This window comes from Kogia breviceps, chromosome 4, assembly GCF_026419965.1.
Source record: "Kogia breviceps isolate mKogBre1 chromosome 4, mKogBre1 haplotype 1, whole genome shotgun sequence".
Lineage (NCBI taxonomy): Eukaryota > Metazoa > Chordata > Mammalia > Artiodactyla > Physeteridae > Kogia > Kogia breviceps.
The window spans coordinates 15,495,347-16,511,237 of record NC_081313.1 but is presented as its reverse complement, the minus strand read 5'-3'; the positions used below and the strand labels follow the sequence as shown (position 1 = coordinate 16,511,237).

General features: G+C 34.7%; 1 protein-coding gene across 4 annotated transcripts; it reads left to right on the top strand.

Annotated features, from left to right (window-relative positions):
- The first annotated feature begins 115,553 nt into the window (after window positions 1-115,553).
- Window positions 115,554-613,321, top strand: CDH18 (cadherin 18). Of its 4 annotated transcripts, none has more exons than XM_059061733.2 (12): window positions 115,554-116,230; window positions 264,679-265,162; window positions 352,966-353,260; window positions 378,582-378,701; window positions 481,057-481,224; window positions 503,075-503,262; window positions 514,736-514,989; window positions 538,661-538,797; window positions 571,210-571,331; window positions 581,227-581,344; window positions 602,409-602,660; window positions 610,870-611,634. In XM_059061733.2, exons 2-12 carry the CDS (start codon window positions 264,935-264,937, stop codon window positions 611,358-611,360), a joined length of 2,373 nt encoding a protein of 790 aa, XP_058917716.1. In that variant the 5' UTR covers window positions 115,554-116,230; window positions 264,679-264,934; the 3' UTR covers window positions 611,361-611,634. The 4 variants fall into 4 exon arrangements, with proteins under 4 accessions (XP_058917716.1, XP_066886919.1, XP_066886920.1 ...); XM_067030818.1 differs by having other exon boundaries at window positions 115,983-116,230; window positions 602,515-602,660; window positions 610,870-613,321; XM_067030819.1 differs by having other exon boundaries at window positions 116,009-116,230; window positions 602,518-602,660.
- The last annotated feature ends 402,570 nt before the right edge of the window (window positions 613,322-1,015,891 follow it).

The following is a 1,015,891-nucleotide window of genomic DNA, read 5'->3' as shown; positions in this document are numbered from 1 at the left end:
ATGACACCTATCCTGTTAAAGGTGGAAAAAAATCTCACTTTATATAAAAGTCATAATCATATTATTTTATATATAGTTACTCCCCTCAATTAGAATTATAATTAGGTAATTATTTCTAAATGTATGAAAGTATAACATAAAATTCATACTAATAAGTATCGATAAATGACAGATGTCCACACACTTTTTTTCCTCAGTACAAATAATAGTGTGTGTGGGGGGTGGCATGAAGCACATTAAGATATTAAGTACTGGGCTTCCCTGGTGGCGCAGTGGTTGAGAATCCGCCTGCCGATGCAGGGGACACGGGTTCGTGCCCCGGTCCGGGAAGATCCCACATACTGCACAGCAGCTGGGCCCGTGAGCCATGGCCGCTGAGCCTGCGCGTCCGGAGCCTGCGCTCCGCAATGGGAGAGGCCACAGCAGTGAGAGGCCCGCGTACCACCAAAAAAAAAAAAAAAAAAAAGATATTAAGTACCTTTTGAAAGATGGAGAGTAAATAGCAACTGGGGAGAGAGGATCAGAAATTGGAGGCTCAATATACAGCAATTAAGACTAATTTTAAATGCTATGAAGTTACTTTCTGACATAAACACCTAAGCAAAACTCATCATATAACACATGAGAAAATAGGTTTTTTTTGTTTTTACCAATATAAATATATGTTATGGTAAAAAAAAAAAAAAAAATAGCCCGAGGGAAAGTCTTTTTTAAGCTTAAGGGACACAGGTGTAAGAAATGGAAATTTAAAAAGATATTGCCAGGTGGTTCTAATTGAATTTAGGGTTTAATGGTAGAGTTTATTGTAATTGGAACTCATTATAGGTTTCTCCTTGAGCAAAAATTTTGAAACTCTATCCAGAGAAACAATTTTTAAAATGAAAATTTATGCTAAACAAAGAGTTATAAGAACAGACAAAAGTTTCAAAATTATATCCCAACTGCATACCCAAGGATTATTTCCTCTTCCTCACATATGTATTATGTATTTATTAAGATTCTCTTTTCTTGGGAAAAGTTTTTCTTTATTGAGAAATACACCTGAAGAGTAGAATATTTCCTCTGAAATATAAATGATAATCAAAAATTAGAAATTTCTGTAGTCAGAAAACTAAGAAAATATGTCTAATACATACAAAGTAATCCCTTTTAATATTTTATGAAGACTTTACCATTGTTTGATACATAATAATTATTGCCTCAATTAGAAATTAATGAATAAAATTGGATATTACCCTATGGGCCATAATTCTCTCTGGTACTAGAAAAATGTTGTTAAAGCCAAATTAATAATACCCCCAAGTAGATAGGTATAAATTTTGTTTGTTTGTTTGTTTTTTTGCGGTATGCGGGCCTCTCACTGTTGTGGCCTCTCCCGTCGCGGAGCACAGGCTCCGGACGCGCAGGCTCAGCGGCCATGGCTCACGGGCCCAGCCGCTCCACGGCATATGGGATCCCCCCGGACCAGGGCATGAACCCGTGTCTCCTGCATCGGCAGGCGGACTCCCAACCACTGCGCCACCAGGGAAGCCCGATAGGTATAAATTTTATGTGCATAAAAAAATATAAAAATGAGTGATAGTAAGTCCTTCCTGAAAACAACTGAATTTTAAAAAGAATAACCCTTTATCAAGAGTTAATAAGCACTCAGACCATTGTCTTTATTTTGGTTCATGTCAAAATGACTGTAGCAACAGGAACAAAGCTGGAAAATTTTCACTGCTACCTAATTCAGTTTTTCTTAGAATAGCATGGGCATCGGAATGCCTAATGAACGAACTATAGTAGTGTGTTCTTAGAAGCCAGGATTGTTAATATCTACAATCACCCAACATGTGATTATATCATCTTTTATAAAGAAAATTGGAAATCAGTAGAAAAATGGCATTTTGGTGTAATTGAGATTATGTTTATTCACAGAATGTTTTGTTTTCCTTATGTGCTGCCAGACATCTGGCTAAAAACTGAACATTTTTGCGAAATATTAACATCTTTCCAAGTGTCTAAATATTGACTTGCATTTTATGTTTCCCTCTAAATATTTGATGAAATTTAGTATTATCCACAAAATATAATTTGTTGTCTCTTTATCTTTGAAGTTATTTTCTCAATCTAGCATCCCACAGTTAGGATACTCTCTGATTTGGAAAGAGAGTGAATATTTGATGGAATTTTAGAGTTGGAAAATATGAAAATAATATTGGCCCACTTAAATATCTGTGGCTAATAATTTTAAGAATTAAAAGGGTCATTTTTCTAAATCATATGTGGTATCTGTGGCTGAGTATAACAAGAACCTCTGTCTTATGCAATAAATGTCCTTTATAGTCTTCACAAAACAGCCCTAAGCACTAAAATCATTAAAATTAAAATGAGAAACTATGCATGGGGCTACCAGTAGTTCTCATTACTGGGTAGCACATTCTTCGAAGTTCTAGTAATTGGAATAATAAAATAAAATAAAGTAAAAATTTGAAAATAAGAGATAAAAGGATTTATGTTTGCAGAAGATATGATTTATCATGCATATCCAATAAAAAACCTTTTTGGAAGTATAGAAAAATTTAATGATTAAACTTTATTAAAAATCACATTTTATCTTTTCTAACTTTACTTAGAGATGAAAATCGGAAATATATTCCATTCCCTTAAATGCAGAATAAAATAAAACAGAATTACAGTTAACAAGTTGGCACAGAACCTACATAAAGAAAGTGTACAATGTAATGGAAAGATAAAACTAGGTCAGAATAAGTGAAAAGTGACTCTACAGTATCAGGAAATATGAAGCTTGCTATCATAAAAGTCTGTTTCCCTAAAATTAAAATATAAACTAAATACATTTTGAATAAAATTACAATAGTAGTTGTGTCTTCAGATAAAATAATCTTAAGTATGTGTTAAAGAATAGATATCTGACAACCATAAAAACTTGAAGAGTAACTCTCAAAAATGTTGTTTTATTAGTCATAGAAACATATGACAAATCCATCTTAGTCATTACTGTATTGATGGAAAACATGCAAGTAAAGCGGTCAAACAAAATAGAGCATCCTAAAATGTATTACAATATATATAAATGTATATAAGTTGAAAGCCATTTTTTTTAGTGAAAAAAGCCCTTTTTTTCCAGCCATTTTGTGTGTGTGTGCAATGGAACAGGAAAATGGACTATTGATCTAAAGAGGTTTGAAGATTTATACTAAAAAATTGAAACAAAAGTGTTGCAAGAAAATCTAGGGGAAGTGGTTCATGTGCAATCAAGAGGTAGATAAGTCTTGAAAAATTAAGACTGAGCAGCCCTTCAGGAAATATAGATATGTGTGTAAGTTTGTAAAATGTTTGTAAGACCAAATATACTATTGAAATATCAATGCTACATTGAGTTGGTAATATGTGTATCCTGTATAAGAATGACAAAGAATTGTCATTTATTCCACACAAGAGCTTTCATTCTCTTAAATGTAAAGTAACCTTTGTAAGCAACATATAGTTGACTTTTATTTTTATCTATTCTGATAAATTTTGTCTTTAACAAATGGATATATGTCATTCACCTGTAAGGTAAATCATGCTATTTGGATTTATGTGTTTTATTATACTATTTGCCCCATTTGTTTTACTGTTTTATCCAACATTTTCCTCTCATTTTTGCCTTCTTTTGAAATAAATTTCCCCTTCCTTTAGCATTTTAGTTGTAGATACTTTATAGTAAAACATAACTTTTTTTTTCTAGTAATTAACCTAGAGATACCAAAATGCATAACTGACTTCTTTGGATTAATGTGAATGTCATTTTAAAGAAAATGCTGACATCTTAAAACAATGTATTTCTATTTAACATTACTATGCCTTTTAATTCTATTTTAAACTCATATACATTATGTTTCATACAATTAAAATTTATTTATATTTTCACATTTATTTGTTTTTCTTTCCTCTTCATTTATTTCTGTATATGTCTATTTACTTCTGGTATACTTTTTCTTGGGCCATGGAATTTCTCTTATAGTCTATTTTAATGTATGACTGCCATTGTTCTGAAAAAAAAATCTTTATTTCACAGTTAAAAACACTTGTGCTAGGGATGAAAGCATAGGTTGGCACTTCTTTTCTTTCAGCAATTTAAAGGTATTTTTCATCTGTTGTTCCAGTGTTTTTTTTTTTAATAGCCTATTGTTCCTTTGATGAAATATACATGATGAGCCTAGGTGTGGTTTTCTGAGTATTTACCTTGCTTAATACCTTTTAACAGCTTTGGGAACTTTAGGACGTTTTCTCTTCAGTTACTGCTTTTTTTCCCCATTCTCTCTCCTTGCTTCTTGAATTCAACAAAGGTTATTAGATCTCCTTCTCAAATTACTCTTTTAAACATTTTTACTCTTTTTGCTTTTGTTTTTCAGCCTGCACATTTTCTTTTGACATACTTTCCAGTTCACTATTCTTCTATCATTTTCAATCTGTCATTAAATAATTGATTCAGTTCTTAATATATTTTATTTTTTAGTTCAATAATTTTCATATAGTTTTTTCATATGGACTATAGTTCTTTTTTTGTAAATACATCCTTTCAATAATTTTGAACATGTTCACAGTTGATTAAAGTCTATCACTGATAACTTCAAAATCAGAATTATATGTGGGTCTGTTCCTATTGCCTCTTTATTCTCTTAGTCCTGGCAATTTTGAAAAAATATAGAAGTCATGAATACTACTACTTTTTTTCTACTGAAGATTTACTGCCCTAATGTCTAGTGGACAGCTAAACTTATCTGTCCCTTTATTCCTGCTTAGTCAGGCAACTCTCATATACTTTCAGTCAGATTTTTTCTTTATAGGTTCTTATTGTTATCATTTGAATAAGAAAATTAGCTAGGTACAAAACGACTGACCCTCAGTGTTTAATTCTTAGTATTTCATGCAGAAAATCTGAGTTTAATGCAGTAACACCAACATGTATAGTTTAACATAATGCTGATATTATTGTGACTTCTTAATCAATTAATTCCATGTTGCATTTTTCATGTAACATATTCCAAATAATTATATATTCTTATATTACTTTGCATATTAAGTAACTAGAGATCACAACACAGAATACATGGGAGCTATGGGTACAGAGATTTAGTTTGGGAAGAAGAAAAAGTTCTGAAGATGGATAGTGGTGATGGTTACACAACAGTGTCAATGTACTTTATGTCATTGATATCTACACTTATAAGTATGGTATAAATGGTAAATTATATATTTTACCACAATAAAAAGTATAAATTTAAATTGGTAGTCAAGAAATTAAATTTAACATGATTTTTTACATATAAATACTGCATTTTATTTAAGGATTCTGCTACTATGAATTATATCTCAACCAGATTTATTTTATACTTTTTCTGTGAAAATATTACATATGTTAATCTTTTCAGTGACATAAGCATTCATCTACTTTCTTCAAGTATTTGGATGTATATATAACAAAAATGCTACTACTATGCATTGGGGAGATCCATAACATTAAATTATACTTTATTTGTCAAAATATGGTAAGTAAAATAAAGATTTTTTAAAAAAGCAATGAACGATTGATGGGAAGGAGGGGGTCATAGGTGGGATGGACCTTGAAAGATATATGTAAATATTTCCATGATAATTTAAATTGTTAATACCAATCAGAGAGAGCAGTTTACCTCCAATAATGCTGTTAAAATTTATGACTCATTTTATTAAATGCTCAAACATTTAAAAATGTATTTAGAGATATATCAAGAGTAGGCCATTGCAAGATTCAAAATATTTTCTTTTTAGGCCATTTTTGTCATTTCATAATTTCAGCTGAAATGTTGTACGACTTTCTTCTCCATTTATGCTTCAAGGATAATGCCTTCTGGTCTATTTTCCTGGTTCAGCAAAATACAAATTCCAAAGTCTGTAAAACAACGTGGGAAACAGACTTTTATGTCAGTTTCAAAGGGAGCACTATCTTTTCCACTATAGTGGCAAGCGTATTTTGCATCAAGAGGAGTTGTGTAAAGTGATCATCTACTATCCAAAGGCAGGTGGGCCATTTGTTTTTAACCTACCTAAATGTTGCCAGATACTTTGTTGTGTCCCCTGTTGAAATCATTCTGTGATGCTTTACACTGATGCAGCACCTTGCACTGAAAGAAAACTGCAGTCATCTTAGTAATGAAATCCCTTGACAGTATTTCAATCAAGTAGGTTAGCAGAAAGAAATCAGTAATCTCCTTTTCCTAAGGTTCCAAAGTTACATGGTGAGGCAGCAAAACAAAGCCTCTTGATCTGACTATATCTTTTCTCCTAATCATTATAACTTCACCTTTGGCTATACATAAACTGGGCTCCTTGGCTTAATATCACCAAGGTACTAGGATATTTGTTTGTTATTTCTACTGAAAAGTTTTATTTTTTTTAATTTAAAGTATCACCTTCACTTCATTTTAAGCAAAGCCCGTATTCAAGTCTTACAAAAGTACAAAATCGGGCATCATTTAATTATAAAAACTTTATATGATAAATCTAATAAACAGAACTGGTGATTGTAATAAATGAATAAAGAAATCATTGGCCTTCTGATAGTTCAAGTAAATTAGCAATTATAAGCTAAACAAGAGATCCAAAATTGACAGAACTAAAATAGACTATTCTAAGCTGTAATAATTGTAAACAGTCATATTTACATTTTTACTTTAAGTAGTTTTTGCATATTACATTCTAACTTTTAAAAATTCAGTTTCCTTTCACTTTTGTATTTACACTGTGATTTCTGAATTGTTGAAGATCATGAGTATCTTTCCGTTTTTTGTTTTAGAATTGGCTCCATGGCACAGATTCATGAGTGTGAAAGGGAAGAGTGTTCATTTTTGATTCTACGTCCGACTTTTTGGAATTGCTTCCCTTACTCTCAAATACACATATTTCAATACACTAACACACATTTTCTCATGATATAACACTTTCACTATTTTCAATAATTCACTAAGATTCTTTGTAATGACTATCCAAAGATAAGTCATTTAATAAATATAGTTTTCTCCAGAGGTCTAAATTAAGTCCACATTCGTGTTTTTTTTTTTTTAATCATGGTCCATTTTTTTTCATAGTTCATATAAGATTTATTTTTAATTGAAGCATAGTTAACTTACAACGTCGTGTTAGTTTCAGGTGTACAGCAGAGTGATTCAGTTATATATTATATATATATATATATGTTTCCTGTTCTTTTTCAGATTACTTTCCTTTATAGTTTATCACAAAATACTGAGTATAGTTCCTTGTGCTATACAGTAGATCCTTGTTGGTAACTATTTTATATATAATAGTGTGTGTATGTTAATTCATCCTCCTAATTTATCCTTCCCTGCCCCCTTTCCCCTTTGGTAACCATCAGTTCGTTTCTATGTTTGTGGGTGTATTTCTGTTTTTTAAATAAGTTCATTTGTATCTTTTTTTCTTTTTCCAGATTCTACATATAAGCAATATCACATGATATTTGTCTTTGTCTGGCTTACTTCACTTAGTCTGATAAACTCTAGATCCATCCATATCACAGTCCTTATTTTATAATCTTTTATTACTTCCTGTATTCATTTAGAGACCTTTTCAAATTGTCACACTCACTCTAAAGTACCTAAAGACTATATTTAATCTACTGACAAGCCTAGTACTTCTCTATTTTTCAGAGCATTGTTAGTCACCAGATAGACAAGCTTTGTCACTATCAAGTTCACTTTCTGGAAATAATAGGAACATTGGAAAAAATGATCTCTCTTAACGATCACCTATTAAACTACTCCAGTGTCACAATGAAACTATTAACAAGAAAGGTGGCAAAACTGAACTAATTTTTTAAAAGAAAAGAAAATACAAAATATTTCACAGGCAGCAAATTTTTATTAACTCAAGTCCTTAGGATCCAACTAAGGATATTTGGCCACTGTTCTGCTCTAGGGAGGTCTTAGAATAACAATAACATTGTCATAAAATAATATGCCAGGCAAAGCAATACTTTGTATAGCTTGTGCCAAAATCTTGATAACTTTAAAAATAAGAACCAGATTAACATGAACTCTGGGTTTTCATTTTTAACATTTTTCACGTAGATAGCACTCATTCCAAATGTTAGTATGGAGTGTTCAAAATAAAATGCAACAATTGCAAATTAAGTGCATTTATTTTGGCGCATTTGATTTGTTGATTTTGCAAAAGACTAGAAGAAATACTTATATACATGTATTTCAACTGTTTAGCATAAGAACCAAACTGGGAAGAAAATGTATGAGATAATTATCCAAGATTTCCTATTACAATTACACTAAAGAATTTTGCCATTAGGTCACATGACTAGCATATAGTTTAAAAAACAAAGATTCAGGAAAGTCTCCAGAGACAATTCAAATGTTCTATTTTACCATGGTACCATGTTGTATTTTACACTAGAATTAAAAAAAGGAAAAAAAAAAAAAAACTGTTGGGTTTGTTTTACCTGACATATTCAGAATTAAATAATTATTCAATAATATTCTTCATTAAACCATGGGTACAAAGTTTAAGTGTTTTTTTTTAAAGCATGATAGGTTAGAGACTATTATTTTTCAAAATATCTTTATACTGTTCAGAAATATAATCTCTTCTGTGTTCTCATTTTACAAGGCTACCAGGAAAACCAGAAATATAAGCTGGGGTTTTGTCAAGCATTTTTTATTCAAAAGCCAAGAAGGTTACTGAGTGGTTATAAATCTAAACTTTTCAGTGTTGGATTCAAGACTCCTTTTAGAGGTTTTGAGAAAGGAAAGAAGAGTAAGTAGTAAATCATACAAGACTAGGATTAAGGACAGTGGACGAGCTTCTAGCATCATGATCATGGGCAATTCAATTCACCATTTGAATTTGCTTTGTCTACGTATAAAATCGGAATAATTCTATGTGTTAGCATGCTTTCAGCTCTAAGTTTTAGAAGAGCCAACTGAAAAAGGCTTTAACATTAAGGAACTTTATTAACTCACAAAAGAGTTTAGGGATGCTGCAGACTCCTGGCCTGAGCCTGTTTTCTGGCCCTGTGTTGCTCTTATTGTCCTGTCTGCATGTTCTACCGTATGCTGATTATGTCCATGCAGACTGGCTCCCCTCGTGGACAGAAGTTACTCATTTGCTCTAAGACCAAATGAGTCCTTATTCACATCCAGCAGGAAAGAAATAATCTGTATTCCTGTGGATTTTCTCTTTAAGGTTGAGAAAGTATGTTCCAAGAAATCTCTAGGGAAACTGTCTTTAGGCATTATTGACCAGAAGTGGGTCACATGAACATTCCAGAAGTAGTTACTGGATGGGAATAGTGTACCACTACCCTCAATCATACCTACATCTTTGTCAGTTCCAAATGGATATTAGGGAGTCAAATACCGTGTGTATGTATAGTCAGAGAATTAAGTGAAATAGTTTTTGTAAATTATCAAGTATAGTTACCTGCCATAAAATAGGAGTTCAACACATTAAAATGTTGCCATTTTAATGGCAACATTAAATAGCAACATTAGGGGTGGGGATAGTAATACTGGTGGTGTCTATGAAATATTCCTGAATTTAAATATTCCTTGAACTATATTTTCTGTCTAATATCTGGGTTGTTAATTACAGACCTTCCATTCTCTTTTACTAGTATTGATTTCCTTTCCCGTGTGTTAGTATAATCTAGTTGCGATATCTGTAACATTGCCAAATGCAGGGTTCACAGAGTTGTGCCAGATTATATTCCTTCCCCCTCATAATTATATTTAGGATACTTTGACTATGAATTTTAGTGAAAAGGGTCACCATCCCAGTTAGAGGAGTCTGGTTTTCGTTATAAGATATTCATGACCTTAAAGGGCTTTACTTTCCAACTTCAGCTTAATTGACCCTTACATCCATTATTGCCTTCCCCTCTCAGCAAATCTGTTCTTTCCCTTAAATCCCAACCCAAACTGCAACAGTCTCAATTTGGCCCATTCTATCTCCTGGTGCCCATTTAGCACCTACTTTAAATCCTTGTTTCAATAATGTGTGCTACAGCCTTTTCTTTGTATATCAGTTGCTTTATAATTGTACTCTACTTGTTGGAAATGTATGACTTATGTTTTTACAAAGCAAGTCAACATATTTACCAAATCCTGACAGAGGGGGTGTATTTGTTCCCTAGAACTGTTGTAATAAAATGCCAAAAACTGAGTGGCTTAAAATAACAGAAATGTATTGTTTCACATTTCTGGAGGCTGTAAGTTCAAAATCAATTCTGAAAGGGTTGGTTCTTTCTGAGGGCTGTGAGGGAGAATTTGTCCCTTACGTTTCTTCTAGCTTCTGACAGCCTCAGATACTTTGTAGCTTATAGGTGGGTGGTTTCCTTATGTCTTCACTTAGTCTCTCCTCTTTGTGTCTCTGTGTCCAATCCCCCCCCCCTTTTTTTTTTAATAAGGACACTGGCCCTATTGAACCTCATTGTAACTTGATTACCACTATTATCAAAACTCTATTTCCAAATAATACATTCTGAGATACCAGGGGTTAGACTTCAATATATCTTTTTTCTTAATTGTGTGTTTGTTTTAGAGGTGGTTTGGGTTCACAGCAAAATTGAGCGGAAGATACAGAGATTTTCCATGTATCCCCTATCCTCACACTGGTATAGTTTCCTACACACTCTACATTCCCCTCTGAAATGATACATTTAAAAAACATTAATAGAGCTATATTGACACATCATTATTAACCCAAATCTATAGTTTACATTAGGGTTCATTCTTGGTGGTATACGTTCTATGGCTTTGGACAACTTTATAGTGATATGTATCTACCATTATAGTATCATAGACAGTAGTTTCACTGAACTAAAAATCTTCTGTGCATTGCCTATTTACCTCTCCCTTCCCTCTCGCCTGAATATATCTTTTGAGGGACATGATTCAATTCATACCAGGGGAAAATACTCAAAAGATCAAAAAATTGAACTCCTGAAATAATTCCATAGTATATTATCTCAAAGAGTAAGCTTATGCAACTTGCGAAACGCAAGTGACGACACAGAGACAACTGGCCGTAAAACTGAGAAAAATAGCATGTTAGAAGCCGCTGCATGTATTTCTCTTCTTAAAATGAAACTTATCCTTGAGAAATTCCCTCCAAAAGTATTTTAATACCTATTTCAAATAATGTTTCATATGAATTATTATCATTGATTTAAAAACAGAAAAAAGTATATTTTTATATGAAGGATTTATATCAGTTTATTTTGTTTTTCTGTTGAATTCATGACTATCAAATACTCTTTTCCATGATTATACTGTGTGTGTGTGTGTGTGTGTGTGTGTGTGCGCACACACACGTGGAGTGTAACATGGTCTCTTGGTCTTGGCAAAACGTGTTGTCCATAGATTGAATTGGTTGATTGAATTCAACAATCAGTTGCCACAAATGGCACCATGATTTAAAAAGCATAACTAGAATAAGAAGTCTGAATGAGATGTGAGCTATATATTTGTAGACAAAAATCACATCGAAAAATAAACCATTAACAGTATTAAGTGGCTTGAAAACCACTAACCTTCCTTCAAATTACAAATCATAGTAAAACTATATGTTACCAAATGTAAGTTAAGGCAATTTTTGCTAAGAAATGAAAAGAAAATGTATATCTAATCTATTATTTAGTCTAGTAATTAATCACTAAATGAGTAAATATTTACTGGCCACCTATTTTACAGCAAACAGTGCTTGGTACCAGTAATTTAATAGGAAATTCCTCTTAAGAAATTAATGTTCTAGCATAAGGGAATGACACATTAAAATACTTTAAAAACACTGTAACCAATGCAATATTAAGGAAGCGATCATGTTTGAATCCTAGCAAAGAGGAGAGGGAATTGGATTTATCTGAACTGATTCAGGGACGATTTCACTACTCCAGGTATTAATTTGAATTATATTGTTATTTTGCATATCATTCATTTTTATAGACAAAGTAACTTTATTCTTTCTGACTCCTCTTTTACCTTTTTTCTCTCTTTCCTTCTCTGTTACTTTTCCTCCTCATTTTCTTTTATTTTTATAAAATCTACAATCACAGTATGTTTTTAGCCCTGACAAAAATATATGTATATCTGATATACTGATCATTTAATCCAAACTGCATATGTAATTATTTTAAGAAGGTTTATTCCTCATCACTTTCAAAATTTTTAAATACTGATAACCTGAAATAGGTGAGGATATGGTGGGATCACTGCATTCTTGTTGCCTTTGTAGGCCTTTCACAACTGTTGAATATGTGTTGGTACCCTAGTCATGTAACCCAGTCAACTCTATTTGTGTAACTTCCAGAGCTATGCTAGTGCCCTGTTATGAGTTATCTTAATGATATTCTCTTACTACTACCAAATTATATTACTTCACAGCTAATCACAGGGTGCTTTGATTACTCAATGAAAAGTATTTTAAATGCACTTTCAACTTTGCTGTTGCAAGAAAGTTCAAAGTAATAAAGAGAATATAATAAGTGGCCAAATATTATTAATTTCCTATATAAAGAAAAGGAATAAAGGCCATGTTTTAGGGGAGGGTTTTAAGGCTGTGTGTGATTGTTTATCCTGTCTGTGTATATATGTATATTTGTTACCATTTGTGGGAAGTATACACATACACACACATATATGTATGTTCTTGACTACTTGTTGAACAATAACATTACAAAAGGTCAAACATTTTCTAGCCAATTGTTTTTTTCTTCACCTGTAACTCCTTTCCCATGATGAACCCTTCACATGTGGACATCTTGACTACACATAGGCATCATTACATCGTTATGATGCTACTAAACTCTATACAGCTCAATCTGGCAGCTCTAATCTTCACTTTCTTCCTTCATCACCTGCTCCCTCACCTTCCTTAGGGAACTAGAGAAGCTGGCTGAGTAGAAGTGGTAAGTGATGAGGTGAATCTTTCCAGCCTTTCAGAAGTTTGATAAAATACAAATAAGTGGAAGACTAAGTTTTGTGCCCCTAATTTAAAACAAAAACCAAAAAACACTAGACCCAAGCACATAAAATACTATGTGTGCTCCAAGCACAGGCCACCTTTTAATGACAGAGAATAAAATTTCAACCTATTGGGCATACCATTTTAGACAATTAAAGCAGTGGATAGCCCATTTTAAAATAATTGAGTTTAAAAATACTCAGTGTTGTAAAATGGTAAGAGAACAGCATAGTGGAGGTGCTTTGGTTCATGGGGATTTTTTTGGATAAAATATCCAAATATCTGAAGTCTATTAAAAAAAAAAACCCCAAATCATGACAAGTGTGGTGATAAATGTTAACATTACTGATTAAATGCCACAATTTTTAATACATTTCTTTTTTTTTTTCTTTGTTTTTTCTTTTTTTTTTTGTGGTACGTGGGCCTTTCACCGCTGTGGCCTCTCCCGTTGCGGAGCACAGGCTCCGGACGCGCAGGCTCAGCGGCCGTGACTCACGGGCCCAGCCACTCCGCGGCACGTGGGATCTTCCCGGACCGGGGCACGAACCCGTGCCCCTGCATCGGTAGGAGGATTCTCAACCACTGCGCCACCAGGGAAGCCCTACATTTCTATATAATAAGAGCTTTCGTAAACAAAATTTTACTTTGTGTACATTGAAAAGGCTTCCATATTCCTAATATTTTCTTTCAAATTTTTTAAAAACTTCTCTCCCTTCCCACCAACAAATATTCACATAAACTATATTTGGAGTAAAAGGTTTATTTTTTCGACTCACTCTTTCATGTTTGGAGTTGTATCTTTGGCAATTCAGACTTTAAATCAAAATCCTCGAGGGACTACTGCCATTGTAGCCCAGGGAAGTGATTTGGAGTGGCCTGAAGTTCATTGAAGGGGTATATTCTCCTCAGCTCTGCTTGGCAGTTTGCTGTGTCATCAGTCTTGTCCAGCTGAAAAGTATAACATTTGTCTGGACAACACCACATAAAGGATAGCAAAAGGTTATTGTTAGGTTATGAAGTTTTTCTGACAAATACAACACGCCAAGGTTTATATAAGCATAAAACAAACCTTAAATTCAACAAGTGCTGTGTAAAGGAGTTTCCTACCTCTCTTTCCTCCAGACATTTTGAAGTCTGAGTTTATATAGTCCAAGTTTCAGGTATGCATAATCTTTTATAAGATCTACTAATATTTTAATGAAATAAAGAATGCAAGAGAGCTAATGTCAACCTCAGTGTCAAGGGCACAGGAACATGGTTCCATTATTCTTAGTAGTAAAAGATCTAGTACAGTTCAAACAATTGGAATTTGATGTGTTTGGCATTCTCAGCTAACCATTACAAAGGATAACCCATTTATTTTTTATTAATTTTTATTGGAGTATAGTTGCTTCACAATGTTGTGTTAGTTTCTGCTGTACAGCACAGTGAATCAGTTATACCTATATATATATCCCCTATTTTTTAGATTTCCTTCCCATTTAGGTCACCACAGATCACTGAGTAGAGTTCCCTGTGCTATACAGTAGGTTCTCATTAGTTATCTATTTTATACATAGTAGTGTATATATGTCAATCCCATTTTATACATAGTAGTGTATATATGTCAATCCCAATCTCTCAGTTCATCCCACCCCTCCTTTCCCCCTTGGTATCCATAAGTTTGTTCTCTACATCTGTGTCTCTATTTCTGCTTTGCAAAGAAGTTCATCTGTACCATTTTTCTAGATTCCACATATAAGTGATACTATATGATATTTGTTTTTCTCTTTCTGACTTCACTCTGTGTGACAGTTTCAAGGTCTATCCACGTCTCTACAAATGGCACTGTTTTCTTCCTTTTTGTGGCTGAATAATATTCCACTGTATATATGTACCACATCTTTATCTGTTCCTCTGTTTATGGACATTTAGGTTGCTTCCATGTCCTGGCTACTGTAAATAGTGCTACAATCAACTTTTATTTTCCTGATGAAAGTAATATATAATGTTGAAAGACTATTAATCCATACATTTTATTTTTAATAATATATTTATATTGTCCATAAAATAAAAACTTGTCAATTCTTAAAAATAATTTTATAATGAAAAGTTGATAAAGTCTTAGTACCTTCAATACACTTGTGATATGTAGATATTTTGTAATATTCTCTTAAAAAGTGTACCTCTCTTAGAAGATATGTAGAAGACAGAAATGCAAACTTGAAAGATTTAAAAATATATATATTAGGAAGTCAGATACTCATGCATGTAGTTGAGGAAGCCCAAAACTATGTACACTGTTCATGTGAATTTTCTATCTTTAATTAATCACAGTAGTTAGTTATTGCATTACCTCTACAACTTAGTCCTGTTCATTTATTTTGGAATCTATTTAAAGACATTAATTTATTTTCATGCCTACTAATGTATTTTATTTTACAACAGGTGATTAAAGTAATAGCCAAGTTATCTCATTATGAATTTTGCATTATTTCATATTTTATAATCATCTCGGTTCTTTGAAGATGAAAGCAAACCAGACAACCTAGTGTAGTTTGCTTTTTGTATCCTTCAATTGAAACATTTCAATAAAAACAAAGTCAATTTTCTGGAAAATTAGCAAATTTCAACTCATACACACAAAAAATGGGAATCCTAGTATAAGTTCTGATACACAAGTGCAAATGTATATATAATACTATATATAATGTATGCGTTTTGTGCTCTATCATGTAAAATGTGCTAATAACAAATATATGTGTATTATATAATAACCTTACATAGCAAAATAAAAAACCATAATGTATATTTATGTGTTAAGCCTGCTAGAACACAGATTTTTGTTTTTTAATTTTTATTGGGGTATCGTTGATTTACAATGTTGTGTTAGTTTCAGGTGTATGACAAAGTGAATCTGTTATATGTAAACATACATATCCACTCTTTTTTAGATTCTTTCCCATATAGGCCATTACAGAGCATTGAGTAGAGTTCCCTGTGCTATATAGTAGGTCCTTATTAGTTATCTATTTTATATATAGTAGTGTGTATGTGCCAATCCCAATCTTCCATTTTATCCTTCCCCCACCCTGACCCTCTAGATAACCATAAGTTTATTTTCTACATCTGTAACTCTATTTCTGTTTTGTAGATAAGTTCATTTGTAACCTTTCCTTTAGAGTCCACATATAAGTGATATCATATGATATTTGTCTTTCTCTCTCTGATTTACTTCACTTAATATGATAATCTCTAGGTCCATCCATGTTGCTGCACATGGCATTATTCTGTTCTTTTTATGGCTGAGTAATATTCCATTGTATATACGTACCACATCTCCTTTATTCATTCCTCTGTTGATGGACATTTAGGTTGATTCCATATCTTGGCTATTGTAAATAATGCTGCCATTAACATTGGCATGCATGTATCTTTTTGAATTAGAGTTTTACCTGGATATATGCCAAGGAGTTGGAATGCAGGGTCATGTGGTAATGATTTTAGTTTTTTAAGAAACCTCCATACAGTTCTTCACAGTGGCTGCACCAATTTACAATGCCACCAACAGTGTAGGAGGGTTCCTTTTTCTCTACATCCTCTCCAGCATTTATTATTTGTAGATGTTTTGAGATGGCCATTCTGATTGATGTGAGGCGATACCTCATTATAGTTTTGATATACATTTCTCTAATAATTAGTGATGTTGAACATCTTTTCATGTGCCTGTTGGCCATCTGTATGTTTTCTTTGGAGAAATGTCTGTTTAGGCCTTCTGCCCATTTTTTGATTGGTTTGTGTGTTTTTGATATTGAGCTGTCTGAGCTGTTTGTATATTTCGGAAATTAAATTAATTAATTAATTAATCCCTTGTTGGAAGCATTGTTTGCAAATATTTCTCTGTAGGTTGTCTTTTAGTTTATAGTTTCCTTTGCTGTGCAAAAGCTTTTAAGTTTGACTAGGTCCAGTTTGTTTATTTTTGTTTTTATTTCCATTACTTTAGGAGGTGGATCAAAAAAAATTTTGCTGTGATTTATGTCAGAGTGTTCTGCCTATGTTTTCCTCTAAGAGTTTTATAGTATCTGGCCTTACATTTAGGTCTTTAAACCATTTTGAATTTTTGTGCATGGTGTTAGTGTGGAACACAGATTGTTTTTGAATCCACAAGGTGAGGGAAAAGAAGTGTCAGATTTTTTGAAATATTGTCTCTGAAAATGGTACATTATATATTAGGTTAAAATTTTAACATAAAATAAAAAGATTTTTTCATTGTGATCTCATATTAATTGTCATCAACACAGGACAAATTTACTTTAGAAAGATCACAGACTTTGGATGCAGAAATAGAACAGGGTTCTATTTTTGACTGTCCCACCTTGAATTTGGTACAGATCATTTAGCCTTCTCATCATGTGAAAATGAAAAGATTGAAAACTGCATTCTAACATTTTTTTTTAAGTTTTCAATTTTCTGTCCTGACCTAAAATAATTAGGTCCTGTCTCATAGCTAGACTCTGTCATCACAGAGTTGTACCACTCTCCAAGGCTCATGTCACTTCCAGTCAATGAGACCCAAGTACCCAAGGAGGTAATAGGAAATTTGTCATATATGAGCTTTCCTGGCTTGGCCCACGAAATCTTAGTCATGATCAAGAGAGACCTATAGAAGTGAAAAGTCAGTGGTTATGCACTCTGCAGGCGATCACGAGTGATTTACTTCTTCAGCTTATTTCCCGCAATTTGACTTCCATCCCAGGAGATATAAATCTGCATAGGTTCAGGATCCTGTGTATAAGTAAGTGAAAATCAAAGTCACTGTCACTTCACTAATAATAGAAATAATTAGAGACAATAATATAGGTATTTTCTTTTTTCGCTAAAAGTAAATGCTTAATACAGTTAATGTGTATTAAAATAATACATTTTAAGAGACTTCCATGTATAACAAGTATGGCTCTGCTATTTTAATGTTGAAGTAATCATAACCTTCACAGTATCTTACTATAGAAGTTGTACAAAAACTAAGAAATTAACCACCTTATAGACGTAAAACTGTTGCATAAAAACGTGTTTAAACATTCTCACGTGGCAGTGCGCATTGCCTATTCTAATTATAGTGTCATTCATATTTCTACTTAATTTTGAAAGCACAGTTATGACCATCGTGGATTATCCGAAGAGAAGTGAGAGTATGAATCTTTATTGATTCTTATTCTTCAGGTCTCTCCTGTCATTTAAAGTTTATTTTAAATGCAAATATGTTATTTTGTATCTGTTAATTTGGAATGTTACTTCATTATTTGACTTATTTCGAGTATTCAGACATTCTGTTTAGCTGTTTTGTCCCAGAAGCCCAAAGCAATTATTTGCAAATCTATGCACAAGACATTATTTTCAGGAAGTAGTCAATAGTGGGTCAACAGTCAGCTTAAAAACTATATTGTGTTTAAGCGCCATCCTGAGCTATTAAAAAATAAAAAGTAAAAACACTCAAAAATAAATGCAAGAGACAGAACATATGATGATTATGCACATGTAAGAAATTAGATATTGCAGTACCAGATACTGCATCCAAATGCGTACGATACATATTCACAACTGTATATCTGTATATACATGAATAATTGCTATTATTATTATTATTACTATTACTTCAGTCATTACGTGAAAGGAGGGCTTGATAAGCTTCCAGCCAGTTATCATAATCTGAATATCTAAATATTTACTCAAACAAAAAAAGACTCTAATATTTGAGGCAGTTTATGACAGGCCATTTTTGATTTCTGAATTGCGTATAGGCCAATTCAGCCCAATGGTCATTCTGGAAAATAGATCCTTCAAAATGATGTCCCAACTAAGTAAAAAATTGGTTTTACATTAGGTACTACTTTTTCAATATAAATAGTAGGATTACCCAGGCATCCAATTAATTTCAGAATAAATACCACTTCAGTGGACATATAGATACACCTGAAAATAATGAGATAAGCAAGTTCATTAACACTGTTACAGTATTTCCTTCTCATCATCTTTTTATTTTTTCCTCATCCTTTTTATTTTCTCCTTTTTCTTGTTACCCTTCATTTTCTTCTTCCTCTTTTATTTTTCTGTTTGCAACAAATGCTGTATATTAACACAGATATTCTGATACAATATGAGTATTACTGTGTCTAATATAAGCTAGTTTATATTAGTACATACTGGCTTCTCTCCCCTATTCTGAACATTTCTCAACCTTATATTTTATCAAGGAAAATTACATAAACATCCCATTACTAAGCAGGATTCCACTGGCTCAGCACCAACATAAGTAATTCCCTTTATTCAAAAAAAACAAGTTTGATTCAAAACACAGTGACTTTGCACTGGGAATACTTTGAATTCTCCTCAAGGGGAAATGCATGTAAAATAAAATTTGAGGACTTCTTGGTATGCATAGTAAGGTAGGGTATTTCATCCCTACCTCCCAATAGAGCAAAAGGAAGAGACATTGAAAAGAGAGAAAAATATTTCAGAGAAATGAATGAGAAATATTAGGTAAGGTCACGTAATATGTTTTGCAATTAGCAAAAACCAAAAATGTTACTTTCATGTAAGAATACTTCCCTCAGTTCAGATGACTGTGATTTAAGATTTAAGAAAAGATTTAACTGACATTTCAAAAGGTGGACCTGAAAATTGTGCACTGGAAATGTAAATACATTGAAAAGGAATTATATGTATTCAGTAGTGTCAGAGCCCACAGGAGAAGGACTATATAGCTTATGAACAGGTAAACATTGGCATCTGAATCTGCTTTCATCTAAAAATGCTTAATTCAAGTAATAATTTTACTAGTTGTTTAACCTTTCAGAGCATTCTAAAGTTGATGACTAATGATTCTAAAGTTTTTTGATGTACACTTTTCCTGGCAGGTTCAATAATGAGAAAAACATTGAAAAAATATGCTTAAGAGCTAATTACTCAATTTCTGTCACCCTCATATTAACGAAAACGTAAACATCATTTCCTGATCCATCTGTAAAACAAGCAGCTAGATGATCTCTAATGCTCTTTCAGCCATAACAGTCTACAGATATATGAAAATATGTTAAATCCTTTCTGCCGATATTTCATGGAAGTATATATTCCAGTCAAAAATACTAGATTAATATTTAATAATCATAGATAAACTTGCCAAAGTTACTATATGCTACAAGAAACGATTCTGTTTGAATTTTTAAAAATACTGAGTTCTCTGGAGTCACAGATCTTTTCAAAACAGTTGTGAACTACTGACATACCTTCAATGTAGAATTTGTAGGGGGTATTTCCTCTTGGTTTAAAAGCATTGATTTGTATTAAAGCGTCACTGCTCTATAATTATACCATTTTTCTATCCTTTTCCAGACATTTCTGAGACCTCTGTGTTCTTGTAAAGTCCATTTCTGTGGTCACCGCAACTAGAGTAGAGTCTCAAGGAGTATTCCAAAGATGTGAAAGTTTCATCTTCCAGGCTGTTAAAAGTTTCATGCAGTTACTTCCCACAGTATCCTCAGTGTAACTGAGGTAGCAAGCAATTTTAGTCCCCAATACACTGTGGAGTAGAATAATCCTCTTTTAATTGGGCAAAAGAAAAAGTAATTCCCTTTATTCAAAAGAAAAGTTTGATTCAAAACACAGTGACTTTGCACTGGGAATACTTTGAATTGTCCTCAAGGGGAAATGCATGTAAAATAAAATTTATAGGAAGGTAAATTCATTTAATGTGGCAAAGCCTCCTTTTTCTTCCAAGTAGTTTCCTGATAGACATGTCTCAACTCAGTTTTCAATTACCTTGTAGTTTTCCTCTGAGATCTTATTGTTGCTTCATTGTTCCCCAGATTCATATAAAGATCTAAGATGGGATATAGTACTCGAGGAAAAAGTGATAGAAACAAGAGTTGCAAGAATTGTGAGAATTTTGGAACCTGTTCTTTCCCAAATTAGTTATCTTGCATTAGTTTTGTTTAAAAATACCAATTTAATAAGGAGACTTATTGGCCAGGAATTTATTTTCCAAAGATACTCTTAACTAAGTTGTAGGCCTCCAAGTTGGACAATGACTTCTCTGTGGCTTATAATAGGGAGAAATATATCTAAATTCTGAGACGGTGAAATTCCGACCTGAGATATTTAGAAGTATGTTGCAAAGACAGCATGTGATAATTTAAAATGTTACTGTGGATGAGATAAAGATTTTGAAGACATGTATGGTACATGAGTGGGCAAGTTCCAAACTCAGTTTTTGTTTTTGTTTTTGTTTTTTTTAAACATGTTTATTGGAGTATAACTGTTTTACAATAGTGTGTTAGTTTTTCCTTTACAACAAAGTGAATCAGTTATACATATACATATATTCCCATATCTCTTCCCTCTTGTGTCACCCTCTCTCCCACCCTCCCTATCCCACCCCTCTAGGTGGTCACAAATCACAGAGGTGATCTTCCTGTGCTATGCGGCAGCTTCCCACTAGCTATCTAATTTACATTTGGTAGTGTATATATGTCCCTGCCACTCTCTCACTTCGTCACAGCTTACCCTTCCCCCTCCCCATATCCTCAAGTCCATGCTCTAGTAAGTCTGTGTTTTATTCCCGTCCTACCACTAATCTCTTCATGACATTTTTTTTTCTTAGAGTCCATATATATGTGTTAGCGTACAGTATTTGTTTTTCTCCTTCTGACTTACTTCACTCTGTATGACAGACTCCAGGTCTATCCACCTCATTACAAATAACTCAGTTTCATCTCTTTTTATGGCTGAGTAATATTCCATTGTATATATATGCCACATCTTCTTTATCCATTCATCTGTTGATGGACACTTAGGTTGCTTCCATGTCCTGGCTACCGTAAATAGAGCTGCAATGAACATTTTGGTACATGACTCTTTTTGAATTATGGTTTTCTCAGGGTATATGCCCAGTAGTGGGATTGCTGGGTCGTATGGTACTTCTATTTGTAGTTTTTAAAGGAACCTCCATACTGTTCTCCATAGTGCCTGTATCAATTTACATTCCCACCAGCAGTGCAAGAGGGTTCCCTTTTCTCCACACCCTCTCCAGCATTTATTGTTTCTAGAGTTTTTGATGATGGCCAATCTGACCAGTGTGAGATGATATCTCATTGTAGTTTTGATTTGCATTTCTCTAATGATTAATGATGTTGAGCATTGTTTCATGTGTTTGTTAGCAATCTGTATATCTTCTTTGGAGAAATGTCTATTTAGTTCTTCTGCCCATTTTTGGATTGGGTTGTTTGTTTTTTTGTTATTGAGCTGCATGAGTTGCTTATAAATTTTGGAGATTAATCCTTTGTCAGTTGCTTGATTTACAAATATTTTCTCCCATTCTGAGGGTTGACTTTTGGTCTTGTTTATGGTATCCTTTGCTGTGCAAAAGCTTTTAAGTTTCATTAGGTCCCATTTGTTTATTTTTGTTTTTATTTCCATTTCTCTAGGAGATGGGTCAAAAAGGATCTTGCTGTGATTTATGTCATAGAGTGTTCTGCCTATGTTTTCCTCTCAGTTTGATAGTGTCTGGCCTTACATTTAGGTCTTTAACCTATTTTGAGTTTATTTTTGTGTGTGGTGTTAGGGAGTGTTCTAATTTCATACTTTTACATGTAGCTGTCCAGTTTTCCCAGCACCACTTATTGAAGAGGCTGTCTTTTCTCCACTGTATATCCTTCCCTCCTTTATCAGAGATAAGGTGACCATATGTGTGTGGGTTTATCTCTGGTCTCCAAACTCAGTTTTAAACACTCAGATTTTCCAAATCGTTAGTAAAGATTACAGGAATAAGGTTTTATTCACTCGTACTTTACATATTTAATAGCCATCAGACTCCCAGATTTCTAATTTAATATTAGGATTAGTAAAAGGCAATGCATCTTTGTTTATTTCATGCGCTAACAAAGATAGCAATTCAATCACATAGCTATTACTTCAGATTTAAACAATTCTGGGTTCTAAATAAATAATTCAGGTGTCTTGTTTACATTTCCTGGTTTGGGGGCTTCCCTGGTGGCGAAGTGGTTAAGAATCCGCCTGCCAATGCAGGAGACACAGGTTCGAGCCCTGATCTGGGAAGATCCCACATGCCGCAGAGCAACTAAGACCCAACGCAGCCAAAAAAATAAAATAAAACATTTCCTGGTGTTGCATCAACATGCCTTAAACAATAGGCTGATTAAAAAAATATATATATGCAGGGGGAAAGATACAGAAGCAATCATTTTAGGGGGTTATATCAAAATTATCAGAACTGACTAATAGATTTTGTCTTGTACACTTTGTTTAGCTTATATCCTTATAAACATATTTCAAGTGCTCTCAACCATGCCAGGAAGGATATAGCATCAAGTTTCTTGGGAGTTACATCTTTAGCTAAATCTTAACGGGACTTCTGATATTATTTTAATAGCAACAGAGAAAGAGAATACTACTGCATGAAGTTTAAAGATATTTTCCAGATGTGAAATTCTGATTTGTCTATAGCTCCTTATTCTTTCTTAAAAAGCACATTTCATCTGATATATTCAAAAGACTGAGATGAGTGATTTGCACTTTAATTTCAAATCTCAATTTCATTTTGGATGTGTTTACATAGCCTCAAGAATTTACTACACCTTTATTCTCTAGACAAACCAGGATGAATGAGTCCATTAAACTTGTTCACCTAAGATTTTAGGGAAGTGGGGAAAAAAGATCTCTTTAATAGCATTGCATGAGCTGGTGAGTGGTGTTTTTTACCACAAATTAGAATTAACTACTAGACCAAGAAATGATTAAAGAATTATCTTCTGCTGAGTTATAATTGTTATATGATTTTATACGTTCTTGCTCTATCTCTTAGATATTAAATTATGGGATTTTTAAGGAGGCTTAATGGAAGTAAGTAAAAATATATTAAATTTTCCAACTTTTCAATGTTTACATTTATTCTATGCAAACTATTCATACTTTTGAATTCATTGCATCGTTGATGGAACGAGGACTCAGTCACCCATCACCAAAACCTCGGTGGTCATTTACTTCTCCCTCTCCTTTACATCAAATTAATCAGAGATAGCATCCCATCAACTCTTTGCCCCTGTCCTTAGCACTCATTGTTTCGTTTTTATATTCACTGATAGCACTCTGGTCAAAATTTGGAATCAGTTTTTATGGTCACCAATGACCATGGTTTTCCTATAACTGACTGGTGCCACATCCTTAAAATAGTCCTTCACTTTGACCACCAGAATGCCAACCTACCACTCTGATCCTCAGTTTATTTGCTGACCTCAATTTTCTCATACATCTCAAAACTCTGTCCTTAGCCATCTTCTCTTCTTAGCCATCTTCTCCCCGAGTGATCTCATTCACTATAGAAGGTAGATTTGCATTACCTTCTATACTTGAGGGCCTCCAATGTTTTTATCTCTCATCTTAATTAACCCCTGGGATTACAGACCAATAGTTGCAAATATATGCTTCATACATTTTCTGTATATGTCCCTGATGTCAGACCCAGATAAAAATGGCACTCATTTACTTCTCCAAAGCTACTCTAGCTCTGGTATTTGCTATTTTCGTAAATGGTATTGAATACCCAAGGATTATAAGGAAGCCACAAAACGATCTTTATCTAACTTAACCAAGAACACCTTTTTTACTCTTTTTGCTCTACACCTTCTATTCTAAAAACTGTACCTTGCTTAAAGTTATCATTTATATCATTGAACAGATTTTTTTCTTGAGCAACTGCCTTGTCATATGTATTCTAGATTATTGAAATACATTGGGAAACAAGATAAACGTTCTTAATTGATTTTTATTTTTTAATGAGGAAGGTAAAAGGGACAACAAAAATATATAAATATACATGCAATTTTAGATAACAGATGCTGGGGAGATAATGCAGTGTGAGTGGGAAAAGATAACTTTACATAGACTGAGCAAGAGGCCTTTCTGAGCAAGTGACACTTCTTAAACCTCAGTTATTAGAAAGAACAATCTAAAGTCTCAGGAAAAGCATCTTAAATAGAAAGCATGGCGTGTGCAAAGGTCCCAAGGTGCGGGAAAGCATCACATGTATGAGTAATGGAAATACTTTTATTACCTGTGTTTGAATGACAATGAATTTAAGAATGATTGTCTTATAACCTCTTGCAACAGTAAAATTTTAAAACAAAACTGAGCAACAATAGGAGTGGAACAAGAAAGCAAAATTCACCTTTGTGCCTATTGCTAGCTCGCAATCCTCATTTGAATGTTGTAGCTCAGGAGCATTTTCAGAGGAAAGGAGTACTGGAAAGACGTTTTGAGTCTAAGTTAGTGAGTGATGAAATTATTTTAGGGAACGATGTTTTATTCTTTATGTTTTAGCACCAAGCTGTCCATCACCTCAATGAACTACTATTTCTAATGAGTTATTAGAATGACAAAAATAATCTATTTGTGGCCTATGTATTTTAATTGTTTTAATGATGTGCTCAATCAAAAATTTGCTGATTTGGGAGATAATTTTGTAATCAACATCTTGATCAGCAAGTCAAAGTGATTTCTTTAACACTATCTTATCCTTGATAATAGATATATAAAATATTTTAGTATTCTTTATCATCCTTGCTTTAGTTTTCTAATTATAATATTATAAACATATACAGAGTTACAAAAAAGAATATAGCTAACAACCAATTACCACTTCTCAAGAATTTTTTTAACAATTTTCCAGATATCCTTTAGGCATCTCTTTTGGAAAACAGAATAGTATAAAGTCAAACTGTACTCCTCTGTCCATTGTCACATCATTTTCCTGGTCTTCCTTCTTAGAAGTAACCATTATCCTGAGATTATATTTCTTATTGCTGGGCATGTTTTTATACACTTAGGACATACACTGTATCCAAAACAGTATGTAGTATTGGTTTTCTGTTTGTATTTGTTGAAGGTATATTTAATATAACATTATATTAGTTTCAGGTATATAACATAATGATTCAATATTTATAAATATTGCAAAATGATCACTACAGTAATTCTAGTTACTATCTGTCACCACACATAGTTACACATTTTCTTCTTTATTCTCTTGAGACAAGGAGTTTTAAGATTTACTCTTAGTAACTTTCAAATATACAATACCATATTATTATCTAGCATAGTCACTATGCTGTCATGCTGTACATTACTTCCTATGACTTACTTGTTTTATAACCTGAAGTTTGTATCTTTTGACCCCTTTTACCCATTTTGTTCACCCCAACCCCTCCCCTCTGGAAACCACCAATTTGTTTTCTGCATCTCTGAGCTTGCTTTGGTGGTGGTTTAGTTTTTAAGATTCCCCATATAAATGAGATCATGTGGTTTTTGTCTTTCTCTGTCTGACTTAGCTCACTTAGTGTAATGCCCTCGAGGTCCATTCATGATGTTGCAAACGGCAAGACTCCATTCTTTTTCATGGCTGAATAGTATTCCATTGTATGCATATACTATACTTTCTTTATCATTTCATCCATCAATGGACACTTAGGTTGTTTCCAAATCTTGGTTTTCATAAGTAATGCTACACTGAACAGAGGGTGTGTATCTCTCTTAGAATTAGCATGTTCATTTTCTTCAGATAAATACCCAGAAGTGGAATTGCTAGATCAGATTTTTAATTTTGGGGGGAACACCCATACTGTTTTTCACAATGGCTATACCACTTTACATTTCCAACAATAGTACAGAATAGTTTCCTTTTCTCTACATTCTCACCAAAACATGTACTTTCCTGTCTTTTTTTTTTTTTTTTTTTTGTGGTACGTGGGCCTCTCAGTGTTGTGGCGTCTCCCGCTGTGGAGCACAGGCTCCGGATGCACAGGCTCAGCAACCATGGCTCATGGGCCCAGCTGCCCCACAGCATGTGGGATCTTCCTGGACTGGGGCACGAACCTGTGTCCCCTGCATTGGCAGGTGGACTCTCAACCACTGAGACACCAGGGAAGCCCCCTCTTGTCTTTTTGATAATAGACATTCTAACAAGTGTGAGATGATATCTCTTTGTGGTTTTGATTTGCATTTCCCTAATGGTGAGTGATGTTAAGCATCTTTTCATATGCCTGTTGGTCATCTGTGTATCATCTTTGGAAAAATGTCTATTCAGATCCTCTGTCCATTTTTTAAACTACTTTTTTCCTATTGAGTTGTATGAATTCTTTATGTATTATAGATATTAACCTATTATCACATATATTATTCAAATATTTCTCCCAATCAACAGGTTGCCATTTCATTTTGTTAATGATTTTCTTTGCCATGCAGAAGCTTTTTAGTTTGTTGTAGTCTTACTTGTTTGTTTTTGGTTGTTGTTTGTTATTTGCTGCCTTTGCTTTTAGAGACAGATCCAGCATATCATTGCCAAGACTGATATCAAGGAGCTTACCTTCTTATGTTTTCTTCTAGGAGTTTTATGGTTTCAAGTCTTACATTCAAGTCTTTAATCCATTTTGATTTATTTTTTGTGTACGGTGTAAGACAGTAGTCTAGTTTCATTCTTCTGCATCTGACTGTTCAGTTCTCCCAACACCATTTATTGAAGAGATCATCCTTTTCTCATTGTATATTCTTGCCTCCTTTGTTATAAATTAATTGACCATATATTGCATGGGTTTATTTCTGGGCTCTTTATTCTTTTACATTGACTTATATGTCTGTTTTTATGACAATACCATCCTGTTTTGATTACTATAGCTTTGTAATATAGTTTAAAATCAGACAGTATGATTCCTCCAGCTTTGTTCTTCTTTCTCAAGATTTATTTGCCTACTCAGGGTCTTTTGTTATTCCATATAAATTCAGGGTTTTTATTTCTATTTCAGGGTTGTTATTTCTATTTCTGTGAAAATTTCAGGGTTGTTATTTCTATTTCTGTGAAAAAATGCCACTGGAATTTTGATAGGGATGGCATTGAGTCTGTAGATTGCTTTGGGTAGTATGGACATTTTAATCATAGTCTTCCAATCCATGAGCACAGAATATCTTTCCATTTATGTGTGTCTTCAGTTATTTTCATTAATGTCTTATAGTTCTCAGTGTGCAGGTCTTTTACCTCCTTGGTTAAACTTATTCCTAGGAATTTATTGTTTTTGATACAGTTGTAAATGGGATAAAATTGGATTGCTTTCTTAATTCCTTTTTCTGATAGTTTGTTAGTATATAGAAACCCAGCAGATTTGTATTTCTAAGGGCTGGGCATGTTTTAATATTTTTACCACATACATTGTAACCAAAAACTGTATATAGTACTGTTTTTGATGCTTATTTCTTGGTCTTTGCCTTTTTCTGTATAGTCTTCAGTGAATTTCCACTGGAAAAATCTGTACATTGTTGTATATGACCCATAATATACGGCTAAATCTTTATAGAAAGTTTGCTGTAGAAAATGATGCCCCCAAAAGCTACAGTAATCAAGACAGTATGGTACTGGCACAAAAACAGAAATATAGATCAATGGAACAGCAAAGAAAGATCAGAGATAAACCCACACACATATGGTCACTTTATCTTTGATAAAGGAGGCAAGAATATACAGTGGAGAAAAGACAGTCTCTTCAATAAGTGGTGCTGGGAAAACTGGACAGGTACATGTAAAAGTATGAAATTAGAACACTCCCTAACACCATACACAAAAATAAACTCAAAATGGGTTAAAGACCTAAATGTAAGGCCAGACACTATCAAACTCTTAGGGGAAAACGTAGGCAGAACACTCAATGACATAAATCACAGCAAGATCCTTTTTGACCCACCTCCTAGAGAAATGGAAATAAAAACAAAAATAAACAAACGGGACCTAATGAAACTTAAAAGCTTTTGCACAGCAAAGGATACCATAAACAATACCAAAAGACAACCCTCAGAATGGGAGAAAATATTTGCAAGTGAAGCGACTGACAAAGGATTAAGCTGAAAATTTACAAGCAGCCCATGCAGCTCAACAACAAAAAAACAAGCAACCCTATCCAAAAATGGGCAGAAGAACTAAATAGACATTTCTCCAAAGAAGATATACAGATTGCCAACAAACACATGAAAGAATGCTCAACATCATTAATCATTAGAGAAATGCAAATCAAAACTACAATGAGATATCATCTCACACTGGTCAGAATGGCCATCATCAAAAAGTCTAGAAATAATAAATGCTGGAGAGGGTGTGGAGAAAAGGGAACCCTCTTGCACTGCTGGTGGGAATGTAAATTGATACAGCCACTATGGAGAACAGTATGGAGGTTCCTTTAAAAATTACAAATAGAAGTACCATACGACCCAGCAATCCCACTACTGGGCATATACCCTGAGAAAACCATTATTCAAAGAGAGTCATGTACCAACATGTTCATTGCAGCACTATTTACAATAGCCAGGACATGGAAGCAACCTAAGTGTCCATCAACAGATGAATGGATAAAGAAGATGTGGCACATATATACAATGGAATATTACTCAGCCATAAAAAGAAATGAAATTGAGTTATTTGTAGTGAGGTGGATGGACCTGGAGTCTGTCATACAGAGTGAAGTAAGCCAGAAGGAGAAAAACAAATACCGTATGCTAACACATATATATGGAATCTAAGAAAAAAAAAGTCATGAAGAGCCTAGGGGTAGGATGGTAAAACACAGACCTAGTAGAGCATGGACTTGAGGATATGGGGAGGATGAAGGGTAAGCTGTGACAAAGTGAGAGAGTGGCATGGACATATATACACTACCAAAGGTAGGGTGGATAGCTAGTGGGAAGCAGCCACATGGCCCAGGGAGATCAGCTAGGTGGTTTGTGACCACCTAGAGGGGTGGAATAGGGAGGGTAGGAGGGAGGGAGATGCAAGAGGGAAGAGATATGGGAACATATGTGTATGTATAACTGATTCACTTTGTTGTAAAGCAGAAACTAACACACCAGTGTAAAGCAATTATACTCCAATAAACATGTTAAAAAAAAAAAAAGAAAAGAAAATGATACCCCCAAAGCAGCATCCCTTTAAGTTTAAAAAAAAAATTGCTTTAGAGGTAGATGGTAAAGTAGGAAGCACTAAGAATCTGTCTCCCTACGTAGACCACAGTTTCACTGGCAGAATCTGTACGATGTAACTATCTTGGAATTCTAGAATCTATTGAAAATGTGCAACTTCCAAAGTAAGGCTTGAACTGTGAATTTCTATTAATTTAGGACAATTTCAGCTCTTTCAGCTCTTAGCACACTAGTACCTACCTATCCCCCACCTCCCAATCCATGGCAAACAGCTGTTCACACATTCCTGGAGCAGCTTGCACACAGCTTGTGGGAACCAGGGTGGGTAAATAGTCTTCCAAATAGTTGGGATGTGTGCTCTGATAACTTATTGCTGCTTATGATCTCAGAGGGTGCAGACAGAGAGGCAGGCAGCTATTGTTGTACTTTTCCCCATTGTTACAAGCTCCTCCCTCTTTGGCTGAAGTAACTTCTAGGGGATTTAAAGGACTAACCATTTTTTTCCCCTTTTTCTCTTTGGAAGCCAAATATTACAACTTTTAAACACTACAAACAGTAGAGAGCCAAACCTTCAAAAACAACTGCATAAAGGGGAAATTAGAAAGTTGCCACGCATGCCCAAGGGCTCAGGCTGAAAGAAGACCTGAGAAGTCTACCAACAACATTACATACATTCTTCTTAGGTGCACATAGGACATTTCCCAGGATAGACTATGTTCAGCCACCAATTCTCAATAGTTTTAAAAAGATAGATATCATACAAAAAATCTTCAACCAAAATGGGCTGAAGTTAGAAATCAATAACAGTAGGAAAGTGGAAAACCCACTTTAACCAATGAATCAGAAAAGAAATCACAGAGGAAATTCTGAAATACTTCGAGATGAGTGAAAATGAAAGCACAACATATCAAAACTTATGGGACACAGTGAAAGCAGTGCTAACGACATTTATAGCTTTAAACACATTAAAGAACAAGATCTCAAATCACGAAACTAACTTTACAACTTAGAAAAACTATAAGAAGGATAAATTATACTTAAAGCTAGCCAAGGCATGGAATAATGACTAGAGCACAGATTGTCTAAATAGCAAATAGAAAAAACAATAGGGAATATCAATGAAACCAAAAGTTGGTTCTTTGTTAAAGATCAATAAGACTGACAAACAGTTAGCTAGATGGGCTAAGACAAAGAGAAGACTCAAATGACTAAAATCAGAAATGAAAGTTAAGGGCATTACTATCAATTCTACAGTTTCTAAATTCTAGAAATTTAAAAGCAAGAAACATGAACAATTGTATAACTGCAAATTCAATAACCTCAATGAAATGGACAAATTCTTAGAAACTTAAGACCTACCAATACTGAATCATGAAGAAATAGAAAATCTGGATAGACCTATTAGTAGTAAGGAGACTGAATCATTAATCAAAAATCTCCTGACAATGAGTGATTTCCCTGACAGTCCAGTGGTTAAGACTCTGCACTTCTACTCCAGGGGGCATGGGTTCAGTCCCTGGTCGGGGAACTAAGATCCAGCATGCCATGTGGCACAGCCAAGAAAAAAAACCAAAACAAACAAACAAAAAACTCCTGACAGTGAAAAGCCCTGACCTGATGGCTTCACTAGTGTGTTCTAGCAAACATTTAAGGAAGAACTAACACCAATTATTCTCAAACATTTCCAAAAAATATCAAATAGGAGGGAACGCTTCTTAAACTGTTCTTTGAAGCCAGATTTACCCTGATACCAAAGCCAGACAAAGACACTACAAAAAATGTACAGACCAAAATCCCTTAAGAATGTTAATTCAAAAAATCCTCAATAGAATACTAGCAAACTTAATTTAGCAACGTTTTAAAAGAATTATATACCATGACCAAGTGGGATTTAATCCCTGTGATGCAAGGATGATTCAACATATGAAAATCAATGTAATACATGACATTAACAGAATGAAGGGAGAAAACACACAACATGATCATCTCAACTGATGCAGAAAAAAAATTCACAAAATCCCAAGGATAAAAATACTCCTTCTAGAAATAGGAGGAAATGACCTCAATATAATAAAAGCCATATATAAAAATCCATAGCAAAAACTGTAATCAACGGTGAAAGACTGAAAGCTTTTCTGCTCAAGCCAGGGACAAGGCAAAGATTCCCACATTCAGCACTTCTGTTCAACATAGTATTAGAAGTTCCAGCCAGAGCTATTAGGCAATAAAAAGAAATAAAAGGCATCCAAACTGGAAATGTAGACATAAAATTATCTCTATTTGCAAATGTAATCTTCTAATTTTTTTATTTCAACATTTTGAAATGATTATAGACACAGTAGTTGTAAAAATAGTATGGAGAGGTATTCTGTATACCCATTAGGCAGATTCCCTAAATGGATCTCAAACAACTGTAGTATATTATAGCTAGGAAACTGACATTATGTGCATTTTAAGTGGGGGAAAAGTACCAAAATTTCAGGGTTTCTCGGAAGCTAGAATGAAAATCGATATAGAACAACTAGCTGGTATCTGGTACATAGCTGGTGCTCAACCCATTTCAGTTCTCTTCTTTTTTCCCCTCTGCTTTTCTGTACTTGTTTTTTCAGTGTTATATCATATAATTAAGATACTTAAAGTATACAATGTAATGATTTAATATACATATACATTGTGAAAGTATTTTCCCCAGTGAGTTAACACATAACATCACTTCACATATTTACCTTTTTGTTTGTGAGAACACTTAAGTTCTACTCTTAGCAAATTTCAGTTACATAATACATTGTTACCAACTCTAGTCATCATGGTATACACTAGATTCTCAAAATTTACTCATATTATAACTGAAAGTGTGTGCCCTTCTACCAATTTCTCCCTATTTTCCCCACCCTCCAGCTCCTGGCAGACACTTTTCTACTCTGTTTCTATGAGTTTGACTTTTGTGTTTTCTTTCTTTTTTTTTTTTTTTTAAAGATTTCATATATAAGTGATAACGTGGTATTTGTCTTTCTCTCTCTGGTTTATTTTACTTAGCATGATGCCCTCCTGATTTATCCGTACTGACTCAAATAACAGGATTTTCGTTTTTTAAGGATGAATAATATATTAGTATATGTGATATCTACATCACCTTTCCTTTATCCATTCATCCCTGGATGAACACTTATTTTATTGCCATACTTGGCTGTTGTGAATAATGCTGCAATGTACTTGAGAATACAGATGGCATGATTTTGAGGCACGATTTTATTTCCTTTGTATATGTACCCAGAAGTAGGATAACTAGATCATATGGTAGTTCTATTTTTAATTTCTTAAGAAACCACCATATTGTTTTCCATAGTGGCTGTACCAATTTATATTCCCCCCTACAGTGAACAAGGTTTCCAATTTCTCCACCTCCTCACCAACATGTTTTTTATTATTTTTAAAATAATAGCCATCCTAATGGATGTGAGGTGGTATCTCACTGAGTCCTCTTTTTTTTTTTTTTTAATTTTCCTGATAGTGATGTCAAATACCTATCCATGTACCTGTTTTTGTATGTCTTCTATGGAAAAAAATTGTCTATTTAGGTCCTTTGCCAATATTTTAATTCAGTTATTTGATTTTTTTTCCTTTTTTTTTTTTTTGCTAAAATACTATTCAGCCTTAAAAAGAAAAGAAATTCTGACATATGCTACAACCTGGATGAAACTTAGACACTATGCTAAGTGAAATAAGCCAGTCACTAAAAGGTAAATAATGTATGACTCCATTTACATAAGTTATTTAGAATAGTCAAAATAATAGGGACAGAAAGTATAATGCTGAGTGTCAGGCACTAGAAAGAAGGAGGAAATGGGAAGTTATTGTTTAATGGATATGGTGTTTCAATTTTACAGGATGAAAAGTTCTGGAGATGGAGGATGGTAATGGTAGCACACCTTTATGAATGTATTTAATACCAATGAACTGTACACTTAAAAGTAGTTAAGATGGTAAATTTTGTTACGTGTATTTGACCCCAACAAAAATATTGGGAAAAGAAAACATTACTTTTATGTCATGGCAGCTTTTCTTTTCTTTCTTTCTTTTTTTTTTATTTGATTAATTTAATGAAACTTTTTCCAAGTACAATACAAGCAAGAACTTAGCTTGGAGCTCACTTTGAAAGTGTGTGGGACAGGGGTTTATATTGTAATACAAGGTAGTCAGACCAGATAAACAAAGGGAGAGAGACAAGGCTCCTATTCCATTAGGGTTATGATGCAGCCCTATTAATACAGCACAAATTTATTTCCTTGAGTTTCAAATTCTGGCAAAAATAACAGAGCAAATTATAAGAGAAAAGAAAAAAGAAAATGGAAAACCTTGCAGAAGTAGTGTTTAATATGTGTAGTTCCTTTCTTATTTACTTAGAAACAAAATACTTAATATATATGCATATCTACATTGTGATAAAATATGAGAATATTCATTATTAATAAGCATGTTTCTTTAATTTATAGTTGGGTTCAAAATTAATTAGCCCATGATCATTGGAAGACTTTTCTTTAAATTCAGCTGATGGCCTGAGCAGCTATGCTACAGACACTGTGAATTTGAATTCATAATTAGTTTGATATAGAAAATAAGTAGATAGTATTACTACATTAGCAAGTTTGTTTAGGTGATGGTTATCAGTGATTAACTGTGTCTTACAATAAAGGCTTTAGATAAATATGTTTCTAATGTTTTATGCAATGTGGATAGTGTTAGAGAATTGTTTTTGACAGTGAATTTTCCTTTTTGTTATGGTTTTTAATCTATCATTGATGTATATTTCCATGTGACATTAGTTTCAGTTATACAACATAATGATTTAATATTTTTATATTTGGTGAAATCACCACAATAACTCCAGTTAAAATTCATCACCATATACAGTTACAAAGTTTGTTTTTCTTGTGATGAGGACTTTTAATATTAGCTCTCTTAGTGACTTTTGAGTATGCAATATAGTATTATTAACTATAGTCACCATGCTGTACTTTCCATCCCCATGACTTATTTTATAACTGAAAGCTTGTACCTTTTGACCCCCTTCACCTATTTTGCCCACGCCCAATCCCCATCTCTGGCAACCACCAATCTGGTCTCTCTATCTATGAGCCTGATTTTTGTTTTTAAATTCCACATTTAAGTAAGATCATACAGTATTTGTTTTCATCTGTCTGATTTAATTAAGTTATAACTTGTTATTGTTTCTAATGATGCCTCCAAAACACACCACATAGGTAAATATGGAAGAAAATTAAATAACAATTGTAGCAAGTCCAAAGTGCCTGAAAAGCATCTATTACAAATTCCGATATTTAGTTAGATATCACATTGCTTCTTTTCTCCTTAAGGAATTAAAAATAATGTTCAAAATACTATTGCTATGTCATTGTAACTAGAAACACTAGTTACAGTTTATTAGTGGACGATTTATTAGTGGACGATTACACATAATTTATTAGTGGACGATTACACATAAATTTAGCCCACTTTTTTTGATCACCTATGTTAGTATAACCTGTTGTTAAAAAGGAAAATTTATTTTGAGAGTGTTAGAGTTTATAATTTTTTTTTCCTATTTGGCTCTTGATACTGTCATAGTTTCTGCCCCCAGTAAAATCAGAAAACTTTTACCAAGCATCTCAAGTATAGCTGTCTTTCCCCATTTCTCACAATTATTTACTTACATTTTGTTGCTGTTACTTTTAAATAAAGTATGAAAAATATATAACTATGTTTTAGTCACTGGACATATTGCTGAAAATAAAATTAGATCTTTTAAACTTACATTCTGTAGAGGAATGTTAACTATATCCCCATAGTCACTGGGAATGTGGAGAGAGAGGGATGCAGGGAGAGACCCCTTAGCCCTTATTCCAAACCTCTTTGTTAGAATCTGTGAAAGCACAGAGCCTGAGGATCTGCATTTTCAAAAATTTCTTCATGTGCTTCAGATTCAAAGCAGCCAGAGAAATTCATAAAGTCAGGACAAAAGCAAAAGTATAATCTCTACCCTTCGTTCAGCCTTTTAGAATTTATTCTCAATTGATAAGTTTTTGTTACAAGATCTATCCTGGTCAGATTTGTAATATTGGTTTTCCAGTATTAATCATCATAATTTGTACATATTTTATAAAAATACATAAACCTAATTTGAAAATACGATCAGTAAAAACAACTCCACTTTAAAGTTGCTTCTAGTTAATTTCATGTAGTTATTGGAATATATTTTGAAAAAATAAATTCATGTTAAGCACTATGAGAATTGCCTTTATGATATTAAATATCCTCTTTTTAAAGTCTTGAAAACATTATATGTGATTTCTAATATCTTTTTCATATAATAAAATTATAACTCTCTAAACTACTATTTAGGCACTTTGCTTATTATATTTATTTTAAGGAAATTAAATTTTAAATTAGAGTTAAATTATTTATATTTTTGTGTTGAAATTTCTATGTCAAATTAACTGTATCCTTAACATCAACCCCTCAAATAGGTACCTCACAAGTGATATATCCTCAAGTAAAATTTTATTATGTGTTAAATTTTATTTTTTTAATGAGCAAACACACTCAAGGAAAGATTTGTTTTTTAAACTCAATTTAAAATTAGTAGAAAAACAAATGTAAAATCAACTAAAAATTTAGAGAGGATAAGTTTCCTGACATTCTGACGAAAACTTGGAAATTATAAACCTGTGGGATAGTATCCTCACAGGTAGCTAAGACAATATTGTCATTTTCTTGGTAATGTTTAGGGTGTTAAAGTAAGGCACTGTGGTTTGGACAGAATCATGATGCAGGTATGCATTCACTATGGAGGAACAAACTGCTTTTCACAAGTAATCTGAGGACCCCATATTTCAAGGCCCTCAGGGAAAATCTAATCACAAGGACCAACAAATACACAACCATTAAGAAAAAAAAAAAAAATTCCCAGTGATAAAGTTAATGTATACTAATTTATAAACCTAGTTACACAAATATAAAATATCTGTATTATATTTGTTAGGGAAATCTACTATGTGTTATAATAACTTATATTTGTAGATTCTGTAATTTATAAAGATGTTTCCATAGAAGTTACTCCAACTGGTTCTCAAAATAGCTCAATGTATTAAGCTCAGAACATGGAATATCTTTAGAGTTATGCCAAAAACTGAGAATCAGAATTTAATTGGCTATTGTAAGGCCACATACCTGTAAGCCTTCTGGTCAGCAGAAGAACCAAGGTCTTCAGTTAAGTGCTCTGCCTATGGGTATCTGAAAATTTAAACAATAGAGCTGATAATTAAAAAAAAATCCAGCCAAACAAATTGTGTCTGTAAACACTCACATAAAATCACACAAAAATTAAAAAGGAGATAAAATTTAATTCTTAATCATACTCGATGAAATTGGGGTTGTTGACACATGCTCTTCCTGAAAGAAGCAAAAGCTTGGCTTCTAAAACAGTCCCTGATTAAGAGCAAGAAACAAAAAATCAAGATAAATAGCAGTGATGAGCCGTTTTATTTGCCAATTTTTCTTGATAAAGTCAATTTATCTTTTGCTCTTCGTTCGTCTGTAAATAAAATGGGAAAAAATGTCATCAGGCTTTTGTGTTACATTCTAAATCAAATAGATGACTTTCAACCATGGTGTTTTCAATTTATGAAGTCCAGAGAGTATTTGTCACTGCCACCTCTGTGCAGTGTGGTTTCTGAGACGGTAGAGCAAGTTTTAACTGACAACAGATAATGTTGTTTTTATAATAACACATTAAAGACATGCATAAACAGTAAATATATTATTCTAGATTATTTTATGAGGTTTAAAATATAATACTTTATAGTAATACAACATAGAAAGCATCCCAAATAAATCACATGCATGTTTAAAACTATATGCTTTTAGTTCATTACAAATCTTTCCTTATCATGTACCTGTTTGTTGGACACGGAGCTTTATGCTAAGTAACATTCTTACGCATGAGAAACGCCATGTCTGCTTGTGGAGACAGACAAATGTACAGGCTGACAGGGTCAGCTCCATACTAGTTGTGGAATTTACAATGCAAAAGTATGTGATACAGGTATAACTAAAGATATTTAAGAGGCAGAATGTCTAGGTCTTCCAGACAGAGGGAGGTTTTTTCTAGAAGGTGGCACCAGCTCAGTGTCTGGGACTCAGAGTTAACCAATGCAATTGGATTATTGGAAAGTCATCTAAAACAATGGCCAAAGTGATTATTCAACTAAATAAAATATTAAACTAGTTGTTAAAATTTCAGGTTAGATTGTTCACCAGCAAAATGTGATATTTGTCTATGCCCACTGTGGCTCAATCAAAACATTTCTCCTTTGTGATTCACATTTGTATTGTGGTTCTTTGGGTTTTTCTATAACTTTAAATAATAAGTAAATGGAGATTTAATGGATACAAAAATAAGACCCAGAGAATTAATTCCCAATCCATGAAGACCTGTTTACAATCTGCTAACATCACAGCTAATTCCTCAAATGCAAAGCTTATAAACTTTATTATTAATAAAACAAATAATTAGTGGAACTATTCTAAAAGTTGAAAACATCAGAAAACATTATAAAAAACATAAATCCTATGGATTTTTTTTCTAGTGTCTTGGTACTGAGAATACTGTTTCCTTTTGATGCAATTGAATAAACATTTTATGAAATTGATTTACAATATTTATAAACTGATTCAAGAGACCTTAGTAGATTTAATCAACCATGATTGTGTAGTGAAGCCACCATTAAAATCCAAAAAGAGTGGTTTCAGAGACGCTCCAGGTTGATGAAGCAGAATGCCTCCACATGTCACTATGCTAGGCTCCAGACTCCAAGAGGACAGAAGTTTCTTTGTGCTCAACCTCAGGACATATTTAAAGTGATGCAAGGGAAAATCCTACAACCAAGATTACTCTACCCAGCAAGGATCTCATTCAGATTTTATGGAGAAATTAAAACATTTACAGACAAGAAAAAGTTAAAAAAAATTCAGCACCACCAAACCAGCTTTACAACAAATGCTAAAGGAACTTCTTTAGGCAGGAAACACAAGAGAAGGAAAAGATGTACAAAAACAAACCCAAAACAATTAAGAAAATGGTAACAGGAACATACATATCGATAATTACCTTAAATGTAAATGGATTAAATGCTCCAACCAAAAGACATAGACTGGCTGAATGGATACAAAAATAAGACCCATATATATGCTGTCTACAAGAGACCCACTTCAGACCTAGGGACACATACAGTCTGAAAGTGAGGGGATGGAAAAAGATATTCCATGCAAATAGAAATCAAAAGAAAGCTGGAGTAGCCTTTCTCATACCAGACAAAATAGACTTTAAAATAAAGACTTATTACAAGAGACAAAGAAGAACACTACATAATGATCAAGGGATCAATCTAAGAAGAAGATATAACAATTGTAAATATTTATGTACCCAACATAGGAGCACCTCAATACATAAGGCAAATACTAACAGCCATGAAAGGGGAAATCAACAGTAACACAATCATAGCAGGGGACTTTAACACCACACTTTCACCAATGGACAGATCATCCAAAATGAAAATAAGGAAACACAAGCTTTAAATGACACGTTAAACAGGATGGGCTTCATTGATATTTATAGGACATTCCAACCAAAAACAACAGAATATACTTTCTTCTGAAGTGCTCATGGAACATTCTCCAAGATCATATTTTAGGTCACAAATCAAGCCTTGATAAATTGAAGAAAACTGAAATCATGTCAGGTATCTTTTCTGACCACAACGCTATGAGACTAGATATAAATTACAGGAAAAAAACGGAAAAAATACAAACACATGGAAGCCAAACCATACGCTACTAAATAGTCAAGAGATCACTGAAGAAATCAAAGAAGAAATCAAAAAAGTACCTAGAAACAAATGACAATGAAAACATGAAAACCCAAAACCGATTGGCTGCATCAAAAGCAATCCTAAGAGGGAAGGTTATAGCAATACAATCCGACCTCAAGAAACAAGAAATATCTCAAATAACCTAACCTTACACCAAAAGCAATTAGAGAAAGAAGAACAAAACCCCCCCAAAGTTAGAAGAAGGAAAAAAAGAAGGATGAGAAATAAATGAAAAAGAAATGAAGGGAAAAATAGCAAAGATCAATAAAACTAAAAGCTGGTTCTTTGAGAGGATAAACAAAATTGATAAACCATTAGCCAGACTCATCAAGAAGAAAAGAGAGAAAACTCAAATCAACAGAATTAGAAATGAAAAAGGAGAAAAACAGCTGACCCGGCAGAAATAAAAAGAATCATGAGGGATTACTACAAGCAACTATATGCCAATAAAATGGACAACCTGGAAGAAATGGACAAATTCTTAGAAAAGCACAACCTTCCAAGACTGAACAAGGAAGAAATAGAAAATATGAACTGACCAGTCATAAGCACTTACATTGAAACTGTGATTAAAAATCTTCCAACAAACGAAAGCCCAGGACCAGATGGCTTCACAGGCGAATTCTATCAAACATTTAGAGAAAAGCTAACGCCTATCCTTCTCAAACTCTTCCAAAATGTAGCAGAGGGAAGAACACTCCCAAACTAATTCTACAAGGCCACCATCACACTGATACCTAAACTAGACAAAGATGTGACAAAGAAAAAAAAAACTATAGGCCAATAACACTGATGAACATAGATGCAAAAATCCTCAACAAAATACTAGCAAACAGAATCCAACAGCACATTAAAAGGATCATACACCATGATCAAGTGGGGTTTATCATAGGAATGCAAGGCTTATCACAGGAATGCAAGGATTCTTCAATATACACAAATCAATCAATGTGATACACCATATTAACAAACTGAAGGATAAAAACCATATGATCATCTCAATAAATGCAGAAAAAGCTTTTGACAAACTTCAACACCCATTTATGATAAAAACCCTCCAGAAAGTAGGCATAGAGGGAACTTCAATATAATAAAGGCCATATATGACAAACCCACAGGCAACATCGTTCTCAATGGTGAAAAACTGAAACAATTTCCACTAACATCAGGAGCAAGACAAGGATGTTCACTCTCACCACTGTTATTCAACATAGTTTTGGAACTTTTAGCCACAGCAATCAGAGAAAAAAAAGAAATAAAAGGAATCCAAATTGGAAAAGAAGAAATAAAGCTGTCACTGTTTGCAAATGACATGACACTATACATAGTGAATCCTAAAGGCTCTACCGGAAAACTACTAGAGCTAATTGATGAGTTTGGTAAAGAAGCAGGATACAAAATTAATGCACAGAAATCTCTTGCATTCCTATACACTAATGATGAAAAATCTGAGAGAGAAATTAAGGAACCACTCCCATTTACCACTGCAACAAGAAGAATAAAATACCTAGGAATAAACCTACCTAAGGAGATAAAAGATCTGTATGCAGAAAACTATAAGACATTGATGAAAGAAATTAAAGATGATACAAACAGATAAAGAAATATACCATGTTCTTGGATTTGAAGAATCAACCTTCTGAAAATGACTCTACTACCCAAAGCAATCTACAGATTCAATGCAATCCCTATCAAACTACCAATGGCATTTTTCACAGAATTAGAACTAAAATTTCACAGTTTGTACGGAAACACAAAAGACACTGAATAGCCAAAGCAATCTTGAGAAAGAAAAACAGCTGGAGGAATTAGGCTCCCTGACTTCAGACTATACTACAAATCTACAGTAATGAAGACAGTATGATACTGGCACAAAAACAGAAATATAGATCAATGGAGCAGGATAGAGAGTGCAGAAATAAACCCACACACATATGATCACCTTATCTTTGATAAAGGAGGTGAGAATATACAATGGAGAAAAGGCAGCCGCTTCAAAAAGTTGTGCTGGGAAAACTGGACAGCTACATGTAAAAGAATGAAATTGAAACAATTCCTAGCACCATACACAAAAATAAACTCAATGAATTGAAGACCTAAATGTGAGGCTAGACACTATAAAACTCATAGGAAAACATAGGCATAACACTCCATGACATAAATCCCAGCAAGATTCTTTTTGACCCACCTCCTAGAGAAATGGAAATAAAAACAAAAATAAACAACTGTGACCTAATGAAACTTAAAGCTTTTGCACAGCAAAGGAAAACATAAACAACATGAAAAGACAACCCTCAGAATGGGAGAAAATATTTGCAAATGAAGCAACTGACAAAGGATTAATCTCCAGAATATACAAGCAGCTCATGCAGCTCAATATCAAATAAACAAACAACCCAATCCAAAAATTGGCAGAAGATCTAAATAGACATTTCTCCAAAGAAGATATACAGACTGCCAACAAACACATGAAAGGATGCTCAACATCATTAATCATTAGAGAAATGCAAATCAGAACTACAATTGGGTATCACCTCACACCAGTCAGAATGGCCATCATTAAAAAATCTACAAACAGTAAATGCTGGAGAGGGTCTGGGGAAGGGGAACCATCTTGCACTGTTAGTGGGAAGGTAAATTGATACAGCCACTATGGAAAACAATATGGAGGTTCCTTAAAAAACTAAAAATAGAACGACCATACGACCTAACAATCCCACTACTGGGCATATACCCTGAGAAAACCATCATTCAAAAAGAGTCATGTACCACAATGTTCATTGCAGCTCCATTTACAATAGCCAGGACATGGAAGCAACCAAAGTGTCTATCGACAGATGAATGGATAAAGAATATGTGGCACAGATATACAATGGAATATTACTCAGCCATAGAATTAATGAAATTGAGTTATTTGTAGTGAGGTGGATGTACCTGAGTCTGTCATACAGAGTGAAGTAAGTCAAAGAGAAAAACAAATACCGTATGCTAACACATATATATGGAATCTAAAAACAAACAAAAAAATGGTTCTGAAGAACCTAGCAGCAAGACAATAGTGATGATGCAGAAGTAGAGAATAGACTGAGGACATAAGGACAGGGAAATGTAAGCTGGGACGACCTGCTAGAGTCACATTGACAAAGTACACTACCAAATGTAAGATAAATAGCTAGTGGAAGCGGCTACATAACACAGGGAGATCAGTCTGGTGCTTTGTGACCACCTAGAGGGATGGGATAGGGAGGGTGGGAGGGAGATGCAAGAGGGAGGAGATATGGGATTATATGTATATGTATAGCTGATTCACTTTGTTACACAGCAGAAACTAACACAACATTGTAAAGCAATTATACTCTAAAAAATAAGAAAAGATAACTTAGTATAAATTTCATAAACAAAATTCTCGTTAAAAAACCTGATACGGGCTTCCCTGGTGGCGCAGTTGTTGAGAGTCCACCTGCCGATGCAGGGGACATGGGTTCGTGCCCCGGTCCGGGAAGATCCCACATGCCGCAGAGCAGCTGGGCCCATGAGCCATGGCTGCTGAGCCTGCGCGGGTCCAGAGCCTGTGCTCCGCAACGGGAGAGGCCACAACAGTGAGAGGCCTGCATAACGCAAAAACAAAACAAAACAATACAAAACCTGATACTTCTAATAACTGTTGACAAATGGGCCAAAATATATAATTGTTGAAATCTTAGATCAAAGGCACAATTTTATTTCTAAAGTAGCAGATTAGACAAAATTTAACATAAATTATGTTGTACAAATATATATTTATAAAAATATTGTAATGAATAATTTAAAACAATAAATTGAGAACATTGGTCAGTTGTACATTATCTTCCACAAAATGTTCTTAGTTATTATTTTATTGTTTGAAGGGTTTGACTTGAGTATTCTGTCCAATTTCAACATATTTTATGGGATTTTATTTGTCTAGATGTGTAAGATAGTTTCTTTTTATAGTAAGTGTTTTTAAACAAATAGGGAACAATTCCTTTTGACAATTGTTTCCATGTCAATTCAGGCTCCCTTGGTTAAATCTAAGAACAAATCCGTGCTCTCCCCATTAGCTTAAAAACAAGGAGGGTAGAGACATCTTCTCATATGTTGTTATTATACATAATAAAATAGTTTCATAACTAACCTTTCATATTGTCATTGAAGGTTAATACTATGCCATCTCACTGATATCTTGTAAGGCAGCACCCACGCTGCTGCTGTATTGTTGCTGTGGGATAGTAATTATCAGAACAAATTCTAAACATCATTTCTGGGTTCAGATGCTGCCTCCATGTCTTCCATGCTGTATGACTTTAGGGAATTTACTTAGTCCCTCTGGGCCTCAGTATTCTCAAGTTTATAGAGGAAATAGCAGAACATTTGTCACTGTGTTTTATGAGGGTAAAATTATGAACATAGGTAATAGATTTAGAACAGTGCTTGACATGTGATGAGTGCTGTGAAAATGCTAATAACTGTTATTGTTTCCAGACCACTTAAAGATCTAAATCATGAAATGATCTCTCAGATGTACAATTTTGTGTGGTACACATCAAACTGCAAAAGCAAAGAACAAATGACATGCTGGTTTTTAAAGGAAGATTTTGTTTAACAGCTAAATGAGTATTTACTAAAGCAACACTATAGCTAATTTACCATTTTTACAAGGTGAACGTGGATAAGTCATTTCACCATTATAATTGCATACTGATATTTTTACTAATATTCTCATATTTTGGCCTCAAATATAACTTTACTGCATATTCTTGTTAACAATTTTTAATAATACAGAAATGAGTAATCTCACCATTCTTACTCATCAAGTATAAAGACTGGTAATACTTGGTAAATTTATTTCCAGATATTTTCCTGTGTGTACATCTAATTATATGCATAAGATCGTTTAAGAAAAGCTGTCTTTAAATATCATTACTCATAAATCTAAAATTAACATAAACATACAGTCAACACCACTATCTGTAGAGGATAGGTAGAGTTGTTGCTCGGATGCTTAGACTTGTCAATATCAAACATTTTGTAATTTTAAGTTAAAAGTAGTTACAATGTTTTTCAATTGCTTAATATTTTATTTGTAACAAAACTTTATTTTCATATTATCGATATTATTTTTCCAGCTTTATTGATATATAATTGACACATTATGTAAGTTTAAGGTGTGCAAGCTGTTGATTTGATACACGAACATATGGCAAAATGAGTACCATCGTAGCTTTAGCTTTATTAATGTCATGAATCACATTACATCAATAGCATTTCTTATTTGTGGTGAGAATATTTAAATCTATTCTCTTAGCAACTTTCAATTATATAACACAGTATTAACTGTAATTCCATGCTGTAGAATAGATCCTCAGACCGTATTCATCATGTATTTGAAAGTTTGTGCATTTTGATTAACTTCTTTCTCTCCATCATACAGCCCCTGGGAACTACCATACTAGTTTCTGTTTCTCTAAGTTCCACTTTTTTAGATTCCACATAGTGATATTACTCAGTATTTTTCTTCCTCTGTCTCACATATTTCACTCAGCATAATGTCCTCAAGGTCCATCCATGTTGTCACAAATAGCAAGATGTCCTTTTTTCTCATGGCTGCATGATAGTCCATTGTATATATTGATACACATCATCTTCTGTATCCATTAATGGAGACCTAGGTTGTTTCAACATCCTGGCTATTGTGAATAACTCTGTGATGAAAGTGGAAGTGCAGATATTTCTTCCAGGTTGCGTTTTCATTTCCTTTGAATTTATACCCAGAAGTGGGATTGCTGAATCATATGGTAGATCTATATTTAATGTTTTGAAGAAGTGCCATACTTTTTTCCATAGTGGCCTCACCAATTTACATTCCTACCAACGGAACAAAATTGTTGCCTTTCCTCCACATTCTCAACAACGTCTATCTTTTGTCTTTTTGATGGTACCGACTCACACTTGTTAGAATGGCTATCTCACTGTGTTTTTGTTATGCATCAACCTGATGATTATTGATATTGACCATCTTTTCATGTACCTGTTAGCCATTTGTATGTCATCTTTGGAAAAATATCTATTCAGCTTATTTGCTCTTTTTGAATTATTTTTGTTCTTCCTTGTATGGGTTCTTTATATATTTTAGATATTAATTCCTTATCAGATATAAGATTTGCAAATATTTTTCCCATTCTGTATATTGCCTTTTAATTTTGTTGATGGTTTCCTTTGTTGAACAGAAGCTTTTTAATTTGAGGAGGTCTTGCTTGTTTGGTTTCGCTTTTGGTGTCAAATCCAAAATATAATTGTCAAAACTGATATCAAGGGGATAAACACTGTGCTTTCTTCTAGGGATTTTATGGTTTCAGGTCTTACATTCAAGTCTTCAATCTATTTTCATTTGATTTTTGTATATGGTATAATATAGGGCTTCAGTTTCATTCCTCTGCATGTGGCTGTCCAGTTTTCCCAGTGCCATTTATTGAATACATTATCATTTCCCCATTGTGTATTCTTGGATCCCTCATGGTAAACTAATTGGCCATATATGCTTAGGTTTATTTCTGGGTTCTCTCTTCTGTTCCTTTGATCTATGTGTATATTTTTATGCCAATATGTTATTTTGATTGCTATAGCTTTGTAATGTAGTTTGAGATCATGTAGTGTGATGCCTCCAGTTTTATTTTTCATTAAGATTGCTTTGACTATTCAGGGTCTTTTGTTATTCCATACAAATTTAGGAAATTTTTTTCTATTTTCATAAAAATGCCATTGGAATTTAAATAGGGATTGCCATAAATCTGTAAATTGCTTTGGGTACTTTAGACATTTTAACAATATTCTTCCAATTTATGAACACAGATGGTATTTCCATCTATTTGTGTCTTCTTCAATTTCTTTAAATAATGTCTTATAATTTTTAGTGTACAGATCTTTTGCCTCCTTGCTTAAATTTATTTCTAAGTATTTTTGATGCTATTATAAATATGTTTTTGAAATTTTACTTTTGTATGTTGATTTTGTATCCTGCAACTTTACTGAACTTGTTTATTACTTCTAACAGTTGTGGGTTTTTTTTTTTTTTTTTGATGAGTTGTTAGTGTTTTCTCTATATATTGTATCATTGATAAATAGAGATGATTTTACTTTTTCCTTTCTGATTTGGACATTTTCTATTTATTTTTCTTACCTAATTGCTCTGGCTAGAACTTCTATTTATATTTTAAATAAATGTGTCAATAGTGGGGACCCTTGTCTTGTTCCTTATCTTTGAAGAAAAGCTTTCAGCTTTTCACTGTTGAGTTTATGCTAGCTGTGAGATTGTCATATATGGACTTGATTATGTTGAGGTACATTCCATCTTTACTCAATTTGTTGAGAGTTTTTATCATGAAAGGATACTGAATTTTGTCAAATGCTTTTTCTGAATTTATCAAGGTGATCATATGATTTTTATCCTTCATTGTGTTAATGTAGTATATCAAATTGGTTTTGCAGATGTTAAAACATCCTTGCCTCCCTGGGATAAATCCCATTTGATCATGATGTGTGATCCTTTTAATGTATTGTTGAATTTGGTTTGCTAATATTTTGTTTAGGATTGTGTGCCTATGTTCATCAGAGATATTGGCATATAATTTTCTTTTCTTACAGGGTCCAGTTTTGGTATTAGGGTAGCGCTGGCTTTATAAAATGATTTTGGAAGAGTTCCCTTCTCTTTTATTTTTTAGAAGAATTTAGAAGGGTTGGTGTTAATTCTTCTTTAAATGTTTGTTATAATTCACCAGTGAAGCATCTGGACCTGGGTTTTTCTTTGTTTGTAGTTTTCTGATAACTGATTCAGTCCCCTTGCTGGTAATAGATGTGTTCCACTTTCAATTTTTTATGATTCAGTGTTGATAGGTTGTATGTTTCTAAGAATTTATCCATTTCTTCTGGGTTGTCCAATTTGCTAAGATTCTTGTAATATTGTTAGATTGTTCATAGTAGTCTCTTTTGAGTCTTTGTACATTCTCTTTCATTTATAGTTTTACTTATTTGAAACCTCTTTTTTATTTTTATTGGTTAGCCTAAAGATTTGTCTCCTTTGTTTTTTCAAAAAATAGCTCTTGGTTTCATTGATTTTTTTATCTATCATCGTTTTAGTCTCTATTTTCACTCTGATCTTTGTTATTTCCTTCTTTTTGCTAACTATAGCCTTAAATTTCTCAATTTTTTTCTAGGTCTTTTGGTGTAAAGTTGGGTTTATTTGAAATCTTTCATTTTTCATTTTTTCTTATTGTAAGCATTTATCACTATAACCTTCTGTCTCAAAACTGTTTTTGTGGCATCCAATACATTTTTGTGTGTTATTTCCATTTTCATCTGTCTAATTATATTTTTTGATTTTGTTTTGTTGTTGGTGGTGTATAATTGTTCATAGTAGTCTCTTTTAATTCTTTGTATCTTATCAATTGTAAGTTCTCTTCTTTTATTAATATTTTACTTATTTGAGACCTATTTTTTTCTTGCTTAGCCTAGTTAAAGGTTTGTCTATTTTTTCAAAAAAAAAAAAAAAAAATGGTTGTCCCGCAGCATGTTTTTTAATCTCCATGTGCTTGTGAATTTTCCAGTTTTCTTCCTGTGAATCATTCCTAGTTTCATGCCATTGTGATTGGAAATGATGCCCAATGTGATTTCATTCTTCTTAAATTTGCTAAGACTTGTGGAGTGGACTAAGATGATCTATCCTGGTGAATGTTCTGTGGGTTCTTGAGAAGAATATGTATCCTGCAGCTGTTGATTTGAATGTTCTATAAATATCAGTTAAGTCCATCTGGATGAATGTGTCATTTAAGTCCAATGTTTTCTTATTGAATTTCTGTCTGGATTATCCATTATTGAAAGTGAGGCATTGAAGTCCCCTACTACTATTGTATTGTTGTTTGTTTCTCCCTTCAGTTCTATAAATATTTGCTTTATGAATTTATGTGTTCTGGAGTCAGGTTCTATTTGTTTATTTTTATCAGAATTTTGATATTATGCTAATTTTTACCACAATTATTTATTTAACAACTCATTTTGGGACTACTTCAATGTTATTTAAGGAATGGTATTGAGTGATATATATAGGTAAATCTTCCTTGGTGTTCTAATAGTAGATGATCATCCACAAAATATTTAATTTCATTTAATGAGAAACTTAATATTAAATTCAAACTGATCCAAATACATTATATCTTTAAGATTTTGTTATATTTTCTTTCAGAACTATTTTTAATATATCTTTAAATAGTATGCAAATATTTGAATTGCCTTCATTTATACAGAATTGAGCACAGAATAGAATGTAAATCCCTATTAAATGATGTAAGTTTAAGTAGATTACTGAAGTATTTTTTCTTTATATTAAGAAGGATAATCTAAATATTAAAGTAACAACTTTTTTGTTTAAAAGTAATGAATTTTGCTAAATAATGCCCACACTGAGTTAATATTTCTTTCTTGCATATTTCATAATTTTAAAAAAATTTTCAGTTAATATGAGGAATTTTATGACATAAACTGGTAAATTTGTGTGACTAAGTAGTTGTTAGTTAAGGATACCAACTGCATTCTTTATTCACGTTCTTATAATTGTGATTTTCAGGCTGTTATGAGTCACAACAACTTTCTAAGTTCCAACTGGGCCAGTTTAATAATAGTTCCAAATACAACAGCCTTTTTGGGATATAATAGTGATGATTTTGTAAACCAGAGTTTTCTACATCATATTTTCTAGTTAATATAACAGTGTTGATACACTCATAAAAGCTTGCAAGAGTTCATTTTTCTAATATCTGCTTTCCATTGCAATCTATTCTCTATGACCATATTTTGATTTGATTTTTATGGTATGCTTGGATTCATATTATGGTCCTTTAGTTAAGATAGGAAACTTGTATATACTATCGATGTTATGGAAGTATGGAACAAAATCTCTACCTTCCATAGATGTGGCCTGAAGTCAAAAGTTACATCAAGTAAGTTTCAATAATAATTCTTTCCAAGAAGAAAATGAACTTTCTTCTTCATTATGAGGCCCATATATATATATATATATATATATATATATATATATATATATATATATAAAACTTAGAGATTTTTTTCCACTATGGTGCTCATGAATTAACTTATGCCACTAATTATCCTGAATGTTAATATTCCTTAAGTAGTAAAATTAGGAAATATTGCACACCTATTTGTTTTTCCTATTTTCTTTAAGTCATGCCTATAAATAGTGTGAACACAGCTATGATTTTTTTGTATATTTGTTGCTCAGCTGCTTGTTTGTGAGAAAATACAGTTCTAATACTATCTAGAATACCATTCAATGTATGTCTCTATTAATTTGTGACAGAATGATATCAGTCTCTGACATGTGAGTAGTAGCTAAGGCAAGTGTATTACAAACATCAACGAAAAAAAAATTAGCACTATGGTCGACAGCTATTTGATTTAGGTAAAGTTTTGTTAAGAGACACTTACTTCTTAATGAAATGCAGACCGGAGGTATAATAACCTCTCAATCTGTCTTTTATACAAGGCTTTCAAAAATGTTATTTATTTGAAGAAAAACAATCACTAAAATATAGCTAACCTTACATAAAACACTGAATTATATTTATTTTAATTACATTTCCTTGGTAAGTATTTCTGAAATATGTTCCCTATAAGCATTATGTTATTATTTATTATGCTATTGTAATAAGCATAATTTGAAGAATGCCTTTTTCTTTTAGTTCAATGTTCATCTCATTTTAACAATATACTGATTTGAGAAAGGATTTCTTCCCATTCATTGATAAGACCTTTCCATGATTACACAATGTTGGGAGGGTCTTTAACATTTAAAGGTAAAATATAATTAAAAGATTGCTTAGGGCTTCCCTCGTGGTTCAGTGGTTAAGAATCCACATGCTAATGCAAGGACATGGGTTCGAGCCCTGCTCCAGGAAGATCCCACATGCTGTGGAGAGACTAAGCCCGTGCGCCACAACTACTGAGCCTGTGCTCTAGAGCCCACAAGCCACAACTACAGAAGCCTGTGCACCTACAGCCCGTGCTCCTCAACAAGAGAAGGCACTGCAATGAGAAGCCTGTGCACCACAACAAAGAGTAGCCCCCGCTCGCCACAACTAGAGAAAGACTGCACACAGCAAAGAAGACCCAATGCAGCCAAAAATCAATCAATCAATAAATTTTCAACAAAAAAAGATTGCTTAAAAATCTTGAAAGATTTTATATATATATATATATATATATATATATATATATAGTATAAATGAATAGGGTTTCGGCACACAGCATTCTACACACACACATCGTCTTTATCACCTAAAAATAGCTAAGAAAACAATGTTTTCTATCCAGAATTGCTGTGACAAATTAGGAAGATAGAGATTTGAGTTCCATATCCTCAAAGAATAGAATAGTAGATCTGGTTGACTTCTCTGTTTCTTTATGTAGACCTAGAATGTCATCTATATGTAAACAACAGCCATATTATGGAACAATAATTAACTGTGATATATATTATTCTAAAACTGAAGTTATAGATGCTAAATTTCATGAGAGCAGTCTTTGTTTAGACCTTTGTAACCTTAATGCCTAGAACAGTATCTGGCACAATGACTAGAAACAAAGATACTGTTAATTTAACAAAGATATTTGTTAAATGAATTCATAGTGGGTGAGTCAAGTAATAAGCTTTTAAAGACAATGTATTTGATTCTTATATGAATTGATAATTTTTGTGTAGGATAAAGAAATCTATCTAAATTACAGAGCAGAATGTTTACATGAATTATTCCTCATAGACAATTCAAAATGTATACAGAAGTAAAAGATTTAGGATCTTTCCAAAGGTCGGGATAAATTTATAATCTTCTTTTGAATTCTTGAGAGTCTATGTGGACCAAGTGTTTATGATAGGAATTGATAAAGGATATAGCTGTAAGATGTAATTTAATTCACATGCTCACCCAGTATTTCTGTTGCTTTAATTGTATGAACACTATGCTAAATACTGGGGATGAAGAAATTAATAAGTTGTGTCTTTGTCCTCATGAAGTTGACATTTTAGTCCAGTGGTTGTCATTTACTTTTATTGATGACATATTTGGTCTACACAAGGAAACAAGGAAGCCAGTTGTAGCCACTACCTTATTGTTTCAGAATATGGAACTCAACTACTCTGTTTAGCTTTCTGATTTGTCTCAGCTATTCTGGGTACAGAGTATTCTTTTCTTCACTTCCTTCAAAAGAGGACTAAAGAATACTTGTATGTGCTTAGAATCTGATATTATATTTACTTCAGACAAAATGAACTGATACCAAAACAAAACAATAAAAAATAAAGTGAAAACTTATATTGAGGACAAAGAATATTTATTTTTTCCAATTTTAGTATATGTGCTGCCGAAGCGAGCACATATTTATTTTTTAAGAAATACCTCATACATTCCTGTATGTGAAAGTGCGTATTTGTGAATTTTGAACATATAGAAAACTTTTGGACTCTAAATTTAGTAATAAACTGAAACCTTCAGTGCATAAGCCCTATTTAAATTTGGCAAAGAGCTGTTCCTTTCTTCCACAGATAGCAGTGGCTATTGCTCATAATGATCTCAGAAGCGGATGCTTATACCTTCCTGTCATTAGTATAAAGAACCTTCTATTTCAGGTCAGGTGATAAAAATGAAAGTCTAAATGTTGATTCTAATACTAGCAGATTCCTTCAAAAAAGAACCTATAGTGTTAACTCAGTAGGGGATGATTCTACACTGTTCTCTAAGTTCACTTCCTCCGTTTCCTTCAGTTACAGAAACTACATCTCTGAAACAGCAGTAGCTGAAATAAGACAGGCTTTTCTGAAAGCCATGCGTTGGGTTATTTTATTTACTTATTTTATAAGTGTACACTTAGCCTAACTCTCTGAGCATGGGTGCAGAATATACTTAGAGCAACTAAAATATGCCATATACGTTCCTGCTGTGGAACGTTTCCAAGCAACACTGCAGAACTTATCTCACTGGCCTATTGACAAGAAACATCCTTTCTAGACACACTCTCTACTTGGCTGACACTCACAAGCTGAATCCACAATAAAAAATCCAACTGAAAGAATAAATGTTTCTGGAATTCAACATTTGAGAAATTAGAACTTAGTTTGCGTGGCTGCCAGACTTGAACATGAGGATATTTTACAAGTGAATAATGTTTTGTGCTTGAGTTTACCTGCCAGTAGCTTGGAACTAGTCCCCAAAGAAATTTTATATTTCCAGTTGATAATAAATCAAAAATGGGTCTTATCATGTGTCTAAAATGATTATTCCCTCACATATTGTATAGTAGTTGAATATGTAAAATAAAAGCATAATTTAGGTTACAAGGAAAAATAAAACTGGCAAAAATAAAGCAGGCTGTTTTCTGTTTTGGTTGTCTTTCGCAGAATATAAATGATGGTGTTGCATTCGAGAGTCTTTTGAAACAAAGGTGTTATTCCACGTATTCATTGCCATGACTGCCATACTTGCAGTCTCCTTGTAGGGACCCTCTTTTCCCAAATCTGACCTCAGACACAGACTTAGATAGTCAAGTTTGTAACATCTGACTTTGCTCCATCTGGCTGCAGTTGATTGGATTCAGCTAAGTACCTGACTCAAAGCAGTTAATCCATAGAACGCTTGATAAATTATGAAAAAAGCTAGGAACGAACGTACATTTTCCCAAAGAGTTTGAGTGATTGAGAAATTAGGAACAGTCTGGTCACAGTGAATGCTACACCTGAGAGTATGCACGTGCGCAGAGGTAGATTCTGAAGGACGATGAGGAAGCCAGGCTATGAGGATTTCTGAGTTATCAGGTGAAGAAGCTATGGGGCAGCAAGAGCTATATGGAAGAGGAGAGAGATAAAGTAGAAGAAAAAAGATCTTCAAGTGGTCAAGAGACCCAAGCATATAAACATACACACTCCTAATGCAGAATTTCTTCATGAGGAAATGAAGTTTCCTTGGACCTAAATAATCAAGTTTCTGAGACCTGCCTGGCCCTACTACTGATCATTACGTTTTGAACACAAAGACAAGTTATGTGATTGAAAAAAAAAAAAAAAGAGACATTACTATTTAGTAAATGCTACATACAATTCATTTTGTGTTGAACATTTGTATCCTTTAATCCTTGAGACAGATTTGTTCATTCTTCCTTTCAGCTCCCATTTTGAGCATACTCCTGTGTGACAACTGTTTATTGAGAATCTACTATTTCCTCTGATATTACGAGTGTAACATCCTGCCCTTGGGAGCAGATATATAGGGGAGGATGATGCATAATAAACAATGAGCATATTAGACATATAAATTTTATAGTATATATCTTAGTTTCAATTCTCTGTGGAACAGCCCCTAATAAGGAAGATTGTCTGCAGAAAGCTAATTTAGTTGTTCCCTTGGGATCAATGCCAGTGGAGGTAGGAAGTAAGACTGGACAAAGTAGTAGTTGAATTCATCACAGTCCTAACAAAGGGTCTCATGGGAGCTTTGGGGCTGGAATGTCTCTTGATGATTGTTCCATGTTGAAGCAAGTGCCAAAGCTTTTACTTCCTCCCTCTATTAGTGACCAACCTTAGAAAGTGTGTTGCCTCCTCGGAGAAATAATGATCTTGGGCAAGAATATTTTCTTTAGCTAAGGACAATTCCTGGAGAGGAACTCATCAGAAAGCTATTGACAGCCCACGCTCCAAGAGCTGGGGGAATGAATTCTGCAGGGGTATCTAGATGCCAGACCATAGAATACAGTGCAGTATATTGGAACTTGATAAATGCTATAAAAATAGATTTGGGTATAGGAATCCAGATTATTGGGAGTTTGACTGGAATTTAAACATCGACAACACTGTAGGTGATGTCTGAAGAAAGAGTTGAGTGACGTAAGAAAGTTTCATACAGAAGGAACAGATAGAACAATTACACACCAGGCATGTTTAAGCAAGGACTAGGAAGCCCGTTTGACTAGAGGATATGAAGTTTAAGTATTAGGAGATGAGAGGAAATTGGTGGCTAGTCCATTGGGACTTTGTAGGTCATGAAAAGCCTTTGGCTTTTAATTGAAATTAAGACTGAAATTAGATCATTGCAGGATTATGAGTATGTAGTGAAAAGGTTTAACCTTTTTTAATAGCATCATTTTGCTGTAGTGTTGAGCATGAAATGGAGGGGAGGAGGTGAAAGTGAGGAGTGACATAAATCACAAGATCCTTTTTGACCCATCTCATAGAGAAATGGAAATACAAACCAAAATAAACAAATGGGACCTAATGAAACTTAAAAGCTTTTGCACAGCAAAGGAAAACATAAACAAGACGAAAAGACAACCCACAGAATGGGAGAAAATATTTGCAAATGAAGCAACTGACAAAAGATTAATCTCCAAAATTTACAAGCAGCTCATGCAGCTCAATATCAAAAAAACAACCCTATCCAAAAATGGGCAGAAGACCTAAATAGACATTTCTCCAAAGAAGATATACAGATTGCCAGCAAACACATGAAAGGATGCTCAACATCACTAATCATCAGAGAAATGCAAATCAAAACTACAATGCAGTATCACCTCACACCAGTTAGAATGGCCATCATCAAAAAATCTACAAACAATAAATGCTGGAGAGGGTGTGGAGAAAAGGGAACCCTCTTGCACTCTTGGTGGGAATGTAAATTGATACAGCCACTGTGGAGAACAGTATGGAGGTTTCTTAAAAAACTAAAAATAGAACTACCATACTACCCAGCAATCCTACTACTGGTCATATACCCGGAAGAAAGCATAATTCAAAAAGAGTAATGTACCACAATGTTCATTGCAGCTCTATTGACAATATCCAGGACATGGAAGCCACCTAAGTGTACACCAACAGATGAATGGATAAAGAAGATGTGGCACATATATACAATGGAATATCACTCAGCCATAAAAAGAAACAAAATTGAGTTATTTGTAGTGAGGTGGATGGACCTAGAGTCTGTCATACAGAGTGAAGTAAATCAGAAAGAGAAAAACAAATACTGTATGCTAGCAAATATATATGGAATCTAAAAAAAAAAAAAAAAAGGTTCTGAAGAACCTACAGGCAGGACAGGAATAAAGATGCAGACGTAGAGAATGGACTTGAAGTCATGGGGAGAGGGAAGGGTAAGCTGAGATGAAGCGAGAGAGTGACATGGATATATATACACTACCAAATGTAATATAGATAGCTAGTGGGAAGCAGCCACATAGCACAGGGAGATCAGCTCAGTGCTTTGTGACCACCTACAGGGGTGGGATAGGGAGGATGGGAGGGAGATGCAAGAGGAAGGGGATATGGGGATATATGTATACATATAGCTGATTCACCTTGTTATAAAGCAGAAACTAACACACCACTGTAAAGCAATTATACTCCAATAAAGATGTTAAAAAAAAAAAAAGAAACAAAAATAACATTTGAAAATAACCAAATGGGCTTAAATCTTTTTCTGGCTGGCCATATCACCTTATGCTTTTCCCAAATTTTTTGAGGATTTGGTTCATACTCCACACTCATTTTCCCTCCATTTCATAGTTTTAATAGTTGTCACTACTTTTTGTCTTTTCTCTTATATTTTCAACTTTAAATAAGGAAATTAGTTTTTTTTCTTATTCCTAAAAGTATTTTTTTCTTGATATCCTGTAATCTGAGCATGTCATTCCCCCTGACTTTCTGTCCAGTTCTGTTCTCTTCCCTGGTTGCTTTTAGTAAGCTTGCAAGCAAGAGCCTTCCTATCAAAATGTCAAGGTTGATAACATTTCCATTCTTTTTTGAATTAAGTGTCAGATGTGGTTTATAAGTGTATAGTTAAAATCTATTGAGATCCATTAGTATGAATATAACGTGTTCGCAAAGGAGAGCCTTCCTAGATCAACATGGAATACGGTGTTATTTTTTTAGCATTCATCACTTATTCTAAAATTTGCTGTATTTTAACATTTCTCTTGTTTGAATCATTTATTTTTTGTAAAGCTTTTTGGTGATTCCAAGAGGATCTTAATTCCTTATTGTCTGGTTGAGACTCTAGGGCAACTGTAATGGTCATTAGCTCTGTGATACTCTTAATTCCTACACTCTCTTGGGAATTCTCCTCTCCATGGTATTCTGTGACTGCCTTTTAGCTACATCTATCCTTTTATTTTATCATTTTTTTGCCTCAGAGTACTGTATCTGTTATTTAGTAAATATATGTAGTTGATGATTATCAGCTCATAAGATAGCTACAGTGAAACAATACCACTTTCAGAAATGCTTTGAGTACTTCACACTTTATTAGTAAATGATTCGAATTACATTTTCTTTAAAGCAATATAAATACCTTGCTTTAAAAATACAGATATTGCAGGAAACATTTTATTTTGAAGTCTACTTTGAGATTTTGTCCTGTTGGTATCCAAAAGGATATTTAAAAGGATCTGGTGGAAGAGAAAACTAAATATATACAACTACCAAGAGTATAAGCATGCCACTATTTATGTAGGGGAAATTGCTAAATATTTTATGATAAATCAGAAGATTTATTTAAGTTTTATATACTAGACAAATAGTAAGGACTGGAAATTTGTGATTCTAGATATCCCTTATCAACTAATCACCAATTAGTAACCAGGGACTCTCTAAAAAGAAGAGCCAACTGAAATTTAGATCCTAGCTGTCATGTAATAACGTCCTGGAAGTTCTTGCCAAGTTACTTAAACTCTCAGACTCAAGATTCCAAATCTGAAAAATGCATAATAATACCTCTGCTTTTAGCTTATATTGAAATATAAATGTGATAAGACTTGTAAATAATCTAATAAAAGGAGTAGATACATAAAAGGAACTCAACATTTATATTGAATACTATTATTACTTAAAGAAGACAGTGACTTGTCTTCTATCATCACACCAAACACTTTTTTTTTTTTTTCCCCCATAACCTAGGGATTTTATGGGGCTGCATTCCTGAGACTGGTTTCATGATACACTAAATCATGTGTAAGCACTTTGAGGGCATCAAGAAAGAAAAAGTATTAATTCATTTGACTGGTTCTTTCTTCAACAACTAATGTACTACAAATAAAGCACAATTCCAGGTGCTAAAAAGAGTATGGATTTATACTTCATTATTTATCACATCCAGTTATTTCAGAAATTATTTTTAAGAAAAAGATTAAGTAAAAATTAAAAAAAAACAACTTCAGATGAGAATTGCTCAACAATCACTACAAAACATTAAAAGTATATGAAATTCCTTTTAATAACAGTAAAAACCAAATTATTAATGTGTAAGTTCTGATTGCCCACAGTGTTGAAAAAATGTTTTATAAATTATGCCTTCAAATTACTTAATACTGAAGGAGACCCTGGTACAAAGTCCCACTAAATATTTTTAGTTTTAGGTAACTTATGCCCTAAACTGCTTTTAATGATTTTTAAAGTTTAAAAATATAATTTGCCACCACAGTTTGTTCAGAGTATCAAAGATTAACAGAATATTTAAGAAGCTGCTTAAATCCAATTAGAACTATATGTGGAAACAGGACTTTTCTCATCTGTGGAAAGGTTGACAGTAAATATTTATTTACTGAGTGACACTTGTTAATACTCTGCTTCCTAATTGCTTTTCTGTATTGAGCAGCAGACTCAGAATCAGTTTGAAGAAACTGCACTTTTCAAACTTTAACAGTAGACTCTCTGAAAGCAAACATTTGCTCACTTGAGTGCTACAGTTCTATTTTAAATTACTTTGAATTTGGGTTAATAAGACTGCAAACCTTTCTTTCCAACATGTGTTCCAGTTAACTGTACAATTTAAAAGCATAATATTTCTCTCACCTCTTTCAAGGATTCCCTAACTATCTCTCAGTTATAGTATTTTCTCTTCTTTCAGTTAATAATGGAAAGAGTGCTAAAGTATTTTAAAGTTCAGATAACAATTTCCCATGTGTTTATTAATTATTTAGTATTTCCTGTATAAAACATGTATTTCTGGTGAATCATTTTCGCTTAAGGATTTGTGGATGTTCATCAGATCATTTTTACTGTAGTATGTACCAGCATACATGCATTTGTATATATCCCCTCCGCCATTTTTTTGTTTGTTTCATTGGTTGAACACAATCTTATCTGAGTCCAAGCCCTTTCTACTTTGGTCTCTTCCTTTTCTTTTTTGTGGCCTCTCCCGTTGCGGAGCACAGGCTCCGGACGCGCAGGCTCAGCGGCCACGGCTCACGGGCCCAGCCGCTCCGCGGCACGTGGGATCTTCCCGGACCGGGGCACGAACCCGTGTCCGCTGCATCGGCAGGCGGACTCTCAACCACTGCGCCACCAGAGAAGCCCGGTCTCTTTCTTTTCAATTTGCTTTTCTAGGAGATTATTCTCATTAACGTACAAATACATGGTCATATCTACCATTTTGAAATGTTCCTTCTTTCCATATCCTGCTCCATTTTTTTCTCCCACTCTTCCTTACAGCGGTATTCCTTGGAAGAGTTGTTCCTCATTGTTACTGATCTTTTCCTATTCTTTTCTGAACAAACACCAATTAGGTTTTCTTTCCAAGAAATCTAGCAAAATTGCTCTCAGAAAAGCATTGTGAAATCCAGCTGTCAGTTCTTCATCATTACCATCTTTGACATTTAGCAACCTTTGGCATACATGTTGAGTCCTCATCTTTGACTTTTTTTTTGCTTCGCCCCTGGGACATTCCCCTCTCACCTCCCTGGCTAATTCTCTGCCTCCTTCACATATCCCTTTTGAAATCCAGCTTTATAAGAGTTTGGTTTCCAGATACATGTTGATCTTTCTCTCTGACTCAACCCCCACCCCCCAACTATGGACTCAAATGCACCAATCATCTTAGATACCTCCACCGGGAGGTCACAATTAACATATTATTAATAATTAATAACTTAATCATTTCTCCCACCCGTGCCCAAGAGGCATCTCCTTGGCTTCTTCATCTCAGTAAATGCAGCTTTATTATAATATAGATTTAGAACATTTGCAAAATATGGGGTAAAAAATGTTTATAGCAGAGGGTGAGGTAATTCTTGTAGAGAAAACTCTGTTCTTCTACTTACTAATGCCAGAAAATATGCTGTCATTATGTATTTCTGTATTTCTTTCAACCCTCATGTTACTCAATTAACAAATTCCATGGGCCTTATCTTCAAAATATTTTCAGATTCTGAATGCTGCTTGGTATTGCCACAGTCTTCCCCTAAATTCTAGTCACCATAATTTCTACCCTGGCCTTTTTTTTCTTTTTTTTTTTTTTTTTTTTGTGGTACGCGGACCTCTCACTGTTTTGGCCTCTCCCGTTGCAGAGCACAGGCTCCGAACACGCAGGCTCAGCGGCCATGGCTCACGGGCCCAGCTGCTCTGCGGCACGTGGGATCTTCCCGGACCGGGGCACGAACCCGTGTCCCCTGCATCAGCAGGCAGACTCTCAACCACTGCGCCACCAGGGAAGTCCCTACCCTGGACTTTTAAAATAGCATCCTCACCTTTCTATCCTCTCATTCAGTGGTCTATGATCCACTCAGTAGCCATAGCCATCGTTTTTTTTTTTTTTTTTTTTTTTTTTTTTTTCATAGTCATCCTTTTTAAAATGTAAATAAAATCACATCCCTCTCTGGTTCAGGACTGTCAAATTCCTTCCCATTGTTCACATAATCAAATCCAATATCCTTAAGTGGCCCACGATGGCCTAGAACCTACAGTATATCTTGTACTCTCACTGTTCAGCATGTCCCCCTCCAGCCACTCTGGCCTCCTTGATTTTCCATGAAGATATTAAAGATGGCTCTGCCTCAGGGCCTCATATTTTCTGTTCACTCTGGCTTAGTTGTTCTTTCCCACATGACTGGCTTCTTTGCTTTTTATAGATCTCTGTCCAAATGTCTTCTCTTTGGGTGAGATGATCTTGACAACACTATCTAAAAAGTGTCATCCTCAGCTAGCTCTCACTGTTTACTTTTCCTTCCCTTGTTTCCTTCATGATATCTACAGAATTATGTGTTCCTTCATAGCATATGACTATATAATTTTTGTATATTATACATTTGTGGTTACATAATATATTTTGTTCCTCTCCTTACACTATAAAGTTGGCTCTCTGATATTAGATGCTATCTCACTAATTATCCATTAAATTAATTAAAAAGTAGTAATTTTTGTGATTCCTTCTAGAGAGAAATTAAAGAAAAGGAGATTTGAATTGCATAGAACATACAGGTTACATGGAAGGAGTGTTCAGTAATTGCAAATTATTTTCAGTTTTCAGGAAGATTCTTGAACTATATATGGCATTATGTTTAAACATAACTTTAGGTTGGTTTAGACAGGAAGTAATTTAATGTCCCTTCTCAAATTGTTATTTACTAACAGGAGCTATTGATATTATTAGGACTGATAAGATGTGCCTAGTATAAAATAAATCAGTCATCTTGACGAGCATAAGTACAGTGAAGTCTAGATCTTAAATAATCTGCCGTCATAAATGTGTTTCCTATTTTTGCATGACCTTAACTCCTTTTAAGTATAAAATGGCTGCATCTTAGGCAAAGGGACTATCCCTCAACCTAAAATACAGTCTTGTCATCATCACTGTTGTACATTTGAATTAAAATTCAGAAAATTAAAAAGGCAAATTTGGTCTGCCCTGGGAAGTATTCACTGTTACATTTCCCATGTCTGCTCTTTCTGGTGAAGCCTCTTTGTGACACTTGGACAGACATTGATGTGGGATGACTTGAAAGGCCCTGCAAAGCCCAATAACGGAAAATGATTGCTCCGTCAATAGCTGGGCATGATGACTTGAATTGTTAGCACACACATTGTGACTCCTTTGAGCTTCAGCCAGGTGTTTCTTTAAAGTCCTTCTTAAAATGTCCAGAAAGTCTTATCATCTTAACATGAATTAACCAGCTGCTAAACAGGACAATGACAGTGAAATCGAGGTCTGATGTTCAAAACATTTATAGTAGGGGGTGGAGTAATTCCGATAGAGAAAATCTGGGTAGTTCTCCTCACTAGGTTCTTAGGTAATGACTGAACACTTTGAAAGAATGAAAAAGGTCGAAGAAAATTTGCAATAAGAGAATGAGTGAATATTAAAACGTGTTTTTTTTTTAAAATAAAGTAGATAATGTCTGGAGCATGTAAAAATAGAGGAGAGAAACTATCTACAGTAGGTGAATCCATCAATATCCACTCGTGACCCTCGGAGGGCAGGATGGGGAGTAAAGAGTAAAAATGGCAAAAAGTTAATCAGTCCCAAGCTGGTGTGCTGCTGCAAGGTGTCCTTACTAGGTTCCCATTACCAGCCTGCAGTTTTTACTCATGGGCCTAGGAATTTAGAAGTTATAGGCCAATAGTGGTTGATGGTGTTCCAGCCATGAGAAAGGTTTAAACAGAAGTTCCACACCCTCTCATTAAGGACACCTGCTACACACTCCACTTACTACTCATACTGCAAAATCATTGTCCAGAAATTTTCACATGCATTCAGCTGAAAAAAAATAAAAATAAAAAGTAGACAATAGCTATAGGAAGACAATAGGCAAGCTCGCAATCTCTACAATTACCCTCTGATTTCTCGTAAGAAAATCTGTCTAGGCACTTTAATTTTTCTCAATATTATAGAAAATGCCAGAATTTGATGAGTTCAGCCAGTTTCTGAACATCTCAGGTAAAAAGAAATTTGATCCTATTTTGCTTACTTTCTGCAAAAATTATAGAAAAAGACATGATATGGTATTGAGTTACAGGGATAAGGATGTAACTTCTGTCTAAGCTTTTCTCCTAATTGAGTCATGAGAATTTTCAAGACAGAGGTCCCATAACATAATGCAGGGAAAAAGTTTTGGAAAGGGTTAACAAGTGGATATAATGCTTAAATGCTTCATTTCTCTTTCGTTAAATTAATCTTCTCGATTCTGTTTTTGAATAATTAGCATAAGAGAACTAAATACATGGGTGAACAGTGCATAATTAGGCCAGTCACCCTTAGAATGTCTATAGGAGGTGAAAAATATGTACATACCTCTCCATTTCTATTATAATTATTCTCAGGGCATATCTTAATAAAGAATGTTCTCAGGGCTTCCTGGGTGGCGCAGTGGTTGAGAGTCCGTCTGCCGATGCAGGGGACACGGGTTCATGCCCCGGTCCGGGAAGATCCCACATGCCGCGGAGCGGCTGGGAGCGTGAGCCATGGCCTCTGAGCCTGCGCGTCCAGAGCCTGTGCTCCGCAACGGGAGAGGCCACAACAGTGAGAGGCTCGTGTACCACACACACAAAAAAATGTTCTCAAACCAACCTATTTTATTCCAATAGCTATTTCAACAATCCTCCTATAAATTTCAAAACTCCCTGAGGATATGAATCATGTCTTGACCACCTGTGTGGTCACTGTAACACCTGGTGTATTGGCTTACATCTAATAGGCACTTAATGTGTTACTCTGTTTTTAAAAAGGGCAATGAGACAGACTCCTGGGCTGCAAAAAGCATCTCTTTAAAATAAAAATGATTGTGAAAGTATGCAGTCAAGAAATATGTATTAACAGTTTTAAACTGATACTTATTATATACAGGGAATAAGTCTATATGTCACTCCCTTCACTTGGTAACTGACATTTCTCCAAACTCGGCATCAGTCAGGGAACATATGTTTTCATGTGTGGAGAATAAGCATGGAATGATTTCAGGGAACTTCCATAAATTTAAGTTTTAGGGATTTTAATTAATGGCATCGATATCGAAGGTAAGCCATTTTCATTTAAGATATCTTTTATCAAACTGGATTGGGGAAGGAATGTCAGCTCTCTTTCTGCTTACCTCCTCATTTGAAACTGTACTGTGTGGATTCCAATTACCGGCTCTCAGAACTGAAGAGATTTCCATTCAGAGATCTCAACAATTTTATGGGTAAATGGACATTTGAAGGCTGGTGGGGGAGCACAACCACCCATTATTATGTTGTCACTATGGAGACATTAATGTCTGAGTTCTACACAGTTCATTTACAAATGCCATGTTATGGGCCTCCCTGGTGGCACAGTGTTTGAGAGTCCGCCTGCCGATGCAGGGGACGCGGGTTCGTGCCCCGGTCCGGGAGGATCCCACGTGCCGCATAGCAGCTGGGCCCGTGAGCCATGGCCACTCGGCCTGAGCGTCCGGAGCCTGTGCTTCACAATGAGGGAGGCCACAACAGTGAGAGGCCCGCGTACGGCAAAAAAAAAAAAAAAAAAGAAATGCGATGTTATAATATTAGAAACAGAGCACCAGAGAAATGTGTGCAGTTAGTTCCCTGCACAGACACATCTTGTCCACTGGGTGAATGATGTGGAAATCTAGTCTCCGTTCCCCATCCTCCCTGCCACCCCCAAGCTCTATGTCCTACTGTGAGGCTGAGGTGGCAAGAGGGAGAGGAGCAATTGTGTAATTCCTATAAATAGATGTTGTTTTGGACTCTCCATAAAGGTAGAGAAATGAGTCAAAGTAAAATGGAGACCCAAGGAATAGGGAAAAGGTAATTGGGAAAGACGACAGAACGAAAATCTCAGCTCTCATGAGGAAAGGCAGGTACAGACTATGGTAGCCTTAAATCAGTGGTTATCAACCAGGGAGAAAGTTTCCCCACCCTCTTCACCACGTCAGGAACATTTGGCAATGTCTGCAGCCATCACTGATGGTCAGGGCTGAGGTGCTGACTACTGGAGTCTAGTGACTAAAGGCCAGGGGTGCTGGACTTTATCCCAGAATGCAGATGCAGGCCCCTGCATCAAATAATTCTTCAATCCAAAATGTTAATAGTGCTGAGGTTGAGGAACCAAACCCTAAATGAGCACACACCCTATTTAAAAAGGGAATAAAATGTTCAGAAGGAATGAAGGTTTGCTGAAAGGAGATTGGCACTCAAATCACATCTTGTCTAATGTGTTATCCTTTCTGAACTTAAATATTTTATTCCTGTAGCCATTGTTTCATGCTATTCAGTAAGCTGCCATGAAATGTGTTTTTATGTGAAAGAGAAGCACATGTCTCCTGGATCCAAAATTTTCCTTTCTCAAAAAGTCACTGGTTTTATCTGATTTGAAGTATGCCATTTTCTAAGATTGCTGCACGAATAAGAAATCTAAATCTCAGGAGGATTTTCCCTTGATATGGTATTCCATTCATTATTTATATAGAATTGTTACTGAAAACTCTTTCTCGAACCTCTGAATTTCAAAATTTGGAAGTCACGGGATGCTGTCCAAAGATTTTCAGTCTGCTGTATAGACACAATATACGTTAAAATAGAAATTTTGTGGGAAATCAATTTCATTATTTCAGTTTGATATCTAGTTTTATTTATCCATAATAAGAGGATATTCCTCATCCTGGATCATTAAGCAAAAAAAAACCCTGCTTAGAGGGAGCCTCATTTTGCCTTGGATCAGGGACGTATGAGGAGTACTGGTGCATCTTGAACTCTGGCTGACCCTGCTCACATAATGCAGGTGAGACCTCCAGAAAGGTACACTGCAGATATTTCTAAGTGTCTGTATTTGTATTTCCATACCGCGTAGTATATTTCTTGTTGTTTCAATAGCAAAGGTAGATGGCATTACAGTTTTATAATCCTCAGTTCTAAATAATACAAATTCTCTGTTCCCAAACATTATCTTGCTTACTGGGGTTTGTTCAAAAGAATTATTATTCTGCCTCTTTTCATCTGCAAAATGCTGGTTAATGTGCTGGATGTAACTGCTGACTCATCAGAAAGGATATGACAGCATTATGCCAGCAGTTAAGAAAGATTTGCTGTTTAAAACAAAATAATGAGTTCCTCCAAGTTTTTTAATGTGCATTTAGACAGCACAAAATGCCAAGATCATCTCTGGAACCGTCACTCTCACATTCTCATTTTCCACCTTTTCATAGGAACATTATCTGCATTGTCTCAACACATAAGCCAAGTGGCTTCAATATTTTTTTTTTTTCCTCAGAAAGGTGAAAGAAAACCACTTCCTAAAGTATTTAATCATCGCTAAAAGCAAATTATATTGTTGATTCATTTAATTAGAGGAAAGAAATGTAGTGTGAGATGTTAGCAGTCTGTGTAACACAACTAATAACATTGAAAATAAAGTTACCTAAACCCTAGGTCTGATTTGTAAATCATGTTCTCATACTTGAAAAGAGTGGTTATATAATAGTGAGAACTAAGCTACACTGAATCAGAGATGTGTATTTCCCAGTGACGTGTCATGTAATGATGACTCAATAACATGTTGTATCATTGTGTTATGATCCTAGAAAACATGCAAAACATCATCGGAAACATTGAAATGTTTATATATTATTTACAGTTTAGAAGAAAAATAATTGGAAAACCCAAATTTTAGAATCCAATTGCTAAGGTTCTTATACGAACTTTCCCATTTAGTAGCCTGGAATTATGCACACTCACTATGTAACTTCTCTACACCTCACTTTTCCTTTTCTTTTTTTTTTTTTTTAAAGATAACGTTTCCTTTTTTTAAATTAAATGAAATAATGAATATATAACACTAGCTCATAATGTTTTGCCAACAGCAAATGCTGTATAGATACTTGAAGAGTCCATGAGTAATGTTGAATGGAGATAGATAGAAAGGTGATCAAGTAATTTCATAGTTTGAAGGATCCTTAGAGATGAACTTGCCCAGTTTCAGTGGATACTGATCTCTTTTTGGTCTCAAAAGAGGGTGGAAGAGCAACTGCTAACCCTGACTTTGACAAGGAATTTACCACTACATGAGGCCACATACTTCATGATGACTCTTTTCCTGGGATTCCAGTTAGATAACTCAACATTTAAGAAATGTTCCCTTTGAATAAGCATTAAACAACATTCCCTAAATGTCTTTGTTCATTGGAGGTAGAAATGGAACATTTTCTTCAGGATCCCTTTTATGCTTTGGAAGATCACACCCATTTTGAAGCTTTTCTCTGTATTTTGAAATTAAACATCTCTAATTCCTTCTCATGACAAATTCCAAAACACTCCATGCCTGCTTGCTTTCTGATTCAAAGCTCTTTTCAAACACAACACACTTTCCAGGACACTATTTCAGCTGTTTTATTAGAAGCCCAATGTCAGTGCCTTTGTTTCCCTGCCTCTGGGACTTTCAATGCTTTCAACCTGCATATATTTAGTTCTTGTTTTTGTTTGGTTTTGTTATGCTTTGTTTTTCTTTTTTTGAGCCACACCTCCTTTTGATACTTATTAAGCTGAATACCTAGAGAAATGTTTTTTAAAAATTGCATGTGTGCATATTTGGGAATTATCCCAAAATAATGCAACTCACCTTGAGGGTCCTATCTAGTCATTTAAGAGCTTTGAATAAGGCAGTTCCAATGACAGAGCTTTGGTTCCTCCTCCTCTTCCACCTTTTTCCTCCTCCTTTCCTCTTTTGTTCTTTCTAAGCTGTCATTTTAAAATGTATTGATGGTTTATTACCTGCAAGGCTGAATAATTTCCCTACGTTATCTTATTAAATGCTTACAACAAATAGACAAGGTAGTTACAATTTTCCATTGTGCAAACAAAAAAGCTGATATACAGAGAGGCTGTCACTTTTCCCAGTCCCAGGCTGTTTGACACTAAAGCTGGAGTACTGCACCAGGTAGAAAGTTGTGGACCAGCAACTTTTGGATACACCCTCTGTAAACAGTTGCATTTAGCTTTCTGCACTTTCTTAGCCTACATGTTTCTACTATATTCATAGTGATTCTTTTTTTTTTTTTCTTTTTTTTTTTTTTTCATAGTGATTCTATGAATGACTTTGTTAGATGCCTTAGTGACTTTCTAATACACCATCTTGAGGGCCAAGTTACGAAACACTCTTCGTCTTTCAAACCTCAACCAAAAATAACTGTAACCGCGACAAATAGAAAAAAATGCTCAAGCACAGAACTTTGTCCTGTTAGAAAATGAAACCAGGAGAAAGAGCAAAAACAATAAACGATATTTATTAGGGCAGATGAGGGTATTAGACAGACCTGAGTTTGGTGCCCTGACCTATCGCCCTCCGTAAGTTTTAACATTTCTGAGACTCATTTGCTTTAAAACAAAACAAAACAAAACAAAACTGTGTTCTAATATCTGCAAAGTTCCTAACAATACAATACCTGGCTCATTATTAAAAGAAACAATAATAAAATAGATGACCCAAGCATGCTAGGAATGTAGCAGTCAACACAGGCTACCTTCTGAAATGGTAATAAATGCCCCAAACTTAGTAGCTAATACTGCACAAGTTTATGTTGACTAACCCTGTGTCTAAGGTGAGTTGGCAGGGGCTTTTCCTCATGACAATCCTTGTCTAACCCAAGGTGCAGAGGCTCTTCTTATATGCTCACCTGATGGCTGGGACAGAGAAAAAGGAGTTATGCCCAATCATGTAACTGATTTTAAAGTTTCCACATGGAAGCGATTAGTGTACTTACATTCATTGGCCATTCAAAGCAACCTTATATGACCTACATGATTTACTACATTTACTACAAAATCTCTGGAAGGAGGAAGAATACATGAATACTTGTTGAAACATATATTAGGGTTCTTCCAGAGAAAAAGAACCAACAGATACGCATATACATATACATGTGTATATATATGTGTAAATACACATATACATACATGTTATATATATTACATGGGTATGTAAAGAAGTTCATTGTAAGAAATTGGCTCATGTGATTATGGTGGCAGAGAAGTCCAGACCCAGGAGAGCTGATGGTCTAATTCCAGTCCAAGTCTGAAGGCAGAAGAAAACCAATGACCCAGCTCAAGGGTAATCAGACAGAGCATCCACACAGATATATCTGGAAATAATGTTTAAGTCAATTTCAGGGCACCATGGATCAGTCAAATTGAAACATAAGATTATCTGTCACAAACCATGACTCCAAAATAATCTGGACAATACAATGCTTTCAAATAAGCAGAAGAAGGAAAGACATTACAGTGCATTTTAAAAGTTGTTTTTATAGGGGTAATTGCTCCCCTTTTTTTGTAGTTAGGAGGGTACTTGAAGGTAAATAAATCTCTGACCCTCATATTTTAATCTCATGGTAGAAAATCCAAAACTCCATCCGTTTCTTATTTTCACATACAGTCACAGTTCTTTCCCCTACACACTCCACATTCCCATCCACATGTGTGTCTAACACGCTTCAGAAATGATACCACACAGCTGCTTCTGCAGCCATCTGTTTTATTGTAAGTCCTTTTCAATTTTATGTAATTTCTGAGAATTGTGTTATTCTTGTATGAGGTTTATTTTCCTTTATGTTGTGCCACTCTGAGATCAGAGGACTTTTGAATAAATACACATAAAAATTTACACTGCATTTATGTTTACATTGTCACTAGAATGACGTCTAATCACCATGAAGAGCTCAGAATTACATAGCCAGTAATAGGCATACGTTCATAGAAAGTCATGTCTGCAAACCGAGGATAACTACATTTCAGTTGTGCAAGCATTATTAACAGTAATGGGATAGATTAGTCTTTATGTGAACTAAAATACTCATTTACGTGGCAAAATATACAGAATCTGATTGCCAGTGGAAACCGTCATATTGCAAAGAAAAGTTTTGTTATTTTCTGACTTTTGCAATTTTGTTCCACCATTCTAAAATAAGGGTTTTAATTTTCAAATTGAACAGGAGAAAAGAACACTATAGGCACATTAGGCATAAACAGCTCCTGAATAGAAGTGTTGGAATCATTTCATTCCAAAGAATGAAGCACTGAGACTTTGGATTTCAGTCAGCTTTCTTCCTGGTGAGCCATTCATTCTAACTCATTTGATTCTCCCAAATCTGTTTTGCAGCAGGCTGGATATTTTGGTACAGCTAGACACAGTGGTTATGTCCCAGTCTGTTTGATCAGAGACACACCTGTCTTTCAGATGTTTCAATATTTTCTGAGAGTTGTGGGCCACAGTACAAAGATATTTTAGGTGACAAGGTTTTAGAGATTACCTAGCTTAACCTCATCACTTTGTAGAAGAGGAAACACTTTTTTAAAAAAGAGACAGATGCAGAGTCTTGTCACTAACATAAGTATCATTCATTGCTTCCTCTTTCTGAACCTGTTACTGAACATGCGTTGAATGTAAAATGAAGGCCGCTTTGGAGCTGAGGAAAGGTGACAGGTTTCTTGTCCAAGGTCCTGTGCAAAGAAAATATCAAGGGAAAATGTCATTTGTGTTCTCTTTGCCTTCCAACCTCTCAACCTTGGTACTTTCCAGAGATCTAACTTTATTTAGTACATCTTAGCATACTGATACCACAAAATTAAGAGACAACCAAAGGATGATTTAGGGAACCCTGGCTCTTTTACAGATTTACCACTAATGTGTTATATGACCCGGGCAAACTAATATATTTCTCTTCTCCTCATAAGATAAAAGTGTTATATCATTTTTTTTTTAACCTTTTGGAAGATGGAAGTTAAAATTCTGGCAAAATGAGAGAAACCACTTTTCAGAGAAAGGAAATTCAGAGAAGGATTTCACTGAAATCTTGTATATCAAAGTAGATTGTCAAATTTAAGAGTGTAATTCCCTCACAGGGCACACTTAGCCTCTGACAGCTGATGAACCCTGTGTAGCTGGAAATTGTATAGCACTGAACAATCCAAATAATTCAAATATCTAATACAGGGCCTAGAAAATTCAATTAAAGGCAATAAGGCAGCAAAGTGATAACATTGGAGTCACACACACACACCTAGGTTCAAATATTGACTTGGAACCTTGTAGATAACTAATCAAAGTTTGGAGAGTTTATTATCCAGTATTTGCACCTGTCTGGGCTGGTGTGGTGGTAAGCAACTACATATGTATGCAAACATAACACAAAACAGGAACATGAGATTTATTAACTTGGATCCTTTCCTTAAGGATCCAGAAGTGACCATCTTCTTTAAAAAAGAAAAAAAAAAAAGGCAACGGGGAGTGGGGAGGGCTCATATTCCCAGTTTACCACTTAGGAAAATGACTTCCATCGTGTAGATTGATAGGTTGGCCTTGCCCTGTCTTTCTTTCCGACTCTCCATATCAGCCACCCACACTCCCCACGTGTCATCTTTCCTTATCCCAGATGTTGAACATTGTATTTGCTTTGCAGTAGATGAGCCCTACCTTTCTAATGTATTGGTGGGAAATGAATTCCCTCCATCTCTCTTCTATAGTCTCTAAAATTATACTTCCCCAACTCATCTTTCACTGTCAGTTGCTTCTGTGCAAAGATAGTTGTGAATTGTGGAATTTGAAATGTTTCCTGCCTTAAATAATTATCCTAATCTTATTTCTCTACAAATATCAAATAAACATCAAATAAAGATTCTTGAGATTTGTTGCTCTGGGGTTTTGTCATTGTTCTGTTTTGATTTTGAAAAGCAGAGTAGTTTATGCGTGAGTATCTTGGATTCCCTCCACAACCAGTGTCACTGCCTGACTTCCCAATGAAAGAAAATAGAAACCAGAGCGAAGAGATCAGCAGGGATGAAGCTGAGGTCTCCTTTGATTAGGTGTGAGTTAGGTAGTTAGCCAAACGCCTAGTACTCTCAGAAATTGCATGAGGTCACTGGGGAATTCTTACCTCTTTTGTTACCCGCCACTTTAGATTTGCCAGTCTGTTATATCTGATACCATAGTTAGCAATCTGTGATGAAAGAGCCGCTTCTAAAGCTTGTTAATACACAAACAGTTTAAACCATTAGTTTTCCAAATCCTTCTCTTCTTCCTGTTATGAGTTAAGTAATCCTGGGTCTTTCTGGTCATTATCAATTCAACTGTAGCAAACTTTCTTTTATAGATAAGGTTAAGTCCAACATAAACCAGAATGAATTAAGATCAGAGCAGCTTACAGAATTCCAGACCTATTTCATCTATACATTTTCTTGGAGCAAACTCAGGCAGTTTAAACACAGCTAGCAATAATGATTTAGTTGAGGTTCCTTCATGACTCTATTGAGCTTCTGCGAATCTTAGAGTAATTAAAGGCAATGTACATAGGCACTCCTGTCCTCTGTATTGAGATGGAGGCACCCAACGTCAGTTGTGAAATTTTCCATTCAAAGAGTTCTTCCCACTGCTAGCAAAATTCCTTCTGACAGAGCAAACATGGTTATACACATCGGCTGCATCACTTCCCAATGTTTGCACAAACTTCTTATAACTTTACTTTTCCATGTGTCTATGTAGGTATAAGCTGGTCGGTGTTCAGGTTTTCTAGAACACTTTATAGATTCCACCTCCTATTCCTAATATTCCTAATAATTATTTTTCACTGGGATGTGAAAAATTATCTCCACCTCTTCTATTGACCAGTAATATCCCAGTATGTCTGAATTCCTTGTAGCCTTAACTGCTATCCATTAAGTACATATTTGTACAGTGTAACACAACCTTTTTTTTTTCCCCGTTGATTCAGGACCACTTCCCACTTCCCTCACAATGTAACATGGCCAATTATACCAACTCATCTTTTATATACTACAGTATTGATTTTTCTCTTGATCCTGAAGAAAGTATTTATTGGTGATACCAGAAAAAAAATCTATAGCAGTCAAATGTATGTATCTTATGCTTATGTCACTGTTTTGACAGATCTCATAACATTTCTGTCCACATGCTTTTATGAAGATAGCCTTAGGGTAAACACTGTACATGGAAGTTAGATTCTTTGTTCTATGAGTATGGCACATAATGCTGAGTTGTCCTCTCAGAATTCTTGTCAAGGAGCGGGATTAGCTGACAGCCTCCAGCTATTAGAAACTAAAGGTCTGCCTCATCTTTTGAGCTAAAGTCATACCCTTCTTGGGTGGCCCTCAGCCAATGACAGAGTAAGGGAGCAATAAAGGAGTCTAGACATTTCTACCCAACACAGGACTTCTTTAGTGGCCAGTCTTTGTCTGGAGCTTCCTGTTAGGCTGGAAGAGACTTGGACCCAAAGCTTCATCACAATCCCTATTAGGGTAAGGGCTTATAAAGTCAGGGAATAACTGGAGTTCTTAAATAAAAAAGCAAAAGGGAAAATGTTTTTAAAAACGTATCCTTATGTATTTATAGAACCACGTATACTCTTACAAAAAAAAATCTACCAAAGTGGAAAAAATAGAAAATGTAATTAGTTTTTTGTTTGTTTTCATTTCATTCAAACACTCAAAGTGTGTTTAAAAAGTGTTAAAAGGACAAATGTGCACTTTTTTGGTTTTGATTTTACTTTTAAAATTATGTGCTGCTTTTGCACAGTGATTAAAAACTGCCATAAAGATATAAGTAGAAGGCTTCCCTTGTGGCACAGTGGTTGAGAGTCCGCCTGCCGATGCAGGGGACACGGGTTCGTGTCCCGGTCCGGGAAGATCCCACGTGCCGCGGAGCGGCTGGGCCCGTGAGCCATGGCCGCTGAGCCTGCGCGTCCGGAGTCTGTGCTCCGCAACGGGAGAGGCCACAACAGTGAGAGGCCCGCGTACCGCAAAAAAAAAAAAAAAAAAAAAAAAAAAAAAAAGATATAAGTAGAATACATATGCATTATCTCCATTTGGAATTTTCAGAGTTTCAAACCTGATGCATTTTATGAGTGACTCACACTAGTGATTTATCTTTAAAAGAGGATCATTATAAAGCATCATTTTTGAGAATCTGTGGAATTTGAGAAGCTCTGTGACTCATTGTCAGAAGTAAGGTTTCCATCCCTTTGTTGCCCTTACTGCTGTGTAATACCCAGGACTATGAAGAGGATGGATTTTATACTCCTGTGATCTGGTTATGTTATAAGGCATAGTTGACCTTAAGACGGTAAGATGGGGAGGTAATCCAGGTGGACCTGACCTAATTACATAAGCCCTTTAAGAATAAAGAGTTTTCTTCAGCTGGGAACAGAAGAGAAACTCATAGATTTGAAGCAAGAGAAGGATTCACCGTGCCATTATCGTCTTGAAGATGGAGAGAGCCACGTGGCAAAAAGTGTGGGCAGCTTCTAGGAATATGAAGTGGCCCCCAGCTGACCACCATCAAGGGAGAGGAGACCTCAGTCCCCTAACTACACAGAATTAAATTATGACAACTAGAATGAGTTTGTGAGAAGTTTTTTCCCCAGGGGCTCCAGGTGTGAACTTAATTTCAGTCTTGTAGTGCTGTGAGCAGAGAACTGTCAGGCCATGAATTTGCTTCTTTACCTATATAACTGTGTTGTTTTACAGCCCCACGTTTGTGGTAACTTGTTACCTAGCAATAGAAACTAATACAGCTATGTTCTTTCATGGTTTGAAAATAATACAATTAGAAAACGTATTCTTCTTGAACTCTCCAGATAATAAACTCATAAAATTCATATTCTGTTTCATAGAAAAGTAATTGTAAAAGTTAGCCATTAAAATTTTTTCAATAAATAATTAGCACTGATAATCTTATAACCATGTGGCACATTCTTGTTTTAAGTCAGCATCAAAGCAGAACTTCAGTAATTTTGCTGTAATCTTTGAAATTTGAACGTAACTTAAATGAAAAACAAGACCTATAGCTATAGGAACATTTCTGGCAGGATGGCCAAGCATCTTATATGGTCTAATGAGAATGTTACAAAGGAAAGAGATTAAAAATGTACAGTTATCCAATTCATAATAACACATGGTATAGCACTTCTGACCCTGCTTCTTTTAAGGGTAGGCTCTCCTGCAGACGTTTATCTGCCTCCAACTGTTAAGATTCTCTTCGGGCTCTGCAACAATCACCTCCCATGAAGGGCACTAGTACTAGTGCCCTTCTGATACAACATATTGTTTATACCACAGTTTTTTCCCCTTAGACAACCTACACTATTAGTGATAGTTAAGGTGTTTAAAGTTATTGATGAGAGGTTTGGAATTTCAGTGTATAATCTATAAAACATATAAATTAGTGTAATATGTGAATAAAACAAATGATTATTATTTGGGTCCAAAAGATGATTTTTTGAAAGGGGTGTTACAGGAAAGCAGGAGCTCTTCACTTATATTTAAACTGATTAATTTATTCCATTATTGAAAGGCCAAAAGGATCACTCATTTAGCAGTTTAGAACTCACTCTCAGCTATAGAACTGTTGTTTGCTCTTGACTGAACATTCACCTGACCATTCAGATTCTCTAAATGTAAACATGTAGGATCATTTCAAATTACTCAAAGTTTATGCTTTGCTAAGTTAATAGTAAAACTACTTTCTGAGTTACATACGTATGTATTCTATGATCTCAAATTAGAAAATAGTAGAAAGGGTACATGGAAGGTCTATCTTACCTTTGTTAATTTTAATCTTCTATATTCTATATAATGTTTCTGGAGAAAAAGCTTAATAGTCTTTCAATAATAGAGTTGAAGGAATTATTCACCAGAAACAAAAGACATATATATTACCCTCTTAATTTATTGGTATTATGTTGATAATGTTATGACAATTCAGAAAGTTTTCACTATGCTTATTAAACAGATTACATATATGTGTGTATATATATATATATATGCTTTGTATGTATAAAATTAAGGCATTAAAGAAATGAGACTGTTTCTTTATTACAGCATCTCAAAATACTTCTAAGTAGACTAAGCAATGTTAACTACTAATTGTAACATTTGAAGTAGATGTCCATTAATTATACAAATATTTGACAAAATTTAGTGTACGTTTTCTAAGACCACCGATTAATCCAACCATCCCCAGAAGAAGAAAGCAAATTCAGTTATATTAATTTACATATTTCCTGATGCTTAGCAACCCTATCTTAAGTCAGACTGGTCCACTGAATTTTCTTTCAAGACCATAACATGAAAATTAGAAGTAACATTTTAAGTCATAAATGTGAAGTCAAACTTCCAGTGAGAGGGAAATTGAGTTGTGTGATGTAGTCCAGCAGCCAAGGTCAAGTCTTAGCCTCACCGCTTACTACATCACATTGCCAGAAATAACTTTCCTCACCTCACAGAGCTACCTTCCTCCTTCATAAAATAGAGGAAGTGGCATCTGCTTCAGCAGTGCTTGAAGATCCAATTACTTATAATATAGGTAGAGTCATCCGAGTCAACCAACACCAGCTGTGATGTGTAAAAGTTCTCAATAAATGCTAAATTCCTTCCCCACATTTCCCACTGAACTTGTTTTTCATTAACATATATTTTAAATGTTCAACCATTTATCAAAATGGATAAAAATTAGCAGATTATGTATGTATGTATAGTGTAGTTTAATGAAACTTATTTCTCATGCTATATTATATATTAACTTTAAAAGTCTACTAAGTGAATATTAGGGAGTTATTTTCATATTTAAACACATGATTTAAGCATACATTAAAAGTATATAGATTCATTCATTTATAAAAGCAACTTGATAATTAGCATTATTTTCATTAGAGAAAATATTGTTTTGTTGATTCTTATCTTAAGGTCTAAATTCTGTTATGTAAAGCTGGTTTTTTTTAGCTAGAACTTCCCTTTTATTTTCAATGTTGACCTGGTATTCACTGCTGAGAAAAGTATTTAAACATGTGTTTGATTTTTACCTAAACAGGGCTGTTATGAGAAAAGTTCCAAGCTAGAAAACAAAGACGTTTATATTTTGCTACCGGATGGAAAGCTAGAATTCCTATGCTTATATACATATAGTTGTAAATAATGTATATTATTGGATAGGTTTTATGTTCAATAAATATTTGCTGACAACAGTTTCTAGGCCTAGTACTTATATTATTTCTAAACTTCACAGAAATTCCATGAGAAAGATTCTATCACTTTTTTTTCACATTTGAGAAAACTAAAGCTGAGAGACTATTAGTAATTTGTCAGTGGTCACAGAGCAACTAATTTGTAAAGTCATAATTTCACCAAAGATCAGATCCGCCAGGCCCCAGATCCTCACCTCACCTCACATATTTCCATACAACAAGCTTCTTCAATATGTTTTCCTATTACAGGAAGGCAACAGACTCATATAATATTTTTCTAAGAATGATTCTAGGTCACGTTACCAACATGAACCAAAAATATCAAATTACTTAAAGAAGGAGTGGTGCATAAGTACATTTAATTTGTGTAAAAGTATAGAATAGAAAAATCAGCATTATTGTAGAATATTCTTTGACATCCTTTTATGAAGGAAATGATTTTTTAAAAAAGACTTGTATTGGATATGGTAGTTGGTAGATATTTGATAGAACATATTTCCTAGCAGAAGTTATTACTTTGGAAAAGGGACCAAGTGATAAATAGATAGTAATGGAGGGGGTATATGGAGAAAGTTGTGGTATAAAAGAAGTTGCTAAGTGGCTACCTTAGAAAACAGGCTTAAACATTGTAATTTTGAATTGGTACTAACAATGGGGAAAGCCTGAACTGATTAAAGGAAAATGAGGCCTAGGACAAGAAAACTGATTAAGAGGAAATTATAGTAGTTAAAAATAACCTGCACCTTCACCAGGCATTATTTTGTTGAAAAGAAAAATCACATTTAGGAAGCACAAACTGGTCAGGTTTGGTCAAAGACTAAAATAAAATGTTGATTTGCCTTTGCTAATTAACAGATGACTAAACTGTGGTCATTTTTACACCCACTAGTTTGAAAATATATGAATTTATTTTATGTGTTTATATCAACAGTCCCTAAATGGAAACAGGACCAATTAAGTATAAAAAAAGAATGGAGACGTTGGAAACATTCTCACACTGTTAATCACCTTGGTGTTTTCCGTAGGCTTCCCTTTGTATCCTAGGAAAATGTATACACTTTACCTTAATTTATATGAATTTTCTACACTTCTCAAATCTGTTACATTCCACAAATTAAGACATAGTCTATATCTCTTAGACATAACCGAGTAAGAATGTAGACCACAAACAGAGTATAATAAAATCTGTGAATTTATTCAGGAAAGATGGCAGAATTCTTCATGCAGGGAAGAGGGAAAGTCCATCACTGCCTCACAGTGTGAAGGGAGATTTACAAAAGCCAAGCCTTTCTGAGCTGGATCTTGTTAGATACAAAACTGAGCAGAGGAGTGACAGGCTATCCCAGGCAGAGAGAAAAAGAATTTACCAAAGTGTGGAGCAAAAGATGTGACCTGAGAAAGGTGACTAGTTTAGAATCACTGGAGTGGGATAGAGGAAATTATTAGTGAATAAGACACAATATTGAAGACCATCCAAGTTGAGTCATGATGTTAATACATCCTCATTTGTTTACAAAGCATTGGCTCCTGTCAGTACTCAAAGCCACTGTCTGAATTTGAATCTGATCCTAGACTAATTGTTTCTAAGGGTTCTACATGGCTTTAGCCTTGCCATTTTTTTCAGTCTATGCCCCATCACACCAACAGGGAAAACTTAAATTCACCTCTTTGTTCAAACTCCTTCAGAGGCTCTCAATCACTTATAGGACACAATTAAAACCCTTTGGTAGCGCCAGTGAGGAATTTTCTTCATCTGCTTATTGCCTCAACATGTCAACATATAAAACCAAATTTTTAGTCATTCCTAAAAACTTATGTTCTCTACCTTTTTCATTTTCTTACGTGCTCTGTACTCTCATATCTTCATACAAGTCTATAAATGCTACTCTTCTTTGTTTCTCTTCACCACAGTTACATGGCCACCAGACCAAGACATTTCTGTGGTTCAGAAACTTGCTGAAATACTACATGCTCTTTGCACAGTTTCCTAACCTCTCCCTTTCTTAAGCTCACATTAGTCTTTTCAGGTTTCATGGGACATTTTTCTCAACACTGTTATATCACCCCAGCTCACTTTGCTTATTATGTATTTTACATAGTACCCTACCTATGGCTTAAATTATTTAATAGCAACGATCTATATTGTATTTCTTAGAATAAGAGCCTAGAAGACTAAGCTTTGAACTGGACTCTAAAGCACGTTTTTGAGCACATAAATGGGTGTGTAAAGAAATATTAATACGTTTGAATTTTAGCCTTTAGACAGTGGTTAGTTAAAACATTTTGGTGGAAGAATGGTTGTTTCATGATGAGATTAGGTTTTCATAAATATAATTTGTTTGCAATACGTGATGGATGTTGTAAATTCATTTGTGTAATGCTCAGTGTAGGACCCTGCCTTGTACTCTCTTGGCTGGAAAATTAAAAACTGCATTTTCCAGACTCCATTGCAAAAGTTCCAGGTGGAATTTAAGATTCTGTAATCAGTGCGCTAATGGGAAGTTGTGCCAAATTGAATCATTAGGGACAGAGACAGATCATGTTGTTGTCTTAGATCACAGGCCGTATGATTACTGTCACGATCATGCTAACGTTGCTCATTTGATAGCCCAGTTCTGTGGTGGAGTTTCCGGAAATCTTCATGGAAGCTCAGCACTGTCTCTTGGTTTTAGTCCCATTAAAGAGTCTATGAGTTGTGTGTACAGAGTAATAAACCCCTTTCTTCTTTAATTAGGTAGAGTGGATCTCTATTTCTATAACCAAGAACTGTGGCCAAGGAACAATATAAACAATTAAATGAGAGTGGTAGAGAAATGGGATGGCAGGTGGAGTTATTCACACTTGAGACATGATGAATGCCTTAGCAAAGGCAACGCTGAGGGCTGTGGGCATTCGGCTGTGATTTGAGAGATATCTCTGAAATACAGATGTGACTTACAAATTAAGTGGAGAAAGGATGTAAAAGAAGATGTTGGATCAGAATGATGTCATGGAGATAGAAAGGAATTCCAAGAGGGAACAGATATTTGGGCAATAAATACTCTTTTAGGTGTGGTGTATTTTAAAGTTAAAGATAAAAGGAAAAAAAATGTGTAGCAGATATTAAAGATAGATTTTGTGGAAGAAAATTTGGCTATTTCCACAAAGGTCTATCTGCTATAAACTTATCCACTACAAACCTTTCTACATTGCAAGCTATATGAAAGATGTTAGAAGACAGAGATTTTATACAAATGAGTAGAAATACAGACCATTGGAAAATTCAGTCCATTATATATGCATGGTATTTTTTCCCTTCTAATTTCAAAGTAGCCTTGCATAGAGTTCTCTTACATTAATAAACTACATAAAATATATTAAACTTAAATTATCTCTAATATAAAGCTTTGGAGTTCTTTGATTTTTATATTCTTAATTTTTATCTTTCAACCTTATCGTTTCAGAATTTGTTTAAATTGTTATAACTCTTTCCAAAATGAATCATTACTTTATTTTATTTTTATTTATTTATTTTTTTTTTGGCGGTACGCGGGCCTCTCACTGTTGTGGCCTCTCCCGTTGCGGAGCACAGGCTCCGGACACGCAGGCCTAGCGGCCATGGCTCACGGGCTTAGTTGCTCCGCGGCATGTGGGATCTTCCCGGACCAGGGCACGAACCCGTGTCTCCTGCATCGGCAGGCGGATTCTCAACCACTGCGCCACCAGGGAAGCCCTGAATCATTACTTTAAAACTATAAAATTAATTTAAGGGGAATATTTAGAAGGGATCAGTTAGCTAATGGACCCTTTATATTAAAGATATGGATCTAGTTAAAATATGTAGCAAAGAATGTCTTTTTGGTCTCTCCTATTCTTATTGTCAAATCTTGTATATTTATTTAATACCTTGATTAAATGCTTTGTAAAATATGAATCATAGAGTCCCCTTGAGCAGATGGTAATATCATTCATCCAAACATTGGAGTAGAAACAGAATCAGTTTTCTCAGATTGTATAGAATCAATGTATTTCATAATGTTTATGGGGCAAATTAACTCCCAAGACTTATCCACTACTTCCTTATTATTTTCACGGAATCATTTTACTAAAACTAGCACATGAAAAACATATAATGTGGCAACGGAGAAACAGGTTCTTGGTGAATATGGACTCAAGGGAGTATTCAATATTCAGAGTGCTTTGTGGTATTTAAGGTAAAAAATATAAGATTTTCAGAGAAGCACAGATTACAGGTGAGCAGTGGAGGAAGACATAAATAATAAACATAGGATAATAGATGCCTGATGATTACTCCTCTGCAAAACAGAATTGCCCTTTATTTAACGTGTTGAAAAATCAGTTGCCTTGTGATGTCCCTAAAGGGGTTATTTTCTGGGGATAAAATCCCTTTAACCACACTATTTTTATTAGGACAGTATTTATCAACTGCTGTGTATATGGCATCTGCTTACTGGAAAAAAAAAATGTTTTCAAATGCCTGTGAGTGATAGTTCATGTCATACCCCAATATTCTCATCCAGTTCAAGTATTTATAGAGATGATGGTATAATGATTCTACATTACTACATGTCATCAGTAAAAAGTGTGTAAACTCCATTCATTTAGAAGTCATTCCTCTGTCAATTTTAAGCAGACATTCTTTAATTTTACTCTGCTTTGTGCTTCAAATGACATTATCCTTCTTATTTTATTGTCTAGATATAATCAGTGCAATACTCATGTCTTGTTTAGCGATATTTTCTTGGTGCTGAATACCATGAAAATGCCAAGGCATTGTTCACCTCCTCAAGTTCATTACCAATGCCTTATTCTCAGATGACTCCCTTAATGATCTTCTATCTAAGGCGCTGAAACTTTGTTTCTGCCTGATCTGAATGTTCTAGTTACTCATTTTCATTCCCTGAAAGAAAACTCTTGGTCGTTCTCATATTCACTGTTTTATTAATTGCCTCTATAACCTTACAGTATTGCTTTAGGAAAACTTCTGTAAAAAAATTATGTACATATCATAAATATTCCTTTTTATTTTCTTAAGGTCCCTCACACCAAATATTACAAATTCTTTACAATACAAAATAGTTTATTTTATGTCCTTAATCTCTGTATCATACCTACTCAAAAGCAAGGCTCGATTAAGAAAAAAAATTCTCCAAGTGGTAAATGCTTTGTGTGTTTATTCTACTCTGGGCAGCAGAATTTTATTTCAGAAAGTCATGCCATGGAGTCTAAAAGCTCTATGTCTATTTCAGTTGGATATTGAGCCTCACTTCACTTATAATTATGCTTGTATTTCTACCTGTATCATTTTAACATGGGCCCAACAGAAGAATGTTGGGCTAGAATGTGGGTCTAGAGTGCCTGCATCGTGCACTGGGCCCACATCTGTGTGACATCGGCAAGTTACTTAACCACCCAGTGCCTCAGTTCCAGCCGTGACAAAAGGCTAAGAATAGTACCTTCCTCATCTTGTTATGGAAATCAAATGGTAAATTCTCTAAAGTGTTTAGTAATATTCTGACACAGTAAATACACATAAGCATTACTTGTTAGTCACATCTCTCTCTCCCTCCATCTCCCAAATCTTTTTCACTCTGTCTTGCCTTAGAACAAACGCTTGTGGTCAAGATCTTGCTGAGGATGTCGAAATCATATAGTCACTAAAGACCTCTACATGCATTACTTACTGTATGTACTTTTATATAACTAACCCTAATGCATAAGGCATGGAGCCCAGTTCCAGTTCACTAAGGGGAATGATAATACTTAACAGTGTACTTAAGAGAAAAGTTTCTATCCACTTTGTATCCTATTCTCCTTTATTTTTCTTACATACATTATAAGGCCTACTGAGAGATGCCCAATTCTTGCTTCAAGACTCAAAAAACTGAGCTTTGGTTTTGCTTATCCACTTTCTCCAAACTATATTTCTTAACTGCGATTTCTTTGCTAATTTGTTTCTATGGAAAGTACTAGTTCTTTCAATTGCTGGCCACTGATGTGACACCCCATTTCTCTCTCTACAGTGGTCAGATGATTTTAAAATAATCTAGCCATTCAAAAATACATGTGATATAGAAAGTTTAGTGATTTTTCTAAGTGTAACAGACATTTTAATGTTTGTGTTATGTGGATTTGCCAATTTTAGCTTTTTCGTGACTTTTTTTCTTTCTATTGATACTAAAGGAAGTTCACCTGTTAATAATTTTACAAGTGGTTTATTGAGACATTAGTGTAATGTTATCCATGAAAATAGCATTTCTTTCCTCAGTGGCATAAGGAAGGGAAACAATATCTAACCAAAAATAGCAAATTTGACTTTATTTTTTCTGGAAGTGAAAATGTCCTTATAAATAGAATAGAAAACTTATATATATTTTTTCCCAAACTGGCAATATAAAAATCTGAATTTAAGGGGAAAAAAAGCCTCTTGTTTAACCAGAGCTAATTTTCCAAGCAAAATGCTTCCTAAAATATTTGAGGGCTTTCAGCACATAATTAGTCCTTCAGAAGTAATGATATTGAGCACACTGATCGAAAAGTTATTTGATATTTTAAGTGAAACTTTAATTTTAAAAAATCTTCAATTTCTTTCCCCAAGGAATTTTGAAATGCATTTTGAAAATCATTGACAATGTGGACAGTCTTCTTTTGACAATGCCATTTACTTGAAAAAAGGACGGTGAGACATGAGGGAGAGAAAAACAAATAAAGGGCATTATTATTAAAATGTACATTTATAATACCTGTAAACTATTAACTGTTGTCTTCTGTTTACCAGTAGGCAATTTTAATATGAATTGGAAACTACAAACTACTGGCCACTGGGCCCTGGTCTGTAGAGGTAAATTTGCATTCAAGAAACCAGTAGAGATTATGAGTTAAAAGAAGTCTGCAACCCTGACCAGAGATTTACAAAAAGTTAAAGGTAATACTAACATGATTTTTCTGGAACAAAGGCTAGGTATGTTACCATTCACTTAAAATTGAACAATGGAAATCTGTCTCTCTACATCTTTTTATGCCTTCTGTTACAACCAGCATTCTGAGTGAATGCAAATATAAGCAGCATTGAGTTTTTGTTGGAGTAAAGAATTTGTTTTCAGAAAATCTAAGTTGAACAGGTACAGTTCAGTGTCTTCGCTTTATATCTCTATGAGTTTTCCCCTCCACATTTCCATCTTCCCAAGATGTTCAGTCCCTTGATTTAATAGTTTCCCTTCTTATTGTGCTCCCTCCCTATGGAGTGAAGACCTCATTCCCTTACAACTTCATTCAGTTTTACCAGCTCCTTTGCTCTCTTGTCTTTTTACTACACTCAATGGACGAAACACCTACATGCTGAGTAGTCCAACTGTGTGACGTTCTGCTGATGGAATACAAAGTCATTATCTCCAGTGCATACTGGAGATACTCAATAAAGTGGTACCCTAATTTAACTCTAAATCCTCATTTTTCTTTACCACACGTGTAGACATGGTATTAACCTTTCTATTATGTCTTAGATCTTGCACCTCAGTTGTTGACCAGGCTTCTGCTTGGACTCACATACACTCTCACTGCTCTGAGATGTACTTGTGATACGCTCTTGATCCTTGGGTTATTTGTACCACATCCCTCTGACAGGTGGTGTATGCCCAATCTATGAGAAACTTGATCCAGGTAAACCATGCATTGTGTCATGGCTAAATATGTGTTATCTCCATTCCTGAACCAGAGTTTGTAATCCACATGAAGTGCAATTCTGTCATCCGCAGAGATTCTTAGAAGTTCCATCAAAAACCCTGGCTCATTCTGCTACTGTCCCCACTCTACAAGATTCTGTGATTATTCTTGTTGACACTCTTGACCCAGAACATATCCTTTCCTTTCATCTTATCACCAGCTCTTTGGAAGTCCAGAGTTCCTCCCTCCTCATTAGAGGGATGTGTGTACATCCTGGGTCACTGAGGAATAATCTCTACATGCAAAGGGGACATCAGAACGCAGACAAGTTTCTTTCCTGACTGAATGATCAATAGTTGAATAGCTTACTATCATCAAATACTTCTTCAGTTGGCAAGAAAACAAATAATAGGATGCTTACATGCATGCCTCCACCTGGCTCATTGGCGTTCTTTCTGAATGATGCTTACTCAGACTGAGACTTCAACTTTCTGGATTCACACCACTACTTCTCCAATCGCCATCATAACATTTTAAATCTTGTCTAGCATTACAGAAGCATGACTCTGTAAGAAGACAGCCGAATCATTCTTATGCTTAGTCTTTGACTTTTTAACTACATAAACAAGTATTTGTATCTTTGAAAACTGAGATCTAGTTGTTTGCTTTGGACGATTCTGGCTGTCTCATGCTCTTATAACATGATTATCTCTTATTACATGATTATCTCTTATCTACCCTTCAGGTGTCAGCATAGTATATCTCCTCTGGGAAGATTTTCTCGTTCCTCTCAGACTGGATTAGATGCCATTTCCTGGAGGAGTTCTCATCCTGACTTTATCCCATCAAAGCAATACTTATCACATTGCCAGTATTAAACCTCCACCATCTGTTTCTCTCTCTTCTCTAATACACCAAAAATGGTGCAGATGCAGAGACTATAGATTTTTCTTCTTTGTATCCTAAAATTATAGGCAGGACTTAGCAGAGAGCCTTCTCTTGTAAACATGTTGAAGTGCAGTTGAATATTCACTCCTGGACTGACTTCATTAATTTGAAAGTGCAGTAACGCTATACCTTTCTGGCATATTTGGAGAACCCCTACTCTTACCCTCTTGAAGTAACAGAGAAATTTCACAAATAGCCTGTCGTTGAAATTTTTGTACAACCACAGTGCAATACATTCTCTTAAATGTTATATGAAGCAGCAGGATACCTATTGACTTAAAAGAGTAATCTAAAAATATTTTGGATTGCACCATAAACAACTTTCCTTACTGTTAACAGCATTTGAGGAAAGCACATCAAAAATATACTTGGCTGCATAAAACCAAGTGACAGTCTACTTTTAGCCTCATAATATGGTTATAATACAGTAGTTATAAAGGGAATTTTTGGTTCCTTTAAGATTTGGTATGTAAAAATACTTTGATAGGTGTGAATTTTAAATATCTATGTTGTACCCTAAGGCTTGTTTGTAAGATCTGTGTGAAATGTTTAAGTCTAAATTGAGGAAATGATGAAATAGAAGCCTTAGCTATTATTGATATGGATGGTATCTATAAACTCACCATGATATTAGCCAATTGATGCAAATATATAAACAGAATCAGATACTAAGAGGCATTAAAAATAATCTTTCTCATCCTTAATGTCCAAGACAAAAAAAAGAATCTGAAGACATTCTAAATTTGTTGGTTATCAATCTAAGAAGTTAAGCTCTAGTTTTAAGCTGCAATACAAAACTTAACAGGGTCATAGCTGTCTGTAGAACTACAGAGAGAACCCAGGGAAAGAGGGACTCAGTGAGAAAGGAGCCAGTGAGATTTGGGCTCAGTAAGAGCATTCCCCATGTTGAACCAGGAACCCTAGTGACATTATTCTACTGCACTTGAACTATCAAGCGCCCCCTCCCCTCATGTTCAATAGATTGCCTTTGAAATAGGAAATTATAATTAAATTCATAGTATAATAGTACATGCTTGTAAGTTAAGATCAGCATGTGAAAGTTGACAACCATTTTCAGCTTCATTTATAAAAAATAGTGACTTCCTATTAGTGTCAAATATTAATAACTTTTTAGTATCATTCCAAAATCTTATGTTCATGGAAAATTTTCAAAAATTTTCAAAAGCTTACTTGGCATCTATGGTCCTGTCATTCAGATAAATGATATAAAAAAACTCTGAATACTATGGAAGCAGTGCCAAATTATTATTATTTGCTAATTATAGAAAACATATTCAGTTCATAAACAATATTTATGGGAACAATATCAACAGCATTGAGAATTAATGGTAATTTTGAAGAATGAAAACAAAACAACTAATTTTGTGTAGATATTATGAGATAGTAGAATATCAGTGGTGATTCTTCAGTATTTCTTGTTGCCCTGAAATAATACCTTAGTTCCTTACAAAGCACTTCCAAAACACACACACACACACGCACGCACACACACACACACAATACATATACAACACACATTGGAGAAGATGCAACTGATGGACAGTATATCTTTGATAAAGGTGCTCATGGCTAGTGTTTTTAAAACAGGTCCAGTGACTTTATTTTAAATTTTCATTATCTACAGACTTTTAATTTTGGAAACATCAATGGTTTATTTGACAGGGGGTATCTCCAGACTTTTAAGTAATTCTAATTTCATTGTATCTGTTTAGGAAAGGCAAACCTTAACTTTTAAGAATAAAAATAATCTGAATAACATTGAAAATCTTTTTCAAATAATTTTTTCTAGAAATATGGATGGTGCTGGAAACACTGAAATTTCAGTGTCTCAAACACACACTCAAACTTCACAGGAATTAATTATTTTTCTCTTGAGGTATAGCTTCATTGACGTAGACGAGAAATAAAGTACTTAGTGTAGCACATATGCTTTTAGACTGTAGGATAGTTCTTGCCACTACCAGAAATATTTAGTTGTCGTTTTGACATTGTCTTTATTAAGTATTTACTCAAGTATTTTTATCTACTTTAATGGTACTATAAGAGCTGCTATAGATGCTCTTACGTGAGAATATACAAATTAGAAGTTTAGAATTGATTTTTATTTCCCTGGGAAGCCTCTTGATGTGTCCTCCAAGTAAAAGAATGAAGTAAAGTCTGTTTATTTTGCCCATTCTTCTGGGATTGAAATTGGCAACTACAGAGGAATTTTGTCATATCATTACAAAGAAGCAAAGATGCTTCAGAGAAGAGTGCTTTGGTGACAAGCATGGAAATATTTGGGATAGGAACCCTACAAATGTGACTCTGCTGGTGTCATGTCCAATTTTGATCCCTCCTAGTCCAAACAAAACACTTAACAATGCTAACTATACTTTTGACCATGTTTCCCTTCTTAGACTGAAATGTCCTCTCCAACTGCTTTTCATAACAAAATTCTTATTCTTCCTATGCCAACTTTTCTTTGAAGTCATTTTGGATTCCATTATTTAAAACTAAGTACTTCATCAGTGTAGCTGTACAGATCCTGTTTTCAGGATGTATATCACTGAGACAGATTTTAATGTTTATTTAACAGTTATAAATATTCACTTTCACTGTCCTAGGAACATTTCAGATTCTTAACAAACAATAACTAAGTGATGATACTTCATCTTAACTATCAAAATAAGGATTTCACTCTACAAATGGTAAAATCAATCAAAGGATGTTAATGAGGTGAACATAAGCATCAGGCTTATATTTGGAAATAACTCATGCTTTGAATGGGGATAACAGTTAACATGCAGAAGCCAGTTAAGAAACTATTTCTGTAGTTTAGAGGAGAGATAATGATAAATTGGACAGGAAAGATGTCTGTTGAGATAGATGACAGTGAATGGAATTGAAATGCTATTTGTGAGGCAAAATGATAGTGTATAATGATACACTCGATGTTTGTGGGGGGTGAGATGAGGTAGAAATAAAAGGTGATCCCTGGATCCTTGAAATGGGTGACTAGATCAATAATGATGTCGTTCACCGAAATAGGAAAATATAGGGGGAAGGCCAGCTTTAGGGGACAAGATGATTGTTATTCTAGTTCTGGAATACTATGTTTTTGGTGTACACACACACACACACACACACACACACAACTTTCCAACATGTAGGGTTCAATGGAGGATATAATCTGTTCCATTATTTACTTATGTAAGTACCCGAGGGTTCTGTTGACACATCGTCCAAGAAGAGGACAGAATGGCTCTCAGTCCAGCAATATATAACTGCAACCATATTAAATTTATTAAATTTTAAAAATAAAGAAATGTATCTTTGAGAATGGGCTATTACCAGCCATGGAAACAAAGAATAAGGAGCAAATATCAACATTTTCCATTCATAAAGGGGTTGCTCTGGCCAAGTGTTACCATATTTTGAAGCAAGATGAATTAGGTTATCTAGTTAGATGCCATTAAGTATTTGAATGATATTATTAACTTCCTTTGTTCTCCTTCTGTTCTCACAAAGCTATCTTTACATTATAACTTGACTTTTTCCTTTTTCAACAGAAGGGATACACTCAAGTAAGAACTTGCTCTTTCGGTCTTCTTAAGCAGTGATATATGATCCTATTTACAAAGCAGAAATAGAAGCACAGATGTAGAGAACAAACCAAGGGGGGAAAGGGGGTAGGTAGGATGAATTGGGAGATTGGGATTGACATATAAACACTATTGATACTATGTATAAAATAGATAACTAATGAGAACCTACTGTGCAGCACAGGGAACTCTACTCAGTGCTCTGTGGTGACCTAAATGGGAAGTAAGTCAAGAAATGAGGGGATATATGTATACATATACATATGTAGTCAAGAAAAGAGGGGATATATGTATACACATACATATGTTCACATGTATACATATACACATTCACTTTGTATATACACATATGTATATACAAAGTGAATAGCTGATTCACTCTGCTGTATGGTAGAAACTAACACAACATCATAAAGTAACTATACTCCAATAAAATTTTTTTTTAAAAGGCAGTGATAGTTCTCCATATAGATGAACCCATCACCATTCTGATTTCACACGTCAGTATTGTGAGCTTGGTTAATGGCAGTTTGGTCCTTTGAAGTTGACTTGTTCTTAGATGGTAACAGAGTCAGAGTTCTGAATATGCAAACCTAAGGAGAGATTCTGGAATCCATGTGATATACTGAAGCGTAGTCCTCCAGGAGAGCTGATGGGAGAAAACCTTTCTAAGACATTTATTTCTCTACACTAACATCTCTCATTGGATATGAGTTTTTTCTTATTTCCTTTTTCACATTTACAAGACTTCATCTAATGTATTATTGTAAGTACTTTGTGGGCAGATACCATTTATTTTCCATAGCACCTATCAAATTGCTCTAGACATATTGACTACTGAAAATAAAATTAAAATTTTAAGTGTTTGTATAATTTTATTGATACGAATTTGAGCAGAGCATTATTTGCTTGGCAGCAAACTTTATATTTGATAAGCACTATCCATTCATTTATTGAATTCTCTTGTGCTGGAAATTAAAACCCCAAGGGGCAGGGTATCACTATAAATAAGATATACTTTCAAGATTTGGTACTTTAAAAGATATTAGCTAAAAATTAAAAAACTTTCTGTACTGTGGTTGAATGCTTTAGTGGAATTAACATTCATGGGAAGCATGGTTGTTATGTACCCTCAAAGAACAGATTGCCCATCTCATGCTCTGTTTGTGATGGCATATTAAAGACCAGCTCTCATAATTTTCCACTCTACATTTATTTATTTGTTTCTGCTGACAGAATATTGGAAATGTAATTAAATATTTGGCTTAATTAAAATGGAAAATAAAGCTTGTTCTGAGAAATTCAGTGTAACCACAAAATTGACAAACATGATTATGTATCACAAAGGCATGTACACTGATTTTCTACATGTATGTGCTTTTTTCTAATAAACAAATATAATTATATTTGCATGTTGCACAGTTCTCAAAGGAATCTGGTATTTTCATTACAAATGATGTATATCCAGAGCTCATATAAATTTTAAAGTATTATTTATATATGAAAATTTGTCAAATTTTGCCTATCAAATTGATGGTATGTGGTATGGATTGCAAAACTCACAAAAGATATGTCTACTTTAGGCATAAGCCAAATTTTTTTTGAAAAGGGCTAAATAGTAGATATTTTAAGCTTTGTGGGCCATATGGTCTCTGTCAAACCTATGCTATCCCACTGTAGCATGAAAGTAGCCAAAGACTGTAATCAAATGGGCATGACTGTGTTCCAATAAATCTTTATTTATGGACACTGAAATTTGAATTTCATATAATCTCATTTCACTATATATTCTTTCTTTGATTTTTCTTAACCATTTGAAAAATATTAAAAAAACATTTGTCCACATACCATACCAAAACATGTAGAAGGCCCATTGGTCCTGTAAGCCTTAGTTTGTAGACTAATTATCTACACACACACACACACACACACACACACACACACACACAAACACACCAATATTTCCACTAAGGTACTTCACTTCAAATATTCAAAGCATCTTTGATCTCAGCTCCTACTATTTTTTGCCTTGCTAATTCTGATCTCTTCACTCTGATATTTTTTTTTTCTTCCATGAACACTTGCTATATTGCTTCTCTATCTTGAGTCATCCTTAAAAATTCCTTCCACATTCAAAGATTTTATGGATATTTAACTGTATTTTTTTCAGCATTTAAATGTATTCCATTTTTTATAAAATCATTTATTTATTCAACAAATTTGTCATGCACAAATCAGTTAAGTACTGATCTACTGTGTCTTCATGGAAAGATGTCTAAATCAACACTCTAATCTTTAATTATTTACTTCTAGAAATGGTTATTGGTATATATCAGATTAGAATCAGGATTTATTTTTATTCCAAATGGTTAGCCAGTTAACCTTCTGTAGTTAATAAATGATAACTCTTTGGTTTTCTAATTTTCAATGGCGCTTTGTTATATAGTAAATTTTTATATCTTTTGGTATATATTTCCCACATTGTTATTGGTTACATTGAATCATTTACTGATGTATAAGCTACATTTCAATTTTACACTCAAAATGTAATTGATATTTATAGGTCAATTCAATATGACTTATCTTTAAATTTATTTATTTATTTATTTATTTATTTATGGCTGTACTAGGTCTTCGTTGCTGTGCACGGGTTTTCTCTAGTTGCGGCGAGCAGAGGTTACTCTTTGTTGCAGCGTGCGAGCTTCTCATTGTGGTGGCTTCTCTTGTTGCAGAGCACAGGCTCTAGGGTACGTCGGCCCAGTAGTTGCGGCTTGCAGGCTCTAGAGCGCAGGCTCAGTAGTTACGGTGCACGGGCTTAGTTGCTCTGCGGCATGTGGGGTCTTCTCAGACCTGGGCCTGAACCCGTGTCTCCTGCATTGGCAGGCGCATTCTTAACCACTGCACCACCAGGGTACTCCCAGTATGAGTAATCTTTTTCAAAATTGTCTTGGTACCTCCAGTGAATCAATCCTGAAATGAAGTTGACATCATCTGCCAATTAAAAAAAAAAATTCCATTCAAATTTTGGTTGTGGTTGTGTAAAGTTCTTAACATGTTTAACTGAGAATTGACCTATTTAATTTTGCATCAAATAAAGTGCATATTTTAGGTCCTTTTAAACAATTTTTAATTTCTTCTTATAAATGCAGCATGTTTTTTCTCAGTTAACTTTAAGTTACAAAATGCTTTTGTTTCAATTTTGAAAAGAAATAGTTAAATGCATTTTACTTTATGTTTGTACTGGAAATGTATAGTAGTCATGAAATTATTCATTATGCAACGGATTTATCATGCATATAGCAACTAAGTACTGTGTTTCATGGAATATGTCTAAATCAATACGATGTCTTTAAAGTCATGGTAATGATTAAACAGACAATTAAAATAGTTTATTTTTTAATTATAACATTCTGTGTGCTAATTGAGAAATATATGGAAACAGAGAAGTAGGAAAAGAGAAAATTAAAAGTAAATTCTTAGTTCATCAATCTGAGCATTAACTGTTATTTGCTTCCAATGTTAATTTCTAATGGATATTTCAGTTGCTGTTAGTTGAGAAATTATAGGTATTCTCATGGTCAAAAAATTCCAGCAGTTCAAAATGTTTATGAAAAGCTCTTCCACCAGTCAGAATGGCCATCATCAAAAAATCTAGAAACAATAAATGCTGGAGAGGGTGTGGAGAAAAGAGAACCCTCTCCCACTGTTGGTGGGGATGTAAATTGATGCAGCCACTATGGAGAACAGTATGGAGGTTCCTTAAAAAACTACAAATAGAACTATCATACGACCCAGCGATCCCACTACTGGTTGTATACCCTGAGAAAACCACAATTCAACAAGAGTAATGTAACACAATGTTCATTGCAGCTCTATTTACAGTAGCCAGGACATGGAAGCAACCTAAGTGTCCATCAACAGATGAATGGATAAGAAGATGTGGCACATACATACAATGGAATATTACTCAGCCATAGAAAGAAATGAAATTGAGTTATTTGTAGTGAGGTGGATGGACCTAGAGTCTGTCATACAGAGTGAAGTAAGTCAGAGAAAAACAAGTACCATATACTAACACATATATATGGAATCTAAAAAAAAAAGAAAAAAAAAGAAATGGTTCTGAAGAACCTAGGGGCAGGACAGGAATAAGGATGCAGACATTGAGAATGGACTTGAGGACATGGGGAGGGGGAAGGGTAAGATGAGACAAAGTGAGAGAGTGGCATGGACATATATACATTACCAAATATAAAATAGCTGGAGGGAAGCAGCCACACTGCACAGGGAGATCAGCTTGGTGCTTTGTGACCACCTAGAGGGGTGGGATATGGAGGGTGGGAGGGAGGCACAAGAGGGAGGAGATATGGTGATATATGGATATGTATAGCTGATTCACTTTGTTATAAAGCAGAAACGAACACACCATTGTAAAGTAATTATACCCCAATAAAGATGTTTAAAAAAAAAAAAAGAAAGAAAAGCTCTTCCTCCAAGTCCCACTCCCCAGAGACTTTCATAGTTTTAATTTTTCTGGTAGAGGATACTGTTATATATTTTATATTCACAACTTAAAAAAATTTATCTGTCAACTCTCCACCATTGAAAGATAAGGGATATAACCCACTTAAACCACCTATTTCCTCCTTAGTTCTGCTAGTCTATGATTTTATGGCTTAAAATAATTAAATTTCTCTTTTTTGATTTCCCAAATCTAGTTTGTATCTGTTGATGTCTTGTCCACCTTTCATCTTGCCCCTCCAGTTGTGCTAAACATATTATTTTGTGTGTTATAAGTTATTTGGATTTACATTGATTTAGCATCTATTTTTGTTTATTGCTGTTGTTAGTTTTACTTTTTAGTTTCTATTTTTTTTAACATCTTTATTGGAGTATAATGGCTTTACAATGGTGTGTTAGTTTCTGCTTTATAACAAAGTGAATCAGTTATACATATACATATGTTCCCATATCTCTTCCCTCTTGCGTCTCCCTCCCTCCTACCCTCCCTATCCCACCCCTCTAGGTGGTCACAAACCACCTAGCTTATCTCCCTGTGCTCTACGGCTACTTCCGACTAGCTCTCTGTTTTACGTTTGATAGTGTATATTTGTCCATGCCACTCTCTCACTTTGTCACAGCTTACCCTTCCCCCTCCCCATATCCTCAGACCCATGCTCTAGTAGGTCTGTGTCTTTACTCCCGTCTTACTTACCCCTAGGTTCTTCATGACCTTTTTTTTCCCCCTTAGATTCCATATACATGTGTTAGCATATGGTATTTGATTTTCTCTTTCTGACTTACTTTACTCTGTATGACAGGTTCTAGGTCCATCTACCTCACTACAAATAACTCAATTTTGTTTCCTTATATGGCTGAGTAATATTCCATTGTATATATGTACCACATCTTCTTTATATATTCATCTGTTGATGGACACTTAGGTTGCTTCCATGTCCTGGCTATCGTAAATAGAGCTTCAATGAATATTTTGGTACATGACTCTTTTTGGATTATGGTTTTCTCAGGGTATATGCCCAGTAGTGGGATTGCTGGGTCATATGGTAGTTCTATTTGTAGGTTTTTAAGGAACCTCCATACTGTTCTCCATAGTGGCTGTATCAATTTACATTCCCAGCAACAGTGCAAGAGTGTTCCCTTTTCTCCACAGACTCTCCAGCATTTATTGTTTCTAGATTGTTTGATGATGGCCATTCTGACCGGTGTGAGATGATAATTCATTGTAGTTTTGATTTGCATTTCTCTAATGATTAATGATGTTGAGCATTCTTTCATGTGTTTGTTGGTGATCTGTAGTTAGGTCTTCTGCCCATTTTTGGATAGGGTTGTTTGTTTTTTTGATATTGAGCTGCTTGAGCTGCCTGTAAATTTTGGAGATTAATCCTTTGTCAGTAGCTTCATTTGCAAAGATTTTCTCCCATTCTGAGGGTTGTGTTTGGTCTTGTTTATGGTTTCCTTTCTGTGCAAAAGCTTTTACGATTCATTAGTTCCCATTTGTTTATTTTTGTTTTTATTTCCATTTCTCTAGGAGGTGGGTTAAAAAGGAATTTGCTGTGATTTATGTCATAGAGTGTTCTGCTTATGTTTTCCTCTAAGAGTTTGATAGTATCTGGCCTTACATTTAGGTCTTTAATCCATTTTTAGTTTATTTTTGTGTATGGTGCTAGGGAGTGTTCTATTCTCACACTTTTACATGTACCTGTCCAGTTTTCCCAGCACCATTATTGAAGAGGCTGCCTTTTCTCCACTGTATATTCTTGCCTCCTTTATCAAAGATAAGGTGACCATATGTGCATGGGTTTATCTCTGGGCTTTCTATCCTGTTGCATTGATCTATATTTCTGTTTTTGTGCCAGTATCATACTGTCTTCATTACTGTAGCCTTGTAGTATAGTCTGAAGTCAGGGAGCCTGATTCCTCCAGCTCCGTTTTTCATTCTCAAGATTGCTTTGGCTATTTGGGTTCTTTTCTATTTCCATACAAATTGTGAAATTTTTTGTTCTAGTTCTCTGAAAAATGCCAGGGGTAGTTTGATAGGGATTGCATTGAATCTGTAGATTGCTTTGGGTAGTAAAGTCATTTTCACAATGGTGATTCTTCCAATCCAAGAACATGGTATATATCTCCATCTATTTGTATCATCTTTAATTTCTTTCACCAGTGTCTTATAATTTTCTGCATACAGGTCTTTTGTCTCCTTAGGTAGGTTTATTCCTAGGTATTTTATTCTTTTTGTTGCAATGGTAAATGGGATTGTTTTCTTAATTTCACTTTCAGATTTTTCATCACTAGTGTATAAGAATGCCAGAGATTTCTGTGCATTAATTTTGTATCCTGCTACTTTACCAAATTCATTGATTAGCCCTAGGAGTTTTCTGGTAGCATCTTTAGGATTCTTTATGTATAGTATCATGTCATCTGCAAACAGTGAGAGCTTTACTACTTCTTTTCCAATTTGGATTCCTTTTATTTTTATTTTTCTTCTCTGATTGCTGTGACTAAAACTTCCAAATCTATGTTCAATAATAGTGTCAAGAGTGGGCAACCTTGTCTTGTTCCTGATCTTAGTGGGAATGGTTTCAGATTTTCACCATTGAGGACAATGTTGGCTGTGGATTTGTCATATATGGCCTTTATTATGTTGAGGAAAGTTCCCTCTATGCCTACTTTCTGCAGGGTTTTTTATCATAAATGGGTGTTGAAGTTTGTCAGAAGCTTTCTCTGAATCTATTGAGGTGATCGTATGGTTTCTCTCCTTCAATTTGTTAATATGGTGTATCATGTTGATTGATTTGCATACATTGAAGAATCCTTTCATTCCTGGAATAAACCCCACTTGATCATGGTGTATGATCTGTTTAATGTGCTGTTGGATTCTGTTTGCTAGTACTTTGTTGTGGATTTTGCATCTCTTTTCATCAGTGATATTAGCCTGTAGTTTTCTTTCTTTGTGACATCTTTGTCTGGTTTTGTTATCAGGGTGATGGTGGCCTCGTAGAATGAGTTTGGGAGTGTACCTCCCTCTGCTATATTTTGGAGGAGTTTCAGAAGCATAGATCTTATCTCTTCTCTAAGTATTTGATAGAATTCACCTCTGAAGCCATCTGGTCCTGGGCTTTTGTTTGTTGGAAGATGTTTAATCACAGTGTCAATTTCACTGCTTGTGATTGGTCTGTTCATATTTTCTATTTCTTCCTGGTTCAGTCTCGGCAGGTTGTGCATTTCTAAGAATTTGTCCATTTCTTCCAGGTTGTCCATTTTATTGGCATAGAGTTGCTTGTAGTATTCTCTCATGATCCTTTGAATTTCTGCAGTGTCAGTTGTTACTTCTCCTTTTTCATTTCTAATTCTATTGATTTGAGTCTTCTTCCTTTCTTTCTTGATGAGTCTTGCTAAGGGTTTATCAATTTTGTTTATCTTCTCAAAGAACCAGATTTTAGTTTTATTGATCTTTGCTATCATTTCCTTCATTTCTGATCTGATCTTTATGATTTCTTTCCTTCTGCTAACTTTGGGGCTTTTTTGTTCTTCTTTCTCTAATTGCTTCAGGTGCAAGGTTAGGTTGTTTATTTGTGATGTTTCCTGTTTCTTAAGGTAGGATTGTATTGCTATAAGCTTCCCTCTTAGAACTGCTTTTGCTGCATCCCATAGGTTTTGGGTCGTCATGTCTCCATTGTCTTTTGTTTCTAGGTATTTGTTTGATTTCCTCTTTAATATGTTCAGTGATCGCTTCATTATTAAGTAGTGTATTGTTTGGCCTCCATGTGTTTGTATTTTTTACAGATCTTTTCCTGTAATTAATATCTAGTCTCATAGCATTGAGGTTGGAAAAGATACTTGATACGATTTCAATTTTCTCAAATTTGCCAAGGCTAGATTTTGTGACCCAAGATATCATCTATCCTGGAGAACGTTCCGTGAGTACTTGAGAAGAATGTATATTCTGTTTTTGGATGGACTGTCCTATAAATATCAATTAAGTCCCTCCTGTTTAATGTATCATTTAAAGCTTGTGAGTCCTTATTTATTTTCATTTTGGATGATCTGTCCATTGGTGAAAGTTGGATGTTAAAGTCCCCTACTATGATTGTGTTACTGTCGATTTCCCCTTTTATGGCTGTTAGCATTTGCCATATGTACTGAGGTGCTCCTATGTTGGGTGCATAAATATTTACAATTGTTATATCTTCTTCTTGGATCAGTCCCTTGATCATTATGTAGTGTCCTTTGTCTCTTGAAATAGTGTTTATTTTAAAGTCTGTTTTGTCTGATATGAGAATTGCTACTCCAGCTTTCTTTTGATTTCCATTTTAATGGAATATATTTTTCCATCCCCTCACTTTCAGTCTGTATGTTTCCCTAGGTCTGAAGTGGATCTCTTGTAGACAGCAAATATACGGGTCTTGTTTTTGTAACCATTCAGACCGTCTGTGTCTTTTGGTGGGAGCATTTAATCCATTTATGTTTAAGGTAATTATCAATATGTATGTTCTTATTCCCATTTTATTAATTTTGGGGGGTTTGCTATTGTAGGTCTTTTCCTTCTCTTGTGTTTCTTGCCTGGAGAAGTTCTTTTAGCATTTGTTGTAAAGCTGGTTTGGTGGTGCTGAACTCTCTCTGCTTTTGCTTGTCTGTAAAGGTTTTAATTTCTCCATCAAATCTGAATGAGGTACTTGCTGGGTAGAGTAATCCTGGTTGTAGGATTTTCTCCTTCATTGCTTTAAATATGTTCTGCCACTCCCATCTTGCTTGCAGAGTTTCTGCTGAAAGTTCAACTGTTAACCTTATGGGGATTCCCTTGTGTGTTATTTGTTGTTTTTCCCTTGCTGCTTTTAATATGTTTTCTTTATATTTAATTTTTGACAGTTTGATTAATGTGTGTCTTGGCTTGTTTCTCCTTGGCTTTATCCTGTATGGGACTCTCTGTGCCTCCTGGACTTGATTAACTCTTTCCTTTCCCATATTAGGGAAGTTTTCAACTGTAATCTCTTCAAATATTTTCTCAGTCCCTTTCTTTTTCTCTTCTTCTTCTGGGACCCCTATAAGTCGAATGTTGGTGTGTTTAATGTTGTCCCAGAGGTCTCTGAGACTGTCCTCAGATCTTTTCATTCTTTTTTCTTTATTCTGCTCTGCAGTAGTTATTTCCACTATTTTATCTTCCAGGTCACTTATCCATTCTTCTGCCTCAGTTATTCTGCTAATGATCCCTTCTAGAGTATTTTTAATTTCATTTATTGTGTTGTTCATCTTTGCTTGCTTCCTCTTTAGTTCTTCTAAGTCCTTGTTAAATGTTTCTTGCATTTTCTCTATTCTATTTCCAAGATTTTGGATCATCTTTTCTAACATTATTCTGAATTCTTTTTCAGGTAGACTACCTATTTCCTCTTCATTTGTTAGGTCTGGTGGGTTTTTACCTTGCTGCTTCATCTTCTGTGTGTTCTTCTGTCTTCTCATTTTGCTTATCTTACTGTGTTTGGGGTTTCCTTTTCACAGGCTGCAGTTTCATAGTTCCCGTTGTTTTTGGTGTCTGTCCCCAGTAGCTAAAGTTGGTTCAGTGGGTTGTGTAGGCTTCCTGGTGGAGGGGACTAGTGCCTGTGTTCTGGTGGTTGAGGCTGGATCTTGTCTTTCTGGTGGGCAGGTCCACGTCTGGTGGTGTGTTTTGGGGTGTCTGTGACCTTATTATGATTTTAGGCAGCCTCTCTGCTAATGGGTGGGGTTGTGTTCCTGTCTTGCTAGTTGTTTGGCATAGGGTGTCCAGCACTGTAGCTGGCTGGTCGTTGAGTGAAGCTGGGTGTTGGTTTTGAGATGGACATCTCTGGGAGATTTTTGCCATTTGATATTACGTGGAGCTGGGAGGTCTCTTGTGGACCAGTGTCCTGAAGTTGGCTCTCCCACCTCAGAGGCACAGCACTGACTCTTGGCTGGAGCACCAAGAGCCTTTCATCCACACGACTCAGAATAAAAGGGAGAAAAAATAGAAAGAAAGAAAGAAAGAGGATAAAATAAAGTTATTAAAATAAAAAATAATTATTAAGAAAAAAATTTTTTAATGTTAAAAAAAAAAAAAAACAGATGAATAAAACCCTAGGACAAATGGTGAAAGCAAAGCTCTACAGACACAATCTCACATCGAAGCATACGCATACATACACACTCACGAAAAGAGGAAAAGGGGATAAAATAATCTATCTTGTTCCCAAAGTCCACCTCCTGAATTTGGGATGATTTGTTGTCTATTCAGGTATTCCACAGATGCAGGCTACATCAAGTTGACTGTGGAGATTTCATCCGCTGCTCCTGAGGCTGTTGGGAGAGATTTCCCTTTCTCTTCTTTGTTTGCACAGCTCCCAGGGTTCAGCTTTGGATTTGGCCCTGCCTCTGCGTGTAGGTCTCCTGAGGGTGTCTGTTCTTCGCTCAGACAGGACAGGGTTAAAGGACCCGCTGATTCAGGGGCTCTGGCTCTCTCAGGCCGGGGGGAGGGAGGGGTATGGATGCCGGGCGAGCCTGCGGCGGAAGAGGCCAACGTGGCGTTGCACCAGCCTGAGGCGCGCCGTGTGTTCTTCTGGGGAAGCTGTCCCTGGATCCCGGGACCCCGGCAGTGGCGGGCTGCACAGGCTCCCGGGAGGGGAGGTGTGGATAGTGACTTGGGCTCGCACATAGGCTTCTTGGTGGTGGCAGCAGCAGCCTTAGCGTCTCATGCCCATCTCTGGGGTCCGCTCTGATAGCCACGGCTCACGCCTGTCTCTGGAGCTCCTTTACACGGCGCTCTGAATCCCCTGTCCTCGCACACCAGGAAACAAAGAGGCAAGATAAAGTCTCTTGTCTCTTCAGCAACTCCAGACTTTTCCCGCACTCCCTCCCAGCTAGCTGTGGCGCACTAACCCTTCCAGGCTGTGTTCACACAGCCAACCCCAGTCCTCTCCCTGGGATCCGACCTCAGAAGCCCGAGCCTCAGCTCCCAGGCCCCACCCGCCCCAGCTGAGCAGACAAGCCTCTAGGGCTGGTGAGTGCTGTTCACACCCATCCTCTGTGCGGGAATCTCTCCGCTTTGCCCTCCGCACCCTGTTACTGTGCTCTCCTCCGCAGCTCGGAGGCTTCCCCCCTCCACCACCCGCAGTCTCTGCCCACAAAGGGGCTTCTAGTGTGTGGAAACCTTTCCTCCTTCTCGGCTCCCTCCCACTGCTGCAGGTCCCGTCCGTATTCTTTTGTCTCTGTTTATTCTTTTTTCTTTTGCCCTACCCAGATATGTGGGGAGTTTCTTGCCTTTTGGGAGGTCTGAGGTCTTCTGCCAGCGTTCAGTGGGTGTTCTATAGGAGCAGTTCCACGTGTAGATGTATTTCTGATGTATCTGTGGGGAGGAAGGTGATCTCCGCGTCCTACTCTTCCGCCATCTTCTCCTGTCTCCTAGCATCTAATTTTTTCATGCTTTGTGTGTTAATTAAAAGGACAATTCAATAATTTCAGTCCATTTGTGAAATCCTGTATCTTTGAAAGTGTTGCTCAAAGAAACATCTTCCAAATGTCAAGGTCTAATAGTAATTTCTGAAACTTGTCTAGTCATAAGAATAAATTAATGGAAGGTTTTTAAATATTCAGATTCCTAGGCAATTACCTTAAGTCAGAGGAATATGATTTAAGTGGTATAGAGAGTCCTGAATTTAGTCTTAAAATCGGAAAGCTTACCTTAATGATCACTTTGTCTGTATCTACTCCTTAACAAGTATGTCTTGATTTCTTGTGTCAGTGTCTTCCTTTTGTTTATTTATTTGTTTGTCATTCTTTTTCATTTGGTTATAGTATGATCTTAAAATATACAGGTGTAGATAAAATTTCTTCACTTTCTCATGTTCAAATATATTCATCTTGCCATTATCTTTGGTAATACGGCAAACTACAAGAAAGCTAGATTCAAACATCTGTTTCAAATAGGCTCTGCTGTCTCTGAATATTTACTGCTGGTGAGAAATCTAATACCAGTCAGGTTTTCAGTTATAAAGAGATAATCTACTTTATTTTTTTGTTTGTTTTTTGTTTTCCTCTCTGGAAGTCTTTAGAATTTTCTCTTTAGTCTGGCTTTTTAAAATTTCACCAGAAATTTTCATGTGTATTTTTTAAAATTATTTTCAGTTAGAAGTTTTTACTTCCAGTTTTATTGAGGTATAATTGACATCCAGCACTGTATAAGTTGAAGATATATGGCATAATGATTTGACTTACATACATCTTGCAATGATTACCACCGTGGATTAGTGAACATCCATCATCTCACATAGATAAAAAATTAAAGAACTAAAAGAAATCATTTTTTCTTGTGATGAGAACTCTTAGGATTTATTCTCTTAACTTTCACATATTACATGCAACAGTATTAATTATATTTATGTTGTACACAGCATCCCTAGTACTGATTTATCATATAACTGAAAGTTTGTACCTTATGACTACCATCATCTAATTCTGCCCCCACCCCCTGTCACCCTTGCCTCTGAGAACTACAAATCTCTTTTTTTATGAATTTATTTGTTTTGAAGTATAATTGACCTACAACACTGTTAGTTCCTGGTACACAAGAAAGTGATTCAATATTTCTATAACTTTCAAAATGATCACTATGATAGGTCTATTTACCAACTGTCGCCATACAAAGATATTGCAAAATTTTTTACTACATTCCCCATGCTGTACATTTCATCCCCATGATTCATTTATTTTGCAACTGGAATTCTGTACCTGTTAATCTCCCTCACTCATTTTTCTTCTTTCCCCACCCCCCTCATCTCTGGAAACTATTGATACTTTCTTATCCTCTGTATGTATAATTCTGTTTCTGTCTTGCTTGATCATTTGTTTTGGTTTTTAGATTCCACATATAAGTGAAATCATACAGTGTTTGCCTTTCTCTGCCTGACTTATTTCACTTAGCCTAATACCCACTAAGTCCATCTATGTTGTCACAGATGGCAAGAGTTCATGCTTTTTTATGGCTGAGTAATATTCAGTTGTGTGTGTGTGTATCACATCTTCTTTAGTTGTTCATGTATAAGTTCCCTTCATATCTTGGGTATTATAAATAATGCTGCAATAAACATAGGGGTCCATATATCTTTCCTAATTAGTGTTTTTGTTTTCTTTGGAAAAATATCTAGGAGTAGAATTGCTGGATTGTATGGTAACCTGTTTTTAATTTTTGGAGGAAATTGCATACTCTTTTCCACAGTGGCTGAAACTAGTTATATTCCCATCAATAGTGTGTGAATGTTCCTTTTTTTCCACATCCTCACAAATATTTATTTTATTTTTGAAAGCCATTCTGACAGACATGAAGTGATATCTCATTGTTGTTGATTTGCATTTCTCTGATGATTAGTGGTGTTGAACATTTTTTCACCTGCCTGTTAGCCATTTGAATATCTTCTTTGGAAAAATGTCTATTCAGGTCCTCTGCCCAGTTTTTAATTGAGTTGTTTGTTTTTTTGATGTTGAGTTGTATGAGTTCTTTGTATATTTTGGATATTAATCCCTTATCAGATATATTATTTGTAAATATCTTCCTTTCATTAGGTGACCTTTTTGTTTTGTTGATAGTTTCCTTCATTGTGCAGAAGACTTTTAGTTAGTTGTAGTGCCACTGATTTATTTTTGCTTTTGTTTTCCTTGACTGAGGACACATATCCAAAACAATATTGCTAAGACCAATGTCAAAGTGTATACTACCTATATATTAGTTTTCTTCTAGAAGTTGTATAGTTTTAGGTATTACATTTAAGTCTTTAATCCATTTTCAGTTTACTTTTGTGCTTGGAGTGAGAGGGTAGTCCAGTATGATGTTGGGAAAATTGAACAGCTACATGCAAAAGAATCATTTACTGAAGAGGCTGTCTTTTCTCCATTGTATATTCTTGCCTTTTTGCTCATAGCTTGACCATATTTGTTGGTTCTTTCTGGGTTCTCTATTCTGTTCCAATTATCTATGTGTCTGGTTCTGTGCCAGTACCATAGTGTTTTTATTACTGTACCTTTGTGGTATAGTTTGAAATCAGGGAGCATGATACCTCCAGCTCCATTCCTCTGTCTCAATATTGTTTTTGTTATTCAGGGTCTTTTATGTTTCCAAAACATTTTAAAACTATTTGTTCTAGTTCTATGAGAAAGGTCATTGGTATTTTGATGGGGATTGCATTGAATCTGTAGATTGCCTTGGGTAGTATGGTCATTTTAATAGTATTCTTCCAATCCATGAGCATGGTATACCTTTCCATCTGTTTGTGTGATCTTTCAATTTCTTTCTTTCCATGTGTCTTATAGTTTTATAAGTGCAGGTCATTTACCTCTTTAGATTTATTCCTAGATATTCTATTATTTTTGAGGCAATTGTAAATGGGATTGTTTTCCTAATTTCTCTTTCTGATTTTCCTTTAAAATTTAATGGAGTATTTCAAGTTAAAGATTTGTTTTTTTCCTGATCACAGGAAATTTTTATTTATTTTATTTACCCTTCAAGTTTTTCTTTTTTCTTTTCTGTCTTTTTGATATACCACCTGTTCATTTTTATACAGATATGGTCTTTGTAGTCTTTGTAGTCACTTCTTGTGTGTTAAATTTCTCAGGCTTCTTCTGGGTGATCAATGTATTCTTTAATATGGCCATTCTGTTATCCAGCCCACTGTTTTTTTCCTAATTTTTAAGTGTATTCTGTCCCAAAGTGCTATCTATTCATTTTCAATGTTACTACTTGTTCTATCCTAGATTTTCTTATTTCTCATTTTAGTTTCCCTCAAATGCTTCCTAATTCTTGAATAGTCTTTTCATATTTATTAAAAGAACATTGATTAATGTATAAAATATTAGTTTACTCTACAATTAAGTTATTCTTTCCTATCTACCTTTCCCTTCAGAGGGAGGGCTGACTGAAGTAATTATGCGAGTGGAAGAAGATGGATATTTAGGCCTTCCTTTAGTTTTCACATATGTGAAGAAAACAGGACAGGTCAAGGACATGTTCAATTGCCAAAATATGAGGATTTCATTCTGATGTGATAGTCACTCTGTCCTCTTTGTGAGAAACAGGAGATACCTTAGGAGGCTGTCGTTGGAGTCCTGGTGAGAGAGGATTGTGGCTTGGCCTAGTGAAGATATTGAAAGGCAATCCAGCCAGATTTAGAACACATTATAGAGTTGTTGATGGATTAGAAGATTAAAAGTGCAAAATGAAGGACAATATCTAGCACATTGGATTGGGAGCAAAAGTAGAGTGGTTGAAATTAAATAAGAGTAGACCTAACATTGTAATAGGAAAGATTAAGAATATGAGTAAAATATATTAGATGGAAGCAGTTTCAATTTTCTCACAGGAAGAAAATAGTTATTTTGTGTTTATTTCTGTTTTTTAAAAGGAATTGATATGAGGTCACTTATTGACAGAACAGAAAAAAAAAGTGTGCAGAATAAAGAAGAGATAAGGTGTTTAGAAATGGTCATCATAGAATATTTTTTAAAAGTTTGGAAATACAGTACAATTACTAGGAAAAGCCAATTGTCCATTTGAAATCTGTGTTTTAAAGTCAGAACATTTTATAAAGTAGTGTGATATTTCTCCAGCAGATTAAAGCTGTAATAAAAAATTCTTATTTTCAACTTCTACCCACAACCCTCCAATACACACTCAGACACACAAAGCCACATACTATTATTTATATATGTTGCAATTTTCATAAAAGTTTGCAGATTTATACAACTTTTGTAATCTTGAGGCACGTTTTCAACTTCTTAAAAATATAATTGTTTGAATCCTTGATAGTGGTGTTAATGCACATTCATTTTTCTTTCCACATGCTGATGTATAGATGTTAAAACTGATTTTGGACAAAATCAGTCATAATTATGTAGAAGCAACACCAATAATGTCCTAAAATAATTAAGTTCACGATGACTTTGCAGGAAACAAACCCAAAAAGTGAATTGCTTCTTTTTGCTTGTGTTCCTTTTCTGACTTTTTCTCTGTTTCACATACTCACTGTTGTGCTCTATAGGTTCTGTGATTGACAAACCAATCCCCTTTATCTCCAAGCTCTGATTTTTGCCCTCTGGAAATTTGAAATAGAGAAAATCTATATCTTCCCTGAACAGATTGTGGATGGCAGCAGATCCCTTCTTTAGTCCTGCCTTTCACTTTTCAGAGATGTGGGTAATCTCAGTAGCACAAGATGTCAAAAAATGAACCCTACTGCTATCACCCCAAATCATACTCTGTTTTTCTTTTGTATTTTTTCTCTTCCTTGTTGCAGTCACTTTTAACTTAGTCACATTTAGGAAGATGCCATTTATATGCATAGCCTTTGGTAAAATCATAATAGTAACAGAGAGGTTGTATCTATTTTTGTAACTAATTGAGTACATACTGTATTACCAGATACTATAATAGGTAAATTACACAGATTATCTTCTTCAGTGTCTGTAATCAGCACAACTTCTCCTCCAGAAATGTGCTATTTATTGTACCATGAAAAGATGTAGAGAGAGCCAGTGCTTATCAATGTCAACACATTAAATAAATGGCAACGCCAGAATTTGACCCAAGTTGGTCTCTATCTAGGATCTAAGCATTTGTTTTTAAGCTTCCTTGGGGAAAAAAATAATGACAAGAATTTTACAGTAAGGAAGTCTAATATACAATACATTTAGTAGTTGATTAAATGGTGTCAATGCTGTTTTAATACAAAAATTGTATCATTGGATCCCTCTTAGGTGAGGGTAAAATTCAAAGCATAGTTGAAATGTACTAGAAAGATTTGGGCGACATTAGAAAGGAGAAGTTCTGGCTTAAAGAATATGGTGAGAAAACCATCAGTGTCAATAATGACTAGTTAATAAGGATGGACAAAACACGTGGTTAGGGACGATATGTATAAACCTGCCAACTATAATATATGAGTACTGGCTGCTTGAGGAATCTTTAGATAGGCAAAGAAGGGCAATGACAGTTCCTTTCTGGCAGTGACTTGTGGCCTACATTAATGTTTTAGTAGGACTGCAATATTCTGATAATAATCTAACAGTACCTATAGTTTAATGTGGCTACTCTAAGGGCCAAACACTGAGCAAAGCAATGAATTTAAAGCCTGAATTTTCACTGCTCTCCTGAGCCTTTCCCATAATTCTCACAGCCTATGGTGACCAAAAGCACTGGGCTTATAAAAGGCAAGAGCCCTACAGAGAAATTATTTCAGCGTACCACACACAGTTGACTTTGCAGTCAAAGAAAAGGAAAAGAATAATAACATAAAGCACCCTGAGATCCAGGTAAATGAAATCCCTTTTGATCTAACCAATCTTCCTAGAGTCCCAAATTAACACTGGCAATATGAAATTTATTTTGCACATACTTTTCTAGACAATATTTCAGAGACACTGTTCTCTTTTTAGCTTGTTCTGTTCTTTATGGGGTCGATGGCCTCTATAAATGTTTGTTTGAGTTCAAAATAATCAGGCTTTCTGTGATGATGCAGGTTTTCTTTCAAAGTAGCAATATAAATAACCTTTAATATATAGCAGCTACCTTTGCTATTGTGCACTCAAACACATATACACCCACACATTCAGGGTAAGAGAAGATGATAGAGCTCACATTTTAATTTATTGCTTTCTATATACTCTCTAACTTATGATTAATTATACATGCATACTACTTGGAAATCCTTTTATAAACAACTCTGAATAAGCAAAAAAAATGGTAAAGTATAACTAATCACACATTCCCAAATGAAGACCAAGCTTCTCATGCATTAACATTCAAAAAAAAATTGCCAGTTTTGCATGCTGTAGACTATGCAAATCTCTACTGAGTTAATTTGATCTATTTTTAGTCAGAGATTTTTTTCCATAGTGACCACACTATCATTAAGTTTCCAGTTTTTACATTAGCAGCCTTTGTACACATGAGAGAAGTTTTGTTTACTAATCAGCAATATAAAATTCAATTTACTTCTGCTTTGATCTTTATTATTTCTCTCTTTTTACTAACTTGGGGTTTTGTTTTTTTCTTTTTTTAGTTCCTTCAGGTGTAAGGTTAGGTTGTTTCTCTGAGAAATAATATTTTTAAATCATATCAATTTGAGATTTTGCTGTGTTTTTCTAATCATCTCTTCTGACTTCTGTTATGTACAATCTCTCTCTTCTCCTCTCCTCTCCTCTCCTATTCCTTCCTTCTTCTCTCCTCTCACCACCTAGGATGTCTTTAACATTGATCCTGTAGAAACTTTTCTCTTGTCCTTCAGGGGCTGTAACAGCATTTATTATTAGTGTATTGTCTGTAGATGACCCATAAAATTATGTCTCTCACTCAAAACTATTTCCCAAGCTGCAGTTTCATGTTGCCAAGTGACTCTTCTATAACTCCTCATGGTATCTAGCTAAGACCTCAACATCGGCATAATTCCAGTCTGAATCTATAATATTTCCAACCAGATATTATTTTCTTTCTTCTTCCTACTAATTACAGCATCATTTTCTTCAGGACTAAGCTTGAAAATTCTGATTTATTCCTAGCTGCATTATATTATAGTTAATTATTTCTCTAAATATCTACATATGTACCTTTCTCTTTCTATTCTTATACCAAGTTAAAGGCATTAATTATATCTTTCTGGATTATAACTATAATTGTGCAAAATTAATTATTAATTAATTATAACTATAATTGTTCAAAAGCTTTATTATCTTGCAATTCAGTGTGCAGAGTGATAATTAACCACCATGTATTCAACCAATATATTTTGGTCACCTATTAAGTCTTAGAAAGCTTAGGCAAGTGTCCCTGCCAAACCAACTCCTTTCTTACATTGGGCGCCTGCTCTGATCTGTTTGCTCCGACACTTAAATTGCAAAAGCTGTCACCCGGAATGGAAGTTAAGCACTCCTGGTAACTGACAGTCATCCTACCTGCCTAAATAGCAAAAGTGTAGGCAAGAGTTGATGTTGGAATATGGTAGACTATAAAGAGGAAGAACTTGAGATAGAGCTCAGTGGATGGTTTGAGAATTATTAATAAAGCAAGATGAGTTGAACTTGATGACTGTATTGTTGGTAGTGGTGAGGAAGGCTGCTTCATGAGCATGCAACTGCTATAATCCCACAGGCTTCCACATTCAGAAAGACCCCGTGTTTGGTTAATGCTTGTCATGGCCATCTTGAAAATCTTAATGTTTAACAAATCCCCGTATTTCCTAACAAATCTCCATTTTTTCATTTTTCACCCTTCATCAGATTGTGCAGCTCGTCATGGAGGTGAGGACAAACATCAAAGCTAATGTCAGGATTCTGTTTGGACAACTGTGTGTGTGTGTGTGGTATTAAAAGTAATTTACCAATTTAGTAATATATGAAAAACACTGTCCGTATATAGCTTATAGAATCTATTGTGTCACATTGCATTTTAGTGGTTTCTTTCTAGTGTTTTGGGTTTTTTTGTTTGTTTGTTTTGTTTTGTTTTGTTTTGCTTAAAGCCAGAGAATCTGCCTTACTACTTTGCAATCCATCAATGGAACTTATATCTGTACTTGCTATATGATACTCTGTATGTATTTTCTGAATAAGTCTCTTCATGCACACATGTATACTTACATATTTACATTCATATATATACATATGTATATATATAATTATATATATGTATGTATACATCTATTATGTTCATAAATAAACACAAATTTTTAAACATATATAAATTTATAAGCATACACACACACACCTTTTTCTGGCTAAATGTGAGAAGTTTAGAAACTTGTGTTGAACTCAATTTTCTAAATGTCTTCTGATCATTAAAACAACTTAAGTCCATTATATCCTCAATTAGCAATAACATGCTAGGAGAATGGATATGGGCAGAAAATTATGAGAAGAAAACAGAGAAGCAGTCAATAAACATTCTAGTAATCACATGAATAGAAATTAAAGCAATGAGATAATAATTTTTAGCCATTGAATAAGCAAATTGAAAAAGAAGTGTTCTTGCTCAGAGTAGTGAGGAACCAATTAAACTTCTACTCTTCTCTAATGGTGCTGGAGAAAAATAACATCATCATGTGTTTTAAGAAATATTCATAAATTGTATTAGTAGTTCCGCATTCAGGAGTCTATTCAAGTGCAGTAGTCAGAGATCCAGGAAAAGAAGCATTCATAGAAGCATTATTTATAATATTCCGAACTTGGAAACAACATCAATGTTCAATGACAGGGAGAAGATTAAATAAAGTATTATCAATACATATATGCTTTGCAATATAACATTGGTGTTTTATTGAAAATATTTAATAAGTGCCTTTAATTGCATAGAAAAAGCTCAAGTATTAAAATTTAAAAGACAAGATATATGCATCAGTTTTCAAAATGTCTTATATGCTGTTCTCAGGGAAAACATTGATAGTAGTAAGTTTAGGAGTTAGTGAACTGAATTACTTTGCTGAACACCTGAAACTAACACAATACTGTAAGTCAACTATACTTCAATTAAAGAAAGTTAGTGTACCACCGTTCTGTCTGGGATGGTCACAAATGTATATTAGCAAATTAAATACAGTTCTGAAAAGATGAGAGATTTGGTTAACCAGAAGTTCTGATTAATTGAACATTAAATAACTCTTGTTTTTATAAATCGAGGTTATAGAATGATTTTTAAATATTTGTCTCTTTTCTGGCATTGTATTTCTTTGATAGTTAAGAATCTTACAATACTTCAGGGTCACTGAAATGTCAATTTTCATTATATAACACCAGAAAGGTAAATACAGATAGGTGTAGGAGGTTGAACTGAGTGAGTGAATGTCCCCAGGACATCCCATGGAAGCTATATTTTTCTCTTTTAATAAAAAGCTCTTGGGTAAGAGTTTATTTGTGATATGACTTTTTCAGCTACAAAATGGGGTACAGAAATCGAACACAATTTATTTAATGAACACTTACTGAGCACTTACAGTTGAGATTCAGCTAAACTTTGTTCAAAGTCTTTTATATGCCAAGGACTGTACTAGACCCTTTTGTACGTGTAAAACCCTTTAAGTATTTGCAAAATCTCCGTGTAAAGTGAGGGTGATTTTGAAAATTACAAGTCAGCTAGCATGTACAGAGAGTAAAACAAGCTGGTTAAGCAACTGTGTATTTAATGAGTTGTAGACAGATGGCTTAATCCTAGATCTTCCATCTCCAGTGTACAGTTGTCTCCATTACACCCAGCTGCATTTGCACGTACCAGGTACTGGGTGTTCATTCCTAGCTAGCATTCAATTAGAAGACAGATATGTAAACATATAATGATAAAGGAAGCACATTTATATACAAGTTACTATATGCGCAGTTTTAAGTACATTTTATGTTTAAATATATTTACTCCTCCTTGGAAGCGTAAGAGATAGGCAATATTATGGACTTTTTACTGAAGAAGAAACTTCAATTTAAGCATATAGAATTGTGTAGCTTCCCAAGTTTGTTTGGTTCCAGATTCTATGTTCTTAACGACTATGCCATGTTGTCACTAACAATAACACAGTTTGTTAAATAAGATATTGACAGAGTTTTAAAAGTATTTTATGGCCGCAAAAAAGTGTAGAGTCACTCAAACCTATTGGAGCAAGGTGCTTACTCAGAAAAGGTGACCTTTGTTCTGACCCCTGGAGAATGGATATGGTAGGGGTGAGATACAGGGGAAGAAAGGAGTGGAGGTTATCCCAGGGCTGAGGGAGAGAAAGGAGTTAGAGGTATTAGTTTTGTCAACTGAATGAATGTATCATGATGCAGCTTACAAAAATATGAATTAATTTAGAAGTATTGGAATTAGCTAAGTCTTCTTAAAATGCAACATACCAGGTACAGTCTCAATATTTTAGAGTTAAGACCGTCACCACCCCCATGTCCATGCTTTGCTTTTATTAAGGACACTTGTTTATATTTACTTTTTAAAAATTTATTTTGTGTTAGTCTTAGGTGTACAGCAAAGTTATTCAGTTATACATATACCCATTCTTTTTCAGATTCTTTCCCCATACAGGTTATTACACAGCATTGAGTAGAGTTCCCTGTGATATACAGTAGGTCCTTGTTGATTATCTATTTTTCATATATATAGTAGTGAGGATATGTTAATCCCAAACTGCTAATTTACCCCTTCCACTTTTCCCGTTTGGTAACCATAGGTTTGTTTTTGAAGTCGATGACCATATCACACAATTGATTTATACTAAAATTATTGTCAGTAGAAATCTCTAAGTCTTATTCATAAGTTTTCATTCAAAGACTTGTCTCCACGGCCATATTTTTAATACACTCCTACTTTTGGACCCAGCTGTAGTGTTTCTCCTTTGTTAGATTTGAGATAACATTTAAGTTTTTCAGGACCTTAAATTTTTTACCAGTTCTTCATCCAAATATACTGCCTTCCAGTATAAAATTCCTATGGGTGACTTCAGTGTTGGTAGCATCAATAAAACTATGATCGTGTTTGGAGTTAGAGCTCTATGGCTTACTACCAGAAACTTTCCTCCCGGAGAGCACCTCCACCTTTTTAAATGTGAGAAAATGTGGCCTCAACCAGTTGCTACAACAAACAATTGTACTAAAATTCTCCATGTGGGCTCTAATGAAATCATCAGAGATGATGATGACATATAGAAAGATCATATCATGTACATTTCCCCTAGTTCCTGCCTAGCATGTCTGTCATAGAAAGCAATAGAATTATTTTGAAATGAGTTTTATATGAATGTGATACAGACTCAGGCAATCTCACTATTTTCTTTCCTTACTGGTCCACCCATCTCTTTAATAAATCACCTTGTAACTTGGCCAGGTTTCACATTTGGTGCAATAATGTCTAATTTGTAGACTCCATGTTCAACCTTGTCTTAAGTTGGGAAAATATTTGCTTATCTCTCACCTTACTGCACTATTTTATTTTTACCAAATCTTCAAAGTTTACCGACGTTATTTCAGATATTTTTTTAAAAAATCCTGGCGTGTACTTTGTGTGATCTTTGTCCAAAAATTAATCACTTCAAATTAGGGTCCACTAGTCAGTAAATTTTCACTTATATTTGGAACCCAGTGTCCTTATTCTATCACATGTAGTGCAAAAAGTATCTATTTTATGGAAATAAAATATATGTACTGTAGAAATTGAGGAGTTTTACTTTTCCCTTTGTCAGTTTTCAACACTGCCCCATTAGATCCAAACAAGTGCATTGCTGTTGTTGTTGTTGTTTTCATATTTTACATGCACTGAAGAAAACTTTAAAAAGGTACATTTATTAATCTAATTATTATTATGAGTAAAGAAGGTACTACTTTTTAAAATCAATTACATATTGATTGCTATAGCTAACTTTGAAATAGTTTTTTTAATCTCTTTTATTTTCCTGCCTCAGTGTTTCCTCAGTATTCTGCAATTCGTAACCTGAGTGAGTAAAGGTTAACTTTATTAGGTCATTTTAAGAATATTCTTAGAGATAATATTTTTATCAGTGTAATTTTTCTTTTATTCTTTTAAGAAAAACATATAATCTGCAGTATTTGTCACCCAAGCACATAAAACAGATAGCTGCAAAGGAAATCGTGTACTGCTTCATGTTTCACCAGCTATTTTTCTTTACACGAAAATCTGATCACTATTTTTTTGTTATTATTGTAATTTCAATAATCATTTCAATTCAAATTCAATCATGGCACCATGTTTCTGTAGTTAATTGTTCTAATTGCTGAATTCTCATAAGGGATATTTATACATTTCATTTATGTTCCTTCTTTATTTATGTTTGAAAACATTGCCTAGACTCCTGAGTTTCCAGAGTAAAACTGAGCATGAGATGACATCTAAAGAGACAATTTCCCGAGTCTGTCTCTCAGAGAATGATCACAGTCTAGCATTACAATTTTATCTTTCCAATTTCTATAGTCTGACCGGCATCAGTCTTGTTGGATCAGGAAGTTGGATGCTTCCCTGTCACCAGCAAAAATGATTCTTATAACTCTCCGAAGGTAACATAAGTGGGGACTTGGGATCAGAAACGTCCATGCTTCAGCTTCAGAGATTAGCTCTGTAATAAATTCTGCTGACTGATGCATTGTCCAGTTTCTTGAAGTTATCTTTGACATAAGGAGAAAAAAAGCACCTGCCTACAACCTGGCTTTCCTCAAGCAGCGTGTTCTGCAGAGGTTCACTTAACTTTCTCCTTTTTAACTTGAAAATAGAAGAGACACACTAAGTGGCTGACAGGCTTGCTTTTCTAGGACTAGGGAAAGTTGGTGCAGTTTCAGAATAGTAAACTTCAGAAGCCATTTGAATCCATTGTATGTTGCTTCACTGGGTTTGTGGAGAATCTGAAGCCCTTAATCTGAGTGCAGTCTACTAGATATAAATCCTCCCTTGGTGAAGGGGTTCTTTTCCTAGAAATAGATTGTTTTGTTTGGTGACCTGACAAATTCTTCTGCATGTCATCCCACTAAGGAGCAAGTGCCTGTAGACTTCCATTATGACTGTCCCCTCGATGTGCTTGTTAGGGTCTTATCCAGGGAGAACCACCAAGGAAGACTAGGAAGAACACATTGTATTCAAGTGTGTCCCTAGGATGCTCAGTGCTGGTGTCTCAGCAAAAGCTCTTGTAGCAAACTGACAAACATTTTAGTGCATTCAACTAGAGTCAGCCAAATAAAAGAGTGAGGCTTCTCTAGAGAATGTCATCATGTGAAAATTTTAAATTAAACTACATGACCCCTTATAGACCAAAAGTTCCTCTTTCTATCACCTTTATCTTTCATAACTATTCCTTTCTTTGTGCTCCCATAGCGTCATCAAAACAGGAAGATTTGAAATGGATGCTTTACAATAGCCACAAATGAATACGATTTTATGTCCGGGTACTATGTAAGGGAAATCTCATTTGAATCAGAAACTGCATGAGAGAGAATGTACAGAACATAATACAACATTGGCTTGTTATTTCGGATGCTATTGTTTCCATACCACTTTTGCCTGAGAGTTTAGATTTTTGGAGATTTCCAAATTCTAACTGACTCCTAACATCTTCCTGAGGAGTAACAATGCACTTACATGTGCAATTCCTTCACAATGAGAATCCGATCCATCAGCTGCTTTTGTTGTTTCCGTTGGTTTGTTTAATCATACACAAAGCAAATTAAATCTGTCCACATTTCACATCAGTCAAGCCAAATAAAGGTAGTCAAACATAACTCTAGTTGATTCAAAACATCCTTTCTTTAAAATTGCACAGATTTTCATTTAATCTGTGCAGAGAGGCTCTGAAGTGAGGATTAGTGTCTATATTTTAAAGAGAAGCCTCCTTAGAATCAGAATGGAAACAGCTTACACAGGTTCTGGTATAGAGGAAAGTCTGAGACAGAATTTGAATCCATGTCTTCTGGCCTTTAGAGGGCCTTTTCCCTCTATCACACTAGCTTGTGAGCATTTGTAGTATCAACTAACCAGAGCAAGTAATCCTGTTCTCTTTGAGGTTGGAATGACTGAGGGTCTTGTATAATTCTTAATATATCTGCCAAGTGATCCTTGGAATAGCCATTCAATTTAGATAAACTCCTACACTTATTTACTACACTACTTTAAATGGGGATGCTTGACGTTCTTAATGAGTGAATGTGGGTGATTTTGTGTTGGAAGAAAGGGCTGAAGTCATTTCACGTCAATTGTGAACATAGCCAATCAGGCCTGAAATCCTTGTTATCAAAAGCTATGTACCTTACAAATCCTTTAAATTTATTATTCCGGAGTAAGAAGAGGTTAGAAGTTGTGTGTGTGTGTGTGTGTGTGTGTGTGTTTTCCTGGTACAAGCAAAGGGGGTAGGAAAGGCATTGCGGTTCCTATTCATCTTCACAAACATATGCTGACCTCCAAGGGAAAGGTCTATCTCATATAAACCCTCGGTGCCTTGAGTACTTTGGGGAAAGGCGTTAAAGAGCATCACTCAAGCTAAATCTCACGGCTATCACCAGCCTATGGATCACTGATGAATGAGCCAGCAGTTGAATGTTTAGCAGGCTGTGACGACTTTGCACGGAAATAGGAAAATTTATTACCAGCCTGCCACATCAGTGCCTGCCCTGCCTGCTTTTCCTCTCCTTCCCTCCCGATGTCTACTCCCACTCCACCTGGCAGTCAAACCCCTTCTGGCCCCCCGTTTCCCCTCCCCTGCGGAGAACTGAGGGTCTAAACTGTCGCGGAGTCCTGGCCGTCATTTTTCGAGAGCAGTGATACTAAAGATGAGGCCGCCGGTCCAGGGTTTTTGACTATTTTAACTATTTCATTAATGGCATTGTTTTCCCCACGACCTTGCTGTGAGGCGGCTAAAGGGTGCCCCGTTCTGTGTGCCGTGGAATTTCTGCAGCCCCCAAAGTATGTAAGATGGGGGCAGGGGGGAGGAGACAGAGGGAAAGGCGGCGGACGGACGGGAGAGCCGGGGAGGAGAGGAAGGAGGAGAGACAGGGAAGGAGAGGATCAGGCGGACTGGCTGTGCCAGCCAATCAGAGGCGCGCTCGGGAGCTGCTGCAGCCGGAGCCCCGGAGCCGGGGCTCGCAGGAGCGCGGAGTCAGCCCGGGGCTCTCCGAGGACTCGCGCAGCGCGCAAAGGCACCGGCAAAGTCCCCTCCGTGCTGCTCGTAAATTAAGTTCCTTTCCACCAATGAGGGCAAGTCAGCGAAGGTAAGGCTTCAATTCATGACACTTTACTATGGAGTGACATTAAGATTTTCGTGCAATGGGGCTGCTCACCCGGTTCTGAGTCAAAACAATATTTGGTGAGATCTTCCTCTCTGGGTTGGTTTCACAGGATCTGCTGCGAATGGGAAAGTTGGAGCTAATGCTTCGTGAGCCTTATCGCTTGTATACATTAATTTTTTTTTTTCTTATCCAAGAATGTTGCCGTAGAGCCTATGGAATGTGAGTGTGATAAACCCAGCTGGATCTCTGTTTATTTGTGGATGTACTGTTATCTGCCCTGCCCCTGAAGAAGTTGGAAGGATACTATGCAAGGCGCATTTGAATTGTAATGGCATGAAAATAAGCTGTCATTTATGTCTGTCTGTAAAAGTGAGGGAAAGCACTGTCAGAACGGAAACAGGGACGTTGAAATTGAAATTTCCATAGTGCTTTTTAATTCTTGCCTTTCCAGTAACCCCTGAAATTACATGATCTGAGCACTGAAGCTGCAGCAGGGCAAGGCTCATTTTCTATTTTCTCTCTTTCATTTATTTATTTTTTCCCCGTGAAATGCTTCCATAAATGATTATTAAAGCTTAAGATGAAACTTTTTCTTCTTTCAAAGGGCACTATAAATGATGAATGGAAAGGAATTAGGTAGCCTCCTGTGCTCAACAAAACACTTTATTTAGTATATGCCCTTTTGTTTGTTAACTTAGATTCATTTTCTAACGTCTTTAACTGAACTTATTTGAGTTTGGAAATAACAATTATTTTGTCTTAATTTTCATGTCTTAAAAACAAGGTAAAATTATGTCTTATGCATGTTTGTGTGTGTGTGTATGTGTGGTGCGTACAGATGTGGAACTAGGAAAATCTGTCATGTAACAGGTGAAAAATAAAATTGTATTACCTAATTATTAAAGTATTTCCTTCTATTCGTGCCTGCTGTATTTAAAGAACTTTCAGGTTAATCAAGAAGAGTACATGCTCCTTGCTGTTGCCTTGCTAAAAATGAAGAAATACTAAAATGAAAATCTTAGCTGAAATTATTATGGTCTTTGGTTTGCTCAGGTGATGGTATCACTGCTTTGAGCTGAGAAAGACAGATCAGAGGAAGATTTTATTATGCAGCCAAAAAAAACCCAAAAAACAAAAAATCTACAGGCTCTGACTGTGTTTTGGAACCTTTATATTCCACTCTGGGATCACCCACAGATTTTTCAAAGCAGGGGGCTTTCCTTATGCAGTAATTGTCTGCTTCTGTTTCAGTGGTCTTGTCTTATCAGAGAAAATATTTAATTCTAAACCAAGAGTTAGAGGTCCACTAGATCTCGTATGTATCTTGTTGGATGTGGGAGGAGGGAGACAGGATGTGATACTAGTAGAGAATTAGTTCTATAGTCTAACACTGGTCTAAGAACCAATCATCATTTGTTTCTTTCAAGCCTCCTGTTATATGTTAAATTTCAGACTTCCTGATAATAAATTAACCTAGTGTAGATCAACCCATTTCTTCACTTAACAAGGCGTTCATTTAATGGGCCTTGTTAGAGGAGTATGCTGTATACCGTGGTGATGCTTTTTCACAGAGGTAGCTAACTTAAGGAGAGGAAAACATAAAATGATACCAATGGTCAAGTTGGATTTTCGATTTTGACAACAATGGGAGGTAGAAAATGAGGATTTGCTTTTTTAGATGCACCAGAAATGCCCACTTAAAGATAACCCAGTAGCAAAGGGGAATATAATAGTAGAATGAAGCTAAGTGACAGGAAACTCTAGCTGTAACTCTATCCAGTGAATGTTGAAAGCAATTAGCTATAGCAGTTGCAGGCATGGTTGATAGCCACCAGTGCTTGATCAAAGTCTATACATAAAGCAAACTGGAAATTACTATTCCTTCTGATGTGCTATTTGGACGGATATAGTGGAAGCATGAGAATGAATGCGTCACTTAGTCCAAGTCTGTAAATTCTTTAGATGAAGGGTGCTATATATAGTAAATGTAAGATACTGTTTTTTCATTTGACTTATATAAACATCATTATTATGCTTTTTGTTGATTTTTGTGGTCTGTTAAATGCAAACCACATGTTCACAACTTTGTGTGCCCCACTTCTCCTGTATTTGACTGAATTATACCTTCTATATATGCAACCTGATCTCAAGTGCATGTATCTGATGCAGTGTAGTTGGGCAAAAAGTGAGAGAAAGAGACAGAGATTTAAGTTACAGTGTGTATACGGTGTCCTTTTGCTTTTTTAAAACAAGCAGAGGACTTTCGACTCCCTAATTTGCTTAATTATATGCCTTCCTTGTTGCATTATACATGTCTATAGAACTATATTCTAGATCAGAGCTTCTTAACCTTGGTGCTATTGATATTTGGGGCTATATAATTCTAAGGTGGGAGGGTTTTCCTGTCTATTGTAGGCTGCCTAGCAGCATCTCTGTTTTCTACCCACCACATACTAATAGCAGCACCCCCAAATTGTGACAACCAAAAATATCTCAAGATGTTGTTAACTATTCCCTGGGGGACAGGGAATAGTTCCCTCCTCTTCCATTGGAACTGTCCATGTATAGTTCAGTTTGGGTGTTCTACAAAGATCCCTCGTCTCTTGCTTTGAATGAATTTCAAGTTGTAAGTATTTCATTGGGCCCTAACAGAAAACTGTGGAAGAGCTTATCGGTATGATTTTGTTTTCTGTGAACTGAGAATCTAGGATGTATTATCATATGCTAACATTTGTGGGAACAAGAGGAAATAAAAACTGTGAAAAGGAAAATGTAGATGTTGAGTCTCGAAGAAACATTTCTCTTGAATTTACTTTTTTTTAGAAGAGCCTTTAATACAGATAGAAAATGAAAGATACTGATGCTCTGTACTCTACAATTGCTTTCAATATTTTGCGTATGTATGTGTTTGCTGTGTCAGGAGGGGGTATTCCCTCTAGTAATTCCATGTGCTTGGAGTAGTTTATTATGTTCAAAGATCCAGAAGTAAAATAAAGCATTTTGGTTTGAAAAGCATAGTTCTTAACTGGCGGTGTATATAGCACACTGGGAAAAAACAAAACAAAAACAAGCATAATGATTTGAAGACATGGCAGAACTTGGATCCTGGCATAGATTACTTGTGTCACATGTCACGTATATATAGGCCATTTTTCCTCATCCGCAAAAGGGGATTAGAATAGGCATGAGAACCAAATAATACAAGGTACCAAAATGGTTTATAATTTATAAAGATGTACATCAATGTTGGTAAATTATTATAGTTTCAATTTCTTCAATGATGTATTTGTTGAGAATTGACTCAGCATGCTAAATCTTCCAGCTATTCTAGAGTAGTTAAAAGTCATCTGTAAGAAATGGCAGTATTAGCTCTTAAAATGTTTTTCTCATGGATGGAATAGAACATCTTCATTTTGAAATATGTGATTTGTATTAGACCTAATTTCCTTTCTTATTTCCATCCTTCCCCATATTATCCACATTTATAATTTGTTAAAAAATACAGAAATGTGAAACACAGAATGCACCTTGAAATTCACTCTTCAGCAATACCATTATTACCAGTTTGGTATATATTTTTAAGTGGTTTTTAAATGAATACATTGATGTCTGCATGTAATTATGAAATTAATATAGATTTAAAGTTTAAAAAGTAGTTATATTGAGATGCATGCATTCATATAAGCGTATGTACACAAATATGTGTTTAGATAAAAGAAACACAAGTTGATATAATACCCAGCTAATTTTAGAGCCTGTTCTCTTCCAAGTGAGTATATGGAGAATTCATAAGTATTTAACAAGAACACCATTATGCACAGTCCTGATATTTAAATCTAGTTCAGTGTTAGGCATATGCATGTGTTTACAGCTCTCCTTGTCTCATTAGGTTAGGAGAATTTCAGATTGGTTGATGCCCCTGCCATACTGACAGTTCATATGATGAGACTATTGCATATTATTGCATAGATGTAGTATCATTCAGTTGAATAATGCCCTATGAAATATTTTTAAGTGAAGAATAAAGAGAAGGCCCACACAAATTAAGTAACTTAGCATCACTATCACTGCTGATAGTGTTTTGACTTTTAAGTGCAGTACATGTTCCAAGAGCAGTTTGCCAGGGAAATAAATGGACGGCTTGAAAACGTCAGAGCAGGTAGAAGAGGTCTCGTGTACCCTGACATGTCCAGGTGTTGCTTCTGTAGATACCAGAAAATATTCGGATATGTAAACTTCTACACTGCTCAGCTACATCAAGTTAGGAAACTTCTTGGTAATGTGAGAAGAAAATGGACAAAGTGTGATCGCTAAAAGTATTTGACTGAAATATTTGAAAAAGCAAATATTTCACTTATCTGAGCTCCTCAGGACTGCCTTATTCAATATTTTACTCACACTGCATGGAATATGATAGATGAATTGGCATTAAAATGAATTTGGGGTTTGCAGATGCCTCCACTGAAAAGAGGAATTCAACTATCATTTCCATTTCATTTTATGTATCGGTGATTGTAAGGATCTTCAAACAGATATTTATTGTCATTATATTTAGGCCATTAGGGTCAATATATGACTTATATGTAACTATGTACAATCCATGTGACTGGCAATTTCACTTGATCCAATTATTTTGAGTCAGTCTACTGATGCCAAAAGTATTTCAAATAAAAATATCTATGTAGGTTAAACTCACAGTTATCAATGGGATTTAAAAGAAGATAGGATGCCGTTTTAACCTATTGAATCATCATATTACAAATAACTTTTGAAACTAATGCTGGCAAACATGATAAAACTCTTATTTATAGTTATTCCTTGTGGAAGTGAAAATTAATACGACAGTTTTGAAAAACAATTTGCAATTCACTGTCAGAAAAAGGAAAAGGCAGTTTCTCTTACATGTAACTCCTGGGAGTAAATCACTAGGAAATGAACCAAAGTATCCCAAAATGAAGAGATCCTTCAAGAAGTTAAAATTAATTTAAGAATTTGAATAATCTAAATAATGATCTGTTTATGGAAATTCATATATTAAACTTGATACAAAATTTTATGTAAATCCTGATTTTTAAAAAGATTTCAAGAGAAAGTCAGTTTAGTTGGATATTGTGTAAAATGTGTATCCCTTGAATTTTTCTGTAGTTTTTATATTATCTATATTTTAGAAGTATGTATAATTAGTACCTTCCAGCTGCAGTGTGTGATATAATTTAAATGAGCCATAAAAATATAAACAAAGACTATTTTGGATTTATGCAATTTTGCTGCTTTTTTGGAGAACCCACTTATTGGTTGATTGATGCAGTTTAACTTAGCCATAGTTGAGTAAGCCTTGTGATACTGATTGAAAAGTAAACCAGTTCTGAAAGGCTATTCAGTAGGATTTTCAATTCAGATGATTGGAATTCTACTTTTTGAAGATTTGTCATATTTTTAAAACAAAAATAAATCCAAATGAAATGCTAGATTCTATCTTTACTATATTAAATTCACTTGTGGAGATTGCATTCTCTTTGAGAAGAGAGATGGTAAACAAGGGAAATAAAATTTTGTATTGCTTATAGAACATGATCATTGTTAAGGAGGGAGAGGAAAGTGGAATGGGAAATAAAAGTCTTGAAGAGATAGGTGGAGGTTTGATATTTTAGCTATAAATGGCTAGGAATTCCTCCCTTACTGAGAAGGTGACTTTGAATAAAGCCTTAGAAGAAGAAGTATGGATATGAATAATTTGATATTGATAAACCATATTCTAGGGAGGGTGAAAAGCAAGAACAAAAGTACTGGGGCAGGAACCTGCCTGGCTGATTGGAAGAATAGCAAGAAAGCCAGCATAACTGGAGGGAAGTGACAGAAATGGAGCAGAGGAGGGGACACTATTAAGAGATAATGGAAACCAAATCACACATAGATTCTATAGATTAGTTTAAGTACCTTGGATTTTTCCTAGGCAATCTGGGGTTGCACTGAGCAGAGAAGTAACATGATCTGGTATCTTTGTTACATTACGTGGCAAAGGAGGATTAAGAGTGAAGATGGAATTAAGGTCACTAATCAGATGTGTTTCAACAAGAAACTCTGGCCACTGTGCTGGAGTCAGACTGCAGGGCAGCCAGGACAGAAACAGGCCCATTACAGAGCTATTTCAGGCATTTGGAGGAGAGATATTGGTGACTTGCAGCAGAGTGAAAGCAGTAGAGGTTGAGAGGAGAGGTTGGATTCCATATTTACCTTGAAATTCAAGCTGACAGGACTTGATATTGTATAAGACATAGGGATGGGGCAGGGGGGACAGTGAGGGTAAAGGGTAAATTTGGTTTTTGCTGTATCCTGAGCAACAAGGTGGCTGGAGTTGTCGTCTCCTAAGATGGGAAAGAATTGGGCAGAACAGATTTTGGTGGGGGAAGGAGGGCAGGCAGGAGATAGGAAGAGCTGAGTTTTGTACGTTTTTTAGATTGTAATGCCCGAGTGGGGATGACATGGAGTCATTTGAATATACAGGTGTGGAGTTCAGAGAAGAGCTATCTGCTCAGGTAGGAAATCAAGAGCCGTGACTCCATTGACTGTATTTAAAGTGAAGAGACTAAATGTGAATGAAAACATGAAAAACACACAGACCAGGACGTGGAGCAGCCCAACACCTATAGGTTGGGAAAATGAAGAAAAACCAACACAAGTATCTGAGAAACGGTAGCTAGAGAGGAAGGAAGAGAACCCCATGAGTAAAGGGTCTTGAAAGCCAGGGGAAGATGTACTTCAAGGAAGAGACTGTCTTGCAAAACATTTTGAATTATTGAAATGTAAACTCCCAAACACACATAGACACATATCTAACATTTTCATTTGGGTAATTTCATTTTAGGTATAAAGAATTCATTTCCTTATTTTAAAAAAATGTTCCTCTTTGAAGGACCTTATTCATTATGGCTGTTTACTTTTTTCAAAGGTATTTATTTATAATAGTCATTTTAGATTTGATGTGAGCCTGATGTTAGAAACAACTGTAAAGTTTCTTGATGTCATAAAAGCAAATATTGACACAAAATCATTTGTGGATTTTATTCATCAATATAGTCCTTGTCTCCTAATATTTCTATTAGCCTTACCTAAATTTTGATATTACAGTGACTGCCTTGCAGACCTGATAACTAAAATAATAATAACTAAAAGTTTTGCTTCTTGCCAACCCCAAATTATTCTAAATTACAATAGAAGAAGAATAGGTATGAAGGGTGTCCTGTAGCCAAATATTCCAAATAAGAAACTGTATATTTTTACTTTGCCATCCAACTAGTGATTTATGTCCAGCCTTTGAAGTGTGGGAAAAATGTATTAGGAACCGAGATGTAAATCTACGGTTTCAGCAGCAAGTATGAGGTGACTAAACTGATCTTGAAGCAAAAATGCAAGATGACTGCATTAGTGGATTGTATCAGCGATGCTGACACCAATTAAAGCATTATTTCATACAACTATTCCAAGACACACACACACACACACATACACACACACACACACACACACGACTTTAGGATCACATTCTGTTTCTTAATTTAACTGATAGTTGTCTGTTTAGATTAACTAGCACTTTATCAACTGAGCTCTACTTAAAATGTTTATGATCTCAGGTAAATTAAGTGATGTGACTTCTGAAACAGTTTTATAAGAGAAGTTACAATACTTTGAACGGTTTAAATAATGCGTAAGTGCCATGTGTGACGACACTGAAGGCTAACGTAACGGAGAGAACAATGGTCCCCAAAGATGTCCAGGCCCTAATTCTTGGAATCTGTGGATATGTTGTGACGTGGCAAAGGAGAATGAAGTGTACAGATGGAATTAAGGTGGCTAATTAAATTAAGCTACCCTAAAATAGGGAGATGATCTTGAGTTATCAGGATCAGGTAGGCCCACTGTAATCTCCAGGGGATTTAAAAGTCGAAGAAGTAGTCAGAGAGGAGGTCAGAATGACGGTATGTGAAAAGGACTCAATCTGATGTAGCTGGGTTGGAATGTGGAGAAAGAGGACCAAGTACCAAGTGCTTTGGGAAGCTTCTAGAAACTGGAAAAGGCAAGGATTCTCCCCTAAAGCCTCTGGAAATGAATGTGGCCATGTTGACGCCTTAATTTTATCTGGGTTGTGGCTTATCTCAGACTTCTGACCTACAGAACTGTAAGATAATAACTTTGTGTTGTTGGAAGCCAGTAAGTTTGTGGTACTTTGTTATAGTACCAATAGGAAATGAATGCAGCTAGCATGAGGAGGTATATTAAGTTCTGCCTTTTATAGATGACCCATCATGCAAATTTTCTGAGAATAAAAATGTAGAATATTATTGAATATGTAATAATTATACCATTAGCCTGAGATTATTATATTGTTGATGAAATTAAATTGATCATTAAATTGATGAAGAACTCCTGATATCAAACCTGAAGGATGTTTCCCAAAAGCAATGTAAAAGTTAAAATAGCTCCTAATGAAAGAAAGTAATGTATCCAGCCTAATGTATACTTTCTTGTCCCCAGTAAGTGTATTGTGCTTATATTTATATGAGTTTATTGGACTTCGGGTTCCTGTGTCCAAATATAGTTTAAAAAGTTTTGTACGTTCTATATTTTACTGTTTTTTTGCATTAATCTCAATGCAAACATTAATGCACAAAGTATAGAATGAACAGCAAAATAAACAAATGACTCTCTCCCCTTTTTTACTTTTGCAGTGTGGGAAATATTTATCAACTTTCCAGCAATTTAAAAAAAAGGCAAAGTTAATTATGATTAGCTGAGAGGGTAAAAGATATGACATGGTATGATTGACAAAGGTGGATTTTAAATGAGAAATAGAAACCTGTGTTCTTCCACTGATCTAGCCACTTTTTAAGTAAATGACTGTGATGTTGCTTACCCTTCTCAGAACTATTATATAGGGAAAAAACTATTATATAGGGAAAAAATGATTTTTCCTCCCAGTTTGAATGGCTCTTTCTCTTGTTTAAAGTATAACATTTATAAAAGTGTTTATAGAAAAACGTTGAGCAAATTTTAAATATGTAAAAAAACCAACTAAGTAAAGCATATCACCTAATAATATATGGGTAATTACAATTTTATTTCAGTCTTTAAAATGTCCGTGCACATCGTTCGCTCACACCTAGTTGTGAGCAAAATCCCTGTTCAGCGCATGGTTCTAAGAGTGGCCGTATGACCACTTTACGCACAGGAGGCAAAGCAGGACAGGAGAACGCTGATGAGGATTGCATACCTGTCTGCCCTGATCTGGCCAGCTGATGATACTGGAGGCACTGGAACAAAGTGTCCATCTGAGCTTCCATAGGCTGGATCCCAGCGCCCTGATCTGCTCCCAAAGGCCCTGACTGGGCCTCCAGAGGAAGGACCTACTCTAAGTCACGTGTCTGTCTCTGTCACATCATCAAGTGACATTTTCTTTTCCTTCTATGTGTTTTGTTTTTCTAACTTACTGTATTCATTCTATTAATTCCTTAAGTGGTAGGTACTCAGTGTAACCAGTCAAATGACAAAGATTCATAACCTCCATTTTGCTTTCTTCAATCCTTACTCAGATGAAATGTCCAAAAATTATAATTCTTTATCCATGTATACCTTCCTCTATACACTATAAAATATACACACTGCCATACATATGTAAACATATATATATATGTATACAATAGATAAATATATTGTGATAGGTACACACAGATTTTTTCAACCTTTTTAAGAGAATATTATTTATTTTACTGTACAACACATTTTTACTTAATAGTAGATTGTTAAAAGCTCTACAAATCAATCTATCAATCTGTTGCTTCCTGGTCTTTATTGCTTATCTCTTCTGTTGTTTCAACTCTGCTTTTTCCCCTGCCCCATTGCATCTCTTTCGTCAATCTTCAGTCTTGTTCCTCCTAATTTGTATTTGTTTCTGTATTAATTAGCTCAGGCAATCATAACAAAATTCATGGATCATGTAGCTTAAACAACAGGAATTTATTTCTCACAGTTTTAGAGGCTAGGAAGTCCAAGATCAAGGTACTAGCCAATTCAGTTCCCCGGTGAACGCTTGCTTTTCCCTTCCTGGCTTACAGACAGCTACTTTCTGGATGTATCCTCGCTGTGCCAGGGAGAGAGGGAGGGAGAGGGGGAGAGACAGAAAGGAAGAGAGCACGTGCAAGCTAGCCTGCAAGCTCTCTCTGGTGTCTCTTCTTCTTTTTTTTTTTTTTTTTAAACATCTTTATTGGAGTATAACTGTTTTACAATAGTGTGTTAGTTTTTCCTTTACAACAAAGTGAATCAGTTATACATATACATATGTTCCCATTGGTGTCTCTTCTTACAAGGGCGCTATTCCCATCATAAGGTCCCCACCCTCATGAGCTCAATTAAATCAAATTACCTTCCAAGGGCCCCATCTCTAAATACTATCACATAAAGGGTTAGGGCTTCAACATAAGAATTTTGGTGGTACATAATCCAGATCACAACAGCTCCTTCTTCGGTTTTCCTATTTTCAACTATTATTATTATTAATTATTATTATTAGATTTCTAAACATCCTGTTTCTTCTCTCTGCCATTCTTGATTCTACCAGGTGTTGTAGTCTCAGTCCCCTCCAGTTCTCAGTCACCTCTTTCTCCAAAGTCACCTTATGTGACTCCTAAGAACATACCTGAATATTATAGCATCTTCTTTTCTGAAACCGTCCAATACTGCAGACTTAGTCCACACTCCTTCCCTGAAATGTCTCTGATGACAGTCATCACCTGAGTTGGTCCTTCTTCAAGACAGTTTAAAGGTCATGAAGATTGCTTGACTGCTGTGCTCACTCTGTACTGTAAAGTGCTGAAACAACAAATTTTAGAATATAGAAATTATGTATATGTATATATATACACAGAATAATATATATATACAATATGTAATATATAAAGTATTATTGCAGAGAATGTTTTTTTGAACTCTTTTTTCTATAATAACATAGATTGCCAAAATCTGTGATATTTTACATTGGCTGTGATATCCGAAGAGCATTCTTCCTAGATTTATTGAATATATTATGTAAAGTAAAACTTAAAATCATTTGTTTCAGAGCTTTTAAACAGAATTTGGGCAAGTTTCATTAAGAAAAATTTACTTTGAGCCATTTAGTACTCACTTGGTAATAAAAGGAAAAACTTATGAAATGACAAGACTCAATAGTACATGAATATCCCTGGTTTGAAATTGTCAAGTCATGAATCACCCTTTTAGATGAAATGCACTCACCGACTTCAAAGGTGGCTTGTGTGTGACTCTGTAGATATGTAACAGTTAGGAGTAGCTGGTTTCTCCCAGAAAGCATCTCACTCCATTTCCAGACCAGTGCTAAGGAGGATTTCATGTGTATGCAAAAAGGTATTTTTAACACAAATTTGGTATTAGAACCCTGGAAGTGCTGACTCTTCTGAGGGTAAAATTGTGGCTTTCAGAAAGAAGTAAACTAGGACACTCTGTCAGCATCCTGGAAATTATATCCATTCTTTTGCTAAAGGAACTGCCAAACATTTAAAATGAAAAAGCAACACATTAACTGAGTGAAAAGGCTAGATTGTTCTAATCAATAAACATTACAAGAATAGTTTATTCTTAGCTAATACATGTTTATGTCTCTAATTTATTCACAACAAAACATACTTTGTAAAAACTTTGTTTTCTAAGACAGGAAATATTTAAAATAACAGTTGCTTCAAATCAGATTGTGTTTAATTGTTATTGATCTCTGCTCTATCTAAATACTCAACTCAGAGCCTGACCTTCAGATGTTTTTCATAGTACACATTTCTGCAAATTCCAGTTTACTTTTCTGCATATTAATTTTTCATCTAATACCAATATTTTCTCTAATTTATTGGAGAAATTATTAGATAAGAAAATAATTTTATAAAAGCACATTTTGGCAAAATACATTTCAATGGCCAAAAAAATAAATTTAATGTAATTTTTATAGAGACTTGATACAGTGAAATTTCAGAGAAATTATCTAATATATCCTTTGAACTCAGATGTTAACTATTGATATATTTCAATTTACTGTATAATTTATGATTTATAACTTATTTATACATGCATAGTTAGCCATGTTAACTGGAAGTCTTTTCTGGAAGCTCTCGAGGTTGGGCAGGTATTATTAACTTCATTTTGTATAAGAGTAAACTGACATCATACAAGTTCACAGACTTGCCCACCAGAGCAGACTTTGTAGCAGCTGAACCAGAGTGGAGTATCCTCTGTCCTCTTCCATCTGTCATCCCTCTCTACCAACCAGCCTCCATACCTCCTTGACCCTGGATCTCAACTGATGGCCTTGCCTCACCTTGCAGTTCTAAAATTTGTGAAATCAATGGGACAGTTCCTATCTTATGTCGCCTCCACCAAATCTGTACATGAACTGGTATCTATATTTCAATCCCTATTCTCTTCTCAAATTATAATGAAGGAACATCCTTGCTATTATCCACACCTTGTTCTCAGGGTTCCCTTCCCAGACCCTCCCAACTCCTCCCCTTAATTGGCTACATCATCAAATTATTCCTTCCTAATGGATCATTCCCACGCATGTGTGCTCTGGTGACTCTCATCTTTCAAAAAACATCCCAGGACCCCACCACCCATTTACTCTGCTCAAATGTAACCTGTTTCAGTCATCTCAGCAAACGATACCACCATTTACACAAATCAGAAAACTGAGAGAGATTCATTACACCTTCCGCATCCTTACTCTTCACATCACTCCCTAAAACAGATTTTAAATGTGTTTACTGCTTTCATCTCTGCTGGCACCACACTAGTCCTCTGCTCTGTTTGCATCAGAAAATGTCCTTCTCAAATCATTTACAATATGCCAGCCAGCAGAAATGTCTTAGAAATATAAATCAGTAGATGTTATTCTTTGCTTTTCAAAACTTTTCAGTGAATCCCAGTTTTGTGTATAATAAAAGTCTAAGTTCTTGCCATGGCCTCTAAAATCCTACCTGATCTCACCCAGCCTCTCTCTCCTGTTTGATCCTCACCTCTACCCACCAAGCTATTCTTTCATGCGTTACCTTCTTCAAAGATGCCAAGCCTTCCTCAGGACCTTTGAACGTGTTGTTATTCCTTTTGTCTGAAATGTCCTTCTCTCACATTTTTCTATCACTACCTCTTTATCCTTCATGCTTAAATCTCATATTAAAAACAATGCTCTCTTTCCTAAAGTAGGTCTCTATCCTACCAGCCTATTTTCTCATACTCTTCAAAGGCAATATTTATTAGTTTACTCATGTCTTTTTTTCTCATCTCCAACTAGACTGTAAACCCTACTTCAGTCAGAAGATTATCTGTCATTCACCTTTGGATCCTCAGTTTTTAAAATATTGCCTGGCATGTAGCCCAGAATATATACCAGAAAACATAAGACAAATATATTCATGGACTAAAATTGGGTTTTAAAAAGTAAATGTTTTAAAAATTTTAATTGAAGTGTGACATACATAGGTAAGGTTGCACAAGTTGTAAGTATACAGACAAATAACTACCAATAATTGAGCATACCCAGGTAACTACCACCCATATATAACAGAATATTACCCGCATTCCAGAAGCCTTCCTTGTATACCTTCACAGTCCCTTCCTAATCCTCAGATGTAACACCTTTTTTTCTGACTTCTTAACAACATAGATTAATTTTGTCTGTTGTATTTTATATAAATAGAATCATACAGTACTGTTCCTTTGTGTTTGCCTTCTCAACATTACTTTTGGGAAAACCATCCATTGTTTGAGTGAATCAGTATTTTAGTCACTTTATTGCTGTATAGTATTCCATTGTCTGAATAGACCACAAGTTATTCGTTCTACTCTTCAAGGGCATCTGGGCTGTTTCCAGTTATTAACTATTACAAATAACAAAACAATGAATATCCTTGTATCTGGTTTCTGGAAAACATGTGTGCACCCTATTATTGGGTATATACAGGGAAGAGAATGCTGTGCTATAGGATATGCGTATGTTTATCACTAACAAATACAACCAAATACTTTACCAAAGTGGTTGTACTAATTTGCACTCCCACATCATTGTATGAGAGTTACTCTTGTTTATCCTGTTAATTTTAGACATCCTGGCATACACATAGGGATATGTCATTGTGTTCTTCCTCAAAATATATTTTTAATACTTAAAACTACAGTAAAATCAAAGAAATAATGCAATTAATGTTTGTGCCCTACAACTGGATTCATCGTTGTTGTTTTTTTTTTTTGCCACATTTGCTATGTTGGTAACTAGCCGTCTTTATTTTCCTGAATATTTGAAAATAATTTGTAGGCATTAGATGCAGACTTTTAATTATTGGAAATTGAAAGGGCTTCTGAATTTATAGATTTGAAAATTTTGACATTTCCTGAACATTTTTTTGATTAACTGTTTTCCAAGTAGAATGGTAAGGTGCAATATAAATACAATGCACTAAGTATATTTATTTCAGATCCTAGAGAAACAAATTATGCTTTTCAACTTGTGAGGATAATGGATAAATGAGAAAAACAAAGACGATGCCAAAAGTAAACAAGCTCATTCATTTTGTTCATCATCTTTAAAACATGAATCAGGCTTGAAATGCCATTTGTAGATAATGCCACCATAGCGACAAAAGAGGAATATTACTTTTCTTTGTATCATCCCTTATTAATTAGTACAAAGATAGTTATTCACCACCAAAGCATGGTAGTTTGGACTCCAAGAAGCAAATGTTTGCCATTTCTTTTTAACTTCAACACTTTTCTCCTGTTTGTAATACTATTGGAATAATGGGTACAACCAAATAATCGTTCCATGCTTTCCTATGAAGAAGCTCTGATAAGATTTTAAACTCTGCTTCCAACAAAACTTTTGCTAGGGATACTGGATATTTTTTTCCTTTCCCTGATTATGTTTATGAATAATGTGTATAATTCATCCCTATACACCAGCCATGGAATAAATGAGAAACTACAAACCGTTTTTGTGAAATACTGTTTTAGTGGTTATGTTATATTAGGAAACATTTTTTAAAAAGATATTTACTTATGAACAAGTATTTTGGATATTTGTTGAGCTGTATATTCTGAATGTCAGAAATTTTATTTTTGTCTGATAGACTTGCATTTAATCAATAAATCAATAAAATGCTTTGTTTTAATTTGATGAGTTATCTTAAAATCGTCATGTTAAAATAAGGAAGGCTTATGCTCTAGCAGTTAGAGAGGGATATGATGAAATCAACACACAAACTTTAATAAGCAATTTCATTTTCCTGTAAAATAGAGTCCGTCCATTTTTAATATCCCTAACTGTTCATTATAAAGAGTTGTCTGCTTTATCTGTATGTATCAAGTTATCTTCACTGGAAATTCTAATTGGGCTGTTTTCACTATAATTTAAATTCTCAAAATGATCTTGTGTGGCAGTGCAAATAATCTGTGTAACATACTAATATACACCTCAAGTATAAACATGAGTTACAAAGTGTAAGTAATTATTAAAAATTATTTTTCCTGCTAAGAATTTTCAAAACATTTTACTATAAACTGTATGCCCATGAGCCTAGTGAGCTTAGTTTTTAAATTTTTGTTCAGTTAGATCTTTTAGAGTTAGCTTCATTTTATCCACAAAACTGCATAACATTTTAAAAGAGAAAATAATATTACTTATTCAAATGCTTGAGATAATGTTAGAGCATTTCCTGTACTATATGCCAATTTACTTCATTATTTATATTTTAAAATTTAGATTTTCTTCTCATTTGTGATGTTAAATGAAAGTGGTTGTGCAAAAGTATAAACTGCTTGACCTACCTTGGTACAGAAGGACATCCGATCTTACTGATAAATTTAATTTCAAATTTCCAAGTGTATATTTATTATTAATTCATTCTAAATATAAAGACTGCTGGACTATAGCAATATCAATAACTTGTAGGAAAAATTTTTTTCACTTTTGTGGGGTTTTTGCTACTTATTTATAATATATAATATTATTTGTTCATTGATTTGCTTTTTCCTGTCTATCTCATTTTGAGTCCCTTGTACTCTTGCCACTTTGCATCTGTAGGATCTTGGATCCCCCAGTGCTCTTTTATTGACCATTTGCTTCTCTCTGTATACTCTCACTCCTTTGTTCAGCTCATCAACTTGCATGGTTATCACTCATGTAATTTTATGTCTCCATGTATCTAGCTCTGTCCTTTAACCTCTAATGTGATCTTTTACGTCCAGCAATGAACAGATCTTCTTCCCCAGATGATCCTGGTCTTTCTCTCAAACTTATTAGGTATATAACACTCTTAGATTTTTTCATACTTACATTACTCTAAAAGGGTATTAATTTATAAACTATTTAGGATACCTCTTTTGTGATCTAAGAGTTTTGATTTGTTTTTATAACTTAAATATAAATAATATGTGCTCTACCTTCTTTTATTTTTCTGTGACCAACAGGATGTAGTATAAAGAGTATGAGATTTAGAATTAGGCAGATATTGTTTTGAAGCTTGATTACATTAATATTTGTATCACCACAGTCACATTGTTTAATTTTCTATTTATAAAATATGCACCACACTAACTGAAAGGATTAAAATGTTATGTTTTTTGCACACAGTACAGGGTCGAGCATAGCAAAGGCACTCAGTGAAACATGGGTCTTCATCATTTTTATTCCATCAATTTAATCTTTCAGTTTTTCTATGTATAACATTGGCAGCTCTGTGATTCCTTTAAAGTGAAAAGTCTGAAATAATAGTTGAATATTTCTTCTCTGATTTGTTTCCAGTGTTATCATTTTTGTCATTAATGTATCTTGAGATAATCATATTTTTTGTATTTCAATGACTATCACTGGTCAGTTTCCTTGATCTCTCCTATTTGGTTTTTATGATAGCTTTTGTAACATTTGTTCACCTTTTCTTTTATTATTATTGTTTTTTCTTACCTTTTTTTTTTTTTTTTTTTAACAACCAAATGTTCCACAAACTGCTTGAGGACAAACATCACATTATTCATTTCTCTTGTATGTCTCTCTGGTCTGGTCTTGAGTATGTTATGTGGTTGATATACATTTTTATTGGTGGGTTTGAAATTATTAAATCCAATTCCATTTTGACATTTAGGTCTGATGCACACTCAATATAATTATACTTTCATGTTACCTAGGTATATTTTACTTCAAAATCAACTCTCTCAAAAATGTGAGGCTATTTTGAAATTACTTTAGCTCACCAGAACTACTACTTAAATGCATTGCCTACATTTATTTTATTATTGATTATATGTGAATAAGTATGAATACAACTCTTGAAAATAATAACTTGCAGTTTGCTGATGAAAAGGGAAGTTTATCCAAAAAGGCCAGCCCTTTTTTGAACTCATTTCGATGAGTGAAATATTCAACAGCTAGAATCTCTTTATTAAAAAAAAGTTGCTTTTCCTATTTAATAATGTAGCAATTTTGCTATTTTTTTAGATTATTATAGATTTGCTAAGTATTTTCTTTTCTTCAGGCATAGTATAGAGAAAATAATAAATCTATATTATCCAATTAGAATATAAAATTATGTGTATAGCTAATATAATATTAAAATGTGATAAACTTTTCCCTTTCTCATCCAGATTTATGAGCTGTTAATCTTCTTTCAAGCTTCCATATTTTTAGTGATTAAAAATTAGAAGAGCAACTAATATTTATAAAATTATGACATATGTTTTTCTCTGAGCAAGAGCATTATTGGATATAGTATTTATGTCTCATCATAAGTAAATTAAATAATCTGAACAGAACAGCTGTCCAGAAATATGTATATAGTCTGTTTTAATGACCAGTCACCTCCACTTACATGCCCAGTTTCAAAAGTGATGTTTCCATTGTCTTTCTTTTAAGGTGTAAGTCAAATTAGAACATATAGTAGTCAGTTCAAAGTCACAAAATAAAATTAATTTATTTTCCTTCCTGAAAACACATTGCTTTTTTTTTTTTATGATAGCCACTTACCATCTGTTTAGTATTTACTATAGGTTGTTGTCATTGTACAACAAGGAAACAAAATCCCGTGTTCCATAGTACTCTGTGCACACCTTCTCTGTTGTGTAAGTGTCATGGAGATGGATTTAGCTATTTATTGACATGGTGGGACAATTCATTAGGAAATTCTTTTCTCTGTCCAGTAATGTTATCTTCCCCACAACAATGTAACACCCTTCCCTCTTTCTGGCCCTTTGTTCTTTTCCTTCCTTTCTTCTTAAACTTAACCACATGGGGAGCTACAGCCTCTGAAACAGTGCAACTGGTGATAACCTGTACAGTGTTTTACTACACTTCACTAATCAGCACAGTGAAAAAAAAAATCTAAAAATTCAGTCCCATAATTCTAGCTCACCAATTCAACTTCAGTAGATCCTTTGCTAATATATAATACTGTTTATTTATCTCATTAAAATTATTTTGATTATATTCATCTGTATTATGAGAATTTGCTATGAGATTTTAAAAATATACTAAAATCAGAAACAGTTCGTCTAAATGCAACAAACCATCTAAATAAACTGTGTATATAGCAGGGTTCAAATTTTGAGTTTCTCAAATGTTCTGTAGAAATTAGCCAGTAAAGCTGTCTAATCTTGGGTGGATTGTTGCTGTTGTATGTATTGGGAGGTTTTCATTACTGATCGAATCTCTTTACTCCTTATTGGTCCGTTCAGGTTTTCTTCCAGATTCAGTTTTAAAAGATTTTATTTCTGGGAATTCAAGCACTTCTTCTGCCTTGTCCCTTTGGTTGATATACAATTGTTCATAGTAGTCTCTTATGATCCTATATGTTTCTGTAGGATCAGTTTTAATGTCTGCTGTTTCATTTCTAATGAAACATTTCTAATTTTATTTGAGCTTTCTCTTTTATTTTTCTTAGTTGAGTTAAAAGTTTGTCAATTTTATCTTTTCAAAAAAGATAATTTCGTTCATCTTTTCTATTGTTATTGTTATCTTGTCTCTATTGTATTCACTTCTGCTCTGATCTTTATTATCTCCTTCCTCTGCTAATGTTAGGCTTAATTTGTTCTGTTTTTTTAGTTCCTTGAGGTGTAAAGTTGATGATTTGAGATATAATTTCTTAATAGTTTCTCTTGCTTGTCAGAATTGTGGAGAAAATCTGTTGTATCAGTCCACCTTATATTCCCACATAGAAGATAGATATTGTTAAACTTATTCACTTACATTGAGATAGGACTTGTTATTTATTGTAAATTTTCAGAGGATTGAAGTTTCAATTTTTATAGAATAGTTTATAGCATTAAGTTATGCTTGCCTCATTCACTTTTATTTAACTTTATGTAAAGTTATACAGTTTTATTTTTTTAATGTAGGTGTAGAAGAATGCATAAAGTACAAAATGCCCTATAATCCCACTCAAAGATAATCTCTATAAACACTGTGAATATTCTTCAAAGCATGTATAAGTAGAGTCACTTTATTATGTTACATATTGCACATACATGTGTTTTAAGCACTTTGGCATGAAAAATATATTACTGGATGTTCTAATAACCTTAAATATTTCAAAATAATATAATTTAATGCCTTTATCTATTTTGTGGTTGTATCAAAATATATTTATCCAAGCTATTACATTTGGGTCTTTAGTTTATTGCTACTGCCAATATTATTTTGGTCATTTTTGTTCATCCCTTTTTGCATTTCAGATTATTTCCCTAGCTTAGTTCTCATAATGGAATTACCCAAAACCCATCAACATTTTTTAGGAACTGTATATACAGTTCCATATTATACTTCAAACAATTTTTTTCAAGTTAATGTCAACTTGCCTGCATGACTAAATAATTCTGTGTACTGTCATTAACTACTGAGCTGGCTGAATACATTTTCTAAAACAACATATGGAAATATTCTTGATATGTCCTCTTTTGATATTCTGTAATGTTCTAGCTCTAAAAAATTTTAGTCAAAGATAGACCTCATAATCATTTAAAATATCTGGGAATTACTTTTTGTCTTTGTCTTTCACACCAACTGCATCTTTGTTTTATACCTTAAAGTGAAAAGATAGATTGACATGAAAACCAATTAATAATTTTTACTCTCCTAAATGTTTTTTTCAAAAATGCATAAAATATGAGCTTCCCTGGTGGCACAGTGGTTGAGAGTCTGCCTGCCGATGCAGAGGACATGGGTTCGTACCCGGGTCTGGGAGGATCCCACATGCCACAGAGCGGCTGGGCCTGTGAGCCATGGCCACTGATCCTGTGCGTCCTGAGCCTGTGCTCCTCAAAGGGAGAGGCCACAACAGTGAGAGGCCCACGTACAGCAAAAAAAAAAAAAAAAAAAAAAAGCATAAAATAACACATGAAAATATGTTGTAGAAGTGCAAGAAGCAAGCTGGTTTGTTAAAAACTTCACAAATACAAATAAACTCATGGTTTTATGTGAGGAATTATCTAACCTAAATGAACAGGAACGTAGGGATTGACCTGTCCACATGAATTGTTCTTACTAGGCTTATTGTTAATGTTTCTGTTTTTTTTTTTTTTTTTCTTTATATCTCTTCATAGCAGTAATCTGGGTCAATTTTAAACTTAAGATCAAAAATAAATGGTAAAAATCTAAAATCCAAGGTAATACAATGTGTTCCTTTGTCATTACATAGTGAATCACAAAAGGGAGAGTATAAAAAGCTCAATAATATCTTTCTTTGGCAAATTAGATGAGAAGTCATATCAACTTGAATGGATCGTGTATAATGAATACTTTAAATAGTATTCTCTGAGACTTAAACATTACATGGAATCGCCTTAAGATTTTCTGGAAAATATATGATAATACCATCTAACTTGGAACTGATACCAACCAGACCTAAATATGTCAAATAATCTTAAAGGAAATTAATTTTATGATTATTTTTGTTATTCTAACCTATGGATTTATCACTTTCTAAATTTACCATTTACTAATTTTTGATAATTAATTTATACATTAAATATGGATTTATCACTGGATTCATATGACATCTTTTCAAATTAATTTATTAAATGTTTGTAAATAGTAAATGTGACTTGAAAATATGTTTCTATCTTTAAAACTAGAATCTGATGCTAATGTGTAAGACTGGAGAGACAAATCAAGGTAACAGAGTATTCTGTAAATAAATAATTTTACACATAAGCATTTATCATACAATTAAGGAGACTTCACACTCAAGGTTAAAGAGAAGATCCTATAATTATGGCAACACTGGAGAAATCTGTTGAAATCTTACCTCTTCAAACAAAATAATAATGCAGTAGGAATCAACTATAAAAGGATAGATCATAGAAAACCAGAAGGAATTATAATGGAATATTTATAATGCCTATGGGAGGGGAGGTTAATATAAACTTGAAATTTTTAGGAAAAAATACTGCTGAGAATAAATGGTTATGTTTGAAAAACTATAAACTTAACACCCTAAGGAATTTAAAAAAATAAAAGAGGCTAACAAAATATTTACTACAATCTTGATGAAGGAGTAACAATTTTATTATGCTATAATTTTAAAAAAATTGGAAAATCTCATGACCTGTAATCATTATTATAAAATAATTTTATTATATAAGTAATGTGTAGAAACATTAAATGAATCAAAAAGACAGTAGGAAAGAGACAAAGCAAAGAACGTAATTACAAAGAATGTAATCACTACAAATTCTAGCCTTACACATAATTAATGGTATTGAAATTATGCCAAGATGAGATATCATTTCTCCAGGTTTAACTTTGAAACAAAGTTCAGCTCTAGTCACTTTGTGTTGAAGTGGCCACCCTCTTATAATGACACTTTATGTTGGTTTTAACCATTTAGAAGGCAGTTTCACAACTGATTTATTAAAAGTGATACAATGCATATATCCTTCTGTTCACCCTCTCCACTTCTGGAAATCCATCTCCAAGAAACTGCCCTAAATATGGAAAATATGTTTAAGGCACCTGTAGTTATAGTAACTAAACAATGAAAATAATCTAAATGTTTAACAAAATTTAATGTTGTTTAAATAAATGTTAGATAAAGTGTTATGTTCACAATTCAAAAGTGGGTTTTCTTAGATTAACAAATAGAAAACTTAGCAATTAGGAAAATAAGTATTTGCAAATTTTAAATAGAGTATAATTACAACTATATTTATAACATTTCTGTAGGAAAATACCTATTTTCATATTGATATCTTTTATTAACATTTTAAAATTTTCTATTACTAAATATACTAGAGAAAATTTAAGTAAAGAGAATATTGTTTAAATTACATGTTACACACACCCATATACAATTACACACAAATAAACACACACTCACACACACAGTGGAAGAAATGTGAATATTCATCCCAAGAGTGATTTCCTACTCTGTGGCTTCTCTTTCTTCCCTTCTTTAATCCACGTTTACATTCTTTTTTTCTTCCTTCATTCACTTTTTCCCTTCCTTCTTCCTGTTTTGCCTTCTCTTTTTCACTCCATTTTACCCATGCCATGCATTTCTCTTTTTCTTCTGAATAACAACTATTGTAGAAATATCAATAGTATATTAAGAACAACAGCAGCAAAACAATTGAGACATTGTTGAGTTAAACAAGGGGAAAGTATTTAGTGATACAGGAGGAGTTCCTGGCAGAATGGTCAACAGTGTTATTCAAGGGTACCATTGCAAATGACCCCAAAAGTGATGCCACATCATACTGTTTTAGAAATTTAACCATTCCCCATAAAATGTAACAACAGAGTATGGTATAATATAGAACACCACACGTGAGTTTCTGTCTCATTTGTTACTCTCAGCTTCCCCACATTGGCTCAAATAAACTCCATTTAGAGTTGAAAGGATGATTGTCTGTTACGTGGGGATCTCGAGGATTCTATTAACAGGCTCTTAGTATGTTATAGGGACTACTTTACATGTACTTCTTTTAAATTTTGACATTTTAAAAGTATTTATTCAGCCAATATTCCTTGGTGCCTATATCAAGTTTCTGGCATGTGCCTGGCACAAAGGGCATATTGGTAAGACTAGAAAGACCTAACCCCTCTCCTTAGATAGCTTACAGTCCAGCTTTGAGACTTAACCATGACAGGTCATGCATGAGTCATAGGTGTAACTACCTAGGGTCTTTATTGAATAGCCCAACATGGTTCCAGGTCACTGGTTGAGGAAATCTGTTCTACTTTGGTCATTTAGGGATTTAGGGTACCCAGAGCTCTGCCCCAGTCAACATAAGGCTTCATTTGTCTTGGATGTCCCTATCCAGTCACCTGAAAATAAATAGGATTAAATATCCCAAATGGAAAATTCAGTGGGCTGGCCAAACATCATATGACCATTCCTAAATGCAAAGGAAGCTGACAAAAGTAGTTTAGTTGTGAGCCCAGAAAAAAGAGAGCAAGACTTATTTCAAAAAGACTTTTTCATGAGGACCTATATATCTACTATACTTTATCTAAAAGTGGACTCATCAATGAGATAGATATTTAAGCATCATAATCATTGATAAAGATTTTCCCACTGTCAGTTATCCACAGATAACATTTTAATAGAAAATATCTCCTTAATAAAAATAAAGATTGTATTTTCTCAGACAAATCATTTAACTCTGAAAATTAGTAACCCTCTATTTACATCACCTCACAATTATAGCAGATGATGGAGGAAGGGAAAAAATATACATACAATCCTTCTCAGATGCACAAAGACATACCAACGTCACCTCTTAAATAAATTACAGGCATGATTTTACCTAAAGATCAAATACTGGATTATTGGAATTTTGTTGACAATTTATTTTTGTATATAGTCAATCTTTGATATCCACATAATAAAGGATAACTTAAACAACTCCATATATCTAAATAGAAACACTTAACTCTTAGCTGGCTGCAATAGACATCTTAATTTAAAACTTATGAAAGGGTACATAAAAATTAGAGATTTTAAAATAAACCATTATATGTACATAACACTTATGTAGAAAACACATATAACTAATACATTATTCCCCACTTATTAAAATACTTTCATATATACATGTTTCACATATACATTCCATGTTTCATATATTTCACATTTCATATATTTTGTATGTGTCATGTGTGTGTTTCATATATATATGTATTTCCAGAGGTCTGAATCACTAGGAAAGTACAAAAATAATTTTCAATGATTCTCTTGTCCATCTTCATCAAATTAAATTCATATTCCTCAGTGCTGATAAATCCTTAAAATGGTCAATGAAAGGGGTCAGAAGATACTCAATTTCTATAGCACGAAAAACATAAAAAGAGACTTTTCAACATTTTGCTAAGCTGAGGAACAGACTTTATTTTTCCCCAGACACTTACTAGGGCAGAAATAGAACTTAACTAAAAGGGGTAATATAACTATCTATAGATATGAATATGAAGACATGTAAAATTCACTTTACAAATAAGTCAGAGTTTTATCCACCTTTACTACTTGAGATTTTACTAAGGTATTCTTAGTTCATAGTTTTCTGCTCTTGAGATTCTTATATGAATTATGTATGACAACTCAAAACAAGAAGAGTTGAAGTGTGAAAATCTCTGAGAAGGATTAACACCCATGAATAGTCTAAGGATAAAGCTGCATATTATTCTCTACTCTACCTCAATATTTATCATATTTGTTAAAGTTAGGAAACTCTATGATGTTTAATGACAAACATGCTTCACTTCCAAATATAGCAGATATATGGAAAAATGCCCTGATATCTTTTTGGCCTTGAGCTCTGTTTCACTGGAAATGAAATACAAGGGCTCTAGAAACTGCTATCAGGAAGTTTCAAAAAAGTGACTGTAAGCTACCTGAGACTAGGGATAAGGTCGTAAATCCTACCTTTGTTTCCTTAATGACTAGCACATGCCAGGAACTTGGTAGGCACCAGGCAATGCTGGCTGAGTGAATTCATAAAAAGACAAAAATGTAGAAGAAATAGGACATGTAAAATAGCCCTTATAACATATTGAGAGCCTGGTAGGTTGACCCTAGGAATCCCCAGGTAAATGACACTTGTTCTCTCAACTCTACATGGAGTTCACTTTAGCCAGTTTGTGTAAATATGGGGAGACTGAGAATAATGTGCATGACATAAACTCATGTGTAATGTTCTGTATTATACCATATTTTCTTATTATAATTTATGAAGAATGTTTAAATTTCCAAACCAGTATGATGTGGCATCACTTTGTCAGGTCATTTACAATGGTACCACTGAGGAATATCGCTAACCATTCTGCTATGTGTCCTGACTGCCATGACCTCCTCTCTTGTACCATTAAATAATTTACCTTTGTTTGATTAACTCAACAATATCTGCATCTAGTCTTTCTGTTATTCTGAAGCTACTGTTGACAGTTGTTTAATACATTGTTTATGCAGAAGAAAAAGAAACATTATATATACATTTGTTTCCTCCTTATAATCACAAATATTCTACCGTAAGGAAATATAAAATATACCTATACTAAACACTAAACATTAGACAGTAATTATTCCTCATTCCTATTATAAAATAATTGGTTAGACACATTATTAACTATTTGATAAGGAGTTTCAAGGGAGAATAATTTAATACCAAATGATTTATTAGTATCTATAATTTGAAATCCAACCAGTACTGAATATAAACGGTCACTAAATATTGCAGGACACTTTTCTGAAGGTCCTGTGCAGAAATTTATAGGGAGGCTTACCATCGTATTAAACAATAAGTTTGCTACTAATAAATATAGTTAACACTAACTGCTGATGATTAAAAATTATTATGCCTGGCATTTCTAGCCTAAGAAATATAATTGAAGTGTTACCTTTAGAACCCCCTGCTACAAGTAAATCATTATTTAGACAGTGGGCAGATCAAAAAGATTGAAATTGAGCATATGTTTTTATCATTACGTAAATACATTTTATTAGTAAGTATGGAAAGAGTTAGCTAAATTTCATTTCAATTTAGTATCTAAATTATACATAGGATTGGCTTTCAGCTGAAGAAAGAAAACCTATATTCCCAAGAGTATCTTGATGTTTGGATATTTTTCCCTTAATTTAAGTAAAAGTTTATAAAAGTTTACTTTTCCTTACAAGTATGCCTCAGCCATATAAATAAAGATATTATATAACCAATTTTCAACTAATTATGCTGGAATAGCATTCTGCTTGAGGTATGTATTTTTTTAATCATAAAAATGCCCCTTAATATGTTCAGAATTTGATATTTTGAGAAAAAATAAATCAGTATATCCATGCTTGGATATCTAAAACTTTATATGATTTTTGTAATGAAATATTTCATAAAAATATATATATAGTTACCACTGGCATATTATTTTTTGTAGAGTGTTATCCTGGTCAGCAAGTTTATTTACTAGAAGAATAGATCCATGACCCTGTGTGTACACTATTATGCCATACAGCTACTCATCAGGGACTTGTAGCCATTTGTGGCTTTCCTGTTCATTCTTAAATTTTCTCTCATTCTACTCTTAACTTTTTCAACTTTGGTTCTACCATCTCTATTTCCATTAAATTTTTTAACAACTGGTAATACTCACTATACGTAATAAAATATGTGTACTGCTTCTTCGGTTTTCAGGCTCACCTGGCCACTCTGTCATATTTAAAGTTAAGAGCAATACTTATCTCTTTACCCATCCTCTTAGGATTTTTTAAAATCAGTATAAAATCAACACAAGCACAGATTACAATTAATTCTCAGCACAGAGGTGGATAAAATTTAAATTATCTCACCACCTTAACCAGATGATGAAATTGTTAAAATTATTGATATAGGCATTCTTTGTGAATTTTGTTCTTTTGTTGGCTATTTCCATGATGCTCCAATCAGTTTCAATACCTCCATTTCTTGCATCTTGACACTGTCATGACATAATGAGCCCTTTGGCTCACTGTCCCCCCTAAACTTCACTTGTCTGCATTTTACAGTAGTATCTTTAATTTCCAGAAACTCCTTTTTCTGAGATTACTACTTTTCCTAATAGATGCTTCTTGTTTTGTTGATATAGTTCTCAAATGTGTGTGTGTATTTGAAAAAATAAGAAAATTGAAAAAATATTTATGTATTTAGAATATCTATATTCTATCTATATTCTGCTTTACAGAAATCTATTCAGATTGACCATCTTTATCTCTTCTTTCTGCTATGTGTTTTCTTTAAATGAGTGGGTTTTTTTTTTTTTGTTCCAACATATTTATGAATTGACATGTTTAGTATAAACCTCTGTAGAGTTTTATCTACAGTTGTGCTGGTCTGTCTTCCAAATATGACAGCCCAATTTGGCATATTTTTATTATACCCAGTAAAAACTTCATCTCCCAAATATGGATCAACATGTCTAGCTTTTCTCTCAATTTTCATATCAAATATACAATTATAGGACTGAAATCTTAATTGCTGCTTCTCTTCACAGCACTAATGCATATACCTGTGAAACTTAACAAACAAAATAATCAGCTTAATTCTGTTTCCAGCTTTTTCACCTCTTACTTTTCTAAAATTTATTATATTAGCAAATAGCAACATAGTAACTAATAAGGAATAGTTCTTTGAAAAGCAATATGTATTGTTCCTATGTATCAATTCAGAATCATAAATGATCCTAATGCTAGCTTTCAGTGACATTTTTAGTGTGTTTACTAAGTGCAGATAACGTAATAAGGCCTGAAATGAACGCAAAAATATGGTAGAGTCAAATTCTGTGAATTCATTGATTATAGTCTCCTAAAAAGATACTTCAAAGTAATAGCTATGATTTCAATAGTTTTTATTTTAAAATCCTCTTCAACTTTTTTTTTTTGTTTAAAAGATTTCACTTTTCCTAAGAAAAATTAGAGCTCCAGTAACTATATTGGTTGTGTTTTCCATTTAACTCCTCACTCCACTTACCCTCCCCCAAATACGCATAACATACAGACAAAAATCAAAGCAAACATTCCCGTATTTTGACTAGACTCAAATGCTCCAATTCCGCTTTGGTGGCAAGACAAAAAGCTGTGTCAGGATGACATAAAGCAACATAGTGATTTTCTGTGCTGTTTTCTAGTCTGCAAAATAATCTACACCATTAAATCTACTTCAGGAAGAAAGCTATATATCACTATGTCAAGGCTAAGGATGAACAGCAAAGTGGATTCATTTTTCTGGCAGAAAAGAATATGTGAGGTATTCATTAGTGATGATGTTGTCTGTAATTGTTTTTAAGCTCTAGTCATTTGACTTTTAAATTTAAGTTGAAATTTTCTGCCTACCAACAAGGCCTATCAATGAACCATAATAAAAATTTACAAGTATAATTAACAAACCAGAGAAATTCCAGGATTACTACTATCCATTGTGTTGAGCCAAAGTAATAGCAAGACTACAAATAGTACTCCAGTTAATTAATTAATTAATTAATGGTTCTTTCCTTACTTGGGTAGTAAACCCATTTATTCTTTGGTCTTAACATACTCAATATTCTGTACATAGACTTCCTGTATTTTTGTTATATTTGACTATACTCCTATAAGTTATAGGACATTCATGAATGTTTTTAGTCATAGATATTCTAGGAGCTTAGAATACAGCTGAGATTTTATGTTCTTTTAAAGTAATCTTTGAGTACTGTGTATACCTTTCTGACTTGGAATCCAGCAACAGATATTTTGAGCACAGCCGCTTATGTCAAAGTCTCTCCTAGAAGATGACTCTTTAGAAATATTACCCAAGTAACTGCTTTCCTTAGTAACCTAGGTAAATATGTGTTCGCCAATATTATTTCCCTGTCAGATAAGTGAAAATGGAAAAATAGACACTTGTGACTCTATTCAGATGGTGAAATTTCTGTTGATATATTTTCTGTTTCAGAGCTTCTAGTTTCAAGCAACTGAACAACCTTATAATTAACTTTCAATGTTGTGACAGATCTTCATTTCTCTATGTCAGAATTTCCCCTCCGTATTCCTCACATATAGGCAAACCTCTTAATGGGTTGTGAATATACTATGAAATTGCTAACTTTGCTGTGTGCTGGCCAGTTCTATGTATTGAAGAAGTGCTGACAGCTTAAAAATGAAATCTGCTGCAAGCAGTGAAATACAACTTCACGAGTTACTTCAGTAAAATGCTTTTTGTTTTGAAGTACGTATATTAACATTTGCCTATTCTATGAAATCAACCGAAGACATTGCATGTGCTAGTAATGAGTGAAAAGCGTTATGGAGAGAGCCGTGTACTGTATTGGCAGGATGTGTGTTTGTGCATCTTCCATGTATTGTGTCTTCAGATCCTCAGCAGGATGGTGGAGACACAAAAGGGATCAGTAAACCAGACGCCGTCTTGGAAGGCTCATTTAGGAGGTATAAAGTTATTGGGTTACCTTTCGGCCTCTACTGCAGTTTGAAATTGAAATAGAAACATCGGATGATCATACAACAGAATAACAAAGACTCTTTTCAGATATATATACTATATATGTATAATATATATACGTACACACACATATATATTTTGCTTCTGTTGTTCTTGATTTTCAAATAAGTGAGTTGAGAATTTGTAAGTTGCTTTTGTATTTAGAAGGTAACAGATTTCATGACTTTGAAATGCCTCCGATTCCTAAATATTTATAACCATCTGGATACTTCTGAATGGTGAGAAGTTAAAAGCAGAGTAGGAAAATAACAAACAGCTGGAACCTTGCCTCTCACCCTCCCCGCCACACTACATAACTGAAAAACAGAGAGTATCCTGAGAGGCAAATATATATACTTATGCAGTGTCAAAATGTCCTTACAATGCAATAATTTTAGCACTTCTAGGAGAGATATGTGTATTAATTCAGAGCTCAGTACACTATAAGATATAGTACCATGATAAACTCAATTTTATGATATCACATCCCCAATTAACTTTACAGTTGAAACTTGAACACAGTGAGGGTTAGAGGTGCCCACTCCTTTGCGGTGGAAAATTCCAGTATAACTTTATTGTTAGCTCTCTGTAGCCGCGGTTCTGCTTCCATGGGTTCAACCAACAGTGGATGGTGCAGTAGTGTAGTGTTTACTGTTGAAAAAATTTGCATATAAGTGGGCCCCACACAGCATAATTCAAACCTGTATTGTTAAGGGTCAGCTGGATTTAGGCATGACTGTTTCTCAGGCAAAACAAAGCAAGCTCCAAATTAAACTGCCTCCCAATACTCTTTAAACTCCAGGATAATACTAAAAGTAAAGTGCCTCAGTTCAAATATGTGTTATCCGTTACTAATATGTATTTTTAAAGAAAAAAGTCAATAAATACTAGAGAAAATTCAAAGACTGGAGCTTCTGCAATAGGTCTTTAAAAGATGCACTTGCTCCAGTTTTTATGATTTCTGTTTTTAAGTAAAATGAAGTTTACTATGGAACAGATATACAAGCTTTCATCCTCATGTATATTTATAGCATTTACATGTCTCACCCAAAGAGAAAGATACTTAGCTGGTTTGCCATGACACTTGGCACACACTGGGTCTCACACACTTAGAAGACATCTCGAATCTTTCCCATTGAGCCTCAGATTTCTTCTCAAATTTTTACTCAGAGCTGCCGCAGCCAGTTGAAAGGAGCAGATGCTGACATTGAAACCTATCCACCCCAGATCTAATCAAATACACTGAGCGCACAAGAGCATAAGTTAAACTGATTCATTCTTAAAATAGGCAATCACTGTCACTGAACCAAAGCAATAAATAACCTAATCCAAGCGAGGGAAATGTATCTTGCTCGTTTTACTTAGTACATGGTAATACGATTTTAGTAGAGAAGTGTTGGTTTAAAAATATTTGTCTGTGGGTTGGAAAACTTTTGATAAGTATTTTGAGCCTTATAATAAAAGTAATATTTACTTTCCATTTATTAATATGTATATGCAGTGTAAAATAATATATTAAGTATCAAATATTTGTTATTTTCAGTAGTTATTTGTGATAGGGTTCTTAATTTTATGATTAAAAGCACTGAATTGTTTCTTGATATTACTTTGTACAGGTTATCTGATAACTTAAATTCCCGACAGTAATTAACAGAAATCATTGGTAAGGAGAATAATTTTGGTCACAATTGTAGTTAATATATTACACATAATGAAATAAAATTATCCTGATAGTTATTTAGAAAAAAATATTATAAATCCAGGCTTTTTTTTTCTTTTGTAACTGGAGGAAGTTGGTAGCCCGAAACTGATTAATTTGTGACCATATTTTGTCCATTAAGCAAAGGTGATGTATTCTTGTTTAGCCAAAAAATGATAAGAATCTTTTCCTATTTTTCAGCAAAGGAATTTAATTTAAAAAGGAATAATGTACTTATTTTTAAATATTTCCTTTCTAACCTAAATTCTAAAAAAAAAAAAAAAAAAAAGATACTTTGACTTGCTTATGTTCTTTTTTGGAATTTGCTTATGTTATTTTTTGGAATTTGGGGGGAATATTATTTAACTCCAAAACTTACACATGATTTCCAAGACAAGATTGAGCTGTGATTTAGCTGGTCTAGCTTATTTATTGTTAAGCACTTGAAAGTAAGAGTGAGGCATCACACATATATGCCTCTGTGTCAAAGATTATGTCAGGAAGCATGCAAGTGACTGTAAACTCTAATCTGTCAAATACTTAGATGGGTTTCTCTTATGGAGCCTTGAAAGGGAAAATAATACACATGCCTCAAAACTTGTTTTTCTTTTTCTAAATGCAAGACTCAGATCTAAGAGCAAACTAAGGAAAACTCATTTTGATGCAGATATTTTGGGGAGATATTAAGAATAGACTTAGCGTTGTTCCTTTTATGCCTTGGGAAGAGACATGTTGAGAAAATATAATTTGATGATTATGGCCAATGTAATCTTTGATTCCACATTTGTAGCTATGCTTTCTTTTATCTGTTAAACATAACTTACTTATGATTACAAAGTAGCTCAGCCATTCAGTCATATGTAAAGATGGAAACTTACACTGATACATTGCTTAGAAATTAGCGTTATGGAGAGGAGCTGTCTTGATCACTGTAATACAGATTAAACGTTCCATGGTCTGCTATGGAAGACTTGCTTGGTTGTTGAGCAAACCTTGGGCACATGTACTACATTGTCCTTACACATTTATTTTGAAATAATTATAGATTCACAGACAGTTGAAAAAAGTACAGGAAGGTCCCATACATTCTTCACACTTCTCCGTCACATTTAACAACTTGCATAAATATAGTACATCAAGAAATTTACATTTGTACAGCCCACAAAGTATATTCAGATATCAACAGTAATATACGCATTCATTTGTGTATGTGTGTATGTATAGTTCTGTGTGGTGTTATCAGTCAATCAGCAATCAAGATGCAGAACTGTTCTATTATCCAGGCTCCCTAGTACTACACTTTTATAGCCACACCCCCAATACAAACTCATACACATGACAACCACTAATATGTTTTCTATCTTTATAATTACTTTATTTCAAGGATGCTATACAATTTCCTTTAGGTCTTTCCAAATTTTTGCATTTACCAATATTTCACTCTTTTTTATTGCAGAGTAGTATTCCATGGTATGAGTAACTAAATTTGTTTAACAATTCACTGATCAAAGGACATTTGGGTTGTTTTCATTTTTTGATTATTATGAATCAAGTTGCTATGAATATTTGTGTATAGATTTTTGCATGAACAAAAGTTTTCATTACTCAGGGATAAATGCTCGTGTGTGAAATTGCTGCTTTGTATGGTAAACGTATAGTTTAAAATAAACTGCTAATGTATTTTCATGAGTGGCTGTACCACTTTACATTCATACCAGCAATGAATGAGGGATCAGGTTTCTCCACATCCTTGTCAGTGTGTTTTTTTCAGCCATTCTAATAGATGTTTAGTTATACTGCATTGTGATTTTAATTTACCTTTCCTTAATGGCTAATGATATTGGACATCATTTCAAGAGCTTATGTACTTTATGTATATCTTCTTTAGTGAGATGTCTGTTCATTTCTTTTGCCCATTTTCTAATTGGATTGTTTTTTGTTTACCCTTGAGACTTTAGAGTTAACTATTTTAGTTAACTATTTAAATCCTTTGTGAGATGTGTGGTTTGCAAATAGTTTCTCAAAGTCTGTAATTTGTCTTTTCAGCTTGCTAAGAGGGACTGTTGAAGAGCAACAGGTTTTAATTTTAGTGGTGTCAAATTTATCAACTTTTCCCATTATGCTTTTGTGCTTAAGTCTAACTAACTAAATAAATCTCCTGAAGATATTTTTCCAATGTATTTTTTCCTATAAGTGGTGAGTTATAAAATTAAGGTCATTTTCAATATGTATGCCTTCAATGTGTTTTCTGCCCTTATTGCCCTTGCTAGAACAGCCAGTACTATGTTGAATCAGAGTAGTAAGAGCAAGCATCCTTAGCCTGTTGCTGATATTTGGGTGAAAGCATTCAGTCTTACACCGTTAAGTATAACATTAGCTGTAGTTTTTTTGTGGACATGCTTTATCTAGTAGAGAAAGTGTCTTATAATCCTCATTTCCTAAGTGATTTATAATGAATGGGTTTGGATTTGTTTGAATATGTTTTCTGCATCAATTGATATGGTCATAATGATTTTTTTCTATAGCCTGTTAATATTGTGATTACACTGATTTTTGAATATTTAACCAGCCTTGTGTATCTTGAATAAATTCCAATTGATTATCATATATAATTTATTTTATGTATTGCTGGGTTCAACTTTGTAATATTTTATTGAAGATTTTTATATCTAAGTTCATGAGAGATATTGGTCTGTGGTTTTCTTGTTTCGTACTATCTTTGGTTTTGGTATCAAAACAATGCTGGGTTTATGAAGTATGTTTGAAAATGTCCCCTCCCCTTCTATTTTCTGGAAAAGACTGTGTAAAATTGATGTTAATTCTTTTTAAATGTTTGGTCGGTTCCCTAGAAAAGCCATCTTGGCTTGAAGATTTCTTTTTGGGGGGTCAAGTTAGTTATTAATTCAGTTTCTTTCCTAGTTATAGGACTATTTAGGTTTTCTGTTTCATCTTGGTTGAATTTAGTCCTTTTTTGTTCCCATTTTAAAAATGTAATTGTCATAACTATTTCCTTTACACACATTTAACACTGCATCAAATAGTGTTATTATTTTGATTCGGCAAAATATGTTATTAAAAACTTATGAGGAGAAGGATAGTCTACTGCATATGTAGCTCAATGTTAACCCACACCATTATTTTTTTCTTTCTTCCAGTACATTTTCTTCTTTTGGCCATGATTTAGGGGTTGGTCCACTGACAAAAAATTCTTATTAACCTCCCTGAGAATGTGTTTACTTCTCCTTTACTCTGGAAGGATAGTTTCACTGAATATTGAATTCACAGTTGACATTTCTTTCATTTTTGCACTTGAAATATGTTGTGCTACTTTCTTCGGACGTTTATGGTTTCAGATGAGATATATGTTGTTATTAAGATTGGTATTCTCTATTGGTAAAGGTCATTTTTCTCTGATTGCTTTTAAGACTTTTTTTGTTGTCTTTACTTCTTATTTGGTTAATTCTGAGGTCTTTGTATGGATTTCTTTGGGTTTATCCTACGTGATGGTCTTCAGTAAGGTTCTTGAATCTATAAGTTTATATATTACATATTTGGAGAGTTTTCAGCACTGTTTGTTCCAGTAATTTTTCAGTTCTACACTCTTCTTCCTCTCTTTTACCACTACAATGACATCAGTATTAGATCTTTTCATGTTGTCCCACAGGTCCTTGAAGCTCTATTAATTTTGCTCAGGCTGCTTTCTCTGTGTTGATTAGGTTAAATTCTTTTGATTTGTCCTAAAATTCACTGATTCTATCTTTTGTCATTTTTACTCTACTCTTGAGGCCATCTAGTGTGGTGGTGGTGGTGGTACTGTTATTGTGTTTTTCAGTTCTATAAATTCCACTTGGTGCTTTTTTCCAACTATTATTTATTTGCTGAGATTTTCTACCCTTTCAGTTGCTTCAAGAGAATTCAGAAACGATTGTTGAAACATTTTTATGATTGTTGCTTTGAAATACTTGTCATTAATCCCCAAATCTGATTCACCTCAGTATTGGTATTGGTTGATTATCTTTTCTCATCAAATGATTTTGTTTCCTTGGGATGAAGAGAGAGTTTGGATTTTATCCTGGATATTTTGAATATTATGTTAGGAAACTCGGTCCTATTTAAATCTACTATTTAACAATTTTCCTTTAGGCTTAAGGTGTATGTTCTGGCCTTCCTCGAGGCCAGAACAATGGTTCGAATTTAATTTTCATATCCCTTGCAATATTGTCTTATCTGCTTTATTTATCTGTGCTGCTGGGTCTCTGGATTTATTGCTGATGGTCCTACCTGCAGGATCACAGGGTGTTGTCCTATCCCACCAGCAGTAGGTAGGGAGAACATGTGGGGAGAAGTCACCAGGCTGTCTTTCACTGGCACAAGGCTGGCAGATACTGGGCCTTGGTCAACTCCTTCCTCTAGGTGGAGTTCCAGAGACACCAGGCTATACTGCCACTTTGAAAGAATGGGCTCCACTGCCCTGGGTATGGAAAGGGGCTGAGGTCTCCCTACTTGATATCTGTTGGGCTTCTCCTTTCCTGGTCATTTGGCCACAGAAGCAGGCTCCTCTTTGTTTGTTGTTGATAGTTCCAAGTTGTAGGCTTCTCTGGTGCCCAAACCTGGATTAATGGTAAATAAAAAGAAAACCCAGACAATTCACTACGATGCTATTCCTTGAATGCTGAAGTCACTAGCCAGGCACCTTTGTCTTTCTAGGCTTCAGATTCCTTTTGTAGTTGTCTTTTGGAGTATTTCTTGGTTATTTAGTAGAATTTAGAAGGGAGGACTTAGGAAAAGTTAATCTACATCTTCTCATCGGGGAATGTATCATATATATTGAGGAAATGGATATACCAAGTGTGTATCCAGATTAGTAAACACACCAGCTTAATATACAACTATTAATTAGAGTTAACAACATAGATATTCTAATTTTCAACAAATGTTTAATTTTTAACAAAGATATTGATTGAAATTGGAAGAGAACAAGTGATGAACAACTATATAAACAGAAACTACCATCATAAAGTACAATGCATTCTCCAGGTCTCTACAATTTTGAAAGTAGTTGGGATTCATATATTTGTATTTTCTAAACCACTCATACTAAGCAGTCACCCACTAAAAGCAGAACCTTAGTATTAGATATGAAGAACCTAATACCATAATTAAATTATATGCAGCCTTTAGGGACTCAGATTTTCCTGAGTTTTATATTTTATTAAGTATAGACTTTTGTTATTTTTCCCCAATTCTATATTAAGTTTGAATAGGTGGACTTTAGATTTTTTATTTCTAGTCAAATATCATTATATTAACCAACATAGGACAGTTAGACTTTCAGGTAAGAAATGAACAAAAGCATGATAACGAATGTGTTATTGGAAATTCCATTACTTATTAGGAGGTTTAGTATGAGACCAGAAAATCATTATAAGGAATATGTTAAAGTAGAAAAGGAAAAAAGGAAAAGTTGTCAAGAGGTGCTTTCATCGCCACTTCAACTCACTTAGGCCTTTAACTTATAAGTGAATACTATTTTGTTTTGTTTTACTGGCTGAATTAGTTAACCTAGTTTTATGACAGTGGTAGTTGGAATGTTTGAAGTCAGAATAAACACATGTAATGACTGCTTCTCAGGAATACAGGTAACTATTGGAAAAATAAAACCTGCCTATAATTCATTTCTTGAAGAATTTATTTACTATAAATTAACAAGTAGTAAGATTTCTACAAATAGCATAGCATTAGATATTTTTCTTTAAGGGAAATGTTTAAATATTTGTTTTGCTAGGTTTTCTTTCATTTTAATATTTAATTACAAATATAACTGTAATGCTGTAAAGTGTCAGGAATCAGAAAATGAAAATGCTTTAAGAAGTATTCAGTGGAAACTTTAGGTCCTGATGCTAAAAATTCATAGGATATTACATAGTTTTTGTATGTTGGCATGAAGAAAGGGTTAATCTGTTTGTTTTCATTTTCTCTAAAACCGGATCTTAAAATTTATGACAGATGATGGATCACAGCACTGTTATTCAAATATGACATTTAAATCATCTCAGTTTAGAGCTTGGAATGGCTTTCGTATCTTGACAAGATTGGTTATTTACAGTCTGAGCTCTATCTCTGGATTCATATGTTTGGATTCGTTCTATATCTCCTTGAACTATTACATTTAGCTCTCTGTTTTCTTTCAATTCACTTGGAGAACTGAATTACCTAGATTGATGTGGTATAGTGGAATGAAAATGTCATTGGGATTCAAGACACCACATTTTGAATCCGAACTTCACCATTTAGCAAGCGAATATGCGTGTCAAAGCTTTTCACCTCCCTGATTCTTACGTTCCTTAACTGAAAAATGAGGGCTACAATCATTCCTGCCCTGTGTACCTCATGGACCTGTTGTGAGCATCAAGATGGGCAGAGATGATGTAAACGCACTCTATAAATTATTGTATCATCATGAATGTTTGTAAAATTGTTTCCTTACCACAAACTTGTAGTTATCTAAAAAAAAAGCTTAAAGAGGCATCATGCTATCTTGAGGCATGAGTGTCACCTGGCAGAGAGTGTGTCAGAAGGCACTCTTACCATCTGTGGTATGGGTCACTCACTCCCACCTTCAAGTCTGTGGGCTAGTAATTAATCCCCATCGGTGACAAGAAATTCCAGTCCAACTTCTGCCTTGACGGCTTCTGCCTGAGGATCAAGGCATTTATTGATACCGTCGGTGCAATTGAGGTTTGCCTCATACTCCTCTCTTTACCTCTACTTTCTGCTCAAGCTTTACCCTGGCTTTTTTTAAAAAATAGATCTTTATTGGAGTACAATTGCTTCACAGTACTGTGTTAGTTTCTGTTGTACAACAAAGTGAATCAGTCATATGCATCTATATATCCCCTCCCTCTTGAGACTTCCTCCTACCCTCCCTACCCCACCTCTTTAGGTATGCAGAAAACTATAAAACACTGATGCCCTGGCTTTTGACCTGATATCAACCAAAGTCTTGTTCCTTGATCCAGCAGGCTTCAAGGAGGGCAGGTCAAAAGAAGGCAAAAAAGGAGACATCTCTCAGTCTCGTGGAACCCGTTTGGGAGGTTTCAGCTTGTGGTTTGTCTTGTTTCAAGAAAATATTAGGATAATGGCAGATTGAAAACCAGAAGTCAAGGATTAGATTACCCTCTAGAGAATTTTAGAATGGACTTGTTTTCTGTGGTAAATTTGAGTATGTTATAAAAAGATAGCTCATAAAATAAAGACGCTTTATCTATAAATCTAGCACGCAAGAGTCACTTCTCAATGGCAGCATTTTTTTTTTTTTTACTTAGCTGCCAGTGATTCAGTGGCTGAAGTAGATTATACATATTTTCAAGGGCCGAGGTTTTAAGGAGTTTGAGGCTTATTTAGCTTACTTCAGGTAAGGATGAGAATCCGTTGAAGGGAAATCACACCTGACTGAATTCAGAGGAAATAGCCCCACTGAATTCTGCAAATTCTTCTTCCAAAAAAGGGTCTGTTTCTTTCTGATATTTCAGTACTGTTGGCACATGGGAGCTCTGACCATGGCACGGACATTAACAATCTTGATCCCTGCCTTAATATACTTCTTGAGGCTAAACCATTATTTAACTGACTTCTACATCTTATTTCTCATTTGAAATCCACTTCCCTGATCATGACCTCATGCCTTGGACCTAAACACAACTGCCATGTCTAGGCTCACATGGAGCTCCAGGGGTTCAGGCTGAGGGGAAACAATACAGGGTAATGAATAAGCATGACTGGGAAGACAGGACATTCATATCAATCACAGCTTCTCAACAAGCTGGATGTACATTCTTAGGCAAGTACATCAATGACTCACCCTCATTCCTCACTTGAAAAACAGAGGAGTTAGCCAGGATGGCTGTGGAAGTTCTTAAACATAATTAGGGGACAGTCCAGAGGTTCAGACCAAGAGCAGTGAAGTCAGATCATCTGTGTTCAGTCCTGTCTTAACCAAATGCGTATTGTGTGACCTTTGCCAAATTGTTTACTCTAGATCTTTTTTTGTTTTATACCCTCTTATTATGGGACTAATATATTGAGAATATAGTGAATACTGCTATAAGCATTGGAAATATGAAAGTAAGCAAACAACAAAAAATATAACCCCTGCATTCTGGATCCTGAATTCTACTTGGGGAAAGATAAGCAAACAAACAGTACAAAATAATTGGAGATTATCTGTTGTTGGTAAATGTTATGAAGAAGATAAACAGGGGCTTGGAGAAAAGGTACTGAGGGTGGGCCCTCATTTTAAGCAGGGGAGTTAGAGAATCCCTCTCTGAGGCAGTGCTGTTGAAGGGCACCATAGACACTGAGAAGGAACCAGACAAAGAATTCTCTAGATCCATAGGCCAGTAAGTGTACTTTTCAGTAAGGGTCTTGATCAGTTGGACGAAAGGAAGAGAACAAAAACAAAAATACCCTGCATGAATGTGGTACAGATAATAAGAGAAATTTGGAATTGTATGTGGGGATTGGTTTATACAGAGCTATGCAAGCCAAGACATGAATTTGGATTTTTTTTTTTTTTTTTTCTTTCTAACTGCAGGTCCATTGAAATGGTTGTGACACCATCTGATAGGCACTCATAAAATAGTGGTCTGGTTGATGTGCAGAGAATGGGTTACGGGGCGATATCTAGAGACTGAACATCTTTAGTTAGGAGAATAGTATAATGACTTAGGACAGAGATGTTTCTGATTTAGATTAGAAAATGAGAGAGGAGATGGGGGCTATATTTTTACAATGTTTGGAACTTATATAACTTGATGAAAAAACATACTTTTATATTATTACTACAGATATTTACTTCATGTTTAATTTGATTGGCTATCATGTGAATTAGAAATTTCATCTGCAAAAGTTAAATACAATAATATCCTTCTTTTTAAAAGTTATGTTATAAAAAATATTAAAACCAAATCAATAGTCTCCATAGAAATAAAAATTTTTAAGTGCCAGGTTGATAAATGAAGATGCAAGTGTTAAACTTAACAGCATTTCTTGTACAATCAGTCAAAACTTGTCAAAGATCCAGGAGCTATGCTTTCTGCCTATAAATAGAAGAAAGAGATTCTAGAGTTAAACCAATTGATGTTTATTTAGTATCTCCTAAAAATGCAATATAAGGAGTTTATGTTATTAAAAGTTCTCTTTATCTGGATAGGACATTTTCCAGTTCACAAATTAATGGAAATTTTATGATATGGTGAGGTTTTTTTCCCAGAGTCCTAAATTTAACAATTCAAAATGATCACTAATAATATACCATTCCATAATTTGAAATTGAGAGCTTTGTTTTTCAATATATAAATCTGTATCCTGTCCCAGGGATGGAAAGAAAGTATGTTAGGTCTAGTCACTCTTTAAAAGACAAAGTGCTTTTCTAGCATCGTACTTTAATTTATAATTAGTGTGCATAGTAACAAATATAATTAGGGCAGAAAATTATATCAAAAATTAAGTCTCCACTTTCAGTATAGTTAATAATAAAAAATTAGACATTTTTTCATCACTGATGCAGTGGTAAGGTCAGCTTTGAAGCTAAGTAAATCTGGTTATAAACTAAGAAAGTAGATATATTTCTCCAATTAAACACTGAAAATGTAATAAACTGCTAGACTGGTTTTATTAGTTGCTTATAATTTTAATAAAGTTAATATTTTTATTGAATTTCATAAGTGATAGAGATGTTTATTTTGTGAATCATGTTTAAAATTATACTATCTACTACCGGTAGATCGAAAGTAGGTAAGAGGAAAAATTAAGTTTTTGATTGTTGTTCAAAAACTTATTTCAAATAAATTTTACTAGCAAATGTTTTGATTTTCATTAGAAAAATAGGGATTTTCAATTATGAAAAGTCAGTTATTAAGTGAACTTGCTTTTATCTGAAACTATTTTTAATGTCCTTTACAAATTTATTTTCTCAATGTATAAGAAGTTATTCCATTTTAATTCTAATTCTAACTTTTAAAAAATATATAAAGAAGGCATACTCAAAATGCATTTAAATATGTTAAAAACAAATTAATCTTTCTACCTACTGGTGAATTTTTTATAACATGTTCTTACGTAGAGTATCTTTATAACTTTAAAAGGCATATAATAGGCAAGTTTGTTTATTTTTTTCTAAAAATTTTGATAAATACCATCTAAAAGCACCTAGATATACACTTTATGTCCTGAGAATTATTTCAGAAACAAAGTATGATATGAAAAATCAGTTTGTTAATATTGAATATGGTAACTTGAAAATATATGCTGCAAGAATAATAGAAGGGCATGTTCTTAAATATTTTCATGATCTTTGCAATTTATTTTGATAATTTTTACTTAACTTTTCTAGTTTTAAAATGGAATTACAAAATTATGTATCTTATTGGGATATGGAGTACATTGTATGATAATGCATCTACCTCATGAAAGTTGGAATCCTCTATTAAATATTTAATCTAGGATATCTGATATAAGAACAATAATAATTTCTAAACTAGCCTTGGTTTCTCAGTCAGGAAGGGTACAGTCCAAGCGATATAAATAAAAGTAAACTATGACAACAGATTAAGTTCTCTACAACCAAGCATCACTGGGTCCCCAGTCCCTGAAACTTCTTTCTTCCTTTTGTCACTGTGTTGGGATATTCCATGTTTCCTGTATTTTATTGTTTTATGGTATGTGCTCTATAAACTGAGTTATTTTTTAACAGTGACTTAACCAAACTAGGGTCTGTGTATCCATTGTTTAACTGTAAAAAACTGCTAGAACTTTCTTTTTCTTTAGGGCCATAATATCTCAAATAGATATTCTCATTTTTCCTACCCCACTTTAAAAAATAACAAACTAGAATAGAATAGAATAAGCAATGTGCCCTATAGTGAAGATAGGTATCATTTGGTTATATTTTTCCTGAAGTTTTATGTGTGTGTTTCTGAGTGTGTGCATGTCAGTCTGTGTGCATGTGTATACAGTTTTATGTTTATGCATATTGTATTGATATATAAAACATATTTACAACCAAAATAATTAGAAAACAATATTCTAATGTGTATTTATATTCTGCCTTCATTTTTCAGATTCTCTCTTCCTGTTATTAGCATTCAGTTTAACTCTGTTCAGCCAATGTGCCTCTTCCATATCAGGCCCTTAGATATATCTTCACCACCCCCTTCACACCTCCATGATAATTTCTTTTTAAGAATGCCAATTCCTGTTATTTGGCAAGTGCTCAAGAGAAACTATAATACAGAAGGAAAACTACTGCCTAACCTAATGAATGACCAATCAGTACGCAGAACTGACCCTTTTCTGTAACTAAGATTATATTACACTAGACCCTTCCTAACTCTTAATTCTTCAAATTTCTGTCTCTCAACAGGCTAACCATGGACATTTAGAACCTTGAAATTGATATTTTCTAAACTTCTATGATGTTTTAAACCAATCAAGTAGTTAATCTAAAAATTATTTTGATATTTTAGTTTTCAAAGAATCATTTTAACCCTTAGTAGTAATATATCAATACATTTAATTACTTGAAAATAGCATAGATAGTATTACTGATACTTAGAGTGGTATTATTACCCTATGAAAAGTATATTTGAAGCTGAGATCACAACAGTCACAATCTCTCTATACAATTATTATTACATCTATATTCATTAGTAGCTTATTATAAATGACATATTTGACAGCTTCTATATTTTATTTTAAAATATTTTAACATAAAAGGAATTTTGTATTTACGTGTTAAGCAGATGAAGTCAACATATATTTGTGGCGATTTCAATAGGGAGTGCATTAAAAATGGTTTTAGTGCTATTTTACTTATAATTTCAAGGAATCCATTAAGAATCCCACAAGTTTACCAAAAATGTGAACATTTATATTATTCCAGAGCCTCATTTTTTTCTTTTAAAAAATATCCAATAAGGAAAACAGTGGCATATTTGTAGGGTTGATTAAGTTCCTTATACTGAAAGGCTCAGAGTAGCTATTTGACCATTCTTTTTACAGAAGTGTAGATAGAGAATGTTATTTTTAATCATGTTTTTGTATTGCTTTCACACTTTTAGATACAGGATATACAGTGTTAAAAATCAAAATTCAGGGCTTCCCTGGTGGCGCAGTGGTTGAGAGTCCGCCTGCCGATGCAGGGGACACGGGTTCACGCCCCGGTCCGGGAAGACCCCACGTGCCACGGAGCGGCTGGGCCCGTGAGCCATGGCCACTGAGCCTGCGCGTCCGGAGCCTGTGCAAAAAAATTCATTGAGCAGTTCAGGCTAAAGGCCTTTCTGTATGAATTTTCCCAATTGTTTTCTTCAACATTTTGTACAGATTTTTAGCCAGAGAAACAAACCTCATATATAATTCATTTTTCTAAAACTAAAAGAAACGCCCTTTAACTTTCACTTGGATGGTATTTCTTGCTGAAAAACAAAGCTAAAACAAAAAGGATCTGTTGCTCTTTTTATGCCTAAGGGGAGACGTTTAAAACTAGCAAGGCAACAAATGACTCAAAACACATTTAAAGCAAAATTTGAATCAACGGCCTGACATGGAGAACAAAAGCAATTTTGTTACTTAGAATAACAGAATTAGAACTGAAAGTGTGGTTGAATTGACACACTATGTGGTCTCACACTAGATACATATTGATTATCTAAACATGAGTTTCTATCACTGTGAATATGTAACATATATGTGAGCTATAGAAACTGGAAAATAATAACCATCCCAATTATAATATTATTTTAAATTAATTTATATTTTGGTTGTGTTGGGTCTTCGTTGCTGCACGCAGGCTTTCTCTAGTTGCGTTGAGCGGGGGCTACTCTTCATTGCGGTGCACGGGCTTCTCATTGTGGTGGCTTCTCTTGTGGTGAAACACGGGCTCTAGGCACGCGGGCTTCAGTAGTTGTGGCATGTGGGCTCAGAAGTTGTGGCTCGCAGGCTCTACTGCTCAGGCTCAGAAGTTGTGGCTCGCAGGCTCTACTGCTCAGGCTCAGTAGTTGTGGCTTGCGGGCTTAGTTGCTCCGCAGCGTGTGGGATCTTCCCGGACCAGGGTTCGAACCAGTGTCCCCTGCATTGGCAGGCAGATCCTTAACCATTGTGCCACTAGGGAAGTCCCCCAATTATAACATTTAGAATAACAGTGCTAACAGACATGACTAAACAGTCAAATGAAACCAATCAGGAGGAAAAAAAAAAAAGTCATCAATAGAAACAAGCACTGATAAGACATCCAGAAACAGAGTTCCTGACTGTCCTTAAAATCTAGCTCAGTGTTTATGAATGACAGATACATTAATATTCTTTCTTTTCCTTAGTAAAAAATGCTCTCAATTCAAATAGCCTAGCCTAATTAAGAATCCCCATAGAGAACATAGGGGAAAATACTGAAAGCAGGCAAGCCAGAATGTATTAATACTAATCTTTCCAGGTTGGGACAAGTAAATGTAAAATTGCCCTCGAGATGTAATAAGCTGGTCATTAGTACCGCTCTGCCAATGAACTGTGAGAGCTCTTTAATTTTTTTCTGGAGGGTGTTCCCTTCTGGAGGCACAGGATAGAGAGAAAAAGAACACTCCCTAGACTAACAACTTCATTTCTGTTTCTCCACTTCTAAACTAGAAGTGATGTTTGAAGATAAAGACCTCAGAGGCCCTGCAAACACATTTAGCTGTGTCTTCAGAAGTTCCTTATGCATGGGAAAATATGCTAAATAAATTCATGGTGAAAATATAGAACGTGTTGTTTTCTTCCCCACTTCTTATCTGGGATTATTTTAGGAGAGCAACCTAGGTCTTAGGATAAAATATAATAGGAAAGACCTGAACTTATCAGCTTTGAAGGATCTGGAGCTTTTTTATCCTATCATCATTCTGTGCAAAGTTAAAAATATATAAATAAAATAAAAACCATGATCTCCATGGTCTCAGTGTTTTTGCAAAAAGATGGTGACTTTGTAAATAAGAGCATCCTATGTGTGGCTACAGAGTGTTGTTGAGGGGTGACCTAAGGTTCCTCTGTATCCACACATCACAGCCACAGCCATATTTTCTTTAGTCGGGGTCTCTCCAGCACATATTCTCTGTGCATGCAAAAGCTCTTTTTCAGTTATTATGGAGTAGAAGTGAAAACAGGCATTTAAAAAATGTTTAAACGTTTCCTCTAGCATGTTTTAGGCTTCGCTGTTAGCAAGGATTCTTTAGGGAGCCATCTGTTTGCAAATGATTTTCCAATAAGGCTTATGAAAAAAATCTATCAAAACATTTTGGAAAAGTGGAACAGGCACCCACTGGGTTAATCCTCACCCGTAAGAGAGGGATATTTAGGTCTTGAAATCTGAAGTGCAGCTGAGGGTTGTATATAAACTCAGATTTATTCCACCACCACGAAAGATGGAAAAACAGTCCAACACGTTAAAGTCTTCCCCAAATCTAATATCCATGAAATCATTGGTTCTTTCTTCCTTTATTTCATTCTTTTATTTGTTCATCCTTTTATCATATTCGTTTAGAACCAATTTATACCAATTGTCATCCTATGAATTAGGATTTCACAGTGGGGGAAATGGTCTCTGCTCTCATAGAATTTATTGGAATTAGATGTTTAAAACTCACTACTTACTTAGATGGGGAAGAAAGCGAGAGAAACAGGCTTGGGAAGTGAGGTGAGGAAGATCAAAATTTAAGATGTTATTAGATACCCCTGTAGAAATGACATGTTGGAAGTTGAACATTTAGTCTAGTTCAGGGATAGATCTATGCTAGAGATAAAGAAAAAAAATAGGTGAGACAATAATATATGTTTGTTCCTTAAAGCCAGGAGAATACATAAGATGTTTTTCCTAGGTGAAAAACATTAAAGAGGTCCAAAAACCAATCTTCCTCAAGGTGTCAAGAATAAGGAGAGGCATCAGAAAGAATTTCTTTTCTTCCATTTAAGACCTGTACAACTGAGAGATAAAAATGTTAGCTCTAGATAGGTTAGGTTTTTAACTAAAGTTGAAGTTATTTTGACAGCTGAAATCGCAACGGAGATTAGATTGAGAAGACATAAAATTATCATTGAAGAAGCCTGTATTTGAGCTAACAGAATCATTATGTGAAGGATTATGATATTCTTAAATAAGACAAAATTAGTAATGTAATTTATCCAAATGCTGTACCCCATGTGAGGTCATTGGCATGGTATGTCTAATGGTATTTGTCTAGTTGAATATTTCAGTATTTGAGTATGTAATATATGTTGAGGTGCAATACATGACAAAGCCTTGATCACGTGTTTATTCTCAGATATGGTTTTCATTCTTATGTTTTTTACTTTTCCCAGATATATTTTTATTTTTTATGTATTTTGAGTTGTTTCTGTTATTAAACTAGAGAAACCCCTTGAGGTCTGGATTTCTTGTTTATTTGTTTTACTTTTGAGTCGTTTAACTTTTTAAAACAATGATGGCCATGCTCTTCCTCAAGTACATGATGGATCTAGACATGATACAAGCAAGGTCTGTTTTAGGAGCTTAATGGTAGAGTTGTGATTGGCTTTCAGGCAGCTTCTTCCCTTGTCCAGTGCATTTGGCCTTTTGTTATCAAGCTGCTCTTAACTCTTTGCACTGATTACCTTACCCTTTCATTTCTCTTCTCAAGCACAAACGTCCCTGGGAGCTTTATGGAATCTCTCAGATGGTAACCCCCGATCAATATTTCTTCCTTAATTGATAAGATTATAATACATGAAATGCTACTACGGAAAATGTAGGGAGGCCTTCTGAATCATTTTCACATTTCCATGGATTGGGGGGGAGGGGATTTTTTATGTTTAATATTGGGTACCCCCTATTCCCCAATAATTTGCCTTTGCTTTTTACCTTTTCCTTTACTCCTGTTTTGTCACTGTGCTTCTACAACATGTATGCATGGGTGGAGACAGTATGAAAATACAAACTATATAAATAAGTTTGACTGATTCCAAACTTACAGAAAGAGTGCAAATAAGAGGTAGGGCTTAGGTTACAAAACTCAGCTTAAGGTAGTCACATTAGCATACCGAAATGTAAAGCTCTGATATATCGGGGCGTTTCTTTATTTAAAGGTGCTTGTAAATCATCTTGTAAATCACACCTTAAATACAATGCAGGTGATTCCCAATTTCTGGGTTTCAGAATCTGAAGAGAACAGTGCTGAGAACTGCCCAGTACCTCTTGTTATTGATGCCCTAGGATCCTTTTTATACTAATAAACCTAATTTTTTTTTTTTTTTTTTTTTTTTTTTTTTTTTTTTTTTTTGGTAGTATACGGGCCTCTCCCTGTTGTGGCCTCTCCCATTGCGGAGCACAGGCTCCGGACGCGCAGGCTCAGCGGCCGTGGCTCACGGGCCCAGCCGCTCCGCGGCATGTGGGATCTTCCCAGACCGGGGCACGAACCCGTGTCCCCTGCATCAGCAGGCAGATTCTCAACCACGGCGCCACCAGGAAAGCCCTAAACCTAAATGTTTAAGTAACCTGATTCATAGACCTATATTCTGAGTTGTCAAGTACTGATGAGAGGAAGAATTGGAGAGCGTCTGTCACAAAGTTGGAAAAGGGCCTTTTTTCTTTTTCATCGATCATAGAAAATAGGAACGCATGTATACTTGGCTGGCCTAGGGGTTCGCACTGATTATGAAAAGTTAGAAAACAACTTTATAGTGTTGAATGGCATTCCAAGGAATATTGGATACTCACTTCCACTGTATAATTAAGGATGGGCGCCACTTGTTTATGAGGCTGAAATCTGAAAAACAATAGAAGAAAAGTGCCGTAGCTTTCTTTCAGCCCAGTTTCAAGTTGAAAATCGCCAGTGACGAAATTTCTTCAGCTGTACCGTGGGATAATCGTTCCCATCCACAAGGCTGTGGTGAAGATTAAGCAAGATAACTCATGGAAAGAGCTCTGCTGAGCCTGGCAACTCAGTAAACTTATTGACTGTTCACTAACAGATCCTGAGTTTCAAGGTTTGCGTTCAGCTGACAGATGATTCATTGCAATACCAGCTTCAGGTTTTTATATTCCCAGGCCCAGTCCTGCATCTCTTCCCAGTGTTTTGCTCTCTTTTGCTATTCTTAGCCATTATTCATTTCTCCCCTTAAAAATATTCTATCGCTCACATGTGAGTGTCATGTATCTCAGCACACTCCGTTCTGTGTTCTACAGAACATTTAGGAAAATAGTTCATTTTTCCATGTGAAATTTATACAGTGTTTGGAAATTCTAAATCAAACACAAAAGTAAATAGCCTTGACCGTGTCTAGGATGTCCATATTTTATTTTGTTTGACAAACTCGTATAATTTTTACATAAAGCTTTCTGTACCGTGCCCTCTTGTAAGTGCTTACAAACATTAATTCATTTATGTCAATAGTTTCTAGTGCTGGAAAAAAAAAATACCTTGGTGAGCAGCATATTTATTAAAATCCAGTTTCAATAATATTTATTTTAAATATTTGGGTGCAATTTAAATCAGTGTAAGTGTCTTTGGACTTCAACCATTGAAAGCCATTGGGGTTCTTTACAAGTAATCTGGAGAAGCTTTTGCCCTCCTCATAGTGTTTAGGTATTGCTTGAGCTTCTCCATGGCAATAAATCATGCAGCATAGGGCCTGGCATGCTGTGTTCTTAGGAGCTCTGCATGATCAAAGAGCAAGTTCTGTAAATAGATTTATCTCAAATACACACGATAAAATAGAATGGATTTAATAGACGTGAAATCCCTTATAGGCTTAGTGGCCAAGTTCTCTGTTTAAAGGTTCAGAATCATAATAAAGCAGAATTAAGAAAAGGCATGCCATCTTCTGGGTCAGAGACAGGACAGAGGCTTGCAGTTTATCTACAAGCTCCATAAAGAAATGTGTACATCATATAAATTGTTCAGTATTCTAGGGATAAATTGAGACTCAGTTTCTCAAGTGTTTCTTCATTCATGTCAGATTTGTAATTTTTCCCCTAAAAAGAATTTTTTACACATAGTCTTGACAAAATTGCATTCCTTCATTAGAAAGCAGCTAACCTGCAATGGTATTCATCAAAATATGATTTTACTAAAATAATATATATCAGTAATTTTTCTTATCTATGTTTTCATACTTTGTTTCAGAATCATGTACCTTTAATGTTAAGGGAGATATGTTATTATTGCTAAGGAATTGGCTGTGTTTATATATTTAAAGAGTCAATATAGGTTAAGAGTTTAGTGTCTGGAGTTAGAGACTTCCCAAGTTGAACTCAATACTCCACCAAGCCTGTTGACTTGGTCCAGTTACTTAACCTTTCCTTTAAAGTGAGAATAAGAGTCAAAACTACCTTATAGAGTCTTGCGAGGATGAACCAAGTTATTACATGTTAACTATTTACCATGCTACCTGGAACATATTTGGGGAAAGAATTCTATATTAGTCTCTCATGTTTCTGTACATCTTCTGAGCAAGAAAGCATTAGCATCCATGTATAAACCACAGATGAGAGATAAAATAGAGATAGAACCATAGATCATAGAGATCGAATCTCTCTTCAAGAAAGAGAAAAGATTTATTTCCTGAGCAGTATAATAAAGATAATGTCTCTATCCTGGGGAAAGACTGAGTGTGTCTTCTAGGAGCTAGCTTTAAAAGATTGGGGTTTTCTAAACGTGGGGTCCTTTAGTATGTGTATGAATGTGCAGCATACACATGAGTTGTTTCACATGGTCCCCATGGCATCTGTGGGGCAAGGAGAACTAATGTGAACATGAAGCTTATGCAACCTGCTGAGTAATGATGCCTTTTGTCTCTGAGTTGGGAATTCCATGTCATATGCCACTATTTATAAAAACTCGTAAGCAGTTTAATTTAGCTTACAAGCAGCGTGAAATCTTAAACTCTTCAGTTATTGATTACCTGATTAACACTCAATAACCACTAGTAGTTGTTGTTATGACTATATATTCTAAAGATGTCATAACACAAGAAATACTCGATATAAAACTCCCAATACTACCAAGACCAATAGTATGCCAATTAACTAAAATAATCCTGCAGCATTCTACTTAATATTTGTTCTTCTTTAATGAGTGAAACAATTTTCAGGTTAATCAGATTATGGTCTAGCCACTTGGTTCCTTCATTTAAATATGGCCTTATTTATGCATATGTTTTCTATTTTGAAAATAAAAATTCATTTTATATCATTTTTTAAAGAATTAATTTGATTTCTAGCCATGAAATTTGGAAATCCCTAGGCATCTCTTCTCCAAAAGAAAAACAAACAAAAATACAGGAAAAGAAAAACAAAACACCAGTAAGTAAAATTTGGAAATTGACTCACTGATTTTCATTTTGGTAACAAAAGAAAGCCTCATTCTATACCAAATCTTTTGTAGACTTATTATATAGAAAATAAAGCAATAAAATCGTACTTGAGAGTCAATTTAATACCTATAATTTGTATAGTCATTCAATTAGAAAAATGAGACTGTTTTGATTGTTAATGAAAGCTGAAAACCGGGGCTTGGGAACAAAAATGTTTGCCTTATATTAACTTCAGTCTCCAAAGTATCCTTTTGCTTTGTTTTGTTCTGCTTTTGCAAAATTGAGAAAATTGTGAATACCAAACATAACTAATTACCTGTCGTCAGTGTTTTAAGACCATACTTTGGAAACCCACGATACTCTTCAATTAAACGGGGATGGTTGAAGGAGCTTTATTCTGAGGCCAGCGCAAAAGTGAGTTAACAATTAATTTACAGTGAATCAATGGTTGCCCACATGCTAACTTGGTATAAAACGTATTTGACATTTTATTTTCATTACAGTTTTAAAATTTTTAAAAATATCTTACAAATGAAATTAAGAGCAAAGATTTATTGAGTCCCTAAAGTTTCTCCAAGTTTTGGCAGAATATATTTTAAATAGAGAGAGCCAAATAGAGCATATGGGAAATATTCGAGATGTATTTCCCTTGAGGAGTGTCGACTGCTTGCTTTTAGATTCCTAGGTTCTGCATGGGCTCCTCAGTTCTTTTCAGTTACCTCCTCTGTTCTCTTATGCTCACCAGCCACCTTCATTTATGTTAACTCTTTTTTTTTAAAAAAAAATTAATTTATTTATTTTTGGCTGTGTTGTGTCTTCGTTGCTGTGTGTGGGCTTTCTCTAGTTGTGGCGAGCGGGGGCTATTCTTCGTTGCGGTGCGTGGGTTTCTCATTGCGGTGGCTTCTCTTGTTGTGGAGCACGGGCTCTAGGCACACGGGCTTCAGTAGTTGTGGCGCACGGGCTTAGGTGCTCCGCGGCATGTAGGATCTTCCCAGACCAGGGCTCGACACTTGTCCCCTGCATTGGCAGGAGGATTCTTAACCATTGCACCACCAGGGAAGCCCTATGTTACTTCTTTGCTTCCTATATTTAGCTGGATTTTAACCTTATATTAGATGATTCCTAACATCCAATCAAAATTTAGAGTGCTATAACTTCAAGAATGTGAACAAAAGGAGGAAAAAATAGAAAACAATGCCAGGGGATATTTTGAAAATTGAAGGTAAACCTGAGTAGGGGAAGAAAGGAGGGAATATATGCTGGATTGTTGATTTAGGGAAAAGAATCCAGTGTCAAAAGAGCATCCTTCTGGAAGCTTACTTACCTCTCCTGTAATTGTTTCTCTCATCAACTAAAGATATTATTTTTTACTATTAATAAGTGTTACAAGGTCATGTTTGAAAATACATTGTATTTATAGCTTTACTCAGTGTATGAAAGTTATGTTCCACAGAATAAAATGTAAACCAACTATGGCAATGCCCCCAAGAAAATAATTATTTTATAGTTTCACTATAAAACACACTCTTCTTGTCTGTTCAGCACATAACACAACTCTTATAGCTCCTGTGTCTCACTGGGGGCTGGTGTGGCACTTTTGATCTGCACCCAGTTTTCCACGAGAGGTGAACAACAGCTTTAGGTGCTTATCAGAATTTCTGCAGTCTAAATATGAAGCTTTCACAAGCTGTCCTTTTGAGAAGAGTACATTGTGATAGAATAGGAAATCCTTTAAGTGTGGTTTCAGATTTTTAAAGGGTTTTGAGCATGATATTTAGGGCTTTACAAATAACTGCATTGTCAGTTATATACTATCCAGTTCAGCTCTTTGGCCTGAGTTAGAGATATGTGATAAAGAAGTACAGGGAGCAAAGACTGTCCAGCTTTTTCATAATTGTATTCTTATATTTTCATTAGAGTCCAGAGTCTAGAATCATAGGCTAGGTTCATCTGAGCCTGTCAGTTGGAATGCCTGTACATGGCCTTGTCAAGTGACTTGGGCTTCCTTGCAATATGGCAGTCCAAGAACTTACATCAAAGGCCTCAAAGAGCAGAGAGGAATTTGCTTAGGCTTCTCAGAACTAGACTTGCAAGTCAATTCCTCTGTACCCTATGGGTTAAAGCAACCAGTCTGCCCAGAGCCAAATGGAGGGTACTTTACTACTGCAGAGCTGCTACAGAATTCATATTAAAACTGCCACCCAATCTAAATTTAAAAAAAAAAAATTGAGAAGGGATAGCTTGCCAATGGCTCAAAACTATAGCAATATATAATTAATTTGGGGTAAATCAATTTTCTCTTCTTCCTCTAAAAGTATCTCACAATGACGGAATATCTTGGGTATTTTTAATGATACAAAGAAAAAGATGTATAATGCCTTTTTTTTTTGTTTTTGCTCAGTTTTTTGCTTCCTTAATAATTATTCATGTATTCTTTAGAAGAATAACGGGAAAGTAAATGCTTCAAAGGCTAGTAAAATTAAACACAAGGAGTTTAAACAAATTTCCCAGGGTCAAAGAACAATTCCCAGGTAGAGAAGTAAGATTAAAAGTAAATTCACCAAAGTAGTACATAGCATCTCAGTGTTTTTACGTTTTTCTATCACAAGTCAACAAGGATCTTGTGAACAACAGACAGAGGGAGGAGGTTTGCGTTGATTTTTATGTCAAAAACTTAGATCTGCCAGGATCAAAGATATAATACTAAGCTTCACAATAGCATCTGATGCTTATGACAGGCTTGATCTCCTGTAATAGCCACAAAATTCTTTACCTGAAAAAAGTTTGATGCTTCTGTATTTAGCATTTGGGAACATTTCAATCATTTTTTAAAAGCACCATTTTGTAGTAATTTCAGACTCATTTAACCATATCACAGCCTGATGGAGAGAAGTATTAATATAACCCTGGTTGACTGAGCTAAAGCAGAATACATGTGAAAAATGAATAGAACAAGAAATATTTTTGTTTATACTCCCTTGTTGAACTGTTTCTGTTGGCAGTTTTATATTAGACAAATACGATTAATTACTATAAATGAAAAAAAAAAACACTCTCTCCTTGCAAAGTGAGATTAGTTGTGACAGTTCACTGAGAGAAAAATTGTTCGTCTGTGAAATTGTGTTAATTCAGCAGTACTCACCGTCTTCCACTCTTTCTACCTTCACACTCCTAGAAATGACCTGTCATTGGTATTATCTTTCTCCTTAATAAGAGCCAGAGAAAATATGATAGGCCTTTACTCTAGCCAGTGGTTTTCAAATGTTTTGGTTTCAGGACCTTTTAATACTTTTAAAAATTATTAAAGGCTCTAAAGAACCTTTGTATGGGCTTTATCTATTGATATTTTTTGTATTAAAAATTAAAACTGAGGAATTTTTACATTGGAATTTTTCTCTTCACACTTTATTACCAACATAGTTTTGAAAAATTATCTTTGCCAATTTAATAAGTGAAAAATCTCTTGTCGTTTTAATTTTGAATTTTTCTAATAATGACTGAAGCCCCATGTCTCTTCATAAGATTTTACATTTATTTTGTGGTGAAATCTTTATATTCTTTGCATAATTTTATATTGAGTTTTGAATTTTTCCTTATTTTTTCAGGAATTTTATATGTTTTAAGATAGTTAACAATTTGTCCATGAGATGAGCTGCAAATGTTTCTCTGTTTATGTTTTTACTTTGACTTTATTTTGTTGTTGTTGCTTTATATGCATATTTACCTTTTATATACTTGGATTTATCAGTATTTTCTTTTGTGTTTTCCAGTTTATAATCATTATGTTCTTTCTGACTTCAAGCCACAATAGTTTCTCCTTTTGGTTTGTCAAGTGCGTTTTTTGGTATATGTCTAAATTTTTGGTGTCTCCAGAATTTATTTTTGTATCATGTTTGAGGTAGTAACTTTATTTTTTTCTAGATGACTAACCAGTTTTCAGAACATCATTTTGAAACGATTTACCTTTTCCCCATTGCTTTGAAATGATATTTTAGTCTTGCACTCAATCCCCCTATGGTTATGGGTGTTATGTGTTTACTTTGTTTTCTGCCCCTTACTTTCAGAGATGAGAAAAGTAGGGTTATATAGCTTGTCTAATATGTATTATTTGATAATGACCAGTTTTTGTGAATATACTCTGGACAAATGGTGATTTTTAGAGGAGGCAGTGGTAGTGACAGCAATGGTATTAACTGCATAACTAGGACAAAGACTGGTGCCTCTTAATATCCAGTCTAAAAGCTATACTTGTTCCATGGTACTCCATGAATTGTCATCTCCTTCTATTTATGCTTATTCAAAATGACTTAAATTAACTGATTAGTTTTCTTGTAATTTCTTGATATTTCAATTGTCTAATGAAAATCAGAGGCAAAATAGGATTTTCTATAGGATACCATGAATCATAACATTCAAATTTCAAAAATAGCAAGATTTTTAACCAGAGAGTTATATTATGGTACTGCAAATATCATGGTATAGAAAATATTTTCTGATATTGTGTCTGTAATTACTTTAGAATGGGTTTTGAGAAAGAAACTAGAATCATGAAGTGACCTACCAATGCAGAATTTGCTGTTTATTAAGCCTCATCGTTCACTTATAATACAGTGACTACTGTTCTTTGAATGTAGTAGAAAAGGGAAGGTAATTAACATAGAGGCACTTCAGTATGCTTGGTCTCTTGTAGGCCTACTTCTTCTTTCACTTTTTTTGTTTGTTTGTTTCCATTTCTGTATTGGAAAACATAACCCAGAAAATGAGTTATAAGTCTATACTTTGTAATGATCTTCTCACCTTTATATTCAAACCACCATTTTTTTGCTCATATTAGATCAGAACTTCAAATATGTAGTCAAAGTAGAAATGAGTGTCTTCTCTTCCAGCAAACCATTTGACATCTGCAAAAATTTAAATAGGATAACTAGTCTACCACCACAGACAGAAACTTTACTTAACTTTACCTAAATAATGCTTTTGAGGAGTGCTCTGATTTCGATAAAGTAGTTGTAAAAAAAGATAAAACTTCTCACCTCATTTATTTAATCGTAAGATTTGTTCATTAACTATCTTTATTTTGGAGTTGATTTTTTTTTTTTTTTTTGAGGACATAGTGCAGCTATTAATGTACTACTGAACGAACAAATGGGATCTCTGTGTTTGTGGGAGGACGTGCGCTCCGTGTCCTTCTATTAAGCCATCTTGATCCCAATCCTGGGATCTCTGTGATAATCCATGACTATGAGTCTTGATACATTAGGGTAAGACTTAAGCACATGTCATGATAAATTATATTTACTAATTTACAGAGAAATTATTGTGGCATGAATTCTTCCAAAGGTTTTATGTAAGATAACAGAGTTTTAAACCCTTATTTCTTATACATGAAATAATTAACTTTGATGACAGAGTACAAAAATATCTAATCAGTAAACGTTTCATCATTTTTTAAGGGTAAATGTGGATTCACATTATCTAGCAGTGTATCAACTTGCAACAGTCAAATCATTGTCATATTGGAAGTTATTTATTTTCTGAAATTTAAAATCAGACAGTCAGGCTGACACCAACATATTTTGACAGAATATATTCATGCCCTCATACACATGCAAGTTTTCATCCATACATAAAATTCTCCTTATTTGAAAGATGGTACTAGAATATTAGGGTGCACATCATTTTAGAGAATTATGATACAACCTACTTTCCTATACAATTTTGAGCTCCTAAAGAATTTCTCGTACTAGTATTTCTTTCACTTCTTACTTCTCTCTTTCAACTACCCAAGGATTAATATATGTTAGTACTTGCCCATCATAGAGGCTTCATTCAAATTTGTTGAGTTGCAACAAAGAGCTAAATATGAAAAATAGAATTTTGACCATATTATGTAATGCATTATAGTTCAGCAAGTATTTTTTTATCAACTTGTACAATCTTTCAGGTAATTAGGAAATGTGACAATAAATAATATATGACCATTCTTTCAAAGAACTTATAACACTAAGTTCTTGCCTTAATCTGATATGTATTAATGTGCATATGTATCCATTGGTTCTTGTTGACTCATGAGAGATAAACTGAATGAATATCCCTGGCTGCCTTTATATAAAAGAATTTGCAACTCAGAGACATTTTCCAATGCTCATGGCCATTAAGTGGGGGCAGAAAAATGCAAAACCAGGCCTTTTAAATCTTAACCTAAAGTCTTTCTATTCTTCTAGACTAGCTCACAATTAGGGAGCTGAGCCCTCCAGTTGCTTAACATTGTTTAAATCTTTAAGATCATGATTCTAAAAGAATGTGCCAATATGATTTTTAAATCGTTACTGCAAGAAAAATGAAATGAGAAAAACATCAGAATGATGAAAAAATGAGAATGAAAAAAAGCCCAGAATTTGACACAAGATTCCCTGTTTTTTAAAGCACATAGAGAAGTGAGTTCTAGTCACTGTGTCTCAATTTTCTTTTAAAATCCACAGTGCATTTGCGAACTCTTAAAAAAAAAAAAAAGCAATGATAGTTGTTAAATGTCACCGTGAATCAGTTCGATGAAACTGAAAAAGAAATGTTATCATGGGCCTAGTAAAATGAAGTTAAAATGCAGACATAATATATGTTGAATTCAGTCATGCAGCTGATAGATTTTCTTAAAATACTTTGGGGACATTTTAAAGAAATGTGGAGTATGATTTCCCTGATCATTAAATATATTATTTTAATAGAATATTCATTAAAAAATTGCTTACTGGAACAATGCCATCTTGATTAACATGTGCATGGTACATAGCTCTATACTTGTCCTTGGCTGTGAGAAACAGAATTATTAGCAGCAAATTCTGTTGAAACCATGTATGTAAAATATCCAAGTTAAACAAAATTGCTAGCTTTGTCTTATATATTGGATGATAAGATCAAAAAATCAAATGCCCTGAATAGACTTGAATGATTGTAAGAATTTAACAAAAATAAAATTGTATAAGAATAAATGTGGAATCTGGATTTAAAAAAAACAAACAAACAGACACTGTGTGTCTAAGTTTCAGACACTATTTCAGGGACTTAGACTACATCAGTGACATATAGGGACATCTACCCCTATATTCATGAACCGTGGATCTGCTCTTCTACCCGGCAGTCACAGAAAATAAACAATAAGCGTATCGTACACTATTTTGAAAGTGATAGATAGTGTATGGGGGAAATGTAGAGGAGAATAAGGGGATCAGGATTGCTCCAAGGGTGAGCTGTGGAGTGGCAGGCTGCAGTAGTAAATACCAGACAAGAGGAAGAAATAATCCCATGTGGCTATCTGAAAGAAAAGTTTTCCAACAGAAGAATAGCTAGAGTTGGGCTTAAGAGAAGGAACATAGACCTGGTGAGTCCCAGGATTTGCAAGGAGGCACGTGGGGTGGGTATGGAGTGTATGGTGGGAATTATAGCAAGACAGGATGTCAGAGAAGCAACTGGAGGTGAGATCCTGTAATGCCCTGTGGGCCAGCATGAAGGACTTTTGGCTTCTGATGGTCTTCAGCTAAGGAGTGATCTGATCTGATTTATGATTTAAAGGGATCCCTGGAGCTGCTGAGTTAAGATTAGACCAAACTGGACACAGTGGAAGCAGGAAAATTAGGAAGCTACTGGGTTATGTGAGAGAGAGATTAGTCAATGATCCCTCCCTCCGATACTGTGGCCTGAGCAACGTGAAGGATTTAACATGGATATATCCGTATATCATTCCGAAGTTTAACACAGGGAAAGAGTAGTTTGTGGAGTAAAATCAAGTCATTTAAAATCTTTTAAAAAAGATTGCTGTATTTACCATTTGAGAGTTCCAGGAACAAAGCTTGGGAAACAAAAAGGGCAGGAAGTAAGGACAATATTGGGGGCAATTTGAGCTTCTGAAGAGGTCAAATTTTATTGCTAAAAAGGAAAGAGGGCAACTGAAGTGGATCTTGTGCAGACAAATAGAAGGGAAGCGGCCTGGGGTCTCATACTTTGTAGGAGAAAGAATTCAAAATTCTAATGAGAGAGGGATGGAGGTAGATAAAAGAGAGTCAATTGAGAAATGATGGGAAAGACCAGTGGAAGATACAGTTGTTTTTCAAAAGAAAATAAATAAAACGGGTCTCTAAAGGGACTAGGAAATAAAAGGCAGACTTAAGCAAAAATGCCAGTTTTTTTTTTTTTTTTTTCCCTTAAGAGAAAGCAGTATATTTTAGAGCAACATCAAAGCTCTCCTCTACCACTGATTTTCTAAGAGGGTGTTTATTATCCTTTTAATAGGCACGGATGCTTCTTTCCTTATGGGACTCTATGACACAGGGCATATAAGTGATTTTTATTTGTTCCTTCAGATAGGAAAAAAAGAGCCATTAAGACTGTAGTAGGGAAAAACTAATTTCAACAATATTACCATGAAAAAAAAAAATTAAGTGACCCTCTTCAACTACTGTAGTATTCATTTTTGGCAGAAAATGGGATTGTGTCTGTGTGTGTGAGTGTTTCTTTCCAGCTATTATGAACTATTGAGTTGCTGTTTGTTGTTTCTTGTGGCAAATTCCTGAACCCTAAGGAATCCTGTATTGCTATGTGCTCAAATAAGCATAAAAGTCAAATTGCTTTTATTGTTTCTGATATTCTCCACTATCTTACTAGCTAGACATTTACATTTTTAACTGCTTTTGCCAACAACAAATCATACAAAAACTGCCAGAAGATTTAGTAGTTTGCATGTAGATCTAGTTAGATAAATGGATATACCTAAATAAGAAAATCAGCAAACCTATCAATGTCATGCCAATTGCATTTTCTTACAGGGAACATGAGCGTGACGGGGCAGAGTATATAGCTGTATACAATTGATTTGGGCCTAGATAGTTTACATTACTCTAAAACTGTAAAAGCGTATCAAGGTATTCCTTTCTTCCCCACTGACTCCAGTTTCATGTTATTTTGTATCTCTTTGGAACCAATTTAGCCATCGGTTTTGTTCCCTCATTCCTGAGTTAAGTAAATTTTGACACACTTTCACAACCTATTACATGATAGAGGTATTCTCAATATTTTGAGAATCATACTTTGACAGTTTTAAGTTGCCCTCATATCATTTCTTACCTTACTTGTTCCAGTACATATGCAGGTAGTTTGGGTTTTTCCTGTGCCTTCATCACCCCAATTCCTTCCCCATCCTCTAAATCTGCAAACTCCTAGTCTAAATCAGGAACAAGGGAAAGAGCCACCAATGATGGTGCAATTTCCTGTCCTGGGATGGGAAAAATTGAACATGTTAAGTCAGATGCTTCTCTAGAATTTCAGATTTATTGCCTCTGCTTGTCTCCTCTCCGTCTTAGCTCAGCATCATTTTTTTTTTTCAGATGGGCATCATGTCTAATCTACCCATGTATAAATATTAATACCCCTGAAGAATTACTTTCTAATCTTACAGGCACGTACTCCCAACTTCCTTCTATCTTGTCTCAATGCCATTGACACCAATTCTCTGATTTCAGACCCAGGTTGCCAACAGGATAGAAAAAGGTGTTTGTTTGTTTGTTTGTTTTTGTGTCATTGGCTTTTTTGTTTTGTTGTGTTTTGATCTATTTAATGATGAGAGTCCAGGCAAAGTCAAGGTCACTGAAAATTCAGAATCCTGGGAACTCATTAGCATTTTCAATTAAAATCTCTAATTCTAAAAAAAAAAAAAAAAAAAAACCTCTAATTCTTCTGTTGCAAGTGTAATCTCTCTCTCTTTCTTTTCTTCCTTTTCTCTCTGTCTCTCTTTCTCTTAATTCCTTCTCAAAAACACTAGAATAATGATTATTTCAATGGATCCACTTTTATTTTTCTCTTTCTCGAATCAGAAATTTCATAAGGAGAGTCACAAACATTAATATTTCCTTTAATCTTATCATTTCACTTCAATTATGCATAGTTTTACATATCCTTGTAATAGTGATTAATATAATGGGAGCCTGAGTTTCTTCTAGTGTAAAATATAAAAGTGTCTTGTGTACATGCTCAGTACATCAATTTCTGCTTTTAAGAAGTCTGTACCTCTTTTCTGTCATTTCACTCAGTTCCTTTCTTTCCACAGTAATGGGCAAGAGAGATTGATTTTCTTTAAAATGCTCGTATTCTTCCTGCCACTTGCCTGACCAAATGCTCCAAAGGTTCCCCTCTCTCTCTAAGAAAGTCTAAAACCCTTTGGCTGGCGTTTCCGTCCTCAGGCTCAGGGTTCAGTCTTTCCTTTGAGGAATTCTCCTGTCTCAGTGTCTTCTCACGGTCAGAAACATCTACCCTTCTCCCAGCCTTGCGAGTCCGGACCCTGAGCTCTGTTAGCCAGCCTCTCACCCACTGCACTGCCCTTGATGCCTCTGGTTCTTCAGGCTCAGCGCAAACAAACGCATCTGCACGCCCTTTTCCATCATTCTTCCACGCACACGTTATCTTTCCCGTAACATCTGCTGCCTGTGAATTCATAACAGAGATTGGTTATTAGAAAATAATGCAACTCTTCTTTCCTCACTTGTAAGTGGAATAATATTTCTGGGATGAAAGGGAACATTGACATAGAAAAACCGGAAGATGATCTTTAAATCAGTTGCCGTCAGAAATTATTTAATTTTATTTGGTAAGTTTGACACTGTCCCCTCCCCACTCCAGTCTGTATCTGGCCTCCTTGCTGCACTACAGTGATTCTGTTTAAGGTGCCCACGTCCTCTGGTGATTAAATCCATGCACACGCTTCAGTTTTCTTCTCCCTTCATCTCTCTGAGGCTAAGACACTGATGTATTTGTCTCCTCTTTCAAGAAACCTGGATGTGAAGTAGATGCAACACAGCTCCTCCCTCACCCCTTGCTCTGTTGGCTGCTCCTTTGAATCAGTTTTGTTTTTAAAAAGCTTTTAAACGTTGTTGGTTGTTAATAGCTAGACAGTCCTTGGTCTGTTTTTTTGTTTTTCGTTTTTCTCCTACTCTGTGCTCCCTTCCTGAGTATTCTCACACACGCCTTTAGTTATCTAGAATCAATGACTCCCAAAGAGTATCTCTAACCCAGATGCCTTCTATGATTTCCAGGGCTGTAAATCTAGCTGCTTAGCTGACACCACTGACTTAGAACCTCAAAGATAGCTCAAACTCCACTCCATCTGAATGTGTGGTTCTCCCTGGTACCCACCAACCTAAATATAGGCTCTTCACTGGCCCTCCTCCGTTGCGGTACCTACTGCCCAAGCAAGTTATCTAAAAATAACCTTGGAAACTCACTCCCTATTCCTATATTCAGTTCACCTCTTCTGTGGCTATTGTTTTAGCTCAGGTTCCTATAACAAAATATTATAGATTAGGTGGCTTAAACAACAGACATTTACTTCTCACAGTTCTGGTGACTAGGAAGACTACAAAGAGCCAGCAGACTTGGTTCCTGATAAGAGTCCTCTTTCTGGCTTACAGATAGCTGCCTCCTCACATATCAGAGACCAAGCAAGCTCTGGTGTCTGTCTCTTCCTCTTATAGGGACACTAATCTCAGCGTGGGGGCCCCATCCATCCTCATGACCTCATCTAAACTGAATTATCTCCCGAAGGTCTCACTTCCAAATATTATTACAATTGGAGTTAAGGCTTTTTTTTTTTTTTTTTTTTTTTTTTGTGGTATGCGGGCCTCTCACTGTTGTGGCCTCTCCCGTTGAGGAGCACAGGCTCCGGATGCACAGGCTCAGCAGCCATGGCTCACGGGCCCAGCCGCTCCGCGGCATATGGGATCTTCCCGGACCGGGGCACGAACCCGTGTCCCCTGCATTGGCAGGCGGATTCTCAACCACTGCGCCACCAGGGAAGCCCCGGAGTTAAGGCTTTTATAGATGAATTTTGGAGGCACACAAACATTTAGTCCATAAGAGATATTATCTCCTAATAATCTCTGCAATCTGTCCCCTTCTGTCTGTCTTCACCATCAACACCCTCATTCAAATCACCATTCTGCTTTATCTAGACTCATAATCCCCTCCCTATCCCTTGCTACAAGAGAACATATTTTTTTAATAACAATGTGAATCTGATCATGACACTCAGCTCCAAATACCTGTCCATGGTGTCTCACTCTTTTGGGATAAAAATCTAAAATTTGACCTGAAGCTGACACCCACTTAGGTCTCCAGCTTCTATTCCCAATTGACTCACCCCTCCCCAACCATTTGCTCTTTTAAAAAGCAGCCATAATAGTCTTCTTTCAGTTTCTTAATGCTTACAGGCATTTGAAGATGCTCTGTCCTCTGCCTGGAATTTTTCCCCTGCTTCCAGTCTGTTTACTTAGGGGGTACCTATGTATCAGTTTAGATGTCACTTCTGCTTCTGGATGGATATCTTCCCCAGGCCTTCTTTCCAGAATTCAGAGTATTTGAGAATAATTGGTTACATGGTTATTGAGTTAATATCTATCTTCACCCCACCATCCAGGCCAAAAGGATCCAAAAGAGCCGGGTCTTTCTCTAGTTGGTGCATTTTCCACCTCCAATTTTTAGGACATTTAGTGGGCCTTACTTAAATACTTCTGAGATAAATGGTTATTTCATGTAGTGCCTTCAGACATGTTTGTATTTTTATTTGACTTTTGTAGTATAATACATTCTTAGAATACTTAATTTTTCTCCCAGTTTCCTTCCCATCATGCTTATAAAGTTTAATTAATTATTAATATAAGTAAAGGAGTATTGATTGATTGCCTAGAACTATCTCTGACCATATCCATTCGTGAATCCATAATAAATGAACATATATACCAGAATGCAACTGTGAGAGTCAAATTCTAAAGATAGGAAAAGCACATAAATCCCCACCATGTCAATTCATAATACAGAGCTTAATGGAGCACAGGCTCCTGTTGCTGTGTCCTTAAGGAAAATGTATTTGTTTGCACTCTGGGTTAATCTAAGCCTGTATAGATTTGCTTTTATTTAGGTAGCTGCGACACTTTAAAAGAATGATTGTGGTGTTGCTGACTAATTTGGGTTCCAGTTCACTAAGATATATTTCATGGTATATTGTATTTCCTCAATAAATGTAAATAACACCAATTTGCAAGCAGCACTTTTTAATATTTCCTTCTTATTACATCCCATTTTGGCCACAGTTACTGAGCAACACTGAGACTGATTTATTTCCTGAGAAGAAAATAAACTATCTACATTGTGAAGGTTAACTGATACATTAACAGGAGAGAAAAATCTATTTAGTGGACCCCTGAAGGATCTTTGACTCAGCAAGAATGAACTCACAGATGGAACCAAAGTCCATGCTGATGTATAAAAGAGAAGAGGAAAATGGCATACAATTCAGCACACGTATTTTCAGTTTTAAATTGTAGTAATTACCATCAAAAGGAAAACAAAAGAAGGCACTAGGCCTCCTCACACTGTAGTTATTTTATTTGGATTACTGAATACATTATATATTTCCTGCCCTATACTATATAGGGAGGGAGGGCGTATGTATATGCTAGGAGTTGTATAGACTGATGGTAGTTGGGGATGATGTCTTTCTTTCTTCTGTTACAATGACTGTTTACATGAAGGCAAATTCAAAACATGCACCAAATAGGTGTACACTTCTATTTTATTAGAATTGTTTTCTGCAAACCTGAAGTAAATGATAAGTTCTACAGACAGATATTAACACATGTGTTTTCTCTTGTTTTTGCCATTTCACCTACTGGTTACCTTTGCCATCATATTTCTAATGCAATAATAATGAAAATAAGAATAACATTTACCAAAGAGTTCTAATATAACAGAAATGTAGGAAACCACTTTATTTGCTTGTTTCATTTATTTAAGTGGCTGAGATATTTTTTAAAAAGATTGTAGAGTTGCTGACTAATGGATTTCAGTATCCTAGGACAGATGTCGTCATATGTTGTATTCCCTCAATAAATGTAGGAAACACCAATTTCTCTTCTCTGCACTATTATGATTCTCATTTGGTGGTTAATAAAGCTGAAGCTTCTGAGGTGAGGAGATGTGCCCAAAATAACAACACAGGGCTCAGACACAGCTGAGCCAGGCTGTGAACCCAAGTCTGACCAGACAGCAAAGATTGCTCTTACCTACTGCACTGATCTGCCTCTTAGCATAAATATTCAACTTAATAACCAGACATGAATAGTTTTATTTAATTTTGGACTTAGGGAAACACGCTCTTGAGCAAGCATATTTTAATATTAGATTCTGTGTTAGCATTCAGGGCTGATAAAATATAATTAAATTTACCACTGTAAATGATTGTCCTTATACCACTGCTGACTTGGAATAAATGGAAATCTCAACTCTGATGAAAAGAGGTCATACAACTGGTCACTGGCTGCCAATGTCTTTGGTGTGCGTGAGCAGTGCACTCTATCAGGAAGAGCTGTCAACAATCTGGAAAGGCATGAATAAATTCTAGAATTTTTATTTTTAAAATTTTATTTATTTATTTATTTATTTTTTTGTGGTCGCGGGCCTCTCACTGTTGTGGCCTCTCCCGTTGCGGAGCATAGGCTCGGGACGCACAGGCTCAGTGGCCATGGCTCACGGGCCCAGCCGCTCTGCGGCATGTGGGATCTTCCCGGACCGGGGCACGAACCCGTGCCTCCTGCGTCGGCAGGCGGATTCTCAACCACTGCGTCACCAGGGAAGCCCTAGAATTTTTAAAAAAATATTTCAATACTTTGCAACTGCTAGAAAACAAAGTTCCTAAAATTATATAAATTTATTTTAGAATAAAATTTTTACTATAGAAAATATTAATGTTCTTTAAAACGATTTTAGATTCAGGTTTGTCTACATTTTCCTTAATATGTAACTAACATATAAGATAAATATAATGTTTTCTCCTGACTTCTCATAGTACACACATAACTGTAGGTTAAGATTATGGAAAATGTTTATACCATAGGAGAACATTTGTAATTAAAATTTTCATGTGTAAATCTAAGATACATTGTCATTGTTCTGATGAATTCTAATATGGACAATCTTGCTTTGAAATGTGTAAGTACTTCAATTTCACTTTACATTGAACATTCAATCATATTAGTTCTATTGGCTTTTATTCTTATCAAAGTAAGTTAAAAGAGTGATCAGGTATTTCTGACTATTTTTATAGTGATAGTAAATAAGCCTTCTGAAACAAGATTTTTTTATTTTCTTATCAAGAAGAGCAGAATACAAAGAAAAGACTAGACTATCATTGTTGCTAGGATACATCACTGAGAAATAATAAAGGCAAATTATATATTAGTAAGCCATTTCCAATTAACTCTTCCTTATCTACATTCAAAGACTTTAAAGCATATATATCAGGTTGCTATGTAGAGGATGTTACCTTATTTTGAGTCAAAATTTAAAATATTGCTTTTAAATATTGAGTGAATAGTTGTTGAAAATTATATCTATGAAGTTAAAGAAAGTAATCTTTGAATTTAGTGAATTCACTACGTAAATTACCTAAGGCAAAGTACAATGATATAATAGTATAGCAATTCATTTTGAGAAAATGTGTTCCTGATTTTTTTAATATCAATTGGCTGTAGTTGAGAAACAAAGAAAATTATCAGAAATCATAGTAGAGCAAATATCAGTAGAAATATATTTATCATCATGATTTCTTAAGCTTTATAAAGTTATTTAAAGTTTTATAATACTATGATTTCTAACCAAAATGCAAAGTATATTGTTTATCAATCTACAGAAATGGGTTGAGTGGATAGCATTTCTCAAACATATATATCCATGGACTGTTTTTTTTAATGGAGATATCTTGCTGTACTGGTATTTTTAGGAGCCTGTTAGTGGAAGGTTGCCTGGTAGGGAAAGGTTGCCACAAAGACAAACTAAACAAGAATCTATCTTTGACTTACTGAAAAATTTTGAGCAGTCATCACACTCTCTTTAAATTTCAAGCATGCAATGGTAGACAAACAACTTTTAATTTATGATAAATCACTAAACATTGAAAGTCTCTGTTTTTCATTGGTCTTTATCTGTCTATAAAGTGATGTATCAGTATGTTTTAGTTACCAACTTCTGATACCTGGTGTATATGATAGCTTACAGAAATAAAGAGAAAGGCAGACTGACTTGAGCAGATGACTATTGGGTTTTGGTAAGTTGTTGGTTTATTTGTCATTACTTTGGCCCAATCATCAATATATTTATATACTCAAATATTCTGTCTTTAATAATTGATCTTACAATGATGCAATATTGACCACATTTTCTTTTTACATGGCACCATTCTATTTTGAGCCGGGATACTTTTCTGTTTATCTTTTTTCTTTTTCAACACCTTTATTGCAGTATTAGTTTCTGCTATATAACAAAGTGAATCAGCTATATGTATACATATATTCCCATATCCCCTCCCTCTTGCGCCTCCCTCCCACCCTCCCTATCCCACCCTTCTAGGTCATCGCAAAGCACCAAGCTGATATCCCTGTGCTATACAGCTGCTTCCCACTAGCTATCTATTTTACATTTGGTAGTGTATGCTACTCTTACTTCATCCCAGCTTACCCTTCCCTCACCCGTGTCCTCAAGTCCATTCTCTACGTCTGCATCTTTATTCCTGTCCTACCCCTAAGTTTAATAGAACAATTTTGTTTTATTTTAGATTCTATAAATATGTGTTAGCATACAGTATAGGTTTTTCTCTTTCTGACTTACTTCACTCTGTATGACAGACTCTAGGTCCATCCACCTCACTACACATAAATAAATTTCATTTCTTTTTATGGCTGAGTAATATTCCATTGTATATATGTGCCACATCTTCTTTATCCATTCATCTGTTGATGGACACTTAGGTTGCTTCCATGTCCTGACTATTGTAAATAGAGCTGCAATGAACATTTTGGTACATGACTCTCTTTGAATTATGGTTTTCTCAGGGTATATGCCCAGGAGTGGGATTACTGTGTCAAATGGTAGTTCTATTTTTAGTTTTTTAAGGAACCTCCGTACTGTTCTCCATAGTGGCTGTATCAATTTACATTCCCACCAACAGTGCAGGAGGGTTCCTTTTTCTTCATCCCCTCTCCAGCATTTATTGCTTCTAGATTTTTTGATGATGACCACTCTGACCAGTATGAGGTGATACCTCATCGTGCTTTTGATTCTCATTTCTCTAATGATTAGTGATGTTCAGCATCCTTTCATGTGTTTACTGGCAATCTGTATATCTTCTTTGGAGAAATGTCTATTTAGGTCTTCTGCCCATTTTGGGGTAGGGTTTTTTGATATTGAGCTGCTTGTATATTTTTGAGATTAATCCTTTGTCAGTTGCTTCATTTGCAAATATTTTCTCCCATTCTGAGGGTTGTTTTTTTGTCTTGTTTTTGGTTCCCTTTGCTGTGAAAAAGCTTTTAAGTTTCATTAGGTCCCATTTGTTTATTTTTGTTTTTATTTCCCTTTCTCTAGGAGGTGGGTCAAAAAAGGATCTTGATGTGATTTACGTCATAAAGTGTTCTGCCTATGTTATCCTCTAAGAGTTTGATAGTGTCTGGCCTTACATTTAGGTCTTTAATGCATTTTGAGTTTATTTTTGTGTATGGTGTTAGGAAGTGTTCTAATTTCATTCTTTCACATGTAGCTGTCCTGTTTTCCCAGCACCATTTATTGAAGAGGCTGTCTTTTCTCCATTGTATATTCTTGCCTCCTTTATCAAAGATAAGGTGACCATATGTGTGTGGGTTTATCTCTGGGCTTCCTATCCTGTTCCATGATCTATATTACTGTTTTTGTGCCAGTATTATACTGTCTTGATTACTGTAGCTTTGTAGTATAGTCTGAAGTCAGGGAGCCTGATTCCTCCAGCTCCGTTTTCCTTTCTGAAGATTGCTTTGGCTATTCGGGGTCTTTTGTGTTTCCATACAAATTGTGAAATTTTTTGCTCTAGTTCTTTGCAAAATGCCAGTGGTAGTTTGATAGGGATTACACTGAATCTGTAGGTTGCTTTGGGTGGTATAGTCATTTTCACAATGTTGATTCTTCCAATCCAAGAACATGGTATTTCTCTCCATCTGTTTGTATCATCTTTAATTTCTTTCATCAGTGTCTTATAGTTTTCTGCATACAGGTCTTTTGTCTCCTTTGGTAGGTTTATTCCTAGGTATTTTATTCTTTTTGTTGCAGTGGTAAATGGGAGTGTTTCCTTAATTTCTCTTTCAGATTTTTCATCATTACTGTATAGGGTTGCCAAAGATTTCTGTGCATTAATTTTGTATACTGCTACGTTACCAAATTATTTGATGAGCTCTTATAGTTTTCTGGCAGCATCTTTATGATTCTCTATGTATAGTATCATGTCATCTGCAAAAAGTGACAGTTTTAATTCTTCTTTTCCAATTTGTATTCCTTTTATTTCTTTTTCTTCTCTGATTGCTGTGGCTAAACTTCCAAAACTATGTTGAATGATAATGGTGAGAGTGGGCAACCTTGTCTTATCCTGATCTTAGGGAAATGGTTTCAGTTTTTCACCATTGAGAGTGATGTTGGCTGTGGGTTTGTCATATATGACCTTTATTATGTTGAGGTAAGTTCCCTCTATGCCTACTTTCTGGAGAGTTTTTATCACAAATGGGTGTTGAATTTTGTTGAAAGCTTTTTTCTGAATCTATTGAGATGATCATTTGGTTTTTCTCCTTCAGTTTGTTAATATGGTGTATCACATTGACTTATTTGCATATATTGAAGAATCCTTTCATTGCTGGGATAAACCCCACTTTATCATGGTGTATGATCCTTTTAATGTGCTCTTGGATTCTGTTTGCTAGTATTTTATTGAGGATTTTGCATCTGTGTTCATCAGTGTTATTGGTATGTAATTTTCTTTTTTGTGTGACATCTTTTTCTGGTTTCTGTATCAGGGTTATGGTGGCCTAATAGAATGAGCATGGACATGTTCCTCCCCCTGCTGTAGTTTGGAAGAGTTTGAGAAGGATAAGTGTTAGCTCTTCTCTAAATGTTTGATAGAATTCATCTGTGAAGCCATCCAGCCCTGGGCTTTTGTTTGTTGGAAGATTTTTAATCACAGTTTCAATTTCAGTGCTTGTGATTGGTCTGTTCATATTTTCTATTTCTTCCTGGTTCACTCTTAGAAGATTGTGCTTTTCATAGAATTTGTCCATTTCTTCCAGGTTGTCCATTTTGTTGGTAGACAGTTACCTGTAGTAGTCTCTCATTATCATTTCTGTTTCTTCAGTGTCAGTTGTTACTTCTCTTTTCTCATTTCTAATTCTATTGATTTGTGTCTTCTCCCTTATTTTCTTGATGAGTGTGGCTAATAGTTTATCAATTTTGTCTATGTTCTTAATGAACCAACTTTTAGTTTTATTGATCTTTTCTGTTGTTTCCTTCATTTCTTTTTCACTTATTTCTGATCTGATCTTTATGATTTCTTTTCTTCTGCTAACTTTGGGGTTTTTTGTTCTTCTTTCTCTAATTGCTTTAGGTGTAAGGTTAGGTTGTTTATTTGAGATTTTTCTTGTTTCTTGAGGTAGGATTGTATTGCTATAAACTTCCCTCTTAGAACTGCTTTTGCTGCATCCTATAGGTTTTGGGCAATTGTTTTTTCATTGTCATTTGTTTCTTGGTATTTTTAATTTCCTCTTTGATTTCTTCAGTGATCTCTTGGTTATTTAGTAGGGTATTGTTTAGCTTCCATGTATTTGAATTTTTTACAGTTTTTTACCTGTAATTGATAGCTAGTCTCATAGCATTGTAGTCCAAAAAGATACTGATATGATTTCAATTTTCTTAAATTTCCCAAGGCTTGATTAGTGACCCAAAATGTGATCTACCCTGGAGAATGTTCCATGAGCACTTAAGAAGAAAGTGTATTCTGTTGTTTCTGGATGGAATGTCCTATAAATATCAATTAAGTCCATCTTGTTTAATGTATCATTTAAAGCTTGTGTTTCCTTATTTATTTTCATTTTGGATGATCTGTCCATTGGTGAAAGTGGGATATTAAAGTCCCCTACTATAATTGTGTTACTGTTGATTATCCCTTTTATGGCTGTTAACATTTTCCTTATGTTTTGAGGTGCTCCTGTGTTGGATGCTTAAATATTTACAATTGTTATATCTTCTTCTTGGATCAATCCCTTGATCATTATGTAGTGTCCTTTTTCTTTTGTAATAGTCTTTATTTTAAAGTCCGTTTTGTCTGTTATGAGAATGGCTACTCAAGTTTTCTTTTGGTTTCCATTTGCATGGAATATTTTTTCCATCCTCTCACTTTCAATCTGTATGTGTCCCTAGGTCTAAAGTGGGTTTCTTGTAGACAGCATATATATGGGTCTTGTTTTTGTATCCATTCAGCCAGTCTGTGTCTTTTGGTTGGAGCACTTAATCCAATTACATTTAAGGTAATTATCCATATGTATGTTCCTAGTACCATTTTCTTAATTGTTTTTTGTTTGTTTTTGTAGATCTTTTCCTTCTCTTGTGTTTCCTGCCTAGAGAAGTTCCTTTAGCATTCTTGTAAAGCTGTTTGGTGGTGTTGAATCCTCTTAACTTTTGCTTGTCTGTAAAGGTTTTATTTTCTCTGTCAAATCTGAATGAGATCCTTACTGGGTAGAGTAATCTTGGTTGTACATTTTTCCCTTTCATCACTTTAAATATTCCTTGCCACCCCTTCTAGATTAAGAGTTTGTGCTGAAAGATTAGCTGTTAACCTTATGGGAATTCCCTTGTATGCTATTTGTTCCTTTTCCCTTGCTGCTTTTAATATTTTTTCTTTGTATGTAATTTTTGGTAGTTTGATTAATATGTGTCTTGGGATATTTCTACTTGGATTTATCCTTTATGGGGTTTTCTGTGCTTCCTGTACTTGAATGACTATTTCTTTTCCATTTTAGGGAAGTTTTCAGCTATAATCTCTTCAAATATTTTTTCAGACCCTTTCTTTTTCTTTTATTCTTCTGGGACCCCTATAATTCAAATGTTGGTGTGGTTAATGTTGTCCCAGAATTCTCTGGGACTGTCCTCAATTCTTTTCGTTCTTTTTTTTTATATTCTGCCCTGTGGCAGTTATTTCCACTATTTTATCTTCCAGGTCACTTATCTGTTCTTCTGCCTCAATTATTCTGCTATTGATTCCTTCTAGAGAATTTTTTATTTCATTTTTTCTGTTGTTCATCATTGTTTGCTCTTTAGTTCTTCTGGGTTCTTGTTAAATGTTTCTTGTATTTTCTCCATTCTATTTCCAAGATTGTGGATTGTCTTTACTATCATTATTCTGAATTATTTTTCAGGTAGACTGCCTGTTCCCTCTTCATTTGTTTGGTCTGGTGGGTTTTTACCTTGCTCCTTCACCTGCTACATATTTCTCTGTCTTCTTTGTTTGTTTAACTTACTGTGTTTGGGGTCTCCTTTTTACAGGCTGCATGTTCATAGTTCCCATTGTTTTTGGTGCCTGCCTCCAGTGGGTGAGATTGCTTCAGTGGGTTGTGTAGGCTTCCTGGTGGAGGGATCTGGTGCTTCTTTTCTGGTGGGTGGGGCTGGATCTTTTCTTTCTGGTGGGCAGGGCCACATCCTGTGGTGTGTTTAGGGGTGTCTGTGAACTTAGTATGATTTTAGGCAGCCTCTCTGCTAATGGGTCTGGTTGTGTTTCTGTCTTGCTAGTTGTTTGGCATGGTGTGTCCAGCACTGTAGCTTGCTGGCCCTTGGTGGACCTGGGTTTTAGTGCTCAGACAGAGATCTCTGGGAGAGCTCTCGCTGATTGATATTTCATGGGCCCAGAAGGTCTCTGGTGATCCAGTATCCTGGACTCAGCTCTCCCACCTCAGAGGCTCGGGGCTGACACCTAGCTAGAGCACAAAGACCCTGTTAGCCACATGGCTGTTAGTGTTGGAGGGTCTCCTGCAGAGGTGAGGGGTGGCTGTCCCTCACTGTGGGGACAAGGACCTTGGCATCATAAGTTCTGGAAGTACTCCTTGACATGAGCCTTTCCAGCATCTGCCATTAGCCCCACTGAAGAGCCTAGGATACTTTTCCGAATAAGTTTCTCAGAATTCAACAAGTTGGAATAGTACTTCTGAACTATCTTGTATAAAGTCTTGGAATTTGGATACTGTGGTTGGTTTATTTTGATGCTAATATTTGCAATAAAGGGTTGCAGTGGGTATGTTGTCAAAGTATAGAACTTTTCATTAATGTGTATTCTGATGCGAATTACCTTTAATATGATAAACAATTATTTTATATATTTTCTATGTATACCTATAAATGTATATATAGATATCTACATATAAATGTAGATATACGTATCAATAAATTCAGGTTAATAAATTACCAATTTGTCTTGAGGTATCTTGCATGAAAGTTTAAACTTTAACATATATTACACATTTACGCTTAATGGGAAGGATAAAGATGTAGACAGTGTTTATTTGAAGGTTTTTTTAAAATTTTGGAAGTAATATAGTTAATGCCTATGGATTAGATTTATTAGTCATGTGAAATCCCTGCTGTCATAGAATTTGTATCAAGTTTCATTAATTATTTTCACTAATAATTATCACTAGATAATTAGTGATAATTTAATTAATAAAAATAAATAATATTTATCACTAGATATGAGAACTTTTGACATCCAGTTTTCATGTTTTGAATCATTAGCTACTTGTTAATTAATGAATTCTTTCTTCCACTAGCTCTAGGGACTATTAAACTGAAGTTTAATTTCTGAAAACACACATTTGTTGAGGAGTATATTAATGACTAGAGGAAAAATTATGTAGCTTGCCGATTCTGACAGATAAGTTTTAGCTTCAGAATGTAATTGTTTAAAAAATCTAAGTGGTATTATTAAGGATGACTAGTCTTAGTGCTTACATCTTGAGTTTCCCCTATTTGGAAAAAAATTTTAAAGAGTACCAATTGCAGAAAACTTATATAAATCTGTTACTTGTCAGTTTTTTCTCGGTTCTCTGCCAGCCTTCATTTTTTGATAATTCACAAGTCCTGTTCATTCTAATACAGTTGTTTTATCACCCAAGATCCAGTTGGTCTGTGCTGACACTTCCTAACAAACTTTTTTTCAAAAGGTTTTAAAAAAGGATATAGAAACTAACATGATTTTTAGCTTACCTATTGCTAGTGTTGACTAATTCTTTTTGATAAAAGATGATCAGAAAATGTTCTAAAAAGAATTGCTATTATACTGAACTGTAAGTCATAAATATACATTGAACTTCTGTAACTTTATTGTAAGTATGCTATATTTCTAACTGTTCATTCCTTTCTCCATTTCCAAAATTTTTAATGAACTGTGAATAAAAATAAAGAATTATGTCATTCCCAAATTGCAGACAGGTTGTGCTCTCAAGTTCATTTGTAAGCCACTGTTAGAATTTGGAACATATTTCCCCATAAAACCTGTGCAATGAATGTGGTTAGGACAGGAAGCCAACCTGCAAAATTCTACCTATATCAAAATGTAATTAAAACGTAGCACCAGCATTATTATAGAACCTAGCCACTATTATCAGTTGAAACAGTTTCCTGTTTATTGAAACAGTTTATTCAACTATTTATTGAAACCGTTTCCTATTTCTAACTTGGAAATTGGATCACTTGAGCTTCATCTTTCTTCTTCATGTCTCGAAGTGTTTGCACAATTCTCCCTGCCTTTCTCCAGCCCCACCGTTCAGAAGCTCCCACTTCAGTAATATAAATTGAGGTCTTTTATCAGTAAGGAGAAACATCTCTCAGCCAGAAACCATTTGTGGTTACAAGACCTTCATAAATCCTATAGTTATCTCTCAGACTTGCCTTTAATGCTGTGTTCTGTTTTGTGGTCCTTTCTGTGTATCTGCATTTTTCAAGAAAGCAGATCCTCAATTGTCATCATATTCTCAAAAGAATCAAAGACCTCCTCCACAATACAAAAATATTGTTTATATAAATTCAGGAAAGTAATACAATATCATAATCAAAGTAACTCTGTGGGTATTGAAATATGATAGAATTGATCATAGAAAGATATTTCAAGTTAATAAATTCAACAATTGTTTTTCAGATGAGAAAAGCAAGAGCCAAAAGCTGTATTCATTTAGCCAATTAACTTATGTACACAGCTGGGGAGAAAGAGTAGTGATGTTTTATCACATTATCTGAAAACTTTAAGTATAAAGACATTTGTGGATTTTTTCCCTCTGATAATATTTTCCTAAGATAGATATATATATTGTATTATACCTTCAAGAACCTGCCCAGATTCTCAGTCCTGACAGGTTTTGACCACTTGTGGTCACACATATAAATCCTTCTGTTTTCCTATATGCTATTAGATTATGCCCTTTGTGGAGTAATCTCTTTCGTAAAATGGAACGATTAAATTTTCTAGCATAAACAACAGTCCAAGAATCAGGTATTTCAACTTTCCTATTCAGCAAGTAACAAAAAGATACTTAGGAAGATTGTAACTTTTTCCAGAGCACAGCCCATTTTGTCAGTGTGCAGTTAGGAAGGAACCCACTGTATTTTCTGAAGTAATGGGAGGAATGAGGACATTCCTTGTTTTTCTCTTAGAGATGAGCAGAATCTTCTTCACAAGCCTGACTGAATGCTGTCCATGTATTGAAAAATTCTCTTCAGACGATTTAAATGCACAGTCCTTCAAAACAAACAAGAAAACCACACCCACACAAACAAAAGAAACTGCTTGTATTACTTAAAAAACTATCATGAGGGCTGAAGTTCCTGATTACATCGTTAAAAATTTCTCTAATGTGTCATTATTTTGAGTGTTAACTACCAAAGTAGTGATATGTTGCTCTGTTCATAGGACACATGAACTTTTTTTTTTCACCTACATTCTCAAAACCACTTAAAAGCTAGGAGATAACAAAGCACAGTCTTCTCAGCATTATTTGGGATGGAGTGGAGAGAAAGGGTGCTATTCCAAATATAAGGATAGTCACTGACAAAATAAAAATTCTGACCTTTTGGTGTTAGAAATTCTGAAGCTAAAAATGTTATGACAGTACTTTGCCTTTTAATTTATAACTTTAAAATGTCTAATGCTTGGGCTTCCCTGGTGGTGCAGTGGTTGGGAGTCCACCTGCCGATGCAGGGGACGTGGGTTCGTGCCCCGGTATGGGAGGATCCCACGTGCCGCGGAGCGGCTGGGCCCGTGAGCCATGGCCGCTGAGCCTGCGCGTCCGGAGCCTGTGCTCCGCAACGGGAGAGGCCACAGCAGTGAGAGGCCCGCATACCAGGAAAAAAAAAAAAAAAAAAAGTCTAATGCTTTACTATAATGTGTAGATGTTTTACATCCTATGACTGGATTTATAGCTCCTTTTTAGCTTGTCTAATTTTTATACAGGTTTGAAAGCTATATTATGATTATCCAAGCCAAACCCTAGTTAGGTAAACCTCTTGTGTAGAGATATCTAGAAATGATTTCAAGTAAATTCTAATCTTTAGTTCTTCTGTGTTACATATTTGAACATAAAAAGTTAAAAAGAAGATATTTGAAATAATAAAGATGGTAAAATCATAACATATACTATTTATTGATTACTTTCTGAATGCTCATTTACTTGATAAATACAGGATGCTTGATAAGAGTTAAACATCACGACTACTCTGTAAGATACAATTAAGTAAGTCCTGGTTTTGAGAATGAGAAATTAAAGTTCTGAGAGACAGAGTAACAATATGCCTTGGCACCTGGGCATACAGCCAGTGAAATCACCAAATTCTGTAATCTTCCTACGTTTATTTGTTTTCCTCAAACTTGGCAGGTTAAGACAATAATTATGATCTCTCATAATTTCTGAGGACCAGGAATTTAGGAATGTCTGAGCTGGGTGGTTCTTGCTCAGGGTCTCTCTCAAGATGGCAATTGGCTGGGCCTGCATTCATCTCAAGGCTTAATTGGGGCTGGGGAATCCACTTCCACCATCACTCTCATAGGAACCGAAGCCTGCACATGACTTTCTGGTTGTTGGAATGAGGTCCCCAGCACCTTGACACGTGGGCTTCTCTGTAAGGCAGCTGATGCCAGAACAGCTGAGTCCCTCAAGACTGAGTGATCAGGAGGGAGGGAGGAAGGGAGAAAGACCTAAAACAAAGCTGCAGTGTTCTTGTCACAATCTCGAAAGTGATATGTCACCAATTCTGCCATATTCTAGTATTAGTAATCAGCCACTGAGACTAGTCTACACTCAAGGTGTGGGAGATGAATCTCCATTATCTTGAGTGTGGTTATATTTTTAAGACCACCACACAACTCTTATAGACTGTTTCCATCTATATTTTGTCATGGGTAAGATACCACCTTTTTTCCATGGAAGATTATGAACGTGGTAAATTTGAAGTCAGGAATCCCCTATTAGTTTTATAAGGACTAGAAATGAATTAATAGTATGTATGGATTACTGTACATGTTTTGGTTGAATCAAGAAAAATTAATTGCAAGGCAGTGATATGTGTGGTAAAAATTAGAGTATCATCATGTTATTCTGAGACAGGCTAACTATTCCTTTAGGTTAAAATAATTCACATGTTATTTATTTGGCTTTTGATTGAGAAACTGGGATCTAGACCTCAGTTATTTTATGGTTCGAACACCCTATATGAAAAAAAATACTTATTCATTGATTGAGAGATAATGGCCAGTTACCATTTATTTTACAAAATTCCATAGTACTAACTACAGAAAATTTCAATGTCAGGTTCCTTTATGAGTCTAACATTTTATTTATAAATTATCTACATCTACTATTTCAAATTATATCAGGCAGTATATTCTAAATTTAGGTTTCATAGATATTTTGCTTTCTTATATGAATTAAAGAAACATTGAATATATTTCAAACACATACTGCTTCAGTTATCTGTTCCAAATTCAGTGAGCTGTCCAGCCTTTCTGAAACTTGGAACTATCCACCCCACGTTTAAGACTTATTCTCAAAGGTCACTTTGCTTCTGATGCAATTAGTGTAGGGGATTCAAATATAAGTAGATAAATTGAAGGTTAATTAGTTTGGCTCATGTTAAGATGAAGAAAGATTTCTTGAAATGAGTGAACAGAAAAAGATAAAGTAACAAAAATGAAAATGCATGATTATATATTTTCTTCTATTATAAATTTAAATTTACAAATTTTTGAAGCAATTTCTTCTTAAATTATAAACAGTTAAAAAGTAATTATATAAGAATGAAGTAAAATATCTACTTTTAGAAATATGTGTTGATTTGTTATTAGAGGTGATCAACAGTGAATCAAAATATAATGCCCAAGGGTTTCTCCAGTTTATTAATAATAATAACAGTAATCATATAACTATAATTTAAGATGAGACAATATTATACTCACCAAATCTTATACGATTATTTTATTTTACAAATTTTATAGAGGAAATTGTTGCCCAGAAGTTAAATAAATTTCCAAAGGCACAAGTTTTTAAATACCAAGTCCGGGTTTTTAACCTACTCTGCTTGACTCCAAAGTTTGTTTTGATTCTTCCACTTTCTCAGATGAAATTTTTGGAAGGCCTCTCTAAAACAAAGCCTTTATCGATATTTTTTTAAATGAATATTATTCTCAAAGGAGAAAAGGCAGATTTGCACTATAAACATAATTGTCTGTAAAATCTTAGTACAGTCGGCCCTCTGAATCCAGGAGTTCTGCAACCTCAGATTCAACCAATCGCAACTTGAAGATATTTGGAAAAACAATTTTCCAGAAAGTTCCAAAAAGCAAAACTTCGCTGCACACTGGCGACTATTTACATAGTATTGATGTTGTATTAGGTGTTATAAGTGATCTAGAGATGATTTAAAGTATACAGGAGGATGTGCATGGGTTATACACAAACACTACACCATCTTATAGAAGAGACTTGAGCATCTGATGATGTTGGCATCTGAGGGGCATCCTGGAAACCAATCCTCCATGGACATCAAGGGACAACAGTACTAAAGGGTATATTTTTAAAATTCAGGAAAACAGGTAAACATAATTAAACAAAAGTGATTGTAGCCACAAGACTAATATATTACTATTGTCAATAATTAGTATGTGTCCCTTCAGACTTTTTTTCATTACTTATATTTAATTTGGCTTACCACACACAAAACGTTTACAACATGCTATTTCACTTAGCAATGATTTCTTCTCATTTTCCACATAATTAAATATTCACACACTATATCATTTTTATTGGTCATTCATTCTTAACATGGTTGTACCCATTTTACTTAAGCAAGCTTTTGTTAGCAATCATTTTCCCTAAATTTTCAATAAGCAGCACTGGAATACATCTCCTTAAAGCTCTGTATTTACAAAATCCGTGATCGATTTTATAGAATATATTCTGAAATCTGGAATATATTTCCTACATATCATTATTAACCAATTAGAAAATGAGCTAAGTTGAAAGGTTTTCTTTACAATAGCAACAGTGATTGATATACATGTAAAATTAAGAAAATCATCTCACAAAAAAATTCGTATGACCTATGTAAAAAAGAAAAGAAAGTCTGAAAAACTTTTCAGAATGGACTAAATCCTGAATCAATGTAAAGCTATAGAATACTCCTGGATGTTATTATACAAAATAACAAGGATAAAAACAATTCCCAAGTCTATAAATTCAGTGCTATCCTTTTTCTAGAACTAAAGTTCATCTAGAAGAGAAAGCACAGAAAAATCACATGTTCTTTTCAAATTGAAGTGTGGTGTATATGTATAAATATATATACGTAAAAGAGAAAAAATCTTAAGTACCTAGTTCATTGAACTTTAATGTGGTGTAAACTCACTCCTGTTCCCTTCACCCAGATGAAAAAAAAAGAAAAAAAGCAGAATTGCATCAAAATACCAAAATAATGTTGTGCCCCTACTAAGCACTGCCCACCCTCTTCAAGGTAACTGGTTCCTAAGTTTTAATTCCATGATCTAATTTACTATATTTTGAAATTTTAACAAATAGAATTGTTCATTTTGTACTCCATGTTCTTTTTTTTTTCCTTTAACATGCTTTTGAATGATTTATCCATGATAGCATATATAACTGTAATTATTTGGTAATTTTTGCTCTATAATATTACTCTGTAGGAATGCAAGAGTACTGAATGATTCAAACATAGAAGAACATTTGGGTGGTTTCAAGTTTAGTATTATTATAAGTAGTGTTGCTCTTACGTGTATGTATCTTTCAGTGAATATATGTACTCATTTTTGTTAGACATAAATATGAGTGGAATTACTGGATCATAATGTGTATAATTTAATCATTGTTTAATGTTCACTGGTTATTTGGATATGCCCTCTTGTGAAGACATTCCATTTAAACTTTTTGCCCATTTCTTTTCTCATAGTGGCTTTTGAATTGTTTTCTAGGAACTCTTTACATAGCAGTAATTTATCACATACGTGAATGGCAAATATTCCATCATGCTGGATTGCCTATTCATTCTCTTAATGGTGATTTTTAAAGTTACATCTTACATTTCTTAATTTGAAAATATTTTCATTTAATGTATTTCTTATAATTAACTTTTTGTGTGTTGTATTTAAAATATTTTTGCATACCCTAAGGTCATGAAAATATTCTCCTGTTTTTTTCTTAATAGTTCTTAGTTAAACAACTCTGCCTCTGTCTCCCCCATTTCCACCCCATCCCTAATCTATGACAACTACTTAGTGTGCTCTCCATCTCTCTGTTTTTCTCATTTTGACAATGGTATATGAGTGGAATCATATACTCTATGACTTCAGGGATTGGCTTTTTTCATTCAGCATAGTTTCCTAGAGATTTTTGCAGGTGTTGTGTTTATCAGTAGGATATACTTATAGCTGAGTAGTTTTCTGTGCTATTGATATACCACAGTTGGTATAACAATTAACCCATGTAAGGAAATCGGCATTGTTTTCCAGTTCTAGGCTATAACAAGCAACCCTGCCAACAACATGTGTTTATGGGTATTCGTGTGAACATAAGTTTTCATTTCTCTGAGATAAATTACATTCCTGGGTCATTTGGAACTGCTGGAGGTTTAGAACTCTGTCATTTTAAAATCTTGGGCCCCTTGACACTTGGGGTTTTAGAGAAGAGAGAAATTCAAATATATCTAATGCATTCCTTAGATAATCTACTCCCTTAATAAGATCAAGTTCAGCATTTACGGCTTCTTTTTCCAGGAAGTTTCCTTAAGCTCCCTGCAAACAGACTTTTATTGGGGGCCATATGAGTTTGCATGATATTCTGTGAAAAGTCTATCCATTGCAACTAAAATTCTTTCTCCAGGAGAATCTTTATTTTATTCTCCCATTGCCACTTCTGCTATATTTTTCCCACAAGTTCAACTGACATGCCTCTACTCTGACAGTGAATATAGTTTAGTCTGAAACTAAAATATCTACTGCCAAGAATGATGTTTATGGCCAAGAATGATGAACTAAGTTTCCATTAAAATGAGAATATTAAATAGGCTACCTAAAGCCTAAATTTTGGCAGTGAGAACAAAGATCCAGAAGCAAATCTTCAACAAAGACAGAATTATCTGTGTACATCAAAGAGAAAAATTCACCTTCAGGAACTCTCAGGGCTTAAAGACTAACCTCATCATTCTTCTTGAGCCCCCAAGAAATTCTGCAGGCAAGTGTGACATAGTGATAAATTACTTTTTGGTGTTCACTAGTATTGGGCAAGTCTGAGAGAAGATAGAAATAGTCAGAGGTCAAATGTTACTGACTTTCTAGCTCTTGAATGTTCCTGTGAACAGTTGTGAAGATAAATGGGAATTCATTTGGAAAATGTTGTATGACAGCACAAAAAAATTCCAATTTTTTTACAGCTGACAATGCATATATGGTTTCTTAATTTTCTCTAATAATGGAAAATACCTCCATAGTAAACATAAAGAATAAATTACCAGAAGGGAATTTAAACATATGTGTTTAAATAATTAAAAACTCAAGTAATACATTTTGAATACCCCGCCCCCATTATTTTGGATGTGCCCAGCTATGTACTTAATCTTAGAGACCTAATATTTTGTCAGTACTATGTCACTTTTTAATATATCTATTTTCTTAATACTGTGTCACTTTTTAATATATCTAGTTCTCATATTAAATAGGTAATCAGAATACTAAATAGACATGAAATATATTTACTTAATTTATTAGTGTCTTGAATTTTTTAGAACCTATATTCATATAAAATATTAGTTTCATTTAATAATTATATATAGGTATTAACTAGTTACTAATTTATATTTTTATGTGCATACATTGAGACCAGTCATTTTTTTGCTTCAAAAAAGAGCTTAGTAAAAATTAAATAGATCCAATTTGAAAATATCAGTAGATCTCCTTCTAGTGATTTTGGATTTTCATACTAATATGCTTTAGAATGATTAGAAATTAGAAAATCCTTGCATCTCTCCTTTTATAAAAATAAAGATAAAATCTTACCCTGTAATCAGTACAATTAGTCTATCTTAAAACCATTTTTAAGAATACAAGACATTCAAAATAATAGTTACAAAACTGAAAACCTTCACGATGCAAGTTTCTGCTGTAAAATAAGAAAACATTTTCCCCACCTCTGACCCTTATTATAGAAGTTTTCAATATGAAATAATGAATTAAAAATACCAAGAGGCTAAACATGTGTTTTAACTAGAAGTCATTCCTTACTAAACTTCAACATTAAAAACTCCCTAAAAGAGAACTCAGTCAAGCAAAAACAACAACCAGCATGTGTTGAAGGATTATAACTGCAACAAAACTTCCATGAATAGTAGTTATTCTTCTCTAACTAGAGTAAGCAGGACTGAACTTCCTTTACATTTGTCCCCTTGCTCATTTTTCCTTGAACCTACTGTAATGTGAGGCTTAAATAATGTGTGTGTGTGTGTGTGTGTGTGTATCTGTGTGTGTGTGAGTGTGTGTGACCATCTCTGCTTATAAACTAGGGATACTTTTTAAAATCATTAAATTATGTCAGTCTTCATGTGGCCCAAAATATATAATTTGGCTCTTTCTTTTTAAACTACCCCTGTGGGATTCAGTAATTTGCCATGTCTAGGAATAGTGTGGATACTTGCAAATGCTATTCAGGGAAGAATTTTCTCACTAAGGTACTAATTCCGTGAGCTGATTAATGTAATTTACATAAATATTTGCATATTTACAAAAATGTTTTATGTCATCAATTACCTATTGCTGTATAACAAATAACTCCAAACCTTAACAGCTTAAATAACAATAAATACTTAATACCTCACATAATTTTTGTGTGTCAAAAAATCAGGAGCAACTAAATTGGGTGGCTTTGGCTCTGGTTCTCTGATGAGGTCACCTTCAAAAAGTGCTGGCAGGGGCATCCATCTTCTGAAATCTTGACTGGGTCTGAAAGACGGACTCATCTGTATGCTATTGGTGGTTGGCAGGAGGCCTCAGTTTCTACCTATCTAGGCTTCTGCTTGAGTGTCCACATGGTATAGTGGTTGACTTCCCCCGAGTGGATAATCCAAGAGAACACAAGGTAGAAGCTGTCTTGAAAGTCACACTCCATAATTTCTACAATATCCTGATCGATTATATAGCGTGACCCACTGCACTCAATGTCCGAAGGGAATACACAGGTACATAAATACCAGGAGGCAAGACTCATGGAGGTCATAGATCATTACAGACAAGATCTTAGGTCAAATGGCCAATTCTGTTAAGAATTTAAGGCAATATAATTGATAATTGTACGGGCAATAGCATCACAAAGACTGTACCCTACAAAAATGTTTGTTTCCAACCCCTTTACATCCTGAAAAAGTAAATTTGATTATTATTTATCATTTTAATATGCCAGAAAGTAGTGGTACTGTATATCACAGCATTAAATTTCCTTACTAAGGGTAAACTAATGTTAACTATAAGACTTTACAGATACTCTTGTCCGTTGTATTTCTAAATAAGTGGAATTCTAGTTCTATGCTTATTTTTAGCTGAGTCAGACAGTGTCTTCTAACTTTTGCTTTTGAAAGAGTTAATCCTTTTTTATTCCTATCATTGACTATTGTATCAAATGTGCAAATTGAATCTAGTTTTTATTTTGCAGTTTATGCTCTCTGATATCTGCCCAATTGTTCATTTTCTAGTCATCCTCATTTCCCACAAAGTTTTGGGACTAGGAGAACAGAGAAGTCAGCTAGAAACACAGTCAAATAAAATGTTGGCAGAGCAGTGCCCTGTAAGGCATTTCATTTGTGGTAACCCTTCATTTTCTCTTTCTTTCCTCTTACTAAGAGTCCCTCTCTCCTACTTTGCACCTAGGAAACACTTTTAAAAATGAAATGTGTAATTACATTCCATTCTCTTGGTGAATGTGTGAGTCAGTTAGAAAGCAAGTGTACATACAACAGGGAGACAAGATCTGTCCAGGCTGGAGTTTGTATCTTTTTCAAAGCTGATATTTCTATTCTGAAAACAAAGCATCTAAGCTTTGGGAGAAATTCAAAGGTTATATGGACCTCACACCAGTCTGATGCTAGAATATTCTCCATTGTCCTTCTGCCAAATAAAAGCCAGTCAATGTCAGAGGGCATTTAGTCACAGGGAACTCCATTATTTCCTGAAGGAAGCTTGAACAAGTTGTTTTGTGAGTTCTTCCTTATACTGAGTTTTAGAATTATAATATATTTCAGTGTAATCATTTTTCATTTATGTGTATAACATACCTCTAAACCAATGCCCATTCAGATTGAATATCTCTAGTTCCTATAACTGTTTTTCATAAGAAGTCAGGATTATGCTCCAATTATGTATCTTTGATTCAGGAAAGTTTCCCACCTGTACTTCAGGCCTCTGCTGTTCCAGCTAGGAATTCTGAAATAAATGAAATTATATTGCCATTAGAAATTGAAACTATAAAATCACTCATTTCATAATGAAGATGTACTGTCACTTTAATGAGGTAAAAGGGTTCATGGGCTAGTAGGCACAAGCATATTGAAGACTATCATTTAAAAGAGGAGTTGGTGAAACAAATGATACAGAGAGCAGACCCCAAAGGCAAAGGCTGCCAATGACCATGTTAGAAATTCAGGAGTCAGAAGGAATCTTCGGTAATTAACCTTGGATATTGTGGTCTTATTGCGGATGCTATCCGCTTTTGTGGAAATAGATGGTTCACTGTGTTTTTCCATTAATAGTAAAGCTTCCTCTCACGTAACTAAATCCTTTTCTGATTCCACACTTACTCAGAAACTGATTTTTAAATTGGTTTCCTGTGTATATCCAACTCTAAGAAATGACTGTAGTAGTTATTCTGGAAAAAGTATTGCAATCTACATGATATTTTAAGCACATAATTTGGTGTTCTGGAATAACAGTATCCTGAGTTTAATTAATATGAGTTGGCGACATTTTCTGTGTAATGTCAAAATTGTCGTTTCTCAACAAGCCAACTCCCACTGGACTGAGCTAAGCCACTGAACATTTATCTATTTAACAAGTTTATTGTTAGAGGCTGAACAATGTTCGCCCAAAGATGTCCACATTCTAACCCACAGGATGTGTAAACACATTACTTTATACAGCAAATAGAACTTCACAGATGTGTTTAAGAGTCTTAAAATGGGGGAGAATATCCTGATTATCCAGGTGGGCCTAATGTAATCACGCAGGGCCATGTAAGAGGGAAGTAGGAAGATCAGAGTCAGAAGAGATGTGAGAGTAGAAGCAAAGGCTGGAACAGTAAATTTTGAGGTGGAGGAAGGAGCCACAAGCCAAGGAAGGCAGGCAGCTTCTAGAAGCCAGAAAGAGCAAGGGAGCAGATTCTCCCCAGTCTCCAGAAGGAATACAGCTCTGCCAATAAATTGATTTTAGCCTGTAAGACTCATTTTGTACTTCTGACCTCCAGAACTGTAAAATAATCAATGTGTGCTGTTTTAAGCCACCAAGTGTGTGGTAATTTGTGAGAGTAGTAAATGGAAATGAATACAGTGATTCATCTTTTGAAGACTCGGATGGTACCCAGTTGACCTTTTCTTTTTAATGGCTCCATCTTGCATTGAAAAATTTCTTCTTAAATGTCTGCATAGATATCTGATATCACAAGTAATTCTCTTCTGGAGAGAAAAAAACCAACTTTTTGGACAGTTTGATATCTCACTTTCCTTTTTTTTAAAAATTCTACATTTTATGTTTGCATTTTAAAATCAGATGAAGAGTGTTTAAACTTATTTATTGGTAAAATAAAAAAAAAATATTCCTGTTAGTCATGCTTCTCCAGAAACAGAACAAATATAAATACATCATTCACTGTAGCCCTCAAGTAGAAGCAATGCAATGCACATCAATAGCAATATGAATAAACAAATATTGGTACATACATCAAGGCAATACTAAATAGCATTGAAAAGATCAAACTACTGCTATACATTATGGAATGAATAAATATATCTACGTATAATGTTAAGTAAAAGAAACCACAGACAAATGATAACATCTCATACCATTTAATTATGTCAAGTTCCTATGCAGCCGAGGAAATCCATAGAAGTAAAAGTTAAAGGTTATTTTTGGTAGGGAATCAATGATCTGAAGAAGACATGTGCACGGCATGTGGAACACTAGTAGTGTTCTAATTTTTGAGCTGGGCGGTGACTACACAGATGCTTTTACTTTATAAACATCATTAATGTGTATATTTAAAATGTATATGCCCTGCCACATGTGTGTTATATTTTAATGAAAATTTATTACACAGACAGATACATTTTCAAAGTAATGCAAATATCTAAAAGAGAAAGATTGATGGCAAGGAAACACAGCACCTCTTAAGAACATCCTAAATCTGGAAATACAGTTGAACTGGTTCATGGAAACTGGGACTGGATGTTAGTAATCAGGGTTGCTTCTTCCTATTTGGCAGCTAAACTGATTGCCTCTTGTCTCTGTTTCTCTTTCCATGACCTCTCCATAATTTTGGTCTTTTTGCCAACTAGCTTTCTTTGCTTAGTCATGCTATTTCCACTTCTGCATAATTTTGGTGCTTGTGCCTGGCTTTGGTACACCATGTCACTGATGTTAGATCATATACTAGGTTAATTTTCACTTTACGTACCTGCAATCACCTAATATACTTTATCAGTCAGAATCTACATTCTAGATTCTCAGGAAAATATAACTAGCCAACTTGATTCAAGTACCTATCTTGGGCACAGTCTTAGGTAATGAAGATCGTGATAATTAGAGATGCTTCAACCAAGGTATGTGAATTAAGCAGTTTTGTTGTTTTTTTAAGAAGGAACATATGATTGGGAAGAATTAATTGAAATATCTGTTGCACTTGCTACCTCTGTGGGTGATTGAAATAAAACGGTAGCATACAGTGGTTCTCAAACCTTTTGTTCTCCTATTGTACAATCTTAATTTATTGATACCCATTGTTTTTATTTACATGGTTTATATCTATCAATACTTTTCATATAAGAAATTATAAAATACTGCATTTACTTCTATAAAATAAGAATAACATTGCATATTAGCATGTCACCTGTTTTATGAAAAATAACTGTACTTTCAAAAGCAAAAAAATGTAGTAAGAAGAGTGGCATTGTTTCCCATTTTTACAGATTTCTTTAATGCCTGATTTAATAGAGGAAATTCATTTTACATATCTCTTTATACTTTCAGTCTGTTGCAATGTCACATCTTGTAGCCTGGAAAACTCCACTGTACACTCAAGAGGGAATGAAAGTGAAAAAGGAATGTAACATCTTAGTAGTGTAATAGAAATATTTTTGATCTTCCAGGTGTCATAAAAGAGTCTCCAGCATCCCCCCCTCAAGATTCCCTGAACAACTTTTGCTGATGTGCTGGAGGAAGGGTATTTTGGGGGCCAAGTAGACTCAAGTTCAAATTCCAGTTGGATCAGTTATGGTTTTGTCTCTCTAAATCATATTTCCCTCATCTGTCAAATAGTTTGGTTAATACCTCACACAATTATTGGGAGATGGTTTTGAAGATGACATGAGATAATATGAAATTAGTTACTACTACTAATAACAATAACACTATCAATAGAGTTTTTCTTTCATTGAACCTTCACTGCACCTCAGTTTTTTTTTGTATTTGTTTTACACAGATTAACTCAACAGATCTATGAGTTAAACTTCATTTAGTTCCAGTTTATAGATACAGAAACTGAGACAAAAACATTACTAGTTTAAGATAACACAACTAGTCAGTAGAGGAATGGGATATGAACTCAGGCCTTAAAATGCCAGAGGCCTTTTTCTGGGTGTTGATATGCTATCTTTGGCAATCACAGCTTAACTAATGTTATTGTGTTTTCTTAACTAACATGCTTTACTCTAATGTAGAAGCTAACATGTTATTTTATTTAATCTAGTTAAAATCAATAATGATTCCAATTCTATGTTTTTCTTGGACTCATATAAAATCATGTAAAAGGACAGATTTACTCTCCTTGTTAGGCATCATGCCATATGCAATTCTAATTTGTTTCATAACTAATACTTTAACAGCACTTAAAATGAGGTAGATGCCATTCTAATTTAATGCTCAAAACAACCTTCCAAAGCACACACTGTTTTTATAGTTATACATTTTACAAGTGAACATGAAGGAATTGGAGACTAAGCAACTTGTTCTCTAGAAGAGAGGCAGGCGAGGATAGAGCTAGAATTTGAACTGACATATTCTAGCACCAGAGTTCATTCACTTAACCACTGACTTATACTTCTCTGTTCACCTATAATATTGTATAAGGTGGGAAAAGAAGGCAGAAATGTAGTATAAATTTATTGCTCTTTAATGATACTTTATTATTTTACTTGAACCATTATATCTTAAAACATCAAAATCACACAGCAAAAATGTACAATGTCTTGATAGTGTATAATATCATTGTTGCAAATTACTTCTTTCCCCAGTTTACTTTTATTTATTTTATTGAAGTATAGTTGATTTACAATATTGTGTTAGCTTCAGGTATATACAGCAAACTGATTCTTATTTCACTATTCATCATTATTTCATTCTTTTTTATGGCTGAGTACTATTCCATTGTATGTATATATATATATATATATATACATACATATATACATATATATATACATATATACATATATATACATATATATATATATATATATATATATATATATATATATATATATACATACATACACATACATATATATACACACACAAAATCTTCTTTATCCATTCACCTGTTGATGGACATTTAGGTTGCTTCCATGTCTTGGCTACTGTAAATAGTGCTGCTATGAACATTGAGGTGCATATAAATACCTTTTCAAATTAAAGTTTCCTCTGGATATATACCCAGGAGTGGGATTGTTGGATCATATGGTAGCTCTATTATTAGTTTTTAAAGGAGCCTCCATACTGTTTTCCACAGTGGCTGCACCAATCTAGAATCTCACCAACAGTGTAGAAGTGTTCCCTTTTCTCTACATTCTCTCCAGAATTTGTTATTTGTAGATTTTTAATGATGGCCATTCTGATTGGTGAGGTGGTACCTCATTGATTTGTATTTCTCTAATAATTAGCAGTGTTGAGCATTTTTCCATGTAAATGTTGGCCATCTGTATGTCTTCTTTGGAGAAATATCTATTTAGGTCTTCTGACTGTCTTTTTTTAAAATAAATTTATTTTTATTTATTTATTTTTGGCTGCATTGGGTCTTCGTTGTTGTGCGTGGGCCCTCTCTAGTTGTGGAGAGCAAGGGTTGCTCAACAGTTGTGGTGCAGGGGCTTAACTGCTCTGCAGCATGTGGGATCTTCCCAGGCCAGGGCTCGAACCTGTGTCCCCCGCATTGGCAGGCAAACTCCCAACCACTGCACCACCAGGGAAGTCCCCTGCCTGTCTTTTGATTGAGTTGTGTGAGCTGTTTGTATATTTTGGAAATTAAGCCCTTGTCAGTCACATTATTTGCAAATATTTTCTCCAATTCTATAGGTTGTCTTTTCGTTTTGTTTATGGCTTCTTTTGCTGTGCAAAGTTTTTAAGTTTGATTAGGTCCCATTTGTTTATTTTTGCTTTTATTCCTATTGACTTGGGAGACTGACCTAAGAAAACATTGGTACAATTTATGTCAGATAATGTTTTGCCTACGTTTTCTTCTAGGAGTTTTATGGTGTCATGTCTTACATTTAAGTCTTTATGCCATTTTGAGTTTATTTTGTGTATGGTGTGAGAGAGGGTTCTAACTTCATTGATTTACATACAACTGTCCAACTTTCCCAACACCACTTGCTAAAGAGGCTGTCTTTTCTCCATTGTATATTTTTGCCTCCTTTGTTGAAGATTAATTGACTGACTGTAGGTGTTGGGTTTGTTTCTGGGCTTTCCATTCTGTTCCATTGATCTATGTGTCTGTTTTTGTGCCACTGCCATGCTGTGTTGATTACTGTAGCTTTGAGTATTGTCTGAAGACTATAAGGGTTATGCCTCCAGCTTTGTTCTTTTTCCTCAGGATTGCTTTGGCAATTCTGGGTCATTTGCAGTTCCCTAGAAATTTAGGATAATTTGTTCTAGTTCTGTGAAAAATGCCATGGGTAAGTTGATGGGGATTGCATTAAATCTGTGTATTGCTTTAGGTAGTATGGCCATTTAATATTAAAACTTCTAATCCAAGAGCATTGGTATCTTTCTTTCCATTTCCTTGAATCAGCTTTGATTTCCTTTATCAATATTTTTTTTTTTTTTTTTTTTTGTGGTATGCGGGCCTCTCACTGTTGTGGCCTCTCCCATTGCGGAGCAGAGGCTCCGGACGTGCAGGCTCAGTGGCCATGGCTCACGGGCCCAGCCGCTCTGCGGCATGTGGGATCTTCCCGGACCGGGGCACAAACCCGTGTCCCCTGCATTGGCAGGCGGATTCTCAATCACTGCGCCACCAGGGAAGCCCCTTTATCAATATTTCATAGTACTCAGAATACAAGTTTTTCTTTGGTCAGATTTATTCCTGTGGTTTTTTTTGTTTGTTTGTTTGATGCAATTTTAAAGGCGATTTTTTTTTTTTTTACTTTCCCTTTCTGATATTTCATTGTTAGTTTAAAGAAATGCAACAGATTTCTGTATATTAGTCTTGTTTCTTACTACCTTGCTGAATTAATTTATCAGTTCTAACAGTTTTTGTGTGGAGTCTTTAGGGTTTTCTGCATAGAGTATCATGTTATCTGCATATAATGACAATTTTACCTCTTCCTTTCTGATTTGGATACATTTATGTCTTTCCCTTCTCTGATTGCTGTGGCTAGGACTACCAATACTATGTTGAATAGAACATAGTGGGCATCCTTGTCTTGCTCCAGAATTTAGCAGAAAGCTTACAGATTTTCCCTGTTTAGTATTATGTTGGCTGTGGGTTTGTCATAAGTAGCTTTTATTATGTGGAGATAGGTTCTCTGTGTACCCACTTTGGTAAGAATTTTTATCATGAATGAATGCTGATTTTTTTTTTTTTTTCAAATAATACCTTTTCTTCATCTATTGAGATGATCATATGGGTTTTATCTTTATCTTTTCTTTTGTTGATGTGGTGTATCACATTGATTGATTTGCATATGTTGAAGCAACCTTGTGACCCTGGAATGAATCCAACTTGCTAATGGTGTATGATACTTCTTATGCATTGTTGGATTCAGTTTGCTAATATTTTGTTGTGAATTTTTACATCTGTATTCATCAAAGATAATGGTCTGTAATTTTGTTGCTGTTGTTAGTGTCTTTGGGTTTGGTATCAAGGTAATGGTGGCTTTATAGAATGACTTTGGGATTGCTCCCTCTTCTTCAGTCTTTTGGAAGATTTTGAGAAGGATATGTGTAAGTTCTTCTTTGTATGTTTGGTAGAATTCCCCAGTGAAGCCATCCAGTCCTGTACTTCTGTTTGCAGGGATTTTTGTTGTTGTTGTTGTTACAGATTCTATTTCACTTCTAGCAGTCAGTCTGTTCAAATTATCTTTTTCTTCTTGATTCAGTTTGGGCAAGCTGTATGTTTCTAGGAACTTGTCCATTTCTTTTAGGTTGTTCATATTGTTGGCATATCACTGCTCATAATATTTTCTAATGATTTTTTTAAATTTATGCTGTATCAGTCCTTATTTTGTTTATTTAGGCCCCCTCTTCTTCTTGATGAGCCTGACCAGAGCTTGGTCAATTTTGTTTATCCTTTCAAAAAGCTATATTGGTTTTATTAATTTTTTTCTATTGTTTTTTAAATCTCTATTTATTTCTTCTCTGATCTTTATTATTTCCTTCCTTCTGCTTGCCTTATGTTTTGTTTGTTCTTTTTCTACTTTTTTTAGGTGCTATGTTAGGTTGTTTATTTGAGATTTTTCTTATTTTTGAAGAAGACCTGTATTGCTATTACCTTCCCTCTTAGGACTTCTCTGCTACATCCCATAGATTTTATATGGTTGTTTTCTCACTTTTGTTTGTCTTGAGGCATTTTAAAATTTCCTCTTTGATTTCATCGTTAACCCATTGGTTTTTTTAATAGCATGTTGTTTAGCCTCTATTTAATCATTTTTTTTCTCATTTCTGTTTCTGTTGTTGATTTCTAGTTTCATGCTGTTGTGGTCAGAAAAGATGCTTGAAATAATGTCTATCCTCTTAAATTTGTTGAGACTTGTTTTGTGTCCTAATACATGGTCTATGCTAGAGAATGTTCCATGCATGCTTGAAAAGAATGTGTATTTTGTTTTATTTTGGATATAGTGTACTGTAGATATCAATTAAGTCTGTTGTGTCATTTGGGATCTCTTTTGCCTTATTGACTTTTTTTTTAATTTTAATTTTTTTTAAACCCCACATTTGTTTATTTATTTATTTTTGGCTGTGTTGGGTCTTCGTTTCTGTGTAAGGGCTTTTTCTAGTTGTGGTGAGCGGGGGCCACTCTTCATCGCGGTGCACGGGCCTCTCACTATTGCGGCCTCTCTTGTTGCGGAGCACAGGCTCCAGACGCGCAGGCTCAGTAGTTTTGGCTCACGGGCCTAGTTGCTCCGTGGCATGTGGGATCTTCCCAGACCAGGGCTCAAACCTGTGCCCCCTGCATTAGCAGGCAGATTCTCAACCACTACACCACCAGGGAAGCCCGCCTTATTGACTTTGTGTCTGGAAGATCTGTTCGTTGATGTCAGTGGAGTATTAAAATCTCTTACTACTATTGTAGTCCTGTCAATTTCTCCCTTTATCTCTGTTAGTATTTGTTTTATGTATTTAGGTGCTTCTATATTGGGCGCATATATGTTAATGAGTATAACATCTTCTTGTTGTATTGATCCTTTTATCATTTAGAGTGTCCTTCTTTATCTTTTTTATGGCCCTCCCAGTTTGCTTTTAATGGTCAGTTGTCTGTAAGTGATGATGATCAATGACACTGGAGTGCTATGTTTAGTTATATTGAACTGCTTTTGTGGTAAAAATCTGTTGAGAGGGAGAGAGAGTGGAGGGTGGAGGAGCAAGGGGGTGGGGGAGGGAGATGTTAGAATTCAAAAAAGTTTGAAATTTCTTACTGCAATTTCCTAGGAATAACCCCCTCCCCTCCTCCTCTCCCTGATCCCCCCTCCCTTCTCCCTCCCTCCCTCCCTTCTTTCCTTCCTTCTTTCTTTCCTTCCATCCTTCCTTTAATAATGGTGAGCTACTCCAGAACCTTTGTATTGGGGTTAGTATTCTTTGTTTGCCTCTGCTAGATATTTACTTACACAAATCTTTTTCCAAATGCGAGTTCAGGCTTGTTGTTTTTGTTGTTATATCTGTGTTATAATTTTGTCAAATATGGAAATTAGGGATATAGTCATTTCTAAAAATAGCATCTATAAGTTTTTTTTTACTTGAGATATTAGTGACATATAACATTATATTAGTTTGAGGTATACAACATAATGATTCAATATTTGTATAATATTCATCACCACAATGTCTAGCTAACATTCATCATCACACATAGTGACAATTATTTTTCTTGTGATGAGGACTTTTAAGATCTCTGTCAGCAACTTTCAAATATACAATACAGTATTATTAACTATCATCACTATGCTGTACATTACATTCCCAGGGCTTATTTTATTACTAGAGGTTTGTACTTTTTGACCCCGTTCACCAGTTTTGCCCACCCCAACCCTCTCTTCTTTCAGTTGGAAATGAAATGACAAAAGAACTTAGAAAGTCACTCACACAGATATTATTTTATTAAACAAAATGTTGTCATAGGTGTTTTTGAAATTATGTGAGTAGTTTAGATTATTTACATTATTCCTTTCCCATGTATTTTTTTGACCTTATGTATATATTGTTAACTCATATAAAATAGTAATAATATGCAATATACATATTTCTCTTTAGATGGTTTTATTTATATTGTTAGGATTTTTATAATTTGTATAGGAACCCCCAGTAGTAAGAAACAAAATGAAATTTCAAGTTAAAATAAGAAGTAGCCTCAAAGGAAAACATAGTTGCTATGTTAGGCAGTATTTAATAACTTTTCCAATTTTCTAATTTTTTTCAGAACTGTTTAGTTTTCCTTTCATTGGTTTATGTTCAATTAATAGGTCTTAAATTTACCTCAGGGTAAACCTCATCAAAGGTTTAGTGAAAACAATTTTGTTAACAGTCTCTTTATAACAAGGGATAATCTGAAGCAGGCAATCTTGTGACAGAATTTATTTTCAGACTTTTTAGTAGTACATGGCCTCCAACTGTAGCTGTAATTTTAACTTCCCATTGACCTTCAGTTGAACATATATAGAAAAAGACATGCTATTTGCAGAATTCTCCATAAAACGTTTAAAGATTATACACTTCAGCATATTCAACTGGCAACCCATGCTTTACTGCACATAAAAATAATCACACATTGAAAAGAAAATAAACACTTGATGAACTATAGAACATGTAGAACAAGTTGTATTCCTTAAACCATGTCTCAGAAAGTCAAATTTGTCAAATTTAGGGCTTCCCTGGTGGCGCAGTGTTTGAGAGTCCGCCTGCCAATTCAGGGGACACAGGTCCGGGAAGATCCCACATGCCGTGGAGCAGCTGGGCCCGTGAGCCATGGCTGCTGAGCCTGCGCGTCCAGAGCCTGTACTCCACAATGGGAGAGGCCACAACAGTGAGAGGCCCGTGTACCGCAAAAAAAAAAAAAAAAAAAAAAAAAAGTCAAATTTAAACAAAGATGACATAAATAATAGCTTAATATTATATATTATAATGATGTAGCATAATACTAAGTGGTAGAATTATTTTAATATTTTAAAGAGTAAGCACATTCCTTCAGTAAACTCACTAATCTATTCATATATAACTACAAGTGGAGATTTATTTTTGAATTTAGAAGTAAAAACAACTACAATATGTTTTTGGTCTTAAAAACTGAAAATTAAAACCTTTATTTTTCAGATTCCGGTTCATGTGGTATTTTCAAACCCTAGTTAATGTTCAAATTTAATCTTTATGTAAAAGATATTACATTGAACATATAAAAGGGAATTACTTTTTAAAATTATATAAAATTGTGAAACAAATAAAAATGATTGATTCCAAAACAATAATTTGAGTAAAACGGTAACCTGCATGTTTGTGTCACAATCTATGCAAACTATGTCTGTCATTACATATAGTAAAATTCTTGTAAATTCTGAAAGACAAAACAAATAACTTAAAAAATGTAATACTGGACAAAACCAGTTATGACTCTTTCTGTAAATCATTAGAAATGTAAGTGCAAAAGTCAGCCTTAGAATAAATAAATCACAAATACCTAAGGGGAAAAGAAATGAGAAATCAGTTTGTGTAATAAATGATCAGTGGATTCATTATGTGAGGTCCTCAATGCCCATGACTTGGTTTTGGAGTATAAACTGCTCTTTTTTTTTTTTTTTTTAATTTCATTGAACACTTTAATGATATAGCAGAATTTTCCACAATAAGATCTCAGACCTAACTTTAAGTAATCATTTATTCCATTGCTGAAGACCAACAACTGCAAACATTAGTTTTCAAACCTTAAATTCCAAATGTTCATAAGGATCAGCTGAAGAGCTTATTTAAAATGTAGTTTCTAGACCATGCCCAAAGACTGTGATTCTGTAAATCTAGATGGGGGCTCTAGAATCTGCATTTTGGGCCATCTGGAGCATTTAGTAAGCATGGCATGTTTACAGTTTTTTGTTTGTTTGTTTGTTTGTTTGTTTTCCTTTTTGTACTTAAGGGTTAAACTACCTTGAAAAGCCCAAGCATCCAAGCACACATTTTCTTTTTAAGGATTAAATGCATTTGATAGCATGTTACTACTGTTATCAGTTAGAAAACACCAGGTATATAAGTTATTGTAGTTTTATAAAGTTGATAAAATACATTCAATTATATCTTTATAACTGATAGAGTTAAATTTCACACTCCCTTCTTTCCTTTTTTAAAGAGGGCTTATATATAAAAAAGTTCCTCCATAATTATGCATATGTATATTTTCTTCTGGAATTGTCATAGGGCATTATTTCTAAGATGGCAAGATCACAAACTAATGAAAAAATTTTTGAAAAAAAATTTTGTTATTTCTTTCCATGTTTTGTTATCTTCACTTGTATTAAAATTAGTATATATCGATTCCATGCTGTCAGGCATTAATACTTCAGGGAGTTAAGATACAAACTATTTTTGAAATTAAAGTGAAACTATGAAATGAATCTTTATATTTTGTATGTTTAGTACATAATTTCTACTTAGGCCATTTATATCAATAATCCAACCTATTATTCTAGTTCACAAAGTACTCAAAATACATATGACTTTTTAATGTGTATGAGTTTCTTTCTCTTGTAAGATTCACTTTACTTAATTATCCTAAGAAAATTAAATTTTTGATCTAACTTTTGAAATAAAACATCCAGAGGAGAAGTTGGTTTACACTTTATATACACATATATTTTGTCATAAACATGTATTTATTACTGGTTGTGCATCTACCATGTTATATACAGTGGAGGATGGAAAATAATGGGATATTCTTGGAATAATTTCAAAGTGAATTCATGAAACTTAAATTCAAAAGAACAGCAAAAAAAAATTGTGTGCATCACTTTTGAGTGTGCAATTATTTTCTCACAGTTGAGTAAAATAATATTGTAAGACTTATTAAGGTGAGCTACACATATGACTTTTAATCATATGTATTAATGGAAGGAGATCAAACATGGATAATCACAATGATGACATATCATTAAGAATTTTAATATTCACCTTAAGATATGGCATCCCCTAAATTTAGATATTTGAAATGTTACTAAATAATAATAGTACACCATGAAGTTTAGTTTCAAAACTACCAAAAATTTATTCAGCTTCATTTGCTTGCTAGGGTACAGTCCACCTTGACTATCATGTAATATAAAATGAGCATGTATAAAACTTGATTAAGCTCATCAGTGAGAGGTACAACAGAATAATAAAGGTGATTCAAAAAGCACTTGGAGATTTGGGTATTTATCAGTATTTAAAAATTGAATGTTGAGCTGAAATAGGATTACTTGGTTAGACATAAAACTAATTGATATGCTTCAGAACAATAACCTTTGATATTATCTTTTCAAATGGACCATTTGCATTTGATCTGATAAAAAATCTCCACATTATCATGTAACTTACACAGCACTGAACTTTAATCAATAGTAGAGAGCACATAAGACAGAGATATTATTCTAGATATTTAGATAATCTTTGAGCACTCTATTAAAATAAGGCTTTGAAAGGGCCTGCCATCTTCCTGTTGCCTTCTTTCCAAGCTTTAGATAACTTTTAACATTTCTTCTGGCATCGCCTTCTATACACGTCTCATCTATAATATTACTGTCTAGTTTATGGCACCATTTAATAAACTCTTCCCCTCTCCTTTTGCAAGAATAGCACTTCCCTGGAGAGAAGGAAGGGATTCAGTGTGTGAAGTCAAAGGGGCTCCCTGCAGGGCTATAGGCATCATGCTAAGAAAGAGTAAATAGAAATTGTTTGAGATGTCAACAATTAGAGCAGACATAGTAAGAATTTAGAGGTACGAATAAGCCACTGTATAAGAAATATTTCTTTTGAGAGTTAATGGAATCTTTATTTGGAAAGTTCTGAGAGTCTTAATGTCTCTCTGTGAGCATACAAATGTTTCAGACGGATTTTTCATTCTAATTTTAGATATTTTGGATGTTGCATTAAAAATGCCTTCATGTTTTGAACAGATATAATTAAATGCTATTTAATGTGCCCTTCAAAATGAGGCACTTCAGTAATTTACTGTACTTCATACCACAGTGCTTAAGTCCAGGGCAGTGATTACACAAAATTGATCTCTTGACATTTTTCACAGCACTTCATTTTCAAAGAAGTTGGTCTTGTACACATGCATTTCAACCAAAAATATTGCAATTCAGAGGAGCTCTTCAATAAACTGTCAAATAAACCTACCCTTCAATGCTTAATTCACTTGAAAGCTAAATCCTATAGGTTTGATGGTTACCTAAATGAGTGTAATTACTCTTCATTTTAGGGCTTCTAAAAATGCTTCTTCTTATTATTTAAAATTACTCAATTTGCATTCACCTCAGTATGTGTGGATGTTATTTGTTATTTGGAAGCCTAACTTAAGTAAAATCTAATTTAATATCTTTAAGTGCCTAATATAGCTAAGGCTCTGTTGTGATAGCATGGATTTTTTTTTTTTTTTTCTTTTAACTTCTGAATTATTTCATCTCATGTTTCCACAGAATGGAAATTAAGTGTCTGGTTCATGGGGCACTTAAAAAGTAGAAAAGAAAAGAAAAGAAATAGAAATATACATAGAAATTAATCTGAAGGTGACAATTTATTTGGTCATTTTCCCAAAATAGGAGCTTTGCCCCTGCCCTTTAACACTCTCAAAGGCAATGTATTAGGATTTGACATTGTGTGGATTATTTTCATTAACTCACCTGGTAGGATATAATGGGGTTCCAAGAAAACAATTTACGATGTCACTTTTAAAATATATAGAAGATGGCAGAGGAGTAAGATGTGGAGATCAACTTCCTCTCCACAAATACATCAAAAATACACCTACATGTGGAACAACTCCTCCAGAACACCTCTTGAACGGTGGCAGAATACCTCAGACTTCCCAAAAGGCAAGAAACTCCCCACATACCTGAGTAGGGCAAAGAAAAAACAAAAGAATAGGGATGGGACCTGCACCTCTGGGAGGGAGCTGTAAAGGAGGAAAAGTTTCCACACACTAGGGAGACAGTTCACTGGCAGACATGAGGGTTGGGCAGGAGGGAAGCTTTGGAGCCACGGAGGAGAGCACAGCAACAGGGGTGCAGAGGGCAAAGCGGAGAGATTCCTGCACAGAGGATCAGTGCCAACCAGCACTCACCAGCCCGAGAGGCTTGTCTGCTCACCCACTGGGGTGGGTGGGGGCTGGGAGCTGAAGCTCGGGCTTCGGAGGTCAAATCCCAGAGAGAGGACTGGGATTGGGTGCGTGAACACAGACTGAAGGGGCTAGTGCTCCACAGCTAGCTGGGAGGGAATCTGGGAAAAAGTCTGGACCTGCCTAAGAGGCAAGAGACCATTGTTTTGGGGTGTGCAAGGAGAGGGGATTCAGAGCACCACCTAAATGAGCTTCAGAGATGGGCACAAGCTGTGGCTATCAGAGCTGACCCCAGAGATGGGCATGAAACGCTAAGGCTGCTGCTGCCACCACCAAGAAGCCTGTGTGCGAGCACAGGTCACTATCCACACCTCCCCTCCTGGGAGCCTGTGCAGCCTGCCACCGCCAGGGTCTTGTGATCCAGGGACAACTTCCCTGGGAGAACACACGGTGCTCATCAGGCTGGTGCAATGTCATGTTGTTCTCTGCCGCCGCAGGCTTGCCTCACACTCTGTATCCCTCCCTCCCCCCAGCCTGAGTGATCCAGAGCACCCTAATCAGCCACTCTTTAACTCCCTCCTGTCGGAGCAAAGAACAGATGCCAGAGGGCGACCTACATGCAGAGGTGGGGCCAAAACCAAAGCTGAACCGTAAGAGCTGTGCAAACAGCAAAGGTAAAGGGAAATTTCTCTGTGCAACCTCAGGAGCAGTGGATTAAATCTCTACAATCAACTTGATGTACCCTGCATCTGTGGAATATGTGATTAGACAACGAATCATCCCAAACTTGAGGCAGTGGATTTTGGGAGCAACTATAGACTTGGGGTTTGCTATATGTGACTGACTAGTTTCTGCTTTTTATGTTTATCGCAGTTTAGTTTTTAGTGCTTGTAATTATTGGAGGATTTGTTTATTGGTTTGGTTGCTCTTTTTTATTACTTTTAAAAAATGTTAATATATTTTTAATTTTAATAACTTTATTTTGTTTTGTTTTCTTTTTTTCTTTTTTTTCTCCCTTTACGTCTGAGCTATGGGACTGGCAGGGTCTTAGTGCTCTGGCCTTGGGTTATGAGGAATGCTTTTCCAGTTTATGGTTTGTCTTGCCAGTTGTCTCTCTTGGTTTTTTGTTTATTTGTTTGCTTGTTTTTGATTGTTTCTTTGTTGTTGCTGGTTTTTTTTAAATTTTATTTTGGACACTGAAGAGCTAACATTACCATTCTGTATTCTGAGAAAATCAGTGTCTACTTCAAGATTATGTACATATTTACTAATAGGACTTCATTTTGTACATCTCTTTTTAAATCCAGCTGGGTTTTCCTTTCAAATAATAAAACAAACAAACAAAGAAAACTCAGAGGCTCAGGGTTTCAGGCCTGAGCCTCTGAGGTGGGAGAGCCGAGTTCAGGACAATGGACCACCAGAGACCTCCAGCCCCACGTAACATCAATTGGCGAGAGATCTCCGAGACATCTCTGTCTCAATGCTAAAACTCAGCTCCACTGAATGACCAGCAAGCTCCAGTGCTGGACACCCCATGACAAACAACTAACAAGACAGGAACACAACCCCACCCATTAGTAGAGAGGCTGCCTAAAATCATAAGTTCAAAGACACACCAAAACACACCACCAGATGTGGTCCTGCCCACCAGAAAGACAAGATCCAGCCTCATCCACCAGAACACAGGCACCAGTCCTCTCCACCATGAAGCCTACACAGCCCACTGCACAAACCATACCTGCTGGGGGCAGACACCAAAAACAACAGGAAGTAAGAGCCTGCAGCCTGAGAAACGAAGACTGCAAACACAGTAAGTTAAGCAAAAGGAGAAGACAGAGAAATACGCAGCAGATAAAGGAGCAAGATAAAAACCCACCAGAACAAACAAATGAAGAGGAAATAGGCAGTCTACCTGAAAAATAATTCCGAGTAATGATGGCAAAGAGGATCCAAAATCTTGGAAATAGAATGGAGAAAATACATGAAACGTTTAAGAAGGACATAGAACTATAGAGCAAACTAACAATGATGAACACCACAATAAATAAAATAAAAAATTCTCTAGAAGGAATCAATAGCAGAATAATGGAGACAAAGGTATGGATAAGTGACCCTTAAGAAAAAAGAATGGAAATAAGTGCCACAGAGCAGAATAAAGAAAAAAGAATGAAAAGAATTGAGGACAATCCCAGAGACCTCTGGGACAACATTAAACACACCAACATTCGAATTATAGGGGTCCCAGAAGAAGAAAACAGAAGGGAATGAGAAAATATTTGAAGAGATTGTAGTTGAAAACTTCCCAAACATGGGGAAGGAAACAGTCAAGTCCAGGAAGCACAGAGAATCCCATACAGGATAAATCCAAGGAGAAACATGCCAAGACACATACTAATCAGAGTATCAAAAATTAAATACAAAGAATATTACAAGCAGCAAAGAAAAAGCAGCAAATAAACATACAAGGGAATCCCCATAATGTTAACAGCTGATCTTTCAGCAGAAAGTCTACAAGACAGAATGGAGTTGCAGGACATTTTTAAAGACATGAAAGGGAAAACTTACAACTAAGATTACTCTACCCAGCAAGGAACTCATTCAGATTCGATGGAGAAATTAAAACCTTTACAGAAATGTAAAAGTTAAGAGAATTCAGCACCACCAAACCAGCTTTACAACAAATGGTAAAGGAACTTCTCAGGCAGCAAACACAAGAGAAGGAAAAGACCTACAAAAACAAACCCAAAACAGTTAAGAAAATGGTAAAAGGGACATACATATCGATAATTACCTTAAATGTAAATAGATTAAATGCTTCAATCAAAAGCCATAGACTGGCTGAATGGATACAAAAACAATACCTGTATAAATGCTGTCTACAAGAGACCCACTTCAGACTTAGAGACCCACACAGACTGAAAGTGAGGGGATAGAAAAAGATATGGCATGCAAATGGACATTAAAAGAAAGCTGGAGTAGCAATTCTCATATCAGACAAAATAGACTTTAAAATAGACTATTACAAGAGACAAAGAAAGACACTACATAATGATCAAGGGATCAATCCAAGAAGAAGATATAACAATTGTAAATATTTATGCAGCCAACATAGGAGCACCTCAGTACATATGGCAAATGCTAACAGCCATAAAAGGGAAAATTGACATTAACACAATAATAGTAGGGGACTTTAACACCCCACTTTCACCAGTGGACATATCAACCAAAATAAAAATAAATAAGGAAACACAAGCTTTAAATGACACATTAAACAAGATGGACTTAATTGATATTTATAGGACATTCCATCCAGAAACAACTGAATACACTTTCTTCTCAAGTGCTCATAGAACATTCTCCAGGATAGATTATATCTTGGGTCACAAATTAAGCCCTTTCTGACCACAACATCACTATGAGACTAGATATCAGTTACAGGAAAAATAACTGTACAAAATAATAAAAAAACAGATCAAGGCTAAACAATATGCTACTAAATAACAAACAGATCACTGAAGAAATCAAAGAGGAAATCAAAAAACACCTAAAAACAAATGACAATGAAAACATAACAACCCAAATCCTATGGGATGCAGCAAAAGCAGTTCTAAGAGGGAAGTTTATAGTAATACAATCCTTCCTCAAAAAACAAGAAAGATTTCAAGCAACCTAAGCTTACACCGAAATCAAGTAGAGAAAGAAGAACAAAAAAAACCCCAGAGTTAGTAGATGGAAAGAAATCATAAAGATCAGATCAGAAATAAATGAAAAAGAAATGAAGGAAGCAGTAGCAAAGATCAATAAAAGTAAAAGCTGTTTCTTTAAAAAGATAGACAAAATTGATAAACCATTAGCCAGACTCATCAAGAAAAAAGGGAGAAGCCTCAAATCAAAAGAATTAGAAATGAAAAAGGAGATGTAACAACTGACACTGCAGAAATACAAAGGATCATGAGAAATTACCACAAGCAACTATATGCCAATACAGTGGACAACCTGGAAGAAATGGACAAATTCTTAGAAAAGCACAACCTTCCAAGACTGACCAGGAAGAAATAGAAAATACAAACAGACCAATCACAAGCACTGTAATTGAAACTGTGAGTAAAAAACTTCCAACACAAAAAAGCCCAGGACCAGAATGCTTCAGAGGTGAATTCTATCAAACATTTAGAGAAGAGCTAACACCTATCCTTCTCAAACTCTTCCAAAATATAGCAGAGGGAGGAACACTCCCAAGCTCATTCTACGAGGCCACCATCAGCCTGACACCAAAACCAGACAAAGATGTCACAAAAGAAGAAAACTACAGGCCAATAACACTGATGAACATAGATGCAAAAATTCTCAACAAAATACTAACAAACAGAATCCAACAGCACATTAAACGGATCATACACCATGATCAAGTGGGGTTTATCCCAGGAATGCAAGGATTCTTCAATATAAGCAAATCAATCAGTGGGATACACCATATTAACAAATTGAAGGATAAAAACCACATGATAATCTCAATAATGCAGAAAAAGCTTTTGACAAAATTCAACACCCATTTATGGTAGAAACTCTCCAGAAAGTAGGCATAGAGGGAAATTACCTCAATATAATAAAGGCCTTAATGATAAACCCACAGCAAATATCATTCTCGGTGGTGAAAAACTGAAATCATTTCCTCTAAAATCAGGAACAAGACAAGGTTGCCCACTATCACCACTATTATTCAACATAGTTTTGGAATTTTTAGCCACAACAGTCAGAGAAGAGAAAGAAATAAAAGGAATCCAAATTGGACAAGCTCAATTAAAACTGTCACTGTTTGCAAGTGACATGATACTATACATCAAGAATCCTAAAGATGTTACCAGAAAACTACTAGAGCTAATCAATGAATTTGGTAAGGTAGCAGGATACAAAATTAATGCACAGAAATCTCTGGCATTCCTATACACTAATGGTGAAAAAACTGAAAATGAAATTAAGAAAACACTCCCATTAACCATTGCAAGAAAAAGAATAAAATATCTAGGAATAAACCTACCTAAGGAGACAAAAGACCTTTATGCAGAAAATTATAAGACATTGATGAAAGAAATTAAAGATGATACAAATAGATGGAGAGATATACCATGCTCTTGGATTGGAAGAATCAACATGTGAAAATGACTCTACTACCCAAAGCAATCTACAGATTCAATGCAATCCCTATCAAACTATCACTGCCATTTTTCACAGAACTGGAACAAAAAGTTTCACAATTTGTATGGAAAAAAAAAAAAGACCCCAAATAGCCAAAGCAATCTTGAGAAAGGAAAATGGAGCTGGAGGAATCAGGCTCCCTGACTTCAGACTATATTACAAAACTACAGTAATCAAGACAGTATAGTACTGACACAAAAACAGAGATATAGATCAATGGAACAGTATAGAAAGCCCAGAGATAGACCCTCACACATATGGTCACCCTATCTTTGATAAAGGAGGCAAGAATATACAATGGAGAAAAGACACCCTCTTCAATAAGTGGTGCTGTGTGCTACATGTAAAATAATGAAATTGGAATGAAATGAAACTCCCTAACACCATACACAAAAATAAACTCAAATTGAATTAAAGACCTAAATGTAAGGGTAGACACTATAAAACTCTTAGAGGGAAATATAGGCAGAACACTCTATGACGTAAATCACAGCAAGATCCTTTTTGATCTACCTCCTAGAGAAATGAAACCAAAAACAAAAATAAATAGGTGGGACCTAATGACACTTCAAAGCTTTTGCACAGCAAAGGAAACCATAAACAAGATGAAAAGACAACACACAGAAGGGGAGAAAATATTTGCAAACAAAGCAACTGACAAAGGATTAATCTCCAAAATATACAAGCAACTCATGCAGCTCAATATCAAACAAACAACCGAATCCAAAAATGGGCAGAAGACCTAAATAGACATTTCACCAAAGAAGATATACAGATTGACAACACACACATGAAAGGCTGCTCAACATCACTAATCATTAGAGAAAAGCAAATGAAAACTTCAATGAGGTATCACCTCACACCAATCAGAATAGCCATCATCAAAAAAACTACAAACAATAAATGCTGGAGAAGGTGTGGAGAAAAGGAAACCCTCTTGCACTGTTGGTGGGAATGTAAATTGATACAGCCTCTGTGGAGAACGGTATGGACGTTCCTTGAAACACTAAAAATAAAACTATCATATGACACAGCAATCCCACTACTGGGCATATACCCTGAGAAAATCATAATTCAAAAATGGACATGTACCACGATGTTCATTGCAGCACTATTTACCATAGCCAGGACATGGAAGCAACCTAAGTGTCCATCAACAGATGAATGGATAAAGAAGATGTGGCACATATATACAATTGAATATTTCTCAGCCATACAAAGAAACGAAATTGAATTATTTGTTGTGAGGTGGATGGACCTAGAGTCTGTCATACAGTGTGAAGTAAGTCAGAAATGGAAAAACAAATGCAATATGCTAACATATATATATGGAATCTTAAAAAAAAAAACAACAAAATTGGTTCTGAAGAATCTAGGGGCAGCACAGGATTAAAGACACAGACATAGAGAATGGACTTGAGGACACAGGGAGGGGGAAGCTTAAGGTGGGACGAAGTGAGAGATTGGCATTGACATATATGTATATACTACCAAATATAAAATAGATAGGTACTGGGAAGCAGCTGCATCGCAAAGCATGACCAGCTTGGTGATTTGTGACCACCCAGAGGGTTGGGATAGGGAGGATGGGAGGGAGACGCAAGAAGGAGGGGATATGGAGATATATGTATACATTTAGCTGATTCACTATGTTATACAGCAGAAACTAACACAACAATGTAAAGCGATTATACTGCAATAAAGATGTTAAAAAAATAAATAATAAAAGGAGAAATAAAAATCCAAAAACAAAAAGGAATACAAAATCTCTACAGTGTGTTTATTTTAACGATTGTAATTTTCTCTATATATAAACCCTACTTATGACATAATACCTTGTGATGTAGGGCTAGTAGATAGTCAATAATTTTTTATTGTTTAAAAAATAAAAATAAAATAAAATAAAATGTATAAACAAGTCTTTATATAAGTCTTTATTTAAGATGTAAATTGACATGAAGTTAAATGAAGCACTGAAAAGACACCATCATTCAGACCCAAACAAGGAGCTCCAACTAGGTGTTTTGAGAGAAACATCTTATCAAACAAATCAAATACATTTCTTAAATATGTGTCTGATCTCTCTCTGATGTGCACATCTTTCACTTCCTTATAGAAAGTTTAATATTCTGGTATTTTGAACATGTCAACTGCCATTTACCAAATGTTTGCTACAGGCATAGCATTACTCCAGTAATTATAGTAAATACTTTATATCTGTTGTTCTAGTTATACTCACAACAATCCCAACTAAGTGAATAAGAAAGCTGATATTTCAAGAAATTCATCCACTATCACACAGGTAATAAATGGCAGAACTGAGTTTTAAATAGTGACCTAGGACTTTTAGGCCCATCTTTTTTCTAATTCATCATTTTCTTTACAAATATGGCAATTGTCATAAGGTCAGTTTTCGATGAAATTCCTGTCGGGTTAAGAAAAATAAGTTAGTTGACACAAATATTTTTAAAGAGCTACAAGTCTTCTTACTTTAAGAATTCAAACAATTTTTCAATTCACTTAGGGCATTCTTACCACTGTATAAAAATCTGTCTTTACAACATTACACTTGCTTTTTTTTCCAGTTGACTCTGCTTAGATTAAAGCACTAATGCATTGAACCAGATAAACTAATTTTAGTTAAAAGGATTAAATTAGAATATCGTTCATTGGGCCCAAAAGGAACATTAATGTCATATCCAAGTTTATATTTCTTTAGTTTATCAAAATGGAAACACATATAATGGTGGATATTTGAATGCATGAAGAAATGAATTCATAGTAACAAGACAGAGACCCAAATGTTTCTTTTTATCAGATCTTCTTTGATAGTACTTATTTAAAAATTTAGATAATTTGAAAATTAATTTTAAGAGAGAATTAGTATTTTGCAGATTAAAATTTAAGTACCACAAATAAAACTTTTCACAATTTTTTTTAGGTATGAGACAATATTATAAACCCTTAAACAAAATAAGCTCTTATTTATTACATCTACTGTGCTACTTATAAGAGATATAATTGTAGTTAAGTTACTTAATGCTTCTGAGCCTTGATTTTTTTTTTCTTTCATGGATAAAATGAGTGTGTATTATACCTTCCTCTTTGAACAATTTCAAAGCTGAATGAGAGAATGAATATAAATTGTTTAACACAATGCCAAGCACCTAATAGGAACTCAGTATTTGTTGGGTCTATTAACTTTTTCCTTTCCATCATCAACAGAAATAACTTGGGAAGCATGACAGTATTCATAACTCTTTCTTCCACTGATAGAACCATTGTATAGGCAACATGGAAAGCTGTGTTGCCTGAGTTTCTCGTAATATTTTTACATGCCTCATTTTTATGTTGTGACACTTTAACAAAAGATGAATTCATCATATGAGTACCTCTAATTAGTATGTTATAGAATTATGGCTGAAGCATTGCCATTTTGTGTGCTTAAAGCATGTGAGTTTTATTTAAAAATTAGAAACCTAATCAAAATATAACATTTGATTCTGTTTCTCTTTCTTTTTCAAAGATATTGGCAATTGTCGATAAGTTAAACAATTAAAATTGTAAAAAAAAAAAAAAAAAGAATAAAACGAGTTGAAATCCTTCCAAATTTCCATACCAAAAAGGAAGAGTATTTTGGAAAACATCTTGTATCCATCCTATCCAGCTATGTTTTCAAAAGTGGGAACATACTTCACATAGTACTCTGTAGCCACCTTTATACACCTAAGAAATTAGTATATAGTATTTCCATGTCAGTAATGAAAGTGGTAATTAATCATAATAACCATAATGATAAGTCTTTCTGAGCATCTAATGTATGTCATATACTGCAGGGGTGCCCAACTCCCCAGGATATAATGCCTGATAATCTGAGGTGGAGCTGATGTAATAATAATAGAAATAAAATGCACAATAAATGTAATGCTCCTGAATCATCCTGAAACCATCCTTTCCTCCCCCGGTCCTTGGAAAAATTGTCTTCCATGAAAACAGTCCCTGGTGCCAAAAAGTTTGGGGACCACTGAATACTATATGCGACACTTTGCGTGCATTATAAAGGTATTCAGAATGAGTTTGAGAACAGTTATTATCCAGTGAAGCGTCTTGTCCTAGATTTCATTTGAAGTAGGTAGCAGAGCCTGTCCTCAAATCCTTGCCTCTTAGGACCAAAGAACATGCTTCTAATTCCCTACTTTGGTGACTTCATCTGACACTGAAATTCCCTGTTGTGATAGTCAGCGTGAGTCTATTTACTTGTTCTAGATCTTACATCCAAGCTATAGTGTTCCAAAGGAAAAGGGGCGATATCTGTTTTTTCAGTCTATGCTACTACAAACACACGTGCCTTGCACATAGGCAGTTTTGGACAAGTCAGTTGAAAGAAAATACACAATAATTTTAGTAGCTTCATTGTATTTCTTTGTGTGCACATGCTGTGAAGCATTTAGCTTTAGCCCCTTTTGACTTACACTTTTGGGTCCTTATAAACTCTACTACCATGAACATCCTTCTTGTTTACATTGTTACACAGTTGTTCACATTTTTCTTCTTTGGAAGAAATCTCATAATTACAATTGCTCAATCAAAGCACGCACCCATTTAAAATTGAGGCATACTGTACGGTACTGCTACCTAGAAAGACAGTGGCAGTACTGCTTTCATAGTAGTGAATAAGAGTGACTATTTCCCTCACTTTTAACCATATTATATTGGGTTTTTCTGCATTTAAATTATTAGCCAAATTCAGTCCTACCAAAATGGTAGCACACTTGCTTTGTATAGTGAACTCCCAGTGTCAAGCAGCTTTGAAACCATGCAGTTCAGATGGGACTTGAACCCATGGTCTTTAAACTGAGATCACACAGCTGGTCTCAGGACTTAATGAAGCTCAGGTTCTTGTTGTCTTGTAGCAGAAAGAATTCAGCAAGAGCCAAAGTAATAGGTAAGAAGTGGATTTATTTAGAGAGAAACACACTCCACAGACAGAGTGCTGGTCAGCTCAGAAGGTGAGAGAGGTGACAGCATACGGGGTTGTCAGTTTTGATAGGTGTGGGTAATTTCATAGGCTAATGAGTGGGAGGGTTATTCCAACTATTTTGGGGAAGGGGTGGGGATTTCTAGGAATTGGGCCACTGCCCATGTGTTGATCTTCTATGGTCTTCCTTGGAACTGTCATGGCGCCTATGGGTGTGTCATTTAGCGTGCTGATGTATTACAGTGAGCATATAATAAAGCTCAAGGTCTAGTGGAAGTTGACTTGTCTGCCATCTTGGATCTAGTTTTTGTCATGTCCTATGGCTATGTAATTCTTTTAAATGCCCCCCTTCCCCCCGGTTTCAGCTTCACACAGGTGACTGTATTTCTCATTCATCTGAAGTCTTTGGGAGCATTGAGGGCCTCTGCTCCCATAGTCATTCAGGAATTAGTTCCTTCTGTCTTGTGGCAAAACCTTTCTCTAAGGCCTCAGTGTTTTCTCTGTTCAGCCAGGAGACAGTTTGAGCAAACGGAGGATTAATCACAAGGGAGGATTTTATGGGTCAAGCCTGGGAGTGACTTAATCATTTCCACCTAGATTTCATTGGCCAAAATCATTTCCACCTGGATCAAAATCATTTCCACCTAGATTTCAGGCCACCTTTAACTTCTAGGGGGACCGCGAAGTTAGTCCAGCTGTGAGCCCGGGAAAACTGGCACGTAAGTTTAGTAACCAATGAGCCAGTCTCTACCACAGTTTTCCCTTCTTGTCACCAAATATGTTTCAATCTTCATCTTCCATGTAGAGATTGAAGGCATAGTCATACAATCTCAAAGGAGACTGTCATACATCCCAGCTGTAAAATGTCCAGAATGTCTTGGTGGTTGTGTTTTCCAAAAGATCAAGGTCCAAAAGACAATCCCACCCACCACCCACCCTATACACACGCCCAAAGTCAAGGGTAGAACTTGGATAGGATCCCTACAATAAAAAATTCTCTCCTGAGGAAAAAAAACAGAAAGGGAGGCAAGCAGAAGTTCCCAGTCCATATTAATTTTGAAATACTACTGGGGATGAGACTCAGAATCTACCAGATGAGAGGTCTTTGGTCCATTATTCTGTATAAGGCACCAGGTTTCACTTTATCAGTGATATTTCCTTCTCTGTGTTCTTTCCTGACTACATCTAAAGCAGACTCTGGTAAGCCCTTCTCCTCACCTGAGGACTCCCTCTCACAACCTGCTACCTGTATGTGTCAGCCTCAGGGTCCAAAGGTTGATTTGAGTCTCAAAGTGCCCGAACATTTTAGTCTGAGCTCCTTGTTTCTTTAATGATAAGATTTCCTCAAAAGCTGGCAGACTTCTGATCAATTTGTTTCTAACCATTCCATAAGTCAGTAAGTGCAAAGTTATTACCTAGACAAAATTTAAGCTCTCCTTTATTTCCTTACATCTCACCTCTATGCCCCTTCCTTTCTCAGATCAATTTTGGCTACCTTGAGGTGATCTGGAACCAAAGAGTTGAGTGTGGAGGTGAAATTCTTAATCTGAGTATGTGTACAAAGCATGTCATTTTGTTCAGCTGACACATCTCAACAAGTTGTTGTTTTTTAAGTCAAAGATATTTTCAAACCTACCTTTCAGTTGTTGGGGTCCATATTGCAGTCAACTTTTACAAACTTTTAAATCTCTGGACTATCTCTATTCCCTTTTATCTCTTTCTACTTAAATACAAAGAAATACTCACTGAGCTAATCTCCTTCTCATAATACTTTTGTGAAGACAACCATTAATAACCATCATTGACTTGTCACTTAGCATGCTGTTGGCCTTACAAGTTACTGCAGATGATAATTTTACCAAAATTCGCTACTTCATAACAGGACCCAACTACAAGGTACTAATACTAATTTTGATATTAGTTAGAGGAATACTAGCAGCTCGAACAGACAAACCCCACAATATTAGTAGTTTAACACAGTAGAACTTTATATCCAGCTTAAATAAGGCTGGATTGGCACTAAGGGTGATTCTGTTCCACATTGTCATTCAGAGACCAGGGTCCTTCCATCTTGGCTGTCTTACTCTACTCTAAGGGTGTAGAATGCTGTGGGAATCTTTCATGGGCGAGGCCTATGTGTAGTTTTTACCACTTTCAGCTGTGCTTCATTGGCAAGAACTTAGGGAACATAGCCACACCTGCAAAAAAGGGAAGGAGATATAACACAGCTGAATGTTGAGGAGGAAAGAGAAAATGTTGGTAGATATAAACCAGTTGTTTAACTGCTGGGAAAAAATAAACACTTTAAGGAATAACTTTAATTTTAGCTGCCTTGTTGAAGTTGGGACATAGTCTGAATAACAAGAAGGATAAAGGTACAATATGGTTCTTTTTAAAAATTTATTTTACTAAGGTATAAAATGAAAAGTGAATAGGAAAAATGTATCTTCATGAATACATACTTCAATGAAAGTGATTAAACGATCACATGACTGTAAAATTTTTAAAATACAAGGAGTTGAAATATATTTACATATAGTATACCAATTTAAATTAAAAATATAAACATGTTCTTCCTCCTTGATTTAACAGCTTGATGGATCCAATTCTCTTTTGGTTATTTGCATTTAGAAAGAAATAAAATTATGATTATATATACATACATCCTTCATGGAAGAAAAAGCACAAAGTATTTTCAGGTACAAAACTGCAATTCCCCAGTTACACTAGAAAAAGTCAAAATTGATGAATTGGGAGATTGGGATTGACATATATACACTAATATGTATAAAATGGACAACTAATAAGAACTTGCTGTATAAAAAAATAAATAAAATTTAATGTCAAAAAATTGACAGACAAAATAATGTACGTTTCCATAGTTGAACCTCCTGTTAATTTTGACCCCCATCCAAACCTATTAGCCAAGTATTATTATGTCACAATGCCAAACCTTAAATTCCTTCAATAGTTAGGCATTAAGCATCTCCCATATGTGAGAATGATTTAATGGGAATTCAATAATAAATGACACACATCCACCTTAAGAGGATTATAGTTGGGTGTAATGGTTATCAGATGTTATTTCTATGACGGGCAGATCAGGGTCACATGTGAACTCCTTAGACGAGCGGTCTCAGGCTCCACCAGCAATCTGCTTCTAACAAGCCTTCTGGGTGATTCTGATGGAAGCTAAAAGTTGAGTGTCACTGGTCTAATGAGATCCTCTAGAGGCAGTTACCATGTATCAGAGAATACACTTGCCCTCCCACCCTATCTTGTCTGGAGCATCTTTCTAAATTACAGCAGTAAACAGTCAAACATGTAAGAACAGGGCTTCAGTTTTACTTACCTGCATTATGTCCTATGCACATTATTAAGGTAAATAGTCCTATCAGTAAGTGACAGCAGAGAAAGTCTTGTGTGTACATGGTAAGCAGATTCATAAAATAAAATATATGTATATTGAATATATATAAAATAAAATTCAATTCAACAAGCAGGCTTTTACTTCTCTTTATATCAAATCTGCCTTTTTTTTCCCTGGAAAGTATAAATATATAGCTAATGGGGAACAAATCAAAAGGAAGGATCAAGACACTAAAAGAAAGAAAATTAGTCTGTTAACTATGATAGTAAATATAGATTATCTGACTGAGAAAGATTTTGTTCTTATCTTTATTTGAGCTAAGATTAAAAAGAAAGAATGGGGCTTCCCTGGTGGCGCAGTGGTTGAGAGTCCGCCTGCCGATGCAGGGGACGCGGGTTCGTGCCCCGGTCCGGGAGGATCCCACGTGCCGCGGAGCGGCTGGGCCCGTGAGCCATGGCCGCTGAGCCCGCGCGTCCGGAGCCTGTGCTCCGCAACGGGAGAGGCCACAGCAGTGAGAGGCCCGCGTACCGCAAAAAAGAAAAAGAAAGCATGATTAGTTACCTGGAGGTGACGAACCACGTTAAAGTGAGCACGTGCCTCTCAACTCAAGAGATCTTGCCAAACTGCGTAGACACCAAATTTCAACAGATCTCCAGGTTTTTTTTTTGTGTGTGTGTGTGTGTGTTACGCGGGCCTCTCACTGTTGTGGCCTCTCCCGTTGCGGGGCACAGGCTCCGGACGCGCAGGCTCAGCGGCCATGGCTCACGGGCCCAGCCGCTCCGCGGCACGTGGGATCTTCCCGGACCGGGGCACGAACCCGTATCCCCTGCATCGACAGGCGGATTCTCCACCACTGCGCCACCAGGGAAGCCCAATCTCCAGGTTTTTTGAAAGAAGTTAGAAACTTTCATTTTTAAGTAAAATCTCTAAGTGCTTTAATATTTTAAAATAAGTTATATCTCATACCATTGTGTTGGAGAAATGACATGCTTCTGAGTGAGAACATGCCCTAGACCATCCACTAGTTTACAAATTGCGTACTGCATCATATTTTTATGCAAATTCAAAAGAATTATTTCCGAGTTTTGTATCAGGAAAAATAATTTGTTTATATTTTGACACTATGAAATACAAAAAGTGAAAATGCATCCTTTTGAACTTGGCTTCAAGTCTTTGTCTTCAAGTTTTGGTCAACTACCAGGAAATATGTAGGCCATTTAGGATTGCATTGTATGAAAGCTTTTATTTTCAACACCTTGTTTTTCTTATACCTCCATTTGCTGATCATTCCATTTTAATTTTGTTATATCTTATTTTATGGTATATGAACTCAAATATTCCTCTGGCCTCCTATATTGGTAAGTACATGGGCAATTACATTTAAATACAAGCCCCTGTTACAGAGGCTTCCATCCATGTGTTGAACAGGAAGTTCAGATTCTGAAAAGATTGCACTCATAAAATATTTCTGAGATTTCTTAGTGTGCCTCCATCAGAAAGAAGGTCTGCATCCTCAGCCCATATTCCACATGGCAGGTGCCAGAGAGCTGCACCTGTAAGACTCTATTACCTAGAGCACAAGCATCTTATTGCTGGACGTTGCCAAGTCTGTGGATGAGATATGAGTACTCATCTCACAAGATTGTTATAAAGATAAGAAAAAATAATTCATGCCTAGTGTTTGGTGCCCTGCATTTAATACAGTGATCAATAAATGTCAGCTAAAGAAAATGAAGACAGGGAAAAGAATAATAGTAATAATAATAATAATGAGCCCCAAATATGAAATGTAGTGCCGTGTGAAAGAAGCATACAAAGGAAAGCTGACTAAAATGTATAATATTGATGACAAACTTATGGTAATTCCATCAGAGTAAATCTGGCCCGTGGATGTATATTTCTGGGCTAGCATCATTTCCACACTTGGCAGAGCAGAATGGACTGAACCCTTGGACTAGGCCACATCCAGCTTTCCGCAGTCTGTATTCACATTGTGTACTTGTTTAACTGTATCTGCCTGGACATTCAAGCATTATGAGTCATTAAACTTGAAGTAAAAGTGATGGTTTTCATGAGTGCCTGGACGTCTAGCACAATGAAAAAATAAATTTGCCCAGGGGAAGGTATAGCTCTAATCGAAGAAATGCTATTCTGTACAAACATTTGAGGAAGTCTTAGAAACTTATAACACTGGAATACTCCAAAACTGAGCTAACAGAATATCATATAAGAAAATCAAAATGAACCCTGGCTGAAAATCTTATATTATCAAAAGGAGTTGGTAAAGACACTCATGAAAAATATATTATGGATAAAAAAGAAATCAACCTCTGATTTTGGAATATCTAGAAAAGCCTCTTTTCTCCTCAAATGACATCAGAATAGACCACATTTAAAGCAACAAAGTGTATCCCCCATTTACCACTAATAACATTTATTTGGACAGTGAAATCCACTGGCTTTTTTGACAAGAGCTACAGGATCTCTAAGGGACTAAAATGACGTTGACATTCCTCACAGAATTATGAAACCAACTCAGAGTTAGGGCATGGTGTGTCGTGGTTATCAGAAATCTCATTCCTCTTACCTCTAATTAAGATTTCACATGCTTGTACGGACAGGACATACTTTTATATTACTAGTATTGATATTTCATTTGATTTATCAGAGGCTTGTACGAACCTGTAAACTTTTATTTAGAATACTAGAGTTGAATAGTAAAATATTTTGTGTGCTGCTTAAAATCTGAAGAAGGACTTCCCCTCATGAAAAATTTAATGGAAATAACATTAACAATTATTATAACTCTGAAATTGCGATATATGTTTAGCAAATCTTACAGGAACCACATCAACCGGTATGAAATGTGGCCAGAGATGTATTTGCTCATTAAAAATTGGGGAGATTGAGGGCTTCCCTGGTGGCGCAGTGGTTGAGAATCCGCCTGCCGATGCAGGGGACACGGGTTCGTGCACCGGTCCGGGAAGATCCCACGTGCCGCGGAGCGGCTGGGCCCGTGAGCCATGGCCGCTGAGCCTGCGCGTCCGGAGCCTGTGCTCCGCAATGGGAGAGGCCACAGCAGTGAAAAAATTGGGGAGATTGTATAACAGAGTTATCTAGAAATGTGAATTTAAATGGAACTTCCCATCAGCAATTCCAAACACCTTAGTCTGGATAATGTAATTATAGTTTTGACTAATAACAGATTTAGTGAAGCTACTAATGTCATATACATATGTGACTACTTTTGTAGTTTATAAAACTACTTTTGTAGTTTATCAAATGGATTATTTTGTTTCATCCTCACAGCCTCCTCTAAGGACAGAAAGAGATAAAGTGAGATTGAAAGTTTTACTTTGGCAGTTCTGGATAGAGTTATTTTTCATTAAAATCAGAGAAAATAAATATGTTACAAGGAAACGTTGTTAGTTTTTTGGTAGAGAAAATAAAAAGCAACTCGTTGTACATTGTACTTATAATCAAAAGATGCCTATAGGATTCATTTGGGTGGATCATCCTAACAGGTGAAATTACAAGATGCTCATAATCAGCCCTTGATCCTCCAGAGTATGTAGAATGAAATGAACACTAAGGAGTCCGGGATATGGCCTGTCACAACTGTATTGAGTAGCGTATTAATGAAAGAGAAAGGGACCCAACACATAACTTCTTATTCCAACAACTCAGATTATTTTTTGAAAACTGGCATGTTGCTTAATGTGTTTACCCCTTAAAAATAGGGTGACATTACTAAGTTTTGATGCCTGTGCTTAGTTAACAAATTAATTTCCTGTTTTTTTTTCTAAAAATGCTTCAGAATGCATACCCATGTGTAAATTACATCCTTGAATAAACTAAACAAAAATCATTTAAAAAATGTTTGTTTTACTTTCTCCATATACTGCCTTCACAACCACTTTGCCATTTCTAACTTTGTTGTCCCTTAATGGTATTTTGGTCATATTTTAGAATTTTTCTGGCCACTTACAGTTACAAAAACTTTTTTTTTTTAAGTCTGGTAGAAAATATTAAACTTAAAATCCAATTTTATCCATTCCTATCTTTACCCCACTCTTGCCCCTCTTATTTCTGCTCTTTCCCCTCCTGTATTCTCCATGCCTTCAGTGCCAGCAGTAGCTGGAACCCTCATTCTTTGACTGAAAGGGATGAGGTGCAGTCATTTATCCACTTTTCTAGACTCTGGCCTCCAAGATTGGGTATTGGGGAGGAATGGTGATGGAGATAGGGTTCATTTTATGGAAATGGGCAGATATTTGTGTTGGAGGATATTCCTCACTTTGTTCTGGTTCAGTCCATTTCCATCAGAGGACTCTAAAGATACGGTGGTCTCTAGTCATGTGACAGGCATGGTTTTCATGAGGTGATGGGTTTCTGCCTGACACCACACTACAATTTGTTTGTAAATCAATGTACATTAATTTAAGTAAGTAGCAACCCCAGAATAAAATACAGTAAAGTCAGTTTTGGTGTGTGTGTGTGTGTGTGTGTGTGTGTGTGTGTGTGTGTCTGTCTGTGTGTCTGTGTGATCTAGTATGCATGTCTGAGGGCCTGGATTATGACAGATTTTTATAATATATCTCTGAGTGGTGATTCTCTGCTTTTTAATATATTAATCATCCTGGCTTCTCAAGTTCTCTCCACTTGGGTCAGTGTCCAAGTAATCATAAATAAAACCTACGAGCTGGGTCTGTCTACCCAGAGATAGGAGATGGTGTCAAATTTAGGAAAAGAGATGGAGGAAAATTTGTGGAAAATCATCTATCATTAATTTTTGTTCCTTCAATACATTCTTGAAATGTAGTAATTTATAAAATAATTAAAATAATATAGCACAGATCTAAATATGTATTTAGATAAACTGATTATTTTATAATCAGTAAATATATGTTAGCTATGTCATTTATATATATATATCTCACATTTAGTGTCTTGTATATAAGACCCTTTCTAAGTAAATCACATTGATAGAGTAATATGCTATTAATAAAATCATAAAGTAAGTCTTTATGGAATAGCCTGTATTCCAGGCTTTTGATTTACACAAAGTCTTTTAGGTACATAGCAAATGCCACATTTTTCATGAAGCATCCAAAAGTTGGAAAAAGATGGATGAATAAATAGATATTTATATAGATATTCAATCTTTTTTTTTCTCACTTCATTGTAAGTTTCTTTACTTTCTAATTACTACCTTATATCTGTATATTTAATTCCATTCAATTCAACAAAATTTTGTGTTAGATGTATTCCTGGCAGGGTCAGAAGGGGAGATTATTTAGATCCTCCTAACTAGTCCCACATATTATTATTAAAAAAATAAAACTGTCGAGCGACATGAAGTAAAATAATAATCTGAATTTTTCTATGATATCTATTTCAATACACCTTTAGAATTATTAACTCATATCGTGGAAATGTTTGCTTTGAAGGGATGGTTGGAAGGGATGAGTGTACATAAAAAGTACACTCTTGGGGGGCTAAGAGTGTACTTTTAATGTGCTAAGTACTTGCTTGGAATGCCTGCAGAGTAGAAAGACCCTAATCTATTACCCAAACCTAGACACCTTTAAGTATGAAAAGTATAGACACTAATAATCATGTCAGGACGACAGGGATAAAATGAGACCTTCCAAGCCAAACTGGGGTGTGGCTACCTTATTGAGAAATCTGGCACCAAAAAGAATAGGTTCTTTCCTGCACCTTTTCCCTGGCATCTTAAATGCTGCTCCGATTACTTAATACCATGTAGGTTCTCCACACTTTTGCGTTTTATTGATCTTGCCTTTGCACCTGCCATGCTCTCCTCCTTTTCTTCATTATTGGACAAAACTTAGTTGAGTGCCCTGCTGTTTCTGTGCCCCTTCCCCTCCTGGCGCCCTCAATGACAAGACTGCCTTTCCTCTGCATCCAGGCTGAATTGAGCAGTCACTAAATGCCTGTCGGGTTTCCCTCTATGCTGGGGTTCGTAAGGACACGTTTCCTTCTTGACAGGATAATAATTTGATTATACTGATTATGAGTTCTTCATGCACAACCCCCATTCCAGGATGATTGGTCTCAGAGTTTTATTATAGAAACGCCTCAAGGCATAGTTAGTTTTGTGGAGAGAAAATGCTTTCTGCTTTTTTTTAACATCTTTATTGGAGTATAACTGTTTTACAATGGTGTGTTAGTTTCTCCTTTACAACAAAGGGAATCAGTTATCCATATACATATGTTCCCATATCTCTTCTCTCTTGCGTCACCCTCTCTCCCACCCTCCCTATCCCACCCCTCTAGGTGGTCACAAAGCACAGAGGTGAACTCCCTGTGCTATGCTGTAGCTTCCCACTAGCTATCTAATTTACATTTGGTAGTGTGTATATGTCCCTGCCACTCTCTCACTTCGTCACATCTTACCCTTCCCCCTCCCCATATCCTCAAGTCCATGCTCTAGTAGGTCTGTGTTTTATTCCCGTGCTATCACTAATCTCTTCAAGACATTCTGGATTTTAAGAGACTTGCTTTTGTTTTTGAGAGCAAAACTGGAAAACTCTAATCCACAAGTTTATGCCTTAAACAGTGAAAAGCGTTTTGGTTTTGTTTTCCCCACATAACCAGATTTGTCAAAGATGCCTCTGGCTGTGGAGGGGAGAAAAGCAAACAAAGAGGCATTAAGTTGGAAACTGGTGGGTCTCTGAAAAGTTACCATGACCCCTGTCATCCCTGAACGTTTTCTAGGAAAGAGGTAGCTGAAAGAGGTGGACACATTTGTTGATTCAAAGGCAGAAGGGACCTAACCTGTTTCCTAGTTGGATCCTGGGGAAATAAGTTCTGTCCCTTAATAAATACCAACATGCCTTAGTGACAACAGAATATAAATGGCAGCATTGCATAAGCAGCAAAAAAGATGGGGGTCAAACCTGCTCTCTCCCCCCATCTCCTGCAGCCCTTGAGTGATGTCAAAATGAGCCAGATTCCCCATATCCTTGAAAGAAGCAAAGTGGCAGCCCAGAGATATTGATGAGCATGGAGAGACATTGAGGACATGGGGGGTTCCTCTAGGAGAGGGAGCCAGAGACCCACTGAGACCGCAGGGTTCTCCTTTGGAACAAGCTGGGGTGACTGCCTCTACGTGACACTAGGTCCTCCTCCACCAACCCCATCTGTCACTTTGAGAAGGGTAAAATCCAGAAATCCAGAAAAGAGTATTTTCATTTGCATAGACAGAATTTTCTAGGATTTGACTAAATCCAGTCTTGAAATAGAGATTGAGTTTTTGTTTTTGTTGAAGTAACAAAAGCTATATTTTCTACATCTGGCTGTAGATTATACATCGGGCAGTTTCAAATTGAGAGAGAAAGGATCAGGAACTCAGACACTGAGTAGCTGTAATTGGCCACATCCGATATTTGGTATTTTACATATTTTATCTCATGTATCTTGCAAAATAACTAATATACTTATAAGAGTTCTTGCATGGGCTTCCCTGGTGGCGCAGTGGTTGAGAGTCCGCCTGCCGATGCAGGGGACGTGGGTTCGTGCCCCGGTCAGAGAAGATCCCACGTGCCGCGGAGCAGCTGGGCCCGTGAGCCATGGCCGCTGAGCCTGCGCGTCCGGAGCCTGTGCTCCGCAGGGGGAGAGGCCACAATAGTGAGAGGCTCGTGTACCGCAAAAAAAAAAAAAAAAAAAATCTTAAAAAGAGTTCTTGCAGAAAGTGTGTCTTTATTCAAGGGCTTGTAAGCAGATGGTTTAGTTTGAGATGCCATCCTAAGGAACACATGTGATCAGTCGGACATATGACCCAGAGCAGAAAAGAAGGCCAGTCCCAGCTTGTCCTCTGGAGTTGGTCATTGTGGGCAGCTAGGGCTTGATGCAACTGGGCTCTGAGGGACTGTGGAGAAAGTACTTCAGACTTGTCTGCCCAGGGGCCCAAACATGGGAATATTTGCCCATCAGTCAGCATTTCCTCTTTGATTGTACACTCCCTTGCACTTCAAAGTTGGTGCGTGCCAGAATGGCTGAGTTCGTTCCCATAGTGTCTGCGTGCAAGAGTAGCAAGAATTCCTGGGACAGGGCTCCCCTGGTGGCGCAGTGGTTGAGAATCCGCCTGCTGATGCAGGGCACACGGGTTCGTGCCCCGGTCCGGGAAGATCCCACATGCCGCGGAGCGGCTGGGCCCGTGAGCCATGGCCGCTGAGCCTGCACGTCCGGAGCCTGTGCTCCGCAACGGGAGAGACCACAGCAGTGAGAGGCCCGCGTACCGAAAAAAATTAAAAAAAAAAAAAGAATTCCTGGGACAGAAGATGGGAGGTATGCTGAGCATTTAAGCAAGGCCCTGCTTAGGTTAAGTTTCACAACAACTGGCTGCCACGCAAAAGTCAGAATAGTCAGGTCTAGAGGACGTGACATATGACATCAAAGTTGTCTCCTGGATCCAGAGCTGATTTCATGAGTATGCAGCCAGGGCAGGCACACAGGGCCCTGTGTGCGCTGGGGGATTCGTGCTCCGTGAACTTCTGATGAATGTTACCTTTGAGTCTGTGTTTTCTACGTGAAGTCAGATGGGGCTGTGGAACGCCCATTGGGACTTCGAGTATCACTTCACTCCGGATCCCATGTTCCGAAGTGTCCCTTTGTTTGTGGCCACTTGGTTGGTGGCTGCCCACGCCCTTCCCTCTGGTACCCTGAGCTCCACCAGGCTTCGTGTCCCTCTTTCCCATCCTGAGACTACTGCTGCCTCTTCCTGGGACCATGACCCAGTTGAGTGGGCAGATCGAGGAGGGAGGACCCTATTCTGTCATTGCCCTCTGTGCCAGTGGGAGCCTGGGCCCGGCCCCAGGGAGGTTCAGGGTCGGGCCCACTCCGTGCATCTTGGCGAGGGGGAGACAAGGCAGTGGCCTTCCTTTCCCCAGGGCAGAGCCATGGATGGGACATTCGACAGGAGACTCAGATCTCCTGAACACCTCCAAGCCAGGCGAGCGTACCTCAGTTTGGGAGAGAAGGCAATCCTTCGAGATGTACCATCTGCAGTGGTTTGCAGGTGTGGAAACAGATTGGCTTGCCCACTGTATTAACTAGTTCGTAGTTTCTAGAACTGTTTTCTAGTTTGTACATCTGACGTTTTGACAAATGGGACCTTGCTGACTGAAAAACGGAGTCTTCTCCCAAGGCTAGTGCATTCTTAGAGAAAGCAAAGGGCTCTCTGCTTTTCATATGCAAAGTATACCAATGCCAAGTTCACACCTCCATCCCCAGGAGCCTGATCTAGCTCTTCTGCTGCAGGATGTATTGATTTTCCCGCCCAAATCACCCCAGGGGGAATCCTTCTACAACTGGGAGCCTACTGAGGCAAACTTATTTAGCTTACTGACCCTGGTCACCCCTTATTTCCCTAGAAAACCGCCATAAAGACTTTCTGGCAGTTCCCCTGGCTCGCTGTCTGCCTTGCTCTCTCTCACCCCCCAGCCTCTGTCTTCTCTCGTGTTGTCCTGTGTGTCATCGTACAGCACATTTTCCCCACTCTTATGTACTGCGGGTAATAAACTGTCGTTTCAGTGGCAGTCATCGCCTGATCTGTCGCCTTCACCATACCTGAATAAAAACAAAAGTTGCAGGTACATTTTAAAATACTCACTGGCTCCATCTTCATGTTACACTGGGCCCTGAAATTATGGACCAAAGCATGCATTAGGAAAACTGATACAAATAGGTTTACGTTTCTTAAAGTCACATCTGTTAAGCGACAGGGCCCAGATCCTAGTCCAGTTCTGTCAACTTTGGGATTTTGTTCCACTTACACCACTCTGCATGCAGTGCTAAAGTACCGTTCGCCCAAGAGGCTGTTAAATAATGTGAGTTGAGAGAGTAAAGTTGAGATGTGGTGTTGAGGTGAGGAACACACGGGCGCAAGCAGATTCTAATGTATTAAATGGAGAAGACCTCTTAAAAAGAGAAATTATTTGGGGACCACGGACAGTTCAGAACATGCCAGGGATTTGAGGATGATAGCCTGGCAAGAGCATCTCAGAAAGCTCTGAGAATTGTTCCACCCATTAGACCTCAAGGCACAGTTGCATACATTTTTTTTTTTGAGACACACGGCTATACACCAAACGATATAGTATTGACAGTTGACATAATCCAGCTCTAGGCAGCATCGTGGTAGCCCCTTACACGGTGAAGAAGGCACGCTATCTTTAAGGAGTTGTCTTGTTGGTGCTACGAGAACGTTGCTCTCTATGGTTGAGCAGGTGTTCCTGCTGATGCGGGAGCTTTGGTCCATGCAGAATGCACGCACACAACGCACAGTAGAGGGGAGAGAGGAGACCAAAGGACAGTGAAGCATTTTATGTTGAAATTTTTCTTGGCTTTCCATAAAATACGAAGAAATAAAATTTAAATTTATTTCACAGTTTTCCTCTTTTATGGGCATAAAGTAGTATATTTGAGATAATACAATATAGAACAAAAGAATTTTGTGACACCTGACAGAACCCCTTTTCTTAGCACCTAGGAAAATATCTGTTTTAAACACTTGATTATTTTGAATGATTCTGTTATTTATTTCATTTTAAATATATAGTAATAATTTAGTCTTAGGTCATCAGATTAATATCAGCATTTGAAAGAGTGAGTGTTCGTCTCCTCCGTGGGGCATGCTCTTCTTGGGGCCTCTAGGCCACCATATTCTACAAGTTTTTTCTTACCTCGCTAGTTTCTCTTCCTCAAGCTTCTTTGATGGTGCTGCTGCATTTCCTATTCATCTAAATATTAGGGATCCAAGGGCTAGTTTCTTTGATTCGTTCCTATCTATACTTGTTCCACAGATGATATTGTCTGGCTTCAAAGATTCAAATATCGTCTTTATTCTGATAACTCACAGCCTGGAAATCTTTCTGAACTCTTAGCGTGAATATCTTTCTGCTCACTCATCATTTCCAAGAGCTGATCAAATAGGCACCACAATTTTAACGTGCAGAAAACTGTCCTCTTAATATTTTCTCCTATACACCATTAAAAAACTCTGCATCCTTAGAAATTTTACAGTATATGGAAACATTTTGTATATGAGAACGTGACTTTTCTGGTTGTTCAGCTCAAAGGTATTGGAGTCATTTTAGAGTTACCTCTTTTCTTTCTTTTTTATTTATTTTTTTACTCTCCATATTTTAATTATCAATGAATTCTTTTGGCTTGACCTTCAAAATATATCCAAAAACTAACCCCTTCTCACTATTTCAAGTGCAAGGTGCTCTCATCTCTCCCCTGGTCTCTGTCCCTCTAATAGTCTGTTCTCTACAGAGCAGCTACAACTTTCCTGAGGAAAAGCAGATCGTGTCCTTCCTCTGCTTTAAGCACACCCCACTCAGATTCAAAGCGAAGTTTTTACTGGGATCCTTACAGGATCTACCCCTCCCTCACCTCACCACCTTTATCTCTTTACTCATCAGCCACCTTCCTGCTCCTGGAAACAAGGCTCAGGGCCATGAAGCCATGCTAGTCCTGACCCTGATTCTCTTCCCTCACATTGTCTACAACAAGCATGCTCACCTCCTACAGCACTTAGATTAATGTCAAAAGGGAAATTTAAGCTCAATAGTTAATTTATGCCTATAATTTATGCCTATAATCTGTCTGTCCAATGGGAGACAGTTACTACTGCTTACAAATTTATAAACAAATGTATGAGGCACTGAGACCCTCAGTTGCTAAGAAACTAGGTTCTCTCTGTGCAAAGATTTAATTATATTCTATAGGTTAGTATATGTTTCTCTTTGATATGATGAAATATTTTTTTTTATAATTGGTTATTTCTACCCACACATTGATGTAAATTAGAATAAAGTCTTAGTCCTGATTTCAGATGGAACCAGCTTTTAGTTTTCATCCAGATCTACTAGCCAACCTGACAGTTATTTAAAAAAAAAAAAAAAAAAAAAAAAATATATATATATATATATATATATATATATATATATATGAGCTAAGAAGAAAGAAGCAAATACTTTAGGAAATATATTTTTTTAAAAATCATATTATAGTAAGGTTATTAGAAGCTGTTTAGAGTGTTATTGTGAGTTATGCATATGTAAACACTTTTTTCTCCATCTTGTGAAAGAAAAAGCAAAATGGAGTCAGTGTTGCTACAAGCGTTCTCTAAAATGCAGCCAAGAGGCCATCGAGGAAGTAGGACTTATGAACATTTCAGCCTGGATGGAGTCTGCTTATTATCTTAACATAGGCATCCAGAACATCTGTGCAATATTCTAGAAACTCAAGGTACTTATAGGGCTCTTACCCTAAATAACTCATGACAGTGTATCCTTTAAGGACAAATATTTCTTTTTTTTGCATCAGAACCAACCCTGATTCTTACAAGACAACTTTTAACAACCTTTTGGCTTTTGCCTTTATAAGCCCCTGACTCTTTCTCTTTCCCAAATCACTTGTTTTTATCTGAATCTGTGTCTCCCGAATTGCAGTTCCTAAGACCCCAAATAAAGTTGTTTGTTCTTTTGTAACGTCGATACTGATTTATTCAACAGCATCTATGTCCACATGGATCATGTTCAGTGGTAATCATCTTTATAAATAAGCTAATTTCTCCCTAAATTACAATGAGCTTTTTGGGGATAACTTAAGCTCAAATAACACTAATATTCAAATATTTGTCTAAGTCTTTGAAAACTTTTCCTACTTGGAAAATGAGGAACATAACCTTGAAGCATAAAATATACTACATACTTTAAAAAACATGCTATGTAATGAGAGGGACAAGTCAGATCAATAGAAAAATGATATGGTTTTTGAAAAACAAATGTTACAAAGTAGAATAAAGTTATCTGCAAATATGTGAAAATTGCCTAAAAGTGCTATAAAAATTAGAAAGAAAACGAGGCCAATGAGAAATAAACATGGAGGCAATTTGATGAGATGGGACTTGGGGTAACCTTTGAAGGACTTGGATATGTACAAGGAACAGAAGATGAGAAAACCCCGTGGGCAAATATGTGATAGTCGAGGTGATCAAAACTTGCCTTAGCAATATTGAATGCAATGGAGCAAGCAAAGCAAAGGATCTGGTTGAGAAATATTAGAAAATAAAGCTATTCTTTGGTGGATTGTAGTGTAGAGATTCTTGAACCCAGGCAGGAAATTTTAAATTGCTAATGGTTAGAGTCATTTAAAATTTTTGAATGATGCTCACAAACAGATTATTATAAAGTTCCAGTAAGAAGTGAAATATGAGAGACACCTAACTGAGCACATTTACCCATAAGAATGTCAAACAAACAAGGGCTTTTTCTCACTCAGCGATATTGCAACAATCTTTTGCTTTTAGCCAGTTTAGAGTCTTAAGTTGGAGTTTGGTTTGAGATGAAATGTCTAAACATGCGACATTTTGTTAAATACATTTCTAATTTGAATGTAGTGTATTGCATACGAGATTAAATTGTTTTTAATTTGTTGTTTTAATGTTTGCATAGTTTGTCCTTAGTAATTTCATTTTAGAGTCAAGAAAAATGAGAGATCTGTTTATAGGCTTTTTTTTTGGTTTTCTTTTTTGCCACTTCCAGTTTGCTAACAATAATGGTTAGATTTAATGTAATTTAAAACAAGATCAATTAATTTTGATAAGTCTATCAAACTTTAACTCTGGTTTCTCATCTGGGACTAATTATTTTGCTACTTTTAGAAGAAAAAAAAATTGAGTTAGTAGCTGTATTACTTTTCTAGGGCTACCATAAAAGAATACCTCAAACTGGGTAGCTTAAACAACAGGAATTTATTTTCTCACATTTCTGGAGGCTGGCGTCCCAAGTCAAGGTTCTGGTAGGAACAGATGGCCACCTTCTCGCTGCCTCTTTACAGGGAAAAACAAATTTCCTCCTTTTAAAAGGACACCAGTCATATTGAATTGGGGCCGACTCTCACAACCTCCTTTTAACCTAATCATCTCTTGAAAGAACTTGTCACCAAATAAAGTTACATTCTGAGGTACTGGGGGTTGGGACTTGAATTTCACGGGGATAAAATTCAGCCTTTAACGGAGGTCCTTTAATAGTCTTTGTATCCATCACCCTGGTTTTGAATCCAAAAAAATTCACAGGTATTTAGTGTTGGAAAGATGTGCAATCTACCATCGTTAGAAATGACAGTGCGTATTTGCATGTGTGCCAGTCTTTTATTTTCATACAGGAAGATTGCTCATGATTTTTTCAAACATGGGAGACAGGATACACTGTCATTTCAGATGCATAATATTTGGGGGCCGTAACTTCTTAATCTACATATTAGTTGATGAGTTCTTATTTGTTTTAGTGACATTAAATCAACATGCAATTTTATCTGTTGTAGCTAAAATGGATAATAATTAGTAAAACATTACTACTGGAAAACATACTGTGTTTTGAGGATCTAGCACAGCTGGGAGCTGCATACTACCTCCAGCCCCAGATGCTCTATCTGCTGTCATTGGCTTAGAATTATTTACCCACATGAGCAGAAGAGTGGGGCAGTACCAAGAATTCTCATTACTGCAAAATTTGTTAAGTTTTTCTAGATAATACATTTATATGGCTTAAAATAATATAAAAAGGAAAAATAAAATATATACAAGAAAATGTCCTTTCTATCCAGTACATTCCACCTGATTTCCATTCTTTTCCAAATGGAAGGTGCTATAAATTTATCATATATTTTTTCAAAGATTTGAATGAGGAAGTAAATATACATGCATATTTTGTTCCATTTTTCAAAGAAACATTTAGTAGCACACTAGATACACTGTTCTGAAACTTTTCCTCCTTTAACAACGTATCTTGGACATCTCTCCATATCGATACAGAAGGAGCTACCTTGTGCTGGGGGACCTCTCATAATCCCTTCAACTAGTCATCTGTGGATAGATATTAACAAGTAAATGTTAACAGGTAAACTTCGGCTGTAACAAAACATTTCCTTTTAACATGGTGTTAAACATTGCATGAGTTTTACATAGATGATTTCCTGGGCCTATGATTAAATCTTATACAAGGTGTTCCTCATACGGCATGAAAAGAATCTACTGACTACCTTTTATTCTTCTTTACAATTTTAAATGACATGTTTTAACAATCTGTAGGACAAATTTCTAGCGCAAATTTATTAGTCAAGAATAAGCTTTATAATTTTTGTAGAAACTGATGATTATCCTCAAAGGGATGTGCCTATTTTATATAACCGTAAGTAATGTGTCAGGAAAGTAATGTGTCACGCCTCCTCCCACAGGCTTACCAAAGGTGTTAGCAAAACTTGGGATGGATGGATTGATTGATTGATTTACAATCTATTGAGTGAGAAATTGGATGTCAGTGTAGTTTTAAAGTTTTAATTCCCATGTCTTTTATTATGAGTGAGGTTGATGATTTTCTTAACACATTTGAAAACTTTCTTATGTTTTCTTCCTGAGACTTGTCCATTATGTCCCTTGCCAAGTTTGGGGGGATGGAATTATTGAGCATTTTGCCTCCTTTGCTTATTATGTTCAGGCCATGTAGACATACTCAGTTTTTATAAATTGTTCTTTGTTTTGTTTTGGGTTTTTTGGGTTGTTTTAGATTTTATTTTATTTATTATTTTTAATTGAAGTAGAGTTGATTTACAATGCTGTGCCAATCTATGCTGTACAGCAAAGTGACTCAGTTATACATATATATATATATATTTTATATTCTTTTATATTATGGTTTGGATATAGTTCCCAGCTATACAGTAGAACCTTGTCATTTATCCAGTTTAAATGTAATAGTTTGCATCTACCATCCCCAAACTCCCAGTCCATCCCTCTCCCTCCCCCTTGTCAACCACAAGTCTGATCTCTATGTCTGTGGGTCTGTTTCTGTTTTGTAGATAGGTTCATTTGTGCCATATTTTAGTTTCTAAATATTGATATAAGTGATATCCTATGGCATTTGTCTTTCTCTTTCTGACTTACTTCGCTTAGTTTGATAATCTCTAGTTGCATCCATGTTGCTGCAAATGGCATTATTTCTTTATTTTTTATGGCTGAGTAGTATTCCACTGTATATATGTACCACATCTTCTTTATCCATTCATCTGACATTTAGGTTCTTTCTATGTTTTGGCTATTGTGGATATTGCTGCCATGAACATAGGGGTGCATGTATCTTTTTGAATTATGGTTTTGTCTTGGTATATGCCCAGTAGTGGGATTGCTGGATTATATGTTAATTTTATTTTTACTTTTCTGAGGAACCTCAGAAACCCTACTTACATTCTCACCAACAGTGTAGGAGTGTTCCCTTTTCTCTACACTGTCTCCAGCATTTGTTATATAAATTGTTTTTTAACAATTTTTTTTTTATGAGTTCTTTGGAAAAAAAAAAAAAAGAGGTTTCCCACATTACAGCCTAGTACATTAATAGGGGTAGCACTACAGTTATCAAGATTAGTTGGCTCATGCAATTCAACTTCATCTCTAACTAGAGACAGATGACTTTCGGAATATCTGCTATTTGTATGATTCTGGGTGCAGTCTTTCTTCCTCTGCATTGCTGAACCATACTGGGTCCAAGAGGGTTTTTTCTACCAACCTGACACCTTGCTTCCCCACTCAAGGTCCCATTGCAGATAAGGTGTTACCTCAGGGTGTGCACCCTCACCCTCTGAAAGTTTGTTTTGGCTGAGATTCACTACTAATGGCTCCACTTGCTTCTGTGATCTCTCTTCAACGGTTCGGTTCCTTGCCTCCATTCCCTTCTATGTAGCTCATGGAAAGTACAGGTTCATTCCTACAGTTTTCGGAAGCCCTTACGTATAATTTAGATTCTAGGGATTAAATGTTGTTAAGGAGTGGATGTTAGTGTTTCCCAAAATTCATGTGTTGAAGCCCTAACTGCCAGTGAGGCTGTATTAGGAGCTGGGTCCTCTAAGGAAGTAATTAAGGTTAAGTGAAGCCATAAGGGTAGTGATCTGATAGGATTACTGTGCTTATAAAAATAAACAACAGAAACCTCTTCTCTCTCCCTCTCTTCTCACATGTGTGAACCAAGAGGTTGAATTCTAAGACAGATAATGTGCATTACAAAATATATGAGTTTCAACATAGCTATTAGAGCAGATGTGAAACAAAAGCACTTTAGGAACACTTGTCCCTCCTATTTGGATGTATGTGCTGACATGTAAACCCACATGGTCCAGCCCTGCAGCAGATGTTTCACAACTGGCTTTTCTCTCCAAAGGAATTCAATAAAATGATCATCGTTTTACTGACAATAATAATATTGTTACTAATTACAGTTGAGAGATTTATACATGCCAGGCTCTTGGAGATATGATATCATATGCTAATTGTATTACTTACGTTGGATGCTGTTATTATACTCATTTCAAGCATGTGAACTCAGAATCTAGTGGAAGTTTATCTTGCTTAGTTGACCCAGTTTACTAATGATAAGTGGCAGAGTCAAGACTGAAACCCAGATCACCCTGACTCCAAAGCCCTTGGTTTTCAAGTCTACCAACTGGCTAATCCAGATAGTCTCTCTAAGGACAAGGTGAATCATGAAGATTTGCTCTCTATTTTGATAATTTACAAAGTTAACGTGATGTAGGTGAAAAAGTGTGGACAATCCTTTGTTTCCTATTTAACCATATCTTAAATGAGCTTAGTTATCTACATTTGCAAAACCATGCTGATAAAGACACATTGCAGAAACAGACTGCTTTTTAAAAAATCATGTAACATAGTTTATTCTATCAAATAATAAACTAAAAGCCTGTTTGTTTTTTTTCTTGACGATTTTACATCTTTTGGAAGAAAAGAATGTTGTCTACTGATTTGAAAGAGTGTATGCTTTTCAAGGGTTCAGTATTTGTATATTCATCAATAAGATAGGGAGTATTTAAATTAATGTACATTCTTACAGTTGTGATTTGTGGTAGTTAAAATTAACTTTGCAGACTTCCCTGGTGGTCCAGTGGTTAAGACTGTGCACTTCCACTGCAGGGGGCTTGGGTTTTATCTCTGGTTAGTTGGGGAACTAAGATTCCCACATGCTGTGTGATGTGGCTGGAAAAAAATAAATTTAAAACAAATAAATAAAAATAACATAAGGGCTATAGAAAACATCAAATGCATTTACTATTTGGGCAAAAAGCAATTTCAAACATTAGTATAATATGATTCAGTGTAAAAATGTATCAATTTAATTTTCTTCTTTCATTTATCCTCTATTGCTACAGTTATTATTATGATTTATCTTCAGGACTATTTATGGATATTAATTTTTATATATGGAAAGTAGAACTTAGAATCAAGTGAAGAAAGAGGGTTTTTTTGTGGGGTTCTTTTTGTTTTGCTTTGTTTTTGTTTTGTTTTTTTGCTTTTCTCTTTATACCCAATTGTATTGTTTTTATTCCTTTATTTTCATACCTTGAAGAGGTAACACTTTTATAATAAGAGGAAATAATAAAATTATCATCATAATAAATTCCTCCAGAAAAAAATCTAGACCTAGAGAATATACTTTTAATTATTTGGAACATGGATATAAATGCCTTCTAAATATCCCCAATAAAGATATATCAGTTAAGAAGGCTTTATTTTTATGGGACCACAAGATAGCAATTATGTTGATATTAACAATGTGGTAAATTCCACATGTAAACATATCAGCAAGTTATCTAATAATATTCTGGAGGACATTTTACAGTTTTGTTGTTTTGTTTTCACCATAGTTCAAGGAAGTTATACTTTAGATGCCAATGAGAATTCACCGGAGCATCCACAGGGACTTTATTACAGGAGACCCTTTCTTATATTCAGTCTCTTGAATGATTTTATTATGCAAACATATTACCTGCTTAATTCTCTAATTTCTAAAAGCTATAAAATAACATATACAGGAAAATGCAATAACTAGCGATATGAACACCAAATTGCAAATAAGAACTCTGAGATTTCAGAACGTAAAAGTAAAACCCTTTACTTTCTAAGCTCCCTCAAAAAAACAAATATTTAATGTATCTCCTTCTATTAATACCTCAAAATTTAGTAATGCCTTGAAAATTTTAGGGTTAGTTTTCCCTTTATAGGTCTGAGAAACATAACAATATAGATGATGAAAATCTTCTACAATTTCCCTGTGTACTTTTTATTTACCGTAAATCATCTCAAAAGAAAATTTTCCTACCATTAAAGAAAAACCCACCTATGTAGAGTTTGTTCCTCGAGTTTATCCACATTTGCAAGGATAGGAGAATCAGACTCATTTAAACCATAAGCTCCTTATCTTATTGAAGCTATTAGAAGACATTTGAATATGTATGACTTTCATTTTTCTAAGTTGGTAGAAATATAGATAATGGTAATATGTGAGAAAACTCACATTTATCCTAAACATTATGTGTAGTTGAGCATCAGAGTGCACACATTTACTTTTTAATTTTAGGATAGTATTTAGATATAAAAAAAGGCCCTCCTTATCTTTATATTTAAATTTTATAGATAGAAAAAGTAACATGTAATAAAAATAAATATGAGTCAAATGCTTAAATGGGATATCTATATAACAAAAAATTATAACATTACTGACTGACACATTTCAAGGGCTTATTATGCATTAGAAAGAGTTCTCAATGCTTTATCTTCACTTGACTCATATAATATTAACTACAACTTATGGGATAGGTACTACTCTCATACCCACTCAACAGCCAGGGAACTGAAGCTTTGAAATATCAAATAATTCTCATTTCAAGGACCAACGGCAAAAAGACAAGCATAGTGATTCAACCCTATGTCTATTTAAATCCAGTGTTAGAGAAAGACATTGAACTCAAATAGAACTGGCTTCAAATCTCATCTCTCAAGCAAGCTATTTAGATGCTGTGAGTCTTAGTATCTTCAAGTAGAAAATGATCATGAAACAATTTAGTTAAATAAGGTAATGGCTTTAACATATAGCTCATTATTTAGCATGTAGTATCCATGTTTAACATGCTAATTTCTGTACTTTATTCTATAAATATATTAACATAAATTCAATGTTAAAGTAGGCTGATGGTCTCTGCGTCTTGTTTAAAAGATACTGTTTTAATTAGTTGTGTAATTCTTCCCCCACTAAAATACTTCATTCTCTAGGCTTCTATGGTATGCCACCTGCCCCCTACCACCACTACCATCACACTGCATATTTCTCCCATTTTTTATATAGGCTATTGATCTTCTGCTTTTAACTTTCAATGTTGAATGCCCAGTACTGAGCCCTATGCCCTGCACCCTTACCTACTTTAATTTCTTCCAACATGACTGTATTACCCCATGGCTTTAACTTACCTTAGTATCCTGCTGACTCTTATGCTAATACCCTTAGTCCTGATCTCTACACTGAGCTACATACTAGTTTAGTTTGCTGCCCCCTTGACATCTTTTAGATGCCTCATAGGTACCAGATACTAAGTTTAAAGACAAAAGTCTTCATTCCTACCTTGTTACTCTCTACCCCTTTTAATTCTTTTTGAATTTTATCTTCTAATCCAACAATTATATAGTCTAACACATAGTCTTAGCTTATCTATTTCTCTTTATGCCCCCTTTGCTAGTAACTTATTCTTAGCTACTATCAAATTTTTTTGTTTTAAGGGAGTATTTTAGTTTAATTAATTTATTTTTTTCTTCTTTTTTAAATTGAAGTATAGTTTATTTACAATGTTGTGTTAATTACTGCTGTACAACAAAGTGATTCATACACATATATATTCTTTTTTTTAATACTTTTCTATTATGGTTTATCACAGGATACTGAACATAGTTCTCTGTGCTGTACAGTAGGACCCTGTCGTTTATCCATTCTATATATAAAAGCTTACATCTGCTCACCCCAACCTCCCTCTCCATCTCTCCCCAACCCCCTCCCCCTTGGCAACCACCAGTCTGTTCTCTCTGTCCATGATTCTGTTTCTGTTTCATGGATAGGTTAATTTGTGTCATATTTTAGATTCCACATATAAGTGATATCATGTGGTATTTGTCTTTCTCTTTCTGACTTACTTCACTTAGTATGATAATCTCTAGTTGCATCCATGTTGCTGCAAATGGCATTATTTCCTTCACTTTTGTGACTGAGTAGTATTCCATTGTATATATGTACCACATCTTCTTTATCCATTCATTTGTTGATGGACATTTAGGTTGTTTCCGTGTCTTGGCTGTTGTGAATAGTGCTGCTATGTCCATAGGGGTGCATGTATCTTTTTGAATTATAGCTTTGTCTGGATATATGCCCAGGATTGGGATTGCTGGATCATATGGTAATTCTATTTTTAGTTCTCTGAGGAAGCTACTATCATCTTTAACCTGCACTTCTGAAGTAGGCTTCAAACTCTTTCTTTATTTAATCCTGTTGGTTTCCCCATATTCCATTCTCCCTATGAATGGTATAGAGTGTCTTTTAAATTAGTTTATGTTATACACTCCTCAAAATATTCCAGTATCTTCTCATTTCAATTAGCAGAAAATCAAATGTCCTGAGGGATGTCAGCAAGATGGCAGAATATTAAGCTCCAGATGCTCCTCCTTCCCATGTAGACACTGATTCAATGACAATAAACAGAAAAACTTCCATTATGAGAAATTCAGAAACTGGTTACAAGGCTTCTGCATTCCAAGCAAGTGTGAAACCGGACATATCAAAGTCAGTAGGAAAATTTATGGCGCTCTTTCACCATAATCCCTCTTCTTGGAAAAGTGCCATGCAATTGGGAGGAAACTCTAAGCTGTTGGCTTCTCCCTGGGGAAGGACAGAAAAGACTGGACCATATGTCTATTGCTCTAAATTTTTTAGGGCACTTTCAACAGAATGGCCTCTGTCTTCTGTCTTGGAATGTTGACAGGACCCACAATAATGCCCACTTTCACCACATCTATTCAACATAGTACTGGAAGTCCCAGTCAGAGCAATTAGGCAAGAAAAAGAAAAAGGTGCCCAAATAGTAAAGGAAAATATAAAATTATCTCTAATCACAGGTGACATGATCTTATATATAGAAAAACCTAAAGATTCCACTAAAAAAAAACCCCAAAAACCAAAACACAACCCCATCACAAAAATAATCCTGTTAGAACTAATAAACAAATTCAACAGTTGATGAATACAAAATCAACCTACAAAAATCAGTTGTGTTGCATTGCCGTAGACTTACAAGCAGCAATCTGGAAAGGAAATTAAGAAAACAGTCTTATTTTCAATAATATCAAAAGGAATAAAATACTTAGGAATAAATTTTACCAAGAATATGAATGACTTCTACACTGAAAACTATAAAACACTACTGAAAGAAAATTAGACACAAATCGGAAAGATATGTCATGTTAATGTGTTGGAAGACTTAATATTGTTAAAGCATCCATAGCATCCAAAGCAATCTATAGATTCAATGCAACTGCTACCAAATGACATTTTTTACATAAATGGAAAAAATAATCCTAAAATTCATATGAAACCAGAAAGAATTCTGATAACCAAAACAATCTTGAGAGAGAACAAAGCTGGAGGTATCACACTTCCTGATTTCAAAATGTTACAAAGCAATACTAATCAAAACAGCATAGTCCTTGCATAAAAACAGACATTGAACAGAATTGAGAATGCAGAAATAAACACAACTGATCTTCAAGTGTGCCAAAAATATGCAATGGAGAGAAGATAGTCTCTTTAACAAATTGTGCTGGGAAAACTGAATATCCACATGGAAAGAATGAACTTGGATCTCAGTCTTGCACCATATAAAATATCAACTCAAAATGTCTTAAAGACCTAAATGTAAGACCTTAAACTACAAAATGCCTAGAAGAAAACATAGAGGGTAAACTCCTTGACATCGGTCTTGGCAAGGACTTTTTTGGATATGACACCACAAGTAAAGGCAACAAAAGTAAAGATAAACAAGTGGGACTACATCAAGCTAAAAGGCTTCTGAACAGCTTCCAACAAAATGAAAAGGTAATGTATGGTATGAGAAAAAATATTTGTAAATCATATATCTGATAAAGGGTTAATATCCAAAATATATTTTTAAAAGCATACAATTCTAACAAAAAACAAAACAAAGCAAAAATTCAATTAAAAAACTGGGCAGAGGATCTGAATAGGCATTTTTCCGAAGAAGACACACAGATGGTCAACAGGCATATTAAAAGGTGCTCAACATCCATAATCATCAGAGAAATGCAAATCAGAACCACAGTGAGATATCACCTCACACCTGTTTGAATGCCTCTTATCAAAATGACGAGAAATAACCAGTGTTGGCAAAGATGTGGAAAAAGAGGCCCATTATGAACCAGTGGGCATGTAAAATGGTCCAGCCGCTATTGAGAACAGTATGGAGGTTTTTCAAAAAAAATAAAAATAGAACCACCATATGATCCAGCAATCTCATTTCTGGGTATATATCCAAAGGAAATGGAAACAGGATCTGAAAGAGATATCTGCATTTCCGTGTTGATTGCAGCATTATTCACAATAGCCAAGAGGTGGAAACAACCTCTTGTTGTTATATAAGGTATTTAAAGTAGTCAAACTCATTTAAAAAAAAAAAGAATGGTGGTCGCCAGGGGCTTGGGAAGGGGGAAATGGAGAGCTGTTGTTCAATTAGATTTCAGTCATGAAAGATGGAAAATTCTAGAAATCTGTACAACATCGTACTTATAGGAACAATACTATATGGTTAAAATTTGATAAAAGGGAGAGCTCATGTATGTGTGTTTTACATTAATAATATAATAAACCACATGTTCTAAATGACAGGGCTACACTGCCTCAGAAAGCTTAAAAAAATAAATAAAAAATAAAAATGTCATTCTCTCAGAAGCTTTTAGTACTCTTCCTTCCGTCAGTCTCTGATGCTGTAGCTCACCTCTTCCCAGTCTCAGCTCCACTCCCTTTGAGCACAGCTGGGTTGCACTTTTTTTGTTCATTATAAGCTCATCTTGAACTAAGGACCTTGAAGTCCACTGTTTTCTCATCCTGGAATGATTTTCCCTTACATCTACATTTATTTTTTTGTGATTCAGGCCTATTCTCAAATAGCAGGCCCACAGGAGAAGCCTTCTTTCTGAGCACTCATTTCGAACTTCCCTAAATTCACTCGCCTTCAAAACAACAGGTTGGTTTTCCTGCCATAGTATATGTTTATACCTAAAAACTATTTGTATATTTGTTTACTTTTTAAGCATAATATAATAATTAACATAATAACAAGAACATTCTTTTTTTAGTTAATTATCTCCAGCATTAGAGCAGTGACTGACCCATAATAGATGTTCAATAAATCTTTGCTGAATATTAAATGAGTTTAATATTTGAAATCAAAATCCTTAGGTGAAACCCTTGAAAACCACATGAAATGGTTTCCTCTTCTAAAACTTCCTTAACTCTTTCAAATATGGAAGATGCTATTTCTCATCTCAACTCCTTTTGCATGTTATTCACACATTTTTAAATATATTATCACTTTCCAGTTACCTTAAGGATTACTGTGAAAATCAAATAATAAAGAATATGAGAATGAACTTACACATTATAATGTAGCAATGTGGAATTTAAGCTATTTATATATGTTCTATTTCTCTTGTCAGTCTCTGATTACTTTAGGGGCTGCCTTCATTTCCACTTTTTAAATCTTGCTGTCCTGCAAAGCCACAGTACAGTAAATTGCATGTTTTGGAAGTTGATTAAAAACTTGTATTGGATACAAAACAGAGAGGCAGCAAATGTCCCTGCAGTATTGGATCTGCAATAATTTGGTTCATATTGGCATTACTGAGTATACTATAAATTATCAAACCATATCAAAAAACAGTTTAAATTGAAAACCTCGATTGCTGTTTAGACCTCTTAGGCCATTATTTTTAAACTATGTCGTAAATTAAGTTTATGTGTCTTATTAGATGATTCAGACATTCATTCAAATGTATTTCTTTATGCCCACGCTGTTCCAAGTATTTGAGAAATAACAGTGGATATCCATCTTGTTTTTAAAAATTCAGTCTAGTTTAAGAAAACAAGAAAATGTGATACATTTTTATAGAAAAACAATGTTTTCAGTGTGTTAGTGTGGGTGCACGGAAAAGAAAGAGGTGGGGATTGAACTTTGGGGAGACATAGAGGGAATGGTGCTTGTGTTGGAAGGATGAGTATAAAATTGTTAAGGGCTAAAATTGTTAAAGCATCCAAAAGTATGTGGGCAAAAGCATTGTGCATTCAAACTACTGTAATTGTTAAGCATATGGAGTATAGAGGTTTAGGGGATATGGCTTATGATAAAGTGTCTTCTTGATCTGTCTTTTGGATCTTTGTGTAGGTTGTAAAAATTGACAATTGGGTTATAATTAGAAAAATTGTACAGACAACATGGTTTATGGCATGCACTAGGTTAAAGGAACACTGAGAACCATTCATGGTTGGTGATTGTGAATCTCTGTTGACACCAGTGCACAGATCTGTTTGATTGTCTTCACCATGCAGATGGCATATAATGGGATAGTCTTAGGGTATCACGGGCTTATAATGTGATGTAAAAGTCGGCTGTATTGGTAAGAGTATGATTGTAATGGTAGAAGGTAAATTTGAACCTGAATAGAAATATAAAGTTCTATTAATTATCAGACCATTTGAACATAATATTTTATGTATATATAAAAACATCACACATGCCTTTTTCTGTGCAGGACATTTTATCATATTTTCTTATTAATTAAAATTCAGAAGTGCAATATCTCAGAGTTAAACGATATTATGGCTCCTATAGATTTACCTTTCCTAAGGAAAACTATCTGGAATACAGTTTTAAATTCAAAGTTGGTTTGACTCCATATTTTACTAACTTTGACATATATGTGGCATGCTAGAAAAATTTAGCACTTTATTTTCTTACAAATTGGAATCAAGATGTTATATATTATATTTTAATTAAAGCAACAAAGAAACTGAAATATTCCAGAAAAGGGAGGATCATATTCCTACTTTTTATAGGAAAAGATAAGCCAGTTTACTGTGGAAATAGTTGAAGAAAATATACTAGATAAAAGCTAAATTCTTTCCAGTCCATTGTAGATTTATTATACCCACCACTAAGTATCTTTTTGGGTATGCGTCAGTTTGAAGCATTTATATAGTTAATTTATAAAATGTGTGTTTTCAAAAAGTTTTTCAGAACATATGGGAAACTGTTTTAAAATTACACATACACCATACATTATATGAGTAGAGAACCAGAGCTCTAAGAAAAGGCACACAAGTATTAAATATTCATTATCAAGACATTATGCAAGTACTCTTGTCTCTTAAAGTTTAACTTTAATTTCCTTCCAAAATATATAAAGTCCAAAATATAATTAAAATACTTTGCTGTTACCTGAATCATGGGAAATAATTCCAGTAATCCATGCAAGTTGCATGTATTGTATCATGTAAGGAATATGCTACTTTTGCTTTTAAGAGACATACTTTATTTTCCCAGCAGTGATGGTAGATTTTGACCAAGTCATCCAGGTACACTTGACTGCATTCATACCTCTGATTAACTCTTACAGAGCTTTCATGAGTTATTAGACCTCTTTTACATATGAGAAAATTTGCCTAAGGTCACATGACTAATAAATAGGACGCTCAAAACTGATAGAAGCACAAACCTGGTTTTGTTTGTTCATTCAACTGATTCTTGACTTCCTGCACCAGGTTATGCTAATCATTGACGGTATGAAGATGACAATTAAATTCTGGTAGGAGGTTGTAGTCTAGTATGGAAGACAGACAAGGAAATGTGTAGGTCATGTGACAAATATCACTATAGGGGAAGAAATGCAATCTTTCCTTTTACCTTTTAGGTTCTTGACTGGGGCTCCGGGAATAAGACCAGTTAATAAGAGAAAAGCATACAGATTTATTTAATATAAGTTTTCTGTGACATGGGGTCCCTCTTAAGGAAATTAAGACCTGAAGAGGCAGTTTGAGGCAGACACTTCCATACTGAGTTGGACAAAGAGCAGCAAATCGTGAAAAAGTGAGAAGACAAAAGGGCTTGGGCCACTTAATTAGGTAGAGAAGTGACTAGAAAGATATGAATAAATTTAGCAAGGTTTCTTTATACAGATTTCTCTTGGTCTCCATTTGCCATCTCTGGTGAGAATGTTTCTTTCCTTCCAGAACAAGGAGAACATCTCCTATATTTGAGTTTTATGTCCTGCTTTTAGTAAGATTGACGTGCCCTTTTGAATCTGATGATTTTCAAGTGTCTTTAACTTAAAATCTACACACCAGGTGGCGTATTTTGGGGTGGCAAGTTCTGAACTCTGTCATGACAGTAGAGACAACAGGGGACCTTGGGAACTAGTGATAGTCCCTGAAAGCTCACTTGGGAAACTGTTGATGTGCTGGTTATTAAAACAGAATAATAGGCTTTTCATTTAGAAGAAACATTGTATACAGAGGCATAAAGGCTAGCAGGGCGCAGGCTAGTCAGGAGACAGTGAGCGTGATAAAATATGAGTGGGTCGTGGGGTTTCCTGGGCAGACATCAAGGATGAGAGGGGAAGTGAAAAGGAACCAAATATTGAAAAGTCATGAATTTCGTGTGAGCTTTTCATTCTTTTTCGCAGGTGAGGCAAAGACATGATGGAATTTCAAGCAGGGGGTTGAGGAGATGATAAGTAGCTAGAGGGTAGATTTCAAAGGGAGAGTCATTGAGGGAGACCATTGTCACCCCTCCTATTTGCATTGTGTAGTGGTACGTGCTGGGGTTGACACAGTTATAGCATAAGATATGGCTTCTGACTTCAGAGGAAAAAGAGGGAGAAAAGCAAGACCTGCACATTTTCCTATTTGTGATAAAAGCTGCAGAGAAGACTGTCACGAAAAATAAGTTCTCTGGAGTTTAGAATAGCTGTCATCCAGCATTGTCCCATGTTTTTATTCTGATTTTCCTTTCCTTCCTTTCCTTCCTCTGTATTTTATTTCCCAAAGCCTCCTTCATCTCCAAAGTCGTGGAGAATATACTGTTTCAGCTCAATGGTTGTTAAATCAGGGTTATGGTCAGCTCTGAGTAACAGAAGCATGAAATACCTGTGGCTTTACGAAGACTGAAATACTTTCTCTCTTCACTGAGCTCAGAAAGGCAGCTCTGGGCTCACATGGCAGCTCTGTGCTACAGTGTTCTCTGGGATAAAGTTACTTGTTCCTCTGTCTCCAAGTTATGACTCTCATTCTCACGGTCCAAAAGGGAGCTCCAGCCATCACATTCAGGATTCTAGTGGCGAGATGGAGGGAGGGGAAAGAATAGGTTAGACACAGGCCAACAGTCTTCTAGGGAAATTTCCTGGAAAGTGAACAGACAGTACTTCTGCTTGTATTCCATTGGCTAGAATTCAGGAATTGGACCATGCTCAGCTACAAGTAAGGCTAGGAAATGTAGTCTTTATTCTGGGGGACTGAGGTACAGAGACTTATGTTTGGCATCAGATAATGAGGCCACTAGGGGTCTCTGTACCAGTAGGATGCTTTTAATCCTTTTAAAATTAATTTTATGAATCCTACCATGTGAAATACAGACACACACACACACATACACAAGAACATAAATCACAAAAATAGTGTGATAGGTAGAAATATTTTTGGAAGACATGAAGAAATTCGAAATATTCATCACTCTGACAAATACAGATAAGCAAGGAAATATTGCATTTGATACCATCAGTTTCTTTTTCTATTTTCATTTTCTAATTTTTGGAATAATGTCCACTAGGCATTATGAAGATTAGAATCAGCAATGTGAAAATTGGGACTAATTCTATGATATTAGCTGTTGCAGCCAAATCGAACAATATTGTGAGTATCATCTTATGTATACATATACTTTCAGGACATTGCTCTTCCTACTTCTATGTATAATTTCAGGAATGTATGAAATATTAAAAAAAAAACTACATAAGCATGTTTGCAATAATCTAAAAATAAAGTGTATCTTGAGACAGAAGAATAATGACAACGGTCTCTGTTTTATATATATATAAATACACATATACACATACACACACATATGCCTATGCCAACATAGTAGGAATGTTCATATATGTATTTGATCTATATATGAATAAAATGTTACTCATAATGGCATACAGTATATGTCATTTGCAAAGTTTACTCATGCATATTTGGCTCAATATTTGGATGGCTTCCTTAACTTCCTCTGTGTTAAAACAAACTTAATGAGAAAGCAGGATTTGATTGATGAAATGAAACTTTGTTATGCAGTACCTGCACTTCTCTGATTGTGACAGGCTTTTAAGTAAAAAACAAAGTATAGGAGCTTCCCTGGGGGCGCGGTGGTTGAGAGTCTGCCTACCGATGCAAGGGACACGGGTTCGTGCCCCAGTCCGGGAAGATCCCACATGCCGCGGAGCGGCTGGGCCCGTGAGCCATGGTCGCTGAGCCTGCGCGTCCAGAGCCTGTGCTCCGCAACGGGAGACGCCACAACAGTGAGAGGCCCACGTATCACACCAAAGCAAACAAACAAAAACAAAGTATAATGTTAACCACATCAAAGCATGCTTTTAAAAAGTTGTTTTTTTCGTTTTTTGTTTGTAGCACATTCTTAAAATTAAATGTCCTAAGTTGAAACTTGGTATTTTAACACCACTCTTGCTGCACAAACCCTGAATTAATATGTCTATTTCCCATGTATTTATCCCTTCATTCAACAAATAATTAGTTATTGGCTACTATATGAAAGGTACTTCACAAACCAATACAGGAAATGGAAAATACATAAGACACAGTGTGAGAACTCTAAAAAATCTGACACAAAGAAAAATTAAATAGCACCTATATAAAAAATTAAAATGGTGGACTGCAAAAGTAAGAAAGAATTAGGTAAATGTTATAGTAATTCAGAGAAGCAAGCAGTTACACTGAACTATGTTATCCAAACTTTCAAGTGAAGAATTTGAGATTGTATCTTACCATGAAGCTAATAAGTTAGGTTGTCACAGTTTTATAGATGCTGGCAGAACACACAAAACTCTGGATCAAAGGCTTTATTACCCACGGCACAGCACGCAGCATGAGTTTCCCTTGTTCGTCACATGCCATGGAGGGACAGGAAGCAGCTAGGTACATGCCACACACATAGTATATTTGGATCACAGCTAAAGAACCCTGATTTTTGAATCCCCTGTCTTTTTTTTTTTGGTGCGCGGGCCTCTCACTGTTGCAGCCTCTCCCGTCGCTGAGCACAGGCTCCGGACGCGCAGGCTCAGCGGCCATGGCTCACGGGCCCAGCCGCTCCGCGGCACGTGGGATCTTCCCGGACCGGGGCACGAACCCGTGTCCTCCTCATCGGCAGGCGGACTCTCAACCACTGCGCCACCAGGGAAGCCCAAATCCCCTGTCTTATAAAGGGTCTGCTAGCACACCTCTCCAACCTTTTTCCTAGAAAAATACATTATCTTTATAATCCAGTCAGAAAACAAATCTACCCACTTCCCCCAAAGGAGAGGGAAGTATCTCTTTTTTCCAAGGCTGTTTGATATACAGACATCCTTGAAAAGATAGTATGAAACAAAGCTGTCAGTGCCTCTTGCTCAGGAAATGTGCAGAAACACAAAAGACCCGAAGAGAATTGTCTTCCAAAACAGAGGAGTCTTTGTAAAGAAACACCCTTTAGCCTAGGCCTCAGAGGATAGGCTTTACTAAGTGGAGTTTGGAGAATAAGGCTTTTAAGGCAAGCAAAGTTGAATGAGTCATGTCAGGAAGTAATGCCTACAAGTACACATGTAGTGTTTTCTTTTGTTTTGTTTTGTTTTAACATCTTTATTGGAGTGTAATTGCACATGTAGTGGTTTTATCACCATCTCCGTGAAACTTAACTTTTCCAACAGAAAAACATTATGTAAAAGTTACTGTTTCTTGTTTTATGTATGTTATTATTTAGATATTTCATTATATTTTAAACAGAGCCACATTTTCAAATAATAGAAAGCATTTTACCTTTAAATACATATGTTTTAAATATATAACAAATATATATGTTTTAAGCGAATGCAGTTGATTGTGTGCAAATCTTGGGGCTATGAGAATGTCCTAAAATGGTCAGATTGAAGTCAAAAATATTGATTTGAGAGCCAACCTGGAAATAAAACTTGAAACTAATTTAGGCGAAGCCCTCTGCAATTTCATGTGATTTATGAGTATCTGCATTTTGACTGTAAGCAAGAGCTGTTTAATCCAGTTGACACCTATGGAGAAGAGTAAAATGAATTATTAATCAGATAAATTATCACTTAAGGAAGAATAAAACACTAATGGAAAAAGTAGTAAAACTGAGAGTAGAGAACAGGAAGGTAAAACCAAAATTTAGAAGCCAGTATCATTGGAAATTGAATAAGAACTAGACTTAGAACAAGAGAATGATACTGATATTATTTATCATTGGATCTGAAAATGATGGAAACCATAGTTCCAGGGTCAGATATATACCTGAGAATGCATTTTGCCAGCAAGAGCTATTATGACTGTAAACAACAACCTAAAGGATAACTTAAGGTTTCAGAACACAACATCCTGAAAGTAGGTAGTAAGTACACACATACATACATACAAACACACATGCATACACACACAGATAGATAGTAGTAAATTTATTTTTATTGAACTGAAAAAAAACTTTTGTTCAGTATTTGTAACTTTTTCTTTATATATGTGCCCCAGAATTCAGATATAATATAAATTTTCTTATATTTAAATCTGCCTGGCAGTATGATGGATTTTAATAATTTACCATGGAAAAGTTAAGTTACATCATTTTCAAGATGTACCACCCTCTCATGAAGAACAGCCTTCTCATCCAATAGATTTACAGGTTTGACATTTGGGAAGACCCCCTTCTGTGCACTGGGTATCATACTATCATTAACATGTATTTCTCCACACCAGATGTCCTTCTATATCTGCAATGAAAACATTCCAAAAATATGAACTTTCCATCATACTTTATCTTCTTTTGACATTTTCTACTTTAGCTAAGCTTGCTCTATGCAGTCAGGTCAATTCCGACCAGTAATTTATAATGCTAAAGTTTAGAAGTCGGTAGCAATTATAATCCTAGGCTTTTTGAACATGTGAAATAGTATCTTACATAACCCCACACATGTGGAGAAAGGAAAGATACATTCATAAAATACAGCTGACAGAGTATTTTTTACAAAGAAATTTTCAAAACAAGAAAAAGAGCAGAGAAATCTTTTTTAAAAAGCAAACAGAAGGCATTCTCTAGACTTCTTTGGATTCCCAGTTTTATAAATTAAGAATGAATTGGAAAGAAAATCCAGTCAAAGGCCCAAGTTACGAGCATACATTTGGAGTGAATATGACAATATTTTTCTTTGAGAATGGTGCTTACTCAGAGCCCTTTGAAGGAATGACTATACTTATACGCTATAAATGGCTGATCATTGAATCTTGGGTGACGTTCACATAAGTCAGCATAAGAAAAGTCTTAAATGATACCAAGTTACTAAATCATAAATTCAAAGAATTAACTGAACATGCTTAAAGATAATCCAATAAAATTTTTATTCATAAATGAGAGATGTGAAGCTCAGAGAATAAAATGCTCATAAATTGATATTTTCTACAGAATGAGCATTTGAGGTCATGTCTCTTAACTCAGTACAGTGTCATTAATTCTACTACAGAAGGGAGAGTAGTTACAAAAGCAAGAGGACTAGTATCTGGAAGCAGCATTGAATCACTACAATTAGGTACTGCAACGGGAGAGAGGTCTGCATTACACATTAGGGCAGGTAATGCATTATTCGGAAAGAACTTTGTGTTTAGAGTATTATGGGGGTAATGCTTTTTATAAACTTTCGTTTTCAAACAGCAAAAGCCAGCTCTGGCCAAGGAAAGCAACAAATCAATTTATTGGAAGACTATTGTGTAGCCGTCATAATTGGTGAGAGGCCTTAAACATCAGGTTTGGCAAGAAGTAGGAACAAACAGAAGTTAGGTAGTAAGAAACAGTGTCAGGTACTCGCCACTGAAACTTCGTGTCCAAAATGACCCTTAATTCATGCAGCTGCCACTGAACTCTGCCCATCATGGCTGCTGAGCTCACCAGGGCTACATCTGGGTCTTAAGACCTTTACCGCTGCTGTGAAAAATGTCTCATCTTTGCCTCCATCCATCCATCATCTGCTCCAGGGTATGGGAGCCTGTAATTAATATGCATACGTCAATGTGCAAGTTCTAACTAAAAGGTTAGAAGAAGGAAGTATCTGGTCCCTAGGTGTTATGCTTATGTAGCTGTGTATCAGAATTCATATACTGGAGTGTTCCAGGAAAGCAGGAAGGATGTTTGAAGGCTGCATGCTGCTTAGTTTAAAAAAAAAAAAAAAAGGAAAATGGCTATAACATATTTTTATTATGTTACTCTCAACCAGTGGTTTATTTTATTATTATTTGCATTTTAATTCTAACCTATACAGGGATGGATTTCTTGAAATAGAGCAAACGATTTTCACATTTGGATTTCTGTCCTCTCATTATGTAATATATCAAATTGCTTTCAAAAGTACAGTAGTGATGTTTACATTTGCTCTTTTGTTCCACGGAGCCTTACTTACCACTTCTCATAATTGTCATAATAGAGATTCATAAACATATAATGCATAGGTAGATTAAAATGCATGTATGTATTTTGGGGATGTCATTCAAGATCATTTTTATAAAGAAAACACTCATTCTACATATATATAATGCATTACAAAAGCCACTTTCTTCACCTCCTACTCATGAATTATGCTTTGTTAAATAACTTGGCATAAAGGGCAAGGATGTTAATTTCATTTAAAAATCACACCAAATGGTGTGAAATTATTAAGAAAACAACACCTTTTATATATTAATCAGCTTGATTTCTAGGAAGAAAGGCTCTCTTTTTTGAGATCTGTGACTTGAAAATTAAGAAACTTTTGGTAAATTAAAAATAAAACTTTAAAAAGATCCAGATAATTTATTAGGTGAACTGGAGCAATTATCAAAATCAATTATTCATCACAAATGAGAAAATTGAGACTCAAAATTAGATGTTTCACATCAGTGCATATTGTAAATAAGTTGTCAAAAAAAAGAGAAAGCCTCTGTTTTCTGACTTTCTTTCCATTGCTCTTACAATGTTGGAGCTAAAATGGTATTGCTGTTTTTTTATATGTTAGAAAAGTTTTTGAGTCATTTTAATTTAAATCAATCAAAAATGTATCTTTGCCCTTAAAAATAGTATACATTTTAATTTATATTTGTCAGCTGACTAAAATAAAATCCCAGTTCAAATCCAGTATAATTCTTACACAATTGGTGAGGTAAGTATTATTATTAACCCTGATTTATGGGGAGAGATACTGATAGAGAAAACCACCTTGCTCTGGATCTTGTGATTTTTTTTTTCATCCCCTACTTAATTTTCTCAATTGAATAGAAGAATTATACTATGACTGATTATATTCAGTTTTAAAATCATTTATATTTTCATGTCAACCACCTTGCAATTCATTTACATCTACATTTCCATTTGTGCTGATTTGCAAGGGTGAATTTTATGGAGTGAGAAAGTGATTCATCTAATGTTTTTTTTACTAGATGGAATAGCTACAATCTTGAGTCATATTTTTTTCTAAACACATGTTGAAACATGCATATATAAAAATACAGCAAAACATGCTACACAGTTTTATGTGTTTTCAATAAGCTAATAATCTTAGTCAAGCTTTTCTCTCCCAAATCCTGTCTTTTATCTTCCAGAAATGTTTCTCCAGTTTTACTTTATGGTCCAGTTGTACTAAAACCTAAGTCCAAGTCCTCAGCATTCCTTATCTGAAAATCAAAATATGTTCCCCTCTGTTCTTTTTGCCACCATCCTTTTCTTCCTTATACGTCTCTTGGCATAGCTGCTAGCATTTTGTGTAGCGTCATTCCCAAGCTTGAATCACTGTATTGCCTGGAGATAAAGACCACATCCTAGAGCATCATCTGCAGGCCTATAAAAACCCATGCAAGCTATGATTCAGTTGTTAATATTACTCATGTTCAATTGTGCCAATCTTATCCCCAAGTGTGGAGTAACTTTCAATGACATACATTTTTTTTTCAGCCATCTTCTTTCTTCTATTTTACTTACTAAACAATTTCAGTACATACTTGATTGCTGTGATGGTTTGTGAAAACTTTTCAACCCTAGGGAGTATTTTGTTGAAATTGTGAGTCATATGTAGTAGAATATCGATGTACAGAATATGCAGTAAGTTGTATCACATCTAACAAAAGCAAAATAAACACAAAAACAAATAAAAAATTTGCACTTAGAGTGGAGTCCCTAATAGATCAGGTAGTTTAAGAGATCATACTAACTCAGGTCTGGGCACATACTCATGGTCAATTTTTGAGCATTTTAATACTACCTAGGGCTTCATTTTTGTTGTTTCTATGTATATATTCTTTGAAACGATATATATATATATAATATATATTGATATATATATTCAATTATATATATATATATATCTAATTGAGAATTTAAAATACAAATATGTATGTCCCTGTAAAAATGCAGCGTACAGGCTTATGCCTGGCTATGTGTATGTATGCTTGTGTTTATTTCCAAAAGAACTCGCATGTGTTCTTTTCCTATCATCATCACCCTGCAAAACAGTGTAATTTGCATTCAGAGCAAATACTTAAAACTGCCATGTTTTGTAACGTATATAATTTTCTCTCTTTCGATTAGGTAGAAAATGGTTGCCCCTGTTCACCAACTGTGAAGACTTAGGATCACACAACTACAGCTTTGATTCTCCAAGTGTTTCAGGATGTAAATGTAGTCTGAACTTTCCCTGCTGGACAGTTAAATCATGGACACACTAAACAATTTAATGTGGACTGTCCTTCCAAAAGATGCTTTGGCTTCTCTCTCGAATGCTCACTAAGCATTTGTAGCTGACAAGGAAAAGGAAGAAAACTGTGAACTGGAAAGTTATCTTACAATGAAAATTACGAGCACATCTTGCATCTGTCCAGTCCTCGTGTGTCTCTGTTTTGTGCAGAGGTGTTATGGAACTGCTCAACACAGCTCCATCAAGGGGACCAGAAACCAAACCAAACACATCGAAGGTGAAACCGAAGTCCACCACCGTCCCAAAAGGGGATGGGTTTGGAATCAGTTCTTTGTTTTAGAAGAACATATGGGACCAGATCCACAATATGTTGGAAAAGTAAGTTTTTCTTTATTGGTTTGTTTTTTCCTCTCCTGGGAAATTGGGAGGGTGGGAGGAGGGTGGAGTTGCAGTTGGATTTGAAGAGACATGGAACTTTAAGTGAATTATGTTATAGAATGCTATTTCTTATTCTAAGCATTTAAAAATAATAATTATAAAAAATGAACTTCACCAATCATGTCACATCTCCCTAAACATCGGTCCATACAGACTAGACTGAATGTTCTTTACCAGCATGTTACTCTTTGTGTTCTCTCATGTAAAATGGAGACACTTAATTAAACACACAATTCAGTAATTTTGTCTTTATTACCATGAAGATATATTAGAATTCACCATGTCATTTATTGGTATGTTGATACTTACAGTTTTTTTAATCTGTTGCTATTGCACATGAGGCTAAGAAGAAGACACTATATACGACATCTAATATATTTCTGCTAATTGTTACAGAGACGGTATTTGAATTTGTCAGCCTTTAAAAACACATGGATATTTTTCCAATCCCCCAAATTAATATCCATACAAATATCGATATATTTAAATATAGATTAAATATAAACTGGGTGTACAGGTTTTGTTCAAATCCCAAAAGAATGAAGTTGACAAAATGATCAGTAACTTCAGACCAACTTCCCTTTCTCTCAGAAATGCAGACAAGACAATTTAATGGCTTGTCAAACCCTTTAGGAAATTGTGCGCTCAGTAATAAGGGACAGTGTAAGCACCTGTCTAGGCTCCAGGGTAAAGAATAGAGTGGGAAGTAGAGAGACCTTCTAATAGATTACTGACTGTTGAAAGCAGCCACTTAGGTTTGTTCAGTACCTGTGGGAGAAGCAGCAGTCACAGCAGTAGAATCTTTATGACTGCAGGCTCAGTGACTTCTGCCTCCCTGCTTGACTATTTATTTTCACTTTAGCACTGTTAGTACTTAAAAAAAAAAAAATAGTACTCCATCCAAGCCACAGTACTTCCCTAATGTGTAGGCAGTACAGGAGCACAAGCCATCTGTTCTGCCCCTTTTCCAACAGGGACTGGGTTGCAGCTATATTTTCCATACAAGGCAGGAGCTATGGAGTCAGAATATGAAACACAAAAAAGATCTGGAACAATTCTATCATTTTCTTATGTACGTATTAAAACAAGAAGGAAAACCCCTCATATTCATCCTATGCTTTTTTCCTACAGACTGTTCCATGAAGTAAATGTAGATAAATGTACTAATGTAAAAACATAATATATTGAATTACTATAAAGTTATTTTTGTTATGAACTTCAAAATCCTTTTTCTGTAATCCTCTCAATCCTTGAGAAGGAGGCAGAAAAAATGGAACAGAAAAATATTTCCTTTGTAGAGTACCAAAAGGAAAAAAATATATATATATTATTTTTTTAAAATTATGCATATTTATTGTCACTTTAATTTAACTAAAAAACGGGAACAAAATTTGCTAGAAAAGGTTAGGGAAAGATCAGATAGCTTCTCATTTTTTGGTGAGTCACCTAGTTTGAGTGAAAAATGAAACCTTAATCAGTAGATTAGTTGCAAACAGTCTTTCTGGGCTTGGGTGCCAATGAACATATGGTTGAGAGCTTGTTAGCCATCAAGAGGTGGTGAAGGCTGTGAATCTGTTCCTTTGTGGAGGTTCTGCGGAAATCGGTATCCATTCTGTTGTAGTATTAACAGACAAATTTAAAGCGTCACACCCAAAAGTGTGGCTCTCCTATTCCCTATCTGACCTGGGGCCCCTCACTCATTCATAATCTTTCTACTCAATATTCATCTGCCTTTATGAGCAATTCTAACTTGATTGTGTGGATTCATTCCCCTCATCCATAACCCCCTACATACATACAAACACATGTACATACATACATACATATACACATACATACATATATATGTACATACACAACTGTGACAGTTCAAAAAAACCTGCAAAGTTCAACAATCCACATGTACTTATAATAACCTCCTGTTCCATTATTTTTATTAGAGTAGAGAATTTATATTTCACACTTATAAATACATTCATAATGAATGAGAGCCATATATTTTCAAAGTGTTCCTGAATAGAAGATAGAATCATTACAGTTACTATAAGCATGAGAGGGGAGTACCTCCAAAGAGCTGAAAATTATCTCCTTTACTCCCTTCTGTCACTGAAATTCCAGCAGGAATTTTGTCAACAGAAACAAAATAATAATCATGCAATACAAAGTAATAATCATATAATACAAAATAATAACCATATATATAATCCAATGCAATATCTGTTATTAAAATTATATATTTTCTACATGCATTACATAAGTTTGTTTCCAGTCATCCTTGAGCTCTGGATAGTAATTTTGTGTATCTACAGTTATATTTCACATTATAAAACAACATCTGAAACTTTTGATAAGAGCTCCAGCCAAACTGTTTTGATACTTACCAATTTCTTTTATATTTTTTATAATAATTTTCTTTGACTTTTCTTAGTGATTGGGTTTATTATGAGGGAATTTATTTTGTTGACATTGGTCAATATGCATTATTGACTGCTAAGAGATTTTTTTTTTAATGAGGCTAAGGCCATGAACATATGGTAATTTTAATGGTACATAGTATAACTATATATACATGTATAATACATACACCATCTCACCATTAAACAATATATATATAGTTATACATATATACAGATAAATATAATTGACAATCCATAATTTTTTTCAGACTGTAAAGGCCATGAGAAATCAAATACCAAAACTAGTGTATGAATATATCTCACAGATTTAACCTCATGGACTTATTACAGATCTTTTAAAATACTTGAAAGATTAGAGTAAGGAAGCTATAAGTAGTAAGTCAGTCCTTTCTTTTTGGAAAAAAAGGACTTTGGTTTGCAAGTAAGTCCTTTCTTCTTGGAAAAAATTATGGTAACGTCATTATAGTTTTACAACAAAAATGTTCTCTCTTTTCCAAAAATTATGTAAAAACTAATATAGACCATTTAATCTGTTTTTATTTTCAAAATTGAACAGAGTTGAATGAATTCCATGATAACTAAGAACATAATTTTGTATAAAATATCACACACATCCTAAAGTGCAGGCCATGTATCACACCTAGCATTAGAGTAGACTCATTGCCTTCATGAGATAGTAATGATTAGTGAGTAAAGAGCTGAATTTTAGTTAAGGCTTCTCTGCTTATTATCTGTATTACAACTAGCAAGTGTCTTAATTCCCTGCATTTCCGTTTCCTTACATGTAATGCTGAGAAATACTGTTTGACATTTCTGTTACTAATTCAAGTGTGTTATAAAGTTTGGTTTATAGTTTAGATTGTGGGTTAGTTAAACCACAGCCTGTGTGCAAATTCATCTAGTTGCATGTGCTGGTATTGCTTGCATACTAAAAAAGAAAAAAAAAAAAAAAAAAAAACAACTATTGAAAAAATTTAAGCAATAATATTTTGTGATACATGGAAATGAAATGAAATCCAAATTCAGTTTCTGTAAATAATGTTTTATTGGAATACAGCCAGACTTACATTTACGTATTTTATATGGCTGTTTTCAATCTACAATGGTAGAATTAGGTAGTGGCGAGAAAAATTAAGGTCCACAAAGTCTAAAATATTTACTAATGAACATTTACAGAAAATATTTGGAACCCCTCTTTAAGATGTCTGCCTCACCTAGTAGACTGTGAATGCTTTGAAAGCAGTTTCTGGGACTACTTCATCTTCATTTGCACAGAATCTACCTCAGTGCCTATTGTAATGATCAAATGTGGTAATTCACTGGAAAGGGCTCCATAAACTATAGCCTTTTGTAGTCATGTCAATGGTTGTGATAATTATTTGAAATGATTGAGACAAAAATCTCTGTTTATAAACTCTCTGTTAATCTCTGTTTATTAACTTGGTGTTTTTGTTTTTATTGTTGTTTTGTTGCATTACATGCAGTAGTGTAATGAATGTCCTTTTACACACATCATTTAGCATACATATAGGTGTATCTGTGGGAGAGATTTCCAGAATGGGATTCTCATTTAAAAATAAATAAATCTTTAATTCTGGTAGATGTTACCAGATCCTCCTCCATAGGTGGTGGTGTATTTTGCACCTCTTTGATATATGAGAATAAATATTTCTCTACAGCAGTGCCAACAGATGGGATTGTAAAACTTGGAATTTTACAAATATTATAGGTGAAAAATTGCATCTCTGTGTACTTTCAGTTTACATGTCTCTTATTATGAGTAAAAGTGATCACCTTTTCATAGTTGAAGGGATATGAATATTTTTTTTTTACTAACTGATGCTTCAGGCCTTTTTGTTAGTCTTTTTAACTTATACTTGTTGATATTTACATAATAGATGAAATAATTCTTTGCCAGTGATGTTACCAATAATTTTTTCACAGTTGCCATTTGCCTGTTGACTTTGTTTATAATTTTTGCTTTATAGAAATGTATTATTTTAATTTGATCATTCTTAGCATTCCTTTAACTGAAACTAAATTTTTATTTGGCTTGTATTCCTCTGAAATTTGAGGATTTTGTTGTTCAGAATTAGTGACAGTAGATTAAAAATGCATTCTTAAGGTCTTAATATCTATAGTTTATTACATATACTAGAAAATAGTACTTAATGAATAAAAAAGATGGTGTAAAAGTGGAATTGCTTAGAGATCAGAAATTATAATTTAAAATACACATGATTTCTTATTTTGGGGCACTAGCTGTTGGCTGTATTGCATATATGTTTCATATTTACCAGTAGAATATATCCTAGTGTGCAGGTTGTAACTGCAAAGTATATTGACTCTTACTGGTACATGCTAGGAATATTTAAATAGGTGTAACTATTAGAATTTAACTAAGGACATACATTGGAAATAATGTCTTTTAACACACAGTGCTGGAAATGAGCTTCATATATGTCAAGTGATAATTGCTTGCGATTAGCTAGGTGTTCTGCTCCATAAATACATATTATTTTCATTTTAAAAACATTGTAGATGACTTCTTTAACCAAGAATTCTTGTATGAGAAATAAAGGAAACTCTATGTTTACTTCAGTATATCTTTAAGTGGATATTATCCATATTGCATTATTAAAGAGAATAGAATAAAAATATCATAAACAAGAGGTAAGACACCAAAAACTGTGTTCCTACGTAGTAGCATGTTTTAGGCTAAGGTATCTATTAACAACGTTACATTAGGGTTTGGGCTATATTGACATTAAATATATATGACAATAAAAGTTAATAAGAACTTAGATTTTTTTCAGGATAAACAAATGAATTATAGTCTCCGTCTTCACTTCCCTTCATTTATGGTGTATGTTCTTATAACTGTTAGAATTTTTTCTAGATATAAACTGTAACATGGAGAAGATATTACTTACATCTATGAAGAATTTAGTTACTAAAATTCTACCTCTCACTCCCCTCTTTACCCATGTCCTACATGTGTGAGTAACTAAGTGTAGACTCTAGGCAATTATTCCCAATTTGCTTTATTAAAACGACAACAAGTGTATAAAGAGTAAGAAAGGAATTCTAGCAGTATAAAGGAACTAAGAAAACATCTTGCCAGATTCCTCAAGTAATAGAAGGCAATGTTGCTCGAAACAGTTCAGTGATCTCTTCATGGGAGGGGGGATTAGTTATGACAGTGCCAAAGAACAAATTGTAAGATATCTGATTCTTTAATGAAAGTCAGTTTCTAGTATACAGTGCATGAAATTCCCCTCTCATCATCACTATTATTGCCATTAGTTTATATTTTTTTCTTTCTTTAAAAGAGCACCTTCAAATCTCTTTTAATATGAAGTACTATAGCTTCAAATTAAATAAATGATTTTGAGGTGGAAGAGAGAATAACTCATGTATGAAGGAATAGGAAGGCTCAGGCTTTTCAGAAAAAGAAAAGATAGTTTTAATGTCATCATGAACTCTAAATTAAAAATTAAACGCACAGCAAGAAAAGGTCCCAATTGTCATCTGATATTGTAAAGACAATAATTTTATGAATATTTTTACCATAACTTGTTTGAAATGGAAAACGTCCTATATCAAAACATGACATTTGAATTTTACACAAGTGACAATGTGATGACATGATGTCATGTGAAATTAATTCATGGCATACAGTTCCATTATGGATATAGAAATTTCTCAATAGTCCTCATGGAAATTTAACTCTTTAGATCCAGTCCTAAAAGAAATTGGGTGCATAAAAGAGAAATTAGATTTTGCATATACTTCATTTAATTTGTAGTGATATAGATCCTGTTTTTTTTTTTTTTTAAGAAATCAGATTTCACTAAGTTTAATTTTACTTTTAGAGAAGAGTGACATTCTATCTGAACTCTTTAAAAATGTCGAAATTAATAGCATTAACACTCATTATATATAGTGTTTCTCAACGTTACGCCAGAAACATTTTAAACATCATCAATACAAAGCAATACCTATTATGGGCACAATGTATGCATTTATTCACCTCGTGAACTTTTTATCACTATGCAAATGCACCCACCTGTGTCTGTGTGTGTATGTGGGCTTGAGTCTTATCAATGGTTCTAAGCCAGAGGTGACTTTAACCCCTGGGAGTGTTTGGCAATGTCTGGACGCATTTTTCGCCCCTGATAAATTGTCTGTTCGTTTCATTTGGCATAATCACTACAGTTACGGCTCCTTAAAGGGTTCAGGAAAATGTCATAATGTGTTTTCAAACCAGAAGAAAATATGAAAATGAATATATCTGTCTATATTAGTCTTTATATAAATGCAACTGCAAATAGAATTTATCATTTTAAGTGAAAAAAAAAAAAAAAGGCCCACAAAAGCAAAAGGGCCAGGGATCCCTGAAAGTTGTAATGTGGACCTGATTTTTGGTTGCGACAAGCAGGGATGTGGTGCTACTGGCATTTAGTTAGTAGAGGCCAGGGATGCTGCTGCACATTCTGTAACACACAGGACAGCCCCCACCAGCAAAGAATTATCCAGTGCAAAGTGGCAATAGTGCCAGCCTTGATCAGACATTGACAGCCATAGAACACGTTTTCCTTGATCAAAATGTTTTTGAGTATATTGTCCATACTATTATATTACATCACTATAATGGCATTTTACATGTGTCATTTATAATACACGTACGAATGACTTTTAAACTTAAGTTTTTTAATGCAATCTGATGATTTATTTTTCTAAGCAATGATTTTATTCCATTGTTTATTTTGATTTCTAATATGCTTGGACATATTACTACCAATTTATTTTGTATTTTATGGACACTATGTTTTCTGTTTGTTTTTATCTCCTTTTATTCTACTATAATAACTTCTCTTGGGATTTTTCTCTGCTGGTTTGAAAATTGTATGTTGTATGTTTTTTGGGTTTTTTTTTTTTTTTGCGGTACGCGGGCCTCTCATTGCTGTGGCCTCTCCCGTCGTGGAGCACAGGCTCCGGACGCGCAGGCTCAGCGGCCATGGCTCACGGGCCCAGCCGCTCCGCGGCATGTGGGATCTTCCCGGACCGGGGCACGAACCCGTGTCCTCCTCATCGGCAGGTGGACTCTCAACCACTGCACCACCAGGGAAGCCCTGTTGTATGTTTTTGATATTTGTGCTCACTCTTAATTTTTTTGTGCATTCTTGACTTCACATCAAAACTTAGTGTCTCTATCAACCTCCTATACAATGATGTAGAATGACCACAGTTTGATTACATTATTGTGTTTTCTACTTTTTACATGCCTACTAGCCAAACTCTTTTTAAGCCACCCAATCACTCATTCTCCTTATTATTATTGTTAGTATTAATGTATAAAGTATATACTTATTTATATGTTTAACATATTTAACAACGTTTTTACTCGCCTTTGCTTCTATATCAAACTTCTTGGGTTCAATTTACTTCTTACTGAAATCTGACCCGATTTCTTTTTAACAGGTACTTTAAAAAGCTTAAATTTGATACCATTACAATTACCCTAAACAATACGAATATCTTAGGATGTTTAAACACTAATCACTTTCTCCTTTTTCATATTATATTTGTTTAGCATCTTCTTTTCTCATTTTTTAAAAGTAATTTCCAGATTTTTATTATTATTATTAAAGTCATTTAAACATTGTCTTGCTTAGATTTACCCAAGTTTACCAGTATCTTTGTTACTGTGTCTACCACTGTTCTTTCTCCTGGTTTGATTTACTTATTGCCTATATATGGCCTTTACTTATTTATTTTTTTTCTATTTAGCCTGAAAGCAGTGAAAGCTTCCTTTCTTTATTTATTTGAAGGCTTGTTTCTTGTGTATAGGATTCTAGGTTGAGTTTTTTCATTATCATTTTATTGAAGATATATTTTATATTGGACCCTATGTTTGATAATGAGAAATCTGCTGAAATTCCATTTTAAATTTCATCCCTTTCTCTCAGGTTGATTTCAGGATTATCTCTATGTCTTTTGTGGTCTGTAGACTTACTAATGTGCTTAGGCGCTGAAGCTTTTTTTTTTATGGGGAGAGGGGACTTTCTATTTTTATTGTTCTATGTATTAATTAGCCAGAGCTTCCATAGCAAAATACTATAAACTGAGTGGTCAAACAACAGAAATTTATTGTCTCAGTTCTGGAGACTGGGCGTCAAATCAAGATGTCGGCAAGGTTGGTTGCTTCTGTAGTTTCTGAGGGAAGGATCGTTTCCAAGCCTCCAAATAAGGTACTGAGGTTAGAATTTCAACATGTGAATTTTCTTGGTACAAAATTCAATCCATAACAGACTGAAATCAGTATTTTTTGTATAATTATTTGGATTTTTATACTTTACAGAAATATAGCATCCCATCTATTATTTTTTTGAATTTTCTTCTTCCTCATTTATTGTTTCATTCTGAAATTCTATTTGATATAATTTCTCTCAGATTCATTTCTAGCATTCTAATCCTCTCTTCAACTAAGTTGAACAGTTAGTATATTCTTTGACTTAAACACGAATATCACCTTGAATATATTTTTAAATTTTTAGTTCTTTTTTGTTCCTTTTCTCCTTTTTATATGTGACCTCTCCTTTCATTTTGAGCTCTATTTCTTCTCTTATGACTTTAATTATTGCAAGCCACCTATTTCAAAATCTTGTTCAAATTTTATTATTCTTTTGGTACTTGATTAATTTGCATATTTCTTTTGTCTATCCACGGTCTTGGAGATTTGATCCTGGTGTGCCTTTTAAAATTTTACATTCACTTGTCTTCAATAGTGTGTGATAAGTGAGAATGAGGATTTTGTTGGGATTTCCCTAAAATATAGCTTGAGGAATATCCATAGAGAGTCACTTATTTTTTTGTTTCCTGACCACAAATTGGTTTCATAAATATGAATAAATTTTATTTTTATTTAACATTTTTTTCTTTTTTACTTTTTGTTCATTGAAGTATAGTTGATTTACAACATTGTATTATTTTCAGGTTTACAGCAAAGTGATTCAGTTAAATATATATTAATTTTTAATTTTTAACTATTCTTATCCATACCTTTAATGAAAAGAGCAACAAAAGAATACTAGCAATACAAAAATAAATCTTGTATACCTTTCTTCTGGGCTGCAAGTTTGGGTTTCAATTTATCACAGGAAACTTTTTTTCTTCCAAGAGCTCTTAACAGACCACAAGCTTCCTTGCTATTTTTTTTAGTTAGTGGGTAGATAGTCTAATTTTCGGTTCATGGAGTTTGTTTTCAAGTAGTCTTGCTTTGTTCAGATATCTCCTTTCTAATTTTATACCTTGAGGGACTGAAAGTAATAGTTTCTAATCTTTAGGAGATGTAAAACCAAATCTTCGTGCTCATGGCCTGTATCCAGTTTAATTTTCCCCAAAGACATCTGACTATCTGCCGGTTGCAAATGACTTTCCTGGTAGAAATCTTCTCTTCCTTCCTTTCTCCAGTGAATTACCTTTCACCGTTTCTATCTCAGTTGGATTGTACTTTAAATTTATAACTGTTTATAGTAAGGACGTCTTTATTAGCTTTGTCTGCCATTTTTATTGTCATATGTTACCCCAGGTTTTTCTTTACACAAAAACAATCTTTGGATTAGGTAATCTTTTAAATATTTCTTCTGTATGTAAATAGTAATATACTTTTACCATGATTCAGTATTTTCATGCAGAAGTAGAAATGAAAATCCAAATACTCCCAAAATGTGAAAGAGTAGAAATATGCATCCCCCAAAATCATTGCACTTCATAACTAATTGTGGACTGATTTATTTCAACATGTATTGGCCCTAAGGAAATGAATAGTTTCAACATAGGTATTAGATTATTCTCAGGAAATGTTTCATTATTTTATTGATTTTTATCCAATGAATATTTGAACATTTAATTGCACCAGACCTCACATAACAAAAGCATTTAGTTTGAAGTTGAGCCTAGACAGTCTTCAAATACATCTACTTTTTACTTTTTTTGAATTTTATAAAGAAAATACCAGGCATTTGTTACAAGAATCACAGAGTGAAATATAATGAATTTCTTTCCTCTAATAATCCTATATATATATATATATTTTAAATGTTTTAGCCATCTCTGCTTTTATTTTTTATTATTTATTTATGTATTTGGCTGCGTCAAGTCTTAATTGTGACATGTGGGATCTTTCGTTGCATCGCACAGGCTCTTTGTTGCGGCACACGAGCTTCTCTCTAGTTGTGGCTCATGGGCTCTAAAGTGTGCAGGCTAAGGAGTTGTGGCACATGGGCTTAGCTGCCATGCTGCATGTGAGATCTTAGTTCCCCGACAAGGGATCGAACCCACGTCCCCTGCATTGGAAGGTGGATTCTTAACCACTGGACCACTAGGGAAGTCCTTATATATGGTTTATTTGTCACTATATTTATAGACATTAGAATGGTATATGTTGTGAAATACTATTCTATGCTAAAAAATAAAATAATATAAAATATAAAAACATTAAAATATACTAACTTAATATAGTCTTCTCTTTGGTTTGCTTTGTTTGGAACCATAGCTTGATTTCAGTATATTTATTTTTTTCAAATTTTTATTGGAGTATAGTTGATTTACAATATTGGGTTAGTTTCAAGTGTACATCAAAGTGAATCAATTATACATATACATATATCCACCCTTTTTTTAGATTCTTTTCCCACATAGGCCATTACGGAGTATTGAGTAGAGTAGTATTGAGTAGTATTGAGTAGAGTCCCCTGTGCTATACAGTAGGTCCTTATTATCTATTTTATATATAATAGTGTGTATATGTCAATCCCAATCTCCCAATTAATCCCTCCCCGCCACTTACCCCTGGGTAACCATAAGTTTGTTTTCTACATCTGTAACTCTATATCTGTATTGTAGATAAGTTCATTTGTACCCTTCTTGTAGATTCCTCATATAAGCAATATCATATGATATTTGTCAGCTGAGTTTATTTTGACAAAGGTTGAAGACTAGGTCATATTCATTCATTTAAAATTTATTGAATACCTCCTCAGTTCTCATCACTCTACAAGGCATTGTGTATATAGATATCTTAGGAGACATTGACATTAAGCCAACATTCATACAAATAAATATTCAACTATAAACTGTGATGAGGATTATGAAAGTATGTTGTACTTATGTGTAGTGTTAATCCTAGATTGGGGGTGAGGGAAGAACTCTTTGAGGAAGAACAGACCAGGATCGAAAAATGAATAGGAGCTAATCACACCAAATTGATGCTGTGCTTGTGTATGACGTTTGAGAATGGGAGAGTGTCCATTATAAAGGAGTAACACATATAAAGATCCTGAGATGGGAAGGAGTTTGAGTATTTGAGGGTCAAAGAAAGACCGGTTATCTCCAATTTAGGGAATGAGCAGTAGAGAAGAGAGAGATGAGGCTAGACTCTATAGGAGATAGATGTTACAGGGTCTCTGGAATAAAGAACTGTGGGCTTCATATTTAGAGAAATGTGAAGACATTGTTGACTTTAAGAAGAAAAAGATGTGGCATCAATATATTTGTTGCTAAGCAATCGCTCTTCTATATGAGCAACAGAATTGCAGGGAAAAAGAATTTCAGGAAAATCAAAAGTAGGTTTCTGTAAAGGAGCTAATATAGCATAAAAAAGGGGTAATAAAGCATAGTTTGCTTATTTGCTTTTCCATAATGATTTAAGGGATACTATATTTATGGACCATATAATGTATTATCGACTCAGGGCAAAACTTGACACATACTTGCAACACATATATAAGTAGCAAGAAGTAGCAGAGGGAACTTTGGACAGGTAGCCTTGATTTTACTACTATATAAATTTTTGACCTGGGTAAATCCAAACTTTCAGAACAAAGTTTTATTATGCACATTAAAGAAGTGAATGAATGAGATGATTGCAAGAATCCTATTTCTCTTTGCAAGTTATTGCTTCAACATAAATCAACTGTTAAAAAACTAACAGCATGCCATACACTGTGCTAAATGTGGTGATTATACTAATGAAAAATACAATCTCAATAATTAATGAAATGAAGGCAAGAAGAGGTGATTTCAAGAACAAATGATAGCATCACAGTGCTAGTGGTGCAGTAGAGGTGCTAAACATAGGGAATGATGGTGCAAGGGGAGGAGTAGTATACTTGACTTAGCTCCATTTAAGGAAGGCTCCTCAGAAGAGGAAGAATTTGAACTAATATTTTGCCATCAGTAGAAAATGGGACAGGTAAAGTATATTGGTTAAGAGAGACCTGCAGTGGAATTTTAGGAATGACATATCAAAGTATATAACTAGAAATTAAGGATATACAAGTACAGCAGTTGGAGCACAGATCACATGTTGAGAAGTAGAAGTGGGGAGGAAGCTAGACAGCATGACAGGCCACCGAGGGCCAGTGCTGGTTGGAGATTCAAAGGAAAATATAGTTTATCTCCAAGTGTTTGGGAATGAATTGAAGGATTTTCAAGTGTGAAGTGACATGAGACATACAGAACAAGTTTGAAGGCAGAGAGGATGCTTTACCATTGCACAAATCTAGACTTGCATTTGGTAATTGCAGAATAATTGGAGAGAGTAAATAGATTAAAACTTTTTATTTTAGGATGTAGAATTGACGAGATTTCGCATCTATTGAGAGTGAGGAAGGGGATGCAGGGCTGTTTGAAGATGTTGGGCAGGATCCTCCTTAAATTGGCGGGCGGCAGCTAAAGAGTAAAGGAGGAGGATCTCATCACGTCTGGGAGTGACGGTGATGGAGCTAGGTTTAGGTAGTCTATGTCCCAGGTGCTTCATGGGCATGCAGGTGGGCACGTCTGGAGAGATGCAGAACACTGGAGGAAGGATGCAGGCTAAAGGGTAGAAAAGGGAGATACTGGGGTTTAAGTGGTGACTGAAGCCCTGCATCAAAATTTAGGGAAACATACATAGACTTTGGGCTCAGAATGGAATTCTGTGGAACAAAATGTGATAAGGGAAAAGAGAAAACTCGGTCTAAGGTTTGCAAATAAAATTCAAGAGGACTTAGAAACAGTGGAACGGAAATGGAATCAGAGTCCATAAATAGGGAGAAAAATCTCAAGTAGGAGCAAGTTATCAATGAAATCCGAAGCATGAGTGAGAATAAAATAACACTGTATTGTTTACTTAAAAGATTGCTAAGAGGGTAGAATTTATGCTGTGTTCTTATCACAAATAATAATAATAACAACAACAAAAGAGGGCAGGAGGAACCTTTTAGAGGTGACGGATATGTTTATGGCATAGATTGTGGTGATGGTTTCATGGATGTATACTTATTTTCAAACTCATCAAGGGAGCATGCACGTATAAATATGTATAGTCTTTGTGCTTAACCATACGTCAATAAAGTGGCTTTAAAAAAACTGGTAACAATAAAATGTTTAAAAAATGAGAATTGTATTTCCCCAGCTAATTTTTTACTCAGGAAGTGATTTTCTCTGACGAACCTTATTACTTACAGGAGGCTGGCCCATATTCAAGAGGATCCAGTAGTGCTAGAGAAGGAGGCTGTAAATTAACATGACTCCATGTAGTCTTTAGTTTTTTGTAGTAGAACAATTCATCTTCTTCAGAACTTCTAATTGTTGCCCTCTAGCCATTACTAATCCATAGTATCTAAAAATTCAGGTATCCCTCAATATGCTACTCATCCTGAACTGTTCTCATCTGCCTTAGTGATTGACATGTCTGTATTGGTTAGTAATATTCTGCTGGCTGTTGAAGGAAACTATCTGAAACTAGTTTAATATGGGAACTGACTTACTAACTTGCATACCTGAAGAGTAGAACAGACTCCAGGCAAAGGCAGAATCAGAGATACAAATGATGTGATTAGGATTCTAGCCAATTCCCTACAGCTGCACACTCAGAAAATATGTGAAGCTCAAGTCCCAAAATTGGCAGGCAGCAGTTCAATCAGTTTCTATGCTCTGTTATAGAAAGGATTTCCTTGCTTGCGGCTAGATAGAGAGTGAGTTTAAGTGCCCAAATATTTTTCAAATCCACATTTTAGGTTCTGTCTTTTAAAGCCTCCCATTTCTAGGTACTACTTTCTCTATGAATCAGAGTCCTATTGATGAAAAATTGTACATTAGTTAACATATATATAAAAATACATATATATACACACATATATATAATAAGATGAATTCATTTTCTGGAGAAGGCATAATTTCTTTGAGCCTTATTGGACTACTGTTCAAGCACATACTGAATTAATGGCAGTCAACCTGTGCTGAATAACTTAAGTCTGGATTTCGGATTTAAGCATGGGGAAAGTTGAATTATCGTAATGTGTTTAGACCAGAGCTGTCCAATAGAACTTTCTGCAGTTATAGTCCCGTTTTATATCTGCACTATCCATTATGGTAGCTACTAGCCACACGTGACTGTTGAACATTTCGGCTGTGGCTATTGTAGTTAAGGTTCTGAATGTTTGTTTTACTAATTTAAATTTAAATAGATACTTGCCATTTTTTATTAAAATGTTGGACGATGCAGGTTTAGACTGATTAGATAGGAAACCTAGCCCCATATGCATAATATACACAAAAGTATGAGTCTGTGAAGGTCACATAAAATTATAGGCAGACAGAATGAGATTAAACACCGTGGATCTAAAAGCTTGATTCGAATATGTAAAGAAGGTTATGAAGACTGGGAGGGTCAAGCCTGGCTCTCTTTCCCTGGGTTTCAGGCATCAGGCATTTTTATTGTTCAAATCGTTTGTATCTGTGGAGGTGTGAGTGGGTGTTGCACTCAGAGGCATGATTTAGTAAATCATTTCCTCTACTGCAACAGAATGTGACTCAATAACTTAAGTGCAAAAGTAACTTTCCAGATGTATATTGGCTAGATCACAGAATTGGCAGAAAGGCCAGTGAGTGAGTGTTGAATTAGAGCAGGAACCAAGGGAAGTTGAGTGGCTATAAATGAAGCCAAGTTGATATACCAGGGACAGTTGAGTCAGAAGATTGCCATTGACACTTCTGCCCTCAATATGCACTGCTACTGTTCTTGATAACACAACCACAAATAATATCAAATCTGTCCCTTGATCTTTGTGTCACTTGGTCACATTGCAAAGCTGCAGACAAGAGAGCATATGTTGCCTCAGCCTAAGTCACGTGTCAGGGGTCTGGCTGCCCAAGTGAGGCAGATGCAGTCTGGCTCCTGAAGTTTACATAATTGAGGCAGAACTGTCTCGTACCAAAGTCTCACAATGGGGTATCAATCCTTGCAAAATAAGATGGGGTTCCATAAAAGATACACTTATACACACATGCACACACACATTTGGCACACTGTGTGGGAAAGTTTAATATATTTGACTTTTGTTTTACTTCATTATTTTATTTTACCTATTGTGTCACCAAGATATATTAAATGTCATTCATTCTATTTGAAAGTAAACAGAGACTCGGAATAATTATAGATCACTCTTTCTTTTTTGAATTCACTTCAATGTCCACCAACTTTGTATATGTATGTTTGTATATGTGTATATTTATATACCTGTGTGTGTGTCTATAAAGCTAAAAGTAATGATTCATAAACTTGTTCTAGACCATCTTGTATGCTCAGTAATTGCTTGTTCAGTTCATTACTGCTTTGCATGCATTGGTTCTTTCTACTGTTATATCAAAGTTATAAGAAGTATTAAATATATCTATAGTGTTCAAAGCAATAGAAACTACTTTTAGTTAAAATAGGAGGACACTAAGCAGAAAGGAAATACTATAAGAGAGACATACATATTTTACTTGAAATTACATTTCCCTCTTAAATATGATGTATGTTATGGTCCCATGCCATTTTTTTTTTTTCTTCTGGCATTGCCGTGTTATTCTTGTTCTTTGAACCCTGTTATTATTGTTCCATTCAATTAAGTTGACCATGAGGAGTTTTTAGTTTTATTACTATTTTTATAAACATTGAGATGAGGGTAAAATAATATCTAATTACACATTGATTATCGGCACAAATAACACTAAGTAAATATTTACGTTTGGGGGGGCTGGAGCGTCAGTGCAGTACAGCTGTGAGGGACTAAAGACTCTCTCTGGAGAGCTGTTAATTTGCATAGAAGTTATTTTTATTCTGCGCTTTGCAGCTGCACTTTCCTTAGTGTCTGTAAGAAATGTTAAAATAAGAATGAAGGTACAAAAAATCCTACATTTGGGTTAATGTATTAAAAACAAAGCTTTGATCTGGTATATATTACTAGAAGACAAATATTCATAAGATAGATACGCATAGTTTTAAACCTTCTTTGAATATTAGAATTACATGGGAAGTTTTTAAAATTCCTCAAGCCCAGGGTGAACATCCGATCAAATAAGTCAGAAAATCTGAAAATAGAAGGCTGATATCAGTATTTTTCAAGCTACCATAATGATCCTAAATTATCTTTCAGAACTACTGGTCTTTAGGTTCGTTTTACTAACGATACATGAGGATACCTTGAATAAAGTGACAAGAATCTTTAATTGTGTTGTAAATTGCTACTTTGTTTTAAAAACTGACATCTATAAATGAATGCTTAATGTAACATGTATGTGCTTAGTCTCATGGTCTTGAATAATTCCTCTTTTAAAAACAGAAATTAAATGAGACCAAGTATTTTTTTCTCTACCTATATATCTTCATAACACCTTTATTATTTTAATATGTTTAGTTTTATTTGTACTGATATATAATACATGTACATAGGGAAAAAGGCAAATAGTACAAAAAGTTATCACAAAATTGATATTCCTCTTTTTCCCTTCCATTCCCTTCTCACAGCTTTTCTTACAGATAAAAAGCAATCTGTAATATTTTAGTTCTTTTATTTTAACAAGTCTAGACTTTATCTTGATTTCCTGCTATAGTATCAATATATGAGGATCTACTACTTTAATATTCCTACCTCTTTCCTGTTTCTCCTATGCCATCTATCATTAATTATATAGTTCTTCCCTTTGTTGTCTTTTTATTTAAAATATGTAAAACAATGACATGTTTATTCCTACTCTTATTGACTATAAATAGGCTATAATTACTTCCCACCTTTTAGAATGAAGATACAGAAAACCCTACCATTGTACAGAAGACCTTGAGATAGATGATGAGAAAGACCTTGAGACAGATGATGAGAGCTTGAGCTAATTTCATCACTATCTCCTTTTGTTAGTTGTCTAAGACATCTTAAGTTTTTCTTAAAAATTTTTTACATTTAATTTTTCCAAGAATGTGCACTTTTGTTCAGAGAGGTTAATGGCTGGCTGTTGAGTGTTCTGCTTGGAGACATCAAGTACTTTTCTATAATTTTTCCATTTACCTTTATGTTTTAGAACTCCATCTCACCCCTACCCTCTATTATACTTAGCATTTTTGACTCCTAAGCTTTTCAGGAAATATGCAGGACAAGGCAAAATCCTGCATGGCAGGGCTCTTCCACACGTGTTTAAGGATATAGTTTCCTTTGTCTTTCAATATTAGTCATCATCGTTTCATTTATATTTGTCTTTGAGGAACTTACTAAAATGTCTTTTGTGTTGGGAGCAAAACGTACCATCTTTAATTTGCAAAGTATTTATATATTTTAAATACTTCTTATAGTTTAATGAGACTTCAAGAAGAAGAAATAAAATGTTATTTTTTCTCAATCCCTCATCTTGAGCAGAAAGACCTCAGGAGACCTCACATAAAGGAAAATATGTATTGTCTGTGCTGTAATATTCCTTGAAAATGATAGGTGGTTTGCCAACTTTACATATGCTAAATATTGGGGCTATACAAATGTGTGAAAGATACATATATCAGCATTGCTATCAAAGCCAACTAAATAGTCACCAATTTTAACATACTGACTTCATTGATTTCCATTGTGTTAGATCTTAGACAGGAGGGGGAAAAAAATCCCCTGGGACGGTAATGTAGCAGTGAAGGTATTATGCTGCATTTTCACATCAGCAAATAATTGTGTTTACATACGCTATGTAATAACTCTACATTCTACTCCCCTTTTCTGTAACTTTTAATGATAGTTTATCATTTAATGTATGCTTTATAACTAATTTATATGAACATCCAAATTATAGAATTTAATTAACATCTGTACTTAAAGAATTAGCAGAAATAGAGCTTTAAAAGACCCTAAGATTTATGTTAGTTTTGGAATGAGTGGAAATTGATTCTTAACATCTGATACAGTTTACACTTAAAATTCTGATAAAAGCATGGAGACAAATTTGATGATCTTTAGAGATTTCTTCTAGACTTGCATAAGACTTACGATGAAGAATTATTCATGGTAGTAAGCAGAGACTCTTTGTTCATGCCGCTGGCTCCCACCCCAATTACACAACAAAGATGCTTATCCATTAAGAGTATTGCCAAAGTTCTGGAAACTCATCAGGATTATTTGGGTTTTTTTCCAACTAAGTATATCTATTTTAAAATTAAAGAGATAATTATAGGTCCACATGCACATGTAAGAAATAATACAGAGAGATATCTCTTGAAAATTCTGTCTGCCCACTTCCTCTTAACGGTAATATTTTGCAAAACTAGAGCATATTGTCACAGCCAGGATACTGACATTAATACAATTCATCAATTTCGTTCAGATTTCCTAAGCTCTCCTTATACTGATTGTGTGTGTGTGTGTGTGCGTGTGTGTGTGTGTGTGTGTGTGTGTGTGTAAGTTTTATAAAAATGTTGTCTGCATAGCTTCATGTATCCCCACCAGCACAGTTCCGCTATTGAACACTTGCAACACTACATGATCCCTCATGTTGCCTTTTGTAACCACACCAATTTTACTCCTGCTACCACCTCATTTCCCTCACTCCCCAACTTTGTTTAACCCCTGACAAACAGTAAAAATTAACTTCCTTCTTCTCTACAATTTTGCCATTTAAAACATGTTATAGAACTAGAAATAGAAATATACAACATACAATATGTAACCTTTGGGATTGGCTGTTGTTCGTTTGATGTAAGTCTGGAGATTCATTCAATTTGGTGCATGTATCAATAGTTTGTTCCTTTTTATTGCTGAATAGGACTCCATGATAGACCTGTGCCACCGATTGGTTAACCATTCATCAGTCGGAGGACATCTGGGCTGATTCCACTTTGAGCTATACAGTGAATCTGCTATGAACATTTGTTTTTAGCTGTTTGTGTGAACATAAGTTTTCATTTCTTTGGGAAAAAAGTTTTTAATTTCAGCAAGGTCCAATTCATGAATATTTTTCTTTTATGCATCTTGCTTTGGTGCCAAATCTAAGAACTCTTCTCCTAGTGCTATGTGCCAAAATTTTCTCCTCTTTTCCCCCAACAAGTTGTATGGTTTGAGGTTTTACATATATGTCTACAGTGTAATATGAGATAACTTTGTATACAATGTGAGGTTTAGGGTAAGGTTGTTCTTTGTTGTTTGCCTGTACATATCCAGTTGATCCAGCATGATTTATTAAAAAGACTATCCTTCCCTCTTTGAATTGGTTTTGCACCTTTGTTAAAATTCAGTTGAGCATGTTTGTGTCCGTCAATTTCTGGTTCATCTTTTCTGTTCCATTGATCTACATGTCTCTTTCTCAACCAATAGCATATCTTCTTGGTTACTGTAGCTATATAGCCAGCATTGATATCAAAGATGGCAAGGTTTCTTCTTTGTCAAAATTGTTTTAACTAGTTAAGAGCCTGTGTCTTCCCATAGAAATTTTGGAATAAATTTGTTTATGTCTATACAAGATCTTTCTGGAATTTTGATAGGCATTATATTAAACCTATAGATGAATTTGGGAAGAATTGACAATTTACTATGATAAGTATTCCAGTTCGTGAACATGATATCTTCATTTAGTCTTTGATATCTGTCATCAGCATTTTGCAATTTTCAGCATATAGTACATAAAATACTTTGTGCATATTTTATCACTGTGCAATTTATTAAATTTATGATTTTCTTTGGAGTGATTATAAATGGTATTGTGTTTTAATTTTAGTTTCTGCATGTTTATTGTTCCTATTGATTTGTGTTTGTTCATCTTCTGGCCTGCAAACTTGCTAAGCTCATTTATTCTAGATTTTTTTTCTTCCATTTGTTTGTTTGATACATTTTCTACATAAATAATGATGTCCTCTAGAAACAGGGAGACTTTTGATTCTACTCTTTGAGGTGTACATTTTTATTTCCTTTTCTTGCCTTAGTGCTTCACTGGCTAGCACTTAAGTACTATGCTGAATTAGAGTGGTAAGAGATGGCATTTTTGCCATGTTCTTATCTTAGTGGAAAAGTATTCATGATATGAATATGATGATAATTGAAGGTTTATTATATAGATACTGTTTATCAAGTTGAGTTAATTCCTCTCTATTTCTAACTTGCTGAGAGTTTTTATCATGAACAGATGGAGTTTGCCAGATGCTTTTCTGCATTGATTGGTATGACCATGTTTTTTCCTTCCTTATCTTATTGACATGGTGGGTTACATTTATTGATTTTCAAAAGTTGAACCAGCCTTGCATACCTGGACTAAATCCCACTTCATCTTTTATACATTGATGAATAAATTTATTAAGATGTTTTTGAGGACCATTGCATTCAATTTCATGACAGATAATAATAGGTAGGTTGTTTTTGTATTGACTCGTTTTGGTATCAGGGCAATATTGCCTTGTTAAATTAATTAGAAAATGTTCCCTCTTCTTATGTTTTCTGAAAGATATTTTGTAACATTGATATTAATATTGATATTAAATATTTGGTAGAATTACCTAGTGAAAACTAGACTTCCAACATAACACTACTGTCTGGAGCTTTTAATCATGAATACAATTTCTTTGATGGTCATAGACAATTCAGATAATCTTTATCACTGTGGTAGTTTGTGGTTTTCAAGGAACTGATCCATTTCTTTTAAGTTTTCAAATATATGAGCATAAAGTTTTTCATAGTATCCCCTTATTATCTTTTTAAAGGCTACAGTATCTGTAATGTTATCCCATCTTTGATACTGAATTAGTGATTTTTGTCTTCCTGCTTTTTTTATTAACATCTTTATTGGAGTATAACTATTTTACAATGGTGTGTTAGTTTCTGCTTTACAACAAAGTGAATCAGTTATACATATACATATGTTCCCATATCTCTTCCCTCTTGCGTCTCCCTCCCTTTTTTTCTTGTCTTCATTTTATTGACTTCTGCTCTTATCTTTGTTGTTTCCTTCCTTCTATTTACTTAAATTTATGTTTCATTTTTTTCCCTAGGTCTTGAAGTAAGAACTTAAGTTATCGATATGAAAACTTATCTCATTTCTTTTTTTTTTTTTTTTTTTGCCGCTCCCCTCGCGCCGGCTCGCGCGCCGCCCCCCCTTATCTCATTTCTGATGTAAGCATATAGCTATAAATTTCCTTCCTAGCACCACTTTAGTTGTGTTCCACATATTTTGATATGGTGTATTTTGTTTTTATTTAGTTATAAATATTTCTTATTTCCTTTGAGACTTCCTCAAAGGAAATAATTTGTAAATGTCTTTTAAAATCTCCATGTATTTAGAGATTTTTCTGTTTTCTTTCTGTTGTTCATTTTTAGTTTGATTCCATTAAAATCAGATAACACATTTTGTATAATTTCAATATTTTTTTAAATTTTTTGAGTTTTGTTTTGTGGCCCATGATATGGTCTATCTTGGTGAATGTTCCATGGGTACTTGAAAAAAAATGTATATTATACTGTTATTTAAAAAGAGTGTTTTATATATACCAATCAGATTCTGTTGTTTTTTTTTTTTTCTATAGTTCACATGTGTATCCTTGCTCATTTTCTGTCTGTATTTCTATCAGTTGATGAGAAGTGGGTGTTGAAATTCCCAACTCTATCAGTTTTTGTTTCATGTATTTTTGAAGCTCTCTTGTGCATCCATATTGAGAAAGTAATGTCTTCCTGATGGTCCTTTTATCATTATTTTTGTCTCTTGTACTTTTCTTTGCTACAAAGTCTATTTTGTCAGATACTAAGATAACCACTAGTTTTTCTTTAATAAAATAATATTTACATGCTATATCTTTTCCATTCTTTTATGTTCAACATCTACCTATGTCATTTAATTTGAATTGAGTTTTTTTATAAACAGCATATAGTTGGATTTTGTTCCATTGTTCAATCTGCTTTCTCTATATTATCATTATTATATTTAAGACATTTTCATCTAAGGTAATTATTGATATGTTAATCAATAAGAGTTCAGTTTTCTTATACATTTCTATATGTTTTCTCTGCTTCTCATTTGTCTGTTTCTTTTTACATGTCACTATGTGGGTTCCATGAACATTATTTAGGAGTCTGTCAATTTATTTGTAGTGTTTTTGTGTGTATCTCTTTGTATAGTTTTTACTGTGGTTGATCTAGTTGTTACCATATATATATATATATATATATATATATATATATATATATATATAATGTGTGGCTTATGAGAGTATACTAATGTCAACATTTTGCCATTTTGAGTGAATGCAGAAACCTCATTTTCATTTTGGTCCCTTTATTTTCCTTATTTTAAAATATTCTTGGATATCAGATGATGTTATAATTTTTGTTTCAATATGTAAATATGATTTTAAAAATTCACAAGGAAAAGAGAACCTATTGTATTTATTTCTATTTCTCTTTTTTTACTTTATTACTCTACCTTCCTGATGCTTCACAATTACTTAATCTGTTATTTCCTTTCTGTTTGAAAACTTTCTTTAGCCAATCTATAAGATTAGGTCTAAGGTCAACAGATTCTTTTCTTTTTCCTTCATCTGAGAATGTTTTTACTTCCCTTCATTCTTGAAGGATATTTCTGCAACAGAATTCATAGTTGACTGTGCTTTTCTTTCGAACTTTCAAAATAGTATACCACTTCCTTCTAGACTCCCTTATTTCATAGGAGAAATCCACTGACATTTGAATTGTTTTTTCTCTAAAGGTAATGCATCAGTTCTCTCTGGCTGCCTCTAACACTTTATCTTTCATTTTCAGAAGATTAATTATAATAAATCATAGTGTGGATTTATTTGCCTGTAGCTTGTTTGGGGTTTTCTCAGCTTCTTGGATCTGCTGGGTTTGTTTTTAACCCCATCTGGGAACTTTTCAGTCATTATTTCTTCATAATCCTTCCAGCTTCAGTCCTTGCACCTCTCCTGTTAGAATTGTAATAATATATCTATTAAATCTTTGGGTCCCTGAGGCTCGGTTTATTGGGTCCTGAGGCTCAGTTTATTTTTTTTTTCCCGACTATTTTCTCTCTATTTTTCAGACTGGGTGGGTTTCATTCTGTCCTCAGGTTAATTGATTCTATCCACTGTCATCTCCACTATTATGCCTATACAGTGATTTTTTTTTTCTGTTTCTACAAATTCCATTTGGCCATTTTTTATAACTTCTCTTACTTTGCTGAGATTATCTATTTTTCTTCTTTTTTAATTTGTTTCAAGATAATTTGTAATTTGTTATTGAAGGATTTTATAAAAGCTACTTTAACATCCTTGTCAGATAATTCCAGCAGTTGCTTCATCTTGGTGTTGGCATCAGTTGATTGTCTTTCATTATTCAGGTTGTGATTTTCTTGGTTCTTGGTATAATGGGTGAGTTTTTATTATTTCCTAGACATTTTTTCCTATAATTAGGAGACTCTGAGTTCTGTTTAAATGTTCTATTTTAACAGGCAGCCACCCAGTTTAAGTTTAGCATGTGGATCTTGGGTTACTTTTATGGACTGTGGTTCAAATGGCAGTAAATATTCAGTGTCTTTGTGGTAATATTTTGATCTGCTTGGTTTATCTAAAGTCACTGGAGTCCCCCATTATCCCAGATGGTGCTCTTGCCAGGGCCAAATGAGTTTTCCCAAGGCCAGTCTGCTAAGTGTCTCTTGGTAGTGGAGTGGTGTGGTGGAATCCCCTACCAGTGACCTTCAGCTTCTTTTGCGTACTTGGACAGGGATGGCAAATATTGCGACCATGAAGTCAAAGATGTTTCTGGGGCCAGATCAGCTAGTATTGGGTCTCTGCAGCAACTCTACCCCCTGTCTCAGTAGCTCTTGGTAGAAAAAGGGGAGTCTCACATTTTATGAGGAAGCAGAGTGCTTCCACTGGCTATTTATTCTTGATGGGTCTCCCAAGCAATCCCCCTTATCGGTGTTGTCTGCTTACCTGATGTGGTCAGAGGGAATTCTGTTTGATCCAGGGAAGAAATTAGCCTACTCAGGTAGCTTCTTTTCTCAGGGTTGGGAGTCACGGAAAACCAGGTCTGGATGGCTTTCCCATGCTGCTGTCCTGTTCCTCCAGACCTAAGGTTACAGACAAGCTCTCCTTCTTTCCACCTTTCAGATTCCCTGATGATTGTCCCCAGTGCCATTTTCAGGGTCTATAATTGTGCTTATGAGGAAGGAATGGGAAAATTGGGTCTACACCATCTTTTCTGAACTAGAATTCTAACACATATTTTATATATTGAATTACCTTATTTACCAGTGTGAATACCCTATTAATCAATTTATCTTGTTCTATCAGTGTGTTTCATGCATGCTTTTTTTAAACAATAAATGCCATTAACATATGTTATTAAATCTGGTTTAATTATAGTGAGTCCTGTTTCATAACATAATGCTATTTACAGCACTATTTCAAACAAAATCGAGTCCATCGGGTTGTGGCTGAATCTTGGTAATTCCATTTGGATTTTGAGAAAGAATAGTTTATTCTTTTATACATAAATATTCAAATGTTTTTCAAGAAGATACTTGTTTGAATCTGGATCACTTTTGCAGTTGTAACGTCTGGAAACTAATTCAAGACAGGGAATAATTTATTACCAAACATCATTTCCTATTTAGGTGATGGCTTTCCATGTATGCAGAGGTATGGCTAGTCTTCCCCAATCCTGTATTGCAATGAAGCTTTACCTTCATCCAGAATACATCCAAGCCAGAGCTGGTTTATCCAGGCTTCTATAACCCTTTCCTTCAGACTGTATCCCGACGCTCAAGAATACAGCACCAAGACCCTGATTTTTATCTGTTTTCCTCACCCTCTCTTTTCTAAGGCTAAATTACAGACAAATTATGTCTGCTCTCTTGTCCTCCTAACCTAAACTTTCACTGATAAAATTCTTTTTTTTCCTGTTGCTGATACCAGAAAAATCCACAATAAATGTAACAGGGTAAAAGCAGCTAAGATTTTATTCTGGGATTATTCTAAGTCAACCATGCTTCTATTTTTCCCCATTGGGCCTGGTTTGTACTTGGTTTACACACTGTTTTCCCAAAATAAAATATAGGGAACATTTGATGATAAATTTTATGATCATCTTAGCTCTGGGGCAGTAAATAGCCATTTTTGATACAGTCCCAATTATATTAGCTAAATGACTTAAAACACCCCTAACACATTACACCCAGTTACATAAAACTCATTTAATAATTTACTTACGTTACATATTTTGAAATTAGTACAATGTCAGTAACCAGTGACTAGTTTAGTGTAGGCACAAGGTAGGTAACAAGTTCAATCTATTTACTGCAAATAACAGCCACAGGTCACTATTTGAATACTGACTACTTTATCCAAGTTATATGGTTTGTCTGTAGAAGAAACCAGCAAAATATGAGTGGGAATGTAGGTGAAAACATATAGAATCATGGGATTTTCTTTCACAGCAAATGGAGCAATACCAGTAGTTGTTGCAGAAGTATAGTGTTATTTATTGATTGCCCAAGCCAGACTCTAGGCTAATCAAATGGTTTTGTTGTTCTGAATGCCATGCTATAAAGTTTGTCAAAACCACAGGGAAATAAAATGCAAGAATCAGGCTTATAATCTGATATATTCAAGAGTGCCTCTGTGCATAGATGTCTAGATGTCTTTCTCTTGAAGGAGAAGTAAAATTTCTACCATAATTAGTTCATCTTTATGAAAGTGTAAAAATGATTTGTTCACAAAGTATAGTTTTTGCATGTTACATATAAGTCTATATGATAATGTCTATTATCATCATTTTTGTAGATATATAATAAATAAAGTTGTACTTTATTGTGCACTTGTGCCCCAGCTTACTTCTCTCGGTGAAGTGACAATACTTCTAAAAAGCCTGTGGCAGAGACTTCCCTGGTGGTCCAGTCATTAAGACTCCGTGCTTCCACTGCAGGGGGCATGGGTTTGATCCCTGGTGGGAGAACTAAGATCCTGCATGTTGTGTGGCCAGAAATGAAAAATCAATAAATAAACAAACACAATAAATAAATAAATGGTGCATTGTATTTCGAAATAAATAAATTAATTAATTAAAAGCCTGTGACAGAAAACTATCTTTAGGTCCCATTGACTAAATTTAGAATCCAAATAATGCCTGACATATTACTGTTTACCTGTCATATGTGGTTAAAAAGAAATATATACATTAAAATTCCTTAATGTTCCTGTAAAAATAGTCTGATGTAGAACACCACGAAATGAAGTGATGGAACAAGAGCTGTGGAAAAGTGGGGAACGTCTTGATGAATTTTTCAGAGTATTGACTGCTTCAGCAGCGGTAAATGAATAAGTAAATCTATTTCTTTGCCTCCTGTTTCTGTCACATTTCTGGTGAGAATCTGATTCACATTCAGAGTTTGAAATGGAAAATAAAAATAGAGCACTGTTTGGCTTCTGCTGTGTCAGATAATTACTTTCAAAATTCTGTAACTGGAAGCCAGTTGGGATAGGAACTGTGTTTTTGTTCGTGTGAAACAGAAATTCTGTCATGTGCAGCTACAGGATTTGACTGATGCCTCTGGAAGTTACCTCTCTACTGAGTGAGACTGAGTGACTAGCTTATCCAGTTACAAGTGATGGGAAAGCTGTTATAGGAAAGATAATTCCAAAAAGTTAATGTGTTTTCACGTAATATAGATATTATTTGTTCAGTACATTTCTTATTTAGAATATAAAGAACAATGCATACAACTTTTATTAAGGGAAATATTTTTCTTTCTGCCCCTATTAAATATATGTTGAACATTACATATGTGTGTATGTATGCATGTATACACATGTGTATATATATATATATATATATTTGTGTGTGTGAGTGTGTGTGGGGTACGTGGGCCTCTCACTGTTGTGGCCTCACCTGTTGCGGAGCACAGGCTCCGGACGCGCAGGCTCAACGGCCATGGCTCACGGGCCCAGCCGCTCCGTGGCATGTGGGATCCTCCCGGATCGGGGCAAGAACCCGTGTCCCCTGCATCGGCAGGCGGACTCTCAACCACTGCGCCACCAGGGACGCCCACGTGTATATTTTTGAAGGTGCAGGAATATCATTAGGCTCACACATCCTCTGTCTGTGCCAGTGTTTTGTGCCTGGCATTTTGTACATGTTCATGTGTTTTGTTTTGTTTTTTCATATTCGAAATCTTTATCTTTGTAATTATTAACTACATAATAAATTAGATTAGATTTTACATACTGCTTTGTAACCTAATTCTGTTTTCAGTCAATGCTTTCTATTTTTTTTAACATCTTTATTGGAGTATAATTGCTTTACAATGATGTGTTACTTTCTGCTTTACAATAAAGGGAATCAGTTATACATATACATATGTTCCCATATCTCTTCCCTCTTGCGTCTCCCTCCCTCCCACCCTCCCTAGCCCACCCCTCTAGGTGGTCACAAAGCATGGAGCTGATCTCCCTGTGCTATGTGGCTGCTTCCCACTAGCTATCTATTTTACATTTGGCAGTGTATATATGTCCATGCCACTCTCTCACTTTGTCACAGTTTACCCTTCTCCCTCCCCATGTCCTCAAGTCCATTCTCAACATGACAGGAATAAAGACATGTGCATGATTTTTGTCACACACAGTGCCACCCTCATTTTCAAATGAGGACACTGTTGACGATATAGACATTGATATTTCTAACTGAAACCTCTCTTCTGTGCATCAGACTCCTATAGGTAACATACATTTAATATATATGTTTGGAGGCTTTGCTGGCACCTCAAAAATTAACCAGTAAAAAATTGAGCTCTAGTCCTCTCTCCTCCCATTGGCTTGTCTCTGGTTTCCCTGCAGAGTCGTCTTTTCAATAATTACACCTCCATCCGCTCAAGTGTTGAAGCAAGACCCCTGAGAATCATTCTCGACACCCCTTTCACGCTCACCTCTCCCTCAACCCAGTCTGTTAGTGAGTCCTGTCAGCTCCTCATCTAAAATGTAGCTCACATCTGTCTGGTTCTCTTCGTTCCACCTCTCTCCTCCCTAATTTATTTTGCCATCGTCTCTCACGTTAAACGCTGCAATAGCTTCCTAATTGGTACCCACTTCTCTTTCTGGCACCATCTAAACTCCTCCCAATCCAGCTGCCAGATTGATCCTTTATAAACAGAAATCTGGTCTCATCATTCTAGGGTTTAAAATCCTTCTGTGGCTTCTAAGTGGATTTAGATTAAATTCCAAATCTGTAACAGAGGCTGAATGGCATGGTCTGGCCTCTGGGTGCATTCCCATCCTCCTCTATTGCGACTCCTACTTCTCTCAGCTACACTTGCTTATTATACCCTCTCATAGAAACTTCTATTGTTCCTTTATAGAACTTAGCAAATTAGAATTCTTTAATTTTAATTATCTGTGTATTAACAGCTGACTTCATCATTAGATTCCAAACTCCTTAAGTGTAGGTACAATCTGTCTTTTGTTTGCCACTTACCTCTGGGTGGTCAGCAGATAGCCAAGCATTGGCATATAGTAGATAATCTGTAATCATTGAATAAAGGAAAGCTGAAGGAAATAAAATTTTAGAAATTAAACACAGAGTAAAAGGAAGAACCAGGATTGAAACATAGGCGACCTGGTTTCCATTGTCTTATCTCTTGTAACATAGTGACTAGAAAAGTTTAAGATTAGATCTTGAAAAATTAGGGATTTTTAGGAAGAGAGTAAAGAAGATTCAAAGTATAACAGGGGTATTTTGATCAGATATTCAGCCCATGAAAAACCTGGAATATGGTTGAAACCCAAAATCGTGCAATATGCTTGGTGATGTTGACATTTATGGTATGGCGCATATGTTACATATAGAGAAGAGTCATAATAATAATGGTAATTATATACAATTTTGTCAAGTGCTTTTATCTGCATCTACTGAGATGATCATGTGATTTTTCTCCTTCATTCTATTAATGACGTGCATCACATTGATTGATTTGCATATATTGAACCATCCTTGCATCCCAAACTCTTTTTATGAAGCCAGTATCAACCTGATACCAATACCAGAGGGACATCACAAGCAGATAAAATTACAGTCCAATATTCCTGATGAACATGGATGCAAAATCCCTCAACAAAATATTAGCAACTTAATTCAATAGTACATTAAAAGGATCATAAAACGTGAGTAACATCTGATTACAGTAAAAAAATATGAGTGCCACTATTAAGAATCTGAAAATTGATAAATAGGCCAGAGATGACACAATATGAACTTCTTCCAAATGAACATATGGGAAAATTTCAGAAAAAGCTTCTACTGGGCTGGCCTTTTCCCACTCCTTCAACTGTGGAATTTATTGCCTTAGGATTGGTGTTTTCCAGTAGTACTGGTTTCAGAGTTCTATGTATGGTTGAAAGTAGCAACATTAGTAAAAATAATAAGCAATACTAGTAATTGTAAACATTTATATATGTCTATATACAAATGTATTATACCATTGCATATATTCTCTATATATTTCATGTTATATGTATACCTCTGTATATATAATATATCCATTATACAGTGTATATTAATAACACATGTATATTCAGTATATGCATATATTACATATAATTTCTTTATATATATAAGATATATATGACTTCTTATATATAATTTCTTAAAAGATTTTAAACATTTCTCACAGATTTTAAAAGAAATACGGTGTAACCCAAGTTTGTCTTCTCTCCCTCTCCTTCTATTAGCTATTTTTGGCACTCATGCTCTTTTGAAAAACATTAAAAAAATATATACTATGAACAGTTTGTATAGTGTTTTGCATATAAGAAGTAGCAAAGTTGTTTTCATTTCTTTTTTTACTTGCCCTTGGTTCTTTGCTTTCTAATTGACTACTGAGTTGACAACTTTCTAACTGATGTCTTAATTGACTACAGAGTAGCATATATGAACTGGAATTATAAATGTATTATTAATAATCACTACAATTATAGTGTCTAATATTTTTTAAGTAATTATTAATGCTACACATTATTCTAAATGTAGGTACCAACTCATATTTACCTCCTTGCAACACTCTAAGGGAGATAGTACTATTGTTTTCACTTTGGAGACAAAATAATTGAAAGGCAGTGAATTAATACCTTGCCCAAGATCATATCATCAGCGGTTGGAATAGTCAGCATTTGCAGATGTGGTCTGGCTGCAGAGTTCTGAGAGATTAATATTTGTAAAGGCAATTATTTTATGACAATTAGGGGGGACAAACTATCATTTTAATGTTAGTGCAGAGTCCAGACTGTTCCCTCAGATGCCTGAGCTCACTCAGAACACAGGGAGGTGAGGTGGAGAAAATAACACACATGGTTCAGATATAGGTGGCCCTTACCCTTGAATGCACATTGATTGACACTCTCACAGCTCATCCCTATCATTAGGTAAGCAGTCAAAAGGAACCTAAAACCTCCATTTGGTGGAACTGGAGAGAAAGACCATGGTGAATGCGGAGATACAAATATATTTTTAAAATTGATTCCAAAGAGTTTAAACTTCTCCATTAACAGCAAGTCATGATTTCACATCATGACTAAAATATATTGGAAGTTGGAGTCATTACTGTGAAGGAGGTACATGATCATCTATTTATTCCACTGAATGGTGTTGATATATTTGATTATACAAAATTATGTGTCTTATGTCACTTACATACTGGATACCAGTCTTGTCAATGACAAAGCACTGATACATAATCTAGTAAGAAGCTCGTTTTGCTAAAGCCAATGCAACGAGTGAGGTGAAGATGCTAAGTGTAAGTTTGAGTGGATATAAATTCCAGTAAATTAACAACATCCATTTCACAGTCAAGCAAAAATGTGGAACTAACCCCAGAATATATTCTTAGGCTAAAATGTTTGAAGAATGACACATTCCACCAGTTACATGTATTTATTTATGTTCCTTTCTCGTTAAGCACTTGAAATGAAGGTTTTATTTTTATCATGGAGAATCTAATGATGTAAATGGATTAGCTGGCACAAATTTCAACAAATCTTTTGTGAGAATGAAATCTCCCTTTTCATCTCAGGTCGTCTCATTTATGGCCTTTTTGAAAGGTCTATGTGTCTCCAAAGTAGACAAATTCCAGCCTCTGCTGCAGTTGCTTGGTTACCAGTTCTCAGCATCCAGAGAGTAACATAGACTATTTGAGCATTTGAAAATAACAAAAAGGTTCAATTTTTCTGTGGCTTTTTCATACCCTATTATAAGCAAACTGGTAAGCGCAATATAACAGATTTTTCCTTTGGCATTAGTAGATTATAGGCAGTGAGTGGTAGAAATTCAAGAAGAAGAGGAAGGGAGCAAGAGAGAGATTCCACAAACTGCTAAATATCAATAGGTGCTTTATCCAATAAAATAAGTGTTACTTATCTGACATAACTTTGGAAATATTTAATTGGTTTTAAAAATAATTTTAATGGAAGTTACTACTATTCACTGCACATTTTTAGAGGTGTCTTTATTTTATTTTTTTGCGGTATGCGGGCCTCTCACTGTTGTGGCCTCTCCCGTTGTGGAGCACAAGCTCCGGACGCGCAGGCTCAGTGGCCATGGCTCACGGGCCCAGCCGCTCCGCGGCATGTGGGATCTCCCCAGACCGGGGCACGAACCCGTGTCCCCTGCATCGGCAGGCGGACTCTCAACCACTGCGCCACCAGGGAAGCCCTAGAGGTGTCTTTAAATTCACTTTATTTGCCACTCTACCTTGAACTTTTGTCTGATTTTTGCTATTTTATTTGCTCTTTCTCTCTCTCCTCTCATGCTAGATTTTTTTGATTGCTTTTTGAAGGTCTCACATTGGACTTTCATCTTTTCTGATTTGTCACATGGTCTTAGATTCCTTCATTTGTCTTTTCTCACTTCTTTAGCTTTATTTTGCTCTTAGAGGTATTGTCATGCAGTGGCGGCACCATTCAGGGATTTGGGAAAAGCAATTTTAAATAGTAAGCACAAGAAGAACAGAAAGTTTACTATTAAAATACAAAATACAATGAAATATAAATTAGTGTTAATGTATGATATCATAGAATGGATATATTTTTACTTTTAAATGTTAATAGTATAACATATGGAAGTTATTGATACCAATATTTCTGTATGTAATGCATTATTTTGATTTTCAACTATGCTAAGACAATGGTTGATGATGTCCTTTTAGAAGACATACAAGATATTTTCTTGAACGTACAACATCATTTATTTATAATCTTACTGTTTTAAAAATACTGATTTATTGTATCAGTGAATTTGGTATAATAACTTATAAAATATCATTGGTTTATTTCAGTTTTCTGGCAATATATGTATTGGAATTCTGCTCTTTTCAGTATTAATATTTGAAGAAAGGCTTTGGCATTTTTGCATCTTGGATCACCAGAGAGTATCATATCATTTTAAAATGATACAATAATTGCTATATTGAGACTACAAAGATTGTAGTGAAATTTAAAAACAAAAATAGCAGAGGCCCAACACATGGGGAGGAGTAGAGATTAATGTAATGTGTGTTGTATGATCCTTAAATTTTTCAGAGGTTGTAACTTTCTCACATCAGAGCTTCCCCTCTTCAAACTTAGGTTTCTTGGGGTTTTTTTTTAAAACTATTTCTATCATTAGGAATTACAATACTCTATGGCTATTATTTCTTAGATTATCCTGCCTTGTTAATTTTGTAAAAACTTATCAAACACTACGTGTTATTAACATGATACTTGTCACAATTTACATTTATACAAACATGCGTTTTTCACTCTGTAGGTTTTTTTTAAGTAGGATATTTGTCTGTTTTAAAAACTAAATTTGTTCTTCCATTGTTTACTATTGCTTACCATGCAAATTATTCCTGAGAATATTTTAAAACTTCCAGAAACATTTGCCTCAGGATATAGTTTATATTTTATATACATGTACTTTAAAAAATGCTATCATTGACTTGCTATTTCAGATTTTATAAATATTGTTTCCTTCAGTATTTCACATATTTTTTCTTTTTTGTTTTAGCCTTTAATGTTGCATTTTTCTAATTATTCTGAGAGATTATGCATTCAGGGATACAATTATAAAAGATAACAGAGAAAAAATAAGCCTTGTGGTTCCATTTACACAGTTTACCTTAGTCCCAAAATGTTTTTTCCCCATTATTTATTCCTTAAATGAAAAAAAAAAACCGCTGCTTTAAAAAAAATAAATTTTGATTTTTTAGTGCCTATTTTTTATTAGTGACAATTCTACATACTACTATGTAGCATACTTTAAAAAAAAAAAAATTACCCTACATGTGAATTTAAGTCTCTGTGTGAGATAATAACATGCAAAAAATTTTTTAAATTCTGCTATTGAATAAATGTGAATTTTTTGAGAGCCTATAGCAACAAGTTGCCCTAAGCATTATTCCGATAGTTTCCAGTGATCTCAATTGGTATTTACCAATATCACAGTAAGTAGTAATAGACAGATATCCATAATTTTGACAACTAATAAGATAATTACGCTCCTTTGCATTCCAAGATTCATTCATTAAACAAATTTTGCAAGCTTTGCCATGTACCATCCTAATTTGCTATATGCAAAAATGAACATCTGGTCTCTCCAAGAGGTCAGCCCAAGGTGAAAAGATGTTAGATTTGTGAAATGGTGCATGCCTGAGTCAGCTAGCTGCCCACAAAGATTCTTGCTCTCCTTCGATAGAGGTACCCCCTCAGTGCCTACATTTCCCAGTCCTAATTCCATTTGTATCTATTTCCCTCAAACGGAGTAAAATTGGAAGGGATAAATTTACGCTCCATCCATAGGGGATCTGTACTCCCTATTTTCCTTCTTTTGCCTGTGGGATGCTGAGGGTCCAGCAGAGGGCCCTGAGGCCCCAGGTCATGTCAGAGCTGCAAGCTGGAAGGAGCTAGAATAGAATCCACTCCCATGGCCGCCATCTGCTGCCAATGACTACTACACCGAGGCTGAAGTTCATGTGAGCTGAAGTATATCTCTCTCAGGGTAACGCGCTGAGATTCTAAGGGTAGCTCTAGCTGTAGCTTAACTAATCTAATACCTAATGTGTAATGTATAGCATGCTGAGTGTCTATAGAGAGTGCAGTGAGGACATGGGGAAGTTAGAGTTCACGTGTATAATATCACGTGATGCATTGATGGGGGGTTATTTTTGTACTGACAGGAGCCTATACCATGCTGCCCTCTTCTGCTCACTTGAATTTCAGTTTTTGGTTATTTTCCTTTGTAGGGTTAGAGTCTGTGTATTCACGGAGACTGACTGGAAATACAGATCAATATCTTGTAGAACTGATTGACTCACCACACTGACATAGCAACCCCAAGGGTTGCTATGAGGGTTGCAACAATATATGGTTGCAATATTAACAATATATTGTTAAAGAGGGTTGACATAGCAACCCTCATTAACAAACCAGAAGATGTTACTTTCACTTTAATAGGTTTGCTTTAAAATATGGAGGTGAAGCAATTACTCTATTTCTCTAAAATCAAACACAAAGTAAACTAATGTATTATATAGCAATATGGGGGACTGAAAAAAGCACTCAGTACAAACTAAGAAATCTGTCATGTTGACATTTTTACATCAATGTTGAAACAGCAGGGCCATCTTAATTTAGAAATAATTGAAGGCCTATTACATTATTTTTAGCATGCTTTATTGACATTTTTGTTTTCCTTAATTGATTATTCTAGACTAATATATTCTTAAAAGTGTACCATGAAAAGCTGGGACCTAAAATTTTTTTTCCCATTATTTTTGTTGTGGTGATGGTGCCACTGTTACATAAAAAAATACTGTTTGACCATCTCTGAATGCTGAGCATTTTTTCTCTTCTGAATTCATTCTAAGTCCGAATGTTTTAGAATGGTACTCTACTCATAAATGTGCCAAGTGTCCATCCCTTGCTTCACTGTATTTTACACTGCTTTTTGAAATACAAAAAAAGACTTGAATGTTCATTATTGCTGAGTTCCTGAACTTTACTGAAAAAAGATCACAGTAAGATGATGTTAGTTATGGCATGTTATAATGATTATAGATACATGTTATTCATTTTTATTTCACAAGTAATAAATATATTCATTGTAGGAACACTGAAAATGCAGACAAAAGTAAAGAATCATTTTTAAATCACCTTTTGTACTATATTTCAAAATTTTTTCCCATCAACACTTTTCTATGCCATTGTAGAACTTTTTCTGTACCTATAAAATACACTTATGTTGAAAAAATAGGGTCATTCCTGTCCTAATTATTTCTAGGGTTTTTTACATTTGAAAACTTATATAATAAGTTTCCATCAATAAATGTGTTGATACAATAGCATTCTTAATTGATAGATAATATTCCACTTTCAAATATACCATAATTTATCTAACTATTTACCGATATTCAACACTGTATTTGTTTTCAATGATTCATTATCATATAGGGTGTACATGCTTGAACCATTCTTCAAGGTTTATACATTTGGCTCTAGGTACCAAAAGCCATCAAACCATGTATTGTGTGTGTGTGTGTGTGTGTGTGTGTGTGTGTGTGTGTGTGTGTGTGTACAGAGAGAGAGAGAGAGAGAAAGAGATGTAATTGACATATAGCATTTTATTAGTTCAAATATATAACATAATGATTTAATACATGTGTACATTGTGAAATGATCACCATAAGTCTAGTTAATGTGTGTCACCATATATTGTTGCAATTTTCTTTTCCTGTGTTGAGAACTTTTAGGGTATACTCACTTAGCAACTTTCAAATATGTAATACAATATTAACTATAGTCACCCTGCTATACATTATATCCCCATGACTTATATAGTTATTCTTCCTGAACTATCTACCACTTTTCTATATGCTTATATGTCGATTTTCTTTTTCTTATAATTATTAAATGCACATAAAATAAATCTACCATTAAGTGGTAACATCTATGCTAAAATATTTTACGCCTCAGTTTATTATTTTTCTCTCTTTTGGTGATATTTATTGTTGTAATATAAAGATATGTTAGTAATTTGGGGTCATCATCAATCTTTTCCTTTGTTGTTTTCTTTAAAAAATACAAATTATGCTAAAAGACCAATTCCAAGCCACCAATATCTCTTTTAGCTCCTTAATATTTATATTTAAAGTTTTAATGCAGTGGGATTCATTGTGGGTATTGTGTGAAGAGTCTTAAGTTTATTTTTTCCAAGGAAGGAACATTTAGTTATTTTGCCACCAATTTTAACTAGTTACATCATCCTTTTTTTTGTCCCCATGGATCTGAGATTTCATTTTCACAGTTTAAATTCTCTCTCTCTCTCTCTCATATATATCTTTATTCTATTCCACTAGAGAATTTTCCTTCTAGTTTTTCAACAGTATCAAACATCACAGTGTTTTACCCACGTATTGATAATTGCTACATGGTTTATATATAATAATATTCACATTTAAGAATAAGGGTCAATGAATTTTGATGGATGTTTATACCCTAGTAACAACTTCCTGATCAAAGTACAGAGCTGGTTGTTAAATACTCTAGTCACAAGGGTCTAGCTTGAAGTGTTGCTAGTTCAAACTGAAATGTTCTATAGTATAAAGTGAGTATCAAAATTTGAAAACAGTGTGAAAAAAATACTGTAACATATCTAGTTAATAATTTAAAAAGATTTTGATTACAGGAAAAGATAGCATTTTAGATATAATAGATATAATGAATATGTTGTTAAAATGAAATTCACTTGTTTCTTACACTTTTAAAATGTGACTAATAGAAAAAATTTAATTGCATATGTGGCCTACATTATATTTCACTTGGCCAACACTAATAGAGATCATTTCTTACCTCCCCAGATATTGTCTTTCTTCATTTTTCCTGAGAAGCATTGACCTGATTTTGTCACTATAGATTGATTTTTTCCCATTCTAGGATGTCATATAAATGAAATCATGCTGTATATGCTCTTTTGTGTTGAGATTATTTTGCTCTAGTTTATCCTCAGTTTTTATCCCTATTATTATTTGTGGCCATTTATGAATATATTATCTTTTTTATCAATTCACCTTCTAATAAGCATTTGGGTTGATTCTGGTTTGAGCTAACGTAAATAAAGCTGCTATGGCCATACATATATAAGTCTTTGCAGACATATGGCTTTCTTTCCTTTGAGTAAAGTGAAATTTCTATGTCCTATGGTACATGTATGTCTAACTTTATAACAAACTGCCAAACTATTTTCTAAAGGGCTGTATATTTCACATTCTCACAGTGATGTGTGACAATTCTTATTGCTCTGCACCCTCACTTGGAATTACCAATTTTTTGTTAGCTATGGTAGAATGTGTGAAGGGGTATGTTATTGTGGTTTTAATTTCTCTGCTGACATCTTTTCTGGTACATATTCTGTATATTATCTTCTTTTATGAAGTGTCTGTTCACATATTTTGCATATTTTTTATTAGGAGGTTTACCTAGTCATTTTTGAATTACAAGAATCCTTTATATATGCTGGATATAAGATCTTTGTAAGAAGTATATGTTAAAAATATTTTCTCTTAGATTTAGGCTTACTATTTCATTTGAGTAATGATATCTGAAGAGAAGGTTAAGTTTGATAAAAATCTAATTTATATACTTTTCTTTATGTAGCTAGTGGTTTTTCTTTCTTCCTTTCGTCCCTTCTTCCTTTCGTCCCTTCTTCCTTTCTTCCCTTCTTCCTTCTTTCTTTTCTTTTCTTTCCTTCCTTCCTTCCTTTCTTTCTTTCTTTCTTTCTTTCTTTCTTTCTTTCTTTCTTTCTTTCTTTCTTTCTTTCTTTCTTTCTTTCTTTCTTTCTTTCTTTCTTTCTTTCTTTCTTTCTTTCTTTCTCTTTCTCAGAATTATTTGACTTACAAGATCCTCAAAATTTGGCTGTATATTTTCTTTTAGATGGTTGACATTTTAGCTTTTGAAGTCTATGATCCAGTTTGAATTGAGTTTTGTATCAGGTTTTATTCATTTTCTTTCTAGACAAATATCTAATTGTTACACTATCATTTGTTGAAGGAACACCTTCCCTATTAACTTTGTCTAAATTGTGAATCATTTGTTGAAAGAACATCTTCTCTATAAACTTTGTCTAAGTTTTGACCACATACGTGTCTCTTTCTGAACTCTCTTATTCTATCTCACTGACATATATTTGATTACTGTAGTTTAAAACTAAGGCTTGAAGTCATGTGGCCCTGATTTGCAAGAGACTAAAATCTGTTCTTTTCTTTTTGCCAAATGTTTTGGCTAATCTAGGTCTTCACATTTTCATGTGAAAATAAAAGATTTTTATTTGGATACATAAATATGTAAAGTTTTTATATATATTACATAATTATATATATGACATGTATATATATATATATATATATATAAATTTGGAGAGAAAAGATATTTTACCAATGTTGAGTCCTCAAATCTGTTATCATGGCATAATTCTTAATTCATTTGGATCTTCTGTAATTAAATTCTCTTGGTAATATTTTGTAGTTTTCAGTGTAGAGGTTTTACACATTTTATTAAATTTATTTCTAATTATGGTGCTTTCTTGATGCTATTATAAATGGTATTTTTAAAATATGGTTTTATAAGTTTTGCTGGAAGATAGAAATGCATGTTTTAAAATATTGATTATTAGTTTGTTACTTTACTGAATGCACTTAATTTGGCGATTTTTTTGTAGATCTTTAGAATTCTGTAAATAGACTCTCATGCTCTCTGTGAAGACTGCCAGGGAAGTTTTGAATAGAAAGAATTAGAGTGAATATTCTTGCCTTTTATCTTAACTTGAGGAGAAAGCATTAATTTTTTTTAATCATTTAGTATACTCTTAACTGTGCTTTTTAGTGGTAATTCATTGTCAACATGAGATATTTATTTCTGTTTCTTTTTATTTTTTGACAATTTTATTATTAGTGTGTGTTGCATTTTTTCACCCAATGCTTTTTTGCATCTATTGAGTATTCATATGATTTTTATTCTTTATTCACTTAATGGGATGATCTATGTTGATTGAATTTAAAATTTTGAACTAATATTCCATTCCTGGGATAAACCTATTTAGTCGTTGTATGTTATCCTTTCCATTTAGTGGTGACATTTTGTTGAGAATATTCATGGAGAATATTTGCCTATAATTTTCTTTTGTGTAATATCTTTTTCATTTTTGGAAATCCAAGTAATAATTATACTTAGAAGTTGTGTATAACAATATTAATTCTTCTTTGAATGTATGAACAAACTTAAGAATGAAAACCACTGAGTCTGGCATTTACATTTTATTAAGAATTTTGAATTCAAATCAATTTCTTTTAAAAATATTTTTGTTTCTTCTTGAAGCAGGTTTGATATGTTGTTTTCATATTTGATTTAACATATGTATTGGTGTAAAAATATTCATACCTTTAGTATCTTTGTTAAAACCACTTTATTGACTTGTAATGGACATATAAAAAGCTGCACATATTTAATGTATATTGGGTTGGCCAAAAGTTTCGTTTGTTTTTTTCCATAAGATGGCTCTAAGTAGCACTAAGTTGTCTTTAACTTCATTCCAAACATTTTTGTTAGACTGTATGTGACAGCTGTCATGTCAGAGTGCATTTAAAATAAAACTTATCCAAAGACTTTTTGTGTAACCATTTTAATATTGAAGTTGGAAGAAAAAAAGCAATATTTTTGGCATATCATGCTTTATTATTTCAAGAAAGGTAAAAACGCAACCAAAAAAGATTTGTGCGGTGTATGGAGAAGGTGCTGTGACTGCTCAAACATGTCAATAGTGGTTTGCGAAGTTTCATGCTGAAGATTTCTCACTGGACCATGGTCGGGAAGACCAGTTGAAATTGATAACTATTAAATCGAGACATTAATTGAGAACAATCAACATTATACCACACAAGAGATAGCCGACATACTCAAAATATCCAAATCAAGCATCAAAAATCATTTGCACCAACTTGGTTATGTTCATCACTTTGATGTTTGGGTTCCACCTAGGTTAAGAGTAAAAACCTTCTTGACCATATTTCCACATGCAATTCTCTACTTAAAGATAATGAAAACGTTCCATTTATAAACCAAATTGTGACTGGTGATGAAAAGTGGATACTGTACAATAAGCTGGAACAGAAGAGATCCTGGGGCAAATGTACCACCACCAACCACACCAAAGGCCGGTCTTCATCTAAAGAAGGTGATATTGTGTACATGGTGGGATTGGAAGGGAGTCCTCTTTATGAGCTCCTTCCAGAAAACCAAACGATTAATTCCAGCAAGTACCCAATTAGACCAACTGAAAGCAGCACTCAATGAAAAGCGTCTGGAATTAGTCAACAGAAAACCCATACTCTTCCATCAGGATAATGCAAGACCACGTGTTTCTTTGATGACCAGGCAAAAACTGTTACAACTTGGCTGGGAAGTTATGATTCATCCACCGTATTCACCAGACATTGTACCTTCGGATTTCCATTTATTTAGGTCTTTTCAAAATTCTCTTAATTGAAAAAAATTTCAATTCCCTGGAAGACTGTAAAAGGCACCTGGAATAGTTCTTTGCTCAAAAAGAAAAAGTTTTGGGAAGATGGAATTATGAAGTTGCCTGAAAAATGGCAGAAGATAGTGGAAAAAAAGGGTGAACACGTTGTTCAATAAACTTCTTGGTGAAAATGAATAATGTGTCTTTTATTTTTACTTAAAAACTGAAGGCACTTTTTGGCCAACCCAATACAATTTGCAGAGTTTGGAAAATAAGTATACCACAATCAGTGCCATAAATATATACACCAGCTCCAGAAGTTTCCTAATGACCTCTTTATTTATGTATTTTTGTGTGTATGATAAGAATACTTAACATAAAATCTACCCTCAAAAAAGAAATCTACGCTCTTAGCAAAATTTTCAGTATACAATACATTTATTTTTATTTATTTTATTTATTTATTTATTTTTCTTTGTGGTACACGGGCCTCTCACTGTTGTGGCCTCTCCCGTTGCGGAGCACAGGCTCCGGACACGCAGGCTCAGCGGCCATGGCTCACGGGCCCCGCCGCTCCGCGGCATGTGGGATCTTCCCGGACCGGGGCACGAACCCATGTCCCCTGCATCGGCAGGCGGATTCTCAACCACTGCGCCACCAGGGAAGCACTAATACATTTATTTTTAAGTTTAGGGACGAGGCGGTACAGTGAATCTCTTAATCACCTTGCGTAACTGAATCTCTGTACCCTTTGACCGGTACCTCCCTGTGCCCCTTCCCACCCCCAGCCCTGCTAACCCTCCTCTCTGCTTCTGTGAATTTGACAATTTTAAATTTCTCATCTAAATGGGATCATGTAATATTTGTTCTTTTGTGTCTGGCTTATTTAACTTAGCATCAATGACTTAGGGAAAAATTAAAAGATGTGACTTGGATCAAAAAATGGCGGCATGTATGCAGAAAGAATGATATCTCTCACTTTCAACATTTCAGGTTTTTTCCATCATCATAATAATTTTAATAATTATACTGGGAAAGTCCAGGTAAGATTTTATCCCTCACTGCTCCCTTCATGAACTCTCAATTTCAGACCCAGTGGTTGCTTCTTTATGTTCCAAAGGAGCATTATTACTGCTGCTTCAAAGTTCAGTATTTGGCCTAATTTCCAAGTCTCTAAGTAGTCCAGTAATACAACAAAATTTTATTCAGTACTCACTATATCAAAACAATTTTGGAGTTTAAAGATTTTGGCAATAATTACCATTTAGTGAAGCCATGGCCTATAGGCTCAGATATATGTGTACACACACACACACACACACACACACACACACACGTATTTTGTTGCACGTATCAACTCATTAATCTTCATGAAAACACTATGATTAATTTATTCTGCATTTTACAACTGAAGAAAATCAGGTTGAAATATTTGTGTTTCATTTAGTCACAAAATTCCTATGGGATGGTTACTATTTTGTGTTTCATTTTATGTTCTGATAGAAGCTGGAGATACAACACTGAGAAAGAGAAATATTCTCTCTTTGTTAATGGAGTAGTACGTCAGATAATAAGTAAACAGGCAAAACAACAATAACAACAAAAAATACGTACGCACACAAATTGTGACTATGGAAGTTTTAAAATAAGTCTGAAAATGCTTTGACATCCTTCTCTTTAAGGGATGATTTATTCCAAGCTGGCTTTGGTGACTCACTCAGTCTTGATGTTATGTTGGGCTCTATGACTCAGTCTGAATTCTAAGCTGGTCTCAGTGACTCACTTATGACTAATGGAAAGTCGTGAAGGTGATGCTGTGTGACTTCTGAGGCCAGGTCAACAGAGGCCACGCAGTTTCCTCCCAGTTTTCTTGGGTCGCTCACTCTGGGAGAAGCCAGGGACCGTATAAAAAGGCTGAATCCTGAGACCACTATGCTGAAGCCTACATTTTTTGCAGGCTTCAGTTAGATAATCATGTGCCCAGCTAAAACCCAGGAAATATACCATTAATAGGAAGAAGTAAGAGGGCATACTGGGAGAAATTTAATACTCTATCCCCAAATGTGAATACTTATAGCCCAGGGCTATTTCTTAACAGCAATCTACGGTTCTCTTAATTCCTTATTTGTATTTATTAGTCTCCTGGATATCTTCATTTTTTCTTTTTTGAAGTTATTTGGGTTCAACATGTTCTGATATAAATTCATATTACTCCAAAAGCTTGAGCTTTTTCATGGTTATTAAACATATGTATATTAAGCAGCTACTACATTCCAGGAACTATGCTAAATATGCAATAAACTTCATGTTCCCCAACTTGAAAAGTACCATATTGACCACTCAGTCATGAAAGCTGGACACATTCGTTCACTTGCGAAATTTTAATTTATGACATACTCTATGACAGGGCACTATTCTTTTTTATTTTTAACATCTTTATTGGAGTATAATTGCTTTACGATGGTGTGTTAGTTTCTGCTTTATAACAAAGTGAACCAGTTATACATATACATATGTTCCCGTATCTCTTCCCTCTTGTGTCTCCTTCCCTCCCACCCTCCCTAACCCACCCCTCTAGGTGGTCACAAACAACCTAGCTAATCTCCCTGTGCTATGCGGCTACTTCCCACTAGCTATCTATTTTACATTTGGTAGTATATATATGTCCATGCCACTCTCTCACTTTATCACAGCTTACCCTTCCCCCTCTCCATATCCTCAAGTCCATGCTCTAGTAGGTCTGTGTCTTTATTCCCATCTTGCCCCTAGGTTCTTCATGACTTTTTTTCCCCTTAGATTCCATATACATGTGTTAGCATACGGTATTTGTTTTTCTCTTTCTGACTTACTTCATTCACTCTGTATGACAGACTCTAGGTCCATCCACCTCACTACAAATAACTAAATTTCATTATTTTTTTATGTCTGACTAATATTCCATTGTATATATGTGCCACATCTTCTTTATCCATTCATCTGTTGATGGACACTTAGGTTGCTTCCATGTCCTGGCTATTGTAAATAGAGCTGCAATGAACATTTTGGTACATGACTCTCTTTGAATTATGGTTTTCTCAGGGTATATGCCCTGTAGTGGGATTGCTGGGTAGGTCATATGGTAGTTCTATTTGTAGTTTTTTAAGGAACCACCATACTGTTCTTCATAGTGCCTGTATCAATTTACATTCCCACCAACAGTGCAAGAGTGTTCCCTTTTCTCCACACCCTCTCCAGCATTTATTGTTTCTACACTTTTTGATGATGGCCATTCTGACCAGTGTGAGATGATATCTCATTGTAGATTTAATTTGCATTTCTCTAATGACTAATAATGTTGAGCATTCTTTCATGTGTTTGTTGGTAGTCTGTATATCTTATGTCAAGAAATGTCTGTTTAGGTCTTCTGCCCATTTTTGGATTGGGTTGTTTGGTTTTTTGTTATTGAGCTGCATGAGCTTCTTGTAAATTTTAGAGATTAATCCTTTGTCAGTTGCTTCCTTTGCAAATATATTCTCCCATTCTGAGGTTTGTCTTTTGGTCTTGTTTATGGTTTCCTTTGCTATGCAAAACCTTTTAACTTTCATTAGGTCCCATTTTTTTATTTTTGTTTTTATTTCCATTTCTCTAGGAGGTGGGCCAAAAAGGATCTTGCTGTGATTTATGTCATAGAGTGTTCTGCCTATGTTTTCCTCTAAGAGTTTGATAGTGTCTTGCCTTACATTTAGATCTTTAATCCATTTTGAGTTTATTTTTGTGTATGGTGTTAGGGAGTATTCTAATTTCATACTCTTACATGTACCTGTCCAGTTTTCCCAGCACCACTTATTGAAGAGGCTGTCTTTTCTCCACTGTATATTCTTGCCTCCTTTATCAAAGATAAGGTGACCATATGTGCATGGGTTTATCTCTGGGCTTTCTGTAGTGTTCCATTGATCTATATTTCTGTTTTTGTGCCAGTACTATACTCTCTTGATTACTGTAGCTTTGTGGTATAGTCTGAAGTCAGGGAGACTGATTCCTCCAGCTCCATTTTTGTTCTCAAGATTGCTTTGGCTATTCGGGGTCTTTTGTGTTTCCACACAAATTGTGAAATTTTTTGTTCTAGTTCTGTGAAAAATGCCAGTGGTAGTTTGATAGGGATTGCATTGAATCTATAGATTGCTTTGGGTAGTAGAGTCATTTTCACAATGTTGATTCTTCCAATCCAAGAACATTGTATATCTCTCTATCTATTTGTATCATCTTTAATTTCTTTCATCAGTGTCTTATAATTTTCTGCATACAGGTATTTTGTCTCCTTAGTTAGGTTTATTCCTAGATATTTTATTCTTTTTGTTACAGTGGTAAACGGGACTGTTTTCTTAATTTCACTTTCAGATTTTTCATCACTAGTGTATAAGAATGCCAGAGATTTCTGTGCATAAATTTTGTGTCCTACTACTTTACCAAATTCATTGATTAGCTCTAGTAGTTTTCTGGTAGCATCCTTAGGATTCCCTATGTATAGTATCATGTCATCTGTAAACAGTGACAGCTTTACTTCTTCTTTTCCAATTTGGATTCTTTTATTTCTTTTTCTTCTCTGATTGCTGTGGCTAAAATTTCCAAAACTAGATTGAATAAGAGTGATGCGAGTGGGCAACCTTGTCTTGTTACTGATCTTAGTGGGAATGATTTCAGTTTCTCACCATTGAGGACAATGTTGGCTGTGGGTTTGTCATATATGGCCTTTATTATGTTGAGGAAAGTTCCCTCTATGCCTACTTTCTTCAGGGTTTTTTTAAATCATAAATGGGTGTTGACTTTTGTCAAAAGCTTTCTCTGCATCTATTGAGATGATCATACGGTTTTTCTCCTTCAGTTTGTTGATATGGTGTATCACGTTGATTGATTTGCGTATGTTGAAGAATCCTTGCATTCCTGGAATAAACCCCACTTGATCATGGTGTATGATCCTTTTAATGTGCTGTTGGATTCTGTTCGCTAGTATTTTGTTGAGGATTTTTGCATCTATGTTCATCAGTGATATTGGTGTGTAGCTTTCTTTTTGACATCATTGTCTGGTTTTGGTATCAAGGCCTCATAGGATGAGTTTGGGAATGTTCCTCCCTCTGCTATATTTTGGAAGAGTTTGAGAAGGATAGGTGTTAGCTCTTCTCTAAGTGTTTGATAGAACTCGCCTGTGAAGCCATCTGGTCCTGGGCTTTTATTTGTTGGAAGATTTTTAATCACAGTTTCAATTTCAGTGCTTGTGATTGGTCTGTTCATATTTTCTATTTCTTCCTGGTTCAGTCTTGGCAGGTTGTGCTTTCTAAGAATTCGTCCATTTCTTCCAGGTTGTCCATTTTATTGGCAAAGAGTTGTTTGTAGTAATCTCTCATGATTCTTTTTATTCCTGCAGTGTCAGTAGTTACTTCTCTTTTTTCATTTTTAATTCTATTGATTTGAGTCTTCTCCCTATTTTCTTCACAAGTCTCACTAATAGTTTATCAATTTTGTTTATATTCTCAAAGAACAAGCTTTTAATTTTATTGATCTTTGCTATCGTTTCCTTCATTTCTTTTTCATTTATTTCTGATCTGATCTTTATGATTTCTTTCCTTCTGCTGACTTTGGGGTTTTTTTGTTCTTCTTTCTCTAATTGCTTTAGGTACAAGGTTAGGTTGTTTATTTGAGATGTTTCGTGTTTCTTAAGGTAGGATTGTATTCCTATACACTTCCCTCCTAGAACTGCTTTTGCTGCATCCCATAGGTTTTGGGTCATCGTGTATCCATTGTCATTTTTTTCTAGGTATTTTTTGATTTCCTCTTTGATTTCTTCAGTGATCACCTCGTTATTAAGTAGTGTATTGTTTAACCTCCATGTGTTTGTATTTTTTACTGATCTTTTCCTGTAATTGATATCTAGTCTGATAGCATTGTCGTCAGAAAAGATACTTGATATGATTTCAATTTTCTGAAATTTACCAAGGCTAGATTTGTGACCCAAGATATGATCTATCCTGAGAATGTTCCATGAGCACTTGAGAAAACTATGTATTCTGTTGTTTTTGGATGGAATGTCCTATAAATATCAATTAAGTCCATCTTGTTTAATGTATCGTTTAAAGCTTGTGTTTCCTTATTTATTCTCATTTTGGATGATCTGTCCTTTGGTGAAAGTGGGGTGTTAAAGTCCCCTACTATGATTGCGTTACTGTCGATTTCCCATTTTATGGCTGTTAGTATTTGCCTTATGTATTGAAGTGCTTCTATGTTGGGTGCATAAATATTTACAGTTCTTAAATCTTCTTGGATTGATCCCTTGATCATTATGTAGTGTCCTTCTTTGTCTCTTGTAATAGTCTTTCTTTTAAAGTCTATTTTGTCTGATATGAGAATTGCTACTCCAGCTTTCTTCTGATTTCCATTTGCATAGAATATCTTTGTCCATCCCCTCACTTTCAGTCTGTATGTGTCCCTAGGTCTGAAGTGGGTCTCTTGTAGACAGCATATATATGGGTCTTGTTTTTGTATCCATTCAGCCAGTCTGTGTTTTTTGGCGGGAGCATTTAATCCATTTAAAGTAATTATCGATATGTATGTTCCTATCCCGTTTTCTTAATTTTTTGGGTTTGTTACTGTAGGTCTTTCCCTTCTCTTGTGTTTCTTGCCTAGAGAAGTTCCTTTGGCATTTGTTGTAAAGCTGGTTTGGTGGTGCTGAACTCTCTCAGCTATTGCTTGTCTCTAAAGGTTTTAATTTCTCCATCAAATCTGTATGAGATCCTTGCTGGTTAGAGTAATCTTGGTTGTAGGTTTTTCATCACTTTAAATATGTCCTGCCACTCTCTTCTGGCTTGCAGTGTTTCTGCTGAAAGATCAGATGTTAACCTTATGGGGATTTCCTTGTGTATTATTTGTTGTTTTTCTCTTGCTGCTTTTAATATGTTTTCTTTGTATTTAATTTTTGATAGTTTGATTAATATGTGTCTTAGTGTGTTTCTCCTTGGATTTATCATGTATGGGACTCTCTGTGCTTCCTGGACTTGATTAACTATTTCCTTTCCCATATTAGGGAAGTTTTCAACTATAATCTCTTCAAATATTTTCTCAGTCCCTTTCTTTTTCTCTTCTTCTTCTGGGACCTGTATAATTCGAATGTTGGTGCTTTTAATGTTGACCCAGCAGTCTCTGAGACTGTCCTCAGTTCTTTTCATTCTTTTTTCTTTCTTCTGCTCTGCAGTAGTTATTTCCACTATTTTATCTTCCAGGTCACTTATCCATTCTTCTGCCTCAGTTATTCTGCTAATGATCCCTTCTAGAGTATTTTTAATTTCATTTATTGTGTTTTTCATCTTTGCTTGCTTCCTCTTTAGTTCTTCTAGGTCCTTGTTAAATGTTTCTTGCATTTTCTCTATTCTATTTCCAAGATTTTGGATCATCTTTTCTAACATTATTCTGAATTCTTTTTCAGGTAGACTACCTATTTCCTCTTCATTTGTTAGGTCTGGTGGGTTTTTACCTTGCTGCTTCATCTTCTGTGTGTTCTTCTGTCTTCTCATTTTGCTTATCTTACTGTGTTTGGGGTCTCCTTTTCGCAGGCTGCAGTTTCATAGTTCCCGTTGTTTTTGGTGTCTGTCCCCAGTAGCTAAAGTTGGTTCAGTGGGTTGTGTAGGCTTCCTGGTGGAGTGGACTAGTGTCTGTGTTCTGGTGGATGAGGCTGGATCTTGTCTTTCTGGTGGGCAGGTCCACATCTGTTGGTGTGTTTTGGGGTGTCTGTGACCTTATTATGATTTTAGGCAGCCTCTCTGCTAATGGGTGGGGTTGTGTTCCTGTCTTGCTAGTTGTTTGGCATAGGGTGTCCAGCACTGTAGCTGGCTGGTCGTTGAGTGAAGCTGGGTGTTGGTGTTGAGATGGACATCTCTGGGAGATTTTTGCCATTTGATATTACATGGAGCTGGGAGGTCTCTTGTGGACCAGTGTCCTGAAGTTGGCTCTCCCACCTCAGAGGCACAGCACTGAGTCCTGGCTGGAGCACCAAGAGCCTGTCCTCCACACAGCTCAGAATAAAAGGGAGAAAAAGTAGAGAGAAAGAAAGAAAGAAAGAAAGAGAGAGAGAGAGAGAGAGAGAGAGGGAGGGAGGAAGGAAGAAGATAAAATAAAATAAAGTAAGGTAAAATAAAATAAAGTTTTTAAAATAAAAAATAACTATTAAGAAAAAACTTTTTTAAAGTAAAAAAAAAAAAGAAAAAAAGAAAAAAACGGACGGACAGAACCCTAGGACAAATGGTGAAAGCAAAGCTATACAGACAAAATCTCACACAGAAGCATACACATACATACACACTCACGAAAAGAGGAAAAGGGGAAAAAATAATCAATCTTGCTCCCAAAGTCCACTTCCTCAATTTGGGATGATTCGTTGTCTATTCAGGTATTTCACAGATGCAGGCTACATCAAGTTGATTGTGAAGATTTCATCCGCAGCTCCTGAGGCTGCTGGGAGAGATTTCCCTTTCTCTTCTTTGTTCGCACAGCTCCCGGGGTTCAGCTTTGGATGTGGCCCCGCCTGTGCGTGTAGGCCACAGGAGGGCATCTGTTCTTCGCTCAGACAGGACGGGATTAAAGGAGCCGCTGATTCGGGGGCTCTGGCTCACTCAGGCCGGGGGGGAGGGCGGGGCACGGAGGCGGGGCGAGTCTGCGGCGGCAGAGGCCGGCGTGACGTTGCACGAGCCTGAGGCGCGCCGCGCGTTCTCCCGGGGAAGTTGACCCTGGATCCCGGGACCCTGGCGGTGGCGGGCTGCACAGGCTGCCGGGAGGGGAGGTGTGGAGAGTGACCTGTGCTCGCACACAGGCCTCTTGGTGGCAGCAGCAGTGGCCTTAGCATTTCATGCCCGTCTCTGGGGTCCGCGCTGATCGCCTCGGCTCGCGCCCATTTCTGAAGCTCCTTTAAGCGGCGCGCTTAATCCCCTCTTCTCGCGCCCCAGGAAGCAAAGAGGGAAGAAAAGGTCTCTTGCCTCTTCAGCAGCTCCAGACTTTTCCTGAACTCCCTCCCGGCCAGCCGTGGTGCACTAACCCCCTTCAGGCTGTGTTCACTCTGCCAACTCCAGACCTTTCCCTGTGATCCGACTGAAGGCCGAGCCTCACGCCGCGGCGGGTGAGCAGACGAGCCTCTCGGGCTGGTGAGTGCAGGTCGGCACTGATCCTCTGTGTGGGAATCTCTCCGCTTTGCCCTCCGCACCCTGTTGCTGCGCTCTCCTCCGTGGCCCTGAAGTTTCCCCTTACGCCACCCGCAGTCTCCGCCCGCGAAGGGGCTTCTAGTGTGTGGGAACCTTTCCTCCTTCACGGCTCCCTCCCACTGGTGCAGGTCCCGTCCCTATTCTTTTGTCTCTGTTTATTCTTTATTCTGTTGCCCTACCCAGGTACGTGGGGAGTTTCTTGCCTTTTGGGAGGTCTGAGGTCTTCTGCCAGCGTTCGGTGGGTGTTCTGTAGGAGCAGTTCCATGTGTAGACGTATTTCTGATGTATCTGTGGGGAGGAAGGTGATCTCCACGTCCTACTCTTCCACCATCTTCTCCTGTCTCCAGGGCACTATTCTTGCTTTAGTGGTTGCAGCAGTAAACAGAAATACATTCCAGTCAGATGTAAGTTTCATAAAGGCATCCTATGTTTTGTTTACTGCAGTGACTACTATAGCAAGAATAGTGCAACATATAATGGTAATTGAAATGGAAAAAATAAAGTAAGGTAGAGAGTTAGGGAGTTCTAGGACTATGGATGCTATTTTTATTTATTACATTGGTCAGAGAAGAACTCATTAATAGATGACCTTTGCACAGAGACCTGAAGGTGGAGGCATCATGCTTATATATGGCATAAGAGCATTGCAAGTGACCCAGCAGAATATGTAGAAGTCTTGAGTCAGGCAAGATTCCTCCTAGGGAGGTGTGAACTGATAGAAAATTAGGTTCGTGAGGCTGTGCAGAATTAGATCATATAAGTCTTTGCTGGACGTTATGGGAAGAAGTCACACCCACCTAAACTCTGTAATCTGGCTGAGAGCTTTCATTCCTTAACCTGTTAATTTCATAGTTTAAGGTTCACCTTTATATAGTACATGTATCACAGATTTTCAATGGCTAGTGGGAGAAAAAAGAAGGATATTCAAAGAAAGAAGGGGTACTGCAGTGGAACAGTAGTTGCAAAGTTTAAAATACAAACTGAAAAGGAGAAGCCACTTTTATCACATGGATGGTGACAATAGACGGAGAAAAATAAATGTGCACTCAGAATGTCTCTGAAGTCCTTGACATTTTTTTTTCATACTTAACACGGAATTGTACAATAAGTAGTCAGTTTTGTCAATGGTTTGATAAATGGAATTACTATACTTTGCTAGATGATAAATAGGGAATGTAAATTGAGAAATCACTTTCGTGATCAATTTGGACAATATTTCATAAAGTTAAAGGTTCTCCTGTTCTATAAGCCACTTAGAAGAAACATTCACATGTGCAGAGGTTAAATATGCAAATATATTTAAGCATTTTTTTGTGATCAGTTCCTTTTATCCCAGCTTTATTGACAAGTAATTGACATATTACATTGTGTGAGTTTAAGTTGTACAAAGTGTTGATTTGATACACTGATATATTACAATATAATTATCACCATAGTGTTAGCAAACACTTCCACCACTTCACATAATTACCATTTCTGTTTTTGTGGTGAGAACATTTAAGATATACTCTCTTAACAAATTTCAAGTGTATGATACAGTATTATTAACTATAGTTACCATAGTTACCATGCTGTACCGTAGAACTCCAGAATGTGTTTATCCTGCATCAGTGAACCTTTATGCTCTTTGAACGTCTCCCCATTTCCACCATCCTCAAGCCACTAGTAAACGTCATGCTACTATTATGTTTCTGTGAGTTCAGCTATTTTAGATTTCATATATAATCTATATCATACATATTTGTCTTTCTCTGTGTGATTTATTTCCTTAGCATAATGCCCTCAATGTTCATCCATATTATTGCAAATGGCAGGATTTTATTCTTTCTCCTGGTTGGGGAAATATATATATCTAAAACACATCATCTTTATTCATTCATCCATTGATTGACAAACACTTAGGTTGTTTCTGTAGCTTGCCTATTTTGAATATATGATTTGTCCCCCTTTGAGTCTTGATGATGCCCCATACATCTCTTCAACTGCTCTCTCTCTTGCTCATCTTGTATTACACCATATTTTCCATGAAGGCTTCATGTCTCATTCATCAGTGTGATCCTCAAAGTTCAGTTCCTGACCCAAGGAAGGAACTCAGTAGATGATCAGGAATTTCAACTGGGCAAGTGCTCAGAAATGGACTCTGGCATTCCGATATGCTTCTGTGGTGCGGGTATCAGATGCAGGGCCAACCAGGGGCAGAAACTGTTCTTGCTGCAAGGGCAGTTGGGTGCCATTTGAGCATTGTTTTAATAGCTAAAAAACTGAAACAATCTAAAGAAAAAGAAACGGATTCATAAAAAATGTGGCGATCTTGCATGATGGAATGCTGTGTAATAGTCCTGTCATATTAAAGTTAATATCAAATAATCTGATTTACACGTTTCAACAAGATCAATCATCAGAAAATAATGTTAACTGAAAATTTCTAGTTATAGGATGGTACATGGAGAATAATGTCTTTTTAATAAAAATATTTGAGCACAAGGAAAAAGGTACTGTATTTTGCTTATAGATACATACATATATAGAAAAAAGCATAAAACATTCATGAGAAGGTTGAATATGTTTAGATTCAGGAAGTAGAAATTAATCTTAAAAGGATTGCAGATGTACATGGTAAGACATTTCATTTGTTAAAATTGGGCAGCAAATTCAAAGGTGATCATTATATTATTGTCTCGACCTTTTTATATATATATATATATAATATGGTATTTCATAATATAAAATTAGGTAAACATAAGAACATACTTTTAACTAAGCACATTATATATGTATATGATATATAATACATATCTTTAAAAATTATATGTAATATGTAATGTATAAACTATATATAGTTTATATATCTAAACATGTTTGAAATGTATAAAATGAGTTTCAATATCTATTAACTCGTTATATAGTATACAAGTATAATATATAATATGCATTATATAGTATATAAATTAATTATATATGCATATATATATATATATATAGTTGCAAATAATAGTTTCTCTTTGAATTCCAGAAAGAAATAATACAAGTTGAAGAGAGATATTTGGTCATTAAAAATGTATGCAGGATATTTTCTAGAGATCTAAAATAGCTGAAAATATCACAAGTATATTTTAAAAACACTAGTTATGTGACATGCTACACATCCATGTGATGTATGGTTATGTCTGCAAATAAGTGAGGGAAATATTACATTAAATTTTCTTCTCTTGATTCCCAAAAAACATAAACAAAGTTATTTTATGTCCTCTGTCTCATAAAATAGCATGTGGATTTACTCTGTCACCCAAGATCAAAACATTCATTCATTGATTTACAAACATTTCATCATCATATACTATATCCCAGACTTTTAGCTCTTCAGAAGGTGTTAATTTGATATAATCACTTTTCCCCAAACCTATTGGTCAAAGGACATTTTTTTCTTTAACTCTTATCTAAAAAACTGTTTAACCCTAATTTAATCATTTTTAATCTCAACTAAAAAAATGCACTTATGAAATGCTGACATATAAAATATTTTAAAATTGGCACTATATATTTATTTTGTGATTAATGCTGAAGAATTATAAAATATCCCTAAATCCACAATGTCTACCAATTAACAGCCCACGTGACTTCATAAATATTTGAATTTCTATTGTACTTCTACACATGAGTTCCTTGTCAAAATATTGTAAGATGAATGCCTGGCATGTAGAGAATAAAAATCAATAACTTTTCTGAATGATCCCTAATTATTTGTACTATAAATTTTGGAAATAGTCTAACACTTCTCAAAAATGTATGCTCTTTTAAATATAGTTTTGTGTATATTTTTCTCCATTTAAATATATTGTGATCTAAAAAAGATAGACTATGCACTTTTTAAAAACAACATACATTTGTTAAAAAACAGCACCGTGTTATACACATGGAACATAATTTAAATGGATATTGAATGAATAAATGAATAAACTTTTAAAATACAATCCTAGAAGTATGTTTCTACTTCTCTATAAAATGAAGAAAATATTAGTAATAGCTACCTGTATGATATTCGTATATAAAGGACACCAGATTATATCTGTCAAAGAATAGGCACTCAACAAACAGTACAGAGCATTTTAATGTTAGTAATGTATAAATAATTTTAAATGCATGAAAGGCACATTACTTACAAAAAAAAAGTGTATCATTCTCAAATCCTCTAGTAAATGTGTCATAAAATTCAAGTAGGTTTTAATTATTTGTACTCAATGCTGTGACATTAAACAATGTGCGACGGTTAGATAAGACACTTATAGGCGCTAACAAATGAAACAGAACTATTCCTGAAAGCATGTGGAGAGGCACAGAGGGAAGGGAGACAGAAGTGCATGTAACTCCATTTGGTGAATGAGCTTTCCTCAATAAAAGAAATGTTTGTCTTTATTATCCAGAAATTCCTAATTGAAATGGCATTTCATTTGAAATGTAAGAGCAACTGCCCATGGTTTATTATGAGATGTGGTTATTTAAAATTAGTCATTTTCCCCCCTCACTCTTGCTGCTTTGAAAGTTGAAAATACCTAAAATAATAATATGTAGATATGAGTTTTATGAATGTAATTTATGTCTTTCATGGTCTTATTTCATCTGATCCATCCTTTCCACGTCCATAGCTCTCTATAGAACCCATTTCAGAGAGGTTAAGAGACTTCTTATCTAAGTGTGCCTTACTAATAATTGTTGGAATCGGGAGGGGAACAGAAGCTCATCAGATTCTCAATTTCATATTCTTTGCACTGCGGACTCCTGCATTCGTGCTATGAATGAGAGTGAGCAGATTAATTTATAATTCTGAAGTATAAACCAGCAAAACCTTCTAAAAGATTTTATCAGGATCTGTCCCTACTAATTAGGCAGAGACAAAGTCAATGCAGCTTAGAGCAGCAAAGAATGTTTATTCAAATAATTTGACATTCGTGAATCCGACATCATATTCACAAGTCTCAGACTACGCAAAATATTGATGCTAAACTACTCCCAAGAGAAGAGAGGCGTTTAGTGAAATTAAATATTTTATGCAAACAAATATTGACATTTTATTGCTATATATAGGCAACACAAAGTAAAAATCTATTCCTTATAAGGTTTCCTGATAAATTCAGTAATGTTTGAAGTTATAGAAAGGTTAACTGTGTTTTCTCCATCAGTTTTATCAGAACTAGGAGAAAAATTATTTATGTCATTAGGAATGGAGTTTGATCCAGCACACCTAGCAGTTAGGGAGAACTGTTTTCATCCTTATTTTACAGTGGAGGAAACTGAGTGACGGAGAGGTTAAGTAACTTATTTCAGATCACAGGGCAAGTAAGTATAAGCGTCCGCCTGAAAATTCAGAAATTTTGCCACCAGAACTAGGCTCTTGACCTAGTTCTGGTGGCAAAATTTCTTCTATGTCATTCTACTATGTTGCCTCTGCTGTAGGTAAAATAGTCTTAAGAATATGGCTTTCATTATGTAAATTTGGATTTGCTCCCTTCTGCATCATAACGCACTAATCTAGGCTACGCCACATGGAATATCCATTTTGTCCTCACTCATCTCTGGGTAGGGAGGGGGTGATCCTTTTATTTTTTCATTTATATGTCCCATGCTAATCTAATACTTGAATTGAAAATATATTTTAGGCCAGAATATACATTATCTCTGCAGAAAATAATTCAGCTGATTATAATGATAAGGAGAAATATATTTACTTGTTAGTAGAGGTCTGACACCTGTGTACATTAATGAAGGATGCCTTAGATGTAGTGAAAACATGCAGAAAATACCAAAAGTTACGGATGTGAAAAACTTACCATTGCCTATTGCTTTTCATTTAAAATGAAAGAGAGCCAACCATTCTTTCCTCCTCTGCTCCCATGGTGCTTTCCATTTTCACCTACAATTCTCTCTGGACTCAGTCTACTATGAATTTTTAATTTATATGCTAGAAACTCTAATGTTTTTAAAAAATGTGAAGATATCAAATCACTTAATCATTCTTCACTCTGTAGGACAAATGATCTTAAAGCAGTTTCAGTAAAACCTAATTTTATATGAGTAAAAGATAAATAATCCAACAATTAGTTAAAATGTATTCATCAATCCCCTTGACAATTATAAAGAGTCCTGTATTAGAGAATTTTGGTACTGTTTACATTATCTGTCTTTTTATTACTTTGTTTTTTATAATGGTCATAATTAATTTTTCAAGAAAGTTCTAGGTCATAGATACATTTCTATTTTCCAGTATCTTCTGTAGGGTTAATTGTATCTATTTTTCCTCTCAAATGTAAATTTTAAAGACTTTCCTGATATGTGCCTTGGAATAACACATTTATTTATGAGCTTTTTTCCCTTCAAAGGGAATTTTAAATTTTTAATTTGCTCGATTTAATTTTATATCATTCAATAAGAAAAACACTCAACAGGCCTGATTTGATCAGTTAGAGCATTTATTCTCTTATAAAAAGTATAAGTTCTTCCACTTGTGCCACTATAGTTCCCATGACCAAATCTTTGTCCAAAGCCATTATAAAATGTGATTTGAAAGTAACTCTAGCCCATATTTTAATTTAGGAGGCATTATTAACAATCTCAAAATAAATGTGGCCATATAGAAATAAACTTCAAAGAAAGAAAGAATTTACAATAAAGCTAGAGAGACTATAGGTAAATTTGTCTCTAGTGAATTTGCTGCTGGTGATGGAAAATCATTTCATTCTTCAGGGAGGCTATTGAAGCAGAAATGAAAAAAGAGTCAGCATGAAGCAGGCTGTGATGTTCTGGTATTTGGTAGGTTAGACATCCCCCCAAAAAAGTATCTACAAGCAGTATAAGGCATTTTCAAGGTAGATTTGTTTTAAGTTTGTAAACTAAACAGATATATGTAAATATGTTATGAAAATTAATGTAGAAGATATGAGTGATAGCAGAATTTAATGTATTGATAAAATCAGAACAAAAATAACTCATGAAATTGAGACACTCTATTGATTTACAAAGAATGGGAAAATTGCATCATGAAAAGTACTAGTATAATAAGGATTCCTTGTTACTTTTTACTGACAAAAAACATAGATATTAATTATGTACAATTAGTCTTAAGACCTAATACAGCAGGTTAGTTTGGTATCTGTAACTATACTGAGCTAAATGATGAAAATCTTCTGTATTTGTGAAAGTGTGAGTAATTCATGAAGATGTGGATAACTTTGATTGATGGTTAAAAACAAAAACTAGAGTTATGCATTGACAATTAGAAGGCAGATGATGGTGAGGATGATGATAATGATGATAGTAGAGAGATGATATCTGAGTACATAAATAAAGGATGCCTTAGACATAACGAAGCAATGCAGCTCATTTACCTCCCTATCTTGGTGATTATGTAGCAGGAACTTCAAGATAATTTCTGCTGATACACATTTCCACTATATAGAAGCAAATGTTCCCAGTTGTTAGGAACAGAGGAGTTCAAAGAAATCTTAGGGATTGTGGTTAAGGCAGAGTTGGAGACATGAAATCTTACCCTCTTGGTCTTACTTTCAGATGTCAAATGCACACTCTAAAAATTCCTCTCTGGAAGGAGACCGTTATATAGGACTAAACAGATACTGCCCAATTCCCACCTCTTAAACTGGTAAGCTGTCAAGAAGGTTACATTTAAGAGCAGATTAAGAAGGTTATATAAGAAGAAGCATTAGGATTTCCTTTCTACATCTTTCTCAAGAATGCCTGAGTTCTTGACATATATATAATTTATAAGTTGCCACTCTTATATGGAAGCACCTATATATCTATACACTGTGCACAGAACTAAACTTTGTAGTCTATGTCATATTGTGAGGCAAGAAGAACTTTTGAAATCAGACAAATGTTCAATTCTATGAGCCACATATTTTTGGCTATATGATGATGAGGATAGCCTGCTAGTTGTACCCTAATATCTGATCACCTGTTGTACAAGTTAGTGATAAAAACATCCCTTTTGCATGTCTTCCAGCTAGGGAATACCTTATTCATTATATTTTGTATGGCCATGCTTCAGTTTTAGCAAACTGGATGTTAGTACAGTGGTATGTGCAGCTCTCCTACAGACTCTTGAAGAAACTGCATGCATGCTTCCCAGTTTCTCTTTTCTTTCCCCCCTTGGTTGGCACATGCAAATACAGGAATGATAATTTTGGATCCAGACATGGAAGCCATGAATTGAAGAAGGCAGAGTTGCCATGCTAGAAATAGATTGCTTACCTCTACAGTCAATAAGACAAAGAAGGACTCTGATACTATATTTTACCCCTATCTGTTTGTTACAGTAATTTATTCTCTACTTAAAACAATGACCTTAAACAAGTTTCTTAATGTCTCTGATATTAGGTTCTCTCATTAGACAAAATGGTAAAAGCAAATTTGTAGGGGTGTTGTGACAATTAAAATAACCAAAGGCATTATTCAACTTCTCTTTAGTGATATTATCCTATGAAAGTTAAGGTCATGGACTTTGGTATTGTACCAGCCTTTGTGTGAGTCTGTCTTAGCCATTTGCTGTCCTACCCAGGTAAGATTAACTTTCTATAGCCTCAGTTTCCCCTTTATTAAATGGTATAATGCCTACCTCATAAGATTGTTAAACTATGCCATATATATTATTAAACTTAATGTAAAACATGAAAATTTAGTATTTTTTCTAGCCCAAAGGGAGAACAACTTTTGTTTATGCAGAGACAAAATTTTTGAATAAGAGTATTGAATATGATTTCTGACCAGTAGAAGACAGCTTTGGATCCAGTGGAAGGAGGTGGTATCTTTATATAACACAAGTAGATAAAGAGGGGCTGGGTTGTTCCCTAAAATCCATTGGCTGGAGATGAGATGCCAGTAAGAGAAGATGGTACCCTATTGGCCACAGAGTCCATGAGGGACTTATGGAGAACAGGGAAAAATATTTTTGTTTCTGTGTTTTGTGGTGTGTCTGTTTTTTGGGGTACTGTCTTTTGGGTTTCCAGGTCATTCTTCATAGAGAGAGTTTCCTGAGCTCTGTGTTAAGACAGGCACACAATAAAATGAGAGGTTACCCATGCAAAGACAGTCTCATATAATTTCAACTATTAAAAACAATACATTAATACTACTTTTTGTAGAACTGGAATAGCAGTTACTCAAAAAAATACCTACTAGTTATGTACTATTATGTTTATTTTTTTAAAGCTTAATTACTTTTTAAAAAAATTTCATTTATTTTTGGCCGCATTGGGTCTTCGTTGCTGTGTGTGGGCTTTCTCTAGTTGTGGCGAGTGGGGGCTACCCTTCGTTGTGGTGTGTGGGCTTCTCATTCTGGTGGCTTCTTTTGTTGTGGAGCATGGGCTCTAGGCACATGAGCTTCAGTAGTTGTAGCATGCAGGCTCAGTAGTTATGGCACTCGGGCCCTAGAGCACGGGCTCAGTAGTTGTGGCACATGGGCTTAGTTGCTCCAAGGCATGTGGGATCTTCCTGGACCAGGGATCGAACCTATGTCCCTTGCATTGCCAGGTGGATTCTTCACTACTGCACCATGAGGGAAGTCCCTATTATGTTTATTTTTAAATGTGAATAGCTTGTGTGAACCTAGATTTTGCCTCTGTGTTCAATACCATATGCTCAGAACATAGATGACTACAGAGAGAATACTCAATAATATTTCTGAATGAGTAAATAAATAACAAATAAGTGAGTTATTAAATGTTTGATTACATGAATAAAAGAATGGACAAATGATGACGGATTAAATAGGTAGATGAACGATTGTTATCAAGATGTCATTTACATAGTTTCTTGAATATGAGGAATTTATGGTCTCACTGACATTTTTGTTGCTCTTTTGCATTTTATCAAGGTGTAAGTGACATGTAATAAGCTCAATTAAGCATGTGATTTTGTAAGGTTTATCATACATATACATAGTCAAAAAGATCAGGATATCCACCACCCCAAAATTTCCTCATGCCCGTTGAGAATCCTTTCTGTCTGCTCCATCTATTACTATAGATAAGTTGCATTTTCAAGTGTTTGGTATAACTGGCATAATCAAGGAAGTGCTCTATTTTGTCTGGCTTCTTTTAATCAGAATAATTATTTCGAGATTTATCCATGGTGTAACATATATAAATAGTTGTGGTTTTGATTTTTCGCTGCAAATGATTCTACAGTGTGTATATAACGTAGTGTGTTTATCTACCCACCTGTTAATGGAGAGAGACTTGAGCTATTTCATGTTTTTGGCTATAACAAAAAAAACTGCTAAGAACACGTGTGAACAACTCTTTATATGAACACATGCTTTCCTTCTTGGGAAAAATACTTAGGAGTGTCAAGGCTGGATCATAGAGTGCTGTATGTTAATCTTTCTAAGAAATGGGCAACTGTACCATTTTATATTCCCACCAGTAGTGTAGGGGAATCCCAAGGTTCCTTCACATCCATGCCAGCATTTGGCATGGTCAGTCTTTATTATTATTATTTAAAACATGTTGTGATATCTCATGACACTTTTAGTTGAATTTCTCTAATGACTAATGATGTGGAATGTTTTCCCTTGTGCTTGTATTCCTTCTTCTCTGGTAAATTGTTTCATCAAATATTTTACTTACATATTTTATTGGATTGTTTTTATTATTGATTTAGTTTCTTAAATATACTGGAGAAAAGTTCTTTATGATATATGACTCATACATAATTTCACCCAGTATACAACTTATTTTTTCATTCTCTTAACAATATTATCCAAAGAGCAATTTTTAAAATTTTGATGAAGTCCAGTTTATCAATATATCCCTGAATGGATCATGCTTTTGATATTATATCAAAAATTTTTTTTTTCCTAACTCAAGGTCACAAAGCATTTAAATATTTTTTCCAAAGTTTTGCACTTTTAGTTTCACTGTTAGTACTATGGTCTATTTTGAGTTAATTTGTGTATATACGTGAGTTATGGAAGGATGTTTACTTAACTGTGCATGTATATCAATATCTCCTGCTTCATTTGCTGAAAAGAATATAAATTCTCCCCTGCATTGCCTTTGCATATTTGTTGAAAATCATTTAGCCATGTATGTATGTATATATTCAGGGTCTCACTATTGTTTTTCACTAATGTATCTGTCTGTCTTTGTGCAATACCACACTGTCTTGAGTACGAAAACTTTATAATTAGTCTTGAAATGGGGTAGTGTTAATCCTACTGGGTGTTTAAATGACAATATATTAAACCTATGGATTAATTTTGGAGGCTAGACATCTTAAAATATTGAGTCTTCTGACCCATACACAGTTATTTCTCCTTATAATTATGTTTTCTTTATTTTTTCTTAGCCATATTTAATTTCTCTTATTCATGTACAGGTACTTCATATCTTTTTAACATTTGTTCCTAATTATATCTAGTAGTTTTATACTATTTAATTAATATTCTTGATTTCAATTTTTGTTTGTTGGTTACTCATATACAGAAATAAAATTGATGGTTGATCTTATATCCTTTCATCTGGCTAAACTGACTTTTATGTTTTAACAATATTTTTGTAGATTCAATAGGATTTTTTAGATACATAATAATAATATCTCTGAATTCACACAATCTTACTTCTTTCGAATCCAGAGAACTTTTATTTATCTTTTTTACCTTATTTCCTAGGGTAAATCTTCCAGTAAAATGTAAAATACAGGTGATGATAGCATACACTTTTGTTATGTTCCTGATGTTAGGGGGGGGAAGGATTCCATCTTTCAAATTTAGTCATGAGGTGTTAGATGTAAGTTTTTCACAAATGACCATTATAAGGTTAATTACTACATCAAAGAAAAGTCTATGGGCTAACTTAATGTAAGTATAGCCCAGTTGTTCTAAATCTACTCATTTTCTAAAATAGCCCACTGACAATATATGATGCTGTTCGTTACTCCATTTTCTTCCATTTTAATTTGAGCATAGTATTATCATTGTGCCCTGTATGAATATTTCCTCTTTCCCCTTCCGTTCTCTCTCCCTACCTCGATCTTTTTCTCTTTCTTTCATTCCTTTCTTTCTTTTCTTCTTCAATATTGAGTACCTGTGAACAGATTATTTAAATAAAGAAGAAATAAGCCATTACCAATGCTGTGCATCTCTCTGAATTCCTACTGCGGTCAGTGATCCCTCCTCTTGCATAAATAATGACTCTGGTAGAATTAAATACATTATCCTGGAATGATTGCCAGAAGAATGCATTTGGGAGGCAGAAAAGAGAATTAGCTTTGCTCGCCTTTGTACTCATACTCTTACCTTCCAATTCACGCATGTTTCCTCTATGTTGTCAAATCTGCTGTTAATTCCTCCACTAAAAAACTTGATTCCTATGCTATTTTGTTATTTCCAGATATTTTATTTCCAGGTATTCTTTCAGATGTTTGTTCATTCTTAAATGGCTTTTTGTTACTCAAGCATCTTTGTAATTACATCCTTTATTCCTATAATTATTTTGCGTGCAGTATAATCTTTCTCTTATCTGCTTGTACATCTGCAGTTTTTCTCAACTTCATTTCTCACTTGTGCTTGTCCAGGTGCCTTTTCACGTATTTCATAATTTTTATTGTTGTTTTGAATACATACTTAGTTTTCATGGGTAGTATTCCTGTGTGCCCCACTTAGTGAAACTTTCTTTTATAGAGCAGATGCATCTATCAATATCTCATCTGATAATAGGACCCTACCCCTGCCCCTGGACTGCTTCAACTCAACTCTCTCCCTATAATTTTGTCAGAGAGCTGGTATAGTAACCATTCCAAGCATCTTCATCTTCACAGCCTGGTTGTCATGGGAGTTTACCTGTTGTTCCAGTCTGAATCTTTGCCCTTCTGGCTAGTGGTCCCTCCCATTCACCGCTGCCCCTGCCCTGTCTCCCAGCATCTGCTGCCTCAGCTCTGAGTAGCACTTTGGTGCCCAGACATTCCAAGGATTTTGAGCCCTGGCTTTTGGGCTCTGAAATATAGGCATTTATCTGCTTTAGCTTCTCGTCACCTCCCTACCATCCTAAACTCCTGTGGCTTTGGAGGGATTCTTGAAGACCAGCAGTATCTCCAAGTGCTTGATACCTTGGATCTTGTTGAGTAGAGAAAGGCTTCCACAAAATGCTCCAGAAAGTTCTTTCTTTCTTGTTTTTTTTCTTTTCAATTTATGTGTGTGGGAGGTGAGTGTTTATTGGATTTTTCCTAAGATATTGATGTCTCCATGTTTATAGAAGTGTTTTTGGCTCTCTTACCTGTTTTCTGGATTTAATTACCATCTATGAAAGCCTTTAGATTTATAGTCCATATCTTTTGTTTTCTGATGTACCATCTATCTCTCTACTGCCCAGATCTACTTATGAGTTTCCAGATAGCTCAAAACTCATTTTTCCCCAACTATTATCAGATTTGTATCTTCTCTTCTAAAACCAACACCTACATTGTAGTGTCTCCTGCATTACTTTTCACGTGTAAAAGGCATAATCCTCCCAGTCTCCAAGATAGTAAACAAATTGCCATCCATGACTCTACCTCTTCTTTCTTACGTTATAAAATCAATCCATTTTTAGGTTTTGAATATAATGCCTATTTACTGTCCCTCTGATGTGTCCTTGTGTTGCATCTCAAACCTTTGTGTGCGTGTGCGTGTGCGTGTGTGTGTGTGTGTGTGTGTAGCCTCTTACTTGTCAGGCTTTCCACAGTCTGCCCCTTCTATATCAAATTTTACATTGCTTTATCACTCTAAAATTCAATTTTGCTTCTGTCATTTGCTCTCTCTCTATATATACACCTCCCTTCCAAGGTCAACATAAATGCTCAGTTTTTTTTTCTTTTTTCAATAAAAACCTTTAAACTCCTTGACATGTCATTCAGGAACCTGAGCCCTACCAACCTCTTCAGACTTCTCCTGATATGATCTTGTTTTGTAGGCTCTAGAACTTAAGCACGAATGCCATTTTATATGTCCTTGAATTTGCACTTACTTTTATATCGCCTAGTCCTTAATAGTTGTTCAAGTTAGTTGGTGCTTAGTAAGTGTTCAATACATAGCCGCTGACATATAAAATAGACACATGAAATCACTTTTATGTACTCTCCAATCACCAATCATGTATATATAGATGGGATCTATGTAAATAATACAGGATACATTAGGAATATCAGAAGAAAAATATAATAGAAATATACAATTCATCAACCTTCGATTGTTCACATTTAAAAGGAGACATATAATTAATGTTTAAACTTAAACAAGTTGGATATTTAACGTATGGCTATTGCAGAAGATGAGAAAATGTATCTATAATTTAGGACATTTAGACTTTTCATTAACTATATATGTGTATATATAATAATGTCATTTGGCTAAAGTGTAAGAGTCCAGGTTCTGAAGTTAAGGGATACAAATCTAAATTGTCTTACTTAATAGCTTTGTAAACTTGGGCAAAATTAGTTAATGGCAACATGATTTGATTTGTTAATTTAAAAAATAGGGGCATAATAATAGTATTTAACTCATCGCCTCATCGAGTTACGGTAAGAAAATATATGTCAGTCTTTTAACAGGATATAGGATACAGGCACCTGTATAATTTTCCTACTGCTGCCATAACAAATTATCACAAACTTAGTGGCTTAAGTAACATGAATTTATTAACTCACAGTTCTGGAGGTCAGAAGTCTTAAACTTCAAGTGGCAACATAGCTGCATTCCTTTTGGAGGCTCTAGGGGAAAATCTGTTTCTTTCCAAGCCTCCAGAAGCTGCCTACTTCCCTTGACTTGTAGCCCATTCCTAAATCTTTAAGCCAAGCAGTATAGTATCTTCAAATATTTCTCTCTCTGTGTCTCTCTCACTGACTTCTGCTTCTGTCATCACATCTTTTCTTTTACTCTCCTGCCTCTTTCTTTCTCTTATAAGAACACTTATTACATTGGGCACATGGAGATAATCCAGGACTATCTCCCCTTAATTTGTTCACATCAGCAGAGTCCATTCTTTCATGTATTGAGTTGGCCAAAAAGTTCGTTCTGTAAAATCTTTGGCCAACCCAATAAAATGACATTAATAGGACATGGGCATTTAGAGAGTATAGTAACTGTCAAATAAATTGTGGTTTCTATATTGTTTGTAAGAAAAAGAGTGACAGTAGGGTTCTGTCACTCCAAAGTTGGTTGCAAATACTAATTAATTAATTGTTGGACATAATTTTATAAGAACTTGGAAGGAACATTTTAAAGGAAGATTAGCCAAATAGATCCCACAAAGAGAATACAGAATGGAAAAAAATCTGAACATTTCTTTATCTAGTAAGCTGTAGAAAAATTATAAACCTTTATTTTGAAGATAGAATTTCTATTTTCAAGCTCTAAGTTTTAAGTCCTACAAGGCAACTTGAAATAATTCATTGTTCTTACCAAATTTCTAAGTATTCTTTTTTCTTACCAGGGTTAATATAGTTAAGAACAATGTCTGGGTATAAGTGAAAAGGGTCATGTTCAAAACCTTATTAACATTGCACCTGAAATGATGGGTCATTTTACCTCACTCATTTGCCAAAATAACCATTAGTAACTTGAGGAAATTTTGAGGTAGGCTTTATAGCATTCTTGTTGTATTTCATTTTAGATTGTAAGCTCAACGGCAGGGATACTATATCAATGATTAAGTTTTTATGTAGTAACCATTGCAGTATATTCTTGATAGTTAATACGTTTTTATAATTGTTAATAATAAAACAGAGTTACACTTACATGCAATATAAGGGGCATGTAATAAGTGCATACTTTGAAGACATTTGAAAACTCTGTAAACCATCCCAATCAAGATAGTTAAAACATTGCACACAATCACTTGCACCTCTCATTCTAACAACCACTGATCTGATTTATCTAACTATAGCTTAGTTTTATCTAGTCTATACTTTTATACAAACGGAACAAATATATATGCTTTTTTGCATTTGGCTCATTTTATTCAGCATACTGTTTTGAGATACAGCCTTATGCTTCAGCAGTGGATTAATTATTTCCCCAGTGCTCAGTGACTTAAAACAACAAAGATTTATTATCTCATAGTTTCTGCTAGTCAGGAATTCAGGCTTAGCTTCTCTAGGTGTCTCTGGTTCAAAATCTTTCATAAGGCTATGATTAAGTTGTCTGCTGGGGCTGCAATCATCTTAAGGGAAAAGTGTGCAGAAAATCCACATCCAAGTTCACTCACACGTCTGTTAGCAGGCCTCAAGTCCATGCTGTGTACTGGATGGAAATATCAGTTTCTTGCCATATAAGCTTTTCTTTAGGGATTCTCATGCATGATAGCTTGCTTCCCTCAGGGCTCCAAGAAGGAAAGAAAGTAACAAGGAGTTACACATGACAAGATTGGACACTCATGACAGAAGCCAATGTCTTTTTATAAATATTTTTCAAAATGACATCCCATCACTTTTATCTAATTAGGAGTTACTGTGTCCCATTCATAGTTTAGAATGGGAATTATATAAGTGTATAAACAGCAGGAGATGATAATTATTATGGGTAATTACAATAGCTGCCTACCACAGTCTGCTCACTGACACCCCAGAGATTCATGTTTTACCTACAAAATACACTCATTTCCACGCAGGGTCCCCACAAGGATCATCCCATTATAGTGTTAGCTCAACACCCAGCATTTCATCATCTAGTTCAAGTCCAGCTGTAGATGAGGCTCCTTGGGTGTAAGTCTTTAAGCACATATCCCCCAGTATAGTTCTCCTTCACCTGCCAGTCTGTGAAAATCTAAAGATGTCATTTGCACGCCACATACACAATGATGGGAGAGGCATAAGAAAATGAATAAATATTCAGAAAGGACAAAATTGGAGACACAAAGGAGTCACTGGTCCATAGCAAATTTGAAATTCTGTCAGGCAAATACTGGTAGTTCCTAAATTAGGTCTCAAGGTGTAGGAATAATTTTCTTGACACCACTCTCAGGATTCTCTTTTCCAGAGGCCATGCCATCCTTCCTCTTTTTGTATAAAAGTTAGAATGTGTTTGAGCTGAGTCATTTTCTTAGCTGGCATCTTGCTATTGGAATTTTGGACATCATCAGCTTCTTTTCCTTACATTTTTGAAGAAATGTCCCTATTAAATTACAGTGTTTCATTAAACTAAATTATGAAATTTTGTTATGACCTTTGTTGAAATTTGTTATGATATATAAGTATGTGGGGTCTATTTTTTGACTCTCTATTCTGTCTCTTTAACCCGTATGTCTATATTTATACCAATGTCATTTTCTTTTGAGACCTGAAGTCAAATAGTGGAAATCTGCCAATTACATTTCTCTTTTCCCAAACTACTTTGACTATTATAAGTTATTGGCAATTTCCATATATTTTAAAAAATCAGCTTGTCAATTTGTACAAACAAGCCCGTGGTGGTATTGATTAGTATTTCATATACCCTATAGATCAACATTAGCAAAAAATAATTATAATTTTGTGGACACTCCCAATCTATGAATACACTAGAGCTTTATTTTTGTTTTGTTCTAAAAAAAATTAGCAGTAGTTTGTAGTTTTCAGTAAAGAGATTTCACATATCTTTAAAAAAAATTATTCCTAAGTATTTAGGCTTATTGGTGCTATCATAAATGGTATTGCTTAATATCTTAATTTTGTTTGTTGCTAGTATATAGAAATGCATTCAATTTTTAAATATTGTCCTTGAATCCTCTGACTTTGCTAAAGTCACCAGAAGTGTACTGTGTGTGTGTGTGTGTGTGTGTGTGTGTGTGTGTGTGTGTGTGTGTCTATATACATAGATTCCTTAGTATTTTACAGGGAGATGAACATATTATCTGTGAGTACAGGGAGGTTTACTTCTTTCTTTCTAATCTGTATAATTTTTCTTGTTGTTTTTTTGTTTTATTTTGTTTTATTGTAATGTCTAAGACTTTCAATACAATTCTGAATATAAGTAGTAAAAATGCATACACTTACCTTCTCAGTCTTAGCAGGAAATGTATTTGTATATTTGTCTTTCATGACAAAGTCTGATGGTTAGCTTTACCTCTTTAAGTACTGATTATGAGGTTGACAGTTCCCTTCTATTTTTAATGTGTTGAGTAGATTATGAATGTACCTTGACTTCTGTTGAATGTTTTTTATGCATTCATTGAGATAACCATATAATTATTTTCCTTAATTATGTTAAAGTGGGTAATTTCATTGTTTGGTTTTTGAGTGTAAAACAAACTTTTCATTAATGTGATAGACTTCATTTGCTCATGGTATGCTACTCATTTCATATAATTCTGAATTTGATTTGCTAATTAATATGTAATGATGAATATTCCATTTATTTTTACAAGGGGGTATTGGACTCTAACAGTTTCTTGGTTTAATATCAGAATAACATTGTTTTCATAAAATATATTTGGAAGCAGTCTCTATTTTCTGGAAGGAGCTATGTCATGTTGGTATTTTCTTTTGCCTAAATGTTTAAAAACATTCACTGGTGAAATTTTCTGTGGCTCAAGCAGGTGTTCTCAACTAGTGATAATGTTGCTCCACAGGTGACATTTGGGAATGTCTAGAGACTGGAAGAAAATGCTACTGGCACAAAGTGGTATAGGCTAAGAATTCTAGTTAACATCCAACAACATGCAGGATGGGCTCCCTCAGTAAGAATTATGTGGTCTAAACTATCAAAAGTGTTGAGTTTGTGAAATAGTGGCTTAAAGTTTTCTTTATGGCAAGGATGTAGATTATAAAAGCAATTACTTTAAAATATAATTAACTATATATCAGATTCCTTATGTGGTCTTTTCTGACTTGGTTGTGTGGGAAGTTCTAAACTAAATTTCATATTTAATTGCTTTAGCAACATTCAACCAGGATTATTTAATAGCATTCTCTCTTCCTTTTCTTTGTAATTTTAAACTTTCTTCTTTATCTTTTGGCTTTTATATTTATTGGGCCAGCAGTTTTATTGTAAGTTGCCTCAACTGGTTTTTGAAAGTGGATGAATGTAAAAGAAAAATAAATATGTAAACTAAAAAAACCCCCAATAAACAAAAAGCTTTTTTCCATTATTTTTAGTCAATTTTGATGAACTGTGTTTTTAAGAAATTTGTCCATTTCAAATTTTTGGCAGAAATTTATTTTTATTTATTTTCTTATTGACATTTTAATGCTTGTGTTATCTGTCATGGGATTCCTGGTATTGGTAAACATTTTTTATTTATTTTAAAAATTTTATGTTTTTGTCTTGCTAGGATTTTGTAAATTTAAGAAATTTTTGTAATAACTAAATTTTGACTCTTAAAATATTCTTAATTTGTCTGTTTTTTTCCCTTTTAAAATGTTTTCTCTTAACTGTATTTTTTTGTTTTTTAGTCTACATTCCTGAAGTTTAATTTTCTGTTTTCTATCTTCTTGCTGTGGAAATTTAAAACACTGCTTTGGGGCACTTTCTATGATACAGTGGGCCCTTGAATGACATAGGTTTTAACTGCATGGGTCCATTTATACACAGATGTTTTTGCAATAAATACTTACTACAGTACTACACAATACATGGTTGATTGAATCCATAGATGCAGGACCATGGATATGGAGGGCCAACTAGAGTTATCTGTGGATTTTCAGCCCCCCAATCCCCATGTTGTTCAAGGGTCAATTGTATATACATTTAAACCACAAATTTCTCTCTAAACATAGCTTTTGCTGCATTCCATACTTTTTGATATATTGTGTTTTCCTTATATTTCAATTCAATGTGTTATAAATTCTTCTGGATTTTCCTTCCAGTTTTATTGAGATATAACTGATGTACTGCAGTGTATAAGCACAGCATAATGATTTGACTTACATACATCTATGAAATGATTATCACAATTAGTGACTACCCATCATTGCATATAAATTCAAAACTAAAGAAAAAGAAAAAAATGTCCTTGTGATGAGAACTCTTAGGATTGACTCTCTCAACAACTTTGATATATAACATACCACCATGTCAATTATATTTATCATGTTGTACATTACATCCCTGGTACTTATTTATCTTGTAACTGGAAGTTTGTATCTTTTGATCACCTTCATCCAGTTCCCACTTTCCCCACATTCCACCTCTGGTAGCAACAAGTTGGATCCCTATTACTATGAGTTTGCTTGCTTGTTTTCTTTGAAGTATAATTGACCTTCAACACTATGTTAGTTCCTAGTATACACATAGTGATTCAGTAGTTCTATACACTTCAATATGATCACGCTGATAAGTCTAGTTCTATGTCACCAAACAAATATATTACATTGTTATTGACTATATTCCCCTCACTGTACATTTTATACCTGTGACTCATTTATTTCACAATTGGACGTTTATGCTTCTTAATCCCCCTCACCTCATTTTCTTTCCTCTCCCCAATACCTCCCCTCTGGCAACCACAAGTTTGTTCTCTGTGTCTATAACTCTGTTTTTGTTTTGTTATTTTTGTTCATTTGTTTTGGTTTTTAGATTCCACATATGAGTGAAATCATTCAGTATTTGTCTTTTCTGTTTCATTCATTTCATAGCATGATACCCTCACATCCATCCATGTTGCTGCAAATGACAAGATTTCATTCTTTTTTTATGGATAATATTCCATTGTGTGTTTGTATATACACCATCTGTCCTTTATCCATTCATCTGTTGATAAGCACTGAGGTTGCTTCCAATATCTTGACTATTGTAAATAATGCTGCAATGAACGTAGGGGTGCATATGTCTTTTCTAATTAGCGTTTTTGTTTTCTTCAGATAAGTACCCAGGAGTGGAATGACTGGATCTTATGACAGTTTTATTTTTAAATTTTTGAGGAATGTCTATACGATTTTTCATAGTGGCTGCTCCAATTTGCATTCCCACCAACGGTGTATGAGGTTTCCCTTCTCTCCTCATCCTTGCCAGCACTTGTTATTTGTTGTCTTTTTGATATAGCTATAAATAATATAAATAGCTATAAATAATAGCTATAAATAATAGCTATTCTGACAGGTGTGAGGTGATATCTCGTTGTGGTTTTGATTTGCATTTCCCTGGTGATTAGTGATGCTGAGAATCTTTTCATGTGCCTGTTGGCCATCTGTATGTCTTCTATGGAAAAATGTTTATTCAGGTCCTCTGCCCATTTTTTAATCAGGTGGTTTTTTTTTTTTTTTTTTTGATGTTGAGTAAAATGAGTTATGTATTTTGAATATTAACTGCTTATTGGATATATAGTTTTCAAATATCTTCTCCTATTCAAAAGGTGACCTTTTCATTTTGTTGACAGTTTCCTTCATTGTGTAAGAGCTTTTAAGCTTGATGGAGTCCCATTTATTTATTTTTGTTAAATCTTCTTTTGACTTCTTTATGGCTTATGGTTTATTTAGAGGTGTGTTATTTAATTCCAAATACTTGTCCTTTGCTATATATCTTGTTTTGATTCATTTGTATTTTTCCATTTTCATCAGATAGCCTAATCTGTAAGTTTATATCCTTTTGAAATTTATTGTTACTTGTATAATCAAGCATGTGGTCTCTCTTGGAGAATGTTCCTTGTGAGCTTGACAAGAATATGTTGTTGAGCACAATGTTTTGTAGACAATTTTGTTAAATTGATAGATAGCATAATCAAGGTTTTCTCTCTCCTTTATAATTTTGTATATTTATTCTATCAATTACTGAGAGTGAGGTATTAAATATACCACCTTTTATTGTATTACCCTATTCCTCCTGTTAATTATGTCAATTTTTGCTTCATGAATTTTTGTGTTCTATAATTAGGTTTATGCATATTGGGGATTTGTTTTTGCTCTTTATAAATCGTGAAATGGTCTCCCTTATCTCTTGTAATATACTTTGTATTGAAGTATAATTTGTCTGATATTCATAAGCTTTGCTTTTTATACTTATAATTAGCCTGTATATCATTTTTCATCTTTTACTTTCAGCCTTCTTATGTATTTTCATTTAAAATACATTAGTGCAGGCAGCATGCAGCTGAGTCTTATTTTTTAACTCCATCTAACAGTTTCTGCCTTTTAATTGGTGTATTTAGTACATTTATGTAGTTTATTAGTTTTTTATTGAGATGTAATTCACAAAATATAATATCTGTCTTTTTTAAAGTGTAAAATTCTTTGGCGTTTAACATATATGCAGAGGTGCACAACCATCACAACTCTCTAACTCCAGAACACTTGCGTTGCTCCAAAATGAAACCGCATACTCATCAGTAGTCACTCTCCTTTTCTCTTCTGACCCCCAGTCCTTGGCAATCACATTTGTTTAGAGGTTGTTTGAAATTTGTTTTCATTTCTCTTGGGTACATACCTAAAACTAGTATTACTGGGTCATATGGTAACTATATGTGTAACTCTTTGAAGAGTTGTTAAATGTTTTTCCAAATGACAACATAATTTTACAATTCTGTCAGCAATGTATGAGCATTCTAATTTCTCCACATCCTTGTCAACACTTGTATTTTCTATCTTAAAATTTCAGCCATCCTAGTGGGGATGAAGTATCAGCTCATTGCAATTTTAGTTTGCATTTCCTAATGACTAATGAATGCATTTTTTTTTTTTCTTAGTTGCTCTTGTTAGAACCTCCAGTGTAAGGATGACTAGAAGTGTCAAGAGTGGATATTTGTCTTGCTTTTGATACTTGGAGGAGAGCTTTCAGTCTTTCACTATTAATTATGTTGGTAACTGTTGGTCTATTGTAGATGTATGTTATCAGGTTGATTATGTTCCATCTATCCCTCGTTTATTTATTGTTTTTATTGTGAAAGGGTGTTCGATTTTGTCAAATGGTTTTTCAGAATCTGTGAGATAATCATATAATATTGGTATGTTTTATGATATTGATTGATTTTAGTATGTTTTAAGCAACCTTGCTTTCCTGGATAAATCACACTTTATCATTGTGTATAATTCTTTTTATGTGTTGCTGAATTTGATTTGCTAGTATTTGTTGAGGATTGTTGTATCCTATATTTATAAGGTAAATTGATGTGTAGATTTCTCTTTTTGTGATATTTCTATCAGGTTTTAGTGTCAATATAATTTTGGACTCATACAATGAATTGTAAATTATTTTGGGGAGAAGTTCACAAAGAAGTGATGTTAATTATTTCATTGTTTGGTGGAAATCACCTGTGAGGCTATCTGGTCCTAGAATTTTTCTTGTGGGTTTTTGCTGCAATTTCAGGATGTTGCTTTTCAAGACTACTGTGGAACTGAGGGGGAGGGGGAAGGATGAAAGTGGGGGAAATTTAAAGACCACCAAAGCTAACAGTTCACACAAAGATTCAGCTGTTTTTCTTGCTTACATTCTCCCTGGAATTCTGTAAGTCTTTGATTAATTTCCAGAGCTCTGAAAAAGTTGATTCTTACAAGTTTTGCCAGTGTTCTCATTGTTTTTATGGAGGAGAAATTTTTAGTGGTCCTTACTGCACCATTTTTGCTGAAGTCTACAGGATATTTACATGTAATATGATGTTTGATAGGGTTGGTAGACATTGGCAATGTTGGTTTTGTTCCTACTTTGTCTTAACGGTTTTTATTCTCCAACATTCCTTTCTACCTTCTCTTGGTTTATTCAACTTTTTTTTTTTTTTTTTATAATTCTGCTTAATTCTTCTATTGACTTTTTAAGTTATGCGTCACTTTATTAAGTTGCCATGTTTGTTCTGATGCCAAACAATGTGCATTCACAACGTATAAAAGTCTATTTGGAATCAATATTGTACCACTTCACACCTGACACTTCATGTTTGCTACACTATTGCCTCTGCCCACTTCACACATGATACTGTTGGCTTTTCAACTTCCACTTCACCCTTCAAATTTTCCCCTTCACAAATTCAATACCTTCATGACAGTGTCTACTGGAGGAAAAGCACACAACATAAGAGCTGTGAGTTTAAGTTTTGTTCAGGGTCTTACTGAAGACTGCCATGGGAGACAGCCCCCCAGTAATCCCTCTGTGGGGATTGCTCCAAAGCGATAGTGGAGAAGCCAGGGTATATATGATTTTTGGCTAGGGAGTACGTGCAGTCAAGCATACATCTTAGAAATAGAGTTACAGATGTAGAAAATAAACTTATGGTTACCAGGGAGTAAGGGGGAATGGTTAAATTGGAAGGTTGGGATTGACATATACACACTACTATGTATAAAATAGAAAACTAATAAGGACCTACTGTAGCATTCCTAATAAAAAACTTTACTCAATACTCTGTAATGGCCTATATGGGAAAAGGATCTAAAAAAGGGTGGATATATGTGTATGTATAACTGATTCATTTTGCTGTACATCTGAAACTAACACAACATTGTAAATCAACTATACCCCAATAAAATTTTTTAAAGAAGCATACATCTTGGTAAAAGATTACTGTTAGTCACAAAGAACAGATATCTCAGGTAATGTTTTAATACTTTTCTATATATGAAAATATGCAAGAATCTGGGTACATTAAAATTCTTCCTGAGGTATACATCAAACTATCTAAGAGGCCTGTTTTTCCAAAGCACAGAGTGCCTCATCCTGTTTTTCATCCTGAACTCCTCTCAGGGCGCAATGTCCCTCAGCGACTGCAGTGGCTTATGCCTTAATCCTTGTAGAACTGGGTGGTGAGCCACATTCTTTGTTTTACAACAGTATAATTGCATTTATCATCTGCCCATTCCATTTTTTTTCTACTTCCGTCATACCTTTTAGTCAAATAACCTTATAAAACCCATCTTACAATGTTATTAATCTTGTTTTAAATAGTCAGTTGTCTAAGTTGATTTTTTAGGTGTTTTAAAAAAATATTTACCTCTCCACTCTCCACTTTTAGATCTCTTCATTCCTTCATGTTAAACCAAGTTTCCTCTTGGTATTGTTTTAATATCTTGACTCTATTTTATAAATTTGTAATTTCATTATTTCCTATTTGATACACTATAATGTATCATGAAATTACTCGTGAAAATGTTAACAAGCGTGTTTCATTCTTTGGTAATATTCAGTGAAAAAAGGTGTGTTGGGTACTGGAAACATGAAAACAAATGAAATGTGGCTCTTGCCCTCAATGAGAGTCAAGTAAATTGGGAGAGCTGGGGAATTTCATTGAAAAAATCCGTAAGTGCCGAAGGACAGGTAAACAAGGGGTTCTTTGGCATCACAAAGGAATGGCAGCTTATTTGAATGAAAAGTTCAAAGGATACTTCACAAAAGATAGGAAACTACTTATCTCTGGGCAGATAAATAGAAAATATCGAGTTTGAAGGGGATCAGCTGTGGACAGTCTGGCTCTTTTGGAGCTAGGTTATCTAGTTTAGTTTGACTGAAGTTTAGTATCCATGGTGAAGTGTGAAAAGATCAAGTGGGGCACACAGACAGGAGCCAGATGGAGGCGCATTCCAGCTGAACGCCGTGGGATGCTCTACAGTGGTTTATTGAGGAAATGATCAAATTCAAATTTTATAAATAACACACTGTAGTGTGAATAGAACGTGAATGGAGCAGAAACAGGAAGAAATAATAGGAGCATTTAGGGGATAACAGCGATAATCTAAGTTAGTGTGAGAGCATGAATTAACTCAGTGGTAACTGTGATGGAGAGAAGGGGGTGGAGGGGTGGGAGGTTTTAAGGAGATGGAATCAACGAATTTAGAAAGTTTGAATGAGGAGAAATGAAGAAAGAAATCAGTATTAACACATAAAATTTCATCTTGAGTGACAGGAGAGTAGGATAGCTTTGGTTATTCAATCTGATGATAAACACAACAGAAGATACAGAAGATACGGAATGAGTTCAGGCTTGTAACTGAGCAACTTGGATTTTATGGTTCAGAAATTTCTGAATAACGTTTCTATCCTTAGCAAGCTTAACTGAGAGGAAAATCTGTGCACAATTGCAGGCCACAGAATCTTTATTTCAACATGCAGAGTTATGTGGGCTCAACGCTGTGCGGAATAGCTTCATATTACAGCACGGAAAAACTTAGCAAGACAGCTTGTACTGTCTTCCTCATTGATCCTCAATCCACAGTTTATTCCATTAAAAAAAAAAAAAAAAAACGTCACTATTCCCATTTCTGCATTTCCAGAGTGAACACTTAATATTTGAGAGTTTTGCACTCTGTCTCCTGTGTTGAGTTAGCATAATCATGTTCTTAAAATGGCCCTTTCCTTTAAAAAATATGTTATTCACTAACATATTCAATAACCAGGATATGTTTGCTGACCTTAGAACAATTTCTGTTGAGTGATAGGGTTAAATCCAGGATGCAAATGCTTAAGGGAAAAGTTTGATGAGAATTTTTTTTTTAATCTTGAAAATCTTTCATCTTTTTATAGAAATGGAGAAATACGTCTATAAATTGAGAGTCAGCGCCCTTTGGGAAAACTTCCCAGCAACAGAAAGTTGGTTTCAACTCATGCCTCTATCAGAACATTGACTACTTTGTGGGTCTTGATTATCTTTATTGCTCACTGTGCCAATAAACTTTATAATTTTAAGGCTCTCTATGATTCATCTCAGCGTACTGCTTGATACATAGTGGGGTTGCAATTAATTTCTCCCATTTAATTACATCAAATTGGTTTTTAACCAAGAATAAGCACAAGGCCAGAGGGATAGCTAAATAGAGTTGTAGAAATTATAAAGCTTAGGTGAGGGACATATGAGATGGGAAGGGATACATATCCAAAAATTTCAAGACGGACTAAACATGCAGACAGTTATGAATAAGATTTAGCTAGCAGCTAGCAATACTGGGCAACTTAATGCAGTAGCCTGAGAGATATGCCTGAATTCAGGACAGAATTTAGCACCCTGAGGCATGGCCATAAGAAAGATCAAATTCTTAAACATCTCAGAATGAGAAGTAAACAAAGATTAGAGGCTATGTATGGAGATCAAATGGTACCTGAGATTTTCTAATTATTCTTACTGTTTTGAGAAATGGCTGCAATACATTATGGGTTTTCCACGCAATTGGCCTTAATAAAACCCAGAATTCTTATTTAATAACAACAGCAACATTCATACTTAAAAGTAATGGATACTCATTCAATAACTTAAAACTATGCAAGAAATATAAAGGAAAATTGACTAGCTCACTGCAGTCTAGCCTCTTTTTCTGTCTTCCCTCTAGTGTAAGACGCCTGGATTATATCTTTCTCTAATTTTCTACTTAATTGTGTTAATAAATAGGAATATATTATATATGTAGTCTTATTTTTATTTATATTTTTTCTCCAAATAAGATCTTGTCTTCTGTATTTTTCTACAATATGATTTTCTCAATGAACAGCAAATTATGCATAGTTCTTCAGAGCTAATATATTCACATTATTATTTTAATAATTCATAAGTTGTAAAACCATCTCCCTCCAGCTGAAACTTCAGATTTCTTTTGCCTCTAAAATAATCAATAATTATTATTTTCATATAGCTATCACTATACACAGGTACTTTATTTCCTCCCCCAGGACACTAACATGCTTTATTGATCGCTCTTTCTTGGAATATTCTGGTCTCTCTACCCTTTGTATTTTGAAACCCTACAGGTTTCAATCATCAGTCCTTCCACTTTTTTTCTCCATTTATTTCATTGATAATATCAACCTGTTTCATTGCTCAAAATACTACCTTTGTCCTGATACCTGCCAAGTTTATAAAGCCAACAACATTTGTCTTCTGAACTCCAGGCTGCATATACAAATGACTTCTTGGAATCTCTACTGGTATCTCTAGTAGAAATATCTCATTTAGCATGTCTGAAGTTGAATTCTTAATCTTCTCCTTTCAACTTCCTGTGCCTGGATCCTTTCACATCTCAGTTGATTGCAACTTCATACTTTTATCAACTGTGGCCAAACACCTAACATTTGTGCTTCACTTCTCCTTTCACTTATACCCCATATCATCTTTTTTTAGGAAATCTTTGCTTTTTCCCTTTTTTTCATTTTTTTCCAGCTTTGCTGAAATAATCGACATATGACGTTGTATAAGTTGAAGATGTACAACATGTTGATTCGATACAATTGTGTATGACAAAACGATTACCATTGTATCCTTATCTAAATCCTCCATCCCATCATATAATTATCATTTTCTTTCTGTTGTGAGAACATTTGAGATCTACTCACTTAGTATCTAATAGGCTCTTATTAGCTATAATCATTATGCCGTACATTAGATTCCCCAGAACTCGTTCATTTTATAGCTGGAGGTTGGTACTCTGACCAACATCTCTCTTCCTGCACCCCTCAGCCCCTGGTAACCACCATTCTAGTCTCTGTTTCTATGAGTCCAGCTTCTTTAGATTTTACATATAAGTGATATACAGTATTTGTCTTTCTCTGTCTGACTTATCCCTTTTAGCATAATGCCCTCCAGGTCCATCCATGTGGTCACAAATGGCAGGATAGGATGTCCTTTCTCGTGGCTGAATAATATTCCATTGTATGTATTTATACCGCATCTTCTTTATCCACTCATCTCTTGACAGACACTCAGGTTGTTTGGTCTCTTGGCTATTGTGAATAACACTGCAATGAACTTGGGACTCTCCATATCTCATCATGATCCAGTTTTCATTTCCTTTGTATATATACCCAGAAGGGTAATTGATGGATCATATGGTAGTTCTATGTTAAATTTTTTGAGGAACCTCCATACTATTTTCCATAATAACTGTAACAATTTACATTCCGACCAGTAGTGCAAAAGTGTCTTTTTCTCTGCATTCTCACCAATGCTTAAATCTCGTCTTTTTGATGATAGCTGTTCTAACAGGTGTGAGGTGATGTTTCATTATAGTTTTGATTTGCATTTCCCTGATGATTAGGGATGTCAAGCACCTTTTCATGTACCTGTTGGCCATTTGTATATCTTCTCTGGAAAAATATCTATTCAGTTCCTCTGTCCAATTTTGAATGGGACTGTTTGCTTTTTTGCTATTGGGTTGTATTGCCTCTTTGTATATTTTGGATATTAACCCCTTACCAAATATATGAGTTGCAAATAATTCCTCCTATTCCCTAGGTGGCCTCTTCATTTTGTTGATGGTTTTGTTTGCCGTGCAGAAGTTTTTCAGTTCAGTGTAGCCCCACTTGCTTATTTTTGTTTTGGTGTTGTTTGCTTCACTTTCAAAATATATTCATGATTGCACTATTTCCTACCACCTTCACTACTACCCCTGGTCCATACTGTTGTTATCAGTCAACTTGTTACTGCAGTAGCATTCTGTCAGTGTCCCTTGCCTTCACTTTTGCTCCTCTATCTCCTGTTCTCAGTAATGAAGCCAGCAGGATCACTTTGAGATGTAAGTTGATGGTGACACTCCACTGTCATAACCATCCAATGTCTCCATGTCATACAGTGGTCCTTCATGATCTCACTTCCAGTAAATTCTCTGATGTCTTCTCCACTATCCTCCTCTTTGTCCATGCTGCTCCAGTTACCCTGGTCTCGCCCTGGTTTCTGGAACCTGCTAGTAATATTCCTAACTTGATACTTTCACTCTTTGTTGCCCCTGCCAGGAATGCTCTTTCCTGAAGTATGCATTTGGCTATCTCCCTCACCTTCTTCCAGAATTTGCTAAGATGTCATCTTTTTATTATGCCTTATCTGACTCCTTTATTAGTTTCTCATTGCTGCTATAACAAATCACCATCAAATTAGTGGCTTAAAACAATAGGTTTTTTTCTAATAATTCTTTCAGTCAGAAGTTCAACATAGTTTTCACGGGGTTAAAATCAAGGTGTAGGCGGGGTCTCTTCCTTCTGTAGGCTCTGGGGAAGAATCCATTTTCTTGGCTTTTCCCGCTTCTAGAGATGTCTCTTGGAAGTTGCACAAAGTCTCTTACATTTCAGACCCAGCAATGAAGCGCTGAATCCTTCTCACACTTCCATTTCTCTCTCTCACCCAGCTGGGATGGATTCCTCCTCCTTAAGGACCCAGATATTCAGATCTGTCCCAATCTAAAGAAACCAAGGTAATTTCCTCATCTCAAAAGACCTCAACTTCAATCATATCTTTTTTTCATGTAAAGCAACATATTCAAACACTCCCAGAATAAAGACATAGACATCTTTGAGGGACAAATATTGTACCTATGATATTCCTTTATTTAATATCACCACTTCTATTTCCCACCTGACCCCTTCTGATATTACTTCATTTTTTCTCTCTTTCCTTTTTAAATGTGGGTCTTGCATATTGTATATTGTCATGTTTTCTGCTTACTGTCTGCTTTTCCCCAGTGGAATTAATGTAGGCATTACCTGGGCAGGGATCTCAGCCTGCTTGTTCAGTGATGGATTTAAGTACAGAGTACCATGACTGGCACATGATGGACATTCCAAAAAATGTTTGTTGGATGAATAAACTCCTCAAAGTGATTGATAGATCAAATGAGAATCTTACATTTTCTTGTCAGATGAATTTTCCAAAGGACTGAAGCTACTCACACTTCCATTATCTTTCTCTGCCCTCCCTTCTAAGTGCAATTAGTGCTTTCTTACCTGACAAAAAGAGGCTAAAATGAACAGTGATGGCCAAATTTAAACGGGGATAAAATCGCAGCACACTAGAATGTGTGGGCAGTGGTTTGGGCCAGTATTTTTACGGAATTATAATAATGCTTAGTATTCTGTGAGATTTTTTTTTTTCTTTAAAACCAACTGCCAGAGCCACCCCTTTCTCAACTAGACCTTGACTGGGAGATAAAAGAAGACATGAACTCTGACAGATAATAGGTACTCCTGTGCCTTATATAAATCTCCCTTCAATTCTAATCAATTGGTCACTTTTTGAGGCTTCCCAGAAATTAATAGCGAAATTCTCAACCACTGAATGTCTCCTGCACTGCCCAAATATATGGCACACCTGAATGGGACTCTCTGAAGTAAAGCTGATGCCTACAGAATTAAAACAACCTCAGACTTTATAGAGGTATTTTGTAGTTTTTCATCTAGTGTGTTAATAGCCCTAAGCTGCAATTCAGGGGTTTTAATAGTTAAAAATATGTTCCTTTCTGCTCCTTTTCCCTTCCTCCTTTTCATTCACTTGTTTCCTTTTCTATGAATACCAATAAAGCAGTTAAAAGCTAGAAACTAAAATTCAACATGCGACCTTTGCATTGGATGTTTCTAGTTCAATAAATGCCAACCTTATTTTCTTACCCTCATCTAATTTCTTAACCTTTTAATTGATTAACATTAGCTCTGTGGTTGAACACAATGCTTTATTGTTACTGTTTTAAACATACCTTTTTACGTATTGATGCATAATTAAAACTGATGGTTATGTATGCCTTTTTTGGCATGAAGAGGCTGATGTGTTAATTACCAATAGGCTGTTACTCTTTGATGATTTTTTCTTCGCATCAATTACTTATTAAGAGTTCAATTGAATTTTGTTTTATCTGCTTATAGTTTAAAACATAACACATTCTTGAATGAGATGCATAAAAGTTTTAATGGCATGTCTTTCGTCTTATCCTCACATAGGTCTCACATTGCATCACTTGTATTTTATGTGGTGGAGAAAATGATTATAATGGAATTACTATATAATATTTCTGACTGTTTCTGGTTTCTACTGGAATTATTATTGTAAATAGAAGTTTCCTACTCATAAAAATGAATACATTATGTAGTCCAAAATATCACAATTTTAAGTTAGTACCTATCTTTATAACATAGCTTGAAGTCCTAACTAAAAGCAACTTTCAAAATTAATTGCTCTGACACCATCTTCTTAACCTTTTAAAGTTATTCTTCCCCAAAGGGTAGAATATTATCTCAGTGAGGAATTCTGCATTAGAGTAAAAGCTATAAATTTTTAGGTCCTGATCCTAATGTGGTCCAGGGTGAATAAATAGTCTTCTGGGGGGAACTCATGTGTGTCACATTAGCTTTCTAAGTGCTGTGGGTTACTCCTTAACACTAAGGAAGAGATCATTTATTAAAAGAATGTCAGGGAAATGTTCATTTTGCTTCACTTGGGTGACTATGTTTTCTTTCTGCATTCTCCTCCCCTTTCCTGTTCTTTAAAGAACAATTAATTAACCCTATGTTTTTATGTGATGAGATACACAAAGATCTTTTAGTCTTGCTTTAGGACAGTATAATAGCTCTTCTTTAACATAAAAATATCACTCTGCAAAATCTCATGACTCTAAAAGTATATTTCCACCACTGTGTGTTATAACACCCTGCTAATCTCTTTGTAGTATTTCTGAACTGTATATGAGAAAATCAACTTTATCTTCCAAATATTTTTATATATTTAATGTAAAAAAGATAGAAATCTCTCAAATAGTCTAGCAGCTAGCTAAATTTACCATGTAGTATTTTACTGGTTACTAAGTCAGTACGTGTGTATATCCAGAGAATTCCTACTTTACATACTAGACTCCCAGCCCCTTTCATTTGATGTCTCATTGCTGCCCGCCCTGGAAGATAGCACATTTCTAGTCTGATTATCTGAATAAGCTGATTATCTGTATCTAAAAGTTTTCTCTCCATGTCTTAAGGAGACATGCGCTCTATTGCGCTCATTACTGCTCATCCATTTCATTCATGTATTCATTCATTCACTCACTCATTCATCATTTTTTGCCTTACAAAACCTAATAAACATGTGTTCTTCCAGAATCTTAAAACCTACTTGTTAAGGAAAACAAGACAGTGTAGCCAGTTTCCCCCAACCTCTGTTGCAGAGTGCATGCTGTAAATAGAAATGAAGATTTGAGAATAGGTGCAGTGGAAAAGAGGTAATCCTGAGGGTGGATCACTGAGAGGGTGGGACGAATTGGGGATTAGGAATGACATATATACACTACCATGCATAAAATAGAGCCTGTCATACAGAGTGAAGTAAGTCAGAAAGAGAAAAACAAATACCGTATGTTAACACGTATATATGGAATCTAAAAAAAAAAAAAAAATGGACTTGAGGACACAGAAAGGGGGAAGGGTAAGCTGGGACAAAGTGAGAGAGTGGCATGGACATATATACACTACCAAATGTAAAACAGATAGCAAGTGGGAAGCAGCTGCATAGCACAGGGAGATCAGCTTGGTGCTGTGTGACCACCTAGAGGGGTGGGATAGGGAGGGTGGGAGGGAGACGCAAGAGGGAAGAGATATGGGGACATATGTATGCATATGGCTGATTCACTTTGATGTACAACAGAAACTAACACACCATTGTGAAGCAATTATACTCCAATAAAGATGTTAAAAAAGAGAGCTAGTGGGGACACACTATAAAGCACAGGAAGCTCAGCTCGGTGCTTGGTGATGACCTGACCTAGGTGAGTAGGATGTCGGGGTGGAAGGAGGGAGGTCCAAGAGGGAGGGGATATATGTATACATATAGCTGACTCACTTTATTGTACAACAGAAACTAACACAGCATTGTAAAACAATTATACTCCAAAATTTTTTTTTTAATTAAAAAAAATCATATAAACAATTAATCAATTGACCTACTGCTACTGTGCTGGGTTTCCATTCGTGTTACATGGTAACTCTCATTTCAAGATTCCAGCAGGCCAGGTGAGAGATTTAAAAATATCCATTAATAAAGTGATCATCTACCTTAGTAAAACACTCAAGCTGAGTATTATCAACAACTTATGTAATCCAAATACATAGTTATAATATTTTGATGTAACTTTGTGTTGTACAGTAATATAAATACTGGTGAAATACAGTTCACTGATTGTGTTGCACATTTATTTGCTAATTAGACATAACTTCTGAAACATACGAAGTTATATGTTAATTCTCAAAACTTTATAAATGTGAAGTCAGATTCAAGTTTTAAAATCTAAAGCCATAAAGCTACTGGCATTTATCTTTTATTTGAATTATTTAGCATAATCAGTATAAAGCACAGAACATATAATTTTTTAACAGATGCTTTAGACTGACAACTTTACTACTTCTTTTACATATTTCTGTTTCTGGTCTACATCCATATGCCTGTTTAAAAAAATATATATAGTTAACTCTTAGTAATGTGAACCTTTAATCCAAGACTAAATAATTTCAAATTTACCTCACTAAAAATATAAAAGAGTATGCGAATATATCCTGAGGAAAAGAGTTAATTGTCACCATTGTTATGCTTTTCAAAAATTAGTTGTTAGAAGGCTTAACCCTTGCCCTCAAGTGTTTTTAATTGATTATATTTATAATATATAGATTTATAATTTATACACAGTATAGCAATAGCTATTAAAACGGTCTCGCCTTTTGTTAATTTAATAACACAAATGTTCCAGAAAGGGTTTTAGAAACATTTGTTCAATGAATTTGTTGCTTTACTTTGCTGGGCTTTGGTCATGGATAGAGGCAAAGTTGGAAAATGTAAAATAGACTGCTCTATCGACGTTGTGTAGACGTCTGCTGCATAAATGATAAATCTTTTCTTGTAGGTGCTAAAATGGTGTGTCAAGAGACATAAATAAGTGAATAAATTCACTTTCATACATGCATGCAACTGTCTCTATGCAACTCATTTTACTGCTTCTTTTAGTAGTTAATTTACTAATGAAGTGTGAATCTTTGAAAGCTGTGTTTTTCATATTTTGCTAATGTATTTTTACTCCTGTTTAGAAAAACTCCAAAAAAGAGTTTTGAAATGATTTAATTGGTTGAATCTAGCTGAGTGATTCCCATCAGAATTTTGTCCCCGATTATGTCCTATGTGTTTCCAAGAAATAAGTTAAACTTTTCCTGATGTACTATTATTTATGTTTCAGATGCCTTCATTTTCCCATAAGAATAGCTCTTTCCTTATATTGTCTTTTTCTATATTATTTATTTATTTATTTATTTATAGCTGCATTGGGTCTTTAAAAATTTTTTAACATGTTTATTGGAGTATAATTGCTTTACAATGTTGTGTTAGTTTCTGCTGTATAACAAAGTGAATCAGCTATACATATACATATATCCCCATATCTCCTCCCTCTTGTGTCTCCCTCCCACCCTCCCTATCCAACCCCTCTAGGTGGTCACAAAGCACCAAGCTGATCTCCCTGTGCTATGAGGCTGCTTCCCACTAGCTATATATTTTACATTTGGTAGTGTATATATGTCAGTGGTACTCTCTCACTTTGTCCCAGCTTACCCTTCCCCTCCTGGTGTCCTGAAGCCAATTCTCTACGTCTGTGTGTTTATTCCTGTCCTGCCCCTAGGTTCATCAGAACCTTTCTTTTTAAATTTTTTTTAGATTCCATATGTAACTGTTGGATTTATTATTTGTTTTTCTCTTTCTGACTTACTTCACTCTGTGTGACAGACTCTAGGTCCATCCACCTCACTGCAAATAACTCAATTTCATTTATTTTTATGGCTGAGTAATATTCCATAGTATATATGTGCCACATCTTCTTTATCCATTCATCTGTCGATGGACACTTAGGTTGCTTCCATGTCCTGGCTATTGTAAATAGAGCTGCAATGAACATTTTGGTACATGACTCTTTTTGAATTATGGTTTTTCTCAGGGTATATGCCCAATAGTGGGATTGCTGGATCATATGGTAGTTCTATTTTTAGTTTTTTAAGGAACCTCCATACTGTTCTCCATAGTGGTTGTATCAGTTTACGTTCCCACCAACAGTGCAGGAGGCTTCCCTTTTCACCACACTCTTTCCAGCATTTATTGTTTCTAGCTTTGTGATAATGGCCATTCATTTCTGATGCAGGCTTTCTCTATTTGTGGCGAGCAGGGACTACTCTTCACTGAAGTGGGTGGGCTTCTCATTGCGGTGGCTTCTCTTGCTGCGGAGCATGGGCTCTAGGGTACGTGGGCTTCAGTAGTTGTGGCATGCAGGCTCAGTAGTTGTGGCATGCAGGCTCAGTAGTTGTGGCTCACGAGCTTAGTTGCTCTGCGACATGTGGGATCTTCCCAGACCAGGGATTGAACCCCTGTCCCATGCATTGATAGGCGGGTTCTTAACTGCTGTGCCACCAGGGAAATCCCTATATCTTATCTTTTAAAAAATATCTTCTAAGAGTTCAGAGACTTTAACATAAACCTTTAAAATTTTCACTTTACTGTGGCTAGAAACCAAACTGCTATGTGAACAAGGTTATATATTTTCAATGTTTGCAAGGGTCAGAAATGTGCAAAAAGTGACTAGTTGAGGTTATGTGACCAAAAAGGTTTCATATGAAGGATAACTGTTCAGATGTCTTGGGAGAAACCATTCTTCAAGTATGTGTTTGCAATTTAAGGAAATACTGAGGTCGTTCTTAGATAGAAATATAGCAGTAGTATTCATGGAAGTATTTAACTGGACTTTGATGTTGTAAGTAATAGCAAGATATTAAGTGTGAACCATATGCAGTTTGAAAGCATTTGCTAATATATAAATGATAAAAAGAGGCTTATAATTATCTTACCGTTATTTATCTTTCTTGTTGAAATCCTCTGCTGAAATATTACTCTATAATGTCTATTCAAAGAATATTTGATCATTTTAATTTAATAAGTGAAATTTTTAGTGTATCTCAATTAATTAAAAATTAAGGCCTACTAATTGATTAAATCTATTACTGTTATTTAAATTTTGAGTTAAAGTTTCATAAATTTTCAAGAAAAATAATATTCTACCACAAGTTTTTTTAAAACTCTAAATGTAAAAAATCTAGAAAATATTTATTTTTCCAAATTATAAATTTAATGTTTCTGTGACAAATAAGTGCATCTTTTGTGGAATTTTTAATAAATAATTTGAATGTCAATTTGTCCTACAATGTTTTTTTCCCAATTTTAATGTTGAAATAGAATGACAAGCTATGAATTAAAAAAAAAAAAAATCCCTACAAGTATGGAGGGCAACAGTGATTTACTGGTAGTTTCTTTTTCTAGTTCTATTTTATGTAGGTAGTAAAGTGTGGATTTAGTAGAATGACTTCAAGAGTTATTGTTTTTCTTTTAATAAGTATTGCTTATTAATTTTTCTTACATCAATCATTGGATCTTAGGCAGATCATAATAAAAATATCCATATTAATACCAAGTGGAGAAAAACTGCAGACCAATAGATGATTGTAGCAACACATGGGACACCGTGGCGAGAAGAAAAGTCATAATCAAACTAAGTATTAAATTATAGATAGGTAGTTTTCAGAGAGCACCATGTGAAGTTGGAGTATAATTTCGTGTTAAATTATTCCATCTTTTTTACAGCTGCACTCCAATTCTGACAAAGGTGATGGGTCTGTGAAGTACATCCTTACTGGAGAAGGTGCTGGGACTATATTTATCATTGATGATACCACGGGTGACATCCACTCAACAAAAAGCCTAGACAGAGAGCAGAAGACCCACTATGTGCTTCACGCTCAGGCTATTGACAGACGAACAAACAAGCCCCTTGAACCTGAATCTGAGTTTATCATCAAAGTGCAAGACATCAATGACAATGCTCCAAAGTTCACAGATGGACCATATATCGTAACTGTGCCTGAAATGTCAGATATGGGTAAGAGCAATCATTTTTATATTTTGGCATTTAATATATTTTTGGTGATCCAAAAACTGAAAACCAGTTTTTAAATTTTGGGGGGGGAGTGAAGAAATCTGAAGAAGTTCCAAAATATTTTCATAATTTCCTATGGCCTAAAGTGTTAAAGAATATTTGGCCTAGCTATTCTAATATTTATTAAAACAAATTTCTGAATCTGTAGGTTTAAGAAACAACTTGATCTCAAGGAAAAACAACATACATAAGAAAACACTTGCAATCTTGCTTAACTGGCATAATTCTTTGACCATACCAACACATTCAGTGACAATTTGTATAGATACAGATAATATAATGTTGGAAATCTATTGCTATGTCTTTTATGTTTGCAGGTTATGATCAAATTATGATAGTATTAAGAGTACAAGCAATAGCTACATTCATCAATAAACTTTGTAGATACTCCTAAGCATTTACATCCCTTATTTATTTTAAAATATATGACCATCCTGTGAAGTATTTTGAATACTGCTTTAAAGCTGTGCAAAGTGGTGTACAGTATGTAAGTAACTTTCCCTAATTCTTTCCCAAATCGCTAGAAGAAATTGACTGTAGTCTCTGATGAACACAGAGCCTACACTGAGTTTGATAAATCGTGATTGAGGTCTCCAGTTTTCTGATCATCTGGGGCTCTCCCACCACTCACAGATTTCCATGGTTTAGCTATTTTAGTTTATTTTTATCTCAGATGATAAATTTCCTAAATATAATTAAAATAAAGTTCAGCTGTGATAATATTTTTATTACCTCTGTGAGGCTCTCAGTTTGGATTTAGAATGTATATTTTGAATAAAGGTTTTACATATTTAAGTTTCCTGTATATGTATGGGTTTTAAATTAGGTATTATAGTCACGAATCAAATCACTCTGTGTATCTGGATATATATATATAGATAGATACATAGATAGATATTTTTTTCATTTGAAAATGTTTCCAGTTTTATTGAGATATAATTGACATACAGCACTGTATGAGTTTAAGGTGAACAGCATGATGGCTTAACTTACATATATTGTGAAATGATTACCACAGAATGTTTTGTTAACATCCTTTGTCTCATATACATAAGGTTTTTTTTTTAAATTCAAGATTGCAGTTTATTTTTTTCCCCCCAGATCCACTCATTTTAGTTCTGAGATTGGCAGATAGCTTCTGAAGCTGTTGGGGAAGCAGGTTAGAAAGAGAGACTAAGTTCTCCTTCTTAACCAGAATCTCAGGGGAGAAAGCCATTGCTAATCTGGCTCCCCAGGGCCCAGAGTAGAATGCAGGGTCCAGACTCAGAGAGCCTGTGGAAAGGCCCAGAAGACACTCATGCTCATGGGTCTCCTAGGAAAGTTGAACAGCTCAACACCATTATTCCCGGCAGGTGAGAATCTGTGTGAAAACTCCACAACAGATTTCCTCCTAGCACCTTGTCAAGGGACTGAGCCTATCCGCCAGCCCTCTTCTCCTATAAAAGCGAAGAGCTCTGTGACTCCACCACTTGTGAGAATGCCACTGGTAAGGTACTGCCAGGGCCCAAATAAGAACCCCAGTGAGCGCAAAGGAAATGACGGTCACCAGGGCAGGCAAAGCACCATAGAGAGAAAAACGGGCACAGCAGTCATTACCAAGAAAGAGTACTGAACGGTAGATAATCAGAGCACTAATGTTTTAAGGACACTGCAGAGAGATTTCTGTAACAAAAAGCCATGTTTTCTATAAACAAGTAAACAACCAAAAAATCAGTGTATGAGTTGAGGTATGAAGGGTCACTGACAAGACCCAAATTATTTTTCTGGAACTTAAGAACATCCCAGACTGGGAGAAGGAGGTAAAAATCAGAGGGCAAAACCACAAATATATGGCAACTGTGAGAAATAGATGAGACTTAGAGTATATGTCAATTAGACCTAACATGTGAAGAACAAATGTTCCCAGAGAGCAGGAAACAGCAGATGAAGGAGAGAAGCAATAACATTTTTTCCTGGAGGTGAGGAATGTACAGAATTTACAAGTTATTAGACTTTCTGAGTTCCTGGAAAGGGTAATAGAATAAGAATCAAACTTAGGCTTTAGGAACTTTGCCAGGACTCACCTAAGGATACAGAGAAAATTTTTACAAACTTTCAGATATTTAAAAAGTACCTATTAGGAAAAAAATATTTTCACATCCTATTTATCACTTGAAATATTGGAAAGTGGTTAACAATTGAATACCACTGTCAGCCTACAGAGAAAAGACTGAAACCCCAAATCCTTCATTCAGGCAAAACATGATTCATCTGTTAGCATGAAAGAAATATGTGGAGAAGGATCCAGAAAGTATATCACCCTCCCACCTTATCTAGAAAAATATTTAGGAAAACAGTTGACATTGAAAATGGTTGAAATGAATCAGAACAGAGATTGAAAAGCCAAGGAAAATGACAAGGGGAGGAAAAAGGTTATCAGAAATGTACCCGGAAATATATACGTGTGTGTGAACACAGTGAAAGCTAAGTGGGTACATGTGAGCCTGGTAAAGAATGCTGGACATTTAGGAATCATGAAGCCTAAAGGAATCATTGCAGCAATGATGCAGGACTTAGGAACAAGCCAAGACATTTCAGTCCTCATCTAGGACTTGAAGAGAAAGGTAGGAATGGGAGGGAAATACTAGTGAAGCTGACCCTTGAACTACATGGGTGTGAACTGCGTGGGTCCACTTATAGGATCCTCCTACACAAAGGCCAACCGTAATAGGTTATCCGTGGATTTTTGACTGCACAGGGGGTTGGTACCCCTAACCCCCAAGTTGTTCAAGGGTCAAACTGTATTCTTATATTCTTAAGTTCTTTTATGGAGACAAGTATGGTTGAAGGAGAAATATTTAATGCCTGAAAGTAGTGGAGAAAAGGGACAAAGCAGAGTAGGCTTTCAGTCTCATTTGTACCACAGTTCCACGCATAATTTCTGGTGAAAGAGTATGGCAAGCTTTAGGCTGAATATTGGAAATCATATTGTGTGTGTATGTGTGTGTGTGTGTGTGTGTGTGTGTGTATGAACTCATTGCGGAAAAACAAATACATAAAAATCATTATAATAGCATCTAATGCACATTGTAATATGAACATATGGAAGGTGATATAAAAGTTAGTGGAGGGGCTTCCCTGCTGGCGCAGTGGTTGGGAGTCCGCCTGCCGATGCAGGGGACGCGGGTTCGTGCCCCGGTCCGGGAAGATCCCACGTGTCGCGGAGCGGCCGGGCCAGTGAGCCATGGCCACTGAGCCTGCGCGTCCGGAGCCGGTGCCCCGCAACGGGAGAGGCCGCAGCAGTGAGAGGCCCGGAAAAAAAAAAAAAAAAAAAGTTAGTGGAGTGAGAAACTCACTTTATATTGTGGGCTTAAGAATGAGTGGTATTTGCACTGCCTCTAATTTTAGAAATCAAACAAACAAACAACAACAAACACTAGTAATGTGCTGCAGGACAGAACAGCAAATCATGGCAGTGGAGACAAATGCAGCCTGCTGTGTGTTTTTGTAAACAAAGTTTTACCAGAGCAAAGCCATGCCCATTCATTTAAATATTGCTTACGGTGGTTGGGCTTTGCAGGAGCAGCGTTGAGTTTGCAGCCAACACTATGGCTCACAAAGCCTAAAATATTTACTATGTTGCCTTTCACAGTAAAAGTTTGCCAACCTCTGTTGTAAGGGATTTTAGAGAAAGACCCTCTAATACTCTTGATAGACAGTCATCTGCTGATCCGGGGCAGTTAGTGTTTTGACAGCCCAGCTGATTATATACACATATACAAAAATATGGCATTTGTCACAAACAATAGGATCATGCTTCTTCTTCCCTTTAGGTAAATGCTGTTTGTTACCCTACGTTCAGCTTCCTCTTCCCTATTACTAAGAGAACTCAGTTTTGATCAGGGTGACACTGTGCAGAATTAAATATTCACCTCCTACCATACCTTTTCATCTAAGAATGACCCTGTGATGTAATTCTAGATACTAGGATGCTAAGCAGGGGCAATTAGGTGGAACTTCCAGGAAAGATATAGGTTTCCTGCCAAAAAATCTCAACTGGCATGCATATTTCACCCATCACCGTTTTCCTTTCAATTGTTGCCTAAGGCAGATGTGGTACAGAAATGTAGCAGCCACTTGCAACCATAAAGATGAAAGAAAGCCTGTTGCTTAAGTGCAGAAAGATAAAAGGGCCCGGAAGAATGAGCCATTACAGAACTGATGCACCTGCTCTGGTCTGCAAATCCCAAGAGCCTTCTTAAGAAAGTGAATCTCATCTTTTTAAGCTATCGAGTTGGATTTCAGATACATGCAGCTGCACTGAATCTGAATTGATAGTTGGACAAATTCTAGGTTTCAACATGAACCCAATCACCAAAGAGTTGAACCTAATACTGAATCCAGAGGAGTTCGGTGAGTAAGGTTTTAGCATCAGAAAAGAAACAGTGATGCCAGTTTCTGTTAAGTGGCTTGATTGGGGATTGATACAGAAAATCATCCCTCCTTTCCATTCCTACTATGTAATTGCGATGCTAGATGATTTTGCTATGGCACCAGTATTTCTTTCTGCATGTGGTGAAGCTAACCGTTGATTTCAGATATCTAAATCATGTTTCCTATCAACTGTAGGTAGGATCCATAGAAGTTCTGATGAGTGGATAAAATGACTACAATCAAATAAACACAGGGAAATTACGTTAGCAGGAGATTCTTAGAAAAAATAAACACATGTTAATTATACAAAAAAATCTCAAATTTCACTAGTAATTTAAGAAACCACGAAGGAGAAGGAGATAGCAATGTTCACCTACCAAGTATGCAAAGTTGATTTTTCACAAAATTGTTAATGTGCAGAACCTTTAGCAGAAAGGTTGATTTTCATAGTTTTTTGGAGGGTAATTTGGCAATGTCTATCCAAATCTTTAAAAGAACATATATCTATTGTAGAAATCTATTTTATAGATATACTGACATGGTTATGCAAAGATATAAAAGGAAGGATGCCCATTATAGTATTGTTCACAATAGTGAAAAATAGAAAACACACTTAAAGTACACTAATAAACAAGTTCGCAAATGAATGATTCTTCACATACTGATACCCTAGGCAGCCTTAAAATGAATGAATTTAAACTGTGTATGCTGACATTCAAAGATCCAGAGTATTTTAGTGAGAAAAATGTTTTCAGAAATCCATGTGGAATAGAATCCACTTTATTTTTAAAAATAAATATGAGTTACAGAATATGCATACACATACATAAGAAGTATCTGAAGGAGACACACACATACACAGGTAAAAGTGATTACTTCTACAAAGAGGGTTGCAGGTTTATTTGGTATGAGAGAAGTACATTCTTCTTTATTAAAATAATATATACATGTTATTTATGAAATGATAATGAAAAGTAAAATATAGATTTGTGAAAATAGACATTAATAATATTTACATTTATAACTAAAGCAGTTCCCAATACTAATAATAGCTAACAATAGTGTGATAGGGGACAACAAAATTTTCGCAACAGAAGGTGACCGATAAGATCATTGTTTTTACCATATACACATTAACTGAGTTTTGAATCATCCAGTCTTTTAAAAAAAACTGTATCCTTTAATCTCTCCAATTCTTTCTGGAAAGAAGGAGAGAGAGAGTGAAGGCATTTAATGTGCTAAGAAATGTGATAGTGGCTAGTAATAAAACGGTAAATAAAACAAGGCCCCTAATTTTGAGCAGGCTGCAGACATGTAAACAGAAAATTTCAATATGGCGTTTGATAAGCAAAAAAATAGAGCGCCCGTACAGTTGGACTGGGAGCCCTGCTTGCAGACTAGAGGAGACATCCTCTGAATCTTATATAATGTATGGGGCTTTTTCAGTTAGACAGGAGAAAAAAAGTGCATTTTACATAGAGGGCACGTGATAAAAAACACTCCTCTCTCTTCCCTGTGGGGTTGTGTAGTTTAGAGCGTGTGTGTGCGTGTGTGCATGCGCGCCTGCTTGTGTGATTAAGGCGGCATGAGCAGGCTCATCGTGCAGATGATGGATTCCCTATAGAGCTTTGCAAAATGTGATATGAGAATACAGAGGGGGCAAGAGAAGGCAGCACCAGGGACCTCTTATGTGTGCACGTTTTTATCAGATGACTGTTTCTTGTATATCCATTGCTAAGAAATGGTCGTGGAGCCCTCCGAGTAGTTTCTGGGTGTTATATTGCCAGTGAGAAAAGCATAATGTGGTAGTATATTTCTGTCAGTGAGCAATAACAAGCAGACAAAGTCTGTGGCATCCTGGATGTTTTCCAAAAGAAAGATGCAAAATAAACTGAAGTGGTTTTTTTTTTTTTTTTTTGCGGTACGCGGGCCTCTCACTGTTGTGGCCTCTCCCGTTGCGGAGCACAGGCTCCCGGACGCGCAGGCTCAGCGGCCACGGCTCACGGGCCCAGCCGCTCCGCGGCATGTGGGATCTTCCCGGACCGGGGCACGAACCCGTGTCCCCTGCATCGGCAGGCGGATTCTCAACCACTGCGCCACCAGGGAAGCCCCTGAAGTGGTTTTTGATGCATGTTTTAAAATAAGGTTTTTCTTTATCTCTTAGATTTACATACGCCATGTAATTTCAGCTATTATCTGGGGAATCATATCCCCCTAGAAGAGTTTTGCAACCTTTCCACTATTGACATTTGGGACTGGATAATTCTTTGCTATGGGGGCTATCCTGTACATTGTAGGATGTTCAGTAGCGTCCCCGGTCTCTCTACTCATTAGATTTCAATAGAATCCCTCCCACGGCTGCCATATCGTGATGTCTTCAGACATTGCCCAAAGATCTCTGGAGGCCAAAATTGCTCTCATTTGAGAGTCACTCCCCTAAGAAACATGCAAAATAAAAGAAAGAAAAGATTGAAAAATAGAAACATGAATGGGAGAAAAGATATTTGTTAAATTTCGAGTCACTTCCAAAGAGAACCCCATGGTGTTGAAATGCTCATGCCATATATTTTGTGACCAATTCTATCTGCCCAGGTAAGCAATTTTCATGTTCAAGGAGTAGTTACCATATTTAAATGGATAACATTATGAAAACAGTGAGGAAAACCATTGAATAAAGTTAGGATATTTGTAACAGTGTGGCTACGTGAGAGTCATTGCGGTGCTTGTTTAAATCTGCCTGTTTTTGTAGCACTGATTGAGAAAAGGACCATTTGAATTATGATGGGTGTCTAGTAAGCTATTGGCTGTCACTTTGCTTTTTTAAAAACGTATCTAAAAATGTGATTGCCTTCAACAAAGTGAACATATGTGGACAGAATGAGATTATAATATTCTGGAGGGCAAATGTAACCTGATAGGACTATGAAAAGACTGGTACATATTTTATCAATACACACTTAACATTTTTTTTGTTTTCTTTTTTTCTCTGATATGTGGTTTATTATCATTCCAATCCTGATGACTTTACCACCTCCTACCAATTATTCTATAGAAGTACTTCTTTGATTTTCTGTATTTTTATTAAAAGTCTGTGTTTTTCAAAGAGGGCAGTAACCATGAGATGAAATTATTCCCTTTATGGAGTCAGTGTTCAGGTGCATGTGTGGCTTTTTGAAAATGAAGATAGAATGAATAAAATCTTATTTGTAAATAGCATTGCCATTCTCAGATGGAAAGGGAACAATTGTCTTAAGACCTTTAGTGGTATTATAATAATATATATTATTATCATAAAAAAGCTAGCAAAGGTTTTTTTTTAAAATTGATTATATTCATAAATCTCTTTTTAAAAAAAATAATAATTTTATCTCTTCTATTTGTGTGTAAGTAAACCCACATTTCTTCAATTCCAGTATTGCTTTTGCCTGGAAGCAGAAGTACAAATTTAAATTTGGTTGCATTGCAATCACCTTAAATTTTCAAAAAATTGCTTTATATATGGAAATTGTTTCAAAGAAAACCATGCCAGATCACAGTCTAATTTGCTTGAAAATAAATTTCACATCTTCTTTGTTTTTCACAGAAGCATATTTATAAGGAAATATATAAATCTCTACCTATTCTCTTCTATATGTTAATAAAATATACCAATAATTAAACATTATTTAAAAGCATTTTTAAAATTGTAACAGATTATAGGAATAATGTTTTTTAATTAATTGGAGAGAGAACAGAATATACTTTATGAAAATTATGAATATATAATTTATGAACTCTAATTTCAATGGAGTACTAACACTTAATTTGGCATATCCGGAGAAGATACAAAGTTTTACTCTATGACCCTTACATTCTGCAAGGTTCTTTGTCTTCGGAGATGTATTAAAATGTCCCCAATCTTTTTCATGTTTTTTTTTTTGTTCCCTTCCAACCTCTAAACCCCAGACCTGTTTCCATTTGCAGCTGTGTTCTTTGTTGCAAAGCAACAAGAAGAGACACCAGCTGTGCTTATTTTATTGTGTTGCTTGTTGGGGAACTAATTTAATTCTTCCCAAACATCTTGGGAGCTTCACCTGGATATCTTCCAGGATTCTAGTAGCCATTTTATAATTATTGCCCTGGGGCATAACTTCAGAATGAGATAATTTCAGTAGAGTGAAGCTGACACTGCAATTCTACGTGGTAGATTAGAGTGCATATGAAGAATCACATAGAGCAAGTGGTGAATCATACACTGGACAAAATTTTCTAAGATTCATAAGTTTTTTCTTCTTAACTTCCTTCTCATAACTTTTCTTCTGTATCAGTTAGCTTTTGTTTTGTAACAAACCAAGCCACAATTTACTGGCTCAGAATATCATTCATTGTACATGGACCATCAGAAAGAGAAATTAAGAAAACAATCCTGTTTACAATAGCATCAAAAAGAATAAAATACTTTGGAATAAATTTAACAGAGGAGGTGAAAGATCTGTACACTGAAAACTATAAGACACTGAGGAAAGAAATTGAAGGAGACCAAATAAATGGAAAGATAGTCTGTGTTCATGGATTGGAAGAATATTGTTAAGATGTCCATACTACCTAAGGTAATCTACAGATTTAATACAATCCCTATGAAAATCACAATGGTGTTTTCCACATAAATAGAACAAACAATCCTAAAATTTGTATGGATCCTCAAAAGACCCCAAGAAGCTACAGCAATCATGAGAAAGAATAAAGCTGGAGGCATCACACTTCCTGATTTCAAACTATATTATAAAGCTGTAGTGATCAAAACAGTACAGTACTGGCATAAAAACAGACACATAGATCAATGGATCAGAATAAAGAGCCCAGGGCTTCCCTGGTGGCGCAGTGGTTGAGAATCCGCCTGCCGATGCAGGGGACACGGGTTCGTGCCCCAGTCCGGGAAGATCCCACGTGCCGCGGAGCGGCTGGGCCCATGAGCCATGGCCGCTGAGCCTGCGCGTCCGGAGCCTGTGCTCCCCAACGGGAGAGGCCAATAGCAGTGAGAGGCCCGCGTACTGCAAAAAAAAAAAAAAAAAAAAAGAATAAAGAGCCCAGAAGTACCCATGTATATATAGTTAATGAATTGATGACAAAAGAACTAAGAATATATAGTGAGGAAAGTATAGTCTCTTCGATAAATGGGGTAGGGAAAACTGAGTAGCTACATGCAAAAGAATGAATCGGGATCCCTATCTTACACCATAGACAAAAATCAACTCAAGATGGATTAAAGACTTGTTGAATGTAACACTTGCAACCATAGAACTCCTAGAGGAAAACATAGTGGGTAAACTCCTTGACATCAATCTTGGCAACGACTTTTTAAGTTTGACACCAAAAGCAGAAATAAACAAGTGGGACTTTAGAAAGTTTCTACACAGCAAAGGAAACCATTGACAAAAAGAAAAGACAACCCATGAAATGGGGGAAATACTTCACATTCATTCTTAGGGCAGCATTTCAAGAGAGTGAGAGCAGAAGCTTCAAGGTTTTTGAAGAGAAGGCTCAGAAGTTCTACTACTCTACTTTTGCTGTATTCCATTACTGTACATCACTTGAAACAATATTCTGTAAATATTTATTGAATGATAATATGTCAGCCCTTTCCACTTACACTTATGTTTGGAGGAAAGAGTTTATAAAAATACAGCCTCCTAATTTTTTGAACATCATTGTTTGGATATCTGGTAAAAAGAGTTTTATTGCTTTATGGAGTAATGATTCTTTTTATTTTCTTGTAAATAATTACATTTGTTTTTTCAAGAAGGACCACAAAACCAATTTATTTTCTCACTTTTATTCAATGATTGATATGATCTAACAGATTGCATTTTATGCTACTTCAGATTCCTTAGTTTCTCCATTTACTTTTTATGAAAGTATACTAGACTTGGAATTCCTCAATAAAACTGATCAATGCATAATAGAAAGTACTTCACTGGAACAGATAAATTATTTCACAATAAGTTGGACCCAATTTACAAAAATTAAATCTCCACGTTATTTTTTGTTGTTGTTTTTGGCTGCACCATGGGACTTGCAGGATCTTAGTTCCCTGACCAGGGATTGAACCCAGGCCCTCTGCAGTGAAAGTGCAGAGTCCTAACCACTGGACTGCCAGGGAATTCCCAAATCTTCACGTAATGTTTTAAAAAATATATGCAAAAAATGTTTTTCATGTATCTGCTCCTCAGTGTAGGAAATGTGAATACAAAGCAAACCAATTAGTTTTGGCAATTCTAGATACAATTTATGTTCAAGTAAATGTAAAAAATATAATGGGTGAAATTTTCATAATGGCTAAAGGAACATTCTGGTGTATAAATTAGCCTTAGAACTTAACACTTCTCTTCATGGAGATAATGTCTTTTTTTTGAAAAATACAACTAAAAATTTTTACTACAACTGACCTTAGGGCATCCTGGGCTCATTACAGTGGTCCCCAACCTTTTTGGCACCAGGACTGGTTTCGTGAAAGACAGTTTTTCCATGGACCGGGGTGGGGGGGCTTGGGGGCTTGGGGGATGGTTCAGCTGGTAATGTGAGACACGGTTCAGGCAGTAATGCAAGCAGAAGCAGTTGGCAGCGATGGGGAGTGACAGATGAACCTTCATTCTCTCGCCCACCACTCACCTCCTGCTGTACATCCTAGTTCCTAACAGGCAGTGGACCAGTACCTGTCCATGGCCTGGGGGTTGAGGACCCCCAGCTTATATTTTATTGCTCACTACTTTATATTATACATTAATTTGAGCTTGTCTGATATTTTACTGATTTGTAGGTCCTTCACATTTTTTAATTATTTTATTTCTGTGTCATATGCACCTAACAAAGTATCACAAATGTAATAGTCAATAAATAAATAGACTCTATATGGAATAAAGACAAAATATACTTTTTATAGAGGTGAAGAGCTATTCCATGTGATTTTTTTCTGTATATTTATCACATAAATGTATAGATATAAAATTTTCTTATTAAAATAATTCTTAATATTTACAAAAATTTACTGATATTTTATATAAATTTATGGCCACTTTTGTTGTTTTTCTCCCTCTCCTTTCCCTTCCTCTCCTCTCCTCTCCTCTTCTTTCCTTTCTTCTTTCCTTTGTGGAGAAATAGACCAAACCAAAAATCTCAGACACTTGCCATTACTTAATTATCACTGATAATATTAATTAGTCTATGCTATTACCCCTATATTTTAATAAAGGCTCATAAATTGAAATTGCTGTGAAATATCATAAAATGAAAAATATGGGAATTCCCTGGTGGTCCAGTGATTAGAAGTCCGCACTTTTACTGCGTTGGGCCCGGGTTCAGGCCCTGGCCAGGGAACTAAGATCCCTCTAGCTATGCCAAAACAAAACGAAACCAAAAAAGCCTTGAGGCAGTCTTTCTGTCACTAAGCCTCTCTGAGTCTAGAATCACTGTCCTAAAATGAAGCAGCTATACATTCCCATCATTATATTTAAAAAAATATATATATATTTTAAAGTGTGAAATCATTGTATTAGAGCACATGCTCCTGAAATTTTCATTCTAAAAACTCATGTGCAATATATTCAACCTCACTTTTTTGGGTAGTTTTTGCCATTTTCTAGGAGTCAGGTATAGAGTGAAGGCATAGCAATCAGGTGTGGGGTGAATGTTCTGTGTTCAAGTATACAGAGAAGGCTCAGCATGAGGTATAGGGTAAAGGCCCAGCAAAGAGGTACAGAGTGAACATACAGGGATCAAGACTAGAGGAAGTCATCGTGACCACGCATAGAATGAAGGCACAGTGGTTAAGTATAAAGTAAACACAGTGCGTCAGGTATAGCAAGAAGGTATAGTGATGAGGTGTGACAGAAGGCAAAGTGATCAGGTAGAGAGGGATGGCACAGTGAGAAAGAGGAATGTTTGTTCCATCATAGATTCCTGCTGCCATCTACCAGATGTCTTTATTCCTTCTGTTTTTCAGGGCTCAGTCCTTGAGGGTCATAATTGCCTGCTGTCTGTCTTAATTGAGCGTCCTCTTGAGGTCCTTAAGTTTCTCTCAGCTAAATTTCATTTCCCACCTTAGTAAATGGAAAATATTTTCTTGCTCCCATACACTGGTAAGGAGAGAACTCTGTGAAGGTCGGTCTAGATCTTTTATGCTTTCACAAGTTAAGTGGCCCCTTTATTATTAAACATTTTATGGTCTTCATTACGCTGAGGTATGTTCTCTTTATATCTACTTTGTTCAGATTTTTTTAAGATAAGGGAGTGTTGAATTTTGTTAAACACTTTTCTGCATCTATTCATGTGACTTTAATTCTTCAAATTGTTAATACGTTATATCACATTGACTGATTTGCAAATATTAAACCATCCTTGCGCTCTTGGGATAAATCCCACTTGATCATGGTGTATGACCCTTTTAATGTATTGTTGAATTTGGTTTGCTAACATTTTGTTGAGGATTTTTACACCCATGCTCATCAGTGATATTGTCCTATATTTGTGTGTGGTGGGGGGCAGTGCTGTGTATGGGTGTGTGTGATTTTCCTCTCTGGTTTTGGTATCAGGGTGATGTTGACCTAGTGGAATGAGGAGTTCAGAAGCATATATTCCTCTTCAATTTTTTGGAATAGTTTGAGAATTTTATACATTAATTCTTCTTTAAATGTTTGGTAGAATTCACCTGTGAAGCTATCTGATCCTGGATTTTTGTTAGTTAGGTGTTTTTTTGATTACTGTTTCAATTTTGTTACTAGTGATCGGTCTATTCATATTTTGTACTTTTTCTTGATTCAGTCTTGAAAGATTGTATATATCTAGGAATCCATCTGTTTCTTCTAGGTTGGCCAATTTGTTGGCTTATAATTGTTTGTAATAATCTCTTATGATGCTATATATTTCTATGGTGTTGCTTGTAACTTCTCTTCCATTTCTGATTTTATTTGAGCATGTTCTTTTGTTTTCTTCATGGGTCTGGCTAAAGATTTATCAATTTTCTTTATCTTTTCAAAGAACCAGCTCTAAGTTTCCTTGAATTTTCTATTGTTTTACTAGTCTGTATTTCATTTGATTCTGCTCTGATCTGAATATTTCCTTTCTTCTACTAACTTTGGGCTTTGGTTTTCTTCTTTTTCCAGTTCCTTTAGGTGTAAGGTTAGATGGTTTATTTGAGATTTTTCTTATTTCCCGAGATAGGTCTTTATCACTACAAACTTCCCTCTTTGAACTGTTTTTGCTGTGTTCCATAGATTTTAGAACACTGTTTTTCCATTTTAATTTGCCTGGCTGTTTGTGAGGCCCAGCCATGACTTCTGTAGGCATGTTAGTGGGCAGGGCTGGTCCCCAGCTTGGCTGGCTTAGAAGTGTGATTGCAACTGCTGTGAGAGTGGTGATGAACTGGGCTGGCCCCAGCATGTCTGGCTGTGAGGCACCGCCACAACTGCTCATGTGCTAGGCTGGACCCCAGAGTGGGAGCTGCTTTAGAAAGACTCTGGTAGCAGCTGGGGACATTCACTGGATGGGGTAGGGTGGGAACTCCTTTGGAGGGGTGCTGGTGCCCGTCCGCAGGGGAACACCTGGGCAGGGCACATGGTGTTAACTAGGTTAATGCAGAGTAACAGAAATGGTGCCCACCAGTGCTGGGCCAGCTAGGTGAAAAGAGAGTAAAAAAAAAAAAAAATGGTGCCCACCAGCACTTCTGTCCCTGGAGAAAGTTTCACCTGCTCCCTGCTCCTTCACTACGTGTCCTAAAATTAGTCAATGAATCTCCTTCTCACATGACCCAGGCACATTTTAAGCCACTGCCTCTGCACTAGGACTTGGGGTGAGTAAGTTTGTATGTAAGGCCTTGGTTAGTGATGTATCAGTTTCCTCTGGCTCTCCTAGACGTAAGCCCCACTGGTTTTCAAATCCAAACATTATGGGGGCTCGTCTTCTCCATTCAGGTTTCCTAGGCTGGGGAGCACAGTGTGGCGCTCAGGCCTCAGGGAGGCCTCTGCAGTTGTGATGTCCTTCCCACTTGTGGATTGTCACACCAGGGGTATGGGTTTCACTAGACTGCATCTCTGCCCCTCCTATAGTCTCCATGTGGCCTTTTCTTAAATCCTTAGTTGTAGAAATTCTGTTCTGCTGGTCTTCAGGTTGTTCTCAGAGATAGTTGTTCTATATGTGCTTGTAGTTTTAGTGTGTCCATGGGAGAAGGTGAGCTGAGGATTTTCATCCTTTGCTATCTTGAACTGGACTTGGAGTTATCTACTATTAAATTTCAACTAATCAATCCTAATCTGACTTTGCCATTGACTTTCTTCATGGAAGAAAATTAGTATTGAATTTTTGGTAGCACACTGAACAATTGTTGGTAAAGGAATCATACAAGCCATGGTTCCATTTAACTAAGGCCATCACAATGGAATGTTTCCCCAGTCTCAGTGATGTGTTCAGTAGTGTAAGTCTAACTAAATGATCTCAGTAAATCTTCCACTGCTGTATCACACTGAAGTGCCATGAAATATTGGAAAAATTGTGCTCCCTCTGAAGGGGGCACTGCTTTGTAAGTTTATCACAGCATGGCATGTATATATGGCAAGGAAGAAGCAAACAGAAAAATAAGAACACGTGATGGCTTTTGTTTTACCCAACTGTTTGTGGAAAGTTGTTATCAGCAACAGAAAGAAGCTCAACTAGAAGAATCTAAGTGCACATCAGTAAACAATACGGAATATCAGGTAGCTGTGAAAATTATATTTACCAAGACATCGTGAACATTTCCATGCCATGTTCTGTTATTACAGAAAAATCTGCATAGAGTTCAGTTTAGTATGTACATAACTACAAGACAGACCTTTGAACGAGTGGAGAGAGTTATGAAAAGACATGTAAGACACTGCTATGATTGCTTTTCTTAAGGGAAATGGGACAGGAGGTATATTTTTCTTACTAAGATCATGTTTGACTTCTTTAATTTAAAATATTCTGTAAGATAAATACAATTAACAAAAAGAGATTGCTTTGAGTAGGAGTATTTCTGTATTGTCCTCTCAGCAAAGAGATGTAAGAGCACCAGTCTTGGAATTGCTTTGTAACTAAATTTACACTCTGTGTGATTAAAGCAGCTACTGACAAAGTCACAGAAACCTTGGTGATTCCAAGCAACATTTCATAAACCTCTTCCACCAGGTTTAATTTTCAGTCTTAAAAACATATATATACACACATATATATGCATATATATATATGTGTGTATATATGCACACACACACACATACACAAAATAACACATACACATTTTATAATAAAATTATGTATAATTATATATATATATATACATATATACTATAATAATAATATAACCAGCCTAGTGAGGCAATAAAACTCTGTGGTCTATACTTTGATTTACCTAATTGAGTGCTTTGCAAACACCTGTATGTACAGAACCAAAGTAACACACGTGTGATATATTTATGTTTGTATATGTTTGTATATTTTAAATATGTTTGTATATTTTAAATAATCTAGATCATATGTTTAAACAATTTGATCTTAGGAATTAGTTTTGGTATACATCAAGAGAGAAAACAGGAAGAAACATTGTATATAGATGAGCCAAAGAGCAAGAACTATAATTATAAAATATTTTATGTAACTGTATCATAAAGGCCATTTTCTCCAAACATTGTGTAGTATTTTCAACTCAAAAGAGTCATTTTCAGCAAAGTTCCACAGCAACATTGTAGAGGGTGGCAGTTCCGTAGACAGTGCCCCTGAGGGAGGATAACTTGACTCAAAGTAACACTAGCCCAACCATAGTTTGCAGTGTGAGTGAGAAATCAACTTTTATTGTTTAATGCCTCTGAAATGTAGGGATTGTTACTGCAAAATAATTTAACCCACCCTTTCTGATATTTCTCCCCTTGACACGTCAAAGAGGATATTCCAAAAGTATTTTGAAATACATAAGTATTTCAAAAAGAAATCATAATAACAAGATAGGGTGCCAATAGTGGATAAATCCAGAGATTCCAAAAATTCCAGAGCATTGAAAACATTAAAAATTAATTAATGGGGTAAAAGAGACAGATCAAATTTACAGGCCTAAACACTAAAGGTGAAAACTGTTCTGCCCCCAAATCCCCTGTAAATACAAAAAAACAGAGGAAGTCACTTGGGCAACTTATTAAAGATTTCAAAGCAAGGAATAATTTTTTCAACCTATTCTGTACATACAAAGAAAATGTGTTTTTATTATACCATTAAAGCCTTTGATTTTGGTTTGGTTTGGTTTGGTTTGATTTTTCCTAAGGATGGCTCACATAGGGGTATTGTGACATAAGGATGAAGCAGAAAATAGCTTCCAGTAAACCAGAAAACCTACATAAAAGGGGAACAAAAAAGAATAAAAGAGCTCTTACCAGTAGGTGAATATCACAAAGTCCTTGCTTCTGATGCAAACGACTCCTCCCTGTGGGGACACAAGAGTCCTTGATCTGCCTGGAAATATATGAACCCACTCTGCTATACTTATTAAGATGTAGCACTCCAACTTGACAGGGGAAACATCAAATCCATTTTTAAAACTTCTATTTTAAATTTTATGTTTTCTGCTTTATTGAGGTGTAATTGACAAATGGGAACTGCATATATGTAAGGTGTACAACCTTACATATATGTAAGGTTGATGTTTTGATGTATGTGTACATTGTCAAATGATCACTATGGTCAAGCTTATTAACATATCTATCACCTCACATAGTTACCATTTTCTGTTTTCCTTCCTTTTTTTAATGTGTGTGTGTATGTAGTGAGAAGACTTAAGATCTACCCTCTTAGCAAATTTCAAGTATGCAATACAGTATTGTTTACCGTCGTCACTTTGCAGTACATTAAATCTACAAAACTCATTCATCTTGCATAACTGAAACTTTGCATCCTTTTTCAACATCTCATTTTCTCTCTCCCTGCCCTACCCCTGGCAGCCACCATTGTATTCTGTTTTGGGAGTTCGAATATTTTAGAGTCCATATATAAGTAAGATAATGCAGTATTTTTCTTTCTGTGTCTGGCTTATTTTCCTTAGTATAATGCCCTCCAGGTTCACCCGTGTTGTTGCAAATGGCAGGATTTCCTTCTTATTTTAAGGCTGAAATATAGCTATATCTGTATCACATTTTCCTTATCTATTCATCTCTCCGTGGACATTTAGGTGTTTCTAATGACCTCAAATTTTAAATTAAAATGAAAGAACAAATATTAGGGCAAATAAAATGTTGCTGCTTTTAATAGTAGATCTGGTAGGAGTAGGTATGGGACTAAGACATAAAGAGGATTTTAATTTTATATCTGTATTGTTATGTTTTATTTTGGTTACTGTAAAATATGGAGACTGTGCATTAAAATATTTTAAAATCAATTTTTCAGCTAACTGGTAAAAAAGAAATTGAAATTATTGTATTTCCTCAATGATTGATATTCATGACTGAATGTCAGTTGTTTATGTGACTGGATATGTACATATATATTTACATAAATATGTATATATAACATATAGCATATACTTTATAATCTTCTATTAAACACTTCTGAAAATTCATTGCAACTTTTGTGAAAGAAGGACAAAATATTTCTGTCCCTGGTATTCTGTTTGGTAGTAATTGTTTCACAGTTTATTGGTTTTGATTTTATTTCTGCTTTTGTTTTTATCATTGAATGAAAATTCAGCTTAAATAACAGTGTGTTATTCATAAAAATGCTGAACATGTTAATAACTTTTATTTTTAATGGAATATTTGTAAAGCATGAGCATTAAAGCAACTTATAGATACAAATTCTAATTTTTGATAAGAAATTGATATAAAATCAGCAATTTTGCAATGGACTTGATTATCACACATGCTAAATTAGGAAATACTTTAAGAAGTATTGAATTACTATTCCTCTATATCTGTAAATAAATAGATTGATAGATAGAGGAGTATATATATGTATGAATTTTCCTCCACATTAAAAACATTCTCCCTGAAAGTCTCATTTTAAAATTTTGCATAAAAAAGACAGCTCTCCAAATGATATATTTGTCACATTCCAATATGTTAAGTAATGTCAAGTTATTGAATGTAAAGAACACCCAGATTCTCATTTGAAAGTAGTAACTATATTAGAGTCAAGTACAGAACCTAATCTTTATATTTGGCAAAGTATAGTCATTATCCAGAAAAGAAATGAAGGATACTTGGGGATAAACTTGTTAATACCTTCTGTATGCATTGGAGCGTAATCAGGAAAATCAAATCCACTGTCATTTAGTTCAATAGAAGGGACTGAGTCTGTGGAACAAGTTACAAAAATGGTAGGAGAAATGAAAAGCCAAATGGTGAACTCTGAGGCAACCACTGAAGGAATTGAGCATCCTTATGGCTGGGAGGGTGGTGTTACCTGACCCGAGGAGCTGGGTTTTAGTGGACAGACATGGGAAACACTAATCAATGTCAATGACAGGTGTTAGATTCCTACAAACAGCAGAACAGGGTAGGGGTAGGAGAGTAATGTGAGAGCAACATGCAAAAGGATTTAGTATATATGTAAGACTGGTAGGGATAGGATAGTCAAGTCACTTTGTACTGCAACCATTTACTCTGTACCGAAATCAAGAGAATTGTGAGCATTCTATAAGGCTACAGAAGAGTACATCACTGTTATCGACATTTGGAGATTTCTTCCCCCTAAGTATTTTATATACAGCCTCTGCTGACAAAATATATTTACTGACTTGGCCTTTGGCTATGGTGTATGTGGGGTGAAATATAATGCTGCCTCTCTACAAGTAGATGCATCTGGACAGCCATTACATACCACCAAGGAAACAGACAAGAACAAGGCAGAAGATCTTGTAACTATTCACACTCAACAGATCATGACTGAATGGAGCGCTGACGTATATGGGAAAGAATATCACAGCAAAACAGATAGGACCAGCTTGAATTCTGCCTTCTCGAATTGTTAACTATATAACTTTTATGTACCTCGATGCTCCCATCTGTAAAATGGCATTGGGTGTAATTTTCTCAATATATTTATCTTATTATTAAATTAAATGACATATAGCAGAGGGATCCCACATTACTGGCACTAAATACATATTTTTTCCTTAATTTTATTCATTTATGGAATATGATAAAAAGTTTACTTGAGTAAATGTCAAATCTCACATTTGGTAATTCCATTAAAAGGATCCAATTGAAAGAACACAGAAACTAACAATAGCTGTGATTGAAAATATACAATTAGAATAGTGAATTCTGCTGTTACCCAGATGTTTCATAAGTGTACTTGCAGAGGATTTTTTTTAATCCAGTGACTCTTGTGTGAATACTCAAGGCTTTACAAGATTACACAATGACTGGAATACTGTGCTATTTCTCTGTTGGTGAAATGACAGTCCTCCTGTGAGGAATGAAATTTAAGTTGTATCTTGATGACTATTACTTTTTCACAGTCCCTGGAAAAATCTTCTGGGAATTAAGCACTAAGAGATTCCTTCAGAGAGATACTCTCAGCCTCCATAAATCTCCAGCTTATTTTTACTTAGAGTTCCTGCTCAATGTAAATTCACTTGAGATTTTAACAGAGCTGTGAACCCTGACAAGTCATGCATAATGATTTTCAATCTCAGAGAATATTTGTTTGGTATTAAAATGCCTTATTAAATATTGCAAATTGATCTTCGGAGACTTTCGGGAAAGTCCCCTCTGTTTCTCATTGATAAGTAATGTTACAAAACGTGTGCTGTTTATAAAACAGTAGTACAAAAAGAAACCACATGGAAAGACTGACACAGGTCAGTCCCAAAAGGAAACAAGACAAGTTTTATTGTAGAAAAGAGATCTTGAAAGCTTTTGTATGTACTTGAACCTTTTCAGATTTGTTTCAAACATCAGCTGAGAGGCTCTAATCCCTAGCACGGGATTAGCTAAGTGTGCGCCATAGGAAATATTTAATGTGAAAATATTGTACACTAAATAGCCGATGAAACTTCAAGATGCAATGTTTCTGTGGTTATTGTTTCTAATGAAAACAGTTGGAAAAATTAAAAGCGCTATATAGCACTTTAAAAGTTTTCTTTGATTGGAAGCCAGTTATGTGGGGAAGGGACTGTTGGTTTAATATCTATTGACCAAATCCATATAATAATTTCCAGAGAAAATTAGATTCTTATTTTAATATTCTAGTGGAATCATGGACTTTTAGGTATCTTTACGTAGTTTTCTTTGGAAATCTAGCACTGTAGAGGATAATAATTTTCTCTTTTCTATTATGTACACAGTTAGGGCCCATAGCATGAATAAAGGAATTGAATTGTCCAATGTGGGATACTTTTCTCAGACAGAGATATATCCATACCGATAATTTCTTTTTCACTTAAACTTTTAACCAGGAATAAAAAAGTCTTTATTAAAATGACCAATGGAACTAATTCATTTACTTAGAATGCTAATAGGTGGATGACTAGTAATGCCTAATATTCAGAAAAATAATTAAATACCATTAATTCCTACTTAATTTAATTTTATCTACTTGTGAGATTAACTTTTGATTTTATCTCCTTTTTGATGTATCTGGCATCAAATAGTCTAGGATATTATCAATCATTTTTTTCTTGCCTTGTAACTTTAGACTCTTGTCCAGAGTCAAAGAACAACCATAAATTCTGAGAATAAATGTCACTTCCTTCCACTGCAGCCCTAGCACAATGTATCAGTTTGCTAGAGCTGCTTGCACCAAAGGACCACAAACTCCGTAGCTTAAACAACACGTTTATTGTATCACTGTTCCTGAAGGCTAGATGTCTCTGAGGTCAACGTATCAGCAGGGCCATGTTCCCTCTTCAAGCACTGGGGAAGCATCTGTTCCAACCCTGTCCTCCAGCTTCTAGTGCTTTGCTGGCAGTCTTTGACTTACCTTGGCTTGTGCAAGTATGACCTTGATCTCTGCCTTCATCTTCACATAATGTACTTCCTGTGTGTGTATGTGTGTGTGTGTGTCTGTCTGTCTGTCTCCCTCTAAATTTCCTGTTTTTATAAGGACACCAGTCATGTTAGGGTAGGGGCCCAAACTACTGCAGTGTGACTTCATCTTAATTAATCACATCTATAATGACCCTATTTCCTAATAAAATCACCTCTTAAAGAACTGGAGTTCAGAAATTCAACATATGAACTTTGAGGGAAAACAATCCAACTCATAACACACACCCTAAGGTGTTTTATGTTTTTATTATTTATATATTTCTAATTTTTTTAAAAAAGACTTTTTTTCCTTAATGTAAAAGAACTTCCAAAAGCACCAATGGTTCTTAAAATGTTCCCATCAAACCTTCAAATAAACAAGAAAATAAAATAAGTATAATGTTTTCCTTTTGGTTTAGAACTCCTTGGTAGGGAATCTTTGAACAATTTATTTTCTACCCCTGCTATTTAACTCACTCCTGCTGTATTCTGGGGCAGGTTGCTTTTTGGTTGAGTTGTGCTGTGCATATACCTATGCTCCCTTCAACCAGCAATCTGTTTACTCAAAGTGGCAGACTGATACCTTCAGATGCCACCAAATACAATGATAGAGGTAATTTACTGTTCTTTACTTTTACACACAAATAGAATTGCCCACTACCCTTGAGACCAATGGTACAGAGGTGTCTGTGATTGATAATGACCATATTTTTTGACCATGCTAGAGAGTTAGTATATTTTCTTTCTCTCCTCTGGAACTCTTTTCTGCTCTGCCCACTTCTTTTCAGTACTTTAAACCATCACTTCATCAACACCACCATACTACCTTTATTTCTTTTCTTCCTCCTATTCTCCTTTTTCTTTTTTTTTTTTTTTTTTTTGCGGTATGCGGGCCTCTCACTGTTGTGGCCTCTCCCGTTGCGGAGCACAGGCTCCGGACGCGCAGGCCCAGCGGCCATGGCTCACGGGCCCAGCCGCTCCGCGGCATGTGGGATCCTCCCGGACCGGGGCACGAACCCGTGTCTCCTGCATCGGCAGGCGGACTCTCAACCACTGCGCCACCAGGGAAGCCCCTCTCCTTTTTCTTTATTACATTTGTCACTCCACTCATGCATCAGAGCTTTCACTTAATAAACCTGGGCTTTTAAACACAGCTCAAGCCAAGCAGAGCATCTTTCTTTCCTGTGGTGGTCCAGCCTGTCACAGTAAATGACGTGTGATCTTGCACTATTTGCCTTTCCCAGTTTTCTTCGTGGAATGGTTGCTTTGGGGCTACGGTTTATACATTAAAATTATTTAGACCTAAATCACTATTGTAAGGCCACAGCAAGTTTTAAAACCTGAGCATTTTATAACTGTGGTTTCTTAAAAGATGGCCATTATTTTACTGCTTTCTATCTATACTTTATTTTTTTTTTTTTGAATCCTAGTAATTCTTTTATGCCCGGTGTGGCCAGCATTTTTCCTCTAAGATTAAAGGTTTGACTGGTATAATTTTATAACATTTTAACCATAGTATGGACTTTTTTACACATTTTAGAGTCTGATGTGGGTACCTACTAGAGATTTTCATTTCTTCAATGAGGTACCAAATGAAAATGCCTCCCTCCTAAGCCAACATTTTTGGGTAAATATCTACCTACTGGTATTCTCTGAACAAGTTGGAAAGATGAATATGGATATGGAACATGTATTGAGACGTCACAGAAGAAGTCTTTAATGTTCTATAGTAATTATTATACTTAGTCATGGAAGAGGTAGTCTACATGTGACTAGCTCTGGAAAGTTTATCAAGCCAGAAATCATAGTGCTATAATGAGAAAAATTATGGTACACATCCAAGCCCAAATAAGGCTCTCTAAGAATGGACTAACAGTGAAGCAAGAAGATATACATTTTAAACTTTAAAATTTGAGGTCATCATAGGTTCACATGCATTCATGAGAAATGATATAGAGATTTCTTGTACCCTTTACCCAGTTTTACCCCATGCTAACATCCTGCAAAATATCCAATATAAAACAATATCATGGGCTTCCCTGGTGGCGCAGTGGTTGAGAATCCGCCTGCCGATGCAGGGGACACGGGTTCGTGCCCCGGTCCGCGAAGATCCCACATGCCGCGGAGCGGCTGGGCCCGTGAGCCATGGCCGCTGAGCCTGCGCGTCCGGAGCCTGTGCTCCTCAACGGGAGAGGCCACGACAGTGAGAGGCCCGCATACCACCAAAAAAAAAGAAAAACAATATCATAACCAGGTTATTGACATTATTTACCAATTTTATTTAAACTTCCCTAGTTTTACCTGTGTGTGTATGTATATGTTTAGTTCACACGTATCCATAATCAAAATACTGAACAATTCCAGCATCATCATTATCTCTCATGTTGCCCTTTTACGACCAAACCCACCCCTTTCCACGACTGTGGCAACTACTAATCTGTCATCCATTTCTAAAATTGCATCACTTCAAGGATGTTAAATAAATGGAATCATACATTATATAACCTTTGAGGATTGTCTTTTCCCCTCCTGGGTATGATTCCCTGAAGATTTATCCAAGTTAGTGCATATATTAATATTCTGTTCATTTTTATTGCTAAGTAGTATTCCATAGTAATACTGTACCATGGTTTGTTTAACCATTTTCCCATTGAAGGATATCTGGGCTTCTTCCACTTCGGTGCGACTAAGAATAATGTTGCTGTGAATATTTGTAAATAGGCTTTTATGTGAGGGTATAATTTTATTACTCTAGCATAAACGCCCAAGAGTACAATTTACTGGATTGTATGGTAAATGTATGTTTGTTTATTTAAGAATTTTCTAAACTTACGTTTCCACCAGCAGTGTATGAGAGGCCTAATTTCCTGCCAGAATTTGGTGTCACCATTATGTTCTATTATCCACAATTAGAAATTTCTCTTAGGTATAACACTGTCCTTTTCTTCTGAGTGTGCATAATTACTAGTTATATTTTTGCTTAGCATCTCAATGTAAAAATACTACTTAGAGCATGGCATTTTATTAAAAATCTATATACAGTCTTCCCTCAGTATCTGCAGGGAATTGGTTCCAGGACCCCCGTGGACACCAGATCCTGCAGATACTCAAGTCCCATAGCTGGCCCTCCATATCCATATCCGTGGGTTCCATATCCAGAAATTCAACCACTGCAGATCATAACATAGTACACAATCAGCAGTTGGTTGCATTCGTGGATGTGGAACCATATATATGGAGGGCCAACTGTACATTTATGTTCTACTAAAAAGGATTGTCAAATGAACTTGGCATACTAAGTGTATTAACTTTTCTAGGATCCTTTGAAGGTACAGAAAAAGTTTTGCTTAAAGTTGTGTCTGAATTCCAACATAGAAGTAAAAACTTTGTAGTTAAGTAGATATTAAAACCTTAGTAGGTGTGTCAGACCTAAATCATAGACTTAATTTCTAAAATTAAAAATTGAAAATTGTCAGTACCCCTAGCATTGTTCAAGTCAACTGTACACTCTCAAAATACTTTTGATTTTTATCCCCAGTTAACACCTATTTGATTCTTGAGCATTGACCCAACCCGACGCTGATTATGTGAGGGTTATAAAAGACCCTTTATAATGGTATCAGCATATAAAGAATCACATTAAACTATCTGAAACTGAACACTCCATTCTGGGCTCTCATTTAGGACAATTAGTGGCACGGAAAGAAAGCAGGGACAGTGTTTGAGAGACAAATCTAAGAAATACAAGAAATTATCACTCTCCATAAATATTTCAGCATTACCTTTTTCTGTGTACAAATTAATCATATGTTTAATGCCATCACACACTAAAATTTGTTTTCCTGAATGCACAGGTACCTCTGTTCTACAGGTGACAGCCACTGATGCAGATGACCCTACCTATGGAAACAGTGCTCGGGTGGTTTACAGCATTCTCCAGGGACAGCCCTACTTCTCTGTAGACCCTAAAACAGGTTAGTGTTTTTATGGATAACTTGTGTGCAAGTGAATGCTACAATAAAAGAGAGCAATATTTTCCTGTCTGTGTACTCTTGTACATTAGACATTGTTATTTTAGCACATTAAAAATGCCTTCACTTTTTTCTAAAACAATGTGATTGAATAATTGAAGATAAATTAACTGCTCTCCTTAATATTTGATTATCCATCATTTATATCCATACCAGTAAAATGCTTCTTATCTTTGCATATTTCTGTGACATTTATATAAATGCTGTCTATTTAAAACAGAGGTTACATAACGCGTCAGCCCTCGAGTATTGTGTTACGTAAAACAAATTAACTGAGAATAAAGCCAAACACATAAGCATTTGTTAAGGAAAAATATGAATTCTTCTCCACCTCTTCTCTTTTCTGTACCCAAAATAATCATATCATATTATATTATGTGATGCCAAAACGAAAATGAAGGATACTCAAAAATTCATTTTAGGGCTATGTTATAGCAGCATAGTCTAAAACCCACAAAAACTCATGGCCTTATTGACAAACAATTTGTAAATAGAAACTTGGCTAAAGCTAAATATAAACCCATTTTTAATGTAGCTAAATGTTCAGTATGAAATGTTTCAAGTTTAACAAACAGTTTCAAGAACGTACATAATCAGGAGACACAGATGGAGCAGAGAGAGGTCCAGGAGGTTCCAGCAGCTTCCTGGATCCTTTCTGGTAATGTGAGATGCATTCTGAATCAAGTTAACATGTGGGATCTTCAAGTAAAGGGCACTGCCACATAACTAACACAGAAGAGTCATATTTGGTCATAAATATCCCCTTACCCTCATATTGTTACATAGCATACAACAATTTTTCAGGGAACCCTGCTCAGTAAGTCTACAGATTACAGTTTATTAACCATTGTCTCAGACAGTGAGGTACATCAGCTGAAATGTTGCTATGGACGATCATACTCCAATAGTTAATGCCATTAGATTGCTAGGAGGATTGTCATTATCATGTTTACAAGAAGGTGCCTTCTCTCTTTCCCTGGTGCACTCCAACACAAAGTACACTGGGCAGGAAGAGATCTCAGACATACGGCTTAACCCCTTAAATTTCTATAATTTAAGAAGAAAAGAATGAAAAAGGTGTATAGATATAGATATGTAAATGAAGAATATACACATATATGTCCACATATTATATACATTACAATTATAAAATGAATTATAATATTTAATTAAGTAAAATAAAAAATAAGAATTGGGAAACAATAAAAATAAACAACATAATGTGACCTAAAGTAAGTATGAGATATATAAGTTCTTGTAGTACTAAGCTATTACTGAATAGTTAGAAATAAAATTGTTTATTAACCAAATAATCAAAGTTCTGGGACAAAAATTATATATCTATATATATACATATATACATACACATATACATATATACATGTATGTATCTGCATATACGTATATATATACATATATATGTACATGTTGTTCTGGTAGGAGACTTATAAATTAATTGAAAATATTTTTATTGAGGTGTATTTGACATATAACACTGTAAATTTAAGGGGTACAAAATGTTGATTTAATGCACTTACATATTGCAATATGGTTGCCCTTGTAGTGATAGAAAATCTTAAGCCAAATCATTATTTGATAATAGTATTGCTCATTTTGTGGTACTTTCCCAATAACCATGGTTCTTTTATATATGAAAGATATGTAGTTCTCACTTTAAATATGCATCTTCCTGAAGGAACGAAATGAGGAGACCGTTCCAGTAACCTTGTTTTAGGATTACACACACACAAACACATGTTCATGCATGCACACATGTGCACACATACATGGATTTACTCAACTGTCCTTATAGAAAGCCAAATTTTTATTTATACATAAATATTATATTTACTTAATAGAACATGGCTAGGGTATAGACATCTTATATGGATTTTAAAACTTTCCACACACTTCTTGATCTTCTTTAATACCAAATACCAAATCCTGTGTGTTAGTGTATGTCTGAGTTATCTGTCTGAGTGTTTGCATGTGTTGGTGTGAGCACATGCAGGTAGGTGTGTGTGTGTGTGTGTTTGTGCATGAATATTTACTTTGGACAAAGAAAGCAGGCCACTGAGGATAAGATTTGACTAGTGTTAGACTCTGCTGTAGCTTGTGTTTTAGTGAAGCAAATGCATCAAACACAATATTCAAATAAAAATTGCATTTGGTTGTACATATTTATTATGGGTTAATTAAGTACTTCATGAAACAAAAATAATTATCTGAAATATAAATGGCTGCTATTCAGGTACTGCTCTATTGAAATGATCTTTGCTCCTACAATTTTTTGTTCCTTTCTTTAAGCAAAATGATTTATTGAATGAAGTGTATACCTCCACGTTGATATGTTTTAATTTCAATATTGTTTTGTCTGAAGCATCATGGGAGTCTATGGATATATGCTCTACTACAAAGATTGTTTACATATGCAAATTTCTTAGCCTGTTGTCTGTAGAAAGTGCTAAGGGCGATTAGAAAACAAAATGCTGAATATTCTCTTCAAAGCTAAGACTTTTTTGGTAATTTAAGCTTAAAAGACCTCTTACAATGCAATTAAACATCCTTAGAACTAATGAATTTAGTGAAAATTGTGCCATAAATAACTGGAATAAAATACAAACATACTTAGAACTAAGGAATCAGTTGTTATAGATGAGATGTTACATAATAAATGCTGGGATAGTAGTTACTTAAAAGTGTACATTTTAATAGTAATACTTTAATTCTACCCTCTCATTTGGCATGACTATATGATAATGTTTCCAATTAGTACTTTCGATGAAGACGAATTATAATAAATCAGAACTTTTGTGCCTAAATAGAGTTGTGAGTGATTATGGTTAAGATCAGGACTTTGGATTGCCTTGTTTCCATTATGTTAAAAGGTACATCTTGGTACTTAACCTGATTTTCCAATGACAAGCTGCCAATGAGGCCTTGCTTCCTATTATATTAACTATGTATGAATTGTATCCAGAGAAAAGAATTTTGTGGCTCTTGAGTCACTATACCATACACAATTTGTTTAATAAGGTATGTATTGTTTTCTATTGGAATTGCATTAATCAATATGATGAAACATAAATCTTGTGAATAATTTATTGTTTCAAATAAGTTTTGTTGCGGAAACTATTTCATGATGTTTGCTTAATGTATAACAACAAAAGAGGAATACCCACTAATGAGTGATTTAACATTAACTACTATTTTAAAGATACAGAAGATTATGAAAAAATAACTCAGATGACAATGAATTGTAAAAGGCATATAATATTTCCAGCCAGACTCATGTAGAAATCGTGTTAATGTAGGCTTTATGAGGATAATTCTACTTAAATATATTCATTTTAATTCAGCAAGAAAACACTTTCACAGTTATTATATGGAGGAACCATTTTAATGTTCATGAAAACTACTAACCCTAAGCAAGGTATTTTGAGGAAGGCAGCTGAGTAAGAAAGCCATATAAAGTGGTCAGAGAACTGAAGTGAAGAGAAATCTGGGCTTATGGTTGTTTATTAACACAACTCAAATCTCAATCATACTCTAGTTAATACACTGTCAACTGCTTTAAAAATAAATCTATATGTACAAGGACTCTTCTTTAGAAACTACAAAATTTAGGTCAGGAGGTGATAATAGAAGCTTGATGATTGAGTTGCTATGAAATAACTACTTCCCTTGACTTAGGTCGAAGACAAAACCAGAAACTTACCATGTTTCTTTCCAGGGTCTTAGAATGGAGGATTCACAAAGGGCAGGTATGAGGTTTTTAAATGAGAATGCATATCTTTTAGTGGTCATGGTATTTATAGCCACTTGATGATTTTCTCCACTAGCTGTTTCATAGTCCACAACTTATGAATTACTTCTTGTTTTTTAGCTGGTACATAAATGTTAACGTATGTCTGTACCTATTTCACATGGAAGTGTGTTGAATCTTCCTTGTGGTCAATTCAGGAAACATGAAAACCTGGATTAAAACCTGATGTCAGGGAAAACAAGGGTATGCAGGTTTACAAAATCCTATTTATTCTTTATTTACAACTGCTTACAGTGTTAGCAGTGGTGAATACCAGCTCTTTTGACCATAATTAATATGAAACATACAGTGGTGAATACCAGCTATTTTGACCATAATTAATATGAAACATAAATCAGTGATAGTCAATGATGGATTCTGCGTAAATGGCACTCATCGTGGTTTTTTGCCACACACCTAATAAAGACTTTTGGCACATTTATGCCGTTTAATATAGATGCACTTATATTTTAAATTGTGAATCATTTTTCATACAATCTTTATTAATTTTTACTTATTTAAAATGAATATTTAATTAGAAAATATAGTAGCTTAAAACATTTCTGTTGATAAATTCTACATTTAATTTTCAGATACATATGAATAGTAAGACTAGAAAGACTACCTTTTAATTATATATTGATACAAAGAACATACCAGAATTTTTTCAACACTTCTAGTTCACTTTAGTACTTGAATGTTTCTGTGATATGATGTTAAAAAAGGGTAGACATTGGGTTTCAAATCTCTTGTCTGTCAAACCTTTCTGCATTAATGACATGCATTCCACAGGGAACAGGGCAGTTGACATCAAATAAAAGGCACTACACCTAGTGATGCCTATTGGTTCCAAAGGCACAAATAATATTACTACTTATTTTTAAAAGGCATTATTGTAAATATAATAAAGAAATATTTAATTGGCCTTCCTATGAAAACAAATAAATATTTAGTCATGTTATAGTTTAATTAGTATAGTGAAGTAATTCATATTTATTATTTTTCCAAAATACCAAGGGTTATTCCAAAATGACCTGGGAATACTTCATGATCAAATCTTACGATGTACTTAGTATCATAGTAAATTGATCAAGCTACTTAAATTTTATGTTCTAGTTTCCTTGTATATATATTTATAATGTTAATGCTGATTCCAGTGAGGAGGGTAATGCAATGCTCTTACTTAATCCAGTCATTGGAAAAACATAGGTACTCAGTAAAATTCTCTCATTTTGCTCTCTTACCTTTAACATTGACAAGAATTTCCAAAATTACTATATAGTTCACCGTGATGAGTTTGAAAGAGTCCATCTAAAGTACAAAAAAAAAAAAAGATTTCATTTGGAAGAATTATTTCAGTCCAATATTTAGTCCAAATATTTAGTAAATTAAAATTTTTAATAAATTTTATTTATTTAGTCCAAAATTTTAAAAAGTAAGAGTTCCACTATTAAATCTTATGTAAATTCCTTTTCTGAAATTTCAAAGAAAGTTGTCTTTATAAATATTATTTTTTCTTGCTTATTGTAATTTTTTTATTTAGTTTTGAAATTTCCTTTTTTATCACTTTTAATTCTCCACTGAAATTATTAATCCAGTCTTTTTTTTAAACATCTTTATTGGAGTATAATTGCTTTACAATGTTGTGTTAGTTTCTGCTGTGAATCAGCTATATGTATACATATATCCCCATATCCCTTCCCTGTTGAGCCTCCTTCCCACCCTCCCTATCCCACCCCACTAGGTGGTCATAAAGCACCGAACTAACATCCCTGTGCAATGCAGCTGCTTCCCACTAGCGATTTTACATTTGGTGGTGCATATATGTCAATGCTACTCTCTCACTTCGGCCAAGCTTACCCTTTCCCCTCCCCATATCCTCAAGTCCAGTCTCTATGTCTACATCTTTATTCCTGTCCTGCCCCTAGGTTCATCAGGAACATTTTTTTTTTTTTTTTTAGATTCCATATATATGTGTTAGCATACAGTATTTGTTTTTCTCTTTCTGACTTACTTCACTCTGTATGACAGACTCTAGGTCCATACACCTTACTACAATTACCTCAGTTTCATTTCTTTTTATTGCTGAGTAATATTCCATTGTATACATGCACCACATCTTCTTTATCCATACATTGATCAATGGACACTTAGGTTGCTTCCATTTCCCAGCTATTCTAAATAGTGCTGCAATGAATATTGTGCTACATGTCTTTTTTTGAATTACGGTTTTCTCAGGGTATATGCCCAGTAGTGGGATTGCTGGGTCATATGGTAGTTCTGTTTTCAGTTTTTTAAGGGACCTCCATACTGTTCTCCATAGTGGCTGTATCAATTTACATTCCTACCAACAGTGCAAGAGGGTTCCCTTATCTCCACACCCTCTCCAGCTTTTATTGTTTGTAGATTTTTTGATGATGGCCATTCTGACCAGTGTGAGAAGAAACCTCATTGTGGTTTTGATTTGCATTTCACTAATGATTAGTGATGTTGAGCATCCTTTCATGTGTTTGTTGGCAATCTGTATATCTTCTTTGGAGAAATGTCTATTTAGGTCTTCTGCCCATTTTTGGATTGGGTTGTTTGATTTTTTTGATATTGAGCTGCATGAGCTGCTTGTATATATATATATATTTTTTGCGGGCCTCTCAATGTTGTGGCCTCTCCCATTGCGGAGCACAGGCTCTGGACGCCCAGGCTCAGCGGCCATGGCTCACGGGCCCAGCCGCTCAGCGGCATGTGGGATCTTCCTGGACCGGGGCACGAACCCATGTCCCCTGCATCGGCAGGCAGATTCTCAACCACTGCGCCACCAGGGAAGCCCCTGCTTGTATATTTTGAAGATTAATCCTTTGTTACTTGCTTCATTTGCAGATATTTTCTCCCATTCTGAGGTTTGTCTTTTCATCTTGTTTATGGTTTCCTTGGCTGTGCAAAAGTTTTTAAGTTTCATTAGGTCCCATTTGTTTATTTTTATTTTTATATCCTTTTCTCTAGGAGGTGGGTCAAAAAGGATCTTGCTGTGATTTATGTCTTAGACTGTTCTGCCTATGTTTTCCTCTAAGAGTTTTATAGTGTCTGGCCTTACATTTAAGTCTTTAATCCATTTTGAGTTTATTTTTGTGTATGGTATTAAAGAATGTTCTAACTTCATTCCTTTACATGTAGCTGTCCAATTTTCTCAGCACTACTTATTGAAGAGGCCATCTTTTCTCCATTGTATGTTCTTGCCTCCTTTATCAAAGATAAGGTGACCATATATGCATGGATTTATCTCTGGGCTTTCTATCCTGTTCCATTGATCTGTATTTCTATTTTGGTGCCAGAACCATACTGTCTTGATTACTGTAGCTTTGTAGTACAGTCTGAAGTCAGGGAGCCTGATTCTTCCAGGCCAGTTTTTCTTTCTCATGATTGCTTTGGCTATTCAGTGTCTTTTGTGTTTCCATACAAATTATAAATATTTTAGTTCTAGTTCTGTGAAAAATGCCATTGGTATTTTGATAGGGATTGCACTGAATCTGTAGATTGCTTTGGATAGTATAGTCATTTTCACAATGTTGATTTCTTCCAATCCAAGAACATGGTATATCTCTCCAGGGTCTTGTAGTTTTTTGCATACAGGTCTTTTGTGTCCTTAGGTAGTTTTATTCCTAGGTATTTTATTCTTTTTGTTGCAATTGTAAATGGGAGTGTTTCCTTAATTTCTCTCTCAGATTTTTCATCGTTAGTGTATAGGAAGGAAAGAGATTTATGTGCTTTAACTTTGTCTCCTGCTACATTACCTAATTCATTGATTAGCTCTAGTAGTTTTCTGGTAGCATCTTTAGGATTCTTTATGTATAGTATCATATCATCTGTAAACAGTGTCACTTTTGCTTCTTCTTTTCTGATTTGGATTCCTTTTATTTCTTTTTCTTCTCTGATTGCCATGACTAACACTTCCAAAACTGTGTTGAATAATAATGGTGAGAATGGGTGACCTTGTCTTCTTCCTGATCTTAGTGGAGATGGTTTCAGGTTTTCACCATTGAGAATGATGTTGGCTGTGGGTTTGTCATATAAGGCCTTTATTTTGTTGAGGTAATTTCCTTCTATCCCTACTTTCTGGAGAGTTTTCGTCATAAATGGGTGTTTAATTTTGTCGAAAGTTTTTTATGCATCTGTTGAGATTATCATGTGTTTTTTTCCTTCATTTTGTTAATATGGTGTATCACATTGATTGATTTGTATATATTGAAGAGTCTTCGCATTCCTGGGATAAACCCCACTTGATCATGGTGTATGATCCATTTAATGTGCTGTTGGATTCTGTTTGCTAGTATTTTGTTGAGGATTTTTACATATATGTTCATCAGTGATATTGGTGTGTAGTTTTCTTTTTTTGTGGCATCTTTGTCTGGTTTTGGCATCAGTGTGATGGTGGCGTGGTAGAATGAGTTGGGGAGTGTCCCTCCCTCTGCTATATTTTGGGAGAGTTTGAGGAGGATAGGTGTTAGCTCTTCTCTAAATGTTTGCTAGAAGTCACCTGTGAAGGCATCTTGCCCTGGGCTTTTGTTTGTTTGAAGATTTTTAATCACAGTCTCATTATCAGTGCTTGTGATTGGTCTGTTCATATTTTCTATTTCCTCCTGGTTCAGTTTTAGAAGGTTCTACTTTTCTAAGAATTTGTTCATTTCAACCAGGTTATCCAGTGTAGTGGCTAATAGCTGCATCTAGTAATCTCTCATGATCCTTTATATTTCTGCAGTGTCTGTTGTTATTTCTCCTTTTTCATTTCTAATTCTGTTGATTTAAGTCTACTCCCTTCTTTTCTTGATGGGTCTGGCTAATGGTTTATCAATTTTGTTGATCTTCCCAAAGAACCAGCTTTTAGTTTTGCTGATCTTTGTTATCATTTCCTTCAATTCTTTTTCATTTATCTCTGATCTGATCTTTATGATTTCTTTCCTTCTGCTAACTTTAGGGTGTTTTTTGTTCTTCTTTCTCTATTTTTTTGGGGTGTAAGGTTAAGTTGTTTATTTGAGATGTTTCTTGTTTCTTGAGGTAGGATTGTATTGCTCTAAACTTCCCTCTTAGAACTGCTTTTGCTGCATCCCATATGTTTTGGGTCTTCGTGTTTTCATTGTCATTTGTTTCTAGGTGTTCGTTGATTTCCTCTGATTTCTTCGTGATCCCTTGGTTATTTAGTAGCACATTGTTTAGCCTCCATGTGTTTCTATGTTTTACATTGTTTTTTCCTGTAATTGCTATCTGGTCTCATAGCGTGTGGTCAGGAAAGATACTTGATACAATTTCAATTTTCTTAAGTTTACCAAGGCTTGATTTGTGATCCAAGATATGATCTGTCCTGGAGAATGTTCCATGAGCACTTGAGAAGAAAGTGTATTGTGTTGTTTTTAGATGGAATCTCCTATAAATATCAGTTAAATCCGTCTTGTTTAATGTGGCATTTAAAGCCTATGTTTCCTTATTTATTTTCATTTTGGATGATCTGTCTGTTAGTGAAAGTGGGGTGTTAAAGTCCCCTAAAGTCCCCTGTGTTACTGTCAATTTACCCTTTTATTGCTGTTAGCATTTGTCTTATGTATTGAAGTTCTCCTATGTTGAGTCCATTGTAATTGTAAACAAATATTTACAATTGTTATATCTTCTTCTTGGATTGATCTCTTGATCATTATGTAATGTCCTTCTTTGTCTCTTGTTATAGTCTTTATTTTAAAGTCTATTTTGTCTGATATGAGAATTGCTACTCCAGCTTTCTTTTGATTTCCGTTTGCATGCAATATCTTTTTTCCATCCCCTCACTTTCTGTCTGCCCCTAGGTCTGAAGTGAGTCTCTTTTAGACAGCATATGTACATATTCTGTTTTTGTATCCATTCAGCCAGTGTTTGTCTTTTGGTTGGAGCATGTAATCCATTTACATTTAAGGTAATTATCAATATGTATGTTCCTATTACCATTTTCTTAATTGTTTTGGGTTTGTTCTTGTATGTCTTTTCCTTCTCTTGTGTTTCCTGCCTAGAGAAGTTCCTTTAGCATTTTCTGTAAAGCTGGTTTGGTGGTGCTGAATTCTCTTAACATTTGCTTGTCTGTAAAGGTTTTTATTTCTCTGTCAAATCTGAATGACATCCTTGTTGGGTAAAGTAATCTTGGTTGTAGGTTTTTCCCTTCCATCACTTTAAATATGTCCTCCCAGTCCCTTCTGGCTTGCAGAGTTTCTGCTGAAAGATCAGCTGTTAACCTTATGAGGATTCCCTTGTATGTTATTTGTTGCTTTTCCCTTGCTGTTTTTAATATTGTTTCTTTGTATTTAATTTTTGATAATTTGATTAATATGTGCTCGACATGTTTCTCATTGGATTTATTCTTTATGGGACTCTCTGTGCTTACTGGAGTTGATTGACTATTTCCTTTCCCATGTTTGGGAAGTTTTCAACTATAATCTCTTCAAATATTTTCTCAGTCCCTTTCTTTTTGTATTCTTTTTCTGGGACCCCTATAATTCGAATGTTGGTGCATTTATTGTTGTCCCAGAGGTCTCTGAGACTGTCCTCAATTCTTTTCATTCTTTTTTCTTTATTCTGCTCTGAGGCTGTTATTTCCACTCTTTTATCTTCCAGGTCACTTATCTGTTCTTCTGCCCCACTTATTCTGCTATCGATTCCTTCTAGAGAATTTTAAATTTCATTTATTGTGTTGTTCATCATTGTTTGCTCTTTAGTTCTTCTAGGTCCTTGTTAAGCATTTCTTGTATTTTCCCCATTCTATTTCCAAGATTTTGGATCATCTTTACTATCATTACTTTGAATTCTTTTTCAGGTAGACTGCCTATTTCCTCTTCATTTGTTTGATTTGGTGGGTTTTTACTTTGCTCTTTTATCTGCTGCATATTTCTCTGTCCTCTCATTTTACATAACTTACTGTGTTTGGGGTCTCCTTTTCTGAGGCTGTAGGTTCATAGTTCCCGTTGTTTTTGGTGTCTGCCCCCAGTGGGTGAGGTTTGTTCAGTGGCTTGTGTAGGCTTCCTGGTGGAGAGGGCTGGTGTCTGTGTTTTGGTGGGTGGTGCTGAATCTTGTCCTTCTGTTGGGCATGGCCACATCCGGTGGTGTGCTTTGAGGTGTTTGTAAACTTAGTATGACTTTCAGCAGCCTTTCTGCTAATGGGTGGGCTTGTGTTCCTGTCTTTCTAGTTTGGCATGGAGTGTTCAGCACTGGAGCTTCCTGGCCATTGGCTGGCGCTGGGCCTTAGTGTTGAGATGGAGATTTCTGAGAGAGCTCTCCCTGATTGATATTATGTGGGACCTGTTGGTCTCTGATGGTCCAGTGTCCTGGACTTGGCTGTCCCACCTCAGAGGCTCAGGCCTGACACTCATCCAGAGCACTAAGACCCTATCAGCCACACGGCTCGGAAGAAAAGAAAAGAAAAGAAAAGAAAAGAAAAGAAAAGAAAAGAAAAGAAAAGAAAAGAAAAGAAAAGAAAAGAAAAGAAAAGAAAAGAAAAGAAAAGAAAAGAAAAGAAAAAAAAAAGAAAAGAAAAAGAACACATAAGACCCTTAACCAAATGGTAAAAGCATAACTAAACAGACAAAAATCACACGAAGAAACATACACACACACTCATAAGAAGAAAACAAACAAACAGCAACAACAAAAATACGAACAGTCAGAACTCCAGAACAAATGGTAAAAGCAAACCTAAAGAGACAAAATCACACAAAAACGTACATATACACACTCACAAAAAGAGAAAAAAGGAAAAAAATACTGAAAAATAATAAAATTTTTAAACATTACATTTAAAAAGTTTTAAAAATGAAGAGAGCAACCAAACCAATAAATAAATCCACCAGTGATGAAAAGCACTAAAAACTAAACTAAGAAAAATATAAAAACCAGAAGCAAATCAGAGACAACAAGCAAACCCCAAGTCTACAGTTGCTCCCAAAATCTACCACCTCAGTTTTGGGAACGTTCATTGTATATTCAGGTATTCCACAGATGTAGGGTTCATTAAGTTGACTGTGGGGTTTTAATCTGCTGCTCCTGAGACTGCTGGGAGAAATTTCCCTTTCTCCTTTTTGTTTGCATAGCTCCTGGAGTTTGGCTTTGGATTTGGCCTGACCTCTGCATGTAGGTCTCCTGGGGTCATCTGTTTCCCACCCAGACAGGAGGGCATTAAAGGAGTGGCTGATTACGGGGCTCTGACTCACTCAGGCTAGGGGGAGAGAGGGTACTCTAGTCATAATTGGAATGTGGAGTGAGCCTGCAGCAGCAGAGGCCAACATGACGTTGCAAACACACAGCCTGCAGTGTGCTGTGTGTTCTCCCAGGGAAGTTGTCCCTGGATCATGGGACCCTGGCAGTGGCGGGCTGCACTGGCTCCCAGTAGAGGAGGTGTGGTTAGTGACCTGTGCTTGCACACGGGATTCCTGGTGGCTACAGCAGCAGCGTTAGCATTCCATGCCCGTCTCTGGGGTCAAAGCTGATAGCCAAGGCTCACACCCATCTCCGGAGCTCATTTAGGTGGTGCTCTGCCTTCTGTGGGCAGACAGGGAAGGAATCCCCTCTTCTTGCGAACCCGCAACAATGGTCTCTTGCCTCTTAGGCAACTCCAGACTTTTTTCCGGACTCCTTCCCAGCTAGCTGTGGCGCACTAGCCCCCTTCAGGCTGTGTTCACGCCGCCAACCCCAGTCCTCTCCCTGGGATCCAACTTCCGAAGCCCAAGCCTCAGCTCCCAGCCCCTGCCCGTCCTGGCGGGTGAATAGACAAGCCTCTCGGGCTGTTGAGTGCTGGTCGGCACTGATCCTCTGTGCGGGAATCTCTCTGCTTTGCCCTAGGCACCCCTGTTGTTGCGCTCTCCTCCGTGGCTCCAAAGCTCCCCCCCCCACCCTTCTCTGCCAGTGAAGGGGCTTCCTAGTGTGTGGAAACATTTCCTCCTTCACAGCTCCCTCCCAGAGGTGCAGGTCACATCCCTATTCTTTTGTGTCTGTTTTTCCTTTTTTTCTTTTGCCCTACTCCCAGGTACGTGGGGAGCTTTCTGCCTTTTGGGAGGTCTGAGGTCTTCTGCCAGCATTCAGTAGGTGTTCTGTAGGAGATGTTCCACATGTAGATGCATTTTTGATGTATTTGTGGGGAGAAAGGTGATCTCCACGTCTTGCTCCTCCACCATCTTAAAGGTCTCCCCTACAAATATTATTAATAAGAGAAAAATGCTTTTAGAAAATGTGGAATGGTAATTTAAAGGGAAATAAATTAGGCAAAATAACTAGCCTTTTAGCTTAAATATGACTGTCCCAACTCAGAATAGTGTCTCTAGATGAGGCAAAGTGGCATGCTTACTGTGAAGTAATTGTCTTTAATTCTTAGGTCTTAACCAATAATAGGTTTGATTCTCAAAAGTGAGCTTTTCTTAACTTCTTGTAGTGAAATCAATCAGCTATTAAAAAAGCACTTAGTGGAGGGCCTCAATGCATTTCCTAGGATGTAACTGAAAACAAAGTTTGTAACATTCTTCAGTCTGCATGATGTAATTAAATACATCAACAATTTTGGTTCTATTTAACCTCAGTATTTAACTTCAAATGTATTTCATTTCAAAAATGAACAAAAAAATGTTTGTAGATCATTATGTATGTTTGGTTAAAAGATGTAAAGCCTCTTTAAATGTTTTATAGATTTCAATGTTAATTTTTCATAATTCTATATGAAAATCTACTTGCATACTGTTTTTCCCCAAAACAATATTTTATATTTATTAATAAATAAGAAGTTAAAATTTTAATTATGGTCCACAATATCTGTAGAAGGTAGAATATTCCACAGTAGAATACGTTTTGTCAGTTTTTCTCCTTCATAGCCCATCCCTAATTCATATAATAACAATAATAATAATTGCATGCACAAAAATTTTCAAATAATTTTCCTGTGATTGAGTACATAACACACAAAAATATTAATTGATAATCCCAGTGCTAAAAAATTTGCCTCTCTTAGAGAAAAATGCAATGCAGTAATTCAAAGCTGTGTCATATCATTAATTTGCTGAAAGAAATATTGTCATACTTTGTCTTCTTTAGGAAAGAATTCTAAAGAGTTTCTGAACTGCAGCAGTGTATGGGGATTAACAACACAAAAAGTCCATTTTATATAGCATTTAAGAAATAGTTAATGCACAATGGTAGACACAAGTGGTTGTCCACTCAATACTGATTTCTTACTTTGCTGATCCTATCAGAACTCTGATTTTCTGTGTAGTGACATAACTCAATTAAAAAATTAGATTTCCTATCCTACCCACAACTTCTGTGACCCAGTTCTGGTCAGTGAGATATAAAGGAAAGACCACTGGGGGTTTTTAGGAAAGTTTTGTTATCTCTATACAGGTGGCAGTGCTTCCTCTTTTGGTCTTTCAGTCTTCTAGATTTAAGTAGCATTGACATATATACACTACCAAATGTAAAATAGATAGTGGGAAGCAGCTGCATAGCAAAGGGAGATCAGCTTCATGCTTTGTGACCACCTAGATGGGTGGGATAGGGAGGGTGGGAGGGAGACAAAAGAAGGAGGGGATATGGGTATATATGTATACATATAGCTGACTCACTTTGTTATATAGCAGAAACAAACACAACATTGTAAAGCAATTATACTCCAATAAAGATGTTAAAAAAAACCCAACATGTACTTGTTGGCAGTATGGTAGCGATTTTGTGATCATGCAACAAGTACACAAGATAAAAGTTACATGCAGGGCTTCCCTGGTGGCGCAGTGGTTGAGAATCTGCCTGCCGATGCAGGGGATACGGGTTCGTGCCCCGGTCCGGGAAGATCCCACATGCCGCGGAGCGGCTGGGCCCGTGAGCCATGGCCGCTGAGCCTGCGCGTCCGGAGCCTGTGCCCCGCAACGGGAGAGGCCACAACAGTGAGAGGCCCACGTACCACAAAAAAAAAAAAAAAAAAAGTTACATGCAAAACATTGCTGAACAAGAGGCTGACAGGGTTGTCACTCTGGTTATGTTATTTTTATGTACAGGCACATTCAATGCTGATAGCTGGATCTTCGTGAAATGTGCTTTGCAGGACAATAGATCACCTTTATAGCACAATGCACTGCCCAGGAAGGTGTAGAGCAGGCTCGCCGAGATGACATTCATTCCTCTCAATCCAAAATCCATGATCCACAGAGAGCACCATGCTCTCTGTGTATGAATAGCCATTTTACAGTTCTCGTACCAGTACTGAACTGGAAAAGGAAATGTGTCATTCTGGCTTAAGTTAAATATCAAACGTTATACTAAAAGTTGATATTTGTGACATCAGAGAATGGAACCAAGGCAGTTTTCTCTGATACTCCATTGAGAATGCATATTTGAAAAAAAAAAAAATTACTGTCATCTTGAAGTAGCAAAGTATTTTAAAGACACTATAGATGTCTGATAACTCTCCTTCTCGGTAGCAAGGATATCATCTTGTCCTATGACATGAACAAAATTAATCATATCTATTGAATTGAAACAAAATTATAGATTAGTGTTCTGTGTTAGTCAGTTAAACTGTTTGTTTTAGCCTTAGATGGATTCATATAATTGAATGGGATTAAATTGGACACTTAAGTGAATATCATAGTGTATAAATTAAACTTAAATAAAGCTGTTGAACAAGCAAACAAAGAAATGAAACCAATTGAATCTGCCTTTTCACAAATATCAACTTCTTGTAACAAAGTTTACTAGCTGTTCCCAGGAAGGGGAAAAAATAATTTCACTGACTGTAAAACAGAAATGATAGGAAATGATAGGAATCACTGTTGGTTAATTAGAGCATGTTTTTCTTCCTGGTAAAAAAAAGAACATAGATTTTTTCTTCTTTTGTACTTCACTCTGTGTATCCTGCTCCTCAATAGCGACTGTTGCAGAAAATGCCAGGAATTAATACATAGGTATCTTGAGTCCTATTAGCTGCATGATAATTAATTTTTGAATACAGAATAGATGGATGACAGGAAATATTCCAATTGTATTGTTTAGTCTTTAAACCTGATTAAGCACCATCTATGGAATGCAGTCACCAAGCAATTCAATTTTTCTCTGTATATTTATATTTATTCTAAGAGGCTATTTCTTCCCCTGAAATGTACTGCAATCACAGTGACTTCCTTAGATTTTCTCCTAATCAAATATCTTAGATATTTAAAATGAAATCTAGACTGCCTTAACATAATATTATTTCTTTCTATCTATTTATCTATCTAGTATCTATTATAATATGATTGCTAATGTAGTGATATTTATCACATTACATAAATATGGTACAGAATTATCTATATTCACTATACTGTGCATTGGATTTCTAGGGCTTATTTACTACTTGTTACAAGTTTGTACCCTTAAGACCATCACTCTTATCCCCTCAGCCCCTCCATCCCCTGGTAACCACCAGTTTTACTCCCTGTTTTTTACAAGTTTAGTGTTTTTAGATTTTACACATAAGTGATGTTATGACAGCTCTTTTAAGATGTGGACATGACTATGTTTTTGTTGCCCTCCAAGCCAGATCCCACATAGTGACTTACACTTGGAAATATGTTTCTAATTTTCTTTACTCAGGAAATATATTACCTAACTTTAACTACAAAATTAAGTGTATAAAAGTTCTGTAGAAAAAAATGATTTTTTAATTGCGAATTTGATTTTATGCAATTGTTATTTTTATTACACTTTCTAATGTGTGCCTCATCTTTGGTCTTCTATAAACATCCTTTTAAAATTTTTCTATTTCTGTCAGTCATGTAACCTTATAGTTTAGGATCTTTCTTAAATGAATGACAGAAAATTAGTATCTAACTGCTGTTAAAAAACTAAGTATTTGGGGGGATCATCATAAAAAATATCATTAGTGAGTTGCAAGATCACAAAGAAAACTATTCCTGACAAATAAAAGCAACATATTTAATATATATAGTTGAAAAATGAATTCCTAGAATGCAAACTCCTTGAGAATTTCCATTACTCATTTTTATATCTTCCATAATGATTCGTACATTGTGTGACACATACATGAGAACATTATATTTATAGAAATATAATGTGATTCATGGAGGGTGGTTTCTAAAATAACATGAGTTTCTAATATAACTCTCATTTTATGTTATTACCATAATTTACCATAATTATTTCATTTTTCAAACATTTTCCTCTTATTGAATTTAGACAGGTTGAGTGTCTGAATCAGAAAAGAATAATGAAGTTGTAGTCTTGAGAATATTTAATTTTTCCTCTCTCTCATTTTCTTTTTTCTTTGGTCTTATGTACCTAACTCTTACAAGTTTTTGCAATAAGCCTGTCTTTTAATTTTTACATAAATGGCTGAAGCTCCCATCCCATGCAGTTTGGGAAAAAAAGTGCTGTCCCCAGTATTTTTTTGAAGGTTCAAGTAGAAACAGGGAGGAAGATTCTCTTCTGCTTGCCAGGTCCCAAGTCCAATTTTAGCTCTTAGGGCTACTATCTTCAGTCTGCCTCTGCTGGAGAACAGAGTCCCCATTCCTTCAATGCCCAAAACACTGCTAACACAGGATCCTGGGGGAACTAGAATTTTTTGAAGGTTTAGGAAGTGTAGGAGGTAATTATAACTAATGCAAAAAGAAATCATTCTAGAAGCAGAAAATTAAATGTTCCAAATTCTTCATTAATCTGTCTCATTGGAAATTTAAACTGCCATTTTATTTCAATGAGGCCCCCTCTCACTCACTCTTTGGGCCACTTTTTCTTGTTTCCATCTTCTCAACAACTTCCAGAATATTCTACAGAAACTCAATTGTTATTATGCAGAGAAATATGGAACTTCTTTTACTTCTCTTTGTTCACCTGACACCTACAAGGGGGCTTTCCCCTTCTCCAAGCAACAATACAGTACGAGTGTTTTCTTCTAAGAGTAATTGTGCTTCCTTCACAGTGATACATGTCAGCCTTCTTTTAAAACACATGAATTTCCCATTTTGTTAATGAAATATTTCCCCAAAATGCATGGCTTAAACATTTCAATAACTCAGCCATATTTCTCATCCTTTTCTGTATCTCTACTACCAGTTATCATTTTTATTTATAGTAATTTACACACTACAAGCACTGTTTTTTCTCTTTGTATTTCTTGATCCTGGCTTGTTTTCCTTCTTCACCTTTTTTTTTTTTTCTCACTGTATTGCCCCACTTTAGTCACTAAAATTTCATATGCTTTTTTTTAAAAAAAGGCTTTTCTAATTTTTCTCTAAATCTGATGATAACTAAGGAGTTTCACAGAATGAGAATTATAAAAAACTGCTATGATATCAACAAAGCCTATGGTCTATTCTTGTGGGGGGAAAAAAAAAAAGCCCTTCCTACTGGAAATGTTCAGGTACATGAATACATGCACAGCCCTGGGAGTCTGCCAAAATGTACTGCCAGCAAGCTTTGGTGTGGGCAACCTGTGCTTGCAAAAGACCCATAGGAGACTGTCATTCTTAGTTTGTGAAGCTTTCTTCCAAAGCAGGAGTAAGTTAAGTATTAAGAGATGAGGGCTTTCTGGTCCCAATCTTTCCCTGTGCAGAAGCTGTGCATGCAAACCTCAGAAAACTAAAATAAAAGCAAATGTCATAAATAGCTTTGAAAAGCCCTCTGCTATCTATCAACTTATAATGTTATACATATTATAAATTGTGATATACTTATTAGAAATTATGTGTATGTGTGTGTCAGTATCATACACAGTTATGGCCCACAAATGACACTTGTTCCACATTCTCAAAGCATTTATTTATGTATTCATTGTGTGAATAAATATTTATGATGCCTTATACATGGCATTTCCTCTGTTAGCTGAGCATTTATGGTTTTACTTATGGTTTTACTGACACAGCCTCTACCCACTCAAAATGCTCAGTTACCTCTAATATCATCACTTGAAAACAAATCCAGCAAGAGCAGTGTGCCTGTCAAGACGGTTCATTGTTGTTCACATTCCTTCAGTCCTGCCAAACACTGGTGAACTGCTCCCTCCAGCTGACTGCTTGATTGACTGCTAGATGTAGCTGATTGATAGGGGTGGTAGACCCAAAGGAACAGTCTTTTGTTTAAGGCACTTGATAATTATATGTAAATACAGTCAATAATATTAACACTTTTGCTTCTCTGAGTTTAATTAAAAGCCAGGCAAGTTGAATGACTCATGGAAACCAATTTGATTTTTAGAATTAATTGTTCTCTACCCAGTACTTCTTAAGTATATGGCTTTTTATCTATAGCTTTAGTTCTCAATCTTTATGTTGCCTCAACATCTTTCAGTATTCACATTTGTAGTACATTCTCTTCAGGAATATTAAAAATGATGATTCTCAATGCACAAAAGAGAGAAAGTATTGGACAGTAGGGCAGGAGCATAGAATACTCAACAAAATAATTTATTGAAACATGGAGGCTAAAGCTTTTAATTTTTTTTCAATTTCTTTTGCCATCGCTTTCTCAATGAACCATTCTGATATACTATTTGTGGGCTACCACAATCAAATCATGATTTTCAGTAACTACATTATGTAAGAAAATGAGCATGGTATAGTGGATTGTGGTTGTGACTTCAGAAAAGTAATTTATTCTGAGTCACTATTTTGTCATCTGTAAAATAAGGAAACCAATGAGTACCTTACATGATTATTTTAGAGATGAGAGACAATATATTCATGATACCCTGGATAGCTCCTAATGTCTGCCTGCAGTTATGATTTATATACCTATTTTGACTAATGTAGTCATTGTTTGTATTTCTATGTTATATATGTGACTACAGTATATTATTCTTGAGATGAAACATGCCTATCTTGCTTTTGTTTAAACATACCTCCTAGCCTAAAATATCACATTATGATAAGTGACTAAAACATGTCTGTTGCCATTTTGTGTTATGTGTATTTTACCACACACACACACACACAAAAAGATGCAAATGTCTGTTGCCTTAAATTTAATTTTCTCATCTCCATAAAACTTTTCTTACCTTTGATATGATTTTCCAACTGTTTAGATATGTACCATTGAACAGCACTGGTGTTGTTTGTTCCATGCAAGTGCAGCATGGTATTCTAAGCAAGCAATTGGAGGTTGATTTATAACTTTCATTCATAGGATAAATTGTGCAGAGTCTTGTATACTCAGAAGCTAAATAATTTTGATGGGGCATAGTTTAATGACTACTTTAGGCAAATAATAGAATCTATTTTTTCAGAAGGTAAAATAGGACAGGGAATCTCTGGGAAAAAATATTGTAACAGTACATTAATTAATATCTAGAACAAATTGAACATACAAAACACTTTTGGTCTAAAGATATGTCTTCATATCAAACATACAAAGAAGAACTTTTGCCGATCCTTCTCAAACACTTCCAGAATATGGAAGAGGAGAGAACACTCACAAGACATTCTATGAAGCCACCATCACCCTGATACCAAAATCAGGCAAAGATACCACCAAAAAAGAAAATTATAAGCCAATATCTTTGATGAATGTAGATGCAAAAATTCCCAACAAAATACTAGCGAACTGAATCCAACAACACATAAAGAAGATCATACACCATGACCAAGTGGGATTCATCCCAAGTTCACTAGGATAGTTCAACATATGCAAATCAATCAATTTGACACACCATATCAACAAAAGAAAAGAAAAAAAACCACATGATTATCTCAATAGGTGCAGTGAAAGCATTTGACAGAATCCAACATCCATTCATGATAAAAACTCTTACCAAAGCAGGTATAGAGGGTATGTATCTCAGCATAATAAAAGCTATTTATGACAAACCCACAGCCAATATAATACTCAATGGTGAAAAGCTGAAAGCCATCCCAGTAAACTCTAAAACAGGACAAGGATGCCCACTCTCACTTCATCTAGTCAACATAGTATTGGAAGTCTTAGCCACAGCAATCAGACAAGAAAAAGAAATAAAGTGTATCCAAATTGGAAGGGAAGAGGTAAAATCATCACCATACGCAGATGACATTATACTATATATAGAAAATCCTAAAGACTCCACACAAAAACTACTAGAACTGATAAATGAATTCAGCAAGGTAGCAGGATACAAGATTAACATAAAGAAATCGGTTGCATTTCTTTACACTAACAATGAAATAGCAGAAAGGGAATGTAAACAAACAATATCTTTTAAAATCTCACCAAAAGAATTAAAATACTTAGAATAAACCTGACTAAGGAGGTGAAAGACTTATATGCTGAGAACTATAAAACATCAATAAAGGAAATTAAAGATGATTCAAAGAAATGGAAAGGTATCCCATGCTCTTAGATTGAAAGAATTAATATTGTTAAAATGGTGATACTACCCAAAGCTATCTACAGATTTAATGCAATCCCTATCAAATTACCCATGACATTTTTTCATAGAACTAGAACAAATAATCCTAAAATTTATATGGAACAATAGAAGACCCAGAATTGCCAAAGCAATCCTCAGGAAAAAGAACAAGACAAGAGGCATAGCCCTCCCAGACTGGAGAAAATATTACAAAGCCACAGTAAACAAAACAGCATGGTATTGGCGTAAAAATAGAAATATGGATCAATAAAACAGAATAGAGAGCACAGAAATAAACCCACACACCTATGGTGGATTAATCTTCCACAAAGGAGGCAAGAATATACAATGGGGAAAAGACAGTCTCTTCAGAAAGTGGTTTTGGGAAAGTTGGACAGCAGCATGCATATCAATGAAGTTAGAACACACCCTCATACCATACACAAAAATAAATTCAAAATGGCTTAAAGACTTAAATATAAGACAAGACACCATAAAACTCCTGGAAGAGATCATAGGCAAAACATTCTCTGACATAAATCGTTATCAGTGTTTTCTTAGGTCAGTCTCCCAAGGCAATAGACATAAAAATAAACAAATGGGACCTAATCAAACTTACATGCTTTTGCATAGCAAAGGAAACCATAAGAAAAAAGACAACCTAAGGAATGGGAGAAAATATTTGCAAACAATGCAACCAACAAGTGCTTAATTTCCAAAATACACAAAGAGCTCATACAACTCAACAACAGAAACCCCAAACAACCCAATTGAGAAATAGGTAGAAGACCTAAATAGACGTTTCTCCAAAAAAGACATACAGATGGCCAATAGGCACATGGAAAGATGCTCAACATTACTAATCATTAGAGAAATGCAAATCAAAACTACAACGAGGTACCACCTCACACCAGTCAGAATGGCCATCATTAAATAGTCTACAAATAACAAATTCTGGAGAGAGTGTGGAGAAAAGGGAACCCTCCTATACTGCTGGTGGGAATGTAAATTGGTGCAGCCACTATGGAAGATCGTATGGAGGTTCCTCAGAAAACTAAAAATGGACCTACCATATGATCCAGCAATCCCACTCCTGGGCATATAACCAGACAAAACTCTAATTCAAAAAGATACACACACCCCTATGTTCATAGCAGAACTATTCACAGTAGCCAAGACATGGAAACAACCTAAATGTCCATTGACAGATGAATGGATAAAGAAGATGTAGTGCATATATACAATGGAACACTACTCAGCCATTAAAAAAAAAAAATAATGCCATTTGCAGCAACATGGAGTAACTAGAGATTATCATGCTAAGTAAAGTAAGTCAGAAAGAGAAAAACAAATACCATATGATATCACTTAGATGTGAAATCTAAAATATGGCACAAATAAACCTATCTGTGAAACAGAGACAAACTCACAGACCTAGAGAATACACTTGTGGTTACCAAGGGGGTGTGGAGGTGGATGAGAGATGGCCTGGGAGTTTGGGGTTAATAGATGCAAACTATTACCTAAAGAATGGATAAATGAGGTCCTACTGTATAGCACAGGGAACTATATTCAATATCCTGGGATAAACCATAATGGAAAATAATAGAAAAAAGAATGTATATATGTGTATAACTGAGTCACTTTGCTGTACAGCAGAAATTAACACAACATTGTAAATCAACTATATTTCACTAAGTAAATAAAGATATGTCTTTAGAATACGGACTATGATCCTTAGTGGAAAGACTTGGAGTCAGCAAACTGTGGTCTGGATCCTGATTTCACTTATTATTTTTGAAGTATACTTTAGAAACGTTATTTAGCCTTTCACAGACCCATTTGATTGGCATTTGGAAGCATTGAATAAAACAACATAGATGAGCATATACAACCCAGTACGAAGTATGAGCATGTTAAGAGATTAAAGATGTGTATATAATCAGTGAGCATGCCTGTGCATACAACTGTACTGAATAGATGCTGAATTAACCTGTTAAAAACCCTGATCATTGAAATATTTCTATATTAGAAAAACAGACAGGTATCAGCTGGAATATAACTCATGCAGTATTTCAGGAGAGAGGGGATGCTGATTAGGGTGCAGCTAGTGTGGTGCTCTACTCTGCAATTGTTGGAAAAGAGCAGCCTCAGTTATATTAGGGGTCCTGTAGAGAAGAAGACTCAATCATGTTTGGGATCCTGTAGAGAAGAGAAACAGACTGACTTGACTATCCTAAGGAATACATTTGACGGAAACTACAATTATATCCTATGCTAAGAGCATCCAGTTCCTAGTCGTGTCCTGCTCTTTCACCTTCAAGTCAAACCCTAGTTGGTGAGCATTCCTCTGAAGTCCAAAGGGTGTAATCACCTATCATGATCTCTTCAAGACACATAAACATTGAAACACATACATTTAGAACTCTCTCTCTCTCCTCCCATTTCTCTTTTCCCCAAATCGTCATTTATACAGATACATTATTTTATTTTAATTTCACACACAGTTATCAAAAACTACAGCATTTTTATGGATGGAAATTATGCCTATTTTCAATTATTACTATACTGTTTCTTATTTACAACATTCTCTCATGCAATAACTTTGGATTTATGGTAATTTTTAACTGATGTCATAATTTCAAACACATAGGTATTTTAAAGATAACTTTTAGAAATATTTTATTATTTATTGAGTCAAATTAGACACATGCTATACAGAAAACCACTTTTTTGACCTTTGGATTCCAAGGATTACTATCACAGATTTTATTATTCTATATATCTACTAAGTTGTAATACAATTAGCTATAAAGAAAACAATAACAAGACTTTGATCTCAATGTGCAAAATTATAAAATGGTAGTGATGTTCTTAAAAAAACAGATGGAACTAATAATTCTCAGACGACTTCAATATTTGAAAATATGGGTTCACATCAATTATTTCACCAAAATAACAGTATTATCAAGAACATGACCAATTCTGGAATATAGACTGGAATTTCTGGTTCCCAAATGAATACACCTCTTCCCAGAAATGATAAAACAGCCGGAGTTTGAAAAGACAGGCATATATAAACAGACATAGAATTTATCTGCCATTGAGAAGCTGCAGCATTTACAGTATTTAAAAATGTTCCCACTTGCCAGGGACAGAAAGAAGATTCCATGTGGATTTCCATAAGGCATCCCTGGCTAAGAGACCTGGAGCAGGCAAGACTATTAACTACTTCCCTAGACGAGGCCCATGTTCATCTGAGGAAGATAGAGTCACCATAAAGGCTTAGATGGATTGACTCTACTTTCTCTCTCTCTGGGAACTCATGGAGTACATTCAGGGCTGTCCACATTGCTTTTCTCTTTTCTAATATTGATAAAGCCTTTTTTTATTACCATGCCCATCATGTGGGTCATTGGAGTGAAAGGTTTTTAATCTTTCCTCTTGTGACTTGAAAACATATATATATTCTCTTATTCTAGAAATATTGAACTTTCCTCCTTGTATTTTTTTCCTTCGTTCAAAAGCTAGGGCCTTTTCTCAGGAGTATTCAATCATACCACTATGTCAATTTTCTTCTGATGATTTCATATAGTATCGTGAGAAGATATTGTCAGATTTATGAATAATCCTTGTATACAATTATCCACACTGTATAGCTTGCTAGTACCCTGACTAGTAAAATGGAATTTTACAATCCATACATTAAGGATTTAAATATAAACCAGTTAACTAATATGCCTACAGCCAAAATGAATACATATTTAATATACAATTTTGCATTTGGAATACAATTTAAATAGTGTATTAGTTTTATGTTCTATTAACATGAATTATGTGAAATATGCTGCTGAGATTGATCTATAGCTGATTATTCTCATTCCAATAAACCATGAGATTTAATTTTCTTTTGTATTTGAAAAGTCAGAGAATCACCTGCAGCAGTTGCCAAATATTGGGATAAATGTGGGAGGAGAATCATATTTTTAGAACATAAAAGAAGTGTTATTTTCTACTTCTCTGGATATTTTCCTCTTTTTTAGAATAATATGTGCTTCAACTAAAGCTTCCAATTATTTCTATAACTCATATAAAAGAAAAATCACTCATAAGATTCATTTCAACTAATTCGTTCATTCAGTCAGTATTTGTTGCTTGCCCTGTATGGGTAAGACTCTGAAATGTTAACTTTTGTTCAGTTAATAGAATAAAATCAGGGTCTAAATTGCTGACAACATCTTCCTTCTCTGATTTTAACAAAATACTACCAGGAAACAAGAATGAAGCTTCCAAACTGGCACTCACAATTATTTAAGTTAACTATGCCCATCATATTATCCCTGTAGAATGAGACGGGTATGCCCAATCTTATTTGAAGCCACTTTTATAAATAGTAAATACATTGTCTTATTGAGAACAACTGGGTGTCTCCTGTGATCTCTTTGTAGCTGATAACTCATGTTCAAAACAGGATTCAACCAAAAGATGTTGTCAGTGGTGACAGCTTTTAGACAAATTCAGCGCTCTGTCACTAAAGCTTATGTTGATTATGCAATATGCCTGTATCCTGTGTAGCATATCTTTGCCCATAAAGCACACTGACACAATTCCTTCTAAGTTTATCATAAATGTATTTTTAACCTCCAAATCAAGACACAAGTTTTAAAAAGAGTGTTTAGAGAATTATTTACATGAAAGCTTTAGAGAGATGAAAAAAACTATACTTAAGCTAATGGTCTTTATTAAAAAATATGAATAATCCACTACAGTTATCTGAAACACAGTTGGTCTATAGTTACCTAATTTTTGAAATCTATGAAATAAAGCAATTGATTTGCTTTAGTAATTAAATCGTCTTTTCTGTGGGGACATGTAAAACTATACTAGGTAGCAAAACTCCCTGAAATTCTAATCAAAATTCTAGGTTTTCATTGGCTTCCAGGGCTCCAATTTAAAGAGATAGTTATTTGAATGAGATGTAATATTGCATTTTCTTCGAAGTCCAGACATGATCTGAAAAAAGAAAAAAATTACTGCTGAGCTCTGGGAAGCAAATTTTACAAGGGAGTGAACACTGGACCCAGATTCAGATGACAGATTGCATTTCTGCTCCGACATATACTTCTCATGTGGCCCAATTAAGTTAGTTCTTGACCCTGAGCATCAACTTTCTCCTGTATGAAATGTGAATAAATATGCCTCCCTTAATTTCCTGTCAGGATAGATATGAACATTAAAAATCTTACACACTTGGACACACGCATTGCAGGATCAGACACATGTAAAGCTTTATGTGTTCTAAGGAATTATCAATATAATTTAATTGCAGTAAAGTGGTGCTGCAATGTATATTCTAAGTAAATAAGTGTGGAAATGCATACTTTTATTTGACAGTGGGTAAACAGCAGTGCAGTGCAACCTATTTTGACTTCTATGTTTGAGCTTTTGATTGGTGATGTTGAAGATGAACTCATTTCTGGAAGTTGTTTATCCTCCTCACACACTTAAGGAAATTCAACTTTGGTTCTAATCAAAGTTAAAGGTTGCTATACCTGGTGCTTGCAATAAATTCTGACTTCGACTCTTAGAGTTGAAGTTATCCAAAATGTCAGCTTGAAGAGCACTAACCCGGTCCTGATTGCAGCCCCCAGGATGCTGATTGCCATGGGGAAACCTGTATAAAGGACAAGCTGATGTCTCACTGTCAGGGAAGGAGCAATAATTGTGATTTTATGACTAATTTTATAACTGATTGTATGTCATGCAAGAAAATTCTATTACATTTTTAGGCTTTGAATGTGTTCTTAATTTTACATGGAGTAGACAAGCTATTTCTGCTGTATAAGCAGATCAGTGATCATTGATTTGGTCTCTTTCTGGCTGGCAAGATGATATTTAACATGCAAGAGCCCTGCATCCTTAGAGTTAACCCTGCAGTGATATTTTTTAAAAAGTATCCTTTGTAGCAAAGATACAGCATGACTGCAATTTATGCCCCTAATATGTACTTGTTCAATAAAAAAACATTAGTTTGGAGACAGAAGGTCAATGCAGAAAAAGAAAATAATTATGAGGGTATCCTTCCAACAAATTGTGGCATTGTTCTATATGCACACACAGTCCTGGAGCTATAATTTTATTACCCATCCATTTCACACAGGCACCCATGAATGTGTGCACACTAGGAAAGAGGTATTTTATTGTACCGCCGGCAATCAAGTGAAATATAGGACCAAACTCTGCGTTCAGTCAACACTAACTACCTGAGACCCCCTCTGTTTCAGGCCTCGTCCTAGGTATGCACTACTCCCAAACTGTAGCAAGATTGCCTCTCCTCATGCTATAATTTCTCTTCTAGATATCCTTCTTGAAGTGTCACCTAAGCCTCTGACCTTATTACATTATGTGATTCACCATACATAGTTGACCTTGTCATTGATTTCTTCAACAAAAATTCATTAACATTCAATAAGCACTAACATTCATCTCCCACAAAATGCCAGAGACTCTAGTAAGCAGTAGGAATAAAAGATAAAGATTACTCACCCCACACACATACATACGCACAAAGAGATTAATTATAAATTAATTATACCAAGAATTTCTTTGGCATTTTATTTTAAGATACCAAGAATTTTCAGGAATGGATATGGAGGGAAGTACAGATTACTAATTATATAGAAATAATAAAATCCTTCCCAATTAGAAATTCCCAAGAAAAATGCATTAAATTATTTTAGATGGTTTTAAAAGTTTTAACTGTTCTTTTAACTTTTCAAAACATTAAGTTGATTTCAATTATTTTACACAATTTCTAAGACTATTTATTGCTTGAAATTGAAAAATATGGTTTATCTTTTACTAATTCTGAAAGTCGAGATTTAAAGTTAGTATGAATTTAACAAACAGTAAGGTAATTGCCGTTGAAATAATTATATGTTTTGAAACTTAATTTTTAAAAGTGTTGTTGCTAAACTTCACTGTCTGAACTTCAAAGATGGTTCAGATGTTGTTTTATAGTGCCCTTGTTTCTTTCTGAATGTTCTTTGCGTCTTCAAAGAATTTTATGCAAATACTTAATAAAGCCCTCTGTAGTTCAGAAATGTAGGTATAAACTTAGAATCTACAATACTGAAGATCATATAATCAACTCCTTTGGTTTTACAGGTATAATCACTTAACCAAATTATACTTAAAGAAACACAAAAGCTACTTTTGTGTATACTGAATCACTTTTCCATCTTAGGTGATTGTCTTTGATGAGTTGAAATGGACAAGGTTTTCCATTTTATCAAATAAATTTAAATTAATATAGAGTTATTACTACTTTATTTAATATATCTACAGTAATGGCTTAATTAAAATCACATCTTTTTTTTTTTTTTTTTTTTTTTTTTTTTTTTGCGGTACGCGGGCTTCTCACTGTTGTGGTCTCTCCCGTTGTGGAGCACAGGCTCTGGACGTGCAGGCTCAGCAGCCATGGCTCATGGGCCAACCACTCCGTAGTATGTGGGATCTTCCCAGACCGGGGCACGAACCTATGTTCCCTGAATCAGCAGGCAGACTCTCAACCACTGCGCCACCAGGGAAGCCCAAAATCACATCATTTTTGAGACAAACTATATAATTTATTTTTCTTCATTCTTTGTAATAACATTTTTAATCCCCCAACAATTTTCTCCACAAATTCTTATCACTAGCTTGAGGTGGTCCTTGATTGAGTGTTCACGGTGGAGAAAACATTTCTGATATCTCTAGTTGTAACTATAAACCCTCTGGGGTTTTTTTGCAACAATGCAAATAGTAGTGATTTAGTGAATTTGAAATACAGTGAGTTCTGCTATAAAGCCTGTTTTGTAAACACAAATGTACTCCAATGTGATAATTTTTGCATAATGCAAATTTTTCATTTGTTTAAGCACTGTTTTATCCATAAGAAGCACTAGGTGAACGCAGAAGATTGCATCTAGCAGAATACACAAAATGTGCAAACATGCACATTTCAGACTTCTACCAGCTACCTCACTGCATTTGTAATGAGCCCCACACCTACCCACATCGGGTGATACAACTTTCCCATCTGATTTCAGAGAACCCTCCTGCCATCACTTGACTGTAATTCAAGTTGCAACTCTTGCAACACCCATTTTCACATACGAATGTCAGGTTTTTTCAAGGAAAAGTGCTATATTTATTGCAGTATTAATGCATTTCTTAAGCATTTAGCTGGTGTAAACAATTTTCATTAAGTTCTTAATTTGTAATTTGTTACTGACAAACTTTCTGTGTATTATTTTCCCATCTGAACAAAGCTATAATTTACATATTTCTACCCTTTTATTATTCCTATGAAAATATTTAAATATATATAATAATACATATAATCAGTTCTATAGCTGAATGTAATTATATTTTATTATATTAAAACATGGTTCTATTAATGTTTTCTTTTTTCTCAATTCTTTTTTCTTATAAATAACACCTTGATCAATATATATTTATTCATATACATTAATATATTGGTTGAGGGGGATGAGAGAAACAGGTGAGAGAGATTAAGAGGTACAAATTTCTATTTACAAAGTAAATTATTTGTGGATGATTTTATATAAAAAGAACAAAATATATATTTAAATAATATTTTCATCCATCTCTTCATATTTCCTGGGTAGAAAAATTTGTTTGCAGATTAAGTTGTTGCTATTTTTAATAAAATTATGTATTTTACAGTATTTTGAACATTATAAACTGACATCTGTGTAAAATGTAGGCTATGTTACTTTCTTAATTTCTCCTGATAAGTAAAAGCAATAGAGCAATGGGTTTATAGAGGTGATTGGAAGGGTTTCTCAACTGGAAGGGAAAATGATTTAAAAAGGAAAACTAATAAAGTTTTGGGACAGAGAAGTTGATAGAAATGATGACAAAACTATAAAACAACTCTCTAGATCAGAGCAACTCCTTTCTCTTTCCTCCCTCACTCACTATGTGCCATTCTTAGCTTCTAGGAGCTCAAGGCTACTTGGGCATGCAGGCATTGCACAAATGAAATGGAGAGTGGTTTGAGCAATAGTAAAACAGGTGACAATGTATAGACAATGCCCAGAGGGAGGAAATTTGAACTATCTGGGAGGAAGATTAGAAAATGTGCCCAAGTAAAATTTTAGTGAATTTATATATCAGGAAGATCTTCCTAGAGATGACACTTTGAGTGGACATGGAAGATGAAGCTAAATGACAAATAATTTTAATAGCTACTATCTGTTGTATTCCTAAATTATGTCCACTTCACTACTGAACACTAATTTCATTTAATATTAACAGAAACTCTATGAGATAATGAAAATTATCAGATTATTGTTAAATAAACCAAAAGTTAGAGTTTAAATGACCCCTTCCAGATCATAATCTAGCAAGACTGAAAATTGGCATTCTAAAACAATCTCTAACATTCAAAAGCCCGTGCTGTTAACCAGTATGAAATTCTACTATCTTTTCTCCCAACCCTGCCCTCACCACACAACAATCACCAATATACAGTAAAAGAAGAGAAAAAGGAAAACTGCATTACAAGGATTAAACCTGATGGATATCCATGAAGCTGCAGAAGTGGCCACATGGATGAAAATAGTGATCACGTTTCTAAAGGACCCAGCACATACTAGGAAAATAATATATGAGAAAATTATTAAACTACTATAGTACAGTTTCTGATTGTATAGAGTATAGGGTATACATAATTGGTAAGAAAATATAAGAGATTTCTTTAAGCAGCAATGTCAGGTTAGGCTCTTCCTTTTTAACATAAAAGGAGTAGTGATCAACAGCACAACACAAATCCCAGAAGGATTAAAGAGTCAAATGTATATGAAAACAAACCTAATAAAATGGAAGAAAGTATATGAGTATTGTTCAAATATCTAAAAGGGAAAGAGCTTTCTAAGCAGTAAAGTATTGGAAAATATGACAAATAATAATCATATATAAGAGATAAGTAACTTCAATAGTAATAAAATACATTATGATTTTATTCATCTATAAAATTATAATCCTTTCACCTATCAACTGAGTTAACATGATACTGCTCAAGAGGGCTTGATGAAACTAACAATTCCTATCCTGATTATATAAAGAAATTTGGTATTATCAATTTATCAGTTGATATCTTGCCAGAAAAAAAAAGTTATTCTGCCAGTTATTTTAACAGAGAGGAAATAAGGAATCTTTCAAAAATGTTTTAAAGAACAGTAAATACAAAAATAAAAAAGACACTGAATAACTCAAAGATAGTAACTGCCAGGAAGCAACTACCCTCTGCCCCTCCCCATCTAGGGCTTGGTAACAGAGCGGAGAGACTGGAGTTAATAGAACGTAGAAATTTAGAGAAGGGGACCCACCTAACTCTGGTACTCTGAAATGGGGAAACAGGTCTCTGAGGAAGAGGCGCTGTCCAGATACTGTTGGCATTTCAGAAGCTTGGAAGAGGGACCTCATGGAGATATGAGGGATCTCTAAGGAGTGATTCTGCCTTACTGGGACTGATACCTTTGAGGGATACACAAGCTGGTTCTGGAAGTTCCAAATAACAAAAACAATATCAGAAAGGGAGACAGGAAAAAAGTGATGGAGCCAGGGGGACAAATAAAAAAAATAAGAAGGAGCTTGTCCTTCTCCCTCCTCCTGCCTTCCTACTTCCTCTAACGTCCCTATTGATAGAATCTAAAAGGGAACAGCTGTTAAAGCAGATATGTCATTTGCAGGGTCTGACACTTAGCATCAGGAATCAAAATGAAAATAACGTTGTAAATAGAGATGTGGAGCTGAGAAATGAGAGCTTTAAAACTGCCCCATATCTCAAGGATCTTAAATCCTTTATATCCTTCCTCTAGGACTCAATCTTAAGGGAATGATCAGAAATTTAAAGAAAATTTGTGAACAAAGATGTTGTCTATTGTATTGTGCATAAGATCATATATTTAAAACAAAACCTAAATCTTTAAGAATAAGAGAGTGGAAAAATAATTTATCATTATTTGATAGGATAGAATACTACATGGTCATTAAAAATGATAAGAGCAAAGCCTTTTTATGACACACAAACTGTTTAAGGAAAATGTGGATATTCTAGGTTAGGGTAATGTTAGTGTTCTGTTCTGTGGCATAGAGAGTGAAAATATAGTAATTAAAAAAAATAGAGGATTATTTCTCTCTCAGAAAAGTAGCCCAGCTTGTTTGGGTTGGCGAGGCAACTCAACTTCATGTGGGCATATAGGGTCTCATATTCCTTTTATCTTATTACTCAGCTATTTATGAAGACATTTTTCTTGTCTGCATTTCAGCTAAAGGAAAGGTAAAAGATGCTTAAGCCCTGGAAATGCAACTGATCTTTAAGTTAATTTTGAGCTATTGCCACAATATAAGGAAGTAGTTTTGAATGATTAAATACTAATTTGAGAGCATTGCATTGGTAGCACAATTGCTCAACTCTTTAGTGATGTTAAAGAGGGATTTGTATGTCAGAAACGTAAATGGGTAAAAAGACTGTCAAGTATCTTTTTAAATTTGTTTCTGCGATCTCACAAATTATAAAATATTATTATTTTGGAGGCTTTTTAACTTCTCAAATTTATGACAAAATTTTATTTACATGGACATTTGCAAACTGAATTATCAAAGCATTTAGCTATATTTAATTCAGGTTTATCTTTGATATACGTGATATCCTTTTTACCCCTGTGTTACGTATATAAAGTTTATGATAATAATTGACTGGTGACATATAGTTAATGTAGTTAAGAGACAATCAACTAGTGACTCATATAGTTAATATAAAGTTAAGACATGCAGGTACAAATAATAAAAACCTCCATCTGAAGAAAAAATTTGGAGAAAAAAATTGTAAACACTATTAAAAAAGGGTAGATAAAGAGAAATAATATAGTTTGTTATAGAAGTCAAACTTTTAAACAAATTATGAGTGAGCACCTACTGATGTTCTTTCTTTTTTATCTTTCTTTGGATTTTATTTTTTGTGACAATGTTTGGATTTTTAAAATTAAATCCTTAAGTGAAAATCAGTTTTTATGTAGTTCCTTCATTTTGCAAAGTCAACTTTTAAATGTGCTGAACTCTTAGGTTTGCAAATCCTTGTGAAGAACATTTCTTATTTTCTTACTATTAAGTTGAGCCCTCTGCACCTCACCAAATTCACTATGATGCAAACTTATGAGTTTAATATTATCTCTTCTGCTGCCACGTCAGAAAAATATATAGAAGCTGTAATCTAGAAAATTGCTCCTTTTCCTCTTCATTTCCTATTCTGTTTGTGAGGACCTTGTGAAATTTGATTTGTGTAAATGAATTTCTTTGTTAAATTGTGATTTGTATAATGGTTAAGAGGTCAGAATGCTGGGACCCTAGTGTGACTTCACACTTTTTGTCTATGTGAACCTGGCAAAGTCATCTAAATGGAGAATATAATAGCAGCTCTCTCATAGCTTTATTGCAACAATTACATGTGTTTATAATTGTGGAGTTTATTGCATAGAAAACCACCATAGTATTTTAAGCATTGTTATTCCAATTACAGGAGTAAGATAGATTTGTGAAATTTGAACAACGAAAAAGTAGAATACAGAAAGCTGATTGAAGTTATGTGAGTTAATTAAAAGAAATATTTCAGTAACACATTTTCCAGAGATACCTGGATTCAGTATCCAAAGAAACAGTCTCAAGAAATACCTGGGAATTTATATTTCTTCTCAAAATTCTGGTTTATATTAGTTTATATGTGGGTTAAGAGAGGCTTAAATTTTCCAAAATTCTGGATATAAACCAGAACTAAAACCTTTCTACATTATAATCATCTGGTTTTATCAATAAAATATAGTTTAATTGCTAAAATAAATAGCTAGAAACACATAAATACCTACTTCAAAAGACTATTGTGGCTTTTAAAATATTTCAGAAGTGATACAATATTACTCCTTAGTAAATAATTTTGTTTCTGTTGATATTCGATCTAACGATATTGAACCTGACAGTTTCTAGTAATTCCTAGCAGTCTAAGAAGAAGCAAAACAAAGAGGAAAGAGAAGAGTATAGTGAAAGGACAACTATGGATTATCTCTCATTTCCTTAGCATCTCATATTGGAAACATGTAATTCATTAATGTGGCAGAATATTGTTTAATGTTAAATAAAATAAACCATTACTGTTCTTGGTGGAATATGGATGGGCCTCACCTAAAGAAATTTCTCTTTTAATTATGTCCCAATCAATATATGTCTTAAGAAAAGTCATTTCTGAAAATAACTGTGTTGAGTGCTCTTTATTGTTTATTATATATAATAATAGAGTTTGAGTCTAAAAATCTTGGCTTTTAAAATACCCCTGACCAGTGGATTATAAACAAATACTACAATCAAATATTATCACTGACAATAACCCCATTCCCAGTAATGCTATACTTTTGTTTTTCAAAACAGGTATTGACAAAATACTTCTCACAGCTTCTACTCTTTCTGTCAGATAATACCTATATTTGTATCATATTGCTTTTTTTCACCCATATCACTATTCCTATGGGAGTGGTCTTTCAAAGTAAGCTCTCCTGAGCTTTAAGGGATTGACACCACCATCCAGTAAAGAAAATTGTACTAATTTACTTGGTCCTTTATTAATATTTCTGAGGATTAAAATGCTTATGGGAATCATATAGAGAAAAATGGTGAACACAGATCAGTTTATTTCAGAGAAAATGAAGAGGTATGATTCATTTTCTCAAGTGAACCTTCTCAATGCCAAAGGCTTCAGTAGGATAACATGAGAGAAGTTGTCCAATCCTCTGAATAAAAGGAGTAATCATTGATTTACTAAGCACTCTTTCAACCACATTACTTTAATTCCCATAGCAGCTCTATCAATGCTACAATATTATTATCTGGATTTTATAGATGGGTAAGCCAGAACACAGGAAAGCGAAAATATTCCCCCAAGGTCACACAGGTGGCCAGTAGTGAATATGCAGTTCAAACTCTGCAGGCTGGCCCTTTACCACTACGTGATGTTACTGTTCTATCAGCCTAAGTATTGTTCGTGTATCTTGATGCAGCCGTGGAATCAGATTCTACAGTGGCTTTGTTGAACACAGTTCCAAGCACTGAGGTCTTAACACGTATTTTATGCTTCTCAATCTTTCCCAAAACAACATTTTGTTTAGTTTTTGAGGGGAGGAAAGCTAGGTGTACACTATACAATAATAATTAATTATCTGCATGTGTTTATTGAAAAATATCCAGGAATTGGTCCTACATGCCAGTATTCCTTTCTCCATCCTTGGTGGTGACTATTTGTGACATAAAGAAATCATCATGCATGTGCATTAGAGTCTACTCAAGTCATGCTCTTGACCTGTCTTTGCAATTGAGCTAGACATATATCTCATTACATTTACACGCATTTAGGTTTCAAAATTAGGTTTCTCCATTATATACATGACTCTTCTGCCTTTACTCTGTTCCACAGTTTATTTTTGTTCTTTGTTTTCATGATCGTTTATCCACTGTATAATTTTCTATTATGAACGAAGACAAACTCTGAGATTGAGTTAAATTTAAATTGATTTACTAATAAAATTCTATTTGACAAGGTCCCATGTCAAAATTCTGTAACCTAACACTAAGACCATAAGATTTCACCAATTTTCATCAGGCAAACTTTGCCCCCTTTCATAACTCTGAATGTGACCACAGAGGAGTCAGATATGAAAAGCACAGTTAACTTAATATCAACCCTACAGTAGTCTAACTCTAATAAAGTATTAGGATGTGAAAGGATCTGCTAGATTTGATGAAACAAGCACAGAAGGTTGTGACCCGAAAGCAAATTAATTCTCATAAGTTTTCTCTGACTGCTCCGTGTCTGAATTTTACCTGCTTCTCACATTGATAAATTACAAAAAATAATTTACTCTTCTTTTTTTTAAGCAAAACCTTACCCCTTGCCCATAAATTTCAAATGAATTTCAAGCTGGTATATCTAAGTGCTTGTCAGGTATTTCTAGTTAGATATACACCAGTACTACACGCTGTGATATGCCCTTACAGTGCTCTGTTTCTTTTCTTTTCTCATCACTCATTCATTTGGATTAGGCAGATAGTAACCTAGATATTCTTCTAGAATTTTCCTTTTATTTCACCTCCTGATAGTTAATCTTTCTTCATGGAATTTTGTTGTATTCTCTGCAATACATTTTGATTCTGTCAGCTCTTCTTTATTCCCATTAATGATACATTATCATTTGTCATTTTCCTCAAAAGTGCTACAAAATCCCCCAGTTGGCCTGCTGTTTCCCAGTTTGTGTTGCCTGGATTCTCTCATACCTGTTGAGCAGAAATCCTGGAACGGGCTTCAAAAAGTATATGAATATCTTGAAACGTTTTGTAAATATTGCTATTCCCACCCGATCATAGACTTCTGCATATTCATACAGAGTGAGAATGAGCTTTTTAATGTATATCCTTCCATGTTATGAAGCTGCTTACAATTCTTCAGTATCTCCCTATCCTTAGAAATAAAAGTTGAAATTGTCCTAAATGTCACAGAAGCCCCTTTGTGTCCAGATACTTGATTCAATCTTTAGTCAAACATCTAACTATCCTTCAGTGCAGCAACACAAACTTTGGCTTTCATTCTTTGCCCTCCCTCATAATAAGTGTTTATGTTCCTTAAAATCTATGCAGATTTACTGATTTCAGGTATTTCTTCTCACTAACCGAATTTGCTTACTTAAAATTTCTATATTGAAAGCATAACTAATTTGCACCATTTCTTTAATTACCTTAAGCCATTTCCATATTTTATCTGAAAAAATTTTAGCAATTTTTAACGAAAGACACTGCATCGATATAAATAAGTATTTCAGTAATCTCAATTGCTTTAAAACTAGTCTATTTTGCTGTATTAAACCATAATTGCTTTTGAGTCTATATTTAAATAATGAATAAAATAATATACCAAAGACTGAAATACTAAATATGATTCCATTCCTAGCCAGTTTTTCACAATGCCTTGACTATAACACATCGTGTTTATATAGACATTCATAGAGTAAAATTAATTTTCAGGAAAGACTATTGCATCAATCTTGGTTTGTGCATTCTTTATAATGGGCACTTTGCCTGAGAAAAGGAGAAGAAAATATGTATTACTGGAAAAATCAATAGATCTCAATAATGTATATATATATATATATAGAGGTATGTAAGTATATCTATATCTATATCTATATCTATCTATCTATCTATCTATCTATCTATCTATCTATCTATCTATCTATCTATCTATCTATCCCTCAAGGGAGAGAGAGCTCAGTGTAATGAGGTTATAGAATAATAAGGGCAAGGGAAAAAACAGAAAAGATTTCACCTGTGTTCAGCAAATATTTACTCAATGCAAGACCTTGTACAAGTAAAAATATAATGGTTAACAACAACAACTAAAAACAAAACAATTAATTTCTATGTTCTGGATCTTAGTATATGTAGGGGTCTTGGGGTATATATAGGAGTATATGTATGGGTCTGAGTGTGGATTGAGAATGTGCATATGTACAAGTTCTCAGGCAATGCTGATTCTTCTGGAATCAGCAATCAGGAAACAGATGTTTGTCCTGGCAAGACTGTTTCAGGACTGAGGTGTCATTCAGTCAGGGAACATAATACCATGTAGTGACCTTCATTTCTTATTTTTGACAATTAAGAAACATCATTCATTACAAGACTGTGTTCATTTATTTTAAAAAAATCTCTTTCATTCATACATCTTTGAAACCACACTGAGCTCTTTGACTTTCATTTATTTTATTCAAAACTGAGCTAAGCTGATAAGTCTTTTATTATTTTAAATAATAGTGACTAATTCTCTGAAGCCATTCTTGGTAGACAGTTATCTCTTATTAATTAAATGGATAGCATTTACATTTTAAATTACTATAGCAGGTCTTTTATGATAGTGGTCTAATGACCTAGAAGAATAGAGAAACATTTAAAATAAGTGGAAGGTCATTATCATCCTATTTGTTTTTTCAAAGCTAATGAGAATCATAGAAACTAATAGAATATTAATGAGGGCTTTATGTCAATTTAAAAGTCTGGGTTAAAATATAACAATACACATGCAAATGCCTTCATAAGTGCATGCAAAGACCACAAACAGCCTCACAGAGAATATCTAGTATTGTCTCATTCAAAAATGCATAGGAAAAATAAAACGTAATTGCATAAAGAAGTTTTTAATTTGTAACTACCCAAGCATTCATTTCAGATGATTTGTCCCATTTTAAGTTTTCAAATTTATATTTTTACATTGAGAAAGTCCTTAGTATTACATCAAAGGAATCAATAAACCAACCACAATTTTAAGAGAAAATGAGGGAATATTTTGTAATTTTTGATTACCTTTATTATTATTGGTAAAACTAAATGACCCAAAATATGTTTTATCATTTTTTGTTTTATTATGGTACATGTCACATGGCTAGTTAGGAAGAAGAAAATACAACTAAAATGGTGCTTTAGCATCATAAGGAAATTCCTATTGTAAATGGCATTTGTTTGGTATATCAGTCACATTAAGGTGAGAACAAATATCAACTGGATTTTAATATAAGGTTAAAATAATTCATAAATGTGAGGACATTCATATTTATAAAATCTTGTAAAACAGGACATTTGAGTAAAAATATATTTGATCTTTTGATAAAATAATAAAAATACATGTATAAATTTACCCATTGTTTAAAATGACATATATTACTGTATAAATTATCTGTAATAAATAGTATGTAAATAGTCTGTTTAATTACATTGAATATTATTCCTACGTTTGAGTCACTCAGGATTAGTAAACTAGTTTATGCATATATGTATATATACACTATTGCTTACCTAACATACATTGTGGTTATCAGTCTCATGAAAAATATTAGATTTTAAAATCCTAAAAGATGCTTTTATAGTTTTAGGATAAGAACAATACATAATCTATTATAATGAACTGATTAAATATTAAATATAGTCATTTACAAATACAAAATAATATTGACAGTAAATTATTGAATGTTTAATTCATCAAACTGTTATTTTATATAGTAAGAAATAGTTTGATCTATTCTGTCCAGATAAAGTATGAAATACTTGAATTCATCACCAACTTGACCTGTGTACATAAAATGTCTTTACTTCTGTCATTATCAATTTAGTTTGTGGGCACAAAATTATTTTCTCGGCAAATTTTAATTCCTAATTTAAAAATGAAAACATGTTTTATCCAAACACAACAGATTAAGGAATTGGGATTTAATTCAAAACTTTATTAAAATTGATGATTTCAACATTTAAAAAAACATAATTGAATGTCAATTCATACCATAATTTTATTTTATTTTAGATTTTTTTGGAGTATAGTTATTTTACAATGTTGTCTTAGTTTCAGGTGTACAGCAGAGTGAATCAGTAATACATATACATATATCCACTCATTTTTAAATTCTTTTTCCATACAGCCCATTACAGAGTATTGAGTAGAATTCCCTGTGCTATATAGTAGGTCCTTATTAGTTATCTATTTTATATATAGTAGTGTGTATATGTCAATCCCAATCTCCCAATTAATCCCTCCCCCCCCTTACCCCTTGGTAACCATAAGTTTGTTTTCTACCTCTGTAACTCTATTTCTGTTTTGTAGCTAAGTTCATCTGTACCCTTTTTCTAGAATCCACATATAAGCAGTATCATATGATATTTGTCTTTCTCTGTCTGACTTACTTCACTCAGTATGACAATCTGTCTATCCATGTTGCTACAAATGACATTATTTCATTATTTTTTATGGCTGAGTAATATTCCATTGTATATATTTACTACATTTTCTTTACCCATTCATCTGTTGATGGACATTTAGGTTGCTTCCATGTCTTGGCTATTGTAAACAGTGCTGCAATGAACATTGGGGTGCATATATCTTTTCATTTTTATTCGATACATTTCTTCCTCTTTTTGCGTATCTTCCCCTATCCTCCCACACAAACTTTGACAAGAGCACAAGTAACTCTTTCATTAAATATAATGGCCTATAAAAGCTCTTAATCTTCTCCCTCTTTCCCAGGTGTGTGCCCTTACTTCTTTATGTCTTCCCCCATTCCTCTTGCAGGTTTTGTGACATTGAAATATTCTAGTTCTCTTTAGATGCAGAACATTTTGCTAAAACATGATTTGCTTTTGGGAGATTGATTTGAATCTTATGATTTTTGGAAAATGGACCTTTATCTATTTCTATCTGCCTACAAAACACTTTCTTAAATTTTTTACTTGTGCACAAATTCAACATGTTTAAATATAACAGAAATAATTTTTTAGTCACATGTTCTTCATTGGCTGGTGTCATAGAATTTCATCTATTTTCCCAGAGCAGACATTGGAAATTATATTTGATTATTCTTTTCCATTTGTCACTTAGGATGGGTCATCTAAACATCATTTATTCCTGAAAACCTGTCATGGATATTCTTTGTTTTAGTTCCATTAAAGATCATTATTACATTTTCCTTAGCTTTTCATACTAGGCTAAGTATGTTCAACTTGAATTTAAATACCTTTTTCTCAATCCATCCTGCAGAACAGTAAAATGTTCATACTAAATCACTGCTCTGTGTATCACATATTCTGAACAATATCTTATTGAAAGTAATTTAAAATCTAAAGTTCCATACTATCAAGACATTGCTTAAACTCTCACTACCATAATAATAACTCTTTTATGGTATAATCACACTTCTTTCTTAGGTTAAATTCCTTACTGTTTCCTAATGTAATACCATATTTCCATGTGTAAATGATTTCTGTTTTCAGGAGAATCCCTGTTTTTCATGTTAATATCCTGATCCATTGTTCTCCCTTTCCATTCATAACTGACATGTTACCTGAGCTTCAAAAATTTAAAGATCAAAACAATTTGCTTTTGTTAATGAGGATCTATAATGACTAAAGCAGTAGCATAGAATTTTATTCATGTATGCTATTGCCTAACCAACATAACTGAAAGTTGCTGATAAGAAGCAGCAGTTAATTAATTACTTTTAGTCTCCCATCCTACAAAGAATAACATTGAGCACATAGCAACTGTATGAATATTAATCAATAATTTTAAAGTTAAGTCTTTTTAGGCAATAAAATGTAAATATAATTTGGTTATTTGATGATTCATTCCCCAGTTTATTACTTATGTAGAAAATAATTTTTACTCCAGAAAACAAAAGAATGTATCTAATAATTAAATGTGTCTAGAATTGTTTTCATTTATTTTGAGATAGTTTATATAATTTTATAATGTATTATTTCATCCTTCATAAAATGACATGAATAGTATTGATACCATAATAAAATAATTATATATATATTCTTTCTACAACATTCCAGATAAGTGATAATATAGGTCTAAGGTTTTCTTCTTCTTCTTTTTAAATGTTTGTCTTTATAAATATGTCAAGAAAGCTTTTATATAAACAGTCTACCAATTATTACTTATCATTGTTGTTGTCTAACCTGTGGAAATCTTCTTGTCTATATTTTCTTAAGCCATTCAGTCTTTCTTTCAAACATATTTATGAATACTCAACTCTATGTTATTCATTCTTCTACATATGGATATACAGAAAAAAATAAAACTGATATGATTCTTGCCCTCAAGGAAAATTACAGAAATTCTTCATGCCTTAGTTTCAAGAGCTGTGAAATGGAGGTAATGGTACCAACCTTAGGTTTGTTTTTCAAATTAACTGGTTTAATGTGGTGAAGTGTACAGTACTGTGTCTCACACATAGGATCCAGTCAATAATTGCTAGCTAATTTCAATGCAACCTATGCTGCCATCACTCTTTTTGATGGACATAACATAGAGGGGACACAGTTTGAACATATATTTAAATAAACATTCTAAATATCTTTGCACATGCTTTGGGGCTGTTTTTAAAACATGCAGTTGATTTTTTCATCCTTAGGTTTAGAATTTTACATTATTTTTCATCCTTTCAGTTATAATCGGTTTTTCTACCTAGATTGGATTTTGATTTAATGAACCTGAGTTTCTCTCAATTTGGCATAGTTTGTACATTTGATCAGCTTTCCACCTATGTCAACATATTAATCACAAATACAATAATAACTTACAGAACTGATGAATCATCTGAAGGCCTTCTAAATGCTGCTACAAATTTATCTTGAGTTTCACACTAATTTTGCCATAAGAAAATCAGATATGGGAGATAAATTTAGGATATGTTGAGTGTCCCTAAATATTAATTTCTTCAGAACAAATTTTTCTATTTGTTTAAAAGGCTAGTAGAGTGATCATGTCAAAAACATTATTATAATCAAAGTCACTATTTTTTTTTAAGATTTCAGGATATATTATAATTAGATTAACAAGTCATGACTTGCTGCTGAATGCATGTTACTTCACATAGATTAATGCATTTCTTAAAAATTCTTGCATGCTGTTTCTTGAATAATTTATTCCATTGTTTGGCATTCATTTTGTGGAATCGATTTCAGGAAATAAACTTGTCAATATATTAATTAAAAACCTTATAAATTCTAAGTATCTTTTTATTTTCTCAACAAATCTATGAACTATATGCAGAAGTTAAATACTGGAGTTTCTAACTTTTTTTTTTTTTTTCAGTTTTTAAAGTTTCTATTGTTCAAGGCTAAAGAAAAACTCTGAGAAAGAATTCCATTCTGTGACATAGAATTTCAATTCTCAAAACATTTCCTGTGAAATATTAATAGACTCATTGAAAATGAATAAAATGAAGAAATGTTCACTGGTCAAGTAAACTGAGAATTGGAGTTAAATAGGTTTATTCAGTGCAAAACTTATCAATGTGTTTAGTACATAACAAAGTGAAATAGCCCAGAGGGAGATGGGATAGCTTCTATTTTCTTATGGATTAAACAATCATCTCATTTTCTTACCTTTAGAGATTATCTCTCAAGCTTGGTGTTCTACCAAATTCACTTGAAAAGTTTTGGTCTAGGAGCATCTTAGCTTGAAACTGCTCCCAAACTCACTCTAGCAGGCTAAGAATTTAATATTTAGGTGTAGAAGTACTCAAAATCAAATGACTCCCTTAATCAATGTCCATGTACTTGAAAGGATTTTATCATTCTTATAATACTGGAAGGTATAGGGGATGATCAAGTTCATATTTGTTTGTAAATGTCAGATATAACCAACACATATTTTGTATATTATGAAGTATTGAAAAAATTGTAAATTATAATTTTGCAGGAGGAGCATAAGCCATTTTATTTCCTTGCTAAGGCATTTTCTCCTAATAAAATTCTGTCATTATTTGAAGGGTTCCCAAAATGCCCAAATGGCCATTAGCAATATAAAAGGAAATGTTTTTGAGAGCATTAATTTTGTTAGTTTTAAGGCACAGTTGCATTATTGTAATATTTAAATATTTGCAAAACAAAAACTCCTCAAAACTGTGAGATTAGTACTTTAGTGTAATTTCCAGTTTCACTGTAATTTCCAGAGTTTTATGTGACCTTTTCTCATCAGTGTTAAAACAAAATGGGGAATTAACATAGATACATTCATTTCCCTAATTTTTATACCAATTTCCCCAAGTCCTCTTTGTTCATTCTGCATTTTTTCTAAAATTATACCAGCTAGATAAGCCTACCTACTTATTCTCACATACATAGTATTTTATTTGCTATGGAAATGAAAGCATAGGTGCATTATGCTATAATTTTAAATGCATTGTTTTTTTTTCTGCATACTTTGCATTCATTTCACATACCCTACATGTCATGAGTAAAACAAAAGCTCATAATAAATGCATGGATGGAGAAAAATAGTAGAGATATAATAGTATGTCATTTACAGCTTATCACACTGCCATGAACTGTATAGGAAAGGTAGAATAGATAGTTTATGGAAAAGACACTTTAAGTGTTTTATTAAACAGGATGGGGGACCCCAAGCTTCTAGAACTAAAACGTGGAGATAATACACACTGTGCAATTATGTACTTTTCAGGTGTTAAACTACATATCTATGGCATTGAAGCATAAAGTCACAGCAAGAATTCTTGTATGGCGATATTTACCTCTATTACGCACAGTAAGAAACAGCACACTGGGAGACTAGATGACCCATTTGTTCTTTCTTTTCCTCAAAATATCTATGTGACATTTCATCAGAACCACTGTTCAAATGGGTAGCATATGCTCACTTGAAATAAATGCCAGAATATCAAGATAAATTCCAAAGGCTGAATGGCATCTTGAACATTCTGAGTAAGTGCTTAGATATATTTTCATGTGTAAAAGAATGACCAGTGATTAAAAGAACATGCTCCCTTGTATGATATTTAAAACATTTAAAACATCTGTAAATAAGTTATATGTAAAAAAAAAAAAAAAAGTCAGTACATATATTTTTATTTTATTTTATTTTATTTATTTATTTATTTGTGGTATGCAGATCTCTCACTGCTGTGGTCTCTGCCCTTGAGGAGCACAGGCTCCGGACGCCCAGGCTCAGCGGCCATGGCTCACGGGCCCAGCCGCTCCGCGGCATGTGGGATCTTCCCAGACCAGGGCACGAATCCGTGTCCCCTGCATTGGCAGGCAGATTCTCAAACACTGCACCACCAGGGAAGCCCCCCATATATTTTTAAATGTTAAAAAAGTCAGTGAAAAAGGTAACCCAAACTGGTGACTGTGTTTTACTAGATCCCACATATTTTCTGTTACCCAATGGGCATGAGGGTCTCAAAAAACATGAATTTGAATTTGAACTGAGACATGAGTATTATGAATTATTTTTTCCTCCTGAGGTGAAGTAAATGTAAAAGCTGATTTGTTGTGTCATCCACTTTGGGTTTTGGCTTCACACAAACCTGAAGTCTAGCCCCAGATTCTAAAAGGGGGGTGGGGTGGGATGGAGAGTGTCAATCATTAGATGACCCCTAAACTCAAGAGCTGATAGCAGAGGGTAAATTGAATACTTACTGTCCATCTGAGCTTGAGTGTATGTGAGTCAGGCTCTTAGAAAGGTCTTATTTCTCCTTGTAAAATCCTTCTCATATAATACCAAAATATGGTATTATATTTGATGAAATCCTTTTCTTCCAAACTCCATTCTACAGATCATTCTGTGTATTTTATTATATCTTTATCTTGTTTTACAAAGTATTTCCAAAAATGTAATTACCAACATGAGACTTTGCATTTAAACCTCACTTTACTGATTGACTTTTTGAGTCTGTTCTCTCACTAGTTTTGTTGAAAGGGAAATAAGTAAAAAGTAGAAGAAACTTAAATGTTATGTTATGTAAAAAGAAATATCCTCTGGTCTACGAACTACCTTTTATAAATGCAACATATTATATATTTTTTTTGGTTACCAAGTTGACTAAAGGATGCTATAAGCTATCATTCATATTTTGCCTTTTTTACAAAAGTACATTGAGAAATAAAATTTGTTCAAGAACCTCATTTCTTTTCTGATCTTAAAATAACTGGTATATAATATGTTTGGGGTATTTAAAAATTAGAAACTAAAAAGGAAAAGGAAATTTAAAAGATTAGAAAATAAGTGCTGTTCAAATTATATAGATATGTGAATGTAATAGTAACTTTTCTTTCAAAGCCTAAAGGATAATTTTATAGTCAATATGCTTGTCAGAATTCCTACTGTTTTGTTTTCTGTTTAAATTTTTTGCCCTCCCACAGGAAAATATGTTTGCATCCTCAATCCCCTCTTTCTTCTTACCATTACTACATTAGTATTAGTTTTCTATGGCTGTTTAACAAATTACAATTAAGAGGCTTGAAACAGTAACACTGTTATCTCACAGTTTTCCAGGTGGGCTACACTGGGTTGTCTGCTGAGAGTCTCACAACGCTGAAATCAAGTTGTCAGCCGACTCTGTTTTTATCCGTATCCTGAGCCTCTCTGTGAGGGAGCTCTTTCAGTTTGTTGGCAAAATCCAGTTCCAAGCTTTTGTAGAACTGAGAGCCCAGTCCTCTTGCTGCTCTGAGGCAGGGGTGGACACTCGCCTCTCTGAGAGGCTGCTCTGAGGTCCTTCCACAGCAGATGCCCCTTACTCTTCAAATCCAGCAACACAATAGCTCTTTTGTCAAATCTTTCTCAACTAGGCCCTTAGGCTAGGCCCACCTGGACAATCTTCCTATCAGAAGGTCAAATGCTTAGTAACATTAGTTACACCTGAAAAAGCTCTTTACAATGTAAAATAACATAATCACAGAAATAACACTTGCGAGCAAAGGTCATGTTGACCATCTTAGCAAAGCAGTTATTTTCCAAGTCCAAATTTTCAAGACATTTGTACTTTTTAAATCTCTGAACTGTTCCTTTCTCTTCTAATCCAAATATGTTTAATTTATTTCAAGAAAATTTCCCAACAGACGAATTAAATTTATGTGGACTCACGCTTTGAGAAAATATGCAGGGACATCAAATGTATTAATTCTTAAAAAACATTTAAAATGTCAGAGTCATAATTATATGCTCAAGATTTTTTAAGTAGGTAGTCTGGATTTTTTTCATTATACCATTTAGAGTAAGAAAATATTTTTACACTTCAATTAATAAGTGGTAAAGTAACAGAATCATAAAGTACCATGTATTTTTCCTCCTAAAAAAATCAGTCATTTCTATTTAATGTCCTACTACATATTAGGGACATTTTTGATGGTGAAATATACTTTATAAAGTTGAAATGCATTGAACTGAATTCCATAAATATAGAATTCTAATAATTTGGAGAGCATATATGAATTGCTTAAAAGTTAAAGCAAATTTACAGAATTTTCAAGCAGTTCAGAGTTCAGAAGCAGTTATTTTTCTGTATGAAAGAAAAGATTAGTACACTGATTATATATAATTTCAACTTACTTATTAAGGGAATTCTCCCAACATTATTTATCAATATTTATTTAATTATTTTCTGTATTTTGGCCAAAATAAATACAGGTTATAATCCACATCATGTGTCATCAGAAAAATGCAAATTGAAACAGTGAGCTACCACTGCACACTAGTAGGGTGGACACAATCTAGAACACTGGCAATAGCAAATTCTGGTAAGGATATGGGACAGCAGATGGTGACAATGAAAACTGGTATGGCTGTATTAGAAAGCAGTTTGACAGTTTCTTCCAAAACTAAACATCCTCTTACCATCAAATCCAGCCATTGTGCTCCTTGATGTTTACCAAGAGTTGAAAATTTATGTCTATACAAAAATCTGAACTTGGATATTTATAGCAGCTTTATTCATAATTGCCAAACCTTGGAAGCAACCAAGAGTCTTTCAGGAGGTGAATGGGTAAACTGTGGTATATCCAGACAATGGAATCTTATTCAGTGCTAACAAGAAATGAGCTTTCAATTCATGAAAAGACAAGAAGGAAACTAAAATGCATATTACTAAGTGAAGAAAGTGAATCTGAGAAGGCTACATAGGATGTGATTCCAACTATATGACTTCCTGGAAAAGGCAAACTGTGGATGTAGAAAAAAATCAGGGGTTTGGAGTGGGAAGATGGAGAATAGGTGAAGCACAAACGATTTTTAGGGCAGTGAAACTATTTTGTTTATACTAATATGGTGGATACATGTCATTATACATTTGTCCAAACTCACAGAATGTAAAATACCAAGAGTGAACCCTAATGTAAAATATGGAACTTGATAGTAATGTGTCAATGTAGGTTCACCAATTGTAACAAATATACCATGCTGTTGGGAGATGTTGACAGTGGGAGAGGTACGCATGAGTAGGGACAAGGGTATATGGGAAATCTTGGCACCTTCCACTCAATTTTGCTGTGAAACTAAAAGAACTCTAAAAAATAATACAATACAGTAAAATAGACAGTGAATTTGGATGTTGTGAAAACTTTATTTTTCATAACTTAAACAGTCTGAAACAAAAAATCTGAGTAATATTGGGTTGACCAAAAAGTTTGTTCATGTTTTTCCTGTAAGATGGCTCTAGTAGTACTTAGTTGTCTTTAACTTCATTTGAAACAATTTTGTTAGACTGTATAGTGACAGCTGTCATATCAGTGTGCATAAAAAAAACCCCAGCAAATTTGGGGAATTTTTTGTAGCCATTTTAATATTGAAAATGGAAGAAAAAAAGCAATATTTTCAGCATATTATGCTTTATTATTTCAAGAAAGGTAAACACACAACTGAAACGCAAAAAAAATCTGTGCAGTATGGAGAAGGAGCCTGTGACTGAACGTGTCAAAAGTGGTTTGGGAATTTTCTTGCTGAAGATTTCTTGCTGGACGAAGCTCCATTGTCTGGTAGACCAGATGAAGTTGATGGTGATCAAATCGAGACATTAACTGAGAACAATCAACATTATACCACACAGGAGATGGCCTACCTACTCAAAATATCCAAATCAAGCGCTGAAAATCATTTGCACCAATTTGGTCATGTTCATCACTTTGATGTTTGGGTTCCACCTAGGTTAAGCAAAAAAACCTTCTTGACCATATTTCCACATGCAATTCTCTACTTAAACATATAAAAAGTTCCATTTTTAAACCAAATTGTGATGGCTGATGAAAAGTGGGTACTGTACAATGAAGTGGAACAGAAGAGATCCTGGGGCAAACCAAACACCACCACCAAACACACCAAAGGCCCAGTCTTCACCCAGAGAAGGTGATGTTGTGTATATGGTGGGATTGAAAGGGAGTCCTCTATTATGAGCTTCTTCCAGAAAACCAAACGATGAATCCAACAAGTACTGCTTCCAATTAGACCAACTGAAAGCGGCACTCAGTGAAAAGTGTCCGGAATTAGTCCATTAATCTTCCATCAGGTTAATGCAAAACTGTATGTTTCTTTGATGACAAGGCAAAAATTGTTACAGCTTGGCTGGGACGTTCTGATTCATCTGCTGTATTCACCGGACACTGCAACTTCAGATTTCCACTTATTTCGGTCTTTACAAAAATTTTCTTAATGGAAAAAAATTCAATTCCCTGGAAGACTGTAAAAGGCACCCGGAACAGTTCTTTGCTCAAAAAGTTTTGGGAAAATGGAATTATGAAGTTGCCTGAAAAAATGTCAGAAGGTAGTGGAACAAAAGGGTGAATACGTTGTTCAATAAAGTTCTTGGTGAAACTGAAAATTGTGTCTTTTATTTTCACTTAGAAACTGAAGGAACTTTTGTCCAACTCAACATATGGCTCAATATGAAGTAATAAAACTACATTCCATTTTAATTTTATTTTTTGTGATATAATTTACATAAAGTAGAATTCTTTTATTTTTTGATGAACATTTCTAAAAGTTTTGACAATACATGTAGTCATGTAGCTGCTAACAATCAACATATAGAATAGTACCATCGTCCCTCAAAATTCCCACCTGTCCCTGGATAGTTAATCACTGTTTAATTGCCAGCTCCTATAAGCCACTGAAATGTGATCGATTCCTGTAGTTTGTGGGGTTTTTCTCCCCGAATGTCATATAATTGAAATTATACAGTATGTAGTATTATGTCTGTATTCTTTTGATTAACATAAGGCATTCGAGAATCATCCATAGTAGTTGTATCAATAATTCTTTTTCTTTTTATCTTTGAGTTGTATTTCACCATAAAGATAAATAATAGTTATTTGATTGATTTACTATTTCAAGAATAATTGGCATTTTGGCAGTTATTAATAAAACTACTATAATCATTCATGTACAGGTTTTTGCATGAATATAAGTTTTTATTTCTCTTGAGTAATTACCTAGTAGTGGGATTGCTAAATTGTATAGTAAGTATATGTTTAATTTTATAAGAAGCTACAAATGGTCTTCCAAAGAGACTGCAATATTTTACCTCTCAATAATCAATTAAATTTCAGTTGTTTATACCTTTGGAAGCAATTGGTATTACCATTTTTAAAAGTAATTTAATTTTAGCCATTCTAATAGATAATAATATTCCATCATGGTTTTAATGATCATTTTCTTAATGATTAATGATGTTGAGCATCTTTTCTTGAGCTTTTTCTACCACTGTATATCTTCTTTGGTGAAGTGCCTGTTCAAGTTTTGTGCCTATTTTTAAAAATTTCAGTTGTTTTTATATTATTATCAACTTTAATACAATTCCTCTACTATATAATTTTTAAAAGCTTTTCTCTTAGTCTGTTTCTTGTCTTTTCATTAACCTAACTATGCTTTTCAAAGAGCAGACATTTGGAATTTTGATGTACATTTTACTGTTTTTTCTTATATGAATTATAATTTTGGTGTTACATCTAAGACACTTTTTTTCCAAACCAAAGGTAAAAAAGATTTTCTTCCATGTGTTCTATTAAAATTTTGTAGTTTAGGCTTTAGCTATAGATCTATGACCTGATCATTTCCTTCTATTCCTAGTTTGCTAAGAGCTTTTGATTATTAATTGATATTGAATTTTATCAAATGCTATTTTTCTATCGAGAGGACCATATTGACTTGATTTGTTTAATCTATCAATAGATGATTCTATCAGTGATGATTCACATTTGTTAATTTTCAAATGTTGTATTGGCCTTGCATTCCCAGTTAAAACTCCATTTGGTCATGATGTATTATTCTTTTTTATATAGTGTTCTATATAACTTGCCAAAATTTTACTGAGAAATTTTATGTTGATGTTGATAAAAAAAATTTGTCCCTAGTTTTGTTTTCTGGTAATATTTTCATTTGATTTGATGTCACTCTAATTTTATTTAGTAAAATGAGTTGGCAAACATTCCTCACTTTATTTTCTGGTTGAATTAGTGTAGACTTTCTATTATGTATTTCTTACAATTTTGATAGAATTTGTCAGAAAAACTATTTGGCCCTGGAATTTCTTTGTTGAAATACTAACTACATATACAATTTGCTTTAATAGAATTAGGACTTTTAATGTTATCTGTTTTATCTGGAATGATCACTGGTGGTTTGTGTCATTCAAGGAACCTTTCCATTGTATTTAAATTTTTGAAATTTTTGAAATAAACTTGTTCACATATTCTCTTATAATCCTTTTAATTTCTGTAGAATCTGGAGTGATGTTCATATTTTATTTATTGTATTGGTGATTTATATCTTCTCTCTTTTCATGTCCAGTTTTACTAGAGACATTGATTTTATCAATCTTCTAAAAAAAAACTTTTTTTCTTGATTTTAACTGTTGTTTTCCTTTTTCTAATTCCATTGAATTTGCTTTGTGTTCTTTCTTTCTCCTTATTGTAGGTGTGATTTACTCTTATACTTCTTACCTCAAGACAGAATCTTAGATCACTAATTTGAAACTGTTCTTTCCTTTCTAATGTAATTATTTATTGCTATAACGTTCTCTGTACGCACTGCTATAGCTGCATTACCCAAATTTTGAAATATTGCGTTTTGATTTTAATGCAGCTCAAACTATTTTCTAATTTCCCTGTGGCTACTTTTTTGACCCCCAGCTTATTTAGAAATGTATTGTTCAATTTCCAAATGTTTTGAATATTTCACTGTTATTAATTTCTAATTTAATGTTGCTAGTGTGAGATCATACTCTGTATGATTCCAGTTTTTGTAAATGTATTAAGATTGGTTCTATGGCCTTGTTATCTGCTCTACCTTGTTGAGTGTACCACGTGCCCTTGATAAGAATGTATATTTTCTCTTATTGAGTGGAATGTTCTATAATGTAGTTCATTGCTTGATAGAATTGTTTAGATCTTCTAAGTCCTCACTTATGTTCACCTGCAACTTTTAGTTTCTACCTTATAGTTAGCCTTTGCAACCTCAGCTGTGCAGTGATCCAAAAAATGTATTATTTCTTTGATTAGCCAATTTATGTTGTTGTCATTGTTATTGTTGTTTTGGTGACAGCGATGTTGTTCCTAACTTTCAATATCCTAAGTGGAAGACAGAAAACTCACTTAGATTTTTAGAGAAAAATGGAAAACAGTTATCAGCTCTGCCTTCTGTACTTTGACAGGTTTTTACATACTGCTTTAGGGGAATCCTTACTAATCCACTGTCAGTATTTTACTGTGATAGATAAGAAATGCTCATAATGAGGCAAATATTTGTCTTATTTTATTTACATTTTAAAACAACTTATAAAAACTGAATGATAGATTAATAAATATGTTACTAGAATTCTTCTGAAAGTATGACATGAAATGACTTAGAAATTGAAAACTAGTGTTTAATCTCTATCCACAGTGCTTTCAGGTATACAACATAATAATTCAGTATTTGTATATATTACAAAATGATCACCACGATAAGTCTAGTTAATGTTTTGAATTCCATTATAGTGATTAAACAATATTTTAAATAAGACAATAAGAATAAGAGTAGTGGGAAGTTGGAACTGCCAATGTTGAGAAATTAAATTCCCCCATGTCTTAAAAAAAATAAAATAACATTTTACCTTGTGATTTTGTTATGTTATCCAAATTCTTCTAACATGATATTGACATCATCAACAGCTTACAGAGTAACAAATTGGATAAACAGTAAGTGTCTGTATGGTACTGGACTTTCATACTTTTCACCAATGTTTAAAATAGTTGGAATTGGTTCTGTAGATGCAGTTCATCTTATACTGATCAAGGTGCTAAATATTTTATATTTTTCTCATTCACTATTTATTTAATATGAGATCCACACATAGTAATTTAGCTATTTTCATAGTTATTTGTTTCAAAGAATTTTTGATCCAAAGCCATACCATAAAAAAACCAGAAAGAGTTTACTATAAGGTAATTTAACAGCAAAGCACTGAGATAGACAGCCCTGATATTTTCCCCCGATTACTTCTGATTTTGTGGACAGTCACTTTTATTTAACTATAGAATTTGGAAAGACAATTTAACTTGACCTGAAAATATTAATTTGATTTTCTAAAAGATAGATGATGAAGTATTTTAGAAGCTGATAACTATCAAATAAATGTTCTAGGCACAATAGATTTGCTTATATTTAGTACTGTTTATCAATAGTAATTGTATAATTAACAGTATTAATTATTACCACCATGGGTGCCTCCTATATTACAAACAGTTTCACAGACAGTTTGTGTACTTTATATAAGTAAATAATACTGAAGGCTTAGAAAGTAAATATGTTATTCTCTTTTTAGAATTTGGGAAACTGGATCCTATTAATGAACTTTTCCAGAAATACAGTTTTTAACCTGTTTTACTCCAAAGTCAGTGTTGCAGTAAGTTAGCTCCGTGACAAACTATGAGATATAATATAAAACTTTCCTATGTGTTGACATGACATGTACATGCTGTCATTGTTTCATGGGAAGAACATAATCTTTTAGGCTCCTAAACCACATATAAAAATGATCATATCCAGATAAACAAATGCAAATGTAGATGCTAAATCTCAGTACAAGAAAACTGAATAAAGCAATGGCAAATAAATAGCTTTGATGCAGGATAATAATCCTATATGAGTTCCTAAATATTTGCAGTAGTAGCTTCAATTTTGAATGAAGGTAATAGTCTAGTGATCAGATTGACTAATTCTAGATACAAAGCATCCTCAGTTCCCTCCAGTGTCATTTATCCCTGGGTAGGGCTTTTCTACCAGGGATAAGAGTTGTACATTGTAGGAGGCCTTTCTGCTCAGAATCTCAGCTGGCAGACTCACCATCCCAAAGGGCAAACTGCAAACTTTCTGTTAAGAACCAGAAAAGACCAACTCCTTCAGGGGAAATTGCTTTTCCTTACCTAGTCCAAAAAACATGAGCTTCCCAGAGTAAGAATAGTTAATGATTTTCAGTTTGTTTCAAAGCACAATTCTCTTGAAAATAGAGAAGATGTTTTACTAAAATGAATGATACTTTGTTTTTCAGTTGAAAAAATGCATCTAAAGCTGATTCAGCAGAACTAAACCTGTCTTTTAGATCAATTATTTTAAACTTCACAATATTTAAAACAAATGGAAATCTTTACATTTCTTCAGAGACCATGGATTACAAAAGGTCTAAATATATTTATTGAAATGAATTGATAAACAGTTCTATTATAAATTTCAAACTGTATATAATGTCATAAAAATAGTGTTATTTCTAAGAGTATATGAATACCTTATAAGGTTTTTATATAAAGGCATTGATGATACCAAGTCTTGAATGTGGGCTTTATTTTTCAACGTTTTATTTAAGAGTTAATATTAATATTATTGAAAACTGGAATCTTTTTGCTTTCTTTACATATAATACAGGATAATTTATTTTAAAATATATAATTTTAAATAATTATTTCTAATTACAAGTTATCATCTTCCTTGTTTGATACATTACCTCCCAAGTAAAAAACTCATAGATATGCACATAGATTTTATCTCTAGTTAGGTAGGAAACTGAACTAACTAAATTCTGGTCTAACATTTATATATTTCACAAAAAAGATTACTGTTGTCATATCCTTGACTTTGAACATGTTATGTATTCTTCAGGACTTAAGATCAATGTTAATTTCTCCAAACCTCAAAATATATTTAATTATCTTTCCTGTTCAGCCCCATACCATGTTGTTTGTTTTTCTATTATACAAACATCTATTATACAAATAATAGATGTTATTATATTTCTATTATACAAACAAGTAGGGTAATCATCTTAAGCCCTACTTGCTATGAGGTGGTTGTATGATTTAATAGCCACACACAGGCTAAATTGTCATCTATCTTTTTTTAAGTTTTATTGAGGTAATAGGCATACAACATGGTATAAAATTTGAGGTATATAATGTGATGATTTGATACACATGCACATATATATGTACATATATACTTGTATATATATATACATGTATATATATACACACATATATATACGTGTGTGTATATATATACTGATAAATGATTGCCACAGTAGGGTTATTAATACCTTCATCATCTCATGTAATTACCATTTTGTTTTGAGATCATTCAAGGTCTACTCTCTTAGCAACAGTTAAATGTATAATACTGTATTGTTAACTCTAGTCACCACGTTGTACATTAGACCCCCAGATGTAGTCATCTTATTAGCTGGAAGTTTGTACTCTTTTGACTGACATCTCCCCATGCTCCACCTCCATTTTCTGGCAACAGCCCTTCTAATTTCTGCTTCTATGAGTTTGGCTTTTTTAGATTTTTACATGAACATGATACCATAGAGTATTTGCCTTCTCTAACTAACTTACTTCACTTAGCATAATATAACGTCCCCAGGTTTCAGCCATATTGTCACAAATGTCAGGATTTCCTTCTTTCTCATGGCTGAATATACTCCATTGTGTGTATGCGTGTATACACACCACATCTTCTTTAACCATTCATCTGTAGGTAGATACTTACATTTTTTCCATATCTTGGGTATTGTGAATAACATTGTCCTGAACAGATCTTGATTTCATTTCATTTGGATATATATGGAGAAGTGAAATTGCTGAATCATATGGTAGTTCCATTGTTAATTTTTTGAGTAACCTCTATACTGTTCCATAGTGGCTGTATATTCCCGTTAACAGTTCATAAGATTTCCCTTTTCTCCACACCCTCACCAGTACTTGTTATCTCTTGTCCTTTTGGTGATAGCCATTCTAACAGATGTGAGGTGATGTATCATTATGGTTTTAATTAACATTTTTGATGATTAGTGGTGTTGAGCATCTTTTCATGTATCTGATGACTATTTGTATCTCTTCTTTAGAAAAATGCTATTCAGTTCCTCTTGCCATTTTTGTTTAGAATTATTTTTGGGTTTGGTTTTTTGTTTGCTTTTGAGTTGTATAAATTCCTTAATATTTTAAATATTAACCCCATATCAGATATTTGATTTGCAAATATTTTCTCCCATTCTGTAGGTTTTTTCATTTTGTTGACTGTTTCTTTTAGTTTGAAGAAGTAGTTGATGTAATCCCTCTTATTAATTTTTGCTTTTGTTGCTTATGCTGTTGGTATCTTAACTAGAATATCATTGCCAAGGTCAAAGTCAAGAAGCTTTTCCCTTATGGTTTCTTCTAGGAGTCTAATAGTTTCAGGTCTTATGCTTAAGTCTTTAATCTACTTCAAGTTAATTTTTTTGAGTGGTATAAAATAAGAGTACTGTTTCTTTATTCTGCATAAAATTATACAGTTTCCTCAGTACCATTTATTATTGAAGAGACTATCCTTTCTCCCATTGAGTATTCTTGGCTCTGTTGTCAAATATTAGTTTACCTTTTATGCAAGGGTTTATTTTGGGGAACTTGATTCTGTTCCATTAGGCTATACATCTATTTTTATGCCAGAACCATACTGCTTTTATTACTATGGCTTTCTAATACAGTTTTATGAAAAAGTGTGACAACTTCATCTTTGTTTGGGATTGCTTTGGCCAGTTGAGGTCTTTTGTAGCTCCATACTAATGTTAGGAATGTTTTTTCCTATTTCTGTGAAAAATGACATTGAAAATTTGATAGGGATTGCATTGAATCTATAAATCTCTTTAGGTAATACAGATATTTTAACAGTATTAATTCTGCCAGTCTGTGAACACCAAATAACTTTCCATTTGTTTGTTTCTTCTTCAATTTCTTTCATCAATGTTTTACAGTTTTCAGTTTACAGATTTTTACATCCTTGGTTAAATTTATTTCTAGGTGTTTTATTGTTTTTGATGATATTGTGAATGTAAGTACTTTATTTCTTTTTCAGATATTTTGTTGTTAGTATAAAGAAATGCAACTGATTTCCGTATGCTGATTTTGTGTCCTGCAATTTACTGAATTTGTTGATTAGTTCTCATAGTCTTTTAGTTAAGTCTTTAGAATTTTCCATATATAAGATCATATCATCTGCAAACAAACACAGTTTTACTTCATTCTTACCAAATTGTTTGTATTTTATTTCTTTTTCTTGCCTGTTTGCTCTGAATACAACTTTTAGAGCTCTATGTAATAAAAGTGGTAAGAAAGGGTATTTTCGTCTTGTTCCTGATCTTAGAGGAAAAGTGTTCAACCTTTCATCAAGTACGATGTTAGCTAGCTATGGGCTTGTCACATGTGCTGTTTATTGTGTTGAGGTGAATTCCTTCTATACCCAATTTGTTGAGAATTTTATCATGAAAGGATGCTGTATTTTGATTTTAGTCTTTGAAAATTTGCTAGGTTTTGCTTTGTGACCTATCATGATTTATCCTGGAGGATATTCCATATGTCTTGAGAATAATGTGCATTCTTCTGCTGTTGGAGAGAATGTTCTGTATATGCCTGTTAGGTTCATTTGGTCTAAAATATAGTTCAAATCCAATATTTTCTTATTGATCATTTTGTCTGGATGATCTATCCATTATTGAAAGTGAGGTATTGATGTCCCATACTAATATGGTATTGTTGTTTATTTCTCCCTAAAATGTGCTAGTATTTGCTCAGTATATTTAGGACTAAGATGTTGGGTGCATATTTATTTATGATTATTATTTCCAATTGATGAATTGATTCCTTTATCATTGTATAATGGCCTTCTTTGTCTCTTGTGATCATTTTTGGCTTAAAATCTATTTTTTATGATATAAGTATAGCTACTCCTGCTTTCCTTTGTTTTCCACTTGCATGGAATATCTTTTTCCATCCCTTCACTTTGAGCCTATGTGTGTCCTTAAAGCTGAAGTGAGTCTCTTATAGGCAGCATATAGTTGCTTCTTTGTTTTTGTTTTTCTGTCTAGCCACTATGCCTTTTGACTGAATAATTTAATTCATTTACATTAAAATTAATTTTTGATAGGTAAGAACTTATTAATGCCATCTTCTTGTTTTTGGCGTTTTTGTAGTTCCCTTGTTTTTCCCTCTCTTCCTGTCTTCTTTTGTGAATGGATGACTTTCTTTGGTGGTATACTTTGATTCCCTTCTCTTTATCTTTTGTGTGTCTACTGTAGGATTTTGCTTTGTGATTACCATGAGGTTACATAAAATGACTATTGATATAATGCTAATAACAACTAAACTATAGTCACATGCAAAATTACTATCCCTTTTGTGTTTTTGATGTCAAAATTTACCTCTTTTTATATGTGCATTAATTAACAAATTATTGTAGCTGTAGTTATTTTTAACACTTTAGTCCTTTAAACGTTATACTAAGTTAAGTGTTTAGCACACTACCATATTATAGTATTAGAGTATTCTGAATTTGACTGTACACTTACCTTTACCAGTATATTGTATATTTTCACATGTTTTCATGTTACTAATTAGTGTCCTTTTATTTCAGCTTGAATAACTCCTTTCATCATTTCTTGTAAAGCAGTTCTGGTGGTGATGAACTCCTTCAGCTTTTTCTTTTCTAAGAAAGTCTTTATCTCTCCTTTATTTTTGATGGACAGCTTTGCCAGTTAGAGTATTCTTGCTTGGCAGTTGTTTCTTTCAGCATTTTGGATATATCATCCTATTCTCTCATGGCCTGTAAGAATCACCTGAGAAATCTGTTGATAGCCTTATGGTGGTTTTTTTTTTTTTTTTTTAATTACAAGCTTTTATTTTTTTCTTAAGATTCTCTCTTTGTTTGTGATTTTTGACAGCTTTATTATAATGTATCTTTAAAAAAATCTCTTTAATTTACATTTTTTGGTGACCTGTGCCCTTCATGAACTTGCATTTGCAAATCGCTCCATATATTTGAGAAGTTCTTGGCCATTATTTCTTTAAATAAGTTTTGTGCCCCCGTCTCCCTCTCTTCTCCTAAGACTCCAATACTTCGATGATTATTTATTTTGAGGTTATTCAATACATCACATATGCTTTTATTTTTCCATTCTTTTTTTCTTTGTTCTTCTCTTACTAGATAATTTCAAAGTTATTGTCTTCTAATTCACAGGTTTAAAAATTCTTTTTGATCCATTCTGCTGTTGATTTTCTCTGTTGCATTTTTCATTTCATTTATTGTATTTTTTTAGCTCCAGAATTTTCTTTTTTATGATTTCTCTCTTTCTGTTAAACTTTGTATTTTGTTCACGTATTATATTCCTGATTTCACTGAATTGTCTTTCTGTATTTTCTTGTAGCTAATTTAACTTCTTTAAAACAGCTATTTTTAATTCTTTATTGGGTAAAATGCAGACGTTCATGTCTTTGGGGAAGATAATTGTGATCCTTTAGTGGAGTCAAGTTTCCTTGATTTTTGCATATTTCTTGGAGTCTTGAGATCCTGTTTTTTTTTATTTTCGGTAGTGATCGCCCCCTCCAGTTTTTACTAACTGACTTTGGGAGAGAAATATCTTCTGTCAGCGCTGGTAGGGATTCTGAGGCTTTCTCAGACCTTTTGTAGAGATGCCTGCTTCACGCTTCTTGCGCCCTCTTGTGGCTAGATTTGTATGCCTTCTTTTGATCATGCAGCACACCAGGCCAAGTGCAGACAGCCTCTTTTCACTTTCTCCAGAGTGCCCTAAAGCTCAACCCTGTGGTTTCTTCCTGGCCCACATAGTCAGGCTGGCTTTCGGCAAGTGGTCACCAGCCATCTGCCAAAGCTCACTCTGGACAGTTTCATGAGGGTTTGCAGAGAGCCAGCCACAGGTGGGAGTGAGGCGTGTATAGTAATGGGGGCGTCTGTGTGCCATTTGAGGGAATCAGCAGGCAAGGCATCCCCAGTGGCTCATGAGCTGGCGTCTTGATGGAGTTTGTGATACCTTTAATAGGATCTATGTCCCTTTAATGCTCTTTGACAGTCCTCTTTGTTGCTCTCCGTCTTCTTCCCATCCCCCCGTCCATAGACCTCACTTCTTAGTACTCTGGGTGGGGAGAGAGATATTTGGGCTTCTTTGGCAAAGTCCCACACAGCTGGGGCAGCCAGGCATTCACTCACATGCTCTCACTTTCCCCCAAGGGTAAATCATGGGTCGAAAAGGTGTCACTTGACACTAAGCTGTGACACCTCAGTGGGGGATGACTCAGGTAAAGTAAAACGGCTCCTCTTACCCTCTCCAATGTATTCAGTCTCAGGTGTTTTTGTTCCAGTGATGTACTGGAACTTCTATGCTGGAAACCTGGACTTCCACATAGAAGCCATGGGTGATTATCTAAGATCCTTTTCTCCAAGGGCTCTTAGACAGCAGTTGAGAGGGGATGGAGCCAGTTCATTGGTCACTGCAGGATCCATAGCTGTGACTGAAGTCTCTGTGACTATTACCCCATGCATGGGTAGGCGAGACTCTTCCCAGGTCCCTTGGCATATGGTGCAGGATCCTATAGATCCCACTCAGGCAGTTTGTCCAAGGATGGATGCCAAATCTTTGTTGTTGAGGAGGGATGCTAAGTATGAGGGATGCCTTATTCAGCTGTGTTGCTGATGTCACCCCAGCATCTATCTTTAATTGAGACATTAGTGCTCTACTTGGAACCTGAACTAGCACTAGGTACTCTATAATACTGTACATAAGTTAATTCCATTTGTTATTCTCTGTACAAACGTCAAAAGACTGGTCAGCTTGCATGCACATATTTGTCAGCAGAAATTTAGTGTTTTCTATAATATTTCATCAGTTTCTGTTTTTGTTTGATTGCTTGTTCCTTCTCTTCCTTGTTCGCATTTGGTCACTCCAACCTGCAGTTTATATATTTACACATCTTTGGCAGGTTCTAATTCAGTTGAAATAATTCTCTTAAATTCGTCTACATATCTTTGCTTCCCAAAACGAGGAAGGAAATGTGTTCCTATATCCACACTTTCCTTATAGTCAGCCTCCATAGAACTTGTTTAAATAGCAGCATAATCCACCTGTAGTTGTTTTCTTGTTTGTAAATCATCTTAGCTCAGTTTTAACATATCTTTTTCTATTTAAAAATTATATTTCAAGAAAAAGTTTATTAAAAGATTTTAAATGCTATTTCTGAATTTGTTCAATTCAATTAGAGAAAAAGACAAAAATATGATTATCACTAGATTATGGGAGATATAGTAAATTAAAATTGAATATGATAACCTGGCAATAATTTCAGTAAAACGTTAGAAAGAGTTGCCTTATTTTTTAAAACATGCTCAGAGATAAGTTATTCAAAAACAAATTTCCTGCCTACCTGCATTAAGGTAACTTTAAGGGAAATTGTATTCCTGTTGGTTACGCCTGAATATATTTCACAGCCAGAATTTCAATTACTAAGGACCTTACATTAGTGAGCCAGGAGAAATCTGTCAGTAAAAAAAAAAGAGTAAGTGAGTAGACTAGAAGTATCTCTTCTCTTGTGCTTCTTCTGTGTATGGGAAAAATCAATTTGCTTTCATCATAATCCCAAATAGAAGGAGCAATTGACTTTGGGGAAATCCTGTAAAATTTATTGCTGACAACATGTTAGAGAGTACTTTCTAAGGATGACAGAATACATGAATTGATTTTGCTTCCAGTGACACCGGGATAACTGATTCTCTCAATCACATAGGGTAGCTCTGGGGTTCGTTGTCACTTTTCCCTGCAGTTTAAAAGGTTTATATCAAATATGTGGGAGGACAATCTGAAAGGAGATATCTAATGTGGTACTTAATTAATATGATATATCCAACTGCCATTGCCTGCATATAGATACTATACAGAGTTAATAACTAAATATATAGGAAAGGAAATGTTGACTTAAATATAACAACAGGGTTTAAACTTTAGCAAATATATTAAGGGATAAAATAATGTACTCTACAAATATTAATTGAAATTCAATTTAAGAAAGATATAATTTAGAGAGAAACTCTCTTATTTAGAAATACATTCCCTTATGCATCAACTTTAATATTTATACTATACAAATGCATATAGTTATCAAATACAGTGGTTGATTTTGGAAGACTTCATGGAATTCTTGAGTAAATAATATTTATATCTTGCCACCTTCACAAGGTATTTGTGAGGTGTAAGGACACAGAGTGTGTGTGAGGTATAAGACAATATGGTGTACATAGACATATGCATACCTGTATGTGTATGTATATTTTATTAGTATACATAGAAACCTACACACATATACATTCACAGACAATTATCCATACACATATACACATACAGACATGCAACAGAGATATTGCGGGTTCAGTTTCAGACAACTGCAATGAAGCAAACATCACAATAAATTGAGTCACAATTTTTTTTGGTTTCCCAGTGCATATAAAAGTTATGTTTACAGTATACTGTAGTCTTCAGAGTATGAAATAGCATTATGTCTAAAAAAGTACATACCTTAATTTTAAAATACTTTAAAATTGCTAAAAATTGCTAACCATCACCTGAGCCTTCAGTGAGTCATAGTAACATTAAAGATCTCAAATCAGCATAGCAAGTATAATAGTAATAAAAAAGTTTAAAATATTGTGAGAGTTACCAAATGTGACACAGGGACATGAAGAGAGCAAATGCTTTTGGAAAAATGGCACCAATAAACTTGCTCTACCCAGGGTTGCCACAAACCTTTATATCCGAGAAGCCCGATAAAGCAAAACATGCTAAGATGAGGTATGCCTGTAATCCATTTCATATAGGCACATGTAACTTACATATTATAAATTATTTTCAAATACACAGGATGTAAGCAGGATTTTTTTCAGCTATGCGATAGAAGAGAAAAGAACAGAATATTATAGATGTTTTGTAACTTCTTTTCCTCCTCCCAATTATGCCTCCCACATCTCCAAAAAGAACCTCATGGGAGTCAAAACCAGGATTAAAATACAAACGTTCTATTTTTAAAGGCCTATGTGACAGATTGCAAGTTAGCCCATCCTATTCTCTCAACAGTTCCACAGAGGGCTCTAAAGAGAGGCTGAGGGAAAAACAATAGGGCTATTTCATCTCCCTCTGAGGAGAAGTAGGAGATGTCTATCTTTACTTCCAAAAGGAAGGACTCAAGTGTCCTTTGGGGAATATTAAACAGTCACACGCCTGCCTCCTTTAAGAGAGGTAGTGGTCAAGAACATGGAAGATACGACCTTAACAGGGGAAATTGGCAGCAGACAGCCTATCAACCACTTCTGCCAACCCCTTCTTGGGCAAAGGCATGGAATCCTTCCCTTCATCTTAAGCCAAGTAAAGGAGGTTTGAAGGTAAGCACAGAAAGAGTGTGTCATATGTTCGCGGGGGCTTGAGGACCCCAGGGGCCAACAGAAGAGGCGACACATCATAGGCTAAGGTGGCAGAGAGAAAGCCAAACCTTTATTTCTAGCAAGATGAATGTGCTCCACACACAGCAAAATAAGACAGCCTTGGGGATTCTGCTCAAGAGCACTGCCTGAAAGTGTAAAATAACCCTCAGTGACAGAGTGTTGGCTTCCCTTGCCACAAAGAAGGAGAAGTGGTAAGTAAGGTGCTGGAGAAGTTTCGGACAGTATCTACATCAAGATGATTGCTATTGCAGGTCCACAAAAATGATCCCCGAGAAAGATCCAGCAAGGGTGCCTCAGCGATGGAGAGGACACCAACCCAAGATCACAGCTAACTCTGTCATGTATGATTGTGTTGCCTTTAGCAAATCCATCCCTTCCTTTGGGTCAGCTTCTGGAAGGGTTTAAAATTGCAGCTGAGTTGGGAGTAGAGAAAAAAATGATATCTGAAGAAGAAACTAACTAGCTCATGTCCCACTGGAGGCTTACAGGTCTTAAGCAGACCCAAGCTTGGAATCTGCTGTTATGGACCAGATTGTTGTTGTGACAGGATTTAATGAATATCTTATCCGGAATTTTTATGCCAAAGCAAGGAACTATTTATATTGTATATTATGTGGACTGCCTGAAAAGCTAGAGGGCTTGTCTGAGGTTTTATCCAGGAGCATAAAAAAGGATTAGACCCCAAAGCAGATGTAAAGGCGGGAGTAAAAGTAGTTGGGTTTCTCATTACAAGCCAAATCTAGGTCATTAGAAATCCAGTGTTCAAAGGTGTGAAGCCATTTCGATGTCTAGTCACTCTCCTTTTAAAGAAACGCATCCTTTTATCTAAACTTAAAGAAAACATGTATTTTCTATCTTAATTATAGTTGTATAATAATTTGTCCCCTCTTTTCCACTCCTGATATCCCCTTAGCTCATATACCATCATGCCTCCATGGTCCCTCTGAATGGTTTTGCTACCTGTGGTCTTAGAAGCCTTAATGTATACTCAACACTTTCTCCAGCTGGTATTTCAAAAAATCAGAAGCCAGTCATTTCAATTTTTGCTTCATAAACTCCAATCTTCACCTCCCAACACCTTCAGAATAAAAGCCATACTTTTTTTTATCAACACATATCAGACCCTTTTGTGATCTGTCTCTTATTTCGCCTTTTAAGGATCATGTTTTCTATCACTACATAAACTCCCTTTACTCAAATATTTCCTCAAAAATATGTTGCCTGCACATCTCTCTGTAAAATGTCAGTATCACTGCCTCACTCCTTCCACCATTTTTGTAACCTGACTAATGTCTACTTTTCCATCAAAATTAGTCTCACAGACACTTCTAACTGGTGATTTCCTTAAAAGCCCTTCCTAACTTTTTTCAGCTGAGCTAAATCTCTCTACCTTGTTATGTTAACCTCCCACAAATTTCTGTCATAGCACGAGGAGGTAATAAATAGATACTGCTAATAACATAAAAATTGTCAGTAAAATAAAACTTCTGAAGAAAATCATATTCTAATCATTTGTTTCCACCAACATGTGAATATGATAAAAATGGTACAGATTAAATGAAATTTAAATAATACAATTAATGGTAAATCATACCTACCAAATAAAAGGTTGGTATCTTATATAAAAAAGTATATAAAAAGTATATAAAAAGTATATAAAAAAGTATATAAAAAAGTATATATAAAAAAGTATATAAAAAGTTAATACAAATAGCATTGATAGCTACTATTTATTAAGTGCTAACTTAATCCCAAATAAGTTTTATAACCTTACAAGGAACGTTCTATAAGTTAATTAAACTTCAAAAATGTGTAGCTTACTCTTATTTTTCCATTCTTTATATGAGGAAACTGCTGTTCTGAGAGATTAAGTAAATTCACAGAGCTATAAAAGAGCAAGACAGAGAGCGAACCCTATTCCCGTCTGATTCTGAAGTTCTTTCAGTTAACTTCTAGTTTTCACAAAAGAATTCTTATGACCCATAATTCTTGTTTTTATTATATCTGCTTGTCATAAATATGTATCCCTTTAAATAAAAACAGAAATGCAGGTTGATACTTTTAGCTTGGTTCCTAAGTGTGTTCAAGGGATAAGGGAAGAAAGGAAGAGTTTTGTCTTATGGTTTTGATGAGACTCACATAGACGTTCCAGTCTGGACAATCTTTTAGATTAAATCCTCTCTCCAGTTAAAGGTTTCTTTTCTCCTTTAACATCATTTTTTTTGACAGAACTTGAATTCTTGTGTTGCTGCTTCTGATGAGGTGTGCAGACCTCTAAATTGTTATGATGCTGATGCTGAGAGGCAGGTCTTTCTACTTTATGTCTCCATATTTTAAATGTATTTTTAGAATTACATACACAACTAGCTATGAAAAAATGTCTTTGACAAGCAGTTCTGTTGAAATACTATTTTTAAAAAAAATCCAGATATACATTCTGGCAACTTTATTCCTATAATTTTGTCTGGAAAATATTTCCTTCATGTGTTCATTGTTCCCACATTGACTTAGGAAGCATATACTATAGGTATAAAATAAACGGGAGGGCTTCCCTGGTGGCGCAGTGGTTGAGAATCCGCCTGCCGATGCAGGAGACACGGGTTCGTGCCCTGGTCCGGGAAGATCCCACATGCCGCGGAGCGGCTAGGCCCGTGAGCCATGGCCGCTGAGCCTGTGCGACCGGAGCCTGTGCTCCGCAACGGGAGAGGCCACAACAGTGAGAGGCCCGCATACCGCAAAAAAAAAAAAACAAAAAAAACGGGAATTACTTATTTGTCAGTTAGTGTTTATTTTTACTTAATCTTAATTGGAAGACGTTTTTGTTTTACAATTACAAACATTGTAATTGTAAAAGTAAAATTGTAAAAAGTCCTAAGCAAGGACTTTTCTATATGGATACCCACAGATTTCTAAGAAGCTGATTTAATATTAGAATTTATTATGTGGAGTTTTAAATGTGTAGTTCAGAACACGTGGTTTATAGATTTCCACGGCATGTGCTGTTTCTTCTTGCCTTGATTGAAAACTCTTGAAAAAATCGGTAGATTAAGGAAATGTTCCAGCATAGGGATAAGAAGTAATTCGCTGGGAATTCCTTATTTAGCTTCTGCCATAAAACTATCCTTGCTGTAAGAAAAAACAAAAACAACAACGACAAAACCAAAACTATCCTTGCTGTAAGAGTAAGCAAAATATGCAAACACATCAAAAATATATACTAGGGTCACAAAATAAGGTGAATCTTTTCATTACATAGAAATAAATATATATTTTTCCTAATTTAAATTAAAAATATCCCTCCATGTATAAAACTTAATTCATCATGAAGAATATGAGAGAAGAAGATTTGGAGTCATTAAACTAAAAGCGTTATAATATTAGTTGAAATCTAAGTTTTTTCTTTAATTCATTATGAAAATTATTGGGAAAAATTGACACCTGATTATAAGTAATTCATAATCAAAACAGAGATTTCATGTCTAAAATGATGTGAGCATCAGTTGCATAGCTAAGGGGTGAAATACAAAAGAGGAACATTTAATTAGGCAGCGAGTAGTATTTGGTTCAAAAGTTGAGTCTGGAAACAAACAAAGTAAAATTGGAAATTGATTAATAATATTTAGTTACTCACAAGACCTTCCAGAATGTCTAATCTGACTTCTTCCCTTTATAGTAAGACATTAAATGTACAAGGCATTTAGCTGAGATATGTTTAGATCTGTTTCTAGAATAAGACTATCCCAATGGATACTTTGATAGTTCTACCCTTAAGTATCTTTTAAACACATTATATCATTTTTTTTCCTGCCTGTATATGTCTGTTTTTGAATAGTTGAGGTTTTCAGATATTTTCAATTACAAATGCATACCTAAAGTATCTAATAAGAAGAGTTTATTGATTTTCTCACTTTTCTTATACTGGTAAGTGAAAGTAACATTTTCAAAAATGATGGCTGAACCCCCTGGTCTCTTGATGGCATATCACCATCAAATACAAACCTCGTAGAAGAGAACGCAGCAGCAGTAGAAGTGGTCAGTGATGCATCTGGGGCTTGGCTGAGTTGGCCTAGGCTTTTAGGCACACTGACCCTCCAATTTACTGGATCTGTTCCCTGTATAAGTGTTGCTGCAGAGAGGAGATTGCTGCTTCTAAATTGTCTCTGCCTGCTTGGGGCTGGCCTTTGGGACTCACTACAAAAGCCTATCTTAAATTGCATCAATTGCTAATGGCCTAAAGGATTCGAAATTTTGCATTTCTTGCCCTTAAGTTAGGAATGTCAGTGAGAACCATATAACTCCTCTAACTTTATCTTGTGAGCCCACACTTCTTTCCTGGGGCGGTGGGGTGTAAATATGCCCAAATCTGCAATTACCCTTGAAATCGGGAAAAAAAAATACAAAAAAACAAACTAAATCCTTGCATCAATACCTTTCAATGTAATTCCCTTTTATTATAATTAACTATGAGCATTTAACTATGAGCATTTTGATCTGAAAGTTCATTATCTTCCAGTGAGAAAAATTCCCCCCTTCACCTTATCCTCATTTGTCTTTTCTTCCCCTCCCCGTCTTCTATCTTTGATCAATGCATGTGTTGTATTTCATCATTTTTAACAACTTTGTTGTCACTTTTTAGATACTGAAGTCTATCCCCTGTATTGGCTTTTCTCTCTCTTATCTCTTACACTTTTTTTTTCACTCTTCTCTACGAGAAAGTTTCAACATGTTTATAAATCATTTATTTGCTTTGAATTTTTCAATACTGATGCTGTAGTTTATTGCTTCTAAATTTGTAATTTCATTTAAATTCAGTAATAAATTTTATGGGTTTTTAAATGTATTTTTGCTCATTTAGGCCTCATATTAATTTATATTCTGGTTTCTCCATCTCAGTAAATGACAAGCACATTCTTCTTGTTGCTCAGGCCAAACAACAACAAAAAAACAAAAAGTCATCCTGAGTTTTTCCTTTCTCCCACATCGTACAGCTCATCCATCAGCAAGCCTCATCAACTCTACCTTCAATATATATCCTCAATTAATCACTTCATTTCTCCTCTGTTTCTAATATCTTAGGTGGAGACATTATCACTTTACATAGAAGACCTCAATATCATCTGATCTCATCTCCCCAGTTCTATCCTTGCTCCCATATAGTGCGTTCTCCACAAAACATCCATTGAAGGGTCCTTTTACTTTATTTTATTTTTTAACATCTTTATTGGAGTATAATTGCTTTACAATGGTGTGTTAGTTTCTGCTTTATAACAAAGTGGATCAGCTATACATATACATATGTCCCCATATCCCCTCCCTTTTGCATCTCCCTCCCTCCCACTCTCCCTATCCCACCCCTCTAGCTGGTCACAAATCACTGAGCTGATCTCCCTGTGCTATGCCGCTGCTTCCCACTAGCTAGCTATTTTACATTTGGTAGTGTACATATGTCTATGCCACTCTCTCACTTCATCCCAGCTTAGCCTTTGCCCTCCCCGTGTCCTCAAGTGCATTCTCTATGTCTGAGTCTTTATTCCCGTCCTGCACCTAGGTTTGAAGGATCCTTTTAAACCTCACCCAATCATGTTAACTTTAACAGATGGTATTATTGTTCACAATCACCTGCTTCTTCCTTTTTCTCTGGTATATGTTCTTCCACACCTGTTACGCTGAGATTTTTCAGGAGAAAGAATACATATCCTGACGTCATCCAGAGACTTGGCGATGTGACTTGCGGGGTAATTTGATGTGAACGCAGTGATCTGGGCCAGTTCCCAGCAGAAGTAACTCCATCTCTCTTGCTCTTCCCGTCTGCCTTGGCACATGGTGGTTTAGTCTGGGCTCCAGAATGGAAGGACACAGAGGAGAGCCACAGCTGACCTCTATCCTTGGATGTGGAACATGAACAAGAAATAAATCCCTACTGTTTATGTCAGAGCTCAGCCTATCCAGGCAGAGTCCTCTACCTTCTCTACCAAAACCATCCAATGTTTCCCGCAAACTGGAAGACCATACCCTTCCGAGGGCCTGCAGGGCCTTCCGTGAGTTAGCCTCTCTACCTCTCTGCTCCGATTTACTTTCCCTGCATACACTCTGCTCCAGCCACACCGACTTCTAATGTTCCTGCACGCCTCCAGCTCCCTCTAGCTTTGCATAGTTTGCATTTACTTTCACTTCTGCCTGCAAGGCTTTTCTTTTTTTTTTTTTTTCTTTTTGCGGCCCGCGGGCCTCTCACTGTTGTGGCCTCTCCCGTTGCGGAGCACAGGCTCCGGACGCGCAGGCTCAGCGGCCATGGCTCACGGGCTCAGCCGCTCCGCGGCATGTGGGATCTTCCCGGACCGGGGCACGAACTGGGGTCCCTTGCATCGGCAGGCGGACCCTCAACCACTGCGCCACCAGGGAAGCCCAAGGCTTTTTAAAAATTAGCTCATGGTTCATTCCCTCCCTTCATTCTCAGATCAGCTCTCACCTTTTATAAAGGTCTTTTCTAACCAGTCAGTAAAATATTCAGACCGAGTCAACTTCTTGTTTCACACTCTGCTTTGTCTTCGTACAACCTATCTGCTTATATCTTTAAAAACAACAGTAACAGCATTTATTGAGTAGTTACCACATGCAAGCACTGTTCTAAGTCTTTTCTGTGTTTCATCTCATCTTATCCTCTCAATAACACTATGAAAAAGGCACTGCTAGTATCTTATTTTACAGATTAGGAAACTGAAGGACAAGGAGGTTAAGTAACTTGGCCACATTCACAGAGGATTAAGTGAAAAAGCCTAGGCATTCTCATTTTAGAGAACAGGCTCTTAGCCCTTATGCTAAGCCAGCCTGAAATTGTCTCAAGTGTGTGGATGACTTCTCCTTGGGGCTGCACACTATTCATCTAGAAGCTGTTGAGAGATTCCTCGCCAAGATCAGAAGTTAAAAGCTGGCGTGATGTAACCTGGCATTATTATTTCAGAGGTACAGCAGCCTTAGAGAAGCAACGATGCTATTGGGGCCATACTAAATCCCAGCAAGGGGAACAGACGTTCTGTTAATTCTGTTCCTGTTTTTATGGTTTTTAAATTTTTCTACTCTTTATTTTTGTAATTTTTGGGAGGATCCACGTACAGAAGATCAGCATTTCAGTATCTAGCTTATTCACAACATCCATGGAATAATTATATCAAAACTTCTTCCTAGCTATGACCCAATGTCAGGGAAAAACCTTGAACTCCACTGTATGGGGAAAAAGAACAGCAGTTCTAATGAGTCACCTGTTTTCTGTTTATTGTTGCTTTGCTAGCTCTAGGCTTCCAGATATAGATGATTCAGAATGACTTAGATACACAGCACAGGAAACAGGCTTTGAACACATTGCTTTCACCTCTTATAGCCCCTGCTCATTTGGGTATGTTGGTGAACTTAGATGGTGTTTTTGTGTTTCCTGTGACACAAGCCACAGTATTAGAAAAAAAATGTACACTTCATCCCTAAGAATTTTTCTATCATTTGGTTTTCCAATCCATGACCACCTGGCTTGCATTCAATTTGTCGAGGGTGGTTAAGAGGAAACAGACAATAAACAATAAAAACATAATAAAATAAAATTACATAGAATGTTAGAAGCTGGTAAATGATGTAGAATAAAAAGAGCAATTAGAACAAAGGGATTGGGAGTGCCCAGACTAGGAAAAAACAAAAAGTTTGGTATTAAATTAGGAGTCAGGGTTGGTGTGTTGGCAGTAATATTAGTATGTCCAATCTAAACGGATAAAAATCTACCTGCAATTTGTAGAGTTCCAAAGCTCTACTTTAATCTTCCCCAGAGGAGTAAAACTCCATTAAGAAAAGAGGCACAGATGGTTTTCATTCAATCTTTTCTCTCGGGTTTGCTTGAGAGGTGATGGTATTTACTCTGTCATTTCTGACTGAGTCACATTGCTTAGAAAAGGTAACTCCATCGTTACGGAAATACGATACAGAAGAAAATCTGTGCTTGCAAAATGCCAATAGGAGTAGAGATTTGGCTAAGAACAAACATCATCATGATTTCAGCTGTTTTTTTTTTTTTTCTTGTTTTTACTATCTGAATGATATACTATACTAGTATGTAAGTAACTGTGAATGTAGCATGAGAAAATTCTGACAAAAGATGAAAGAATGCATAGAATACAGTGTAGTGGTTTTTTTTTTTAATAGTGACTATGGTAATTCCACAATTTTATATGGAGAGTTTTGTCTTTATAAATGAAAATAATTTAAATTTAATTTATATTGATAATATATCTTGGAGTTTAGAGATAGCAGTGTATGTGAAAATTACTAGTCAAACATTTTATAAGTAAATAATTAAATTTAAATCATAAATACATTTCTTTATACCCTCAAGATACATCATGTGAACAAAACATTTACAAAACACAGAAATAAAGCACTTTTGCTACAGAAACATTTGAATTCAAAAAATCATGCATCTTTAGTTCGAAATATGTTTGTGCATGGCATTTGAACCATCAAAGAGGTGATTAATATTAATTAAGCTCCAGAACTAGGTGTATTTGTAAATCCACAGCTTATAATCCTTTTCTGTAGTGTTTATTGCCCTGAGTGAATCAGACTATATAAAAATCAGGGGAGAGCTTTTTAACTTAGTAATTGAAAATCATCGATTGAGCCAAGCCTATTTCAGCAAATAGTGGTTTTATGGGTAATATTTCACAATTCATTGACACTTTACTAAGAGAAAACTCCCACTTTACTTTTAGGAAACCTTCTCTTGCTGCCATCACTATAATAAATATACAGTTTTGACTAAAAATTAATGGGAATGCCTGTTTTTCCTCTGCCAAAGCACATAAAAATGATTGTAACTCTTGGCAATTCCTTTGGAGAATTATATTCTATACACCATGTCAAGCTTGTTAAACATACCTTTGAACTTCCCTTCCAAAATCATATTCAGAGACAATTTGTAGTGCAAAAGTACAATAGAATTTAGATAGATAAATACATATATGCATACATATAAATGCATAGAGTCTGCTTTCTAAGAATTTATACTCTTTTTTTTGGTTCAAACACATCATAATCGTTTTCTTTAATTTCTTATTAATTAGATTTAGCTTTAAGTTGCTACATGTATTTCCAACCAACAGATGCAACTTCCGAAGATGAAGGACTTTATTATTAAGGGTATACAAAGCAATCATTTCTCATTTCTTCTGGTCTTCCAGGAGTGGTTCCAAAAAAGTATCACAGTAGCAACATCTTTGACCTAAGAATTAAACCAAGAGAAGACAACTTTTGGTGTTCCCATATGTATTTGCCTATGTAAATTTTGATTTTATATAATTTAAGAATTACATAATGATCAAAATCACCTAATGATCAAGCATCAGTAAAGTAATCAAATATATACTTATGTCAAAAAAGTTGCCTACAGTAAAATATAAAGTACTCCCATAGGCAACTCTCGTTAACTAGGCCCACTAATTTATGTAAGGAACATCCTACATTCATTCATTTGCTCTGGATAAACAAATCTGTCATCAATGATCAGTAGAAAATCAGTAAACACTTATCAGCTAATCCAGATGAGTTATGTAATATTTTGTGTCTTTCTCTTCATCAATGAATTAAGAATAATGTAAAAATATTTTTTCCTGTCACATCACAGGGCCATATGGAGTTGAAAATTAGATTATGTTACAAAACTCAGTAAAGGTTGAATTACTATATAAAAATTGTGAGAACAGTGTTCATCTAAGCATATTCTTTGGGAGAATATTAACTGACCTTCCTGACACATGACACTATATAAAAATATTAAGAACAATGTTCAATTTTGCTTATGATTTTGCCTGTGTTTTTCTGGGCACATTACATGCTGTGCACATGCTATTTTATTTAATCATTATAGTAGCCTTATGACAAGATGAGAACCCATGATCCACATTTTCTAAAGGAGGAAACTGAGTCACAGAGAAGTAATTTTCCTAAGGCCACACTGTTAATCAGTGAGAATAGGATTTGAGTTCCATCAGCCTATCTGCAGAGCCCATGTTCTTAAACCATACACTGTTTTCAATATTGTCTAGATTTCTAGTGTGGAGGAAAACATCATCTTGTTCAATTAAATAACAGTATTGTTATGTATCAAAATATAGTTATTTACAGCTTGTTTCTTTCACACATTATAAAAATAGTTCTGCAGAAATAGCTTAATATGACATTAGATGAGAGAATAATAGAATTTTTCCTTTAGCTTAAATTCCCATATGCTATTACAAGCATACTTCAGGGAAAAAGAATTTGTCTTGCATTTGACTGATGTTTCTAAACTTCTAACAAGTTAGAAGTTACTGGAGCAGTATAATTGCACCCGAGATCTTCTCATTCATTTCTAACCACGGCCTACATATTTTGGTAGCCAGAAAATAATTTAAATATTGATTAGGAGATATCCCACACCTCAATGCCTCATTCTCTAAATAAATTTTTTTTAATGTTTGAAATAATCCACGTTGAACTAACTTGGTCATACAACGTTAATAAAAGGTCATTCTCTTTAATCTGTAAGCACATGTGTTTGGGGACTGTTTTCTGTACCCCTTTGTATTCTGAGCACTTAATATGTAATAACACAATCAACTCTCACTGAATTATTTACTTTATTAAATGAATTAACTGAATTATTTTGGAGATTTCCAATTTGTTAGAATTTGGTTCTTTTAACATGTGAAATGCAAATGGCGGAAATAGGCTGTGTTGAATATCTGTTGACATATGGAGATTAGGCTGATGTCTTTGTTTCATTATTAATTTTGTTTAATGGCAGGTTTGCAAAGTAAAATCTGAAGACAATATATAGTAAATCTACTGTAGGGAAAAGAGACATTACAGGGGCCCAGATATACAGAAATTTTATGATTGTCTTTATTTGCAGTGAGGCGCTAGGTAAGCAGTTGTGCAGCGTAGATGAATACACCACATGGGGCACCACCTACAACATCACACGGTGTTCTCGACTGAGAGGGTTCCAGCAGTCAGAGCAACCTTTGTAGCCTGAGCGGAAGCAGGGAGCCACAGCAGACAACTGGAGAATGCATGCAAAAGCATGGGTGCGACGCTTCGATGGAAGGCTTCCACCTATAGAACACAGGGAGGGAGGGACACAAACAGTAGAGTTCATCTTCTTCACCTAACTGATGATGCCCCAATTAAAGAGAAAATATGGAAAGCACATGGAAAATTTTCACAATTATATATATATATATATATATACACACACACATACACACACATACCAAGAGATAATGACCATCATGACAGCATATAGTAAAGACTTGCTAATATAATTGGGATCGCAGGCAACTCTAAAGAAAAGGGATAGCCCTGGATTTGGGAGTAACGAAGAGGCTTTAGAAGCAGCAGGAAGAAAATCAGAAAGAATGAAGGGAAAGTAACCCTACATTCGGATAAGAGAAGTTCGATGTAGTCAACCTGTCGAAAACATGGTTATAAGATGCATTTCTAATTGGAATTGCAAACAAAAGCATGCAAACCTCTAGAACTACACATTGAGATATTGCCAATGCCTAGGTAAACAAAACAAATAGCTCACCATTCTAAATTCACTAGGGGAAAAGAAAAATCAGAGAACAGTTCAGGAATTGTGAGGTTTCTGACTTGCATATTCAGTTTGGAAAAAATATATATACCCATTTTGAATAAAAGAGAAAAACAAATGCCTTCAAAGTAGATGATAACTGTATTGATCATTTGATATGTGATATGCACGTTTCTAAATGTTTTCGTGAATTTACTAATGTAATTTCACATTAATCAAGTAACATACGTAGTATTGGTGTTTCCATGTATGGTTGAGGAAAGTTAGACAAGATAATGGTGGAACTGAGATTTGAGTGTAGGCAACTGGCTGTAAAACCCGAGGCCTTCAATCATGTTGCCAAAATATGTCAGTTTTGCAAATAGTCTACCCATGTAGCTAAGGGAAGATTCCAATGGTTAAAACATGCAATTAATGACCAAAAAGTAAAGTTAAAAAGAGAAAAAAAGATACAGTAAATCCCTCAAAATATTCATGTAGAATAAGAGATATTTTTTTGTACTGAGGTATAATTGATGTATAACATTATATTGGTTTCAAGTGTACAACATGATTCAATATTTGTATTATATATTGCAAAATGATCACCTCAATAAGTCTAGCTAACATCTGCAACCATACAAAGTTACAGCTTTTTTTCTTATGATGATATATCTCTCTACTCTCTTAGAACTTTCAAGTATGCAATACAGTATTATTAACTATAGTTACCATGTTGTACATTACAGCCCCGTGGCTTATTTATTTTATAACTGGAAGTTTGTACCTTTTGACCCCCTTCATCCATTTTGCCTACCCGCCACCCACACCCTGCCTCCCATTTAATGTATCTATGAGGTTTGGGGGTTTTTGTTTGTTTTAGGTTCCACATACCAATGAGATAATACAGTATTTGTCTTTTTCTGTCTGACTTACCTCACTTAGCATAATGCTCTCAAAGTCCATTCATGTTGTCACAAATGATAAGGTTTTATTATTTTCTTAGCTGAATAAGAGATGTTTTAAAACAGTCATTGTGAATATAAATTTTAATAATATTAATAGCCTGCAGTACTTACCTCTGAATGACTTTAAGTGTAGTATTGGATGCTGGTTAGCTATATTTCTTCTGTATTTCAAAAAGACAATATTATCTACAATTTTTTGTGAATAAAATGTGAGTATATTTCTTAAGACAGCTCATAAGCCCTTTAACAAAGCTCTGAATATTTTTGTGGTATATAGCAAAGTCTCTTGACCCAGTCTACAACTTGAAAATAGCCCCAGAGTTTGAGAAATGGCTGGTCCAGTGACCTTGCCAAAGTTACTACAAGGAGAGATTAAGAAGTAAAAATATATCTTTAAATCAAGGGCTTGAGTAAAAAAGTTTCTGTTACAAAGCGAAGCAAAAATTGACAAACAGAATCAGTTTGGATTTCAAATGACATAATGAAGGACTAAAATTGGAAGAGTTATGTTTATATATATATATATATATATATATATATATATATATATATATAAAATGCTACTTCTTCTGAACTAATGTCAAATATGTCAAAATTCCTACTTAATACACCTTCTCAATTGTCCGTATGCATGAAATATCTCAGGCTTATGACTTACCTTTACTCACATTTGGTGCTCTCTGTTTAGTTAATCCCTTTTAGAATTATTTCTGAAAGGGAAATACTGCAAAGCAAGATGTATAAACCCTTGCTTGGTGAGCTCATGCAGTAACTTTGATAAGTGGTACTTGAGGCACTGGTGAGACATCTGTATGTTCTCTGGAACACTAAGGGTGAACAGAGTTAAAATAAGCAGTGAAAAGTGCTAAATCAACAAAAGTGATATGATTTCTGGGTTTATTTTGATAGAAAAAGTCTGTAAATAACTAAATCAATGCCTCATTTAGCCTTTCTTCATCAGCCATTATTTGCCATGTTAATTCTCTTCCTGGTTCAATCCTTGTTCCATAGCCTTGTCTGATTATTTTCTTGTTCTCTAATATAACTCATTCTTCAAATTCTAAATAACTCTATATGAAGAATTCTCAAATATTTCTAGCGAATCAGATGTAATATGTAATGTAATATATGTAATATGTAATATATATGTAATATATTACATTGATTAATACAGTATTTGTTCTACTTACTTCTTAGGCTGCCTTAGGTTCTTTTTTTGCCTGGTTCTTTTTCTGCCTGGTCTTCCTACTAAGAGAAAAAATGAAAATATATTGAATGGCAAGTGATTCAGTAAAAAAAAGATCTTGATATGAAAATTAGAAAGGAGCCACATCCAAACTGTAGAATTCTTGTCCACCTCACAAAACACAAACATTCTCAGCTATGAAACAAAGACAAAACACATACATATGCACAAAACAAAAAAACAAGAAACAATGGATCCATACTAAGCCTATATGCTACTTTAGGGAATTTAGAAGTGGCATTAAAAATATAAAGCTACAACCAGGCAGGTTTTATATATTATATTAGTTCTAGTTGCCAGATATCCTGTAGGACATAGCTTGACAAAGGAAGGGCCACATTGATAACTAATTAATCAGTGGTAGAAGGAGGCTATGGATAGACAGTTTAAATTAGTGACTGAAAAAAAAAAAAATCTACTCCCCACTTCTTAAATTATTTTTTTCTACGAATCTTTTTTCTTCCACTTTTGGGGGCACATTGTGTACTCTTCTAAGTATCTCTAAATGATCTTTATATTGTGCAAGAAAAATCCTTCAAATTTGGTTGAGGAAAGTTCAGTGTAGTCAAGCTGTTATAGTACTTTTTGACTACACTTGAATTATACCTTGCTAACATAAAGGACTAATTCGGGTAACTCTGTCCATTCAGTAGTCATTTTATAGAAGGAACAAAGTGATGATATTTTCAGTCAAATTAGTCATTTATTGTTTGAACTTCACTAAGATTAGATACATTGATTTTATCTCATTTGCCTTTTTTTTAAAGTAAATTTTTTCTGTCCTGATTGGTAATTTTTTAGTACATGATACAAGGAACAAAGGTTCAACAGAGAGCAATTTAAGTCATTAATTATAATAAGTGGCACTCTTTATTATGTTGGGCAAGAGTGAGTTTATATCCATCTGTCTCTTTATAAGTATCATTATTATCCTGACTCGCCAACCCAGACCTTTATATAAACACCATGTGTTCAACTACCCATCAGTCTTTTTCACATAGATAGTTCTTAAGCACATAAAAGTCAATAGAGCCATGCGTGAATTAACACTCTCTTCACTGATCTTTGTCTTATACTCTTAATCTTGTAGAGGGATTCCCCACTGACTAAGCTCTTCAGCCAAATGCCCGAGTGTCATCTGAATCACTTCCTTTCCCTCACACCCTACTTCCAATCAGTCATCTTGTCCTTAAAAATGTCCTTCAAAATGCCTCACATATCCTTTACTTCATTTCATATCTACTGTTAAGTTTCCATCTGGCCACCACATTCCCTATTATGATGTCCCTGACATTGTACTTGACTTAGCAACAGCATTTGTCACATTGGATCCATTTCTCTTCCTTGAAATACTTTTTCCAGGATGCCACGCCCTCTTGGTTTTCTCCTTGTCTCAAAGATCATTGCTTTTGTGTTGCTTCTACCTTTTCTCCTAAGCTCATTGACATGTGGCAGTGTTCAGTATTTGAGGCTCTTTTATACACTCATTCCTTTGTTAATCTCATCAGTCTTAATGAGATACAAAGATATTCTTTTTATGTTGACCACATTATAATGAGAGTCTGAACTGCTTCTTTAAACACCAGCATGCTGTATGCCAACTGAACATCTCTGCCCCGGGGGGTTAAAGACACATATGACAGAGTATGTCCAAAACCACTTTCTGAAACTCCACCCACATCCCCACAAACAGTTTTTCTAACAGTTTTCTATGTCTCCATCCAAAAACCTTGGACCACACACTGTTTCTATTTTTCTTTGATACAACACATCTATTTCATCAGCGAACATTACCTTCAAGACGTCTCCTCACTACTGTTTTAACAAACTTTATTGTAATGATCTCTTCACCTATCTCCTTAATTCCACCCTGTTCCACCTAGTCTACTCCCAACACAGCAGCCAAAGCACATGTTTTTGTATTTCAGCCATGGCACACAGTTTGTGGGATCTTAGTTTCCTGACCAGGGATTGAATCCAGGCCCTTGGCAATGAGAATATGGAGTCCTAACCACTGGACAGCCATGTGAAAATATGTCAGATCACATCACCCCTTTGCTCAAGACCTGCCCATGTCTTCTCATCTCTTTTATGGCCAAAGTCAAAAGCACTACAATAATGTATGTGCCTGTAAATTTATATAATTTCATTATTAACAATGGCTATATTTACTAACCATCTGTCCAAATTCTTTTTTTTTTCACATCTTTACTGGAGTATAATTACTTCATAAAATTGTGTCAGTTTCTGCTGTACAACAAAGTGAATCAGCCATATGTATACATATATCTCTCTATATATAGAGATATGTATCTATATATATACATATATCTCTATATCCCCTCCCTCCCTCCCATCCTCCCTATCCCATCCCTCTAGGTGGTCACAAAGCACTGAGCTGATCTCCCTGTGCTATGCGGCTGCTTCCCACTAGCCATACATTTTACATTTGGCAGTGTATATATGTCGATGTCTCACTTCATCACAGCTTCCCCTTCCCCTTCCCCCTCTGTGTCCTCAAGTCCGTTCTCTACATCTGCATCTTTATTCCTGTCCTGCCACTAGGTTCATCAGTACCACGTTTTTAGTTTTCATATATATGTGTTAGCATATGGTATTTGTTTTTCTCTTTCTGACTTATTTCACTCTGTATGACAGACTCTAGGTCCATCCACCTCACTACAAATAACTCAGCTTTGTTCCTTTTTATGGCTGAGTAATATTCCATTGTATATATGTACCACTACCATATGATGACCCAGCAATCCCACTACTGGGCATATACACTGAGAAAACCGTAATTCAAAAAGAGACGTGTACCCCAATGTTCATTGCAGCACTATTTACAATAGCTGGGACATGGAAGCACCTAAATGTCCATCAACAGATGAATGGATAAAGAAGTTGTATCCATATTCTTAAAATTTTAACAATCAACTCTTGTGAGCCAGAACTAGCTAACTCCAACATCCCACTATTTTAGTCCTAATTAAAACTATAAGCCCAAATTAAATGCTTCATTTTCCTCCCTAGCCATTAACACCACATAATCTGCTGTGTATCATATAGATAATTATCTTGTTGGTATTTTTTTTTTTTTCCTAATCTGCCTTCTCTAGAATGTAAGCTTTTTGAGGGCAGTGATTTCGTCTGCCCCAGGACAGTCTCTGGATTTTAGTGGGCACTCTATTACAATTAGTAGTTGAAGGAATGAATGACTCCTTACAGTTCACATGATAAAGAAATTCAAAGCCACTCTTCATGATCATACATTTGTATAATACCTAGTCTTTGATCCCTGAGACTACCCACACAAAGGTCTTTCTCCATCTCCATCTTTTCTGTGACATTGCAGTCTTTCACATATTTTTTTTTTTCATATTTTGTGTTTTTTTCTTAGGGTGCCTTCACCATTCCCTTTTTGGTCACAGAGTAACTCTTATGATTTTATTTAAAGAGTTTCCTAATACAGGCTCAAAGAAAAGGCTCACATATTCAATATGTATTCATTTTTTCTTGGTGCAATATATTATTTTACTGAGTGTCATGGGTTGAATTGTACTCCGTCCCCTCAATTCATATGTTGAATTCCAAACCTCAGGATCTCATAATGTGACCTTATTTGGAGATAGGGTTTTTGCAGAGGTAATCAAGTTAAAGTGAAGTTATAGGGTGAACCATAATACAATACGACTGGTGTCCTTAAAAAAAGGAGAAATTTGGACATAAAGATGTCATAGAGGGAAGATGATTTGAAGATACGGGAAGAATGTATTGTGGGCATGAAAACAGTCATCTGCAAGCCAAAGAGAGAGGCCTGGAACAGACCCATCCCTCACAGACCCCAGGAAGAACGAATCCTGGCAATACCTTGATTTCAGACTTTTAGCTTCCAGAACTCTGAGACAATGAGTCTTCATTTCTAAGCCACCCAGTTTGTGGTACTTTATTACAGAATCCCTAGCAAGCTAACACATTTAATATCCAAAGGAAATAAATTAAATTTAGTAACTTATTTGTTTTATATCAACTTTAGTTTTATTCTAAACCCCAAATTTAATGCTATGATGAATTCCTATGGGTTTTGTGGCACTTCATTCATTCAGCAAATATTCATTGAGGACAGCTATGGGTTGGGGATTGTTTTAGGGCAATGAGGATACAGCAACGAAAACGCAACGAACACACATCTTGGGCCTTGTGGAGCTTTTAGTTTAGTGGGAAAGGATAAATAGTTGCCAAAATAAGAAAATTGGCATAATGATAAGAAATAAATTCGTGTGATGACAATACAGAATATAAGAGGGTAAAATGGAGAGAAACAAGACAATGAAGTCTTTGGGAAAGGTAGGAATAGTGTACTGTGGACAGTTTGCTGCAGAGGAGATGAAAACAGACATTATCCATTGGATCAATGATAGGCTTAAAGGGAAGATCACATGAACATTTTTAGTCATTTACATCTTCAGTGGAAGGGCTTGAAATTAGGGAAAGCAAAGTAGGATGCACGTCTCCTTTAAAGAAGGATTTGCAGCCCAGCATGGGGAGTACGTACATTCAGCATCTCACTCCCAGCTGTCAGCTCCTTCAAGATCTATCCCGAGTGCTGATAAACACCTTGCCGAAGCCACGTCATTTCTGGGATAACCCCCATCCAGTGACTGAGTGTGGTGGACACTCAGACAGGCAGTATACCACAGCTGCATTTGCCTAAACATTGTTAGACCTGCATCCCAGCCTAATATCCCCCTCTCATCATTCATGGTCCCTCTGCACTCCCTTCACAGTTGCTCCCTAGTAAATATCCTGCACCTAAATCTCCACCTCAGCAACTATTTCATACTATATATAGACAACTGGTTTTTTGTTTGTTTCTAGAGATTTGGCTTCAAGAATTGCAGAAATTCGGGATGGTACATTTTTCATTTTTTTTATATGACAGGTATGATCGCATGTGGTATGCAAAGATTACAGAGATGTTTACGTTGGTCACAGTGCAGGGAGAGATCTAAGAATCTCTATGCCTGTTCACTTCTACTCATCTACCATTTTATCATCACTGGAGAAACAAAGTAAAAGTTAACAGTTGGATGAAACTTTCTATTTGATCTGTCTGATTTTACTGTGTGGTGTTTCACATCTCTATTCATCATAGGCAAGATAATGACTTTTGAATTTTTCCACCATGGAGTCGATTTTTGATAATTTTTAAAATGCAGATTCCTTTTTTGAGCAACATATTAAATTATTCAGAATTCTCAGAAATCAACAGAATGACATATTTATCAGTTTCCAGTCATTCCTTCTCTTTCCATGGCTGTCTTCAATGTTTGCTCCTCAGCTACTTTCTTCTTTCTTAGAAATCCTTTTCTAGAAAAATATTCACGTACTGATTAAAAGCCCCACTCGACAAATCATATAAGAATAATCATTTCCAGTTAATCTTTCCAGGGTTAAGGGCTTTCTACTCACTCTCTTCATCAAAGGAACAAAAATCTGTTCATATATTGATGCATCCAGCTTCTGTGCCTTGGGTTATCAAATAGTAATGAATCCTATGCCATTTTTCTATCACACAGTAAAAAACACCAGATTTTTACATTTACATAACTCAACAAGCACTCAAATATTTTGTCAATATTTAACTTAGAATGTAGTACCCTTCTACGTTCTACGTTCTGTTATTACCACTTACTGCTAGTTAAACAGGGTACCAGATTATTCATTTATGCAATAGTTACATCTAGTAAATGCTAAGAATGTTCCCAAGCTACTATCATTGCTCACTTGAACCTTTGAAGAGTGTGAACAAATAGGCTTTAACACATGAGTAAACCTCTCTCCCAGGAATGAGACTCTATAAAACTTTCACATATTTTGAGCCACTTAATGTTCTTTTTAAATTTTTTTTAAACATCTTTATTTGAGTATAACTGTTTTACAATAGTTGTTAGTTTCTCCTTTACAACAAAGTGAATCAGTTATACATATACATATGTTCCCATATCTCTTCCCTCTTGCATCACCCTCCCTCCCACCCTCCCTATTGCACCCCTCTAGGTGGTCACAAAGCACAGAGGTGATCACCCTGTGCTATGCGGCAGCTTCCCACTAGCTATCTAATTTACATTTGGTAGTGTGTATATGTCCCTGCCACTCTCTCACATTGTCACAGCTTACCCTTGCCCCTCCCCATATCCTCAAGTCGATGCTCTAGTAGGTCTGTGTTTTATTCCCGTCCTACCACTAATCTCTTCATGACATTTATTTTTCTTAGATTCCATATATATGTGTTAGCATATGGTATTTGTTTTTCTCCTTCTGACTTACTTCACTCTGTATGACAGACTCCAGGTCTATCCACCTCATTATAAATAACTCAGTTTCATTTCTTTTTATGGCTGAGTAATATTCCATTGTATATATGTGCCACATCTTTATCCATTCATCTGTTGATGGATACTTAGGTTGCTTCCATGTCCTGGCTATCGTAAATAGAGCTGCAATAAACATTTTGGTACATAACTGTTTTTTTTTTTTTTTTTAAACATCTTTATTGGAGTATAACTGTATTACAATAGTGTGTTAGTTCTTCCTTTGCAACAAAGTGAATCAGTTATACATATACATATGTTCCCGTATCTCTTCCCTCTTGCCGCACCCTCTGTCCTACCCTCCCTATCCAAACCCTCTAGGTGGTCACAAAGCACAGAGGTGATCTCCCTGTGCTATGCGGCAGCTTCCCACTAGCTATCTAATTTACATTTGGTAGTGTATGACTCTTTTTGAATTATGGTTTTCTCAGGGTATATGCCTAGTAGTGGGATTGTGGGGTCATATGGTAGTTCTATTTGTAGTTTTTTAAGGAACCTCCACACTTTTCTCCATAGTGGCTGTATCAATTTACATTCCGACCAGCAGTGCAAGAGTGTTCCCTTTTCTCCACACCCTCTCCAGCATTTATTGTTTCTAGAGTTTTTGATGATGGCCAATCTGACTGGTGTGAGATGATATCTCATTGTAGTTTTGATTTGCATTTCTCTAATGATTAATGATATTGAGCATTCTTTCATGTGTTTGTTGGCAATCTGTATATCTTCTTTGGAAAAATGTCTATTTAGTTCTTCTGCCCATTTTTGGGTTGGGTTGTTTGTTTTTTTGTTATTGAGCTGCCTGAATTGCTTATAAATTTTAGATATTAATCCTTTGTCAGTTGCTTCATTTGCAAATATTTTCTCCCATTCTGAGGGTTGTCTTCTGGTCTTGTTTATGGTTTCCTTTGCTGTGCAAAAGCTTTTAAGTTTCATTAGATCTCATTTGTTTATTTTTGTTTTTATTTCCATTTCTCTAGGAGATGGGTCAAAAAGGATCTTGCTGTGATTTATGTCATAGAGTGTTCTGCCTATGTTTTCCTCTAAGAGTTTGATAGTGTCTGGCCTTACATTTAGGTCTTTAACCCATTTTGAGTTTATTTTTGTGTGTGGTGTCAGGGAGTGTTCTAATTTCATACTTTTACAGGTAGCTGTCCAGTTTTCCCAGCACCACTTATTGAAGAGGCTCTCTTTTCTCCACTGTATATCCTTCCCTCCTTTATCAAAGATAAGGTGACCATATGTGTGTGGGTTTATCTCTGGGCTTTCTATCCTGTTCCATTGATCTATATTACTGTTTTTGTGCCAGTACCATACTGTCTTGATTACTGTAGCCTTGTAGTATAGTCTGAAGTCAGGGAGCCTGATTTCTCCAGCTCCATTTTTCGTTCTCAAGATTGCTTTGGCTGTTCGGGGTCTTTTGTATTTCCATACAAATTGTGAAATTTTTTGTTCTAGTTCTGTAAAAAATGCCTTTGATAGTGTGATAAGGATTTCATTGAACCTGTAGATTGCTTTGGGTAGTAGAGTCATTTTCACAATGTTGATTCTTCCAGTCCAAGAACATGGTATATTTCTCCACCTATTTGTATCATCTTTAATTTCTTTCATCAGTGTCTTATAGTTTTCTGCATACAAGTATTTTGTCTCCTTAGGTAGGTTTATTCCTAGATATTTTATTCTTTTTGTTGCAATGGTAAATGGGAGTGTTTTCTTAATTTCACTCTCAGATTTTTCATCATTAGTGTATAAGAATGCCAGAGATTTCTGTGCATTAATTTTGTATCCTGCTACTTTACCAAATTCATTGATTAGTTCTAGTAGTTTTCTGGTAGCATCCTTAGTATTCTGTATGTATAGTATCATGTCATCTGCAAACAGTGACAGCTTTACTTCTTCTTTTCCTATTTGGATTCCTTTTATTTCTTTTTTTTTTCTCTGATTGCTGTGGCTAGAACTTCCAAACCTAGGTTGAATAACAGTGGTGAGAGTGGGCAACCTTGTCTTGTTCCTGATCTTAGTGGAAATGGTTTCAGTTTTCCACAATTGAGAACAATGCTGGCTGTGGGTTTGTCATATATGGCCTTTATTATGTTGAGGAAAGTTCCCTCTATGTCTACTTTCTGCAGGGTTTTTATCATAAATAAGTGTTGAATTTTGTCAAAAGCTTTCTCTGCATCTATTGAGATGATCATATGGTTTTTCTCCTTCAGTTTGTTGATATGGTGTATCACGTTGATTGGTTTGCGTATATTGAAGGATCCTTGCATTCCGGGAATAAACCCCACTTGATCATGGTGTATGATCGTTTTAATGTGCTGTTGGATTCTGTTTGCTAGTATTTTGTTGAGGATTTTTGCATCTATGTTCATCAGTGATATTGACCTGTAGTTTTCTTTCTTTGTGACATCTTTGTCTGGTTTTGGTATCAGGGTGATGGTGGCCTCATAGAATGAGTTTGCGAGTGTTCCTCCCTCTGCTATCTTTTGGAAGAGTTTGAGAAGGATAGGTGTTAGCTCTTCTCTAAATGTTTGATAGAATATGCCTGTGAAGCCTTCTGGTCCCAGGCTTTTGTTGGTTGGAAGATTTTTAATCACAGTTTCAATTTCAGTGCTTGTGATTGGTCTGTTCATATTTTCTATTTCTTCCTGGTTCAGTATTGGCAGCTTGTGCATTTCTAAGAATTTGTCCATTTCTTTCAGTTTGTCCATTTTATTGGCATAGAGTTGCTTGTAGTAATCTCTAATAATCTTTTGTATTTCTGCAGTGTCAGTTGTTACATCTCCTTTTTCATTTCTAATTCTATTGATTTGAGTCTTCTCCCTTTTTTTCTTGATGAGTCTGGCTAATGGCTTATCAATTTTATTTATCTTCTCAAAGAACCAGCTTTTACTTTTATTGACTTTGCTATTGTTTCCTTCATTTCTTTTTCATTTATTTCTGATCTGATCTTTATGATTTCTTTCCTTCTGCTAAATTTGGGCGTTTTTTTGTTCTTCCTTCTCTAATTGCTTTAGGTGCAAAGTTAGGTTGTTTATTCGAGCTGTTTCCTGTTTCTTAAGGTATGATTGTATTGCTATAAACTTCCCTCTTAGAACTGCTTTTGCTGTATCCCATAGGTTTTGGGTCATCGTGTCTCCATTGTCATTTTTTTCTAAGTACTTTTTGATTTCCTCTTTGATTTCTTCAGTGCTCACTTCGTTATTAAGTAGTGTATTGTTTAGCCTCCGTGTGTTTGTATTTTTTACAGATCTTTTCCTGTAATTGATATCTAGTCTCATAGCATTGTGGTCAGAAAAGATACTTGATACGATTTCAATTTTCTTAAATTTGCCAAGGCTAGATTTGTGACCCAAGATATGATCTATCCTGGAGAATGTTCCATGAGCACTTGAGAAAAATGTGTATTCTGTTGTTTTTGGATGGAATGTCCTATAAATATCAAGTAAATCCATGTTGTGTAATGTATCATTTAAAGCTTGTGTTTCCTTATTTATTTTCATTTTGGATGATCTGTCCATTGGTGAAAGTGGGGTGTTAAAGTCCCCTACTATGATTGTGTTACTGTCGATTTCCCCTTTTAAGGCTGTTAGTATTTGCCTTATGTATTGAAGTGCTTCTATGTTGGGTGCATAAATATTTACAGTTCTTAAATCTTCTTCTTGGATTGATCCCGTGATCATTATGTAGTGTCCTTCTTTGTCTCTTGTAATAGTCTTTCTTTTAAAGTCTATTTTGTCTGATATGCGAATTGCTACTCCAGCTTTCTTCTGATTTCCATTTGCATGGAATATCTTTTTCCATCCCCTCACTTTCAGTCTGTAAGTGTCCCTAGTTCTGAAGTGGGTCTCTTGTAGACAGCATATATATGGGTCGTGTTTTTGTATCCATTCAGCCAGTCTGTGTCTTTTGGTGGCAGCATTTAATCCATTTACATTTAAGGTAATTATTGATATGTGCGTTCCTATTACCATTTACTTAATTGTTTCTGGTTATTCTTGTAGGTCTTTTCCTTCTCTTGTGTTTCTTGCTTAGAGAAGTTCCTTTAGCATTTGTTGTAAAGCTGGTTTGGTGGTGCTGAACTCTCTCAGCTTTTCCTTGTCTGTAAAGGTTTTAATTTCTCCATCAAATCTGAATGAGATCCTTGCTGGGTAGAGCAATCTTGGTTGTAGGATTTTTTCCTTCATCACTTTAAATATGTCCTGCCACTACCTTCTGGCTTGTAGAGTTTCTGCTGAAAGATCAGATGTTAACCTTATGGGGATTCCCTTGTGTGTTATTTGTTGTTTTTCCCTTGCTGCTTTTAATATGTTTTCTTTGTATTTAATTTTTGACAGTTTGATTATTATGTGTCTTGGCGTGTTTTTCCTTGGGTTTATCCTGTGTGGGACTCTCTGTGCTTCCTGGACTTGATTGACTATTTCCTTTACTATATTAGGGAAGTTTTCAACTATAATCCCTTCAAATATTTTCTCAGTCCCTTTCTTTTTCTCTTCTTCTTCTGGGACCCCTATAATTTGAATGTTGGTGCGTTTAATGTTGTCCCAGAGGTCTCTGAGACTGTCCTCAGTTCTTTTCATTCCTTTTTCTTTCTTCTGCTCTGCAGTAATTATTTCCACTATTTTATCTTCCAGGTCACTTATCCGTCCTTCTGCCTCAGTTACTCTGCTATTGATCCCATCTAGAGTATTTTTCATTTCATTTATTGTGTTGCTCATCGTTACTTGCTTCCTCTTTATTTCTTCTAGGTCCTTGTTAACTGTTTCTTGCAATTTGTCTATTCTCTTTCCAAGATTTTGAATCATCTTTACTATCATTATTCTGAATTCTTTTTCAGGTAGACTGGCTGTTACCTCTTCATTTGTTAGGTCTGTTGTGTTTTTATCTTGCTCCTTCATCTACTGTGTGTTTTTCTGTCTTCTCATTTTGCTTATCTTACTGTGTTTGGGGTCTCCTTTTTGCAGGCTCCAGGTTCGTAGTTCCCTCTGTTTTTGGCGGCTGTCCCCAGTGGCTGAGGTTGGTTCAGTGGGTTGAGCAGGTTTCCTGGTTGGGGGGACTAGTGCCTCTGTTCTGGTGGATGAGGCTGGATCTTGTGTTTCTGGTGGGCAGGTCCACATCTGGTTGTATGTTTGGGGTAGCCTTATTATGATTTTAGGCAGCCTCTCTGCTAATGGATGGGGCTGTAGAGCTGTCTTGCTCTTTGTTGAGCATAGGGTGTCCAGCACTGTTTGTTGCTGGTCCTTGAGTGAAGCTGGGTCTTGATGTTGAGATGGAGATCTTTGGGAGATTTTCGCCATTTGGTATTACATGGAGCTGGGAAGTCTCTTGTGGACCAGTGTCCTGAGGTTGGTTCTCCCACCTCAGAGACACAGCCTTGACACCTGGCTGGAGTGCCAAGAGTCTTTAATCCACACGGCTCAAAATATAAGGGAGAAAAAAATAGAAAGGAAAGAAAGGAAGGAAGGAAGGAAGGAGGAAGGGAGGGAAGGAAGGAAGGAAGAAAGGAAGGGAGGAAGGAAGGAAGGAAGGAGGGAAGTAGGAAAGAAAGGAGGGAAGAAAGGAAGAAAGAAAGGGAGAAGACAAAATAAAGTAGGATAAAATATAGTTATTAAAATTAAAAATAATTATTAAGAAGAAAAATTTCTATTAAAGAAAACAAAAACCAAAAAAATAAAAAACAGGTCAGTCTAACCCTAGGACAAATGGTGAAAACAAAGCTATACAGACAAAATCTCACACAGCAGCACACACATACACACTCACAAAAAGAAAAAAGGGGAAAATAATAGTATATCTTGCTCCCAAAGTCCACCTCTTCAACTTGGGATATTTCGCTGTCTATTCAGGTTTTCCACAGACGCAGGGCACTTCAAGTTGACTGTGGAGCTTGGGAGGTCTGAGGTCTTCTGCCAGCATTCGGTGGGTGTTCTATAGGAGAAGTTCCACGTGTAGATGTATTTCTGATGTATCTGTGAGGAGGAGGGTGATCCCCGCGTCTTACTCTTCCGCCATCTTCTCGCTCCCCTGTTCCTTTTATTTTATGTGACATGCCACTATGCTTGTAACTAATATTAATAATTAGTTTCCCTGTTCACATGATCTTACCATGTTGCCTCTCAGTGATACTGAAGCCACAATGGACACTCATAAGTTAATAACAAATGTATCTATAAATTAATGACTATCAGACATCTAAAGTTGAATTATTTACTAGTCAAATTTATACTATCAGTATAATCTCCCTCCAAATACTGTCAAACATGTTAATCTCTTATCATTTTTTAAATTTCCAGTGAATTATAGGGACTGTCATAGTTAAATGATTGATTTTATGTTTTCACTTTTTCTGTTTTTGATTTTTTTTATATCTTTATTGGAGTATAATTGCTTTACAATGTTGTGTTAGTTTCTGATATACAACAAAGTGAATCAGCTATACATATACATATATCCCCATATCCCCTCCCTCTTGTGTCTCCCTCCCACCCTCCCTATCCCACCCCTCTAGGTGGACACAAAACACCTAGCTGATTTCCCTGTGCTATGCAGCAGCTTCCCACTAGCTATCTATTTTACATTTGATAGTGTATATATGTCAGTGCTTCTCTCTCACTTGGTCCCAGCTTCCCCTTCCCTCACTGTGTCCTCAAGTCTGTTCTCTACATCTGTGTCTTTATTCCTGCCCTGCCACTAGGTTCATCAGTACCATTTTCTTAGATTCCATATATGTGCATTAGCATATATTATTTGATTTTCTCTTTCTGACTTACTTCACTCTGTATGATAGACTCTAGGTTCATCCACCTCATTACAAATAACTCAATTTTGTTCCTTTTTATGGCTGAGTAATATTCCATTGTATACATGTACCACATCTTCTTTATCCATTCATCTGTCAATGGACATTTAGGTTGTTTCCATGTCCTGGCAATTGTAAATAGTGCTGCAATGAACATTGTGGTACATGTATCTCTTTGAATTTGTTTTTCTCAGGGTATATGCCCAGTAGTCAGATTTCTGGGTCATATTTTTAGTTTTTTAAGGAACTTCCATACTGTTCTCCATAGTGTCTGTATCAATTTACATTCCCACCAACAGCACAAGAGGGTTCCCTTTCTCCACATCCCCTCCAGCATTTATTATTTGTAGGTTTGTTTATTGATTGATTGATTGATTTGTTTATTTATCTTTGCCTGTGTTGGGTCTTCCTTGCTGCACGTAGGTTTTCTCTAGTTGCAGCGAGCAGGGGCTACTCTTCATTGGGGTGCGTGGGCTTCTCATTGCGGTGGCTTCTCTCGTTGTGGAGCATGAGCTTTAGGCACACGGGCTTCAGTAGTTGTGGCACACGGGCTCAGTAGTTGTGGTTCATGGGCTCTAGAGCACAGGCTCAGTAGTTGTGGCACACAGGCTTAGTTGCTCTGTGGCATGTAGCATCTTCCTGGATCAGGGCTCGAACCCATGTCCCCTGAATTGGCAGGCAGATTCTTAACCACTGCACCACCAGGGAAGTCCCTATTCGTAGGTTTTTTAATGATGGCCATTCTGAATGGTGTGAGGTGATACCTCATTGATATTTTCACTTTACACTTATCTTTAAAAGATCAAAGGCAGTAAGAATGCATGAGCATTCTTGAAAGCCTAAAGACAACTCTACCATATTTTTCAATTATATTTGCACCTTTTTATTTTGTTCCTTGAATGTACTACAATCATCCTGGCCCCATTCTTATTCTTATTCTAAGACACTTAATAGTCACTTGAGTTCTCCACAGGTGCCTTAAGGATTCAACCATAAATGATGTGCCAAAGAAAATACAACTCATATTATATGCATACCCTTGAAAACTCAAGGCTAACTTTATAGATTGGACACATGAGTTTGTTTAGTACTGCTATTCGCTGTATGTAATATGTATAACGTGTAGATAATATATATGCATATATATCCATAGGTATAGCATGCATATTGTGATATACAGCTTATTGCAAATGGTAATGTCTTCTTAGATTATTAGATTATGATAAAATGCATCGTAAAATAAAATCATTCTCTAAAAGAAAAAATAAAACTTTGAAAATTCAAAAAAGCAGGTGACAGAATAGGTAAATTGATATTAAAGGAGGAATTGTCAATTTTGAGTTACTTAAAGGTCTATTGTCAACTAGACCATTACTAATAGAACTGGTTGGTCATTTGTATATGTATATTTTATAAAGCAATGTTTTAGTATTTTCCTTAATTAAATGCCCTTAAGTATAGTTGTCTCAAAAACAAATATTCCAAAGTTTTTTGATATAATCATATTAAGTACCATTTCTTAAATAGCCTCTGTGACCCAAAAAAATCCTATATAAAGCATTTTATCTTTTTAAATTCATTTTAACCATCATATGAAAAAAACAAAAGAGAAAAAAAAATATTGTAGAAAAAAATAAACATAGTGATAGAAAAATATATCAATATTTAAGCAAGGAATATCTACATAATAAACTTAGTTTCCTTTTTTGTGTTTGTATTTTTAGCCCCTAAATTTTTAATAAACCACATGAATAAGCTATTTTGGGAAAATTATACTTGACTACTAGATTTCTAAATTTCTTTCTTATTATTTCACTATTATTTTCCAAGACAATACATTTATATTTAAGTTAGAGTATATCTGGATTCAGTATCTTGTAATAAAATATTTTATCTGATATTATAAATGTTTGAAATTACATTTATATATAATTCTCTTAATTAAAAATATCACAGGGCTTCCCTGGTGGCGCAGTGGTTGAGAATCCACCTGCCGATGCAGGGGACACGGGTTCGTGCCCCGGTCTGGGAGGATCCCACATGCCGCAGAGCGGCTGGGCCCGTGAGCCATGGCTGCTGAGCCTGCGCGTCCGGAGCCTGTGCTCCGAAACGGGAGAGGCCACAACAGTGAGAGGCCCGCACAAAAAAAAAAAAAAAAAAAAAATCACATATAGGGCTTCCCTGGTGGCACAGTGGTTGAGAGCCCGCCTGCCAATGCAGGGGACATGGGTTCGTGCCCCGGTCTGGGAAGATCCCACATGCTGCAGAGCGGCTAGTCCCATGAACCATAGCCACTGAGCCTGCGTGTCCGGAGCCTGTGCTCCGCAACGGGAGAGGCCACAACAGTGAGAGGCCCACGTACCGCAAAAAAAAAAAAAAAAAAAAAAAAAATATATATATATATATATATATATATATATCACATATAATTTTATTACTCCCATAGAGTACAAATTACCAGATGATGATAATCTTAATAATTTCAGTGTTTGCAGGAAGTTTTATTCCCTGTGTTCATTACACATCAGTTATATGAAGGTCAGTTTTATTTTCCCTCTTCTATTTATCTTCCAAATACTATGTTTACCTGAACTCATGAAATATGTGTACATGTACCGTAGCTGTAGTACTTTAGACATAGGCTTTTCTGTATAGTATGTGTACATGCACTCCAGCTCTGGAGAGAAGGGTGGGGTGGGAGGAAGAGAAGGAGGGGAAGGAAGGAAAGAGAAAGGGAGAGGATAAGGGAGAGAGAAGAGAATATAGTATATAGGGAATACCTAGTCTTGGTTTAATGGTGTTAGGGTAGATCTAGAAAGCCAACCATCATTTATTTCCATGTGAGGAATATTTGTGTGTGTGTTTGTACATATGTGTGTATGTATGTATATGTGTGTATATGTGTGTGTGTGTATGTATAGTTATATGTATATATGTATGTTTGCAAATTTCTATGTGTGTGTCTGTGTGTGTATTCCAAATTTGAATGACATTGCAAACTACCCCAACTCAGAGCTTTCAGAACAACAGTGATTTTGGAAGTCAAGAAGTTGAGCAGGAGTTATCTGGGGAATTTCTTGATCCATGCGACACTGACTGTGTTACTTGGTAGCATTCAGTTGGCACCTGCACTCATTCAAATATGAGTTCACTCGTATGCCTAGTGCTTCAGTGGGAAGAGCTGGGGAACTGAGCTCAGATGCATCCCAAACCCTTTCCAGCTCATGGCCTCTCTATGTGGTCTCTAGCAGGGTAGCTAGACTACTTATCTGAAGGCTCGGAGTTCCTACATAGCTTCCAGTCCTCTTAAGTCCAGGGCAGAAATCGCCATACTATCACTTCCACTGTACTGTATTGGTCAAAGCAATCATAGGCCAGCCACAGTTAATGGTACTGGTATTTGATACCCTGCAAAAAGACCATAAACAGATAAATGGCCACTTGCAGCAAGATGAGAAACTTTCTAAGTTTCTCACTCTTTCTCCTGTTGAACAAAAGGCTGAAACCTCATCTTTTGGAGTCAGATCATTTGGTTACCCATTGTATCCACCGTTTTCCCGACATCTCCTTGATTATAATCAGAACTTTGATTCCAGAGCTATTAGGACCCAAACTAGCCAAGAGAAACAGAGATTTCTTCTGACACCATACTATTAAGATGCAGACATTCTTCCAAAATCTACTTCAGGCTCTTTTGCAGTATTTTCCTCGATTTACTCACAAGGAATCAGAAGCTCAGAAGGTAGTGATTGTGACAGCAGGCTGTGAATTCTAATTGCATGGATTAAATACTGACTGTATGGTACCTATCTGTCCTTGGACACTTTTCTTTACCTTTCTGTTCTTGCAATCCCTCTGATAAAAAAAAAAGGGGATAATATGAATAGCATCCATAGTCAGTTGATGTGAGGACTTAGCATGAGGATTTAATGATTTAACATAAATATTCCTCATTATGCTTAACAAATACTTAATAACTGTCAGTAGTTCTATCATCATCATCACGTTATCATCATCACCACTGGAATTTCATCACCCAGGGAAGCCTTTTTTGAAGTTTATTATTTTTCTCCCTACAGTGCTGTCTCAGTACATTTTTTGCTGACTGGAGTAGTTCAGCTGAAAGCCTGCAAGTCTATAGAATCTTTGGCCTTCACAAATGCCCTGGCAAACCTATGATTTTATCAGTGTGGTTCTTAAATATATTGACTAGAAGTACTGGTCTTTGGAAGTTGTAGATCACATTGAAACCTTAATAACAGATATAAACATTAAGCATAATGCAAAAATGAGAAAAGTATTGAAATAAACCCTTATAGGTCAGAAGCATATTTGTTGATGCATAAACACAACTACATTCTCTTTGAATCTGTCTGATCTATGTCCCCAAATCCATAGAGAAGGTAATGCCCATTTTTTTATAATACTGTGCTTCTTTTCACCTCCTCTTCTCCTCCCTCTCTCTCTCTCTCTCTCTCTCTCTCTCTCTCTCTGCCCCTCCACAAACACACCCCTCCCTGTCTCTCTCTTTCACAATAGTACAAGCCTCTCCTAAGGGTCTACAAGGTCAAGGACTTCATTACTTGAACTAATGACACTGTGGCATTCTGAATTTACTGTCAGGAAGTCCTGGGTTATATTTCAACTTCTGCAAATTTCTGATCTGGAGAAAGTTATTTAAGCTTTGAGCTTTCTCTCTCATGAAGAATATGAGGAAAAAATATGAGCTATATACATGAAGAGAGTGCCCAGGTCACAGCCCATACTCAAAACCTGTGAACTCGCCATCCTTTCTGCTCACCAGAAATAAAACGCTTCACCGTCCATTTTAATGGTAGGAAGAAAAAAAATCTAGAGGAGGAAAAATTGCATCTTCCTACTAAATCATAAAAATGTCTACATTCATGAATTTAGGATTGTTAATTCCATGAGTAATAGCTTGAAGTTAAATATTTTTTTTTAAATTCTGAGATGCTGGTGTTTCATATATCTTATATTTTTTCTTTAAAAATAAAATATATAGTATAGTGAAAATATAAATAAAATTCTGAAGTTTAATCAGTTATCCACTGAAGCTTTAGAATCTGAAATGTGCTAAATTTATCCATAGAGCTAACCATGCATCTGCCGAACCACAGCCTGTAACAACTTACCAGTAGTGAAGTGTAGTCAGTCTTGACTTACCACAGGGGCATCAGCGGAGCTATTCAAACTTTCAGTCACTTGAGGAACAAAACCTAGAAATATTTTGAGAGTATTAATGAGTACCTAATCTCTATTATTCTTCTACCGTTGTTTTCCAATGAAGCCAATGTTGTCGATACAGCCATGCACATTCTATATCCACACCTTTGTTCATGTCAGATCCCCTTTCCATGGATTCTCTACTTCTCCATCTATCTTTCCATATCCTACAAACTTGTCATTGTCCCATAAAGTACTCCTTGGTCATGCTCATCCATTTCGATAACTAAAACCTTCCAAGTCTGTGTTTTGTCTTCCATTTAATAAAATCTATTTGCAGGATTACTTAACTTTCCATATTTGCGTATTTATTTCCCTGTCTATAAACACTCTAATCATGACCTTCTAAAGTCATAAGCTCTATCCTATATGTCTTTGTATTCCACATTTTAAACAGAGCAGAGACACATTCAATATACATTGGATTGGTGACAAATGAAGAAAAAAGATTTCTGAAACTGTGGTAATGTTGCATACATATAGATTCAATGTATGAATGTTTTTTATTTCAACGTAGACAGGAATTTATGGAAGCCACATCATCTTTACAAAGTTAGTAGGGAAAATTCATAGTGTGTAGTTGAATAGAAGTAGCATATAATATACGAAATGTTGAAACAAATAGCAATTTAATATATAACATAAAAAATCTCCCAGGTACCTAGATCATCACAATTAGGTAGTTGGAAAGATGAATTATTACTGCCAAGATATTAAGTGTCATTGTGTAGAAACTGAAACTTCTAAACATTTATAAACCTCTCAGTGTTCATATTAATTATTTTAAATGAGCAGATCCTCCAATGAAATATGAACACCTTGAGGCCAGATATCATATGTCCTCAACTGTACGTGGATATCTCAAATTGGACTGCTCATGAGAATCACAGAAGGGGCTTGTCACAAATATTGATTGATGCTGGGCCCACTTCCCAAGATTCTGATTCAGTAGGTCTAAAATAGTGCCCTTGGTGTTGCATGATAATTGTCACTTCATGTGATTTTGTTAAGTGGCCCTTGTGCCCCATTAGAGAAACACTAGGGCTCCAATACATTTTAATAAACATTACAAAATGACATAATAGACTTTAAATGAATGAATGAACGATTGAACAAATTCAGAGGCAAAACAAGCAATTGAGCCAAAATGAGTACGTGTAGTTAAAACCTGGAAGAAAATTTACTAGTTCTTCTTATAAATGAATATATGTACCTTGAAGGTTTTTGTAGGAATTTGAATGTCCTGCTTGTTTATTTGTTCCAAACTTTTAGGGGGTTTATTTTGAAGTCTTCTGTGGTGTTATCTAATCAACTAGGTTTGTATATTTCCATCTTAAATACTTTTTAATGGGTAAAGTGCAAGAAAAATTTTTGGAGGGTCTATTGCTCTATATGAATATCATCAGTCAGGAAACAAAAACACAAAGTGGGTTAGTGAGTCAGGTTCATTGAGTAATATTTATAACCACAGACGAGTTTCAATGTTATGAGCCTGTATTGAGCAGAGAGTCATTCCCAGTTACAGGACCCTACATAGAAACGTGATTGGGAAGCAGTAGTCAGAAGGTAATTTGCAGGCAGTGGGGCACCTACAATTGTTTAAAAGGAAAGTAATAAGAAACAAAACAAAATGATACAAGGGTAAGGACATCCTGTTGATTCAACCCAGCATCACAGGAGAATAAGAGGAACAATTCCCGTTAAAATTTTTGAAGTAAACATTGCTAGTGAAGATATCAAACATTCAGAATATGCCATTACCAGTTACCTAGCATTTACTGAAAAGAGGAGAGTTTTCTTTGTTTTTAAACAAACAAACTATGCAATAATTTATGGTGATTAATTTAGCTGCTCTGAGTTGTTTTCTTCACAAATTTACTTAATAAAAAGGCCATGTGGTAAGTCTTTATTATGTTTATTTGGAAGACAAAAATAAGTTATATTACAATTACTGGGTCTGTGGGTACATGGCAGAAAAGCCAAACAAAAAAACCAAAACATCAATTCTTATTTGGACTGTGTAAATATAGTTTATCCTAGTCTTGTACATGAGTTTAGGCTTCACAATTCTGAAAAATGTATATTACTATTGCATATTGTTTGTTGTCTGTGCGCATGTGTATATCCTTATATATGCTTTTATTGACATGACAAGATGGCAATAAAAAGTGAAGAAATGTATGAATACATAATGGCAGAACTTCGTCTTTCTAATTGTGGCTTTTCAAAGCATAGTTTTGACCCACTTACACTGGAATCACCTGTAGTAGTTGTTATGGATATTGGGGGAGGTCATCCAGAGGATGTGAATGCCAGTTGACCAGCAAGCTGGACCCAGGCAATCAGAGGCTCTGCATCCCCGTCTCTGACCTTGGAATGTGCGTTCTGCCCAATTTCCCACAGTGGGAGTTATTTTCAAGGATGCAGTCTTGAGAGAGCAAGGTTTCAGGATACAAGGTTAATATATAAAAGTCAATCTCTTTCCTATATGCCAGCAATGAACAAGTTGACTTTGATTTAAAAGCACAATATGACTTAGGTTAGCTTCCCCTAAAAGAAATACTTGGGTATAATCTAACAAAAAAGGTATGAAATTGATATGAGGAAAACTACAAAACTCTCATGAAAGAAACAAATAAGAAGTATTGTTAAATAAATGGAGATATATTTTATGTCCATGGATAGGTAAAACTCAATATTGTCAGTTCTCAACTTTATCAATGGAATACCAATCAAAATCCCAAAAAGTTATTTTGTAAGCAACGGAAAACTTGTTTTAAAGTTTGTATGTAGAGGCAAAAGACCCAGAATAGCCAACACTATAATATTAAAGGAGAAGAACAAATTAGGAAGACTGACAGTACCTTCCTTCAAGATTTACTATAAAGCTATAGTAATCAAGGCAGTGTAGTATTGATGAAAGAATAGACAAATATACCAATGGAACAGATTAGAGAGCCCAGAAATTGTCTCTCATGCATGTAGTCAACTGACCTTTGACAAAGAAGTAAATATTATACAATGGAGAAAAATTTGTTATTTCCACAAATGGTGCTGGAACAAATTGACAACCACATGCCAAAATAATGACACAGATATTACACTCTTAGCTAAAAGTTACTCAAAATGTGTCACAGACCTAAATATAAAACTATAAAATTCCTAGAAGGTAACATAGAAGAAAATCTAGATGACATTAGGTATCTTAGGCTGTGACTATAGGTATAACACCACAGTTGTGATTGATGAAAGAAATAACTTCTAATATGGATTTCAAAGTAATTAAAAACTTCTAAACTGTGAAAGACACTGTCAAGAGAATGAGAAGACAAGTAATAGCCTGAGAGACAATATTTGCAAAAGACTTATTAATAGGTGACTGTTATCTAAAATATACAAATAACTCTTAAAACTCAACAATAAGAAAACAACCTGATTTTTAAAAATGGGCAAAAGACCTTAACAGACAGCTCACCAAAGAAGACATACACATGGACATAAACGTATGAAACAATTTTCATCATTATGTGCCATTAAGGAAATGCAAACTAACACATCAGTGAGATACCACTATACACCTAATACAATGGTGATAGTCTGAACACTGACAACACCAAAACCTGGCAAAAATGTGAAGCAACAGAAATTCATTCATTGTTGGTAGGGATGCAAAATGGTACAGCCACTTTGGAAGACAATCTGGCAGCTTCTTACAAAACTAAACAGACTCCTAACATAAGATCCAGCAATCACACTCCTTGATATTTACTTCAAGGAGTTGAAAACTTATGTCCACACAAAAACCTGCACACAGATGTTTATAGCACTTTTATTCATAATCACCAAACCTTGAAAGCAAACAAGATGTCCTTCAGTAGGTGAATGAATAAAGAGTGGCACATCCAAATAGAGGAATATTATTCAGCATTAAAAAGAAATGAGGAAATGAGCTATCAAGCCATGGTAAGACATGGAGGATCCTTAAATGCCTTTTACTAATTGAAGAAGCCCATCTGAAAAAAATTGCACACTGTATGAATCCAGTTATATGACTTTTTGGAAAGGCAAAATGTGGAAACAGTAAAAAAATCAGTGGTTGCCAAGGTTGAGGGGAGGGAGGGTGAATAGGTGGAACAGAGAGGATTTTTAGGGCAGTTAAATTATTCTGTGTAATACTACAATGATGGATACATATCATTATACATGTGCCCAAACCCATAGAATGTACAACACCGAATGATCCCTAACATAAATTATGTACTTTGAGTGATAACGTGTCCATGTAGGCTCATTACCTGTAACAAATGCATCATTTTAATACAGAATGGTTCTAGCTTGGGAGGCTGTGTGTGTCAGGAGGAAAGGGGTACACGGTAACTGTCTGTACTTTCTTAATTTTACTATGGACCGAAAACTGCTCTAGAAAATAAAGTCTACTTAAAAGGAAAAAATGTGTTACTGTGCATCAGCTCTGTTCTAGACTACCCTACTTACAAGCATCTGGACCACATGTTTGAATAAGATTATTATATACAGGGATCATGTTGCTATGGCCATTTGCCTGAACATTCCCCAGTTACCTATGTGTACTCAGGGGAGGTCATAGCTAAACACATGCAACTGAGCCATTCTCAAGAGAACCAAGAGTTTAAACGAACCCTTAAACAATTGTTTCTGAGAAGGATGTGTCAATTCTGGATATGCTCTTTTCTTTCCATAAGCAAATTTAGCGGACAGATTTCTTCCCATTTCATGTCAGAGTAGCAGTATTATAAAAGAAGGGAGATAATGGCAATTGCAATGAAATCATTAAAGTCCATGCTGTAAAACAGGGGTTGTGCTAATTCCTCTTCCCTGATCCTCTGAAATGAATAACGTTCAAATTGCATAGAAATATCTATCATTCACTTTTTTAATGACAGATTTTATTTTCACATATGTATATTCTGCAAATATCACTGTAATGATTTCATTGTAAAACATCCTGGACAGTAATCTCATACTGCTACACATCAGAGGCAAGTCCCATTTCTAGTGTATTCTTTTTAGAATGGCATTTTTTTTTTTCAAATATCAGAGAGTATACATTTCTTTCATTAAATATTTTCATAAATTCTTAACTTGTTCATTTCTGCATCAATTTATTTTTTTCTTATATAATTACCATATATGATAAAACATTCTATAGTAAGGTTGCTTGAGGCTTTTTCATATGCATGAATTAGATGAATCATTTATTATCATATTATTATAATTTCTTTTGATAAGAATAAGTTTCATTCCTATTTAGCTTCAGGAAAGTTCTCCTAAGTTCCCTCAATTATATGTTCACAAGTTTTGAAAGTAGGGGGATCTCTTTTCCTGGGGCCTGGGGCTCTCCTCTCAGAGCATTGCACGTGCAATCAATTCAGTGAAAATAAAAAAGGAAGTGGTTAAGTGTTCTATATTCAAAACAACTGATTGACTAGTCCTTTCCATTTTTAAAATGCTATCTTTTCCACTTGGATATACAAACCCATTTTCTATTATATCAGTATATTGTCTGCAAAAGTGTTTGTCCAGCTCTATAGTTGGCAGTCATTATAAATGGCACTGTCCCGTGAATTGTGCTTCTAACTCATCAGGTGTGAGTTTGATGGAAGCCATTGGTGTCTTTCTCAAAAGTGACATGATCCAGCTGTTTTGAATAAAGGTAAAAAGGTGGTTGTTAAATGGTGACCTATGTTTGGAGTAGCAAATATATTTATATTGTACATTTATATGAATATAAAATATAAATATAAACACATGTATACTTATATATTTATATGCTTACGCTTAATATGGCTCATGTATATGAGGACAATTTTTTATTTTAAGACATATTTGATAGTCCTTGCATAAACTTGACCTGCTAGAAAATGTGTTTCAGTTTCTAAATGTAAGGCTTTATTGACAAAGCTATCTAATTTATGTGTGCGTGTGTGTTTACCTACACATGACTACATATGGATATATAACATTTTGTATCTCTTTATTGAATCCAGTATTAATTAATGAGAATGTGCATTAAATGTCTTTTTTGGTGCTACAAGACAAAGAATGTGACTTTTACATGCAAGTTTTGGAACCAATCTCATCACTTTATTTTGCTTGTGTACTTAGATCTAGTTCTTAGTGTAGTTGTTATTTCCTGACAAAAAGTCAGTTTCTTAGTCTTGATAAATGTTAAAATGCCTCCTGCCTGTAATCTTTGTTCAAGTGTCCACACTCCGCCCGTGTTTTTCATCATCAAACTTTGACAACCCTCTCAGAAAACTATGTAAATTGTTCTGTAAGGAGGAAAATTAACGTCTTCTCAAAACATCTCAGCTGACACTTGTGAGGAGAATGAGTTGTGAAATATTCAGGCCACCAACAGAAGGAAAGAGCAGGGACTGCAGGGCTGCCCTCTAGAGGCCAGTGACCCCAAGGACCGCCAAGAGACGGGTATCTTCATTTGCCTCTAATAGATCGGTTGGGGATGCGTGGTTATAAATAAATATTTCGATGAGACAGTTTTAATAACATTGTCAAGGTACTGTTTGTCACAGAAGCCTGGTTTTCTCTCAAAAGCATTTCAGTTAAAACTACTTTTCTTAAAATAAAAAAGAAAAAAGAGAGAGATACCTATGTTGCTTCTCATTTAATGTATAATCCATACTGTTTTGTTTAAAATATGTATTACAGGAGTTATTAGAACTGCCTTACATAATATGGACAGAGAAGCCAGAGAACATTACTCAGTGGTCATTCAAGCCAAAGACATGGCTGGGCAAGTTGGAGGGCTTTCGGGATCCACCACGGTCAACATCACCCTGACAGATGTCAATGACAACCCCCCACGGTTTCCTCAAAGTATGTATCTGTTTCTTCTGATTTGCACTTACCACTATTCATTTATGTAAAACAGATTGAAATACAGTTGACCCTTGAACAACACAAATTTGAGCTGCAAGGGTCCACTTTTACATGGATTTTTCTCAGTAGTAAGTACTACAGGACTACACGATCAGATCTGTGGTTGGTTGTATCTGCAGATACTGAGGAACCTGGATACAAAGGGCCGACTGTAAGTTACATGCATTTTTGGACAGCATAGAGGTTGGACGCTCCTAACCCCCATGTTGTTCAAGGGTCAACTATACTTGAACATATAATATCATGTTACTGTTATCTTAAATGGGAATGTTTTGTTTTGTATGGTCTTCCTTTGATACACAAGACTAAAGAAATCACTCCATCTGTGGTCTCCTGAACCTAGTAGATAATTGTCATTGTGTTAGAAATCCATTTCAGTTGGCGTCACAGTTAAATACTAAAAAGGAGATAGTGGTACTGAAGTAGTTATGATAGTGCTGAAGTAGTTACGTATTGCTAAGGAATTCATGGAGATATGCATAATACATTTCGATATGGGCATTCTACTCTTGCAAAATAGTCAAAAATGCACGCTTTGTGACTGAAATTAAAAAAAAAAATCCTGCAGGTTAGGAATGAACATTTTTCGCATACACACACACACAAACACGCCATCCAACCTCGGGGTACGGCTAATATAATAAAGTCTGATCTCAAAGTAGAATATATACCTTGTGAATACAGAGCACAAACTATCAGGCAATTCAAGGGGAGAGAGTGTCAGTTCTGTGAGCTCAGAATGAAACGGTGTTTATGACACCCTCAGAAAGGGAAAGAAACATATTTGAGTATTTCTAATGGGGCAGAAACTGCGGATGGCATTTTATAGAATAACCATTAATTATCATAAGAGTCCTGTAGGGGAGCTGTCCTTCTCACACATGCTGTTTAAAAACTGTAACGAAGTAGACAGTGTGGGATGTCAATAAAGGCTCTCCACAAGTCAGTATGAAAGGCCGTCCCCTGCCTTATCTCTCAGCAGCATTCTCAGTACACTCCGTACACAATGGGATACTGCCTGTTCCGAAAATATAACAGTTTGCACATCTTTAAAGCAGCCCAGAGTTTTCCACACTCACATTCCTTTGTTTAAAAGCCCACTTACAAGTTTCTCTGACCTCCGTTGCAGAACTGTCAGAGAGTTAATTAACCCTCGTTTCCTGTTACATAGCACTTTCCCATGAATGTTTATGCTATATTTATTTCCATAGGTGCATATCTCCCCTACTGTGAGTCCCTCGAAGTAAGAATGCTGCTTGATTTGTCTTTGTAGCCTTAAATATTCAGATCGTTGCCCAGCCCTGGATAAATGATTACTAAATGAATGAGTAAATTAGTCAAATTTAAATACTCTGTCAAACTACTATTGTTAAAAGACCATTGTTAAAGCAATGCAGGACTAATTCATACTTAGGTAAAGCCACTTCAAAATATCAATTCTAAGGATAAGATTATGTGACCTGCTTCTTTTATGTGGCTTTTGCTCCATGAAGAAAATATGTTTGAGAGAAAATTATAAATCATAGATAAGTCCACATTATTAAGCCATGAAGTATAATTAAATTTCAAGTCATTTTACAAAATTACAGTGTACTTTTGTGTTCATTTTATCTCTTATTCCACACAATATACATATACACATATTTCTTTATGAGAAAAGTGCTGTTGAACTCAGCTGAATATAAACTTTGTTATAATTTACAACACCGACCTTATTTTCAACCTACCTTATTTTCAAATAGATTCTACCACCACTATTTTAAAGATATATATTAATATTATAACCCTTATTATAATAGAGTGAAAAACTCAAACTTTACACAGTAGGGGCTCAATAAATGCTTGATCTTGGTACAAATAATATATCCCATTCTTTCTCTCCCTCCTTCTCTCCATAAACTGATTTTTAAATTGACAAGTCCATTAAAACTGATTTTAGAAATCAACAGAAAATTGTAATGGTGATGAATATAGAAAAGTGTATTCCTAATTTATTTTGATTGATGATAGTTGCTGAAGCATCAGTTCATTGGAAAAACAATTGTTTTACCTGACAAGGACACAGAATAAATGTACACTCATCGAATTAACTCATTATATCCAATGGGATCTACATGTCTTCAGTCTGTAGCAGTCTGTGCAGAATGACTGACAGCTGTCAATCCTGCCACATGTTGAGATGCTCTCAGTGTTTTGAAACAGAGGCAGTACACACCCGGAACCTCACACTCTGATTTGTTTAAAATATATTTTATTGTGCACTCATATTGCACTAAACACATTGCTGCTTTCAGAATGATTTGGTGTCACCATGACAAGAGTAGCTTGCACTAAAGTATTCTTTAATTTTCCCACAAGCATTGTAATTCACCAAGTGGCTAGATATATAGTGGGAAACTTTGCAAACCACGTGGAGGAAAAAAAAAATGATGTACTATGAGGACTTGCATTCATGAAGCACCATGAAATCTATATAGTTCAAATTCTATAAAGATCAGTCATCAAACAGACCCAGCAGTCTAATCGTTTCTCTTAAGATGTTTTTGTTTTGTTTACAGTTCTCCTTCTGACTTTTTTTTCTCTTCACTTGAGAGAGCCCTGTTTTACCATAACTGACTGACTCTGGTTTAAACATCTGGCACACAAAGCTTTGCAAAATATTCCCTCATAGCATTTTTTACAATGTCTTTCTCTTCCTATCAATTTGCTATGGCCTGTGAAAATCAGCTTCTTACATCTTGTATCTTAATTTAAAGTTATCAGTGTATCTTAATTTAAGGTAAATGGGTTTTGAGTAAGCATTTGAGAGTTACAGGTGAACTAGACTAGTAATTTGCTTTACAAAGACTCTACAGTAGCCAGATGCAAACTCAGTGGCCTGGAATACAAGGCAAACTGAAGTCCAGGTGGAAGCGGGCGGCCTGTCAATGTCAGGGAGGCTATAGGGGAGAACAGATGTTGGATGGTACATGTCCAACTAAGAGGATAGCTACTGCTCAATTCCAGTAATGCCTACATGTGGGCAGGAAAAATTAGGAAAGGGAGCTACTTGTCAGACTCACGGTGAAAGAGAACAAATCAGCCCATCTGTGGCTTGAATCCTTACTCAGAGGACACAAGGGATGCCCAGTTCTTCTTCAGAGACAATATCTCAAGGTATTAAGTTAAGTTCCTCAATATTAGTCCTTCTATTGAAAGGAATCTATTCTACTTCTTAAGATTCTTGTTATTTCCTTCTCTGGTTTTAACTATGTTATGGTTATTCCATAATTGATTCTCAAACAGATTAAAAAGTCACTGAAGTCTATTATTCTGTGTAAATAAAATGTGCGTAAATATCAGTAACTTTCATGAAAGTTCATAAAGCAAACCGTCTATACCCTAAATGAAGGAAGTTGAATTTGAGAATTGTCCTCATAGAGTAAATAACCAATCTGGGGACACAAGAAGAACACATGTCAAATAATCATAATCAAAGAGTAGAAATTTGATCGTTTAACAAAACTTCCCCTAAGAACTTGAAATAATTGCAAAATTAAGTCATCCAACAACTTTAGCCTGCTTGTGACTTGAGTTGATATAGTGCAATGTAATATTGGGAGGATCAAGTCCTAAAAGTTCAGTAGATGGCAGTATTTCCCATAAACCTAAGAATGATAAAACTGAAACTGATATGGGTAAATTTGATATTAGTAAAAGAGGTAATATCACTGATGGAAATATTGACATTGATGTCATTTTGTTGATGGTAAAATACTTCAAATGAAGGCCCGTTGTTTTAAATTTATTATTTGCATTTTCATGAGAACAAATCTAAATGGCATATAATATATTTGGCATTAATATTTTATTTGAAACAGAAATTAAAAGAAACAAGCAAGCAAGCTTCTCCTTTGATCCATCAAAACGTGAAGTGCATAGTTCAATTACCACCAAGTTGGAGTTTTTCTAGCATACTTTAAAAAATACCTAGTTTATTTTACCATGGTTACAGGCATATATTTTGAAACTTATTGAGAGTTTTTTCAAGTGTCAGCATGTACTTGATTTAAAAGAAGGTAAATTCCACAGCTTCATGGTTAGGTTTCTACATATATAAATTAGTTCAAGTTTATTCATTATGTCACTGAAATTTTCTATATTCAAATGGAAGTTTTGTTTGTCAGCTCTTGAGAGATGTATGTTATTATATCCCATTATGATACTGGATTTTTCTATTTATTCTTTTATTTTCTATTAGTATTTTTTGGTTTTTGTTTTATTTTGGTTAGATATAGTTTGAAATCATGTTACCAGATGTACACAGATTTAGGGTATGATATCTTCCTCTTTGAAATTATGTCATTGTGAAACATCTCTCTTTAATAATGGTTCATAACTTAAAATCTAATTTACCTGATATTAATATAACAATTCCAGATTTTTCATTTTCCTTTTTTTAGTTAACAGTTGGATGGTATAGTATTTTTCATCATTTTACTTTTTTACTATATTGTTTTTATTTTTTTTAAGTTTTATTTAAGACACTAAGTTTTTATTGATTTGTTTTAATCTGGTTTTACATTTTTGTTTATTTTTATTTACTATACTTATAATTAATTACTGGTACATTTCTATTTGTCTATCATCTTGTTAGTTGTTTCTTTTGTTTCTTTTCTCTCTTTCCTTACTTTCTATGAATTATTCATGTATTTAATTTTGTTCATTTTATCCTCCATCAATATTTTTTATTTTACTTTCTTCTATTTTTCTTTAATGTTTGCTCTAGATATTTCAATTTATTACATTCCACCTTAAAATATAATTTATCACTTGAAAAATGGAATAACTTTAAATTTAAAAATCTTTAATTTTTGCTATTTTTGTCATCTTATAAATTAAGCCTTATGTGAAATTGTAATTTTGTTTTGTTTTGTTAAAGAATCATGTTTTAAGTCAATTATAATTTATCCTTCCTGGTGCTATTTATTTTCTTTATTTTCCATTTTTCCTTCTATAGTCATTAATCGTCTTTAAAGGAAATTCTAAATTTTCTTTAAAAATCCTTTCTGTTCCTTTAGTGCTAGTCTACTATCAATGATTGTTTTTACCTTTTTAGTTTTTTTCATAAACATTCTTTTTCCTACATTTTTTTTTTTTTTTTTTTTTTTTTTTTTTTTTTTGCGGTACGCGGGCCTCTCACTGTTGTGGCCTCTCTCCCGTTGCGGAGCACAGGCTCCGGACGCGCAGGCTCAGCGGCCATGGCTCACGGGCCCAGCCGCTCCGCGGCATGTGGGATCTTCCCAGACCGGGGCACGAACCCGTGTGCCCTGCATCGGCAGGCGGACTCTCAACCACTGCGCCACCAGGGAAGCCCCTCCTACATTTTTAAAAGGGTAATTTCCAATGGAAATGGAATCTAGCTTGAAGGATATTTTTTTTCTATTTCAAGAATTAATGATGTAATGTTTGCTGACCATCATCTTGTTGGTTAAAAAAAAAAAAATCAGTCTCAGTCTTATTATCATTTTACTATAGTTTATTCTACTTTAATGGATCTTTCTTATTTTAAGATATTCTTTGCTTAACTTTCCAGAAGTTTAATTATGTTGTACCTAGGAGTTATTTACTTTTTTAAGAATCTGCTTTTCAATTATAAGGTATTTTAAAGCTATCTTTTATTGAGTTCCAGGGAATTTTGGTCAGCATTTTTTCAAATATTTCTTCTATCTTATTTCCTCACTTCTAAATTACTGGTTCAGCAAAAGTATACATGTTTTGTCTTTTAACTATGCACCATCAGTCTACTCTTCTATAAATATATATATATTTTTCTCTCTCTCTCTCTTTTTTTAATCTAGCTATTTTATATTGACCTATATACTAGTTCACTAATCTTTTCCACCATGTTTATTCTCCAATTAAACTTGTGTATTAAATTTATTAACTATATGCTTCAACATTGACATATTTTGGCTCTATCATTTTCCCTTGACTTATTAAATATACATTATTGATATTTGCTACAATTCTTCACCTTTTTTCTATATGTTCTTAAGCATTAATCTTAATTATTTCAAAATCCTTTCCTAATAATTCCTAAATCAACACCATATCTGCGTCCTTTTATTGCTTGTTTTCCTTTTTGGTTTTGGTCATTTTCCATTTTTAAGCGTATCTTATTATTATTGATTGAACATTATGGATAAACGATTGTAGAAGTTCCTGATTATGTCACCTTCTTCCACAGAGAGTTGTTTTTTTTCTTGCAGATATATAGAATATGATTACCTAAATTAGACTTTGTTATAGCTGGTTAATTTCATTTTTCCCCTTATTCCTGGGAAGTAGGAATACTCTTACTCCTAAAAACTAATTTTTCTCTAATATCAACGGGAGTCACAAGCATTTACGAACTCTGATTCCTGGTGCCTCATGCCTGCTGAAATGTCTGCTTAGGTCTTTTGTCTTCCAGCTTTGCTTTCTTTGAGTCTCCACATATGCAAATGTAGTGTATATATCTGTAATTATCACAGGAAAAATTGCATTCAGATTTTGGGGTTCATTTCTCTGAGGTTTCTTCTTTGTACATTTATTCTCATTTCAGCTACTGTGCCAGCCCTTTAACCCCAAATTCTGTTTCACAAAGTATGTAATTTCTGTTTGGTCTCTTTTCCATAGCACAGCATATTAAAATAATGCCCTGAGTCAATGAGAATGTAAAACTCATCTTGTTATGCTTCCTTTCCCTCAAGGACTGTACCTCATCCAAGCCTTGCTGCATTGAATTCTCTCCAATAGCAGTCATTTTATGTATATTGTGCAGCTTGTATAGTTGTATTTGATGGGAGAATTAGTCAGATATATACAATTCCATCAAGTCCAGAATGGAAAGACCTCTCCATTTGTTTAATTTGAAATATCATGGAAGATACTTAAATAAATAGTATATCAATTTGATATTTCACCTGGCTAAATTGACAGTATACATTTTGAAAGAGAGCTGGAATTCTTTAATTAATGGTAAAACAAGCAAGTTATTGGTCTATTTGTCATTCAACCTTATTAAAGACAAAATATATTTATCTATGTTATGAGACAATATACAAAATGAAAACAATTGAAAATTTATTTTATTGTATATTCATTCTATTAAACAAGATACATACACTTGAAGAGAATATTTTTTCAGACAAGATAACAGCTATAAATAAATGTTTGTGGAATTCTTTTAAGGTTGGATATTTTGGAATAATTTGAAATTGCCTATTTAGAAACTAACTGGTCATGACACATCAATCATTTTATGATTTGTTTTAACCTATTTGGCTGTATGCTATGACAGAGTTGTAGACTGATTTTTTTTTTTCTTATTCTGTTTTGTATAGATATGTGTGTTTATGGACATGGGCATATATTTCTTAGAAATGATTTGATTGTTACTAGTTAGTCTTTACAAACCAATTTCTAATTCTTCATAGAATGCTGAAAAAAGAAGGACTGATTTTCAGTTGGGATTTATAAGTTTACAGTTTTTTCAGTTTTTTATGAGTCATGCTTATGATTAAAAGTGAGAGGGTGTTAAAAAGTGGCCCATTGTATCATTACTTTGAGGAAAAAAAATTTGTACAGGAGAATCAGCTTTGCAATGCTGCATGTTGACACATGATGACACAGAATGTAGGTTAAGCAATTTTAAAGGTATTATTCCCAATTACAGTGAATATTCTGATATAGGACAATTGTCCTTTTAATGTGTGGCATTTGAATAGCTGTAGAATTAGTCTTTTATTTTATTCATGTACTAAAAACATTGCAGGCAGAGCTTAACGTAATGCTTAATGATTAGTATTCAATACAAGTGTCTTAGATTCAGGGAAATCCCAGATTCCTTGTGTGTCTTTTTTTTAAATTTGAAAGTAGCATTTCCAATGTATACTATAGCTGCATAAAACAATTTAATGTAGAGATTTTGAAACTCTCTGTTTAACCCTATGATGTCAGACATCCTGGATAAATCATATTACAGTATCTTAACCACTTACCTGTCAATCAACTTTCTCCCAGAATCATCTATAAATAAATATGTATCTTGTGTAAAGATACATACACTTTCCCAAGTTAATGTTACTCCTGTAATAAAAATATTAACTAGTCAGAATAAATGTAATGATCAGTTGATTACAGTTCTTATAGGCTAGGGCATGGGGTTAATCTTAGGAAATGACTTATTTGCTCACCTGATAAAGCTACTGAAGCAAAGGTACAAGGTCTTTTAAAAATCAATTAGAATCAAGACTATCCCGGGAAAAAAAGTATATTAAAAGGGACAAGCTTCAATGAACCAAATTCTCTTTTATTATTCCCATGAAGTCTTCCTTTCTTAAATGTACATCAGCTAATAATTAACACTTTATGATGGAGTCTAAGAAATTATTTGAAAAGGATCACATATGGCATATGAAATTATAGAATATTCAGAAAAAAATATGAAATAATATCTGTATCTCTATGTCACATAAAATTATGTAGTCTTCACACCAAAATAGGTAACGTTAGCACTATTTTAAAGGTATCTTTAAAACTTGCTAATGAGGTAGAATATCACTTAGAAATTATTCACATATATTCAAACTAAAAAAAAAAAAGACATTACTAATGTACTATAAACAATTTGATACCTAAAATTCAATAATACACATTGCACCACCTCATAGCTCAAGAAGTCTAAGCTTCACATCCAGGCATTTAAATCATAGATGTTCCAGTATATTTAACTTTCCCAGATAAGGAGAAATTCCATCTTAAAATAATGTAAGGCATCAAAAATGCTATAGACTGTAGTAGACATTTGGTGTAACAGACGTTTCATTCATAGAAAAAATTCTGTCTACACACTTTCTAATTTTTTTCCGTGGAAAATATCTTATAGTTGCCAAGAGTGAACCAACCTTCATGATATTTACAAAAAAAGAAATGTAGGTGTATACATAATCAACATTTTGACAACAATTAGGTAGTTAATATTAAAAAGGAGCTTAAATGTAGACGAATGAGGAAAAACAAGTTGAAGACTTGTTTCATATGACAAGTCTATTCTCTATAAGCTGGCACCAGCTATAGAACTCAGAGGCTCCTTCTTTGCAATATAGCTACCTCTTCAGCTAGGGAGCTGCATATTTGCCTAGGTGCTGTAGTGCTCTCTGTCTCCTGACCTTGAAAATATAGAGAACATTATAGGAGTGGGAGTTCCTTTCTATGGGAGCTCTGTTGTAGAGTTCTGTGAAGCCTAAATGTCATACTCTGGACAAAGAAGAGTTTAGGGAATTATGTGCATTCTGCTAACTGATGTAATTATGTTTTCCCTCAATACATTTTAATTTGTATTTTCATGTGGTTGTAGTAGTGTGAGTGAATCTGCACTGCAAGTGGGAAATTTGCAAGCTGATGTTGTGAGAGCCCAGAGAGAGTATAACGCAGGATGTAGGCACTGGGAGGTAGCATCTTAGCTTGTTAGCCCTGGAGAAAGGAGGAGGTATATAATCACATGAATTTATTAGAGATGTTAGTAGAGTTAGGTGTCTTGCATGAAACCAGGGCTTGCTCTGAAATGAAAAATGGAAAAACTGTACTTATCAATCAACAGAAGATGCAACATAGACATTGACATTGGGGGAATAGGTTGGACACAGCTGAATACAGAGTAAGTAAACTGGAAGATATGTTTGAAGAAAATTAACCAGAATGCATCTGAGAAGCTGAAGATTTGAGAGAGAGAGAGAGAGACAGAGAGAGAGAAATATGTACCAAAGGAAAAAATGCTTCAATGTACAGTCATAGGACTTTCATATGAAGACACCAAAGAAAATGGTAAGGCAGTGTTCAAAACACAAAGACAAAAAAGTAGACTAAGAGTTTTCAAGAATAAATACAGACATGAAACCTTAGATAAACAATTATTAGAAGCTCCAAACAGAGTGGAAAAATACTATCACCTAGATGTGTTATAGTGAAGTTTAGAATTCCAAAACCAAAGAGAAAACCATTTAACTCACTATGAACTTATCATCAACAAAAGCAGAGTACAGATGACAATAGAAAATTGTCTTCAAAATTGATGAGAAGGGGGAAAACTGTTACTCTAGTAACCTTTAACACGCTAGTAATCTGTAACATTGCATTAAAAATGAAGATGATATAAAGATACATTAAAACAAAAAGAATGAATTCATTGTTCAGAGAACCTCATTGGAAAACTACTTACGATTTTCTGTGTCAGAGGCTGCAATCATTATACAACATTCATTCTCATTTGTCTTCCTCATAGAATTCTGTATGGAATAGTATTTTACTGACTTCTCATCCTCAAATACTTGGTGTCTCTCTTACCTTCCCTGGTAGATTTAATTGTTCTCTCCCTGTCTCTGCCATGCTTTCTGGTGATTAGAAGATATTTTCCCATTTAATTTAGGATTCACCAGTTAATTTGACCAAGGCACCAACAACAATAAATTAAGTGGATTTGTGTTTGAAGAAGAACAAAGTATGAAGTAATGCTTATAGGATGCTAGAAGGTGACTGTGTTTTGCTTTGATAAATATTTTCCTAGGATAAGTTGGAAGGCAGAAAATGTACCTAATGAAGTCATGGCTTTAGGAGAAGAGATATTAAGAGAGAATGTCTATTATATGAGTTGATTTTTATTAGCTGTATTTAATAAGATACTACAAGAAAGAGGTCAACTCAGAAAAAAAATCATGTATTTTCTAATAGACATGAAAGAGAAGAGGAAGAAACTAGAAATTTCATGACGTTTAGGGCTAAAAATGCAAATGTAAAGGGTTCAACAAATAAATTAGCCTTAAAGCCTTAGGGACAGAAACCCTTATCATGATTGCAGAGAATAATTTCTGAATTGCTATGAGCCACTGACATATTTTGCCTTTTAAACAGGGTGTTTATTTCAACAATTTTGTCCTTATTTATCCCCAGTTACATATTGAATTTTTGGTGAGCAAATAATGTGTCCTTCTAATTCAGTGGTCTCTGGAACAAGAAAAGCCACATTGTATATGATTATATCAAAAGGTCTTAAAATCAAGACTGGTGCCTTGTTTTTGTTTTGCGGTACGCGGGCCTCTCACTGCCGTGGCCTCTCCCGTTGCGGAGCACAGGCTCCGGATGCGCAGGCGCAGCGGCCGTGGCTCACGGGCTCAGCCGCTCCGCGGCACGTGGGATCTTCCCGGACCGGGGCACGAACCCGTGTCCTCTGCATCGGCAGGCGGACTCTCAACCACTGCGCCACCAGGGAAGGCCCTGGTGCCGTGTTTAAAGAGATTTGGGGGTGTCAGGGAGCAGGTAAGTGGATTTTACCTCTAAGGGGCACATAGTTATTTGAGTCTAGAGAGTGGACAGTGAACGAATTGTATTATTTGTTTACAATTATTTCTTTCCCTCCCTTATCATGCTTTCCTGTAGGTGGCATATATGTCCCTGCTACTTTAACTGTGCTTTGCCAATGACTTTGTTTTGCTAACAGAATATGAGAAGACATGCCATAAGCCACTTTAAATGCCCTTAAGTGATTTCATTCTGTGTTCCTGATCTTGCCTTCCCAATGACTGCCTTTTCAGCTCACGTTCTGAAATGAAAATTCATTTGGAATTGAGCCTAACCTAGTAGTTGTAGCTTAGTCATAGTTCTCATATAATGCAAGATAGAATTAACTATTTGTTGTTGTAAGCTACCGATATATTTTGGTGATTAATCAACACAGAAACAGCTGATTAATAAACATGTTATATCTGTCATCTTTAGCAGTATCACAGCATAATATTCTGTATAGTTTTGTCATATATCTTGCACATTTTCTTTCTCATAAGAATGTACACTCCGTAAGGATAAGGGTTTTGTCTGTTTTGTTTATTGTATACTTAGTACCTGAAATTATGCTGGCACAGGTAAGTAACATTTACCGAATGAGTCAATAATCTAGACTGATCCAAAACTTCATGTGGAAGAGTGCATATTCATAAATAATCAAGAACTCTTAAGGTAAAATAATGGGGGAGGGGCTGATAAAACAGATGTCAACATCCATTTGGTTTGGAAAATAGATCTAGTGGACTTTGTGGAGCCCTTAGGAAGCAGTGTAATATATACTGCAGGACTTGGTATAGGTCCAAACTGGAGTTACAGATTGAAATACATTAGGAAATCAAAGGCGCTGGCACCACAGGTCATCCTTGTAAAAAGTAGATAAATTGACATCATAAAGATGATTAAAGACATAAGCTATTTATGCTTTAAAAGAAAATGAGATTATTTTATGGCACTAGAAGAGGGGAAGATTAAAAAAAACAAGGACATTAAACAAAAAATCATCAATCAATATTACTACATAAACATTAAATTTCTTTAAGCAAAAGATATAGACAGGGAAAAGACAAATTTAAAAAACATAAAAACATAACAGTCATAATAATAATTACATATCATTAACGAGATTAGAAGGTTTTAAAAAACCTTTTGTATTACAAAACCAGAAAAGTTAGGAGCATTACCGCAATAAAAGAGAAGATAATCTTACAGATATCCAGAGATCTGAGGGTAAGCCAACTATAGGCAACGAATTTTCTTTTTAGAAAACATCATTTTTAATATAATTGAAACAAAAATCGTTTCAGTATAATAGGTAAAGAAGTCTTGGAAGTTTCTGATATAGATACATTGTTGTTCAAATAGTTGAGAAAAACAAAAACAAAAACAGGCACCCTGATAATGTGTAAAAGATGTAGGAAATAAATTAGGAGTTCTAGAAAATTGAAAATGCTTAATTAAGATCAGTCTTGAAAGCAGTAAAAATCAAAAGAACCAATAATAATATAAAAACAATGATATAAAAATGAGGGAAAAGAGAAAAATCTTTATACAATAAGCCCAATAGTATTTTATATGTAGGAGAGGACAGAGAGAAAAATTATGAATGTAAATATCCCTTCAAAAACAAAAACAACAAAAAATAAACGTTTTGAAAGAAAACTTTCATGACTAGGAAAAAAGAGACTCAGAACTCAGATTAAAGCATCTCAACATATTTTAATATAAAAACACCACCAGAGCTAAACACATCCTGGTGATATTTTTTTATTATAAAGACCAAAATACATCTCAAAATTATGGATGCAGGAAAAAAGCTTACCTAACAACATTAAGTCAGCTGGCTGATTGTAGTTTTCTCCTCTGCCAAACTATATCCCATCTCCTCACAATATATAGTGGTGCAAATGTGGACACTGTGGTTGGTTTGGGGGGAGTGGTTTTTTTAAAAAGAAATTTATTTACTTATTTATTTTTGGTTGATTGGGTCTTCGTTGCTGCATGCAGGCGTTCTCTAGTTGCAGTGAGCGGGGGCTGCTCTTTGTTATAGTGCGCGGGCTTCTCATTGCAGTGGCTTCTCTTGTTGCGGAGCACAGGCTCTAGGTGCACAGGCTTCAGTAGTTGTGGCACGCAGGCTCAGTAGTTGTGGCTCACAGGCTTAGTTTCTCTGCGGCATTTGGGATCTTCCTGGACGAGGGATTGAACCTGTGTCCCTTGAATTGGCAGGCAGATTCTCAACCACTGCGCCACCAGGGAAGTCCTTGGTGTTTTTGTATTGCCATTTTACAAGTCATTACCTACTTGAACCATCAACCAAACAAAAAATTTGCTTTGCCATGAAGGATTTTTTTTTTTTTTTTTTTTTTTTTTTTTGTGGTACGTGGGCCTCTCACTGTTGTGGCCTCTCCCATTGCGGAGCACAGGCTCCGGACGCGCAGGCTCAGCGGCCATGGCTCACGGGCCCGGTCATTCTGCGGATGTGGGATCTTCCCGGACCAGGGCACGAACCCGTGTCCCTTGCGTAGGCAGGCGGACTCTCAACCACTGTGCCACCAGGGAAGCCCCATGAAGGATTTTTTTCCAGTGATTCTTTACTGCTACACGATTCCTCCAGAATACCCTTCCACAGTTGATGACTGTCATAACAATAACCAGGACTGTTCTGTTGTAGCTTGTGTATATGACAACCAAGTTATTTATTATGAGTGTACTGGGGCAGCATAATTATTAAATATGATTGTTTTTTAGAAAAGCAGAGATATGGGTTAAGGAATGTAATGACTGTTTTACTTACTAAATAATGTGAAACATAAATTTCTGTATTTTTGAAAACATGTTAAATGATTTGGGTTTTTATTTTTTTAATCCATAACCTATTCTCTAAGAGATATTGTTTTAAAATCAATTCCTTTGTTATGTCAACTAGATCTATGATTATAACTATGGCATTATGAGATTTTAAAATAAATAAATATGTTCTAGCTATGAAATATATATATATATTTCACATATGTAGTTATATGCATGACAAGTTTTCTCTAGTAAACGCTCGAAGAAAAGGAAACTGGGAAAAAAATAAAAATTTCTCCCCTTAATTTTAACATGGAGAATTAAGAATTAAGTCTCTTGTTTTAAATTTATGTTTGTCCTTATGGACCTAATTATAAAATTTATTTCTGGGAAACGAATACATGATCTCTCTCTCTCTCTCTCAAGCTAATACATAAATGGTGATACTATGAAACACACACTCAAGTAATATGTTGTGTGTATATATACCATATGTTTATGTGTGTGTGCTTATATGTGTCTGTGTGAAATAAAAATCTCAATGTGTGTGTTTTTTTTTTTTTAGTCCTCCTTTCTACTTTTGAAAATTGGATAGCACTCCTACAATATATAACCTTTTTTTGAGCTCAGGCAGAGTACTCTAAGGATTTTTTGTCAACTATAAAAATGCTGATTAGATGGTACTGTAAAATTATCCTAGATAGTGTCTTTTAATTTTTTTCCCAGAGAGAGAAATTACTGAGTAAAAATAACATAGAAAGGCATAAGATCATTTACCATGTATACTAAGATTCTATGAGTTATGACCTTTGTTAATCTTATTTAGATAAGAGTGCATTGTTTTCTAAATAATAAACTGACTCTTTCTATGTGATTGAATTATATCTTGAATAGCAAGGCAAAACTTTAGACTATTAGTCAAAGATTTCTAAATACATTTTGAACCATATCTTTTAAAGTTTCTCCCAAGTGTTTTTTACTCCTATAGGGAATGCTAGTTTTCATAAAATAACAGGTAAACAGAAGTTTGTGTATTATAATTATTATTCAAAGATGATAATACCTAGTTATTTATGAACTATTGACTCTCAGTTGTCAGAATTCTTAAAGGTGATTTTACATGTTATATGTCTTCAGGATTGATAGTTCCATGTTTTTTGTTTTGTTAGAATTAGTGTTTAGAGTAAGTTTTGTCTGATATCTTTTGTTATTTTAGGATAATTTTATATATTTCCTCCCATGGTTAATCATATTATCCTAAAAATGTGATAGAACATAAAGGTATTATATTTAGGATTAAAGTTTCAAAGTTACATGTGAATATTTATGTTAAACACAAATACTAATAAAATATTTGAGCATTAAAGGCACACTGGGCTCTTTAGAATATGCTTTCTACTCTAAAAAAACCCGGGTCCCAAAGACCTTGGTTTCCTTGAAATTATTTAATTCCTAGTAACCCTATTTTTATATACTTAGTGATCTTTATTGTCAGAGACATCCAATGCTCATTGAGTTCATCTCCATTTATCATAATATCTCTGTCTTTTCTAATTTTCTCTTTTAATAATCCTATAATTATCTCACTAGAATATCATATACACACACATACATACACACTCATTAGTTTTATTTTCTAAATTGCTGGTATTTTTTATTTTATTAGACAGGCTCTTTATTCATTCTTTTCATTCATTTACCTGTCAATGGACACTCAGGTTGTTTCCATATCTTGGCCATTGTGAATAATGCTGTAATGAACATGAGAATACAGATATCTCTTTGAGATCATAATTTCAATTCTTTGGGATATATACCCTGAAGTGGGATTTCTGGATCATATTGTAGTTCTATTTTTAATCTTCTGAGGGACCTCCATACTGTTTTACATAGTTGCTACACTATTTTACATTCCTACCAACAGTGTACAAGGATTCCAGTTTCTCCACAACCTTGCCAACACTGTTTATCTTTTGTTCTTCGACAATAGACAGCCTAACAGGTATGAAGTGGTGTCTCATTATAGTGTTAATTTGCATTTCCCTGATAATTAATTATGTTGAGCACCTTTTCATATACCTGTTGGCTATTGGTATGTCTTCTCTGGAGATATGTCTGCTCAAATACTTTGCCCATTTAAAAAATTGGATTATTCATTGTCTTTGTTTTGTTTTGCTATTGACTTGTAGGAGTTTCTTATGTATTTTGGAAATTAACCCCTTATCAGATATATGGTTTGCAAATATTTTCATGCATCTTATATGTTGCCTTTTAATTCTGTTGATTGTCTCCTTTGCTGTGCAGGAGTTTTTGTTTTTTAGTTTGATGTAGTCACACTAATCTACTCTTGCTTTTATTGTCTATGCTTTGTGTCATATTCAAGAAATTTTTGCCAAGACCAGTGTCAAGAAGGTTTTTTCCCATGTTTTCTTCTAGGAGTTTTACATTTTCAGGTTTTACATCTAAGTTGTTAATTCATTTTAAGTTGATTTTTGTGTATGGTAACATAGGTATCCAATTTCATTTTTTGCATGTATCTGTCTACTTTTCCCAATACTATTTGGTGAAGAAACTCAGTTCCCCATATTCTTACTCTTGGCACCCTCATGAAAGATCAATTGACCTTATATGCATGGATTTAATTCTGAATTCTCTGACTTGTTTTATTGGTGTACAAGTCTACATTTATGCCAGTACCATACTGTTTAATTACTGTAGCTTTGTAATATATTTTGAAATCAGGAGGTATAAAGCCTTCAGTTTTGTTCTTTTTTCTCATGATTGTTTTATATATGTTGGGTATTTTGTAGTTTCATAAAAATTTTAAGATAATATTTTTCTATTTCTGTGAAAAAGTGCTATTGGAATTGTGATTAGACTAGCATAGCATTAAATTTGTAGATTTCTTTGGGTAGTATGGACATTTTGACAATATTAAGCCTTATAATCCTTGAGTACAGGATGTCTTTCCATTATCCATGTCTCCTTTAATTTATTTTGTTTTATCAATGTTTTGTAGTTTTCAGTACACAGTGATTTTATCTCCTTGCCTAAGTTTATTTTCAATGACATTGTGAATTGGATTGTTTTCTGAATTTCCTTTATGGATTGTTCATCATTAGTTTATAGGAACACAACTGATTTTTGTGTGTTGATTTTGCAAACTGCAGATTTTTCTGAATCTGTTTCTTCATTCTAACAGGATTTTTTTTGCGTGTTTATTTGGTTTTGTTTTTGTCTTATGGTCTCTCTAGGATTTTCTACCTATAAGATCATGTCATCTGCAAACAGAGATAATGCTACTTCTTCCTTTCCCATTGTATTCCTTTAACTTTTTCTTCCTTATTTACTTGGCTAGAACTTCCAGTACAATATTGAATAGAAGTAGATGAGAATGGGCTCCTTGTCTTCTTCTGGATCTTTGAAAAAAACTTTATTTTTTTAACATTGAGTGATATTAGCTCTGAGCTTATCATATATGCTTTTATTATTTTTAGGTATCTTCCTTCTATACCTAGTTCATTTTGGTATATATTCAATAATAATGGAATATTATTCAACCCTGAAAAAGAATAGAATTCTACTATATGTGACATGCATGAACCTGGAGAACATTATGCTAAGTAAAAGAAGTCAGTCACAGAAGAACGAGTACTGTATGATTCCACTTATATGAGGTTTCCAAAATAGTCAAACTTGCAGAAGCATATAATTCAATAGTGGTTGTAAAGAGCAAAGAGAATAGAGGAAATGGGGAGTTATTTTTCAATGGTTGTAAAATTCAGTTATGCTAGAAGATTAAATTCTAGAGCACTGCTGTACCACATAGTGACTATAGTTAACAATGCAGTGTTGTGCACATCCAAATACGTTAATAAGGTTGATCTCACGTTAAATATTTTTACCACAAAAAAACAAAATAAAACAAAAACATGCAAGGAAACTTTGGAAAGCACTGATGTATTTATCACCTTGATTTTGGTGATGATATTGCCAGTGTTTGCATTTTTCCAAACTCATGAAATTGTACACACTAAATATGTACAATTCTTTGTATATCAAGTGTACCTCAATAAAGCTATCTAAAAAAAGAGATTCACTGTAGTTATTCCCCTGGAATTTAGAGTAATTTTAAGTATCTGGCTATTCATTCAGTCCTTGGACATTCTGCAGAAATATTCTAAACCTCTCTTGATTTATAAATAAATATTACCTATCAGCTATTTTGTAGTGATTAGTAGACATTTCACTTTGAATACTTTGGTATTATACATTTTAATAGTTTGAATCAGTTTGGGCATTTTATAGTCTTCATTATACACTTTTTAGGATATCCACTATACTTAGAATTATCCTTTTGAGTTGTATAATAGCATCTTTAATTTCATATCTAATTATTATTTCTAAAATAGAATCTTCTTTTGTAAGGCTTTTTTTTTAGAGGAGTTTTAGATTTACGACAAAATTGAGAGGGAGATGCAGAGGTCCCCCATGTATCTTCTTCTGCCCCTACACTTAAATAACATCCCCCATTGTCAACATCAGTCACCAAAATTGTACTTTTTTTTTTTAACCAGGGATGAACTTATATTGACACATAATAATCACCTAACGTCCATAGTTTAACTTAGGATTTACTCTTGGTACTATATATTTTATGGGTTTGGACAAATGTATAATGTAGAATGACCACCATTATAGTATCACACAGAATATTTTCACTGTCTTGAACATCCTCTTGTTCTGCCTATTCATCTCTCTCCACCCCACCCCTGGAAACCACTGATATTTCTATTGGCTCCATAGTTTTGCTTTTCCAGAATGTCAAATAATTGGAATCATAGAGTATGTAGTCTTTTCAGATTGGCCTCTTTCATTTAGTAATGTGCATTTATTGTTTCTCCATGTCTTTACATGCCTTGGTAGCTCATTTCTTTTTAACAATAATACTATCTTGTGTAGATGTGCCACAGTTTATTTATCTATTCACCAACTGAGTAACATCTTGGTAGCTTCCGAGTTTTGGCCATGATAAATAAAGCTGCTATAAATAGTCTTGTGTAGGTTTTTATGTCAAAAGAAATTTTCAGCTCCTTTGGGTAAAAACCAAGGAGCCTAATTACTGGATGGTATGGTATCCTCTAGGAGGATGAGCTGAGAATTTGAATATGACAAGTGGTTCATTTGAGCATTGTCCATAACAGCAATAATTTATTTCTTTATAAAATAAGATGTGGAGATTAAAAGACATTTAAATACATTATTCCAAGAATAAATGTTTATCATGATTTTTGTTTGGATTTTTGTTTTGTTATGGTTTTGGTTTTAATTTCCCCAAACATTATGCAAAGTGACACAGGATGACAAGAACTAAAATGCTCCTTTATATTTTACAAATCACTGACAACTACAGTGCAGTTGTATATGGATTATCTATTGCTGTATTGCAAATCGATCCAATTTAACAGCTTAAAACAACCAATATTTATTATCTCACTATTTCTGGAGATCAGGAATCTAGGTTTGACTTAGCTGGGTGCCTCGGGTTCAGGTTCATGAGATCCCAGTGTAGCCAGCAGCAGAGGTTATGGTCTTATTCAAAGGCTCGCCTAGGGGGAGGCAGGGATGGTTTTTGCTTCCAGCTTACTAACATGATTGTTGTCAGTTTTCAGTCACTTGTCGTATGGTCCACTAGGTAGGGCTTCAATACAACCTGGTAGCTGGATTCCCGCAGGGGAGCAATCTAAGGGAAAGTGAGAAAGAGTACCCTTGGTAGAAGCCATGGTCCTTTCATAACCTAATCTTGAAAGTGACACCTCATTAATTTTGCTATGTTCAGTTTATTAGAAGTGAGTCACTATACCTAGCCAACATTTGAGGAAAAGGGATTACTTAAGGGCATGAATATCAAAAAGTAGGAAACATCAGGGGCCACCTTAGAGACTGCATACTAAAGGTTTTTTCACAGTTTACAATTCATAAATTCTCAACTATATGGAAAGTGTATGAAATGTTAAAGTACTAATCTTAATATAATCCTTTTTGTCTAATGGGGCATGGGGAAAAGTTACTATACTTGTAATATTTGGTGTATCAACAGTATCAATTCTTCCTTTGCACTTGATCTTCTTCTTCCAGGGATATGCTTCCTCTTGTAAGACTCTACCAAAATGTTTTCTGGGCCATGAATCTTTATGACCCACTGGTACAGATTTTTGCAACTTTCTTTGTGAAAACAATGTGCTTTGTAATACTACTATCATAATCGTTCTGTGATTTACTTATTTATCTCTGTGTGCTGACATTTTTTTTAGTTTTTCTTACAAGTGTCATCGTCCTAGTTTTAGCTAGTTGAAACTCCTTTGTGAGGCTTACTGAATTATGGGAAGTTATAGTTTAGCTGGAATTTATAGACTTTAGAAACCAGGAACTTGACTTCCTAGACTACCTCAAAAAGTTTTAGGCGATATGTTCTGATTTATTTTGCAACATTTCTATATATTTTTTCATCAGAACAGTGTTCTATTTTGTATGTAACTGCCTAAGAACACATAATATTTTTAAGGATTCTAAAAAATTTTATGGCCCTTAGATTAGTTATTTCAACATGAAATTTGGAAATATGGCCATTGTCAGAAGCCCCTTTCAATGTTTCACAGCCTTGCCATCAAAGAGGGACTGACGTTCTCTCCTAGTTCCAGTTTGAATGTTTTGGGGAACATACTCTTTTTGTGAATCATTGTGAATCAGCTGCCTATCCTTTTACTCTTCAACTGTGAAGGAAAAGGTGGAGTCCTGTAAAAACGTGGGTCTCATGCTCTTCCCAGGTCAATTAGCTTTATCAGGAGGGATAGAGCCTTTAGCAATATGACAGATCCTGATAAAAGCACATGATTCAGCTCAGGGGATCATGTGTTTCATGGGATCATGGGTAGAGAAGGTGCTCTACCCATGATATGTTATGTTGGTGAGGGCTGTTGAACTGAAAAATAAAATTTGAAGTCAAGTAGTGTAAATATATTTATAGAGGAGGACTGGGAAATATCTCTGCTGAATAATGAATACACACAGACACACACACACACACACACGTCAATGTTCAGTAGCAACATATAGCACTTTAAAGCATACAGTTGTACCTTTAGAAGCAAATTAGAATACTCCATACACTTACCAGATGCACTAACCTAAAAAAACTTATTATCATACCACAACTGAACAATTATTACTTCAGAGAAATTATTTTTATAGATGTTTTATATTCACTTATCCATGTGGTCCAGTTGTATTTATGTATAATGTTAAATCACCATTGATTTAATCATGGTTGAAGATCTTTATAAAATTACATTTTAATTAAAGATTTCTGTTATTTATATAGCTATTTGAGATTTGCTATAATAAATAACTTGCTGTAATAGATATGATTCTAACTTGACAATAAAACAATTGGTAACAACATGTCCATTATGCTTAATGTCTAATTCTTAAGTGTCTATAGGGAAATGTGAACATTTGTGAAAGAGATATAAGCATAAATAGATGTACGGTCTAAATATTTTAAAGTCTCTTTTTTATCAGATTATTATTTTATGAACATTATTATCATTAAATAAGTTTAATATGAAATATTTTTTAGAGCACTATCAGCTGTATGTTCCTGAGTCAGCTCAAGTTGGTTCAGCTGTTGGAAAAATCAAGGCAAATGATGCGGACACTGGTTCAAATGCGGACATGATATACTCCATCATTAATGGTGACGGTGTTGGGATATTCTCCATCTCCACTGACAGAGAGACCAGAGAAGGGATCCTTTCCTTAAAGAAGGTAAAAAAAAAAAAAAAAAAAAAAAAAAAAAAAAAATATATATATATATATATATATATATATATATATATATAGTTAGTGATTTATGCAATTCACTCATTTTTCCATGAATGAAAATTGGGCAGAGGTATGAATAATGTATATTGTCATGTCATTAAAATGATCAAATATTTCCTCTTTAATATGTAACTACATTTTAATTATGATTATGTCTAACTGTTTAAATCCTCTCTTAAGAAATGTATTTTAGTAGGGTGGGAAGATTGGATATAGAATACACTATGAATGTGTTGCCCCATCTTTGTTTTCAGATAACAGATTTATCATGAATGCCTGTTCTATTAATGTCATTACTCTCTGCTGTACTAATCAAAGTAGCATTAAGAGACCTTCTAACTAATGTAAAAAACTTCATCATGTTGGCTAACAATATTTATGAGACGAGTTTGCTTGACGGTCATGGATCTTTGAGTGAAGCCATTAAGCTTCTCCTCCATTCTTTTTTATTCCTAAGAATTTGTCATTGGACTAAATCTACTGCTCTTTGCTTTTAAGAGACAATAATGCTCATGTCCTTGTAAAAATGAAGTGGAATACAGGCAATGAGCAAAGAAGGATTTAAATGTAATTCCTAATGCAGTGTGTCTCAGTCTTTAAATGTTTAACAACTTCAGCTTGTAAATCTAGTAACATTTAGGTCCCTAGGCCCTTCCCTCCATATTTTGATTCAGAAAGGATGGAGTGGGGGTAAAGAATTGGCCTTTTTAACAAGTACTCCAGATGATTCTACTGTGTAATATGTTCAGAGCACAGGCTGATAAATTTTATTCTGGCGTGCTACTGTAATATCGATGTGAACCAATCTGTTTTTCAATCTATCAATCATCTATTTATCTATTTGAATCTAGCTATCTTTCATCTGTCATCTAGCTATCTATCTAATCATCTATTTGTGTGTTTTGTATACACTTTTCACACTGTGTAAAATCTCATTTATTCTTCTAATAATCACAATTTTATACTGATTTAAAATTGAGGATTAATATGCCTTTTGTATGTTACAAAAGGGGCCTGCAAAATAGAGCTTAAAGTGTGTAAATAAGAAGTAGTCATCACTGGTCTATATAAAAGATTGATTCTTCACCTAAAATATCTCATTTTAATCTTTCTGAGATTGTCAAACTTGGATCAAAAATGTTTTAATCAAAATAGTCAACTTCCATGTCTTTATTTAACAAATATGTGAGCTTTGGGTGTCTCTTATGTGCCAGTAACTGTGCTCTACAAGAGTCATGAGAGCCTGAACAGAACCAAAGTCACTGTCTTCTTGCAGAGAGCTTCCAATCGATGGAAGTGGAGAGATACCAATCAAATATCACATGCTTTCTTAGATAGGTAATAAAACTATTCTATGAAGGAGAGTTATACAGTGCTGTTGGGAAAACAAAATCTAGGGTGTTTGGTGCCGTCTGATAGTCAGCAGTGATTGAACAGAGAACTGAAAGAAACTTACAAGGTAGTTAGGTAAAGAGCATTACAGGAAGAGGAAAGAAAACACAACAAGAACCGGAATGGAGTAGAACATGGTACAGTAAGGACCTAAACAAATCATTGATCCTGGAGCAGAGAGTGAGGGAGTTAGTGCATAGGTGAGCACACAGGGCCCTGTTAAATCTTACCCAATGGAGAGCCATTGAAGCTATCTGAGCAGGAAGTGATAAGGTCTCATTTGATGTCAGTATTTCCAATTAATTATTAATATAAACTACACAAGGACAAGACTATTTTTTAACTCATCGCTGCATTCCCAACGTCTAGCATCTTTTCTGACATTGCGTAGGCATTCAGTAAGCATTAGGGTAATTAATGGATATACTATGGATTAAAAAAGGAAGTGAGGATTGTCTGCTTTTCATTCCTTGGATGGCTTCTTCACTCAGGTAAATCCAGGTAAGCAGATGAATAACTCGTTCTGAAAGATGAGTCTTGAACCCTAGGGGACACCAGTATTTAAGAAACAAGCAGAAGGCAGGAAAGAAATAGAGTCTTTGAAGAAAATATCAAAAAACAGAGGTGAATTTTATCATTGAAAATTCCCAAGGGATGCTGAACAGGAAGAAGATAGTCATTAAAAATGTGAAGGAGTCTAGAAGTGAAACACAATTTAGGATTATAAAGATTCATTCGATTTGGCAAAACGGGGGCAGGGTGATTCTCACGAGCAGTTTTCAGCTCTCCATCCGCATCATCTGCATCATCATTATCATCACAACAGGTAATAACAGCAGATAACATTTGTTAAGTGTTTCCTCTGTGTCAGGATGAGTTTTAAGAACTTTTCCCAAATCTTTATTGAGCTGGTACACCTATTATCATTCCTTTCAATCTAACTGGAACATTATGATATAGGGAATATTATTATTCTCACTAATAAAACAAACTGAATCACAGAGATAAAGAATTGTGTCCATGTAGAAACTGATGGACAGAAAATTGAACTCAGGAATCTGTCTCTTCAGAGTCTGTAAAGTTACCCATTTTACATACTTGAATGAAATATATATATGTATTATTTGCTACAATGAAGAGAAGAACCAACTTAGTGTGGTGGAGAGAAAATTGGAGGCAAGGAAATGGGAGAAAAAAATTAAAAGGAAAACAACAACAACAGCACTATCCCCTTTGAGAAGCTTTGTAGTAAAGCCAGGGAGAAACTTTAAAAAGCAAATAAATGAGAACATCATAAAATGGAGATGTTAATTGTAAGTTGGGAGACTGAAAGTGTGTTTATAGCAGATGGATAAAAGGTCAATAGAGACAAGAAACTGAGGATACTACAGAGAGGGTCATTGAATTTAAAAGATTCTCTGAGGTAGAAATGGCCCTGTTTAGGATCTCGATCACAGGTGGAAAGAAAGAACCTATGATAATATTCCTCCTTCTTTGACAAAATCAAACAGGAGGGAGAAATAAATGTTTGCAGATAAGTTTGCAACGATTTAGCTGGAATATGTGTGGGGTGTGGGTAGCAGGGGGATCCTTACTTATTGAGAACTATTGTCTTTATAAATTAGGAATTTATATCATGTTTGCAAAAAGTGAGGATAGTGGTGGATGATGTGAATACACACATAATCCAAAATACAAGTATATATTGTGGGGTTAAGGACAATCGGGATCTTACCCCCCTGCACGGCCTCAATTAATTTGATGCTGTTTGTGAAAAATGAAGGCAAAATGGTATATTGCATATGTGTGCACATATATGTAGTTAACATTCTCTATTCTCTATTGCATACACATATACACATAGTAGGTATTTTCAAGATAAGTGTTTCAATTGCATAAATGGTAATGACTATGTACTGAAAATAACCTTGATAATGAGTTCAAATCATCTTTTTTTCCTGAATTTATTTTCTAATGTAGTCTACACTTCCTCTAAAATGCATTAATGTTTGCATTGACCTATTTTCTTAATCCTTTAGATTAGGAGTATCAGTTTTAGAGTTAGTCCATTGCTATATATTTTATGTTATAAATAATTACAATTTGAAAACTAAACTGTACAACTCTGTGGATTTTAACCTTTAAGAGGCACTCATTCAGATGGCAGGGAACAGAAAAAACAGTCCTTTCAAACCTGTTCCTTATTTAATCTCTAAGGCAGCTCACGTTAGCCAGCAAGGTAGAACAGCTAATCTTCCCAAAGATCAAAATCAGCACTGCTCTATAAATCAGCTTGCAGGAACATCTGCACATTCCTGTCCATATCATGCCTTCATCAGAAAATTGCCAAGTTGAATTCACTGGTCCATGGTGTGGTACGTTGTAAATACACTTTGATAACTTTCATTTATTGTTTAATGGAGCCTGACTGGGTGGAAAGGGGGAAAAAAAGATATGGATGAATGCAACTTGATGTGCTCTTTCCTCTGACATAAACCCTGTAGCCAGGGATGGGCTTCAGAGCAGTCTCTCTCAGATTCTCTTCTTGTGGTCCATATGCCAATTTGCTTTCTTTATAATAAGCAATTGTTCCATTTTTCTTTTTAATTCAAGGCTCCAATCCTATCTGCTTTCCTGACTCCAGCAGATACTGTCTGTAGTATCACTTTTCTTCTTCAAGTGTATTTAACTGCAAATACAATGCCTAACATTTTAAGCCAAAAATCTTAAACTTCGTTTTCACGTCAATGAAGGGTGGTGGAAAATACAATCTTTACTGTCAGATGAAATATAAATTTTGGTTTTGCTGTTTAAGAGATCTATGAATTATCTCAAGTCTTTTAATCTTCAGTTTTCTTATTTTAATGTTTTACGAAGTGATAATTACAAAGAGATAAAGTAAGGTAAAATAGTACTCTAGGCTGTGTCTGGCTAATAAGTACAATAATACCTCAATATCTTTTGGAAATCCAAAAAAGAGGGGATATATGTATATGTATAGCTGATTCATGCTGTATAGCAGAAACTAACGCAGTATTGTAAAGCAACTGTTCTCCAACAAAAATTAATTTTAAAAAATAAAAACAAAAGTTGCCATAAAAAAGTACAATAATACCTCAATATCTACATTTCTTGTCTTCCTTTTTCTATTTGCACCAAATTTTAATTACATTTTCCAGACCTCTCCATGTGGCTATTTTACTGCCCCCCTTTATTTAATGTTATCCAAATCACCTATAATCACACAAAGACTGACACATCCTTTGTATATATTTTTGAATGATGTCAATATTTTCTTATTGAAGCATAGTTGATTTACAGTGTTATGTTAGTTTCAGGTGTACAGCACAGTGATTCCTATATATCTATATCTATCTATCTATCTCCTTTTTCAGATTTTTTTCCCTTATAGGTTATTACAAAATATTGAGTATAGTTCCCTGTGCTATAAAGTAGGTCCTTGTTGGTTATCTGTTATATATAGTAGTGTGTATATGTTAATTCCATCCTCCTAATTTATCCCTCCCCACCCGCCTTCCCTTTGGTATCACATGCACATGCTGTCACTCATGGCTCTTGGTGATCTACTTCCCCCTCTGTCTTCTGTAAAAGATTTTTATCAAAGTTCAAGTTTAATTTTGTCTTTGCAGTGCAACATTTCCAGGGATGTTTCAGTCACAAATACTTTCTTTGAATTATCTTCTCTGTTTTATGTATCAAGGTAGGCATTTCACTAATTCTTCACTGTAGAAAACACAGCAATTCCATATCCCTCTAAATCTGCTAGATATAATAGCGTAGAAAGAACTTATTCTAATTATTCATTATGAATGTACTGATAATTTCCATGAATGTGTATCTGTGTGTGCTACAAGTGTATCTCTGTTCACAGTAGTTGTTGAACATTTTTGCAACTGGGTACCTTTTATTTTTTAAATTTCTATACTGTAGTGTGTAAAAAAGATCTTTATACCACTTTATTTAACAGAGGATCAGAGATGGATGGTGAGAGTAAACATGAAAAGTTATAAAAGTATTTTTTTAAGTTTAAATTAATCCTAAGAGAAAATATATGAAATGTTTCCAGCTATAACCCTACTAGGTCCATTCCAAATAACCACATTTTAAATTTTTTAGTGGATTGCATTTATTGAATTTTTCTTTATCATTTCTTTGACTTGCATTGAGTGACAGAATAAGAATCAGGACTTTCTTTCCTATTGGGTTGTAAAGTATGGGGACTGTGAACCACAATGTGCAATAAAAAAATACGGCATCCCAATTTATTATAAATGCACACACAGGCAAACACATGTGCGTACTTTGTATATAAGAAGAAATAGGTTTCTAATGCTAATGAACTATTTACAAAAACTAAACATTCATTAGAGATTTTATTATTTAAAAAATCAGTCAAGCTACTATTTTTATTCTTATAAGATTCTAATATCTGGAAAGTGGCCCTCCTGCTCAGCCAGAAGCTGAAGAGGAAAGTCCAACTTTCAATTCAGTGAAATCTGTCACTATATTTATAATACCTTTTGACAGAGGACTGCTTTGGGCAAACTTTATTTCTGACTCTTCATCTATAGGCATGGCCATGGAGTGATAGATCCACTGAAACTATTTTGAACATCAATTAACAGTTTTTAACACATATTCCTACAATATAATTTAGTGTACTAGTTGAAACAGCCTGTTGAGTTAAGCTATCCACGCCCATGAGTTACTGGTAAGTTTTCATATGTGTGGGGCTATTGAAATATCCACACACATAACACACATGTATATGTGTTAGCATGTAAATATATATAAATAATATAATATAGAATATATAAATATACTTCATATATATTATCTATGTGTATTTGTTATTTAAAATATTTTAAAATATTTAAAATATTTTCATTCATTTCTCCAGTCCTCAAATGACAGTGAGCAAATATGTAACATTTATTTGTATCAATAACCTTGAAATTATACACATTAAATGATCATGACACTCTTCTGCATAGAGAAATTTATAATATAGCTTACACATGTGTTCCAGTCTTCGCAGAATGTCCACCATCCAGGAGAGGACTTTGACAAGGACCACGAATCATGGCATAATAAGAAAGCCTAGCTGATGAAACATTCAACTTCATGCAATTTTTCTTATGTTTTTGGCAAACTACTATCATTTAAGATATGCCATTTTTCAGAAAACGATAATAATAATTTCAGTCACTATTCCAGGATTTGGCCATTTTTTGCATAATTGAAGTGACATTTTTTCATGTATTAAAATGTTGGTATCTGTCCTATTATTACCCTCCCATTCCTGCAATGGAAAACCTGGATGATGATGCAATATAGAAACTGGACCAAGGACAGGTCCTGTGGAGTCTCTTCTCTTATTATTTAGGAAAACAGAATTTTAGGACTTTCTTAAACTCCAAGAAGAATTGAGTCATAGAGCAACTTGGCTAAATGTTATTTTCAGTATCCATCTATTTATGATGGTTATGTAGTTCCAGAGGAGGAATATATTAGTTGATTTAATGAATAGTAGAAGTGATTAATGAGAAACAATTAAAATGTTCCAAATATGTAAAGCTGGCTAGAAAGATGATAACTTATCTACAGGAATATGAAATGTGTTCATATTAAAGAGGGAAAATTATGATTTTCAAAGTTAGAAAGAGCAATGATATGTGAAAGTAATTACTAGGAGAAATAGGATAAAATTAAGAAACTAAAACGTAAGATGAAAATTGGAGTCAACTCAGTGACAGTGAACGGCATTAGGACATTAAACGGTAACTAAAGAAAAGTAAGAGGAGCCCCACTGCCTGGGGAAGTTAAAATTACACCAGAATAAACACATTAAAAAAAATTAAAATTGAAGTTAACTAGTTAATTTCTCATTTCAGATAAATGATAGTTTCCTAGTATAAGTATATCCTATGTGATAACTGACACATACATTATTAAAAATGATTTTAATTTACTAAAATTGACAACAACAATCATAGGGTTTGTTAACTATGAGTGTCAATGAGTTGGTAGTTTTGTTTTCTGACTCTCAGAACTTGGACCACAAGTGAGACTTGTCCAGGGAATTAAACCCAAAACAAATTCTATACAAATGAATAAAGAATCTGATGGTGTTCCTGGAATATTTCTCTCTAAACATTAATATTATGTTAGTAAACTCCAGGAGAACACCTTTGCCTTAAGCTCATCTACTTCTCATCTTAAATACTGAATTTGTAATCCAAATTTGCAGTTTTCAAGAAAAGAAAAGGAAACTTGGCATAGGTCTGAAATTTTGTTAAATGAGATAAACTATGTTCAAACTGTAAACACTCACCCCCCCACATCAAACAGCTTGGTGAGGCCAGATCTATGGAGTAAATAATGGTGAACATTATCAAAGACTGGAGCCTATTCTTTCTAAGAGTCTTCAAGTAGCTCAAAAAGGAAGAACTGTTTCCACAGTTTTTTCTTTCATCTTCATTGTTTTAATCATCTGTTCAATCCAAATGATTATTGTCAGAATCCAGCCCAAAAAACCTACAAGCATGGGCAGTTGAAATTTTAATATAGTATAGCTGGAAAAAACTATTTATTATGCTCATAAACAATCTCTGGCTCTATAATCGCCCTTATCAAGTTCCTACTGTGCCTCATGTTTATGGAGTTATTCTGTATCCATTTTTGTTTTGTTTTGTTTTGTTTTAAGACAGGAGAAGGGTATGTTTTGTGTTATGTAAACTCGCAGCCAGACATTTCATGTTTTTGCCTTCTTTGGTACTCTGATAACCTGAGTACATTTTTTTTTTTTTTCTTTTAATTTTTTTCCTCCACCTTTTCATCAAAACCAGCTTTTAGATGAATAGGTCTCACTGTTCTTGGTATACTGTTTGGTTTTTTTTTTGTTTGCTTTGTGGGATGCGGGCTTCTCACTGCTGTGGCCTCTCCTGTTGCGGAGCACAGGCTCTGGACGCGCAGGCTCAGCAGCCACGGCTCACGGGCCCAGCCGCTCCGTGGCATGTGGGATCTTCCCGGACCGGGGCACGAACCCGTGTCCCCTGCATCGGCAGGCGGACTCTCAACCACTGCGCCACCAGGAGAGCCCTGGTATACTGTTTTTGATAGACTATTTTAGGTAATAAAAATATCTGCTGGTAACAATGGAAGGTGAAACCCACAGACAGAGTTCTAACTAGTTTCCCAGGAGCAAAAGATTACTAGGAAATTACTGGAATATCTCTTTACAATGTATGAATGGTAAGTATTTGGAAAGCTTTAACAGGATTTACAGTAAGAGGAAAAATAACAATTATAATCCTAATCCAATCTCTATATACTATTGTAGTTTTAATACAAAACAAAGAATTAACATACTTTCTATTGTATGCAAAATCCTGCAATCTCCAAGAATAAATAGTGTAATTTCTTCCCAGTTTTTCTATACTTGAAATTTAGCACTGCCATGTTTTCTTCATAAATGAGGTTGTTAAAAATATTTCCATCTACATTAATTCATCTGCTTCTAAATTCCTGTCCCAACCTGAAATAATCCTCCTCTTTCCTTAGTGACTCGAGATGGGTCCTATCCATCCATCTGCCTGAAAAACAAGTCCTCCAAAATGATTATCCTCCTCTTGGGGTAGTTAAATATATATGAGATAATCATAAACATGAAACCATGTGTTCACATAAACAGCCTGTACCTTTGCAGTAGGTAGGTGAATGTTAAGATAAAGGACATCTAACTTGCCAGGGGATCTGCTAAAAATGGAAAAAGAGATGCCTGTCACATTGGATGCACAGCTTGATAATAATATGTGATGGGGTAGAGGTGGCCAAAAATATCTCCACAAATTTCATTGAGAGTCTTCTGACTCTCAATGAACCTTAGTCATTATAAAGTCTACCAGATGCAGCAGATTGAGTCTAAAAAATTACACTGCTCTTAAACAAGTGGTAAACCTGCCAAGGGTGTTGCTTTCCATGAGCAAAATGCCTGGATTCTGACAGTCCATGCTCCTCTGCGCCAAGGGGACCACACCTGTGCACCTAATTCTTGATAGGCAGAAAGTGTGTACCATTTCTAGAACAGGTGATTTAAATTTGGATGAGACTTCTTGAATTAGCCTAAGACATTCTTATTTACTAATGTTAAGGAGAGAGGAGTCAAGGAAAGAAGTACAATAAATCTGCCAAACAAGATGGATGTTAGTTACTTTGGCAATTCATTTCTAGTTTTAATTCCCTGAGAAGGAAATGAATCCCACTTGGTGGGTTATAAACTTCAGGTCAATTAGCCTTTCTTTCAAGTATATAAATCTAAAATACATAATATCTGCACCATATATAAATGTATATGCATTGTATATATGGTTCACATTTAAGAATTTTAGTTTTAACATTATTTAAAATTTTATTTTGTCTTATAAACACTTGTAAAATATGGTAATGACCCAGTCTCATCCATGTCCCTGAGAAGTATTCTAAGTTCTTAGTGTCTTGTTTGGAAACTAAATGGTTGTTTTTCCTTCTATGCAATCTCCAGTCTCTGGGAATTTCTCAGGCAATTCAGAAAAAATAAGGGAAATAATCATCAGTAGGACTGATCTTCTGTTTATAAGATCCTGTTAAGGATACTCTACAAATTCTCCTTGACTCTTAGGGTAAAGGAAAATATCTGAGTTCCTCCATAGGGAATGATCATACTCTGATCCTGCCAAGAAAGAAGGCTGCAAGATTGAAGCAGCCTACTGAAAAATCAATGGCAGAAACAGGGATGAAAAAATATCTATTTTTTCTTTTCATAAATGTTAATCTATAGGTAATTCACAATGCTCAAAATAAAGGCTGATATCTGTATCACCTGCACTAGCATCAACATGGAGGCTTTTGATGTGGCTAATCCTAAATCTAAGCTCATTTTAGGTCACAGAGCCTATGTGCGTCATGTTTAACACTTTCAAAACCTTCAGTTCTTACCTAAAAAGGTACTTCCTCTTACAAATATTACCTACCTGCTCACACACTTCTGTATCTATGTTTGTATCCTTATTGTTTTCATAATACCTACTATGTCTTATAACACTAAGTGTACAGTGCTATAAATGTCTATAAATCTTATAATAGACCATATATTCCCTGGGACAAAACTCTAGACTGACCTTATTTTTATTCTTTATTGTATGACATATATGATTAATAGAAAAAAACTTGGCTGAGTGATTTAAAAAATAAGAAAAAAATAAAAAATTAAGAAAAACTATTAATGTAAATTCAAAGCTAAAAAGTAAATGCTAAAAATGAACAGAATACTGTAATAAAAAATAAAGTTGATCAAAACATAGTAATAAAAGGAATGAAAAACAAAACTAATACCTGAAATGGTATTAACAGCAAAAAAAAAGTAAAAAAAAAAATACAGTTAAAACAACAAAAATGAAATTCAAAAGTCTGTATAAAATCTTTTGCTAAAATTTCAAGAAAATATTGTTGAATGGAAAATGTAAACATTTATCCAATTTTAAAATAAGATACCAAGTTTAAAACCAGCAAGGTGAAAATAAGATGATAATAGGTAAAAATCAGTGATATGAGATAAACTGTTTAAATGCAATATTAAAAAATGTATTTTTAAAATTTAGCAAATTAGTAGCAAATATTTTAAAAATTAATAATTTAAGCTGAAGAGGAGATAGAAAGAAGTTACCAGAAGATGCTAAGAATGAGTGTGCAAAAATCAATATTTGTTTGACTGTGGGAAATTTCCTTTTGTTGCTAGTTATCATCATATTTATGGCTCTGAAAAATCACAATTGATTCAGACTTGAGTTTCCATGATTTCTGCTTTAGGTATTATTGTTAAGAAAAACTTCATAGTTTGTTTATAAATGGAAGTAGATTGACCTAAACCTATTCATGTTTGTTTGTTTCAAAAAAAAGAAAAGAAAATATTTGTTTGACAAGTGATGGTAGTCATAATATTGGAAATCTTATTTTTTCCCCACAGCCACTGAACTATGAGAAAAAGAAGTCATATACCCTCAACATAGAAGGAGCCAATACACATCTTGATTTTCGCTTTTCTCACTTGGGTCCTTTTAAAGATGCTACCATGCTGAAGATCATTGTTGGGGATGTAGATGAACCACCACTATTTTCCATGCCTTCCTATGTCATGGAAGTCTATGAAAATGCCAAGATTGGGACAGTTGTTGGCACAGTTTTGGCACAAGATCCTGACAGTGCTAACAGCTTAGTAAGGTATGGTATACTTCCACCTTTTAGACATATAAAGATTTTATTGACTCTCAAAGTAATTTAAAATGAATTAAATAATATTTAAAATATTTCTTTTCTATGTTATTTTCTTTTTTTTGCATATATACCATTGTATTCTTTTTAAAAAACATCTTTATTGGAGTATAATTGCTTTACAATAGTGTGTTAGTTTCTGCTTTACAACATAGTGAATCAGTTATACATATACATGTGTCCCCATATCTCTTCCCTCTTACGTCTCCTTCCCACCCTCCTGATCCCACCCCTCTAGGTGGTTGCAAAGCACCCAGCTGATCTCCCTGTGCTATGTAGCTGCTTCCCACTAGCTATCTATTTTACATTTGGTAGTGTATATATGTCAATGCCACTTTCTCACTTTGTCTCAGCTTACCCCTCTCTCTCCCCATGTCATCAAGTCCATTCTCTAAATCTGTGTCTTTGTTCCTGTCCTGCCCCTTGGTTTATGAGAACCTTTTTTTTTTTTTTTTTAGATTCCATATATATGTGTTAGCATACAGTAATTGTTTTACTCTTTCTGACTTACTTCACTCTGTGTGACAGACTCTAGGTCCATCCACCTCACTACAAATAACTCAAATTTCGTTTCATTTTATGGCTGAGTAATATTCCATTGTATATATGTGACACATCTTCTTTATCCATTCATCTGTCGATGGACACTTACGTTGCTTCCATGTCCTGGCTATTGTAAATAGAGCTGCAGTGAACATTGTGGTACATGATTCTTTATGAATTATGGCTTTCTCAGGGTATATGCCCAGTAGTGGGATTGCTGGGTCATATGGTAATTCTATTTTTAGTTTCTTAAGGAACCTCCATACTGTTCTCCGTAGTGGTTGTATCAATTTACATTCCCACCAACAGTGCAAGAAGGTTCCCTTTTCTCCACATCCTCTCCAGCATTTATTGTTTCTAGAAATTTTGATGATGGCCATTTTGACTGGTGTGAGGTGATACCTCATTGTAGTTTTGATTTGCATTTCTCTAAAAATTAGTGGTGTTGGGCATCTTTTCATGTGTTTGTTGGCAATTTGTATATATTCTTTGGAGAAATGTCTATTTAAGTCTTCTGCCCATTTTTGGATTGGGTGGTTTGTTTTTCTGATATTGAGCTGCATGAGCCACTTGCATATTTTAGAGATTAATCCTTTGTCAGTTACTTCATTTGCAAATATTTTCTCCCATTCTGAGGGTTGTCTTTTCATCTGGTTTATGGTTTCCTTTGCTGTGCAAAAGCTTTTGTTTCATTAGGTCCCATTTGTATATTTTTGCTTTTATTACTATTTCTCTAGGAGGTGGGTCAAAAAAGATCTTGCTGTGATATATAACTTAGAGTATTCTGCCTATGTTTTCCTGTAAGAGTTTTTTATTGTCTGGCCTTACATTTAGGTCTTTAATCCATTTTGAGTTTATTTTTGTGTATGGTGTTGAGTGTTCTAATTTCTGTCTTTTACATGTAGCTGTCCAGTTCTCCCAGCACCGCTTACTGAAGAGGCTGTCTTTTCTCCATTGTATACTCTTGCCTCCTTTATCAAAGATAAGGTGACGATATGTGCGTGGGATTGTCTGGGCTTTCTATCCTGTTCCATTGATCTATATTTCTGTTTTTGTGCCGGTAGCATATTGTCTTGATTACTGTAGCTTTGTAGTATAGCCTGAAGTCAGGGAGTCTGATTCCTCCAGCTCTGTTTTTCTTTCTCAAGATTGCTTTGGCTATTCGGGGTCTTTCGTGTTTCCATACAAACTATGAAAATTTTCGTTCTAGGTATGTAAATACTACCATTGGTAGTTTGATAGGGGTTTCATTGAATCTGTAGATTGCTTTGGGTAGTATAGTCATTTTCAAAATGTTGATTCTTCCAATCCAAGAACATGGTATATATCTCCATCTGCTTGTATCATCTTTAATTTCTTTCTTAGTATCTTATAGCTTTCTGCCTACAGGTTTTTGTCTCCCTAGGTAGGTTTATTCCTAGGTATTTTATTATTTTTGTTGCAATGGTAAATGGGAATGTTTCTTAATTTCTCTTTCAGATTTTTCATCATTAGTGTATAGGAATGCAAGAGATTTCATTGCATTAATTTTGTATCCTGTTACTCTACCAAATTCATTGATTAGCTCTAGTAGTTTTCTGGTAGCATATTTAGGATTCTCTATGTATCGTATCATGTCATTTGCAAACAGTGACAGTTTTACTTCTTCTTTTATTATTTGGTTTCCTTTTATTTCTTTTTCTTCTCTGATTGCTGTGGCTACAGCTTCCAAAACTATGTTGAATAATAGTGGTGAAAGTAGACAACTTTGTCTTGTTCCTGTCTTAGAGGAAATGGTTTCAGTTTTTCACCATGGAAAACAATGTTGGCTGTGGGTTTGTCATATATGGCCTTTATTTTGTTGAGGTAGGTTCCCTCTATGCCTACTTTCTGGAGTGTTTTAATCATAAATGGGTGTTGAATTTTGTCCAAAGTTTTTTCTTCATCTGTTGAGATTATCATAAGTTTTTAATCCTTCAATTTATTAATATAGTGTATCACATTAATTGACTTGCATATATTGAAGAATTGCATTCCTGTGGTGAACCCCACTTGATCATGTTGTATGATCCTTTTCATATGCTGTTGGATTCTGTTTGCTAGTATTTTGTTGAGGATTTTTGCATCTATATTCATCAGAGTTACTGACCTGTAGTTTCCTTTTTTAGTGACATCTTTGTCTGGTTTTGGTGTCAGGGTGATGTTGCCTCATAGAATGAGTTTGGGAGTGTTCCTCCCTCTGCTATATTTTGGAAGAGTTTGAGAGGGATAGGTGTTAGCTCTTCTCTAAATGTTTAATAAAATTCGACTGTGAAGCCAGCTGTTCCTGGGCTTTTGTTTGTTGGAAGATTTTTAATCACAGTTTCAATTTCAGTGCTTGTGGTCAGTCTGTTTATATTTTCTATTTCTTCCTGGTTCAGTCTCGGCAGGTGGTGCATTTCTAAGAATTTGTCCATTTCTTTCAGTTTGTCCATTTTATTGGCATAGAGTTGCTTGTAGTAATCTCTCATGATCCTTTGTATTTCTGCAGTGTCAGTTGTTACTTCTCTTTCATTTATAATTCTGTTGATTTGAGTCTTCTCCCTTTTTTTCTTGATGAGTCTGGCTAATGGTTTATTAATTTTGTTTATCTTCTCAAAGAACCGTCTTTTAGTTTTATTGATCTTTGCTATTGTTTCCTTTATTTCATTTTCATTTATTTCTGATTTGATCTTTATGATTTCTTTCCTCTGCTAACTTTGTTGGGTTTTTGTTCTTCTTTCTCTAAATGCTTTAAGTGTAAGTTGGTTGTTTGAGATTTTTCTTGTTTCTTGAGATAGGATTGTGTTGCTATAAACTTCCCTCTTAGAACTGCTTTTGCTGCATCCCATAGGTTTGGAGTCATCATGTTTTCATTGTCATTTGTTTCTAGGTATTTTTTTATTTTCTCTTTGATTTCTTCAGTGATCTCTTCGTTATTTAGTAATGTGTTGTTTAGCCTCCATGTGTTTGTATTTTTTACAGTTTTTTTTCCTGTAACAGATATTTAGTCTCATAGTGTTGTGGTCAGAAATGATACTTGATAAGATTTCAATTTTCTTATATTTACCAAGGCTTGATTTGTGGCCCAAGATATGATCTATCCTGGAGAATGTTCTATGAGCACTTGAGAAGAAAGTTTATTCAGTTGTTTCTGGATGGAATGTCCTATAAATAGCAGTTAAGTTCATCTTTTTTAATGTGTCATTTAAAGCTTGTGTTTCCTTATTTATTTTCATTTTGGCTGATATGTCCATTGGTGAAAGTGGGATGTTAAAGTCCCCTACCATTATTGTGTTAATGTCAATTTTCCCTTTTATGGCTGTTAGTATTTGCCATATGTTTTGAGGTGCTCCTATGTTTGGTGCATAAATATTTACAATTGTTATATCTTTTCTTAGATTGATCCCTTGATCATTATGTAGTGTCTTCTTTTGTCTCTTATAATAGTCTTTATTTTAAAGCCTATTTTGTCTGATATGAGAATTGCTACTCCAGCTTTTTGTTGATTTCCATTTGAATGCAATATCTTTTTCCATCCCCTCACTTTCAGTCTGTGTGGGTCTCTAGGTCTGAAGTGGGTCTTTTGTAGATAGCATATATTCAGGTCTTATTTTTGTATCCATTCAGCCAGTCTATGTCTTTTGGTTGGAGCATTTAGTCCCTTTATATTTAAGGTTATTATCGAGATATATGTTCCTATTACCATTTTCTTAATTGTTTTGTGTTTGTTATTGTAGGTCTTTTCCTTCTCTTGTGTTTCCTGCCTAGAGAAGTTCCTTTAGCATTTGTTGTGAAGCTGGTTTGGTGGTGCAGAATTCTCTTAACTTGTGTAGATCTAAAGGTTTTAATGTCTCCATCAAATCTGCATGAGATCCTTGCTGGGTATATTAATCTTGGTTTAGGTTTTTCCCTTTCATCACTTTAAATATGTCCTGCCACTCCCTTCTGGCTTGCAGAATTACTGCTGAAAAATCAGCTGTTAACCTTATGGGGATTCCTGTGTATGTTATTTGTTGCTTTTCCCATTGCTGCTTTTATTATTTTTTCTTTGTATTTAATTTTTGATTCTTTGATTTATATGGGTCTTGGCGTATTTCTCTTTGGTTTTATCCTGTATTGTACTGTCTGTGCTTCCTGGGCTTGATTGACCATTTATTTTCCCATGTTAGGAAAGATTTCCACTATAATCTCTTCAAATATTTTCTCAGACTTTTTCTTTTTCTCTTCTTCTTCTTGGACCCTTATAATTTGCATGTTGGTACATTTAATGTTGTCCCAGAAGTCTCTGTGACTGTCCTCAATTCTTTTCATTATTTTTTCTTTATTCTGGTCCCTGGCAGTTATTTCCACCACTTTATCTTCCAGTTCACTATCTGTTCTTCTGCCTCAGTTATTCTGATATCGATTCCTTCTAGAGTATTTTTAATTTCAGTAATTGTGTTGTTCATCACTTTGTTTGGTCTTTAGTTCTTCTTGATTCTTGTTAAATGTTTCTTGTATTTTCTCCATTCTGTTTCTGAGATTTTGGATCATCTTTACTATCATTACTCTGAATTCTTTTTCAGGTAGGTTGCCTATTTTATCTTCATTTATTTGGTCTTGTAGGTTTTTACCTTTTTCCTTTGTTTGTAGTATTTTTTTTTTTTTTTTTTTTTTAATGGGTGGTGCTGTATTCCTGTCTTACTGATTGTTTGGCCTGAAACATCCAGCACTGGATTTTTGCAGGCAGTTGGATAGAGCTGGGTCTTGGTGCTAAGATGATGACCTCTGGGAGGCCTCACTCCAATTGATATTCCCTGGGGTCTGAGGTTCTCTATTAGTCCAGTGGTTTGGACTCAGAGCTCCCACCACAGGAGCTTGGGCTATACCTCCACTCTGGGAACAAATATTTTGCAAGCTCCCATTCTCTAGTTTTATCTCTTGGCTCCCATCTAGTCACTTCACATTTTTGACATCTTTATTCAGTGAGACTCCTCCTACAGCCACAGAGACAAACTGTCACAGCCACACATCCCATCCATGTTATTTTCTATTAATATAATTCAACTATAATCTTAGCTGATTCTTTAACTGAATAAATAACAGATGGTTTTCTGTCAAATTTAGCATACATGTAGCTATCTCCATGAATATATTGGTGACCACACAGATGAGTTTTTTCCATTTGACTTAATAGATGGGAGCATAATTGACTGGAAAAAATTAGAGAGAAATATTTAATCACAAAGTAGAGAGTCTTTGGTATCTTAGCAGTAGGAAGTATAAATACACACACCAAAAAATGAGGGTTTGGGAATAAACATTCAGCTCTGACTCCTTCTTCTGCCACCATGGCTATAAGCCTTTAGGAAATTACTTATCCTTATTTGTGAAAGAACACCACAGATATTTATCTCTCAGAGTTACTGTGAGAGTGTTTCAAGCTATGTGCTTTAAGTGCTAAGCAGAGTGGCCTGCACCTAATAGTCATTCAGTAAATTCTAACTTGTTCAAGGCAAGTTAGAGACTCACTTCTGAAGACAGGAAGACCAATGTGGGAATTCTGGTGACTTGATTTACTAACTGTGTCATCTTATACAGTCATTCAACCTTGCTGAGTTTCGATATCAAATATATGAACAAGGAATAATAATGTTGCATACATATATTGAGGGAATTAAATTAGATTGACAGAAAGTACTTAGCATAGTTAGTAAGTGCTCACTGACTAATATTTTATTATGGTCACATATCATGCAGAGATAATTAAAGGTCTCCTTGCATAATAAGAAGGGTGTTTGGGGTTTTTTTGGTCTCAATTATGACAAAATCAAAGAATTGCATAATGTATAAAACTCTTTATTACCCTGTATTTATACCCTCGGATAATCCTAAGGCCCTAGAAAGTCTGAACTCTGAAACAAATCTGTCTGCTTTTTCTCGTTTGTCTTCTCACTTTCTTTAGTTCTCATCCATTTTAACAAAAGCTTATATGATATGTATTCTTGATATCTATGTAATGTTTGTAAAGTGTTTCCATTTCCTTTTATATAAGCATGATTGTTCTTAAGTTTTTTAAAAAATGGCCACAGCACTCATGTATGGAGAGAAACAATTTTTCAAGTACAGAGGTATGTATTAAACAATTCTGCTTCAACTGTGAATGCAGTAACATTATCTTGTTAGTTGAGAACCCTTCTGTCACATGAGAGCAAGAGCTAGACATTGCTTGAAGCAGGATAGACAAAGTATACGATATAATAGGCATAAACCCAGTTGTGAAAATTGATCTTTAATTAAGTGACGCAAGCAGAAGTTGATATGCTTATTTGTCCAAGCACAGGAAAGACCATGATATTTCATCATTCCGTAGAATGCCATATTTTAATAGCATTTTTGACACTTAATAAGCAAAATATGTCTACATTGCAAGTTAACATTATAAAGATATTTATAAATGTGGCCATTTACCAAAAGGGGCCAACAGCTTTTGATAGTAAAAATATTTCTTGCTGTGAGTTTGATGTGGAAATATTTGATAAACATTGATAAGACTTTTTTTAAAAAAACTAAAACTTGATATTAATGATGCATTATATATATTTTTTTCTTTTTTTTTTTGCGGTAAGCGGGCCTCTCACTGTTGTGGCCTCTCCCGTTGTGGAGCACAGGCTCCAGACGCACAGGCTCCGCGGCCATGGCTCACGGGCCCAGCCGCTCCGCGGCATGTGGGATCCTCCTGAACTGGGGCATGAACCCGTGTCCACTGCATCTGCAGGCGGACCCTCAACCACTGTGCCACCAGGGAAGCCCCTGCATTCTATATTTTTTAATTAAAGGAGGTGGGGGGTACATTGATTTTTAAAAGTGATATTTAAAGCACCTTATTATATGCAAATATTATGATATTCCTCAGGATAAAGAAATTAAACACATGCACACACACAGAGCAGCTTGAAGTCCAGTGGAGAGAAAAAATTTACATCCTTTGATAAGGGTGATAAAAGTCGGATACATATGTAGGGAATAAGTATGCCTGACATCTTCCGGAGGTAATGAGTAAGATTGAACTGAAGCTCAAAACCCAGGTTAAGGATTAGACAGGTGAAGAATAGAGAACATAACTGCAGTTTGTTGTGTACACAAGGAGCTTAGGTTACCTGTGCAGGAATAGCAAATAATGAGGTTGTAAAAAGATGCTTTAGAGGGATCATGAAAAGGCTTTGTACTTTGCGCTTGGAAAAGGCTTTCCAAGATGACATCTTGGAAATTTGTTCTGACAGCAGTGTCAGTGGGGGGAAAAGATAAATCAGAGATGCATGAGTGAGTTTAATAAGAAACAGTGATAGGAAGATTTGCATTTCAATATAAATAATAATGAAATTTCAGAATACTGTAAAGGGTGGAATATATGTTCCAAGAAGGTAGGCCAAAGGAGGAAAAATTGAGGTCAGGGACAAACTTATTTCAATGTTGCTCTATATATTGCAACATACCAAAAAAACCACACCTATTCCACATAAAACAGTGGTCACCCAAGGGCAAATTCCCCCCTACCGGGGAACTTTTGACAATGTTTGAAGATGTGTTTGGCTGTCACAACTGCATGTGGATTGCTACCATCATTTGTGGGCAGAGGTCAGGGATGGTTCTGAACATCCTATAACTCACAAGTGAGTCCCCACAACAGAGAATTATCTGGTCCAGAATATCAGTGGTGCTGAGTTTGAAAAACCCTCACCCAGAGTAAACCAAACTGGGTAGTACATTGGTAAAATGGGAGTGCTAATTATACTCATGGAAAGAAATTTTGAAAACATATTGTTGGGAAATGCGTACCAGCGTGTATGTTTCACATATATGTGTATTCATGTGAATGTTTCAACATACATTTCATTTAGTAAAAAACTACCAAAAAAAATATTTATATATAATGGTTGCATTATATTGTTAATTGCCTCGGTAATTGCTCTATATCATTGGGAGCATTTAATTGAACACCAGCTATGTTACACACATTCACCCAGTTGTTGCTATGCAAAGGTGATGGGTATATTGTCTTTAAATGCACATATTGAGAAGCACAAATCCATTAGCATGTACATTATTCTTTCTGCTTTGTTTTGGTTAGACAACTAAAATGAATCCTTCCAAAGCTGCCTTAAAATAATCAGACTCCATAGCTGGTGTTTGGGGGCATAACTTACATAATATTTGTTCTTGATTTTAACAAAAGTGTGTCATTTACATGGATCTCTAGGTGCAAACAGTGAATAAGGCAGAAAACATTAACAAATACAAAAGTAATCCTCATACTTCCACCTTTCCCAGGGACCAAATGTTTGTACTAATTAAGGAGGTGCACATTGAGAGATGTACCTTGCCATGTGCCCTGAAATGCAATTAACTCCAAGTCGGTAGAATTGATAATGAAAGGGAGTTTGATTCTCACAGGCATTTGTGAAAAGCTTCCTGACTTGTCTTTTGTATTTCCATTTTCTAAACTGTTAGTAAGATTCTTCAGATTTCTAAGAGCATATCATGTCTAGCTTTTGTCTTTTTTAACTCAAAACAAGGATATGCAACTTACAGCAATATCCTCATCAACTTTCTGAAAAATAAAATCAGAACCAGGCTAGTTACCAGTAGTGAAGAAACCTTGATTTAAACTGGCTGTACTCACTTGCTGGCATACTGGAAATGGAATTCAGGGATTTCCTGAGTAGCTACTGACAGATGAGCAGTCCTATGAGGGACACGAGAAGCAGGAGAGTTTTCTGAAAATGTGACCCCATATGATGTGGCTCTTAAAAGCAGTGACCGCCTGCTGCTGGCTATCTGTGGGCGAGGGGTTTGTAACAGCATGCCCCAAACCCTTGTAACAACCCGAATGAGTCTGCGGTATTAGTCCCATTCTACAGATGAAGAAACTAAGGTACAGACAGGTAATTTGGCCAACTTTACATAGTGATAAAGTGGCAGAACCAGAATTTAAACCCAGTTTTGCTTTACTACAAAAGCCCTGTTTTTTAAAGGCCCCAAATCTACCTCTTGTATATTTCAACTAACGATAATAATAAACTGCACTTACAGAAGTCTGATATCACAAAGTAGGAAACAAATGTTTTCCATGTTCAGATGCGTTTCATACTCGGGGCAAAAGAGATGCTGAAGAGAATTCCATTTTTAACTCTAGCATCTCATGAAAAAAACTGCTCTTTATTTTAGAGTTTCTCCATATTGTAAAGTCAAAGACTTATGCCACTTGATTTAGTGCAACATAAAGAAATTATTGGAGCCCTCAATTAATAATTCTAATAGGATGAAGAGCCTTAGTATGAATTTATATGAATAAGTATATCTCCCCATCTTTGCTTCCTTTCTACTCTGATTTATAATCTGAATTTATCTATACATTTACTTACTGGTAAAAATTTTAATATTTTCTTTGTATAGAAACTTTAAAGCCATTAGAAAGAAATATTAAAAAATCTTGAATAATTTTTTCAAATGCTTACCTTGACATTATTTAGGAAACAATAGCCAATATATATGCTAACATAAGAAATAAAATTGTGATCAGCTTTGGAAATATTTGCTAAATTTAAAAAGTCTTTCTAAAATATCTTAAAAAAAAAAAGAAGAGTTGCAGAGAATTAGAAGTCGTTACTCATCCTGTTTTGAGTTTAATTGTAGCCTCAGAGAATAAATGATTCCAGTATATTCATGGCATCCTTATTAGTGTGTTGTTTTCTTACACATATCTGAAATTTTCACATAGCTCATGATGAGATGGCAGTTAGGAATACCTCATTAATTTGGAATGTTATAACAGCAAAAAATAGATATTTCAAAATAATGACAAGGTCATATGGCAAACTTGAAAAAGAAAGTAAAAAAAATTGATTAAGAAAGTTTGAATACAGAATTCATACTTCTGAAAAGAAAGACAAGAATACTCAGAAAATGTGTTTCAAAATATATTCATATTAAACTGAGTTTTTATTCTGTAGACCAAACTGACTTATAAAAGTTTAGCTTAGTGAAAGTCAAGAATATCTTAATTGGACTTTTAATAGAAAACCTTAATATACCCTCATCAAAACTGTCATCGTCTTCTGATACAAAGGAGATAATTCATTAAGGACATTTCATGCAAACTGAGTTCAGATAGAAAGCAGGCTTCAATTTAGAACTGGAAGTCTGTCTTTGACTTGTGTTTTGTCATTTATCACATTGCAGATAACAAAGTTAGCACATTTAGATTGACCAATACATTACTGTATGTACACAGTACTGTTTACTGTTAAAGTCATGTGACTGTGGCATCTGAGAATGTGAAGGGACCTAAAGATGACCAAGACGATCCTGTTCTTACAGAGATGAAGATATCATAGACTAAGATACCTGAGTGACTGGCTCCCAATCACACAACTAACTAACCATAGAGATTGGATAGAATGTGGTCACTTTTACCATGCTTCAATAAAGATTCAGGAGACCCCTGAACATTTTTCCATTTGGGGCTCAAATTTACCTAACAGCCTAGTATGTGACGGTAACCACCCCAAATCAGAGTCCTGATACCAGAAGCAGAACCTATTTTCCGGGTGGCCATGTGTAACTCATTTAGCCCTGGAATGAATGCCTAAATCCAGGCTTAGTGACATTAGTCTACTGACCGGAGACTAAAACATCCAAATAACTTTCATGTAAATTTTTCAAAGAAATTTTAAAAAATGCTTAAAATGGTTCCATAGCATTTCCAGAACTCAAGAATTTTTTAAGTCTTTAATTTAATTTAAATTAAATCTTTAATTTAATTCTTTAAACTTTAATTTTTAAAATCTTAAGTACTTAGAGGCATAAATAACAGGCAGAAACATATTTTCTTATGTAGAGATTTTACTTTTTTAGGTGCTTTTGTTTCTTTGGATCAAGGTTTTGGTTCAGGGAGTTAAAAAGCTTTCCAAAATATCTATGTGCTATGTGAGCTGCCCGTTTTATTAAGCACAATACACTATCAAGTGACAAATGATCCCTATGTTCTATTTTTTTTTAGAAAGATTATTTTCTGGATGCATGACTTGTGGAATAAATTGCATCCCCAAAGTGAGCTAAGGGAATCTTAAATTTTTTTAATGAATCTGAGCTATACTGCAGGTGTGTGACTTTTTGTTAAATTAAAGATGAGGCCAAGCTGCTGTAATATCCCAAAGGGTGTATATTGATTAAACTTTATCCCATCTATTGATCACAGTCAGTAAAACTTACAAAAACTGCTGTTTGGGAGGCAAAATCTCAAATATATTTGCTTAACCACTCATATTCTGTATGTACAAGTATCAAAAGTGTGACAACTGAAAGACATCTACACTTTTAGCCAACTGATGTTTCTCAAAGTAAATCACTATAAAAATAGATTTCCATTATGTAAGTTTAAAATTAATTTTTATGGTGAAATGGACAGACTATAATAAAAATAATATGTGCCTCTGAGGACTGAGATTTTGTTATCGAAGTGAAAAATAACTTTTCTAATGTACTTTAACATGACTAATAATTATCTTGAATCTATGCCTATATAATCAAAGGGAAATTGAGTGTCAAATGATGAACTTGGTAATTTATTTAAAGTAGCTTCTGTTGAAGAAAATACTGGAATAGAGGTAATCATTATTGAGATTGACTGCTTCCTGTGATCATAACTTGTCTGACTATTTGTTTGCCCACAAATTCTAATTTTAACAATAAATTTTCATTTTATTTCAATGTAATGCATTTTCTTTTCACTTTGCCCATTGCACTAAAACATATTTACTAGAAATATGAAATGGTGCATATATTGAATGATAGAACAGAGAGTAGTTGTAGCAATAAATATTGTAACCCAAGTTTATAAACTATAGTGGCAACTTTGCAAGGTCTCCTGTGTTAAAAGGACCCATTTCTCTGCCAGCATGAAATTAGTCAGGGTTTGAATATGGAATTGTCAAGTTAGAGGGCTCCAAAGGACTAGTGGACAAATCTGAGCTGGCACAAGCTTAATTGCACTTCCTCTGGTCTATAGCCAGGAGATTATCAATCTCCCATAGGTAACATCTTACGGATCATTGATCATACAATTTCCTAAGTAGCATTTAGCATATTAAGCTGGCCAAAAAGTTCGTTCGGGATTTTCCCTTCAGAAAAACCCAAGTGAACTTTTTCGCCAACCCAATGGATATTATCTTGACACCTACTTCATGGAGGATGTGGTGAGTTTATAGTGGTGGTCGGGTTATAATGTGCTGTAATCATCATATTAGAGTAGCGCTTGGATCTGCCTCAATATTTCCACCCTCATACTAACCCTTTTGGTCACATATGCTGTAGATTCGTCTAAAGCATCAGCTAGATGTACTATGGAGTGGCTTTTTTTCTTAGATTCAACATGAGGTATAAAAAAATGGGCATTAAAAATGATAATTGTATTGTATTACAACTTAAAATTAGTTTGAGAACTATAAGTTAAATGAAATACTGTAAAAAGTGTACATTTATTTGTCCTTTTTGCAATGTTTAGATATCTCTCAATGAAAGGAAAACATAAACTAAGTACACGCTGTAAAAAAAAGTTTGCTTCCTGAGTTATTATAACAAATTCCAAACACAATATTAAGAATATATATAAAGGATAATATTAGGAATCTATAAAATCGTAATCTCTATATGAAAACATACTGCTCTTGATAAGTAAAGCATAATGACTTATTTTATTGGCCTGATTATTTCCACCAAAATATTTACAAAAGAAGTAAAGTCTACAATGAAATGCCTTACTTAATTTTACTTAGGTATTAACAGGTTCTTCTTTATATTTGTTGAATGCCTGGTTAGTTTATTCATTCGCTTATGAGGCAAAGTCATACACCTATGCTATTCAGGTGGAATAAAAAGAGCTTTATTCTCATAAACTTTCCAAATGAAAGTTGACATGTGCATGGAGAAGGAAATTAAAAATAATTTAGTTTTCTGACAGATTTCTTTTTTTTAGAAATGGACAGCAGTTCATGCTATTTGTATGGAGACTTGTTCATTCAGTAGTAACCCTTATTCAGATCCCACTGTGTGCACATATTTTGCCAGAAGAAAAAGAAAGAGAAACAAAGAAATTTTTTTAAAAAAGCATTTACTATTTTTGAAGTGCCTCAACAAAATAGACCCAAGTTTTCCAAAAAAGTAAAAAAAGAGAAAACCATCCTATGAGACATTAAGACAAAAAACAGTTATCTACTGAGGCATATCACTTGATACTCAAGCATAAAATACTTTCATATATTACCTCATTTTATTGTCAAAACAAAATTATGATGTAGGTGGTATCTCCATTATGCTAACAAAGAAGGCTCAGAGAAGTGATACATTCCTTAAGGTCATAGGGCTAATAAATGGTTTTATCTGTGATGAACATCATGTTTACTTGGTTTCCAAGCCTGTGTTTATTCTCTTACTATTGATCCATGCCATTTTCACAGTATGATGGATCTATTTTTTTTTTTTTTTGGGGGGGGGGGTACGCGGGACTCTCACTGTTGTGGCCTCTTCCATTGTGGAGCACAGGCTCCGGATGCACAGGCTCAGCGGCCATGGCTCACAGGCCCAACTGCTCCGCGGCACGTGGGATCTTCCCAGACCGGGGCACGAACCCACGTCCCCTGCATCGGCAGGCAGACTCTCAACCACTGCGCCACCAGGGAAGCCCTGATGGATCTATTTTAGAAATCAATTTCCATAGAATTCATCTTTATGTAGTGAATGAATCAAGGCCAGGATCTACAGTTTATTATACACTTAGGAAAATAATGTAGGAGATGTTTTTCAGTGGCCTGAATAGGTTATTACCTCTATGATATCTGAAAATTGGGAAATTTGTTTAGAGTAAACCCTCCTTGGCATTCTTTTCATCTATTAATCTTTGAAAACTAACCTATGCAGAAGTGCACTGTGGGTTGAATTTTTCCCCACCAACCACCTCTAATCTCTCTCAAGTATTCTCTCGTTGGTTTAGTTGATGATATAATTGAATCAATATTCATTCCATATCAAAGAATATTTTATTTTAAAGTAAGTTATTCTACTCTAGTGTAACACCGTGTAGGGGTAGTAATGTTGACTGGGGCATTAATGTGGGAGTGAAGGAGGGAACTTCTGGCTGTATCCTACCTACAATCTCAACATGAAGACTCTCTCTTTCTTCCTCTCTTACTAGTCTAATACCAAAATAATAGTGGTCTGAAAAATGCCACCACACTTCACAAACCAGAGCTAAGATATCTCTGTCTCTCTCTCATCTGAAATTACTAAATTTTATATTTTCTAGATAATCTCTAATGCACATCTCTCCTGTTACTTATCCTTCAAGACTGATCACACCCATGTTTTCCCTGAAGACTAATTGCTTAGAATTTTACTCTGACCTCTGATTTTAAACTCTCTGAGCATCAATCAGTATTATCGTACAAACACTTCCTTTTTCTTTTTTGCCTACTTGTTTCCCTAACTGAATCATGTCTAAATAATTCTCAGGTCTTGCTATTTCTTCTCTTTTAAATATTTCTTTTTCCTTTCTTGTACTCCTTCAAATAACTATCTTTTGAATAAATGGGTAAAGCTTGAAATATTGTCTACTTTAAAAAAAGATCTTATAAATACTTCTTAATTTTTTAAACTTATTTTAGGGACAAGTAGTTTTTTGTTTTGTTTTGTTTTGTTTTTTAATGTGCTTGCATTTATTTATTTATTTATTTGTTTGTTTGTTTATTTATTTTTGGCCATGCCCCACAGCATGTGGGATCTTAGTTCCCTGACCAGGGATCAAACCTGCACCCCCTGCAGTGGAAGCTTGCTATCCTAACCACTGGACCACCAGGGAATTCCCAATATTTCTTAATTGGCTGTATTTATTTTTAATCTCTTGCACTATCTAGCTCTTTGATGTTGAATAAAATTCTCCATCGCCCTGTGCATCAGTTTTCTCCTCTATAAAGTGTCTATTAATAGTACCTATCTCATCCAGTTGCTCTGGGTATGTAATAAACTAATGTTTAGAACACATTTAAAGCACAATATAGTACACTGTAAGGGATCCATAAATGTTAGCCTTTATTATCTCATATCAGTTTGCTTTTGTAAATGACTTATAAATGTGTATGTGTTTCCTCCCATTCTAAAATATCATCTCTATATAGTCTTATGTTAAGGGGGAAAGTAGAATTTGAAGAATATCTTTAAACATCTTATCCAGTTATATACACTATAGCCTCAATTCACATTGGTTCATTTTTGATAGCTATGAACTAAGATATTTTAAAAAATTCTCAAAACTCTAATTCCTTAGGCTTCATAATCAATCCTGATTTAGAACCTAGGCAAATGGTTACTTTATTTTATATTTGCTGGATATATCTAAAAATGTCAAATAAACATTTGCAATAAACCTTAATATATATATATATATAAGTTCATGAAGTATTAAGATGTGTTTACTTTTTGAAGGTTTGTGAAGGAAATAAATGTATTTTATTACAAAAATATTTTGAAAACTTACCTACTGAGAATATTTTATCTATTTTTTTGATAAACAGTTTTATGGACCCATATAACTTCTTAATTTTAAATAATTAGCATTGAATCATTGTACATATAACCCTCCCCACCCCAAATAGTTTTGAATAGTTTCTTTCACATTTCTGTTTTCCCTTTTTCTGTGTTTTTATTACTATGGCTAGGCAGAAATCCAAGGGTACTTAAGCAGATCTATTTAGTTCTAGTTGAGTCGAAATTCAATTGCAATTCCATGAATAAGACTTTTCGGCTCAAAACATTGCCCTAATATCTAGCCCTTATGTTGCAGATTTCCCAAGAGAGTTAGATCACATAGAAAACTAAGAAGTAAATAACTTGAGTCTGAGCACACATGCCTCACATTATACCTACCATTTAAACATAGGTTGTATATTTTCCAAATTCAAATAAAAAAATATGTATTCTAAAAGTATTTAACCACAAGTACTAGCACTTAATGTTAGAAAGCTCTGTGTAAAGTGCCTAAGAGAGAGGGGATTGTTCTGATAAAGAGGGTGTATATTTTAAAACTCTTAATTTAGCTTATAAACAGAAGAAAACCTATTTTCTTCCAGACTGATGGCTGTGAAGTGATCAGATTTCTAAAATGAGGCATGTTCTTCTATATTACACAGGGTTGCATTGATAACAATGTAATCTGAGCTTTGCTGATAGTTGCTGCAGGAAACATTGAAGTTGAATAATATTTTTCAATTTTAGGTCCAACTTTAGAATACAGGAACCATTATTCTTAAACTACCCAAAAATGGAAAGTGTCTTGAAGACAGGTTACTTTAGATGATATAATAACCAGATTGCCAACTGATTACATTTTAAAGGATGTTATTCTTTTCGTGTGACAAGATTTCTCACATCTCCTTAGCAGTTCAGCCTTCATTGGCGCCAGGCCCCTGGGGAAGGATATTATGAGAGGGTTTTTTTGTGATATAAACTCAAGTCAAAGAAAGTAAATCATGTTTAGGATTCTCTATGTATAGTATCATGTCATCTGCAAACAGTGACAGCTTTACTTCTTCTTTTCTGATTTGGATTCCTTTTATTTATTTATTTTTTCTTCTCTGATTACTGTGTCTAAAACTTCCAAAACTATGTTGATTAAGAGTGATGAGAGTGGGCTACCTTGTCTTGTTCCTGATCTTAGTGGAAATGGTATCAGTTTTTCACCATTGAGGATGATGTTGGCAGTGGGTTTGTCATATATGGCCTTTATTATGTTGAGGTAAGTTCCCTCTATACCTACTTTCTTCAGGGTTTTTGTTGTTGAATTTTGTCGAAAGCTTTCTCTGCATCTATTGAAATGATCATATGGTTTTTCTCCTTCAATTTATTAATATGGTTTATCACGTTGATTGGTTTGAGTATATTGAAGAATCCTTTCATTCCTGGAATAAACCCCACTATATCATGGTGTATGATCCTTTTAATGTTCTGTTGGATTCTGTTTGCTAGTATTTTGTTGAGGATTTTTGCATCTATGTTCATTAGTGATATTGCCCTGTAGTTTTCTTTCTTTGTGACATCTTTGTCTGGTTTTGGTGTCAGGGTGATGGTGGCCTCATAGAATGAGTTTGGGAGTGTTCCTCCCTCTGCTATATTTTGGAAGAGTTTGAGGAGGATAGGTGTTAGCTCTTCTCTAAATGTTTGATAGAATTCGCCTGTGAAGCCATCTGGTCCTGGGCTTCTGTTCGTTGGAAGATATTTAATCACAGTTTCAATTTCAGTGCTTGTGGTCGGTCTGTTCATATTTTCTATTTCTTCCTGGTTCAGTCTCAGCAGGTTGTGCATTTCTAAGAATTTGTCCATTTCTTCCAGGTTGTCCATTTTATTGTCATAAAGTTGCTTGTAGTAATTTCTCATGATCCTTTGTATTTCTGCAGTGTCAGTTGTTACTTCTCCTTTTTCATTTCTAATTCTATATGATACTATGCATAGAGAATCCTAAAGATGCTACCAGAAAACTACTAGAGCTAATCAATGAATTTGGTAAAGGAGCAGGATACAAAATTAATGTATAGAAATCTCTGGCATTCCTATACACTAATGATGAAAAATCTGAAAGTGAAATTAAGAAAACACTCCTATTTACCATCACAACATAAAGAATAAAATATCTAGGTATAAACCTACCTAAGGAGACAAAAGACCTGTATGCAGAAAATTATAAGGCACTGATGAAAGAAATTAAAGATGATACAAATAGATGGAGAGATATACCATGTTCTTGGACTGTAAGAATCAACATTGTGAAAATGACTCTACTACCCAAAGCAATCTACAGATTCAATGCAATCCCTATCAAACTACCACTGGCATTTTTCACAGAACTAGAACAAAAAATTTCACAATTTGTATGGAAACACAGAAGAACCCGAATAGCCAAAGCAATCTTGAGAACGATAAAAGGAGCTGGAGGAATCAGGCTCCATGACTTTAGACTATACTACAAAGCTACAGTAATCAAGACAGTATGGTACTGGCACAAAAACAGAAATATAGATCAGTGGAACAAGTTAGAAAGCCCAGAGATAAACCCACACACATATGGTCACCTTATCTTTGATAAAGGATGCAAGAATATACAGTGGAGAAAAGACAACCTCTTCAATAAGTGGTGCTGGGAAAACTGGACAGGTACATGTAAAAGTGTGAGAATAGAACACTCCCTAACATCATACACAAAAATAAGCTCAAAATCGATTAAAGACCTAAATGTACGGCCAGAAACTATTAAACTTTGAGAGGAAAATATAGGCAGGACACTCTATGACGTAAATCACACAAGATCCTTTTTGACCCACCTCCTAGAGAAATGGAAATAAAAGCAAAAATAAACAAATGAGACCTAATGAAACTTAAAAGCTATTGCACAGCAAAGGAAACCATAAACAAGACCAACAGACAACTCTCAGAATGGGAGAAAATATTTGCAAATGAAGCAACTGACAAAGGATTAATCTCCAAAATTTACAACCAGCTCATGCAGCTCAATAACAACAAAAAAAATACAAACAACCCAATCCAAAAATGGGCAGAAGACCTAAATAGACATTTCTCCAAAGAAGATATACAGATTGCCAACAAACACATGAAAGAATGCTCAACATCATTAATCATTAGAGAAATGCAAATCAAAACTACAATGAGATATCATCACACACCAGTCAGAATGGCCATCATCAAAATATATAGAAACAATAAATGATGGAGAGGATGTGGAGAAAAGGGAACACTCTTGCACTGCTGGTGGGAATGCAAATTGATACAGCCACTATGGAGAACAGTATGGAGGTTCCTTTAAAAACTACAAATAGAACTACCATACAATCCAGCAGCAATCCCACTACTGGGCATATACCCTGAGAAAACCATAATTCAAAAATGGACATATACCATAATGTTCATTGCGGCTCTATTTACAATTGCCAGGAGATGGAAGCAACCTAAGTGTCCATCATTGGATGAATGGATAAAGAAGATGTGGCACATATATACAATGGAATATTACTCAGCCATAAAAGAAATAAAATTGAGTTATTTGTAGTGAGGTGGATGGACCTAGAGTCTGTCATACAGTGTGAAGTAAGTCAGAAAGAGAAAAACAAATACCATATGCTAACACATATATATGGAAACTAAGAAAAAAAAAAGGTCCTGAAGAACCTAGGGGCAAGACGGGAATAAAGACACAGACCTACTAGAGCATGGACTTGAGGACACGGGGAGGGGGAAGGGTAAGCTGTGACAAAGAGAGAGTGGCATGGACATATATACACTACCAATCGTAAAATAGATAGCTAGTGGGAAGCAGCCACATAGCACAGGGAGATCAGCTCGGTGCTTTGTGACGCCCTAGAGGGATGGGATAGGGAGTGTGGGAGGGAGGGAGATGCAAGAGGGAAGAGATATGGGAAGATATGTACATGTATAGCCCATTCACTTTGTTATAAAGCAGAAACTAACACACCATTGTAAAGCAATTATACTCCAATAAAGATGTTTAAAAAAAAAAAAAAGAAAGTAAATCAGTTTCAGTGCACCATGGCCTAATGCTTTGGGAAAGCCCAATGACATACCTCTTTACAACTATTCTGTATTGTCTGGATCGTGTGTCTCTTTGAATCAAATTTGCTTTGTACCCCTATCTTTTCTCATTTAAACTGATTTTGCATGTTGAATTTTCTTTAATTAACATGTATTTATTATTAGAACAATCGGTACACAAAATAACCAATTCCTTGTTTTTTTTTTTTTTTTTTTTGGTGGTACGCGGGCCTCTCACTGCTGTGGCCTCTCCCTCTGTGGAGCACAGGCTCCGGACGCGCAGGCCCAGCGCCCATGGCTCACGGGCCCTGCCGCTCCACGGCATGTGGGATCTTCATGGACCGGGGCACAAACCCGTGTCCCCTGCATCCGCAGGCAGATTCTCAACCACTGCGCCACCAGGGAAGCCCAATTCCTTGTTTTGATCATACAGTTTCAAGTGATGTCTTCTGTTTTTGTCAGGTGTTATTTTCACTAAATGAGCTCCTAGATTTCTTGGGATGCTCTATAACTTGGATCTGTGTGGTGCTATTAATATCTTCTGCTATGTTTCCACATGTGTGTCCAGAGGTTATTATGAGGTTTATACCTGAGCGATATGTTCTAGGTACCCTGTTAACACCGTATGCCTATGCAAGGCACAGGTTGTATTTCAGTTATGCTTATACTCTGTTTAGAAAGTATGATGAAGTTTGTAATATTTCCATCACCACAATCACCTATCTTCTGAGATTTTCCTCATGTTAAAATGGAGGAAGTGTCTCTGTTTCTTTCAGTGGAAATCCTTATATTTGTGCTCTGGAATGCAGCCTGTTCAGCTTCTCATGAATTTTCTCTTTTTAGATATTCTCTTTTTTTTTTTGGCTGCACCACATGGCATGTGGGATCTCAGTTCCCCGACCAGGGACCAAACCCTCACCCCCGTGTCAGAAGTGTGGAATCTTAACCACTGGATTGCCAGGGAAGCCTCCTTTTTTCCATCCCTCTTTCAAAATTATTATTTTGTTCAGCAAAGACAGTGACTCATATTTCCCATATCAGAAAAAACTTAATTTGTTGAACCCACTTCTCTGATGACATGACACCATTTTTCTCATCTTTACTTCAGGTACTGTTATCCAATAAAGTCTCAGAACTCATGGGCTTCCTATATTCACATTCAATATACTTTTGAATCCACTACAGTAAAACTTCAATCCTTTCATATTTTGTTGAAACTACTCTTTTCAAATTAACCGATGATGTCCATCCTGTCAAATCCAATTCAGCCTTTACTAACCACACTCAACTTAATAAAATTTACCTCAGCTGTCCACTTTGAACACTCCTTTCTTGACTTCTTTGCCTCCTCTCCCTCCCAGTTTTCCTTCTCCCCTGGGCTGTTCCTCTCCTTTGGCTGGTACCTTCTCCTATTCAGATGCTGGACTGCTTTAGAGTCAAAAGATTGGGTGCTGTACTGCTCAATCTTTCCCTCCTTTTCTGTTACAATTCTCTCCCAGATGAGATTGTTCCCATTATTTTACATTTAGGCTGATCTATCTCAAATTTACATTTCCTCTTCATTCATAAAGTACACTTGAACTCCACACCCATTTCTAATGTTCTTCTTTTTATTCCATATGTTTATTTAATTGATATCTAAGATATAACATGTCAAAACCATTGATTTCTCCCAAAGGGAATCTTTCCCCTAACTTTTTATCCAGCTCCATGAATGGTCTTATTAATTACATGCTAGATGAAATATACAGATACAACACAAAAATTGAGTCATTTGTAATTTCTTCTTTTTACCAATGCCACTATAACAAAAAGCTTTATAGGTTGTAGTCAATATATAGCACTATTTTATACACTTCATTTTCTTCTAATTTTTCCACTTCTGTCCATGATGACATCATTTCTTTTCTGAATTGTTTTTAAAATTCTACAATCCAAGATTCAAAGCAGCCACTGTCATTTTTCCAGAATGTAAATAGATCCGTTATTTCCTTTGTTAAAAATGTTTTCCCATTGATTTTATTAAAAATTTAAAATTCTTTACCATATGCTATAGGACTTGCTCATCCTACGCCCTAGCCATCCACTTCATTCATTCTGCCAGCTACATTGAAACACCTATCTGTTTTTAAACCAAGTCAAGCTTTTTCTTTAATTTGGATCTTTGCACTTTAGTTCCCTATATTCAGATACTCTGCCGCTTGCACTTTTCACATAATAGTTCATCCTTTTTTCTTCAGGTGTAGATGAAATGTCACTTAAGCTAAGATTAATGATGAGGGAAGAAGTATTAGAGGTTTGAGGAGAAAAAAAAAGCTCATTAAATTGTTTTAGCAATAGTTTGGAACATTTCTAGAACATATGATGATTGTTGACTATATTATTTATTCACATTTATGTTAATTAACTATTGCTGAATAATGTAGAACCCGAAAACTCAGGGTATAGGAAGAAGTCATGTATAACCATGGTGTATGTGTCTGTGAGTTAGCTGAGGATAAGCTGAACTAGGCTGGCTTCTCTTTGCCAAGTCCGCTCATCTCCAGGGCATTCATTCCTACATTTGCTCATTTACTAGGTAGCTCTACTCTAGGATGGGAAGCTGACAACTCTGCCCTTGGGGTTCATCTTTCTTCTGGGAACCAGTGGACTAGCCCTGGAATGTGCTTTCTACGGTAGTGGCAGAGCATAAGAGGAAACATTTAAAGTGTCATGAAATCTAGACCCAAATGTGGAACAGAACACCATCACTTTTAACTCATTCTATTGCCAAAGTAAGCTGGAGGCCAAACCTAATAGAAGAGAGCCCTACAAAGTTACATGAACTAGTGAGGGAAGAAGATTTGTGGCTGAGGATGCAAACTACTTCCTGTTTATTTTCTCCTTCTTTGACTAAACAAGGTGCTAGGTGACGGAGACACAATGGCCATTAATTAAAATGTTTTGTTTTTCATTTTGTATTTATCTTCAAACCTCAGCTATGATGAAATTCCAAGATTAATTAATCTTTGACATCTGTTACCCTAAAAACATTGTACATATAGCAATGAGAATTTTCATTAAAGGCTTAATTTTTTTCCCAGTGTACTATGGTCTTCACAGAGGCAGTATTTTGATCCTTCCCTTATTAATTACTGTGTTTTTTGCTATCTACTACCTACTATTCTATTCATGGAGTTTAGTGTTCTGTTTTTTAACTTTTTGAATTAGTAATTGAATTAAACTTTAATTAAGGACTGACAGGAAAATAATTGATATCATTTCTATGCAAATATAAAACAGGTGGGCAAATCTTAAGGGTCAAATATGGGAAGTAAAAATACACATTTCAATATTTGAGTATATTAGGTTTAATGCCTCCCTTGGTTCAATTTTCTTTTCTTCATTATAGCATCAAGTAAAAGAGTATCCAATTCTTTTTTTTCTCTAGATACTTCATCGACTACAATGCTGAAGATGACAGGTTTTTCAACATTGATGCCAACACTGGAACCATTAAGACTACCAAGGTTCTTGATAGAGAAGAAACTCCATGGTACAACATCACAGTTGCTGCTTCAGAAAATGGTAATTTTTTTTACATTATGTACCATAGGAAAGATGTCACTTATACATGAAGATTTATGCTGAGACTTTCTCTGGAGCAGGGCTTTCATGATTTCTATATTTTTATGCCATGATCGAGCAGAGTGCACAGAACGTAGTAGATACAATTACTCATTGTCAGATGCAGTGAATAAAGCTTTTACCTTTTTCTTTACTTTAATCCCCACATAGTGGTGGAAAATTAACATCACAGAACACTTAGTCTGCATCACTGAGTCAAAATATTTAGTTCTCTTCTTAATTGTGAAACTTGCTTTGTCATGTGCTTATGCCTTACTTAAGTAGAAGAAGAATACTACATATACAGTGGAGCAGTTTAGGAAAATAAAGAGAAGAAACGAAAAATCTAACATTTTACTTGAAAAATTGTATCAATATAACACCCTTCCTCAAGCTTCAATTAACAGAAATTTTATAGCAAAAGAATAGCTCTTGGAATTTCAACAGGCAGCTCTAAGTTCTTTTCAAGAGATGTACATGGTATACAACTGAGGAAGGCCATTGTTCCATCCTCATCCAGAACATTGCATTGTGCTAAACACCTAAGTTTTTTTTTAAAAAGCATAAATATCAACAATTATCTCTGAGTTCAAAAAGATGTACATAACTGTCTTCAAATGAAATTAGAATAAAGCTTTAGGAAAATGGACTACTGTCAAGAAAATGAAGTCTTTCTTTAAATGTTGAGAAATAAATGAAAGGTACAAATTGCCCCGTTTAGTATTATATATACTATACAAAAATTTAGTATAGTATACCCAGCTTACATATACATTTTAAAAGATTCCAACATACTCATGAGTGAACTATAAATATTAAAATTTAGGAATACTTCATCTTAGAAAATAAAGCTATGTAATATGAAATTATGCTCTCTCTTTTACCCTCAGAAGGTATAAGAAATTTTTAAAATATTAAAACTTCATTTAGAAATAATTTACATACCATACCATTCACCGTTTTAAGGTGTATAGTTTAATGAGATTTAGTAAATTCAGAGCTGTGCATCAATCACCACAATTGATTTTAGAATATGTTCATTATTTTAAAAAGAAATTCTGTCCCCCTTAATCATTACCCTCTACTCCCCCTTCCCCATGCCTCAACCCAAGAAGCAACTAATCTAGTTTTTGTTTCTATAGATGTCTTAGTCTGTTTAGGCTGCTATAACAAGATATCATAAACTGAGTGCTTTAAACAGCAAACATTTTTTTCTCACAGTTCTGGAGGCTAGAAATCCGAGATCAAGGGGCCAACAGATTTGGTGTCTGGTGAGAACCCACTTCCTGGTTCATAGATGGCTGTCTCCTAGTGGTGTACTCACATGGTAGCAAGGGCAAGGAATCTCTCTGGAGTCTCTTTTATAAGGGTACTAATCTCACTCATGAGTGGTGCACTCTGAATTTTGGGGAGACATAAACATTCAGTCTATAGCAATAGATTTGCCTTTTATTGGTATTTCATATAAAATAAGCAGTAACACATGGTCCTTTGTGACTGGCTTATTTCACTTAGCATGAGCATGATATTTTCAAAGTTCATTTACATTGTAGCATGTATCAGTATTTCCTTCTTTCTTATTGCTAAAAAAGATTCCATTATATGGATATACTACATTTTATTTATCCATTCATCATTTGATAGATGTTTGGGTTGCTTCCACTTTTTGCCTAATTTGAAGAATGCTGTTAAGAGCATTAATATGAATGTTTCTGTGTGGATGAATTTTCATTTCTTTGGGGTATATACCTAGGATTGGGATTGCGGGGTCATAAAGAAACTATTTTTAAAATTTTGATGAACGGCCAGACTGTTTTCCAAAGTGGCTAAATTTTACATTCACAACAACACGATATGGGGGTTCTGATTACTTTATATTATTACCAGTATTTATTATTACATACTGACTATAACCATTCAAGTGGGTGTGGGCTGATAGCTCATTGTGGTTTATGCTCTTTTTTAATGTCCTTTATCACAAATCAATAATTAAACTACTCCGGTCTTTTCTATTTCACCTGAATTTTTCATGTTTCGCATCTGAAAAATCAACTCAAGTGGTTTCCATTTAGATATTTTTTCAGCACAGTATTTCCCTTTGAAAATAAGCATTTTCAAAGGGAAATACTGTGCTGAAAATACTGTGCTGAAAATAAGCATTTTCAAAGGGAAATACTGTGCTGAAAAATTAGTTTTAAATGAGTGTTATAAAGAATACATGAGTGGGTTCATTTGTTATCATTCCGGTTAATTTTCATTTTCAAAATAACCAGACTAGGTCTAAATTTGCATGTTCTTAGTCACCCAAGGACAATAAAATAACTGTGAAATGATAAAGGCTAGTTTAAAATTAGTTTTAAAATAAAAGAATAAATGGATTGATATACTGAAGTAGATGTGATGGAGACATTGAAAAGCTTCCAAAAATATTGTGTAGTTCTTCTTGAGAACAGGTTCCATGTACAGAAGGAGGAAGGGAAGAATCCCTGGAGAGAATGATATTTGCTTGTCAGAAACAATAGGGAGTTATTTTAAAATAACATCAAGTTCAACTCCAGAGGTATTTTGATCAGAAGCCATACTTTAGATCACTTCTAAATGTCACCTCAGCCCAAATAATATTTGTATCAAGTAGAAGCTAATTTATAAATATACATGAGTTCAAGTATATTATGAAAATTATATTATTTGCAAGTATTACTAAAGGAAATGTTCATTTTTACTAAAGTAACATCTTAAATATATACTTACTATGTTCTTTTTCTTTTCTTTCCTTTTTTTTTCTTTAACTACCTGCTAGTATTTCATATGGGAGATGAGTTAATACACATCTACTAAGTAAAACAGTACAGTAAAGTGTAACATCCTGAATTTTATAGATGGTAATAAAGAAGCCTTAGAGACTCCTCAGTGAGCACTACTAAAATATAATTTAATCCTAATCATAAACAGGTATGTAGAAAGAATGAGCACTAGTTAAGATTTTATAGCCATTTTGGGAGACTGTGTCTGGAAAAGCTCACATTCACTTACTGATTGCTTGGCCTAAGTGCCTATTAAATAGAGTTGGGAGCCCTTCTGCGTACAATGGTTTGTAAGCATTTATTTTAACATGAGCCATATCATCAGAGTATTTTCTATTTTGGATATTTTTTCAACAGGATCTTTTTAAAGGCTTTATTTTTTTTAGTGCAGTTTTAGGTTCACAGCAAAATTGAGAGGAATGGACGGAGACTTCCCATATATTCTCCGCACCCACATATGCTTAGCTTTCTCTGCTATCAACATTCCCCCACAAGAGTGATACATTTGTTACAGTTGATGAACCTACATTGACACATCATAATCAACCAATGTTTATAGTTTAATTTAGGGTTAACTCCTTATTCTGTGGCTTTGGATAAATGTATAATGGCATAAACCCATCAATATAATATCATACAGAGTAATTTGAATGCACTAAAAATCTTCAGTGCTCCACCTCTTCATGTCTCCCCCATCCCTACCCCTGGTAACCACTGATCTTTTTATTGGCTCCATAGTTTTACCTTTTCCAGAATGTCCTGTAGTTGAAATCATACAGTATGTAGAGCTTCAGGTTGCTTTCTTTCACTTAGTAATATGGCTTGAAGGTTCCTCTATGTCTTTTTATGTCTTGATGGCTCATTTCTTTTTGTACTCAATAATATTCCATTGTCAGCATGTACCAGAGTTTATCCATTCATCGTCTGAAGATGAATTCATCTTGGTTGATTCCAAGTTTTGGCAATGATGAAATAAAGCTGCTGTAAACATCCATGTGTAGGTTTTTGTATGGCCAGAAATTTTCAGCTCCTTTGGTAAATACAAAATGTGCACTCCTTGGATCATATGGTAAAAGTATGTTTAGTTTTATAAGAGATTGACAAAATGTCTTATGAAACAGCTGTGCCATTTTGAATAGCCACCAGATATGAATGAATAAGAGTTCCCATTGCTCCACATCCTAACCAGCATTTGGTATTGTCAGTCTTCCCTGGATTTGGGCCACTCATAGATATGTAGTAGTATCTTGCTTTAATTTGCACTTTCCTGATGATGTATATGTGAAGCATGTTTTCATATACTTATTTGCCATGTGTATGTTTTCTTTGGTGAAGTATCTATTAAGGTCTTTGGCCCATTTTTTCATCAGGTTGTTTGTTTTCTTAACGTTTAATTTTGACTCCTTTGCATGTTTTGTGTAACTAATTTATTAGATGTGTCTTTTGCAAATATTTTATCCCAGTATGTGTCTTATCTTCTCATTCTATTGACATTGTCTTTCAAGAGCAGAAATGGGATTTTCTAAAACCTTAATGTAACAGTTTTGAGGAGACTGTTGTTCTATGGAATTAAAATTAGAAGTTAGTGTTTTAAAATACTTGTTTAGCCTACCTAGGGGTTAAGAGAAGAGAAATTCTCCTTCTCTGGGCAGATGAAGCAATGCACCAGGATTTAAAAGAAAATAAGAGCAAAGCACCTCTGTGCAAAAGAAAACAAAAACAAAATATTGGTCCTTCCTTCAGGTGAACAGGCCTCCTGCTAGAGGACCAGTGTGAAAGCTGAGGGTGTCACAGCTGAAGTGGGCATCCTTTGAGCATTCAGGTGGGGCTCAGATGCAATGCAGCTGTTAATTACATGATGTTTGGCTCTGCCTTTTTTCATCCTTTGGTTCTAGGTCAAAGTGATTTTTCAGCTGCCCAGTCATGCAGGAAAGGCGGGTCTGGTGTGTGATATCTTTTACTGCTGCAGCTAAACATAACTAGCAGCTATTTGCACTTGTATGGTGTGCTTTACAGACATGTCAGCCTAACAAAAATTTTTGTGAAATAGAGAAGACAGATATTTTCTCATTTTATAAGAGAAAGGAAAGTGAGACTCACACAAAATATGCATCTAAATATTTTGGTTCCTAGATCTGTGCTTATTCTAATATGACCCTCTGTGACAGCTGATGTCCATTGAACCCAAGTACTGGTCAGGTATTTTTAACTGATTGAGGTTTATTCTATTATTTTAAAAATTCATTCTGAGACATAAGATTATTTTCACAATTTTAAAGAATACACTAATAATCAGATAAATTCAATATGTGTCTTTGGTCAGGGAAGTAGAAAGTGGTGTCTTATTTTCACATATCACAGTTCTGGTGGAAGGGTACTTTCTCAATAAATACCTGTGGAACATTTATGTTACATGTAACAATGTAATCCATAATGGAGCTGTTTGGTAACTTCTATTACTTTTCTATTAATAGGTAACAAATAATCATATGATTTCTGTAGGTCAGAAGTCCAGGAGTGTTCAACTGAGTTCTCTGCTTTAAATCTGGAAAGACTGAAATCATGTCAGCTGGGCTGGGCTCTTACCTGAAGGCTCCAGGGAAGAATCTGATTTCACACTCATTTTCCTTGTTGGCAGAATCCACTTTCTTGAGGATGTAGGTGTGAGGGCTCCATTTTTTTTCTGGTTGTTAGCTGAGGCAGTTATCTCCTCTTAGAAGCTGTCTGCATTCCTTTACCTTCTTCAAACAAGCAACAGTGTGTCAAATCCTTCTTATGCTTGAATCTATTTAATTTTCTCTTCTGCTACCAACTGGAGAAAGTCTCTGCTTTCAGCGGTTTTCACTCAACTGGGTCAGGCCCACCCAAATAATCTTTGTGTTTTAAGGTCACCTGACTTGGGACTTTAATTACACCTGCAAAATTCCTTCACAACAGTACCCAGATTAGTGTTTAGTTGAATAACCAAGGACAGAAATCATGTGCTGGCACCTTTAGAATTCTACCTACCATAACCCTAAAATACCTGTAAAATTTGAGGGTATTATTTTATTATAGGATAATAAATATTCTTTCGAACTTATATGTCATCACTTGCTTTTCCTTTTATATGACTCCTTAGTAAAATAATAGAACTAGTAGGCACTCAATAAGTAGTTCTTAATATATTTTTCAAGTGACTAGCTCTCATCTCCCTCAATTTCCATGTTAATGTCTCAGCTCAGGATAATGTATAGTTTTATTCTAAGTGCTTCTCAGAAACTGCCAGTGTGTTCATCACTTCCCAATAGCTAAACCAATGAGTACTTTTCATATCTTATCTCCCCTGATTTCTTTGTGGTGTTTGACTATATTAATCATCCTCTTTCCTCTTGGAATGTTCTACTTCCTTGGCTACCATTCCAGTACTTTGGTATGGTATACTTTTATCATCTTGGTCCTAAAGTATACCTTAACTAACTCACTCAGAATATATTAATAAATGATACTTGCTAGGTCGTGTAGTATTTTAGGCACTAATGATATTGAGGTTATTATTTTGTCTTTGAGGAATTTAAGAGTCTAATGCAAAAGACAAGTTAAGCAAATAATTGCATTATGGATAAGTACTGTGGTGATAAATTTTCTTTTTTTTTTAATTCTTAAATTTAATTTAATTTTTTTTTATACAGCAGGTTCTTATTAGTTATCCACTTTATACATATTAGTGTATATATGTCAATACCAATCTCTCAATTCATCCCCCCCTCCCCCCCGCCGCTTTCCCTCCTTGGTGTCCATATGTTTGTTCTCTACATCTGTGTCTCAATTTCTGCCCTGCAAACCGGTTCATCTGTACCATTTTTCTAGGTTCCACATATATGCGTTAATATACAATATTTGTTTTTCTCTTTCTGACTTACTTTGCTCTATATGACAGCTTCTAGATTCATCCACGTCTCTGCCAATGACCCAATTTCGTTACTTTTTATGACTGAGTAATATTCCATTGTATATATGTACCATGTCTTCTTTATTTATTTGTCTATCGATGGGCATTTAGTTTGCTTCTGTGACCTGGCTATTGTAAATAATGCTGTAATGAACATTGGGGTGCATGTGTCTTTTTGGATTATGGTTTTCTCTGGGTATATGCCCAGTAGTGGGGATTGCTGGGTCATATGGTAATTCTATCTTTAGTTTATTAAGGAACCTCCATACTGTTCTCCATAGTGGCTGTATCAATTTACATTCCCACCAACAGTGCAAGAGGGTTCTCTTTTCTCCACACCCTCTCCAGCATTTGTTTTTTGTAGATTTTCTGATAAGGCCCATTCTAACTGGTGTGAGGTGATACCTCATTGTAGTTTTGATTTACATTTCTCTAATAATTAGTGATGTTGAGCATATTTTCATGTGCCTCTTGGCCATCTCTATGTCTTCTTTGTAGAAATGTCTATTTAGTTCTTTGACCTATTTTTGGATTGGTTGTTTGTTGTCTTGATAATGAGTTGCATGAGTTGCTTGTATGTTTTGGAGATTAATCCTTTATCTGTTGATTCATTTGCAAATATTTTCTCCCATTCTGAGGGCTGTCTTTTCATCTTGTTTGTAGTTTCCTTTGCTTTGCAAAATCTTTTAAGTTTCATTAGGTCCCGTTTGTTTATTTTTGGTTTTATTTCCATTACTCTAGGGAGTGGATCAAAAAAGATCTTGCTGTGATTTATGTCAAAGAGTGTTTTCCTCTAGGAGTTTTATAGTATCTGCTCTTACATTTAGGTCTCTAATCCATTTTGAGTTTATTTTTACGGATGGTGTTAGGGAGTGTTCTAATTTCATTCCTTTACATGTAGCTGTCCAGTTTTCCCAACACCACTTATTGAAGAGACTGTCTTTTCTCCATTGTATATCCTTGCCTCTTTTGTCATAGATTAGTTGACCATATTTGTGTGGGTTTATCTCTGGGCTTTCTATCCTGTTCCATTGATCTATATTTCTGTTTTTGTGCCAGTACCATATAGTCTTGATTACTGTAGCTTTGTAGTATTGTCTGAAGTCAGGGAGTCTGATTCCTCCAACTCTGTTTTTTTCCCTCAAGACTGCTTTGGCTATTCAGGGTCTTTTGTGTCTCCATACAAATTTTAAGATATTTTCTTCTAGTTCTGTAAAAAATGCCATTGGTAATTTGATAGGGATTGCATTGAATCTGTAGATTGCTTTGGGTAGTATAGTCATTTTCACAATATTGATTCTTCCAATCCAAGACCATGCTATGTCTCTCAATCTGTTTGTATCATCTTTAATTTCTTTCATCAGTGTCTTAGAGTTTTCTGCATACAGGTCTTTTGTCTCCATAGACAGGTTTATTCCTAGGTATTTTATTCTTTTTGTTGTAATGGTAAATGGGAGTGTTTCCTTAATTTCTCTTTCAGATTTTTCATCATTAGTGTATAGGAATGCAAGATTTTGGTGCATTAATTTTGTATCCTGAAACTTTACCAGATTCATTGATTAGCTCTAGTAGTTTCCTGGTAGCATTTTTAGGATTCTCTATGTTTAGTATCATGTCATCTGCAAACAGTGACAGTTTTACTTCTTATTTTCCAATTCGTATTCCTTTTACTTCTTTTTCTTCTCTGATTGCCGCGGCTAGGACTTCCAAAACTATATTGAATAATAGTGGTGAGAGTGGACATCCTTGTCTTGTTCCTGATCTTAGAGGAGATGCTTTCAGTTTTTCACCATTGAGAACGATGTTTGCTGTGGGTTTGTCATATATTTCCTTTATTATGTTGAGGTAGGTTCCCTCTATGCCCACTTTCTGGAGAGTTTTTGTCATAAATGGGTGTTGAATTTTGTCAAAAGCTTTTTCTGCATCTACTGAGATGATCATATCGTTTTTATTATTAAATTTGTTAATATGGTGTATCACATCGATTGATTTGCGTATATTGAAGAATCCTTGCATCCCTGGGATAAATCCCACTTGATCATGGTGTATGATCCTTTTAATGTGTTATTGGACTCTGTCTGCTAGTATTTCATTGAGGATTTTTGCATCTGTATTCATCAGTGATATTTTTCTATAATTTTCTTTTTATTGTAGTATCTTTGTCTGGTTTTGGTATCAGGGTGATGTTGGCCTCATAGAATGAGTTTGGGACTGTTCTTTCCTCTGCAATCTTTTAGAAGAGTTTGAGTAGAATGGGTATTAACTCTTCTCTAAATGTTTGATAGAATTCGCCTGTGAAGCCACCTGGCCCTGGACTTTTGTTTTTTGAAGATTTTTAACCACAGTTTCAATTTCATTACTTGTGATTGGTCTGTTCATATTTTCTATTTCTTCCTGGTTCAGTCTTGGAAGGTTCTGCATTTCTAAGAATTTGTCCATTTCTTCCAGGTTGTCCATTTTATTGGCATAGAGTTGCAAGTAGTAACCTCTTAGGATGCTTTGTATTTCTGCAGTGTCTGTTGTAACTTCTTTTTCATTTCTAATTTTATTGATATGAGTGCTCTCCCTCTTTTCCTTGATGAGTCTGGCTAATGGTTTATCAATTTTGTTTATCTTCTCAAAGAACCAGCTTTTACTTTTATTGATCTTTGCTATTGTTTTCTTTGTTCCTATTTCATTTATTTCTGCTCTGATATTTATGATTTGTTTCCTTCTGCTAACTTTGGGTTTTGTTTGTTTTTTCTCTAGTTCCTTTAGGTATAAGGTTAGATTGTTTATTTGAGATTTTTCTTGTTTCTTGAGGTAGGCTTATATTGCTATAAACTTCCCTGTTAGAACTGTGTTTGCTGCATCCAGTAGGTTTTGGATCATCATGTTTTCATTGTCATTTGTCTGTAGGTATTTTTTGATTTCCTCTTTGCTTTCTTCAGTTATCTCTTGGTTATTTTGTAAAGTATTATTTAGCTTCCATGTGTTTGTGTTTTTTACGTTTTATTCCCTGTAATTCATTTCTATTCTCAAAGCTTTCTGGTCAGAAAAGATGCTGGATATGATTTCAGTTTACTGAGGCTTGATTTGTGATCCAAGTTGTGATCTATCCTGGAGAATGTTCCATGCGCACTTGAGAAGAAAGTGTAATCTGCTGTTTTTGGATGGAATGTGCTATAAATATCAATTAAATCTATCTGGTCTATTGTGTCAATTAAAGCTTGTGTTTCCTTATTAATTTTCTGTTTGGGTGATCTGTCCCTTGGTGTAAGTGAGGTGTTAAAGTCCCCCACTATTATTGTGTTACTGTCGATTTCCTCTTTTATAGCTGTTTGCAGTTGCCTTATGTATTGAAGTGCTCCTACGTTGGGTGCATATATATTTATAATTGTTATATCTTCTTCTTGGATTGATCATTATGTAGTGTCCTTCCTTGTCTCTTGGAACATTCTTTTTTTTAAAGTCTATTTTATCTGATATGAGTATTTCGACTCCAGCTTTCTTTTGATTTCCATTTTCATGGAATATCATTTTCCATCTCCTCACTTTCAGTTTGTATGTGTCCCTAGGTCTGAAATGGGTCTCTTGTAGACAGCATATATATAGGTCTTATTTTTGTATCCATTCAGCAAGCCTGTGTCTTTTGGTTGGAGCATTTAATCCATTCACATTTAAGGTAATTATCGATATGTATGTTCCTGTTACCATTTTCTTAATTGTTATGAGTTTGTTTTTGTAGGTCTTTTTCTTCTCTTGTGTTTCCCACTTAGAGAACTCCCTTTAGCATTTGTTGTAGAGGTGGTTTGGTGGTGCTGAATTCTCTTAGATTTTGCTTGTCTGTAAAGCTTTTGATTTTTCCATCGAATCTGAATGAAATCATTGATAGGTAGAATAATCTTGGTTGTAGTTTCTTCCCTTTCATCACTTTAAATATGTCATACCACTCCCTTCTGGCTTGTAGGGTTTCTGCTGAGAAATCAGCTGTTAACCTTATGGGAGTTCCCATGTATGTTATTTGTCATTTTTCCCTTGCTGCTTTCAATAATTTTTCTTTGTCTTTAATTTTTGCCAGTTTGATTACTATGTGTCTCAGTGTGTTTCTCCTTGGGTTTATCCTGCCTGTGACTCTGTGCTTCCTGGACTTGGGTGGCTATTTCCTTTCCCATGTTAGGGAAGTTTTCAACTATAATCTCTTCAAATATTTTCTTGGGTCATTTCTCTCTTTCTTCTCCCTCTGGGACCCCTATAATGTGAATGTTGTGTTTAATGTTTTCCCAGAGGTCTCTTAGGCTGTCTTCATTTCTTTTCATTCTTTTTTATTTATTCTGTTTCACAGCAGTAAATCCCACCATTCTGTCTTCCAGGTCACTTATCCATTTTTCTGCCTCAGTTATTCTGCTATCGATTCCTTCTAGTGTATTTTTCATTTCAGTTGTTTTATTGTTCATCTCTGTTTGTTTGTTCTTTAATTGTTCTAGGTCTTTGTTAAACATTTCTTGCATCTTCCTGATCTTTGACTCCATCTTTTTTCTGAGGTCCTGGATCATCTTCACTATCATTATTGTAATTTTTTTTTTTCTGGAATGTTGCCTAGCTCTACTTCATTTAGTTGTTTTTCTGGGGTTTTGTCTTGTTCCTTCATCTGGTACATAGTCCTCTTCCTTTTTACTTTGTGTATCTTTCTCTGAATGTGGTTTTCATTCCACAGGCTGCAGGATTGTAGTTCTTCTTGCTTCCGCTGTCTGTCCTCTGGTGGATGAGGCTAAGCGGCTTGTGGAAGTTTCCTGATGGGAAGGACTGGTGATGGGTAGAGCTGGGTGTTGCTCTCGTGGGCAGAGCTCAGTAAAACTTTAATCTGCTTGTCTGCTGATGGGTGGGGCTGGGTTCCCTCCATGTTGGTTGTTTGGCCTGAGGTGAGCCAACACTGGAGCCTACCTGGCTCTTTGGTGGGGCTAATGGTGGACTCTGGGAAGGCTCACACCAAGGAGTACTGCCCAGAATTTCTGCTGCCAGTGTCCTTTTCCTCACGGTGAGACACAGCCACCCCCCGCCTCTACAGGAGACCCCCCAACACTAGCAGGTAGGTCTGGTTCAGTCTCCTATGGGTCATTGCTCCTTCTCCTGGGTCCCAGTGCACACAATACTTTGTGTGTGCCCTCTAGGAGTGGAGTCTTTGTTTCCCCCAGTCCTGTCGAAGTCCTGCAATCAAATCCCTGTAGCCTTCAAAGTCTGATTCTCTAGGAATTCCTGCTCCCGTTGCCAGACCCCCAGGTTGGGAAGCCTGATGTGGGGCTCAGAACCTTCACTTCAGTGGGTGCACTTCTGTGGTATAAGTGTTCTCTGGTTTGTAAGCCACACATGCAGCAGTTATGGGATTTGATTATATTTGTGAATGTGCCCCTCCTACTGTCTCATTGTGGCTTCTCCTTTGTCTTTGGATGTTGGATATCTTTTTCGGTGAGTTCCAGTGTCTTTCTGTCAATGATTGTTCAGCAGTTAGTTGTGATTGCAATGCTCTTGCAAGAGGGAGTTGTAGTGATAAATCTTTTAGGGACTAGAGAAACATGAAAACATGGTGACTTAATCTCTCTAAGAGGACCAGTGAAGATTTCATAGGGTGGATAATTCATGGAGTCAGCCTTGAGATTCGTAAAGATTAGCCTGCATTCTGCTGTCAACTGTACCTGCATTATTCAGGGTGCTACAGAGAAACAGAACCAATAGGATTCAGAATCAATAAAGTGATTCATTTTGAGGAATGGGCTTATGTTGGCTTCTACAGTTATGGAGGCTGACAAGTCTAAACTCCTCAGATCCCATGTCCTAGGGTATGTCTTAAGGCCAGAACCAGGGAGAGCCAATGCCTCAAAGGCCATCAGGCAAGAGAATTCTCTCTTATTTGAAGGAGGATCAGCCTTTGGTTCTATTCAGGTGTTCAGCTGACTGTATAACACCCACTCACATAATGGAGAACAATCTGCTTTACTCAGTCTCACAATTTAAATATTAATCTTATCTAGATACAGGCTCACAAAAACACACAGAATAATGTTTGACCAAATATCTGGGACCCCCATGAATTAGAAACTGGTTGTGGCCCAGTGTCCTGGGTTTTATCAGGCCCTGCAGGTGATTCTCATTCATTCTAACGTTTGAAAAAACACTGACCTATGTGATTCTAATGTAAATTAAGTTTAAGAACCATTGTTTATAATAACAATTTGATTTATGTCATAGTTCCATGTAGTGCTACTGCCATGGGCATGCATACATGTGCAAGCACACACACATACACACAGTCACTCACACACATACACATGTCCTGTTTGCCTAAGAAATAAACTTTATATGCAACATATGTGGTTTTTCTTTATGATATTTGGCCCTCTGTTCTCAGCTTAATCCTCTGAAAAATGTATATCACGCTTTTAGTCACAGACCTTCAAACAGGCCACATTCTTTAAATAATTTTATAATCCTTTCATCTCTCAAAGCCCTCTTCTCATTTTCTTCTGCTTTACAAACAGCTATTTTCTTTCAAGAACTATTTCAAGTATCACAACATCTGTGAAATTTTTCTCAACTTCTCAGGCAAACTTTACAGCTCCTTCCCTCTGTACTCTAACTTTATGTGGGCCTTAGAAAAATACTCATCACTTACTAGTCTTGAATATAGCACTTATCCCATTTTATTGTTGTATTTTTCACCTTTACCACATTGTGAACATCTCAAGTCTAAGAATCAGGTCTATTTTGTCTTTGTTTATCAGAGTATTCCCAAATTCTTCATAAATTTCCTGACATATAGAACCGGGGTAATAAAATTTTGTTGAATTCATGAATATTCTTTGCCCTCATTTCTCCACCCACCTTAATTACCCAACAACTTCATTATTCACTACACATTGCAATGATCACTGTATATTTCCCATTTTACCTAAAATATTCGATTTCTCCTTGTTCTATGCACTGAATGTGAGAATGTATTCTATCTGATCAATACACCAAAATGGGACTCTCTTTCATTAATTGCCTGCATGACAGTTGTACTTCCAAAGGAGTCAAAGTCAAAGAGATGCTTTTTTATTCATACTTCTAATGAGTCCAAAAGGTTCTGCTGTCTCCAGAGTTCACAGTTTAAGCAACAATAACAACAACTGCATGTCATAGATACGAAGATTTGCCTCAGCTCCCTGTTTCATTCTTTCTCTCAGATTATATGCATAATTCAAGTCCAGAAACCAATGTGTACATGTTCTTTATTCATTGAATCTTTCTCATTTTTCCCCCTCAGTTCTCATGCAAACATATTCAAAGATTAGGATCCACAAATTTCAAATTTAGTCCAATTTTTAACTGCCGGCAATGGAAATTAAATTTAGATTTTATGAACTCATTCCTTGTTGCCTTTTAATCTGAAATTAATTTTTGTTAGCAGCTGCAGCTAGCAATATAAAACCCTATTACTGAAGAGTGGGTGGTTTTAAGTCCCTTTGGCTTCTACACATTCTTTTGTTATTGTCAGTGTGCTTATTTTGATATATAAAATTTGTCTTCCACAATGTGTTCATATTAGCAATTTCCCTAGCACACAAAGGTTCCTAATGGTCCCTTTTCCCTTGGCACACAAAGGGAATAATACACAAAGAAACTGGCATTGCTTTAACCAATGATGAAAAGTGATACAATAAAATACTTTTCTGAAATTTTTATTTATACATGCATGGGTCACTGTATTAGTTACCTATAGCCATATGACAGATTACTCCAAAATATCAAAAAATAATTCAATTTGGTCTAAGATTTTAAATAAATTTATTGGTTCATTTACCTGCAAATTTCATAGGTGAATCGGGCTTCAGGCTTACTTAGATCAGGTATCTATCTCCATTTCTCTGTGATTTTTCCATTTCTGTATTTCTTTTTATCTCATATTTTGCTTTAATGTTGCTATATTATAGTAACAAGCAACTAGTACTATGTTAACTGTTAGTATATTAACAGGATGAATGCCACCTTAAGGTGGGATACACTCAACCTCATTCACACCCAGGATGAGATAAGTTGTCACTTTGGATAACCATTAAAAACATTGCTCCAATTAAGTCATTTATGAACTAACCTCCATTCACTGTCTTTAAAAATAATATTTAATACGTGAAATGTGCCCACAATTTAATTACTTAGTGTAGCGAAATGTATGGGATTGTCCACATTGGCTCAGAACCTTCGAGGTTCATATTTTTATCTTCACTTGCAGTCAGTTCCATTCAAAACTCTTGGATTCTACACACGAGGAGGAGTTTAATCAGACAATTATAATATCTAATACATTCTATTTTTGTCATTGTTTACCCAATATGTCAATACATTGAGGGATTACTAATTGCACTATCCCAATCTCAGTATCAAATTCTAAAAGAATTAGAACACATTTGTTTATTCAAAAGAAACTCAAGTAACTCAAGCAATTATATACAGTCCTGCTAAATATGTATTTTATCGTTTTCCTCTCTCTACAATTTTTCAATACTTTTTCAAATTTCCTTACATGCATCAGATAATCTTGCTTCTCCAGTGACATAAAATAAGACCGGTCAGAAAAAAAGTGTCCACATTTTCCTTCTCTCATATCTACCAACCTAACTAGTACTGTGGACAATAATCCCCATAAATCTGACTTTTGTCAGGTTGCTGTGAATGAACTCTTCATGCCATGCTTATGGCCATCCCGCTATGTGTGCCCTGAATCCTGTCCTTCATTGCTCACTCTGAGACATTGCACCATTAATAATTTCTCCTCTTTTCTGTATTTTTATTTTTCCTTATCTGGTACATAATTCCCCTGTCCTCAAAAACAGGCTTTATTTTCTATCTGAAAAGAAAATCAACTCAAGCAAACAAAACCCCAAAACCTTCCTTGATGCAGTGTTTCCCTCCAGATACACCTCTACTCTTTCATTACCTTGACTGAAAAACTCCTTGAAAGAATTGCCTATATTCACAGTCTGCCTTTTCTCTTCTCTCAGGCTCTTTCCATCTCACTCTAAAGAGTCTTATCTTTATTACTTCACCAAAATCACTCTTGTCCTTCATACTGCAAAATCCAATGTATAGTTCTCATGCCTACATTTGCTCAAAAATTTTGCAAATCTGACACAGTTGACACAACTCCTTCAAGAAACAAGTTTTTTCTTTAGCTAAAGGAAACAACATTCTTATTCCATCACCGATTCTTCTTTCTTGGCGTGCTGCTTAGTTCCTCCCAATCTCTTCATTCATTGAATTGTGGCACCTCCCGATTTTCAGTCCTCAAACTTTTCTTGAGTTATTGCCCAAGTAATCTCACTCAGTCTAATGGACTTTTGTTAACATCTACATAGAGATAACTCTTGAATTTAAATCTGCAGCAGCTTGGTCACCTTTTCCCTGAATACCATATTAGCCACCCTGATGTCTTTTCTCCGAAGTCTCAAACTCAACATGATCTAAGTAAAACTTTTCCTCAAAATCCAATTTCTCTGTAAATTTGCTCCTCCAGAGACCTTATCCATCTCAACAATGATAGTCATAGTCTTCAGATCACTATGTAAATCACCCAGGGTCATATTTGACTCTCCTCTTTCTGTCATGCTGCACTTCCAGTTCATCAGACACTTTTGTCAGATATATTTTTTAAAATTTCCATGAGGCGACCACTTCTTCCTATTTCCATCGCTCCCACCTCTGTCTAAACAACCATCACTCCCACTGGATTATTGCAATAGCTTTCCAAATAGTCTTTAACCCTAGCCTCCTTTAATCTGCCATAATGTTCCTTTTAAACATAAGTAATACCACGTAGTTATTTTTTTCAGTATGACAAAATACTCCCAAAGAAATTAAGACTCCAAAACATGACAGTCATATAGGGTGAACCAAGATACACACACACACACACACACACACACACACACACACACACATTCACACTCACACCCTGCCAAACAAAGCATAAAGATAAGGCATGTTTTCTGTTTTCAACTTAGTTCTGGGTAGAGTAAGTGCAAATGTGAAAATGTGACCTATTAGAAACGCTGAGTACGTGACACTTCTTACATGTCATTTCACATCACCTTGGCCTCAATGACTCTTTGACAAGTGTGAAACAGAAATGTTTTCAAACAACTAAAGTTGAGGAGGTTAATATTGTTACTTTGGAAGTTCTTAGAAAGAAAGAAAATTATCTCAGAAGGAAGGTTTAAGATTCAATAAGGAATGATGACAAAGCAAACGGTACACATGAGGGCACCGACTCTGTAATAACATAAAATGTCAAATTTGACGGATTAACATAACCTCAAGCATCATCATCATCACCATAATTTATAGGCATAAACTTGCAAGACTTGATTGGAATTAAAGCATTTAAAAGTACTTATAGGGCCTCCCTTGTGGCGCAGAGGTTAAGAATCTGCCTGCCAATGCAGGAGACACGGGTCTGAGCCCTCGTCCAGGAAGATCCCACATGCCACGGAGCAACTAAGCCCATGTGCCATAACTGAGCCTGCGCCCTAGAGCCTGCACGCCATAAGGACTGAAGCCTGCGCACCTAGAGCCCATGCTCCGCAACAAGAAAAGCCACCACAATGAGAAGCCCACGCACCGCAAGGAAGAGCAGCCCCTTCTCGCCTCAAGTGGGGAAAGCCCGTGCGCAGCAACAAAGACCCAACACAGCCAAAAATAAAATAAATAAATAAATAAATAAATAAATAAATAAAATAAAAGTTCTTGTAATGTTCATGTTCAGGAAGAAAGTGAAGATGCCAATTGTTTTTAGATTTTCCAGAGTTACACAAGCATGTTAACATTTTTAGATTAAAAAAATAAAAGAAATTTAGTATACAGATGTAAAATTAGAACGGAAATTTAATAAGAATAAAACCTTAATCTACTGGAAAGTAATATTACAAAGCATTAAAAACAGAAAAATTAGGACAAATTTGAAGCACACAATAAAGTGGTAAAAATATATATTAATAACCAAAGTGGCATAAATGAGATAAACAAACAATGTTACCATACTGGAGTGAAATAAGAAAAAATAATCTTTATGCTATTCCTAATAGGCACATGATAAGATATAAAGACATAGAAAGTTTTAAAATAATAGAATACAATAAAAAATAGACAATACTAACCAAAAGAAATCTGGCAGAACTGTTAGCATCAGACAAAATATACTTTAAAACAAAAAGCTATCATGATGATAAGAAAGTCACCCAGTGATGTAACCATTTGGAACTTGTATGCACCTAATTAAATGCATTCAAAATAAAAAATTTAATCATGGAGGAAAATGGTAACAGATCTCTCTCAGAAACATTTTATTAAGCAGACCAAAAAGTCAATAATGATAAAAGTGTTTCAAAGAACAAAAGAAAAACACTTTTGTTTAACTACGTGTATATGTATATATATTTTGCAGTAAACTTAAAGAATACATATCATTTTCAATCAAACACATAAAGCAAGATATACTAACATTGATGACATATTAAACCACGTAGCAATTTTGAGAAAGAAATGTGTTAATATAATTTGCATCCTTTGAAAACCATGCAAATTGCTAAAAGACAGTGTTATTGGCGGGCCAGTGGGGAGAATGGACAGACACTGCAACAAAGAGTTGAAGACAGAGGTATGTCATCTGGCTCTGAAAATGAAAGTACACTTATTTAGCTACCTCACAACCATAAAAAACAAGCACTTCCAATTTGTGGAAGAAAAAAGTTAAACCTTAAATGAAATGTAGGATAATATGACTATGACTTAGGAAAAGAGAAAGTTTTATAAAAGTACAAATTGTAAAACCCTTAAAGGAAGACACTGATAAACACAACTATGAAAATTGTGCTTAGTTGGTAATTAGAACATAATTTGAAATAATGAATGAAGATATGTATATGTAGGTACACACATATCTCTATTAATATATGGATACAGTAAAATAATTGGACCCACTGTTTTTCAACTGGTGGTGTAAGATATATCAAATATTGATATATTGATATCTTAAGTATATAGTCAGTTTAAGTAATAAAATAAACACTAAATTAAGAGCCACCCTCCTTGAAGAAATAAGCTTTACATGTGCCTCACTGTGACATTCCTCTCCATTCCACCCAGAGCTCATCAATATTGAATTTTATTTGTTATTATTTATTTTTATTATTTATTTATTATTTTATTATTTATTATAATTTATTATTATTAATTATTATTTATTTTATTTTTATTATTATTTGTATTATTTGTTCCTTTGTTTTCTTTATAGTTTTACCAAATACAGTTTGGCCATTTATCTATATTTATGTATATAACTACATCTTTGTATGTATTGACTCATGGGCATTGTAAATATAAGTGGTGTAATAGTATATGCAGTTTCTGTGAATTTTTTTTTTTTTTTTTTTGGTGCTGTAGTTTAAAGATTCATCCATGTAGAGAAGTACAGCAAAAATTTATTCATTTTCACTGTGATGAGAAAATAAATGTATTTTAAATAACGAATACATACAACTTCCAATGGCTTTGGGTTGTTTTCTATTTTTTATAGCTTCAGGTATTATTAATATTGCTGATATTACTTGTCTTATCCATGGTTCTTATTGCATGTGAAAAACTTCTCTAGATATATACCAAGAGTGAGTGCATATACTAAGAGCATATATTTCTGGAAGTATTCTGAAATGTTTTTCAAAAAGAGAATGTTTAACATATGTTTTTAATAAGTATGTAAGTATATTCAATGACTGACTCTGAAATTAGTGTGTATGTTTAATATGTGAGTTAAAGATCTCAACCAATAGATTTCATTTTATGCAGAAAAATTCCACTCTAAAATGTTTGTATTCAGTTCCAAAATTATACTAACTGTCCTAAGTCTCACCTTTCTTGTTCCTTGAAATTGTTAGAATTTAAGGTTATAGAAAAGATGTTTTAATGTCTTGTATATGAATCTGGACACATTTTAGATATTTTTTAATAAATGTAGACTGCTCTGGTTTTTTATTGTTTTCATTATATATACTTCTCCACTTTTACTTCTATATTCATGAAGCGTATTGATTTATATCTAATTAATTATCATTGTATTATCAATAAAGTCCTTACATTTTCTAGTAGGCAGTAATGCATAATACTTAAGAATACTAAATCTGAAGTAAGGGAGGCTCTAGTTAGATTCTGTTTCCGTTCATTATAAGTAGTTGGAACTTGGAGAAATTATTTAACAAAAGTATTACATATTTTCTTAGCTATAACAAAGGATTACAGTAAGGATTAAATGAAGTATCTTCACCCAGTATCTGGCACATGGTGTCATAATAAATGTCAGTTCTTATCATTATTATAAATATGACTGAACTATATGCTAAATTAATATCAGTCATTACTTGGTACATCTTCATGGGGCTTCGGGACAAAATTACATTTTGGAAACTACTAAAAAGTAGCACACAGATCAAAAAGTTGGAAACACATTTTTATAAATTATTATATATAGTGATAAAATATTCTAGCACCTATGTCAACATTTAGAAAATGATTTTACGTTGGAGCCCTATTAGAATACATTAATTAAACTCTCTTAACTATGATTGATTTTGTGTAACACTTACTTAGTTGATGCCCATAATCAACTGTATGCCAGTAATTAGAATAGGATTCTGTCTAGGATATATGAGCATTCTATTCTCCTTAACTAAGGGTTCTTTTTTTAAAAAAGGAAAATATTGACATTTACTAAAACGTACAGATCTCCTTACACTTCAGTGGATTTTCAAAGGCACACTTCCATGCAATCGCATCCCTATCAAGATACAGGACATTTCTGTACCTTCAGAGTGGTTCTCCTTTACAGTCAATCCTCTTACCCTTCATTCCTCAGAGGTAACAATATTGTGATTTATTCTGTCATGTTCAATGTATAGAATTTCATATAAATGGAATCAACAAGTGTATAAGATTCGGGGCATACAGTATATATACTTTGGACTGCTTTTGAACAACATAAGATTTTGAAATTAATCCATATTAGTAGCAGTAATTTATTTCTTGTTATTTATAAATAATATATCTTTATGAATATAACATAATTTGTCTATTTTTCTGTTGGTGAGCAGTCAATTTGTTTCCTATTTGGGGCTATTATTTGTAAAGCTCCTGTAAATATTTGTACCCCAGTATTTGCATGGCTATGTTTTCATTTTTCTGGATAAATACCTATGAGTTGAATGTTTCCATCACACAATATGTGCACATTTAACTTTATGGAAAACAAACTATTTTTCAATGTTGTTTAACATTTGTCATTGTTGGAGATTTCAGTAATTAAAATGGGAAACAGAGGCTTAGGTTATCTTCCTTATCAAAGCTATGTTCCTTGGAGCCACAATATTATGATGGTTTTCGTGCTCTTGTACATCGGATGTCTTAAGCTGAGTGCAGTTTAGGGGATCCTTTCTAATTACAGGAAGGTACTTCTTTCCTTCAACACTGTGATCTGACTTGGGACAAATCTGTACTATACACTATGTAAATGGCTAACAAGTCAATTGCAAACCAAGTGAATGTATAAATCTTAGTGCTGGTGCTGAAATCTCTTCAGGATAGTCATGATGATCTCAAAGTTTGTTTCAAAATTTACAAGCATCAAGTGTCAATCATAACTGAAGATGGAACACTAATGAATGTTGAATTCTCATGCTTTAGGTGTACTTCCTTATTAGAGTTTTTGGTTTTCTGCTACTTTTTTTTTTTTTTCTGCTACTTTTACCATACTGTTTTATTTAAATTTCCTACACGCTAATTTCCTCTGTGCGATTGAAATAAAATTGCAGTATATAACAAAATAAAAATAAAAACATGAGAATTCTGGCTCTGTGCCTCATCATTTGGAGTGGATAATCTCTAAATTTTAGCCATTCATTTGGGAGTGTTGTAGAGTTACACTGTGTTACTAATTTCTGTATCTTTAATGATAAAAGATGCTAAACACTTTTTCACATCTGTACTGGTCATATGTATATATTACTCTGTGATAGCATTTGCCCACTTTGTTTTGAGTTGATTTCTTATAATTAAATATTGTAAGAATTATTTTTATATTCTGAACATAAATTCTTGGAGATAGAACATAATATGAATATTTCCATTATGAGCCTTGATGTTTTGTTTACTTAACTGTATTTTTAGAAGAACAGAAGATTTTAATTATCATGAGTTAACATTATCAGTTTTTCTTTTATAATGTCATCCCTTTGTCTTGTCTATAACATGTTTGCCTACACAGGACTGTGAATATTTTCTTATAATAGCTTTGTATTTTTAGTTCTTGAGTTTAGGTTCAACCCTCATTTAGAATTTTTTGTGCCTCAGTGATGTAGGGATGGGAGTAGATTATTTTCACATACAGGAAAATGACTGAATCACTTTGAAAAATTTGACAAAAATCAATTTACCATATACACCTGTTACTATTTTTGAATACTCTTTCCTGTTCTATTGATTTCTTTGTCTATACTACTATATGTGTCTATATGCCAATGGCACATTATCTTCATTACTGTAACTTTACAGAGAATTTTGAAATCAGGAAGCAAAAGGTTTATAACTATGATCATCATTTGCACAATGGATATAGAATTCTGGATTTTTTTTTTTTTTGCATTTCCTTATAAGTTTTAGAAACAGTGTGCCAATTTCTACCAAAACAAGAAAAAAGCTGCTGAGATTTGGATTGGTATTGGATTAAAATTTGTAAATCATTAGGGGAGAATTGACATTTTAATAGTGTCAAATCTTCGAATCCATGTATATGGTATATATCCATTTATTTAATTATTCCTTGATTTCTCCCAGAAATGTATTATAGTTTTCATGTGGAAGTATTATGCATCTTTTGTAAAATTTGTCTCTGAGAATTTTGTGATTTTTTAGGCCATTTTACACATTTTAAACAAATATTTATTAATTAAAGCTTTATTTCCATAATATTTAAATTTAAAAATCTAATATCGTTATTCATAATACAATTAATATCTAAACTAAGTGATACTATTTCTTGGCTCCAAGTCAAAAATCTCAGAATATACCACTGTTTTGTTTAAAAGTCAGATTTATAAAGGAGTAATTTACATAGTAACATCATTTTTTTTAAAGTATAAAATTTGGTGAATTTTGCAGAGACATCTAGTCATATGAGTAATGCCACACAAATGATATAGCATAATTCTAACACTTTCAGAAAGTTCTCTTTGAAATGATTTCCCTTCCCCTACTTCCAAATCTTAGAAACTAGTGATTGATTTCTGAGTCAATAGTCTTGCTTTTCCTAGATGTAATAAAAATGAAAGATAAAACATATAGACTCTTTTGATTGGCTTTTTTTCATGTAGCATATGCTTTTGATATCTGTCCATGACATTATCAATAGGTAATTACCAGTTATTCTCATATTTATACATACCACACTTTGTTTATTTTTAAATATGTTGATGGAAATATGACTTGTTTCCACCCTTTAGCTATTCTGAATAAAGCTTCTATCAATATTTACAATCAGATTTTCTGAGGACATATGTTTCAGCTTACCTTGGGTCAAGAGCAGAGGTGGGATTGTTGGGTCAAATAGTATGTTTAAGTTACAGAAATATACCAAATTGTTTCCCAAAGTGGCTATTACCATTGCCACCAACAGTTAGTTCTCAGCCTTGACATTGTCAGTGTATCCACCCCCCCATTCTAGTGTGTAGGGACATAACATTGTTATTTCAATTTGCATTTCACTACAGACTAATGATGCTGAAAATATTTTTATATGCTTATATCTATATATCTGCTGTTGTGAAATTGCTGTTAAAATTTGTGCACATTTTTAAAAGGTTGTTTAGCCTTTTAGAATTTAGTTTTGAGATTTTAATATATTAGGGATATATGACTTTATCAGGTATCAGTTTTTCAAATATTTTTTCATATTCTGTGTCTTATCTTTTCATTTTGTAATACATTTTACTTTACAGAGCTGTTCGAGGAAGGGTAAGTTTTAGGAAAAAGTATAATTGTATATTTTTGGTTTATTTTATGATTCTTGACTTTTTTGGCACTATCTAAGAAATATTTGCTAAAACATAAGGTAATAAAGCTTTTACCATATTAATTATTATATATTTAAATGTAAGGTCTTATGTTTTGGTCTATGGTTTACTTTGAGCCATGTTTTGTATATAATGATCGGTAAGAATCAAGATTAATTTACTTTACATATGAATTTACAACACACCCACAATTTGTCATAAATGCTAATATTTATCTATTTAATTATCATGACAACTTTGACCATAAACACTGGACTCTCTTCCATGCATACCAACAGTTTCATTTATATATATAATATATATAATTTATAATATTATATAAATTATATAATAAACATATAACTTCAGGGAATTTCATAAAAAAATGTTGCTGTACTTAAATTATTTTGAATTTATCTTCACGTTTTCCTTCACTTGGATTAAATCAATTTTGGATTCTTCGATGAGGCAGTGCATGTGGTTTTTACAGGATTGATGACAGTAACCCCAAGCAGCCCATTCATTCTCAGAGATAAGACTTTATCTCTACATCCGGAGATCTGAGAGTGGTGAATGATTATGTAGTCAAATATTTTAATACAAATATTTAAAATGTATATGTATCTAATTTGTATTAATGAATTCTTGTTAGCTATTTTGTTATAATTAACAAAACCACTTTGAGGTGTTGGCTGTATATGATAAGAAAATTTTTATTATCCCTATATTGCTCACCCAGAAAATGAAAAAGAATATAAAATGATTTATTTTATTAGTGAACTTTTAGGCAGCATAAGCGTATGACTGCAAATATAAGCTCAAAGGACAGAACAATAGTTGATTACAAGCTGAATTTTGGGAACCCTAACAAAGATAAAAGCTATAATAATTCATAGGAATTATGGACAAATAGACCAAGATGGAAAATAAATGTTAAAACTGACTTATTACTTAAAACATAGAAAATAAACATTACATTTGTTAGATTCTTTAATATAATTGAATGGGACAATTGTGACATTTTAAGAGTTTTTTAAAAAAGTATTTTTAATTAATTTTATAATCAGTAGCAAATACTTAGATTGCCCATCCCAATGTAATGATTTTCACATAGAGGTGAATTATTTTGACTACAGTTCTGATTTGTAGAACAAAAACCGTGTTCATTCTTGAAATCAAAGATATGACAAAGTTTTGAAGCCTCCCACTTATACTAGTCTCAGGCAATAACACTAAAGACATATTAAAAGTGTTGGAGCATCTATGGGTAACTAGGAAAAAAATAATTTCCTTAAGGAAGCCGAGATTTATTTTAAGTAATTCACTTCAACTTGGGATCTTTATTGATGATCAGGGCTTTAATAAGGTTTTATATTGTAAACTGACAAAAAAATTAAATAAATACATGGAATGAGTTTTGAGTGATGCATTTCTAATTGCCTTATAATTTTTGAAGGTGCTTCTAGTCAAGTATTAGTTTTCTTTAAATATTATGAAATAAGTAAGTGATCTAAAACATGTAGGGTTGCTTTAGTTTTCTATTGTATAATAATCACAGAATGTTTTATTTTAAACCATTTTGTTTGACTACAGGAAAGAGATGTTTGAGGATTAATCTACTAGATATCAGATATATATTCTTTTCCATTATGACAAATTATTTTTATTACAATATTTGATTTCTCATTTAATATTTAAACAAGATATAAAGAAGGGAAAGAAGGAGAGAAAAAGGGGCATATTAGGGACACCAGGCACATACCAAGCATTGTGATAATTTTATCCATAAAGTAATTCTTACATATATTAAATACATATTAATGAGTTTCTTTTATTTACTATTTTATCTTATTTTTTGCCTATATATTAAATGACTTCCATATACAAGATTTTTAAAAGACAAGAAAAAATATCAAAACTACCTTTGTTTCCAAACAGATATATCATGTGCAATATTTGAGATTCACTTGAGCACTTACTTGTTTGCAAAACTTATTTTTATATAAATTGTTTAAGGAAATGGTGGAAACATGTTTGTTCATAAATAAAATATTAGCCAAGCATGTTTAAATGTTCTATCACCTGTGCATATTAACTTTTGAGAGTGCAGACTGTTTTGGTTTGTAGATATTTGCTTATAGTGAAATCTTTTCATAAAAATCAAAGAAGCAGACCACAAAAATAAAAATTTTTAAGGCATTGTTATAAGCCTGGACATTTATGAAATTTAGACAGCTATAAATGTAATCATTTAATTAAATTTGTAATCACTGCAGTTTAGTATTTTAGTAGTATATAAGGTTTCTCATTGTGAGCAAATTTTCATAAAGAAAAAGAATGAAACCACATTTTCAGAAAAAATCTACATGATATAAACAAGAAAATTTAATATATTTATGTATTTTCCAACTATTTAATACTAACTTCAGAATATGAATAATTAGAAATCTACTGAATTCCCTAGTAAAACTTGCTACATATACTAATGAATATGATTTAGGTTTTTAGGAGGGCATATTTAAGTAATAATGACTTTGGAGTAAACATATATTACATACATAAGTCAAATTTCAAAGAAGACAATTTGAAAAAATACTATTATTGAATCTGTTTTCTCCAATCCATATTGGTAATGGGAAATCTAGAGGGGGGGGCATATTTCACCGTTTCTGTGCTCTCTAGAGCCCAACATAGTAGCGAGTCCATATCAGATTTTCAAAGTAACTCACTAGATAAAATAGATTATTCTTCAAGTTATTGTGAATCCTCTATATATTTATTTATTTATTTATTTATTTATTTATTTATTTATATTTTTTAACATCTTTATTGCAGTATAATTGCTTTAAAATGGTGTGTTAGTTTCTGCTTTATAACAAAGTGAATCAGTTATACATATACATATGTCCCCATATCTCTTCCCTCTTGCATCACCCTCTCTCCCACCCTCCCTATCCCACCCCTCTAGGTGGTCACAAAGCACCGAGCTGATTTCCTGTGCTATGCGGCTGCTTCCCACTAGCTATCTATTTTACGTTTGGTAGTATATATATGTCCATGCCACTCTCTCACTTTGTCCCAGCTTACCCTTCCCCCTCCAAGTATCCTCAAGTCCATTCTCTAGTAGGTCTGTGTCTTTATTCCCCTCTACATATCTTAACATGCAATTTGCATTTGCACTGGGATACAACCTTCACTGAATCCTTATCTCCATAGGGGGCGCTCTGCTGATGTGAGCTCCTGTTCCACCTGTATTGCATAAAACCTGGATGATTTGTCCATAGTACAGGATAGTTTCTGCCGAAAATCACATGTATAGGATTGTCAGTGTGCCATCTATTTTGTTCTTGATTCTGTTTTGTCCTTCATTTTCAGAAAGGATTAAAATTGGTATTTTGCTCTCTCGCAGTCTCAGTGTTTTAAAGTTTACATAGCTTCCTTAATTGTTTCTCAAAAACACAGTTTGGCACGTTACATGATTCTTATTCCTGTTTACAGATTAAATAATTAAGGTATAGAAATAACAAATAACTTTCCAAAGTTCATGTTCCTTAAGAGTTCTGGAAATGGTCTCCTACTGACGTTTGTCTGAATATGGTGTATTTTATTTACTCTGCCATCAAGAGGACTGAAAACTGATTTTTAGAAATGAAGCATGGACCTAAAAATAATAGTAGCAATAATAGAATTGTTGCATTAAGAACTCCAGGGACATTATCCAATTTTTGTCTTAGCAAAGTGCTTCTCACACACATAATATGTTCACATTTATAGGTAAAGTGATTGGCATTCAAAGGGTAGAATACTAACCCTAGAACTGTGGGAAATAAATAAAAATCCAAAGGAACTTGCCAATTTACTAATATAGATTTAGCTAATTTCATTATTGAGCAGAAAATACTAGAATGAGTGTAGGTAGGCCACAAGTCATTACCAAACTATAGTGGGTTTTCAGCTCTAATTATCTGGAATTTAAGGCTACAGGTTTTATACACCATCCTACTTTTAAGAAATAGACAGCAATTATTCAATTTGCATCAGTAATGACGTTAAGCTTACTCTGACATTCTGTTTTTCATAACTCTTTATCCATATCTCCTGAGGTTCCCCTGACAGTGCATGTCCTACAGATCATTAGTTGCATCTACAGTAGGGTTAGATTCAGTTTAACTTCCCCACAAAACACAAAATGGTAGTAAGCCTACAGACAAATCAATATCTGTCTGATCCCAGCCCTGTACTTATAATCCTTAAGTGATGGAATAGTAATTGTACACTCGAGATATACAATAACATTGGAGCAACATGGAGAGAGTCTGTTTCCATCCGGAAGGATTTAGTTTTCTATACCCAAGTATGAAATGTGGCCCGGCTATGCCAGTTCCAAAGGACAGTGTGAGCGATGCAGAGGTGGGGCAGTGAGAAGGGGATGCTTGAAAACAGTCAAATGCTTAGGTGTTTTTTTATTCTAGTCCTTCCTCAAGATACAGTCTTTCCAGAATCCTCTCTTACAAAACAGTTTTCTGATACGCCAAGGTTGCTTCTAACCCTTCCTGTTCAGAAAAGGAGAAGAGAACTATTTACTTATTTTAAGGCTGCTGATACCAATGATTAAAACTAATAATATTATTCTTGCCTCAGATTTCTGGAACAGATTGCTCTTGTCTGCTCTTAAATGTAAGCAAATACCTGGTTGAGAAATATAGGACTACACTAACAAATATACAGTGGTTATAATAGAAAACATATATTTATATAGTGGCAGTAGTAAGGCCTGAGAAGTAAACCATAACCTTGGCTTTGCCAAGATATGTCATTTAAACAGTGTCAATTTCAATTTTGTAATTTACAAAATGAGATTTCAGGCTGAATATTCTCTTTCAGTTTTAAAATTATAAAAAATCAAGTATTAGCTTCTAGAAAAGCTTAGCAATGCTTTTTCATAATGTCACTCTAAATAAGCAAATATTTAAATTAGCATTTTACTAATTTTAATTTCGTGGATCTATTTATCTTTATAATATAACATATTATATTAATTAATTATCTAATATAATACATAAGCGTCTCATCTTTCACTGTATAGTGACAAAAATTCATTAATGCCAATTCTATTAGCTATTATATATTAAGCAATCTACACAATATATTAATTTTAAGATGTTTTTATAACTTTTTTCTGTATATTTAATGTAGTACTCAACATTTACGAAGAAGATATTGCAAAACATAACAATAAATAAATTTTAACATATCACTGTACTTAAGAATTAGTGTTATTGAACATATCCTCAACAATGTACTATTTCCTTCTGCAATTAGTTATTTAGTTTTGCATGTTTTTTTTCAGCTTTGCAAAATTCTACCATATTTGAATTCAATCTTCTGAGACATTTCTGGAAAAATATTTCAATCAACATTTTGTTTTCTAAGTTTGTCCCTAATGTTGTAGCTATGTTGCTATCCATTTATTTTCTCTATGATATAAATAATCACATATTGCATCTATTCAGCTGTTGTTGGACATTTGTAATTTCCTGTTGTTGTTCCTATTAATTGTGCTGGTGGTGTATGTTTTCAAGAGATTTTCCTTCGGATATGATCCAAGGAAATGGCTGCATCTTGGACGTGAGAGTATACAACCGTATGAATTATTACACGTGGTTTACTTTAATTTGCAGTCATTCCCATTGGTCTATATCCAATCCAGCACTTGGGAGAATCTTCTCAAACTTCTTGATATTGTGTCAATATTGTTGCAATTAAATGATAACTTATTTTGGTTAAGCTGTATTTCTTTAAATACTATTGATGTTGAAAACTTTTTCACGTTTATTTGCCATTTATATTACTTCTTCTGTTAAATGTTTGTGCTTCGTTTTACCCATTTTTATATTGAGCTATCTCTTGTTCTTATTGATTCAATACATTGCATTATATATTAGACATACAGATCCTTTGTCAGTTGTGTGTGCTGCAAATATTTTCACTCATTTTGTGACATTTTGTCCTCTTTGTGGCATATTGGAGGAAATGAAAAAAGTCACATTTCACTGTAATCAAATTTATCAATGCTTCCTTTATGATTAGTGCATTTTATATTTTGAAATCTCTCATGAGCTTTAATATATTACATGCTAATATCTTTTCTAAAGTATGTATATATTTTCCCTTATACATTTAAGTCCCTGATTATTTAAAATGTATTTTTGTGTGTAGTGTAGTTATGGCCCATTTTATAATGATGATAATGACGTGGTAACAAGCTTTACTAAAAGTATTTCTTGATCAATCTGTACTTTTCCCATTGATCTGCAATAGCATTATTACCATATATTAAATTTCTATATATAGTGGATCTGTGGCTGTGTTCTGTTTTCTGTTTCTGTTTGTCTATCCCTTTGACACTGTCAAAGTGACCTAGGTTCTAATACCAAATAATAAAGCTTGATAAATGGTAAAGCAATTATCCTTTATTGTACTTCATACAAGTCTGGACAATCTTAGTACTTATAAATCTTAGAATCAGCTTGCATTTCTCATTGGATGTCTATTAGATTACATAAAAAATACACATCAATTTGGAGAGGCTGGCTTTATTTATGATATTTTGTCTTCCAACCACATAGGCAATATACCTCTTAATTACTTTAGATCTACTTTAATGACATTCAATAAAATGTTTTGCATATGTCTTTCATATACTTTGTTAGATTTATTTGAAGGATCCTTATAGCTTTTCTAATTAACTCTTGTTAGTTTTTGACCATTAAGAATAATGTTTGTGGGCTTCCCTGGTGGCGCAGTGGTTGAGAATCCGCCTGCCGATGCAGGAGACACGGGTTCGTGCCCTGGTCCGGGAAGATCCCACATGCCGTGGAGCAAGTAAGCCCGTGAGCCGTGGCCGCTAGGCCTGCGTGTCCGGAGCCTGTGCTCCGCAACGGGAGAGGCCACAACAGTGAGAGGCCCGCATACCACAAAAAAAAAAAAAAAAAAAAAGAATAATGTTTGTTGTACTTTTTGTTGTTTGTTAAATATATCCTTAATCAGCTTGAGAGGATACATTCTGTTCCTAGATTGCTAAGAGGTTTTTTTTTTTTTTTTTTTTTTTTTGATTCTTCTTTGTTTTGTTTAGAATGTGTGGATATTAAATTTTATTTTTTGTTTTTTTTCTATGTGTATTAAGATAAGCATCTATGTGTTTTTTTGTCCCTCCTTTAATTCATTAACTTTTTGGATAACTTTTATGCTTTATAAAATTCCCTTCATTTTTTTCTCTACCTCCCGCCTGCCTTCCTTCCTTCCTCTCTCTCTCCCTCCCTTCTTTCTTTCCTTGGTTTAATGCCAAACTATGCAATCATTCCTAGAACTAAACTGATGACAGACTTTCATTTCCATTCCAGTAGAGTGGGTTTGGTATTATTTTGTTTAGTCCAATGACAGATAATAGCTCTCATGAATGGGAGTTTATGGTATTGATATTAAAGTTTTACAGGCCACAAAAAACAAGTTGTGGAGTATTTCCTCCTTACTCTGTATTCTGGGGAAAAGATGTATAAGACTGAAGTTACCTGTATCTTTAACTGTAGATAAAATTATCTAGGCCTGATTTTTTACCTAAAATTTGAGTTTCTTTAGCTATTGTAGTACTACTCTGATTTTCTACTTCTTTTAAAAGTACTTATGGCATGTCTAATCCATCCATTTTCTTAATGGATAATTAAATAATGGATAATTAAATCCATTATCTTTAATATCTTCTGTATATATATATCTTCCCTTTTTCCTAATGTGTTTAGTTTTTGCCTTCTCATTAATTTTTCCATTATGAATTCTTCAGTTTTAGCTTTGAAGCATAAAATAAACCAAGCATTTATCTTTTCTTATTTCTCAGAACTAATAAACTTACTGAAATATGAGAAGACTGCACTCAAGTAGTATTTTAAAATATTACCTGTAATATTTTGATGTTTACCAGAGTTATATACGAATTCCATGCTAAGTTCTAATTTAAATTATTCTTTATTTTTCCCCAAGTATGACTTGACACCACAAACTGCATATATTCTCCTGTAAGAAAAATTTTACCCTGGTGTAAAGAACTTTACTTTCTATTTTCTCCAAATTGATTTAGACTTGAAACCTTGAATGTTTTAAAGATTATGTGATTTTTTTCCCAACTACTCTGTTTTTCTTAGATTAATGATGAAACCAGTTGTTCATCCCTTAGACTCTGACAGCACACAGTGAATTCTGACAACTTTCTCCCATTTCAGTTCCTGAATAACATGTAATTTCCTTGATATGACAAAATATCATTTTAGCATTCATGTCATGCCTTGGTGTTCATTTTTCATTTTTCTGTAAGTTAATGATTTCTAACAAAGAGTGCCATCATAAAGTTGTATTTTGCTAAAAGTCCTGCTGCAAAATATGGGGCTAGTGACAAGCTACAGTATTAAGGAGATTGGTTTTAAACCAAGCCTCTAAAGTGTGCATGGAAATACTGAATGTATCCCTATTTGTTTTGCAGACAATCCGAGTTTGCTGAGCCATGTCACAGTGGTCATTAGAGTTCTGGATGTCAATGACAATCCACCCGAACTTGCCAGAGAATATGATATTGTTGTCTGTGAAAATTCTAAGCCTGGCCAGGTAAGTTAATTTTTTCCTTCCTAACATTTGAATAGAAGAAAAATAAGCAGCTCTCTTTCTATTATTCTTAGGTATAATCCTCAAAGATACCCCAGTGTTATTTTTGTGCTTAGTAAAAATAATTTTACAAAGCTTTACTTTAAGTACCAAATAGATTTCTTGAGACTCATAGAAAATACATTTTCTCCAGATCCCAAATATAATTCAACAAATGAACTCATTCATGTATGCATTTATTATACCAATAAAATGATAATGAATGATTTGGGTACAGCCCTGTATTAAATGAGGAGGAAACAGTGAACTCTTCCTGTCCTAATGAAGCTTAGAGACTAGAGTGGGGAGGAGAGACTGGCCTGGTCTTCCCTCTATTTTGGAGGGAATGAGGGAGTCACATACAGTGGCCATTGAGTGATATTGCTACTAGAAGATGATTAGGTTTTAACATGAAGAGTGTGAATGATTGGTGGAGGTGGGGAGAGTGAAGGATGGAAAGAAGAGCTTGAACATAAGACATGAATCTGGATGTAACATGGCAGCCAGTTAAAGGAGCATGACAATTCCAAAGGGAGGCCAGTGTTTTGATGCCCATAAAGCAAGTGGGACATGGGAAGGGAATGCATCTGTCTTCTCTGCTGTGTAACAAATTACACAAACTTAGCCACTTAAAACAACACATATTTATCATCTCATAGTTTCTGCAGATCAGAATTCTGCTCATGGCTTAGCTAGGTTTTTGCAGGAATCTCATAAGACATAATCAAGCTGAGTTCTTACCTGAGGCTTGGGGATCTCTTCCGAGCTCACGTGGTTGTTGGTAGCATTCAGTTACTTTCAACTGCAGACCTGAGAGCTTCAGGATGTTCCTTGGCTCTTCAGTGTTCCCCAGAGTTCTGAGATGCCACCCAGTGTGTGTGTGTGTGTGTGTGTGTGTGTGTGTGTGTGTGTGTCATATGGGTTCCCCAACATGGCCACTTACTTCATCAAACAAGTAAAGAGAGTCTCTCTGGTGAGTCTGACAGTCTCATATAATGTAATGTAATCAGTGTAATATATCAACACTTTTGCCACATTCTATTGGTCAGAAGTGTGATGCAAGTCACAATGACTTTAGGGGAAGGGATTACAAAGAGGCATGCATTCCATGATGGACACCTTGAAGTCTGTTGGCCACAGATGAATTGAGAAAAGTCAAAAGGGTCTAGGTCCAGCTGAGTCAGATAGCCCCTTTTACTATCTTTGGCAAACCAGAATAAATATATCATCCAAAATTATTTTAAATCATTTTGAAGGTTGTGACAAAATTATAGTCCTGAGAAACATTGCCTTGTGTATGAGGGACAATCAATTATGGCTTGCTAAAGTTATCATTGATTATATGTTTTAAATATTTCCAGGGGAGGTATTTATATATATATAAATGGAGGGCACTTTATGTAAAAACATGAAATTTTCTCATGTTCATTTCTCACAAGAAAATTAGAAAGTATGAATGAGGACAAAATGACTGAAAATTATATTTGAAAGTATTTACAGGTTATCTGGTTTACTCTTAGAAATGTATTAAGATGATTACTTCTAGTGCTTAAATATTTTTCCATATCACCATTTCAAAAACAGTATTTTATGGTACAGATATATAATTATTTACTCACCAAATCATACTTCAATTGTGTTAGAAATGGATGCACACATCCTAGAATTATTTTCTTAACATATATTATACAAGTACAATTGAGAAAAATGTTAAACATGCAAAAAGAAAATTTCAGTTTTAAAAAATACAGCCACTTAATATAGGATTTCAATTTTGGTAATAACATCCGATTAGACATAGCTGAAGAGAAAATAGTGAACTGGAAAGTAGGTTAGATTAAATATTCATGTTAAAGCATGGAAAGACAAGAAGATAGAAAACATTAATAAGAATATGAAAGATATGAAACATGCAGGTCTAATACACAAGTTATCCAATTCTCAAAGGGATATTAAAAAAGAGAACTGGGCAGGAGTAATATTGGAGGAGATCATGACTGAAAATTTTTCCATACTGTTGGCAAGAAACAAGTCAAAAATTCAAGAAGCATAGAGAAAAACAAAAACAAAAATCTAAGCAACTGTTTACAAAAATAACTTTAGCTAGATGAATTGAAATAAAATTAAGTTTAAAACTTAAAACATCTAGAGAAAAAAGACATAATACTGTTAGGGGAAAAAAACGGATGTAGTGCTAGGCAAAGAGTTCTTGGATGACACCAAAAGCATAATCCATAAAAGAAAAAAATTGATAAATTGGACTTGATCAAAACTAAACATTTTTGCTTTCTGAAAGACCCTGTTAAGAGGATAAGAAGAAAACCACATAGTTGGAAAAGATACTTGCACACCGTTTATCCAATGAAGGATTAGTATGTAGAATATAAAAAATAATACTCAATTAGTATGTAGAATATAAAAATAATATAAAATAAAAATAAAACAATTTCAAAAGCTGATTATTTAATCAGTAAGAATGAAATATTTTTTTTTAAAAAAGAGAAAAAGGAAAGATGCATCCAAAGAGCCAGAGATACTATCTGACAACCATGAATTCTTTTGTGTACCAAAAATAGTCCTTAAAAATAAAGACAAGAAAAACTTGTATTTAGGCAAAAACAAACAACAACAATAAAAGTAACAATTCCTTGCCAATACACACATTAAAGCTTTTTTTTTTGGAAAAAAAAAAGGAAAATAATCAAATTGGCATCTTGGAGTGGCAAGAATCCTTAAAGACCAAAGCAATCAATAAATATATTGTTAACAATAAATTATTAATGAGTGAATAGAAAACAAAGGAATATTTTCTGGGGTTTAAATATACATAGTATACATGAGAACAAGGTATCAGAAGGAAGGAGACAAAGTTAAAATATTCTAAACTCCTTAAATTTGGGGTAATTGATAAACTACTAATTTATAATAGATTTTATGTGTCAAGAATGAATACAGTAATTTTTAGTTTAAGTAATAAAATAGTAAAAGACTATGTAACTAACAAGATAATAGAAATTGGAATTTAAAATACTCTTAAATAAAGTGACATTGACAGTTTTATTTCTTGACCTTTATTATGTTTATTAAAATGTTCATTCAATTAAATAGTTCACACATTTACAAAATTGTTGCATGTGATTTTGTCTTGCTTTTTTATATTTTATGATACAAAGATAAAGGAAAATATCTTTTTATATAGGACCTATTTTCAAAGATTCTAGAAGGGTATATTTCAAAACTAAAATGTAAACCTAATAAAATATGAAGTGTATAACCAATTTAATATTTCCAAAATAACCATGTGAATTTCTGTGAAGTTTTTAAAATTCGAAGTCAGAATGACAAATTTTCATATTTGCTGTTGAGATATAGTTTTGTTTTATAACACAAGATAGGCAAAATAAAAGAGAAAGGCTTAGTACACAAATTTATAATAGCTAGGTAGAAGTCATGGTAATTTTTTTTAAAACCAAGAAATAAGATAATAAATATGGAACAAGTAGAAAAATAAAAAGCAAACAAATATAATGTAAACTTAAAGAAGTATATATCCATATTTATGTTAAAATAAAATCACCAAAATATTTAAGAAATGTCTACTGAGATTATTGTGCTGAGAGTTTTAGTATGCTTTTACCAGAAACTGATAGAATAATCACATAAAATTTTATTAAGGAAACTGAAAATAGAATACCACAATTAACAAACTTTACTGTTTAACAAATGTAGAACATTGCATTGAACAACTTTAGATTGTGCATTCTTTCAAAATTTACACAAAACATTGACCAAAATTTACCATATTCAGGACCACAAGGCAAGTTTTAATAATATTCAAAGAATTGGCCTCATTTTTATTATAATAAAATAATGCAAGATACTAATTCAAAAATATTGCTAGAAAAACTCCATCAGAAATGAAGAAAGACAGTTCTAAATAAGCCATGAGCCAATAAAGTAATAAAAATTGAAAATATTTAAATGGAATGATAATCAAAATATACTGTATCAAAAAGGAAAAAAGGGCAATCAGTTTTTTACTGATTTTATGCTGACAACAAACTTTGAAATCAAAACCTGAGAAGGATATAATTTGAATTATAGATATTCTCCTTCATGAACATAGAAATATCATAAATAAAATATTGTCAAAGCAAATCCAGAAAAAAATTACTTTAAAATGAAAAGGAGAAAAATTAAAATTCATTTTGATAGGTGAAGCCAAAGGTTTTGATAAAGTTAAACATTCATTAATAATAACAATACTACTAATAATAGCGGTAAAACTACTATACAGTAGTTGAAATTGTGAATAAAATTGATACTTGTGCTAAATATAAGGTCAATATAAATGTATTTCTTCTTTTTCTTTATCTTAGAAACAATTAGAAAATGAAACTTAAAACACTATACCATTTAATATCACTTTAAGAAAAGAAAATATCTAGAAATAAATATTGCTTTTCTTAGGTATCAATTACCTAATCTATAAATAACAACTTTTAGTAAACTTAGGACCTTTTCCTCACTGAATCTTTGTCTCTTTGGTTCCTAGGTTATTCAGATAATTTAAACTTAGATCGTTTGAAGTGTGACATAAAGAATCAAAAATCATCAGCTTTTATCAGATGCTTTCTTTTTAGGTTATTTCTTCTAAAATTTTTGTTTTAATTAACTAATTAATTAATTAATTATTTTTACTTCAAGGATAAAGTGTGATCTTGTATTAGGAGCAACTCACACATACCAGTTTTGTAGGTGTAGGTGAAATTACTGAATTTCTGAGCAGATGATACTCAGCCCTTGCTCTTGGATCAACTGATCCTTCCCCTGTGGATGTAAATGTCTTCTCTGTAATCGAAAATGCTAGTCTCAGTTTTCTGGCTTGAACTCTCTTCATATTGGCATGTGACCTTGACTTTTTCCATTGACCTCGCATGTTGTCCACTTTCTGCTCATGAGGAAGTCCATTCAGGCATTCTCACTGGCCATGTTCTCCTCTTAATGTCACATTGTTAACCTGGGTCCTTCTGTTTTACCCTCTACAATGACCACCTAAACTCTGTGGCCTTCCTAAGAAGTAATTTAATGTGATGTTGACAAGTGCTCTCTTCATCTCTAAAATGAAGAAAATTGTCAGAATTTCAGAGCCCTTCCAAGCCTGAGATTCTATGAGTATATGACTAGATAAGTCTTAAATTCCTTTAAGTGTGGGTTGTCCTGTTCTCCTCAGGTGAAAAGTTATTCCATTTTTTAGAGAGGGTGTTTCTTTTGGGAGTCCCATTAACCATTTATCTTTAGTATTTAGCTTTAGTATTTATCTCTAGTATTTATCTTTTTTTCATATAACTGTTACTATTTTCAAGACATAATTGCTAGACCTAGCCCCAAAGTTCTAATATATTTTAAGTTATGTGATTACTGCTCATTCTTTGTAACCTATATTCGCATTTAACATCATTGCTGTCTTTAGTATTGCATGATTTTAGATGTCACTGTAAGAAACCTGGATTCTTTATGTTATCTGAGCTTTTGTTTCCAACTCTTCACCAAAATGAATTTAGACTTTTCATTGAGGGAATAAAAACATCATTTTAAAAGTATTGCTTATTACACCTGCATTTAAACAAATCATTACCCATTCATGTAGTCAATTGTATGATTAACCCATTACAGTGGAAAATTGTCTGAATCTTTCTATTATTTAATTTTGAGGTCTTTGGTTCATTTACTCTTATGGATGTAGCATTTCTGGAGAAACTGTATATTTTGATGCAGAGTTGGAATAGGAAACTATTTAAATAATGATTTGTGAAATAGCTTTTCTGAAGCGTATTTGTATTGCGACAGTTCCTCTTTCTATGACAATTGCTTTTAGAATTACAGACTCTTCTGTTATGGATGTTGTGCATTTAAATGTAACAACATGTGGCTACAGCAAAGAGGCTAGTCTTTTCTGAAAGCAGAGGTTCAAACCACATGTAAGAGCAGAGTTCAGGTCGATTCAGGTATCAATATAAACTTCAACAATATATTTCTATGAGTTAATAGATTTTCCTGTTCTGAAAAAAAAAAAATCTTTTAAGTACCTTGCATAAAAAAATACTAAAAAGAAAATCATGCATGCATGAGATTTGAAATCAGTTCCCAAAGAAGAGTGAATTCAAAATAGTTGAGATGAGCCTAGAAACTTTGAGAAATAACAAAGGGAATGCTTTCTGTCTTATTCGTATTGACTTTTCCCTCTGTATATTTTTCTTTTTAGAAGTAAACTTAGAAAACATAACATATAAAATAAAACATTTTATTACATAACACCAGCCTCTGCCCCCATGATATCCATGGTATTTTTGATATTATTAATGGTACAACTTTGTATGAAAAAAGTTAACTAGATCAGTAGAGATTTTACATCTTATCAAAGATAAACCTCAGCTAACTAACAAAAGTTGGTATTATTATCAAATGAAATGATCATTTGAGATCATATTATAAGGCAAACTCTATTAATTAAAAGAAGGTGCAATACGTTCCATAGAATTTCCTTTTAAATTTGTTTTAGTTAGGGTTAGCTCATTTACCAAATAGAAGACTATGTTATTTGTATAAATTTCTGACACTATTTTTCCTATGTAAAGTACTCGGGAAGTGATAGATTTTAAATATGTTTTAAACACATTTAAACAAGGGGATACATTTACTTAATAAAAGGAATATAAAATTGGTTTTAATTATTTTCTACCAAAAGTGAATCTTTATTCATGGGCACTATCAAAAAATTCTGCTAGTAATTATTTGTAAATACCATCCATCAATTTGAGTTTTCTCTCCCTTTGTTAGAGTAAATCTCAGATCTTTCAAAATAATCAAATGCTTTATGTACTTATTGCATAATGTGCAAGTGATAGAAAACATTTGAGTCCAGTTAGAATGAAAGAGAATCATAAAATTAATTTTTTATCGATCATACATCACCAACTAGCTGCACAAACAGAGAGCACAGGTAGCACAGTGTAGACTAATCAATAAGTCTGAAAAAATGTTAGAAAACATTGATGAATGGAAACATGGTAATTATCTGATATCTGCCAGAAGTTTAAAACTTCTAAAAATCATAAACATGTTAACTTCTTAGGTATGTTTTCTATTAAAAGACTGAGGAAACAAATGGAAATCCCATTTCCTAATGAAAGAGAAAAGGTGATTAGTAAAACAACCGAAAAAGAAATTGAATATACCTTCTCTCATCAAGAGACTATCTAGATTAAAAAAAAAGACCAACATACCAGGTTTTTAGAATCATCTCTCAGAAATATTGTGGAAAAATATTTAAGTACAGATGCATGTCCAACAGTTCTACAAAAGTTCAAGATGAATCGTTCACTCTTAAACAAAATGTGGTAACCAACTTATCATTTACTATGTAGATGAGACTGAGAACCCTTTCTGAGGAAGAAAAATTTGCCATAAGTGAGCTTCCTGGTAAATTGAGATTTGAAATTACCTGTATAAAAATGGAAGGGATATTTATATTTTAGAGATAACAAAAAAAAATAGTAAACATAATATAATATGAATTATATCAGTGTTTAACAAATTGAATAGGCTCATGTTTGTAAAAATTTAAGAAAATTTAAAATAAGTGATAAATTAACTTTGAAATGAGAAGAAAAGAAAATTGTTCCAAAGCATTGATAACAGAAAACATAAATATCTCAGTTTATTTAAATTAATTGTTCTTTACCAATCCCCTCCAGAGTTACATTCTAGGATAAGAAGTGAACTTGCAAATGTGTCAGTATGTTATGAAGTATCATTGAGGAAATAGGATTGTAAATTGGAGAATCACAATGTATGAAGAATAAGAGTGAGAAGACATTTATTTTCCCAAAGAAAAATTTATACGACCGTCCCTTAGAATCTGTGGGAAATTGGTTCCAGGACCCTGCCTCCCTCAGGATAACAGAATCCACAAGTGCTCAAATCCCTTATATCAAATGGTGTAGTGTTTGCATATAACCTACACACATCCTCCCATATACTTTAAATCATCTCTTATAATATCTTATAATACCTAATAGAATGTGAATACTATGTAAATTGTTGTAAATACAATGTAAATGCCATCTAAATAGTTGCCACTGCATGGCATCGTTTTACTTTTTGGAACTTTCTGGAATTTTAAAAAATATTTTTCGCCCATGGTGGTTGAATCCACAGATTCTGAACCACGGACATGGAGGGTTGACAGTATTTGTTTTATCTAACCCTAAAAACAACTTTGAGAATTTGATATTTCAATTTGATACTACGTATCTAACGTGTAGAAAATGTAGCTGTGTTCTTCAGATTTTGCACACTCTAAATGCTATGGAGCTTTTCCTGCACTTGAGAAAAATCATAAAGATTGCTTCTGATTAACCCTCAGTTTATTCTATTTATAGTCAAAAGGCAATAACAAGAAAAAAAAAAAAATCTGTCCAGATACTAGTTGTACTTTCAATGAAAAAAAAAAAAAAAACAAAAACAGCAGCTATGTAAATTTTCAGTTCATAGATAAATAATGTGGAGGGAAATAATGAAGAATGATAGAAACTTCTTGGAATATGTAGGGGGAAGGGCTTTCCCCAGATCGCTGAGAAAGTAAATTCTGAATGGTGATGGGAAAGGGTATAAGGAATAAGCCATGGAAATATATGGAGGAAATTGATCACTTCTATACCCTGAAGCTCTTTCTTCACTTTCACTTCACTTTCTTCACTTTCATTTCATGAAAACACATGACCACTGGGAATACTGAGAATGACTACTCATTCTCAGTACCTTTATATTCCTCCTCATCTCCCTCACAATCTAACAGTCTCAGTACCTGGAGAGGAATTTAGGTTTTAACTATGATGCATTTTGGTGGATTATCTCACCTGTAAAATACTGAAATACGGTGAAACTGTGTAAAATGTTCTTAGAAATCATATCAGTTTTTGAAATGCACGTACTATATTTCATATGCAGGAAATACTATTTTTCTGGCTCTACTTTCTCTCTGTTTTCAATTTCTCTAAGGAAAACCTGGAAAGAGGACACTTGAGCATTAGGATACTAATTTTTTTTCAAAAGGAAAATATCATCTTGCTTGTTTGTTTCAATATTACTTTTAAAGATTGTAATGACTATAACAATCGGAATGTGTATGATGCTCTTAGGCTACCTGGGATTTTTTTTTAATATATTCTAACTTTCTCTGTTCCTTAATGTGCGTAAAGTCCAAATTTGGATATCGCTTTCTCTCAACCACTAGGGATTAAAAAATTTCATAAAGCTCTGGGTGGTCTAGTTTTACCTCTGCCAGATTTTTACAGATTTGAGGCACATCACACTCCTTTTGGGACTGAGTCCTCGTCTCTAAAATACAGGGCCTGGATCATGATCTCAAAGGTCTACTACAACAAAAATTATGATTCTAGTGCTTTTGCATTTGCTGACTGAGACCAACATGTACAGAAAGTCTGTTCTACATCAACAATGGGATATTGGTATTTGTGCAAACCATATTTCACATCTCCCCAAACAGGTGTTCACACAAAACCTTACAACTAATTGGTCCCAAGGTACTGTGGGTAATAAAGGAAAAAAAAAATTAAATGTTTGTGCCATGCTAGAAAATAAAGTGTGAATGATTATATGGTGTGCCATACTATATTTCTTAAAGTCTAATGCAAGGGAGAGCAAATTAGCTGATACGTTTACTAGAATAAGAATTTGAAAACACTCAAGTTGGATATTGAAAATGTTTTAATATAATTAAAATCAAGGGAAGAGGCCAAATTAAATTTACTATTTAATTTTGTCTTTTCTGTAGGTTATTCATACCATCAGCGCCACTGATAAGGATGATTTTGCCAATGGACAAAGGTTTAACTTCTTTCTTGATGAACATCTGTCTATAAACCCAAACTTCACTCTGAAGGACAATGAAGGTGAACATGAATACATATATTTTTTGATCTATGTGGTATCTGCTTTGACTTGATATGCAGTAGGCCTGAACAGCTTTGCTTTATTCTTATGTACTCATGAACAGCTTGCAAATCAACATTCAAAGTCAGTTTGATGTTAATGTGTTATGATCTGTGAATAGCTTGTGTTTAAAATTGAGCCATATGTACAAATAACTTTCAATGAGTTTATTCAGAAGCATCCCTTTAAACAAGAAATGTTCATGTAATATGCTCTTGGGCAAATTTTAAGAGAAATCTTAGCTGACAAACATGTTTATGAGAACTGCTGCAACTGCTAGGAAAAAATTTAAATTAGGATAAATGAAAAAATCTGTCCTAGGGACCATTAGAAAAGGAACTGCAATGTTTGAAATCATCTTGCCTTAGCAAGGCTATCAAGATGTGATGTACAAATTAGATTTCCCCTTGTTATTATGAATATTTTTCCAAAATATGGGTAGATACACATGCATAATTACAGAGCATTGTGGAAATTTTTGAATTATTTTTGTTTAAACTTCTTATTGTGTAGGGAAAGAAGAACATAATAACTAGAGGAGATTCACCATGATTTAGATTCCTTATTTGGTAGATTCCTCAAAGTTGTGTAAAAGTCATTCTTCAGTATGGAAGGGAAACAGCAAGCCACTCAATGTGTACAATGTTCTGATTGGCATCAACTTTCTTCTTCTCAAAACTAGTTTTTGATCACATATATCTGAATATACTGCGATTTAGGCTTTAAGACGTGCCTCAGAATCACATGAAAGAAACAATAGCACGTATGTTTTGAAGTACTTAATTCCTTCTCTGTACCCTTCATGGAGAAGCATTTTCAAATTCAAGCAAAAATAAAATCACTAAATGACAACCCACTGAACATTTTTTCCATTATCCCTAAGCTTCCTTAAATAATCATAACAGGGATACTAAATTGTGCATGTGTCCATAACAAAATTCATATAAAAATACCAAGCTTATTTGTCTCTCTCAGTTTAACTGTCCCTGTGGTCAGCTGTACTTATGGCAATACATATTTATCCATGTTTGTGTATGACAAATTGTATTTAATTGACTATTGAACATTTATTTACATCTGAACATCCCACCCTACAAACCCAAATGTATTTAAATATTATAATTAACTATGCTAAATATCTGAAAATCAATTCATATTTTCCCATATTCAAATAATTGCATAATTTGGAGAGCATTAAACTTTCTGCTTTAGTAGATTGAAATTTACTATATTTAGAAACACATATTTAGAAATCATATTATATTTCAGTTGAATTTTTTCCATTCCAATAAAAATTTTATTTACATTTTAAAAGTAACTTTAATTTGATGATGTTATAAAGAAAAATTGACTTAGATTTGAAGATGTGCTGTAATCAAGCTATTTAATGTAAATAATTCCCAAAGTATTTTAGAAAACAAGAGAATTTTACTGTTGTTGAAACCCACATTAGTGACTAAAAGTCCTTCATTCAAGATTATTATGCCTGGAATTTCTCAGTTTAACTAATGAATGTATTCAAAAGGTCTCATTTTAGTTATATGACAACATTACCAGTGCTGGAAACTCACATTCAAAAAATTCCCCTCAAATAGGTACACACTTTTGAAAGTGTTTATAATGCCGATGTAGATTTTTTAACATTTATTTTAACCATATATATGAATGCTTTAAATCAACTGTGCCACCTCAAGTATGTGATGCCTGTGGGCAGTTGTATGGGAGTAAAGATGTTTTACTTTATTTTTAAGTTCATTTAATTTATTTTAAACATTTTTGGGAATTGATGAAATTATATATAACACAATTTCTTTCAGATATAAAAAGCAGTAATTTTCTGAAAAAAAGATACTAGCACATAGGTGAAAACACATGCTTGAGCAAACAGCCTTGTTTTTGTTAGATAAGACAAGCCACCAAACTTCTCTCAACCTCAGTTTTTACATCCATTAAGTTTTGGTTTGAAATATCTACTTTGTAGCATTGGGGGAATTAATGATGCAGTATAAAGATATTAGAGTCAAGATGGCTTTTTCTATAAACAGAAGGCAGTTATGGGTAATAATTTATAAAGATGAAATTTAAAATGGAATAGTCATACTAAAATGAATATATAATATATACATATATTCTTTGGTACATAAACATCTCTCTGGCCATCAACCAGAACAAACTACAAAGAGTAAGAGTCAGCAAGTCCAGGCCTACTGGATCCTGCAGCTTGGTCATTGCATTCTGTGAGTTAGTAAACATTTATATGCCCCCAGAACATAAAGAAATCTAGAAGAAAAAATTAAAACTATTGTTCTTCTGTGCCCCCTGCTTACATGAATATGAATATTCAGGGAACAATAGAAACAAGACAGAGACTCCAAGCCAGGATGAGTGAACAGGCAGCCATTGGTTTAGTGGCATCTCCAAAACTGCTTTATGGCAAAGAGTGAGTAGAGACAAAAAGCCGTTTCCAAACTTAGACAGAGAGAAATGCATATTGTTGTGTATGATAAATCTGAAAGTCAAAAAATTAAAAGATAGTCAATAAATAATAAGAAATAAATCAGAAAATAAATTCACTCGGAATCATGCAAAATACATAGATGAACAGAAAAATACTTGAATATTAGCATGTTTAGCATTTTCAAAATTTAAAAAAAAGAATATTTTTTAAAAGAACGAGAAGTGATTATATGAAATGATACAATGAAAGAAAATATTTATATAAAAATAATTTTAAAATCCTTAGTAAAATAAAACTACAGTTTTTGCATAGATAGAAAAGTTTATAAAGTGACATGAAAATATATAATGATTAGTGTTATATACATAATTATATATAAACATATATACAGAAATTAAAATTTTAAAGTTTGTTTATATATGTATGTATATATGTAATGTATACATAAAATATATATTAAAATATAGGTATTAAATATATAGAAATGTATATAGAACTATATCTAGAAATTACATAGATTTAATTATACATATAGACTAGATATAAATTATCCATACATTTAAAATTTATGTGTAAACATATATGTATATATACATGTATGATGTATATATGTATATGTGTATATATATGTATATGATGTGTATACACACACAGATACAAAGAGAGAGCAATAAAAAAAATGCATTACTTCTAGACTGGACACAGAGAGATTTAACAAGTCAAATGTAAATTCTGTTAATTCAAGCAAACAAAGTTCAGATATGTCAAAATTCTTAAAAATTGTGAGAACACTTAACAGATATGGAATATAAAATATTTGGAAGAATTAGAAAGAAATTATAGCAAGCAATATATGTAGATAAAATTGCATGACAATTTTTCAAAGTTGAAAATATGTGAACCCACGGGTTTCCCTGGTGGTGCAGTGGTTGAAAGTTCGCCTGCCGATGCAGGGGACACGGGTTCGTGCCCTGGTCCGGGAGGATCCCACATGCCGCAGAGCGGCTGGGCCCGTGAGCCATGGCTGCTGGGCCTGCGCGTCTGGAGCCTGTGCTCCACAGTGAGAGAGGCCACAATGGTGAGAGGCCCACGTACCACAAAAAAAAAAAAAAAAAAAAAAATGTGGACCCTCACAATTAACATGAACACCAGGGACTTCCCTGGTGGTGCAGTGGTTAAGAATCTCCTGCCAATGCAGGGGACATGGGTTTGAGCCGTGGTCCGGGAAGATCCCACATGCCACGGAGCAACAAAGCCTGTGCACCACAACTACTGAGCCTGTGCTCTAGAGCCCGTGAGCCACAACTACTGAGCCCGCGTGCCACAACTGCTGAAGCCCGTGCACCTAGAGCCCGTGCTCCACAACAATAGAAGCCACTGCATTGAGAAGCCCACACACTGCAATGAAGAGTAGCCCCCACTCACCACAACTAAAGAAAACCTGTGCGCAGCAACAAAGACCCAATGCAGCCATAAATAAATAAATACATAAATAAATTTTAAAAATTGGCTATTATTAAAAAAAAAACTCTCAAAGGCAAGCAGAAAATCAAATCTATACTTGAATATGCCAATTTAAAAGTGCTAAACCTCAAAGATAAAGAGAAAAAATATTTAATCAAAAGGAAAAGACAGAATATTTAAAAAGCAATAATAATTAGATCTAAAGTAGATTCTTGTTAAAAAAGAAAAAATAGATGACAGAAGTTAACAATTATATGCTCAAACTGCTAAAGGAAAATAATTTCCTATTGTCAACATTCTCTATGTTTAGTTAGCAGTGGTAAGCTATCAGGAATTAAGGGAGGACAGTTATTAAAGACTTTTTTCCAATGTATAAGAAAAGAAACTTTTAAATTTTTAGCTACTGACATTTTGGCAAATATTGTATTAATCTTTGCCTTCAGGATCTCTGCAAGAAATAATAGACAAAAAAGCCTTGCAATTAACATTTCATTTCAAATGTTAAAACTTGAAGAGTTAACACTAAAATAATAGAGAGTTAATAGAATAAGAGTCTGTAATTTCCAAAGCAAGGAGAGATTTCTTAAAAGTTAAATAATAAGACTTATTTCATCAGTAGAACAGAGGTCAGAAAGTAGAATAAAAGATGCAAAATGGAAGCAATGAGAATTTTATTGGAAGTAGAAAGTAGTTCAAATATACCATAGTCACAGAATAAATATCATTTTTAAAGATATTTTATTTTAAAAATAGACTGTTATATGCTGCTTACAAGAGATATGCCAAATTCAAAATATGATAGGAAATTTTACATAAAAAGTTAGAAATATTTAGCCATTGCTTAAAAAAACAGCTATTGCTGAAAAAGAAAACAATTTCAAAACTAGTTTTCTTAAAATAAAGCCCATTTATTCATTTATTTAGCTCACATTTCTAAGAATTAGCAATTTCTGATGGGTTCAGCTGGACAATTCTGCTAGTCTCAGGATATTTCAATCACTACAATTAATCAGCAGTGTACTGAATGTTCTCCTCAGTCCAAAAAGATAAAACAAAACAAAAATAGAACAAAAGAACAATAATAAATAGAAACAAAACATAACATTATCGTTGTTAACAAATGAGATGCAATTGTCTTTCTGAAAATTTAAAAGAATCCACAGAAACATCTTAAGAAACAATTGGATAGATTGCCAAATTTTGGAATACAAATAAATGCCCCAAATGGCTAGATTTTCTATACATAAAATACATGAATAAATAGCAAATCAGATAAATTTAAAATGGTAAAAACAAATCAAACAAATTAACAGAAAACTCTACTAAGATCATCAGAGAAAAAATATCCAATAAATAATGTTCAAGTTCACCATTATGAAAGGCAATGTTACTGAAAATATTAAAAACCACAAAAATAATATCTTTACCCCATTAGTAAATCAACACTCAAATTTCCAAATTAATCTATAAGTTAAATATAATTTTTATCATAAACTGAATTTAATAATCTGTTAATAAAATGCAAATGGTAAAGAGTTGAGAAAAGCAAGAATGTAGGAAAAGAAGAAAAAGGATGTGTATAGAGGAAAGAGAAGAAAAGAGGGCATATCCTAACGTATCAAGATATTATAAAGATGGTGAAGATTTGCATCTCTATAAAAGGAAGAAATGGCTATCAACTAAAGCAATGGGTGTTTGGAGTACCTTTTCTTTGAATGGATGTATTTGCTTTGATAGATAGGACTCTTGCTTTCTTGAACAGAATGTTAGCTCAAGGAATAATCTGTTAATTGTTTCCTCTAATTATTATGAAGATGATATTATAAAGATATAAAGGTAGTGTAAACCCTGACAGCTGGCTTTTCTTTTCTTTTTTTTCCTTATAATGTAACTGCGTGACTAAAATTTGATTGATTGACAGGGATCCATTTCAAAGAAGCAGCCATTTCAAAGATGGCTGTCTTGAATAAACACATTGCCAGCCACTAGTAGATAGAAAGACAGCTCTCCCATTCCCTTTTGTTCTAGAGATTTTTGGGTGATTTCAGTAACTGATCATTTGGTCTTTTTTTTTTTTTTTCTCTCTTCCCCAACTTTAAATTCCTGTTCTTATGTTTTAAATTCATCTGTAAAGAGTGAGCTTGAGAAACTCTAGGCCCCTACCCTTGACCACAGTAAAAGCTGAATCCCAGAGACATATACCTTAATAGTATTTATGCCTGGAATCATAGCTAATGTCCTCATATCACCTAAGAAGATTTTCCTCCATCTATACCCTGGTGGGATTCTCCAATTCACAGCCCAGATCTGCTTGATAAATACTTAAATTTAAGGTAATGTTTCATGTTGTTCCAGTTCTTCGCCATCTTTGTTAGATCTCTCCTGCCCTATGTTTTATCCCTCATTAATTTGGAATCTGCTAATTTATCTGAACATTAGAGAACAAATGTCTCCTTAAGTGTTCCATCCTACGTATATAAAAGTTTCTTTATTTGGGGCCTATTTTTGTTTATTATTCACCGTGACATATGTTAGGAATATACTGGTATAAAACACCAGCATGTAACTAATATTCTGCTCAAGGAAGCAAGCGTCCTATCAAATCAAATACATGCACTCAAAGAAAATGTGGTCCGCTCACTGCTTTGGTTGATAGCTGTTTTTTTTTCTTTTTTTTCCCTTTTATAAAGATATAGATCTTGTGAAATTCTCTATAATTTCTTTTATGTTTTCTATCTTTTTTTTCTCCCTCTGTTTTCTTGAACAGATTAATCTTAATGATTTTACAATCACTGTCAGCTAACTCTACTTTCTTAATAAAGTGATAAATTTTCTTTTTGTTTTTCATCAGGGGGACTGGGGCGACAGGACTGGGATATAATGGTCTTGTTTCTTAATATTTCTAGCAATTTTTAGTTGGGTGTCACACATAGTGTCTAAACCTAGAAGAGTCTCAAATCGGAATATGTTTCTTCAGAGAGTGTTTGCTATTTTCTTGGATGAGCAATTAGAGAGAGGCATCATTACAAGTGAACCTCAGAGACATCTTGGGTTCAGTTCCAAACCGCCACAATAAAGCAATTATCATAATAAAGGGAGTCACATGAAATTTTTTATGCTTTCCAGTGCATATAAAAGTTTTGTTTACACTATACGTTAGTCTATTAAGTGTGAAATAGCATTATGTCTAAAAAATGGACATCCTTTAATTAAAAAATACTCTATTGCTAAAAAATGCTAACCATCTTCTGGGCTTTCAGTGAGTCATAATGTTTTTGCAATAGTAACACCAAAGATCACTGATCACAGGTCACTATAACAAGTTATACTAATAATAATGAAAACGTTGGATGTATTGTGAAAATTACCAGAATGTGACATAGAAACACAAAGTGAGCAAATGCTGTTGGGAAAATGGTGGCATTAGACTTGCTCAATACAGGGTTGTCTCAAGCTTTCAATTTGTAAAAAAACCCACAATATCCACAAAGCACAGTAAAGCAAAGCAAGATAAAAGGAGGTATGCCTGTACTTTAATCCAATCAGGGTAGGATTGAACTAAGTCAAGGCCAAGTCAATGCTAATTTGCAGTTTTCTTTAGATTCAGCCTGTCTCTGAACTATCCCTGTCCCTAAGGCATGGCCCTCTAGGGCTTTCAACCGAGAGAGCCTGTTTGTGCACTAGGGCCATTCACCCTGGTCCCCTACTTTAATCATTGTCTGTTCAACAGGAAGAGATGGAAAAAACAAAAGCTCTTCTTTTCCACTTAGAGTTTTAGATGTCTGCTAAACTTTCAATTTAACTTTCAATTTAACAAATATCTTTAGGGAGAATCAGCCATGTGTTTAAGGCCCCTTAATTTCCAGTATGACTGTGGGCCGAGGAGGGTGGGAGAGAGGGAGACACAAGAGGGAAGAGATATGGGAATATATGTGTATGTATAACTGATTCACTTTGTTATAAAGCAGAAACTAACACACCATTGTAAAGCAATTATATGCTAATAAAAATGTTAAAAAAAATGATTGAAGGGCTAGGACATGGCACAAAAAGCTGATCATTTAAAGCTGGAAACCAAAAAAAAAAAAAAAAGATAAGATTGGTTAAAAAAAAAAAAAAAAAAGTTCTCCTATTTTCTCTGTCCCCAGCTTGGAATTCCAGCCTCTTGTTAGCTCCTAGTATAAACAAATACACACCTTCCCACATTTTTTTTTGCCCTCTCTAGAATTTTACCCCTCTACTTACCTCACTTCAGCAGTTCTCTAATGTCATTAAACAGAAATTTCCTTGAAGATTTCAGGCTCTTCTCTCAGTTATCAGAGAGAGTATTGGTTAGTCAAAAACTACTGTTTTATCCATATTACGTTTTATACTGCAAGAACCTTTTGGCAAGTTTCATTAACTAGTTGGGATATAAACTGGGCTTGGAAGAAAGGGCACAGTTCATTGACAATCTAATTATCATTAAGATGCTGGCTGCCTGGTTGTTCATGTATATGCTACAGATATTTGTTCTTAAAATTTTAATTAAAATTAGTTCAGAATCCCATCCTATGTACTGAGCAAAACCCAAATCCTTTCCAAAATTTCTGAGGATTATCTCTATTTCTCTGGCTTTTGTTTTCTCTGTTACTCTTCCATGCCTGCTATAATCTTTCTCCTCAAAGTACCATGTGCTCAAAGCACAAACTATTACCAAAAGTAGAATGAACAGAGTTCAGGGAAAGAGCAGCCCAGCTTGGCAAAGGGATACGAGAATGAAGAAAACTGTAGCCTAAAAATTGATGTCAAACTCATTCTTTTTTTAAAAAAATCTTTACTGAGATAACATGTACAGCTAAATAAACTTAACCTATGGATGGATCCTGAAAATCACCTCCAAAGTACAGAGACATTGAGAATCACAAGAAGATATTTAGGTACTGGCCCAAATCTACCCATTAAATCTTACTGTATAGGAGGAATCCCTGGGATTCAGAGCTCAAAGAACCTCCCCAAGGGGAGGGTCAGAGAACATTGCAGGGTCATTGCAGGTTGAAGGACAGAGGCAGTTAACATATAGTGGAGTGTACTTAATATTAGAAAGAGAAAACCATACTTAAATATCTAAGGAAGACTTCTTGAGTTGATGCATGAAAATATTACCAATTTAAATATTCGGGTACGGTGATAAAATTCAAATGGACACTGCCAACACCTGAATTAGTAACCAGAAAGATCAAAGAGGAGGCAGCACTGTCCAAGAGAACATTGCTTTCTCCATCACAGCCTCACAAGGTGAGCTGGGAGGTGGAGTCGTTGTCCTTGGGCACCTCCCTGCCCCTCTGAGTCTTGCGGCATTTAGCTGCCTCTCCTGGTCCCTATCATCTACCAACCCCCACTTTTTGTCAAAGTCTTGGGAGCACTTTCTCCATCCATACTCGAAATTATAACTGGAAAAATTCAATGCCCATAAAAGCAAGTGGGCTAGCACCTCAGACACCCAACACTCAATACCCCACAGTGATCGCCAAAGCAAATCCACATCCTTAAATGACAAATGGGGTTATTTGATACCCTGCACCTCCCTAATCCTAGCACTTATCACACTGTGACCTCTCTCCCATTTAGACTGTAAGCTCTGTGAGGACAGGGATATTTGTCTGACTTATTTGCTGCTATGTTCCTAACTGCTACCAGAGTGCCAGACACAGAGGAAAGTTTAGATAAAAATCTGTTAAATGAGAAAAAAAAAAGAAAAAAGAAGGAGAAGGAAGCAACATAGAAGAATGTTTCAGAGTTCGACTCAGGAAACCAGTTGCCTCAATATGAAACCAGGTTCCTCTGCTAATTATGTGTGAGTCCATAGCCAAGTTCTTGCTCTCAGTGTGTTTCAGCTTCCTCTTTTGTCAAATGGAGATATGGAAGCAATTGTTACCATTTCATTTTTATGAAGAGAGATCAAAATACAAAGAAGTTGAAATCGTGCACAAAGTGATGCAAATTATAAAGGACACAATGAAGATAACTAAGAATTAAATAAATAAATAGATGGAAAAATAATAATGAAATACCTGAAGGAATTACCTTGAGTGAAGGAATATATGGGTTTTAGATCCAAAAATATGTATAGTATCCCTAACTTGAGAGATAAGAAATAATTTTACAAATTTCCAGACAATGAATTTAAATTGTAAAGAGAATAATCAGTGCTGAAATACTCATTTGCAAGATCACAAGCTAATAGTTCATGGACCTTCTTTTAGTGACATTTCAAAGAAACAACTACAATAAAATACATCTCTGCCTATTTAAGATGACACTCATATGGCAATTAGGGAAGGGTATTTTAAAATATTGAATGCCTCTGAAAATATAAAAACCATGTGTCAATTACAGTAAAATTCTATTGACAAAATATTTGGAGCTATAGCGAACAAATAAAAGTAAAATAAAATAAAAATAAATTTCTGAAAAAGTAAAGACAGTATAAAACAAACAATACATGATTAAATATCAAACAGAAATAATGATTTGAGTAGCATATTCTCATAGAAAAGCAATAATGATAATATAATAGGCTATATAATATTTCTTAAGAAACGTCTATGAAATGCACTTTGAATATTTTCAGTAAGAATATACTCATGTATTGCATTGAATTAAAAATGAAATAAAACACCTGAAATACACACACACACACACACACAGACTCAGCCCTATCCCCTCCCCTGACATTTTACATGGGGCTGTCCAGTGTGTCCTCCAGCCTCACACATTCACCACCATTCGTAATCTCCTTTCTTAGAATGCTTTCCTCTAAAAGAAATTCTACAGTCAGCTCTTAACATTTTTTTTTCCTGCCATTCAGTCTTCAAGGCATTGTCTGCTGTGTATGAGACAGTGATCTAAGCTGTCCAGATGCAAGGAAATAAAACACATAGCTCCTGCTTTCAAGTGACTCTCCATCTATTTGGGAAAATAAAGATGAAATGAAATGTAACTTGCAATTGAAGGCAGTGAAATGTGAGTTATTTTAGAGAGATCACTGAAAGTCCTATAATTAAAAGAAGTGGAACATGATTTGACTTTATAGGATAGAGTCCATTCCCTCAGGTAGAGCGGATCAGAGAATACTTTTCAATGAGGTGGGGAATGAAGACAGCATAGAGATGACAGAATGCAACATTAGTCCTAGGAATCTAGCCAGGGAGATGTGGCAGAGCAGAGACATGAGCATTTTAATTCACTATTAAAAACACTAAATGGGCTTCCCTGGTGGTGCAGTGGTTGCAAGTCCGCCTACCGATGCAGGGGACACGGGTTCGTGCCCCGGTCCGGGAAGATCCCACATGCCGCGGAGCGGCTGGGCCCGTGAGCCATGGCCGCTGAGCCTGCGCGTCCGGAGCCTGTGCTCCGCAACGGGAGAGGCCACAGCAGTGAGAGGCCCGCGTACCGAAAAACAACAAACAAACAAAAAAACCACACTAAATAATAAGCACTGTGCTGTATTTTGTGCTTCGGCCAAACAAATAAGATATTCTGCCATTAATTCTTTAGTTGCTCTAGTACCAAACTGGCAGATAGAAAAATTTTTGCTAAGCAACCGTCTTCAATATTTGTCTGGAAAGTTATGACCCCTTACCTATTAAATAAGAAACATTTTGATTTGGAAAATAGCCAAGTGATGGGTTTCTATTTTTTTAACAACATATACAGCAAAACGCATATTGTAAATACGTTTTTTGATTATGACCTTATTTTTATCATTAACTAATATACTGGTAATAACACAATTTTATTTAAAATTAAAAACTGGAGTTCAGATGATAGGTTTTAAGTTACAGCATTTAAAAATTATATTACCTTAAAACAACAATGAAAGCATGATATGTTTTCTGATTAAAATGTAGTTTTTTTCTACAACCATCTTCTCTTTAAATTGTGACAGGTAAACTTTTCATCTTGGCATCAAAGAAATCCATTGTATAATTTCAACGTTTTAACCAAATATCTATCATAAATGAACTAAAGCCATAATGTCATAAAGTCTGTGAGTCTAGGCTTACCCCAGGAGGGTCTGTGCATACAGTACCTTTGTTCATTCATTTTGTAATAGAAAAGTGTAGCCTAATCCACTAATATAAAATCATCATTCGTCTACAAGTCTGTTCTGCTTCATGATCTTTATGCTGCCTCTTGAGGGACTAGGTTTTATTTGATGCAAGATTTGCCAGACTAATTTCTAGGCTTAATACCGACTGTCAAGTGCATTTGTAAATCTTACAGATTTTAGTAGGGGAAGAGATTATTTTTAACTATGTATATGTTTGTATCTCTGTTTATTTTCAGGGTTCTAAGTCACATTTCATGTGCTTTTCAGATTGAAAATCCTTATCGTAATTTAATTGATAATTTGCTATCAGGAACATCTACTTCTCAAATTTTCTCTAGGTTATCTTCTTTAGATACATGTTTTCCACTTCTGTGGACATTTCCAGTCTTTAAAAATGAATGAGCTCACTAACACAACATTGTAAAGCAACTATACTCCAATAAAACTTAATTTTAAAAAAGAAAAAAATGAATGGGCCCAAATAGCACATTCTTTTTATTTTTTTTGTGGTACGCGGGCCTCCCACTGCTGTGGCCTCGCCTGTTGCGGAGCGCAGGCTCCGGACACATAGGCTCAGCGGCCATGGCTCACGGGCCCAGCCGCTCCGCGGCATGTGGGATCCTACCGGACCGGGGCACGAACCCGCGCCCCCTGCATCGGCAGGCGGACTCTCAACCACTGCGCCACCAGGGAAGGCCAGCACATTCTTTTAAAAATAGTGAGTGAACTGCACCAAAAATGACCATTTTAAATCATATTAAATGGAAGATTCTGTAGACTGTCACTTTCACCTTGTTGCATAATTTTGAAGATTTTTTTCCCTAGGTTTTATTACTTTTTATTATTTCCTTGTAATATTACTTTTAAAAGTGAAGGTCTTATTATTCATAAGTTTTATCTTTTTTAACAAATACTTAATAACCATTTTCAGAAAATACTGATTTTCCTTGTGGCTGTTTGGGTTTGGTGAAGGAATATCTAAATTTATGTTGCATTGATTTTAAGATAAGGGATATTTTCAAATTTGACTATGAACTGTTAAGAAGATGTCTTTGGGGGCATTTTCGTTCAGATTTCATAGTCCACTGATAGTGAAATGCAGTTTTTTAGTTTGATACGTATTGGAAATCATGAGAAATTTTACATTTATTTTGTGCTTCTTTGGCATTGTCAGATCCGTAGGAGTTGATATTCCCATCATTTATTTTTGTCCTTCAAATGAGAACTCACAGCTGGTATTGTAATGTGCTTAATGTCTCTATAGATTATAACCATTTAAAATTCTGTTTTTTTCCACAGGGCTTCAAGAGACCATTTAGCATTTTTTCTCCCATTCCTAAATAAAATAGCACATGCACAGTCTGTCCTGAGAATATAGTTGCAAATGATGCCTCAGACAGTCTCTAGGGGGTGTGGGAGCACCTGTGCCCCAAGTCACTACTGTCAGTGACGCAGCTGAGACATGAGACACGTTGTTTTTATTCAGCTACGAATCTCCTCTCTCCTCCCAGTCAAGTCTCGGTCTTCACTTACTAGCATTTACCCAGTCATACTTGATAGACTCACACTATCCTTTATGGGAAGGCAGATACTCAGAGCTTGGCTAGTGAGAAGGCAAACAGTCTGTAAGCCATCATGACCCCAATATGGGAAAGGGTGACTTGCAAATGTAGTGGTTTGTTTTAGTGAGTCTTTTGTTCTAGATAGAAAAATATGCTTTTATTTTCTCCTTAGTGATTTTAACCTCTGTTGACTATTTTTTTTTTTACTTTCATGTATTTTTTTTCTAATGGGTTTGTCAACCCACACCTTATCACCTTCTTTTATATTCCTACTCACAGTGACAGCAAAAATTTAAAAAAAAAAGGAAAACAGAACCAAACAAATAACTGACACATATTCTAAGCAATAAAAATATGACTAATTTTGCCATTCTGTGCCACTTTGTTTTGCTTTCCTATTGTGAAAATGTAGGTTACACTCTTTTGCCTTAATTCCTTCCTTGCTTGGAATCACAGTCATCAACTCTACCCTCTGCCTTAAGGGGGTAAAATTTATTTAAAAACAGATTTTAAAATAATTTTAAGAACAGGAATATGTGTTTGCTTTTTCAGTCTCTCTAAGGATTTATCTTTAGAGTTTCCTTTAGTGTTTGTAAATATCATGACTCCATAATTTATTGTACTTGACTCGTCCATTTCCTACTAAAAATGTAGTATTTATTAAAGGTATGTGATAAATATTGGGTAGAGGTTTTCTGTTGAAATCCATATACTTTATTTTTTATTTTTTTGGTAAACCGCTGTTCTCTGTACTTCTACAGTTTCTGCAATTATTATATTATTGTGACATGCTTATGAATTATTTTAGATTTGGGGTTGGGTTTCTACTTAAAAAGCTGTTTTTCTTCTTTATTACCCTATTCATCTAAACTAACACTCTTATGCAAATTTATATGTGTTTTTCATGAGCAGATTTGCTGATATTCTTCAAGATTCATATTTTTGTTTCATACGTATTCACGTTCTTTTTTTACGTCACAGAGTCTTGTATACATACATAGACATAATTAATAGCAAAGAAGGTGGAGCAGTTTTCAAATGTGGTTTTCATATGTTGATAATAGATGGTAGCTTCTTTTCAGAAAAAGCTGTTTTCCTGCTGTGAGTGGAGGAATAGTGCTCAAGAGAAAATGGCAAAATAAGCTTAGAATAGCTAGCTAGTCTATGGCATCTGATGAAATATGTATATTAATAAATTGATTACTAACCTCCTTTGAGAACTTAGAGTTACCCTATATACTTATTTGGGTCACTTAAGATGGTTACAAATATTTACCAGCATTGTTTATGAATCTGAAAGCAGAGTCTTTAGACAATGTATGGTTGTATTTATCTGGGATTTAAAAAGCATCAAGAAGGAGTGTGGCAGGTGGTCAAAGGGGTGACATTCCAGGGTGCAAATAGGAACATAATGACATATTGAATCATGCATTTGTGGTTTGGCAGAAACACAAGTGAGGCCAGGAGAATGTTTACAAACTTAAATGAACTTGCAGAATCCAGTTGAAAATTGAGATTAGGGCAATTCTAGGATTAAAAGAATGGAAAGTCAGGAAGCAGGAGAAAAAGAATCAACCTTCAGCAGAGAGCATGAGGAGATCAAGATAGATTAGTTCATTTTGGTTTTAATTTCTTAATACATGTCAATATAATGAGGAAACTGTAACAGAAGACAGGCTCCTGCTGAGTGTAGTTCAAATCATTATTTATCAAGTACCTGTTATGTGAAAGGTACTTTGCAGGAAAGCAAAAGAGCGTTGTTTCCTGCATGGGCTCTGATGATAGTTAAATTATGAATGGATCTTATTGCTGCTGGAAGACCAGATAAAAATGAAATGCTATGAAGCCATGCATATTTATCTCTTTGGTGGAAGTTAAGTTTCTATCTCCCAGCTTTTTCTTCAGCTTAAAAAAAAAGTTTAGTCCAATTACAGAGCTACATCTGAAGATCTCAAATGTTTCTGCTATTGTGATAGATTTGGAAATATTACTTTAATAGTCTGCTAGGCTATACTTGAGATACAGTTTACCTTTATGTCTGCATGATCAAATAAAGAATCCGTTGAAATGGCAGGGAGGGTATGGGCATCTGATAATTTAAGAGTTTTAAAGAACACATGATTTTTTAAAAAATCAATTAACCATAAACATAATGGTTTATTTCTCAATTATATTCCACTGGTCTCTATGTCTATCTTTATGGCAGTACTACAAGGTCTAGATTACTATAGCTTTGTAGTCAGTTTTGAAATCAGAAGCGCGAGTCCTCTGATTTTGTTCTTCTTTATCAGGATTGTTTTGACTATTTGAGATTCATTGCATTTCCATTTGAATTTAGGATGAGTTTTTTTTCCATTTCTGCAAAAAACACCATTGGAATTTTGATAGGGACTGCATTGAATCTACTTTTGGTAACATTGTCATCTTAACAATATTAAGTCTTCCAACCCATAAACATGGGATATCTTCTCATTTATTTAGATATTTAATTTCTTTCCATGAAGTTGTGTAGTTTTGGGTATACAAGGCTTGTGCTTCTTTTGTTAAATATATTAAACATTTCATTCTCTTTTATGCTATTGTAAATGAAAATTTTTATACATCTTTATTGGAGTATAATTGCTTCACATGCTGTGTTAGTTTCTGTTGTACAGCAAAGTGAATCAGCCATATGCATACATATATCCCCATATCCCCTCCGTCTTTTTATTATTATTTTTTTAATTTATTTATTTATTTTTGCGGTACGCGGGCCTCTCACTGTTGTGGCCTCTCCCGTTGAGGCGCACAGGCTCCGGACGTGCAGCCATGGCTCACGGGCCCAGCCGCTCCGCGCGGCATGTGGGATCCTCCCGGACCGGGGCACGAACCCGCGTCCCCTGCGTCGGCAGGCGGACTCCCAACTACTGCACCACCAGGGAAGCGCCCCTCCCTCTTGAGCTTCCCTCCCACCCCTCTAGGTTGTCGCTAAGCACCCAGCTGATCTCCCTGTGCTATGCTGCTGCTTCCCACTATCTATTTTAGATTTGGTAGCGTATATATGTCAATGCTTCTTTCACTTCTCCTTAGCTTCCCCCTCCTCACCCCATGTCCTCAAGTCCATTCTCTATGTCTATGTCTTTATTCCTACCCTGCCACTGTTTTTTTTAGGTTTTAATACTTTCCAAGATATAAGGTAAATTTGGACTTTAATGTAGGATGTGTTTTTGCCCAAAAGAGTATTTTAAAAGCATGCCTTATTTTAACTTAAACTGTACTACAGTTTACGAAAGTAGCACAGAGATTAGAACCTTTCAAGATCTTTCAAACTATTGAACAAAGAAATAATAGAGCACATACTACTAGTTCATGAAAATTATATCTGAATTTTAGAAGCACTGTGTTACTTGTATTATACTGTTGTATTCTGTAGCCTTCTGTCCCTATAGAAAGGTAGAAGTTGGAAGTGTATCTATCTACCCAACCTTGTATTTTACTGTAATATTTTTTGTGTGAAAGATCCCCCCAAAAGTCCCTGGACTTCCTATAGTTGCAAAAATAAAATTTTGTTATTGTTTTTCAAAGGACTCAAAATTTCAATTCTTTCACAGTCATCACAATGATATTTGTAAATATCTCCACGATTCAACTATTGTATATCTGCATGGCAGTCTCCCGGCTTCCTCCTATATGTGTCCATGTCATTTTCTGAACAAAATGGGATATGCCAACAAAATAAATAATACATTGTCATCTATTTTGAAAGGCTAAACCATGTTCAAGGCTATTTCCACATTGCATCAAAGTTATAGTTGCTGGGAATGTCAGGAAAATATTGATTGTATTCCGAAAGACATTAATTACTAACAGAGTTTCCCAAATTTTTCTTTAAATTTCTAAGTCATTTCAGGCCCCTAAACTCATATAAGACATGTAGAATTTTCACACTGTTTGTTTCAAAGATTCTTCATATGACATACTTTTCTAACGCTTTTATCACAGTCAAGGTCTTCTAAACTGGGTTAAAGTATCACTTTTAAAATAGTAGACCCAAATTTATGTGCTGTATTCCAATGAAGTCTTCTCAATAAAGATCTGCATAAAAATTCCATATCATTATTGAATCCTTCTGAGACTGTTTTAGATCTATTGCCTCATTGCTGCATTCAGATAGTATATGTATTTGAAAATAATAGATGTTACTCAAAATCTCTCCCATATGATACTTTTCAAAGTTTACTATCTGACACATATCTTTAGTTCCTGTCTTATTAGTTTAAGGTCTTTGTGCTAGCTGTTTAAAATCTCCTTAAATCTTAATCCAATAAGTTAGCTATATTAGCTTGGTTTCCAAATGTTCTATAATCTTCTGTCTTCATCCAAACTCTTGACAGTTAGAATTAAGAACCAAACTTGGGTACACATTATTAGATTGTCCTTTATTTGACATTGATAATTAGCTCTTCTCATCCACAGATTTTACATCCTGCTATGGTTTCCCTTATTCAGTTTATATTAGTTTTTTATCCAGTTTAAAGTTATGCAAGACTTTCTGTAATACTTTATTTTTTAAGCATTATTTTCAAATTTAGAGATTCGTTGTTCTTCTTGTCACCTAATATTTCAGTTTCAGCAAGACAAAGTTTGTTCTCATATGTATATTTATGTGTGTGTGTATATATATATATGTACACACACACACACACACACACACACACACACACACACACATATATATCTTCTTATCCCTTTCATTTTATTTCAAAGTTTTCTTGTTCAAGTTCAGTGAGCCTACTGCCAAGTACATTTTTTGCAGTTCCAGGGAGGTACACAATATCCCTTGTCAAGAGTTCATTATTCTGCTGTGCTAAGCCCTTCTGGGTAAGAAGCTCTTTGCTTCCTGAATCCTCTTTTCTTTCAAAAGTCAAACCTTCAGCTGGAAAAACAAAAGAATATTGTCATGTCTCCATGTATGAGAGCTTTCCATTTGAGAACTTAAAATGCACTAGAAACATATTCAGGCTTTCTTCTTGTTTCTCATCATGTTTCTGATTGCATTTCCAATAATTATCTTGAAAAAGAACATGCTTCCAGATTAAGAATGTAAAGTGGACATGAGGCTAGAGCCATGAAAGAAAGTCCCCATCTATCCCTGCATGTTATCATGTCATTCCACACATTATGATATTTACTGAGACCTGGGACCAGTGTCTTACATCTCTTCTTCAGAGGACCGGCAGTGAGATTCTCAAACGTGTTTGTGCCTATGAGCACATGTTCATACCTTTTCCTTAGGCTAAGGAATTGTGCATATATGCAAGTTTATATTAATCATGAAGCAACTTCCTACACCTGATAGATGTGCTTACTCAAAGGTCAGGTTTCCAGGAGAGTACCTGTGATGGCTATACTCTTAAAAACACACGTGATGCAGTTTCTCCTCTCTTTTTTTCCCATCATTCTGAAACCTGCTTCAGAGTAGGCAATCGACACACTTTTCTTTAAATTTCTCTTCTTCCAGGTGAGAAAATATTTTTAATAACTTATTAGATTATTTATTTATGTTCTATAATAAATCTTCAACAACTTATACAGATGTATGTGCATATATGTGTGTATATAATTTTAATTTATGTATATAATGTGTATTATTCATGTTTTATTACCTGCATTATATTGAATATTTGAAATATTTATTATCTTTCTATTGCATTAGCTTGGCAATGTACAACCAAGAGAATATAGCTGTAGGGTATTGTGTCATGACTATCATAAACATACTCATAATTTTAAAAATTCCAATTTTCAGAATAAGAGAAATTGATAGGAGAAAAAGAATCCCTAAAAGTAATTGTCTAATGATTTACTGACTTTTTAGTGAAAAGTAATTAACTCAGATGTGTAGTCATGGGTTGGATGCTCTGGGAAGCAGGCTCTGGATTGGAGTTTAGGGGGCAGGATGTTTATTGAAGTGTGCTCTCATGATCGACAGCTCTGGACCACAGTGGGGGTGGACGAAACAAAGGCAGAGTGGACAACTGAGCTGCCATGAAATTTGAATGTGTCCATGGCTGACCCCTTGGGAAAGCTCTGGAACTAAATTTGCCCTTCAGTATTTTCTGCATTCAGCAGAAATGGCTTGACATTTATAACCTTGCAGCAATGAGTCATTGGTTATGTGCTGCTCCAGGAAAGTGTAACCTTGGGTCAGGTGGCAATCTACGGTTCGGGCAACAAGTCACTTCATGCAGGGGTTCTGAGCAGCACATCCAAGTGTGCACCAAAAGGGTCTTTTAGCTAACAGACACGGAAGGGGGACGAACAATGCTAAGCTAAACATTTCCTATGTGCACCTGAGGCATCAATACCGATGGGAAGTGAACTGGTGGAGAAGAGGCAGTGGGACATCCTGGTTTTGAGCAGGGTTCTAGAATGTATTGGGGTTGTAGCTTGATTATTCCCTAGCTCTGTGATTTGAGGCAATTTATCCTCTAGGACTGAGGTTATTTATTTGAAAATTATTATTCCTAATAAAAATGATTTTTCCTAAAATGTAAGGAATTTAACATTGTTGTTTTAACAATTGTTAACAATTTAACAGTTGTGCGGACTGATCAAAATACATCATGCAATCATTTACTATAGTACATAGCATTTTAAAAGCACATAAAAAATGAAATTAACTTTTTTATTTTATTTTTTTTTTTTTGCGGTGCGCGGGCCTCTCACTGTCGTGGCCTCTCCCGTTGTGGAGCACAGGCTCCGGACGCGCAGGCTCAGCGGCCATGGCTCACGGGCCCAGCCGCTCCGCGGCACGTGGGATCTTCCCGGACCGGGGCACGAACCCGTGTCCCCTGCATCGGCAGGCGGACTCTCAACCACTGAGCCACCAGGGAAGCCCGAAATTAACTCTTTTATTCATCATTAACTTACCCATAGTGTGCCCACTATAACAAGAGTGCTTCAAATCACAAGTTTAAAATAGTTTATCAATTGATCTGGTGTCCCCATAAATACATTATCTGTACCAATGATTCTTAAACATTTTTGTACATTAACCTCACCCGAAGTTTCGCTAAAAATATAGCTGTCTATTTCTATCACTTATATTCAGAGTTACCAGGTTTGTGGTAGGAACCACTGGCTCACCCCGAAGTCTGGTATCCATGGATCCTTTTCAGTCCTCTGGCTATTATGCCCATGTCCCAAATGCTTATCGCTTCCTTCCTCCTCTGTCCTCCACTCTTTCCCCTCCCCTTCAGTCCAGGCCATATTAACTTTTCACACAGGTTTCTCCATTTGAGAATGAGTTTTAGTTCCTGGTTAATAATCTCCCCTTCACGTTCCTTTATCCATTTCATAAACTGAAAAGAAGTCACACATGCCCATTTGATCCATTAAAGGAACTGTGAATCTTTAATGGCGGCTTTACTAAGTCCATGTTGTTCTGCTTATGTCTGTCATAGATAACACAGCCAGCATTCTGACAAGGCGGAGGAGATTTAGTCGAACTATTCAGGATGTGTATTACCTCCCCATTATGATCTCTGACGGTGGAATCCCCTCTCTCAGCAGCAGCAGTACCCTCACCATCAGGGTTTGTGCGTGCGAGAGAGACGGGCGCGTGCGGACCTGCCGTGCAGAAGCCCTCCTGTCCTCGGCTGGCTTGAGTACAGGAGCCTTAATCGCTATTCTACTGTGTGTTGTCATTCTCCTAGGTAAGTCATTCGAAATCTTAATGTGTGATGACGATTCTGAGTGTACCCTACAATGGCGCGTTGGAAAAGAGAGCGAGAGAGAGAGAGAGAGAGAGAGAGTCATTTTGACAAAACTTTGGAATTAGTAGTGCTTTACGTGATAACAAGACATGACTTTTTCTTTTAATCAACGTTCTCAATACCATAGTTAATCTGGAATTGATTTGGTTCAAAGGTGATGAAAGAGTTGAAATAGTAAAAGAAGGGTTACAACAAGAGAAATCTTTTTGGAAAGGACCTATTGTAGAAAGAATTAATATTAAATATTCTAAATTTCCTATTGAAAGGACATTTACAATTTATTTCAAAGAACATAAGTGACATTACTCTGCAATGAATGTAACCACCAAATAAAAAGAATAAATTTCTTGTAGAAATTTCTATCAGTCTAAAATGAGTTTATCATCAATCTTAGCTGAATCTTAGAGGACTAAATATAAAATAATTTTTGCCTCAGAGATATCAAATTTTATTAAGTTAAAACTAATACTTTTTTTTAGTTTATTTTTGCATTACATTTTATTTTAAAGGAAAATAAAGTACTTTCTCTAATTTTATGTTATCTTTTTAATCGTTGGAATCTTATCACAACTGCATTTGAAACTAATATTACTATAATCTCTTTAGAATTGCTATACAAAACAAGAAAGGAAATCCAGATTTTTTTATAGGAAAGGCAGATGTAAATAATCTTTTGCTGTATAGTTTAAAATGGGTACGTATATATTTTTCCAGTGTGTCCTCTCCCTCTAGTTTTCTCTTAGGAGCCTTATCTTTTGTTCTTTTCTTGCTACTTTGCATACATAAGGAAAACAAACAAACTATGTACTTTGAGACACAGATATTTTTGCAAGGAATATCCCTTGTTTTGTTCCTGGGTTAGAAGACAAATTACCTGTACAGAGGAGTGGAGATGAAGGTGGAATAAGACTGAGTAGAAAGGATGTTTAGGCAGGGTCGAGGCAGGTTGAGGTAAAATGGCAAAAATGGTGGGCTTTGTTCTAGGAATTTAAGGAGAAGTTGAAAGCAGGGACGTCCCATCATAAAAAATTTGCATGCTGAAGAAAGATGATTATGAATGAAGTGAAGAACAGATCTCATGCTGGTAAAGAGAGCAGGTAGGCAAACCGACTAGGAATATGACACATTTGTCTCACTCAGATATAGCATAATTTGGACCAGTATACTTAAAACGGAGCTGAAGAAGATTGATAGTACCAAGATGTTTTAGGTGAAGTCAAAAGTGATCTTGGAAAAAAAAAAAAAAAGTGATCTTGGGTAATAGGCTGCAAATCACAGGATGGAAATATTTACCAAAATCTTTACTGAATGCTTATTGGAAGTACCTGAGATTCCATTTGAAAACTGCAGTGTTATTTCAGGTCAGTGAACAAATATTTAATGTTTGTGACATTGTATCTTTTCTTGGAACAAGTTTCCAAGGGCTAAAAGTAAAGTAGCCAAAATTTTTTTTTTAAAAAGTGATCTTGTATAAACTGGTTATGAGACTGAGTTAGAACAGTATCAAAGAAGACTTTTCATCTCTTGCTGAATGTGGGCCCTGATCTTCCCTGAATTGGGGGACACCAGAAATGCATTTTGTTGATATCATCACAGCAAGAGTCTATAAAGAGAGAGAGGATAGACTAGGACTGAGCTGTGATAAACTCCAGTGTGATCACTAAATCAAGAAGGATGCGGTAGCAGAGAGCAAAGGAAAAATCACAGAACAAGGAACAAAATTAGTAAGGTATAATATCCTAAAACAAAGAAAATAAGTGCATTAAGGAGGACAGAGCATTCAACAGTGTTCAAAGCTGCCCAAAAGTTAAATGAATTGAGTAGCAAAAAGTATCAATTGCACTTAGCAACTTGGAGTGAGGAGGTTTGATTCACCATAATAAAAACGATTTCACTGCGGTACAGTCTTTTGCAGAAGTGTGGTAGAGATGGTAACCGGGAAAATCAGGCTATCTTGATTTTATTAATTTATATTGATTATTTATATATATTTTAACTTCTATTTTCTTTAGAAATTAACAAATTACCTTTTTTGTCTTTGAAAATGAAAACCAAAATATCACAAACCAAAAAGGAAAACAAAACAAAACCCCGAAGAATAAACAACTATAAACATTGAACCCTCTAGGGTTCCTAACTGAAACTGAAAAGAATAGAACTCAGTGACTTTTCATAAGTCAATTTTACTTCAATTAAAACAAAAACAAAAACACACTCTGACATTACCATAAGTTCCTCCAGAGGCCTTATTCTGAAAGATATTTCAACTGGTGGAGGCATGTTACGTTTGGCTTTTGTTTTCATTTATCATCATAAAATTATGTTTGCATACTAAAATTAAAAATCTTTAAAATTGAAAGATGTCAATATAAGGTACATTTAGGTGTACTATATAAAATAACATTTTATTATTTCATGAAACAATACATCCCTTTAATTAACTTTATGAAAATTTTGTTTCCCCTTTGGGGTAAATAAGAGAACATTTCTATATTTTATGCTGTGCCTCAGGGCTAATGAAACAAAGTTTCTATTTAATATGTTTGCTGTTTCAATTTTTATTGAAACTCAAATGTGTCTTTACAGTTTTATCCAAAGGTTGCAGAATTTCTTAAGCTTAGATTTAAACAATCACTATTTATAATGTAATTTATATTTTTCATGGCATTTTAAGGGTTTATATTGTTATCTGGAAAATATCTTACCGACAGACTTGGATGGAGTCATTTGTAGTTTTGAAATAATGTTGGTTAATGTGTGAGCTCATAGGTTTCAAGGAAAATATCAACAACATCAGAGGTAGCAATACTTTTAGAACTTGTCATTGTGAAATAGCATTCAACCTCAACAGCTAAATAAATCATGAGGTTAATCTTTTAATGCTGAAAAATGTTTTACTTAGTAGCTGTTTGTGAACATGACTGTGATTGTGGAAACTCAGCCCCAGTTTTGCCACTAATTAACGGTGTGATCTCAGGACCCATGAAGTCTCTTGCTTCAATTTCTGAATCTATGAAAATAAAATTTCAACTAGAATGACCTTAGAGTCATCTGTAAACTTTTGTGGTGCTTATTTATGTTTTATTAAAGGTTAAATATGATTCAATATTTTACACTTTGGTCAGACTCCATCTATGTATATATTGATTACCAGAAGATGGTGCTTTCAAACCCAAAGGGCTTAACTTTAAATGGTAAATGTAAACCTTGTGAGTTGAGTTATGTTTTGTCAGGATTACCTTTTGAGATCCATTTCAAGGAATGTATGGAAGAGAATTTAGAGTGAGCCATCACGATGCCATCAGAGTTTGGTGCCAGAGGAGGGGATTGTCAGAGTCCTCTTTCCCTCCCAGGGATCTGACGTTTCTTTTCCAACCCACCCTATGACTTGTCAGAGGGACCAGAACTGTTGGTAGAGTGAACCAGTGCAAGAGACCATTGAATCAGGATCTGCACTAGACCTCTTCCAGCTACCTCTGTATTCCATGCATCACCTATAATCTGCTGACCTACATGAATCCACCACATAGTTTGCTCCTATTCTTGGATGTAAATTGCATCATAAATGAGGATGAAGGTGGATGTGGTGGGAGGAGAGTGAGGAGCTAGGAAAAGAGGCAGAACTGATGAGACGATAACTGCCAACCTGAAAGCTGTTTTAAATGACCTTGTGGGCTCCCCTGAGTCTGAAAAATTGTTTCCATGAGAAGTGTCATGACCAATTATGGCTACAGAAGCTAATCAAAAATCATCTCCCTGACTTGGGCCACCTCATTCTACCAAGTTTAGTGCTCACGTATGATGGTGCAAAAAAAGAATCAAGCGATATTTAGGGGTAAACAAATCTGCTATGAAAAGTAGTTTCGGGGAGTATGTTAGGAGTCAGTCCATAATGTATTCAAATGCAAGTTGTATGTCAGTTTCAGTTATGAAAACTCAAAACCCCTTAGTACTCTAAGCACTGGAATGATAATATAAGTAAGTAAATATAATATAGGAGAAAACAGAGAGAAAACTGTTTCCACAAATTTGAATTCCTTTATGAATAGAATAAATTACTGACACAATAAATTTGCTATACTTTTCTTATAGAAAAAGAATCACTTAGATTTAAAATCCTGGCCAGACTTAAAGAGAAGAAAAAGAAATATACTAACCAAGAATAAAATATTCATTAAAATAAAGATATCTCAAAAATACTACAATTAATTCATTTTATTCCGGACTATGTAATCAAACTTGAAAATACCAGAAATCATTTATAATATAATTTTGAACAAAGGACACGTTCTGTACCCCTCTCTTTTATTTTTTTTAACAACACCATGGCTCTATCATATTATATTTTCCCAGATGAACCACTGAAAGAAGTACGACCCTGTTGTACATGTATGGTTCGATATACTGTGGGAGACTCATTTGAATATACTTATTTGCCTGCCAGTTTGTAAATAGGGAATTAACTCTCAAATTTATATGTATGATTATTATCTTCACTTATTCTCTTCAAATAAATTTGGCCTTGGGATTTTGGGGGAAACATTTAGTTTGTTTTTCAAACTTTAAAAAATATTCTCAAGCAAAATTAGGTGTTTAGTATTAGTATTATTAGTAGTAGTACTAGGAACAGTAAGTTGAATTTAAAAAATAGTTTAAAATTATTTTCCTAGTGAGACTATTACTATTCATGAAGATTCACTTAACCCAGGGCCGCATTATCACTCTCACAGAGATTATTCTTTTGTTCATCCACATAAGAATTGTTTACGGAGTATCTGCTGTGTGCCTTCTGCTCCAGAAACCTCTACTGAACAAACGTGATTGTAAAGAAATTCATTAGGAGTATACCTTCTCATTCATGCTTCCACATTCTTCTCTGAATTGATTTGAATTTGCATTTGACTAAAGGGGCCATATGTCCGTATTTGTCCTGATGTCCTGATGTAATTATAAAGGAAATCCCCTTCCACCCTTAAAAAGTGTCCCAGATTGTATGGCTATTTATAAATTGATCTTTATAATAGTTATGTAACAAATCTATGAATCATTTGTCACTGGCAAGTAACTCTCTTGGTCTAGAAAAGAGACAGATGTAAAACTCTAAATTCAAACTTACCTAGTATCTATATTTTGAATCAACACATATATATCAGGAATATTTTCTTAAATTCAGGGAAATAAGCAAATAGAAGCTATCATAATAATAAACCCAGCATTATCCACTATGTTTCATTAGGCAAATATGATACTGATATTGGTGAAGGATGTAAATTACCTCCATACTTCGATAATAGTATTGATCACATTCTTCCTGTTATACATGCACATAAAGTCCCTTGGCATCAACTACCAACCATTTCAACATAGGAAAATAACTTGATTTATTGACAAAAGTAAGAAATTTTACTATAATAAATTAGGCAGTCTGTAGAAATAGATGTTTGTATCTAGAACAGCCTCCTCAGTTAATCAGAAAGATGAGCAGAAATATATAGTGGATGATAAATATAAACCTCTGGGTAGAATGGAGTGCATTACTTGAGGATACTGCTTGGGCCACTGAATTAGAAAGCTGAAGGCTGGATTTACACGAAAATAAACAGTGAGGTATTAAATGCATATTGATGGCATTCAGTGAAATGTTTCTTTGTTGCTTTTTGTTTGTTGGTTTTTCCCAAAAAGAAAGTATAAGCAATGTGAATGGGAAACTACTGTATTCTGTAGCAGAGCATTTATGAAGCCGAGCCACATGCAGCATCAGCATTTCATTTTCTGCTTTTTCTGTAATCACTCCCTTTCCAACACAGTGACTAACTAATTCCCCATGTCGACTATAATCTCCCCATTGCATTTCCCCATTACTTAGGCAGTATCCTCTTATTCCATACTTTTCCAGATGATTCCCTGACCCTTCCTAAAGATATTTTGTCTCTTTTTTCTTTATTCCCACAGGTTCCCACTTGCCTCTTGTATGCAAAATTAGCTTCTTCCCAGTATACTGTGACCACCTCTTTCCACATTTGGTAGATTTCCCTCTCATAATTATCCTTTCCACTTCTCGCTTGAATATCTATTCCTCTTTCTGTCTACATTTTCAAGTCTTAAAATCACATATACACTATGATATCTATCTAGTTCAAATACAGGCAAAGCTTATCTGTATTGTTTATGGGTATACATAAAAAGGGGTTAAATTATAAAGAGAAGCACGGAAACAAGTAAAAAAAGAAGAATAGAAGTTATTTTTTAGAGGGGAAGGGTAAAAGGGTGGATTTGAGGGTGTCAAGTATGTTCTTTATCAGAGAATAGGTAACCTGGTGTTCGCTTGCTTTCTGACCATTTGTTAAAGCTTACATATAATCAGTATTTCCAGGTAAAATACAGTTTACAGACATAAATAAATAGATAAATAGACAAAATACAGTATAGAAATGTGAGTTTTGTATAAAATATATATATATATGTAGGAGTTCCTGTGTGTGTGTGTATGTATACACATACACCTACAGATATATAACATGGGACATACTTAAGCTATATATATGTATAAGCTATAATATACTTATGATATATATATATGATATATACACACTTATGCTATAATATGTATAGCATAAATATGTCTTATGTGTAATATTGGGACAAATATCTAATATATATACTTAATGTGTTCATAAAATATTTGCACATTTCATGAGACATACTTAATTGTATATTACACGTATATATGTATGTGTATACATACACATATTATATATAGTATATAATATGTATGTGTACATATATTATACATGTATTTTGTGTTTCATCTCATATATATAATACATATATATATTTCTGTTGTTATTCATATCAAATTTACATTTAATTGGGTGTCCTGCATTATTTGCTAAATCTAACAAGCCTACATTCCATTTGAATATACCTCTCTGATTATTCTATTATAAGGAATGTTTTAAATACTAGTGAACCTTATAATTGTTATCATAAAGCCTCATATCAGCTAACCAAGAAGCAAACAGTCTCTAGAGATGAAGTAAAGGGTATTGGGCCTAATGACATAAAGTAGAAATATCTTTCTATTTAGTAATGGTTTACTACCATCAAATAGAGTAATCTGAAACTATTGAAAAACCACCAACGCAAAATACCCAAGACCTATTTCTATTGATTTATTCAACGGCTACAACATTATTGATAATAAGAACCTATTCACTGCTTTTGGCTAAGTTGCCCTAAGACACACGGCCAACAGGTCACTCAGTTCCTTGTTCTATATTTTTAAAATAATGCAATTGAATATGGTAATGGAAACATTATCATCTTTGGTGTGAAAAGGCATAAACTACAGCCCAAGGGTTTCCACCTGCCGTTTGTGTGGTCTTACAGGGACATGGAATTTACGCGTGTAATCTCTCCTGAGTCTCAGTTTCCTCATTTTAAAAATGAGGAAATCCCCAGCTCTGCTTTGAGGATTAAGTTAAAAAGTTATGTAAAGAGCATTGTGTACACACAAAAAATCCTATGAAACATAAATGATGTGCAAATAAAGTAACATCTTTTGCAGCTTGATAGATAAGTGCAATCATTAATGCCTGATAATATTATTCTAAAGGATAATGAACAAACGAGATGTACCATGTAAAATATTCCCGCTTCGATTTTCTACAAAGCATCAAAAGGAAAGAGTTAAAGATAGGGGCTCCTTCTTCCTATTTTACAAAAACTATCCTGCCTTTAGTGTACTCCTTAGAAGGATAAGTGTCTATAGATTGACTCCTACACAGAATTATTTTTCCAGTCAAAATTTCATATTGCTTTTCCATCATCTGTTTCCCTGACGGAATGATTAGAATTCATCACCGGTCACGAATCCTGAAGCCACAGCCTGGCAAATGAGAGTATCACAGCGTTCTCCAGAAGATCAGCGATTCCCAATGTTTTGTAGAGATAGATAGTCGTTTTCTACATTCTTCAAGATGTTAAAAACTCTTGCGGTGGTATTCACAGAGTGCAGAGATGAGGGCTGTGTTACAACTTAAGCCTAAATGGGATGTAGCTGATGATAGTGGCTGAGAATTGCTGCTGTCCAATCTCCAAGAATGTCCTTCTTCTTCTAACCCTTCATGCTCTTTCCGTTTTTCCTTAGCAATTGTAGTACTTTTCATCACCCTGAGACGCAGCAAAAAAGAGCCCCTGATCATTTCAGAGGAGGACGTGCGGGAGAACGTGGTCACCTATGATGACGAGGGGGGCGGCGAGGAAGACACCGAGGCCTTTGACATCACAGCCTTGAGGAATCCGTCTGCTGCCGAGGAGCTCAAGCACCGGAGAGATATCAGACCGGAAGTGAAACTCACCCCCAGGCACCAGACGTTTTCCACCCTGGAAAGTATAGATGTTCAGGAGTTTATCAAGCAAAGACTGGCTGAAGCCGACCTAGACCCCAGCGTCCCGCCTTATGACTCTCTGCAGACTTACGCCTATGAGGGTCAGAGATCGGAAGCTGGGTCCATCAGCTCGCTGGATTCAACGACCACACAATCAGACCAGGATTATCAGTACCTTGGAGACTGGGGACCCGAGTTTAAAAAGTTAGCTGAACTCTATGGAGAAATAGAATCTGAAAGAACAACTTAGGGGGTCAATTCTTGCAACTTTCTAGAATTCGCTTCCTGAGCAAGTGGAGATATAACCTCAGCAATGGCAAGGAAGAAGCTTGGAAACAGTACTAGGAACTGAACAAGCAGAGCACAGCTACTGTAGAAACAAGTGCCCTTTTCATGATCGAAACTGGGTTATCTAATCGGAAGAAAGTCAAATTAAAAAAAAAAAAAAATACAGAGAAAAAGCTATTGTTCCTTGTGTATATTTTCAATTGCTCAATAAAGTCTGTGTACTGTTCAATGAAGAATACCTGAATTAAGCCAAACAATGATATTTGTTTCAATATTTTGTGATTTCTTTTCAAAAGCAAAACCGAACAAAAAGTTTCCAAATCACTTATGACTCTGATTTCTAGGGGTGGTACACTGCAAAATGAAACTTGTGAAGTTAATCACCACCTCTTTTTCCACTATTTTGGGTGGACTCTTGAGACCCACACCCTGTCTTTGTGACACATCTCATGAGCTTTGTCTTGTGTTGAAATGACACGAGGTATTTCCAATATACCAGGCCACTCTGTCATGGACTTGTATGTACCATTTTCCTTTGCCCTCCCCACTTCTTTTCTCCGTAGGAAATTGATGAGGCATGGGGATTTGCTGCTTGTACTATGATGTATGCAACCTCTGTGCACCAGCTGTGCACTGCTCTGAATCACGGAGACTGCTGTCTCTGTCCCGCCTGTCCCCCTTTATTTTAACAGGAGAACCCCCTTTTTTAAGTGGATAGAGTGAATGTTTTAAGATATGCTCAGATCATCTATGTCAGGGAAAGATTTAATTTAAAAAAAAAACCAATAAAACCTACAAACCTTATCCTGTACAAAACATTGAGGAACTCTATACTTTTTTCCCCCCACTTGTTTTAGTGCATTTACATTAGCAATTCTGATCATTCCTGTATCTAAAATTGGTTTTCAAATATTTGATGATTGGTTTATACTTTTCTAATTTGATTATTTTTAACATGGCAGTCATTAAAAAAAAAATGAACCTCATATGATAACTATGTAGTCTGAAAAGACTGTCCTCCAACTTACATAAACTTCGTAGACTTATGATTGACTTGCCTTTATTCCTCACAGAAGCTCAGACTTTCCCCATCTCACTGATGGATTAGCCCTTTATGTTTGAGACCCACAGAAAATGTGTAGGGCTAGGAGCAAAAAAATAGGAGTTCCCCACTTATTATTCTCAGACATGTCCCTTAAAGTCAGAGTCCCAGACTACAAAATAGAGATGGCAAAGACTTCCCTCCTTAACTTACAGGGTTACGTGAAGATCAATAAGCATCTGTAAAAATGTTTTGCCAACAGCAAAGTGTTCTGTTATGTAAAGGCTGGCAGACACTATCATTTTCTAATTCCATTCGTTCATAATTATAGAGTTACATACATTTTGAATAAAATACTATATTACCATGGGAGAATTTCATGAAATGTTCAACGGTGAAGCAACTGCTAACTGGAAATATAATATGAAGTTTAATTCTTTTGATATTTTCCCAAATAGGCTAATTTTTTCAGAATTTCTTGGGGTTTTCCCTCTAAATTGCTTAGATAACAGTTTGCTGTTGTTGATATTGGTCATGAAATAAAAATTCATAGCATAATGATCCTAGTCTCCAAAAATGACCACATTTATGTATTTTAGATTAATTGGAAGTTTGAAACCCTCAAATTAAGATTTATTTTAAGGGGAAGTTTTGCCTTTGCTCTTTAAATATATTATAATCTAGAGCCTTCAAAAGTTATGCGACATTTTCTGTCTGATTCTACTGATGTGCAAAATTTTGAATTTTGCCTCCGTTCACAACTACCCTATGCTATTATTTTTCAATTTTCAGGTATGGGAAGTAAGTAAATTTAATTTGAATATTTCTCAATTTGTGTTTGAAGCCTGAGGAATAAAATGTAATTTAAGTTTTTTACAACATTTTAGCTTTCCAGATGCTGCTTTATCATTTTTTATATCATAATAGTGTGCATTCCAGTATAAAGCTAAATCAAAAGAGACACTCAGGGGCTTTGGGGAACAACCTCTGGAGACCCATACTCTGATTATGCAAATGCTGGACTACATTCACCCTGACAGAAGGGTCTACCTTTGGAGAACGATTGTGGCTGCTGGTGCTTTGACTTTCCTATGCAAAGAGGACCAGGAAAACCAGGTTTTGGATGTCCCGTAGGTTTTTGGATTTAGATTTTTGATAAACTATTCACAGCTTTTGTTTTGCTTTGTTTTGTTTTAATATTCATATGGCAACTTTACAGATAAAGGCTTGAAAGAGGAGAATACATGTATAAACCATTTAAACGTAAAAGCCAAGGTCCTCTGCATGGTTTTGAGTATGGAAACATTTCCCAGATTTTGTGGAAAAAACACCCCAGATCCATCTGATTTTAATTACACATTTTAATGATAATGGATTGCTTCTAAGCCCCTGATATTAAATCTCATATAGAGGCAAAATGGAGCTTCTGTAGTATTGAAATAATATGTTCCTTTATTGATTTATTTTAAAATTTTGCTAAGGAAAGCATTCCAAATATTATTTTTATATAAATTCTGAAATGAGGCAATTATATCATTATTATAAGTATGGACTGGGTTTCATATTTTTTACTGTGCTACTTTGGGTCAAAAACCCAATAATGATATATAAATGCTCTGCCGATGGACTGAAGTCATTTAACATTCAATACCTTGCTTTAAAAACTTCAGTTTATCAGTGTGAAAAGCGAATTCTCAAAGAGTTTAGTGGGTAAAGAGTTTGCATATACTCTGAACCCTCTCTAGCCACAGATAATCAGCTATGGAATATGTGATTCCATATGGATTCCACTATGGAATCGCTAATGTGTCTCAGCACATTTTGTAAGCCTTGGTTGATATTTAAAGAAAAAAATATAACTTTGAATTCAATTTACTTATTTCCAAGAGAAGAATTTTCCACAGACAGACCTTATACAATGTGGTGGCTGCTAAATTAGAGGAAATACAAACAGTTATAACTTTTTTATCCAATGGCTTTCTTAATAGAATTTATAAATTCCAAATAACCTTTGTGCAGACGTAGGTCTTGCAGAAATTACTAAAGACCTATCATCGTAAATTCTTTCTATGATAAATATGTACATACACAGATTTGAAGGGGAAATTGAAGAGGAAATTATCCCTAAGATAAAGCTCTATGCAAAGTTATGACTTTCCCATAACCAGGTGTAAGAAGGAAAATATTCTGAGAAATGGCATTCATGTAACCACACACCCATACACACACATGTCTTCTTGAAGAATATTTAGAGAGTAAAAGAATATTCAAAATAGTGACTTAGATATTGATATGATCCAAATATGTGATGCATACAAAATTTAAGTACCCAGAATATGGAAGATTCAGCAAGAAGTTAATGAACATATTTTTTGGCTTTTATTTTGTGTCTAGCCTCAGCCTAACCTTCAGTGCTGTCTGTGATTGAAGCTGGTTTCACAGAGCAGAAAAAAATATTAATAATAAATCAAAATTTTAGAAATGATGATTTAATGAACACAGTGTGGCTATTAAATTCTAAAAAGTGATTTGACTTAGATTCTTAGTGTACTACGATGTAGTCAGAAGTCTGGGTCAAAGAAGGGCAATGTACCAAGTACACCATTTTCAGCAATGTTGAAAGCTTACATAAACGATTAGTCATTGTTTTATTTGTTCCTACAAACCTACATCCATAACTTTGATTCATTATCCTTTTGGTTTAGCTGAATATATAGGGGAAAGAGAAATTCAGGTAAACTCGTTCATGTCAACAGCCATCAGAAGTTCCAGGTACACTGGAACACTGGAACATGCATAGATCCAATATTTTTGGGTAAAAGCTTCATCTGCTTTTTAGTGTGGGCAGTGCTTGATCAGCTATTCAACAAAGCAGAACTCTAAAGCTGATCATTCTGGAGAGAGGCAAGAGTCCCATTTTTCAAACTCAAATTGTACTTAGCTTCAAGGTATGGTTACATTCAATTAATTTACTTGCCTTTCAATGTCAAGAATAGAACAAATCTCAAAACCGTCCTTGGTAGATATGTGACTCAAATTTAAATTCTCTCTTTTTTTTACCCTTTAGGATTAAAGGCAAATCAAATATTATCTGAAGGAAACAAAACCACTTCAACTTTTATTTTCTACCTCATCAGCAGAAGGTAAATTTTTTGGTAATATAGAATTAGAAATCTCATAAACCCCACAGTCAAAAGTATCTCACAATCATTTGAAGATAACACTAGCACAAACCCACTCTCTTTTCAAAGATTCCAAATACATCATTTAAAAATGAAAATATTAATAGCGACAGTTTTTAATATGTCAAAAGGTGTATTCTGCCTTTGGCTTCTACCAATGCAAGAAGTAGTGAGGAATTTGTTTTGTTTTGTTTTGTTTTTGTTTTAATTAGAGATTAAAAAAACAAGTTCTGTTCTTATTTGAAGCTTGATGAGAAAAAGCTTTTAGGCTAGTAAGGAATGATTACATTTATTTTCTTTGCTGAGTCTATGGAAATGCAGGATTTTTGCCCTTCTACAGAGACATCAAAACTATTTTAGTAATAATTTGTTTTTAAAGTCTTAGGTGAAAATAAATGGGAAAATAGGAATTCAAAGACTCCTGAAATGATATTCTGTGAGGAAGGCATGTGTCATTTACAGACGGAAGTGGATTCATCTGATGATTTCGTCTTATTGCCCAGCAATACTACCTTCCGATATAAAGAAATGGGCCATAATAGTTAGTGTCACCCTAATGATTTTATCAAGGCAGTTTTCCTTGTGTCATAATGCATCAAATTCTTATTCTAAAACATTTATTACCATTTTCAAAGTGTCACTTCAAATGCCTTAGTTTCAAACAGGAATTCATACACTCTAACATTGTGATTTGCTGAGTAAGCTCTTCTAAACATGCTTCATATGTAAGATACTATTCCAGGCACTGTGAAGGCTGTAAAAAAAGAAGTGTCTTGGTGATAAGTGTTATCATCAATGAAATGAGAGTCTCACTTGAGAGTTAAGACCTACATATAAAAAGCTATAGACAATATAATACAAAGCAAAAAGTGGCAAATGTTCTAAAATAGGCTCAGCTAGATCTAGAAAAGGTTGAAGGGTCACATTACAACTGTGTCTGTAGTATGCAAGCTTGAGGTAGTCCCCAGGACCTGGAGAATAATACAAGTCCAGAGGGAGGGAGAATCAGAGCGAGCCATTTCAACAATTGTCCAAAAGTAGATCATTCAACATGGGATAGAGGACACATGCAAGGCAATAATGATAACATAAGGTGTTAGGAGAAGTTAGATTTAGATTTAAGGTGATTCAATGGCACTTATCCTTTAATCAATGTCACTGAGTTTAGTTTTCTCCTAAACAGAAAAATGACCATGGCCAGACATCTCTTTTAAGAAACTCAGTCTTTCATTAATGTCTATCATTCAGTGAAGATATCTTAAAGAAAGATTACAGAGTCATTTGTGCCTACAGAAGGAATATTAGATTATTTTAATTATTTCCAAAAGATAATACCCATTTTAAGATTATATTTTGAGAAGGCAAAAAAATGAACAAAACGGCATAGGTGATTTACATTTCAGGGTTTAATTGTTGGGTCATTTAATTTGATTTGATCAATTTTTTCATCCTAATAAAAATAAGTTTACATGATGGCAAAGGAGATACTTTTTAAGAACAATATTTATTCATATACATTTATTCTTAACTGGACAAATGTGTCCATCTTCTATAATCAGTTTTTTAGGTATAAAAATATTTTTGGACTAAAAAAAAGTAATAACACAAGACCAAATTGATGACCTATTAAAGCTGCATCAGTTATTTTTAATGAATGTCACAAACTTTAGTGTTTGTGACACTAGATGTCTCATACTCTAGTGTTTCATTTTATTAAAAAATTTGCATTTGGATTTGTTTTCAAAAAGTGACTATCGTAAACATGAAGATGCAATGATGGAAGTAGATTTCTTAAACTTAGGAATTCCTCCTTTAAAATCTTATTTCTCACTTTTTCTTTTTTCACATTTACTTGCTTTTTTTAAAAACAACCCTCGAAAAGCTATATTTGAGTAATTTCTAGATCTCATGTATTTTTCAGAACGAATTCAAGAAGATGTTTTTCAGAAATAGAAAGCAGTTATCACGTTGTTTTCAAGGTTTAGGCTTTCATCACATTTTCTCTCCCTCTGTCACTAATCATGCCCTTCCTCACCAAAAAAAAGTTATAAAAGAAAATTGCATTCAGAAAAATACTCTGTGACAGTCCCTTTCTTGTGAGCCTGAGGTTTCCTTCCATGTTGTGGTTTGGCTTTTTTAGCTCTTTCGGTCAGCACTGTGTATTTCCAATCTCCTGGAAGTCATCTTGTCTTCTGCCTTCCAAAGATAGTTGGGGGAGAAGTCATTTTTGTTCATATGAAATATGTTTCAAATATTTCAGATGGCTTGGATGATCCCTTTCATTAGCCATGGAAATTAAAAACGAAATTGAAATAGTGCTTGCCTCCTTTTAAGCATTTTTAGTATCATGTTTTAAAAGTTTAAAGTACAATTTTTAAAAAATCAGTATAATTTTAAGGGTACTCTTTCCTTTCCTTCAAAGTGACATTAGAAAATTGTTTTCTCAGAAAAACTAACACTGAATAAGTCTCCCAAATTTCATCACCTAAGTGACATTTTTCTCTTTTCAGTTGCACACAATTTCTCATTGATTCCACAATGATGATAAATGGAAGTTAGCATATCAATAAAATACTTCATGAAGATTTAGTTTTAATCATATCTTCTCATTTAGGTTGTGATATGATGCTTAAGCTTCTTTTAATTTGTATTTCGCTAAATTCCCCTCAGAATATGATTTCCAAGGGATGGAAAGATTAACATTTCTTCTTTGCCTCTTACCGCCATTTGTCATTTCCTTTCATTGCCTCGTCTTATATTTGCTGTCCTACTCATCCTTAGCTGTCTCAGATTCAGTTTGAGAGAATCAATAATCCAGGAAAATGAAAGACCTGACTGGGACAAATAACTTAATGAAAAAAAAAAGTCAGAACTCAGCTTTCTTGATTCCTAATCAATGTTTTGAATTAAAACATGAAACTGGAAAATATTAACAGAATATATCTATACTTAGATTAATAAAGAAAAGAAAAACAACCAAAAACCTTAGGACTTGGAGTCCAGAATTGAGAACATGTCAGGAATCTGCGACTACAACTACTTATATAAGTTTAAATATCATTTTAAACATTGCTTAAATTCCCCTTCCATTTAAAGTAGAAATAATAATATCTTTATATTTACCTCACAGAATTGACATGAATACCAGATGTAATCTTGTGTTTGCAACACAGAAATGAGTAAAGTTCTTGACAAGTTATTTTTATTATTATGGTTTCTTTTTTGCTTCCTCAACCTTTCCCATCTTCTGGCTTCAGAAAATTGTGACTTGGGCTATATACACGTATGAAGGCTTTGCAAAGTTTCAACACAGACTAAGCATGGTGATGTATTCCCCACCCAAGCAGGCAAAGAATAGAACCATCTACTATAGCCATTTGATCCATCTTTACACCATGCAGAGGACAAAGGGAATTACTATCTCTATTTCACTATGTGTCTTTGATTTCCTTTAATAACTTTAGTACATAAAAATCTAAACATAAGATTTAACTAATAAACTAGAATTGTGTTATAACTTATACTTAATACCCTTCTGTGTTTCAGAATCTTTTTTGAATGAAAATCAGTTTCTCTTGTTGATATAATTATTTTTAAAAAATTTTTAAAGAATTTTTTTCTGATTTTTTAAGAAGAAATAGAATTGAAATATTTAGAGCAAGGCTATTTGGAGGTTCATAAAAACTCTGAAAATTCAAGAGAAACAAAACTCATTAGCATAGCCATGAAGAACATTTTTCATCATTAAGGGAACACACTTCTATGATATCTGAGAGCTCTTTGCGTGGTGTTACAGGGATTCTATCATGAATAATAGCACCATATTAGTATAAAATAATTAATAAACACAAAAATATAATAAACACGCAAGTGTCATGTAGTGCTTGGAAATTCTTAAATAGAAGAGACATGATGCAGGATCTAGAAGAAAACCTGGCATTTCCTTCAAATTCCATTTTTTCCTCCAATTTATCCACAACCTTAAAATACCAGGGTGTTAATTTTAATTGAAACATTATTTATTGTGATAGAGTTATATCTCTAATAGAGAAGATAATCTATTCTCCAATTTCAATCAAAGAAGAATGTTCCTATTTTAGGAAACATTGAACAAAATAAAAATGATTTCTTCAGAGGCTAATCCTTCACCTGCCAGACAATAAAACTTCATATTCCACATACAGGAAAAGAAACACTTGTTTTCATAAAACATAACTTCCTTTTGAGGAAATTGACATCAGTAAAACTTTATTAACACACAGTAATTTAAGAATATTAAGACAGGTCTTGGACTTCCCTGGCAGTCCAGTGGTTAAGACTCTGTGCTTCCACTGCAGGGAATGCAGGTTCTATCCCTTGTCAGGGAACTAAGATCCCACGTGCTGCATGGCATAGCCAAAAAAAAAAAAAAGAATATTAAGACAGGTCTTATTGGAAACAAGAATACATTTTGAGAAAATTTCTTCTTTTCTCTATATCCCCATCACATGCCAGCCCACTTCTGTTAAATGTCAGTCTAATCTCCTTGTTTACTGACAGGGTAGAAATCCCTGCATAAGTCAAATAACAGAATTCCACAACTTTCCCTTTTTCTCTCCCAAATCTTATTTTGTTTCAACAAACAAATTTGACATCTAGGACTCCTCATCAATCCCTTTGAAGTCCACATCCATAGCTACTATCTTTCTGTCAGTTAGTTAAAGGATTGTTCTCTCAAATTTTCATTCAGTCTTTACACAAAAAAAGACTTGAAGAAGTTCCAAAAAAAAAGTAACGGACAAAAAAAAAAAAAAAGTTTCTGTGTTGGTGAAATTGTACAGGTCCCTAGAATGTTACTCCCTGGCACATTTAAACACTGCTTTTTTGCGTGGTTTCTTAAAGAGGACCAACCAACAACCTAGGCAGATTGCACTTAATTTCTGGAAGAAAAAATTAAATGAGGGGAACTGAATTTCTTAATCTCCAAAGTGAAGTTTTGATAATATTACTTACAATAGAACAGACTCTAACTATAGGGAAAGGGAAGTAAACAAGGGATTGTTTTATAAAATGTTAGTGACCACATCAAGAAGATTAAACCCAGGAGTAGATAGAAAGAGGTTAGAATATTTGGCGTTGGAGATTTTTCTCATATGGAAAGGGGGGAACTAAGACTCCTTAGCAGAATTATAGAGCCTGATGATGAGAATTTCATTTTGCTCAGTTATACTTTGAAATAAAAGCACCTGCCTACCACTATGCACAGGGGCTGACAAAGGGCAGTTTGTCAAATCAAATGAAAAAAGAGGCGCAAACCCCCAACATATTTGAGGAGTGAAAATGCCTCAATCATCAAAATTATTATAACAAAAGACTTTAGTAAATTAGGACAGAAAGCTAACGGCAGTCGCTTTTAGTATGACTTTGGAAATCAAATTCTTGGTAATAGGAGAGGTACTCTGTGTAGGGGTCTCCTTAGGAAAGCCTGCCCTGGTTACATTTTCAGATGGATATTGGAAAGAAAAATAAAGCTACCCCAATTTAAGACGCAGGGAGAAATTTCAGTAATCAAAATCAAATCATTAAAGGAGGCATAAACCATCAGTCTGAGTACATACAGTTTACAGTTGTTCCTAGATCCAGATCATAAATCACAATAGACAAGATCTTACAAGCACAGAGAGAACAACACAGTTTACCAATTCCTTATGAGTATTGGATGTATCCCATGAGAAGTTGCTATGAAACATTTTTTCCTGCATCCTACAAAACATTAAGATTTTCCAGGAAAAGATGGTTGAAAATTTCAACCCTGAGCCATGACTACCATGAGATAATTCAATATATTTTGAACTAGGAAAACAGCAATAGAGAAACCTTTCTTATCACAATGAATAATGTATGAATAACAATCAACAACCAGGTGTCCCTGGGTTGTGAGTAGAACGGGGTAGAAAATAGACTTTGGAGGAGCTGCTGGTTTTTCTTCTATATTCTGTATCATATCTATTCTATTCAAGAATTTCCAAACACTGGGTGATATTTGAGTGTTTCTTACATTTGGGTGTTTATTAATCATTGTGTAATAACATAGTGTTATGATATTGATAGGGTCCCTGTAGTTCCCCCAAAGACCTCTCAGATTTGAATGGTGCCCCCTGAGATTACCAGATACATATATTTTCACCTTAAAAAATAGTCCAATACCCTAGAGCATGTGTGCTACTGAATGTGTTATCAATACAATCATTAAAGAACAAGCAAGAGACTGCCTTTAAGAGGAAAAAAAAACCCAAAAAACTGTCACTGATGAGAGTCAGATTTAATAGTTCATGACAATTTTTATTGATGAAATATATACATAGATTTTATAAATAATTATTTATACATGTATGAATAAAGAAAAATAAAGAAATAATATATCTATTTAAAGCTCTACAGGAGCATATGCTCAATCACATCATCTTCTACCCTCCAAGAGATAGCCACTATCCTGATTTTTGCTTTCCCTGATAGTTTCAACAATATGTATCTTTGTACCTTATATGAATAGAATAATAATTTCTTCTCTGAGTTTCCCTTCCTAATATATATTTTTGAAAGCTCACATTTTATCATTGGCCAAAATTACTGTCAGTAATCGTGGTGTGGGGAAACGTTCTGGAACATAAACCATGCCAAAGAATTGTCCTCAGTTGAAGCAAGTGTTCCTGTGTTCCTGGCTTTTGTACTGTGGTATTTGTGATTTGCTGCTCAGGGAAAATTCTCAGGAATCTCCCAGAAAGGTGGTTCTTGTCAACCAAGGGAGATTCTGCATAAAAGGCACTCAGAGCAGCTTGGATGGGGACACTAACCAGTAAAGAGGATCCAACTGGGTACCAGCAGTGTCTACCATGTGAGTTCTCCTCTTCTAGTCTGTTCATTGACAGTTTCTCAGTGTTAATAAACTTTCTAAAAGAGATCCAAATTGTATACATTATTTTTTATAAAAATTGATGGAATCAGTTTGCTAATATTTTGACTGAGTTTTCTGTAGCTATGCTTACAAATGAAATTCTCTTACTGCTTTAATTTCTCACATTGCCTTTCGAATTGTGGTGTCAAGGATGTTCTAGTATCCAAATAAAAATTAGGAACTTTACCATATTTTTATTTTTTGGAGTATTTTATAGCAGATTGGGGAAACCTGTTCTTTGAAAACCTGATGGAACTCATCTGCAAAATTATCTGTGCCTATAGCGGGGGAGGGGAGAGTGGAGAAGAGTAAGGCTTAATGCTTGACTCGGCATTTAATGATTATAGAAATGATTTAGAAATGATTTAATGATTATAGAAATATTCAGTTTTTCTAATTCTTTTTGAGTTAGTTTTAATAAAACCACACTTTTCTAGATATTTACCTTTTAAAAATATTTTAAATTTTTAAGAAGATATTCTTCTTATATTCATATAATCTTACAATCTTTTTATATCTCCTGCATCTGCATTTATCACCTTTTTATTCTAAAATGTTTTTCTACCTCTCCCATTTTATTTTTATCAAACTTGAAATAATTTTGTCAATTCCATAACTTTTTTTAACATCTTTATTTGAGTATAACTGTTTTACAATAGTGTGTTAGTTTCTCCTTTACAACAAAGTGAATCAGTTATACATATACATATGTTCCCATATCTCTTCCCTCTTGTGTCAACCTCCCTCCCACCCTCCCTATCCCACCCCTCTAGGTGGTCACAAAGCACCGAGCTGATCTCCCTGTGCTATGCTGCAGCTTCCTACTAGCTATCTAATTTACATTTGGTAGTGTGTATATGTCCCTGCCACTCTCTCACTTTGTCACAGCTTACCCTTCCCCCTCCCCATATCCTCAAGTCCATGCTCTAGTAGGTATGTGTTTTATTCCCATCCTACCACTAATCTCTTCATAACATTTATTTTTCTTAGATTCCATATATATGTATTAGCATACGGTATTTGTTTTTCTCCTTCTGACTTACTTCACTCTGTATGACAGACTCCAGTCTATCCACCTCATTACAAATAACTCAGTTTCATTTCTTTTTATGGCTGAGTAATATTCCATTGTATATATGTGCCACATCTTCTTTATCCATTCATCTGTTGATGGAAACTTAGGTTGCTTCCATGTCCTGGCTATCGTAAATAGAGCTGCAATAAACATTTTGGTACGTGACTCTTTTTGAATTATGGTTTTCTCAGGGTATGTGCTTAGTAGTGGGATTGCGGGGTGGTATGGTAGTTCTATTTGTAGTTTTTTAAGGAACCTCCGTACTGTTCTCTATAGTGGCTGTATCAATTTACATTCTCACCAGCAGTGCAAGAGTGTTCCCTTTTCTCCACACCCTCTCCAGTGTTTATTGTTTCTAGAGTTTTTGATGATGGCCAATCTGACTGGTGTGAGATGATATCTCATTGTAGTTTTGATTTGCATTTCTCTAATGGTTAAATGATGTTGAGCATTCTTTCATGTGTTTGTTGGCAATCTGTATATCTTCTTTGGAGAAATGTCAAATTCTTAGAGGAAAACATAAGCAGAACACTCTATGACATAAATCACAGCAAGATCCTTTTTGACCCATCTCCTAGAGAAATGGAAATAAAAACAAAAATAAACAAATGGGATCTAATGAAACTTAAAAGCTTTTGCACAACAAAGGATACCATAAACAAGACCAAAAGACAACCCTCAGAATGGGAGAAAATATTTGCAAATGAAGCAACTGACAAAGGATTAATATCCAAAATTTATAAGCAACTCAGGCAGCTCAATAACAAAAAAACAAACAACCCAATCCAAAAATGGGCAGAAGAACTAAATTTCATAACTTTTAATGAATAATTTTTAATTTTCATATTTCTTTCTACAGCATTTCCTTTTTATTCCCTAATTTCTGTTCTCAGCTTCATGCTCTTCGAATTCCTTCAGGTTTATTTGGCTTTATTAATTGATCTTTACTGAACATTTTAAGTTTGTGACTTAACTAATTTAAATTCAGATTTCCTTATTTTCTAATACTAGCCTTTCAAGATATAAATCTCTCTCCCACCCTCTTATCACTTTTCTGTCTATACTTATTAGAGCAATACTATGTACTATAACAGACAGCAGTCCAAATCTCACTGGTTTATCAGAATAGAAGTTTATTTCTTACTCTGGTAAAGTCTAAGTAAGTGTTCCTGATTTGTAGCTGGATCTCCCCATATTAAGCAATGATCCATAAATCCAGTCACCTTCCATTTTATATCTCTGATATACCCTAGGTCTTGGAGACAAATGCTGGACCCTGTGCATTCAGTTGCTTCATGGAAGACAGACAGATTCACTCACTTTCTATTTGGTGAGGTCTGGTACCATGGCTCAACTAGATGCAAGAAAAGGTATGAAACATTGGTTATTGCATTAGAGCTCATTGCCCAAGGTGGTCTTTGGAAATTTATGTAAACAACCTCTGCCTACACTTGTCAAAATTTGATATTCAGAAGTAAAGGAGATGTTCAGAACAAACCATATTTTCTGCACAGTTTAGGTATCATAAACCATGGTTATCAGTTGCGGAACAATGGGAAATGTCCTAAAATCTAAGTTTTCAAATGCCAGCCAAGGGCCAAATTTTAAGCAGGCCTTTGTAAGGAAAGCTGTCTTAGGTTTACCATGCTAATTATTTTCTGCAAACTTGCCTTGTTTTTTGAGGAAAAGTGTCCAATTTCTCACTATTAACTTTGTTAGATTTAGGATTTTGTCAATGATATTCTTTATCAAGTTGAGGAAGTTCCTAACTATTCCTAGTTTGCTGAGGATATTTATCATAAATTGGAGTATTAGTCAGGGTTCTCTAGATAAAAAGAACCAATAGGATGTGTATATATATATATATATATATATATATATATATATATAGAAGGGTATTTATTATAAGGAATTGACTGAAGCATTATGGAAGTTAGCGAGTCCAACCTCTGCGGTGTGGATGGCAAGATGGAGGTTCAGGAGAGCCTATGGCACAGGTGAAGTCCAAAGACATTCTGCTGAAGAACTACTGCTTGCTCTAGAAGGCTGGTCTTTTTGTTCTACTCAAGTCTTTAACTAATTAGATTGTGGAGGGAAATCTGCTTGCTCAGAGTTCACCAATTTAAATGTTAATCTCATCTAAAGACACCCTCCACTTTGACACATAACCTTAACCATCACCACGGGCACCAGATTTTGTCAAAGGCTTTTCCAGAATCAGTTGATATGAGTACATGGCTTTTCTTCTTTAGCCTGCTGATATGGAAGATTCCATTAATTGATTTCCAAATGTTGAAACAATTTTGGAAAATAATGATAAATTCCATTTGGTCTTGGTGTGTAAATTATTTGTACTGCTGTATAATAAAGACTTTGTCTAATCTTTGTCTTGTGTTCCTGGGATGGAGCTTCTAAACCTTTAGCATGTCCTGAGTGATAGGAGTGTCTTTGTTATTCATGGTGGGCCCCTGAAATCATCCCTTAGTTTATGCTAATGAGATGCCTTATGGTGGATCTCCAATAGTTTCAAGATGAGTAAAGGGTGAAAGCTGACCATGCCAGGAAAACAAACTATGAGATTTGAATGTTGGGTCTTTGAGCCAGGTGATTTCAGCCCAAACTCCGAGGTGTGTGTGTGTGTGGGGGGGGGGCGGCTAGAATGAAGTACAGTCATTTAGACAATAATTCAATCAATCGTACCTGCATAATGAGGCCTAATAAAAACTCTGGACATCAAACTTATTTGAGCTTTCTGGTTGGTAAACACAGGGATGGGTCAGGAGGGTGATATGTTCTGATTCAAAAGGGGGATGATATGATGGCTCCACATTTGACATCCTCCTAGACTTCTCCCTATAGATCTCTTCATTTGGCTGGTCTTAATGTTAAATTATAAAATCTGATGTAGTTATGGGAATCCTACGATTTGTAGCCATTTGATAAGAAGCACAGATGTTGTGGGGACCTCTGAACTTGTGGCTGGTGTCTGAACTGAGAGTAGTCTTTCTGGGGACTGTGACCTTCAGCTGTGAGTCTGTGCTGACTCTGGTTATTTAAGGCTAGAATTGTATTACAGTATTATGTATAACATGTGAGATTCAATTTGCTAATTTTTTGTATCTATGTTTATGAGAGATGTTAGTCTAGTTTTCCTTTCTTGCAATAACTGGTTTTAGTGTTAGGGTAATGCAGGCCTCATAAAGTATATTCTGAAACGTTCTCTCTGCTACTATTTTCTGAAAGAGATTGTCAAGAGGTGCTATCATTTATTCCCCAAGTGTTCAGTAGAACTCACCAGTGAAACCATCTGGTTCTGGTTCTTTCTTTTTTGGAAGGTTATTAAATATTGATTAAGTTTCTTAATAGACATGTCTATTAAAATTGTTTTTTTATCCTTGTGTCAGTTCCAGTAGTTTATATCTTTCAAGGAACTGTTCATTTCATCTAATTTGTTGAGTTGTTTACAATATTCCTTTATTATCTGTATAATATCCATGGGATCTCACTCAGCTTACATCACTCTTCTTTTCTTGCATGTTGACTACGTTTTCCATTATTGCCCTTACCTATTAATTATAATTATTTCATATTCCAAAAACAGTCATCCTTGAGTCTAGTTCTGATGCTTCCTTTGTCCCTTCAGGCTGTGTTTTGTCCTTGTCTTTCAACATGTCTAGTAACTTTTGGTTGAAAGCCAGATATGGTTAGTCAGGTAAGTGGGGCTTATATTATGAGGTTTTATGATCATCTAGCTACAATTCGAACACTGTTTAATGTTTGTGTTACCTGCACATGCCAGAGAATTCATAATCCTCTATTGTCCTTGTTTTTGTCTCTCCTGTTGTCCTGAACTCCTCCTTCAGTAGGTCTGTGCCTCACAGCTCCTTTGGTAGTAATCCACTGTTTTGGTTGTATATAATACACTGTAGCCCTGTTGATATGGTGGTAAGAAGTGGGGAAAGGGAAGTGCCCTATAATCTCATGATTAAATCTATGCATTTTGGTTTTCCTGTGTCCTTGGGCTGTGATTTTTTTTTCACAAGTGCTTCTTAGTATACACCCTCTCTAAGCCTTAGCCTAGGGGTGAAGTCTCTTCCCTTAGGTGGAATAATGCTCTGATAAAGTCTTTTTCTCATTTCCCTTGTTACAAAGAAAAAGCTGTGTTTATTTCTCAGTGGTTGATTTCCCCTCACCTTGCCGGAGCCAGAAGAAAATCTTTCTTGACTCTTCGATGCGAGAACTGGATGGAGTTTTTACAAGTAAGAACGTAATTGTGGACCTCCTCGAGCCTGAGGCCCCAGGAATTTTTCATGCCACACTAGTCCACAATGAACCTCTAGCAATTTGTCAAAATTACCAAACTGTCCTTATCAGTTTTGACTCCGATGACCTCTGATCTAGGCAAGAAAATCTTGGCTTTTATTCTGTGTATTTGCCTTTCTTTCTAGATTTCTGTGTGGCAGTTCTTCTTAAGGCCTCATTTCTCTGATAGGTTCAAGAAAATTCTTTGATTTTTAGTTTATTGAGGTTTTTTTTTTTTTTTTCTTCTTCTTCTTCTTGTAAGGATGGGATTGGTGACTTCCAAAATTTTCATATGTGGAGACTGAAACCAAGAATGACGGGTCATTTTTAATACATTCATTCTATTATCACACATTTAATAAGGTCTTTTATTTAGTTGAATATATTGATTCCATATGTTCATTTGTATCTTTTTTATTTCCAGAATCTTTCATCTTCCAGTCTTTGAGGTGACCCTGCTAATTTCTGAAGAGCAGGGACAAACTGTCACCACAAATTCTGACCAAATTGCAGAATTGTGAGTAAAATAAATGATTGTTGCTATTGTAAAGCACTGACTTTGAAGTGATTCATTATGAATTAATAAAAAACTAGAATATGTAGATTAAGGAAAGATTTTTGTCATTGTTGTCTTATCTAGTACTAGAATTACTATCAACTAGGAACTATCTCAAACTAAATAATCTGATGACACTTGCATTTCGAGTCCTTTTTCAGCCTTGTATTATGGGTAGGATGTGTTTACCAATTCTTAGAGGAAAATTGTCGTTGATCTTACTTCGTCCTCTTCGATCCAGACCCCAAACTGTAATGGGCTGTTCTCTTTTCTGTCTCCTTTTACAGTGTGATTTTCTTAATTCTCACCTTTATTGATGTTTCACTTTTCTTGCTCCTAGACATATGAGGAGGTTTCTAATCTGAAGTCCCAACGTTCATGAGCCCGTAAGCTTTTTCTCCTGTTTCCATATATATATATATATATATATATATATATATATATATTTTTAAATTTACTTTTGGCTGCATTGGGTCTTTGTTGCTGCGCACAGGCTTTCTCTAGTTGCGGCAAGCAGGCGCTACTCTTTGTTTGCAGTGAGCAGGCTTCTCATCGCAGTGGCTTCTCTTGTTGCAGAGCAGGGCTCTAGGTGTGCAGGCTTCAGTAGTTGTGGCACATGGGCTCAGTAGTTGTGGCTCGCGGGCTCCAGAGCACAGGCTCAGTAGTTGTGGCACACAGGCTTAGTTGCTTCGCAGAACGTGGGATCTTCCCAGACCAGGGCTCAAACCCATGTCCCCTGTGTTGGCAAGCAGACTCTTAATCACTGTGCCACCAGGGAAGTTCCTCCCTATAGTATTTTCAAAGCATAATTTCCAGGTCAGAAAGCCCATGGGACCACTACTGACTAGACAGCTTGCTTTCCTTTCTGGATTCATGCTTTTTCATTGTTTGGGACCCATGAAAATTCCCTTTACATAATTGTCTGCTCAGCGATGTCTTTTAAAAGTATGTCTTTGTATTTTATCAAATATTTGAAGTTTTTTCCACAAAGAGGCTTTCTTGTTTTTTAAGATATCATATGCCCTTGTTGCCAGAAAGAGAATTAGTTTGCATTTCTACACTCTTCTTAAGTTCTTATTTTAGAACAATTCTCTAAAGGCTAGTAACCAATCATACCAGATATAACTCAAAAAAAAAAAACCCAAACACACACCCACACCCACGAATCAGTTATTGTATTACACCTCAAATAAAAGCAAATAAGTGAAAAGGATATGGTGAACCATGTTCATTCATTTTTAGTTTGAGAATATATTCGTTGCCATCACTTGCTTCTGTTTTTTCTTTTGGAACTTTCATTTAGTGAGGATCTTCAGGGTCCATGAAGCAATTTGTGTTTGCAGAAGTTTATTGCTATCACTCATAGGAAAATTTCTTATCATAGCTTACACATCTCTTGGGTGTATTCTCTTTACTTAAGAATCCATGCAAATTTTGCTTTCACAAAAGGAGGGTGAAGGTTCAGCTTTGAACCCCCCTCTTATTTCATCCACTTAATTTCTTCATGTGTTGAATATATGTGCACATACACACATAAACACACACACATATAAAATTAGAATTACTGTTTTCAACCACAAATCCCTGCTAAACCATAGAAATAAATACATTTGTATTTTCATTCATTAAAATAATTCACAGAATTACCTAGTCATGTATTTTTAACTTCTAAGTATTTAATATCTTAGGTCACATTTTTAATACCTTAGGTCACATTTAATATCTTTAGGTCACATTTTATTAATTATAATTTACTATATTATGATCTGGGAATATGGAATGTTTAAAATATTGTAACCAAATGGTCTGATAAATATTCTTTTAACTATTACATGGATATGCAAGAATATTTATTCTGAGTTCAAGGGATGCAATGCTTGATATTGAAAAGAATTCTGATACCAAATAGTTTATTATTTTCTTCATGTTTTCATAGTTTATTCTGTCTCTCTGACATCTTAGATTTTGTTGAATTCAAGATGTTTATAGGGAATGTCTAAGTTTGCATTGTTTTTCACTGTTCGAGTCTTTCAAACTGAAGACACGGGTATTTCTCCAACTAGTCAGTATTGCCTTCCATTATTTAACTGTTTCTCTCTTCCATCTGCTCTTCTTATCATAACAATATTTTTATTAATATATGTTATTGAAACTCTTATTCCTCATACTTGTCTCTCTTTGTATTTTCACTTTGAGTTTTTAGATATTTCTTTGATTTGGTATCAGAGGTTACTAATTTAGAGATTGATGGTGACAATCCATTCTCCAATTGATCTACTTTTGTTGTGATTTGTTGTTGCTTTTAAGATCTAGATCTTTATCAGAGTCTGATAATATTGTCAACACCACTTACTTGCAAATGTAGTCTTTTTCCTTTAGTGACTGTTGTTGGTTTAGGTACCATATTTAGTTCTACCTTCTGTCTTTATATTGTTGTTATCCAATAGATAATATTATCCAATAGATAATATCCAATAGATAATGTTGTTATCCAATAGAAATATAACGTGAGATTAAAAGTTAGCGTAATATATAAATATGAGTATATCATACATTATATAAAATATGTAATTTCACATATTTTTAGTTTTCACATTAAAAACAAGTAATAAGAAAATATAAAATTAATTTGTATAACATATTTGATTTAACTCAATATATAAAAATATGAAACATATCAAAATATCACTGTAATATGCAATCAATATAAATATTAATAAGATGCTTTACTTTTTGTTGTATCTTTTAAACTGGCTGTATGGTTTACTCTAAGCAGACATCTTAATTCAGCCACCAAATTTTCATCAGTTAAAATGAAATGTAGTCTCATATGTATATATCTTTTTTTTTTCAGATTCTTTTCCCTTATAGGTTATTACAAAATATTGAGTATAGTTCCCTGTGCTATACAGTAGGTCCTTGTTATCAATCTATTTTATATATAATAGTGCATATATGATAATCCCAACCTCCTAATTTATCCCTCTGCCCCCATACTGTAAATGCTTTAATCTGGATTTTTATACTTAATATGATATCAAGAGCCTTTTTGTTTACTGTGCTGTACACCTGAAACTAACATGATATTGTAAGTCAACACTACTTCAATAAAAAATATTTACACTAAAAGAAAAAAATGAAATGTAGTCTCACTCATGGGAGCCACATTTCAGGTGCTTAATAGACATAGGTATCTATTGAACAGTTCAGTCCTGGTACTTGGACACCTTAATGTGTTGTTATTTGACAATTTTTCTTTTATTCAGTTCTGGCTCTTAGAAAACACAAAGGGTAGAATACAATATTTCTCATACTATACCAGTGTTAGGACAAGGGAAACCTTAGCTGACCTATTTTCTTTCTCAGCATCTTTGGGACCAGAGGTAATAGGGATTATGACACCGACAATATCTTGGGTCCCTTAGGTCCAAGTCATGAAAAGATACACATACAAGTACAAGCATAATGGTCTTGAAAAATGTATAAGGATAATTTGATGAACTTAACAGTCTTTCATGATTAAAAAAAGACTTTAACAGAAGAAACAAGAACATAAGACACATAACAATAAAAATTCCTTATTGAAAATGAAGGTAGATGTAACTATTTTCATTGAGGGATCTATTAGGAACAAGAGTAGGACACATTATTGAGTCTACTATTCAATATATGGAAGACCTGATCAGGAAAAAAGAAAGAAAAGAAAAATAGACATTTTTATGATAAGAAATACAAGAATTTCAGAGAAAAAAATGCCTTTATTTGAGATCATGTGATTGTCCAAGTAGAACGTCTGAGAAAATCTAGAAACAATTTATCAATGATACAAAGAGATTAGTAATATTGCTAGACACAAGTGTATTGGGGATAAATGAATACCTTTCTTTATAAAAATAAAGTTTTTAAGTATAATACAAATAAAAGAAGTTATTACTCTAGATAAAAACAAGAATTATAAACCTTACTTGTATTACCTGAAATATGGATCAATTGCATTTTATATTTAGAATCTACATAGATGTGACCTTCAACAACTTATTACAGCAATCAATGTTTATGGCCAGACAATTCCATATGATACATGCAGAAGGATGACTTCTAGGACATTGTAGCATGAAGTCAGCAGATCAGCCACTGTCAGATATCTGGTCTGTCTTCTAAACAGTTTTTCACAAAATGTATTTAACATTTTATTTCTTAGCAATGTTCTTACTGGGCTTTTGCTATCAATTTTTGGACATTGCCTCAGTGGAAAGAAAGGTGCTATGCCTTAGGATTCTTCACTTGGTGGATGAAGTAATATGTTTTTCCTTCTAATCAACAATTTCAGATGTTCTATGGCAAAGTCTCACAGTAACCAAAAACTGTGATAGTTTGTTTATGGATATTGTGTCATAGTACTAATCAATATGATACTCAACAATAATGGAAATTTCTATAAGCTGTGCTTTCCAATATGGTAGCCACAGTCATATATGACTATTGTGCAACTAAAAAATTGAAGTTTTAATTTTATTTAAATTTAATTGATTTAAATTTTCATAGCCATGTTCAAGGCTAGTGGATAACTATATTAAATAACACAGCTATAGATCACCATTGCCATTAGAAAAAGATGTTACCTCTTAGTGTATTCTGTGTTTAAACATCAATATACTGTTTAAAATTATGTCCTGTTTTGAACATTATGGACATAATTCCATCATTCATAGATCAAAAGAAGGAAGGGTTTTCTTTCCACCTCAACATATATTGAGCTTGACTACAGTATCCTCAAAGTACTCTTACACAGGCTCACTAAATAAATGAGCCAATGAACTCATTAAGGACAAAAATAATTTTGTTTATGGGAAAAGCAGAACTTATTTGACCTCATTTAGAGCATACAAGCATTGTGTGTTGCTCTCTACTTAACAAGTCATGATGTAGATCTGGATAATCTCCCAAAACTAAAATTTTGGAAAAATGAATAAGTATACACCATGCCTTCCTTTTCTTTATAATAGTCATAAATAATGTGATACCATGTGTGACTCATTTTTAAGCCCACAAGGTAATCTAATTTATGTTTATAGCATCTCCAAATAGTCTATGAATTAAAGAAATCAGTTAGGTTAAAACAAAATAAAATGCTATGTTCTGGTTTTTGTTTGCTTGCTTTGTTTTGTTTTCTCCTAACAATAACTATCACGAGAACCTTAAATTCACATGGTTCCAAATGGCTATAGAATTTTTAAGTATACTATTTTATCAAGGCATAATTAACATAAAATAAAGTTCACATATTTAAAATATTCATTTTGATAAGTTTTGATGTATGCATATATCCTTTAAGCCATTATCACAGTCAAAATGCCAAAATTTTCTACTAGAGTTGAATTGCATAGTTAACAGCAAAACAAACTGAAAGAAGTCAGATATTTCACAATTTTATATTCTACATGGAATAAGTAATTAATTTCTCCACTACCAATGGAAAATAATGTCAATAAATAATATTTTCACTGTCATCTTTAAGATCTAAACTTTAGAATAAATACTAAATCACCATAGCACATGGAGAAGACAGAAAGTAATCCCTTGTCACCCAATGCTATTTTCATTTAGAAATAGTCACCCATCATGATTAGCTTATGCTACATAAGCATTTGTAGAATGGAATTCAAGACAATTGAATAATGATAGAATAAGAAACTTGGCTCCCTTCTCAAAGAAGTCAAACTTATATAAGATGTCATTTTATGTGTCCCCAAGGAAACAGTGACAATATTAATCCACAAGTGTTGGAAAATTGTCTTTCTGAGGGAAAATGGGATTTTATTTTATGCAATTACAGTGGAAGTGTACAGTGAGAAGTGTTAATATCTGTTGCAATTTCATGTAGACTCATATATAATTCAGCCGATGAAGTTTTAATAGATGTGTGTGTTAGAGATTTCTCTCAATATTCCATAATTCATTTGTCTTTCCAATACTCCAGCTGCTTCTTCCATTATTTTATAATAAGTTGGTATATCCAGTCTTATGAAATGTGATATAATCATTATACAGCAAACATCATTGTTGTCAAGGATAACACTTGTCTAGCCCCTTACAACTTGTAATATTATCTTTGGTTAAACTTTTTAATTTTTTTTCAATTTTACAAGAGAGGAAACTGAAAGTCAGGAATAAAACAATATGTAACAGTGCTTGGGCTAGAGAAAAATCTTTTCATTCTCATATCAGAGACTCTGTTCTCTACATGGTTAATTCAATTTAAATTTAACTTAGTTTCCAAATATAAGTAACAGCCATATGTTGTAAACAGCTGAAGGCCTAATGACTGATAGTATCTTGCCAAATAATCAAACAATAATGTGAAAGTGGCGTGATGCAGTAAAAGAGTATCAAACTGAAAACAAGAAAGGAGACTGTATGAAGTTCTCTCTCCCAGATGACAAGTTGTATGCTGTGACATGACTCTTAATATTACTGGATGTAAGTCTACTCATCTTTAAAGTGGAGATAAGACATGGGATCAATAACCTTAGTTCACACTTCAAAAAGCAGAAAATTCTACATTATTTTTCCTTTTCTTATGTGATTTCACTCAACTTAAGGTGTTTTATTTTTAACATGTAATCATCATTATCATGGAAGAGAATGGATATTCCATTCCTAAGGATGCACAACCAGAAACTTCAGTTCTTTCATTAATTTGCTCAGTTCCAGATTTCCTGAAACTAATTTCTCTGACAAAAGCCTTGAAAATTCAGTGTTTGTATCACCTAGTCAGATGCAGGTATTTTATCTATGATTCCTACATGCTAAAACCTGTGAATCTGTTCTGAAATTTTGACTTTATTTTGCCATAAATTGTTTTTGATTCTTTTGTATCTGTGACTATTTTTAGATTGGACCAAAAAATGATTAATTGCTCATTGCCATCTGTGCCACCCAATGTCAAGTATAATTCCTTGAAGTAATAAGTGATGCTTACCAATGTTTCAGGCTCAACATCTTGACTGGATTACGAGAGCATTAAACTAAACCTTATGTGCCAATGGGAGTATTCCATTTAAGTTTTCACATAATTCCTTAATCCCAAAGAGTCTTTCCCAAACTTTCCATGATAATTATATGACCACATTAGAAAAATGGAAGTGCATAAAAATCTAAGGAGTGTGTGAACAAACAGGAAAATGAACACAACTGATAAATTCTTCCGTGGTAACATCGAACAGAACTATTTATTAAAATGCAATACACAAATTTTAATGAGGAAAAAACAGACAAAGTGGAACACAACTTTCCCTTGAGTTTAGCTTGATTGCACTGATGAAGGGGTAAGTGTTTCTCAATTGAGAGTATGTTGTTTTCAGTTTTCAGCACAGATGTTCCTTTCTGCAGGAAGTAAACTCCAGTTTTTCACATATATACCAAAATGTGTGCAATTTTTAGGTAGGCGTCAGTCAGCTGTCGGATAAATGATTGCACGGATGTGTTCACGTGTATTTCACAAATGAATTTCATTCTCAAGTCTGGGAAAATATTAATTTAATAGCTCACAGTCTGTATCTTAAATATTTTCGATTTAGTCCCAGGTAGATATCACTAACATAGGTGGCAGTGCCAGTTTTACAGTTCTCATATCTAAACATAGTATGTTTTATGCCTCAGACATTTCGATATTAATTTTATGTATTTTTCTCACCTGATTCATTGAATATATCTTAAACTTGATAACGCTGTGATGCTAAGAATGTGGCCACCTAGTCTAGTGACCCCAGGTGAAGAATACTAAGCTGCATGGCATTGTAATTGTGGGGTTTCAGACACGCCAGCACTCAACACTGGCTAACAATGTTTGAAGGCAGCCACATTCTTCAAGGGTTTTAAATAGGGCAGAATGCACATTCCTAGGACAGCAAACAGTCTAGGTGCTCTCATTCCACAATTTAGGTGTAAATATTAATACTACCAGTTAGATGGGACATTTGAAGCATTCTGCAGTCAGGAAAACTAATTAAGTACTAGATGATGTAGAAAGATGGCCTTATTTAATCCTCATTATGATTTGATGAGTTAGGAATTAATATTTAGGTAAAAAATATTGCTCATATCCCATAGCTTTTTCCTGGAAAAATTGAGGTTTAAGACTTGGATTTCTGACTCCCTTAGAAAGCAAGATAATGAATATTTACTAACTTGGAATTAAAATATTAACTATACATCAGTTCATAATTCAGGCAAACGTTTTTCAAAGAAGACTTATTATGAGTGTCTTTGTGTGTCAAGGATTGTAGCATGGGTTTCAGGATCATATTAAAATACAAAACTATGTCCTATTAAGACCACATCTTTTACCATTAGTCTGTATTCATAGCAAAATAGTGATTATATTTCATCAAATACTTTTTTACTGTGTTCTGTTATTTGTCAGAAATTAGTCCCCGAACTTGACATTTGAAAAATTCAGGTAATTATTTTCTTTCTGTAATGAGGAACTTTTCAACTTCTAGGACAGACCTCAGAAAGGAAATTACCAAACACATCAATTGACTTAAATTAGCATCTTGCCTTTAGAACAAGGATGATTTTTTTTTTTTTTTTTTTTTTTTTTTTTTTTTTTTTTTTTTGGTACACGGGCTTCTCACTGTGTGGCCTCTCCTCCTCTCCTGCTTTGGAGCACAGGCTCCGGACGCGCAGGCTCACCGACCATGGCTCACGGGCCCAGCCGCTCCGCGGCATGTGGGATCTTCCCGGACCGGGGCACGTACCCGTGTCCCCTGCATCAGGAGGTGGACTCTCAACCACTGCGCCACCAGGGAAGCCCTATAATTTTTAATGTTCTTTCATTATTAAATTTAACCATAAGCAAAATATATACGTTTATTACTTGATGTTTTTAGAAAGGTGGCTAAATAGAGGTACTATCATTATCAAATAAAATCCAGCAGAAAAAAAAAATCCTAAAAATAGATTACGGGTACTAAAAATGAAATGTGAGGGAGTTATCAAAATATCTTCACAGTATGCCGAGTTGAAGTATTTGGTCTAATAGTAAAGAGTGTTAATACCCTACATTTCCCATAGCTATCTTTGCTACAAGCAATATGCAGTGTGGTTCTCGTACCAAATCCATGTTTGTGCTCCTGTGTGGAATTCTTCCATTCCTAATATCACGTGAAGGATTTTATTTCAACCTTCTCTGAAGTCATTCTTACCCAGTGCTTTATGTTCTGCTCTCCCATGTGTTACACTGCTAGAGCAATTCAAAATGTAACGATCATTTACTTGAATCATTCCCTCTGTAGTAAGGAAAAGTGATAATTCTCTTGAAATTCCTCAGTTGATATTGCAAATGTGCTTCTGCTGCTTATTACTTTTAAATGTGTTTATTCTAGAAATGAGTAAACATGTCATGATGGATTTGCTCTCTCCGTATTGTGAAGGATCTCACTAGCTCTCTTTGGGTGTAGGCTCAGGGCTCACACTGCAAGGTTTTTTTCCAGGGAGAAAGCAAAGTTAAACTGAGTAAAACATGAAAAAAAAGCCATCTCTGTGTATTCCTCACAAATATCCCCCTCTTTCCAGCAGCTGAGGATCTATTGGTTAACCATTTTTTACCTGCCACATGAAGGCAACAGCAGTTCCATAATGATAAAGAGTCTCAAATTATCTTTTTATTGACTGTAATTACCTCAATTATAGTAAAGCCTACGGACAACTAGGGATACATAATTACATTTGTACTTGAAAATGGAGTTCCAATACTTAAAGATCAGTATTTAATGGGAACTACTTTGAAATAAACTTCCACAAGTGGATTTATGCTAAATTATCCACAAAACTACAAGATGGTTAAAGATGTTTCAATTTTATTTTACAGAATATCAAGGGTAAAACTCCAAATGGCACGACCAAATTTAAAAGGAAAGAAAATACATGTTCAAGACTTTCAGAGTAATGCTCAGCCAGTTTTACAGTTCTTGAAATTGATCTTATTCAACTGGATGAACTTTATGTGAAAAAACTTCTAATCAGAATCATACATAGTTCATATTCACAAAATTGAATTTCAAACCAGTTATTCCACCAACAACCTGTTGAATTTAACTAAATTTTCCAATAATCCTATTTGGAATTCCATAGATTCAGTCTGCAGGGTGCACTTTCTTCAGAATTACTTCCATTCTATCCATCTAGTAAGACAAAAGCAAGTCACACATGGATTATAGGGGCTTAATTTAAAAGCAAAAGATACGGTATGGTTTTGTCATTCCAAATTGAGCAAAACAATTATGATTTGTAGTTCTTAGATGACAGACATATTTCTAAGAGAATCAAATGGTGTATTTCAGACATATCCATTACTGGCACTCTTTCACTTAGGAGTATATCAAATTTCTATGTATTAGGCAGAAATGATAGTGGCTAGTCCACGGTGAATTACTTTTCCTAGATGTTTCAGTTGGAGGCTGTTTTGGGGTAAAATAGATTCTCATCCAGCTGAGCGCTTTGATAAAATATCCAGTAATGGTCAATTATTTTTATAACTTGACCTGTTGTAGCTAATATGCAGAAAGCCACGTAGAAAATAATGAGGTTAATGAAAGTTCAGGATCCATGATTTTGTCATGTTGCACCTAAGTTTCTAATAAAATTTATCTACTCATCATTTCTTCCCCACTCCTATACCACCCTGCTACCTATAACTTGATTCCAATCAGCTTACCTTTTGTTTCTGCTCTATCCATTTACATGTCTTGTCTAGCACTGTGATTCTTCAGTTTTTCTCTTTTGAGTTTGGCATCCTTTTTTAACCATAGCTTAACTGATGGTGGCTTAGTTGTCACTGTTAATTTCTACTCCATTTCAAATAAGCAATATTTTGTCTTAACAAATCTGCGTAGTACAGGCAAAATGAACCATGTATGTTTACACCCAGCTACTTTTCGGTGTTGCACGAAGTAGAAAAAAATTGTCAAATTACATGTTAGAGAAGAATGTTTTCCCTCAGTTTAAAACCACAGAGTGGTTAAGAAGGCAGTGTTTTTCTCCCATTATCATTGTGGCAATGTTTTATTTCTATTTGGGGTTTTAGCACTGAGGGAAAAAGGCCGAAGGTGTTAGAATCATCTTATTAAAATGACTACACAGCATCCTTTGTCAAGCATTCATTTAGGATTTTAAAACGTATTGGAATTTAAAGCATATTTAGAGGTCACTCATGGATTTTACTATGTGCATGCTTCTAAAATTTAGTTAAGTTCTTGAGTATCTAAACTGAGAGAAAATCCTCCCCGTACCTTTTAAAGTGGGATTTTTCTAATGCTATAAATATATCATCCACTGTGACAGAAGTAAGATCTTTTAAGACAACACCTCCTCGAGGACGTTACTCAGGTTTTCTCATCCTGGGCATTAGAATCTTAATAAAAATAATTAATTACAGTCTATTTTCCATAGAACTTAGAATGATTCTGGCTTTCAAATGGATAATAAATGCTCAATAAATATGTGGAGAATAGATAAATCAAGGTGCTTTATGAAGAAAAGAAATCGTGGGAGTTGTATAGAGATTGTTAACAAAAAATTATAATTTTATATCAGGTATATATAAAGTGGGTTGAATTTTAACTGCCAAGCTCCCTATACAGAGATTTAGCAAATATTTTTTTTTTTTTTTTTAATTTTTGTGGTACGTGGGCCTCTCACTGTTGTGGCCTCTCCCGTTGCAGAGCACAGGCTCCGGACGCGCAGGCTCAGCGGCCATGGCTCACGGGCCCAGCCGCTCCACGGCATGTGGGATCTTCCCGGACCGGGGCACGAACCCGTGTCTCCCGCATCAGCAGGCGGACTCTCAACCGCTGCGCCACCAGGGAAGCCCAGCAAATATTATTTTTAAAGTGCTATGTACTGAATAGGTATGTGTGTTTTCCTCCTCTTTAGTCATTCTGCGCCTTATCAATCTTCTGTTCCACCCTCTATCCCTGCGGCAGCAATCTCCATCAGAATGGCCACCTTAATTTAATGTCAGGGTTTTAGACCTCAGTCACCGAAATTTTTCCATCCTTACTTGCTCAGGCAATGAATTTTTATTAACATTTTTCTACAGCACACAGCATACTGACATTGAAGAAACTACATTCTATAAAACGCCTGGTTCCTCCTTTTGGGTGGAAATTACTTTTTCAATGCCTCTTCTCCTGAACTCCTTTTCTTTCACTCTTTAATTTTCTTCAGTATTCTTGAACTTTGCTGAATTGTGAAACAATTTCATTCCTTCTTTGGTAGGAAAGATGCATTTCTTGACTGAGCATGACCGGACTTATATATTTTTTTTTTAATAATAAAAACTTGGGACTTCCATGGTGGCTCAGTGGTTAAGAATACACCTGCCAATGCAGGGGACACAGGTTCTGAGCCCTGGTGCAAGAAGATCCAACATGCTGCGGAGCAACTAAGCCCGTGTGCCACAACTACTGAGCCTGCGCTCTAGAGCCCGTGAGCCACAGCTACTGAGTCCACATGCCACAGCTACTGAAGCTCGCGCGCCTAGAGCCCGTGCTCTGCAACAAGAGAAGCCACCGCAATGAGAAGCCCGCGCACCACAAAGAAGAGTAGCTCCGGCTTGCTACAACTAGAGAAAGCCCGCGTGCAGCAATGAAGACCCAACACAACCAAAAATCTTAAAAAAAAAAAATAATTTTATAAAAAATAATGATAATAATAAAAACTTACTTCTCATACAACAGCCCTCCCTCCACCAAACCCCAGTTAACAACCTGCACCCTACAGTTCACGATTTTAAGCTTTAACCACGGCAATCATTTGTTAAACTACAATACCGCTTAGCCTTTTTGTGTATGTGTTTCATTAGTTATGTAAATAGTTGTATGGACATCCGAATGGTTTTATATACATATATATATAACTATATATATATTAAAAACTATATATATATATAGTTACTGATAAATGGTAATAGCAGCCTGCCTACATGAAAATGAGTATTTATTCTTTTGGATCATGTATTTTATTACAGTCTACTGAGGTTGCATCTACAGCTGGCAAGATTTGGAAATTTAATAGCAACTGTATTACATCTGAATCCTTTTGATATAGTGTTCCGCAGCCTCCTTGCCTTGAATCTGTATCATCCATAAAAGATTTTTATTGAAGAAAGGATGGTGGGAATAGAGGATTGCATCCAAATTCCTGTGACATACTCCCTGATTGAAACCTCTGGTAAGAATGGCTTTGCTTTATTCTGGACTTGAGGACACGGGGAGGGGGAAGGGTAAGCTGGGACGAAGTGAGAGAGTGACAGGGACATATACACACTACCAAACGTAAAATAGATAGCTAGTGGGAAGCAGCCGCATAGCACAGAGAGATCAGCTCGGTGGTTTGTGACCACCTAGAGGGGTGGGATAGGGAGGGTGGGAGGGAGAAGCAAGAGGGAAGAGATATGGGGATATATGTACACGTATAGCTGATTCACTTTGTTGTACAGCAGAAACTAACACAACAATGTAAAGCAATTATACCTCAATAAAGATGTTAAAAAAAAAAAAAAAGAATGGCTTTGCTTCGGTTTTGGATTTGTTGAGCCTTCCTTGTAGAAAGAACTGAAGTAGTAGAGAACATAGCTTTTCAACACCACACTTCCTCAAGCAATTCTTCAAACCAGAGTCATAGTTTCGCGAGCCCCTCTTACTTTGAAATGGGTTTGGCTCAAGCAGGCTTTTACATTTTATTCAATGTTATATCACATATTGTTACTTTCCTTTAGTTTCAGTATTTTCCCCAACTTCCAACTCTTCAGAAAGCTATTGATCTCACTGGGTGACATGAGAGATTTCCCATCAAATGTTGTCTTTTCCACAGAAAGTATGGAAAGTTAACAATTGTTTGAAACTATCTTATCTGACCTTGTGGGAGGTAATGTTTATCTTTGTATTAAATGCTGCTTTTCCAAAGATCAGGTGCTGCTTTGAATAGCTGGTGTTGTACTCACCCGTTTGACTGAGGATAGTTGTTAAATAATTCTGAATTTCAGTTTTCTCACCTGGAAATGGAGTGACAGATCGATAGAAATTACTGTAAGTATATACATAATGCATTTGAGCCTTTTTATTTTTTCCTGATGGGCCTTCAAGAGTGGGGAATATATGTCTAGTCCTAACTGAAAACTTTCTGCTGAGTCCCTGGCTTATCTAACAAATTCAAAGTGGATCTGGGGTTGGGGGAGATGGAAATATAGACCTTGCAATGGTTCTGGCTGTCTTTTCACCTCCTACTTCTCTTTGTGTTTTTGTGGTTTTGTTTTATTGTGTTATGTTTGTCATTCTTCTGGTTAAGGTTTTGTTGACTTTTCCAGTTTTCTTGAATCCACTATCTTTATTTTATTTCTGTTATCTTACCCAGATAACCTCTTTTCTCCTATACAATAAATTTTCCTCTCTAGACTGTCCCTCCAGTTAATTTTGCCCACACAGCAAAAAATCTCTCCCATTAAGATATTATTTGTGGTATTTTATTCTATCATACATGAGAAGGGCAAAGAAAAATATTTCAGATATGGAAGGACTAAGAAAACATAACTTACTGGGTGAGGAAAATAATTTAGAGCGGGGAAAGAAACCTAGTCAGTATAACAGTAAATCAGAAAAGATCTTAACAGAGAGGGGGAAACATTTCCAAAATAATAGTGAACAAAGCTGATATATTTTCAGTTAAACCTAATGAAACTATACAGTATGAATTTAAGCTGAAATCTAAGAATTACAGAGGATAAATTAAAAACGTAATTTTAGTTTACAAATATAACTAATTTTCTTAACACATGAAAAAGTGCTTTGGAGAGTTGGACGTAAAAGTTACTAAAGTCTTTTCTTGACAGGCTTGACCATTATTTAATTTGGTATTCTGATAAAAAATTCTGATAAAATTCTATCACATTTTAGAAATGGAGGAGGTATAGACATTTAAAAATTGCTTGCTAGATCGAGAATAAAATAGAGAAAAAAGAATAGTAACAATAAGGAAAGCATATTATATGGTAAACATGCAACAAATATTGAGTAGGAAATGGTTGGAGGGAATAGATCAAGATAGTCCTAAAATGTTTTAATTTTGATTAGGTGACAATCAAAAACCTAAGAAAGCATATTCAAGACGGATGCTGTTTAAAGCAAATCTATCTTAAAAAAAAAGATAGTGAAACTATGCAACAGATAAAAAGAAAGGAGTAGTTTTATCTGAATATTTTGAAATGGAATATTCACCAAGGTAATATATTACTCCTTGAAAAGGCAATTAGTAGTTTTATACTATCATATTATAAATATATAAAATATTTTTAAAAATTATAAAAAATAGAGATGTTCACACATAAAGACATTCACATATTTAAATACCAATGCATATAAATAAATAAATGCAAGAAATAAAAAGCTTAATATTGATATATCATAAACTGCTTGCAGAAATACAAGAAGGGAGAAAAGAGGGAGTACCATTTTTGCTCTAATTACAGCTTTATTCTTATTTTTCAGTGTGCACTCAGGTACACGTTACTTTCACATTTGAAAAAGTTAATTTATACAAAAGAGATATTTAGGGTGTAAATGGACTTTATTGTTTATGTTCTAGTCTTATCTAATAATGCCCCTCTATGGGACTGTAATTATATCCTTTGAATTTGGGTTTATATAATTTAAAATTATATGCAAGACACAAGTGGAAACTCACTCTTGTATCTATCATGTCCTTCTTGGTACTTTATAGTTTGAGAAATAATGTCATGATGTATTTAAACACTTCTAGTCACACATGTAGACAACTATAAAGACTTTGAGTGGTAGAGGAATTGATCTCATTGGTCCCAAATGATACAAAGGAAGGTGGAAACTACTGGACAAATGGCTCCCTGTATGTGATAAAGGTACTTTTCTAACACCTCTCTGATGTCTTCCATTGTGAAGGTCAGAAATATATAGTTTACCACAGTCCTCAAAAAAAGACACATTTGGATTTAAAGGAAAAAATAGTAAACAAAACCAGAAAAAAATTTGGAACATAAAATTTGGAACATATTTGGAACATATTTCAGCATTGAGTAAAATTACATTTAACATAGAAAAACAATTGTAGAATAAGAAAGTTTATCAAAGTTTTGATAATAGACCAAATTTATGAATGGAGAATAAGTTTCTGCTCATATGTTAACTAAATTAAAACATGATTTATTATTCATATAGTATATGTATAGCTGATTCACTTTGTTATAAAGCAGAAACCAACACACCATTGTAAAGCAATTATACCCCAATAAAGATGTTTTAAAAAATTAATATAGTTTAAATTATGATTTTATTTAGAATAATTATATTATTTACAAACCCTCTCTTTTTCCAAATAGGGTTAAAGCATTATACAAAATGCATATATTATATCAAGGTAAAAATAGTTCAACAAATAGGGATCAATGAAAGAAGACATCAATGGAATAAAGACAGAAATGGTAATACGTGGCCAATATATTATGGTAAAAAGTTCAGCGTCAAATCAATTATATAATTGTAGTTTCCAAAAGCCAAAATAAAGGACAAAAATCATCACTGGTTATGTGAATTATGTTTTTCATATGCAAAAAATATCAATCAAATATTTATTTTAAGACCACAGATATTCTTAATAGGGAGACCCCTATGGCTGCATCATTAGACACCACTATATAATCAGTAACTAACTCATAAACTTCTTGCGGTAAATATGACAAGAATTTGCATATTTTTGTCTAAAATCCCTCAGTGTAGAATAATACCACAAAGTCAAAACATATTTCAGAAAACGTTGGTTTTTTATGGTTGGAGCAAAAGGTGTGGAGGATGTCGATTTATATAATTCAAATACACAAGCCTGATGGCTTGACTTAATTCTTAATCTAGATATTCTTCTGTAAACATGGTTATGAGTTGAATGTATCCCTGAAAATTCACATGTTGAAGTTCTAACCCTCAGTAACTCAGAATGTAAACTTATCTTGAAACAGAGACATTGAAGGGATAATTAGTCAAATTAAAATGATGTCATTGGGGTGAGCTCGAATCCAACGTGACTGGTATCCTAAAAAGGAGAAATTTGGACACAGAGACAAATACACATAAGGGGAAGACAATGTGAGGAGACACGGGAAACACAATGTGACAATGAAGGCAGATGGAGTGCTATTTCTACTAGCCAAGAAACCAACCCTGCTAACACCTTGATCTTGTATTTCTAGACTTCAGAAATGTGAGACAGTATATTTCTGATGTGTAAGCCACCTTGTTTGTGGTAGTTTCTTATGGCAGCCCTAGAAAACTAATACAAACATTATTTCTCTTTACCATGCTTTTGATCAATGTTGTGCTGCTCTGCTTTTGAGGATATAAGCTTTGAGAAATACCTGGAGCTGAGTGTTCTGTGTTGCAAGACCCTGTGTTTTGTTTTAACTTTCTTCAACCCTACTGATAGGCTTTACAAGGGCAAATATTTTTGTCTTTTTGCTCCACTGATATAATCTAAGCTATCTGAATGGTATGTTTGGCATATGGTCCACACTCAACAGATATTTGTTGCATGACTGATTGAATTCTCTTAAGAGAGCTGAAGGGTGTAACTACTGCTTCTCACTGAGTAGACTGCTATTCAACGGTATCACAGAAGCGGACCAAGGGAGTACCTATCAACAGATCCAAAAGATTTCCTCAGCAAATAATTATGGATTAGCTCCACAAGGAAAAATATTAAGTTGAGCCTCTAAATTCTCATATTAAAGAGAATACAAGAATGCTATTTTCAGGCTTGTACTTCCAAATATCCGTCATTGAACCCTGATGTAAGAAGGAGAAATGAGAAATAAAATCCACAGTGGAAGGTAAGCCTGGAAAATCTCTGAAAGTACCTTTTTCTAATCTTTTAGAAGAAGCCTTTAGACAGACTTTTTATTCATCTGTCTTTCCAGAAGGTTCAAAAATGATTGGACTTACACAGTCTGGTAAATCATCAAGAGGTACATGTAAAAATCAACTGTCATTATCTCATTCCAAAAGAAAAGTCTGAATGCACCCCACTTTGGCACCATTGCTAACCTGAAAACAGAATATCAATCCACATGTTCGGTTTCTGCAGTTGCACTATTTTAATAGAATGAGGGCAATGAAAGTAGGTAATTTGATCTTCCATTGTTGGCTAGAAAAGAATCTTGAAATCATCAGGGCGAGTGGTGACAGCTCAGTTTTAACTGTGACTCTGACTAAGGTTAAGGACATGTCTCATGGAAAGAAAACCCATCTGTTTTACTTGTTATCACCTAATTTTCTGATTTTTTAAGGGACTATTTCTGATAATTCTGATTCATGATTTCACTTTAGAGACACATCTATAAGAAATCTATGCTGAATGACAACTTAATGTCAGTCCTGCACACAAAGATCAAAGAAAGATCAATACATACTAAAAAGAATAGTATATTTTTAATGTGATTCTTAGGTCATAACAAAAAAATTAAAATGATCTGAGTTGGATTAGGCATACTGAAATATAATCTGCTTCTCAATTAAAATAGTAATGATGATATTAGAAATGTATTTTGTTTGATTCTGAGTAAAGGTTCCTAATGCTTTCAAAAACTGTTCAGAGCAAGAAGTTTTCTGACAGTGGAAATCACCAAACTGTCTTGTTTCTGTGTTAATTTGAAAAGTATTTTCAATTTGTGTGAGACAATAGTCTGTAAATAGATATTTTTAATGTGAAAACACTATGAAAAATACCTAAACATATTTGAAAAATTATTATCAAGACTGTAGAATCTTTAAATATACAGAAAAATAAAAGACACATGTAATTGCTTACTGTTTACGGATAGATAAAAATAAGAATAAAGATATTAGGGAGGATTGTTATAAGTAAGCCTATGATTTAAAATTAGGCAGATCTGAGATCAAATACTGGCTATCTTTAGGAGTAATTTAACTTGGTCATATCATTTTACTTCTTGAAGCCTCCATTTTCTTATAAGGACAATGCAGGAAAATAATGGTTTAGTTACAGGCTTTTTCCTGATTATTAGGGACTTTATGCACTGCTTGGTGTCTTAAGGTCTTCAGTGAATAGGACTCTTCATATTAGCATTAATATTAATACTTCAAATCTAGGCCCAAGAGAGTTGGAGTTACTAATCTAAGTGGGTCTACAGCTTGGAGTAAGGACCTTACAATTGGATATGGGAGCAAACCAGATTAGCTATTCCATGGAAAAATAAAAAGTGATATCAATACAGAGGTAGATCAAATGCAAAGTTAGTTCTTAGAGAAAACACATTTTAATTTTTATTTTTTATTGAAATATAGTTGACACAAAATATTATGTCATTTTCATGTTATTTTCAAGAATGATTTGACTTTTAAGTACATCATGAAATGATCACATGGTAAGTCTAGTAACCATCCGTCCCCATAGAAAGTGAAATTATTAGAGTGTTATTGACCATATTCCTTTTGCTGTATATTACATCCCATGACTTATTTATTTTGTAACTGGAAGTTTGTACCCTTAATTCCCTTCCCCTATTTCATGCAGCCCCAAGCCCCTTTTCCTCTGGCAACCACCCATTTGTTTTCTGTATCTATGAGTCTGCTTTTGTTTGGTTGGGTTTGTTAATTTGATAGTATAGAGTCCATATAAAAGTGAGATCATAGAGTATTTGCTTTTCTGTCTGGCTTATTTCACTTATCACAATACCCTCTGGATTCATCCATGCTGTCACTCCTTCATCTGGAGCATATTCCTCTGTGTCCTCATTTTGCCTAATTCTCTGTGTTTATTTCTGTTTTTTGGTAGGTCTATTATGTCTCCCAACCTCAAGGAAGTAGCCTTATTTAGGAGATACCCCATGGGGACCAGAAGCATGCCTCTCTCTGGCCACCAGAGCTACATGCTCCAGGCACATCCCCTATGTGGGTTGCATATGGCTTTCTATGGTGGCTGGGCTTGCTTCTTGGGCATGCTGGTAGGGGTGGCTAGCCCCTTCAGGGCTGGCTGCAGTGCTTGTGAGGCGGATGTAGCCCCGCAGGTGGGCAAGGATGGCTCTCTATGATTAAAAAAAAATATTTTAAAGATATCTTTAAAATAAGTAAAATGATCAGATATGAATAGCAAAAAAAAAAAAAAAAAAGTTTCATTTTAACTCCATCCTTAATACACCAAATATATGTAGATCAGGATAGTATGAGTAGCTAATCTAAATCGAAAGAAATGGAAACATCCAAGGAAATGGACCTTTGAAACAGGAAGCCTTGGAGCAGCTTTTAGAGATGAAATACTAGGAAAGATCTATGGCTTGAGAAGAAACACCTGGCCACTGTAACATGTGTTGAATAATCAACAAATGGGAAATATCCCAAGATAGAACATCAGGAATCATCTGTTACTGTAGCAAGCAAAGCCTACATGATATATAGTAGCTAGGAAAGGATAATTCATTTTGGGGGTTCCTTCAACTCATGGAATTATGCAGCACAGGAGAATTGTAAAACACTGCAACCAGTCGAAAGTGTGAATCCTACTGCCAACATTATATTATTGTCTAGGTCCAAAGTTTTAGATGTGAGGGAATGAACTTTAATTTGAATATATATTTCAAGACCCAACCCTAATTTCCATCCCACTTCTGTCTCTGGAATTTCCAGTTCGCTCCTCCTATTAAGATACAGAAAGAAAAGAAATTAAAACATTCAATTTGTGGCAACATTGTGTGAGTGCAGACACCTTGCACAGTCATCTTCCATCTGGAAGGATAGAAGAGAGGACCTTTAAGAAGATATAGTCCCAAACTAAACTGGGTAAACTCCCTGGTATTATTTTTATGTTCTTCTGGCCACTGAGTCCTTGGGGGAAACGTGCTATGGAGCATGTGGGGAAATTTAGAATTTCTGGTCAAAGGGAATAGATACGATTTACAGCACCTCTTCAATTCTATCCTCTTCTCTTTTTTTTTGCGGTACATGGGCCTCTCACCGTTGTGGCCTCTCCCGTTGCGGAGCACAGGCTCCGGACGCGCAGGCTCAGCGGCCATGGCTCACGGGCCCAGCCGCTCCGCGGCATGTGGGATCCTCCCGGACCGGGACACGAACCCGTGTCCCCTGCATCGGCAGGCGGACTCTCAACCACTGAGCACCAGGGAAGTCTCTCTTTTTCTTTCTTTTCCCCTGAATGTAATTGCTCATCATTAGCAATCATCTAGAGAAAATAAAGTAAATATAATACTAGAATCATAAAGTGAGCTGGCAAGCCTTTTCCTCTTTTATGTACAATAGAATAATTTTATAGCGTGAAATTTTCTTTTTCTTGATCATTTCATAAAATGGATGCTGTATATGGTTATTTCAATGATCACAATTTAAACTGTTGATTCAAAATTGTAAGTATTGATAAGGAAATTCAGCTTGTATGTATTTATTGAGAAAGTTTTAGAATTATATATACCTGAAAAATTACCCATTCGTCTATATTAAATTTTCTTTACAAAGGTATATCTACTTAACATCTATTTAACGTGTAGTCCTGTCTATTTTATAGTCCCCAAATTATTTACTTTCAGCCATACTTTATTTTTGGATTTGTCTTGAAGTTTTAAAATCTTATTAATCCTTTCAAAGAACCATATTTTGTTTCTCCTTCCTCTTTTTTTTCTTCTTCCTCTTCTCCTTTTCCTTTCATCTCCATATTCTATTTTTTTTTCTATTTTATTTATTTCTTCTCTGATAGATTTCTTCCCCCTCTGTTTTCTAAGGGTTAATTTATTGCTTTTATAAACTTTCAGACCTTTTACTTTCAATATTTTCTAAATTTTACACTTAAGGGTAAAAAAAAATTTCCAAGTGCTGCTTTATTTGTATAACACTAGTTTTAAGATGTAGTGTTCTCATTGTCATTCATTTCAAAATAGTAATACTATAGTATTATTCTTTTTTTTTTTTTTTTTTTTTTTTTTCAGTACGCGGGCCTCACTGCTGTGGCCTCTCCCGTTGCGGAGCACAGGCTCCGGACACGCAGGCTCAGCGGCCATGGCTCACGGGCCCAGCCGCTCAGTGGCATGTGGGATCTTCCCGGACCGGGGCACGAAGCCGTGTCCCCTGCATCGGCAGGCGGACTCTCAACCACTGTGCCACCAGGGAAGCCCTATTCATCTTTTTATTGTTTAACAGACATTATTTTTTCTTTACTTTTAACAATTCCTTTCACTGTCTTAAATACTATGTATTTCAAGAAATAGCATGCTTCTAATAATAGAGCTAAATAATTCTGAAATATCCTGTAGGTAAAAGAAGTTCTCAAAAATTCCTTTATGGTGGTTTATATTAGACAGTTTCTCCATATATATTTCCCAAATTTACAGTTATTTTATTTTATTTTTTGTGGTACGCGGGCCTCTCACTGCTGTGGCCTCTCCCGTTGCGGGGCACAGGGTCCAGACGCACAGGCTCAGTGGACATGACTCATGGGCCCAGCCGCTCCGTGGTATGTAGGACCTTCGCGGACCGGGGCACGAACCAGTGTCCCCTGCATTGGCAGGTGGATTCTCAACCACTGTGCCACCAGGGAAGCTCAGAGTTATTTTAAAAAGTAGATAATATGAAGAAAAGACAAGCCATTGAGTGTCAAAAGACACGATTATTAACTCTATGTCCCTGGATATGTTGTTGCTACATTTTTAGTCCCATTGTTTTCTTATCTGATACTTGCTTGTGATAATATTCCTCAGGATTTAGGAGAAGATTAATTAGATTATTTAAAACTAATTCTTCAACTATAAAGCACTATGCAACTTTTTTTTGGTCTTTTTTTTTGATTGGAGTGTAATTGCTTTATAATATTGGGTTAGGTTCTGCTGTACAACAAAGTGAAAAAGCTATATATATACATATATCCCCTCCCTCTGGGACCTCCCACCCCCCCCATCCCACCCATCTAGATCATCACAGAGCACTGAACTGAGGTCCCTGAGCTCTACAGCAGCTTCCCACTAGCTATCTATATGTCACATGTTAGTGTATATATATATGTCAATCCTAATATCCTAATTTGTCCCACCCTCCGTCCACATGTCCATTCTCTACATCTGCATCTCTATTCCTGCCCTGCAAATAGGTTCATCTACCATTTTTCTAGATTCTACACATATGCATTAATATTCACTATTCACTATTTGTTTTTCTTTCTGACTTACTTCACTTAGTATGACAGCAACTTTTAATATAATAAAGTAACATGTTTCAGAAAGATGAAAAGCTTGAGGTCTCAGTAAACACAATAGTTTAGTGAATACTGGACTCTTGGTATCATGGTTAAAAATAGAAAACTGAACCCCCATCCTTCTTGTTATATAATGTGGTTCAGAAATTATAGTTTGAGATGTAAAGGAAATGGTATTTAGCTCCTGTCTTCACTAAAGGGAGTTGTCAAAAACTATGAACAATTTGAGGCTCTATCTCATTTGCATGCTAACAAGTTAGCTTTCCAGCTTCAAAGGTAGTAAGAAAACACAGGACATCTGGGTCAGAGACAAAGAACATTATTACTCAAAGGGAGCAGCAAGAATTTCAATGTTCACCTTAGTTTCCCTTGCCTCTGCCCCAATTCCCTTAGGGCAATGTAGAGTAACCCAGTTGAAAGCCATACACACTGTGGATTGGGTCACAGATGAAGGTTCCGCAATTTAGGAAACCCCCAGTTTATAAGGAGCTATGAGCAAACCTGTCCAACATTTCCCTGGAGAGAAGCATTATTTTTATTATCCTGATCAGACAGCAAAAATATACCTTCTGCTCCAGGTGGAGATACTCTATCTTTCAAGGCTATTTGCTATGCAAACATCCTTGAAATAAATAATCGGGAAACCCAAGGTATCAATGCTTCTTCATGAGATTTTCAGAAATGCAAGAGATCCATTAAGAATTGTCTCTCAGCAGGAGAATTCAGTACACATTTGTGCCCAACAATAACACTGATTATTTTTATTGCAAATCTACATGTACTTTTCCTGGGAAGCATAACAATTAGTACAGATCCTACAAGAAATATTTTGGGAACTAAGATTTTGACATTTAGTTCTGTTTACCAATAACTATGATGATTTTGTATATGAATTAAATGATTGAAGAGTCAAGAAGTAATCACATGATTCACGACAAAGAATGACATTTATTTGTAATTTCTAAATGAAATGACATATCCTGAAATATGTTTTCATTTTGAAATAAGATCACAGCATCTATGACATTTCACCCCTCAAAGATGGAATAAAAATAATCTAAATGAATGTTGTCTACTTGTAAAATCTGATAGCAAGTACTAGATAATATGAATTACACATTTTCAAACAAGAGTTGATGGCTTAATAAAAGCATTTTGGACAAATTTAGTACATAAATGATTAATCCATGTCAAAAATATAAATTACTGACAAGAGCATGCCACCAGTCAGTATAGTATTGCTAACTGCCCATTTCAAGGAATGATCTATGTGTAAGAATTACCCTGACATTTTCCTCAGGCAAGGCAATTGAGAGAAATATATTTAGTCTCTTTACCATTTCCCTTGTATGTATAAGAACTTCATTTACACCCTCTTTACATAGTAATCCCACTGATTTTCAAGTTGGCTTCCTTCTGTTAATATGCAGTTAGAACTTCATAATTTTGCTTTCAAGATTACTATCTGGTGATTCTCATTTATTTTTATCCTGCCTGTCTTCTAGTTTTGTTTCCACATGAAGAAAGAGATGCAATGAAAGTTACCTGAATAAAGAATATCTGATATGCTTTCAGGGTGCAGTTCTGGGTATGCATCTCAACTTGACCTTGTATGATTTCAGGATCTTAAACTGAAAAGTAACCAAGGTTGGTAGCATATTCAAACTTGAATGGGCTGTATACTTAAATTATTAGAAAAAGGGATTCATTGTGAATAAACAGCCTCTGAAATGTGCCATGGCATGAATGTCATCCAAGATTGTAGACTATAATTTGAATGACAGTATTGATGGCTGAAGCTTTCAGATATGTATCATGAGCATAATCTGAATATGGATTTATATAATCTCAGATATCAATTTTAATGTGAATCTATAACAATGTTATCTATAAGAGATATGTTTAAAATTTTTAAAACAAACTGCCCATGCTCAAGAACATTATAAGTTATCTCCATGGTGATTCATGTAAAACAGACACCTGGGGCATTTATTTGTCAGATCTAATTTGTGCCAACAGTGTGTTGAGAAACAGAGCCCGTCTAATTGAAACTGACATATCACTGTTGAAAGCATAATGTGCTGATAAAAGATTTGATAAATCTCCAGTGGTCACCAACTCTTGGAAACAATATTATTCTAATTTCCTAGTATTACAATTTTAATTGTAGAAAAAGTATGCAAAAAAGTCTTACCTTAAAGTATCTGAAGCCAAGAGTAAGGAAAAGAGACTAGACCCTCTTGAGAAAAATAAGGAAGTTATACAGAAGCAGTCTCCAACTAAAAATTACAAAGATTATTGTAATGGTCAGAAATCTTATCATTATAACTATGGAGTAGATTACTTACTTAGAAGTAACCATCAGCAGAGTTATCCAATATATACTGAATTATTGCTCACAAACAACAATCTCATGATTTTTTGGCCTTGAGAATGGTCCTGTGGAAAATATTCTGTAATGCTGTGAGCACTGACATTTTAAAATTTCCTTCTTCTTATTTTTTTTTTCCTTTTGACAGGAACAATATTTTTTAAAAACACAGCTGAAAATAATGCTAATTAGTAGGAGGAGTATATTAACATAAGTATGGTCCAAGGGAAGAGATTATTAAATTAATTCACTCTTTAAACTTGAATCTGTACTCTTGAAAGACACTAAGATTTAAATAGTCACCCATCATGATTAGCTTATGCTACATAAGCATTTGTAGAATGGAATTCAAGACACTTGAATAATAATAGAATAAGAAACTTGGCTCCCTTCTCAATGCAGTCAAACTTACATAAGATGTCGTTTTATGTGTCCCCAAGGAAACAGTGACAATATTAATCCACAAGTGTTGGAAAATTGCCAACACTTTTCCAACGATTTTAAATGGTTAAATTTCAGTCAATTTTTGGAAGAAGTCACCAAGAGAAAATTAAACTTGTGGAAGATAAAGGTTTTTAAGAATGATTTTTACATTTTGGTGGGCAATATTATTTAAAACTAATAATCTTAAAAGACGTTTGAATTTGTAAGGATGAGCCAAGAGGTATATAGTGCTTCTTGCATATCGAGGTGTGTTCTCAGAGAATAATATCTGCCATAGCGCCTCTGGTGTGGCAAAAATTCTTTTACCTCTCTTATAGAAGACAATTTCCTGCTTGTCTCTGCAATAGCTGCTTTTCTTCATGCACAGCTCCTGGTCCTGTAATGATGTTAGACATATACTACATTGTTCAAGTTCCCATAGTTACTAGCTATTTATCAGAGAGCTAGCCAGTGAACACTGAGAAGAATAGCAAGAAGCAAAATCAACATAGTTTCTCCTAAATTGACACATCAAAGTATCTTTGTTTTAACTGATGGTTGTATGTTTTATCTATTGCTGCATAAACAATCATCTCACAGTTTAATAACTTAAGGCAGCAAACACTTATTATCTTCAATTTCTGAGGGTGGGAATCCAGGTGTCATTTGATTGGTTCCCTCTGGCTCAAGGTGTCTTATGGTTTTGTAGTTGTACTATTGGCAGGGGGTGTAGACATATCTGAAAGATTAACTGCAGGGAAATTATCTGCTTCTAAGATCACCCTCATGATTGTTGGCTGGCTTCAGTCTCTTGTTACCTGGGCACCTGCACGGGGCTGTTACATGACATGGCAGCAAGCTACCACACAGCATGGCAATTAGATTCTACTAGGGAAATAATCCAAAAGAGAATGAGAGAGACAAACCAAGATGAAACAACAGATATTTTAGCCTAATCTCAGCAGTTGTATGATGTGGTAGGAATTAATGGCAGACGTCCTAGAGTTTGTTCACCACAGTGGTCTTCTATTTTTTAAACTCTGGGTTCCTACTCAAAATACTCAGGATCTATATACAGGAATACACAGTTCTCAGTAAAATCTGTTTTATTAGCAACAAGGGAATCAGTATTCATAGTTTCTTCCTCAAGGATACCATGGCCTCACCACATTACTGGTGTTCAAGCAAACTAGTAAGTTCAAACCTCTCTTATTAAGGATGTCCTATGTCATTCTCTGATACTATTTGATAGAAAACCAAAATTGGCATTTGATAAATAAAGATTATATTTTAATTAAAAAATAAAGATTCATTTTTAATATTAAGAAAATGTACTATATTAATTTGACTATTTTCTTGAGTATCTGTGACAGAGAAGAACAAACCTGACTCCTTATTGGATCTATTCCTTTAGCTCTAAGCTTTGTGTTCTGTGCTTAGGCATGCTGGCTCTACACCTTTGTAAAAGAATGCTGCCATAGCCTGAAATATACACCATAGCACTTTCTCAATGCTCTGTCTCCCAGCCTTGATCTTTAAAGGTATAACACTTTTCCATTCACACAGAGATCAAAAGTTACAGAACAGAAAATAGTAATTGTCTCATTGGAGGTTTACAGGAACATTGTGACCAGACCTATGCGGATGGCTGCAAAAACGTAGGATTTGGCACCAAGAAGTCTGCAAAAACCAGCCACTTCCCCTCTCCTTTTAGTATAAAAGAAGGCTGAATTCTAACTTTGGTAAGATGGCTCTTTTGGACACTAGTCCATCATCTTCTCGATCGGTTGGCTTTCCAAATAATGTTGCTATTCTTTGTCCCAACACCACATCTCTCAGTTTGTTGGCCTGTCTTGCAGCCAGCAGTATGAGCAGGGACTCTGTAACAGATCTATCTCTACATGTTTTTTATTCCCATACTATTGAAATGCACTTCTATCTCTCTTTCATTATTAAGTTCACTCTCCTTTCAAAGAAATGGAAGAACTTAAATTTATCAGAGGAGGACAGTTCTTCACATTCTCAGTTTTTCTGCTGGTCTCACTCTCATTTTGGTCCCTGATTCTAATAACCTGTACCCTCACACCCTGTACTTCCTTGTACCCTAGATCCAGGATATGCTACTTTGGTTTGATATTTACCTTGAATTCCAAGTCTTTTGCTTGATTTATTACCTGCTGTTAATTGTTCATCTATGATGTCCCTTTACCTGACTGGTTGAATTCCTATGTTTTGATATAGAGATGGACATAGTTTATTTATTCTACATGTACCTTAGCAAGTAGAATATTGCTGCATGTTTAATAATATTGCTATTAACTCTATCTGTAAATATTCTTATAGTCTGCAAAGCTTTATTTAATACTTCTCATATTTAATAATTACAATAACATTGTTAGTTACATATTACAATTTTATGACAGAGTTAATTGAAATGAGGTGAAGTGATGCCTGTATTGTACAGTTATTTAATGGCAGAACCAATACTTAAATACAGATTTTGTCTACTGCATACTTTTTTTTTTTTTTTTTTTTTTTTGCGGTATGCGGGCCTCTCACTGCTGTGGCCTCTCCCGTTGCGGAGCACAGGCTCCGGACGCGCAGGCCTAGCGGCCATGGCTCACGGGCTTAGTTGCTCCGCGGCATGTGGGATCTTCCCGGACCAGGGCACGAACCCGTGACCCCTGCATAGGCAGGCGGATTCTCAACCACTGCGCCACCAGGGAAGCCCTCTACTGCATACTTTAAAGTCCATATACATAAATGGTTACATTGTGTAATATTAGAATTAAAATTATAAAACAGTTCTATAACTAAAGGGGACAATTTTTTCTTTTAATAAACTAGGAATAACTAGGAGGAAACTTGTTACAGAGAAAATTTGTTTAAAGTAAGGTGCTCAAAATGATATATCCTTGTAATAGTTTTGATAAGTCTAGGTCTTATGTTCTGTACTGCCAAATGGAAGGAAAGTTACTTTTGGATATTTTGCTGATTTTTGAAATGCTGGCTCCCTTTAAGTGTTTGTAGCACTGCTTCTTGTCACACTCTGCCAGAAATCTTAGCATGACATCCACTAATGATATTGCTAGAAAGAACAAAAGCTGAGGCAGGAACCCCAGGATAAAGATTAAGGAAATGAACTTATCTGGTGAGCAGTAAACAATTTAAATTGCTGTACTCAATTCAGTAAAGTGGGTATTAGAATGTGGTATTTAAACACTAAATGATTTTTCTTTTAAATGTTGTGCATACATGTCTTCAAAGGAATTTTTTTGATGCAGAGAGATGATTCTGATTTATTTTATTTAGAAAAGAAAAAAGTATCTGCACCACTGGATTCATTTAACGTTTTTATCCCTGAAGCTTCTCATATACAAAATAACGTTGCCAAAATTTCAAATCGCTAATTTTATTTCTTTGATTACATTACATTAAAGAAATTATAGTTGTGGAACATTGCAGAGGGAGATAAAAGGGATCCATTTATTATCAAATATCTTCCCTCTCTCTTCTCTGTGTTATTATTTTCAATACTAAAATATTGGAACTAGACAGAGTTTCTAAAGAAGAGAAACTACTTAACCCAAGTTATTTCTATAAAGGAATGAGAAGAAAATTAATCTTCATTTAGGATCCATTCTTTGCCCAGAGTCCTACAGGAGTTATTCAATTTTTTCTTGTCAGTAACTTTGCCACATGGTTATTATTTTACAGGTTAGAGGAGTAAAGAGTGTTTGAATAATTTATTTATAACAAGGGTAACAATGAGTAAACCTAGGAGCTCAATAGCTTCTTTTAATATTTTCTTACAGTTTATAGGAGAATACCACTAAGAGGTAGTGGTGGTAGCCATAGAGAGAAGTCCATTGCTTAAGTTCTGTGAGATATAGATTGTTTGCTTTTTCCCTAGTGAAAGACTCATTTTTAAATTATGGAGTCATCTACAAACTATGGCTTGCTAAAGTAATATTAATTATTACAAGTTAAGGAAAATGTTGAGACAGTGAAATGTTAAAATTAAATTAACACTATTTACCATTTCAAAACCTACCTATGATGCTGCTTATGGCTGGTTATGGCTAATGAGATAATATAACTTGAGTAGAGAATAAAATAATTACATATTATTTATCTTTGAATGATGCTTTGAATTCATACATTGATTCTTTTATACGCGATGTTTTACTCAGTCTGCCTTAGTCTCAAACGATTCATTCTTCCTTCTATACACCAAATTCCTCTACCCTTCCTTTTATCTTAATAATGTATCAAGTTCCAGCATTATCAACTCTGAAACACTTCATTTTTATTGAAGGTGGATTTTGCTCTTCTGTGCTTCTTTAGCATCCTGTTCACATGTATACTTCCATCCATCACCTCACCAATAAAACTGTTATCTTCTCATCACCCTTGCAAAAAAAAAAGAAAAAGAAGAAGAAAAAGAAAAACAAACAAAGCCCTACATTTTAATCAACATCCAGCCTCGCCTACTTCTCTTTGTATAGAATTAGCCATATCTTGGAATTAGGCTAGTCAGCTTCTGTTCTATATACCATATTTTCTACTTCCTTATGAATTATTCCCTTATTTCCTTGAATCCCATCATCATTCTTTCTCTCTTCTATCTTGTCAAAACAAAAATAATTAAATTTTACTTGATCCCAATGCATTTCACAATAACCCTCAGTCCTTCTTCTCTCCTTTAAAGCCAAGTTTCTTGAAAGGGTATCATGTACTCACCACACATTCGTTCTTCAGATCACTCCAATCTGAAAATTGTCTCCACTACTCCATGAACTAATTCTAACCTAGGTCACCAATAACTTCCTCATTGCTAAATATTAATGCCAATTTTTATTCTTCATATTAATGAAAGTCTTTGCAGCATTTGACATGCTTCTTCCTTTACCATTATTCTCCTTTTTGTGTGTGTGTTTGTGTGTTTGTGTTTGTGTGCATGTGTGTGATTTCATATCATCCCTGATGTTTTTCTTCTACTCAAGTATTTTTTTCTCAATGTTCTTGATTTTTGTGTATTGTGATCTCTCTTGCTTGTCACAATCTAACTTCAACTGATATGACACCTCGTATTTAGTTTTAGGAACTTACAATTGCAAGCTTCCATTTCCTCCTTTCCAGTCCTTGAACTGTTTTTTATGTTTATTTCTGTACATGTTACATGCCACACAATACACTGTCATTTCTTCTAGACAGTCAATTATTTTCATACACTTAAAATAAGAAAATAAGTATTCTATGTTTACCCAACTTTCTAAAGTACTTTCAAGAAGGCTACCTTTTTAGCATATTTCAAATTTCCATCTGGTATCAAATTTCTTCTTCCTGAAGAATTGTCTGTAATATTTTTTGTAGTGCAGTTCAAGCCTTCTGATAATGAATTCTTCTGACTTTCTAAATTTTGTTTTGTCTGAGAAGGACTTTATTTAATGTGTGTTTAGATAAATATCATTATTGAGACATACATACAATAAATTGCACATATTTAGAGTTTACATTTTAATAATTTTTGCCATAATTATTGTCAATGAAACTAACATCAAAAGAAAAAAATAAGCAGATTTATTACCCCCATATACTTAGGCAACTACTGTTCTCCTTTAGTCACTATATTTTTAAAGTGTTGATAAATTCTGATATATCACTTTATTCATTTATAGATTATACTTCTGATGGTGTTTTATTTAAAGAATATGCACCTAATACAAGCTCATCAAGATTTTTTATATGTTTTTATATAAACTTAAGCTTTAAATTTAGGTCTGAGATTAATTTTAAGTTACTTTTCCCCCCCAGGTATATTTTTTCTTCAAGTGTCAAAGATATCCAAGTGATCCCAACATCCACCCCTTCTTACTCTTACGTTCATGCATCTGTAAGATAGCTACCTAGAACAGGTCTAAAGTTAATTTTTATATGGCATAATCAATGGATCAAAGTTATTACTTTGTCATAAGGATAGCCAATCTTTTCATCACCATTTATTGAGAGACAATTCTTTCTTCATTGAATTGCCTTAGCACATTTATCAGTTGTCTAAATATGTGGGTATCTTATTTTTGGGTTTTTCCATTGTTTCCTTATTTTATTTGTTTATTTTTACACCAATACTATATTTAAAAAGTAAATCTAGAGGTCATGGAATGTTAATCCTTCAACAATTGTTTTTCTTCAAAGTTGTTTTGTTTATGATAAGTCCTTCATAGCCCATATGGATTTTAGAATCAGTTTGTCAATTTAAATAAAACTAAAGATAAAATTATGGAATTCTGTATGGGATTGAGTTGAATCTATAGATTAGTTGAAAGAAAATTGACATTTTAACTGACACTTTTAACATCTTTACTGGAGTATAATTGCTTTACAATAGTGTGTTAGTTTCTGCTTTATAACAAAGTGAATCAGTGATACATACACCTATATATCCATATCTCTTCCCTCTTGCATCTCCCTCCCTCCCACCCTCCCTATCCTACACCTCTAGGTGGCTACAAAGCACCAAGCTGATCTCTCTGTGCTATTAAGTCTCCTCAATATAGCTCTCTGTTATTTTAGGTAACTGATTTCTTTTATCAATAATTTATCATTTTCAGTGTACAGATTTTACCTGTATTTTACCAGAATTTCCCCTAAATATTTCAAATTTTTGCTGCTATTATAAATGTGTTGTTTAAGATGTTTAATTTGATTGTATCATGCTGGTATTTATAATATAGTTAAATTTGTACTTTCATATTTCTATCCAGTAACACTGCTACACTCACTCATTAGTTCTATTGTCTATTTTGTAAATACCATTGGATTTACTACAACAATCCTTATGTAATCTGTGAATAAAGACAGTTTTGCTACTTCATTTTCATTATAATTGCCTTTTGTTTATTTTTCATGGCTTATTACATCAGGTGGAATATCCAGTACAAGGTTGATTAGAAACACTTCCAAATTCATTCTACGAAGCCACCATCACCCTGATACCAAAACCAGAAAAAGATATCACAAAAAAGAAAATTATAGACCAATATCATTGATGAACATAGATGCAAAAATCCTCAACAAAACACTAGCAAGCAGAATCCAACAGCACATTAAAAGGATCATACACCATGATTATGTGAGATTTATCCCAGTGATGCAAGGATTCTTCAATATATGCAAATCAATCAATGTGATACACTACATTAACAAATAAAGGAATAAAGACAATATGATTATCTCAATAGATGCAGCAAAAGCTTTTGACAAATTCAACACGAATTTGTGATAAAAGCTCTCCAGAAAATGTGTACAGAGGGGACCTACCTCAACATAATAAAGTCCATAAATGACCCCACAGCAAGCATCATACTCAATGGTGAAAAACTGAAAGCATTTCCACTAAGATCAGGAACAAGACAAGGATGTCTACTCTCGCCACTCTTATTCAACATAGCTTTGGAAGTCCTAGCCACAACAATCAGAAAAGAAAAAAAATAAAATAAAAGGAATACAAATTGGAAAAGAAGAAATAAAACTGTCACTGTTTGCAGATGACATGATACTATACATAGAAAATCCTACAGAAGCCACCAGAAAACTACTAGAAATAATCAATGATGTTGGTAAGGTTGCAGGATACAAAATTAATACACAGAACTCTCTGGCATTCCTATATACCAACAACAAAAAATCAGAAAGAGAAATTAAGGAAACACTCCTATTTACAATTGCAACAAAAAGAACAAAATACCTAGGAATAAACCTGTCTAAGGAGGTGAAGGACTTGTACTCAGAAAACTATAAAACACTAATGAAAGAAATCAAAGATGACATAAACAGATGGAGAAGTATACCATGTTCTTGGATTGGAAGAATCAATATTGTGAAAATGACTATACTATCCAAAACAATCTACAGATACAATCCAATCCCTATCAAACTACCAATGGCATTCTTCACAGAATTAGAGCAAAAAATTTTATAATTCATATGGAAACACAAGTGTGAATAGCAAAAGCAATCCTGAGAAAGAAAAATGGAGTTGGAGGAATCAGGCTCTCCAACTTCAAACTATACCATAAAGCTAAAGTAATCAAGACAGTATGGGGCTGGAACAAAAGCAGAAATGTAGATCAATTTTACAGGATAGAATGTCCATAGATAAACCCATGCATGTATGGTCACCTAATTTAAGACAAAGGAGGCAAGAACATACAATGGAGAAAAGACAGCCCTTCAATAAGTGGTGCTGGGAAAACTGGACAGCTACATGTAAAGGAATAAAATTAGAACACTACCTAACACCATACACAAAAATAAACTCAAAATGGATTAAAGACCTAAATGTAAGACCAGACACTATGAAACTCTTAGAGGAAAACACAGGAAAAACACTCTTTGACATGAGCCACAGCAAGATCTTTTTTGACCCACCTCCTAGAGTAGTGGAAATGAAAAGAAAAATAAACAAATGGGACTTAATTAAAGAAAAGCTTTTGCACAACAAAGTAAACCATAAACAAGATGAAAAGAGCACCCTCAGAATGGGAGAAAATATTTGCAAATGAAACAACAGACAAGGGATTAATCTCCAGAATATACAAACAGCTCATGGAGCTCAATATAAAAAAAAAAAAAAAAAAAAAAAAAAAAAAAAAAATCCAATTAAAAATTGGGCAGAAGACCTAAATAGACATTTAAACAAGGAAGACATTCAGATGGCCAAGAGGCACATGAAAAGATGTTCAACATCACTAATTATTAGAGGAATGTAAATCAGAACTACAATGAGGTATCACCTCATGCCAGTGAGAATGGCCATTATCAAAAAATCTAGAAAGGATGTGGTGAAAAGGGAACCCTCCTGCACTGTTGGTGGGAATGCAATTGATAAAACCACTATGGAGAACAGTATGGAGGTTCCTTAAAAAACTAAAAATAGAACTACCATATGACCCAGCAGTCCCACTACTTGGCATATATCCTGAGAAAACTATAATTCAAAAAGAGACATGTACCACAATGTTCATTGCAGCACTATTTACAATAGCCAGGACATGGAAGCAACCAAAATGTCCATCAACAGATGAATGGATAAAGATGATGTGGCACATATATACAATAGAATATTACTCAGTCATAAAAAGAAACGAAATTGAATTATTTGTAGTTAGGTGGATGGACCTAGAGTCTGTCCTACAGAGTGAAGTAAGTCAGAAAGAGAAAAATAAATACCATATGCTAACGCATATATATGGAATCAAAAAATAAAAAATAAAAAGCAGTACTGATGAACCTAGTTGCAGGGCAGGAATAAAGATGTAGACATAGAGAATGGACTTGAGGACATGGGGTGGGAGGGGGAAGCTGGGGTGAAGTGAGAGTAGCATTGACATGTATACACTACCGAATGTAAAATAGCTAGTGGGAAGCAGCAGCATAGCACAGGAAGATCAGCTACGGGCTTTGCAATGACCTAGAGGGGTGGGGTAGGGAGAGTGGGAGGGAGACTCAAGAGGGAGGGATATGGGGACGTATACATGCATATGGCTAATTCACTTTGGTGTACAACAGAAACGAAGTATTGTGAAGGAATTACACTCCAATAAAGATCTATTTAAAAAATGTGGTAAGAGAGACATATCTGTCTTATCTTTAAGCATTCCCTCTTTTATTCTTTCATATTTAATATCATTAAATGTGGTATTATCTGTAGATTTTTTTTCTTAGATAACTTTTATCAGGCTGAGGAAATTTCTATTTCTCATTTGCTGAAAGTTGCTTTATTTATTTTTTAATCAGGAATGATTTCTAGATTTTTTCAAATGACTTTTCTGCATCTATTTAATTAATTGTATGGATTTTAATTAGTTGTTTGATATGAATTGCATTCATTAATTTCCATTATATCAACCTTATATTCTTGTGAAAAACTACACTTGGTCATGATATATTATCCTTTGTATATGTTATTGGATGTAATTAGCTAAGTTTTAAAAAATGATTTCCGGGCTTCCCTGGTGGTGCAGTGGTTGAGAGTCCGCCTGTCGATGCAGGGGATACGGGTTCGTTCCCTGGTCCGGGAACATCCCACATGCCACGGAGCGGCTGGTCCCGTAAGCCATGGCCACAGAGCCTGTGTGTCCGGAGCCTGTGCTCCGCAATGGGAGAGGCCACAACAGTGAGACGCCCGCATACCGCAAAAAAAAAAAAAAAAAAAAAAAAAAAAAAGATTTCCATCTTAGTTTTCATGACGGATATTGGTGGAAGTACTGAGTACTGATTACATGTACTTTTAGAAATAAGACTAAAATATATTCTCAAATATCCAAATAAAATAGAACCTACATGCATTAACTTTATAGAAATGATTCAATTAACAAAAATATAAGGAAAAGTAGAAAATAAAAATTTATTGATTAGAGGCTGTGCAATAACTAGAAATCAAAAGATATTGTTTTATTTTGAAAAGACCAAGTAATAATTATCATAATATTAAATATTATGTTAATGTAAAGGTGAAAATTATGACATATAATGTAGCTGGATTAAAGATTTGTTATTTGCTCATATCAGGGAACTAATATAGAGAACTTAATCCTAATGAATAAAGTTATTTTATAAAAACATAATTGGAAAGTTAAGCACTAGAAAACATCACAAAAGTTAAAGAACCATAAAAACAGAAAACATAGCATAAAAGTGCAAAAGGAACTAAGATCAAACATACATATTGTCATATCAATAAATATAAATGTATTTAATTCACCTATTGAATTTCAATTCAGATTGAATACAAGACAAATCTGAAATGTTTGTCCTAGATAAGGGATGTACCTAAAACAAAATGATGCAGAAAATTTGAAAATAAAAGCATGAGCAACGATCTATTAAATATGGACAAAGTTATATTGGAAAACTGAATATTAAAAAAGGAGAAATAACAATTTTCATATCTGCCATATAAATGCAAACCACAAAGCATTCATTAAAGCAAAGAAGATTTGTAACAGTGACATTTTGCAGCAAGTGCAAACAACAATTTACTATGCATTTATAAAGTAGAATAAGAGAGCCCTCTATGCAACTTTTTGTAGTAGTTCCAATAAATCATTTTAAATGAAAAGTATCTTGAATCACAATATGAATAGGAGGCTATCTTAGGTAACATTTAGTAAATGCACCATCATACTCTTATTCAGTGATAAATATTTGTTTGAAAAGATCAGCATACCAAATTTTAGATTTACACATGATTATTTTCTTTTTCAAGAATAGAAGTTTTTAAATGCAATCATTTCATTTGGGTTGAAGCATGACTTGAAATAACAGAAATACATAATGTATGACATACATTTAATAAGTCAAAATTTGAAATGAGCTTCAGTTTATGAGAATCAGAAATTCCCTCTACAGATAATTACAATATTGTGTTTTGATATTTCAAAAAAGAACATCTTTCATGTTCTTTAAAATTTTTATTATATTATAAAAGCTAGTATTCCTTTGTTTTTAGCTATTTGTATGGCCATGGTGACTGCTATCACTCAGTAATTCTAGACTGACAGTTTAGTATATAAAGAATATTAAGTCTGTTCCAGATTATTATTAACTTTCAGTTTAAAACAGTATCAAATAGGCAGAGGAATTATTTGTCTTCTTGAATTTAAACAAAAAGGATTATTTTTCAATGTTTTAAAATAACACCAATAGATGTTTGCTTCAGCTATGTTTCTTTAAGTAATTATTTATTCAGTGTACATTACTTATGTTACCATTTAATTAATCAATGTATATTATTTTCCTAGTATAGCTAGATGCAGAAAATATTAACTGGTATTTTTGTAAATTAAAAAGGTAGAAGTCAAAATGATGATAGAATCCAAAAATTGTGCAGGATTTTTAATATTTGGGCTATATCCTTTATTGGGTTACCTTTGAATGCTATACTTGAATTTATGAAAGGGTAAAAATTGATAGGATGACCTTTCTCTAATTTCACTTCATTCAAAGCTTGTGTGAATGTGACTGAATCAAAAAGGATTAAATTATTTGTAAAATCCAATTTACCACACTGTAGCACATTCCCAGAAACACCAATCCTGAGCCTTTAAAGTCATTTAAGAGGCTGTGTAGTTTGGGTCTAACTAGAGTTGAATAACTTAAAGAAAGTAGTAAAACACTTGGAAAAAATATATATGTGTGTATAAAATGAAATCCTCCTGGGCACACTCAACCCACCTTCTTTCCACCCAATTTTTTTCTGAACTCTAGTTGGTTGAATTCAAACTAGTTCTTCCTGCCTTCTACCATCTCTCCCTTCCTTCCCCTCCCTCTCTCCCTTCTCCCTCCTCTTTTCCTTCCCTTCTGTTCTAGGCCCTGGGCAATACATTGGCATCAAATGGTGAACAAGTGGGAGATGGTCCTCATCCTTGTGAGTACTTTTTATTTTGATCCAATATGGGAACCGATCTATATCGATGTATATATGAGTGTGAATGTTCCTGGGTGTGTGTGTGTGTGTGTGTGTGTGTGTTGTGTGTATGAAGAGAGAAACAGAGACAGAGACAGAGAGGAGAGAGAAAGATTTGAAAAGCAGAGATTATTTACTTTAATATTAATTTTTGTGTGATATGACACATAAAGTAAAAAGCAATTTTACAAAACCTTTATCTCTAAGCTACTTGGAGCAAGGTTAAGATTTTCTTTTCATTAAAGGAAGTGAATAGATGTGAGTCATTTTAAAAAGGCAAGGTACTACTGATTTCAAGAAAGCATTCCCAAAGTTTCTCCTTTAATTTTTGAGGACCCTATACAAATATGAAGATATAATCATATTCAGTAGATATTTTCAATATAAACTATGATGTCATTAATAGAAGATGATGGACAACATAATAAGTATATATTTTCTACCAGTGTTAAAATGAACAATTATAAGATTATAAGTAAAAGTAATTTTATTACTCTAGAATTGTAGCCTAAAAGCAAAAATTAAAATTTTTAACAGTTCGAATTATTAAGCATAGGTTAGGTAACTTTACTATAGTGAACAAACTCAGCATCTCATTTCTTTCTCACACATTTCCATCAAAATTAACTTGGGGGGGGGGCTCTGCTTTACCTCTTCATTCCTGAAGGACCAAATCTCAGGGTGCCTAACACTCCATGCATCTGTGATTTCTTAGGCAGGAAAATGGAATCATGGCAACTCAACAGTGACTCCTGAAGGTGCCATCTGGGAAATATACCAGTCCTTTCTGCTGACCTTTCCTTTGTCAGAGCAAATCACCTAGTCACACCACACTTTGAAAGTGAAGGGAAGTATAATCTCACCATGCACATGGAAGATGGGAAGCCAGAAATATATTTAAAGAACAAAATGACAAAAAGTGCAATCACTCAAATGCAAGCATTTGAGTATCAAAAATTCAATGCACGGGTGAGGCACATATTGCCAGTAGCTGATGTGAAAAATGTAGCTGAAGACAGTTCAGTAAGGTGAGACATGGATTGAACAATCCCTATGTATTTTGGCTGCATTAAAAAATTTTTTGTCAAAATGAGAAGTGGTAGTCTTGTAGACTCACTGCCCTTCCCAGCTCTATCAGCTGTCAGCCAACAGCCTTCAGTATGGATAGAAATTGATAATCTCAGACTGAGGAGCCAGTGGCATTCTTTGTCTGGGCTTAATCTTGCATCTGAAAACATGCATTTATGTTGTCAATATTCACTAATTTTGTCTTTATGAAAGAGCCTCTGCTGTGATTTTGTTTGCATGACAATTAGCCTGGGAGGCAGAATCGTTGTAAATTCATCTGCACTAATGGCTTCTGATATTTTATAAGGCTTGATAAATGTCTCTTCTCAAAGCATTGTCCTTAAGCCTAAACCTTAGCAATAGGCATGGATACTACTTCAAATTGCACCTACACATGAAAATGTCCCTATCTTTCCCAAGATTCCAGCATCAGCTCTGGCAATGAAACATCTTGTCATTGCTACAAAACGGGATTTGTCCTATTTGTATACTGATAACGTCCAGATTGTGCTTGAACTTGGTATTATTTTAGTTAACTAATATTGTTTTGATGATCTTCCATAGGAACCCATTCTTTCAGGCCTGTTTTTCTGTCTGAGTCAAAGGTCTTTATTTTTGGTGGATGCTGTAACCAGTTACCACAAACTTGCTGGTTTAAAAGAGCAAAAATCTATTCACTCACAGTTCTGCAGTTGAAGATAACACTTGGTTAAAATGTGAACATGAACTCTTTAATCCTATGCCTCTGACTTTATTTCTATTGAAATGATCATAAAGGTTTGAGAAAGAAGGTACTATCAGCATTAGAAATCAAACAAAGAATGGTGTCTTCCACCAAGAGAAATGTGTTCTTGAAGGCCCAAATGAAGAAGACACCAGGTTTTATTGCTGGTGAGGACCAAGATCTTGATGGGAATTAAAATGAAGTCTTGTAAAGCAGAAACTCACAAACTTTAACTTCTGAGTCAATGCACTTGGGTTCAAGTGCTGGCCAAAGAAGATGGCAAGAGGGTAGCAACATGGGAAAAGCCATTTGGTAGAGTCCTGTGTTCAGTTTGCTGCTGAGCTCACTCCATTTACATTCTGTTAACAACTGACATGGGAGATGTTCTCTAACATGGGTCACTTTGGAGGTACTGCCCAAGTTGATTTCCAATGACAGCAAAAATATGATTTGGGAAAATGTGCCCTCCGCAAACTGATCTGATTTTAACAAATATGTAATACAAGTCTTCATTCTGAACAAACCCACTTCTTGTGGACACACAGTCTCCAGCAATAATTCCCTCTGTCTTTCCCTACAGTATTCACCCGACACTCTAACATTTTAATGTCACTTTCCAATATTAAACCAATTCAAAACTTCCTTGTGAAATTTTATCCATGTATTTCTGTATTTTATTAAAATAATGGATTAATAAGTTCAGCAAGGTATCAGCTACTTCTTCAAACTTTGGCTAATTAACGTGGTTTCACTTCTACAATTGCGTTCATGGCAGTGAAGTGTTTAGAGGCAGTTAGGTGCTACAATGGAACATTTCCATCCTTCCCGAAGACATAAACATATCTCACCTTGGTTTTTTTCTGTTATTACTTAGTTTTGATACTATGATACAAAGCTGCTTTGAAATAGCAGAAATGCATTCTGAAAATGATGTAAAGTTTCATTCTGTGTGGTCAACCATTTCATTTGTCAATGCCAATTTTTAGTCTTTATCGTGTACACATTTATTATTTATAATATCTTCATAAAATTATTGCATATGTAACATTTATTGGAACTTCATAATGATATGGTAATCCATTATTCTATGGTATCCTTTTCTTTTTTTACCTTTGATAATTTACACATTCCCTCAACTCAAGCCATTATATTTTTGGTAAACCATGTCAAAACTTTTCTCTCTATATAAAGGGAGATGTAGGAGTAAACATGGTATCATTCTACAGTATCTTCTCTTAACATTATATTTTTCACTTAACAGAAGATCATGAAAATTCTTCCAAACCTCCTGCCAATATATATATGTAAAATTTCATATACACATATAATTATATATATAATTTTTAATAGCTGGATAATATTCCCCATTAAAAAGTACCATTGTTTACTTAACCATTTCCTGTTGACAGATGTTCCATAAATTCCCAGGTTTCTGCTGCTGCAAAAGATACCAAAATAACCACTGTATAATTTTTACATAGTGATGCTATCATCTCTATAGATTCTTGTATAAAGTGGGATTTTTGAGTAAAGGATTTATACTTTAATTTTAATTGCTATTATCAGATTGCTTTAAAGAACTACTTTACCAATGCACATTTCCAACAGCAGTATGTGAGAATGTCACTTTCCTTATATTCTTGCAAAAGCAGGTGGTGTTTATTCAACTTTTCCTAATTAGAAGGAGTCTATTTCATTGTTTCCTTTATTAAACTTCTTTGACAACATACGGTCCAGCAATCCCACTACTGGGCATATACCCTGAGAAAAACACAATTCTAAAAGAGTCATGTACCACAATGTTCATTGCATCTCTATTTACAATAGCCAGGACATGGAAGCAACCTAAGTGTCCACCGACAGATGAATGGATAAAGAAGATATGGCACATATATACAATGGAATATTACTCAGCCATTAAAAGAAATGAAATTAAGTTATTTATAGTGAGGTGGATGGACCTAGAGTCTGTCATACAGAGTGAAGTAAGTCAGAAAGAGAAAAACAAATACCATATGCTAACACACATATATGGAATCTAAAAAAAAAAAAAAAAAAAAAAAAGATTCTGAAGAACCTAGGGGCAAAGACAAGAATAAAGATGTAGACATAGAGAATGGACTTGAGGACATGGGGAGGGGAAATGGTAAGCTGGGACAAAGTGAGAGAGTGGCATGGACAAATATCCATTACCAAATGTAAAATAGATAGCTAGTGGAAAACAGCTACATAGCACAGGGAGATCAGCTTGGTGCTTTGTGACCACCTAGAGGGGTGGGATAGGAGGGTGGGAGGGAGAGTCAAGAGGGAGGAGATATGGGGAAATATGTACATGTATAGCCGATTCACTTTGTTATAAAGCAGAAACTAACACACCATTGTGAAGCAATTATACTCCAATAAAGATGTTAAAAAAAAAAGAAGAAAAACAAAGGTTTTTTAAATGGCTACTAAAATCAATATAGCCTACATCCTTTGTCTTTCTTTTAAAATATTTTTTTAATTTTGCATGAATTCATAGAGTGGAGTAGTATAATTTGTAACTGTTATCTAATAGACAGTAAGGAAACTCTTTATAAAACAATTATTTCCAGTATTTTGCCATTCTCATCAACCTGTCATCCATTAAACCAAAGATTGGGACTTAGTTTTGGCATTCTCTATTTTGTGTTCCTTTTTCCATTTTCAGTATTTATTCAGAAATCATCAATTAGTTCTTCCAGCTTATAATTTTTAGTAGACTATCTCCCAGTATGTGGAGTGTCCATTTTTTTCTGGAGCTAAACACACTGAGGTACTTTGATTTTATTGGGATTGAAATTGGGACACCAAGAGATAGGGACAAATCAATGGGTTTCACAAACACATTATTCTCTTTCAACAGTAATTCTCAACAGTATTGAGGTATTTTCTGCATTGCTTCAGTCTTTTGCCTGATGATGAAGAATTTATTTATGTTTCCTTAGTTTTCTGAAAGTTCTTAAAGCTCAGAGCTGCCGTTTAACATTGACCAAGATGTTGCTGGGGAAGGAGCTATTAAAAGGTTGACTTTCAAGCCTACAACCAAATCCCTTTAGCGAACACTGGGCAGCAAGTCTCAAAATTTAAGAGAATTTCAGACCATGTTATTTCTTGTACTGTGGCATCAGCTTGAAGCTCATAATATGAACATTTACAAACTTCTTTGAGAAGAGAAGATGTATATATTTCCAAATCTACAAATATTAAAAGGATCAAGCACAGCTGATCCCTAGAAAATGAACTTAAAGAAAAACAGATCTCTAGATGTTATCTATTAGGACAGATAGGGAAAGAACTGTGTGTGCTTGGCACACTTTGTTCAAAAACAATCATCACTGTGGTAAAGTAAAATTGACAATAAAACATAAAAATTGCATTTGACTTCAGAGATTACTTCAATATATTAGAAGGAAGTAGACCTTATGATCTAAAATAAACTATTTGTCTTTAAAAATCAGAAATATTCACCAATATATAAGGCAGCTTGCTTTTAGCATACTTTGGCACCAGCCTCATGTGTATTCAATAGTTTCAACCACAGAAATAAATATGGTTTTCTTTCTTGTGGAAGAAGATTTACTAGCATTAAGTTTAAAAATTGCATACAAGGCTGTTTCATACACCCAACCATTCATCACTATAGTGATAAGGTGTTATTACAGATTGACAGTAATTACTAAAATGGTCTCTTGAAATAAGAATGGGGAAGGAACCCCTATGGAGCTCTGAGATATGGTACTTATGAGTTACACTGTTATTTTAGCAACTCACTGTTCTAATCATTTCACCTGTTACTGAAGCCAGGGAGAAATGAGATGGCTGAAAGCAGGGGACCAGAGGATAACTGTCAATAATCATGACTTACTAGTCCCATTTGTTCTGGTGAAAAGGAAAAATCAGTATATAGTGTCAGGACAGATCTGTGGTCCCATGGATTTTCCATACTAATTACCTTGATGTTAGAAAGATAATGTTTTATGAATGAAAGATTAGTAAAATTGAGCAGGAACCTGTGGGGCCCTCCCAGGTACAAAAATCTTTGTATGTCCCCCATTTTTTGTTTGTAGGAATAATGCTTCAGCTTCCTACACTTTCCCTGAGTTCCAAAGGGCAGATTCAAACAGCTACTAAATAGGGAGAGGAGGGAATGCAAAAATCAAGGAAAGGCAGTCAAGAACAATAGTTTTATCTGTGGTATCCTTTGCTGTGCAAAAGCTTTTACGTTTCATTAGGTCCTATTTGTTTTCTTTTGTTTGTAGTTTCATTACTCTAGGCGGTGGATCAGAGAATATCTTGCTGTGATTTATGTCAGAGAGTGTTCTGCTTATATTTTCCTTTAAGAGTTTTATAGTATTTGGCCTTACAGTTAGGTCTTTAATCTATTTTGAGTTTATTTTTGTGTATGGCATTAGGGAGTGTTCTAATTTCATTCTTTTACATGTAGCTGTCCAGTTTTCCCAGCACCACTTATTGAAGAGACTGTCTTTTCTCCATTGTTTATTCTTGCCTGCTTTGTCATAGATTAGGTATCCATAGGTGGGTGGGTTTATCTCTGGACTTTCTATTCCACTCCATTGATCTATATTTCTGTTTTTGTGCCAGTACCATACTGTATTGATTACTGTAGCTTTGTAGTATAGTCTTAAGTCAGGGGGTCTGATTTCTCCAGCTCCATCCTTCTTTCTCAAGATTGCTTTCTCTATTTGAGGTCTTTTGTGTTTCCATACAAAGTGTAAATTTTTTTATTCTAATTCTGTGAAAAATGCCCTTGGTAATTTGATAGGGATTGATTGCTTTGGGTAATATAGTCATTTTCATAATACTGATTCTTCCAATCCAAGAACATGGTATATCTCTCCATCTGTTTGTGTCATCTTTGATTTCTTTCATTAGTGTCTTATAGGTTTCTGCATACAGGTCTTTTGCCTCCTTAGGTAGGTTTATTCCTAGGTGTTTTATTCTTTTTGATGTGATGGTAAATGGGATTGTTTCATCAATCTCTCTTTCTGCTCTTTCACTGTTAGTGTATAGGAATACAAGATATTTTTGTTTATTGGTTTTGTATCCTGCACCTTTACCAAGACAACCCTCAGAATGGGAGAAAATATTTGCAAATGAAGCAACTGACAAGAGATTAATCTCCAAAATATACAAATAGCTCATGCAGCTCAATATCAAAAAATGAAATCACACAATCAAAAAGAGGGCAGAAGACCCAAATAGAAATTTCTCCAGAAAAGACATACAGATGGCCAACAAACACATGAAAAGATGCTCAACAACACTAATTATTAGAGAAATGCAAATCAAAACTACAGTGAGGTTCACCTCACACCAGTCAGAATGGCCATCATCAAAAATTCTACTAACAATAAATGCTGTAGAGGGTGTGGAGAAAAGGGAAACCCCCTACACTGTTGGTGGGAATGTAAATTGCTACAGACACTGTGGAGAACAGTATGGAGTTTCCTTATAAAAACTAAAAATAGAGCTACCGTATGACCTAGAAATCCTACTCCTAAGCATATATCCAGAAAAAACCATAATTCAAAAGGATGCATGCACCCCGATGTTCATTGCAGCACTATTTACAACAGCCAGGACATGGAAGCAACCAAAATGTCCATTGACAGAGGAATGGATAAAGAAGATGTGGTACATATGTAGAATGGAATATTACTCAGCCATAAAAAGGAACAAAATAGCACCATTTGCAGAGACATGGATGGACCTAGAGACTGTCATACAGATTGAAGTAAATCATAAAGAGAAAAAAACAAATACCATATAATATCACTTATAGGTGGAATCTAGAAAAATGGTAGAGATGAACTTATTTGCAAAACAGAAATAGAGTCACAGTTGTAGATAACAAACTTATGGGGAAGGGGGAGTGGGATGAATTGGGAGATTGGGATTGACATATATACACAACTATGTATAAAATAGATAACTGATGAGAACCCACTGTATAGCACAGGGAACTCTACTCAGTGCTCTGTGATGATCTAAATGGGAAGGAAATAGAAATAAGAGTGGATATATGTATACGTACAACTGATTCACTTTACTCTACAGCAAGAAACTAACACAACATTGTAAAGCAATTATACTCCAATAAAGATTAATAATAAAAAAAGGAAACAATAATACAGTGACAGGGCAGGGTTCCCGTTCCTCTTGGGCAATGTGCATAGCAATCTGGTACATATCACTGAGTTCTACAGGAGCTGGACCCCAGGTAGAGGATGGTAACTTTAGGCTGAGCCAAGAGTAGACCTCATACTGGTTGGAAGTAGAAGGCTGGTGACTGAGATTCCTGGAATACAGCACTGTTACCTCCCCACCAACTAATCAGAGGAACATCACAGGCCCTGCAAAAGCCCCCACCCCACCAAATTTACCTTTCAACACTCTTCCCTAAAGCCCACTGGGAAGTTTGGGTTTTTTGAGCATGAACCACCTGTTCTCCCTGTTTGGCTCTTGCAATAAACCTTTCTCTGCCCCAAATACCACGTTTCAGTTTGTTTAGTCTCACTGTTCATTGGACACATGAACTTGGGTTTGAAAACATTAGGACACTTGCAGACAAAGATTAAGTTTAACAACTGTATTAAGTACAAAGTTGATTCATAGATGCTCCCCTGTTCTCTACACATCCACCCACACTCTATACCATCCATTCTAAAGAGAAGCAGACCATACACAGAGACACACACATACACAAATATGCCAGAGGCTGCCATAAGCTGTGGTTCCATCATCCATTTATTTTGTTATACATGGAATATATACATGTATATATGGAATATCATTTTTCTTACTTTTTGACTTAAAAAATGGAGGTACAAATTAGAGTTGCATAGTTTCACTTTCTGTCAGCTTTTCATATTTACCACAGCACATATGTTATTATATGTTTTATGATCTTCATAAGACCGACCCTAGGCTTACTTTTACTTACACTCTGCAATTTAGAGGTAGTGTTTTCGGTTTCTATTTTCGGTTTCTCCAGGTGGATTACATATACAGGAAATGTTCCTAAAGGAGAGGTTTTCAAATTTCTCTTCATCACTTTTAATAATGGCTGCATATATTTAAACAGTATACATAGTAAAATATCTGGGTCCCCATGGCAAACTATTGTCTATTTGCTTGGTCACAAGGAAAATGAGCAAGCTTTGCCTCAGGCCAAGTGCAGTGGGAGAAATTGCTCCCAGTCTCCCATTTCAGTGCTCACCACTTCTCCCCAACCCCTGTGGTCCCTCATTAAGCCCCTTCTACACTCCGCACCCTTGTGGCTTTTTCTCTCCCTCTTCCCTGTAATTGCTCTAAGGGAACTGAAATGAAAAAGAAGACAGGATTCATTTTGTGTGTGGACATTTGCAGAAGAGCAGCATTTCACAGAACTCAGAGCCCAGAGGTACAGGTGGAAACACAGATTCAAAGCTGAACATGATCCTAGGAGTTAAATTATTAAAAAACAATTGCCTCTCCTCCCTCAATGGAGAGAAGAATGATTTTCTAAATTACAGGAAAAATAGAATAGAGAATTTTAGCATTGATCTTCCCTTTGTGAGGACTTGCACCTCAAAATGCAACAATCTCTTTAATATATGGGTCCATTTTCAGTACCTTTTAAATTAGTAGTTTCTTTAATTTGCCAGCTGTAAAATATCTTATCCTCATAATGACCCCCACAATATGTTATTTTGGAGCCAATAAATAAAGTGGAAAATGATGTCAAATACGTGCTGATTTTGAATCATGGACTCCAAGCAGATTCCTCTGCTGAGTCATGGACGTTCCTTGGCTGCACGTTTCCAACAGCAATTCCTTCTGGGCATTTCAAATATAAAATTCCTAAAGCGATTTCCACTGCTCATGTTTCCTCCACCTTTTTCCCATTCTTCTCTTTAACTTTGAAACTCATTCAGAGGTCAGCATTGTCTGACTAGTTTTATCAAAAGCTGTTAAGAGTATTTCGTAAAGGATCAGTTTCTCATGAAGGCAAACAGTTACCTCAACCCGTTAGGATTAATACAACTACTTTAAAGAATGTGCAGGACAAGCTAAATAGAGCCCATAAATGGATGTGAACGAAGAGAGGTGACGGAGACACAAGCCCAGTAGGCCCCTCCCAGGGCTTTCTCATTTAGATGTTATTCTTGGACAACAAGAGTTCTGAATGTTGAACTATATAATAGTTGATAATATCCTTCTTACTTCAAATTCAGTATTGAATAGTTTTGTTCAGCCATAACCTCAGATTTGTATATATTTTTTGAAGTTTAGAATTATTCCAGGAAGTTTAGAAGTAGGTTTATTAATGTGTATATCAGTGTGAGATCGTTTCATGAGAAGTTAGAGAAGAGACCTGAGCTTTCCTTCACTGCATTGAAGTACCTATAAGCATTCCCATAAACATCCCTTTGAAAGTTTGTTCCGGGGAGGTGGGAGTAACTTGTTTACAAAAATCTTGCACACAACTTCAACTTCCTAAACAGAACCTGCCTATAATCCAAATGGGGAATCAAGTCCTCCGAGAAAGTATTAAATTACAGTAAAGAACTTATTGTGGTGCATCTAATCTCTATTTGAAAACTGTTATTTCTCCAAAGCACAGCCATAAACCAAATTAATTCGAACTGATGCTCCGAATGAGAAGCTGTTGTATGTGCTTCTGCCCTAATATGAAAACGTCCACCTGGCCAGGCTCATTTCCACCTACCCCTCCTCATGTAAGTTAATTATGTAACAAGGATAAAACCTTGCAAGCCGTTTCGAGAATGTTTGTCTAAGGAAACACCGCATCATATAAATTCCTACAGCCTTCTGATTTCCCATCGTTGATGTGCTAAGGTAAATCCGGCTACTCAGGTCTTTCAGTTTGCGCCATGTTGAAAAAAAATGTATGTCATATAACTACTCTTTGATGCTTTTGGCAAAATGTGCAGCTTCCCTTGTTTTCTGTTTTAAAACATGTCTTTGAGCTGTAAAAATTGATGCACAGGTATTACAAAATTTGCAAAATTCAGGATCTTACTGAGAATAAAATGTAAAGCTCTTCACCCATAGATTGAAGGTATCTTCTCATTATCATGATCTGTCCAATCATGAACTTTTCCTGCCATTTTCTGTTTAATACTGCCTAACCCCTTCTCCCCCTCCCCTCCTCTTCCTTTCATGTTCTCTCTGTCTTTTCTTTCTTTTTTTTTTCTTTTTACATATCATTCTCTCACAGTCTTTTTCTTCCTTGTACGTTCTTTCATTTTCTTTCTCAGTCTCATTCATTGGTGTTCTCTCTCTCTGACTACACACACACACACATACACACACACCATTAACTTGTATATTCAAGAACTAAAATTGTCTTCAGAAAAGTCCTTACCATTTCTTTTTTGGGTTATATCTAGATATTTTAATTTTTTTAGTTGCTATTTTTAAAGGAATAATCCCCTCAGTTATGTCTTCTAACTGTGTTTTCTGATATATATGAAAACTGATGTTTCTTAAACAATACTACCATAGTTCCTACTTTTATGTAATGCTCCTAACAAAGGCTAAACTTAACAAAAGAAAACTGATGATAGTGAGCAAGTTTATTTATTCTCAATTTTAAAGGTAATGCTGCTAGCATGTCATCAGGATGAGGAGTATTTGTTGTTATTTTGGGGCATTTATACGTTCTCATGTTAAGGAAATAGCTTCTATGATTAGTCATTTGATCCATTCACATGCTTGTTTTTTATAACTGTGGATTTGGATTTTATTCAATATGTTTTAGCATTAACTAGTATCTTTGGAGATTTTTATTAGCTGTATGAAAAACATGTTCTCCTAATAGAGATCAAATATCATTTCAATATGGGTTTTAATTCTTTTAAAAATTCTGTAAAAGCAAATTTTATTCTTTATACGATTTTGTATGTATATATTCCAAAGTTTTATTTTTATTTGTCTTTTTATTTTTCTAAATTTGTAGTGCTCTATCTTTATTTTTTAAAATCAGGATTGAAAGGTCATCACTCTTATATACTTTTACTAAAAATACCATTGTGAATAAATGACTGAAATACTAAATATGTCCCTTTAAATATGTTTGTGCATGGGTGTGTGTGTGTGTGTGTCAAAAAGAGAACACCAGCAAATGAGACTGGGAAAGAATATTAAAGAGTGTCCAGAAAAGAAGAATATTGTGAGAGAAAGATATGGAAAAAGAAAGATTTATTAATCCATAAAACATCATAAACTACTAAATTTTTTTAAAAGATTCTAAACTATGATTTAAAGTAAAAGAGAATTATTCATTAGACTACCATTTTGAGTTGGTACTCATAAATATTTGTCAATCTGAGATTCTCTGCTAGATTAGGCAAATTAAAGACACACAAACACACGTACATCTAATGTATAATATATTTAAAATAGACAATATTACATTTGTGAGTAAATAATTGAGTTACTTACAATTATCTTTATTTTTTTAAAATTTTGCATTCAGCAAAATTTGTTTGTTCTCTTTCATTGATTTTTTTAAGTTGATACAATTTCCTTTGCTTCAATTTGTCTTTCTTAGTTTCAAACTTAAAATTATGTTTCTCTTCCCAACAATTGCAATTTCTTTAAAATGTGTCTAGCTGCAACTGTATTTTCAATGATACCCAAGACTCATCTCTGTATTAAAATTTGGGAAATTATCCACCATTTATGTCTTTAAATATTACCTCTTGCTCATTCTCTGTTCTCCCTTCCCATATAAATGACGAAGTGTCCAAGATGAAAGGCACAGTCATTTTTTTAAAAAAAAATATGATTTCAGAAAATGCATCCCATCGTTTCTATGGTAGTCTATTTTGTAAAAGTTAGTCAAATAAGTCTAGCCCACACCCAGGGATATAAATCTGGGACACAGATATCAGGGGATCATTGTAGAGACTGTCTACCACAATAATTAAAGTATTTAATGATATTAGTTTATCTCTGAAATCTATGGTCCATTCACATATTGTCACATGTAATAAAATTGATTATTGGTAGTCTTATCTGTTCAAAATTTGTACTATTGTTATTTTGTTTAGATTACAAAGTTTTACATGTAGCAAGTAAATGCTATAGCATAAATCATTCCTATCATGTCCTTGTTTTTTTTTTTTTTTGCAGTACGCGGGCCTCTCACTGTTGTGGCCTCTCCTGTTGCAGAGCACAGGCTCCGGATTCGCATGTCCTTGTTTTTTTTTTTTTTTTTTTAACATCTTTATTTGAGTATAACTGTTTTACAATAGTGTGTTAGTTTCTCCTTTACAACAAAGTGAATCAGTTATACATATACATATGTTCCCATATCTCTTCCCTCTTGTGTCACCCTCCCTCCCACCCTCCCTATCCCACCCCTCTAGGTGGTCACAAAGCACAGAGGTGAACTCCCTGTGCTATGTGCTAACACATATATATGGAATCTAAGAAAAATAATGTCATGAAGAGATTAGTGGTAGGACGGGAATAAAACACAGACCTACTAGAGCATGGACTTGAGGATATGGGGAGGGAGAAGGGTAAGCTGTGACGATGTGAGAGAGTGGCAGGGACACATACACACTACCAAATGTAAATTAGATAGCTAGTGGGAAGCTGCCGCATGTCCTTGTTTTTAACAGGTCTGATCTCTCAAAGGCTGAGGGAATTTTATTATCCTTGGCAAATATCAGATATTCACCAAGGCACACTCGTATCACTAAAAATATCTGACTTTCTTAAAATGATATCATGTCTTTCACTTGTGGTAGAGTAATTTATTTAGATATTAACTTGATTCTGTTCACCAACTGCCCAGTCACACAACCCCTGCCATTCTCAGAAAGAAACCAAAACATAAAGCTGAAGCTGCTTGATAGGAACTTGTAGTTTGTGATGAAAGACCCAAGACAGAATTTAGTTGAGTTTAATTAGTGCTCTATTTCTAGCACAGAGGATGTACAAAGAATATGCATAATAAGGTTTGTTGGAATATTAAGCCAAAGGTAAATTTAAGGAAGTAAATGAATGGAAAAGGTATAAAAACTCTCATGAGGGCCAGAGGACAGAGGGTGAGGTGACCGCAGATGGAGCAAACGCACCTTGTACCTAGAGGGTGGGGCCTGAGGCTCTGAACAATGGCCGTAGCAGCAATAATGTTGTTGTTCATTATAGTTAAAATCTATGATCTTCACATACAATTGGGATAGAACACCCTCATAATGACTGAGATTTAAATTTTCATAAGATTATTCAGATGCAGGCATAATGTCATTTTTGTTTGGTCTATTTATATGTTTTAATTTTTACCATGACATTTTAGCTCTCCTGTGTTTCCAGTTCGAACATCACATATGTTACATAGATGGAGTTTTATCTAAAATTGCAACGATTTCAAAGAATTACAGGAAGATTACCCAATCAGTCATAAAATTTGGTATATTTGGAGACAAAAGTTATGACCCTTAAAGACTTTTCCTAAAAAATGCTATTGTGAATTAGTGTCTCAAATACTAAATATGCCCCTTTAAATATGTTTCGGTCTACCTTTTGCTAATTCTTAATTGTGGATGTAATAAGTGCAAAGTTAAGGAAGATATCATGATAAGGTTCTGCTAACATGTCTATGGAACTAATTTGGATTAAGAGAGTGTTGTAAGATTGTAAAAACTTAGGTGCTTGGACTAGTTCCCTATTGTTGCTGCAACAGATTACCACCAATTTCGTGGTATCTTACAGTTCTGTGGGCTAGAAACCTCACTGGGCTAAAATCCAGGTGTTGGCAGGGATTTGTTCCATTTTGGTGGCTCTAAGGGAGAAGCCCTTTCCTTGCCCTTTCTAGCTTTTAAATTTGGCCTTCATTCCAGACCTATGGCCCTCCTCCTCCAAGTTCAAAGTCAACAGGGAAGGGTAGAGCCCCCCTCACAGGGTGTCACTCTGACCTCTGCTTCTGTCCTCACATCTTTTCTGACTTGAACTCTTCGGCTTCCCTCTGCACTATTAAAAAAACCATTGTGATTACTTCGGGCCCATCAGGATAACCCATGATAATCTCCCTATTGTATTTTATTTCACTCCTTTTTATCAAAAAATAGAGTTTTATTAGGGCAATGTGACATAATGGCATGAAGCACTACGCCATTTGACAGGGCGTCCTTTCAAAAGTGAGCCCCGGCATTCAGTTGTGTAGCTTCCCCACTAATCGTTGTTACCTACGGCTACTCATTTAATCCTAACGATTGAGTAAAATTTTCTTTCTACAACACGCTGTACACTCACTGCAGTTTAGCATAGAAGCTCTTCTAACTTCACGAATGGGGTCGTGGGCTTGGCTGACTGTAAGTACCTCAATATGCTGGTCTCACATCTGCTCCATGACCGTGGCACCAGATTCCCTGAGCAGCTGGGGCCAGATTAACCCCACATCTGCCTGACAGAGAGTTCCCGGATGCCACATCACCCAGAGAGGGAGGACTGTTCCAAGTTGGAGGAGAGGTTAAAAGAAGTGGAACCCAACCTCTTCACCAGGGTGGTCTTAGCTCCCCCTCGTAGGGGTGGCCTGCAGATCCTTGGGCTTTTCTGTCTGGTGGCCTCACCCATGGGCTGTACCTGGGCGGAGTGGGCTGCTGCAGGGCAGGGGGCTCCCAGTATCCGATCTGAGTAACAACATCCAAGGTAACTGTGCCCGCACAACTCTAACCCCATTTGTATATCTTAACAGGTTTACTTCTCAAAATTATAAGATGGGTATTATTATTACCCTCCAGTTAGAATCACAGAGAGATTTCACTCATCTGTCAGATGTAGATCCAGGATGTGAATCCAGGTTGTTTGGTTCCAGGAGTTGCAAGCAAAGGGCTAAGGGATGGGATGGAGCTTCCTGGCCAGCAGGCAAAGCCAAGGCACAGAGGCAACTTTGTCCATCCGAGAAGCAAGACCAGCACAGCCAGGCTCTGGCTCCTGGCTCCCTGGGCCAGGCTGGGGTTCTGTGTTCCTGAGAGGCCAAGGCTTTCTCTCTCCTTGCTCCCCCAGGCTTCCCTGAGTTTATCTCTTTCTCCCACCAGCACTGTTGCGCTGGACTTTATTCATTCCCTGGGTACTTCCTTCCTATTCCACTAAACCAGGCGGTCCTGACTCAACTGGTTCCCAGCTCCTTACCAGCCTTGAGAGTCATCAAGACCTGTAGTCTCCAAACAAGGAGTGTATCAGCTGCCTCTTCAGGGCAAGGGGGTTCCAATTCCACCAATACCCTGCTCTTCCCCAGATAAAAATAAAGGATTAGAGTTACTGAACCAAACTTCTATCCGCTCACCCGGGCTCAGTAAAGCCGATCTCCTGACACCAGCTGTGCTAAAGGAAAGTGCAGCGTTTATTGCAGGGCACCAAGCAAGGAGTCCAGGCAGCTAATGCTCAAAAAGCCTTTCAGGAAAGGTTTCAGGAAAGCATTTAAAAATTTTTTTTAATCTTAAAAATTTTTATTATATATTGGATTATAGTTAATTAACAGTGTTGTGTTAGTTTCCGGTGTATAGCAAAGTGATTCAGTTATACATATACATGCATCTATACTTTTTTCAAATTCTTTTCCCATATAGGTTATTACAGAATATTGAGGAGAGTTCCCTGTGCTATGGGATCACAGGGTATGTGATCAGCTCACGAACAATTCTCTGATTGGTTGATGGTGAGGTAACAGGGTGGTGTCACAGGGTTATTATGAATCCTTAGGCTCCAGGAGGCCTGGGGCCACATCCCTATAGTCATCAAGTGGTTATACTCTTCCATTTGGTGGGGGTCTTCACATCTGTAAAACAACTCAGGAAATGTGCTTCAGATACTGTTATATAGGTACTTCAGAGAAGAGCTAAAGCAGAGAATATGGGAGAGGGAGCTATTTTGGGAAAGCCCCTTAGGGTCCTGCTCTGTTATATCAGGGACCTCCTCTATCCTCACCTCCTAGCATCCATCCTACTGCAAAAGCAACATTACACCCCCTGACAGCACCTGCCGGCCACTGCCCTGTCACTGTCCACTTTCCCCCAACTCGGTATAAGGGACCCTCTCTCTGTTTCAGGCTGGGTGTCTGCATTTTGAGGCTCGGCTCCAGCTGCTCCACTTGCCAGGCCAGCTCCTGGACCAGCTGCTCTGCCTCCGATGGACTGGGGACAGTGACTGTGAAAAGGCACCGGGACCACAGAGACCCCAACGTCCCTATCCCACCCCCACTTCTTGCTGTAACTCTGCAAATCTGAGACCACCAAATCTCGCTATTTTGAAGTCAGCTGATAAACAAACTTAATTCCTCATTGCCATTCAACCTAACATATTCACAGGTCCTGGGGATTAGGACATGGGCATGTTGGAAAGGGGGGGGGGCATTATTCTGCCTACTGTAATGGTTTCAAGATAACTTTAAGTTAGGAAGCATTAGTCACGTATTTCTATTTAATGAAAATATGCATTATCAACACGGTATTTATACTGCTTGAAAACTGCAGGTCTTCTAATAATGATGTGACTTTAAAAAAATGCAGAATAGTCTTTTAAGGAATACTTCTTAAGGCAAGACAGTACTGAGGAAATGTTACACGGTCTTTATTAGACTATTAAGAAAAAGATACAAAAAATGAATTTTGAATGTGTGTGTGTTTGTGGGTGTGAGTGTGTCTGGGTGTGTGGGTATGGTTAATGAGAGAGGGTACAGAGAAAGAGAACAAGAATGAAGGAGAATGGAAATATATTTGGCAAAAACATTTTTCATGAACTAATTTTCTGGTTAAGGTAATATTTGTTCCTGTGAAATCTCTCTGAAATTTCTTTAGGAAAGATTTGTTTAAACATGCAATTATTTACACCATTCTTTAATAGCCAATTTCCTTTTATTTAAAAGCCACATTTGCAAATTTCTGACTAAAGATAATGACAGTGCTGAAATTATATGGCTCCCTTCTTTCTTGCTGCATTTTCTATTTCCTGTCTGCGACACCATCACACTATTGCACTAAAACCAATCATTTTCCTTTCCCAAAGTGTTTTCTTTCAAAAGAAAATCAACGGGAACTATTTTGTACTCTCGCTTACCTATTCAAATTGGCTTACTGTATTCCCTTTACATTAAGTTGGCTTACCTCTGCGTGTGTGTATGTGTGTAATATAATGCACTGCTACTGCACTTATAACACTTTTTTACAGGGACCCAATTTAAAAAACAAACACAATACTCCTTTACACAAATAACAGCATCTTTTCCTACTGAGAACTGATGATTTAAACCAGTTATAAAAAAATCATGATGTTGAACTTACTCGTAAGAAACACCATCCACATATTTGTTCTTAATATGACTTTTTTACCCCTTCACCATTCATTTCCTCAGTTTCAGAAAGTTAGTCTATTATTCAGAGTCTCTGTTGAGCTGTAACAGGTGGTAGTACTTCTCTGAACTTAACCTGACTAGACAGGTTTAATCATTGCTTGCCCTTTGAGTATATATACCTCTACTTTTCATGCTGAGGGAGCTGAAATTCCTATATTATTAATAAAGTCCCAGGGATACTATTAATCAATGTCATTTTGATTCATCCTCCTAATATACAGTCTATGAACTCCTGTTTACTATTTTCACCCCAAATGCATCAAGACTGAGCGTTTGCTACTGTAAAACCTTCTAGAGGTCAACCAAATTAGCTCTAATTAATTGTGTTACAGCTTATATTTTATACAATACTTACCACACTTATATCTCTATATGAAATTTATTTTTTTTAGTATCTTCCCTCCTCCTGAGACCGTGGGCCCATGAAAAGACTGTGTCTATATTGTTCAACCTTGTCCTCTGGATTTTAACCTCATGGCTGGAATAGAGCAAAGCTCAAAGCATTTTGAAGATTGAAAAAATGCAAGATGATTCCTTTGGAGGCTTGGCATAGGATAGTTTGACATAGATATCATGAGAGTAGAGATGAATAACTCTTTTCATTGTTATTGTATATTTTCTAGACTCTGCTAACGAATATTTTCCAAAAATATATATGGAGAATGCATGTGTAAACAGTGACCAAGTACAGAAGACCATAATTCTGTAGCTTGTCTTATATCAAAATCTTTTAAAATTCTCTTTTCTATTACCTAGCTTGGATTCCCTTCATGGCTAATGCTATGTTAAGACGCTATTTGCAAGGGTAAGGCAATATATGAACTTCATGCTGGTATTTCAAAGTAAGTAAACAATGGATATCCACTAAATTGTTTTGAGCAAGAAAATATTAGCTAAACCTCACAGTTTTAGAAAAGTATAAAAAGATTGTTTATTCTTGTCTCAATTTGTGATTCACTCCAGTGCCTACCTGCTTTCATGGATCTACATGTTGTTTACCTGCATTAGCATGTTAAGCTTGAACCCAGGTATGGGTCCTAACAGCCCCTCTAATGGTTCAGAATGGAGTGTCAATAAGTCATAACTGATTTTTCTACTATCTATCATTATAAAGATGACAGATACAGTTATTCTTGTGGACATAAGATAGGATGGATTTTATAAATGTTATTAAATCTAAAGGTGGGGAAGGACTGAATTTTTTCAAATATTTTTGAGCTGAGTTTATTCTGTAAGCAGTAGATATGACACAGGTTTTGTTTTTTTTTTTTTTTTAGCTTTATGTTAAAGGTATTGAAATACCCATTTGGAGATCATATACAATATTTGCCATTATAAATCCATATTCAAGATTTAAACTATGGCTTCTATAGTATTTGATACTGATGTTTGTCCTTCAAAAATGCCACAATCCACAACAATGTTCTTTAAAATATATCTTTTCATTTATCTATATCTATATAGTTATATCTATATCTATACATGTATCTCATGAATGTGTGTGTGTGTGTGTGTGTGTGTTTGTGACCTTCATTCTCATGACTTTTGATAAGGAGACAAAAACAAATAAATGAGGCTGTTTTTAAAGATAAAGAATCTGAAGTAGAGAAGAGACTTTCCATAGAAAGCCAGGAGAAAATGTACTGTTGTTTCCTACAACAGGTTTTAAATTTTGACTAACAAAATACACGTGAATGCTCTCACAGGCAGGTGCACGCGCGCGCGCACACACACACACACACACACACACACACGACTTAATTTGATTTGGTTTGAAGTAAACTAGGTCTAAATTTTTAATGGATTAAGAAACTGACCTTCAGGAAATATGGGTAATGGTGATTTATTACACACTGCTTGTTATACAATCCAAACATATGCTTTAAAATTTTCATGGTGGCTTAAGCAACTCTCTAAAATTAAAATTGTCCTCTCAAAAAATTTCCCAAATTCTATAGGGCCCCTTTGGGGTATATGTAAAGGGGGATATGTGTTGAGAGGTGTAAATATTGGAACTTCAACCTTTATTTTAAAAATTTTCTGTGTGGGTTATTCAGTAGGAAATAAATAAATTTTAATAAGTAAAGATCAAATGCTGGAGGTTACTCTCAATGTTTCTATTATTAAGGCTGTAGTATCCAAGAATATAGAGTCCACTGGTATTCATAATGTGTGTGTCATTTATTATATAATGCCTTATAATGTATTCTTGAGTTGGTTTACACCATACCATTATAAAATTGGGCCAATCCATTTGAGCCTATAGTGTCTTCCTCCAAAATGGATTATAACATTATTAAATCTGTGGTGAAGCCTACAAGACGGAATTGTGTATATGTGTGCATGTGTTATATTGATTTTTATGTGTATGTGTATATATATATATATGCACATAGTATCTGTATATTACCTACATAGAAATACATAGATGTTATGTATATATATTGAATTTTATATTTTTAGTGTACACATCCCTTCTCACCTGCACACATAATCTGTAAGTGCATTTAATGTATATAGATTCAAGAGGAAGTGGTTTCAATATTCCTTTAGCTTGATAGCATCTTTGTTCTGGGAGACAAATAAAAATAGCCATCATTACATGCAATTTCAATATAAATATCCTTCTTTAAAAGGAGAGATATTCAGGTGTGATTCGTTATATGCAATTTCAATATAAATATCTTCTTTAAAAATAGAGATATTCAGGTATAAATATGACTAGTATGGCTATCAGAGATATTCAGATATGCATTCATTGTGGGTGGTAGTTTTTAAATTATCTTAGGTAAATTATGGGCTAAGGTACAATATGGTTACAACTTTTCAGAGTAAATTATTTTTGATGAAAATGTATTTTATTTCTAGCTAATGGGATAAGACATATGAAGGGAACATCTATGATTTTGTGTCATATCGTGTATCTCTGAAGGGACCTCCAATCCTAAATTAGAATGAATTATTTTTGTGAAGGTCTCTGTACATGGCTGCTTCAAGAGAAGACTACATAGTTTGAAAGAGCGGAGCTAAAGGTCATGACCCTATCTATACAAGAAACTCTCATTTTCTTTTGTGCCAAGAAGATCAGTATATTTTTTAAATAGCATCCTCACAGTGTTATTTATCTAAGTAGTTAATGCTCATATCCTAGAATTCTAATGATGTATGTTTGTCTATTTTTATCTGTTTATCTTAATCCACTCTTGTTAAGCCATAATATCAGAGAACAGATCCTGGAGCTTCAGATTTTACTCTAGGTCAACTCTTCTGAATGTCCAGAAACTCAGCTTCTTTATGGGGAGATGCTTAAAATACTCTGAACCATTTTGTTGGGGAGATTTTGATGGAAGGCCATTTAGGCATAGATAGAGAAGGTGGCCTTTTCCTGAAAGATTCACAGGAATCAAGCAGGTGACAATCAAATGTCCATGTCAAGAAGAACTGCACATCTGTGTGGGCTGTGTGTGGTATTCACAGAAGTGAAAATGAGTGAATTTATAGTATTTCTTCTATTTCCCACTACTGGATATGCTCCAGATGGGGTTTAATAGTCTGTCAATTCTGACTGTTTCTTTTCTGTCTTATTCCCATCTCATGCTTCTCCAATGTCACCCAGCAACTCCCTTCCCCTTCACTTTTCTTCAGGGGGTATCTCTTATTCAGCTTTAAAGAGAGGGGATACAGAGGATTATATTTCTCTTATTCTTCACTCTTTCTAGTTCTATTGTTAAGGTCTAATCTCTTTTCACAGCATCCCTCAGGATTTCCTTTACATTTCTGCTAGATTCAATTATGTCAGTTGTTGACTCTCTTTATATCTTAATAATTAATATTTTAATTATTCTAGAGACTACATTTGTGCACCTCAATCGTTAGGAGAAAATTATATCTAAGAGGTGAGGAAAGGAAAATCCAAAAGATTATTTCTAGCTACATTACTAATAAGTTATATGTAAATTCTACATGCATTTCTAATTAAATAATCATACTACATGCGTGCGATAAGATTATTCCAGAGTAGACTTGAAGGAAAATATCTTACATAGGTTAAATGTTTAATTATGGGGTAACCTATTTAAGTACTTTCTGGCTTATCTATATATTATGTGATTAATATTTGGCCAAACACAATCAGAAACTAGAAGACAACACAATGCATACAGGTCAGACACCCTGGGCAGTAAGCAGAATGAAGAAGGGGGAGGGAGTGAGGAAAACTAGGTCAAGAGGGGAAAATATAAGGTATTCTGCACTATGGTCTCTAAGTGTCTACTGAATTAAAGATGGAAGAAGGAGGAGATCTGCCGCTTGACAGCTGTCTGCTAAGCAGTGGTAGAAGCAATACAATTTATCTTCCTTAAATCAAAAGCCATAGTCTTCCCCAAAATCAATATGTCAAAGTGTGTTTTTCTCTTTCTTTCTTCCTGTCTTTCTTTTTTTGTTGTTTTTTTTGTTTTTGTTTTTGTTTTCCAGTAACCATGTGATTGGGAAGGGTACTCCTCATTACTCAGGTTTCTAAAGCCATCAAGGAGCTTGTCACTCACTTATTGACCTTCTCTAGCACTCCCCAGCCAACGAGTAGCCAGTTTAAAATCAGCCTAAAGCAATACTTTTTCTCAAAGCTAAATACAATATTAATAATACTTAGAAGTCTGGGCCACTTGTCCATGTGGTTAAGTGCACCTTAGTGTCTGGTCAAAGTGGTCAATTCATGAGGCCTAAATTCTATTGTATGGGCCATGCCAGAGGGAGCACTCTTCAATTTGTCTGAAGATGCAATTCCTTTCCTCTCATAATAATAAAAAATATTTTTTAATATGCAAGAAGGTATAAATAACAGACCAGCAGAGATCTTTCCAGGAGATATTCAGGAATGAGTGAAAATTCTGTAAGGAAAGCCAAAAACAGCCTGGACAGAATTTCACCTGTTATAATGGTGGAGAAATATGTGGATTTACATTTGAAGCCTGCAAGACAGAGAAACTAAGTTCTCAATTGTGAATGGAGCCCCTACTTATGTTATCTAACATCTCCAGCAGACAAATACGACACCTTAAAAAAAATTACATCATTTCCTGACATTAAATATAAGAGAAACTATAATATAAAAAAATGAAAATATTTCCTACCCAAGTCTAAGTCCCTCACCTTAAGGCCAAGCAAAAGGAAATGAGGGCAATGAAGTGAGACTCTGATGGAGTCAGGTTATTCCTTACTCCAAAGCTTCCAAAGCTTTATAATCAAAAAACACATCTACACAGATATATATTTTTTAAAAAGTCAGTCAACCATATACTCAGAAAGATAGAGCACAACTGTTTTATTTGAGCTATCCTTAATGATGTGGAAAACTGAGCTCAAGCTTTTCTGATTTCTGTTTAGTATTAATTTGTTCTAATGTGTTCCTTTTTGGTAATCTGTAGATGAGTTTATTTTATGCTTAGATCTCCTATAATATATTGTTCACATGTTTATCTGTAAACTGTATTTTGTTTTTCACTTAATCAACAGAAGATTAAGAGAACATAATATATAACATACTGAAGACATTAAACCCACACTTCTGCTTTCTAAGCCTTATTTTCAGGACACTAAATTGAAAAAAGAAATCTCTCCCAATAACTAAAAGTTATTTTGCAATCACTTCTCACTTGTTATTATTTAATCATATGCTGAAATTTAAGGAATTTTATATTGAGTTAAAAATCAACTCAGTAAATGGTAAATTGGATTAAGCCATTTGGGCTGATTAAGAAGCAAATTTGTCACCATTTGAAAGTTATTTCAAAAAATTTCTAGTTTTCTAATCGCATAAAACAATAATTCTAAAATTGAAAAAGGAAGAAAATGGAGAAGTGCGTTTTCAACCAGGTATTTTGAATTACCTTTAAATTTTAGATACTTTTTATTCTTTATAAAAAGTATTTTCTAAATTTCCTACATTGAAAATTAGAATTCATAATGTTTTCACCTTGGTAATCAATCTTAATTTATAGTTAGAAAGAAATGAAATATTTAATAAAACGAAGTTAGAAAGAATATGAAAGTACTTATAGCAACTGTGCTCCAAAATTATAACTTTTCTATTGTTAAAAACAACAGGCCCAAAATGCTGTCGCTTTGCTAACCCCTGCATCAACAAATTGAGACTTTATTACAATTTCAGCTCTCCCAGCAATGGAATCTTAAACCAGTTAATCAGGAATCACCTGATTAGGCCTAGTTAGATAATCTGCCTATTAGACCCACGCCATCCTCTAAAAGAAAGTAATCTTGCCATAACAACCCCCCCTTTTGCCTAGGATAACTTCCTTATCCCTGCTCCCTTCTGCTTATAAAACTCTCATTTTGTACAACATCTCTGAGTCCCTTTCTATCTGCTAGAATGAATACTGCTGGATTTTTGCCAAATAAACTCTTAAAAATTTTTAATATGCTCCAGTTTCTCTTTTAACACTAGTTCAATGGACTTGACCTAAATTGTACACTATTTTTCATTATTTATGAGGAGCAACATACCAAATCAGTAAAACATGAGTTGGAATTCAACATGAAGCTACAGATGTTGTCTTTTGTGTACATATGGAGGTGATGCAAAATTTTACAGAGGGCAAAGTGGAGATGTATTGCCTACATATTAAATCACTACCACCAGCAGCAATGCCAAAATAACTGAAAATGAAAACTTTTGAGATACAATTTTAAGTGTTGGAGGAATATTTAATAAATGGAAAAATACAACATTTAGAGTAGAAACATTGATAGGAATAAAAGGTAGTATGTTCTAAAAGCTGGAAGAGATTATGCACTTTGAATACCTTTGGTGGAAGAGATGTATACTAGCTGACATAATCAGGCTTCGTGAAGAAATTGAGATTGACTTAAAAAGAATGGATAGCAAAAAATATTAGAAAAATAAAACAAGAAAGAAAGAGGTTCTATGAATTATGAGTTCTGGGATTGGAGTGATTGGAATTTTTTTCCCGAGTGATGAGAACCCACCATATACAGAAGGTGATTTGTTCACCTTCCCTCTGAAAGAATCAACAGGGAAAGACGCCCCCAGTCAGATCCAACCACCACAGAGAGGTTAGGAGCTATTAGCAAATAAAAAATAGGAACATCCAATTAATAATAAAGCGTTTAGTAAAACCAATGCCAAAAACAGCTGTTTCAAACTAAATCCAGAGAGAGTGCAATGCCCAAGGAAAGATAGTAAAAGAAACAGAAACAAGAATTTAAATTAAATATAATTAATATCTTGAAAAATATCAAAATAAATTAATATACCTACATTGAATTAGATATTTGGGAACTCAATAAAATTTTTAAAATAAAAAAAAATTGTGGGACAGCCTAGTTTAAAACACACACACACAAAGCTAAAGAATAAAAAAAGATATGAACAGGAATTTCACAGAAGGGGAAAAGCAATAATTTTAGATAACAATTTGGCCTTATCTAGTAAAATGAAGATGTGCATTGCACACAGATGCTAGGTTTTAGAATTGACATAGCAACTTTGTTTATGAGAGCAAAGCACTTGAACCAAGAACATCGTCCCATCACTTGTCATTTAAATAGACCAATAAATTTGTGGCTATTCATAAAATACTGAGTGTAACAATACACAAAAAATTTTAATTAGAAAATAGCAGTTAACCAGGGAAACATACAAACTTATACATATGAATTTTCACAACATTCAAAATTAAACAATATAAAGCTTAAGAACAGATACATATTTTGTAAAAGTAAAGAGGAAAATTAAAGCCTGATTAATAGACAATTCAAAGGAGTCGTTATTACTGATTATGGGTGAATGCAATCAGATAGTGGCAAATGGAGAGTTTCAAAATTATTAGTAATATTCCTTTCCATATTTTGAGTTGTGGACATGACATGTTTAATGAATAGACCAAATCTGGAGCTGTAAACAATGAAATAAACTTTTGATTACATATTTAATGTATATCAAGAGATATCTAAAGCTATTAAAAAGAAAAAGAATTGAAAAATATATTTATGAGGTGTATGAAGATGAATTTAATAAGATATGCAAACTGAATAAAAAATGGGTGAATGATTAAACTGGAAATTCAGAATAGCATCAGTCAAATATCTAATGATCTAGAGAAAGTTGCCCATATTCCTAAATCTGAGAAAAAAATTTAATGAAATGAAGAGATATACTTTATTACATACCAGGATGGCAAAAATTGAAAACAAACAAACAAACTGACTTCTTGAAGCAATATGGGAAAAGGAGGAAGAAACATAAAACAATAAAGGAATTTTGGAAAGCCATCTAGCACTATTTCATTAAATTAAAAATCCACCAAACATTATACTCAGTAATCTCACTCCAAGGAATCAAATCTTAAGAAATAAATCTACTGGTTTATAATGAAAATGAGATACAGCATATTATGCTTTTTTTTTAGAGTGCAGGTTCTGGAATCCAATGCTGGTTATTTGTTCGTCCTTGGAAAATTTACTTAACTTCTCTGTTTCTCAGTCTTCTTATCTGTTAAATAATTATAGTACTTTGTGAAATAATTATATTATGTCCTTTTAGTGTTGTTGAGAATACCTATAAAGAAATTGACTGTATACACAAGATTCTTAATGTTGATCATAGAAATGGGGAGTTAATCCATAAAACTGTGGGCATTAAGAATTTTTTAACAACACAGCATGTGTGATATTTGAATATGTAGCATCCATGAATGTTATATATTCGAGTATCATATGTGCTTATCTATACACATGAAGTGATACAAAAGAGATTGTCTCCAAGAAGGAAAAAAGCAAAAACAATTGATAGTTAAAGCAAAGTAAATAACTAAAAGTTGAAAATTAAAAGATAGGGAAGAAGATGGAAGCTAAACAATAAACAGATCTACTTATTGAATGATGTGTTTATGATCTGTTATTTTTTAAAATTTTCTTGAGATTGCAACATTTTTTTCATTTAATCTATAGTTTACTAATATATAGTAATTTTTTTTCCTGGATCTCTTCTTCCACAGCCCAGTCTAACCAGATAAACACATCATTTAAGTTCTACTTATATAACTTATTTAAGAAAGTCTCTGATTTTTCATCCAGTGGTTTTTTTTTTCTTTTTATGACTCATCATTTTTAAAAGAAAATTTTAAAAGAATATTTAAGAAATCGGTGAAACAAATAAAAATTGCTATTAAAAAACATGTAATAATAATGGTCTAAAAGTGTGCTGAAACTGACTCATAATGGTTTGAGAGAGTGAGTGAATTGTTAAATTTTCAAGATTCCCTGTTGGCGTTCTGAAATTAGACATAATGACTGTATTCCTTGTCTAAGGCTGTGGTAATGAAATAGCACAAACTGACAGGATTAAACAACAGAAATCTGTGGTCTCACAGTTCCAGAGGCTAGAAGTCTGCGATGAAGTTGCCAGGGCCATCCTCTTCCAATGGTGCTGGGAAAGCAGTCCTTCCAGTCTTCCTTTTACTGAACACAAGTTCATGTAGAGGGCTCACAGTGAAGCCAAACAATACGGAAATGTCGGATTTTGGAGCAAAGTTTATTGCAGGGAAATGCAAGGAGATGGGTGGCTTGTGCCCCCAAAACCCAGAACTCCCTGATGGGTTTCAGCAAAGAATTTCTAAAGGCTATGTGAGGGAGGGGCGTAGTGGGTTGTTGCACATTTAGTGCAGGAATCCTTTATTCTTGCAGCTGTACACCTAGGTCAGGTCATGACCTGTAAACCTCCAACAAGACAAATGTTATTGTCTGTTCTGCAACTTTTTTTTTTTTTTTTTGCAGTACGCGGGCCTCTCATTGTTGTGACCTCTCCCGTTGCGGAGCACAGGCTCTGGATGCGCAGGCTCAGCGGCCACGGCTCACGGGCCCAGCCGCTCCGCGGCATGTGGGATCTTCCCGGACTAGGGCACGAGCCTACGTCCCCTGCATTGGCAGGCAGACTCTCAACCACTGTGCCACCAGGGAAGCCCTGTTCTGCAACTTTTTATCTCTATATGGATAGAAAGTGTTATATCCTTAAATGTCACAGCCTCGCAAATGGGCTATTCTGTATATTTCAGGCTATATGCAATATCCTGAACTCAAAGCAAAAGCAGTAGAATACAAAGGTTAAAGTAAAAGAAACAGATCTAATATGGAGTCAGAGTTGCTTTTCCCTATGACATTATCTCCAAGCCTCTGGTAGTTTTTAGGCTCGTGTCAGCATAATTTCAGTCATGACATGATGCTCTCCCTGAGTACATATCTGTATCTGAGTCCAAGTTTTAAAGTAATTTTGGAAAGCCATCAAGCACTGTTTCATTAAATTAATATCTACTAAACATTAGACTAAGTAATCTCACTCTTGAGAATCACTATTGTTTTTGAATTAGGGTAGGGTTCACCCTACTGACCTCATTTTCACTTGGTTACCTCTGCAAATACTTTATCTCCAACAAAGTTCACTTTCTGAGGTACTGGAGGTAAGGATTGCAACATATCTTTGGAGGGGACACAATTCATCCTTTAACAGTGAGAGTATTTACAAGATGAAAATTGGCCAACACTACACATGCTTTTCTTTTCCTAATGCCAGTTAAATTTACCAGCACACTACTTACGTGTGTCATATTCGATAAACAGACAATATTAAGTGTTAGCTTCCCTCTTGGGGAGAAAATATGAGCAACAGAGAAAAGATAAGTATTAAGAATGCAAAACCAGGCTTCCCTGGTGGCACAGTGGTTGAGAGTCCGCCTGCCGATGCAGGGGACACGGGTTTGTACCCCGGTCCGGGAAGATCCCACGTGCCACAGAGCGGCTGGGTCCGTGAGCCGGGGCCGCTGAGCCTGTGTATCCGGAGCCTGTGCTCTGCAATGGGAGAGGCCACGACAGTGAGAGGCCCATGTACCGCAAAAAAAAAAAAAAAAAAAAAAATGCAAAACCACTGGACTCACACTCACATTACTTAGAACTACATTCTTTGTGAGTAATTGGGGAATAAATCTCCAAGCTTAAATAATTGTCACACAATTCTTGTGTACATAATGACCTTCTGTACTAATTTTAAGGTAAGTATATCTTATTTTAAAGTATTATATATTGGTCCTGAACTTCAATAATTTTATTACCTGTTTCCTATTTTTGTTTGTTTTGTTCTTCTAGCCGTTTTGGATTTTTAGACAGAGTATTACCAAGTTTATGAAGCTTGGAGGAAATAATAATGATAGAATAGTGGAATAGAAGAGAATAAAATAGAATTAGCATAATATAAATCAGCATAGCAGTAAAATAGAACATCGCTACTTAGAGTTATATCTGTATTAAGACTTATTTTGAATGGTCAAACACTTTTCTAACTAAGTATTTACAAAATAAGTTGCTGATGTGTAACAATCAACAGAATCCTTCCTCCCCACAAAAAGTACTGTTTCCAGATCATCTGAAAAGATCTCATTTTCCTTGATTTCCTTCAACTTTTGTAGTAATGAAAAGGTTAAACCTATTACTACTGATTACACTAAAAAAGGTTGCATTTTCTAGATTACTTCTTGAGATAAACATATAGAGTAGTTAAGCTAGCTGGATATTTTTAATTTATGAAAATATTCCTCATACACTTTCAAAAAGGTTTCCAACTAAGAAGTGATTGACACAAACTCTATTGTTTGTTGAACTACGAGGAGAAAGACAAGAAATAAAATATATATTCTACTGTGGAGAGTGAATCGTAAGTATGAGTACCAAAGTTTCCTAGTGGATGGGAAAGAAAAATAATTTTCTGATACGTGTTTCCTTTCCCATTTCATTTCTTCACACCCACGTTTCTATGGATGATAACCAATTATTTTTCCATTAGTGTAAAAATTACTATATTATGAAATAAATCCTCTAGAAAATGAGAATATATAAAAATGTGTTAGTAAATTTACAAATAGAACAAATTATTTATTTATTAAATAAATATTGAATAAGCATCTTCCATTTGTTCTGCACACACCAAAATTAATGAGATCATTCTGTCTGTGAGAGACATACCATCAATTTATAAAGATAGAAAGTAATCAAATGATCACAATATTATCCATAAAGAGATAACTACAATTAAGTATAATCATTTTAATAATTTTTATATATTGAAAGAAATCAAGGATTCAACAGGAAGCAAAGAAATTAAAAAGCAGAATTCTCTTTCCTAAGTCAAAAATAAAGGTTTATACCTGTGAACATAGTGTTGATCATGGAGGCATGTATTCTTTTGCAAAACATTTTAATAAGTGATGCCTTATTAAAATGATTTCCCTTGGATACCATTTTAATTCATCTGGGCTTCTCAGTTTTGGACTCTAAAAAATCCAACACAAAACACAAAATATTTCTTAAAATGACTTTTTCTTCTGGTAAGACTTTTTTCTCTGCTCTCTGCAAGAGCAGAGATAGACTCAGGCAGTGTTGAGTAAAAGATGTTTTATAATCTTTTCCCTATCGAAAGTCATAGGGAAAAGAAGGCATCACTAGGAAATAGCTGAGCCCTTGTTCTCCATCTATCTCTCCCCTTCCTTCTCCCCATTTTAATGAGAGTCTTGACATTCCTCTACTGAAATTACAATTTCTCCCTTCACTCCAACTTCATTGTCCTCTCTTTACTTAATGTCCTCCCAACCCTTCATATTGACGGGCTGTGCTTTTTCCAAAGTATATTTTGCACAAACCTGTAAAGGCTGCTTTGTTCTCTCAAGATATCAAGACTATTCCATTCCATCTCTCACTGCCAGGACATGCCCCCCTTATATTGCAGGTCAGATTTCAAGAAAAGGGAACCAGATTTATCCAGGCTTTAACCAACCCTGCCACTTTTCAGTATTTTAGCAAGATTTCTGGACTGAACAGTTTCATTATCCTGGAATATGGATCTGGAAACAAATAGATACAACCCTAAGGCAGTACTGCAGTGTAATTTTACCCATCTTAGAAATATAAACAAGCACACATAATACTATATGCATGGACTAAAAAAATTAAAAATTGCAAGACATGTCTAGGGAACTTCAAACATATTAGAGAGAGCATGCATTCTTGTATTTAAAAGTTTCTACAGGACCATCAAATCAACATCAGTGGACCTAGATTTAGAAGTGACCAAAAGATTCATTGAGAATCTTCCTTACACCAGTTTAGTTAGATTTAGACAATAGAAGGAAGCAAAGCAACTCAGAGAAAAAAAAAAGAGTTGTATTGGGAAGTCCCACAACATGTCACGCACAGTTTCCCAGGCACTTCACTCTACTGCTCTCCTCTCTTGTCAAAAAGAGAAACTTGAAGCAGGTGCAGACTACTTCAGCTCAGGGAAGTCACCTCTCCCTTCTAGACTTCTGTATATGCCATGCTTTTCACGCGCCCTCCCCTGGGCACATGTGCCAAGACTATACCTACCAGTGAAGCTGCAACTCCTCAACCAGGAGTGTCCCTGTAAAGAATTCTGAAAACCAGGTAAAAGCTGACAGTTATTATTTTGTACTTTCTTCAACGTGTATAATCTGTACCTCAGTGCTGCAAGAATGGAAATCCAGTCATTCCAAGCATCCTGGGTCTGGAGGCAAACTTCAGACCAACAATTAACCATTTGCCTGAACAGGTCTGAAAAACAGTTGAAACCACCATATCCAGGATTTCTCTAATGATGAGAAAGTCCAGGATGGACTTCATGGGTTTTCATGAACCCCCTGAAAATACCTGTGCAATAGTCTGTCAGTATGTCCAGTTTAGCTGGGAAAGGATAAAAAGTTTCATGAAACTTTCAAACTTTGTGATTAAAAGAAAAAAAAAAAGCAGAATCCTGCATCACATGCAGCAGGATTTGATAAAAAGGGCTTATATTAGACAGTCTCAAAGAAGCAAAATAGCAAACTAAAATGTCCACAGCACTTATCAGAGACATTGCTTTCTGGGAGAAATACAGTCCAGCATAGTAGCTAGAAAACACTTCTCATTTCCTAAATGCTAATGCAATGGCTCAAAATCCCCCTGGAGTTAACATTGCTGTGTTCAATATTAATGTGATTTAATTGTACTTCAGAAGTATTTGCCTATAGTGCAGACTTTTTATTTCTAGAAATCTGCCTTTTTTACTATGAAAGGGAAGTCTGTTCGAGAGTAAATTAATCCATTCACAAAAGGCTCGTTAATATTTACCTCTCATGTTCATACTGAAGCATGATTTAATAATAATGTTTATATTTTCGGAATTCTCTAGTCGCCTGTCAAAAAAACCACATCTATCATATTGATTTGTTTCTAACGTCCACAGGTTAATGATCAGAGACATCACAGGCAATACAATGCCTCATATCTTTGGTTGCAACTATTTTTATTGAGGACTGTTAAACAACACAGGTTTTGTCAATTTAAGTTACCTGTAAATACATAACTCATTTTTCTTCAATTGACTAAACTCATTTTGGAAAATTTACAAGATAAAGCCTTGCAAAATGATTGATTACCTTTTATCATGGACAAGACATGTTGATGTATTTCATGAACAAAAGTTATGTATATTTTATAAAGCCCGTTTGTGATTTTAGGGAAACATTTTTTATTTTTTCTTGAATGTTACTAATCTATTTTTATTTTAAAACAAATTATTAATAGCTATTGAAGCCTTGAAAACTAATTTATATATCTAAAGTTTATGACACTTCCATTTAAATAGACATGTAGAGAATCTCATTTAGAGCATTTTATATTTTTAGATAAATTTTATTTCAAATAGGTTTGTGTGCATATATATTGTTTTGGCAAAGTGTAATTCATTGAGTGATTTTTACAAAGAGACTTCTCCTATTTCATTAGGCCAAAATTTGCATGTAGACTTTTTCTAAATTTGTAAATGACAAATTAGAAAGCGTTCATGAAAATGCACTTAGCATGCATGAGGAAGTGTCCTTAGGCTGTGACTTGGTTATTACTTAAATCAATGTATTTTTAAATCTATTTTTACCATTCTTGAGATCAATACCCTTTCCTAAAATTTTACCCTTATAATGTAGACAATACGAGATATTACAGCTGCACACTTAATTAAATTTAATATAAATAAATAAAACTGTAAACTAATTTTCAATATTTTATGTTCCAGCACTGTGCCATAATAATACCAAGCTTAAGAAGGAACTGTATAATGTGAGCTTTGTCCAGATTTAACACATCCACCTTTGAAATTATGGATTCACTTCAAATTTAGGGAATTTATGTGATGGTCATAAATTTTATATACACTTAACTTTAAAAAAATTTTTCTCTGTCAACTTTGGTGGGCTGAGTTATGCTATGACAAATAAGGAAATCTCCAAATTTAGTAGCTTAAAAAAAGTTTATGTAGCACTTTTTCTACATGCCTATCACAGGTCATCCAGGGATGCAGTTGATTGAAATTCATAAGGGTCAAGGCTTATGGGACTCAATGTGAATTCAGGCTTCCATGATCACAGGGGTGGAAGTAAGAAGACACAGTCAGTGCTCCACATGATGGATCATAAGGCTTCTTCCCAGAAGTGGTATAGTATCTTACAACCATACGTATTTCATAGACAAAAATAAAATACATGATCAACTGAACAGAGACGAATACATTTCTCTAAAAAAGGAACATATGGTAGCTTTTTAGTTGAATAGAAATACAGTCTATCTCAGATAAATTAGTTTAGAAATTGTTCAAAATCTTTCTACTTAGTTAAAATGTAAGCTTTCCTTTTCCTATTACTAAGAAAAGATTATTGTAATGATTTCCATGAATATTTATCTATAGTAAAGAATGTGACTAGAACTACAAGTAGACCTAAAAATATCACTGACTTTCATATGTAATTCCCTATTTGGGTTATAGCTTGTATATGCATTCCATCTATTTATCTATCATCTATCTATCTATCTATCTACCTTGCATGATTTTAAAAACTTAAATTCTATTATCCTTGGTTTTCTTATTTCTGAAATGGTGCTACTTGTATCTATCTTATAGAGGTGTTGAGACCACATGAACTAATGTGTGCAGAGCTAGAAATGCTACAGACATATACAAATTTTAGGGATGGTGGTATATTTTACTATTCAGATAATGTGTATCTATTATTATATGCATCTATAAGAATAAGACCAGTTTAACTTGAGGATATTTAACTGAATACTATCGGAGAACAAAACTGTATTTCCACCCTTAGGAAATATATAAAATAAAATAAAAACTTTTAATCTGCCATGGTGTGGTCTATAAATCATTGCTTTATATCATAGAAAAGCATATCCAGCTCTTATGTTACCAGCTTGTTTGTCTACAGGGGCTAAAATCCTAGTGAAGGAAGTATTCAGAATTCTGTAATGGGGTGATGGGAAGCCCCAAAGTCTCAGAATGGCACTGAATGATAAAGAAGAAGCAACTGAAGCAATGAAGAAAATGCTTCAGAGAATAGATGTAATATTTCTTCATGTCAGTTGATAATCACTTCAGTAAGATGTATCCCTTTCGTACCAGAAAGGATGATCAAAAAAAACTAAATCCTGTAAAAAATATTTGTAGGCATACAGTATCAGAGAGACTAGCCAGCTTTATTTTCAAAGTAAAAAAGAAAGTAATTGAACTGTGAAAATATTATCTGGATGTGGAAATACAAACGATATCAAATATGTGATTCATGGCCACTGCCATTAAAGACCTTGAACTCTACACACGAAAATAACATTTAAACGCATCTAAATTAAAATAAAATGCAACATTAACATTCAAGGTTTGTTTTAATACAGTGTGAACTTCTCCTTGAGTTATGTATATTAATCATACATATTTCTATATGAGAAACAACGTTAAAGAGAGGATTCTTTCAATCGTGATTACTTTGACAAATACTTTTGCGTATCTGCTGCATAACTGTTTTAGGCTTTAGGATCACAGTGGGAACAGTAGTTCATGTCTTCATTGAACAAGTGGCCTAGTGGGTGATACAGTTAAAATAAGAAATACACAGATGGATAAAGCAATTATAAATCTGGGTGAGAACTACAGCTAAAACAAACAAACAAAAAGTTATAAGCTAATATGACAGCAAAAAAACAAAAAAATCATCATACAGCGTGGTCTATAAGAAAGCTGTTTTTGTAGTAACAGAGTCTGTGGATATAGTCACACTTTGACTCATGATTTGCAAATTGGCAGTGATTCTATTTGGCCCTGCTCCTTATGTCTTCATATACTGAATTTCAGGTGAAAGAGCAAACCCCTTTTAATGGCTGAAGACAAGAAAAAGAGGTTGTATCAATCTACAGATGCACATTGAAGACTTAAAACATATGTATAATCCACCAAGGAAAGTAAAACACATAGCCAAGCCCCACAATGGGACATGGCAAAGATAGGACATAAAATAGTCTTACAGGGGAGGGAGAAAATGATAGGAAAAAAAAACCTCTGATTTGGCACAGTCTGCTTTCTTAGTCTTAATTATTCATTTCTCTCCCAAATGAAAATATAACACTTCCCCTCTGCAGGGAATTAATCCCCAAAACCTCTTCCAATCATAATACAAGGCTCAAAGTCCAGGGATTTTTAATATACTTCAGTTCCAGATGAAGTTTCTCCTAATTTAGTTGGCTAACAAGTGAAAATACAAGTTACCTAGCTCTCCTCAGATACAACACACAATAATCCAGAATAGCCAAAATGAACCCATTCAAGAAAGAGAATAGAACATGCCAGCCAATGAATTTTGGCCAACCCAATGGTAGTCAAATTAACCTGGAGATGAGCAAAGTTCACTCAGTGGTCTACAGATCTTTTGCTCAGACAGCTGTTGGCCAAATTTGTACCTAAGAGCTTCTACATCCTAACGTTTAACAGTTCCTTTTTCAAAACATATTTATTCAAAATAAAGGAGGAAGAAGAGGAGAATTTTAACAAAAGTAACTTTTTATTTATAACAACAAAGTTAATATTACTAAGAAGAAATTTCATACTCTGATAAATGAGGGATATAATGTTTTCCTTTAAAATATTGATTTTAAAGAGTGTCCATTAAGATATTTACAAGGCTTCCCTGGTGGCGCAGTGGTTGAGAATCCGCCTGCCGATGCAGGGGACACGGGTTCGTGCCCCGTTCTGGGAAGATCCCACATGCCACGGAGCGGCTGGGCCCGTGAGCCATGGCCGCTGAGCCTGCGCGTCCAGAGCCTGTGCTCCTCAATGGGAGAGGCCACAGCAGTGAGAGGCCCACGTACCACCAAAAATCAAACAAACAAAAGGTATTTACAACTATGTCCAGATTTGATTTTTAACCATGGAATAATTCTTGAGAAATATTTAGATTGTGCACCTCAAACTGGCAGAGACTGTGCCTCATATCATTGTATTTATCTTTGATACTATGTACCTCGTACAGTGCTAGACCTTATTAAACATTTATTGATTGGTTGGACAATAAAGAAATTGCTCTGGAAGGCAGAGAGCATGGCCAATTGCTTCTGAATGTTTTGACCTACTTTAACATTCCTTTCCCCCTTCTACTTAGCAGATTTATATTGAAAATTCCCAGGGCAGCTGCACAAAAGACAACCACAGAGGTGCTGTCCGACCCTTACATCTTTAGCAATACTCTGCTGGTACTTGTGTTGGCCCTATCACTACAGTTTTTCTCTTTCTATGATTCTGGAGCTGGTGAGTTGGGCTAAGTGGGGGACCCCTTAGCCCAACTAGTTAAGTGTCACGGTTTGGAACAAAATCTTGGGTCTCTGAAAGCCATGTTCACGTCCCAGCTGTGTCCCTCACTAGCTGTTGACCTCGGGCCAGTTATTCTTAGCTTCCATATCTCTAAGGATCAGTTTGCTTGACTGTTAAATGGGGATAATAATACCCACCTCATTGGGTTGTGAGGATTAAACGTCTCAAATACTTGTATGCCTTCCTCTATGTTTCTGCCCCAATTACATATGTATTTATTTATGGAGAGCAGTGTGTCAGAGGTTTTCAAAGTGAGAAGGGAATTAGTTTCTTCATCTGAACAGGAGTCATTATTGAACAAGGAATCCGATGGTGTAACAACCTTCAGAGGGCTGACTCAGCACACTTTTTAGGGTGCCTCACCTGCTAGAGTTGTGGGAAGGCTTCAGGTACTTGGCAGAGATAAAATTTTGGGAGAGGATGGCATCAACTGCAGCTTTATCCACCTCAGCCTTATTTCTAACCCTGCCTGCCATCAGCTCAGGAATGTCTTTTCAATGGAGCTCAAGCCCATTCTCTTAGGTAATGGTCACTATGATCTTTTGCTGGATGCCCTGGTAAAGCAAAATTGCCCTTTAGCAGGGCAAGCCTGTTGCGTGGTCAACCACAGATGGAATATACTTTCCAGTAGGCTCCAGTTCTCTGATCTCAAACCAAATGAGAAGTACATACATGCTCATGCTCTGGTTAAGGCTGGTTTTGCTCAGGGTATTTAACTTGGTGGCTGGAACTGGCATGGAGAGTGACATGGGTGCAGGGAAGAATCATCAGGATGTCTGAGGTGGACTCTTAAGCTCAGGTCCTTGCAAGTGATGGAGTAGGGCTAATAATGCCCAAAGACTTTAAATACAATGGGCTTGGTTTTGATGTACTCCACAAGTGATTCAGTGACCTTCACAGTCTTGAATGCAGTCAAGTTTCAGGTTTTCAAGACCCTCCATAATCTACCCCAACTGACTTTCCTTTTCTATTAGAAATAAAGCTCCTAGAAGGCAGGGGGTTTTTTGTTTGTTTTATTTTTAATTAATTTATTTATTGTTTATTTATTTATTTATTTATTTATTTTGGCTGTGCTGGGTCTCAGTTGCAGCATGTGTGATCACCGTTGTGGCACTTGGGATGTTTAGTTGCAGCATGCATGCAGGATATAGTTCCCTGACTGAGGACCGAACCCAGGCCCCCTGTGTTGGGCACAGAGTTTAAACCACTGGACCACCAAGGGAGTCTCGGCAGGGGCTTCATATCTTTCTATCATTGTATCTCAGTTGCTTACATAAGCACGTGGGATATTATAGGCAGGCAGTCAGTATTTTTAAAAATGAAAGAAAGCAGGAAGGAAAGAAATAAAGAAAAAAAAAGCAGGAAGGAAACTAAAAAAGAAAACCACATACATTATTGAATTCAACTGACCATTTTAAAGTTTATACAGAAAAATAAGTTAAAATATTTTTAACACTTAAATTATTATTTTTAAAAAGTAAACATAGATTGGATTTTTCATATATTAGAGAATATTACAAAATATAATTTAAATGATCGGGGATTAGCTGAAAAGCTGAACATGTTGAACAACCAGAGTCAAGAAATCCCAAAATAACATTATATAATAGTACACAGTAAAAGAAATTATATATAAGTATATAACAGTCAAATAATTATTTTGTTAATACAGTCTATTAGAATATCTGTTTATATCACTAGCAAAATTTAAGAAATATATTTGTAATGCTTTTAGCTATAAAAATTGACAGATATCAGTAAGACTTAAAACTTACAAATCATAGCAGTGAATATAGAGGTGGGTAACTCTGAAAACCATGCAGGACAGGAAATTTTTAAATGACAGAAGCAATAGAATAACCTAAAAACTATAAGAAACAATAAAGAAGAGACAGGTCAATGAAAACAGAATACTATGTTTTACTGATGAAACTAATGGAAGAATATGTCTGTAGATCCTCAGTTAAATGGGTTGTTAAAATCTGTCAAATTATGATTAGTTCTGCACAAGAGCAACATTTCTGTTCTGAGTGGACTAGAATATAAAGATGACTCAAAAAAAAATCAGAGGAACTGAAATTATATGCTGAAGTTTTCTGCCAAACTCGTATCTTGGAGAAGATTGTTAGGGGTGGGGGCATAGAGAATCTGGAAAGTCTTCTGGAGTCTCAGTCCAGAAGAATGGAAAAATCACATGACTGTAGAAGCATGGGTGTGAAATATGTGTTCCTCTCTAACCAAAAAGTTGTATTAGGAAGAAAAATATATAATGACCCAAAAGAGGGAAAAAAAAGCAAATAAATTTTAGAAATGTTATTTCTGAAACTATAAGTGTGTCAATCATTCTTTGTGCTTTATCTCGTATGATAATTACATCTAAAATAAATTACATGTTATGTTGAAAGTTTTTAGTTTCTATCTATTGGAAAATCATAGTACAAATCCAATGCATCCTAAAAAAGTACACTAATAGAGCTAAATATTATGTAGTTTTAGATGCCTAATATTTAAAAGAAAATATATTTGAAGAACATTATTTGAGTAAATTAAAAACAAATTAAAAAAAGAAGAAACTCTTAAATGGAGACCCTAAAACAGACCTTGTACATAAGACAATAAATTGACATTCCAGTGTTAATTTTGTTTTGATAGTTTTATCTTTACATTGAGTCGCTCTAATTTTCTTGATTGAGAAGACAATCAAAAGACAGCTGAACCACAGACTTCCTAATTCTATTGTCTTAAACGTTGTTTTAACGTAAATTAAACTGAATGGCTGGAATAGAGATTTGGAATAGAATTTGTCTGACCAAGTGCACCACTATTCTAATCTTATTAAAGAGAAGGAATGGGACTTAATTTCTGATAACATAGCCACCAAATAAGGACTTATGCTTCCTGTTAGCTGTATTCCTGCACAGAAATCATTCACATTTTGACTTAAAACTTGTTTATTGAATACTATTAATTAGGACTTATTGTACAGGTTCATTTAGGATATGCAACCACTAGATTTATTTTGGCTTTTATTTTACTTGCAGTAGCTACAATACAAAAATCTATTAATCTGCATGTTTTAATTACAATATATTCATGTTGTTTGAATTAAAAAATGATCAGGAATGCATGTAGCTTTCCTATTTGTCATGACTGGTTATGCAAATCCATTTTATCTCAAATATTCTTAAATGTAGGTTCATATTTTAGATCTCATTAAATGAAAAGTAGAAAGGCACAAAACTATCAACCAAGAATAATGATTTTTTTATTCTCTAGTTTCATCTTAATCATAGACATTTATTGTTCATTTTCTGTTTTAAATTATAGTGTGCTGACTTGGTTCTGATAATACGCTTCATTTAATTTGGTTATGCATTACCAGAGGTAACTATAGGCACATTCCTTAATATCAACTCAGTTAGTTTCTCGTATGGTGAAACTCTTATTCTTAGATTAGTATACTATGAGCCAGGTGCTGATGCAAAGATCTTAAAAATGGAAATTAAAAAAAAAAAAATCCTCATTGGAATTCAGGCAAAACCATCCCACACAATCCTAACAGTATTTAAGCAGGCAAGTTACAAATACAATATAATTACAGCAAAGTGGGATAACTGTATCAAGAAAGACTTTTCTATTGTATTGATCCCCATCAAATTTGTCACTGGATGTTAAACTTTAATTAAAGGGTTATCATTGTCAGTCACTTTATTTCCTAGTTTTAAGTAAGTGCATTAAGATTTTCAATGAAGTTGACATTATTCATTATCAAGAACACCTTTGGAGGAAAATCAACCTGTGTTGCTAATATTCTCTCTCTGGGAGTCAGGTGGTAGAGTCAGGTCATGGGAGATGTTCTATCAATGTCACTATGAATAGAGTAGAAACCTGGGGAATACTGATTATTGGAAGAAATTTCAAGAAATTCTTTGGGTTGAAAACATTTGGTTCTTTTGTCATTTCATCAGCTGCATTAACTCAAAATCAGGGAAAAACAGCAAAGCAGTAATGAGAGACAATTAAAAGTAAGCAGTGTTCTCAACTGCCAGGGTTAAATACAGGGAAAGTTTTGAAATATATTAACATAAAAAGTAAACTTAATATATGGTAGAAACATAATTATTTAAAATAAATTATAGTTTTCAGAGTACAGGTATTTTGTCTCCTTAGGTAGGTTTATTCCTAGGTGTTTTATTCTTTTTGATGTGGTGGTAAATGGGATTGTTTCCTTAATTTCTGTTTCTGCTGTTTCATTGTTCATATATAGGAATGCAAGAGATTTCTGTGTATTAATTTTGTATCCTGCAACTTTATCAAATTCATTGATGAGCTCTAGTAGTTTTCTGGTAGCATCTTTAGGATTTTCTATGATGAAAGAAATCAAAGATGACACAAACAGATGGAAAGATATACCATGCTCTTGGATTGGAAGAATCAATTATTGTCAAAATAACCATACTACCCGAGGCAATCTACAGACTCAATACAACCCCTATCAAATTACCAGTGGCATCTTTCACAGTACTAAAACGAAAAAAATTAAAATTTATATGGAAACACACAACTTCCCGAGGAGCGAAAACAATTCTGAGAAACAAAAATGGAGTGGGAGGTATCAGACTCCCTAACTTCAGACTATACTACAAAGCTACAGTCATCAAAACAATATGGTACCAGCACAAAAATAGAATAAAGATCAGTGGAACAGGATAGAAAGCCCAGAACTCAACCCACACACCTATGGGCCAATTAATCTAAGACAAAGGAGACAAGAATATACAATGGAGAAAAGACAGTCTCTTCAATAAGCAGTGTTGGGAAAATTGGACAGCTATATATAAAAGAATGAAATTAGAGCACCACTTAACACCATACACAAAAATAAACTCCAAATGGATTAAAGACCTAAATGTAAGACCAGACACTATAAAACTCTTAGAGGAAAACATAGGCAGAACACTGTATGACATAAACCACAGCAAGATCTTTTTTGAACCACCTCCTAGAGTAATGAAAATAAAAACAAAAATAAACAAATGGAACTTAATTAAACTTAAAAGCTTTTGCACAACAAAGGAAACTATAAACAAGACAAAAAGGCAACCATTAGAATGGGAGAAAATATTTGCAAATGAAACAACAGACAAAGGATTAATCTCCAAAATACAAAAAAAAATCTCATCCAGCTCTGTGTCAAAAACATCTCATCCAGCTCTGTGTCAAAAAATATCTCATCCAATCAAAATAATGGCAGAAGATCTAAATAGACATTTCTTCAAAGAAGACATACAGATGGCCAAAAAGCATATGAAAAGATGCTCAATATTATTAATTATCAGAGAAATGAAAATCAAATCTACAATGAAGTATCACCTCACACCAATCAGAATGGCCATCATCAAAAAGTCTACAAACAATAAATGCTGGAGAGGGTGTGGAGAAAAGGGAACACTCCTTCACTGTTGGTGGGAATGTAAATTGGTAAAGCACTGTGGAAAACAACATGGAGGTTCCTTAAAAAACTAAAAATAGAACTGCCATATGTGACCCAGCAATTCCACTCATGGGCATATACCCTGAGAAAGCCATAATTCAAAAAGACATATGCACCCCAATATTAATTGCAGAACTATTTACAATAGCCACAACGTGGAAGCAACCTAAATGTCCATCAACAGAGGAATGGATAAAGAAGATGTGGTACATATATACAATGGAATATCACTCAGCCATAAAGAAGAATGAAATAATGCCATTTGCAGCAACATGGATGGACCTAGAGATTGTCATACTGAGTGAAGTAAGTCAGACAGAGAAAAACAAATATCATATGATATCACTTATATGTGGAATCTAAAAAAAGGGTACAAATGAACTTATTTACAAAACAGAAACAGACTTAACAGATATTGAAAACAAACTTATGCTTATCAAAGCGGAAACTTGGGGAGGAGGGATAAATCAAGAGCTTGGGGTGAACATACACACACAACTATTTATAAGATAGATAACCAACAAGGACCTACTGTATAGCACAGGGAACTCTACTCAATATTCTGTGATAACCTCTATGAGAAAAGAATCTAAATAAGCATGAATATATGTATATGTATAACTGAATCACTTTGCCGTACACCTGAAACTAATACAACATTGTAAATCAACTATACTCTAATAAAATTTTTTTAAAAAACACTAAAAAAATAAAATAAATTATAATGGAAACAAACTATATATCATTTAAAAAGTAAGTGTTTTTAAGGGACTTTCAAGATTACAAAGAAAGTCCAACTGTCCCATCTTCTAAATAATATAGCTAAAGCTCAGAATTTAAGCTATGTACAACATTGTTCTTTCTATGGCAACATATGAGAGAGATGCTAGTCTACAGTATGTTAATGCTATATTTCCTCTTGGCCAAATATCATTTTGTTGATAAATGATATTTGCTTGCAATGTTTTCTTTGAAAGTTTATTGAGTTTGAGTAAACAATTTTGGATCAATTAAGTAAGGCAAAATGGAGGTTTTATATATGCACACAGCACCATTACACATATATAATGATTTACAGTATTAAATTTGTTTACTATTTACAAAATCCCCCTGCTGGTCCCTGAGTCTGGTGGAATGGAAACTACTTTTAACTGGATGTGGCATAGAGTTTCTAGATAGATTGACATGGACAAAATTAGATCACCCTTATAGCTAAAATGTAAAAATAACAAAACAAATTTAGAGCCTATCCTAGATATATTCAAGGTTTGGGGAAAGAATAAAACACCTTACATATTGGAAATAGTGTTTGGCAAAAACTAAATCTATTTTCCATACTGTACTGTATTTTGTTCATTCTCTACATTATTAATATTTCTAAAGACAATCTTAGATGACTGGAAATAGGATTCTTTTAGGACTTCTGTACTGTTATTCAGTGAGTGCATAGTCCCAAAGAAGAAATATAGACATTGTTTTTCTGGTCTCATTGTACAAGGAAGCATTTTCACCTATAGCATTGCTAAGCTAGCAACTATTACAATTACCCATGTTCCTTGCATACTAAGGGTTAATAAGTTGTCCTCTAGGAGAGAAAAAGGAAAACAAATTCAAGATGCCAAAAACTCAAATTTCCTTTTTAGCTGGTGTCTTGTGGGATGGTATTAAAGAAAAGAAGAAAACGAATTTTCTTTTCTCTGATTCCTTCTGTTCTCGGCAAAATGTAGCTTCCCCAGGGGAAGTAATTCCAGAGTATTATCCCAATGAGGAAACCGCTGTTCTGATGGCACCAATCAAATGTCCTTTATTTTGGCCACATTTAGGTCGTCTAGATCAGGTGTCATTTTTCAGTATCCTGTTTCCAATAAATGTCTTCATTTGCATACATTTAAAAAGTGCCAAACTTAAACTTTTATGATTATACATTACATATAGATTTCTTCACTAACATACAGCTAGATTGTGAGTTGAGTTTCGTCTATTTTAAATTAATACACTTCTTCACAGTTTTCAGATGATTATTTTTTAATTAATATGTGATACAATAAAAATTATTCCAGATAATCATACTAAAATTTGAAAATGTGTTCTTATGAATAGAATATATTTATGGTTGACTGCTTTATGTACTAAAATGGAAGTTTTTCCCAAGCATCTATATTTGTTTATGCTTTGCTTGATTGTTCAAACTTTTATCTAAAAATATCTCCATAAACATAAAGACTATGAGTTTCGCAGTTTATTATAATCCTGCCTTATTAGTCTATTTGAAAAAATAAACCTGAACAAAAACTATTCTGTAAGCAAAATTGATCACCTCCAGTGCTGTCTCTTTTTTGTTTTAAATTTTTAATTTTCATTTATAGTTTTTTAACTAAGTCTGTACAAATTTACAATCAGTGTCCCCTGCTATAGGGAATTTGTTATCTGCTCTACATAGTTCCACTCTTTGCTAAACATGATTTAATCACATGTCTTAAAACCGTGAATTAACATCTAATAAAGAATTCTTCCATCCTTGATAATGTATTGTTTCATTCCAATTAAAATAGGCAACGTATTACTTCAGGCAGTTTGGTGGACAAGGCATAAAATGGAACCTGACATAGTACACTGTTCCAGATAAAACCTCTCCACTCTGGGCTGAAAAGCTATTTTGCATACATAGTGATTTTACTTAAAAGCACAGTCCCATGTATCATGTAACCGTAACTCCAAAAATTTTGGAATCTGACCAGTATGACCTGTCTCCTTACTGTTTTAACACCTTCTGCACTACAAAGACCCTATGCTGTACTTACACATATACTAAATTTAACAAAGTGCTACATTTACACTTAGAGATAAACATATATGTAGTGATTGCTCATAGCTTATAATCTTAGCTATGTAACAAAACAAGGAATTTGAAGGAGGCAATTTGGACCAGAAATTATCATCAAATCTGAAAACTGTAAAGACATGAATTTTTAAGTATTAAATTAATGTAAGAATTTTCCTGAAGGATTTTATTTTTGCAAACAATTAGTGTCTTTTAGACTATTTGTACATTCACAATTACCTTTGGAAGTCAAATTCACATTTTACATGATTTAGAGCATCATTTCATTTTGTTTGTATAACATATATTTAAATCAGTGTGTGTATCTGTGTGTGTTGGTGTGTCTATATGAGTCTGTGTATTTGTTTGGGTGGGTGTGTTTTGTGTGTCTATGTGTGTATTAGAATTATTTGAAATAGATTCCAGAAAAAAAGATGCATATTCTATTACTAAAAGAAAAAAACTAATTTTAAAGGTCTAAAAATGCTCAACATTAATTTTAAAATGTTTAAAAAAAATCTTTGTATTCTCAGATTCCTTTGTATAAAAATATTCACAAATTAACAATTTTTACCTCATTTGTGGCTATAGTATGTTTCTTGTCAGAATGGACAAAATAACACCAATATTCTATGTTGAAATTTTCTTTAATTTCCATAGAATGACAAATGATAAAAATCTCTGCAGAATCATTTGGAATGTGATATCAAACATAGATACTTTATGAATACTGCCATCCCATCATGTAGCCACACTTCTTTTTCCTTCAACTTGAACTTTGTGTGGCAAATAAAAGCCTGAAAACTAATGGCATTTGTACTATGGTTGATGCCTCAGAGCACTGCTTTTAGAATTGACATTTGGTGGAAAACATGCACAAACTCATTATGAAACAGATTATACAATTAAATAAAAAGGTAGCAGCTGGACATCGTGAGGATTTTATATGAAAATCACAGCAAACATTGCTTAACTTTATGGAATCAGATTTCCAATGGATTTGTTGTCTACTGCAGAAGATTCACAGTGGCAACTCAATTACTGCTACTCACAGGGAACTTGTATTTCTGCAAAACTTTTATCCTCAGCTCACCTCAATTATGATAAAGTAGTAGAACAAATTCATACATTGAGGAGAAAAAAATATTACAGCCTGATAATGCACATTTAAAAACATGATGCTAATTGTTACCTATTGCAATTTAAGTAATGTATTATATAAGAATTCAAATTTCAACACATTCAAACTGTTCATCATTAAAATGTCATTGAAATGTGAACATTTACTTAAAGTTAGTTGAATGTATGTAATATACACTTCATGTATTTGCATATGTATAAATGATTATAAAGATAGCGTATCATTACCTTTGATATACTTCTGATTTGAAATATTTCATATCAATGTTGCTATATGTACTTATACATTCTAATAACATAACTGCTTTTCTTTTATTTGAAAGGGGAACATACAAAATTAGATTCTACATTTGTTGAATAAAGCTCACTCCTTTTCTTTTTTTTTCCTTTTATGGATGGGAGAGGGGCAATCCTCATGACATAAATAACAATAGTTTGATTCTAAAACAACCACTTTCTTCATATTTTCACATTTCTGAAATCTGAATCTGTTTGCAGTCAATTGCTTATAACAATTATAATTGTTGGTGTTTCTTTTTCTCCTTTCATATTATAGAATGATGGCATAATGCAATCAATATTGGATTTTTTTTCTTATTCTAAAATGAGGGGAAAATAATAACACTTTGAAAACACTTTCATAGACATTGTCTTTAATTATTTAATTCAGCAGCTATTTACTGAATATCTAGTGCATATGCTGCACTATAGTTAACAATAAATTTGGTACATGCCCAGACTGTATGGAACTCTGAAATTAGTGGGAAAACATTCAAGACAACTATTTAATATATACTAATGTTACAAGGTTACCTAAACCATGCATGGAAGGTCAGAAAATAATTTTGGAGAAAAATTGTGCAGTTCTCAGAATAACTATGTTTTAGCAGTCTAGGGATTGAAAAGTTGATATTCCAAAGAGAAAAATTATGAGTCCAAAGACTCAGAAGTGATAAATGACCACTTAAACTAGCTTGGAAGAACTAAAGATAAGGTAAAGGGAAAAATAATACCAGAAGGAAAGAAGGAAACATAACATGAAGAGTATTTAATGACAAAGAGATTGGACTTTAGTCTTAGGACAACTGGGGGCTGCAAAGCTAAGTCACCTATTTCAATTGAGAAGTTTTACTGGATCTTTGTCCCTAAAAGAATTTTTCAATTTTATCTCATCGTGTTTAATAGATCAAAACAGGCAGTGATTCCAGTCTCCTAAGACCTTCCATCTCTGGAAATTATTTCCTTCATTTATTGTTCAAAAACTAGCCAACTCTTGTCTGTGCTCATCTCTATCTTGTAATAACCAATAGCAGTCATTGCACATTATTATTTTCAGGTTTGAAATCTCTTGACCAGTATCTAGAGGTTTCAGAAGCTTCAGTTTACCATTTTTTCATCTTCCTAACTACATGAATCTTTAACTTTTCAAACTCCAATTTCTTTTTTTTTTTTTTCCTCTCACATTTCCCAAGTACCGTGCCATATATGGTAGGTTTTCGGTGATGGATGAACCCAGCAGTATGTTGATAAGTATTTAACAACCCAATATAAAAAGTAAATAAATAGGGCTTCCCTGGTGGCGCAGTGGTTGAGAATCCGCCTGCCGATGCAGGAGACACGGGTTCGTGCCCTGGTCCGGGAAGATCCCACATGCCGCGGAGCAACTAAGCCCGTGAGCCATGGCCGCTGAGCCTGTGTGTCCGGAGCCTGTGCTCCGCAACGGGAGAGGCCACAACAGTGAGAGGCCCGCATACCGCAAAAAAAAAAAAAAAAAAAAAAAAAAAAAAAAAAAAAAAAAAAAAAAAAAAAAAAAAAAAAGTAAATAAATAAGTAAATAAAACATACAAAGCCTTGATTTGTAGCATTTGATTAAATACTTCCACCATAGACAATTTGAGGCTATCTACTTCCTGGTCATGAGCAAAGCTGAGCTTTCTTGAATCATCAATATGAAGCCCAATACAAGACATCATTTTTTGTATAAGTTAAAGTAATAATAACAGTAGATACAATTCCCAATCCAGGTTGTGTTAGTTGATTGAAAATCATCTTATTATTTCCACATTCTTTAAAATAGAGCTTTGCAGTTTCTTTCATGAAGAGGGGGATCTAGTTGACAGAATTCACTTGCTTTGAACAAGAGTATGTGGCAGAAGTTACTATGACACTTCTGAGTCTAGGTCTCAAGAGTCTTCGCACACTTTCCTTCTCTACTTTACCCCTCTGCCTTCACTACGAGAGCAAGCCCAGAGCAGCCAGCTGAGGGATATTAGGGACACAAGGAAGAGAGTTGAGTCATCAGCTAAGAAGAAGCACAAACAGCCAGCTCCCACCAAACCTGCCACACAAAAACAATAACAAGACTAACTGAGACCAGACTCAGTCCAGGTTAGCCAAACCATCAGCCAACTTATAGATCACTGAAAAATAGGGGTGATTATTTTTCAGCAATTGACCCATTATGGATTGACAGCAATTTCAAGGCTGATATATTCATCTCATACTACATTGATCCTGAACTGAAGCTTCTTCTCTCTTTCTCTCCACACACATACAAACACACACACACCACACACATACACACACACACACTTCAAAACTTTGTTGAAAAGTTGAGTAAGATGATGGCTGTTAGAAGTAATTTGTCTATCAACCACTCCTATTATTTAAAGTGTTTGAACAATATCCTTGCCAGGCGTTTATATATATAACATGTATTATACGTATGTATATTCTTTATATGTTAATATATAAGACATAAACATTATGTATAGTATAAAAATATATATAATATATATAAAAATATATTATTTCTACTGACTGTAGACTGGAGAACTGATCTAATTTCTCACCCTCTCCTTGGTTCCATTCATTGCCTTGCCATCTAGTTTCTTCTCAGCACTTTGTCCTAAATTTATTCAAATGATTTTCCCAAATATGCAAAAAAGCAAAGTGTTAATGGAAGCCCCTCTTCCCAATTACCCCTTCAGGTTCAGTTTGCAGGTGCTCAGTGGGGGAGGTGGAATTAGTCCCAGGTTACACTGAACAGAGGAGTTAATGGGAAGTGATAACATGGCTGCAGGAGGAAAGACAGTTTGAACAGTGTTGGCTCGAAAAGAGAGGAGGTAATTATGATAACCAGGGATTAGTTGATTGGTGATTGTTTTTGTCCCCCCACCACCTTGTTTAAGATTTTTTTGATGTAGACTATTTTCAAAGTCTTTACTGTATTTGTTACTACACTGCTTTTTTTTATGTTTTGGTTTTTCAGACATGAGTCATGTGGGATCTTAGCTCCCTGACCAGGGATCGAACACATACCCCCTGCTTTGGAAGGCAAATCCTTAACCACTGGACTGCCAGGGAAGTCCCTGTTTTTTGCCCTTTTAATAAGACATATTTGAGGATAGTTAAAAGGCAAAAGGAAGGATCCAGTCTGGCGAAAAAGTCTGAATATTATAAAGTCAAAAATTATTGAGAAGACTGAAGAAGATTAAGTCTAAAGCAGACTTTAAAAGTTCAGAATCCAATGAGAATCATTGGTTGCTTTAATGGATATTTGACAAAATTTTTCTGTAGAGTGTAGATATTTTAGACTTTGAGGAACAGATACTGCTAAGACTACTCAACTTTGCCATTTTAGGATGGCAACAATAGGTAAAAGAATGGGCATTGCTGTGCTCCAATAAGATTATTTTTCAAAATAGGCAGCAGGCCATGGGCTCCAGTTTGCCAACCATTGTTTTAATGGAAGAAAAACAAAGGAGCAGAGAATATTGAAGCTGTAGGAATGCTTTTGTATAAGTAGTTTTTGTGGATTGAAGATGGGAGGGTGTTCACCTGAAACAAAAAGACTACTAGATATTTCTCATCCAAAAATGGGTTTATTCAGGATCTAGAGAAATTTGCAATTCTGTGTCTCCAACCATGGTGAGTCATGTGCAAGTCCCTACACAGCCAGGGAAAGAGAACACTACTATAGAGGGAAAGGGTGATGGGAAGTCTATAGTAAACAAAGGGTCCTTGGCTTTTCATTGGCTGAGTGCTTGCCAGGAAAGAAGAGGAGTCTTTCTTCTTTCACAGGACATGAGAGTTCCCCCTTCTGGTCTCCCAAGTCTATTTACTTGAGGGCTTTATTTATTTATTTTTACAAGGAGTTGGCTTTTTCTGATGTTGTTATACTATCTGTAATTTAGGTGACAAAATAATCTGTTGATCTTGTATGTTTGGGAGGGGTGATTACAGGAGATTAGGACATTTTTAAAAAGTACTTTCAAAGCATGAGTTGATCTGGGAAAATGAATAGAATCCGTTGGAGTGTTAGGCGCTATCTGAGATTTGTCATCAGAACTTTGCCTGCTCGGTTGAAACTTCCTCCAATAACTCTCACCTGGAGAAAATAGAAAGTTGAATTCAGCCACAGTCAGGGCACTGACAGTCAAGTGAAAAACAAATGAAAAAATAACCAACCAAACAAAAAATACTTTTACCTCCCCGTCCCCTTTAAGATAAGAAGGGGTAAGGGAGGGGTGGTAAAAGTATTTTCAATACTGTTAATGAGCTTGCAATTTGTGAATCTGAACTAGCTAGGAAGAGAAGAAAACATTGCTTGATTAGGAAGTGTAGAATGTCCATAGACTTAATGTACTCATAAAAGTAGAAAAGCAGAACTAGTGGTGAAAACTGGTAGAAAGTAAGAAGACTGTGGCTTACAGACAAATTCTTGGGGGCCCACAAGCTATCTACAAATGTTTTAATTCATTTTTATTTGAAGAATAATTTAAAAATTACCTTGAGTGTATTTTATATGATTTAAGTAAACAACTTTTGACCAAATACTGTCAAACGATCTTTGTATCCTTTGATACATGTTTAAAATTATGTTGGCACCTTCAAATAGCAGTACTATGGCAAAAAACAAAAACAAAAAAAATCAGTCAGACAATTCATGAATGAAGTTTTTGTGATGAATGAAATACTAGTGGTACAAGGTCAGGCTGCACTAATAAAAGTTTCACAAAAGATTCACTAGAGAAAAGAAGTGGAAATTGAGAACTCATACATTAAACAAGGCTTAATTAACTCAAAACAATCTGAAACTAAAGAATGATTTATTTTTAATTAAGTAACATAAGCTATTATATTAAATTATAATTTTAATTTAAAATTCATTTTTGTAGTTTAGTTTATATTAATATGATTATGCATATTAGTATGACAATGTTGTGATATATGGGTAAAATTGTTACTATCATTTTGCTTACCCATATCTCAGTGATGTCATTAAAATAATTTAACAAAAAAAAGGAGCAAGTTTGAACAATGATGTTATAGGTGATATAAACATTGTAGATAATTTAAATATATTAAATATTAGTTTAGAAAGATAATTATGATGGGTCATATGGCAAAGATGCACATGTTTACGTGAATTGGAAAATAAACCCTAAAAGAATTCAAGCCAGCTTTGGTGTGTTCCACCCTTCTGGCTCTGTTCAAATCCCTTTGGAATGCAAACAGCCCTCATGAAAGCTATGATTAACTAGTTACATTTTCATAACTGAGGTCTAATTATAAGTTTAGACATATCCTTGCCTAACAAAGAAAAAGCCATAGCTTCTGACAACTGCACTGCACAAGTTATAAACACTGGGGACAAAGTAAGGGAATTGGAAACAGCTGTGACTGTCAGGGTAAAACCCTGCCGTTTTTCTTCTGTGAGGTGAGAGAAGATGTATCATTAAGCACACAAAAAAACACATCTTTCTGGGAGAATCACTGGTCCTCATAGGTTGTAAAATTATAACTGCCAATTTTTTAAACAAAGCCTACAACTATCAGAGTTTTAAATAGGAAGCAATGTATTGCAATCACAAAACATTCACAAGCGTTTTCTCAGAAAACATTGTCTTCATACTGTTTTGGATTTCTTTATGATAGGATGAGATTCATTCAGTTTGCAAAGACAGTATGGTGAAGAACAGAATTTAGAGGTGTCTCTGGCAGTTTGAGAAGGTAAAAATATTTTATAACATTAAACATTACCATTAAATTTCTAATTTTTGATTGAAATATATGTGATGAAGTTTAATATAATTATATATTTTTTTCTTTGTATATTTTAATCTACATATCTAAATATACATAGATAAAAGCATATATTATAGTTAAGTATAGCCAAATAGTCTTGTGGGGGGGGGGTGCACATGTGCATCTGTTTGGCATTTTATTATATACAGTACTTGATAATTTGGTAATATTTGATTATGAAATATAATTATATATATATATATATATATATATATATATATATAGAGAGAGAGAGAGAGAGAGAGAGAGAGGGAATTTTACTATTTGGTTTTCATATTAAACTCTTATCACTAAAAATTAACTTTTATATAAGAAGATCAGAAGTCCCAGCATTGAAATAGTTTCACTTTAATAAGTGCTTTTTGCTAATCTCACAACATATAATAAACCAGCAATTTGTAGAGGTTTTCCACTATGTGGCCTCATTTATACATTCATTCAACAAATGTATGTGGACGGTTAAAATGCAGCAGGCACTACCTTAGGCCTGTGGTTCAAGGTGTTACCGACCAGGGTCCTTGGATTTTTTTTTTTTTTTTTTTTTTTTTTTTTTGCGGTACGCGGGCCTCTCACTGTTGTGGGCTCTCCCATTGCGGAGCACAGGCTCCGGACGCGCAGGCTCAGCGGCCATGGCTCACGGGCCCAGCCGCTCCGCGGCATGTGGGATCTTCCCGGACCGGGGCACGAACCCGTGTCCCCTGCATCGGCAGGCGGACTCTCAACCACTGCGCCACCAAGGAAGCCCGGGCCCTTGGATTTTTAATCAAAAGAAATTCCTAAGCGGCCAGAAGAGAAATTCAGGGAACGCTTTTTTGCACTCATGATGCAGCACGAGGAAGCAAAAATAAGTAACAGGTGCCCTTGCTTTTTCTCCGAGTAGGTCAGGCTTGTTCCTTAAATGGGGTGAGGGTAGAGATGGGCTGGTGGGTTGGGAAGGCTTAGATGGTCTGCCGGCCCCCTTGGTGGTGCTGTGTGCAGGGATCATGCACAGTTTTTTGCTCCTGGTATCTCAGCTTTTGCTCCTGGTATCTCAGAAATGGCAGTGGGTTTGTGGCCTTTTTGTATCTTATTTATTGTTGATAATTGCCTCGACTAAGCATGCATGTGGTTATTTTAAGTCCCTTATAGTTTCTCTGTGTTCTGTTGCTGGAAGAGATATTTGTCAAGGTGAAAGTGCAAACACTCCAGTAAAAGGTTCTAGGTCCCAGCCTACCTTAAAGCTGGTGAACAAAATAGACACAGCCTCATGCAGCTTTCAGTCTAGAGGGGAAGTCGGCCAATGAAAAATGTCAACAATATTTCATCTATTTTACTAATCCAAAAATGCAGGAGTTTTTTTTGTGGTACGCAGGCCTCTCTCTGTTGTGGTCTCTCCGGTTGCGGAGCACAGGCTCAGCGGCCATGGTTCACGGGTCTAGCCTCTCCACGGCATGTGGTATCTTCCTGGATTGGGGCACGAACCCGTGTCCCCCGCATCGGCAGGCGGACTCTCAACCACTGCGCCACTAAGGAAGCCCTTTTTTTTTGCATTTTACGTTGACTCTCCTTTAGCTCAAAGCTTAGTGCTCTGTTGCTTGTGCTTAGTCATGCTGGCTCTGCTCCTTTGTAAAAGAATGTTGCCTATAGCCTGAAATACACATAATAGACATTTTGCAATGCTCTGCTTCCCAGGCTTGACCTTTAAAGCTATAACAGGTTTTGATTCATATAGAGATAAAAAACTGCAGAATAGAAAATAAAATTGGTCTTGTTGGAGGTTTACAGGAACATCATGACCAGACTTACATGGACAGCTGTAAGAACCAAAGATTATCAAAACCCCTCCAGGGTCTGGCCAGCAGCAAGAAGTCTGCAATGATCAGCCACACTTCCTCCATTTTTGGTATAAAAGAAGCCTGAATTCTAACTCAGTTAAGACGGTTCTTTGGGACACTAGTCCACCATCTTCTCAGTCTGTTGGCTTTCCAATATTCTTTGCCCCAACACCTCATCTCTCAATTTATTGGCTTGCCCTGTGGCAAGCATTAGGAGCTTGGACCCAGTAACAATAACATTGTCTGATTAATTGTGTCTTTCTGTTGCTATGGTACAGACAGTAGTCTTTGAGTAGTCTAAGTAGAATTAATTGTCATTGTCGGCCAGTAGGCACATTTAGTCCACCAAATGTTCACATGTTTTTGTATCAGTAGAGTCAGGTGTTTTGTTCAACAAAATGTCTCAACCCTTAGGAGAAAGGAATTCATAGGCATAACAGTGCCTTGCTAATTAATAAATTAGTTAATTAATTAGTTAACATAAAAGAAGGGGGATTCCCCTTCAACTTAAAAATGATGAGAAAAGATGTCTGCAGGGCTCAGGGGAAGAGAGAAGGATTGGATCTGCCAATAGTTCATAGAAAGTGAAAGTAAAGGGGCAGCTTGATTTGGTTTTGACCCAGGTATGTACCATTACAGAATAAGTACATGTATAAGCCTGTCTAGTTGTCACTGCTAGTGGTGGATCTTGAAAGCTTCCCCCATTGATATTTCACTGAACAAGATATTTTAAGACTATTTGAAGAAGGAACAGGAGTCCTGGTTATTGATAAAGTCTACTGAAATTAAGAAAGTGCCAACACCAAAACTTGCAAAATCTGTGCCAGTGGCTTAGTTTAAAAACTAGGAAACAATGGTACAGTAATCTTTGCTTTTGTCAATTTTCTTAATAGCTTATAGTACAAAGTGCATGGAAAACGTGAACAGCAGTAACTGTGAATCAAAATACAAATTAGAAAAGTTAAACTTTTTGAATTCAAGGAATTTAAGGAAGGTTTAAGGATACCTTCACTAATTTATTTTGATTATAATTACATTTTTAATATGCAAAAAGGTGATAAATGTTGAATAAGATTCAAAGTGTTATTTTAGGTAGCTTAAAATGAAAATTCTGACTGATAGAAAATCAATATATCATAGATTAGCAAAGTTGCTGCTTTCCTAGCAGTATATGAAATGATTTTGTCTTCCATTCAGATACAAATTTAGTGAAAGAAATGATAATTAAAACATCTGCTTAAAGGAAACAAGATAAGGGCTAAGACTGTAAATTGGGGAATGCTTTTCAGTGGATCATCAGAAGGGACAAGCTTAATAATTGTGTTGGGATTGTATCCAGAAAATCCCAACTATGTTAGAATTGTATCCAGAAACTTGGCATGTGCATGGTCATGCTAGGCAGAGTAGGGGAAGGCTGCACAAGGTGAAGGACAAAGTGAAATAGTGAGAAAAGTTTGGCATGTGGGAGTAGCGTAAGGCTGTTTGCTTGGACTGTAATAGACTTGAAGAGAGTGCTATTGAGATGAGGAGCAAATGGTAAATGGAACAAAGTAGAGTCCACATTTTATTCTAAATGCAATAGGAAAGCATTTGGGTTGAGAATAACATCTGATTTTTAAAGTAGAAGTATTATTCCCATTACTCTATGGAGAATGGATCGAAAGCATGAAGACAGGCATCAGGCGATGAGTTAGGAGTCTACTGCAATAACCCATCTGACAGAACAACCAGAGCAGTGACAAAGGAGAGAAGGAAAAGCAGACATATTATAGATTAAAAAAATTTTTTTTTTAATACATAGGAAGTATTAAGTTTCGGATATAATAAACAAGGGAGAGAAAAGAATGCAAAATGGCTCCAACTTTTCTTGCCTGAATAGTTTAAATTCTGGCACAAACACATGGTACTTCAAGGAGGAATGGATTTGGGGGAGAGAATTCAGGATTTCTGCCTGGTACATGTTTACAACACTTAAGAGACATCTAGGGCTTCCCTGGTGGCGCAGTGGTTGAGAGTCCCCCTGCTAATGCAGGGGACACGGTTCGTGCCCAGGTCTGGGAAGATCCCACATGCCGCGGAGCGGCTGGGCCCGTGAGCCATGGCCCCTGAGCCTTTGCGTCCGGAGCCTGTGCTACGCAACGGGAGAGGCCACAACAGTGAGAGGCCCGCGTACCGCAAAAATAATAATAATAATAATCCTGGGAAAACCAATACCTGTTGGAAGGAGAGACGTAGAAGAGTGGGTATTTTAGAATGCTTTCCAAGCAATTCTGTTACAGCCTCACCTCTCATCCTGGACAGCTTACCTCATTTTGAGTAGTTTAGCTTATGGAAGGCAACAATACTTTCTTACAATGTGTCCCTGATTGTTACTGTCAAAATTAACAATAGTCAAATGCTGCACTCCAATGCACCAATGGTGTATTTGACTCAGTTGTATCGTCTATCTTCATTAAGTCTTTAACTTTTATATTTCTACTGTATAAACAAGGATACTGATCTACTACTACAAAGCTAAAACTTTTGTCAAATGATAAAAGTAACACTTCCTTAAAAGACACAGAACTGTTCCTTTAGTTATAGTAATAAGCCACTTGTCACAAATTGATTGCATCAGTACAGAATGGATATGATTCAGTGGTTAAGACTAAAATAACCCGAAAATTTCAAAGTCAATTCAATTATTTTCAGAATCTTAAATCCACTAAATTGGATTGCACTAACTTATTTAGGTTAGGAATGATCTATTTCAAAGCCCTTACTATTATTTTTATTTGAGATGGAAATTAATCATTTGTGGGAGCTCATCCTGAAAACAGCCTTTTTGAAAGGAAGCTGGTATTGTCCAAAATTACTTATTGACTTTTCTCTGATTTAGAAAGTTGAATAGTGATAGGTGAACACAATAGGTTTTTAGAAATGTTAATTATTTTATTGTGGTTAACAGGAAAACATTCAGATAATTCGGTTATGCAGAAAGGTTCTCAAAGTGTCTATTGTCTGGAAATAAGACAGTAATGCAGAAATAACTCTGTCCTGCTGTTTTCAATCAGATGTTCGCAGTATTGTAATAAAATCAAACAGTAATGATTGTTATGTATACAAATAAAACCCCTTAGATTGTAATCATGGAAATGAATATTGACTTGTCAAACTATCGCCCATGTTACCATATGTGACAGTAGGAGATTGCAGAGTTTAAAATGTACCATGACTAAGTGAAACTCAATTTAATTGGAAATATGTGTAAGTTTTATTATATTTATGAATATTTTGAACTGATAATGATGAAGCTTTCTGACCTAACCAGAATTAAATTACAACAGCTGTGATATCTCCATCCCAACCCATGTCAAATGAACACAGCACTTTGAACATCTGTTCTACAATAAAAGAGGACTAACTGCTGCAATCTCAATGACATTCGAGTAGACTTGCCAGATTCCAACAGAGGGCAAAGAAAGAAGAAGCAAGTTGGAAGAATTTAGTATTCACTAAATAAAAGACAATTTTTTTCAAAAAGAAAAATATTGAAGAATTTTACAGTGACTTATAAACTTAGTTTATAAGTTTAAGATGTTTAAACATAGATGGAGTATTTATTCCTTAAATACATAAGTATATAAATGAATGAATAAATAAATAAACAGCACAGTTTCTAGAATTCCTCAAAGTAGAATTAGAGGGCCTGGGTACAAACCCCTTTGGAAATCTTGTGAAAGCTATAAACCTTTTCCAAAGGGAATATAATACATATTCAGAAAATGATTTCAAGACATGCATTTATTCTCACATTCCCTCCTCAAGTATCTAAGGTTAGAACATCTGTTCGATAGTTTGGATTTTATTTGTTTTTTTGTGTGTTCATGTTAAGAAACAAGACAAAGAAAAAAAATGATTAGTGAAAAATAGCCATGTTAATGTCTGTAATTATCATTAATACATTGCACATTAAAAATCTCTAATTGAAATGGCAAATCAAAAGTAGAGAAACTGATTAACCAAAAACCTTGAGACAAGTGGAAATTGTTCATGTGCAACATAAAAGTCATATGTTCATTAAAGCCATTATGAACCATATATATGGCATATATTACATAATGTATAGTTTCATGATATTACAACTATCTCTTTAAAAATTTCTATTTGAAGTCATTGAGGGCTTCCCTGGTGGTTCAGTGTCCAAGAATTTGCATGTCAATGCAGGGGAACACGGGTTCAAGTGCTGATCCGGGAAGATCCCACATGCTGCGGAGCAGCAAAGCCCGTGAGCCACAACTACTGAAGCCTGCGCGCCTAGAGCCCGTGCTCCGCAACAAGAGAAGCCACTGCAATGAGAAACCTATGCACGGCAACGAAGAGTAGCCCCTGCTTGCTGCAATTAGAGGAAGCCCACACACAGCAATAAAGACCCGATGCAGCCAAAAATAAATAAATAAATAAAATAAATTTTAAAAATATAAAGTCTTGAAATTTTGGTGCTTTAGATTCAAGGATAAATTAAAATGTCAGACGTGTTAGAACATAACATTGTATGCTGAAAAAAGGAGGTTTGAAGTAAATATGAAGAAGAGAGCATAAGATGTGCATAAATCATGAGTGAAAGGAAGAAAGTACAAAGCATTTAAGAAAGTTTTTAGTAATCAGTAGGCACTGCCTTTTTTTTAAGGAAATAATCAACAATGACTTATAAAGAATTAATATCAGAAAAAATGGGGTTTGATTTTAAAAATATTAAACCAATTTATTGAGATATAATTGATACACAAAAGCTATAGATAGTTAATGCATTGGGCTGGCCAAAAAGTTCATTCGGGTTTTTCCGTAACATTTTATGAAAAACCCAAATGAAATTTTGGGTTTGATGAGTTTGAAGATAAATAAGCATTGTTTTTATGATAAAGCTATTTTAAATATTTAATGAGGAAGAGGATTCAATTTTCATCCTTGGCATCTGTAGGGTACCTCCATGATACTGGCCTGATTCTGCTTTACATTCAGGGTGTTCATGACCAGTAATACCCTGGTCAACAACATCACCACTTTGAGATGTCTCTCCCTGGCTGCCTTCTAAGTGCCTTCTCAGCCACTTGTTCCTTAATTTGAAAAGATATTGAGTCTTCTCCTCAATCTTGTTAATTTCTCTCTCCCATTTGAAAAACATAATTCTCGGACCTATTTTCATAACTTTTGAAATTCAATCAAAATCATACATCTCATCTAAATACAAACAAATAAACATTAGGACAAATTCTGCTTTATTTTCAAACTCTTGCAACAAATTCCATCTTTGATGTACAGCCTTTCATAAAATTACTTTTTCCCATCACTGCTAGGGACTCACTTGCCTTGAGGAAATATGAAAAGTCTTCTGACCAGCATAAAAGAAATTCTGTGATCAAACTTAGGCTAGCCATTCAGGATTAATTGTTTGCATGGCATCACATTACAATGCATGACTCCTTGATTCTGACTTCCTATCATTACTCTGTATATAGCATACCATGCTTTCTTCTAAAGTTCCTTTGTCTATCTTCCACCCACAATTGTCATATCATGAATCACATTCTGATAAAATAATTCCCCTCAACCTTCTTTCCCCAGAGCCTAAGTAAGGTCATTCACATCTTTTATCCCATGTATACATGCCTGAATTTTATCACTTACCACTTTCTATTGTAATTACATTCAACAATTACTTCCATCTCTGCCAGTTGACTATAGTCTACTCTTGAGCAGAAACTGTAGTATTCCATTCTGTGACCTTAGCACACAGCATAAAACCATGCACACCATGGACAAAGCATTTGCTTATTACATGAAAGAATTCAATTGAGAAGACTCTTGGTGTGGTGGTAAAAGCATACATGCTTTGGTATTAGATTGTTCTGGATTAAAGTTCTAACTCTATCAGTTATCAGTTCTGTGACATTAGGTAAGAAAAATTATCTTCTGATTCACAAATATTACTCATCTGGAAAACTAGATTAACAGTGAATGGAACTTTGTAGTTTATTGAAAATCAGGATAATGTATTTTAATGTAACAAATAAGGATTAAAGCATGGAGAAAATAAGAAAACATTATTTTCCCTCTATTCCCATTGTGAGTGTTAAATCTGTTTACCAAGTTTTTTTTTTAAAGGACTTTAAAGGGAGATCTGACTTCTCAAAAATGAATGGACAGAAATAGGTAACCAGAATCTCTCTCCAGTGACCTCAATTTATGGTTATTAAATCCCTGCTTTGGAATCTCTTAAGAGGACAGTTATAATTTTTCATTTAATAAAACTGCATATACTTATAAAAGTAAAAAGATTTTTAAGTTTCCAACCTTAAGATTTACTTTAAAATGCATTTAAATGTATGGCTATTGAAAAAAAAAAGTCTTTGAGCCCTTCTGTTTTATATACCATTTCAAGAGACTCTAAGAAATCAGTAATAATGTACAAAAATAATAGTACACAACATAAATACATTAATTTTATTTTAAGAAGTTAACTTTTTAATTGAGTTTGGTAAACATTGTTCAACAATGTAAAATCTTTGTCACACTAACACTTCTGCAACATCTTTAATATTTGAGGCAATACAGAACTTTGGCCTCGCATATGATGTGGCTGTTTATAAATAATTTTCCTCACTGTTGGATACCAATAGACTCAGGGCCACTCAGCCAAAAAATTACAAAATTACTATCTTTTGTGATCACTTTTGTCATTTAGGTTTTCAGAGAACCACAGCAAGTACAAATGCTATTTTGACAAAAATGTGTGTTTGACAGAAGCCACCATCTTAGATTTGAAACTCAACGTTTCTTCATTGATTCTTTAATTTTCTTTCTTTTTTAAAAAAATTTCAAAAGTAGATGATAATTGCTATGGATGATTGAAAATGTTCTATAAAGTTTCTTGGAAAAAATATTCTGAAGATATTTTGGGAGAGTGGTTTCATTTTTCTGTAAGTTTTACAGAAAGAAATTTGGTCATTAAAAACCTACCTCTATGTCCATCAACAGATGAATGGATAAAGAAGATGTGGCACATATATACAATGGAATATTACTCAGCCATAAAAAGAAATGAAACTGAGTTATTTGTAATGAGGTAGATAGACCTGGAGTCTGTCATACAGAGTGAAGTAAGTCAGAAGGAGAAAAACAAATACCGTATGCTAACACATGTATATGGAATCTAAGAAAAAAAAAAATGTCATGAAGAGACTAGGGGTAGGATGGGAATAAAACACAGACCTACTAGAGCATGGACTTGAGGATATGGGGAGGGGGAAGGGTAAGCTGGGACAAAGTTAGAGAGTGGCATGGACATATATACACTACCAAACATAGGGTGGATAGCTAGTGGGAAGCAGCCACATAGTACAGGGAGATCATCTCGGTGCTTTGTGACCACCTAGAGGGGTGGTATAGGGAGGGTGGGAGGGAGGGAGATGCAAGAGGGAGGAGATATGGGAACATATGTATATGTATAACTGATTCACTTTGCTGTAAAGCAGAAACTAACACACTATTGTAAAACAGTTATACTCCAATAAAGATGTTAAACAAACAAACAAACAAAAAACCTACCTCTATGTTAAATAGTTACCACACGAGTCAGCAATTCTATTCCTAGATACCTACTCAAGAGAAATAAAAACACGTGTCGACACAAAACTTGTACATGAATGTCCTCAGCAACACTATTCATAATTGTCAAGAAATAGAAACAACCCAAATATCCATCAACTGATGAATGTATAAATAAAATGTGATTCTATACATACAATAGAATATCATCTGCAAATAAAAGGCATGGAATACTGCTACATGCTACAAAGTTATGCCACGTGAAATGGGCCAGTCACAGGATACTACATACTGTATGATTCTATTTATTTAACATTTCCAGATTTTATTCATATAAAATAGATAAATCTATAGAGATAGCATGTAAAGCCATGGTTGCCAGAGATTGAGGGTTAGTGAGGGGAGAGGGAGTGACTGATAACAGATGTGAGATTTCTTTTTGAGGTGATGGAAATGTCCTAAATAAGCTTGTATTAATGGTTGCACAACTCTATATATATAATAAAAAAAATTGAATTGTATACTCAAAACAGGTAAATTTTGTGTTATGCAAATTATTTCAATAAAACAGTTTAAATATATATTTTTCTAAAAGATTAAAGGGGTTTAATATACTAAGTAGTAAAATGGTTTTATATTTTAACAAAAAATACCATGAAAAAGTAATATTAGCTTCAAAAGATAACAGTAAGTCACCTCCTTAGACATTTATTCTAAAATATTCAAGGTTTAATATTTTTCATGGGCCTATCCTTATGAATATTAAAACATAACTACTACAAATAAATACTAGTTTGACTAGTGTTTAGTTTTTAGTTTAGTTTAGTTTTAGTTTTCAGTTTAGTTTTAAACACTAAACTAGTGTTTAGTGTTTAGTTTGACTAGTTTGAAAGATATAGAAATGTAAAAGCTTCAAATTGTACTTGAATCCTCTTAACATACTTAAATTTGCTTTTGTATTTTAATATATAACAAAGTAGTTTCTAAGTAGGCTTTTGCTTCATTGGAGTAACTCAAAATAAACTAACAAAATTCAAGGAAAGGTAATTGTCTATTAAATAAATTTTTGTGTCTATATCCAACCACATCTCTTCGAAGATTTTTATATACTGTCATCATTCTCTTATTCTTTTCTTCTATGGCAAGCTGGCTTTGTTCCTATCACATAACTGAAGTTTATGTCTACATAATCACATACAGCTTGCTAGGTGCATCAAAGTCTAAATCTTTTCAGTTTTAGCTGTAGACATCTTAGCCTCATCTCTGGCAGAGACTGTAAGATACTTTTATTTCCTATGAGGTCATTGTTTGTGGCTACAGCTAGTTCTAATTGTCAGTTACCTAGAATGTCAAGGACATCAGTTCCGCTTGTCAGCTGCATTCAGTTTGGATGCTGCGTGCATGGTATCCTTCTGGTCTTGTAGTTTTCTAACCCCAGGTGAGAATTTTCCCTGCAACATGATGTTATCAACACAGTGAAGCCAATGTCTCTTTTTTCCACATTTACCCTATCTACCTGAGTTTTCCTTACTATTCTTTCCATGCAGCCAAATTATTTGTCTCCATGGAAATTCCCTCCACTGCTGATTTCCTACCCAACCACTTTACTGTTCATAACTTCTTACCTACTGTTCACCTTTTTTGATTTAAAATGTATTTTGTAGGTAATTGTTCTCACACCAGGATCACACATGGTATGGAGGCCTCCCAGGTTACCATAACCAAAGAACTTCATAAGAAATTGTACTTCCAACAGAAGCTATGTGTAAAGCTTGATCCAATAAAATTTCCTTGAGCTTTCAAGAGAAGGAACTCTGTGGTGAAAGTTGGCTCTTGTTAAGATTACTTTCTGGCTCAGCTGTCTACAGGTTTTCACATAAATTGAATTATCAAATAAAAATTTTTAAAATGTTTAAACTACTTTTTCAACAAGTTATGTGAAACTGGAAGCATGATGGCTTGAAAATAGTGAAACACCAAAGCTGGAGAGTGCTTTCCTCTTTCTTTTCGGACTGAGCATATTATTTTGCTATGATGCTAATACATCACCAGAGAAAAAAGTACTGGTCACTTAGAGTTTATGCTATAGAGCAGTGAAAAGTTGGTGCGTAGATACAATGTTTTAACAGGAGCCAGATTAGAAATAGTCATAGGTAATAGAAGATCATGCATTTAAGCAAAAATAACACTTTTAGAATTCATAAAATTGTTGAACAGTAAAATTTTAAGACCTCTAGACCCTGAGTCAGAAGCCTGCTCTTTGAAGTATAATTGCTGCTCTGTTTTTAAGCCTAAAGGCTGGTATAAATAAGGATTCATAAAGAACCCACAGAAACTCTGCCGTCACCCAAGAACCCTGCTTTATGTATAAAAATATTGTAATCCAAAATTGGGAGGTAATCAACTCTCCCACACCCAACACAAGGCACAGTGAGTTTGAATAGCATTCTTTTAGCCTCTTTCAAAACACAAAGCTCGCTTTCCTTTTTTCCTTTTGTTTATGGCATCTCGGTGTAAAACAAAAGTCAAGTACTCTTATTTGACAAGATTTTATGATCTCTTGGTCACTGCTACTCACTTTCTTAGGTTTTGAAATAATACATACAATGTTGTATTTGTATTTGAATGCTCATTTGGATGGTACATCTGCTTTAATCACTTTTTATTGAAGCAACAACCTCAAAAATCACAGTTAAACAACACAGCTGTTTTTGAGATTGCAGGTGAATTATAACTTTTCAGGACCCTGTTCTTTAACCTCAGTTCTTATTCTTGACCCCAGGCGAAAGAGCTGTCCACATCTGGGATGTGCTGTTCTCATGGGTGAGTGAGGAACAAAATGAAACAGAGCCAAATCACACAAGTACATTGCAGGCTTCTGCACAGTTGTGGGGAAAATTTTGTCTGCTTACACATCCCTGGGCAAAACAATATATGTTGAAGGCCCAGTCAGCAACATATTGTCAACCTCTAGGGAAGCATGGCAAGGGTGGGGAGAGAACAAAAACTGAACAACGAATACATTCTAGCACAGTTGACCCCCTTGGTGAAAAACATTTGCTTTCCCTTAATGCAATTAAATCCATCACCTCCATGAGATTCCAAATGCCTCATCCAATTATTCCTTCAGACTTAAAATTTGGGGTCTCATGGTCTGCATCAGGTCAGAATGCAGTTTTGCTTGATCCGGATCTGTGAACTGAAATAAAATCTCTCTTCTTCCCATCACACACACACACACACACACACACACACACACACACACACACACACACACACACACACCCCACACACACACAGAGTATGGAATGGCAAAACAGTAATAAGGCAAATATAGTAAATTATCACATCTGGAAAGGAGGAAAGAGTAAACACCTACAAGTCACTGATTAGTAGCATTTCTGAAGATAAGACAAAATGTGTGAACGTCCCCAATTCTTGACATATGAAATATTCCCTGATTAGGTTCTCGTTCATCCAAGGAGGAGCTCTCTGAAACATTGTTCTCCATGGCTCTTGTTTCTATCTTTGGAAAGTTATTCTATCAGTTTCCTTGGATGCTTTTGAAGAGAAATGAAGACTATTCACTTTGAGGTGATTAAACAGTTTTCTAAGTCTGTTTCCTGTACTTAGTAATTTGGGATCCCAAGAGTTATCTTGAATAGTCACAATATTTGTTACTCTACACTGGCAGGATGTTAGGCAGCTCAACACACTCAATTTTTAAAAACATTTTACTAATTGATTCCATTCAACTCCAAATGCCTGTCCCTAGTAGCACGCCTCTCTCAATCGGATTAGAACCACCTTGATTTCTCAGGCTTCCATAGAATAATATCCTTGCTCTCCTTCCTAGAGCCATTCACGTTAATTGAATGAACTTCTAAATTCACTATTAGTCTAATCATATTTTTGACAAAGGATATGATGACTACATCCTTGATTGTTTTCTTTTTCTGAGATTCCCTTACTGGCTAGAATTGAGGAGTTGTTTCTTCAAATCCCTGTAGTCCTGATATTCTGGATTCTTTCATTTTCTTTTTTCTTTTTTTTTTTTAATGCTGACTGTATACAAGCCTTTTTTTTTCTGAGTCAACCTAATATTTGCAATATTTATCCAGTGCAGCTATTAATAAACAATTTATGCTACCAATATTCTCTCTTGGGTAAAACATCATTTCCCAAAGCTACAGATTTATATGACAAGTTTTGTGACTTCCAAGTTACTATAGGTGGTAGTCGTAAGCAATATTTTTCTGAGACATAATATGGTTGCAAACTTCGATAGTATTTTCCTCACTAGTTGGTATCCAGAACCAAAGCTTATGCACATATTTTAAAGGTTTGCTGTGGCAGTTTGCCACTTTTGTAGCCATTCCTTTTTCAGTCAGTGCTTGCTGTGGAAGCAAACAACACTGATATTCTAGAACTTATACAAACCAACATGTTTTTATTGTTCATATTAAATGATGGCTGCAGATTCGATGTTGCTCGGTTAGTCTGGCGACACTTGGCTTCACCTGCCTTCTCATTCCAGAATGCAGGCTGAGGGAGACATCTGTATTTAGGACATGTTGTGGACGCAGCAGAGGGCAGAATTTCAAGAGGCAAAGGCAGAAGGCACATGAGTGCCTTGAGACGTTCTGCTTTGGCGTCCATGTAATATATTTCCTCTGTCTGCCTTCCATCGGCCAGAGAAGTCTCATTGTTAAAGTCAGTTGGCCACACACTCTTACAGGGAAGCGTGGCAGGATGTAAGGGAAAATACTTGAGAATCATAATACAACATTCCTCAACATCCCATATGAGCTGAATTGTGTCCCCCACTCCAAAAATTTTATATGTTGAAATCTGAAACACTGGTACCTCAGAATGTAATATTTACAGATGGGTTTTTTAAAAAGGTAATTAAAACAAGGTCATTAGCATGGGCTCTCATCCAATATAACGAGTCTCCTAAGAAGAGGAAATCCACACACAGACATGCATACAGGGAGAATGCCATGTTTTAGTTTGCTTAGGTTGCCATGACAGAATATCACAGACTAGATAGCGTAAACAACAGAAATTTATTTCCTCACAGTTCTGGAGGCGTGAATTCCCAGATCAAGGCACCAGTCTCTTTCAGTTTTGCAACTCTTTCTGATTGGCAGTCAGTTGCCTTCTTGCATTTCTCATAGGGCCCTTCCTCTGAGAGAGCTCCTGTGTCCTGTCCAATTCCCACCAGTGCTATTGGATAAGAGCCCCAATTTATGACATCATTTTACCTTAAAATTATATCCTAAAGGCCCTATCTCCAAGTATAGTTACACTGGAGTTTAGGGCCTCAACTATGAATGTGGCAGAGGGGCAGAGTTCAGGTCATAACATGCCAGATGAAGACCCAGAGAGAAGAGCCAAAGACAGAGGCCTGGCATACATCCTTGCTGGCACCTTGATCTTGGACTTCTGGCTTTCAGAACTGAGAGAAAATAAATTTCTGTTGTTTAAGCCACCCGTTCTGTGGCACTTTGTTATGGCAGCTGTAGCAAATGGATACATCATCCAAAGCCTCCCACCCTCCCCTGCCTCTCTGTCAAAGTTGTTCAGTTATTACTCCTTTGCCCACAGCCAGGATACTGTCAAAGCAGGACCCAGATCAAAGTGGAAACAGTGCATTTCAATATAGAGCCTCTAACAATAGGTTCATGCGCCTCCAGCCCTGTTTTTCCATTACTTTCACCACGTTGTACCTGCTTTTAATCTTGTAAGACTTCCAGACTCTTGATTATTTCCTAATGCATATAAAACATTGCTCATGTATTAACTTTCTTGCCTAATTAAGCAAATCACTTTAGGGCAACATCAACCTCGGTGAGAGGAAATATCCATTGTTGTTTTCTCTCTCCCTTGCTCTTCCGTTGCATTTGTTCTAAATAGGACCAATGTGGTTTAATTCTTAGTTGGGTAACTGAATATTTGTAAGACTAGAATTCTACTTTAAATGATTTAAATAAAAGTGGCTGATTATAAGAAACCTCATGGAATGTTAGAAGTGGAGAGTACTAACTTCTTCAGACGGAGTGTTAGATCTAGTAGAGGAGAAAAAAAATATAGTTTTATTATTCAATAAGGCTTAAACCAGAATGTGATACATATCACTTGTAATCTTCTAACAGATGGCAAAGATCAAATAAAATCATACCCATGTATATAGGCAAGCAGATACAACACTTTCAATACATGTTATAAGGACTTGATAGGGCCATTTGCCACACACAGATTATCTTAAATTCACACGGTGATTGGAGCGATCACCTGTTAGCTAATTGGATTTATCCAAAGAAATAATAAACTTCTCATACTGATAGGAAATATGTTTGCACCATGAAACGAGGCTCCTGCAGAAGTTAGTTTCCTCTCCTCCCACAGGAACTGGGGCTCCATCCTCCTTGATGATGACATTTCAGAGATGGTTGCCAAGTCATTGAGAAAGACATTCCTGGGTCACAAAGCTGATGAGAGCTTATTTAGTTTTTAAAAGATTTACATACATTTAGATGAGACAGAGAAAAATCTTACAATTACAAGTTTCCTAAAGTAAATGCCCTAAGAAAAATGAGGAAGTAGGGCGTGGAATCTCTCCTTATTTTCAACAGGGTGAAATGAAACCCTTTATTTGTCACTTGTATTTACTGTTAAGGATAAAGGAAAAACGGTTGAGTGGTTATGTGAGGGCAAGTGCCAAAGGTCATAATTTTGAACTGATGACTTGGGACTGGTCACTTTAGGTTACTGTGTCTGTGACCTAAAGTTACTGTGTAGCATTTTATTTTCTAAGAATAATTCAAGAAGTTATGGAGCTTGTTGGTATTTGCATGTGGAAAAGGGAGAAGGAGTATTGCCACCAAACAAAGTTGAAGGGGCAGTGCATGAAAAAAAAATTAGATGTTTTTAAAACTATACATCTTTATCAAACTCAGTCCACCTACACATGTGCACATGCGTGAACACACACACACACTATTTCAGAACATATTCTCAAGACCTGATGAAGATAACTTGTCCGCCATGGGAAAGCAATTTCTATATTTTTAACTTATTAATATTTCACCAGATGCAGCTGTCACTTTTCATGTTTTATGTTATTGAAAACAGGTTGAATGTGTAAAAGTGTGAAGGCAAAAAATAATGTGCATCATTAGTAAACCGCATGTTGGCTATTTCTCTCCAAAGTTGGGGAGAATGAATCTTCTCCCAGAAGGATAAGCTTTGTTTCTTGGCCACTCCCCTTGAAGATGTCACTCACAAAACAAGACATACCTTCCTACTTAAAGAGAAAAAGCAGAGTTCATAAATATGACAATACTCTTCAGATCTTTGTATTGTGGACTTCCAATATACATATATTAATCTCTCATCCTATATTTATGTGTAATCTCAATAAGGTGAATAAACACACACACACAGACACAGACACACACACAGACACACACACACACACACTGTGTGGTACTATGCAGATGTTCACTGCTAAGGTAGGTAACAATCCAGTCATGTTGTCTATAGGACACAAAACCTCAGTTAATTGTTAAGTGCTTGGGAGGCACTTCTGAGCTGACAGTTCATGGACTTAGACAAGAAGAAACCAGTAATACTTTCCAAATCCAGGTACAAGCTGGTGGCTGTGACTGGAAATCAGGTGATTTTATATTTCGTTACAGTAGAAGAACTTGGTGATAAAAAAACTAACCAATGCTTAAGGAAAATGAGGAAAAGGATCTCTGGCTTGGATTTATTATAAAATACTCATTTATTAGAGGGCTTTGGGCTGAGAGAGGAGATATACACTCACTTGGCTGGAACATGGGTCATGGTTACCATTTTTATCACAATTCAGGTCCCACATTAGTTCTCTAAAATACAATTTTTATATTTTATTCCTACTTGCAGTTTCCTGATTGTTAGTTCTCAAATTCTTAGTTGTTTTACATTTCAACTGCATCTGTAACAATGAGAGCTCTACACTAAAACAGGTGCCTCAAACGAGAACAGCACTTTTGAACAGCATCTACTTTAATTACTAGGATATTAGCTCTTCTACCAAGGATGGTTTTATTTGCATGAGACAGTCTTGGAAATTGTAAGGTATGATAGCAATCACCTAACTCCATCTCATCTACAATGCAATTCCTCTCTAACTTCTGGCTGTTCCCAATACAGGAATAATCTCCAAGCCTCCCAGTCTCCTTACATAGAGACTGCATTAGGTTACAGCATGGAGATGATTTACTTTGGGAAGTTTCCCTAACTCCTTAAGGCTAATCTATGAGCCCTTCCTAAGTGCTATCTGCTATATTTCTTCAGTAAGACTGTTTTACAGTTGACTCTTTTATTTCAGCATTGCCCGCTAGACTAATTTCAGGTTCTACAAATAACATTTATTGATCGTGTTCTTTACGGTAATGAGCTCCCAGCACAGTGTATCTCATATAGTAGATTTGTAATAATTTTTTTGGCTTGGTGAATGAATACTCATATAATATTACCTGTGCCAACTCTAAAGATATTTTTGAAGATAATATGAAGATCCTAGGATAAAATTTCTGAATTTTGAACTAAAAATAATATCTTTACCCAATTGGCATGATTCATTATGGAATTAATGAAGTTTTCTAATTTAGCTTAGATTCTTAGAAGATTAGAGTTGAACATTTGATTCACACATAAAATATGATTGCATCCACTTTACAAATGGGCTCTCTTACTTATTTTTCTTTTTAAAATTTTTCACAGAAATTCTCATGTGACTAAGTTATCTTGACATTAATAACTATCATACATCATCACAAAGCACCTGAAATTCATTCTGAAATAAACACAGAATGTCATTTTAAAATTTTTAGAAAAACTATAATGCCAGAAAAAATTCAGTTTTTACAACAAACTGAAATCTCTTTCCTCTTAAAAATCAGAATCTTTTATGAGGGATTTTACATTATTCTAAGGCACTCTATCTTAGATGTTAAAATATATTACAATTTCTGGATTTCACTCTTTTGTATATATGCAGGATTATCTGATATTAAGCTATATGATTCTTTGATTATGTGGAAGAAAGTGTTAAAATTAATACTGATTAAAGTTAAAACTGACCTTTATGGAAGGCATAAGCTAATTACAGACTACTTTTGCTATTGAGAGGGAAAAAAAATCCTCTTTCTTAGCTCAAAGAAATTCTTTAGATATAAACCAGAACTCTAAAACTTTAGCTGGCTACAAATATATATTAATTCATTCATGCTCATGTTAATATGAATATTCCTAACTCAACTTGCAAAACAAGTTGTTTGGAAAAAACTCAAAAAACAAAGCACCTGTGCACAGAAATAAAAAAGATGCCAAAGTTCAGCTAATGTACTAGACAGCCAAATTCCCATTTATTTAACTAAACAGTTTGTATTGCAAAGTAATTTTAATATTCTATTAATTTGTATAATCTATGATGTTAAGAAAACAGGGTGCTGAAATGATTGTATGTCTTGAAATGTCCATCAACGGAGGAATGGGTAAATAAGATATATATATATATATATATATATATATATATATATATATATATATATATACACAGTGGAATATTACTCAGCCATAAGAAAGAACGAAATAATGCCATTTGTGGCAGCATGGATGGACCTAGAGACTGTCATACTGAGTGAAGTAAGTCAGACAGAGAAAGACAAATATCCTATAATGTCACTTATATGTGGAATCTAAAAATAACGGTACAAACGAACCTATTTGCAAAACAGAAATAGACTCACAGATGTAGAAAAAAAAAAAAACTTATGGTTACCAAGAGGGAAGTGGAGTGGATCAATTGGGAGATTGGGATTGACAGATACACACTACTATACATAAAATAGATAACTAGTAAGAAACTATTGTATAGCACAGGAAACCCTACTCAGTACTCTGTAATGACCTATATGGGAATAGAATCTAAAAAAGAGTGGATGTGTGTATACGTATAACTGATTCACTTTGCTGTACACCTGAAACTAACACACATTGTAAAGCAACTCTACTCCAGTAAAAATTACTTTAAAAAACTTTTCAAAAAAGAATAAAGGTCAATCTAATTTCAGAATTAGCCATTTATTATAGGTTAATCTGTAATCCCCCAAATTTATGTGTTGAAGGCCTAACCCCCAGAACCTCAGAATGTGACCTTATTTGGCAGTAGCATCATTGAAGATGTAATTAGTTAAAATGAGGTCATACTGGAGTAGGATGTGTCCCTAATCCGATATAACTAGTATCCTTATATAAAGGAGAAATTTGGACACATGCAGAATCTCAGACAGTGGGAAAGTCTTGTGACCATGAAGGCAGAGATGGGGGTAATGCATCTACAGGTCAAGGAGTGCCAGAGATTGCCAGCAATTCACCAGAAGCTAGGGGAGAGACACCCAATTCTCAGATGGAACTAACCCTGCTGACACCTTGATATTGGATTTGCAGCCTCCAAAGCTGAGTCAGTTAACTGTTTTTGCTTGAGTTACCCAGTTTACTTTTGACGGTGTCTTAGAAAATGAGTACAACATGCGATTCATTTTTTCCCATTGTTCTGCAGTAATCAACTCACTGCTTACAGACAAAACACCAGCTACACACTGATCATGGCCTTTCCATGACATGTCTATTGTGATGGATTGATAATCACATATACTATATTTGCATACTTATTACACTATTTTCTTTCATATACAGTGCATGGCATTCTAAGCATCCTAAGCCATGACTGATGTATCTGAGCTGATCCAAAGATATTTGAAGTGGATATACATTCTCAATTTTGCTATTATTGAGGGAAACATTCTAAATTGCATGCATATTATTTTTAACCCGAGATGTTTCATGTTTTGGTGACATTTACTGATTCAGTCACCTCTGATACAGCTTTGCCCCCTTTTTACTATAAACACTACATTTGATCCAGTACAGAATAGTTCTTGGAAGACGTTAAGACAAACTTTCCGTCATAGAATGTCCAATGTTATTAGCTAAAAACAATCAATGAAATATCGATAACAAGAAAATAGTCTTTTTCCATGGTTTATAGGTTAACAAGGGATAGATTAGTCTATAGTACTTTTTTTGGAAATTAAAATTTTAAAGTGATAAGTGATTGATAGCACTCATGTGAAAAAAAATACATATATATTTTAATTCAATGATCCCACAAGTTTCTTAAGTATTTTGGTCTTACTAATTACGATGAACAAAAGGACTCCAGTTTGTGTATCTCCATTTTGTTTTGTTTGCTTCCATGTTATCACATTATGTCTTCTTAGCCAGTGGATTTCAGAAGATAAGCTATCTCCTACCAAAGTATTCACTGTAACACCCAGTGACCTTGGAAATCCTTTAAGTAGCCCAAATTTTAATATGAAAAACATTCTCCTTCATTGTGGGAATTTTCAGTAGTTGTTTTATATATATTTTTATGTAATTCTGTGTTGGACTATGCAATATACTTTGGGGCATGATAAGGAAAAAACACTTATGGTCTTTCGGGCTGGAAGTGTCTCGTTCTATAAAACAACAAACAGAAGGTCGAGGAATGACCTCTCATTGCCTACTTAGAATGGAAAGCAAGCTATTAAGAATCAGTTACATTACACAGTATCACCTAGCATGTATTCATAACATCTATTTCCTTTGCATAATATTATCTATCTGACTATCTTAGGCTAAAACTATCACATGATTCATTCTATTGTTTTTAGTAACATAATGAGAACTTTTAAAAAACTAAATGATTCTCCAGTGGCAACAAACACATCTTATGCCTAATCTTTGTTTGTAATACCATTTTCCAATAAAAGGAACTAGTGTTTCTTGAGAAACTGCTGATTCCAGGACTGGGGCAGGATATTTACAACATGAACCTAGAATATCTTGAAATAATAATAAGTAAGGGATTTCTTAAACACACACACACACACACACACACACACACACACACACACTAATGTGGTTATGTCAGAGAGACACAGATATCAACTTAAACAGCTCCCAATGGCTAAAGATGGAATAACTTGAGCATCAAAGTTGGTACAATTTTATTGGACTAACCCAAAGAATAAAATAAATATCCATAAGTCCTTATTTTTATAAATGGTCAAAGAAGTAAACAAATGAGCAGATGAGAATAGATTAATCTTCCTCTATGCAGAATATCCCAATCAATTTATATGGCACATCGTCCTAAGGGAGGTGAAGCAGAACCCACACTCTGGAAGTGTGGGCTGTGTGTAGTAGTTTCCTTACAAAAAGTACATTCTGGAAAGGGAGAAAAAAGGCATAAGTCCACAGTGGAGAAGCCTGACAAGCATGCCCTCAGCAAGGGGATAAAGGTTAACATCAGTAGTGATCATTCCTGTTGACTGTGTGCACCATTGACATGACATGATGAGAATGGCATTTTCAGTTGTGGTCGTCTTCCCCAAACCTCCACAACCACAGCTGAATAATGAAAAAAATATTAGACAAATCCCAGTTGAGGAATATTCTGCAAAATATCTGACTAGTTCTCTTCAAAACTTTCAAAGCCATCAAAAATAAGCAAAGTCACAGTTAAAATGACCCTAAGGAGAGGAGGACTCCATGTGTTGGGAGATGTTGAAAGAGAAAAAGAACATTAGCTTAAAATTATGGAAACATGAATAAAACGTGGACTTCAGTTAAAACAAAGGAATTCATATTGGATCACTTATTGAGATACATGTACCATACTAACGTAAGATGTTAAAAATAAAGGAAATTGAGTATGTGGTATCTGGGAACTTTCTGTACTATCTTTGCAATTTTTCTGTAAATATAAAACTACTCAAAAATAAAAAGTTTATAAAAATATAAATAATGAGATGGCATTTAGAATTAAACACTGCATGGAGAGGTCATATGATTGTTTGCTTTAGGCTAAGAAAAACTGACGTGTTTTCAATATGACATGATATTTTGCTTTTATTTAGAGTTAAAATTAGTAATAGAACAAGATAAAATGCTCAAAATTATTTATTATCCACACTAGAGATAAAAATTTTAATCATAAAATTCATCAAATTTTAAGATAAAATAAATAATTTTTTGACAATTAATTTCCCAATTAAGATTATAGAGAAGTAAACATAATATAACTGGGTAAAGAAATATAGAACATAGATTAAATGACCATCCCCAAACTGGATTTGATATTATTGGTTCATGAAAAATAGCAATATTTTATCCACCCTGGAATGAAGAAAAGACAAAGTCCATATAAAACCAGTACATTTTTGGCATTATAAATAAAAGTGGTATAGATTTGGAAAAGAGAAGACGAGCCACCTTTCAGCATGGAAACTATGAAAAAATCAGTTTACTTGTTTTATTGTCAAAAATTTAAATTACTAATTTACATCACCCTGACACAACAAATTCACTTGAAATCAAGTTGGGTTCTTTCTGACAATCAACTCTACTCTCAAAATCAAAGGTTTTTCTCAGAATGAAAATATGAAAAATAATGTTTCATAGGATTTGAATTTCATTCCAAAGCAGAATACCACAATCCTTCTGAACATGGCACAATTGTTGTGTTTACATATGCTTTTTTATGGAGATTTTTAAGAGGAAATCTATGTATTTGGAAGGGAATATTATATCATGATTTTTAAAATAAGAACTTACCACATATTCATACTTTGTGCTTCTGTTGTGAAAATAAATAGCACATATTAAAATTTTAAATTCATGTTGTGTCCCTTTCCTGCATAAAGTGAAAAGAAAATACACATTCCAGTACCTCAGCTGGTCGTAATGCCTTGCTATTACAAATATACTTTTATCTACTTTATTCAGAAAGTGTGGGCAACTAGCTTACACAGACTGAGAAAACTCTCAGGACTATTTTCTGAGAATTAGTTTTCTCTTATATTGGGATTATTTTATGGGACAAAGGAAGTGTGGGTTTGGTTATTTTCTGACACAGTGGTGACAAGCATAGTGACTTGAGCAAGCTATCAAAGGCTCTTTCTATGGAATGTTTCTATTTTTTGTGAGACTATTCTGTATTAAGTTAGCTACACTTAAATGTATGGGCACTAGAAAAAAAATGGATACTTATAATGGAGTAGGAGTAATTTGGTCTTTATCATTCCCCACCTTGTGACTCTTTCTGAGTCTTGTAATTTATGGAACAACTTGTAACATTTGGTATGGCTCCTTGTAGAAATTAGCAGTGGGTTTAAAGAAAATATAATTGATTTCTGGATATGCTAGCAATCAGAGAATAGCAGCTATCCACCACCATACTGAAAAAGGAGACAGTTGGGATGGTAGTGTTTGCGTGAGGAATGGGGAAGAATGGTCTTCCTACAAAGCAATATTAAACCAGGACAATTACAAAGTAAAAGCTGCTAAACATCCTGTAGTAAGTTCCCCCCGTCCCTCTGAAAGTAGAGTGTTCCTATGAAAACTTTTGTAAGCCAAAGTGGCATAAAACAAAGAAGCACAGAGATAAACCCACACACATATGGTCACCTTATTTTTGATACAGGAGGCAAGAATGTATAATGGAGAAAAGACAGCCTCTTCAATAACTGGTGCTGGGAAAACTGGACAGCTACATGCAAAAGAATGAAATTAGAACACTCCTTAACACCATACACAAAAGTAAACTCAAAATGGATTAAAGACCTAAATGTAAGGCCAGACACCAAAACTCTTAGAGGAAAACATAGGCAGAACACTCTATGGAATAAATCACAGCAAGATCCTTTTTGACCCACCTCCTAAAGAAATGGAAATAAAAACAAAAATAAACAAATGGGACCTAATGAAACATAAAAGCTTTTACACAGCAAAGGAAAACATAAACAGGATGAAAAGACAACCCTCAGAATGGGAGAAAATATTTGCAAATGAAACAACTGACAAAGGATTAATCTCCAAAATATACAGGCAGCTCATGCAGCTCAATATCAGAAAAACAAACAACTCAATCCAAAAATGTGCAGAAGACCTAAATAGACATTTCCTCAAAGAAGACATACAGATTGCCAACAAACACATGAAAGGATGCTCAACATCATTAATCATTGGAGAAATGCAAATCAAAACTACAATGAGGTATCACCTCACACCAGTCAGAATGGCCATCATCAAGAAATCTACAAATAATAAATGCTGAAGAGGGTGTGGAGAAAATGGAATCTCCTTGCACTGTTGGTGGGAATGTAAATTGATACAACCACTAGGGAGAACAGTATGGAGTTTCCTTAAAAAACTAAAAATAGAACTACCATATGACCCAGCAATTCCATTACTGGGAATATACCCTGAGAAAACCATAATTCAAAAAGAGACATGTACCACAATGTTCATTGAAGCACTATTTACAATAGCCAGGACATGAAATCAACCTAAGTGTCAATCAACAGATGAATGGATAAAGAAGATGTGGCACATATTTACAATGGAATATTACTCAGCCATAAAAAGAAATGAAATTGAGTTATTTATAGTGAGGTGGATGTTACCTAGAGTCTGTCATACAGAGTGAAGTAAGTCAGAAAGAGAAAAACAAATACTGTATGCTAACACATGTATATGGAGTCTAAAAAACAAAAAAGGTTCTGAAGAACCTAGGGGCAGGACAGGAATAAAGACACAGACATAGAGAATGGACTTGAGCACATGGGGAGGGGGAAGGGGAAGCTGGGATGAAGTGAGAGAGTGGCATGGACATGTATACACTACCAAATGTAAAATAGATAGATAGTGGGAAGCAGCCACATAACACAGGGAGATCAGCTTGGTGCTTTGTGACCACCTAGAGGGGTGGGATAGGGAGATTCAAGAGAGAGGAGGTATGGGGACATATGTATATGTATAGCTGTTTCACTTTGTTATAAAACAGAAACTAACATACTATTGTAAAGCAATTATACACTAATAAAGATGTTTAAAAAAAAGCAGCTATTACCTTAGACACATCTTACTAATGGATGCAAAAAATAAAATCAATCGAGATGAAACAGTTGCTCACACAGCTCACAGCTGTGGCAGCTTGATGCTGAAATGTTGAGTGTGAGTCCAGGGAAGGAGCTTGGTTGGGCCACTTTGGGTGTGTGCTCTTGCCTTTATAACCCGTCTCTGAAAAACAAATGGTGATTGCTATTTTTGCTTTCGCCTTTTCCCATAAAAGCAAAAATCCTCTTTGGGTTTCTTTCAATTGGCGAAAACAAGGTACTAATGTAGGCCTTTCATAAAAACAAAGCTGTTATAAAGTGAACTTTTAAGAAGCTGGACATACCTCTATGCCTTAGTGGATTCTCAGCTTCTGTTATAAGCCCTGATGTTATGTTTGTGTGTCTGTCCTCCAGCAGGTCTTAGAGAAGAGACACCCCTGTGATTTACACTTAGTCTGATTTGAATTCATACAATAACCCTTTCCTCCTCTAGACTAAAACTGTTACAGGGAAGTATAAAATAAGGTTTCCCTTCTAGGCTTTTGAACCAAGCTTGAAAATCTTTTTTTTTTTTTTTTTTTTTTTTTTTTTTTTCTCCTACTTTAGAATCCTAGACATTTAAATATAACTTTTAAGTGACATTTAAATAATGCTTGATTTTATGATCTAATACATTCTTGCAAGATTAGGATTCTAAATACAAACAATTCCTCAATTTTCAAGTTTTTGCCATCTAGATGTACTCTAAAGAATGATTTCATTTTTGGTCTATTAATTTAAATTGTAAGAAATTGTTATTATTTGGCCAATACGACCTATAAATCAGCTATTTCATATGGTCAAGCTAATATTTCCACTTACTCAGGTGTCCCATATCTAATAGACAATTAAATACTACCATCTGCATTCTGAGTTTATGACTCTGGGTCTTTACTGAGAACGCCTCAAGAATCTAAACTTTGTCAAATCACCTTGAGAGAGGAGTTTCTCCCTCAGAACACTTCATGAATATAGGGTGACTTTGAATGGCTACGAGGAGGATAAGAGGAGGCATGGACACCTCCCTCACCTGCCCTTAGTTCCTGATTAGGTGTTTTTATTAGAGCTAAATACGTGTGTTGGAGAACCGAGGATTTTATCGCAACAACGTAATGCAGTACCAGACTTTAATTCTGGCCAAGAAGGGAGAGAGTGAGTAGTACTGGTTGAATATTTTGGGAAGCAAGAGTCCAAATAGAGGTCAGTTCAATTGCAGACCAGTTGTTTAAAAAAGGAAAAAGATGGTAAAATTTTGGGAGAAACAAAAAGTGGGCAAGGCTCCATTAATTTCCAGACAAAGACTAGGAAGTGTAGAAGTTTTAAATAGATTAAAGTTATTCTATAAAAGGTGTTTAAAACCAAACCAACAAGTTCTTTTTTTTTTTTTTAAGTTAACTTAGAAAGTTGGAAACAGGCTAGATATTTCTTAAAGGTTTTCTTGGTTCTTATTAAAATGACAAGGAGAAGGAAGAATTAGAAACATGACAGAATATGAAGAGAATTTCACTCACTACCCAGAGGATGAAACTGCAGTGAATATATTAGAGTGGTTTATTCCTTGGATGGAACCTTCTAGAAGGTTAGATTTTTCCTCTTGGTACCCTCTGAATGAGATGATATATTCGCTGATATTTCTGATTCTAAAACTGGGGTCCAGAGCGAACAAGTACATAACTCTCCATAACTTTCCCAGGTAGTTATAAAAAAGTTAACATTTCTTTATGCTCATTTATTTTTTTAGACCTTGTCTCATTGACTTAACACACATTTTATTTTCTGTTAAACAAATCTTACCAACTACATGTACACTTTTTAAGAGTAACAATTGAGCTTTATATTTCTCCACAGTTTATTGAACATAAAAGGACCATGTTAAACTTTTCTGAAAAGAAATTTATTTTTATCTCTATGATACTTTCAATAAATAACAACTAGATTGCTGCTATTTAATACAATGTTGACATCAATTATAGCAAGAAGTTTATCTTATTGATAAATAGTTACAGTGTTTTTAAAAATGAAATAACAGATTGGAGTGCTCTTCAAGGGACTTGAACATTGGTATGAACATTTAGAAAGATTTTTGGAATTCTAATGCTTTTCCAGATCATTTATCTTCATCCTATCCATGCAAATTGTGCATCAAGATAATTATAGGTACTAGAGGCAATTACATGTGTCTAACCTATTAAGAGTACTCTAGATTCCACATAAATTAAGCCAAATTTCCAAGTGTTAATTAACTAAATGTATGAAAACTTGATTATAATTTGGCCTCTGGCATTTTGAAAATTATTAATCCCCTTAAATTATCTTCTTTTATTGCTTCCCTTTTACTGAAATTCTCTAAATACAGTAAAGGAGGAAATCATATCACTCCCCCCAAAAAGGAAAAAAGACAGTTTGCTTCTCCTGGATTTGGAAATTACACAGTTGCTTTCAACTAAAAGTACTTACAATCCAAGAAAATCAGTTAATATCTAAAAGGCAAATTTTGGGAAATCTGTACGTGAGGCTTTAAAAATGAAACTTATTTTCACAAAAAGGAAAGCAGTGTTTGTTTCCAGTTTTACACACAATAAGGTTTGAAAAAAATGTCCAAGGCCGGAAAATGGGGAGCCTTAGGAAATGGCAACTTGCAGGAACATCTTCTATATTTCATAAAGGGAGATTCTTGGAAAATAGACCTTAAATTATCTCCATTGCACCTCATCAATTTATGAGCAAGGCCATAGAATTATCTCCTTTTAAATGAGGCCATGTTAAATTTAGGAATTGTAGTTTCTTTTCTTCTCTTTTTTTTATGGGGGACTTGAATGATTTGCACCTAATTAAGTCAGGTTAACTGCATATTTGATATATTTCTATCACATCTATTCATATTGAAAGCATCTGTGTAATTTTACATGTCAGTTATATATGATTGAAGAATTATATTCAAATAATATTATGTGACCCCTTTAAATTTGTCTTACAGTCATTTTAAATTATCATATTAATTTTTATTGCTTGTAGACCTTTTACAAATCATGATTATGACCAAGTAAAGAATGTGGAATACCCATAATCTCCATCACCCAGAAATAACACTTACATGAGGTCATACTGTATTACAGTAGCCCCACTCAGACACAGAGGGAAAACATTCTGTGATGATGAAAGCAGAAATTGGAGTGATGCATCTACAAGCCAATGAACTCCAAGGATTGCTAGCAACCACTGGAAGCTAGGAAGAGGCAAGAAAGGATTTTTCCCTAGGACTCAGAGGGAGAGTGGGTCTAAAGACAGTTTGATTTAAGACTTCTAGCCTCCAGAACTATCAGAGAATAAATTTAAGTTTTTTAAGACACTTAATTTATGATACTTTGTTTCGGTATTCCTAGGAAACAAATACTTCATAAATGTCCTTACCATTTATGGACACTACTGTCAATGGTATTTCACACCTTGACTTGTTTATACATTGATATAAACAGAATGTATGAATCCCCAAATCATGTGTTGAAACCTAATTCCCAATGAGATGGTATTTGGAGGTAGATCCTCTGGGAGTTGATTAGGTCATGAGGGTAGAGCCCTTATGAATCAGATTAGTGCCCTTATAAAAGAGACCCCACGGAGTTCCTTAGCCCCTTCTGCCATATGAGAACATCTCACCAGACACCAAATCTGATGATAACTTATCTTGGTCTTTTCAGTTTCTAGAACTGTAAAAAATAAATGTCTGCTGTTTGCATATCACCTAATCTATATTATTTATTATAGCAGCCTGAAAGGAATAAGACATACATATACCATAAATACTACTTGAGGGCATCAAATGTTCTTCATGGAAATAATTGTACATGATGACTAGTTTACCATAAAGAAGTCCTTCTGTGGTTATACGACCATTACCCAGTCATAACATTTTAAGTTTTGGGTTTTTGTTTATTCATGCATTTTATTAAGTACATGTCTGATATTAAAGGATGAGTCTTAATATTTGGGGAACTATTTGCTTTTGGAAAGAAATTGTACTACACTAAATTGAAGGATGCTGATTACTGATTACTGACAAATGGCTTTGAAATTAAATTTAGTTATAATATCATGTTCAATTTTATTATAGCGATTACTTATACATTTATTTTTTGATTATTTTCTTTTCTCTGGGAATTGTTGATCATTTCATCTATCCAATTCTGAAAGAACTTTAGTGAAATATCTGACTTATTACAGTTTATTAACATTTTACATATTTATCATTTCCCTTTATACATTTAGTTTCTATGTAGTTTTATGCATATATGATGTGATGAATATCCAAAAGTTACTTATAAACAACATAAAAATGAGGTTTTTAAGAATTATTTGACATAAATTTTAGTTTTTAGGGGGATTTAGTAATTACTTAAATTAATCACATGGAACGTTGCTTTGGCTTTGTCTTACTTTAGGCTTATTATTTATCTTACATTGTTTTTTTCTCCTGTTATTATATCCTATTATTGTTGGTCGGATCAACTTGCTATTTATCTTATTTTATCTCTATTGGTGATTTCTTCTGTACCTTTCTTTTGATTTGTCTAGCACTCTCATTTTCCAGTGGTCATAATGAATCATATATTTCTATATATTATAGGGGCAGAAAAGGTAACTAATATCCTCCCTTACTTTCACTCTCCCCAGCACACCCCAAGCCACCACATAAAATGAGTTACTTAAAATGTTTCTCTTTGACACTTACTTCCAAAGAGATTTTTAGGTTAATTTTTCTTTCTCTTTTTTTCCATTCACATATCCCCTAGCTCTAAGGCTTTGCTAAAATATTATATGTATTTAGCAAGCCTTGACTAGGGGGTACTTTTAAGATGTGTTTTCTCTGTTTCAAATGTTTTAATTAACACTAATTATACAATTCTATTCTTTCTAGTACTGCCCATTTACAATGCTTCTATTGTTATGTATTGAATGTTTGTGTTCTCTCCAAATTCATATGTTGAAGCCCTATCCCCAAGAGTGGCTGTTTTTGAAGATGGGGCCACTAAAGAAGTAATTAAGGTTAAAGGGGGTTATAAGAGTGGGGCCCTGATCTGATAGGTTTAGTGTCCTTATAAGATGACACACCAGAGAGCTCTCTTTCTCTCTTTCTCCACCAACACATGATCCAAGGAAAGGCCATGTGAGGACATAGAAAGAAGGTGTCTGCCTGCAGGCCAGAAAAAGAGACCTCACCAGAAACCAACCCTGCTGGCCCTTGATCTGGGGCTCCCAGCCTTCAGAACTGAAAAAATAAATTTCTGTTGTTTAAGTCACCAGTCTGTGATATTTTGTTATGGCAGCACAAGAAAACTAACACATCTATGTTGCAGACTCTGTTAAAAAAAAAAAATCATAAGATTGCTAGCTGGGCATAGGATTCTTGGCATTTAATTCTTTATCCTCCTTACTAGTTAGTTGAAGATGTTCTGCTCCTCTCAAATTTCCATTGTAACTAACAAAGTCAATCTGCATAAATAAGCCTATTTTCAAGACAAAAACATTTTACTCTAATAATAGAGCTGGCTTTTACCCCACTTTCCGAATGCTTTTTGTTAAGGTTTACTAATTCTGGTCTCCAAACCTCTGACGTTTTGTTTTCCTTCAGGATTTTCATGGCTTTGATATGTTTATTCCTTGTTCATCTAGTATAGGGGTTGGTAATCTACAGCCCAAGGGTCAAATCTGCCCCCCTGTCTGTTTGTGTAAAGTTTTATTAGAACATAACAATGCTTATTCACTTTTGTATTGTCTATGGTTTCTGTATTGTCTACTGTTTTCCTTAGAGTTGAATAGTCATGACAGAGATCTTATGACCAGCAAAGCCTGAATTATTTACTATCTGGTTCTTTACTGAGAAATTTCCTACCCCTTATCTAAATCACTAATTGTATTTTATACTCATACCTTCTTCCCCTTCAATGCAAACAAAATAATCCTTAGGAAATGGATTTCCAAATCTCTCAGAAAGCTCTTATTATTTTAATTTAATATTGTTGTTTTTCCCCATCTGGCTCTACTTCACCAGGACCTAATATTACATTGTGAGAGATCCATTTATAATTTCTCTCTCACTTGACCCTCTTAAATGTCTTAATTTTTCTTTTGCCTACCTTTAGGCTCAGATGAAGCTGGTCATATAGCTTAACTAGCAACAGACATTCAAACAGAGGTGAACTTTGCATACAGCAGCTGCTGGTGATGTGTTGGGTGATCAGATAGTAAGGAAGAATTTCTAAACTGATTTGGGGTAGCTAATAAGTAGTAGAAGAATGAAGGATTTTAGGAATTCAGAATTTGTAGTGGGAGCCCATGAATTTCTGAAGATGATAAAGGGATTTATCACCTTTTTCATGAACACAGTTCTGATGGCAGCCCCCTTCCTTCTTTATTCCTGAACTTCCTTTAAGACGCTAGATTGTAATGTTGGTGTTTATGGAACACTACTTTTAAGGCTTTGGAGTTTCCTCCTTAGTTATAACTGGGCAAAACACTGTAAGGTTTTGCTGAGATATCTAAGGTTTATAAAGTCCACGGCAAACAGTAGCATACATTTTAAACCAAGATGTGTTTGGTCAGATTTTACAAATTGAAGAAAATGGATGGAAGCAGAGGGGATTTAATTTTCAAAAATTAGAAAGAGCTGACACTTGAAGAGGGAGAGGTGGTTCTAGAAAGATGGTTGCCCCACTCTCCTGCCCATCTTCCTAACTTCCATCTGTAAGTCAACTACAGAATGCCTGACCTGGAAGAGGACCTTCTGGGAGCAGGTAGAATCAGAGGGCTGGTCCAAGTTCTTGGACTATCTGGGCTTTGGACAGGAAGCGTGAGTGCAGGAGTTTATTTTCTTCTGTGTGAATGTGGGACTGGGCCAGAAATCCCTAGTGCAATGATCAGACTTCCACAATTCGCAAAGGGCACTTCACCCAGAGATCCATGAATCCCAGACAATGAAAGTACACCATTGTGTGTGTGTTGTACGACAACCTGCTCATGATCTAAAACTTCATGAAGCATCTCCAAGGTCCTGTTAACCCTGTGGTTCAAATCCACCTGAATCCTTCGCCTAGGTTAGTATACAGCTTTGCAAAATATGCATTGAGAACACAATATGAGACTAGCTTTACACTAAATACCAGGAATCCAGAGAGGAAAAATACAAATGTGACCTACAGAATCCACATCAGAGAGACAGACACAGGACCTTTCAATGTCTTATGATAAATGCTGTAGTAAAGGTTTGCTTATATGTCATCAGAACATCAATTTAGGACTAGATCCAGTCAGTAATTTTGCTGATAAAGATCCAGTGGTTTTCTTCACTTACTTTACAATTAAAATTTTATTTTGCTTGGGTTTAAAAACCATGATAAATTCTTGTCTACACAAGGTCTGTCTTTCTAATAAAATAGAATTTAACATCTGTGACCATATATCATCCAAGATTACAAATGTATTTTACATATTTCTCTTTTCATTTGATCTTGATGGCAAATTGTTTTAGAGAGAGATCATATTCTATAATCTTTATTATAACCTCAGAAAACATAACAGATTAAGACATCAATTATAATTCACAAAATTATTTGTAAACCTGCTCTGAACAAAGAATCCAATAAGGTTATGTTTGGTAGAGTTAGAGAGATTATGGGCAACAATAAAAAGGAAATTTTGATGCATGTTCTGGAAAGCCAGAATTTTATTTAACTTTGTGTTACTGAGTGAGACAGATCTTACTTAAATAAATTAATTTATCATATCTTGCTTTGTACAAACTAAAAGAAGCAAAAGATAGGATTATTTTGATAGTTTTTGTTTTTCTGCCTAGAAGGAATGAATCATTGAAAGTATGAGATCAAAAAGAGAAATATCTACACTAGAATTTGTAAAGAATAGGAATAATAGGGCCACTGTCTCCACAAACTAGTGAAACACATGTTTTAAATGGTGTGCAGTTGTGAGTGATTTTAAAAATAAAGTAAAAACTATATCATGTTGACTTCATAGCCTGCAGTGAAAACATACTGAGCCTTAAATATTAACATTTGGTGCCATTTCTTGTCCTATGAATATTACAATGAAGACCAACTTCAACTAATCTGTCTTCACACAGTTCAGTTTCACAGCATAATTCCAGACAAATGGACTAAAATGAGCTGAGTATCTGTACACAGACTTCTTCTCAGCAATGATTTATTTCCCTAACAAAAGGTAACCAGTATTCCCTATTTTGAACAAGTATGATATAAATAATATAAAGTACAGAAAATGAAAAAAGGTCAACAAATTATGCATAGGACATGATTTTGGTATCATAGGTCTAAGAATATGAGGATCAGAAGTTCATTTCAGTCTATATTTGGCTGAACTGGCTCAAGAACCCTGGGGGGGGTAAAAGGAAAACTTTTTACTTCTAGAAAATGGAATTGACTGTACTATTTCATTTTAGTGAAAATTTGTAAGACATGGTAAACTATACACCATAAACGATTATGTTATCCTGATTATCAAGACTGTAGTTTGGTGGTTTTTATAAAACTTTAGAACAAACAGAATTTTGTATGCTTTTCATTCAATAACATTTCTACTATAAAATTAAATATGGATTATGCTCAGAAAATTTTGTATTATCATGCATTTTTCATCATTACACATAGTACTAGCAATATGGGAGTAGGATGATTGCCAAAAATGTGCTAGCACTTGTATTTTAATTAATATTTTCCTATCTCTATCATTTAGTATATCATATGCATAACATATTATGTAAAAAAATAAACTAAATATAAATATATTAGTGTTCTATATGTTCTGCCATAACAAATTACCACTTGGCAGCTTAAAACAATGTATAATATTTATGACCTCATAGTTCTGACACAGCATCACCCAGATAAAATTTAGTTGATGGCAGGGCTGCATTCTTTCCTGAAGGCTCTATTCAGATTTTATTTCTTTGCTGACTGTCAAGGGAGAGCTCTTCACAGCTTCAGAAGGCACCCGTATTCCTCGGTTTGTGGCCCCCTTTTTCATCTTCAAATGCACAATGGTGTGTTGAATTCTCGTCTTCCAATCTCTCTTATCTCTGCCATCCTGTGTTTCTCTTACTGACTCGTCTGCATTCTACTTCCACGTTTATGAGCCCATGAGATTACTTGTATTGGACTCATCCACATAATCCAAGATAATGTTCTATTTTAAGGTAAATGTCATTCCATATGCAAAGTTAATCTTGTCATTTAAAGTAATACATTTACAGGTTCCAGAAATGACAGTGTGGACAACAGAGGGAGGGCCATTACTCGGCCTATCACAACCCATTTCTTGATGAGTTCTTTAGAATCTAGCAATTAGTGCAAGGAAAAATTGTCTTTTAATCTCTATCTTTAACCAGTAGTTTGAGCAAATTGATTTCTTTTTCAGAGGCTCAACTTATATACTGATATAGATGTATATCTACTCCACAAAGTGGGTCTGAATATATCAAGTACCTGTAAAATACTAGCACAGTATGGCAGCAAAGAGGGGGAAATAAATTAATTTCATCACTTATCTCTACTTTCCTTGATCCTTTCCTTACCCATTCTTTAATGCTTGCTGTCCCGAGAAAATATCTTTCTCCCTTTCTCTTTTTTACTCTAAAAAATCTCTGTCTAAACTAATTAATTCCCAAAGCTGGTTGTCCTTTACTACATATCCCACAAGTAGGTACAATTTGATATATTTCAAACAGAACACATAATTGAACTCCCATCTTCCCATGTCTGTCTACCTTCTGCATTTGATGCTTAGTGAATGACATTCACCCCCATTACCAAGGCTAATTCCGGGGATTATCCTGGATATTTTCGTCTCCACCACCAGCCTCAATCAACCTGTAAAGGCCTGTGGATGCTACCAAATAACTCTCTCAAATCTGTCCAGCTGCCTAGCTGGTGTATTATGTCAGCCTTTTTATCCTGGTTCTCTACGCTCTTAGTATTGTTCACTAGCATGACAAAATTCAGAGGCTGCCTTTCAGTACTTGAATTGAATTATTGAGGATTATTCTACACTTTTGACCACTCTCTCCTCCAAACACTCACTCTTGGCCTCTTTAAACTTTAAGATATCTTCTTTCTTTCTTCTATCATGATGTGCCCTTTGATGGGTAATTTTTTGTGTCAACCTGTCTAGATTACGGCACCCAGTTTTGTTTGTTTGTTTTTTTTTTTTTGGTCAAACACCTGTCTAGATGTTGCTGTAAATGTATTGTGTAGATGTAGATAACATTGCCAATCAGTTGACTGAGTAAAGTTGATTGCTTTCCATAATACACATGGACATCATGCAAACCAAAGGAGGTTTCCCAAAGAAAAATAAATTTTGTGTACACACTGCAAAATAGAAATTCTGTTTGAATTTCCAGCCTTTAAATTTAAGATGACTTCAAATCCTACCTGAATCTCCAGCCTGTTGGCTGCAATGCATATTTTAACTTGCTTGACTGCATATTCGCTCTAATCAATTTCTTAAAATATCTCTCTCTGTCTCTGTCTCTCTGTATATATTTACACACACATACACACACATATATACACATAGACAAAATAACCTAAATACAAGGAAATATATATATTATAATATTCCTAAAATATATTCTATTATATATGAACTATAATATATCTTCCTTTAGAATAGTCTATACTATATCCCCAAGTATGAAAAGTGTGAAAAGGCTAGCCCAGAAATACCTTCTAGAGCCAAACAAATGCAGACTTAAAATTAAAAAATATTCTCTCATTTCAATCACCAATTTCCATTCCTGTGGGTTCTAACATGAAAATATCTCAACATTCTTTACCATCTTCTTTTCCATCACTTCATTATCTAACCTAGTCCAAGATTTTAACAGCTTGTGTACATTTATTCATTTTTCCTCTTTATCTTCAATAGTATTTCTTTGACTTCAGAAAAAAAAAAAAATTACATTCTTCCTAACCTATTTTCCCAATCTCATTCCTCACTATTTCCCCCCTCTAAAACTCTAATTAAGTCATTGCTGTTCATCTTTCTTCTTAAGGTCTTCTTTTGTGCTCTACCCTTTGCCTAGGTCACTCTTCTTCTCTTCCACCTACTTAACTTCTACTGAAATCTACATCTTACTGTCCACTTATTTTATATCTTCAGATGGGTCTTTATGTTATTCCGTCTCACTCTCATTGTATACTTTATTTCCATTTGTTTTAGCATTCATCAGACTTAATCTCACTAGTTCAGTATTACTTTTTCCTTGTCGAACATAAAACCTCATAAGGACAGAGCTTGAGTTTGTCTTGTTTTCAACTGTATCCCTGTGGTTAGACAGATAATCACAAACATTTAGTATTCAATACATCTGTGTTCAAGGATGAGCTAATAAATGCATGAATGCACTTTCCTCTATTTCTTCTATATAGATTCTCCTCAAATTCGCCATTCCTCTGTAGTTAGATTCACTGTCCTTGAACATAAAATTAAATATACCCAATCTCTGCCTAAAATCATTCTATGGTTCACCATCAATTTAAGAATGAAATTCACATAGCTTGCTATAGCACATTTGACATTTCATTATTTAAATTAGAGGGAAAATACATATTAAATAATGAAGAGCCCTACAACTCTATTGTTTCCTTGTAATCCCAATAAAGATAAGGCAGGAAAATAACAGAATTAAAATTGTGAAACTGTCACGGTTTCTTACAGATTGTTCCAAACTTGCACAATTTCCCTGGGCACCGAGGACCCAGAAAAGTTCCCAGATCTGAGGAATCATAGAGAAGAGGAAGATTTTTGTCTTAATTTCTTTGTCTTTAACTTTTCACCTCTATTCTGTACAGTCAAGTTTATTTGTCAATTTAGAGAGAGGCAACCAGTAGCAAAACACAGCCCTGCATATTTACCTGGACTTTTCTGCACACCGTCATGCCCTGACTTCTAATACTGTACTGCTACCTAAACACAGCAGAGCTAGCTCTTGTCCCAGATCTCTCTTCTTCAGCAGTATCAAACTAATTGCAATTGCTCAAATTCACCATATTCTGTCATTTATTCAGCAAATCTTACTCAAATGCCTACTTCAAGTCAGACAATTTTCTATGCTTGAGTAAGTAAAAGACATCCCTACTATGTTACAAAACATATTCTAGTATCATGCATTTGTATCTTATATATACTAATGCCTTTTAAGAAAATGAGTTTCCCCAGTTCTATATGGATCACCCAAAACCACCTTCCAAATTCAGCTTAAATATTGTCACTCATGGGAAATCTTCCATATCTGTTTCCCTCAATCCTATGCAGAGCATGATTGCAGCACTTAATATGCGACTTTGTAATTGCTGAGTAGCTTTTTCATCCAAGACTCTGATCCCCTTCAGTGTGGAGACTCTGTCATCACCCCCTTTATATATGCAAGTTCCATCCTTGCCTCAGATGAGACTTTTCACTGAAATAATAGACAACACTGAATCACAGTTAAATGCTACATTTATACCTGATAAAGGTCATGGGGGAAAAAGCGTGGTGCACATTGTTTTGGGTTATGGACTATTGAGGGAAAGGTTAAAAGTGAGTACCTGATTTAAGGGATAATAATAATAGAAGGGTCTTTAATAAGACTGAGTAAAAGCTGTACCATAAACTTGTTTGTTCTGATCCCCTTCCGGCTACAAATGTGTTTGTACTAATAGGGATGTCTCTGAGGAAGCCAGGTCAGTCCCAGTGGATCTACTTGCTCTTTAGTTAGACTTAGTGACTTCGAGTCTCTCTTATGTCAGAATCATAATACTTCAATCAAGTTTCCAGTCTAGGTTTCTACATAGTTGTCCAGATGTGGAGCTCAGAAGGATACGTCCCAGTGAAGCAGAGTGCATTTTTAATGGACCTAATTTGAACAGACCTTAATTTGAGACTATAAGAAAGAATAATTTTCTTTTTACCACTCATTCCCCACCCACGTGCCCCATGTAGGAGGTACTCATGATCAGTGTTTGTTTTGTTTTGTTTTTTTTTGTTTTCTATTGATGCCTATGTTGGTAATCTTGCCATAGACTGTTAGCCCATCTGGACTGGGCTTTGTTGTGATTTCTTTTCAACTGTTTGAAGGCTGAATAAAAGACTAACTCTCTAGACACGTTCCTAATGAACAAGGAGGTATATGCATAACATTCTCCTTTAACTGACTCAGTTTACAAGTTCACATCTTCATTTTATAGTCTCATCTAGCAGATTAAGGTATAAATCAGCATAATAGATGGGGCAGGAAGCTTATGGGTGATTTCAAGAGAATTTCACTTTTATCTTCCCCAAGGGTAGAATTTATCCATTCATCACTGGCTAAATTTTCTACATTCACTAGCAAAATATGGTTCAGCTGGTAAACCTAAGTAATGGGATCCGTGTTTCAGAATCCTGGGAAACTGTGTGTTGGTTAAAGCAAAGGAATCAAACAATTCAGTTATTCTGACTCACTTTGGCTCATCGGTATCCACAAATAGGTCATCTTTTGTCACTACTTGTTTTGTGCAAAATGAACAGATGTAAATGTCCAACCATTTCCCCATCATCCAGTAATTGATACAATTTACTAAAATTGTTAGTGCTTCTCCCTGATTATCCATCTCAAATCAAATACATGGCTGAGGAACAGAGTTAACCTGCTTATATTAAGACCATGTATAATCACAAATGGTATAGCTGTTATAAACACAGATTGTAGAGTCAGATTGGCTGGGTTTAAAGCCTGGCTCCACCCCATATAGACTGTGGGAATTTGCACATATCACAGTCTCCATAGGCTAAGTTCCTTCACCTATAAAATGGTGAGAATATTGGAACATCTAGGACAGAATGGAGTGAGGATTAAATAAAATAATTGATGGAAAGTTTACAGCACAGTGCTTGGTGCAGAAAAATGAACAGTAAACATGGAACTTCATGATGTAAACTATGAATATTATAAAATAATTTACGTGAACTTGGATAAGGAGAAATAAGAAAATGTTGAATCTGCCTAATACTCCAAAACACACTGACTTTAAAAGTCATTTCCAGGCTTCTCTAATAAGAACTGAATATCCATTGATATAAAATGTCTGTGAGATCCTTTAGAGACAAAAACCAAATCTTACAGATGGTGATAAAATTTGGGGATTTTAAGAACGGTGGCTATACATTCTGGTCAATCTAATAAAATCCAGATTTATATATGTTGTCATGGTGTTAAAAATTAATAGCATCCTCATTCATTCTCAAAATGATTTGCTTTGAATAATAAATTATATGGTCACATTACTCATAAAAGATGTAGAATCATGTACACATTCTCCAAGATCTCAATTAATTTTATTTTTGCTTGAGCACATATTCCACAGAGAGATTGAAACAAAATGTAAGCAAAGTATGTATTTATTCACTAATCAACAGTTCAATTGGTCTATGTGACTATTAGGTTTAATTGCCTGCCAATCATGATCTAGTACATTACTGTTGGCAACCTAATTTCCATCAAGAGCTTCCAAATCAAGTGTTCAGAGTCAACATACTTCCAACTCATGAACTCACAACCCACAACAAAAATACTATTGACTTTTAAGGTATTCTGCTAATAAAGGAAGGTATTTTTTTAAAAATGATAGTGACCTAGGATAGAGAAAGATATTCCAAAATTACATTTCTATGGTAATAAGGCTAACATAAAAATTTAATGTGAAAAGTTCAATATCAAGGGTTGCTTTTAAATTAATGAGTTATCGTGCTGTTGCTATTCATCAAATCCTCATGCTTTTTTAGAAAATTAAATGATTGTATGATGCATTTATTTGCACTAACACACACACTTCATGTTTTAAACTGAAGAGTAAGAGGACTATAATCTATGTTGGAAGACAATTCTCAGTGGGCCTTTTGTATTTCTGCATATCAGGTGGCTAGAGACACTGATAGCGTTTTTCTAGACTATATTTTAAAGGATGTTTGCATAAGGAATAGCCTTCTAAGACAGAGAGAGTGTCTCCCTCCAGAGCAGAAGGCAGGTGTGTTAAAGTTTAATAAAGATAATGTATTCTCACTAGGCAAAGCTTGGGCAAGTTTGCTGTCATCTCATTATAAAACTTTGGTGGTTCCTAAACTCAGGTTTCCTCAGCTGTGATGCAAATCGCAACATTTTCAGCATCCACCTAGACTCACCTGATCTGCCTCCACTGGATTTCTGGTGTATGAAAAACAATGTAAATATGAAGCTCATAGTGTCTGCTCTAATATAATAATAAAGTCCTTTGTCTGTGACCCAGGAGTCTTGAATCTATGTCAGCATTTATGAAACTGTGGCAGGCTAATTTGTTACCATGCAAACCAGTAAATTTCTCTCCATTGAATCATAATAAGAAACATGTATTACTACTCCATATGTGACATTTTATTTTTTGGTGCATAGGCACACTTACATCTGGGGATATGTGTGTGTGTGTGTGTGTGTATGTGTGTGTGTGTGTTATTTGCAATGCATGCTTTTAAGTAAACTCTCTCTCTCTCTCTCTCTCTCTCTCTCTCTCTCTCTCCCTCTCTCTCTCTCTCTCTCTCTCTATATATATATATATATATATATAATTTTTTTTTAAAGGGGACCTCGGACCTCCTCAGTTTTCAAATTTATTTATTTACTTTTTAGTTTTGGCTGTGTTTGGGTCTTCGTTTCTGTGTGAGGGCTTTCTCTAGTTGCGGCGAGCGGGGGCCGCTCTTCGTCGCGGTGCTCTGGCCTCTCACTACCAAGGTCTCTCTTGTTGCGGAGCACAGGCTCCAGACGCGCAGGCTCAGCAGTTGTGGCTCACGGGCCCAGTTGCTCCGCGGCGTGTGGAATCTTCCCAGACCAGGGTTTGAACCCGTGTCCCCTGTATTAGCAGGCAGACTATCAAGCACTGCGCCACCAGGGAAGCCCCAGTAAACTATATTAAAAATGAGTTTTACTTCACAACTATAGAAATAGGAATTATGACCTCATACAAACCTAAAACTGGTCATGTTGTCAGAAAAAGAATAATTTGATTAAATGACTTTTTTTTCTTAGTTTAAGGTCCAGCATAAACATAATTTACTAACAACTTTCTTAATGACTTCTGGTAATGAACTTAACAAAGAAAATATCCAAATATTCTTTCCACAAATTTATCACCACTTCTATTAATAGATAGAGAAATTACATATTTTAAAGAAAAGCAGAAGTCTATAAACTACAAATATTTATTTGCTAGAGACATTTAACAAATTAATTAACTTGTTTAATTTAATTTTAAAACCCTAATTTTTACAAGGATATTTAATTGTCCTTATTAATTTTCTCTCACATGATAATCTCTGTAACCTGTACTACAAAATGATGGTATTATTTTTTGAACTTCTTTTTTTTAATCTGTACTAATTCCTGAGCTAATATACACCCTTAACATACTTTAACTCACAAATGTCACATCAAATCTTGATAGAATTACATTTCTGGCATGTTAATATAAAATTATAATTCAAAATATTGCAGTTTAACCTCTGCACTAGATTTAATAAGAAAAAGTAAATAAATGGAGAAGTTGTTGAAACAAATTATTTTGTAAATACAAAGGACTGAGTTAGTTTTTTACTCTTTGTTTAGAACCAGAAAAATAGAGAAAGCTTGAGAGTCTAGAAATACTTACCTAACAGCATAAAATTCAAATTATCCTTGCGTATTCTGACTCTTCTCATCAAAACTAAATTACATCTTTATTTATTAAGTTTTGTGAAGTTCTACTTTATTAAGAGTTTCCAATAATAGCTTTATTCTGAGGACTATCGGGTAAATTAAAGAGGGATATCCTTTGCCATTTCTGCCATCAATATGTGGTTTCTGTTTCCCTTCCCCCTGAAGATGGCTGGTATGTGATGGCCTTCAATTAACAGAAAGGATCTAAAGGGACACTCTGTAACTTCTGAGGTTGGATCTTTAGAGATTTGCATCTTCTGCTGTAAGCTCTCTTAGAAGGCTCCTTTTTTAAAACTCAAACACCATGCTCTAAGGATGCTCAAGCAACAACATGCAGAGCCCCTAGAAGCTCATGGGAAGAGAGGATTCCAGATATACAGACCGTCTCAACTGACAACTCCAAATGAATTCCCAGTCCCCAGCTTTTCCAGCTGGCAGCTCCAGCTGAGCTCCCTGCCAAGATCAAGAATCAACTGCTGGTCCCATGACTGAGGCCATTTTGAACACTCCAGGCAAAGCCTTGCAAGCAGTGAGAAGCCAGCCCTGTCCAGCTCTGTCTGACCTGCAAAATCATGACAAAGACTTGTGATTATTTTAGGCCGGTTGTCAGCAAATATTTATGTAAAGGTATATATGTGAGCCACATGCAATCTTTTTCAAACTTTTTTAAAAATTCCACAATTCTTTAGAAAATGTAAAAGCCACTCTTCACCCTTGGGCTGAACACTAAGGAACCCCGGGCAGGGTTTGGCCCAAGGGCATAGGTTGTCATCTCTTGCTTTAAGCCAATGAATGTTGGGGAGTTCTGTCACGCAGCAATAAAAAGCCAAGACACACGATATCATGTAATCTCCACACTATTTACATTCTAAAGGATTCACTTGTTAAAATGTTTGTTGTAGAGAAGTGTGTATAGTCACTTGAAGATCTGAGTTTTCATAGATGTTTCAATGCTCTCGCTCACTTCTACGTAACCACTCCCACTTTTTCTTCACTTAGCCCACTAAGGATATAAAACAATATACATTTTTTTTACAGGTAAAAGATGCTTTCACCCTTGCAAAGTTAACTTTTGAAAGTTGAATGAATAAAGTAAGAAAAATAACTGATTTTAACAGATTCATTTTAGACCATAACACTGCATCTCATTCTTTCTCCAATTTGCAACTGAGAGTTCTCTCTTTTGATTTCAATCTTTTAGGTATATTTTTCTAAGTATCAGCAGTAGGAACCCACCACATTTTCTTGTCCTCTTTTGTATGCTATGTCTGTTAAGGACCTAGCCTTAGCTGATCTGCTTAAGCTAGAAACATAAGCCTTATCCTCAATGATTCCCTCCTATTTACTCTACATAGTCAAATAACTATTCTTCAGCTAAATGTTATCCATAGTTATTCTTCCTCTTTATCCCAACTGTCACTGACTTAAAAAAAAAAAAAAAAAAACCCAAACTCCTTCATTATCTGGAAACTGAATTCCTGACATATATTATATCTGGTAGATGCAATACAGAGATTCATGGAAATTTGCCTTAAATTCATAATGTTAATTAATGGAAATACCAGCACTCATCTGTTAGACATGGCTAAGAACATACATTGATTATATTAAATTACCCCTTGCATGAAGGAAACTGTTCCTCCTTTTACTTCTCATCTTCCCAGTTATAATTTTAGAGTCTGCTTTTTCAACTATTCACTTTAATCCATCACTTCCCTAATATCGCTAAGGAATTCCTCAGATAGCAGGCAATGATGACCTTTTTAATTTTAATTTTTTAAATAATCAACTTTTTCAGAAGTATAAATACTTATTACTTTTATTTTTTCCCTATTTTGCAAATCCATCTCTTCTCAGATATTCTTCCTGTGCTAGTGAATTGCTTTCTGAGTATATAGATATTATTATCCAGCCACCACTTACAACAAATTCCCATTGCCTAAGGTATCAAGTACTACTGTTTGTACTACTACTGTTTGTACTACTGTTTGTATTTCAAGTATTACTGAAAATGCAAGTTTTTCCTTGAACTGCTCCCTATCTAGTTGAACATTACTCTGCTCCTCTCTTCTGATTCCTAAACATAAACCTGACTAACTCTTCAATATACCTCAAGTAAGCCATTTTCTTTCAATCTCTTAACCTTTGCACATGCTGATTCTTTTTTCTGTGCTACTTTCCATCCCCCTTTCTCCATTTATCCAATCCTAACAATTCAGTCTAAATTTCACCTCTTTCTGAAAACTTCCAGGACACATATGAACAGAATTAGTTGTTAAACTTAGCTTTCTTTCCATAATACACTGTGCATTTCTTAAATCAACTCTATATTCTGTTTAGATTTTAATTTCTTCAAGGAAAAATGGCAGTGAAGTATTGACAGATTCTTACAATTAATATTATTTACAGGTTCTCTCTCTTAGTGGAAGAGCCAGAGTCTTTTCTTTCAAATATCAACTTGCCTTGGTGAAGTTATTCAAGAAGAATACTGCATTTTGCTGCTGTCTTATAAGAGTGGCCTTAATAAATAAAAATAAACTTTTTACTAAAGCCAAAAGTAAAATAGAATATATGCGGTGAGATACCTAGGTACTCTATCTACCAAGGTACTCATAAAAATTTTCTGTTTTGATGAATGGATGTCAAATGTTTCCCAAACTTGATTTTTGTCCCCTCAAACTTATTCAGAATTTACTTGACATCAGCAGCTAGCTGTATAGTGCCTGCTATTATGAGATAATTTTTTAAAGAACACAAAATCACTGTGAATCAATATAATCTCCATACTGTGGTATGAGGAGTTCTAAGATATCCCCTGGTATCTCCTTCCCCTGCTGGTACACATTGTGTAATTCTCTCCTCTTGAGTGCTGCTGGGAACAGTGACCTGCTTCTAACAACAGAATATGGCAAAGGTGATGGGACGTCACACACATGATTAAAGCTTACACCTTACAAAAGTCTGTGCTAGCAGAATAGAGTCTCCTGCTGGTCTGGAAGAAGTAATCCTGTACACTATGAACGGCCTATGGAGAGGGTCACATGGCAAGAATCTGCAGTTGACCTTTAGATGCCGAGGGTCACAGGACCACAGTGAAATGAATTTTCCCAAAAACATGAGTGAACCTGGAAACAGATTATCTTCCATTTGAGCCTTCAGATAAGAATGAAGCCCAGTTGAAAAATTTATTGCAACCAGGTGTGACGCTAGGCAAAGGACCAACTAAGCTGTGCTTGGATTCTTTACCTAGATATACTGTGAGGTAATAAATGTATAGTCTTTTAGGGCACTAAATTTTTAGTACTTTATTATGCAGCTTTAGGAAACGAATATAGAGCAGCAATAAAATTTGAATACGCATATTCTTGGCTGCTAATGTCAGGTATAACCCCTTTCTCTAGATTTCACCTAATGTGGAATTTTCTAAACACAGTAAGAAAATGTTCAGGATACAAAGAAGCCTAGACACTATTCAAAGTTTACTCCAATAATCTTTAATCCCTACTCAAAATATTAGTTAAATATATTTATTTTGATCACATTCATTTCAGTCTTTTTTATATGACTTCTCCCTTTTCTCTATGTCTTATTGTTCTTGACTTTTCACCACCTGAAGCTTGTTCACGCTGCAGCTAAGTGATCCTAGCAATGGATTTACATAAGCACAATTTTACAAAATATGCAAAAGTAAAGATTTTAACCACAATTGTTTAAGAATACTGCCTCTTTCAACTTTGGTCTCCAGTCTGCACACTTCCTCTCTTGTGGGTGACTTTTGAAGCGGCTATAGTTATTCTGGAGATCCAACTATGGGAGAATGATTTGGGGGCTTGGTTAGGAGTTAGCCTTATTCATTTATGTTCAGAGTAACTTCCGTATCTTTTTAAGTTATTGCCAACTTTCTTAATGTTAGAATATGTTCCAGAAACATGTCTATGGCCTGGATTTCTGACTCATACAAAGTTATGAAACCCAGGATGTGTATAATATGTGCTTATACCGATTATTCTCTTAATGTAATGAGAGAAAAAGCTACCTTCACAGTATCTAAATTTGTTGGCTCTTGTTGCCTTGCAATTTTTTATGTATTCTTATTTCAAGTTCATCTAGCTGCCAATATGTATTTTTTTAAGTGTAATAAGATTATCTGCCCACTATAAAGCTGTTCATGCTTTGCAATATGAGAATGAAACCATTTTACGCATTCTACAACATATTTTCAAAATCTGAGAAGTGAAACCCAAACACAAATAAAATGCTAAAGTTTATTTTTAAAGTTGATATGGCTTAAATATATCATTCAATTGCAATTCTAAAAGGCATTTTGGAATGTTATTATAAAACAGGAGAAATAACAGATGCCTAGTTTGGACACTTATGAAAGGAGGCCTTTTTGTTGGATTAATATTTGTTTATTAAAGAACTGAGGAAAAACTCAGATTGGAAATAAATGAAATGTGCAATAATGATAAATATAATTAGTGTAATTAATAGAAAACATTTTGATTTTATGAAATAAATTATTACAGAAATTTGATAATATTAAATATAATAATTCACTAGGAATAAGAGACAAATTCCAAAAATAATTAACAAGTAAGGTTTGGGTTTTGTGAATCCATTCATATGAAGGAATTAATCATAAGAAAATATATCAAAAATTTAAATGAATTGTTCATTTGACATATAAGACCAACACCAGTGGCGGTAACACAAAGTAAATTATTAAAGACAAAGTCGTTAATGAGTGAATACTGAAGATTAGTCACTGAAGAAAAAATTTTGAAACACCTTGAAATCTTGCAGCTCATATACCAAAAATATTTTGATAGGAATTTCCCCAAGTTTAACAACAATTCTAAAAAGTTGTATGACATCATAAAAATTTACTATGAAGCCCAAAGCTACTTTTCTAAACGATCAGTAATATAATAATAAAAAATGCATCTAGTATACTAAAGAAAAGACTGAAATATTTTCTCTTTCTCTTAAAGAAAATATCATAAAACATTCTCATATTGGAGGGTTATCAGACTGTGCAGCCAAAATTACTATAGTAAAAGTGATATAGAAGCATATCAGGCTGTTAATTAATAAAAATACACTATTTTTTCCTAGCTTTTTAATTTGTGAGCCCTTTAAACTTTTAGTACGTTTTGATTTCTTTTCTCATTTTAAATATATAGTTGCTTGCACAATCAGTTTTGTAGTGTTTTCTTAAAACTGGCTCTTTATGTTCTATACCCTTGAATCTATCCCAAATTTGCTCTGGGGAGTGCAACGGAGTGTTTTTCTTACATGTACATTTTTTTTTTTTTTTCCAATAGGGAAGCAGTAGATGCTTTTATATTTAGTCTTTGAGCAGATACAGTTGACGGTAAGGACACAGAGTCAGGGATTCACTCCCTTTTTCCAGACAGGTCAACTGTTCTCCAGTAACTACATCACACAAAATTTTTGAATAGAAGATTCTCAAGGGAATTTAGCAAGTTTTTAATATTCCATCTTTTGCAATAATGTTAAAGAAGATGGATGGCAGGGTGTAGTTTAATTATTTACTTGAACATATACTTAACAGTCATTGTTGGGGTTTGTTTGCCTTAGTTTGTTTCTCTCTCTTTCTAAGAGGGGAAAAAAAAAGTAACTTTCTGACGAATTCTAGGGAAGGTTTATGTCTCTGAAATAAGTCTTGCAGAAACTCTCTTGGACCACTGATACTCTTTTTTAAAATTTTTGGCCAGGAGGCTTGCAGGATCTTAGTTCTCCAACCAGGGATTGAACCTGGGCTCTCGGCAGTGAAAGCATGGATTCCTAACCACTGGACCGCTAGGGAATCCCCCAAAAATTGATACTCCTGATTAGAGTTAAGGGATATTTTAAGAGAGGATTCAGGGCAACACACACCATCAGAAGAGTCAGACACAATTTCTTCAAAAGGTTTGGCCTCATGAATTCTTGGGGAAATAGAGAAAGGGACAATTTGCTAAGCATGTATTGATCCTATGGTCTTCACTAGTTTCAGCCAGATTTTGATCTAAAAGGAAACATTTACAGTTACCTTTCTGTGACATCTTCACTGATATATACTTTACATAGGATAAAGTTCACCTACCGAGGTATACAGTTGAATGATTTTAAGTATGTTTACAGAATGATGGAATCATCACCATAATTTAGCAGTACTTCCCTAACACATGCTTTCATCTTCATCAGTCATAGGCAACCACTAATTTCTTTCCTGATAGATTTTCTCATTTTGTATGTTTCATATAAAGAGAGAATCATACAATATCATATTTTGTGACTAGCTTCTTTCCTGTAACATAATGTTCATCCTTACTGTAGCACTTATCAATATTGCATTCTTTCTATTGTCAAATAGTATTCCACTGTATAGACATATATCACTGTATTTATCAATTTATCAGTAAATGGACATTTGAGTTATTTCCAATTTTTAGCTATTATAAACAATGCTGCTGTGAACATTTATATACATGTATTTGTGTGGCTGTATGTTCTCTTGCCTCTTGGTTAGAAGTTTAGGATTAGACTTGCTAGATTATATCGCAGCTCTATTTTTAAACTGCCAAACAGTTTTCCAAAGTAGCTGTACCAATTTATAATACTTTCCCACCTGCAATGAATGTGAATTCCAATTTTTCTACATCCATGTTGACATGTGTTACTGTCTGTATTAGGACTCTCTAGAGAAACAGAACCAAGGAATATAAAAGGAAATTTATTAAGAGGAAATTGTTCCCATAATTATGAGTGCTGAAAAATCCCATGCAAGCTAGAGGTCCAGGAAAGCTTGTGGTATAATTTAGTCCAATTCCTAAGACCATGAGCACCTTTAGAGTAGCTCATGATGTAAATCCAGGTCCAAAGGTGGGAGAAGATGAGATGTGATGCCCCAGCTCAACAATGAGGTGGGAGAAAAGAGGCAAATTCCAACTTCCTCTGCCTTTGGATTCATTCATGACATCAGCAGATTGGATTATGACCACTCATATTTGGTAGTGTGACCTACTTTAATAAGTCCATTGATTCAAATGTAAATGTCACCAAGAAACACCTTCACAGAAATAATGTTCAGTGGACTATCTGGGCATCCCTGACACAGTCAAATAGACAGGTAAAAGTCACTATAACATTATCTCATTTGTTATAAGCATTCTGGTGAATGTGAAGTTCAGGTATATCATTGTGATTTTATTCTGCATCACCCTAAGTAATGTTGGGTACCTTTTCACATGCTTAATAGCCTTTCGTACATCGTTAGGGAAATATCTATTCAAATACTTGGGCATTTTAAATTTAAATTTTATTCATCTTTTTATTATCTAGTACAAATTTAATATTTTTATTAATAGGCTATATTTTTAGAACAGTTATTGATTTACAGAAAAAAAGAACCCATATTTTTATTTTTACCTTTTCCTGAAAACAGTTTCCTCTGTTATTAACACCTTACCTTAGTATGGTAATTTTCTAACCTTCAATAATTTAGTGTTGATATATTATCATTCACTAAAGCCCATAGTTTATTCAGGTTTTTCTTTCTTTTTTTAGTTTTTATCTAATGTCTGCAACTTTTGACACCAATATTAAAATAACTCGATGACTTTTTCAACCATTTCCTTCTCCTCTGATTCCCCCCAACTTCATCACAATGAAGGCAGCAGAAAGTGTTTCTGAAGACGAAAATGTCAAGAGGAGTTTTAGTATAATTGGGGACAGATCTCCGGTGTCCTGTGTGAGATTCTAGCAATGTGTTCACATGATCACAATTTTTTAACTTAGAAAAATGAGATTAAAAAAAAATATTTGTATAAATCAGGCTCCAAGCATGTAAAACCTTCCAACCCCCCAACTTGGATGAGCCCCCAAATACTTTTTATTATTCAAGAATATAAGACAACATCAGGTAGGTTTGGCATCAAATTTTACACGGTACAGTAAATACTTCAAGTTACCTATATTTTAACTGGCAGTAAAGGTAAGGTGTTCCAGTCATAGAAAACTTATTATTGGGAGCTCAAAAAAGTGTGATAGGAAAATATATCATCTTTTCCCCATTAATTATCCCTAAGGAGAAATGTCATAGCCTTCAGAGAAAATGGAAAGCAGGACAGTATTAACATACACTCTGCTTGCTTGGGTCATACCAATTCTGTTTGAATAGTATCACTTTCATGATTAATGTCAGTCCTCTACAGAATAAAGGCACTTTATATTTAAAATCCAGCAGCACATTTCTTATCATGTCTATTGAGCATATTGTTTCTTACATTATTCATATCTACTTGAAGACTCTTGTGAGAAATTCGTTTTGAGCCTTAGTTTAACTATAGTGCTACAGGGCAAATAATTTTACTTTTATCTTATGAACATGGTGAAGTATATGAATTATAATATTTCTGAGATATTTGCTAGAAAGCCTAGAGCTAAGATATAAGATATTCATCTACAGAAGTGTCTGGATCGGTCTATCTATCTATCTATCTATCTATCTATCTATCTATCATCTATAAAACACCTTTTTAGCTCAAACTGTCCTAACTCTTGTTTACTCATCTTTTCCTGCATCTAGAATTAGGATCTCCCATTTTATTTTATATGATGTCTTTGCAAGTCAATTTAAAATCTATTTTAGAATAAGGCAGGATATAAATTAAAAATATATGTAATAATCAGGGCTTCCCTGGTGATGCAGTGGTTGAGAGTCCGCCTGCCGATGCAGGGGATGCGGGTTCGTGCCCCGGTCCGGGAAGATCCCACATGCCGCGGAGAGGCTGGGCCCGTGAGCCATGGCCGCTGAGCCTGTGCGTCCGGAGCCTGTGCTCCGCAACGGGAGAGGCCGCAGCAGCAGTGAGAGGCCCACGTACCGAAAAAAAAAAAAAAAAAAAAAAAAAAAAAATATATATATATATATATATATATAAAATAATCAAATAATGAATACAAGTAAAATTGGGTCATGAAATAAACCTAGCTTTATGGGTATGTCTCATTAGCTTTATGGGTATATCTCATTAGTTTCCTAGCATAGCTTTGAAGTTGAGAAAATGTACCTTAATTTCATTTTGCTATTGAAAAAGGCAGCTTCTCTAGTATCTTTTAGTTAGAAATTTTCACACTGCTGCACATTTGGGGATTTGCTTTACCTAAATAAAACCTCCATTTCACCCATCAGTTTCTATGACCTAGAGTTTGAAAAGCCTTGGACTGATTGGTTGATTGGTTGTTTCAAGTATTAAGATCTTTTCCCCACACACTCAAGACTCGCCGACCCAGCACTAATCTTGAATCAATCCTGAGGATAATTTTTAAAACTTTGCCTGCAATTGTGGAATGTCTGGATTTAAATTTATGATGACCAAGATCTATGAATATATTGGACCTTGTTATATTGACACTCTCTGTTTTCTTGTCAAAATGTTGTTTGATTTCCTAACTCATTCAATTTTTGTGGAAATTGAGTCTATCACCTTAATTCAATTATTCTTGGCACCCTGACCCACCCTTGCCAGGCTAATCACTCTAAACTAGATTATATCTCCCATTCTCCTAGCCAGAGTTAGATGGTTTAGCCAAAACAGAAGAACCACCTCCCACCACATGCATGATTCCAAGAGGTCCTGAATTTAGATTACCTGTTTGTCCTGTCCCCAAATGATTGGCTGTCTTGTGATCATTAGGCTTCTAGGATTAAGACTTGCTTAAACATTAATTAGTGCTATTAGTCCCATATCTGGGCTGTTTCAACAGCCTTTCCATCTCCACTGAGCCATGTTACTGCGGTCCAGCAAGACCACAAAATTATGACACTGTCACCTTCTTCTTGTTCCCCTTCCTATGGGAAAAATGAGCAAACATGAAATTTATGTCAAACATGCACATTTCTGTTTTGAAACAGGGACAATATTTTCATGCAAGTTGTGCAAGGAACATTCAATAGTTTGGGTGAAACTGATGCTTCTTCACCTCAAAACTCTAGATAAGGGGCCACAGAATTCAAGTTACAGGGCTCATCCTGATCATCTTTTCGTCATTATTTTTGTTTTTCTTATAGCTGAGGGTAAGAAGATGATGAGAAATATTTTTCTGAAAATCTTTCTCTCTCTCTCTCTCGTGTGTGCACTCACTCTTCAAAATATAAAACCTTCACTGTAATGTTATGGTCCAAGTTCTGCTTGGCTTTCCTGTAAAAGGAGCACATTTGTCCAGTGACAGGTCTGCTTCTGTAGAAGCTCTCTATATATTACACAGGAAATTTGGAAATGTTCTCACCACCAAATAGTTCCACTAGTTAGTCACCTTTGAAATTCTATATCAAACTTACTGATTTTTCAGAGAGAAACTAGCCTTGCCAGAAGCATACTTGTTACTGTCAAGTCAGATTTGTGTGTTTTTACACTAATGGATAAAATTCAGGAACCCTGTGCTTAAGAGACTAAATAAGGGGTACTGGGACTAGAAGTGCTTCTGCCTATGAAGGCAGGTGTGCTTCAAGTAATGGATGAGAAGATTTCAAGAGCTGAGCAAATAACACGGAGAGGAGATTGATAGACGCAAAAGCTGTAACAGACAGATCCTTTAGATAGTTTATCTATTGAACATTCCATGGCATTTGGGTACTATGGATCACTAAAATCATCATAGTAGCCTGCGGCTATCATAGAAACCTTTTATGATTAATGATCAGAAACCATGCTAGTAAATATAAGAATAGAGAAGGATATTCTGTTCAATGTTGTGGAATATATCATCGCTCTGTAAGTACCGAAATGGCCACAGACCTGAAAACAACTACGTGTCATGACCATAATTTGTTTTACATGTTCCATCATAAACATTGTCCTTACAAAGAGTGGCCTTTGTGATAGCTGTGCTTTGCAGAATATACTTTTGGTAACAGCATTAATATTTCACTCCATATATTAAAGCTCAACAAATTGGGGGCCCACGAGTATGCACAACAAATTGTAAGACTCAAATAAATCTTCTGGAAATGACCCATTTGATTAGCAGGATTGACCAGGTTCTACTGCAAAAACAAATATCGGTGGCTGAATTCAGCATAGGTGTATTTCTTGCTCATATCAAATACAGTCCGAGTTTCCTAAAATTTTGGATAGCAGTCTTCCATGCAGTGCCTCAGGAATTCAGTTGCTTCCACTGTGTTGTTTCCCCATTCAAAATACAGACTCTGAGAACCCACTAAGCCTTAAGAGAGAACACAGAGAGCTTACACCTCTTCTCAAATACCTCTTCATAAAAATGAGACAGGTCACTTTTGCTTGCACCCTGTTGGTGAGTACTGGGCAAGTGCCCCATTAACTACAAGAGGGCTGAGAAATCCAAGCCACCCAGGTGCACGGAGAATTGAAGACTAGAAATATCTGCAACTCTACTGGGCAAGAATATGAGATAGTTTTCTGCAAGAGGTCTTGTTTGGTCATATAATATAAATTCTGTCTAAATTATCATTATTTTTTCTATCACATTTCTACTGTATATTTTTTATTATAAAACGTTTTGAGTCAATCCTGCTAGGGTCTGGGTTATTCCCTGATTGAAATATACATTGAATTCTTAGTCACTAAGTTAGGAGAAATTAACTTATTTATATAAGAAAATCATCAGATTATACATATTATACTAAATACTCTCTAGATGTCAAGACATCTTTTGTTTCATTTCTACAGAACCCATATTTCTACACTGTATTTCTCACCAATGGATTGTGCAGAGATGGACAGAATTAGGCATATAATGAAGAAGCAGAGATGAACAAGATTTAGAACCTATCTAAGGCAACTGTCATCTCTCTCTGCAGTATATTTCCTCTCCTCACCCCTGCTCTCAAAACAAAACCTGCTAAAAGTCAGCAATTCTGCAATTCTCAGTTTCAGACATTAACTATGGACTCTATAAGGATGTACATACAAAGTTCCTAGTCAAGTTTGTTTTTATTAAAGTATAACTGACTTACAATATTTTATTTGTTAGTGGTGTTCAACATAGTGACTCAACATTTATATATTCAATATGTTACAAAATGGTTACCACAATAAGCCGTTACCATCTGTAACCATACAAAGTTATTACAATATTATTGACTATATTCCCTATGCTGGAGACTACCTCTCTATGACTTATTTATTTCTCAATGGAGATTTGTACCTCTTAATCCACTTCACCTATTTCATCAATCCCCCCACCCTCCTCCCCTCTGATAACCACAAGCTCTCTGTATCTGTGAGTCTATTTCTATCTTGTTATGTTTGCTCCTTTGTCTTGTATTTTAGATCCCATAGGTAAGTGAAATTATAAAGTATTTGCCTTTCACTGTTTGGCTTTTTTACTTAGCATAATATCCTATAGGTTAATCCATGTTGTCACAACTAAATTTCATTCTTTTAGATGACTGAGTAGTATTCCATTGTGGTTTTTCAAATCTGCTTAAAATTGGGAGCAGAAGATTAGTATTAGTAAACTTAATTATCTCCCTCCAAGGCAATCTAAATAGAAATAAAGGTCATGCTTTGCTATGGATTTAGGAAATATCTTTATTCATTTTAAATTTGGATAAATTCTTTTCCTTGAAAAACAGATTTATGCTTGAATTTTAGAAGCTTCTTTCAGATATGCTAATACTAATTATTAATTTTAGTAATATCATCTTTGAAAATATTATTTGAATTGTATTTTGACTTCAAAATACAAATACATTTTTTAATTTGTATTTAATCATGATTATAGGATGATATTTTTCTGATAGCAGATTTTAGGATATAAAGAAACATAAACTTCTCACACAGATCTCAGTCTTTACAGAAAGATTTTACAATTTTAGAGGTTCATTTTACATTGCATGTGTTATGTTCACTGAAACAGAAGTGAAGCAATGATTATTAAATATTATGAAATTCTAAAAACTAGGAGTTAATGCACATACTTCCCTATACAAATAGTTTGAAGCCATCAAATATTTAACTTAATATATTTCATTTCTATGATATTTCTTTATACCAGCTTATTTAAGCATAAGTATTTTAAGAATCAGAATATTTACCACAAATATCAATGAGCAAATATGTAAATAACTTTCCCAAAGGTAAAAAACTGAAACATAATTTACACATTTTTCCACAAGTTATATCAATTAGATCAGTAGATTTTTGTTGTTAAACCAAATATTATGGACGTTTAATCAAACTGGGTCATAATGTACTATACTTAGATTACTTTGTTGGATTTGGTTTGCTAATATTTTAAGAGTTTATTTTCATATGTTCTCTTGAGTGTTATTATACTGTACTTTTCTTATTTTGAACTGTCTTTTCAGTCTCTGACATAAAGGTTTATGCTAGCGTTATAAAATTACTCCATGATTTCTCTTTCGCATCTATCTAGAATGATTTATAAAATATTGGAGTTGCTTGCACCTTAAATAGTTGATAAAACTTAGTAATGAGATTATCTAAGCTGTGTCTATGTGTGTGTGTTTGATTATTTTGATTCCTAATGCAATTTCTCTGTAATAAGCATACCATATTCATGTTTTCCATTTCTTCTTTCAAAGGCTTTTGAAGATTAACTTTTATAAATATGTGTCTATTACATCTAGGATTTCAAATGCTGGCATGAATTGTTCGTATTTTCTTTTTTATTCCTGACTTATTCTGTGTAGCTTTATTCTCTTTTTCTCTCTTTATCTCTCTGTCTCTGATATCATAAGAAGTATGCTTAGTTTACAAAATTTACTTCAATTTCTTATATTAAAAACATATATGAGGATAATATTAGCAAACATATTTTTATTTTGTAGAAAGTTTTGAGACAATAGGATTAAAGTCAAGCAAAATTTGATAATAAAATATGTATGCAAATCTCATAAATTGTTAACCTATAAATAGATAGATGCATAGAAGACAGACAGATAAATACAGTTGTCCCTTGGTATCCACAGGGTATTTTTTTCAGGAACCTTCCCCGTGCCGTCACCACAAATACCAAAATCCATAGATGCTCAAGTTTCTTACATAAAATGGCATAGTGTTTGCGTATAACCTATACACATCCCCCAGTACACTTTAAATCATCTCTAGATTACTTAGAATACCTAATACAATGTAAGTGCTATGTAAATAGTTGTCATCAGTGTGCAGCAAATTCAAATTTTTCTTTTTGGAACTTTCTGGAATTTTTTTCCAAATATTTTTGATTCACAGTTGGTTGAATCGCAGATGTGAGACCCGTGTATACGGAGGACTGACTGTATAGATAAAATATTTTAAAATGTAATCAACTTGAGTTGATCACTAGAGTACATCAAGTGTTTTCAATCAGAATTTTATAATAATTATCTTGATAATATACATTTACTAACTAAGACGATTATGCAGCTTTTACATGGAACTCACTCCTGTATCATAAAAACAACAGCAGAGGGAAATGGACTTTTAAAAAATAAATTTTATTATTAATCTACAGAAGATTTTGTTTTCATAAATTAAACTGGGGATATTTTCATTTCAGTACATGGGTGTTTAATCAGCTTCTCAGTAGAAATAGAGCTAGAACTAGAATAAGGACTGTGTCTCTCCTTTGGAGGAGGAATGTGCTAGAAGTTAATTGTATCATAAAGATCATCTAACTCTTAGTGAATGGGCTTTGTTTTAAATTCTCTGTATTTGTGTCTAGCATTAATCAGTAGCAGTGAAGATGGGTAAAAAACATGGCTTTCTGTTTAATTTCTGTTAGTTATTCCAAATCATTTTGCTTAATTTTCTTAAGACAGACTTGAAACATGGCTTAAGGTAAGGTGAGTAAACTAGGGCAATAAGGGCACTTGAACTCTCAAATGTTAGTGAGGCAAAAATAAGTGTTCAGGTTTTCCTGAGAGAGAGCACAAACTTTAAAATAAAATTTTATTAAAATAATATTTAGAGATGTTCTCAATAGATATGGGATGGTTATGCTCAAAATACTATATTTTATTTTACACATATGCATGTTAAATATTTCAAAATGAATCATGAAGAAAGTTTCCTTTCATCTGAAGACTTCATTTGTCCCCATTTTTTTGGCTTTCCTTAGTTTCATTTATATTTTTCTTTGAGATTTGCTAGGATGTCTGTTCGCCTGAAGGGACCATTTTACTAAGGGGTTATCAGCAGTTTGTGTTTGCAATATATTGTCACATAGACAAAACTCTATTGTTTGTTTTTAATTAATTTATTTATTTATTTTTGGCTGCACTGGGTCTTTGTTGCTGTGCGCAGGCTTTCTCTAGTTGTGGCGAGCAGGAACTACTCTTTATTGTGGTGTGCAGGCTTCTAACTGAGGTGGCTTCTCTTGTTGCAGAGCACGGGCTCTAGGTGCGTGGGCTTCAGTAGTTGTGGAACGAGGGCTCAGTAGTTGTGGCTCACAGGCTCTAGAGTGCAGGTTCAGTAGTTGTGGCGCACAGGCTTAGCTGCTCCACGGCATGTGGGATCTTCCCGGACCAGGGCTCGAACCCGTGTCCCCTGCACTGGCTGGCAAATTCCTAACCACAGCGCCACCAAAGAAGTCCCAACTCTATCGTTTCCATGTGGACCTTACAGTCACTAGGATTTAGGAAATGAAGTTACTTTTTTTCTTTTTTTTAAAAAAAAAAGCTTTCTCTGTTAAGCTAACATATTTCTCAACTGAATGCTTGCACTTTCAAAATACAACTTAAGCTGCTCTTTTTTTACACAATGGCTTGAAGGATGCATGGTATTGCATATTGGAGTTTCTTGTGAAAATTAATTGCTTGCTTCTAAATGGGTGATTACTTTAAAAATTTTACTCCTGTGAAAATAAAATGATTTTTACTGAATGTTGCTTGATAGTAAATCTTTAGCAAAAATGAATAAAATTTTTTGTTATCTAATAGAGCTTATTTGATAATACACAGACACTTTTTGGTGTGAAAATAATGTGATCTAGTGAACTTCATCTAGACATCCTTTTTCTTTAGTAAACTATGACAAATTTAAGTTTTAGTATAAGTAGACTATTTCAATTTATTTCTCTTCTTTCAGTATCTTGCTGTATTTGCTGAATAGTTTCTTATCAAGGGAAGAAAAAGGATTAACTTGACTAAAACCCAGTTAAAATGCAAATGAAATGAATTTCTGGGCAATAAAGCATGCATTAAGCTGAGACTTTAATGAATATAATAGTAAAAAGTCCCTGGAATATTTATGCACCTCTATCTATTTCATCTCTATGCTCATTTAGATATAAGTCTCCTGATTATTTTAGAGGCTTTGCATTTCTGCTTGCCACAAACATGATTAACAGCTGTATTGCTCCATTTTCTCCAGAGAGGGCTTAGAACCTACTTCATTTCACTCTCTTGAAATCCAACCATGAAACTAAAAAGGATCTTATCTGACTTCTAAGATTTATGCTCATTTCAGAGAGATTACTGAAATTCAATGATAGAAACACTATATAATATAAAATGGCTAAGTATAGTTATGAGGCTTTGGTGCCTATTTTGAAAGAAATTTTATATTTAAAATATTATGTAATATTTGTAATTTTACATATTATATTTACATATAATTTATTTACATATTTATATTTACTTGTATGTAATTATATGTAAATATATGTAATATGTAAATTATATGTAATTATATTTACATATAATATTTACAAATATTGCACAAATATGTAATATTTGTGTTATATCTGTGTGTTAATTATTAGAATAGAGATAATGAATATTTCTGTATTTGTAGAAACAGAGACACTAATTCCTCTTATCAGCCTGAAGGTAAAGGGTAGACATTTCTGGTCTGGGGAGGAGAGGCTTTGATCTTAGTGATGGATTTTGCTGAGTCAGGTCTTCCTTTTGTAGAGACAAGAGTTTAAGCAAATGCAACTAGGTCATTTATTTTACCTTGTTAGACCTCTTCACATTTTGCTCAAAGGCGTTTTTAAAATTCAGAGGATTTGAATATATTATCCTATAAAATAATTGTGTAATCTATTATTGTAATAGATCATAAAAGAGTATGGTCGTTATGGAGTAAGTACTATTCTAGAATCATAAAATGTTAATGAGTGTTCAAGGTCAAGAAAATATAGGATAGGTTGAGAGTTAAATCTACAGAAGCTGGTACATTGTAAGTTGAAATAGCTGCAAAAGATTCATAAAGTCTATTCTGTGCCAAGAACAGTATCCCTGAAACCAATTTAAATGATTAGTTTTACTCTTTTCATGTTCATCCTTTAGAAAGCATATGGTATAACCTCAGTGATTATAGAAATAAAGAAGGACCATTTGCTAGTTATGGCAATGCTGTGACTATGAGATGTAAGGTCAAACAGAGCAAAAGAAGACTAGTTTTAAAACTAAGAGGCATAGAAATGTATCATTTAGTGTGCATTATCCACTTTATGTACAGTATATTTTTGATGTTAAAAAGAAGGTATTTCTACTTGGCCATGGAAAAGAATGAAATAATGCCAGTTGCAGCAACATGGATGCAACTAGAGATTATCATACTAAGTGATGTAAGTCAGAAAGAGAAAAACAAATACTATATGATATCACTTATATGTGGAATAAAGTATGACACAAATGACCTATCTCCAGAACAGAAACAGACTCACAGACGTAGAGAACAGACTTGTGGTTGCTGAGGGGTAGGGGTGGGGAGGTAGCGGGAGGGATGGACTGGGAGTTTCGGGTTAGCAGATGCAAACTATTACATATGGAGTGGATAAAAAACAAGGTCCTACTGTATAGGATAGGGAACAATATTCAATATCCTGAGATAAACCATAATGGAAAAGAATTTTTTTTAAATGTATACATATAACTGAATCACTTTGCTGTACAGCCGAAATTAACACATTGTGAATCAACTATACTTCAATTTTTTTAAAAAAAGTTTAAAAAAAGAAGGTCTTTTGGCCTCAGTTATACATTTCCAGCTATCTACTAGAGAGAAAAAAAAAATCACTGAATTGGGTGGTGCAAATGAATTACTGAGTGGGTGGCCCCATTTACTCATCCAATTTGATAGACTATCTCCGGATTGTCTTTCTGAAGCCAGAATATTAACTTTGCCAATTGCTTCGTGACTGAAAGATCCTCTATCACGTATATGCGCTGTCCTCCAGGAAATACAAAGTGCCGTGCTGCCTGGTGACTCAGAAAGCACTTTAAATGGCTGAGGAAATGTAACTCTTTTACTGTCCTATTTAAATTATCCTCTCTACAGTTAAAATTGAGCTGTTATTCTATCATAAAACATGTAACTATATACTCATTTAGATTCATGTAGTCGTGGAGTTCTTAATCTTAGTTTCTCTGGAACAATTCATTCTATTCCAGTCATGCTCTGGGTACTGCTGTTCCCTGACATTTCTATCTGGCTCCACCTCTGCGTTCTATTTGAATTCTTCTTTATTATTAAAGAGAATAGTCTCAAGATGAATATGCATTTACTGTGCTTATCTGAGGCAGTATTGCTTTGTCTCTGTGAAATGTGTCTTTTTCTAATTTGTAACGTAGTACTTATTCTTTAAGGTAATCCACTATTTCAGTCATTAATAGTGGTGGCTGACAGTCTACATTCTTGGCAAACTGTGTGTAGATGGATTATTGGCTTGGAGATGAAAAAATTAAGTCACTTGACTAAACACAACTGCCATTGTGTGGCTACACAACACTTTACCTCTCATATCCCTACAGGCATAATGTCACAATGTATTTATTGGAGATCTTCATCTAATAGGACAGTCTTCTCCTAAACACTCCATCAAGGTGTCAATGCCATCGCCCCATCCCCCCACCTCTATGACGAATTCAGGGATGAGCACACAATTAGGCAGCCTGATAAAACTCTTCCCAGGAGCTGCCCTACTGTCAAGGGAAGGGGGATCATTTTCTCTCTGTTTTGATGGAGTTTGTTTGCCTAATCCAATATCAGAATAAGAGGTCAATGTTCTGATGTAGTTACTTCTATTCAAGAAGATAACACAAAACATATATATTTTTTCATATACTTTAACACAAAACATATATATTTTTTCATATACTTTAACAATGGATCAGTCTATTTAACATACTAATTGAATAAGTTTTAAGAAGGAGTGCAGGTTATAATGATTTTATGATAAAAATTGATGCACACAGTTTGAATCAAAATATAGCTCAAGGAGAGTGTAGGAATACATGCTATTCAATTAGAAAGTTTTCTCATAAATAGATGAAGCATTACTTAAAATTAAGATGTGGATAATTCTTTCAATGAATGAAAATTGGGTAATAATTGTAACAATTTGACAAATTTTAGAAAGGAGAACAACACTGTTTTACCAATATTTTTTTCTTTGCAGCACACTTTTATCCAGGTATTTGAGATTTTGAATGAACACTAGATCTATTTAAGTCAATTGTTTAGGACTTGATTATATTGGCTAAAATATATGTTAACGGAAATAGGTTCAAAATATTGTAATAGATTCAAAATCATCCTGGTCATTTGTAAAAATTTCTAATCAATCTAATTCCTCTATAACCAGTGGAAGTGAGTTAAATTTCACTTAGACATCTTATTGCAAATATCTGATATAACTTATCAGGCTATGGTAATATATGGGGTGTAAAAGCTTAAGAAATGTATTTCACCCAAGATCCCTTTTGCAGCAATGGTGTGTAATGATCATGGAATCACCTTACCATTAAAAACAGGAAGTTTTCATGTCAGCCTAATCAGGAAGAATTTTTCTGAGAGTTTCCTGAGCTGTTTATAGTCTTCTTGTGTACCTCCACTCTGGGTTCCTCCATCTTGTACTTTCTCCCTAAAGCCATCAGTGGATGCCAACTCATTCAGACCCTCCTGCACACAGCTGTCTAAAATGTTTTTCCTTTTTTTGTTAATTGAAGTATAGTTTATTTATAATGTTTCAGGTGTACAGCTAAGTGATTCAGCTATACACACACACATATTTCTTTTTTCATAGTCTTTTCCATTGTAGGTTATTACAAGATATTGAATATAGTTCCCTGTGCTCTACAGTAGGTCCTTGTGATGCCTGTAGTGGGGCCTTTCCCATAGTCCTCATAAGGCCAGTGTCTAACAGTATCAAAAATCATAGGGGTTCCAGTCTTCTTCACTGATATATTTTACCTTTTTTTTTCTGCAACTACCTTCTCTTCTCTTAAATCCCAGCCCTCTCCACAGAAAAAGACCATATCCGTTTTCAGGCATCTCAAGCATTAATGCTTCTAGCTGGAACTTACTCTGATCTGCATTACAATAGGAAATGGAATCTTTTCTCCTTGAAACCACAGTATGGGGTGGGTGACCATCCCTGACAGGTGTTCATTTTCCTCCCAATGTGCCTGGGCTGTGTGCATGGTCATTCAACTGGAGAGACAAGGGGGTGTGGATTGTGTCGAAAGCCACTCATGTTAACCCGGGTGATGTAAAGCAGTTCTTAGTCGTCCTCAGTCAGGGGCCTTGGAGGGCTCTGACATATAAAACTCCACCAAACTGAGCAAAAAGTTACACTATTTCTATGCCCATGCTACCACTCTTGAGAAAGAAAATAGGACTAAGGAAAAGTAGTTGAGAAGCTTCTAATGTATAATGTGAGAAGAAGTGAGTTTTAGAACAGTGGATGATTAAGAAATCTACCACTGTTAATACTTTGAAGGAGAGAGAGGAAACAGAACTAAAAATGATTAGAATCACATGATAATTGTCAAATGAAATGTATTTGTTCACAAAAGTTTACTTTAATATATGATAATAATTCTCAGAGAAGAGAGTCCAGGTGTTTCTGTCTCACTTACCTTAGTTGCTCCCTTGACTCCTGTTACTTCTTATTCTTCTCAGCTACACTATTTTCTTTCTTTTCTTCCTTCCTTCTCTGTCTCCCATGGAATCAGCCAACAGTCTCATTAGTGCTTTCTCTCAATGACATGTTTCTCCTTCTAATGTCAATATGTTACTGCTCTTTGTATTAATACATCACCTAAATCATTGATGGTGACATCACCAATTCTTGACTAAACATGGCGATGAGCCATGAGAGCTTATACATAGAAAGGTTTTACAGCAAGGAATTTTAGTATTTAAAGGGAAAAAAAGAGTAAAAGTGATAATCATATATCTTCACAGGAATTTACATTTAATTAGGAAAACCTTACATCAAATAATATTCAAATTCCAACCCATGTTTGTGTTTGACGTACAGTGAACAATAAAGAAGGTTCCCACTCTACCCTCATTATAAACACATTGGAGGCAGATTTTTCTCATGGTTCTGACAGAACTGGAGACATTCTCTTCTTAGTTTGAACTATATAGAGTAGTTAGATACTAAAGGACCAAATGAGGTCTGTCTCAATCTTCTCAAAAATAAACAATTTTTGAAAATTTAATGGTAAGTTATAAATCATGGTATAACAGGATTTTTTAGAGAACAGATTATTTCTAACATTTAATCATATAATGTTTTGCTTTAAAAACAGGATAAATGGATTATTTTAGTTTAGGAACAAACGCATCAAGGGTGCTGCTGCTGATGAGACACTGCTCCTTTTCTAGGCATTCTCTTCTGCCCGTGATTTTGTACTGATTAAATTTAAACACATCCTGTTCCACCAGTTGTAAGATCTAATTTTGTCCTTTAGTCCTCTCAGTATAGAGAGATTTAACTCTTTTGTTTAACATTATTCACTTGGAAAATAAATATTCACGTGGTAATTTGGCTGGACTATTCTAACTTTTTAAAATAACTCCGTTTAAGAATATACTTTATGCTTAAACACTTTTTGACATTGTCCAGGTTTTCCTGCTAAGGTTTTTCTTTTGTTCTCATTTTACTTCTCATTTTTTAAAGTAGATCTCATTTTCATGTTAGTAGAAGCCATACTTTTTTAACCAAAAGCTTCAATGCAGCCATTATTCTCCACTTTTGTCTACAAATATTTTGAATATCACTCTAAGAGAGTTCTTTAATAATGCATTTATATAACTGTTCCAAGGAGTGGAGGACATATTTAAAGTGATGAAAGGGAAAAACCTACAACCAAGATAACTCTACCCAATAAAGATCTCATTCAGATTCGACAGAGAAATTAAAACCTTAACAGACAAGTAAAAGTTAAGAGAATTCAGCATGACCAAAGCAGCATTACAACAAATGCTAAACAAACTTCTCTAGGCAGGAAACACAAGAGAAAGAAAAGACCTACAAGAACAAACCCGAAACAATTAAGTAAATGGTAATAGGAACATACATATCGATAATTACCTTAAAGGTAAATGGATTAAATGCTCCAACCAAAAGATATAGACTGGCTGAATGGATAAAAAAACAAGACCTGTATATATGCTGTCAACAAAGGACCCACTTCAGACCTAGGGTCACATACAGCTGAAAGTGAGGGGATGGAAAAAGATATTCCATGCAAAAGGAAATAAGAAGAAAGCTGGAGTAGCAATTCTCATATCAGACAAAATAGACTTTAAAATAAAGACTATTACAAGACACAAAGAAGGACACTATATAATGATCAAGGGATCAATCCAAGAGGAAGATATAACAATTATAAACATATAGGCACCCAACATAGGAGCACCTCAATACATAAGGCAAATGCTAAAAGCCATAAAAGGGGAAATAGACAGTAACACAATAATAGTAGGGAATTTAACCACCCTACTTTCACTAATGGACAGATCATCCAAAATGAAATTAAATAAGGAAACACAAGCTTTAAATGGCATATTAAAAAGATGGAATTAATTGATATTTATAGGAGATTCCATCCAAAAACAACAAAATACACTTTCTTCTGAAGTGCTCATGGAACATTCTCCAGGATAGATTATACCTTGGGTCACAAATCAAGCCTTGGTAAATTTAAGAAACTTGAAATCATATCATGTATCTTTTCTGACCACAACTCTATGAGACTAGATTTCAATTACAGGAAGAAAAACTGTAAAAATACAAACACACGGAGGCTATACATTATGCTACTAAATAACCAAGAGATCACTGAAGAAATAATAAAGGAAATCAAAAAAATACCTAGAAAAAAAATGACAATGAAAAGACTATGGCCCCAAACATATGAGATGTAACAAAAGCAGTTCTAAAAGGCAAGTATATAGCAATAACAACATCCTACCTCAAGAAACAAGAAAAATCACAAATAAACAACTTAAGCTTATACTAAAGCAATTAGAGAAAGAAGAACAAAGAAACCCCAAAGTTAGTAGAAGGAAATAAATCATAAAGATCAGATCAGAAAGAAATGAAAAAGAAACGATGGCAAAGATCAATAAAACTAAAAGATGGTGCTTTGAGAAGGTAAACAAATTGATAAACCATTAACCAGACTCATGAACAAAAAAAAGGGAGAAGGTTCAAATCAACAGAATTAGAAATGAAAAAGTAGAAGTAACAACAGACACTACAGAAATACAAAGGATCATGAGAGATTACTACAAGCAACTCTATGCCAAGAAAATGGACAACCTGGAAGAAACGGACAAATTCTTAGAAAAACACAATCTTCCAAGACTGAACCAGGAAGAAATAGAAAATAAAAACAGCCCAATCACAAGCACTGAAATTGAAACTGTGACTAAAAATCTTCCAACAAAAAAAAAGCCCAGGACCAGATGGCTTCACAGGCGAATTCTATCAAACATTTAGAGAAGAGCCAACACCTATCTTTCTCAAACTCTTCCAAAATATAGCAGAGTGAGGAACACTCCCAAACTCATTCTATGAGGTCAACATCACCCTTATGCCAAAACCAGACAAAGATTCTACAAAGAAAGAAAACTACAGGCCAACATCACTGATAAACATAGATGCAAAAATCCTCAACAAAATACTAGCAGACAGAATCCAACAGCACGTTAAAAGGGTCATACATCATGATCAAGTGGGGTTTGTATCAGGAATGCAAGGATTCTTTAATATATGCTAATCAATCAATGTGATACACCATATTAACAAATTGAAAGTAGGCAGAGAGGGAACTTACCTCAACATAATAAAGGCCATATATGACAAACCCACACCCAACATCATTCTCAATGGTGAAAAACTGAAACCATTTCCACTAAGATTAGGAACAAGACAAGGTTGCACACTCTCATCACTATTATTCAATATAGTTTTGGAAGTTTTAGGCACAGCAATCAGAGACAAAAAAGAAATAAAAGGAATTCAAATCAGAAAAGAAGTAAAACTGTTACTGTTTGAAGATGACATGATACTATATGTAGAAAATCCTAAAGATGGCACCAGAAAACTACTAGAGTTAATCAATTAATTTTGTAAAGTAGCAGGATACAAAATTAATGTACAGAAATCTCTTGCATTTCTATACACTAGTGATGAAAAATCTGAAAGAGAAATTAAAGAAACAATCCCATTTACCATTGCAACAAAAAGAATAAAATACTTAGGAATAAACCTACCTAAAGAGACAAAATACCTGTATGCAGAAAACTGTACAACTGTTGAAAGAAACTAAAAATGATACAAATAGATGGAGAGATATATCATGTTATTGGAGTGGAAGAATCAACATTGTGAAAATGACTCTATGACCCAAAGCAATTGACAGATTCAATGCAATCCCTATCAAACTACCAATGGCATTTTTTACAGAACTAGAACAAAAAATATCACAATTTGTATGGAAACACAAAAGACCCCAAATAGCCAAAGAAATCATGAGAAAGATAAAGAGAGCTAGAGGAATCAGGCTCCCTGACTTTAGACTATACTACAAAGCTATAGTAATCAAGACAGTATGGTATTGGCACAAAACCAGAAATATAGATCAATGGAACGGGATAGAAAGCCCAGATATAAAACAATGCACATATGGTCACCTTATCTTTGATCAAGGAAGCAAGAATATACAATGGAGAAAAGACAGCCTCTTCAATAAGTGGCTCTGGGAAAACTGGACAGCTACATGTAAAAGAATGAAATTAGAACACTCCCTAACACCACACACAAAAAAAACTCAGAATAGAATAAAGACCTAAATGTAAGGCCAGACACTATAAAACTCTTAGAGGAAAGCATAGGCAGAACACTCTATGACATAAATCTCAGCAAGATCCTTTTTGACTCAACTCCTAGAGAAATGGAAATAAAAACAAAAATAAACAAATGGGATCTAATGAAACTTAAAAGCTTTTGCACAGCAAAGGAAACAACCATAAACAAGACAAAAAGACAACCCTCAGAATGGGAAAATATATTTGCAAATGAAGCCACTGACAAAGGATTAATCTGCAAAATATACAACAGCTCATGCAGCTCAATATCAAAAGAACAGACATCTTATAGTATTAAAAACAATTTTAATGATAAAAGACATAGTATTTCATAAAAAAAAAAAAAAAAAACAAACAACCCAATCTAAAAATGGACAGAAGACCTAAATAGACATTTCTCCAAAGAAGATATACAGATTGCCAACAAACACATGAAAGGATGCTCAACATCACTAATCATTAGAGAAATGCAAATCAAAACTGCAGTGAGGTGTCACCTCATACTGGTCACAATGACCATCATCAAAAAATCTACAAACAATGAATGCTGGAGAGGGTGTGGAGAAAAGGGAACCCTCCTACAATGTTGGTGGGAATGTAAGTTGATACAGCCACTATGGAGAACAGTATGGAGGTTCTTTAAAAAACTAAAAATAGAACTATCATATGACCCAGCAATCTCACTACTGGGCATATACGCTGAGAAAACCATAACTCAAAAAAAGTCATGTACCACAATGTTCGTTGCAGCACTATTTACAATACCCAGGACATGGAAGCCACCTAAGTGTCCATCAATAGATGAATGGATAAAGAAGATGTGGCATATATATACAATGGAATATTACTCAGCCATAAAATGAAATGAAATTGAGTTATTTGTAGTGAGGTGGATGGACCTAGAATCTGTTATACAGAGTGAAGTAATTCAGAAGGAGAAAAAGAAATACCATATGCTAACACATATATATGGAAAGTAAAAAAAAAAAAAAAAAAAAAAGGTTCTGAAGAACCTAGAGGCAGGACAGGAATAAAGACGCAGAGGTAGGGAGTGGACTTGAGGACATGGGGAGGTGGAAGGGTAAGCTGGGAAGAAGTGAGATAGTGTCATGGACATATGTACACTACCTAATGTAAAATAGTTGGTGGGAAGCAGCCTCATAGCACAGGAATATCAGCTTGGTGCTTTGTGATCACCTAGAGGGGTGGGATAGGGAGGATGGGAGGGAGATGCAAGAGGGAGGGGATATCGGGTTATATGTATATGTATAGATGATTCACTTTGTTATAAAGCAGAAACTAACACACCATTGTAAAGCAAGTATACTCCAATAAAGATGTTAAAAAAAAAAAAAAAAGTGGTACACTTTGATGATATTGAGCTTCCTAGAGGCCAAACTCAGTTCTTGGTTCTACAGTATAGAACTCCACAACTTAAAAGTCACTTGTATGTGGCTTCTCTTGCACAATTTCTGACATGCCCTTCGTCACCCATCCCTTTTGTTCAGCTGGGTGGGGAACAGTTCTCAAGTCACCAACTGACATCCTTCACTGCTATTCTGTGTCATGTGCTTCTTGTTCCAGCGTGACTTTTGATATCACTGTGAGAACCTGCTTACTGTCCATGCACACACAACCTGAGATCTTAATGCCATGTGGGTTGAAACTTGGAAGGATGGAAAATGGGAGCTAAAGGAAAATTACCTCCCCTCTTTTTTCTCCTGTTGAGAGTCCCAGGGTGCATTTTATGCAGTTTCATTGTGACTGAGTAACGCTGTGAACTACTCAAAATTGTATCATTTACTCTTACTTCTCCTTGGAATTATACTTCCTAGTAAATTAGTAGCACGTATGCCCTCTATTAATTTTTTAATAGATACTTATTGTTGTATAATTGCTTCACAATACTGTGTTACTTTCTGTTGTACACCAAAGTGAATCAGTCCTATGTATACATATATCCCCATATCCCTTCCCTCGTGAGCCTCCCTCCCATCCTCCCTATCCCACCCATCTAGGTCATTGCAAAACACAGAGTCGATCTCCTTGTGCTGTGCTGTTGTTTCCAACCAGCCAACTATTTTCCATTCAGTAGTGTATTTATGTCAATGCTACTCTTATTTGCCCCAGCTTCCTCATCCCACCCTGTGTCCTCAAGTCCATTCTCTATGTCTACATCTTTATTCTTTCCCTGCAACTATGTTCTTAGTACCATTTTTTTTTTTTTTTAGATTCCATATATGTGTGTTAGCATACAGTATTTGTTTTTCTCTTTCTGACTAATTTCACTCTGTATGACAGACTCTAGGTCCGTCCACCTCACTACAAGTAACTCAATTCATTTCTTTTTATTGCTGAGTAGTATCCCATTGTATATATGTGCCACATCTACTTTATCCATTCATCTGTCAATGGACATTTAGGTTGTTTCCATGTCCTAGCTATTGTAAATAGTGCTTCAATGAACATTGTGGTACATGTCTCTTTTTGAAGTATGGTTTTCTCAGGGTATATGCCCAGTAGTGGGATTACTGTGTCATATGGTAGTTCTATTTTTAGTTTTTAAGGAACCTCCATACTGTTCTTCATAGTGGTTGTATCAATTTACATTTCCACCAGCAGTGCAGGAGGGTTCCCTTTTCACCATAACCTTTCCAACATTTATTTTTTTTTAGCTTTTTTGATAATGACCATTCTGACCAGTGTGAGATGATAGCTCATTTTAGCTTTGATTTGCATTTCTCTAATAATTAGTGACGTTGAGCATCTTTTCAGGTGCCTCTTGGCCATTTGTATGTCTTCTTTGATGAAATGTTTATTTAGGTCTTCCACTCATTTTTTAATTTGATTGTTTGGTTTTTTTTGATATTAAGCTCCACGAGTTGTGTGTATATTCTGGAGATTAATCCTTTGTCTGTTGTTTTATTTGCAAATATTTTCTCCCATTCTGAGAGTTGTTTTTTTCTCTTGTTTATGGTTTCCTTTGCTGTGCAAAAGCTTCTAAGTTTAATTACTTCCCATTTGTTTATTTTTAAAGCTTTTAAGTTTAATTAAGTCCCATTTGCTTATTTTTGTTTTTACTTCCCTTACTCTAGAAGGTGGGTTAAAAAAGATCTTGCTGTGGTTAATGTCAAAGAGTATTTTTCCTATGTTTTTCTCCAAGAGTTTTATAGTGTCTGGTATTACATTTCGGTCTTTACTTCATTTGTATCTTATGTTTGTGTATGGTGTTAAGTGGTGTTCTAATTTCATTCTTTTATTTGTAGCTGTCCAGTTTTCCCAGCTTTATTGAAGAGGCTATCTTTTCTCCTTTGTATGCTCTTGTCTCCTTTGTCATCTATTTGGTGACCATATGTGTGTGGGTTTATCTCTGGGCTTTCTATCCTGTACCATTGATCGATATTTCTGTTTTTGTGCCAGTACCATACTGTTTTGATTACTGTAGCTTTATGGTATAGTTTGAAGTCGACTCCTCCAACTCCATTTTTCTTTCTCAAGATTGCTTTGGCTATTTGGGGTCTTTAGTGTTTCTATACGAATTGTAAGTTTTTTTTGTTCTAATTCTGTGAAGAATGACATTGGTAGTTTGATAGGGATTGCATTGAATCTGTAGATTGCTTCGTGTAGTATAGTCATTTTCACAATATTCATTCTTCCAATCCAAGAACATGGTATATTTCTCCATCTGTTTATGTCATCTTTGATTTGTTTCATCAGTGTTTTATAGTTTTCTGAGTACAAGTCTTTCGCCTCCTTAGGCAGGTTTATATCTAGGTATTTTTGTTGTTGTTGCTGTTGCAATTGTAAATGGGAATTTTTCCTTAAATTGTTTGACTTTTTGTTGTTGGTGTATAGGAATGCCAGAGATTTCTGTGCATTAATTTTGTATCCTGCAACCTTACCAAAGTCATTGACTATTTCTAGTACTTTTCTGGTGACATCTTTAGGATTTTCTATGTATAGTATCATGTCATCTGTAAAAAGTGACAGTTTTACTTCTCATTCTCCAGTTTGTATTCCTTTTATTTTTCTACTTTGTAGGTAACTTATACAAAGACAGTTGATGTCAGAAACGAACCTTGAAAATCCTCCGGATGAGAGTTTACTCCTGAATTACTAACAAGCAGAAGAGCAATGAGGATCTCAGTGAAAGAAGGAAGTGTGTGGGGATAACTCTGGCATTCAGTGGCATCAGAACTATTGTGGTTTTCACCTGTGCCCAAGTAAGATCACCTAAGTAGAAAAGTGAACCACTGTGATGTCCATTTGCTGTTCACCTGACCAGTATGGGAGAAATAAGTATAAAGATGGTAGACTTATTTGGTTAACTGATTGAAAGTCTTAAAAATAAATATGCTAGGCTAAGACCAGCACAATTTAACTAAATGAGAAAGATGTCTAAGGTAACTTTGAAACAGCTCCTCATCTTCTAGAGCTACAGAGGAGACTGTGCTAAAATCAGGTCCAGGTTCAAAATATAAAGGTGGCTGACCTGCAAAGTTTTGATGGATCTCTTATGTCAAAGTCAGCGTGCTCTGGCAAAGAAATTAGTGAGACAAAACTGGAATGGAGAATATGGATGACAAACCTGAGAATCTTAAACTACAAGTATCCCTTGAACACTCAAGAGAGTGTTCCAAATATGCACATTTAAGTTCAAGGAACTGAATATTTTTGCCCTTTGGGGGATTAAGGTCTAAATATACCTAATGGGAAGTAATCAGCCCAGGGGATAAAGCTGAGGGTAATCTAGAACATGGGATGGAGAAGGAAGATGATGGATATTAATTATAGCCTGTAATCAGCTATAATGATGGGGTACAGAGCTTGCTGAGTGTCATCCAGTTATTGTATATGGTATCACCTTGAAGGGAATGCTGTGGTTCATTGAACTTTTACTTCCACTCTTGTAAAATAAGTGAAGACCTCTTATGGTCACAAAAATGGTGTCCACGTATTGCATCATGGCAGCTTAGTGTAATAAAGGAAATGAGTGGAACCTAGTGGTTCAGGGAGTAAACTGCATCAGACACCTCCAATACAGCATTTCATACCTACTTTGCCTCACCTGTCTCTTTCTCCAGCTGCACTTATTAGATCTTGGTGGACACAGGTACCACCTGACTGCACCCGACTTCCCGCCAGTTCAGCACGCCTCTCAATGGATTTCTTAGATGACACTCTTGATTCCATTATGGGAACCCCTATGTATCCACTCATGCTACCTGGGAGGTTGGAGGAGTTGAAAGCAAAAGATATGTCTTTTACCAATGGAGCAGGAGAACCAGTGGATAAATACTCCTCCCTTTCCTCTGCATGATTGGTGTTCCTGAGATGCACTTTATATGGCTAATACAGTATGTTCCTGTGGTTCAGACAATTGCTCATTTATGGGGCATCCACCTCGATCAAGACTTCTTTTATTGGGCCACCCTCTTTTCATCCTGAGGTTCCGTCCTCATGTTCTCCGGGATTATATGACAGTGAGGTAATGGCAACAAAGATCTCTGCCTCAGATTTCATTTTCAGGGAAACTCAGATTAAGATATCATTCAATAAATACGATTAAATAAATTACTTTAAATGAACAAATCATACCTATTTAGTGTATAGAGAATACACTAAAACTAAATTTGGCTAATTTTTTTTTTCTTTTTTTATAATTTAGCTTTTGTAAGAAACTCTGATGTTTCTCAGATTTTTTTTTTTTTTTTTGGGTGGTATGCGGGCCTCTCACTGTTGTGGCCTCTCCCGTTGCGGAGCACAGGCTCCGGACGCGCAGGCTCAGCGGCCATGGCTCACGGGCCCGGCCGCTCCACTGTATGTGGGATCTTCCCAGACCGGGGCACGAACCCGTGTCCCCTGCATCAGCAGGTGGACCCTCAACCACTGCGCCACCAGGGAAGCCCTCAGATTTTCTTATATGCTGCTCCCTTCTCTGAGGGGCAGTTTGGGAATAGCTTCAATAATTTATTCAAATGATTTAATCTAAAAAGTATGCAAAATATTTTATAATTATGATTATAATGTAATTTCTGTAATAGGGGGAAAACATCAGAAACAGATGTATAGAGAGTCAAGATAAATAATTTAAACAAGGTATGATACATATAAAGGATGGAATATTATGCAATGATTAAAATGCACATTCTGGAAGCATATGCAAATGTCTGTAATGTGATCCTATGGAAAAGTCTGTTAAAACCTGAATATAGTGTGTGACTTTCATTTTAGAAATATACCAAAATATTAATATATTATTAATAAATATTATAGTCATCTATGATTTTGTAGAATATTTGTTATTTTGGATGTCATTTTTATGTTTTAAAATTTCATATAATGAAATTATTACTTCTAAATTAGATAAGTAAATACCTTATTACCATAAATAATCTGATTCTTATTTTTGTAATATTTTAATCTTTTAATATTTCAGCATCTTTTTTCATGGTAAATGATCACAGTAAATGAATGTTTACATCTTTCTCCCCCCAAGTGCTCTCCAAATACTTTTTTCTCTTCTCAGATAATGTTCAAAACAGACTGCATCATAGAAATTCAAACACATTGGTAACTAGTCTTATTAATATTTCCAGAATCCATAATGGAAGGCAAGTGGTATATTTTAGGAATACAACTTGTTGCATATTCTAGAAATATTATCAATGCCAATATTATTAAAATATAAGAAATAATATCAAGACTGGTATTATATTTAATTTTCCTAGATAAATTTGCCTAATGAAATCTAAAGTTATATTCAAATGTTATGAGCAAGCATTGAAATGACTCTTAATTTAATATACCCATCTGCCAGACTATTCCTTAATTTCCCACTGATGTCTCTTCTGAGATGTCAGATCTCAAGTGTATGTTTCCTTTCTCCAAATCTCTCCCACAACCCCCAGTATTTCCTGCCTCTTTGATAGCAAGTTTCTATACCCAGCTGCTTTCTACCTAGAACCTGAAATTCATTCTTGTTTCCTCCGTCTCCTCAACCGTTCTAAGACCCATATCTAATACAGTAAAAAATACCTTTGACTTAAAACTCCAAAAAATATTTTGAAATAGTTTTCTTATGGTCAGTTCCACTTTTACCAGCTAAGAACACAGTTCCAGCTCTTACTTTGCTAAAACATAGTGAAAAGAGTCCCACAATATTCTTCCCCTTCTTAAGAGTAGTAATATTGGTCTCTTTGAAAGAGAAATCCTATGTTATTAGCCCTTTGATCAAAGAAGTAAACAAAACCATAATCAAACGTGCCCCTATTGTACTTAGGATAACTCAGGTGTGTCAAACTCCTTGTGCTACATGGCTTTCCCAGCTCTCAGTGAACTGATCCCTGCCTACCTCTCATGTCTCCCCTTCTTCCTCATCTTCTCTGTCCTAGTCTTCTATCTTCCACCACATTATGCTCAATTCTTGATCAACATAAAATGTGAGGGCTTAAAGCACTCTTCCTCCCAAATTCACCCATCTGGCCCCTTCTCATTCATCATGTCCCTGCTTAGAGGTCATCTTCTTAACTAGGTGTTCTCTACCCTGACCACCTATTTAAGAAGCTTTCTTTTAAAAGTTACTCTCTGTAATGTTTCTGTTTTGTATTCTTTGTAGCACACATCACAAACTATTAACACCCTATTTTTGAATTTAAATTGGTTAATTTCTCTCCACTAGAAGGTAGGCTCCAGCAGAGCAAGGGTTTCTGTCTTTCATCACTTTTGTATTCACCTAGGAGGATTTCTGGCAGAGAAGAGAAAGAGTGAACCTAAAATAAAGCAGCAACTTCCCCTTCTCCTCCTCCCACCTCCTTCCCCTTGTCCCGTTCTTCTTAAAGTCTGTCACAGTTGCAATATAAAGCTCATGATGTAAATTTAGTCTAATTCAGAAAGTCACTTGATATCTGAACAGCTAATCTCATTACAAATAAGAGCATCACTCCTGTCTGAAATAACTTTGTTTTTTTTTTTAAATTCTACCTTGGGTTTAATTATGTGGAATGGAAGCCAGGTAAACCTTCAAAGTCAAGGTCATTATTATGATCCTTCGTGAAGGTGGTAGAAAAACCGTAGATTGATATTGGAAAGAGATTGTTGTAAAATGGCCTCAGAATTTCCAAAGAACCTCTACTCTGCTTTCACAGGAATATTTATCAAGTCTCCTAAAAGCGTTTGTCACCTCCATCAAGTAAAGGGCATTGGAGAGTGCTAGCCATGCCTTCCGTCCACTCCCTTCCTGAGTATATCAAGCATTTGGCCTTGTTGATTCTTCATCTTCATGATATGAGAAACAATGCCATACAGCCATTCAAAGTGGGATTGAATATCATGAGATACTAGGAGACAGCTTTGTAGTAAATCAGATGTAGTGCTGTCCAGGGGGAAAGAGAAAAAATGAGGTACTTGTTTGATATGCTGGAATCACATGTATAAAACATGTAAACTAGGTTAAAGAAGAGCACTTAATTACCATGTCTTCTACATGGCTATGACCATGTAGAAAGGCTGCTTCAGCACACTCCCGAGTTTCTGCCCTCTAAGAACATATCTGTATGATTTTAGCTACCAAGGATAAATTCCAGTGGTAGAGATAAAGTCAGTTTGCAGAAATTATGATGATTGCATTCAACTGTGCTTGCTAGCATCTCTCTCTTTTTCAGTTAATAAGAAAACAATAATTACTAGCTCTTTAAAGCTTTTTGACACATTATTTCTGGAAATGCCATGGTCAACAACAGCTAAAGTCAGAGAGAACATTTATTGTTGCTTTCTGAAGCTCCGGCAATGAGAGTTAACTACTGACAACTGATTGGAAAAGCAATATTATCAGGTGCTCAAATATCTAATGATATGGAAATATTTACCTTTTATGCAAATATCTTAAAGAGACAAACCAACTGAAGAGGTTACCAGATCGGGCACTGGTTGATATTTCAATACTGCCTACTTGTTTAGCAAAACCTTAAACACTGTTATCTTTTTCTCAAAGACTTTTGAAGGTCAGCTCCCTGATCAAGGATGAATGTTAAGACTAGTACCATTAAAAACACGTTCTGGAGAATACATAGCCAGAAGACCAGACAGTGCATGTTCTAACCTCAGTTTTCTACGTAAGCTCACATGTTACAATGTAAATATTCTTACCAACCTGATTACTGTTTTTCTGATTTAGTTGTAGAGATTTGATATTTTATTAACCCATTGAAAGGAAAAAAAGTTCACATAGTTCCCAAATGGGGCTATGAGGGCTGCAACACTTTCTTTAGAATGTCAAATGATTGAAATAGTCAGACATCCTCACTGCAAGTAATAATAAAATACTACTACTATGTATCCAGTACAATTATCACTGTATACACACACACACACACACACACACACACACACACACACACACACACATATATATATATATATAACCATCTAAAAACCACATTTAAATGGTAAGGATTATATATAGGTATGTATATACATATGATATTATTTAAGTGTATAGATAGGTGATAGATGATTGATATAGAAGAAACCGTAAAATATCAGTTTACCAGAAATGTTCTGGAATTCCCCAAGTACAAAAGGAATTGATATTAAATTCTTTCATTTGCTGAAAAATGCCAGGAAACTCTTCTAGCAATTTAGCACTATCCACCACTCCCCTGTGTTCTCATTTTCTTCCTTACCAGGTTACATTCTAGGCTGAATCTTAAGGAGACCTACAATGACCCCAACTTCCTCTTTCCTTTTTTTCCCAATAATATGCAGTTCATTAAATCAGAGTCTTGCTTACATCTAACTGTCCAGGAATCCTGTTCAGCCTCTCTGCCCCCGTGCACTTCAGGGCACTGCTGAAGGAATTACACACACCTGACAAGCTGCACTTTACACAAACAATTCAGTCACACTGTTTGGCAGGACCGTGAACCTAGACTTTACAAAAAATGTCAGTGTCATAAAAGCAAAAAGGAAAAGAGTCTGAGGAACTGATCTCTATTCAACGAGAATAAAGAGACATGACAAATAAAAATAATGTGCAACCCTTGCTTGGATCCTGGATCAAACAATAAGCCATGCCTACAAAGGTCATTATTGGGAGTTGGATAACTCTGAGTACAGACTGCATATTAGTTTGTAGTATTGTATAAATACTATAAATATTCTATATTAACAAGTATTATATTATTTATTAGATAGTATTTTAAATATTATATTCCTGAGGGTGGTCATTGTATTGTGGTTATTCAGAAGAAGTTTCCTTTAAAGACGTCAATACATTGACAGAAGGAGCAGAGAGGGAACAGTTGAATCCACAATCCATGTAGAAGGGCACAGTTGAAGGACTGAACAGAGGTGTTCACTTAGAGCAAGAGAGAAAAGGGGGTGGTGAAATGAACATGAGTCACTAAGAGAAGGCCGACCTCCAGAATACCAGGGCCAGCAAGGCCTGGCCTTTCCTATCTGGTTGGAGCAGTGAGTCCAGGTGAGGCCTTGGCGACCATTGAAAGAGAAGGAACTTCCTGGAGAGCCAGCATGTACACTGAGGACATTGAACACGGGGGAGTTTGAGTGAGTCCTCACAAATCGTTCATAGGTCTGCTTTCTACAATGAGAGCTCCTAGGGCAGTTAAGAAGCTCCCAGAATTTAGCTAAGTGGTTCTTAATACTTAAGGCTATTAATAATCTTGTTAGAAATGTTGACTCATAAATCGAGAATTGCCTAGGAACCTACATTTTAACCAAGAAAACAGATGATTTTAATGCAGGTAATAAAGTTTCTCATAAAGAAACTTTGATCTAATGTATGTTTTTCTATGTGGTTTTGTGACAGTTCTCAACTTATTATGGTTATATTTTTGTTCCTGATGAGATTAAAAATATTCATCCTTATTTTGCATTTCCAGATGAGTTTTAGCACAATACTCGGGAGGTATGTCAAGCAGTATGGCTATTTACAATTACAACTCATCACCTATATATTATGCTTAATATTACCCAAAGTATGTTTGTATAGAATGATGTTTTTCTGAAGCCAAACTGATAGCGGCACTGCCAAATTGGTAGGGCAGGGGCCAACCGCATTTTCCTTATAAAAAAACAATTATAGAAACTTTAAATAACTTGGTTATAACTTCACTTACAATTTTTATGACAGAAAAGAATATATTGTTAAAACAAAACCACCTTATGTTACTGTGGCTTTATGTCTTAAATTACTAAATTCACACAAATCTTGGTTATTGGTTGACAGAATAAACACCTCCTGAGGGTAGGTGCTGCTATATCCCTAGCACCTAGAAGTATGCCCAGTGAAAACAAAAACTAAAGGGAAAGAATAAATATTAAAAAAAAAGAAGAATGGTGAGGAAAGGAAGCACAGCTAAATGTATAAATATGAAACTAAAATATCTCTAGAATGTTATTCCTCAAGGGGGAAAAGATATGTAGTGTGCCTCCTGTGTTTAAGTGTAGCTTTATCTTCTTACCCAAAAGTCTTTTCCTAGCCTTAAAAACCCCTAGATGTATGTATACAATGGAATATTACTCAGCCATAAAAAGAAATGAAACTGAGTTATTTGTAGTGAGGTGGATGAACCTAGAGCCGGTCATACAAAGTGAAGTAAGTCAGAAAGAGAAAAACAAATACCATATGCTAACACATATATATGGAATCTAAAAAAAAAAAGAAAAGGTTCTGAAGAACCTAGGGGCAGGACAGGAATAAAGACACAGAGGTAGAGAGAGGACTTGAGAGCACAGCGAGGGGAAAGTGTAAACTGGGACGAAGTGAGAGAGTGACATGGACATATATACACTACCAAGTGTAAAATAGCTAGCTAGTGGGAAGCAGCCGCATAGCACAGGGAGATTGGCTCGGTGCTTTGTGACCACCTAGAGGGGTGGGATAGGGAGGGTGGGAGGGAGGGAGACACAAGAGGGAAGAGATATGGGAACATATGTATATGTATAACTGATTCACTTTGTTGTAAAGCAGAAACTAACACACCATTGTAAAGCAATTATACTCCAATAAAGATGTTAAAAAAAAAACAAAACTAAATACCTCTTTATTTTCCATTATACTCCATTGCGAAGTACTTTCCTTAGTCTGCAGTGAATTTGAATCAAAGTTCCATATGTTGTTCTGAAGAGCTTATTTCTATAAAGTGTTCATTACAATTATGGGTGAACTTTTCAATTTTTGTTGCTGCTGTGTAGTAGAACAGGAGGCAGATCAGATAAGTGTGATTATGAGAGTGTGTGCATGTGAGTATACTTTATTGACCTTTATCCGTACCTTTGTATATGATTAGTATTTTACCTATGTCAAGATGTATTGTTAATATGTCAATGTATTTTATTCAAATGATTAATCAAAGTGAAATGTAATAGAAATATTTTAAGAATCTATTTATAGCTTTAGATAATTAACTCCAACTATTTTGTGAGTAAAAGAACAGTGTAAAGATATATCCTTGAAAATATGTATCTGCTTTGACCATCATCTTATGAAATAATCAATTGGATTATATAAGAATTTTTCAAACATTCTATGGTATGTATGTGTATGAGTGTGTGAATCAGTTTTCCCATTTGATATTAAACAGGAGATATTTTATTGACATTCATTTGCTACTACATGGTCTCAAATTACCCTGAGTTCTTCCTTCTCGGAAAAATTTAGCAGGTTCTCCTCCATAGTAAATGGAGTTATATTAACATCATTTTATTTTTTACAAAATATTTAAGAATCTTGAAAAACATTTACATAGGGTAGGAAAAGTGGCTTTGGGGATTTTGTTTCATTAAATTTGTAATTCTTCTTAATCCACATAAACCAAATGTTTTGAAACTTCATGATTCAAAACTTTTTAAACAACTCCTATGAGTTTTTTTCTCATGTAGAGTATAAACACTGGTACAGCAGATATTAAATGTCCAGTGCAATTGAATAAATTTGTTTTACCTGTAGAGTGTGTACCTGTAAATAGATTTCTAGTCATGCACTGAACTGAAGTTTAGGTTGGTGTGGCTAAGGAAAGAGAAGATAATTATGTAGACGTCTACAATAGAAGGTGGTCCATTGTATTTACTTCTACACTCTCTACAAAATCACAGGCTGCCCTCCCTACACTTATTCTGCAACTAAAGAACTAGGAACTACCTGGCCTCAGTATTTTAATGATTCCCTTCTCTTCAAATAACACAGGGAGACTCTTCCTCTTCAGGAGTAATCAGAGCCATTAGTCCCAAAGACCTGTCACTTAAGATAAGTGCTAGTTTTAAATTAAAAGCAGTTTCTTACATGCAGTTCTGAATTGTAATATTATCTTTGTGTAATTTTCATTGTTTCTGACAAAATAGAAATTTGCTGGGTACAAAGAAGCCATGGTCATACATTCAATAGATACACTATTCTTCCAAAGGCTAATACCTAAGAAGCTAGAGGTAAAATGAGCTTTGTAAAAACATTAAATATAAGGTAAATTCCTGTATTGGCTGCTGTCTTTACATTGTACAACTGTTTAACAAGTTAAACACAATTTAAAAGATGGAGAAGTGGGAAGGTGTTTCTTCTCCTCTGTGTCTCTCTCTGACACCTAGTAAAGCAAAATGACTATAAAACAGTTAAAATAATGTAGACTATTTGAATAACTAATGTGAAATATGGAGGAAGCATGCCATTATTTAATATTTTCCTATCCTAATCTTCACAGAGTGTACCATATATGTTTAAGAAAAGAAAAAGGAGGGGGAATAATAACCAACAAAGAATGTAAGAAAAGTATTTAGAGGAACCATTATTTCAAGAAGCAGAAAATATTAACAAGTACTTGACATTTTCCAAATTGTGAAAAACTTCAAAATGAGCAAAAGTTTATTGAATGTTCTATACATTGTACCGTTCTGAATGATCTCTCTTTTTCACTGTCTTTAAGCTATTTTAGAAATCTGTGGAAAAAAAAAAATCAGTGGTCTGAGATTTCACCAAAAATAAAGAAAAATCACTGTCAAAAAAAAAAAAAAACAGCAAAAGTTAGGAGAGAGATATAAATATGGAGAAATTATTAAATTCTGGAAGAAAACGACACCAGGTTCTCCAATAAAACTAAGAACTTGAGGATACAGGGCAGATGATAGTGGTGTCAGCCTAGATTTTTAACCTTTTGATCTCTCTGATTTCTCCACTAAAAACAGAGTAAATAAGATAATTCCAAAAAACCAAAATAACTCATTGACAGATGACTGTATATAACCACCAAGCATCTGTGCAAAAGAAAGCAGACCTAAGCAAATGTTCCACTTATTCACCTATGAATGGAAAAATACCCGAAGGGCTAGGAGTTACTCACTGGAAAGTGGAAGTGGTCAATTTATGATCAGCCTCTGACAGGGTGAGGGGTTTTGCATACTCCAATCCAAGGGTGAGTACAAAGGAAACTTGGGGATGTAGTAAATTCAACAGCCAAACAAACTTTTTAAGACAATCCCATACTGTCACAAAGACAGAAAAAATGTCAACAGGAGCAGGGACTCTAAGGGCAAAGGAAATGGAACTTCCAGATGAAAATGAGGGAGCAGTAGAAAAGCATTCCCACATTCCACTAAGCTATCCTTTTGGGTATTGATGAAACCAACAGAAGAAACTCCAGCATTGCAAAATGAATCTTTTCCTACCTGCTCCACCTCCCTCGCTGCAACATACTTCCTTTTAAAATTTGGGCATGCTAATTTCATGTCAAATAAACAACCGAAAAGAATTGTAGTTAGAGAGTATACAGATTTTCTTTTGTTAGAGAAATGTAACTAAAACAAAATCTCCTCCCAAACCAGAAACCTCTCCAAAGGTAGAAGAGAAAGAAAATAATTTCATTATTAAATAAGCACTAAACTAGAATGTGATGCACATCGCAGGCAATCCACTAAGAGACCGGAAAGGCAGGAGGAAATCTCACCCTCTACGTCACCAAGCAGTTACAACTCATAATATAACGTCCCCAAGATGAGAAATAACTCCTCTTAAAGTAAAAGGACTTGACAGCACATTTTGTCACCCATAGGTCATCTTAGATTCACCTGGTAATCTGCGGTAGTTATCTGCATTGACTAATTAGCTTCATGCAGTGGAAAAAAATTAACAAAATATAGTATTGAGACTTGAAGTGAGGCTCCCACGGTAGCTAGGCTTCTCCCCTCCCATAGGAACTGGGAGACTGAGGCTCTATCTCCCTTGAAGATTACATTTCAAAGAGATGGTTCCGGGGTTCCTGAAAAAGATTTTTGGGCTCTAAATCTGGCAAGACATTTATATAGCTTTTTAAAAGGTTTACATACATTTCAAAGAGACAGAGAAAGAACTTTCAAAATCAAATGATCTGAGAAAATAGAGGGCGTCTCTTATTTTCAGCAGGGAGAATTAAGCCTTTTTTGTTTGTTTTCTTAGTTGTATACCTCCTATTCAATGTAACGATTATCTACTTTGAAAGAATTGATGATAAACAGGTGTCATCTTGGGTTATTTTTGTATGTGTGAAAAATAAGTATGTTTTCCAAAACAAAGAAAAAATTTTTTTTGCATTTCTTTTTAATTCCTAGCTTAACAGAATACTGCTGCATTGCCATCCCTGCTTCTTCATTCAATCTGTAGCAAAATGTTACGGTTGAAGTATATGAAGAAACATATATGTGCTGTGTATGCTATATATATCAGAGTGGAACAGCACGTGGGGTTGCTGTGGGCTTGGACCTTGGCAGATGTCACATTGGGTCCCCAGGTTCAGCGCCAGAAGGTCAGTTCAGGGTCCCTGGCCCTTATGGCTCCGGGAAGATTATAGATCGGAAGCTCACGCATGAGCAGTTTACTCCCACCTTCTGGCTTGAAGTGGTTGCTCTCGGGCACAGCCTGTAAACCAGCGCCTGTCTTTCTGCACCTGGTCCAGCCTCTGGTATGAATCTGGGGCAGGATTGGGGCGGGACAGGGCTTCCAAAGAACCGCGATAGATTTGTGTGATGGGTGGCGTGAGCCACGCTTTCTACGGACTAGAGTCTGGGATGAGGCACCTCCAGTACCAAGGATGCGCTGACGTTTCTCATCCCAGGACTCCCTTGCCAGCCCCAGTAGAACTTCCGAGATCCCATGAGATGGAGCTTCCTCTGGGAAAAGTGGGGGGAAAAAATAAAATAAAACAACGATATATAGTGGATAGTGAAGGTGGCTCTTCTGATGACTGAAGAAGAAAATAGCAGTTATTTAATCCAGAATAGATATTGGATCCAGCATAGGACTATGAGAAAGTAGGGTAGGTGTGTAGGTTTTCAGATAGGAGGGACTCGAAGGGAGAAACTTGTCTTGGTCTAGGAATTTGTGAGTGTCTGGAATGCTCCTCTAATTTTGTTCAAGTTCAAAAAAAATTAGTATTAATGACAATGTTATAATACACTGTGCTTTGGTAGTTTCTCCAGGGTACTTGGACTGAGTGTCTGTGAATGCCTAGTTATGTGTGCCCAAGTATAATTTTTATGCTCTGATGTAAAAACACACAGCAGTTTGCACAATTTGAACACCTGCATGAGGAAGATGTCATCATTGCAAAAGAAATAAAGGAAGCAAGTGTCCTAAAATTTTCAGGATGGAGTGTATAACTACCATTGACACCCACACTAGAAGTATTATTTATATGTATAACTTGTTAACTTTGGAAACTGGGCAGTGTTTGTGCAATCGGATGTAGGGAAAATTACTGCAGAGACAGACAAGATGTGTTAACGATCATAATGTTTAACAGTAAAGTACTAAATATCTTAACTGTATAGTGATAAACATTCCCCAAAATCATCATTGAGAAGTGACTTATCTTTCATTACTTATTGGCTTCTGTGTGTGTATCTGTGCGTATTTCACAGATTATAGTATACAGAATATTTTAGACTACTCTCAAATTCTATTAGTTTTATCTTTCTATTTAGCCAACATTTAATAAAAAGTCTTAATTTACATAGTTAATTTGAAAATACCAAACCCCTCCAAGAAAATAAAAAAGCTATATGAAATATAGAGGCCATGTTTAATCCTATCTTCTAGATACAACTATTGTAAATATGGTTCCTGTTTTCCCTTTTGGTCAAGTTCATATTCAGTGCCAGGTGCATTTTACGAGAAATTGGCAGATGCCAATTTTCATCAGTATATTCTAAAATATCAGTCACATCACCAGGCATAAAATTCCAAGTAATGTGAATCCCCAGATTAAAATTTTGTCAAAAAATAATTAATTTTGAAATTGTCAAGCTCAACAAATTGCAGAATGTTTTTATACTGCTGCCACGTGATACCACTACTTAAGTTGAAATAGGGAAATATCTGACAGACTTTATTAAGATAAGGTTTGAAATATGAAAGGTTTAAATTGAGCCAAATATTCAGGCTTGCATCTCTCACATAAATGCCACGTTCCTGAGTGTATTTCTATCTCTTTGTTTACATATATAGACTATGAGGTCCCAGGGGAACCTCAGTCAAAACTCCCTGAAGCTTCCCTGAGACTTACCAGGTATTTAATTTGGGGGTGGGTGGGTGCAAAACATGTTTTTAAAACTGTGACTATTACCCAAATTACATGAAGAACATACATATTTAAGAAGGGTAGATATCATGAAGTGTTTACACAATACCTGTGAAATTCCACTTTTTGCCCGAAATTCTGCACTCTTATTATTTACCATTTATGCTGGGGAATATAGGGTGATCTGTCCATTGAACTTGCCTCAAGAGGTAATAATAAAGTTACGATTCTGGGTGGCTCCATGGTCCACTGCTTATGCTGCGTTGGAGATAATAAACGGTCTCAAAACACCATTTATAAAAAACACCTGTTAGTGAGCAAAAAGCTTGACTATGGGTCCCTAGTAAACCCTTTAGGAAAGAACAAAGAGCTATACTTTGTTGCACTGTATTGCTTGGACATGTAACCAAATTCTATCATTAACTGATGGCTGAAAGAACTACGATGTCTACACGTTGGGTAATACACACAAAACCCTTGAAGTGGGCTTGGTTTCTGTTTTCTGAATTATGTTCCATTATTATGTTTAAATATATATATATTTACATTTGTATTTTATATATAGTATATATCTATATTATGTTTTAAAGAAGCATATACAGAGAAGTATATTCTGGCTTAAAGGGGTAAGTCTTATTGAAATTTGACAAGATCCCGATCTGTTCTTTTCATTTAACATTATGTCATGAGCACTTTCTTTTGTCATTAAGTAATCTCTGACCACCTGATTTTTATGACTAACACTACTACTGCTTCTACTACTACTACACCACTACTGCTAGTACTACTACTAGTATTAACACCACCACCACCACTACTACTACTAACTACTACCACCACTGCTGCTAGTACTACTACTGTACTACTACCTCTACCAGCATCTGTGACAGTGAGTACTTTTCATTTTAGGACAAAGAAGAGACTGAGGCCTAAAAGGGATATGCAGTTTGTCAAGGTCACATATAAGTAGCAAATCCCAGATTTCAGTCCACTCACAGCCACCCTAACAATGTCTCACAAATGACTTCATAAAATTCTACCTTAAAACTATACCATAATTCATTTGAATGAATATTTAAATGATTCCAAATTAAGCTTTTGTAAGTAATAATATAATAAACATATTGTGTATAGTTTTTTCATTAGAAATGACACTAAGTTAATGCAGATTTATATTCTAGCACTATTATAATTTTTATCTATTTTGCTTTATATATGGTTTCTTTTAAAGCAGTAAATGCTTACCTCACGCGAATACTGTTTTGGATGAAAAACATGCAGGTGGCAGGTGGTTGTTTTATATAATTTTATAATAATTTTTAAAATAACACTGATTTCAGACAAAACAATTTAAATTAGATAAATATCTTACTGGAAAAACAGGAAATGTGGAGGCAAATTATTTCATGAAGAAAATGCAAGAGCTAGAAATAAAATAGGTAAAAAATTCACATCCTTTTTACACACATTAGAGTATTTTGCTCTTTTTTTTTTTTTGTGGTGCGCGGGCCTCTCACTGCTGTGGCCTCTCCCGTTGCGGAGCACAGGCTCCGGACGCGCAGGCTCAGCGGCCATGGCTCACGGGCCCAGCCACTCCGCTGCATGTGGGATCCTCCCGGACCGGGGCTTGAACCCGCGTCCCCTGCATCGGCAGGCGGACTCTCAACCATTGTGTCACCAGGGAAGCCCCACGTTGCAGCTTTGAGACCACGTAGGTGATGAATAATTTTCTATCTTAGCAAAACACACCTTCTGACGTTGTTGATGTGTTAAAGGAGAATTTATTATTAGAAACAAGTTTTACACAGTGACTTTATTTTGTCTGAACCCTCATTATTCCAAAGATAAAAGGGTATAATAAAAATGTTCAATCAAGTAGACCACTTTGTTAAGGGTAAAAAGTATAACTGTAACTCCCCAGATTTTAATAATAATTTAACATTTTCTTTCTTCACATGTACACACGCAAAAAGCCAGAGATACTTTGCAAAAGCTAGCCTCACCACAGCTAATATGCTCTTTTGAATTTTTTTTTATTATTCACATATTCATTCATTTTGTGCATGTTTCTCTTTCTTGGCTCCACCCTAATTGTTTTTCGGCCCTAATTCTTCTCTCTCCAATTTCTGCACATAATTCTTGCTTAATTTTATCAAGCTAATTATATTGATTTTTGAAGTTTCTTTGAATTCTTTCAGAACAGGTGGAGCATAAATTAATATTTAGCCCTGATGGGGGTGTCATGAACCATGGTCTCAGTTCAGAAAGTCTCAAGAATGTTTAATTCTGCTTGCATCAGTTACACGTGCAGGTGGAGGTATGAATTAGCCATCACCAGTTTGTTAGTTTTTCAGAATACAAATCTCTTTTACTTGACAATAAAGTAACGCTGGGTTATCGTGTGAAAAATAGCAGGACAGATAACCTTAATACTGTGGATACAGTTGATGAGCTACTGATGCTTAGAAAAGAAGCAGTGACGGAAGGAGCGGCTAACTTAGTCTTTGAATTTTGGCAGGGGGTCTCGTAATAAAATTTGGGAGATTTATGCGTGTTGCCTCTACCACCACTTGGCTCTCAGACTGTCAAGTGCTAGACTCTACCTGATTATTTGCAATTCTTTTTTCTTTTGATAACGTCTTGTGTTTGCTCTTAGCCTCATATACTCCCTACTATGTTGGTGGTAAATCCTCTACTTCATGTCTCAACTGCTATCGTTTTTTTAAAATATTCTTAACGATAGTCATAGTAAATATGAAGGATAGAAAATTGGCAAAATCAACATGATACTATCTTTCAGAAGTTGGTTCTGAAATATCTTATTTACTATTTTTCCATTCTTTTTTCTTACTGAGATATAATTGGCATACACCATTGTGGAAACTTAAGGTTACAACATGTTGATTTGATACACTTCTGCATTGCCATGTGATTACAAATGTAGCATTAACCAATACCTGTATGACATCACATAATTATCATTTTTTTGTGATGAGAACACTTAAGATCTAGTCTCCTAGTAACTTTCAATTATGTAATACAGAATCAACTATATCACAATGTTGTGCATCAGATCCCCAGAACTCATTCATCTTCTAACTGCAACATCTTCCCAAGCCCCCAGCCTCCCAGCACCTGGTAACCACCATTCTACTCTGTTGTTTTTATTAGTTTGCCTTTTGTGAATCCTTCATAAAAGTGATATCACACTGTATTCGTCCTTCTCTGCCTGACTTATCTCACTTAACATAATGCCTTCAAGTTTCATCCATGTTGTCACAAATGGCAAGATTTCCTTCTCTTTCATGCCTCTGTGTGTGTGTGTGTGTGTGTGTGTGTGTGTGTGTGTGTGTGAGAGAGAGAGAGAGAGAGAGAGAGAGAGAGAGAGAGAGAGAGAAAGAGAGAGAGAGAGGGACATCTTTATTCATTCATCGCTTAATGGGTATTTAGGTTGTTTTCATTTCTTGGCTATTATGAATAATGCTGCAATTTCCATTGTCATCTAATGATCATGAAATCAGGTAACAGGATAAATCCAAGAAACTGAGGAGTGCTAAGCATAAGACAGAAAAAAGAAAGAAAGAAAGAAAGAAAAAGAAAAAAGTGGTTGTTAGAAATATTTTAATCAAATTTACAAAAAAAAAGTGTTTACAACATTTAAATGTTAATTGGTCAATCAAGTAGCCAGAACTTTTCCTTATATTAAATATTTGATTGTTTAAGATAGTTTATATTAGATTTTTGGTTATTTGCATCTCAAAATTTTTGTTTGTTTAACAACCCCTAAACCGATATCATTAATGACCAGAAAACTTGCTTCTCTTACTATTTAAACCCTAGAAGTTAGCAGGAAGAAATATGCATATTTATATTTCTAAAGAAATAAATAATGGGGGGAAAAGAACATATAATTCACTATATCAATACAATCTGAATGGATCGTATTTCACAAAGTGTCCATTTGTCAGTATAAAACAACAATCATCTTCTAATGCCATCTCATATTTATTTACCATTCAACGTTGAATATTGTGAATTTCAAGTGTGATATGGATGTGTTCATTTGGAAACTAGAACAATGACACTCCATTTTCTGAATAATAAAGACTTTTTTTTTCTCGTTCATGTACTGTATGGAGTCTGTAAACCTTAGAATGTTATCATTTCCCTGTACCTTGCTCAAGCATAATTCCCATTTACTTTGTGATAAACCAGAACAAATTTAACATTCCAGAAATCCTTTAAATAAAGGGTGCTGGCTGGAAACTTGTGTTTTAAGACATGTAAACACTGCAGGAATAGTATTTCATATGCTCAGTGGAAATGACTTGAGTGATTATAGAAAGCCAGGAACCTGAAGCTTATAATAAAAAATACCTTTGTAAGTTGTATTAAGCTGATTTGTTCTCATGGTTGCATCACTGATCACGTATTATCACTCTCTCATCCATCTAAAGACAAAGAAGAGTCACCAAATGCAAAGTCATCAATACAAAACTTTTCCTGCTTATGGAGACATTCCAGGATTTGCTATGTGCAAAGAATGAATTAGAATTCTCACAGAGCTGCCTTATGGCAATTATGGGTCAAATGCAAAGCCCAGAACACAGCACATTTGCTATTTGTATTAATGTGATGACACACAGATCTGTACTTAATGTTGAACACCACTTTCCTCTGGCCCCCACGCCCCCATATAGATGCTTGTTGGGGCAAAACTGGGAGTTATATTAATATTAATGGACAAATCAGAGATGGGGCAGCTACTGGATTGATTTCCTTGTGTCTCTATATCACACCTGAGAAAGCAAAATCTATCATTAAACAGAGAAATTACAAAACAACAGTATGTAATCAATGAAAAAGACAAGCAGCATATAGTTTTGTATAGGGCAATATAAAAATATGTTAAATAGGTATTTCTCTTGTTTTCAAAGAGCATTTAAAATGCAAAAACATAACTGAATTTTAATATTTTTTCTTTCCATCTTTACTGAGATATAATTGACACACAGACTGTATAAGTTTCAGGTGTACAGCATAAGGATCTGACTGACATACATCATGAAATGATGACCACAGTAAGTTTGGTGAACATCCATCATCTCAAATAGATACAAAATAAAAGAAAAATATTTATCCTTTCAAGGAGAACTCTTCGGATTTACTCACTGAACTTCCATATATAACATCAGCAGTGTTAATTGTAGTCATCAGGTTGTACATGACATGCCTGATACTTATTTACCTTGTAACTTTGTGCTCTGTGACTATTTTCATCCAATTCCCCCTTCCCGTACCCTCCGCCTTTGGTAACCACAAATCTGACCTCTTTTTCTATGAGTTAGTTTGTGTTTGACGTATAATTGACCTACAACACTATGTTAGCCCCTGTTGCAGAACATAATGATTTGATATTTTTATACATTATAAGATGATCACCATGATAAGTTCCAGTTACTATACAAAGATGTTACGCTATTCTTGACTATATTCCCTACACTGTACATGTCAACCCCATGACTCACTTATTTCATAACTGGAAATTTGTACCTCTTAATCTCCCTCACCTATTTCACTCATCTCCCCACTGCTCTCCCCTCTGGCAAGTCATAGATACAGAGAGCAAACGGAGTTTTAGTTCTTTATATGACGACTATTGAAATCTCTCTACCCTAGTCCATGTTTGGGATGTTAGACTTGACATAGTTTTTACTAGAATGTTGCATTATGACAATACTGTAACTTATAATAACAATATAGACAAACTAGTTTTAGCTTCATGGTCTTTGCTTAACGTTGAGAAATAACCTTGTGACTATTTTCTCTATGCACGTCTTGGTATTTTTGAAGACATTAGCAATTTTGTTGTTTCAGGTACCTATATAAAAACTTTACTCAGACTGAAACTCTGTTTTTCCCTAATGGTTGGGTAAGCATCCTTTCACAGGATCCTCATCATGTTTATGTACTTATCTTAGCTGTCAAGAAATCCCACAGGAAGATCTCTGCTCATTTCTAGTTACTCTTCTCAGGCTAAGTTCTCTGGAAGAATTATTCTCCCTTCCTTTTTTATAGTCATTTGATTTTTGCTTACTTGCCGTATGATTTTATTGCAATTATAGCTTTTATTACAAGCTTCCTCCTGCAATTTGACTATGTGCTCACTCTTTGAGGGTATCATCTCACTTAATCCAAGAAACATTGCTTTGCTATTATTATTTATGTATTTATATTATTTACATTTTAGGGATGAGGAAATTGAGTGTAGCAAACTTATTTGTCCAGAATTTCATGACAAATATGTTGCTTAGGTCTTTGGTTGGATTCAAAACTGTGACCCTAAATACAGTACTCAAACTCCATGAAAATCAGAAAAATTGTGTGTGTTCCGTTGTGAAGAAGAAACCTGTTCATTTTCTTCCTTCCCTCCCTTCCTTCCTTCCCTTATACATTTTTCTCTTTTTCTTTTGAAATTTTAATTATCTTATTCCTTTCTTTCAAGAAATTTTATTAAGCCAACATTTATATTGTATGTCATCACTGTTCCAGGTGCTGGGAAAAGAGCAGTGAACAACAGAAAACCAACTCAGCGACTGTGTCTCCATCAGAGAAGAAGGAGTATTTCATCCCTTTCATCCTCATCTTCAAATAAGAAAATTAAAAATTAATAACATCCTCTCATAAGTCCTTTAATTTTGTATTTCTGACATATTGCATTTCAAACAGCTTTTCTGTTTTACTACTGAGTGCATATTGGTATTTATTCAATGGTTTTAGAAAACCCAGGGAAAAAAATCAAAGATCCAATCCTGCAGTGAAAACATTTCCCATGTGGACCTATCACACTTACAACATATCAGCCAGTGAGTTATATGGTAGCTAGAATTTTGGGTTGTCACATGAAGCTTCCCATTCTTACCTTTCTTCCCAAAGCTTAGACTATAAAATATTCAAGCATCGTGAAGGCTTGCTAAGTAAAGGGATAACTATACGTTTAATGTTCCTTTTACTTTAGAAAATTTCTGAAAAATGTGGATAAAGCACATTGCCCCATATTAATAACTCTAGTTGAAGATTCACTACCACTTTGTAGTTATTTATAAGCTTTTGGAGGCTGCTTTTTCTCCCTCTCATTTTCTTTATGTTACTTACTTCTAGCAGAATTCATTATTTTTAAAATTGTTCCTTCAGAACTTCATTCAGCCTTTGACAGCTCATTAATTTTAGATTCCTTCTTAATGGTAATGATGTGTCTGCCAGTGTATTACTAAGAATATTCAATTTACTGTCATTTGACAATTTGAAAATAAGTGGTCTGCTACACACTCCTTATCACTTCATTCAGAACATGATTCAATGCCATGTATTTTGGGGTTCTCTTCAGACTTTGATGCACTATTCTGTATTCTTAATATGGGATTTTTATCCCACTATAATTCTGAAAAAAAATGTTAAAAATATCTAAATACGTATTTATGATATATACATATATATGGGATAAAAATCTACCTACCTATCTATCATCTATTATCACAGAAGGTTTTTTTTTTTTTTTTTATGGAACACAGGGTCATAATATCTGCAGTAATAGCAAATATTCTTACTGAGCTCTTATTACTACAATAAAGTTTTAAGTGATTTGTTTAGTAACTGTCACATTAAGCCTAGGGTGTAGGTATTACTGCTATACACATTTTGCTAATGAAGACACTGAGGCAGAAAGAGATTAAGTAAACGGCAAGACCTCACTGTTGGCAAGTTGGTTGCCAACAAGGAGATTGGTTCTGGCAGGTTCCGCCTCCACTGTTTTGCTTGTTTTTTTTCTTTTTTTTAACATCTTTATTGGAGTATAATTGCTTTACAATGTTGTGTTACTTTCTGCTTTACAACAAAGTGAATCACCTATACATATACATATGTTCCCATATCTCTTCCCTCTTGCATCTCCCTCCCTCCCCTCCTCCCTATCCCACCCCTCTAGGTGGTCACAAAGCACCGAGCTGATCTCCCTGTGCTATGCGGCTGCTTCCCACTAGCTATCCACCCTACGTTTGGTAGTGTATATATGTCCATGCCACTCTCTCACTTCGTCACAGCTTACCCTTCCCCCTCCTCATATCCTCAAGTCTATTCTCTAGTAGGTCTGTGTCTTTATTCCCATCTTCCCCTAGGTTCTTCATGACCTTTTTTTTTTTTTTTCTTAGATTCCATATATATGTGTTAGCATATGGTATTTGTTTTTCTCTTTCTGACTTACTTCACTCTGTATGACAGACTCTAGGTCCATCCACCTCACTACAAATAACTCAATTTCCTTTCTTTTTATGGCTGAGTAATATTCCATTGTATATATATGTCACATCTTCTTTATCCATTCACCTGTTGATGGACACTTAGGTTGCTTCCATGTCCTGGCTATTATAAATAGAGCTGCAATGAACATTGTGGTACATGACTCTTTTTGAATTATGGTTTTCTCAGGGTATATGCCCAGTAGTGGGATTGCTGGGTTGTATGGTAGTTAAACTATGCTGGATCCTAAAGTGCTGACTTATCTAAAGTAAGATATATGCTTACTTTTTTAGTGTGCTGTCACACAGCACAATCAGCCACTAGACTAATTTTTGAATATTCCATGTTGCAAATGATTTAGAGAAAGGAAGAAACACCACTATACTCATTTCATATAGAAATACTGAGTGCTCAGTTTGTTTCCATATAACAGATGCATAGGATAACACGTCAATGTGACTAGAGACAGAATACCTACTTAATTAGATCTTCCTTTGTCACTCGAAAGTTTTTTCTTTGACTCTTTTTAAAAGCTGGTTGATTATTTTTACCTCAGGAAAGGCTTGACAAGATTAAAATAGATATGTGGTTCCATGAAGGAAGTTTCTATAGTAACAGAAAATACATAAAAGAAGGAAGCACAAAAATGCAGAGTTCAATTCACACTGAAAGATGTATTTATTCTATTTATAAATCTAATATCATGTTGGAGTCAAGTTTAATTTCCATCTTCAACATTTTCTAGTTAATTTGTCTTAAAAGCCCGCATACTGTTAGTTCTTGAAAGATAATTTAAGTAAAGATATTTCTATTTTCTACCATGAAAGGGAAATGGGCACAACTGAAGAAAAATGTTTAGACATAAATTTCAGTCTTCATATGCTTATCACTGCCTCCTCCCACCCACTCCCCAACTTCCTAAGGAGTCTACATTCTGTGATATGTCCTTGGACACTCAGCCCATGAGACGTTTATGCTCGTTTACCACAGTTCTGAGCAGATACGCAAACTGTCCTCCCTGCAGAGTTGTTATGTATCTTAGTTTGATCAAGTCTAACACCATCCTCCCTGACACACTCCCCCAATTAAAAAACAAACAAACAAACAACTGCCCCTCTGGTTTCTTGGGCTTAAATTTTGTCATAATTAAAATTCGTATAATGATCTCCATCTCTTTTATTAATCCCCCTTTACATTTAGCTTTAATTGAAACCTAGTTATTCCCTAAGAACCATGCTTCTCTTCTTTGAAGTCTTAGTGTCTGAGTGCAAGTGTCTTTATCGTCCATGTGGCTGAAGATGGTATACATTTCTTACAATGTATTGCTTCTTCTCGAACATTATTTATCTTCAGTAATTCCACTCCTTTTAAGACTATACATGAGGCTATATGCATACTCTCTCTCCTTGCTTCATTAATCTATGATATTTCTGGAATTCTTCTATTTCGTAAAATATTTGCTCTCTTGATTTTCTGTCTTTTCATCATGACTCCAGCACACCTGGATTACAGTTAGGCATTCCTACAAAATAGGTCCAGCTATTATGCGCCTAATACTCTCCTCTACATTGTTTCTCTTGATCTTCTACATCTCAGTTAATGGTTTCATAATTTACTTAGCTAGGTCGAAATCTGGGAGCCTTTTCTGACTCATCTTTTACTTACACTCCATTTTCTACTCATCAGCAAGTCCTATAACAGGTAGACATATAGAGGCTTTTAGGCCCTTTTAAGCAGTCTGTATTTTATTCTGATTGTGATTATAATCCACCAAAAGTTTTTAAGTCATGAAAAGGATTTGACTGTTGAACACATCTCTGCTGCTAATCCATAGAGAATTGGCTGAAGTGGAGCCCTAATGGAAGCTGGAAAACCTGGGGGATGCTATTTCAAAATCAAAGGGAAATATAATATTGAGAAGACTTGGGTGATTGCAGTTGAATAGATTAGAAGTGGGTAATCTCCCAGATATTCATTCCAATCTGGCCATACAGAGTTTCTTACAGATTCTAAAACACAAGGAAATCACTCTTGCCTTAGGGCTTTTCCCTTTGTTGTTCCCTTGACTTTGACAACATTCTCCACTTCTATCACCCACCTCATTTCTTAACAGTCTGTTCAAATATCACTTTAGGGAAGCCCTGTTAGTATACCTTTAAATATTCCCCATCAATCACAATCTGTTTTACAACCTGATTTTTTTAATCTCACAATTATGATAGGTATATCCCTATATATGATAGCAATCATATATGCCTGTGTATATACACACATACATATTAAAAACATTATGCAGTATATTTATTTATTTCATACCATTTATAGTTGAATGACTCATAAACTCTGGGCTTTTGATTATCTTTTTTAACATGAATCTTTAGAACCTAAAACAATGAAAAAGTACATGATATTTCAAACAATGATAAACTGAAAGAACGGAGAGTTTATTAAATTTAGAGCTTAGAGAAAAGGGTAGAATATAATCAAATGAAGGCAATTTATACCAACATCTTTATTTTATAGGTGAGAAATCTTAGGCCTGGAGAAAATAGGCAAAATATTTAATATAACCAAATTATCTCATAACTAGGCCTAAAACAAATTCTCAGTTCCAAGTCTGTACTATTTTATATAGTTCATTAAAGAGACAGAAAATATATATTTTAAGTGGAAAGATAACAGGCTATGGAATGAAATGAATCTGACTCAAAACTCTATAACCATCATTGTTTAACCTATGAGATTTTGGGAAGATCATTTAAACATTTTGAGTCTCAGTTCTTTCAATCTGTTAAATGACAGTAACTGCATTTCACTTTTAAATTTGTGGCCGGACTTATCAACTCTCTATGGGAAGTAAATAACAATGGAGCCATGTCACTAAAATCTTATATAAGTGATAGTTTTATGGCGTTGCTCTTGTTTATCATGGCTACTTTGAGCTCAAGAGGCTATCCTTTGAAATAGTCAAATATTTTTTCTATAAATTAGCTCTCTAATAGTGGGTCATATTTTTCAGCATCGCTATCATGTAAAATTGTGCCGGGAATGAATTACACATGATTTATAAGAAAAGCAATTTGTATTTTATTACCAAAAATAAATTGTCTGTTTCTGTACATCAAAATAAATTATATGTTTGCTTCTAAATTTAATAATCCTTCTGTCAAGTAATTATTCAAATCATAGCCTTCTCTTTTCATTTGAATTGCTTGCTATGGATTTATTCAATTGCATTTGTTTCTACTGTATTGCTGTTATCTAATCCTGATTTAGATTTTTTTCTTTCACTAACACCTACATTGCTTAAGGGTAGACACTTATTCTTTTTTTTTTTTTCTTCACAATTTCAGATGCGGAGTCTATTTACATTAATCCCATATTATTTGTCCTAACCGAAAGCACCCTCTGTACAATATAATTAGGGCATTTATTTTAACTTGTGTAGTACAGAAATCTTCCCACACAACTCCAACTATCAAAAAGCAGGCATTTCATTGTGTGTGGGAGTGTTGTCTGACAGCCTAATGGATAAATGACATATTTAAATAATTTTACTATATTAAAGATCTTTGTCTAAAGCATTTTGGGGTTACTCGATTCCCTATTGTAAATGACATATTTTAGAAACTTGAAGCTGATGTTCCCTGTTTAACCTATCAATTTTAGTTTCAGGAGCTACAGTGTTCAGAAAATGCTATAAGCATAGCTTTTTATGTATTTTGTACATTGGTTCTGTCTTCTTGCATTAATAACTTCTAGGATTCTATCAAAACTTATGCCTAACTTTAAAAAAAAGTGATGATTGATATTGGATTTCTCATTAAGGAGTTTATTAATAATAAGTCAAGTTAAATATAGCTTATGACTGACATACCTTATTAGAAACTCTTATTTCTTTTGAATTCTCTGGTACTACATAACTTTCTCCTTTAAACACTGTAAGTAGCTCTTCTCCTGATTGACTTTCTCTTACACCTCCTTACAGATTTAGTTCTCTGTTATATTCTTTATTATTTGCACCCTCACCCCCCTCATCCAGAAACTATGTTTGGGCTCAAACGTTTAACCATGGCCTCTTTGTGGATGCAATATTTTACAGTAATAGGAATACTAGATTTTCCTTCTATCTCAGAATATTGTCCAACGCTCTATATATGAACAACTCTTGTTCAGAAAGGAATAAATCCAATGACAGCTAGAGAAAACATTTCCTGGAGCAAAAACAACAACAACTATCACACATGACACCAAAACCTTGGCCCTGATCATTCTAGCCCGTTTGTAAAGTAGTACTGGGGGTGAAACTGAAAGCAGATGTTTCTGTTATGTTATCAATTTGTGTAAATTCCTTCAGTAAAATTTCTCTCACAAGGACACACATATTTGTGTGTGTTTATGTGTATTTTCATGTGTGTCTTCACTATCTATTAAAACACACATTCATTCATAGACCTCATTGCATCATATCTAGGATGACGTTGATTTTAAGCTGTGCCATTGTTTTATTTATTGTTAAGAAGGAAATTAAAGTAAGTCTATGAATTAAATTCTGGCAATCAATTCTAAGACATATTTTAATTTTAAAGATATAAAATGTGAAAACCCATGAAATAGGATCAATTTATACTGTATATTGTATTTCCACAGACTGTTGGGGATTCTGCAAAGATTGGCCAATTTTCTGGCTGGAGTTTTTTTGAACAGGAGCATTAGAAGATGGGAGGGTGGAATTAGATAATAAGAGCTATGTAGCAAGTCAAAGCATATACTATATTGTAAAAAGATGAAATTCTATGAAGTGCATGGTGAGGGAGATGGGAAGAGAAGCTGATGTTTTCCAACAACACACTGGAAAAACTCAGAGGGTGATATAAGAGTATCCTGTTGGGTTCCCAAAAGCTATCAAATGTGCCTCACAATAAGGACAGTAGCTGGATACCACCATCACTAAAGCCTGACCTTGGTGATAAAGTTTGAGATGGCAGAGAAATAAGCAAAAGAAGCCACCTAGTATAACTTTACACTTCTACACACATGGTTTTCCCCAGTAAATAGATCTCCTTCTCCATAGGACACCTTAGAACTATGGAAATTAGGGAGCATAATACATTCATGGATTTTACAATTAACTTGACTTTGGATGAATATTTTACTCATTTTCTATTGCTGATGTAACCAATCTACACCAATTTAGTGGCTTAAAACCACACAAATGAATTATAACAGTCCTGAAGGTCAGAAAAGTAGGTGGGCTCAACTGTTTTCTCTGTTCAGAGACTGCTCAGGGTCTCTCAGGATTGAAATCAAGGAATTGTCTGGTTAGGTTTTATCCAGTAGCTCTAAAGAAGAATGTGTTTCCAACAAAATCCAGGGTGTTGACAGAATTCAGTTCCAAGTGGTTGTAGGACTGAGGTCCCAGATTCCTTGCTGGCTGTCCATTGGGAGTCATTTTCAGCTTTTAGAGGTCATTTGATTCCCTGGCTCATGGCCTCCTTCATCCTCTAAGTCAGCAACAACAAGTCATTCCATTCCTGCCTCATCACTCTTGCCTCCATCAGGAGAAAGTTCTCTGCTTTTAAGGGATCATGTAATTAATTAGACTGGGGTCAACTGGATAATCCAGGGTAATGGTCCCTATCTTTTAAGTCCATGCAAAATATCTTTAGCCACCTGAGGTCATCTAGTCACTGGTTCCAGAAATTAAGTTGTGGACATGTCTGGGAGGACCATTCTTCCTACCATGTTTATACCTGTAATGCAAACTTTTTAAACCCAAAATGTGCTGAGAAACAGTGGCCTAGTCTGAGGTTAACACAATGAATTTGAGTGCTTCATTTATTCTCATAACTCTGTAATTTGTGTCCCCTCCCCATTCCCTATCTGCTGATATAATTGAAATTATAATTTTACGTCTTCTACATTTCATTATCCACTCTAGGAACACAAGAGTTAGCATCCTGAAGAGTATGAATCATGTTTGTATATGCCTCAGGGGAAATCATTCACTCAATCTACACTCTGTATTACATAACTATAAGAGTTATGTACTGTGGGAATCTTGTCACTAAATAACACTAGTGCATATATAAAATAAATCAACACCTTTGCATTTTTATTTGGTAAGTTCTTATACACTTAAGGAGTTAAATGAAAACATTTAATTTTTTAAAAATTTAGTATATGTTTATTTTTGAACAAATATTTATAGAGCACCTGTTATATTTTCTACTCTAGCTGTAGGAGGTACAGCAGTGGACTAGAAAATGCGTTTACTCTTGTGGAATTTACATTTTAAATATCAAATAGGTTAACCTATCAAATAGGTTAAAGTGGTGGTGGGGAACAAAATCAAAGCTTTCTTTCACTTTCCAAAAATTAAATTTCCGATGGTGTCATAAAATAAAGAAAATTAATTTTAATAACACGGCATTTTGAAAGTGCAATTGAAGACAAAAATTGCTTGTTTTTTTCCCTCAGTTTGTGCTTCAGAGGTTACAGGCTTATTGTAGGAATTTGATGATGCTGAAGGTCTTTGGCTCTGGTAATTAAATGTATTAGTCTAATCAGTATCTATTTCATATTTTAATCTAGGGTTTCATACGCAGGTAGAAGAGGCTTAGTTATAAGCCACAGGATAATATCATAAGTAAGTCTTTAAAGAAGAACCAGGCTGGATAATACACCCTACTATATATCAAGACATTATAAATCAGCAATAATTAAGAGCTATATTGGCATAAGGACAAATAAAAAGATTTTTAAAAGTCAGACTAATTAATCTATAAATAGACCCATATTTATGTGTAAGTCCTTGATTTATTTTAAAAAAAGGAGGTACTGCATAACAGTGAGAAAGAATAGTCTCATCAATAAGTGTATCTATATTAATCATAAATCCATATGAAGGCAAAGATACTTGACTCCACAGCACACATATAAACAAGAAACAGTAAACCCTGTACACTGTGGGACAAAATCTGAAATATAAAATAATAAATTACAGATATTTTAAGAAAACATATATTTTCTGACCATAGAAATGGCAAAGATTCCTTAAACAGGGCGCCAAAAAGAAAAGATTGATAAAAATTTAGTAGTATTAAAATTAAGAACTTTTGTTCATGAAATTATACTGTTAAGGGAATTTAAAAAAAAAAAACAGTGCAGAGCGAAAGAAAATATTTGGAACACATATGGCTGACAAAGTACTAATATCCAGATCATATTGAAAGTTATGCAGAATGTCTTCAAATAAATTAGAAAGAGACTGAAAATACAAAAATAAATGGCCAAGAATCCTGAAACGGCAGTTCACCAAACAAGGATAACTAAAATGTCAATGAACGTGTGAGTAGAAAAATAAAACTTAACATGATGTATCACTGCACAATCACCGGAACATGCACACGTGATGTGTGAGGGGTGGGGGTGGGGTGCGGGGGGTGAAAATACCAAGTGCTGGTGGGGAAATGGAGCAACTGGAATGCAGATACGTTATTGGTGGAGAAGTTGACGTTCAACAGCTCCACCATGATGAACACATGCATACCCTATGACTCAGAAATTCCACTCGAGAAGGAACAGCTATGCGTACAAACGCAGACCAAGAGATCTGTACAGGGATACTCAAAAAAGCACTATCTGTAGGATACAGAAGATGGAAAAACATACTTGTCACAAACAAAGCAAAAAAATTCATTTCGGAATATTTGTATAACACAATACTGAATAGCACTTTAAGTGGACAGAACTACCCTACTTACAACATGGACGGATCTTGTAAAATATTCTGATGTACAGCAATAAATAGTGCATGATTTCATTTATAATATATAAATTTCAACAGCAGGCACAACTCAGTCATGGTGGTTATGCCAAGGGAGGATGTCTGATAAGCTACATGAAGGCTACTTTTGGAGTGCTGGAAATGTTCTGTTTACAGGGACAGAAGTTACATACACATTTAGAAGTTGTTACTGTAGGCTTATGTGTGTACAATGGTGCATAGGATTTATTACTTTATATGTGTTTACATCTGTTTCTCTACATTCATGCTTTAGTTCAAATTATAAACAAACAAAATGTATGGACTTTAGACTTGTACTAACCAAGTAAAGTTCTAATTGCTAAGCACTTATACATTATAATAACATTGGACAAATTACTTTAACCTCTCTGAACTTGTCTTCTTGTGTGTGAAATCAGAACTCTATTACTGAATTAAAGTTCTGTGAATAATAAAATTACGAACGTTTTTACATCTTTTTACGTGCCGGTCCATGTGCATTATGTGCAGAATTCCATCTAACTCTCACAATAATACCATAAGGAAAGTGCTGATATAACTCCGGTTTTAGAGATGGAGTCATACAGGCTTAGAAGTAATTAAATATCTTCCTTAAAAGTCTTACAGCTAGTAAGTGACAAAGCCATGATCCTCTCTCTTAAACTCTTCATCATAGATGTAAATAAAGACTTAAATGGCGCCATGCAATTTTAGTACTACAGTGATCAGGAATTTTGGGGTTGCAAGTAGTAGAATCACAGCTCAAATTGGTGTTGGTAAATAGTGGACATTTTATATCTAATAAGGAAACTTGCAAAATAGGCAAGAGTGTACCTAGGGTTTAGCAATGCCTGGAATAAAGTAATATCCTGCCTACATGTGCCTGACTGCTTACTCTTAATCCACAGAGAATTCTAAGCACATTGGTTTGGGTCCTAGACCGTGTGGCCAGAGAACAATAGTAGTATGATTAGCAGTCCGTGATGAGCCAACGTGGCTGGAGAGAAGGGAGTAACAGCTCCTTCAATGTAGATTTGTATGTTCTCTGAATTATATTTGTACATTAAAGATGGGCTCTGGGAAGACAAACTGTACATGTCCATCACAGCATGAACATGGAAATATTCAATAAATGTCAGCCATTATAATAATTTTCATCATGTTTAGAGGAAGATACCCTCATCTTTGTTTTCTAAGCCTTTGTCATATTTTAAAAAAGAAAATGTCTTCTCTCTCATCATATTCTCGTAGTCATTTCTCAGCAAATGCAGTGGATACTATTAATATTTCTACTTCTAGGAGTCCCAGAATTTGAGGTTCTTTTAAACATTTTCCTTGTAGCCTGCTGACTTTGCCTGAAGGATATAGACAATGGAGGGGAAATTGTATTTCTGCAGAGGGTGTAGAATGGTGACTCTTTTCCCATAGGCTCCATTTTACCCAGAATGAGAAGGAAAGTGGATCTCATCAGGTAGCAAGTACGCTCAATAGGGCCGATAACATTTTTGTAGGTGATCTATGGCTTCCTCTCTCTTCTCATCAAAGTGTGTTTCAAACTTCTGACAGTAGGGCTAAATCAGAACTGAAGGTAGATCAGTCATATCATTGCTTTTATACAAGGGCTCTTATCATGTCTCTGTTTGAATATGAATCTTAAACTCTGAATCCAAAGACAAATACTTTTACTTATTCTTTTACTTATTCATTATCAGAGGTTAGGCGTGTGGGTTTAGATAATCTACAGATGACTTTAATGCCCCAGTGGCCTAAGGAAATTAGTGACTTCCAAAATTAAGTCAGAGCAGTGAGGGAAGGTGTTAAAACAGTGATTCTCATCCTTGGCTATGCAGTAGAAACACATTGACAGTTCTTAGAAGTACATTCCCCATAACAGACCAATTAAAATATAATCTCTGAGGACATGTCCTAAGAATAGTATTTTCTATGATGCTCTCTAGATGAATCAAAATTTCACCAAATATTACCAAGATCTTAAGAGAAATAGGGGATCTTTTTATAAACCACTGCATTAATTCCAGAAAGAATTTAACTTAATAAAGACTACTTTTTTTTTTCTGGTGTACTTTAACATACTTTGGAAATATTTCTATTTTATATCATTTGCATTTTAAGCAGATAGTAGAGGAGAAAAGGTTTGAATTTTCCACCATTTTAGTTCATTACATTAATGAATCTAAGCACAAATGCTCAGTCAAATCTCTGTCTTTTTTTTCACTTGCCTCAGCTGAGTAGAGAGAAAATGTACATCAGTTAGGGAAAGGGGGGGTGGGGAGAAACCTCAATATGCTGAACTGATTTTGCTATAAGTAGAAAGTAGAACCAATTGCTTCCCGGGCTATTCTACACACATACAATGTATCTGATGCTCAAGCAAATTTCAAATTATAGGCAGGAGCTGGTCTTACTTGTGAGTCGTAATCACCTGTAACAGCGTCATTTCTAGGTCATGAACATGCTTTGTCAGCTCTTATTTACTTTTTCCAAAGGGCCTTAACATTATCATTCACAATATGCCTATATATTTGATCATCAAACTCATACATTTTTTTAATAATGCAAAAATAAATAAATACATGCGTATGCATGCCCAGATGCATCTCATTTTTTTTCTTAAAGTAGCATTCTCCCAGATGGCTAGCTCCTTACTTTTCCACACTTAACTGGCAATAGACTTTCATTTTCCTAATAAGTTTTCCTTACAAGAACTTTGTTCCTCATTATTTACTTATATGTAATTTTATATGTAAATGTATACACACACATATAATGTCCTTCATGAAATACAGATGACAAATATTTTACCAGAAAACTTTACCTTTATACAGTTAAATGGGCTTACACCCAGAGTTACTATTTTTTAAATTAAACAATGCAAACAACAAGGATTAATCTCCAAAATATGCAAAAGTGTAAGACTTTATCAGATAAAGTTATAAAACTCTAACGAAAGACATTATAATAGATGTAACTTAAGAGAGACATACACCATGTTATAAATAGGAAGAATAGATAATTTGAAGCTGTGGATTTTTACTCAATTTAAATGTAGTCAGTACAGAGTGTAGGTTCCACAACAAAGTAATTCATGGAGCTTAATGAGACAATTCTCAAATTTATACAATATTGATAAAGCAAGGTCATTTCTGAAAAAGGGCCAAGTGGGACAACTGTTCACTCATGATACCAGGACTTATGAAGAACTGTTAGTATTGATATTGTGGCATTAACTCAGAATTAATCAATGGAGTAGGGTAGATATCCTGTAAACAGGCAACTTTGGTGGATGACAGAGATTGCTTGTCAGGTCATTGAGGAAAGAAGGGGCAGTTGAAAAAGAAGAAGCTGGAAACAAATGACAGAAAAAAAATGGACTTGATACAACAATGTACTGTATATTCAATGATTAACTTCAGACCAGACACATTCTTAAAGGCAAAAGTCATCACCAATAACAAAACAACAAACAAAAGAAAAAACCTTGGAAATACTGATTGGTAAATTTTTTATACTCTAAGGTTTTGAAAGATTTCTTTAACAAGACAACAAAGTCATAAGGAAAAGATAGATATATGTGCCTATACTTAATTGAAAAATCAATACAAAAGGACAGAAAATAGAAACTTATGGTTTATTATTGGATTATATATCTTCATAATTTAAAAAATGCAGATTTTTCCTATTTATCCTTAAAAGCCTCTATTGCTTTCTTAAATTTTCCCTTTAGAACGCAAGCCCCATGCAAACAAAAACCTCATCCATTCACTCCTGAATTCTTAACATCCAGGACTGCATCCAATGCCCACTTGGTGCTTAAAATTTGCTGGCATTGAATGACACTTTCAAAAGGTGTGATTTTGCTGTTCGAGAATCTAAGATTCAGCTAGGAATTAACAACAACTGTGAAATAATTAATTAAGCTTATTTGTTAGACCAATTCACTCTCAAATGAACAATAAATATCCTTATAACTCATCAATAAATAATTGGGCTAAACAATGAAAGAAAAATGATATTTGCAGGAGATAAAAGTTATAAATGCTGGGAATCAACTGAGGAAATGTGAAGAATTAAACAATTAAAGGGTATAATAGTAGAGATGTACAAATGGAAGAACAGATCTTATTTTTACCAAAATATCTCAAAGTTTTCAAAATGTTTCAAAATCATGTTTAATTTCAAATCCAGCCATTCAGAATACCAGCCAAACACCCCCACACACACACATACACACATATTTATACTTTTTAAGAGTTTAAACAGTTATTTTGTCTGGAAGATTATATAAATGGAGAGAATAAATGAGAGGGTTACTTTGTTTTTTATTTGACTAGCAGACTCAGTTTTCCCTTTAAATGCTTTTTAAAATATCTTGTACTCATATACGTTTTAATAATGAAAATTAAAAGATAGTACTACATAGAAATAAAATGCATACATTTGAAAACATCCAATTTAATAAAAAATATCAGACATAGTATAGCACTGTTTTTAATCATAATGAATGTGCAAATTAATATGATTTTCACTTAGCTTTAATGCCTCTTCACAGGAATTTAATTAAAATAAACTAGGTACTCTTTCTAATTAACAAGGCAAATTTAAATTGATTTTAAAAAATGAATGATACTAGTGCTCACACAATCTGTGCCTTATACATCGAGTGCAGATACAGACTAACATATAAGACATCTTTCTGGGTGGCAGTTAGGGCCTTGTGAGCTTTTAACTGGCCTTGAAATACTTTTCACCGATGGTCAGGTTGTTAAGCAGATGGCTGTTTCCTTGACCTTTAAAATCTTTGCTTTTCTTTTCACAATTACCTGTGCCTCATAATGGATCAAATTCTTCATTTTGTGTAATTAGCTTTTATATTTCTAATATATGTCTGCTCTAAAATATTACTTAAAGAAGTAGAAAGAGTGCATATATTTATAAATAGAAGATTTTAATAAAATCCATTATCCATTGGGTGAGAAATTTTGGAGTGGAATAATTTTCTGAATTAAAAGACATATGCATCCCCTTAGCACAATGTGCAGATGAAACAGGCGTCTGTTTTTTTTTCTGTTCCTTAACCTGAAAGTTACATCTCACATGGGTGTGGTACAGAAGGTGGAACAAGAGAGGCCACAGTGGGACTTAAGTATTCCATTTCCCATAAAGAAGACACAGCAGGCACTGTATAAAGGATCTATTATGCTCTGATCTGGTTCTAAAGGATGGTTCTGAACATTTATCCAGGCAATGTGTCCTACAGAGTTCACACCTGATGGAAATTCTTGATCATAGGAGATACTGTGTTTGCTTAGAGATTTGGACATTGTGGGAAGTTTAAGGGCCTTGTCAATCAAAGTCCAAGAACTGTATATTGGTATAGCATGTCAATTATCTACTCTTTGCCAACATGCTGATGGAGATGTTTGAAATTTCTCTCTAGTAGGTGAACATTTGCAGATTCTTGGTGACATCTAAGATAAATAAAATGTGACAGCAGCTACGTCAGTTGAGGAATTTGGGGGAAATGGTCTATTATTATGGATCTAAATGACTAAAAATAATCTTATTAAAAGTCCTCCAATCCCAGTTTCACCACTTTGTTTGGATAGATGAAGTCCTGGCAATGTTTACAGCTGTCCATTTCATAGCTGTGACTGCAAGGGCTGTCAGATTGGCGCGAGGACCCCAGCAGCTTGAAAGGGCACTGGGGATAGGCTCTACCCCACTAAAGATTGTGGGGAGTGCAGGGGAGCAGCGTGAGGCAAACCTGTTAGAACATGAAAAATACACCTGCAGAGTGCACCACGGTCTGCTTTTTAACCCCATTGACTCTTATTTGTGCAATCCCAGGCAAGACTTACTCTTTACTCATCTTTATATTCTGCACCTTGCTGTCCCCTCACACTGATCTTGCATCCTGCACTCCTGGGCTGCTTTGTGGTGGAGGCTGGTCCCTCCCTCCACTTTCCAGGTCCTGCACACGTCTACTCCCCTCAGTCCTGGCCTGTGACCCAATAACCATGCTCCTTCCTTTCAGGTGACATCGGAAGTAGGGCAGGCTGTCTATTTCTCAACTAATATGAAATCACTGTTTTCTTAAACTTTGATAAGCTAAAAACAGTATTAAGATAACAAGTAGTATTCTTACACTTTTTTTTAAGATATCAAATTATCCCTTTCACCCTTAGTTACCTTATATTTAACAAAATGCATATAAACACTTATCGCCAGTAGTTTAACTGTATGTTTTTATATGACTTTATTTTTCAGAAGTGGGCATTGTGTAATCAACATCACAAAGTATGTTTGATGGCTTAAACAAACCCAGCGAAAGGCACTCATCTCCTCTGGGAGTAGTGTCACGGAGTGATTACAAGTTCTACCTCAGAGTAGCCAGGTGACTTTGGGCAATTTGCTTAACATTTCTGGCTTCAGTTTCTTCATCTTTAAAATGTGGACTCTAAGAGAGCCTACCTCATATGGTTCACATGACCAGTAAGTGAGTTAGCACAATTGAAGCACTCAAAATGCCACTAACACATAGGAACTACTTGTATGAATTATAATCATTGTCTACCAATCAAGTTACTCTGTATTAAATGCCTACTGTAGATCTATATTATCTCTTAGGATACCTCAAACTGTTAGACGGATTCCGATTTCCTCTTTTCACAGACACTCAAGCCCGGAGACATTAAATAATGCACCCAAAGTCTGCCTTTTTTTTCATACTGAAAGTACATTTTTTTTCATATATTTTTAAGTCTTGAGAAAATTTTATTATTTGATTAAGTTCACTTTTGTAAGTTTTCAAAGTTTTAAGAGTTAATATTTAACTTGAAGAGAGTCAGACTGCCTTATACTTTTCATGCAACTGGAAGCTAGAAGGTCCTATTTACTTTTTTTTAACAAGTTAATTCTTCTCCAGATCTCAGTTTCTTCAATTCTATAATGAGGTGCTTTGATTGGATGATTCCTTGATCTTTTCTAAGCCTAATGATTTGTGCTAATAAGACTTACTTTTGTATGTGTTCTCCCCTATTGTTTCAATCAGGCTTCACATGCACAGTTTGGGTAGAATATGTCCCATCAGTAATCATGTAGAGATTGTAGCATCTCTTAATTTTTGATAATTAAAAAAACATTTCCTCTGGACAGTTATAGACATTTATTTTGGCCTTGATCTAAATAGGGTTTTAATCTAGTTATCTATGTATTGATCTATCTGTATTTCATTATTTATCTATCTACTTTTCATATATATACAGGATAAATTTCTAAAGCTATTATATTAAATATGTAACTTGGAATTTGGAGAGGAAAAAAAGAAAATTGTTGTAATTATATTCATTCTCAGTATATGTTTTAAAACTCATTATATATTTGTTTACTCATCACTGAATTGTCCAAAATAGTGCACTGTACTATAATACTTATTTGGAGATATAATACAGACTTTTAACTCAGCGCCTCATAAATTTATGTGACTTTTCTCTCATCTAGTTACATGACTTTAACTACATATATATGGTAATAATTCCTAAATTAAGAAAAATATGAATATCTATGTCTGTGACATACTCTTCCCTGGCTTATATGTACAAATGCCTGAAAAATATGTCCACTTGGATGCCTCAGAGGCTCCAAACATTAGAGCCCCAAATCTTGATTTCACCCTAAAACCTGTTCTACTCACATTACTTCTCATGTAAAATAATAGCATTGTATTTTTAGCTCAGCTCAAAATCATAGGTGTTTGTTTCCTTCTCCGTTTTCATATATAAATGATCAGAAATCTCTTTTCTCAAAGCCTGACAGCATTTGACTCCATTCCACTATCTCTACTACTGTTATGCTGGCTCAAGACACTATCCACATGGAGACCATGACAATAGCCTTCTTCCTGGCCTCCTGTTTCTTCTTTTGCCCATCTTGAGTACCAAGTTCTCTATAGAGCAGCCAAAGTGACTTTTTCAGATGGTGAGTTCCATGCACCAAGTTTGCCAAAGATCTCCTTTTAAAATTAGAATGAGTTTGAAATGTTTTCACACAGCCTGCCTACACAGTCACATGGGATATGATCTCTCCTTCCTAAATGACCTTGTCTCCCATCACTCAACCTCATTCATGACACCCACTCTACTGGGCATCCTATTATGGATGTATCATGACTAGCACCATCCTTTTCCTAGCATGCAACACATTGCCTCTAAACCGCCTTATGGCTGGCTACTCCTCATCACAAATTCTCTTAAGTCGCTCCACTTACCATACCCAGTTTTATTTATGTCTCAGTATTTTTCATGATGTGAACTTAATTATGCCTTGGTTTACTTGGGTGGCTAATTTCTTCTACTATAGAATGTAAGTTCACTGAGGTCAGCGACTGTCTTTGTCTGAACTTTAGCATCCAGAGTAGTACCTCCCGGAAAACAAACACTCAGGAAATACTTATTTTAATGAATGAATAAACAAGTATTCATTTATTTCTTTATATTTCCAAGCCATTATTCTTTTTCCTTTTTTAGATAACTGTTCTGGTTATCTAGAATTTGAATTTCTAGTTGATTTTGGTCATTTTCTAAATTATTGTATTTGTTAATTCAAAATTCTGTTATTCTAATGTGATGGTTTTACTAATATTATGATGTATGTATCTATGAGAAACAAGTGTATCCATCAGTCAAACATTTTCAAAAATAAAACTATTAAAATTTAATATTTAGATGATAATTCTCCTCTATGATCACTTTAACACCTAATACACACCTGGTTTTTTATGTTGTGCACAATTATTCTTCTGTTTCAGATGAATTTTATTACATGCCATAAAATCAGAGAAAGTAAAGGCAAAGTTGATAGGATTTTTCTTCAGGTGGATTTACAGATCTTATCACAATGGTTGAATGATATAAAATCCTTCACTATGTTTATTCTAAAAGATTTCTCACTTACTTTTTGTTCTTTAGACATAATAATAATATCCTAAAATCATCCATTTTATAATATTTCCTAAAACATAAAAATTGCTATTCAGTGTATTTAAAGACAACATATCATTTTATTAGTTTTGTTTCCACTTTCATTGGAGTCCACAAAGGAGGAATGTGAAAAAATACCAGTTGTAGCATTATTTTCCCTCTGTCTCATGAATCCTGACACCAAACATTGAGAATTAAGTAGTTTAGATGAATATTGTCATCAAAAATGCATATACATTAGGGCAATGCTTTATTTGGATCTGAAAGACTAGGATCAGTTTCTATACCTACCTGCTTCTAAGTGTGTGAGGTTATGCAGATTTACTTAACTTTTCTTTGGTTAAATTGTAACAAAACATCTTGTCTTATACTCTTGGTTGCACAAAGGTTTCATTAGATTCTATATGCTACATAAATTCTATATCTAGGTTTTCTTCTACTTGTTTATTACTTGATTGTTTACCAAAAGTCATGAAAAATATAACTATTTATATTTTTTAAAATGTATGTACCACATGGCTTTAAAAAAAGTAAACTTGAATGATTGTCACATTAAAACTAAAGAAAATTAATTCACAAAACACACTATATTGATGACATTGGTTCACTAAAGATTTGAGTTATTGCTAGTTTTGTTTCACTCTCACTTTTTACCTCCTGTATTTTTCACATTTTATTTAACAGGTTCATTGGATAATTTTCCTGTTTTGGCTACCCTTTTGACTTGGGAGAAATCTCAAGATAGGTGGAAGCCAACAAAGCCATATGCTATGGAAGCTGAAGACACATAGAAAATCCCTTCCTTTTTCCTTTGGCAGGATGTAATCTATGCTCACCAGTCACATCTCCCCTCTCTCCCACCGCTGAAGACTTTGCATCTTGAGTAAATGAACCAAAAACACGATGACATTTAGATATTTTTGATAACAGAATCAACAGAATGGAGAGTCTAATGGCCTAGGACAAAGTGTCCAAAGGAAATGGAACCCAGCAGGAGAGTGGCATGTGTCCAGACGCAGTTGTCCCAGTGGAAGAGGTAGTGAGGTATAATTGGACAACAGCAGTGCTCTGAGGTGGCTAATCGTGGTAGTTTTTGATTTTTATTTAATGTTAATTGAACTTGATTTTCAGCCACCTTTTCCATATTGGGAGCAATCAAATTCCCTGTCAATAAATTCCTAATAAATTTTAAATTAACTAAGTCTTAACCACATGGAAGCAAGAATTGCAACCTGTTTAGAATTTATACCCAAAGAGTTGGGACTGGTACCAAGAGGAGAATACTGAAAATTTAGCTAGTTTGGAATGATAAAAATCTGGCAGTTGGTTTCCAAGCATTTAATAAATGTCACCGGAAATAAAGTTGCAATGAAAGGCAAGTCTTATGGAACCAATGGCACTCATCACTATGCAGAACAGAACGTGTGGACATGAAGAAGTTTAGGAGACGTGATAGCAATGAACAGCTAAAAAAAACAAAATGGTAATCTAAAGTCCTTCAATTCTCAACTGAAGTCAGGATCTGGAACCGTCCAACAATCTTGCTTTAGAGAGTTTTTGTTGTTATTTCTAAAATGAAGCAAATTAATCCAGTTTCTGGTCCTTGGTGTACAACTTGATTTGACAAATATTTTCTATATACCAACAAACAGAGAGCACAGGAAACAAACAAACAAGTCAGGCCAGAGTACCCCTTTGCTCTGTGACTTTATATGGCTCTCTATGGTTTAGTAAGGAGAGAGATTGATTGACTTTCCAGGGCATCACAGGATTCACTTTGTAGATGACATCTTGCTTATGGGATGCAATAGACAAAATATATGAGGTTCTCCAGCTGCTTTGGTTGGAAACATGCATGACAGATAATGGAGATAAACCCCAAGAAAATTAATGGGCCTGCTACAAATTTGGAGACGACATGCTCAAGCCAAAGTCAAAAGCGTGGTGCTACACTTTGTACTCTGACTCTTGCCACAAAGAAAAAGGAATAATTCTTTGAGGGCCTCACTGATTTTAAAGGGAACGTTCACGATGTTTGCTTGTGCAGCTTTGACCTATTTAAGTGTCTGAATGGTTCCCAGCATAAGAAAAATAAATTTAAATGGTCCAGGGTACAATTCAAAGGACTTTGTCACCAACTGCCCCTTATGACCAAATGAATCCAGTTCCTCTCAAATCATACTGTGGCAAAGTGCTGTGTTGTATGAAGTGCAGAGTCTGTGATAACTTGCAATGGAATAGTCACAGTTCGGGTGCCTATATTTTAGGAGAAAAGCTATACTGTATCTGGTAAAAACAACATCTGTTCTTTTGAGAAACTGCTTCTGACTCTGAGAGATAATAAGCAGCTGATCATCAGAAAAAAATTCATACAAACTTAGCTACTGACAAGAACTGGGTTTTAGCTAATATACTAAGCTCTGTATTGAAGTATATCTAACAGAACCCCATTATTTTGTGTTGTCAGTCAGCTTGTGTCTCCTACCATCTCAATGCTTCCTCGTGGCACTGAAGACAAAGTGGCCAAAGCGTCAGGGTAGAGATATCAGAGATGCCCCTCATCTCATCCAGGCTTTTCTGGATGCTCCCTGTGGTACTGAGCCGTCTACAGTACACCAGGAAAACAAAAACCACTCCAGGTATTTTAAGCAGATGTGGATTAACTGCAGGTGTCATGATCCAAAATACTCAGCTGACATCTATGGGTTGCTAGCAAGAAACTTGAGTGGTAAAAATGTATATTCGTTATATGAAATGTATATTGGGTACCGATATAATTGGCATACATTCTATTTCTTTCATCTTTTATACATTATTTTATTTGTAATTCAGTAAATATTTTTCAGTACATACAGAATATATTTCAGGATCTACGCTGAACTGTACAAATCAAGAAATGAGATTGATAGACACAGATCCTAATTTAATGGAATTTTACTGTATGCCTTTTTATTAGTTGTATAAAGAGTATTAATAGTAGCAGTTGTTTTTGCTGTGAATTAGGATTAGGTTTGAGGAACTAGCTGGTATTTCAGTTCCAGGCATGTTGAAAATGCAAAATTATTGAGACATCAAAATCTGGAGTCCTGAGCATCTTAATGTGAAGCTCAGCAGTTAACTTTGGGCTGAAAACACAGATTTGAAGATATTGATTTCTACTGCATTATCGATGACCTGATTTGGGATCAGAGCAACCAGGGAAAGTATAGGATTTCCTCCTCTCACCAAATAAAAGCAGTGGGAGGGCTCGGAATGCTAGAATACCTATTTAGTAGACTCATTCTAACAATTGTGTAATACACAAAATGTGCCAAAGATAGCTCTGATTCAGAGTAGATTCTGAGCATACGTCAGTCATTAATTTTGCACTTTTACCTACAGGCATTGGTTATAAATATCTACCTTCATATTCAATTTCTCTAGTACAGTGACATATTTATGGCACTTGCTCAATAAATCCGTGTGGAATCAGAAGATTTATAATTTTAAAGTTTATTTCACCACGTCGTTTAAGACTCACAGAATTAACATTTGGAAGAAGTCATCATATAAAACTACCAATGCTAGGGCTTCCCTGGTGGTGCAGTGGTTGAGAATCCGCCTGCCGATGCAGGGGATGCGGGTTCCTGCACTGGCCCGGGAAGATCCCACATGCCGCGGAGCGGCTGGGCCCGTGAGCCATGGCCGCTGAGCCTGCGCGCCCGGAGCCTGTGATCCTCAACAGGAGAGGCCACAACAGTGAGAGGCCTGCGTATCGCAAAAAAAAAAAAAAAAAAAAAACAACAACAACAACAACAACAACAACAACAAAAAAAACTACCAATAGCTAAATTACCTGGAGAGTGGATGTTTAGTGTATCACTATGAAACCAAAATAAAGAGGAACGCTATATCCCAAGGCACCACCTCTAACTCTAGGTTTGATTTCCATATCAAACAGCCACAAGTTCTGTTGCTTCCCGAGTTGCTGAATGACCACAGGCAGAACTTCCTGAGAATATTTTACCTTTATTCCTGCTAAGTGCCATACTGTGCTTTGAGCTTGCAGATTTTTCAATCTGACCAACAGAATTTACATCTGTTACATTTCACCTTGTCAAATTCAGCTTATTCATTATGGCTGAAGATTGTGGGGTATCCTGATTCTGTCAAAATATTTTTGATATAAAATAATCTCATAAGAAATAACTCTGCTTAAGAGGTTTACTCTTTTGATATATATATATAAATTCTGAAACAGTAGTTCATTTGCAATCTCCCAAAATATATGGTAACACAATAGTTACTGATAGGAGATCTGACATCATGACCTCTTTAAAAAGAAGCCAGTCTTCTCTATGTAAGTTTTTAACTCAATACTGGGTTAAATAATCTCTATTTATTCTTCCAGATCCTCTCTCTATCCTTGTTCATTCTGATCAATGTCTAATGTCCTGTAGACGGACTTCTATAGAGTGTATCACCCAAACGTCTGTCTGTAGCTTTCAGTTAGATTGGGCCAGTGAGAAGCTACTAGCAGGCGACTGAAAGATGAGAGAGAGACAGAAGAGAGAGAGAAAATGGAGTATTAGTTTTTCATGCTTCCTCCTATCAGGCCATTACAGTCATAGTGACTCTGCTCCTTCATCTATGGCCAGAGGTTCCAGAGCTACAGGTCTTTCCAGATTCAGGTAACCTCTTGCATCCCTTGCTCCTTCCGACTTGGTTATATTAATGACTTCCCGCTATCACTATCCACAGGATGCAATATCCTTGGCCCATAAGTCTATTAACGGTCCCTTAAAAAACTGTCTTAAGAAGTTACCATTTTAGGTGTGCTGCCTTTTTTTTTGCCAAAAATTAGACTGCTATATACAATATATGTATGTATGTATGTAAAAATATTTTATTGAGGTTTTTTCCCTTTGGTGTCTTGAATTTAAGCAATATATTATTTGTCCCATGAAAATGTTTTTATACCTTTATACATACAAATGTTATGTGGGTAGTAAGAAAAATGAACAATTACTATGATGTAAATTATATTTTACATACTACCACATTAGACAGTTTAATGGAAACAAGTTTGTTACTTGCATTATATATAAGGTCTCATATGAGATTTTTACATACTTTGACTATCAAGTTTTTTTTTTTGAATCTCTAATCTGTAGATTTTAGAGTCTATGCTAAAGAAATTTCCTACAAAAAATAGTCTATATAGATGCAGTAAGTTAGGAAAAGGGAATTAATATTTTCACAAACCTCAAGGAAAACAAGAAAAATAGAAATGGATGAAGATAATAAAAAAAATTTAACCCACACCAAGAAAAAAGCTAGTTGAGTTGCTTTAGAATCACATGCATTTCACAGTTGCAACATTAGCAAGGCAGTATGAGGTCAGTCTGTATGTACCCCTCATCAGTCATTCAAATTCATACGGCTTAAACCTAGACTTATGCTTCCAATTGGTGTGGGATCAAGTTCTCTGCAACAATTGCTAATTTATTTCTATTCTAAGATTCACTCTTGGGTTTTTATGCTCTTATAAATTTAGTAGAAATACAGAAAATGAAATTCATAGAACTTGTTTTATTAACAAAACATGGCATTTCCCATTTGTTGGGAACCAAAATTATCTTTATAGTTTCATACATGTTTTTCTTCTCAAATTCACCATTAATTACTTGTGTACTTTTCAAGAATATGAGGTAATGATTAGGCATAATAGATTCCCAAACTAGACATTTATTAATATGAATACATGAATCTTTCTTTCAACATTCCTTTTTAATTTTCAAAGTGTGGCAGATTGGAGACGGGAAGAAGGAAAGGAGAGAGAAAGAGGAGAGGAGAGAGGGTGAACGTGAGGAATATCTTATCAACTTTAACCTCTAAAGGGGACTAAGATTGATTAAATCGTTGTTAAAATCAGTAGTATGGCATGTAAACTGTGAATCCTTTCTGGTATCCCTGTGACTACCTTTCAAATGGGATTTTCTCAAAAATTTGAAAAGTTGAGGGATAAATTTCATCTCTCATTCATTTTAGGTATAGGCACGTAATTTTCTAGTTGCTATCTTTGAAATAGATGGGAATAACCTTATTAGCACAACATGAAATAAGGGAGATCATTGGAAAAGCAACGCAGCATATCTGAAAACATTTATCTTGCAATTAGAATTTGAGACAACTGTACAAGAAAAAATTGCCTTATTTTCCTGTGTCAAGGATATTTTGGTGACTATCCAGCAAAGGTATGGCAAATTTTAAATTAAGTTTAAATATATGTAGAATGGCTGTGGAATAGCATATTTTACTTTGTAAAGATATTTGAACTTAACAAAATTGACCCACCTCATTTACCACTGTATATCATGTGAAGATTGACTGGATTTTTTGATAATTATTATTTTTTATTAAGAGGGTGAAAATTAATCTAAATCTTATAGGATGGCTGATGTTATTATGCAAGAAAATTATGATTTTTCTACTGGATGTGCCTAATGAAATATTTATTACAATCATTTAATTTTAGATGATATAACAAAACAAAAAAGAAACTGCAATAAAAACTAGATCAAGAAAAGTTCTCACAACAACAACAAAATTAGGAACACTTACTTACATCAGAATTGATTTCATTTATTATGAAAATCATATTATTACTTTAAAAATAGATCAAGAAACATTATATTTTAACATTTTTGAACCTCATGATATGTAACTACATGTACTGAAGTCACTGTATATTCTACAATTTATAGGTGGGCAAGATTTTGGCAAAAGAAAGCTCAATAGAAGATGTGGCACATATATACAATGGAATATTACTCAGCCATAAAAAGAAATGAAACTGAGTTATTTGTAATGAGGTGGAGAGACCTGGAATCTGTCATACAGAGTGAAGTAAGTCAGAAGGATAAAAACAAATACCGTATGCTAACACATATATATGGAATCTAAAAAAGAAAAGAAAATGTCATGAAGAGATTAGTGGTAGGATGGGAATAAAACACAGACCTACTAGAGCATGGACTTGAGGATATGGGGAGGGGGAAGGGTAAGCTGTGACGATGTGAGAGAGTGGCAGGGACATATACATACTACCAAATGTAAATTAGATAGCTAGTGGGAAGCAGTCGCATAGCACAGGGAGTTCACCTCTGTGCTTTCTGACCACCTAGAGGGGTGGGATAGGGAGGGTGGGAGGGAGGGTGACACAAGAGGGAAGAGTTATGGGAACATATGTATATGTATAACTGATTCACTTTGTTGTAAAGGAGAAACTAACACACTATTGTAAAACAGTTATACTCAAATAAAGATGTTAAAAAAAAAAAGAAAGCTCAATTCCTAGAAAATTATCTTGGTGTTTAAGAGAACCGTCAGTTGTATTCGTTTTAAGTTTTCCAAAGTTTGCAAATGGATTTAAAGTAGAAAGAGTCCTAGCAATTACCTTTCTTGCACTCCAGAAACAAGCAATCCAGGAGTTCATTTATTCTCAATGGCATGCTGAGCTTGTTCAGTGGAAATTACTACTGATACAATTTGCCATGTGTGATTATTTTATTAACACGGCAGTGTGAGGAAAGGCAGTGGCAAACATTAAAAAAAAAAAGAAAAAAAATTAAGCAGCACAAGCTTCTGCATTTATTCTTGGTTTTAAAAGAGCTAATCTTTTTAAATACTTCAAAACTCCACCAATTAGAGAGAGAGAGAGAGATTACCACAAAGAGAATTTCCAATTTTGACCAATGGCAGACTGGCTCGGAATAACATTCCAGGCCAAGAACATCATATCAGCAAAAATATATTGTGAAAATATATGTTGGTTCTTTTAAATATTTAGTGATCATAGCGATTCTTCCACTTTATCTTCCACCTTTTCTGTTGAGTTTCGAGCCTTTTCAGAATTCTGGAGAATTAAACTTTCTTCCTGTACAATCGCTATCTCCAGATATTTTCTGTTGTGACTTCCTTCTTCTCGATGATTCACTCTCATCACCATTTATGAGATAAATATTTAAATCTCATCTGCTGCAGCCTCTCATTCTGTTTTTTTGTCCTTGTGAGTATGTAATTTTTTTCATTTATTGTTATTTTAGTTGATTATCAGGGACTTAGAATGAATAAGCATTTGTGTTCAGTCTTCCTTTACTAACTCAAAAGCAAATATATACAATAAAATTTGTAAATACTTATATAAAACAATTAATTTGAATAATTGAACTTATTTTAATAACTTATTATGTGCCACTCAAAAAATTCTCTCTTCAATTTTCCCCCAGATTTCAACCTGAATACATACGTGTTTAGTGAACTGGAAATAACATAATCGTATATTTTTTTCTTCCTTTCAATCCCTTCCCCAATTGCTACACCTAACTTAATCATAAAGTTAAGATGCTAGTCAATAAGATGACCCTAAATAAAATATTTTATTCTTTTTGAATGTAAATATATATTTTACTTTACAAAAGCAACCCCCCAAAAAAGGCAAGAATCCTGATATCCAGCATTTTGCCACCTGAATAACACTAAAATGAAACATTTCAGAACTCTTTCATTTCAGACTTAAATCTAATAAAATAATTGACCCCTTAAATAAAATTATTATCTGCACATTATTTTCCAAACGTTTGATACAAAAACCCAACATATTTCTTATGACTTTAAACTGAATTTTTTTTTTTTTTTTTTTTTTTTGTGGTATGCGGGCCTCTCACTGTCGTGGCCTCTCCCGTTGCGGAGCACAGGCTCTGGACACGCAGGCTCAGCGGCCATGGCTCACGGGCCCAGCCGCTCTGCGGCATGTGGGATCTTCCCGGACCGGGGCACGAACCCGTGACCCCTGCATCGGCAGGCGGATTCTCAACCTCTGCGCCACCAGGGAAGCCCATAAACTGAATTTTAAAAAGGAAAATGTTAGCTTTTTCTAATATTTCTTTTCTAAATCAGTTTTTACTCCTATGAAATGATTAAAAAATACTTCTAAGTGAATTTTCTTTATATATTAGATTTAGCTTTTAAACTACAATAATAATCATTAAGAAATCATATATTTGCTACAATGTTTAACACTTGTTAGGCAAGTATAACTATACAAATAAGAATTACCCCTAGGGCTTCCCTGGTGGCACAGTGGTTGAGAGTCCGCTTGCCGATGCAGGGAACGCTGGTTCGTGCCCCGGTCCACGAAGATCCCACATGCCGCGGAGCGGCTGGGCCCGTGAGCCATGGCCGCTGAACCTGTGTGTCCGGAACCTGTGCCCCGCAACGGGAGAGGCCACAACAGTGAGAGGCCTGCGCACCGCAAAAAAATAAAAAATTACTACTAGATCATATATCTATCAGATAAATCCTAGAGGTTGTTTTTTTTTTTAAGATTTTTTTCATGTATCTATCAGATACATCCTAGAGGTTGATTTTTTTCATGTATCTATCAGATACATCCTAGAGGTTGATTTTTTTTTTTTAATCTCCAGGAGTTCAGAACTGTAGCATTTTTCTATGTTGAAATTACAAGTGAAGAAAGAAGAGAGCTCTATTAATTTGGACTAAATCAAAGGTAAATTGGTTAAAACATATGGACTTGGAAAACTCTCATTTCCTTGAACAATTTTATCCTTTGAGTGAAACCTTTGCCCCAGTGTACCCTAACTGGTTTTCATTCTCTCTAATCAAGCCGTCTTATTATAAAATTCAAAATGCTTTTAGGTCACTTATTTAGTATTAATTGTATTAGCAAGGTTTTTTTTTCCATTTGTCTCCATGGGATCCATTTGTCAGTGTATGGTACTAATTTGGTAACAATAGTAATTTATTAATAAAATTTTCCAACTATCTAAGATTTTAATCTCCATAGCACTTTGAATAAACGTTTTTATTTTAATAAGATTCTATTTTATATTAGTCAATTAATAATCAACTGATTAGTTGGCTAGTGAAATGAAGTTACAAATTCACTCAAACTACATTCAGATGTGGAGGAACATGCAGTTTATTCTTTATAATTGATCTAATCTCCTGTATAGCCCCTATTACCATCACAACAAGAGGGAAAAAACACTAAATTTAATACAAATCACCAACAGTAATCGTAGGTAGAATATCCTTTGATATCAGTCTTAGCAATAAGTTTTGGATCTCTCACCTCAGGCTAGGGCAATAAAAACAAAAATAGACAAATGGGATTACATCAAACTGAAAAGCTTTTGCACAGTGAAGGAAACCACCAACTTACTGAATGGGAGAAAGAGTTGCAAATTACATATGCAAAAAGGGGTTAATATCCAAATTATATAAAGAAATCACATAACTCAATATCAAAAAATAAACAATCTGATTAAAAAATGGGCAAAGGACCTGAATAGACATCTCTCCGAATAAGCCATTCAGATGGCCACAGACACACAAAAAGATGCTCAACATCACTAGTCATCAGGGGAATGAAAATCAAAACCACAATAAGATATCATCTCACAGCTATCAGAATGGCTATCATCAATAAATGTTGCTGTGAGCATGAAGGAGGATGTATAAACTGAGAGCTCTAGCATCTTTGTCTACTATGGATCTGAATACTAGGTTTCTGCCTCTTATCCGCACTTAGGAAGAGGCTAGCTTACTTTAGACTGAGTTGGGCAATAGTAGCCTCTTGAAGAGAGGTGAGCGGCATGTATTCTGTTTTCAAAGGATAGCCTTCTTAGTACCATACACAGCTACATGGGTTAGACAGAAAAGGAAAAAAAAAATCAAACAAACAAACTATTTGGATTAGCAGTCGTCAAGTGAAAATAAGAATATCCTTCAAAGTAAATCTAAATATGGATATTCGAGTTTATGATCACATGCCCACCTAGGCAATTGGTTCAATAAATCACGCCACATCTATTTAATGGAAAGCTATGCCACTGTTGAATATAAAGAGGTAGATCTACATGTACTGATGAGGACTATCCTTCGAGGCATGTAGTTAAATACAAAAGCAAGCTTCTGCTTTGGTGAGTAGCGATGCTACTTGGTGAGTAGCATTTTGCGGGGAAAATGTGCATGTGCATATATTTTTATGTGCAGAGATCTCCAGAATTGTTTAGAAGGGAATCACACCCATGATTGCCTCTGAAGAGGGGAACTGAGTATCTAGATTGGGAGATTACAATTTTCATTGTAAACTTTTTCGTAATTTTTGCATTTAGTACATACTCAAGTATTACATACTTAAAATAAATAAATAAATAACAGTTTGTTTGTTTTTGCGGTACGCGGGCCTCTCACTGTCGTGGCCTCTCCCGTTGCGGAGCACAGGCTCCGGACGCGCAGGCTCAGTGGCCATGGCTCACGGGCCCAGCCGCTCCGCGGCACGTGGGATCTTCCCGGACCGGGGCACGAACCCGTGTCCCCTACATCGGCAGGCGGACTCTCAACCACTGCGCCACCAGGGAAGCCCGAAAGATTTTATTTTTAAAGCAGGTTTAGGTATAGGAAAAAGAAGTTTCACAGTAGAGAGCACATAGGCTTCATTCTCACACAAAAATCTCAAGTATATATGATGAATTCTCCCAAATATTTTAGTAAGAAATAACACCAATTCTACACAATTGCTTTAAAAAATGAGGAAGGAACATTTTCCAAGTCATTCTATGAGGCCAATATTACCAAGATGTCAAAACAAATGCACAACATTGTTAATATACTAAGATAACTAAATTTTACACTTTAAAAGGGTAAATTTTATGATATGTAAATTATATGTCAATTACAAAATAAAGTTTACTAAAGGCAACCATAATATGGAGAGTAAAGAAAAAATTCTTCATGCTTAAATACAGCTTTTAAATGACATTTACAAAACAAATAATGAAAAGTAATTGGTAAATAAGTCCAAATATTGATAAATATTTTAATTAAAAAGGAACTAGTAAGGCCTATTGATTAAGATTTTAATATTTTAAAAGAGATTCATAAAGAAATAATAGAAAATTACATCCATAAAATTAATGGTTGTTTAAGCAATAACATCAGATGGTATGAATCAATAAGTACTACAGATGGAAAAAAAATACAATCTGAAAATTTGCAATAGAGGAAAATCCCGGCCCAGATGGCTTTACTGATGAATTCTGCACATATGTCAAGAAAAATTAATACTGATTCTTTATAAACTCTTCCAAAATTCAGCAGAGGGGGAACATTTCCCAATTCATTCTATGTGGACATCATTATCCTGATACAAAACCAGACAAGGCAAACTAGAAAAGAAAATTAGAGCTTAACATCCTTATGAATATAGATGTAAAAATCCTCAACAAACTAGCTAACTGAATACAACCACATATAAAAAGGTTTGTATACTATGACAAGGCAGGATTTATTCCTTGGATGCAAGCCTGGTTAAACATTTGAAAAATCAATGGAATTCACCATATCGATAAACTAAAGAAAAAAATCACACAATTGTATCAATTGTCTCAGAAAAAAAATCCCTTGACAAAATCCAACACCTATTGATCATAAAAAAATTCAGCACGTTAAAAACAAAGGGGAACTAACTCAAATTAGTAGAGAGTATCTATGAAAATAGAAAGTGCACTAACATTGCATTTAATACTGAAAAACTAAGTACTTTCCTCCCTAAGATTGGGAACAAATCAAGTACATTCACTCTCACCATTCTTATTCAGTATAGTACTGGAAGTCTCTAGCTACAGCAATAAGCCCCAGAAAGGAAATGAGAACATATAGTTTGGAAAGGAAGAAATTAAACTGTTCTTATTCGTAGATGACATGAACTTCTATGCCTGAAAGTGAGTTCTCCAAATAATAAGTGAGTTCAGAAGATAATTTTTTCAAGCTGCCACCATATGTCTACCCATCCATGAGTATCTATATCCAAATAATTTGCTTTATCTTCTATTAGTGTGATAAATGTGTGTCCTCCTATCCTGGGCCGATCCATTTCTTTATATATTAGGTCGTATGCCTTCTGGACTGATGGAGAGCACCACTAAGGTGCTCTGTATTTCACTACAAATATTTTCCTTTCCTCTGATTCATTCACATCACCATAAAATTATGACATTTTGCCTTACCATAAAAATAAGCTCTCTTGTCTCTACTACCCTTATAGCAACCAATCCCATTTATTTGCTTCCTTTAACATTCAGACTCCCCCAACTGTAATCTCTTAATTTACTGTCTCCAATTCCTCTTTTCCTATTTTCTCTAGAATTCTCCTAATTACTGTCTCTTGCCTCTAACATGCTAACAAATTAAATCATCATTAATGTCCATTAATGACCAAGTGTAAAATTCAATAACTAACAGGCCTCAACTTATCTGACTAACCAGAAGCACTTCTCAAAATTGCTTATTCCATTCATCCTGAAGAATTTTCTTTATTTGGCTTCCTGGATATTACACTTTCTTGACACTATTTCTTTATCACTGGCTAATGTTCTCTCTCCTTTGCTGGCTTTTTCTAACTCCTACAGTCATTTAATTCTAGAGTTGTCAAAGTTCAGACACTTATTTTTTTCTGTCTACATTTATTACTTAGTGATTTTATTTAGTCTCCTATCATTAAATGCTATCTTTACAGTAGACACTGTCTTTATTTGTATGCATTGTTTCCCCAAGAAAGAGACCCTGACATTAAGATTCAAGTGTAAATAGCTTGTTTGGAAAAAGATCTTACAGAACATCATTAGGCAAATAGGGAAGTTAGTCAAGAAACTAATGAAGGCAAATATATGTGTTATTAAACAAGTTATCTGTAGAAATCAGAGCTTAAAATCCCACTGGGGAACCATGTGAATCGGGAAAGAACATATGCCTAGGTTGTCCCACCAAATGAGTGAGAAACACAGGAATATTAACCCATCCTGATTTGTCAGTCATTGGAGGAGGGCTCTTCCAAGAGGATGTTCATTCCCCAGCAATTCTTACCAGTCAGGTCTTCTCCTTACAGCCATCAGGACGTAAGGTAGAAAATCATACCTGCCTGCAGTCAGAAATTGGGTGAGTGTGCAAGCTTAGCATAAATGTAAGGCAATATGGCTGAGGCATCAATAACATTTGCTACTCTCCCAAAACGTTCACCAAACTAGTCACCTCCTCTAATCTCTTGGCCCATATAAGCACATACTCTCTTGACATCACCACTAAGATTTCTAAGGCATCGCAAACACTATGTTCACTCGAAATTTCCTGATTCACACATACATCCCGCATTTATTTCTCCCGCAATTTCTTCATTTCATGAAATGGTAATTCCAACCTTGCATTTGCTCAGGCCTAAATGATTGGAGTCATTCCTGAGTCTTCTCATCCTCTTACACTCCCCTCCCTGCCCATCCAATCTGTCAACACATCCTGGGGGCTTTTCTATGTATACATGTTTCTACTCAGTGCTCACCTTTTCCTTGGTGACCACCCTCTTTAAGCTGGAATGTGGCAACAGTCTTCTAACTTGTCTGTCTCATTCTGCTATGGCTCCCTTTACAGCATCCAGAATGATTCTGATTAAAAACTAAGACCCATAATGTCATTCCTCTTCTTAAAACTTCTAGTAGTATTCTATATCACTCAAAATAAAAACGAACATCTTCGAAATGCTTAAAGAACCTTAAAAGACGTGTCTCCAGGATCCCCTCTCTAAACTCATCTATTACTTTTCTAGTGGCTTGCTCCAATCCATTTAGGCTGATCTCCATGCTGTGTCTTGGGCATGAAAACATGCCTTTTTTTTGGTGCCCTTGCACTTACTCTCTGGGGCCCTCCTTATAGAATAATCTCATCCAGTAGCCACTGGGTGGCCCCTCACCTCCTACTTCCTTGCTAATGATACTTTCCCTGAAAATTCTATTTGAAAGTTGCAAATCTTCCCCAAGTCTGCATCTCTTTTTCTTGTATTTTGTTCTCATAGCAACTACTACTGAATGGAATAATATATAATATAACGTATAATAATTAATACAATATATAAATATTATTATATATAATTAATAATATTATATTAATGTTATTATATAATAATTAATATAATTTATTATTATTATATAATATATAATAAGAAGGATATTTTATATCCTTCTTCCATCCCAGAAATAAATGTTGCAGGTAAGTAAGGTTTTTGTTTTTGTTTTTTTTCTATTTTATTCATGTATTTATTCCATTAAATCTAGAATGGTTTATAGTGCTTCTCAATGCTCAAATAAATATTCAATGTAGGAATGAATTTTTTGAATTGTATATTTACCTGAGGATTAACTGGAAGACTCTTGAAAAACAGTTTTATTTCATCCACCACAAAAAATGTTTTATATTCAAAGGTGTTTATAGAACACACAATGATCATAAAACCAAAAAAGGACATAAAAGCAAAAACACCTCTGCAACTTTGTATTTCAAATTCACAACATTTTTGCATCTTATAACTCTTTTATATTAGTGTGTGTCATTTCACTACACTTTAAATTACTATTATTGTCATGGTTTCATAAAAAAAGAATATACCTAGAGTGAACCCAAAAGCCAATAAAAAATAGTATATGATAAAGGAAACCAAGTGAGGGAAATTTCATTCAATGTCATCATGGTCTGATCTTGACTAGAAAACAATTGTAAGTTATATTTAAGTGAAAGTAGACAAGATATTTAATGTATTTGCTTAATAGAAATATTAATCACAATATTAGCATTTAAAAATTTATCTCATAAATAAATGAGCTTTTTTTTCTTCTTTTTGTCTTGATTGTGTTGGATCGATGTAATGGAGGAAAAAAAGAAAAAGCAATGATTTTTGGAATTCATATACCAATACATATATGGTGAGATCATCTCTTTGGATGAACACCTTTTTAAAGTAACATGACTGTAGAAGAACAAAAATATATTCACACCATTTTCATTTTTATTTTACAATAAAACCCAGTTTATTTCCTAGTAAGTGTGGTAACCAAGGACTTCGTTGCCTGACCCATGGTAAACTTGATAAATATGTAAATGGATAATTGAACAAGAATCATTAGATGTTAAAGATGCTGGCTACGATGAAGGAAAGAGATGCTGCCTATTCCATCACACAAAGATTTTAACAAAATCTGGTTTGGGCAAATTATTTTAATCAAATGACCTAATTTATTTATTTATGTTTATAGGACCCTGATTTCCCCATTATAAACATATCAAAATATTAAATAAGCAAGAATATTTGATCAGTTATTTGCTTAATAATATTTCTTAACCCCTAGACTATGTGATTTGTCAGTTTGTTGGAAATAGGTACCCAATACAGCTTTGTACAATTACAGTAAATTACAATATTTACAGGACACTTGAATTTGTAGAAATGTGTTTTGAAAAAAGGGGGAGTAGTATGAATAGAGATAAATTTGGGGTGGTACTAGCTTGAAATTTTCAATTTACATAGAGTAGCCTGCACGGACAAACCCTGGGGATGAGGAAAGGAGAAATTAGGGGCCTAAAGGGATTAATTTCCAAAATATACAAATAACTTATTCAGCTCAATATCAAAACAAAAACAAACAAAAAATGGGCAGAATACCTAAATAGACATTTCTCCAATGGAGACATACAGATGGCCAACAGGTACATAGAAAGATGCTCAATAACGTTAATTATTAGAGAAATGCAAATCAAAACTACAATGAGGTATCACCTCACACCATTCAGAATGGCCATCTTCAAAATGTCTACAAATAATAAATGCTGGAGAGGGTGTGGAGAGAAGGGAACCCTCCTATATTATCGGTGGGAGTAAATTGGTGCAGCCACTATGGAGAACAGTATGGAGGTTCCTTAAAAAAATAAAAATATAGTTACTGTATGACCCAGCAATCCCACTCCTGGGCATATATCTGAAAAGATGAAAACTCGAATACAAAAAGATACCTGCATCCCAATGTTCATAGAAGCACCATTTACAATAACCAAGACATGGAAGTAACCTAAGTGTCCATCGACAGATGAATGGATAAAGAAGATGTGTATATACACACACAATGGAATATTAGTCTTAAAAAATGAAATAATGCCATTTACGGCAACACGGATAAAACTAGAGATTACTATACTAAGTGAAGAAAGTCAGACAGAGAAAGACAAATATCATATAGTATCACTTACAAGTGGAATCTAAACAAAATGATACAAATGAACTTATTTACAACACAGAAATAGACTCACAGACATAAAAACAAATTTATGGTTACCAAAGAGGAAAAGGGATTAACAGAAACAAACTACTATATATAAAATAAACAACAAGGACCAACTGTATAGCACAGGGAACTATATTCAATATCTTGTAATAACTTATAATGAAAAGAATTTGAAAAAGAATACATATATATGTATATACATATACACATATATACAAATATATAACTTAATCACTTTGCCATTACACCTGAAACATTGTAAATCAACTATACTTCAATTTAAAAATATCCCCACCAAATAAATAAATAAATAAATAAAATAAAAATAAAAATATCCCCACAAAAAAGAAATTGGGGAAAACAAAGGAAGCTCAGGTCATAAGGTGTAAGGGACAGAAAAGTAGAAGAAAAAATAACTAGAAAGGACTTTGTAAATTTTCCTGTGGCTCTATTGTCACCACTTATTAGGAACACCTCTGACAGCTGTTTACAATGCTACTCAGAAAATCTTCGAGCATAGTCATGTGTCTACTTTGGTTTTCACAGGCGGTCTGGAAGCTCTATGGGATGATGGGTGGCGTAGGTCCTCAGAAATTATGACACTATTTTGTTACTGTATTTTAATTATTTCTGGAAGTACATAAAGCCATTGAATTATTAGTGGGGATGATTTTACTTATCCCCGAATCATTTCTTAGTTCTTGTACTAATTGGGAACATTAATGTGCACAAAATGTCTTGTGTATTTATTAGTCAGTAATAATAATTTAAGAGGATTTTATTGCAAATTAACTCCATAAAATGGAAAATTTCTTGAAATGAAAAGTTTTTCATTGAATATTCTCTGGATTAATGCTAGAAACAATTTCTGAAATCCATCACTAGGCTCTTGAAAAAAACAGTAAATTCCTTCCTAGGACATATTTGCTTTTTCTTTCATACAGTCTCATTATCTTAAAAAATAAAATGTGTCGGGGGAGGTGTGATGGTGCTGAGTTTGTACACAATATCATCCCACAGAGCACCTGGGTGGTTAATGGAAACAATGCGAAAAGTTATAGCAGTACAGGATTTTCCCTTAGGCTATAAATAATACATTATTTTGGTGTTTAATTCAATGCTGACAAGAAGAGGAATGAGTTGGCATCCATATGGTGAATATTAACTACATTTCTAGCTATTGTTGCATTTAAATATTTAAGGCCTTATTTATAGATTGCAATAAAATGAAGTAAGGAATTAATATATCGAATATGAAATTGTAAACAAGATCGTGTGCAGTAAAGGCATTATAAAATATTTCTTCTCTACAAAATCTGTCTTGCCTGATTAATAGAGAACCTGTGAAAACATAGCTTAATTATCGAGAGGCTGAATTTATCTCTCTGCAAATAATTGAGATCCTAATGTAAGCATTGCTTAGGTGAGACTGCATGGTATGGTGTCGTGGTGTTAAAACATTGTTTTGGTATTCTCAGCGCTACCACTATCTGTATAATCATACATGGGGCCTTTTTTGCAAGAGCCTCAGTTTCACTGTATGTACAAGGGGGAGAATAATAACTCCCCTACATTGATAGTACCCTTAAAACAAATGAGATATTTTTCTAAAAGAACATGCAGGTTGTAAAACATTTCAATGGTAAACTATTTCTTTTTTTGCTTGTTTGTTTTTTTATGGATTGTAATTTCTCAGAGAGCAAGACCTATAACCTCTACACCTTTATATACCTTCCTAGTGTCTTATATATAAGAAGTTCTCATTCAATATTTATTAAATGAATAGCTACAAGAATGAATAAATAAATGAATGCATTACTCTGATCAATGTGTTATGTTTTTCAACTTCTACAGTGGAAAACTTCAGTATTGCTAGCAAAGCCCATGAAAAGTTTTATTCTCCATCATCTAAATCATAGAATTAATTCTTATTACCCATAGAAGCAAAGTTATTCCTGTGCATTCTAAAGTGCTTTTGAAATTGGTTTAATTTCATCCTTCTGCTGTATTTGTACTTTAGGCTTTTTGGGGCACTGTGGTGTTGTGGGAAAGGCTGAGGGATTGTTAGAGCTTTACACAGATTCTCAGAGATAGTATTTCATCTTAATTTCCTGGATTCTATTTTTCACATCATTTTTGTTTTCAGTTTATTTCAAATATTGCAGTCTTTAATGACTAATTTGAAACTGTACAGGAGGCTGTGATCAATATTATTCATTTAATATATCTATAAGTAATGAATGATTAAAAACATATTTTTAAGTTTGACAAGAATTAAACAAAAATTTTATCATGGGAAGAGCAAGACATTTTAATGTGATTTTTCACTGAGATAAAAATGTAATAAATATAAATTTATAGTATATGTTGTAAATAACATAAGTTATGCCACTTATGCTCTTAGAATAGTCAGTATCTTGTTTGTGACCTAAAATAAAACTTGTGATTGATACAATTAATTATTTTCATTATATCTTCTGCTGACGTCCCAAAAAGTCATTTGGATGGTTTCACAATTGATGTTCTATTAAAACTGAGCTAATTTTTTCATTAAAACCAAGAAATTCAAAGTGACTCTACCCTCTTCCAAATAAAAGAATATCTTAGAAATGTTACATATTTACGTATAATTATTATTAAAGATATAAAAATGTTATGGCTACCTAATATTTGCTTTTATTTTTTTCTATAAAAAGTCTATGAATTCCTATTATTTATTCCACCTAAAAGCAAAGAATTTCAGATATAAAAAAGAACACCAAAATTGTTGCTCATTTTTATTTGATATTGGAGCATTTTATTCTCAGATGAAGCTGGTCCACTGCTGAACTGGTAACATAAGAAGGGTGGTCCATAATGAACAGTGTTCAGATTATGAGAATCATCATCATTAAGAAATATGTCATTCATGATGATCTAGGCAGCAATGAGCATTAGGAATAAGCCATGTAATTACATTACAATTGTCTTAGACATTGTTTCTACACAGGAAATGATGATATGGGAACAGATTTCTTCATTATGAATGATGTAGAGGGAAAAAAAAAAACAGGGCTACTATTCCAAATGGGTCAATTTCTGTGGCTTGCAAATATCTCCTGAGCACATTCCCATTTGACTCAATGTTGTATCTTTCCTTTTCCTCAGTATTACTCTGCTAAGCAATGTCTGTTCATAGGGAGGATTTGCTAGAGCATGATGTCAGACAAATGTTCCCACCCTCACTTGGTCCACATAAGTTTAGACCTGGAAACAGAAAAATGGACTGTAATCTTGAAGATTTCCTTCATATGTGACATTAGCAGACTAGGTTGGTCACCCTGCATCCGTGGAGACCCCCTCACCACAAAATTTGGGTTAGATCCCGAGAATAAGATGCCACACATGCAGTAAGAGGGTAGGAAAAGATTTATTACTCACCTAATGAGGCTTTCTGGGGAGAGAAGGCTAGGCCCCCAAGCACTCTGAAAATATCTTTGAGAGAACAGGCAGGGGTGATAGTTTAGGATTTTATGGTTTTTAGGGGGGTGGGGCTAGAGTCAGTTTCCTTTACATGGATCTTGGCTTCTGTGGTGTGAAGTTCCCACCAGCACCAAAAAATAAAAAAGTGCCCAGGCTTTCTAATTAGCTTGTCCAGATGTGGGACAGAAGGGGAAGAGGAATGATGGGGCTTGGAAACTGTAAACAGTCCAACATTAATAATAGAATCAGACAATTTATTAAAGTTAACCCATGATATTTGACCGAAGAATAAAATGTGTCATGTTTCATTTAATTTAATTTGAACTCATTTATTTAAGCCATTATAGTGCTCTATGAGGCTGGTAGCTAGAGGTTGGTATGGGAGGTGAAAGTTCCACTGAGTGCCTTAAGAGTTCAGCATGGTATATTTTGGAAAGTTAAACGAGTGACTTGGTAGCTATCAATAATACCTAGAACTTCAAAAAGGATAAATGATATCTTGGTAAGGACTTGTAGAGTTGTGTTAGAATGTACAGACTTGTGTGACCTGGATTTAGATTTTGTGTATCTGTAAGGCAAGAGATTTCCAGAATTCTCTACCCCAGAGGTAGCAAACTTGGATAAGGAATTAATGTAACTGCCAATGGACAGACCAACGTAGCCAGACCATTGGCAATGGTTTCAGTCTATAAAAATCTGCAGATGGATCTGACTCCTTTGCCAGTGCTAAGATGGCTTGCTAACCACCAATTCCTATCATTGAGCAGGGGCATCTCATCTGGTTAAGAAATGAAAATTACCTCTTCCTCAGGGTCCATCACATGTGATTATGGCACTGTTATCCATTAAGTATACAAGTTCCTGCTGCCATTCACTTAGTTGATCCCAAAGGACTAGCAAGAGGTCTGAGAGAGGAGTTACCTCCACCATCACTAAGGCATCTTACAAAGAGCTGAAGGTAGGAGAGATCAGGCCCTCCTGGAGGTGGGATACACAGAGGAGCCAGGTTTGGCTCCATTTTGTAGTCACAATTTACATTTTAGCAAGAAGCACGATGGTTGTGTCAGCTTGCAGGGTGCTGATTTAATGTCCCAAAATATAAAAGTAAGTTGAATATGGAGGTTCTGAGTCTCTGTTCAAGGAGAATGGAGTGTGAATCATTCTCATGGCATATGACATGGGACCAAGGAGGGCAGTGCTTTTCGCTAAAAGTTCTTGAGCATCTTCTAGTCATGATGGATGGTCACGAGACACCTGAAGGCATGAGAGGAGATTGCTAAATCTTGTATAATGAAGAAGTCTCTGGAGTCACTAATGGGAATAACTGTATTATGGCAATTTGTGCAGATTCTAGAGCCTTTTGTAGTGGGGTGATTTGCAAATGAAAGTAAAAATGGGTTTATGTGAAATTTATAAAGAGTAATATGTTACCTCTAAAATCAAAAAGGCCTAAATGATGTTGGATTAGTCAAAATGTCTTAAATACTGAATGAGTCAATAGTTGTTTCTTGACAAAGTCAGGGCTGAAGCTGCCTAAGAGCTGTCTACAAGCTTTTTCTGCATTTCTTAATTTGTTTCTTGAATAAGACTTATGTAACACATATTATGCCCTTTCTCCAGTTATGAAATCTAAGTTATATTTGCATTCCTTCAATGTTTCAGCTTCAACACATTCACTCTGTCAAACAATAAGGCTCTTCCTGAGCTTGTGATTTCAGTCTCTAAATTATATCGTGGGGAATATCTTTTGATAGATGGGTAGGAAGTGATGAATTCATAAACATGAGGAACACAATGTCATTTTCATTAATATTAGTGGACTTGATTAATAAAGGTTTATATTCACTTGTCTGAACTCTGCCTGCTTTGTTAGAGTTATATCTGATTTTGATTAATATATATTCCTAAATCCTTATGAGTTAGCTGCCCTCTTGAAATATAAATATTTTAAACAATTTAAAAAATTTTTTTTTAAAAATGTGGACCACTTTTAAAGCCTTTATTGAATTAGTAACAATATTGCTTCTGTTTTATGTTTTGTTTTTTTGGCCCTGAGGCATGTGGGATCTTAATTTCCCAACCAGGGATTGAACCCACACCCCCTGCATTGGAAGGTGAAGTCTCAACCACTGGACCGCCAGGGAAGTCCCTAAACAATTATTTAATATGCTTTTGTTTCAAGCATCTTGGACTGACCTATAAATCTTACCTCCTTCTGTCTTCCTCATTCCACCTCCAATTTTCTCAGGAAATCCTATTAGTACTACCTTTAAAATATGTTCATATGGCAGTAAATAAATAACCATAATAGCTAAACATTAATAAATTATTACATCAATTTATGGAAAAATTAAAAGTTAAAACTGACTTTACTTAATTGCCATTCAAGGAAACACAATAATAAAGAGATTCACTGAATGTATCACTAAGGAAGAAAAGCCAAGCATTTCATGAACAGGGAGATGAATGAAGGTTCAGGATCTGTTAATTAGAGTTGAAAAGTTTGTAGTTTGGATGGGGTGGAAAATGGACCATAGTCTCTACATGCTTAGTTCAAACAAGTCCCATTGTTCATTGGCCAGAGAAGACTATTCCTTTAGGTTCATTGAGGATCTGGTATATGATCTCACTGAAATTGCCTAGTCATGACTCAGCCTCATCTGGAAGGTTGCCCAAAGTTCATCCCTCTTTAACAGATTGAGCAGGTTAGAACACCATTCAGTTATTTTTAGCTCCTAGACAAGTGCTTCTGTGCATGGACATTATTCTTATAAAATTCTGATCTTTCTTATTAACCACACTGCTATAAGATCACCCCAATGTAAGGCATCATCAGTTCTCACCTAGATAATTACAGTAGACTCCTAACTGGTTTCCCAGCTTTCATCCTTTTTCCCTGCAAAAGTGATTACTTGGAAACCTAAGTTGTATCATGTCACTTCTCTATTCAAAAACCCCGCTCTGACTACTCATTTAACTCAGAGTAAAAGCTAAATTTCTTACAGTGGGTTACAATATTCCAAATTTTCTATACTACCACACTTTTATATCTGAATTACATGCTACTATCTCCTGTCCCTTACTTGTCCCCAGTTACCATGGTCATCTTATTTTTGCCAATAATACTGCTCTTTAAGGCCTTCAAACTACCTGTTCCCACTTCCTGAAACTTATCCCCCCAACATCTACTGGGCTTTTTCTTTCACCTCATTCAAGAGCTTTCTCAGGTATCATCTTTTCTAAGGAGGCTAATTTGACTATCCTACATGAATTTGCAAATTAACCATTTTGTACCCAATTTCCTCCTTGAAAAATTCATAATAGATATCACCTCCTAGCATACTATATAATTTACTTATTCATATGTCTACTTATTATGTATTATACATTTCTTACCTCTCCACAAAGGAGTTTCAACTAAGCAAAAGGTATAGACACATGCTTTCTATTATGTTTACAAATATATCTCAAGCATACAATAAACGATCAACAGACGTTGAAGCAAGAGCTGATAATTTAACAAAATAGTATATATTAGGTCATAACATAAATCCCCCAATTTAAACAATTTAAATTTTATTCTTTGACAATAAAGCAATGAAAATGACTAATAATAACAAAATACCAAGGAAAACTTCCCCATTTACAAATTTATTAGATAAAACAAATCTTATTTAAATGAATAAAAATTAAACTTAGCAATATAATTTTAATATTTATATTAATCTCTTTTTCCCTTGGATGTACTTTTGTTCTTTTTTAAAATAAATTTATTCATTTATTCATTTATTTTTGGCTGTGTTGAGTTTTCATTGCTGCGTGCAGGCTTTCTCTACTTGTGGCCAGCGGGCGGCTACTCTTTGTTGCGGTGCACTGGCTTCTCATTGCGGTGGCTTCTCTTTGTTGTGGAGCACGGGCTCTAGGAGCACGGTCTTCAGTAGTTGTGGCACACGAGCTCAGTAGTTGTGACTCGCGGGGTCTAGAGCGCAGGCTCAGTAGTTGTGGCACTTGGGCTTAGTTGCTCCACGACATGTGTTGTCTTCCTGGACCAGGGCTCAAACCCATGTCACCTGCATTAGCAGGCGGATTCTTAACGATTGTGCCACCAGGGAAGTCCCTTTTGTTCTGTTTTTATATTTGAAGTTTGTGATTGAAATTTGAAGTTTATGGTTACTCTTTTGTGAGTAAACTTTAGCTATATCCAATTTCATTGTTGATTTTTTTCAGATATTCTGAATTTTCTATATTCTTACAACTTGACCCAAGTGTTGTTTAACAAATTTTAAACTTTTTTGTCCTAGTATGTATTTTTTAAAATATTTCAGCTATTAATTTCTAGAAGTAGTGCACTGTGTTTAAATAATATAATCTGTTTTTTCTGTTTTCTATAAACACTAAGTTTTTGTGTCTTGATAACTATTTTTTGAAATAAATATTCTAATTGCAACTTAAGAAGAAAAATCCAAATTAAGTTAGGTTGAGAGTTACAAAATTGTCAATATTAAATATAAAAACAAAGTTGTTAATAGGAGCAAAAGGTCAAGTTTGTTAAGCATTTTAAAAACCCACATCTCTGGTACCTTTATGCACCCAAAGAAGAGATATAATAACATCTTCACACTTGAAGTTAAGATTTTTATAGTTTAAAAGTAATACCAGAACATCTTTTCTTTAACTCATATTGCTGCTTTCCGCCCAAGGTGTAATAAATAAAAAAAGAATCACAGCATGCAAATAGTGTATATAGTTAATAAGGGAAAGTATGAGCAACAGAGTCTCTAGAAAAAAAAATATTCAAGGAATAATTCTTCAGTTCTAGTTGATACTATAAATATAAAATTATGATTTAAATAGTGTGTGTGTGTGTGTGTGTGTGTGTGTGTGTGTGTGTGTGTGTGGTCTTATATTACATTGTATACATTATCTGCAATGTGAACAATTAGTAACAGTTATTTGTTCCATACCTTTTTAAAATTAAATTATCACCATATATTACATAAAGATTTTCAGTGGTACCATTGAAAAATGTTTTATTACTGTAGTTGTATTTTCCTCAAAATTAGCTCACAGCTTGATTAGGTAAATATTACTTGTATCTTTCTAGGGCTAATAATATAGACTCCCTTTCTCCCAGAAGTACAATGGAATGTATTTCTGCTTTGCTACTCTTTTACTTTCATTAAATAGTCACAGGAAATAATCATTATCCACCCAATAGATGAACAAAATATTTGCTTGAAAAACACTGATTTATTTAACTGAATGAGACATATTATGTAAAATCTAGACCTGAGTACTAAGGGGTTGGCATTGAAAGAATGGATTAAATGATTATGAACTAATTAAAAGAGAAACTATATAATAATTATTATGATGATCATTATAAAATAATTGGCATTTACTGAGCACTTAGGCATTTGATAAATATCTAATGTGCAATATTTCATAATTGATGGGTGGAATTTGAAATATATTCTATCTGAAACTTAACCTATGTGACTCTAAACTAAGATATGACCTTCCATTTCTATAGGAGACCAATTGCTGAGGAATTCACTTTTCAAGCAAAGACTGCCCTGTATTTCAGTTCTCATTTATAATTTGAATGAGCATTAAACGTAACCAGATTAAGCGAATGAGAGAATCAATAAAAAGGTGATTGCATCTTACATGAGCTTTTGTTTCAGAATTCAACTTATGAAGCAAAAATCACCTATAATAGAAATTGTCCTTGAATGAACATGTCAGATTAAAATAATTCAGAAACTCCAATCCATCCAGCTTTTCTGTAGTGTTCAAATAGCACGCTATTGTGTGTGTGTGTATGTGTGTTGTGTGTGTGTGTGTGTGTTCGTGTGTGTGCTTGAGAAATACACGAAGTTATTCTATTGTGTTGAGTAGCCATACTGAATGAGAGAAGAAGTAACTTAAAACAATAGAATTAACTATCAAATTTAGAATGTTTTTTTTTTTCCCAGCTATTAAATATCCACAGGGTTAAGATCAGCTGAGAAAACTATCGACTCATGAGTCTGATCTCGTTGATGCTCGTACAACTCATTACAGTCTCATACAAACCCTCATTTAAAGGTATAGTAAGGGAAAAAAAAAAAAACAGGTATAGTAAGTGGAATTATTTGCATTTTCTTTTATTTCATCGTGTGTTTGGCATTTTCTCCTCCACCCCCCTCCATAATTTCAGGATGACATTTTCATTAATTAAACATATGTTGAGAAATATTATCAGGATTTACAAAACAATGTAATCAGTTAACTCTTGGCCTTTAAGCATATGCGATACCATTATTACTGTAATATTCAAACTCCTAAGTGTCTAGAGACTTAATTTATTTAGTTGAAATCAATCTGTGATTTGGGAAAGTGGGAAAATAAAGAAGAGGGTTAGTTCATCAATGATGGAATCTGAAAGGAAATTACCCCAAGGGACAAGGTAATAGTGCTATTATTGTGTTAGAGTACCCTAGTACTAGAACTCCACAGATGGGAAAGAAATCTGTATTTAGTGAGTTCTCATGGGAGAATGTTTGAAGGGACAGATAGATCAGAATATTTAGTTATTAACGATATTATTAGAAAAGATGGCAGGTGGAGAAAATCAGAATAAAATCCTAGTTAGTTAGTTTGAAAAACTTCCCAGATAACCATCTACTTAGTTATGGAGCAATATGCAAAAAATATTCCTTGAGACACTACATAGGGGTCATGTCATATTCACTCAGGTTACTAAGTTTAGCCAAGATTCAAAAGGATGCAAATTAGTCTCCATCGGTCAAAAAGGGCGATTAGCGAAGAGTTTGTGGAGAATGTTCTGCTGTAGTAGCAAGCTTAAAGCTTAGATGCTTTAGTCCACAGAGCCAGAAGAACTCTGCATTCTACACATTCTAAGCAACTGGCCAGATATTGGGGTAAGAAAATTTAGGGCACTAGGAGGAAAAATTAATGAGGTAAGAAACTACAATGAAAATGGCATTCTCCTCTTTTTTCTAGTTGTTTCTGAAAAAGTGTTGCTTGAATGAGTACTTTGTTTTGGACAGGGTTTACACTCATCCCTCTTCACTAAAAGTCAAGGGCTTAAAGAGATAGTCTTATGGATAAGTCACCTTTCCCACATGCATTTTTTTTTTTTTTAATGAAAATATGGACCAAAAATGCTAAAAGAAAAAGATAGCAATCTTACCAATGTACTCTGCAGAGTAAACTGTCACATACTGCTAATAACCACTCTCTCTGATTCATTTCTATGTTTATTTATCCATCAAGTCACACATTTGTTTGCAAAGGAATATCCTCTAGGCAAAATGTGAACCACATTTCACAAGAAGTTTTACACATTTTCTTACCAAAATATGATCACATGATTCATATTAGTTGACACTTTGCCTTATCTCCCTCCAGATTTATCATAGACCCTTTTAGGCTAATAAACATAAGCTACCTTGCTCTATTCCAATGCTGCCTAACATTCAATTGTGTAGATATGACATGATTTATGTAATCATTCCTCTTCTGAATAGCATAAGCTTTTTGCACAGATTAGCTATTGTAAAAATGCTATATTGACTGTATCTATACATATGTCCCATGCTCTATTCTATATCAAATAAATATATCTAAGGGAAATTGTTGAACACTAAAAAATATGCAATTAACACTTAAGGGATGCAATTCAATTATTTTTCAAAATTGGAATTAATTTATATTCTCATCAGTAATAATGGATACTTCTAATCCTGCCCCTAATGTCTTCCCAACAGTGCATTCTAACAGCTTTTTAGAATAATTTTGCCAGTATTTTCACTTTACAAGTTTTCTCTATGTATTAATTTACATTTTTAATGTTTAAGGTGGTTGAGAATAATTTCAAATATTTATTGACCATACCTATATCTTCTTTGACAAATTACCTCCGGCTTGCTTTTTCACTTCTTCCTGATAGCTCAGACATATTATTCAAAGAATTTTCATTAGACATTACATTGCCTCTGAATAAATGACAAGAATTCAGCAATGCACGTATTGATTTGGACACTCAGTGGAGATAGTGACCATTAACTCCAGGTCGACAATGTACGTGAATGTTTTGGTCTCTCATGCTCTGGTGATATACTCAACATTCAACCAAACGTTGAGAATGCTGTAAAGAGAAACCAGAGTCAGGCTAGAGAATTAAGCAGGGGTCAGTCCATGTAGTACCTTGTAAGGCATGTTAAATAATATTCAGGACTTTTGTCACATGGAAATGTGTCTGTGTTGCCTGGACAACTAGGTGGGAGCACTTCGGTTCTCCCTGAAAAACCAGTTTCCCACATGACTAGTGATTACTTCTCCCCACAGTATGCACCTAAATCCAACCCTAGACAGGCTCCTAAGTTCACAGAAGCAGGGCAGCTGTCACCTAAATCAAGATTTATGTTACCTCATTGGTATATTTCTCCACACTGACAAAGTCGCTAACTTTTTGAACTATGAGAAGGGAAAGGAAGCACAGCCTGGGTTCCTTTTTCTGAAATGTAAACCCATGCTGTTTATCCATAAGCACACTCTGGCCATTGTCTTTGTCTTTCTGATTATAATGAGTCTAAAACCCAAGTCTTCTCTTTTTTGGCTGAACTTGTAAGTTTCTTTAATGAAAGTTTTTTTTTTTTTTTTAATATTTATTTATTTTCCTTATTTGTTTGGCTGCATCGTGTCTTAGTTGCGGCACACAGGATCTTCGTTGAGGCATACGGGATCTTTCATTATGGTACGACGTCTCTTCATTGAGGCGCTCAGGCTTCTCTGTAGTTGTAGCGTGCAGGCTCTCTCACTGAGGCACATGAGCTCAATAGCTATGACGTGTGGGCTTAGTTGCCCCTCAGCATGTGGTATCTTAGTTCCCTGACCAGGGATCAAACCTGTGTCCCCTGCATTGGAAGGCAGATTCTTTACCACTGGACCATCAGGGAAGTCTCAATGAAAAGCTTTTTTCTTAACGCATACTATGTAAAATAGTGGAATTGGCTAAGAACCCCCATTGCCTACCAAGTGGCAACTACTAAGAAACCTGTCATGTAGGATTCTTACCCAGCCTAATTCTAATGTCACTTTTTAAATTAAAAGATGCACAAAGTTCCGACTCATTTGCTTCTTGCTTATTTCATTGTACTCCTATGGCAAAATTCCAATCCTAGCTAAATCCATCTCTCAGAATTTTCCTTAAGTATAGTGGGATCTGACCGGTGAAAAACATACAACCATAATGGCTGGTGTCACTGAATGACAATTCAGTAAATTGTCAAGTGAATCATTAATCATTCTGTTAGTCTATTACTTTCCCCCCAAATATGAACAATTTCTCTCCATATTCAGTCCCAGCTAATCCTCTTTTCTTTTATTTCATTGAGCAAACCGAAGTGTTAGTAAAGAACTTCCAAGACCTGCCATTGTCCCATCCATTCAATAAGCTACATCTGTGCCCATAAATTGCCAGACTTCCTGTTACCATGGACACACAGTGTGTGCATCTATCTAGGTTCAACTCTTCCATATGTACTGTATTTCCTCTATAGCTGATTTCATTCATTCTTTTGAATTTAAATGCCTTCTCTAGACTGACCACTCTCTTATGTATATTTCTATCTGACAATTTTCCACTGAATTCCTTCTTAGTGTTCTCATGAGGATATATAACCATTATTTCAAACTTAATATCCCAAACTAAATTCTTCATCTCTCCAGCCCCCAAACTCTGGTTCTCCCACATTGTTAGAAAAATAGCACACTGATCCTTTCAGTAGTTTGAATCAAATATAGTCACTTTTAAGCCATTCTTTTTTTTTTTTCATCCTGTATTCAATGTATCAGCAAAATTGTTGATTCTGCACTGAAATAATCAGAATTCAAAAGCTTTTAATGCAAATGTCCTGGCTCAAAAACCACCATCTCTTTCTTTCCAGGGTAGTTGCAATAGCTTTCCTGGTGATGTCCAACCCCTTCCAGGATATTCTCCACAGAATAGACACAGTGTTTACTTTAAAACTTGGTCATGTCAATTCACTTCTGCCACGGAAACCAATGACTCCCACCTCTGTATAGTAAAATGCCTATGAGTTTTCAATAAGCTACAAAATCCTATGATATTTAGCTCCTGTTACCTTTGGGATCTCCTTTCCCACAGTCTTCACCTGGCTCATCAGTCACAGTATATGTACCTACCTTTTTTGTACCCTTTTCTGGGAATATTCTTCATCAAATATCCACATGATACACTTCCCCCATCCCCCATCTCTTTGAAACCTTACTCAAATGTCACCTTCTCACTGAGATGCCTGACATCTCTATTTAAAATCACACCCTCCAGGCTTTCTCTCTCCACATTTCCACAATTCTTATTTTTTCAATTTCATCATATTGCTTACCACCATTCACAATCATATACAATTCCTCTCTCTCTCTCTCTCTCTCTCTCTCTCTTTCTCTCTCATTTTCAAAGGGATCTGTAATTATCCATTTGCCTCTGGTCCTTTACATAGAACACTACCTGGTTAGTTAAATAAGGCAAGCTCTAAATGAACGTTTTCTATCTTAATGTTACCGTTGGTTCAACAGGATAATTCAGCATGATTTTTAGTAGCTGATACAAAATAAGAGCAAGTAGGGAGGCTTTAAATTTTATAATTGTTATCAGGTAAGATGATAATTTCACATATTTTCAAGCTTTGAAAATTAGGATTAGAACACATGAAAATATGTTCTACAAATAAATACAAAGCAAATGTATTTAACAATAATGATATTGTACACAAATAAAATAAAATCCTCAAGCACACATATAGAACTCTACGATTCTTCAGATACTTAACTAATAGGAACCAAGATCCTATCAAAATGTCAAGATATGGTTACTGAGTAAAATATATATATTTGCTAATTCCAATCTTATGGGACTTTTTTTTTTTTTGGTTAAAATCTAGTTCTTAAAAAATACTCAACTATTTAAACTAATTGATCAGTTCAGTTACTAATTCAAACAGGTTTTGTTGCATGCAACAATATTCTTCTCTGCTAAGGGAAACGGTAATACAAAACTAAATGAGACATAGATACTTTCCTCAGGAATCTTAGTTATCAGCTCTTTGAAAGACAAGTATTTTTTTTCCAAAAGGAGGTATCATCTGACACAAGTGGCCAGGAAGAAGCTTTGCAAGACAGCATTAAATTTGGTCAATTTGACACAGTATGGGATTAAACCTTCTGCCTTGAAAATTGAGTAAATTTTTTCAGTGCCCTGAAGTTGATTGAATATGAGAATCTGACTCACACTAAACAGATTTAGTGACTTCAAATAATACCCATTTATTATCTCACAGTTTCCATAGGTCAGGAGTTTGGTCACAGCTTCTGTGGGTTCTCAGCTTAGATCTTACAAGACTGTAATCAAGATATCAGCTCAGTTGTTAATTCTCATCTGAGGTTTGAGGCCTTCATCCAGGATCGTTTAGACCATTGACAGAATTCAGTTATTGCTTTTGTAGCACTGAAGTCCTTGTTTTCTTACTATCTGTAAGGAAGCCAGGGATGCTATCAGGTTATAGGTTCCCTGGAGCTGTTTTTGTCCTCCATAGTTTGTAACATGGAAGTTAGTTAGTTTCTTCAAGGCCAGACGGCATCACTTTGATTTCTTCTGGTCACAATCTTCTGTAATAGCCTTGAATAGTCTCCTTTATCATTTTAATGTGTCAGAATAAGTTTTTCTTTACAAGATGAGATACCTCATAACCAAATAGAATGACTGTTAATTGTAATGTTTGTGAAAGGAAATGAACATTCAATGTAATGTGGAGTAACAGGGGTGGGGGGGGGACAAATGTTGGATATACGAGTGAAGGAGAGACTCTATAGGTCAGCATCTCCAGTGAGACCTGACAGATGAAAAGAGCCAGATATTTGAAGACTCTCAAGGGAAATGTTCTAGGGAACAAAAGAGTAAATTTAGCATACCAGTGCCAGAAAAGTACTTGAGATCCTAGAAAGAGAGAAGAGAGAAGGAGAGAGTACCATGTAGCTAGAGTCAAGTTAGTGGGTGAGAAGTATGACACGCTGAAGAAGAAATGAGATTGACATGAGAAAACATCAGCAAACCCAAACTGAAGGACATTCTCACAATAACTCATCAGTACTCTTCAAAGTATCAATGTCACAAAAGTTAAGGAAAGAGTGAGGGACCATCACACAATGTAGGAGACCAAGGTGATAGGACATCCAGATGGATCTCAGACTGGATTATTGGACAGAAAAAAAAAAAAAAAAAAAAAGACTTTGGGGGAAAGTAGTGATACTTGAATAATTTCTGCAGTTCAGTTATTTGTACTGTATGAATTTTAATTTCCTGGTTTTGATCATTTTAATATAGCTATGTAAGATGTAAACATTAGGGGAACCTGGGTGAAGAGTATACAGTTTTCCAGATTATTTTTACAACTGTTCTGAATGTCTAAAATCATTTCTAAATAAAAAGGAAAACACAAACAACAACAAGAAAGAAATAAGATTGACATTATCATTTCAGTGAGAGAAGTAAACTTTTTCCTTTGATCTTAGAAAGTAACTTGCAGGGATATTTGGGTGGCATGTTTGTATCAGGATCCAATCAGGGAAACAGTTTTAAGGAATAAGCAATTTATTCTAGGAATCAGACATTGCATATTTTGAGAAGGAACCAGGGAAAAAAGGGTCCACAAAAGGAAGTTGAACAATCAGGACAAAGTCACAAACCAACGCACCAGAAGTTCTAGTATGTGAGGCATACCTAAACTAGGTTAGATCTCTTATTACTAATGTTCAAAGCACATTTGGTATTGCTTCAAAGGACTATAAGTCATTTAAAATGTAGTCATATAACTAAAAATACAGCCCTTCTCCATTTGACTGCAGGATTCATATGCAGAAAACATAACATTTTTCCAAATATATCCCTGGGTCTTAGCATAATATCTAGAACTTATATTGTTTATGGAGTAAATTAAAATATTTAAAATTTCCAGACTTTCTTTCATGCAAATGTAAAATGAGAAATAAAGTCTAACTTTCAAGTGTTGATGTAAGAATTAAATATATAAGGATTAAATGACAACAGTGCCCGGATTATAAGTACTGAATATCATTAAATCACTTAAGATCTCATAATAATCGCTTCTTAAGACAGACATTCAATCAGAGTGCATTTAATGAAACCATGTCACAGCATTGTGCTAAACACTGAAAAATGAAAACTGCAATCTTTTGAGACATTCAAAACACATACTGTTATTACCATGTGAAGTTATGAAAGCAGCATGGGGTTGGATTTACAGAGATAATGTTTAAAGTTTTCCCTCCTTGTCTTACCTGGTCTTTGAACTTGGTAAGTTACTTATCTTGCCTGAATGTCAGTGCTCTTATATTTTTAATAATGGCAATAATACATATTGGCAAGGTTTGTAGTGAAGATTAAACTACAATATTTATAAAGCATTTGTTTAAGGAAGACAATGAAATGTATTGTTTTTATATTCTATTTAGAGAAAGATGAACCTTCAATAAAAACAGACTTAATGGCATTCAAAACATTTCATATATTATATTTTCTAAGAAACTAATTGGTTACAAGACAATTCAAATTTAATGTCTACGCTACAGACATATCATTTTCTAAAATACCAAAAAAAACACCATTTCTCAAATGCTATTCCCATAGACTGAAACTGACTTAGTAGTTTGAAACTAAAATAAAAATAAGTGAAAGAACAGTTTTTATCAACTAAGAAGTGAGTGAAAAAACTATAACACATCAAATATTGCCACAACAAGAAGTGAAGTCTGCATATTCTAATTAATTTTAATGGAAAAGTTGAATACTTGAAAGATTGCACAGAACTTTGTGTGCAAATGATGACATTTCACAACTCACTCATGAAAATCTTTCGGAGAAGAGTCCATGCATCATTTGAAAGTATATGTCAGTGCAATTCCATCTAAACCAAATGACATTTTCAAAAACTTTTATATCTTTATTTAATGGTTTCTTCCAACACTGTAAGTATTAATAGATTATCAAGTTGAAAGATGTTTGTTCTGACCTTCACATAGCTCCATTTCTCTGGTGGCTTAATGTCTCTTACAAAGTACCAGAAGTGCATTAACTACTTTCTCATTTCTCTATGATTCCGTGATGCTATTGTCACAAGGGATGAATCAGTGAGTGGGTAAAAATCCAAATAAAAGCACACAATAAAATATATTATATTTTCTTCTCAAACCTTAATTCATAATTTTTCAACAGAAAAACATCTAGATATTTCAAATCTACACTCTGTTTTCCTGTGAAATTTTGTTTACTTAATTGTTAAATATTTGGTGGAGAATAATAAGCTGTATATATATATATATGATTCATATTTATTTTTAGAAACTAAAAATAGAAATTAAAAATGATCAGGGAACAGAGGTTTGGCCCCATAAAAGATACATGAGGGATCTTTGAAACCTACTCCACAAAGTCTTATTTATAAAGCAAACCAATATCTCATAATATCAGATATCATTTTTATTTAGGGAGAGCATCGAGGATGTGCTCCCACAAAATGATGAAACTACGAAAGAAATGGTGGATATGTTGAGGATAAAGAAGTTTAGCTCAGCAGAGCAGTCATGGAAAGTACTATGAAGTTAAATTTCCACTCAACCAAGAAGTCAAGAGTCCAGATAAAATCAGAAAGTGGTGGAGCTGTGAGAAGGAAGTCTACAAGAAAAATAATAATACCTTAAGTAGATTTTCAAGTAATCTATTAGAGTGTAATATGAAATTAATATAGGAATAGGTACATAGAACACTAACAAAATGGAAAATTCAAGGAAAGTATTAGCTTCAGCAAAATTAAGTTTAAGAGTAAGAAAAGTCAATAACAGTATTACTTGGCTCAGCACTGAACAAATGTTTACGTAGAGGCAATATATCACTGTGCATATGAGCACAAGCAATGGAACTAGGGGGCTTGGCATTGAACCTACTCTGCAATTTGCAAGTCGTGTGTCTTGGTTTCTTTATATATACATTAGTAGCACTTTTACCGTTAAGTGAGTTCATAGATATAACATGCTTAGAACAGTGCTCTGCACTGTTGCTTTTTGTTTTTTGGTGATGATTCCTATTGTAGTCACTAAATTTATGAAACAACTCATTCAGAGAAGATGAGCTAAAAATAATATGTTTATTGAAGAAGCTTAAGAGCTAAATCTTTAATCACACAACTAGGCAGTTAATAATTTCTTTCAATTATTGAATTATTAATTAAATAAATTATTAATATTAAATATTTTTTAAATTTATGGAATATATTGATTGCCAAAAGAATTTTTGCCAAATTGCCAAAAAGAATTTTAAAAATTGTTGGTAAGTATTATGCCTAGAAGAGTTGGACAATTGCTTTTTCTTAGACATGTAACATTGATTCTTAACCTATGTTCATAAGTTATATTTATAAATAAGATACACTTGTGTAAATATATTTTTAAAATATTATTTGCAAATAATTTTTTATGTCAGATTTGTTCTCAAATGCATAATGAGACTAAAGAGAGAAAAAAAAAAAAAAAACTTTGAGGATGAATACTGTGTATTTATGTTGAAGGATAACATTCCATGGGATTTCTATACATCTTTCAAGAGCCTTTGTCCCAGATTTTCAAGGATATTTGAATAGCAAACAGCCTTGGAAAATGGAGGTAGGGTTTCCTTCCAGGGCAGAGGACAGATTCATTTTCTGACCAAGATAACAAAGTTAATACATACCTTCAGGGAAAAAGTTCAGAAGGTTTGCTAATTGCCCTCTTACAGATTTTTTTTTTTTTTTTTTTTTTTTTTTTTTTTTTTTTTTTCTGTACTTAAGATTCCTCAGATGTGGTTCAAACCTATTTGTGCAAAATCCACATAGGATGCTCCATGGGAAACATTCTTATGGGAACTGGGGAATAAAGCAAAGGGATGCAAACATGATGGCAGGCCGCCAGCTGTGCTATAATAACTCTATTGTTTCTGAACCAGAGTTATCATGTCTTCTGCCCGTATCTATGAAACGGTGGCAAACTGATCTGTTAGCTCACTAGTAGGGTAAAATCTCACTGTCTTCACAGCTCTTGACATTTTGAGTTTGTTTGTTTTTGTATTTGTAGGAAAGGAAATACTGATGGGAGGATCAGTCGTGTCTAGCTGAAGTAATTAGTCAGTGACTTGAAGTGACAGCAGATTTATTTCATTGGACTTGGTTGTTTAAGTGGTTCAAAGCCATCCTGAGTTAGGCATGAACTCATTTTAATTTTGATATAGTCCATCCTGTTTGCGGTAAGGTTCATGAGATTTAGAGGAGTTTCTAGAGAGCACAGGGAAACGTGGATGGTGCTATTAAAAGAAAGAGGAAAGAGGGAAATTGAATTTTTAAAGACTAGTTTAATTTTGTAACTGAATCATCACACATATGGGGAATAGTATGCTAAATAACGATATATAAAAGGAATTAGTAAAACAAAACTATAACGATCACATAGACCATTTCTAACATTCCTAAAGCCCTTAGTTTCTCACCTGTTTACCCCCCTAACTTTATCTTGGTCAGAAAATGAATCTGTCCTGATAGTGATGAAAACTATCATGATTCACACATCAAAGGAAAGTTGGAATACATAAAATGACTTTCGACCATTCGGATATTTTAATTTGACCTAAATTACAGTTCATGTAACCACTCTTCAATAGAGATTGTTCAAATCTTAAATATATCTATTAGGCTTTTAATTAGATCATTATGTTTTTAAATTCTAGAATTTTATTTTGGTTTTTTATGTGCAGATATTCTTTGTAAAATTAATTTTTATTGGGGTACTGTGTAGATAATCATATTTTTTTGGACAATAGAGTTTTTAAAAAGTCAGATAACTTCATTGTCAAAATTTATTTTGAAATCAATTTTAGTCTTTATTCTTTTGTTTGTTTGTTTTCTTCTTCCATCATCTTAGGTTTTCATATTCTTGATTATTTTGATTCATCACAGATTATATGAAAAAAATGCAAGAAAAATTTAGCCCAGGATCATGCTATTTTCTCCCCAAAACATTTATGGTTGTTTCTGGCAGGAGATAAGAGATTTTAGCAATCCCTGATCACTTCAATCTAATTGGAGTAATTTAGATATTTTGAATCTTAGCTTTAGTTCCTATGAAGGCTTAATTATTTCCAATTATCTTATCCTAGAGGGTATCATTCAGAGTCCCAATTTAAAAATATGTCATATTTATTAGGATTTCTCTTATCTGGCAATATCTGAACTCCGATCTTTTTGTCCCTCGATATGACACACTAAAATGTTGTACCCATTGATGTACCCTCTCAGGTACTTCTTTCTCTAATCCACCCATGTTCCCTGGGATAGGCTATCCAAAATGTTGGGCTACTTTCTTTGTAATTCCTCCTCTCAAGAGATCTTGGTCCTGTAATTCATCACTACTTTTCAAATTGATCTCAGGAGATTTATTCTTCTGCATTCCCTAATCCAATAGTACCAGAAGTAAAAATTTGAGGTAATTTTCAATCAAGGGGAAGGCATGAAAGACAGGATGAAAACGTTTATTTTTTCAATACTGTATTGGTTTCCTAGGATTGCTGTAACGGTTTGCAAGAAACTGTGGTTTAAAACCATATAAATGTTTTTCTCTTAAAATTCTAGAGACCAGTAGTTTGAAATCAAGGTGTTGACAGGGTCATATTTCTTCCAAAAGCTCTAAGGCAGGATCCTTCCTTACCTCTCCCAGGCTCTGGTGGTTTGAAGTGTTCCCTAGCTTGTGGCTAAGTAATTCCAATCTCTGGCTCCATTTTCACATGGCCTCTTCCTTTATGGTTGGTGTGTTTTCCTCTTCTGTCTGTTTTGAGGATGCTTGTCATTGGATATAGGACCCACCCATGTAATGCAGGATGAATTCATCTCAAGGTCCTTAATTTAGTTATATCTGCAAAAGGTATTTATCCAAACAAAGTCACATTCATAGCCTCCAGGGATTAGGATGTAAACATATCTCTTGGGGAGCCATCATTCAACTCATTGCAAATATGTTGAAACTTATTCTGAAACAACCTCAGGGTACAAAAATGTTTTAAGGGATCTGGGATTTTAGGATTTAAAGTCAAGACATGAAACTCAAGCATAGTATTAAACAAAGGATATTTATTATATTAATTAAAGATAAAGAGAGTTAAAAAAAGAGAAACCTGAAATGGACAAAGAATAAATGTAGCTAGGTTTCTTCTTCTATTGGCTATCAATCAGTATTTAGTTTTCTTTATATATTAAAAATATGATAAACATAAGCACAAAGTAGATCACATGCATGGCAAAAAGTTATACAATAAAATGCATAACTTGGATGGGCCTGGTATTTGGGTCTGTGGAGACTGGTCTGGTACCGAGGCAGGTGGAGCCTGGCTTCCCTGGATTTAGCCTCGAGGCTGGGGCCATTGGGGTGGCCTGGCACTGGGGCCGTGGGAATCAGCCTGTAAATTGGCGCCTCCGTGGGCAGACTCAAGGTTGAGTCTGAGGCTGAGTTTGAGTTTGAGGCTGAGGATGCAGGGAATGTACCAGGGACCTGGGCCCACAGGAGCCTGCTTGGTGCTGAAATACGTGAAAAGTGTGACTGTAGGGTAGTCAGCTTTTTGCTGGCTGGGAGCCCGGTGTTCTGGAGCCTGCTAGGACCCTGGGACCATGTGTCACCTGGGGCCATGAGAGCTGGCTAAGGCTGGGGTGAGCCAAGCGTCTGGTGCCACTGGAGCTGGGATTATTGGAGTTCACTAGGAACCTCGTGTCACAGGAGCTGCCTGGGGCTTTAGGAGCCAGTGAGCACTTGGGAGTGCCGGGGGCCACTGTTCATAGGAACCCTCCAGGAACCACCTAGGGCAGGTGGAGTGAGCCAAGTGTTGGAGTCTGGGGTGAAGCTGGGTTCTCACTTCAGTCTCCTTCTCCCACTAGGCAGGTGTCTCAGAGCTAGGCTGCTTGGGCCTGGTTAAAGGAGTGACGGGTGGAATATGAATCTGTCTTTCCTACCCTCCTCAATGCATCTTATTTTTATGTTTCATTCAGGTCCTATAACTCTTCACCTGGAATCCTTAGATCTTGTGAAGACATCTTCACAAGCCATTAATTATTCAAATTTATGTTTCAGGGAGGGGATGGGCACCTGAAATTCCTATACCACCTTTTTGCTCTATTCTTTTATTTTAAAATTTAAAAGGAAATTAACATGGCCCCCAAATGGGCAGGCATTGTCCTAGCAGTGCTTCCTAAAAAAATTCTACTTCTGAAGGAGAGTCTCTTAGGAAAGGTTAGCAACCCACTAGCTGACTCCAGGCTCACTGTTTACCAGTGTTTTACACATGTTAAGTATGAGAACTTCATGGGTTTTACTTATGCTCCGGCTGTGTCTATGAGTAGGAGAGTAGCTTATACAAAGCCATGCAACTGGCATCACTCAAGCATATGCAAAAATAACTTTGAGAGTGAAATTTAAAAGCAATATTTAATAAGGGAAATGCACTAAAGCCTATGAGTAAACTGAAGAGAAATACTGAACGGCCAGTTTAATCCCGGAAAGTTATCATGACTGTACATTGCCAAACTTTATAGATTTATTTAAGATGAACTTATATCATTTTGAAGAAAAACTCTATTGAGGAAAACTTTTTTTTTCTCCTCTGAAAAACCTGATAGCCTGCAAATCAGGAAGAAATATTTAAAACCTTTCAAGGTTGGTGTTTGTTTTACAGATGTAATCAGAGTGCCCTATTCTTGTACATTTTTCTTGCTTTTCTTCCTTCTTATCACTCTAACTTAATGCCCCTTGAAGTTCTCATACCCTTCCAAGTTATTATGATCATATTTTCTAATTCAGATCTCTTTCCTGGGTTTACACTGTCTTCAACCCACACGTTCCATAGGATTTTCAGTTATTATGTGATGTAGCCCCTGCTTCACTCATCCTCCTCTCCTGAACTCACTCATCTTCCAGCATTTATTTTTCTGATTAATGATACTTTCTTTTACTCAGTAACTAGAAGAAAGTATCATCTAACTTAGGTGGTTTTCTTTCCTTTGTCACTGAACCTAAGTCCATTGCTAAAGACACAGGGAATATCTCTGTAGCTCTCTAGCACTCTCTCTCTCTCTCTCTCTCTCTCTCTCTCTCTCTCTCTCTCTCTCTGCACAGTTTCCACTTTTCCAGTAATCTGTCCCACCTGTTCTAACCACTTTGACCTCTCTGATCTCCAGACTCTACCTCCTCAACTCAACAATATGTCTGGTCTGATTGGGAAACTTCTTCTGCATTCATTGCATCCTGAAAACTTTTTCAGTCAGTGAACTTGATACTCCTGGAGTCCATCCCATGTGTTTTCCTTCTCCCAGGAATCATTATCCTTTGCTACTTGTTATTTTAGATATGAAAAAAACTTGACATCTGTGTTTGTGTGGGTGGGTGGTTTCTAACTGTTCAAGTTTGGATGGTAAAGCCAGTCCCCATTATTCCTTCATAGCCAGAAATGTTTGCTAATGAGAATTTATACTTAGATTTGGACATATATAGACTTTACTGTTTCCTTTTTTAAAAAGTGATAACATTTTAAAATAAAAGTCTTTGTTTCACTATATAACAGTTTTCACTTATTCACTTCCTTTAACTAGCCAAGTGGCAACTGTGAGGAAATAAGAGGAAAAGACTGTGAAAGGTACATGGTATATATTGAGGGATCTTAGTGAAGGATTATAAGAGTTTTGATTCCAGTAACACATGTAATTAGCTCTGCTCTCAGATGTCTTTGCTCTGATCTTCAGCAAGATAGGTATCATACTCTGGTCTGTATGCTGTGCTTTTAAAAAAACCGTGGTATGCTTTGGGGAAATGTAAGGAATCAATACTCATCATAATCTAGTTGGCCAGCCCCATGTGCTAATTGATGGGCAGGGTTGCTCTTGACATACCTTGCTTTCCATTGGTTTGCAGTTGTATCAGACTTACTTTGAATGTTTAAACCCAGCATTACATACATCATTGTATCGTTGGTTATATAAATTACACAACGTCCTATCAACACATTCTAGAGCTTTATAATAATTTCCAAAACTTGAAAACAATTTGGGGTATAAAACTGGTTTCTTTCCTTTGAGAAATTTAGCTATATGCTTAACTGTAGTGGAGTATTATAATCACAATATTAACTAGTATTAATATATTTAGTATTAGTTATATTTTAGAAAAATGTTTACAAGAAAAGAAAGTGGAGACACATATTTAACCTCTTTTAAGCACAAGACAGCTATATAATTACTCATATGCAAATGTAGAATGAGGCATCCTTAACAAATTTGAATTTCACACATCAAAGTATGAAGCATAGTGCTAATGATTAAAAAGGATATAGATGAACAATTATAGTTGGAAATATCAATACCTCATTCTGAGTAGCTGATATACAAGTAGACAGATAATGAGTAAAGTATAGAAAACTTGAACCCTATCAACCTTGTTCTATGGACTTTTACTCAATATTTTGCCTAAGAACAACAGAATACAAGTTCTGTTATAAATACACACAAAACATTTAACAGTACATCATATTGTGGGCCATAAAACAACTCCCAGTAAATTTTTAAAAACTAAAATTATGAAAAAGTATATACAGAAATGTATCTGGGGGATCAACAAATGTTATGTGTTTAAACAAAACATTCTAAATAAAACAGATTTCAAAGAACACATTACAAGAGAAATTAAACATGCTTTGAATGGATATAAAATAAAAAATAAAACAAAATGTATACAATTTTCTGCAATGTATCTAAAGCAGTGCTGGGGGGGAACTATAGCATTAAATGCTTGTATTAGAGAAGAAGATATATGTCGAATAAATAAACCTTGTACCTTAAGAAACTAGAAAAAAAAGAAGAATATTTTCAAATAAAGCAGATGGAAAGAAATAATAGCAGACATCGATAATTTTAAAACAGGAAAAGTAGAGAAAATTTAAAAAATCAACAGCTGTTCTTTGAGAAAAGCAATAAATTGATAGATCTCTAATCAGACTGGTGAAGAACAAAAAGAAAAAAGTTACCAATATCTAGAATGATATAATGAACATTACATCATATCCTACACATTACAAAATGACTATAAGTATATTATGAACAATAGTATGCCAGTACATTTTTAAACATAGATAAAATGAAAAAAATGCCTTGAAAGACAAACAACTACCTTATTTCATTCAAGAATAAATAGATAACATGAGTTGCTCTATAGCAATTAATCGTCCTCAGAATTTAAAATTTTCAATAACAACAACTACAACAACAAAAACTTCAGCTGCAGATGGATTCGCTGATGAATTCTACAAAATTCTCAAGGAAGAAAAAGTACAACTTTATACAAATTGGTCAGAAAATGGAACATGAGGAAAAACTTTACAAGTCATTCTGCTATCAAGATTACACTGATTCAGACACAGAAGGACAAATATCATATGATATTGCTTATATGTGGAATCTAAAAATAAAGGGTACAAATGAACTTATTTACAGAACAGGAGTCATAGATGTAGAATACAAATTTATGGTTACCAGGGGATAAGGAGAGAAAGGATACATTGGGAGATGGGGATTGACTTATACACACTACGATATATAAAATAATTAATAAGAACCTGCTGTATAGCACAGGGAAATCCACTCAATACTCTGCAATAGTCTATATGGGAAAAGAATCTAAAAATGAGTGGATAAATGTATATGTATAACTGATTCACTTTTCTGTACACCTGAAACTAACACAATATTGTAAATCAACTAGACTCCAATAAATTTTTTAAAAAAAATCTGGAGATGGGCTGGGGTGAATGGTGAGCCAAGTTATCTGGAACACATATTAAATTGTTAGATGTATGAATATTGTCCTGGAGGGTTTATGTCATACAAAATCATCAAGAGTTTTCTTTCAATATTTAGAAATTAAATTATTATTTTCAGTTTTTAATTAAAAAAAATTATGCTGATTCTAAAACCAGTCTTCACATGGAAAATATGGACCAATATTCCTAATCAACATAGACACAAAATTCCCTAAGAAAATTTTAGAATATAAAATGTAACAATACCACTAACATGTATAAAATAGATTACTAATGAGAACCTATTGTATCACACAGGAAATTCTACTCAGTGCTCTGTGGTAACATAAATGGGAAGGAAATCCAAAAATGAGGGGATATATATATATATACATATAGCTGATTCACTTTGCTGTACTAACCCAACATTGTAAAGCAACTATACCCCAATAAAAAAATATGCAACAATACATAAAAAGGATGATGCATTGTGACCATGTGGAGTTTACTCAGATAATGAATGCAAAGTTGATTTATCAATTGAAAGTAAAGCAGTGTAATTAATCATTTCAAAATAAGTCATATAACATTACTATATTATAAATAAGCACATGGTCATCTTAACACATGAAGAACATACATTTGACAATATTCAACATTCATTCATTAGGAAATCTCTAAGCAAAGTACAAATATCAGGGAGCACATTTTACCTTATAAATGGTATCAACAAAATGCAGTACCTAAGACCATACTTGATGGTGACTACTGAATGCTTTCTCACCAAAACTGAAAGAAAAGCTAGGATCATTAGTCTCTCCACTTAGACCTTGTACTGGAGTCTTTAGTCTGTGCAATAAGTCAATAAAAAGAAAGAAAACCCACCCAGATCACAAGGGGAAAGTAAAACTCTGGTTATTCACAGAGGACTTGATCTATAAGCATCTATATAGAAAATTCTAATGAAAATATAAAACTTATGAATTTTACAAGGTCATGGGATACAAGGTCAATATAAAAACATCAGTTTTACTCCATATGCTAGCACTAAATAATCTAAAAATACAGTTAAGAAAGATTGCATTCACAACAGCATCAAAAAGAATAAAATAGGAATAAATAGATAAAGAAAGCTCAAGCATTTTACAATCAAAACTATAAAAATTGATGAAAGTAACCAAAGGTTTAAATAAATGGAGAGACTCCATGTGAATGATTCAGAAGACAATATTAAGTCGATTCTCCCCAGATTAACCTATAGAATCGGTATAATCCCATTAAAAACCCCAGCACAATGTGTATGTATGTAGAAATGGAAAGATGATTATAAAATTTATATGCAATTCAAAGGCCCAGAAAAGTCAGAACAATTTTGAAAAAGAACAAATGTGTTCTTGTATTTAGGCCTCAGATTTTCTTCCCAAGGCTTAACCTACCCTTGATGGATTTGTGTCCCTCTCCACTTACAAGGGTTTTACATCTCAAACTGTTTTTAACACTGATCCTTATTTTATCAAAATAACAAAAACAATTAGAAGAAAACTTCTATATCACTCCCACCATTGAAACTGCTAGCCCACTGGTGTCTTTACCTTTATTCTTTTTTCTTATGTTTCACTGTATGGACTACCCATACCCTATGTAAAGCCAGCCCCATTGGATCCTATCTCTTCTTCTACTTAAGCAGTGATACCTTTCCTGAGGACCTTATATAAATTAACAACCTTGTACCATTTTAAAGTATTTCCTCTGCATTTCTTATAGCACTTTAAACCAATATAATTTATATTTATAATGTTTAGTTGTTTATTTTTATTGAATTTTATCTCCAGTTTGCCATCCCATTAAAATGTGAGCTATAGGGGAGTGGGCCTTTGTCCTTTCATTGATATGTCTTCACTGCCTAGAATACTTCCCAGAATCTGGTAGGCTCTTAATATCCTTTCCAATGTTAGGAATTGTTTCCAACTGGAAACAATTGCTAGAAAAATTGTTTCCAGCAATTTTTCTATTTCTCTTTTACATCATTAATATTGCCCTTCCTACTGATCATCATAATCATCTTCATATACCCATGTTACACTATAACTCATTTTAACCAAAAAATACAGAACAAACACATTAATTCTATATTATAGCTACTACCCCATGTCTCAGATCATTTTTAAGGTAAACTCCTTTAAAAAGGTTTTTAGGCTTTACAGATTTTGTCATTTCAAATATTAAAAGCTATCAAGTGTTTATTTTCTGCACTGCTTTGATCCTAGTCCAAGAGACAAAATTCTGTCATCTGGATTTTTGTAATCATGTTCAACTGGTCTCTGTCTTCTACCCTGGACACACTTAAATGCCAGATGGATTCTTTTAAATGACTTAGGTCATTCACTTGTTTGAAATTCTTTGATAGCTTCCCATTTTACTTGTAGTAGAGGCCAAAATCTTAATCAAGTCCCCATAGGTCATTCACAATATATCTCCCTGCTAGGTTTCTCACCTGTTTTCCACTCTTAACTTTTTGGTGTCACACACAAGCATCAATGCTGTTCCTCAAGCATAATAGCTTGAGCTCCAGGGCCGTTTGTTGTAAAGAAATTCCAGTGTTTTAACCTGTCAAATCAGAGATTAACAACATTGTTTTTGTAGGTCCTATGTTGGAGCAGGTACCAGAATTTATTTTTTATAAATTAACAGAAATTGGGGATACTATTGACATTGAGAAATTTTTAAACTTGTTATTTTTTTAATTCCTCATGCCCATTAATGCCAATGATTTATTTTAAACATAATGGGAGAAAAGCTTTAAAAATTGGAAAGGTAATTAGTTTCTGTATGTTTTTGAGAGATATGAGAACTAATTTGTGCTACCTTGGCACTATTGAAAATAATATGGTCAATTGGGTAGAGGTCACTTATTTTAAAAGATTAGTATAAAAATAACTATAGTGTTTCTAAGGAAAATCTGTTTGCTACGTGAGGAACAACTAAGGGACACTGAATTATTATTGACAAGAAACCAAAATTTAGGAGCTCGTGTGAGCAGCATTTAAAAATACGAAGAGTAAATTATTTTATATAATGCAAACTGATAGACACAGCAACAAGTTAACACATTTCTAGAAGACAAATACAGCTCAAAATAAGGAAAATGAGAGCTTTCTGAAAATGCCATGACTTCATATGGAAATGGTTTTCTCTTACTGGTTGTATACTAGGGTAGCCTGAATGCTTGTTAGGCAAACTATTTTAAAAGTACTTAATAGTCATTAGAGTAGAAAATCTTTAAAAACAACTTCAAACTTGAAGTTATTTCATTTTCAACATTACAAGTATCTTCAGGCCTAAAGCACTCAGTGACGTGCCCTCACCCCTGCACTTCTTGTATATCATATTGTACAGATTTCCCTTTGAGATAATAAAACTACTGACTTCTCGAACTCTTATTTAACTGTTATAAGTAGCACAATTTTAAAACACATAGACTAAGTGAGCATCACCAATAGTGTTTAATAAATTTAAGTGGAAATAAAATGTAGGCATTAATTATCCAACCTAAAGCAAGGCAAGCAATACTAGTTAATATCTTTAAAATTTGTCAATATTTAATAACATATTAGAACCGTAAGGGAAGTCTAACTCAAGAGGAATCAACCTTGTTCCATGTGCATAGACTAAAATTGTGTTGTGGAGCAAATAAAGAGAATATTTATCTTTGTTGAAAATCACTTTTCCCTTTTTCAATAATCATTAGTAAATTCAATTATTTCATACACATTCGTGAATATATTTTTTGAGAGAGAAAAGCTATGTAAACTCCAGGTTATGTCAGTGGTAGTTTCCTAATATTTGATCTTTCCTAAGCCCTAAAATCCTAAAGGAGCTTATCAAACATGAAGAAATTCAGCTTTTTATTAACATCTATTGGTTGGGAAAATGAACTTCCTCTTCTCAAATATTTTTATCAAGTGACTATTTTACCATGAATAATTTTATTTTAATGAAATTTGCATTTAAGTGGTGATACATATTTTGAGGTAAAGTTCAGCATCTCCTTTTCATTTCTGAAACTGTCCTGCGTAGGTAAATTGGGGTTGTGTCCAATGGTTTTAATTATTTAACATTATTTACCTGCTATAATGGAGTCAGACAATCTTATTCCAAATATAGACCCATCATTTATGACACTGTGGCCCAGAGGAAATTGCCATAACCAATAAGGATCTTTATTTGTAAAATGAAAATAAAAATGGAATGGAATGGACTGTTTTTCCATCTTATAATATACATCTTAAAATGTTATTGAGAATTAAACAAAGTACAGGTTAAAAAAATTAACAATATCTTTAAAAAATTTTGGTCAATTTTATGAATTTTAGTTTTTTTTTTTTTTTTTTTTTTTTTTTTTTTTTTTTTTTTTTTTATCAGCACATTTTCCTCCTACAGCGTCATATATGATCTAGACCACGGTTCAGAAAACTGCCTAGGAGCCTTCTCTAACTCACTGTTTTTGTAAATGAAGTTTATGGGAACACAGCCATGCTCATTTGTTTGTTTGTTGTTAATTTTCTATGGCTGCTTTCACACAAAATCAAGAAGCTGACACAGATCATACGGCCTACAAAGTTGAAAGTATTTACAATCTAGTTCTTTAAACAGTTTCTGATCACTAATCTAGAGAACTAGAGAAACCTATATATTGATATATGTTTTAATTTACCCAAATTTCTGATGAATTCATGCACAGCTACTTTTATCATAACTTTATTCTGTTCTAAAATAATTTTGAAAATCATTGTATTTACACCTTTCAATTGATACTATCATCTCTATTATCAAAACTGACAGGACTTCAACAGGTCAGCATTCTAAAATTGATAGTAAGTATATACTATAGACATTTCTTTCTATGATTTAAACTACAAATATCATGACATTTTTACATGTTTCTAAGTTTTAAAATGTCTTTAAATTTTGACTGTTATCCACTTGTCAGCAGTTATTCTACCCACTCTTCTTTCAATTTTCAGGTTATTTTACACTTATTCTATGGCAATTGATTGTTCCAATTTTAGAACTCCCCCAGAGTTAAAGTGGCTGAAGTTAGATGGTGCTCCATTCTTTGGCAAAAATAGACTCTCCTTCCTGGGAGGTGTAGCCTTGATGAGAGAGGTGAAGGTGTTCAGGGTGCAACATTTGTGCAAGATTTGATGTGCCTACATCTATGTAGTAATCCTGAATCACAGTTATTATTATCACTTTTATAACCTTTCTTTAAAAATTTTAGTCAACTTGTCCAGGTGGTCAAAATTATTTGCATGTGATTGAGAAAAGTATTTCCTTATTTTACTTTCTTTTGTATCTATTATTGTAGTCCCAATCATGTTATTATTTTTGGATAGTTCAAAATGTAACTGCTAGTGTGTGTTTTTTCTTTTCTTGATTTAGTTTGTTGTTTTTTTTCAAAAATCAAGATCTTGTTTTGGTTAGTTCTATACTTAAGTATATGTTCTAATCAATGTAGAGGTGTTATATTTAATCCCTTTTTCCATTTAGATTCATTTTGTGGTTATATTTCTTTTTTATCTTTTTTTAAGTGAAGGAGAGTTGATTTGCTATATCGTTTTAGTTTCAGGTGTACAGCATAAGGATTCAGTTTTTTTTTTTTTTTTTTCAGATTGTATTCCATTATAGGTTATCATAAGATATTGAGTATAATTATCTGTGCTATATATTAAATCCTTATTGCTTATCTATTTTATGTATGATATTTTGTATCTGTTAATTTCATACTCCTAATTTATCCCTCCCCCTTCCCCTTTCATAACCATAAATTTGTTTTCTATGTCTGTGAGTCTGTCTCTGTTTTGTATGTAGATTCATTTGTATTACTTTTTAGATTCTACATATAAGTGTTATCATTTAAAATTTTCTTTGTCTGATTTTCTTCACTAAGCATAATATTTTCTAGGTTCATCAACATTGATACAAATGGCAGAGTTTCATGTCTGAGAAAAATTCCATTCCATATATATATATTATATATATAAATATATTATATTTATATATATATATATATAAAAAATCATTGTCTATTGATGGGCACTTGGATTGCTTTCATGTCTTGACTATCGTGAATAGTGCTGTTATGAACATTGGTGTGCCTGTATCTTTTCAAATTCTAGTTTCCATTTTTTCCAGACAAAGCAAAAAAAAATAAAAGCAAAAATAAACAAATGAGATCTAATCAAACTTAAAAGCTTTTGCACAGCAGAGGAAACCATGAATAAAACAAAGACACCTATGGAATGGGAGAAATTATTTGCAAATGATGAGACCAACAATGGGTTCATATGTCTTTTAATCTTAATACTTAGGTTCATTTTTTTAAGTTGTTCCTTTTTAAAAAAATAATATTAGAAGTTGATGCTGTGAATTTTATTCTGAGTATCATTTAAACTGTTGGCTTTAATGAATAATATTCACATCAGTGCTATATTCTAGAATGTATTTGTTTGATTATTGATTTATTCAAGCATTAGTTGTAAGAGAGTTTTATTCATGTTTATTGATTTACAAGTGAGAGGATTTGTTTTTGTTACTAATTTCAAGTCTAATTTGTTCAAGATCAGAGTATAATCATATATAAATATACATTTAATTTTACAGATTTTTACTGAGATTTACTTATAGTATATTTAAGTTTTGTGTCCCTGCCCAGAGGCACATGCAAATGAAACAAGTATTTTGAGTAGATTTTGAAATGTGTGTGCATATATTTATTCACCAAATTATATGGAGATATCACATATATCTGTGGGATATGGTTATGTAATATGCCTTGTCAATTAATTTATTTAGGTCATTTATGGCCCTATTTCTTCATCTATATGATTGTCATGTTATGAGAAAACTAAAGTGCTCTACTATTGTTCTTCTTTGAAATTCTCTTTTATTAAGCCATTGTTTGATTTATTATTTTGGATGCTACATTTTTGAGTATGTAAAGACTATTTAGCAATACATGTTGACTGTGTATTTAAACCTTTAAAATTTCTCCTCTGCCAGGGTTCTCATCGTTATTTTTTAATAGACACTTAGATTTAGTTATGACTCTGCATATTAGGTAGCAAATTTCCCCGGGTTCTACATTGTACTTTTTTTGTTGATTTATGTCTTACTTTAACAAATTCTTTTTTTCCCTTAAATATATCCTTAAATGTGTCTGAATGTTTTTCATCTGTTTTTATTTTCTTTTTCTAACATAACTGAATTTATTTATTTATTTTTATTTATCACTATCATCTCTTTTCTGTTTTCTAATGCCTTATTAACTAATCTTTTACATGTTTTGTGTCTGTTTTATCTCTTGATCTAGATATCTTATATGTTGCTTTCTTCTTTATTGTATATATGTCCTGCTTATTTCTGTGTAGATTTTCTTTCTTTTGGCTGTGATTTTGCTTTTCTTATTTTTTTCTTTCTCTCTTTTTTTTTCCTTCTGGTATAAATTATAAGCTCCACACAGGTTCTATGTATTTATCATACACATTGTAATTCAGGCAAACCATTCAGTCCAGCTATCTGTTGAAAGAGACTTTAGGTAACATGGATTGTAAAAAGTGAAAAATAAAATCACTTCTCTTGCTGATCTTCTCACTCATCTCAGATCTCCCAAGCCATGTGGTATGTTTCAGGGTATGCATACACATTGGTGATTTTTGTAAAATCATTTATTTTCTTCCAAAACATAGTTTCTCGTTAATTCCTTAGATCAATGCCTTTCCTTTGTTAGGTAGTTTCCCTAGGGTTGAAATTAGCACCTAGTGCTGGTTGCCATCTCGACTGCAGCCAGGAGCCAGTCTTCCTTATATTTCTCCCATTGATTCTACCCAGTCTTCAGTAAGCCCATTCAGTTTTAAAATGTGCGGTCTTCGTTTGTGAGAAATGCATTTTTTTATAATTTATTTCTTCTCTGACTGCTGCTCTGTCTTATTCTAAGATTACTTTTATTTCAATATTAAAATTCCTGGCCCTATATCCCATGTCTCTTAGATTTATCGATATAATTTAATTTTTGATTTTCTCATAATTTGCCATAAGATCTGATACAGTTCCAAGGGTTTATAGTCTAGATTACTAATCTTTTTTTGGCAGTATCTATTCTATCTTTCACTACTTGCCAAATTACTTATCTTTAACTCCTTTTTGATTGTTTTAATTACATGACACTTTTCTTATTCACATATTATTTCTTCTTTAAATTTTTAAAATGCATTAAACTGTGTATTATGTACACGTATTTTATTCTCTTCTGTTTATTTTCACCGTTATGTCTACCCAAGAAGTAAGTAGGCACATATTCTGATATATTTGTCTTTTGTTCTATTTCCTTCAAGCTCCTGAATCATATTAATTTTCTGGGAATAATTTACTATTTGCCAGCCTGACTCAGAATATACCCAGATCGACCAGCCCCATGTAAGGCAATTAGATTTCTGGGCAGCTGTGTGGGGATAGTTGCTGAGTCTCCCAGGTGGTGGTAGGCTGGCAAGCCAGGCAGGAGTCTGAGGCAGGATCACTGGTCCTGGTCAGTAAGTGTCCAGATTTGCTGGCTTCTCCTTCCTCCAAAGAAGAGTATGTGAGTCTCCCTTCCAAGGGATTCCTCTCCTGAATCATCTGTATAAGAATCTTAAGTTATGAGTACATGAGGGGGCTGCAACCATAGATGAAGTGTTATCTCCACAAATTGGATATTAGTGGAATACATGAATCACACTAGCAGAAATATAGAAGATATAGAGAGACTTCTATTGTTGAGCCTAAGCCAATGTATTCCACAGAAATACTATTAGTGGCTTTTGATCAGTTGATCATTTACTGAGAATAGAAACATAGAAATAATAGGAAAAAACTGCACTTTTAAATCTGTAGACACACAAGTTAGAATAATGTTAACTAATGTCAATTTGTGTATTACTCTATCACTTTCTGGAATTCCTTTTATTTCAATATTAAAATTCCCCAGTTAATAACTTAGAGGCCTTACTTTGCAAGAATAGTTCTACTGTAAGATATAAAAGAAGCCAAGAATAAATGGTGGACATGGTATTTTCCTAAGTAGGAAGATTTGTTGATACTAAATATCATCCTTCCTCCCATCTTAAATGTACACTTAGGAAACAAGAACACAAACTAAATTGTACTTTTGTTAATTTGAAGTTAGTAATCTGAATCTAAAATTCATGTGGAATAACAACTATGTGAAAAACTCCATTTTAAAAGGGTAATTTGTGTTACATCTTTTTGTTATAACAATAGATTTAAAAAACTAATCTCTATGTATTATCTATCTATCTATTGATCTATCTTCTATCTATCAATCTATCTATCTATCTATTAAGATATATCTATTTAGCCAATTTATATCAGCATGGGCAGTTTTTGTGTCTTGTTAGGTCACATGGATTCATTTTTTAAAATAAAAAAATAAACTATGTCCTTAACTTTTTAATTGATTAAAACTAATCCTATGAGTCAAATATTTAAATGCAAAAATTTCAACACACAGAAATTCTAAAAGGGAAGAAATTGAACATCTTTAAGACATTGAAGAAGATGTAGTATTTCTAAGCATGAATTCTAGAGACATGCACAAAGACTAAATACATTCATAAATACATACATATAATGTTCAACTAAATTATAGTATTAACAGCAAAAACTTTCATATGGGAAGAATACATGAACAAAACTATAAAAAACAGTTATAAAACAATTCATCCTAAGATATATGGTAAGGACATTTTATAAATAAAGAGCTATGTAAAACCTGTATGAGAAACAGTAAACATTTGATTTAGAAGGTGTTTAAGATTATGCCCCATCAGTTTTAGCTCAGTGCATGGACACAACTGGAGTCTATATTTTTTGCACCCCATACTGCTGGGTGTGACAATATAACTAATATCTGAACAATTAAAAGCAAACAAAAGGGATGCTTTATGGATCATTATTTCATAGGTTTATGTTTTCCTCTTTATTTCCTCTTTCTTCCTGATGCCTGGGAAATGGAAGGAAATGGAACAGTGTCTTAAACTTGAAGATGAGGCCATATTTGTGGAAACGAAGCATCACCCCATCAACCCTGAACTCTCTGTTTACCTCTCATATGAGAGAAAAATAACTCACCCTCAGTTAAGCTATGACATTTTGAAAACTTTTTACTATATCATCTTACACTGAATCCTAACAAATAAAAATAACAGAACCCATGGGAACACACTTGAAATGATGAAAAAATATTTCACCGTTTGTGAAAAGAATTTTGATAATATTCATAAATACCCTTAAAAATCCATTAAAAAACCCTAACGCTCATTGACATAGCAACTTTAGTTTTGGAAATAATACAAAAAAAACAAAGCACAAACAAACAAAAACCCACAAGTACCCAAAGATGATTGTGTATAATAGGAAGAAATAAGAAAATAAAAATTATTCATCAGCAGAGAATTGAGTAAACATTTTGTAGTATTTGTTAAGGTCTAGTAGAGACCTACTATTTCTGCCTTAATAGCCCCATTACCCCTTCTGGTAGAAATCCTTTCCTCAGGGGATCCGTTCTTCCCCTACTGAGCTTTAAACCTCCTGTTTCTAGAGTATTTTGGGGATGTAAACAGCTTACAAATTACAAAGGAGTAAAGGTGGAGAGTTGCTGCTTAATTAGATTATAGAACACACATATTCTATTTTACACTCTTAAATGTATTTATTTTCTTGTTAGCCTTTTAAAAAGACAACGATAAAAGCTAACACTCCTGCTGCATTTAAGGATTATTTGTTCAAACATTCCTCCTTTAAGTAGTTAAATAATCAGTAGGAACTATAGCAACTAGAACTGCATGCAGTCTTTTGAATATTAACTGAATGGTCAGAGGGATCATTTTAGCCATTTTCTACAGATTTTTTTTTTTTTTTTGGTTAATTTCCTATTCCAAACTGTGCTACTGTCAAAGGATAATAGGTATGTACTAAAAACAGATATACCATTTTCCCCTTTGGGTACTTGTGTTTCAACTTAGCATCTAAGGAAACATTAAAAGTGGTAATAACCCTAGCTCTCTGTTTGGCATAGTCTCAGAAGGATGTTTTGTTTCTCTTTAAAAGTAGGCTCTCAGATTCTTAAGGAAGTTGAATTTTCATGGAACTGTCATTGCTGTTAGCCATGAAGCAATCATGACAAACATGTCATTTCCTGGTCATATAGAGATGGAGTCATAGCTGCCCAAGTAGTAGTATTTACAGTTAATTCATTTACATTATTGACATTACAACGTTTGGAATTAATTACCTATAAATGTCTTCAAAAGATTACAATATAGTTTGAAAACAAAAGCGACTTTTATATATCTGTAGAAGGAAACTAGAAGAGAGGATCATTACACTGGAAATAAAGAGAGTGGCACAAATTTGACAATATTGAAACAAATATTTATGGTTGGAGGAAAGACTGCAATTTCTTATTTCCTTGCAAAGTATAAATTGAGTGTTTTGTGGAACCTAAGAATGGAAAATACAAACATATAAATGAAGCTGGGTTACAAAAGGATTGCTTGTCATGTGATGTGAAATGCAACTGAGGGCATAGGAAATTGCATGATCTTTCATATCAGTGCAATTCACAACAATGATGGGCTGGAAAGATAATTGAAGAAAAACGTATCATATTTTAACTGTTAATATGTTTTCTTCATTAGAGGTATAAGAAAAAGTGGTGTAATTTACAGTGATGCTATCATATTTTGTAAAGTATGACATTCAAAGTAAAAAAATGTAAAATAAAGAGGAAAATTTATGAAGAACTTCAACATTCTCCCTAATGACTCTCGAAATTCAAGTCTGTTTCTAAGAGCGCAGTTGTCACTTAAAATTAGATACTTTTAATCTAATACATAGATACACACACAAAACACTATATATATTTAATATCTATAATACATACATATATACATAATATACAACATACAAAATCATACATTGGCATTGCAGACATATATATGTGTACACATATATATTCATATAAGTATATATATACACATATACATATATTTAGTGTTTAGAAATACACATATATACAAACTTAAATTCAGTTTTAGTTTCTCAGATTGCAGTTGGCTTAGTTTATTTAAGAATAAATTTCCTATCACGCTTGCTTTTTGGAATTTCTTTTTTAACAGTAGGTCCTTGTTGGTTATCTGTTGTAAATACATCAGTGTGTACATGTCAATCCTGAACTTCCAGTCTATCCCTCCCTCCCACCCTTCCCCCACTGGTAACCATAAGTTTATTCTCTAAGTTCTTGAGTCTGTTTCTGTTTTGTAAATGAGTTCATTTGTACGATTTTTTTTAAAGATTCTCTATATAAGTGATATAATATGATATTTGTCCTTCTCTGTACGACTTACTTTATTTAGTATGATAATCTCCTTGTCCACCCATGTTGCTGCAAATGGCATTATTTAATTCTTTTTAATGGCTGAGTAATATTCCATTGTATATATGTACCCCATTTTCTTTATCTATTCCTCTGTCCATGGACATTTAGGTTGCTTCCATGTCTTGGTTACTGTAAACAGTGCTGCAATGAACTTTGGGGTGCATGTATCCTTTTGAACAATGTTTTCCTCTGGATATATGCCCAGGAGTGAGATTGCAGGATCATATTGCAGCTCTATTTTTCGTTTTTTAAGGAACCTCTATACTGTTCTCCATAGTGGCTGTACCAATTTACATTCCCACCAACAGGGTAGGAGGTTTCCTACCTTTTCCACACCTTCTCCAGCATTTATTATTTGTAGGTTTTTTGATGATGGCCATTCTGACTGGTGTGAGGTGCTATCTCATTGGAGTTTTGATTTTTATTTCTCTAATAATTAGTGATTTTGAACATCTTTTCATGTGCCTCTTGGCCATCTGTATGTCTTCTTTGGAGAAATGTCTATATAGGTCTTCTGTCCATTTTTTGATTGGATTGTTTGTTCTTTGGATATTGAGACACATGAGGCTCTTTTTAAATTTTGAAGACATCCCTTGTTGGTCACATCATTTGCTAATATTTCCTCCCAGTCTCTGGGTTTCTTTTCATTTTGTTTGTGGTTTCATTTGCTGTGCAAAAGCTTTTGAGTTTAGGTCTCATTTGTTTATTTTTATTTCTACTAAAAAATGAATGGGTCACTGAGGGAAATCAAAGAGGATATCAAAAAATACCTAGAGAAAATGAAAATGAAAGCAAAATGATCCAAAGCCTATGGGATGCAGCAAAAGCAGTTCTAAGAGGGAAGTTTATAGCAATAAAATCTTACCTCAAAAGATAAGAAAACTCACAAATAAACAACCTAACCTTACACCTAAAGCAACTAGAGAAACAAGAACAAATGAAACACAAAGTTAGCAGAAGGAAAGAAATCATAAAGATCAGAGCAGAAATAGAGTCCAAGAAAACAATAGAAAAGATCAATGAAACTAAAAGCTGTTTCTTTGAAAAGATAAAATTGATAAACCTTTAGCCAGACTCATCAAGAGAAAGAGGGAAAGGGCTCATATCAATAAAATTAGAAATGAAATGAGAAAAGTTACAATGGACATAAAAGAAATACAGAGGATCGGGCTTCCCTGGTGGTGCAGTGGTTGAGAATCCACCTGCAGATGCAGGGGACACGGGTTCGTGCCCTGGTCTGGGAAGATCCCACATGCCACGGAGTGATTGGGCCCGTGAGCCATGGTCACTGAGCCTGCGCGTCCGGAGCCTGTGCTCCGCAACGGGAGAGGCCACAACAGTGAGAGGCCCACGTACCACACACAAAAAAAAAAAATTAAAAAAATAAAAAATAAAGAAATACAGAGGATCATAAGAAACTACTACAAGCAACTATATGTCTAGAAAATGGACAACGTGGAAGAAATGGACAAACTTTTAGAAAGGTGCAACCTTCCAAGACCGAACCAGGAAGAAATAGAAAATATAAACAGACCAATCACAAGTAATGAAGTTGAAACTGTGATAAGAAAAAAAAATAATAATAATAAAACCTCCCAACAAACAGAAGTCCAGGACCAGATGCCTTCACAGGTGAAATCTATCAAACATTTAGAGAAGAGTTAACATCCATCCTTCTGAAACTATTCCAAAAAATTGCAGAAAAAGAAATACTCCCAGACTCATTCTATGAGTCCACCATCTCCCTGATACAAAAGCCAGACAAAGATACCACAAAAAAGAAAATTACCTGCCATTATCACTAATGAACATAGATTCAAAAATCCTGAAACAAAATACTAGCAATCCAAATACAACAATACTTTAAAAGGATCATACACCAGGATCAAGTGAGATTTATCCCAGTGATGCAAGGATTTTTGAGTATCCTCAAATCAATCACATCAACAAATTGAAGAATATAAAAACATATGATCTTCTCAATAGATGCAGGAAAACTTTTGACAAAATTCCATACCCATTAATGATAAAATCTCTCCAGAAAGTGGATATAGAGGGAACATTGTTCAACATAAAAAATGACAAACCTAGAGCTAACATGATATTCAATGGTCAAAAGCAGAAATTTTTGAAATATAAAATGAAAATAACAATGTTTCAGGGTAGAAGACTATGGTAAACCTTTTTAAGAAAAATCATCAAATAATAATATATTTCATTCTATATGAAACATAAACTTTTCATTCCCACATGTATGTGAAAGAAAACTGAGTGAGATTTTAATACCTTTTAAAGTACATATAGTAAAGGGAGTGTTTTTGAATTTATTTCCTGCACATTACCCACTGTCCATGCATGTACACCTGTGTGCTCTCAAGCTGAATACAGACTCAATTCAATATCCTTAATATATTAGACATAATAAGTCCATGGCAGGGTTAGTGCTTTCAAGAGCTGATGAATAATATGCTGCTGTGAAATAGACAGGAGCTCAGTGAATCTGTCTCAGGAACATATGCCCACTTTAAAAAATTAATGTTATGTTCATTCCCTATTTTTATTTTTTTCTTAGGTTTTAAATATTAAACCTACTCTATCATCTTATTTGGCAATGTTTCAAAAGTCTGAAGAAATTATTTTAATGAGTTTTAAGACAGTTTGTCCTTATTCTTTTTAATATTATTTAAAAATGGTTTTATATAATGGACATTTTCTAATTTATGCATAATTATAAAGAAAAATAAATCACAAGCAGTCTTTTTGGATTCCTGTTCTAAAAAGATTCTCAGAGTTATGGTTATGGCCTCTACATTGTGCTTTACTTGATAGTGTAATTTCTATTATATCATGAGTAATTTATTTTTAGGCCACAGATCTGCTTGGGTATGATAGATAGAACTCAAAGTTCCTTCAAACTTCGGTGAGAAAAATGCTTTTCCTTGGTTTTAATGACCTCTAACTGAGAAGTAGCATTTCCTTTTAAGTAAGAACATAGGTAAAATCCTTAGTGGTAATCTGTATGGAATAATAAGATTTGATGGCAGGTCTAATAACTACTATAATTTTCATGTAATGATATCTGCAAGTAATACAAGAGAAACATTTATCACTCTTGTTGGTGACAATGTCACATCAAAGAATTACATGTATAGATTATGTATATGTATGTATATATATGTATGTGTATATATGTATGTATATGTAATGTATAAATATATAAAATAAATGTTTCTTATACTTTAATATTGTACATCAATATCATTATTTACATTTTATCCTATGTATTTTATTTTATAAATATATAGGATAAAACACTATTCTCATATGGAGTGTATAGACTATAACAGAAGGCAATAAACTTTGTGTGTGTATATATGTATGTGTAGAAAGAGCGAGAGAGAAAGAGATTAAACTAGAATGAGAATAGAATAAGATCAAAGTGAGCTTAGACTAGCCATGGGAAGGCTACAAAGCATCCCCTAAATTAAAATGGCTTATGACAACTTATTTCTCCCATGCTCCATTTTCATCATAGATTTGCCCCGTATTGTTTTTTTCCACTTTCAAGCTGATGAAGCAGCTTCTATCTGGAACATGGCCAATATGGAGACAGAGAGAAAACTCTGTCACACACTCCTCTTACAGACTCTGTTAGAGTGTGACAGTGGCACTCATGTTCTATTTCACTGATAAATTACATGGCCAATATGGCTTTCCTAGAATGTGTTAATGGCTATCTGTAGACCCTTGTATCTCCTAGAACACTCCTCCGAAACAGAGGTAGCCCTTAAAAAGGGTAGCATTGTGAATAGCATTAATTTAACAAACAGTTACTGATCTATTGTATTAGAGACAATGTGATAAGTTCTGGTGATAGAATTTTTTTGATAGTAGTCGTGGCCTTTACCCTAAAACAACTTACACAGTCACAAAGAATACACCCATTAAATGAACATTACAATACTGCATGATGAATATAGTGATAAAGTACATTGCACAGATGGGGATGGAGTCAAGTGGATAGATTCAAAAGACACTCAAAAATAGAATGTAGAGTTCCAATGATTGGTTGGATTTTTCATATTAATGAGAAAAAAATGTTCATAGTGACTCCTTGGTTTCCAACTTGGAAACTGGTCATACCATAGCTCTATTCATATTACTAGAAGACAGAGGGTCGGAACAATGATTCAAAGGGTGAATTCACTTTGTGCGTATTGAATTTAGAATTTATTTGAACCACTAAAGTGATAATGGAGATTGAATCTCAGATTGAAACCATAGTATTATTATGGAATTAATATTTTGATATTCTAATTGAATATTTTTAAATGCTAAATTTGAGATTGCTGGCCTGAGTTATTACAATAGTTATGGTATTCCTGAGAGAATTGGGGATTTCTAAGGCAAAGTGATTTGATGGGTAAATACTAAATATTGATTTTAAGAAAGTTTTCTAAGTGTGTACATTTGCAGCATTCAAATTGGATTATTTAGTTGAAAATATTACATAGTTGAAAATAGAGATTTAAATTTTGAAACAATCAGTTTAGAAGCAACATCTCTAATGGTAGTTACTCTTATGAAAAAAGAACAGAATGCTCTAAGAGCCAAGGCCCTGAATCTTGAGTCACACTATGTAGGAAGTAGATAAGTCAGTGGTGGAAAACAATCAACATTAACAAAAATACAGGAAAAGAAGAATCAGGATAATAGAACTAGAGAATTAATACAGATTATCAATGACACGAAATGTGAAAATTCCTGTTTATTCTCCAAAATCCCATGAGAACTAAAATTTGAAACAGTCACCACAGGGTCAAATAATTTAAAATATTTAAAGTTGTATAAAAATCTGCAATATAAGCCTTGGATTCTTAATATTTTAATATAAAAATATGTTTCTCTCACAAAGCTTCATGGAGAAGTTTCTAACCCAAAGTATTCCATGTGGATACTCAGGAACCCAGGTTCTTCTGTGTTATGAATCTACTTTTATCTGAATCATAACAAATCTCTACATCCAGTGAGTAGATAAGGGAAGAGATAAATGGAGTATTACAAAGAATATTTTATTTAGCCAATCAAGAAAAAAAAATGCATCATTTCTGTCACATTTTATTGTCCCATATTCTATCCCATAGCCTCACTTAGATGTCACAATGTTCTGGAAATGTAGTCATTGTCTACACAGACAATTCCCAGCAGAAACTTACAGTATGGAAAGAAGGCCCAAATACTTGATGAGAACTGGCCCTCTATTTCATAAGATATAATGAATTAATATAAACACAAGTACAATATAAGCCAAAATGCAAACCAGAGGAAGGGAAATATAACATATGACTTTCAAAATTGAATTAGGCTTAAACACAAAGTCAGTGCAGAAAGGGATCTGGGGTTTAGGTAAAGTATTTAAGTGAAATTAGACACAGATTGATGTGGACATATCTGTAGTGGTAACTGAGTGAATCACACACACATGTGCACACACATAATTATAAATAAACTAGATATAAGGAAAGCAACTAACAGCTGATAAAAATGGAGAAAAAAATATACAGGCAGAACAATAAATCCACCTAACACATATCTAGTTGTTCAGATAGCCAGGAAGTTATCACAGCCAAATATAGTCTCTGAAGGCTGCAGAACTGGATTTCATGGCTCCACAGGAAATGAGATATGGTCTTCTACCAACACCAAGGAGGAGGTTGGAATTGAGAGCCTCGCCTAAGTTGGATTGCCAGAAGGGCTTGGTATTCCAAATAAGGGCTAATTGTGAAGCTTCACAAACCAGCCTGTGCCATGAAAAATAAAGTTGATTTATAGGAAATATTTTCTTATCACTGGGTATAAGATGAAATTAAACTAACAATAACAGAAATGAACATACAACTAGTCATTTTACAGTGAAGCATTTGGAACCAAAGTAAATGTCAAAATTGATCTTCAGGAATATATCCATATTTCAAACAGCAAGAGAATGCCACCAGGAACCAAACAGAATCCATTTAACCAATGAGGAGATTACAATAAAAGTTATGAAATCTTAAAAGAAATAACTACCAGAAAAAGTTAATAAAGTTCAAAAGAAGAGACTCATTAACCTAGGAATTTGGATATTAGAACAGGTTGATATAAACTATAAGTTGGTTTGTTAAAATGTGTGAAATGACAAAAGAAAGATTAAAATTAAGAGGAAAGAGAATTACACCATGAAAAGTGAAAAATAAAACAAGAAAACTTGCCAAATAGAAATTTTACAAATAGAAAAATATAATGATTGACATGAAAACTCAATGGGCAGATTAAGCAGCAAGTTTGATAGAGCTGGAGAAGGAATTAGTGAACCAGAAAAAGGAACTTAGACATACTTACAAAGAATGAGGTTAACAAAAAGGAGAAAATGATGACCAGATACAAAAGAGAGCTGAAGGGACATGGAGGGATGAATTTGAATTTACAAAATAAATCTAATGAGCATCAATCAGCCCCAAATGCTCAAGGCTTGGTCAATAACTGCCAGCTTCCCTAATCTACTCCCTATCCCCACTTGCAATTTAGGACCAACCAGAGAAAGCCAAATGTGTCCCCACAACCCATCACATAAGCTTCCCCACTTTTAGTTAACAAGCCTCCCCCTTCCCCATGCTAACAGCCTCCAATCAAGGCACACCTGAAGCCTTCCTTTTTTTTCCACAATAAAATTCTCCAATTCCTCTTTCCGCTTTGTGTCTCTGATAAATGCAAATAGTGGTGGCCAACTCCCTTGCTATAGCAAGCTCTGAACAATTAACCTTTGCTTGTTCTCACTAGGGTCGTCTCCATTTATTTCCATCATACACTGCCCAGATACACTGCAGTGATTCTTAATATCAGAAACAAACAGACATCAAGCCTGCCATTCAAAAGAGGCATTGCTACCGATGAACCATAAAGAATTTAGATTTATACATCAGGTTACATGAAGAATATTTGAACTTCTAGAAAAAACACATAATGTACAAAAATAATTTTTGACATGAATTTGCTTTTCAAATATTAAATACGTCTAGGTGGATTGTGTCTTGAAATCTACCTGCCAACACAAGGGACACGGGTTCTATCCTTGGCCCAAGAAGATCCCACATGCCACGGAGCAACTAAGCCCATGCACCACAACTACTGAAACCACGTGCTGCAACTACTGAAGCCTGCATGCCTAGAGCCTGTGCTCTGCAACAAAAGAAGCCACCACAATGAGAAACCTGTGCATCGCAGGAAAGAATAGCCCTCACTCGCTGCAAATAGAGAAAACTCACAGGCAGCAACAAAGACCCAATGCAACCAACAAATACATGAAATTAAAAAAAAAAAAAAAAAAGATTGTGTCTTGATAGGATATGTACTCTGCATTCTGAAGATTAATTCCTCTAATCACTTCTACAAATTCAGAAACCCATTCTGGAAACACTTGCATGAAATAATAGTAATAATAACAATAATAGCAACAACAATAATTAAATGTGGCTGTGAGGCAGACACACCTGGGTACAAATTTTACCTTCAGACTTTACTACCTATGAGGTATAGAGAGAATTACATTTACTTTATTCTTATATGAAAAAATATTAATAGTAAATACTGTATAGGACAGATGTAAGAATTAATTAAGAGACAAGGAACTTCATCTTTGCTTAATAAATAATGGATCACATGACAAAAAGTCTGTTGAATCTGATTTATGCAATGTCCTCTTTGGATATACTCATAAAAAAATGACACAATTTCTTTTAAATATATTTGTAATATAGAACAATGATTGTTCTCTTTGGAGTTTAAATTGTACTGTGCTAGGTCTATTCAAACTTTCATGTATTTACAACTTCTCTTTGTGATAATTTCTGTGATAACAATTTGTACATTAACATCATCACACGTATTAGTACATTCTACAGGATAGAGTGGCAAAAAATGCTCAAGCTTTTTCATTTGTTTGTTTGTTGCCAACTAACAGAACTACTACATGTATTTTAATAGGTAAAAAATAATTAGTTCCATCGTAGACTGTGGAGTGAAGTGGGAAAAAGCCTGAGGCAGGAGCATTAGGGTCTGGTATAACTATTACCATGCTGTGTGCTTGAGTAAATCCTTAACTTAAACTCTCTGCAGCTTGTGTGTGTGTGTATTTTTCTTCTAATCTGTAAAATAAGAAGGCCTTGGAGAGCAGTCCATTTGTAATATTTTGAGAAAAAAGTATTGTGTTGATTTTCACTGTTGAATAGTTTGAGAACTTCCATGCATACCGTGACAGAAAGGATGGCATGAAATCCATTAGGAGATAGAATATTCATATTGTGTATAACAGGGCAAGAGAACTTAAATAAATAATGTACTCATAGATGCTTGTCTTATAAAATGTTCATGAGAATAAAGGCTATTTATTCATCTTTAAGAATAAAGCAGGGTGTGTAAGGAATGGGCAACAGTTCCTCAAGCTCATGCAAAATACATGACTAACTTTTTATTAAGAATATGGAGCTACATACTCACAAGGTGAGAGAAACTTAGCCTCAATTAGCTAATGATAGCTGTGTCTGCATATTTCATATAAAATAAATTCATTTTCAAAGAGGTTATTTAAAAGAGCAGATACACAAAAAATGTATTATAACACAAATTATCTTAAGGGACCCAGAAATGATTTAAATATCAAGAAAATGACTCCACATCTGATATACTACTTACTTATTTTAGGGTTTGATTATATTTAAAAAGCTAATTTATTCAACATGCTTTACTTTTACATGATAAAAGCAGCATTAGTTTGCTCTCTGAAAATAACATGGTTTATTTTGCAAACTACCAGCATTTACCTGATTTTGATTTTGAAAAATGTAGTGGGCTTTCTAGCTAAAAAATGAGCTTATACATAAAATTAAGATACCTTTATGTAAAATCACATCACAAAAACAATTATTATCAAATAATTTTAAAACTGTCTTCACGATTTTATAGTAAGGTAGGTAATTAAGTAATTAATCTACTGAAAATATTTGTGTTTCACCCTTCTTTGGATGCACAGATAACCTGTATAAGTATTGTTCTTTTAACTATTGCCTCAATGTAGAATGGGAGCATAACGCATTTTTTTTCATTGAACTAAGCTTCCTGAAAAACAGCAAAAAAGGTACAAAGTTTCAGTTATGCAGAAAGAATAAATCCTAGAGATCTACTGTGCAGCATAATGCCTTTAGCTTAAATTTTATTATAATGTATACTTAAAAATTTACTATGAGGCTAGATCTTTTATTAAGTGGAAGAAGAAGGAGAGGAGTTTCAGGATGGCAGAAGTGTAAGATGCGGAGATCACCTTCCTCTCCACAAATACATCAGAAATACATCTACATGTGGAACAACTCCTACAGAACACCTACCAAACGTTGGCAGAAGACCTCAGACCTCCCAAAAGGCAAGAAACTATGCACGTACCTGGGTAGGGCAAAAGAAAAAAGAAAAAACAGAGACAAAAGAATAGGGACAGGACCTGCACCAGTGGGAGGGAGCCGTGAAGGAGGAAAGGTTCTCACCCACTAGGAGCCCCTTCGCGGGCGGAGACTGCGGGTGGCAGACGGGGGAGCTTTGGAGCCACGGAAGAGAGCGCAGGAACAGGGATGCAGAGGGCAAAGCGGAGAATTTCCCGCAGAGGATCGGAGCCGACCGGCACTCACCAGCCCGAGAGGATTGTCTGCTCACCCACTGAGGCAGGCAGGGGCTGAGAGCTGAGGCTCGGGCTTTGGTTGGAAGCTGGGAGAGGACTGGGTTTGGCGGCGTGAACACAGCCTGAAGGGGTTAGTGCACCAAAGCTAGCCGGAAGGTAGACCAGGAAAAAGTCTGGAACTGCCAAAGAGACAAGAGACATTTTCTTCCCTCTTTGTTTCCTGGTGCGTGAGGAGAGGGGATTAAGAGTGCCACTTAAAGGAGCTCCAGAGACGGGCGTGAGCTGCGGTTATCAACACAGACCCCAGAGACGGGCATGAGACACTAAGGCAGGTGCTACAGCCACCAAGAAGCCTGTGTGTGAGCACAGGTCACTCTCCACGACACCCCTCCTGGGAGCGTGTGCAGCCCACCACCGCCAGGGTCCTGTGATCCAGGGACAACTTCCCCGGGAGAACGCCAGCCAGTTATAGGACATTCCATCCAAAAACAACAAAATACACATTGTTCTCACGTGCTCATCAAACATTCTCCAGGATAAATCATATCTTGGGTAACAAATCAAGCCTTGGTAAATGTAAGAAAATTGAAGTCATATCAAGCATCTTTTCTGACCAAAATGCTATGAAACTGGATATCAATTACAGGAAAAAAAATCTGTAAAAAATATAAGCACATGGAGGCTAAACAATACACTACTTTATAACCAAGAGATCACTGAAGAAATCAAAGAGGAAATCAAAAAAAAATACCTAGAAATAATGACAATGAAAACTCGATGACCCAAAACCTATGGGATGCAGCAAAAGCAGTTCTAAGAGGGAAGTTTATAGCAATACAATCCTACCTTAAGAAAGAAGAGGGTTTCTCTTATAGCACAGTGGTTGCGAGTCCGCCTGCTGATGCAGGGGACACGGGTTCGTGCCGCGGTCTGGGAGGATCCCACATGCCATGGAGCAGCTAGGCCCGTGAGCCATGGCCACTGAGCCTGTGCTTCCAGAGCCCGTGCTCCGCAACGGGAGAGGCCACAAGAGTGAGAGGCCCGCACACCACACAAAAAAAACAAAAAACAAAACAGAAATGAGAAACATCTCAAATAAACAACCTAACCTTACACCTAAAGCAATTAGAGAAAGAACAAAAAAACCCTAGTTAGCAGAAGGAAAGAAATCATAAAGATCAGATCAGAAATAAATGAAAAAGAAATGAAGGAAACGATAGCAAAGATCAGTAAAACTAAAAGCTGGTTCTTTGAGAAGATAAACAAAATTGATAAACATTAGCCAGACTCATCAAGAAAAAAAGAGAGAAGACTCAAATCAATAGAAGTGGAAGTAAAGGAGAAGTAACAACTGACACTGCAGAAATACAAAGGATCATGAGAGATTACTACAAGCAACTCTATGCCAATAAAATGGACAACCTGGAAGAAATGGAAAAATTCTTACAAATGCACAACCTTATGAGACTGAACCAGGAAGAAATAGAAAATATAAACAGACCAATCACAAGCACTGAAATTGAAACTGTGATTAAAAATCTTCCAACAAACAAAAGCCCAGGACCACATGGCTTCACAGGTGAATTCTATCAAACATGTAGGGAAGAGCTAACACCTATCCTTCTCATTCTCTTCCAAAATAGAGCAGAGTGAGGAACACTCCCAAACTCATTCTACAATGCCACCATCACCCTGAAACCAAAACCAGACAAAGATGTCACAAAGAAAGAAAACTACAGGCCAGTATCAGTGATGCACATAGATGCAAAAATCCTTAACAAAATACTAGCAAACAGACTCTCACAGCACATTAAAAGGATCATACACTATGATCAAGTGGGGTTTATCCCAAGAATGCAAGGATTCTTCAATATACGAAAATCAATCGATGTGATACACCCTATTAACAAACTGAAGGAGAAAAACCATACGATCATCTCAATCAACACAGAGAAAGTTTTTGACAAAATTCAACACCCATTTATGATAAAAACTTTGCAGAAAGTAGGCATAGAGGGAACTTTCCTCAACATAATAAAGGCCATATATTACAAACCCACAGCCAACATCATCCTCAATGGTTAAAAACTGAAACCATTTCCACTAAGATCAGGAAGAAGAAAAGGTTGCCCACTCTCATCACTATTATTCAACATAGTTTTGGAAATTTTAGCCACAGCAATCAGAGAAGAAAAAGAAATAAAAGGAATCCAAATCAGAAAAGAAGAAGTAAAGCTGTCACTGCTTGCAGATGACATGATACTATACATAGAGAATCCTAAAGATTCTACCAGAAACCTACTAGAGCTAATCAATGAATTTGGTAAAGTAGCAGTATACAAAATTAATGCACAAAACTCTCTAGCATTCCTATACACTAATGATGAAAAATCTAAAATTGAAATTAAGAAAACACTCCCATTTACCATTGCAACAAAAAAAATAAAATATCTAGGAATAAACCAACCTAAGGAGACAAAAGACCTGTATGCAGAAAATTATAAGGCACTGATGAAAGAAATTAAAGATGATACAAATAGATGGAGAGATATACCCTGTTCTTGGATTGGAAGAATCAACATTGTCAAAATGACTCTACTATCCAAGGCAATGTACAGACTCAGTGCAATCCCTATCAAACTACCACTGGCATTTTTCACAGAACTAGAACAAAAAATTTACAATTTGTATGGAAACACAAAAGACCCCAAATAGCCAAAGAAATCTTGAGAAAGAAAAATGGAGCTGGAGGAAGCAGGCTCCCTGACTTCAGACTTATACTATAAAGCTACAGTAATCAAGAGAGTATGGTACTGGCACAACAACAGAAATATAGATCAATGGAACAAGTTAGAAAGCCCAGAGATAAGCCCATGCACATATGGTCACCTTATCTTTGATAAAGGAGGCAAGAATATACAGTGGAGAAAAGACAGCCTCTTCAGTAAATGGTGCTGGGAAAACTGGACAGTTACATGTAAAAGAATGAAATTAGAACATACCCTAACACTATACACAAAAATAGACTCAAAATGGATTAAAGACCTAAATGTAATGCCAGACACTATGAAACTCTTAGAGGAAAACATAGGCAGAACACTCTTTGAACATAAATCACAGCAAGATCCTTTTTGACCCACCTCCTAAAGAAATGGAAATAAAAATGAAAATAAACAAATGAGACCTAATGAAATGTAAAAGCTTTTGAACAGCAAGGGAAACCATAAACAAGACGAAAAGACAACCCTCAGAATGGGAGAAAATATTTGCAAATGAAGCAACTGACAAAGGATTAATCTCCAAAATTTACAAGCAACTCATGCAGCTCAATATCAGAAAAACAAACAACCCAATCCAAAAATGGGTAGAAGACCTAAATAGACATTTCTCCAAAGAAGATATATAGATTGCCAACAAACACATGAAAGAATGCTCAACATCATTAATCATTAGAGAAATGCAAATCAAAACTAAAATGAGACATCATCTCACACTGGTTAGAATGGCCATAATCAAAAAATCTACAAAGAGCAAATGCTGGAGAGGGTGTGGAGAAAAGTGAGCCCTCTTGCACTGTTGGTGGGAATATAAATTGATACAGCAACTACGGAGAACAGTATGGAGGTTCCTTAAAAAACTAAAAATAGAACTACCATACGACCCAGTAATCCCACTATTGGGCATATATCCTGAGAAAACCATAATTCAAAAAGAGTCATATGCCACAATGCTCATTGCAGCTGTCTTTACAATAGCCAGGACATGGAAGCAACCTAAGTGTCCATCAACAGATGAATGGATAAAGAAGATGTGGCACATACATACAATGGAATATTACTCAGCCATAAAGAGAAACGAAATTGAGTTATTAGTAGTGAGGTGGATGGACCTAGAGTCTTATCATACAGAGTGAAATAAGTCAGAAAGAGAAAAACAAATACTGTATGCTAACACATATATATACAATCTAAAAGAAAAGGTCATGAAGAACCTAGGGGCAAGACGGGAATAAAGACACAGACCTACTAGAGAATGGACTTGAGGATATTGGGAGGGGGAAGGGTAAGCTGTGACAAAGTGAGAGAGGCATGGACATATATACATTACGAAACGTAAAATAGATAGTGGGAATCAGTCGCATAGCACAGGGAGATCAGCTCGGTGCTTTGTGACCACCTAGAGCGGTGGGGTAGGGAGGGTGGGAGAGAGAAAGACACAAGAGGGAAGAGATATGGGGACATAAGTATATGTATAGCTGACTCACTTTGTTATAAAGCAGAAACTAACACACTATTGTAAAGCAATTATACTCCAATAAAGATGTTTATATATATATATATATATATATATATTAAAGGTTTCTTAGAATAAACTCTTTTTTAACTTTTTTAAAAAATTGAAGTATAGTTGACTTACAATGTTGTTTTAGTTTCTGCTGTACAGCAAAATAAGTAAGTTATACATATGTATAAGTTCTTTTTTATATTGTTTTCCATTATGCTTTATCACAGGATATTGAATATAGTTTTCTGTGCTATACAGTAAAAAAAAAGAAGAAGGAGGAAGAGGAGGGAGAGAAGAAGAAGAAAAGGAGCAGGTAGAGGGAGAAGAAGAAGAAGGAAGAGGAAATAAAGAGGGTGGGAAGAAACTTTTGGAAGTGATGGATGTTTATGGCGTAGATTGTGTTGATGGTAAGGTGTATACTTACCTTCAGATTCATCCAGATATTTACATTAAATATGTACAGGCTTTTGTTTGTCAATCATACCCCTAATAAAGTAGTTAAGGAAAAATAAAGAAAGGAGAAAATTCTAAAATTCCTCTAGTTTAGTTCAGCATTCCTCTGGAGTAAAATCTACTTGAGGGCAGTGGTTGTGAACATCACCTGGGAACTTGTTATGAATGTAAATTCTCAGGTTCAATCCTAGAAATGCTGAACCATTAGCTCTGGGGATGTTGAGAAACTCTCCAGCTGATTTAGATGTGTGCTAACGTTTGAGAACCACTATTCCAGGGGATAGAGTAGTGTCTGTATATATGAAGGGTGTCTCTATCATTCAGAGAATGACTAAGGAGTCAAGGAGTTTCAATCTATCAACATCTAAAGTAATAGATTCACTTTTCCTCACTGCATTTTTCAGAAGTATGTGGTTGGCTGACCATATAGTAAGGGAGTTATGGGTCTTTCTGATGTTACTTGAGTTTCTCAAGTCTGTTACCCCAGAAATATTACAACTAGATAATTAAAAGAATGCTGTCCTGGGAAATGTGACAAAAGAGGACTCTAACATCTGTGGAAGTCATTCATTCAAGGCTTTATTAGAAATATCGCAGCATAAGAAGAGTTCAAAATGATAGTTTAGAAAACCCAAAGGATATATATGGTAGACTGGGGAAGCTCAGTTAAAGTTCAGTTTTAATTGTTCAGGTTTCAAAAGGAGCAGAGAACTGGGCTGTTCCTTGTACAGGGTCTGCTAGACCAAGGCTGTGGTTTTAGCATCAGCTAGTTGGTCAAACTGGGTTTAGCAAGAGTGGTAAGAAGGAAGATTTAAGGGCCAAGAATCCTGCTAGGGTCAGTGGAAACATTTTAGTTCTTCAGCATCTTTAACACTTGCATAAAACTTAATGTGAAAGAACTGTAAGAATAAGTCCACACTTACTTCAATCACTTATGAGTTAATATTCAGATATTTCATACAACAATTATTCATTTATTGGAATTTAATGTAGGGTATCAACACCCTCTCCTGTATGTAAATAATCTCAATTAATCTTCAAAGTATTTGTGATATGATTTCTTATCTCATATTTTACAAATATGGAATGGTTGGATGAGGGCAATATTTCGGAACTGAAGTCTTAAACCAAAGCATTTCCTCTGAGCAGTTCATCTAAGACAAATGGAAATAAAGACAATTTTATACAGGTTTAGAAATACTCTATCTCCAAAGGCAGGACTTAAATAAAATTTTATTGATTTAATTATTTTATATGTCTCCATTTCTAGTAGTGAGCCATGATAATTTTAAATAAAAAGCAATAAAGTCAGACTAATTGACCACAATCCATTAAAAATACCATTGATTATTATGTGAGGGAAAAAAATCCTTTGGTTTTCCTAGAATTTCAGATTTTTTCAAAAATCACCATGGGTCCAAGCCTTTTTAATCAAACAGAATGGATAATATTGATAATGAGCTATTTCTTTAGTTTTATTTACAAACAAACACACATACATACATAGGACTAATTAAAATATTTTTCCCAGGCGATTTCTTAAAGTGTGTTGTTAAATTGGTTTACAGATGATCAGGAACTAGAATACAATGTTATAAATTGCTACACTTAGTCAACTTGATAAGAACAGATGTTTTGCACACAATTAGTTATCTCAAAGAATGGGATAAGATATGTGCAAAAGCAAGGTTTATAGAAATAATAATAATAATATCTTTGATAAGATATGATTGATAATCTATTGCTTCTCTGCCAGCTTAGTAGACATTAAAGTAATCTATAGAATGTTGCGAACTCAAGAAAGTCTGTGACAGAGTAGCTTGGATCATGACTCTCTTCCTCATATTTATTCTGGGGCAGCTAGAAAGCAAAACTCACTAAAGTGATTTAGCGGTAAAGCTCTCTCCGTTCTCCCAGCCCGTCATTAGACCATACACTAAAGTAGCAAAATGCAAACCACTCCTCTTGGAGAGCTGAAGTGAAACTATTTCTTTTCATCACTCTTTCAAGCCCACAGGAGAGAGTATGATTTAACCTAGGGTTACATCAGAGTGTTACTGGCTGACCATGAGAGCCAAAGCTTATATACTTTTTAAAATTCATTATCGTGTTCTCACGGGCCTCAACCTGTGTTAGGGAACACTTTCAGGTTTCTTTTTTTTTTGTACGCGGGCCTCTCACTGTTGTGGCCTCTCCCATTGCGGAGCGCAGGCTCCGGACGCGCAGGCTCAGCGGCCATGGCTCACGGGCCCAGCCGCTCTGCGGCATGTGGGATCTTCCCGGACCGGGGCACGAACCCGTGTCCCTTGCATCGGCAGGCGGATTCTCAACCACTGCGCCACCAGGGAAGCCCGAGATTTCCTGTCTATTTAAAGTCTTCAGTGCTGCTTACAGCTCTCTTGATAAATAGTAATACTCTAGAAGAAAGAAACTTTTTTCTTTCTTCCATTAGGCACACATTTATTCATGTATTCATATGTTAGATGATTCGATTCTTTCTTTCCCAACCCTCCTTCCACTTTTTTAGTCAACACAATTATCTCAAGTACATTACATCAAATAATCTGCTCTATGATGTCACTCTCATAAATTCATTTTGGATAATGCTTAAACGATTTAAAATACTCCGCATTTTGGCAATGTTGTACATTTGCAGGGATAGTGGGGGTTTTTTGTGTTTTTTTTTTTTTAAAGAAGAATTTGAGGGTAGTGTTTATTAATTAATTAATTTATTTTTGCTATGTTGGGTCTTCGTTTCTGTGCGAGGGCTTTCTCTAGTTGTGGCAAGCGGGGGTCCTTCATCGTGGTGCGCGGGCCTCTCACGTTGCGGAGCACAGGCTCTAGAGCGCAGGCTCAGTAGTTGTGGATCACAGGCCCAGTTGCTTTGCAGCATGTGGGATCCTCCCAGAACAGGGCTCGAACCCGTGTCCCCTGCATTGGCAGGCAGATTCTCAACCACTGCGCCACCCAGCGAAGCCCGGAGATAGTGTTTTAACAAACACCTAGTCCTCTGCTTTTGAACTTCACTGTACGTTCTTTACTCACACATGCTCGGGAACATCAAGTTCACATACTAAGACAGTTTTCAGAGTTGAAGGGTCTAATGTTCCTGTGGGCCATCAGGTCCTTCTGCTTCTTGCTCTTCTCTTCCTCCTCCTTTGATAATGCAGTAATGATCCCTAATAGCTGTTCAGGAAAAGGGCTACTTTATATGTACAATACAACAAAATGAAAGGTGCATAATTTTTCTTGAGGAGCGGTGAGATTTTTGGAACCTCTTCTGGTATCAACTGGAAAAGTGTTAATTTCTTTCAGCATTGGAATAAGCCTTTAGTTGTTATCATCTCAACATCTAATTAGATGAAACAAACTAAAACTAAAAACACTACAAAGAAAAAATTGTAAAGTTCAACTAATATAAACATTTAAATAAATAGTTCAAAACTTTCAGTAGATTCCCAAGCATATGATTTGTTCTGATAGGCATAGCCACTGTGAGGTGTAGGTAGGGCATTATTAAATTACAAAGTTTATTTTATTAATAAAAAAGGAGTTAAGAACAGAACGCAAGTTATCTGTATTCTGATTAGGGGACCATTATGCTCTGTGAAGCAGCTTTCTGGGAAATGATATCTGTGATATCTGTTTCCTAAAGTTCACGGTGAATTTAATTACTGAGCACAAACATGAACTCACATTACTGCTTAAATAGACTTTATTCCCAAGGAACTTTATAAAATCTTAAACTCCTTCTATTTTACTGATAACACTGGAAAAAATAATAGAAAGGATATACATAATTCCAATCCTTTCCTTAATTCTGTAAATTGATACTCTTTTTTAACACTGAGGAAACAACTCAGCTTTCCTAGACCTTAGTTTTCCCATCTGTGTAATAGGCTAATAGTTCATGTTTCTCAAGAAAAGAAATGTTTAATACTCCATTGGGCTGGAGGGGAGTGGTATCATGGGTTGGCAGATGGCAAAATAAATAATGAATCAGAAGATGCTGGCTTTACATTATATGCTTAAGGTCAGAAAGTCACAGAAAAGTTGATAAAACTGAAGTTGCTCCTTCCATGTGTGAAAAATATTAGAGCCATCCTGAGAGACTCATAAGCTTATGCTTGTCCTTTATGAATTTGCTCTCAGTTTTGCACGATGGGAATTAAAAATCACACTGCTGAATAACAATTACTAAAATTAGCATACAATTACATGGCACTTCAAAGCAATGTACAAAATCAATTGAGAAAAAAGAAATAAAGCTCAGAGTTACTAAGAATCATGTTTTCTAACCATTTTGTTTGATGCTTTAAGTCACAGATTTTCGTTTTTACAAAAGGTAGTATGTTTTTTAAGAATGTAAACTCCTACAGAGACCTGTTGAAAAAAAGGGAGAAAGCTGCTTTTAAATGATTTATTTGATTTCTACACATTTTTAATTTTAACATCAGATTGATGGTAAGGACACATCCTTCTTTAACAATTTTGAATTTTTAAAGAACTCGAATATTTTCAATAAATACAAAGAAAGTTATATTTGTTTTCTTTTACTGCTCTTGAAATATTGTAAAGAACTGCCTCTGTCATATTTAAATAAATTGTAATTAAATTACAATTTCTTTAATAAATTATAATATAGAAATATTTTAAAATCTTCTACCTGTAATCTGATTTACATACTTCTGTAATAAGCAAACACTTTATATAGAGTTCCCTTGATAATGATAATTTCAATGCTGCACTTCTGGGGAGAATTTGGCACTAAAGATTTAATTATTTTCTAAAATAATTTGCAAGCTGAAAGAGCGTATTACATTTACTGGAGTGCCTGTTAGAATTTGTTAAACGTAAGATGCATATGAAACTTCTTCTATTTTCTTTGGTCTTACCTTATAAGGAAAAGCATCAGAAAAGCAGATAAAGACAAACTGAAAAAAACTATTGTGATATCCATATGAATGTCAATCAATATTAATAAGAATGAAAATGTGAGCGCGAAGGATTAGCTTCAAATAGAAGTATCAAAATATAAATAATACAAGGTGTCAGTAGGTCTTGTTGTTATTGATGATTTTATGTGCATAATATTAGCCATAATTAATGAAATTAAATAATGTAATCAACTCACACTATGTATTACACACACATATATATGTGTGTATATAAGTATGAATATAAATATAAATATACATAATCTAAAAACCTTAAGATCAAGGTTTAAGAAAAAAGAAAAATCATGGCAGGATTGAGGAACAATTCAGAATAGAAAGTATAATCAAATGGATGGTAATTTTTCCTAAGGTTAGATCTCTGATTAACATAAAATACTCAGAACACAAATTGTCTATTCTGAAAGGGGGATGATTAATTATTCCTTTTCTCTGTCACTTAAACCCACCCAGCTATGATTATAATACAAAGGGAAAATTTGAGAATAAAGACAATTTAAATAAAATAGTGACTTAGGGAAATTGTACAGTGTGAGTGCACTATAAATTTTATACATAAGAAAATATAGCCCTAAAGAGTTTATACATTTTCATAAGATTGCACAGCAAGTGTCAGAGTCAAAGCTAGAATCCTGTTCTTGAGACCAGTGATTTCCCTCTGTTAGGTTGCTTTCTGCTCAAGCTAATTAATAGAAATAGAAATAGAAACCCTTTCATCCCAATGACAGCAGGTCTTAGAACAGTGGCTATAAATCCTGATGCTGAGTTAACCACATAATAGTTATTTAGAGCCGCGAGGGGATCTTATGCATATGAGCTTCTGCTCTGAGTCCCACCTACAGTGGTTCTAATTCAGCCAGTCTAACACAAGAACAGAAATCTTGTCCTTTAACAAGTTTCCGAGGTACTGGATCTCAGGCAAGATGGGAGCCATTATTCTGGAAGACTGCTCAGTGACAGAGTTCAAAACTAACCATAAGGATTTTTAAAAATTATAATATTTGTATAGGTTTTCACAGAAAAAAATCCTGAGATAAGGATTTGAGAGCAAACCTTTGAGTAAGGTTATTCGTTCTTGAAAATTCAGAGAACATCACTAAGGTAGGTGATAAAGAGTTAGATCAGTAAAAGAAGGGGAGAAAAATACAATAGTGGGTGCAGTGGCCACTATGGATAACTGGACCAAGGAGGCTGGGTTACTGATCTACCGACTCTCTGTCCATTATTGATTAAGGGCTCTCTCCAGGGCCATCACTAACATAAAAACACACTCTCTCATGCACACTCAAATATATACATCTGTGGCTTACACTGTACTAAGAGGCTTACTATGATCATATATAAAAGCCCTTTGGCAGAGAATCCTGAGGGCTTGAAGGAAAAAGCTTTTGTCATGCAGTGGGGTATGTTGAGGGTATGTAGGAGGGGTATTGGCAGTGTTTGCTACATAGGACTAAGAATGAGTAAAGTGACTATTCACATAAAAGAACAGTTGCTCTGTGTGTGTGTGTGTGTGTGTGTGTGTGTGTGTGTGCGCACACACAAGTACGCTTATCTTTTGAAATCCAATTACAAATTATCTATAGTATAATGTGTACGGCTTTGGAAAGTGTTCACAAATTTACCACAATAAAAATACAGGACACTCAGTTAAATTTGCATTTCAGATAAACAGTGTATCTTGCTTTAGTATAAATATGGTCCAAATATGTTATGAGACATATTTATACATTCATTACTTATCTGAAAAGTAAAATTTCATTCATTACTTATCTGAAATGCAAATTTAACAGTGGATCCTCTATTTTATCTGGCAAAACTACTTTGGTAGCAGATTTATCAAGGAACTAACTTTGCATGATTATTGGGGTCAATCATTACCGTTAAGAAAATTCTGAAAGTTTTTGACCCAAAACCCATTTTTACCAAAATAGCTTAAGTGCAGACTATTCAAAATTATCTGACACATTTTAAAGATTAAAGGAAACTTCCTTTCAGTTGACTACCTTTATAGTGGATGTGAGTGCATAAATACAGTAATAAATCTTAAAAATTTCAAAGATATTTGAATTATAGTTATTTCTTCAAATGCTTTCTGGCCGTGCTCAGGTAGATTTTTACCAATTTGTAGGTGGCTGATTCCTTTTTCGCACCAAGTGTAAATAAAACTGGCCTGTGAAGTTAACTTCAAGCCCACAAACTTTTAAATTTATAAATATCCATTATGAATAGACATGCTTATTCAGAAAATAGAAATTTTCCTAGTCGATATTTAAAACTGTGGGAGAATTCGGTAAACAGCCCACTTCACCTCAATTTCTAAGTAAGTATAAAGTTATTTTATTTCTAAGGACAAATTTGATCAGCATCTTATAAGTAAACCAGAAACAGAAACCAGAAACACTTACAGAAGAGTCCACCCTTCAAGTGATAGAGGCATAAGCTTTCACCAAAATTGCAAAGAACAGTAGCAAAAAATCAAGGGAACCGATTAAAATCTTTATTATTCATTGTGGAAACCTTGCTTGGGACCCCATTCTTGCTCTATGGGCTCACTCTCCTTCTCTAGACAACTTACTTCATCATATACAAGAATGATCTAAAATCTACCAGAGTCTCCTCAGAACTTTTTGAGGCTCCACCTTCCCTAATCCCTTTAATGAAGTCAATTAATTTAACTCCTTACTCAGAAAAAACAGAAGCTCAAATGAGAATTTCTGCAGGTTTCCACCACCAGATTTATAAATCAATGTACATGTACAATTACGTTCTTCCTTCCCAGAACCTCCACCTGCATTGTAAATCTGATCACATCCTTCCTTACCAAGAACGTTGCCTGAGAATTGTCCTTTCTTTGGTGTCTTCAGCACCTCTCTATCTGTGTAATAGCTCCATTATACGCAGCTTGATAAACTCAAGTTACCCTATACCATATATATATATATATATATATATATATATTCAACATATACATATTTAATATTTCACTGTTAGCCATAGAACATTGCCTTTCATGTGAAAATGGATTACCTTAAAAACCTTAGCTAAAGTAAGTTTTCACCTTACAGATTTATCCATATTTGCTGTCTTCCTTTCTCTTCTGTGTACATATACTTCTCTTTCCTGGTGCCTTAATGCACTATCCATATGCATTAACTCATAACCCACTAATTAAAATATCTATATTTATAAATGTATATATATTTACATATATGCATTTTATGCATTATATACAGGTATTAATTTAATGAATAGTTTGAATAGTTTCTTTTTTTTTTTTTTTTTTTTTTTTTTTTTTTTTTTGTGGTACGCGGGACTCTCACTGCTGTGGTCTCTCCCGTTGCGGAGTACAGGCTCCGGACGCGCAGGCTCAGCGGCCATGGCTCACGGGCCCAGCCGCTCCGCGGCATGTGGGATCTTCCCGGACCGGGGCACGAACCCGTGTCCCCTGCATCGGCAGGCGGCCTCTCAACCACTGAGCCACCAGGGAAGCCCAAAGCTCTACCTTTTAAAATATTTTCCTTGCTGTGTTTTTTCTTCATCTTTGTCCCCCTTTACATGCAGGACTAATTTTGCTTTATGAATGTCTAAATGCATATATTACATACAGTTTAAATGACTCAGCCTTTTTTTATTATTCTCTTCTGTTCAGAGAAACATGTATGTATTATTTTGTGTTTCTATGCCTTTCTTAAGGTTATTCTAGAAATCAGCTTTTTCTCTGCTCTAAAATGTCAGTTAAGATCAGTCTTGAGTCTCCTACTGACAATTCTTTATTTCTATCTGCAGGAGTTTTCCTTGGAGAGCATCCATTTTCAAGGAGTTCCTCAATCTCACTGCCCCATCTGAGCCTTGGTTTGCTTATCTTAGAAAAATATACAAGACTCATGTGTTCTTTTTAACTGAGTTTTTCTTAAGAGGCTCTATTTTGTAAGATCTATTTTAAAGTGCCTTTAAAATGTTTAAAACATGATTCTAGAATGCTGATCATTGCTTTTTACAGTATTCTTTGAGTCAACAATTTTGTCATTGTCCCTGGTCCCCAGAAAGATTTGGTGATAAGCTCAAAACAATACCTCATAATTTTTGTGATTTGCTGCTAATGTTTCCGACTCAAGAAAAAAGACACATACATGTCTATGACTTGTTTTGCCAGAATAGGATTGTGGGCATGAAAGCTGACTTCACATCTGAAGGAATTTCATATATACGAAAACAGACAGTAAGAGGCTCAAAGGAACAACTTACTGGGACAAAGATTAAGCCTTAATATATGGAAAACAATTGAAACATTTATATTCTGCCATGGGACAGGAGGTCTCTCATGGTATCTAAACAAATGAAAGACAATTAACTGGCAGAGGCATTATAAGATGAACTCTGGCACTAAATATATATATATATATATTTATTCCAGTTAATATTTGAGGACATTTTGACTCTTACTGATATTTTATAATTTATTTCAATATTCTATAGTAGAAAATTAATAGTGAAATTTCTGTTTCTGGAAAACAAAAACAGTATCCTAAAAAAAAACCCTAAAATCAAGCAAACAAAACAAAACTCTCACCATAAAAATAAGTAGAAAAGCACATTAAACACAAAAATATTTTAATCATTTTCTGATATTAAAAATAAGATCAACAGCCAAGATTGAAAAACAAAGAGGGACATGGAAACTAGACTTACAAACTGAAATAAAAATTTGAACTGCTAGAGGAATTTGCTAGTTTCAGTAGACTAGAACGTAGCATTTTTGAAGACTACCCCAGGAGAATGAGAGAAGGCATGGGCTTGAACAAAGTTAGAATTGGGGGAAAAAAATCTACCACAGGAGCCATAGAGCCAAAAGGACAATCTTATTAAGAATAGGCTTCAAAGACAGATAAAGACTGGATACCACATGGTTTCACTTACATGTGGAATCTAAAAAACAAAACAAATAAATAAAACAAAGCAACACTCAGACTCAGATACAAAGAACAGATTGGTGGTTGCCAGAGGGAGAGGGGTTGGTGAGGAGTAAAATGGGTGTAGGGGATCAAGAAGCACACACTTCCAGCTGTAAAATAAGTAAATCATGGGGATGTAATGCACAACATGGGGAATACGGTCAATAATATTCTATTAATGGTGTATGGTGACTGAAGATAACTAGACATACAGTTGACCTCTACTCAACAAGATTAATTTAGATATCAGTAACACAGAGAACACTAAAAAAAAAATAGAGTCCGCGTGCTTGGAAATGATTCAACACAGTTCTAAATAAGTTATGAATCAAAGAAGAAATCACAATAGAATTAGGAAATATTAATAATTAAATAATGATAAAAATATAATGCCTAAAAATGGTTGAGTATAATTAAATAGAAATGTATAATTTTAAATGTTTAAATTAGAAAATAATGTTGAAAATTAATGATTGTTGATTCTGAAGATATTAAACAAATAAACCATCTTTTTAAGAAAAGACATCTAAACAGAAATTAGAGAATTAGAAAAGAAAATCATATTTTAAAAAGTCAACAGTCAAAGCCAAGTTCTTGAAAAAGAGTGATATACACAAATTTTGTTGTGGTAAGAAAATTGCATTATTTTTCAAATATTTGTGTTTTTTCTTACAGAGTCCATCTCAATCTAGCCCCATGAAAAGACATAAATATTTGTTATTTTAAGTGTCATTTTTTTACTAAAGTAAAAGAAATTGGGAATTATATGTGCAGATTGGGTACAACAAACACAAATATATGACATTAATTCCAGGCCTGGGTAGTGAAGTTGAAAAGAGGGTTACTTATGTTATAGAGCAGTGAAACCTTCAACAAAATATGGCTGCCATAGTGTGGAAGGCATATAATATACCACACGAATCCTGTCTTTAAGCAACTTGTTCTGAAACTGAATGTAACTAGTGTGCCTTGGTTGTTATTGTTTGTAATTGGCTCAAGAGACTGTCATTGGCTTACAAAAATATCAGTCAATATGTAAGCAAGAATGAAAGGACATCAAGAGAAGCCTGAAATGTCTACAATTATAAATATTTCTCATTTCCAACTGGTGAAAGATTAAACTGACAGGAATTTGTGTGTTTGGAAGGTACACACACGTAGTAAAATATTTTCTTAAATATGGGAAGGAAAATAAACACTACATTAAGATTGTTTGCTACTTGGAGTGGGAAGTCTTAAGAGATACAAACCTAGAATGGTGTAGATTGAGCTTCAATTGTAATGTAATATTTTATTTCTTTAGATGTGGCAAATACTTATGTTGGTTTCAATAGTCATTATATATTTTATATGCATAAAATATTTTATAATATTTCCACATAAATATTTTTTTAATTGGAGTATAATTGCTTTACAATGTTGTGTTAGTTTCTGCTGTACAACGAAGTGAATCAGCTATACATATACATATATCCCCTCTCTCTTAGACGTCCCTCCCGCACCCCCATCCAACCCATCTAGGTCATCACAGAGCACGGAGCTGAGCTCCCTGTGCTATACAGCAGGTTCCCACTAGCTCTCTATTTTACACATGGTAGTATATTTATGTCAAACCTAATCTCCCAATTCATCCCACCCTCCCCCTTCCCCTCCTGTGTCCACACATCCATTCTCTATGTCTACCTTTCTATTCCTGCCCTGCAAATAGGTTCATCTGTACCATTTTTCTAGATTCCAAATATATGCATTAATATACAATATTTGTTTTTCTCTTTCTGACTTACTTCACTCTGTATGACAGATTCTAGGTCCATCCACATCTCTACAAATGACCCAATTCCATTTCTTTTTTGGAGCAGAGAATGATAAAAGTGAGCAGGATACTTTGTTGTATCAAAATGATCATAACAGTATTCTGCAAGGAACCACAGTGTGGTTTCTAAAATTCCCTAAAACATTCAGGGGGGTATCAAACAAACCTCTACACATTTGACTAAAGTAAATTACACGTGGAGTACTAGAAAATAAAAGGAACTAGAGAAATTGAGGTTAAATAACTGAATATACTGTTGAAGAATTTTATTAGAAATATCTCTTTCTAAGAGATATTAGAGATATCTAATATCTAAGAGAGATTAGAAATATATCTCTCTTAAGAAGGAAACTGACATACAAGTGGAATAAATTAACTGTGGTCATTTGGAAAATCACTGATTTGAAGAGACACAATGTGTTAAAATAGAAATACCATTAGTCATGGACTTAGGAACTTAAGGTAGGATCCTAGTCATGTTGTTTATTAGCTTCATAAACCAGAATTATTAATTTGTTATATTTATACTACTAATAATAATTATTACTAGTGTTCTTATAGACACCACTAACATTTACCAAAAACTTACTTAGTGACAAATACTATACTCAGTACAGTATTCACAGTACTTAGTAAAATAACATGTCACTTGCTTTATTATATTAACATTTAGAGGAGACTATAACCTTCCCCTGCCACCCCACCCCGCTCCATAGCAAATACTTAAACATGTAAGTATTTGCTATTTGAATACATGTCCAAGACTTACCAGTGGAGCTTGACTCATGAAAAAGTGTTCATGGAAGGTCTTTCTGAGAAAGTTACCTTTAAGTAGAAATCTGAAAAGGCAAAGAGATCAACTATTAGGAATTTTGTGCAGATGAATAAAGAGGGCATCTAGAGTAGATCAAGCTGGGGAATGACATAGAAAAATGTAGTCACTACTAAAAGTTGTCACTTTCAAATAATTGAAAGAAGGACCATAAAGACAAAAGTATAGAGGTGAATATGGGGGGTGCCGAAGGTGAGTTTGCACAGGTAGTTGGACCCCAGGTAATCAGAGCATCCTGGTCTAGTGAAGGAATGTTGGTTTTATTTTCAGTAAAATGAAAGCGTTGAATAGGTTAAGTATGAACGTGACACGCTTGACTTTCTGGTTTAATTTGCCTCTTCTATGCATGGAGATGAAAATAAGATACTTGAAATAGTGTAGAGAAAGTGACCATTTGAAAGATGGAAAATTTGAGATGTATTTTGGAGTTAGAAATGAAGACTTGTTGATAAAATGCCCATGAGAATGAAGAAAATAAAAAATCAAAATGCTAGAAAATGTTTCTGATCCTTAGTGCCATTTAACGAGAAGTGAAAGAGTGGGCATATCAAATTTGTAGAAAAAGATTCTATGTTTCTTGATTTGTTTTATTTTTGAAAAGTATTTAAATATGAAATATCTTTGTGAAATGAGATTTAAAGTAATAAACTGAAAATTGGTCCCACTGGCAAGTGTGTTATGAGGGGGGAAACTGAAATTAAAACAGAAATCACAATTTGTCATATGTTTTGTGACTCGCAAGAGAGATTAAACTCTTCCAGACACTCCATGATGTGCATAACAAACTATTTAAATTCAAACTTTTTTTTTTTTTCTTTTTAAATTTTGGCCATGCCACTGTGTGGCTTGCAGGATCTCAGTTCCCTGATCAGGGATTGAACACAGGTCACGGCAGTGAAAGCACCAAATCCTAACCACTAGACCACCAGGGAACTCCCCACAAAACTTTCAATATTAATTTTTGTTTGTTTTTTTAGGCCCATCCCTTCCAAGATAAGACCTTTGACAAACTATTTGAAGAGTAGCGCTTCATGGACTCAAAAGATAAAATTGCTGACTGTTCCAGTAACTCCAGTTTATAAATTCTGACCATTCTCTGCTTGGATCATCCAGTGCCAAACTTCAGTAATCCTGTTCCCATGAGTATTCTTACCTAACTATCCTTTTTTGAGAGAACTCATGGTTTCCCATGGCGTGTGCTTTCCCTTGTTGAAGCAAGATGATAAACCTAACACTCTCTCGTTACAGATGTGTTTCTGTAAGTATTTGGGCAATTATCAGTTTTGTGAACCATCAATTTAGTTCATAAATCTGAAGCTTAGTTAGCCAGGTAATGTATGTATTATATATCATCATCATCCAGATGGTAATTAAAACCTTTAAGGAGGAAATCACCATGAAGGAGAACATGAAGATTGAAGAATGTTGAGTCATGAAGATGCAAAGATTATTTCAAGAAAGAGAGAGTAATCAACAGTGCCACGTGCTAATGGAAGAATGACAAATATGAAGGAAGGGAAACATCCAAGAGCAGTTTTGATTGAGTGTCAATGTGGGAAACAGATTGGAAGGGTAGACGATGAATGGGGTTGAGGAGATAGAGCATGGAAACAATATTTACTAAAACGCTTTGTTGAGAAATGGGAGAGCAGCTTTATAGGGATGAAGAGTCAAGTGGAATTTTAAGGATTTGCATATATTTATGCTAAAGAGAGTGGTTTAAGATTCAGGAGAATAAAGGAATTATGTGAGAAGCTAAGTTTCTTTAAAAGGTAAGAAGTATTGCAATCCAGTACACAAAGCTAGGGTTACCTCTTACCTCTTTGTGAGAGGAGGAACATTGCTTCAGTTATAAGAGAAGTTAATGGACAAGGCAAGTGCAATTACAGAGGGTTTAGAGGGGGAGAGATGACACAGGTTTTACGGATTCTTACTTGTTTCTTTTTTCTGTTTGCCTCTTTTTGACCATATTAATTGTGTGTATGGGGGCAGAAATGAAAAGATAAAGGAAGTTTGAAGGAAAATATAATTTTTGTCTAGAAGAAGGGCAAGCTTCCTACTGAAAGTCAATATTTCCAAGCAATGTAAAGAGAATATTCAAGATTTAAGATTATGATATTAAAATGAAATTAGTATATTCAACTTATTTTTTCATGGGGATTATTCAACAATTCGTATGTATTTACAGCTCAAAAAGATAGGAAATCAATTCAACAAGGGAATATCTTAGAGCCTATAGCAGTAATCCAGGTGAGGAAGAATACACTGTAGTGATTTCACTATACGTGGGGAAAGTGAAAGATTTGAAAGTTTGAGACAAATTTAACAAGGCTTGATTATCGATTTGCTGTATGATGGAGGAAGGCATATGTCACTAGACTTTCAACAGAAACAACTTACTTGGATGGCTGTGCCATTTACCTTGATCATGGACGGTGAAAATGGAGAATAATAGTTGGTGTGTTCAGTTTTAACAGTATTGACTTTGAATGGGAAATGTTTAGTAGACACTTATATGTTTAATTAAATATTTTGTTTACTCAACACATACTTATTGAATGTATGCTAAAGCTAAATTATATTATTTGCACTGAGGACCTAATAGAGAACAAAACAGGTAAATTATCTCATATTATGTAGCATATATCCTAGTGAGTTTTTTTTTTTTTTAAGAGAAGTTTGAATTACCAATAAAGATGTGAGTAACATGAGAACAAAATCATGGAAAATTGCCTTGTGAAAGGATGTGATATCCCAAGAAGAGGTTGTAGAAAGTAAAGAGAAGAGGACTTCAAATAGAATCCTAAAAATTCCTAATACATAAGAGTAAGGAACATGAAGAGAAACCACAAAATAGTTTGGAAGAGATGTCCACAGGTAGGGAATAAAAACTGAATGGATTTAGTATTCAGAGATGCCATTATAAGTAAATGTTCAAAATCAAGAATTGCTGCTTATGAGATAAAGAAATTATAAATTGAATATATTATTTGAATTACTATGGTGATTGTTAGTAATTTTTCTGAGAACAAGTTTAAAGTCACAGAAACAGATAGCAGATTGGGATAGGTAGAGAAGTAATTTGTCAGTAATTAGGAGATGAAAGTGGAATGTGAAGAAAGGAGAATGGGGCATATAGGGAGTCAATTAATTCCTCTTCTAAAATCCAAAGAGCCTCATTTAAAAAAAGAAAAAGTAATGAAAACTCTTTATTATAAGACATATTACATATATCTGTACTAGTCAGGATGGGATAGGTTCTGTTTCAGTCATAAAAGCAAGCAAAGAAAAAACTGCCCAAAATTTAGCAGCTTAAGAAATTAAGGTTTAGTTCTGCTTCTGACATAGCCTGATGAGTAGCCATCCACGTGGAGATTAAGGAAACTGGGGCTTTTTCAATTGGTGGCTCCACCTCCCCCAAGGGCCTACCTAGTGCCCTCTGCTGATCCTGCATTCAGCTGACATTTAAAAAAAAAAAAGCATGAGCCAAGGGTTTTATGGGAGAATCCAATATGGAAAATAGAATATATCACTTAGGCTCATATTTTATCAGCCAGAACAAGTTCCACAGCACCAACCCAACTCTAGTCCTCCTGGACACCCAGGAAAAGGAAATAGAAAGGTGGGCATCTAACCAGTCCCCACTATGGCAGAGTAAATCTAAATCATATGTGTCTTTCTTTATCTTGTTATTAACACTCATCAGTTCAGTAAACTTATCTATTTATCCTTTTTTTTTTTTTAATGCACTGCAACCATTAAAATCGTTGTAAAGTCAGCCAACAATAAACTTGGTAAAAGACAACTTGTACATCACAAGAGAATAATCATTAACTTGACATACTCTAAGTGTTAAATTTTAATAGAAAAGTATGGGAAAATATATGTAATACAAATATCTATCTACCAATTCACATTACTAGAATCATGATGTTTGGTTCAGATTACCATATATATCCTTTATTTTCTTAATTTGCTTTTGAACATATTATAGTTTAGTTGCTACTGTGAATGGAATATTTTCCCTTTCTAATTTTCTGACTACTACTAGTGTCGAGAATAGGGAATGACTTTTGACTATTTGTTTTAAATCTAGTCACATCACCAGAGTTTCTCATTAACTCAGGTATGTTCTAGTCAGATCACTTCATCTTTAAGGTGATCATTATATCAGAAATGAGAAGGGAGAAGTGACTTTTCAATTGTAATAAATAATGATGTCTCAACAAAAAGTACAAATTGCTAAAGTAGCTAAAAGGAAAAATAATGAAGTATTCTACTTGCAATACATCTCAAATTACAGGGGAATTTTTATGGAATGTGACCTCAAATTATAGAGTCTATTAAGGAAAGACAAATTCCTTAATAAAAAAGGAAGGCCAATGGTTTAAAATTGCTTAACTTAAATAATAATTTATGCATAAAAATAAAATTCCCCCAAATATAATTTGACTTAGAGGAGACAGGATTAAGTAAAATAAATTTTTGATTTTATGGCTTTTTTAGATCATAAGAACCGTCAAATTAAAGGAGCACATTAATTCTTTATAAGATTCACAAATAAAATTAATACTGTACATGAAAATATAATTTAATGTAGAAAAATCATGTTGTAGAAGAAAATAAGAGCTGACAGACTTTTATCCTGTACTAGACTCCTTTGGTATAAAATCTATATCATCCTAACTTTAAAGACTTGAATATATATATTAACACTGATACTGAAGAATAACAGAATATGTGTACTAAAGAATTTTTTAAAAATTATATACACATCCATAGCTCTGTGCTTCTAAAAGGATAGTGTTAGGTCCTGCTCATTTGCTTTAGGCATGCTGACTTTATGCGCCAGGATGAAAAATGCTAAATAATGTATAGGACAGAGTCAGCATCTACCAATTCATTCTTAGTCTTCAAAGAATGGCTCTGAGTTATGCTGCTTATTAGAATATCAAGGAACGTCAGTTTTCAAAAGTGCCACATAAATGTGTGCGCAAATCCTAAATTGGTGTTTGCAATGGGTCCTTAGGAACACAAAATGGATAACGGCACCACAGATGCCTATATATATGTATGAATGTTTGATTTAAAAAACATTCTTGGCTACTTTTTCTAAAATCTAGTTTTATAGTCTTTTTGGCCAATTGCACTTAGAGTTGATTTAATGTCCAAAGTATTTTAGACTAAATTAATGCTAAAAAATATTCTTTGAATTTATTATATTAAATCTTATGTTGATATTTGATATTAAATTACATATTGATTATTATTTACTTTGTAAGCTTGCATGTAGCCTATGGATTAATTTTTTGACTGTGGTGACATTGAATCAAGTTAGATATTGATTTTGTTAAATAGCCTATGTTAGATTATCATTTTGCAGAAGGGGAGAGCAAGAATGTAACAAGATTTTCCTTTGGGATTTTTCTTTTCTTTTGCTTAATTTTTAAAGACTTCTATCATAATATAATGTATTTAAAGCCATCAAACAACTTACAAACTGACACATTATTTCATGTATCATAAAATGTTATGATTTCCAGCAAATTTTAAAACACGATGTATTTTATTATCTATGAATAGAACACTACATCTAATATTTCTATGAAAGATTTGGAATTGTAGCTACATAATTGTAATTTCAAGACATGCAATTTTTCTTGCATACTCAAAGGATTAGAATCATCTTTGATGAAACTAAAATGTATTTATTTTCATGAAACATTGATTTTACTGTTCATATCCCATGATGTTCTCTCATGTGGATAACAACAAAAAATATTTTATGAAGAGTAAGAAAAAACAGTCCTGTGATGTTGAACTATTATTTATAATGGTTTCCTCAAAAATGAAAATGTTGAGTAGAATATATTCTTTATAACTACAGTTTAATCACGTTTGAAAGTTTATTAATTGATCATAGAACAAGAATTTAAATACGTTATTGCAATAAATGAATACAGGGAGGTTCACACCATGGATCATTAGGAATTGTCTTCATTTAAAAATGGACTTAACTAGGCTCTTCGATACTTGAGAAAGTATTTCCAGCTTACTTCGCAGTGCTGCTGTTGAGTTATATTGAGTTAATAGAAGCAAATCGTTTAGAGACCGCCAAAGGAAACAAACATTTTAACTATTTCCGTTCCACTATTTAAAACTTCCCTACAGTGCACGAGTCTATCAGCTTAGTACTTGTCTATATATTATCTTATTTAATTTTTAAAACTACTGTACGATCTTATCCCAATTTTAGAGTTGCAACACTGGCGCTCAAGCTCAGGTGAGCACATAATTTATCCAACACTAAAAAGCAAGCAACAAGGCACGCTGAGGAGCTGAATCACAGTTCTGTATTTCCAAGCCCAGCCCATCTGTTCTTACACCATAGTCTCCTTGGGTGGCTTTCACCACTTCTGCACCCTCATACCTCAAGTTCTGGATGCTTTACTTCCAGCAGTTTCATCCCGCGTCCTTAATTAGAGGGCTGCTCCTGGGCTACTGGAGCTGCTTCATCAGGAATTCATAGAGCAGAAGGTACCTGGGCAGAGGTGGAGGGTGGCACCTTGTAAGACACCTGGAGGGACTAACATTAAAGTGTAATTCCTACTTGAGGTCTTCCCAGGACCAGGCTAAGGCTGAGACGTCACCTGAATCTGCTCTCTTGAATTGTGTCTTTCTTCCTCTACCCTGTCCTCTCTTCCATGCTCTTTTACTGATTTCTCCTGGCGGAACTTCCTTAACAAACAATCATTTGCACCTGAAACTTTACCCCAGGGTCTCCTTTTAGAGAATGAGAATCACCTGGAGAAATAATTAAACCCAAGTACCTGGGCCCCACTGCCCGAGATTCAGATTCAGTAAGTCTGGAAGGAGCCTGAGAACTTCTACTTCTAACAGACTCTAAGAGATGTTGATCCTGTGGTCCATGGCCCACACTGTGATAGCTTTATTTAGACAACCCAAACGAAGATGATGTAATGGAGAAGTGATTTTTCTACCTTTATTGTGAATCCTAATTTCCTGGAGGTCTTATTCAAAGGTAATGTCAGGCCCCTCCCTCACAGTTGGTATATGTCACTACATTGTGTTTTCCAAGAATGTCATGCCTTTAACTTTAAAGCAATTCAGTTTCAACCATTGAGATGAAAAGGGTACCTTTTTCATCCTGACAGTAGAAAAATAAAAATGGTTTCATAAGATTTAAAATATTTTCCTAATAAATTTTCTTCAGCATAATTATTTTTTGACTCCAATTTTTATTATTCAATTATTTTAAAGATGGATACCTTACTTCTCATTAGAAGGATTACTATATTACTATATTATCATGGTGTTGGTCTCATTGTAGATTTCGTGGAAAGGGGTAAGGGGAGAAGGGAACTTCTGAAATGGAACCATTTATGGCTCAGATGAATGTCAGCATTTGATAATAAATGTGCAACCATAAACAGAATGATATCATTCTTGATTGTAATATATATCTTGTTACTTTCATTCACATAACTATGAAAATTGGTAGTGCATATTTTTCTTGTGTTGCTCATTATATGATATTATTTTTCTTTTTTACTAAAATAATGGTCATTTAGAAAGGCATGGATAAAAACTAAACACACACACACAAAAATATAATCAAAAAATAGAAACAAAAATCAGTGACTTTAGTATGAGGAAACAGACTTCATTTTACACATTCATAGTTACAATGCACAACTGAATTTATTGAAATAAAAATGTTCATTAAAATGATTAAGAAAAATAATTATTCATCAGTTTAATGGGTCAGCACCATACTATAAATGTATTTACATAAAAAGCTGTCAAATTCCCATGGTTATTTCTCCTTAAAAGCATTTTAACACAAAAGACATTTCTTTGTAGTTTACTTTTGACCTCTTTTTTTGTATAGAAGCACTAGTATGAAAAATGTTATGATAGCATTATAGCTTTTTTAAAAGAAAGTCAATGAGTATGAAACTACCATGAAGAAACCTGTTAAGATAGTCTACTATAGGCAATAATATCAGTTTTATTTGAATAAATACAGACATTTATGACCTAAAAATTATAAATTTAACATCAGATATATTAATATACCTAAAAACGTCAATGTCAAGGATCATCCAAATGTTATCATTAGGATTAGATTCAGTTAATTTAACAATATCTTATTTTATCCATCTAGTATGTTATCTCTACATGTAATATATTGGTATACAATTCATTGCAGGTTTTCTTATATACACAGATAACTTACAAGAAATAAAGCACCTTAAAAAATGGCAAAAACTTTACTCTGGAATTTCAATTTTTGTAAAAGTTGTGCCCTACAACTTGTGCCTTTTCTGCTTCATTTAGACATTCGAATGTGACACTGACATTTTATATCGTAAGAAGCAATATTTCATTTTTAGGACAGGTCAAGGGATAGTAATGATAGATTTATGGCTGTGACAAGATCATTATATGGAGAAAAATACAGGCGAAACTCCAAGAAATCCTTTGTCAGCTCTTTGAGTAGCCTGAACCTTACATCTTTGGAGGTGACTTTGATCTTAATTCCTGTCCAGAGCATCTCACATTGCAGCTACATTTGTCTTATTTCTTATAGAACATTTCAGGATTGGGGAATTTTGCAAAACCTTTTTTGGAAAAATTGCCTTGTATGATTACACCAGGGACAGACGAACAATTTGTTTCCTCGTCACATTTAAAGGCAAAGACCATACCATGTGCACCAAGGGAGAAATAGGCAGACAGAATAGTCCAAGCTGGAAAGTTCATACTATGGTATGAAGCTGTGACTGAAACACATTTTCCCCTGAAGCAATTTAATATTAATCATCTTGCAATTATAAAACAGTTTTAAAAGTATATTTTTATTTTTATGTGTAATTTCTAAATGATTCATAAATATTAAATAACACATTCATATTTTCTAATTGTACATTATATGAGTGGGTACATTTTCTGGAAAATAATGTATAAATATATTGATCTGTTAGCATAAAGTATAATAATCAGTACATTATATTATATATTCAGACAAATTCACAGAGGAAAGCATTTCTGCGTACTTATAAGCTGCTTGTTATTTGTCTTGCATCACTATAAACAATCTAAATTTATGACATTAGTACCTTATTAGGGAAGTGTTTATTCATTTTATGTATATAAATGAGTATATGTTTATCCATGCAATACCATGTTAATAGGTATGTGCTTCCAATAAAAACAGAGTGAATATGAATCTTGAACCTAAGGAGTTTATTAGTTAGCAAATATGATAGGGCATGATACTAAAAAAATCATAATTAAATAGAAGAGCGACAACAGTCCTAAGATTTTTAAAAATAAATATGTGTAATATCTTATTCTGTTAATATCTCAACTTTTGATTTTCCTTATTTCTCCCCAATATCTTACATATAATGAACATTTTATACTAGCAGCAGTAAAATCGTTTGCATAATTAATCCACACTACTTGGGATGCATTTGTTATTTGTAAGTAGGAAAAGTAATATGGAGCTAATTTTTAAAAGGAGGAGGTTATTTGTCATCAGACAGAAGGGGTCTCAGTACCAGAGTTGGGAAGGCTCTTGCTCTGTAAATGAACTGGAAGCTGGGGAAGAAATGCTGACAGCAGTGCCAGCAAGGCTCACTCACCATTCTGCTTTCTATTTGTCTCACTGAATCGGAGTTGTATCTCTCTCTTCTCTATTTGCCCCCCTTTCTCTGATCACTGTAGTTTTTTTGAAATTAATATTGGAAAATATACCTATTTAAACATTTTGAAAGAACATCTGTGTCCACATGATTTAGCTGGAATTAGGTGCTTATAGCAAGAAAGAACACTTGTACGTGGGAATTTAGAATGATATTTTAAAAAAATTATTCCATTTATAAACTTCTAGGAGTTTGTCTTCTTTTGATCCTTCTTTTAATTTAGGTCTTTTTGAACTTCATTTATTATTATTGCTATCATTATTTTTAAAGTACTAATATTTTATGGAATAATGGTACACAGTTCCCATTATATGGAAGAATATATGTCATACATTCCCCTCCCATGACCACTGCCATCCACCAAGTTCACTTGGCTGTAAGGAAACACCATTAAGTATTATGAGTATCTTTCAAGTGTATTATAGGCTCTCATGAACTCAGTGTGTCCACCCCAAATTCATATGTTGAAGCCCTTATCCCCACTGTGATGCTATTTGGAGATGGGGCCTTTGGGAGCTACTTAGGTTTAAATGATGTCATGGAAGTGGGAACCCGATGAAGGGATTAGTGTCCTTATAAGAAAAGAAAGAGACCCAAGCTCTCTTTTTGATTTTTGCATAAAGAGCAGTACACCATATATATATTATCCTGTTCCTTGCTTGTTGTAATCCATTTACAATAAAGGCTGACAAATACTTCTTATCATTTGATAAGATTCTGCCTTATTCTTTCTAAAAGACTATTGTGTTTCATTGCACAGTTAAATGATAATTTAGAAAAATCACCTATCAACTTACCTTTCTATTTTAACCAATAGTGTTACCACCAACGACATTAAAATTAATTCTGTGTACTTAAATGTATTTCTTCACATATCTGAGTAAATCTCTAGGGTAATTCATATAAATTGAAATGTTATGTTTAAAAGTAGTCAATTTAAATAGATGCATATTATCAAATTGCTTTTGATAGAGATTTTACACTCTCATGAGAAAATATATTTTCTCAACACCTCACCAGGACAGTGTGCTTTTTGACCTTTACAAATTAGTGAAAAACATTCCTTACATTTATTTTACTTTGATATTAGGAATCTTTTCATATGTTTGAACAGATATTTTACTTCCTTTTTCAATTAATTGTTTGTTCCTATCATCCCTTTTCCTATTATATGTTACTTTTTTATTGTTTGTACTATTTTCACTTTAAAGAAATTTTAATTCGTTTTTAAACTAATTTTTAATTATTTTTTTTCCTATGCCATATAATGCACACATTTCTCCCTAGTTTGACCTTTACTTTTGACTTTGTTAGTGATGAGTTTGAATTTTGCCATGCAGAATATTTTGCATTTATATAGCAGGTTTATCTATTCTTATTTTTAAGACTTCTGGAATTTTTATATACAAAGTCCTTCCCAACTCTAAAAATATTTCTAAAGACAATTACATATTTCTTCTATTATTTCTAATCTTAATAGTCATTGCATTCATTTAGATATTAGTCCCAATGAAACTTATTTGGTTGCAAGAGATGAAAAAGGGTTCCAATGTTTTATTTTATTATTTTTGATTAGGCTTGTTACAAATCATTTGTTATATAAATCATCTTATCTCTACTGATTTGAAATCATATTTTTCCACGTGAATCTGTTTCTCTTTTCAGAGCTTTTATGTTCTTGCAGTGATTTTTATATCAAGACATATTATACATGTAAATATATAATTTATACAACAGTATGTCATCATCTTCTTCTCCTTATTATGATGATTACTACTTTTCCTCATTATTCTTAGTTTATTTGTATTTCCACAAGAGCTTTAGGATCAGCTTGTCATTCTTCCCAGCCCCAGGTGTGTATTTATTAGGAACAAATTAAATTCACACATTAATAGAGAATGCTTTTTGATGTGTAAAATTTCATTTCTTGCTCACAGCAATATTTTGTTTTCTTTGCACTTTTGCTGCAAAATCATTGTTCAGTTTATATTTCAACATTTTAAGATGTATCTTCAATTAGCTTGTCAGTATATTTTTGTTTGTATCTTATAGTTAAATATTCAGCAGCCCTTCTTTCTGATCTGAGTTGTAGAAACATTTACAAACATAAAATAAACTATGAGAGTAATATATTTATTATTTCCGTACATTGAGGCAATTGTTTTGTATGTGTTATTTTTCATCCCTGCAACAGTCAGTAATGTGAAACTCTACTTGGTTTTGATCTCTATACATATTTATTGGGGAATTAATTAGAGTTCATTGGTTATTGCTAGTGAACTAGTGCTTGGAATAATCTTAGGCCTTTGCAAAAAAATCAATATCTTTGCAAAGGCTTTTCAGAACCCCCCATTCCTAGAGTTTTTTTTTTTTTTTCTGGCACTTATTTATCCTTAGAACATGTCTACATAATTTTAAAAATCCATGGACTCTGCCTATTTCTATTAGTTTCTACTCCTTGTTCCATCAGTGTCTTTTACACAGAGAAACCCAAATATAATAAAGGGGGGAAAAGAAGTATAAAATATTAACTTACCAACCAGTAATGGGAAAAATTGTATACTGACCATCAATGAGTACATTCAAATTGAAGAATTGCTCACCAGAAAGTTTAGTTTCTGTCGAGATATTAAATTTCACTAATGATTGCCATACATATATATTCAGCACAAACATCTTTCACTAATGGATTTATATCTTTAAAATGTCCTTTTGTAGAATGCCTCTTTTCTTATATAAGGTTTGAGATTTTGATTGAATTGTCCATTAAATAAATTAGTACAGCCAATCTAGCTTAAGTGTATTGTATTCATGGATTAAATAAGCTAACTAGTAAAACTATAAATTTCCAAAATGACAATGGTTGCCTCCTTGCCTCCTTCTTAGCATGTTCCCAAAATAACATGCTAAGAAAAGTCGACGGATTAGATGACATGAATGATATGATTGGAGAAATTTTGAGGAAAAGGAATAACAGCAAACCTAACCTAATTTTACTTGAGGTATTTCTGATTTATACTTAGAGATGAACATAAAATGATAATTTCTGGAAACCAATAACTAATACAGCTAACAGCATAAAAAGGTAGGAATTTTAGGGAAATTTGTGTTTCCAAAGATACAGGAGAAATTTTAAGACATATTCAAAGCCAGAGCATATCTCCATAGGAATTTTTCACAAATTCTAACAAGTTGGTGTAAACACACACACTCACACACACACACACACACAACAGAAGTGAGGTCAGAGTGTTGTGTTTGTAACAAAGATGAGTTACAGTCCCAGGGAAATTCCTCATCCTTTCACCCCATATCACATGAAGCTAAAAAAAAAACAGTGGGTATCATGTCAAGATGTCAGGGAAATATACTACTTTATCAGTGAAATAAACAGGCTTCTGGTATGTCAAAGAGTCACCAGCACAATTTCGAAGCGAGTGGCAGGCCTCCACAAGCAAAGTGGAGTGAGTGAGATTACATAGAAAAGGGGGGTAATGATTACACAAACAGAGTCTGCAAAACATAAAATGAAACAAACTATATGTATATACACATATATAAATATACATATATATACATATATATATATATATATATATATATATAAAACATGCAAAAGACAGACAAAAACTCATTCTAGAAGAAAATATAACAGAAGAACAGTTGGAAGTTTCTCACAGCAGGATCAAGGTATGGAGCAAGTTAATATTAAAAAGTATTAAATGAGACAATAAATGAGAGATAACAGTAAATAGAATGCCATAAATGGTAGATAGCAGACCTCAGGAAATAAGTTCAGTGGCCAAGAGCATTAATTCCAGATATCATAAAAAATTCGGAAGCTTAAGGAACAGAATATGGTAGAAAATCAAATTTCAGACACAGACCTAAAGCTTGATTTAAATAAAATGAATTCAGATAAAAAAGAAACATGACAATGTATAAATATATATACATGTGTGTATATATACATATAGATGTATACACATGTATAGATATATAATTGAGAATAAAAGATGATTGATAAAAAGGGTAACTAGTGTTCCTAGATAGGAAAAGAAAAACTTGAACTAAATTATACAGAAAGAAGAAAATGTTGCTTTTCAAGAAAGTTTGGTTAGAAATTCTCTTCTTCTCTGCCGTATACTTGTAAAATATGGAAATTCAAAGGTAATTACAAAATTAGATTTCCAGTTAGCAAAAAAAATCTAAAACATATCACACACAAGCAAGGAAAAAGCAGTTACATATCAGAATTTCCTGAACAATATAAATACAGGAGAAAATAACCAAAAAGTTTGAAAGAAAAAAAACCCTCTTATACATATAACTTATACACATATCTAAGGTTATATGCATTCATAACTCATACAGATAACAAAGGTTATATGAATTCAGATGAGAATATTTAAATTTGAAGATTGACTAGGACTGTGAAAAAACAATATGTAAGACTTGAAGTTAGTACAGAATATTCTGCTGGTACCCAGAGCTCTTCCTTTTAAGTCCTAGTGGCAAAATGAAATGCCATATCCAAAAATAATATATTGAATCAGTTGTGACAACTATGTGTTATCCTGTATTGATTATACACATGCATGTAAAAATTAAAATTATTAGGCTCTTGCTCTACTGCTGGGAAGACTGCTGTCAGACTTTCAATTCAGAAAGGGAATTATAGCATTTGATGGGAGAGGTACAGGAAGAATATTTTCCTGCAGAGGTTAAGACAAGAAAAAAAGACGTGTTACAAAGAGCCATGTCCTCTGACTTGAACCTTTTCTTCCCTTAACTGACACTGTGCTACAGTTTTTCTTCACATTTCTGGAATTTTTTTTCTTTTTTTTTTCTTTTTAGCTGCTAAAACCACAGATTCCTGGTAACATTTTGGGTCTATTTTTATTCTGTTTCAACCTCTTTGGGGAAAAAAAATAGATTCTAAGTGTGATTCCTTATAATTTAAAAATCTTTTACATTATGGTAGATTATTCTATAGGTATTTTTGCATTTGCATTCTATTGATTACAATGAGAAAATTGTTTTCTGATAAGAGATGGACTAGGATAGTAGGCAAAAGACATTATATAAGCAATGCTTCCAAAATTTGTCACAAGGGTACCATATTGATTGTTTTCATACCTACCCATGTCAAGTATATTAAATGAATCTGCAAAGAAAACATTATTCTAAATCACTGGTAAAACCAGTATTAGGCCATACACAACATTTGGCCCTATAATTAATCAAAGTTATACTTAATTCCATGTCCATGAGCCACTCAAAATAATCTTACCAACAGTTAATCAGCCCATAGTATGGAAATTTTAGCTTAAGAAATTGTGGTGGAGTTTAACTTAAGGAACACCTGGCAGATCTCTTCAATGAACTGAATTTATTTATATCTTTTTCCATTCTATATTTCCTTGAAGGAGAAAAATAAAATGAATGGTAAAAGCTAATAGGATGAGATTTTTACCATACCATAAAAATCCTAAGAGTAATAAAGATGGAATCATCACTTTTGTTTATTTAACCCCTATTCGAACTACAAAGGGTAACTCATATCCTACTTTACAGGTGAAGAAATTAAAGCTAGATATTGCTATTTGTCTAGTGTTGCAAGGCTTAAATTGATAAAATGCATACACAAAGACTAAGTTGGACTAATAACAAAGTCTAGGTATTTGATTGTTTGCTCATTTGTTTGTTTTTAACTTCCTTCTTCCAGCTGACCCATAGTCTCTAAACACTTGAGAAGGATGGATGGACACCAATACGTAGGAAACTGGATCAAATAACCTTTCCAGATCCCCTCCAAACTGAAGATTCTATGGAGGAGTTACAGATCAGGACCAAGTGTCTACGGAGTTGTCAAGGAGAGCCAAAAGACTAAGAACTAAAAGGAAGAAATAACCAGAGATGCAGAAACATTGTTTTGTTCTGTTTTCTTTGGTTTCTAACAAACATAAGCTATGCAAATAAAGTCAACTATGGATTTTCTCTGCTTCACAATTTGATGCCCAGCTGTGCAACTCTTCCTGTGAAGACTTCGTGGTGATGAGAGAAAACATAAACAATGTAGTACATTTTTTGTACATGGCCAGTATTTCTATCCCCTTCATGCTGTGGCCCATAAAATTCCCAAAGCTATTGTGCAACATTTACTTTGTTTTCTTATTGCTCCTATAATTAATGTTGGTCTTTAATATCTGACCCTTGAATTCCCTCTGTATCTATTATCAGTGCTTCTCCTTTTCTGACAGTGTAATTAATTTTGACATATTGGTCTGATTGCTGTTGGATTAATTTATTGTGTCTCCTTATGACAATCTTAAAATTCATGAATGGTCTGATGGTCTTCGTGTAACCCCTCTTTATGCAGCGCCACCCAGCATGTGGATATGAAATTGATTTTTAAGAAATCTCCTTCTTAAATTACTCCATGTCTGAAATTTACAGCATAGGCTAACTTTTTTTTCACACATTTCTAATTTTTGTTTGTTAGTTTGTTTTAAATGACAATTTATACATGAATCTGGAGTGATAACATCAGAGGGAGAGTAAGCTGTGAGGGGCAATGTCACATACATAGTCTTGGGTATATATATATAGAAATAAGTGAATTTGTTGAGTGACTTGATTTAGAGGTCAACCTGTAAAACTACAACAACAAAACAAAACAAAAGAGTGTATTTGGTCAGACCAGAAAGTGAAATTGAATAGTGAATTCTAACACTACTTTAATGTCCCTAGTGCTCTATCTAATTTCATTCTGTGAGTCAGTGAATAAGGATGCACTCGGTACATACTGTGATGGGTAGGACTCACCAATAATCTGACACCAAAAAAGTAAAGACTGAGTAAAAATACTTGAGTAGCTTAAAATAACCAGACCAGGCTGAGTCTATCATGTTAAATTTGTCATGTTTAAGCCTGCAATTGAAACTTAAAAAAAAACAAAACTGTGTTTAGAAATATGTGATGATGATGGTGCAACTTGGACAAAAAGTAAACATAAAGTTAACTGAATTTGTCGAGCGCTTTCATATTACATTGTCGTTATGTTAATTTTAAAATATTTTACGGTTTTACAACTAGTAGCCTATGAAGCTGCTTGTTATAAAAATATTTCTTGATGCAGACCGATAATATTTATATCTATATCTGTATCTATAATTTTATTATTAAAATAAAATAAAACTTATGTGTTTATATCTGATGGAAGCTGACTGGTCTCTTAGATAAAAAGTCTGTCTACACATCTTTGATTAAAGCATATTCTTGCTATTCTTCACTTTTGTTATTTCTTGACCTCGTACACTTGAGAAACCTTCATCATTAGGCTTTCCTTACAGCTGAGAGTAGGATGTGTAGCAAGAGATTTTGAGCAAGAGTAGAATATTGTCTCCTCTATCATCCTCAGATGGAAATGGTATGCTGTTAAAGCATTATGAAAGGATATTTGAGTTTTCCTACCCAAGAACACGGAGTGCCTTTCTAATCACTTGTCTTCTTTCATGTTGTTTACTAAAGTTTTATAATTTTATGACAAAAAAGACTGAAAAATATTGTTACATGTATTCCTGGGCACTGTGTGTTTTCTATCTGTTGGTGGTTTATAAAAATGCAATGGACTTTTTAATATTTATCTTACTACCTCTGATAAACATATTTTTTGTTAATTTTAAACTATGTATTTTGTTAACTTTAAGATCTCCCTCTTATTAGGTTTACATGTAGACAGCCAATCTAATAACTTCCAAATAATGAACGTCTAATTTTTTTCCTTTCCAAATAGTCTTTTTTTTTTTTTTTTTTTTTTTTTGCGCGGGCCTCTCACTGCTGCGGCCTCTCCCATTGCGGAGCACAGGCTCCGGACACGCAGGCTCAGCGGCCACGGCTCACGGGCCCAGCCGCTCTGCGGCATGTGGGATCTTCCCGGACCAGGGAACGAACCAGTGTCCCCTGCATCGGTAGGCAGACTCTCAACCACTGCGCCACCAGGGAAGCCCCAATAGTTTTTCTTTTATTTATTTATGTTATAATTTGCACACTCACTGACATATATTTCCAGTAGAATGTTGTAAAGATGATAGCCGACTCCTTGGACATATTCCCTGATTTAAAGAATATGCGTTTAACATCTCACCTTTACAATTTATTTTTGATATAGTTTCTGATAAACATAATTTATCAAGTTAAGGATTGTTTGATCCTATTCCAAGCTTGTTAAGGGTTATTACCATGAAGTATTCTGAATAACATTTAGTTTTTGAATTTATGAAAAGTATATTTTATCTCATATTAAAATGCTTTGAAGGATTTCCTATTGGTGAAGAAAATTGCATTCCTAAAATAACTAACATTAGGATTTGTTAACTTCTTTATCTGCTTAAGATGAGTGCATCTATGTTTATGAGCTAGGATGTGAATAACTCTTAATCACTGCATCGTGGTGCCTCTCCATGACTCAGCAAATACACTAGTATGTGTGTACCAGGAGATATTTGTCTGACATGTAAATTACTGAAATTAATGCAAGTTTAAAGCAAGAGGGTAATGAATATACTGAAAGCTTATCATAAATAAATATGTTATAATATTGGACCCATTAAGGAAAACATGTTTGTGCATCTACATCTAACTCTACATCTACACCTACACCTACATCTTTATGTATATATGTATACACGTATGTATGTATGTATGTATGTGTGTATCTATCTATCTATATCTATATCAGCAAGGGTATGACTCAAGCACATAAGGATGAATTCTACAGAAAAAATAAATATGTGGATAATAAAACTATTGGAAATTGAATCACTCATGTATAAATACTCTATGTTTCATATACAAATACATATATGAATGCACGTTTAAAAACAGAATCCTAATGTTTGCCCCTAGAGAACAGAGTAATGGAGTGAAACAGAGAAAGCTGACGAAAGGGGTATAATTTTATATATCTTTTCATTTTCTATGCATGTGTGTGTGTATAAATCCATAAAGTGAGAAGATGATTAATGTCAGATTGGGTAAATGATGGGTGTACAGGTATATTCACTTAAGTGTTAAAATTTTGTATTTTAAACACATATCAAATAAGTGGAATATTATGAAACGTAAGCTTTTGAGACAATTGTAGTCTCATCTGTCTGCCATTCTTTAATAACCTCTTAATTGTTATTTCATCCTCAATGTCAGGAGAGGAAGGATTAATAGTTTAGATATCTTAAAAATTAGTGACACCAATTATTTGTCTCAAGTGAACTGTGTGTAAATTATCAAAATTGTTCATGTTTCAGTTTAATGCCTTTTATATTTCCTGGCCTCTTAGATGACACTTTAAACACTGAAAGAAATTTTTAATTAATTTAATCACTGTTTCTTCCCTAACTCAACATATTCTCTTTTCTCATGGATCTAATACAGCTTATTTTAGATTTAATTTAGACACTTTAATTTAAGGTTTCTGGGTTTGTTTTTAACATTGATGAAAAGAGAAAAAAATGTAGAAATGTTTTCTTACACATGCAGTCATCCTTATTTTGTACGTCCATATCTGATTCCTTTGGCAAAAACTAAAACAGCTTCCTGGAAGCCAGGCAGATTGATTTAGTCCACTCTTCCATGGTACAGCACAGGAGAACTGTGAAGAATCTATTGGCAAAAAAAGAATATAAGGAGGGGGCACTGCAGGTGACTTTCAGAATAAATGGCTGAGTCACTGAAACTGAAATAAATGATGAATTCTTTGCCTCACCTCATTTCCATTTTAATCTGCCTGAATACAAATAAAACACTAAAATCGAATATGTTCTGGAGAATGTACATTTGAATATTTTACTTCTAGTCAGTTGAATTTAATTCTATTTATGGTTTAAAAATTCCAACTGAAATATGAAGAGTGGTAATAACAGTCAAGTGGTCGATAACTTGCTGATGAGGTACATTCTCACATTCTTCTGCTTCATTTGCAAACTCTGTAAAATGAGCTCTATTCTCTGACAGGCCACTTGTCATTCTTTCCCATTTTATTAGAATGCAGAGCAGTCAAATTTGATACTGGGAATAAGGCAGCTATCTTATTTTATGTTACCTCTTTGGATCTGGTATTTTATATGACAAGGATCTAGTCTACAATACATTCTAATATGTCAGTATTTTAAGGAAAAAGGGCTACCTCAAGAGCATTAATATAGTGGCAGCTAGTAGTCGTGGGACACTGGGCTTAAATGGGGAGAGAAGAGATGTGAAATGAAACTATTATATCACTACAGATATATACAGTATACACGATTTATCTTCAGATTTAATTTAAATCAGCAAGACTGGAGCTTCATGAAATCACACTTCCGAGATAGGTAAGCTCTTATAATAATTCTTTCATTTAGTAAATGGGAATATTAAGATTTCTATAAAAGATTATTAACCTTCTCAAGGCCATTCACATAGCTATTCATGGTAATATAAGAATATTCTTTTTTATTTTATAATATCTATATTTACATAGCAATATACTAACAATAAATAATTTAATTTAATTAGTTTAATTTAATCAGTTTCCTTAGGCCTTGAGAAGAGACTCCCCTTTGGGTGGGCTGTCTGTGTTCCTCTCAATTCAAATTTGAAAAGTAAAACCTCCAGTTAAAGCATACAACACCCAGTTAAATTCAAATTTTAGATGATCAATGACTTTTTTAAGAGTAAGTATGCCCCATATAATAATATTTGTGAGATAGGTAAGCAAAAAATATATATATTAACCATTTATCTAAATTTTGCGTATAAATGAGTATTTTTGTTTTCTAAATCTGGCAACCCTAACTTCAGAGTACAGGATGGAACAAGGAAAGTGGAAAATCTCCTAATTCACAGAACAGTTTGTAGGTTTTTATTAACTTGTATTTCTTTATGTGTCATACCTACTAATCCTTTGTTGGGTTTTTTTAATCATGAATATATCCTCCATATTGACACTTTTCTTCCATTTACATTGTTATGGTTTAATAAACAAAGTTTCAAGTTTGAATATAGTCAAATTTAATTTGTCATTTCTTTTATAGTAAATCATATTTGTGTCTCATCCTTCCCTTTAACAAAATATGAAGAATTTGTACATATTTTCTACGAAAATTTTGAAAGTTCCGTTTTTAAGATTTAAGTCGTAATCCTGATGGCACTGGTTTCTGTCTAGAATGTGAAGTAGAAATCTTATTTCTTTTTTTACATAAAATAATCATTTTTTTCCTAGCTCACCTCTACCCTGGAGTGACATGCTGCTTCTCTCATAGGCCACAGATCCATACATGCGCAGAATGTATGTCTGTGGAAAATGTTTTAAAATTGTTTAGGGTAATGATTGCACAAGTCTATGAATAGATGAAAAACCACTGAATTTATACTCTAAATGGGTGAATTTTATGATATGTGAATTCCATCTCAATTAATGGGTTACAGACACACAATAGGGCCACTATAAGCCTATCAATAGTGCCCAGGGGCTCAGGAGAACCCAGAGTCAAAGCCTCTGGGCTCATCTCCATCAATTGAGAGATAAGCATTCTCAGATACACCCCATTCAGTTGCAACAGTAAGTGTGGGCTGCAATGAAGAGAACTTGCCTTATTATTTCAGGCAATGCCTGTGGCTCAGAGAAAACATACTCCAGTTCTCTTGAAGGACAAGCTAGAGCATTGGGCGTCTGTCTTGACGGGTATGGGAGATGGGTCAAGACAGGGTTTTGGCTAGTCTGATGAGAAAGTTGAGTCATCATTATCCAAGGTTAAAAACAAACAAAAATTGGCAATTAAAGCAGCCCAAATAAAATCTCCTTCTGTCATCAAGCGTCACCAGATATGATGTAGCAGCAGTTCAGTACAAAGGGGACGGCAAGTGTCAAATGAAAAAATGCACAACCTAAACATTGAGAATTATGTTTTATTCAGTAGACAAAACTGAGAACATAAGCCCAGGACACAGCATCTCAGATAGTTCTGAGAGACCGCTCCAAAGAGGCAAGGTGGGAGCCAGGATACATAGGAGTTTTTGCAACAAAGACCAGGTAGTTGGGACATCAAAAGATTACTGTTAATTAAAGAAAACTGGACATCTCAGGTTGAGGAATTTAGCTCTTTTCTCTGCATGGGAAGATGCAAGAGTCTGGGTGCACTGACATCATTCCTTTGATATGCGCCTCAGCTATCTGGGCCAGTATCCTGTGCTTTCTCATCCTGAATTTCCTCAAGGTGCACCATGGGGGGAGGGGTGTTTGCAGTGGCTGACGATTTGATGGCGGGCGTCCTGTGTCCATCCGGAGTTCCCTCAATGGGGGCAACTGTAGTAGCTGATGGCTGCAACATCCTTTGTTTACTGATATGGCAGGTGGCATTCTTAGTCCACACAAAGATAAAACTCCATCAAAGATAGGGGATTTTAAACACAAGAATAATGGGTAGGAGGCATGCAGAGAATACTGCTTGGACTAGGAGAAAACAACTTAAAGAAAGTATTCAAAAGTCAAAAGCCCGGGCTTCCCTGGTGGCGCAGTGGTTGAGAATCCGCCTGCTGATGCAGGGGTCACGGGTTCGTGCCCCGGTCCGGGAAGATCCCACATGCCGCGGAGCGGCTGGACCCGTGAGCCATGGCCGCTGAGGCTGCGCGTCCGGAGCCTGTGCTCCGCAACGGGAGAGGCCACGACAGTGAGAGGCCCGCGTACCACAAAAAAAAAAAAAAAAAAAAAAAAAGTCAAAAGCCCATAAAATACAAAAAAGAATCAGGAAATCCATAGCAAGTGTAGCATTTGTATACTAGTTTGTCCCAGATTGAGACAGAGTTAATAAAATCTGCAGAGAGGGACAAAGAAAACCAAAGCTAGTCTGGAAACCAGTGGGCTTTACCAGCAGCAAGAAAGGAGGCCTGGAATTCTGGCGTATGTTGTCCCAGCCATGGCTGCAAAACACAGAGACAAACCTGAAGGAACAGCCTGACCTGCGTGCCTGCAGCAGTTGATAACCAAAAAGAGCAGCCTGTTTTATTAGTCTGGGTGGAGAAACAGCAACAATTCCATTATCAGGCAGAAGCATTTCCTGACCTCAGTCAATAAAAATTTCCGTAGTTAACTCTGGTTTCAGATGTTTTTCCTCTGTTCGATATTTTGCCATAACAAAAATCTCTTTACTGTAGCAAAACAAACAGGCAGTTAGAATGCTAACTATGCTTCTCAAGTGAAAATATTTCATTTGCTGAAGGTTTACTACCTGAAATGGGCTTATCCTGCTAGTGCAATAGCAATTTTCATAAGATCTGTAGGAACTCAAACTGGTGTTGTCTGAGTTTATTGATTAATTAAATACAAAAAAATAAGATTTGGGGCAAATTGTTTTATTTCTGATACATTCCATACAATGTAAAAAACAAAAAAACAACGACCAAAAAAAAACTCCCTTCTTGGTTTAAATGTTTATTGATGGATTAATTTATTGGTAAGATAGTTGCATAAACTGAAATATTGTATTATTAACTATATATGTTTTAATTTACAGACTGAGCAGTGGAAAAGGTACAAAGATTGGAATTTTAAATGAATTAAAATATATGTTTGCATCTTAAAGTTTATGAGTGTTTGTGAATCAGAACTTTAGTAAAATGTCTGCCTCTCTTTTCCTTTAATAGCAACAAGACAATTTCTCTTGTGTTTCCTAAATGCCACCTTAGATATAAGGGTGATAAGGAATAAGGAAGGGAAATAAAAAGAAAGAGGAAACAATAAGTAAATAAAAACTCCCTTTCCTACAGCTTTAAAGACCCTCATAAAGAAACCCTACGGCACTTTTCTGCATTTCTTTCTCTCGGATCCTCCTTGTTTCACCTTAAACATGAGAAACCATATTGCCATGAAATTCAACTTGAATAGAAGCTTTCTCACATACTATTACCATTCCATGAGCTTACAAATGTTACAAATATGCAGATAAACTTCTACATCACTAAAGAAAATTTTCTGATATTTTTCTACAGATAATTACAAGTATTTTAGAGACTGTCTAATCACATCGCTGATGAATAGCTTGGTTATTTCATTTGTAGTCATAGAATAGATAAGCAGCGCATTCATAACCTCCAATGAGAGTGATTGTTTAACATTTTAAGGCATCTACTCAAACAAAACAACTCCAATAAACAAGATTTATTGACAGTGACTGTGAGATAGGTCTGTATTCTTAAAACAGCCTGCTATTTTGATTGCCAGGACATAGTTTGTTTGTTTGTTTTTGCAGTACGCGGGCCTCTCACTGTTGTGTTGTGGCTTCTCCGGCTGCGGAGCACAGGCTCCGGACGCGCAGGCTCAGCCGCTCAGCCACCCAGCCGCCCCACTGCATGTGGGATGTGAGATCTTCCCGGACCGGGACACGAACCCGTGTTCCCTGCATGAGCAGGCAGATTCTCAACCACTGCGCCACCAGGGAAGCCCCGCAATATAGTTTTAAAAGAGGGTTTTTCAACTTTCTTTGTGAATCAACAATTTATCATTATGAACCTCCATATCAGTATTGTTCCATTCCTATCCTGGAATACAAATGTCAAGAGAAAAATACTGGAAAAAATCTAAATAATTCTCCTGAGGGAAAGAACTGCTTCTTTATTCAGAAAACAAAATGAAACAAACAAACAAAACCCCACAACACCTTAGTGAGACTCCTTTGAGCATGGCATAATTGGGAGGGATATAAACCAAGAGAACTTAATTTGTTTTTTTTTAAATAAAGTGATAAAAACTATGAAGTTGCCTGCTGATACCACTTGTAAGGACGTAGAAGGAAGCATCTAGAAAGAGGAAGATCAAGAGAAAGATGACCAGGACTTCCCTGGTGGTGCAGTGGTTGAGAATCCGCCTGCCAATGCAGGGTACACGGGTTCGAGCCCTGGTCTGGAAAGATCCCACATGCCGCGGAGCAACTAAGCCCGTGAGCCACAACTACTGAAGCCTACGCACCTAGAGCCGGTGCTCCACAACAAAGAGAAGCCATTGCAATGAGAAGCCCATGCACCACAAGGAAGAGTAGCCCCTGCTCGCACCACAACAAAGAGTAGAGAAAGCCCGTGCGCATCAACGAAGACCCAATGCAGCCCTTAATTAATTAATTAAATTTTTTAAAAAGGGAAAGATGGCTAAAAAACCAGTACAGCAGTTTGGGATACTACAACTTCTACAAGCAGGAGGCAATAATTGTGGAAAATGGACAATGAATTTCCAGAAAAGTGTGTTATATCACACTCTGATAATTCAAAATCTTCAGTAAATGAAATTTACATGCAAAATATTGTGACACAAGGTGAAGACAGAGTGTATGATGACAATTCAGTGCCCATGGACCCTGCTCTTGGATAGACCTTTAAAATAAATCCTTGAATCTTGTTCCTTCCTGGTGTCTTCATTTTTAAGGAAAGTTCAAGCATGAATCCAGCAGGATAGAGAAGAAACGATGACAAATAATTCTTGATCACCTGCTTAATTCCAGAAGATTTCTTCCATGTTTGGCTCTTTGTTATTGGGCATGTATATATATATATATATATATATATATATATATATATATTATATATATATATATATATTATATATATATAATATTATATATATTATATATATATAATATATATATTTTATATATAAATATATATATTTTATATATAAAAATGTAAAATACAGTTATTGTATTTGTTTTCATAGAAAGTTGTTCCATATGTGTGTCTTTAATATTCTACTAATTGGTGACACAATAAACATAATAAATCTAGGCTCTTACCAGCACTCCCTGAACCTAAGATGAATTTCAGTCAATTTAAGAAAAATTTCTCTCTCTCCAAAAACAATGCATGACTTCTTTAACCCATGGCCCTCATTTTCAATAGCATAAGCATTTACAATTTATCGTCATTTTGGCAGATAGCTGTGTCATGAATGAACTGTGCTTCATTACTAGATGGCAAGTCTTACAAATAAGACTAAAGTGAGCCAGTGGTTTAGGTGGACAGCAGGTGAGACCAAAGTGTTGGGTTGCCGTTGATTTTTGTGACATTAATTAAGGTCTTAGGAGCAGAGCTTTGCACTTGATTAAACAACCTATTTCACAATGGAATTTTCCAGGTGTTGCCACAATTTGGGAAACTGATTTCATTGCAGGATATACATTTTGAGTTGAACAGGCAAATGTACCCTTTGTTGAGATAGTCTGTTTGCACCAGGGGTCAGTAATGCTCTAGAAGTGGTGGCTAACTCTATGTTTGTGGAATTTGGTACCTTCAGAAAGTCCTTCCCCATAGCCCAGAGACTGGAAATTACTAGTAGAATCTTATTGACAAAGGTTTCACACTTCATATGAAGACACCTGTTGCTTCATAGCACCTGAAGGAGAAAGCAGCCCAAATTCAAGGATTGCTTTCTGGCTGCTTAAACTGTGTTCAAACCTTCTTATTGCAGACAACCTCATTTAAGTTTGCCAAATGGTAAATAGTTTTGTATAGGCACTATAGTATTGTTCCCAGGTGTAGAATATGCTTCTTCCAAAATCTAAAAAGCCCAATTATCTACTGGGTCTCCTAATCTGAAATTAGCAGTGATAAAGTATCCCTCTTTATCCCTTAAGACTATTGATTATGCTAAAATATAGCTTCCAAGAAAGCCATTAAAATACCAGAAACCGGGATTTTGTCCTCATTCAATGCCTTTTAACCTTTGATGAGCTAAGTTTGGACAGGAAAAAATTTCTAAATGGAAGATTTCTAAAGACAAGAGGAAAGAGATACAATTCAAAGATTTAGTTGCCCACTCTTCATGTTTCCTTCCTATGAAGTCCATTTAATTAGTCAGAGACTTCTGGACTTTATCTCCTCAGAAAATTGAGTGACTTATTTGATTAGAAAATTGTAGAAAAATGAACTGTGTACTTTTGACTCAACAATTTCAACAAATAAGGGGACTACTGGAACACATTAGGCAGGAGATAATTCTTTTCATCTCTTTTTATAATTATTTAAAATGAATAATAATTATAATTATTATAATTATTCTTTTAATGTAGTTATGAGTGAAATATTTTTTAATTGTGAGAAATCAGACATAATCAACTCACATTCTATTCAGAAATTTGACTACAATAGGAAAAATAGTCAACAATTAATTCATTCAAGGAATATTTATCAAAGGTCTATTGTGTACTGAGTTTTGTTTACTGGGAATACAGCTCTACTGCTGTAATGGAGCTTAATTTCTATTAGAAGGAGACAGTAAAGAAAATAAACCTAAACATAAATAAGTAGTATCTATAAGATAGTGAGGAGTTAAATACACAGTTCAGCCATTAAAGCAAAGACCAAATATATAATGAAGATTAGCCATATTATGGGGTTGGGAGGGAAGTGACACATAGAAGGAATATTAAAGGTGTCTTTCCTATATAAGGAATAGGCTGGAAGCCCATGTAGCCATAGCACAGTGAGTAGAAGGAAGTTGATAGGAACCATGTATGTCACTGATATTTCTGGATCAATACTAAAATGGATGTATGGACCCAAATCACCGTTTATTAAATCATTTATGTTTTTCATATTATATAAAGTGTTGGCGAGAATTGATTAAACCAGAATAACTCATTCTAAATCAAAGTGGGAGTGGGTGTAAAGCAACTAAACTCTAATAAAAATTAATTTAAAAATTTTTTTTTTTTTTTTTTTGGTTTTTTGTTTTCAACTATCTAAAGTGTAGTTTCTTCAGCAGTCTTCTTCTGGCTGCTTAATTTATTTTAAACCTCGTCAAGTCAGATGTGCTGAAATATTGTGTAGAGCAGAGTCTTTATTAGGATAAGCTGTGAAATGGTCACTTGGCACTGAACAGTATATTTTGAATATTTTGGCATAGCGCTTAGACTGTCTCTTAGTCAACTGGAATAATACTGTCATCATTCTCTTTGAAAATAACTCATATGGGAATTCAGATATCTCTTTGAGATCCTGATTTTAATTGTAGCATTATTCATAATAACCAAAGTATGAAAACCACCTAAGTGTCTGTCAATGGATTAAAAAAGTGTGGTATATATGTGCAGTGTAATATTATTTAACCTAAAAAAGAAGGAAATCCTGTCATATGCAACAACCTAGATAAACCTGGAAGACACTATGCTAAGTGAAATAAACCAGTCACAGAAAGACAAATACTGTATGATCCCATTTATGTGGAGTAGAATCAGAGAGTAGAATAGTGGTTGCCAGGGGCTGGGGTAATGGTTAATGGGGAACTGCTATTCAATGTGTATAAATTTACAGTTATGCAAAATGAATAAGTTCTAGAGATATGCTGTACAACATTGTGCCTATAGTTAACAAAACTGTATTGTCCTCTTAAAAATTTGTTAAAAGGTAGATCTCATAATAAGAGTTCTTACTACAAGAAAAAGAAAGAAAGAAAGAAAGAAAGAAAGAAAGAAAGAAAGAAAGAAAGAAAGAAAGAAAGAAAGGAAGGAAGAAAGAAAAAAGAAAGAAAGCATAATATTCATAAATATCCATTGAACAACAGACACATGAGGCTTGTAGACTACTTTCTACAGCTATTGGCATACGTTTGCTTTCACCAATTGAGTTGCTTGATTACCAGTAGTCAGTTGTGTTATTCTCACACTTATTCATGTCAGTTATATGTTTTATTGTAATTATTTTATTTAAGTTTTATGGTGTATTCCAGAGAAAGTGCTTTGACTCCATGCCAAATTGTTACTGAACAAATTTATAAGTTTAATAAAAAAAATGTTTAAAGTGTTGACCTAAAACAAATAGACTGTGATTTATTTCTCTAGAAAAAAAAAGGGGGGCAGGTTTATTTGGGATCAGCAGAAAATTGCAATTTCAATTCAGGGTTTGCAACCATGGCAAGCCATGTGCAAGTTCCTCCATGAAAGGGAAGAGGAACACTTTTATAGAGGTGAAAAGGAATTTGGGAGGACTGTAATAAACAGAGTCCATGGTTTTTCATCATCTGAGTCCTTGCCAGGAAGAAAAAGGAGTCTTTCTTCTTCTTGCTGCTCTGTTATATCATTGCAAGTGAATGAGAGCTCCCTTTTCAAGTCTCCCAAATATATTTAATTGAAGTTTCCGTTTATCAATTTTTTTTTTTTTTTTTGCATTTCCCCCTTTTGATCAAGATAGCTCTCTGAAAGTACTGATGATCAAGAGTCAAGTTTTTCTCTTTTTGAACATTTTGTCCCTCAGTGCCAATAAGGGCCTTTCTCAGGTATAAGTCCCACCTCAAAGGGAAAAGTACACAGATTGGAAACCTATTGAGATCAAATTCAAGTATCAAGGAGGGGTAGGAGGGAGAACTCTCAGTCACTATTTATCTAAAGTCCATATATTATTAAGATTATAGGCATTGGAGATCATGTAAAACATTATGTCATCATCAACGGTTTGGTGACAAACTTTCAACAGCCTTGGTCCTAATATCTTGGGAAAGCTGTCCTATCAAATGTCATCTCCTTCAATTTTAGGAAAGTTATACTTTCAGGTCACCAAATGATGTGCAGGTCCAACTGTGGTTTGGTGGTTTCTGTGTCACATGAATCCAAGGGTTTATTCCCTATAATTTTTCAGCATAAGAGTTGGCTAGCAGCACCTGATAAGGGCCTTTCCTGTGAGGTTGAAGTGAGTTCTTCTTAGGTGTCTTTTCCAGTAGACAAAAATCTCCACTTGACAATGTGTGATGCTTAAGGTCTTTGTCTTCCAAGAGCACACTGTGAAAAGACTACTCTAGCAAGACATGGTTATTTTTGATAGAAGCAATTAGATCTTTGCAATATTGGAGTTTCTCTCCTTTTATCTGTTGTGGGTCAAAAGAGACAGGAGCTAAATGCATTGGACTTTCTGTGACTATCTTAAAGAATGAGAGTTTATGAGTTCTGATAGGGGTGGATCTAAGATTGAGAAGGGCCAACAGAAATGCTTTTGACCTAGGTATTTGGAAGGCCTCTACAAATTTTGCCATTGAATCTTAATAATGCTATTAGTGCATTCAACTAAACCAGAGGATTGAGGGGGATACATAGAGTGAAAGTGTAAAACAAGCCAAACAGCGCAGACTTGTTAAAGTACCTGACTTGTAAAATGGGTTCCACAATCACTATGAAGTTTGAGAGGAGTTTTCCAAAAAAGGATAGTCTTTCGCAAAAGGACTTGAGCCACAGAAGAGGCAGTAGCCTGCTTGCAAAGGAAAGCTTCAGTATAGTTTGAAAACATACAGACCATGCCTAAAATATGTTTACATCTATGAGATAGAATAAATTATATAAAATCCACTTGCCAGGCTATGAATGATCCATCAGGCAGTTTAAAATGTCCAGGAGCAGTACAAACAGGCTTCCCTGGGTTGTACTTTGGACAAATGGGACAAATAAGGTAAGTACTTATTGTTGTTAACGTTTCCCCACCAATATTGTTTCAGGAAGTGTATTATTTTGTCAGTAGACCAATGGTTTAATGCATATACTATGATAAGGAGTGGGAATTTTATTTATTTATTTTTTGTTTTGTTTTATTTTTTGCGGTACGCGGGCCTCTCACTGTTGTGGCCTCTCCCGTTGCGGAGCACAGGCTCCGGACGCACAAGCCCAGCGGCCATGGCTCACGGGCCCAGCCGCTCCGCGGCACGTGGGATCTTCCCGGACCGGGGCACGAACCCGTGTCCCCTACATCGGCAGGCGGACTCTCAACCACTGCGCCACCAGGGAAGCCCAGGAGTGGGAATTTTAGAATCTCTAGTAGGACGGGGTTGTTATTTGGACTTAACCACAGCTTTTTCTTTTTATCAAACCAGCTACTGTTTAATTTCCAATCTTATTTTTCTTTTCGTGAAGCCAAAAGTTGGGCTTCTCTAGCCAGCTTTTCTAAATTATCATTTGGAGAAATATCCCTTTGGACTATGACAGACATTTGGCTGTTGTTGATTCTTTAAGGGAAACATTCCTTGTGGAAATGTCAGCAAGGTGATTTCCCCTTGCTTCCAGAGAATCAAGTTTAGAATGCCCCAGAATCTTAATAATAGCTAAAGCATCAAGTAAAAGTATTGTATCCAATAATTCCTGCATAGGATTCATTTTTAACTTTATTTCTGCTGGAAGTAAGGAAGCCACATTGCTTCCACAGCATTCCAAAATAATGAACTACTCTGAAAGCATATATACTATCAATATAAATATTGACAGTTTTGTCCTTTGAAAAAGTACAAGCCCATGTAAGAACATATAATTCTGCCTGTCGGGCTGAAGTAGCCATAGGCAAATATGCTGCCTCAGAAACATGAAAAGAAGTTGGAATAGCATAACTGGCACAATATTTGCCATTGTCACCTTTTAAATAGGAACCATCAACGAACCATGAGAAATTAGCATTGCTCAAAGGAGTTTCCTCTAGATTTTCATGAGGAGTCAGGAGGTGATCTGTCAGCATTAAGCAGTTGTGAGGGATTTCATAGGTGACAGAGGGGAGAAAGTAGCAGGGTTAAGGTTATTAGTACAAAAAAGTTACGTGAGGAGCAGTTAACAGAAGGACTTCACAGGAGGTGAGGCAGCTGACTGAGAAAAGTTAAATGATAAACTTGTGATGAGACTTCAGGAGAGCTTCTATGGCATGAGGTACAAAAATGATTAAAAGTGATCCTACATTGATCTTCTCAGTGGTCTTAACCTAAAGGACAATGATAGCTATGGCTCTAAGACAAGGTGGGTGTCCCCATGTCACAGGGTCCACTCGCTGGCTGTAATGCCCTATGGGTCAACGGTGGTCTCTGTGTGATACCCTAAGGGCATTTCCTTCCTTTTTATATACAAAAAGGAAAAAGGGAATCCGATAATTGGGGAGCCCAAGGACAGGGGCTTTAATGAAACACTCTTTGAAGGCTTTAAAATCTATGTTGTCTGGTTCTTCCCAGAGAATTGGATTGGGTTGTTATTCAGTAAAATGTACAGAGATTTGGTCATAAGAGAAAAATTTGGAAACCAATTTGGGCAGTAGCTAACTAGCCCAAGAAAACCTTGCAGTTGGTGCTTAGTTTTGGACTTGGGAAAGTTAGGACACCATGAATCATATCTGGATCTAGGTGTAGCCCTTGTTCTGATAACAGATTCCCTAAATATTGAACCTGCCTTTGGGCAAACCACATTTTTTCTTTTGCAAACTTATGTCCCTATAACGCTAAAAGCTTTAGAAAGTGGATGCTATCTTCCTGTGAGGAGGCTTGATAAGGAGAGCAAAGAAGCAAATCATCCACATACTGCAACAAAGTAGAAAACCTAAAGAAATTTATATCATCCAGATCAGTCTTCAGGTTGTGAGAAACAATAAGGATTCTCAGTAAAACCTGAGGCATTACTGTCCAGGTGAATTGTTTTTCTTCCCAAATTGAGGCAAAAAGCTATTGGCTAGCTTTATCAACTGGATTACTAAAGAATGCACTACATAATACTGTAAAGAATTTACTTCTGGTGGGAATGGATGTTAGTAATGTGTGAGAGTTAGGAAAAACAGGGTCGAGGAATAACAATGTTATTTATTGCTCCAAGGTCCTGGATAAACCTCCACCCTCAGCCCTTAAGTTTTCTCATTAGCAAAATAGGAGTATTACAGGGACTAGTACAAGGGATAATGAAGCCTTGAGCTTTGTAATCTTCTACTGTGGGCTTTATGCCTTGAAGGGCTTCTTTACTGATATGATATTGATTAATTCTAGAAAGAGGTTTTAAGGGATCTTCGACTCTTGTTAAGAGGTGTGCTGTGAATTTTGCCAGTATTTTACCCATAAGGAGGACAGTAACTCTTTCAATAGGGACAATTGATCAGTGTTTCCAGAATCAGCTCAAGTAACATCAGAGATGGAACAGATAGAAGATGTCAAGATTCATTTAATTCACTTGGTTGGCTACTTTGATAACTACTGGCAAATTCTAGAATTATTTCTCCCTTTTGAAAGAAGGAAATTCCAGCATATACTTTTCTAAGAAATCTTGACCTAATAAGTGGATAGGGGTAGAGAAACTAAGTAGAAAACATATGTATCTCTCAAAGGTCCTAAACAAAAGGAGATAGGTCAGAGAAAAAATCCTCTTAAGGTTCATTATTTATCCCCACTATTTAAACGGTTTTAGTACTCTGACACAGGGGCTTCTTTATAGTCGTGGAGTTGAACACCAAAAGTGTGGCTCCAGTGTCACTTAGGCATGGGAGAGATTCATCCTCAATCTAGTGAAACGTTTTCTCAAACCAATTGAGAGGGAGGGTTGGGAAGATCCCCTGTAGTTCCTCAGGGTCCTGCCATTGTGAGTTAGGAACAAGTCAGAAAGGCTGGTTAGAAGGCTAAAGACACCTGAAGCACTTAATTTGTAACAATCTCTTTTGCGATGTCTTGGCTTTTTGCATAACAGTAGAAACCAAGAGGGTTTGGGTTTTGTTTAGGGGCCTTTGGTTGCTGAAGTTGAAGATTAGGAATTTTAGTGGTCTCCTTTTTAGGGGACTCATCTTGAGTGAGAGAAAGCTGGTTTGCCAGATTAGCTCAATTTGGAGTGGAAATTGTTCCCCATTCCATCCTGGTCCTTTTTACTAGAAGGAAAATGACCTTCATCCTATCAATAAACAGAGTTAAAAGTACTCAGTTGGAATCAACATCTGAAGGAAGACTAGAGTGTTCTTTAAAAACAATCTGAAGTTAATTGTAATAGTCATGAACAGGTTCATCAGTTTTTTGAGTGCAAGACTGAATTATTTTCCAGTCAGCAGGCTCTGGAAAAGCCCTAGGAAATGAAGTCACCTAATGATTGTCCTAGCCTGATCATATAAAAACTTAGTGGGTTGGTCTCCCAGTTGTAATTCTAGAGACCCTTCAAGATTTTCCCAATTAGTGGTTTTCATTCAATGCTGAGCCTGATATTCACCAACAAGCATATGAACTACCTGATATGTCAGATAAACTGACTTAAACATTTGAATGACTATATTAAATACTACAGCAAATTTGTGAGGATCATCAGTTACTTTGGAAAATCTTTGACTATGGTTCACAATTCACCTTTATTTTAAGCTTTGGATCACATTTGGAAGCCTCCAAAATCCCAATTATAATAGGCTTCCCATTTATTTCTGGAAATCTGAGGGCTATTGTAGTCCAGTCAGATTTTTTTTTTAATTAGTTGGGGATTTAAAAATTAGCCCATAATGGCCACTGATATTTTAAATTGTCCTTTGATCAGGTCAGTCCATATATTTAGAAATGTGCATGAAGTAGAACTGCAGTTTTTAAACATAAAATTGACCAGAGTTCTTATGTATGGGGGGAAGTGCCTTCAAAATATTTAGATAACTAGGATCCCATTGCTCAGAGGTTTTACTTTAGAATAAAAGAATAATTTTCAAACAACTTACAGCTCAAACAGCTTAAACAGTTCAAACATCTCAAACAGCTTGCTGCTCAGACAGCCTGAAGGTCTAATACCAGCCAGTTCTAAGGAAACAGCTTGGTCTTGGAGGAGATAGGGTGAAGACTTCTCAGCCAGTTTCTATAGTATAGCCCTTATTCCAAAACAATGGGTCAGTGGCTGAAAAACAGCACCTTTTCAGTGAACAAAGCCCTGTTCCCAAAGAAATCATCCAAAGGATCCTCAGCCATTTTCAGCTAACACAGTCAGATCTCAAAATCAGAACAAAGTGCCAAATGAGTACTCACACAAAGGACAAAGTTGGAAAGAAAAAAAATCTTTAGGCAGATCCTGAATAAAGCCTAGAGAGCTTTAAATGTAAAGAGGGTGTAAGCTAGAATCCAGGAGCAGGACTTACCTTTTTTCAGTGAGAAAAGCAGTAAGGTCATTGGGTTCAACTGTGGGTACTGCACCTATTTGTTCACCAGCCCTGGGGCCTTTGGGGGTCTTTTCTGATCCTTTTATGGGCCACCAAAATGCTGACCTAATACAAAGAGACTGCTAATTATTTCTCCAGCAAAAGAAAACAACAACAAGAACAACACACACACACAACTGAGTTTATTCAGGATCAGCAGAGAATGTCAATTTGGGTTCAGCCACATGCAAGTTTTTGCAAGGCAAGAGAAGGAGAAAATTTTTACACAGGAATAAAGGAAGTTGGGAGGACTATAGTATCAAAGAGTCTACGATTTTTCATTGTCTGAGGCCTTGTCAGGAAAGAGGAGTCTTTCTACTTCCTGCTGGTCTCTGCTAATATTTCAGGTAGTGAGAGCACCGCCTGTGGTCTCCTAATTCTATTTAACTGAAGTTTCTGTTTATTAATTTTTACAAAAGTATCTATATGCTATTTTTATATCTATTTGCACATAGTATCTATATGCTATATGTGACCTTATTTAAATTTTTAAATTAAATTACTCTCTACCAGTCCCAAATAAAAGACCTTTTACTATGCTACTATGTAGCATCACTGCTTGTCATTTTCCCTGATTATTTACCATTAATGATTTTTTTCTTTTGGGTCTTCAGACTTTGTTTATTACTAGTGTCCTGTTCAATTTGTACACTTTCTGAGGGTATGGAGATCTTAAGTAGAATCAACTAACATCTTAGGAGTGACAAGCCTTCCAGCTAGATAGCTAGACCTTACTGAGACGTGCCATGCTGCAGACACCTGGAATGAGATGGGGGAAAGAAACTATGTATAATATCTCCATCTTGCCTAAGGCCTGGTGTTTAAAGAGCAAAACATGTTTAAGAAAAATAGATAAGACTTATTATCAAAATAAGAGGGATGTTTTACTTCTGACTTTAGTTAAGTGTATGCCAGGTTTAAAAAAAAAAAAAGAGAAGAAAAAAAATCAAACACAAAAACAAAACAAAAACCAAGCTGGAGGACAAAGAAGCAATTGAGACAAGAAGAGTTAGGTCCAATTAAGTTATGTAAACTGACATCTAACTTTGTGTGTCAGCTGAGCGCTTGAGGGGACCAAGTTCACTCAGATGTTGCCTCCTGCTCAGACAAAACACATTGTCAAAAAGCAATTCCAGTGAAGTTATAGTTTAAGAAGATTTGAATAGCTGAAGATAGTTTGCAGCCATAAAAAAATGTTTTTTATTGCTTTCCTGAAAAAGGAATTTCTAAATTAAAATATGCACCTCAGGCTTATACATTATAGTCTTCAAAGTTTTAAAATAAAACTTTTCTGAAGACTAATTAACATGTACAAATTTGTCATATATTTTGCCCCAAGAAATTAACTGTAGGATCCTCCACACTTCATCTTATTTAAATATAATCATTTAGGATACTATTTTTTAAAGGTCTTATTTTTGATTCTAAATGCATGTAAAATAAATATGCTTTTTTGGAAATACAACACTTGAAAAAAATCACATTATTTCTAAAAGTAAACCAAAGTTTACTTTCAGGAGAGAGATTTTCTCTCCTGAAAGAATCTTATCTCTTTCAAATACAATGTTCAAACAGCCAAAAATCACACTAAGGGTTTGCTTTTGGGCATTGCCAATTTAGATTAGTTTAATTCCCAGCCTCATTGGATTTACTACGTGAAAGTGAAGTCACTTATCAGTAAAGATGAAACTTGAACATTGTACAGGTGTCATAAGAAAAGATTCATGAGAATCAAATCCAGGAACCCCACTGATCATATTTTGCTAGCCAAAGCAGTTCTGCAAGTTCATCCTTTTAGCCATTTGATAAAACTATTTCTACATTGCTTTAGAATGCTGAACTCATCACACCTGAGGCAGCTAACTTGCAAGGAGAATCCAAATATCTAAATTTTAACCTCCCCCTAATGTCTCACTTTTTATAAAACTATAATAAGAGCAAGACCAGAACTTACCCTTGGGGACTAATTGCAAAGTCAAACCCACTAAAAGACAGCTTATTCACAAGAAGAATAAATGGAAGATTTCTTTACCTCTATTCATATGTATGTTTGTGTGTGTGTTTGCTAAAATCATACCAAGAAACGTCTATATGAAATTTGTGAATTCCCAGTAAGCTTAATCAGAAAGAAATCCTAATTTTAGATTAGACTAAATATTGATTTTAATGTTGCAGCAGACAGCCTACATTGATGAATAAAATGTGCACACTTCTCTGAAATGTTGCCCTTGGGTAATACAAGCCATGCTGTCTAGAGTCTTTTGGGAGTTACAATCCTTCACCCCTCAGGCCTTAGCCAATGACATATTGTGGATTGGGTAGAAAGTTCTGGCCCCTTGCCATATTGGTGAATATTTTAGCATTCCAGTATTCTTGGGAGCACTAAGATATCTGCTCCAAGGTAAAGTACAAGTTATTAAACTTCTTACCACTAAAAGGTAAGTACCAACATATCAACTTCTGCAGTTTGGAGATAGTATATTCTATGTTTGGAAGTACTCTCATATCGTTTTATTAAGTGATATGAATGGCTGTAGATTTTGAGTGGAATCCAATGAAAGGACAAGCAAAATGTCACTTTGGCCACAGGATTTATCAAATACCATAGTAACAGAGGTATCCGTGGTAGGAAAACTTTTCATAAAGTGTCTCTGGCAAACCACAAAAAAAGCTTTAGTGAAAAGCTATAGGATTCTGTTAACACTTGCAACAGAAAACCATACAATATTCAAAAATAGCTCCTGTCATGTTAATGAGCCTTGGTAGACCTGAGCCTCTGGCCATGGGTTGCAAATGACCTTGCAAGTCAAGTTTCCCATTTCACTGCCTTATCCTTTCTGATTCACTACATCATTGAGTTGTTGAGTAGGCACGGCAGCATCCTGCATAAGATCAAAGTCACACATTTGGTAATGGGCATATATAGGCTGTCTAAAGAGGTAGTCCAAATACTCTTGTCAATCATCACTGTTGTACCAACACTGTTGCCATACTATGGCCTCATGGAACATTCATTATAAAAGCTGAGGGTGAAATAAACAAGGTTTATTGTAGACTCGGTTTGTAGGTGAATCAACTTGGTAGGTTGTTGTGGACTGAAAAGGGTCTGCTGCTATGCTACTGACATACTTAAATATGGTCTTAAGAGCCACTGGGACTAGATTATTCTCTAGTGATTGGAGCTTTTGGCACTATTCCTGGTCATTCACTTAATGTGGACAGAGAGTGTCCTGAGCTTAGGAGGCACACAGATTCACGTGAATTTACAAATGGCTTCACTGATCGGTCAAGAACATGGAAGAAGGCAGATTTACAAATGTGGACCAGGCATTTGGGAAATAATGATATAGACAGACCTGTGGAACAATGTACAGATTGTAGGTGTTTTTGTGTTGCACATTAACATGTACCAGAAACCATCTACTGTAGAAAAAAAAAGGCAGAAAAACAAAAAAGCAAAACAGTAGACAGAATGATTTGGCCAGAGTTTATGAGTCTCTTTTCTCAGTCACCTCACAGACTGTGCAATGGAGTACACAGGTGGCACAAGTCAAATCTATGCTAATACCCATCAGTGTGTGATCAGCCATTAATGCTTTTGAATATCTGACCTGTCAGCAAAAATGAAACTGAGCCCCCAATCATCTCTACACTCACAGAGATGTACAAGACACTTGTCAGCAAGTTGATTACATCAGAACTCTTCTAAATTATATTTGAAACTACATTTTTATAATTATATAGAAGCATAGCTTCTTCCCCTTTCTTGTCCTTCTCACCTCATTCCATTATCAATTTTTGCTAAGAACATTCCTTTAAAAAATCAAATATTTATAAGTTCCCATCTCAGAATCTACTTCCAGAGCATCTGACCTAACACAAATGAACTTACCGAAGATTGTGATTACAATCTGCTAGTTCAATACACAGACAGATGTCCTAATTGTTTGCTTGGTTGATTAACTGAAATCTCCACTCAACTGTGGCTTCCTATAAATGAAGTTGAAAGACAGAAATTACTTGCTGAGAGGAGAATAAAGAATCTAAAGACTTAGGAAATAGTCATGTGACCTCACCCCTTAATATATCTCTTAAACAGGTGCAGAAGGTACCATTCTAACCTTAAAGTTGATACATTTATTGGCGAGAGGAATGACAGCATCTTTGTAATATGGCACTGTGGTTGTTCTCTGTAGGTAAAATATGTTGCATTTGAAACAAGGATTCTTATTTCAGCAAAGATAAGGGATTTTTGAGCTGTTGAGGCCAGGTGACAGCAGTTAGCCTTCAGAGGCAAGGTAAGCATGGCATCCATATTCAGGTTGACTACTGCTGAGATATTTGTGGTGGATAATAGATCACTAGATTCCTAGTTTGTAAATGTACAAGCAACCCACAAAGTAACACTGGGTCTGTTGATTAAGGAAAGCAACTCTGGCATAGATTTGAGTTGCCTTAAAAAAGACAATGATCTTCCATTTTCCAGACCCAACTCAATTCTCAGACCCAGAGTCAATTGAAAAAAGGGAGAAGTGGGAATATTTGAGACAATATTCTTCAACAGTGTTAAAACTGAGTGTCTTATTAATAGATGATATTCAGTCAGGATATTCCTAAGGGAAACAATCCACTGGAGAAAGAAAATATCTAGATCCCATGGAGATTACTGTACAAAAAACATGAGTTCAAAGCTCATCACCTGGGACACAAAACACCATAGTAGTTGAAAAAGGAAGGAACAGCATGTCATAGTAAGAACATCCCTTCCTATCAAGGGGAAGGTTGAGAATATTTTCAGTGAACCCGCTTCTGCAGTGGCTCACCTGCTTTGACAAAGTGACATGTCTCCTTGCAGCAGAGGAGTATCCTATCCACCTGCCAACTGTCTCTAGAGGTATAGGCCTGGAAGAATGTGTAGACCCTCCAAATTCCCCCACCCCTGTTCCTTTGGCAGCCCCTGTGGCTTGTAGAGAGACAGTGGGGGAAATTTTCACTGATGCCTGGTATACAGATGGGTCTAGTCAGGGCAACCCATCCACATGAACTGCAGTCCTTATTCGGCTCAACACTGCCACCATCTGGATGAAAACAGGAAGAAACGCCAGCAGCCAGTGAGCTACACCCAGAACAGTTTGGTTGGTGATAACTCATGGGACCTGGCCATTACCCCTTGGCACTGACAGCTGGGCTGCTCTAATGTGATGAAACCTATGGCTTGGAAAATGGGAAGCCGAGGGGTGTATGATTATGAATAAGCCCTTGTAGGGTTGGGATATGTGGAAAGACGTTTTGGTTTTCTTTTAAGAGCCTGAGGCAATCCTCGTTACCTTCCACATCCTGGTTCTTAAGGCACTGACACCCCCCCCACATACACACAGAAAAACAGGAAGCTGATGCCATACGTGAGTATGAGCCCTAGCAACTGGCCCTTCAGGAGATACAGAAGATTGGGGCATAAGAAGAGCAGCCACTATAGCCCCTAGGTGGGATGATGCATTGACAAGGATGTAGGATGGCTCTTGAAATACAGAGATTCTGTTAATGCAGTGAATCATGTCCTGTGTGTTTCTAAACAATGTCGAAGACAAATACCAAAGGAACCTGAGGGCATCCACCAGAGCTCCCAGTCAGTGAGGGACTGGCAAATTGATTATATTGGTCCTCTCCCTCCAATGAGAGTTGTAAATATGCCTTGTTTTGTGTGGACACCATGTCTGGCTTCATCCAGGCTTTTCCCTGTCGGCAAGTAAACCAGGCTGCCACCATTATGGGATTAGAGAAGCTGAGTACCATGTATGAATACACTCATCAAATAGAGAGTAACTGGGGGGAGGGTCACATTTCAAAGATCATGATGTTCCAGACTATACAAACGACAGTGACATTGAATGGAGGGTTCCTCTTCCCTATAATCTCCAAGCAGCAGGGTTGCCAGAAAGGAATAATGGAATATTAAAACAATAGATTAAATTACTAACAGGTAAAATCACCTTGATCATGTAAACTAAAGTACTATCCCAGGCTTTAATACATTTGAGTGATCAACTAGTAGGGTCCCTTGCCCCATATGCCAGACTGGGGAGCCCTGCCGCAATACCCAACACCATAAAGTTATGGATCTTGCAAGACATCCATTGCCTCAACTCTCACCATGGATCATCATGCTATGCTGCTTGCTGAGAACACCAAGCTCCAGAATGCCTGGGAAAGGCGTTATCTGCTGGAATTTGCAATGATACATCCCACTTGGATGGGTGAGTTATTTTGAACCCCTGGGTGAGGGAGAGCTACTCGGTCTCCACTGGGATCCCATTGGCCTTCTGCAAGCTGAACCTGTTGCAACTCACTATACGTTGAATAGAATGTCCACCTCCTCACACCTGACAGTGCCTCCTCCCTGACCGACATGTATGGTATGCACAACTAGGTCAACTTCCTAAAGCTGCCAACCTTCTTCTCTTAAAGTTCAGGTGGGCACACTCTATTTTCCATTGGTATGATCATTTGGCTGCCATCTTTGTTCCCTCCATTGGCTGGAGGATATTATAGCACACATAGAAGCCCTTATTAAATTCACCCAATAAGCCTCAAATGATAGCCACCAAAGGCTATCTTTACTGAATACTAAGATGTCTCTAATGAGAATAGCTGTACTTTCAAATAGGATCCCTTGGACAGTATTACTGCCTCGCAAGGAGGCACCTGCTAATGTACCATCATTATTAAATCACATGAGAACACAAGTGAATACCCTGAGGGGATCTGACCCCCAGCCTAGGGAACTTAATAAATCACTGGTTCAAAGCATGGGGCTCTTGGTGGAAAAAAAAAAATGCCTAATTTGGGAATCATTATTGTTATCCATGTTTTCTCTTGCAGGTACCTATATTGTTGGTGTGACATCTGCCTCCAATGACAGCCAGAGATCTACCAAACAAGCCACCTCCACGCTAATGAAACAACCTATTGACCACTATGGGAACTTTGTGCAAGAAAGGGGCATGAAAGACTGTAAGAACTGGTTATGAGGGGCGAAATGTTGGAGGAGGTTATATCTACCAATCTTATTCACTCTATAACATTTGCCACTGCTTAGATAATGCAGAAATAATTGTTAGAGGAGGTCATTGAGGGGTCATTAAGGTTGACCCTTAAGCTGGATTGGGCAATCGGAGTCTCTTCACCCCTTCCCCTGTCCTTGGAATGTACACTGCACACTCTTCCTGCAATAGGATCAATTTTCAAGGACGCAGTCTTAAGAGAGCAACGTGTTGTTGAGACCATCTGGATGGTATAGGTGACTGAGTCCCATTAAAGACTCTATATAAACTTACGATTCTGGTGGGCAAGTATAAAGATCTATTCGTCTTGCAGCCACCCAAGACAAGCCTCATATGTAAGTTCCCTTGCTTATTAAACCTGCCACTTACCAATCTGGAATGGTCATTCTCTTTCTCTGGCCTCACCTTGCCTTCCGTGTACATGAGAAGGTTTCAGCTTTTACCAGGGAAGCTCCTGGGGTTTTGAACCAGCAGTAATGCACATCTAGGATATATGGAAGCAGTGTGTGTGCGTGTGTGCTCCTTAAAATTCTATAGTAGTTTGACATCTTTGATATATAGGCTCTTGATACTAACTATTCTCTTTAGATTTTCTGTACTGCAATATTTGACTTAAACAAGTTAGAAAGACATAGAGGAGGACCCTATTATTTTAAAGCAAGGCCATATTCTGTACAGAAAGTAGATATTCTGTTTTTGAGAAACCACTCTTGGCTTGCTACTGAGCCATAGAAAGGACTGAATGATTGACAAAGAACATCAGGTAACCATTTGAACTGAGTTTCCCATCATGAACCTGGTGTTATCCATCAGGCTATAAAATAGTTCATCATTAGCAGCATTTCATTACCAAGTTGAAGTGATATATGGGGGGCAAAGTCAGTAATCTGAAGGCAAAATTAACCTACATGAACTTGTAGCTCACATTTCTCATGTGCTTACTCCTGACAGGATGTCCCTACTGCCAAAGCTCACACATTTATCTTCTTTGGCATTTTTCCATAATCATTTAACCGAGTTAAAAGATTTTTTGAATATGGTTAAAAGTACAAGGCGGTTCTGCATTATTTGGTGACAAAGCTAGAAGTGAATTTTTGGACACTATAGTTACACTAGTAGTAATTCCACTTGCAGAGCAGTAGACAGTGGGGGAGAATAATTTGGTTTTTTATTGGATAAAACTTACCTGTTCTCTTTGTTTGGCAAAAAAAAAAAAAAAAAAAACCGATAATCTGAGATAAAGATTTATGGAATGTCATGGGGGAAGGTTAATGGTTTTGTCAATATTTAGGAATTTTTAACACAAGCTATTACAGGATTGGTTAAAAAGACATTTTTAGAAAAAAATGGCATAGGAAGTCAAATTTAAAAATAAGTGTGATTGAATGTAAATGTCTGTCCAAAGCTTTCTATTGCACATGAGACTTTCAAAAATCAGATCAATAAGATAATCTGTCCTGTGAAAGTCAGTCTTTTCCCTATCTTTAATGTTTTTGAAATGGATGTACAAACTGGACGACCTTACTACCATGTGGTCATCAATAAAATGTTTTTAGCAATAACGATCTGGCTACCAGTCCTGTTGAGTGCTCAATATTGCCAACAGCCAAAGCAAAACTAGCCACTATCATAGTTCCAATAGCTAATGGAGGCCAGATGATTCCATTGCATCTTTGTCCTTCATGGATGATAAAACAGACACATTGTATTGTGGTGTAATTTGATTTTGCTTTCCTGCTGACTACACATTTGTCTATTCATTAACCTATCAAAATGTCATATAACTACACATTTTATGCATAACTATTATTACTTCTAAAATATGTATTTTGTTGTGGAGAATTACGGAAATAGGTAATTTCCTTGATATATGCTGATCTTAGCATATACTAGATCATCTACATGAAGCTGTGTTTATGAAATAGGAAGAAATTTTTAAAATCTTTGAAAGTTTGAGGTCAAGTCCTATATGATAAGGCACATGTTCTGAAAAAGGAAGTAATATATGTCCCTGTTTCTCTGACAGGCAGAAGATATGGATAGTTCCCCCAAATATTATATTTAATAAAAGACATTTTTACATCACATTTGCTTCATTATAATCTGTACTGAATTGAAAATCATAGGTGTCCTCAAAATAAATAATTCCACCAAAAGAATAGCAAAACATTTTATTGAATAAAAAGTTCAGAGTGACATTTCAGCATCTTATGCCACTGAAAAAATAATCAGCTAATTATCTATTTATCTATCTATCTATCTATCTATCTTAGCCTGTTCAGACTGATATAAAAAAATACTGCAGACTGAGTGGTTTATAAAAAACAGAGATGTATTTCCCGCTATTCTGAAGGTTGGGAAGTCTAAGAACAAAAGTCTTCATCTCCTAATACCATTGCATCAGGCATTAGGCTTTCAACATATGAATTTTTGGGGATACAAACATTCATACGACAGCACAATTTACACATATAGATATTGACATCAAGATGATGGCAATATGTGTGAGTTATCACAGTGTGTTTGAAACCTAGAATCCCGAGGATGTTTCGTGCACTGTCAAATCCACTGAGAGGCAGAAGTCAAAGGAATTGTACTACAACACCATGGAAGCAGGTAAAACTATATAAAGGTAGAAATGTGCACTACTCTGTAAGATAAGGATGCCGAGATGCTTATTAAAGGTATTATTTACTTGCCTGTGCAATGTATATATTTGTGTATTTAAACTGATTTCTCTTGATTTCCCCCTTTTCCTGTATCTCTTTTGGACACAATGTAAGCATGCTTTCATTTTTTCAGGATCGGTTAACTCCTAAAAACTCTTGTTCTCATGCATTTCTTGTCATGGCTGCAGTCCTGTGTCTGTTTAGGTGAGTTATGTTGTGCAAGCTAAGGGGTGGACAGAATTGGATAACTATCAGTATAATTGGTTGACCAACAATTACATACTTTTCCTCTGTTTGGGCAAAGTTTAACTTACAAGGTTCTATGACTCTCAGAAGTAGAAACAAGGATAGTACTTTCCTAGTATTTAGCTCTGGCTGAGGCATATAATGTAAAAGACTTCAGTTAGTACTTCTTCATAGAACTTCTATTTGGAAACTAGGGTCATCAAGAAACAAGTCTCCCATTAACTTTGTTCTGAAAAACATAGCATCAGTGTTATCTTATTCAGTGCCCACTGTGAAGAATGTCAGTGTTCAGACTAACATTAAAGAGTCTTCACTGAAAAAAAAAAAAAACAAAACAAACAAAAAAAAAGAGTCTTCACTGTAATAGTCTTGTGATGAAATTTAGGCAACACTCCTGGCTGTGTAGCTGCCAAACTTGATTCTTTTGGATTTCCCTGGAAATTTGCAAGTGACTTCATGGCCATTTAATAAATGTCTTCCTTAAGAAAACTAGCTAGTGTGGGTTTATTATCTTTAGTTCAGAAATCATAATAGCATCAGTCTCTTATACCCCATCAAATACTTTCCACAACACCTGAGATTCCCTTATTGTATTGTAATATCCTATCTCTATCTGTCTCCCCAGCTAAAATATAGATTTCACAAGAGCAGGGACGAAATCTAACCTCTTTTTCAAAATTTTAATCTTGCAACATAATACAGAGACTGGCACAAATTGAGCTTTGACAAATATTTATTAAGTAAATTAGATTAATTGCAAAGTTGCAAACTCATATATGTAATCAATGTTCACATTTTTATTTCTATTTGCTCTATCATAATATCAGAATATGTTTTCTAATGGATAATTACCTTATCTAATATATAATAGGAAATTAAATAAACACTTTTCTGATAGATTGCAATGTAAATATTTCTATAAATGTGCATTCAGCACAATTTGCTCTAAGAAGAGGAGGGTTTATGGGGAAAATTTGGTTTAGGGTAAGACCACTAAAGAATAGATGCTAATTTGTAACCAGGGCACTAAGTATAACAAAACAAGCCTAATAAAATTAGTGGGAAAAAACATTTTAACATGTTAATTTCCTAATAAATAAATAAACACTGTGATACATAAAGGACCTTACCTTTAAAGAACAGGTGAAACTACTTGAGCTTAGTGAATTATGAGGAACAAAAGCACAAAATTCACAAAGATTTGTGTAAATTTATGCAATAAGCACTTCTAAGACAAAGTTCAAGGCCAGTGTGGCCACAATATAAGAAATACAAGATAAAGACTGTATTTTGCTGCTGCTTGTTTAATTTGGTTGTTTAATGTATTCTGCATCCACCTAATATCACTTAATGGTGCAAAACATTAGTGAATTGGGAAAAATAACCTATTAATCAATGCAATGTTTTCTTTATACTGATGTCTTTTTTATATTTGCCAGTCACATTCAAGTCTCTTAACAATTTGCAACTACCCCTCAATATTATAAAAATAATGTGTAAATTATATGATGAATGAAATTAATACCTTGAAAGTCTTAAAATATCCTATGATGGGTAAAATTTTAATTTATTAAAATTATTTTCATCTATGGATTTCCTACTGTGCTCCAGGTATTTTGATAGACACCTTTTCTACATTATTGGTAATCCCTAAAACAAGCATATATATTTACTATTACTGACAGAAGCCATTCTCAGACTGGAGGCTATGCCTCATTCTGCAAACGACATCCTACTCTCATGCATTAGAAATGAAAAGACATACTGGGAAAGTCACTTCAGAATTGTATTTCATACTCCTAACTACAGTATTCTTATATACCCTTTAATATGAGCAGCAATATTTAACGATCTGATTCTTTGGAGACAATAAAGAAATATACCCAAATCTAAGTATCAGTCAGCTAAAGTAAAGGCAGAACAGGGTATCTACAAACGCAGAACAATTACCACCTCCCACACCCATACATATTGAGATACCATTTTGTTCAGTTTGTGTAGAATTTGAATTTATACATTCTGCAGTAATATCTCCTGGAACTTAAATATCAACCTGTGGATGATTTTATAGCTAGTTTCATTTCCCTGTTACATGATCTGAAATATAAAATGCTATATTTCCTGAAACATAAAATGTAATATTTTCTGAAATTATAAAATGTTATATTTTCTGAAACATTAAAAATGCATGTTTTCTGCTTTCCATTTATGGACTCAGACTTTTTAAAATCCATACTCCAAACATACCATTTCATTAATACTATGAAGTCTTCAGCAGAAAAGTAAAATTAGTTTTTTTTTTTTTTTCTTCTCCATAAAATTGTACCTAGTGATAGAAACAAGGCAGTAAAGAACAAACTGTACATAAAGGTTGTGGAAAACCAGGAAAGAATTTCCCATATAATGTAAGGTTAATGAAGGGCCCGTGTGAGCATCAAAACCCATGGACTTTGCAATAGGAAAGACTTTAGTTTCAATACCCTTCTACCTTTTATTTGTTGCAAGATCAGAGTAATATGTTTCATTTCTGAAAATTTCGTTGTACACATCTGTTGAAGCTAGTAATTAATCATTTAATTCTTTTGATTCTCCCTTATGTTGTATGTGCCCAATAATATAAAACACACATGCACACACATTTAAATAATTTTCTTCCTCCTCTCTCTTATTCATCCCCTTATTATTACACATTCCACTGGCTTGTACTACATGCCAATACCTTCCTGTAAATTAAACAATATTCCTTTGCTATTTATCCAACAAGTATATAATTTATTCTTTAAGAATATCAAGCTTTGTGTGAATTTTTGATCAAAATGGATAATTTGCATTAAATACAGCACTTTTAAATTACAGATAGGCAGAAACAATACAGGAATACCTTGTTTTATTATGCTTCACTTTATTGCACTTGACAGGCACTGTATTTTACAAATTGAAGTTTGTGGAAACCTTGTATTGTCACATGATGGTTAGCATTTTGTAGCAGTTAAGAGTTTTTTCGTTAAGGTGTGTTCAATTTTTTAGACATAACGCTATTGCACACGATAGACTACATTATGGTATAAACATAACTTTTATTTGCATTGGGAAACCAGAAAATTTGTGTGACTTGATTTATTTCAATAGTCATTTTATTTGGGTGGTCTGGAAATAAACCTGCAATATTTCCAAGGTATGCCTGTAAAAGCAAACTTAAGATTCATGGGGCTATGTAAGCTATATTAACACAAACCTTCATGTGCTTTTTCTATGAAAAGAAATAGCTTTGACTCTGGCTGCATATTAGAATCTCTTAATAAATATTAAAATTATTGTAGTCTGGCCACACTATCAGAAATTTTAATGTAATTGGCTGGAATGGAGCCTAATAACTACAATATTTTAAAGCTTAACATTTAATTCAAATAAAAATCAAGTTTGAGAATTACTAAGGCCATTAACAGGGTATTAATATGGTTTTTAATTACTGAAATATTGTTGATATTCAGACATGTTTGTTGAATTCTATTAGCCAAATTTCTAACGTGGCTCCTAAGACTTCCTTGTGCACATCCTGTAGATTCTCCTCCCTTGAGTGATGGCAGAACTTGTTAATATTATGGGTTTTTTCACTCTCTTCAATAACTTACCTCATCTGAGACTCCAATTTAGGAGACTGAATGCAGAGATTTGAAGCAAATGAGATTCTCCTTCTGGCTTTAAAAAATAAAAAAGCTGCCATGTTTTGAGAGGGGCTTGTGACTAGAACCTGAAGATAACTTCTAGGAGCTGAGAGCAACCCTTCCCAAGAGCCCACAAAACTACAACAACAACTACAAAATTTCTGTCCCATATCTGCAAGGAACTGAATTCAGCTAACAACTTCAATGAGCTTAGAAGAGAAGCCTGAGGCTCAAATGAGACCACAGGTCTGACCAACAAATTGATTTCTGTCTGGTGAGATCCTGAGCAGAAGATCCAGTTAATCCCTGCCTGGACTCCTGAGATGATAAATTTATGCTGTTTAAGCTGCTAAATGTGCGGTGATTTGTTAAGGGCAGTGACAGAATGTGTATGAGTCAGCAAATACCTATTTTTGTATTTTTATAATATTCAAGTGATTTCCCTATCATCATTTTTATTCAGACTGAGATCATTACCTTCTAATCCTTTATTTTCTGTTCAACTCTTAATCTTTCAGTAGTTATTAGCCAAGAAAAGGTGTTGAAAGATAATTTTATGAGAGAAGCTATTATGAATAAAATTAGTGCATAGTTGTCAATTCAGTTATAATGAAGACATTCAAAAGATGTAGACATTTTGTAATCTGGTATAGGTACAAACGACATCAAATTTTAAAAGGAAGGGAGAAAAGTGCTTATTAAGAACATTAGTCATACAAGGAAGATTCTCGTCTAAGCAATCTCTACTTATGCTAGAATATTGTAATACGTAAGATGGTTACAGAGAAACAAACCCAAGCAGGCATTGGCAACAGTCATCACTGTGGGTGTAGCATATGCTTAACATGTTGTATTGAAATAACCAGAAAAGTTTGAGGACAGAGCTTTGAATTGCTAGCTCCTTTTCAATAAAATTTGTGAATTTGAATATGTGTGAATCTGAATATTCCATTGTACAGCAAATCGTTTTATTCCATTATGAATATGCTCTTGCCCTTCCACTATTATTGATTAGTGCTTGTAAGGACTGGGATTATCCACTTCAGACCTCTTCTCTAAATAATGCATGTCAGAAGAATTCACAGTTTGCCTGATTTTTCTTATGGCATTTATGCCCAGAAATTTTTTATGCTTTTTGTTATTTTTCTCCCGATAATTTAAAAAATAATATCCCTTGATATCTTAAAGATCAGAGAGTTATAAACATTATAAATACTTTTACTCACCATCCTTTTCCTGTTTGCTGCCCCCCCCATAATTTACTCATATTATCCCTAAGTCTCAAAATAATGTGAACTAAGGCATTTTTAAAGCCCAATATAAGTTAAAGAAATGACTTTATATTCTAGTTTTTGTCGATAGCACTTGCATTTCCTCCCACCGCCCATTTTATGAGACTAAAATAAATAGTATGATAGTAAATCAGTTTTATTAATGTGCTCATATTAGAACTATCTTCTGTTTAGTAATGAGAGTATATTCAATACAAGTCTTTAAACACAACCTTTATTCTCTAATTTTTGTTTGTAACTAAATATTTGTTTGTAAACTAAAATGTTTTATATGATGCTCAATAATGTCCTTAATACAATCCACATGATTTAAAGCTATAAGGCAAGTTGCTCTCTACTCTTTTATTTTTGTCAATAACCAGATGCCCATGTTCTCCTCTAATTTAAGCCAGCTACTCTATTCATTAAGGCCAGCATCTTGGCTTACCTCATAGGCTTTCTCAGCCTGATACCATTGATTCCAAATATTTCTCTTTCTTAAATTACATTAAATTACATTGAGGCTCTTCATGAAAGTGAGTATTTAATTATGAACTTGTAATCAATTAATATTCTGGGATACCTATTCTACCTTGAAAATATTCTTCAAAATTGAAGGCAATGTTCCATTGTTTTCCAGTACCTAGTGTTTCTACTGAAAAATCTGCTGTCATTTTGATTCTTATTCCTTTATTAAATCCTGTCTTTGCTGGTGGTGGTAGTGGTGGTCTAGGCACTCTTGATAATAACCTTGTTATATTATGATGGTGTTAATGAATTTTTAAAATCTCAACACAAAAGTTCTCAATTTCCAAGATTTCGTCAGTGTTCTCAGATTATTTCAGTATCAAAACATATAATTCTAATTTCTGTTTGAATATTTTCATGTATACTAAATATAATAATTGAATTTTTATTTGTTTTCATCCTCCAAAGTATTCATTACTTTTATCTGGATCACTCATTTTGAAGTTGATTCATCTTATTTACTCACTTGGGAAATGGCACTAAACAGAAATATGCTAGCTATGAGTACAGGTTTGGTGCTTTTTGACCAGCTTTCTTTTCTTTAGGTTGATGTGAGAACAGGCAAGAAGAAAATTCTATGCTAGAAGCAAAGGAAAATGAAACTGTTGTTTTGTCCTCCTTGTATTTTCTGTATTTCAGTGTTACTAGGTTAGGTCTCTTGCTTTTAGTTGCTCCATAAGCACATGAATCTGCACCTTCATTAAATCTCCAGCTTCAGGTATGACCTTTTTCTCTGCTTTCTGTCTGCAACAATTTCAATTTTTTTTAAGTTGATGTTCATTAACTGCCACTTTGTTTTGTGAAATATTGCCATTTATTCTTAATGCATGTCATTCATTTCATTAAGCTATATTTCCTTTCTGTGAAGTCACACTAATGGTACACTGGTTTTTATATCACTCAATTTGAAAAAAAAAATGGCAGTGCTATATTTTTATTCCTTATATTAAGAAAAATGTAGTCACTTAAAGAATGCATTAAATGGTAATAAAGAGAAGATGAGATTGATATAACAATTTTTGGAATGTTATTTTTTTATGCCTTCATATTGAATAGATTACACAAAATATCTAGAATTTAAACTCGTTAAAAGCATGGACCATGTCTCCATTCATCATATCTCTCTTCCTGGTGAAAGCATTGAATAGGGTATCAATAAATATCTACCAAATGAGCAACTTTATACATGCTTTAGCTTTAAAAGTCTCTCTCTCTCTCTCTCTCTCTCTTTCTCTCTCTCTAAGTCACAGGCACACAGAGAAATTAAACATTGCAACAAACATAGTCAGGTCTTCTGTCTCTAAATGTATGAACAATTTTACTTGTAAGTGGGACAGTTAGAAAAGAAATTCTAGTTAAAGGAAAGGGAGAAAAAGAAAAGTTAGAAAAAATTTAATCTCATAATTTATATGGCTGGCACTACAGGAAAACTCCAACCTGTTTCTTAAGCACTCCATCCACAAGAAATGAAGTGGATAATTTTATTTTATTGAACAATTGTATATGTAATAATGCCTGTTATGAGTCAGTCATTGATCTAAGCATGTTGCAAATTTTAATCTATTTGGACTTCATAACACACTATAAAATTAACTTCATTTTATATATGAAAAAACTAAGGCACAGAGGGTTTACATATCTTGTTAATGGTCTTACAGCTAGTAAGTGTTGGAGCCAGTGCTGAATTTAGGCAATTAGACTTTTACTTTCATGGGTTTAACCATTAGTCTGCACTTCCTTATATGAGTATTTAAACACAGAATATTAAAGTTTAAAAGTCCAACAATGTAGATACCATATGACTGTTTATATGATATATCATGGACATCAGTATAATTTAACAAAATAAGCATCCGATTTGTTACCCTTGAATTAGTATGCTGTTTCTAAGTCAACTCATTGTGAGGAAGTTAGTGAAATGTGGATGTACTTTACTGTGCATTGTTTTAGACTGATGTCTCCTTGGTCTTTGGCAGACTAATCAAATAAAATACATTAAAGCAGAACTAATAACTGCTATGAAATTATGCATGTATATATACATACACATATGTATGCATGTACACAAACATATAGATACATATCACTATATATAAAGTGAAATAAAAATAAAACTTTTAATAAACAAATTTAGAGAAAAAGATAAATAATAAATGGACTGATATTTAACATATATCTTAATCAAAAAGTCTTAACCCTATGCACACATCTGCCCCTTTCCATATTTAACTTATGTTTGTAATAATTGGTAAACTTATTCAGAGTAAGGATCTTTTATTGAAACACACAGACACACTTGCATAGGAGCATTTATAATTCGGCCTAGAGATATGGAAATGATTAGACAAGACATAATGTTTCCTAAATTACATATCTTCATTCACTTAACATGTTTGCTTTCATTCTCTCAAATTATGGATCATTAGTCAATTGTCTTTATGTTCTTTAGTTTCAGAATAATATATAGACTTGTTTCAATTTAACAACTATGAAATTAATTCTATGATATAGGTTACTAGTTAAGGACTTTTTTTTTTTTTTTTTTTTTAATTTTTGTGGTATGTGGGCCTCTCACTGTTGTGGCCTCTCCCATTGCAGAGCACAGGCTCCGGACACGCAGGCTCAGCGGCCATGGCTCACGGGCCCAGCCGCTCCGCGGCATGTGGGATCTTCCCGGACTGAGGCACGAACCCGTGTCTCCTGCATCAGCAGGTGGACTCTCAACCACTGTGCCACCAGGGAAGCCCAAGGACTTCTTGATATCAGGAGCTATATTTTGAAGACTTAGCCCAATATTTTGAGTGCATTTTTGAGTTCATGAATCTACAATGCACACATGGATGACCTTAAATTTCTTCACACATCCTCTGATATCATCTGCAAAATTTCCATGTATGTGTATTTTGTATATGCACTAGTGTATATGAGAGAGAAAGAAAGAGGCTCTTTAGATTTCCTCTATTTAAAGTTATCATGATAGAGGAATTTTTAGTAACAAAACGAGAGTTAGATCTCAATATTAACTGTCTCAAAAATTCTTTGCATGACTTGCCTAATTTCCAATCTTTTAATTTTAAATGAATTTAAAGCATTCATGATCACAGAGAATTCTTTTACAGTTTACCATTAAAATGATTACTATTCATATTCAATCCATTAAATAATGGCATTTACAAGGCTATAATTATTGTTTGAAAGTGTTAACAGTAAGAATTCACCAAACATAATTGCTGACATACAAGAAATGCTTAATAAAATTAACAGTAATCTGACCATATAATTTATAATAGCTAAATAATTATAATAATATAGTTATATTGCCTTATCTCTTAACTCTAAAACATCTTAAAATTGTAGATTTGATATTGCCTACTTCCCTCCTGGTTTGTTGAAGGATGTTAATATTTAATTTGCGTTACAAAGGTGCCAGGACGTTCCAAGATGGCAAAGTTAGTCTGAGCTCATCCAAAAATAGTGTAAAACACAATACAAGGAGAGTATAAGGTTATGTAGGGATGAAGTGGAAAGTTGAAACAAAAGCAGTTTTTTACAACAATCTTGCAGAAGGTTGTAAGTGGCAGGATAAGAAATCCGGGTTTAGTTAGGTCAGCTGAGAGACCATTGAGAAAATTTTAGCTGGGCAATAATAGGATTAGAACTGTGTTTTATAAAGATAAAGCTAAGAACTAGGCAAGGGATGAATTTGGAGCAGGGGAAGATTAGAAGAATTAACCAGTCAGGAGACTTTCAGTAGAAAAGGGGGGAGTTGGAATAGTGGCAGAGAAATGACACTTTGTAACTGCACAACAATTGTAATTTGATTTCTTTCTCATTGTATCATTCGACTTCTTAAGAAATCTCATTAAGTAGGAAAGGGCAGATTACAAAAAAACTACACTTTTTATTATATTTCCACAGTCTGTGAGAATAAGTGAGGTACTTGTCTGTAAAGATTGATGAGCAGAAGCCTTTCTTTTGAAAATTAGATATATATTTTTTCTCAGTAGAAGTGATTTGCAAGTAAATATTTAATAAATTGCAAATGGGCTTCCCTAGTGGCACAGTGGTTGAGAGTCCGCCTGCCGATGCAGGGGACGCGGGTTCGTGCCCCGGTCCGGGAAGATCCCACGTGCCGCGGAGCGGCTGGGCCCGTGAGCCATGGCCGCTGAGCCTGTGTGTCCGGAACGTGTGCTCCGCAACGGGAGAGGCCACAGCAGTGAGAGGCCCGAGTACCGCAAAAAAAAAAAAAAAAAAAAAAAAAAAAAAAAAAAAAAAAAAAAAAAGGCAAATGATTGGTCATGAGAGACTAGTGACAATGTTGACTAAAAAAAAAAAAAAAAGCAAGTTTCTGTAAAATGGGAGAATGCTTATCACAGTGAGGAGTTTATTATTGGGGGAGGAGAGGCTTGGAAAATTTTTGTTTGTTTATTTTTTTTATAAGTTGAGAAAAACATATAAACATTTTTCACACTTAGGTCTCTATTTCAAATATTTTAGTCATCGATTGTTAAATCACATAATACAGGGTTACCTACAAGGGAGTCATATGCATTCAACTACTCATGGTAAAAAGCAAATATCACCACAGTAATATAAAAACACATGTGTAGTATGTCAGTATTTTCATCATCTTACATGTGCTCCCTTTATAATATCTGTATCTGTATCATCCATATCTATAGCTATCTATCTATAATTTACATATTGTTTGATTCTATTTTTATGATATACTGAAAGGTAAACTATGAGAATAGTCATCCGGTTAGAGGTTACAGGGCTGGCATGCGAAGAGGAAACTGAACGAAAAAGGACACAGGAACCTTGGAGTGATGGAAACATTCTATATCTTGATCATGGTGGTGGTTACCCAACGTTATACATTTGTCAAAACTGTACATCTAAAAGAAAATTTAATTTTATTGTGTGTGAATAATATGCTTTATGAACCCAATTTTGGGAAAAACATGTAATTTGTTATATACATGTACCGCCCACTGTGGGGGGCGGATCAAGCCAAATTAAACCAGGTGAAAACATATGGTTTCAGATTTTACCCAAAGTAAATTACCTGTGCACCCAGCTTCCTATCTTCATGAAAATGTAATTGGCATTGGTGACCATCCATCTTAAAAAGAAAGTAAAATCGTAATCACTAGGAGTCTAAGAGTCTGACAAATTGTCAGATAAAGCAATTCTCAAGCAAATTGCAGGCAGAATTTTTACTGGTAGGTTGTCTCTGCAAGAGGCTGATAAGTGGAAAGATTAGTTCACTCATTGATTCATTAATCCAAAACATGGATTAACATATAGGTGTCAGACTTTATTCGAGATGCTGGGTACAGAGAAGAAAACATGATAAAATCCCTCCTCTCATAGGGCTTATATTCTAGAGGAGGAGACATATGATATACTAAAAAGTAAAACATAACACAAAATCAGCTAGTGAAAAAAATAAAATCAGAGCATCAATTCAGCTATGCTGAACTAGGAACTGGCTTTCATCCTCAAAATAAATTTTCAGCATAGCAACAGACTCCAGGATGATCAAAAAACTGTTATCAATATATTGCCCTGAAGTGCAATGGAAAGATTTCTTTATGTTGATTTGAAGAGAGAGGGATAAAAGCCTTCTGTTTACCGTATTTCTGGATAAGAAGCATTGTGTTTTACATATTTATCATTATCCCCATATCCAAGAGGTAGATTTAATAATATTATAGGCCAGGCATAGTTCTCAGTACTTTCACATATATTAGGCCATTTTATTTCTGTGGAGGAGAGATGTCCCTCTCATCATCAGATGCAGTTGCCATTTGAGGAAACCAAAGCAGAGATTGGTAACGTGACTTGCCAAAGGTCTCTTAGCTTGTAGTAGCTGTGTAGACACCTGATCCCAGGTACCCTGGTTCCAGAGTCCACATATGCCTACTCTGTGTCTTTTCTCTGTGTATGTTATCGGGAAGGCTATATCCCTTTGGATACAGCTCACAGTAAGCCTATCTGAGATGTGGTTATAGGAAAATTGTTACCGAGTCCAAGCTGCTACTGCTCGCCACATGACAGAACAATAACTCCAGAGAGGAGGGGTTGGGGCAAGGAATAGTGAATTTACAGGGGAAGGTGAGGAGGTAAAGTAAAAAGGCAATAAGTTGTTGCAAATATTTCCTGGTTCCAGCCAGACTCTGGAAGAGATGTGTTAATTTCTTCTTTCCTGCAGCCATTCACTGGCGGGTCTGGTCAGGATGTTTCCTGGGAGCTTAAACAAAGGTATTTTAGCTTAACACCCAGGCATGGGAAGCAGGGTTCCCAGCAATGGGCCATTATGTATACTTTAAGCTATAGCAACATTCCTTTAGTTGTTAACTTGTAGCAAAAGTAATAAAATACAAAGGTTAAAGTAAAATAAATGAATCCAATATGGAATCAGATTTGTTCTTCACTATCACAAAATTCAAAAGCAGTTGAGTTTCAGATATGCTCTTCATACTCACCAGAAAAATGTCATGAAATTGGTTTGGGATGCCTCTTCCATACCACAAAAAGGCAGACTCTTTATTTTTTTTTCTTTTGATATTAAAGAACCAACATTAACAAATGTATCTGGAATGTGAGAAGTAGAGTTTTGTGTCTGCTTTATTCACTACTATCTCCATGCCACCCTAGGACACTGTCTGGCACATAATTGTTTCATAAATATTTTATAATATGTCTCCCTGGGTTTCACTGCCGGGTATTAGTTTCTCAGATTGCTGTTTATGCATCTCTTATGTTAAAGTAACCATATTAGCCTCAAAATGGAGTTCCTCATGCCAAGTGCCATGTCAGCAACCTACAACTTAACTAAATTTCTATGCTCCACTATCTTGGAAAAGGAAGCCCTAGGTCAACCAATCAGTGCTTACCTGCTCTACACAAGTTACCAGACCTGGTTCCAAGACTTCCCTTTGCTCCATATAAGGAAAGTAACCTTGTTTTAATCAACCAGCAAATGCTCAGTATACCTTCCTTATCTCTGTTCAGTTTGGTCTGTAAAAATCTCTCACCTTCTCCAGCTTATCGGAGCTCCTTTCTATCTGCTAGCTTGGATGCTGCCCAATTCATGAATCACTGAATACACACCTACAAGATCAGTAAATTATCTGTGGAAAATTTCATTTTATCACTTATAACTTTGTATCTTCTCATTATGTGTGTGTATTATCCGGGTCAAATCTCCTACGGTTTGAAATGGGGTTGGAAAAATATCAGTGCATTTCATAAAGTTGCTGTTATTATATTCTAGTAAACCCCCCACCCTGTTATTTGCACTTCAACATTTTTCTATTTTACAAATATTTGGGATTTGATTAGTGAGAAATCCTAGTCTAATTGCTACGTCCTTTACTCATGTTTGGAATTAAACATGAGAGCAGGATACAAATATTCTTGTTCTCTCCTGGCATGTGACAAGATTGTACTTTCTCATCCTCTTTGAAATTAGACATTCTCCTGGTGAGTTGTGCAGGCAATAAAACAAGATTGGAAGTAATATGTGTCATTTTTAAGTGGAGATTTTAAAGCCAGGGAATAAGTCACCATGTTCTCGTCATTCTGCTTCAGAAGTCCTGTGCGTGGTTTTGAATATGAACTTCCAGTTAGCTAGGTCTCTGAGGTCCCAGAGTGACCTCAACGAGCAGAGGCCACCTTGGTTCTCTACAACGGACTTGTAACATGGAAATGAGATTACCTTTATTTTGTTATGTCTCTGAGATTTGGGAGTTGTTACTGTAGCCTGTCATGATATAAGGAAGAATATCCTACCCCACGGTTAATAGTAGATACTGCTTAAAATTAACATACTTCTTTCATCCAGATCTCCCACCTGCTACCCCTGGATGAAGGTGGTCAAAAGGTACAAACTTCCATTTATATGATACATAAGTACTGGGAACGAAATATACCACATGATGACTATAGTTAATGCTGCTGTATAGCATATTTGAGAGACGTTAAAACAGTGGATCCTAAAAGCTCTTCTAACAAGGAAAAAAATCATTTTTCTTTTTTTTTTAAACATGAGATGATGGATGTTAACTAAACTTATTGTGGTTATCATTTCACAATATATATGTCAAGTTCATTGTGCTGTACACTTTAAACTTACACAATGCTTTGTAGCAATTATAAATAGATATAAATCTCAATATAACTGGAAAAATAAAACAAAAAGACGAAAACAAAAGCAAACAAAAAACCCTCACACCAGGGCCTGTGCTGGGCTATTTCTATACCTGACCTCAGTAATTATAAATAACCAACATTAACACAGGCATGTGGAACGTGAGTACCTTTATAAAAGTCATGTGCATTGCCTGGATAATCACACTAATTTTACAGTTGTGGAAACTAAAGCTTATGAGAGTTCTCTATATGCCCAAAGGTCCACAGCTAATGGTCTGTCTGACTTCAGTCTGTTCTCTTTCACTCTGCCATATCGCCCCCTGGCTCACCTCAGAGTTTTGAAGCATACTTCTGACCTTTGCCTTCAACTTGTGACAAGTTTTTGGCTTCTTTAAGAGTGAAAATTTTAAAGGAAAATAAATTGCTTGCTCTGCACCTCTGGGAAGCGACATAATGTTACATTGAGAAGAATATCAGATATGGAAAATATGTAGGCAGTTCATTCAGGCAAGAGCAATAAGTAAATTGTAGGGAATTACTGCTGGAGGTGGCAACAAAAGATGACAGTGAATATTTTCAGTCCCTTCAAAAGTGCAGAGCAAAATGATTGGGTTTCACAATGAAGTCAAAAATTAAATATTTTCTCTCCAAGCTGATAATAAAATATTAATGTTGGCATAACTTCAGTGAATCAAAATCCAACAAATAAATATGGTGCATAATTGTAAATTTATTTTTTAAACTTCACTTCCAATAGGATGAAGTTAAAATGCATTGAAAAAATGTAGGAGTATGGATTCAGGGCAAGGATATATATATCCTTTCTCGTCTCACAGAGGAGAAAGCTTTGTGAAGATGGAGGCAGTGATTGGAATGATGTGGCTTCAAGCCCGGGAATGACAGAAGCCACCAGAACCTGGAAGAGATAAGGAATGGATTCTCCCATAGAGCCTCCAGAAGGCGTGAAACCTTGCAACACTTTGGTTTAGGATCCTGCCTTCAGAAATGTGAGAGAATAAAATTCTGTTGTTTTTCAAGCTACCAGATCTGTGCGGATTTGTTACAGCAGCCATAGGAAACATACAGATTTTTGTAACAGGACCTGGGATGCTGGTATAATAAATATGTAAAATATGGAAGTGGCTTGAGAACGGGTAATGGGTAGAGGCTGGAAGAATTCTGAGGTGTATGCTAGCCATAAGAAAGTAAGACACACATATTTAGACATTTTTAACCAAAAGATTTTTACGTTTTCATCAGCATGAACTATATTTACCGCCGCTTCTTAATAGACCTTACTGAGAATACTATAACTTACAATAAGAACAGAAATAACAACCTAGAAAAAAATTGATGAGCAAAAAACAATAAAACAAAATACCTATGTGGGGAGGAAATTAATGAGTCCAACCATTCATTCATTCCAATCATTCTCCTAGTGGCTGCATAGAGTATCACCACTCTCATAATGCTGCATAAAATACCACCTTTCCTTTCCAATATAGTTCTTACATACAGACTTGAAAAAATTTCCTAAGTTTTTTTTTTTAATTCCGGATTTGTGAAGGTATAATTGACGAATAAAAATTATTTATATATATATATATATATATATATATATATATATATATATATATATATATATATATTTAAGGTGTACAATGTGATCCAGCAATCTCACCTATGGGTATATATCCAAAGGAAATAAAATCACTGTCTATAAAAGAGATATTTGCACACCCATGTTCATTGTGTCATTATTCAGAGAAGCCAAAATATGGAAACAACCTAAGTGTTCAGAGACAGATGAATGGATAAGGAAGAAGTGATATCTATATACACACACAATGAAATTTAATATCAATACCCCGTTGAATATCCGAATTAAATGTTGTATGCTTTTAAAAGGCTTTTAGTACTATCCTTAAGTTTCCTTCAAGAATGTTTGTACCAACAGCAATAAACCTTAATGGCATTTAATTCTTATATATTCTCTCCCAACCATGAATGGACAGTATTATTTAAATATTTTGCCAATTTGTAGACTTCATTATTTTAATGTGAATAAAGTTGAATAGGACTGGGATTGAGGTAATTTTAAAATATCATGTCTAGCTTTAAAGATGGAAAGGGACTCATGTATCGAATGTTGACATCCTCTAGGGATTGGGAAAAGAAGGGTATTATTCTTCCTAAAAGTCTCCAGAAGCAATGCAGCCTTGATGGCACCTTGCTTTTAGCCTGGTAAGACCAATTTAGAAGTTCTGATCTCCTGGACTTTAAGATAATAATTTTGTGTTGCTTTAAGATGGTAACTTTGTGATATTTGCCTCACCAGCAACAGGACATTAATACTACATACATATTTATAATTGTTTCTGTATCTATCTAATTGTACTAATATTAAGCTAAACAGGAGTTCACAGTGTATTTCCAACTTTAATCCAGTAAAACAGGATCATTCTAGCCTTTTCCATTTGATTACTTGAAAGTTCCCTCTTTGACAATGAGAAACCTGCCCCCTTACAATCCACCATCCATTTATTTGTTCAACCCTTGTATTCACGTAAAGCAGTTTTAAACTTGTTAACGTCTAATCCCCATGAAAAAATTATAAAATACCAGGTGGAGTACAGTGCTTATGATGTTAGTTCCCTTTGTCTTTATTTAGCCTTATACTTTCTAGTCAAACCAACGTTCTCCATAGTTTCTTCTTAGGTCATCTCCTGTTTTTATTCTCAATCCCCTTTAGTGTCATTCATTTATGATATAATTTACATTCCACCCAGGATTGAGTTTTTGTGCATGTATTTGTGGCTTGTTTGGTTGGTTTTTCATTTTTACTTTTGAATTTGAATTTGCACACTTTAGAGTTCTCTTTGTGATGTCCAGGTCTATGCATTTTGACAAATGTACACAATTATATATTCACCACCTCAGCACCACGACATGGTCCCTCCACTTTAAAATTACTTTTTAAATCCTCTTTATAGTCAAACTCTCCCCGTCTACAATGGAAACCACTAATCTGTTTTACTTCCCTACAGCTTTGCCTTTTCCATAATGTCATATGAATGGAATCAAACAGTATACAGCCTGACTTCTTTCACTTAGTAAAATGCATTTAAGATCTGTCCACGTTGTGTGACTCAAAAGCTCATTCTTATGTGTGGATAAATAGTATTCCAACACACAGATATATTGCTGTTTGTTCCCCTGTTGAGGGATATATTTATTGCTTCCAGTTGGCTTTGGCATAAACATAAGCTTTTAACTCACTTGGTAAATACCTAGGAGTGAGATTGCTGGATTATATAGTAAATTTAAATGCTTATAAGAAAAAGCCAAGCTGTCTTGTAAAGTAGCTGTCCCATTTTACACTTCCATCCACATGAATGAGAGTTCTTGTTGTTCCAGAAATTATTATTGTCAGTTTTCTGTATTTTAGCCATTTTGATTGGTGAGCAGTGGAATCTCATTATGTTTTTAATTTGCATTTCTCAAATAACAAATGATGTTCAGCAACTTTTTCATGCACTTATTCATTATCCATATATCTTCTTTGGGGGAATTTTCTGGTTTTTTGTCCATTTGTATAATTGTGTTATTTTCTTATAGTTGAATTTTAATATAATTTTTATTGAAATATAGTTAATTTACAATGTTGTATTAGTTTCAAGTATACAACAAAGTGATTAAGTTTTATATATACATATATATATATATATATATACACACATATATTTGTTCTTTTTCAGATTATTTTCCATTAAAGTTTACAAGATATTGACTATAGCTCCCTGAGCTATACAGTAGGTCCTTGTTTACCTATTTTATATGTAGTCATGTGTATATCTTAATCCCAAACTCCTAATTTATCTCCCCTCCCCACTATCCCTTTTGGTAACTGTATGTTTGATTCCTATGTCTATGAGTCTATTTCTGTTTGCTAAATAAGTTCATTTGTATCATTTTTTTAGATTGCATATATAAGTGATATCATATGATATTTGTCTTTCTCTGTCTGGCTTACTTCACTTAATATGTTAATCATTAAGTTCATCCATGTTGCTGCAAATGGCAATATTTCATTCTTTTTTTATGGCTGAGCAATATTCCATTGTATATATATACCACATCTTCTTTAATCCATTCATCTGTCAATGGACATTTAGGTTGCTTCCATGTAGTAGCTATTGTAAATTGTGCTGCAATGAACATTGGGGTATGTGCATCTTCTCTTAGTTCCCTGACCAGGGATTGAACCCATGCCACCTGCAGTAGAAGCGTGGAATCTTAACCACCAGACTACCAGGGTAGTCCCTGCATGTATCTTTTCTAATTAGAGTTTGCTCTGGATATATGCCCATGAGTGGGATTGCTGGATCATATGTTGACTCTGTTTTTTAAGGAACCTTCATACTCTTCTCCATAATGGCTGCACCAATTTATATTCCCACCAACAATGTAGGAGGGTTCCTTTTTCTCCACACACTTTCCAACATTTATTATTTGTAGATGTTTTAATGATGGCCCTCCTGACTAGTGTGAGGTGATACCTCACTGTAGTTTTGATTTGCATCTCTCTAATAATTAGTGATATTGAGTGTCTTTTCATGTACCTGTTGGCCATCTATATGTCTTCTTTGGAGAAATGTCCGTTTAGGTCTTCTGCCCATTTTTTTTTTTTTAATTAGCTTGTTTGTTTTTTTGATATTGAGCTGTATAAACTATTTTTATATTTTGGAAATTAATGCTACTTGTCAGTAGCACTGTTTGCAAATATTTTCTCCCAGTCTATAGGTTGTCTTTTTGTTTTGTTTATGGTTTCCTTTGCTGTGCAAAAACTTTTACATTTCATTAGGTCTCATTTGTTTATTTTTGTTTTTATTTCCATTATTCTAGGAGGAGGATCCAAAAAAATATTGTTGCAATTTATGTCAAAGAGCATTCTGCCTATGTTTTCCTTTAGAAGTTTTATAGTATCTGGGCTTACATTTAGGTCTTTAATCCATTTTGAGTTTATTTTTGTATATGATGTTAGAGAATGTTCTAATTTCATTCTTTTACATGTAACTGTCCAGTTTTCCCAGCACCACTTATTGAAGAGGCTGTCTTTTCTCCATTGTATATTCTCACCTCTTTTGTCGCAGATTAATTGACCATAGCTGTGTGGGTTTATTTCTGTGCTTTCTATCCTGTTCCATGGATCTATGTGTCAGTTTTTTGTGCCAGCACTATACTGTTTTGATTACTGTAGCCTTGTAGTATAGTCTGAAATCAGGGAGTGTGATTCCTACAGCTTTGTTCTTCTTTCTCAAGATTGTTTTGGCTATTTGGGGTCTTTTGTGTTTCCATACAAATTTTAAAATTTAAAATGTTCTGCTGAAACATGTGTCTCTGTTATGTAAATTCTCTCATATATAAATGATGAATAGGGGAGTGATGTCAATATAATGTAGAAAACATTTGGATAATAATTTTTATTTTCTAGCATGTTAATATTTTGAAACTCCTAATGATAGTAACTGACTACAGAGTGTATTAACAAAGTTGATATAGCAGAAATGCAAAGTTATTCATCATACCCCTTCAGTCCACTTTGTTCCTCTTTACTCATTTTGGCCATGTGTTTTGTAGTTCTTGTCACATGGAATGTAAGATCTTGGAATATTTGTCACATTAAGTTTTCTCAGTCCTTTGCATCCATTTCCATCAATTTACCTTTTCCAATTTTGTTTTATTTAACTTAATGTATTTATCAAAAAAATTATCATTAGTACCTTACAACATTTTTGACTTTGCTCTATTTTTAACAAATTTAAAAATTAGTATAACTGTTTTGATTACAAAGCCACAAAAATTTTGATTAGCCTGTCTTTCTTGCCAAAGTTTTTTCAACTCCCATTTAATTTTGGAAAATAGAAAGTTTTTCTATTTTCACACAGTATGTTGCATTATAACCTGAATACCTATACAAGAAAGAAGAAAACTCAAAAGATAGTTGTTATATTCAAGAGCAGAATTGAAAGGAAGTAGAAAGATTCTCAAAGCTTGAAAACTCAAAAATTTGTAAAAGGAAAAGTTTTGTGGATCCCAAACAGTCTAAGCTTCTTTAAAAAACATAACTAAAAAACCTTTGAAAATAAAGGTCTATTCAGAATTCTCTGTCAAATATAAAAACTCACTGCTGCCCAAAGTTCAGACTAAAGCTATTATCTTTCCATCCAAGCTTTTTTTCAGTCCTCAAATTAACTCCCATTAATTTAAGAATTGAGGCTTTGCAGCAAAATGACAAATAAATTAGTCTTAGTAATTATGCCAAGAAAAGAACTTTGAGTATGTTTCCAGTCATGTGGAACTGACTGGAAACAAATAAGGAAGAGGCTCAAAAGTATATAAGGAATGACATACTGCCAATGAAATACCTATCTTAAAACCACCATTTTCTGTGGGAATGTCAGATAACTTATGGATCCACAAACTGAGAAAGTAGCAAATAGAATAGTGATCATAAGAAATAATCAACAAGAAAGTTATTTGCTTCCCAACTAGGTTCCAGGGACCATGGACAAGGGATTCCCTCCCAGAGATCAGATCATGTTCTATTTAAGAAAACTTTTCTTCTTCAAGACAGAAGATTTGATGATTAAATATGTAGGATTTCACCCATTTTATGGACAAAAAATTTCTGTGTCTTCCATGCTTCTCTTTTGGATTGACATTTTTCAGTGCTTCTGTTTTATCCCTTCACCTCATTTGGGGGTGTGTATTTCAGTTCAGAGTTTGTGAAATCACAGAAAAACCCATCTGGAACTGACAGAGAATGTTTGGAGATTCTGAAATGAATGAATGTTGTATTGATTGAATGGGATTTGGGGTATTTCCTTTGAGAGGGTTTGAGATTGTTCTAGACACTAAACGATGGATACATTAGGATATTTGTAGAATAGAGGGCAGATTATAGCAGACACTAATTGTCCACCAAAAATTGTAATTTCTTTTCCATAGAATATAATTTTTTCCTGTAAACAACTAACCAACCAGGAACTACTTTTCCCAGCCCCGACCTTCTCCTCCTCACACCCCTCCCTTTAGTCAGGGTCAAATGACTAGTCTGCTGCCATGGAATGTATGCAGAAGTGATGTGTTTCACTTCTAAGCTGAGGATGATGCCAAGTCTATGCCCCAGGCATCAGCACGTCATTGCTCCATCAGCTTAATGTTCATGCATAAAACTACCTTGTAAGTCAAGTAATGCAGATGGCAGTTTCCAACTCTGAACAGTGCAGAATTCAGCTCTTGCCTCTTTGCTGAAAACCCACAGAACCTCATGCAGCTGTAATGAGGGCAATGATTAAAACTGTTGCATTAAACTGTTTAAATGTAGCAGTCTTTTTACAGCAGCTAGCATTACATAAAATATATAATGATGACATTTAACATGTTGGTTTCATTTTTCCTTCATATAATGACAAGAATCTCTAGTATAATTTTACACTAGTCCTATCAATTTATAGTTTTAGGCTAACCTCAAATAAAGCAGATATCCAAATCAACAGAACATTTTTTAAATGCTGTAAAATTGTTGTTTATATACGTATATGAGTGTAAGACAGAGTTCTCTTGTTATTATGTATAGTATTTCAAAAGTGGCACACATGCAAAAGCTTTTCATATTTGTATTTAATCAGGAGGTACTTAATTGATAGCTGAGATGAGTTAAATTGCATTGTGATTTTGGAACAAGGGAAGTATACACATCTGTGGCCATCTTATAAATAGTATGAGCTATCAAAATTACATTGGGGTCTTGAGGGTTAGAATGCTATTAAATTAAAGAATATTTAGCTATTATTTAAAAGAATCATATCCATTTAAGGAAATACATGTTATTTAAAAGTGATATTTTGAATATTTGTAATCCAGAATTTATGTATGCAAAAGATTCAGGCAAAATTATTATCTCAGTCACAATATTTTTGGCTATAACTTTACAAAAGGAACTATGAATGCCTCCATCTATGTATCTACTTATCTATCTAATAATCTATAATCTTAATATTTTGTTCTGAAAATTGAAAGTTACTTTACCTTAGATATTGTCAAGATACTTTCCAATTCATAGTTGTATACGTAAGTATTGGGCACAATCTTTTACATATTTTACTTTTGTATGAACTGAAAGGGCTATGAAACAATACAGAATGACACATGTTTACCTAGATAGCCACTAAATTAGGTACAGGATAAAATTTCAGTTTCGTTGTTTACAGAAGAATTACCTTCTACAAACAAACCAAAAAACTATTAACTGACCTTAGAACGCAGGCTCTGGTTTACATGTTTCTATGAAACAGAACATTTACATTTAATCTCACGGATGAAAAATTGAAGACATTTGAAAAGACATTATTATTTCTGAGAATAGAATAAATAACATAAAATTAGATGTGCAGGTTCACTGGCATTTAATAGATTAAAAACTGAAACATTCACTTTTCAGTTTCTCACACCTTATATAAATATAACTGAGACAAGCACTTAAATTTGATTTCATTTTCTTGCCTCTCAATCTTTGCTTGCCATTTGATTGACATTCATCACTTGTTCTTATATCCTTTTTTGTGTTGAAACATGTTTATGGTTTTTAAAATGTGTTTATTTTGAATAATCTTACATTTGGATCACCCTGAGGAAAATGGAATCAGAGAAAGAGCTTTTATCTTTCTAGTCTTTAACTGTCATACAAATGCTCTCTGTTAGCTGTTATAGCATGGCAGGCATAAAAAAAAAAACCAAAAACCAAAAAAAACTTAAGAAGGTATTTTTAAGCGTACATACAGTGACATTTATTCCTTCTAATTTAAGTGTAGTAGTACGAGTCTGCCATAAATATACTCATATGCCTAAGGGGAAATGGAATACCTAATCGATGGACACTGCTGTCATTATCTTGCTGTCTATTATGGGGAATATTAAGGATTAATTATATAAAAGAGTTGAACAGTGTCTTACACTACATTTACACAAAGCTTCACACACTCCCATCCTGTGCTCAGTGGATAATGATTTCCCTTCCTTATCCTGTTGGACAGTGTCATTGCTTCCTTTCTCAATACAATCACAGTGTAAGGCTTGGACAGTAAATTTATATTATCAAAACGGAAACTCCATAATTTCACATAAATCAAACACTTGATTAGTCAAAACGCCTCTTTCTTTCAAAAGAACAAAAACAATGTTGTATCAATTTTTCTAGGGCTGACATAACAAAATACCATAGACTATGTCACTTAAGCAACAGAATTTTCTTTTTTTTTTTTGCTTTTTGTTTGTTTTTTTTCCCACATCTTTATTGGAGTATAATTGCTTCACAATTTTGTGTTACTTTCTGCCACACAACAAAGTGAACGAGCTATACGTACACATATATCTCCATATCCTATCCCTCTTGACCCAGCCTCCCACCCTCTCTATCCCACCCCTCTAGGTCATCACAAAGCATTGAGTTGATCTCCCTGTGCTATGCAGCTGCTTCCCACTAGCCATCCATTTTACATCTGGTAGTGTATACATGTCAGTGCTACTCTCTCACTTCGTCCCAGCTTTCCCTTCCCACAGTGTCCTCAAGTCTGTTCTCTACTTCTGTGTCTTTATTCTTGCACTTCCACTTAGTGGAACCACTTTTTTAGAGTATATATATGCGTTAGCATACAGTATTTTTCTCTTACTTCAGAGTGAAGTGACTTACTTCACTCTGTATGACAGACTCTAGGTCCATCCACCTCACTACAAATAACTCCATTTCGTTTCTTTTTATGGCTGAGTAATATTCCATTGTATATATGTGCCACATCTTCTTTATCGACTCATCTGTCAATGGACACTTAGGTTGCTTCAATGTCCTGGCTATTGTAAATAGTGCTGCAATGAACATTGTGGTACATGACTCTTTTTGAGTATGGTTTTCTCAGGGTATATGCCTAGTAGTGGGATTGCTGGGTTGTATGGTAGTTCTATAGTCTTTTAAGGAACTTCCATACTGTTCTCCATAGTGGCTGTATCAATTTACATTCCCACCAGCAGTTCAGGAGGGTCCCCTTTTCGATTTTTGATTATGGCCATTCTAACTGCTGTTATGTGATACCTAATTGTGGTTTTGATTTGCATTTCTCTAATGATTAGTGACGTTGAACATTTTTTCATTTGTCTATTGGAAATCTATAAGTCTTCTTTGCAGAAATGTCTATTTAGGTCTTCTACCCATTTTCGGATTGGAGCAACAGAAATTTATTTCTCACAGTTCTGCAGGCTGAAAGTCCAAGGTCAAGGTGTTGGCAGGGTTGGTTTCTCTTGGTTGTTCTTCTCTTCTCACTGTGTCCTCAGATGGTGTTTTCTCTGTGTGCATGCAATCCTGGTATCTCTTCCTTTTCTTAGAGGTATACCAGTCATATTGGGTATAAGCCCACCCATATGACCTCATTCATTCTTAGTTACCTCTTTAAAAGCTCTATCTCCAAATGCAATCACATTTTGAGATTTTGGGAGTTAAGACTTCAACATATGAATGGGGGGCACAATTCAATCTATACCACATATATTTGCATGTTTTAAAAATTATTTTTAAATGCATTGATAAAGTGTAAGGAAAGTAAGAATTTCTTAGATGCCAGTAACTAAGGGAGGTCAATAACATTACAAAGCAAGAAGAATACTAAAGGCAATTTTCACCATAAGAAATTTTGAGCTTTGTTTTCTGTGACCTTGTTAGAAGTCAGGAACATGAAACAAATTACAGAGCCCATACAATTTTAGAGTCTAATAGAAACCACCTCCCACAGAAATATGATTAAAGATCTACATCTCAGTGTAAAAGTAAGCTAAAATATAATTGTATTCCCTCATAGGAGACATGAAAATTCTGATTAACTTATTTGGAGATATAGAATGGATAACTGAAAATAAGAAAGAGATTGAAAAACTATTTTTTTTAATATTCAGATTCTTAGATGGAGATTTCTCAGCAATTTCTTCTTTTACCTAGTTGAATCATAAATTTTATACAGTATGCAGATTGAACAGTTTGATGAATTTTTATACCTAACAAACACCCACAGTACTGATATAGATCATTTCCAGCACCCATAGGTTTCTTTCTGATCAATACCACCTTCCCAAAATGTAACCAGTATTCTCACCTCTGTTACTGTTGATTGGTTTTGACTGTTTTTGTACTTTAAATCAGGGCTGGGACTAGGTAGATGCAAATGAAGCCTTGGGACTCCAAATTCCACAGTGATCAAGATAAATATTTTAATATAGCATTTTTTAAAAATAAAAATTATTGAAAAAATCCACAGTGAATAAAATGACAAAATATGAAAGCCCTAGATTTTGTATTGACAATCAAACCACTGAATTTTAGCCAAATTGGTGGGAATACAGGGATATCTCAAAGTGGAAATTGCATTTCCCTGATGTCTGATGATGTTGAGTGGTTCTTATTTGCTTGTTTCTTATTTGAAAATATTCTTTTGCGAAGGATCTGTGTATTTTCTTATTAATCTGTGAGAGTTCTTTGTGTACTCTGGCTGTGAATCTCTATCTGGTGTATGCATTGAACATTCATGTTCTGGTTTCTTTCTTTTGCATTCATTTTGTGATGTCTTTTGATTAACAGAAGTTCTTACTTGTAATAAATTTGAATGTATCCCCTCTTATTCATAATTATTCTAATAATTAGGCTATATGGTAGGCAGAACAATGCCCTCTTCAAAATAGAAAAATAATCACACCCTAATCCTTGCAACTTATAAATATATCACTTACTTGCAGAGGCTTTGCAGATGTGATTAATTTAAGATTAATTTAGAGGTCTTGAGATGTGAAGAGTATCTTGGGCTATCTGGAAGGGTCAAATGTAATCACAAAGGTCCTTATGAGAGGGAGACATAATAAATTTGTGTTTTTTTAAAGATATGACATTTGTAGTAATTTGTTAAGTATGAATAGAAAACTAATACAGATTTTGGTACCTGGAAGTGTGGGGCTACTGTAATAAATATCTAAACATTTGGAATTTGCTTTAGGATGGGTAGAGCATGAGGAATTTTGAGGAGCATGATAGAAAAAGCTTTGTTTGACTTGAACAGACTGTTAGCAAAAATATAAATATTAAGAACTCTGCTAGGGAGATCTCAGGAAGTGAGGTGCATGGTAGCGAAAAACCTATATTGGAATGCTTACATCAGCATAAACAGACTTTTGGTAAAAATAGGGACATTAAAGGAGTATTTGGTGAAGACTCAGAAGGAAATATGTTATTGGAAACTGGATTAAGGGGAATCTTTATTATACAATGGGAGAAATCTTACTTTGTTGAATTACAACCTGTAGTTATATAAAAGGTGGAACTTGCAAGTGATGAACTTGTATATCTGGCTGAGGAGATTTCAAAAAAAAAAAAAAAAACTCTCAAGTGTGTGATCTAGTTTCTTCTTGTTGCTTATAGTAAAATGTTGCTTAAACGGAAAAGGAGGGAAGAACGGTTAATCAAAAAGCAGCCATGGCTTGATGATTATGAAAATTCTCAGGTTATCTAAACTGTAAAGGATGGTAAAATTAGGACAATTGCTGTCACAAAGCTGGGGTGTGCCTGGACATCTTTGGCTTGTATCTTGGAAGGGTCAAATGATTATTCAGTTACAAAAAGTCTCTTTGAAAAAATTAAACATATGATTCATGGATTCCCTCAGCTACATCAACATAGAAACCAGGAATGGAGATAAGCTTAACCAGGAAAGATCTGTGAAGGAGCCTTTTGTCCAATGCAATGAATTCCTCTGAAATAAACAGGGAACCCACAGGGTTATTGCAAATGCTACACCAACAGAAACACTGCCAGCATGGACTTAAAGGTAATAAAAAACAAAAGAAGACTATAAGATTCCCAAAATTCTATAGGAAGGAAACAGATGAATAAAATTTCTTTGATATAAATACATGCCATCTTCATGAAAAAGGAAGGAGATTCCAAGAGTGAAACCATGAGCTGGAGTATGGACCCATGAACCACAGATTATTACCAAACCTTGAAACTTAACACTGTTAGCCTAGGCTGACTTCAAAGCTATTTGACGAGTGACTCCTTTTACCCTTTCATTGTTTTCACTTTTGAAAGGGTGTTGCTATACCTTGCATACAATGCCTGTTCCACCATCGTATTTTGGGAGCATATTACTTTTTTTTCTAGTTTTGTAGTCCACATATGGAGAGGAATTTTGTCCCAGGAACAATCTTACCAGAGTCTCAGCCATATCTGATTTAGATGATGAGATTTAAGCCTTTTGAGCTGATGAATATTAAATGAAATCTTGGATTATGAGTCAATGTTTTCATGAGTTTTGGGGATATTGAGATACAATGAATGAATTTTGTATGTAGATGGATATAAATGTTTAGAGACCAGAAGACATCCCCAAACATGTCCACATTCTAATTTCCTGAATATGGGAATATGCTACCTTATGGTACAAAAAAAATGCAGATATGACTAAGTTAAGGGTCTTGAGATGCTAAGATCATTGTAGATAATGCAGTGGGCCCAATAAAATAATCAGTGGCCTTATAAGAGGGATTTAAGTGGTCAGAGAAAGAGAGAGAAATTAAAGGATTCTATTCCGGTGACTTTGGAGGTGGAGGAAGTGGCCATCAGCCAAGTAATACAAGTGGTCACTAGAATTGGGAAAATACAAGGAAACAAATTATTCCCTAGAATATCTAAAAAGAACTCAATACTTCCTATATCTTGATTTTAGGACTTCTGACCTCCAAAATTGTGAGATAATGTATCTGTGTTGTTTTAAGCCTCTATGTTTATGGTAATTTTTGCAACAGCAATTGGAAATTAATACTATCAGGTTTAAGAGACATTTATTTAACTCAAATCCGGAAATATATTTCCATCCAATTTTGTCTAGAAGATTTACTGTTTTACCTTTCACATGTAGGTATGTAATCCACCCAAATTACATGGGTAATCAAATAACCCAGAACTGTATTATTTCCACACTCAATTACAATGATGTCTTTGTCCTTTGTTAGAAACAAGTTACTGTGCATTGTTGATCTGTTTCTAGACTCTATTTTATTTCATTGGTCTATATTTCCTTCTTCACACTTTATTAATTTTTGATATCTTGTCTCTGATAGGAATTGTTTTCTAGTTTTATATTATCAATTACATTTGCCTCAGTTATTTTAAGTCCTTGGCATTCCCATATATTACATGTGTAGATAAAAATGGGGAAAAATAGACAGAGTTTTCCAAAAATAAAGCTTAATTAAGAGTACTTCAAAATACTCTTTAGGCACAAAGTTCTACAAGACAGAGGGAATGATAAACAATGAAGATGGTAATAGGTGGTTAATTCTAAGCAAACATGGGCTGTTTTAAACAATACAATATATAAGAACACAATACAACTCAAATTCATCACAACAACAACATATATATTACAGAAGAAAAAATCCTAAGTTAAAGTATTCTAAGGTGGTGATGTGATCTAGGTATGCTAGAGATTATGATCCCTTTTCATTTCATATGCTAAATAAACCTATTAAAATTTATAGGCTGAATAAAATATTAATAACAGATTGCATAATTTTTAACAAGTAGAGGTAAAAATTTAATGTAAATAATAATCCAAATAAAGAGAAAGAAGAGAATAAGATAAACAGAAAGTTGAGATAAGATAAAAAGAAAGCCAAAAACCTAAGATATTAAAAATAAACTAGGGCTTCCCTGGTGGCGCAGTGGTTGAGAATCCACCTGCCGATGCAGGGGACACGGGTTCGTGCCCCTGTCCGGGAAGATCCCACATGCTGCGGAGCGGCTGGGCCCACGAGCCATGGCCACTGAGCCTGCGCGTCCGGAGCCTGTGCGCTGCAACGGGAGAGGCCACAACAGTGAGAGGCCCGCGTACCACACACACAAAAAAAATAAATAAAAATAAAAATAAACTAAAACCAATGATCTAAATCCAAGGGTGGCTGACTGACACCTGGTGAGCACTGACCTTGTCTCCACTAGGTAACTTATTCTTAACCCTTACATATTTTCAGATGATGTCATCTCTCACCAACATACAGCTCATTCTCAAAACCTCAGAGTCTATTAGTTTAGCTTCTGATGTGGAAAATACATTTCTGATAGTCATTAGATTATCTTGGTCTTATATTTGGGCCAAGCATTATTTTTTGCCTAATCATCCAATATTTGCAATATTTTTGTTGGCTCCATATTTGGTGGTTCATATGCATCTACAAATGCTAAGAGGAGAAAGAAACTTTAGTAGTAGAAAATCATTTTGTGAATATAAAGCATCAAGGAAATACAGACAAATACATCAAAAGAGTATCCTGTATTTTTAAAAAAAAAACAAAAAATCCTAAACTAAACTAAACTTAAAATCAAGTTGGAATAGTGTAATGCTATAAAACAGCAAATACTATGTTATGAAACTTCTCAAATATAAAAGACCCTTAATATCACCTAGTCAAATATCACATTTTAGGCACGTGATTTATAGCTGGATATTTTTGGTAACACCCACATTTTTTATTTTTAATAAAATAAATAATAATATAAGAAATTTTAAGGTGAATTCTATTACTTAATGGAAAGTATACAACACATTATGAGTTGCAAAATGTATGGCCATATTGAGATGGACCTAGTTGCACTATAACTGACACAATTAGGTCAACCTTTGGGATACCATGTAAATTTTATTTTATAAGACCTTAGAGGACTAGAACAGTGTCTGAATCTCTAGCAGTTTTCTCATATTAAATGTTTTATAGATATATTCTTGTTTAATAAACAAATACTTCTGATCACAGATCCAAATGATAGGTTTTAAATCAGATTTAATGCTCAAGATGTTACAGTATTTTTCATAAACTTTTTTTTTTTTTCTTAATTGATTAGTACATAAAACATTGTATAACATTTAAAATATGTGATTCACTTTCTCTGGTCAGTATTGATATTTTTTCAGACTAAATTCTTAACCTCTTAAATTTACCGAACTATTTTTAAAATAAATCCATGTTTTACTTTTACAAAGCAACACAAAAATGTGAAGAATGGAAAGCAAATTCGTATAGGTATGCCAGTACGACCCTTCTTGAAGTTAAATACATGGTTGAACAATGTTATATTAGTGTCCATTTAGTCTAAAAATATTTATTATTATTTTAACTAACGTGTTTTGGTAGGGAAGCACTGTATAAATTTTCTGAGAACAATGAAAACGAAGTTGATGTAAAATTCGACTGATTGTAAGGAGCTGTGAGTTTCAATCTATGTCCCTCTTGATACCCACATTTTGTTTTACCATCACACGAATTATTCTGTACTTGCATGTGTGAAACACCCACATATGTTAATGCCTATAAAATTAATTTCAGTCTCAGTTATCTGAATATCCCATTTGGATTTTTCTACAGAGAAAACAACATATGATGTAGCAGTTTCCCTTGATTTGACTGGCTTATACCATGCATTAGTTTCCTTTCTTAACACTCCTGTAGCTCCTTCTGAAATATTCAGTTGAGTTATTCAAAGCCCCAGTAGAACAAATTTGCTTCCCCAGAACCACTTTTAATGGAGACAATCTAGTTTCCCTTAAGGTTTGATCAACATTTCTTTCCAGTGGAATTTAAAAGGACGTGTTTTTAACCGTGACAATGATATTTCTACATTACTCTTGGAATGAATTATATTCAGCTATGTTCTTCACTGTCATTAACTCTTATGGTATCACTAACAAAATATTCTAAAATTGACATTTATATTTCTAGTGTGATATAGGCCCAGATAAATGTAACATGACATAAAATATTTGTCTACACATAATTTTTCATGCACAAGATGAAAAAAGAAATAACAACAACATAAAAACAAAGTACATATTAGTCTTCATTACCAAATAGACTAGAGAAACAATGATTGACCATCTGGGATAAGCCAGTTGATAATGAAATACTTATATTTCAAGTCTACTTGTTATGAGAGTTTTCAGTTTGTTCTCAATAAACATGACAATTGTTAAGCACCTCTGAACATAGAACACCATTAAAAAATGTTTTAAATGGTAACACAAAGGGAAGATATACAATTTTTTAAAAATCTCAGGCAGACTAATTTTGTGTCTGTTTTAGCTATGTATCTCTAATGTGATAGTGAATAAGGGAATAAATGATATATGAGGCATATTGAACAAAGTATTTCCATTGTCATCAACCCTTCACCAACTTGGAATGCCTTATTTTTAGCAGTGACATATATCCAAATTCAATCCATCTACCAGGAGTAAATGCAGGGATTATCTCTAAAAATAAAATTTCCATGTACCATTCAGTTGTTCTAAACTCTCAGAGTAGTTTTACTCTATACTTGAGTTTTTTTTATTAATCTCTATCTCTATTTCTCTCATCCTATTTAATATATTTTGTGAGTGTTCAATAAAATCACACTTGAGAGCCCCAAAGAATGTCTATTTAATCTATAAATTTCTAAAGCAACTAGGGCAGATGTATCATATTATATCTATAATATTTACTTGGTGACAGAATATGTTAAGGAAAAGATAAAAGTTTGTGCCGTGTATGTATAACTGATTCACTTTGCTGTACAGCAGAAAGTAACACAACATTTCAAATCAACTATACTCCAATAAAAATTAATTTAAAAAATTCTGTGCTGAAGAGTCATGACTACATCTTTAAAAATTAAAGGGAAACTTGAGGGTCAACACAATATGATTCAGGAGAATTTACATATTTCTCCCAAGTGTGATAAATTAAGAAGTACATACATAAGGACATCAAAGAATAAGAGGCCTAAATAGAAATGTTGGGTTTCAAAGTTAAATGGTAGACCTAATTCATATGCTAGAGCCTGTTCTGTTATGTGAACTAAATATGGAAAAAGTTGTGTGTACATTGTAGAAAGGAAGCTTTGGCTTAGGTGTACATCAGTGGGAGCTCGTGCTACACAAGGCAAATACGTTATCTAAATGGAACACTCCAAAGCTGGAACTGAATTAATTCCTAACCATGGAAATAAGGTAGCTTCCTATATAACATCAATGGAATGTGCCAGGATCTGAAGTTGTCAGGGTAAACTGTTTTACAAGATTGAATTTTAAATAATTCTATACAATCTGTAAAATACTCCTAGGTTTCAAGCTATATGGGCGACATAAGTAACTTCCCATTAAAATATGTGTAGCAGTACTGAAAAAGTAAAAAAAAAAAAAAAAAGCAAGAGTACTAAAAGCCCCAAAACTGAAATTTATAAGCCTGAATCCATAAAGAGTGGTTGGCAGTGATTGAATATGTGTGTGGAAAGAAGGTGAGGCATACAGAAGGGGCTGGGGCAAGTGACAGGCCTTTTTTTCTAAATGCCTTGTCCATAAAAATTAATCTGGAAGGATATGATTGCACTATTCATCATAAGCTTTGCCTTCAAAATAAAAATAGTATAGCCAGCTATATATTATGTATATTCATTTATCATCTTAAATATACAGTCTAATACCACAGCTAGCTAGCTAGATATTGATACAGATATTAAAGGTATTGGATTAATTCTAATCTCTGGCTTAACCCTAACATTCAGAGCTTCTACTGTCGAGGAAAATAAATCAATAAACAAACACATAAATAAAAGTAGCCATCCCAAATTTGTGGGAATATATTGTAAGACAAATTTCCCAAGTTTTCAATCATCATCAATTCAGATACTTCCAATCTCTATGTCAATAATAATAGAAATTAGAATAGCACTGTATTATGGAAAAAAATATTATTTATGAAAATAACAAAAATAACCAACCCCATAATTGTTGAATTTAGTCCACACTAGAGATAAAAGTCTTGCGAATGCAATATTTTATATCTGGTCCTTTAACACTTAACTCACTATTTCTTAATCTCTAAGTAAGCCAGAAGACCAGGTAGTCTAACGGGAGATAATATAACATCAGACAATCAGAGCCATGAAATGGCACTGCTTGCTACAGATAAGCATGCCTAAGTGTAGCCTTCTAATCAAAGAAACCTGGAGTTCCCACATGACAATAGTTGAGCAAATGACACTTCATCCACACTGTTTATTGGCAAGTGTAGATTCTGCGTTAAAAATGAGAAATGTTAAGCACAAAATAAAAGAAAAGCTTTTTAAAAATTATTTAAGTGCATAAAAATTATCAATGCATGTGAAAGGAAAAGTAAAGAGATATACTCTAAGTCATTTTCCCCTAAAAACAACTAGAGAAGGTTTTTTTCTCTTGTTTTCCTTACAATAAAGAAAAACAAAACAAAACTAGTGTATTTTAGACATAAGCCCTACACTATCAAAGGGTGTTGAGAGATAATATGTATTACTAATTTTTTTATATACATACAAGATGTTGTTCACGTATAAAGACAGCAAAACTTATCTGGCAGATTTCAAATTAATAGAGCCACGCAGCTCAGTGGTAGCAGAAACAAACTCCGGAGCCCAGTGGCCTGGGTTCAAATCTTTGCTTTGCCATTTGTAAGCTGCATGAAGACCTTTGGTAAGCCACTTCAAGAAAACAAAAATTATAAAATCACTCCTTGATTCATAAATAAATCAAAATAACTAACTTAAAATGGAAAAATTAGAATAAATAAAAACTGGCATGGATTGAAATTAATGGACATTAAATATAAAGAATGGTACAAATATGGGAATAATGTAGTTACTATCTCTGAGGGGTGACCTATTGTTAAAAAATAACACATATAGACATGGTTTAATTCACCTAAGTAAAGATCATGCTTATTTGCCTTTACCACCAACACACAGGAAAATTATGCAGATTACAATAAATTTTATATCTCCGGAGACATCTGGAGCAAATTTGTAATGTTATGTGTCCTTTTGCTTGTTGTTAATGGGTAACCAATATTTTTGTGTTTTGCTTTGTTTAGTAAAATTATAGGGTTCATGCCTAGTCATACAGTATTTTTTTCTTATTTTATGTTTTCCTTTTTATCATGTATTTGTCTTGTTATCAGTGGCATACTCATAGCAGTTTCTGTGCTCTGTTTTATTTATTTCTTGTCCTTCAGAATGCTTCCTACTGAATAATTTGTTTCATTCACATGGGCAAATTTAATCATCTTTCCAGCAGTTTAATTTATTCTACTTTCAGTACTGTCATAGTTAGAGTCTTCTTAATAGCACTTTCATCACTGTCACAGCATCTGCACTTTTTAGAAATGACGGAGTAAATAATTTTTGTAAAATCTCTCAAAACTAAGCAAAACATAGCAAGCTCCAAGGAATAACAAATAATGAGAAGGCTGAGACAAAAATGACAATGAAACATCACTAATATTTGTTGGTAGTGGATGAAATTGACAACATATTATTCTGGAATTTAGCTTGGTTTGAATGCAGGAGAGTCAGTGAAGTCAATGTTTATCATCGTGGGGAATATTTGTCCTGATATTTACATTTCTGTCTACACTCTCTGATCTCTTTTTCCTTCCCTCCTTCCACTCATTCAGCTACCTGCCTTTCTAACTGCCTTTCTAACTGGAAATATATATATATATATATATAATATATATATTTATAAAATATAACTATTTATATATTATAAATATATATATTATATATATATATACACATATAGGTGTATGTATACACCTATATATATATATAGGTTTGTAGGATTTTTGTTTGTTTGGTACAAGAACAATGACCACGTAATATTTGGCAAAATTGGGACAATTGAAAGTAAAAAGAGTGCTATTAATAATTATGCTAGGACTACAGTTAAATCAAGTCTGAGCCAGCTACACCTGGACATAAGGTCATTCTAGCCATGGATGGATGTTCATTTTATATGAGCTTAAGTAACAGCCTCATGAAATATGTCCCTCCAAGAAAGGAGTGGTCTCTGTGCGGACACATTTTACACTCTTAACTAAACACTGCTTAAGGTTCTATAAATGACATTGTTCTAATTTCAAATATTTTAAATTTCAGCCTCAACGTTAAATAATAAAGGAAAAAATAACTTTCAACATCTGTAGATAGTTTTTCTCAAAATACATGTAATTATATCTCAGGACACTAATATTTTATGAAACGAACACAACATACTTAATCAACTATACTCCAATATAAAATAAAAATTTAAAAAAGCATATCTGATTATTAAAAAATTCTTAAAAGATGTTAGGAAATGCTGATATATATAATTGAAATTGCATCACATATATTATGTTTTCATTTAAATTATGTCATAAATATGATGCCATGGCTATACAGATTTTATACCTGGAGGCTCTGGGAAGGTGTTTCCAAGCTGATTCAGGATGTTGGCAGAATTTTCTGACTAAACACTCTGGCTACATTACGGGTGAACAACAAATGAATAGCTGTTTCCATCATCGAACAGCAAAGAACTTGGTACGCACTGTTGATGTCTAATCAGAACATGCGCTAAGATTCTTCCATTTAAATCATTAATAAAAGAGTGTTCATAACAAACTGTAAAAGCAATTTTTGACTTCCACTCTCTTTATTCTTAAACTATGCAAACAGTAGTACAAAAAGTAGCTAAGAAGCATTGAAATGCCGTTTTAAAGCATTCATTCTTCCAAAGAACTCCAGTAACCAAAGGATAAAATTTCAGTGAACCATGAATTCATTTGGAAAAAAAAATATTTCTTTATTTTAACTAACCTCTAAATGAATTTTAGTATTGCCTTCACTTATCAATATAGGTGGAAAATCACAGTAGTAGCAGAACCTTTGGCTTAATGGAAACCATAAATATTTTCATACCAGATACTACATAGATTGCAATATAGCATATGCACTTATCCATTCTGTGAAATTATGCTGTTATTATACCCGCCACCAATTCATTTTTAATGCACTTATTTAAAAGTATTTACATTACTATATCATTCAATATTTTAAAAATTTGACATCTATATTTCAATATAATTAGTTTACTTTGTAATTTTATTTCATAGATTTAAAATGAATATATGCACTCTGAGAAGGAATCCATCCTACTCTAGCAAACTGCCAAAGGGATCCATGTTACACAAAATAAGTCAGGACTCCTGATTTAAAGGAATCCACTAAAAAGAGCCTAAGGGCTCAAGAGTAAAGCATGTGTTTATATCTTCCAAAATATGTGGTTTTTTTAAAGTAACATTTTCTTTTTTTTTTTTTTTTTTTTTTTTTTTTTTTTTTTTTTTTTGCGGTATGTGGGCCTCTCACTGTTGTGGCCTCTCCCGTTGCGGAGCACAGGCTCCGGACGCGCAGGCCCAGCGGCCATGGCTCACGGGCCTAGTCGCTCCGCGGCATGTGGGATCTTCCCGGACCAGGGCACGAACCCGCGTCCCCTGCATCGGCAGGCAGATTCTCAACCACTGCGCCACCAGGGAAGCCCTAAAGTAACATTTTCAATCATAGCATATGCCTAACTGTGTTTTTTGATAAAGGATCTGACAGAATCTATGGTGGATATTCTGTGGAAAACATTACTTGTGTTATTAGTATATTTACTCACTCTGAATTCTCCATTTCTTCCAAAGTACTACTTTGAGTTATAAACTCCTTTCTTTCAAATTATACGAGCTAGTCTCATTTCTTTAGGTAATATTAAATTCGATGAGATGGGCCCCATTTTTCACCCCATTTTTTTCCTAAGGCTATGTTCATAACTTGAACACTAACCTCTAAATTAAGTTCTTAAAGGATAACTGTAGTTTCCACACTGTAAAACTCACTCAATTAAAGTGAGTTGCAAACTATAACGAATCTAAAGTACCATGTTAATTTTCAAAATATTTCACTTTATTAGAATGCAAACATTAAAACGTCTCCAAATAAAATATGTTTCTTTCCTGTTTGCAGAGTGATTAAAATAAAATTAATGCACATTCATAATTGCATTCTAGAGACTGAAAACATTGTTAGAATTTTAGTTTTAAAATTTATTCTTTAGGCTAGATCAGCAGTTCCCAAATAGGGTGACTTTGCCCTTCCTCAGAGTATAGAGGTAATGACTGGAGCTATTTTTAGTTGTCATGACTGAGAGTGGTGCTATTAGCATCTAGGGTACAGAGTTCAAATGTGCTTCTAAATATTCTACAAGTCACAGGAACAGCATCCTACAGCAAAGAATTGTCCAATCCCCAAAGCCAACAATACTGAGATTGAGAAATGCTGGTTCATATGTTTGAATCAATATAATGATGAGAAAATCAGTTAGAAGTCCCAATAAATGAACACACCTTCCCTTATATGGAATTTCTATGACCCCTGTTAATATCTCTTAACTATTTTCCCTCTCTAATAACAAATCAGCATTTACATGCATGAATGTGCTTATGCGTCTCCCATAAAAATTTTTATCTATCATATTGCTCCCTCAAATTACCACCCTATATCATACCGAACATAGTCTTAAAACGGCTGTGCACCCCACTGTCTCTACTCTTTTAAATCTCTTTTATTCACATCTAAGTTGTCTACAATTCTTGATTGAACTTCGATATTCCAGTGAAATTTCTCTTGTCAATATTGGTGGGCTTCTTTTACTAAATCTGCAGTTCATTTTTTGATTTTTTTTCTCACCTAACCACCTAGCACATTGACTTTTTTTTTTTTTTTTTTTAATCATGACAACACTATGTTTATCTTGAACTATTTCTCATCTGCCTTTCATGGTACTGCACCTTCCTAGTTTGTTTGTTTGTTTTCTTCCTCACTCAGTTATATTGACCTGAAACAAATAGAGTGCCAGATATTTCTCCAGCGAAGATGAGTTATTCAGGATCAGCCAAGAATTGAAATTCGGGATCTTCAACAATGGTGAGCCATACGCAAGTCCTCCCATCGGCAAGGGAAGGAATACTCTTTTATAGAGGGAAAAAGGAAGTTGGGAAGGTTATAGCAAGTGAAGAGTCCATGGCTTTTTATTGGCTGAGTCCTTACCAGGAAAGGAGAGCATTTTGTCTTCCTGTTGGGCTTGACTATTGTCACAGGGTGTGAGCGCTCCCCCTGCTGGTGTGTCCACTTTATTCAATTGAGATTTTCATTTATTAATTTTTACACTCGCATATGCCTTCTCTGCCTCCTCATCCATGTCCACTTTCTCGCTGAGCAAATACAATGTTGACTTTTACAGAAATTCTATATATGCCTCTACATTTCTCATTCTGCCTAAAAACACAGTTGATAGCACGAGCTCTGGTGACTTCACACATCCTCACCAGAAGAATGATTCCCAAATCGTACCTTGAGCTTTATTTTGTTTTAGAAATAGACCTGATTATTCAATCATCTATTTGTGACTACAGTATAAATATCTCACAAATAACATGTCCACAGTGGGACTCTTAATTTTCTACCCCAAACATGTACCTCTGCTTATGTTTTGTATCTTAATAAATGACATTATGATCTGATCAATGATTTAAACCAAACATTAGGGACGTTATATTGAAATGTAGAAATGTAATCAATTTATCTGTCTCTCTCAACCTTATATCTAATAATGTAGTACCAGTCAGACTTCATAACATTCTCTCAATTCTATATAAATTCCTACATTTCCCTTGACCATTACTCCCCTGTTGCTCATCTTCATTGTTTAATCTAGATTTCTGCAAAATCCTCTGAGTGTTTCTTTGCCTTCTTTCTGCTTTAGATAATAAACTTTAATTGCCCTCCATAAGTCTCACTGTAAATGTCTTACCCTGGTTTAAAAAGCCCCACATAATATAGCCCCTGAAAGCTTTAGTGCCTCACCTCTTACCATCCAAACCACCTTACTCCATTCTACTGATTACTTTGATTTCCTGATCAAAGAATGAACCCACTTCCAGGTTACAGACATATGATTCTATTATCTTGGAACATTCTTTCCCTTCATAGCCTAGCTAATTCCAACTTGCTCCTTAAGCCCAAACACAAGCTTAAATTGTCCCAGAAAAGACAGTCTATTCCTACAACCCTAAATCTGGCTTAAATGCCCATCTTTCTAAACATCCATAACACTCTCTGTTTCTACCATCTTAATTTTTACCATACTGTATTTTAAGAATCCATTTGTTTGTTTATATCAAGCACTAGTTTAGAGTAGCTGGACCATTATATGCATTGTTCAATATTTTGTCCTCAGAATCGAAGACAGCCTGCCTCCTCCAAACCAAATCCTCAAAACCAATTTAAATTTTATTTTTATTGATGAAATTTTATCAGATTTTTTCAACCCAAACCTCTACTACTTTTATTTGAATTCACAGCACAAATGATCTTTTTTCACATTTGTTCAAACCAACCTAAGGTCTTTTATTAGCACTTCTGTAAAACAAAACATATATAGAAAAGTCCTAATGCTTTATATTTGTTTACAAAAATGTGCATTTTATTTATTTTTTAGTAAAGCATCCTAAACTTTTTTTTTCAGAATATTATAGAAATAAAATGAATTCCTTAGCTGTTTAACAGATTTGATCAAGAGCGTGCCTGATGGATAAAATTACACCTCATCTCCAGAACTTGATTTGGCGTACTGCCAGCAATGCTTCATTTGTAAATACAGGTAGTATCTTATTTGGGGGCTAGGTATAAAAGATAGAGCCTGCTTCCGGATAGACAGCTCACACTCATAGCTACCTGTTTCCCAATGTTTAAAAAGATATTCATAAAAAAATAAAAAGATATTCATTCTCCACCTAAGCTAGTGCTCTGTGAGTTATGTCCCAAAGAAGAATAGCTACTTGCCAAAAAAGGCATAGTTTTAGAATAAAATTGTAGGGAGCTATTTTTGCACATCTTGTTTCAGGGTTTACCGCAGGATATCCACACACTATGCTATTCTGCCTGAGACATCCTATGTAATGTTGAACTGACTAACGCAGAGAACGGAGTTTTGAAGCTGAATGTATTCCCACTTTAAATAAACTTCTTTAACTTTTGTAACTTTTGACCACCTTCAAATTTCCAGTTATAAGTAAGTACTAGGGATGTAATGTAAAACATGGTAAATATAATTAACTGCTATATGTTTTATATAAAATTGTTAAGAGAATAAATCCTGAGTTCTCATCACAAGAAAACAAATTTTGTTTTTATTTCTTTAATTTTGTATCTATGAGATGATGTATGTTCACTAAACTTATTATAATAAACATTTCATGATGTATGTAAAAAAAAAAAAAAAAGAAGAAGAAACATTATGTTGGAACCCTATCAAGTCTAGACACTTTTCCATTCATTCAGTAAGTTTTGGGGAGAAGCATATCCAATTTTGCATATGTGGTTTTCAAAATCTCAAGTCTTTTCAAGCACTGCATTTCTAACTTAATGGGAGGGAGTCCAAAGTTTAGAAAGTAATATTACTTAGAGCAGCAGTACTCAACCCTTTTGGCACCAGGGACCAGTTTCATGGAAGACAATTTTTCCACAGATGGTGGTGGGGGGGGGGGGGATTCAAGGGGTAATGGGAGCGATGGGGAGTGGCAGATGCAGCTTTGCCCCCTCACCCACTGCTCACCTCCTGCTGTGCGACCCAGTTCATAACAGCCCGTGGAACAGTACAGGTCTGCAGCCTGGGGATTGGGGTCCCCCGACTTAGAGCACATCAGTTTACCCAATATGATTTTTAAAGACGTGTTTTTTTTTTTTGTTTGTTTGTTTTTTCAGAACAGTTTTAAGTTCACAGCAAGTAGAAAGGAAGGTACGGAGATTTCCAATATACCCTTAGCCCTACACATTCATAGCCTTCCTTGTTTTCAACAACCTCCACCAGAGTGGTACACTTGTTACAAATGATGAGCCTATGCTAACTCACCAAAGTTCATGGTTTACATTAGGGTCCACTCTTGGTGGTGTATGTTCTATCACTTTGGACAAATGCATAATGACATGTACTCATTGTTATAGTATCACCCACAGCATTTTTACTTCCCTAAAAATGCTCTCTGCCCCATTGATGCACCTCTACTCTCCAACTGTAGTGTTCTGAATGTTTGTGTCCCCTCAAAATTCACATTTTCAAATTCTAATGCCCAATGTAATGTTATAAGATTTGGGGCCTTTGGGAAGAGATTAGATGATGAGGGAAGAATTTAGGTCATGAGGGCTGAGCCGTTATGAATGAGAGTTAGTGCCCTTTTTTTTTTTTTTTTTAAACATCTTTATTTGAGTATAACTGTTTTATAATAGTGTGTTAGTTTCTCCTTTACAACAAAGTGAATCAGTTATACATATACATATGTTCCCATAACTCTTCCCTCTTTTGTCACCCTCCCTCCCACCCTCCCTATCCCACCCCTCTAGGTGGTCAGAAAGCACAGAGGTGATCTCCCTGTGCTATGCGGCAGCTTCCCACTAGCTATCTAATTTACATTTGGTAGTGTGTATATGTCCCTGCCACTCTCTCACATCGTCACAGCTTACCCTTCCCCCTCCCCATATCCTCAAGTCCATGCTCTAGTAGGTCTGTGTTTTACTCCTATCCTACCACTAATCTCTTCATGACATTTTTTTTTTAATTTTTTTTTTAGATTCCATATATATGTGTTAGCATACAGTATTTGTTTTTATCCTTCTGACTTACTTCACTCTGCCCTGGTCCCTCTCGTGACTTCAGGACACAGTGGGAAGTAGGCAAGGAGGTCCTTCACGAGAACCCAATCATGCTGGTATCCTGATCTTGCATTTCCAACCGGCAGAATTGTGAAAAATAAATTTCTGTTCCATATGAGCTTCTCAGTGTGTGGTATTTTTTTAACATCTTTATTGGAGTATAATTGCTTTACAATGGTGTGTTAGTTTCAGCTTTATAACAAAGTGAATCACTTATACATATACTAATGTCCCCATATCTCTTCCCTCTAGCGTCTCCCACCCTCCCACCCCTCCCTATCTCACTCCTCTAGGTGGTCACAAAGCACCGAGCTGATCTCCCTGTGCTCTGTGGCTGCTTCCCACTAGTTATCTATTTCACATTTCGTAGTGTATATATGTCCATACCACTCTCTCACTTTGTCCCAGGTTACCCTTCCCCTTTCCCATGTCCTCAAGTCCATTCTCTAGTAGGTCTGTGTCTTTATTCCCCTCTTGCACCTAGGTTCTTCATGACCTATTTTTTTTTTTTTTCACATTCCATATATATGTGTTAGTGTATGGTATTTGTTTTTCTCTTTCTGACATACTTCACTCTGTATGACAAGATTCTAGGTCCATCCACCCCACTACAAATAACTCAATTTCATTTCTTTTTATGGCTGACTAATACTCCATTATGTATATGTGCCACATGTTCTTTATCCATTCATCTGTTGATGGACACTTAGGTTTCTTCCATGTCCTGGCTATTGTAAATAGTGTTGCAAGTAACATTGTGGTACATTAATCTTTTCAAATTATGGTTTTCTCAGGGTATATGCCCAGTAGTGGGATTGCTGGGTCGTATGGTATTCTATTTGTAGTTTTTTAAGGAACCTCCATACCATTCTCCATAGAGGCTGTATCAATTTACATTCCCACCAACAGTAAAAGAGGGTCCCCTTTTCTCCACACCCTCTCCAGTATTTATTGTCTGTACATTTTTTGATGATGGCCATTCTGACCAGTGTGAGATGATATCTCATTGTTGTATTGATCTGCTTTTCTGTAATGATTAATGATGTTGAGCATTCTTTCATGTGTTTGCTGGCAATCTGTATTTCTTCTTTGGAGAAATGTCTATTTAGGTCTTCTGCCCATTTTTGGATTGGGTTGTTTGTTTTTCTGATATTGAGCTGCATGATCTGCTTGTAAATTTTGGAGATTAATCCTTTCTCAGTTGCTTCATTTGCAAATATTTTCTCCCATTCTGAGGGTTGTCTTTTTGTCTTGTTTATGGTCTCCCTCTTAGAACTGCTTTTGCTGTATCTCATAGGTTTTGGGCCATCGTGTTTTCACTGTCATTTATTTCTAGGTAATTTTTGATTTCCTCTTTGATTTCTTCAGTCATCTGTTGGTTCCTAAGTAGTGTATTGTTTACTCTCTATGTGTTTGTATTTTTTACAGATTTTTTCCTGTAATTGATATCTAGTCTCTTAGTGTTGTGGTCAGAAGAGATACTTGATACAATTTCAATTTTATTAAATTTACCAAGGCTTGATTTGTGACCCAAGATATGATCTATCCTGGAGAATGTTGCATGAGCACTTGAGAAGACTGTGTGTTCAGTTGTTTTTGGATGGAATGTCCTATAAATATCAATTAAGTCCATCTTGTTTAATGTATCATTTAAAGCTTGTGTTTCTTTATGCATTTTCTTTTTGGATGATCTGTCCATTGGTGAAAGTGGGTGTTAAAAGTCCCCTACTCTGATTGTGTTACTGTCAATTTCCCCTTTTATGGCTGTTAGTATTTGCCTTATGTATTGAGTTGCTCCTGTGTTGGGTGCAAAAATATTTACATTTGTTATATCTTCTTCTTGGATTGATCCCTTCATCATTATATAGTGTCATTCTTTGTCTCTTATAATGGTCTTTGTTTTAAAGTCTATGTTAGTCTGATATGAGAATTGTTACTCCAGCTTTCTTTTGATTTCCACTTGCATGGAATATCTTTTTCCACCTCTTCACTTTCAGTCTGTATGTGTCCTAGGTCTGAAGTGGGTCTCTTGTAGACAGTATATATATGGGTCCTGTTTTTCTATCCATTCAGCCAGTCTATCTCTTTTGGTTGGAGCATTTAATCATTTACATTTAAGGTAATTATCTATATGTATGCTCCTATTACCATTTTCTGAATTGTTTTGGGTTTGTTATTGTAGGTCTTTTCCTTCTCTTGTGTTTCCTGCCTAGAGAAGTTCCTTTAGCATTTGTTGTAAAGCTGGTTTGATGGTGCTGAATTCTCTTAGCTTTTGCTTGTCTGTAAAGGTTTTAATTTCTCTGTCAACTCTCAGTGAGACCCTTGCTGGTTAGAATAATCTTGGTTGTAAGGTTTTCTCCTTCCTCACTCTAAATATGTCCTGCCACTCCCTTCTGGCTTGCAGAGTTTTTGCTGAAAGATCAGCTGTTAACCTTATGGGAATTCCCTTATGTGTTATTTGATGTTTTTCCCTTGCTGCTTTTAATATTTTTTCTTTGTACTTAATTTTTGATAGTTTGATTAATATGTGTCTTGGCATGTTTCTCCTTGGATTTATCCTGTATGGCACTCTCTGTGCTTCCTGGACTTGATTGACTATTTCCATTCCCATATTAGGGAAGTTTTCAACTATGATCTCTTCAAATATTTTCTCAGTCCCTTATTATCTTCTTCTCCTGGGACCCCTATAATTCGAATGTTGGTGTGTTTAACATTGTCCAGTGGTCTCTGAGACTGTCCTCAATTCTTTTCTTTCTTTTTTCTTTATGCTGCTCTGCAGTAGTTATTTCCACTATTTTAACTTCCAGATCACTTATCCGTTTTCCTGCCTCAGTTATTCTGCTATTGATCCCTTCTAGAGGATTTTTAATTTCATTTATTGTGTTGTTCATCACTGTTTGTTTGCTCTTTAATTCTTCTAGGTCCTTGTTAAACGTTTCTTGTATTTTCTCCATTCTATTTCCAAGATTTTGGATCATCTTTACTATCATTATTCTGAATTCTTTTTCAGTTAGACTGCCTATTTCCTTTTCATTTGTTAGGTCTCATGAGTTTTTACCTTGCGCCTTCATCTGCTGTGTGTTTCTCTGTGTTCTCATTTTGTTTAACTTACTGTGTTTAGTGTCCTCTTTCAAAGGCTGCACGTTCATAGTTCCCATTGTTTTTCGTGTCTCTCCCCAATGGCTAAGGTTGCTTCAGTGAGTTGTGTAGGCTTCCTGGTGGAGGGGACTAGTGCCTGTGTTCTGGTGGATGAGGCTGGATCTTGTCTTTCTCGTGGGCCGGTCCATGTCTGCTGGTGTGTTTTGGGGTGTCTGTGGCCTTATTATGATTTTAGGCAGCCTCTCTGCTAATGGATGAGGTTGTGTTCCTGTCTTACTAGTTGTTTGGCATAGGGTGTCCAGCACTGTAGCTTGCTGGTCACTGAGTGGAGCTGAGTCTTGATATTGAGATCGAGATCTCTGGGAGAGCTTTCACTGTTTGATATTATGTGGAGCTGGGAGGTCTCTTGTGGACCTGTGTCCTCAACTTGGCTCTCCCACCTCAGAGGCACAGCCCTGACCTCTGGCTGGAGCACCAAGAGCCTGTCATCCACACGGCTCAGAATAAAAGGGAGAAAAAAAAGAAAGAAAGTAAGAAGAGAAATGAAATGAAATAAAATAAAATAAAGCTATAAAAAGAATTATTAAAGTTTTTTAAAAGTAATTAAAAAGAAAGAAAGTAACCAAACCAAAAAATAAATCCACCAATGATAACAAGTGCTAAAAACTGTACTACAAAAAAAAAAAAAAAAAACGGACAGACAGAACCCTAGGACAAATGGTAGAAGCAAAGCTATACAGACAAAATCACACACAGAAGCATACACATACACACTCACAAAAAGAGAATAAGAGAAAAAAATATATATATCGTTGCTCCCAAAGTCCACCTCCTCAATTTGGGATGATTCGTTGTCTATTCAGGTATTCCACAGATGCAGGTACATCAAGTTGACTGTGGAGATTTCATCCGCTGCTCCTGAGGCTGCTGGGAGAGATTTCCCTTTCTCTTCTTTGTTCGCACAACTCCCGGGGTTCAGCTTTGGATTTGGACCCACCTCTGCGTGTAGGTCGCCTGCGGGTGTCTGTTCTTCACTCAGACAGGACGAGGTTAAGGGAGCAGCTCATTTGGAGGCTCTGGCTCACTCAGGCCGGGGGGAGGGAGGGGTACGGAGGCGGGGCGAGCCTGTGGCGGCAGAGGCCGGCGTGACGTTGCACCAGCCTGAGGCGCGTCACGTGTTCTCCTGGGGAAGTTGTCCCTGGATCCCGGGACCCTGGCAGTGGCGCGCTGCACAGGCTCCCAGGAGGGGAGGTGTGGAGAGTGACCTGTGCTTGCACACAGGCTTCTTGGTGGCGGCAGCAGCAGCCTTAGCATTTCATGCCCGTCTCTGGGGTCCGTGCCGACAGCCTCGGCTCGAGCCCGTCTCTGGAGCTCCTTTAAGCGGCGCGCTTAATCCCCTCTCCTCGCGCCCCAGGAAGCAAAGAGGGAAGAAAAGGTCTCTTGCCTCTTCGGCAGCTCCAGACTTCAACCGGACTCCCTCCCGGCCAGCTGTGGCGCACTAACCCCTTCAGGCTGTGTTCACGCCGCCAACCCCAGTCCTCTCCCGGCTTCCGACCGAAGCCCGAGCCTCAGCCCCCAGGCCCGCCCGCCCCGGTGGAGGAGCAGACAAGCCTCTCGGGCTGGTGAGTGCAGGTCGGCACCGATCCTCTGCGGGAATCTCTCCGCTTTGCCCTCCGCACCCTGTTGGCTGCGGTCTCCTCCGCGGCTTCGAAGCTCCCCCCTCCGCCACCCGCAGTCTCCGCCCGCGAAGGGGCTTCTAGTGTGTGGGAACCTTTGCTCCTTCACGGCTCCCTCCCACTGGTGCAGGTCCCGTCCCTATTCTTTTGTCTCTGTTTATTCTTTTTTCTTTTGCCCTACCCACGTACGTGGGGAGTTTCTTACCTTTTGGGAGGTCTAAGGTCTTCTGCCAGCGTTCAGTGGGTGTTCTGTAGGAGTTGTTCCACATGTACATGTATTTCGATGTATCTGTGAGGAGGAAGGTGATCTCCGCGTCTTACTCTTCCGCCATCTTGAAGCTCCTCCTACTTAGCATTTTTCTGCGGTATTTTTTTATATTAGCCTGAATGGGCAAAGATGTCAACCTCTAGCCACCACTGATTTTCTAACTGTTTCCATTCTTTTGTATTTACCAGAAGTTCATATATTTGGAATCATAAAATATGTAGCTTTTTAGATATGCATTGAAGTTTCTTCCAAGGCTTTTCATACTCCTGTTGAATGGAGCTCATTTCTTTGGAACCCTTGTCATGCAGTATTGATTTGGATTTATTATTTCAGGAAAAAAAGTAAGTTAAAGGATTGAACATGGTCTTTCCCACAAAAGTTGCCCTTAATTTTATGGCCTAGAAACATAATAGATGGATTTATCCAGTTACTAGCATATGTATTCTAACACATGTCAAGAACTAAAAAAAAAAAAAAAAATCATGGATCTTAAATGGAATACCATAAAGTTGTATTTTGTCAAAAGTCTACGCATCACCTGAACTTTACAAAAATTTTTTTTCTGACTGTTAGAACATCTTGATATACCCTGTCTCCTAGAATAAGTATAAGATCAAAGAACATCCTTAGAGCTCGTTTTACTCGTTTGAGAATTCTGTGTGAGAAATCTAGTAGAAATATTAATAGTTTATATGGAAATATATAACTTCCTGGAAGGTTACTTAAGCCTCATTTATTCAAGAATTGATGAATATGTGAAGGCTCAGGTCTAAGAATTAGATGATTATTATGTTGGCTCAAGATATTGTTGGAATTTTCAGTTATATACATCAAGAAGGACTTTAGATTATTCCTATTTATTTTGTTATTAGAGGCACAGTAATGTATTATTTAGCATCAAAAAATTATACAGTTTATATAATTCTGAATTCATACTATAACTGTATCCATCTTGCTTCTTACAAGTTTTAATCTCTGTCATCCCCGGGAAAGTCACTGAGTCCAACTCAAACACAATGCCCTCTACTGTAATTCCAAACCATTAAAACATATGGTAATTTTCACCAAAGTATTTCTCAAGATTTTCACAAAAGGAGTACCCTTTATTGGGCTTTATTAGGGGACACACCCTTGATAGAAGAGTCCTCATAAATTACATACTCCAACATTCTTATTAAAGAATCCAATAAGTAATTAACATTGTAATTTCATTAATCATGGGCCACTCCTGAACCTATATTTTGGTAAAAATAGGACAAAGAATTAGGAGAAAAAAACAAAAACAAATCACACTACAGTTTTTGTAATTATAAGCACAAATAAAATTTTCAACCTAATAAAAAGTCAAGTCCTTCTTTATTCAGTCTTAGAATCTATTCTTGAAAATATATTGAAAAAAATTAGCAAAGTTTTGCAACAGTATGCTCTCTAATGCTTATCCTTCCATGTTTAACAGTCAGTGGCCCTGAGGTTTTGCAGATATGTGACTCTAGTTGTTTCTTGGGAGAGGTTGTAGATTGTTGGGACAGTGCAAAAGGAAAAGAGCGCCCCCTTTCAATGAGTTTATGATACTTTTATTCAAGGAAGGTTTTGGAACAGGCTCCTCAAATAGGCAAGAGAGAGTCTTTGGTTGTCACAAATAGTACAGTAGGGGTTGGGCATTCAGAGCAGCCTCCTTATTCTGAGGTCTCTTTCACATCCCCAGGATTAGCATAAGAATCTCTTATATGCTCTTATTTTCACAAAACTTCCCTGACAAGAATGTGCCTTCAAAGGCTCTTCCTCTTAACCCTCAGATTAAAATTGATGTTTTGTTTTCAGCTATCTCAGCCCTGTGGCTGCAACTAACACATTCTTTTAGAACTGTCTTAGAAAGCCCCTGGGCTTTAGTATGCATTCATCCAAGAATATAAACCTCCCAGTCTGTCATTCTCCTTAAACTATCCAGCGCCTTTCAAAAATGCCACTTCATGTTGCAGTCCCAGATTTCTCCATGATCTATTCTACAGTAGCTGATACAGAATTTCTTCCAAAGCCTGACTGCAATGATAACTTGATTCTAGGTGAGCACAGAGAATCATTTAGTTATCTGCCTCATTTCTTAAATCAGACTACTGACTAGGCTTGATAACAAACCCAAGATTTCCTCCATTTCCCAGAGGGTCCACTGCCTTCACTTCTCCCAGTGACTTTGTTTTGTTCTCTTGGTTAATAACAGCAACAAAAACAAACCCAGATATTGAATTTTTATTTGTTAGAAGAGATAACTTATTTTAAGAGTATCACTTGGAGAAAAATATTATAGTGAAGTTTGAAGGAACAGAGAGATCAAAGATGAGAAACTGCGTGGGCAGTGTACTGAAAACTGTCTATATTAGGTCCGATTGTCAGAAAGACCAGACACAGAAAATACTCGAGTAAATCAAATAGAGTTTTCTTTTTAAAAGGAAAGGAAATGAATGATGTCAGTGCAAATAGTGGAGTATGGACCTTGGAACATCCAACCCTCCATAAAAATAATAAAAACACGAGAAAATTATCAATATCAAAAACTTTTCCACAATTCTAAAAAGTACACTCAGACTTACAACAATCTGAGGGGAATTTGTGGTGTATGTGTATACACATCTATATCTTTGTATATATCTACTATATATATATATTGATAGATAGATAGATAGATAGATAGATAGATCTAGATCTATAGATATAGATATCCATAAGCACACAAAGTGATCTTTGTGGCATTTTAACTTGGCCTATTCCCATCACCTTCTCACCTAGTCTTGTAGTGACCTTATAGCCCAAAATCCTTGCAACCACAGTATCTGGTGAAACCTAGCAGCCTAGCAGACACTGGAGGAAGCAATATGGGTTTGGAACTGTACAAAGTCACTGTCTGCAGAGAATTTTTACATGATCTGACCTGCCTGGCAGTTCCCTCGTAAGTCCCACCCACAGAATTTCTTTTATTTGACCTGACTCAGAACTTGATCACCATAAACAAATTTCCCCCTGGGTATTTTTCAAAAATAATCAGTGATGACTGCTGAGAATCACAGCGGCCTAAATGCTTAATACAGTAATCGTTGGGGCAAGCAAAGCTGACCAAACACTCAGCACTAAACCTGTGTATAGGGGGCTTTGAAAAGCTCTGACATATTCCTGAAAATCTAAAATATCACACCCACATGTAGGGCTGTGTGCATGTCCTGGTTAGACCTTAGATGTTTCTCATCTTTTGTTTCTGGCTAACCATGAGGCTTTGCTCAAGCAGGAAGGGAAAGCTAAGGCAGAGTTTTAAACTGCCCACAAAATATTGAAGGTGAGCTTCCAAATAAACAAAGATCCCCTTGGCACAGCCTTGGGAACTTATTGTTTCAGAGACTTTAAGGAAATCTCTGACTGATCATTAGCTGAACGCAAAGCTCTCTAAGCTCAGGCTTCAATAGCCACACAACAAAGAATACAAAATTCATTTTATTAGCTAAGGAAACTTACCAAAGGAACAAATAACAATAGTAACAAATTCTGTGGGAGGGGATTTGATTGCTAGAGTTGCCCCAATATATTATTTGAAATGCCCTGTTTTCAACAAAATAAAATTACAATACTTACAAAGAAAGAAGAAAGTATGTGTCATACACTGGAAAAGCAGTGAATAGAAACTGTCCTTGAGGAAGTGCAGACATTGAATTTACTGTATAAAATTTTAAACGAGCCATTTAAATATTTTGAAAGAATAAAGGGATGCATATCTGAAGAACTAGACCTATGACAAGTAAAGAGACTAAATTAGTAAATAAAACAATTCCCACACAAAAAAATCCTGGACCAGATGGTAATTGGTAAATTCCAGTAAATGTTTAGAGAAGAGTTGAGACTAATCCTTCAAAAAATCTTCCAAAAAATAAAATAGTAAGGACTCTGACACCAAAACCAGAAAAAGACATTGCCAGAACTACTGACAAATATTCTTTCTAAATACAGATTCAAAATCCTCAGTAACTAATAGCAAATGTAAAAAAAAAAAAAATCCATCAACATGTAAAATTGGTTTAGACTCCCTAACCAAGAAGGGTTTATCCCAGAAATGCAACATTGGTTCAATACATGAACATCAATCAATGTAATACTCTGTATTAATAAAAGATAAAATGTAGTGTAATGCATCATATTAATAAGAAAAAAACATGTGATCATCTCAATAGGAAAAGAGAAAGCATTTGACAAAATCCAATACCTTTCATGATAAATGTTTTTTAAAAATAGGACTAGAGGAGAACTTCCTCAGTCTTGATATAGGGCACCTTTGAAAAACCCATTGTTAACATCATACTTAATAGATCATGAGCAAGAATGTCCTCTCTCCCTTTCTATTTAACACTCTACTGGGTATTACAGACACCATTAAAATATTTTTTCAATCCATCACTGATTTTATTACCTTTCCCATGTTGCTAGAGTTTCTCCATGCTTAAGTTGGAATATGTCCTTTTTCATCATTGTTCATACATTTTTCCATGGTCAGATAGCTATAAAAGTATCAAGTACTAATTGCATGTAGTCAAAACCTGTGTAAATGGTATCTTTCTCTACATAAATTTTTGCAAAGTATGTATTTACTTAATATTAATTTGTAGATTTGTACTTATACATATAAATCAAATTAATTTTCATTCCTCTATAGTCTTCATTTGGATAAGCCAAATATATATATCTTTATCCTATTCATGGATAATATTTCAACAATGAACGCAAGTACAACACTTGTACATGTCATTTTTGTACATATATGTACATAGTATACATACATGCAACTAGAAATTCAAAGTGGAAGGGCATGCCCATTATAACATTTACTCTATAGTGACAACTTATTCTTCACAATGCCTGATTTTACTGATTTATCTTCCGCGGAGAGTGTGTGAGTGAGAAAGTTCTTTTTTCTGTCTTTGATGGCTTTTACTGGGAAAAGTGTAAACTTGAATTATGTTTACTTGAATTATTTCCTGGAAATACAATTTTCAGGTGACTCTTGTAGGGGAGAAAAATTTGCCTTGAGCTGAAAACAATCAAGGCTCAAGAGATTCAGGAAGGAACTTTGACCTTCTCCCTAACTGCCTAGAGGGATGCAGATAGAGGACCCATCCCAGGAATGGAGGCCTCACCATGGATAACTGTAGTGAGAACTAGGTGTGTAGACAGGGAGCAACCTAGTGAAGTCTATTTGTTAAAATTCCCCTCTGTGTCCCATTGTCTCAGCCTGGCCCTGCAAATGTTTGTTTGTTTGTTTAACAAACATTTGCTTTTCCATCTCTAGGTAAATTGCTTTTCTCATCTTTTAAGTCCCAAACCATTAACCCCTACAAACGATTTTTGTCTTTAGTTGAAGATGGTGTTTAAGTGGAAGGCGTGTCATTTTGGTGAGTTATTCAGTTCTCCTGGGTCTCTCCCATGTATGTATGTTATTAAACTTTTGTTTGATTTTCTGCTGTTAATCTGTCTCATATCAGTTTAGTTCTTAGGCCAGCCAGAAGAACCTAGAAGGACAGAGGAAAATTCCTTCCTCCCTGACTTTCTGATACTCAAAGATTACCCAGTGAACAAAATTCAAATAGATATCTGCATATATTTAGAAATGAGATATGAAACCCTTTAAATCCATTAGCACTTCAAATATAGGACAAAAACATCACTTGATACAACAGAAGAGCAACATCTTTGCAGATGTCATGCTCTGGCCCAAGATAATCTTCAAATCATGTGGTTTGTATCCATCTGGTTCAAAATTTTTCAGTATTTTAGTTCCCACATTGTAGAATAGTTTAAATTGCAACAATCTCATGACCATAGTGTATGTAACGACTATGATCACACATAGAGTCTCATGACTAGCACTGGGGCTCAAAAGACATTCGTTTATTTCTCCATTGGTGTCTATTAGCAATTCTTTTAAACTAATGACAATTTTTCCTGTCATACAACTGTATATTGCTTTCAAAATAAAAATACTTTTATAATTCTGGAAAAATATTGTCAACTTTGTGATATAAGAAATGTCAGATATTATTAAATATTAGAAACATTAATAGAATAAATATATATTTACCCATCAGCTGACTTCAACTACAACCAGCTGATGGCAATATTATGTTATCTATACGATACCCAATACCCCATTTAATTTCTGGATTATTTTTAAGGAATTCTAAACATCAACCTATATTTTTTGTAAATATCTTGGTATGTATCTTGAAGAGATACAGATTCCTCTCCCAAATGCAAACACAGATTCTCACACATAAATCATTGAAAATATTCATTAAAATGATTAAATATCAATTATTGTTAAAATTTTCCAAATTGTCACATAAATATTTTTTTACAGTTATCTATTAGAATCAGAATTCAAATATAGTCTAAGCCTTATAGTCACTTGATCAACCTCCTTAGTCTCTTTTAACTGTAAATTCCATTACATGATTTCCTTGAAATGTATTTACTGACAAAATTGGATTGATTGTCCTCAAGAGTTCCCCACAGTCTGCAATTTGCTAATCTCATTCCCACTGTGTCATTTAATATTTTCCTTTAATCTCTGCATTTCTGCAAATTTATTGTGGTATGATCATATTCAGGCTTAATATTTGTCAGGACTACTCCTTAGATAATATTCTGTTTCTTTCTTCCTCTTTTTCCTTCCTCCCTCCCTCCCTTCTTTTACTCTGTTCTATTTTTTATTTTTCTCCCCTCTTTTCCTCTTTCTCACAGATTCTCTCTCTTATTGTCTTTTTGTTGTTGAAAGATGCCTAAACCTTTGCAATTATTTGGTGGTTTTAACTGGTACTATTCTAATTATTTTATCCCATTTCATTATTATCTGGAATGACTGTAGAAAATGAATGTTCTCATTAACTAGGTTACTCAGAAGTATTATTCATATAAGAAAATAGGATATATGTTAATTTATGGCCTATCTATGTGATTTCAAAGAAAAAAAATAATGGGTTCTTTAGCTTCCTGCAAAGTTAAGCAATGAATATTTTTTTATTTTGTCCTTATATCAGCAATGTGTTTATATATATTTAATATGTCAATCCATTGCACTTATTATTCATATTGATGTGCACTTTTCCAAATTTTGCCTATGGGAGCCTTTTTTAGATGATGCCTGAGTCCTTTTGACATGACCCAGCAGTCTTTGAAAGCTTCCTTGCTTTCTTAAATGACATGGTATTTCTTGACTCTTCAATAATGTTCATCCAAGTCTTGGAAAGTCTCCAAATGCTTCTGGGAAGTTTATATACCACACTCTGGATACTAATGAGCATTTCCCATGGACAAAACTAGGAAATATGTATGTTTTGTAAAACATGAAAAACATAGTAAGCTCATACTTGTAATTCTAATTCTAGTTCATGGTAAAAGTTTTTACTTAATATATTTAATCTTGCACCACTATCACCTTTCTCCCATGAATAAAAAGCTTAGATTTCATTGTATCTACTTGTTTTCTTGATTCTACAATATTAATATTACAGTTTCAACATAACAATGCAGACACAAACTTCAATATAATTACTGAAAAAAGTTTATCATTTTCACAGGCTGTTTTCATAGGGTAAATTCCATTACGGATATTTTGTCAAATTACTATATTTTTAAGTCACTGAACAATGTTTTGTATTTTACTGCCATCTGGATTTACAACAGTATCTCATTGTTAGAATCAATTATTAAAAATTTCATAAAGTTTTTAATTTTAGATGTTTCTGGAAAATTAGTTTTGTTTATATTTTTCTAAAATACATGGATCCAAAGTAAAATCAAGAACACATATATACGGGATCTAAAAAAATGATACTGATGAACCGAGTGGCAGGGCAGGAGTAAAGATGCAGACATAGAGAATGGACTTGAGGACACAGCAGGGGTGGGGGAAAGGGAAGTTGGGGCAAAGTTAGAGTGGCATTGACATATATACACTACCAAATGTAAAATAATAGTGGGAAGCAGCAGCATAGCATAGGGAGATCAGCTTGGTGCTTTGCGAAGACCTAGAGGGGTGGGATAAGGAGGCTGGGAGGGAGGGTCAAGAGAGAGGGGATATTGGGACATATGTGTGCATACGGCTGATTCACTTCGGTGTACAACAGAAACTAACACAGCATTGTGAAGCAATTTTACACCAATAAAGATGTATTAAAAAATAAGAAAACAAAATATTTTTTAAATATCTAAAATTTAACCTCTATGCTTCTACTCTATAACATATTACCCTCTGTATATAATACTATTATTTTAATTTACATTTTAGATTTGCGTTTTTATATAAAGAGTGGCATTCTACTCACACTGAATTTTTATTTAATATCTTTATTGAAGTATAATTGCTTTACATCGTTGTGTTAGTTTCTGCTGTATAACAAAGCGAATTAGCTGTATGCATGCGTATATCCCCATATCTCCTCTCTCTGGCATCTCCCTCCCACCCTCCACATCCCACCCCTCTAGGTGATCACAAAGCACCGAGCTGATCCCCCTGTGCTATGTAGCTGCTTCCCACTAGCTACCTATTTTACATTTGGTAGGATATATATATCAATGCTACTTTCTCACTTTGTCTCAGCTTACCCCTCCCCCTCCCCATGTCATCAAGTCCATTCTCTAAATCTGTGTCTTTATTCCTGTCCTGCCCCTAGGTTCATCAGAACAATTTTTTTTCTTAGATTCCATATTTATGTGTTAGTATATGGTATTTGCTTTTCTCTTTCTGAGTTACTTCACTCTATGACAGACTCTAGGTCCATCCACCACACTACAAATAACTCAATTTCATTTCTTTTTATGGCTGAGTAATATTCCATTGTGTATACGTGCCACATCTTCTTTATGCATTCATCTGTCGATGGGCATTTAGGTTGCTTCCGTGTCCCGGCTATTGTAAATAGTGCTACAATGAACACTGTGGTACATGACAAGACAAATTATTTATCTGTTCCATCTCTATTCTTTCCCCTATTGTCTCTGTCCTATCGAAGTTAGATTATACTCCTAACAATATCACTTCAAGACAGGAGTTTGTCGTCATAGGGAGCTTTTGTTTGCTTGTTTTAGGAATTCATATTCCCTTGTCAGTTTTTGCTCTTTCCAAACCACTGGTCCTACTTTACAATACCCATAAATTGGAACTTGCAAAATTCTGTCAGTTTTAATTGTTTGCTCAGATTATGCTACATGCTTCTCAGCAACAACCTGTTAGATACTTTTACGTTCTTCTTTTCTCAACACAATCAGAGTCCTGTTGCTATCTGTCTGATTCCTCTTACAAAGTATCTGATAACCCTAAAGTCTTTAACTGAAGGAGATTTGTACATACCATGCATATTTTATGATTCCTGGGTGTTGTAAATTGAGTTGTGTTCCCCTACAAAAATGTTGAAGTACTTGTTAATGTGACCTTATTTGGAAAAAACAATGAGGTCATTTGGGTGGGCCCTAATCCAATATGACTGTATGCTTACAAAAAGGGGTAATTTTGTACACACACACACACACACACACACACACACAAACACACACACACACGGAGAATACCATGGAAAAGACACAGGAAGAAGATAACTATCTACAAGGAAAGATGACCGTGACTACCAGAAGCTAGGGGCCTGGATTAGTTCCTTCAACACAGGGCTAAAGAGTTTTGCTACAAGAGGGAGGAGATGTGGGAGCATGTGTGTATGTATAATTGATTTAGTTTGTTGTAGAGGGAAAACTAACACACTATTGTAAAACAATTATACTCCAATAAAGATATTTAAAAAAATAAAAAATAAAAAATAAAAATAAAGTAAAAAAAAAAAAAAAAAAAGAGTTTTGCTACAAATCTAAATATCTAAATACCATCTCAAAGTTTACAAACATTGTATTCATTAGCTGTTACCTATGATAGGTGGCATTAACAGGCACAGTGCAATTAGGGAAAGTTCTAACGCTATGGAATACACAATCAAACAAGTACTGTAATTTTATAAAGCCAACTGTATTGTAAAGTATATTTACTTCTTACTTATTATTATTTATATTGGAGTCAGAAAACACTGTTGAATATAGGCAAACTCATAGATAGATTAAAATATACAAATCTTAGTCAACAATGAACTTAGCCTGGGTTGATCCAAGAGTATGAGGTGAAACAGTGAAAACAGAAAATAATTTCTTGTCCAGAACCTATAAAACTGCCTGAAGTCTGTATTATACACGATTTCCACAATATTTATTAAACTGACATATTCCCTTTTAATGTGAAATGATTAAGACACTAGCCATATGGAAAAACTATAATTGTAAAGAGTGAATGATTTAAACTTTCTGATGATATGAAAATATTTCTAAATGTCATTTCCCAAACACCATAAAACACTGTCACTAGGAGAAAAATAAGTATTTTAATGTCATTATTTGAACTGATCTGTTTCTAATTATATAACTTTCATTTGGTTACCCAAGGAAGAAACACAAAGAGAGAAATAGTTTTTGTGTGTAAACTAACAATATCTCCTGTGTAGATGAGCCAATTGTAAGCCATCATAGAAGGACACTGAAGCCAATTTCACAGTTTTTTGTGGGTTTTTTATGTCTGTGTGCATGTGTGTGTGCATATGTGTGTGTGCGTGTGTGTGTGTACGGACATGCATAATATTTGCAACATTGTTTTAAGAAAAATATGTGCAATATTTATATGTAATATTTTAAAATAATTTAAATATAATTTAAACTACATTAACATTTGTTCAATGTCCCATGAAAAAAAGACTTAGGTTTTTCTCATAATATATTTTACACAAGTGAAAAAGAAAAAGACGTCTTCCCTAGTGGCGCAGTGGTTAAGAATCTGCCTGCCAATGCAGGGGACATGGGTTCGAGCCCTGGTCCAGGAAGATCCCACATGCCACGGAGCAACTAAGCCCATGTGCCACAACCACTGAGTGTGCGCTCCAGAGCCCGTGAGTCACAACTCCTGAAGCCAGGTGCCTAGAGCCTGTGATCTGCAGCAAGAGAAGCCACCGCAATGACAAGCCCAGCGCACCACAACAAAGATTAACCCCGGCTCACTGCAACTAGAGAAAACCCGTGTGCAGCAACAACGACCCAACGCAGCCAAAAATAAATAAATAAAATAAATATTAAAAAAAAAAAAAGAAAGAAAGAATAATAAAATATTTCAAGTCTTTATGTAAATAGAACATGCAAACTATTTGGTGATGTTTGATATTACATTAAAGATATCACTGAAGAATTATTTTAAATTTTGAAATATATGTATAATATTAAATAAAGCAGTAAATTATAATTTTTTGCTTTTTTGTTCCCTTAAATAATTGGTCTGGTGAAATTTGCTATGAGATTTGTAAATCTCTTAATTAGAATGAAAATTTTTATGCAGGACAAGATTTTACGAACATTAAAAAGTGCCAATGGAGTATCTGGGGATTTATAATCCTTTTAAGTTTGTTCATGATCACAGACAATCCCAAACTTGGTAGCTGGTAATTCAAATAACTACTGAGAGAAAGCAGGTTTTGAAGCACAGCGAATTTTTCTAAATATACAGTTCTAATTGTTTTCAAATACTAGACCTTATACTCTTAGGATATGAATGAAATTATGGTATGCAACTGATGACTCAGTTTAGTCATTTCAGATATATATTTACTGTCTAGTTAAACAATCATTTTAAGTATCTTTTAACGATGATCTTCAAGTTTTGGGTTAGTTGTCTTTATTGTAATGCACATGGTGGCAGCAATATACACATTTATCACCTATGTGCCCACTAGATTATATCTTAATGAAGCGTTATCTTGGGTTCCTTTGTGCCCTGTTGTATTATTCCCAGTGTGTCTAAAGGAAGATGCAAACTCCCTCACTGGTTGTTATGGTAAAAAATAAACATTAATGTAATGTTAATTTTATCCTCCACATACAAACACAGTTTATAAATAATTTGAGTCTCTCTTCTGCTGTGAAATTTCTAAGCACTTTTCACTTCCATGTTATATTAGAATAAACGAGACTTTCTTTTTTGGAAGGATTTTTTTCTTATGGAAATGAACTTATTTACAAAACAGAAACAGCCTCACAGATATAGAAAACAAATGTATGACTAACAAAGGGGAACCGGTGGGGTGGGATAAATTAAGAGTATGGGATTAATAGATACACACCTCTCTATATAAAATAGATAAAC

Excerpts from the sequence above, each read along its gene's own strand:
- CDH18 (XM_059061733.2), top strand. The coding sequence starts at position 264,935 with ATGAAAATTACGAGCACATCTTGCATCTGTCCAGTCCTCGTGTGTCTC. Across the intron at positions 538,798-571,209 it reads AGTTGCTGCTTCAGAAAATG|ACAATCCGAGTTTGCTGAGC; the intron begins GTAATTTTTTTT and ends TTTGTTTTGCAG. Across the intron at positions 602,661-610,869 it reads GTGTGTTGTCATTCTCCTAG|CAATTGTAGTACTTTTCATC; the intron begins GTAAGTCATTCG and ends GTTTTTCCTTAG.